At 32.2% G+C, this 1104288-nt stretch overlaps 57 protein-coding genes and 3 long non-coding RNA genes across 109 annotated transcripts; 38 read left to right on the forward strand and 22 right to left on the reverse strand.

Moving 5' to 3' along the window:
* Positions 1 to 2827: 2827 nt before the first annotated feature.
* Positions 2828 to 20052, forward strand: LOC135137807 (uncharacterized). Of its 2 annotated transcripts, XM_064067554.1 has the most exons (8): positions 2828 to 3064; positions 3179 to 3537; positions 8988 to 9278; positions 17890 to 17961; positions 18016 to 18216; positions 18375 to 18653; positions 18717 to 18779; positions 19559 to 20052. In XM_064067554.1, the coding sequence occupies exons 2-8, from the start codon at positions 3246 to 3248 to the stop codon at positions 19768 to 19770; spliced, it is 1410 nt and encodes a 469-aa protein (XP_063923624.1). In that variant the 5' UTR covers positions 2828 to 3064; positions 3179 to 3245; the 3' UTR covers positions 19771 to 20052. The 2 variants fall into 2 exon arrangements, with proteins under 2 accessions (XP_063923624.1, XP_063923623.1); XM_064067553.1 differs by having other exon boundaries at positions 17890 to 18216.
* Positions 10427 to 12130, reverse strand: LOC135138285 (uncharacterized). Of its 2 annotated transcripts, XM_064068224.1 has the most exons (5): positions 11873 to 12130; positions 11506 to 11719; positions 11232 to 11453; positions 10806 to 11181; positions 10427 to 10754 (listed from the first exon to the last, which is right to left on the reverse strand). In XM_064068224.1, the coding sequence occupies exons 2-5, from the start codon at positions 11509 to 11511 to the stop codon at positions 10447 to 10449; spliced, it is 912 nt and encodes a 303-aa protein (XP_063924294.1). In that variant the 5' UTR covers positions 11512 to 11719; positions 11873 to 12130; the 3' UTR covers positions 10427 to 10446. The 2 variants fall into 2 exon arrangements, with proteins under 2 accessions (XP_063924294.1, XP_063924296.1); XM_064068226.1 differs by lacking the exon at positions 11873 to 12130 and having other exon boundaries at positions 11506 to 11860.
* Positions 20053 to 25016: 4964 nt separating the features above from the next.
* Positions 25017 to 25502, reverse strand: LOC135138172 (uncharacterized). Its single transcript, XR_010281999.1, has 3 exons — positions 25429 to 25502; positions 25290 to 25372; positions 25017 to 25231 (listed from the first exon to the last, which is right to left on the reverse strand). It is a non-coding gene; the product is annotated as an uncharacterized LOC135138172 (long non-coding RNA).
* A 12407-nt stretch (positions 25503 to 37909) lies between these two features.
* On the forward strand, positions 37910 to 59718 carry LOC135138045 (receptor-type tyrosine-protein phosphatase alpha-like). Of its 9 annotated transcripts, XR_010281971.1 has the most exons (22): positions 37910 to 38018; positions 46192 to 46461; positions 46759 to 47058; positions 48373 to 48687; positions 53171 to 53440; positions 54509 to 54598; positions 54888 to 54992; positions 55044 to 55289; positions 55343 to 55504; positions 55605 to 55870; positions 57280 to 57370; positions 57424 to 57500; positions 57561 to 57695; positions 57753 to 58027; positions 58084 to 58219; positions 58317 to 58524; positions 58584 to 58705; positions 58819 to 58950; positions 59010 to 59158; positions 59270 to 59405; positions 59458 to 59542; positions 59610 to 59718. XR_010281971.1 is itself a non-coding variant. In XM_064067875.1 (21 exons), exons 2-21 carry the CDS (start codon positions 46212 to 46214, stop codon positions 59709 to 59711), a joined length of 3567 nt encoding a protein of 1188 aa, XP_063923945.1. In that variant the 5' UTR covers positions 37910 to 38018; positions 46192 to 46211; the 3' UTR covers positions 59712 to 59718. The 9 variants fall into 9 exon arrangements, 8 of the variants coding, with proteins under 8 accessions (XP_063923945.1, XP_063923946.1, XP_063923947.1 ...); XM_064067875.1 differs by lacking the exon at positions 59458 to 59542; XM_064067876.1 differs by lacking the exon at positions 59458 to 59542 and having other exon boundaries at positions 59613 to 59718.
* Positions 59719 to 70380: 10662 nt separating this feature from the next.
* LOC135139155 (uncharacterized) lies at positions 70381 to 81777 on the forward strand. Its single transcript, XM_064069280.1, has 7 exons — positions 70381 to 70483; positions 75771 to 76101; positions 76783 to 77073; positions 79494 to 79820; positions 79934 to 80212; positions 80266 to 80364; positions 80898 to 81777. The coding sequence occupies exons 2-7, from the start codon at positions 75807 to 75809 to the stop codon at positions 81152 to 81154; spliced, it is 1548 nt and encodes a 515-aa protein (XP_063925350.1). The 5' UTR covers positions 70381 to 70483; positions 75771 to 75806; the 3' UTR covers positions 81155 to 81777.
* A 2344-nt stretch (positions 81778 to 84121) lies between these two features.
* On the forward strand, positions 84122 to 95259 carry LOC135139156 (uncharacterized). 6 transcript variants are annotated; one of them, XM_064069283.1, is made up of 5 exons: positions 84122 to 86443; positions 90121 to 90292; positions 90551 to 94425; positions 94502 to 94585; positions 94662 to 95259. In XM_064069283.1, the coding sequence occupies exon 3, from the start codon at positions 92418 to 92420 to the stop codon at positions 93900 to 93902; it is 1485 nt and encodes a 494-aa protein (XP_063925353.1). In that variant the 5' UTR covers positions 84122 to 86443; positions 90121 to 90292; positions 90551 to 92417; the 3' UTR covers positions 93903 to 94425; positions 94502 to 94585; positions 94662 to 95259. The 6 variants fall into 6 exon arrangements, with proteins under 6 accessions (XP_063925353.1, XP_063925356.1, XP_063925354.1 ...); XM_064069286.1 differs by having other exon boundaries at positions 84122 to 85199; positions 85246 to 86443; positions 94502 to 95259; XM_064069284.1 differs by having other exon boundaries at positions 94502 to 94755; positions 94906 to 94919.
* Positions 95260 to 95599: 340 nt separating this feature from the next.
* On the forward strand, positions 95600 to 97994 carry LOC135137808 (uncharacterized). The gene is made up of 3 exons (XR_010281944.1): positions 95600 to 95891; positions 97431 to 97568; positions 97916 to 97994. It is a non-coding gene; the product is annotated as an uncharacterized LOC135137808 (long non-coding RNA).
* An 18146-nt stretch (positions 97995 to 116140) lies between these two features.
* LOC135137806 (uncharacterized) lies at positions 116141 to 127974 on the forward strand. Of its 4 annotated transcripts, none has more exons than XM_064067551.1 (7): positions 116141 to 116942; positions 120448 to 120657; positions 121413 to 121700; positions 122177 to 122503; positions 122656 to 122937; positions 122991 to 123053; positions 127694 to 127974. In XM_064067551.1, exons 1-7 carry the CDS (start codon positions 116834 to 116836, stop codon positions 127858 to 127860), a joined length of 1446 nt encoding a protein of 481 aa, XP_063923621.1. In that variant the 5' UTR covers positions 116141 to 116833; the 3' UTR covers positions 127861 to 127974. The 4 variants fall into 4 exon arrangements, with proteins under 4 accessions (XP_063923621.1, XP_063923618.1, XP_063923622.1 ...); XM_064067548.1 differs by lacking the exon at positions 127694 to 127974 and adding an exon at positions 124297 to 124774 and having other exon boundaries at positions 116162 to 116942; XM_064067552.1 differs by lacking the exons at positions 120448 to 120657; positions 127694 to 127974 and adding an exon at positions 124297 to 124774 and having other exon boundaries at positions 116167 to 116942.
* Positions 127975 to 128824: 850 nt separating this feature from the next.
* LOC135138056 (uncharacterized) lies at positions 128825 to 142896 on the forward strand. 2 transcript variants are annotated; one of them, XM_064067898.1, is made up of 5 exons: positions 128825 to 128914; positions 134466 to 134627; positions 135588 to 140597; positions 140649 to 140981; positions 142168 to 142896. In XM_064067898.1, exons 2-3 carry the CDS (start codon positions 134478 to 134480, stop codon positions 140547 to 140549), a joined length of 5112 nt encoding a protein of 1703 aa, XP_063923968.1. In that variant the 5' UTR covers positions 128825 to 128914; positions 134466 to 134477; the 3' UTR covers positions 140550 to 140597; positions 140649 to 140981; positions 142168 to 142896. The 2 variants fall into 2 exon arrangements, with proteins under 2 accessions (XP_063923968.1, XP_063923969.1); XM_064067899.1 differs by lacking the exon at positions 128825 to 128914 and having other exon boundaries at positions 134542 to 134627; positions 135595 to 140597.
* A 6202-nt stretch (positions 142897 to 149098) lies between these two features.
* On the forward strand, positions 149099 to 160397 carry LOC135137792 (uncharacterized). Of its 3 annotated transcripts, none has more exons than XM_064067524.1 (4): positions 149099 to 149220; positions 151299 to 151465; positions 151663 to 159366; positions 159444 to 160397. In XM_064067524.1, the coding sequence occupies exons 2-3, from the start codon at positions 151379 to 151381 to the stop codon at positions 159328 to 159330; spliced, it is 7755 nt and encodes a 2584-aa protein (XP_063923594.1). In that variant the 5' UTR covers positions 149099 to 149220; positions 151299 to 151378; the 3' UTR covers positions 159331 to 159366; positions 159444 to 160397. The 3 variants fall into 3 exon arrangements, with proteins under 3 accessions (XP_063923594.1, XP_063923593.1, XP_063923595.1); XM_064067523.1 differs by having other exon boundaries at positions 159467 to 160397; XM_064067525.1 differs by lacking the exons at positions 149099 to 149220; positions 151299 to 151465 and having other exon boundaries at positions 152213 to 152391; positions 152468 to 159366; positions 159467 to 160397.
* A 5430-nt stretch (positions 160398 to 165827) lies between these two features.
* On the forward strand, positions 165828 to 173611 carry LOC135138291 (uncharacterized). The gene is made up of 4 exons (XM_064068232.1): positions 165828 to 165941; positions 167383 to 167501; positions 168606 to 172819; positions 173273 to 173611. Exons 2-3 carry the CDS (start codon positions 167391 to 167393, stop codon positions 172617 to 172619), a joined length of 4125 nt encoding a protein of 1374 aa, XP_063924302.1. The 5' UTR covers positions 165828 to 165941; positions 167383 to 167390; the 3' UTR covers positions 172620 to 172819; positions 173273 to 173611.
* A 2623-nt stretch (positions 173612 to 176234) lies between these two features.
* On the reverse strand, positions 176235 to 191497 carry LOC135137861 (uncharacterized). Of its 3 annotated transcripts, none has more exons than XM_064067618.1 (5): positions 191435 to 191497; positions 190471 to 190653; positions 178333 to 186806; positions 176828 to 176961; positions 176235 to 176438 (listed from the first exon to the last, which is right to left on the reverse strand). In XM_064067618.1, exons 2-3 carry the CDS (start codon positions 190639 to 190641, stop codon positions 178434 to 178436), a joined length of 8544 nt encoding a protein of 2847 aa, XP_063923688.1. In that variant the 5' UTR covers positions 190642 to 190653; positions 191435 to 191497; the 3' UTR covers positions 176235 to 176438; positions 176828 to 176961; positions 178333 to 178433. The 3 variants fall into 3 exon arrangements, with proteins under 3 accessions (XP_063923688.1, XP_063923686.1, XP_063923687.1); XM_064067616.1 differs by having other exon boundaries at positions 176828 to 176964; XM_064067617.1 differs by having other exon boundaries at positions 176828 to 176964; positions 190471 to 190650; positions 191435 to 191492.
* A 6310-nt stretch (positions 191498 to 197807) lies between these two features.
* On the forward strand, positions 197808 to 199374 carry LOC135138703 (putative nuclease HARBI1). The gene is made up of 4 exons (XM_064068684.1): positions 197808 to 198305; positions 198361 to 198647; positions 198700 to 198897; positions 198948 to 199374. Exons 1-4 carry the CDS (start codon positions 198103 to 198105, stop codon positions 199340 to 199342), a joined length of 1083 nt encoding a protein of 360 aa, XP_063924754.1. The 5' UTR covers positions 197808 to 198102; the 3' UTR covers positions 199343 to 199374.
* LOC135138704 (uncharacterized) lies at positions 198072 to 200785 on the reverse strand. 2 transcript variants are annotated; one of them, XM_064068686.1, is made up of 4 exons: positions 200420 to 200785; positions 199954 to 200358; positions 199746 to 199904; positions 198072 to 199692 (listed from the first exon to the last, which is right to left on the reverse strand). In XM_064068686.1, exons 2-4 carry the CDS (start codon positions 200356 to 200358, stop codon positions 199384 to 199386), a joined length of 873 nt encoding a protein of 290 aa, XP_063924756.1. In that variant the 5' UTR covers positions 200420 to 200785; the 3' UTR covers positions 198072 to 199383. The 2 variants fall into 2 exon arrangements, with proteins under 2 accessions (XP_063924756.1, XP_063924755.1); XM_064068685.1 differs by having other exon boundaries at positions 199954 to 200785.
* A 9478-nt stretch (positions 200786 to 210263) lies between these two features.
* On the forward strand, positions 210264 to 212166 carry LOC135137850 (terpene synthase-like). Its single transcript, XM_064067602.1, has 7 exons — positions 210264 to 210443; positions 210951 to 210995; positions 211043 to 211203; positions 211258 to 211532; positions 211591 to 211736; positions 211782 to 211884; positions 211937 to 212166. Exons 1-7 carry the CDS (start codon positions 210264 to 210266, stop codon positions 212164 to 212166), a joined length of 1140 nt encoding a protein of 379 aa, XP_063923672.1.
* A 4055-nt stretch (positions 212167 to 216221) lies between these two features.
* Positions 216222 to 219358, forward strand: LOC135137837 (uncharacterized). The gene is made up of 5 exons (XM_064067588.1): positions 216222 to 216306; positions 216361 to 216525; positions 216581 to 216722; positions 216772 to 216967; positions 219268 to 219358. Exons 1-5 carry the CDS (start codon positions 216229 to 216231, stop codon positions 219272 to 219274), a joined length of 588 nt encoding a protein of 195 aa, XP_063923658.1. The 5' UTR covers positions 216222 to 216228; the 3' UTR covers positions 219275 to 219358.
* A 3320-nt stretch (positions 219359 to 222678) lies between these two features.
* On the reverse strand, positions 222679 to 223572 carry LOC135139117 (peroxiredoxin 2-like). The gene is made up of 2 exons (XM_064069221.1): positions 223286 to 223572; positions 222679 to 223237 (listed from the first exon to the last, which is right to left on the reverse strand). Exons 1-2 carry the CDS (start codon positions 223417 to 223419, stop codon positions 222781 to 222783), a joined length of 591 nt encoding a protein of 196 aa, XP_063925291.1. The 5' UTR covers positions 223420 to 223572; the 3' UTR covers positions 222679 to 222780.
* Positions 223573 to 231498: 7926 nt separating this feature from the next.
* Positions 231499 to 235466, forward strand: LOC135139115 (elongator complex protein 1). The gene is made up of 6 exons (XM_064069220.1): positions 231499 to 232117; positions 232168 to 232454; positions 232508 to 234677; positions 234724 to 234940; positions 234994 to 235340; positions 235388 to 235466. The coding sequence occupies exons 1-6, from the start codon at positions 231601 to 231603 to the stop codon at positions 235447 to 235449; spliced, it is 3600 nt and encodes a 1199-aa protein (XP_063925290.1). The 5' UTR covers positions 231499 to 231600; the 3' UTR covers positions 235450 to 235466.
* A 4416-nt stretch (positions 235467 to 239882) lies between these two features.
* Positions 239883 to 252286, reverse strand: LOC135138372 (alpha-tocopherol transfer protein-like). Its single transcript, XM_064068337.1, has 5 exons — positions 252177 to 252286; positions 246235 to 246383; positions 240827 to 240986; positions 240308 to 240777; positions 239883 to 240260 (listed from the first exon to the last, which is right to left on the reverse strand). The coding sequence occupies exons 2-5, from the start codon at positions 246374 to 246376 to the stop codon at positions 240109 to 240111; spliced, it is 924 nt and encodes a 307-aa protein (XP_063924407.1). The 5' UTR covers positions 246377 to 246383; positions 252177 to 252286; the 3' UTR covers positions 239883 to 240108.
* A 15356-nt stretch (positions 252287 to 267642) lies between these two features.
* On the reverse strand, positions 267643 to 268427 carry LOC135138250 (uncharacterized). The gene is made up of 2 exons (XM_064068180.1): positions 268229 to 268427; positions 267643 to 268176 (listed from the first exon to the last, which is right to left on the reverse strand). The coding sequence occupies exons 1-2, from the start codon at positions 268372 to 268374 to the stop codon at positions 267714 to 267716; spliced, it is 609 nt and encodes a 202-aa protein (XP_063924250.1). The 5' UTR covers positions 268375 to 268427; the 3' UTR covers positions 267643 to 267713.
* Positions 268428 to 284843: 16416 nt separating this feature from the next.
* LOC135137938 (odorant receptor coreceptor) lies at positions 284844 to 297279 on the forward strand. Its single transcript, XM_064067718.1, has 7 exons — positions 284844 to 285016; positions 285070 to 285341; positions 285388 to 285551; positions 285607 to 285820; positions 285869 to 286061; positions 296366 to 296726; positions 296783 to 297279. Exons 1-7 carry the CDS (start codon positions 284844 to 284846, stop codon positions 296831 to 296833), a joined length of 1428 nt encoding a protein of 475 aa, XP_063923788.1. The 3' UTR covers positions 296834 to 297279.
* Positions 297280 to 368395: 71116 nt separating this feature from the next.
* LOC135138390 (uncharacterized) lies at positions 368396 to 369454 on the forward strand. Its single transcript, XM_064068360.1, has 2 exons — positions 368396 to 368472; positions 368530 to 369454. Exons 1-2 carry the CDS (start codon positions 368427 to 368429, stop codon positions 369336 to 369338), a joined length of 855 nt encoding a protein of 284 aa, XP_063924430.1. The 5' UTR covers positions 368396 to 368426; the 3' UTR covers positions 369339 to 369454.
* A 16692-nt stretch (positions 369455 to 386146) lies between these two features.
* Positions 386147 to 387448, forward strand: LOC135137856 (insulin-like growth factor-binding protein complex acid labile subunit). The gene has a single exon (XM_064067610.1). The coding sequence runs from the start codon at positions 386147 to 386149 to the stop codon at positions 387446 to 387448; it is 1302 nt and encodes a 433-aa protein (XP_063923680.1).
* A 7296-nt stretch (positions 387449 to 394744) lies between these two features.
* On the forward strand, positions 394745 to 511457 carry LOC135137857 (leucine-rich repeat-containing protein 15-like). Its single transcript, XM_064067611.1, has 2 exons — positions 394745 to 396009; positions 511447 to 511457. The coding sequence occupies exon 1, from the start codon at positions 394745 to 394747 to the stop codon at positions 395996 to 395998; it is 1254 nt and encodes a 417-aa protein (XP_063923681.1). The 3' UTR covers positions 395999 to 396009; positions 511447 to 511457.
* Positions 401195 to 402559, forward strand: LOC135138266 (leucine-rich repeat-containing protein 15-like). The gene has a single exon (XM_064068206.1). The coding sequence runs from the start codon at positions 401217 to 401219 to the stop codon at positions 402519 to 402521; it is 1305 nt and encodes a 434-aa protein (XP_063924276.1). The 5' UTR covers positions 401195 to 401216; the 3' UTR covers positions 402522 to 402559.
* LOC135137923 (insulin-like growth factor-binding protein complex acid labile subunit) lies at positions 413461 to 414854 on the forward strand. Its single transcript, XM_064067703.1, has one exon. It carries the CDS (start codon positions 413505 to 413507, stop codon positions 414798 to 414800), a length of 1296 nt encoding a protein of 431 aa, XP_063923773.1. The 5' UTR covers positions 413461 to 413504; the 3' UTR covers positions 414801 to 414854.
* Positions 424677 to 437404, forward strand: LOC135137858 (slit homolog 3 protein-like). The gene is made up of 5 exons (XM_064067613.1): positions 424677 to 425916; positions 429274 to 429376; positions 429429 to 430538; positions 431236 to 431354; positions 437065 to 437404. Exons 1-5 carry the CDS (start codon positions 424694 to 424696, stop codon positions 437402 to 437404), a joined length of 2895 nt encoding a protein of 964 aa, XP_063923683.1. The 5' UTR covers positions 424677 to 424693.
* On the forward strand, positions 449400 to 450836 carry LOC135138151 (carboxypeptidase N subunit 2-like). The gene has a single exon (XM_064068038.1). It carries the CDS (start codon positions 449407 to 449409, stop codon positions 450742 to 450744), a length of 1338 nt encoding a protein of 445 aa, XP_063924108.1. The 5' UTR covers positions 449400 to 449406; the 3' UTR covers positions 450745 to 450836.
* Positions 454970 to 456272, reverse strand: LOC135138152 (leucine-rich repeat-containing protein 15-like). The gene has a single exon (XM_064068039.1). The coding sequence runs from the start codon at positions 456261 to 456263 to the stop codon at positions 454974 to 454976; it is 1290 nt and encodes a 429-aa protein (XP_063924109.1). The 5' UTR covers positions 456264 to 456272; the 3' UTR covers positions 454970 to 454973.
* On the reverse strand, positions 457473 to 466106 carry LOC135137859 (slit homolog 2 protein-like). The gene is made up of 3 exons (XM_064067614.1): positions 464758 to 466106; positions 463355 to 463390; positions 457473 to 458770 (listed from the first exon to the last, which is right to left on the reverse strand). Exons 1-3 carry the CDS (start codon positions 466043 to 466045, stop codon positions 457473 to 457475), a joined length of 2622 nt encoding a protein of 873 aa, XP_063923684.1. The 5' UTR covers positions 466046 to 466106.
* LOC135137860 (ras-like protein family member 10B) lies at positions 473146 to 765523 on the forward strand. Its single transcript, XM_064067615.1, has 5 exons — positions 473146 to 473432; positions 473521 to 473567; positions 473681 to 473803; positions 708263 to 708420; positions 764791 to 765523. The coding sequence occupies exons 1-5, from the start codon at positions 473146 to 473148 to the stop codon at positions 765376 to 765378; spliced, it is 1203 nt and encodes a 400-aa protein (XP_063923685.1). The 3' UTR covers positions 765379 to 765523.
* Positions 500063 to 515101, reverse strand: LOC135139163 (protein neuralized-like). 2 transcript variants are annotated; one of them, XM_064069299.1, is made up of 2 exons: positions 515010 to 515101; positions 500063 to 501141 (listed from the first exon to the last, which is right to left on the reverse strand). In XM_064069299.1, the coding sequence occupies exons 1-2, from the start codon at positions 515016 to 515018 to the stop codon at positions 500437 to 500439; spliced, it is 714 nt and encodes a 237-aa protein (XP_063925369.1). In that variant the 5' UTR covers positions 515019 to 515101; the 3' UTR covers positions 500063 to 500436. The 2 variants fall into 2 exon arrangements, with proteins under 2 accessions (XP_063925369.1, XP_063925368.1); XM_064069298.1 differs by lacking the exon at positions 515010 to 515101 and adding an exon at positions 514682 to 514773.
* Positions 514836 to 516454, reverse strand: LOC135139161 (E3 ubiquitin-protein ligase NEURL3-like). Of its 2 annotated transcripts, none has more exons than XM_064069297.1 (2): positions 516334 to 516454; positions 514836 to 516279 (listed from the first exon to the last, which is right to left on the reverse strand). In XM_064069297.1, the coding sequence occupies exon 2, from the start codon at positions 516231 to 516233 to the stop codon at positions 515112 to 515114; it is 1122 nt and encodes a 373-aa protein (XP_063925367.1). In that variant the 5' UTR covers positions 516234 to 516279; positions 516334 to 516454; the 3' UTR covers positions 514836 to 515111. The 2 variants fall into 2 exon arrangements, with proteins under 2 accessions (XP_063925367.1, XP_063925366.1); XM_064069296.1 differs by having other exon boundaries at positions 514836 to 516287; positions 516334 to 516453.
* A 6015-nt stretch (positions 765524 to 771538) lies between the features above and the next one.
* Positions 771539 to 784492, forward strand: LOC135138243 (nose resistant to fluoxetine protein 6-like). The gene is made up of 12 exons (XM_064068169.1): positions 771539 to 771618; positions 771712 to 771869; positions 776109 to 776329; positions 776391 to 776509; positions 776557 to 776747; positions 776796 to 776965; positions 777023 to 777191; positions 777240 to 777433; positions 777481 to 777628; positions 783941 to 784133; positions 784181 to 784320; positions 784372 to 784492. The coding sequence occupies exons 1-12, from the start codon at positions 771546 to 771548 to the stop codon at positions 784474 to 784476; spliced, it is 1881 nt and encodes a 626-aa protein (XP_063924239.1). The 5' UTR covers positions 771539 to 771545; the 3' UTR covers positions 784477 to 784492.
* Positions 784493 to 786541: 2049 nt separating this feature from the next.
* LOC135137817 (uncharacterized) lies at positions 786542 to 801045 on the forward strand. Of its 3 annotated transcripts, none has more exons than XM_064067565.1 (8): positions 786542 to 786642; positions 790625 to 790785; positions 791184 to 791342; positions 791516 to 799207; positions 799257 to 799331; positions 799384 to 799491; positions 799545 to 799686; positions 799741 to 801045. In XM_064067565.1, the coding sequence occupies exons 2-4, from the start codon at positions 790648 to 790650 to the stop codon at positions 796937 to 796939; spliced, it is 5721 nt and encodes a 1906-aa protein (XP_063923635.1). In that variant the 5' UTR covers positions 786542 to 786642; positions 790625 to 790647; the 3' UTR covers positions 796940 to 799207; positions 799257 to 799331; positions 799384 to 799491; positions 799545 to 799686; positions 799741 to 801045. The 3 variants fall into 3 exon arrangements, with proteins under 3 accessions (XP_063923635.1, XP_063923636.1, XP_063923634.1); XM_064067566.1 differs by having other exon boundaries at positions 799260 to 799331; XM_064067564.1 differs by having other exon boundaries at positions 791516 to 799331.
* A 146-nt stretch (positions 801046 to 801191) lies between these two features.
* On the forward strand, positions 801192 to 803018 carry LOC135138813 (uncharacterized). Of its 2 annotated transcripts, XR_010282060.1 has the most exons (4): positions 801192 to 801738; positions 801790 to 802562; positions 802625 to 802775; positions 802824 to 803018. It is a non-coding gene; the product is annotated as an uncharacterized LOC135138813 (long non-coding RNA). The 2 variants fall into 2 exon arrangements; XR_010282059.1 differs by having other exon boundaries at positions 801301 to 802562.
* Positions 803019 to 807187: 4169 nt separating this feature from the next.
* Positions 807188 to 815919, reverse strand: LOC135137862 (uncharacterized). The gene is made up of 8 exons (XM_064067619.1): positions 815555 to 815919; positions 814718 to 815509; positions 814503 to 814653; positions 814322 to 814453; positions 808480 to 808685; positions 807636 to 808430; positions 807431 to 807581; positions 807188 to 807376 (listed from the first exon to the last, which is right to left on the reverse strand). Exons 1-8 carry the CDS (start codon positions 815663 to 815665, stop codon positions 807243 to 807245), a joined length of 2472 nt encoding a protein of 823 aa, XP_063923689.1. The 5' UTR covers positions 815666 to 815919; the 3' UTR covers positions 807188 to 807242.
* Positions 815920 to 828170: 12251 nt separating this feature from the next.
* On the reverse strand, positions 828171 to 840637 carry LOC135139119 (uncharacterized). 5 transcript variants are annotated; one of them, XM_064069226.1, is made up of 3 exons: positions 830238 to 830912; positions 829930 to 830005; positions 828171 to 829753 (listed from the first exon to the last, which is right to left on the reverse strand). In XM_064069226.1, the coding sequence occupies exons 2-3, from the start codon at positions 829945 to 829947 to the stop codon at positions 828296 to 828298; spliced, it is 1476 nt and encodes a 491-aa protein (XP_063925296.1). In that variant the 5' UTR covers positions 829948 to 830005; positions 830238 to 830912; the 3' UTR covers positions 828171 to 828295. The 5 variants fall into 5 exon arrangements, with proteins under 5 accessions (XP_063925296.1, XP_063925295.1, XP_063925297.1 ...); XM_064069225.1 differs by having other exon boundaries at positions 829930 to 830008; XM_064069227.1 differs by lacking the exon at positions 830238 to 830912 and adding an exon at positions 830063 to 830077 and having other exon boundaries at positions 829930 to 830008.
* Positions 840638 to 842463: 1826 nt separating this feature from the next.
* LOC135139118 (uncharacterized) lies at positions 842464 to 860640 on the reverse strand. Of its 2 annotated transcripts, none has more exons than XM_064069223.1 (3): positions 860532 to 860640; positions 859775 to 859959; positions 842464 to 852771 (listed from the first exon to the last, which is right to left on the reverse strand). In XM_064069223.1, the coding sequence occupies exons 2-3, from the start codon at positions 859943 to 859945 to the stop codon at positions 848128 to 848130; spliced, it is 4815 nt and encodes a 1604-aa protein (XP_063925293.1). In that variant the 5' UTR covers positions 859946 to 859959; positions 860532 to 860640; the 3' UTR covers positions 842464 to 848127. The 2 variants fall into 2 exon arrangements, with proteins under 2 accessions (XP_063925293.1, XP_063925292.1); XM_064069222.1 differs by having other exon boundaries at positions 842464 to 852777.
* A 3157-nt stretch (positions 860641 to 863797) lies between these two features.
* LOC135138933 (nose resistant to fluoxetine protein 6-like) lies at positions 863798 to 870341 on the forward strand. Of its 5 annotated transcripts, XM_064068976.1 has the most exons (12): positions 863798 to 863870; positions 868025 to 868181; positions 868231 to 868451; positions 868496 to 868605; positions 868664 to 868854; positions 868905 to 869074; positions 869133 to 869301; positions 869351 to 869544; positions 869609 to 869738; positions 869784 to 869976; positions 870025 to 870151; positions 870201 to 870341. In XM_064068976.1, exons 2-11 carry the CDS (start codon positions 868173 to 868175, stop codon positions 870147 to 870149), a joined length of 1512 nt encoding a protein of 503 aa, XP_063925046.1. In that variant the 5' UTR covers positions 863798 to 863870; positions 868025 to 868172; the 3' UTR covers positions 870150 to 870151; positions 870201 to 870341. The 5 variants fall into 5 exon arrangements, with proteins under 5 accessions (XP_063925046.1, XP_063925045.1, XP_063925047.1 ...); XM_064068975.1 differs by having other exon boundaries at positions 869609 to 869976; XM_064068977.1 differs by lacking the exons at positions 870025 to 870151; positions 870201 to 870341 and having other exon boundaries at positions 869133 to 869544; positions 869591 to 869738; positions 869784 to 869868.
* Positions 870342 to 889718: 19377 nt separating this feature from the next.
* Positions 889719 to 896503, reverse strand: LOC135138115 (uncharacterized). 7 transcript variants are annotated; one of them, XM_064067987.1, is made up of 5 exons: positions 895732 to 895852; positions 895279 to 895509; positions 894235 to 895051; positions 891473 to 891566; positions 889719 to 891301 (listed from the first exon to the last, which is right to left on the reverse strand). In XM_064067987.1, exon 3 carries the CDS (start codon positions 894969 to 894971, stop codon positions 894240 to 894242), a length of 732 nt encoding a protein of 243 aa, XP_063924057.1. In that variant the 5' UTR covers positions 894972 to 895051; positions 895279 to 895509; positions 895732 to 895852; the 3' UTR covers positions 889719 to 891301; positions 891473 to 891566; positions 894235 to 894239. The 7 variants fall into 7 exon arrangements, with proteins under 7 accessions (XP_063924057.1, XP_063924056.1, XP_063924055.1 ...); XM_064067986.1 differs by having other exon boundaries at positions 895279 to 895483; positions 895538 to 895852; XM_064067985.1 differs by lacking the exons at positions 895279 to 895509; positions 895732 to 895852 and adding an exon at positions 896370 to 896503.
* Positions 896504 to 910037: 13534 nt separating this feature from the next.
* LOC135137913 (uncharacterized) lies at positions 910038 to 926458 on the reverse strand. 3 transcript variants are annotated; one of them, XM_064067692.1, is made up of 4 exons: positions 926347 to 926458; positions 925555 to 925742; positions 923241 to 923396; positions 910038 to 916603 (listed from the first exon to the last, which is right to left on the reverse strand). In XM_064067692.1, exons 2-4 carry the CDS (start codon positions 925723 to 925725, stop codon positions 912173 to 912175), a joined length of 4758 nt encoding a protein of 1585 aa, XP_063923762.1. In that variant the 5' UTR covers positions 925726 to 925742; positions 926347 to 926458; the 3' UTR covers positions 910038 to 912172. The 3 variants fall into 3 exon arrangements, with proteins under 3 accessions (XP_063923762.1, XP_063923761.1, XP_063923763.1); XM_064067691.1 differs by having other exon boundaries at positions 923241 to 923399; XM_064067693.1 differs by lacking the exon at positions 923241 to 923396.
* Positions 926459 to 932404: 5946 nt separating this feature from the next.
* Positions 932405 to 934839, forward strand: LOC135137868 (O-acyltransferase like protein-like). The gene is made up of 11 exons (XM_064067627.1): positions 932405 to 932468; positions 932521 to 932678; positions 932728 to 932948; positions 932993 to 933102; positions 933161 to 933351; positions 933402 to 933571; positions 933630 to 933798; positions 933848 to 934041; positions 934088 to 934473; positions 934522 to 934664; positions 934714 to 934839. The coding sequence occupies exons 1-11, from the start codon at positions 932405 to 932407 to the stop codon at positions 934837 to 934839; spliced, it is 1932 nt and encodes a 643-aa protein (XP_063923697.1).
* Positions 934840 to 939458: 4619 nt separating this feature from the next.
* LOC135138072 (O-acyltransferase like protein-like) lies at positions 939459 to 942167 on the forward strand. Its single transcript, XM_064067921.1, has 12 exons — positions 939459 to 939703; positions 939759 to 939928; positions 939980 to 940200; positions 940250 to 940356; positions 940411 to 940607; positions 940652 to 940821; positions 940871 to 941039; positions 941087 to 941280; positions 941331 to 941478; positions 941526 to 941718; positions 941772 to 941914; positions 941976 to 942167. The coding sequence occupies exons 1-12, from the start codon at positions 939643 to 939645 to the stop codon at positions 942090 to 942092; spliced, it is 1890 nt and encodes a 629-aa protein (XP_063923991.1). The 5' UTR covers positions 939459 to 939642; the 3' UTR covers positions 942093 to 942167.
* A 5656-nt stretch (positions 942168 to 947823) lies between these two features.
* Positions 947824 to 950280, forward strand: LOC135137869 (transmembrane protease serine 9-like). Its single transcript, XM_064067628.1, has 11 exons — positions 947824 to 948033; positions 948079 to 948229; positions 948277 to 948437; positions 948485 to 948571; positions 948620 to 948765; positions 948813 to 948972; positions 949093 to 949173; positions 949229 to 949385; positions 949434 to 949594; positions 949651 to 949737; positions 949784 to 950280. Exons 1-11 carry the CDS (start codon positions 947937 to 947939, stop codon positions 950086 to 950088), a joined length of 1593 nt encoding a protein of 530 aa, XP_063923698.1. The 5' UTR covers positions 947824 to 947936; the 3' UTR covers positions 950089 to 950280.
* A 7352-nt stretch (positions 950281 to 957632) lies between these two features.
* LOC135138963 (collagenase-like) lies at positions 957633 to 958706 on the reverse strand. The gene is made up of 5 exons (XM_064069015.1): positions 958593 to 958706; positions 958389 to 958545; positions 958192 to 958340; positions 958047 to 958133; positions 957633 to 957991 (listed from the first exon to the last, which is right to left on the reverse strand). Exons 1-5 carry the CDS (start codon positions 958660 to 958662, stop codon positions 957681 to 957683), a joined length of 774 nt encoding a protein of 257 aa, XP_063925085.1. The 5' UTR covers positions 958663 to 958706; the 3' UTR covers positions 957633 to 957680.
* Positions 958707 to 963871: 5165 nt separating this feature from the next.
* LOC135138800 (chymotrypsin BI-like) lies at positions 963872 to 965330 on the forward strand. Its single transcript, XM_064068820.1, has 5 exons — positions 963872 to 963966; positions 964024 to 964180; positions 964230 to 964396; positions 964449 to 964535; positions 964587 to 965330. Exons 1-5 carry the CDS (start codon positions 963873 to 963875, stop codon positions 964904 to 964906), a joined length of 825 nt encoding a protein of 274 aa, XP_063924890.1. The 5' UTR covers position 963872; the 3' UTR covers positions 964907 to 965330.
* A 10688-nt stretch (positions 965331 to 976018) lies between these two features.
* On the reverse strand, positions 976019 to 977284 carry LOC135138210 (chymotrypsin BI-like). Its single transcript, XM_064068133.1, has 5 exons — positions 977133 to 977284; positions 976926 to 977076; positions 976716 to 976873; positions 976572 to 976658; positions 976019 to 976516 (listed from the first exon to the last, which is right to left on the reverse strand). The coding sequence occupies exons 1-5, from the start codon at positions 977203 to 977205 to the stop codon at positions 976206 to 976208; spliced, it is 780 nt and encodes a 259-aa protein (XP_063924203.1). The 5' UTR covers positions 977206 to 977284; the 3' UTR covers positions 976019 to 976205.
* Positions 977285 to 982216: 4932 nt separating this feature from the next.
* On the forward strand, positions 982217 to 984635 carry LOC135137871 (transmembrane protease serine 9-like). The gene is made up of 10 exons (XM_064067632.1): positions 982217 to 982325; positions 982377 to 982536; positions 982584 to 982747; positions 982803 to 982889; positions 982940 to 983245; positions 983526 to 983675; positions 983722 to 983875; positions 983928 to 984088; positions 984141 to 984227; positions 984287 to 984635. The coding sequence occupies exons 1-10, from the start codon at positions 982262 to 982264 to the stop codon at positions 984595 to 984597; spliced, it is 1644 nt and encodes a 547-aa protein (XP_063923702.1). The 5' UTR covers positions 982217 to 982261; the 3' UTR covers positions 984598 to 984635.
* A 10851-nt stretch (positions 984636 to 995486) lies between these two features.
* Positions 995487 to 996676, reverse strand: LOC135138008 (brachyurin-like). The gene is made up of 5 exons (XM_064067821.1): positions 996538 to 996676; positions 996329 to 996485; positions 996113 to 996273; positions 995824 to 996062; positions 995487 to 995771 (listed from the first exon to the last, which is right to left on the reverse strand). Exons 1-5 carry the CDS (start codon positions 996623 to 996625, stop codon positions 995601 to 995603), a joined length of 816 nt encoding a protein of 271 aa, XP_063923891.1. The 5' UTR covers positions 996626 to 996676; the 3' UTR covers positions 995487 to 995600.
* Positions 996677 to 1002854: 6178 nt separating this feature from the next.
* On the forward strand, positions 1002855 to 1005729 carry LOC135137872 (nose resistant to fluoxetine protein 6-like). Its single transcript, XM_064067633.1, has 10 exons — positions 1002855 to 1002930; positions 1002988 to 1003145; positions 1003197 to 1003417; positions 1003466 to 1003569; positions 1003617 to 1003804; positions 1003854 to 1004192; positions 1004242 to 1004435; positions 1004494 to 1004837; positions 1004889 to 1005031; positions 1005081 to 1005729. Exons 1-10 carry the CDS (start codon positions 1002855 to 1002857, stop codon positions 1005183 to 1005185), a joined length of 1872 nt encoding a protein of 623 aa, XP_063923703.1. The 3' UTR covers positions 1005186 to 1005729.
* Positions 1005730 to 1006115: 386 nt separating this feature from the next.
* On the reverse strand, positions 1006116 to 1006793 carry LOC135137873 (uncharacterized). Its single transcript, XM_064067634.1, has one exon. The coding sequence runs from the start codon at positions 1006791 to 1006793 to the stop codon at positions 1006116 to 1006118; it is 678 nt and encodes a 225-aa protein (XP_063923704.1).
* A 1037-nt stretch (positions 1006794 to 1007830) lies between these two features.
* Positions 1007831 to 1009024, reverse strand: LOC135137874 (craniofacial development protein 2-like). The gene has a single exon (XM_064067635.1). The coding sequence runs from the start codon at positions 1009022 to 1009024 to the stop codon at positions 1007831 to 1007833; it is 1194 nt and encodes a 397-aa protein (XP_063923705.1).
* Positions 1009025 to 1018755: 9731 nt separating this feature from the next.
* On the forward strand, positions 1018756 to 1027327 carry LOC135138259 (nose resistant to fluoxetine protein 6-like). The gene is made up of 14 exons (XM_064068192.1): positions 1018756 to 1018823; positions 1018855 to 1019514; positions 1019584 to 1019741; positions 1025092 to 1025312; positions 1025362 to 1025465; positions 1025518 to 1025714; positions 1025762 to 1025931; positions 1025989 to 1026157; positions 1026213 to 1026406; positions 1026466 to 1026613; positions 1026663 to 1026855; positions 1026903 to 1027045; positions 1027095 to 1027202; positions 1027252 to 1027327. The coding sequence occupies exons 2-13, from the start codon at positions 1019394 to 1019396 to the stop codon at positions 1027197 to 1027199; spliced, it is 1923 nt and encodes a 640-aa protein (XP_063924262.1). The 5' UTR covers positions 1018756 to 1018823; positions 1018855 to 1019393; the 3' UTR covers positions 1027200 to 1027202; positions 1027252 to 1027327.
* A 7006-nt stretch (positions 1027328 to 1034333) lies between these two features.
* On the forward strand, positions 1034334 to 1041377 carry LOC135138863 (nose resistant to fluoxetine protein 6-like). Its single transcript, XM_064068889.1, has 12 exons — positions 1034334 to 1034530; positions 1034599 to 1034756; positions 1038843 to 1039063; positions 1039113 to 1039216; positions 1039270 to 1039466; positions 1039521 to 1039690; positions 1039746 to 1039914; positions 1039964 to 1040157; positions 1040220 to 1040367; positions 1040416 to 1040608; positions 1040657 to 1040799; positions 1040856 to 1041377. The coding sequence occupies exons 1-12, from the start codon at positions 1034458 to 1034460 to the stop codon at positions 1040958 to 1040960; spliced, it is 1875 nt and encodes a 624-aa protein (XP_063924959.1). The 5' UTR covers positions 1034334 to 1034457; the 3' UTR covers positions 1040961 to 1041377.
* A 957-nt stretch (positions 1041378 to 1042334) lies between these two features.
* LOC135138280 (nose resistant to fluoxetine protein 6-like) lies at positions 1042335 to 1048841 on the forward strand. Its single transcript, XM_064068220.1, has 11 exons — positions 1042335 to 1042592; positions 1042660 to 1042817; positions 1046755 to 1046975; positions 1047028 to 1047131; positions 1047190 to 1047386; positions 1047442 to 1047780; positions 1047833 to 1048026; positions 1048077 to 1048224; positions 1048274 to 1048466; positions 1048515 to 1048657; positions 1048710 to 1048841. Exons 1-11 carry the CDS (start codon positions 1042496 to 1042498, stop codon positions 1048812 to 1048814), a joined length of 1899 nt encoding a protein of 632 aa, XP_063924290.1. The 5' UTR covers positions 1042335 to 1042495; the 3' UTR covers positions 1048815 to 1048841.
* An 11549-nt stretch (positions 1048842 to 1060390) lies between these two features.
* LOC135138230 (O-acyltransferase like protein-like) lies at positions 1060391 to 1063072 on the forward strand. Of its 4 annotated transcripts, none has more exons than XM_064068155.1 (13): positions 1060391 to 1060529; positions 1060579 to 1060736; positions 1060789 to 1061009; positions 1061059 to 1061162; positions 1061223 to 1061419; positions 1061473 to 1061642; positions 1061689 to 1061857; positions 1061910 to 1062103; positions 1062163 to 1062310; positions 1062360 to 1062552; positions 1062601 to 1062743; positions 1062795 to 1062913; positions 1062961 to 1063072. In XM_064068155.1, the coding sequence occupies exons 5-12, from the start codon at positions 1061372 to 1061374 to the stop codon at positions 1062897 to 1062899; spliced, it is 1170 nt and encodes a 389-aa protein (XP_063924225.1). In that variant the 5' UTR covers positions 1060391 to 1060529; positions 1060579 to 1060736; positions 1060789 to 1061009; positions 1061059 to 1061162; positions 1061223 to 1061371; the 3' UTR covers positions 1062900 to 1062913; positions 1062961 to 1063072. The 4 variants fall into 4 exon arrangements, with proteins under 4 accessions (XP_063924225.1, XP_063924224.1, XP_063924227.1 ...); XM_064068154.1 differs by having other exon boundaries at positions 1062795 to 1062908; XM_064068157.1 differs by having other exon boundaries at positions 1060789 to 1061001; positions 1061046 to 1061162; positions 1062795 to 1062908.
* A 7901-nt stretch (positions 1063073 to 1070973) lies between these two features.
* On the forward strand, positions 1070974 to 1085934 carry LOC135137877 (uncharacterized). The gene is made up of 15 exons (XM_064067639.1): positions 1070974 to 1071016; positions 1071072 to 1071223; positions 1071279 to 1071499; positions 1071544 to 1071647; positions 1071704 to 1071906; positions 1071964 to 1072302; positions 1072359 to 1072552; positions 1072602 to 1072939; positions 1072989 to 1073131; positions 1080534 to 1080598; positions 1080648 to 1080985; positions 1081035 to 1081177; positions 1083032 to 1083577; positions 1083662 to 1083864; positions 1085771 to 1085934. The coding sequence occupies exons 6-14, from the start codon at positions 1072045 to 1072047 to the stop codon at positions 1083692 to 1083694; spliced, it is 2058 nt and encodes a 685-aa protein (XP_063923709.1). The 5' UTR covers positions 1070974 to 1071016; positions 1071072 to 1071223; positions 1071279 to 1071499; positions 1071544 to 1071647; positions 1071704 to 1071906; positions 1071964 to 1072044; the 3' UTR covers positions 1083695 to 1083864; positions 1085771 to 1085934.
* Positions 1085935 to 1090203: 4269 nt separating this feature from the next.
* On the forward strand, positions 1090204 to 1091554 carry LOC135137878 (uncharacterized). Its single transcript, XM_064067640.1, has 3 exons — positions 1090204 to 1090261; positions 1090313 to 1090402; positions 1090449 to 1091554. Exons 1-3 carry the CDS (start codon positions 1090204 to 1090206, stop codon positions 1091552 to 1091554), a joined length of 1254 nt encoding a protein of 417 aa, XP_063923710.1.
* A 10480-nt stretch (positions 1091555 to 1102034) lies between these two features.
* Positions 1102035 to 1103216, reverse strand: LOC135138711 (brachyurin-like). The gene is made up of 5 exons (XM_064068694.1): positions 1103061 to 1103216; positions 1102653 to 1103001; positions 1102509 to 1102595; positions 1102310 to 1102452; positions 1102035 to 1102250 (listed from the first exon to the last, which is right to left on the reverse strand). Exons 1-5 carry the CDS (start codon positions 1103121 to 1103123, stop codon positions 1102089 to 1102091), a joined length of 804 nt encoding a protein of 267 aa, XP_063924764.1. The 5' UTR covers positions 1103124 to 1103216; the 3' UTR covers positions 1102035 to 1102088.
* Between the last annotated feature and the right edge of the window lie 1072 nt (positions 1103217 to 1104288).

Below are 1104288 nucleotides of genomic sequence, written 5' to 3' on the forward strand. Positions count from 1 at the left end.
AAGTGGTAAAACTCAACAATCTATTTCTTAGTAACTCAAATTTACACTACTAATTACACAACGATTAGGTATAAAATATGATTCCGGCGCAACTTGATCGGATTCTCTCGTTGACTCCATGAAATCGTTCTCGAAGGTGGCCTCTATTTAAACCCTTACTTCCCTTCTAGATATTCCGTGATCTACCTCATCGCGACTTTCGTTTCCAGGTTTTTCTTTAGCGAACGCCGTCCAGCTGCCGTCACCCACCATCTCCATTAGGGGTTTATTGCGTAACAATACGTAGCAGAGGTTTGAAGAGATTTTTCTTAAGATACGAGAAGGGAAGACGTGTGAAAAAACCGGTAGGAAAAAACTCTTTCAGTCGCACGCCATCAACTTTGGCAAAATTTTTAAAAACCTCCGTACAACCTTTGCGAAGGTTGAGTCGTGAAAAAAGTATAAATATTTATTCTTTTGCGATAGTCACTTTATTGATGCGTATCTACGCTTGGGACGAATACAGATACACCAAAATCATTTTAATGGAACCAAGGATTTTATTACTGGTTCAGGAGTTCAGACTATCCAAAGAAACTCTGGTAAATTTGCTATATTTAATTATCAATGATGTGACAAATTGATATGTTTAATTTAAATTTTGATTCTTCGATTTCTTATGCGATCTGCAAGAAGACAAGGGAGATAAGGTGTAACGTTGTCCTTAGAAAAGTCCCGTAAAATGTAAATAATTATATATTTTTATGGCAGAATTGATTGGTCTCCCAAATTTTTGTTAGTTTATAACTCTTTTTCACTAATAGCCTAGACACATACAGTTATGAACTTGTTCAGAGGTAGTGACGTTGGTCATTAATCGTTATAAACCACGGTCTACAAAAAAGATTGAGGTTATGTAATGCTTGACAAACGAAAATTATCAAGCACCAAATTTTTGAAATTGCGTTCACAAGGGATGTAAAAATTCTATCTGCAATCAGTGCCTAAATTAAGGAAAATTTCCAACTGCACAACTGCACAATCGCCTTTAATCCCCCTTCTGTCCTCTATAATACTACCCCCCCCCCCCCCCCCACATTAAAGTGCACTATGATTTTGTCGATTTAGTGAGAATACCTGTACCATTAATAATAAATAAATAATAGCAAAACGCAATTCAAAATAAATACATTGTAAAGATATAAACAAAATTCTAAAATAGTCATAAAACAGACACTATTAATACATATGTCACTATTTAAAGGTACATCACAAAAGTTTGTGTGTTGTCTTTCCAAAACAGAGGACTAAAATAATTAAGCCACAATCGAACAAAATGTTTTGAATTTTATTATTATAATTCTTATTTTGTCATTATTAAAAATAATGACTTACGTATTCTCATATTTTTGACAAAATGGGGTGACACGTTCTTAATTTGACCAATAAAAAATTTGTGATGACGCCAATAACGTAACTAATACTTGCCATAGCACAAAAGAAAATTAGTCACAGCGCATTACCAATGCAAGAAAAAACTAAAGTGATAACAGCTGTGAAAGCAGTACGACTCCGCAAGTAGGACTGATAAATTTTTATTGTGCACTTTTTCGAAATCACTGAGACAAGTGTTATTGTTAAGCAGGTACGTGACAGATCGAAAACAGCACATCTGGGGTTTCTTGAAGTTCCAACTTGACAAACAAAATCATAAAAATTCTTCGATTCTTTTCGGTGAAGGGATGAACCGGCGTCAATGGTAGTACTAGTAACTTACGCTCGGGAAGTAAAAATATTAATAATGTGAAAAAGTTACTGCACAAATTGCAATTTCCAGCTGCACAAATGCATTTTTGAACTGCACAAAATGTGTAGAATTGCACATTAATTTAGGCCCTGCCTGCAATAATCGCATTTCGGGAGGGATACATAGTTCACTGTGTACCATACTTCTTAAAAATAATACTTAATATTGAATAGGTATATTGAAAGTATGAAATTACAAATCTGATTAAAAACAAACTGTACAAATGTCGAGAAATACTGACAGCAAACATTAAAGCCTAGTTAGGTGATATTAGTGAAGTTATGTTACCTACTTTTAAAAATTGGTCGAATGTTATTTCGACAGAACTTGCCTCGCCCCTGACGTACAGTATAACGACATTTAGCAATTTAATTTTAAAATTTCAAATCTCTAAACCTTGCAAGCGCTTCACGGTTATAGTAAGTATAGTAAATGTTAACACATAGCATGCTTCTTTACTTTTATTTGAATAGTACACACATATCTTTATTTTATAATTTTTCGAAGAAGCTGAATTTGTTGGATTGTACTTCAAGCGCGAGCGTAGTTCTGTCTAAATAACCTTAGACCAATTTTTGACAAATTGCTTGTCGGTTCCACTCTTCTGGTGAATACTTAATTACGCCTGTGTCACTTTCGTAATTGAAGAACAAGTTCTTAACACATGACAAAAATTTCAGATACTGAATATTTGAAAGTCAAAATGACAGGAAGGAATATTAAATTTCTCTACAGCAATCCTACCAAACTTTTTCCAATTTTAAACAAAAATTTTGTGGGGATATAATAAAAAATAGATAATACTAAAGTTAGTAATGTAATATGTATTAGTAATGTCAACTAAGGGTCAGCTTATACAATATTTTAATTGAGATTAAGTTACTATTTAACAAGGCCTTTAGCAACGTCTGATTGGCGTAGTGTCGGTCATGTGGTACTTTAACACCATATTAAAAATTTAAATGAGTGAAATATGTATTTAATTGAGCTTTAAATGCGTGATTAATTTAATCTCAATCAAAATATTGTATACACTCTATCAGCAAAAAAAAAGAAAGGAAACAGTATTCCATCGCCGAACTTAAGATAAGCGATAGCGCTTTATAATTTAAAGACACGACAGGTCGATAAAATATCATTTTATAAATGATAATACAACAGAGCCGAGTTTTAAAAAAGTGTTAGTTTGGTATAAAGAAAATTGCATTCAGCAAGTACAGTAGGTTGTGCTAGCTTTTTAAGTGCAGTAAACTCAAAGAAACGGATTTTTTTCAACACGTGAGTTACCTCATAGATCTTAAATAAATTGAAAAAAACATTAAAGTATATTTTTCAAAATGTGAGCTATGTATAAGTATTGGACTTAGTATAATTTTTTTTTAATTGTTTTAGGTCTAACACGATTCTCTTTCACCTACAACCGATAGTTCGAGTTTTAAGTAAAACACAATCGTTGATTATGACTATTTTAAAAGGCAGTAAACTTGTGTTAGCCTTAACAATTACTTTACCACTGAGTTCATTCGGTTTTCCCGTACAAGAAGAAAATGGAATTATACGCCTTGTAAATAAAACACGCATTTATTGTGTGGACGAGAAAAATGTTGATTCGGCGATGTTTACGAATCCACCACTAGAAAAGGTTGGACAAGGCAAAAATTTAGTAGAGTCTGAAATCTGGGAAAACGACGACTGGATAATAAAAGATTCAAATCACTTGATATCAAGAATAACCGACAAAAGATGGGAAGGTATGTATTTCTTGTATGTCCATGAAAATATTATAATCTAATTATAATCAGTAATCACAATTCAGGAAATCAGTGATAGATTTTTTTTAGTATAAGTACCTGCTAAGGTAAAAATGTTTGGGTGTGTAAAGGCCGATTGGCTTAAATTTTTTAAGTGGGAAAATTCTAATGATACATGATTGTGCATTACATTTTATTCAACATTCCATTTTTTTTTAAACTGAGTTTTTTTATGGTATTTTTCTATTAGCTATTGGTAGACTGTACGTTTTCTGTGGATTTTTGAAAGAATTTGTAACCAACCAGTAGCAACGTTGTTTTTTCTTGTAACCTGAAAATCTGTAGATCTTTCGTTTCTATCGGTTGTTGATGAGCAAAGTAAAAATATACTCGTATTGAGTTATTTTTCTATGATTTCTAGTTTTAACTTTTGTCCAGCAGGTGTGTGTATGTCTCTGCTGGTCAGCTGGTACTATACTTCTATCCACAGTATGTCGTGTGTTGATTTAAATTTTGAATTTTCAATTAAAAGGGGGGATTTCTGTGCAATGGGTTAAATAGAATAAAAAAGGTTGGTCAAAATTTTCATGTTCACAAATATGTATAGCACGGCCTTCTTGATAGATAGACAGACTTTCAATCTATACGGGTGTGCGAGTAATCAAAATTTCTGTGTATGACACATCACTATATCACTAGTCTTCAGTGGCGTAGCTACCTTCCACTGCGCCCCCCCGCAGTTTATAGTAAGCGCCGTCATACATCAAATTTAAAAAGTAATATAAATATGTACTTACTCGTTTGTACATTTTAAAAAATATATCAGCTCTGCGGGGGTGCTATTTACGCCACTGCTAGTCTTGTTACTATTAGGCAGAAAAAAGTGAGAGCTTGTCGATTAAACTCCACTACATGCACTTTGTCTTCCAAAAGATAGCAACGAGTGGTGGGAGTCAGTTTATCGTTATATCTATATGATATTTAGTGGTAGTAGTGTAGAGCCATCTATTGAGAGAAAAAGAAAATACCAAATGTGTAAGGTTGGTTGCATACTTGAATTACAAACGATTGTAATTTTAATACTTTTTATAGTAGAAATTATTGTTAAAATTTTACGAAGTCCTTCAATACAAATTATGTTACTATTTATAATTATTTTACAAATAATTTTATCTTTTCATATCTTTGCGATGACCCCATATTTAATTGTAATTCACATTTAAACATTTTTTGTAAATACCACAATTTTGAAGAAGCTTATTTTGCCCATTGTAGTAAATTGTAATAAGCACACTTAAAGCATTCAAAAAACTAAAATATTCAAACCAAAAGAGGAAATTGTTGAAATTAAATTAATAACAATAATTGTACTAAATAAAACAATTAATGTTATTTTCTATATTTTAGTGATTATTTTGTTGGTTGTCGAACTTTATTATGTTTAAAGAAGTTGTTTTTTATTAGTAAAATTCCATTTTTTTTTTGTAAATTTATATTATATTTGATAAATTTGATATTAAAAAAACAATCGTGGGGGAATTTGAAATGGGGAATATTGAGAAATAAGGTATATTTTTGGTTGTATAACCTATGTGGATAAAATATATTTATATAAGGACAATAGTGTAAATCTTAAAAAATTGGTCTAAAGAGTTTAGACAGTACTTCCCTCGCTGTCGGAAACTTGACGACTGCATACCTATTGTGTTTTTTTTCTCATTACATTTTTGTAGTGGGAATTTAAAAAAAAATTGCGATGACGTCATCAACATTTTTGCAAGGACACGTATATCAGTTGGGATAGATGTAGTGTAATACTAAGAATAAAATTATTATATTCTCAAATTTTCGGGAAAATGAATTGGGTCGTTTTGAATATTGATTTGTAATAATCAATAAAATAACGAAACAATTTACTCACGTATACATATCAGAGGCAACTGAAAATCGTGTATGTATAAACATTCTTAATTTAAGATGACAGGCGTAACACCATACGTGAGAGTCAAACAGAGAAACTGTAAACAAAACGACCATCGGTTTTATTGCTTCGACTTCCGCTTATTATATAAAACATTGGGTTTTATTTTAATTCTTGACGGTGAAATTCACAATTGGTTGATTATAAACATGTCTATTTCACATTCGCGGAACCAAGTGAGCGCATAAAACAAATGCAAGTCTGTAATGTTAAAGTCGATGTAAATAAGCGTGCTACCCTTATGTTTCAACCGAGTTTTTCCTTTAACAAATTTTGTGTCTACCAAATTGGGTTGGTTGGGGTGTAATACTAATAATAAGTGTTGCCTTTAATTTAATCTATAAAATAAATTGACTTCATTAATTTTTTTGAACCACCTCTTAAGAAAATCTAAAAAATACGAATGGAATGATAAATCACAAGTACAAACTCATCATATTTTTTGCATTTTATATAGGATTTATTCAGCAAAATTTAAGGGTGACGTCATCAATTTTTTTAGGAGGGATGAACAAATACATTTTGAACAAAAGTTTACCATGCTTATAATAACTTTAAAATATTCCCAAGATTTCAAAACATTCGGTTTTCTAATTCCTGATTAAATCGATAAAATAAATTCACGCCTTCATTAATTTTTTTTAGTCACCCTGCATATGCAAATCCAAAAATATGATTGGAATGATAAATCACAAGTACAGACTCATCATATTTTGTACATTTTAGATACGATTTATTCGGCAAACTTTTGAGCTGACGTCATCAGTTTTTTGTAGAAGATAACCAAATATATTTTGACTAAAAATTTATTATGCTCTTTATAACCTTAAAACATCTGCAAGATTTCAAAGCATTCGGTTGTGTAGTTCCTGATTAAATCAATAAAATAAATTTACGCATTCATTAATTTTTTTGAGTCACCCTGTATATGCAAACCGAAAAAATTTGAATGGAATGATAAATCACAAGAAGAGACTCACCATATTTTGTACAATTTAGATAGGATTTTTTCAGCAAAATTTTGTGGTGACATCATAAATTTTTTAGGGGGGACGACCAAATACGTTTTGATCAAAAATTTACCATGCTTATGATAATTTTAAAATATCTTCAAGATTTCGAAGCATTCGGTTTTGTAGTTCCTGAGTAAATCAGTAAAATAAATTTACGCTTTCATTTATTTTCTTGAATCACCCTGTATATGCAAATCCAAAAAATATGAATGGAGTGATAGATCACAAGTACAGACTGATCATATTTTGTACATTTTAGATATGATTTATTCGGCAAATTTTCGAGCTGACGTCATCAAGTTTTTGGAGGGGATAAGCAAATATATTTTGACTAAACATTTATTATGCTCTTTATAACCTTAAAACATCTGCAAGATGTCAGAGCATTCCGTTCTGTAGTTCCTGATTAAATCAATAAAATATATTTACGCATTCATTAATTTTTTTGAGTCACTCTGTATGTGCAAATCCAAAAAATATGAATGGAGTGATAAATGACAAGTACAGGCTCATCATATTTTATACATTTTAGATATGATTTATTCGGCAAACTTTCGAGCTTACGTCATCAAGTTTTTGGAGGGGATAAGCAAATATATTTTGACTAAACATTTATTACGCTCTTGATGACCTTAAAACATCTGCAAGATTTCAAAGCATTCGGTTTTGTAGTTCCTGATTAAATCAATAAAATATATTTACGCATTCATTAATTTTTTTGAGTCACCCTGTATATGCAAATCCAAAAAATATGAATGGAGTGATAGATCACAAGTACAGACTCATCATATTTTGTACATTTTAGATATGATTTATTCCACAAACTTTTGAGCTGACGTCATCAAGTTTTTGGAGGGGATAAGCAAATATTTTTTGACTAAAGATTTATGATGCTCTTTATAGCCTTAAAACATCTGCAACATTTCAAAGCATTCTGGTTAGCAGATTAAAAATTAAATTTCAAAATGTTGTTTTATAATTTTGATTTTTTTTCCAAAAATCTGGACGTTTCGGGTGAAAAGTCGATTCAGAGTTGTAAACTACATGTGTAGGACTATGTTATTTTATACAATCGAAAACCCATTTACTATGTACAATTTTGAAGTGACGTCATCGCATTAGTGGTGGGGATGATTAGACAAATTTTGGTTAGCGTTTTACCATCTACATGATATTCTTAATATAAGTACAAAATTTCACAACAATCGGTCGAGTACTTTCGGAGATTATCTGTCTAATAAAAATCCGGGACAACAGACGGACAGACGGACAGACGGACAGACGGACGGACGGACGGACAGACGGACAGACGGACGGACAGACGGACAGACGGACGGACAGACGGACAGACAGACGGAAATGGGAGACTTATTTCTTCGTCTTCTAGGGGTCATGAAAGATCGAGAAAACGTAAAAGTAGAGAGTCGGCCGACGGACTCGATTACAATACTTCCTTTGCTTACGCTCGGGAAGTAAAAAGTGACCCAAGAAAGAAAATGTTCAAAACTTAAAAATAGCAGACATATTCTATAATAAATTAAACAGATATAATTAATCTATTTGTTTAATTAATAAAAAAATATTATTTTCCGCAGTTGATTAATAAACTATTTAATTTAAACATTTAATTTCAATTAAGTACTAGTGGAAGGTTATTTCGACAATTTCCCTCGTCTCTGTATAATATATTTTTTGATGATTTTCACACAGACAAGACGAAAAATTTACAATGCACAATAATTATTCTTCATTCATTCACGTACAGTTTTAATCACTGAATCTTGGGCAAGGTGGTTAATGAATTATCCTAAATTTTAAAACATCCTTTAGAAACTCCTAACCCATTTTTTTTTTGTTTGTCATTACTGCCTAATTATGTCAATTTATAAAATGACACGTGTCAAAATTCATTTGGCTTTTTTTACAACATATCAGCTGCATTTACATTTAGAATTTTGAAAATCGCAGAAGAAACTTGCCCAAGATTCAGTGATTGCGACTGTATCTGTGTAAAAATAATTTAGCTTTATACTTGAATGTTTAGTTCTGTTTTGCTCAAGTGAAGTGTGATTATTAGGACAATCATATTTTTAACAAAATGTTTGAAATTCATAGATATATTGAAAATATGCTCACACAAAATCATGCCACAGTTTGATATTTTGGAAGAATCGTCTAGACTGACTGGGAGTTTTTTCTTTCCGGGAGATAATGACGACGTTGCATTTAAAAATACAAATTGGCAGCGTGATTATGCTCATACCATTTCTGATTCTACTGCGATATACTACGTAATAACTTATTATAAATCTAGGATAAGTATATCACATAGAGATATCGCAAGTAGATATTATGAAACCTATTGATTTGAGAGCACAATCTGAGACCGTCTGTGCATACATTAACAAAGAAATTTGTGTAGAAGTAAAATTTGATTGGTGTACACTATTTTTCAGATTTTAATTCGACCAAAACAGATTACACAGCCTTTAATGATGTGATGACTTCTGTAGCTTTCTCAGTTTACCAAGCAAAGGAAATAGAATTGTTTGCGCACGATGGAGAAGCAATGGATTATTTCCACAAAGAGCTCAAAAATATCGAAGGATGGACCACGTTTAGTATTTTTTTCAAAAACAACCATATACATTACATCATGGATAATGATTTGATCCGGAGATATTTGATAAAACCTACTTTTGTTGGGGTGAAAACTAAAAACGAAACATATTTTAAAATTCACAGTTGTAAGTATAATAATAATTTTTCGGTGATTTTTATGTTGTATACTTATTTGGTTACGAATGCATTTATTTTATTCAATATTAAATTTATAATGAATGTACAAAATTAACTATGAAAGGTTACCTGAATATTACTAAACATAATTATAAATGTGCATAATTAAAGACGTCACCTATGAGTATAACATTTTTATAATGATTTATGTTGATGTGCTTTTATTTTCTAAACTCGATTAATTGAAATAATTACAGATTTCAATGTCATTCTGAATAAAATTGTATAATAATTTTTAACCATGTTACGGACTAAAATTATAATTAACATTTAAATCAATTTTAAGTTTTTTTTTCTTAAGCAGTTTAGCTGAAACTACTGAATTGAAAATCCTGAATTAGTGTACTTAAAATGTTCTCACTTTCTTGATAATTAATTTTTAGTCAGATAAAATTGTTAAGCAATAGAATAGCTATTTATGGTATAAGTGAATAAAAGTGAATTTTATCCAACGAAAAAACAGTTTAGCACACGAGGCGAAGCTGAGTGTGATAATGTTTTTGAGTGGATAAAATTCGTTTATTCACGTGTATCATACAAGATTTTTTCCAATTTCGCAAAATTTTTCAAAAAATTTATTGATTAGGTAATCCATATACATAATATTAATTGTACTATTACTAATATGATGAACATTTGAAGAAGGTAAATTGCCTAAGCTGCCTGTACTTTCGTCACGGTCAAATTCAAACGATGCTCCTGGACTTTCATTAGGATTGTTTTACAGGAGGTGGATTATCAAGCGTTGCAAATTTTAGTTGAATATCCACACATCCATAGCAACGTAAATTTCAGTGGTAGTGGGAATTTTTATTTTTTTTACTTTATTCGTGTTGTCAATGACAGTGTGAATAAAGTGTTGCTACAAACATTTTATTCATCCTTTCGATTAAACTATTGTTTTAATAGCGAGATTTGACATACAAAATGAGCATTTTATTAGTAGAAATTGGAAAAAAGTTATTTTCAAACACTAACATCTTATACTGTTTCTATGGTTCATAAGAACTCGTATGTTAACTTTGATTTAAAATAACGTTGTTCTCTTAAAGTACGCTGTCAATGGCAACGTATCTTATAGCTTCTTAAAATACGATTTCGCATATTTCAAGTTTTTTATTTCGAATCTTTACAATAATTATCACCAAAGTTAAAAGTACAATTATTAAAATAAACATTTTGAGCGGTGTTCTTGCTAGTACTAGAGCTAGAACTGGAACTGCCACACGCTTCACTGTAACTTAAGTTCGTGGGTTTGTCCACAACGATTTCATTGTCAACTAATTCATTCGGTGCCAGCTTTTCATCTCCAAAAACTTTTTGAGCAATTTTCACTCTTTCTCCAAAAGATTCTTGGATGTAAGATTCTGCCATCTTGGTCGATTCCCACCCGCCATGCCTCTTCAACGAAGTAATGTCTCCGCCTGCATTGAATATAAAGTTACTTTGAAGAATAAAGGTAATCATTACAATACCTGCGTTAACCAGGAGAGTTGCCAAATGACCTGTGTATTTAGCTGGATTTTCCAGATTGAGGAAAGTTGCAATTTTTCTGGGAATTTTTCCAAAGGTGTTAATTCCTACATTTTGGCGAGTACATTTACCTTTATAATAGTGTAAAAAAAACCTCAATGGTGAATTTGTGGGTCGTAAAGCAACATAACGTCGATACAAATCAATGGTATTAACACCAAAGCCTTCATTAACTACACTGAAGCTTCTTTCTTTGTGGGTTTTACTGTCAGGTATAACAATATTCAGAACATTACCACAATCTTGTATATCGCCAAATCTCATAACACACAATTCGGCCTTTCTGCAAGCTCCGGCAATTCCAAAGATTAAAGCAACCTACACGATTTCATATGTATAAAAAATACTTCTTATTAAGTAATTCTTACCTTCTCGATTAAATATTCTCCGTCATCAGCTTCTTGCAAGAAAGTTTTGATTTCTTCTCGTGTCAGAACGTTGGATATTTTGCCACGATAACCAACATTTAATTTTTTTATATACGAAATAACAGCACCAAATTTTTCAATATCTATGTTTTCTTTTGCCTTTAGAGTGGCCTTTAACATTGAATATTCTGGCCATAAAGAACAAGGTGACAACTTTTGCGACTGTAATTGTTAAATAATTTAGTTTTATGAATTTTACTAAATATGTACTCACTCTCATGTCCAAAAAAACCAAGATAACATCTTCGGTTACTTCCTTGATGCGGTTTTAATTTTTCCAGTCTTCGAACGAAACATACACTTTCTCGTATGCATTTTTTGACTTTAAGGGTAACAAAATGCTTCGCAATTCTTTTCCCGGTAATTGTTTAGAAGCAAGGCAAACATGAAATCTTCATAGAAAAATTTAGTTTCTTCACTAATCTTACCTAAAATTGTCTCAAGAACTCAGATCTGACGGCGGCAAAGTCAAAAGTATGCGATTTTTATCAAATTCTTGATTTTTCGTGAAGCGAATCGGAGCGATTAAGAGGTTATAATATTTATTGGACATTATTAAGCATAAGAAACATTTGACTTACGAAACAAGGTCATTTATATCCAAATTGTGCTTTTAATTTTCTTAAGAACCACTAAAATATTAATCCCCATTAAAATATCAGATTAAAAAATATTCAAATAACAATCTTCAAATTTTGACAACGATAAACTATTAACACACTCATTGAAGTGAAGATAGCTCACTGTTCGTCATTTTTGTTTTATATCTTCGACTATGCTATGGAAAGACTGCCACTTTTCTTCACTAATGCCAATCAGATCAGACTAACAATAATTAACTACCGTGCAATAAAGTGATGTCTTTTTATTTTCGAAATATATTAAGGCAGGTTCAAGCAAAAAAAAATAGTCATTTCCAAGTTTGGAGATTGCGACGACTCTCGCGCGCATGCGAGAATCTACTCGACCAGCAGTTATACAAAAATCGCCAATTTACGAAAAACGAGATTTGCACGCAAACTTAACAGTAATATTTAATTATATTAACTATTTAACGTGAAACAATTTGTAATGAACTAACTTTTGAAATGTTCAAGCAAGTTCTGAAATGTGTATTCTGTCTCATATATTGTTACAGAGGTGTTCTGCATTAATTTTTTTTTTTTTTATATATATAATAGGTAATAGTAGATTCCATTTTATACAAATGATACAAAAGTTTAATTGCCGTGTCGGATCGGATCACAATATAAAAATCTTCAAATTTCAAATGCATGCGATTCGACGCTATTCGACCCGATCTGACCTGATTTAATCGACTCGATCCGATCTGCTCCGATATGACCGCGCGGCGCGGATCAGGTCACATCACCTCATAAAATAATGATCTTCGAATACCAGCCGCGAATCTGATCGGGAGATAATGTAACAATCTTCGAAAGCACGCGATCCGAACTAATGTGACTCGATCCGATCCAATTCCACTCGATCCTATCCGATTCCATCCAATCCTAACTGGCCCAACCCGATGGGTTCATAATATACGTAACTATCTTCGAACGCGCCTGATCCGATCCGACTCGGTTCTATCCGATCGAGCTCGGTCTTATCCGATTTCACTCGATCCGTTCCAACTCGATCCAATCCGATCTGATTCGATCTTAACGATCCGCGCGCAACGCGGATTGGGTCAATTCGAGTCATAATGTAACAATTCTTCTATACACGCGATAAACAATCTAACCCGATTCGATCTGACTCCATCCTATCCGATTCGACTAGACCCCCTCCGATGTGATACGTGCAGATCGGGTTACGTCGGCTCATAATATGAAAATGAATGCAAATGATCCGACTCGATCTGACCCACACCATCGGTGCGCGAAGATCAAATCGGATACGGTCGGGTCAGATCTCGTCCGATCGGATCGATTTGAGTCGTATAGCAATCATCACATGCATGAAATCGGATCGGGAAGGGTCAAATAGATTCGAATCAGGTTAGACCAGGTGCAGTCGATGAGTTTAAATGACTCCATCTGACTCCACTTGATCTGATTCGACCCGATCGGGCGCTCGGATCGGATCAGATCGGACAGAATCGGGTCAGATCAGATGCAGGTGATAAGTTAAATGATACCCTATCAGACACTATTCGACCCGATCCGATTCGCCAATCGGATCGGGTCGAATAGCGACTGATTGAATCTAGTTGGATCGGGTCACATCAGGTGCAGCAGAAGAGTTTTATAACCCGATGTGACCCTAATCGACGCGTAGGCTCGGGTCGGGTCGGCTCGGGTCAGATCGCGTCGGGTTGGGTCAGGTCAGGTCGGCGAAGGCTCGGGTCAGGTCCGGTCGGGTCAGTTCGTGTCGGGTCGGCTCGGCTCGGATCGGGCCAGGTCAGGTCAGGTCGGCTTGGCTTGGGTCAGGTCGTGTCGGTTTGGGTCAGGTCAGGTCAAGTCGACTCGGCTCGGGTCGGGTCGGGTCGGGTCAGGTCGGCTCGGCTTGGGTCAGGTCGGCTCGGCTTGGGTCAGGTCGGCTCGGCTTGGGTCAGGTCGCGTCGGGTCGGGTCGGGTCGGCTCGGGTCGGGTCGGGTCGGGTCGGGTCGGCTCTGGTCAGGTCGGGTCTAGTCGGATCGGGTCGGGTCGGGTCGGCTCGGGTCGGAGCGGGTCAGGTCGAGTCGGCACAAGTCGGGTCGGGTCAGGTCGGCTCGGCTTGGGTCAGGTCGGGTCGGGTCGGGTCAGGTCGGCTCGGCTTGGGTCAGGTCGGGTCGGGTCGGCTCGGGTCGGGTCGGCTCGGGTCAGGTCAGGTCGCGTCGTGTCGGGTCGGGTCGGGTCGGGTCGGCTCTGGTCAGGTCGGGTCGGCTCGGGTCGGCTCGGGTCGGGTCGGCGCGGGTCAGGTCGAGTCGGCACAAGTCGGGTCGGGTCAGGTCGGCTCGGCTTGGGTCAGGTCGGGTCAGGTCGCGTCGGGTCGGGTCGGCTCGGGTCAGGTCGGGTCGGGTCGGGTCGGGTCGGGTCGGGTCGCCACAAGTCGGGTCGGGTCAGGTCGGCTCGGCTTGGGTCAGGTCGGGTCGGGTCGGTTCGTGTCGGCTCGGCTCGGCTCGGATCGGGTCAGGTCAGGTCAGGTCGGCTTGGCTTGGGTCAGGTTGTGTCGGTTTGGGTCAGGTCAGGTCAGGTCAAGTCCGCTCGGCTCGGCTCGGGTCGGGTCGGGTGAGGTCGGCTCGGCTTCGGTCAGGTCGGGTCAGGTCGCGTCGGGTCGGGTCGGCTCGGGTCAGGTCGGGTCGGGTCGGGTCGGGTCGGCGCGGGTCAGGTCGAGTCGGCATAAGTCGGGTCGGGTCAGGTCGGCTCGGCTTGGGTCAGGTCGAGTCGGGTCGGTTCGTGTCGGGTCGGCTCGGCTCGGATCGGGTCAGGTCAGCTCAGGTCGGCTTGGCTTGGGTCAGGTCGCGTCGGTTTGGGTCGGGTCAGGTCAAGTCGGCTCGGGTCGGGTCGGTTCGGGTCGGGTCAGGTCGGCTCGGCTTGGCTCAGGTCGGGTCAGGTTGCGTCGGGTCGGCTCGGGTCGGATCGGGTCGGCTCGGGTCAGGTCGGGTCGGGTCGGGTCGGGTCAGGTCGCGTCGGGTCGGATCGGGTCCGGTCGGGTCGGGTCGGGTCAGGTCGGCTCGGCTTGGACAATTGCGGAACCGTCTTAACATGTTGTGCGAGACCAGAAAATCAACAACGCGCCTCCGATCCTCGCAACGCACCGCAAGTTGTCGCAGCGAATTCGTACAACCCTCACACGCCATTATGAACAATTAATACAATTGACATATGTCATTAAAAGCCGCCACTTAACTTCCGCAGGGGCAAATGATGGATTATGTCTTTGATGTAATTTTTATTATTATAAAAAAATTTAAAATTGAAAGCATTCCGAATTATTAGTGAATTATTTAAAAGATTCGCGGTCGTTTCCTTTACATTCGAAATTACAAAATGCACAAGTGTAGAAAATGTGACCGTCTGTCAGTAGCTCCACGTGGTTGAACTACCGCTAACTTCATTCAAAACAAAATCGGAGAAAATGACATTTGTGCATGTTTCTTACAGTTGTGATTATAGGTTATGTTTATAAAAAATACAAACAATATTAGTGGTATTATTCTATTTTAGAATATAATAACCGCTATAACGTGGAAATTTGTGGAAACAAAGTCGAGAATTCGTGGAAACGTTATTCGCAATGGTTCTAAAACGATTAATTCCGTGTCATATTGTGAAATAAATATTTTCGCCAATGATGTTCCGTGGCCCCGAAAACTACCTCCAACTTTTTAATGGTACATTTTTCCACTTCTCCGACACCGGAATTGAAATTATTGAAGGTTTCTGAGTAAGTTTAGTAAAAAATTTTCTTTGTTTCATGTATTTTTAGCGTTTGCCCCGCTTCTAAACTGTTACCCTTTTCCCTTTTCCGGAATTTCTTCCGGAACGTTTTCGCACATTTTGACGATGAAAATTGTTTTTTTCAAAATTTGTTTACTTGTCATAGTTACAATACACAGCAATCTTACTATGATACTATGAAGCTTCACAAATGATTTGTCAAAATTTGTAGTAATGAATTGATCAAAAAGGAGTTGACGAATTACTGTTAGTGTTTGAAAAAATCTTGAAGCCAACACGTGTTTTATAGTTTAAAAATCTCGCTCTATAAAATCCTCGCTCCCTTCGGTCGCTCGGATTTTAACTACGATCTTGATTTTTAAACTGTCTATAAAACACTAGTTGTCTTAATAGCTATTAAAATCGAGAGTACTTAATATGGGAATACTAACGATAATGTCGACAATTACCGTTTAAAAATGTCACAAAGTGCATATGATCCTATTAAAAAAAGTGCGCATTTTCTAATCTCCCATTTTCACTTACATGTTGTTTGCAGTTCCGTTTTTGGATTTGATTACTTTGGGACCAGTTTGTCATGTATATTTTGAACTAAAAAATAAAAAAAATTGGTCTAAAGAGTTTAGACAGTACTTCCCTCGCTGTCGGAAACGTGACGACTGCATGCCTATTATGTTTTTTTTTTCGCAGTGGATTTCAAAGAATTCGGTTTTGTAGTTCCTGATTAAATCAATAAAATATATTTACGCATTCATTAATTTTTTTGAGTCACTCTGTATATGCAAATCCAAAAAATATAAATGGAGTGATAAATGACAAGTACAGACTCATCATATTTTGTACATTTTAGATATGATTTATTCGGCAAACTTTCGAGCTGACGTCATCAAGTTTTTGGAGGGGATAAGCAAATATATTTTGACTAGACATTTATTATGCTCTTTATGACCTTAAAACATCTGCAAGATTTCAGAGCATTCGGTTTTGTAGTTCCTGATTAAATCAATAAAATATATTTACGCATTCATTAATTTTTTTGAGTCACCCTGTATATGCAAATCCAAAAAATATGAATGGAGTGATAAATTACAAGTACAGACTCATCATATTTTTACAGTTTAGATAGGATTTATTCGGCAAACTTTCGAGCTGACGTCATCAATTTTTTGGAGGGGATAAGCAAATATATTTTGACTAAACATTTATTATGCTCTTTAGAACCTTAAAACATCTGCAAGATTTCAAAGCATTCGGTTTTGTAGTTTCTGAGTAAATCAGTAAAATAAATTTACGCATTCATTAATTTTTTTGAGTCACCCTGTATATGCAAATCCAAAAAATATGAATGGAGTGATAGATCACAAGTACAGACTCATCATATTTTGTACATTTTAGATATGATTTATTCCACAAACTTTTGAGCTGACGTCATCAAGTTTTTGGAGGGGATAAGCAAATATTTTTTGACTAAAGATTTATGATGCTCTTTATAGCCTTAAAACATCTGCAACATTTCAAAGCATTCTGGTTAGCAGATTAAAAATTAAATTTCAAAATGTTGTTTTATAATTTTGATTTTTTTTCCAAAAATCTGGACGTTTCGGGTGAAAAGTCGATTCGGAGTTGTAAACTACATGTATAGGACTATGTTATTTTATACAATTGAAAACCCATTTACTATGTACAATTTTGAAGTGACGTCATCGCATTAGTGGTGGGGATGATTAGACAAATTTTGGTTAGCGTTTTACCATCTACATGATATTCTTAATATAAGTACAAAATTTCACAACAATCGCTCGAGTACTTTCGGAGATTATCTGTCTAATAAAAATCCGGGACAACAGACGGACAGACGGACGGACAGACGGACAGACGGACGGACAGACGGACAGACGGACAGACGGACGGACAGACGGACAGACGGACAGACGGACAGACAGACGGAAATGGGAGACCTATTTCTTCGTCTTCTAGGGGTCATGAAAGATCGAGAAAACGTAAAAGTAGAGAGTCGGCCGACGGACTCGATTACAATACTTCCTTTGCTTACGCTCGGGAAGTAATAAATAGAGTACTTACTTCGTAACCATGTCATGTAACACGAAAGTTACAAATAATTTATACATGTAAGATACCTGCAGTTGTTCCCTATTTCAATTTAAGAAACAGTTGCTTTATTTATTATCATCATCACTCTTGATTTTTTTCAGATAAATATAAAGAAGCAACTAATGTTACAAATACAAAAAATGGTCCTACGTCTTTGAAGATTCCTACCATCAGTAACCATTCTCTTCTGGTTCTTTACATTTCTTTATGTAGATCATGTGTACTAGAAGTAGAATATGGTGGTGATCGTACAAATATCACTTCAACCATTAAGGAAACGGATGATTTCGAAAAATGGGAGATATACAAAATCAGTTTAAATTCTTCTATAGCAAATGAAGTCAATTTAATTAGGACAAAGACTAGTCAAACAGAAGACGGATACTGGAGACTGGATGCAAGATTACATGATAATGAATACAATGTTGGTAAGTTGCTGAAAAATATTATTATGTTAGTAAACCTTACACTACTTACTAATTCACTATCAAAAATAATATTTGTTTGTGATTTTTGGATTTATTCATGTATTCGACTAATTTTTAACCTAACTATTAATAAAATAGTGCATTCAATTTATTTTCAGCGGCGTACAACATTAATTCTTCCATCAACCCCGTGGAGATAGAGTGTAAATATTTACAACCATCAGACATTGCGAAAGAAAATAGACCGAAAAGAAATGTGGATTCATCAAAATTTTCTATAGATACTAATTGTCCTTTAGGGATGGTTGGCGCGAATTGTGACATAAGTTGTGCGAAGGTTCTAGGACAGCAATATCCGCACTGTCAGGGGCACCAGATTTGTGATTCAACGAACTGTGGATGTGTAAAGTGTTATACAGGGTATTGGTGTGATGAAAGTATGTATTTTTAAAAATTTCGTCAACTAAATATATTGTCATGAATAATATTTAAAATTACAGAGGTGGATGACGGAAATCAGTGTCCAGAGCACAATAAGGATTACCCGGAAAATACGAAAGAAGGTATATAAAAAATTATTAGCGTTTCGCACATGTGATTAAAAAAGCACAAATGTTTGAACTCGGTATTAATTTTACCTAAATATTTAATAAGAGAATATTAACAACACCAAGAAATAATTAGTTATACAAAATACTACATAGTAAGACTAGACTGCAACAAATTCTCTGATTTAGTAACTGAATACAGCGTTATATGTATAATTCAATAAATTATTTTCCTTTACTCTTCTTCGAGAAATATGTTTAAAATAAAATTTGAATGATGTTATGTCGTTTAGTAAATGTTATCGTAACAAGACTAAAAATCGTACAATATCTCGTGTCAAATGAACCAGTTGCATCACCAAAATTACTAAGCAAAAACAAGAAAGGAGAAAAAGGCGGCTCGAAAAGCGAAAAAAAAGACGAAAAGGAATTAGATGTATTTCTAGCAATCGAAAAAGCTCATCGAGATGAAAGTGAATCTGTTGAGGAACCGCTCAGACACTCGTAATCTCCCAGCAACAGACTGACGTTGATGCAGCGAAAGTTGACAACTTTTTATTTTGAAGGAATCATAACAATAATAATAACTCCAGTCATGTCAATAGTGTTATCACATTTATAAATAAAAGAAACAATTTCGTTAATCGCTAACGGAAAGCGCTTTTGTTTACTACAAGAGTTTAGTAGATCATCCAGGCTAAAATTTTGCATCGCAATTGTAGTGGTTCTTTTACTGAATTGCTGTTTCACAGTATTTACATATCCGTTGTTAATTTTGTTTTTTTTTTTTGCAGGTAGTTCACGCAGCTGGATGTTCTGGCCTAACATATTTTTATGGACAGTAGTATTAAGCGTGATTATAATTGAAGGAGGGAGGCGTACCACAGGTCGGTGTACTAGACCACAGGTTCGGTTGTCTAGAGTATCTGCTGTAACGCAGTGTGGCGAAAGTGAACACAACATTACGTTGTTACGTCGAGAAAGTAACGCGTCTGCTCGAATGTAGATTGTGTAACGCGTAAGTAGAACTAAGGACAGAGATAATTGACCAGTAAAGTAAACGACCCGCGAAATTTGAACTCATTTCATAACACGAGACCCGTATTTCAGTTCCCCGTGTAATCCTTATGGGTGAAATCGAGGCGTCATTTCAACGCTTAAATTCTACCATTAAAGTAATTTTCTTATATATCCCATTACCTGTACCAATAAGACTGATATTTTTACTGTTAATCTTGATACCAAACATGAATCGAACTAGTGGTATTTAATAAATATTTAAATTCAACTTTTATCACTACATTTGCCTCGAACGTATGTCGTACAGTGGTTCATACTACCATTGACTTCCCCCTCCACATAAATCGCTTTGATTTTCAGATGCTACAGATACGGCTGTGAATTTAAAATAATACGTAATGGAGATCTCATATTTACAAATGTTTTCAATCAATTGCCAAATTTTGATTTTAAAATCATCATCAATCCCAAGCTTCCTCAGGATCTGTGGGTTTAGTGAATTACTCAGCTTTGGTTAGATTCACACACTTATTTAATTTGGTTATTTCACCGCGTAGTTCTAAGTTTTCTTTAGATAAATTATTAACTGACGTTTGTAATGCTTCAATTATATTTAATAATGGTTTATAGTTATCGAAAATGAATTATACCAGTGATTAAAAGTGCGCCATGGTGTTGCTAAATGGTTCAATAAAGTCTGGGAGAGCAGAGAGGCAATTTTGAACAACTTTAATAGATGTTCTCTTCTTTTATTCCTTATTTTTTTTATTGAATAAAAAAAAATCATATGTGTAGCAATAAAAAAAAATAAAGCTGACTACTGTCTGACAAAAATTAAAATAAATTAATAAACAAAATTTTGATCAGATTACAATGAAGCATGTATTATCCAGTTTTTCTAAGACAATATTGCAGTGTGTTGCAATTTAGTTAGATATTAGGTTTCGTCTGTGATATTATGTTTATGTATCAATGTAGCATTGCCTATTTTCTATTAAGTTATTGTTATTGATTAACTTAAGAGTTATTGCTTTGGCAGATATTTTGTTATGCAGTGGCGGTTTCTTATGATATTTATTTTGGAAGGAAGTGACACACTTTCGTGCTTATTTAGTTTTTAATAAGCGGGAAAATATATTGTACAATAAAGGACATGAGTTTTTTTTGTCTTAGCCTACTAGATGGCGCTAATGTGCATTTAGTAGGCTAAATATGTAATACATTTTTATTTAAATATTTTGGAAAGGTATTGCGATTGTGATTTATTTTCTTGTAGACTAAATCAATATAAACTTTGTATTAGTGAGCGATTTTCTTAGTTGGAGTGAGTATTACTGTTAGTTAGTTATGATTGTCTGGTAAGAGCGGTTAGGTTATTGAAAGACACATGCATATACATACTCGTATATGTCTTTGGTTATTTATTGCTTCTTAATTTTTGCCGTTTATTGCTTTATTGAATTCTAACTTTATTCTAGTATAATTTGTCATCTGTATTAGAATTAGTATTAGAATGTATATTTATTTATTTATGTATTTTTGTCCTATAATTGGAACTTGTTTCTGTGGGGCAAATAAAGTTATTATTATTATTATTATTAATATTATTATTTAGCGGTCACCAACATCTTAGAGGAGGCAAGGGAGGCACAGCCTCCCCAAAAATTCTATTGTGTTTAATTATTTTAATCTAATATATAAAAATGGATGTTGGTATATATATATATCTGTGATCGATAGACTCCGAAATCGTTTGACCGATCACCATGAAATTTGGCACATGTAAGTGGTTTTTCATGGAGAAGGTTTTTGTGGTATCCGCTTTGCTGTAACTAGCCACTAGATGGCGCTACAGCACATCAACTTCTACACCGTTCAACCGATTCTCATAAAAATTGGTACACGTTGGCATTTGACTATGGAAAATATTTTCGCCCTATCCATTTTGCTGTAACTCGCCACTAGATGGCGCTGCAACACATCAACTTCTGTACCAATCAACCGATCCTCATGAAAATTGATATACGTTAGTATTTGACCATGGAGAATATTTTCGCGCTATCGATTTTGCTGTAACTTGCCACTAGATGGCACTGCAGCACATCAACCTCTCTGTTAAAGTATTATGAACTTAGTCAATCAGCGGCACCCATATATCTAATACTACTATATTGCTATCAGGCCTCAAAAGAGTCCGAAAACACAATGGCAGAGCAATATATCGGACCTCTTTGTCTCTTTATAATACCAAACAGTACTGCTCATAGACTCGTGCTTGCTTGATTTTTAGTCGATTATGTGACTAGATGTGTTTTGACATTTCATACGTTCGCTTCTATTTTGTGTACGTGCGCACATACCCTCGGTACTTTTCTAGACAGAAAACAATATCTTCCGTTTCCCTTTGTCCGTGAACACCGTTTCTATGTTACTTCTGAAGAGTTCGCAAGTATTAGATATATGGCGGCACCAATGACAACATTGTTTTCGTTGGTATTACAACAAAAATCGTATTAACCGCAAAAGAAAATAATTAGTGATGTTCACTGTCTACAATCCTCAGTAATAACAAAGAGTGAATTACTAGAGATTATTAAAAATGCCACCCAAAAAATCAAACTGATTCCGCCATAGAAATATTATATAGAAATAACTTAGAGAGAGACGCGCGTTGTCAACACAGTGGGACAGAGATAGGGCTCTCTGGGTGGCAAAACATTGACGCGAAACTGCAGAGCACTGTTTCTGGAGGTTTCTTTCGTGCTGTCTCATGGTGTTTGAAGGTATATTTTTGCAAATTTACGTTTTTTAAGCTCAAGTTACCTTATTTAAATGTCTACAGTCTTCTTAAGTTGTATTTTATCCGGCTATTTGTTAAACATCGTGAAATCGTGTTGTGCGTATAATTGCATAGAACGTGCAAAGACAGCAATCCTGTTTTATTTCATAGGTAATAATCACATACACAGACGAAGGATTTCGTAAATAATTAAAAAAATTTGTTAGATTCCCTAAACATTCCGAGTTACGAAAAAAACGGTTTATTGCTACAAAAAGAGGGAATTTCATATTTATTGATTATTGTTTTAGTTATTTGTACGTGGATTTAGAAAATAAATTTTAGTAGAAAATTCCACACAATTTAATATGTTTAATTTAATTAGGCACCCTGTTACTTTTATCGAAAGTTTAGTTATTTTTATCCTAAAAATTTCAGAATTACCAATGAACGTACACTACAAGATTAGTTAACTTTAGAAGATTACTGTACTAACTGAATTCGTAATATATTGTAGATTCTCTATACATTTCATTTTATTAAAAGACTATCTCCACCACTTAACATGATTTTTGTTGTTTCACATTACACATAATTTTAATGTAAACTGTAAAAATATAGTTTTCATTAACAGACGTTTGTTATAATTGATTGTTTGAACAAATTTGTAAGAAAACGTATTAATTCCCGTTCAAATGAAGCGTTTCTTGCCACCCAGCACGTGATACGTGGTCAGCCGTCCCACTGATGCATAACCGCTCTAGCTATTTCTTTCTTATGTTGATTACACTCGCTCGCGTATGGAAACGTATACAAGGCTCCATCCATTCCTTTATTAGATTAATGGATTCTGCGCATTCCAATGGTTCCTACTGATTTGCCCCTTACATTCAAACGACTACAGTTTTCTGTGCGTCTTGCTTTCGCGATGACAATCAACAAAGCCCAAGGGCAGTCTCTGCGCGTTGCCGGATTAAATTTAGGAAATCCATGTTTTTCGCATGGTCAACTTGCTCCAGAGTAGGAACTCCAAAAACTCTGTACGTCTATACACCAAATCGAAAAACCAAAAATATTGTTTACCCACTAGCGTTACGATAGATGTTAGTATTGATTAAAATGTGTTCAAGTTGTTTCAGTTATATAGCGAATACAATAGTAAAAAATTTTGTTCATTCACGTGAATTACTAATACAAAAATGTGTACATTATATATACTAATGAAAATAGATGGAATAGCATCAATATGAGTTATCTTATTATTCAGTTTTCTACAACGCATTCTGCGCTCCAGACCATACATTTATATCCACATATATACAAAGTAAATATATACACAAGCAGGACAACGTCTGCCGGGTTCCGCTAGTATTAATATAAAACCTCTAAATATTATATATTTTGCTTAAAAAATTGGAAACTAATTGATATTTTTTAAAAATTTTGTGCGTTGTATGGTTGCGTCTAGGTTGAATTTCCCGCTTGCCGGCAGCGTAAGTGCGTGCAAAACAATGATGCAAAATTGCAGAGACTTGTACGTGAGAGAAAGCAGGAGCAGAGGAGGCAGATTTAATTCAACCTTCACTCGCCTGTACAAAATCTAAGCGATTGTGACCTTGAAGTCGAGGTTTCAACTGCACCCGCATATCAGACAATAAAGTCCCTAGATAGATAAAGTACCGCAATTGGGCGCCATATTGTGTCCGCGCCAAATTCAAAATAAATAAATAAAAATTAACGGACTCAATACTTGCGTACAAAACGTAAATTTAGATTTTTTTCAAATAAACATTTATTTATGTTTAAGCGTTATTTGTTCAATGCACTTAAATGCCATTGATAAACATAAGGGGTCAGTAAAAAATATAGATGAGAAACCTTGCAATACCAGTTTATTAATACAATAATAAAATTAATTTACATCGCCATTTCGTCAACTAGTAGCACACATTGCTTTTCGTGTTGATTGAACTTCAATATCTACAACAAATAAATAATTAATTAGTTACTACCATCCCACTATGCACTAATCTATATACCAAAAACCCAAAAACTAGACTGATACCACATCTTATTTTCTAGAAGAACAAATATATCTTCCAACAGACCTGCTCCAAACTTGATTCCTTGAAGACGTTGTTGTATGGTCCTAATGCTCGGATATGGCAATTTCTGCCGTCGTATTTCTTCATAACCCTTCGCGCCACAAGCTAAATACAATTTCAGTGCTTTTGTCATTGTATCTTCTGACCATAGTTGACCTCTGGCAGTGCCAGTTTGAATAAATTGAATTTGATCCTCGTTTAATGTCCCTTGTAAATTATTGACACAACTTTCCAGTGCCGTTTTATATTTATTGCGCTCCCGTAAAGCTTTTCTCAAAGCGTTACGTAAATTTTCGATCAACGTTTGAGATTTTTCCACTATGTTGGTTTGGGCCTAATAACGGGTCCACTTCAGGGAAACAACCAACATTTACATTTTCATTGTTGCTACAGCTTTCAAGTTCAAAAATTTCATTTTCCCTACCAGTTGTCAAAGGAGTACAGTCGTCCATTGAAACACAAGCACCAACATTTTTATTTAATACATCTGGAACAGCATTCGGCCGCAATAGTTTCCTTCCATCTGCTCGCTTTGCTTCGAATTGTTGTTCAGAAAAATGTAACTAAAAGTAAATATATTTAACATTGTGCAATTACATATTCAAGCTTTAAACAAATTACTTCGCAAACTCTGGAGTTGTCGTTCAAATCGTCCCGGCCTATTAAATTCTCCCACATCTCTCTTCTAGCCCTATTACTAACACCTGCAACAATTTAAATTAGTTGAAAAAACTCAATTGAAAACTCAATTGTAACCTACCTGTTGGAAGACGAAACAATCGGCTTTTATTTCCACACAAAGGAACACAACAACTTGGCATTTTAAAATAAAAGTCATAAAACACCACAAAAAAACACAAACAACTTTACAAAAAACACAAACAACTTTACAAAACAGGACTTACGCCACGAAGTGATGCGTTAAAGAGAGTTTCACAATTAACTTTGACGTTTGTCGGTCGCCATATTGTGTCCGAAATACACGTTCTCTCTCTAACACATTGAAACATTCAATTGCGTTACTTTGGTTATCTAGGGACTTTATCAGACAACATAGAGAAGCGCCATAGTTTAAATTAAATGACGGTTGCGGACTCCTCAAATTATGTTGGCAGCAGTGTTTGTTTCTAACTAGAGATAAAAGTAACTAGAAGAAATGTCATAATATTTTTAATGACGCGTTTTATTTCCGACAAATTGACACTAAATTTACCAGAATATTAGAAGCTGCTTACTGTTTCCTTGACTTTCATTCAGGTCACACGAATGACAATTATAGTGAAACAAGGTTTTTATGGGCGTCGACTATTTAAATTTGGCGCTTGCCTTTGGCAGTTGAGGACTCCAGTGTCAATAAGGGTGGTTTTGCAAAATCAGCCTCTATGTCGCTTCTCTATGTTCTCTGCGCATACTGAAGCAATGGCAGATGAAAGCACGTGTCGGAGGCTAGCCGCAGAGCAAATCAAATTGCAGGGTCACAACACGTGACCCAACGCAAGATGCAAACACTGCAAACAGTCGATTCGAATGCACTTGCGACCGTTTTGTTTTGATGCAATTATTGTTGGGGAGTGAGTGGTAAGCGGCAGTGGCGGCTCCTCGGGGTGGGCAGGGTGGGCAATGCCCACCCTATTTGATTGTTTATGATACGAAGTAAAATATTGTTTTTTTTCTTTTGTAAAATATTTTATATGTATACACAAATAATTATCGTCGTAAACATCATTTAAGCCAACGGATTTTCTTCATTACATCCTGCTGTTTCCGCAACTGAGAAATTGCAGTTGTAAAAAAGTGCGTCAGATCTCGGCGTTATACGGTTCATGTGAGGATGGGCTAGTCCACCCTGGTCCACCCTCTTGATTATAAGCAACGACATACGTTCGGTTTTCTATGTACGTAATTGAGAGTAAAGAATTCGAAACGCGCGTCTTTGCATATCCGTGTTTTCTTGCCTCAAGCGGGGCAGGACGCCCCGCCCTGCCTTCAACGTATATCTCAAACGCTGCAGGATCGGATCTCTCGATATTCGATTCAAGGATTCAATAAATTAATTTCGATTTTTTTACTTCTTCTGTATTGTAAAAGTATAGAGGTAATTATTTTTATTACTCTATTGAAATATGGGTAAGGTAGTAAGGAAAATAATGTTATGCGAAAATTCTTGAATACTATTGTTATAGAAAAGAGCAACACCATAACAATTAATAAATACTTTTTCATATCAAATGAAAATTTGTAATAACCATATTCTTGTATTATGACAGCGTGTAAACTTTATAATGAATTATAAATTTAAAAATCCGAATAACCAATGATGAGAATAAGTAATACATTTATTATTGCAGTACGTATCTGACATGTGTATTTTTTTATTATTACATATTCATTTTTGTTTCATAAATATAACTGTAGCAGAGTCAACAAAAGTTAAATATACGCTTAATTTATTATTTAATTCAGACTGTCCGCACAGGTTTGTTACGCGTTCGCTCTAGTGGGCAAATCCACCCTGAAAATCGGAAACACTCGGCACGGTTCGTCCTCGTCGGAGACACGACTTAATTGAATTCAGTCAGATCAGAAACTGCAGTGTGGGTAGTGCATTTAATTATACAATGTAGCTTATCCAAATTACCAAATAGTTAGGCGGGTACCAAAGTAGGTACTTTCTAGCAATTTTTTTTTAATGGCAAATCCTACTGTAAGCTGTGCAAATAATATTAGAGAGGTGGTAAAGAAGGCATTAAAGACATTGAGTTTTTGTTTTTAACAAATAAATTCAGTAGTATGGAACTTGATATTTATGAATTATTTGTTTATAAATTAAGATCATGTCCCGAAATGAAACAATTAATTGGTCATCACAAACTCTCGTGGCAGTAATAAAGACTTTAATCAAAGTTCGGACAATAAATATTAGGTACCTATTGGTTGGTTGATCGGTAGTGAAACAACAAACAAAACTGTTGGAATTATCTGCTATTTAACATAAAATTAAATTACGAACACTTTAGAATTCCACAAGAAGAGCGATATAAAATATATCGCTGCTACTTTACAAAAACATGACCAATCTGAATAAACGAAAATTACTTGGAAAACGAAGTGAAACTATAGAAAATTCTCTTAAATTCGGCGTTTATTCGATATGATAATTTTCTTGGCTACACAAAAACATACATTTCGGGGACAAGATGAACCGCAAATTTCTCTTAAAGTAAATTCGATGATAAATTTAAAAAGTTTTTTGGAGGAGTCTTTGGTAATTAGTGGTCTTCAGAATGATTATTTTGGAATTATTTTTATTTTATTTGTTATTGTTAACTTTGTTAGTATTTTGAGAATTTATGTTTTGTTTGATTTGGCATTTTTAATTTTGCTTTTACAATAATTTTCCAAATGGCCGCTTTTTCTAAAGTGTAGCTTATCTCAAAGGTTTAAAATTTAATGTTTTCTCGTCATGTTATTTCAAAATCTTTACATGTTGGGATCATTATTTGAGTTTATAGTTCTATAAACTCTTAACAAATCTTCTATTTATGTGCTGAACCTTTTTTTTGCTCCTCTTTCCTCTTCTAGCAAGAGTCTTCGACGTTCTCGTTGGTTCTTGCTGGCCGACATTGTAAGTAACATTTATAAAATAATATATATGTGATATAGATAAAATATTTGTTATATTATATTGATTGACATGTAGCACCAAAACAAAAACACGTTCTCATAAAAATGATTAATTATATATATGTATTTTTTTTTTTCATACATGTTATAACCTACCTATAATGCTTTGCCCACCCATCAAAAATCACCACGAGCCGCCACTGGTAAGCGGTAATGTAAGCCGGTGTTATTGATAAGCATTTTGAGGTAATACTTAATTTTCAAAAGGGAAGTCACTAATTATTATTATTGTAATCATAATTTCAATCATGCAGCCAACACACAGAAATTTGTTAGATGAAACTAATATCGTCGATTATTTGTTGAAAATGCCATTTAATTCACTAACATACGATGAAAAGATTTTATTAAAAAATCTTAATAAACCTCGGCCAAAATTAAATTCCTTAGTTTCTTCAACAAGTAAACAAAACCGTTCTTTTAACGAATCATGGTACGAAAAATGTTGTTGGTTAACCGGTAGTAGTAAAAGAAATAAATTATTTTGTTGGCCGTGTTTATTGTTCGCATCCTCAAATGTCTGGTCGAAATTAGGGTTTGACGGTTTAAAAAATTTACCTCGAGCCATAGAAAGGCACGGCAAATCAAAGGAACATATCAGTCAAGTTATAGAGAGATTTGGAGGATTTTATGATGTTAGCAGTGGACGTACAGCTGACGATTTATTTAAATTATTATGTGACAAATTTGATCACTTGAATATGAAAGATAAATTAGTAGCACAAACCTATGATGGCGCTGCTGTTATGGCAGGTCATTTAAATAGCTTACAGATTAAAGTAAAATCAGTTGCCCCTCAGGCTCTTTTCACGCACTGTCATGCCCACATTTTAAATTTAATTCTCAGCAAATCATGTAACTCCCTGAAGGAATCAAGAATATTTTTTTCCAACTTAAGTGGATTTTCTGCCTTTTTTTCCAAATCTAGTAAAAGATCAGATATTTTAAATCAAGTAGGCGCGTCCAGACTACCATCACATTGCCCTACTCGTTGGAATTTTACTTCAAGGGCAATTTTTACAATTTATGACAATAAAGGTACTTTAATTCAAGTCTTTACTTACATACTGAACAGCGAAGAATTTAAAAATGATCAACAGACATTAAGAGAATCTACCGGTTTAAGAAACACCTTAGAGGATCAGGATTTTAATTTCTTCTTAATGACTTACAGATTAATTTTTCAACAAACTGATGTAGTCTTCTCGATTTTGCAGAGCAAACTAACTGATATAACTATGGTGACCATATGTACTTATTTTAATAGGACAGTACTTTTTTTGGAAACGATGTCCTTTTGTCTTCACAGAAGAGCAAAGTACATTAAAATGTACTTTTTTTTACTAACTTATGATCATATGATTTCGAAGTCATATCTAATATTTATTAATATTACATATGTCCATTCCACTCTATCAAATAATCAAATGCAGCATCTCTCCATCGAGTACTCAGCGTTCTTGTGCATACGGTCGTCGGGCGTCATGCGCATGTCATATTTCATCAGTCGTCACATCACATTGTGCGTGATTATTCAAGTTGTATAAATTATTTGGAAAATTGGAAAACAAATCTATCCGAGTTGAAGTTGTTCGAATGGATCGCCCTGCGAAAAGAAGTAAAATGGAACGAAATTCTTCTTTCATACGAAGCTTGTAAGAAGGAAATTGGCGATAAAGTGAATGCTGATGCTTGTTTTGATGAGTTTAGCTTATTGAAGAATTTTGCTACGGATGAAAAAATTACTTCTTGGAATTGCCAAAAAACTCCTACTGAAACTCGTTGGCTGGAATTTTTCAAGTACATAGAAGCAATTCCTTATCAAGTCACACCAATAAACTTGAAAATGTTATGCGAATTTGCCCTCTGCCTTCCGGGTACAAATCCAGCTGATTGATTTCAGTGTTTCAAATAATAATGAAATTTGTTGACAGGGACAAGCGCAAGCATTGAGAGACTATTTTCTAACATCAACAAATACTGGACTAGTGAGAAGAACGCTCTAGGCCTGTCCACCTTGGAAGCTGTTATACAGGTGTACATGAACTTCGAAGAAACGTGTAATGACATGTTTCATTACTTGAAATCTAATCCACAGTTATCAAAACAAATATTAAGTTCAGAAAAGTATGACTGGAACAAGCCATCTACATCTAATATCTAATACATCTACGCTTTTAAATAAAAAAATACAATACAGTAACTTGGAATTTTCATTGGGTGGGGGTGTACTTCTTTTTTTCAAAAAAAATATGGTCACCATAGATATAACATATGCTAAAAGTCGTTTAACTTCATTAATAACTAAATTACAAGAATTTCGCTCTAATGAATCTTACTTTAATTCTATATATGGCGACTTACTAGATTTAGATGAAACAGTGGGTAATCCGAAGAAACGGAAAATAACATACAATTTACCTGATCCTAAACAACATTTTAAACAATTATTTATTGAAATTTTAGAAACTGTTATTGGACAAATTCAGCTTCGTTTCGCAGATTTAACGAATTTGCAGTTCTTTGATTTGCTTGCCAAAGATAAGTTTCAATCATTTTCTGAAGACTTTCCTCAAAACTTGCTGAAACTTTTAGTTAATCAATATCCGTGTTTTGATATAGCTAGATTAACAAATGAGTTATCAGTTATTTATGGAGACAATGAAATTCTTGGTGAATGTCAGCTTCCGCACGAAATGCTTTCCTTTATGCAAAAAACAAATTTACAACCCTGTTTACCAGAATTTTATAAATTATTGTGTTTAATTGTTACCATACCTGTAACATCAGCGTCAGTGGACAGGAGTTTTTCATGTTTAAAACGGATACAAATTTTTGCTAGAAACACAATTTGTCAGAACAGACTTCAGGGAATGGCACTCATAGCTATAGAGAAAAAATCAGTAAAGAATTTAACAGAAAGTGACACTTTCTACAATGAAGTAATAGATTTTTTTGCAGAAAATAAAGGCCGTCGCTTGCCATTAAAATTTAAACAACTCTAATACTTGCAATATATTGTCAACCTAGATAGAATATTTATATTTCTTTTTATTGTTTTCACTTCCCGAGCGTAAGCAAAGGAAGTATTGTAATCGAGTCCGTCGGCCGACTCTCTACTTTTACGTTTTCTCGATCTTTATGACCCCTAGAAGACGAAGAAATAGGTCCCCCATTTCCGTCTGTCTGTCCGTCTGTCCGTTCGTCTGTCCGTCCGTCTGTCCGTCTGTCCGTCTGCCGTCCCGGATTTTCATTAGACAGATAATCTCCGAAAGTACTCGACCGATTGTTGTGAAATTTTGCACTTATATTAAGAATATCATGTAGATGGTAAAACGCTAACCAAAATTTGTCTAATCATCCCCACCACTAATGCGATGACGTCACTTCAAAATTATACATAGTAAATGGGTTTTCAATTGTATAAAATAACATAGTCCCACACATGTAGTTTACAACTCCGAATCGACTTTTCACCCGAAACGTCCAGATTTTTGGAAAAAAAATCAAAATTATAAAACAACATTTTGAAATTTAATTTTTAATCTGCTAACCAGAATGCTTTGAAATGTTGCAGATGTTTTAAGGCTATAAAGAGCATCATAAATCTTTAGTCAAAAAATATTTGCTTATCCCCTCCAAAAACTTGATGACGTCAGCTCAAAAGTTTGTGGAATAAATCTTATCTAAAATGTACAAAATATGATGAGTCTGTACTTGTGATCTATCACTCCATTCATATTTTTTGGATTTGCATATACAGGGTGACTCAAAAAAATTAATGAATGCGAAAATATATTTTATTGATTTAATCAGGAACTACAAAACCGAATGCTTTGAAATCTTGCAGATGTTTTAAGGTTATAAAGAGCATAATAAATTTTTAGTCAAAATATATTTGGTTATCTTCTACAAAAAACTGATGACATCAGCCCAAAAGTTTGCCGAATAAATCGTATCTAAAATGTACAAAATATGATGAGTCTGTACTTGTGATTTATCATTCCATTCATATTTTTGGATTTGCATATGCAGGGTGACTCAAAAAAATTAATGAAGGCGTGAATTTATTTTATCGATTTAATCAGGAATTACAAAACCGAATGCTTTGAAATCTTGGGAATATTTTAAAGTTATTATAAGCATGGTAAACTTTTGTTCAAAATGTATTTGTTCATCCCTTCTAAAAAAATTGATGACGTCACCCTTAAATTTTGCTGAATAAATCCTATCTAAAATGCAAAAAATATGATGAGTTTGTACTTGTGATTTATCATTCCATTCATATTTTTGGATTTGCATATGCAGGATGACTCAAAAAAATTAATGAAGGCGTGAATTTATTTTATCGATTTAATCAGGAATTACAAAACCGAATGCTTTGAAATCTTGGGAATATTTTAAAGTTATTATAAGCATGGTAAACTTTTGTTCAAAATGTATTTGTTCATCCCTTCTAAAAAAATTGATGACGTCACCCTTAAATTTTGCTGAATAAATCCTATCTAAAATGCAAAAAATATGATGAGTTTGTACTTGTGATTTATCATTCCATTCATATTTTTTAGATTTTCTTAAGAGGTGGTTCAAAAAAATTAATGAAGTCAATTTATTTTATTGATTAAATTAAAGGCAACACTTATTATTAGTATTACACCCCAACCAACCCAATTTGGTAGACACAAAATTTGTTAAAGGAAAAACTCGGTTGAAACATAAGGGTAGCACGCTTATTTACATCTATTTTAACATTACAGATGTGCGTTTGTTTTGTTCGTTGACTAGGTTCCGCGAATGTGGAATAGACATGTTTATAATCAACCAATTGTGAATTTCACCGTCAAGAATTAAAATAAAACCCAATGTTTTATATAATAAGCGGAAGTCGAAGCAATAAAACCGATGGTCGTTTTGTTTACAGTTTCTCTGTTTGACTCTCACGTATGCTGTTACGCTTGCCATCTTAAATTAAGAATGTTTATAAATAAACGATTTTCAGTTGCCTTTCATATTACCAGACAGCGGATTTTTGTCGGGCTACGTCACGTTTAATCGGTACTAATTCCATAAATATAATTAACGATTTATTAATCAAACGGCTAAGTAAATGAGAACGGGAATTAACAGCAGAGTGCAACGAAACAGCGTTATTCTAATCTCAAATAAACGAAGCGCAGTCCGCAACGGCAATGAATTCGCATCCCGTGCGAGCCGTACCGAGTTTGGCCTTGCCTAGCCCGACAGAAATCCGCTCTCTAGATATTACACACCGGCGCCGTATACGTGAGTAAATTGTTTCGTTATTTTATTGATTATAAGAAATCAATATTCAAAACGACCCAATTCATTTTCCCGAAAATTTGGGAACACAATAATTTTATTCTTAGTATTACACTACATCTATCCCAACTGATATACGTGTCCTTGCAAAAATGTTGATGACGTCATCACATTTTTTTTTTAAATTCCCACTACAAAAATGTAATGAGAAAAAAAAAACATAATAGGCATGCAATCGTCAAGTTTCCGACAGCGAGGGAAGTACTGTCTAAACTCTTTAGACCAATTTTTTTAGATTTTCTTAAGAGGTGGCTCAAAAAAATTAATGAAGTCAATTTATTTTATTGATTAAATTAAAGGCAACACTTATTATTAGTATTACATTGGACCAACCCAATTCGGTAGACACAAATTTTTTTAAAGTAAAAACTCGGTTGAAACATAAGGGTAGCACGCTTATTTACATCGACTTTAACATTACAGACGTGCATTTGTTTTGTGCGTTGTCTAGGTTCCGCGAATGTGGAATAGGCATGTTTCTAATCAACCAATTGTGAATTCCACCGTCAAAAATTAAAATAAAACCCAATGTTTTATATAATAAGCGGAAGTCGAAGCAATAAAACCGATGGTCGTTTTGTTTACAGTTTCTCTGTTTGACTCTCACGTATGCTGTTACGCTTGTCATCTTAAATTAAGAATGTTTATACATAAACGATTTTCAGTTGCCTTTCATATTACCAGACAGCGGATGTTTGTCGGGCTACGTCACGTTTAATCGGTACTAATTCCATAAATATAATTAACGATTTATTAATCAAACGGCTAAGTAAATGAGAACGGGAATTAGCAGCAGAGTGCAACGAAACAGCTTTATTCTAATCTCAAATAAACGAAGTGCAGTCCGCAATCGCAATGAATTCGCATCCCGTACGAGCCGTACCGAGTTTGGCCTTGCCTAGCCCGACAGAAATCCGCTCTCTAGATATTACACACCGGCGCCGTATACCTGAGTAAATTGTTTCGTTATTTTATTGATTATAAGAAATCAAGATTCAAAACGACCCAATTCATTTTCCCGAAAATTTGGGAATACAATAATTTTATTCTTAGTATTACACTACATCTATCCCAACTGATATACGTGTCCTTGTAAAAATGTTGATGACGTCATCACAATTTTTTTTTAAATTCCCACTACAAAAATGTAATGAGAAAAAAAAACACAATAGGCATGCAGTCGTCAAGTTTCCGACAGCGAGGGAAGTACTGTCTAAACTCTTTAGACCAATTTTTTAATTTGTATATATTTCTTATTATATTAGAACATTATTTTTGTTGATTTATAAGAATTTTATATTTGTTTCTTTTATTTTTGTTACATTATTGATACTCATCTTATTTTTTATTATTTAACCACTGCATGAATATGTTTATTTTGTTTATACTTTTTATCAAAGAATTGATGATAATTTTGCTCAGTTGTTGGAGCAACATTTTTGGTAAGAGATGACTCTACACCTCCCCGTTGGTTCTTGCTGGACAGTGGTTATATCACTGGCGAAGTAGAGTATATTATAATAGAGCAAATGTAGTGCACTTACTAATCTACATGACTTACACATTTTTGGAATCTATGTGTATACATCTTTAGAATTGCATTGTATCTGCTGTAGATTTTGAAACAGTATAAATTTAAGACTGCTATTGGATTTTTTTTAATTGGTTAAAAAAATTAGCCTCCTCTACATAAAATCTCACGAGCCGGCACTGTTGTTATGATGTATTTGTTAATATACTGCATATTACAATTTCTGCTAATAAAAAAAATACTCCTATTTTTCTTAACTCTTGTCTTTTTTGCTTTATAGAGAAGTGTTCAGAAAAATAAATTTATAAAAAATTGCTCGAATATTATTTCGACAGGACTTTCCTCACCCGTAAAGCGCACTACCTACATCAAATCCATCTGTTGTAAAAAATTAAAAGATTTGTTCTTGCGAATTTTATTTTTTTAAGACAACCATTATAAATAAGTTAAAATAAAGATATCTATGTTTGCTTGCATTAACAAGAAGCATAAGTGCATTAATTATTTATATGGTTGCATAAAACAAAGCGTATTTACTTAACAAACAATTTGAACTTATTATACAATTGTCATAAAACTGCCACAGATAAGCTAGTGTCGCATCTGTTTGATGTGCTGTAGCCCGATCCTGCTGAAAGTATTCAAATTTATGTTCTTCGTCAACAAGTTGGTTAATAAAAGGTTTTAGAATTTCTTCCCAATATACTCGTCAACCGTAAATAAACTTTATTATAACTAAACACTGTCAACCAATGGTCTCCTTTTCGCAAAATAAGTCGATTTTGCATATCGCAAGTACGGTATGCTGATCAGAATGTTCCATGCACCGGCTTTTAAGAGATCAGATTCTGTAGTTTTGCGACGTCACATGGCTAGCTAGATTGAACTGAAAAATGTAAGATCCAATAAACAGTAATCACATTTTATTTATGAACAAACATCTGCACAGGAGCGAGATGACGATGAATCAATTGAAGCACACACCACTTTGTGGAAGTTTTGGGTTTTTTAAATAATTTAATTATTGTAATTTCATCAGTTTTTTAAAAATATTTATGTTACTTTTCATATCCCACCTTGTATTATCCTGAAGATGACTTAGATTTTCAATAAAGTCGAAATATGTTGTTGTAATCAACCAGCTTTCTACTGAAAATCTTCACACGTTCAAGAGACGGAAAAACAACTCCAAATAAAGTAAGGGAACTAGGGGCTTGTTGTAACAGGGGTAAGTTCTAACACTAAATTTTTACCCGGAATTTAAACTTTTTAACGTCAGGTTTTTTACTGAATGTAATTCTTGCACCATAAGACATCATGTCATCATAACCACTGTTCCTCCAGCCAGCGCAGTGAGTGGATGTGTGCACGTGTTCGTTTTGTCCAAGTAATGTAAAATATTGCTTTAGTAAAATTTGGTTTTTCGTATCTGTTATTAATTAATTTTAAACTTTTAGTTTTGCATAAAGTTCAAAAATTACTCAGCTTTGATATTCCTTACACATTTTGACGCTAAACAACATAATTTTGTCGAAATGTAATTAAATGTAGACAATTGTGCTACGGGGCATGTTGTAACAATATCTAGGGGGCAAGTTGTAACATGTTACAACTTATTCCAAATTCACTTCTACAAATCTCGTACCTAGCATACGAAAAGCGAGTGAAAATTTTGACCTTGCCATATATCGCTTTCCAGATATATTAAGACAAAGGAAAACAAAATTCAAATCTTTAATGTTGACTCTTTTTCTAAAAGTTTATTTCAGTTTTACTGATAACTGTTATATATAATGAAGTGTTGTGTTGATTTTTGAAAAATAAAGAGTAAATATGTATCAACAGCAGCTTTATTTTTACTGTTACTACCTGCCTCATGGCTTTTACAACTAGCCCCAAACACGGGGCAAGTTGTAACAGTGCACTTTTTTTAAGAAAATGCCTGGTATGAAGTGAATAAGAACAATTTTGACTTTTTGCCTGTTCAGTCCAGTAGGGGAATAGTTAGACTACCGACAGATACTTTTATAATGGTCAGACAGCTAATAGATATCAAATTATATTCGTTTTCCTAAAAACTGTTACAACAAGCCCCTCTTTCCCGTACACTTGAACAAGAATGAATCTCCAAAAATTAACAGATTGGTGGTTTGTATTGCAAATCCTTTCCTTAAAGTGTGGCGAAATTTGTTTAAACCATGCCACGCCAACATAAATTAGTGATACACCCTCTTCAGATTTGCAGATTGTTTTCATTTTACTAAAACAGTTTTTTAAGTGCTAAAGGAACAATCCTTTAATATTAAAATGTATCAATAGTGCGTCTCATCAGAACCTGAGTGAAATGATCAAGAGTTGTCAAAGAAACAACATCTTCTTCTTATCTACTTTCCTTGTTTTCGATTTCACTTTAAACTATACTTTTGTCTGTGAATTTTTTGTTATTCGAGTTGTCTCGGGGACTGGCCTGGTACTCCTTAATGTAACAATTTGTTTTCTCTCAAAAGTTAGGCGAGATTGGGGCGGATTTTATGAAAGCACTTCTATACACTTCCATAAGTCTGTTTATTTTTGGTACTTTTATGATTATATATATATATATATATATATATATATATATATATATATGATGATATTTATTATCAGTTTTTACGATCTCTAGTGTATTTAACAAGATTACGATTAAATGATATGTTATTATTATCAGTAACCGATTTTATTTCGACTACGTTTGTGTTTAATTTCAGACTCTCAAAACCGTAAAAGGTGGCCAAGAAGTACGATTTTTGTCCGCTGTAAGTGCAGCAATTTCTGTTCCTATATTTCTCCGATTCTATAGCTTTATGTCCAGTGGCGTAGCTATCTTCCACTGCGCCCCCCCGCAGTTTATAGTAAGCGCCCCCATACGTCAAATTTAAAAAGTAATATAAATATGTGCTTACTCGTTTGCATATTTTAAAAAAATATATCGGTTACGTTACGGTCTGCGCCCCTGTTGGCGCTGCGCCCCTCCGCATTGCGGGGTCTGCGGGGGTGCTATTTACGCCACTGTATTATGTCACAAACGTCTGTTGGTAACTGTCGATTTTAAAAATAATGGGTACATGGTAAAACGCAAGCCACAATTTGTCTGTTCATCCCCACCAACAATTTGGCGATGTCACCTCAAAATTTGCGTAGTAAATGCTATTTCAATTTTATAAAATATTATAGTCTTACAGTTGTGGTTTACGAAACCACCTTGACTTTGTTTATTTTGTTAAGATTTTGGTGTTTAATTCTTTTAAGAGTAAAGTTGTTCTTTAGATATACCGGATGTCTGAAAAATGGTGGAATAACTCTCCGCTACGCTCTTAACCAGGGATGTTGCGAATATTCGCATCCGCATCCGCAATAATCAATACGGAACTAATGCGGATGCGGATGTAAATGTGGTGCAAGTCGCGACAAGAAAGAAATTAGTTGGAGCCGACGAGTGACGCATAGCGTGCACTTGTGATGCATTGACCAATAGGAAGACACGAATTCTACTTTCGGTGTTCCATTTCGCACATCAGAACGTGTTTAGTCGGGGTTGCGCGAATTGTGAACGTTTTGTTTTTGTACGTTATTGGACAAGTGAATCTATAATGGCACCACCAATGCAAAGTGAGATTTGGACTTATTTTAAACCAGATGATGATCGAAATAAAGCTCAGTGTATAATATGTAATAAAACATACTCTCGCAAGGGTCGTACCACTTCGTCTGAATCATCTGAAATCCATGCACCCAGAACAGTTTAGTTTGTTCGAAAGTTCGAATAACGAAAAACAAATGCAGAAGATGTTTACATGTTTGATCCACTTAAATGGTGGAGCGTTAATCCACCGAATTAAAAATTTTATCTGGAATAGCACGCAGATTTTTATCGCCTCCACCAGCTAGTGTTCCCAGTGAACAGTTATTTAGTAGTGCAGGATTAATTTATGAACCTCTGAGAAATAGACTCGAACCTGAAAAGGCCGCAATATTACTTTTTATTAAATATAATTCAACAATTTTTAAATTTTCGTACAAAAAATTTGTTTATTAAATAAAAATATTAAAAAACCCCCATTTTTTTAACTGATTTCCGTACATATACTAAGTTTCTTAAAAAAAAACTTGAGATCCGCATCCGCATCCGCATCCACGGATATGAGCCATCAAAAATCCGCATCCGCATCCGCATCCGCGGATGTTGAAAAATCTGCATCCGCAACATCCCTGCTCTTAACAATCAACTGGTGAGTTTGGGAAAAGTAGTAAAAAAATCTTTCTCACATTTTGGTGGAGTTACAATGATTTTAAAATTGGTTCTTTTGCTGCATTTAACAACTAAACAACTCATTCATTATCACAATAACTAGTAATAAAACTTTTAGTTAATATTTTTCTCGTCCATGACCATGTTTAATTACCATTTCAGTTAGAATGCACAAATATATGGTTGTTTTGTTTTGTAATAATTTGATAAAATTCCATTTGATAACAATGATATTTTATTAATTTTGATATAAAGCAAAGGTGGATTTCAGTCACCATCGTTACTAAGAAATCAGAAAGTAAGCTGGAGGTATTCACAGATTAAATATGGTTGAAAGTGCTAGTGATTCGTGGGACTCTTTGTCTGAGCTGCGTTCATATGTACACTGGACGTAAACATATTGTGCGTTTATGGCTTTGACGTTTAAAGTACTTTACAGCGGACCCTTCATAAAACTTAGCAAATGCCAACCATGGCACGTGTCGGGAACCACCGAGACAGTACTATCCTGTGCTTTTACCAGAAAAGCTCTTTTCATGAAGGTCATAGGTAAGACATCCGGTTGTGACGGCCTATTGAATTTTAATGGTATTTAAATTGGTGTGCAGCCATAAACGCACAAAATGTTTACGTCCACTGTCCTATCACGGCCAAAAAAATGGAAACACCTAACCTGTTCATGTCATCGACTTTTATTACTTCCCGAGCATAAGCAAAGGAAGTATTGTAATCGAGTCCGTCGGCCGACTCTCTACTTTTACGTTTTCTCGATCTTTCATGACCCCTAGAATACGGAGAAATAGGTCTCCCATTTCCGTCTGTCTATCCGTCTGTCCGTCCGTCTGTCCGTCTGTCCGTCTGTCCGTCTGTCCGTCTGTCCGTCTGTCCGTCTGTCCGTCTGTCCGTCTGTCCGTCTGTCTGCCGTCCCGGATTTTTATTAGACAGAAGTACTGGACCGATTGTTGTGAAATTTTGTACTTATATTAGGAATATGTAGATGGTAAAACGCTAACCAAAATTTGTCTAATCACGTCACTTCCAAATTGTACATAGTAAATGGGTCTTAAATTGTATAAAATAACATAGTCCTACACATGTAGTTTACGACTCCAAATTCAGTTTTTACCCGAAACGTCCAAATTTTTGGAAAAAAAATCAAAATTATAAAACAACATTTTGTAATTTAATTTTGAATCTGCTAACCCGAATGTTTTGAAATGTTGCAGATGTTTTAAGGCTCTAAAGTGCATAATAAATCTTTAGTCAAAATATATTTGGTTATCCCCTCCAAAAACTTGATGACGTCAGCTCAAAAGTTTGCCGAATAAATCCTATCTAAAATGTACAAAATATGATGCGTCTGTACTTGTGATTTATCATTCCATTCAAATTTTTTCGATTTGCATATACAGGGTGACTCAAAAAAATTAATGAATGCTTCAATTTATTTTATTGATTTAATCAGGAATTACAGAACCGAATGTTTTGAAATCGTGGAGATGTTTTAAAGTTATCATAAGCATGGTAATTTTTTTATCAAAATGTATTTGCTCTTCCCCCCTAAAAAATTGATGACGTCACTCCAAAATTTTGCTGAATAAATCCTATCTAAAATGTACAAAATATGATGAGTCTGTACTTGTGATTTATCATTCCAATCATATTTTTTGGATTTGCATATACAGGGTGACTCAAAAAAATTAATGAATGCGTAAATTTATTTTACTGATTTACTCAGAAACTACAAAACCGAAGGCTTTGGAATCTTGCAGATGTTTTAAGGTTATAAAGAGCATAATAAATGTTTAGTCAAAATATATTTGCTTATCCCCTCCAAAAAATTGATGACGTCAGCTCGAAAGTTTGCCGAATAAATCCTATCTAAACTGTAAAAATATGATGAGTCTGTACTTGTAATTTATCACTCCTTTCATATTTTTTGGATTTGCATATACAGGGTGACTCAAAAAAATTAATGAATGCGTAAATATATTTTATTGATTTAATTAGGAACTACAAAACCGAATGCTCTGAAATCTTGCAGATGTTTTAAGGTCATAAAGAGCATAATAAATGTTTAGTCAAAATATATTTGCTTATCCCCTCCAAAAACTTGATGACGTCGCCTCGAAAGTTTGCCGAATAAATCATATCTAAAATGTACAAAATATGATGAGTCTGTACTTGTCATTTATCACTCCATTCATATTTTTTGGATTTGCAAATACAGAGTGACTCAAAAAATTAATGAATGCGTAAATATATTTTATTGATTTAATCAGGAACTACAAAACGGAATGCTCTGACATCTTGCAGGTGTTTTAAGGTTATAAAGAGCATAATAAATGTTTAGTCAAAATATATTTGCTTATCCTCTCCAAAAACTTGATGACGTCAGCTCGAAAATTTGCCGAATAAATCATATCTAAAATGTACAAAATATGATCAGTCTGTACTTGTGATCTATCACTCCATTCATATTTTTTGGATTTGCATATACAGGTTGATTCAAGAAAATAAATGAGAGCGTAAATTTATTTTACTGATTTACTCAGGAACTACAAAACCGAATGCTTCGAAATCTTGAAGATATTTTAAAATTATCATAAGCATGGTAAATTTTTGATCAAAATGTATTTGGTCGTCCCCCCTAAAAAATCTATGACGTCACCACAAAATTTTGCTGAATAAATCCTATCTAAAATGTACAAAATATGGTGAGTCTCTTCTTGTGATTTATCATTCCATTCAAATTTTTTCGATTTGCATATACAGGGTGACTCAAAAAAATTAATGAATGCGTAAATTTATTTTGCTGATTTAATCAGGAACTACAAAACCGAATGCTTTGAAATCTTGCAGATGTTTTAAGGTTATAGAGAGCATAATAAATTTTTAGTCAAAATATATTTGGTTATCTTCTACAAAAAACTGATGACGTCAGCTCAAAAGTTTGCCGAATAAATCGTATCTAAAATGTACAAAATATGATGAGTCTGTACTTGTGATTTATCATTCCATTCATATTTTTGGATTTGCATATGCAGGGTGACTCAAAAAAATTAATGAAAGCGTGAATTTATTTTATCGATTTAATCAGGAATTACAAAACCGAATGCTTTGAAATCTTGGGAATATTTTAAAGTTATTATAAGCATGGTAAACTTTTGTTCAAAAGTATTTGTTCATCCCTTCTAAAAAAATTGATGACGTCACCCTTAAATTTTGCTGAATAAATCCTATCTAAAATGCAAAAAATATGATGAGTTTGTACTTGTGATTTATCATTCCATTCATATTTTTTAGATTTTCTTAAGAGGTGGTTCAAAAAAATTAATGAAGTCAATTTATTTTATTGATTAAATTAAAGGCAACACTTATTATTAGTATTACACCCCAACCAACCCAATTTGGTAGACACAAAATTTGTTAAAGGAAAAGGTCGGTTGAAACATAAGGGTAGCACGCTTATTTACATCGACTTTAACATTACAGACCAGCAGCTGCATTTGTTTTATGCGCTCACTTGGTTCCGCGAATGTGAAATAGACATGTTTATAATCAACCAATTGTGAATTTCACCGTCAAGAATTAAAATAAAACCCAATGTTTTATATAATAAGCGGAAGTCGAAGCAATAAAACCGATGGTCGTTTTGTTTACAGTTTCTCTGTTTGACTCTCATGTATGCTGTTACGCTTGTCATCTTAAATTAAGAATGTTTATACATAAACGATTTTCAGTTGCCTTTCATATTACTAGACAGCGGATTTTTGTCGGGCTACGTCACGTTTAATCGGTACTAATTCCATAAATATAATTAACGATTTATTAATCAAACGGCTAAGTAAATGAGAACGGGAATTAACAGCAGAGTGCAACGAAACAGCGTTATCCTAATCTCAAATAAACGAAGTGCAGTCCGCAACCGCAATGAATTCGCATCCCGTACGAGCCGTACCGAGTTTGGCCTTGCCTAGCCCGACAGAAATCCGCTCTCTAGATATTACACACCGACGCCGTATACGTGAGTAAATTGTTTCGTTATTTTATTGATTATAAGAAAACAATATTCAAGACGACCCAATTCATTTTCCCGAAAATTTGGGAATACAATAATTTTATTCTTAGCAGTGGCGGCTCGTGAAGTTTTCTTCAGAGGAGGCTCAAATTTGAAAAGCAGTACTTTTTATATCTTTCATTATCTGAATAATTTTTTTTTGTCATGCCCACGAAAAGAACACTCCTGGGTTGATAGATAAACTATTGCATCGATTAGTCTTTTCAAAATTGCCCTATTTTTACCAACTTTCTCGTTATAGTGCTCAATATCCCTCTTATGAGCGGAATCTAAAGTATAGTAGAAGAAAATATCTGTTCCTGTGATTTTTCATGCCTTTCTATTGCTCATGACAAATTTTGTAAATTTTTATAGCCTGTTTTATCCCAAATGGAAAATTTATCACTTGTTAATAATACACAATTCCAACAGTATAATTTGTTTCTTGAAAAACCGAAGCCGGTAACCAGTTAGTTTTATTATAATTATTTTCATGAAATGCTCTCTTTTGCTTTTTACCTGTCATTAATTACCATTAATGGGAGTGGTGGTGTTGGTCTCTCCTTTTGTTTTATAGCGATGTTTTTATCACAATCAAAGCTACTAAATTCATTTTTTAATAGATATATAATTTACGTATCTGCACATGAGACTGAATTATTTTCGTTGCTCATTCTCGTTAAGTATAAGTAATATTAATATGCCGATAATACCAGCTGTTTTTAACGATCAGAAATAAAACGCAAATAAATGGTACAAAAAACACCTCAAACGTTACGTAGGTACTAAAGCCTAAACACCACTCACCACTGAATAGGAAGCACGCGAAACCACCTCAGTGTTTTTCCAATTTACACCCGATCGCTCCAATTAATAAGAAAGAGATAAAATTATCCGTGCGACTTGATCTGAAAAGAGATGAACTAGCCGGAGGCTAGCGGCCTGAAGCGGCACCCTGATCAACGCTTTAGCCAATGCAGTACCGAATGACGATGCGCCAAGGTCGCGGTCTCAATAGTAAGATGCATTCTCGGCGGAGGCTAGCCTTTATCGCTGAAGCCAAACGCGGAGTGGTGTGAATTATGATTGTAAGGGCGCAAATATAATTTTTTTCGACATTTTAACCTGATATCTGATGAAAGTAAATTAAATCAAACAAAATATTCTGAAAATTAACAAATGTCTACAAACATACAAATTCTTTCATCGAAAAAATTAGAGGAAGCTCAGCCCCAAAAATCAGAGGAGGCTCAGCCTCCCCTGCCTCCTCTGAGGAGCCGCCACTGATTCTTAGTATTACACTACATCTATCCCAACTGATATACGTGTCCTTGCAAAAATGTTGATGACGTCATCACAATTTTTTTTTTAAATTCCCACTACAAAAATGTAATGAGAAAAAAAAACACAATAGGCATGCAGTCGTCAAGTTTCCGACAGCGAGGGAAGTACTGTCTAAACTCTTTAGACCAATTTTTTCATTTTGATTAATTTGCATTATTGGAAATTGTCCATTAAGTGGAATATTTGTTCTGTTGGACAATAAATTATATTATTATTATTAATATTATTATTATTAAATGTGTGCAGCGCTGCCAATTTTACTTTTATAAAATTACGTTTTTTTCGTAATCTACATCATAAAGAATTTTTTAATTATTTTTTTGGGACTCCCGAAACCCTCTTGTGTAAGTACTGAAGAGTTAATCCGCCCTTTTCCAGACACCCGGTGTAATACGAAGTCCTTGGTTTCGATCCTCGGCACATGATAATGTGTTAATAAAATTTTACTTGAAACATATCACATAGTTTACTAATATTAACATCCGTTATTTTAACATATTAGGATTAAAAAAAAATATTTAGACCCGATTTATAGAAAGCGAAGTTAAAGTTAATTCGCGATTAACTTTTAATTGAGGTCCGTTGCGAGGCAACGCGCATGTTTGGACCAATCACGGGCTCATATTCCACATTTTAATTCTCTGTTAAACTAATCGAGGATTAAATATTTAACTCGCTGTTCTATAAACCGGCCCTTAGACCCGATTTATAGAAAGCGAAGTTAAAGTTAATTCGCGATTAACTTTTAACTGAGGTCCGTTGCGAGGCAACGCGCATATTTCAACCAATCACGGGCTCATATTCCACATTTTAATTCTCTGTTAAACTAATCGAGAATTAAATATTTAACTCGCTGTTTTGTAAACCGGCCCTTACACTATTAATTTTTATAACTCATCTAAGAAACAGGATTTTTTAGTAGTCTTTTAAATGCGTATTATTTTCAGTAATACATTTCTGTTAAATACGATCCTATTGGTTTCATTAAATATTTACTTGCGTACATAGCCAATGATAAATATAAAACTAAATACACAATAGTGATAAAATGGTTTTCAAGGTAAGCTACTTGTTGATGAAATAACTATATGTGATTAATACAGTACCGCTTTAAAGTTAGTTCTGTTCCTTGTAATTTTGGAACGGCTGGGGGTACAGGTTTTTTCATTACATGTCCATGTTTATACGTGGACTTAATTATTGTTAAGATTTTGAATTAAACGTCATATTAGGACACGCACTGGGCTAATACTACGAAATTTATTTACATCATCAGGTCACCAGCGAAAATAAAAGATGATCTTCCTAATTTTGGTCCTAGTAATTCTTGCGGGTACAAACAGTCAAGAAATAATTACATTACAGAACAAGACCGATTTTGTATGCTTAGTGGAGGACAAAGATTTGGTGATCTACACGAAGCCACCTGTAGCTGAAGTTCCTGAAAATACAGAAGTTCTCCTTGAAAAGGACTTCTTCTATAACTGGACATTAAAACAGTCTGAACATGTAGCACATGGACCAGTTATCGACAAAAGATGGGAAGGTATTTTAATCATTTTCATGAAATACTTTATTTTAATGTGTTTGTTCTATGTTATGTAATATCGACTCGATCGATTATTATCGAATACCTACTTATTTGGAGTGTTTTTATGTCGCTTCAGTTGATTAAAAAAATCACATGTTTACTATTTAGGTATGGTAGGACCAGCCCATATGCGAAAATTTATTTATTTAATTTAACTAATAAAAATTTATAAGACTATTCACGAAGTTCATTACCTCTGAAACTGTGCTTCTGTACTGCATTTAGGTAATTAATGGTTTCTGTATATTCCAGGTTTCAAAACGATATATAGGGATCAGTATAACTTTTCTAAAGTCGTCTCAGCGTCGTTTTCGATTTATTTTTCGAATATTCCTTGCAGGATAATGTTCATTACGAGTGAAAATGACTCTAATAATACCAAGCCAATAAATGTCACTTCTGCATCTTGGACCCACTACACCCTGCATTATACAAATAAAACTTTAACAGTTTATGAAAATGGTAGCAGTTGCCACGACGTAAGTTTGAATTCGAATTCCTTTGACTTTGTCGTCAAAACAACATATCGAACAGCATGGAAAATCCACAGCTGTAAGTAAATTATTTAAAAGACCGAAGTTATCTGCCTCTTCAACAATACTCATACTTATAATCTTTTTTTACTTACTTCCATTTAGAGTATTCACAATTGTTCACGGTATAGTTTATTTTCTTTGTAAACGATAGCTTTAAAAGTTATTTAAATATTTCATCAAGTTGGGAATGTAATTATAAATCATAAAATGGAAAAACGTAAGAAATATTTCTGCAACAAATTGTATAAAAACTTAATAGAAAAATATATTTGTGTTTCTCAATATGTTATTAAAAATTATTTCAATTACTTTGGGTACACCAAATAAAATAAGAGCAATAAACTCAGATCTTAATCTTCATATTGGAGGTACCACTATTTCTTCTGCCCGAGTAGTTAAAAATCTTGGGTTACATATTGATAATCAGCTACAATTTACTGACCATATAAATAAGATCTGCCAAACTACATTTAATGGATTCAAATTGATTTCCCCTTATAAGAACCTTTTAGACATTCGCTCCAAACGCCTGTTGACTGATGCCTTGATACTATTACATTTAAACTATGCTGGCATAGTATATGGTCCCTGTCTATCTTGTGCGGACAAATTTCGTTTGCAAAAGATTCAAAACTTTTGTGTGAGATATATTTATTCTATTCCACGTGAGACCCACATTACACCTTTTGTACGGAATTTAGGCTGGATGAAAATGCATGAAAGACGTTTTCATCACTTTATCAAACTCATAATAAAGATCCGACTTCATAACGAGCCTCACTATCTGCAAAATAAAATTTCAATTCGTAGTTCTGTACATGACAGAAACCTGCGACAAATGGATCTGACTGTTGACATACCTTCTCATTCTTTGAGTTCATATAAATCGTCATTTTCATATTTAGCTGCATATGTCATAAATAACGTTTTACGTCATTATTCCAACTTAAATAACCATTACATCATCAAATCTGTAAAGGATCTCTTATTCGCTGAGCAAGCAGAAATAAAATTAAAATTAAATTTAAATCTTTTTTAAATTCTGTACCTTTAATACTATCTATAAAAAAATTATGTTCCTCTTTCATATTTTACAACTTGTATTTCATATCTCATTTCCATTTCTTTTCAACATAGGGACAGATTGTAAATCAGTAATACTGAATCTGTTTTTTTTCCCTTTTGAGTATAATGCATTATTTATTTATTTTTGTTTGCTTGTATTTTTTTTATTTATGGTACTCAATACATTTATTACTATTATTATTATTATTATTAATTATATTATTTCTTATTTGTATTTAACGCATTTTACCAATATAATTTTTAGATAGAATTAGAGTCGCAAATGAAAGTTCTCCAACAGAAACAGTCGTGTCAACTGGTTCAACTGGTGTTTCTTGTTTGATCTTTTATATTTATCTTTGCCCGAAGTGTCTTCTGAAAATCTACACATCTGGAGGAATGAACCGCACAGTGGAAAATACACCTGATTCCATGATGGAGAATGAACTGTTCAAAAGTCAAAAAGTTTTAGTGAAAGTTAACACTACTCTCACGTTAGTTAGAGAAACACGTTCTGGAGCCGGAAAACCTTATTGGGCAATAGATATACGAGAGTGTCCCAGCAAAAATCTCGATACATGTAAGTAAACTGTAGTGTAGTGTAGGTACGTCGTTTTGTCACACAGAATATTTTTTTGAAGCAATAATATGTGGAAGACTGAGATGTTACTAAATTAAATTGTCTCTCAACAACTAAAACTTCTTCGGAGTAATTTAAGATTATTAATTTAATATTACTTATAAAAAAATTGGTCGAAAATTGTTTCGACAGAACTTCCCTCGTTCCTGAAGTGCATATCGCTCATTTTCGACTTGCGTTTTTTCTTTATACAATTTTGTGATGACGTTATCAACGTCTTTGCAAGGACACGTTTATCAACTTGGATTGGTGCAGTGTAATATTAAAAAAAAAAAACACTATTGTATTCCCAAAATTTTCTGGGAAATTGGAGTGAGCCGTTCCTGATTTAATAAATAAAATAAATTGATTTATTTATTAATTTTTTTGAGCCACCTGTTGAATGCAATAATAAATTACAAGTGAAAACTCATCATACTTTGCACATTTTGGGTAGAATTTATTCGGCAAAATTTTAAGATAACGTCATCAATTTTTTGGGGGAAATAAACAAATTTATTTTGATAACTTTAAAAGTCTGCAAGATTTCAAAGTATTCGATTTGATTTATTCAATAAAATAAATTGACTGATTCATTAAATTTTTTGAGTACCGTGTATAGGTAAATCTAAAAAATATGAATGAAATAATAAATTACAAGTACAGACTTTGCACATTTTAGATAGGATTTATTTGCCAAAATTTTGAGATGACCTCATACATTTTTTAGGGGGAATGAGCAAATACATTCTGATCAAAAATTTACCATGCTTATGACAACTTTAAAATATCTCCAGTGTTTCCAAGCATTCGGTTTCGCAGTTCCTGATTAAGAGAAGGTTTTACCCACACGGAAAGTAGCCCGCGCAATGGGTTATGATTTTTCCAATCATTGATTTATTAATGGTTAAAAATAGTTGAAAATGTAACTGAGTGTTATCAAAGGATGTGGCATTTTGCCACCGTTCGAATTTTTTTAATCTGATAAATAACTGTTGCAATAAAAATTAACAAAATCACATAAAATTGGCTTAAAAGAAGGGTTTGTAACTCGGCAATTAAATGACGCCTTCGAAAAATTCAAATGGGGGCAGCAAGACCAATGTTTCGTAACTGTGTATATAAAATTGCGACGTTGTAAATTACAAAATGTTGCTATAAAACGAAAAAACAGAACGCATGTTTTCGGACAAAATGCAAGCCGATTTCTTGTCGCCCTCACTCGGGTCAGGTGAGGAAAGACGCTAAGCGGGGGCTCACATCTACTCCCACTCTAAAACGCAAAGTACAGACACGACGAGATCGAATTTTGAAATACTTTTGTCATATTATAATCGGTGGAGTGTTACAAGTCGACGACGAACTAAGTTGAATCTTTCTGTGTACGCTGTGACTAAGATTCACTTCTCCCCTCGAAAATGTTTACGTCCCTCAGAATTCACTGATTTCACAGATCGAGAAACGAATGAATGGCTTGAGTAAAACCTGCTCAATAAAATAAATTTACTCATTCATTAATTTTTTTCAGTCACCTTGTATAAGCAAATCCAGAAAATATGAATGGAATGATAAATCACAAGTACAGACTCATCATATTTTGCACATTTTAGATAAGATTTATTCGACATAATTTTGACCTCACGTTATCAATTTTTTGGAGGGGATAAGCGAATATATTTTGTGTAATAATAACTTTAAAACATCTGTCAGATTTTAAAGCATTCGGTTTTCCAGATTCAAGTTTTATAATTTTGTTTTTTACTTCCCGAGCGTAAGCAAAGGAAGTATTGTAATCGAGTCCGTCGGCCGACTCTCTACTTTTACGTTTTCTCGATCTTTCATGACCCCTAGAAGACGAAGAAATAGGTCTCCCATTTCCGTCTGTCTGTCCGTCTGTCCGTCCGTCTGTCCGTCCGTCCGTCTGTCCGTCCGTCTGTCCGTCTGTCCGTCTGCCCCCGGATTTTTATTAGACAGATAATCTCCGAAAGTACTCGACCGATTGTTGTGAAATTTTGTACTTATATTAAGAATATCATGTAGATGGTAAAACGCTAACCAAAATTTGTCTAATCATCCCCACCACTAATGCGATGACGTCACTTCAAAATTGTACATAGTAAATGGGTTTTCAATTGTATAAAATAACATAGTCCTACACATGTAGTTTACAACTCCGAATCGACTTTTCACCCGAAACGTCCAGATTTTTGGAAAAAAAATCAAAATTATAAAACAACATTTTGAAATTAAATTTTTAATCTGCTAACCAGAATGCTTTGAAATGTTGCAGATGTTTTAAGGCTATAAAGAGCATCATAAATCTTTAGTCAAAAAATATTTGCTTACCCCCTCCAAAAACTTGATGACGTCAGCTCAAAAGTTTGTGGAATAAATCATATCTAAAATGTACAAAATATGATGAGTCTGGACTTGTGATCTATCACTCCATTCATATTTTTTGGATTTGCATATACAGGGTGACTCAAAAAAATTAATGAATGCGTAAATATATTTTATTGATTTAATCAGGAACTACAAAACCGAATGCTCTGAAATCTTGCAGATGTTTTAAGGTCATAAAGAGCATAATAAATGTTTAGTCAAAATATATTTGCTTATCCCCTCCAAAAACTTGATGACGTCAGCTCGAAAGTTTGCCGAATAAATCATATCTAAAATGTACAAAATATGATGAGCCTGTACTTGTCATTTATCACTCCATTCATATTTTTTGGATTTGCATATACAGGGTGATTCAAGAAAATAAATGAAAGCGTAAATTTATTTTACTGATTTACTCAGGAACTACAAAATCGAATGCTTCGAAATCTTGAAGATATTTTAAAATTATCATAAGCATGGTAAATTTTTGATCAAAATGTATTTGGTCGTCCCCCCTAAAAAATTTATGACGTCACCACAAAATTTTGCTGAATAAATCCTATCTAAAATGTACAAAATATGGTGAGTCTCTTCTTGTGATTTATCATTCCATTCAAATTTTTTCGATTTGCATATACACGGTGACTCAAAAAAATTAATGAATGCGTAAATTTATTTTATTGATTTAATCAGGAACTACAAAACCGAATGCTTTGAAATCTTGCAGATGTTTTAAGGTTATAAAGAGCATAATAAATTTTTAGTCAAAATATATTTGCTTATCTTCTACAAAAAGCTGATGACGTCAGCTCAAAAGTTTGCCGAATAAATCGTATCTAAAATGTACAGAATATGATGAGTTTGTACTTGTGATTTATCATTCCATTCATATTTTTGGATTTGCATATGCAGGGTGACTCAAAAAAATTAATGAAGGCGTGAATTTATTTTATCGATTTAATCAGGAATTACAAAACCGAATGCTTTGAAATCTTGGGAATATTTTAATGTTATTATAAGCATGGTAAACTTTTGTTCAAAATGTATTTGTTCATCCCTCCTAAAAAAATTGATGACGTCACCCTTAAATTTTGCTGAATAAATCCTATCTAAAATGCAAAAAATATGATGAGTTTGTACTTGTGATTTATCATTCCATTCATATTTTTTAGATTTTCTTAAGAGGTGGTTCAAAAAAATTAATGAAGTCAATTTATTTTATTGATTAAATTAAAGGCAACACTTATTATTAGTATTACACCTCAACCAACCCAATTTGGTAGACACAAAATTTGTTAAAGGAAAAACTCGGTTGAAACATAAGGGTAGCATCGCTTATTTACATCGACTTTAACATTACAGACCTGCATTTGTTTTATGCGATCACTTGGTTCCGCGAATATGAAATAGACATGTTTATAATCAACCAATTGTGAATTTCACCGTCAAGAATTAAAATAAAACCCAATGTTTTATATAATAAGCGGAAGTCGAAGCAATAAAACCGATGGTCGTTTTGTTTACAGTTTCTCTGTTTGACTTTCACGTATGCTGTTACGCTTGTCATCTTAAATTAAGAATGTTTATACATAAACGATTTTCAGTTGCCGTATACGCGAGTAAATTGTTTCGTTATTTTATTGATTATAAAAAATCAATATTCAAAACGACCCAATTCATTTTCCCGAAAATTTGGGAATACAATAATTTTATTCTTAGTATTACACTACATCTATCCCAACTGATATACGTGTCCTTGCAAAAATGTTGATGACGTCATCGCAATTTTTTTTAAATTCCCACTACAAAAATGTAGTGAGAAAAAAACACAATAGCCATGCAGTCGTCAAGTTTCCGACAGCGAGGGAAGTACTGTCTAAACTCTTTAGACCAATTTTTTTTCCAAAAAATCTGGACTATTTCTTCGTACTCTAGGGGTCATGAAAGTTCGAGAAAACGTAAAAGTAGAGAGTCGGTCGACGGATTCGAATGCAATACTTCCTTCGCTTACACTCGGCAAGTAAAAATCTGTACTCCTTGCCTAATAATTTTTTTCTTGCAGCAATATACAAGGCAAAGTTGAGCAAGACTAAAGAAAACAGAACGTGCGAACTCTTGTTTCCAAAAAAAGAGAGTGAAACCGAGCTCGTAAAGACATTTCCACGTATTAATTGTACAGCTGGATTTTTGGGACACAAATGCGATCTTCGCTGTGATGAATTGTTGGGACCAGAGGCAAGTTACTGCGAAAATCACACAATTTGTGGAAGATCTTCATCTAATTCAAGCTGTGTGTGCTCCTGGGGATTTCAGGGGTCGTCATGCGCTGAACGTAAGGAAATAAAAGATTATAGTAAATAAAAAAAAAAATTTCCAAAAATCGTTTTAAAAAGGTCAGTTCAAGTCAATGATGAATGGCATTGAATTGCATAAGAAATAAGACTCTTGCCATAAAATCAAAATATAAGTGAATAACAACAATGTTCTCTTTAATTCAGTTTTTAATCGACAAAATATTTACTTAATGGAAGTTTTAGACTTTTGACTCTATATGTTTCGTTTTAGTGTGAATTTTGCAAAAAATTAGAAAAAAAAGTAAAATAAAAATTACTTTAAAATTGCTCGTCGAGAAATCCAAAGAGTTTTAAACTTTTTTTTAAGTAATTTTAAATATTTCAAATGAAACTTTATAATTTTGGAAATTTTAATCTACCCTATAAATGACGAAACGGACAATAGTACAATGGTAAAAAATATTTAGTACGGCTCACACCAGTTCACCGGAATTTGCAGGAGAAGATTTAGCAGGTACTGTAACCTCATTTGACATACACCTGTTAAAACTTGTATGACTTAAAAGGCTTAAGCCAAACCACCCTTATAAGTCAAACTGGCTATTGTAAGCTTTGTGGACCCGAAACGCAAGATTATTACTGTCCATTGTTGGCATAATGTAGCTGTGAACTGAGTTAAGTAATACAATAGCCAGTTTATTTTTTAACAGGTGTATGTCAAATGAGGTTACAGTAGTTGTACCCATAAAATTATGGTCATTTTCGTTCGTGAGTATAACAATGGTCCCTGTCCGGACCTGGATTATTCTGCTTTCTAGCATCTGGAGAGTACCGGTACCCGACAACTTTAAGTTGTAAATACCTCTTGGTATTTTATTACTGTCCGTCTCCTTATTGCCAATATAATTTTATAGGGTAGAATGACAATCCCAAAACTATACATCAATAGAATAAAGCCAAAAAACCATTGGCAATTTTACTTTATCATATAAATTTTCCAGGCTGAGAAAATGAACAAAGATTATAATATTTTATTGTACAGTGCGATTTCATTTACGTGTAATATATCTTTTCAACTGAAATTTAGGAATATTAACCAATTTCAGCATGTAAGGATGGAATGTGGGGTTTATCGTGTAAAAATAAATGCATCAACTGTGGAATATGTGATAAAAAGACAGGAGAATGTAGCAAGGGTAAGTAATAATTAATAAATGATAAATAAATACCTGAATCGAAAAATAAATAAACAAATAATTAAATATTTGAATGTAAATCTCGCTTTCAAAGCCACTCCAACGTTTATTTGAGTATCCAAAACTGCCAGAAGTTATCATAAAGACATAAAGTTTGGGTACCTAAATTTTATAGTTTCTTGAAGGAATTGTATTTGTTTAATGGATTGTCTTTTAGCGAGGAAAGTTACGTGTAAATAATATCATTATTAAATTCACTGTTTGTAATTACAAAGCTAGTTTGTTGCAGATCACACTACATCTGAAACAACTACCGTAAAAACTACAACTTTATCAGAAGCAAGCAATTCTAATAACTTTACACTACCAGTTGTTCCAAAATCTTCAATGGAAGGTTTGTTTCATAATTCCACTAAAAAAGTAAAGACAATACTGCCGGTTTTAGGCACAATAATATTTTCAAACATACTACCGCCAACATCAAATGACTCAACTAAAGCTTATTTTGTGCTATCTAAAAAGTATTTTATAAACTCAACAGGAGAAATCATTGCGTACGCTTTATTATTATTTGAAGGGGACGTAGACATTAAAAGTACAAATGGATTTTGGGATGGAACTTTCAGAACTTGGCCTTCTTCACCTCAAAATTCCTTACAGCTTACACCCGATTTTTGGAATCCGTTCAAAGGTGCGTAATTAACAACTGACTCTTCAATTAAATTTTAATTTATGGCAGTGTAGATGAACAACACACTTGCAACTTTATAATAGGGGCCAGCAGTAGTTGTTGTAAAGTACATTGCTATAATACACCTTTAAAACCTAATACCAGGTACTGGTTAATGGTAAGAGCTCTGACGAATCAAACATATAATGACAGCACGCTACTATTTTTTCAAACAGGTAATTCTTTTTTTGTCACAAAGTCACAAACATTTAAACCCAAGCACATTTCAAATAATATATATACGTTTTATTCTTGCTTATCCTATAACAATTACAGCTTCTGATGCTAGTTCTGGTTCCACTATTATTTCACTAGCAGTATTAATGAGCCTATTTCCGGTAATGGTTATTCTAATATATGTAATGTATAAAAGAAGACGGAAAAATCAAGCGATTATTGTTCAAGAAGAAGAAGAAAAAGAAGAAGAAGAAATGATTGTAATGTTGGATAAGACTCCTGAAACCACAGTGATCGAAGTCAACACTTTTGAAAACTATTGTTTGCAACCCACGTTTCTTACAACTTTAAAAACCCAGTTCGGTGTGAGTGTTAATTTTTATTATTACTTTGAATTTGTGGTACATTGTTACGTAATTATAAACTTGGTATTATGTGAATACATTTATCCAATTTTGACATTTTAAACGGCAATTGTTGACTTCATAGCAACTGTGACAAGTGATTCTTTAATCACTAGTGAATTAAAAAAGAATTAAATCACTGATTCATAATTATATTTTTATTTATTAATTTATTAATATTATAATCATAATAGTCATAATACATAGGTAGGTAACAATGCTAACAGCTATATCTAATTATCCTCCAAAGTTTTATTTTCACAACCAGAATAAAAATGGCAATTTGTCAAATCACTAAAGTTAATTTGGGTCCCACCATTTAATAGGGAAGATACTTTTTGGGCAGAAATTGTCGTTTTACTGGTGTGATTTTTGTTAGTGGTCGTCCTTGCTTCACCGGAGCATCCACTTTTGTTTTTTATAGGTTTTTGTGTCTGGAATCTGGACAACTAATACAGTTCCTCTATCGTCAATATCCTCTACAGACATGGAAACCAATTCTCCAATTTTACATCCTCCTGCAATTAGTGCAATTCCTATAATAGCCACGACCTAAAACACAATATTGTTAGTAAAATCAAAATTTTTTCAGAACATATCCTGTAGATGCTGTCTTCAGAAATGCAGTTACCTGATGGAACCTATAAATACATAAACATAAACTTTGCAAATCTGTAAATGTGGTCACAAACCTGCTGCAATCAATTTTTTCCCTCAATGACAACATTTTTTTAAGTTGCGAATGGTGAGATCATAATGATGAGGATTTTAGTTTTGTTGATCGTTCGGAGATGTAAGCCAAGATGAGATTTTCGTCCAGCCCCTTTGCTTGCTTTTGATCCCTCCAACGGCTAAATAATATGTTGTATTCTTTTTCGTATAAATCTTTTGATTTCTGGGGAACTAACATCCCCACAGCCTTTTCTACTTCCTGTAGAATAGAATCAGACACAAAACTTCTTTTTTCTCAAAGTTTTACCCGATTACACACAAATTTTCACATAGTAAATTGTTGTTTACAGTTTGCAAGTAAACAATTAGGCACCAGGGCAACGAAACACGCCGACCTCTGCAACCTCGATTTTGCTAGTTTTTTGTGTAAAATTATAATTCTTGATTTATGCGGGCTTAATTTTGTTGAAATTGAATAAAACTTTGTATACACCACGTGAGTTAACGTTTTTATTCACTCGAAGAAATGAGGTCACCCGCACTGCGTGCTCGTGATCTCAACATCTTCTCGTGAATAAAAACGTATTTAACTCACTTGGTGTATAAATAACTATTACAAGCACTCAGAAAGCAAAAAGTTGTATAAATTGAAGAAAATGAACAAGGAAAACAATGAAACTAATTTTTTCATTTGTCAGTCTCTTTCAGACAGTGTGCCCTCCAGTTCTAGCACTGGTTTACAACCGAAGAATATTAACAAGAATAGGGATCGAAGTCGAATTGTTCCTTGTACTATATTTTATAATTTTAATCAAGTTGTTTAAATGACACACTTTTTTCAGACGATTCTAACAGAGTTGTTCTTAATCCAATGGATGGCGTAGGAACTGAAGACTATATAAATGCTAGCTACATTGTTGTAAGTTGTTTGTTGTTCGTAGAACACGATTTATCACTAAAAGTCAAATCAAAATTTTAGGGTTACGATCGTCCAAAAGCTTACATTGCTTGCCAGTCACCAAAATTTTATACTGTTAAAGATTTTTGGAGGATGATATGGCAAGAAGACGTTAGTGTTATAATAATGGCAACAGAATTTTTTGAACGCAAAGAGGTAAATTCCTTAGTAAATAACCTATGAAAATTTCAAAATTTTGTTTTTCGGTATCAGCGAATGTGCGCGGAGTATTGGCCGCAAAGATTGTCAGAGGTATATGAATGTGGTGAAATTTTAGTAAAATTGCTTAAAAAAACTACATTTGAAGTATATATTTACCATGAGCTTCAAGTAATTTATGGTGACAACATCAAAATTATCCATAATTATCATGTCAGGTGGAGTTTGGACAATTTTAATATGCTTTACCCGAATAACATTTTACCTGTAGTAAAGTTAATAAGACAACTGTATGACAAATCACATGGACCAATTGTCTTTCACTCAGGGTTCGTAGTTAATGTATTATTGTAGGTTTGATCTTAACGCATTAACTGATTTCTAGATATGGTACCAATCAAAGTGGAATTTTAATTTTGTGCGATTTAGCATTACAGATGATCAAAACTGACAATAAAGTTGACTTTTTCAGCTTAACTAAGGCACTCCGAGAGCAACGAATGTCTATGATCAGCAGCGTGGTAGTTTTTTTTTAGTATTAAAATTTGAAAACTCATAAATGATAATTTACACACTTGATTTTTATGCATAATCAACTAATTTTTGCTTTAACCGTAGGAACATTACATATTTTCGCACTTGGTTGTGGCTGAATATTTCTTAGAACATAGAAGTCCCTTTCAGTATTCGACTGGACAAAAGACAAGACGTGATGATATAAAAAAAGAGCTTCAGTTTCTAGAAACTCTGCATCGATACGATGCTATTTTTCATGACAGTAATTTTCATTACTGCATACCTCGATGTCCTTTTCAAAACGTAAAAGGTTGGTGCCAAACAACAACACCAAGAGGTTTTCATTTGAATTTTCTGAATATTTTATAGTTCTACGGTATGGACAGAAAAGAAAGTATGTAATTTCCAAAGAACCAAGAAAGGAGCAGCTTTTGGAATACTGGAAAATGGTTGCAAGAGAATCGATTTCTTGTGTTTTATTTATAAATAAGGTAAAAAGTAAGCTAAATTTCATAGGTTTTTCTAAGTAAGCTTATTCTAGAGCTTTGTGCAGAAATTGTATATTAGTTATTTCTTGCTTTTTATAATGTAGTTTTTAATTTAGAAATTTCCGTTGACGACCATGATACGTGGACAAACGGAAGTTGTTAAAATTACCCGCGAACGAATCACAGATACGACATATGGCCTGATAACGGAGGCTTCTTTATTGATATATAACAAAACTTCGAATGAGGTAAAAATATGTACCAACATAAAAATCCAAACACTTAACATGTTTCTTAAATATTGCAGAAGTTCTATGACGACAGATTACATATATTTCAATTTAATGATTGGAAAGTCAATCAGTTCGTACCAAACTCGGTGCACACGTTTATTTCTATGGTTAACTATATTCACAGATTCAAAGCCGAGGATGAATTAGTTTTAGTTTCTTGCAGGTAAATTGTAGATACTTAGTTTTTAGACGAAACAGTATTAATTGGATTTCTCTATTTTTTTTACTATTGTTTCTCTCTTTGTCATTTAATCATATCTTTGTATTTTTTCAGTGATGGATTTACAGCTTGTGGTGTATTTGTTGCTTTCTCGTATATCATAGAAAAATATGAAAAGGAAGTAGAAATTGATGTTTGTAGTGCCTTGCGAACTGCAAGAAGGGGCGAAAAATCGTTCGTCAACAGAGCGGTGAGTAATATGAATTCAAAATTGGAGTAAATGCATTAGTTTTAGTTACTAGATAGGCGAAAGCTTTGAACAATAACTAACGAGTATTGGAGTAATAAGATTTCATTAAAAAAAATAGTTTAGAGGGAATGATTCATGTAAATATAATAATAATCGTAAATAAACAGAAAAGTGTTCCTTCATTTCTAATTCTTTTTATTTCAGAAGCAGTTAACATTTATATATGAATGCATCGAGGATTATATGGCAAATTATGACAAATACGAACAAATTGTAGGAAAAGATATAGATACGAATAAAAATTAACAGTGAATCTTGTTTTAATTTTTTAAATCACAGTAATGTTATAAATATAGGGAGTGTTCAGGTTTTAAGGTATAACACCCACCTTACAAATTTTTTAGCCTTGGAAAAGTTCACAAAAAAGTCACAATAAGCTTATTTCTAAAATCTGTATTATAATAACATTTTGTGGAGAGATGAAAAAAGGTACGCGCGTACAGAGTGTTCATCAAAAAGGTTTCAATTATTACACTTTTCAAATATCGATATTTCAGTTTTTTCAAACAGAACACCCTATATTTAGTTACTGCACCTTATTTTATTTTTTCTTGTCTTCCTTTTTTTGAGTATTTTTTATATTTAAAGTTGACTGTTACTGCAATTTTTTTTTTTTAAGACACATTAACAAATTACAAGAATGAGATACAGTAGTAAAATAGCGGTGTTCCAAAAAACTGAAATATCGATATTTAAAGATTCTAAAATTTTAGTTTTTTTTTTAAACACTGTGTATATTAAAATTGATCTAGTTGTTACTACAACAAAGCGCATACTTTCCAAAAAATATTGTAAAACACTTTAAAAATAATCCTTCCATTGGCAAAAAATTTGAAGAAAATTGAAATAACGTGGCAACTTGCATAGGAATTTCAGAAGTAAACTGTGATTATAAAGCCTAAGAAGAACTCAATCAAACTATGTAAAAAATTGGTCTAAAGAGTTTAGACAGTACTTCCCTCGCTGTCGGAAACTTGACGACTGCATGCCTATTGTGTTTTTTTTTCTCATTACATTTTTGTAGTGGGAATTTAAAAAAAAAATTGTGATGACATCATCAACATTTTTGCAAGGACACGTATATCAGTTGGGATAGATGTAGTGTAATACTAAGAATAAAATTATTGTATTCCTAAATTTTCGGGAAAATGAATTGGATCGTGTTGAATATTGATTTCTTATAATCAATAAAATAACGAAACAATTTACTCACGTATACGGCGCCGGTGTGTAATATCTACAGAGCGGATTTCTGTAGGGCTAGGCAAGGCCAAACTCGGTACGGCTCGTACGGGATGCGAATTCATTGCGGTTGCGGACTGCACTTCGTTTATTTGAGATTAGAATAACGCTGTTTCGTTGCACTCTGCTGTTAATTCCCGTTCTCATTTACTTAGCCGTTTGATTAATAAATCGTTAATTATATTTATGGAATTAGTACCGATTAAATTAAGTGATTATGCATCACCCGCTACTGAGTCCCGGTGATCCAGCGCGTCCCCACCTATAATCGTGACGTAGCCCGACAAAAATCCGCTGTCTAGTAATATGAAAGGCAACTGAAAATCGTTTATGTATAAACATTCTTAATTTAAGATGACAAGCGTAACAGCATACGTGAGAGTCAAACACAGAAACTGTAAACAAAACGACCATCGGTTTTATTGCTTCGACTTCCGCTTATTATATAAAACATTGGGTTTTATTTTAATTCTTGACTGTCAAATTCACAATTAGTTGATTATAAACATGCCTATTCCACATTCGCGGAACCAAGTGAGCGCATAAAACAAATGCAGGTCTGTAATGTTAAAGTCGATGTTAATAAGCGTGCTACCCTTATGTTTCAACCGAGTTTTTCCTTTAACAAATTTTGTGTCTACCAAATTGGGTTGGTTGGGGTGTAATACTAATAATAAGTGTTGCCTTTAATTTAATCAATAAAATAAATTGACTTCATTAATTTTTTTGAGCCACCTCGTAAGAAAATCTAAAAAATATGAATGGAATGATAAATCACAAGTACAAACTCATCATATTTTTTGCATTTTAGATAGGATTTATTCAGCAAAATTTAAGGGTGACGTCATCAATTTTTTTAGGAGGGATGAACAAATACATTTTGAACAAAAGTTTACCATGCTTATAATAACTTTAAAATATTCCCAAGATTTCAAAGCATTCGGTTTTGTAATTCCTGATTAAATCGATAAAATAAATTCACGCCTTCATTAATTTTTTTGAGTCACCCTGCATATGCAAATCCAAAAATATGAATGGAATGATAAATCACAAGTACAGACTCATCATATTTTGTACATTTTAGATACGATTTATTCGGCAAACTTTTGAGCTGACGTTATCAGTTTTTTGTAGAAGATAACCAAATATATTTTGACTAAAAATTTATTATGCTCTTTATAACCTTAAAACTTCTGCAAGATTTCAAAGCATTCGGTTTTGTAGTTCCTGATTAAATCAATAAAATAAATTTACGCATTCATTAATTTTTTTGAGTCACCCTGTATATGCAAATCGAAAAAATTTGAATGGAATGACAAATTACAAGAAGAGACTCACCATATTTTGTACATTTTAGATAGGATTTATTCAGCAAAATTTTGTGGTGACGTCATAAATTTTTTAGGGGGGACGACCAAATACGTTTTGATCAAAAATTTACCATGCTTATGATAATTTTAAAATATCTTCAAGATTTCGAAGCATTCGGTTTTGTAGTTCCTGAGTAAATCAGTAAAATAAATTTACGCTTTCATTTATTTTCTTGAATCACCCCGTATATGCAAATCCAAAATATCTGCACTTACCTGGCAACAATTATTGTAACTTGGTCCAATTTCTAAAATTTGGAGATATATATCCTCAATGACACTCACTCTTCAACAGTTTTTTTCGAATTGGCTTCGCATTTTGCAATTGCAACTGTTTCGTCTCGCCACCCAAACAAGTGATTCCCCCCGCGCCGCTCGTCGTTTCCAACTTCCGCTTTTTGCTATGGCTGGGAGTTTGTTTATATAAACTATGTCTCAACGTGCGATAAAGAAATGACACGGTCAGTGGCGTAACTGAAGCAAATGCATATGTACTTTTTCTCTGCTTCTCTCGATGTATAAACATTAACAGTCGAAGTTAATCATGTATTGACAATATATAAAATGATTAAGAGATATTCTTCCGATCACAAAAAAAAAATTCAACATTTGCTATTTATGGTGCTTATTCACGAACACACAATAACAAATAAATAAATATTATAACATTATTGTTGCGAAAATCGGAAGTGCTGTTCTTGATTTGATGGGCGAAAAAAGTTGGAAGTGCCGGGATCTGTTACCGGAACTTCTAATTGCACTGCACACTCCACCTCCACTAAACCACAGGCCACAGTTGCTTATGTTAAAACTCATCATATTTTGCACATTTTGAGTTAAACTTTTTTGGCAAAAATTGTAGATGACGTCATGAATTTTTTCGGGGGAATAAACAGATATATTTTCATTAACAATTTACCATGCTCACAATCAATTTTAACCATCTGCAAGATTTCAAAATATTCAGTTTAGCAATTCTTGATTTATTCACTAAAATAAAGTGACTGATTCATTTCTTTTTTTGAGCCACCCTGTATAAGCAAGTTAAAAAATTTGAATGCAATGATTAGTTACAAGTGTAGTCAGATCATATACTTTATTCAGTAAAATTGTGAGAAGACGTAATGAATTTTTTTTGGGGTTGATAAAGAGATAAATTTTGATTAAACAGTTACCATGCTTACAATAACTTCAAAACGTCAAGATTTCTAAGTATTCAGTTTTGCAGAATCAATTCACTGCGTCATTAATTTTTTTCAGACACCTTGTATAAGCAAATATCAAAAATTTTACAAGTATAGTCAGATCATATACTTTATTCAGCAAAATTCTGAGAAGACGTAATGAATTTTTTTTGGGGTTGATGAAGAGATACATTTTGATTAAACTGTTACCATGCTTACAATAACTTCAAAACGTCAAGATTTCTAAGTATTCAGTTTTGCAAAATCAATTCACTCCGTCATTAATTTTTTTCCAGACACCCTGTATAAGCAAATATTAAAAATTTTAAAAGTATAGTCAGATCATATACTTTATTCAGCAAAATTGTGAGAAGACGTAATGAATTTTTTTTGGGGTTGATAAAAAGATACATTTTGATTAAACAGTTACCACGCTTACAATAACTTCAAAACGTCAAGATTTCTAAGTATACAGTTTTGCAAAATCAATTCACTCCGTCATTAATTTTTTTCAGACACCCTGTATAAGCAAATATTAAAAATTTTAATGCAGTGATAAATCACAAGTATGGACTCATCATACTTTACACATTGAAGATGGCATTTTTTCAGCAAAATTTTGGGGTGACGTCATAAATTTTTTAGGGGGGACGACCAAATACATTTTGATCAAAAATTTACCATGCTTATGATAATTTTAAAATATCTTCAAGATTTCGAAGCATTCGGTTTTGTAGTTCCTGAGTAAATAAGTAAAATAAATTTACGCTTTCATTTATTTTCTTGAATCACCCTGTATATGCAAATCCAAAAAATATGAATGGAGTGATAAATGACAAGTACAGGCTCATCATATTTTGTACATTTTAGATATGATTTATTCGGCAAACTTTCGAGCTGACGTCATCAAGTTTTTGGAGGGGATAAGCAAATATATTTTGACTAAACATTTATTATGCTCTTTATAACCTTAAAACATCTGCAAGATGTAAGAGCATTCCGTTTTGTAGTTCCTGATTAAATCAATAAAATATATTTGCGCATTCATTAATTTTTTTGAGTCACTCTGTATATGCAAATCCAAAAAATATGAATGGAGTGATAAATGACAAGTACACGCTCATTATATTTTGTACAATTTAGATATGATTTATTCGGCAAACTTTCGAGCTGACGTCATCAAGTTTTTGGAGGGGATAAGCAAATATATTTTGACTAAACATTTATTATGCTCTTTATGACCTTAAAACATCTGCAAGATTTCAGAGCATTCGGTTTTGTAGTTCCTGATTAAATCAATAAAATATATTTACGCATTCATTAATTTTTTTGAGTCACCCTGTATATGCAAATCCAAAAAATATGAATGGAGTGATAGATCACAAGTACAGACTCATCATATTTTGTACATTTTAGATATGATTTATTCCACAAACTTTTGAGCTGACGTCATCAAGTTTTTGGAGGGGATAAGCAAATAATAAAAATCCGTGACAACAGACGGACAGACGGACAGACGGACAGACGGACAGACGGACAGACGGACAGACGGACGGACAGACGGACAGACGGACAGACGGACAGACGGACAGACGGACAGACGGACAGACGGACAGACGGACAGACGGACAGACAGACGGAAATGGGAGACCTATTTCTTCGTCTTCTAGGGGTCATGAAAGATCGAGAAAACGTAAAAGTAGAGAGTCGGCCGACGGACTCGATTACAATACTTCCTTTGCTTACGCTCGGGAAGTAAAAATCAATATTCAAAACGACCCAATTCATTTTCCCGAAAATTTGGGAGGACAATAATTTTATTCTTAGTATTACACTACATCTATCCCAACTGATATACGTGTCCTTGCAAAAATGTTGATGACGTCATCGCAATTTTTTTTAAATTCCCACTACAAAAAATGTAATGAGAAAAAAACACAATAGCCATACAGTCGTCAAGTTTCCGACAGCGAGGGAAGTACTGTCTAAACTCTTTAGACCAATTTTTTTTAATCTGAAACTTTCAAATATCTTGAAAAATAAGGATTCTAGGAAAAAATGTCCAAAATCAAAATTTAATTATGCCGCGGGGATATACATTAGTGTTGAAATTAGCTCCCCGCTCCTCCTTGTAGGTGGGGCAGGGGTTAACTTCGAAATCTTAAATGGTAACTTATTACAGTTTCGGAGTCTACGGCTAAAAGAACGTATGATTTGTTTGAAACATTTTTACTTCCCGAGCGTAAGCAAAGGAAGTATTGTAATCGAGTCCGTCGGCCGACTCTCTACTTTTACGTTTTTTCGATCTTTCATGACCCCTAGAAGACGAAGAAATAGGTGTCCCATTTCCGTCTGTCTGTCCGTCTGTCCGTCCGTCTGTCCGTCCGTCTGTCCGTCTGTCCGTCTGCCCCCGGATTTTTATTAGACAGATAATCTCCGAAAGTACTGGACCGATTGTTGTGAAATTTTGTAGTTATATTAGGAATATCATGTAGATGGTAAAACGCCAACCAAAATTTGTCTAATCATCCCCACCACTAATGCGATGACGTCACTTCAAAATTGTACATAGTAAATGGGTTTTCAATTGTATAAAATAACATCTGAATCGACTTTTCACCCGAAACGTCCAGATTTTTGGAAAAAAAATCAAAATTATAAAACAACATTTTGAAATTTAATTTTTAATCTGCTAACCAGAATGCTTTGAAATGTTGCAGATGTTTTAAGGCTATAAAGAGCATTATAAATCTTTAGTCAAAAAATATTTGCTTATCCCCTCCAAAAACTTGATGACGTCAGCTCAAAAGTTTGTGGAATAAATCATATCTAAAATGTACAAAATATGATGAGTCTGTACTTGTGATCTATCACTCCATTCATATTTTTTGGATTTGCATATACAGGGTGACTCAAAAAAATTAATGAATGCGTAAATATATTTTATTGATTTAATCAGGAACTACAAAACCGAATGCTCTGAAATCTTGCAGATGTTTTAAGGTCATAAAGAGCATAATAAATGTTTAGTCAAAATATATTTGCTTATCCCCTCCAAAAACTTGATGACGTCAGCTCGAAAGTTTGCCGAATAAATCATATCTAAAATGTACAAAATATGATGAGCCTGTACTTGTCATTTATCACTCCATTCATATTTTTTGGATTTGCATATACAGAGTGACTCAAAAAAATTAATGAATGCCTAAATATATTTTATTGATTTAATCAGGAACTACAAAACGGAATGCTCTGACATCTTGCAGATGTTTTAAGGTTATAAAGAGCATAATAAATGTTTAGTCAAAATATATTTGCTTATCCCCTCCAAAAACTTGATGACGTCAGCTCGAAAATTTGCCGAATAAATCAAATCTAAAATGTACAAAATATGATCAGTCTGTACTTGAGATCTATCACTCCATTCATATTTTTTGGATTTGCATATACAGGGTGATTCAAGAAAATAAATGAAAGCGTAAATTTATTTTACTGATTTACTCAGGAACTACAAAACCGAATGCTTCGAAATCTTGAAGATATTTTAAAATTATCATAAGCATGGTAAATTTTTGATCAAAAAGTATTTGGTCGTCCCCCCTAAAAAATTTATGACGTCACCACAAAATTTTGCTGAATAAATCCTATCTAAAATGTACAAAATATGGTGAGTCTCTTCTTGTGATTTATCATTCCATTCAAATTTTTTCGATTTGCATATACAGGGTAACTCAAAAAAATTAATGAATGCGTAAATTTATTTTATTGATTTAATCAGGAACTACAAAACCGAATGCTTTGAAATCTTGCAGATGTTTTAAGGTTATAAAGAGCATAATAAATGTTTAGTCAAAATACATTTGCTTATCCCCTCCATAAAATTGATGACGTCAGCTCGAAAATTTGCCGAATAAATCCTATCTAAACTGTACAAAATATGATGAGTCTGTACTTGTGATTTATCACTCCATTGATTTTTTTTTGGATTTGCATATACAGGGTGACTCAAAAAAATTAATGAATGCGTAAATTTATTTTATTGATTTACTCAGGAACTACAAAACCGAATTCTTTGAAATCCACTGCGAAAAAAAACCAATTTTTTATGTTTCGATTTCTCGATTTTACAATTTTCCCATATTTGAATTTTTCAATATTTAAAATTTTCGATTTCGAGGATTTACTGTGTTACAGTAGTCATCAGTCATTACTCATCAAAAACGATTATTGCTGTGCGTTAAAATGCCTACATACTGATAAGCACCTACATACAAGAAGAATTTAAGGCTGTTTTAACTGTGCTACATTTAATTTTTGCGATTTTAAATTTATTTCTTGATGTCTAAATCGTATATATTTAAATGGTGATAAATATTTTGTGATAAAATGCATTTTAGTTTCAAAGATAATATGTATTTAATGATTTGACTACTGTTAATAAGAAAAATACGTATAAGAAGATGTTCATATTGAATTAATTTGGTGTTCACAGTTTGATGATAACCCATAGTTATTCTGGAGGCAAATTAGATGACTTGTTACTTATTAATTAAAGTAGTGGTCGTTTAATTTCGTGCCTTTAAAGTGGACGAAGGGACGCATATTTGTTAGCCATGCAGTTCATGGATAATAGGTATACCGCGATAATATTAAATTTTTTGTTACCTTAACCTTTATTTGTTTTGTGCAAATATACGTGCTAAGACACACATGAAACAGGTATGCACTATATATACAAATATTACATATATGTAAAGTTTTCACACGTACGTTTGCTTATTTTGTGACTGCTCCCCGTACAACGTACTGATTACTACCTTATCGACATCACGTGCTTACAGACTATTTTTACCCCCTTTCGTAAGGTACCGCCACTTCATAGTGAAGCGAGTGAGATGTAAAATATATATTCATTCTTTTCTACATGGGAAAGTGATTGTCCGTATAGGTTGTCCAACTATAATATACTTAAACAATGATAGTACCCTTGCAGTCAGATTATTAGTGTGAACGGACATAATGCCCTTTTTTTGCGTCTGGGATATTTTTATCACCGGTCGTAAATGCGATAAAATTCTTTAAATACAAAATATCATCGTTAATTCTCAAAATTAGTAATAATGTAGATATCAGTCACAAACCTTTCTTACAGTAAGTTGTCAACTTTTACAAGTTTAATGTGTCACGAATATTGTCCTCAGTCGTTAATCAAAATTTGCCCACTCCCAAAAAATTCATTATGACATCTCAAAATTTTCCAATAAACTCTACCCAAAATAGGCAAAATTATATGACTAACTAAAATTACTTTTATAGGATGATTCAGTACTATAAGTATGTTTATTATTAGTGTTGCATTGGATTTGCCCAAACTGATAAAATGTTGATAACGACATCAAAAAATTTGAAGTGGGGAAAAACCACGATCAACAGTAATTGGTTTGCAGGAAAAACCCGTTTGGAAAATGGTCGTACGATCCTTCTTTATCTACCTATATTTAAACAAGCCACACAAATATTTAGTTTAATAGATTAGGACCCGGGGTGGGCTAGTTAGCATCATGCTTGCCCGCTACACCTTGGGTCGTGGGTTCGAGTCCCGCCATGGCTCTGGGTGTAACGTGTATGTGCCGTTCCCCTGTAATTGGGCCCCGGTGCCTGTTGGGGGACGTAATAGAATAAAATAAAAAAAATAAAAATTAGGGTTATTTCTGTTGGATTTGATATTATCTGTATTTTATGATTCCGGCGTAGCAAACTGTAAATTATTGTTACTCTATGTATGTAGAAATAACAAATTGGTCTAAAGAGTTTAGACAGTACTTCCCTCGCTATCAGAATCGTGTCTTTATGTTTATCATAGATTCTTCTCATTAGAGTCCTGTGATGGGATATTTCAATAAATTCGCTTTGACTCTGGAAGTTACGGCTCGTTCGTAATTTGATCAATAATAACTGCCTAACTGATTCATTAATTTTTTGGGTCACCCTGTATAAGCAGATCTAAAAAATATGAATGCAATGATAAATCACAAGAAGAGACTCATCATATTTTGTACAGTTTAGATAGGATGTATTCGGCAAACTTTTAAGCTGACGTCATCAAGTTTTTGGAGGGATAACCAAATGTCCTTGCAAAAATGTCATCACGAAATTCTGTAAAGAAAAACTCAACTCGAAAATGCTGGAAATGTTTCACTGTACATCGAGGGAAATTCTGTCGAAACAACTTTCGACCAATTTTTTGTAAATATTTTTAGAACATATGTCACAATAAACTCAAATTTTAATCGACACCAGCTAACAACTTTTTCATATTATCAAAGTGACGCTTTTCAACAACTTTGCCAAATGCGTTTTTCCCTAAGTGTTCTATCAAAAATCAACGTTAACTAGATGACTTTTTCAATTGAACATCCGAGTAAGAAAGACGAACTTTAACAACGAATCCTTTTGGGGTGAATAATATGAATTTTGTAGTAGAAAAAAAGATGATGAATAATGACCACCCATATAAGTATCTAAAAATTCTTGAAGAGGTCGTAACTCGTAACTGTTGCTGCCTAATTTTATTGGCATTTGTTTCTCTTACACTGAGAAGACTTTTCTTCAAATTTTTCATAAATAGTTTCAGAATGTATTAACAATGGAGTAAAAGGTAAGAGTACCTATTTGTTATGTAGAATATCAGTTTGTTATTATTATTATGTTAGGCGATCGGGCAGAGGTCTATGCCTGTTATGCCCGCGCCGTCGCGTTAAGTGGGAAGTACCCAATATTTCTATTGGGAGCTGTAAATGTCATATTTAATTTTAAAAGCCATTGTTGACTGTGAACTGACTATTTCTTCAGGCAAAGAGTTCCATTGCTGAAAAACTCTATTACTCAAGAAGTGCTGCCTTACCGTGGTCTTAAACTTTTCTTTAGCCAATTTAAAAGAATGTCCTCTGGTAAGAGTATGTGAATTAAGTATGAAGAGCTTGCGTATCGGAGACGACTTATTGGACATGGCTTGAAATGTCGTGATAAGATCACCTCTTACGCGTCTATTTGATAAAGTTGGAATTTTCATTATTGCGGTATTCTTGTAGCCCTACGTTGTAGTCAACTTCAAATTCGCGAGCAGATATGAAATTGTGATAAGCGGATAAGATTATACTGGTTAGTACAGACATTCAAAGCTACGTTTTTGTGAAAGTGCAGGAATAGAGGACACTAAATTGTAAGTTTTTAATTGAATATTATTATCAGAATTCTTCAGAACATCATTATAAGCAGAGATGTTGAAGAATAAATACTTAATACAGATATCAGTATATCACGCAGTGAAACATTTATAAAACTGCCGTGTTGGCAATTTTATGGGTCGAGTCCATTTCTGTTTTCAATGGTAGTTTATAATACGAGTATTACTTAGTTCGATAAAACTTTAAAATGTTTCTCATGCGAGTCCAAATGTCACGCTAAATGTTTAAAGGTCGATGATGCTGACTTAAAAGTTTTAAATAAATATTCTAATTTTCGTTATTTATGTAATGGCTGTAGAAGGTTCATTATTAAAACTCGATGTTCTAAAAGATTCGTTATTGATCTAAATTCATATAAAAACATAATCAAAGCAGGTAAATTGTTGATTGTGTATGATTATTTCAAAATTACGGGATGCAACTGAAATTCGACGGTTCTACAAGTGTTCTGGCTTCAACCATTTATCAAACCAGTGTAATGAAAAATACCCCACTTGCCCAAAATGTGCTGGTAAGCACTTGCATAAATAAAAACATCCTTATTATTAAATCTGTTAGTGAAAAAGAATTTTTAATTCTATAAAAAAGCTAATACCCTCGTTATTAAGTGTTCCAGACCAAATTTCAACATTGATTAACAAGGACTGTGCAAATGTTTTCGTTAAAGCTCGATCAATCATTTTTAATCTGATTTTAACATCCTGTGTACCTATTTCCTCGGGACTGGAAAATCTCGAGAGTTTGTCCCGTTTACAAAAAGGGGAATAAATCAGACATTTCGAATCATAGGCCTGTGGCAATCCTCTGCAATTTTGTAAAGATTTTTGAAAATGTAATTTACTCCAGCTTTTCAGGTCATATTTCACAAATGATTACACAGTTTTTTCTCAGGCTTTAGATAATAATAGTCAAGTCGATGTCATGTACGGAGATTTTTCTAAAGTTTTAATAAAACTGACCATCGTCTATTGGTAAAGAAATTAGAGCTTTTTGGTTTCTCGGATTCCATAACATTATTAATGAATTCCTATTTAAATGAGCGTTCTTTCTTTGTCACTGTTAATGGTTTCAAATCAAAGTTCTTTATTCAGCAGTCTGGAGTACCCCAGGACTCTGTTTAGGGGCCGCTTTTGTTTCGTATGTTTATCAATGACATTATTGACGTGATTGATGTTCGTTCTCTTTTATTTGATCCTTAAGATCTATTGTGTTATTGAATGATATGATGATTGTCTACGTTTGCAACAAAGCATGGATAAAGCATTTCAATAGTGTGTAGATAATCATTTGTTACCTACTGAACAAAGATAAATGTTATCTTATGACATTCAGTCGAAAAATTAGGGATATAAAATTTAATTATAATATTGATAACAGCACCCTTAAAGGACCTCACGTTGTATGTGATCTTGGGGTCATACTTATTTGATCCTAAACTTTCATTTGGCTCGCACATTGAATCTATTGCTACATCAGCTTTTCGTTCTTTGGGTTTTGTTATTCGCAATGAACGTAAATTCAATGATATTGAAACTCTTAAACTATTGTAGGGGAACTAGGGGCTTGTTGTAGCAGGGGTAAGTTGTAACACTAAATTTTTACCCACAATTTAAACTCTTTAACGTCAGGTATTTTACTGAATTTAATTCTTGCACCATAAGACATCATGTCATCACAACCACTGTTCCTTGAGCCAGCGCAGTAAGTGGATGTGTGCACGTGTTTCGTTTTAGCCAAGTAATGTAAAATATTGCTTTAGTAAAATTTGGTTTTTCGTATCAGTTATTAATTAATTTAAAACTTTTAGTTTAGCATGTAGCTCAAAAATTACTCAGCTTTGATATTCCTTACACATTTTGACGCTAAGCTATATAATTTTGTCGGAATGTAATTAAATGTAGAAAATTGTGCTACGGGGCATGTTGTAACAATAGCTTTGGGGCAAGTTGTAACATGTTACAACTTATCCCAAATTCACTTCTACAAATCTTGTACCTAGCATACGAAAAGCGAGCCAAAATTTTGACCTACGCCATATATCGCTTTCCAGATATATTAAGAAAAAGGAAGACAACACTCAAATTTTTAATGTTAACTCTTTTTCTAAAAGTTTATTTCAGTTTTACTGAAAAAAAATTGTATATAATGAAGTGTTGTGTTGACTTTTGAAAAATAAAGTCTAAATATGTATCAACATCAGCTTTATTTTTACTGGTACTACCTGTCTCATGGCTGTTACAACTAGCCCCAACCACGGGGCAAGTTGTAACAATGCACTTTTTTTAAGAAAATGCCTGGTGAGAAGTGAAGATGAACAATTTTGACCTTTTGCCTGTTCAGTCCAATAGGGGAATAGTTAGACTACCAATAGATACTTTTATAATGGTCAAACAGCTAATAGATACCAAATTATATTCGTTTTCCTAAAAACTGTTACAACAAGCCCCTCGTGACCCTACATAACTTTTGTTATCTCGACTTGAATACGCTTCTGTTGTGTGGTCACCACAGTATAATGTGCACATTGCCGCTGTTGAAAACGTCCAACGTCGAATTCTAAAATCATTAATATTCTTCAGTGATAACATGATAAAACAAACATATTGTTCTCAAAGTGCCACGATTTGTCGGAATGAAAAATAAAACCATAATTCAAAATAATTAGTTTTTGAAGTTTTTAAGAATAACTCTGCAAACGAAATAGTGTTACTATTAAAAAGTTGATTTGCTAATTTTCCATCTGAGTTTAATGAGAAAAGCTGTGGTCGAATTTAAATCTCTCAAACAACTGAAACTTAGACACTTGTCACACATTTGGCCCTTGAAAATTCGTATATGCCTATAGTACATTATTATTATCATATTTTTGATGATATCTATGTATGGTTAATTCATTATTAATCATATAACTTGATAAAACCTAAAATAGAATAAAGAATTGCGATCCGCCAGATTGTATAGTATATTTTAGAAAAATTACATGGGAGTGTACTAAAACAATCATCTTTCGACAATACCAATACCATTTCTTTGAGAAATTTAAACATATGGAATAATAACAATATTTTTTTTTTTTCATTTTCAGACGTAGGGTGCTGTAGTAACCTAATCAATAAATTTAGTTGAGTAAAATAAAAAAATATGAAAATTCAAAAGTAAAAAATTTGCCCCAGAAAAACAAAATACCTTACTTATCTGTAAATACGTAGTTGTCTGATAATATCATATATATATATATATATATATATATATATAAATTAATTTACTGATCTTACCTACTTATGCGTATTATCAGTCTTGAAGAATTCTCAGAAATTTGTCGCTGTTATTGAGATAGTTATCAAAGCCATACGTTTTTAAGAGATTCCTAGAAATATATTTATGTTTAAGATATAGATACACCTTAGAAAAATAGTATTTCAGGAGGTGAACATAAAAAAAGGTATGTGAGAAAATACAGTTTTAGTATTTTGTTGATTGGTTTCACAGTTTTAACATTGGATAATAAAATCTCGGTTCATCCAGATAAAATGGCCGATATGAATAATAAAATAAATAAATATTATTTTCAAAGAGAGATGTGCAATTTTTTGGGATGCAAAAATGAAATAATAAATGAAAATGACTGGTTCCCAAATTTTTCAAAAATATTTGTAACACGCTGCATATGAAATATTTCTATTAAAAAAATTGGTCTAAAGAGTTTAGACAGTACTTCCCTCGCTGTCCGAAACGTGACGACTGCATGCCTATTATGTTTTTTTTTTCGCAGTGGGTTACAAAGAATTCGGTTTTGTAGTTCCTGAGTAAACCAATAAAATAAATTTACGCATTCATTAATTTTTTTGAGTCACCCTGTATATGCAAATTCAAAAAATATCAATGGAGTGATAAATCACAAGTACAGACTCATCATATTTTGTACAGGTTAGATAGGATTTATTCGGCAAACTTTTGAGCTGACGTCATCAAGTTTTTGGAGGGGATAACCAAATATATTTTGACTAAAGATTTATGATGCTCTTTAGAGCCTTAAAATATCTGCAACATTTCAAAACATTCGGTTTTGTAGATTCCAAATTAAATTGCAAAATGTTTCATAATTTTGATTTTATTTCAAAAAATCTGGACGTTTCGGGTAAAAACTCAATTCGGGGTCGTAAACTACATGTGTAGGACTATGTTATTTTATACAATTTAAGACCCATTTACTATGTACAATTTTGAAGTGACGTCATCGCATTAGTGGTGGGGATGATTAGACAAATTTTGGTTAGCGTTTCACCATCTAAATGATATTCCTAATATAAGTACAAAATTTCACAACAATCGGTCCGGAGATTATCTGTCTAATAAAAATCCGGGACGGCAGACAGACGGACAGACAGACGGAAATGGCAGACCTATTTCTTCGTCTTCTAGGGGTCATGAAAGATCGAGAAAACGTAAAAGTAGAGAGTCGGCCGACGGACTCGATTACAATACTTCCTTTGCTTACGCTCGGGAAGTAAAATGATGGATTTAGGCGACGTATTGCCCGAAAATGTTAAAAATGCAGCCAGTCAAGCATTAACAGTTTAAATAAAACCGGTAAAGTTACTTACATTTCTTGCTTTTTACATTCATTGCTTTCAATTCCTTGACAAATGCTGACAATTGACATTTCGGTAAGGTAATATATTACCCTACCGATTTTACACACAGGATACAGATGCAATAGTCTGTTATGGCTTCCTACCAGCCAACTTTTATAAATGTAAACAGGCATTTAATAGACAGAAACCGGTAAATACTTAAACACAAAAAAAAACACTAAAATGTATGTTTTCCTTATGAATGAACAAAAACTTTTTCGCTGTTTAAATGTGTAATAGCAACAAAGTAAAGTCAACAAGAAATAATAATAACTAATTGTTTTAACGTTTTTCTTAAGAGCAGAGAAACTGTTTGTTGTTTTGAAGATGTCTGTAATAAGTTGCTCACAATTGTGATCATTATCTGTTAAGCTTTTCGTTTTTTCCAAATTTTGCAAATTTCGGGGGGAAATAGGGGAAGAAAGATTGTGTGGTTTTCGTAAGTTTTTAAGTTCACTGGGGAGGGGGAGTGAACGGGTGCAAAATGATGTGTCCTATAAATTGCGAAATGCGCTCAAACGGAACTGCGCTAACAACTCTTGTAATTTTTCATATTTTCAAACTTTAAACTTCGTTAGTTTACTCAGCGTAAATTACGTTAAATGAAGTACCCTTTTTGTTGTTTTAGGATACGGCTAAGACAAGAACGCAAGTAATTCAGATTATGGCCGTTTTAAAAGAGAGGAAATTTGCGTTAACTTTATTTACTTTATCATCATTAATAACGTCATTCGACGTTCTCGCAATAGAAGAGGATGAAATTATACGCTTCGTAAATAAAACTCACATATATTGTGTGCATCCCGAAGATTTTCAATTGGCAATGTTTACGAACCCACCACTAGAAGGGATTCAGTATGGAAAAAAATTATTGGATATTGAAAATTGGGAAAACGACGACTGGAAAATAAACGATTTAAGTAACATCATATCAGTGGTAACCGACAAAAGATGGGAAGGTACGTATTTCTTTTAAATGACAATATTCAAATCTAAGCATACATTTACAATTCAAGAAACCAATAACGGATATTTTTGTGATGCAAGTGAGTTGCAACAGAATTCTACCCATCAAAAAGTTTGTGTCACGATATCGTGTAAAGGTTGACTGGCTTAAATTTTTTTAATAACAATTCTTTAAACTGACATTTTAATTCGTTGTTTTTGATAACAATTTTTTGCATCTGTTGTTAACAGTACGCTATTGTTGTTTATAATGTAGATATTTCCTCTTAGAAATTGCACTTTTCTAATTGATTTTGGTGTCTATATAACTTTAGACTTGTTTTTCATTAGCAAAGTGCAGTCACTTTCCTTGCTTAAAACATCGCAGCAAAATCTCAATTGATAGGTGGTGGAATTTTTTTACCACTAAAAATCTTTTTTGTAACAATGCGATAAACATTCATTTATTTTAAAGTTGCGGCTAAAATATTTGCTACAATTTGAGTGGAACACATATATCTCGTTTCGTTGGCGACAATTCTTTTATAGTTTTGGAAATTTCATTGTACCCTATAAAATTTTATTGGCAATAACGAGACGAACAGTTATACAATAGCAAGAGATATTTACAACTTATATATGTATATACCTATATGCATATGAGATTTTTTTGACTGATCTATTTTGTCTTTCAGAGTTCCCTGTACTCAATACAAACTATAAATATTTTCCTAATTTCAACCCTTCTGTAACATTCTCAATTTACCGGGGGGAAGATATACAATTATATGTTGATGATGAAGAGTCACTGGATTATTTGGAACCATCTCCCAAAAATAGGGAAGAATGGACTACATTTACAATTTTTTTTAAAGATAACTATGTAAATTACTTCATGAACAATGATCGCATTAGAACACATAACTTAAAACCTACTAACCTGGCAGTGAAAACGAAAAATCAAGCATATTTTAAAATTCATTCTGGTAAGTATAATGACGTTTCGATAATTGCATGACTGATATAACTGCTTATGATTTTATTAATTTTTACTTCCTGAGCGTACGCAAAGGAAGTATTGTAATCGAGTCAGTCGGCCGACTCTCTACTTTTACATTTTCTCGACCTTTCATGACCCCTAGAGGACGAAGAAATAGGTCTCCCGTTTTCGTCTGTCTATCCATCTGTCCATCCGTCTGTCTGTCCATCTGCCTGTCCATCTGTCTGCCGTCCTGGATTTGTATTAGACAGATAATTTCCGAAAGTACTGGGCCGATTGTTGCCAAAGTTGTATTTATATTAGGAATGTCACGTAAATGCTAAAAGGATAACCAAAATTTGTCTAATCATCCCCACCACTAATGTGATGAGGTCACTTCAAAATTGTACATAGTAAATGGGTTTTCAGTTGTATAAAATAACATAGTCGTACACATGTAATTTGAGACTCCGAATTGAGTTTTCATCCGAAACGTCCAGATTTTTGGAAAAAAAATCACAATTGTGAAACAACATTTTGCAGTTTAATTTGGAATCTGGAAAACAGAATGCTTTGAAATCTTGCAAATGGTTTACAGTTATGATAAACATGATATAATTTTAAACAAAATATATTTACTTATTCCCTCCAAAAAATTGATGACGTCAGCTCAAAAGTTTGCCGAATAAATTCTATCTAAAATGTACAAAATATCATGAGTCTGTACTTGTGAATTATCATTAAATTAATATTTTTTTGGATTTGCATATACGGGGTGACTCAAAAAAATTAATGAATGCGTGAGTTTATTTTATTGATTTAATCAGAAACTACTAAACCGAATGCTTTAAAATCTTGAAGATGCTTTAAAGTTATCATAAGCATGTTAAATTTTTGATCAAAATGTATTTGTTTATCTCCCCTAAAAAATTGATGACGTCACCCCAAAATTTTGCTAAATAAATCCTATCTAAAATGTACAAACTATGATGAGTCTGTACTTGTGATTTAGCATTCCATTCATATTTTTTGGATTTGCATATACAGGGTTACTCAAAAAAATTAATGAATGGGTAAATTTATTTTATTGATTTAATCAGGAACTACAAAACGGAATGGTAAATTTTTGATCAAAATGTATTTGCTCATCCGCCCTGAAAAATTGATGTCCAAAATTTTGTTGAAAAAATCCTATCCTAAATGTCTAAAGTATGATGACTTGTGATTTATCACTGCATAAATATTTTTTTTGATTTGCTTAGGCGGGGTGTCTACAAAAAATTAAACTGAGTCGATTTATTTTAAGAATGTGAAACCTTTTCTGGGGTTCCAACTGTCTTGTTTTAAGAATGTGAACCCTTCCTGGGGGTCCCAACTGTCCTTATTTAATAATAATAATACTAATGTTTATTAATACATATAACAGAAGTCGTTGTACACGTCACAAAATCAATACAAGGTACATTACATGCATACGGATTTTTACAACTTTAAAATCAAGTCAAAACATTGGATGGGGGCACAATTACTGAGGTGTCACTGAGGAATTAATAATAATACTTTATTACGGAATTTCTCCAATTTACACCAAAAATATAAAACTACAATATGTAAGCTATAGTAAGAAAAAATAAATAAAATATAAATATAAATATAAAAATAAAATAAAAAAAAATTCATAGTAATTGTAAAATGCATTTTTGATGAGATAATCTGATATTTGTCTCTTAAATTGCTTTATACCAAAAATTTGAGTACTTTCTGATACTGTAATGTAAAATTTGACAGAGTAATAAAGAATAAGGCGAAGTCTTATCGAGGGCCCCAAGTGTCTTTTTTTAAGAATATCAAATCTGCTCGCGGTTCCTAACTTTCTTTTTTTTTATTACATTGTGACCAATACTTTCTATATCGTTTTTATTCCATAGAGGTTATCACGAAAAACTAAAATTCCGTAAAATTAAATTTTATAATTTTTCAGAGAAGCAATATTTGTTGGACTGTACGTCAGGAGCGAGGGAAGTTCTGTCGAGATAACTTTCGACCAATTTTTTTAATTCATAAAATTAGTCGAAAATTAGTGTAAAAATTAATTAGGATGAAATATCTGAATACTACTGAACATACTCTCGGTTTCTTAGTTTTCAAGCTCGTTGAGATATTAAATGAGCAAATATTTCTGAAAACTGATTTTTAAACATGCAAGTATCATTCAAACGATTATTATTATTAAATATATTTAAGGATACTTAATCTGAAAGTACTGAAGCGAAGATAAAGTCAGATCCTGGTTCATTTTCACAAACATGTATGCTCTACATACTTTTCTAGCGTAGGTATATTTTGATCTGAATATACCACCAACCGTCGCTCCCCGCTTTAGCTTCAAAAGCAACTGTTCTAAAAATAAATTTTGACTTTTTTCAGGCAAATATAAAGAAGCTACTAACGTCACAAATACAACAAATGGTCCTACGACTTTGAGAATTCCTCACGTCAATAATCCTTCTTTTATTATACTCTACATTTCATTATGTAGATCATGTGTACTAGAAGTTGAATATGGCGGTCACCGAGAAAATATCACTTCAAATACCACAGAAACGAGTGATTTTGAAGAATGGCAGACACACAAAATTAATCTAACTTCCTCTGCAACAAACGAGGTAAATTTCATTAGAAAAAATAACAATCAAACGGAACACGGATACTGGAGACTGGATGCAAGACTCTATGAGTATGGACACAATGTGGGTAAGCAAACCCTAGATTCATCACCAACTCGTTACTAAAAATATTTTTGTTTTCATTTAATTTTACTAACTCAATTCAAAAATCGATAATATTAAATTAAATTTTATTTTTAGTGGCATATAAAATTACTCCTGACATCAGTCCAGAGGCCATAAGTTGCAACTATTTATTGCCAGACACCACAGAATCGAACAGAATGAAAAGAGGTATAAAGCCAACAGAATCTTCTAGACAGCTCGTTAATTGTCCATTGGGCATGGTCGGCGCGAAATGTGACATCAGTTGTGCAAGCATTTTAGGAGACCAATATTCGGAATGTCAAAAACATAAGATTTGCGATGTGCAGGGTTGTCAGTGCCATCCGTATTATAAAGGCAGTTGGTGTGATGAAAGTATGCATTTTTAAAACTTCATGAACTAATAGATAATATGTACAAAATTGTAGAGGTTGCCACTGGAGATGAACGTCAAGGCAGTCATAATGACAAATCTGCCAGTATTATCTCTAAAGACAATGAGAATCTAAAGAAATATGAAAAAAATGGTAAGTAGTGATTATCAACATTAATTTAGTGCGTATTCACGTCTATCTTGTTTTTTCTAATTGCAATTCTTAAAATTTCATCTACAGTAATAATCAACAACTTAGCTTTTGCTAAAAATGTCGCTGCTTTCACTGAGTTTTTTGACATGCTGTTAAAATGTTACTCAAAATAAAATAAGCTTCAATTCAGTACACATTTGAAAACAATGAAATATTGTGTAATTCTCAACTTCTTTTTCTGGAATCTAAATAAAACAACTAAAGAGCCTTCAGCAACAAAAAAATTGCACATACAAAATATCGCATTTTTGCTTAACTGAAAATCTAAAATATCACTAACATTTTAGGTTTAAAAAACAAAAAGATCATCATTTTAAATAACATACTCAAATACTGTATCCTTGCCTAAATAAAATAAGTAAACCTAGACAAGTAAACATTTCTGTAAAAATTGGCGTAGTTTTTATTGAAACGTTCTATATATATTAGTCACAGTTTTATGAATTATATCTTGCTACTTTTATTTTTTACAGATTCTACAAGTAGCTGGATGTTCTGGTCCAACATATTGTTGTGGGTATTACTACTATGCTTGATTTTATTTCTAATTTTCGAACGTATTATTATCAAACGCAACAAAATTTCACAACCTGTTGACGACAAACCATTAATCAAAAAATCCAAGCAGTCGGATCATTTTTTCCAATGTTGTGGTCGAAAAGTAGAGGCAAATCGTTTTCTCAACAGTACACCACATTTGGAGGGACGGCAGTTTGGATTGAAGATTTAACTATGCGATTTAAATTTTTTTGTCTACATACATGTTACATTTTATAAACTTGAGTGGAAGAGTTAGATTTGTAACCCATTATACACAATGTAAGGGTTGTTGTGTCACAGTATAGATATCAATCAGTAGAGACAGCTCGTCGTTTTTCGTGACCCGTTTTCGTGGGTGGTCGTTCGCATTATGACCGAATGAGGGCGCCCAACTGACATCTAAAATATTTGAAATTTGGCAGTTTTGTTACAATATTTTTGCCGGTTTTGCTTGTTTAATAAGACTGCTTTTCCGGTAGAATTGTACAAATAGTATAAAAATGTAATTTTCACAATAAAAGGTAAAATCTTTTACCGATGAATTTTCATACAGGATCCCTGTTGTGCGCCTTATTCTCTCCATCGTGTTTGGAATTCTTGGAAAAGATAGTAAACATAACACACTTTTTGTTTAAAAAGTCGTCGCAAAGGGACAACAACGGTGGTTATGAAATAAATAATAAAAATTTATTATATGTGATTCCGTTGTTGTGGTAAAATTAAATATAAAAATAATAAGAAACAAACTACACGTAACAAAAAATTATATAAGCAGACCTTCTCTCAATAAACAAATTTTTTATTCATCATGTATATATATATATTTTTTGACCTACACAATCTTGAGTTTTATTTTGAGACGTTGCTTAACCCATAAGCAGTCGCGCGTGGGTAAAAATGACCCAAGCCGTACATTTTGTCAAATATCCTTTTCCGCTTAATCCCTATGGACTTCCGGTTTCATGAATTCCTTAATTATTCTTACCTGCGTCGACCCATACCAATTACCTGCACTTTATGTGAGCCGACAAATATGCATTTTTTTTGTAATAATTTTTTTTAAATAAAACTTTTACTTTATATGATATTACGCTTACGGGTTAAGTTGTTAGGTAAAATGGGTTTCACTATATATTAACAAGACGCCTTTGCCAAGACGCACTAGAAAACTATTTTGGATGGATTAGCAAACAAAATGGAAATTCTATTAACCCCACATCTAATCAATTTCAAATGGCTTTTAGAAAATTAATAATACGAGATTATTTTGATGAATCGAACACAGGTAATCAAAACTGCCAGCCTGATATGGAAGAAATTTTAAAGTTAAATGTAGGTCGTCGTTTTAATGAAGAAGAATCAGTCACTACGATGCGGAAGACCACCTTAAAAAATTGTGATTATCACTTTCACACAGCTGAACAAAACGCAATTATTATATCTGTGGCTACCTAATTCGGAAATATTTATTAGTACATACTTGTAGTGAATGTGAAAAATATGCAAATGAAATAAAAGTTTAAACAACACAAGCATATATTCACATTTCAGAGCCTACCAAACGAAGAATTGCGAGTTATTTGGTAAATTATATATGCCAAACGATTATTTCTTTTTTTTACATTTGTGAATTAGAGCAAATGTTTAGTGAAAATTTTGAAAATATAATTTTACAAACAACTACTTCGTTGAAATTTTTAAATTTATATAAGCAAGCTAGATTTGTTCATCCATGCCAAAACTTTCCATACGATTATTTGCTTGCTTTGCATGCTAGGATGAGATTATTTTATGCACTAAAATTTGTAAATGCTAGCTTTAAATTTACAAATGCCAAAGGTGAAAAAATTAATAGAAAGAAAATAATTTGGCAGCATTAACTTTTCTCATTTTTGTATTTTAATTTTTATTTTATTTATTTTTTCTTAAATAAACCTCTTTCTTTTTAGATGAATTTATTACATTATTTTTACAATGATAATTAAACCTCAAGTATTCGGGGAAAGAATGTGCGAATTGTCAAATTGTATAAGTAATAAAATAAAAACTGTAACAAATCATCGTGTTTATAAATTAAATACATATCGACTTTTTTTTTTCTTATTGCGATTCACGATTATACGATTTGAGCAAACTACACAGTTTGCAATAAATTGCGTACACGAATCAATTTTTTACTTCCCGAGCGTCAGCAAAGGAAGTATTGTAATCGAGTCCATCGGCCGACTCTCTACTTTTACGTTTTCTCGATCTCTCATGACCCCTAGAAGACGAAGAAATAGGTCTGCCATTTCCGTCTGTCTGTCCGTCTGTCCGTCTGTCCGGATTTTTATTAGACAGATAATCTCCGAAAGTACTGGACCGATTGTTGTGAAATTTTGTACTTATATTAGGAATATCATGTAGATGGTAAAACGCTAACCAAAATTTGTCTAATCATCCTACACATGTAGTTTACGACTCCGAATTCAGATTTACCCGAAACGTCCAGATTTTTGGAAAAAAAAATCAAAATTATAAAACAACATTTTGCAATTTAATTTTGAATCTGCTAACCCGAATGTTTTGAAATGTTGCAGATATTTTAAGGTTATAAAGAGCATCATAAATCTTTAGTCAAAAAATATTTGCTTATCCCCTCCAAAAACTTGATGACGTCAGCTCAAAAGTTTGCCGAATAAATCATATCTAAAATGTACAAAATATGATCAGTCTGTACTTGTGATCTATCACTCCATTCATATTTTTTGAATTTGCATATACAGGGTGACTCAAAAAAATTAATGATTGCGTGAATTAATTTTATCGATTTAATCAGGAATTACAAAACCGAATGCTTTGAAACCTTGGAGATATTTTAAAGTTATTATAAGCATGGTAAACTTTTGTTCAAAATGTATTTGTTCATCCCTCCTAAAAAAATTGATGACGTCACCCTTAAATTTTGCTCAATAAATCCTATCTAAAATGTACAAAATATGATGAGTCTGTACTTGTGATTTATGACTCCATTGATATTTTTTGGATTTGTATATACAGGGTGACTCAAAAAAATTAATGAATGCGTAAATTTATTTTATTGATTTAATCAGGAACTACAAAACCGAATGCTTTGAAATCTTGCAGATGTTTTAAAGTTATAAAGAGCATAATAAATGTTTAGACAAAATATATTCGCTTATCCCCTTCAAAAACTTGATGATGTCAGCTGAAAAGTTTGCCGAATAATAAATCATATCTAAAATGTATAAAATATGATGAGTCTGTACTTGTGATCTATCACTCCATTCATATTTTTTGGATTTGCATGTACAGGGTGACTCAAACAAATTCATGAATGCGTAAATTTATTTTATTGATTTACTCAGGAACTACAAAACCGAATTCTTTGAAATCCACTGCGAAAAAAAAAACATAATAGGCATGCAGTCGTCACGTTTCCGACAGCGAGGGAAGTACTGTCTAAACTCTTTAGACCAATTTTTGAAATTGTAAATGAAGTGATACTTTTTAAATTGGGGGGGCGACATCTTGGAATAGTTTAGGCAACGACTACCCATGACGGCTTAAAATTCGGGTCATCTCAGAAAGAACAAAGGCGCCGACACGAGCTGTCTCTACTGATTGATATCTATATTGTGTTGTGTTGTTTGCCTGTAGGTAGGCAACCCATAATTGAGGGAAAATCGGGGTAAGCCAACAGGGTGGGGGTGACGCTACGGGTGAGCAAGGGGATTTTAGGCGAGTTCGCGGGTAGGAACCACCGAGGGTAGTACGTAGAGTGCGTAGGGATAAGATAGTTAGTTAAGTGTATTAGTGATTAGGGTGTACTTGTGAATTAGTTAATAGTATATTAAGTATTAAGAACGGTAAGGGGTGTTTACTGGTCGAAGGCAAAAGTTTGGAGACGGAGCGAAGCGACGTCTCCAATTTGTCTGAGACCAGTAAACCCCCTTAACGTTCGTGATGCTTATACTATTACTTCCCGAGCGTAAGCAAAGGAAGTATTGTAATCGAGTCCGTCGGCCGACTCTCTACTTTTCCGTCTGTCTGTCCGTCTGTCCGTCCGTCTGTCCGTCTGTTCGTCCGTCTGTCCGTCTGTCCGTCTGTCCGTCTGTCCGTCTGTCTGCCGTCCCGATTTTTTATTAGACAGATAATCTCCGAAAGTACTGAAGATTTTAGTGGTAATAATGAACAAAATGCAACTTCACAAAATTCAGAGGCTAAAATAATCGGTATGTTGAAAATAATTTGACGGCTTATTTAAACTTACTGTTACAGGAGTGGTTAGAAACATTGGGAACACATAGACCAAATAACCAAAGCAATTATTTTTCTGTTGTTAACTTTCTTAAATCTGAATCCCATGGATTTTAATACTCGATGTAAAGTATTTAAACCTGCTGTATATTCTGGATGTTCTTTCGCAAAAATAAACAAATCCTGAAGAGTAAAAAACTCATTTTTTTTTGTTTTTGTCAAATATACAGTAGGTTAGATCTTCTTTAAATTCCTAATTTGAATACCACTGCGATTTTTGTTTTGGTTTCCACTTTGCTTCTTGTAAGGGTTTTCCAGATTGGTGTTGGGTTATAATTTTGTGGGCTTGACATCGGGAGCACTATGGAAAGGATAGGAATTAATGATAAGTTTACAGGGAAAGTATGCAGTGCTTGAATTTAATGAGGGACATTTAGTTGTATTGTGTAGGATATAAAGAGTGGGTACAAAACTTGAAAAGACAATGTTGTACTAAAAGCGATATACACTTTCAACTTGAGGTAGTTAAAACTAAAAGTCCTTCGACAGACCACCATGTTGTAATAACATGAAAAAAGTTCCGAATGTCGATACATTACTCTCATAGTATAGTACTCTCTTTCCATGGTATAAGAATAACTACATACTGAAAAGATTTTTCCAAGCTTGAATTCAAGTTCTCGGGAGGATGCTTGGGGATAAGCAAGTTTCAATTCATTGTGGCAGTTGGCAAGTGCCATTTTTATCTGCTTATTTATCAGTATATGCCGTGTTGGTACCATTTTTCAATGATTTGGTTTAATAACAAACTGTGAGATATTTAAATAAAACTCTCTCGTGCGTAATTGTCAAATTTTGACACATGCGCCGATACCAATCTGTTGATGTGAAAAACCCCATTGGCTGTAATGCCAACCTTACAATTTAACGAGTGGTTACAACCTTATGGATTTAACTGTAATTGTTGCTGCCTATTTTTATTGGCATTTGTTTCTCTTACACTGAGAAGACTTTTCTTCAAATTTTTCATAAATAGTTTCAGAATGTATTAACAATGGAGTAAAAGGTAAGAGTATTTGTTATGTAGAATATCAGTTGTAGTCAACTTCAAATTCGCGAGCTGATATGAAATTGTGATAAGCGGATAAGATTATACTGGTTAGTACAGACATTCAAAGCTACGTTTTTGTGAAAGTGCAGGAATAGAGGACACTAAATTGTAAGTTTTTAATTGAATATTATTATCAGAATTCTTCAGAACATCATTATAAGCAGAGATGTTGAAGAATAAATACTTAATACAGATATCAGTATATCACGCAGTGAAACATTTATAAAACTGCCGTGTTGGCAGTTTTAAGGGTCGAGTCCATTTCTGTTTTCAATGGTAGTTTATAATAAGAGTATTACTTAGTTCTATAAAACTTTAAAATGTTTCTCATGCGAGTCCAAATGTCACGCTAAATGCTTAAAGGTCGATGATGCTGACTTAAAAGTTTTAAATAAATATTCTAATTTTCGTTATTTATAAATAAATAAATAAATAAATAAATAAATAAATAAATATATTATTAATATCCAACAGACATTAGTGTCTAACAGGATTAATGTAAGAGCCCGATATATAGTTTAAAGCTTTATTAAGTACCATTTGGACGTAATATTGCGGGATGTTGAAGTCACTCACAATAACTGTATTAGAAGATAACAGGCAGTTGTTTTCTAAATACTCAAAAATAACATCATAATATTCAGTGGGAGACCCTGGAGGGAGGTATACATTAATGATATTTAGTTTTAGTTGATCATTTAGAGTCAAAGATATCCCAATTAGATCTACATCTGCAATCGGTGATACTAGTGGTAATTTCTTGGATACAAGATGTGATTTATCAGCAAACAGTACACCCCTGCCACGACCTCTGTTGTTTGCCCTATATACACTGTAGTTGGTACTTAAATATTCGCTATTCAAAACATCTTCTTTTAACCACGTTTCAGTAATTGCAACAATATCAGAGTTATTCACAATGACATTCGGATAGAAAACGTCTGCTTTTGTGTTTAATCCCCTTACATTTTGATATGTTAACTTAAATACTGACTGTTGGATAACTACACATTTTTTGTTTGTTTTGCGATAATTTTGAGAATGCCATTTTCGTATTTTAGCACAATATCGTTTTCACCACTTTGTTTATGTAATGAATGTACGGCTGTAGAAGCTTCATTAAAACTCGATGTTCTAAAAGATTCGTTGTTGATCTAAATTCATATAACAACATAATCAAAGCAGGTAAATTGTTGATTGTGTATGATTATTTCAAAATTACGGGATGCAACTGAAATTCGACGGTTCTACAAGTGTTCTGGCTTCAACCATTTATCAAACCAGTGTAATGAAAAATACCCCACTTGCCCAAAATGTGCTGGTAAGCACTTGCATAAATAAAAACATCCTTATTATTAAATCTGTTAGTGAAAAAGAAATTTTTAATTCTATAAAAAAGCTAATAGCCTCGTTATTAAGTGGTCCAGACCAAATTTCAGCATTGATTAAAAAGGGCTGTGCAAATGTTTTCGTTAAAGCTCGATCAATCATTTTTACTTCCCGAGCGTAAGCAAAGGAAGTATTGTAATCGAGTCCGTCGGCCGACTCTCTACTTTTACGTTTTCTCGATCTTTCATGACTCCTAGAATACGAAGAAATAGGCCTCCCACTTCCGTCTGTCTGTCCGCCTGTCTGTCCGTCTGTCTGTCCGTCTGTCCGTCTGTCCGTCTGTCCGTCTCTCCGTCTGTCCGTCTGTCCGTCTGCCGTCCCGGATTTTTATTAGACAGATAATCTCCGAAAGTACTGGACCGATTGTTGTGAAAGTTTGTACTTATATTAGGAATATCATGTAGATGGTAAAACGCTAACCAAAATTTGTATAATCATCCCCACCACTAATGCGATGACGTCACTTCAAAATTGTACATAGTAAATGGGTCTTAAATTGTATAAAATAACATAGTCCTACACATGTAGTTTACGACTCCGAATTCAGTTTTTACACGAAACGTCCAGATTTTTGGAAAAAAAATCAAAATCATAAAACAACATTTTGCAATTTAATTTTGAATCTGCTAACCCGAATGTTTTAAAATGTTGCAGATGTTTTAAGGCTCTAAAGAGCATCATAAATCTTTAGTCAAAATATATTTGGTTATCCCCTCCAAAAACTTGATGACGTCAGCTCAAAAGTTTGCCGAATAAATCCTATCTAAAATGTACAAAATATGATGCGTCTGTACTTGTGATATATCACTCCATTCATATTTTTTGGATTTGCATATACAGGGTGACTCAAAAAAATTAATGAATGCGTAAAATTTATTTTACTGATTTACACAGGAACTACAAAACCGAATGCTTTGAAATCTTGAAGATGTTTTAAAATTATCATAAGCATGGTAAATTTTTGATCAAAATGTATTTGGTCGTCCCCCCTAAAAAATTTATGACGTCACCACACAATTTTGCTGAATAAATCCTATCTAAAATGTACAAAATATGATGAGTCCGTACTTGTGATTTATCATTCCATTCAAATTTTTTCGATTTGCATATACAGAGTGACTCAAAAAATTAATGAATGAGTGAATTTATTTTATTGAGTTAATCAGGAACTACAAAACCGAATGCTTTGAAATCTTGGAGATGTTTTAAAGTTATCATAAGCATGGTAAATTTTTTATCAAAATGTATTTGCTCATCCCCCCTAAAAAATTGATGACGTCACCCCAAAATTTTGCTGAATAAATCCTATCTAAAATGTACAAAATATGATGAGTCCGTACTTGTGATTTATCATTCCATTCAAATTTTTTCGATTTGCATATACAGAGTGACTCAAAAAATTAATGAATGCGTGAATTTATTTTATTGAGTTAATCAGGAACTACAAAACCGAATGCTTTGAAACATAGGAGATGTATTAAAGTTATCATAAGCACGTTAACTTTTTTATCAAAATGTATTTGCTAATCCCCCCTCAAAAAATTTGATGACGTCAGCTCGAAAGTTTGCCGAATAAATCCTATCTAAAGCGTAAAAATATGATGAGTCTGTACTTGTGATTTATCACTTCATTCATATTTTTTAGATTTTCTTAAGAGGTGGCTCAAAAAAATTAATGAAGTCAATTTATTTTATTGATTAAATTAAAGGCAACACTTATTATTAGTATTACATTGGACCAACCCAATTTGGTAGACACAAAATTTTTTAAAGTAAAAACTCGGTTGAAACATAAGGGTAGCACGCTTATTTACATCCACTTTAACATTACAGACGTGTGCGCTGTCTAGGTTCCGCGAATGTGGAATAGACATGTTTATAATCAACCAATTGTGAATTCCACCGTCAAAAATTAAAATAAAACTCAATGTTTTATATAATAAGCGGAAGTCGAAGCAATAAAACCGATGGTCGTTTTGTTTACAGTTTCTCTGTTTGACTCTCACGTATGCTGTTACGCTTGTCATCTTAAATTAAGAATGTTTATACATAAACGATTTTCAGTTGCCTCTCATATTAGCATATTACACACCGGCGCCGTATACGTGAGTAAATTGTTTCGTTATTTTATTGATTATAACAAATCAATATTCAAAACGACCCAATTCATTTTCCCGAAAATTTGGGAATACAATAATTTTATTCTTAGTATTACACTACATCTATCCCAACTGATATACTTGTCCTTGCAAAAATGTTGATGATGTCATCGCAATTTTTTTTAAATTCCCACTACAAAAATGTAATGAGAAAAAAAGACAATAGGCATACAGTCGTCAAGTTTCCGACAGCGAGGGAAGTACTGTCTAAACTCTTTAGACCAATTTTTTTTCTAGTAATTCCATTCTTACCATGAGTTCAGACAGTGAGGAAGACAACAAAAAATTAAGACAACTCGAAGGAGAATTATGCAGGATACAAGAAGAAATAAGAACAATAACATAAAAGAAAGAAAAACGAAAGTTAATAAAGCAAAAACACAAGGAGAACAAATTATCTTCAGAAAAGGTAAATTAAATATTGATATTAAATCCCACAAATTTGTAAAATAAGGAAGATAAAAGCACTTTCTAACCTGTTTGATATGAACTAGTTCATAAAGTTTTAAATCAAGTTGAAAAAAATCCGAAACTGAATTTTACTTGAGTGGCCAATAGTCAAACTCAATAACATTCCGAGCCATTCGTATACCAAACACATAAAATTTTGTACACCTTTAGTGGCTAGTTTTAAAATATTTTTTAAAATTATTTCTTCTCGTTTCAGGCAAATCAGTTTCCTACCTACCAAAAAGGTCAAGGAACTTCAGATTATGGAAAAGAATACGAACGAATAAAGTGTGCATTCTATGCTTTGAAACTAATTGCATGTGATGAGGTGGAAAATTTCGAAATAACCACGGATAACCAAAAATACAAGCCCTTCGACGATTTGGAGATCAAGGTTACTTTTAAAAACAAGGACACACGCACTTATCTCTTTCAATTCAAATACAAAGAATCTGGAAAATCTATCACCAAGAGAGATTTGGTTACAGAAAAAAGTGCCTTCAACGTCGAAAAATATTTGTCGTTTAAATCATCAAATCGAGATATTAATGAAGATTTTGTTTGCATACTGTACACAAACGCTCCACTACATATCAAAGGCGAAAGGAAAATTGGAGAGAAAATTTTTGTGAAAAAATCTGATAATGTTGAAGATGACAACTTCCTCCTGAATCTGATACAGGAAAGACAAGAGAATATTTTTAAAATCAAAAAAGATTTAAATAACAAGAACCAAGTATTTTATTTTTTTACTGAGCAGGATGACCTGAAGCAAACCGGTTTACGTGTGGAAAAACTGTTAGAAAATTTATTACAATGCAATATTTACGACTCCTTTATGGATTTTATGTACAAATGGCAGTCAAAGAAGTTTGTTTTAAGTAAACTTGATATTATTACGAAATTAACTGAATTGGTTTTATCGCCCTACATTGAGACGTTGAGTGAAACTAAAAAAAATGAAAAAAATGAAAAAACAGAAAAACTTAAGCAAGCAGTTATGGGCTTTGCTGTGGCAATAGCAGAAAAAAATGCCATAGACATAATTAAAGATATTTGGTCACATGAGGACAGTTTACCCGAAGACTGGTGCCCTTGGTCGTAAGAGTCAAGGAAGTGAACACAGGAGCTATGTATTGAAGCTTTTCAGTAAAATCGTCGACAAGAAAACAATTATTTTAGTGGGAAATGTTATCGTAACAAGAAGTGAATTTAATACAATGGAAGTGTTTCAAAATTTCTCAGACTTCATGAAAAAATCTACAAACAGAGACCTCGTTTGTGATATTTTAAAGCATTTTACGATTTCTTTACAAGGAAGGAAGGAAATTACTTTGCAACAACTTGTTGACATCGATATAAACATTGCTCGACATATTGGTCTTGGCGAACTGCTAAAAATGTCTCAGACAAGATTAATTATTGGCAGTGATAAGGTAGAAGAATCCAAATTCCATATTATAAGAAATATATCGACAACTTGTGTAAAAACAAAGAAGATTCTCATACTTTCACAAAAAAATAACACAGTAGTAATCATCAATTGCAATCCAACATTTGAAAGTCATCTATCAACGGATATAAATTTTCATGGTGTTAAAGTTTCCGACTACTTGAATGAACAGTATGATTTTAAAAAACCTATTATTTTATTGTTTACAAAAAACAAATGTACACCACATGAATTCCGTCAAATTTGTGAAATGTCCAGTAAAGCACACTTGTATCTGTTTCAGCAAATAGATGACGAATCTTGTGTATTGCTCTTGCAGAAAGGAAATGAACTGTCAGCTGAACATATGGACGAACCAAAAACTATAACAGAAACAGATATATTTAGATATTTTGACAATCCGATCAACGTAATTTCTGCTCCATCCGGAATGGGTAAATCTACATTAATGAAAGTTTTTTACAACAATTGTCCTCCAAATTATTGGTGGATTTATGTTGACCTGATAAATTGTAATTCTTTCCTGAGAGAAAAGTCAGAAGTATAAACGTTATGGAATCATATTTTTGATAACAAAAATACAAACGGGGATTTAGAAAAGCAAGTTAAGGATAGTTTGCGTAACAAGAAAATGCTATATTTATTTCTCGATGGATTAGATGAAGTCAATAGTGGACATCTCGATCTTATCTTGAAATTCATTAAAGATAAAGCAGCAACTGGTATTAAATTATGGATTTCAACTAGAGAGAATTTACGTGGTAAAATAACCCAAATATTAAACGTGGTGCCAACAGGGATACAAGCTTTAAATAAAGATCAAAAAAAAGAATATATATATCAGAAATTGAAAGAAAAATATTCAGAAGAAAATATAGAGAACATTCTTAGAATAATATTTGAGAGTGCAGATCTTAACAACCTTCAGGATTTGTTAGGTGTACCATTGCAGTTACACATAATTACAGAAATGTTTCTGAACAATGACGAAACTTTCAAAAATATTAAAGAAGACAAAATGTTTATACTGTCTAAAATGTATAGACTCTTCTTAGACGGAAAGATGAAAGCTGCCATAAATAAAGTTACCAACGAAAAGCAAATACATCTGCTTGGAAACTTAAATGTGCTTCTGAAACAATATGAACCCATTGCCCTCAAAACGTGTTTGAATCATGACGACTTGAAAATACTAAATGTGGACTCAGAAGCAGAAAGTTATATAAAAGAGATAAAAACAAATGGTGACAGATACGGTATAATTAAACAAATAAATGAAAGTGAACAAGCAATCTTTCATCACCAAACTTTTGCGGAATATTTTGCATGTGTCTGGTTAAAAAATAATATAAAAATGTTTCCTTCATTGAAGAAATCTATATTCTCTGAAAAATACGCAAATTTGCGACTTATGTTTGACATAATGCTCGCTGAAAACAGTCCGTTACATTTATCTGTTCTTTATAAAAACCTCGAAGAATTTAAAATGCATGAAAAGGCCGCGCACAACAAAGATGCAGGGGGTCGAACAGCACTGCATTTGCTTTGTACACGCGGAATGATATATCCTACAATCTTTACTGACGACGTTAGACGAGAACATGACTGGTATGTCAAGATGATAAGGACTCTTATGACAAAAAACACCAACGTCCACGACAAAGACAGTCTTTTCGGTTTCGATTATGTTCATTTTTCTTTGGAAGCAAAATGTTTATACCCAATTGAATTAATTTTGGAAAATGAATTGGTAAAGTTTGATGATTTAAAAGATGTGATTTTTGAATACTACGACTGTGAAACGTTAGCATGCTATGCAGCAAGGATGGGATATTTTAATTTATTTGATGCACTTATAAAACTCCTCTCCTCTGAACAACTACAAACAGGTATGGAAAAGTTTTTGCTTCTGGCAGTTAGAGGGACCCAAAATGATACTGTTACACTACTAAGAGAGGGAAACATTGCTGTTGTAAAATGCATTCTAGAAAGTGATTCGCCTTTCAACAAAAATCGTGCACTTGGTATTGATATTAGCAGAATTTTAGAGAGAGCCTGGAAAGAAGGTAAACATGATATGCCAGGAGTATTAATAAAATACAGTGTGGAAGATTAACTATAGCTCTAAATGAAGAGAACAATAACGCATTACATGTTAGTTATAAGTGGTGGGAAGAAAATCGAACAAGAACACAACTATTAATTTAAAAAAAAGATATTGCAGAACTTATATTGCTAAACACCGAATTACAAGAAAAAAAATTAGACCGTTATGTTTCTGTAACAAACCGCATTGTATTTCATGTTAACTAAATCGAAACAAAAACAAAACGTACTTAAATTACTGATCGTTAGAGATATTGACGTAATTAAATGCTCAAAATCAGAGTGGGGCGACAGTTCTAAGTAAAACTAGCATCAAAAATGATGATGATGAGATTGTAGACAATAAACAAACCAGTTATAGTATGCGTCAAGAAAAAGGGGTCAACTGCAAGACAATAAAATTAATGATGTTCGCACAGCTGAAGGACTCCCTGGGTATAAAAATTTACAAGAACTTTACCAAATCAAGCAAACAGAGAAAATAAGTGATTTAAGCGAAAGATCCATTTCTTTGCTGGTTATATAAATAACAGGTAATTAATACATATTATTATTTTAAGTTTTTAAAGTTATGATGATGTGAGTTGATTTTTTAAATTTCTGATCTAGTTGGCTATGACGCTTACGTCGACCTTTTCAATTGTTGACGTCCGCGTCCTCACCAACTAGAGCAGAAATTTAAAAAATCACAAGGTACAAATACCCAGTGACTATTGATTGAAGTAAATTTCTGAATTATTGGCAGTCATGTTAATATGTCAATTCACAGTTGTCAGTTTTGAAATGAGCACGCCTCACAAACGTGTTGATTGGTTGAGACACCAGCTACTGACTGGGTGCCATCAATATAATTTTACAATCAGGTATGCCACTATAAAATTTTAAATATGTTGCCAATCTGTCAAAAAAAAATCACAAACTTTAATAATCACTCGGTGTTTACATGAATTACTATGTTACGTATTTAGAAGTTCTTAGTGTTGCATAAATACAAGTAAGATTTTTTTTTTTAGTGAAAAATGTTAATTGTTGTGAAATATCCTGTTTAATTGGGGTTGCTGCGGCAGCATGTGCAAGCGTAGTTAGGAGGAAGCGAGTCCGAAGTCAAGCTGAGTTGCATTTCCTTTTCCGCGATTGCTAAGTATCGACTCAATCAAAATTAAGGAGGTCATGTCATTACTCCGCAACTATGGCCGGTCACATGATTATAGTTGTCAATATATAACTTTTGGCTCCCACCTGAAGAAGTTAGTTGTATTTGTATTTGTAGTTGAAGAAGTAGTTGTAGTTGTAGCAGACAAGTGATAATTGTAACCAACACCCGTACCAGCGACATTTTCTTCTAATAAATTTGGTATACTGTCCAATCTGTTTGAATTGCCAACCCCTACGCGCAACACGGGACTGGCAATGATAATGAGGAGTGGGAGAAATAATCGACCCCTTGAACTATTTTTGCCCGTCTCTTGTTATAACTAGTTGTAGAAATTTTGTTCTGTTCAGAAACGATCGCAAATTAATCGAATGTGCGGACTTTGCAAAAATAGAGAATAGAGAGGGTGTGAAGATTGGTAGTTAATAATTTTACATTTTCAGCGTAAGACTGGAATAGAATAATTAGACCATTTGTCAGCATTTATTCTTCTTGGTTTGTCTGATAAAAAACTCTTTCATCACAAAATTTTAAATAATATGTGTTTGGAAAACTTGTAATTGTATTTAAATATATTAGTATATTGTAATTATATTGATCGATTATTAATTAAATTCACTTCTAAATATGTTTTCAATTTAAAGTTCTTAGAATGATGCATTGATATAAAAATGTTACATATACTACTTGTATTTATTCAGTTTTGACTTCATAAATTTCCGTTACGAAGATGCAGAAGTGAAAGCTATAGAGACAATGCAGGTTATCTGTGCACAGATTGCCGAAGTTGAACACTATGTCCTGGTGGACGTATCCATACTGATATATGAAAAAATTTCAAAGAAGGTGAAAGAAACTATTGAATCTGACCCAAATAACAAAATATTTATCGTCCCGAAAAAATTATGTTTTTAATAATGGCTACAAATCAAATTGCTATACAGCCTGTTATTGAAAGGTACGTACAAAATAAAATCGGCAATTGGTCTCGAAGTATGGGTGCATAAAGTTAAAAAAAGTTCAGGTAAAAGTGTTCTCCTTTTAGAGATAAAAATTATTAAAATTTATGTCCAAATTCGTTGTACGCCTCTGATAAAAAGATCATCTTTCGTTTCTATAGCAACATTTAGTCTTGACAAAAATTTTATTGTTACAGTTGCTAGGATTTACTAAAATTAATTAATTTTACCTATTTATCCTTCAGTAGCGTCTAAAAAGATTAGATAAGGGTTAATTTTCCCCTTAAAATTTTGATAAGATAAAATGAGTTTTTCCGACTTCTTAGACTTCGCGAAGAACTGTCCATTTTGTTGTACGTACCTTTCAATAACACCCTGTATTGCATTGTCAGGTATTCCACAAGGATCTACATTAGGACCCTTATTATTTTCATTATATGTTAATGATGTAGTAACTGTATTTAAACACTCTCAGGTTCTCATGTTTGCAGATGACATAAAAATATTTCGCAAAATCGTAAGTTTTCCTGACAGTCAGGTTTTATTTTGAGAAACTGTAAAAGTTTTAGTGATATTCAAGCACTTGTTACTCTTTTCTTTGCATTGGTACGTTCTAACGTACAATATTGCTGCGTTGCGTGGTTCCCTTATTACAACAAACAAATTATATTACTTGAAAGTGTGCAACGGAAATTTTTAAAACATTTGTATTACAAAGGTGTTGGAACCTGGGCAAAGAGAGGATATTCTTACACACTGTTGCTGCAAAAATTTAACTTTGATACACTCAATAATGGCAGAATATTAGCAGTTTTAACTTTTTTGTATAAATTACTTAATAATCACATAGACTGTAGTTCACTGTTGTCAAAGTTAAATTTTCATGTTCCGAGAGTTAACTGTAGATACGCTGTAACACTATATTGTCCTAGACCTCGAACAAACATTGGCAGAAGAGCTCCAGTATATTTATTTTGTCATTACTTAAATATGGTTGAAAGTTCTAGTGATTCGTGGGATATTTACTGCAGCTCTTTGTCGGAGTTGCGTTCACATGTGCGTCGTCGATTTCGTGTGTGTATGTAGATAGTGAGATATGCTCTATAATTTCTCTATTGTTTTATTTTTTATTTTCTATTAGAAGGTAAATGGTGGGGTACATATTTTGTTTGTTTTTATATTGTACTATCTCTATAATTGATAGTTTATTTATTGAATGTAATTTACTTTACTTTTTATTTGGTATGCTAAACGTGATTTTATTTTTATTTTTTGGTATATATTACTATTTTTGTTTTCTTTTCTTTTCTTTTATTTTTATTTTGTTTAATTGGAAATTGTCCAGTAAGTGGAATATTTGTTCTGTTGGACAATAAATTATATTATTATTATTATTATTATTATTATTATTATTAAAATATTGTAGGTGGTTTACGACGACAAAGTTTATCTCTTCCTGGAAGAGGAAACAACTCTTACCGAATTCGATCAACAAATTTGTTTCGATAGTGAACAAAATTCACAGATCTACCATAAACGAAAAGAATGTTTTGATTGTGTATGGGTTAGTTGTACAACACATGACACATGCATGTACCGAAACGTAATTCGGAAAACGATTTTAAAAATATTTAGTTTCAAGCCAATACCATTAGATTTATGCTTTATTTTATAACTTTTGTTTGAACTGAATGCTATCACTATTAATAAATAGCATTTTATGTCATTAAAATTTGTTAGATCTGAACTGAACAAAAATTTTAAGTGAATGTCGTCTATTCTCCTGATTTAAAATCAGTTTGTGTTGAATATTTAGAAATTATGACAAAAATTTAGAAAAATCTTTGCTTGTACTGAGATTTATGTATGCGCATTTATTTTATCTTTTTATTATTTTGTTTATTTTTTCAGTGACGGATATACACCTGGTGGTGTATTTGTTGTCTTGTCATATATCATAGAAAAATATGAATACGAATTAGAAAATTATTTGTCAACACAAGAGTAAGTGACTAAGATCTTTGATTATAGGTTTGTTGAATAGTTTGGCGGAAGGACATGTCTCTTATTTGTGCTGTCGATGATTTTAAAATAAATAAGATATTTGTGGCCTAAAAGATTTCAAGGATCCATATGAGAACTAATGTAATGAAACTTAAGACCAAATTGCAATTATATAGTATTTAACATTACTAGCATGGTAAAAGGGTTTTTACTGGCGGACAGAAGGATATGACTGGCGAGCCGCAGGCGAGCCACTAACCTTCTGGAGCCAGTAAAAACCCGTTACCTTGCGTGTATTGTTTAATATTTTATTTGTTTCTCACTTGTAAATAACTATTATAAACTATTAAAAACTCTAGAAGGTCCGATATTTGAAAAAACATCGTATGAGCTTTAGACGTATTGCATTGGAAACGCATGTCAGCATGGCACTTATCATAGCATTTATTGTGTTGTCTAGTTCTGTCATTTAGATTTATCGTTTTCGCTGTATTGAAATGAGTGTGGCGCAAGCTATATTACTGAGGAAGCAGCAATTGTGACTGAAAATTTGCCTGAATCAACTTTGCCTGTCATAATAGTTTAAAATATATGGCTGTGAGCACGAACAGGGGTGTAAAAATTCTGCTGGTTAGCCTGGTTAGCCAGTAAAATTTTTACAGGCTATAACCAGTTAAGTGACATTTTCATGTTGAATACAGTGACTTGATAAATTGATGTTTACGAATGCGGAACAAATAAATTATTTTTATTTTAGACTTAGGCCCGGTATTTCAGTAGTTGGTTAAAATCAGGATTAACTAACCTTGGTTAAATTTTAACCAAAACTTTAACCAAGAACCGGTATTTCAGTGTCGAAAATTTGGTTAAGTATATTCTGGTTAACTAACCATTATTTCTCTTAAGTTGGTATCGTAATTGGTCTACCAGCTGAAAAGAGCATGTGCAAGAATATCAAAGTCATTTAATAGATTCTTATTAACTAACCTTGGGTTAAACCACCTCGCTGGGCTGGGTTAAAGTAACCAAGAAATTTAATCGTCAAATATTCTTAACCCCACACTGAAATACACTTAACCAAAACCAGTGAGTATAGATAAGACGTATTTACATTTGTACAAAGATTATGAATGCGCTCAGGTAGAACACCTGATTTTGTGGGAACGGTTGTTCCTACATTTTAATTTTTCGATTTTCCACTTTTTTTTAATTTTTCAATTTTCCAATTTTTCGATGTTTCGATTTTTCATTTATCCAATTATTCAATTTCTCTGTTTTTAAATTTTAATTTTTTTTATTTCTTTATGTTTAGACTTCTCGATTTTATCTTTTTTTTTACCTTGGTTTTTCGATTTTTAAAATTTTTCGATTTATAGATTTTCCGATTTCTCAATTTTTTCAACATTATCAGTTTTGGGAACTTTTCAATTTCTTTTTTCAATTCTGAACGCTTAGAATCGACATTGGCATGAGCGCGCTCTGGTCTGTGGATCAAACATGTTCCCAGGCGACGACTTATCAAAAATTGTTATCGCTAATTCCACTAGAAGTTTAATATTTTGTGCGAAAAGGAACACTCGAATGAAAATAATTGCCGAAATGTGTTTGCCGAATTTTATACAGACCGTATGCATTTAAAAAAGCCTCTCACATTTAATCACTTTTTCCAAATGGGGATATCAAAAAGGACAAATTATAACTCTAGAGAATAGTAATTCGATAGAAAGACAGACAAGAAGTGGAATTCCAGCAACAAAAATGGCCCAGAAGAGGAGAGAAGCCTTAATCAGTCAGAACCACCGCAGTAACCATGTATTGAAACATTATAACTAGTAATTTAAGGACAAAAATGTTCCGAACGTCCCTCAACTGCGACCAATTGAACGCTTTTGAAGAAATCTAAAGTGGAATTTGTGTGAAAAATGTAGGGTAGAAACCCTTCACACATATAGAATTAAGCAGTGTGTATTGCTGAAAATTTGGCAGAAAAAAATATTGGCTTTCACAAATTTAATGCGCCGCGCCGTGTTAAAACAAAAATTTGTGAAGCAAGTAGATATGTTGCAAATCGTACTCTATAAAGTTGTTTTATAAATGTTAACAGTTGCATTTTTAATTCGTCATTCAATAATAAAGTTATGCTAGTTTGAAACTTGCGCAGATTTTTGGTCCCCACACCCTTATTTGATTCGAGTCGCAAAGTGTCAGTAATTTTCCGTGCCGTCCGACTTGTTAAATTTCAAACTAAAACGGCTGCAAGAGCGATTCACTTACAGTAGTTGTGTTGTACAAGCTCAGACAACAACCCGTAAAATGGTATTAGTAACAACCATTGAAGGTTAGAGGGCTTTTGTCGCATTTCGGGACGCCATCTGAGCGCCAATATTAACTCACTGGTACGCATAAGGATACGGGGTTGCCGGTCTTTTAAATACATAGTCACTGCCAAAACTTTTTTTGGTTAACTATAATTTCTTGGTTTAACCAACAACTGAAATACCGGGCCTATTACAGTTCTTTTTCTCTTTTACCGACAATTTTTGTGATGGTAAAGTGTAATTTTACCCACTCTTATGTCATTTTTACCCACAGTTCAGTCATTTTTGATAAGTATGGAAATCGAAGTGGAAGTAGAAATTACTCTAATATTCGCTGGTTTACTAAAATTCAAATTAATACAACTTGTTGGAAAGTAAACTGGATGTTGCTTTTGAAGCTTCAAATGCTACTTCTTGTGGTACAATTACCGTATTCATTGTAAATGAAGACGCGTTTTTTTTTTAAGTATGGCGTGGAAAATATTAAACAATGGTTGCTAGGTAAAATTCACATCCAAATGCTGCATTGACAGGTTGCGAAATTTTGTTATTTTTAAATATTAAAAAAAAAAAAACGATAAAAGTATCAAATCAAATCAAAAAAGGTCCGGCAATGGCGGGCGCGAACACACACGTTACTTGTGCTCTCTGCAAATCAGTTATAAATGATACTAAAACAGTGATTACGTGTACTATCTGTAACAATAACTTCCATTCGCAGTGTGTGAGTGTAAATCTTCGAGGTTTCCATCTGAAGAAAAATTGGATCTGTAAGACTGTTTACTGTCAAGACATAACCAAACAGAGTACGGAAACTGTGGAACCGGAGAGCGAAACTTTCTGGGACGCCAATGGTAAAATGGACGAAAAACTTTTCCAATACATTTTAAAACAAAAGGATGAATTAATCCTGGAATTACGAGGAACCATCCAATTAATGCGGGACCACATTGAACTTCTACAGAGCAAAAAAGGTAATAAGCAAGACATCAAAAAATCTGAGATCACCGACGTACGAAACGAGACACAAAAAGACATAGAAGCAACAGGTATGCCAAAAAAAAGTACGAAGTTAATAACTGATACTTCAACGATTCGAGATCAAAAGACGCCATTAATGAATCCTGACAATTCAAGCAAGGATACGACACACCTTAAAACTCAAGCCAAAAAAGATTACTTAGAGAAAACTAATACTTCGGCAGCAGCCCCCAAAAAACGGAACACCTCGTCCTCAAAAGCTAACAATGTAATTATTGGCAAGAAAGACAACTCTGGACCTCTGAAGGCATCCCAAGCTAAAGCTTATCTTTACGTTAGAAGACTTGCTAAAAACACGACGGTAAATGATCTGCAGACGTATCTCGCAGAAGATTTCCCCGAAGTGAAATGTGAGCTACTCGATAACAAATTTGAAACAAATCAGTCAAGATTCAAAGTCACTATTAATCTCGAAAACCTCGAAAAGATAAAAAACCCTGATTACTGGCCATATGGTACCTTAGTCTCGAGGTTTTTTCACCCCAAGAATCCAAAAAATCGTCAGAACTGACATCTACACTAAACATTCTGGTTCTAAATATCCAGTCCATTAGACCCAAACTAGCAGAACTAGAACTACTCCTAATTGACGAAGACTTTTCCTTAATAGGCATCTGTGAACATTGGCTAAGTTCCGACGAAGCTGACATGCTGATTATTAACAACTTTTCGACAAAATCTTTCTTTTCTAGAAGATCATCCAAACATGGTGGATCCCTGATACTAACACCAAACCAAACAGAAACTATCGCCCTTACAGAGATCAAGACACTTTCCATCGAAAAAGTCTGCGAACTATCTGGTGTAAAACTTAAAAGACTTGATACCATCTTTATCAATGTATATAGACCACCTTCAGGTAACTTTTGTAATTTCCTAAATGTTATAGACGACACTGTAAAAGCTGTGAATCCGTTGAACAACAATATTATAATAGCTGGTGATTTTAATATTATATTTAACCAAGAAAATAAATTTAGAGATCAGCTTTGTGACTTGATGAGTAGTTATGGCCTATATTACATTGTAAACTTTAATACCAGGCTAAAAAACTGTTTAGATAATGTATTTACTAATATTAATTTGTCTCACATTAAAACAACACCTCTTGACAGCCACATGTCTGATCACCTGGGGGTGAAAATAGAATATTCCTTACCATTATTATCTAATAGTAAAGTAAAGTATAAAATAATTCGACCAATAACTGAGACGGGTAGATTTTTGTTCTATCAAACACTCAGTTCAGTCGATTGGACCTGGATAGATAATACTAACCAAAATGTATGTGATAAATTTCAAAAGTTTGTAGATATAATAGTAGATCATGCAAATGCTGCTTTTCCAGAAAAACGTATCAAAACAAATAATAAATGTAAAATTATGTGGTTTGACGAAGACCTAAAATCTATGCGAAATACATTCCATAGTTTAAGTATAATAAATAATGTAACTAAAACAGCAGAGTCTAAAGAAGCAAGAAATAAATATAGAAAATTGTATCGTCAAACACTCCAATCTAAAAAAAAATACTACAACAAAAAATCCATTGAACTAGCAAAAAATAAAAATAAAGCATTATGGAATCTAGTCAATCAAAATTGTAATAGCAACGTTAAAAGTGATAACCAACTTGACTGTGATATTTCATGTGATCATTTTAATAATTATTTTACAAATGTAGCATCTCAGATCTTAAATCAAAACAAAAGCAGTAATGTTTGCAACCCGCTTGATTTTCTATCAAATATTTCCGTAAAAAGTGACGTCAGTTTTATATTCAGTACAGTGTCATGTGTTACTGTAAGAGAAGCAATTGAAGGGATAAAAAACAGTAATTGCAATGATATATACAACCTTAATGTGAACATAATAAAAACTATAAAAAACATAACAATTTCTCCTTTAACTAAATTAATTAATTTATGCTTACAAACTTATAAATTTCCAGACTGACTAAAAATTGCTTCCATAACACCAATTTATAAAAAAGGCGACGTAAATAACCCCTCCAACTTTAGACCAATAGCCATTCTTCCCGTATTTTCCAAGATACTAGAAAAAATTTTACACAGACAGTTAAATGATTATTTCGAGTCACATCACTTATTTAATGAGTCTCAATTTGGATTCAGAAAACATCGCTCAACGATTATGGCTGTTCAAAAGCTCCTAGACTTTATCACCGATTGTCTTGAAAATCGTAATGCGGCAGTGGCAACATTCGTAGACCTATCCAAGGCTTTTGACTGCATGTCACACAAGATACTATTGGAAAAATTAAAACACTACAATGTTCATCCAACCAGTTGCAAATTAATCAAATCGTATTTAGAAAATAGGCGCCAAATAGTAAAATTTAAGGGACAGAAATCCAGCTCTTTACCGATAAACCAAGGAGTGCCTCAAGGTTCAGTCTTAGGTCCTCTACTGTTCGTTATATTTATCAACGATTTCTCAGAATCGGTGACTTCAAATACGGTTTTATACGCAGATGACACCACGTTAATAAATAAAATCTCACCCGATAGCACGGCGGATGTTACTGCACGTGTAGAATCCGAAGCCTTGGATTGGTTTACCGCAAATGAATTTTGTCTAAATACCGACAAAACAGTAGATGTTGTATTCACATTATCGAAACAAGTATATCCTCCTAATTTTAAATTGAGCACCAAATTTCTAGGAATTTGGGTTGATTCACATCTTACTTGGAACGCGCATGGGGTTGCCTTAGCCAGTAAACTCACAAAAAACATCTTTCTTTTACGAAACCTACAAATGCAACTTCCTGTATGTTATCTCAAAACAATATATTTCTCTATATTCGAATCACATTTAACATATGGGCTACTACTCTGGGGCCATAGTAGTATTATGCACAGCCTCTTTGGCCTCCAAAGAAAGGCAATTCGTATTTTAACTGGTGTTGGCTATAGAGAGGACTGTAGAAATAAGTTTAAGGAGTTACAAGTGATGACACTGCCTTGTTTGTATATTTATTTTTGTCTAATTTATGTTAAGTCTTGTGACGTCCTTCCGACGGCCTGGCTAGCTCCTTCGTCGCTGCGGGGTGATGGGTCGATCGACTGTCTTTGCCTTGGGCGCCAGTGTGCCACAAGAGGGAAAAGAAAGATGACAGGAAAGCCGAAGAAGAGAAAGAAAGAGGAGTAGAATAAGTAGAATAAAGAGAAGAAAAGGAAGGAAAGGGAAAAAAGGGAGAAGCAACGGATACCCGGTCTAATCACGTATATAATGAGGATTGTATATACAAAAAAATTAATATAAATTGGGGGGGCGGCAGCAGCTCGTTGGTAGGTGAATTGATGACCCTGGTGAACCGGCGACCCGTGACGATTGGAGGCAAAACAAAAAACTGGCACAACGCAAACTGGGACGCACCCGGTTTCTCCCGGACGATCGGCGAGCACTTCCCGGCGATCGGCGCGCATTTCCCGGCGACTTACCGTATTGGTACCAATACGCAGAACGCCCGTTCCCGTCGCCGCGGTCCTGTTGAGGTCAGCTTCGACTCCTGTGCCTCTCTTGGACTCCGTTGGCCTTTGGTGTTCTCGCCTCAGCCTTTTCTCCTCTTCCAAACACGGTCCCTCTTTCCCAAGCCTCGACACCGGCCCTCGTCGTCTTCACCCAACGCTCGCCTCTCTCTCTTTTTCCTCCTTTTTTTTTTTCGTCACTCCCGCAGAGCTGCGCCGCCGCGTAAATGTCACGTTACAGTCTAATATAAGCAGTTACTCATGTTTTAACGACTTGCATAGGTATGATGCAAGGTACAAAAATAACTTATGTCCTAAATCTTTACGACTAAAAAAGTCGCAAAATGGTACTAACTATTATGGAATAAAATTTTATAATAAACAGTCTCCAAATAGTAAGAACTTAGAGCAAACTATATTATGCATATGAAGAGTTTATCGGTGATGTAAATGTAATGTAGATTAGTAATATTGTACATTTTAATTATCTACCCTGCTACATATTTAATGTTATAGCCTTATATTGACGTGTACCAAACATACTGTGTATTTTTATGTACAAATGATTTAAAATAAATAAAAAAAATAAAATAAAATAAAATGTTGTATTCCACTCGAAGGTAAACAAAAATTTACCCACTCATGAAATTTACCCAACTCCCTCGCCGCGCTTGCTCATTAGGCAAACTTTTCATTTGTGGGTAAATTTTCATTTTACCTTCTTGTAGAATAAATAACTATTAATGTATAGAGGTTATCACATAAAAAGTAAAATTTCGCGAAGTAGGATTTGTTGAACTGTACTTCAGGAATGAACGCATGTCAGTATCTTCGTAATCCAAAACATTGCTGTTTAACTTGTGGGCATGCAATTATCATGCTCCTAAAAGTTAGGCCACCAACATTACACTGCCACCGGATTGGACAGTCACTTCGGGATGAACGAGGATACCCGAAGAACAAGAAACACGGGAAAAATAAACCGACGCTCGCTTTCTTCCATTCGCGCGGTCTACGAAAGCAGTTGTGTCCCGACTCGCGTCCAATTCGTTATTGTTAGTTTTTAAGTTGTTATGTTGATAAAAATAAATTCTATTCAAGTACGACCGTATTTCTGTACACGAACAGCGAACATCAACAAACTAAATCTAGGACGCCTGTATAAATTACGTGCAATCAGCAAAAATCGTGCTCTGAGGTTTACTCATCAAATGTCAACTTTAGGGCGTAAGATTTGGAAAAGAAAGTTGCACAACGGGTTTTATGTCATAGAAAAGTTGTTGACAAAGTGAAACGACATTCGAGATCTTTGAAGCATTTGTGGAAATGACTAACACCAGGTAGGCTTCTGTACAGTTTATTTACACATTTGGATATTTTATATTTACAACGTGGTTTGGAGTACTTGCCGTACTCACGCCTCCTTGTGTCTCTGGTCTCAGTGGTCTCTGCGTCGGCGGGGGGTTAACCAATCGCGAATGGTATTCGGCGCGCATATTGAGTTGCCTACTCGGGGGCGAGAGGAGGTAATACGTGCGTGTTGTGTTGCCTATATCAACATCACAATAATGCCACACATTCAAAGGTAATTAATTATTTTCTCTGTTTTGACATTGGAATGACACTTTCAAAAATCATGAAATAAGAGGCTCTCTTCCAATTCAATTTTTAGTGACATTTTGGTTAAGGAATTGGTACATACGACAGCCTTTCTTCGCCCACAGTATACCATACAGTAAGGACAGATTTTGAACGCCCCTGAACAAAACCACAACAGCCGGTCGAACTGCAGTGGATACGTTTAAAACCCTTTCTATTGTAAACAACTTAACTTCGACACAATGGGATAATTTTATTAACATGTCAATGACAATATAATTTAAAACAAAGACAATCAACATACAATTTTTATGTAGCGATGTACAGTTGCAACCCCCCAAAAGTGCACGATTTTTCGTTGTCATGGAATTTTTTGAATTTTTAAATTAATGTAAGTCTGGCTATTACCAGTGACGTAGCATTTTTGAATAAACAAAATGTCAAATTTGACGAACTTTGTTATTCGAACGCCCATGATTTCAACATATATACATTTACAAAAGAGAAAATTATCGTGTACTTTTGGAAGGCCGCAACTGTACATGTTGAAAATATGTATTTAGAAAATCGAACTTAAAAATTTAAATATACATACCTATCAAAATTAAATGCAAAAAATTTTACTGTAATGTTTGTTTTTTCAAGCAGAATGCCTCCTTTTACCATAAACTGGACAAAAAGAGTAAATAAGGAACATGTATATTATTACCAAATGCAGGGCCAGTTGCACATAACGAAAAGGAAATCTTGTATTTTTGCCATTTGGACACTCAAAGAGGTTAAAATTACATACGTTCGATATGACGAAGAATTTTGTAAAAAAATGGTTCTAAAACTCCAAAACGTTTATTACGGATGCGTTCTTCCGGAACTTGTTGATCCTAGGAGACGTAGGATATTATCGATTCGAAATCCTGATTATATTTTAAAAGCACACAGAGAAAAAAAAATCACTAAAAGTTAAAAAACAACTTTAATTTTAAGTTTAATAAAACTGATTGTTATTTTTTTGTTGTGTTAATTCGTCATTATTAATTTTATAAATTTGACATGTTTTTAAATTATCATTCTCTGTTTTTCGGAAAGTTTGGTCGAAATCAGCTTCGAGCAAATTTTTTATAATCTATGTATCTGTCTATCTATAAGCCTGTCTGTCCAATTTTGAACGTATGCCTTCCCTTCATTCTTACATACTTTTTTTATTTTTTTATTACTATAAATTATACTCCTATTGCATACTATTTATGTATAGATTATTTGCTCTTTTTGAAAATATTTAATATACTTACTAAATCTGTCACCTCTAAAATGGTAGTTTCATTGTCTGTTATTCTTCTGGTTTATATTGATCAACATGATGCCTTTCTTAATACAAAAAAAAAAATTGGTCTAAAGAGTTTAGACAGTACTTCCCTCGCTGTCGGAAACTTGACGACTGCATGCCTATTGTGTTTTTTTTCTCATTACATTTTTGTAGTGGGAATTTAAAAAAAAATTGCGATGACGTCATCAACATTTTTGCAAGGACACGTATATCAGTTGGGATAGATGTAGTGTAATACTAAGAATAAAATTATTATATTCTCAAATTTTCGGGAAAATGAATTGGGTCGTTTGAATATTGATTTGTAATAATCAATAAAATAACGAAACAATTTACTCACGTATACCTACGTATCAGAGGCAACTGAAAATCGTGTATGTATAAACATTGTTAATTTAAGATGACAGGCGTAACAGCATACGTGAGAGCCAAACACAGAAACTGTAAACAAAACGACCGTCGGTTTTATTGCTTCGACTTCCGCTTATTATATAAAACATTGGGTTTTATTTTAATTCTTGACGGTGAAATTCACAATTGGTTGATTATAAACATGTCTATTTCACATTCGCGGAATCAAGTGAACGCATAAAACAAATGCAGGTCTGTAATGTTAAAGTCGATGTAAATAAGCGTGCTACCCTTATGTTTCAACCGAGTTTTTCCTTTAACAAATTTTGTGTCTACCAAATTGGGTTGGTTGGGGTGTAATACTAATAATAAGTGTTGCCTTTAATTTAATCAATAAAATAAATTGACTTCATTAATTTTTTTGAACCACCTCTTAAGAAAATCTAAAAAATATGAATGGAATGATAAATCACAAGTACAAACTCATCATATTTTTTGCATTTTAGATAGGATTTATTCAGCAAAATTTAAGGGTGACGTCATCAATTTTTTTAGGAGGGATGAACAAATACATTTTGAACAAAAGTTTACCATGCTTATAATAACTTTAAAATATTCCCAAGATTTCAAAGCATTCGGTTTTGTAATTCCTGATTAAATCGATAAAATAAATTCACGCCTTCATTAATTTTTTTGAGTCACCCTGCATATGCAAATCCAAAAATATGAATGGAATGATAAATCACAAGTACAGACTCATCATATTTTGTACATTTTAGATACGATTTATTCGGAAAACTTTTGAGCTGACGTCATCAGTTTTTTGTAGAAGATAACCAAATATATTTTGACTAAAAATTTATTATGCTCTTTATAACCTTAAAACATCTGCAAGATTTCAAAGCATTCGGTTTTGTAGTTCCTGATTAAATCAATAAAATAAATTTACGCATTCATTAATTTTTTTGAGTCACTCTGTATATGCAAATCCAAAAAATATGAATGGAGTGATAAATGACAAGTACAGGCTCATCATTTTTTGTACATTTTAGATATGATTTATTCGGCAAACTTTCGAGCTGACGTCATCAAGTTTTTGGAGGGGATAAGCAAATATATTTTGACTAAACATTTATTATGCTCTTTATGACCTTAAAACATCTGCAAGATTTCAGAGCATTCGGTTTTGTAGTTCCTGATTAAATCAATAAAATATATTTACGCATTCATTAATTTTTTTGAGTCACCCTGTATATGCAAATCCAAAAAATATTAATGGAGTGATAGTTCACAAGTACAAACTCATCATATTTTGTACATTTTAGATATGATTTATTCCACAAACTTTTGAGCTGACGTCATCAAGTTTTTGGAGGGGATAAGCAAATATTTTTTGACTAAAGATTTATGATGCTCTTTATAGCCTTAAAACATCTGCAACATTTCAAAGCATTCTGGTTAGCAGATTAAAAATTAAATTTCAAAATGTTGTTTTATAATTTTGATTTTTTTTCCAAAAATCTGGACGTTTCGGGTGAAAAGTCGATTCAGAGTTGTAAACTACATGTGTAGGACTATGTTATTTTATACAATTGAAAACCCATTTACTATGTACAATTTTGAAGTGACGTCATCGCTTTAGTGGTGGGGATGATTCGACAAATTTTGGTTAGCGTTTTACCATCTACATGATATTCTTAATATAAGTACAAAATTTCACAACAATCGGTCGAGTACTTTCGGAGATTATCTGTCTAATAAAAATCCGTGACAACAGACGGACAGACGGACAGACGGACAGACGGACAGACGGACAGACGGACAGACGGACAGACGGACAGACAGACGGAAATGGGAGACCTATTTCTTCGTCTTCTAGGGGTCATGAAAGATCGAGAAAACGTAAAAGTAGAGAGTCGGCCGACGGACTCGATTACAATACTTCCTTTGCTTACGCTCGGGAAGTAAAAAACGTGAAGATTATTTAGATAATCGTAAAATTTACCTGCAAAATAGAAAATAATCATACTCGACCTGCAACAACCAGAGGACGGACCACCGTCCTCAGGTAATTTATTCAGATAAGGAATTAGTACAGTCGCCCATCCAAGTAGAGATTTTCGGTGCTAATAATCCGCACCGACAAAATATTTTGCTTCAGCTCCCCCTTAAGGAAAACCGATGCCTGTAGAAAGACTTTTAGAAAATATAAAATTTTAACCTTGGCATGCTTGATTATTTTTGAGATGGCGATTTATATTTATGCAAACAAAAATGTAATACCAACTGTACGACAAACTTATAGTTATAACACAAGACAAATTAACAACCTTACCGTGCCAAAAATATTGTACAATATTTTTTTAAATTCTTTGAGCTATTTAGGTCCAAAATTTTCAATAAATTGCCAACCAGGATTGGGACTTGCAAAACTGTTGCAAAGTTTAAGAAGGAACTTAAAATATTTTTAGTAGACAATGCGTTTTATAGCCAAGGAAAATTCTTTAATTGTGTTGTCTAATTATTTTCTGATGCGATTTGCGAGCGTATTGTTTTTTTTAATTGTTTTTTGTACTCATTGGCATGTCCTATACAATTTAAAGATTGTATTAAAGGAAATAAAGCATTATTAACATGATCTTTGTCTAAATCTTTGCCCAGTCGGTTATAAAGGACTTCTTAAGGGTTAGGACGTGCTTATCAGTGACTTTATAGAAACAACATAAGATCGTCAGCGTCATGCAGTTGATGAGACACTTTAAATCATTGCATTGATGGCTTCTTTGAAAACGTTACCTTTGTATATGTTACAGTCAAAGTGTTCATTCCGTCAATGTATACATTGACTAGCCAATGTATGCATCGACTGATTTGCTCAGTAAATGTGTTCACAATGGACGATGTGTAAGCTTTAACTAGTCAATGTATATGTTACAGCTAATATCCGAAATACGTTATTATGCATAATAACTAGACATTTTAGGAATTATGCGTAATAACTAAACTTGTCAGTTATTATACATAATAACCGGAAAGATTAGGAATTATGCGTAATAACTGAAACTTTCAGTTACTATGCATAATAACGGAAACGTTTAGGTAATATTGATAATAACTAACAGAGGAACAGGAATTATGCATAATACCTGAAACATTAGTCATTAAGCACATTGCCTAACATGTCCAGGTGATTTCACAAAAAACGGGACAAAATGAGCAAATCAGGTTCTCATAGATCAATGAAAAGCAATGGGAATATGACGTTCATGTTACTGTAATTTGTCCCGTTTTTACTTCCCGAGCGTAAGCAAAGGAAGTATTGTAATCGAGTCCGTCGGCCGACTCTCTACTTTTACGTTTTCTCGATCTTTCATGACCCCTAGAGGACGAAGAAATAGGTCTCCCGTTTCCGTCTGTCTGTCCATCTGTCCGTCTGTTGGTCTGTCCGTCTGTCTGTCTGTCTGCCGTCCCGGATTTTTATTAGACAGATAATCTCCGAAAGTACCGGACTGATTGTTGTGAAATTTTGTACTTACATTAGGAATATCATGTAGATGGTAAAACGCTAACCAAAATTTGTCTAATCAGCAGCCCCACCACTAATGCGATGACGTCAAAATTGTACATAGTAAATGGGTTTTAAATTGTATAAAATAACATAGTCCTACACATGTAGTTTACGACTCCGAATTGAGTTTTTACCCGAAACGTCCAGATTTTTGGAAAAAAAGTCAAAATTATAAAGCAACATTTTGCAATTAAATTTTGAATCTGCAAAACCGAATGCTTTGAAATCTTGCAGATAGTTTACAGTTATGATAAGCATGGTAAATTTTTAGTCAAAATATATTTGCTTGTCCCCTCCAAAAAATTGATGACGTCAGCTCAAAAGTTTGCCAAATAAATCCTATCTAAAATGTACAAACTATGAAGAGTCTATACTTGTGATTTATCATTCCATTCATATTTTTTTGATTTGCATATACAGGGTGACTCAAAAAATTAATGAATGTGTGAATTTATTTTATTGATTTAATTAGGAACTACAAAACCGAATGCTTTGAAATCTTGAATATGTTTTACAGTTACCATAGGCATGGTAAATTTTTAGTCAAAATGTCTTTGCTTCTCGCCCCTAAAAAATGTATGACGTCACCTGAAAATTTTGCTGAATAAATCCTATTTCAAATGTGCAAAATATGTTGAGTCTGTATTTGTGATTTATCATTCCATTCATATTTTTTGAATTTGCATGTACAGGGTGACTCAAAAAAATTAATGAATGCGTGAATTTATTTTATTAATTAAACCGATTATTTTGAAATCTTGGAAATGTTTTAAATTTATCATAAGTATGGTAAGATTTTTAATCAAAATATATTTGCTTTCTAAAATTGATGACGTCACCTTAAAATTTTACTGAACAAATCCTATCCTAAATGTGTAAAGAATCATGACTCTATACTTGTGATTTATCACTGCATTAATATTTTGTAGATTTGCTTATACGGGATGTCTGAAAAAAATTAATGACTGACTCAATTAAGTGGATTAAATCAAGAATTACAAAACTAAATACTTTGAAGTACTATATACTTGGCAAATTATTAATCAAAATAAATCTGTTTATTTTCCTCACAAAACGTTATCTCAAAATTTTGCCCAATAAATTCTACCCAAAATTATGTCGATTGTAACTTACTAGTTAATTGTTTTGATCCTCTGTTTTGAGGGGACGAACTCATTCAAATCAAACTAATTTCTACGTGACATTTTTTCGATGCATAAACATAAACACAAGTTGTTTTTCTTATCGAGGGTAAGCTAAGGACGTTCAGTAATGGAGTCCATTGGGCAATTTGTTACTTTCAAATTTTCTCGACATTTCATAACCCCTAGACAAGGCCGTATCTAGGGGGAGGTTAGGGGATGCTCCCCTAGATCTAGACGAGTTATAATTAACCAAATATGAATTACAGCATCCAAAAACCGAATAAAATGTAGTGTTTTATTCAATAAACGTAAATCAGAGCAATAAAAAAGTCTGGTCCGTCGGCATTGTCATCCGGTTATTCCAATTCGTGGAAAACATGTTTTAGTTTAGTTTATGTTTCACCGTCACGTCTACAAGTTGATAAGTGTTATGGCTATTTGTCTTAAATTACAAGTACTATACAGGATGTTCCTTTTATCTGTTCACGCCTGACAATTTTTGCATAGGCGACATATTATACACCCCAGAGACGACTTCGTTTTTAATAAGCAATCATAGGAATCACAAAAAAAAGACAAAGATGTCAATGCCAAATAATGATAAAATTGAAAAAATTAATACTTACTCAATTTTTATTTTAAAATGTCCCGCTACCAAAATGTAATACGAAAAAAACACAATAGGCATGCAGTCGTCACGTTTCCGACAGCGAGGGAAGTACTGTCTAAACTCGTTAGACCAATGTTTTTTTTTTAAATCAAATGTACATGTGATATGTAGGGTAAAGCGAGGCAGGGTGGGTAGCTTTTTTGAAAATATTATGCATAATTCCTGTTCCTCTGTTAGTTATTATCAGTATTACCTAAACGTTTCCGTTATTATGCATAATAACTGAAAATTTCAGTTATTACGCATAATCCCTAATCTTTTCGGTTATTATGCATAATAACTGACAAGTTTAGTTATTACGCATAATTCCTAAAATGTCTAGTTATTATGCATAATAACGGATTTCGGATATTAGCTGTAACATATACATTAACGGTTCCCGCTTAGTCAAAGTATGCACCAAATAATAGATGGTGACATAACCTCACATTGTAACTACTGATGTTTTAGCGGTATTTGTGACTTATTATTGTTTTTGTGTGGTGTGTAGTACATATTAAGTGTTAGTTTAATATTATCTACAATGGATAAAACTGCAATAAAAACAAAGTTTTATGAACGCATTGAAAAACCCCGCAAAAACCCAACAGTTTTCGGATGAATTTAGAAAAATATCCAAAGTTAAAGGCAGAAGTGAAAAATGCAATATGCAATATGCAATTAAATATTTCTTTTTATTGAAGCTTTGACTAACAGACTGCAGTAAATGCATACACTGTCTAATGAATGTATACATTTACTAGTAAAAGTATCCATTTCCATGCGCAGTGAATACAGAATACTTTGGCTAAAACCGTACGTCAATGTATACATTGACTAGTCAGTGTATACATTCGCTGAAATGTACGCTTTGACTGTAACATATATATATACCCGAAAAAAGGTTCGCCATGAAGAACAAATATGTACAAATTTTACATATTTGTGAAGTGTTTATGTGACAAAATAATTTTAAATTTTCTAAGCCTCAAAAGTCGATTATTTATGTAATCTCAAAAAAATATATTAATAAGAGCGATGTTTGGTATAATCTATTTACAAAGTAATACTTGGCTTATAAAAGTGTCAGCGGAAATTTTTGTGAAGGATTTTGAATCCATTACTAATAAATAAATAAAACACTTAAATGATTTCATCAGGATGTTCGTCAGTGATTAGATAAAAGCACTTTTTCGTTTGTTTGCTCGATCATCTAAAAATTTCTTTTCAAAATATTTCCGTTATATTAAAATTCGATGACGTCGCTCAGTTATTTAGTAAATTTTGTTTCATAAGCATATGAAGATAGAACATGAAATTAATTAAGATTCCACCGTTACTTATGAATTTGTTGAGTATACCAACGTCTCAATTACTTTATTATTATTATTCTGCAAAAATGGGGACAATTTTCTAAACAACTTCACAGAATTTTAATTGAAACGACATATCTAGCACAGATTTATGCAGTTTTTTTTAGCTTTGGAGTCTAACTTCATGTGCCAATTTTTAGATTGAGTTTTGTTTAAAAACTAACAAAGCATAATAACTATCTACTATCAACATTAAAAAATCAAAATTACCGCAACAAACATTGGTCAAGTTCATAAGAAAACTTTAAGTTCTCAAATTAATTATCTTGTTATTATTTCCTTGTTGACTGTTATCAGTACTATTTATAAAAAGTTTTCACTTTATAGTTCAATTATTGTACATATTACTAAGATTGTTGTTAGTCATTAGAATTTCTACTGTCTACGTAAATCTTAGATTTGCACCATATATAGTTCCTTGACTTTCCTTGTTTAAACGAAACAGACAATACTATATCAGTTGCAAAATATTTATCATTTCATCATGTGTAAGCTGTTTTTCACTAGACAAAAATTAAACGGATGCTTTACAAAATCTTATAGTATTAAACGAGCAATTCTTGTATATAAATATATAGGTAATAGGTATATACCGGGTGTCTGGAAAATGGCTGATTAACTCTCCGATACGCTCTTAACAATCAACTGGTGAGTCTGGGAAAAATAGTGAAAAAATTCCTTCTCACATTTTGGTCGAGTTAAAATAATTTTAAAATTGATTCTTTTGCTACGTTTAACAACTAAACAACTCTTTCATTATCACAGTAACTAGTACCTAATAACATTTTTAGTTAGTATTTCTCTCTCCCATGACCATGTTTAATTACCTGTAATGTACTCGTAATTTCTACATATTTTTTCATTAAACACAATTGTCTTTCTCTTCGTATAGGTGTTGGGTATTTTCCTTGTACTCATTAAAATATCATCAAATGTATTAGTTTTAGGCGTCTTGTTCCCTTCACCTCATTAACTAAATATTATAAAAGTAGAAAAAACCAAATGTAAGACAGAACCGTTAAGAACGTCGCGCGAACAATATTCAGTCGCTGTATTTATGGAAAGCTATAAAATAAAAATCCATCAGTAGTGCAAGTGTTGATTAATTGTCCCTAGTTATCCCATTACATACCATTGCAGTTAGAATGGACAAAGATATGGCTATGTTGTTTTTGTAATAATCTGATAAAATTCCATTTGACAACAATAATGTTTATCTGATATAAAGCGAAGGATTTCAGTCACCATCGTTACTAAGAAACCAGAAAGTAGGCCGGAGGTATTCACGCATTAGGTGTGTGCAGTGTTGCCAGTTTTACTTTTATAAAATTACGTTTTTTTTTCGTAATCTATATCATAAAGAATTTTTTTTATTATTTTTTCGGGACTCCCGTAACCCCCGTAAATAAGGTACTGAAGAGTTAATCCGCCATTTTCCAGACACGCGGTATAATGGGTTTCTCGAAAACGGCTCTAACGATTTCGATGAAATTTATAGGTTGGGGGTTTTTTGGGTCAAGAAATCGATTGATCATAGTATTAACTTCTGAAAATTACAGCTGCATACATTTTCAGCAGTTTTCAGGCATTGAATTATCTTCGTTGTTAGGTAACATCAGACCGAACGAGATTGTTTTAGAGAAGTCTGGGTGACAGTACGTTTGACGTACCTTTTTATCTTCAACTGTACGTACCGAAACATACTCCACTGCATAAGTAGAGGACGTTAAAATTCACCTTCTGAGGTGGGAAAATTTACGGAAAACTCAACAGTGAGCGGATAAAAGGCACACGAAAGCATTAATTTCGGAGTTTTGGAGGCTTCCACGGTCGGAATCAATATATTGTCACATTAGATTTTTTGAGTTTTATAGTTTCGACATTCCTCTCTTCGGGAAATGGCCCAGCCGCGAGTTACGGCGGGAGACCGGGGAGACCATAATGCTGAGCTTGCCATAGATTGATGAACTGTGATTTTGCAAGCTCAGCACCAGGGAGTCTTCCTCGGCTCGTGCCGGAGCTCCGGAAGGCAGAGTGTGTGTGGTGGCCCACGGCGACAACACGAGTAGTAGGTGAGTAGTTCCTTTTTTTTTTATAAATTCATTTCGGTTATTTTCAAATAAATAGATCTTAAGTTTTTTTCTAAAATTTTTGAAGTTTTATTTTTTTCGGAGTGTGGGTTCTTTTTTTTTTGAAGATTTTTGGGGGCACGTGACAATATGGTCGTTTTCCGTGTTGGGACCGTGTTAATTGAGTTTTTGGACTCAACGTTTCGCACACTTTCGTAAGTGGCATCTTCAGGAGCAGGATTGAGAAATTAGAAATAAGGCAAAAGAGCACGGCACCTCAGTATGTCAAAACGAACTAGTTAGAAATACTGCTTCTTTCAAATCGTTTCTAAGGTTGGTAATTTTAATTAGGTAATAGTCAGAAAATCGCAGTTGTAGGAAAATTAATTAGTTGTTGCAGACAGAAAAATATATGTTTTACTATGCTTTACTTAAGTAATAATCTTGGGTTAATTCTTCGGTCAATACCATTGTAACATGTTTCAAATTATGATTTTTGAAACTATACATTTTTCATTATATTATTTAGCCTTATATTTGTAATAACATTTTTATTTCGCAAATACAAAGCGTATTGTAAGACGGCCCATTTGACGAATAATTTCGTGTTTCATCGCGTTTAACGACTTACGGAATATGGAAATATCGCTAACTCGCCTTATTCTAATTTTACTGTCGATTTTGTCAGACAAGATTCTAGAAACTACTGAAGTGGTTGTTGTGAAATTAAATGTAAAAGATACTCTGCTAAAATTTATCTCTTATTGCGTAGATTGTATTTAAAGTAAGCAGATTAATATGCTTCTACAACTCTGGTTTATTAGTCCACTTTATTTTTAAGTTTGTACATGTAAGGCTTCGTAAAAAAAAACAAAATTTAAAACTAAACTTTACAGTTCATTTCAAAACCATTTTTTTTTATTTTTCGCATACTTTCAGGTTGTAGTGAATTGATTGGTTAATAAGAATTTTTTGTTTATCACAATCTTTTATCACAAGCAGAGACGGATAGGATAGGAAAAATTTACGGACGCAAGTGGAAGGTTTAACAAATTCTGCTGAATTTAAGATTATAGAAAAGTTGGACGAGGGTGCCGGCGCGTGGATGTACCATGGCCACGATTTTCAGATAGTTCCATTCACCCATGATAACAACTGAAAATTCTATAACATCTTCTCAAAATTTTGTTTTCATGAAATTTGTATATGGAAGTATTATAGGGCGCTTAAAATTGTTGTGAAGATAAGATATACAAAATAAGTTGTAAAACAAAAAAAATATTTATTGCTTGGCGTCAACTTGGCTTATTTATTTCTATGTTATCTTTTCATGATATCTTTTATCATTGATCTTAATTAATTACAGTCTTAAGTAAATGTCTTTGTTGCTCTATTTATATTTTATTATCTGATGTGATATTATAGAATTTCGTGAAAAAAGGCTTTGTAATATAATGTTATCTTCTTTAACCTTTCTACCTCCCTCTTATGTGTTTATTGATTATTATTGATTAAGACATGTTTTTTAGTACTTTGTAGTGTTTGATATCTACATTTACGAAATATGGGAATTTGATGATATGATCACCTCATGGTGCATGACCAACACAAATTGTAATCAGTAAATAGCTTAATTGAGGCGTAAATCAATACTTTTATAGAAACTTGCAATTTCAAAGTACTTTAATAAAATTTCACAAGATAATTCTTGTTTTGGCAGCTTGTGTTTAGATGTTGAAAAATACGTAATTTAAAGTACCAACTGTATTACTAAAATCCGGATGTTACAAGCTTTAATGGGATCTTAATAAACAGTGGGTAAAACACGGTTAACAATTGAAATAGATTTCAAAATTTTATTATGATTACCATGAGTAAAATTTATGCACTTTTTGTATTTCATACATTTGCAAAATATTTTAAATGTTATGCAAAATAGGGACAAAAATTAGAATAGGAAGTACTGAAAATGATTAACTGAAAATCGCAAGTAAAAATTCTATTTATTGTAGGTCTAAACAGGGTTAATATCTGACGAACTAGAGAAGTGAATTCTAAACTAAAACACAAAAGAGTTATTTATGATGTAATATACAAGAACAAAATAAAATTACTTCTAACATGAATATCATACGCGATTTTTATTCAAACACTATAAAAAGCGACAAAAACGCTTCATTATTATTATTAATTATTGCGAACGAGATGAACAACATCGGGGTAGATATGAACAAATTCCTGTAAGCGGCAACCGTTTATGCTGACGCCAGTAGTTCCCCGACCTCCGAGATGGTGGTGATGACATCACCGCCTTGGGCGACGCTGGAGGGGAATGAGAGGACGTCTACCACTTCGGACACAAGCTGCGGACGTTGTTAATCGTTTATATTTTCAAATAAATTCGTAAAAGACTTTTCTGGCTTATATTCCTAGAAATCGTCAGTTGGTTATTAGTTGCAAACAAAACTTCGCATAAATGTTTGAACACCTGGGCATAAAGTGACACTAATAAGCGTTTCATGACTAACTCAACTTTTAGTTTTTTTAGTTTGTATAAAAAAATCTTCTTCTTTCTTTCCTTGCGAGAGTACATACAATTATTATTTTATATTGTAAATATCATTTTTAACCTACCTCCCTTAACAAATTCCATTAAAAATTAACTTGCTACATTTAGTAAAGACTAATAATACCCTCTAACATGCACACAGAGTTGAACACGCCTCACGGACGAAGAAAGTTTTGTTTAAATACCTTTGGAGCAATTTTTTAATGTTTCATTTATTGATTTTATTGTATTTAAACAACATTCAAGGATTAGTATATTATTTTATAAGGAGCAAAAGTGAAACTTTTTGCGGTGAGTCTGTAGAAGGGTGGCCGACAAATACAGACGGACCACAAAAAGTCACTTTTCTCCGAATAAAAAAAACTATTTTTTCTTTAAACGTCTGCAATTAAATTAAAGAAGTAATTTAAAAAATGGAATTATCAATTTTTTTAAATCAATGAATTAAGTTAACTGTTACTATGGTTTCATTGTCTAGGACAAAATTTCAAAAAACAGGTTGCGCGTAAATATCGCTTAATTTATTTATTATCTCTCATTAATAGAGAAATATTTGCCACAGAAATTTTTGGCAGGCTTCTATGTTTTACGTTTAAATGTCTGAAAGTCTGAACATGAAAGTAGTCAGTCTCTCAATGGACCTTTTTACAATAGTTGTTCTTTGCTTACATTCGAAAAGTGAAAAAGGCAAGCTATTATGTGTAACCTTGATACAGATCACTGATTCAAAACTTGCGCAAAACTCGAGATGTAGGATTAGATAAATTAAAGTATTAAAAGATAGGACCAAGTTTTTTGATTCCTCTGTTATTGTGTAAACCTTGTAATTAAAACAAGTATCTTAGAAGATAATTATGAATATTTTAAAACAGAATAAAATGGTTTTATTCTTATTAATTATTTCATCGGTGTTTTTGTTCGGCATTCGTGCACTTGAAGACGAGACTATAATTACACGTCTGGTAAATACAACCCATATCTATTGTGTTGGTGACAAAAATGTCAATTCAGCAATATCTACCTATCCACCTTTAGTAGAGCTTCAACATGCCGAAAATTTATTAGAGTCTGGAACCTGGGAAAACGACGACTGGATCACAAAAGATTCGAGTAACATCATATCACCAGTAACCGATAAAAGATGGGAAGGTATGTTATATTTGTAATGAAAATATTAGCAATACAATCACGGTTCAAAAAGTCAAACTAGTTTTTTGTAGTATGAGTGACTTACAACAGAATTTTACCATACAAAAAGAATTTGAGCCATGAACTTGTGTGATGCTTTGTCTAACACTTTTAATTTTAAGAGTTAGGATATGAAGTAATGATAATTTTTAATTTGATATTTTTTTATCATATTTCTACAGTACTTGTGAGTCAGCTCTGTTTTATAATTTTTCAAAGAAGCAGGATTCTGTTGTAGGCTACTATTCAACTTGCTCATAGCTCTATAAGCGGCAACATTTTTAATGAAAAACGAAAACCAAGTTCGGTTACGTTACGTGTTTTTTGCAACCCTAGAACCTCCTGCCTTTCTTACTTTAAAATTTGTGGTTGGAAGACTCTCAGTAACTCAGGTTCTACTATGACAAACATTTTCTTTCATGTCTATATTTTGAATTGTCTTGACGCTTGCGTAAGATTCTATTTTGGATTGACAGAGGTGTCAGAAATCATAAAATACTCAGTTCTGTCACTCTCACTGTACAACATTTACTTGTTATTATTATTACTGTCGTCCATTATTTTTTCAATTCCTAAAATTGTTAGAGGTATAGGTGAAATTTTATGTTAGTAACCCAAAGGAATAGGTGGTGGATTTAAAAAAATAAATAAATAAAACTAGGCGTGTGTATGATACCTGAAGTAGATTTTATTGATTGAAGTATACTATTTTTCAGATTTTGGTTTGATTAAATCAAATTATTTCTACTTTACCAATGCGACTTCTGCAATTTTCTCGCTTTACGGTGCAGAAAATATTGAAATTTTTGGGGACGATGGAGAATCACTTGACTATGTAAAACAATCACTCAATAACACCGAAGAATGGAACACGTTCACCATTTTTTTTAAAGATAACTACATAAATTATTTCATCAATAACAATCACATCAGAAGACATCCATTAAAACCTACACATCTGGCGTTGAAAACTGAAGAGGAAGCATACTTTAAAATGCACAATTGTAAGTAATAATAATAATTTATCAATCGCGTAAGTTGCAAATTTAAAATTGTCAACAAAAAGAACACCGAAAACCCTAAATATTTCAAATGGCTGTTAAATTTTAATACAAATAAAAGTATTTGCATCTAGTTTTAAAAAAGTTGAACTACATTGTATTAAGATTTTAAGTAACAGTCATCAAAAAACAAAACGCAGGCGGTTTCTTAAAATAAAATTCTTACTAAAAAAGTTCATAATCACTATTTAAAAATATCATAAAAACACGATTAGTACTATTTTAGTTAAAAAAAACTGCATGTGATATCATTACCCATTTCCACTTACCCCCGGTTATAGCCCCTCTATTGAATTTGACAAATTCGCTAACATTTTGATGTCAGTTTCAGTTTATAAAGATGATTATTACATAACCCCACGCTCCTCGATTTCACTTCAGAAATAATGTTTTATTAATACATGTCTGTTATTCTTCAGATAAATACAAAGAAGCAACTGATGTTACAAATACAAGAAGTGGTCCTACGTCTTTGAAGATTCCTCCGGTCAGTAATTCTGCTCTTATTCTCTACATTTCTTTGTGTAGATCATGTGTACTAGAAGTTGAATATGACGGTAAAATTAAGAACATTCCTTCACATATCAAAGAAACTACTGATGTGTTCGACGAATGGCAGGAGTTCAAAATCAATATAAATTCTTCTAAAACAAGTCAGGTGAATTTTACTAGAAAAAAGAACAACCAAACAGAAGACGGATATTGGAGACTCGATGCAAGACTCTATAACAACGAATACAATGTGGGTAAGTTGTTGAAAATTATCAGAATGTCGTCAAAATTAATCACGAAGCGGTGATCAAAAAATATTTTCTTTTTGATTTTTGAATTAATTCATCTATTTTACTAACTCTGAATACAAAAATTAGTAAAACGTTAAATTAAATTTTCTTTTCAGTGGCGTATAATATACCTAATGACATCAAACCCGAGGACGTACGCTGTAAATATTTGCAACCATCAAACACTGAGAAACCAAATAGAGCGAAACGAAGAGCGAACCCATCAGACTCTTCTACAGATGATATCGCTAAGTGTCTCTTAGGCATGGCTGATAAGTGCGACATCAGTTGTGCGAGTATTTTAGGAGATCGGTATTCACAATGTCAAGGACATAAGATTTGCGATGTGGAGGGTTGTAAGTGTCATCCGTGTTACACAGGCGATTGGTGTAACAAAAGTATGTATTTTTTTTAATTTCATATGTCATGAATAATATTTAACAAATCACAGGGGATGATACTGAAAGTGTGTGTCAAGTGCACCATGAATCTTTCCTAGATGATACAATTAAAGGTATGTAAAAGATAATTCATGTTTGGGATAATGCATGTATCTAAATCTAAAAATGAATGTCAAGAGAGTAATACTAATAGTGTTTCGAATAAAAACCATCAGGATTTCATAATGTTTGGACATTAATTTTGTTTAAACATTTGATAAGAAAAACTAAAAACCAAGATGTTAGAGAGACAAATCTAATTTGAAGATAACCAAGACGTCATAACGATATGTAATGACACCTTTGTTATTCTAGTCTTTGAGAAATATTTTTCAAAAAAATTATTTTTATCAAAAATTATACATAATAAAGATTCTACGTTAGGACAAGTGACAAAATAAATGTAGTTCAGAGATAATAATTAATAAAAGCATATTATACTCCTCCAGCACCAAAACAGAGGCGTGGACCGTTCGAACAGTTGTGACCTGGTCATAACATTGTTGAAGTAAAAAGTTGACAACTTTATGTTGTTATTATATAATAATAGTAATAGCTTCTGCGATATATTCACATTTATAAATTAAAATACTCATGGTCATTGGAGGAAACCAGTTCTGCACCAACCTCGTAGTAGTTCTTGCTGAATTGTCCTCTTACATTGTTTATACTTTTTTGCACTCATGACCTTTTTTGATGGCTTTCGCGCATTCACCAGGATGCGGGAGTTCAAATTTCCTGCACACGTGTATTTTAACTTTCCGTTGCCATGGTAACCGTAAAATACTCGGGTAGTGTCAACATTGTTGACGTGTTGAGGGCGCTGTCAATGCCGTTGTTTATAAATAACTCACAGTTAATCTCTTCAGTTTAAAGATTTATTCGTTGCAAAAAAATATTGTACGCAACACGTTCGTGTTCGGCTATCCCGAACTAGTTGTGTAAATTACTATTGTGGATTATTCGTTGATAACCTTTTTACTTCCTGAGCGTCTGTCTGCCGTCACGTCTAGATTTTTGGAAAAAAAATAAAAATTATAAAACAACATGTTGCAATTTAATTTTGAATCTGCTGAACCGAATGCTTTAAAATCTTGCAGATGTTTTAAGGTTATAAAGACCATAATAAATTTTTAGCCGAAATATATTTACTTGTCACCTCCAAAATATTGATGACGTCAGCTCAAAATTTTGCTGAATAAATCATATCTAAGATGTGCAAAATATGATGAGTCTGTACTTGTGATTTATCATTCCATTAATATTTGTTAAATTTGCGTATACAGGTGACTCAAAAAAATTATCATTGTATTTCAGGAGCGAAGCAAGATCTGTCGAAACAATTTTCGACCAATTTTTTTACAGGGGTTACAGGAGGCTGGATGTCATGGTCCAACATAATTTTATGGGCGGTAGTATTAAGCGTGATCATAATCGAAGGAGCAAGGCGCATCAAAAATCGATATACTAGATTATCCACATTATCAGTGGAAGATGGTGAAGCGGAGGAGCAACTCTCTGCAAGTAACATGTCTTACACTGATAATAGCAACAAGACTTCTACAGACTCCGTGTGTAACTTTAATTTGAGACTTAAATAATTGCTGTCTTAACTGAACTCAGTGTGTGTCGAGGTCGTATGAACTTTCTTAATACCGTAACATATCTATAAACAAGTCACACTTTTTACAGAATCACGCAACAAACCATACGACAACATAGATGCTTTTTATTGTACTTAAAATTGTTAAACGATATTGTTATACAATAAATTTGAGTAAAATTTACCACAAAATGTTATTTATAAGCTTCCTCTTCACTGTAAAGGTCGTTGATTTTTACACAATAGACCCGATTTTTTTACTGCTGTATAACTTTTAAAATTATTGCGATCTATTGTTTGTAAATAAGGTAGAATACATGTTTTATTCTTCTCTTTCAACTATGTGCACAAAATTATGAAACCCGCGAAAATTTAAAATTTGGACATACGCTGTGATCGTCAATAAAATGGAACCCTACTTCGTGTTTGAAACCATGAAATACGTTCAAATTACGAAGTAGTGAATCCTAATGGTGTAAAAATGACCTTAAATTAAAAACATAACATATATATGTAGGGAACATATTTTATTAATTTTTTCAAGGGCTGTAGAAAAATCTCTTCCCTCACTGGAGGAAAAAAATTCTACGAAATATAACGTATTTAACAAAAGTTTTGGGAAAAATTAACATCTTGGAACTCTATCCAGTTATGCAACAGTAGATTTTGGAATCTTAACTCTTTTCCGATATTTTAAGTTGTTTCTGGCCAATTCTCAAGAAAGTGTCATATGAGAAACTCTGAATTGTCGACTCAGTCTTCTTGTACACTTCCTACCTTATCTTTAACGGCTGTCTTCAATCTTTCCAATCTTCTTCTATATACAGCGTGTTATTGAAAGGTACGTACAAAATAAAATCGGCAATTGGTCTTGAAGTATGGGTGCTAAAAGTTAAATAAAATTCAGGTAAAAGTGTTCTTCTTTAAGAGATAAAAATTATTAAAATTTATGTCCTAACTCGTTGTACGCCTCTGATAAGAAGATCATCTCTCGTTTCTATAGCAACATTTAGTCTTAACAAAAGTTTTATTGTTACAGTTGCTAGGATTTACTAAAATAAATTAATTTTACCTATTCATCCTTCAGTGGCGTCTAAAAAGGTTGGATAAGGGTTGATTTTCCCCTCATCATTTTGATAACACAAAATCAGTTTTTCAGACTTCTTAGACTTCGCGAAGAACTGTCGATTTTGTTGTACGTACCATTCAATAACACCCTGTATTCGTGGTCGACCGCGTTATTTGCAAATTACCACATGGTACTCCTTTCGCGCATTCTTTTATAGTCCGATAAATAGTTCGTTGTTTTTGAAATATTTTTATTTTCAAAAATGGTTACAATATCACGTTTGGCCATTTGGCCAACCAACTCAGATACTGCTTTTTCTACCTTGATTTTGTAACAGAGCTATTAAAGCACCCAAATAACGTCAAAGCGGTTCGTTAATACCGGAAAGGGGTTCTGAAATAGCCATGACGAGAAATGTCAGTGGCAAATGTCAAATTAAATAAAGTAAATAAACGTCAAAATAAAGTTAACGAGATTTGTTTGGCAATAAATTTTTATACTATTCTGTGCAATTTCCCGTATTTCGGGAGGCGTAAGGACTTCACTAACTTCTTCACAAGACATTTTAACCAATTTTAACTTACAAAAATTCGAATTGATTCGAATTACAATTGTTGTTGTGAAACTTCGAACTTCAAATGTTTCGTGGTTCGTGTCATACCAACCCATCACCAACCATGGCAAAATTCCCCATATTTTAAAAAAACTCAAATTTCAATTAAATTTTGTGAAAAAATGTGCGCGGTAGAAAAAATACTATAAATAACTCGTTCATAAGGCCATTGTGGCATTCCTCCTTTACATAACTCGCGGCTTCGCCATTCGTTCTATAAACTTGGATTTGTGCCTTAATATTTGCCTTATGAAACTCGTTCTTTAATATACTATTTGGTAATTCCATTTTGTAAGCTATGCTTTAAGAGTACGATGCTACAATGACATTTGTAAAACAAAACAGAAAATTATCATTTATAAATAAATTGGTATAAAAAAAATTCCCAAAACTGTTGTAACATTTTCTCAGCTGCAAACCCTTCTCATATTTTCAGAAACAAACGTTACAAATCCATATCACAAATAAGTATACAGCTTATGATAAAATTAATACAATAATTCCCTAATTAAGTAAATGGATGGTAATACTCAAGTTATCAAGGGTGGTGTGCAGTCAAAATTGTATGCAACGTGATCAACGAATATTGTTTGAGTTTGTAACAGAATTAACTAATTCTGAGATAATTTTCTTTTTGTTACCGAACCTGATTGAAATGATTGGTACTATTCACCATACCACTTGTAAGTTTTCAGCGACTAATAAAAAGTTGGGTTATGACATTTTAGTAATAATCTCAAGCAAAATGCATTGATATCAACAGAAACAGTACTTACAATAACGTGCTACCAAGCACAGGAAACGACACTGTCAAAATCTCAATATACAACCACCAATGATTCTAAAATCTGAATAAATGTTCAAAACTCAGGTTGTAGAATAATCACACAAATAACACTAGTTTACAAATTTAAACTTTTTTTCGTATCCAAAAATAAAAAAAATATTTTTTACTTCTAAATTACTTGCTGATAACAAATCCAAAAACGGATTATCCTTGTCACGTCAGGTTTTTTCATAAATCAAAAATAATGAACTCTGCTCTTACCTTCACGTTAGTGTCAAACTGATTCATGTTAATGCACCATTGTCGCATAAAAAATGTCTTCGAGATCGTGCAAAGTAAGTGCAAATCAGTTTTGTTACGTTTATGGTAAAATTATAGTACCTAAAGCAAGACCCGTTCAAATATGCTTAAAAAGAAGGTATCAAGGATTTTGGGACGAAAATGTATTACTGTTGGTCTATTATAAGGGAAACTGTCAGTACTGTCAATAAAAGAAACGCTACTGTATATCATTTTTAATTTTCAGTCATAATGTTTATAATATATACTGGGTGTTGCTTTTATTGGATACAACCCCTGTAACTTCTTTATTCTTAAAGATAAACCTGTATTTCTTTGAGCAAATTTGTATCATTTTAAAAGATCTTTGTGAGGCTGTAGGCACCATGCGATTAGGCAACCAGATATACAGCTACCAAAATCACTACGCGCAAGAGCAGAACAGCCAAAAAAAAGCAACAGCAGTCGGAGGAGCAGGGGAAGCGCTCTCTCGCAACCATAGAATACCCTCCCTACAACCCAGCGCCTGAAGAGTGAAGACGTACAGTCCACCAGCGCTTCCGCGACATACTTTTATATTTTTTTGTAATTTTTGTTATAAGTCAAGTGTGCTTTTCGTAATGAATAAAGCCTTGTTAAAATTACTACAAGGCCAACCTCACATTTTTATTATCACTTCCCGTAGAAAAATCAAAAGCAACCAATTATTCTAAAATCAATACTTAAAAATTTTTAAATAAAACGTTAACATGTTATTTATTTACGTAAATGATCTTTTAAAATTATACAAATTTACTCAAAGAAATATATCTTCATATATATTTAAAAATAAAAACGTTACAAGAGTTGTATAAAAGAAAAGAAATACGGGGTATGTTTATATAAATATCTCAAAAACCTGACGTGATAGATTTTTTCTGCTTTCAGATTTGAATTTGCCGAACCCAAATCCTTTAGATTCAACTATTTTTGTCTTTGGATATAAAACCTTGTAAACTAGTGTAATTAATATAACGTAAGCATAAAATATCCCTCCCATCTTCGAGTCCAGGATGATTTAAATTTAACTAATGACAATAACAATTTTGAAAGATTTTTCTATCAAAATGTATCGCTGTTTAAATTTAATGTTAAACGCTACTAGTGTACGTACCATTTTAAACTCTCGAATGATAAGCTACGAACTGTAAATTGTATCTGTTTCTGTATCTTTCTAAGCTCCTTTAGCTTACGCTAGGGCACCAACAAAAACTTGTTTCGCCATTTTTAAGTGAGACCATTCGTGCTTTTATACAACATTTTTCGCTTACATTGACTTTAATGCTGTGGTTAACATTTTTTTTTGTAAGACATGTCAAATTCACAAATCTCTTACTGTATCTGTATATTTTTAAAGGGGATTGAGTGAAGGTTTATACAATCAGATAAATTTATCTAGCGACTTGTGGAATTATTGCTCATCTTATCAGTTTAGAGATACGAAGATAGGTTTAGTCATAATCGAAAATATTTTTACTTTATACTTACTTTAAGCTAATTTAACAAATATGTGAGTGCTTCTGTTAAACCTAAATAAAGATCCAGGTATGTAGCAATTCTGTTAAGAAGTAATGTAATATACTAATAGGTAATACTAATCAATGCGCACAAGTGACGGGTAGTATATGACGCTATGTGTTTATCACGTTTATCATACAAATTAATCGGTTTGTTACTGTTTGTTGTCTTTATGATTAGGATTTACAAGAACGAAGGTGAAGAAAAAGTTCAGGAATAAGATATATGTATTTGTAAATAAGGTTAGTGATATGTGAGTGTATTACTCTGTCTAATAAAAACTGGACGGCAGACAGACGAACGGATAAACGCAGACCTATTTTTTCGTACTCTAGTAATCATGAAACGTCGAGAAAAGTAGTCAGTCCCGATGAACAGAATACAATACAATAAAAATTTGGACCCGGTCCGAATAACGTCTTCCGTCACTTCTTTTACACCTTTTTCTGACGTCCACTGATTAAAAGCCACGTACACCTTCTCATAAGCGTTTTTTGATTTTGCGGGTAATAATTTGGTGCGTAATTCATTGGCTTTTTCTAATATTCCGTTTGAAAGGCGTTCACACATTTTGACGAACAAAATTTGTTTTCAAAATTTGTTGATACTATTACCATGACTACTACCCACGGCAGCCTCAAGAAACATTTTGCCTCAAAAAAATCTCCCGATAAAATATTAATAACAGACGATTTCGGATCAAATAAGCTTCAGTGTTAGAAAAAATATTGAAGATAACACGGTGTTTTATAGTTGAAAGGACTCGGTCCCATTAAAACCTCGCTCCCTTCGGTCGCTCGGATTTAAACTGGGACCGCGTCCTTTAAAGCACCTATAAAACACCTAGTTATCTTAATAGCTATAGGTATTTGAGCCTACTTTATAATTGCCTAATTGCCTAAAATGAGAGTATGTGACCTAAAATTGATTTTTGTGACCTAAAACGTCCTAAACTTGCTGTTTTGCGGTAATTTCACAAAAATCCGCACAAGGGGTGAGCCGAAAGCAGACCTTTCCAGGAAAGAACATCAATAAAGTGGGGCAGTTCTTTGAAAGACATCTTGCGCGTTTACTTTCAATTGTAATACTTTATCTTACAAACAAGTTTGTAACACATTTTTATTAGTTCTTTTGTAAATGCACTTCTGCTAATCCCACTTGCCATATTTCTGACGTTCAGTTAAAATTGTGTCGTGGTGTAAGTTTGGTGTTCACTTGTGAAATATTCTTAAACATCCTGATGCCTAAAGAAAAAACCTCTAACACGGTTAAGTTTAACCACTGGCTCAAATCCATGGATGATGCCAGCGGATTATTCTGTAAAACATGTGGCAAAGTGGTAAGCATGTGATTACGATTTTCATTAATTTGTTGTTGTTTAAATAACATACCATCTTTTAATTTTAATGTTGAGTATTCAAGTTTAAGTGTGAAAAGATGTTTTATTTGGAACAGCATGAACAAGGAGACATTCACAAAAGAATGTAAAGAACCCATTGCGTCAAAGTTTGCGTCCATTACATCAATTGATGTAGAAATATCTTTTTCATGTTTAAAAAATATTTTTGCAGATAATCGCACATCAGTGACATGTGAAAATCTAGAGCGATATACCGGATGTCCCACGTAACACTTTCGGGCGCAATAACTGAGATATTTTTGAAGGGATTTTTATGAAATTTAAAACAGGTGTAATATAATAGGTAAAGATTAGGCTGATAACAAAAAAACTATTTTATCATACAAAAACACAGCTTCCTGTTGTTAAAAATTATTTAAAATTGCGTTATAACTTTAAGCAACTAAAATAACGCCTGTGCGCGGAAAATTAATTACATGACTGTTTTTGTTTAAAAGAATTACGTTAATAAAAACGCAAACATTAATTAATTTGATTTTTTAAATTTAATAGTGCTGTCGGCGCTAAACAATTGCCTGCGTCGCCGAGTTCAATTTTGTACACCCCTGAAATTTTTGTCAAAATCTGACAAATTATTGAAAATGGTTCGCTTTTCTGTAATTATTAAAACAGGAATCAATTTAACCTACGGAGAATGCCGTACAGACCTAAATGAAACAATCAGGACTCTTATCGAACGGTATCCCGATGACGAATTTATCAAATTCAAAGTACAGAGAATAATAAACTTATTTGAAGATACGGGAAGTGTACAAGACCTAAAACTGGTGAAAAAAACAAGCTGTTAAATACACCTAGCAAAATTATTTCCATTTAAATTAGAATTAATTCCTGAACCTAAAGCAATTTTGCACCTTCGAAAAGGTTGTAGCCGAGCAACTGAAAATTAGTATTTTCTTAAAATTCATAAAATAAGGCTTGGCAAACAGGTATCAAATTCCCGCAAGAGTGTCCAAAATGCGAGGATAGCAGTTTTTTGTTTCATAGCTACCTATCCTTTAATACTTAATTTATCGTTTTTTGTCTAACCAGACGTATTTCGGAGATGAATTCTTGCATACAGTATTTATTTTTCATGTTTAATCAAGTAATGCAAAACTTACTTAATTCAAAATTAAATTAAGGCATGGAAAATTTACTTTTTAAAGATAATGATTATTCTCACCGGTTTATATTAATTCCACCTATCGAAATACCTACATTTCAAATTTCATAACAATCCGTTCAAAAATACCTGAGTTATTGTGCCCGAAAGTGTTACGTTAAGTGCGAATGTCCGCTTGAATAAATTATTTATTATAGTCTTACCAGTATATTCAAAACTATAAATAATTAAATGTTTGTATTATGTTAATTAATACTGTGAATAACTGTTAAACAATATAAAGACTAAAAAAAACATTGTTTTAGTTGCTTTGAAATTTTGAAGATTTCAGATTTGTATCAACCTATTTGAACCTATTTCAACATTTTTATAACCTAATTTGAAGTTTTTTAAAGCCTATTCTAGGCGCCTTTTTCGTCATTTTTTGTGACCTAAAATCCGGGCCCTAATTATCACCGTTAGGTCCACAGAGTGAATATAGAGTTATGTCTACCGCTTGAGGAGTGCTTGAAGAGTGAATGAATAGTGAATGAATAATGTTCCCTGTGTTCCAAGGTGGTGGTGGCCCTGGCTCCCACCCTTACGGGTGGAGAGGAGTGAAACAGGTCCCTGCCAGAGGCAGTAACAAGTATAGACTGATCAAATTTTACACATTTTGTACAAAATTTTGAGATGACGTCATCATTTTTTTTTTGGGAGCGGGTAAAAAATAAATTTTGTGTAAAGGGTTTGCGTTTCCGGGGTCGAATCACTTAACACGTACGGGTTCTTTTGTCGTTTTTAAACAAACTCACATTTAAATACTCAAGATGATTTTTATTTACAAGTCACGGTTCTCGATTTCTACCGCATTACAGTTCTATTATTAATATTGTTCTGTTCTGTTCTTACAATGAGTTTGGGGATATATATATAAAGGTTGCTATCAGTACAAATATTAGGTTCTAGTGTACTGGATCATCACATGATGTTCAAAAGTTTCCCATAATTACTAATTAGTTTAACAAAAGATAAATGCTAATGTGTATAGAACTACTATTAGAAATAATGTTGATGCAGTGTACATAACATTTGTTTAACGAGTTACCATGATTACGATAACCTTAACATATTTATAAGATTTCAGAACAATCGGTTTTGCAGTTTCAAAGTTATATTGCAAAATATTGTTATTCAGTTGTGAATTTTTTCAAAAAATTCTGGATGACAAAGGTGAAAATTCGACACGGATTCATACACCGAGCGTAAGAGTATATATTTTATAGAATTTAAAAAACTTTTTATTATAAGTTTTGGAAATGACGTCAATTCATTGGTGGTAGGTATGATTATCCAAATAATTTTATTTAGCATTTAACCATCTGCATGATATTCTTAATATATATACATAATGTGACAAGAATCGGTCCAGTAGGTTCGGAGATTAGGTACTTGTGTAATAAAAATGGATACAGACACCAGACTGCATGCTCGATCATAATCAGACTTTTAAGCATACATAATTTATACACTGGGAAGTTGGTACTACAAAAAACTTCAAATTTCATGACAAAAATGTCAAAATAAAATAAATAAAAATATCATGTTTTGAATGAAAATCATGATCGATGACGTTCAATGATGAACCTCAATTTTTTTTTGACAGCAAATTTTGGCACCAAAAATCTGTCTAGAAAATGTTGTCGGTTGAGTTTTCGTATCTATATGTTGCTGGTTGAATGTTTTTTTAATTTTTGAACAGATAACATTTCCTCCAATATAATTAGTTTTCTTTTATTTCTTCTATTACCTCTGAAAGTTTGTTCTTTCTTTACGGTTTCATTTTCGTTGGGTCCATATACAATGATTATTATTGTTGACTAAATGTTTCCAGCATTTTCTTTTCCATCAGTATGTTTTCTGTGATTGTTGAACAATCTTTCATGCTCCAGGTTTCACCACTTTCTTGCATTTTCCTTTCCGTCTCATAAAACCGTGTCTTTTTTCTTTGTTTTGTCTTCTTGTGATTTTCGATTGCACTTTTTTTCTGTTTTTAACTGTGTTTAGTTTGCTGTTAGTGCATTACTGTTTCACTTTCCCTATTTTTGATCATTTTAAAACGTTGTTAATCGTATTCCATAACCCTACCTGGCCCTTATTACTTTTTGCTGCGCTGCTGTTACATTATCCCGTTTTGCGTTTCCTTTTTTTCACTTTCTTCTTTAGCGACTCTGTAGGTACTTTCGTTGTTCACCTAGATTCATTTTAATCTGTTTAATAATCCGCACCAACAATGGGATGATGTCATCTCAAAAATTTACAAAAGTAAATATTGTTTAAATTTTTAAAATAATATACTCCTGCATTTGTGATTTATGAATTCGTCTTGATTTTTACATCAGGCATACATATTTCAACAACACAATACATACTTATATAAAACAACATTTTATAATTTAACTTTGAAATTTCCGAACCAAATTCTCATAATAATAACTACTCACCCAAAATAATAAACGTTTTGCGTTGTTGTATTAAACAGTTACTCCTAAAGAGAGAATCATACAAATTTCATTCTCCTTTAACACAAATACATGTCGTCGCTGATGCTTGTTATCTGAACGTGTTAATAGTTGAATTCTTTCCAACTATGAACATAAACAGCCAACGTTCAATATGTTCTGAGAGTACATTTTTCCCCTTTTTTATCAGCTTTACTTATAATTAACATTATCCTCACTTGTGCGAACCGCGCCTCCTTGAACTTACTTAATAGAGGTTATCTTAAAACAAAAATCGCAAAAGAATCCGAATTTGTTGGAAGGCGAGGGAAGTTCAGTCGAATTGACCTTCGACCAATTTTTTGATTCTCACATACACTTTTAAACGGTGACTCACGAAACTTTTTAATATGGTTTTCAATTTTTCTTCTCCTTGTGTTTCTAATTTGTCATTCTCTTTTATTCTTCTTTTTCTTAATTCTTTCGTTGTTTTTGACTTCATTAACATAAAATGAAAGACATTCTATAAATTGTACATTTTTACAGTTTTTGAAATGGCGTTTATATTTTCAGGGGGATAGCACCATGGAAGCTAGTTTTTCCCAAGCAAACGGTGGGCAAGAAAATCAAAGACTCAAACAACCAAATGGAGAAATAAAGCAAGAAGACGATAACCAATGTAGAAATAATGGAATTACGTCGCCATGTGAGGAAAACCATTCTTCCTTCCAAAAGGTACATAACCATGCACCCAATGCATTGTAGTTTATATTTTATATAAAAAATTGTATAGCATGAGGTCCAAAACAAAATCATACAAAATGTATTTTGTAGCATGCATAAAAAAATAAAATTTGAGACAAAAAGGACCGTACAAGACAATTTAGGTTTTTTAAAATAATTAACTGTAGACAATATAAATCTAAATAAAACTAATTTTTTCACATACAACTGAAAATTTACTGAGTGTTTAAATATTCGAAATTATGAGATTACAATTTAAAAATCTGTAACAGCTTTTTCAAATTATTGTCAATCAACACAAGATGTATTACGGAACTTTAATTTTCCGACATTAAGTTTTAATTAAATAAAAAACTGCCATTTCTTATCTCAACTTCTTCGGTTAGGATTTTTTTTTAATGAACGTCCAAGCATTTTAAAAATTATGCAGCTCTTGTGAAAAAAATTAATTGAGCAGCTTTCATTCGATTCATTTTCGTCCGGTTTAGGAACACATACTTGATTCGGATCCTACCAGTTATTTATCTATCTAGCTATGTATCTTACAAGACCATTTCGAAAAAACTTGAAATAGTGGATAAACCTGCCGGATTTCATCCAAAAAATCATCTTTTATTGTTTAAATTCAAACAACTAAAACATGGAAAGTTAAATATATCGTCTTGTTTTTAGTAAAACAAATAGTTCCAACAAAAATTCGAAATCTAGGGACCCTGAGACGAACTGATAACGTGATAATATGATAAATAGATAACATACAAGTACCTAAAACTTTTACGTGCTTGAATTTTTTACTTAGCTTTTACATAATAATAATAAGATAACATCTTTGGAATTGCGTACTTGTATTGTACACCGTAAAAAAGTCAATTTATCTAGTATGGATCATCTTATCGTCAACAGGCAACAGAAATAGTTACAAGAATAATCTTCAAATTTATACGTTTTCAGTTTACAGAGCCTCCATTCAAGACCTACGAAAAACTTGCGGGAACTGTTGATCAGGGAAGAGAATACGAACAAATGATGTGTGCATTGTATGCTTTAAAGTTGACTGCATCCGACGATGTGAAGGATTTTGAAATGACAACGAACAATAAAAATTTCGGAGCATTTAATGACATCGTCATTAAAGTTGAATTCAACGACGGAAGAACATGCACTTTTCTCTTTCAACTTAAACACAAAGAAGCTGCGAAACCTGTCAGGAAAACGGATTTGTGTGCCGGTAAACGTGACTTTGACATTGAAAAACATTTTAAATCTCTCACAGAGATCGTAAGTGAAGATACAGAGTGTATTCTATATACAAACTCTCCGGTAGATTTTAAAAGCAAGACCAGTGTAGAAATTGGGGAGAGCTTTGAAGTAGATAAGTGTGATTTTGTAGAATATAAAGAGCTGTTTTTAAACACAGCCTGTACAGAGCACAACATTTTCCGGGTCACGAAAAAATCCGGTGATAAACATCACAGGTTTTACTTTTTTGCTGGACAAGATAATTTCGAGCAGACCGAGCAAGACGTGCAACAAATGCTATGGCACTTGGTGCAGTGCGACATTTATGTCTCTTTTGCACACTTTATGAAAAAATGGTGGTCAAAAAATTATGTTCTAAATAAAGATGATGTCATTTCAACGTTAACACAGTTGTCACTTTCACCATACATCAAAAGTTTAAGTGACAAGAAAAAAAATCCGAAAACAGAATACCTTGCGGAGGCAATCATGAATTTTTCTACAACGATTGTAGAAAAAACTGACGAAGATATTGTCGAACACATTTGGTCGATAGAGGACATTTCACATAATGAAATTACTAAAGTCAAGGAAAAATTCGCAGTAGAAACTATACACCGTTCTAAGGTCTTATGGTACTTGAACAAGGTTCCTTTGATCGTAAAAATCGATGATACAAACAAAACTGTAATAAAAGCTGTGATGAACCTAATAAATAGAAGTGTCAATCAGAAGAAAATTATTGTAGTGGGAAGTGTCACGAGAAGCGAATTGACCGAAAGAGAAGTTTTCCAAGATTTGTCAGATCTAATTAAAAAATACCAAAAGGAAGCCTTCCTCCGAAATCTCTTAGAAAGTTTTGTGATTTCTATACAAGAAAAAGAATTAATTTGTTTGGAAAAATTCATAGGTAACAATTGTGAACTTGCAAAAGTTTTTAGAGTTGCCGATTTGCTGAAAATGTCGCAAACATGTTTGCATGTGGGTAAAAGACAGAAATTACCTAATTTACATATAACAAGCAGTGTTTCAACAATTTTTGTCAAGACTACGAATATTCACAGTATTTACGAATCACAAAAAAATCAAACAATGGTAATCATTAATTGTGATAAAACATATGTCGATGAATTGTCACAATACAAAAGATTTCATTGTGTTGAAATAGATGACTACTTGCAAGAAAGCCATAATGAAAGTAAAGATATTGTAATAGCTTCAACAAAAAGAAGATGTACATATGATGAATTCATCCACGTTTGTAACAAATCTAACAAGCTAAATGTATACCTGTTTCAAAAATTTGATGATGAATTGTCTGTGCTCCTCTTACGACAAGGAAATGAGTTATCAAGCTATTTTATTGAGGAACAAACGAATGTAAGACAAAAAGATATATTATTACACTATTTTGATAAACCAGTCAATGCAATTTGTGGTCCAACTGGTATTGGTAAATCAACACTAATGAAATACCTTTGCAATACGTGTCTTGAAAGCGATTGGGGAAGTTACGTTGATCTAGGAAAATGCAATTTATTGTTTTCAGAATGTCCAGACTTTGAAACAATGTTGAATTACTTTTTGAGAGATGGAAATTCGGAAGAAAAGACGACTGAAGAGAGAATTCAAACTATTTTGTGTAAGCATAAAAGATTAAATTTATATCTTGATGGTTTAAACGAAATTAGTTTTTCTTGTGCAAATATTGTGCTGGATTTCGTAAAACAAGCTTCATCAAGAGGAATTAGTGTATGGATTTCATCGAGAGATAATTTACGAGAAATGTTATCAAAAAGATACAATATTGTCCCAATCGAGATACATGGGTTTAGCAGAGAACAACAAAAAATATATATACAGGGAAAACTTGGACAAAAATATGCTAAAGCACAAATAGAGAAAATATTGGCTGTAATATTTACAAGTGTAGATTTTAACAATTGCCAAGAATTGTTAGAAATTCCTATCCTAATACAAATGATTACAGAAACATTTCTTGGTAATGACGACGCATACAAAACCATGGAAGAAAAAAATATACTCGTTTCAACGAAAATCCATCATTTGTTGTTGAAAGGAAAAGTAACACATGCCCTTAATAAAATAGTCAGTAAAGATATTTTAGATCAGCTTGACGTTATCTCCTCCGCACAATTAAAACAATACGAAGTTTCTGCTCTAAATGCATGCTTGGATGTAAATGATTTTCGAAATATAAAGCTGAATTTAAAAAAATTTAAAGATTTTACGAATAAAATAAAAAGTAATGGTGACAAGTACGGAATAATCAAAACAATAAGTGCAAATGGCGATCCAATATTTGAGCATCGTATTTGTGCGGAATACTTGACTTGTGTCTGGTTAAAAAAGCATAAAGATAAGACTTTGCTGCAAAAAGTAATGTTTGTTGAAAGATACAAAAATTTACGAGTTATTTTTGATTTATTACTGGCAGAGAACAGTCCGCTACATTTGTCTATTATTTCTAAGAATTTGGATCAGTTTGAAAAGTACAAAGATAAAATGAACACCAAAGATCGAGGAGGTCGAACGCCAATGCATATTATATGTACATACGGAATAGAATATCCGGACAATATTACGCGCATCCACAATCGAGAGTATTCTTGGTACATGACAATGGTAAAAGTACTCGTAAAGGAATGCACCAGCTTTGACAGCAAAGACGATCTACTTAATTACACTTGCTTGGATTACTGTCTTGAGGCGAATTGTTTGTACGTGTTGGAAGCAATTTTGGAAAATAAACTGGCCCATTTTAACGATATTAAGGAAAAGATTTTTAAACACTACAAACGAGAGACACTAGTGTACTATGCGGCACAAATGGGATATCCCTACTTGTTTTGTGCTCTAATTTTAGAAAAATCATCACTTATAAATAAAAAAATAGGCAATCAAACTTTGTTGGCAACGGCAATTAACGGAACATGGAACGATTGCGTTACACCACCTAGAAAAGGGAATATTGACGTTGTAAATATTTTATTAAAAAAAATTCAAGACATAAACACCGCAAGTGACTATTATATAGGTGATACTTCTATCTTAGATATGGCATGTAAAAACTGTAAATACGACATGTTAGAAGTATTAGTCGAAAACGGAGTTGAGTGTAGTGGTGGCAAAACTATATGGCATCAACTAGCAACAAATAAAACGAAATATAACGGAGCAGAATTAGAGTTATTAGAGAGAATTCCTGTAGATGTAAACAAAAAGTGCAATAAAGGATTAACCGCATTACACGTTTCAAGCAAGTTTTGTTCGATGTCAGTAGCAGAAATAGTACTGAAAAAAGGAGCGAATTTAAACATTACAGATGAAGAAGGCAACAGCCCATTACATTTTGCATCAGAATCAAATGAAGTTAATTTAGATATGATTAAAATGTTTCTTGCAAAAGGCATCAACGTGAATGCTCAAAATAAAAATGGAACGACCGCTTTACAAATTGCATGCCGGAACAATGATTATGAACTTACAGAACTATTGTTGGGTTCTGGCGCTTCGATTAATATTAACGACAAACATAACAAAAACGTGTTGCATTATGCATCAGAATCAAAGAAAAACAATCGGGACATAATAAAATTATTGCATGAGAAAAACATCGGCGTAAATGTTCAAGATAAATATGGAACTACCGCTTTGCAATTTGCATGTTTAGAGGGTGTTTATGAAAACGCAAAAATATTGTTATATTTCCGTGCTTCCGTTAACATTAAGGACGAAAATAACAACAACGCATTACATTATGCAATAAAATCAGGGCGAAACAATCAAGATATAATACAATTATTGATTGATAATGGCATCGACCTAAATACTCGAAATAAAAATGGAACAACTGCTTTACACCTTGCATGCCTAGAAGGTATTAATGCTAATGTGCAAATGTTGTTAGATTCTGGCACATTGATTAACATCATGGACAAAGATCAGAACAACGCATTACATTATGCCTCAGAATCTATGAACAACAATGTACATGTAATGAAATTATTAATTGAAAAAGGCATCCACGTGAATGATCAAAATAAATATGGAACGACCGCTTTACAAATTGCATGTCTAGAGGGTGTTTATGAAAACGCAAAAATATTGTTAGATTGCGGTGCTTCGATTAACATTGCGAATAATGCCAACAACAATGCATTACATTTTGCATCAGAATCAAAAAAAGACAATAGAGGTGTAATAAAATTACTGATCGAAAAAGGCATCGACGTAAATGCACAAAATGAAAATGGAAAGACTGCTTTACAGTTTGCATGTTTAGAGGGTATTTATGAAAATGCAGAAATGTTGTTAGATTTCAGTGCTTCGATTGGCATTACTGACGAAGACAACAACAACGCGTTGCATTATGCATCATCAGCAGAAAACGTCAATCGTTCTTTAATAAAATTATTGATTGAGAAAGGCATCAACATAAATGCACAAAATAAAAATGGAATGACCGCTTTGCAGCTGGCACGTTTAGAGGGTATTCAAGAGAATGTACAAATGTTGTTGAATTTAGGCGCTTCGGGTAACCGTATAGACAAAGTTAAGAAGGATACGGTGCATTATGCATTGGCATTACAGAAAGCAAATCGAGACCTTTTGGAAGCTAAAAAGAAGAAAAGAGGAGGGTCAATTTTTTAAAGGTGTACTTAGTTCAAAATTGAAAGAAAATGTAGGCAGAAGATTGAGGTTAGTGATTTTAAAAATGTTAAAATGTTTTTCTTACAACTTCTTTTTCAGAATCGTAAATATTTCATCGTCGAAATCTCAAAGCATTCTATGCATGATTGCAAAAAGTATTAAATCGGATTAGAAGACCAGTGGAACATATGGCAAATTCAGAAATGTGGTGTGTACTTTCTGTTATTCTTTTGGAATAATATGAGTTATAGTCTAAACTTGATTTGGATCTCTTGTCGATCAAGAAAAAACATAAAATGCACAATTCAGCAGAAAGTGAATGTGATAAGAATGTAACGCTGTAAAAAAATATGTCACAGAAGCATAATCGTAGTACTCCGAGCTGCACGCGACATACAACAAGAAAAAGAATTCTGAAGGTGAAAAAATTATGTAAGTACCTGAAATTTAATGAAAAAATTGGTAAAATTTTGACACAAAGTGTCATAAGTAGCATCCTTGTCTTGTGAATACTATATTCCGATAGGTGCAATGACAATGTGGCCAATTCTGAATCAAACATGTTAAAATTTAAAGGTTGATACAAAATAAACAGCCAATTAGATTTACGAATTTAACTCGTTACCATGGAAATTTGCAATTTAACACCCTCTAAATTTAACAGGTTTAATTTTTCCTTTTCAATTTTGTTTTGCTATTTCATTTTATAGTTTCTTTTTATACATATTTTATTTTTAAATATAATATTTGATTAACTGTTTTCTTTAGAAAACGGTCCATTTTTTTAAACAAAATTTCCACATTCTTTGATTTTCGCTCTGAGAGAAGAAACAACAATGTCGCCAAACTGCATTTGAATGAAAATAATAATAATAATAATAATAATAAGAATGTCAATCAGTAACATAGGCATTTATTCATGTTTTTCACCGATCCGTAGTGTTCATTCAGTTATCGTTATAAATTCCAGAAAGATAGAATTCGAATTTTAATTGAAATATATGCACAACCCTGCGTGGTGAAAGCAGAACACGCTGTTTCTTCTTAGAGTTTGCGGAAATTAGGGAAAGAGTATAATATGTGGCAAGTTTTTGGGTAGAGAAATCTGAAGTATGTGTTATTCTTGTCAATAGAGTAAAATGTAAAATCATCGAGGAAAGGTGACAGATTTCAACAAGGAACTTAAATTCCGGTCTCGTTACAGCGTCCGTAATAAGTTGTGTTTTTGCATCCAGATATTTTAGTTCAGATTTCTCTTTTTTTTTGTTTTTTACATTGATCCGCCACGTTTGATTTGATTTGATTTTTGTAAGTCAGAGGAGGGTTTTTCATCAGTTTTCAGACAGAGGGGGGGAATGAAAAATTTTTGCGTTTAATTTAAGAGTGTTTTGTCAACCTTGGGGTTCACCCACTGCATTTGAACGCATTCCGCCATAAAAAAAAAACACAGAATTTAGGCTTCCACTTTTGTTGGCCATCACATTTCAAAACCAATTAATGTTCGAATTTATTTTTAACAAAGCACGTATAAGCGTAAAACGACGGAGGTAACGCAATGCTTTATTTCTGCCCAATTTTGTAGCTTAACATTTGTTGTTAAAACAAGATATTATTTCAGAATTATTGTACTGACCTTATAGACGTTTGGATTATTAGAAGCCTAGTGTGACACGATTATACACTAAACAGTCTTATAGTATTCTTAGTTATATTAGAACTGTTGTAACAAATTTTCTTAAGGCATTTTTTGTATTCACAATACATAGATATTTATGTAAATTATTATTACAGGAGAGTTGGAATCTAATAATTGTAAACGATTTGAAGGAGTTTATTGTGATGTATGTCATTTAATTTGAGCATTTAATTAAAATGAATGTAAATTTAAATTAATATTAGGTAGGATGTAGCATTAGAATTAACTGTTTTAGCAAAGTGTTTAGATAGCTAAGACTGGTTATCCACAACGACACTCTTTCAACCAACTGGACTAATGCGACGTACGACGTAGCTTTTAAATAATTTTGTTACATTTGTTTTTATTAGGTAAACATTTTAACTGTTTATGGTAATTAAGTGTTTCTGTTGTATTACTTTATGTTAATCTAAACATCACCATGTTCTTGGTTGATTTAAAATGTCGGAACTGGAGAATTGTCTTAATTTCATAAAAAGTTGTACATTTATTTTGTTGATATAAATTTGTTATTTTGTTTTTAAAAAGATGAGAAGGTTTTGCAGCTGGGTAAATAAGTTTCTTGAAAATTTATTTCACAGCTTTTTTCCTTCTCCAAAGAGGAAAAAAGCCGTCCCTTGACAAAATTGAATAAAAGATGTTCTCTCCATATGTTTGCGTTTCAATTTTAAGATAGCTTTTGGTTTTAATTAAGATCTTCAGTAGTAGGTATGACGTTCAGGATACAGTTATTTGCATTTGCTACACAATTACGTTGAATAATACCATTTACTAGTAGGTGTGCAAAAGTTGTTATAAATATTATAAACATAAGCCGATTTTGATCCAAAAGTACCATCCATTAATTCAGGAATATTGAAGTCACCCGCTATAATTACTGGTTTGCTAAGGTCCATGTTGTTTTCTATATAATCAAATATTATCATATAATAGTTCTGCTATCAGAGTAAAGTGACGGCGGAATATACAGGGTGCCACATCCAAGTCTGGATATAGAGAATTAACATGGGCATTGCTTCCAGGCGGCAAAAATTCCATCCCTGCTTAACGAATGTAAAATCAGTTGACTTCCAATCTTTAGTGATTCGAAAAAAAAGTAACATTTACCCAAATTACCTACTAATTAAATTAAGCGTTGAAGAACAAGCAGGCCTTTGCTTTTTCATCTAATCGCAGTAGAACATAGCATAACCTAATAAAATATTTTGTGTAGTTTGTGCATTTATTCGGTTTAAATTGAGCTACAATAATCATCATATTGGATAAAATAATTTAATTTGAGTCGTTCAGTGAATACTGAGTGAGACAGCGCGAGTACATTCCTAGCTTGACGGGCCCCCACGACATGTCACAATGCTGCCGATGGGGTTTTGAGGAAGACCAGCTGCTCCAAGTCTTCATCTCGGGCTTTTTGGATACGGCCTGAGAGTAGTTCGAGATGGCTCGTTTGAAGGGGTCGCGCACTATGACCAATAAATGGATCAATTTGTGCATTTATTCAGTTTAATTTATCCTACAATAATCATCACACTGGATAAAATAATTCAGTTTGAGTTGTTCGTTGATTTCTGAGAATAATTTCGAATTTCACTTTGACATTTGGATTTTGCATGGTTAACATGCCGAACTTCGACAGTGGGGCGGAATATTTCGCGACAAATCGGATCGGGTCTCAATTTCAAAATACGATTTTTAATACCTTTTTACAGTGAAATACTGGCCGATAGCCCTCTTCGACCTCCACAAAGGCATCACTCAATAATAGCTTTAAAGTGATCTGGGGAGATATCAAATAAAAACCCATTTGCCATGTTAATTCCTTATATCCAGACTTGGATGCGGCACCCTGTATATGTTTTAAAAAATCAATCAATGAATCTTATCAAAATACATAACTATTCTGGACTGGTAATTGCAAGATTGATGTGAAGGAATTTTATGGGTGATTTTACTAATATGTATGTACCCCGTGTTAACTTTGCCATTTCTAATCTTTGTTTTATAGCTTTTGCGAATTCTGTGGTCTTTGTTGATATACTTAATATGTAGTAGAATTTATTATTTGCTGCATAAAGCGCGTTGAATCGAAGTAACACTGTTGAAGAAGTTGTCATAATTATTATTAATAATTAGCATTAATTATTTTGAATACTTTATCTGACTTGTAAAAACGGCGACTTTAAATGACGGATTACAAATTACATTAATGACTAGTGTGAACTATGATAATGAGGCATAATTTCAGCGAAGCGGGATTTTTGAAAACCATGAACAACTTAGAACCTTAGGATCATTTCTAAAAACCCTGTATTATTATAACCGGTAGGTACTTCCCAATCTTTCCTACTGTGTGAAACTGATATGACATTTTAGATATATTTTGAGAATATCGTGTAGGCAGTTATATCCTGCCTAATATTTATTTTGTGGATTCATCTCTACCAAAACTCACTGTTTTAAACTTAATTGTGGAAAAATTTGTGTGTTCATTCTAAATTACAGTCTTGAGTGACATAATCTTAATGACAATGTTATTTTTTTAAATACACACGTAAGTTAGTTCATAAATTACAAAAAAATAAAAAAATAAAATACACATGTACTAATAATAATTTTTGTAGAAACTTTTAAGATCAGAAAACTTTTAGTTTATTTAAGATTATTCCGCACGTGTGTGTATTTACATAAAAATGATTTCATATTTCCTTGATGATGCCATCAATTAAAAAATATTTCTCAAACTTGAGTTAATCACGTATAGTAGCACGGACACGAAAATGGAAAACCTAAATTTTTGCATTTTAAGCCAAATAAATCATGAAATTTGACATTTAATAAAAAAAATTACAGTTTGTAGCAATTGGTCCAATTTCAAGGTTTTGTGGCAGATAAGATTATCATCTACGACTTTAATATATTTCATACCTTTGAACTAATTAAAACATTTTAAGTGTTTTTAACTATTGTATTCTAATGAGTTAATGACAATAAATCGTACACAATCCACTTTAAGAAAAAGGATCCATTGTTACTGATGAAGTGATGAAATAGCAGTTCTTTAAGAGAAATGATATCATGGTTAAAAGCAGATAAAGACGTTCGAGGTATAATTTTCTACATATTTTTTTTACTTCCCGAGCGTAAGCAAAGGAAGTATTGTAATCGAGTCCGTCGGCCGACTCTCTACTTTTACGTTTTCTCGATCTTTCATGACGCCTAGAAGACGAAGAAATAGGTCTCCCGTTTCCGTCTGTCTGTCCGTCTGTCTGTCTGTCCGTCTGTCCGTCTGTCTGCCGTCCCGGATTTTTATTAGACAGATAATCTTCGAAAGTACTGGGCCGATTGTTGTCAAATTTTGTATTTATATTAGGTATATCATGTAGATGGTAAAACGCTAACCAAAATTTGTCGAATCATCCCCACCACTAAAGCGATGACGTCACTTCAAAATTGTACATAGTAAATGGGTTTTCAATTGTATAAAATAACATAGTCCTACACATGTAGTTTACAACTCTGAATCGACTTTTCACCCGAAACGTCCAGATTTTTGGAAAAAAAATCAAAATTATAAAACAACATTTTGAAATTTAATTTTTAATCTGCTAACCAGAATGCTTTGAAATGTTGCAGATGTTTTAAGGCTATAAAGAGCATCATAAATCTTTAGTCAAAAAATATTTGCTTATCCCCTCCAAAAACTTGATGACGTCAGCTCAAAAGTTTGTGGAATAAATCATATCTAAAATGTACAAAATATGATGAGTCTGTACTTGTGAACTATCACTCCATTAATATTTTTTGGATTTGCATATACAGGGTGACTCAAAAAAATTAATGAATGCGTAAATATATTTTATTGATTTAATCAGGAACTACAAAACCGAATGCTCTGAAATCTTGCAGATGTTTTAAGGTCATAAAGAGCATAATAAATGTTTAGTCAAAATATATTTGCTTATCCCCTCCAAAAACTTGATGACGTCAGCTCGAAAGTTTGCCGAATAAATCATATCTAAAATGTACAAAATATGATGAGCCTGTACTTGTCATTTATCACTCCATTCATATTTTTTGGATTTGCATATACAGAGTGACTCAAAAAAATTAATGAATGCGTAAATTTATTTTATTGATTTAATCAGGAACTACAAAACCGAATGCTTTGAAATCTTGCAGATGTTTTAAGGTTATAAAGAGCATAATAAATTTTTAGTCAAAATATATTTGGTTATCTTCTACAAAAAACTGATGACGTCAGCTCAAAAGTTTTCCGAATAAATCGTATCTAAAATGTACAAAATATGATGAGTCTGTACTTGTGATTTATCATTCCATTCATATTTTTGGATTTGCATATGCAGGGTGACTCAAAAAAATTAATGAAGGCGTGAATTTATTTTATCGATTTAATCAGGAATTACAAAACCGAATGCTTTGAAATCTTGGGAATATTTTAAAGTTATTATAAGCATGGTAAACTTTTGTTCAAAATGTATTTGTTCATCCCTCCTAAAAAAATTGATAACGTCACCCTTAAATTTTGCTGAATAAATCCTATCTAAAATGCAAAAAATATGATGAGTTTGTACTTGTGATTTATCATTCCATTCATATTTTTTAGATTTTCTTAAGAGGTGGTTCAAAAAAATTAATGAAGTCAATTTATTTTATTGATTAAATTAAAGGCAACACTTATTATTAGTATTACACCCCAACCAACCCAATTTGGTAGACACAAAATTTGTTAAAGGAAAAACTCGGTTGAAACATAAGGGTAGCACGCTTATTTACATCGACTTTAACATTACAGACCTGCATTTGTTTTATGCGTTCACTTGATTCCGCGAATGTGAAATAGACATGTTTATAATCAACCAATTGTGAATTTCACCGTCAAGAATTAAAATAAAACCCAATGTTTTATATAATAAGCGGAAGTCGAAGCAATAAAACCGACGGTCGTTTTGTTTACAGTTTCTGTGTTTGGCTCTCACGTATGCTGTTACGCCTGTCATCTTAAATTAACAATGTTTATACATACACGATTTTCAGTTGCCTCTGATACGTAGGTATACGTGAGTAAATTGTTTCGTTATTTTATTGATTATTACAAATCAATATTCAAACGACCCAATTCATTTTCCCGAAAATTTGAGAATATAATAATTTTATTCTTAGTATTACACTACATCTATCCCAACTGATATACGTGTCCTTGCAAAAATGTTGATGACGTCATCGCAATTTTTTTTTAAATTCCCACTACAAAAATGTAATGAGAAAAAAAACACAATAGGCATGCAGTCGTCAAGTTTCCGACAGCGAGGGAAGTACTGTCTAAACTCTTTAGACCAATTTTTTTATTACTATTTTTGCTAACTGTAACCAGGTTTTTCCTGTGTCTTTATATTCAGTTTATTAAAGAAAGCTACAAATACTGAACACTTTTTAAGAAACTGATTCAATTTGTAATTTCTTGTTCATAAAGACCATCCTAAAAAAATTAAGCTCTTTTTGTCGTCGGTCTTTCTGTTGATGATTCTGTCAAACATGTAATATTCAAAATCAAAACTTCTGAATATTTGTTGCAAACAGCGGTCGCTGGAACTCCACCCGATACCATGGTACATACCACCCAGAGATGGTTATATGCTGTGGTAAATGCAATATTGGAACATAAATTCCACATGGACAAAAATATAAGCGACAATGGAATGTTGACGTAGCTTATAAAAATAAGAAATACGACATGTTGAAATTGCTATTAGACAATGTTGCTAGGTGTGTCGAAGGCAACACAGTGTGGCATGCACTAGCGCAATCACGACCGAAAAGCTACGAAAAACTGAAATTATTAGAAAATATTGCGCCTGATATTGATGTAAATGCGAAGAATGATAACGGGATTAATGTGTTACATTTTGGAAGCGTAACCGGTAGCTACAAAACATATTAGACGCCGACAGCAACAGCCCATTACACTATGTTTCGTGGAATAGGGAGTCTTGGAACACCAATTGAGATACAATAATGTTACTTGTTGATAGCGGAATCACCGTGGACGGTTAAAATAACAATGGGCACACGGATTTGCAGTTTGCTTGTGAATATGGTGAATACGCAATTACAAAAAATTATTAGAAAATCATGCGTCGACAAATATCCTAGACAAAGACAACAACAACCCCTTGCATTATGCGGCAAAATCATGGGAAGACAATAGAGAAATAATAAAATTCTTAATTGAAGAAGATATTTCGGACAATGAAAGAACAACCACATTTGAACTCGTATGTGAATACGATGATGACGAAATTAGGGAAATGCTGGAGAAAAAAATGAGAAAATTGTGTGCACAATAATTGTAGAAAAGGAGCTCAGACGTACTATAATTTTATGATAAATGATAAGATATTGGGCTTGAAATGCTTGAGAAACTATTTTGCTTGAATAGGTGAACCCCTTGGCTACTAAACACTGTCATACAGGCAATGAATTATCATCAAAATAGCCGATTTTGACTTTATATTCCAGGTGAGTTACTAATGAAAGGTGGCGCCAGCGAATGTGTGAAGTAAGTGTCAAACTCAACGGATACATATATAAGCTTTTTGTCGGATTTAAGCTCCCAGTGCCCCTAATAGCCAAATCTGCTTCAAAACTATGGGCAACATTGTAACACTTCCGAAATCGGAAGTCACAGAGAAATTTTGGAAGTCACTCCGAATATTATATACCGATTTTGGAAGTGACATAGTACAGTAGATATATATATACATTCGTAGAATTCTTGCTAATCTTATCACTTATCTTATATCTTATCGGTAAAGTAGGTTCCACCATAATCGAAATTATTTGGGCGTTTACCTTTTATGAGTGCAAGCTAATTTTAACGAGTATATGGTTTTCTGCTAAACTTAAACATAGATCAAGATGTTTGTGTGTTACCTCTGTTAAGAAGTGATGTAACAGGTAAAAATTTAAGTTTTATTGTACCATTAAATCAGCATTCATTTTGTTTTCGTAAATTTTGCTTCAATTACGTTCCTCTACACCCACGACAATCCTGTTGATGAAATACATACATATGTAGATTACACAAAAAGTGAACAAAAAGTAGCAAACGTCATAAAAAACCATTGATGTAACAAAGGAATAAACATATTTATTGAATACTTAAAAATACATACATAGATTGTCTTATCTTATCTCGATACGAATTCCTTGGAGAACTCATTTAATTATTTATAACATGCCGATTTTGTTAATAACTGACCAATATTATTTATTTAATCTTCTTGTGCATCGAATGATTTTTTTTTAACTTTGATATGATATGATATTTAATTATACTTCACTCGCAGTAAGGCGCAAAATATTAAGTATAGTTTTCATGTATAAATTATTGAACAACAGAATAGACTGCATATGGCTGTTGAATAAAATAAATTTTATAGTACCTCGATTAAATGTGCGACAATTGACAACAATCTATTCAGCTACATGTAGGACTAATACTCTGCGTAAATCTCCTATATTTATCATGTCTGATATTGTTAATAATATTTCATCAATATGTGACATACATTTTGACAGTCTGCGAACCACCAAAAAAAGTATAATCAATTTGTTCGATCGTTAGGCCATTCATTTCATATCCGTTCGTTTTCGTCGTTTTTTTCTTTTATATTGTAAACAATTATTGTTTTTATATGTTCTTTTATATGTTATTTTGTATTTTCTATAATTGGGTTATGTACCTGTAGAAAATAAATTATTATTATTATTATTATTATTATATATGTAGGGCCCCAAGAAGGGCCACTCGACCCCCCATACTAAAAATTATTGACTTTTAAAAAAGTGTATCTTGATTTCAAAATATAGACAAACACCGACTATCAACTCCTTCGTAGATGGTAAATATTTCAACTAAAATTATTTAACACTGTACACTGTGCTTAAAACAGTTATTTGACCGTAAATATGAAACTGATTAACAAAAACAACGAACGCGTTGCAAACATAGTTTTTTAACATTGAATTTCGTTAATTAAAATTTATCCGTTTATCCCCTCACAAGAAGTTGATGAATTATGCAATGCATCATGAATTTAATCTTGTGGCGAGTCAAAATTAATGAATGAGAAAATTTATTTTTTGATCAAATCAAAAACGTCTCACTCCAGTTTTTCTAAAACTTAAGCATACAGTACTGTTATTATTAATACTTTTTTTTGTTAGGTATAGAAAAACTCACTTGAAACTAATGCAAAGCATGCTTCTTTATATATAGTTTAAAAATTCAGACATACCTGTTTCAACTTATAGGGGTTATCACAAAAAAAATTAAATTAGCAAAATTTAATTTTACAATTTTTCGAAAAATCTGTATTTTTTCGCCGGTACTTCAGGGGCGAAGGAAGTTTTGTCAAAATAACTTTAGACGATTTTTTTCTCTGCGTTGGTGAAATTAACGTGAAAGTGATGACTGATGAGTGCCGATTACATAAAAACTGAAGTTTAAAAAGCACAATGTTAAAGTTTCTTACAAATGTTTATATTTTCTAGTATTTATTACCATTAACATCGACAATTTATTCGTCATTAATACTGTCCCAGTTTTTCCAGAAGCACCCATTGTGATGATGTGAACACAAATAAATTAACTGTTTTACTTTACTGTGGGTATTATATTTCTGTTGGATCGCAAAAACGAACTATTCATTTATTATTCTAATATATTAAGAAAAAATAAATTGGATCTTATCATTATTGCCGAAATACATTTGATTTCTAATTAACAACATTCCCTAAATTCACCTCGGTTTAAACAGTATTATCAATATTATAGCCGCCACCACTAACTTCATCCATTATACGATCTAGGACCATGCACACAGTGAAACATAAAATCAATATGGTTTGTTACATGTAAAGTATTGTATATTTATTAAACTAAACGAAAACACGTTTTACTTTTTTTTCGTTTTGTGTTTAACAGAAATACATATTTTTTGTAATTTTTGAAACAGTGTTTATATTTTCAGTGAGATATCATATCACCAGAGAAATTAATTGTTCAGGTAGCGAACACGAAGATAAAAGAACGGAACAACCACGCGAAGAGATGGAACAAACAGAAGATGAATCAGGAGAAAAACAAAATACGAACCCTAATTCGTCACAAGAGGAAAACAGTTCTTACGTGAAAAAGGTAAATTCAACGTAGTTTATACACAAAATTTAAACTTCAACAATTTGGAATATCAGATGTAGCGGATACAGTTTATGAATACTTTCAAAACAAGTATTCGTCTATGTATAATATGACTTTTTAAATTAAAATATTTTTTTTAATAATTGTAAAACCATACTCGTAAATAAACATCCAAATAATTTGCAATTTTTCAGTCAACAAAGCGCCCACTGGAGACATACGAAAAACTTTCTGGCACTATAGATCAAGGAAGAGACTACGAACAAATAATGTGTGCGTTCTACGCTTTGAAATTAATTGTTTCTCAGGATGTGAAAGATTTTAAAATGACAACAAACAACAAGAGGTATGGAACATTTAATGATATTGCTATTGAAGTTGAATTTAAAAACGGAACAACACGCACTTTTCTCTTCGAACTGAAACATAAAGAAGCTGCAAAATGTGTCAGAAAAACGGATTTGCGTGCAGGAAAACGTGACTTCGACATTGAAAAGCATTTTAAATCCCTCTCAGACGTAATAGTTAAAGATGATGTGGTTTGTATTCTATATACAAATTCTCCTATAGATTTTAAGAACAAGACCTCCATAGAAATAGGAGAGAACTTACGTTTAGACAAGTGTGATAATGTCGAATATAAAAACTTGCTGATAAACACAGATTCTAGAGAAGAACATAATATTTTCCAACTTATGGATCAATTCGGCAACAAACTTAGATTTTACTTTTTTTCTGGACAAGATAACTTAGAACAAACCGAGTCACACGTGCAACAAATACTGCAGCACTTGGTGCAATGTGAAATTTATAAAGTCTTTAAACATTTTATGAGAGAATGGTGGTCAAACGATTATGTCTTAAGCAGAGACGATGTCATTGCAACACTAACACGGTTATCCCTTTCACCTTATATCAAATGTGTAAGTGACAATAAAAAAAATCATAAAACAGGATACCTTGCAGAAGCAATAATGAATTTTTCTGTAACGATTGTAGACAAAACCGACGAAAATATTATCGATCACATTTGGTCGAATGAAGCCATTACACAAGACGAAATCAATGAAGTGACGAAAAAATTCGAACTAGAAGCTACCGACCTCGCCAAAATTTTGTGGTATTTAAACAAGGCTCCTTTGATTGTGAAAGTCAAAGATGCAAATAAAACGATAATCAAGACGGCAGTGAATCTTATGAACAGAGCTACTAACAGCAAGAAAATTATTTTGGTGGGAAATATCACCAGAAGTGAATTCGCTGAAGCAGAAGTTTTCCAAGATTTGTCAGATTTGATAAAAAACTTCGGAACCACAGAGTACTGCTGCAATCTCCTACACAGTTTGGAGATTTCCATACAAGAAAAAAAAATAATTTGTTTGAAAGAGTTTATAAATATCGATGGAGAACTTTCAAAAGTTTTTGGAGTTGCCGATTTGTTGAAAATGTCGCAAAAAAACTTAAATGTAGGTAATAGAGAGGAATTACCTAATCCCCATGTACCAAGAAGTGTTTCAACCATTTTTGTCAAGACTCAGGACATCCCGGATATTTATAAATCACAAAATAATCAAACATTGATAATCATTAATTGTGATAAAACATTTAAGGATACATTCTCAAAATATAACAAATTCAATTGTGTTGAAATATCCGACTATCTAGCGAAAAAATCTAATGAAGATAAAGATATTATGATCCTATCAACAGAAAAACAATGCACAATTGATCAATTCACCCGTATTTGCGAAAAATCTAAAAAATTGAATGTATATCTGTTTCAGACATTTGATGACAAATTTTCTGTCCTTCGGTTACAAAAGGCGAATCACTTGTTACCCATGTTTATAGACCAATCAACGACTATAGTACAAAATGATATCTCAAGACATTTTAATAATTCAGTCAATGCAATTTGTGCTCCAACAGGCATGGGTAAATCAACACTGATGAAATTTCTTTGCAACACATGTCCTTCAAATGATTGGGGAAGTTACGTTAATCTAAGGAAATGCAATTCATTCTTTTCAAAAAATCCGGACTTTGAAACAATCTTGCATTATTTTCTGAGAAATGAAAATTCCAAAGAAAAAACGACTGAAGAGCAAATCAAGACCATTTTGTGCCAACATAAAAAGATACATTTATATCTTGATGGTTTAAACGAAGTTAATAATTCTTACTTAAATATTATCCTGGATTTCGTAAAAGAGGCATCATCAAGAGGAATCGGCGTATGGATTTCATCAAGAGATAATTTACACGAAATATTATCAAAAACATTAAATATAGTTCCAATCAAAATGCACGGACTAAGTCAAGAAGAACAGAAAATATATATGCATGAAAAACTTGTAAGAAAATATAGAGAAGAACAAATACAGAAAATATTTGATGCAATATTTACAAGTGTAGCCGTTAACAGTTACCAAGAATTATTAGGAAATCCCCTACTGTTACAAGTCATTACAGAAAAGCTTTTTGATAATGATGATATTTACCAAAGCATCGAAGAAAAAAATATTTTCGTTCCAACAGAAATGTATCACTTGTTTTTGATTGGAAAAATAACATATACTCTTAATAAAATAGCAAGTAAAGAAACCTTAGGTCAATTTGAAGATATCCCCTCAGCATGCTTGGAACAATACGAGGTTTCCGCTTTAAAATCAAGTTTGGATGTAAAGGATTTCGAAAATTTAAAGCTGAATTCTCAAAAATTTGAAGATTTTATGAACAAAATAAAAACAGATGGCGATAAGTATGGAATAATCAAGAAAATAAGTAAAAACGGTAACCCGATATTTGAGCACTCTATTTGTGCAGAATACCTGACCTGTGTTTGGCTGGAAAAGCACAAAGATGAGACTTTGTTAAAACAAGTTATGTTTACTGAAAGATACAAAAATTTACGAGTTATTTTTGATATATTACTGGCGGAGAACAACCCGTTACATTTATCTATTATTTACAAGAATCGGGAGCAGTTTGAAAAACACAAAGACGAAATGAACAGGACAGATCGAGCTGGGCGAACGTCGATGCATCTTATATCCACATATGGAACAAAATATCCGGACAATACTATGCGCATCCACAATCGAGAGCTTTCTTGGTATATAACAATGGTAAAAACACTGGTACAGAACTGCACCAGCATTGACAGCAAAGATAACCTAATTAGGTACACTTGTCTAGATTATTCTCTTGAAACGAAATGTTTGTATACCATAGAAGTCATTTTAGAAACAAAGAAAGCAAATTTTAACGATATCAAGGAAAAGATTTTCAAATATTACAAAGTAGAAACGCTCGCGTACTACGCAGCACGAATAGGATATCCCAATTTGTTTTCTGCTCTAATTGCTGAAAAACCACAACTTATGGATCGAAAAATACGCGTTCAAAATTTGCTGCTAACGGCAGTTAATGGAATACGGAACGATTGCATTATGCCACCCAGAGAAGGAAATATTGCGGTTGTAGATATTTTATTAAGAAAGATTTTCGACACAAACAACGTCCCAGATTATTATTATTATGAGGCTGATGGTTGTTCTATTGTTGATATAGCATGTAAAAACCGTAAATACGACATGTTAAAAGTATTGCACAAAAACGGAGCAGCGTGTACCAGAGGCAGAACTGTATGGCATGAACTAGCAGAGAAAATAAACCCTAATGAAGCTGAATTAGAGTTATTAGGAAATATGGACATTGCTGTAGACATAAACAAAAAGTGCAGTAAGGGATTAGCTGCGTTACACGTTGCAAGCCAATTCGGTTCGCTAGGAATAGTAAAAATACTATTAAGAAAAGAAGCCGATTTATACGTTACCGACGAAGAAGGCAACACCGCTCTGCATTATGCATCAATGTCATCGGAAGACAATCGCGATGTAATGAAATTGTTGCTCGAAAAGGGCATCGACATAAATGCTCAAAATAAAAATGGAACAACCGCTTTGCAAACTGCTTGCCGAAACAGTAATTATGACCTTACAGTCACGTTGTTAGATTCTGGTGCATCGATTAATATTAAGGATAAAGATAACAAAAATGCGTTGCATTATGCATCAGAATTTTGGCGAGAAAATCAAGATGTAATCAAATTATTGATTAAGAGAGGCTTAGACATAAATGCAGAAAGTAACAAAGGAGAGACTGGTTTACAACTTGCTTGTCTAAACTGTGATTCGGAAATTGCAGAAATGTTTCTAAAGCTCGGCGCTTCCCTTCAGTCTACAGGCAAAGAAATGAACAACGCGCTGCATTCTGCGTCTGCATCACAGGAAGAGAATGGAGATATAATAAAGCTGCTGCTTAAAGACGGCATTGACGTAAATGCCCAAAATAAAAATGGAACGACCGCTTTACAAGTTGCATGTGTGGAAGGTGTTTACGAAAATGCAAAAATATTGTTAGATTTCGGAGCTTCTGTTGACAGTAAGGACAAAGACAACAATAACGCGTTGCATTATGCATCAGAATCACAGCAAAACAATCGAGACATAATGCAATTATTAATTAGCAAACGCATCGACGTAAATGTTCAAAATAAAACTGGACAGACAGCTTTACAACTTGCATGTCTGAAGGGAGTTTTCGAAAATGTAAAAATATTGTTACATTTCGGGGCTTCGGTTAACAGTACGGACGAAGACAACAATAACGCATTGCATTATGCATCAAAATCAAAGCAAGTCAATGGAGACGTAATAAAAATATTGAGTGAAAGAGGCATCGACGTAAATGCTAAAAATAAAAATGGAACGACTGCTTTACAACTTGCATGTCTCACGGGTGTCTACCAAAATGCAAAAATATTGTTAGACATCGGGGCTTCTATTGACAGTACGGACAAAGACAATAAGAATGCGTTGCATTTTGCATCAGAATCAACCCAAGTCAATGAAGATATAATAAAAACATTGACTGAAAAAGGCATCGACGTAAATGCACAAGATACAAATGGAACGACTGCTTTCCAACTTGCATGTATAAATGGTGTTTATGAAAATGCAAAAACGTTGCTAGATGTCGGGGCTTCGATTAACATTGCAAATCATAAAAACAACAACAACAACGCGTTGCATTATGCATCAGAGTCACAACAAAACAATCGAGACATAATAGGATTATTAATTGAGAATGGCATCGACGTAAATGCTCAAAACGAAAATGGAACGACCGCTTTACAACTTGCATGTCTGAAAGGTGTTTACGAAAATGCTATAACATTGTTAGATTTCGACGCTTCTATTAACAGAATGGACAAAGAAGGCAACAACGCGTTGCATTATGCATCAAAATCGCAGCAAAACAATCATGACATAATAGAATTATTAAGTGAGGAAGGCATTGACATAAATGTTCAAAATCAAAATGGAACGACCGCTTTACAATTTGCTTGTCGAAAGGCAGTTTACGAAAATGCAGAAATGTTGTTATATTTCGGGGCTTCTATTAACAGTACAGACAAAGACAATAATAACGCTTTACATTACGCATCAAGATCAAATCAAGTCAACCAAGATGTAATAAAAATATTGACCGAAAAAGGCGTCGACGTAAATGCCCAAAATAAAAATGGAACAACCGCCCTACAATTTGCATGTCTGAGCGGTGTTCATGAAAATGCAGCAACGTTGTTAGATTTCGAGGCTTCTATTAACATTACCGACAAAGAAAACAAGAACGCGTTGCATTATACATCAGAATCAAAGCAAGTCAATCGAGATATAATAAAAATATTGACTGAAAGAGGTATCAACGTAAATGCGCAAAATAAAAGCGGAACGACCGCTTTACAACTTGCGTGTCTGAAGGCCGTTCACGAAAATGTACAAACTTTGTTAGATTTTGAGGCTTCTATTAACAGTACGGACAAAAACAACAAAAATGCGTTGCATTATGCGTCAGAATCACGGCAAAACAATCGGGATATAATACAATTATTAATTGACAAAGGCATCGACGTAAATATTCAAAATAAAAATGGAACGACCGCTTTAAACCTTGCATGTCTGACGGGCGTCAACCAAAATGCAAAAATATTGTTAGACAAGGGAGCTTCTATTGACAGTATGGACAAAAACAACAAAAATGCGTTGCATTATGCGTCAGAATCACAGCAAAACAATCAGGATATAATACAATTATTAATTGGCAAAGGGATCGACGTAAATGCCCAAAATAAAAATGGGACGACCGCTTTACAACTTGCATGTCTCACGGGTGTCTACCAAAATGCAAAAATATTGTTAGACATCGGGGCTTCTATTAAAAGTACAGACCAAAACAACAAGAATGCGTTGCATTATGCATCAGAATCAAAACAAATCAATAGAGATATAATAAAAATATTGATCGAAAAAGGCATGGACGTAAATGCCCCAAGTAACAATGGAGAAACCGCTTTACAACTTGCATGCCTAACCGGTGTTCACGAAAATGCAGAAACATTGTTAGATTTCGGTGCTTTTATTAACACTACGGACAAAGACAACAAGACCGCGTTGCATTGTGCATCAGCATCAAAACAAGTCAATCGAGATGTCATAAAATTGTTGTGTGAAGGAGGCATCGGTGTAAATGCCCAAAATAACAATGATACAACCGCTTTACAACTTGCATGTCTGAACGGTGTACAAGAAAATGCAGAAATGTTGTTACATTTCGGGGCTTCTATTAACAGTACAGACAAAGACAATAATAACGCTTTACATTACGCATCAAGATCAAAGCAAGTCAATCAAGTTGTAATAAAAATATTGACCGAAAAAGACATCGACTTAAATGCCCAAAATAAAAATGGAACAACCGCTTTACAAATTGCATGTCTAACGGGTGTCTGTCAAAATGCAAAAACTTTGTTAGACATCGGGGCTTCTATTAACAGTACGGACCAAAACAACAAGAACGCGTTGCATTATGCATCAGAATCAAATCAAGTCAATCGAGACATTATAAAAATGTTAACTGAAAAGGACATCGGCTTAAATGCTCAAAATAGCAGTGGAACGACCGCCTTACAACTTGCATGTCTGAAGGGTGTTCATGAAAATGCAGAAACGTTGTTAGATTGCGGGGCTTGTATTAATATTATGGACAATGATAATAAAAACGCGTTGCATTATGCATCAGCGTCGCAGCAAAACAATCAAGACATAATAAAAATATTGACCGAAAGAGGCGTCGACGTAAATGCCCAAAATATAAACGGGGCGACCGCTTTACAACTTGCATGTTTAAGTGGTGTTTATGAGAATGTAAAAACGTTGCTGGATGTCGGCGCTTCGATTGACATTGCAAATTCCGACAAGAACAATGCCTTACATTATGCATCAGAGTCACAGCAAAACAATCGAGATATAATAGGATTATTAATTGAGAAAGGCATCGACGTAAACGTTCAAAATAATTTTGGAACGACCGCTTTACAAGTTGCATGTCTGCAAGGTGTTTATGAAAATGCAAAAATGTTGTTAGATTCCAGTGCCTCGGTTAACATTACCAACAAAGACAACAACCACGTGTTGCATTATGCATCAAGATCAAGGAAAAACAATCGAGATCTGATCGAATTATTATTGACTCAGGAAAACATCGACGTGAATGTTCAGAATAAACATGGAATTACTCCCTTGCAATTTGCATGCCTAGAAGGGGTTTATGAAAACGTAAAAGTTTTATTAGATTCCGGCGCTTCCACTGATATTATGGACAAAAACGACAAGAATGCATTCCATTATGCATCACAGTCGTTAGGAGACAATCGAAATGTAAAAGAATTATTAACTGAGAAGAGCACTAACAACCAAGGCATCCAAGGGGCCAACGAAGGAAAAGAGGATGACTAATGCTTTAGAAGTAGCAATATGTAGTGTAATTTTGAGGTTAGTGCTTTTTGTTGAAAAATCTGGCTGTTTTTGAATTACAGTTTTAGTTTATATACCTATCTGAAAAATTTTAGTTGTTGCTACTTTCGTGTTTTAGAATCGTAACTCTGTCATCATCCAAATATGGAAGTCTTCTGGACGCAGTTGCAAGATTGATTTGAAGGAATTTTATATGGGAGATTTTGTTAATGTAGATTAATTAGTCACTTAGATTAGATTATATGTTAGATATTATTGTTGGTTTGTCATTTTTTATTTTTTGCATTCTGTTATCTTTGTTGAAGAAGTAATCATTGTTATATTAATTACCATTAACTACTTTGGATTTTTAGTTAAAAATATTGCATTTAAGACCTAACTGCTGAATATATTGTGCTTGAATATTAGAGGTTGGAAGAAAATTAGTTTCTAGGCTATTAAACGTCAGCTTCTACGTCAGTCTAGGATTTTGAATCGATAACCCACGATCTGTGATATGTGCTCTCTTTCTGTTATTTATTTTAGTCAATAACGTCAACTCAAATATTATGTTAATTTCGTAAGTTGTAAATTTGAAAGAAAGGAAATCTGTTCCTCCCTTTCAATTATAAAACCACTGAACAGGCATCAGTCTGCGCTACGTCATGTTGTAAAATTTTTTATCCAACACATGCATATAAATCTATTATAATTGTGTTCACTTTAGACAAGTAATGGGATAAATAACTCACTTGTAAGTTCAAATTATTGTTACTTTTACAAAGTGTTTTTGTACATGTGTTGGATAAAATTTTATATTACACTCTTGTGTTATGGCTTGAAATCACTCGAGAAAATTAGGCATTCGCTCCATACATACATAACACACTTGTATAATAAATAACTATAATTTAAATTTGTTATTTTGTTTTTGAAAAGATGAGAAGGTTTTGCAGCTGGGTAAATAAGTCTCATGGAGATTTATTTCACAGCTTTTTCCCTTCTCCAGAGAGGAACCATAGTTTTCGGTGGCCCTTTGACAAAATTTAATAAAAGATGCTCCCTTCATACTTTTGCGTTTAATTTAAGGACCCCTTTCCATCTTAAAACCTAAATCCTTGTTGAAACTATGATCTGAAGTATACATGGTACTGGTTTCGCTTTAGAGATGAGATAAGTTCGGTTATGGAATAAGGTGACAAACATGAAATCAGATATTCAACAAACGAATCTTACTACAGTACGTTTCTACTTTAAAAACCAACCAAACAAGACACACCTGAAAGATGTACAACACAAAATATATAAAATTGCTCTATAATTAAACGTTTTTACAGTTCTTAAAGTGTGCGGCACGTTGCGAAGCACCCTACAGTTTCTTTCAAATCGCAAAATATTAAATATAAATAATTCTTTTGAAGAGCGTAACCATCTCAAGAGGTTGATGTACTCTTATATTATTATAACTGGAAGGTACTTCCCAATTTTTCCTTCTGTGTGAAACTGATATGAAATCTTGGATATATTTTGAGAATGTCGTGTAGACAGACAAATTTTGCGAAACTGTGCAAAATGATATTAATAATAATAATAACTTTATTGATTCCAACAGGTATGACACCCATTTACAGGATCAAATAAACATCAACTAAATAAGTAGTAACAGTACTAAACTAACAAAATATAAATTGTACAACTATTAATAGTACAGAAATAAACATGCTTCATTGCGACATAAATATACATCTGAACAATAAGATAGGCAGATGCAGGAGGAGAAAAAAAGTTATTCTAAGTTTATAACACATGAAACAATATGTCGAAGTGAATCAAGGTTCATATCGCATAAGTGTGAAATTTTATTAAATAAATTGGACATAATTATAATAGGCGATCGCATAGACATATTGGTTCTGCTAAAGTTAGCGTAAAATAACATCTGTTGTCTGGAGTTTACGCGAGGTACTAGTAAGTTGAATTGGCTGAGAAGCTCAGCACAATCGATTTTGTTATGAAAAAGATTATATACAAATCTAACAGCAATTATATTACGACGAGTTTCTAATGATAGTAAATTATAACGCGACAGTAATAGGGATTGCTCACAACCTCTCGGAGGGTAAATACCATCTTCTAAATATACCATAAATTTGAGGAAACGTCTCTGAACCGATTCTAAACTAAGACAGTGTACATCGTAAATAGGATACCAGATTAAGGAAGCATATTCCAATCTCGACCTTACAAGCGAACAAAACAATAATCTGATAGTTTCAACATTGGAAAAGCGACGACAGTTTCTATAGATAAAACCATATATTTTAGAAGCACTGTTAACGGTTGTATTAATGTGGTCAATGAAAGCAAGTTTGCTGTCAAAAACTACACCTAGGTCTTTGAATGTTTGTGAGCGCTCCATTAGAATACCATTTACATTGTACGAGTAGGTGATAATGTCTTGTTTTCTTGAGTAAGAGACTACTCTACATTTGGAAATATTGAGTTGGAGACGATTGCTGTCGCACCAGCGGGTCACCGAGTTTAAATTTTGTTGGAAAAGAAAACAATCACTGACTGAATTGATGATTGAAAAGAGTTTGAAATCGTCGGCGAACAATGACTTTTTACAAGATACAGATTCAGCAAGATCGTTGATAAACAATAGAAAAAGCAATGGACCCAGATTGGAACCCTGTGGCACGCCCGAAGTGGGTACAAATGCAACAGATGTAAAATTACGATATCTAACTCTGAATTCTCTATCAAATAAATAGGATTGAATCAATTTTAATAGTGGTTCGGAGAAACCGAAACGGCTGAGCTTTTCCAGTAAAACGTAATGATCAATCCTGTCAAAAGCTTTTTGGAAATCAGTGTATATTACATCGACCTGACATTTATCATCCAGGGAATCCGACAAATACTGGGAGAAAAAAGCAAGATTCGAGACCGTTGAACGGTTAGCCATAAAGCCATGCTGATATGAAGAGATAAAAGGTTTGACTGAATTGTAGATAGTTTCGTAAATAATTGACTCGAAAGTTTTCGCAAAATTGCACAGCAAAGAGATCGGTCTGTAGTTTGTAACGTCATTGGTTTTGCCTTTTTTAAGTACAGGACATATAAAGGCTTTTTTCCATATATCTGGAAAAGTTGAATACTGCAACATCCGATTGAAAATTTTAGCTAAGGGAGCAGCAAGAACAGAAGCACAATCACGTAGGAGAAAACTGGGAACACCATCAACACCTGTAGTTTGCGAATTTTTGGATCGCTGCAAGTGTTTTCGAACATCATCAACGGAGATCTCATTGACTGAAACGGTATTATTGAAGACGCATTGTTGAAGTGATAGGGAAGCTGGGTCGATGGGAGTAGAATGTATAAAAACACTATGAAAGTAATTGCCAAAGGCGTTAACAATGTCTGCAGGATTTAAGATTTCTTCGTTGTTATAACACATGACTCCTGGGATACGCGTAGAACCTTTTTTGTTTTGGATGTAAGCCCAAAATTTGCTCGGATCATTGATGATTGAATTTTCTATAGATGAAAGGTAGTGATTGTGTGCCTCTTTAATAAGTTTCTTACATTTTGCACGCTGAGTATTAAATAGGTGATAGGACTGGTCACTTCTGAGTTTTTTATGCTGTTTGTATGTAGACCATTTAAGGCGTAAGTTGCTTATAATTTCGGATGAGAACCAAGGTGGGTAGTACCGGCGATCACGATAAATAGATTTCGGAACAGATAAATCAAAAAGACTGTACAATTTATCATAAAATTTTTTACATGCTAAATTGACATTGTTAATATTTTCCAAAAAGGACCAATCAGCGTTTGTAATTAGTTCATAGAGAAGAGGAAAGTTCGCTTTCTTGAAATTGTAGTTCGAAACACTATTATTCATACGGAAAGAGCTGGGAGGTTTGCCAGACTGGAAATTTAGATTCAGCTCAAGCGCTGGGTGATGGAAATCTTCGTCGACCAACGGACAGATAGCATTTTCGACAGAACATTCAAGATTAGAATATATCAAGTCCAAGAGCCTTCCATATCTATTTACAACAGTATTAAATTGCTGTAGGTTGTTGAAATTCTGAAATATATTCAAAGTAGTACTAAATCCACTATTACTCCTAGTTATGAATTCAGGAACATTGAAATCACCAAGAAAGATAACTTGATTATTGCAACGCAGTGGTGCTAGCTGATTGAGTGCATCAAAGAAGAGTTCAAAAGAAGGGAGAGAAGTAGCAGGCGGAATGTATAGCACAAATACAAATAATTTATTGTTACAATTATCGCTAATTTTCACACATAATAAATCTATAGAGGGAAAAGCAATATTTATATCAGTGACATCTATTTCGTTACGCTTAAACGAACTCTTGGCGGCTAAAAGTACACCACCACCTCTAGTGAGTACATTCCTGTCCTTTCGAAAAACAGTGTAATTACAAGAGAACAGCTCTGAGTTATTAATATCAGAATTAAGCCAAGTTTCGCTTAATGCGATTAAATCAAAATCATTTTCATGAACAGTATTACAGAAATCTGAGATTTTTGACCTTAAACCACGAACATTTTGGTAGAGTATAAGTGAAGAACTGCGGCAGTAAATGGGTGTCTGTACTAGTTTAAAATTTTTGGAACGCCTTTAACATATCTAATTTTCAAACCAGTTTCGCCGTTTGTAGTACGAAGATCCATTTCATCTTTCAATAGCTTGTAGTATTCAATCTGCCTTGGAGTGCGGTCAAAGGAAACAAAGATATGTTTATATTGAGTCGAATTTTTTAGTTGCTTAGCGAAACGAATAATATTTTGTACCTCTTGTTCATTCTTAAGAAGGACTTTAACAGGCCTATTTTTACCTGCTAAATATTTTCCCATACGTTGAATTGATCCACTGCTAACGTCGTAAGCTGAATTAATATGTAAGAGAATGTTATTGACAGAGTCACGGTCACGTATCAGAGCTTCATCGCGAGACAGATTAATCGGTTGTTCAGGTACGTTAAACAAGACAAGATTTTGTTTTCTGATTTGTCGTTCCATCACCTCACTAACGACATCTTCAAACACTACTGGAGCTATTTCTTGTTTAGGAGTTAATGACGATTTTAAATTATTAATTTGAACTTCAAAGCTAGCTTTAAGGTTATCAATAGCAGTGTTAAAATCACTGCGAATAGAAGAAATCAGCGTCTTAATGTCTTTGAACTGAGCTATGTTATTGCTGCACGAGTTGCATACAACTTTAATGGATTTCGATTTATTACGAGTAAATTTGACATCATTGTCAGGCAGCCCAGCGCATTTGAAATGGAGAAGCTCTTGGCACACATCGCATGGAATCGTTGGGGCGTTTTTGTTATCAACACTGCATTGATTTGCACATGAACTCATGTTTATCAGGAGATAGGATGAACAGGGAGACAAAATTCTTCAGCACCCAGGGGCCGGTCAGGGTGACTAACTATAAAACAGACAAGCGGGCCACGGGTAGGTTTATTGAGGAAAAAAACAGAGGAGAGATTTATTTAATTAAACGATAAACTAACGCCACAGTACTTCGCCTCAGACGCAAAAACAAAATGTGCGGATAAAATGACCGACAAAAAGTAGCGATAAGAAGTAGTAGAATATTCGGGAACCGCCGACTTCCAGGTAATTAAATAAGAGCAGGGAGGCGACAGGACTCAAGTAATTCACCAATACATTCAGCGTACAGTACCTGTTAAGTAGATGTCAAAGTCGCAAAAAAAAAGCAAATAAATCACTAGAAATTCGGTGAAAAACTGGGAGACACGATCACACCGCTGTCACTACTGATAACGAAATGATACGGCAATTTATGAAAATTTCGACCGTTTTTCGGAAATTACTTACAGACATTTTTTGTAGATTTCACAATTCAGAAATTATTGTTAGGTTTCATGGGCGATTAAAATAAAAATCGACGTGGGTAAAACGCAACAACTTATTTCTTAATAACTGGCCTCTATTTAAACCTATACATTCCTCTACATGGTTCGAGAACGCCGCTTCGAGGATTTTCTAGGTTGTCTATCGCGATTTTTGCTTCCAGGCTTTTCGTCAGCAAACGCTGCGCCGCCTGGCCGATGAGTCATCACCGCATACCAGAATAAACACACACATACTAGAAGACCCATAGACGTCGTACCGGGGCGGCATATGGGTTTCTTTCGTAACATTATTTTCGGTTCCATTTCTTTGAAAACTGCTACCACTTTTACGGAATCGCCCATTTATTGATTTTAAAATCAAATACCAACAACTACCACGCGGATAAAGGCAGTCCCGACCGTTTAAATTAAGATATACAAAAATCCTATTGTTGTTAACATTTTACCATCCACAAAATAAGTCCAAAGTCATCCATCATTTTCTTAATCTTATTAATCTTATCAAATTAATTAGTAAGTAAACTCCTGAGCAATTGGGTATAGATTACTCAGTGTTTTCAACTAAACTGTATCGGAAATGTGTGTGTTCTACTAACAGTTGTGTCTGAATTACAGTTTTGAGTGACTTAATTTTAAAGACAATGTTACTTTTTAAATACGTTAAAAAATAGAACTCCACACGTAAGTTAGTTCATAAATTACAAATAAATAAAAAACTAAAACACTCAAACATATGTAGTAATAATTTTTGTACATATTTTTAAGACCATAAGACTTTTAGCTTATTTAAGATTAGTCCGAATGTGTGCATTTAAAATTATTTAATATTTTCTAGTGCTACGAACATTACTTGTTCGGTATCTTTATGGTTGATAAATAGACAAAATCAGAAAACCTAAATTTTTACATTTAAGCCATTAAATCATGAGATTTAACATTTGTTAAAAAAAAATTACAGTTTGTAGCAAATGGCCCAATTTCAAGGTATTGTGGCAGATAAGATTATCATCTACGGCTTTAATATATTTCATATCTCTGAACTTATTAATACATTTTAAGTGTTTTTAACTATTGTATTATAATGAAGATAAATCTTACACAATGTACTTTAAGAAAAAACATACATTGTTACTGATAAATTGATAAAATATCAGTTCTTCAAGAGAAATGATATCACAAAAGCAGATAAAGACGTTTGAGGCAAAATTTTCTACATGTTTTTTGAATTATTATTATTTTTGCCAACGGTAACCATGTTATTCCTGTGTTCTTATTTTCAGTTTGAAAAAAAAAAATACTTTAATAAGTATTACAAATACTAAACACTTTTTAAGAAACTGTTTCAATTTGTAATTTTTTGTTCATAAAGACCATCCTAAAAAAAATAAGTTCTGTTTGTCTGTCGTCGGTCTTTCTCTTGATGATTCTATCAAACACGTAATATTCAAAATCAAAACTGCTGTGTGTACGGTTAAAAGCGAACGAAAATTTATTTGTTTATCTCCGCCTTTAACTTGATGACGTCACCAAAAAAATGTGTCGTTTAATTTACCTAATATATACGTGTTTCACAAAAAAAATATGTTTGCATACCTTCATAATTTATCCGAATAACTTTGGACCAATTTTTTCGTTGTTGTAGAAAATAGTGTGTTATTAGCCAAGGTTGCAAAGCCAAGCATTCTAGACCGAGCGCGAGGTCTAGAAGTGGCTTTGCAACCGTGGTTAATATACTATTTTTTTCACTAGTAGAAACCACAAGACAATAAATTGAAAAAATAAACGTTCAATTTTTTGACGCAACATAATTTTGTTTTGATTTCTAATCAAATTTAATCTAAATCTTCAACACAAAGAAAACCGTTTACACTTGTCGCTGAATTCATCATTTTATCTTCTACCGTCCACCAACTACCATGCGTATACTAAAGTAATGTTGGTAGCACACATTTATTCATTTTTTAAGAAATAATCACAGCAAGTATTGGGAACATAACCTCAATCTTCTTTTTGAACCCGTGGTCGCAAAAGTTGAATTTGCTACCTCTAAATGAGTCGACATTTGCATGCTTCATGGCTGCTAGTGAAAAAAATATTTTATTATATTTTATTTTTTTAACAGTATTTACCATGGAAAAAAGCTTGGAGTCAGGCGGTGGAAAAGAAGATAAACAAATAAACACAATGGAAGGAGAACAATCACGATTACAAGAAGGGGCCCGGAGTTCGTCTTCAAAAACGGTAAAAAGCTATAGAGCTTGATTCTTTTTAATTATACTATTACAATCGTAAGTGTGAGTGGTGCATTTTCCAACTATAATACGAATTAATGGAACTTGAAGAAAGAAATAGTGACTGGTACAAGTGTTAAAGCTAGCCAAGTGAATAAAGATTTTTTTTACGAGAATTTTGTTGCTTGGTAAATTGACGACACAAACCTCCTACGACAAAAAAAAAAACGTAATTCGTAATTCGTAATTCGATGAGATAATTTGAATAATGAATGAATAATAATAATAAAAATAATTCGTTTAAAGCTGAACTGTCGCCAAATTGACGTCTTTGTGTTAACTGTATTTTCTGGGGTCACTTTCCTCAATTTCTAGTTTATCCGAAGTACCAAAACGCGGTGAATTCGCCATTGTGCACAAATTGTTTGTCAATTTTTAAAATTGTTCATTCGTTATCATAACAACCAACAATAATCAGGTTTGAAAAAGTGTGGCATGGAAGTTTGCCCTCATTTTATCCAGATGCAAAGTTAGGGTTAATTTTGTCCGATGTCGAAGTGACAAATTCATCGCGGCTTATGGGATTTTTTATGTATGAATTAAATTATCATATGTAATATCACGAGTAGTCCAAGTTATGTCGATTATTTTTCAAACTGTTGAAAAATTGAATAAGTGAAACCATCAGTTTGAAAAATACCCTACATAACTTGGACTACGACTGGTATTCGGTAGACTATTCCAAGAGCCGTGAACAAATTCCTTTTTTATTCAACCTGACTCAAAACACATTCAAAATAATTTTAGGCATGATTCGATTTTCATGTCAACAAATGCGAGCTCGGAAAATTAAAAAATGTAATGTTTAATAAATATCTGTTTCGTTGTTAATTTAAAAAAAAATCATGTGTTAAAAATATTCGCTGGACCACTAGTGGTATATCTGATAATATTTTCACTGGTGGAATATTCGGTAGAATTCGTTGAAACCGTAGTAACAAATGTGTAAACTCGCATTTTTATTGCTCTACTTTTTACAAATGACAGGCGAATGGAATAATCAGAAATATTGCCTTTTAAAGCAAATTAAAATAACTAATCTTATTTTTTTCAGGCTCGGACGTATGAAAAACTTGCTGGAACCGTAGATCAAGGAAGAGAATATGAACAAATAATGTGTGCATTCTATGCTTTAAAGTTAATTGCAAACGACGAAGTTGAGGATTTCGAAATGACTACGAATCAACAAGGTTTCGGAACTTTCGATGATATAGTTCTTAAAGTGACATTCAAAGACAAAAAAGAACGCACTTTTCTTTTTCAACTTAAACATAAAGAAGCCGCAAAACGTTTAAGGAAGGTGGATTTACGTAAAGGCAAACATGACTTCGATGTTGGAAAATACTGTACATCGATAAACGAAAATATTGAAACATCGGAAGATATTATTTGTGTTCTTTATACAAATTGCCCCCTAGATCTCAAAAATAGTACGGAAATAGAAACAAATATTAACATTGAAAGGTGTCCAAGTGTGGAATTCGAAGATTTGCTATCAAACAAGGAGCTGCAGAAAGTGCAAAGTGTTTTTCGAGTCACACAAAATTCGGAAGACAAAAATTGCAAATTTTATTTATTTTCGGAACAAGGCAACCTCACGCAGACACAGCTATACGTAGAAAAAATGTTAAAGTATTTATTGCGATACAACATTTATGACTCATTTACTCACTTTATAAGTCAATGGTGGTCGAAAAATTTTGTTCTAAGCAAGGATGACGTCATCGCAAAACTCATCGAATTGGCTTTGTCACCACACACGAAAACTTTAACTAGCAACAAACAAAATGACAAAACACAATACCTTAAGGCGGCAATAATGAATTTCCAAATAACCATAGTAAAAAAGCCTGATGAAGAAATTGTTGAAAACATCTGGCCAAACCAAGGAAACACAACTGACGAATGTGGCAAAATCAAGCAAAAGTTTGCAATATGGACAAATGAGGAGACAAAAATTTCGTGGTATTTGAACAAGGCCCCTTTGATAGTGAGAGTAAAAGATGGCAATAGATTTATTATTAAAACCATGACAAAATTAATGAAAAAAGCCACTGATAACAGGAAACTAATTTTGATAGGGAATGTCGCTCGCAGCAATTTTGAAGGCATGGAAGTGTTCCAGAATTTATCTGATCTGATCACCAAATCCAAAGACACGGAACACTGTCAAAATATTTTACGTACCTTCACGATTTCTATTCAAGGACGAGAACCCATTTCTTTGGAACGTCTCGTTAACATTGACAATGAAATTGCCAGACACATTGGACTTGAAGAACTCTTTGTAATGTCTCAAGCAAAGTATGTAAGCGAAAATAAAAAAGACTTGCCTGAGTTCCACATACCCAGAAACGTATCGAGTATTTTTGTGAAAAGGGCGAAAATTACAAGCATTTACGAGTTGCTGAAAGACCAGACCATGATTATTATCAATTGTGATTCTACGTTTAAAGATAAGTTAACATTTAGAAATTTCCATATTCTCGAGTTGTCTGACTATTTAAACAAAGGAAATAATAAACACGAAAATGTTGTAATAGTTTCAATAAAAAGTAGATGCACACCAAAAGAATTCAAGCGCATTTGTGAAAAATCTGGAAAGAGAAATGTGTACTTGCTTCAAACATTTGATGATGATTGTTGTGTTTTACTTTCGAAAAAAGGAAAGAAAATTCCTGGTGTCTGTTTAGATGAGTCGAAAAAAATCAAAGAAGAAGACGTATTGAATCATTTCGATGGTCCCCTGAACACTGTTTGTGCCCCACCCGGAATGGGTAAATCTACATTAATGAAAGTCCTCTACAACAATTGTCCTTCAGATTATTGGGGAGTTTACGTTGAACTGATTCATTGTAATCCTTTCTTTGGCAAGCAACGAAGTTCCGAAGAAATAGAGAAGTACTTTTTAGGTGCGGAAAAACCAAATGAAAAAAGGATTGAAAAACTAATTAGAAATAGTTTGCACAGAAACAAAAAGACTTATTTATATCTTGATGGCTTAGATGAAGTTGATAGTACTTATGTAGATCTTGTTTTAGATTTCGCGGAAAAAGTATCATCAGAGGGTATGAAGGTGTGGATTTCATGCAGAGAGAATTTACGCGACAAAATAGACGAAAAGTTGAATGTAGTATCCATAGAAATCCTGCAGCTAGATCAACAACAGCAGAAACAATACGTACATAAAAAACTGAAAAGCAAATATCGAAAAGAAGAGATAGAAAAAATCTTACAAAAGATATTCGATAGCACAGATCTGAACAACAGTCAAGATTTGCTCGGAATTCCGCTACAGTTATATATAATCACAGAAATGTTTTTACACAATAACGAAGCTTTTAAAAACCTTGACGAAGAAAATATTTTCGTTCTCACATACATGTATAAAGTATTTTTTGAGGGAAAAATAGCAACCACTATTGAAAAACTCGTCGACAAAGAACAAAAGAATCAACTCGGATTTATTAAAGCACTATTAAAACCGTACGAAGTTGTGGCTTTGAAAGTATGTTTAGATAACAAAGACTTTGAGGTACTAGATGTCAATTTACAAGAAACGAAGGAGTTTATTGAAGAAATCAAACTTAATGGGGACAAAAGCGGAATAATAAAGAAAATAGGTGATAACGATGAAGTAATATTTATCCATCAGACGTATGCAGAATACTTTGCAGCCATATGGTTAAAAACAAACAAAAAGAAAGCTTCTTTGTTGAAACAAGTCGTACTTTCGGAAAGGTACGACAATTTACGACTCATGTTTGATGTGATGTTGGCCGACAACAAACCTTTACATTTGTCTATTATATACAAAAATATGAACAAATTTGAACAACATGTAGAAGAGTCAGACGCCAAGGATGCAGGTGGTCGAACTCCATTGCAACTTTTATGTACATATGGAATGAGGTACCCGGTCAAAACCATCCGTAAGAATTCACGGGAACCCATTTGGTACATGACAATGATGGAAGCACTGACCCAGGAAGGTGTTAATATTGACGGTCAAGACGACTTGTTCAAGTTCAGTTGTGTAGATTACGCCCTTGAAGCAAAATGTCTGTACCCAATCGAAATATTTTTGAAACGAGAATTATCAACTTTCGCAAACATGAAAGAAAAAATTTTTCATTACTACAAAGAAGAGCCTTTAATATTTTACGCAGCACAACTGGGATACTCGAATTTATTTTCAGCAATTATTGCAGAAAGTCCAGAACTTGTCAACGTGAAAATATGTAATGAATATTTGTTGCAAACGGCGGTCACTGGGACTCCAGACGATAACGTGGTACCACCCAGAGATGGTAATATCGCTGTGGTAAATGCAATATTTGAATATAAATTCGACATGAACAAAAATATAAGTGATATTGTAATTTTGGATGTGGCTTGTAAAAGCGGCAAGTACGACATGTTGAAAATACTGTTAGGCAACGGTGCTAAGTGTTTCGAAGGCAACACAATATGGCATGCACTCGCACAATCACGACCGAAAAGCTGCGAAGAACTGAAATTATTAGAAAATATTGCGCCTGATGTTGATGTAAATGCGAAGAATGATAAAGGGATAACTGCGTTACATCTTGGAAGCGTAACCGGTAACTACGAAATCGTAAAGTTTCTATTAGCCAATGGAGCCAAACCGAATATAGTAGACGCCGACGGCAACAACCCATTACACTACGTTTCGTGGAATAGAGACTCATGGGACAGTAATCAAGACAAAATAAAATTACTTATCAATAAAGGAATCAACCTGAACGCTCCAACCAAAAATGGGTCCACGGCTCTACAATTTGCATGTGAATATGGTGACTACGAAATTACTAAAATGCTATTAGAAAATCATGCGTCGACAAATATCCTAGACAAAGACAACAACAACGCGTTGCATTATGCGGCAAGATCATGGGAATGCAATAGAGAAATAATAAAGTTATTAATTGAAGAAGGTATCGACGTTCGTACTCCAAATAATGAAAGGACGACGGCATTTGAGCTCGCATGCGAACACGACGATTCTGAAATTAGGGAAATGCTAGTGAAATGTTTAAGAAAATGAAAATATTGTTTGCACTATAATTATTGTAGAGTAGTCAGGAACTAAGACGTACTTTAATTATTATGAATGACAAGATATGTTTGGAACGGTTGAGAAAATATTCTGCATAAGTAAATGGAGCTGTTACAACTAGTGGCTACTAGAACCCATACAAGAAATTAATTATCATCAAAATGGGGGTTTTTCACTTTATAATACAAGTAAGTTACTAAGAAATATTTTTATTTATACAAGTGTTGAGTTGTATGTAAATACTAGTAAGTATACTTTTCAAACGTAAAAGATAACACATCTGTTTTGATTTAATTTATTTATATGTGTATATTAACCTTGATAATCCGAATTAATTGGAGAAAAGGTGTGTTCGGATTAGCAATTTGTTCGGATTACCAAAAATCTGAAAGGGAATTGCATAACATCTTCAACATTGCTAAAAACATATTTCAAGAAATAAACTTCATTGAAATGTCGCAATTTTGAAAAATTTTTAAAAATTCGAATTTTACACCGAATATTGCGAAAATATTGATCCGTGACCCTAAACACGCTATATTTTTTGAGTCAACATATCAAGAACTATAACCCAAAATTTTTGTCTTTAGTTCGCGTATTATAAAAAAATATTTATTAACAGTTTCTTTTTTTTATTTCAGGACAGTTTTTAAATTCGAAAACTTCCAATAATACCGACGTCACTTGTTCTCCTAACACTAAATACGTGAATCACTAGTCGTTCAGCGTCGGATAAGCAGTTTGACATGGACCGGCATTCCACAAGGATCTGAATGCTGTGCGTAGATGTAGCAGATCCACTTTTTTTTGTTGTACAATTTTATATTTGTAATTTTGTCTTTGAAAAGATAAGAAGGTTTTGCAGCTGGGTAAATAAGCTTCACGGAAACTTATTTCACAGCTTTTTCCCTTCTCCAGAGAGGAACCACATTTTTCGGCCGTCCTTTGACAAAATTTAATAAAAGATATTTCCTCCTGCAGATTTGCGTTTTAATTTAACCTTTCCATTTTACATAAATCCGAATTGAAAATACGGTCTGTTGGAAGTTGGATACGTGATACTGGTTTCCTTCTCTTCAGAAACGGGGTAAGTTCGATGTAAATAACTTATTAAAGAGAGACCACGAGATTACTACAAACGCCAGAAAGGTATGCAACACACAATACAAAAAACTATCCCACACCACGATTTACGGTGTATGCGAAATTAGTTGGACGTAATTTTTAAAATGACCTCAGTTGACCTACTTCACAGCCGAGATTTGTAAATTATGTAGTGTTTATGTTACATTTTGGTAATAGAAAACACTGGTGGCGGCACTTAGTTGATGAAAGTTTTAAAGTCGACAAAACATGGTAAATTTGAGTAAAATCTTACCTAAACACCGTTTTTCTATGGAAAAATCCAACTTAAAACGCAACACAGAAAAATGTCATGAGATGGTTAGAAGCTAAATATATTTTACGTTGTCCGCTCTTGTACAATTTGCACAATCCCTTGCAATTGTGCCCGCCCTGTGTAAGAACTGCGAAGGTGTTATCACAAAACAAACATAGCATAATCTAATTTTATAATTTTTCAATAGAGCGAGAGAAGTTCTGTCGTAATAAACTTGGACAATTTTTTTTTTTGTATTACAGCGGATTGGATGTTCCGGTCTAACATACTTTTATGGGGTGTCGTATTAAGCGTGATCATAATCGAAGGAAAAATTTGTGTCAAAGCTGGGTATAGTAAACTGCGTACAGTACCTGTTAACAATATCTATATATCTGTTAAAGAGACATATGCCGGATGCGAAGGTACTGTAGCGTAATGTATCTGCTCGAACACAAATTTATTAAGTTAAGTACACAGAAACGCCACTAATTTATGTTATATTTTTATTTACTGTTTTAAATAAGTTACTTGTTGTTTATGTTGTGTAATTATTTAGAGTAACACCAACGTCTTCAAAAGTACTTAACGAGAGAGCACCAAGGACAGGTGAAGAAAATCAACCCCCAACAAGAAATGTAAAAAAAATAAGAAAAAGAAAAAAAGTCTTGCAAGGGAGAACAAGAAGAAAGTATTCCATTCGTGTCAAGAGAACTATAGTTTACCTCGAGATGAATTAGTTCTCCTGAGACGGGAATGGTACATTTGCCGATACTAGGTATATACTCTATACTAGTTTATTCACAATAATTATATATACTATATTAATAAAAAAACTGCTTACTTACCTCCATAAAATGAGTTAAATAAAATTTGTCAAATAGAAAAGTTGGTTGCATACTCTAGATAATTTAATTTGACGTTTATAGTTTAAATTTAGATGAGTTTAAAAGCGGTACTTTCCTAACTGGTTTGCATAAAACTTACTTACTCAGATGGTGCACGGCTTTGAAGTAATAAAGCCCTTCGACCCCCAGAATCCGTTTCACTGCGACCATGACACAGACACTCACAACTCGCGCTAGCTACTTTACACTGGGAAAACCTCTCGAGGATAGATTCTTCACAGAAAAAGGAAAAACAACAACTCTCGAAGAGCTTACCAATCGCCAGTACTTTTTGGTCACTAAAAATTGTTAAATTCGTTTTGTTGATTTTTCGTTTCCATGGAGACCATGCAGAGACGTTGCGTTTATGGGTGAAATTTTACAAAACCCACTTCTCGATTTCGCACAAACTGTCTACGCAAAACTCTTCTACATCTTGATCACGTTCCTCACTTTCAAAAGTTGTGCAAATACCTCCTTGTGTCAAAAAATATTTAGTGTTCGCCCTATACATTACAAGCTATTAGTTACACCGAATGTAGGCAACCGACTATACACACATTTTAACATGAACGAATTCCAGTAACTAAATGATCCACAAAGCAAGAAGTTCCACCGTTTAGGGGTGTGTTTGTAATGGAGTCCAAGGCGCTTCACGCCCTACCTCAACTAATACCGGTCATTACAGCCACGCGTGTTAGTGACTATAAAAAGTTAGGTTATGTTAGCAACAGTTCCCAGAGTGCATGAATGGGAAATTTAACAATTTTTTTGTGGCTAAAGGAAGCATTGCACAACATTTGAAGGTGAGGAACGTGATCAGGGCGTGGTGTAGAATAGTTTTGTGCAAAAAGTTTGTACGAAGGTGTGAAATAAATTTCCATCAATTCCATTCCATTTCCATTTTAGAAAACAAAATTACAAATTTCAATTAACAAAATAATAATACACTCTTATGAAAAATAATACAAACAAAAAAATAAGGAAAAATCAAGGATGGTTGGTTGTCGATTTAAAATTAGCACATGGGTAGGAGAAATTAATTTCTGTTAAAAACTATGATTGAAACAAATTTTTGGGTTATTAAATTCTAAATTATGGGCAGCAATGTTAGCAAGTCAATTCAAAGTGTCGATTTTGACATCTAAAAAATTTAAATATAACGTCATAAAATTTTAAATATGTTGCCAAAGTGACAAAAAAAATCGCAAACATTAATAGACACTCAGTATACAGTAATAGACAACTCTGGAAACGTACGTACGTCTAAATCCTTAAAATATGGAGTACAGTATGAGACCCTAACACTCAATAATACCTAATACAAAAAATCACGTCAAGCATCGACATCGACGATTTTTACTTTTATTACGAAATCACTGTAAAATCAAAAACAATAGGTACCTATATTGACTAACAAATTGTAAAAAATGTTCTAAAATGTAAAACGTTTTAAAAACTTTAAGTACAGGTCCTCTGGCGCTGACGCTGAAGAAGTGGTCACAGATGATCGGACTAATGACAGCTTTAAGGTCTTTCAGTCTGCACAGGCGATGAAGAAAAAATGATGGGAATAATAGGGTTAAGATAACCGGTATTAACTCCAAATGAGATTATTATTATATATATTTTTCTCGTAAATGACTCTTTGGCTGAATAAAATTCGGCAACTGTGGCGTTCTTATGAGCAAGTAAGAAAAAAAAACTGATTTTTTTTATAAAATTTTGTTTTAGATAATTTATGGTCTTGTTTTCGTTGTAATTCGTCAATTTTCTACATTCATATAGGTGAAAGACGCACAGATGAGTAATAACGTATGTGTATATTTGGTTGCATAATCTAATTTTTATTTTTCAACGGCATTAATATGTTACCTCATTTAAAGTTCTGCCAGTTAATAAGATATTCGTAAATTTGTGTATTTATTTACTTTAATTTGTGTGTGTGTGGTGATGATCCTCTTCGAAAACCCTTCTGAAAATTGCTATGGTAGATAACCATGATAAACCGACGTTTTTCAGACCTTCTTTCTTTTGTTAGGGCCTCATCAGATTTGAAAATTGTCTTCTGAAACAAAAAAATATTAGAAAAGCTGTTATTATATTATTATTTTTGTTTTTTAAACAATTTGATGTAGGTATAAATACTATATTAATATAATTTTATCGTAGAACAAATTGGTCGAAAGTTATTTCGACAAAACTGCCCTCGCTTCATTTGGCGCGCTCGAGAAGGTTTTACATTTTTAAAAAAGACAGTTGGGACCCCCGAGAAGGTTACACATTCGTAAAAAATACATTTGGGACCCCCGAGAAAGTTTCACATTCTTAAAAAATTACCTTTGAGGTCCCCGAGAAGGTTCTACATTTTTAAAAAAGATATTTGGGACCCCCGAGAAGGTTTCACATAAAAAAAGATATTTCGCGCTCTCGAGAAGGTTTTACATTTTTAAAAGAGACAGTTGGAACCCCTGAGAAGGTTTTACATATTCAAAAAAGACAGTTCAAAGTGTTGGAACCCCCGAGAAGGTTTCACATTACAAAAAGTGACATTTGGGACCCCCGAAAAGATTTTGCTTTTTTAAAAAAGACAGTTGGGACCCCCGCGAAGGTTTCATATTAAAAAATACATTTGGCGCTCCCGAGAAGGTTTTACATTCTTAAAAGAGATAGTTGTAACCTCTGAGAAGACGTCATATTCTTAAAAAAACGCATTTGGCGCTCCCGAGAAGGTTTTACATTTTTAAATAAACACATTTTTAAAAAAGAGAAGAAAAAAACGAAAGGTCAAGTTTGGAACAGAACGAGCGACGGCCGGTTTGCATTCCAGACTCGTGATCAGTAGACCACGACCGGGATGCCTTACGCTAATGTTAAACTGTATTATATCGTGCATTATGTTTTTGCAAAAATTTGGACAGTTAGGGAAAAACTCAAAACGGATTGGTACACCACACTTATAGCACTATATAGTTGTATCTTGTATCACAGTTAAATCAAATAGACAAAGGGTTTTTTGAAATGACGTCATCAAATTGTTGGGGTGGAAATGATTAGCAAAATTTTGGTTAGCATTTAACCATCTACATGATATTTCTAATATATGTACATACAAAATTTGACAAAAATCAGTCTAGCAGTTTCGGAGATTACGTTTCTAATAGAAATGGATACAGATATCAGACAGACGGACTAGGGGTCATGAAACGTCGAGAAAATATAATCGTCCGATGCATTCCATTACTATACTTCCTTAGCTTATGCTTGGGAATTAAAAATGAAAAAATTGTTACATCTCCTCTACCGGGTCCTCTTAAATTATTCTGTGAAAACTTTTCTACATTAAACTAACAAATATACATATGCTGACATTTTAAAATTCTTGTTTAGAAATATGGTTCAAAAAAACACCTAAATAAAATAATAAAATACTAACCTGGAAGATACGCCGACATACTGTTTCAATTTTGAATAAAGCCCACACCTAAGAAACTAGAACTTTTCTTTTTTTCTTTTACTCTTCTTCACAGTGTTGTCCTACATGTCGATGCCTTTCTCAGTCAATAATTTCATTATAATATCTCGACTATCTTTCTGAGATGTTGATGTATAGTGCAACGCGTTCCGATGGTCTTTGTCCGTAACGGTAACAAAAGCCCCGAAATCTAACAACATTTCTACGTTTCCATAAACACCCTCACGACAGGCAATTTGTAAAGCGGTCATTCCATGTTTGTCTTGATCATTCACGGCGATGCCTTTGTCAATTAGTAACTTTACTATATCTTGATTGTTTTTCTTCGATGCTGAGGCATAATGTAACGCGTTCCGTTTACGTTTCTCGCTAATATTAACCGAAGCTTCACACTCCAACAACATTTCTACGTTTTCGTAAATCCCTCCTTGACACGCTATATGTAAAGCAGTGACTCCACTTTTGTTTGGAGCATTTACATCGATGCCTTTTTTGAATAGCAATTTAATTATGTCTCGATTGACTTTTTTCGATGCTGAGGCATAGTGGAACGCGTTGTTGTTGTCGTCATCGGTAATGTGAATGCAAGCGCCTGAGTCTAATAACAGATTTGCATTTTCAAGAATACCCTCTAGACAGGCAATTTGTAAAGCGGTCGTTCCTTTTTTTTTCCGAGCATTTACATCCATGCCTTTTTTCAGAAGCAGTTGGATTATGTTTGGATTGAACTTGTTTGAAGCTGAGGCATAATGTAAGGCGTTCTGGTTACTTTCGTCAGTAAGGTCAAGCGAAACGCCGGAATCCAGCAACGTTTCTACACTTTCATAAACACCTTCTAGACATGCGATATGTAAAGCAGTGATGCCGTGTTTATTTTGAGCATTTACGTTGATCCCCTTGTCAAGCAACAGTTTGATTATTTTTTGGTTGACTTTGTTTGATGCTAAGGCATAGTGTAAGGCATTCTCGTTTCTTTCGTCGGTCATGTTAAGCCAGGCACCGGAGTCTAGCAACGTTTCAGCATTTTTATAGACACCTTCTCGACATGCAATTTGTAAAGGAGTGGTACCATTTTTATGCTGACAATCGACACTAATGCCTTTGTTAAGTAGCAGTTTTATTATTTTTGGATTGACTGTCCTTGAGGCAGAGGCATAGTGTAATGCATTCTTGTTGTTTTTGTCCGTAGTGTTAATCGAAGCGGCGCAATTTAACAACGTTTCTACATTTTCATAAACACCCTCCAGACAGGTAAGGTGTAAAGCGGTCGTTCCATTTTCGTTTTGAGCATTTACATCGATGCCTCTCTCAATCAATAGTTTTATTGTATTTCGATTGATTCCTCTCGATGTGGAGGCATAGTGTAAAGCATTCTTCTTGTGTTCGTCGTCAGTGTTAACCGAAGCACCGAAACCTAGCAACGTTTCTACATTTTCATAAACACCCTCAAGACAGGCAATATATAAAGGGGTCATTCCATTTTTAGTTCGTGCATTGAGGTTGATGCCTTCTGCAATCAACAGTAACATGATATCTTGGTTGACCTTCTTCGATGCTGATGCATAATGTAATGCATTCTTGTTGTTAGTACCCGTAGTGTTAACCGAAGCGCCGGAGTCTAGCAACGTTTTTGCATTTTCGTAAACACCCTTCAGACAGGCAAGGTGTAAAGCGGTCATTCCACTTTTAGTTTTTACATCTAAATCCATGCCTTTCTCAGTCAATAATTTTATAATGTTTCGATTACCTTTCACCGACTGTGAGGCATAATGTAAAGCGTTCTTGCCGTGTTCGTCTACAGTGTCAATCGAAGCGAAACGTAACAGCGTTTCTGCATTTTCATAAACACCTTCGAGACACGCAATTTGTAAAGGGGTCATTCCATTTTGAGTTCGAGCATTGACATTGATGCCTTTATCACACAACAATTCTATGACATCTCGATTAGGTTTCTTCGATGCTGAAGCATAATGTAACAAATTCTTCTTATCGTGGTCTGTAAGGTCAAACGAAGCACCCAAGTCCAACAACGTTTCTACATTCTCATAAACACCCCCAAGACAAGCAAGTTGTAAAGCCGTCGTTCCATTTTGATTTTGCGCATATAAATCCATGCCTTCGTCAGTTAACAAGTTGATTATACGTTGATTGCCTTCTAGAGACTGTGAGGCATAATGCAAGGCATTGTTGTGATGTTCGTCCAAAATGTCAATCGAAGCACCGAACCGTAGCAACGTTTCTGCGTTTTCGTAAACACCTTCACGACATGCAATTTGCAAGGCAGTCATTCCATTTTTGCTTTGAGTATCTACGCCAATGCCTTTGTCAAGCAAGAGTTTAATTGTGTCTCGATTGACTCTCTTCGATGCTGATGCGTAATGCAACGCATTTTTGTTGTCGTTGTCGATAATATTAGTAGGAATGCCACAATCGATCAATGTTTTTACATTTTGATAAACACCCTCCAGACAGGCATTTTGCAAAACTGTTGCATTTAATTCAATGCCTCTCTCAAGCAACAATTTTATTATATTTTGATTGTCTTGCAACGACTGTGAGGCATAATGTAAGGCATTCTTGTTGCGTTCGTCCACTAAGTTAATCGAAGCCCCGAAACGTAGCAACGTTTCTGCGTTTTCATGAACACCCTCACGACAGGCAACTTGCAAAGCGGTCATTCCGTGTATAGTTTGAGCATTTATACAAATGCCTTTTTCAAGCAACAGTGTTATTATATTTTGATTGACTCTTCGTGATGCTGCTGCATAATGCATTGCGTTCTCGTTGTTTTTGTCTCTAGTTTTAATGGAAGCACCAGAATCCAATAATAAAGTTGCATTTGCATAGACACCCTCATAACAAGCAATGTGTAAAGCGGTCCTTCCATTGTTGTCTTGGGCATTTATATCAATCCCTTTTTCAAGCAATAATTTTATTACGTCAGGATTGACTTGCTTAACTGCGTAATGTAACACATTGTGGTTGTAGTTGTCATTAATATTAATAGAAGCGCCGGAGTCTAGTAACACTTCTACATTGTCGTAGACACCCTCTATACACGCAATATGCAAAGCGGTCATTCCATTTTTAGCTTGAGCATTTACGTCAATCCCTTTGTCAAGCAACAATTCTATTATAGATCTATTGACGTGCTTGGAAGCGGCGGCATAATGTAAAACATTGTGGTTATTTTTGTCTGCAATGTCAATCGAGGCGCCACAATCCAGCAACATTTCCACATTGTCATAAACACCCGCTTGACACGCAAAATGTAATGCAGTCGTTTTGACTTTATCTTGCGCATTCAAGTCAATCTCTTTCGCCAAAACCTGGATTATAACTTGATTGACTCGTGGTGAAGCTGACGCATAATGTAACGAATTCTTGTCATCGTGGTCTGTAAGATTGACCGAGGCACCGCAATCCAATAACAATTTCGCATTTTCCTGTACACCTTCGAGACACGCAGTTTGTAAAGGGGTCATTCCATTTTGACTTTGAGCATTGACATTGATGCCTTTCTCACATAACAATTCTATGACATCTCGATTAGCTTTCTTCGATGCTGACGCATAATGTAACAAATTCTTCTTATCGTGGTCTATAATGTCAAACGAAGCACCCAAGTCCAACAACGTTTCTACATTCTCATAAACACCCCCAAGACAAGCAAATTGTAAAGCCGTCGTTCCATTTTGATTTTGCGCATCTAAATCCATGCCTTCGTCAGTCAACAAGTTGATTATACGTTGATTGCCTTCCAGAGACTGTGAGGCATAATGCAAGGCATTGTTGTGGTGTTCGTCCACAATGTCAATCGAAGCACCCAACCGTAGCAACGTTTCTGTGTTTTCGTAAACACCTTCACGGCAGGCAATTTGCAAAGCGGTCATTTCACTTTTGTTTCGAGCATCTATGTCAATGCCTTTGTCAAGCAAGAGTTTAATTGTGTCTCGATTGACTCTCTTCGATGCTGATGCGTAATGCAACGCAGTTTTGTTGGCGTTGTCGATAAGATACGTGGGAATGCCACAATCTATCAATGTTTTTACATTTTGATAAACACCCTCCAGACAGGCATTTTGCAAAACTGTTACATCTAATTCCATGCCTCTCTCAAGCAACAATTTTATTATATTTTGATTGTCTTGCAACGACTGTGAGGCGTAATGTAAGGCATTCTTGTTGCGTTCATCCACTAAGTTAATCGAAGCCCCGAAACGTAGCAACGTTTCTGCGTTTTCATAAACACCCTCACGACAAGCAATTTGCAAAGCGGTCATTCCGTATATAGTTTGAGCATTTATATAAATGCCTTTTTCAAGCAACAGTGTTATTATATTTCGATTGACTCTTCGTGATGCTGCTGCATAATGCATCGCGTTCTCCTTGTTTTTATCTCTAGTGTTAATGGAAGCACTCGAATCCAGTAAAAAAGTTGCATTTGCATGGACACCCTCATAACAAGCAATCTGTAAAGCGGTCCTTCCATTGTTGTCTTGCGCATTTATATCAATCCCTTTTTCAAGCAACAATTTTATTACGTCAGGATTGACTTGCTTAACTGCGTAATGTAACACATTGTGGTTGTCGTTGTCGTTAATATTAATAGAAGCGCCGGAGTCTAGTAACACTTCTACATTGTCGTAGACACCCTCTAGACACGCAATATGCAAAGCGGTCATTCCATTTTTAGCTTGAGCATTTACGTCAATCCCTTTGTCAAGCAACAATTCTATTATAGATCGATTGATGTGCTTGGAAGCGGCTGCATAATGTAAAACATTGTGGTTATCTTTGTCTACAACGTTAATCGAGGCGCCACAATCCAACAACATTTCCACATTGTCATAAACACCTTCTTGACACGCAAGATGCAATGCGGTCGTTTTGACTTTATCTTGCGCATTCAAGTCAATCTCTTTCGTCAGAACGTTGATTATAGTTTGATTGACTCGTGGTGAAGCTGACGCATAATGCAACGAATTCCTGTCATCATGATCTGTAAGATTGACCGAGGCGCCGCAATCCAATAACAATTTCGCATTTTCGTGCACGCCCTCTAGACATGCGATTTGTAAAGCAGTCACTCCGTTTGTACTGCGAGCATTCACGTCAATCCCTTTGTCAATCAGCAATTTTATTATGTTTCGATTGACTTGCTTAGATGAAGAGGCATAGTGCAACGGATTCCGATTATCATTGTCTTTTGTGTGAATCGAGACACCCAAATCTAATAACGTTTTTACATTTTCGTAAACTCCTCCTTGACAAGCAATGAGTAAAGCGATTCTAGGGTCATTCATGTTGTTTCTAAACAGCAGTGTGATTATATCTGGATTGACCTTCCTTGATGCTGAGGCATAGTGGAATATGTTGTGGTTGCTTTTGTCCGTAAGGTTAGTCGAGGCTCCTGAATCTAGCAACAGTTCTGCATTCTGATGACCACCTTCTAGACAAGCAATTTGTAAAGCTGTCATTCCGTTTTTGTTTTGAGAATTTATATTGAGTCCTTTTCTAAGCAACAATTGTATGACAGAGCGATTATCTTTTTTCGGTGCTGAGGCATAGTGTAACGAATTGTTCTGATGGTGGTCCGTAACGGCAATCAAGGCACCCGAGTCCAACAACGTTTCTGCATTGTCATATACACCTTCACGACACGCGATTTGTAAAGCAGTCGTCCCATTTTGATCTTGTGCATTCAAATCTATGCCTTTCTGGATTAATAATTTTAACACATCTCTATTTTCTGGACAAAATTGGGCCGCATAATGTAACGCGTTTTTGTCATGTTTGTCTACAGTGTCAATTGAGGCGCCAAAATCCAACAAGACTTTAGCAACATCGTAGTTACTGTGACCACAAGCAATGTGTAAAGCGGTTGCCCCATTTACATTTTGAGCATCCACATCCATGCCTTTCTCAAGCAACAATTTAATTATATCTGGATTGCTTTTCGTTGATTTGGATGCATAATGCAAAGGATTGTTGCCTTTTTCATCCACAATGTAGATGGAAGCTTCAGAATCCAGGAGCATTTTTGTGTTTTTATAATTACCGGTTTGACATGCCAGATGTAGAGCAGTCGTCCCATTTAATTCTTGAGCATCTACATTGATACCTTTCTCGATCAGCAATTTTATTACATCTTCATTGTCTTCCAATGACAGTGAAGCATAATGCAAAAGAGTGTTGTTTTCTTCGTCGGTAACATACAAATCGGCTTCTTTTTTCAACAGTATTTTTGCTACACCTGACGCACCGAAGTGGCTTGCAACTTGTAAGGCAGTTAGTCCTCCATTGCACTTTTTGTTTATATCTTCAGCTGCTTCTATATTTTCTAATAATTCCAATTCTGCGTCACTAGGTTTCGTTTTATCTATTGATAGTCGGTGCCATATTGTCGTACCACTACACTGGAGTCCATTTTTGACTAACACTTGTAACATGTCATATTTGCGGTTTTCAAATGCCATGTCTAAAATAGAGGAATTGTGGCCAACGGAACAACAACGTAATAACATATTTACAATGGAAATATTGCCTTTCCTAGGTGGTACGATGCGGTCGTTCCAAGTTCCATTGACCGCAGTTACCAATAACGTTTGACCACGTATTTTTTGAAACAAGAGTTGTGGTTTTTCTAGAATTAGAGCGCAAAACAAGTATCGGTATCCCATTTGCGCCGCATAATATACCAAGGTGTCTATTTTAGAGTACCTAAAAATAGTTTCTTTGATTTGGTCAAAATTCACCAGCTTATTTTCCAAAATTGCTTCCATCGTGTACAAACATTGCGCCTCAAGACAATAATCTAAGTAAGTGTAATTAAAGAGATCGTCTTTGGTTTCCATACTAGTACCATTATGGAGCATTATTTTTACCATTGCTATGTACCAAGGGTGTTCACGACTCCGCATATCCGCAATTTTTTGACCATGGGTACATATCAGGTGCATTGGTGTCCGACCACCTCGATCCGTAGTGTTCAATTTGTCTTTGTGTTTCTCAAATTGGTCCAGATCGTGATTGATAATAGACAAATGTAGTGGATTGTCCTTCGCTAGTAATAAATCCAAAATAGCTCGTAAATTTTTGTATTTTTCGGTAAACATTACTTGGTGTAACAAAGTCCGATTTTTGTGGTGTTCCAACCAGACACAGGTCAAGTATTCCGCACAAATTTGGTGCTCAAATACTGGGTCACCATTTCTGGTTATTCCCTTGATGATTCCGTACTTGTCACCACGTTGAATTTGATCCATAAAATTTTCAAATTTTTCCAAATTTAGACCGATTTTTTCAAAATGCTTGACATCCAAGCATGCTTTTAGAGCAGGGACTTCGTATAGTTTCAAGTGGGTTGAGATAACTTCTGTGTCTATACTGTCAAGGACATGTGATATTTTTGCCTCCAAAAACAAGTGGCACAGTTCTATTGGTACCAAGATGTTTTGTTCCTCAATGTTGGTGTAAAGACCGTCGTTACTAAGAAGCCTGTCGCTGATTACTTGTAGTAGAAGAGGATTCCCTAACAATGCTTGATTGTTAAAATTGTCATCTGCCAATATTACAGTAACAATTTTCTCTATTTGTTCCTTTGTATACTTGTGTCTGAGTTTCCCTTCCATGTACTCTTCTTGTTGTTCTTTATTCAATTCGCGAATTTCAATTGGAACTACGTTTAATGTTCGTGATAATTTTTCTCGTAAGTTATCTCTTGACGAAATCCACACTCTGATTCCTCTAGATGACGCCTCTTTTGCGAAATTCAGGACACAATTGACGTAAGAACTGTCAACTTCGTTTAAACCATCAAGATACAAAATGCTTGGTGAATTTTCGTTTTTCACGAAAAAGTTCAACATTGTTTCAAAGCCCGGATTTTCTGAAAACAATTCATTGCATTGGCTTAAATCGACGTAACTTCCACCCGTGTTGGCAAGATTTTTCATCAGTGTTGATTTGCCGATGCCAGTGGGGCCACAAATTGCGTGAACGGGACTATCAAAATAGTTTGATATGTCTTCTTGTGGTATAGTTGTTTGGTCTGTCAAGTCCGACGACAATTCGTTCCCTTGTTGTAACAAAAGGGCGGACAATTTGTCATCAACGTTTTGAAATAAGTATACATTCGATTTGTTAGATTTTTGACAAACTAGGGCGAATTCATCGTGTGTACACTTTCTTTTTGTCGACACTATTATAAAATGTCTATCTTTGTTGTATCTTTCCTCTAGGTAGTCACATATTTCGACGCTATGAATTTTTTTGAAGAGTGAGATTTTTTCCAGTAATGTTGCATCACAGTTAATGATTATCGCTGCTTGATTTTTTTTGTAAATGTGATGGATGTTGTCAGTCTTGACGAAAACGGTTGATACGTTTCTTGGTATGTGTAAATCAGGTGCGTCCGATGGGTGCTTCGTAAACTGAAAAAGATCATACATTTGTTTCTTCAACTTTTTGTATTTTCAGAACAAAATTTGTCAATTTAGCAACATTTAAATGTTTATCGTATCAATATTTTACTGCGATATTATCACAAGTTGTACGTTTTTACTTGTTGGGCGTAAGCTAAGAGTATGTCAAAAATCAGAATTTTTAAATTTTTTGATTTTTCGACTTGGCACTTTTAGATATTTCGGTTTTTCAATTTTTCATTTTTAAAATTTTTCGACTTTTCAGCTTTTCGATTTTTCGATCTATCGGTTTTTTTAGTTTAAAAGTTTCAATTTTCAATTTTCCGATTTTTCGATTTTCCAATTTTTTGATTTCTTAAGTTTATGATGTGTCATTTTTCAAATTTCAGATTTTTCGACTTTTCAGTTTTTCATTTATTGATTTGTCGGATTTGCGATTTTTCAATATTTAGATATTTCAATTTTTCAATATTTCGACTTTTCGAGTTTTAGATTTTTCAGTGCTTTCGTTTTTCTGTTTTTTAATTTTTAGAATTTTTAACTTTTTATATTTCAGTTTTTGATGATTTCATTTCCCGAGCTTTTAATTTTTCAACTTTCAAGATTTTTTATTTTCAAATTTTTCGCATTTTCCATTTATGGAGATTTCGATGTTTTTCGATTTATCATTATTTTTTAGTTTAAATGTTTCAGTTTTGAATTTTTCGATATTTGGATTTTGGGTTATTTCGATTTCTCGATTTTCATATTTTCCCCTAATTTTTCTATTTTTCAATTTTTTGAAATTTCGATATCCAGATTTCGATGTTTTTCAATTTCTTGATTTCCCAATCTTTTGAAGTTTTTCGATTTTTCAATTTTTCAACATTTCGTTTTGAGAATTTTCAATTTCTTGACATTTTAAATTTTACAGTTTTCGATTGTTGATTTTGGGTTTTTGATTTTTAGTTTTTTAAATTTCACATTTGAGATTTCTACATTTTTCAGTGCTACGGTTTTTCGATTCCCCAATTTTAAATTTTTTAGATATATACCAATTTTTCGATTTTTCGAATTTTAAAATTTTTAATTTTTAGCCTTTTAATTTTTCGTAATTTTTGGATATTTTCATTTCTGAATTTTTTCATGTTTCAAATGTTCGAGCATTCTATTTTTCAACTTTTTGAATTTAAATTTTTCAGTTTTTGAAATTTTAGATTTTTAAAATTTTTCACTTTTTAATTTTTCAATTACCCAATTTTTAGATTTTTGAACTTTTTTATTCCTTGATCTTTCAATTTTTCGGTTCTTCAATTTTTCGATTGTTAACATTTTGGATTTTTCGATTTGTCGATTTTTCAATTTTTAGTTTTTTTTTAAGTTTAAATGCTTCAGTTTTGAATTTTTCAATTTTTCCATTTATCGACTTCTCGATTTCACGATCTTTTGATTTTTTTCTATTTTTGGATTTTCCAATTTTTTGATTATTCAATTTTACGACATTTCGTTGTGGGATTTCTCAATTTCTCGATTTTTCAGTTTTTCAATTCTTCAATTTCTCGAAATTTGAAATTTTAGATTCTTCAATTTCTTGATTTCTAGTTTTTTGTCTTTTTTTTATTTTTCGATTTTGTAAACTTTACATTTCCGGTTTTACGATTTTGTGATGTTTAGATTTCCCCATCTTTTGTTTTTTCGACTTCTTACTTTAGATTTATCGGTTTTTCAGTTTTTCTATTTTTAAAATTAATCCATTTATCGATTTTAAATTTTCCGATTTTTCAGTTTTTGGATTTTTCGATTTATCGTTTTTGTTTTAAGTTTAAATGTTTCAATTTTCAATTTTTCGATCTTTGATTTCTCAATTTTTTTTCGATTTTTCTATTTTTCGATTTCTTGACTTTATGTCAGTTTTGGGATTTTTTAATTTTTCTATTTTTTTTCAATTTTTCATATTTTAGAATTGTCGACTTTTCGGTTTTTTAATTCTTCAATTTTTGAATTTCGAATTTCGCGAATTTTAGATTTTCCAGTGCTTACGAATTTTTATATTATTTTCTGACCTTTTTATTTCTCGAGCTCTTGATTTTTCGACTTCTTGCTCTTGGATTTTTTATTTTTTTAGTTCCTCAATTTTTTTTTTTTGATTTTCCAATTTTTCGAACTTTCGATTTATGAAGATTTCGATGTTTTTCGATTTATCATTCTTTTTTAGTTTAAATGTTTCCATTTTGAATTTTCAGATATTTCGATTTTGGGTTATTTCGATTTCTCGATTTTCAGATTTTTCTTTAATTTTCCGTTTTTTCCAATTTTTCGAATCTTCGATTTAACGACATTTCGATGTTTCGATTTTTCAATTTTTCAACATTTCATTTTGAGAGTTTTTAGTTTCTCGATATTTCAGATTTTAGAGTTTTCGATTTCTTGATTTTTTTTTAATTTTTGATATTCCAATTTTTCGAACTTTCAATTTATGAAGATTTCGATGTTTTTCGGTTTATCATTCTTTTTTAGTTTAAATGCTTCAATTTTGAATTTTTCATTTTTTCAATTTATCGACTTCTCGATTTCTCTTTCTTTTGATGTTTTTTGATTTTTGGATTTTTCGATTTTCCAATTTTAGGATTTCTTAATTTTTCTATTTTTTTAAATTTTCTAAATTTCAGATTTTTCGACTCTTTAGATTTTCAATTATTTGATTTTTCTGTCTTTTGAATCCTCGATTTTGCAATTTTTCAGTTCTTTGATTTTTCAATTCTTTGCATTTTTATATTTCACATTTTTTACTTTTCTTAGGTTTTGATTTTTCGACATCTCGCTTTTGGATTTTTCAATCTTTCAATTTTTAAAAATTTTTATTTTCCAAGTTTTCGAATTTCGATTTATGGAGATGGCAATGTTTCGATTTTTCAATTTTTTGATTTTCGACTTCTCAAGTTCTCGATCTTTTGAAGTTTATCAATTTTTCAATGATTAATTCATTTTGGTGTTTTTCAATTTCTCGATATTTCAAACTTTAGGTTTTTCGACTTCTTGATTAGGGGATTTTTGATTTTATGTTTTTTAAATTTTACATCTTCGACTTCTCCATTTTCCCTTTTACGATTTATTGATTTCAAAAATTATAAAATCTGGATTTTTCAATTTATTTAATTTTATATGTCTTTTGATATTTCGATTGCTCGACCTTTCAATTTTTGGACTTCAGATTGTTCAGTTTTTCAATTTTTCGATTTTCAATTTTTCAATTTTTCGATTTTTCAATTTTTCAATTTTTGATTTTTCGATATATCGTTTTTTTTGTAAGTTTAAGTTTTGAGTTTCAGTATTGAAATTTTCGAATTTTAGATTTATTGATTTCAAAAAATGTTTATAATTTTTCAAAGAAGCGGAATTTGTTGGGCTACACTTCAAGGTCTAGGAAAATTCGACGATTTTTTTTTATATTCGTAGTGTTGTATCTGAGAGATTAGATATTTTTCAAGTGAAACGATTTTAATGTCAAGTATTATCTCGAGGCAAACATTCGTTCTGAAAGTATTTAATGAGCTTTATAAGCTGCATATGTTATATATATATATATATATATTTTTTTAAGAATGTTCAAAATATCTGCACGTGGAATTGATTTTGTATATATAATAATCAAATTTAAATTTGATTTTTACATAGTAAATTATAGTGCATTTACCTTTTTTAAGACAGAACTGTTTTCGTTATTTAACGAATGAATTTCAGAATTTTGTTTTTTTCTTGCTTTCCTTGTGTTCATAGTATCTTCTATTTGTTTTGTCTCTTCCTTGAGTGGTTTCAGTCTTTCTTTTTCTTGTTTACTATCTGATTCTGAAGAATTAACTTCCATGGTGATATCCTGCTGAAAATGTATAAACACCACTTGAACAACTGTAAATATGTATTTTTTTTTAAACATAAATAAATTACAAAGTACGAAAGAGTTCCGATTTTCTATTTTTTTAAGTCCATAGTAATGGAAAAATTTAATCCATTTATTCTCTATTTATTAATCTATTACGTCTGCGGTCCTTGACAGTATTTTTTTTATAATTGTCAACATCAGCGATAATATCTACAATTTACTTTTTGTTAACATCTGATTCCTTCTCAATGAAGACAAAGAAAACATCAAAACATTAAAATGATTAATTATATAACTAAAATTTTCCTCAATTTGTGTAATAAAACTTTAACCACAATGTTTAAATAACACCAAAATTTACAATTTCGGAGTAAGTAACCCAAACTCGTATCAATAAATTCGTCGAGGTCAAATTTATTGAGTCTTGTGCAAACATTTACAGCCACTGCAAACTGATTCTTTTTGTGATAAGTGATAAGATATCTTGTTGAATTCCCAATTTAATTTAACTAAAAATAACGTATGAATAACAAAATTTTCGATAAAAAATACTGTGACCAGTACACGTAAACTTCTCATACTTATTTTTAATAAAAATCTACCCTCTATATTTATCATGCCGTACGTGTGTTGATCACAGCCTACCCCAAATAAACATTTTGTTGTACATGTGATATTTTTAGAACATCAAATTTAGAAAAATGTGGGTCAATTGGAAATGAAGAATATAAGCGCATTCAAATTGAAATTTTTACCTCACTTTTGAAGAGGCACATACCTTAATCTGTGATTAGATTTAACGCAAAAACTCACATATTTGATAAATTAACTTTCACTCATGACTAACGTAAAAGTATAAATATTTCTATACTTTGTTATTTTATTATATATTTAAACTGATAAGATTAGCAATAGGTAGGTATATGTGCATTTTTAAATATACAAAATTTCGCGTTTAAAATATACTCGAATCGATAGTACGTAGTTTCGTAGGTTCTTATTATATCTGTAAACCTATTTTATTAATTATTATTATTTACAGATACACAAACATTTTTAAAAAAATAAATTTGCTAGAACGAAAAAACGATGTAGAATAGCGATGGTGTATTGTTGGTTGCATAAGCGACAATTTTAAATTAAATAATCCAACGCAAAATTATCCAGAATAATTTAACTAATTAATAATAAATATATCGATTTGTCTTAACATTTGCATTTTTATTTACTTCTAATTTAAATTCAAACAAATTTTGTTCTTGTTATTTAGTACAAAAGAAAATTATGTTTATTTTTGGTTGGTAATACTTTGACAGAGCGAGCTAACTTCAAAACCACAAGCGCGTTAAAAATGGTTCTGTGTTGTGTTCAGTTCGACTTTTTCATAGAAAAACCGTGTTCAGGTAGGGTTTTAGTCAAATTTACCATCTTCTACACACTTTGAAACTTTTGCCCCATCTTTTACAAACAATTTCGCGAAGTTTTGTTTCAAAATCGAAATAATGTTTTTGTCCCAAGATCGGAACAAAAATTTAATAATTTCGACCGTGTAGCAGTCAAATTTTAACAATTTTACATCAAACTGAGTGTGTACACATCAAAGAGTTGAAAGTTTAAAATTTCTGATAATTATAATTAACACTCGGTGTGAAGATAGGCTCTGTCTATCCACCGACGTATAGCGGGTTGCCGATCTTTTGCATCGATTTGATTGTTGCTTGTTATTTAAACAGATCCTATTTTATTGTAGTGTTCAATTTTATTTCTTTTTAGTTGGTAACAACTTTGACAGAACGAGCCAACTTCAAAACCAAGCTTGTTCAAAATGGTGTCTGTGTTGCGTTTTGAGTTGGATTTTTTCGTAGAAAAGCCGTGTTCAGGTAGGATTTTAGTTAAATTTACCACATTTTATCGACTTTAAAACTTCTTACCGAACTTTTTACGAACACTTTCGGTGTCGTGAATTTCAGTTTCAACAACGAAGTTTCCCACTGTGGAAGTAGATTTATGAGGAATTAGGGTTAAATAAGTGCCGTTATTTAAACATTCAAACGTACTATGTTTTTATTTATGTCGTAATAATTTCAAAAAGTTAAAAATTTGGCTCATTACGACCTTGACGTATACAAATCCGTGTGATTTGTAGCAGGTGATACAGTTGAACTAAAATCAAGTAGGTAGGTCTTGGATAAACGAGACGTCAAATCTAATCCCCCTGTTCCCCCTTTTCTGAAAGCTGTTTTAGTTATTCCAGTTCCAGAAAAATTGTATGTTTTATTTTAAAAGTTCAACTTTGTTTCCAATTTTTAGGCAACCAGTAATACTCACCTACGAAATAAGACAAATATTTAAAATAGCAATGTGGTCAAACCGTTTATTTATCTAAAGGGCTCTCTGATTAAAATTCATTTGAATCAACCGTTATATCTCCTTTAATTTTCTTTTAAACTCAGTTTTTACGACGTAAGTAATCTTCTAAGACAGCTAATAACGCATATTGTATTATTTATGGTATTGAGTTATAATTCTTGTTTCATATTTATTTTTGTTCTAGGTGGTCCCAAACACACAATTTTAAGTCGTCGCAGCTTTCACAGAACTTAACAGACAGTCGACTTTCACCTTCCACAATATTATTAACTAATTCATTTGCTATTTATTATTCAAACTAGCGCAATTAGTAATTAAGTTAGGTATATTAATAATAATTCACTCATTTTCATTAATTTTAAGCTTAAACTGTGAACAGTATTAAGCAATTCATCGACTATTATAAAATCAGCTTTGCATTTGACACTAGACAGCTTTTAGTGTCACCTTTCGGTCCGCCAGACTCGTGTCCCCATCGCGGTCACAACATCTCTGCCATCGCTAGGGCTAAGCCTGGTTTAAACGTACCCTAAATGCTCGAAGTCCAGTGTTTGCCAGAATACGAGACCCACGTCCATGAGGGATCTGGACCGCTACTCGATAAACATCGTGCCTTCTCTGCAATTTATCTCCAACGGATCTCCGGATGATGGTTGTCTTGCTGGGCTATCATACCAGTCCGGGCTTAGCCCAGCTGACATTCGTTACAGAGAGATCTTGTTTAGAGCAAATCGAGGAAAAACGCATGGTGTATATCCAGTAACTGACCGCGGGGTGTATACTACAGTTCTAGAAAATCAGTTCGGAAAATCTCTCCACCTGCCTCCTTCGCGTAATGTCTGGCATAGAGTTTCATAAAAAAATACAAAATGGTCAGGTCGTGGAACTTGTTCGGATCATTTCGAGAAAGGGGTTAGTGGAGGGTGGACTCGAGCTGTGTTAAGGCTAGCAAATAATATTCTAACTCAAAAAAATATTATATTCTCATCATCCTTATTATTATTATTTTACTAGTTTTCTTATTTGTTTTAATGTTATTAATATAATATTTCCACTATTATTATTATTATCAATTTCCTAATTGTGGCTTCCTGTCAATCGTCATGGGACTGTATTTTGGCAGATGGTCATTGTTGCAGTTCCTGATGATGAAGCTTTTAAAGGTGAGAAATGTATCTTGGTTCTTATATTATTTTTGAATTTTACTTTATTTTTAAATGCTTACCTTAACGTTTTCAATTCTCTATTTATTTTCTTTAGCATTTACACAGTATTTTTTACAGACGGATGTTGCTGCAAAGTACAATAAGAAAAGTTCAAATCTGCTTTTCCACTTTTAATCTCCCTCCCAGTGAAATTTCCTGCATGTTGTGCTTGATCGTGATGCTTGGTGTAGCTGCTTGGAACACTTATTTTCATCCTAAGAACGAAATGTGTAAGTAATTTTCTCTACTTTGCTTGTGTTAAGTAAATTTAGATTGAAAAATATTTGTCAATCGTGTTTTCAATATTTTCAGAAGCTTTGTATCTAATTTCGGTAAATTTGTTTATACCTAAGAAAATGGATGGCTTCCTCTCAAACAAAATTTTTCTGTATATATTTGTTTTAATCCCTGATATACAACGGTATACGTTGTGCTTCAGAAGCGAGGGAAGTTCATTGCAAATGACTTCATAAATTTTTTGTTGCAGTTGCTGCGAACTCTTCGATGATTCGAAATTTTCGACTTCCAAGATTTTCTATGCGGTATTTAGTATTATTTATTTTTTAAATTAATAATTCGTGTTTAATTGCTAATTTTAGTCAACTAAAGCACTCTTGTACTGTCAATTTAACATTGGACAGTTTAAATTTGGTTCCAATGTGAAAAATTATGATTATGAACCTGCTATTTTCGATTAGATGCGTCCATTTAAAGTATAGAAAGTTATTGTTACCAACTAATTTTATATAGAAATTGATAACTTTTTAAATTATTTAGGCTTAAATAGGTGTTATAACGTATTATTGACGCTGTTGTAGTTTTTATATAACTGTCCATGTTTGTAAATTTGTAATTTGTGGAAATAATAAAGTTTCGTTGTTGTTGTTTTTTGTAAGAAGAGGAGAACCATCGCTACATATTGTAGCAGAAGAAGAAGCCTAAATAGTAAGTGTACACTTTCATTTTGTTTTCTGTGTTTTATTATTACAGTGATTTTTAACTTACTCATTCTTCCTTTGATTCTTTAATCTTGTCATTGTAACAATTTTGGCAACAAATGGTTAATTATTTAAAATTTGCTACACTTGGTCGTTTTTTTATTAAGCTACAAACAATTTGAATTAATTAATGTGAATTAATAATTTAATATTTTGATTTATGCCACCAACAATACAGCTATTACCAATAATTTTGATTTATCGATCACTTAACAATTTTGTGTATCAAATATTGTTAAATTGATTAGGGTTATTTAAAATTCTCAAGTTGTTATTTTATTGACCACGTGAAAGTTTTAGTTTTGTAATATTAAACGTTGTTTTACTGGTTGCCTAACATTCTATTGATATGTATATTTAATTTTTAAAAATCGTTCCCAGAATATTCTGCTGATCTGTTGTCCAGTTACGAAATTGGAATTAAATTGTTGAGTATCATTTGGCATATTAGCAGACCATTAAATTAATATTAGCGCGTCTGTTGGCAGTAGTTTTTAACCAAAAATGTGAACTTTTCTTGCGTTTCTGTTGGTATAATGGAAGTAATCCTGTGACAGATATGTCAGTCGTTACATGGGACAAATTTAGGTTTATGTTTTGGATACATTTTGCAAATTAAAATTCTTGACAACTGACAATCAAAAATCCAGGTTTGCCAACAAACTCAGTCATTTCTGATTACTGCTATGACAAAAATTAAAATCGATAACTGACAGTTTGTCAGAACAACAAACATTGTTGAAAAATAATAATTGACAAGATTCCCAAATGGAGTAAAAATATTTTGAAAATATGACCAGATTTAAAAACTTTTGATTTGTTGGTTGCCTAACCGCTCAGTCAATATTTTAAAAATTTTCTTAAGAAAATTTCATTTAAATACCGCGGTACCAGAAATGATTGATGAGTCGATACAGTAGTACTTTTTAAACAAGAATGTGAATTTTTCTTATGTTTATGTTGACATAATGGAAGTAAATTATGTAACACATATGTCAATCGTGACATGCGATAAATTTAGGTTGTGTTGGATACAGTTTGCATATCAAAAATCCAGGATTGCCAATATACTAATTTCTGATCACGCGGTATATTGGCTATTCTCAGCGAAATTTAAAACAGAAGAAACAGGAAGTAAGCTTTCGTTAATTAATCCTTAATTTAACTTTTGTTCTCGTAATCCGTCAATTTCAATTAAAAAGTTACTTTGCATAGGGGTAATCAATAATATAGTGGTTGTTAACAGAATTTTGATATCATTTTAGTACATTGTTGCGTTCTATTATTGTCAAAAAAAATGGAAATCCCTTCAGAGACTACAAAGCTGAGAAGAAAATGGCATAAAATAACGTAATCTGAATTCGTGCTATAAAATGTGTTTTACTGGTTGCCTAACATTCTATTGATGTGTACATAATAAAATATATTTAATTTTTTTAAATCGTTCCCAGAATATTCTGATCTGTTGTCCAGCATGAAATTAGAATTAATTAACTGTTAAGTATCATTTGACATATTAGCAAAACATTCAATTAATATTAGCGCGTGGTCATAAATGACAAAGTCTGTTGGCAGTACTTTTTAACAAAAAATGTGAACTTTTCTTGCGTTTATATTGGTATAATGGAAATAATCCTGTGACAGATATGTCAATCGTTACATGGGATAACTTTAGCCTTATGTTTAGGACACATTTTGCAAATTAAAAATCTTGACAATTGACAACAAAAAATCCAGGTTTGCCAACAAACTCAGTCATTTTTGATTACTGTTATGACAAAAAAATTTAAATCGATAACTAACAGTTTGCCGTAACAAAAAACATTTTCGAAAAATAATACTCCTAACTGACAAGATTCCCAAATCGACTAAAAATAATTTGAAAATATGACCAGATTTACTGAACACTTTTTGGATTTGTTGGTTGCCTAGCCTCTCACTCAATATTTAAAATTTTCTTAAAACTCATAATAACACAAAAATTAAAGAAATTACTTGTAAATATCGCGTGACCAGAAATGATTGAGTCGGTACAGTAGTACTTTTCAAACCAAAAATGTGTATTTTTCTTATGTTTATGTTGACATAATGGAAGTAATTATGTGTCACATATGTCAATCGTGACATGCGATAAATTTAGGTTGTTTTGGGGGTTTTGGATACATTTTGCATATCAAAAATGTCAACAATTTGTCAAAAATCCAGGATTGCCAATAGACTCAGGCATTTCTGATCACGCGGTATATTGGCTATCTCAGAGAAATTTCAAACAGAAGAAACAGGATGTGAGTTTTCGTAAATTAATGCTTAATTTAACTGTTGTTCTTGTAAACCATCAATTTGAATTAAAAAGTTACTTTGCATAGGTAACCAATAAGACAGTGGTTGTTGACATAAATTTAGTACATTGTTGCATTCTATTATTGTCAGAAAAATGGAAAACCCTTCAGAGACTACTAAACCACAGACTAAACTGAGAAAAAAATACCATAAATGAACGTAATCCGAAGTCGTGTTATAAAATCTGTTTTACTGGTTGCCTGACTATTTTCCGACGTACAAATTCAGTAATGCCCATTTGCACCAACGTTAGCAGTAAGCATTGCTTAGCTAAGCAATTCTTAAAAGTAACTACTTCTTAAATTGTACAGTTGTTGCACCGTCACTGCTTAGACTCTACTTAACCAAGTAATACTTAGTTGGGGAATTGTGTAAAAGTTTCATTTCTATTGGCAACACTGACGTTTGTTGTTATTGGAACATCAAAAATTTTAGGTTAGTTTGTTGTGTGTACGACAGTCAATGACACCGCGCGTATGTAGTTGTGATATTGTTGAATTAATTTTATGTGGTGTTGAATGTGTGTTTAAAAAATGGATGTGTTCGACGCGTACGAGGATGACTTAGAAGTCATTGAAATTGTTGAGATGGGAATTCCACGGCAGATGTACACTAGAGCTGATCATTTCTATGGTTTACCAGAGCTTCAATTTTTCCAAAGATTTCGACTAACAAAACCAACAGTTTTACATTTATTAACGTTAATTGAAGAACGTTTGGAATTTCCTACAGACAGGTAAAAGTGGTTAAAAAATTTAATGTGTAAATATATTATGATTTGATCATTACAGAAATCAGGCGGTGTCACCTATAAATCAGCTGCTTACTACATTACGATTCTTTGCAAGCGGGGGCCATTTGAGTACAGTAGCGGACTATATGGGAATGCACATCTCAACTGTGTCGAGAATAATTAGACGTGTATCGGACGCTATAGCAAGGCTTTACCACCATTTTATTAAGATGCCCCAAACTCTCATGGAGCAAAGGCTTATTCAAAATGGTTTTTTTGACATCGCGAGATTCCCAAGAGTGATTGGGGCCATTGATTGCACTCATATCAAAATTGAATCACCAGGTAAAGATTTAAAAAACCAAAAACACATTCTTTTCATTGGAACGTTTTTAAGGTGGAGAAAATGCTGAAGTTTTTCGCAATCGGAAAGATTATTTTTCAATTAACGTTCAAGCCATGTGTAATGCGAATATGGAGTTTACAAACGTAGTTGCTCGGTGGCCTGGTTCTACTCATGATATGACCATTTTCAATAACTCGATTTTACGAGCAAATTTTGAGAATGGAGATTATCCAAATTGTATAATATTGGGTAAGTTTCAGTTTTTAATATGTGTAAAAATACATTGCATTTGTTTTCAGGTGATGGTGGCTATGGTGTAAGACACTATTTTTTTACACCATTATTAAATCCACACACTCAAGAAGAGCAGTTGTATAATGAAGCTCATATTCGTACAAGAAATGTCATCGAAAGAACTTTTGGTGTCTGCAAACGAAGATTTCCTGTGCTAGCATATGGATGTCGATTAAAAAAAGAAACTGTTTTGAGTATTATAATTGCGTGTGCAGTCCTGCATAATATAGCTCGACAAATGGGTGAAGATGAACCTCCTCTCCCAGCTGACATTAACCAGCATGAACTGCAGCGACTTATTGAAGATGGTCAAATACCAGAGGTCAATGTTATTGACAACCAAAGGAGGGGCAGTGAAATTAGAAGAAATTTTATAACAAATTTTTTTGGAAATTTATAAATTTAACAAATAAATGTTTTATTAATATTTTATTTTATATTTTATTGTTTTTCCGTATTATCCTGTTTCAGTTTTCTCAGCTGCTCCTTTTTTATTTCAATATCTAGTTCTAAAATTTGCTTTCGAAGCAAAAATTCAACTTGCTTTCTTTCTTCGTCATGTTTTTGTCCTTCGAGTTGTGCCTCAACTAACTCCATTTTCTTTGTAGCTAGTTCGTCGTAAGTTTTCGACAAATGGCTGGAATGTAGTGCTGTTATTGTTGGCCTCCTCCTATTAATGACTGTTTGTAACTCCTTTGATTTCTTTTTTTTCAGGTGTTCAACTTTATAATCACCCCAGTCAGCTTTAAACTGCAATTAATTAATATATATAACAGATGATAACCAACACAGAAAAAGCTTACATTTGCATTTTCTTCCCCTTGGTCATATGTATCAGAAAACACTCGTTTTTTTGTTTTGTGAACCTCATCCATTGCTTCAGGTATGTGTGGAGAAGAGGTGGCAATGGGCACCACATTATCGTTTTCATGGTCTTCGTTATCTTCTTCACCTATAGTTTGCTATAAAAAAAAAAAATAAGACCAATTTTTATGATGCTGTTCAACTTACAAATAATTCACTATCCCCGCCGTATTGAGTTTCCAGTCCATACACTGAATTCTCATCCATGGTGGCTAACGTTAGCTGCAGGTATGGATCCTCACATTTTGAAGATGAAGGACCACCTCCTGTTTTTCGCATAAACACTTTTTTATCGGCCACTTCTTTTCGCACTTCTTTTTTTTTATTTGTGTAAAATTTTTGTAATGAGGTTACACTCCTCATGGCACCGCTAGGACTACATGAATTAAATTTATTCGTTAGTTCTTCCCAGCACCGCTGCTTCTCCTTATTTGTAACAGCGTCCGTTTTTTTATTTTCTATAATATGACGCTGTTCACTGATTAATGTTAAGACAAAGGTCTTTTCATCTGCCGTAAAATTTGCTCCACGCTGGCGCTTTGTATTATTCATCTGAAAATAAAACATATGTACATAATTCTTTACAACAAAACGTTGTAATTGTGGTACATACCTTCTTTATATTATTTTTTGTCTTGTTAGAACTTTATTCCACACTTTTCACCGCTGATTACAAAACACTCACGAACGCTGCTACTGTTGAAAGGTTGAAATGGCAAATGGCTGAAATGATTGCAAAATTGCAAATTTTCGATTTCCAAAACCATCATCCAATAGAAACGAAGTATTGTTCCGTTACTATGGCTACCGCACATGCGTTGTATCGTTGTGTCTCGTTAAGCACTGCTTACAAATTTAAGCCACAGGTAAACGGGCACTTAAATTAAGGATTTCTTAGAAGGCTTTAAGAGAGAGTTAACCGTTGGTGCAACGCATTCTTAGTTTTAAGAAAAGCTTAAATTTTAAGTACCTGACTTAAACGTTGGTGCAAATGGGCATAAATAATTTTTTTAAAAATCTTCTCAGCGTGCTGCAGAGTGTTATTTTGTCACAAAATTTGTAAAATACATATTTGCCCTTAGAACTTCTGCTTATGCAACCAACAATTGTAGCAAATTTTTGGGTTGGCAAATCTGAATTATTATTAGCAGCAATGTTAGCATGACAATCCACAGTTGTCAATTTTGACACAAGTGCACCAAAAAAACCAATGAGAATACGACTAGTGCCGAAAATTTCAACTCAGATTTCATATTTGACGTACAAATTCTGTAAATAAATGTTTAAAATATCCTCTCAGATTGCTGCTATTTTGTCACAAAATTTTTAAAATATTTGTCTTTAGAACTTGTACTTATGCAACCAACAATTAAAGCAAATTTTTGGGTTGGCAAGTCTGTATTATTATTCGCAACAATGTTAGCACGCCAATCCAAAGTTGTCAGTTTTGACATGAGTGCGCCTAAAAAACTAATGAGAATATAGCCAATCAGATTTACGAATTTAATCGTTACTATGGAAATTTGCAATTTAACAAGTTTGATTCAGAATTGCCCCTTATGGCAGCTTGTGCATTGGTGCGACCATAAAATGTTAAATATATCGCCAACATGAGAAAAAAAAACAAACATTTAATGGTCACTCAATATTTTAATCGATGCCTTTGATAAATGACAGTTGTTATGTCATTAGATTCCTTCAGACACTACCAAATTGACAAAAAAAATAGCTTAAATTAACAATCTGAATTTGTGAAATAATGAATGTGTTTTACTGGTTACCTAACCATCCTCCAATGTAAAAAATCAATAAATAAATTTTTAAAGATCCTCCCCAGGATACAAACTCACTATTACTACTCACATAGTGACTACTGATTAGTCAAAATATACTGAATTGCTGCAAAGTGCCATTTTGTCACAAAAATGTAAAAACATGTTCTGCTTATGCGAACAATCGAAGTACATTTTTGGGTTGGCAAATCTGAATTATTATTCACCACTGTTAGCATACCAATCCACAGTTGTCAATTTTGACATAAATGTTCCTAAAAAACAATGAGAATACGGCAGCTTCTGAACTGGTGCCGAAAATTTCAATTAGATATAAGGTGTGCCACCATGAAATGTTAAACACATTGTTAACATGAGAAAAAAAAACAAACATTTAATGGTCACTCGATATGTAAGTCGGTTTTTTATAAATGACAATTGTTACTATCATTAAAACGTTGTCGCAAAATGTCACTGACTGCCAACTTCACAAAATGAGAAAAAATAATCCCAAAGTTTAACCAAACTTAAATTTGTACATTAGTCCTCTTGATTTGCTGGGCGCCTAGCATTTTATTAGTAAAATAAATAAGTGATATGTGTTAAAAATTTTAATTTCAATTTATTTTTGTTGTAAGAAGTTTATTATTTAAAACCAACATATGCAACCATTAATACTTCTTTAAAAAATGTGTAAATAAAGCAAAGAAAGAACAATAAATTTATTTTCTTCTTAATTAATTCTAAGTTTAACTTGTTTTCGTACATATAAATCCACATCTGTCATTATCTCCTATTTCAATTTTAAAATTAATCTTGCTTATGCAACCAATAATACACCAAATGATTTAAACAAATTTTTGTGTTTTGAATTATTGTCCATAATGCTTGTATGTCATTTTAAGACGAGCGCACCTAACAAAAGTATTAATTTTATCTGACTATTTAGTTACTTAGGCAACCAACATTACGCTGCAATTTACGATTTCAATAATTTTACTGTAACATCCGTTAAAATTATGCTATTCTTCAATTGTATTAGAAAAATTTACGCATTAGGCGTTCGCTGCTTGTTGTACTTTCTAGTTCGGTCGACAAAGCGGCACTCACAAAACTGGCAAACGTTTTTCTAATAATCAAGTGCAGAATCTAAAATTTACCACGAAATAGAACCATAATGGTTCAAATTTTCTAAATATTTCATCCTGTTGTTGCACATTCATAAACACCCAAGCTATTCACCTCTCCAAACCAAAACATCACGTACCCAAACAATTTCACCAACACGAACCCACCGACTCAATTGACCTCGCAGCACCTCAAAACCAAACAACCATCATCACATCCAACTATAAAAAAAGCCGAAACCCCAAAGCGACCCATCAATTCGAACGTTCCAACCATGGTGACCACTCTTACCCTCCTACTACCTCTGGTAGCCGTCACTGCGGTAAGTCACCCCTGAATTTACTTCTTAAGGTCTAATAATCACCTCTATCAAGGCATACCCCTTCATCCCCTGCAACTGCGGTCTGGGTTCAGGGGAAGAAATTTGCCACCACCGCGACAGCAAATGCACCCCTTTGGTGGTGCGCCCGGTGGATGTACCGAGACCCGTGTTACCAACCCCCAAAGTCGTGTGCGCCCCTGTAGGGGGGATACCCCCTCTGCTACCCGTAGGAGGACCTTGCGATTGTCACACGTCCATTGTGAAGCCAGCGGTGGTTCCAAGGCCCCCTTGTACAGCTTGCGCAGGGAGTATTGATATTTCGAACGACCAGCTTTTGACTTTGAGTCAGAAGCAGCAGATTTTGTTTGGGGGAGCGAATGGGGGCTTGGGGGCGATTAGTAGTGTGCCGGTGCAGAGCGCAGCCCCCATTTTAATAGACGACGAAGACAAAACCAACCTAAATCCGGCTAACTACGTCCCTGCGGATCCTGTGTCTTTACACGTTGCTTACAAACTGGCACAGGAAACCTGTGACCATAACGAGGATAAATTGGCTTTTGGGTTTAGGAGTCTTCCTAGAGAAATCCCACTGTATATTAGGGTAAGTATCTTGTTTGTACGCACAGTGGGTCTAACACTCTGTATAGAGGTCAGGTAACCAAGTCCCCGAAGAAAACCTCTTCAGCCTCAACGGCCAAATCGTCGAACTGAAGGCGAAAAAATGCACCAAAAGCAAATCCCTTGATGATGAAGCCCGAGAACAACTCATCCAACTCGCGGAAGAAGAAGAAGACGAAAAATTGAACGCTGGAATTGCCAACAATGTCAAGCACATCAGTCTAGGGGAAATAGGTTACGGACTTGCCAACAGTAAGTCCTTAAAATTAAAACATTCTCCACATTGTTCGTTCTGTGTTTCTTATTTCAGTCAAAGATCCTCTCTTCATCAATATCAAATCCACCAATGGAGCTCCTGATGACGGTTTGAGTGCCGATAACAAGAACTGCAATGACGGGTTCCAGCCAGGCAACGTAATTATTAAGCAAATTCCAAAGAAGGAAGACTATGATTTCCCGTCTGCGTTCCCGGAGCCTTGTCCTTCGGATGAAGGGGTCTTCATTCCTCCTCCTCCTGCTATTCCTCCAGGAACTCTTTTCGGTAGTCCCTACACGTACTTGTCCAGTTCGTCGTCGGCGGCGTCGAGTGCCAACTTGTTCAAGAAAAGTGTGTTCTTGCAAAAAGTTGGATGTAGTTAAGTAGGAGAGAATTTATTTTGATTGTGATTATTGAGTTGTTATTTAAATAAAGTTATCTTGTCAAAAAAAATGTTTTTTAGTTACGATTTTCGTACAGGTTGACGAAAACTGTCAACAAGTTTTATTTGAGTGCAAATCGCTATCAAACATATTTTAGTACAAAAATTCAAAAACTCAGACCTTGAGAGTGGAAATATGGAATAGTAGTGAGTGTATTATTATCTGCATTTATTTTTGAATAATTTGAATAATGGTGTGTTATCTTTATGACCGCATATAATGATAGTGATTACTCACTATTATTAAAACAATAATATTAATCATTTTCCACATCCACGTCTATCGACGCAAGTTTAATAATACCATTTATAATATCAGTTCTCCTGTATTCACATATTTTTTTTTAATTGGACTCTTACAGTTAATGATGCTAATTATAAAATTTGCACATTAATTAAAGTTAAGTTAAATTAAAGGATAACGTTAAAGGAAGCAAAATTCATATTTTTACCGGTTTTTACTGCATTAAAAATGAATATTTTGTATATTTTACAAGTTTGCTGCATATTTTGGCGATTATTTTCATATTTTTGCATATATTCCTAAAAGTTTACAATTTTGTCAAAAAAGCGTTTCGTTTTATCCAGAGTTTTCACCGGGTGATTAAAAACAAGACAGGCCAAATCAGGTCAGGTCATGTCAGCTCAATTCGATTTTTTCCTATTTTTTAGTTTTCGGCTTTTGTTTTCTTTATTTTTTCAAATTTCACATTTTCAATGGTCAGATTTTATATATTTTTTTACTGTGAAAATGTTCGAATTTTCGATTTTTCAAATTTAAGATTTTGTAATTTTTCGTTTCTTCAAAATTTCGATTTGAAATTTGTTGTTTCGATTTTTTATTTTCTTTATTTTTACAATTTTTCAATTTTTCAATTTTCCAATTTTATAATTTTTTGTTTTTTCATTTTCAATTTTTTTAATTTTTCGTTTTGCAATTCTTCAATTCTTCAATTTTTTAATTTTTTGTTCCTTCAATTCTACGACATGCAACTTTTCGAATTTTCATTTTCAAATGCTTCAAACTTTCGATTTCATCTTTTGGTTGTTTCGATTTTTAGATTTTGCAATTTTTTGATTTGCACTTTCACGAGTTTTCAATTTTCCAGTTTTTCATTTCTTCAATTTTTGGATTTGAAACTTTTCGTTTAGGTTTTTTATTTTCTTTAATTTTTCAATTTTTCGAGTTTTCAATGTGAAATTTTTAGATTTTGAAGTTTCAGATTTTTTGAAAAATTTCAGAAACGAAAAATTGAATAACCGAAAAATTGGAAAACTGAAGGATCGAAAAAAATCCTGGAAAAAGCAAAATATTCTAAAAACGAAATATTGAAACTGCAAAATTTAAAATTTTAAAAATTATATATACGAAAAACTAAAAAAATCGAAGGAAACATTGAAATACGTAATATGAGAAAGAAAATAATGAGAAATTGTAATATAAAATCGCTAAAATGAAAAATAAAAATCAAGAAAATTGAAAAATCGGAGAATGAAAAGTTGTAATATCGAAAAAAGCAAAATTGAAAAATTGAATAATTATGAAACCAACACACTGAAAAATGGAAAAATTGAAAAAATAAAAAAATGAAAAAATTAAAAATTGTGATAAAGAAAATTAGTCGAGCGTAAATAAATCCAGATTTTCTGATTTTGCGATTTATTTTCTTATATTATAGTCACAATCTTTTTTCAATTTTTCCGTTTTAAATTTTTCAGTTTCTCGATATTTAATTTTTCAATTTTGCGATCGTTCAGTGTTAGTTTTTCGAATTTTGACAATTCTATAATTTTTCGATTTTACAATTTTTATGTTTTCCAATCTTTCGTTTTTCAATGTTTTCGGTATTGCAATTTTTGGTTTTTCCAATTTTTCGATTTTCAAATTTTTCCAATTTTTTTAATTTTTCGATTTGTCTACTTTTCGCATCAAAAAATGGATAAATTGCGAAGTTGTAAAATTGAAAAATTAAAAATGAAAAAAATATATAAAACGAAAATTTTGAAAAATCTAAAAATCGGAAATCAAGAACTTAAAGAATTGAACAAACGAAAAATTGAATAACCGAAAACCTCAAATTTAGGAAACTTAAAAATCGAAAAAGTATAAAATCCAAAAAGCAAAATATTGTAAAATCTAAATATTGAAAATTTAAGAAATCGGAAAATTGCATAATTGATAAATCCAAAAACTGCAAAATTGAAAATTTTAAGAATTATATATACGAAAAATGATAAAACCGAAAGAAACATTGAAATAATATAAGAAATAAATTGTTACATAAAATCGGGAAAATGAAAAATAAAAATCAAGAACTTGAAAAATTGGGAAAACGAAAAATTGAAAATTCGAAGAATGAAAAATTGTAAAATCAAAAATTGAAAAATTTCGAAGTCGAGAAATTGAAAATTTGAAAAAAATTTAAATTGAAAAAATAAAAAAAAAGATGAAAAAACGAAAAATTGTAATGAAATAAATTGGTCGAACGTAAATAAATCCAGATTTTTTGATTTTGTGGATTTTTTCTTATAAGTTAAAAATCAATGAGTGCATGTGTAAATCGCAATTATCGTCATAATTTTTTATTTATTCGATTTTTTAATTTTTTGGTTTTTAATTTTTCAATTTCTCGACCTTTCAGTGTTACAGTTTTTTGAATTTTTGAGTTTTTCAATTTTCCGGTTTTCAACGTTTCCGGGATTGCAATTTGTGATTTTTCCAATTTTTCGATTTTTAAAATTTTTTCGATTCCTTAATTTTCCGATTTGTCAACTTTTCGCATTAAAAAAATGGGTAAACTGCGAAGTTGTAAAATTGAAAAATCAAAAATGAAAAAACGAACAAAATAAAGTGAAGATTTTGAAAAACCTAAAAGTTGGAAATCAAGTACTTGAAAAATTAAACAAACGATAAATTAAATAACCGAAATACTCAAAATTGGGAAATTTTAAAATCAAAAAAGTGCAAAATCGTAAAAGCAAAATATTGTAAAATCCAAATATTGAAAATTAAGGAAATCTTAATATTGGAAAGTCAAGAAATTGAAAATTTGAAAAAATTATTATATATGAAACCGATATATTGAAAAATGCAAAAATTGAAAAAAATTAAAAAATGACAAAACGAAAAATTGTAATAAAATAAGTTGGCCGAACGTAAATAAATCCGGATTTTTTGATTTCACGAATTTTTTTCTTAAAAGTTAAAAAATCTATGAGTGCATTGGTAAACCACAATTTTTCGGTTTATAATTTTTCGATTTTCAACGTTTTCATATTGCAATTTTTTGTTTTTTCGATTTTTAAAAATTTTCAGATTTTTAATTTTTCGATTTGTCAACTTTTCGTATCAAAAAAATTGCAAACTGAGAAAACGACAAAGAAGTTGAAAAATTGCAAAAACGAAAAATTCAATAACCGAAAGATTCAAAATTGGAAAACTTGAAAATCGAAAAAGTGCAAAATAGAGAAAGCAAAATATTGTAAGTAAAATTGAAATACTCAAAGTTAAAGGAATCAGAAAATCGGATAATTGGTAAATCCAAAAACTGCAACATTGAAAATTTTAAAAATAAAAGAAATAAAAAACCGAGAATTGTAATATACAAAATCAGCAAAATGAAAAATAAAAATCAAGAACTTGAAAAATTGAGGAAACGAAAAATTGAAAAATCGAAGAATGAAAAGTTTTAATATCGAAAAAAGCAAAATTGAAAAATTGAATAATTATGAAACCAACACTGAAGAATGGAAAAATTGAAAAAATAAAAAAATGAAAAAACGAAAAATTGTGATAAAGAAAATTAGTCGAACGTAAATAAATCCAGATTTTCTGATTTTGCGATTTATTTTCTTATATTATAGTCACAATTTTTCAGTTTCTTCTTTTTAAATTTTTCAGTTTCTCGATATTTAATTTTTCAATTTTGCGATCGTTCACTGTTAGTGTTTCGAATTTTGACAATTCTATAATTTTTCAATTTTACAATTTTTATGTTTTCCAATCTTTCGTTTTTCAATGTTTTCGGTATTGCAATTTTTGATTTTATCAATTTTTCCGATTTTTTAAATTTACGATTTGTCAACTTTTCGCATCAAAAAAATGGATAAATTGCGAATTTGTAAAATTGAAAAATTAAAAATGAAAAAAAAATATAAAACGAAAATTTTGAAAAATCTAAAAATTGGAAATCAAGAACTTGAAAAATTGAATAACCGAAAGACTCAAAATTGGGAAATCTAAAAATCAAAAAAATGTAAAATCGAAAGAGCAAAATATTGTAAAATCGAAATATTGAAAACAAAAGAAATCGGAGAATTGCATAATTGATAAATCCAAAAACTGCGAAATTGAAAATTTTAAGAATTATATATACGAAAAATGATAAAACCGAAAGAAACATTGAAATAATATAAGAAATAAATTGTTACATAAAATCGGGAAAATGAAAACTATAAAATCAAAAATGAAAAATAAAAATCAAGAACTTGAAAAATTGGGAAAACGAAAAATTGAAATCGAAGAATGGAAAATTGTAAAATCAAAAATTGAAAAATTTGGAAGTCGAGAAATGGAAAATTTGAAAAAAAATTAAATTGAAAATACATATAAAAAAAAGATGAAAAAACGAAAAATTGTAATAAAATAAATTGGTCGAACGTAAATAAATCCAGATTTTTTGATTTTGCGGATTTTTTTCTTATAAGTTAAAAATCTATGAGTGCATGTGTAAATCGCAATTATCGTCATAATTTTTTATTTATTCGATTTTTCAATTTTGTGGTTTTTAATTTTTCAATTTCTCGACCCTTCAGTGTTACAGTTTTTTGAATTTTTATATGTTCCAATTTTCCGTTTTTTCAGTTTTTCGGTTTGCAATTTTTCGATTTTCAACGTTTTCGGTATTGCAATTTTTGATTTTTTCAAATTCTCGATTTTTCAAATTTTTTAGATTCCTTAATTTTTCGATTTGTCAACTTTTCCCCTTTAAAAAATGGGTAAACTGCGAAGTTGTGAAATTGATAAATCAAAAATGAAAAAACGAACAAAATAAAATGAAAATTTTGAAAAATCTAAAAGTTAGAAATCAAGTACTTGAAAAATTAAACAAACGATAAATTAAATAACCGAAATACTCAAAATTGGGAAATTTTAAAATCAAAAAAGTGCAAAATCGAAAACGCAAAATATTGTAAAATCCAAATATTGAAAATATAGGAAATCTTAATATTGGAAAGTCAAGAAATTGAAAATTTGAAGAAATGAATATATATATATGAAACCGATATATTGAGAAATGGAAAAATTGAAAAAATTTAAAAAATGACAAGAAGAAAAATTGTAATAAAATAAGTTTCGCTGAACGTAAATAAATCCAGATTTTTTGATTTCACCAATTTTTTTCTTAAAAGTTAAAAAATCTATGAGTGCATTGGTAAACCACAGCAATTTTTCGGTTTATAATTTTTCCATTTTAAACGTTTTCATATTGCAATTTTTGGTTTTTTCAAGTTTTCGATTTTTCAAAATTTTCAGATTTTTTAATTTTTCGATTTGTCAACTTTTCGCATCAAAAAAGTGGATAAATTGAAAAGTTGTAAAATTAAAAACTGAAAAAACGAAAAAGAAGTTGAAAAATTGCGGAAACGAAAAATTCAATAACCGAAAGACTCAAAATTGGGAAACTTAAAAATCGAAAAAGTGCAAAATGGAGAAAGCAACATATTGTAAAATCGAAGTGTTGGAAATTAAAGAAATCAGAAAATCGGATAATCGTTGAATCCAAAAGCTACAAAACTAAAAATTAAAAAAAAAGGAAATAAAGAAGCGAGAAATTGTAATATACAAAATCAGCAAAATAAAAAATAAAAATCAAGAACTTGAAAAATTGAGGAAACGAAAAATTGAAAAAACGAACAATGAAAGAGTATCGAAAGAAGATAACAGCTAAGCCACGTCAGACCAAAGTAGGTCAGGTCAGCTCAAATCAGGTCAGATCAGATCAAGCCACGCCAGACCAGGTCAGACCAAGTCATCTCAAGTCAAGTCAAACTAAGTCAAGTCACCTCAAGTCACATGTGAAGATCGACGACGAGGAAGTACCTTAATAGACATTTTGGCATTTAATAAATAATTATTCTAATCTAAGACCATGACAAATTGATTATAAAAATCGCAAATATGAGCTTGATTTTGGAAAATGTAAAACTGATACATAAATTTTAGATAAATCAAAGTTATTATCTAAAACTCAAACCGTTATCGTCAATTAAATTTTACGAGGTAGTGGAGGTCACCATCGGCATCATTTAACGGAACCTCTTCAACCCACTTATGTTTTTTATTATTTTTTTAAATCAAACGCGTGCCTTCAGTTTTATTACAACCGAAGGAAACCACAAATCAAATAGAAATATTACATCGATATATCAACTTTTTAATTGACCGTAAACGTACAGTGTGGAGACAATTACGTGCATGCTACTGTTTTTTCATTATTGGTACGAACACACCAGTTGGAACATCATTACAGTAGTCCTATTTTATAACTCGTTATAATATTTCAAAACCCTTTGAAACGTCCAATTGAGTTATTACTGTTGAAGATGGAAGCAAGCAATCAAGATCGTGCGAAGATCGACGACGAGGAGGTAAACCATGGTCAAAAATTTCGCAATGGTCTGAATTTTTGTTGTAGATATTATTACGACCCATCGTACACGTCACACTACCTGGGTTGGAGTACCGCAACCTCATGAGACGACTTTATCGTTCTTATAACTTTTGGGTCAGGTGTCCCAAAGACCGACAAAGAATTTTTGGAGATATTGGAAACACGTTCCACAACATTAGTATCGTGTAAGAGAAAATTTACATTCGAGAGTTCCTTTCTTGACTTTTTTGGGTACCCAGGTTGGATGATATTGAAGATGGGACAGTCCTTCGTAGAGGAATCCCAGCTGCCCATATGGTATATGGTGTCGCTTTGAGTGTGCAGGCTACAATATATAACGCATTTCTGTTGTTTCAAAGCTTGCTACAACACTTAAAAGACAATGAGGATGTCGTCACTGACGATTTTGTTAAAGTTGGTATTGAGTTCTTCACTGGACAAGGGATGGAAATATACTCCAGAGACGTCGAACAATGTCCTACTTTTGAAGACTACGGTGTGGTGGTTTATGGAAGTAAATTCAACATTTTTGGTAATCAAACATCCTTAAATTACTCTTTTTTGGGGTTTAGAATCCGCCAGTCCGTTATTTTGGGGAATCCAGTTGTTGCAGCTGTTTGCCAAGAACGCAAAAATTGACTTTATTTTTGAAATTTTTGACAAAATGGGTCACTTTCTTCAGATATATGACGACTACATTAATTTACACAATCCTAAGGTAAAATAAACATTTTCAAACAAATCGTTTCAAGTGGTTTTCCAGTACGCAACCGTCCGAGTCTTCGCTGATGACCTGGATGAGGGGAAATTTAGCTACCCCATAATTCATGCCGTCCGAAGTCACCCGGATGATAAGCGCCTTCTGAGTATTCTTATCACACTTGATAAGTAACTCGATTTTTTATAGTTTTGTTTCAGACATGTTAAAACAGAGACCTCTGGATATCGAAAGTAAGAAAGTGTTTGTAGAGATAATGGAAGGTTTTGGAAGTTTCGAATTCACTCGAAATGTGTTGGAAAATTTAAGGAAAGGAATTCTCGCCGATGTGGAGAAAATGAAACTGGAGAAAAATCCATATCTGGAAAAAATTCTTGAAGATATATTCAGTCGTTTAGAAACGGAAATATATTTCGACGGTTGTGACTAAATTTAGGCACTTTTTACTAAAATTGTGGGATTTGGGAAAGTGATTAGTGATTAGTGATCCATGTACGGGTATTTCAATACTTAGCTCGGTAGTTGTTTTTGTAATTAATTTTATCTGGTATTATTAATTTTATGTGTGTTAGGAATATCGCGTAACTAAAATACTTATAGATTTTAGAATTACTTATAGAGGGTGACCCTAAAAAATTAAAAAATGAGGCAATTTATTATATTGATTAAAATCAAGAATAACTCACTCCATTTTTCCGAAACTTTTTGAATACGGTGTATTAGTATTACACTATTATTTACAGTCAACCAATTTTTTCATTTTTTTATTTTTTCAATTTTTCCATTTTTCAATGTTTGGGTTTCATAATTATCTATTCATTTTTTCAACTTAAATTTTTCAAATTTTCAATTTCTCAACTTCCAAATTTTTCGATATTACAATTTTTCATTTTTCATCTCTCCAGTTTTTCAAGTCTTCAATGTTTCTTTCCATTATAATTTTTCATATAATATATAGTTTTTAAAATTTTCAATTCTGCATTTTGAGTTTTTTGGTTGTTCAGTTTTTCGTTTCTTCAATTTTTCAAGTTCTTGGGTTGTTCCAATTTTTAGTTTTTTCAAAATTTTCATTTTACTTTTTCGTTTTCAATTTTACAACTTTGCGATTTTTCCATTTTTTGTTGGGAAAAGTTGACAAATCAAAAAATTGCGAACCCAAGAATTGAAGAAACGAACAATTGGAAAAAAAAAACGCATCGGATCGAAAATTTAGAAAATCCAAAAATTGTAAAATCGAAAAATATAGATAGTATCAAAATTGTAAAGTTGAAAAATTTTAACACTGAAAAATCGAAAAATTAAAAATCGAATAAATGAAAATAAAAGTTTAAAATCAAATAATTTAAAAAATGCAAAAATTTTAGAATCGTAAAATTAAGAAGATGAAAATAAAAAAAAATAAACATGAATTATTACATATTTAAAACGAAAACTAGAAAAATTGCAAAATCGAGAAACTGAAAAATCAAAACATTGAAAATCAAAAAAATTGAGAAATTAAAGAGAATAAAAAATCGAAACGAAAAATTGCAAACCGAAGAAATGAAAAAATAAAAAACTGAAAAATCGAAATATTGAGAACTTAAAACTGTAAAACTGCAAATCCAAAATTGTAAAATCGAAAAATTGGAGCAACCAAAAGTTGGCAAATCGAAAATCTGAAAATTTTAAATATTTAAATTAATAAAAAAAAGAATAAATTGAAAAATTGTAGAACGAAAAAGTTGAAATTCAAAAAACAAACAATTATAAAATCGAATATTGAAAAATCTAAAATTATAAAAATTAAAAAAATAGAACACCGAAACCAAAAATTGCAAATAATCGAAAATTAAAATACATGAAAAATGGAGGAATCCCAAAATTAGAGGATTAAAAATCTAAAAATTGAAAAGTTGAAAAGGAAATGAAAAAGTTTTAAAATCCAATAATTGAAAAAATTCTAAAATAATAACATTGCATAAGCGAAAATTTCTAAAAAATTTTTAAATATTTAAAAATAATTAGAAATATTACAAATAAAAAATTAACGAAAAATTAAAACATCTAAAATTTGAATGAAATTAAAAGAAAATCAAAAAACAAACAAAAAGTCGAAAGAAAAAATTGCAAAATTGAAAAAGTAGAAAATCGGAAAATTTCAAAACTAAGAACTGAAAAAAAATAAAAACTGAAGATTGAAAAACCGAAAAATTAAAAAAAAAAAAAATAAAAAACCGAAAAATTTAAAAAACGAGAAATGACGAAATGAGGAATTCGAAAAAGTAGAAAATCGAAATACATATTTCAAAACGAAGAACTGCAGAAATGAAAAATTGAAACACTGAAAAACTAAAAATTTAGAATCGAACAAAAAAATGAATTGAAAAATTGGAGAACCCAAAAATTGTAAAAACAAAAAACCGTAAAAATAATGAAAATGAAAGTCGAAAATTTGAAAAAATGAAAAACTGAAGAATCTAAAAATTTAAAAATTAAAAATCTAAAAATTTAAAAGTTGAATATTTAAAATGAAAACTAGAAAATTTTAAATCAAAATTTAACAAGAAATTAAAAAAGAAAAATTGAAAGATTTCACAATGAAAAAATCAAATCTGAACATGGAAAAAGCGAAAAATTAAAAAAAATCAGGAAGAAAACAAAAAACTGAAACGAAAAATTTCAAAACGAAGAACTGAAGAAAGCAAAAATTGAAACATTGGAAAACTAAAAATCGAAAAACTTAAAAAACGAAAAAAATTAATGTATCGAAAAATTGAAAAACCGAAACATTGTAAAGTTGAAAAACTGTTATCATTGAAAAATCGATTAAATGAAAAATGGAAAAATTTTAAAATCGTAAAATTGAAAAGATGAAAATGTTGAAAATTAAACATTAACTATTACATATTTAAATTGAAAACTAGAAAAATTGAAAATCAAAACTTACAGGAACGAAAAATCGAGAAACTGAAAAATCTAAATTTGAATATTAAAAAGCTTAAAATTGTCAAATCGAAAAGTTGAAAACCGAAAAACTGCATATCGAAAAATTGAAAAATTTTATGTTGAAAAGAAGAAAAATTATAAATTAAAACACTGAATATCTGAAAAATCGAAATATTAAAAAAAATAAAAAACAAGACCAAAAATTGCAAACAGAAGAATTAAAGAAATGGAAAATTGAAAAATCGAAAAATTGCAAAATCAACCAAGAGTTGGAAAATCGAAAATATGAAAAAATTAGAAATAAAAATTCAAATAGTTTGCAATATCGGGAAATTGAAGAAACAAAAAAAAAAACAAAAAAATTGAAATTAAAAATACAAAAAATTATAAAACTGGAACAGTGAAAAATCGAAAAATTGTAAAAATAAAGAAAATCCAAAATCGAAACCAAAAATTGCAAATCGAAAAGTTGAATAAATGGAAAACTTTTTTTTAAATCGAATAATTGAAAAAATTCTAAAACCGAAAATAGAAAAAATGAAAAGTTTTAAAAATTATTGTTATTGCATATTTAAAACACAAACTAGGAAAATTGCATTTCAAAAAATGAAAAAACGGAAAATTAAAAAGTCTAAAAGTTGAAAAATCTGGACATAGAAAAAGTGAAAAATGCCAAAAAATTAAGAAAACAAAGTGCAGACACGAAAAATTGAAGACATGAAAAATTTAAAAACCGAAAAAGTAGAAAATCGAAAAATTTCAAAACGAAGAACTGAAGAAACAAAAAACTGAGACATTGAAAACTAAAAATCCAGAAACAAAAAAGTACTGAATCGAAAAATTGAAAAACGTAAAAATTGTAAATTCGAAAAATTATAACATGGAAAAGTCGAAAAATTGAAAAATGAAATGTCGAGAAATTCAAAAATAAAATATCGAAAAATTGAGTAATGGAATAACTGAAAAAGTTTTAAAAATCCAACAATTGATAAATGGAAAGATTCTAAAATCGTAAAATCGAAAAACTTCAAATTCCAAGACATCCTAAAATTGAAGAAACAAAAACAATGAAAAATTGAAAAATAAATAAATAAAAAATTAAAAAAATTGAAATTGACAAAACGAAACGTTATAAAATCGGAATATCGAAAAATTGAAAAATTATTACAGAGATTACCAGAAAACAAAAAACGCAAAAAAAAATTATAATTTTTCAATTGAGGGGGATCTGTTGGGCTATACTTTAGAGCCGAGGGAAATTCTTTGAAATAAGCTTCGACCATTTTTTTAAATTATAGTGGACAACCCCTAGAATAAAAAAAAAAATAAACAAAAATCAAATCAAACACGCCTGACTCATGTATTGTTTACTATTTGTACAAACGCTGACTTTGTTTTGCCACACGATCCGGTCAAAACCCTCGTCCACTCATAACCTCCACCAACCTTCACCTTCATACAATTCCACAAGAAATCACGAACATCGAACAAACAAACACCAAATCCCTTATAAATACCCTCTCAAACTCCAACAAGGCATCATTTCCAATCCACATCTTCCAAAATGAAACACTACCAACTATTACTAATCACCGTTTTAGCCATCATCAGCGAAATTAAAGCAGACTGTGGTTGCCTAAAAGTAAGTCCCACAAGACTGACATTGGATAAATTAACCCCCAAACTAAAATTTCAGTGCAGCAAAGACCTCCAAATCGTGTCACCCCCGTACCTCCCTTATAAAGTAATAGTAAAGGGTAGTCCGTGCTCGGACCAACAACCCTTCCCCTATCAACAGATTCAACAAATCCAACAAATCGCGCCTTCGTACATCCCCATCCCCGCCCAGTCGCAATACCAGGTAAGCCCCACCCAACTCACACCCAAAACACAAAATACACCCAATCAAATTTCAGCTCGGATCTTATAGCTCCGCCTGCCAGCCCATCTTCGCCTACAAGTACAAAGTACAAGCACCACTCGTTCTCCCCCCTCCACCTCCACCACCACTCACCGGCCTGGTGGCCCGCCCTGACCGCGTCGTCATCCAGAGACCGAGTAAGACCACGCCCTCTAACCCTGACACGTCTAACCAATCCCCTTTCAGACTGCCCTGTCTACACTGGTGAGGACGGTGACTGCGGCAACTTGTTGCGACCACCCTGTAGATCCATTTTCGAGGACGGCTACTACGGAGGGTCTGCGCCCCTGCAGCAAGTGCAAATTCTGGGTACCGCTAATCGTGGACCACTTTTACAACCCGTGACCGATGACGTCTTCCAGAAGATTTCTTGTGACTGCAGGTATGGACACAGTCGGAAAAAACGCGATTTGCCCATTTTGCGAAAGTCGGTTCGGTTTGTGGTGGGTTTGTTGCCGTTGTTTTTGCGGTTTCCGTTGGAGGAGATGTTGAATTTGCGGGGGATGGAGGGGTCGAAACCATCTGGGAGAGTTTCGCAGTACCATGGGGCGAGGAAGATGAGGGTTGGGTTGAAACCATCTGAAACCTTTTTGGAGAAGCTACAGAGGGCCAATGGGAGGGCGAAAAGGGCGTTGGTGTTTGATGGAGATGGGATACGGTTGCCATTTTTGAAGGTTACAGATGTGGAAAACCAAATCGGTGATTCTGAAGAAGAAGATGATGACGGTGGTAGCGCCGAAGAAATAGTACAAAGAAAAATGGTGAAGAGGGTGTATAACCCTAGAGAAGAATACTTGACTTCTTTAAATTTTAACCATTTGGTACCACACAACCCAATCTACTATCTTCTGAATGCACCAATACGTTTCCTGCACCATTTCCATAAACTGGGTCAACAAATTTCGCCTGTGTTTAAGTCAGTGCCTCACGTTTTTGTCAATTCTAGAAAGTATATCAGAAATTTGGGGAAAAATCTAAGAAACAACGTGCTTAATTTTGCTAGTGATTTGGTTGGAGATTTTGACGAAGTGGGGGCTCACACTTCCAGATATGTGAGACCCAGACGTTTCAAAAGAAGTCTAGAACAATACCAACCTGAATACAGTTTGGTTTTTGGCAACCAAACTGAAGAACGTTCTAGGAAAAAAAGATATATCCTAAAGGTTGTAGACGAAGATGAAGTTGAAGAGTTTCTTCGAGAAAAATTAGGGGGTTTGGTTGAGCCACCAGCAAAACCAAAGAAGAAGAAAGAAAAAGAAAAAGACTCCAATAGGAGAAAACTAGTAGTGGAACAGTTATCACCAAAAGTGATAATTGATAATAACGGTCGCCCGTTTGTTGAAATCGACGGAGTTAAAAGACCCCTATTTCTTCACCGAAAATCCGAAGAAACCCAAACCATCAAAAAAGATCACGAATCCGAAGAAACCACACAAGACGTAAAAGAGAAAATCACTTCAATAATAACTCAAGCGAGAGAACGCATTGGCCAAAACCCTCCAGTCCAACCAACCGTGCCCAACCAAATGATCAAAGAACGGATCAACCAAATCTTGACAGAAATCCAAAACCTGATCAACCTAGATTTCGACAAGTACTCAACCATCCACAGCGACTTGTGCAAACTCCAAGGTTTCAAAGACCTTCTAACAACCGAATGGAAAAAAATCCTAGTAGAAGACAAATCCAACGACATTCCAAGCAAAATTCGCCTTCTAGATGACTTCAAAGAGATGCAGATTTTGCGCGACAAGTCCGTCGAAGACATAGCTTCTGTGTTGTCCACAGGGTCGACTTTCATGACCAAGAAATTGATCAAAATGCTAGTGAGGTTACAAAAACTTCAGTGCATTATCTACAGAGTGGTTGAAGATTTTGGTGAGAGGATCAAAATGGGTAATGATTTTGATCTTCGGAAAGAAATCAAATACGTTGATTACCTATCGGGGTTGAACTTCGTGGTGGGTTTAACCAAACACGATTTGGAAAATGATTTGAAACGGGAGAGAGACGCAGCGTTGGAAAATGAGATGCGAATTTTGGAAAATTTGCGGAAATTGTTGGAAGAATCACATGATCCGTTGAAGTTGTACGAGCAAGCGCAGATTCTGTGGGAGTTTAAGAATGTTGATAAGTTGCAGAAAGACACGATTGAGGAAATGAATGGGAAGATTTCGAGAGGGCAGAAAGTTAGAAAAGAGTTGAAGATTTTGTTCGATTTGATGCGACAGGTGGAGAATTGCGAAGAGAAACAGAAGAAGCTTCTGGAGGATTTTTTTCCCAAACAACACCATGGACACGTCCAGCGTGAAATCGTGGACTTAAATGATGAAAAAAGTGTGGAAATTCAAGAACCAGAAGAAATTACTGTAGCTGTTAGACACAACAAGAGTAGGAATCGGACTTTAAGACGCAAAGTTGTACCAGAAAGCACTACTATAAGTAGAATGAGGAATTTTCCACACAGGACTATAGTAGATGATAAAAAACCAGTCAAGTTGGTTTCAAATGGGTACAAGATGACGGCCTACAAGGTCACAGATGGTTTCGACCGACTCTAACCTCCTTCAGTATTATTTTCTACTTATTTATTTTTTTATATATATTTATTGTTAGTGTTGTCTTTATTTTTTCCATTGTTTTACCCTTCATTTATTAATTATCTATTATTTTCTGTTTTAGGAGTTAAACAGTGCCCGGGGGGTCATAAATACAATGGAAAAAATAGTGACTAGGCTCCCAGTTCTTTTGTTGTAAAATTGTTGTTTAAGTCCGTACTAAACTGTCATTATTATCAATAAAGCTGTTTATTAAACAACACGTGTACATTTTTTATCATATAGAAATTGTTGTGACCTCTGTCTCTAGATATCTGGAGTCAAAACATAAACTGCATTTTTCTATTTTCAATTTTGGCAAACTCTAAAGTGGTCGCTTACGCAAACACTGGATATTTATTTTTGTCGCTTTAAATTTGTTCGAGTAAACACCAGCTCGTTTAATGTTGTAATAAAAGAGTGCAAGTTTGCAATAAAATTTTTGTAAACACTTTCTAGCTGGCGTCAAGTCATTGATTCAATTCGGTTTTTAGCCGATTTTGATAAAAAAAATATAGGCAAGAAGCCAGAAGAAGTGATCAAAACCGACAACAAAAATTGCTTTACCATTTATTGTTATCAAATTAAAAATAAATCTACGTTTAAGAGAATACTCAAGAATTGGAGGATTACAATAGACTAGAAATATTAACAGTTATATAATACATTTTCTTGTTGATTTCGCACCCTAGAACTCATTTTCGGCATCGATTCTATGATGGCTGCAACCGTTTTTCCAGAATCGACCGCTGAAATATCGAAATTTTTGAAATTTTGAAAAATTCGCATTTCGTAGCGATTTTTTCGAAAATGTCGCTCAGTGACCATCAACAGGTTATATTTTTGGAATCAGCACGTCGAGATCTACGTCCCTGAATTTTTTCGCAATTTTTAGACGACTTTTTTAAAATTGAAAATTTCCCAATGGTCCCCCCTTCTTCAAATTTCGGCCAAATTTTGACATTTGCTAAACCTGACTGAATATATTTTCTTGTAGATTTCGAGCCCTAGTACTCACTTCCGGCATCGATTCCGTGATACCTGCAACCGTTTTTCCAGAATCGACCGCTGAAATATCGAAATTTTTGAAATTTTGAAAAATTCGCATTTCGTAGCGATTTTTTCGAAAATGTCGCTCAGTGACCATCAACAGGTTATATTTTTGGAATCAGCACGTCGAGATCCACGTCCCTGAATTATTTCGCAATATTTAGACCACTTTTTTAAAACTGAAATTTTCCCAATGGTCCCCCCTTCTTCAAATTTAGGCCAAATTTTGACATTTTCGAAACCTAACTGAATACATGTTCTTGTAGATTTCGAGCCCTAGAACTCACTTCCGGCATCGATTCTTTGATAGCTGCGACCGTTTTTCCAGAATCGATCGCTGAAATACCGAAATTTTTGAAATTTTGAAAAATTCGCATTTCGTAGCGATTTTTTCGAAAATGTCGCTTAGTGACCATCAACAGGTTATATTTTTGGAATCAGCACGTCGAGGTCTACGTCCCCGAATTTTTTCGCAATATTTAGACCACTTTTTTAAAATTGAAATTTTCCCAATGGTCCCCCCTTCTTCAAATTTCGGCCAAATTTTGACATTTGCGAAACCTAACTGAATACATTTTTTTGTAGATTTCAGGTCCTAGAACTCACTTCCGGCATCGATTCCGTGATAGCTGCAACCGTTTTTCCAGAATCGACAGCTGAAATATCGAAATTTTTGAAATTTTGAAAAATTCGCATTTCGTAGCGATTTTTTCGAAAATGTCGCTCAGTGACGATCAACACGTTATATTTTTGGAATCAGCATGTCGAGATCTACGTCCCTGAATTTTTTCGCAAAATCTAGACCACTTTTTTAAAATTGAAATTTTCCCAATGGTCCCCCCTTCTTCAAATTTCGGCCAAAGTTTGACATTTTCGAAACCTAACTGAAGATATTTTCTTGTAGATTTCGAGCCCTAGAACTCACTTCCGGCCTCGATTCTTCGATAGCAGCAACCGTTTTTCCAAAATCGACCGCTGAATTATCAAAATTTTTGAAATTCTGAAAAATTCGCATTTCGTACCGATTTTCTCGCAAATGTCGCTCAGTGTTCATCAACAGGTTATACTTTTGGAATCAGCACGTCGAGATCTACGTCCCTGAATTTTTTCGCAATTTTTAGACGACTTTTTTAAAATTGAAATTTTCCCTATGGTCCCCCCTTCTTCAAATTTCGGCCAAATTTTGACATTTTCGAAACCTAACTGAATACATTTTCTTGTAGATTTCGAGCCCCAGAACTCACTTCCGGCATCGATTCTTTGATAGCTGCAACCGTTTTTCCAGAATCGACCGCTGAAATATCGAAATTTTCGAAATTTTGAAAAATTCGCATTTCGTAGCGATTTTTTCGAAAATGTCGCTCAGTGACCATCAACAGGTTACATTTTTGGAATCAGCACGTCGAGATCTACGTCCCTGAATTTTTTCGCAATTTTTAGACAACTTTTTTAAAATTGAAATTTTCCCTTCTTCAAATTACGGCCAAATTTTGACATTTTCGAAACCTAACTGAATACATTTTCTTGTAGATTTCGAGTCCTAGAACTCACTTCCGGCCTCGATTCTTTGTTAGCCGTAACCGTCGCTGGAACAACGAATGGGTGGGTGGGCGGGCTATTGCTTTCTTATAAAAGATTCTTTAGGAAAAGTTAAATTTAACCCCGCCCACCCACCCGTTTTCTCATTTTTTTCTTCAGAATTTAGTATAACCCAAAAAATTACGTTTAACGCTTCTTTTAACAGCCTACGTTCCATTAATTCCCATTGTCATTTTACAAAAGAACGTATAATTCTAAACGTCTCTTTTTAGTGTAATAAGTCTAGGAATTAATTATATTACAACAAAACCTAGACAGCTTTGAAAAAATTAATTATTGTCCCTGAATAGCTAAATTATTGAGAACAATTTAGTTGTTATTTAAAAATGTAATCAAGAAAACGTAAAAGTAGAGGGTCGGCCGACGGACTCGATTACAATACTTCCTTCGCTTACGCTTGAGAAGTAAAAGGGAAAAAATCGATGAATAATTTTTATTAACTTTAATTAACACACAGTTGAAAATGGCCAAGGAACAATGGAAAAACAAAATAGTTATTTACTCCGCCAAATCAAATTAACTATTGCAAACATTGTTAATAAGACAAATTTAAAAACTGAAAATAAAACTATGGTAATGTACACACATTTGCTAATCTTTAGTACTAAAAATTTTCCACAATAAAATCCATGAAGACTGTCATGAAAAACAATGTTTATAGTAGGAACTGTTTCACAATAAAAATCAAACACTCAGTTTTCCATTGAAAAATTCCTTGCAAATTACACACTCTATTTATCTACAACAATGTTTAAAAATGACTCACCTGCACAAAAATGCACACTTGCAACAAACTTCCCATAATCGCCCCCCCACACACAACCTTGACACCCAACAAAACAAAAACTTCAGAACAAAATCTTTATTTCACTGGAAAAAAATAGGAGTAGACATGGTAATACTGCAAAAAAATTGGCAAAAAAATAACTGGGAAAAACCCACTAATACTTTAATTAGCCTCCTCGAAGTAGGTCTTGCTACCCTGTGGATCCGGCTTCATGGTCTTCTTCCCCGGAGCCCAATTAGCCGGGCACACCTCCCCATGCTCATCCGTATACTGGAACGCCTGCACCAATCTGAGAGTCTCGTCCACCGACCGCCCCACCGGCAAATCGTTAATCGTAATCTGCCTCAAAATCCCCTTGGGATCAATAATAAACAGCCCCCTGAAAGTCACCCCGGTATCCTCATCCAGAACCCCATAGTCCCTTGAAATCTTGAAATTCTTATCAGCCAACAACGGGATATTCATCTGCCCCAAGCCCCCCTGCTTCCTGGGGGTGTTCACCCACGCCAAGTGCGAGAAGTGGCTGTCCGTGGAGGCGGCGATCACCGCCGTCTTGATCCTCTTGAACTCGTCGACGCGGTCCGAGAAGGCGATGATTTCCGTGGGGCACACGAAGGTGCTGAAACCGGCGGTGATTATCGCGGTTTTCGACGTGGGGGCTACTTACAAGTCCAGGGGGTAGAAGAAGATCACCACGTACTGGCCCTTGTAGTCCGAGAGGCTGATTTCTTTGAACTGGCCCTCGACGACGGCGGTGCCCTTGAAATCCGGCGCTGGTTTTTGAAGGCTGGGGACAGGCATTGTGGAATTTGCTAGAACGCTTGACACACGTGTTCTTTGGTAGAGAGACGGCGGTTAAATGGCGGTTGGCGGTTGATAAATGGGTGAAAGCGCAGCTGATCGTCGATTGTTTCGACAATGGCCGACCGGTGTGCTGTATGCCGGCGAGAAAAAGTGACCTTTGATATTGCGCAGGGGGAGCAGTGCCGGCGGTGCTGGGGGGGCTGGGGCTTGCGTAATTCTAGACCACGGGCGGTTTTTTGTCGGTTGTTGCTAAAGCGAGTTCTACGCTTTAGTTTGTTACTTTAACAATGCGACCTAATTCGTTAATTTCTTTACTATGATTGGCTGGTTTTTGACATAGAGTTTATTCGCTTTGCTGATGCTCGTGTAGTTGACAGTGGAAAATAATGAAATATACTATATTACAAAAATGAGTAATTATTATTTTTGAAACGCAAGTTTCTCTTTAATCACGAACAATTTAAAGAATACCGCTTTCCTCTTGTAGCTGTAACTTCAGAAAGATAACTAAAGAAATTTGTTCTGTCACTATAAAGTTTAATGATTTTGATTATTTATAAAAATCGTCACCTCCTGAATTCAGGTTAGACAAAAAAACCGATTCCACAGTTTAATTATCCTGATATTGGCACTACAAAGTTTGAAAGCTGCTTGTCACGGATTGACAATTTGAAGTGTAAAAATGGAAAGAGACTGTCAACCTATGGACCATTTTTTTTTGTTATTTATGGTTATTTTGCTGAATTGACATATCTGTTATAGTGTTATACACCGATGATTTAAAGCTCAATAGAAACATCGCAAATTTTTAATAATATCACTTCATTTAACAGTATTATTTAAATAAGCATTAAAATATACTTTTTTCTATAAATTAGCAAGTATTTGTTATTTAACAGAGTCAAGGTTTTCTTAAAAATCTCAATAATTTAAACATTTGCGATAGTGCCATCTTAGTTTTTTCACTTCAACAACATGCTATCATAACCTCAAAATTTTGAATATAGATCAGAACAAATACCTAATTTTGTTGATATATTTTATGGTACGATTTTGCATGGTGCAGTTGTCATCAGTTTATAAAAAATAAATTTATTTGATTAATTTGCATACTGTTCTAAAGTTTCTGCCCTTTCTAACAAAAACTAACATCTGTCACATCAAACATCTGAAAAAGGTAGTTAAAAAAAGATTAATTAAAACAAAAAAACCTGTTTTAAAGCAACTAAAACAAACCGGTTTTTTTTTTCAGTAACATTTCTCTATCTACTTTTCAATATTCCAAAATGTTTTGCAATGACATAGGCATGACATATCGGATGTTCAACTGAAAAAGTCATCAAATTGCCTTTGATTTTTGTAAATATTGTGATGTGAAGTATGTGGACAATAAATAAAATGGAATTAATGACAACTGAAACAACAATTTGGATAAATAAAACACACATGTTTTTCTCTACGATTTCTTTTATCAGAAAAGCACCGCCAACTTATTACATTTCATTACGCTCAATAGCAGCTTCCTTCGACCCCAAAACGTTAAAATACCATACGATTGAAACAAAAATCGTCTGGTAGGCCATGCAATTTATGTTTAAAATAATCATGTTGGCATTGCTGCTATTTGTCTGTAACTGTCAAACTAAACAAGGAACGCGCTACTTTTGCCAACATTATATTATATAATATTATTTTAATAATTGAAGCAAATTTTTGTGTTGGCATTCTGAATTATTGGCAGCAGTGCTAGTATCAGTTGAAAGTTCTCAATTTTGACATGAGCGCGCATAACAAATGGTTAAGAAATTGAAAGCTGGCAATTTAGTGTCAGATGATTTAATGATTTTGATTATTTAAATTTATTTTTTGTTTCAGTTGAAGAATTTATAAAAATCGTCACCTCGTAAATTCAGGTTAGACAAAAAAACTGATTCCACAGTTTAATTATTCTGATATTGGCACTACAAAGTTTGAAAGCTGCTTGTCACGGATTGACAATTTGAAGTGTAAAAATGGAAAGAGACTGTCAACCTTTGGACCTTTTTTTTGTTATTTATAGTTACTTTACTGAATTGAAATACCTATCTGTTATACACCGATAATTTAAAGCTCAATAGAAACATCTCAAAATTTTAATAATTTCACTTCATTTAACAGTTTTAATTAAATAAGCAATTAAAATATACTTTTTTCTATAAATTAGCAAGTATTTGTTATTTAATATAGTCAAGGTTTTCTTAAAAAATCTCAATAATTTAAAAATTAGCAATAGTGCTATCTTAGTTTTTTCACTTCAACAACATGCTGTCATAACCTCAAAATTTTGAATATAGATTAGAACAAATACCTAATTTTGTTCATATATTTTATGGTATGATTTTGCATGGTGCAGTTGTCATCAGTTTATAAAAAATAAATTTATTTGATTAATTTGCATACTGTTCTAAAGTTTCTGCCCTTTCTAACAAAAACTAACATCTGTCACATCAAACATCTGAAAAAGGTAGTTAAAAAAAGATTAATTAAAACGAAAAAACCTGTTTTAAAGCAACTAAAACAAACCGGTTTTTTTTTCAGTAACATTTCTCTATCTACTTTTCAATATTCCAAAATGTTTTGCAATGACATAGGCATAACATATCGGATGTTCAACTGAAAAAGTCATCAAGTTGCCTTTGATTTTTGTAAACATTGTGATGTGAAGTATGTCGACAATAAATAAAATGGAATTGATGACAACTGAAACAACAATTTGGATAAATAAAACACACATGTTTTTCTCTACGATTTTTTTTATCAGAAAAGCACCGCCAACTTATTACATTTCATTACGCTCAATAGCAGCTTCCTTCGACCCCAAAACGTTAAAATACCATACGATTGAAACAAAAATCGTCTGGTAGGCCATGCAATTTATGTTTAAAATAATCATGTTGGCATTGCTGCTATTTGTCTGTAACTGTCAAACTAAACAAAGAACGCGCTAGTGGTGCCAACATTATATTATATAATATTATTTTAACAACTGAAGCAAATTTTTGTGTTGGCATTCTGAATTATTGGCAGCAGTGCTAGTATCAGTTGAAAGTTCTCAATTTTGACATGAGCGCGCATAACAAATGGTTAAGAAATTGAAAGCTGGCAATTTAGTGTCAGATGATTTAATGATTTTGATTATTTACATTTATTTTTTGTTTCAGTTGAAGAATTTATAAAAATCGTCACCTCGTAAATTCAGGTTAGACAAAAAAACTGATTCCACAGTTTAATTATTCTGATATTGGCACTACAAAGTTTAAAAGCTGCTTGTCACGGATTGACAATTTGAAGTGTAAAAATGGAAAGAGACTATCAACTTTTGGACCATTTTTTTTGTTATTTATGGTTATTTTGCTGAATTGACGTATCTGTTATACACCGATGATTTAAAGCTCAATAGAAACATCGCAAATTTTTAATAATATCACTTCATTTAACAGTATTATTTAAATAAGCATTAAAATATACTTTTTTCAATAAATTAGCAAGTATTTGTTATTTAACAGAGTCAAGGTTTTCTTAAAAATTTCAAAAATTTAAACATTTGCGATAGTGCCATTTTAGTTTTTTCACTTCAACAACATGCTATCATAACCTCAAAATTTTGAATATAGATTAGAACAAATACCTAATTTTGTTGATATATTTTATGGTACGATTTTGCATGGTGCAGTTGTCAGCAGTTTATAAAAAATAAATTTATTTGATTAATTTGCATACTGTTCTAAAGTTTCTGCCCTTTCTAACAAAAACTAACATCTGTCACATCAAACATCTGAAAAAGGTAGTTAAAAAAAGATTAATTAAAACAAAAAAAAACCTGTTTTAAAGCAACTAAAACAAACCGGTTTTTTTTTCAGTAACATTTCTCTATCTACTTTTCAATATTCCAAAATGTTTTGCAATGACATAGGCATGACATATCGGATGTTCAACTGAAAAAGTCATCAAGTTGCCTTTGATTTTTGTAAATATTATGATGTGAAGTATGTCGACAATAAATCTAAAATGGGATTGATGACAACTGACACAACAGTTTGGATTAATAAAACACATACGTTTTTCTCTACGATTTCTTCTATCAGAAAAGCACCGTCAACTTATTACATTTCATTACGCTCAATAGCAAAGCTTCCTTCGACCCCAAAACGATAAAATACCATATGATTGAAACAAATTCTCTGCTAGGCCATGCAATTTATGTTTAAAATAATCATGTTGCCATAGCTGCTGTTTGTCTGTAACTGTCAAACTAAACAAGGAACGCGCTAGTGGTGCCAACATTCTTATTTTAAAATTAATTGTCAGGCCTACTATTATTTTATGAAGCAAATTTTTGTGTTGGCATTCTGAATTATTGGCAGCAGTGCTAGTATGTCAGTTGAAAGTTGTCAATTTTGACATGAGTGCACGTAACAAAAGGTTAAGAAATTGAAAGCTGGTAATAATATATAATAATAAATAATAAGTAATAAAACACTTGCGTTTTTCTCTACGTTTTCTTCTAGGACACCTCTTGAAAGAATTTTTTTCAAGAAATTTAGTTGTGTAAACTGGACTTGATTGAAAATGACATTTAAACGTCAATAAAAATTTGAAAATCACACTGGGGAAAGAAAAGAAGTATCCTACTTTATTGTAGCCGCCACTGTACATACACTATGCTCAACAGCAAAGCTTCCTTCAACCCCAATACATACCATATGATCAAAAAAACCCTGGTAGGCCGTGCAATTTATCTTTAAAATAGTGATGTTGGCATTGCTGCTATTCGTCCATTTATTGGCAGTTATATGACTGTAACAGTTAAACTAAACAAGGAACGCGTTAGTGTTACCAACATCATTAGTTTAAAAATTGATTCATGATTGATGAAGAGTTGATTCTAAATTATTGGTAGCAATGCTAGTACGTTAGTTGACAGTTTTAACGTTTTAAAAAGTTGAAAATATGGCAGCTGATGACTTGATGTCATAAATGTCAATTTAACAGTCAGATGTGCAACCCAAAATTATAAATATGTTGCCAACCTGACACAAAAATTACGAACATTAACATCACTCAGTAATATAACAATAACATAACAATTTGTTTGAAATATAAAATCTAGTCTTATTGATTTCGGTTATCAAATATATTAGTCTCATTGTTATAATGTTACATATTATTTTTTTCCCTATTAGGTACTGACTTGTGTAAACACTATTGTGTATTAACATGAATAAAGACATACATACATATAAACTTAATTATTTATACCAAGAAGGGCCAAAGTCAGTCAGAAGTTACTATTGAATAGGTTTTTTGAAAAAATACTTCCTAATAAAATTAAAAAATTAACAATTTAAAAAAAAAAATAAAAATGTGTAATTGTTGTCGTCGAATTACTAACAGAAACGGTTTTAGTACAGGTTTATTTACAATACCAACTACAAAAATGATAACACGGCCCAAGGTTGTATGTGTATGTCCACGTGGAGGTCTTGAAGAGAAGAGGACGTCTGCACACGGTGAGTGGTCGGAGAAGAAGAAGGTCGTCTGCACCCGGTGAGTGGTCGGAGAAGAAGAGGGTCGTCTGCACCCGGTGAGTGGTCGGAGAAGAAGAGAGTCTGTTTTACGTTTCCACCGTGGCGTTTCCTCTTTGGGCTTGCGCGTTGTAGCTGCCAATCCGGTGGCTGCATTATGTATGTATAACTGGTTGCCTACTTCCAGGCGGCCACAAATGTTCTTATAATTCTGTATGAAAAGAGCCTGTAATGATGAGATTTATTAAATGATCCCATAAACAAAGATACTTACAAAAATGCTACTTGTTGTTATTATTAGTACTTGATAATGATAAGATATCAGAATGCGTGATGTAGATCGCAGTTGGAAGATAAGTGTCATTTAAATATAATTTTTTAGTTCGTGTCATTAATATGAGTTTGAAGTTTTGAGAAAAAACAAAAAACAATGACATAAAATAACAACAACCACACGAAAATTTTCATGCTATATATTTATTTCATCGAGTGGTACACAAGGTCACGTGTTTGTCTGCAGAACAAATTTTTGATTGGTTCCTCCATGTTTATTATGAAGTATTAAATCAGCCCCAGGAATAAACTGACCTAACTTTATATCCAACACTTTATTGCTATTACCGGGACTGCTTATAGTTTCATCCAGAGGATTGTAACTCCACTGTTGATTGTAATCACCAGTTTTTGCTTTTGTCTTTATTACATCTCTGTCTACCGAAAGATATTCTCTACAAACCAACGACAAAAATTTTAAACTCACACAAACATATGTCGTTACTTACTGTCTACCAACATTCTTCAACAGAAACTTTCCGCCTTCAATGCACTCCAACTGCCACTGTTGCAAAGGACTCCCTGTATATTCTGCTAGTTTTATTTCAGCCAAATTGTTATCCAGAACCAATGACGATGGAGTGCTGACGATGATGATAGTATTTGGGAATTCTGGATACCATTGTATCTTTTGCAATACCAAGGTGCGTGGTTTGATGTAGTCTTGGAGAGGCTGGCAATCTGAAGGGTTACCCATGATGGGGCACTGATGCAACCACTTTCGAGCGCATTTTATAGTAAAAACCTTAAATAAGTTAGTTTTCAGTTTGAATAAAGCGGCAACAATTAATCAGGAGAACTTTATTTAACTTTAAGCAGACGTGCGTATATCCGCTGCATAAAACTAGTGTTAGAATTTACGGATGTTGTCTTGTTGATTTTACTTAACTCAAGATAAGTTTGTGGTTGCAGTGGTTCAAAGATTCGATTACAGTTGTTTTTGTGTTTTTAATATCATGAATTTGGTGGTAAAATAACAAAAAAAATATTTTCCCGATTCCCTCGATTAATGGAAATCGACGCCGCCACTGCCCTCACTTGTCAAAACCAAACAAAACCCACCCTGACGCGCTAACTTTAAATTCAAAATGTTTGACAATATTGCACAATAGTTGACGATGATGACATTGCGATTCCATTTAATTAATATTCCAATTACCAATATAAACGTGTTTACACATGTTTAATAGAAATTTATTTGTGTAACGTCTGTTTGTGATAAAATAGATTGGAAGTTACACAATCGGACATAATCCGAATTCCCTGTTATTTAAGTTGTTTACCATTTTTATTTATCTTATCCGGTTATCTCGAAGGATTATTTTGCTAATAATTGCTATCTACCGGTAGCACGCCATTTGATGCTTTTATTGGATAATTGGGGCGTTCGAGATTGGTGCTACTGATGACGATAAGGCAATGATAATAAAACATTACGGAGTGTAAATGCGAAAAATAAACGTAATTCTAGATGAATATGCAACTTTGATTCGTTTCTAATTAGTAATTAGGGTGGCAAGGTCGAGGAAATGAATTAAACATGAAATGGCAATCTGGGGCCGATTATTGTTATTAAAGGTTTTTTTGGCGTGCTATCGTGAAATTCTGATCACAAAGAAGCGGCAAAGTTCAATCGAAGTTTGCGCATTGCGGATTTATTTTTTGTAAATATGCCATTATTAACGTGATATATAAATATTTAAACGGGCACAAGGTTACTGAATAAATGAGCTTACAGAAATCGGGAAGATTTAATTAATAAATAAATCACTTTGTGTGACATCGTATAATTTAGTGGAATTTAGGTTCATCTTTCATTAATAAGCTGATACAAAAAGAAACAAAAATAGAACTGCTATAATTATTGACGTTGATATTTTCCATAATGCAGTTTTATATATGTAATAAAGCAATATCTGTATAGAAAAAATCGTATTTAGTTCTTTATTATTATTATTAGTTGTGTAACTCGTGACTAGGCAACCAATTATACAGTAATAGAAAAAATAAATACGAAGATATAAATACTTATATTTAAAAACCACTTCAAAAAACTATTTATAATCTTTAACAGAACATATCAACTAAGAAGTCGTATCTTAAAATAGTCAATAATAATTTTTAAAATTTTTGGAATAGTGAGTTTAACTGTACGAATTTCGAGGTTGCCGCACCTTCTAGTCACTATATTAGTCTACCACACGTCAATAAAAAACTAACCTCAATCGTAAATGTGTTGTTAGTTGTTTCTGCACGAACGAAAACACCTTTAACCAGAAAAATGAAGAATTTAGAACTGTTACAACTATTCCATAAACCCGTGGATGACACGTTCGCCCCCTCAACAATCTTCGCCCAAACCGGCGACACCACCTACTTCATCAAAAACACCACCTTGTACAAACACGATTTTATTAAAAACACAACACTCGAAGTGTGCCCCCACAACTTCGAAGACGCCACTCACTTAAAAGTCCTCACCATCGAAAACAAAATCTGCATCGTGACCAAAGACAGCATCCACATTTTCGACCCGGAGGAGCACCAGGAGCTCCAAACCCTGGCATTCGACAGCGACATAGCCGCCATTAGTTGGAACCCCACGGAGGAAATCGTCGCCTTGGTGTCACAAAGTGGCGATGTGGCCACGTATAGCATCGACTACATCAACGGAGAAGTTTTCCCCCAGGGGCAAAGTAGCGTCCAGGCGAAGATTCCGGATACCGTGTATGTGGGTTGGGGCTCCAAAGACACCCAGTTCCGGGGTTCAGAAGGCAAATTAAAGAAAACAACACCAGGTACAATTTCTGTCGTGTTTGTTCAAAACATAACCCCACTTTTTTGACAGTTGAGACTAAACCCGTCAAAGACAAAAAACCGACGATTTCCTGGCGCGGAAATGGAGAGATGTTCGTCGTGAATTACTGGGAGAGCGAGAAAAGGAAGTTCGTTGTTTTTGAAACGCCCTGTAAAGCGTTGTACAGGTCGGAGGAGTGTCCGGGGTTGCAGCCACCAGTGGCGTGGCGTCCGACGGGGAATATGATAGCGACAGTGGCGGAGTCGAGTTCTCAGAGTATCGTTATTTTTGAAAAAAACGGTCAGAAGCGGTTCAGTTTTGACTTAAATTTCGGCACGGTGAGTACTTTTACGTCGTCGGGTGTTTTGTGTCACATTTGTAATTTTTATAGGTTAGAATAAAAGAACTAAAATGGAGTCCTTGTGCCCAAATTCTTACTATTTGCACCGAGGACTCCGTGACCAACACACAAAACATACATTTACTAACTTCGAGTAATTATAAGTGGTACGAGAAGCAAAAATTGACGTTTAGACGTGACAATCCACTATTGGATTTTGATTGGTTGGATTCCACCCAGTTCACGTACACTCTACGTGTAGTCACAGTTAAAGAAATCGTCAAGTATGTGTTTCGCAGCGTCATCAACAACTCATTGGGGGTTTGTGGGGTCATTGACGGCAAAAGTCTCCAATTGACTGATTTCACCGACTCGGTGATCCCCCCAATAATGAGTCTCAAGACCTTTACGAATTCAGCGCCTATTAATTTTGTCGCTTTTGGTCAAAATTGTGTAGTTATAGTTGACTGTGACAACAATCTAAAAATATTAGACATTGAGACACTAGAAAACGTTACTTCTGTCAATCTAAAGTTGACACTTGATAATCTGTCACTCATTCCTTTGTCATGTCATCACTTTATCCACACTCCAGGCACGATTTTTTTTTCTTGTGAAACTCCCTCAGACACAATTATCCACAATTTAGACGTCGCCACAACCGAGATTAAATTCATCAACGCCGCCCCCACCCCACTACGACACTTAGTGCACATTTCCACCAATCACGATCTCGTAAGTCTAAGCCGCCTCGATTCTAACCTCTATATCAACGACTGTCAAGACACGGTCCGTCAAGACGTCAAAATCATCAACGATAAACCTTACACGTGTCGTTTACTGTCAAACTGTCACTTTTACGTCAACGATCACAAAATCAGCGACTGTGTCAACTCGTTTCAAATTTTCGACAACTACCTCCTCTACACCACCAAACTCAACGAACTATATTGTTTGAGATTGACTGGTAATTTTGACAACAAATATCTTCGTAGTGTGGAACAAGGCGCCACTATCGTCACCGCAATAACAAATTCCCCCAAAATAGTACTACAATTACCCCGGGGCAACCTTGAAACGATTTCGTGTCGTTTAATATCGATCGACATCTTGGATCGTTTGTTGGACGATGGACGTTGGGATGAAGCCCTGCGTTTCATACGTTTGGAGAAACTAAACGCGAACTTGTTGTTCGATTTGGACGCGAATCGATTTTTGGAGCAAATCGATCGTTTCATGACCGGGGCAAAAACGATCAACGAGTTAAACAGCATTTGCTTGGAGTTCGAGGAGGGGAACGTGTTGGATAGCATTTATCGGAATTGGGGGAAATCGAAGATGTATCCGGGTAAAATCGACGCGATTTTTTTGGCAATTTTCAAGTACTTTAATAAAGTGGACTACGCCGACTATATAACCACTATACTGATAATAAATTTGAATTTTTTCACACTTCGAGAGGGTTTGGTGTACTTGCAGGACCTCCTGAGACGTTCGTACGGTGACGTCACGTTGAAAAAAAAACTAATCGAGGCGATTAACACTCTCAAAACGTACGGTTGCGACCAAGAGAAACTCTACACCGAGTCGTTGCTTCTGTATGACTTAGATCTGGCGCACTTTGTGGCCACATGTTGCCAGATGGACCCCCGCGTCTACGAACCGCAGATAAACACCTTGAGAAACTTAAGGGAGGTGGAACGTCGCTTCCAGATTAACGTCTTCGCGAAAAACCCTAGATCAGCCGTTAATTATTTACTCCGTTGCCCTGACATTGAATCCGAGGTTGTCTCCAATTATATTAAAAACAACAACGTCAGTCTAGAAGCTTATGAAACTTGTCCTAGAAACAACCGACAGTTTGAAGTCGTGAGTCGCGCGTTCGCGGAGGATATGAGTAGGCGTGGCTTCCACCAAGAGGCGGGGCTTGTTTTGAAGAGGGCGGGGTTGTTGAAGGAGGCGCTTGACGAGTTTATGTTGTGTTTAAACTGGAGGGAGGTTGTGAATGTGTTAGGGGAGTTGAAAGTGAATGAGGTGGAGAGGGTGAGGGTAATCAGTGAATTGGCGTGGAGGTTAACACAGGGTCATGTACAAGACGCGGCCATGTTGTACGAGTTCTATGTCGGGAGTTACGAAATGGCGATTAAGGTGTTGTTGGAGGCGGAGTTATTCAAGGAGGCGGTGCACGTGGCGAAGAAACACAATCGGAGGGATATTATTGGTAAATACTTAGGTTTGTTTTTGGGTTAATTCAAAAAAGTATTTAGTTTCCGAGGTTGTCCCATTGGTGCAAAAGCAGAAAATCTATTTGGAGGAGAAGCTAAAAGACTTGAGTGCGTTGTATGACAAGTACCGACTGAGACTAGTGGAAGTCAGACGCAATAAACTTAACAAATTTAGTAACTTTGGAGATGAGTGTGATGATAGGGACGATTTGTTTTCTGATGCAGGTAGCACGATAACGAAAACTTCAAGGTCCTCTAGGTACTTAGATTCCACAGTAGTCGAAGCAATTGTCGTAAAGTTTGCTTTGTTAGGTCACGTTCTTCCACAGCGTCTTCACGTAATCGTCGAAAAGAAGAAAAGAAGAAGCAAGATCTTCGGGAAGGTGGAATCTATGAAGATATAGCGTTGATTAGGGCTCTGCATTGCACGATTAAAGAAATTTACAACAAAGGTGAAGATGTTCGAAACTGTTGTATTCTACTGTTGCAAGAAAGTGACAGTTCGTTTAAAGAAGTTAAGAAGTTGTATGACTTGTATTGGAAAGTTGACGGCCATGTTAAAAATGGCGTCGGGGAAATATGGCCGCCACATTTTACTGCCTACTATCAGACGCAAGACGTGCAGGAGTTGGCGGATTTGGAAAACTTCGAACATTTAGGTTAGGGTTGGTGTAGGTTGTCGTGTGACTGATTTTGTTTGTTTTAGATGGGGCGTACCGGACGGCACCTGATAGCCCGAATTGGAAACTCAATTTTTTTAAGAAATAAATTTTAATTAAGTGTAACTGTGGTCTTTTGTTACTTCCCTCATTACTTCCCCTTTTTTTTATTTAAAAAATCAGCACGTCGAGATCTATAATCTTGAATTTTTTGAGAATTTTTAGACGACTTTTAAAAAATGTAATTTGCAATCATGTTTAAAAAAACTAGAGTTGAAAATCGAAAAAGTGAAAACCGAAAAATTGCAAATCGAAAAATGAAAAATCCAAAAACTAAAAAATTTCACAATAAAAAAAATACAATCAGAATACTGAAAAACCGAAAACGAAAAATTGCAACTCGTGGACTCAGGCGCGGATACAGGATTTCGTTGGGGGGGGGGGGCAATTTTTGTGCGATTGTACCTATCTTCCAGAAATTCGTTTTAAACAAAAAAAATTCATAAAATATTAGCTAGTATATTCTTTTTCACATAACATGGGTGACATTTGGTTTTTTTCATTACACGTATAGTGTACAGTAGAACCTCGATAATCCTAATTAATTGGGAAAAAGGTGTGTTCGGATCAACGATTTGTTCGGATCAGCGATTTTCCCAAAAATCTGAAAGGGAAATGAATAATAACTTCATACACAACTGAAAACAAACTTCAAGAAATAAACCTAAATTTTTTAAAGAATTCTTAAGCAACAATGGATAATAGATACATTCTAAAAAAATATCCGTGACCATAAACACGCTATCTTTTTGGAATCAGCACCCCGGGATCTATACCCTGAATTTTTTCAGAATTTTTAGATGAGTTTTTCAAAAATGAAATTTTCCATTATGCATTACCTCCATTAAGCAAATTTCGGCCCTGCTCGACGATTTTCGAAATTTAACTAAATATATTTTCTTGTAGATTTTGGGCTTCAGAAGTCACTTCTGGCTTTATTTTTTCGATAACTTAAACCATTTTTCCAGAATCGTCCAGTTGAAATATTGCAATTTTTAAAAATTTCGAAAAATTCAAATTTCACGGCGAATTTTCCGAAAATATTGCTCCGTTACCATAAACATGGTATATTTTTGGAATCAGCACGTCGGGATATATATCTCTGAATTTTTTAAGATTTTTTAGGAAACTTTTTCAAAAATGAAATTTTTCTCATGCAAATTTCGACCCATTTTCGACGATTTTCGAAATTTAACCAAATAATTTCTCTTGTAGATTTCGGGTCTCATTTCTCCGATAACTTCATCCTTTTTTCCAGAGTTAGTTAATTAATTCATACAACATAATGCAGAAAGATCTTGCGTCATTTTTGGAAGTACATAGATGCATGTTTTCAAGTTCAGTTCGGATTGCAGAGTTTTTGTTCGGATTAAAGAGGCATCGACTTCAAATAGCCTCTGTTCGGATTACTGGATGTTCAGATAATCGTGAGTTTGGATTAAAGAGGTCGTACTGTATTTACAAAATGAAATGTGATTTCAAAATTTTGAAAAATAATAAAGTACCTCGGTCGTGCGTCGGGGGCACCCATTGCCCCCCCCCCCCCCCTTGGATCCGCGCCTGCGTGGACTGGAAATCGAAAAATTGCTAAATATAAAAATTAACATCCAAAAGTTGTAACATAGAAAAATTGAAAACTTAAAAGACCTCAGAATTGCACATCGTAAAATTGCAGAAATAAAAAAAATGAAAAATTTCAGATCGAAAAATTGAAAAAGCAAAAGTATTATTTGTTTCTCCAATTTTTCAATTTTTAATTTTTCAATTTGCAATTTTTTTTCAATGTTCTATTTCTTCAGTTTTTCGTTTCGGTTTTTTATTTTCTTTATTTTTCAATTTTTACGTTTTTTCATGTTTTGATTTTATAATTTTTGTTCAGCGTGAAATTTTTTAAATTTTGAATTTTTCAATTTTTAGATTTTTCAAGTTCTACGTTTTTAGTTTCGGTTTTTTATTTGCGTTATTTTTTTGAATTATTCGATTTCACAGTGTTTCGATTTTATAATTTTTTGTTTTTCCAATATTAATTTTTTCAATTAGTCGTCCTTCAGCTTTTTGATTTGAGATTTTTCTTGTTTCTTCAATTTTTAGAATTTGGAATTTTTCGATTTAAAAATTTCTCGAGCTTTCAAATTTCAAATTCTTTGATTTTTCATTTCTTCAAATTTTCGGCTTGCAATTTTTCGTTTCGATTTTTTATTTTCCTTATTTTTAGTTTTACAGTTTTTCAATTTTTCAATGTTCCGATTTTAATTGTTTTGTTTTTTCAATTTTTCGATTTGCAGTTTATCAGTTTTTCATTTTTTTGTTTCTTCAATTTTACGATATGCACCTATTCGAGTTTTCAGGTTTACGATTTTCCAAATTTTGGATATTTCAGTTTTCAGATTTTGCAATTTTTCTATTTGGAATTTTACGAGTTTTAAATTTTAAATTTTTTCAATTTAAAAAAATAAAATAAAATCAGAATACTGAAAAACCGAATAATTGGAAAATAAAGAACCGAAAACGAAAAATTGCAAAGCAAAAAAACTGAAGAAATGAAAAATTCGGAAAAATTGAAAACTCGTGGAACTGCAAACCGAAAAAATGCTAAATATAAAAATTAACACTTCCGAAAGTTAGAAAATCAAAGAATTGAAAACTTAAAAGACCTCAGAGTTGCATACCTATCGTAAAATTGCAGAAATAAAAAAATGAAAGATTCCAAATCGAAAAATTGGAAAAACAAAAAATTATAAAATTGAAACATTGAAAAATCGATTAATTAAAAAAATAAAAAAAAATATTTTTTTACTATTACGTAAATTAAATTTTATAATATTTTTTGTTTTTCCAATTTTTTAATTTTTCAATTTGCAATTTTTCGTTTCGCACTTTTAATTATTCCATTTTTCAATGTTTCGATTTTATAATTTTTGTTTTTTCAATGTTTTATTTCTTCAATTTTTCGTTTTGCAGTTTTTCAACTTTTCATTTTGTTGAATTTTACGATATGCAACTCCTCAACTTTTTTTAAATGTTTTAGTTTTTTGTTTTTATTCCAACTTTTGAATGTATCAATTTTTAGATTTAGCAATTGTTCGATTTGCAATTTTTCGTTTCGGTTTTTTATCTTGTTTATTTTTCAATTTTTCCGTTTTTCAATGCTTTGATTTTATAATTATTGTTCAGCGTGAAATTTTTCAAATTTTGAATTTTTCAATTTTTCGATTTTTCAACTTCTATATTTTTAAAATTTTCATTTTTTCAATTTTATGTTTTTCAGTTTCTCGATTTTCCAATTTTTCATTTCTTCAATTTTCGATTTTCAAATTTTATTTTCTCGATATTTAATTTTCCAGTTTTTCGATCTTACAATTTTAGCGATTTTATGATTTTTGGGTTTTTCAATTTTTTGATTTATTTTTTAATATACCTCGATTTTTCGTTTTCCAGTTGCAATCTGCTAAAAGAAAATATAAATATTTCGACTTTTTAATTTTTAATTTTTCAGTTTTACGATTTGTAGTTTTTAGTTTCGGTTTTTTATTTTCTTTATTTTTTCAATTATTTGATTTTTCAGTGTTTCCATTTTATAATTTTTTGTTTTTTTAATATTAATTTTTTTCAGTTTGTTGTTTCATCAGTTTTTCGATTTGAGATTTTTCAAGTTTTGATTTTTCATTTCTTCAAATTTTCGACGTGCAATTTTTCGTTTCGATTTTTTATTTTCTTTATTTTTACAGTTTTTCTATTTTTCAATGTTCCGATTTTAATTTTTTGTGTTTTTAATATTAATTTTTTTCAGTTAGTCGTTTCATCAGTTTTTCGATTTGAGATTTTTCAAGTTTTGATTTTTCATTTCTTCAAATTTTCGACGTGCAATTTTTCGTTTCGATTTTTTATTTACTTTATTTTTACAGTTTTTCTATTTTTCAATGTTCCGATTTTAATTTTTTGTTTTTTCAATTTCAATTTTTTCAATTTTTAGATTTTTCTATTTTTAATTTCTTCATTTTATGAATTTGCAATTTTTTGTTTCGAATTTTTATTTTCTTCATTTTTTCAATTTTTCTATTTTCCAATCTTCTGGTTTTCTAATTTATTTTTTCAATGTGAAAATTTTCAATTTTTTTATTTTGTAATTTTTCGGTTTTCAATTTTTCAGTTGTTCAACTTCTAGATTTTTTAATGGTTCGTTATTATTATCTTTTCTTAGAGGCTATCTCATTTGCCCAAATCAGTCGTATCTTAGCAGATACTAGCCCCGCCCACCCACCCTCTCTTTTCTTAGAGGATATGTCATTTGCCAAAGTCAGTTTTATCTTAGCAAGTACTGAAGACTGACTTTTACAAAAAATGATCCAAATTTGGGAACATTACGAAATTAATTTTTCAAAGAAGTTCTGTAGACATAACCTTGGATCAATTTTTTTTAAATTTTACCTTAATACCTAAGTACTCTAAAGATCGTTTTTAAATTTCATTGAAACACAACCATTGGAAAAAAAGTTTATTGTTACAAAAATGAATAAAAATTAACATGACATTGAAAATGATAACAGAGTGAACGTTGGACCCATGACACGTCGCATTCCTCCAAAACAATACTACCAATGCAACCCATCATGGGGTCCCAGCTTCCACTAGCAACGCCAAAGTAACATGAACATGAAAGAAATGAAAAACTTTGGTCCAACAACAAGGATTTCCTAGAACCCATCATCTAGTCGATGGTCAGTTGTCTAAAGCTCCCATCCAACCCGAACAGATCTTCGTAGTTGGTAGGTTTCCCAGGACGCTTGGACTCGTCGGCCTTGATCCCCTCCTGCTCCTTGAACCATGCAGAGTACTCCGCCAACTTCTTCATCCATTGAGCTACAACAACCCGTCAATACTACTCCATTTCAGACCCAGCGACCTACCATGAAAATCGTCCATCTTCCCAGCACTCCCGCCGTACTCCTCCGGCAAGATTTCCTTAGGGACGAACTTGTACAAACTGTCCATATCCTGGTGGATGTGGATCCTGTTCCTGATCTTCTCCTTCAGGAACGGCTTCACCCAGTTGATGATGGTGTCGATGATGGGCAACGAGTTCACGATGTGCACTTCCTTGAGCTTGACCGGGTAGGCTTCTTGGACGCACACCAGGAATTTCTTAACGATGGTGGGGGTGATCTTGGAGAAGTGGTTGATGGAGGCCGCGCTGGCGTCGAGGATGTACACGTCGCCGGCCACCCCCACCTCCTCGGCGGCGAGCCGAATATCGCCGATCATGAGGGCGAGTTTCATGATGTCGGCGATGTTGGGGGTGTCGAAGTCTTTGACGGTGGTGCGCATGATGGTGACGCGCTTGCCGTCGGGGGTGAGACCGGGGAGAGGGGGGCCTTGTCTGCGGGAAGACGGGGTTAGGGGCGGACGGGAGATGGAGGGGTACTTACGTGATTTTGGAGACTTCCTGGAGCTCTGGGCGGGAGATGTCCCGGTTGGTGAAGAACTCGGGGATGGCGGCGCGCATTGTGAAGTACATGTCCAGCTTGCGTTTGCACTTTTCCAAGGAAAACTTGCAACCGCGGAGGAAGGTCATGATGCGGTCTTCATCTGGGGAGGAAAGGGTGGTTTGTATTGGGGGTGTTATTCAAAAGGTATCTTTGCTTAGAAACGTTGACATTCTATGGTGTATCACTGGAGTCATCGGAGATGATCCAGTGAAGACAAACTGAGAAGATCCAAAAAGAAGAACCTTACGTCAGGGGTTGAAGAAGAATCCATCAATGTAGATGAGTAAAAAGAAAAAAAAGTACTTGTGTAGTAAACGTGATCATCTTGTCGAGGTTCTCACGAAGATCTAGAATGTAGAATTCTGGTGTGAAGGTTCGGAAAAGTTCAAAACAACAAAGAATAGGGGATTAACAAGTAGTAAAAAGAAGAAAGGAAAGTGCTTTGTTCACAATTTTGCGGAAGGCAAAAATTTGACGACACGCTATGGTGTAAAACTGTAGTCATCGGGGAAGATCTATTGAAGAAGAACTAAGAAGGTTTAAAAGGGTTCTACGAAATTTGGATAGAAAGTGTTGGAAGGATCGTCATCACGGAAAAATTGGTCGAAGGGTATTTAGGCAGAACTTCCCTCGCTCCTGAAGTACAATCCAATGAATCCCGTTTGTTGGAAAAATGAAAATTTTTGGGAGTTCTGTTTTCTGATAACCTTCATAAAGCTTTTTTGACTTGGACATTTCAATTTTTCATTTTTGTTACTTTAATTTTTCGATTTTACAATTTTTCGAGTTTCCAAGTTTAAATTTTTCAGTTTTTAATTTTAAACTTTGGAATTTTTCAATTTTTAGATATGCAGTTTTTCATTTCGGTTTTTTCTTTTCTTTATTTTTACAATTTTTCGTTTCTTCAGTTTTTCGATGTGTGATTTTTCCGTCTTTCATTTTTCTTGTTTCTTCACTTTTTAGGTCTTGTAATTTTTCAATTGAAAGTTTCTCGAGTTTTCAATGTTTCGATTTTATAATTTTTTGTTTTTTCAATCGTAATTTTTCCAATTTTTCGTTTCTTTAGTTTTTCGATTCGCGATTTTTCGTTTTTCTTGTTTTTTCAATTTTTAGATTTTGGATTTAAAATTTCTCGAGCTTTTTTTTTAATTTTTTGAATCTTTAATTTTTCATTTCTTCAAATTTTCGATTTCCAATTTTTAAGTTTCGGTTTTTATTTTCTTTAGTTTTGCAATTTCTTGATTTTTCAATGTTGGGATTTTATAATTTTTTTATTTTTTCAATTTATTTTTTTTAATTTTTCGTTTCTTGAATCTTTCGATTGCAGTTTTCCAATTGTTCATTTTTTTGTTTCTTCAATTTTACAATACATTTCTTCGAGTTTTGGATGTTTCAATTTTTAGATTTTGCAATTTTTTGATTTAGAATTTCACAAATTTTCAGTTTTTAATTTTTCAGTTTTTGTTCAGTGTTATGGTGTTCTAATTTTTAATTTTTTTATGTGAGAATTTTCAATTTTTCGACTTGCGTTTTTCGAGTTTAAATTCAATTTTTTAACTTTTGAATTTTGCAATTTTTCGTTTCGGTTTAATATTACCTTTATTTTTTCAATTATTCTGTTTTTGTTTTTCAATGTCTAGATTTAAAAATTTTTTGTTTTTTCAAAAATTTTTTCAATTTTTCGTTTCTTCAGTTTTTCGATTTCTGATTTTTCAATTTTTCATTTTTTTGTTTCTTTAATTCCATGATTTATCTATACTTCGAGTTTCCAGTTTTACGATTTTCTAAATTTTGGATGTTTAATTTTCCAATTTCTAGATTTTTCAATCTTACATTTCTTCAATTTAGCGATTGGTAATTTTTTGTTTCGGCTTTTTATTGTCTTTAATTCTTCAATTTTTTTTGCTTTTCAATGTTCTGGTGTTCTAATTTTTAATTTTTTTTATGTAAGAATTTTTTGGATTTTTCAGTTTTTCGACGTGCATGTTTTCGAGCTCCGAAGTTTAAATTTTTTAGATTTTCAATTTTCCAACTTTTAAATTTTACAAGTTTTCGTTTCAGTTTTTTATTTTTGTCAATTTTCGATTTTTCCTTGTTTCGATTTTTTAATTTCTTGTTTTTTCAATTCAAATTTTTTCAATTTTTCGTTTCTTCAATTCTTCGATTGGCAGTTTTTCAATTTTTCAGTTCTTTGTTTCTTCAATTTTACGATATTTCTTCGAGTTTTCAGTTTTACGATTTTCCAAATTTTTGATGTTTCAGTTTTTAGATTTTTCCAATTTTCGATTTGGAATTTCACAAGTTTTCAGTTTTTAATTTTTCAATTTTCAGATTTTTCAATCTTTCATTTCTTCAATTTAGCGATTTGTAATTTTTTGTTTCGGTTTTTTATTTTCTTTTTTTTGTCAATTCTGTTTTTCAATGTTCTGGTGTTGTAATTTTTCTTTTTTTAATGTGAGCATTTTCAATTTCTGGAGTTTTCAATTTTTCGACTTGCATTTTTCGAGTTTCCAAGTTAAAATTTTTTAATTTCTGAATTTTGCAATTTTTCGTTTCCGTGTTTTATTTTCTTTATTTTTACAATTATTCTGTTTTTTAATGTTTGGATTTTATAATTTTTTGTTTTTTCCATAATTTTTTCAGTTTTTCGTTTCATCAGTTTTCAGATTTTGCAATTTTTCGATTTAAATTTTCTCAAGTTTTCAATTTTTAATTTTTCATTTCTTCAAATTTTTAATTAATTTTAAGGTTAGGTTTTTTTTATTTTCTTTAGTTTTACAATTTTTCTACATTTCATTGTTCCGATTTTATGATTTTTTGTTTTTTCAATTTCAATTTTTCGATTTGCATGTTTTCAATTTTTTTTTCTTTGTTTCTTCAATTTTAGGATATACCTCTTGGAGTTTTCAGTTTTTAGATTTTGCAATTTTTCGATTTGGAAATTCACGAATTTTCAATTTTTAATTTTTCAATTTTTCAATTTTTTCAGTTTATCGATTTGCATTTTTTTGTTTCGGCTTTTTATTTTTTCAATTTTTCTGTTTTTCAGTGATTTTATAATTTTTCTTTTTTTTTTAAATTGAAAATTTTAAATTTTTGGATTTTTCAGTTTTTCACTTTCCAATTTTTCAATTGTTCAACTTTTAGTTTTTTTTACTTTTCGTTTTTTCACTTTAGATTTTTTCCTTTTTTCAGTTTAGAGTTTTCGGTTTCTGAATTTTTCAATTTTTCGTTTCTTCAACTTTTGATTTGCAATTTTTCTAGTTTAAATTTTAAATGTGCATCTAATATATATAATTTTTACGGTTTTTCACTTTCTCACTCTTACAGTTTTAGAATTTTTTTAATTATTTGATTTTAGAACTTTCAATTTTTCAATTTAATTTTTTTAATTTCTATATATTTATTTTTTCAGTTTTTCGATCTTTCAATTTCTCGATTAGTCATTGTTTTCGATTTTTTACTTTTTCGATTTTTCAACTTTTCAAACCAAAAAAAAATTGAAAAATTCCAAAATTGCAAAATTTAAAATTTTAAAAATTGGAAAATCGAGGAACTGAAAAATCAGAGATTGAAAATTTAAAAAATCGAAAAAAATATTGACATAATAGAGGAAATAAAAAAAAAACGAAAAATTGTGATCTAAAATCGGTCAAATGAAAACGAAAAAATTGAGAAAATGAAAAATAGAAATCAGAACTTGAAAAATTGATAAATCTAAAAATGAAAAATCGTAATATTGAAAAATTGCAAAAATTGAAAAATTTGGAAGTCGAGAAATTGAAAAATTAAGGAAAAATTAAAGTTGCAAAACGAGAAATTATGAAAAAATTGAAAAATGAAAGAAAATGAAAAAAACGAAAAGTTGTGATATTAAAAAATTGTATAATCGAAGGAAAAGGAAAAACTAATAAATGTGATACCAAGAAATTGGTCAGTTTAATCAATACAAACTGCCTCATTCATTAATTATTGTGAGTCACCCTGTATAAGTAATTCTAAAAACTGTGAGTGCATTGAAAAACCGCAAGTATAGAGTCATCATATTTTTCATAGAGAATTTATTTGGTAACCTTTTAAGATGACGTCATAAATTTTTTGGAAGGGGATAAAGAAATAATGACGATCGATCCATTGCAGAAGAATTGAGACGCATTTAAAGGGTTCCCCGAAATTTGGGTAGTAAGTGTTCAAAACGAAAGAGTGAATATAGGAATTCTCGAGGAAATTCTAGAAAATCTAATAACGTAAAATATAAAGTAAAAAGAACAAGAGAAGAAGTTGAAGTGAAGGTACGGAAAAGCAAAGAACAATGAAGAGGAAATGATTAACCAGTAAGAAGAACACGATAAGATAATTTTGAAGACGAAGATCGAAAAAATCTCGAAACATTCCATCGGTATAAACAGTCAGTTTATAAGTCTAAAAGTTTCTCAGGAAATTTGTTAAGAGTAGGCAGAAGATTTATTGTTCTTTGAACCTTTAACCTTAATTAAAACAATCGAAATGTTAATGACAAAAATATTCCAAGATGAAAACAAGCTGGAACAATTAGTAAAACAATGGAAAAGAGAAATTTTCAAGAAACTCATGAAAGGAAGGCAAGCATGGGCGGACTATGCAAATTATATCACTGATTCATAAATAAATCATCTTAAAGAAAGTATCAAAAATTTTGAAGAATGGAATAAATCTTCAGTGAAAATGAAGAGCGGTTCTGTATAGTTTTCTGTTGTAGTCTTGTTGGACTTTGTTTATTCTTTCATGACTTCTTCAAGCAAAAAATTATTAGTTGCGTTACTTTGATTAGTTTGTTGCGTGTCATCACTAGTTTTATTATTATTATTACAATAAAACGCTAAAGGTGAAAACTAACTGTCGGTAAAATTGGTGTCAATAGGAATATTTTGAGGTTAAAACCGTAATTAGCGTCTTCTTACAAGCAGGTTTTAAATATTACGCATTTTTTAAAAGTGCCGCTTGGTTTAAAAACGTTGCGCACTAACTGTGCCGCCCTTTAAAAAATCGGCACATACTACGACATTAACCTTGAACGCACCGCGCGCGACATTCAATTTCAAAAGACTGTCGCAGCATTTGTTTACGTTTTGCCATATTTGTTGAACATTTTGCAAGCAACGTAGGAAGTCAGTTACTTAACGTTACGTAATCCATTTCTTCAACAAATTAGACAGTGTCGAAACCGTACGTTGAATTTAACAATCCCAGCTTTCCTTAATAAACCCGATTGCTCAAGAAAATTAAACAATAATAAGCAATCATCGCCGATCTCCCAACCATTAAGCAACGCTTGCCTAATCGAACCCACAACAATTAATAATTCTCACCCCAAGTGTCGGGCAAATGGGGTTGCTTTTGCAGCCAGTCCTTAATCGCCTGGAGGTCGCTATCCCTTGTGTTGACATCCTCGTTGAGTTCTTTTCGGATGTGGATCTGGAGCTCGGGGCTGGGTTGGACTAGAAGAGACATGGTGTTCCTGCGCAAAAAATTGAGCAATCAACGTCTCGTCCAATCGATTACAAAAACGGAAAAACTGATACGTATTAATCCATAATGGATGTCCGTGGAGAGCTCATTACCGTAAATAATTTAGAGCCAGTCCACATCTGGACACGTCACGTTACAGTAAATTCCTTTACGCTTTTCCTGGCTTCAGGAAAAGTGCGACTTGTTGCACAAGGTAATTGTCGTTGCGTGTCGGACATGTGCTCTTCGGGATGTTGGATTTGCGTAATGCGCTTTTTTGGGGAAACCGAATCTTTGAGTTGGTAACGCTTTTAGAAAGTACATGGAATTCTCGTGTCGGACGGTGGAGTGACTCAGCTAATTGTCGATTGTGTACAGGTGGTCAGGAAATTAATTAGTTTGGGTTAAGCCAAGTGCTGTATGGAGAAACGGGTTTTATTAGTACGGTTTCAGGTCATCGAGAAACTTTTGTTTTTAGCCCGACTTGGTACAGTTTCACTGTTTTCATTCATGATTTATTGTGGAAGCAATAGCACGCTGGTTGGTGGAGATATTGATGGCAATTTAATGGAATAAAAGTGTATCTTCAAGCTGTCGTCCACATTTTCTCTTGAAAAGACTATAAACATTGACAATTTCTTTGGATGCCATCTGGCTTGCTACATTAAAATCCACAAATTATAATGATCATAGGTCACATTTATGTTATATTTTGAGTATTATTCCGCTATGCTGTCTCTATGTGACAATCACGTAACACAAAAATGTGGATTGCAACATTTTCTAGCTTTATGTACCAGTTAACTTGGTGTTGAAGTTGGCTTTTATCGCGTACATGTGAAGATCTTCACTCAAATCGAAGATGGAACACTCGGTATATAAAAATAATGCATATATATAAAAGTTTATAAAAAGTAGAATGTTGAAAATTTCTTTAAATAATTTTCTGTGTCATTGAGACGAAGGTAAGATAAATCAGAGTAAATTTTGAAAAAAGAAACTTCTAATCTCTGTGAAAAAGTAATTATTTTTAAACCTGGGTTTTACGTCTAACTATTTAACATTAAAGAAAATTTTATAATAACTGATATCTCAGTGTGTGTTGGAAATTAAAATTTACATAAACACATAAAAATAATGACAACATAACAAATACAATTACCATGTATAAGTGGTGTTTTTAATAAACGATTGGTTAATATTTTTCTCTAGAATGACGTCATCAATTTCTTTGATAGAATTTCGACTTGTGAGATTACCGGCAATTTGAAAGTTTGAGTTGAAAATGCAACGATTAAAGTAAATTTTTTTCAAAAATGCGTGGCTGCCTTTGATTGTGTTTTTACTGCTCTCTCGATATAATAGTTCCGACGTGTGATATTCTTAAAACATAGTACATCATGGTTTTTTTTATTGAACATTAAATTTTATAAAGAATTCTAAAATCACTCAAAAACGGTTTAAAAATTTTTTTTTTTCTAAAAATTGCAAAAATTGGAAAATGGTAGGACCTATCGAAGAAATGAGTCCGAATCGAAGTTCTGGAGGTTGAAATCTATAAGAAAATGTCGTTCAAATTTGAAAAATTGACGAAAATTGGCTGAAATTTTCTGGGAGAGACTATCGAAAAATTTTGATTTGAAAAAGTTGCTAAACAATTTCCAAAAAATTCTGGGATGTAGGGAATTTATACTAAAAAATTGCAATATTTCTGCTGGTAATTTTGGAAAAATGGTAGGACCTATTGAAACAATAAGACCAAATAGAATTACTGGAAGTCGAGATCTATTGGTTAAATTTCAAAAATTGAGGAATATTGGTCTAAATTTTTCGTTTCGGGTTTTTATTTTTACAATTTCTTATATTTTTTTTATTTTCTCAATTTTTCGATTTGCAGTTGTTCACTTTTTCATTTTTTTGTTTTTTCAATTTTACGAGTTTTAGTTTAAAATTTTTCAGTTTTACGATTTTACAACTTTTGGATTTCGATTTGCTAGTTTTCAGTTTTTCATTTTTCTTGTTTTTCCAGTTTTTCCTTCAAATTTCTCGAGTTTTCAATTTTTAATTTTTCAATTTAAAGATTATTTAATTTTTCATTTCTTCAAATTTTCGATTTGCAAATTTTTCGTTTCAGTTATTTTATTTTTAATTTTTTTAAATTGTTTCAATTTCAGTTTTTTATTTTTTGAATTTGCAGTGTTTTCAATTTCTGACTTTTTGTGTCTTCAATTCTACGATATGCATCTCTTCGAGTTTTCAGTTTTACGATTTTCCAAATTTTGCTACTTTCAATTTTCAGATTTTTCAATTTTCAATTTTTCATTTCTTCAATTTATCGATTTGCAATTTTTTGTTTTGGTTTTTATTTTCTTTATGTTTTCAATCGTTCTGTTTTTCAATGTTCCGATTTTCTAATTTTTTTTCGATCTGAAATTTTTCAATTTTTCGATTTTCACCAATTTTTAATTATTGGATTCTAAAATTCCCAAAAAATTCTGGAACAGACTTCGTGGCTAATTCCACAAACAGCGTCTTAGAGTACAAGATTTGATAATACTCGATTTGAAAATAAATATTTTTTTATTCCAAAAATTGCAATATTTCAGTGGACGATTTTGGAAAAATGGTAGAACCCATTGAAGAAATGAGTTCAAATAGAGCTTTTGGAAGTCGAAATCTAGAAGAAACTGGAAACTTCCTCGTGCTGATTCCAAAAAACATAGCGTGTTTATGCTTTCGGTGCATGATTTAACAGTAGCTACTCTGTTTGAAAATATACATTTTTTTTTAATTCAAAAATTCTAATATTTCAGTGGATGATTCTAGAAAAACGAGAGGAGCTATTGAAGAAATAAACCCGGAACTAACTTCTGGGGTCGGAATCTAGAAGAAAAAAATTTACGAAATTTTCTGTTGAGGTTATTGAAAAATTTTACTTTTGAAAAAGTTGACAAAAAATTCCAAATAATTCTGGGATATAAATTTTGTCGTGCTAATTTCAAAAACATAGCGTGTTTATGTTCCGAGTGCAAGATTTAAAAATATTCGGTTTGAATTTTTTTTTTTATCCAAAAACTGGAATATTTTAGTGGATGATTTTGGAAAAATTGCATGATCTATCGAAGAAATAAGTCCGGAATTGACTTTTGGAGGTCGAAATCTATAAGAAATATGTCTAGTTAAATTTCAAAAATTTACAAAATTAGCCGAAATTTTCAGGGAAAAATTTTGCTATTGAAAAAGTTGCCAAAAAATTTCCAAAAACAGACTCATTATACTCAGGGTGCAAGATTTGAAACTATTCGATTAAAAAATATTTTCTTTATTCCATAAATTGCAAGATTTCAGTGGACAATTTTGGAAAAAATGGTAGAATCTATTGAAGAAATGAGTCTAAACAAAACTTCTGGAGGTTGAAATCCATGGAAAAAAAAATTATGAAAATTGGAAGAAATTTTTTGGGAAACATTGCCAAAAAAATTCCAAAAAAATTTTTGGATATAGATTTCGTCGTTTTGATTCCAAAAAAACAGCATACTTATGCTCCCGATACAAGATTTAAAAATACTCGGTTTGATTTTTTTTAATTGAAAAATTGCCATTTTCATTAGGAGATTAAAAAAAAATGGCAGGAGTTATCGAAGAAATGAGCCGGAAACTAACACCTAGATTCTAAATCTACAACAAAATGCCTTTGGATAAATTTCGAAAATTGGCTGAAATTTTCATTTCAAAATTTTATTTTTTAAAAAGTCGCTAAAAATTCGCAAAAAATTCTGGGATATAGATTTCTTTGTACTGATTCCAAAAACATAGCGTGTTTATGCGCCTGATTCAAGATTTTTTCATTTAGGCCCGAAATTAACTTTTAGAGGTCTAAATCAATAAGAAAATGTCTTTGGTTAAATTTCAAAAATCGACGAAAATTGGCAGAAATTTTCAGGTTGTTGAAAAATTTTGCTTTTGAAAAAGTTGCTAAAAAATTCCCAAAAAATTGTAGGATATAGATTTTGTCGTGTTGTTTCCAAAACTATGGCGTATTTATGTTCCTGGTGCAAAGTTCTATTTATAATTATTTTTAATCCAAAAATTGCAATATTTCAGTGAGCGGTTCTGGAAAAACGGTAGGAGCTATCGAAAAAATGAGCCCGGATTGAACTTCTGAAAATCTAAATGTAAAAGAACATGTTTTTAGTTAGATTTCAAAAATTGTAAAACATTCTACGAAATTTTCATTTTGCTTTTGGAAAAGGCGCCAAAAATTCGCAAAAGTTCTGGAATATAGATTTCGTCGTGGTGATTCCAAAAAGCAGATTGCAAGATTTAAACAACAATCTCAGATAAATTTGTATTTCCGTGTTCTACAAACTACGAAACACGAAGGCAGCACGAAGTTAAACATTTGATAAAATAAAAAAAAAATCAAGTACATTCTGTCGATTTGAAATATTTTGATGATTTTAGTTTCTGTAGTAAAAAATGCGATTATGATAATTGTTCTTTACTTCAAATACAAATTAAACCAAAAAATCATTTGATTTTTTAACAATCAGTTGGTGATACTAAAATACAGTAGAACGTCCATGCAATGAACAACAATGTATAATATTTTTGATAAATTTCTGTGTTCCTTATTTTCGTTTTCTCTCTTATTTTACGATTAAATTGTTTATTTAAATTTGACCACTAATCGAAAAAAGCAAGAATTTTTGTTATTTGTTAATTCCACAACAAAGTTTAATGTTTATTTCTTACTACACTAAAATAAATACACTGATAAATTTTAATACTCTTTCCCTCAAAAGGGGTTTTATAAAAAAATGTGCAATTTTTTTAATTTATTAATTTTCTTTAAATAGGGTTCGAAAATTGTTTTTTTACTGATGACTTTTTATTCAATGTTGTTAGTGGCAGTACACATATTCTTTTGACATTACTTATCACTGGATAATTCGCTTAACGAACCGTAACTCGAACAATTTTTTAACTCGATTAACGCCTCGCCTAAAGAACTTGTCCAGTTTATGTGTGAATTATATAAATTAATACTATGTTTTTGTTATTTTTAGTGACACAGGTGATGTTTCAGAAAAAAAAAAGTGAGAGTAAGGGCAAAAAAAATAACTAACCCTACTGAAAAATGAGGAATAAATCAATGTTAGACGGTGAACTAAAAAACTAGTCACTTTTGAGTCGTTAAAAATATAAATTTATACTGTAAAAAAATGTTGCTTCAAAGTTGGCTAAAATTAATGTTTGAGTGAAATTTTACCTTTTAGAATTGATGTAGTTTTTACTAAAAATATTTCAATCGAAAGATAAATTGCATAACGGTTTGTATAAAAATTCTGAAACAATTAAATCGAAATTAAAAGTACAGTCCGTTCCGTGAACCTGAAAGTTAATTTCTCTTAAAAGTTTTTGCTTTAGAAAAAATTTCGCCAATTATCACACTCCAGTAACTCCACTTCCACGAACTCCAGCTTCCAAATTACAAAAACCGTCTAATTACCCCGTACCCAAATTACCCCCAAACACACATTTCCCGATCCCACACTTGCATAATTAACATCACCCCATTCTAACACTCCTCTTAAGGCCGCAATCAATATTAACCGCCCCATCAAACATTAATTCCCAACCCCTCCTAATAAGTCAATCATTCCGATGAATCACCGTTACGCCGCGACCCACTTCCCCATCTCGCCAGCGTGATCGCCCGATTCGCATCCATTGAGTTTTTGCCGCATCTGGGTCGAAGAAAGCGCGCCTACTACGATTACGCAACGCTTCGGCTACTCACCGGACAAATTCCACGAACAAACACTGAAATTTAGAGTGGTACACTGCAAGTCGAGACACACTGATTGTTGAAGTGTGCGTCCGAGTCGAAGACTACAGCGTGAAAGCCCGCCAGAAGCGGTCTTATAGCAAAAGTATGTTCCAGTGCTAAGCACGGAATGGGCCAATGGTCCGTTAGAGGCAGGCGACTTAACCAATGGGGGCGCGCGCCGGCGGTCACGTGACGCGCTTTTGTACTTTCTCCGGTGTATGTTTTATTAATGCCGGGTTAATGAGAGCTGTGTTGTTCGTCGGTGGTAGCGTGACGGCCTGTTTGAATTTTTATGTTTGGTTAGGATTTCGTTTTTTCGGTGCTTTTTCGGGCTGTCAAACAGACTGGAAAATGTTATGTGGGATGTGTTTCGGCGATTGCTTAATGTGACGGGGTTATTGTTTGGGTTAATTGGAATTGCGTAGAGTGCTTAGGTTGGAGTGTTTGTTTATGTCAACATGACGGTTTGGGGTTAAGTAAAGTTGACCGACTTAAGTACACGGTGATTCGTTTCTGGTACATTTCGTGCTTTTTGTTTCTAATTTCATGCAATTGTAGTTTTTTTTTGTCAACTGGAACTAGTATGACATGTCACAGTTTGATCGAAGCCAACTCCGAACAACATTTTTTTCAATCATATGCTACTCTTTCGAGTTTTAGTTGAAAGAGCAGTTTTTAAAATTAAAGTTTCTGGGTTGAAATTCTTTGATTTTTTCAATTCTAGTTTTTTGGCAACCCAACTGAAGAACATTCTGGGAAAAGAGGATTATCCTCAAGGTTTGTAGATGAAGATGAAGTCTAAGATTTTCGTAGAGAAAAATTAGGGGGTCTGGTTGAACCACCAGCAAAACCAAAGAAGAAGAGAGGAAAAGAAAAAGAGACCAACAGGAAAAAGCTAGTAGTACCCCTATTTCTTCACCGAAAATCCGAAGAAACCCAAACCATCAAAAAAGAGCACGAATCCGAAGAAACCACACAAGATATAAAAGAGAAAATCACGTCAATAATAACTCAAACAAGAGAACGCATTGGTCAAAACCCTCCAATCGAACCAAACGTGCCCAACCAAATGATCAAAGAACGCATCAACCAAATCTTGACAGAAATCCAAAACCTGATCAACCTAGATTTTGAAAAGTACTCAATCATTCACAGCGACTTGTGCAAACTCCAAGGTTTCAAAGACCTTCTAACAACCGAATGGAAAAAAATCTCACTAGAAGACCAATCCAACGCCATTCCAAGCCAAATTCGCCTTCTAGATGACTTCAAAGAGATGCAGATTTTGCGCGACAAGTCCGTCGAAGACATAACTTCTGTGTTATCCACAGGTTCGACTTTTATGACCAAGAAATTGATCAAAATGTTAGTGAGGTTACAGAAACTTCAGTGCATCATTTACAGAGTGGTTGAAGATTTTGGTGAGAGGATCAAGATGGGTAATGATTTTGATCTTTGGAAAGAAATCAAAAATTACCTATGGAGGTTGAACTTCGTGGTGCGTTTAACCAAGCACGATTTGAAAAATTGGGAAAAATGAGAAGAGGATTTTGGAAAATTTTAGGAAATTGTTGGAAGAATCACATGATTCGTTGAAGGTGTATGAGCAAGCGGAGATTCTGTGGTAGTTTAAGAATGTTGATGAGATGTAAAAAGACAGATTTGATGCGCCAGATTGAAAATTGTGAAGAGAAGCAGAAGAAGCTTTTGGAGGAAATTTTTCCAAGACAACACCATGCGAAATAGCTTAAATGATGAAAAAAGTGGAAATTCAAGGACCAGAAGAACTTACGGTAGTTGTTAGACATACCAAGATGCCTCAAAATTGTAACTACCAGAAAACATAGCAAATTTGAAAACAAACGGTCCAGTAGTTTCGGAGACTATCAGTCCAATAAAAATCGGAACAGAGGGCAGACAGACAGACAGACAGACAGAAACGGGAGACCGATTTCTTCGTACTCTAGGGGTCATGAAAGGTCGAGAAAACGTAAAAGAAGAGAGTCAGCAGACGGACTTAATTACAACGCTTTCAAAAAAGATTATTATTATTATTATTAAAAATAGTTAAAAAATGAAAAATCGGACTATATTGAAAATTCGAAGTATTTCAAAACCGAAAAATTGAAATATTAGAAATTGAAAAACAAAGTCATTAAAAACTGACAACAGGGAAATCGAAATATTGTAACAATATAAAACTGAAAAATTAAAAAATTTCAAAATTACAAAACTAAAAAATTGTATAATCTTAAAATTGAAAAATCGTTAAATATCAGACAATTGTAAAATATAAAAATTATAAAATAGAAAAATCAAACAATTGCAAAAGTTCAAAGTAAAAATCATTAGAAATCAAAAAATTGAAAATTCGAAAAAATGAAATTCCAATAATTGAAAAATCAAAAATTGAATAATTAAAAAATTCAAAAATTGATAACTCGGATACCTGTATAAAATGATTACACTAAAAAACCGAAAATTTGAAAAATCAAAACTGAGATTTTGAACAATCAAAAATAATAATTGTAAAATCGAAAAATCATTAAATGGTAAAAATAAAGAATTGCGAAACTAAACAATTGTATAATCTTAAAATTGAAAAGTTGTTAAATATTAGACAATTGTAAAATATAAAATCATGAAATAGAAAAATTGCAAAAGTTTAAAAGCGAAAATCGTAATTTTGCAATATTAAAAATCAACAAACTGGAAATTCGAAACAATGAAATTTCGAAAATTGAAAAATCAAAAATTGAATAATTGAAAAACATTCAAAATTTAATAAATCGGGTACCTTTACAAAAGAAAAATTGTAAAATAATTAAACCGAAAAATCAAAAATTTGAAAAATTGAAGCTGAAATTTTGAATAATTAAAAATCAAAAAATTAAAAATACATATGTGAAATTACCAAATTGAAAAGTTGGTTCACTATAAACTAGAAGATTTATTATTAAACTGTAAGTACGAAAAATTGAAAAATCGAGAAATTAGATAGAATTAGGAAATCTGATAACTAAAATATTTAAAACTGAAAAACTAATTCATTATAAACTGAGAGAAAAATCGAAAAATTGTCAAAATATAAAGCCGAAAAATTAAAAAAATTTCAAAATTACGAAAAATTGAAAAATGCAAAACTTGGTAAATTGTAAAATGAAAGTTTGAAATAAGTACAAAAAATCAAAAAATTTGAAAATCGAAGAATGAAATTCGGATAATTGAAAAGACAAGAACTGAAAAATCGGATACTTTTAGAAAGTAATGATACTAAAATCCGAAAATTTTGAAAAATTTAAACTGAATTTTGAATAATAAATAATTATTATAAAATCGAAAAATCATTAAATGGTAAAAATGAAGAATTGCAAATTTGTAAAATTGAAAAATCGAATATGTAGGTAATACTAAAATTGTTAAATCGCAGTCATAAAATTGAAATATTATTAAGTTGAAAAATCAGGAAATTGAAAAGCTGATATCTGTTAAAATCAAAAATAGAAAATCGAAAAATTTTGGGAAAGAAAAAATTCTAAAATTCAAATATCGAACAATTAAAAAATGATAAATCGTAAAAATAAACAATCGAAAAATTATTGGAAAATTTGATTTATGAAAAATTGATTCATTAAAAACCCGGTAATTGAAGCTAATTTTAAATTTGAAAAATTGTTAAATATCAGACAAATAAAATACAAGTAAAATATAAAAATCATAAAATTGAAAAAAAAATCGAAAACTTGGAAAAATGAAAATCGAAATTTTGAAACTTTAACAAAAATCAAAAAATTAGAAAATCGAAATAGTGAAATTCGGATATTTGGAAAGCCAAAAATTCAAAAATCGGATATCTTTAAAAAACAATTAAACTGAAAAATTGAAAACTTGAAAAATTAAAATTGAAATTTCGAACAATTAAAAATAAAAAAAAATAAAATTTGTAAAACTACAAAATTGAAAAATTGGATAATAAAATTGTAAAACTGAAAAACTTTACATGAAAACAATGAAAACTTACAAAATTATAAAATTGAAAAATCTAATAATATTAAAACTGACAAATTGCAAAATCGTAAAACTGAAACATTTCAATTGACAAATCTGATAATTGTAAAATCCAAACACAAAAATCTAAAAATTTTGGAATCGAAAAAATTCTAAAATTTATAATATCAAACTAGTGAAAACTGAAAAATCGAAAAATAAAAAGTCGAGAAATTGGAAAATCTGATATCTGAAAAATTGATTCATTAAAAACCGAGTAATTGAGAAATCGAAAAACCGTAAAAATACAAAACTGAAAAATAAAAAAAATTAAAAATTATCACCAAAACTGAAATATTGTACCTAATTTTAAAATTGAAAAATTGTTAAATGTCAGACAAATAAAATACAAGTAAAATATAAAAATTATAAATTTGAAAAAAAATCGAAAAGCAAAATTATGAAAAATGAAAACTTAGAAAAATGAAAATCGAAATTCTGAAACCTTAAAAATCAAAAAATTAGAAAACAATTAAATTGAAAAATCGAAAACTTGAAAAATTAAAATTGAAATTTCGAAAAAAAAAATAAAATTTGTAAATTTACAAAATTGAAAAATTGGATAATTGTAAAACTGAAATATTTAAGTTGAAAAATCAAGAAATTGAAAAATCTGGTAATTGTAAAATCCAAAATAGAGAAATCTAAAAATTTTGGAATCGAAAAAATTCTAAAATTTTAAATATCAAACTGGTGAAAAATTCGTTAATTGTAAACTAGAAAAAATTTATGAGAATGAAAATTTGCAAGATTTATTAAATTGGAATATCAAATAGTTAAAAAATGAAAAATCGAACGACATTGAAAATTCGAAGTACATATCGTTAAATATCAGACAATTGTAAAATATAAAAATTATAAAATAGAAAAATCGAAAAATTGCAAAAGTTCAAAGTGAAAATCTTTAAAAATCAAAAAATCGAAAAAATGAAATTCCAATAATTGAAAAATCAAAAATTGAATAATTAAAAAATTCAAAAATTGATAAATCGGATACCTTTAGAAAATGATTACACTAAAAAACCGAAAATTTGAAAAATCAAAACTGAGATTTTGAACAATCAAAAATAACTAGCAAAATTATGGAAAATTGAAAAATGAAAACTTGGAAAAATGAAAATCGAAATTTTGAAACATTAACAAAAATTAAAAAATTAGAAAATCGAAACCATGAAATTCGGATATTTGGAAAGTCAAAAATTGAAAAATTGTATACCTTTCGAAAATAATTAAAATGAAAAATCGAAAACTTGAAAAATTAAAATTGAAATTTCGAACAATTAAAAATAAAAAAAAAAATAAAATTTGTAAAATTACAAAATTCAAAAATTGGATAATTGTAAAATTGAAAAACTTTACATGAAAACAATGAAAACTTACAAAATTATAAAATTGAAAAATCTAATACATAATATTAAAACTGACAAATTGCAAAATCGTAAAACTGAAACATTTCAATTGAAAAATCTGAAAACTGTAAAATCCAAACACAAAAATCTAAAAATTTTGGAATCGAAAAAATTCAAAAATTTAAAATATCAAAGTAGTGAAAACTGAAAAATCGAAAAATAAAAAGTCGAGAAATTGGAAAATCTGATATCTGAAAAATTGATTCATTAAAAACCGAGTAATTGAGAAATCGAAAAACCGTAAAAATACAAAACTGAAAAATAAAAAAAATTAAAAATTATCACCAAAACTGAAATATTGTACCTAATTTTAAAATTGAAAAATTGTTAAATGTCAGACAAATAAAATACAAGTAAAATATAAAAATTATAAATTTGAAAAAAAATCGAAAAGCAAAATTATGAAAAATGAAAACTTAGAAAAATGAAAATCGAAATTCTGAAACATTAAAAATCAAAAAATTAGAAAACAATTAAATTGAAAAATCGAAAACTTGGAAAATTAAAATTGAAATTTGGAACATAAAAATAAAATTTGTAAAATTACAAAATTGAAAAATTGGATAATTGTAAAACTGAAATATTTAAGTTGAAAAATCAAGAAATTGAAAAATCTGGTAACTGTAAAATCCAAAATAGAGAAATCTAAAAATTTTGGAATCGAAAAAATTCTAAAATTTTAAATATCAAACTAGTGAAAAATGAAAAATCGAGAAATTGGAAAATCTGATATCTGAAAAATTGATTAATTAAAAACCGGACAAAAAAATAAAAAAGCGAGAAATTGCTAAATCTGCATCTAAAAAATTGATTGAGAAATCGAAAAACTATAAAAATATAAAACTGAAAAATAAAAAACACTGAAAACCAAAAATTTAAAAAATTGAAACAATGAAATCTAGATAATCAAAAAGTCGAAAATAGAAAAATTGGATACCTTTCGAAAATAATTAAACTGAAAAATCGAAAACTTGAAAAATGAAAATTGAAATTTTGAATAATTAAAAAAAAAATAAAATCTGTAAAATTATAAAAATGGATAACTGTACAATTGAAAAAACATTAAATGAAAAAAATGAAAAGTTACAAAATAATAAAATTGAAAATTCGATTAATATTAACACTGACAAATTGCAAAGTGGTAAAACTGAAACATTATTACGTTGAAAAATCAGGAAATTGAAAAATCTGATAACTGTAAAATCAAAAAGAGAAAAATCTAAAAATTTTGGAATCGAAAACTTTCTAAAATTCAAATCTCAAATTAGTGAAGAATGAAAAATCGAAAAAATAGAAAATCGAGAAATTGGAAAATCTGGTATGTATTTGAAAAATCGATTCATTAAAAACGGGACAATTGAGAAATTTAAAAACTGTAAATGTATAAAAGTGCAAAATTGTAGGTACCTAATTTTAAAATTGAAAAATTGTTAGATATTTTATATATCATACCAGTAAAATACAAGTAAAATATAAAAATTATAAAATTGAAAAATAAAAACATTAAAAATTTGTAAAATTACAAAATCGAATAATATTAAAACTGAGAAATTGCAAAGCCGTAAAACTGAAACATCATGAACTTGAAAAATCAGATAGCTATAAAATCAAAAATAGAAAAATCTAAAAATTTTGAAATCGAAAAAATTCTAAAACTCAAATATCAAACAATTGAACAATGAAAAGTCGAAAAATTAAAAAATTCTGGTAACTGAAAAATCGATTCTTTAAAAACTGGGCAATTGAGACATCAAACAACTGTAAAAACAGGAAACAAAAATAAAAAAATTGCAAAATGAGCGAACTGAAAAATTGTGCAGTTATTTGATCGAATAATTTATTTTATCGGAATAACCTTCAACCAATTTTTTCGTCTAATTGTCGTAGGATGAATAAGTGGTTTACACAAGAGCGCTCCGTAGTGGAGCCACTTTGGTCTTCTAGTATTTTGTTCCCTATTTATCTCTGACTCTATTTTGTTAGATCTTTCCCCAGAGTCGTTAGAGTGAGTCTCGTCTATTTCCTTTTTTGCACAGCGACGAGACAACACAATTTCGTTAATTCCTCTACAATTTATGTATACTTTTTTCCGACTTTTTTCTCTGAAACTTGGCCTATGATGACTGTAAAGTACTTCCGTCCGATCTATTTAATTATCTTACCCTCACATCGTTGGTTGTTAATTATCGAATCCATAATTAACGAATCTCTAATGATTTTTTTTAACCAAATTGCTGAATGCGTACAGACTCAATTTTATACTCCTCTTTGTCGCTCTACGAATTAAACTATCCCCAAATAAACAACAACTTACTTAGCGCTAACTGCCAAAATTGATTTCAACTTCAGCTATAAATAACCCGTTGAACGTCTTGTGGAGCTTGAAACGAGTCTCCGGCGACGCATTTACACAAAATAATCACTTTTATTCTCAATCAATGCTCGACTAAACTACCCCACAACTCGAAACAAAGTCGCCCCAAACCCCCAATTTAGGTTTTACAACCCTCGTAAAAAATTAGGTCGCCACTATTCCCGTCCCATCATTACGATTTCATCACAATTGATTAAGCCACATAAACCGAACTCCATTACCGACATTTCCAGTACATTCCAATTAAAATAAACGCCCGAACTAGATGAGATTTTTCCGAGCCGCCAAAACAATTCCTGTCGGAATTTTTCACTAATTATAAAATCCCGGCGAGGGCTGTCATTTCAGACATAATTAATTCATTAAACGTGTTCAGCGAATTCTTCTCGTTTTTCGCGCCTCGGAAAATTTAATTGCGTTTTCACTTTTCCACGGAGTTTTACTAAGGAGGGGTCGATACTTACGAACAAGACAAACACACAGACACTTATTAAAAAATTGATCCAAGGTTATTTTGACTGGACTTCCCTAGCCTTTGAAGTCCAATCGAACAAATCCCACTTCTTTGAAAAATTAGAAAATTACATTTTGAGAACGTTTATTTATGATAACCTCTATAAATCGAAACATAAATACACAATACCCAGTAACAGTGTAAGAAACTAAATTACAGCCTACAAATGTGTTTTAACACCCTATAATTTTGTTGTTATTGTCAACGACCAAGAAGTTGACAATCAAGAAATTTGTAAACTCGGAATATCTAGAAATTTTGAGATGGAAAAATTCTGCCACTGAAATATTCAAGATTTGAAAAATGAAAAATTAAAAAATTTAAAAATCTGATAATCGAAAAATTGAAAATTAAAAATTGAAAACTGATTCATTAAAAACCGAAAATTAGAAAATTGAAAAATTGGATAACTTAAAAATGAAAATTGTAAAATTAATAAACTGAAAAATAAAAAACCGAAATTTAGAAAATTTAGAAAATCTGATAATTGAAAATTCGAAAATTCAAAAACTGAATCGTTGAAAGCTGAAAAATTGGTAAGTCGAAAAATGATAAAATATAAAATTGAAAAATCGAAAATTTGCAAAATTACTGAAAAATCATATATGTAATTTTAAAATTGAAAAATCAGATAGTTGTAAAATAAAAAAAGTACAAAATTGAAAAATTGAAAAATTGCAAAATTATTAAAAAACTCGGACAATTGGATATCGGAATTTTGAAATATTAAAAATCAAAGAATCAGAAAATCGCAACAGTGAAATTTGAAAAATTATAAAATAATTAAACTGAAAAATGAAAGCCTTGAAAAGTTAAAACTGAAATTTTGAACAATTAAAACCAAAAAGTTGAAAATTTGTAAAATTACAAAATTAAAAATTGGATAATTTCATTGTAAAATCGCAAAATTGCAAAACTGTAAATTGTAAAATAGAAAATCTAAATTTAAAAAAAAAAATAATCGTAAATTTATTAAACTATAAATCTGAAAAGTTACAAAAATAAAGAATTGCAAATCGAACAATTTTTAAATCGAAAAATTAAAAAATTAGATAAGTATAAAATGGAAAAATAACAAAATTTAAAAGTCGAAAAATTGTGAAATTATGAAATTGAAACATCAAAAACTTTAAAAACTGCAAATCGTAATTTTGAAAAATTAAAAGTCAAAGAATTGGAAAATCGAAATAATGAAATTCGAACAACTGAAAAGTCAAAAATTGAATATGTAATGGAAAAAATAAACAATTTAAAAAACGAAGAAATATAAAATTGAAAATTGTAAAAACGTAAAATGGAAAAATTGAAAAATCGGATACCTTTAAAAATGAAGAATTTTAAATAATTAAACTGAAAAATCAAAACTTGAAAAATGAAAATTGAAATTTTGCACAATTGAAAATTAAAAAATTAAAAACAATTGAAGTATTGTAAAATCGAAAAATTATTAAACTGTAAATCTGAAAAAATTACAAAAATAAATAATTGAAAATCGAAAAGTAATAGCAAAATAGAAAAATAATAAAATTAAAAATCGAAATTTTGAGAAATTAAAAATCAAAAAATTGGAAAATTGAAAAAATGAAATTCGAATAACTGAAAAGTCAAAAATTGTTTATGTAATTGAAAAAATGAAAAACTTAATAAACCAAGGATTATAAAGTTGAAAATTGAGAAATCGATTAATAAAAATCGAAAAATTGAGACATCCAAAAATTGTAACAATGTAAAATTGGAAAATCAAAAAGTGTAAAATCTAAAAAATTGAAAAATCGCATACCTGCAAAAACGAGAAATTGTAAAACAATTAAACCGAAAAACCAAAAACTTGAAAAATTAAAATTGAAATTCTGAACAATTAAAAATAGAAAAGTTGAAAAATTGGATTATTCTAAAATCGAAAAATTATTAAACTGTAAATCTGAAAATCACAGAAATACAGAATTGAAAATCGAACAGTTTTAAACTGAGAAAATTAAAAAAATCAGATGATTATTAAATATTTAGAAAAAAATGTAAAATTCCGAAATCATGAAACTGAAAAATCAAAAACTTGAAAAATTGAAACCGAAATTGTGAAAAATTAAAAATCAAAAAATTGAAAAATCAGGTAGCTTTAAAAACGGAAAATTATAAAATAATTAAACCGAAAACTCAAAAACTTCCAAAATTAAAAGTGAAATTGTGAAATTTTGAACAAATAACAATAAAAAATTGAAGAATTGCAAAAAACTGAGTAATCGAAATACGTACTGTAAACTTAAAAATTATTAAACAGTAAAAATAAAAAATTGCAAAATTATTAAATTCAAAAATAAAAATCGAAAAATGCGAAATCGAAGGATTCCAAAGTCGAAAAATTGAAAAAATCTAGAATTTGAAAAATTAGAGAAATCAAAAATCGAAAATTGAAAAACTGGACTATTGAGAAATCGAAAAATTGTAAAAATATAAAACCGAAAAATTTACTAAATTCGAACTAAAAAATTGTATAATTTTAAAACTGAAAATTTGAAAAATCAGACAATTGTAAAATACAAAAGCTACGAAATCAAAAAAATAAAAAATTGCAAAATTTTGAAATGAAAAATCAAATACTTGGACAATTGGAAACGAAAATTTGGAAATATTAAAACTCAAATAACTAGAAAATCGATACAATGAAATTCGAATAATTGAAAAATTAAAAATTGAAAAATCAGATACCTTAATAAACGAAAAAATAATTAAACTGAAAATCAAAAAATTGAAAAAATAAAATTGAAATTTTGAACAATTAAAAATAAAAAAAAATGAAAATTTGTAAAATTACAAAATTGAAAATTTGGATAATTGTTAAATCGATTAAAAGATAATAATTCGAAAAACTGAAAAATCGAAGCATTCCAAAAGTAAAAAATTGAAAAATCAAGAATTTGGAAAATTAGATCTAGGTAAAAAATTTTAAAAATTGAAAATTGAATAACTGATTCATTAAAAATTGAACAATTCAGAAATCTAGAAACTGTAAAAATATAAAATTGAAAAATTAATAATTTGCTAAATTACTAATAAAAAATCGTAAAATTTTAAAATTGAAAAAGAAATCAGACAATTATTTTAAAATAAAAAAAAAATAGAAAATTCAACAACGAAATTCGGATAATTGAAAAATCGGATAAACGAAAAATTGTAAAATAATTAAACTGAAAAACTGGATAATTGTAAAATCGAAAAATTATTATTAAACTGTAAATCTGAAAAATTCTTGAAGAATAAGAAACTCAAAAATCAAAAAACTGGAAAATTACAAAACTGAAAAATTGGATAATTTTCAAAGTTAAAAATTGAGAAATCAGACAATTGTAAAATAAAAAAATTGGAAAAGATTTGAAAAATGGAAAGTCAACAAATTGGAAAAACCAAGCAATGAACTTTGAATAACTGAAAAAATAAAATTGAAATTTTGAACAATTAAAATAAAAAAAATGAAAAATTGCAAAATTACAGAAATGAAAAATTGAATAACTATAATCTCGAAAATTATTAAACAGCAAAAATGAAAAATTGCAAAATTATTATGTAAATTGAAAAATGAAAAACTGCAAAATAAAAAATCAAAACTTGCAAAAACCCAAGGATTTCAAAACGGAAAATCAAAAAATTGAAAGTTTATAAAATTACGAATAGAAAAATTAGATAATCGTAACATCGACAAATTATTGAATTGAAAAATTGAACAATTGAAAAATAAAATGTCCAAAATCTGATAGCAAATTGAAAAATCAACTCAATATTCAATAAACGATGGACAAATCAGAAATCGAAAAATTGTAAAAATAAAAAAATAAAAAATCAAAAAAGTTGCAAAATTACAAAACAGAAAAAACGGATAATTTTCAAATCGTAAAAATTCAAAAATCGGGCAACTATAAATTAGAAAAATTCAAAAATTGAAAATTGCAAAATTATCAAATTGAAAATTTGATAATTTTCAAAATTAGAAAAAGGAAACAATGAATTTCAGATTATTGGAAAATGAAACCTAAAAAATCAGATACCTATAAAAACGAAATATTGTAAAACAATTAAAGTAAAAAATCAAAAACTTGAAAAATTGTTAGTTTAATCACCCAATAGGATTTATTCACCAAAATTTTGAGATGACGTCATTACTTTTTAGGGGCGTCGTCAATTAAATAAATTTTGATTGACAGTTTACGGTAGTTTAGAAGATCATAATAAAAAGTGACACAGTCGTGGATAAACGACAGATGGCAGACAGACAAACGAAAACGAGAGACCTATGTTTTCCTATTGTAGGGATCATGAAACCTCGAAAAAACATAAAATACTTCTTTAGCTTACGCTCGAAAATTAAAAAGATCGTCCTTTGATAATAATTATAATAAGAGCGAAGTGGGATTTATCTACCACAACTCATTAATTATTCCCCCATAAATGAAATTTTCACAGACTCAGAGCACCGTTTGCTTAATAAGCTCGGCTTGTAATAATTCTGCTTACTTGTGCAGGGTTGTAAATGACCTGTGAACCTACGACCCGATTACTAAGACCATCAACATCCTTCAGCTTATTTTGATCCGGTGCTGACGTTCCCCAAATTTATACACACTGATGAAAAAATTGTTTACTTTAAACATTTCTTAGATGTACACGCATCGCTACCTTTGTGTAACAAAGGTTTTCGCAAAATTATATTGACGACCTTGGTTCGGGCCAAATTTGAAACGCATAGATACTTTAAAACAATTACTTTGTAGCCGTTATCGCAAATCGAGCTGCAGGATGCACTTTTGTTTCAGGAGAATTTATGCAGAAGAAAAAAGTCATAACGTCATTCCGTTTGAGATTCTCAGACCAGATTAACTGCTTTTTGTGGATGAAGAACAGCGCGCCCAAATTGTTATTAAAGTAGAAAACTCGCATTCGTGCGGATTTATTAATCCGGAGGTTGTAAAATAAAGGAGACACTGGCACAATTTAACTGGAAATTACGTTAAATCTTCCAGACTCAGATGGTCCCATTATTCTTTACGGTACAGTTCTAATTGTTATTATCCACCTGAAACTTTAAGCATTAAACATTTATGCAGATCTTTTACGGAAAAACATAAAATTCGTGTGATATATTTTAAAACTTAAACAGTTTTAGAGCTGTTTTAAACTAACGCAGTTTTGATTTATTAGATAGCTGTTAGCGTCAAAACTGTACAAACAATTGTATTAACTTAAAAGATTTAGAAAACAAATACGGTCTGTCGACGGAAAGGATTATTTTATGTTTAAATATTTGTAGAAATTTAATTCTGGAGTAAACTTTGCTTAATTTACACATTGTTGTGCCAAATAAATACTGCTGTGAATGCAAACTGCGTTGTTTTATTCTTCTTGTTCTTATTTCATCGGTATTTCACTGTTTTAATTTTAATGAAATTTAGCGTCTTCGTTCAGTTGCCCAATTTACCATATTTCATTTTTTATTCTTTTATTGTCTATTTACTATGTATATTTTTAAGGTTACGTCACCATATTGTTAGTGGGGATGATTAGACAAAGCTTGCTTTACTTTTTACCATCTACACGATATTCGTAATACAGATATAAAATTTGACAATAATCGGTCCAATAGTTTGGGAGATTATCTGTTAAAGAAAAATTGACACAGACAGACGGATGGACAGAAACGGGCAACCTATGTTTTGTACTCTGGGGGTCACGACGGACTCGATTACGATACTTCCTTAGTTTACTCTCGGAAAGTAAAAAAAAATATTTCGACAGAACTTCACTCGCCCCTGAACTGCAGCCAAATAAATCTTACTCTGAAAATTTATAAAAATTTTGGGATTTTTTTACTTGAATTTTTCATTTCTTCAATTTTTCAATTTTTCTGTTTCTTAAGTTTTTCGGTTTGCGATTAATTTATCAGAGAATTAAAGTCTAGAATATGAGCTCGGGATTGGTTAAAATATGCACGTTGCTTAGCAACGGACCTCAATTAAAAGTTAATCAGGAATTAAGTTTAATCCGCTTTCTATTAACCGAGATTTCAGATTTTCAATTTTACAACTTTTGAATTTTTGAATTTTTAGATTTAGCAATTTTTCGATTTGAGTTTCTCAAGTTTTCAATTTTTAATTTTCCAGTTTTTAGACTTTTAAATTTTTTGGTTTTTTAATGTTCTAATTTTGTAATTTTTATTTTTTTCAATGTGAAAATTTTCAATTTTTTAATTTTTCAAATTCTAGAATTTTTAATTTTTCGGTTTTTCAACTTGAAATTGCTCTATTTCAGTTTGGATTTCACAATTATCCGATTTTCCGATTTCTTTAATTTTCAATATGTATTTTGTTTTTGCGATTTTTCACTTTTTCAATTTTTAACTCCCTCAATTTTTCTGGAATTTAGATTTAATAATATTAATGATTTGTTAATGTTACAATTGTTGGACTTTAGCGTTTTGACGATTCTATAATTTTTAGATTTTAGAATTTTTTGGTTTTCCAATTTTTCGATTTATTATTTTTTTCGAATTCTAAGTTTCCCGATTTTTATTTTTACAATGGTTTCATTTTTTGGTTCTTCAGTTCTTTAATTTGAAATATTTCGATTTTCCACTTTTTCGTTTTTTCAGTTGTTCATTTTTTCAAAATTTTTTATTTTTTTTATTTTCAAACTTTAGATTTTTCAACTTTTCGAATGAAAAAATGGAAAAATTGCAAAATTATAAAATTGAAAAGTCAGAGAAGAAAAAACGAAAAAGTAAAAAATGAAAACTGAAAAATATTGGAAATCAGGAAGGAACCTGAAAAATTGAGGAATCGAAAAATTGAAACATCGAAAGATTAAAAATTGAGACTTAAAAATTGTAAAAGTGCAAAATAGATAAAACGAAATATTGATAAATCAAAATATTGAAAATTGAAGAAATCGGAAAATCGGATAATTGTGAAATCCAAAAATTACAAAATTGAAAAATCTAAAAATTGCGAAATCTACGAATTGAGATATCAAAGATTGAAAATTTTAAGTATTGAATAAACCAAAAATTATGACATAAAGAACATGAGGAATAAAAAATCTGGAAAGTCAAGAACAAGACGTAAGATTTTATTTGCTTCACCATTAAGTATCGTATAAATCAATCGAAATTTTGTTACTTAATTATCTTGAGTGTGCAGTTTCAGAATAGTTTCTCCTTGATTCAGTGCAACAGTTTGTCTGTAGAACAATTCTTGTGGCAAATGTGTCGCCTGTGCTGAATGAAATTGCGCCATTTTTAATAATGATGCGTAATGTTCGCAGTTATTGGTGTTGAGGCTGTATGGCTCCCAGCGATGTTTGCTATTGCAGATTAATCTAGCATACTCCAGAGTTTTTTCAGGTTTCAAAAGTTTCGATTCAACTTTATAGTTCCGACGATATAGTTGATCCGAATAACCATTCAAGAATTTGCTGAATTCCCGGATTACAGGGTGCGACTTATTTTCGGCTCCAAAATCAGTTACCATAATCTTTCCGTCTATTAGGCCAAGGTAGATACCGTGGTGATAATAGCCCACCAAGCCTTTCGCTTTCAAGCCATGGCTGTTAGACCCCGGAACAAAAATGTGATCGCCAGGTCTGAAAAGTTTTCAAACTGTCAGTCTCTGAACGCTTTAGTTGTTAATCATACCTCAAATCCGATGGATTCACTTTTTCCGTTTCAAATTCATCGTAGTGGAGAAAATATTTAGCAACATTGTGGGCGATGCTAGCTCCAACATATGCTAAAAGTCCGCTTCCCCCAAGAGCTGCTGCTGCAATTCCGAAAACGGCCATAATATTCAGAAGAATTTTAGTCTTGAATTATTCACCACTGGATTAAAAAACTAGAATGTTTGTGTTTTATAGCATTCTACGACTATCGCATCATAGCTTATCGCTTTTTGGCTCCTCCTCCTAATTAACTGCGTTCTGATAGATGAACGACCTGATGGTGCCACACACTAATGATAATGATAAAATCAAAAATTGGTCGAAGATTACTTCGATAGAACTTCCCTCACCCTTAAAGTACAACTTGTCAAATCCAGCTCTTCCCAAAAAATGAAAAGATTTGATTTTGCGAATTTTATTGTTTTTTATGGCTACAGTTATAAGCTAAAATAAAAATATGTATCTAATATTCGAGTAAAGGTAAAGAAACATGCTAACTGTTTGTTACAACTGAGTTTCTCTATTGCAAAATTTTGTGTTGATGTCATTTTTGCTAGGACGGATAATATTGTATCAGTGACAATTATGTTGACTGCAACCCAAATCTATTTGATTACCCCTAACTCCATAATATCTAGTACTTAATATAGTTATACGCTTTTCAGTTGAAAATGAAAGAATTATTTGTACTGGTAGTTGTAAACAACTGTATAAATATTTCCGTTGGATTCCTTTGCGAACTCTTTGTCAATTATTATTTATGATACTATGGTATGATCCCAAACTGTTTAGAGAAGAAAGGGAGGCTGTGGTGTGTGCACGTAAACTTGTCCTATTTCTTTCCAATACATTAGCTCTAAATATTAGCTCTCTGTCTATCATCTCCTACGTGCGCTTATCATAGACTCCTTTTATCTAAAAAGTATGCAGTATTTCCCGCGCAAACCAGCATTCAGATCTCTAGATTGCCTGGCCTCGTGATTTGTCACGTATTTTTAAATAACATACAGTTTTCTAAATTTGCTGAAGTACTACTAAACTACAAAAATAAATAAACGGGTAAATTATATTCTCAAATTATAACTCCGAATTAAACATGCAATGTGAAAAGTTAATGCCGTGAACCCTACTAAGTATAAATTAAACGTCATTGTTTGCTAACTACATAATTGATTAAACTTATTATTTTAATAAGGTAAGGTATTAAACTAGACAGAGACTTGAATACTTTTTTTTACTAATTTTAATAATTCTTATAAATGAGTAGATATTTAATAATAAAGCAATACATATTATTATACGCAAAAAATGTATTTGCATGTTTTTGCATAAACTCCTGCACTTATAATTTATGAACAGTATTTTGGACGATGCCCAATTAATTGATAAATAATAGTATGTTGATGTAAAAAGAGTAGCATTACATTACTTCAAATTCTTTTAACTTTCTTTATGTATGTAGTATATCCTGTTTCCAAAATCTCAAGAAATTAGGGTTATGGTAATTTAATTCAATCTGGATGCTTAGGGTAAAATCTCAATAAACAACAAATGAAAAAGTATGTTATTTTTTAAAATTTATATAACATTTATTGCTGTAAAAGTTGGAGATGACGTTATATGATGGGGAGGATGATTACAAATGTTGGTCAGCGTTTTATCAACCGGAAACGAGAGACCTATGTTTTCGTATTATAGGAGTCATGAAACGTTGAGAAGCCATAAAAGTAGCCAGTCGCCCGATGAACCTGATTACAATACTTCCTTAGCTTGCGCTCGAGACATAAAAAAAATAAACAATAACATCTGGATTTAATAGCTTTTGATATCTGGTATACCTAAACAGTGAGTGAATTTTATGCGGCTATTATTACCATTACATATAACCATCCACTTAAATTAATTGGTAAAAAAATTTACCCATAAATAAGTTATTGTAAAGTTATTTTTATTTACACGCGTATAATTGCACAACAATAATTGTTAGACAAATAGAATGATAAAGAAAGGCAATGTCATATTAAAAAACAAATTACTCGTTTCGATGTAAGGTACCTTATATAAGTTAACAACATACATCTATTTAGTTATTATAGGTAAAATTCTAATACGGAATTTGTTCTTGAAGTAAGTCGTAAATTGTAAATAGCTATAAATTCGGAAATAATTCTTTTTAAAAGATACAAGTCAAAAATGTATTAGGCATGATTGTCAAGAAACATTCCAATTCTGTTTCAAATTTGCAAGCATTTTATGTCAAAAGCTGATTTTTGTAAACGTTCCAGTAATAAATTTCGAAGCAAAATCCACCTAAACAGATTTTGCTTCGAAATTTTAATTTTCATATTACTTTTACAACATTTTAATTTAAAAAATTAAAAATGTATCTATTATTTGTGATTAGGTATTGATGTAGAAATATTGTTTCTACAAATAAGAATACTACAAAAAATTGTGAACTCTTTTACTGGTATGCAGCGTTTAATCTTGTTCACTAAAACTTTAGAGAAAATAAGTTCAATCATTCCCGAGAAAAAATTAAAGAAAAATGTTACTGTTTAGTAAAAAATTAAATTATTTGTTTATCGAATAACAAATCTATTTGAAATTTAAATTTGTAAAATTTCGAATCTAATAATTTGAAAATATTTGTAACATCTATAACAACAGAAAAAGAGTTGCACAAATTACAGTTGCTTTTTTTTAATTTCAGATTCATCAAAATTGTTAAGTCTCTTTTTTATTTATTTCACATTATTCTTATTGTTCTGCGCGTGAAGTTGAATACGATTTCTTTCCCAACCCCAAACCTAACGCTGAAAAGCAAAACAGCAAGGAAGTACGTAAAAACGGATAACGGTACTGTATCGATTTCTGCTTGGACATGCGGCAAATCAGCACTGAATCTAAACTATGTTTCGCTTCGCCCAAGTGCGACATGCGGCAAATCTGCACCAAACAGTAGAGGCGAAAATCCCTCGAACGCGATCTGGATATGCGGCAAACCAGTTCTAAGGTGACGATATATCATTTTGGACAGATGCATTGTAATACTAATGATAAAAGTATTATTGTATTATTGTTATCCTTGAATAGTGATTTAAAAATCAATAAAATAACGAAACAATTTAATCACCTCTGCTGTATGTAATAAAGTGCGACATGCGGCAAATCTGCACCAAACAGTAGAGGCGAAAATCCCTCGAACGCGATCTGGATATGCGGCAAACCAGTTCTAAGGTGACGATATATCATTTTGGACAGATGCATTGTAATACTAATGATAAAAGTATTATTGTATTATTGTTATCCTTGAATAGTGATTTATAATCAATAAAATAACGAAACAATTTAATCACCTCTGCTGTATGTAATAACAATAACAGAGGTGCTTACAATAACTTCAAAACGTCTTTAAGATTTCGAAATATTCACTTTTGCACTTTCTTGATTTAAACAATGAAATAAACGGGCCAATTTTAAGTTCGATTTACGATTTCGCAAGTCCCCGTTGCCATGGAACATGCGATGACAGCAGTCGCGAGGACGAATCAAATCGCGAATCGCAACAACTGTCATTGAAATTACCATAGCAACAGCACTTGCGATTTCGCAAATCCAACTTGAAATTACCCCCTCAGTCGTTAATTTTTTTGAGACAATCTATATAAGCAAATCTAAAAAAAAAATGGTGTTTCGGCAGAACTTCTCTCGCTCTTGGAGTACAATGAAATATATCCACCATTTTCGAATAGGCGCGCCCTCACAGGCTTCCGTCATCGTTTCTCTGTCATAGTGAACTTTTCTACCTGCAATGGGTACCTGTACCTGTTTAGATTAGTGCCTAATAGATTCATCCGCATTCGTGTTAGCGTCTTGACCAGTTCACTTAAGTTTATGTTTCCGCGTGTTAGTTTGCAATTTAAAAAAATATAATTTAAAAACCACCCCCTTCTGAAGTGTGCACGTTACGCTACTGACTGACAGTCAGATTGTGATAGTCATGTTGAATTTAAAATAATCGATCACTAAGAACCCTTGACCTTCATGAGTAGGTAATAGCAGTCTGACGCTCAAGTGTTTATTTATGTTTAGGTATACATCGAAAGAATGTCATGTAGAAATTATAAGTTTGATTTGAATGAGTTTGTTTTCTCAAAACACAGGACTAAAATTATTAATTAAACCACAATCGAACAAAATGTTCTGAATATTATAATTCTTAGTGACTCGTTCTTAATTTGACCAATAAAAAATTTATGACGATGTCATCAACATGGATAATACTAGTCACAGCACAAAAGAAAAGTAGTCACAGCGTATTACCAGCGCAAGGAAAAACAAGGATACGTATATCGAATTGGATTGGTGCAGTGTAATACTAAAAATAACAGTAATTCCTAAAATTTTCTGAGAAAATGGAGTGAGCCTTGCTGGATTTAATCATTAAAATAAATTGCCCCATTCATTTTTTTTTTTTGACCCATCTGGTTAAGCAAAACTAAAAGATTTGAATACAATGATAAATCACAAGTAAAAACACATCATATTTTGCACATTTTGGGTAAAATTTATTCATCAATTTTTGGGGGGAGTAAACAGATATGTATTGATTAACAATTTATCAGGATTTAACAAGTCTATAAGATTTCAAAGTATTGATTTATTCAATAAAATAAGTTGACTGATTCATTAATTGTTTTGAATCACCCTGTATAATATATAATCAGTTACCCTCTTTTACCCATTGGGTGTCGAGGGGGGAGACGCACCGAGCCGCTCAGGTAGGTATGGCGATCTTGGCCACCCATCCACCAAGTGACTGCGGACGCGTTGCTTCATGAGCATTATCGCTGCGCCGCGCTAGGGGCTATCTGAGCCGTACTGCTCCCCTGTATAAGCAAATCTAAAATATATTAATGCAATGATAAATTAGAAGTATAGACAGATCATGTTTTGCTATTTTAGATCAAACGTATTCGGCAAAATTTTGAGATGACGTATCAACTTTACGTTCGGGAAGTAATAAAAGCAAAGTACTTTCGCACACAGGTATCTCAAAATAATAACTAAATACCTCTAGGAAAATTTTGCACTGCTTTGTTATTTCTGTATATGTATAGTAACAAAAATTTACAGTTAGCTACGTCAAATTCAACAGAAATACGCCTTCTCCTTTAGAATAAAAATATTTGTGTGGCTTGTTTAAATATAGATAAACAAGTATCGTACAGGTATAATTCAAAGGGTTTTTTCCTGCCAACTAATACCCGTTAATCCTGGTTTTTCCACATTCAAAAGTTTTTGATAACGTTATCAACATTTTATCAGTTTGGGCAAATCATCAAAATTTTTGTAAGGACACGTATATCAACTTGGATTACTGATGTGGAATACTAAAAATAACAGTATTGTATTCCAAAAATTTTCTGGGAAAATGGAGTAAGTCGTTCCTGATTTAATCAATAAAATAAATTGACTCATTCATTACTTTTTTGATCCACTTGTTTAAGCAAATCTAAAAAATGTGAATGCAATGATAAATTACAATTAGGGACTGATCATTAAAGGTCAGATTGTATGCATTAAAATATCGAAGAAATATGCGAATACTATGCACACACTTTTGCTCAAAATATGCACCACCTTACTAAAAATATGCAGCTAAATATGCAAAAGATGCATAAGTAAATAATTAATTTGAATATGCCTAATAAAACAAAATGACATTTTTAATTATTTGTTGTTAAAATACAGCTCTTGTAACGTTTATTTGCAATAAAAGAATTCGGTTTATAACTAAATTAAGTAGTACCTATGTAAGAAAATGCTCTTTATTATACACAGTATTTGTACTTAAGCTATAATTTTTTTTAACCAAAATTATCCATTAGAAATGATTCGTGCTTATCACAAAACACATTGTTTTAACATTGAATCTTTTATCATCGACAGAGATTATTGGAACAAATTTTAAATTCTCTATTATATCTTGATCTATATCCACTTTTAAAAATTTTCCTCCGAAAATTATTAAAATCTACTTTGTTTTATGAAACAGATTTAAATTTCTGAAAAACTTTTGCACCTATTTTACCTTGAATGTTGGATAGTTTTTGAAAGCTATTTGTCAATAGCTGAATAAAATCTACCTGTGCTAAATTATTACATTCAAGTTTTAAAGTTGTACGGCAACTATGGACAAATTAGCTGAAATAAATTAAGAATTGAGATGGTGGTTATGTTTTAGCAAAAATTATTCGTTCATTGTAGATTTTGGTACAAAATACAATAATTGCATTTAACCATGTTCGCCACCTAGCTACAACAGGTTATGGAGGTAAAGGTAAATTGGGCAATGCATAAAAGTGTACTGTCGAAGGTGATTTAACAAAAATTTTTTTACCATTATTAACTAAATCATTCACCATTGGAATAAAATTTTTAATTTTCTCAGCCACTCTATTTTTACCATCGAAGCATGTAATACGGATTAAGGGACGAAAAAATATTTTTAGATTAGATGAAGCTTTGCACATGTATGTAGCAGCATCTGATAATATTAATATGATTTTTTCAACTGGAACTGGTTTCGGAAGAAAAAAGTTCGTTAAACCTCCATCAATAAACTTTTAATGCTATTATTATTTGTCTTTTCCAAAGCTTTTGTGCTAATCAAATAAGAAGTGCCACATTTTTCACTGGTCAATGTTCCAGTCAACAAATTTGCGACATAACGTCCACACGAATCGGTTGTTTCAGCGAGATGAAAATAAACTAGATTATCGCCTATAATTTGACGAATAGCCTGCTTTGTTTTTTGAAACTGCTTGTCCACGTAGTTTTTTTTTAAGGTACTTTCATCGGAACTGACTTGATGGTACCTACTCTTTTTAAGAAATGATCCTAACTAGGGGTTATTCAGTTTTGTGATAAAAGAACATCGGCACACAAATGGAAACAATATTCTTGTTGATCTGTCATCTTCTGGGTGTTGGAGAAAGATTCTGCGAGCAGACTTGGTGACTTGAGATTAGTAAAATTCTTCAACTTATTATTGTGAAGGTTTGTCCCAATATGCTAAGTTATCGAAAACTTTTTTGACAGGCGACCTGAACAATAAAATTAATTCAAATTGTGCATGTTCTACTTCTCGCATTTAACTGAAAGCAATAAGATATCAATAAATTAAAGTAATTGTTTGAAATTGGAACTAATAAAAATAAATGTGACAAATTTAAAAATATACTAATGATAAAAAATTCGATACTTTACTGACTTTTTACAGCACACTCTGCAGAAAACAAATTGAGAATTTTTGGCTTTAGAGAGAAATATCAATAATTTCTCCCACTGTAATAAAAAAAATGGGATTCAGATGACTAAGCTCAATAACAAAACCTTTATGATGTTTATAAATTCCCTTTGTATTTATGCGTAGTTGCAAAAACCCGGAGACAAAAGGAACGTTCTTGTGGGAAGAAACGAATTCGTTAAAAACGAATGAAATATTTGAAACATTGCAGATTTATGTAAATTAACATCCACTCACAGTTTTGACTGATGAACGGTAATGTAACAATAGTATACACAGAATTCCTAAAGAATGAATTGATGAGCAACGTTTTAACATGCACTGCTGACACCAATTAACTGTTGATTGATTAATCTAAACAAGCCAATATCTTTATCAATAAAATTTGAAAAAAAAAAGGTTATTAAGGCTATTTTAGTAGTACTATTTAATACATCATGGCTCATAAATTGATGTAATCAACGTTTCTTTAGACCCCTTGACGACGTTCATATTCCAACGAAATCTAGCTTATGAACTAATTTGTTCGATCGATTGATTGTTTCCCCTAATTTCGTTCAGGTTCCAAGAAGGGAGAAAAACAATCATGGTTGTCTTATACACATCTAAACAAATGCGTTTATTCTCCTCCAAAACTGCTCGAAAGTTCGCACGTATTAATGATTACATTTTTTTGTTATATTTTCGCTCGCTAATAGAAAACACGCATATGAAATTCAAGAGCTAATTAAACCAACCCGAATGATAAATAATCCGGTTGGTTTCCGGTGATGAAAATTTCATCGTTTGCCAAATCTGCGATTAAATTTCTAATAAACAGCAATTAAATCAACAAACACGCGTTTGACTCGGTTTTATTTTTGCCAGGCGATGAGACCTATCGATCACATTTCCATGAATAATTGACGGAATAGCGGACTGATCAATAATATCGAGAGAAAGGAGAAATAATCTCATTTTCTTGTACGTAGTGGCGCAACTCCACCATTACTATTACCAACTAGAGGAAGTTTAGCGTTATTACGCGATTTTTTCTCCTGCACAATAATAATCAGGTGTGCGTCAGCAGAAATTAATCTAATTAAATTTGTATGTGCATTAGGAATAAAGCCGGCGTCTCGGTACACTGGCTTTATGTCTGTTACTTTATTTATAAATGGAATTAGCTCAGAGGCTGTTCTGGCGGTGTACGGAGGAAACGGGAAGAATTAGCGGGTTTGGAAAGCGCCGCGGAGGTATTAAATGAGAGAAATTTATCTTCATTTCGTGTAAAATATGATAAGGAAATTATTTTTTTCTTTCACAATAATTTTGTTTTGTGTTTTGAGTCAACAGAGCGAACCTTGGTGTGTTGCGAAATTCATGTTACGTGGCGAGTTACAAATGTTATTGGATTGTAACGTAACTTGGCGTTTTCGATGTTTTGTTTGGAGAGATTTTGTTAGATGAATCATTCGATGCGGACTAATAATCTTTATATAGAGTGTTCCAAAATATGCTACCAACTATTTTGCAGTTTTGCTTCATTAGTGCAACATTGTTTCATTCGGTTGCATAAAATTTTCTTTATAGCTCGTTAAAATCAAATGGAAGTGCAATTAATCGGTATTAAGTATTAATGTGTATAATAATAATTGTTATTATGTTATTAATTAGTTACTTTTACCGTATCCATGGTTCAAAAAATAATCCTTGATGGATCAATTTATTTAATGTATTTATATATTGGAATAACAGTTAATAACATTGCAAACATCGGTTCTTAGTTGTTAAATTTTATTTACGCTTAACGAAATTCAGATTACTTACTCAATCCTCGAAATTTAATTTCAAAACTTTCTTGTGGAATTTTTGGGTAAATTCCAGAAGTGTAGAACCATTCGGTTGAAATTTTGGCTTTTTTTCGAAAATTATTATCTAGAGCGGTTTTCGATTTAATTTCTTCGAAAACTCCAAGTAAGTACTTATTAGACCAAAATCTTGCTACGGTTACAATATTTTTTGGCAACTTTTTCGAAAGCAATATTTCTCAATGAAAATTTCGACCCATTTTCGAAAGACATTTTCTTGTAGACTTCGTCTTCCAGAAGTTATTTTCGGCTCCATTTCTTTGGTAACTCCTATTATTTTTTCATAACCGCCACGTGAAACATGATGATTTTTAGTATTGTTCAAAAAAATTAGATTTCAAACAGAATAATGTCAAAATTCTCTTTCGGGACGATAAACACGCTATAATTTTGGAATCCGTACGTTGAAATCTATAGATTGCGGCCTCCAAAAGTGACTTTTGTCTTGTTTCTTTAATAACTCCTACTATTTTAGCAGAATCGCCAATTGAAACATGATGATTTTCAGGATTTCTGACAAAAATTACATTTCAAACAGAATAATTCCAAAATCTTGCCAGGTGACCATAAATACAATATAATTTTGCAATCAGTACGTCGAAATCTATATCCCTGAATTTTTTGGAAAATTTTCGACCATTTTCGATATTCAACCAAATACATTTTCTTGTAGATTCCAGAAGTTACTTTCGGCTCCATTTCTTCGATAACTCGTATCATTTTTCTATAATCCTCAATTGAAAATATGACTATTTTTAGGATTAAAAAAAATGTATTTCAAACAGAATAATTTCAAAATCTTGTTCTCGAACGATATACACGTTATATTTTTGGAATTAGCACGTGGAAATTTATATCCCTGCATTTTTTGGGAATGTTTCGGTAACTTTTTTAAAAGCAAAATTTCTTAATACGTACTCTCTGTTTTGAAAATTTCGGATCATTTTTGACCATGTTCGAAATTATCGCCTGGAAATCCGACGATGTTTAAGACTTTTCAAAAGAATTGGATTTCAAACAGAATAATTCCAAAATTTTGTCCCAGTACCACCAACACGCTATATTTTTGTGATCAGTATGTCGAAATTTATAGTCTTGAATTTTTTGGAATTTTTTAAGCAACATTTCTTAATACCCCACACTAAGAAAAATTTTGGCCCTTTTTCCATTTCAAAATTCAACCAAATATATTTTTTTGTAGATTTCGACCTACAAATTTATTTTCAGGCCCTTGGCAAGTACGTATTCTACATAAAATTTTATATATAGGTTATTTGTTGAAATTCGAAAATTTTGTACTATATTTTTCAAAAAACCAAAACAGACACACATAGCGGACACACTCTGTAAAATTAATCTGAGATATGCAACCAACAGACCAACTGTGGGATCAAATGTTCCCATGCCATGGCACATACATACTCGCTCTATAATGCCTAATTATTTGTCTGTGTGGCTCTAGAGTAGGAAATATTAAACAGACACTGGTGACCGCTCTGGCCCCCTAGGGAATCCAGTGGTCAGACACCGGTGACTGCTTTGGCGCTTAACATGTTAAAGTGCGCTTTAATTTATAAAATAGTGTGATGACGTTCTCAATTGTTTGATAGATATGTAGACACAGCATCGTCCACATTTTAGCATTCACACGAATATTTAAAAAATTTAAATTTGAAAATTTTATATTTTTGGAAAATAAAAATATCAAAGCAACCCTCACACCATCACAACTCTCCCAAAACATTAAAAAAAAAAGAAGTCCAAGTCAGACAAAACTTAAACAAAGCACGACAGAAGAAATCATTTACACCAATCATCACTTAATCACATTTAATGCTACGTTAGCACACACTCCCACGTCTTCACAAAAACCGCTCTCCTTCTACAGGGTGTGAATAAAACCTCGACCTCGACCCACAGCCCCATCGATCCTCTCCGTTGTATCATTAAATGCCTTCTCCATTAGAGAAGAATAATAAATGAAATCAATTGATGACAAATCGTCAAGTCGCCCCTTCCACTCGCCCCCTCATCCCTCATTTATATTTCAAGATGCCCGTCTCGCTTAAATTACAGACAAGTATCATAGCGGATGGGTGTACTCGACGTGGTCACGTGACCGCCGCCCTCCAATGCCGGGGGTACCATCGCGTCGATTGGTCCACGATTTCGAAAATTTTCTTGTAGGTAGATGTTGAACGGATCGTCTCGGGGGTGACTTTAGTAGAGTGTGGAGGTTTCTGGAAACAACTGTCTGATGTGGGTGTGAAGAGAATTTGAGTGCTTCAAGGTGAATTCTTGGTTGGGATTTAACGAGTGGTTGTAAGAGGGGCCTTAAGGTTAAGGTGGTTGAGTTGGAAATAACGTAGTTTTGGGGACAAGGGGTACATGAGGGGGCACATAGTGACGTTGTTTATGACGTAGATTGATGATTATGGGGTGAAAGGGCGTGTGGTTTATGTATAATATTAAAAAAAACAATTTTTGGATTTTTATAACTTTGAATACAATCTATTTTTTAAATGTCATATGTGAAAATACGTGCTTAAATCGATTAAATATGTCTTCTGTTTAAATCCCTTTTTTTGATGTTAATGAGAAATATTCAATCTAAATGTAGGTTGCTACAAGTTTGGAGATTTTAATGCGAGGTGAAGACGGAATTTAATTTTAGAAAATCGTGGAATTTAGTATTTTTTGCCCAAAGAACGCTTTTCAACGCTGTCTTGTTCGATAAGTTTAGGCTAATATACCGGGTGTTCTAGATTTTATCTTGGAATCTAAATTTTATCAGTTCGGTAGTGTTTAGCTCCTATTTTGTACTTTTATGAAGAAATCCTTTTACGAGCCACGTTTTCCTTGGAATTGGATTTATCGATTTTTAGATTCTTAATAAATTCAATCAATTGATCACAGTTTGAAAAAGTTTTGTACAAATACAGTGACATTTAAAAAGAAAATTAATTTAGTTTGATTATGCTTTGCGGTATGAAACATGTGACACCAAAAGCCACTTTTAATTAAATGTGTCCTTTAGAGAAGTCCAGATACAATATATTTTTTACAATGGAATGCAAGCTCTAAGTATTTAATTGAATTTAAATTGTGTTGTGTATGCAACCAACTTTACACAACTGTGGAATGTTCTGTATAAAGATTTACAAATCCTGTCGAAATCTACTCTATTTACGAAAATATTAGCTTAAAATAAAATTCTATATTAATGGTGAATTTGGACATTTCGTAAAAAGGTCTAGCAAACGAAACAAAAATTACAAAAACATATTTCAAGAAATATAAAAAAATGTACTTACCAATATACAGGGTGATCTCATATCTCATTAATTATTAGATATAGGAAAAAAGTCGGAGACCATAGTTGTTGAGGAATACAGTCTAAAATTATTTTTAACTATACAGAGTGTTCTGTTTGTAAGGTGTAACATATAACTTAGTTTTTTAAATGAAACATCCCAACGTCACATCCTACTTTCAAAATTAAACTGTGCCTAAGGAGGGGTAAATTAAAATTTGTAAAGATATATAGGGTTTTTCATTAAAAAAAACTAAGATGTGTGTAACGCCTTGAAAACAGAACAGCCTGTATAGTTAAAAATAATTTTAGACAATAGTCCTGAAAGAATCGTACAACTTTGGAAAATGTGAGTATCTTTAAACAATTGTCACACATAGTTAAATAATTGATTATGCTGTGCTCATGTCACATGCGAAAATAATAATAGCAACATGTGTCAAATTTCAAATTGAACTTTTCAATCTGTAAGTAGTATCAACGTACAAACAAAATGCATGGCCTACTAGATATCAAATAGTAGTAAAAGCATACTTTATCCAAGTTATTTAGTACCACCTCATACCGTGTGATCAGAAATGACTGAATCTGTTGGTCGTACTTTTTATACAAATATGTTTTCGATTTTTCTAATTTTAGATTTGTCAGTTTTTTAATTTTTCGTTTCTTCACATTTTGTTTTGCAATTTTTCCAATTTTCATTTTAAATATGAAATTTGTAATAATAATTTTTAAAATTTCTCACTTTTTCAATTTTATTGAATTTTGGTTCTTTCCATTATTAATTTTTTAATTTTTCGATTTTTTAGTGTTTTTTCGACTTTACAATTTTGGCGATTCTGTAATTTTTGAATTTTACATTTTTTTGGGGTTTTCTAATTTTTCTCTTTCGGTTCCTCCTACCAATTTTTTGATTCATTAATTTTTTCAATGTTCAAGTTTCACATTTTTAGTTTTCATGTTTCAACTTTTTCTTTTTTGAGTTCTTCGATTACCAATTTTTCGATTTTCCACTTGTTTCGATTTTGCAATTTTTCGTATTTTCAGTTCTTCGATTTTTCAATTTTCAGTTTTCCGATTTTTCAATTTTTCGACATTCGTAAATTATATACAAAAACAAAACCAACAAAAAAAATCCATTAAAGCATAACCAACTAAACACTAGAGATCATTTGATCATTTTTTGCTAAAATAAAACGGATTTTGTCAAATGACATATCCTCTAAAAAAGAAAGGGTGGATGGGTGGGGCTAGTAGCTGCTAAGATAAGACTGATTTTGGCAAATGAGATACCTTCTAAGAAAACACAGGGTGGGTGGGCGGGGCTAATAACTGCTAAGATAAAACTGATTTTGGCAAATGATATACTTTCTAAAAAAAGAGAGGGTGGGTGGGCGGGGCTACTGCCTGCTAAGACAAGACTGATTTTGGCAAATGAAACATCTTCTAAGAAGAGAGAGGGTGGGTGGGCGGGGCTAGTACCTGCTAAGATAAAACTGATTTTGGCAAATAATTTACCTTCTAAGAAAAAAGAGGGCACGTGGGTGGGGTTAGTGGCTGCTTAAATAAAACTAACTTTGGTCTTATCTTAACAGCTATTAGCCCCACCCACCAACCCTCTCTTTTCTTGGAAAGTATGTAATTTGCCAAAATCAATCTTATCTTAGCAGCTACTAGCTTGCGTTTATGTTGGGATAACTGAAGTAATTCTGTGACATGTGATAAATTTAGGATGTTTTAGATACATTTTGCAAATTTATCAATCTTGGCAGTTGACAACTGGAAATTATAGAAAACATCATAATACTAATTTTAATTAAAAATTTAGGACTGCCAATGGACTCAATTATTTCTGATTACGTGGTAATTGTTATGATGATTGAATAGAATATTTAATGTCTTATCGTTTTTGACACAATTTTAATATTTTGAATAATTTTTAAGAGCTTCCTGTTTACAGGCTTTGTTTTTCTTAAGATATTGAATTTTTTTTGGTAATTTGTTCCTCAAATGAATCTGAAACTTTTAAAAGAAAGAAAATTTTAAGAAAAATATTTATCCTCCTATCTTACTTGCCTCATGTTCTTTTTGACTTATTTTTGAAAACGTAAACATTGTGTTGAAAACTTCCCCGGGACAACAGAAAAAAATACAATCAAAAACGGCTATGGATTTTTGAAGATTTGTCTTTGATTGCTGCATTTTCAAGTCAAACTTACAAATTGACAGCAATTTGACAAGACGAAACTTTTATCAAAGACAATCTTCACAAATCCGTGGCTGCCTTTGATCGTGTTTTTTATTGCTATCTCGGTACTTTGAGGACTTAAAATTTTTAGTCAAAATTTGGGATTTGTTTTTAAGTTAATGAAACGCTATTACAGAAATTTGATTTTTCTCAGGATTTTAGTAATTCAGAAAGGAAACATGTATAATTTTGGACAAAAATATCCAATATGTACTCACGTGGCTTTGATCAGGATTTAGAATTAGATCTAAGAAAAATGTTTGATAAAACTCAAGACCTTGACTCAAGTTTTTTTAAGTATTCGTTTTTATGTAAGGAAGTCTAATCATTTGTATCAACAACTTGATGACGTAATCTCACAATTTAGTTTATTAAACACTATTTAAATTTTCTAAAATAATATACTCATGTACTTGTGATTTATGAATCCGCCTTTAGTTTTTTTTGTCAGAGGTCGCCGGTTCAGTGTGGCCATGGGACAATCTTTTTTCTTACACTGTTGCTGGTATTATCTACATATATTTTCAACTTATAGGGGTTATAATAAAATAAAAGTTTTTTTTTATACAGGATATTAAAAATAAAACCTTGAATTAACTTTATTCTTTTTAAAGTTGTTAAACAAAAATTGTTTGGACATTGAATTGAAAAATCTGCATAATCGTGTCTTTATCCATGCTACATAATGATACTGTCTTATAGTTCTTAGTTCAGAAATTCTAAATTTAATAAAAACAGATAAAAATTGACAGTTGTTACGGATGTATACACAATGTGCCTCCGAATGTACATCAAGGGTCTAGATTGGGACAATGGTTATTTACTGATCTCATCAATGAATTGAGGGGTAATTTGGATGCGAATTTCGTTCTATTCGTGTATAATCTCAAAATGTACATACAATAAAAAGCTACTGTGCTTCATAGAAAGCTACTACTACTTGATACAAATTGTAATTTATGTTTCGTTGACTTACTTCAGTCACTTTAAAAATTATATATATGGAAAGTTCCAAGTGTACTCGGTAGTCTCTGAAACTTTTTTAAGCCTTCTTCTCTAATTCGAACCTCCTAGAATTGTCACACGAAGCTTCCTGAGTTTTTTTTTTTTTTTTTGTATATGATGCTACAGAAAAATGACATCGTTCCTTTTATTTGCCTCTCAGTCTCGAACGGTTGACTTATCCGGCTCAAACGACATCTTTTTTCACTAAAAAAACCCCAAGGAATCGACTGGTACGAACCATAAGCCGAGATCTAGTACCGTTTTCAAATGGTGAATTTGTAAATCCAAAAAATATGTTTTGAGATGAAAACTGAAACTCGATTGGAATTGACATCGAATTGGTATTCATCAACTGATGGCAGAAATGAATTCTGCACTACAAAGTTAGTCTAGAAACTCAATTTCAGGTAGATTGGAAGAGTTCCATTTTTTTGCCTTAGTTATTTTTAGCATCCTTAATATTGCGAAAATTTTGGATTTCTACCATCTTGAATTATCTCGGTCAATTAGGATTTCAACATTGTGAAAATTGATGTCTTCATTAGTTCTGTTTTTCTTTACATCTTCATTTCTTCTTTATTCATTAGTTGTTCTTTTGTGTTGTTTTTCCTTGGTTCATCCCTTTTCTGCATTCCTTTTCCAATGAATTCTTCTAAATTTACTTGTTATTCCGAAATCTTCTTGGTTTCTTTGTACCCATCTTGTCTTCAACTCCTGCTATATTTTCTATATTCATCTGTAATTCAGTTTCGCAGACTATCAAGTGAAATACCTACCTTAAGTGGCTGAATAAAAATAAAATAATAATAATGATATATAACAAACTACCCCACCAGTCTGACCACCCCATCCCCGTTCCAGATGATGAAATTCAAGGTTTCCGGCCTTGTGGCCGACCTCATGCCCAACATCAGACTCATCCAAGGCTCGGGTCACTTCATGTTGAACTACCATGCAGACAACTCCGGAGCCTTACACACCTTAAGATTAGGCTACTGTTGCGTAACCTTAGTCTTCATGCTACTACAATACGGGTAAGCCCCACCCTTCCTGCCGACTCCGCCCATCACTCCACCCATGCTTCCAGCTGCAACTTCGTCAACCTGGTCCTCGAACGAGGCGACGTCAACGACCTAGCCGCTAACACCATCACTGTCCTCTTCTTCACCCACTGCATCACCAAATTCGTGTACTTCGCGGTGCGGTCGAAACTGTTCTACAGGACCCTAGGTATCTGGAACCAACCCAACAGTCATCCTCTCTTCGTGGAATCCAACAACCGGTACCACGCGCTAGCGTTGAAGAAGATGAGGCGGTTGCTGTACATTATCATAGTGTGGACATCCTTCAGTGCTATCGGTAGGTGTGGGGGGTGCCGGTGATGGGTCTTAATGGGTGATTTCAGCCTGGACATCCATCACTTTCGTGGGGGAGAGTGTGCACACGACTAAGGACCCAGAGAACGAGAATTTGACCATTTCGGAGCCGATCCCGAGACTGCTGGTGCGAGCGTGGTACCCGTGGAACGCCATGTCCGGGATGCCCCACATGCTTACTCTCATATTCCAAGTGAGTACCAATGGTTGTCTCCAGCAATCGTTGTCTTATTTCGTGGTAATAATAGGTCTACTACGTGTTTTTCGCCCTCGCCCATGCGAATCTCTTGGACAGTCTCTTCTGTTCATGGTTGATTTTCGCGTGCGAGCAGCTGCAGCACCTGAAGGAGATCATGAAGCCACTGATGGAACTATCGGCGACTTTGGATACGTACGTTCCGAAGAGTGCCGATTTGTTCCGAGCTCCAAGCGCAACATCTCAAGACAATCTAATAGAGAATGGTAGGTTTTGGGTGGTGTTGGGGTTTTGTCTATGAGTTAGGGTTTCAGACTATAATTCCAAGAATGAAGATCTAAAGGGGGTTTATAGTACCCGGCAGGAACTGGGAGGGCATTTCCGGGGAGCTGCCCTTCAGAACTTCGGTGCAGGGGGGGTTGGACCCAATGGTCTGACCAAAAAGCAGGAGTTGATGGTGAGGTCGGCTATCAAGTATTGGGTGGAGAGGCACAAGCACGTGGTCAGGTAATGATAATATTTTTTTATTGTGTTATATTTTACATCTACTTTTTTGACTTCAAGATTTAAAATTCTATGTTTTGATACGTGATCTTTTCACAATTAAAGTTTCGAATTTTGTGTCTACGCTGTTTAGTGATGCTTGCCTTAAGAACAAAGAAATCGAAGTCTTTCGAAAAAGACAAAAAAAATGTGAAAAAAAAAAAGATTTTTGAAATAATTTTTCAAATTTTTAAGCAAACGAGTGATGATTGAGGAATTTGAATATTTTTTCGTTTTTGTGTAAGGAAGTATTGTAATACAGTCCATCTGGCTAATGACTACTTTCATGTTTTCTCGATATTTTATGACTTTTTTCAAGCGCATGAAAAAATAGGACACCCGTTTCTGTCTTCTGTCAATTTTTATTAAACGGATCTCTAAATCTACCGGACCGATTATTATCAAATTTTGTATATACAGGGTGAGTCCACTAAGCGCCGGATCGATATCTCATTAACTATTAGAGATAGGAAAAAGTCAAAGACCAAAATCATACGGTTCTTTAAGGACTGTACTCTAGAATTATCTTGAACTCGAGTTTTTGGAAAATGTAGAGTTGAGTAAATTTTTACAAGAAAGTTTTACGTTTTCCTTATTGTGTTATATTTTACGCCTATTTTTTGGACTTTAAGTTTAAAGCTCTATATTTTGAACTTTTGTTCTCAATATTATTTATCCACTATTTAAGGACACAGCTATTGGTTTTTTGATGAGGTTTCAGCAAAAAGAGAATGGATCTTAAGAAACAAAAAAATTAGAGCTTCTAAGAGTTGGGTTTAGGTTCTTAAAACTTTACGTCAAAATCTCATGTTTTTGAAAATTTTGACTTCATTTACTGAAAATTTTCGGTTGTTGCTCAAAAACATGTTCAACGTGATTTTTCAACTTTTGAATAAGGTATTTTCTTTTTTGCCTTTTTTTTGCGTTTGACATTGCTTCTAAAAATTTGAATTATTTTGTTTACTCCGTAAATGTTGATATTGTCCTTTTTACAAACTGATAATTTTCTTTAACATTTTGAAACAATAAAATGACATTTATTAAGAAGAAAGAAATCAAAGCCTTTCGAAAAAGACAAAAAAAAATTTGAAAATAAAAATTTTTGAAATCATTTTTCCAATTTTTAAGAAAAGATCTGAAAAACTGATAATTTAGGAGTTTGGATATGTTTTCGTTTTTTTGTAAGAGAGTATTGTATCAGGGTGCCATCTGGTAAATGGCTACTGCCATGTTTTCTCTACATTTCATTACTCTTTTCTAGAGAATGAAAAAATAGGACTCCCGTTTCCGTGTTCTGTCCTCTATCTCTGTCGATTTTTATTAAACGGATTGTCTCTAAAACTACCGAACCGATTGTTCTCAAATTTTGTATATACAGGGTGAGTTATTAAGCGCGGAAGCGGTATCTCATTAATTATTAGAAAAAAAAATCAAAGTCTGTCTTACAATATTTTGTACGAGGATAAAAAAAGGTTTGTGCTTTGTTGTGCTATCAACTACATCAAATTTTAATATACAAAGTGTTAATGTATAATATGAATTATGAATATAATTTAATATCTAAAACCCTGTACTTTATCATTGTATTTTACTCTATTTTTGTCCCCATTCTTCTAATGTATCGATGTGTCTCTTAAAAAAGTAATAAAATATAATGGGGTGTTCTATTTGAAAAAACTGAAATATCGATGTCTGAAAATTATTTTTTATAAACACTCTGTATATGAAAATTTAATCTCATTTATACCATAACAAAGCGGGTGCCTTTCTTTATCTTTCCACAAAACGTTGTAACACAGACTTTAAAGATAACCCTACTCTGATTTTTTTTGTGAACTCTTCCATTACTAAAAAATTTCAGAAAAATTTAAATAACGCGTGTTACGTCTTAAAAACAGAACACTCTGTATAGTTTACAAACAATTTTAGAATATCTCAAAGCACGGAACAACTTTTTTTCTACTTCTAATAATTAATGGGATATCGTACGCTTAGTGACTCACTCTGTATACAGGGTGATAAAAAAATGATATAGTTGCTCGATGATATCTTGTTAGGCACACTCTGCAGAACTCGAAAAAATGGTTAAAAAATCTGTGAACCAAATTTTTGAAAATATTAAAATTCAAAACTAATGAATTTACTTCAAAATTCTGATGTTTTAACGTGAATTTGATTGAAAATTTAAAATTCTAATGTTAACCATTTTTTTCGAAGTGTTCTTAACAACGTACCATTGATCACATACGTCATTTTTTCATCACCCTGTATATTAAAAATATCGTGTAGGTGGTAAAATGCTAATCAAACTTTGTTTAATCATACAAATCAACAATTTGATGACGTCAACTCAAATGTTTGTGCTTGTGGTTTATGAATCCACCTTGATTTTTTTATGTTTGGTATACAAATTTCTGCAAAATGTCCAAATTGTGTACCACTTTTTTATACTAATAAGAGTAATGGACCGAATTGGTCATGCTGACTCAGTTGTTTTTTAATTTATAGGGGTTAATTTATAATTTTCAAAAAAAGTCGATATTTTGGGCTCTGACTCCGCTATTGAAATTAAAATATTTTACAACTTTTTCTTCCAAAATTTCGTAGTTTTTAATACAGAAAATATATATCCTTAAGAAAAACCAAGTCTTTTGATTCGAAATTAAAAACATTCGAATATCGCAAAATCGAAAATTTGAAAAACGTAAAAAAAGCGAGAAATCGACTATCGAAAAAAACGAAAATTCGACAAACTGGAAAACCGAAAATTCGAGAATATAAAAATCGAAAATCAAAAACCCAAATATCCAAATGATCCAAGAATATATGGAAAAAATATTGAAACTCGCAAAATCGAAAATTCTAAAATAGAAAAATCGAAATTTCCAAAATTTAATTTTTGAAAAATCGAAAAGCCGAAAGGTCGAAAAATCAAACATCCGAGAAATCGAAACATTAGAATATTGCAAATAGAAACAGAGAAATCGAAACATCAAAAGATCTAGAAATTTAGAAATCGAAATTCGAGAAATCGAAAAATCGAGAAACCGAAAAATTCGAAAAAAAAATTGAAACTTCAAAAAATCCAGAAATGGAGAAATTCCCAAAACTGAAGTGTTCAAAATTTGAGAAAAGAAAACTTGAGAAATCGAACAATTTTAAACACAGGAAAAAATCGAAAAATTGAAAAATTTAACTCTTAAGAAAACGAAAAACTGAAAAATAAAAAGAAAACTAGAAATCGTGTAATCAAACCTTACGAATTATGAAAAATGAAAACGAAGACATTTTCTCTGAAAATTTTCTTAGACGTTGTCTTTGAAGATTTATCCAGAAGATTCTGTCTAAGAGTTACTAAATTAAAATTTACTCCAAAATTTGACCCCCTTTCGACTTTACGAAATATTGTAACTTTTCACAAAAATTTGGTAGGAGTGATTTTAAAAGAAAAGATTTATAATTTTGTTTACATTTGGAATCTGTTCAACATGACTTCTATTTTTTTTTAAATTTTCAAGATCAATTTAAAATTTAGAATTAGATCTAAGGAACATGAGCGCAAAATAGTCATGCCAGTACTAAAGTAGATCTTCTTCTTCTAGATCTCACCTGAAAAAATTCTTCTAGATCTTAAGATTCAAGATATAAGTGTATTAACATAGGACTAATAATTTCTTCTTCAAATTTTTGTTTCTTTTAACTTGGTTTATTTTTTCCGTACTTGTTTAGTGTGTTTCTTTAAAAAAGTCGGGTGTTAAAAAAATAAAAAAAACAAAGTTTTTCTTAAAGAAAAACACAAAAATTACAATATTCAAACAATCTGAAAAGAAAAGTTTTTGACATTTTTTTCATGATTTTAAAATTGTCTATACCTACAATATGACATTAATTAAAAAAAAAAAAGATTCAAAAGTGTGATGTCGAAAAAGACGTCCATAAATTTAATTTCAATTCACACACTATCCCAGTAGCTTACAAAAGCATACCGAGAACCCCAACAAGTAGTACTATGTAGATCAATACATAGAATTTTTATTAGCGTGGGAAACAGAGCGGACGCCTGACTCGTTTTAGAACCATTAAAAATTCAAACAGTGTTGATTGATTTCTGTATCAGCGATATTAATAATGGAAACGCGAGTAGGAAGAGAGGAGCCCTAGTTTTAAATTTTCTTGTAATTTATTTTACACTAAGAAAAACAAAAATAAACAAACGATAACAACGGGTTTCCTTTCGACAACGAACCGACTGAACATAAAGTCTTTATGTGGCACGAAACCGTCTCGGAACGTCTAAGAGATGAATTAGAGCAGAATTGTCGTGAGAGTTCCACTTTTCCTTATAAAATATTAAATGCATAATGAGAGAGGTGTGGACTCGTGAGAATGAGTGTAGGAAGTTGTTTCCGAGAGGTGATTTATTATTTACGGGCTTGTACATTATACACAAACGTGTTAAAATTTTGGTGGAGCTGTGGTAACTTCATTAATTTCGTTTTGTAAGGCGGCGTAAAGTTGGCAGAAGATATTTGTCTGAATTTTGTAGCTTTCGCTTCGTTGGAATATTCACGGCGAATATTTTGCTTCATTGTAAAAAAAATGTTTTGGTATAATTTCATGACCTATTTTATGCTTTTTTTATAGTTTGCTAGCACGTATTAAACTGAAAATTAAATACGAAGTGTCGATTAAACGTTTATTGGATTGCATTGTTTTATATGTATTTGTATCACGCAACTGAGGATTTGGGGATTAAAACTGCCTGCAAATGCACCACGAGTATCGATTAGTTTGAACAAGGGTAACATAAATTATTCACAATACGACAAACTTCAACCGTATTTTAAACTCCCCATTTAAAATATATAAATATTTAGTTTAAACAGATTAAAATTAATTGGAAACTCCGTCTGTTATGAAAGCAACAGCCGCTTAGAAAATTCTCGTGAAAATAAAAATTTCCCGAAATTATGTTTTAAAACGACTCGACTGCTTCAACACCAATTGGGTGCTTGATTCCAACGTAAATTTTTATACAAGAACAATACGTAATAAAGAGCACAATTAAATTTATAACATTATTGTGAACCAAAGAAAAGACCAATAAAATGTAGCAGATTTTGTCACCTTTTGTCAAATTTAACAGGTTAAAAACAATATTTTTGCGCAAGCCTCATTCCTAAGTTGAATTTTTGTTTTTTGATTTTTTTCGTTTTTCTATGACCATCTACTAATCAAAAGATTTGTCAGAATTCGAAAGAAAAAGTCAGGGTTCCCATTTAAAAAAAGGTTGATGAATAAGTGTCATTCTAAAATAAAATTGACCTGTCCGAGGATGTTTCAAGAATGCGGAAGAGAATTTTGAATTTTGTGCGGAACTTTATCAACACTCTGTATATTAGAATCATCTTTTCGATTAGAATTAGAATTCTTCTCAAATCATTTTTTTTTAGAAATTGTGTGTTCATTAGGTGTTTTAAAATTATGAAAATTCAAGAAATACACCGATTTACTATGAAATTTTAATATATAAAAGTAAAATTTTAACACGAATAGAGGCAGAATGACAAAGACTTTATGGTAATTTGGGTAAGATTTATGTATCAACTTCTTCAGAAATAAGATTTTTATAAATTGACCTCTGGAAATCATTCGAGATCTCTGGAATTCTCTGATTGTTCTGGATTTTTCCGTATTCTTTCGTCTTCTTTTGGATTTTTTCGTAGTTTCTAAGACCTCCGGATTTTTTTGGATCCTTCCCGATTCTTTCGAATTCTCAAAGATTCTCTTGGATTTTTCGTATCTAGTATTCTTCGATATTCTTTCGGATTCTCATGGATTTTTTTGTATTCTGTCGAATTCTTCTGCGTTCTTTCGGATTCTCCCGGATTCTCTAGGATTTCTCCGAATCCTCTCCGACCCTCTTGGATTTTTTCGTAATTTCTAGTATCCTTCCGTATTCTTTCGGACTTTCGGATTCTGTCGAATTCTCAACAATTATCTTGGATTTTTCATATTCTTTAATATCCTCCCGTATTCGTCAGGATTCTCTCGGATTTTTTGGATTCTATCGGATTCTATAGGAATTTCTCGGAATCTTTTGGATTCTGTCGAATTAGTTATCTTCTATTCTCCCACATTTTTTCGTATTCTTTCGTACCTTCTCGGATTCTTCCGGATTCTTTAGGATTTCTCCGGATTCTCTCCGATTCTCTTGGATTTTTCATATTTTTTAATATTCTCCCACATTCGCCCGGATTCTCTCAGATCCTCTAGGAGTCTCTTGGAATCTTTCGGATTCTCTCGAATTATTTTCCATTCTCCTGGATTTTTTCGTATTCTCCTGTACTCTTTCAGATTCCCTTGGACTTTTGCATTTTCTTTCGGATTTTACCGGATTAGCTAGGACTTTCTCGGATTTTTTCGTATTCATCCAGATTTTTCCGACTCTCTAGAATTTTTTTTCTAATTTGTTCTTTCGGATTTTCTCTAAGTCTCTCGGATTCTTTCGGATTCGGTTGGATTCTTTCAAATTCTTTCCGATATTACCGTATTCTCTGGGGGTATTTGGGATTATTTCGGATTCTTCCGGATTCTCTCGAATTCTCTCCGATTCACTTGGATTTTTCGTAGTTTCTAACTATCTCGCATTTTTTTAGATTCTTTAGGATTGTCTTGAATTCGAAACGATTCTCTTGATTTCTTCGTTTTCTCTAATATCCTTTCATATTCTTCCGAATTGTCTTGAATTCTCAACGATTCTCTTGAGTTCTTCGTATTCTCTAATATTCTTCCATATTCCTTCGAATTCTCTCGGATTTTTTTGGATTCTGTCGGATTCTTTCAGATTCCTCAGGATGTTTGCATTTTCTTTCGGAATTTACCGGATTATTTAGGAGTCTCCCTGATTTTTTCCTATTTATAGAGATTCTGTTTGATTCTTTAAATTCTTTCTGACTCTCTTGAATTTTTTCGTAATCTCTCGTTTTGTTCCCTATTCTTTCGGATTATTTCAGATTCCCTAGGATGTTTTTATTTTCTTTTGGAATATACCGGATTATCTAGGAGGCTCCTGGATTTTTTTGTACTTATTCAGATTCTGTTTGATTCTTTCGAAATCTCTCCGACTTTCTTGAATTTTTTCGTTATCACTCATTTTGTTATCTATTCTTTCGGATTCCCTCTGAGTTTCTCGGATTCTTTCGGACTTTTACGGATTCTGTTGGATTCTTTCAAATTCTTCCCGATATTACCGTATTCTCTGAAGGTCTGTTCTTTTCGTCCTTTTCATCCTTTTCGTCCGTTTCGTCCTTTTCGTACTTTTCATCCTTTTCGTCCATTTTGTACTTTTCGTTCGGTTAGTCCTGTTCGCCCTTTTGGTCTTTTTGATCCTCTTCCTCCTTTTAGTCCTGTTCGTCATTTTGATCCTTTTCGACCTTTTCGTTCTTTTCGTTCTTTTGGTCCTTTTAGTCCTTTTCGTCCTTTTGGTCCTTTTGGTCCTTTTGGCCCCTGTCGTCCTTGTAATCTTTTTCGTCATTTTCGTCCTGTTCGTCCCTTTCGTCCTGTTTGTCCTTTTCGTCCTCTTCGTCTTTTTCGTCCTTTTTTTCATTTTCGTTCTTTTCGTCCTTTTCGCCCTTTTGGTCCTTGTCGTCCTTTTCGTCCTTGTAGTTCTTTTCGTCCTTTTGGTCCTTTTCATCCTTTTCGGCATTTTCGTCCGTTTCGTCCTTTTGATACTTTTCGTCCTTTTCGTCCTTTTCGTCCTTTTGATCCTTTTCGTCCTTTTTTGTCCTTTTCGTCCTGTTCGTCCTTTTCGTCCTTTTGCTCCTTTTCGTCCTTTTCGTCCTTTTGATTCTTCTCGTCCTTTTCGTCCTTCATGTTTCGGATTCTTCCGGATTGTCTTGAATTCTCAACGATCCTCTTGAGTTCCTCGTATTGTCTAATATTCTTCCATATTCTTTCGAATTCTCTCGGATTTTTTTCGATTGTATCGGATTCCCTAGGAGTCGCCTAGAGTTTTTCGAATTCTCTCGTGTTCTTCCGTATTCTCTCATATTCTTCCGGATTCTTCAGGATTTCCCCGAATTCTCTCCGAACCGCTTGGATTTTTTCGTATTCTCTCGTATTTTTGCAGATTTCCCCGGATGTTTGCATTTTCTTTCGGAATTTACCGGATTATCTAGCAGTCTCTCGGATTTTTTCGTACTTATCCAGATTCTGTTTGATTTTTTCGAATTCTCTCCGACTCTCTTGAATTTTTTCGTAATCTCTCGTTTTGTTCCCTATTCTTTCGGATTATTTCAGATTCCCTAGGATGTTTTTATTTTCTTTTGGAATATACCGGATTATCTAGGAGGCTCCTGGATTTTTTTGTACTTATTCAGATTCTGTTTGATTCTTTCGAAATCTCTCCGACTTTCTTGAATTTTTTCGTTATCACTCATTTTGTTATCTATTTTTTCGGATTCCCTCTGAGTTTCTCGGATTCTTTCGGACTTTTACGGATTCTGTTGGATTCTTTCAAATTTTTCCCGATATTACCGTATTCTCTGAAGGTCTGTTCTTTTCGTCCTTTTCATCCCATTCGTCCGTTTCGTCCTTTTCGTACTTTTCATCCTTTTCGTCCTTTTTGTACTTTTCGTCCGGTTCGTCCTGTTCGTCCTTTTGGTCTTTTGATCCTCTTCCTCCTTTTAGTCCTGTTCGTACTTTTCGTCCTTTTTGCCCTTTTGGTCCTTGTCGTCCTTTTCGTCCTTGTAGTCCTTTTCGTCCTTTTGGTCCTTTTCATCCTTTTCGGCATTTTCGTCCGTTTCGTCCTTTTGATACTTTTCGTCCTTTCGTCCTTTTCGTCCTTTTGATCTTTTTCGTCCTTTTTTGTCCTTTTCGTCCTGTTCGTCCTTTTCGTCCTTTTGCTCCTTTTCGTCCTTTTCGTCGTTTTGATTCTTTTCGTCCTTCATGTTTCGGATTCTTCCGGATTGTCTTGAATTCTCAACGATCCTCTTGAGTTCCTTGTATTGTCTAATATTCTTCCATATTCTTTCGAATTCTCTCGGATTTTTTTCGATTGTATCGGATTCCCTAGGAATCGCCTAGAGTTTTTCGAATTTTCTCGTGTTTTTCCGTATTCTCTCATATTCTTCCGGATTCTTCAGGATTTCCCCGAATTCTCTCCGAACCGCTTGGATTTTTTCGTATTCTCTCGCATTCTTGCAGATTCCCCCGGATGTTTGCATTTCCTTTCGGAATTTATTTTATTTTTAATTTACCGGATTATCTAGGAGTCTCTCGGATTTTTTCGTACTTATCCAGATTCTGTTTGATTTTTTCGAATTCTCTCCGACTCTCTTAATTTTTTTCGTAATCTCTCGTATCGTTCCCTATTTTTTCGGATTCTCTCGGACTTTTACGGATTCTGTTGGATTCTTGCAAATTCTTTTCGATATTACCGTTTTCCCTGGGGGTTTTTGGGTTGTTCCGGATTCTTCCGGATTGCATTGAACTCTCAACGATTCTCTTCTATTCTTCCATATTCTTTCGAATTCTCTCTGATGTTTTTGAATTCTCTAGGAGTCTTCTAAAGTTTTTTGAATTCTCTCGTATTCTTCCGTATTCTCTCGCACTTTTTCATATTCTCTCGGATTCTTCAGGATTTCCCCGAATTCTCTCCAATTCTCTTTGATTTTTTCGTATTCTGTTGGATTCACTCGGATTATTTCAGAGATCTCTCCAATACTTTTGGATTTTTCCGGTAAATTCTCGTATTGTCCCGTATTCTTCCGGATTCTGCTGGATTCTCTTCAAGTCCTTCGGATTCTTTAGGATTCTCTCGGATTCTCTCAGATTCTTCAGAATTCTCCCTGATGTTCTTGGATTTTTTCTTACTCTAGAGTATTCTTTCGTATACTTACACCTTCTGCATTTTTTTGTTATTTTTTCGGATTCTCTTGAATTTTCTCGAATTTTCAATGATTCTCTTGGATTTTTCGGATTTTCTAGGATTCTCTTGGGTTTTGCGTCTTCTTTCGATTTTTGGACTTTCTAGACAATGCCAGTGTGAAAAGATGTCTCACATTCGAGTTTAATTTTGATTTCAAATATTCGTCAAAATTTTAAAAATATTTAAAATTGAATGTTATTGCAGATCAAAAACACTGTCACCAGTTTAGTTCGAAAAATCCATAAAAATCTATTTCTGTAAGGATTTGCCATTATCATGAAAAGAAAAAATTGAAACTGAATTCAAACTGGAACTTTACACACACTTTCCCTTTTAGGTTGGTAACCGCCATCGGCGACGCCTACGGTGTGGCTCTCCTCCTCCACATGTTGACCTCGACCATCATGCTAACCCTCCTCGCCTACCAAGCCACCAAAATCACCGGAGTCGACAAGTACGCAGCAACCGTCATAGGCTACCTCCTCTTCGCCCTAGCCCAAGTATTTCACTTCTGCATCTTCGGCAACCGCCTCATCGAAGAAAGCTCCTCGGTCATGGAAGCAGCCTACAGCTGCCACTGGTACGACGGCTCCGAGGAGGCCAAAACCTTCGTCCAGATCGTGTGTCAACAATGTCAGAAGGCCATGTCGATCTCCGGCGCCAAGTTCTTCACGATTTCGCTGGACTTGTTCGCCTCGGTGAGGATTTCCCCTGTCTGGTGAAACCTAGTGACTTTCGCTTTGTTCGGTTGCAGGTGCTGGGTGCCGTTGTTACCTACTTCATGGTGCTGGTACAACTCAAGTGAGGCAGGAGGCGTTTTATCATTTTTATCAAGTTGCTAGAGGCGCTCACTTTTTCTTTATCGATTATAAAAATGACAGTCGGTATGAGTTCCTCTTGACTCAGCACGCGAGACATAATTTTCGTTTGAAGTTAGGTTAGGAGCACGAGGCCACGTGACACTCCGGTGGCACTCAAACTGACTTTTTATAAATCAGACTTGTGATAATCATAGTTGAATTTTTCAATTACATTGTTGTCGATGTTAAATTTTTAAATATGTAATGATAAGGTTAATGTTTATATAAATTTGAGGTTAGGTCTGCACCTCCGTTCTAATTTTCTCGAAAGAGTGCACCGACAGCATTCATAAGTGTCTTAAAAATTTATCATACAGAACGTAGTGGAGACGTTTTGACACTTCAAGTACCTGACGATGGCGGTGATGACTTTAGACTAGTGTATTTTCGAGGGGGGAATAATAACGCTGTAATTAGTATTAGTTAAACTTAACTATTTTAACTTATGGAAATTTACAGATCAATAAAGTTTGATGTATAAACCCCAGACTTTCATTTATCAAGTTAACTAACTCAATGACGTCACTCCAAATTGTTGCTGAGCGCAAATCGAGTCGGCCCGCCTTTCCCGCGTGCACCTTGCGGCCCCAATCGATCGTCCCCGGCCCAGGCACCCTGCAGCTGCAGCGCCATCTCGATGCATCCGGCGCAATGTCACCGCTGTAAACAATCATCAACAGTTCTAACCTATGTTAGCGATTGAAATTCAAATTTTTCTCGCTTGACTGTGCGGAGTCCGGGCCTGTGCCGGGTGCAATCCGTGCGATACGTGCCTGTTGCTTCACTGACGTCATTATTGTGTTCATCGTTTGCTCAAGCCGCTAGCGGTTACTTAAGTAATAATTTTTCTACAATCGGCGAATCGACAATCAGCGATCTAGGCTGCCGGGGGCAGAGGTAAGTCGATTTTTGTGACTTTTTTGTCTAGGTGATAAATCAAGTTGGCGGGAGGCTTAGTCGCGGAGGTGGAATCGAAGGCGCGGAAAAAGGAGCTAATTCAAAGGGTGATCAATCATTCTTAATTCGCGGAGGAGATGGGGTTTCGATATGTTGAATAGGTGGATGATCTTAAAGAAAGGGGGATTAAACTTCTTTTACTGATTTAGTTTAATTTATTTTTGTGTAAAATTTATCGTTTGAAAGTGTTTCTATACGATTACTGTATTCGTCGCTCGCTTCGCTCGCTCACATTTACTCGATACTAAGTCGCTAGATTAACTTTCTTTGGAGAAGTTCACTTCACACTTAATTTCAAATGTACAAGGTAAGGCCAAAATTTTATACTAATACAGATTTAGCTTCTTTTTTTTTGAAAAAAAGGTCTGAATTTATTTATACAGGGTGATTATATCTGGCGTAATGTTTTTCAAATGGAGAACTTATTTCATGACATTTTCGAACTTATCTCTAAGTAAGTTCTTTTGACTCTAGGTTTTTTGCCTTTTTGTAATATAAAATTTAAATATATATGTAAAGGGGAAATTATTACGTAAAAAAATGCAACGATAGGAAACTTTCTGTATATTTGAAAATAATTTTCAATTGTAACCACTAACGGGTTCTATCATACTAAGTCAAAGAATTTCTCCAATAGGTCACCGAGTTATATAGAGTGTCCGGTTTTTAAAGCTTTATAACAACAATTTATTTTTGAAATTGCGTTGCGACGTTGCCACGTTAAAAATAAGCTATGGTTATAAAGTCTAGGAAGAAACTAATGAGACTATCAAGAAATATATGGGGTATTCTCTTTTAAAAAACGAAGTTTTGTGGTTTGTCTCAAAAACTAAACACTCTGTATAGCTAAAACTTATTTTAGGGTATGCTACCCAAAGAACCGAACAACTTTAGTTTTCTAATTTGTTTTCCACCTAACAAATAATAATAATTAAAGAAAAAACTAGTGTTAGTGATTAAAAAAAACTAAGATAACATTTCAATAAGGTGACTTAAACAAAATAAACAAAGAGACTAAATTTTATGGTAAGCTGTGCAGCATTTATGTATCAATCGCGAAATCTGTTGGATAAAGTGCATTGGTTGCGAGCTTTATGTACCGTTATCTTAATGGCAGTTGGAATGTAGAACTTCCACTTTAGATAAGAGACCATAAACTTTATGGCAAATTTTATATATAAACAGATACAGGGCATTACATATTTTCACAGGAGAATCTCTTTGGTAAATCCATGTCTCATCCAAATAAATAAATGTTGATCTTCTTGAGTGTGTTCCCTCCACTAGAATTTTCCTATTGTCAACACCTTCAGTTTCAATTAAAATTAAAACCGACTTTTTGCTGGTTATCATTCGTGTATTTATGTATTCATTCATCGTTAGAGGTCAATGCGAAAGATTATTTATTAGTTGTGGTCCTGAGAAGGACCGATTTTCGGTAATGCTTCATGGTGATCGACTTTTTATTCTGACGGATGTTTGGTCCTTGCCACAACGATTCTACATACTACTTGTTTACAATTCGAGTTGAAAATGTTGTCCTTGACTATGGATTTATTTAATATTCAACAGCATTTCAGTGACTTAAAAGACCCTATAGTTAATTCAATGGATCATATGGTAAAAGCAGTCCAGAATAACTTGGTTAAATTATTTGACGATTTACGTGTTGACATGAAATCCGTAATCTCCGAGTCGATTAAAACAGAATTTAATAATTGGAAATCTGAAACTAGTAATGATCTGCGCACTCATGTAAAATCCCGTTTATCTGAGTCGTTTATGACTGTTGACATAAAATCCCTTATTAGTTCCTCTCTTCAGACTGAGTTTGATAAATTGAAATCGACATTTAGAATCGTTCGCAAAGAAAATCTCGTACAAAATCCAAAAGTAAATTCATTAGAAAAGTATCTACCTAATTTATTTGATGATTGTGCCTTAACTTAAAACTGCCTTACTGACTCATTAAAGTCAGAATTTGATGGTAGTTTGCGAACTCAGTGAGAAAATCTTAAATAACTCAAAGTTAACAATTCAACCTAGTCTAGCTCCTGAGACTCCCAAGGCTATGAATATCAAAAAGAAAGTTGTCTTATTATCTGACGAAAAAGGGCAAAGTTGTGTAAACTTACTGAAATTTCTTTTAAAATCTGATGAATATGATGTATTTTCCATTGTTAAACCTCAAACACCTATATCTGTTCTTCTTAACGCTGATCGTGACTGTAGTGGTATTATTTCGTCACTTAGATTGTTAGAGATGGATTATTTTAAGTTCAACATGGTGAATCATTAGAATCTAACAACGGACTGTCAGTCAGTAGCGTAACATGCACACTTCAGAAGGGGGTGGTTTTAAATTTATTTTTTTAAATCGCAAACAATAACAGACGGAGACATTAGGCACTAATCTAAACAGGGACAGGTTCACTATGACAGAGAAACGATGACGGACGCCTCTGAGTTTGCGCCCAATCGAAAATGCTGGATATGTTTCATTGTACTTCAGGAGCGAGGGAAGTTCTGTCGCAACAACTCTCGACCAATTTTTTTTATATTCAGACAATGATAGCTGCAACTTTAAAAAAGCAGATTGTCCTGGTTTATACCGGGTGTCTAGAAAATGGCGAATTAATTCTTCAGTACGCTATGTATGGGGGTTTCGGGAGTCCCAAAAAGGTAATAAGAAAAATCTTTATGATGTAGATTACGAATAAAACGTAATTTTATAAAAGTAAAATTGGCAACACTGCATTCACCTAATGTGTGAATACCTTCGGCTTACTTTCTGATTTCTTAGTAACAATGGTGGCTGAAATCCACTTTTTTTTAGGACAACAACCATACCAACCAGTAGTCATAATTATTAATACCACAAGCTGTTATTTTTCATTAATAAATAAACCGCAAAAAAATTAATAAGACATTTATAAATTATAAACAAAAACAAAACAACAAAAACAGAGGGGGTGGGTGGGCGGGGCTATTACCTGGTAAGTTAAGAATGATTTTTGGCAAATGACATCTCCTCTAAGAAAAGATACAGTGGGTGGGCGGGGCTAGCACCTGCTAAGAAAGACTGATTTTTGAAAATAAGATGCCGCTAAGAAAATAGAGGGCGGGTGAGCGGGGTTAGTACCTGCTAAGATAAAAATTATTTTTGCAGATGACATTATACCCTCTAAGAAAATGAAGGGTAGAGGGACATAATTTGGCGAAATCAGTCTTATCTTGGCAAGCATTGGCCCCACCCACCCACCCTTTATTTTCTTCGAAGGTATGCCATTTGGCAATATCAGTTTCATCTTAGCAAGTACTAGTCCGCCCACTCGCCCTTTATTTTCTTGGAGGGCTAGTACCTGCTAAGATAAGACTGATTTTGGCTAATGAGATCCCTCTAAGATTTTAGTAAATGACATATCTTCTAAGAAAAAGAGGGTGGGTGGGCGGGGCTAGTACCTGTTAAGTTATGACTGATATTGGCAAATGACCAACTCTCTAAGAAAATGAAGGGCGAGTGGACGGGGCTGGTATTTACTAAGAAAAGACTGATTTGGCTTAGTAGCTAAAATAAGACCGATTTTGGCAAATGACTTATGCTCTAAGAAATTTAATTTAATTATTATAAGAAAAGACACTAGACCCCAAGGCACTTTCAAATTCTTTCCAAACAAGAATACCTAGAACCTCAAGATTGTTTTAAATTTTCCAAAATTAGAGAAAAGGTATCCCAAAATCAACTCAAAAACAGGTCAGATTAGAATTTTCCAAAAATAGAACGCCAAAGTCCCCCAAAATTGTTTTAAATAATTTAAAAAAAAAAAATCTCAATGGGCTTCCAAAAGTTACAAAGATGCCTAGATGCATTTTGTTTGATTGTGATTTAATTAATAATTTTAGTCCTCTGTTTTGAGAAGACAAACTCATTCAAATCAATAGAGAAGTATGTATTTTGCGATTACGCTCCGCCCCTCGGTCTAACAACGAATAAAAAAATCATCACAATTGAGGCTGGAGCGGGTGGGTGGGGCTTAATCTTTGCGTTTTTTTAATAGAGAGAATTTTCTTTCAATAACAGAATAGTTAAACATGTTTTCAGTTTCTTGTTGAGAAAAGAAGACTTCGTATATTAAGGAAAAGTGGACAAAATATAAGCCCCGCCCACCCACCCCTTTTCAATTGTGATGAATATTTTATTCATTGTGAGCTGAAGGGCGAAGTTTAGTTGCAAAATCCTCATTTCTCTTACAAGAAATTACTATAAATATATGTTTTTAAAAGGGTAGAATTTTCTAGAGAAATAATATGTTACAATTAAACTCCGCCCCTCGTTTGATTAGGAATGAAAAACTCATCACAAACGGCATCGGGGTGTGTACATAATAATTAATTTTTTGCCGTAAAGCACAAGAGATATTAAGTATAAAAAAAAACATAAAGTCAATCTACTATTCAATAATTTTGGACTGTACTCCTAATGTAAGTCACGTAGAACAACTTGTACTTTCTCGTTTTTCTCGAAAAAACTGAGGAAACGCATAACTGAAAAATTGAAAAATTAAAAATTGAAAACTCGTGAAATTTCAAAACGAAAAGCTGGAAAATCGGAAAACTGGAAAATTTAAAAATGAAAACTCGAAGAGATATCGTAAAATTAAAGATAGAAAAACGAAAAATTGAAAAATTGTAAATTGAAAAGCTGACGAAACGAAAAATTTAAAAAAATTTAAAAAAGTGAAATTGAAAAAACAAAAAATTATAAAATCGGAACATTGAAACATTAAAAAATTGTAAAAATAAAGAAAAAAAATGAAATGAAAAAATTAAAAATTAAAAATTGGACAAGCTCAAATCATGGGATTTATTTGGCTGCACTTCAGGGACGAGGGACGTTCTGTTGAAATAACCTTCGACCAATTTTTTATTTATTATTGTTGAAATACCAAAAGAATGCTAACAGTCACCTATTCTACTTTCAGAAATAATGACCAAAACACAACCGAAGCTGTCGTATGGTTATGGTAATTTTAATTTTTTGAATTTTTAAAATTCAGTTTTTTGGTGTATCCAAATTTCTTCATCGTTCGACTTCTCGGTTTTAGATTTTAGATTTTTGGACACATAGAGTTTTTTGGTTTCCTCATATTTCGATTTTTCAAATTTTTAATTTTATGTGTTTTTTTTTATTCCGGACTCTGCAATTTTGAAATTTAAAATTTTTCAATTTTTCGATATTTGATTTCTCGATTGTTCTCATTTTCGATTCCATTTTTCAACATTTCATGTTTCAGTTTTTTAATTTTTCTTCGATTTTTCAATTTTTCGTTATCTCGATATCTTACTTTTTCAGTTCTTCAATTTTTCGTATTTTAATTTTTCAGTTTTTAAAATTTCAAATTTTTCTATTTCTCTATTTTTTAGTACTTCAGTATTTCTATTTGTCAATTCGAATTTTTAAACTTTCGATTTTTCAGTTTTTGAGTATTTGGATTTCTCGATCTTTCGATTTTTCGACCTCTTCGTTTTAGATTTTAGATTTTTGGACGGACTCAGATTTGAATTTTTTAGTTTTTAAATATTTCGATTTCGAAATTTTTAATTTTTCGATTTTTCAATGTTTCTTGATTTTTCAGTTTTTCCAATAAATTTTTCAACATTTTAATGTTTCAGTTTTTTAGTTTTTCTTAGATTTTTTGCTTTTTCAATTCTTCAATTTTTCTTATTTTAATTTTTCAATTTTTCAAGTCTAAATTTTTTCTATTTCTCTATTTTTCACTTCTTCGATATTTCTATTTTCAATTTTTCGATTTCTCGGTTTTAGATTTTAGATTTTTGAACTCACAGATTTAGATCTTTTAGTTTTTTAATATTTCGATTTTTATTATTTTTCGATTTCACAATTTTACGATGTTTCAATTACTATTCTGCAATTTCTAAATTCTTTGGTTATTTTGACTTTTCAAACTACCGATTTTTCAATTTTTCTATTTTTTAATTTTGGATTTTTCATGATTTCGATTCTATAATTTTTCTTCGATTTTGTAAGTTTTCGATATTTCAGTTTTTCGATTCTTGAATTTTCTGCTTGTGCATTTTTTAAATTTATATTTTAGTTTTTTCAGGTTTTTGATTTTGCAACGTTTCGATTTTTTAAATTTTCGATACCTCGATTTTTCAATTTAATGATATTTCAGTGTTGGGATTTTCCAATATTTCGATTCTTCAATTTTTTGATTTCTCGATTTTTTAATTCTTGGATATTTCGAAATTGTAAAATTTTCAGTTTTTTGACTTTCGTTTCCTTGATCCTTCGATTTTTCAACTCATAGATTGAGATTTTTTTAATTTTTTCTAATTTTTCAATTTTTTATTTCCTTAAATCCCGTACTTTTCAATTTTTATATTTGAAATTTTTAAATTTCTGGATTTTTCAGTTTTTCGATTCAATTTTTCAATAATACTTCTTAGCGCTACCTCGGCAAACAAAATCTCATTATTTTATTTTTCAGCGTTGCAAAACTGCAAATTTGCATCACCTGCTTGACTAAGTTTCAGCTTAATCTCCCGGCATTACGTACACACATCCATTCCGCCTATTTCACGACACATTCAATCCGCCATACTTTGAAGAGTAATGCAAATCGCACAAAGAAAACACACTCCATGAATATGAATAAAGCCCCGTCTCTGAATAATTCACCCACAACAAGTTGAAAAATCCGAAAAAGCCGCAATAAAACAACTCGAGAGATTACTTTATCGCTCGGAAATTCACAAAGTTCGCCTCGTCTGGCATACCTTTCATATTTCGGGCTGAATGGAGTCGCTCGAATGCTACATTTGCATAATTTCGCATTACTTTCGTAAGCGGCGTATTTGTAATTTTCATCGCTTTGTATGCTTTTCCGATATTTTCCGGGCTTTTTAGGTGCAGACGGGGACATAAAGCGGGAAACATCTTGGCTCTCATGAAATCTTGATATCTGTTGTTGGGATCGAGAGGTTCGCCTTAAATTGGATCTTACGGGAAAAGCCGGAGGGAAAGTGAATCAGGTGAGCAGAGGCTTTTGATGGGGTTGGAAATGAACGTGGAAGAGGTTTGATGGAGGGTTTTCTAATAAAAGGTGGAAGGGGATAGTTCGCCGGAAAAAGAGACGCGGAATGTGGGGGGGGGGGGGGAGTGCGCTTTAAACAACTGAAATTCGATTAAACAGCTTCGGGAGTTGGTGAAGTAAACTTAAGCTCTGCATTGTTCAATCGGTTCGGTTTTGTAGTTCGTGATAATGATAATTTCGGTCGAGGTGGACGTTTTTTATTGGCTGTTGGAGCTTTTTCAGCCGGGATGGAGAAGTTTCAGCTGGATGCTTTTATGAAGTTGTCCTATTGAAGCTTTTATTAGTGTCAGGGTTATGCGACGCAAGGTCGTATTGTGATTTAAAGGTCGTTTCACGTGTTAGTTACAATATTTTTCGATCACAATCTTTAAAAATTAGAAATTAAAAATTACATTATGGAACCAAATATAACGGGTGTTCATTTAAAAAATTCATCCAGTAAACTTTGACATTTTGTAGATTAATTCCATAACTGACATTTGACAGTGGTTTGACATTTTTGACAAGTTTGGTTATTTACACTAATACGCTTTATCCGATTTTACTTTTACATGTTTTCTGTTTTAATTTCTCTCTTTTCCGATGATTCAACTTTACGTTTTTCCAATTTTTCTCCCTTCAACTTTACCATTTTTAAATATGTATTTATTTTTGGCAATTTTTCAACTTTGACTTTCATAAATTCTCAGTTTTTCGATTTTGCATTTCTACAATTCTTCACTTTTTCAAGTTTTTAAGGTTTTGAGTTTTCGAGTTCACTTTTTAATTTCTCAATTTTTCAATTTTTTAATTTCTCAGTTTTTGGATATTTCAGTTTTGAGATTTTTCAGCTTGTCCATTTTTCAGTTTTTCTTTCATTTTTCAATTTTTCGAAATTTTAGTTTTGGGATTTTTCAGATTTTTATTATTCAATATTTCGATTTTACAATTTCTCAATTTTTCAATTTCTCGATTTTCAGTTTTTTGATTTCTCAATTTTCCGATGTTTCAGTTTACGTTTTTTCAGTTTCTCTCCTCTTCAATTTTACGGTTTTTAAATATTTGTTTTTTGCCAATTTTTCAAATTTGACTTTTATAAACTCTTAGCTTTCCGACATTGCATTTCTTCAATTTTTCAATTTTTCAATTTTTTAGGTTTTTGATTTTCCAATTTTTCGATTTTTCAAGGTTTTAATTTTTCGACTTCACTTTTCTGACTTCTTGATTTCTCATTTTTTCAGTTTTCTAATTTCTTAATCTTTGGATATTTCAGTTCTGAGATTTCTCATTTTATCCATTCTTCAGGATTTCATTCATTTCTCATTTTTTCAGTTTTCTTTTTTCTTAGTCTTTGGATTTTTCAATTTTTCGATTTTTCAATTTTTCGATTACATTTTTTCGACTTTTTGATTTCTCATTTTTTCGATTTTTTAATGTCTCAGTTTTTGATACTTCAATTTTGACACTTTTCAATTTTACAATTTCTCAATTTTTCAATTTTACGATTTTTAATTTGTCGATTTCTCAATTTACCGAAGATTCAATTTTACGTTTTTCCAATTTTTCAAATTTGAGTTTTATAAACTTTACTCTCAGTGTTCGATTTTTCATTTCTTCAATTCTTCAATTTTTCAATTTTTTAGGATTTTGATTTCTCAATTTTTCAATTTTTTAATTTCTCAGTTTTGAGATTTTTCAGTTTATTCATTCTTCAGTTTTTCTTTCATTTTTCAATTTTTCGAAATTTCATTTTTGGGATTTTTCAGATTTTTATTATACACTTTTCGATTTTACAATTTCTCAATTTTTCAATTTCTCGATTTTCAGTTTTTCAATTTCTCTATTTTCCGATGTTTCAGTTTTACGTTTTCTCAGTTTCTCTCCTCTTCAATTTTACGATTTTTAAATATTTAGAATTTTCAATTTTTGACTTTTATCAACTCTTAATTTTTAGATTTTTCAATTAATCGATGCTTTGATTTTCCCATTTCTTGTCTTTCGACAGTTTCGATTGTTCAGTTTTTCAATTCTTCAATTTTTCGAATTTTCAGGTTTTTGATTTTTCAATTTTTCTATTTTTTAAGATTTCGATTTTTCGATTTTACTGTTTTGATTTTTCGAGTTCTCAATTTTTCAGTTTTTTAATTTCTCAGCATTTGGATATTTCAGTTTTGCCATTTTTCAGTTTTCTTTCATTTTCCAATTTTTCGAAATTTCAGTTTTGGGATTTTTCAGATTATTTATTAATTCAATTTTTCGATTTTACAGTTTCTCGATTTTTTAATTTTTGCCATGTTCCAGTTTTACGCTTTTTCAGTTTTTCTCCTCATCAATTTTAATAAATATTTCGATTTTTAATTAAAAAATTATTCAATTTTTCTATTTTTTAAGGTTCCGAGTTTTCGACTTTACTTTTTTGATTTTTCGATTTCCCAATTTTTCAATTTTTTAATGTCTCAGTTTTTGGATATTTCAGTTTGGGGGATTTTCAGATTTTACAATTTTTCAATTCTTCAATTTGGCGATTTTCAATTCTTCGATTTTTCAATTTTCCGATGTTTCAATTTTACGTTATTTTAATTTTTCTCCTCTTCAAATTTACGACTTTTAAACATTTGGTTTTTGCAATTTTTCAACTTTGACTTTTATAAACTCTCAGTTTTTCGTTTTTTCGTGTCTTCAATTCTTCAATTTTTCAAATTTGTAGGTTTTTGACATTTCAGTTTTTCAATTTTTAAAGGTTTTCATTCTTCGACTTTACTTTTTTCACTCTTTGATTTCTCATTTTTTCAATTTTTTTAATTTCAGTTTTTGAATATTTAATTTTTAAGATTTTTCAGTTTTTCCATTCTTCAATTTTTCTTTCATTTTTCAATTTTTCTAATTTTCAGTTTTGGGATTTTTCGGATTATTTATTATTAAATTTTTCGATTTTACAATTTCTTAATTTTTCAGTTTCTCGAGATCTTAAGTGTCCGCTATTTCAGGTTTACCTTTTTCAATTTTTCTCTTCAATTTTACGATTTTTAAATATTTCGATTTTTCAAATCTTCAATTTTTGACTTTTCTAAACTCTCAATTTTTCGATTTTTCAATTAATCGATGTTTTGATTTTCCCATTTCTTGACTTTCGACTGTTTCGATTTTCCTGTTCTTCAATTCTTCAATTTTTCGATTTTTTTAACGTTTCGATTTTTGGCTTCACTTTTTTGATTTTTCAATTTCTCCATTTTTCAGTGTTTTAGATTCTCAGTTTTTGGAAATTTCAGTATTGGGACTTTTCTATTTTCAGTTTTGAGATTTTTCAATATTTCAATTCTTCGACTTTTCGATTTTTCAATTTTTCGATTTTTAAATTTTAGATTTTCTGATTTCTCGAATTTTCATTTCAGTTGTTCGATATTTCAATATTCCAAGTTTTCGAGTTTTTCAAATGTTTCGATTTCTTAATTGTTCGATTTTTGGACTTCCCGGTTATGGATTTTCTGTTTTACCAATTTTTCATTTTTAAATTGTTTCGATTTTTCAATGTCTTGATTTTCCGATTTATCGAAATTTGGATGTTTCGATATTTTGATTGTTCAGTTTCTCGATTTATGGGTTTTTCAATTTATAACTTTTCGAATTTTTATGTTGACCTATTTCGATTTCCCAGTTTTTACATTTTTCCGCTTTTAGATTTTCCGATTTTCCAATTTTTCAACTTTTAACTTTTTGTTTTTTCGATTTTGGCCTATTTCGGTTTTCAATTTTTCGATTTTTCGACTTCATGACTGTTCGATTTCTCGATCTTTTGATCCTTCGATTTCCCAATATTTCAATTTTTCAAATTTTTAATTTTTTTTATTTTTCGATTTCGGTTTCTCGATTTTTTGACTTTTCGTGTTCTCGAATTCTTGATCTTTTGATTTTTCAATTTCTCGTTTTTCGATTTTTTACTTTTCGGATTTTCGGTTTTTCGATTTTCCAGTTTTTCGAAGTTTTAATTTTCAATTATCCGATTTTTCAATTTTTCGATTTTTCAAATTGTGGAAAACCACAAAAATTGTCATTTAAAAATTCATACAAAATAGAACACAACGTTTCCAAGACATAAAAATAATTACGTTTTCCTGGAAAAAAAATTATTGGATTATTACGATTTCAACAATATTGTTAATTTAAGACGTTTTTCTATTATAAAATACAATTAAATAATTAATTCTTAGTTAAATAAGCATGCTCTCCTGGTTTGAAATGACGCCACCAGTTTTTAGAAAGGGTTGAACAGAATCTGCGCACTACTGAAAATGTCATTTATTTATTTCTAGAACAAATTCGGACTTCGTAAATCTCCGAACGACAAACTAATCTCTCGCTTTTCTCTTTCGGATTTTTCAACTCGTTGTGGCTGAATTATTCAGACCCTCCGCTTTATTCATATTCATGCCGTGTGTTTTCTTTGTGTTATTGGCGTTACTTTTGTTATTACTCCGGAGTTGGAAGTGTCAGACTTCTCAACTCCGGAACCCGAAGTTTGCGTCGAAATATGAAGCAAGTTTATTATTTACGAGAAACTTGCAGCCACGCAGTCCCGGAAATTCCGCTCGGAATGAAAAACAACGGCCAATTTTCTTTAAAGCGACCCTTTTTCGTCACCTGCCAGAAACAAACGGACGGCTCGCCGTCTTGATGGATGTTTTTGCGTTATTGGAAAAAAGTTCAGACTTCATTATTTGGGGGCGGCTTTCCGCCGACATTAAAATTTCAAATTCATCATCGAATTAAAAGTTTTGGGCTTAAATGGAGACTTTGCGGAAGGGCATCGAGGACGCGTGAGGGAAGGGTCAAAGTTTTTCTTTTTTAGCTGAGATAAGCTTCCAGGAGACGTTGTTGAATGCTAAAGGGTGGGTGTTCGAGGGTGATGGCCTGAATTATGAGCAACTTTGCCCGAGAAAGGATAGCTTTGAAATGTGAGAGCTAGCGTATTTGCTTGCTTTGGAATCCGTAATGGTAAGTTTATTTTGGGTTGCTTACACTCTAGCACGCTGGAACTGAGCTGCGTTTACGAGTTGGGAGGAGTTGTTACTGCGTAGAGGTATTGTAAGAAGTGTTTGTCAGTGGCGTAAGTACCAATTCAATTCTTTTTTATGTTTATGTTTTATAACGCGTGTTCATTTAAAAAATTCACCAAGTTTTTTACGTATGTGTGCGCTAAAATCCAAATTTTATGATCGATGACAGCTGTGATCGATCCTCTAATCTAACCTCACTTTTTCCAATGTACTTAGTGAGGAGAGTAACCTGAGAGTATCCTGACCCTGAAAAATTGGTCTAAAGAGTTTAGACAGTACTTCCCTCGCTGTCGGAAACTTGACGACTGCATGCCTATTGTGTTTTTTTTTCTCATTACATTTTTGTAGTGGGAATTTAAAAAAAAATTGTGACGACGTCATGTATAAACATTCTTAATTTAAGATGACAAGCGTAACAGCATACGTGAGAGTCAAACCATTGATTAAATACATATAGATAGACCCATGCTATTGTTTGGAGCGAACAGGCCAACGGCCGGCGAACAAGAGATGGCGCACCAACAGTCGGCCGTCAAACGCCGGCGAAAAGCTTGGACACCAATCGCGCGCGTAGATAACCCAAATCGCAGCAACAATACATTTAATAAAGCTACCACTCGACAGAGGGCGACGAAAACAATGTGTAAAAATCTCATAGTAACCATTTATATAATTTGCAACGTTGCCAGATGAGCCTAGCACAACTTTGCCGTTATTTCTAGTCGATTAGATTTTATTTCGTTTAAAAGTTTCTGGTGAATAAATGGAATTATTATAATGAATAAACAATACAAACAAATTATTACTTGTTATTTTAAATACTTGTTAGTGTTGATGAAAACATAAATGGTAATTAAAGTTATTCTAAATACGGTCCGGTCCGGTAGCTCAAATTTTACAGTACGAGTGATATGTTTCAGGACGAGTAGGTAGCCGAGTCTTTAATTTCGAAACGAGTACTGCGAAAAGAGTTACCGGACGTATGTTGTTATGTATTTTATTTCATACTGTCAACATACTTTTTTATTCGATAATATTATTATTATTTTGAGAAAAAATCCAAATCGAGTCACTTTTTCTGACATCGTTAGCAACCGCTCTTTGGTAAATGTTTTAATTTGTTTATTCGTGCAAATCAGCATCATATGTTTAAACACATAGTACTTAAATAACACTTTACAGGACTTATTGTTTTATATAATCCGACTCGATGGACGAATGTTTTGTGCAATCCGTCTCGAAGGACCAATGTTTGTGCAACTCGGCTCGTCCTACCAGTATTTTTTGTAATCTGGTTGATACGACAATGTGATACCGAATTGTACTTTGATATTGCTCCAAGGACCTTTGTTTTCTTGCGTGCGAGATAATAGACAGCGTTCGGTTTCGATGTTTAATACAGGACGGTTACAGAAGTACTAAATTTACATTTGTATTTACAATAACAGGTAAAGCAAAAGAGACCCAAAAGGGTCAGTGGCCGCTTCCGGAAATGGAAGACTTGTCCTTTTTGGCCACGGAGGTAGAAGAGTGTCTCTTCTACCTCCGTGTTTTTGGCTCAATTTTATCGGACTTGTCCGTTTTTTTGATTTTACCGGAATAGTTCGATCCAGTAAAACGTCAAACTTGACATAGTATGAAGTAAAATAAATAAATTTTATGATGTAAATACAATTAAGTGTATCGATAATAATTCGCTACTGAAAATTTATTGAAATATAATTTGTGTTAAAAAAAGATTTTTGTGGTTTTATGGTTTATTAAATGTAATTAAAATAAATAATATCAAGAACTTGTATTATATATCAAAAACATTCATTGTAAATAAGAAAATTATGTAAATAAACCATAAAACCATACAAAATTTTCCTGCGACCTCTATTCAAAATCCCAGTTTACCAATAGGAATTAAGGCACAAAGATGTTTCACTGAATTTATTACCGATTTTTCAAGAAAAGTATGCTTATAAGCCTATAAGCGTCTAATGGGTTAAAACAACAAATAATAATCACACTTTATTTGTTTTATGTGTTCATTACAATAATCCCATTTATTTACCAGAAACTTCTAAATGAAATAATATCTGGTTGACGAGAAATATCCGCAAATTTGTGTTAGGCTCATCTGGCAACGTTTTCGATAGGTATAGGTATCAATGGAATAATGCGATTAGGTATACTGACCGTTTTAAGGAGTGCTCGTCCAATAGTGCGTAAACTAAAAGATTTGGTAATTTTCTTGGAAGAGTTTGTTTCTTCAATGAAAATTTATGGTTTTTAATTCTTCGGCCGCTTGAAAGTCTCGCCATGTGAAAATAGATTATTTGATAACCTGTTTCGTAATAATTGTAAATACGAACAAAAGCATATTTGCATATTCTAAACAACTGGCCATATCGATTCCAAACTTGTACAGATATGTTTTTTATTGTTTCTGTTTTCAATGAAATAAATTTTATTTGCAAAATACCTAATGTCTAACGACATATCACGCATACATACTACCCCATTTACTATATTTTCAATCTGTGCATTTTTCGCTTCATTCGTAGGAGCCAAGTATGAAGTATCAGTGAGACCGGCGGACTTTCAATAGCTCGTAAATGAAAAGATTTAGTAAAGTTTCCTAGAACAGTCTGTCTCTTCATAAAAAAATTTAGACATTTTTACTATGAAATATAGGTACAATACGGTATACTTATTCCACTGTTTGTTTTCTTTGAGATACGACTAGTTCTTGTGCCGAAGTGAAACACCAAAAAGTCTAAAGTCCGGAAATCAGAGTGAATTTTAAAACACATAAAACGACTTCTTTATTTAAATATTGTCCTGTAACGTCCTGTGACGTGGAATGGAGTTTCTTAATGTACAAAAGTATGTTAGATAATAACCGAAAAATTTTCTTGATTAAAACTAAAGGAAACACAATTATTACTTGGAATAAAAATAAAGAATATCAAGAACTTGTGCTATGTATTAAAAATATTTAATTTCAAATAAGTAAATTATGTTAATAAACCATAAAACCACAAAAATCTTTTTTTAACACAAATTATATTTCAATCAATTTTCAGTAGCGAATTATCGATATACTCAATTGTATTTACATCATAATAGTTATTTATTATACAAGCGGTTAAAGTGAATGTTTAATGAGCGGCCAGTTTAAGGCGAGAGCGGCGTATGCCGCGAGCGCCTTAAGACCACGAGTTACACATTCATTTTAACCGCGAGTGTAATACAAACTTTTATTCAATTTTGATAACCCCAAGTCCCAAATTGTGAAAAAATTGGTGATTCAAAGTTCACATTCGAGAAACGTCAGAATTGACAGCGACCAAATAAAAGTTTTATATGCGTAGAATTTAGGTTACAATATCAGGTGTGTGTGTGTAGTATGTGACTCTGGCGACGGTGTTTGTTTATTTTAAACAAACTAAAATTATCGAAAAATTGCAAAATCATGCAAGATTCCAACGGCAAAACTTGCTCCCAAAAAAGAGCAAATCAGAAAGTGTATCAAAAGTTCCTTAGATGGAAAGAGCAGCAAGGCATTGGAGAAATTACAGAAATGGTAACCATGGTTTTAAAACAGCAAAATAAAAATTTTATTTCGCTAGCGGTTTAAAAATTTTATGGTGCTACCGGATAAACCAAAGCTTTAGTGGCCTACTGACGGCAAAATAAACGTTTGTTTACATGTCAAAATTGAATAAAATTTATTTATTTTACTTTATACTATGTCAAGTTTGACGTTTTACTGGATCGAACGATTCCGGTAAAATCAAAAAAACGGACAAGTCCGATAAAATTGAGCCAAAAAGGACAAGTGTTCCATTTCCGAAAGCGGCCACTGACACTTTTGGGTCTCTTTTGCTTTACCTGTTATTGTAAATACAAATGTAAATTTAGTATTTCTGTAACCGTCCTGTATTAAACATCGAAACCGAACGCTCGCACGCAAGAAAACAAAGGTCCTTGGAGCAATATCAAAGTACAATTCGGTATCACATTGTCGTATCAACCAGATTACAAAAAATACTGGTAGGACGAGCCCAGTTGCACAAACATTGGTCCTTCGAGACGGATTGCACAAAACATTCGTCCATCGAGTCGGATTATACAAAACAATAAGTCCTGTGAAGTGTTATAAGTACTATGTGTTTAAACATATGATGCTGATTTGCACGAATAAACAAATTAAAACATTTACCAAAGAGCGGTTGCTAACGATGTCAGAAAAAGTGACTCGATTTGGATTTTTTCTCAAAATAATAATAATATTATCGAATAAAAAAGTATGTTGACAGTATGAAATAAAATACATAACAACATACGTCCGGTAACTCTTTTCGCAGTACTCGTTTCGAAATTAAAGACTCGGCTACCTACTCGTCCTGAAACATATCACTCGTACTGTAAAATTTGAGCTACCGGACCGGACCGTATTTAGAATAACTTTAATTACCATTTATGTTTTCATCAACACTAACAAGTATTTAAAATAACAAGTAATAATTTGTTTGTATTGTTTATTCATTATAATAATTCCATTTATTCACCAGAAACTTTTAAACGAAATAAAATTTAATCGACTAGAAATAACGGCAAAGTTGTGCTAGGCTCATCTGGCAACGTTGCAAATTATATAAATGGTTACTATGAGATTTTTACACATTGTTTTCGTCGCCCTCTGTCGAGTGGTAGCTTTATTAAATGTATTGTTGCTGCGATTTGGGTTATCTACGCGCGCGATTGGTGTCCAAGCTTTTCGCCGGCGTTTGACGGCCGACTGTTGGTGCGCCATCTCTTGTTCGCCGGCCGTTGGCCTGTTCGCTACAAACAATAGCATGGGTCTATCTATATGTATTTAATCAATGGTCAAACAGAGAAACTGTAAACAAAACGACCATCGGTTTTATTGCTTCGACTTCCGCTTATTATATAAAACATTGGGTTTTATTTTAATTCTTGACGGTGAAATTCACAATTGGTTGATTATAAACATGTCTATTCCACATTCGCGGAACCAAGTGAGCGCATAAAACAAATGCAGGTCTGTAATGTTAAAGTCGATGTAAATAAGCGTGCTACCCTTATGTTTCAACCGAGTTTTTCCTTTAACAAATTTTGTGTCTACCAAATTGGGTTGGTTGGGGTGTAATACTAATAATAAGTGTTGCCTTTAATTTAATCAATAAAATAAATTGACTTCATTAATTTTTTTGAACCACCTCTTAAGAAAATCTAAAAAATATGAATGGAATGATAAATCACAAGTACAAACTCATCATATTTTTTGCATTTTAGATAGGATTTATTCAGCAAAATTTAAGGGTGACGTCATCAATTTTTTTAGGAGGGATGAACAAATACATTTTGAACAAAAGTTTACCATGCTTATAATAACTTTAAAATATTCCCAAGATTTCAAAGCATTCGGTTTTGTAGTTTCTGAGTAAATTAGTAAAATAAATTTACGCTTTAATTAATTTTTTTGAATCACCCTGTATATGCAAATCCAAAAAATATGATTGGAGTGATAGATCACAAGTACAGACTGATCATATTTTGTACATTTTAGATATGATTTATTCGGCAAACTTTCGAGCTGACGTCATCAAGTTTTTGGAGGGGATAAGTAAATATATTTTGACTAAACATTTATTATGCTCTTTATGACCTTAAAACATCTGCAAGATTTCAGAGCATTCGGTTTTGTAGTTCCTGATTAAATCAATAAAATATATTTGCGCATTCATTAATTTTTTTGAGTCACCCTGTATATGCAAATCCAAAAAAATATGAATGGAGTGATAAATTACAAGTACAGACTCATCATATTTTTACAGTTTAGATAGGATTTATTCGGCAAACTTTCGAGCTGACGTCATCAATTTTTTGGAGGGGATAAGCAAATATATTTTGACTAAACATTTATTATGCTGTTTATAACCTTAAAACATCTGCAAGATTTCAAAGCATTCGGTTTTGTAGTTTCTGAGTAAATCAGTAAAATAAATTTACGCTTTCATTAATTTTTTTGAATCACCCTGTATATGCAAATCCAAAAAATATGAATGGAGTGATAGATCACAAGTACAGACTGATCATATTTTCTACATTTTAGATATGATTTATTCGGCAAACTTTCGAGCTGACGTCATCAATTTTTTGGAGGGGATAAGCAAATATATTTTGACTAAACATTTATTATGCTCTTTATAACCTTAAAACATCTGCAAGATTTCAAATCATTCGGTTTTGTAGTTTCTGAGTAAATCAGTAAAATAAATTTACGCATTCATTAATTTTTTTGAGTCACCCTGTATATGCAAATCCAAAAAATATGAATGGAGTGATAGATCACAAGTACAGACTCATCATATTTTGTACATTTTAGATATGATTTATTCCACAAACTTTTGAGCTGACGTCATCAAGTTTTTGGAGGGGATAAGCAAATATTTTTTGACTAAAGATTTATGATGCTCTTTATAGCCTTGAAACATCTGCAACATTTCAAAGCATTCTGGTTAGCAGATTAAAAATTAAATTTCAAAATGTTGTTTTATAATTTTGATTTTTTTTCCAAAAATCTGGACGTTTCGGATGAAAAGTCGATTCGGAGTTGTAAACTACATGTATAGGACTATGTTATTTTATACAATTGAAAACCCATTTACTATGTACAATTTTGAAGTGACGTCATCGCATTAGTGGTGGGGATGATTAGACAAATTTTGGTTAGCGTTTTACCATCTACATGATATTCCTAATATAAGTACAAAATTTCACAACAATCGGTCCAGTACTTTCGGAGATTATCTGTCTAATAAAAATCCGGGACGGCAGACGGACAGACGGACGGACAGACGGACGGACAGACGGACGGACAGACGGACGGACAGACGGACGGACGGACAGACGAACAGACGGACGGACAGACGGACGGACAGACGGACGGACAGACGGACGGACAGACGGACGGACAGACGGACGGACAGACAGACGGAAATGGGAGACCTATTTTTTCGTATTCTAGGAGTCATGAAAGATCGAGAAAACGTAAAAGTAGAGAGTCGGCCGACGGACTCGATTACAATACTTCCTTTGCTTACGCTCGGGAAGTAAAAATTAAAATAATGTCAAAAAATCGAAACATACAAAAATCGTAAAATTAAAAAATTCTAAAAATTGAAATATGTATTGAGAAATCGAAGGATCAAAAGATCGAGAAATCGAAAAGGCATGAAGTCGAAAAATCGAAAAATTGAGAAACTGCAATAATCCAAAATCGAAAAAACGAAACGAAAAGTTAAAAGTTGAAAAATTGGAAAATCGAAAAATCTAAAAGCGGAAAATAAAAAAACGAAAAAACGGAAAATTGGAAAAACTGAGAAACCAAAATAAACCAAAATAAAAATTTGAAAAGTTATACTTAAATTGAAAAACCCATAAATCGAGGAACTGAACAATCAAAATATCGAAACATTTGAAAATTCGAAAAATCTAAAATTTTTAAAACTGAAACATTAAAATATCACAAAATTGAAAATTTAAAAATCGAAAATGTAAAAAAATGGACACATCGAGAAATCCAGAAGTCAAAAATCCGGAAAGTCGAAGAGTCGAAATATTGGAAAATCTCGAAATGAAATATCGAAAAACTGAAAACTGCCAAATCTGAGAATCTAAAAAATTGAAAATTTGAGAAATCGAAAATGTCAGAAAAGTGAGTCGAAAAATCGAAAAATTGAAGAACTGAAGAACAGGAAAATCGAAACAGTCGAAAGTCTAGAAATGGGAAAATCAAAACATCGATTTAATGGAAAAATCGAAGTAGAAGAGAAAAGTAAAAAATTGAAGAAAAAAATTGAAAAAACGTAAAGCTGAAATATCGGAAACTTGAGAAATCGAGAAATTGAAAAATTGAGAGACTGTAAAATCGAAAAATTAATTAATAAATAAACAGAAATATCCAAAAACTGAGAAATTAAAAAACTGAAAAATTGAGAAATCGAAAAATCAAAAGAGTAACTCGAAAAATCGAAACTTTAAAAAATTGAAAAAATGAAAAATCGCAAAATTGAAGAATTGAAAAACTGAAAAATCGAATCAGTCAAAAGTCACGAATTGGGAAATTCAGAACATCGTTTAATAGAAAAATCGAAAAATTGAAAAATCAAAATATATATTTAAAAATCGTAAAATTGAAAGGGAGAAAAACTGAAAAAACGTAAAACTGAAACATTGGAAAATTGAGAAATGGAAAATCGAAAAATTGAATAATAAATAGTCTGAAAAATACCAAAACTGAAATTTCCAAAAATTGAAAAATGAAAGAAAAACTGAAGAATGGAAAAACTGAAAAATCTCAAAACTGAAATATCCAAAAACTGGGAAATTAAAAAATTGAAAAAATGAAAAATCAAAAACCTGAAAAATCGAAAAATTGAAGAATTTAAGAACAGGAAAATCGAAACAGTCGAAAGTCAAGAAATGGGAAAATCAAAACATCGATTAATGGAAAAATCGAAGTAGAAGAGAAAAGTAAAAAATTGAAGAGAAAAATTGAAAAAACTAAAGCTGAAATATCGGAAACTTGAGAAATCGAGAAATTGAAAAATTGAGAGACTGTAAAATCGAAAAATTGATTAATAAATAAACAGAAATATCCAAAAACTGAGAAATTAAAAAACTGAAAAATTAAGAAATCGAAAAATCAAAAGAGTAACTCGAAAAATCGAAACTTTAAAAAAATGAAAAAATGAAAAATCGCAAAATTGAAGAATTGAAAAACTGAAAAATCGAATCAGTCAAAAGTCACGAATTGGGAAATTCAGAACATCGTTTAATAGAAAAATCGAAAAATTGAAAAATCAAAATATATATTTAAAAATCGTAAAATTGAAAGGGAGAAAAACTGAAAAAACGTAAAACTGAAACATTGGAAAATTGAGAAATGGAAAATCGAAAAATTGAATAATAAATAGTTTGAAAAATACCAAAACTGAAATTTCCAAAAATTGAAAAATGAAAGAAAACCTGAAGAATGGAAATACTGAAAAATCTCAAAACTGAAATATCCACAAACTGGGAAATTAAAAAATTGAAAAAATGAAAAATCAAAAACCTGAAAAATCGAAAAATTGAAGAATTTAAGAACAGGAAAATCGAAACAGTCGAAAGTCAAGAAATGGGAAAATCAAAACATCGATTAATGGAAAAATCGAAGTAGAAGAGAAAAGTAAAAAATTGAAGAGAAAAATTGAAAAAACGTAAAACTGAAATATTGGAAACTTGAGAAATCGAGAAATTGAAAAATTGAGAGACTGTAAAATCGAAAAATTGATTAATAAATAAACTGAAATATCCAAAAACTCAGAAATTAAAAAATTGAAAAATTGAGAAATCGAAAAATCAAAAGAGTAAACTCGAAAAATCGAAACTTTAAAAAATTGAAAAATGGAAAAATCAAAAACCTGAAAAATCGCAAAATTGAAGAATTGAAGAACTGAAAAATCGAATCAGTCAAAAGTCACGAATTGGCAAATTCAAAACATCGGTTAATAGAAAAATTGAAAAATTGAAAAATCGTAAAATTGAATGGGAGAAAAACTGAAAAAACGTAAAACTGAAACATCGGAAAATTGAGAAATGGAAAATCGAAAAATTGAATAATAAATAGTCTGAAAAATACCAAAACTGAAATTTCCAAAAATTGATTGAAATAAAACAAAAACTTAAAAATGCCAAAATTGAAATATCCAAAAACTGAAAAATTCAAAAATTTAAAAATTGGGAAACCGAAAAATCAAACAAGTGAAGTCAAAAAATCGAAAATGGGAAGATCAAAATATCGATTAATTGAAAAATCGAAAAATTGAAAATTTAGAAAAGTCAAAAAATGAAAAACGTAAAACTGAAATATGGGAAACTTGAGATCTCGACAAATTGAAAAATTGGGAAATCGTAAAATCGAAAAATTCAAACTGAAAAATCCCAAAACTGAACTTTCGAAAAATTGAAAAATGAAAGAAAAACTGAAATATCCAAAAACAGAGAAATTAAAAAATTGTAAAAATGAAAAATCAAAATGTCAAAAAGCTGAAGTCGAGAAATCGAAATCTTAAAAAATTGAAAAATTCGAAAACCAAAAACCTAAAAATTCGAAAATTGAAGAATTGATGACCTGAAAAATTGAAAAACTGCGGGTTTATAAAAGTCAAATTTGGAAAATTGCAAAAACCATGTATTTAAAAATCGTAAAATTGAAGAGGAGAAAAATTGGTAACACGTAAAATTGAAAAAGCGAAAAATTGAAAATCGTGAAATTGAAAAATTGAGAAATTGTAAAATCGAAAAATTGATCAACAAATAAACTGAAAAATCCCAAAACTTAAATTTCGAAAAATTGAAAATTAAAAGAAAAACTTAAAAATGCTAAAATTGAAATATCCAAAAATTGAGAAATTAAAAAATTGGGAAATCGAAAAATTGAGAATTTAGAAAACTCAAAAATTGAAAAACGGAAAACTGAGAAATTGGAAACTTGAGATCTCGACAAATTGAAAAATTGAGAAATCGTAAAATCGAAAAATTCGATAATAAATAAACTGAAAAATCTCAAAATTGAACTTTCGAAAAATTGAAAAATGAAAGAAAAAGTGAAGAATGGAAAAACTGAAATATCCAAAAACTGAGAAATTAAAAATTTTAAAAATTGGGAAATCGAAAAATCAAAAAATTGAAGTCAGAAAGTCAAAACCTTAAAAAATAGAAAAATTGAAAAATCCAAAAATTGAAGAATTTAAGAACATGAAAATCGAAACAGTCGAAAGTCAAGAAATTGGAAAATCAAAACATCGATTAATTGAAAAATCGAAAAATTGAGAATTTAGAAAAGTCAAAAATTGAAAAACGTAAAACTGAAATATTGGAAACTTCAGATCTCGACAAATTGAAAATTGAGAAATCGTAAAATCGAAAAATTCAATAATAACTAAACTGAAAAATACCATAACTGAAAATTGGAAATATTGAAAAATGAAAGAAAAACTGAAATATCCAAAAACAGAAATTAAAAAATTGAATAAATGAAAAATCAAAATGTCAAAAAGGTGAAGTCGAAAAATCAAAATCTTAGAAAAATGAAAAATTGGAAAACCAAATACCTAAAAATTTGAAAATTGAAGAATTGATGACTTGAAAAATCGAAAAATTGCGGGTTTATAAAAGTCAAGCTTGGTAAATTGCAAAAACCAAGTATTTAAAAATCGTAAAATTGAAGAGGAGAAAAATTGGTAAAACGTAAAATTGAAAAAGCGAAAAAGTGAAAATCGTCAAATTGAAAAATTGAGAAATTGTAAAATCAAAAAATTGATTAATTAACAAATTGAAAAATCCCAAAACTGAAATCTCGAAAAATCGAAAAATGAAGAAAAGCTTAAAAATCCCAAAATTGAAATATCCAACAACTAGGAAATTAAAAAATTGAAAAATTGAGAAATCGAAGAATCAAAAAAGTGAAGTCGAAAAATCGGAACATTAAAAATAGAAAAATCGGAACTTTAAAAATAGAAAAATCGAAAAATCAAATACCTGAAAAATCGCAAAATTGAAGAATTAAGAAACTGATAAATCGAAACAGTCGAAAGTCAAGAATTTGGAAATTCAGAACATCGATTAATAGAAAAATCGAAAAATTAAGAGTTTATAAAAGTCAAAAATTGAAAAATCGAAGTATTAAAAAATCGTAAAATTAAAGGGGAGAAAAACTGAAAAAACGTAAAACTGAAATCGGAACATTGAGAAATTGAAAAAATGAAAATCGGGAAATTGAAAAATTGAGAAACTATAAAATCTAAAATTGAATAATACATAATCAAAAAGATTCCTAAACTGAAATTTCGGAAAATTTAAAAATGAAAGAAAAACTGAAAAATCTCAAAACTCAAATATACAAAAACTGAGACATTAAAAAATTGAAAAATCAAAAACCTAAAAATTTGAGTAATTGAAGAATTGTAGAAATGAAAAATCGAAAAAGTGAGAGTTTATAAAAGTCAAAGTTGAAAAATTGCAAAAACCAAATATTTAAAAATCAAAAAATTTGAAAGGGGTAAAATTGAAATTCGGAAAATATAGAAATTGTAAAATCGAAAACTTGTATAATAAATAAACTGAAAAATCTCAAAACTAAAATTTCGAAAAATTGAAAAATGAAAGAAAAACTTCAAAATCCCAAAACTGAAAATCCAAAAACTGAAATTAAAAAATTAAAAAATTGAGAAATCGAAAAATCAAAAAAGCAAAGTCGAAATATCGAAACCTTAAAAATAGAAAAAGTGAATTATCAGAAACCTGAAAAATCGCAAAATTGAAGAATTGAAAAATTGAAAAATCGAAACAGTCGAAAGTCAAGAATTGGGAAATTCGGAACATCGGTTAATAGAAAAATCGAAAAATTAAGAGTTTATAAAAGTCAAAAATTGAAAAATCGAAATATTTAAAAACCGCAAAAATTGAAGGGGAGAAAAACTGAAAAAACGTAAAACTGAAATCGGAAAATTGAGAAATGTCAAAACTCAAATATACAAAAACTGAAAAATTAAAAAATTGAAAAATCAAAAATCTAAAAATTTGAATAATTGAATAATTGAAGAAATGAAAAATCGAAAAACCGAGAGTTTATAAAAGTCAAAGTTGAAAAATTGCAAAAACCAAATATTTAAAAATCAAAAAAATGGAAAGACGTAAAATCGAAAAATTGTGTAATAAATAAACCGAAAAATGCCAAAACTGATTTTCGATTAACTAACTGCTTTTGTGCATTCACATTAGGGTATGATGTTGCAACAGGTGCATAGAGCGTCAAATAACGAAAGTTCTTTATTCTACTAAAAGCATCATTAAAGCTTGTGACAGAATATGAAGAAATAAGCCTTAGATTGATGTGAAAAAATATTTTTGCTTTTACGGAAGCAGTCAGTATGCTTCAAAATGTTCGCCTCTACTTTTCTAAAGTTTTTATTTTGGTACTCGGAAATATTTTCGTTGTCGTGTAACGAATCAACACCTGCTTTAATAAATTATACAATATATTATAACGTTGGCCAGTCGGTTAACCGTGTTTCCCGTAAAATAGAAAAAAGTAGTACCGACATTTCAGTACCATGGAATGCAAGCCATGTGAAGATTGAAGAGAATCAAATAGCAAAACTTGGACGAACATTATTTAACATTTCATACCACGTGTTTCGGCTAGAAGTGGTAAATTGCACTACAATTGAGTTAGAAAGAGATTTTTTGGTCGACCAAGATATTTCAACATTTACAATGACAAGAAGTAACGTCAAAACTCTGAAATCACATACATTTAGGGGTGATAAGCTTGAGTACGTGGAACTTATGTATAACCCAATTGAAGAACTGGAAAACGAAGCCTTTTTTAACACGTCTCGTTTAATAATTATCAGGTTAAATAATAATAACTTGTCCACTTTCAACGCTGAAGCATTTTCAGTTCTACCTCAGCTGAAAGGTTTGTTTATGTCCAATAACAAAATCACCCATTTAAGAAAACGTTCTTTTACCTTCGTACAAAAAGACCACTTTCTTGTGGATTTAAGCCGGAACAAAATTGCATACATAGACGAGGATGTTTTTGAGGGACTAAAGAGCAGTTTTTCGATCAACCTTAGTTTTAATTCGTTGGTGTCACTTTCAGTAAATATTTTTCATTTGCATGACTTAGAAGTGGTTGATCTTAGGAATAACAGACTAACGAGTTGGAGTGGCGATTTTGCCATGAATGATTTTAGCATTTCGACTTTAAAAATTGGAAATAATTTTGATTCAAAACTTTTAAAAAAACTTCTCGCTTGGGCGGTTCGAAACCGGATTACAATAGAAATGAAATATCCCTTAAAATCTGGACAAAGTGCTTTTTTTCTCCAAAGCGTTTTTCCGTATTTTTTGATTTTGGTGCTATTCATGCTTACATTATTTTAATTGGATAATTTCAAACCTAGCTACTTCCTGTGTAAGTGATTGCTCTGATAGAAATGTTTTTTCTCCTCAGTATAAATCATGTGGTCTCCACAATGTTGTCGTTTGACAATGCACTTTATTTGAAGTTTCTAAATGTGCTCGTGTTGTTAAAAAAGGTCAGATATTATTTAAGACTGTAAGAAACTAAATTCAACTTGATTATTTAAAAATTAAAAAATTAAAAATGAAGTTATGCAACCAAATATACATTTTACCTTGTTTCTGTGTTTCATTCTTCCATTGCAAAGTCAAAAATTAAATTGACAGATTACACCCAAGTACAGATAATGGCTTCTTAATGAATAAAAAAAGACGGGTTTCCCCCAGATCGGTTTCGCACCCAGCATATTTTCCTCCACCACGTCCTTTCGATAAATTGTTTATCTTTCCCGTTTCGTCGAGGCAGCGAAAGCCAAAGCTCGCTGACTAAACGCTCATTTATTGACACATCGCATTATTTACTCTCCACCCCTTTACCAACCACAGGTATCAACCGCACTCACGTCCCTCCCCCGCCCCCATAAAACGCAGAATGTGCACAATATCCCGAAAATCCCCCATTATCGGCCCCAGTTGAACCCATCGAAAACCTCAATTGATTCCCTTTGTTACGGCGTCGATTTTATCACTCTCGTGAACCGAATAAAAATAAAGCTCGCCTTGTGACAAGTTCCTTGTTTGTCCTCGAACAAATGTTTGCCATTAAAAAAGCCCCATCCACCTTTATCCACTCGTTATCCTTTATTGTGAGCATTCGGATCCTTTAATGCCAATTCGAAACAAACGCTGCGGCAGGCGTTCGATGGCACTGTCTCAAGTTGACGCAGTCGATATCAGGAACGAAACGGAACAATGGATTTTCGGCGTATGGAGAAAGGAAGTAAATAAAGGAAGTGTGGAAGGAATTGATATTTACAATTTTGGAGGAAATCTGCGCCGGGGTGAGAGATAAAGGCGAGGGTTTAAAGTGGTGTTTTGTGTTCTTTATGTCGGGGGGAGGTGGGAGCGAGTTTTTAGTAGGTTAGTGGGGAGGGTGATCTGAGGCAATTAGCGACGCTGGTTTGGGGAATGTCGAATATACAATAAATAAAAACAAGTGTTTAAAGTAAGTGCTTTTAAAAATAAATAGAAAGAGACATTTTTAGGTCCCAAAATTGACGAATTAGGTTATAAAAATCTTCGTTTAGGTTAAAAACCTGGAGGAAAAAATACTTACTCAACGAAAAAGCATACATTAAAAAATATATATTAAAAAAAAAACATTAAACAAAACAATAGAAACAAATATTTTGTGTAACAAACAAAAAAATGATTAAATAAATAAACGATCTATAGTTACGTCCACTGATTGTAAGTTATCGCAAAAAAATGGTGATCAAATTAAAGCAAGTCGCATTTAACAAAAAAATAAAATATTAATTCAGGTATTTAAAATGAGTTACAAAAGCAAACTATATATTTCTCTAAATTTTCGATTGTAAATTTACACCTTTGATCGCTTAAAACACTTTTAAGTTTTGAAAACGTGCGTTTCACATCACAAGAAGTGATGGGTGCAAAATTAAATATTGAACAATCTACGTTTTCATTTATGTATGTATTGTTGGTAGCATTTACATTACCGCAAATTACGTTATTTACTGAACACATAAAATCGTATCCTGGATTCTTTTTTAATAGAGAACATAACTTTTGAACGCCATTTCCCCCACCTTTCCTGGTGTGTTTTTTTAAAGATGTATACACTTTTTCCACAATTTCTATGCTTTGGTTTAATTTTAAACCTATAGTTTCTAATTGTTCTATTGCGCCAGCAATAATTTTAAAGTGAGTTTTAATGTACAAGAGTTCATTTTTAACGTTTGCTTTATTTAGGAATTCTTGAGCTTTTTTAATGCTTTGTTCATCTGTGGCTTCAAATGACATTACAACCTAAAAATATTCAATATAAGAATGATAGTAAGAAACCATTATATATTTACTGACTTGTTTTAAAACATCAAATTGTGCTGCTTAAAACAATGCTGCTTGAATCCAAATGCTCCACCTGGTTAATACAGGTTCAGGTGGGAGAGGTGTATTTGGTAAACTGTTTTTATAGAACTCTACTCTTATTGGTGCTTTTATAAAGATTTTCTTAACATACACTGAAAAAAAATTTTGGGGAAATTTACCCTGATAATTGGAGGTAACTATATTACCTCCAATTATCAGGGTAAATTTACTCCTCTTAAAATTCTTACACCCGAAAGAGAAATTTACTTTCATACGGGTAATTGCCCCAACAGCAAGAAAATTTACACGGTAAATTTACACCTTGGAATTTTTTAGCGGTAAATTTAACCTTCACAAGGTAATATTCCCTGGTAAATTAGACCTCCGCAAGGTAATATTCACTGGTAAATTTGAGCTCCATAGGGTAATATTCGCAGATAAATTTACCTTCCATACTTTTGCTTACAGTAAAATTAACCAAGGGGATGGGAAAATCCCATTCGTTCAAAAAAATATACCAGGTTAATTAATCCCTTTTGGAGTAAATTTTTTGGAGAAAATTACCCACTTTTAGTGAAACTTGTCCTGCAATGTAAAATTACCTACATACCTATAATTTATCGAAAAAAAAACTCTGCTACAGTCGAGATGTAACAATACATGTATTTGCTAAAAATTAAATTATACATATAGTTGTATAAAAATAAAAAAATGTTCTATATCATAACTAAAAAATAACTCAAAATGTTATAACTCCTGGTAACGGGTGTTACCGATTCTTAGACAATAAGACTGTTAACCTGAAATTAATAACGTTTATTTTAGAACATGTAATAGAAACAACTGTACGTTTTGTAGTTTATGAAAAAATCCAATAATTTTTGTTTGCGAATTTTTTTTTAAATTCTTGGATCCTATTTGGGGATATATTTTTAGGAAAAAGAACTGAATGAATTCCCATGTTAACGAACTTTTTTTTGGATATTCCAAATTAAACATGAAATATAAGGCAAACATTTCGTTTAACGCTTTATCCATCTCTAAATATGTATTAATAATTTCTTGTTCCATGACGATATTGTAACGCTTTGTTCCATCACCTATAAAAAGAGTTTTTAAAGAAATAAACTAACCTTATTCATGAGTTCGTAAATACATCAATTAAAGAAACTTCTTTATAACAAAATTTTTACTATTCACATAATAATCAAGCATTCAAAATTGCGAATTGTTGTGAATAGTTGTGATTTGTATATAATAAACTCTTACCTTCGGTCTTTGTTATTATTTTTGGTGATATTATGTCTTCTAAACTAGAGAAATCCTGGAATTATATTATTGCTATTTTTATTAATATTTATCAAAACTTACTACCTCTTCTTCGCTGAAAATTTCACATAGGTACGTCTTCAGCAAAATATTTGGAAATTATACTTAGAACACATTTAATAATTTCATTATTTTCCGTTGGTCTGCTTTTAATAATATGTCTCTTGATACCAAAATTAATTATATTTTCGGATTTCAAAAATAAATTTTTAGATAACAAATCTACACTTTTATTCATTAATCTTTTGAAATGGAATTTAATTCCAACTGACTTTAGCAAAATTGGCCATTCATTTTTGATATCAATTACAGTGGGAGTTTTATTAGTAAAATATCGTTGCTGTGCGTAACTCTTTTGTAATAACTCCATCACACTCTCGTCAGAACAGTTTTCCGAATCAATTTCTTTTAGTTTTTCTTTTATTGCATTGTCTTCGTTTGAGCCACATGGAGATGGCTGCCAATCCACGCAATCTGCTTTTGCAGACAACAACTTTTTTCTTTTATTAATTGGGACTGGGTGTGTTGATTCAACTGGGGAGTTTCTTTTATGTGTAACTTTTAGGTATTTGTACCTTTCTTTGAGCTGATTGCAGATAGTAATTAAACCATTTCCAGTTACCATCCCGTCATCGTCATAATCTTGGAAAGATTTAGGATATTTTGCCACTAGTTTATGAGCGATGATTTGAAAGGTCTTTGTTATTTATATCTAACATATTATCAACAATAACGTTAACAACTTTTCTTCTGGTTTGTTTATCGCACTGACTTTTTTCAAGGGAATCGATAGTAGATCGTGTGAATTTTTCCCAAGGAATCTTAAAATGAATCCAAGTATTTTCAGAAACGTTTAGCCCTTCGTTGCTAGTAGACGCTATAGTAAGAGTTGAGTCGCTGCTTATTTTTTTCTCTTCTTCAGAATCTAATGTTGTAGTACATGTAGGTGAGGAAATTTTAGCAGTGTCATTACATGGTTGCCACACTTCATTTTTCTTTAATAACAACAACACTTGATTTTGAATGGTTTTCAAATTTATGGAATCATCATCAACTTCAGTTCCGTCTGACTCTAAATACAGCTTAAGCTCATCTGATTCGTGTATATTTAATTTTCGACTGGCTGCAGTATTTTATTCAAACAATTAATTGCATAAATTAATTATATTTGGTTACCTTTAGAAATAAGTTCCTGAAGAAGACTGTCGCATTCGTGCACTGCAACAAATTTTTTAATTGTTCGTGCTGCATTCCAAACCTTGAAAACTTTCATTTTTGTACATCAAGTGCTAAAAAAAGATGCAAACAAAAATTGAAAGCTAATTATCCCATTGACATCTGGATAATTCAGTCTAATTCTTAATTTCACCCAAGTGCCATACATGTTAAGTGTGTTATATTTTCATATAATACCTTCAAATTAGTACCAGTTTTGATCATGTATGAAGCACCATCTGATAAAAACCATTTAACTTTTTTGTGTTCAGTTCCTTTTGGCCACAATAAAGCTACAAATTAACAATTAAATAAATTATAATAATTTCAATGCTTAAAATTATCAATAGCACACCCAATGATTCGTTTATAAATCTCGAGATTGTGGTGCTATTAGTTTTATCAAGCTGCTTCAAAGCTAGCAGAAATGGACGACCAGCTTCTTCAGAAGATAACTTTCCAATTACTAAATGGGCTATGTATCTTCCTAATCTGTCCGTCGTCTCATCGACGCTAATCCGAATATTATTCTTGCCAATAGAATTTCTAATTTGTTTAATTACCTGTAAATTATAAAATTTATGTTAAAAAGTTTTTAAATAAAAATTCTAGTGCTCACCATATCGTAATCTTTTGGTAAATAATTTTTTCTCAGAGTGCTTTCAGAGGCTAAATGCCTTAGTGTATATTTATGTATAAAATTTTTAAACTCAGGACAACTAACTTTATTCCATGTAATATTTGCTGCGGTAAATGTCCTACATAAATGGGTGCAAAATCGCGTAAAATCAGAACTAATGTTTAATAAAGTGCATCGCCACTGCAGTGTTGTTCAAAGTGTGATTTTTTTTTCGCACTTAAACTAGGAAACAAAAATGTGAACATAATTCAAGCTTCAGTATTTTAAATGTTTACTTACAACTTTTCCACACACTTTGCAGAATAACTCATTGTCTTTGGTTGAAGAAGCAAATTAAAATTAGTGTCCAAATTATTCCCTAACCATAATTTGATTTTATCTTTCATGGATGATTTTACCTTAGGCATTTTGAGGATTCTTTACTATATGCACAAAAATCTTTTAAAATTTACAATTAGGTCGTTTAATTAACACTTTAGGTCTCTAATGGTAAATTAGGCATTTTAGGTAGTAGTAAAAATGGACGTTAAATAAACAGATTTTTTTAAATTCGGATAAATATATAAATTTCGCTACAATGCCTGAACTAGGTATAAAAAGGCAAAAAACCTAAAATCCGAAGCCTAGTAATTGAGAACAAATTTCGTGTTTCACAAGTAGATCTGTCAATATTTAATAGTTATTACTTAGTCGATTTTGTTAGTTGCAAACTAAGTTAAACAATGATATTATTAAATTAACTAAATTCAGAAACCGAACATTCCTTCATGGTCCTTAAATTGGAACAGAAAATATCAATGTTATAATGGTTTTCTAACCTACTTAAATTTTGAGTATTAATGAAGGTCAATTTCTCAAGGGCAAGGAGTAAAAAAACGCCTACATATCAATTTTATAAAGCAGGAGGAAAGAACTGAAAGGAATGAAAATCGTGAGGTATATTATTTTTTCCTGGTAATGTTTGGATAAGAAAATCAAAAACAAACCGGACCAAAAACATTGTTAATATAAGGTTTGATCCAACGCACAAAATCGTGAAATTAATATTGGAATTAATCCGGGAAATATCTTAGGAAAATAAAATAAGGAAAATCTGAAGAAAAACATGAGTTTTATTTATGGCACGACTCGACCGAAAAATACCAAGAAACTAGATTTAATGATACTTACAATATTTCAGCAGTGGTGGAATCGGTTGCCGTTGTTGTTATGTAGAAATCCGTTACCACTATTGTGTACACTATTTTTTCTACGATCAACCCTAGAAGTTACAACTAAAAATACTAAAGAAGTACTGTGCGTTCATTAATTATTTAGTTCAGTGGAGGCTGTGGCCGCTAAATAGTTTACTTGGAATTGCAATTGAGGGCATTATGGCAGTATTTCATTTATAGAATTTTCTTCGTCTCAAAATTTTTAGATTATCGGTTGTATACAATTACTAAAAAATTATAGGGCGTTAAAGCTCATTTATAGGTTGTAATTTATTTTCTTACACTGTTACTGAAATTGTCTATTTATGTTTCAATTTATAGATGTTATCATAAATAAAAACTCTCGAAATCAGATTTTATTTATGAATTGGAATAGTTTGTTTTCAACTAATGCTATTAGGACAAATTTTGATATTTTTTACAGCGTTCTAAGAACGGTCACTGAAATCTTTATCCCTAAATCTGTTGTTGCTAACAATAAATTTCCAAATTGGTTCTCCAAAGGCACTAAATTCTTATAAAGAAAAAAAAATTGATTATATAAAAAATTCAAACTTAGTCATGATATAGGATAATTTAATAAATTTAAAGAAATCAGAAATTTATATCTTACACCGAAAACAATATCAATACCAACCCTAAATATTTTTGGACCTATGTCAGTTCTTTAAGAAAAAACATTGGAATGCCAGACTGGATGGCACACAATCAGGAAAATTCGAACAACTCTCAAATTATTTGTAATATATGTGCTGATTTTTTTCAGAGTACATATACAAACCATAAAAACCAAAATATAGACGTCCACAATCTAGATGTATTCCACAGTAAGAATACTCTTAGTTCAATTAAAATTTCCAACGACATTGTATTTCTCAAATTATTCAATTTGAAAAATAACATTTCCATTCACCAACATGGCTTTTTACCTAATCGTAGCACAGTAACTAATCTATTTGAGTATACTAATTATATCAACAACTCAATGGAACAAGGTCCAAGGTTTTTGACCGTGTTGATATACAACTTCTTTTAAACAAACTAAAATACTATGACGTGATTGGAAGTATTTTATCTGGGATCAGATCTTATTTAACGCATACAACACAAATCAATCAAAAGTTATCAATGTAATCTCAGGAGTACCGCAAGGCAGTCATCTCGGTCCAGTGCGTTTCCTTTTGTTTGTTAACGATATCAAAAAATGCTTTTCTCACCGCAAATATCTTCTTTTCGCTGACGATTTAAAATTATATATGAAAGTTACTGATGTTAACGATACTCTAAAAATTCAACACGATATAGACTCTTTCTGGAAATGGTGTTGTGAAAATTCCATGAGCCCTAATATAGATAAGTGTAAAACCGTTTCATTTACAAAAATCAGTGTACCAATTGATACTTCATCTTCATATCATACCAATAATAACATACTGTCAAAAACCGACACATTCCATCTCAATTGCGATGATTTTTTTTTTATTTTAGAAACCTAAAACATGACGAATAAAAAAAATTAATCGCAAATGAAATCGGGTGGGTGGGCGGAGCTACATTTTGCCGTTTTTTTACTATACATGGCCATTTTACAATAAGAAACTTAAAATATGGTTAAAATGGTTTATTTTTGCGAGGAAATATGGATTTTGCCATTATGGGGCGGAGCTTAATTGCAAAATCGCTATTTCCTTGTACAAATTTTCCATTTTAAAGATGTTTTAAGTTTCATGTTATTAAAAGAAGTTTACACATATTTAAACAAAAACACAAAATGTAAGCCCGCCCACCCGCCCTATCTCAATTCTGATGATTTTTTTTTATTCTCCGTGAACCAAGGGGACAGAGATTAACTGCAAAAACATATTTCTTTACAAGAAATTAAACACATGTTTTTGAGTATCGTGTTGTTCAAAGAATACTATGTATCTTAAGAAAAAAAGCAAAATATAAACACCACCCACCCACCCCATCTCAATTGTGCTGATTTTTTTTATTCTTAGAAACGTAAAACATGACGAATAAAAAAAATCATCACAATTGAGATCGGGTGGGTGGCCGGGACTACATTTTGCCTATTTGTTTCTTAATATGTGTAGACTTTTTTTCACATGATGAAACTTAGCACATGTTTAAAATGAAAAATTTGTATAAGAAAATATCAATATTTCCTTGCAAAAATGTACCATTTTAACCATGTTCTAAATTTCTTGTTGTGAAAATATGGCTTCGTGTACTAAGAAAAGAAGGCAAAATATAAACTCCACCTACCCACCCCACCTCAATTGTGATGATTTTTTTTTATTCTTAGAAACGTAAAACATGACGAATAACAAAAAAATCATCACAATTGAGATCGGGTGGGTGGGCGGGGCTACATTTTGCCTTTATTTTTCTTAATATGTGTAGACTTTTTTTCACAACATGAAACTTAAAACATGTTTAAAATGGAAAATTTGTATAACGAAATATCGATATTTCCTTGCCAAAAAGTACCATTTTAACCATGTTTTAAATTTCTTGTTCTGAAAAGATGGCTATATTACGAGAAAAAGGCAAAATATAAAACACCACCCACCCACCCTATCTCAATTGTGATGATTTTTTTATTCTTAGAAACGTAAAACATGACGAATAAAAAAATCATCACAATTGACATCTGGTGGGTGGGCGGGGCTACATTTGCTACTACTTTTTTCTATTTTGCGGCAGTTAAGGGTAACCGAGGGACCAACTTTATAATAGATGGTATAATTTACCAAATTTACACGACAAAGAAAATATTTCCAAGTACCGAAATAAAAACTTTAGAATAGTAGAGACGAACATTTTGAAGTACACTTGATTTTGAAGTTCTTTTCTGATTGCTTCAGTAAAAGCAAAATTATTTTTTCACATGAATCTAACGTATTATTTCTTCATATTCTGTTACAATCTTTAATGATGCTTTTACTGGAATAAATAATTTTCGTTATTTCACGCTCTATCCACTTGTTGCTACACCATACCCTAATGAGAATGAATAAAAGCAGTTAGTTAATCGAATTAAATTAGCATCACTTTTGAATGTTCAGAGTGAGAAATAAAAAGTACGGTAATCTTCGGCAGTCTTTGTTTACCCTTCAAATTTTTTTTAGTACCGCAATATACATATATAATTAATTATTTAGATCAGTGGACGTTAAATTGACAGATTCTGATAAACTTTGGAATTTTTTGAAAATAAATTAAAAATTCCAGTGTGTGCAATGGGCAATGGCCATGACACAGGTTGGGGAGGTCAGTGACATCCGGGTAGGAATAATTGACTATAAGTTAATAGTGGTGTTATTCATAAATTAATTATTAACCAAACACAAGCACAAAGATAAAATCGAAACAATATCCTGACTGCTTTTGTTCAAGAGTTACACGATGATAAATTCCAAGACGGATTTTTTAACATGACGGTGCCACGGCACATACGACACTAGACAATTTGAATTTTTACGTGAATTCTTTGAAGATACAGTGAAAAGTTTACATCCAGTTCCAAGGTCACCAGATTTAACCTCTCTGGATTACTTCTTTTTTGGTCATCTAAAAAACACTATTTTTAAGACTCTCATTCACACCATAGAAGAATTGAAAGACAGAATTACCGAAAAGTGTGTTCGCATGACTCCTGCTACACTACAAAAGATGAAACATGAAAAGACGGGTCAATTTATGTATGCAGAAGTTATTTTCTTTCACTAGTTGTTCTAGTTTTCAATAAGCAATAACTAACCTTCGCTTGTAAATTGATTTATGTCAGTATGCAATCAAGATTAGCCGAAACCGAGAAGACATACGTTCAAAATCGCACACGATTCTTTGATCTAAATAATTAATGACCACACGGTACAATATCTGTTATTTTTTTCTATTAATTTATCTATTTGTCTCTGAAGACTCTTCACTTCTTTTCGACAAACTCTAAACATGTTCCATATTTATCCCTTAACCACTATTTTCTTTTCCATAATCAACTCCTCTTCTACTTCTGTGTTAATCTCTTGTTATAATACCCCCTAGAGCTCTCCCCTTATTGATTTTTTACTTTCCTGGAAAATTTTTGCTAGGGTTTCTTCAGCCCTTTCTGTATTTTGTTCAAGTCTGACGCCCAGGATGTAAAAAAATCAAATTCAAGTCTAAATAGTTTTATGTCATATTTACGAACGGAAATAGTCATTATCGATCTGATTAACAATAACCCGAATATGTTGATTGTATTCCACTAAATAACGTAACGAACAGCCCAATAAAATTTCATACGAAGTGGCAAATTTTAATGGAACGCTATAAAAAGTTTTCAATCAAACTAAATGTACTAAGTTTTTTTTTGATAGCAAATTTATTAATTCAAGTGCCATTTAAAAGAAACAAAGAAAAAATTGCTACAGTGTGAAAAAATGTTTACCTTAATCGTACCACTCATCTTCTTCTTCGCAACAACTGGTAAGTTTTAAAAAACTTTGGCTACCCAAATTAACACCACACCCTCAGCATGTTTCGAAGACACATTGCATTCGATTGCCAGTGGCGAGTATTGCAACCACGGTGCCGGCGAAATTACTTACTTGGGTTTTCTACAAAACAATGTCCTAACTCCACGAATCATGGTCTGTGTGGACCCCTCCAACAATGTTACATTTTGGACCAAGCACTACCTTTCCGAAACATCCTCTTGCGAAGAGTCGCAGGATCTTGTCCACATGGTAAAGGAGCGTTTGCTAGAATCGACAACGGAGTTCGTGGTGGGCTTTCTGACGCCATCGTGCGACTTCGAAACAAAATCCGAAAGAGAACTTACCCATTTCAGCGAAAACACGGCGCTGTTTCTTACGAAGCTTCACTACGGGAATTGGAAAAAGTTGGAGGAGAAGATTAGAAAACAGTTGGGCAGGAAAGCTGGTAAAGTCCCGGTGAAAATTATCACCGGGGCTTTTGGTGATTCTGAGAAGAGGACTGGGCATGTCTTCAAAGTCGTTGTCGTGGATGGGAAAATATTCGGGACTTATGTTGGGGTTAATTTCGATGGGTCGGAAAAGAAAACCCTGTGTGAACGCAAGCCGGATTGTGGGTGGTCGTCTAAGGAAGGGAAGATTTATTGCTGTACCTTGAACGCTAGGCTTATGAAGCGGATGGGGCTGGAGCTGGCGGATCTCAATAATTGATTCTTGGACAGGAAGTGAATGATTTTTCTATGAAAATATTGTTTTTGTTGTTTAAGGTCATTTACTTTGAATAATTATTTGAACGAAAGTAAAGAGTGGTTGGATTTGTTAAGCTTGAGGGGACAAAAATGGGATAGAGCATCTAGTAAGTCGGTTGGTAATCAACATTAGTAAGTTAAAATTTCTTGAGAAACGTTAAAAAACGACAGGCTAAAATAAAAAATAGTTTTAGTTTTAAGAAAAATAAATTTCAGGCAAGGTTTGGTTTTCTTTGAGATTTACATTTATTTTATTATTTTACATAATCAGCGTTTACGTTAAAATTTGCATAACAAATCAGATATTTTTTTAAATTTGCACCAGAAAAGTTTTTCCTTTTGTTTGTTAGGATATTACAGAACAATTCGTCGTTTTCTATTTGAAATTATTAATTCTTAATTTGGGTCATTGAATTGTTAGCATTTTGCTAAAGACCTTTTTACCCAAAACTCGATTTGGATTATCTTTCTTTATAGTACCGGAAATGTTAAATGTGATCTTTGCAACAAACATGTGCTTAGGAGTATAGAAAATTCAGATTTTAGATCAAAAGTTGGTGGGACCTAAAGTAAAGAATGATAACATGTATCCTTAAAAAAAATCCACCGTTTAAGGTCGATTATGAGCCACGTACACAAAACTGCAACTGGTTTGAGAGCAATTTAGACAATGATGATTTGTTAAACTTGACATTTTTTGCGATCAAATAAGGTTTCATCTAAAGTATCTGGATATGTTAATTCACAAACCTTTTGAATATAAAGTAAGGTAGAATTACCCAATTAATAGTTAAAGTTCACCCTCGATTTGATATTAAGAAATGAGATAATGTGACATTTGTCAATATATATTTAAAGGCAATAAATTGCTTTTAGTCCAGTCGTATCAGATGTTAGGATCTGATTGTAATTCAAGTGCATCTTCCACGAAGCTAAAGAGAGAACTACGGTTTGCTAGCATGGGTGAAAGACTTTGTAAATTATGAAGGCAGTACGTAGCGTTGACAGACCAACTTCAATCGTTTCGAAAATTTCCCCAAAATTTAAACATTATCGAGTAAACGAATCACGGAACCCAATAAATTAAAATTGAAGTCGTACTTACCCCGTTTTCGGTACTTTTTGGAAAAATATCCACTTTTGTTCGTGTTCACAGTACCAACACAACATATTTTCACTAATATTTATTAATAATAAATTAGAAATTCGCGAAAATAAGCCAAACCGGAGCTTCGATGTTGCTGTCATCAGACCGAAATCTAAACAAAACACAAGGGGCCGAAAAATGTGACCTTTGCTCAGGTAGCTCACGTGACAGTAACGTCATCGTACGTCACGATGATATTGCAAAAATTATTTTTTATTTTTCGAACGGGAAAATGCACATTTTCGGGGTTCATTTAATAATATTTAAACAAATTGTTTGTTTTTTAGTAATTTTGTGTTTTTAAGAAAACGGTGTTCGATTTAATTATCATATACGAATACATATCGTACTTAAACATTATAAATAATATTAATTATATTTAAATATTATTTAATTATATCGTGAAAATTTATAGCTTTGATCGATCAACTTCAAATGTGTTGAAAATTTCCCCAAAATTTAAACTTTGTCGAGGAAACGAATCACGGAACCTGATAAATTAAAACTGAAGTCGTACTTACTGCGTTTTCGGTATTTTTTGGAAAAATATCCACTTTCGTTCGTGTTCATAGTACCAACACAACACATTTTCACTAATATTTATTAATAATAAATTAGAAATTCGCGAAAATAAGCCAAACCGGAGCTCCGATGTTGCTGCCATCAGACCGAAATCTAAACGAAACACAAGGGGCCGAAAAATGTGACCTTTGCTCAGGTAGCTCATGTGACAGTAACGTCATCGTACGTCACGATGAGATTGCAAAAATTATTTTTCATATTTCGGCCGGGAAATTGCGCATTTTCGGGGTTAATTTAATAATATTTAAACAAATTGCTTTGTTTTTAGTAACTTTGTGTTTTTAAGAAAACGGTGTACGATTTAATTATCATATATTAAGACCTATCGTATTTAAACATTATAAATAATATTAATTATATTTAAATATTTTTTAATTATATCGTGAAAATTTATAGCTTTGATCGACCAACTTCAAATGTTTTGAAAATTTCCCCGGAATTTAAACTTTGTCGAGGAAACGAATCACGGAACCCGATAAATTAAAACTGAAGTCGTACTTACTGCGTTTTCAGTATTTTTTGGAAAAATATCCACTTTCGTTCGTGTTCACAGTACCAACACAACGCATTTTCACTAATATTTATTAATAATAAATTAGAAATTCGTGAAAATAAGCCAAACCGGAGCTCTGATGTTGCTGCCATCAGACCGAAATCTAAACTGAACACAAGGGGCTGAAAAATGTGACCTTTGCTCAGGTAGCTCACGTGACAGTGACGTCATCGTACGTCACGATGAGATTGCAAAAATTATTTTTCATATTTCGGCCGGGAAATTGCGCATTTTCGGGGTTAATTTAATAATATTTAAACAAATTGCTTTGTTTTTAATACCATCGTATTTTTAGTAAAACGGTTTTCGGTTTGATTATTATCATATATTAATAGTTACTTACCATATTTGAGCATTATAAATAATATTAATTATGTCTAAATTTTATTTAATTATATTGTTAAATGTATAAATTTGACCGATCAACTTCAACCGTTTCGAAATTTTTTCCAAAATTTAAACATTGTCGAGTAAACGAATCACCGAACCCGATAAATTAAAATTGCAGTCGTACTTACCCCGTTTTCAGTCCTTTTCGGAAAAATATCCATTTTCATTCGTGTTCACAGAAATCCAGGAATTAAAAAATGAAAGATTGAAAATTTGAAGAATTGAGTTAACGAAAAATTATAAAATCCAAAGAAACATTGAAAAAATAAAGGAAAAATTGTGACGCAAAATCGAGAAAATGAAAATTAAAAAATTGGAAAATGAAAAATAAAAATCAAGAACTTAAAAATTTGAGTAAACGAAAAATTGAAAAATCGGAAAATTAAAAATTGAGGAATTGAAAAATCGAAAAATGGAAAATTGTAATGTGTATGGAAGAACTACAGCATTAAAAAAATGCAAATCAACAAATTGAAGAAACGAAAAATTGAAAAATTTGAAAATCGAGAAAAAATTTTAAAAATTAAATCGAAACATTGAAAAATGGAAAAATTGAAAATGAAAAAGCGAAAATTTTGATGTTAAAAAATTCTAAATCGACGAAAAAGGAAAAACGAATAATTGTAACATTAAATAAATACAGATTTTTCGAAAAATTATACCTTTAATATTTTTTATTTCGCCAGTTTTAGTTTATTATGATTACCCTATGTAGGTAAATCTAAAAAACTATGAGTGTATGAGACAGACCTACAGGCAGACAAACAGACAGACAGACAGACAGACAGACGGAAATTATTTCCTCCTTTCTCGTCCTTTTTCGTCTTTCATCGTCCATTTTCGTCCCTTTTCGGCCTTATTCGTCCTTTTCGTCCTTATTCGTCCTTTATCGTCCTTTTTCTCCCTTTTCCGTCCTTATTGGTCCTTTTTCGTCCTTTTCGTTCTTTTTCCTCCTTTTCGTCCTTATTCGTCCTTATTCGTCCTTCTCGTCCTTTTTCGTCCTTGTTGTCGTTTTTCCTCCTTCTCGCCCTTTTTCGTCCTTTTTCGTCCTTAATCGTCCTTTTCGTCCTTCGAACTTTTTTATCTTTTCCTCCTTTTCGTCCTTATTCCTCCTTTTCGTCCTTTTTCGTCCTTTTCGCCCTTTTTCGTGTTATTCATCCTTCTTATCCTTTTTCGTTCTTTTCGTACTTTTCCGTCCTTTTTCGTCCTTAATTATAAAATCGAAAAAACCTTGAAGAAATAAAGGAAATGAAAAAAAAACGAAAAATTGTGATGTAAAATTGAGAAAATGAAAATTAAAAAATTGCGAAAATAAAAAATAAAAATTAAGCACTTTAAAATTCGAGTAAACGAAAACTTAAAGATTGAGGAATTGAAAAATGGAAAATTGTAATAGGTATGTATGGAGAAAGTGCAGAATTAAAAAAATGCAAATCAAAAAATTGAAGAAACGAAAAATTGAAAAAAGATTTTAAAAATTAAATTGAAACATTGAAAAATGGAAAAATTGAAAATGAAAAACGGAAAATTGTGATACATATTAAAATTGTATAATCGAAGATAAAGAAAGAATAATTGTAACATCAAAAAAATGGAATTCAGATTTTTCGAAAAATTATACTTGTAAGATTTTTAATTTTGCCAATTTTATTTTATTATGATAACCCTATATTAAGTAAATGTAAAAAACTATGAATGAATGAGGCAGACAGGCAGACAGACAGACCGAAACTGGAGACATATTTTTTCGTACTCTAGGGGTCATGAAAGGTCAAGAAAACACAAGAGTACGAAGTCGGCCGACGGAAAATACTTTGTTAATTCCAATAAATGTCGTCTAGGAGATAGGCAACATTGTTTTTAGAAGTGACAAACCGAAAATGAAAACAAGAGGAAACGTTGCTTGAGAAACGTCACCGAATTTTTTTTATTTCACAAGGGTCTTAAAGCTTTTTGATGAATATGAGCCATGTATCATTGAAAAAAAAAATCTCTGCTAAATAGTCATTACATATTTTGAACATGCCTAAATTCAAATTTTTGTTTTAAAATAATTGAGTTATTTGGGACACCCGGTACAATAATGTAACTTTTTTGTAAATAAAAACGACACCGTTTTTATTTACAAAAATAAATTTCCTGAAAAACACGACTCACCAATAAAACTTTAGATGACCCAAACGTGCAAAGATAATTCCAAATAACCAATTGTCTCCCATTCCAAAACCACGACCCAAACTAAACTACCAGATAATTTTTATAGCACGTGACGTGAAAACAACAGTCAAAAGAATATTTAAAGTGTCTCGGGAAAAAAATATCACACTGTTTACAAAAATGTTTGCTTTATTTCTAACACTCTCCTTCTTGGCCACCATAGGTAAGTTCCAGAGGCCACTTTTCCACAAAACTCAAACAACTTTTTAGATATATCCACACCATGTAGCAGTGGAACAGACAGATCCATCCGGGCTGAATTAATCCACTCCAGCGAACCCTGCAACCATGGCGAAGGCGAAGTCGTCCAGATCGGTCTTCGACGCAACAACATTTTGTTCCCGAAAATCACCCTGTGTGCGCACCCCTTCGAACACACTACCTTCTGGACCAAACACTCTCTGTCCAAGACGGTGCCTTGCGATGAAGATTTTCCCACTGAAATTACTGAAAAAGACAAGACACAATTTCCTCACTTGAGGAATGTAAATACTGATGAGTTCAGCTGGGGATTTCTGATCCCAAAGTGCGACTTCGATAGTGAATACGAACAAGAGCAGACCTTCAATGTTCTAAATAGGGCGTTATTTTTTAAAAAACTTCATCAAGGAAACTGGAGGAAGTTCGAGAATTTTCTCAGAGATCGGGTCAACGAGGACATCGGTAATGCTCCGGTTAGAATAATAACCGGGGTTTTTGGACTTTCGTCGGGTGGAAGTCTCCCGAAGTACGTCTTCAAAATCGTTGTCACGTTTGTGGGAATACAGGGGGTTTACGTTGGTGCTAATTCTGGAGAGCCGGTGAATGATACCGTGTGTGACGTCATACCGGATTGTGGGTGGTTGGATGAGGAAAATGGGCAAATTGTTTGCTGCGAATTGACGACTGAGTTTCTGGCACGTGTGGGTCTGGAAGAAGAGGATATTGTATACTAATTTTCTGTTCTGGATCGACGCACTATATTCCAATACAAATTTCCTTGTTTTTGTTGTCTAAGGTTATTTGGTTTAATTTTAATAAAATTTTCAGTAGTCTGTACTCGAGCAGAAAGACTGTTTTTGACCTGACCTGGATTTATTATTATTAACTAAATATTAATTTGCGGCTTCGTTCGGTTAAAAAACTTTCTTTCAGCCGAACACTTAAATTTCAGACTTTTTTAAGAATTTCACTTCGTTTCCCCTCTTTGGAATATATAATTAAAAACGAGCCAAATTCTTTGAAAGCACTTTTTTCTTTAACCTTTACACGCATAATTCAAGTTGATAATTCATTAAACATCCGAGTTTTTAATACTATTAAGGATTGAATTTAAGGATCAGAAGTGTGGAACATAACAAAAGGGAATGAAAATAAATTAAGGGATATGAAGATGGACTTTTGGTGATGAAATTGCAGTTTCAGTAGACTGGATGTTTCCAATTGTAGTTGGAAATCTAATAATTATAGAAAAAGCTGGAGTATTTAATAATTTAAAATTCATTATAATATATAATGAAATTTAATCACAAGAACTCGAATTTTTACTAACCCTATCCAAGCAACTTTTGACCCTTTTTCGACTTCTACTTTAATTTTAGTATTTGGAAAATTTTTGTCCAGGACTATTTCCACCCTATATTTTCCGAATAGACTCGTCGCGATTTATAACCCAGAATTTTTTTAATTTAGAAGATACTTTCGGCCTCATGTCCTTGAAAACTTCTAGTATTTTTCCGGAATGAAGTGTGACAATTTAAATAAAATTGGTTTGCACACTGAATTTTTCTAAAATCTTGTTTATATTTTTTTTTAATCAAATTTTCAAAACGTCAATTTTTCAAAATTTTTCGAAATGGGATAAAGAGATTTTTCTGTAGATTTTCAACTCCTGAAGATATTTTGGGCTTCATTTCTTCGAAACTTTCTACAAATTTTCCAAAATCGCCTACTCAAGTATGACAATTTTGAAAAAAAAAATTCAAAAAGAATATTTGCAGTATAACCTCGATAATCCAAATTAATTGGGGAAAAGGTGTGTTCAGATTAAAGATTTGTCCGGACTAGCAAATTTCCCAAAAATCTGAAAGGGAATTGAGTAACAAAAACATTGCTAAAAAATAAATCTTAATTTTGTTAAATAAAAATAAAGTTTCCTTAAGCAACAATAGCTAAAAGATATATTGGAAAAAATATTACTCCGGTCTTGTTTCTTTGATAACTTCAACAGTTTTTCCAGAATCAGGAATTGAAATATCGAAATTTTCAAATTTTTGGAAAATGCGTTTTTAAAAATGAATATTTTGAAAATGTTGAGCAATTGACATACATGTGAAGTATTTTTGGAACCAACACGTCGGGATATACATCCCTGAGTATTTTGAGAATTTTTAGACAACTTCTTTGAAAGAGAAATTTTTCCAATGGTCCGTCCCCACTTCTTGAAATTTCGGCCAAATTTTGACATTTTCGAAACTTAACTAAACACAATTTCTTGTACATTTCGAGTTCTAGAACTCAATTGTGCCCTCGTTTCTTTGATAATTGCAATCGTTTTTCCAGAGTTGATTTATCGAAATTTTTAGAAATTCTCAAAAATTCGCATTTCACAACGGTTCTAGCGAAAATTTTGCTCCGTGACCCTAAAAATTCTACATTTTTGGAATCAGCAAGTCAAGATCTACATCCCTGAATTTTTTCAGAATTTTTAGACAACCTTTTTAAAAGTGAAATTGTTCCTTCTTCAAATTTCGGCCAAATTTTGACATTTTCGAAACTTAACTAAATACATTTTCTTGTAGATTTCGAGCTCTAGAACTCACTTACGGCCTCGTTTCTTTGATAACTGCAATCCTTTTTCCAGAATCGACCAGTGAAGTATCGAAATTTTTAGAAATTTTCAAAAATTCGGATTTCATACCAATTCTAGCGAAACTTTTACTTCGTGACCCTAAACATTCTATATTTTTGGATTCAGCAATTCGAAATCTACATCCCTGAATTTTTTCAGAATTTTTAGACAACTTTTTTAAAAGTGAAATTTTTCCTTCTCAAATTTAGGCCAAATTTTGACATTTTCGAAACTCAACTAAATACATTTTCTTGTAGATTTCGAGCTCTTGAACTCACTTCCGGCCTCGTTTCTTTGATAACTGCAATCGTTTTTCCAGAATCGACCGTTGAAGTCTCGAAATTTTTAGGAATTCCCAAAAATTCGCATTTCACACTGATTCTAGCGAAAATTTTTCTTCGTGACCATAAACATTCTATATTTTTGGAATCAGCAATTCGAGATCTACATCCCTGAATTTTTTCAGAATTTTTAAGCAACTTTTTTAAAAGTGAAATTTTTCCAATGGTCCCCCCTTCTTCAAATTTCGGCCAAATTTTGACATTTTCGAAACTTAACTACATACATTTCCTTGTAGATTTCCAGCTCTAGAACTCACTTCCGGCCTCGTTTCTTTGATAACTGCAATCGTTTTTCCAGACTCGACGGTTGAAGTATGAAAATTTTTAGGAATTCCCAAAAATTCGCATTTCACACTGATTCTAGCGAAAATTTTTCTTCGTGACCATAAACATTCTATATTTTTGGAATCAGCAATTCGAGATCTACATCCCTGAATTTTTTCAGAATTTTTAAGCAATTTTTTTAAAAGTGAAATTTTTCCAATGGTCCCCCCTTCTTCAAATTTCGGCCAAATTTTGACATTTTCGAAACTTAACTACATACATTTCCTTGTAGATTTCCAGCTCTAGAACTCACTTCCGGCCTCGTTTCTTTGATAACTGCAATCGTTTTTCCAGACTCGACGGTTGAAGTATGAAAATTTTTAGGAATTCCCAAAAATTCGCATTTCACACTGATTCTAGCGAAAATTTTTCTTCGTGACCATAAACATTCTATATTTTTGGAATCAGCAATTCGAGATCTACATCCCTGAATTTTTTCAGAATTTTTAAGCAATTTTTTTAAAAGTGAAATTTTTCCAATGGTCCCCCCTTCTTCAAATTTCGGCCAAATTTTGACATTTTCGAAACTTAACTAAATACATTTTCTTGTAGGTTTCGAGCTCTAGAACTCACTTCCGGCCTCGTTTCTTTGATAACTGCAATCGTTTTTCCAGAATCGACCGTTGAAGTCTCGAAATTTTTTGGAATTCCCAAAAATTCGCATTTCACACTGATTCTAGCGAAAATTTTTCTTCGTGACCATAAACATTCTATATTTTTGGAATCAGCAATTCGAGATCTTCATCCCTGAATTTTTTCAGAATTTTTAAGCAATTTTTTTAAAAGTGAAATTTTTCCAATGGTCCCCCCTTCTTCAAATTTCGGCCAAATTTTGACATTTTCGAAACTTAACTACATACATTTCCTTGTAGATTTCCAGCTCTAGAACTCACTTCCGGCCTCGTTTCTTTGATAACTGCAATCGTTTTTCCAGACTCGACGGTTGAAGTATGAAAATTTTTAGGAATTCCCAAAAATTCGCATTTCACACTGATTCTAGCGACAATTTTGCTTCGTGACCATAACCATTCTATATTTTTGGAATCAGCTATTCGAGATCTACATCCCTGAATTTTTTCAGAATTTTTAAGCAATTTTTTTAAAAGTGAAATTTTTCCAATGGTCCCCCCTTCTTCAAATTTCGGCCAAATTTTTACATTTTCGAAACATAACTAAATACATTTTCTTGTACATTTCGAATTCTAGAACTCACTTCCGGCCTCGTTTCTTTGATAAGTGCAACCGTTTTTCCAGAATCGACCGTTGAATTATCGAAATTTTTAGGAATTCTCAAAAATTCGCTTTTCACACCGATTCTAACGAAAATTTTGCTTCGTGACTATAAACATTCTATATTTTTGGAATCAGCAATTCCAGATCTACATCCCCGAATTTTTTCACAATTTTTAGACAATTTTTTTAAAAGTGAAAATTTTCCAATGGTCCCCTCTTCTTCAAATTTCGGCCAAATTTTAACATTTTCGAAACTTAACTACATACATTTTCTTATAGATTTCGAGCTCTAGAACTCACTTCCGGCCTCGTTTCTTTGATAACTGCAATCGTTTTTCCAGGATCGACCGTTGAAGTATCGAAATTTTTAGGAATTCCTAAAAATTCGTATTTCACACCGATTTTAGCGAAAATTTTGCTTCGTGACCATAAACATTCTATATTTTTGGAATCAGCAATTGGAGATCTACATCCCTGAATTTTTTCAGAATTTTTAGGCAACTTTTTTAAAAGTGAAATTTTTCCAATGGTCCCCCCTTCTTCAAATTTCGGCCAAATTTTGACATTTTCGAAACTTAACTAAATACATTTTCTTATAGATTTCGAGCTCTAGAACTAACTTCCGGCATCGTTTCTTTTATAACTGCAATCGTTTTTCCAGAATCGACCGTTGAATTATCGAAATTTTTAGAAATTCTCAAAAATTCGCATTTCACACCGATTCTAGCGAAAATTTTGCTTCGTGACTATAAACATTCCATATTTTTGGAATCAGCAATTCCAGATCTACATCCCCGAATTTTTTCACAATTTTTAGACAACTTTTTTAAAAGTGAAATTTTTCCAATGGTCCCCCCTTCTTCAAATTTCCCCAAATTTTGACATTTTCGAAACTCAATTAAATACATTTTCTTGTAGATTTCGAGCTCTAGAAACCACTTCAGGCCTCGTTTCTTTGATAACTGCAATCGTGTTTCCAGAATCGACCGTTGAACTATCGAAATTTTTTGAAATTCCCAAAAATTCGCATTTCACACCGATTCTAGCGAAAATTTTGCTTCGTGACCATAAACATTCTATATTTTTGGAATCAGCAATTCGAGATCTACATCCCTGAATTTTTTCAGAATTTTTAGACAACTTTTTTAAAAGTGAAATTTTTCCAATGGTCCCCCCTTCTTCAAATTTCCCCAAATTTTGACATTTTCGAAACTCAATTAAATACATTTTCTTGTAGATTTCGAGCTCTAGAAACCACTTCAGGCCTCGTTTCTTTGATAACTGCAATCGTGTTTCCAGAATCGACCGTTGAAGTATCGAAATTTTTTGAAATTCCCAAAAATTCGCATTTCACACCGATTCTAGCGAAAATTTTGCTTCGTGACCATAAACATTCTATATTTTTGGAATCAGCAATTCGAGATCTACATCCCTGAATTTTTTCAGAATTTTTAGACAACTTTTTTAAAAGTGAAATTTTTTCAATGGTCCTCCCTTCCTCAAATTTCGGCCAAATTTTGATATTTTCAAAACTTAACTAAAAACATTTTCTTGTACATTTCGAGTCCTAGAACTCACCTCCGGCCTCGTTTCTTTGATAAGTGCAACCGTTTTTCCAGAATCGATCGTTGAAGTATCGAAATTTTTAGAAATTCTCAAAAATTCGGATTTCACACCGATTCTAGCGAAAATTTTACTTCGTGACCATAAACATTCTAGATTTTTGAATTCAGCAAGTCGAGATCTGCACCCCTGAATTTTTTCAGCATTTTCATACAACTTTTTTAAAAGTGAAATTTTTTCCCCACTTCAAATTTCGGCCAAATTTTGACTTTTTTGGAAACTTAACGAAATACATTTTCTTGTAGATTTCTTGCCCTAGAACTCAATTCCGACTTGGTTTCTTTGATATATGAAACAGTTTTTCCAGAATCAGTTGTTGAAATGTCGATATTTTCGAATTTTTAGAAAATTTGTTTTTAAAATTTACCTAAATAGTCAGACCCAAACTGCCACAGATTTAACGTTTTTACGAGGTAATAAAAAATATATGTCATAAAATTTTACCACCCATTATTCTCGGACGTGCAAAAACAATAAAACCAGAATGTTCTCCACGTCACGACAAAACAATGAAACCCAAACATTCTTTGCCAACACGATGACCACAAATCAATATTTAAGGAGCACCACCAAACAGTTACTTTGACCAACACCTTAGTAGAAATGTTTCTCTGGTATGTGGCAATCGTCTTCCTTGCAACGACTGGTAAGCTTGAAAACTGATTCTTCAGCTTTTATAACCCCTCTTTGAAGATGCTTTCTACTTCTACGGCCCAAAAGAATCCTGGACTCCGAAACTTTTCCTCGCCAACGAAACTTGCAACTACGGAGAGGGCGAAATCGTCATACTCGGTCTAGTCAACGAGCAAAATCTCTTCCGGCCACAGATCACGGTATGTCGGGATCCTTTCAACCCAGTTAAAATTTTCTGGAACAAACATTCCCCCTCCAAAACCTACGGGTGCGACGATGACTCCCAAGAGAGCTTTCACTGGTTGTGGAAAACGTTCAGGGAAGTCGCGCTGACAATCTATGATGTTCTAATCGAAGAGGTGGATTTTGCTTATTTGGTCCCAGAGTGCGACTTTGCTAGCAAGATCGAAAGAGAAGTGGTGAAATCGAAGAACAATGTGGTTCTGATGGACAAAGTTCTGCATAGAGGAAACTGGAAGGAAATGGAAGAGTTGGTTAGAAGTACGGTGAACGAGGGGATTGATGTTGGTCCTGTGATTGTGATCACTGGAAGTTTCGGGTGGACGACGAAGTTTAGGTCGAATGTTGCTGATTATTATGCGAAGTATTTGTTTAAAATTGTTCGTACTGCCAACGAGTTGAAGATTTATGTTGCTGCTAATGGGGAAGAAGAGACGGATGAAGATGTGTGTGAAGTCACCGAAGAGGAATGCGATTTCCCGGACTATGAAAAAGGACGCATTTATTGTTGCCAGTTGGACGCCGATCTTTTGTTACGGATGGGTTTGGAAGTGGAGAACTTGCTATTTTAGGGGGTCAAATGTGTCGGTACATCACTGTTAAAATTAAAAATTGAATTAAATGAAATAAATGTAAGTTAGAAGTAATCAGAACGCTCTTTCTTCCGTTTTTAGTTCTAAGCTTTATCATTCCATTAATATCCATTAATATTGTTTAAACAATAATAAATATTTTTTTAAGAATTTTTTCATGAAATTTGGCCACGAAATATAAGTTTTGAGGTTATAAATTGAATCTAACAATGATGTAATTTTTTAAAAGAACTTTTTTTAGTCCACTTCGAGTCAAAATATTGAAAATTTGACAGAAGAGACAAGAAAAAATTCTGACTTTGAAATATCGAACAATTGAAAAATAAAACATCGAAAAATTGGAAAATCGGATAAATCAAAAATCAAAAATTGAAAACTGGAAATTGATTTATTAAAAACCGGATAATTGAGAAATCGAAAAAATGTAAAACTAGAAAATTGAAATAAAAAAATTAATTGTAACATTACAAAATCGAAAAAATGGACAAAATTATTAAACTGAAAATTTGCATAAATATAAAATTCAAAATCGAAAAATTGAAAAATCAGATAATAGAAAAATTTTAGAGCTTCTCTCGTCCAAAAATTATAAAAAAACTGTTTTCCAATTTTCCAAATTATGCATTTTTCTATTTTTAAATTTGATTTGCAATGTATCGTTTTTTAATTTGTTTGTTTTTTCAGTTATTCGAGTTTTCAATGTTTTGATTTTATAATGTTTTGTGTTTTTAATTTTAATTTTTTCAGTTTTTAGTTTCTTCAATTTTCTTTTCTTCAAATTTTCGATTTGCAATTTTTCGTTCCGGTTTTTTATTTTCTTTATTTCTACACTTTTTGGAATCTTCAAAGTTCTGATTTTTCGATTTTTAATTTTTTTAATTTTTAACTTTTATTTTAAATATGTAATAACAATTGCCAATTTTTGAAATTATTCGCTTTTCCCATTTTACAGTTTTAGAATTTTTCCATCTTTAAATTATTGAATTCAAAACTTTTTCATTTATTCAATTTCGAATTTTTTTGGTTCTCGATATTTAATTTTTCGATTTTTCAGTGTTTTTGACTTTAGAATTCTGGCGATTCTATACTTTTTCGATTTCACAATGTTTGTGTTTTTCAATTTTTAGATTCGCTTCGTTTTTCTTCTTTCCAATTTTTCGATTCATTAATATTTTCTCGATTTTTACTTTTGCAAATTATTTCCGATTTTTTAGTTTTTCGATATTTAATTTTTCGAATTTTCACTTTTTCAATTTTTTCAATTTTTCGATTAGTGTTTTTTATTATACCTACGATATGCAATTGCGCGTGTTTTCATTTTAAAAGTTTTCAGTTTTTGGATTTTCCAATTTTTGAAGTTTTCAGTTCTTAGATTTGCAATTTCAAGAGTTTTCAATTTTTAACTTTTCAAGCTTTCAATTTTTCATTTCTTCAGTTCCTCGATTTGCAATTTTTTGTTTCACTTTTCATTTTATTTATTTTATCATTTTGTCCGTTTTTCAATGTTCTGATTTTATGAATTTTACTTTTTTCAATGTGTAATTTTTCAATTGTTCGTTTCTTCAATTTTTGATTTGACTAACGTTCATTTTAAATATGTAATAACAATTGCAATTTTTGAAATTTTTCGCTATTCCCATTTTACAGTTTTAGAATTTTTCCATCTCCAATTATTGAATTCTAAACTTTTTCATTTATTCAATTTTGAATTGTTCAGTTTCTCGACATTTAATTTTTTGATGTTTCACTGTTTTTGACTTTAGAATTTTGACGATTCTATACTTTTTCGATTTAAGAAATTTTGTGTTTTCAATTTTTAGATTCGCTCCGTTTTTATTCTTTCCAATTTTTCGATTCATTAATATTTTCTGGATTTTTACTTTTACAATGTTCCGATTTTTCGTTTCTCAAATTCTTTGATTTTGCAATTTTTCGTTTTTTCAATTTCTCGATTAATCATTTATTTCCGATTTTTTAGTTTTTCGATATTTAATTTTCACTTTTTCAATTTTTTCAATTTTACGATTTGTGTTTTTTATTATACCTACGATATGCAACTGCGCCTGTTTTCATTTTAAAAGTTTTCAGTTTTTGGATTTTCCAATTTTTGAAGTTTTCAGTTTTTAGATTTGCGATTTCAAAAGTTTTCAATTTTTAACTTTTCAAGCTTTCAATTTTTCATTTCTTCAGTTCCTCGATTTGCAATTTTTCGTTTCACTTTTCATTTTATTTATTTTATCATTTTGTCCGTTTTTCAATGTTCTGATTTTATGAATTTTACTTTTTTCAATGTGTATTTTTTCAATTGTTCGTTTCTTCAATTTTTGATTTGACTAACGTTCATTTTAAATATGTAATAACAATTGCAATTTTTGAAATTTTTCGCTTTTCCCACTTTACAGTTTTAGAATTTTTCCATCTTTCAGTTACATATTAAATTTTAAACTTTTTCATTTATTCAATTTTGAATTTTTCAGTTTCTCGATATTTAATTTTTTGATTTTTCAGTGTTTTTGACTTTAGAATTTTGACAATTCTATACTTTTTCGATTTCACAGTGTTTGTGTTTTTCAATTTTTAGATTCTCTCCGTTTTTCTTCTTTCCAATTTTTCGATTCATTAATATTTTCTCGATTTTACTTTTGCAATGTTCCGATTTTTCGTTTCTCAAATTCTTCGATTTTGCAATATTTCGTTTTTTCAATTTCTCGATTAATCAATTATTTCCGATTTTTTAGTTTTTCGATTTTTAATTTTTCGAATTTTCACTTTTTCAATTTTTTCAATTTTTCGATTTGTTTTTTTTATTATACGATATGCAACTGCTCGTGTTTTCATTTTAAATGTTTTCAGATTTTGGATTTTCCAACTTTTGAAGGGTACAGTTTTTAGATTTGCAATTTCAAGTGTTTTCAATTTTTAATTTTTCAATCTGTCAATTTTTCCTTTCTTCAATTCTTCGACTTGGAATTTTTCGTTTCACATTTTATTTTATTTATTTTATCATTTTGTCCGTATTTCATGTTCTAATTTTATGATTTTTACTTTTTTTCAATGTGTAATTTTTCAATTGTTCGTTTCTTCAATTTTTGATTTCAGCTTTTCTAACTTTCATTTTAAATATGTAATAACAATTGCAGTTTTTGAAATTTTTCGCTTTTCTCATTTTACAGTTTTAGAATTTTTCCATCTTTCAATTATTGAATTCTAAACTTTTTCATTTATTCAATTTTGAATTTTTCAGTTTCTCGATGTTGAATTTTTCGATTTTTCAGTGTTTTTCAATTTTTACATTCGCTCCGTTTTTATTCTTTCCAATTTTCTCGATTTTTACTTTAGCAATGTTCCGATTTTTCGTTTCTCAAATTCTTCGATTTTGTAATTTTTCGTTTTTTCAATTTCTCGATTAATCATTTATTTCCTATTTTTTAGTTTTTCGATTTTTAATTTTTCGAATTTTCACTTTTTCAATTTTTCAATTTTTCGATTAAAAAAAACGAAAAATTGCCTAATTGCAAAATAAAAAATTCAAAAATAAAACTGAAAAATCTAAAAGTTGAAAAGTCAAGAACTTGAAAAATATATCGGAAGACTAAAAATTGAGAAACTTAAAATTCGAAAAATTGCAAAATTGAGAAATTCAAAAACTGCAAAGATCAAAAATTTAAAAATTGGAAAATCGATTGTAAATTTGAAGAATTTATTGAATGAAAAATTATAAAATAGCAAGAAACATTGAAAAAATAAAGGAAATGAAAAACGAAAAACTGTGATATAATGTCGTGAAAACAAAAGTTAAAAAATAAGGAAAAAGAAAAATAAAAATCAAGAGCTTGAAAAACTGTTGAAACGAAAAATTGAAAAATTGTAATTATAAATTGGGAAACTGGAAAATTGAAAAATGAATAATTGTAATATCGAAAAATTGCAAATCAAAAAATTAAAAAAATTTGATTGTAGAGAAATTGAAAAATTGACAAAATCAATTTTAAGAAACGAAAAATCATAAAGCTATAACACTGAAATTTGGAAAATTTAGTTTTTCAGTGTTTGTTTCCGTTTTTTTTGTTTTTCAATTTTTGTTTTCTCAATTTTTCAGTTTTTCGATTTTTTAACTTCTAAAATCACAGAAATGGAGAAAAATTGTGAAATTGAAAAATCGATAATGAAAAAACGAAAATGTATAAAATGAAAACTTTGAAAAGTGTAAGAACTGGAAATTAAGAGCTGGAAAAATAAGAAACGAAAAATTGAAAAAATTAAAATTGAAATATTGAAAATTAAAGAAATCGGAAAATCGGGTAACTGGAAACCCAAAAATTGCAGAATTTAAAAATGCGTAAATTGGAAAATCGAGAAACAATAAGGGTAACGAAAATACGAGAAACTGATATAAAATCGAGAACCTGAAAAATTGAGGAAACGAAGAGTTGAAAATGGCCAAAATTAAAAATAGAAAAGAATTAAAATTGGAAGACTGTAAATCGATGAATTGAAAAACTTAGTAATTGAAAAAGTCCAGAACTTGAAAAATTCAAAAAAAATAAAACTGCAAGAGCAAAAAATTATAAAATCGTAGCATTGAAAATTGGAAAAATTTAAAAATGAAAGATAATAAAAAAACGACAAAATGCGATATCAAAAAATTGGTCGAAGGTAAATAAATCCAGATTTTTGGAAAAATTATGAGATTTGATTTTGCTAATTTTATTTTCTTGTGTTAACCAAGTAACTGTAAAGAAGCTACGAGTTTATTTCAAATGAGTTTTTCCATTATAAAATTGCGATGACGTCATCAACATTTTTGCAAGGACACGTATATCAATTTGAAGCATTTTACCATTTACATTATATTCATAATATACGTACAAATTTGACAACAATCGGTTCAGTAGTTTCATGTCCAATAAAAATCGACACAGACGCCACAGACAGACAAACAGACAAACGGATAAACGGAAACGTGAGACCATTTTTTAGAACTATGTTTTCTAGTTCGAAAACCATATTGGCTTCGACAAATTAAATTATTCTTTCTAGATATAAATTGAATTGTGGAAATAAACTTTTTTCCAATATTTTAAATAATGTTTGCTTAGATTAGGTTTGTCGAAGCCAAACTTACATTAGAATTGTTTTTTTTTATTTTTAATGACTCCAACTGGCTTTAGCTCAGTTTTTATAACTTTTTATAAATTTATCAGCCTTTTCCTTGACCTCTCGAAAAATACGACCGGGCTGTAAAATCTTCCATTTTTAGCATAAGCATAAAAGTATAAATGCGTGTTAAATTACCAAATTTCTTTTCTCCATTAAAAGCATTATTAAAGGTTGCAACAGAATATGAAGGCTTAATGTGTTAGATAGTTTGATGGGAAAAAAATTCTCTTTCTACGAAAGCAACAACAAAAGCACTTCATTCCTTTTCAAATGTTTCACGATGTTCGTGTCGATGGCTCTAAGTGTTTTATCACTCCAAACACTTGCCTTGAGGTGTAACGAATCAACATCTCCTTTGATAAATTACACAATCTCCATATATGTTAATGGTCAGAAACATGACGTGGAAAAAAGTAATTGCGTCATTTCAGTACCGTTTGAGACAAATTCCGTCTGGATTAGAGAGACTCATACAGCAAAACTGAGTCGAAGATTATTTAATATCTTACACCCTGTCAAATATTTAATAGTAGTAGATAGTCCTAGTGTAACCGAATTAGGAAAAGACTTTTTACTCGACCAAGATGTATCTAATTTGATGATTACAATAACCAGCATTAAAACAATAAAATCACACACATTTACAAGTGATACGCTCACGAGCGTGAAACTAGTAGAAAACCCAACTGAAGAACTAGAAAATGAAGCATTTTTCAACATGTCTAGGTTACGTGATGTAGACTTAAGTGATAACAACTTGTCCGTCTTCAACGCTGAAGCATTTTCGATGGTACCTCTGCTGGAAAATTTGCGTTTGTCCAATAACAAAATCACTCATTTAGGAAAACGGTCTTTTAGCTTCGTGCAAAAAGATCACTTCTGTGTGGTGTTAGGAATGAACAGAATTGTATCCATAGATGAAGACGTTTTTGAGGGACTAAACAGAAGCAATTTTATAATCGACCTTAGTTTCAATTTGTTAACGTCATTTTCGGTAAATATTTTTCGCATGCATCACTTTCAAGAGGTGGATCTTAGAAACAACAAATTGAAGAGTTTGAGTGGTGATTTTACCGCACATAATTTTAAGATCGAGTTGTTACAAATTCGAAACAACTTTGATTCGAAAAATTTGAAAAAGTTTGCTGTTTGGGCGCTGCTAAACAAGATTGAGGTGGATTTCTTGAATTTTTCAAAGTCTGGGCAAAGTGGCTGTTTTCAGCAAAACTTTTTGATGGTTTTTATGTTATTTATGTTTCGGTGCTTGGAATTGCTTTTACACACGAACATTTAAAACTTAAATGAATGCTAAATTTGTTAATAAATTAAACATTGTTTTTTCAATTAGTGGATTTTTCGACGTTTCGATTTTACAATATTTGTTTTCAATTCAATTTAAAATTGATCAATTTCTCAAATTTTCGATTTTTTTTCAATTGTCAAATTTTTCAATGTATCAAGAAACAATTTTTCGTTTTTTGAAATTTTCGATTTTCCAATTTCTTGATTTTTGAATTTTTTGATTTTGAATTCCACAATTTTCTAACTTTTAGATTTTTCTATCGTTCCATCTTTAGTTTTGCAATGTGCCTAGTTTTCAATTTTAAATTTATCAATTTTTCTGTTTTTAGATTTCTGAAGTTTCTAATTTCTCGATTTTTAATTAAGCGTTCACTTTCTCGATTTTTAATTTTTGAATTTTTCAATTTTACAATTTTTTGTTTTTGCAGTTTTTCGATTTTCAATTTTAGATCATGTATTCAGCTTTGCAATTTTCCGTTTCGCATTCTTCATCTTTTGGAATTTTTCAGTTTTTCATTTCTTTAATTTTTCCATTTGTAATTTCCTTAGTTTTCAATTTTAAATTCTTCAATATTATCGATGTTTTAAAGTTTCCAATTTTTCAAATTTTTCAAATGTTGGAGTTTTCAATATTTCGATTTTTCAAATTCTAGATTTATAATTTTTCGATTTCCTGGTTTTTAATTTTTGAATTTTTAAAAATCTCTATTCAAAAGTGCATTAATTATATGGTAGTTACTTTTTCAGTTTTCAATTTTTCAATTTTCAGATTTTTCGGTTTTGCAAATTGTCATTCGCATCCAACTTTCTGATTTTTCAATTTTTCCTTTTTTTCAATTTTTTTCTTTGAGAGATTTTTCCATTTCTTGTTTTTTGAATTTTACAGTTTTGTAACTTTTAGATTTCGCAATCGTTCCACAATTTGTTGTACGATTTTTCAATTTTTCACTCTTTCAATTAGTCGATTTGCATTTTTCCTAGTTTTCAATTTTAAATTTATCAATTTTTCAATTTTTAGATTTGACAATTTTTCAATTCCTCGATTTTGAATGTAGTGTGTGAACTTTTCAGCATTTCGATTTTACAATTTGTGGTTTTTTCAATTTTGCCATTTTTCAACTTTCGAATTTTCAGCTTTTTAATGTTTCAATTTACCAGTTTTTCATGTCTCCATTTTTACTTTTCGTTTAGGTATTAGTTTTCTTATTTGCACTTATCCTAGTTTTCCATTTTAAATTGATCATTTTCTCAAATTTTTGAATTTTCTTTAAATTGTGAAATTTTTCAATATATCAATTTACAATTTTTCGTTGTTTGAAGTTTCCAATTTTGAAATTTCTTCATTTTTCAATTTTTGATTTTTGAATTTCACAATTTTGTAACTTTCAGATTTTTCGATGGTCCTATCTTTAATTTATCAATTTTTCTATTTTAAGATTTTTCAATTTTGTATTTTCCCGATTTTTAATCATTCAGTTTCTCGTTTTTCGTTTTTGATTTTTTCGGTGTTTTATTGTTCCAATTATTTTTCGGTTTTTCGATTTCTTGTTTCCTTAATTTTTCGAATTGTTTCCAGTTGAAAGGTTTTTCAGTGATTCGATTGTATAATTTTTCTTTTTTTCAGTTTTTCAATTTTACAATTTTTTGAATTTCAATTTTAGACTATTCAGTTTTGCAATTATCTGTTGCATTCTTCAACTTTTGGATTTTTAAATTTTTCGTTTCTACAAATTTTCCATTCGCAATTTCCTTTCAATTTTAAATTTTTGAATATTTTCGATATTTCAAAGTAACAATTTTCCAATTTTTTAGTTTTTCACTTTTCGAATTTTGAATTTTTCATTTCATTTATCAATTGTTGGAGTTAAATTTTTCGATTTCTGGATTTTGAATTTTTAAATTTTTGATTTTTTTTCAGTTGTGAGATTTTTCAGTGTGTCAATTTCCAATTTTTCCATTTCTGATCTTTCAGTTTTAATATTCAACTTCTTGATTTTTAAATTTTTGATTTTTAAATTTTACAATTTGATGACTTTTCGAGTTCTTTTTCACTCTCCGATTTTTTTCATTTTTCGATTCTTTAGTTAGTTTATTTGTAATTTTGCTAGTTTTTAGTTATTATGTACGTTTCTCAATTTTTATTCATCATTTTCTCGATTTTTAATTTCTGAATTTCTCGATGTTTTAACCATACAATTTTCCGATTTTTCAATTTCTTGATTTTTAGTCTTGCAGATTTTCGTTTCTCATTCTTTAAATTTCCGATTTTTCAATTTTTCATTTCTTTAATTTTTTTATTAGCACTTGTGATAGTTTTCAATTTAAAATTGATCAATTTCTCAAATTTTCGAGTTTTCTTTCAGTCGTGAAAATTTTCAATGTATCTGATTTTTGAATTTTACAATTTTGTAACTTTCAGATTTTTCCACTGTCCTATCTTTAATTTTGCGATTTTTCTGTTTTTCCTTTCTTCAGTCACTCTATTTGCAATGTGCTTAGTTTTCAATTTTAAATGTATCAATTTTTCTATTTTTAGAGTTCTCAATTTTTTAATTTCCCGATTTTTAATCATTCAGTTTCTCGGTTTTTTTAATTTTTGACTTTTTCGGTGTTTTATTGTTCCAATTATTTTTCGATTTTTCGATTTGTTTCCAGTTGTAATTTCAGTGCTTCGATTGTATAATTTTTCGTTTTCAGTTTTTCAATTTTACAGTTTTTTTTAATTTCAATTTTAGATGATTCAGTTTGCGATTTTCCGTTTCGCATTCTTCAACTTTTGGATTTTTAAATTTTTCATTTCTGTAGTTTTTCCATTCGCAATTTCCTTAGTTTTTAATTTAATTTTAAATTTTTGAAGATTTTCGATATTTCAAAGTTATAATTTTCCAATTTTCCAATTTTTCAGTTTTTCAGTTTTCGAATTTTTAATTTTTCATTAAAGTTTATCAATTGTTGGAGTACCAATTTACGATTTTCTAAATTCTCGAGGTATAATTTTTCGATTTCTCGATTTTTAATTTTTGAATTTTTCGATTTTTAATTTTTGAATTTTTAAATTTTTTTTAGTTGTGAGATTTTTCAGTGGTTCAATTTACAATTTTTCCTTTTTTGATCTTTCGATTCTTCTGTTAGTCTATTTGTAATTTTGCTAGTTTTTAGGTATTATGTATCAATTTTTTATTTTTTATTTATTCAGTTGTATGTTTTAATCATACAATTTTCCCATTTTTCAATTTCTTGGTTTTCCAAATTTTGATTTTTCAATTTAAAATTGATCAGTTTCTCAAATTTTCGATTTCTCTTTCAGTACTTATTTGATTTTTGAATTTTACAATTTTGTAACTTTCAGATTTTTCCACTGTCCCATCTTTAATTTTGCGGTTTTTCTGTTTTCCTTTCTTCAGTCACTCGATTTGCAAAGTGCTTAGTTTTCAATTTTAAATGTATCAATTTTTCTATTTTTAGAGTTTTCAATTTTTTAATTTCCTGAGTTTTAATCATTCAGTTTCTCGGTTTTTTAATTTTTGACTTTTTCGGTGTTTTATTGTTCCAATTATTTTTCGATTTTTCGATTTGTTTCCTGTTGTAATTTCAGTGCTTCGATTGTATAATTTTTCGTTTTCTGTTTTTCAATTTTACACTTTTTTTAATTTCAATTTTGGATGATTCAGTTTGCAATTTTCCGTTTCGCATTCTTCAACTTTTGGATTTTTAAATTTTTCGTTTCTGCAATTTTTCCATTCGCAATTTCCTTAGTTTTTAATTTTAAATTTTTGAAGATTTTCGATATTTCAAAGTTATAATTTTCCAATTTTCCAATTTTCCAATTTTTCAGTTTTTCACTTTTCGAATTTTGAATTTTTCATTAAAGTTTATCAATTGTTGGAGTTTTCAATTTTTCGATTTTCTAAATTCTCGAGGTAGGTATAATTTTTCGATTTCTCGATTTTTAATTTTTTAATTTTTCGATTTTTAATTTTTTAATTTTTCAATTTTTTTTAGTTGTGAGATTTTTCAGTGATTCAATTTACAATTTTTCCTTTTTTGATCTTTCGATTCTTCAATTAGTCTATTTGTAATTTTGCTAGTTTTTAGGTTTATGTATCAATTTTTTAATTTTTATTTATTCAGTTGTATGTTTTAATCATACAATTTTCCGATTTTTCAATTTCTTGGTTTTCCAAATTGTGATTTTTAAATTTTACAATTTTGTAACTCTTCGATTTAGGTATTAGTCGTCCCGTTTTTAACTTTTTGATTTTTTCATTTTTCGTTGGTTTAACCGTTGTATCTGCTGTTTTCAATTATTTTAAATTTATCAATTTCTCAATTGTTTCGATTTTTCAATTTTTTCTTTTGTGTATTTTCTAATTTTTTCAGTGTTTAATTTACCTAGTTTTCAATTATCAATTAAATTTATCAGTTTTTCACTTCTGTGAAATTTTCGACTTTTCAATTTCTGGATTTTTAATTTCTCCGTTCTTGAATTTGAAATTTCGAATTTTTCTGATTTTTCCTTCAGATTTGAGAATTTTCGATGTTTCCATTTTCATATTTTGATTCCCCAAATTTTCAGTTGTGCAACGTTTCGGTTTCTCCATGGTTTCATTTTAAAAATTCCATTCGATAAATGGCTACCCTCAAGTTTTCTATACGTTTTATGACTCCTAGTGTACGAAAAAGTAGGTCCCGTTTCCATCTGTCTCCAGATTTTTGAATTTGTCGAAGTTTCAGTTTTTGCATTTTTTGTATTTATGTTTTGCTGGTTCATTAGAGGAAACTTGAATTAATGTTAGATTTGTAAATAAATGTGAATTAAAATAAAATTTATAACAAGCTGCATGTTTACACTGTTACTCACAAAGATGAAATAAAGCCCAATTATCAAGTCAACATAACGAAGAAATTTACGACACAGATATGAATACTTAAGCTAAAACTTAATTGTAATTCGGCACACTTGAACAAAATGTTGATCACTTCACTCCTGTTTTTTTTGATACCTGGTAAGCAACACCTAGAAGTCTTAGTTCTACGGCAACTAACTTTTTTCTAGGTTTGTCAGTGGCTTGTGCTACAAGTAAAAAACCAACGTATGACGAAAGGGACCCGTGCATTGTCACGAGAAGGCATTGTGCGAATCGAACGGATGAAGCCATCTTAACTAATATACCTTGTAATAACAAACAAGGTGTAATAATTCATATAGGCCTTAAGACCAATGGAGGTGTAGAGCCAAAAATTAAGGTTTGTTTTGATCAGTTCACATACAGGACTTTTTGGACTAGACACACACTGCACCATACTTGGCCATCCGGTACAGTTCCATACAATTGGTCGAACAAATTTTTTGATGGACTAAATATTAGTGATCTGTACCGCAGTCTTCCAGAAACTGATAAAGGGCACTTAACTCCAGTGGCTGATTTCAACAAACAGGACGAAAAAAACATGACACTCTACTACATTAATAGTGCACCTCAAAGGCGCGGTTTGAATAGGGAAGCTTGGGTTTGTTTGGAACGCCGTCTTAGAAAAACAGTTAATAATCAATCACGATCAGCAACAATTATTACCGGAACTGGAGGTGTGTTTGGAATCTTTAATAAAACACTCAGTTATACTACATACAGGTATCCTGCGTATTTTTTCAAAATTTTTCTACTGCCTACTAGGAACCCGGAAATTTATATCGGTGTAAATACGCCACCAGAAAATGAACGTATACCAGAATCGTGCAGGAATGCTACTGTCCCGCACTGGTTAACAAGAACTTACAGAAATAAACTATACCAATGCGCTTTTGATGAAAAATTGATGGCCGATCTTGGACTCGAAAAACAAGATTATAATACATTCAGCGTAGGATAAGATGTAGTAATAAAAATACGATTATTTTGTAACTTATTAGTGCTGTTGCAATGTAGATTTCGATCATACTTTAACACTTTTAATCCAGTCCCTAACTTGTGTATTCGTAGCTATTATAATATTCAATATAACCACTAAGAACAGCAGATAATTTGCATTATTTCTATGGTGACGTCTGCATTCCACTGTTTTTACGTTGCAGCAAAACTCGTTTCATTGTTTAAATGAGTGGCAACGCAAAGTTGTAAATTAAACATATTGTGCAAATATTTCTTCAGTGCTGAAAGCACTTACAAGATAAGATATAAAGTAAAATTATGTGTTATTATTTATTTTAGGAGACAAAACCACAATAAATAACATAAATAGCCATAAAGCACATCACGGGGAAATTTTTTTCTTGGGGGTTTTAAGCCGCTGCTACGCTGAAATTTGGAAAAAATAGGTGCAGGGTGTTTTTGAAATACATATGGGGACACCAACACGTACCGAGTATTCGTAGACAATCATATTACAAATCAAAGAACACTTCTTAGAACTTTGGATAAAATATTATTACAATAATCCTAGACTTTATATTTTACAAACGTATTTCAGTTTCCTTTAAAACAATTTATGATTGTAATATGTTCCCAGTTGTCCACTGTAAATTTTTTTCGCCGATCATTTAAAATGTGTTTAAAATTGGAGAATGTGCGTTCAACATCCACACTCGTTGTTGGCGCAAATTTGAATTTTGCAACTAATGTTGAATCTAACTCCAAATTTTCCACCTTCTGGCCTTGTAAAACACGAGCAACGTCGGAAAGAACACCGAAACCTGCATTTTTATTTAACACTTCGTCAAGTTTTTGAGATACTCTAGTACCAATATCATCCCTTACTGCGTTTGCTTGTTGTTTAAATTCTTTCACTAAGTTTATGGCATCTACCAACAACATGTTGGGGTTTTCTAATTTTTCTATTACCTCACACACGAATTGATAATTGCTTCTTAGATAAGCTAGATCTTGTCGCAAATCTTTGTTTTCCAAAATATTTATGCAATTTTTAATCGATTGAGAAGAATCTTCGCTAAACTCCGTAACTACTTCCTCAAATTCTTTGATATATTTGTCATAATAAAATGTGGCCTGTAACCATGTTCCCCACCTCGTTATAATCGGCTTTGGGAGCAATGGTATATTTGGAAATTTTTCTTTAAAATGTTGCACTCTTAGTGGGGCTTTAACAAAAATCCTTTTACCATTTGCCACTAATTTATTAACAGTAGGAAACTGCAAACGTATTCCTTCAGCCACTCTGTTTAAACCGTGGGCAATGCAAGTAGAGTGAGTTAAATTGGGGTACAATATTTTTAGATTATTCCCTGTTTTCAACATATAACGAGCTGCATCCGAGATCATCAATAAAATTTTATTGGCAAAAATAGTGACGTAAGACTATCATTTACAAATCTGGTAATCGTATTGCCATTTGTTTTATCTAACATTTTCAAACTTACTACATACCCTCGACTAGGGAAATTTTCATTTAAGATTGCAACAATTAAACTTGCCACGTATCTTCCACAACTATCGGTTGTTTCATCGACAGCGAACCATAAATAATTATCTCCAATGCGATGTTTAATTTCGTTGTAAACTTGCTGAAACACTGGGCCTACATAATTTTTTCGGAGAGTACTTTCAACCGGAATATGTCGATTGCAGTGTTTTTCAAGGAATTCTTGAAGAGGGCCTTTCTCCAATTTTTTTAAAGGTATATTGGACTGGATCATCATTTTACATGAATCCAAATTAAACTGAAACTGCTCATCTTTTGTGGAACTAGATGCAACAGATTCATGTATGGTCTGCTGTTTAATTTTAGAAACTTCAAACATTTTCTTCCTTTCTACATGAAGAGTCGTTCAGACATGTTGCGTCACGTTGTATTTTTTATCACTTTGAATCTAAAACAACGTACATATATAGGATTAACAAAGGAAAATAGATAAAAAAAAAATTAGTGGGCTTACAGTTTTCACACAAGCTCTGCAGAATATTTTGTTGTTTTCTAATTTTAATTCTGAAAAATCCCTTATCCACTCATCCGGCGTCGATTTTACTTTTGGCATTCTTTTAAAATATCAGTAATATTACCAAAAAGAACTCAACATGTAACAAGGGAGAACCACGTATAACACTGTACTACGACAGATGCGATAGACTGATGGTTGTGAAATAAACGGTTCATTTACTTAAAAATTTCCATTAGAAAAATTTTAAGGTAGGTAGTTGGGTACAATAATCCTTTTTTCTAGAAAATCTTCAACGGTCTTGCCGCAAAATGCCGAAAAAGAACATCTGGTTAAAATATTTAATTCATTATCAACAAAAGTAAGGATTTAAAGTCATAAAATCTATGGAGTATTTTTCCAATCCTATAATAAAATTTTATTACCCAAACGACCGGAACCTATTCACAGAAAGGGTCTTGAGTAAGTGTACTTCAATGGTCAAGTCCAGGTAAAATGCATACGATACGATACGCCTAACTAACAAGTATTTGTCATTCCGACAAGGCCGGCATTTGAACAAAATATGCATTAAAACTCATATTCGTCGAAAAAAGCATTAAATAAGCATATAAGTTTTAATATGCATAAAATTGAAAAAAAAGCAAATAAGCATAAAAAAATGTGTCAAATGACTCCAAATTGTATTATAGTTACAGATATAAAAAAGTTTTGAAGTGCTTACATTTTTCACAAAAAGCATTAAACCTAGAAATCCGCTCTCTACAGACGACGAAATGAAATGGAGAAAGCCGTTGGAGAGAAAGACATTATTTCCTTAGTACCCAAGTTCACTGCAGATGTTGACGGTGTGTAAAGTTTACTGTACCTATGCTTTGTATTCTTTTATAGAACGTTCGAGTACAAAAATTAAAAAATTGGTTATTTCGACAGAACTTCCCTACCCCCTAAAGTATAGTCGAACAAATACAACTGCGAAAAATTATTATCAACTTTAATTTTGACAACTTTTTTTTCATCGTGTCTATATCTTTTTAGTCAGTTTTTCCATATAACTTTTTTTCGATAACGTCATTAGCATTGTAATGTTTGAAATTTAGAGAAGACTTTGAACTTTCACAGCGTTTGGACTATTTTCACAAATTCAGTAAAATGCTTAGAACCTCTAGAATTGAGTACATTTTTAAAATTTTCAGAAGTTCCATATTTTCTAAATGTTATAAAAACATAAGTCTTCGGATTTGTCAGCATTCAACATTTTCTTTAGTTTTCGAGATTTCTGGATTTTCCACATTTTTCACACTTTCTAGATATTTCCAGATTTTGTGAAATTAATGGACCCCAAGAGTCTCTAGATCTTTGAAATTGTTGGAATCTCTGGTATCTTCAGAATCTCTGAGATGATAAGATAACTAACAACTAGGGTGTTCAAGACCCTTAATACTTGTAGGATTTATAAAAATTAAAGCAAGCATTCTTCAGATTTTTACGATTTATAGATTTTTAGGATTTTTGTTTTGTTTACGAGTCTTTGGAATCTTTAAAATTTTTGTTATGTTAAAATTTCATGCATTTTTTACAAATTATAGAATCTTTGGAATGGAATTTTAAAAACCTTTTTAATGTTTGGGCACTTACAGTGTTTAGAATCTTACAGGTTTCAGAGTCCTTAGAGTTTTAACAATCTTTGGAAATTTGGATACTTCGTCGCCTGAGAACTTGTTTGATCCACAGACCAAAGCGCACTCAGGCCAATATCGACTCTAAGCAATTTTTAATACATAATGTTCCCGAATGACAAAATTTACATTTCAAATTATATTATCAAACGGTAAAACCGTGATGAGTTTTATTTTTGGAAAAATAATCAACAACATTTTCCAATTTATATTTATTGAAAGCCTATATATATACATATATAGTTCTATACTGGTGGTTTATAAATACTCTATTGAGATTTTTCAGCTTTTCGATTTTTCGATTTTTCAACTTTAGAGGTCCCAATTTTTCAATATTTCAATTTTACGATTTTTAAATATTTCTGAAGTAATCTTTTTTTTATTTAGTCATTTATCGACTTCCCAAAATTTTGATTTTTCACTTCTTTAATTTTTCAATTATTTGCTTTTTCAGTGTTTTGATTTTTCAGTTTTCGATTTTTTAAGCTTACGACTTTGCTTTTTTAGTTTTTCGATTTTGCAATTTTCCAATTTTTTAATTTCTCAATTCTTTGGATATTTCTTCCAGTTTTGGCATTTTTAATATTTCGATTTTTCGACTTTCCGACGTTTGTACTCCTGGATTATTTGCTTTCTCGATTTTTTATTTTTTGGATTTTCAATTTTCGTTCAACTTTATACTTCGATTCCTCAATTTTTCAATTCTTCTATATTTAAATTTTCCAATTTTTCTTTATTAAAATGTTTCGATTTTTCAATTTTGTGATTTCTCGATTTATCGACCTCAAATGTTTCGATGTTTGTTTTGATAGTCGATTTTCCACTCCCCGATTTCTGGATAGTCTGATTTTTCGAATTCTATGTTTCAGTTTGAATTTTTTCGATGTTTTGATTTTTTACTTTTGGGCTTTACAATTTTTCGACATTCCAATTTTAAGATATTTTCGATTCTCCAGTTATCCGATTCTTCACTTTTAAATAAATAAATTTGCGATATTTTAATCGTTCGATGTTTTAAACTTTGGATTTTTGGATTTTTCGATTTTTTTATTGTTCAATTCTTCAATATTTCTATTTTTCAATTTTTCAAATTTCGACGTTGCTAAATTGTTAGGTTTCCGAATTCTCAATTAATCTGTTTTTGATTTTCCCATTTCTCGACTTCTAAAAATTTCGATTTTTTCGACTTTGCTGTTTTGGTTTTTCGATTTTTCAATTTTCCAATTTTTTAATTTCTCAATTTTTGGATATTTCTTCCTTTTTGGGATTTTTCAATATTTCGATTTTTCGACTTCTGGATTTTTCGATTTTTTATTTTCGGGATTTTCAGTTTCTCGTTTTTTAAACTTTACATTTTTCAAATTTTCGATTGTTTTATATTTCGATCTCTCAATTTTTCAGTTCTTCTATATTTTAATTTTTAAATTTTCCGAAGTCTTAAATCTTCGATTTTTAGATTTTGGTCTATTTCGATTTTTCAATTTTTCGACTTCTCGATGTCTCAATTTCAGTTTTTCAATACTTCAATTTTTCTTCTATTTTTCAATTCTACGATTTTTCATTTTTCCGACTTTGCTTTTTTCACTTTTTTGGATTTTCGATTTCTCAATCTTCCAGTTTTTTAATTTCTCGATTTTTAGATACTTCTTTCCGTTGTGGGATTTTTTATTTTCTGGATTTTCAGTTTTTCGTTTTTTAAACTTTAGATTTTTCAAATTTTCAATTGTTTTATATTTCGATTTCTCAATTTTCAGTTCTTCCATATTTTAATTTTTCAATCTTTAAAATTCCAGATTTTTCGATTTCTCGAGTTTTCAGTTCTGTATATTATTATTATTTTCCGAAGTCTTAAATTTTCGATTTTTCGATTTTGATCCATTTCGGTTTTTAAGTTTTTCGACTCCTCGATTTCTCGATCTTTGATTTTTCGAATCCTCGATGTCTCAATTTCAGTTTTCCTTCTATTTTTCAATTTTTCGATATTTCACTATTTTTTAATATTTCGACTTTTCAAGTTTTGGATTTCTTGGTTTTTCGACTTTTTACTTTTTGAATTTTCAATCTTTCGTTTTTTAAACTTTAGATTTTTCAATTTTTCGACTGTTTTATGGATACTTCGATTTTTCAATTGTCGACTTTCCGATATTTTAAAATTTTAGGGTTTTCGATTTCTGCAGTGTTCAGTTCTTCTATATTTCAATTTTTCAATTATTATAGGAATTTTTAAATTTTAGATTTTCCAATTTTTATTTGTTTGATTTTTTCATGTTTGGATTTCTCGATTTTAGAATTTTTCGATATTTGAATTTTTCAATGTTTCAAATTTTATATTTTTCAATATGTCTATTTTTCAGTTTTTCGATTTTTAAAATTTTTCGACTTTTCGATTTTTAGATTTGTCGGTTTTTAAGTTATCGATTTCTCAAAAATATGTAATAATTAATACAAAATAGAACAGAATTAAATAATTAATTCATAGTTAAACAAAAATAGAGTTGTATGTCAAAAAACTGCTAAATTGTAACTATTTTCCGCAGAAATTCTGAACGCTTAGAGTCGACATTGGCTTGAGCGCGTTCCGGTCTGTGGATCAAACAAGTTCTCAGGCGACAACTTGTGCATTACTATAAATTTTATAAAATTTATAATTTTTAAAATTTCTATGTACTTCCAAATTTTTACAATTTTTAAGATTTTGTTGGATGGTATTTAGACCCCAAAACTTTAGTTTATTTAGCATCTTTGGTGTATTTGCAATTCACATATTCTAGTAATCTAGTGTATCAAAATTTCAAAATTTTTAGAATGTGTCGAAATTTTGAAAGATTTGAAACCTCTTAAATATTTCAAATATTTGTAAACTTTGGAATTTTGGGATTTAATGGTTTTTATTTTCTTTGGGAATCTTCGTAATTTGCATAATTTTCAAAATTTATAGAATTAAGGGCTCCAGTTAAACCAAAATTTGGAATTCAACCTTTTCCAATAGTTTCAATATTTCTAGGTCTATCACATTTTTCCCACTCTATAAATTTTTTAGATTTTCTAAAATTTATAGATCTCAAGAGTCTAAGTCTTTGGAATTTTTGGAATCTCTTGAATCTTTACAGTCTCCAAGATTTATAAGATAATAATTATAGTGTTCAAGGACTTCAGTGCTTTTAGGATTTACAAAAATTAAAGAAAGCATTTTTCCGATCTTGATGATTTTTAGGTATTTCAGATTTTTACAAGTTTTAGAAACTTTAGCTTTGTGAATTTCTGTAGAACCTTTAGAATCTTTCAAGTATTCGAAACAGAATTTTAGCTTTCGACCGCTTAGGGTCCTTAGAGTCTTTAGACCCCTCAGAGCCTTTAAAATCTTTAGTCGTTAGACTCTTTAGAGTCTTTCCAATCCATGGAAATTTTGAACACTTTCGGAATTACTACGAGTGTTATAAAGCCTAAACCAATTCCTAACGCAAAGAATTTAAAACGGAAATGCGATTAATTTCACAGTCTCAGTATCACTTTATTATCTTTTGGGATTCATCATTAGTACCATAAAGAACAACCAACTACGCTTTCATACTTGTATTTCAAGTGTTACTACACAAGATTTGGAAACTATTGAGGCTTTGAAAATATTAGTTGAGTTAAAATTATATGAGGAAGGACTGTTGCTATATCCGTCCAAATTAATATTTGATGTAATACTCGAAGCAGAAAAAATTTTTGTAAGCGTGGTGACACTATGGCGTCATAAAAAGTGTTTTGAATTGACCATTAAAGTATGTAAATAGTAGAAGAAGATCAGTGATGTAAGGAGTATCTCGATTTATTCAAACATTTGTAAATATACGCACGTTATTTTCCATATTATTTATGACAACCGAACAGCTATTGTTCAAACATTCGTCGGCAAACTATTAGTCATATTTTATGGTGATAAATTGAAGGGAAGCTTTTAGGGAAAACAATACGTCTATCGGTAACATTTTCACTTTGAGATTAAATGAACACAGTGACAAGATGTTTCGCTTCGTTAGTGTCTTGTTAATATGTCTTGTCCTCTCTGGTAAGTAACTCCAACCCCATATAACGACAATCAAAACAAAACTTCTCCAATTTCAAGCTCCATCCACACCATGCAACTCGAAAACCACCTCCGGCCAAAACCACAATTCTTCAGTTTCAACAATTAAAGAATCCTACGACGCTAAAGCCACCAACAAGTCTTGCAACTACGGCAGAGGCAAAATCATCGACATTGGCATTACCAAAGGCAACTTCACCCCCAAAATCCACGTTTGCTTCGACAACACCACCCACAGGACCTTCTGGACCAAACACTACCTAGGACGCACCAACACCAGCAACTCCACAGATGGAAGAACCTCCTGGTCCAAAGACTTCTTCTACAAGTTTAACCCCGACAAAATCTACAAGAAGGTGTCCAATAACTCCGACAGAGGTCACTTGAGTCCTCGAGCCGATTTCAACACCGACATCGAAAGAAAAATGACATACTATTACATAAATGCGGCTCCGCAAGCTAGCAATCTGAATCGGGGGAAGTGGAGATGGATCGAAGAAGAGGTGAGGGCGAGGGCCAACAAGGAGTCGAGTCCGGTGAAAGTTATCACTGGGAGTGGAGGGGTTTTATTTGCGTTTAATATGTACAATTATACTTATCCGGAGTATTTTTTCAAAATTGTGGTTTTCAAAAATGGGCAAAATGAGGTTTTTGTGGGGGTGAATAATGCTACGGCGGCGGTGACGACGGAGAGTCCGTTTAAACAGTCTTTGTGTAAAAATGTTATTCCGTTTTGTGGGTGCTTTGGGTATAGTGAGGGAATAGTTTATTGTTGTAAGCTTGATAAGGATCTTATGCAACGTTTCGGGCTTGAAAAGGATGATGTTGATTATAAAGAACGATGGTAGAATAAAAATGTTTGTTTGTTTTTGATGAATAGTTTTGCTTGACGCAAACAACAGATAACGTTGTGTTTTGACTAAGATAAATAAATATTTGGAGTGGAATGAGTTATTGTTATTGGTGTTGAATTACAAAAGATACCTTATAATGTGTCGAAGATAATTTTCTGCTTAAAATTTTGTTACGTTGTTTTTGTTATATTTAAGGAAAAAATTATTTCTCTTGTAGTTTAAGTTTCCTAGACTGAAGCTTTATTTTACATTGTTTCGTTATGTGTTCATTTCAGGTCAGGTCAGTTCAGGTCAAGTCAAGGTTATGTGTTGTTTTTGCTCACTTCCAGGTTTTAAATCTTAAGCGATTTTGACGAAACTATTTTGTGCAGCATTTTTGTTGGGAGCTCATTTGTCTAGAGTTTTTGTTGGCACAATTTTGCCCCAGGCCATTTTGTCGGGGTACCATTTTGTCAATATATTTAACAATTTTGAAAGCGAAAATTTGAAACAATGCTTGTACCTACAGCACAAAAACTTCAATCAAGAAAAAAATGATTTTGTAATTTAATGTTAAATTTTAATGAAATATTTGTCTTCCCCAAAAAAAAAGCCAAATGTTGTTTCGACTCAACTTTCCTCGCACCCGAAGTACCTACAGTGAAACATATCCAGCATTTTCGAAAAACTTTAAAATTTGATAATGCAAAATGTTGTTATATAATTTAGATTTTTTTGCAAATATCCGGACGTTTCTGGTAAAAATTCAACACGGATTCATAAATTACACATGTAAGACTATCTTATATTCCGGGTGTCTGGAAAATGGCGGATTAACTCTTCAGTATGTTATGCACGGGGTTTCGGGAGTCCCAAAAAAATAATAAAAAAATTCTTTGTGAAGTAGATTACGAAAAACACGTAATTTTATAACGATGGTGACTGAAATCCACCTTTTATTTTTTAGGACAATAACCATAACAACCAGAAATCATTAATCGTTGTACATTATTTTTAATAAAGCAACACTAGAGAGGATGTTAAAAATTTCATCATTTTTTGTAAAGTCAGTCATCAGTTAGCTGAGATAAAACTCATTTTGGCAAATGGCATACCCTCTGAGAAAAAAGAGGGTGGGTGGGTGGGTGGGCGGGGCTAGCAGCAGCCAAGACAAGACTGATTTTGGCTATCCTTTAAGAGAAGAGAGGGCGGGTGGCCGGGCAAGTACCTGCTAAAAGATTATAGTGATTTTGGTAAATGATATACCTTCCAAGAAAAGAGAGGGTGGGTGGGCGGGGCTAGTACCTGCTAAGATAAGACTGATTTTAGCAAATGACGTATTCTCTAAGAAATGTAATTAAATTATTATAAGAAAAGACACTACAGGCTCCAAAGCACTTTCAAATTCTTTCCTAATAGGAATACCTAGAACCTAAAAGGAAACAAATTTTGATCATTTTTTCTAAAAGTTAATCATCAGTATTGGCTAAGATAAAATTGATTTTGGCAATGAGATACCCTCTAAAAAAAGCGAGGGTGGATGGGCGGGGCTAGTGGCTGCCATGATAAGACTGATTTTGGCAAATAAAATATCCTCTAAGACAAGAGAGGGTGGGTGGGCGGGGCTAGTAGCTGCTAAAATCAGTTTAATCCTACCAGCTACTCGTACCCCACCCACCCACCCTCTCTTTTTCTTGCAAGGTATCTCATTTGCCAAAGTCGGTCTTACTTTAACAGGTACTAGCCCCGCCCACCCACCCTCTCTTTTCTTGGAAGGTATATCATTTGCCAAAATCCGTCTTATCTTACCAGCTATTAGCCCCGCCCACCCACTCTCTGTTTTCTTACGAGGCATCTCATTTGCCAAAATCTGTCCTATTTTAAAATCAGATATATTTTAGCAGCTACCAGCTAGGATAAGACTGATTTTGGAAAATCACATCCTCTCTAAGAAAAAAGAGGGTAGGTGGGCGGGGCTAGTACCTGTTAGGATAAAACTGATTTTGGCAAATGAGATGTCTCTAAAAAAATAGAGAGCGGGTGGGCGGGGCTAATACCTGCTAAAATCAGTTTTGTTAGAAGCTACTAGACCCGCCCACCCACCCTCTCTCTTCTTAGAGGGAATATCATTGGCCAAAATCCGTTTTATCTTACCAGCTATTAGTTCCGCCCACCCACCCTCTGTTTTCTTACAAGGCATTTCATTTGCCAAAATCTGTCTTATTTTGCGCATGACATATCCTCTAAGAAAGAGAGGGTTTGTGGGGGGGGGGGAGACAAGAGAGGACGGGTGGGCGGGGCTAATAGCGCTGCTAAAATCAATTTTGTCTTAGCAGCTACTAGTACATCCAACCACCCACCCTCTCTTTTTCTTGCAAGGTATCTGATTTACCAAAATCCGTCTTACTTTGGCACGTACTAGCCGCGTCCACCTACCCTCTCTTTTCTTGGAGGGTATGTCATTTGACAAAATCTGAAATATCTCAGCAGCTACTATCTAGGATAAGACTGATTTTGGAACATCACATACTCTCTAAAAAAATAGAGGGTGAGTGGGCGGGGCTAGTACCTGTCAAGATAAGACTGATTTTGGCAAATGAGATCTTTCTAAAAAATAGAGAGCTGGTGGGCGGGGATAGTACCTGTTAAAATTAGTTTTATCTTAGCAGCTACTAGCCCCGCCCACTCACCCTCTCTCTTCTTAGAGGGTATGTCATCTGCCAAAATCAGTTTTATATTAGCAGCTACTAACCCCACTCACCCACCCTCTCTTTTTCTTATAAAGCATCTCATTTGCCAAATTCTGTCTTATTTTAGCATGACATACCCTCTAAGAAAAAGAGCGTGGGGGGGGTAGTAGCTGCCAAGATAAGACTGATTTTGGCAAATAAGATATCTTTTAAGACAAAAGAAGGGCGGGTGGGTGGGGCTAGTAGCTGCTAAAGTAAGACGGATTTCGGTAAATGAGATACCTTGCAAGAAAAAGAGAGAGTGGGTGGGTGGGGTACTAGTAGCTGCTAAGATAAAACTGATTTTAGCAGCTACTACTAGCCCCGCCCACCCGCCCCTCTCTTGTCTTAGAGGATATCTTATTTGCCAAAATCAGTCTTATCTTGGCAGCAACTAGTACCCCATCCACCCACCCACCCTCTCTTTATCTTGCAAAGTATCTCATTTGCCAAAATCGGTCTTACTTTAGCAGATACTAGCCCCGCCCACCCACCCTTTCTTTTCTTGGAAGGTATGTCATTTGCCAAAATCTGAAATATCTCAGCAGTTACTACCTAGGATAAGACTGATTTTGGAAAATCACATACTCTCTGAGAAAGGAGAGGGTGGGTGGGCGGGGATAGTACCTGTCAAGATAAGACTGATTTTGGCAAATGAGATCTCTCTAAAAAATAGAGAGCTGGTGGGCGGGGATAGTACCTGCTAAAATCAGTTTTATATTAGCAACTACTAGCTCCACTCACCCACCCTCTCTTTTTCTTATAAAGCATCTCATCTGCCAAATTCTGTCTTATTTTACCATGGCATACCCTCTAAGAAAAAGAGCGTGGGGGGTAGTAGCTGTCAAGATAAGACTGATTTTGCCAAATAAGATATCTTCTAAGACAAGGCTAGTAGCTGCTAAAGTAAGACGGATTTCGGCAAATGAGATACCTTGCAAGAAAAAGAGAGGGTGGGTGGGTGGCGTGCTAGTAGCTGCTAAGATAAAACTGATTTTAGCAGCTACTACTAGCCCCGCCCACCCGCCCCTCTCTTGTCTTAGAGGATATCTTATTTGCCAAAATCAATCTTATCTTGGCAGAAACTAGTACCCCACCCACCCACCCCCTCGTTTTCTTGCAAGGTATCTCATTTGCCAAAATCGGTCTTACTTTAACAGGTATTAGCCCCGCCCACCAGCCCTTTCTTGTCTTAGGGGATATCTTATTTGCCAAAATCAGATATATCTCACATTTCAGCAGCTACCAGCTGGGATAAGGCTGATTTTGGAAAATCACATACTTTCTAAGAAAAGAGAGGGTGGGTGGGCGGGGCTAGTAACTGCTATGATAAAACTGACTTTAGCAGGTACTAACCCCGCCCACCCGCTCTCTTCTTACCACCTACGCACCCTCTCTTTTCTTACAAGACATCTCATTTGCCAAAATCTGTTTATTTTACCATGACATACCCCCATAGAGCGTGAAGGGGGTAGTAGCTGCTAAGATAAGACTGATTTTGGCAAATAAAATATCCTCTAAGACAAGAGAGGGTGGGTGGGCGGGGCTAGTAGCTGCTAAAATCAGTTTAATCCTACCAGCTACTCGTACCCCACCCACCCACCCTCTCTTTTTCTTGCAAGGTATCTCATTTGCCAAAGTCGGTCTTACTTTAACAGGTACTAGCCCCGCCCACCCACCCTCTCTTTTCTTGGAAGGTATATCATTTGCCAAAATCCGTCTTATCTTACCAGCTATTAGCCCCGCCCACCCACTCTCTGTTTTCTTACGAGGCATCTCATTTGCCAAAATCTGTCCTATTTTAAAATCAGATATATTTTAGCAGCTACCAGCTAGGATAAGACTGATTTTGGAAAATCACATCCTCTCTAAGAAAAAAGAGGGTAGGTGGGCGGGGCTAGTACCTGTTAGGATAAAACTGATTTTGGCAAATGAGATGTCTCTAAAAAAATAGAGAGCGGGTGGGCGGGGCTAATACCTGCTAAAATCAGTTTTGTTAGCAGCTACTAGAATCGCCCACCCGCCCTCTCTTTTCTTAGAGGGAATATTATTTGCCAAAATCCGTTTTCTCTTACCAGCTATTAGTTCCGCCCACCCACCCTCTGTTTTCTTGCATTCTTACAAGGCATCTCATTTGCCAAAATCTGTCTTATTTTAGCATGACATATCCTCTAAGAAAGAGAGGGGGGGGGGAGTAGCAGCTGCTAAGGTAAGACAGATTTTGGCAAATAAGTTATTCTCTAAGACAAGAGAGGCGGGGCTAGTAGCTGCTAAAATCAATTTTGTCTTAGAAGCTGCTAGTACCCCACCCACCCACCCTCTCTTTTTCTTGCAAGGTATCTGATTTACCAAAATCCGTCTTAGTTTAGCAGGTACTAGCCGCGTCAACCTACCCTCTCTTTTCTTGAAGGGTATGTCATTTGACAAAATCTGAAATATCTCAGCAGCTACCACCTAGGATAAGACTGATTTTGGACCACCACATACTCTCTAAGAAAGGAGAGGGTGGGTGGGTGGGCGGGGCTAGTACCTCTCAAGATAAGACTGATTTTGGCAAATGAGATCTTTCTCAAAAATAGAGAGCTGGTGGGCGGGGATAGTACCTGCTAAAATCAGTTTTATATTAGCAGCTACTAGCTCCACTCACCCACCCTCCCTTTTTCTTATAAAGCATCTCATTGGAAAATTCTGTCTTATTTTACCATGACATACCCTCTAAGAAAAAGAGCGTGGGGGGGGTAGTAGTTGCCAAGATAAGACTGATTTTGGCAAATAAGATATCTTCTAAGACAAGGGAAGGGCGGGTGGGCGGGGCTAGTAGCTGTAAAGTAAGACGGATTTCGGCAAATGAGATACCTTGCAAGAAAAACAGAGGGTGGGTGGATAGGGTACTAGTAGCTGCTAAGATAAAACTGATTTTAGCAGCTACTACTAGCCCCCCCCCACCCGCCCCTCTCTTGTCTTAGAGGATATCTTATTCGCCAAAATCAATATTATCTTGGCAGCAACTAGTACCCCATCCACCCACCCACCCTCTCTTTATCTTGCAAGGTATCTCATTTGCCAAAATCGGTCTTACTTTAGCAGGTACTAGCCCCGCCCACCCACCCTTTCTTTTCTTGGTATGTCATTTTCCAAAATCTGAAATATCTCAGCAGTTACTACCTAGGATAAGACTGATTTTGGAAAATCACATACTCTCTAAGAAAGGAGAGGGTGGGTGGGCGGGGCTGGTACCTGTTAAGATAAGACTGATTTTAGCAAATGAGATCTCTCTAAAAAATAGAGAGCTGGTGGGCGGGGATAGTACCTGCTAAAATCAGTTTTATATTAGCAACTACTAGCTCCACTCACCCACCCTCTCTTTTTCTTATAAAGCATCTCATCTGCCAAATTCTGTCTTATTTTACCTATCATACCCTCTAAGAAAAAGAGCGTGGGGGGTAGTAGCTGTCAAGATAAGACTGATTTTGCCAAATAAGATATCTTCTAAGACAAGAGAAGGGCGGGTGGGCGGGGCTAGTAGCTGCTAAAGTAAGACGGATTTCGGCAAATGAGATACCTTGCAAGAAAAAGAAAGGGTGGGTGGGTGGCGTGCTAGTAGCTGCTAAGATAAAACTGATTTTAGCAGCTACTACTAGCCCCGCCCACCCGCCCCTCTCTTGTCTTAGAGGATATCTTATTCGCCAAAATCAATATTATCTTGGCAGCAACTAGTACCCCATTCACCCACCCACCCTCTCTTTATCTTGCAAGATATCTCATTTGCCAAAATCGGTCTTACTTTAGCAGGTACTAGCCCCGCCCACCCACCCTTTCTTTTCTTGGAAGGTATGTCATTTGCCAAAATCTGGAATATCTCAGCAGTTACTACCTAGGATAAGACTGATTTTGGAAAATCACATACTCTCTGAGAAAGGAGAGGGTGGGTGGGCGGGGCTAGTCCCTGTCAAGATAGGGCTGATTTTGGCAAATGAGATCTCTCTAAAAAATAGAGAGCGGGTGGGCTGGGTTAGTACCTGCTAAATTCAGTTTTATCTTAGCAGCTACTGGCCCCGCCCACCCGCCCTCTCTCTTCTTAGAGGGTATGTTATTTGCCAAAATCAGTTTTATCTTAGCAGCCACTGCCCCACCCACCCATTCTCTCTTTTCTTACAAGGCATCTCATTTGCCAAAATCTGTCTTATTTTAGCATGTCATATCCTCTAAGAAAGAGAGCGTGGGGGGCTAATAGCTGCTAAAGTATGACGTATTTTGGCAAATAAAATACCTTGCAAGAAAAACAGAGGGTCGGTGGGTAGGGTACTAGTAGCTGCTAAGATAAAATTAGCATGTACTAACCCCGCCCACCCACTCTCTCTTGTCTTCGAGGATATCTTATTTGCCAAAATAAGTCTTATCTTGGCAGCTACTAGTACCCCACCCACCCACCCCCTCGTTTTCTTGCAAGGTATCTCATTTGCCAAAATCGGTCTTACTTTAACAGGTATTAGCCCCGCCCACCAGCCCTTTCTTGTCTTAGAGGATATCTTATTTGCCAAAATCAGATATATCTCATATTTCAGCAGCTACCAGCTAGGATAAGGCTGATTTTGGAAAATCACATACTTTCTAAGAAAAGAGAGGGTGGGTGGGCGGGGCTAGTACCTGTTAGGATAAGACTGATTTTGGCAAATGAGATCTGTCTAAAAAAATAGAGAGCGGGTCGGCGGGGCTAGCAACTGCTAAGATAAAACTGACTTTAACAGGTACTAACCCCGCCCACCCGCTCTCTTCTTACCACCTACGCACCCTCTCTTTTCTTACAAGACATCTCATTTGCCAAAATCTGTTTATTTTACCATGACATACCCTCTAAGAAAGAGAGCGTGAAGGGGGTAGTAGCTGCTAAGATAAGACTAATTTTGGCAAATGATAAGTTTAAGTTTAAGTTTATTGTGACACAAATACTTTTACAGTACATAGGTCTAGTCAAAATTGGGAACACAAATATTCATCAATGCTATAATACCCTCTACTGCTTAAATGGCTACGAACCTTTTTCTTAAATAAACTAATACTCATTAAGTCACAATCCTTTATCACTTTTCTGACTTTATTGTAGCAAAGTACACCTATATAATTTACATTTTGCTTACCAATCTCCAACCTTGAGAAATTCATTTGTAAATCTTCATTATTTCTTAAATTGTGACTACTTTGTATTTGCCCACCTCTTGGAAACTGGCAAACTTTTGTCTTAATATTTGTAACCAAGTCCAAAATATACAATGAAGGAACTGTTAATATGTTATGTAATACAAAAATCTCTTTACACGAGGATCGTGTATGTAGATAAAACATAATTTTCAGTAGCCGTTTTTGCAATTTAAAAACTTTTTCTGCGGATGCAGATTTAGGTACCCCAAAAAGAAATACCGTAAGTAAGTCGCGATTGAACCATAGCAAAATAGACAGATCTTAAAACATCATGATATAACCTTCAATAAAAGATAGGGTGGGTGGGCGGGGCTAATAGTTGCTAGAATAAGACCGATTTTGGCAAATGACATACGCTCTAAGAAAGTGAGGGCGGGGGGCGGGGTTAGAACCTGTTAAGATTGATTTTGGCAAATCACATTCTCTACGAAAATAGAGGGCGTGTGGGTGGGGCTAGTACTTGCTAAAGTAAGACTGACTTTAGGAAATGACGTATCCTTTTAAAAATTAAATTAAATTATTATAAGAATAGACACTAGAAGCTCCAAAGCACTTTCAAATTCTTTCCAAACAGGAATACCTAGAACCCTGAAATTGTTTTAAATTTTTCAAAAAAAGACTGGTTCCCAAAATTGACTCAAAAACGGGTCAGCTCAGAATTTTCCAATAATAGAACACCAAAGTCCCCCAAAATTCTTTTAAATAATTTATAAAAAAATCTCCATGGGGTCCCAAAGTAATACACCATGGGTACCTCAACACTTTTTCAAATTCGTAAAAAATAAAACACTAAAAGCTCAAAAGATTTAGGGTTCCAATAAACACGCAAGTGTTCGAAATGATTTTCAGTTTCGGTTTTTAATTGCAGAATAAATAGTATTGTGCTGTCCCAATTTGCCTTCAGTAATTCTTTAGATCAGTGGACGTTAAATTGACAGATTCTAATTGTCTTTTTGTTCTAAATACTTAATTAATGAACAGACGGTATTATGAATGTTTTTCTGATCGGAAGTATTACGAATTTCCACGTGTTTATTCCTTGTAAATTCACAGTTCATGTATAAATTCCCAATTATTGTTCCTGGTTCTAATACAATTTAACAGTCATGAAATTGTTCATGTATTGTAAACCACGTGTTAGGAAATTTGCGTATTCAGGCTTCACTCTTTTGTTTATCATGTATAACTAGAGTTTCTGGATGTTTTGCTTAAGTATTGGGTAAAAATATTCTTCTTAATTTCTCGCTCGAGGTTGTTAACAGCTTTTTTCTTTCTGGACCATGTCTGTTCTTCGTATTTAGTAATTCATTTTGATGATTTTGTCTTCCTATTATCTTCTTAAATTTGTTTAATCTTGTTGGCGACATTGATGGAGATGTCAATTTTGTCCAAGGGGGTTGCTGAAGTGACATTTGTTTATATATCCTTCCATTAATGTAAAAATACGTAAGTCAAAGAAAGATTTCAAAGTAATAAACACGTTGCAGGATGTTTATTTATCACAATATTTATAACTGAGCAGGTGATGTTCAAATATTCCCAGTTGGTAAATTGTTAGTCACATTTTATGGTGATAAATGGAGAACAATCTTTTAAGGAAAACACTACGGTTTGCTGTGTGGAAGAACATTTTCAGTTTGAGTTGAACGCAGTGACAAGATGTTGCACATCTTGACGTTTGTATTTTTTTAAATCTTCGGTGAGTATAACAATACCGGGTGCTTCAGTTGAACATTTCAGTTCAACTACTGTAGTTTCCAAAAATATTAATTTTAAAATGATTTTGTACAGTTGCAGTTGTCAATATTCGACCAATATTTCACAGCTCTAATATAAGGGGAAGTGGAGAACTGTAGAAAATAGAGTGAGAGCGAAAGTTATCACTGGAACTATACTTACCGTGAGTAGGGGAAAGGTGCCTAAAATGATCCCCCTAAGGGAGAAATTCTTTAAAAAATACAAATTATTATTATTCATGTAAAACTGTAGCATTATTTGTAAGAACATTGATTTATCTAGGTGACAGTATAAGCCAATTGGTGATTCGATAATTATAAAAAAAGTTATAAACGTTTTTCCAGGACCTTACAAAAGGCTCATTTTAGGCATCCCCATAGGTAAAATGATCCCTCGGCATGGGCATAATGATCCCTTTGAATTTTCACCATAAGGGGACAGCATCAACAAGAAAAATCAAATCATGACTTAACTGATAAATATTTTATTTCAAAAATTAACAAAAAAATAAATTCTTAAAAAAAAAATAAACAAAAAAAGTTTGAAAAGCACCGAAAATACGGGGTGTATAATTTCTGGAAGAGTTTGAGACAATACTTTAGTCATCAGTACGTGCTAAGATAAGACTAATTTTGCCAAATGGGATACCCTCCAAGAAAAGAGAGGGCGGGTGGGCGGGCCTACTACCTGCTAAGATAAAACTGAATTTGGCAAATGATATACCCTCTAAGAAAAGAGAGGGTGGGTGGGTGGGACTAGTAACTGCTAAGATAAAACTGAATTTGGCAAATGACACACACTCTAAGAAAAAAGAGGGTGGGTGGGTGGGGTTAGTAAGTGCTAAGATAAGACTGAATTTGGCAAATGATATAGCCTTTAAGAAAAGAGAGGGCGGGTGGGCGGGTCTACTAACTGCTAAGATAAAACTGAATTTGGCAAATGATATACCCTCTAAGAAAAGAGAGGGTGGGTGGGTGGGGCTAATACTTGCTAATATAAAAAATAAAAAATTTTTAATTTTTAACTATTTAATTATGCATTTCCAACAATCTAAGTTAGCCCTAATATACCACCCTAATAATTGGTTTATCTGTAGGGGTGGTCAACAACAATAATAATAATAATAATAATAATAAATAATAATAAAACTGATTTTGGCAAATTAGATACCCTTTAAGAAAAGTGACGGCGGGTGACTGGGATTAGTACCTCTTAAGACTGAGAATTTCCCAAAAATAGAACACGAAAATCCCTAAAATTCTTTTAAATTATTTAAATTTCCCCGTCTTAAGAGGTACTAGCTCCACCCACCCTCCCTCTCCTCTCTTAGAGGGTATTTCATTTGCGAAAATCAGTTTTATTTTAGCAGGTAGTAGGTGGGTGGGGCTAGTAACTGCTAAGATAAAACGGGTATTGGCAAATGGTATTCCCTCGAAGAAACTAAAGGGTGGGTGGGCGGGGTTAGAGGATATGTCATTTGCGAAAATCAGTCTTATCTTATTAGGTACTAGCCCTCTAACAAGATAAAGGGCGGATGGGCCGCGCTAGTGCTTGGCAAGATAAGGCTGATATTGGCAAATAACATACATTCTAAGAAAATAAGGGGCGGGTGGGTGGGGTTAGTACTTGCTAAGATAAAACTGATATTGGCAAATGGTATTCCCTCAAAGAAAATAAAGAGTAGGTGGGCGGAGTTAGAGGATATGTTATCTGCAAAAATCAGTCTTAACTTAGCAGGTACTAGCCCCGCCCACCCACCCTCTCTTTTCTTAGAGGGTATATGATTTGCAAAAATCAGTCTTATCTTAGCAGGTACTAGCCCCGCCCAATGATCCGGGATCATTTTGCCTCAAGAAAAAGGGATCATTTCGCCTTAGGTAGCATATCCGCATTCAAAAATTGTAAACTAACCTTCAATTTTTACATGCGGTAAAAATATCATAACTAACCTACGACTGAAATGTATCTAATCCTGTCAAAACTACCACCGCTATAAGACCTTTCAAATGGAAGTAATGGACTTTTAAAATATATCTTACCTTAGATCAGAGGTGCTTATTTTACATATTTTGGCACAAATTTGTGCAGAATACACAGAACGCCATCAAACTTTCAGAAGGTACTAATTACAGAGCGCTTAATCAAATGACAGTTATGTTTGGTAGATGGAGCCACAAATTTTCTTACAATTGATGGGGATCATTTGACCTGAGGGGATCATTTTAGGCACTTTTCCCCTACTTTTTCAAGATTATTATTTTAGAAAATGTAGAAAATGAAACATACGTGGGTGTTAATAACAGGACGTCCGCCTGGACACTACGTTTTTACTTATTTTGTGTACAGTTTTTCCTTCTCATTTTTCTGAAAGTAATGAGGGAATACTTTATCAGTGCACGCTTAATCACCAACTTATGCAAATTTTCAGACTTGTAGACGACGACGTTAAATATGACGAATATAAAAATAAGTATATCTGTTTTTGATAAGATAGTGTAAGCTAGGACGGTAATTTAATATTTTTGTTTTATTGTATCTTATTATTGGTTAAGAGTTGTAATTAATTTGTCTTGTAAATGGAAGTATTCTGTTGGCCAATAAATCATTATTTATTCATTTATTTATTTATTTGAAAATATATCCATAATCCGATTTAGATGCCAAACAGCTACAGTCAGAACCCGAAAGCAATAAATAAGGCATATTTGTGTCAATAAGGTTGGCATCATCAGGACAACTAGTTGTATAGATGATGACAACCAGTTATCCTGATGTTACCGGCCATGTTGGCAAAACGCGTCGCAACTTTGTCGTGGGATTCACTAAGTGTGAAGAAGTTTGTAAACACTCGAGCTTGTCATAAAACTGGACTTTTATCCCGGTCAGCATATCACTCAATGAGATCTCTACTCCTTTGCTAAAAATATTTTTGTGAACGTTCCTAAATTTGGAATTATCTTATCGCTAAGATAACACTTGATTCTTGCAAGTGTCTAAACTTAATCAGTTGAGTATCAAAAATGGGCGCTTTTCTTCTGCTCTTCCTTTGCCTTCTAACCACCAGTAAGTGACCTACGTTGTACATAGTCGAACTTTATTCTAACCATTTTAGCGAGTACCAACCAGGAAACTTGTCCTGGTGGTACCGGTCATGGTAACACCATTCTGACAAACGAGACTTGCTCCGGATCCGACGGGCAAACAGGGGTCATCATTCTAATCACCACGAACCAGATCCGGGTCTGCTTTAATTTAGATACCCATCAAACTATCTACACCGAACACATCGTAGGCCGTACCATCGACAGCTGTTCGTCCTACCCCTGGAAATCCGACTTCTTCCTGGATTAGAACCCAGATTTGCTGTACCATTCTATTTCTTCGGTAAATATAGACCGCGGCCACTTGGTACCACCCTGTGACTTCAATACCACCGAACAACAAAGCGATACCTACTTTTACATCAACGCCGCACCCATAGTTCACGACTTGTACTCCGGAGGTTGGTCACAAGTGGAACAACAAGTCAGAGACCTGATGAATAAACATTTGGATTTGACTACGCATGTGCTAAGTACGACGTATGGTACGCAGTGCTTGGTTCAAGGGAGACTTGCGGTTCCAACCCACTTTGTTAAGATCCTAACGGATATTCACGATAAGGAAGACAGCTCCATGGTGGTTGGTGACAACAGTATGAATTTTTCCAGTGCCGTGATTCTGCCAGATTGTGAGGTGGAGACGTGTGTTTGGATGACGAGTTCCTACCCAAGGGTTTACTGCTGCGTAGTGCGACCGGAGCTGATGGAGAGGTTGAATTTGAGTGTGTCTTTGGCTTCCAAGTCGGCTAAGAAAACGACCAAACGTCTTTTTACGTCGTCTGACAATAAAGATTAATTTCTTGATGCAAAGTAGTTCTTAGTTGATTGTACACGATTTATAAATTAATTTTTGATTAAATTTATATAATCCTCGATGGCAGATGTTACAAAACATTTTTATTTAGGTTTCTGCAAAATTTTCTCGACGATAACCCAAAGTCGTGTCATAAGTTTACCAGTGTTTTCGCTTGGGCAGCGCAGTAGACAATATTTATGTTAAAAAGTTATATAATATCGCAGGAAGCCTAATAACCGTGTATTGGAACATCAATTTCTATAAAGTGTTTTGCTAAAAGACCTATATTTATCGTTGGTTTGAGGGCAAATAAAATCAATCACTCACGACGAATAAGTGGGGTGGGCGGGACTAATTTTATTTTTAATTAATTTGATTTAACTGTTAGGCTATTACAAAACTGTTGTCATTGGTTATGAACTAGGAGGCGGATGTTACAATGACAATTTAGTGTCTAAGAACAAATAAATTAATTAGGCCAGCCCACATAGTCCGTCTCTATTGCAGCGACAAATTTTATTGGTTCTTAATTAAATCCAAGTCTCATCTCGGCAAACGCGCAATCCAATGTAGTGAAATTATTAAGTAAATAGTAATAATTTAACACGATTGAAGCAAAATTTATCCCACTTTCCGATTTCTTTGATTTTCACAATTTCTATTTTCGATCATTTTCGTTTTTTAATTTTGGATTTTTCAGTTTCACAATTTTGCATTTTTTTTCCTTTTTTTATTCGAAAAGTTGAAAATGGAAAAACTAAAATGTCGAAAAAATTGAAAAACCGGAAAACTGAAAAAAGGAAAAATTGCTAAATCGAAGAATTGAAGAAATTACAAAAAGTAAAGGCGAAAAACTGTAACACTGAAAGGTTGAAAATTTGAAACACTCAGTATCGATTAAAAATCAAAAAATTGAAAATTCGAATAAATGAAATTGAAAAATTGAAGAAACGGACAATTGAAAAACCTGAAACGAAAAATTGCAAAATGTAAAAATTGAAGAAACAAGAAGAATAAAAAATTGAAAAATCGCAAAACGACAACTGAAGAAATGGAAAATTGAAAAAATTGAAACTAAAAAAACAAAAAGTTATAAAATTGAAACACTGAAAAATCGAATAATTGAAAAAATAAAGAAAATAAGAAACGGAAATGAAAAATTGCGAAATTTCAAGAAATGAAATATTAAAATATCGAAAAATTGCAAAATTTAATTTAATTGAAAAAACAAGAAAAATGAAAAATTGAAAAACCGCAAATTGACAAATGAAAAAATGAAAAATTGAGAAAATTAGGATTGAAAAAACGAACTATAAAATCGAAACATTGAAAAACAGAAAAATTGTAAAAATAAATAAAATTAAAAAACGAAAAATTACAATTTGATTTTGAAGAAATGAAAAATTAAACAATCGAAAAATTGATAAATTAAAAATTGAAAACTGGAGATTTTAAATTGAAAATTGCAAAATTAAAAATTGAAGAATTGAAAAAATTTAAATTGAAAAAACAAATTATAAAATTGAAACATTGTAAAATCGAAAAACTGTAACATTCAAAGGAGGTTGAAAAATTGGAAAACTCAATGTATGGAGAAACTGAAAAATTATTATAAATCGAAAAATCAAAAAATCGAATTAATGAAAAAAATTTAAAATCGAATAATTGAAAAAAGGAAAAATTCTAAAATGAAAACTATAAAAAATAGGTACTAATAAAAATTGAAGAAATGAAAATTTAAAAACGCAAAACTGAAAAATCTAAAATTGAAAAACCAAAAATGCAAAAATCTGAAAGTTAAAAAATGGAAAAATAGAAAACCGAAACATTACAAAATTTAATGTTAAAATTGGCACATCCAAAAGTGGAAAAACCGGAAAACTGAAAAGAACCAAAAAATTGAAGAGTTGGAAATCGAAATCGAAGAACTGAAGAAATTAAAAATTACTACTACACTGAATACCTAACTAAAAATCGAGGAATTAAAAATTGAAAAAATTAATGAATCGAAAAATTGGAAAGAAGGAAAACGAATCGAATCGAAAAATTGGAAAAATCAAAAATTGTAAAACTGAACAATTATCAAATAGTCAAAATTGTAAAATTAAAATATCTAAAAGTTGGAAATTTGAGAAATCGAAATATAAAACAGTCGAAAAAATGACAAATATAAAGCAAAGTCGAAAAATCGAAGAATTGAAGAACTGAAAAATCAAAAAATCCAGAAATCGAAAAATCTAAAATTCAAGACATTGAACGATTAAAATATCGCTAAATTGAAAAATCGGGAAATCCAAACATCAAAAAATCGGAAAATGAAAATTCGAAAATCTAAAATTTAAAAATCGAAAACGTGAAAAATCGACAAATTGAGAAATGGAAACCCAGAATTTAAAAAAGTGAAAAATTGGAAAATCGGACAACTGAAAAGTCGAAACACCGAAAAATTAGTAAAATCCAAAAATTGAAAAGCCCAAAAGTATAAAAATTAAAAACCGAGAAATCAAAAAATCCAGGAGTCCAAAAATCGAAAAGTCGAAAAATCGAAATATTGAAAAAAAAAACTTGAAAAATCGAAAAATTGAAAAATTGGAAAAATCGAAAGTTTGGGAAGTCGCGAAATGGGAGAATATAAAAAAGAGATTATTTCAGAAATCGGAAAACTGAAAATATCAAAATTTGAAAAACTAAAATCGTAAAATTGAAGATGACAAAATTTGAGAAATCGAAAATTTGAAGAACAAAAAAACTGAAAAAGCCCAAATTTGAAACATTGAAAAATTGAGACATCCAAAGTTGAAAAGTATAAAAATCACACATTTATTCGACAAAATTTTAAGATGACAATTCCTGAGGGCATGAATGGTTAAATTTTGACTAACGATTTAACATGCTTCCAAGAATTATAATATGGAAAATGTCGTTGATTTTTTTCCAAAAATTTTGACGTCTAAGGTAAAACTCAACACGGACATATAAACCGTAAACGGAGGATACAAAATTTAAATTACGTCTATTAAATTCAGTAGCATTAGCAAAGCATTAGAAAAATAATATCATTGATAGCAGAAATCTTCTAAGTTAACTTTGTCAGAGCCACCGAACTTACGTCTAGAACGGTTAAGTGGTTCTTGTTAAATTTATCTTGATGGGGCCATCGCAGGTCAAATCGCATATCCATCGTCAGTGTCACAAGATTATCATTTTTTCTATATATAAGTATAACCCGACAACCAAGACGAAGTTCAAAGTGTTGCTGTCATGAAGAACTTCAGATGCATTATTGTTTTTCTCGCTTTTAACTCGCCTTTTGTGTGTGCAACCGGTGGCAGTGCGGTCATAACTTGTTATCTTTACGTTGACAATTCGTGGGAAGAAACACAAGTGGTCAAAAACGCTTCCACACACCAAATCAAAGAAAGTTGCCCCGAAAATGTCGATCAGACGAAGCGCATCAAACTACAAGGGTCAGCGAAAATTCTGTACCAAGATTCCCTCAAGGACATCTCCAAACTGTCCAAACTCGAAATCGTAAATGTGCACGTGGAAGAAATTCAGCCTGGAACCTTCAAAGATTTGCCAAAGTTTAACACCATAGATTTGAGCGACAACAATTTGTACGAAATTAAAACTGGAACTTTTGTAAATCTGGAAGTTGTGTCGTTGTTCATGCACAGGAATTTGATTTCGGTTCTACATGAAGGAGCTTTCCAAAATTTATCGAATGTAGCACAACTAACCCTTGAAAGAAATCGTTTGCACGAACTGAAGCGGGGGGTCTTTCAAAATGTGACTGTGGGGAAATTCCTGCTGGGGAAAAACAACATTTCTAAGATAGAGATCGGAGCCTTCGCTGATATGTTTCCATACGACGAATTTGGAATACGTTTGTTTTTGACCAACAACCGTTTTGCAGAAATAGACTCTTCAGTTTTTGACTGCAAAGGTATTGGTACTTTGGGATTAGCGAACAATTTTATTTCCACACTTCGACCAGGTGACTTGCGTAATTTGCCTAATTTGTACGAAATCATACTGACAGGAAACAAAATCAAGAAAGTTCCAGAGGGAGTTTTCAATGGTTCAAAAATCACAGACATTATATTGGGTTGGAACGTTATTTCCGTTATAGAAAGTGAAGCTTTTCGCGACATGAAACACTTACAGTTTGTTGATGTTAGGCACAACAAAGTGAAAGAATGGGACAGTAACTGGTTCCGTGGGGCACCCAGCCTAATAATTATATTTTCGCATAATTCTTTACAAACAATTCCTGCAGAAGGTTTCAAGAATATTCCACAAAACTCTACGTTGTACCTAGACCATAACTGCATCAAAAATATTTCAGACAGTGCTTTCAATGGTATAACAATTTTGCAGGGTTTGAATCTGAGGTCCAACGAATTAGAAGAATGGAATGTCGACCTTTTGAAAAATGTAAAAATTCACGATTTTGATCTTACGAGAAACAAAATTGAATGCCCTATAGGTGGTCCACGTTCTTTAGCCCCCAAAGCGGACATAGTTCGTGTCAGTGCATGTTCTGAAGTTGAAAAGAAATGACTCATGGTTGTGTAATAAGTCTGTGCATTTTTTGTTTCATTGTTCTATAAATGTATCTGCATATGTTTAAATATATTCATAGGTATATTTGTTTAAATTACTGTATTTTGTAAGATTACCAATAAAAAAAAATCGAAAGTGTTTTTCAAGTCTCCCAGATGTGTTATAAGTTTATCAGTCTTTTTTTATATTAAAAAGTTATGTAATATCGCACTAGATAAGTTTTGTTTTGCTAAAAGACCTACATTTATCTCTTATTTGAGGGCAAATAGAATCAATCAGTCACAACGAATAAGCGGGATGGGCGGGACTAATTTTCTTTTTGATCAGTTTTGATCTAACTGTTTGGCTGTGACAAAGCTGTTGCCATTGGTTATGAACTAGGAGGCGGATGTTACAATGACAATTATAATGTCTAAGAACAAATAAATTAATTAGGCCAGCCCACACAGGCCGTCTCTATTGCAGTGATTAATTTTATTGGTTCTTAATTAAATCCAAGTCGCATCTCCGCAAACAGTGCAATCCAATGTAGTGAAATTATTAAGTAGGTACATAATACTAATTTAACACGATTGAAGCAAAGTTTATCCCATTTTTCAATTTTGCAATTTTTGGATTTTCAATTATGCGATTTTCCGATTTATTTGATTTTCACCATTTTGATTTTCGATAATTTTCGTTTTTTGTTACATAGACGTAGAATCGTCAAAACTGTAAAGTCGAAAAACTGTAAAATTGAAAAATCGAATAAATGAAAAAATTGTAAACCGAAAAATTAAAAATCTAAAAGCCGAAACATCCAAAAGTTAAAAAATCGAAAAAATGAGAAAATTAAAAATGAAAACTCGAAGAGTTGTTTATCGTAAAATTGAAGAAACAAAAAAAATGAAAAATTGAAGACACGAGCAATTGAAAAACCTGAAATTGAAAAAAGAAAAAGGTATAAAATCGGAACATCTAAAAATCGAATAATTCTAAGAAGAGAAGAATAAGAAATGGAAACGAAAAACTGCGAATGAAAATTTCAAGAAATGAAAAATTAAAATATCGAAAAATTGCAAAATCTAATTTAATTGAAAAAACAAGGAAAGTGAAAAATTGAAAGACCGTAAATTGACAAATGAAAAAATGAAAAATTAAGAAAATTAGGATTGAAAAAACAAACTCTAAAATTGAGACACTGAAAAATCGAAAAATTGTCAAAATAAACGAAACAAAAACCAAAACGAAAAATTACAATTTGAATTTGAAGAAATGAAAAATTAAACAATCGAAAAAGTGATAAATTAAAAATTGAAAACTGGAGATTTTAAATTGAAAATTGCAAAATTAAAAATTGAAGAAGCAAGAAAAATGAAGAACTGAAAAAATTATTAAGTATTACATATTTATTAAAAATGAAAACTAGAAAAAATACTGTATATAATATAAAAAGTGAAAAATTGAAGAATTGGAAATCTAATTCGAAGAACTGAAGAAATTAAAAATTACAACACTGAAAAACTAAAAATCCAGCAATTAAAAATTGAAAAAAAGTGATGAATCGAAAAATTGGAAAGAAGAAAAATTAATCGAATTGAAAAATTGGAAAACTCAAAAATTGAAACAATCAAAAATTATCGAATAGTCAAAATTGTAAAAATCTAGAATTTTAAAAATTGAAAAATTAAAATATCTAAAAGTCGGAAATTTGAGAAATCGAAATAGAAAATAGTCGAAAAATGGAAAATCGTAAGTTTAAAAAACGAAAAACTGAAAATCCAAAAAAAATGGAAACATTGAAAAACCCAGAAGTCGAAAAATCGAAAAGTCGGAGAATCAAAATATTGGAAAATCCCAAAACTGAGAGAAATATCCAAAAAATTGAGAAATAAAAAATTTGGAAAATTGAGAAAACGAAAGACCAAAAAAGGAAAGTCGAAAAATCGACGAATTGAAAAATCGAAAAATCGAAACTTCGAGAAATCAAGAAATGGTAAAAATCAAAAATAAATACCTAAGTGAATATTAAGCAACGTCAAAATTTGAAAAATTGAAAACAAGAAATTGAAAAATCAAGGGATCGAGAAATTGAGGAGTCGAAAGCCGAGAAGAAAAGTTAAAAATTGAAAAATTAATGAATCGAGAAATTGAAGAATGAAAACATGGAATTCGATAAATCGAGAAATCAAAAAATTGAAAAATCGAAAAATTAAAAAAAAAACAGAAAACGGAAAATCAAAAATTTTAAAATTCGGGATATTGAAAAATTGAAATAACGAAAAACTGAAAACTCGAGAAATCGAAAAACTTAGAATTGTAATACCTACTTAATTGGAAAATTAATTAAACATCAAAAACCTAAAAAATTGAGAAATTGAAGTATAAAACAGTCGAAAATTTGAAAAATTATAATTGTAAAAACTGGCACATCCAAATGTGGAAAAACCGGAAAACTGAAAAAAAAACAAAAAATTGCAAAATCGAAAAATTGGAAAATTGGAGAATTTGTAAAGAACTGAAGAAATTAAAAATTACAACACTGAAAAACTTAAAATCGAGGAATTAAAAATTGAAAAAATTAATGAATCGAAAAATTGGAAATAAAGAAAAACGGGTCGAATCGAAAAATTGGAAAACTCAAAAATTGTAAAACTGAAAAATTATCAAATAGTCAAAGTTGTAAAAATGTAGAAGAAAAACAAACTTCAAAATTGAAACATTGTAAAATCGAAAAGTCACAGAATCATCAAAACTGTAAAGTCTAAAAACTGTAACATTTGAAGGAAATTGAAAAATTAAAACTCAATATCGAGAAACTGAAAAATTAAAAGTCGAAAAATTAAAAACTCACTCACAAAGAATAAGCGGTGTGGGCGGGACTAATTTTCTTTTTGATTAGTTTTGATTTAACTGTTTGGCTGTGACAAAGTTGTTTTTATTGGTTATGAACTAGGAGGCGGATATTACCATGACAATTAGAATGTCTAAGAACAAATAAATTAATTAGGCCAGCCTACGCACTCCTTCTCTACTGCAGCGACTAATTTTATTGGTTCTTAATTAAGTCCCAGTCTCATCTCGGCCAACAGTACAATACAAAGTAGTGAAACTGTTAATTAATTAACTATGAAAGCAAAATATCCGCATAAACATTAAAAGTTCCTCGATTTTCCTTTTTTTTCCTAAACTTTTCAATTTTGTAATTTTTTGATGTTCACTTATCCGTCCCTCAATTTTTGGTATTCTGTATTTCCAGTTTTTATATTTTTCAAAGTTTTCATTATGTTTTTTCGTTTTTTCATTTTTGATTTTTCAGTGAAAAAACGAAAAATTAAAAATCGAAAAAACCAATGAATTGAAAAATTAGAAAGAAGAATCGAAAAACTTGAAAACTCAAAAATTGTAAAGTCGAAAAATTATCGAATTGTCAAAATTGTAAGTTGAAAAACTGTAACATTGAAAGGTCGAAAAATTGAATAGGTAACTCAATATCAAGAAACTGAAAAATTGAAAAATCAAATAATGAAAAAATTTTAAAATCCAATAATTGAAAAACGGAAAAACTCTAAAATCGTTAAATTGAAAAAGTAAAAAAATTTCAAAATTATAACTATTTTTACATATTTAGAACGAAAACTATTAAAAATATAAATCAAAAATTGAAAAAGGAGTACCTAATTATAAACTCCGAAACTAAAAAATATAGGTAAAATTGAAAAATCGAAAAATGCAAGTTGCCAATTCGAAAAATCCTAAATCGAAGAACTTGAGAAATCAAAATTAAAGCACTGAAAAACTAAAAATGGAAAAAAATTAATGAGTCGAAAATTTGGAAAGAAGAAAAAACGAAACGAATCCAAAAATTAGAAAACACAAAAATTGTAAAATCGAAAAATATAGAACCGCCAAAATTGTAAAAGTCTTATTATTGTATCTAACATTGAAAGATGAAAAATTGAAAAACTAAATATCGAGAAACTGAAAAATTAAAAATCGCAAAATTGAAAAATCGAATAAAAAAAAGTTTTAAATCCAATAATAACCAAAAACAGGAAGAATTTTAAAATCGCGAAATTAAAAAGTGAAATTTTTTTAAAATTATAATTATTATTATACATATATAAAACGAAAAGTAGAAAAAAAACAATCAAAAATAGAAGAAACGAAAAATTTTAATTCAAAAATCTAAAAGTTGGAAAATCGGACAAACTGAAAACCTAAAAATTACAAATCGATGAAATGAAGAAATAAAAATGTAGGTAAACACAGAAAAACTAAAAATTTAGACACTTAAAAATGGAAAAACGAATCGAATCGAAAAATTGGAAAACCAAAAAACTGTAAAATCGAAAAAAATCAGCAAAATTGTAAAGTCGAAAACTTGTATCTAACATTGAAAAGTGAAAACTGAAAGACCCAATCTCGGGAAACGATAAAAATCCAATAAATGATGAGTGAAAAATTTTTAAAATTATTATATCTAATTATTTTTACATTCAAAATGAAAACTAGAAAAAATGCAAATCACAAATTGAATAAACGAAAAATTAAAAAATCACCAAGTTGGAAAATCGAAAAACTGGAAACCGAAAAATTGCGACTCTAAAAATTGAAACATCCAAAATGAAAAATCGAAAAAATTTCAAAAATGAAAACTGGAAAAGTTTTATGTCGTAAAGTTAAAGAAACAAAAAAAAAAGAATAACTGAGACATTTCAAATCGAAAAACTGAAGAAACGAACGAATGAATAAATTAAAATTTTGGATTTTCATTTATCCGATTTTCCTATTTCTATAATTTTCAATATTTCGATTTTAAATGATTTTCGGTGTTTCTGAAGTTTTAGTCTTTCGATTTTTCAATTTCCGTTCTCTCAGGTTTTCGTGTTCTTGATTTACAGTGTTTTATATTTTTGAAAGTTCTCATTTTATGTTTTTTTGTTGTTTTATTTTTGATTTTTCATTGTAAAATTTTGATGTTTTTCCACTTTTTCATTCAAATAGTTGAAAATGCGAAGCATTGAAAAATCAGAAAACTAAAAATTTGAAAAAAATTGGAAAATCGAAAAACAATAAACGAAAAAGTGAAAAATCGGAAATTTGCAAATACAACTGAAAAAACTAAATATTAAAACACTGAAAAACTAAAAATCGACTTAACTTACCTAAGGATGGAAAAAAATCAATGAATCGAAAAATTGGAAAGAAGAAAAGACGATTCGAATCGAAACTCTGGAAAACTCAAATATTGTAAAATCGAAAAATTATCGAATTGTCAAAATTGTAGGTCGAAAAACTGTAACATTCAAATGTCGAAAAATTGATAACTCATTATCAAGAAACTAAAAAAATTAAAAATCGAAAAAACGAAAAAAATTTAAAATCCAACAGGTACCTAACTAACCAACAGGTTTTCTAACTGAAAACAGGAAAAATTTTAAAATCGTAAAATTGAAAAATTTTAAAAATTATAATTATTATTACATACATACCTACGTATACCTATATTTAAAATGAAAACTAGAAAAAATACAAATCAAGGATTGAAGAAACGAAAAAATTAAAATCGCGATACCTACTAAAAAATGTAACATTGGAAAAACGAAAAATTAAAAAATCTAAAAGTTAGAGTATCGGACAAATTGAAAACCTAAAAATTACAAATGTAAAATCTGAAGTATCCAAAAGCTGAAAAATCGAACAACTGAAAAAACGAAAAACTGCAAAATGGAAAAAGTGGAAAATCGAAAAATTGCAAATCGATGAACTGAAAACTAAAAATTAAAACACTGAAAATCTAAAAATCGAGATACTGAAAAATGAAAAAAAAATAATTACCTAATCGAAAAATTGGAAAGAAAAAAAACGTATCGAATCGAAAAATTGGAAACCAAAAAATTGTTGAATCAAAATATTATAGAATCGTCCAAATTGTAAAGTCGAAAAACTGTATCTAACATTGAAAAGTGAAAAATTGAAAAACCCAATCTCGAAAAACGTGAAAAATCCAATAAATGGAAAGTGAAAAATTTTAAAAATTGTAATTACTTTTACATTCAAAATGAAAACTAGAAAAAAGATAAATCAAAAATTGAAAACCGAAAAATTGCAAATCTAAAAATTGAAGCATCCAAAAGTCGAAAAATCGAAAAAGTGAAAATTTTAAAAATGAAAACTGGAAAAATTTTACCTCGTAAAATTGAAGAAATAAAAAAATGAAAAATTTAGACGTTGCAAATCGAAAAACTGAAGAAACGAACAATTGAGAAAATGCAAGTAGAAAACCAAAATTTGTAAAAATTTCTAAAGAAAATAAAAAAACCGAAACTAAAAATTGCTAACTGAAAATTTGAAAAAATGAAAAATTTAATGGATCGAAAAACTGCAAAATCTAAAAATTGAAGAATGAAGTAAAATGAAAAATTGAAAAAACAAATTATAAAATCGAAACATTGGAAAGTCGAAAAATTGTATAAAGAAAGAAAATAAAAAAACGAAAGGAAAAGTTGACGTTTGAGAATTTGAAGAAATGGAAAATTAAAGAATCGAAAAATTGAAAAATTAGGACGTGAAAATTCCAAGTAGGTATTTTAAATCGAAAAATTGCAAACTTTAAATATTGGAGAAACAAAAAAAAATGAAAAATTGAAGTATCGCAATCGACAACTGAAGAAAGGGAAAATTTGACAAAAGCGAAAAAAAACGAAGTTCGGTCGAATTGACCTTCGACCAATTTTTTTCTTTGTTTAATAATAATGACGTTTATTATACAACAGCACTCATAAACTAAAATACATAATCAAAATAACGTACTATAATTAGCAAACTGTTAGATATTTTCGTTACTTGTACAAGAAAATATTTTGGCTTAAACCAGAAATAATACCTTGCGATAACCTAACGATGGTGTCAAAACCTGCACTATCGCTGTATTTTTAAATAATTAATTGCTTCACCAAAGATTCGCACAACGTTAAACAACCGTAGAAATGCTTTCCAATGGAATTATTTTGGTGATAACAAGATATATTACTGTAAACGGAGTGCCAAATAAATTCAAAATTCCATTATAAACAAGTCAAAATTTTGGGTAACGATTTATTCCAAAGTTCCTTTTTTGGTTAGAACAAATTTCAAGAAACCAGAACTTTTATTAGTTCTATCCTGGTAATTCGTGTGGAAAATTTTGAAAGTTAAATTCGTTGTTTGTTTCTTTTTCTCTAATCCGTCGTCAAATGTCACAAGATTATCACTTTTTCTGCCTATATATAGCGCGACAAACAAGTTGCAGATCAGAGTGTTAGAAACATCATGAAAACCCTCACAGCCGTTATTTTTCTCACAGTAAATTTATTCTGTGTGCTCGAAGTCAGCAACAGCAAACCCGTGATTGACTGTTACCTCGACTCCGACAATCCAAATGAAAGTTGCTATGGAAATGTTGATGATGCGAAGCGCGTCAAAGTAAAACGCTCGATGAAAACCCTGTCCGAAGATTCTCTCAAAACCATCCCCAACCTATTTGAAATCGCAATGGACGATTCGGAGCTAGAAGAAATTCAACCTGGAACCTTCAAAGATTTGCCAAAGTTGAACGCCATTCGTTTGAAAGGTAACAATCTTCGCGAAATCAAAAGTGGAACTTTTGTGAATCTCAGGGTTTGGTATTTCTTCTTGTGGTGGAACTCGATTTCGGTTCTGCACGAGGGAGCTTTCCAGAATGTAACCCAAGTTCGACAAATGTATCTTGAGAACAACGATTTGGAAGAACTAAAGCGAGGGGCCTTCAAAGACGTCTATGTTCGGTATTTGAGAATGGGGAAAAATAAAATTTCGAAAATAGAGGCTGGAGCTTTGGCTGGGTTGTTTCCACATGATAAGTATGGATTAAATGTGACATTAAACAACAACCGACTTGAAGAAATAGATCCCGCGGCTTTTGACAACAAGGACATGCGTGTTTTAGACTTATCACGTAATTCTATTTCTGTACTCCGTCCAGGTGACTTGAGTAAGTTGCCTTCTCTAAAAACGATAATACTGACAGGAAACAAAATAAAAGAAGTTCCGGAGGGAGTCTTCTCTGGCACGTCAATTGTAGAAATTATACTGAACGTGAACGAAATTTCTGTCATAGCGAGTAACGCTTTTCACGACATGGAAAATCTGGACAATGTTGAGATTCGTCACAATAAATTGAAAGAGTGGAATGGGAACTGGTTCCGTGGTACTGAGAGTATATTAATTTCGCTTTCGTCCAATTCTTTCGAGACAATTCCGGCAGAAGCTTTCAAAAATCTTCCAAATGGATGTATCGTGGAACTAAACAACAACCAGATCAAGAGTGTTTCGGACAGTGCTTTCAGTGGCACGACAAATATTGACACCCTTCTGCTGAGAAATAACCAACTAGAAGAGTGGAGTGCTGACCTTCTGAAAAATGTTAAAATCGAAGAACTTGATCTTAGGGGTAACAACATTAAGTGTCCTGAAGATGGGTCAAAGTCTCTGGCTCCTACAGCGGCATTTGTCCATATCAGTGCATGCCCTTCAGAATATTTTTAAAATATAATTTTGTCTGATTTGTTGACCTCAAACGAAAACAGTGTTATATTTTTTGTTTCATTATTCTCTATTTTTTAAATATAGTTAGATTTTAAAATTGTTATTTTGATTTCCGAAACAACATTGTCGACGATAACCCAAAGTCGTGTCACACGTTTATCAGTCTTTGCTTGCTAGACAATATTTGTATTAAAAAGTTATATAACATCGCAGGAAGCGTGATAATGAAGAGCTTCATCATCAGTGTTTGTGTTTGCAGTTGGTGTAATTATAACTTGTGACCTTGCAACTTATCAAAAAGACAAATATTAATAAACTATATATTATACAATGAAAATGTTTTTTTACAGAATTATCAGAACATTTGATGATACTCTGTACAGTTTATTAGACTCAATCGTGCCCAAATACTTGCGCTAATAATAATTATTTTTCAGTGGATACGAAATTTTGAATTTTGATATTTTTTATTAATCGTTTCTTCTGGATTGATAATTTTCAATGGAGCTTTATCTTGAAAATTGTGAGCTTTAAAATATTTAGATACAGATTTAAAAGTCCTAGACAAAATTTTTTTGAGTAAGATATTGTTTTCTTTTAAAATATATCGTCGCCTGAGAACTTGTTTGATCCACAGACCGGAGGGTGCTCAGGCTAATGTCGCCTCTAAGCGTTTAGAATTTCTGCGGGAAATGTTATTATTTAGATGCGTTTATTTACAAAGATAATATCACTTCTCACATGTTTCACTCGATGTTGACATCCAACTATTATTTTGTTTAACTAAGACTTAATTCTTCAATTGTAAATTGAACAATCGGATAATTGAAAAATCGAAACATAAAATTTTAAAAATTGAAACGTTAAAATATCGAAATGTTGAAAAATTGAGAAATGGAACTATAAAAGTGTTGTAAAATTGAAAAATCTAGAGTTTAAAAAACGAAAAACTGAAAATCCAAAACGTAAAAAGTCGAGACATCGAAAAATCCAATACTTAAAGAATCGAAAAGTCGAAATACAAAAAAATCCCAATACTGAAATATCAAAAAATTTAAAAATAGAAGAAAAATTGCTGAGAATCGGAAAACTGAAAAATCACACAATTGAACGAAATACCAAAAAATTGGGAAATTAAAAAATCAAAAAATCGAAAAATCTAAAATTTAAAACATTGAACAATTAAAATATCGCAAAATTGAAAAATCGAGAAACCCATACATCAAAAAAATCAAAAAATAAAAATCCGAAAATCTAAAATTTAAAAATTGAAAAATCGGTTAACTGAAAAATAGAAGAAAAATTGAAGAATCTGAAAACTGAAAAATCACAAAATTAAACGAAATATCCAAGATTTGGGAAATTAAAAAATTGAAAAAGTGGGAAATCGAAACGGCAAAACAGCAAAGTCGAAAAATCTCAAAATTAAAAACCTGAAAAATCGCAAAATTAAAGAACTGAAAAGTCGAGAAATGGGAAAATCAAAAAAGTAGATTGAGAAGTTGTAAAACTGAAAATTCAGAAACGTCAAAATTTTAAAAATTAAAAAATATTGAACTGAAAAATCGAAAAATCTAAAATCTAAAACATTGAAACATTAAAATATGGTAAAATCGAAAAATCGAAGAATCAAAATACTGGAAAATCCCAAAACTGAAAGAAACATCAAAAAATTGAGAAATCAAAAAATTGTAAAATTGAGAAATCGAAAAACCAAAAAAGCAGAGTCGAAAAATCGGAGAACTGAAGAACTGAAAAATCGAAAGTTCCAGAAGTCGAGAAATGGGAATATCAAAACTAGATTAACTGAGAAATCGGAAAATTGAAAATTTAGATACGTCAAAATTTAAAAAATCAAAAAATCGAGAAATCGAAAAATCTAAAATTTAACACCTTGAACAATTAAAAGGTCGTAAAATTGAAAAATCGAGAAACCCAAACATCAAAAAATCAAAAAATAAAAATTCGAAAATCTAAAATTTAAGAATCGACAAATCGAAACTTCAGAATTTAAAAAATTGAAAAATCGATTAACTGAAAAATCGAAACATTGATAAATTGGAAAATTGAAAAATTAACAAATAGAAGAAAAATTGAAGAATCCGAAAACAGAAAAATCACAAAATTGAACAATATATCCAAACTTTGGGAACTTAAAAAATTGAAAAAGTGGGAAATCGAAAAGGCAAAAAAGCAAAATCGAAAAATCTCACAATTAAAAACCTGAAAAATCGCAGAATTAAAGAACTGAAAAGTCGAGAAATGGGAAAATCAAAAAAATAGATTGAGAAGTTGGAAAACTGAAAATTCAGAAACGTCAAAATTTCAAAAATTAAAAAATATTGAAGAACTGAAAAATCGAAGAATCTAAAATTTTAAACATTGAAAAATTGAAAAATGGAGGAATTGAAACATTGAAAATCAAAAAAATAAAACTTCGAAAATCTAAAATTTAAAAATCGAAAAACTGAAAAATCAACAAATCGAGAAATCGAAATTGGAAAATTGAAAAATCGGATGATTCAAAAAACGAAACATGGAAGAGCCGAAAAATAAAATATCGAAAAACAAACAAATCGAAAAATCGAAACATTGAAAAATTCAAAAACTAAGAAATCGAGAAACCGAAAAATCAAAAGAACGAGAAATCGAGGATTCGAAAGTTAAGAAGTCGAAAAATCGAAAAACCGAAAAACTGGAATAGGCCAAAATCGAAAAATCGAAAAGTTAAAAATGAAAATATTGATAAGTCGAGATCTTGAATTGAAATATCGAAAATTTAAAAATTCGGAAAAATGTAAAATTAAAATACATGTAGAAGAAATTGAAAAATGTAGAATTTTAAAAGTTGAAAAATTAAAATACCTACCTATCGAAAAGTTGAAAAATTGAGAAATCGGAACATCAAACAGTCGAAAAACGAAAAACTGAAAATCCGAAAAGTAACAAATCGAAAAATCCACAAGTGGAAAAATCGAAAAATCGGAGAATCAATATACTGGAAAATCCCAAAACTGAAAGAAATATCCAAAAACTGAGAAATCGGAAAACTGAAAATTTAGCTACGTCAAAATTTAAAAAATCGAAAAATCGAGAAATCGAAAAATTTTAAATTTAAAACATTAATTAATTAAAATGTCGTAAAATTGAAAAATCGCAACTCCATAATTTGAAAAATTGAAAAATCGGATAACTGAAAAATCGAAACGTCGAGAAATCGAAAAGTCAAAGGATCGGGAAATGGAGGAATGGAAAGCCGAGAAGAGGTCAAAAATTGAAAAATTGATAAATCGAGAAACTGAACAATCAAAACATGGAAATATCTGAATTCGATAAATCGAGAAATCAAAAAATTGGAAAATCGAAAATTTAAAAATTCGGAAGATTGAAAAACTGAAATATAGAAGAACTGAAAACTCGAGAAATCCAAAAACCTAGAATTATAAAAATTGAAAAATTAAAACATCGAAAAGTTGACAAATTGAGAAATCGAAGTACAAAACAGTCGAAAAATTAAAAAATGTAAAGTTTAACGAAAAATTGAAAATTCAAATAGTAAAAAATCCAGGAGTCCAAAAATCGGAAAGTCGAAAAATGGAAATATTGTGATAACCTCTGTTTACCATGAATCCCCTGATGGGTGGTTACCAGGGTGGAAACATACTAACAACTCACTTTCACAAAATTTATTTCACTGTTCTTTACTACACTAACAATAACTACTTCTATCACTCTACTTCTGCTTCTTCTTACTCCCAATTCATACACACGCCTTAAATAAACTAAATATTGCTAACTTTACTATTTCATTAACCTAAACATTATGCCACCTGATTTCGCCAGAGGGATGTACGGAAGTTGGCACTTTGTTAACATTGCAATATTTCGTTTGTGTTTGCGACACTACCGCATTCCTTACAATATTGAAAAATTCCAAACCTGAAAGAAATATCAAAAAAATTGAGAAATTAAAAAATTGGAAAAGTGAGAAATTGAAAAACTAAAATGCAAAGTGGAAAAATCGTAAGCATAAAAAATCGAAAAATTGAAGAATTGAAAAAATCCAAACTTTGGGAAGTCGAGAAATAGGAAAATAAAAAAACAATAATAGTTCGGAAATCGGAAAACTGAAAATTTAGTAACGTCAAAATTTGAAAACTCGAATTACTTATTTAAAAATCGTAAAATTGAAGAGGACAAAAATTGAGAAATCGTAGCATTGAAAAAAAATTGATAAATTGAAAATTTGAAGGATGGAAAAATTGAAAAAGCCGAGAATTGAAATATTGAAAAATGGAGACATCTACCTACAGTTGAAAAATCGAGAATTCGAAAAACCGAAAAGTCTCATTAGCGTATTTATAAACAACAAGTATTATTTTGACTAACGATTTAACATGCTTCCAATAACTATAAATTTGGAAATGTTGATTTTTTTCGAAAAATCATGACGTCTAAGGTAAAAACTCAACACGGATTCATTAACCCATAAGCGGAGGATATAAAATTTAAATTAGGTACATATACGACTGTAAAATTTGGAGATTACGTAACTTTATTGTTGGTGACAAATTTTAAGTTCCTCGTAGCGGATGTGAATCAGATCAGCTCTACCGAAAGTCGGCTTATAGTCGATATTGGCTTGAGTGCGCTCTGGTTTGTAGGTCAAACAAGTTCTCAGTAAGTAATTTTTAAATGAAACAAGTCGGGCTGCAACCTTCGCCTACACTTCTAGGTGTTATAAAAAATTGTTATTTTGATCTTCGCAAAACATTGCCAAGATAACCCAAAGTCGTGTCATAAGTTCATCAGTTTTTTGCTTGTGCACTATTATGGACAATATTTACATTGTAAAGTTATATAACATTGCAGAAAGTCTGATAATGAAGAGTTTCGTCATTATCTTTTATTTTGTACTTAGTTGGTGACAGTGTAACTAACCAAACCACGGATACGTTTTTTTTTTTAATTTAAAGATTTTCATAATTAATATCTAAATTAAAAGAAAATGTATTTCTGGGAAATGATTTTTTACAAGCTTAAATAATATCGACAATTTAAAAACATTAAGAAGAATTATTTTAATTGGGTGGGATCATCGCAGGTCAAATCAAACACCCATCGACAGTGTCAGAAGATTATCATTTTTCTGTATATATATATAACGCGAGAATGCAGACATGTTCAGAGCGTTAAAAACACTCAAAGAAGCCCAGTCATGAAGAGCTTCAAACCCATTATTATTTTTCTAATTGTTGAGTTATCCTTTGTGCCTGCAACTCCCGACGGTGTCGTCATAACTTGTTACCATTCCGGTGAAGATTCTTGGGAACAAACACAAGTGGTCAAAAACGCTTCCACCCATCAAATCAAAGAAATCTGTCCTGGAGATGGCGAGCAGAATCAACGCATCGAAGTCAAAGGGTCAGTGAAAATTCTGTACGAAGATTCCTTCAAGGGTATACCCAAATTACGTGGAATCAACGTTTATGGGACGAACTTAGAGGAAATTGAGCCTGGAACTTTCAAAGATCTGCCAGAGTTAGACAGCGTAGATTTGAGTAGTAACAATTTGCAGGAAATTAAAAGTGGAACTTTTGTGAATTTGAAAGTTGAGTATTTGTCCCTACCAGGGAATTCGATTTCGCTCCTACAAGAAAAAGCGTTCGTGAACTTATCACATGTTCAAGAGTTAAGTCTTGAAAAGAATAATTTACAAGAACTAAAGCGAGGAATTTTTCAAGATTTGCATGTGACACGGATCGATTTATGGTCAAATAATATTTCGAAAATAGAGGTTGGTACGTTTGATACTGTGTTTCCAAGGAATGACGATGGAATAACTTTGAATTTATCAAACAACAGTATTGCTGAAATAGATTCTTCTGTTTTTGACTACAAGCATACTATTATTTTAACGTTGTCAGACAATTCCATTTCGGTGCTTCGTCCAGGTGACTTACGTAACTTGCCTCATTTAAGAGACATATCACTCTCAGGAAACAAATTAAAGGAAGTCCCAGAGGGAGTTTTCAACGGTTCAGAAATCGGATTCCTTGTCTTGAACCACAACGAAATTTCTTTCATAGCAAGTAAAGCTTTTGACGACATGAAACACTTGTATTATGTTAGTCTTAATAATAACAAATTGAAGGAATGGGATAGTAATTGGTTCCGTGGAGAACGACGATTGTCGATTATATTTTCGTCTAATTTTCTGGAGACAATTCCGGCAGAAGCTTTCACGAATATTCCAGAGGGTACTATGTTATACCTAGACCACAACCGTATCAAGAGTATTTCCGACAGTGCTTTCACTGGTGTGACCAAATTGGAGGGGATTGATTTGGGTCACAACGAAATAGAAGAGTGGAATGTTGACCTTTTGAAAAATGTGGAAGTTGAAGATTTCGTTGACTTAACGGATAATAAAATTAAGTGTCCTGAAAATGGTTCAGGTTCACTGGCTCCTAAAGCACACACAATTTATCTCACCAATTGTTCGCAAATTGTTACAGGTTGAGTACGATCTGTCAAAATAAAACTTTGTGTTAAAGAAAATTTTTTTTGTTTAATTATTTTCCGTTCATGTAAACACGACTGCTCTATAATACGAAAAGAGGTTGGAACGTTTGCTGCTGTGTTTCCAAGCAATGAAGATGGAATAACTTTGAATTTATCGAACAACAGTATTGCAGAAACAGACTCCTCTGTTATACTATTACTTTAACGTTGTCAGACAATTCCATTTCTGTACTTCGTCCAGGTGACTTGCGTAATTTGCCTAACTTAAAAGAGATATCGCTGTCAGGAAACAAATTAAAGAAAATCCCAGACGGAGTTTTCAACAGTTCAAAAATCGGATCCCTTGACTTGAACCAGAACGAAATTTCTTTCATAGCAAGTAAAGCTTTTGACGACATGAAGGATTTATATTATGTTGATATTGATCAGAACAAACTGAAAGAATGGGATAGTAATTGGTTCTGTGGAGAACGACCAATGAAGATTTCACTTTCGTATAATTCTCTGGAAACAATTCCTGCAGAAGCTTTCACAAATATTCCAAAAGGTAGTAAATTACATTCCATGTTTTTATTGAATTTGCGATGCAAACTAACTGATTTTTATATCATTTCAGTTAAAAATTGCCTGCTGAAAGTTGACATAGTAAATAAAAATTAGTCGACAATTGTTAACAAAGTTAGCAAGTGTTGGATTATTCGTTTTTTCTAATTCGTTAACACTTATTAAACAACGCATCTTTTTTGACGTTATTTCATCAAGATTATTATCAGAGAATATCGACATGTCGGCAGTAACTCTTCAAAACTGTTGGAAATATGGCAAGTTCAATTTATATACATATGAGAATTATCATTCCATTAGACTTTGCTGTTGTTATTTTGACAGAATTTAAAGTATCTCAGTAGCACCCGATGTTTTGTTTATTAAAGCATTTAAAAGAATTACGGAGCTCCTGGTGTTTTGATTTTGAAGAAATTTAAAGAATCTCCTGAGCATCCGTTGTTTTATTTTTGAAAGGATTTTAAAGAATCTCAGAAGAACCCGATGTTTTGTATTTTATTTTTAAATAAATTCAAAGAATCCCAGGATCGTTCAATTTTTTACTTTTACAAGAAATTTGGTGCTGGTCCCTGGCTTTGAAGAGTTTCAAAGAATCTTGGGGGACCTTTAGTGTTTTATTTTTGAAAAAGTTTCTCGGGAGATTCCTAATTTGTTTTTGAAGAAGCTTAAAGAATTTCGGAAGTGTTTGTTGTTGAAGAAGCTTAAAGATCTCAGAGGCCTCTAGAGTTTTAGTGCTGCTGGCCTCCCCCCTCTGTTTTCTTAGATGGTATGTCATTTGCCAAAATCAGTCGTATCTTAGGATGTACTAGCCCCGCCCACCCGCCCTTTATTTTCTTATAAGGTATGTCATCTGCCAAAATCAGTCGTATCTTAACAAATACTACCCTGTAAATCCTCGAGATCTTCGAAATGTTTTGAGATATTTTTGATTCTTTAAATTCTTCAAATTCTTTGGCTGTTTGAGATATTTCACATCTTTTAGATCATTGAGATACTATAGAGCCTTTAAGTCTTTAGGATCCTACTAAATCCCCTTGAAACTTTAGCCAATTTAGATCCTTTAAATTCGTCAGATAATCTAGACTATTTGAACATTTTGTGAAGTCCTGCTCATCTTTTAGACCCCTGAGATCCTGTAGAGGCTTTACCTACATCCGTAGATAATCCAGCTCCTACAAATCTTGTAGATCTTTTAAACTTTTGAGACATTTTAGATTCTATAATTGATTTACTTCTTGTTAAGGTATTTTTTGAACATCGAATTATATATATACTCACTGTGTATATACCACCGAACAGTACCTGTGATGATTTTGCTGTGTTCTCTGATATACTCATGTCATTGAATTGCATATATGGGTCTGATCTTATAGTTATTGGTGACTTTAATATCTCGGAATTTCTTAATTGTGAAGAATGTAATACACACTCCGTAAAGTTTGATATTATTAATAACTTGATTAACTATTTTGAATTAAAACAATTTAATCGTATTGCAAATTCAATGGGTAGACTTCTCGACTTGGTGTTTAGTAATAAATTTCCTACAGTTTGCAAAGCTAGTGAAATAATCTTACCGGAGGACAAACATCACCCTGCATTAGAAATTGGAATTAGTTTTGAAACATCAAAAACTATAAAATCCTGCGCCACAAACCTAAATGAGTTTAACTTTAAAAAGGCCAATTTTGTGGGTCTTTATGCTGCTTTATTAAAGGTAGATTGGAACTTTTTAAATACGGTTTTGGACAGCAATGACATGGTCAATGTCTTCTATGACCAACTAATGATAATCTTTGCACAACATATTCCCTATAAAAATAACTCTATGGCCGCTTTTCCTGAATGGTACAATAAAAACATCATTTTGCGTCTTAAACAAAAGTATAAATTGTGGAAAAGGTATAAAGCCACTGGTGACGAAGAATACGGCAATAAGTTTAAACAACTACGGTCTGAATTGAAAAGGGAGATACGAGATGCCTATTCCAATTACCTACAAGTAATTAAGGATAATATAAAAACGAATCCAAAAAAGCTGTTTTCATATATGAACAAAATCTCCCGGTCTGGTGGTTTACCAAGTGTTATGAGTTATGGGTCCTCTAGTTTAGATAGCCCTCAGAAGATAGCTAACGGTTTTGCGAAGTATTTCTCGAGTTCTTTCTCTGATCCCCTTTGTAGTGACTACCCTGATATGAATCTTGACTCATTGAATGTGTTATCGTTATCCAGTATTACGCAGGCTGAAGTATTACAGGCTCTAAATAACATAAAACCTACCATGGTAGCTGGCCCAGACTTAATTCCTGCTTTTCTAATATCTGACTGTAAGCACATTTTTCTAGGACCATTAACATCAATTTTCAATAAAATAATTAGTTCTGCGGTTTTTCCTGACAGCTGGAAGACGTCACCTGTTTGTCCCATCTTTAAGAAAGGGAATAAATCTGAAGTTGAAAACTACAGACCGATTGCTATCATTAACAATTTCTGTAAGGTCTTTGAGTTAATACTCCATAAGAGAATATATAATCACATAGCTAGTATGATATCCATCCACCAACACGGATTTATGGCTGGTAGGTCCACTGTTACAAATTTAGTTTCATTGACACAACATCTTTGTGAGAATATTGACAGGTCGGGTCAGGTGGACGTGGTCTACACGGATTTTTCGAAGGCGTTTGACCGAATAGATCACCAAATATTATTATCTAAAATGAAGTCGTATGGATTTTCAAATGGTCTGACGAATCTCTTTAAATCTTACTTAAAGGATAGGTATCAATATGTACAGTGTCATGGATATAGATCTCATAATTTTGAACAGTCTTCTGGTGTCCCTCAGGGATCTGTTTTGGGCCCTATGCTTTTTGTATTGTTTGTCAATGATATTGTATGTGATTTGAATGTCAACTACTTATTGTTTGCAGACGACCTTAAATTGTTTTTGAAAATTGATAGCATTGAGGACTGTGTTAGACTTCAAAATAATATCCTAAAAACTAACGAATGGTGTACTCTTAATAATCTACCGCTAAATTTAAAGAAATGCTATTCGATGTCATTTACAAAGAAGAAAAATCCGATAATATTTAACTACACAGTTGAGTGTACTGCGTTAGAGAGACGTAACTCACATAAGGATCTGGGAGTGACCTTTGACTGTGAATTAAACTTTCGTGAACACGTAAATACAATTGTGTCCTCCGCCTTCAAGTGTTTGGGTTTTGTCACAAGAAATGCAAAACATTTCTCTGATGTTAATGTTTTCATCTTATTATACAAGACGTTTGTTCGTCCAAAGTTGGAATACGCGAGTGTCGTGTGGTCACCTAATTATAATATACACATAAGATCAATTGAGAAAGTGCAACGTCGTTTTGCTAAATCTGCATTATTCTTGATGGACGGTGTTTATCCACCTCGAGGTTACCCAGAAGATTTACTTCTTAAACGTATAAACCTCCCATTTCTGTCTTCCAGGCGATCGTATTTTTCTGTAATTTTCTTATTTAAATTAATTCACTACCTAATCGATAGTCCAGAGCTACTAAATAATATAAACTTTGCAGTTCCAGCATTTAATAAAAGGCTTCATAATATTTTCTTTATATCAAAGTTCAAAACGAACATTCTATCTAACTCTCCTATCTATCGAATGATTACAAATTACGAAAATATTGAACACGCTGTAGATATTTTTAGATTAAATTCCTTCAATAGGATTCGTGAACACTTCTTGCTGTGTTAGTTACATTGAATTCTTTCACCAATTTTCTTGTTTGTTTGTTAATATTCATTACTTCTAACCTTGCCCTGTAAATGGAATTTTCTCCGTTGGGCAATTTAATTAAATAATAATAATAATAATAATAATAATAATAATATAATGCATATCATTACTTGGTCTTAGTACCCGTAATGATAGAAGTCTTGCCTGAATGCCGGTCATTTCCGGGTCAGTGGTGGGTCTTAATATAAATCCTTCGGATCCTTTGACTGTTTGACGCCTTTCAAATTCTTTAGATGTGTGAGGTCCTTACCATCTTCACATTTTTATACCCTTTAAAATCCTCAGAAAGTCTATCCTCTAAATCCTTAAGTCTTCTAGATTGTTTAGATTCTTTAAATCGTTCACATCTTTTAAATATTGCAGACCCTTTATATTCTTTATATCTAAATATCTTCTAAAATATCTTCCACATCTTTTAGAAGATATTTTAGGATCCTGTAGGGCCTTTATATCGTTTAGATCCATCAAGTTCTTTAGTACCTTCTAGAAGCACTACATCCCCTGAAGAATTTAGCTAACCTACATTTATAGATAATTCAGATCTTATAAATTTTGTAGATCCTGTAATATCCGGAAGATCTTACAATTATTATTCGTGTTGTCTTTCATATCTTTTAGTTTTATCTTTTTTTTTTAATGTAACTCCGCGGGCCTTTACGATTAATATATTTTCTTCCAAAATGAACACCAGGCGCCTCTAAGATCCTTAACTCCTTCAAAAATAAAACACCAGCTTCCCCTGAGATTCTTCAAACTTATTCAAAAATAAAACACAACGGGCTCCTGAGATTCTTTTAAGTTTCTTAAAAAATAAATATAAAGAGCCCGCGAGATTTTTTAAAGTTTTTAAAAAGTAAAACACTAGGAGCTCAAGATTTTTTCATTCCTTAAAAAAAAAACAAATGAAACAACTGGTGCCCCGAAGATTTTATAAACTTTTTCAAAAGCAAAATACCAAGGACCCAAGATTCTTTCAATCCCTGAAAAAATTTAACAACAGGTGCCCTTGAGATTCTCTAAATTTCTTCCAAAATGAAACTCCAGGGGTTTCTGAGATTTTTTAATTTTCTTCAAAAATTAATATCAACGCCCCCGAAATTTTTTTGTCTTTAAAAATATTGTAAAGTGGGCAAATAAGCTCAGGGACCCCTATTGTTGCATTTTGAAGAAGTTCAAGAAAGCTCGGGGGATGTCTACTGTTTTATTTTGGACGAAGCTTAAAGAATCTTGGGGGACCTTTGGTGTTTTATTTTTTAAAAAGTTTAAAAAGGGGTCCCGCCGGTGTTTAGTTTTTGAAGAAGTTTAAAGAACCTTAGGGGCTCCAAGTGTTTTCAGTCGTATCTTAGGACGTACTAGCCCCGCCCACCCACCCTTTATTTTCTTAAAGAATATATCATTTGCCAGAATCGGTCTTATATTTGCAAGTACTAGCCCCGCCCACCCGCCCTTTATTTTCTTAGAAGGTATGTCATCTGCCAAAATCAGTCTTATCTTAAATAATACATTTATGTTCTTCTGTCGAGTAGGAGTGCAAACTAATAATACAATCTAGGATGTGAAAAAAGCAAAAAAAGCGCCATCCAATCGTAACTTTTTTTTGTTATACTATTTGGTATAAAATTTACTGCTTATTTTATCTTTTTGTCTACATTCCACTCTGTATCAATGTAAATGCCACTTTTTGTCCAAAAAAATGAGTGATTAGAACGAAAACCGGGTGGGTGGGCGGGGCCGCTTTGAATTTTTTAAGCGTAGATTGGACCACTTGACGGTCTAAAATAAAATTTTCATTACGTTAAACCTAGACCATAACCGCATCAAGACTATTTCCGATAGTGCTTTCAGTGGGGTGACCCATTTGGAGAGTATTGATTTGAGTCACAACGAAATAGAAGGGTGGAATGTTGATCTTTTGAAAAATGTTGAAGATTTCGTTGATGTTACGAATAATAAAATTAAGTGTCCTGAAAATGGTTCAGGTTCTCTGGCTCCTAAAGCACATCTTAGCAAATGTTTTCAAATTGTTATAGATTTTGTATGATCTGTGAAAATAAAACTTTCTTCAATAGTTAAAGATTTGTAGTCTGATAAAAAAAATTCCATTCAAATATCTCAATTATTTCAAGACATAAAAATGTGAACTTAGGCATTTTCAATTTATGTCATACAATCTACTTATTAAATGAGTTGACTATTGCCATTCTGTTAGCCTCAGTTTATTTCACCGGAAATGACATCAATTTTTTTTTAAATCTAAAGGAATAGCACTATAAAGGAGAGCATTTTTTTTCTCTTTCCAACAATAGTGAATTAAAAATAAATGCGGTGGTGTTTCTCATGCAACGTTTTCTCTTATTTTCTGTACTGGCTTGTCACTTCTAGATTAAAATAAATAAAAAACTGTAGAGTAAAAAAATGAAAAACGAAAGATTCAGCAATGCCGATAAGTTAGACATGATACTGTGATAACCCAAACATCCCGCCTTAAATTAAAAAAATCAAAATTTGGCCTTGGCTGTGATCGTCTGACAAAATGGAACCCTACCCCAAGGTACCACTAAATAAAACACACAATTTATGGGGCACACAAAATTATTTATTCCCCCACTGACAAAACCAGAACAAAAAAAAACTGCGTGCGAGGGTGACTCGCGACTTGTCCTTAGACCGTCCAATGGGGGCCGAATAGCAATCGCTTTTCAGCTCAAAAAAAACTTATTGAACTTTGGATGAAGTTTAAAAGAAATCAGATTAAACGTTCTGAACCAATGCAAATATTTGAAAATCACAAATTTAATAAAAACAAAGCAAAATCTGCTATCACGAAGTCGACAGCGTTACGTCATTTCGACCGCCCCTGAATTCTATTCTAACCTGCATCATTTGTTCAGATGGCACGATAAATTCCGCCAGCTCGACTAGGAATCGCGCACTCCGCTTCCACCACGTATTGTGTCTTATTTAACCCCAATTCCATTTATATGTTCAATTCTTATAACTCTGATATTAACGACAACTGAACAAGTGTTAAAGTTTCAAAAAGAGCAATAAACAACATTTAAATTCGCCATACAATCTTGTGAAATTTTGAACAACAAATAATTCTTATGTGAGATTAAAATTGGATATCAGATAATTTATATCAATAAGATCTGATGCGAAGTAACTTGTGAAGATAAAATATTACGTGAGGTTAGAAACTGGAGAGCATGAAAATTTAACGTTGAATTTAAATTATACAACAACGAAAATTACTGAAGTTAAAATTGTGAGATAGAGAAATATTGTAGGTATGAGGTGAAAATTGCAAAGCTAACAAATTAACATGATATTAATCCTCGCCACACATCAAGGATTCAAACAAAGAATTTACATTATGTTCAATTATGCCACACTTTATCAACGATTCAAACAAAGAGTTTATATGATGTTACATTATGCCATGATCCAAGTGATTGGTTGCTTAAAACAATTTGTTTTGACGATTTATATCGTGGACTGCTTAACCCAAACAAAACATATAACAAATGAACACAAAATGCATCAGGCGTTGCGGGGAAAGCTCATCGGTAATGTAGTTTTTAGCGTTGCGAGAGAAATATCTCGGTGATGTGAGGATGATGATAATATAATTTTGTTAATTTAACTGCCGCAAATGAATTATTAGCCATCTTGTGTGAAGAATATAATGTAACACTTAAGTATTAGCATCCAGAAAGGGTGTTATCCTGACTAAGTGAATGTCATGAAATCTCCTAGTCAGTATTTATCTAAACAAATTTAATGTCTGTTAAACTATGTTAGAACCAGTTAACGATTAAAATCCTAACCTGATCGGTGAATTTACAAATAATGAAACAAATTTACAGCACGTGTAGCGTGGGTCAAAAATTAGTACTTTTTCCGATTAGAAAGTCGCAAGTGGTGTTGTCGTCGTTACGATTAATTGTCGTTAAACAAAGGCTTCCCAAACCTAGCTTACTTACAGCGTCTTTCCACCATTCTCTCTTACTCACGTAAAAGAATTTTCTGTGTTATTAGAAGATATTCCAAATATCAAATAATAACAGATTATTTGAACGATACAACCTCTGAGAAACTCAGAAGACTTTAAGCAAAGAATTAAGTAAGTGATAAAATTAACTCAGAAATGATTCTTTCAAATTTCTTTTTTTTTGTATTTTGAGGACGATTTAAAACATTCAAGTAGATAACATCGTATAATGTGACATAACGTTGAAAAGACAAGGAAAGGGCACTATTTAATGTATTGAAAAATGATACAATTTTGTATTAAAAAAAAAGATAATTGATGTCATTTCCGGCGAAACTGAAACTAATACGACTCCAGTAATCCATCTGTTTAATAGACTGTGTTATATGTATTTTGAACATGCCAAATTTCAATTGTTTTATGTTTCAAAATAATCGAGATATGTATTTGAGTGGATCAGGTACGCTGGGACACCCGGTATATATTTTTAAAGTCAAAATTGTCTTTAAATCTAAGTGATTAACTAAGTGTTACAAAGAATTGTTTTTTAAATCTTTGCGGGATTTTCACAAGAAGTATTGTAACATCTATTAGATAATAATCGATCAAAAGTCTCGTTTTCTTAAAATTTTCATTGTATCATGATTTATTAATATTTACCTGCTTCTGCAAGGCTTCAGCAATACTTGTTATATTTATTTAATTCGTTTTAACATTATTTAATTTTTGAAATTTTTGTTGGAAGCTTAGTGCAACTTACCTAATACTTAGCGAATTTTTTTGTAAATATTTAAAACCCTCGCTGGATCAAATTTTACTTTGTCCAACTATCAATGGCATAATTACAAAATAACGGGCAGTTTCTTAAAGAAAGATTTTACAAATCAGTTGTCTCCATTTAACAAAAGCTCACTAATAACTATGGCTCGGATTGTACGAGTATGCATCAAAATATCGAAAAAATGTGCGCATAAATTTATTAAAAATATGCAACTAATTCATGTAAAACATGCATATCCAAATGTTAATTTGAATATGTATATATATATTTTTAACTGCTCACTTATTGTTAAAGTAAAGGTTGTTTTTCAAAATTTTCCATTAAAAATGATTCATGCTTGTTACACAACACATCTTTTAACGTTGAAAACGATCTTTCAACATTGACAGAGGTTATTGGAGCAAATTTTAAGTTCTTTGTTACATCTAGATTTATAACCTCATTTATAATTTCTCTTGCCAAAATTTTACCCACAAGCCACAATTTTTACTTCTCGCGTTTAATTGAAAGCAATAACATATCAATAAATTAAACTAATTATTAGAAATTGGAACTAATAAAAATAAATGTGACCAATTCAAAAATATAGCAATGAGAAAAATGTGAATACCTTGTTTATTTTTTTACTGCACACTCTGCAAAAAACAGATCGAGAATTTTCAACTAACACTACTTCGGAATACTTGTCGGGTACCAAAATAAAGACTGACAAAATTAAGAATGAAACGAGTAAATGACAGAATTGGAAAAAGTTGTACCACTGGCACTGTTTCGGAAAGCAAGTTTAAATTTTCCAAGGAAATATGTAGAAAGGTATTTTTTCGAAGGAATTAATAATAAAGAATAATAACACAGGCCTGCGATGGTTTTCCCCCAACAAAATCAAGTAGTAATTTCGGTAGGTCTTAGATACTCATGTATAAAAAAAAATTGCAAAAATTTCTATCACGTACAGTTTCTGCAAAAAATATTTTTTCAGTTTTGTTCTTAGTACTATAAAAATTAACTTCTAGATTTTGTGGTAATAATATGTATGGATAATGGTGTTGATATTTCATTTCGTGTTCAGCTTAGTAAGAGTTATTTGTGTCGACTATGCGCTTACTACCCTGAATTTAAGCAAAAATTACTAATGTCTTCTCGGAAATGGGTTAATTCTTCAGATAAGTTTGCTGACACCAATGATTTGGATGGAACCACAAAATCATACAGACAATTGTCACTTTTGCTGTTCAAACATAAAATGATATAATGCGAAAAATGTAACAGCAATAACATATCCTATCGTGAATACAAGAGAAAATGCTTAAATCAGAGCTTTGAAGAAAGAAAAAAAGAAGCTTCTTGATTTATTTGTTTTTTTAAGTCTTGTTTATAACTAATTTAGCTCATTTAATAAATAAACATTCAATTTTATATTCTTTATATTTTATTTTTTCATAAAAATTGTTTGAAAAACTATGAATATTTAGGCCTACATAAAAATAAATCTCGATGTGCTACAAAAAAACTAGAGTTATATTTTAATTCGGCATACATAAATACCTAAAAAAAAACAATATTATCTAAAAGGGAAATTAAAAGTTATATTTCGCAGGCCTGTGTAATCGATCTGAGTAAACAAACTAGTTCTTCTGAAATAATCTTACAATTACCAGAACTTCCAGAGAAGTCAAGTTATTCAAGAAATAATTATGATTTCGGTGGAAGGTCAAAATAATTGCGCGGGATCATCGCAGGTCAAATAATTCACTCATCGTCATGTGTCACAAGATTATCATTTATATAGCGCAACAACCAAGACGCACTCCAGAGTGTTACAAACACTCGAAGAAGTGCAGTCATGAAGACCTTCCAATCCACTGTTATTTTTCTGCTTGCTGAGTTATCTCTTGTGCTTGCAACTTCCAACGGTGCAGTCATAACCTGTCACAGTTATGAAGACTTTTCCTGGGAGAGAATACGTGAGATCGAAAACGCTTCTACACACCGAATCAAAGAAATTTGTCCTGGAGATGGTGAGCACAAGGTGTCCATCGAAGTACGAGGATCAGTGAAATTTCTGTACGAAGATTCCTTCAAAGGTATACCCAAATTACGTAAAATTTACGTCCCCAAGACGAATTTAGAAGAGATTGAGCCTGGAACTTTCAAAGATTTACCACAGTTAGACGACGTAGATTTGAGCAAAAACAATTTGCAGGAAATTAAAACTGGGACTTTTGTAAATCTAAGAGTTGGGAAAGTGTACCTGCAAAGGAATTCGATTTCAGTTCTTCAGGAGGGGGCGTTCGTGAATTTATCAGGAGTTAAAGAAATAAATTTTGAATGGAATAATTTACAGGAACTAAAGCGAGGAATTTTTCAAAATGTGCATGTGAAACATATCAATTTGGGGTCAAATAACATTTCTAAAATAGAGGTCGGAATGTTTGCTGGTGTGTTTCCACTGGATCAAGATGGAATAGTTTTGAGTTTCCCGAACAACAGTATTGCAGAAATAGACGCCTCTGTTTTTGATTACAAGCATAACATTTTCTCTTTATCGTTGTCGAAGAATTTAATTTCGGTACTTCGCCCAGGCGACTTGCGCAATATGCCTGGTTTAAAAGAGATAGTACTGCAGGCAGAGAACAAATTAAAGCAAATTCCAGAGGGAGTTTTCAACGGTTCGAAAATCGAATCCATTAACTTGGACTACAACGAAATTTCTTTCATAGCAAGTAAAGCTTTTGACGATATGAAACATTTACGTCATATCAGTATCGAATATAACAAACTTAAAAAATGGGATAGTAATTGGTTCTGTGGAGAAACACCGTTGTGGATTGCACTTTCGACCAATTTTCTGGAGACAATTCCTGCAGGAGCTTTCACGAATATTCCAGAGGGTAGTACGTTAAAACTAGACAAGAACCGGATCAAGAGCATTTCCGACAGAGCTTTTAGTGGTGTGACCCGTTTGGAGGGTATTGATTTGAGTTACAATAAAATAAAGAAGTGGAATGTTGACATTTTGAAAAATGTGGTAGTTGAAGATTTCGTGGATTTTACGGGTAATAAAATTAAGTGTCCTGAAGATGGACTAACCACTCTGGCCCCTAAAGCACGCAGAGTTGATTTCGACGAATGTTTTTAAATTGTTATAGATTAAGTATGATATTTCAAAATACAACTTTGTGCAACAGTTGAAGTAGCTTTTTTTTAACTATTTTAAGTAGATATATTTTTTAGATCGAAGTGTTACAAACAATTGTTACTTAGATTTTACGAAACTTTCACTAAGATAACTCGCCACTATTACGTGCTAATCGTGATACATTTTACATGTATAAATATAAAAGATTGCGAATTTTATTTTTTATCAGAGCCCCTTTAAGTTAAAATAAAAATACGTATGTAGCGTTAAAGTATTCTAAAAATTGCTATCTTTAGTTTTAGCGATTCCTGAAAAATTTAAATTTTCGAAATAATGAAGCCGAAAATAAATTTCGCAACTTGACATCTGCAAAACTCCTTTAAATAATTTTTGAGAGTGCTTGAAAAAAGACTATAAATTTATAAAATCTGACTGAAAAATTGAGCATTTGGAAAATTTGCCTAAAAATCTACCAAAAATTCTGGACGAGTTAAGTATTTAAAAAAACGTAACTTGTTGATGGTCCCGGACAAAAATTATGGAGAAGAATTCATTTTCAAAATAAGGTTTTTAAATATTTCTAAAAATTTTCAAATGCTATTTTGGCGAAAATAAATTCTAGAGGTTGATATCTGTAAAATAATTTTTACAGAATTTCATTTTGAAATTCAGCTATTAGAAAAGTTGCCTAAAAAGTCACCAAAAATAATGGAATGTAGATTTCGACAAGATAATTCGAAAACATGGGTTGTTAACGCTCTCGGATGAAAATCTTCGACGTATTCATTTTCAAAATCAAATTTTTGAAAAATTCAAAAAGATTACAATATTAATTTTTGGGGATCCTTGAAAACAAGCAGAAATTTTCGAAGAAATGAAGCCGAAAGTAAATTTTAGGGCCTGAGATCTGTAAAAACTCCTTTTAGATACTTTTCGACGGTGCTCTAAACAAGTAAAATATTTCATAAAATATCACATTGAAAAATTGGATTTTGGAAAGCTGTCTAAAATCCTGAGCAACAAAATGAACAATTTTGCATGCCATAAACATTCTGACTGAAAAAATCCATTCACGACACTTAAACAACCAGATACATAGATATTTTGAAAGAATGTTAGCGTTAGTTTTTTGATAAAATTGGAACTAATAAAAATAAATGTGAGAAATTCAAAAATATAGCAATGATAAAAATTGGAATACCTTATTATCCAATTACGGTTTTTATCTAGTAAAGTAAGCTTTGATATTGTTGAATAAACTGATTTGATGATTTAGTTTTTTATCGGTCAGTAATCAAGCAAACAAATGTTTTAATTTTGTCAGCATAGATAATTTGTCATTGTGACAGATTCACAGACGATTGCGACATTATTTAAAAAGAAAATGCCTAAAATAGTTTTACTACAACAAAAAATTGCAATCAAAAGATCTTTTTTGCAGTTTCGAAAAGACAGCTCCGATCTTTCTTTCGAAGAAGTAACTATGAGGGTCTCGAACATATTTTCTCTAATGTAAAAATACGCTGTAAAATATTTTGTTTTTTTCTCATAGGTGGGAACACCAACTGTCGAAAATTTTATCAACAGGGGAAAAAAACTTAAAAACATCACTATCTGGCAAGCGAAAACCAGCGGATTTATTTACAAATTATATGTTTTGGAAAGACCTGCAACGAAAATTAGGCAAATTAATGAAAAGAACGAATATTTCACTGTAGAAACTCTTTTGGCATATTCTAGGGAACAGTTGGAACTTAAAAGGGGGCGAACCACATTATAAAAAATTCTTAAGTCAATGGGTTATCAACACAGGGAAGTAAATGGTTGTAAAATTCTATGTGAACAAAAACATGTCGTTACAGCCAAAATTACTTTTTTGAGAACATATTTACAGTTTCTAAATTCTTGTGAAAATTTGACTTTCGTGTATTCGGATGAAATATGGATCTATCAAAATTCAAAATGGTTCGTCCATTCGTCGCTGGGTGCACGATACTGATCTAAAAAGCAATCCCACCGAAATTAAAAGTGAAGGATCAAGGTTTACTATTCTCCACGCGAGTTGTTCAACGGGGTTCTTGGATGGTTGTAACAATTTTTTAAATTAAAAAAATTACGATAGAGACTATCATAAAACGATGGACGGGACAATTTTTCAAAACTGGGTGGTCACTCAGCCCATTCCTGCTTTGGCAAAGTTGAACAAAAATGTGTGGTAGTTTTAGACAAAGCACCATATCATTCGGTTCAGTTGGGTAAACCACCCACTTTTTCTAGTAAAAAATGTGAAATGCAGGAATGGCTCTTTAAACATTGTGCTGAATTTGCGAAAAAATTTTCGAAGAAACAGTTGTGGGATTTAATTAAACCCTTCAGAAACAATAGAAAAAAAAAGATATTTGGTAGACGAGACATTAACACTAGGAGGACGGCGTTTAATGCATACCTCTACGGACGGCTTGCGGTCATTTGACCGCTGTACTTTTTTTTCAGTTAGACATGGCCAATATCGTAAATACTTTATCAAAATTAATTAAACAACTAAATTACAGTAACATAAACATTAGAAAGTGGAAATCATAAATGAAACTTATGATTCAAAGCAATTTGCACACAAGAAATTTGTAACTTTTTTACATTTTCCGCATCAAGTATTTTTGCATCTATCACGCGTTCGGTTTGCTTTATTGCGGCATTTAGTTGCATGGCATTGTTTTCTTGTTCCTGTGAACTTTTCCTCAGGCAGTAGGTCATTTTTATTAGTTTGACCTGACCTGACCCAACATCACTTGCAGCGAGTTCTCTTCACAATTTCAAGAGGAATTTTCGTCTGCTTATTTTCTTCTTTATCACTTCCTGATATAAAATCCATGCATTTATTACAGCCAAGTCTAAAATGTTATAAATAACTTGTACGTGATCCGGCTTTGAACGAATTTTTTCTAGCCACTTGGTCCTCCATATCATCGCCATATTTTGTAAAGTTGCAATAAGCTAGGTGTCCAGAAGCTTTTTTCGATTATCTTGAATTATCATATCAGGATGCATAGTGCGCAAAACCAGAACATTTTTGTTTTTTTCCCTTGATATACAGTCGGCGTGGTAGTATTATATTTCAGAAATTTTGTGTCATATACATTACTACTATCCGTCTTGAGGCGAATTATTAAATTCTGCCAGTAATTCCAAATCTGTCATACATTTTCTCACCGAATGTTGCGACATTTTCAAAGCAAAAATCACCAAGAAAAAGCACACCTTTCACGAAAAGAACAAGATCCAAACCAAAGAATGTAATCACGTGCAATGCCAAAATAAATTAAGTTACCACGAAAATTACTAACCATGTTAGTGGAAATTGTGTCCAGATGTTGACAGTATGGGGTATCAGGTAATTTTAATTATTTCGAGAATTTTTGAAGCGATTTTTTTGCAGCGGTCAAATGACCGCACTCCGTCTTTCTAGGAAGACATATCCCCACACAGGTGACGAAAAGTCCTATTGCATTGCGATTTTTTCCACATACACTCAAGAACAAATAAATAATTGTCACAAAGGATAATAACGAAATCCTTTATAAAACCAGAGATATCAAGAATAAAAAATTCAAAAGCGGTCAAATGACCGCCTCCGTCGTTCTAGTGTTAAGAAAAAGTGGCCATGAAGTTCTTAGAATACCTCCGTACCATTGACAATATAATCCAATTGAAATGGCGTGGGGATTTTGTAAGAACTATTACAACAAGCATATAAATTCTCAACCTTCATTAAAAAATAGGGTGGAGAATTTATGGCTTGAGGCGCTTTCTAAATGTGCTCCAAGCATGTGGCAAAATTTTTGTAACTATTGTGAAAAACTTATTTCGGCAGATTGGGAAAAAAATATGGGAAATCTTTCGTACGAATCTATACCTCCTTTCATTATTTCGCTAGGTGAATCTGATTCAGAATCTGAATTTGAAAATGACGGTGATGATAAAGATTTTCATAGCGAAATTATGGAAATGGAGTGAATTGTAGCTTGTCGGGGGGTGATATTTTTACGCATCTTTCGTTCTAAATTTATCAAGGTAGTATGTGAAAAACCACCTGACGTACAACAAAATAAATATAATTTTAGTTAGATCATCCACGTTGTTACTTTGCACCAAATTTTAAGCATTTTCGTTTTTTTTTGTAACTCTTCATGGACCTGGAGAAGGCGTATAGTAACGTTCTTATTAATAAACGTTTAGAAGTACTTAGTAAAAGGAAATAAAGAGCACCGACGTAAGCATTAGTAATAGCTAAATAGATAAATCATTTAATTTCAGTCCGGAAACATGTTTCAGAAGAGCTAAACCCATAAAAGCACTAGATCAAGGTTGTTGTCTTTTACCAACCCTTTTAGTAATCTTAGAAAAGTGAAAAAAGAAGTGAGAAGATATGGAAATAGGCTGTTAAAAAAGGTCGAAATTTCCATTTCTAAGAAGAGTGGGCGAGCAGAACGAACTGATGATTGAGAATTAAAGATGAGTTGCTAAATATGGCATGCGACAATAGTCGTATGTAGAACCCCCATTCATATAAAAACAATGTTTAAGTGAAATTTTAGTGTTTGTTCCTTATATATGAAATAAACACTTACAAAAAACCGAAGAACTGTTTTAAATAGCGTAAAGTTTTATGCTTTCTAAGAAATGGATACCGTTAACTTGGTCATTGCTACTGGAAACTGAAAGTATCGGCAACAATGTTTATATTTCTGGCATATTTTTTTTACCTTTAATTTAATAAAACATAACCTAACGAAAAAACTTCAGGCATTTTTTTTTCTTCTGCATCGAATACCAACAAACTCACTAGATTTTCATGGCCAACCCTACTATATAAAGATCGTGAACGGATAATATTTTTTTCGAAAGAATTAATAAAAGAATGATAGATCTGGGTAACGAAAACTATTTCTTCTGAAATAACCTTACAATTACCAGAACTTCCAGTGAAGTCAACTTATTTAAGAAATAATTATGATTCCAGAGGAAGGATCGAATTTAAAAAATATGTAAGTTTATATTTTTAGATTTTAAACTAATTGGGAGGGATCATCGCAGGTCAAATCATGTATTCGTCGTCATGTGTCGCAAGATTATCATTTTTTTTGTATATATAGCGCAACACCAAGACGCAGTTCAGAGTGTTACAAACATTCGAAAAGTGCAGTCATGAAGACCTTCAAATCCACTATTATTTTTCTGCTTGCTGAGTTATCAATTGTGTTTGGAAATCCCAATGGTGCAGTTATAACCTGTTACAATTTCGGTGAGATGTCTTGGGATAGAATACGTGAAGTCGAAAACCCTTCGACACACCGAATCAGAGAAATTTGTCCAGGAGATGGCGACGAGTATCAACGTATCGAAGTCAAAGGATCAGTGAAAACTCTGTACGAAGATTCCTTCAAAGGAATACCCGAATTACACGAAATTCAAGTTTCCAAGACGAACTTAGAAGAAATTAAGCCTGAAACCTTCAAAGATCTGCCAAAGTTAGACATGCTAGATTTGACCGAAAACAATTTGCACGAAATTAAAAGTAGAACTTTTGTAAATCTGAAAGCTGTGAATTTGCACCTGCAAAAGAATTCGATTTCAGTTTTACAGGAGGGAGCGTTCGTAAACGTAACAGTTGTTCGACATTTAGGTATTGACAAGAATAATTTACAAGAATTAAAGCGAGGAGTTTTTCAAGATTTGTATGTGACACAGATGGAATTGGGATCAAATAATTGTTCTAAATACAGAAATAGATTCATCAGTTTTTGATTGCTAGCATATCGTTTCTTTAAGGTTGTCAGAAAATTCCGTTTCCGTACTTCGCCCAGGTGACTTGCGTAATATGCCTAAGTTGCAAGAAATAGTACTGTCAGAAAACAAATTAAAGGAAATCCCAGAGGGAGTTTTCAACAGTTCGAAAATTGAATCCATTAACTTGAACTTCAACGAAATTTCTTTTGTAGCTGGTAAAGCTTTCAACGATATGAAACATTTAAATTATATCGGTTTGGAATATAACAAACTTAAAGCATGGAATAGTAATTGGTTCTGTGGAGAAACACGGTTGACGATTGCACTTTCGACCAATTTCCTGGAGGCAATTCCTGCAGGAGCATTCACGTATATTCCAGAGGGTAGTACGCTAAAACTAGACAATAACCGTATCAAGAGCATTGACGATAGTGCGTTTAGTGGTGTGACCCGTTTGGAGAACATTGATTTGAGTTACAACAAAATAAAAGAGTGGAATGTTGACCATTTGAAAAATGTGGTAGTTGAAGATTTCGTTGATTTTACGGGTAATAAAATTAAGTGTCCTGAAGATGATGTAAGTGCTCTGGCTCCTAAAGCACAAACAGTTTATTTCGGCGAATGTATGTAGAAGCTCAGATCTCCAAATGTTTTTAAATTGTTATAGATTAAGTATGAACAGTCAAAATAAAATTTTGTGCGACAGTTAGTTAAAATGAAAAAACTGCATTATTTTTTGTTTAACTGTTTTAAGTTACGGTATTTTTAGAGCGAAGTGTTGCAAACAATTGTTATCTAGATTTTTGCGAAACTTTCACTACGATAATCCAAAATCGTGTGTCATAAGTTTATCAATTTTTTTGCTTATTCAGTGTTACAAACAAGGTGTGTACTCAAAAGTTGCATTTTGATACAAGACAAACAAATTCGCTACTCTTCCATGTATAAACATAAACCATTGCTAATTTTATTTTTTATGAGAGCTCCTGTAAATTAAAATAGAGATATGTGTGCAACGTTAGTGTTCCGGTTCGAAGTTTGTTAATATTTTGTTTTGATTTTGTTTGTTTTCCCGCGGATTGCTGACAAGTGTATTTTGGTCACTTTCCACTAGAAGCGCCATAGTACCGAGCAAAAGGGCCCGGTACTTGGGGTTGGCGCTGTTATCGAACAGAGTTATCGAGAAACCCTCAGAGAGGTAACATCGCTAAGGTGGGCGTTAAGTGAACGCAGTTGCCATCTTGTGTGACGTCAATCGCGAATTGTTGTCGCGAAACTTAGACACGTGGTTCCTTTGTGCATGCGGTCTACAAACCCTCAACCCAGGAGGCTGAACAAAACAAGGTAGGTGATCTTTTGATGCGTTTGTCAGCTTCGATCCAAATTTTAATATTATTTTTTTTGGAATTGTAAAATCGCCGCGAAAAAAAGGTGTTTTCAAAGCCTTTACGTCCAACAGTTAGAGTATTCTAAAAACTGCCGTCTTTAATTTTGGCGATTCCGGAGAAATATAAATTTTCGAAGTAATGAAGTCGAGAGTAAATTTCGCGGCTTGACATTTGCAAACACTCCTTTAGATTTCAGAAAATTTGACTAAAAAATTGGACTTTTACTGCCTAAAAATCTACATATACATATATAATATGTAGATATATAATCTGATCACGAGTTATATAATTGTGAAGTTTTTTTTATTCGTCGTGAAGCAATGGGGCGGAGCTTAACTGCAAAATCCTTATTTCTCTACGAGAAATTAGAAACATGTTTTTGAGTATTGTGTTGTTCAAAGCATTTATATTTTCCCTTTTTTTCTTAACATACATAGTAATCTTCGAACAACACGATACTCAAAAACATGTTTTGAATATCTTGTAAAGAAATAAATATTTTGCCGTTAAACTCCGTCCCCTTGATTCACAGCGAATAAAAAAAATCATCAATTCATCACAACTGAGATAGGGCGGGTGGGCGGGCCTACATTTTGCCTTTTAGTTTTAATATGTGTAGACTTCTTTTCACAACCTGAAACTTGAAACATGTTTAAAATGGAAAATCTGTATAAGGAAATATCGATTTTGTAATTAGGTTGTTATGTTTTATGTTTCTTGTTGTTAAAAAATGGCTATGTATAAGTATTAAGAAAAAAAACCCAAATATAAGCCCCACCCACCCACCCTATCTCAATTCTGATGATTGTTTTTATTCGCCGCAAGCCGAGGGGCGGAGCTTAATTGTAAAATCCTTATTTTATAACGAAAAATTACCATGTGAAATATGTTCTTAAGTAATCATATTATATCTTATACAAAGAAAACTAAATGTATTAATTTAAGCCTCGTCCACCCGCCCCATCTCAATTGGGATGATTTTTTTTATTCGTCATGAGCCAAGGAGGTGGAGCTTAATTGCAAAATCCTTATTTCTCTACAAGAAATAAAGACATCCTTTTGAATATCGTGTTTTTAAAAGAATACCATGTATATTAAGAAAAAACCAAGCAAAAAATTAAGTCCCACCCATATCTATCTCAAGCTCAACTGTGAAGAATTTTTCATTTGTTGTCATATCGAGAGGCGGAGCCTAATTTGAAAATCGGTACTTTCCTAAAAAAATACCATTTTAAACATATTTTAGCTTTATTGTTGTGAAAACAAGACTACATATATTAAGAAAAATAGGGCCAAATGTAAGCCCTTGTAGTTATAATACCTAATCTGTTTTTGTACTGACAGAAAGCTACACTGAATGATGGCAGCGAGCTATTTAAAATATGAGGAGTTTTGTAAATAGGTGATTAAATGGCTTAATATTAGTGAACCTCATTATCTCTATCAAAATTTGATTTTCGTGGAATTGGTGGTGTCAACCAGAAAAATGTCCTCCCTACTTCAGAAGATTTTCCTTCAAGTTGGCAGCACTGCACAGTATCGCAATTTGATTGGATGAAAACATTGAAAACTCAACGTAACGACGAACGTTAAAAGTTGGCCATCTCGAACGTTACTCCAACGGCGTCAACTTTCAATGGCATCGTCAATGCCGAACGGCAACGTCAGCGACAAGTTTATAAATCGACCTTTAAACAGCACGCGGTTCTTCTCGAAACGCCTATGTCACCGCTACTAGACTTCTCTGGAGCGCCCATTCGCGACTTCCGCTTCCAGGCTCTTCTTCGGCCGCCGTCGCCGACAATGAGTCATCGGCGACGTACATACGAGAACCCATAGGCGTCGTATCAGGGTGGCGTATGGGTTTATTTCGTAACAATACTTATTGGTCAGTTTTCCATTATTAGTAGCGTTGCGTCATTTTTTGTTATGACTTTTTCCACGTCTTTGATCGGCTCGGGTTCAGGTTCTTCTTCAGCATCATACACAGCCTCCTATAAGACTTGTTCATTTTCACCACAATTTTTTTAGGGCACAACTTTAATGAACATATTTATTTTACAGTTTACTGATCGTCGTATAGGTGAAATCATGTACACACTTTTTTTTTTAAATATATATTTCTTTAGGTTAAAGTAACTTTTAAATGGAACAAGTCGTGCTGCAACCTTCACCGACTCCTAGGTGTTATAAAAAATTGTTATTTTGATGTTCGCAAAACATTGCTGCCGATAACCCAAAGTCATGTCATAAGTTCATCTTTTTGTTTGTGCAGCACTATAGACAATATTTATGTTGTAAATTTACATAACACTGCAGGAAGCGTGATATTGAAGAACAAAATTTTTGGTAATACGAGTAAATACCATCCAAATTTTATAAAATAGCATATTCCTGTACTTGCGGTTTATGAATTCGCCTTGAGGTTTTCCCCTAGGTATCCAGATTTTCGCAAAAAATCCAAATTTAAATTTTCCGGGCTACAAAACACGTACTTGGAAATTAATTTTAGGATCCTCTATCGCTATGAGCATGACAAAGTACAAAACAAATCTATTTTAAAAATACTAACAAAATTATTTCCATTAGGCGGGATCATCGCAGGTCAAATCAAACACCCATCGGCAAATGTCACAAGATTATCATTTGTTTCAGTATATATAGCCCGACAACCTAGACGTAGATCAGACTCTTAAAAACACCCAAAGAAGCACAATCATGAAGAGCTTCAAATCCATAGTTGTTTTTCTGATTATTGAGTTATCCTTTGTGCTTGCAACTCCTGACGGTGCCGTCATAACTTGCTACCATTTCGGTCAGAACTCTTGGGAAAAAACACAAACCATCGAAAAGGCTTCTACCCACCAAATCAAAGAAATCTGTCCTGGAGATGGCGACCAGAATCAACGCATCGAAGTCAAAGGGTCAGTGAAAATTCTGTACGAAGATTCCTTCAAGGCTATACCCAAATTACGTGAAATCGAAGTTTCCGAGACGAACTTAGAAGAAATTCAGCCTGGAACCTTCAAAGATCTGCCAGAGTTAGACAACGTCGATTTGACGAAAAACAATTTGCAGGAAATTAAAAGTGAGACTTTTGTAAATCTGAAAGTTGGGAATTTGTCGCTGCACAAGAATTCGATTTCACTTCTTGAGGAAGGAGCGTTCGTGAATTTATCAGACGTTCAAGGATTTATTCTTAGAGGGAATAATTTGCAAGAACTGAAGCGAGGAGTTTTTCAAAATTTGTATGTAACACAAATCGATTTGAGGTCAAATAAAATTTCTAAAATAGAGGTTGGAACGTTTGCTGCTGTGTTTCCACGGAATGAAGGTGGAATAAATCTGGATTTATATAACAACAGAATTGAAGAAATAGATTCCTCAGTTTTTGATAACAAGCATATCGTTTCTTTAAGGTTGGAACATAATTCCATTTCCGCACTTCGCGAAGGTGACTTGCGCAATCTACCTAATTTAAAAAAGATACTACTATCAGAAAACAAAATTTCTGTTATAGCAAGTAAAGCTTTTGAGGGCTTGAAAGATTTAGATTTTGTTGGTATTGATGATAACAAACTGAAAGAATGGGATAGTAATTGGTTCTCAGGAGAACGAGCAATGGGGATTTCACTTTCGCATAATTCTCTGGAAACGATTCCTGCAGAAGCTTTCACAAATATTCCAGAAGGTAGTAAGTTATACCTAGACCACAACCGTATCAAGAGTATTTCCGACAGTGCTTTCAATGGTGTGACCAGATTGGAGTGTATTGATTTGAGTTACAACAAAATAAAAGAATGGAACCTTGACCTTTTGAAAAATGTGGAAATTGAAGATTTCGTTGATTTTACGGGTAATAAATTTGAGTGTCCTGAAGATGGTGGAACTGCTCTGGCTCCTAAAGCACTCTCAGTTGTTCACAGTTGTAGAGTTATGTAGCTCATTTTTTATGTCTGTGAGATAAAACTTTGTGCAATAGATAAAGATTTGTTGGTTAAATGTATGGCTTAAAATGAAAAAAACTACATTATTGTGTGTTTTATTTATTTTTTTTAATATGTTTCTATATATATTTTTTAAAGTCGAATCGAATCTTTTTGCATCTTGCAAGGGAGCATAAATACGACGAATCTGTGAAAAATAGAAATATCGAAGAACTGAGAAATTGAAAAATTTTGAAATCTGACAAATTAGGATATCGAAAAATTGAAAAATCAAGAAATGGAAATATAAAACAAAGTTGAAAAATTGGAACTTTCAAAAATCTAAGTAAAGGCGAAAATTCAAAAACCGAGAAATCAAGAAATCGAAAATCCAGAATTTAAAATAATTGGAAAAATTGAAAAATCGGAAAAGTGAAGAATCGAAAAACAGGAAAATCGAGAAATTGAAAAATTACAAAACTGAAATGAGGACAAATTGGGAAATCGAAAAATCGAAACATCGAAAAGTTGGAAAATTGAAAATCCGAAAAATCGTAAAATCAGAGAACTAAGAATTAGAAAAATCAACACATTGGAATATTCAAAAATTTAAACATTGAGAAATCGAAACATCAAAAGATCGAAAAATTGAGAAATCAAAATAAGTTAAAATCGAAAAGTGAAAAATCGAAAAACCGAAGAACTGAACAATTGAAAAATCGAAAATTTTGCAAATCGAAAAACTTAAAAATCTAAAATCGAGATTGAAAAGTCGAAAGATCGAAAAACAAACATATCAAAAAATTGAAAAATCTAAAGTTTAAAGATTCGAAAATTGAAAAATCGAAAAACTACAGAATTGGGAAATTGAGAAATCAAAAAATCTAGACTTTTAAAAATCGAACAATTAAAATATCGAAAAATTGAAAAATGGAAGAATGAAAAAATTACAAAATTGAAACATTCAATAATAGAATAATTGAAAATTGAAAAGCCGAAAAATCGAGAAGCCCAGAAATCAAGAAATCGAAAATTCAAAATTAAAAATAATGCAAAAATTGAAAGATCGGAGAATTCAATCGGAAAACAGAAAAATCGAGAAAAATTGAGAAATTGAATTAACCCAAAATACAAAAATTTTTAAATTGAAAAACCGAAGAACTGAAAATCGAAAAACCAAAAATATTACAAATCGGAAAGTTTAAAAACCGAAAAATCTAAAACCGAGGCGTCGGAAAATTGAGAGATCCAGAAACCAAAACTTCAAAAAACTGAAAAATCTAAAGTTTAAACGTTGGAAAATCGAAAAACTGAAACATCGAAAAGTTTAAAAAGTTTTCAAAAACTAAAAATCGAAAAAATTGAAAAATCTAGAATTCCAAAATCGAAAAATTTCAAAATCAAAATTCCAAAAAAATCCAAAAATTAAAACATTCAAAAATTGAAACATCGAAAAATCGAGAAAAATTGAAGTAATTGAATTTGAAAAATTCCAAAACAGAATTGAGAAAAATTGGGAAATCTAAAAATTGAAAAACCGTAATATTGAAAAAAATGGAAAATTGAAAAGCCGAAAAGTTGAAAAGCCGAGAAATTAAGAAATCGAAAATCCAAAATTTTAAAAATTTCAAAATTTGATAGATTGGAAACTTGAATCGATAAACAGAAAAATCGAGAAAAATTGAATTAATTTTATTTGAAACATTTCAAACTGAAATGAAGAAAAATTGAGATTTCTAAAAATTGAAAATATCGAAGTAATGAAAAAATGGTAAAATGAAAAGCCGAAAAGTCGAAAACTGGAAAAACCGAGAAATCGAAACATCGAAATATTCAAAAATTGCAATATCAAAAGATCGGGAAATCGAAAAATGAAAAGGCGAGGAGTTGAAAAATTGAAAAATTGAGAAATCAAGAAATCGAAAATACAAAATTTTAAAAAAATTGGAAAAATTGAAAAATCGGAAAATTGAAAAATCGGAAAACTGAAAAATCGAAAAACAGAAAAATCGAAACATCGAGACATAGGAAAATTGAAAAGCCGAAAAGTCGAAAAATCAGAAAACCAAAAACTAGAAAAATTGAAACTTCGAGAAATCGGAACATCAAAAAATCGAAAACCCAAGAACTGAAAATTCAAAAACCTAAAAATCGAAAAGTTGAAAAATCGAAAAATAAAAAATTTTACTAATCGGAAAATTAAAAAATTTAAAACCGATATCGGAAAGTCGAAAGATCGAGAAACCAAAACAACAACTGAAAAATCCAAAGTTTAAAAATTCGACAATTGAAAAATCGAAAAACTGCAGAATTGGAAAATTGAGAAGTCGAAAAGTTTAGAATTTTAAAAATCGAACAATTAAAATATCGAAAAATTGAAAAATCGAACGCTACAAATCGAGAAATCGAAAAATTAAGAAAACGGAATGTTGCAAAATTCCAAAACTGAAATATCGAAAAATTGAAAAACAGAAAAAAAATTGAAGAATGAGAACCAAGAAATCCAATTGTCAAAAAAATGGAAAAATTAAAACATTCAAAAATCGAAAAATTGAAAAAAGCCGAAAAACCGAAAAATCGAGAAATTGAAAAACAAATAACTGAAAAATCGAAAAATTTACCTTTAAAATTTAAAAATTTTAAAAATCAAAAATTAAAATATCGAAAAATTGAAAAATCTAAAATTTAAAAATCGGAAAATTGAAATATCGAAAAAGTAACAAATCGAGAAATCGAAAAATCGAAAGATTGAGAACCGGAATGATGTGAGATCCCAAAACCAAAATGCCAAAAAATTGAAAAATGAGAGAAAAATTGAAGAATCGAAAATCTGAAAAAGCCAAAACTGACCCATGAAAAGTCTAGATCGGAAAAATGAAAAATCAGAAACTTGAAAATCCAAAAATTGTAGAACTGATAAATTGAAAAATCTAAATATTGAAAAACAATCAATGAACGGATAAATTTTGAATAACGATTTACTGTGATTACAATAAACATAAAAGTTTGCAAAATTTTGTAAATTTCAAGTTAAATTGTGAATGTTATAAAATTTTGATTTTTTTAATCGATTTAAATCATCATATTGTTTAAAGTGTTTGCAGTATCCTGATTTAAGTTTTCCTAGAAAAGTTAGAGTAATTTTTTCGAAGGAATGACACCAGTTCTTCTGAAATAATCTTACAAATACCAGAACTTCAAGTGAAAGCAATTAGTTCTCAGTAAAGTCAAGTTATTTAGGAGATAGTTATGATTCAAGTAGGAGGATCGCAATTGGAAAATTTGATTGTTTATATTTTTAAATTTGAAATTGATTGGGCAGGATTATCGCAGGTCAACTGTCACAAGATATAATTTTTTGTGTATATATAGCGCGACAATCAAGACGCAGAGTGTTACACACACCCGAAGAAGTGTGGTCATGAATAACTTCAAACCCACTATTATTTTTCTATTAATTCTTGAGTTATCTATTGTGCTTGGAACTCCCAACCGTGCAGTTATAACTTGTTACCATCTCCGTGGAGATTCCTGGAACAGAATACGTGTGGTCGAAAACCATCGAAATCAAAGGAACAGCGAAAACCCTGTACGAAGATTCCTTCAAAGGTATACCCAAGTTGTGTGAAATCGACGTTGCCCAGGCGAACTTGGAAGAAATTCAGTCCGAAACATTCAAAAATTTGCCACATTTAGACATCCTAGATTTGAGCGGTAACAATTTGCATGAAATTAAAAGTAAAACTTTTGTAAATCTGAAAGTTCACAATTTGTACCTGCAAGAGCATTTTATTGCACTTCTACAGGAGAGAGCTTTCGTGAACTTATCAGACGTTGATGAATTAAATATCGAAAACAATAGCCTACAAGAACTGAAGCGAGGAGTTTTTCAAGATTTGTCTGTGAGAAGGATCGAATTGGGGTTAAATCATATTTCGAGAATTGAGGTTGGAACGTTTGATAGAGTGTTTTCAGGGGACGAACAGTCAATTCATTTGAATTTAATGAACAACAGTATTACAGAAATAGATCCCTCAGTTTTTAATCACAAGTATATCATTTTTTTAGGATTGGCAAATAATTCCATTTCCGTACTTCGCCCAGGTGACTTGCATAATTTACCTTATATGCAGGATATACAACTGATGGGAAACAAAATAAAGCAAGTCCCAGAGGGAGTTTTCAGCGGTTCGGAAATCAGATCCTTTGGCTTGGAGTTGAACGAAATTTCTTTTATTGCAAGTAAAGCTTTTGACGACATGAAATATTTATATTATGCTGGTCTTAGCAATAACAAACTGAAGGAACGGAATAAGAACCGTTGTTGGTTGGACTTTCGTACAATTTATCTGGAGACAATGCCTGCTGAAGCTTTCACAAATATTCCAGGAGATTCTATATTAAGACTAGACCATAACCGAATCCGCAGTATTTCAGACAGTGCTTTCAAAAGTGTGACACAACTGGGCAGCATTGATTTGAGTTACAATGAACTAGAAGAATGGAATCTTAGGGGTAATAGAATTAAGTGTCCTAAAGAGGGTTCAAACTCTCTGGTTCCTAAAGCGTATGTAGTTTATCTGAGTAATTGTCCTGAAGTTGTTGCGAAAGCACGACATTCAGGTCGAGCAAAATCTGTGAAATAAATTTCACACGTTTTTACTGAAACGTTTTTTGTGAAACTGTTATAAATATATATTTTTTAAGTCAAAGTAGTTTTTAGATTGAACAAGAAGTATTGTTCGCAGGTTATAGATGTTGCAAAACTTTCACTATGATAATCCAAAGCATAAGTCCTAAGTTTATCCCTTTTTTTGCTTACGCAACATTGTTAACAATATTCATTTTAAAAAGTTGTATCGGGTCAGCAGCATAATCTGTGTATATTTTAGTTTACTGCAGAAATTCAAAGGATTTTTTTTGTTAGTTGAATTTTAGACATTTGGACTTCTTTCTTCGATGGCTCGTACCACTTTTGCAGAATCGCTCACTGAAATATTATAGTGTTTTGAATTAAAAAATATATTTTCAAACGAAAGTTGTATCCCACAATTTCTTGGTAATTTTTGGCAACTTTTTCAAAAAGCAACATTTTTCAAACGATCCCCTATGTTCTATCAAGAAAATGCCTCTAACTATGTGTTTTTAATTCACCTGATGAACCTTGTGATGTTGTATTTTTGCTTTAATCATCAATTGCGTGTTGTCAACTTGTTGACTACGAAATAAGACAAAACCTCGTGCTGAATCTAAATTTTTATTCGGAAACTGCTACAGGAAATTTATGAATGATGCATTTTTTTTGTGTGGAAAATTATTCGTCGTGCCTTTCAGCCGACCAAGACACCTCCATGCCCCAAGCCCAGTCCTAGTCCGGCTCCGGTGGCGACGACTCCGGGGACTCCGGCGATGAGACCAGGGGCACCAATAATCCCACTGGGCTCGGGCTCGGCGTGAGCGGCGACGATGGCCATAACGACCAGGAAAGCCAAAAGGAAGAATTTGAACATGTTGATTGTGTTTTCTTACAAAGCACTGAAAACTCCGGCGGAAAAGCGTCTATTTATATGGAAATGCAACCATGATGCAATTTTTCTGTACTTTCTGTCAGCGGTCTATGCGAACCTTGGAAATTAGCAATGCACATGTTCTGATGTAATGAGTGAATGCATTACTGTTATCTGATTCATTACGGATTATTTACTGGCAAACTTGTATTTCTGGGGCTGTGAATGAAACGGAAATATTTTGTGTTGTGTCAAAAGCTCTTGATGGAGTCCTCAGTGCGTGGTTTTAAGCTGTTACAGTTAAGTGTTATGTAAGGGCGAATTCATAAACCACAACAAACATTTAAACAAGATTAAGTATGCAAAATTTGAGGTGACGTCATCAAATTGTTGGTAGGGATGACTAAACAAATTTTTTTAAAGCTTCGACCAGTTCTTAAAAAATACCAAGTGTGTAGTGTCACTGTCCTATAAAATTTTTGAAGGTTTAGACATAAGAAGTAGTTACATCACATTTAGGTACTACACGAATTGAACTTTTTTTTTATTAACATAATTTTAGACACTCGTAATCAAAGACATTTCCGTCCACTGAAATAGGTATATATTAATAATAATAATAATAGGTATATATTTGCCAAACAGCATAAGCCACAAGTAGGCAAAAAAAAAATACAAAATACATATATAACAGGAAATTACAATTACAATTACAATTAAGTTACAACACATAGGGATGCAATTTTCCAGACAAAATCTTAACAATAAAGTGCAAAGAATCGCTGAATAAATCACAGTCACGACAAATTATATTGAAATAACAATGCATTAAATAGACTGGACTTTTGCGAAGTACATTTGTTCTTGCATTAAGATTATAAAAACTTAAGTATAGACGGACTCCTGCTCTTGGAACTAAAAAATTTATGGAGCCTAATAGGTCAGTGCAATCTATTTTAACCCAAACTAAGTTATACAAAAATTTAACAGCTGCAGTTATGCGACGGAATTCGAGTGATTCACAGTTAAACATCTGCAGAAGCTCACCATGGTCGATTCCTCTAGGCGGGTAGAAACCATGAGTTTTAAACATGAGATATTTCAAAAATCTCCTTTGAATTGACTCAATGTGGTGTTTATGGACTACATATATGGGATGCCAAACTAGACTACCATATTCAAGCTTAGGTCTAACTAAAGAATAGTACAAAACCTTCAGAACATGCAAACTTTTGAAATCCTTACAATTTCTATAGATGAAACCTAAGGTCTTATTGGCTGATTTAACCATTTCATTTATATGTGTAGTGAAATTTAATGCACAATCAAATATTACACCAAGATCACGAGATTCCTTAAGTCTATTCAGTGTGTAATTATTAATATAATAGTCATATTGAAGGATATGTATTTTCTTTTTTGTAAACGTCATAACATAACATTTAGCTACATTGAGATGCAGTTTATTGTTGACACACCAAAGATATAGGTTATCCAGATCTTGTTGTAATTGATGACAATCACTTATAGACGCTACAGAGTTAAAAATTTTTAAATCATCGGCAAACATCAACTTATTACATCTAATAATTTCCGGCAGATCGTTAATAAATATAAGGAACAATAGTGGTCCCAAATTTGAGCCCTGAGGGACACCCGATGTAGCCATGAATGGATGTGACTGATGCCCCATATATTCTACATATAGAACCCGATCAAATAAGTAAGATGATAGAAGATGTAATATATGATCATTAAATCCAAGTAAATTCATCTTGTCAAGTAAGATGAATATATCTATTTGATCAAAGGCCTTACAAAAATCTGTGTAAATCACTGAAATATTGTAATTATGACGACGAAATCTGTATCATAAAAAAAACTAAAATATCAAAGCTTAGAAATCTTAGAAAAATCGAGAAATTGAATAATTCCAAACCTGCAAAGACGAAAAACTGGGAAATCGAAAAACCGAGAAATCGAATAATTGAAAATCGAGATATACAAAACTGAAACATCGAGAAATCGAAACATCAAAGGATCGAAAAACTGAGAAATCCAATTAGCCTAAAATAGGAAAGTTAAAAATTAAAAATCAAAGAACTAAAAAATCCAAAAACTGAAATATTGAAAAATCGAAAAACAAAAATTTTACAATTCGAAAAATTTAAAAACCGAAAAATCTAATACCGAAAAGTCGGAAAATCCAAAGATCGAGAAATCAAAACATTAAAAAACTAAAAAATCCAAAGTTTAAAAACTCGAAAATTGGAAAATCGAAGAACTGAAAAATCGAGAAATTGAGAAATCGAAACATCTAAAATTTTAAAAATCGAAAAATCAAAATATCTTAGCACTTGTTAAGATAAAACTGATATTGGCAAATCGCATACCCAAGAAGAAAATGAAGAGTGGGTGGGCGGGGTCAATATTTGCCAAGATAAGACTGATTTTTGGCTCTACACTTCATTTTCTTAGAGGTATTTCATTTGGTAACATCAGTCTTATTTTAGTCCATTCGCCCTCCATTTTCTTATAGAGTTTGCCAATATCAGTCTTATCTTAGCAGGCACTAGCCCCGCCCACCCACCCTCTCTTTTCTTAGAAGGTATGTCATTTGCCAAAATTAGTCTTATTTTAGCAGGTACTAGCATTCTAAGAAAATAAAGGGCGGATGGGCGGGGCTAGTGCTTGCCAAGATAAAGCTGATATTGCCAAACAACATACCCGCTAAGAAAATAAGGGGGTTGTGGGTGGGGCTAGTACTTGCCAAAATAAGACTGATTTTGGCAAATCGCATACTCAAGAAGAAAATAACGGGTGGGTGGGCGGGGCCAATACTTGTCATGATAAGACTGATTTTGGCAAATGATACAGCCTCTACTCTTCATTTTCTTAGAGGGTAGGTCATTTGCCAAGATCAGTCTTATCTTAGCAGGTACTAGCCCCGCCCACCCACCCTCTCTTGTCTTAGAGTCTATGTTATTTGCCAAAATCAGTCTTATCTTAGCAGGTACTAGCACTCTAAGAAAATAAAGGGCGGATGGGGGGCTAGTGCTTGCCAAGATAAAGCTGATATTGCCAAACAACATACCCTCTAAGAAAATAACGGGTTTGTGGGTGGGGCTATTACTTGCCAAAATAAGACTGATTTTGGCAAATCGCATACTCAAGAAGAGAATAACGGGTGGGTGGGCGGGGCCAATACTTGTCATGATAAGACTGATTTTGGCAAATGATACACCCTCTACTCTTCATTTTCTTAGAGGGTAGATCATTTTCGAAAATCAGTCTTATCTTAGCAGGCACTAGTCCCACCCACCCACCCTGTTTTTCCTTAGAGTCTATGTTATTTGCCAAAATCAGTCTTGACTTAGCAGGTACTAGCATTCTAAGAAAATAAAGGGCGGATGGGCGGGGCTAGTGCTTGCCAAGATAAAGCTGATATTGCCAAACAACATACCCTCTAAGAAAATAACGGGTTTGTGGGGGGGGGGCTATTACTTGCCAAAAGAAGACTGATTTTGGCAAATAGCATACTCAAGAAGAAAATAACGGGTGGGTGGGCGGGGCCAATACTTGTCATGATAAGACTGATTTTGGCAAATGATACACCCTCTACTCTTCATTTTCTTAGAGGGTGGATAATTTTCCAATATCAGTCTTATCTTAGCAGGCACTAGCCCCGCCCACCCACTCTCTCTTTTCTTAGAGTCTATGTTATTTGCCAAAATCAGTCTTATCTTAGCAGGTACTAGCACTCTAAGAAAATAAAGGGCGGATGGGCGGGGCTAGTGCTTGCCAAGATAAAGCTGATATTGCCAAACAACATACCCTCTAAGAAAATAACGCGTTTGTGGGTGGGGCTATTACTTGCCAAAATAAGACTGATTTTGGCAAATCGCATACTCAAGAAGAAAATAACGGGTGGGTGGGCGGGGCCAATACTTGTCATGATAAGACTGAATTTGGCAAATGATACAGCCTCTACTCTTCATTTTTTTAGAGGGTAGGTTATTTGCCAAGATCAGTCTTATCTTAGCAGGCACTAGCCCCACCCACCCACCCTCTCTTTCCTTAGAGTCTATGTTATTTGCCAAAACCAGTCTTATCTTAACAGGTACTAGCACTCTAAGAAAATAAAGGGCGGATGGGCGGGGCTAGTGCTTGCCAAGATAAAGCTGATATTGCCAAACAACATACCCTCTAAGAAAATAACGGGGTTGTGGGTGGGGCTAGTACTTGCCAAAATAAGACTGATTTTGGCAAATAGCATACTCAAGAAGAAAATAACGGGTGGGTGGGAGGGGCCAATCCTTGCCATGATAAGACCGATTTTGGCAAATGATACACCCTCTACTCTTCTTTTTCTAAGAGGGTAGGTCATTTGCCCATATCAGTCTTATCTTGCCGTTTACGACTTTTGCCGTCTTCCCCGCCACAAGAAAGTTAGAGTGGACCGACAATAGTCGTTCTCCCCGCTAAAGGGTTAAACATCACAAGATCGAAAAGTTGAAAGTTGCATTTCAAATAAAAGAAAAATTAAGGAAACGGAATGAAAAATTGAAAATGGAAAAGCTAAAAAATCGAATTGTCGAAGAACTCAGAAGTCCAAAAATCTAATATTTTAAAAATCGAAAAAAAAAAATTCGGAAAATTGAAAAATCTAGAATTTTAAAAACGAAAAATTGCAATATTGAAATAGTTACAAATCGAGAAATCAAATTCTCAATAAAAAAAAAAAACTCTTAACAAATTGTACTTAATAAAAGACTAAATGACGAACTCTGCATATTTACATGATGTTGGAAATTTTTTTCTAAATAAAATATAGAATCCTTTTTTAAATCGTCGTGCGGCAACCTTCACCAACTCTTCTAGGTGTTATAAAAATTGTCGTTTTGATGTTCGCAAAACATTGCTGCCGATAACCCAAACTCGTGTCATAAGTTCATCTTTTTGTTTGTGCAGCACTATAGACAATATTTATGTTGGAAATTTACATAACATTGCAGGAAGCATGATATGGAAGAGCTTCCTCATTATCTTTTGTTATTGTAATAAATGGTGATATTGTAATGATAACCTGTGACCTTGTAGTTTATCAAAATGGGCCCACCTTTTTAAAAAGACGTGATCAGAAACGCTTCTACACACCAAATCATTGGTAATGAGCAAAATTACATTTTGAAGAAGGGTCAAATCTAGTCAGCACTCTTAGTTTTACAAATTAAAAATTCAGAAACTTATACGAACAATGAAGTTATTGCTCCGGGGTTAGAAAACATCTACTTAGAAGATAATTTTTGGATGCTCTATCGCAAGATCAAACGAAAATTGAGCGTGACAAAAACAATAACATAAAACCAAAACAGATCTATTTTAAAAATATTAACAAGATTATTTTAGTTACGCGGTATCATCGCAGGTCAATTCAAATACCGACCGTCATATGTCAGAAGATTATCACTTTTTCTGTATATATAGCCCGACAACCAAAATTTAGTTCAGAGTGTTACAAACATCCAAAGAAGAGCAGCCATGAAGAGCTTCAAATCCATTATTGTTTTTCTAATTGTTGAGTTATCCTTTGTGCTTATAACTACAGACACTGCAGACATAACTTGTTACCATTTCGGTGAAAATTCTTGGGAAGTAACACAAGCCAGTCGAAAACGCTTCAACACACCAAATCAAAGAAATTTGTCCTGAAGATGGCGAGCACAAGCAGCGCATCGAACTCAAAGGGTCAGTGGACATTCTGTACGAAGACTCCCTCGAAGGTATACCCAAATTATCTGAAATTAAAGTTTATGACAAATTGCTTAGAAGAAATTGAACCTGGAACCTTCAAAGATCTGCCAAAGGTGGACAACGTAGAAGTGAGCATCAACCCTTTGCAGGAAATTAAAAGTGGGACTTTTGTAAATTTGCACTTGAAAAATTTCAAAACTGAAATGACGAAAAATTTGGGAATCTTAAAATTAAAAAACTGAAATATGGAAAAAATGGGAAATTGAAAAGCCAAAAAGTTGTGAAATCAAATCGAAACATCGAAATATTCAAAAACTGAAACATCGACAAATTGAATCATCAAAAGGTCGAGAAATCGAGGAGTGGAAAATCGACAAATCGAATTAACCTAAAATGGGAAAGTTACAAATAAAAAATCAAAGAACTGAAAAATCTAAAAACTGAAAAATTGAAAAATCGAAAAACAAAAATTTTACAAATCGAAAAATGTAAAAACTGAAAAATCTAGTGGGTACCTAAAAGTCGAAAAATCGAAAGATCGAGAAATCAAAACAACAAAAAACCAAAAAAAGCGAAAGTACAAAAACTCGAAAATTGGAAAATCGAAGAACTGAAAAATCGAGAAATTGAGAAATCCAAACATCTAAAATTTAAAAAATCGAAAAATTAAATAATTGAAAAATAGAGAACATCACAAGAACGAAAAGTTGAAAGATACATTTCAAATAAAAGAAAAATTAAGGAAACGGAATGAAAAATTGAAAAATGGAAAAGCTGAAAAATCGAATTGCCTTTGAAAAACTCGAACATTAAAAATCGAAAAATTAAAAATTGAAAAGCCGAAATATCGAAAAACCGAGAAATCAAGAAATCGAAAATCCAAAATTTAAAAAATTGCAAAAATTGATTGCACTTGAAAAATTTCAAAACTGAAATGACGAAAAATTTGGGAATTTTAAAATTGAAAAAACTGAAATATGGAAAAAATGGGAAATTGAAATGCCAAAAAGTTGTAAAATCGAAAATACGAGAAATCGAAACATCGAAATATTCAAAAACTGAAACATCCAGAAATCGAATCATCAAACAGTCGAGAAATCGAGGAGTGGAAAATCGAGAAATCGAATTAACCTAAAATGGGAAAGTTACAAATAAAAAATCAAAGAACTGAAAAATCTAAAAACTGGAAAATTGAAAAATCGAAAAACAAAAATTTTACAATTCGAAAAATGTAAAAACTGAAAAATCTAGTAGGTATCTAAAAGTCGAAAAATCGAAATATCGAGATATCAAAACAACAAAAAACCAAAAAAATCTAAAGTTCAAAAACTCGAAAATTAGAAAATCGAAGAACTGAAAAATCGAGAAATTGAGAAATCGAAACATCTAATAAAAAATTGAAAAATCGAGAACATCACAAGAACGAAAAGTTGAAAGATACATTTCATAAAAGAAAAATTAAGGAAACGGAATGAAAAATTGAAAAATGTAAAAGCTGAAAAATCGAATTTTTTTTGCAAAACTCGACATTAAAAATCGAAAAATTAAAAATTGAAAAGCCGAAACATCGAAAAACCGAGAAATCAAAAAATCGAAAATCCAAAATTCAAAAAATTGCAAAAATTGATTGCACTTGAAAAATTTCAAAACTGAAATGACGAAAAATTTGGGAATCTTAAAATTGAAAAACTGAAATATGGAAAAAATGGGAAATTGAAAAGCCGAAAATTTGTAAAGTCGAAAATCCGAGAAATCGAATCATCGAAATATTCAAAAACTGAAACATCGAGAAATCGAATCATCAAAAGGTCGAGAAATCGAGGAGTCGAAATTCGAGAAATCGAATTAGCCTAAAATGGGAAAGTTAAACATAAAAAATCAAAGAACTGAAAAATCTAAAAACTAAAAATTGAAAAATTGAAAAACAAAAATTTTACAAATCGAAAAATGTAAAAACTGAAAAATCTAGTAGGTACCTACAAGTCGAAAAATCGAAATATCGAGAAATCAAAACAACAGCAAACCAAAAAATCTGAAGTTCAAAAACTCGAAAATTGGAAAATCGAAGAACTGAAAAATCGAGAAATTGAGAAATCCAAACATCTAAAATTTAAAACATCGAAAAATTAAAAAATTGAAAAATAGAGAACATCACAAGAACGAAAAGTTGAAAGATACATTTCAAATAAAAGAAAAATTAAGGAAACGGAATGAAAAATTGAAAAATGGAAAAGCTAAAAATCGAATTGTCTTTGAAAAACTCGAACATTAAAAATGGAAAAATTAAAAATTGAAAAGCCGAAATACCGAAAAACCGACAAATCAAGAAATTGAAAATCCAAAATTTAAAAAATTGCAAAAATTGATTGCACTTGACAAATTTCAAAACTGAAATGACGAAAAATTTGGGAATCTTAAAATTGAAAAACTGAAATATGGAAAAAATGGGAAATTGAAAAGCCGAAAATTTGTAAAATCGAAAATCCGAGAAATCGAAACATCGAAATATTCAAAAACTGAAACATCGAGAAATCGAATCATCAAAAGGTCGAGAAATCGAGGAGTCGAAAATCGAGAAATCGAATTAGCCTAAAATGGGAAAGTTAAACATAAAGAATCAAAGAACTGAAAAATCTAAAAACTAAAAATTGAAAAATCGAAAAACAAAAATTTTACAAATCAAAAAATGTAAAAACTGAGAAATCTAGTAGGTACCTAAAAGTCGAAAAATCGAAAGATCGAGAAATCAAAACAACAAAAAACCAAAAAAATCCAAAGTTCAAAAACTCGAAATTTGGAAAATCGAAGAACTGAAAAATCGAGAAATTGAGAAATCGAAACATCTAAAACTTAAAAAATCGAAAAATTAAAAAATTGAAAAATCGAGAACATCACAAGAACGAAAAGTTGAAAGCTACATTTCAAATAAAAGAAAAATTAAGGAAACGGAATGAAAAATTTAAAAATGGAAAAGCTAAAAATCGAATTGTGTTTGAAAAACTCGAACATTAAAAATCGAAAAATTAAAAATTGAAAATCCGAAATATCGAAAAACCGAGAAATCAAGAAATGGTAAATCCAAAATTTAAAAAATTTCAAAAATTGATTGCACTTGAAAAATTTCAAAACTAAAATGACGAAAAATTTGATAATGTTAAAATTGAAAAAACTGAAATATGGAAAAAATGGGAAATTGAAATGTCAAAAAGTTGTAAAATCGAAAATTCGAGAAATCGAAACATCGAAATATTCAAAAACTGAAACATCGAGAAATCGAATCATCAAAAGGTCGAGAAATCGACGAGTCGAAAATCGAGAAATCGAATTAGCCTAAAATGGGAAAGTTAAACATAAAAAATCAAAGAACTGAAAAATCTAAAAACTAAAAATTGAAAAATCGAAAAACAAAAATTTTACAAATCGAAAAATGTAAAAACTGAAAAATCTAGTAGGTACCTACAAGTCGAAAAATCTAAATATCGAGAAATCAAAACAACAGAAAACCAAAAAAATCTAAAGTTCAAAAACTCGAAAATTGGAAAATCGAAGAACTGAAAAATCGAGAAATTGAGAAATCCAAACATCTAAAATTTAAAAAATCGAAAAATTAAAAAATTGAAAAATAGAGAACATCACAAGAACGAAAAGTTGAAAGCTACATTTCAAATAAAAGAAAAATTAAGGAAACGGAATGAAAAATGTAAAAGCTGAAAAATCGAATTTTTTTTGCAAAACTCGACATTAAAAATCGAAAAATTAAAAATTGAAAAGCCGAAACATCGAAAAACCGAGAAATCAAGAAATCGAAAATCCAAAATTCAAAAAATTGCAAAAATTGATTGCACTTGAAAAATTTCAAAACTGAAATGACGAAAAATTTGGGAATCTTAAAATTGAAAAACTGAAATATGGAAAAAATGGGAAATTGAAAAGCCGAAAATTTATAAAATCGAAAATCCGAGAAATCGAAACATCGAAATATTCAAAAACTGAAACATCAAAAGGTCGAGAAATCGAGGAGTCGAAAATCGAGAAATCGAATTAGCCTAAAATGGGAAAGTTAAACATAAAAAATCAAAGAACTGAAAAATCTAAAAACTAAAAATTGAAAAATCGAAAAACAAAAATTTTACAAATCGAAAAATGTAAAAACTGAAAAATCTAGTAGGTACCTACAAGTCGAAAAATCTAAATATCGAGAAATCAAAACAACAGAAAACCAAAAAAATCTAAAGTTAAAAACTCGAAAATTGGAAAATCGAAGAACTGAAAAATCGAGAAATTGAGAAATCCAAACATCTAAAATTTAAAAAATCGAAAAATTAAAAAATTGAAAAATAGAGAACATCACAAGAACGAACAGTTGAAAGATACATTTCAAATAAAAGAAAAATTAAGGAAACGGAATGAAAAATTGAAAAATGGAAAAGCTAAAAATCGAATTGTCTTTGAAAAACTCGAACATTAAAAATGGAAAAATTAAAAATTGAAAAGCCGAAATACCGAAAAACCGACAAATCAAGAAATTGAAAATCCAAAATTTAAAAAATTGCAAAAATTGATTGCACTTGACAAATTTCAAAACTGAAATGACGAAAAATTTGGGAATCTTAAAATTGAAAAAACTGAAATATGGAAAAAATGGGAAATTGAAATGCCAAAAAGTTGTAAAATCGAAAATCCGAGAAACGAAACATCGAAATATTCAAAAACTGAAACATCGAGAAATTGAATCATCAAAAAGTCGAGAAATCGAGGAATGGAAAATCGAGAAATCGAATTAGCCTAAAATGGGAAAGTTAAAAATAAAAAATCAAAGAACTGAAAAATCTAAAAACTGAAAAATTGAAAAATCGATAAACAAAAATTTTACAAATCGAAAAATGTAAAAACTGAAAAATCTAGTAGGTACCTAAAAGTCGAAAAATCGAAGGATCGAGAAATCAAAACAACAAAAAACCAAAAAAATCTACAGTTCTAAAACTCTAAAATTGGAAAATCGAAGAACTGAAAAATCGAGAAATTGAGAAATCGAAACATCTAAAATTTAAAAAATCGAAAAATTAAAAAATTGAAAAATCGAGAACATCACAAGAACGAAAAGTTGAAAGCTACATTTCAAATAAAAGAAAAATTAAGGAAACGGAATGAAAAATTGAAAAGTGTAAAAGCTGAAAAATCGAATTTTCTTTGCAAAACTCAACATTAAAAATCGAAAAATTAAAAATTGAAAAGCCGAAATATCGAAAAACCGAGAAATCAAGAAATCGAAAATCCAAAATTTAAAAAATTGCAAAAATTGATTGCACTTGAAAAATTTCAAAACTGAAATGACGAAAAATTTGGGAATCTTAAAATTGAAAAAACTGAAATATGGAAAAAATGGGAAATCGAAATGCCAAAAAGTTGTAAAATCGAAAATCCGAGAAATCGAAACATCGAAATATTCAAAAACTGAAACATCGAGAAATTGAATCATCAAAAGGTCGAGGAATCGAGGAATGGAAAATCGAGAAATCGAATTAGCCTAAAATGGGAAAGTTAAAAATAAAAAATCAAAGAACTGAAAAATCTAAAAACTGAAAAATTGAAAAATCGAAAAACAAAAATTTTACAAATCGAAAAATGTAAAAACTGAGAAATCTAGTAGGTACCTAAAAGTCGAAAAATCGAAAGATCGAGATATCAAAACTACAAAAAACCAAAAAAATCTACATTTCAAAAACTCTAAAATTGGAAAATCGAAGAACTGAAAATTCGAGAAATTGAGAAATCGAAACATCTAAAATTGAAAAAATCGAAAAATTAAAAAATTGAAAAATCGAGAACATCACAAGAATGAAAAGTTGAAAGCTACATTTCAAATAAAAGAAAAATTAAGGAAACGGAATGAAAAATTGAAAAATGTAAAAGCTGAAAAATCGAATTGTCTTTGAAAAACTCGAACATTAAAAATCGAAAAAAAAAATTGAAAAGCCGAAATATCGAAAAACCGAGAAATCAAGAAATCGAAAATCCAAAATTTAAAAAATTGCAAAAATTGATTGCACTTGAAAAATTTCAAAACTGAAATGACGAAAAATTTGGGAATCTTAAAATTGAAAAAACTGAGATATGGAAAAAATGGGAAATTGAAATGCCAAAAAGTTGTAAAATCGAAAATCCGAGAAATCGAAACATCGAAATATTCAAAAACTGAAACATCGAGAAGTTGAATCATCAAAAGGTCGAGAAATCGAGGAATGGAAAATCGAGAAATTGAATTAGCCTAAAATGGGAAAGTTAAAAATAAAAAATCAAAGAACTGAAAAATCTAAAAACTGAAAAATTGAAAAATCGAAAAATTGAAAAATCGAAAAACAAAAATTTTACAAATCGAAAATGTAAAAACTGAAAAATCTAGTAGGTCCTACAAGTCGAAAAATCGAAATATCGAAAAAAATGAAAACAACAAAAAACCAAAAAAATCTAAAGTTCAAAAACTCAAAAATTGGAAAATCGAAGAACTGAAAAATCGAGAAATTGAGAAATCCAAACATCTAAAATTTAAAAAATCGAAAAATTAAAAAATTGAAAAATCGAGAACATCACAAGAACGAAAAGTTGAAAGATCCATTTCATAAAAGAAAAATTAAGGAAACGGAATGAAAAATTGAAAAATGGAAAAGCTGAAAAATCGAATTGTCTTTGAAAAACTAGAAAACTAGACCTCGTAAACTTTTTTTGCGTGTTGCCGAGTTGTTGGCAACGAAATAAAACAAAACCTCGTGCTGAATCTAAATTTTTATTAGGAAACTGCTACAGGAAATTTAAGAATGATGTATTTTTTTGTGTGGAAAATTATTCGTCGTGCCTTTCAGCCGACCAAGACACCTCCATGTCCCAAGCCCAGTCCTAGTCCGGCTCCGGTGGCGATGACTCCGGGGGCTCCGGCGATGATACCAGGGGCACCAATGATCCCACTGGGCTCGGGCTCGGCGTGAGCGGCGACGATGGCCATAACGACAAGGAAAGCCAAAAGGAAGAATTTGAACATGTTGATTGTGTTTTCTTACAAAGCACTGAAAACTCTGGTGGAAAAGCATCTATTTATATGGAAATATCACCATGATGCAATTGTTCCGCAATTTCTGTCAGCGACCAATGCGAACCTTGGAAATTTACAATGCACATGTTCTGATGTAATGATTGAATGCAGTACTGTTATCCGATTCATTATGGATTACTGAAAAACTTGTATTTCTAGGACCGGGAATGTGACGGAAATATTTTGTGTTGTGTCAAAAACTCTTGATGGAACCCTTAGTGGTGTAAAGGCGGATTCATAAATCACAAGTACAACAGTATATTATTTTGTGAAATTTAAATTTAAATAAGGTTAAGTATACAAAATTTGTAATGACGTCATCAAATTTTTATTAGCAAATTACAGTCTAATCATTAAAGACGGCATACAGACAGACAGAGAGACGACAGACAGACGGAAATAGAAGACTTATATTTTCGAATTTTAGATGTTATGAAACATGAAGAAAACATTGAACTTCCTATGCCTTTGAAGTACAGTGCAATAAAAATTTATTACCATATTTATCGTATACATTTTCAGCTCTGCTACATCCTTTAAAAGATATGCCAGTGGGACATGATCTTCTTGATTAAAATCGCAATTCTTCAGGCAGATTATTTATTAAAAATTACGAAAAGCACTACGAAAAAGGGAACTATTTTTAGTTCCTGGTAAAAAAAATGTTCTAGATGTTTCACTGTCTACCTCCATTGTGAAGATATAAGGTAGTGGAATTTTAACTGAGACACTCGGTAGATCAAAAAAACTAACTAACATATGTTCAAAATATAGGTATCTGTATCAGGTTGTCTTAGTAGTGCGAATGGATTTTTATAGTCAGTATGTTTATCGCAAACAAAAGTGTTAATTTGAAATGAAATTTTATAAAAATTTGATGTTTTTTCGAGCACGGCTTCAACCTCTACGATTTATTTTTGGTGTTATTTCTAGGAAAGTCTGTACCACTTTTCAAGAATTGCCAAATGACATGTGGTAATTTTTTTGTGTTTTAACAATATGAACTTAAAAACTAACACCGTCGCCTGAGAACTTGTTTGATCTACAGACTAGAGTGCGCTCAGGCCAATGTCGACTCTAACCGTTCAGAATTTCTGCGGAATATACATACAACTAGTTTTTTGTTTAACTAAAAATTACTTCTTTAACTATGTTTTATACTAGTAAAACGCTCTAAATTGGCAATACTAGTGGAACAGTAGTCATGCAATAGACTTTTTACTAAAATTAAAATATCGAAAAATTGAAAAAAACAGAAGTTCAAAAGTTTCCAAATCTGAAGACACTGAGAAATCGAAAAATTGAAAAATCAAGAAATAAAAAAATCGGAAGGTTGAACAATTTTTAACATCGAAAAACCAAGATGGCAAAAAAGTTCCAAAAGTTGAAAATTGGAAAATTGATAAATCGAGAAATTGAACAATCAAAACATCGAAATGTCCGAATCTCGATAAATCGAATTATCAAAAATTGAAATATAGAAAAAACAAAAAGGAAAGCTGGAGGAAACGAAAAATCCAGAATTTTAAAAGTTAAAAAATTAAAATGTGGAAAAGTTGAAAATTTGAGAAAACGAAGTATAAAACAGTCGAAAAATTGAAAAATCGAAAGTTTAAAAAACGAAAAATTGAAAATTCAAAATGTAAAAAATCGAAATGTCGAATAATCGAAATGCTGAATTACCTTAAAACTGAAATACCGAAAAATTAAAAAATATAAGAAAAATTGAAGAATCGAAAAATTGAAAAATCTCAAAACTGGAAGAAATATCCAAAAATTGAGAAATTAAAAAACTGAAAAATCGAAAAGTCGAGAAATTAAAAAATCTAGAATTTAAAAATTGAAAAGTTAAAATAATGAATCAAAGTATTAAGCAGTCGAAAAACTGAGAAATTTAAATTTAAAAAACGAAAAAGTAAAAAATCCAGGAGTCGAAAACTCGAAAAATCAAAGAATCGCAGTACCGAAAAATCCCAAAAAAGAAAAAATTGAAGAATCGTAAAATCAAAAATTCCAGAATTGAAAAAATCCAAAAACTGCGAATTTAAAAAAGTGAAAAATTTAGAAATCGTAAAACATAAAGGCGATTTCTAAAAATCGAAAAATTGAAAACCAAAAATTTATTAACGTCAAAATAGTGAAAAATTGAAAAATCGAAACATTTAAACATCGTAAAATGGGAGAGGAGAAAAATTGAGAAATCGAAAAATAAAAAAATCTAGAAATCGAAAATTTGAAGAACGAAAAATTTGAAAAGACCCAAAACTGAAGTCTTGAAAAATTGAGAAATCGAAACATCAAAAAGTCAAAAATTCGAAGAATTGAAGAATCAAAATATTGAAAAATCCTAATGGAATAACGAAAAATTGAGAAACGGAAAAGTAAAAAATCCAGGAGTCAAAAACTCGAAAAATCAAAGAATCACAATACCGAAAAATCCCAAAAATGAAAAAATTGAAGAATCGAAAAATCAAAAATTCCAGAATTAAAAAAAATCCAAAAACTGCGAATTTAAAAAAGTGAAAAATTTAGAAATCGAAAAGCATGAAGGCGATTTCTGAAAATCGAAAAATTGAAAACCAAAAATTTATTAATCAATTCTATTATATAATTTTCAAAATAGTGAAAAGTTGAAATATCGAAACATTTAAACATCGTAAAATGGAAGAGGAGAAAAATTGAGAGATCGAAAAATAAAAAAATCGAGAAATCGAAAATTTGAAGAACGAAAAAATTGAAAAGGCCGAAAATTGAAGTCTTGAAAAATTGAGAAATCTAAAATTGAAAAATCGAGAAATCGAAAAGCCGAAAAATCCCAATATCGAGGATAAAAATTCAAGACGTATTCATAAACCACAAGTTCTGAACTGTGCTACTTTTTAACAGTTAAATAACATTTATTCGACAGACTTGTAAAATGACATCATCAATTCCTGAGCAACATGAACGAATAAATTTTGACTAATGATTTAACATTCTTTCAATAAATATAAATGTTGTTGATATATATCAAATCGCTTAAAGTCGATATTGGCCTGAGTGCGCTCGGGTCTGTAGATTAAAGTTCTCAGGCGACGATACCTCGAAAATCTTGCAATTTTTAAATTATCGATTTTTCAGTTTCTTGATATTTTGATTTATCAATCCTTCGATTTTTCGACTTCTCAGCTATAGATTTCAAAAATTTTTGATTTTTCGATCTTCCAATTTCTCGATTTCTTATTTTTTTCTATTTCCCCATTTATCGAAATTTTGATGTTTCGATTTTTGATTGTTGATTTTTCGACCGTTCGATTTCTCAATTTTTCGACTCGTCGATTTTTTTAATTCTAAAGTTTTCAATTTTCCAATTCTTCAACTTTCAGCTTTTTGATTTTCCAATTATTCGATGTTATGAATTTTCAATTTTTCAATTTCCCAATTTTTCGTCACTTCAGTTTTGGAATTTTTCAATTCCTCGAGGGACGATTAATAATTAGAAAAATTACAATTTGAAAAATTAAGAAATAAACTAAAAGATCGAAAAATTGAAAAATCCAAAAATTTAAAGGCTGAAAAATCGAAAAAGTTGAAATTGAAAATTAAAAAAAATGCAAATCAAAAAATTAAAGGAACAAAGCGAGAGATCTATGGCCTGAAAAATCTAAAACTCGAAGAAACTAAAAATAAAAAATCAAAAAATTTAGAAACAGATAAATCGAAAACTTGCAGAATTCAAGAAACGAAACGTGAAAAAATGGAAAAATTCAGGGACGAAACAACAAAAAACTGAAAGAAGATGGAAAAATTCAAAAATAAAAAAGTTGAAAAAAAAAAATTTAAAAATTAAAACATTCAGAAGTTGAAAAACTGTAAAATTGTAACTTGAAAAGTAAACAAATGTAATTTGAAATATTAAAGAAACAAGAAAAGATCGAAAAATTGAAAAATTCAAAAACTGAGAAACGAAAAATTATAAAATCAAAAAATTTCAAATTGAAAGTTAAAAAAAAATGCAAATCAAAAAATTGAAGAAAGCAGAAACTGAGAGGCCGAAAAATTTTAAAATAATCGTTTTCACCTTTTGGAAAGTTTCTACATTTCCTAAAATCGCCAAAAGAGCATATGCCAATTTTTGCAAATATTAAAGATTTGATTTTGAAAATAATCTTGGTCCGGGACCATCAAAATTGACCAAATTTTTTAGTAGATTTGGGCAACTTTTCCAAAAATCCCATGTTTCAGTCAGATTTTATGAAATTTTTGTCTTTTTTCGAGCACCGTCGAAAATTATGTAAAGAAATTTTTACAGATGTCAACTACTTTAACGTTACATACATATCAAATTATAACTTTTTTTAAGTTCTGTTGTAATAACCTTCGACTAATTGTTTTTAGAGGTATCCACTATTTGGAAGTGTCCCGAACTACAAGTGAAAGAAGTTTTTTCTTAACAATGTCAAGTTATTCAAAAAATAATAAAAAAGTGATACCAATTATGTTTTTGTTTCATGCTTTTGATCTTCGCAAAAACATTTCCGACGATAGCCCAAAGTCGTGTCACAAGTTTATCAGTCGTTTTGTTTTGTAGACAATATTTGTATTAAAAAGTTATATAACATCGCAGGAAGTGTGATAATGAAGAGCTTTATCATAACTGGAATTATAATTTGTGGCCTTGTAGCTTATCAAAGTGGGTTCAACCTTTTAAAGCACATGATCAGAAACGCTTTTACACACCAAATCGCGGATGTTTGTCTTGGTACTAAGAAAAAAAATGAATTTTGAAAACGGGTCAGTGAACATCTTATTCGAAGATTCTTTTCAAGGTATTCTCAAGGTGGGTGGGTGGGGTTGGGTCAAATTAATCTCCGAAACTAGTGGATATTGTTAATATTATAAGTATGTGTATACTAAAGCTTTGATCAAGGGAAGATATGAGAGATAAGACAAAAAAACTCAGTCTCAGTTTTCTTTCCGAAATGATTTTTTTTACAAGCTTTGACTTTTAGATATTATCGACATTTTAAAAACATTAACAAAAACTACTTTAATTGGGCGAGATCATCGCAGGTCAAATCATCGTCATGTGTCACAAGATTATCATTTTTTTTTATTTGTATATATAACCCGACAACCTAGATGTAGTTCAGAGTGTTAAAAACATCCAAAGAAGTCATGAAGAGCTTCAAAACCACACTTATTTTTCTAATTGTTGAGTTATCCTTCGTGCTTCCAACTCCCAACAGTGCCGTCATAACTTGTTACCATTTAGTTGGCAATTCTTGGGAAAAAGCACAAGTGGTCGAAAACGCTTCAACACACCAAATCAAAGAAATTTGTAATGAAAGTGACGAACAGAAGCAATGTGTCGAAGTCAAAGGATCAGTGAAAATTCTGTACGAAGACTCCTTCAAGGGTATACCCAAATTATCTGAAATCGAAGTATATTCCGAAACGAACTTAGAAGAAATTGAGCCTGGAACCTTCACAGATCTGCCAAAGTTAGACATCTTAGATCTGAGTGGTAACAATTTGCAGGAAATTAAAAGTGGGACTTTTGTAAATCTGAAAGTTCAGCATTTGATCCTGCAGAGGAATTCGATTTCACTTCTTCGGGAAGGAGCGTTCGTGAATTTATCAGACGTTCAAAAATTAAGTCTTGAAAGGAATAATTTACAAGAACTAAAGCGAGGAGTTTTTCAAGAATTGTATGTGGTACAGCTCGAATTTGGGTCCAATAATATTTCTAAAATTGAGGTTGGAACGTTTGCTAGTGTGTTTCCACGAGATGAAGGTGGAATAATTTTAAATCTATCGAACAACAGTTTTACAGAAATTGATGCCTCTGTTTTTGATTACAAGTATTCCGTTTACGCTTTAATGTTGGCGAAGAATTCCATTTCTATCCTTCGCCCAGGTGACTTGCGTAATTTGCCTAACTTAAAATATGTACTACTGTCAGAAAACAAATTAAAGGAAGTTCCAGAGGGAGTTTTCAACGGTTCGAAAATCGTATCCATTGAACTGGACAACAACGAAATTTCTTTTATAGGAAGTAAAGCTTTCGACGACATGAAAGATTTAACATTTGTTAATATTAGTAACAACAAACTGAAAGAATGGAACAATGATTGGTTTTGTGGAGAAGGAGCAAAAGTAATTAGATTGTCCTACAATTATCTGGAGACAATTCCAGTAGAAGCTTTCACAAATATTCCAGGAGGTTCTATGTTAAAACTAGACCATAACCGTATCCAGAGTATTTCGGACAGTGCTTTCAAAAATGTGACATATCTGGACAGTATTGATTTGAGTTACAACGAAATCCAAGAATGGAATGTTGACCTTATGAGAAATGTGAAAACTGATGGAGCCGTTGATCTCAATGGTAACAAAATTAAGTGTCCTGAATCTGGTTCAAATTCTCTTGCTCCAAAAGCACGCATAGTTTATTTGAGCTATAGTTGTCCCCAAGTTATTGAGAAAGCATTATATTTCTCAGATGAAGTGTAACCTGTTTTTTGTTGTAATGTAATCTACCAAGGTGTTACAGAAAATTGTTGTTTAGGTTTTACGACGATAACCCAAAGTCGGGTGTCATAAGTTTATCAGTCATTTTGTTGTATATTAAAAAGTTGTATAATCATTATTATTTTTCTTTTCGTTAATTGATTTTTTGTTATGATATAAAAGTATATTTTTTAAGGAAACAAAAATTTAACAATTGTCAAAAATAAATCTTCTATGTCGGAATTCTTTTAAATCCGACGCCATTCCACGGACCCTTATTTTCCCTGCTTTCTTGTGGAGACTGGTTGCAGAAGCGAAATGGAACTTTTTGCCAAATATAGTTTCCAAAGCTTCAAGTTGACGAATGTACCGGTTTTGACTTCCTGTAAGGTTGTTGTGGCAAATCCTTGAAAGTTCCGGGCTCAATTTTGTCCAATCCTACCCGTGTTCAATTAATTCCGATTAAATTGAGTAAGTCTTTGGGTTTCGAGGACAACTGTCTTTCAATTATCTGCACCACTGTTTATGGTATAGGTTGAAGTTGTCACCAAGAAAGATAAGTTGTTACAGATTATAGCTGCACCGTCTACATGTTCATAAAAAACATTGTGCAAAAATTTATTTAAAAATAAGTATTAGGGATATAATGGGGTGAGCGAAAGGTTAGGTTAGGCATGTTATCATTCTTTTTAGTATAAAGAATAATATTATTCAATACATAAAGATAACAATATCTGCAACGTTAGCTAAATTGAAAAGCTGTGAAATTGATAGTTCCAAAGATTTCAAATCGAAAAACTGAAAAAGGAGGAATGGAAAAATAAAAAAAAATCAAAATTTTAAACTTTAAAAAATTTCATCATTGGAAAAATCATTGAACAACGAAAAACAAAAAACTGGAAATTGAGAAACGTAACAATTGAAAAGCGGCAAAAGAAGTTTACATTTCACTTGTAAATTTTTTAACAACTTGGTCTATGAAATAAAAAATGCAACTAATTTTCGTACGGTTAAAACCACATTAAAATTGTAATTTGTAATTCCATGTTTTGGTTTTTTTTGCAATATTTTGTTACTATATATTTGTTGTATTATTTTATTTTGACAATCCCTTCTTAAATATTTTCTGTATTTTCTGTATATTTTCTGAAGGTAAATAAAGTGTATTATTATTATTATTATTATTATTATTATTATTAAGAAATTGAACAAAAGCTGCAAAATTCAAACGTTGAAAATACTGAAAAATTGTAAAATTCAAAAACTGAAAAATCGAAAAATTTTTAAATTGAAACAAACGAAAAAATGAGTTACCTAAAAGCTGAAATTCTAAAAATTGTAAAATCGATAAACAAAAAAAAGCTGAAAAATTGGGAAATTGCTCAAACGAAAAATTGAACTAAGTATATGAAAGCTGCAAAAAGCGAATAAATCGAAAAACTTAAAATTGAAAACCAGAAAAATTGCAAATCAAAAATTGAAAAATTAAAAAAGAAATAACTGAGAAATCGTAAAACAGTCGAAACGAATAACTGAGCTCTCTAAAAGTTGAAAATTCTAACATTATTTGTAAAATCGAAAAACCGGAAAACGAGTTGAACAATCGAAAAATTGAAAATTTGAAAAATTTGAAATAGGAAAAAATTAAAAATCTAACGATGGAAATTTCGAAAATTTACTTAAAGCTGAAAAGTCTAAAAAATTGAAAAATTGAAAATTCTAGAGATTGCAAATCAAAAAAATCGGAAGTCAAAATATTGAGAAAATAAACTGGGAAATTTGATGATTGAAAATCTGAAAAGTTGCAAAATCGAAAAAGTGAGAAATTCTAATACTGAAACAAAGAGGAATTTAAAGTTTAAAAATTGAAAAAATCGAAAAATTAAACATCTAATTGAAAAACTAGAAAATTTCAAAATTCAAAAATCGAAAACTTCAGTAAAAATTAAAAAATCTGAAAATTGGAAGTTTGAAAAATCTAATTGGAAAATCTAAACATTGTAAAATTCAAAAGGTGAAAATGGAAAAATTAAACTCGACAAGCTAAAAATTGTAAAACTGAAAAAATGGAAAATTGAATCCGAACAATGCAAAAAGGAAAAAACTGAAAATTTTAAAAGTTGAAAAATCGAAATAATTGAAAACTGGAAAAATTGTCGATCGATAAACTGAAGACACGGAACAAGGAAGTTCGAAAACTTGAAAAATCGTAAAATAGAAAAATCGAATAAGTAATTGAACATCGAAAAATGAAAAAATCGAGTTTTTTGAAAAACCTAATGCTTGAAGCATTGAAAAATTAGAAATTGATAAATAAAATAGATAATTGAAAATTTAGAAGTTAAAAAAACGAAAAAATAATAAAGAATTTTTAATATAAAACCGGAAAAATATCAAAAATGAGAAAAGTTAAAAGTCGAGAAACTGAAAAATAGTTCAAACGAAAAATGCGCTACCTAAAAGCTGAAAATTCCGAAAATTGTAAAGCCAAAAATTTAAAAATTTGAAATCCTAAATATCAAAAAATTGAGAAGTTGACTGTAAATCAAAAAACTGGAGAAACGAAAAACTGAACAATCTACACACTGAAATTCTAAAAATTCTAAAAACCCAAACATTAAAAATCTGATGATTGAAATTTCAAAAAATGTAACTTCGAAAGGATTTAAAAAAATCGAAAAATTGGAAAATCGAATAAATGAACAATTTAAAAGTGAAAATACCAAAAATCTAAAAGTTCAGAAATTATAAATCTAATAATAATTAAAAAAAAACTTAAAACATGCAAGCGCTGAAAAACCTAAAAATTTTCGATTAAAATCTTGAAAAGTCTAAAAATATGAAAACTGAAAAATTGAAAAAAAAACAAAAGATAAAAACATGCAAACTGGAAAATCAAAATATTGAAAAATGAAACTGGACAGTCTAACTTAAAAACCGAAAATCTACAAAATTAAAAATTTGTAACATCGAAAGTTACAAGTTCGTGATATTGAAACATCTAGTTGAAAAATTGGAAAATTCATTGAAGCAATAAAATTGGAGAAATTTGAAATTAGAAAGTTGAAACATTAAAGTAATTAAATTAATCTGATAAATGTAAATTCAAAAATTCAAAAGATGAAAACTGAAAAATTAAAATCGAGAAGCTGAAAAGTCGTAAAATTTAAAAAAGGAAAAACTACAAACCGAGGTATTGACGCAGCGAAAAAATTGAACAATTTAAAAGTTGAAAAACCTAAAGATTGCAAAATTCAAAAGTTGAAGAGACGAAAAAATTGAAAAACTTAGAACTGAAGACCAGAAAAATCAAAGAATTTGAGAAATGAAAATTTTAAAAGTAAAAAAACCGAAAAATTGGAAACTCAAGAAATGACAAATCGAAAAACTGAAGAAAAGAAAATTGAAAAATCGAAAAATTGGAACTTTGATAAATTGAACAATCGAAAAACTGAAAAAAACAAAATTCTGCAAAATCGAATACTTGCAATATTGAAACATCGAAAATATTCATAAGCTGAAAAACCAGAAAGTTGAAAATTGAAAACTAAGAAAATTGCAAAGAAACTGAAAAATCGTAAAATTGGTCAAACGAAAATGTAGAACTATCCAAAAGAGGAAAAATATAAAAATTGCACAATAATTTGAAAGTATAAAAATTAAGAATTCGAGAAACGAGAAAGTTAAAAACTGAAAACTAGAAATACTGCAGATCAAAAAATTAATAAAATTAAAATCGGGCAACTGAAAAGGATCGAAAACACTGAATATTGCAAAAGTTGAAAATCAAAACATTTAAAACTCCAGAGACCAGAAATTGAAGAACTGAAAAAACACAAAATCAAAAAATCCAGAAATTGAATAAATGAAAAGCAGAACATCTGAAAGCTGAAAAATAGGAAAATTGAAGCTCGACATATTGAAAATCCTGCACATATATTAATAATTTTAGTTCACCATTAAAGAAATCAAAGTTAAATTTTATAATTTTTCGAAACTGTTTTTTACGGACGCAGGAAATTCCTTCGAGATAACCTTTGACCATTTTAAAGCACTGATAACAGAAAAAGTGGAGTTACGGTGATCGAAGTCTGATTTTTTCGAAAAAATATGTCAAAGTTGTGTGATACATAAGGATATTTTTAGGGAAACGAAATCATCAGTATTTTATAGATTTATAAAGTATTTTCACCGCTGTTTATTAATACATTGTTCGAAAGCCCATATTTTACTCAACATTTATCAAAAATAAATCCTTGATTTCGGAGTTGTTGTATACCCGACTCAATCTCAGAACAACTGATATTATTACCTCGAAGATCGACATTTTCTTGTATCATTACTTTCTCCAAGAACTCGATTTTCCATTTCCTTATTTTATTATAACTTAAGTCCAGAGACCTTAACCGTTTCAGACCAGCGAAAGCACCGTCAGAAATATTTCTGATTTGGTTATGAGCTAAGTCCACCGCAGTATATTCCTGAACCTCCACAAAACTTCCCTCAGGAATTGTCTCAATATAGTTATTAGAAGCAAAAATTTTGATCATTGACAACCCACGAAACCATCTACTATCCCACTCTTTCAGCTGATTATGGTGAATCCTAATATACCATAAACCTTTCATACCATCTAACGCTCCATTTGCGATCACAGAAATCTGGTTGTGACTCAAATCTAGAATCACTATTTTAGAAGCGTTAAAAACTCCTTCAGGAACTTCCTTGAGTCTGTTTCTAGTCAGGTTAAGCCTAGTCAAATTCGGTAAATTATTCAAATCGCCTGGGTGAAGTATCGAGATAGAGTTGTTACCTAAATTTACATGATCTATGTCTTTGTTATCAAAAACCTGTGGATCTAATCTTTCAATTTTGTTGTCTGATAAGGACAAACTTATTCCCTCTTCGTTCTTCGGGTGCAAGCTTGCAAAAACTCCAGGTTCTAGTCTTGAAATGCCATTTTGGTCCAAACTCAAACGCGTAAGAGAAACATCCTGAAACACTCCTTTTGCGATTTTCGTTAATCTATTTTCTTCAAGAGCCAGTTGGTAAAGTGACAGGTTTTGGAAGACACCTGGTTGCAAAACCGAAATGAAATTTCTTCGAAGACTGAGAAACGAAACGTTCAAGTTAACAAAGGTACCGGTTTTAAGTGTCTTCAATTTATTTTCTTGAATTATCAAATCCATGAGTGGCGACAAATCCTTGAAAGTCCCGGGCTGGATTTTCTCTAATCCCACCTTTACTAAGTCGATTTTGAATAAATTAGTTATGTTCTTGACGGAATCTTCGTACAGGGTTTTGATTGTCCCTCGTATTTCGATAGTTTTCTTTTCGGTGGAATTTCGAGGACAACTGTCTTTGATTTTATCTGCACCCCCGGTTACGGTGAATGTGGCTATAATCCGTCGAGCAGACCAAAGTCGACAGGTTGTAGTCGCACTGTTTTCATGGTTACACAGAGTTAACGTTAAAACCAACGAAAAACACACGAAAACAATTTTATTCGAGAAGCACTTCATGATGGTTCAACGTTTTGTGAGACTCTTACTAACTTATTTATTTAAAAATGTCAGCGATATGAGTCTGACGCAAACGAAACGTTGGGTTATCAATTATCTCTGGTAGTTCACAATTTAAACCAAAACACTTTTAATATACCGTGCGTTCATTAATTATTTAGATCTGATTGTCCGCGTTGGTGTTTGAAACCTCAAACTTTCGAGTTTTTTTTTTTTTAAGTGCAAAATGGTTTTCTCTGTGGAACATAAAACATTCATGATTTCATGAAGTTATTATTTCACTAGTTTTTCTAGTTTTCAATAAGCAAGAGCTAACCTTAGTTTGAAAATTGATTCACGTCACTATGCAACCAAGATTACGCATGTGTTTGTTTAATTGCATAATCTGCATTCTTCCACCTAAATAATTAATGAACACACGGTACAAAGTGTTCATCTAGTGGCGTATGGATTTTCCATGCAAATTAAAAAATACTGTTTCACGAAGATCATATTGGAAAATAATTGCAATTATAATTGTTGGTTGCATAACTACAAAAGATTTTTGAAAAGTGATTAGCTAATGGTGTAAGTATCGCTGGGGAAACAAAGCGGACTCAATGTCTGTTTAATTTTTCTCTTTGTTGTTGTGATAACCCAAACATCCCACCTTCAATTGACATGGAAAAAAATGAAAGCGCGCGAAAAATTTAAAAGTGTCCTGACTATAAGTGTATTTCATGAAATCTTCTAGTAAATGTCTGTTAAATAAATTGTGTTAGCACCGGTTAACGATTAAAATCCTAACATGAACTGTGAATTCACAAACAATGAATCAAATTTACATGGGGTGGCGTCGGTCGAAAAATCGCATTTTACCGATTAAAAAGGCGCAAAAATTAGCTGCGCGTGTTGGGGAAAACTGGGCGCCATCGTTACGATTAATTTTCGTTAAACAAAGGCTTCCTCCCTTTCATTAACTACCAAACCAGTTAAGCTAACAAAGCTACCTTACCACGTATTAGCTCACCACTGACTTCATAATAAAATTATCTTTAATCTATATCTAGATATTTTTTTTCATTTTTACGTTTACCTGTGTCTGGATAAATCCAGTATTTCCTATTCTCAACACTGATATTAAAAATAAGAATAAAGTGAAAGTGGTGTATAAGGAATTTCTTTAGGAAAATGAAATCTTTATTTCTAAAATTATTACACTATTTATACTTAACAATGATCAAACATAAATCCTTTATCTAGGAGCTCTTGTAAATCCAACCCCAAATCAGTACAATTAATTTTATTACCCCGAAGATCTACATTATCTCCTATCACTACATTCTTCATGAAATCGATTTTCCACTCACTTATTTCATTATAGCTCAAGTCCAGAGACTTCAATCTTTCTAGACCAGTGAAAGCACAGTCAGAAATATTTCTGATTTGATTATGGGCTAGCTCCACCTTACTATCTTTCCCGAATGCCACAAAACTTCCGGCATGAATTACCTCAATATAGTTGTAAGAAGCATTAAATTTGATCAGCGATAACCCACGAAACCATCCATCATCCCACTCTTTCAACTGGTTATGCTGAATTTCAAAGAACCTCAATTCTGTCATACCATCTAACGCTCCATTTGCGATCACTGAAATCCGGTTGTGGCTCAAATCTAAAGTTGATATTTTGGAAGCGTTGAAAACTCCTTCGGGAACTTGTGTGAGTCTGTTTCTAGACAGATGTAGCAAATGCAGTTTTGGTAAATTATTCAAATCGCCTGGCCGAAGATTCGAAATAGAATTATTATTTAAAAATAAAGCATATATGTGTTCGTTATCAAAAATCTGTGGATGTAATCTTTTAATGCAATTGTGTGATAAATACAAATAAACCCCTGAACTGCTCTTTGTACCCAAGTTTGCAAAAACTCCACGTTCTAGTTTCGAAATGCCATTATTTTCCAAACGCAAAATCCAAGCGTACACATTCTGAAACACCCCTTTTCGGATCTTTCTTAACTTGTTTGCGTCAAGATCAAAATCAAAAACTGTCACGTTTTGGAATGTGCCTGGTTCCAAATCCGAAATGAAATTTTTGCAAAGGATGAGGAACGTCATGTCCAAGTTGACGAAGGTACCGGTTTTAAGTTTCGGCAAGTTATTTTGATCAGCGTAGAAAGTTTGGAGTCGTGACAAATTCTTGAAAGTGCCGGGCTGAATCTCCTCCAATCCTACCATTGTTAGATCGAGCCGGCCTAAATTTTGAAAGTCTTTGACAGAATCTTCGTACAGAATTTTCATTGTCCCTTGTACCTCAATCCATTTCAGTTCGGTTGCAGATTCAGGACAGCGATTTTTGATTTTATGTGCACCCATCTGCATGGTATAGGTTGACATGATCCCCCAATTAGACACATAGCGACAGGTTATGTTCACTGTGTGTTGCTGATCACAAAGAGTAAGCGCAAAAACCAACGAAAAACACAGGAAAACAATTTTATTAGGAACGTACTTCATGATTGTTCAACGTTTTGTGAAACTATTACCAAAGAACTTATTGATTTAAATGTATACGCGACACGATAGTCTGACCCAACCGTTGGGTTATCTATCACTTATCACTATTATATAGCTCGTAGTTCGTAGTATAAACCAAAACTATCGTCTAGATAATTAACCACATAATTTATTAAACCAAATCTACCAAACTGTTATTTAAGAAACAAGGAACTAAAATCCGAAATACCTTTATTAGTTCGTAACATGCAGCCTGTGTCACAAGAATTTAATTGTTGTCAAAATTTCTTTTTTAGCGAGGTATTGACGGGATTGCACATTTTTCATGTATCGTTTTGTACCTGTTTTTACGAACAAAAATTGGACTCGGTACAATATATTATTATCGTAACTGCAATTAATTTAAATACACTGGATTTGCTTGAGACATGCGGAATAATAATTGACTCTTGTTTCAACAAAAACAATACTTTTTTTGTAAACAAGAATTCCGTGAAATTTGTCTACGATACTTTAAAGTCGAATTCAAACGCCATCCTAATCAAGAAATTTGCACAATATTCATATTCATTTGAAATTAACTTTACATATTTTCTAAAGTAAGTTGCCCTTAAAAAAATCTAATTTTTATTCCTTGACAATTTTATAAGACTGCAGCTTCTGTTTTTTTGATGAAAATTGTTCAACTACTAGCTAATTATTAAAGTGTGTGTCATTTAGTTGTTCTTGGAGCATACAATGCACAGTTTGGTTGATTGTTAATTTTACTTCTGTGCCATGTACAAAATTTCGCAATAGTAATTCAGTAATAATATAAATATGCTTCTTCTTTAAACGATGCCACCGAATTCTTTGACAACTTTTTATCTTTTATTACTCCACAGTACGATAATATATTTAATAACTGGCGACCTGAATGAAGATTTTCATTTCAATAATAAGCTAAATGATTGTTTTGTTGCCTATGGTTTTCAACAAATTATCTCTGAAAGTACCAGAGTTACGCGAAATTCTGAGACGTTGATCGATCCTATTTTTATCAATAATAATGCATTATTTCGTAGAAGTGGAGTTATAAATGCTGATCTAATATCTGATCATCGTCTAGCCTTTTGCATATTAGACATAAATATTCCTAAAATGACTCCTAAATATACTACATACAGAGACTTTAAAAACTTTTTGCATGATAAATTTATGTTAGACTTAAATAAAAAATCTTTGGATAACATTTATTACATCCTCAATATTGAAGATAAAATCAGGTACCTTAACACAACTGTGTTAGAATTATTTGACTATCACGCTCCGTTCAAAACCTCGTTCATTTCAAAGCCCTATGCACCTTGGCTCACCCCTTCTATTAAAGAATTTATGAAACAAAGAAATCGAGCATTAAGTTTATATAAGCAAACTAAATCTGCTCAGCACTGGCTATTTTATAAGCAGCTAAGAAATTCTACGGTTGCTGCATTGAAACGGGAAAAAAAAGCGTACTTAGATTATGAAAGTAATACTTCAAACAAAAAAAGACTATGGGTTGCACTAAAAAAGTTAAATATTCAAAAAAAAGTTAAAGGATGTGATCTATCTACATTCAGTGCTGATGAAATAAATGAATATTTTTTGTCAGTATTCACTCCTCCCCAAAACTGTGTTGAAGCTGTTAATAACATAAAAGGTATCAAATATAAACCAAATAGTAACTTTAAATTTTCATTGGCCACTGAGGAGGAAGTGTTTCAAATCATAAATAGCTTAAAATCTAATGCTATGGGTATTGATGGTATCTCTGCTTACATGATTAAATTATGTTGCCCTAATATAGTTCAGCCAATTACTCACATTATTAATTGCTGTCTGGAGACTGGATACTTTCCAGAATTATGGAAAGTGGCTTTAATTCATTCTATTCCCAAAATCGACGAGGTAAACTCTCCAGAAGACCTAAGACCAATAAGTATTCTTCCAACATTATCTAAAGTCTTAGAAAAATGTATCTATAATCAAATCTTTAATTTTATAGTAAAAGAAGAGATATTATCTGAAGATCAATCTGGTTTTCGCAAGGGATATAGCACAACAACAGCTCTAGCTTCTGTTATCGATGATTGCCTGATTGAACTTGACAAAAGCCACGCAAGTATTGTAACTCTTTTAGATTATTCAAAAGCTTTTGATACTTTGGACCACCAACTCCTCTGCACAAAATTGGAATATTATGGGTTCGATCAAATTTCTGTTTCGTTTTTTAAATCATATTTACAAAATCGACATCAACAAGTTGTAACCGAGTCTGGTAAATCTAAAATTGGCTTAATAACATCAGGCGTACCGCAAGGCTCGGTCTTAGGCCCAATTCTTTTTACTATATATACTTCCCAATTGTTGCAGATACCTTCAGTATGTAAAAAGAGAGCCTTTGCAGATGACACCCAAATGCAGCATCATTTCCTACCTAACGAAGTTGATATAGCATCTAACCATATAAATAATGACTTACAAAATATAGCAAATGTTTCATCTGATATTAACCTCCAACTGAATATAAATAAATGCAAAGTTATTTGCTTCGCTCCCCGAAAATTTAAAAATGTTGTTTTTGACAATATTAATGTTAAATTTGATAATATAAAACTACCAGTTTTACATACTATAAGAAATTTGGGATTGGTGATTGATGACGATTTTCGTTTTAAGACCCATATTTCTAACATTATTAAAAAATCTTATGTAGCCTTGAAACTTCTTTATTCAAATTACCTTTTACTCAATTTTAAATTGAGGAAGAAATTATGTGAGTCTCTTGTCTTGTCATATATAAATTATTGCCTAGTAATATATTACCCATGTCTTGACAGTATTGATAAATACCGTCTTCAAAAAATCCAAAATAATTGTTGTCGTTTCATTTTTGGTTTGAGGAAATTTGATCATGTGTCTCAGAAAATCTGTGAGCTTGGTTGGATGAAAATTGACAAATTGTTTCAGTATCACCTATCTATCTTTGCTTTCAAGTTATTTTCCTCTAACTCTCCGCCGTACTTGCGTTGTAAATTTCATACAAGAAAAAGTATGTTAAACTCAAGTCTCCCATTAAGGAATCTTAAAGAACTGTCAATGCCAAAGCATTATACGTCTATCTTTCAGAGATCTTTCACGTACAATATTATCAAAGTTTACAATAAATTTTTATTAGAGTTTAATTCAAGTTCTTCCATCAATTGTTTTAGGAAAAAAATTAAAAAATGCTTGATTAATACTTAGGTTTAAGTTTATTATTGTGGTTCTCTTGCTTGTTGTTAACTTTTTGTTATTATTATTATTATTATTATTATTTGTATAAATTTAGTTTCTAATTATGGATTATTTAATTTAATTTAATTTAATTTAGATTTAATTAGTTTAAATTATTTAATTTGATCATTACCTAGCTGACTCCTGTCTAGATATTTAATCCGTTTTTCTGTACAAACTGTTTGGTTAGTTTTATTTTCTTGTAAATCTAAGGTTAAGTGGAATAGCCTATGGCTAGACTTCGCCTATTATTATTTAATAAAGTCCTATTATTATTATTATTATTATTAATATTATTATTATAATTCAACAATTTTCCAAAATTAATTAGTAAGAACTTAATACAAGCATACTCGTAGATCAAAATATTAATTATATATGAATATAATTTAAAAATATAATTATTTCATCGTTTATTACCCCAAATTATTGTTTAAATGTCTAAAAAAAATATATTATCCCTTCACGATCTTTATATAGTAGGGTTGGCCATGAAAACTTAATGAGTTTGTTGGTATTCAATGCAGAGGAATAAAAATTCCCTGAACTTTTTTCATTAGGTTATGTTTTATTAAACTAAAGGTTAAAAAATATGCCAGAAATATAAACATTGTTTCCGATACTTTCAGTAGTAGCAATGACCAAGTTAACGGTATACATTTCTTAGAAAGCATAAAACTTTACGCTATTTAAAACAGTTATTCGGCTCTTTGTAAGTGTTTATTTCATATGTAAGGAACAAACACTAAAATTTCCTTAAACATTGTTTTTATATGAATGGGGGTTCTACATACGACTATTGTCGCATGCCACATTTAGCTTAACATCTTTAATTCTCAATCATCAGTTCGTTCTGCTCCCCCACTCTTCTTAGAAATGGAAATTTCGACCTTTGTGAACAGCCTTTTTCCATATCTTCCAATTTGTTTTTTCACTTTTCTCAGATTATTAAAAGGGTTGGTAAAAGACGACAACCTTGCTCTAGTGCTTTGATGGGTTTAGCTCTTCTGAAACATTTTTCCGGCCTTAAATTGAATGATTTATCTATATAGCTATTACTAATGCTTACGTAAGTGCTCTTTATTTGCTTTTACTAAGTACTTCCAATCGCTTATTAATAAGAACGTTACTATACGCCTTCTCTCTAAAATTATACTTATTTTGTTGTACGTCAGGTAGTTTTTCACATACTACCTTGGTAAATTTAAAACGAAAGATGCGTAAAAATATCACCCCCCGACAAGCTACAATTCACTCCATTTCCATTATTTCGCTATGAAAATTTGTATCATCACCGTCATTTTCTAATTCAGCTTCTGAATCAGATTCACCTAGCGAAATAATGAAAGGAGGTACAGATTCGTACGAAAGATTTCCCATATTTTTTCCCAATCTGCTAAAATTAGTTTTTACAATGTTTACAAAAATTTTGCCAAATGCTTGGAGTACATTTAGAAAGCGCCTCAAGCCATAAATTCTCCACCCTATTTTTTAATGAAGGTTAAGAATTTATATGCTTGTTGTAATTGTTCTTACAAAATCCCCACGCCATTTCAATTGGATTATATTAACAATGGTACGGAGGTAATCTAAGAACTTCATGTCCACTTTCTCTTAATATCTCGTCTACCAAATACCTTTTTTTTTCTATTGTTTCTGAAGGGTTTAATTAAATCCTACAACTGTTTCTTCGAAAATTTTTTGTCAAATTCAACACTATGTTTATAAAGCCATTCCTAAATTTCACATTTTTTACTAGAAAAAGTGGGTGGTTTATCCAACTGAATCGAATGATACGGTGCATTGTCTAAAACCACCACACATTTTTGGTTCAACTTTGCCAAAGCAGGAATGAGCTGATTAACCACCCAATTTTGAAAAATTGTCCCGTCCATCGTTTTATGATAGTCTCTATCGTTATTTTTTGAATTTAAAAAATTGTTACAACCATCCAACAACCCCGTTGAACAACCCGCGTGGAGAACAGTAAACCTTGATCCTTCACTTTTAATTTTGGTGGAGTTGCTTTTTAAATCAGTACCGTGCACCCAGCGACGAATGGATGAACCATTTTGATAGGTCCATGTTTCATCCAAATACACGAAAGTCAAATTTTCACAAGAATTTATAAACTGTAAATATGTTCTCAAAAAAGTAATTTTGGCTGCAACGACATGTTTTTGTTCACATAGAATTTTGCGACCATTTACTTTCCTGTGTTTATAACCCATTGACATAAGAATTTATTCCTGTTGTTCCTACAGTATCTACATCTAAATTGCCAACATAAATACAGAATAACTTTTCAGCAACTTTGAAAGAAAGAGTATCAGAAGTGCCATTTTACCTCTGGTGAACTTAGTCCTCTGTTCTTATAAACAACATTCTTAAATTCGTCATATTCAACATTTCCGCGATTTTCTCTATTGGTCTCTCTCACCACTGATATTGCCTTTATTCATGTTACAATAATATTTAGAAAATATCTAGATATTTTTTTTTATTTTTATGTCTACTTGTATCTGGATAAATCCAATGTTTTTTATTATTAGTTAATAAGAATAAAATGAAATTGGTGTGATGTATAAAGAATTTTTTTAAGAAAATGAAACCTTTATTTGTAATTACACTATTTACAAAATATGTTCCTCGTTGTTTATTAACACATCCATCAATCAGCGTACATATATTACTTAACAATTATCAAATAGAAAACCTTTATCAAGTAGTTCTTCTAAATCCGACCCCAAATCAGTACAATTAATTTTATTACCCCGAAGATCTACATTATCCCTTATCGTTACATTCTTCATGAAATCGATTTTCCACTCACTTATTTCATTATAACTTAAGTTCAAAGAATTCAGTTTTTCCAAACCAGCGAAAGCACCATCAGAAATATTCCTGATTTGATTATGAGCCAGTTCCACTGCACTACCTTCCGGAAAGTCCATAAAACTTCCGGCACGAATCACCTCAATATTGTTATAAGAAGCAGAAATTCGTAACAATGGTATCCCACGCAGCCACCTACTATCCCACTCTTTCAACTCGTTGTAGTCAACTCTAATAAACCATATACGTGTCATACCATCAAAAGCTTCATTTGCGATCACAGAAATCCGGTTGTGGGTCAAATCTAAAGTTGATATTTTGGAAGCGTTGAAAACTCCTTCGGGGACTTCTTTGATTCTGTTTCTCGATAGGTATAGCCGACTCAAATTCGGTAAATTATTCAAATCCCCTGACCGAAGGATCGAGATAGAATTATTATTTAAAATTAATTCGTCTATGTTTTCGTTATCAAAAACCTGTGGATCTAACCTTTCAATGCAATTGTTTGATAACTGCAAACTGACTCCCCATTTGCTTTTTGGGTACAAGCTTCCAAAAACTCCAGGCTCTAGCCTGGAAATGCAATTTTTCTTCAGATACAAATTCTTAAGAGACACATTTTGAAATACTCCTTTTTGGATTTCCGTCAACCTGTTTTCTCGAAGGTCCAGGTCTGCGCTTGACAGATTTTGGAAGGCGCCTGGTTGCAGAACCGAAATGGAATTTCCTGAAAGATCGAGGAACGAAACTTCTAAATTCACGAAGGTGCCGGCTTTGATTTTCGTCAAATTATTATCTCCAAGATACAGAGTCTTCAGTGGTGGCAAATCCTTGAAAGTTCCGGGCTCAATTTTCTCCAATCCCACCTTTGGTAACTCGATCCTGAATAAATTGGGAATGGCTTTGACAGAATTTTCGTGCAGAAATTTTATTTTCCCTTTTACGATAATCCATTTCTGGTCAGTCGAATTTCGGGGACAACTGTCTTTGATTTTATTTGCACCACCCGTTATGGTAATTTTGGACGGCCTGAGCCTGGAATACAAAAGGAAACAGGTTATATTCGCACTGTCTTCTTGATCGCACAGAATAAACACAAAAAACAACGAAAAATATACGAAAACAACAAATTTATTGGATATACACTGCATGATTGTTCAACGTTCTGTGAAATTCTTACCAATGAACTTGTTTATTTAAAAATATCAACGATATGATGGTCTGACACAAAGGTTGGGTTATCAGTTATCATTCGCAGTTCGCACTATAAATTAAAACATTTTTCAATATGAAAACGAAGTCAATTTGCATGTTTAACTTTCAGTACACTTTTGGGCAAATAACAAAAAAAGATTTTTCTCTCCTACTGTCACAAATGTAGGTATGACATTGTTTAACCGTCAATGGTCCCACCTTCTTCAAATTTCGGCCAATTTTTGAAAATTTCGAAACTCAACTAAATTCATTTTCTTGTAGATTTCGAGCTCTAGAACTCACTTCCGGCATCGTTTCTTTGATAAGTGCAACCGGTTTTCCAGAATCGACCGTTGAAATATCGAAATTTTCAGAAATTTTCAAAAATTTGAATTTCGTACCGATTCTTTCGTAAATGTTGTTCCGTGACCATCCACATACTATATTTTTCGAATCAGCAAATAGAGATCTACGTCGCTGAATTTTTTCACAATTTTTAGACAACTTTTTTAAAAGTGACATTTTTTTCTTCAAATTTCGGCCAATTTTTGAAATTTTCGAAACTCAACTAAATTCATTTTCTTGTAAATTTCGAGCTCTAGAACTCACTTCCGGCTTCGTTTCTTTGATAAGTCCAACCGTTTTTCCAGAATCGACCGTTGAAATATCGAAATTTTTAGAAATTTTCGAAAATTCGCATTTCGTACCGATTTTTTCGTAAATGTTGTTCCGTGATCATCAACATACTATATTTTTGAAATCAGCAAATCGAGATCTACTTCCCTGAATTTTTTCACAATTTTTTGACAACTTTTTTAAAAGTGAAATTTTTTCAATGGTCCCCCCTTCTTCAAATTTCAGCCAATTTTTGACATTTTCGAAACTCAACTAAATTCATTTTCTTGTAGATTTCGACCTCGAGAACTCACTTCCGGCTTCGTTTCATTGATAAGTCCAACCGTTTTTCCAGAATCGACCGTTGAAATATCGAAATTTTTAGAAATTTTCAAAAATTCGCATTTCATACCGATTCTTTCGAAAATGTTGTTCCGTGACCATCAACATACTACATTTTTGGAATCAGCATCTCGAGATCTACGCCCCTGAATGTTTTCGCAATTTTTAGACAAGTTTTTTAAAAGTGAAATTTTTTGAATGGTCCCCACTTCTTCAAATTCTGGCCAATTTTTGACATTTTCGAAACTTTACTAAATAAATTTTCTTGTAGAATTCGGACTCTATAACTTACTTCCGGCATCGTTTCTTTGATAAGTGCAACCGTTTTTCTAGAATCGACCGTTGAAATTACGAAATTTTTAGAAATTTTCAAAAATTCGCATTTCGTACCGATTCTTTCGTAAATGTCGTTCCGTGACCATCCACATACTATATTTTTCGAATCAGCAAATAGAGATCTACGTCGCTGAATTTTTTCACAATTTTTAGACAACTTTTTTAAAAGTGACATTTTTTTCTTCAAATTTCGGCCAATATTTGAAATTTTCGAAACTCAACTAAATTCATTTTCTTGTAAATTTCGAGCTCTAGAACTCACTTCCGGCATCGTTTCTTTGATAAGTGCAACCGTTTTTCCAGAATCGACCGTTGAAATATCGAAATTTTTAGAAATTTTCAAAAATTCGCATTTCGTATCGATTCTTTCGTAAATGTTGTTCCGTAACCATCAACATACTATATTTTTGGAATCAGCAATTCGAGATCTACGTCCCTGATTTTTTTCACAATTTTTTGACAACTTTTTTAAAAGTGAAATTTTTTCAATGGTCCCCCCTTCTTCAAATTTCGGCCAGTTTTTGACATTTTCGAAACTTTACTAAATACATTTTCTTGTAGATTTCGAGCTCTGAAACTCACTTCGGGCCTCACTTCTTGGATAACTGCAGCCGTTTTTCCAAAATCGACCGTTGAAATATCGAAATTTTTAGAAATTTTCAAAAATTCGCATTTCGTACCGATTCTTTCGTAAATGTTTTTCCGTGACCATCAACATACTATATTTTTGGAATCAGCATGTCGAGATCTACATCCCTGAATTTTTTTACAATTTTTTGACAACTTTTTTAAAAGTGAAATTTTTTCAATGGTCCCCCCTTATTCAAATTTCGGCCAATTTTTGAAATTTTCGAAACTCAACTAAATTCATTTTCTTGTAGATTTCGAGCTCTAGAACTCACTTCCGGCATCGTTTCTTTGATAAGTGCAACCGTTTTTCCAGAATCGACCGTTGAAATATCGAAATTTTTAGAAATTTTCAAAAATTCGCATTTCGTGCCGACTCTTTCGTAAATGTTGTTCCGTGACCATCCACATACTATATTTTTGGAATCAGCATGTCGAAATCTACGTCCCTGAATTTTTTCACAATTTTTTGACAACTTTTTTAAAACTGAAATTTTTTCAATGGTCCCCCCTTCTTCAAATTTCGGCCAATTTTTGAAATTTTCGAAACTCAACTAAATTCATTTTCTTGTAGATTTCGAGCTCTAGAAGTCACTTCCGGCATCGTTTCTTTGATAAGTGCAACCGTTTTTCCAGAATCGACCGTTGAAATATCGAAATTTTTAGAAATTTTCAAAAATTCGCATTTCGTACCGATTCTTTCGTAAATGTTGTTCCGTAACCATCAACATACTATATTTTTGGAATCAGCATGTCGAAATCTACGTCCCTGAATTTTTTCACAATTTTTTGACAACTTTTTTAAAACTGAAATTTTTTCAATGGTCCCCCCTTCTTCAAATTTCGGCCAGTTTTTGACATTTTCGAAACTTTACTAAATACATTTTCTTGTAGATTTCGAGCTCTGAAACTCACTTCGGGCCTCACTTCTTGGATAACTGCAGCCGTTTTTCCAAAATCGACCGTTGAAATATCGAAATTTTTAGAAATTTTCAAAAATTCGCATTTCGTACCGATTCTTTCGTAAATGTTTTTCCGTGACCATCAACATACTATATTTTTGGAATCAGCATGTCGAGATCTACATCCCTGAATTTTTTCACAATTTTTTGACAACTTTTTTAAAAGTGAAATTTTTTCAATGGTCCCCCCTTATTCAAATTTCGGCCAATTTTTGAAATTTTCGAAACTCAACTAAATTCATTTTCTTGTAGATTTCGAGCTCTAGAACTCACTTCCGGCATCGTTTCTTTGATAAGTGCAACCGTTTTTCCAGAATCGACCGTTGAAATATCGAAATTTTTAGAAATTTTCAAAAATTCGCATTTCGTACCGACTCTTTCGTAAATGTTGTTCTGTGACCATCAACATACTATATTTTTGGAATCAGCAAATTGAGATCTACGTCCCTGGATTTTTTCACAATTTTTTGACAACTTTTTTAAAAGTGAAATTTTTTCAATTTCTCTTCTTCAAATTTCGGACAATTTTTGAAATTTTCGAAACTCAACTAAATTCATTTGCTTGTAGATTTCGAACTCTAGAACCCAATTCATGATTATTCAAGGCTTTGTGCGACCCAAACCAAAGAATTTTTTCTAACGATTTTTAGCGGTAGTTTAGAACCTTTTTTGGGTAACAAACAATCTTCTTGTGGATCAACCAGCTGCTAAATTTGAATTCTAAGTAAATTTTATTCAATTTCATTAGGGTTTGAAAGACTATAAATTTACCTGCGAAATAAACAAATCGAGGTAAATTCTGACTGATTAAAAATATTTAGTAGGAACTGTTTTGCCGGGTTTTCTCTAAATTTTATTAATTTTTTAATAAAAACAAATAATGTTCGATATTTTCTTAAGACATCTTATTTACTGTATTATAAATAGTTCAAAGCAATAAATAACCCCAATTTTGTAACTCCATGAATTGAAATAAAATTTTATTCCACCTCAGTTTTTATTTTAGACCCTCGCGAGTTCAGTTCAGTTCAGCGTTTTCACTGAACTGAATGAAGGCCCTAAACCAGAGGAGTTTTCACTCAGTCAAGCTGTGAAATTTATATCAGAAAACCACACAAATTTAAATTGAATATAAAAGTTAAATATACAAATGAAAGTAACCAGCGTGTTTAAATTTCTGACGCTGTAAATTTTAATAATTTATGGAGTTTCTCGAGTTTTTTCCATGAAAAATATATATTTTTAAGGACTTAAGCCGAATTATGGGCCGATGATATGGTTTATATTTTGGTTCTCCTAGAAATTTGTTTATTTGGAATTCAAATTTTTCTACTAAATTTTGCATTTTTTAAAATCTTTTTAATACTAACAGAGAACAAGAAATCATAAAAAAGAAAATATGCTAAGGAAGTATTGTAATCCAGTCCATCTGGACTTTATGTTATCTGCAAGTTTTATGATCCCCTAGAGTACGAAACATAGATTTTCTTTTGCCGTCTGTCTGATCGTTGTAAAATTTTGTGTGTACTTTAGGAATATCAAAATTTATCTGCTTGGAATCGTTATCCCGAAACAACAAATATTTTTAAAATTTTATAAAATAACGTACTCCTCCATTTGTGGTTTATGAACCCGTGTTGAGTTTTTACCTTAGGCGTCTAGATTTTAGAAAAAAATATCAACATTCAAAATTTATCCGTTCATGCCCCCTAGGAATTAATGATGTCATCTTACAATTTTGTTCAATGAATGTTATTTAAAATAAGTGTTAAAAAATAGTATAATCCTGAACTTATGATTTATGAATCCGTGTTGAATTTTTACCCTAGATATAGAGATTTTTCGATTCCTCAATTTTTCTCATTTTGTATTTTTCGATTTCGAATTCTCAATTTTTCGATATTTCGGTGTTAAGATTTTTCAATTTTTCTGTTCATCAGTTTTCCAATTCTTCAAATTTTCGATTTCTTGTTTCTTCTATTTTTCGATTTCTCAATATTTCGAAGTTTGAATTTTCCGATTTTTCAATTTTCTGGTTTTCAAACTTTCAATTTTTGACCTTTGTCAACTTTCAATTTTTCGATTAATCACATTTTTATTTCCCCATTTTTGAAATTCTCGACTTTTCAATATTTCGATTTTTGAGTTTCTCAGTTTTTTGATTTTCAATTTTATGAATTTTCAGGTTCTTGATTTTTAATTTTTAGAGTTTTCGATTTCTCGATTTTTCATTTTTTCGATTGTTCAGTTTTTCCATTTTTCAATTTTTCAATTTGTGAATTTATTTTTACATTTTAGATCTTTAAATTTTAGATTTTTCACTTTGGCTTTTTGATGTTCCTCTTTCAAGATTGTTCAATTTTTCGAAAATTGAATTTTTTTGAATTTTAAAAATGTTAGATGTTTCGATTTCTCGGTTTTTCGTTTTTAAAATTAAAAATTTTTTTTGATGTTTTGACTTCTCGATATTTCGATTTTTCAACTTCTCGGTTTTCGATTTTTCGGTTTTTCAATTTTTGTATTTTTAAAATTTTTGATCTTTCGGTTTTGCAGTTTTTCAATTTTTAACGTTTCCCAATTTTCAGTTTTTTTTATCTCTCGATTTTTTTATTTTCCCATTTCTTGATTGCTTGTCTTTTCAATGTTTCCATTTTTCAGTTTTCAATTCTTCAATGTCGACTTTCCAGTTTTTTGCATTCTCAGTTTTTTGATTTTTTAATTTTTAGGTTTTTCGACTTTTTGATGTCCCGAGTTTTCAATTTTTTCGATAATTTTTCGATTCTTCTTTTTTTCCATTTTTCAGTTTTTCGATATTTTAGTTTTGGGACTTTTCAATTCTTCGATTGTTAAATTTTTAGAATTTTCCACTTTTCGATTTTTCGATTTCTCGATTTTTTCTTCGATTTTTGAATGTTTTTTATTTTTCAATTTTTCAAATTTTTAATTTTTCGATTTCTCGATGTTTTTTTTGAGTGGTCACTTTCTAGATTATTATACATTTTTTATTTTTTTCCAGAAAATTGAAGAGTCGAAAAATTGGGAAATCGAAAAAATGAAAAATCTAAAAACTGAAAAATCGGAATACTAAGAAGTCGAGAAATCGAAAAATGAGAAAATCTAAAGATTAATCGAGAAATGCTAACATTGAATACTGAAATTTCAAAAATTGAAAAATTGATAAATCGAAAAATGGAGAAACCGAGAAATCGAAGATCTGAAAAAGTGAGGAATCGAAATTAGCCAAAATCGAAAAGTTAAAAATTGAAAAATTAAAAAAACAAAATGTCTACAAACTGAACAAAAAAAAACCAAAGATCGAGAGATCGAAAAATTTAAAAAACCCAAGACCAAAAGATTAAAAAATTGAAAAATCTATAAATCAAAAACTTTAAGAATCCACAAATTGAAAAACAAAAAATCTGAATCCGAGAAGTTGAAAAATCGAAAAATAGAGAAATCGAAACTTCAAAAAACTGAATGACCTAAAATTTAAAAATCGGATTAGTACAAATCGAGAAAAGGAAAAAAAAATTAAAATTGCAAAAATTAAAAAATCCCAAAACTGAAATGTCGAAAAATTGAAAAATGGAAGAAAAATTGAAGAACCAAAAAAAAATCGAAAAATTTAAAATTAAAAAAAAATATAGATATATGTTTTGACTTCTCGACCTTTCCTTTTCTCGATATCTCGATCGTCTGATGTTCCAGTTTCTCGATGTTTCAGTTCTTGAATTTTCTCGATTTTTCAATTTTTCGATTCTTAAATGTTTCAATTATTCAGTTTGATATCTCTATTTTTCATTTTTTGGTGTTTCGTTTGTTCGATCTTTCGATTTTTCGGATTTCTATTTTTCAAGTTTTCAGATTATATTCATTGAACCCTTAAATAAAGCATTTCGTAATATAATTTTTTTAGAGCAATTTCTCATATTTTTAACTCGCAAATAAATCAATCTAATGATAATTGTAAGACAATTTTACTCAAACATTGCACGAACACAAACTTTCTTTCATTTCTACCATCATATTCCAGAAGGGAAGTTCCAATTTGGTAATGAAAATGCCAGCGAATAATTACAACCACAAAACAAACATTCCATTGTGAGTAAATTTACACACACCTGACCTGACCTATTAATCCTTGAATCCGATGATCAAGACACCTTAGTACCCCAATGACCGTGAAGTTGATTGGTAATCCAACCCCCCGAAATTCCCGTTCCCGAACTGTCCCATACCCTCCCCAACTCCCCATCCCCACCCTTTCCAGCCGACTTCGCCGCCCCCAAACATCCCGTTTCGCGCTTCCACTTTCAGTAGCGCTCCGCTCGTTCTGCACACCACCACACTCCCACCCGTCGCAAGGTTCCGATCACGTGCCAGCACAGCCCTCTGCGTTTTCGGCGGCCCGCGACGCACAGCCGCCCCCGGCCGCTGTTCGCCCTCGGAAATACGGCCCCCCGTGGGCCTTTAAAATAACTTTTCCAAATGGAAAACAAAAAATATACCTGGCACGCAGGTGGACGTGATTCGCAGATGTTTGCTTAAAGGGCAGCCGAGGCGGCGAGTTCGAGTGCCGCAATAAATAAGTTGGGGAGTTTGTAAACAGGATTATTAATAAAAATAAATCAATTTCGGCGGTCGAGGGTAATTTATTGGAGTGAGCGGGCAAAAGGGAAGATTGATGGAGTTTTTCGGGGGTCTAACGAGCTCGTACCCGGGCCGTAGTCGATCGAGTTTCTTCATGTAAGTGGCGAGAAAAATTTGGCAAAGTGGCTGACGCGGGGACCTCGAATGAGAGTGCGATCACGCCGAACTCGAAACGGCATCTGGGTAAGTTTAATTGGGAGAAATGGAAAAATAACTTCGGCGGAGTGGAAAGTTTGAAAGTTGTCGCGGAAAATTCGCACGGATTTGATGTTTGCGTAAATGCTTGAAAATGAAGTGCCGGAAGCCCTTTCCGGTACACAATCAATCTATAGACGGAGAATGACGGATGAACAAAATAAAAATACGTAGAATTTCGATAAAATTGTACTCTTAAAGGTGATTTAACAAAAAAAATTTTTAACATTATTGACTAAATTGGAAATAAATTTCTAATTTCCTCAGCTACTCTATTTACACCTTGAGCCAAGTATGTGATATGAAAAAAAAATTAAGTTGGATGAAGCTTTACACATTTGATGACATTAATAGGATATTTTCAACCGGAACTGGTTCCGGAAGAAAAAAGTTCCTTAAACCTTCATGAATAAACCTTGTAATGATATTATTATTTGTCTTTTCCAAATCTTTTGTGCTCATCAAATTGGAAGTGCCACATTTTTACTGGTCAAAGTTCCAATTAACAAATTTGCGACATAACGTCCACATGAATCGGTTGTTTCATCGACATGAAAATAAATTAGATTATCGCCTATAATTTGACGAATAGCCTGCTTTGTTTTTTGAAACACTTTGTCTACGTGGCTTTTTCGTAAGGTACTCTCATCGGGAACTGACTTCATGGTACGCTTTTCACACAATTTGAAACAATATCTGTCATCTTCTGGGTGTTGGGCAAAGATTCTACGAGCAGACTTTGTGACTTCATATTAGTAGAATTCTTCAACTTATTTTTTGAAGACTTGTTCCAATATGCTGAGTTTTCGAAAACTTCTTTTCACAGGCGACCTGAACAATAAAATTAATTCATATTGCACATGCTTTTCTTCTCGCGTTTACTGAAAGCAACAAAATATCAATAAATTAAAGCAATTCTTTGAAATTAAAATGTGACAAATTAAAAAATATAGCAAATATCTTAACAGGTACTAGCCCCGCCCACCCACCCTCTCTTTTCTTACAGGGTTTGTCATTTGCCAAAATCACGTCTCTTTTCTTCAGTTCGAGTTTAAGACAGATTTTGGCAAATGACATACCTTCTAAGAAAAGAGAGGGTGGGTGGGCGGGGCTAATACCTGTTAAGATAAAACTGATCTTCGCAGGTACTAGCACCTCCCACCTGCTCTCTATCTTTTTAGAGAGATCTCATTTGTCAAAATTAGTCTTATTCTAACAAGTACTAGCCCCGCCCACCCACCCTCTCTTTTCTTCCAGACTATGTGATTTTCCAAAATCAGTCTTATCCTAGCTGGTAGCTGCTAAAATATATCTGATTTTGGCAAATGACATACCCTCCAAAAAAGAGAGGCTGGGTGGGCGGAGCTAGTACCTGCCAAAGTAAGACCGATGTTGGCAAATGAGATACCTTACAAAAAAAAAGATCGAGTGGTAGGGATACTAGTAGATAAAACGAATTTTAGCAGGTATTAACTCCGCCTACCCGTGTTTTAGAGGATATCTTATTTCACAAAATCAGTCTTATCTTGGCAGTTACTACACCCTTCCTCCCACCCCACCCACGCTTTCTTTCTCAGAGGGTACGTCATTAAGACAGATTTTGGCAAATGAGATGTCTAGTAAGAAAACAGAGGGTGGGTGGGTGGGGCTAGTACCTGCTAAGATAAGACTGATCTTGGCAAATGATATACTTTCCAACAAAATAGAGGGTGGGTGGGCGGGGCTAGTAGCTGCTAAACTAGTCCCACCCACCATTTTTTCTCTTATAGGGTATGTCAGTTGCCAAAATCAGTTTTATCTTAACAGGTACTAGCCCCGCCCACCCACCCTCTCTTTGCTTATAGGGTATGTCATTTGCCAAAATCAGTTTTATCTTAACAGGTACCCACCCACCCATCCTCTCTTTCCTTCAGTTCCAGTTTAAGACTGATTTTGGCAAATGACATACCTTCTAAGAAAAGAGAGAGTGGGTGGATGGGGCTAGTACTCCTACGACTGATTTTGGCAAACGAATTAGTACAGAAAAACAAAACAATTCTTTTGACTTAAAAATAATTTATTGCAATTATTCATTACTTGAAAGTACTTGTAATACAAGACTGATTGTGATAAATTACATACACCCTAAGAAAATAAAGGGCGGGTGGGCGGAGCTAGTATTTGTCAAAATAAGATTGATTTTGGTAAATGACTGAACAATATTAAGAGAAATCACTGGAATGAAGAGGGGGTGGGTGGGCGGGGCTACCGCCTTCTTATGAAAGATTCTGTAAGAAAAGTTAAAATTAGCCCCGCCCACCCACCAGTCCTTTTATTTTTTTATTCAAAAATAAGAAATAAATGTTACAGCAAATAAGTAGTATAACAAAAAAATTACGATTTAAAAGCCTACGATCTCTTAGTTCCCAATTCCATTTTACAAAAGAACATATAATTCATCTCACCCACCCACCCCGCCTCCATTTCAGGGATTAGCGCGTGTGTGTACCTAGTAATGCAAAATCAATCTTAACAGGTACTAGCCCCACCCAATATTAGGTTAAGTTGTTTATAATGAAAGGTTAGAAAATCTGATAAAAACTGACAACACTGTTTCCAGTCATTTCGCACCTTTCTTCTATAGCTCAAGATTTTTTTTTACGGATTTTCCCCTATTTTCTACGGCCATTATGAAAACTTTCTCATATTTTGAAGATAACTTATAAGACAAAAAAATTCGGCATTATTTCTATTTATTATTTCCAACTTTCTGAAGGTTTCTCATAATTGAATGAAATGAAATTTATCATATTAGGTTAAATTGTTTTTTTTCGGTGTGAGTCGAAGGGCGGAGCTTAATTGCAAAATTATTATTTTTCTACAAGAAACTACCATATGAAACATGTGTTAAGTAACGTGTTGTTGAAAGGAAACTAACTATATATGTTAAGAAAAAAAAGTAAAAAAAATAAGCCCCACCCACCCGCCCCGGTCTCAATTGTGATGATTTTTTCATTCGTTGTCAGGCCTAGGGGCGGAGCTTAATTGTAAAATTGCTGTTTCCCGACAAAAATGTACCATTTTAATCATCTTAAATATCTTGTCGTGAAAAGAATGTTACGTACATATATGTATCCAGAAAAAAAAGTAAAATTAAGCCCCGCCTACCCATCGCCAGGTTGGACAATCTGACAAAAACTTTAACACTATCGCCATTTTGTATTTTAAACAATTATTATCAATATTTAATAAGCATAGTTAGTATGTATTACCAAATTTAAAATTCACCTATGAATAAGGAATAATTAAATTTTAACTTTAATAATAATCCCCATTAACATTTTTGATCATATTATACAAGGTTATAATAGAGTAAGGCACAAAATTCATAAAAAGCGCAGTATTTGTTTTTTTTACTCTCCATCTAGTAGTAGTAATGGAGCTCATCGGAAGACTGGCTGCTTTTATATTTTCTCGACGTTTTATGACCCCTACAATATGTGGCAAAGTTTATGAAATTCTTCGTATTTAATACTAACTAGCTACCACCCTGCTCTCTCTATTGTGGTTAACATAACTAACACTACATTTAATAGCTTCCCCACTAATAATTCACCTAATACTAGTGTATATAACTTTAAAAAAGCCAGGTTTCACTTCCTCTATCATGATCTGTGTAACATTGATTAGTCAGTTTTAAATACTTCTGATGACATTAATATTCTAACCGAGCGTTTTTATGACATTTTATATCAAGTTTTGGATAAGCATGTTCCAGTATATCATAATCATCAAGATAAAGTACAGTATCCACCTTGGTTCGATCTCTCTATTATTAAAAATATTAAATTTAAATCTTATTATCACAAAAAATTTAAACAGTCACTTAACGAATTTTACTACTCTAAATTTAAATATTACCGTAAGATTATTAAAAACCAAATAAAAGCTGTTTACAAAAAATATACTGACTCTATGCAAACAAATATTTCCAAAGATCCTAAAATATTTTGGTCTTATGTTAAATCAAAAAAGGTCTTACAAGAATTCCGGGTAAGATGGCTTACAATGATAATATATTAAATTCACCTAATGACATAGTTAATGCATTCGCTATGTATTTTCAGACTTCTTACACTTCGTCGCAAAATTCATCGTCACAAAAATTTACAACTGGAGTTCACTCTCTTCCCATAAATATCAGTAAAATCACTGATAAAGACATCTTGTCTGCTTTACGTAATATTAAAAATTCTTTTACAGCAGGGCCAGATCAAATACCAAGCTTTCTATTACGTGACTGTGCAGGTTTGTTTGTCCAGCCTCTGTCAATAATCTTTAATGTTGCTCTTAGTACTGGTACTTTTCCCTCAAAATGGAAAACCTCTAAAGTTACCCCGATATTTAAATCAGGTGAAAAATCGAATGTCAGTAATTATCGACCAATATCCATAATTTCAAACTTCGCTAAAATCTTTGAGATAGTTCTGTACTCGCGTATCTATTTTCATATTCAGAATTACATAACACCTCAACAGCATGGTTTTATGAGTAAACGCTCCACTGAAACAAATCTCACATGTTTTTCACAATTTCTTTCAGAGGCACTTGACAATCAGTCCCAAGTTGACACTGTTTACACAGACTTTGCAAAGGCCTTCGACCGAATTGATCACAGGTTATTATTGTTAAAGTTAGAATCGTACGGTTTTTCTGGTAAACTTTTGGAACTTATAAGATCATACTTAAGTGATAGATTGCAATACGTTTTTTACAATGGTTTTTCATCATTCTTCTTTAAGGCAGTATCCGGTGTTCCCCAGGGCTCCAATCTTGGGCCCCTACTTTTTTCTGTTTTTATCAATGATCTCCCTGATTCACTGAATTGTCACATTCTATTATATGCAGATGATGCTAAGCTTTTTTGTATTATAAATGATCTTAATGATGCTTTGCAACTTCAGGAGGACTTACATAAACTTACAATTTGGTGTTCTAATAATAACTTCTTCTTGAATATTAGTAAATGTAAAATTGTGTCATTTGGTAATAAAAAATCTCTTATTGTATTTGATTACACAATAAATGGAGAACACGTCACCAGGTGTGATGTTGTAAAAGATTTGGGAATTTATTTTGATTCTCGGCTCTCTTTTCGGTTCCATATTGATGAAGTAGTAAAACATTCACTCTCTTTGCTTGGATTTATAATTAGACAATGTCGTGACTTCACTACTACTGAACCTATGAAAATGCTGTTTAATACGTACATTATATCACGCTTACAGTATGGTTGCCTAATTTGGTATCCAATCTATTATTGCTATATTAATGTCATCGAATCAGTTCAAAAAAAATTTCTTAAATATTTATGGTTTAAAAAATATGGCACCTACCCTGCTAGAGGATGTGACAATTTGATACTTCAAAGAGAGTTTAATATACCGTCTTTACATGCTAGAAGAGAAGTTAGTGCTGTAATGTTTCTTTTTAAAATCGTCAATTATAAAATTGAGTGCAGTGAACTTTTGGCCAAAATCTTCTTTCATGTACCACGTGTAAATAACAGACACTCGTTACCTTGGCATCTATCCACCGCTCGCACAAATATTTTGGTAAAAAGCCCGATTAATGTTATGTGTAGTAATTTTAACAACAAACTGAGAGATTGTGACATTTTTAATATAAATCTAAAAGATCTTAAGTATTTAGCTTTAAGTATCTTCGCAAGAGAATAATTATTAATTATCACTTATGTTTAGAATTATTATTATTATTATTATTATTTTTTTACTTTATCTTATCTTTTTCGTCTGTTTTCTACTTGCTAAGTAACTCTTAATTTAGGCTTATTATTCAGGTATTCGGTATATTTATTTGTATTTATTTATTTACTTTTCTTTTTTTTTTGTATTGATAATATACTTTAGTTTGTATCAATTGCTCTGTAATAGGTTCATATGAGCTGTTGGGCAATAAACATATTATTATTATTATTATTATTATTATAGTAAGGTGTTGGTCAGTCACTTGCTCTAATGTAAGCTCTGTTAACATCAATGTATCTCCAGGCGTGCCCCAGGGTTCACTTTTCGTCCCATTGCTGTTCATCATCTTTATAAAAGACATCTCAGAAAATAGAGGGTCTTCTTGTCTTCTATATGTCGATGACATGAAACTGTTCAGGCGAGTCAAGGAGAATTGTAATATAATGTCATTTTCACTTACGCATAATGTTTCAAACTTTGACTACAAGTTAAAAAACACCGTGTTAAATCGTATTGATAAACGAAAAGATCTAGGGGTTGTGTTTGATAGCAGATTGTCTTTTAGTTATTACCATTAAGTATGAATACATTGTATTTGCAGCCTCTAAGTCTCAGGCTTTTATAATTGGTAAGCTCAAACATTTTAGTAATTTTGATACTTTTTTAAGATTAGATTGCTGTTGTACCTACGTTCTAGACTGGAATTTCCGCCACAATTTGGTCTCCCGGTTATAACGTTCACTGTGTTAACGTTGAAAACGTTCAAAGGCGCATTCTAAAATATTTGCATGTCAAGAAGTATGGATTTTATACAGTAACAGGTTTTCCACAAGAAGAACTATAGAGGATTTTTGAGTTACAGCGCATTGAAAATCGGCGCCTCTTAAATTCGCTCATTTTTCTATTCAAAATCATAAATAGTCGACATGATTGTTCGCACCTCCTGGAGAAACTATAAAAAATAAAATAAAAAACGTGTAGAAATTAGGACGGCTTTCACAATAGCTTCGACATTTTTTACTGTAAAATTAAGCTTAAAATAACACCATTTGCCAATACACATACTTATCATGGAAACTATATATGTTCAGAAAAAAAAGTTAAATAAGCCCCACCCACCCGCCCCAATCTCAATTGTGATGAATTTTTCATTAGTTGTCAGACCTAGGGGCGGAGCTTAATTGTAAAATCGCTGTTTCCCGACAAAAATGTACCATTTAAATCGTTTTAAATATCTTGTAGTGAAAGGAATATTACGTCAACTGTAACACCGTTGCCAGTAATTTCACAGTTTGTATATTTTAAACAATTATTAAGTCGGTATTTAATAAGCATTGTAAATATGACCAAATTTAAAAGTCGCAAATGATTAAGGAATAATTAAATTTTAACTTTAATAATCCCCAGGGAAATTTTGATCATATTATACAGGTTATGATAAAGTAACGCACAAAATTCATAAAAAGCGCAGCATTTGTTTAAGTTTAACTTAAGAAACTGACAAAAGCGATTCTCTTTGACAGATTTTTGATTTAATTTTTAGTTATTTGGATTTCATTTTGTTGCAAGTTCATATCATGTTTATTTCGTTTGTTATTAATTTTCTAGATTTTTTTTTGTTATTCAGCTAGAAAAATAGGCTTTATCAATACTGTTTATACAACCTATGGCGCACACAAGGCACTTTTTAAACAAATTCCAACCCATGCGTGAAAATGTGCGTCTTAATTGCTGTAGCGGCAACTGGAGCGACAGCTGTCTGTGAATCCAACTTTCACACAAAGTAAATTTGCGCCGAAATTGAATTAGGGTCATTAATCTTACTGAAAGTTTGAGCGTTTGAAATATTTTTGCTTCCTTCTTTAATTTAGCAGCAGTTTTATTTTTGTTTTGTTTTCAAAGGAGGTTTAGACCTAACCCTAACCCTAACCCTCGTCAGCGTTTGTCGATTTCCATCCCTCGCGTTATTACGGTGTTCACATTAGGCGCCACGTCGTCTGGTAAATTGATCGACAAAGTAATTTTATTCGGGATGACCTTTTAACGGTGTTGTTTATATTTACATGTGTGTCGTGGTGTACCGGGGTTGTTTAATCAAATATTAAAGAAGTATTTTTATAACTGGCAGCTTGTAGACAATGATATTTTTTTTGTGGAGCGACAGAGAAATATTGTAAAAAAGCACCATTGTATTCTGTTTTTCGTCAATAAACCTTTCTGACACGGCCGACAGCCTACCCTAAAGTAATTATTAGCGTTCTCGGCTGATTTTTCTAATTTATGCCAACGGATTCGATTTTATAGAAGTCGTCCGGAAGCTCGCAAATGACACAAAAAATATCATAACTTATAAAACGCTGAAACCAGAGGCAACATGCATCTTGCGTTGAAAGGAATTAGTCAAAGGTCCTTCTTCAAAAGGATGCAGAAATTTCATCTCCGGCTACAAATTCAAAAAGGAGCTATAATTTCTAAACTAATTTATGTTTTATTTCACGAATACATACAGAGGCCATTTTTATGGTCTTGAAAGGGGTAGCCGGAGACGTATTGACATTCCTTAAAAAACTCAACTCTGGCAATTTTATAAGAAACTTTATTACAAATTTTATTATTCCTTTTATTTTAGGTTCTTAATAAAAATAAAGGACGTGGATTTTACTTTCAGAAAACTGAATAAGCGGCGATGGAGAGTCGAACAATTGGGGAAAATTCTAGAAAGTCGACATCAAAGCCGGCTCAAGACTTCAATTGATTAATTAAAAATTGTACAAAAATTCCCGCAAAACTAAAAAAATATAACGAAAGTAATCAAATTTCGTTGTTTTCAAAAATGATACGCAGTTGGTGAAAACCCATCGAATTAACACGGAGGAGTATAAACCGTGGAATCAAGAAAAATGATGACAAACTCCTTTGAGCGCCGCAAGTGATGGATGAATTGATAGGGTGGGAGATAAATCGTGCATTTGTCAAATGGAAAAACTGTATTGGGCATATCAGTACAATGAATAATCGTTCACCAAATTACGTAGATGTATGTACCTGACTATGTGTTGTTTCTGGGTGAACTTAGAAAGTTGGGTTATGTTGTGCCAAGAATTAAACCCTCGTTGGATTTATTTATTATTATTATTATTATTGTAAAAAATATTCTACAGGGCAGGCCCTAATTACAGAATATTACAAAAAAATATATGTAAATATAAATATAAATGAGGAAACAAAATTATAACCATTAAATTTTGCTAAAATCCAGATATTTGACCGAAACCGTACTGAAAATCTTCATATCATCTGCATACATTAAATAATTCACATTTAACTGGAAAGCAATATCATTAAAAAAAGAACAAACAAAAGGGGCCCCAAGACTGAACCCTGCGGCATTCCAGAATCGACATATTATCCGTTCACGATCTTTATATAGTAGGGTTGGCCATGAAAATCTAGTGAGTTTGTTGGTATTCGATGCAGAAGAATAAAAATTCCCTGAACTTTTTTCGTTAGGTTATGTTTTATTAAATTAATGGTTAAAAAATATGCCAGAAATATAAACTTTGTTGCAAATACTTTCAGTTTTCAGCAACAATAACCAAGATGCGTAAAAATATCACCCCCCGACAAGCTACAATCACTCCATTTCCATTATTTCGCTATGAAAATCTGTATAATTACCATCATTTTCAAATTGAGATTCTGAATCAGATTCACCTAGCGAAATAATGAAAGGAGGTATAGATTCGTACGAAAGATTTTCCATATTTTTTCCTAATCTGCCAAAATAAGTTTTTCACAATGTTTACAAAACTTTTGCCACATGCTTGGAATACATTTAGAAAGCGCCTCAAGCCATAAATTCTCCACCCTATTTTTTAATGAAGGTTGAGAATTTATATGCTTGTTGTAATAGTTCTTACAAAATCCCCACGCCATTTCAATTGGATTATATTGACAATGATACGGAGGTAATCTAAGAACTTCATGCCCACTTTTCCTTAATGTCTCCTCTACCAAATATCTTTTTTTTTTCTATTGTTTCTGAAGGGTTTAATTAAATCCCACAACTGTTTCTTCGAAATTTTTTTGTCAAATTCATCACAATGTTTAATTCCTGCATTTCACATTTTTTACTAGAAAAAGTGGGTGGTTTATCCAACTGAACCGAATGATACGGTGCATTGTCTAAAACCATCACACATTTTTGGTTCAACTTTGCCAAATCAAGAATGAGCTGATTAACCACTCAATTTTGAAAAATTGTCCCGTCCATCGTTTCATGATAGTCTCTATCGTTATTTTTTGAATTTAAAAAATTGTTACAACCATCCAAGAACCCCGTTGAACAACCCGCGTGGAGAATAGTAAACCTTAATCCTTCACTTTTAATTTTGGTGGGATTGCCTTTTAGATCAGTATCGTGCATCCAGCGACGAATGGACGAACCATTTTGATAGATCCATGTTTCATCCAAATACCCGAAAGTCAAATTTTCACTGTAAATATGTTCTCAAAAATGTAATTTTGGCTACAACGACATGTTTTTGTTCACATAGAATTTTGCCACCATTCACTACCCTGTTTTTATAGCCCATTGACTTAAGAATTTTGTATAATGTGGTTCGCCCCCCTTTAAATTCCAACTGTTCCCCAGAATATGCCAAAAGAGTATCTATAGTGAAATATTCGTTTTTTTCATTAAGTTGCCAAATTTGTCGTTGCAGGTCTTTCCGAAACATATAATTTGTAAATAAATCCGTTGGTTTTCGCATGCCAGATAGTGATGTTTTTAAATTTTGGTTCCCTGTTGATAAAATTTTCGCCACAGTTGATGTTCCGACCTATGAGAAAAAAATTAAAAAAGATTTAACGGCGTATTTTTACATTTCAGAAAATATGTTCGAGACCCTCAAAGTTACTTCTTCGAAAGAAAGATCGGGCCTCTCTTTTCGAAACTGCAAAAAACATCTTTTTATTGCAATATTTTGTTGCAATAAAACTATTTTAGGCATTTTCTTTTTAATAATGTCGCAATGATCTGCGAATCTGTCACAATGACAAATTATCTATGCTGACAAAATTAAAAGATTTGTTTGCTTGATTAAAAAATTGCGTATAATAATTCTGATCTAATAAATGAAGTAGAAAAGTGGCAATCGAGTTCAAAGCAAATGTCAATCAGACTACTGACAGACAAAAAACTAAATCATCAAATCAGTTTTTTTTTTTACATAATCAACCTCAAGTAGAATTTGAAAATAATCATTCCTCTTTTTAAGTGGAAACACCTTTAGTATTTTACAATCAGATTCTGAGTTAAAAATCAGCTCATTTTTTTTGGTGATAGGTATATCGTACTATATCATTATCGCTTATTTCTGAAGACATACCGACAACACGCAAGCGCGGCTTAAACTTTCATAATTTCTCTTGTGTTATTTTCTTAAGCTCCTTAATCTCCTTGCAACGCAGCAATACACCTCCATCCTTCAAAGTTTTCACTTTTCCAATTTGTACCTACCGTTGGATCAATGAAACCAATTACATCTAATTTAATTTTCGCAACAGATTGTTCTTCATTTTTTGGTTTAATTATTATTATTGATTCAGCGGAATGTACGCGAAGGGATTCAGCATTTTTAATATTTTGCTCTTCTTGGGTGAGCTTTGATTCATCAGCTTGCAGTCTGTTGTTACTTCCGTACGCAATGACTTATTTTCAGTAGATAACTTAGTAACTACGGTATTAAGAGAGTTCAATTGCTCCATTACGGGATCCATATAAGTAGATAGAACTTTATGCAAAACATCCTCCAAACTGGATAAGTAGGCTGAAGGTATATATGTCAGAGAGATTCAATACATTAGCCGCCGCATCCGAAATCGCTTGTTGTCGAAATAAGTCTACACATACTAGGAAAAAAAGGCAAAATGTAGCCCCGCCCACCCGCCCTGTCTCAATTGTGATGACTTTGTTTATTCGTTGTGAGCCCAGGGGGCGGTGCTTAACTGCAAAATCCTTATTTCCATACGATAAATTAAAAACATGTTTTTTAGTATCGTGTTGTTCAACATCGATATTTGTATACCAGAATTTACCATTTTAAACATGTTTTAAGTTTCCAGTTCTGAAAAGTCAACTACGTATATTAAGAAAAAAGGCAAAATTTAAGCCCCGCCCACCCGCCCTATCTCAGTTGTGATTGTCGAGAGTCAAAGGAGTGGAATTTAAATGCAAAATTCTTATTATTTCTCTCTCTAAAAGAAATTACCATGTAGACATTTCTTTGAGTATCGTGTTATACAAAGGATACTATGTATATTAAAAAAAAATTAAAGGCAAAATTAAGCCCCACCCATAACTGTCCTGATCTAAATAGTAACGAAGCTTTCATTCGATGGCAGACCTGTGGGCGGAGCCTAATTGCAAAATCCATATTTCCTTACAAAAATTACCATTTTAACATGTTTTAAGAATAAAAAAATCATCACAATTGAGATGAGGTGGGTAGGCGGGGTTTATAATTTGCCTTTTTTTTCTTAATATACATAGTATTGTTTGAACAAGACGAGGCTCAAAAACATATTTTTAATTTCTTATAAATAAATAACTATTTTGCAGTTAAGCTGAATCCTCTTGGTTCAGGGCGAATGAAAAAAAATCATCACAATGGAGATAGGGTGGGTGGGCGGGTTTAGATTTTGCCTTTTTGTTTTAAAATGTGTAGACTTCTTTTCACAACATGAAACTTAAAACATGTTTAAAATGGAAAATTTGTATAGAAAATATCGATTTTGCAATTAGGTTAAGAAAAAAAAAGCAAAGTATTAGGAAGTATTGTAATGTGCCGACGCTGTACTTTTACATTTTCTAGACGTTTCATGACCCATAGATTACGAAGAAATGGGTCTGCCGTTTCCGTCTATCTGTCTATCAGTCTGTTGCCGTCCCGATTTTTTTTTTTTTTTTGTATGGACGATCCGGTAAGGCTTCCCGGAATATTTGAATCCCCAAATGAGCTTTAAGACATATTTTCCTTACGTTGGAAATTAAACCATTGACATCTTCATGTTGATTCCGCATAACTTCAGCTACTAAACTTAAGGGTCCCCAGTCGTCGCCCCCAAAATCGGTTTCAGTGAGAAGAATTATGTACTGTAGGGAGTCCGTCATAAAATGCAAATCGGTAAACAACACCAGATAAGCTTATTTATTTTCAAATGAAGGGTACGGGGAAATAACTATCGAAATCCATTTGTACGAATTTTGAAAGAAATTGAGTTGAAAGTTTAAAATGCTGCGGAAAATAGATTGAGAAACCCACAAGGTTCAGTCGAACACAACTTTTTGTTTTCTTTATAATGTTTTAAAAATATATAAAATAAACTGTTTATGTTCAAATATAACAGCAAAAAAAATTGGTGGAAAGTTGTTTCGACAGAACTTCCCTCGCACCCAAAAATACAATGAAACATATCCAGCATTTTCGAGTTAAATTTTTACTTCAGGTACACAATTTTGTGATGAAATCATCAACATTTTGCAAGGACACGTAAATCAATGCGGATTAGATTAAAGATAACAGTATTCCCAAAATTTCTGAGAAAATGGAGTGAGTCGTTCCTGATTTAATCAATAGAATAAATTGACTCATTCATTAATTTTTTGAGCCACCTAGGTATATAAGCAAATCTAAAAAATATGAATGCAATGATAAATTACAAGTAAAAACTCATCATATTTTGCACATTTTTAGTAGAATTTATTCGGCAAAATTTTGAGATGACGTTATCAATTTTTTAGTAGCATAATCCTGAACTTGTGGTTTATAAACACATTATTGAGATTTTTCGGCTTTTCGGTTTTTCGATTTTTCAACTTTTGATGTTTCAATTTTTCAGTATTTTAATTTTTGACATTTTCAATTTTTCCATTCTTCAAATTTTCGATTTCTCCATTTTTTTATTTTTCGATTTCTCAATTGTCCGATGTTTCAATGATACGATTTCGCAAAGTTTTCAACTTTTCGATATTTTAATTTTTCAATTTTTAAAATTCAAGATTTTTCGATTTCTCGAGTTTTTTGTTCTTCTAAGCATATTTCAGTTTATCAATTTTCGGAATTCATTAAATTTCTGATTTTCCATTTTTTTTTAATTTTTCGATTTTTCAGTTTTTCGATGTTTCGATTTTTCAATTATACGGTTGTTCAATTTCTCGATTTCTACATTTTAGATTTTCCAATTTTAATTTTTTTTTATTTTTTCATGCTTGGACTATTTATTATTGCTAAAAATAAAAGTAAAAAATAACTACCAAAATTGTGACTAAAAATATGTAAAAATTAATAGAAAGTAGAACATATTGCTGCTAAAACATAAAAATAACTGTACTTTCCCAAAAAAATCTATTGCATGATTACTGTTCCACTAGTATTGCTAATTTGGGACGTTAGTATCAAACGCAATGAAAGTATTAATTCTTAGTTAAACAAAAAAATAGTTGAGTGTCAAAATCGAGTGAAACATGTGAGACGTGTGTAAACAAAAGCATCTAAATAATAATTATTTCCCGCAGAATTTCTGGAGGCTTATAGAGTCGACATTGGCCTGAGCGCGCTCCGGTCTGTGGATCATACAAGTTCTCGGGCGACGATAACGAGGCAGTTGAAATACCTGATATGTCACAGCGCTAAATGTATTTCTCAAAAAACTTTCAAACGTTGATCTCTTTTTAATCGAACAAAACACAATTGGCGAACGCAATAATCCAGAATGGTGCGCAGAAAAATCCTTTAGACTAACTGAACGTTATTTTGGTAAAATTTGCAAAATGAGAGAACAAGTAACACGGCTAATTCTACTGTACTGTGAAAAACATTTTACATCCTTGCAAATATAGTTCAGCATGTACTCTCCAAAAATCTTTGCATAGAAAATGAAGCAAGGGCAACTGAAGTATTTTGCAGTAACACCAAACTGACAATAAGACAATGCGGTTTGTACATTTTTAGCGGCATCGCCAGACGGCTTAATAAACAAAAACGCTATCGTAGAAATACATAAAATGTCCAATTTAGATAATGCTTAATTCAACGAGATGATAAATTTTGGGAAAATAATATGATAGAGCCCTAGAAAAATTTTATTTATATGCCTTACTTCCGGAGAGAGTAGATTCTCGTTATTAAACAAGTCAACCCATTAGACAAATTGTAAAGAAAAAATTGTACAATTAAAATTTTTTATTTGCATTCGCGTCATGTGTAGTTCATATAAATCTTTTGCCTTTCTAGTATAAACACACACAGGAATAAATAGTAATATTGGAATAGGTTTACTGGAGATATCACGTAAAAAACGTGCCTATAATACTCTACCTCATAGGTGGTGCGGAAAAGAGTATCAAGAAATTAAATTTAAATAAATATGATTGTTCAGGTAAATAAGTGGTTAGTGAAGTGATGAGAATCTAAATCTTGTCAGTTTTGTGTATTGATTAATATATAAAATGACAGATTAATAAAAAATATTTGAATAATTTTTTCAAAGAAAATATTTTAGTAGAATATATAAAATTATAAAAATTTGCATACTTTTAAATCAAATTATGTCAGCAATGAAAGAAGTCGACTTGTAAAAGAGTTCCAACAATATTGGTCAGCTAAGAGTATTTAGGAGTTTTATGACCTAAAGTACCTGGACTGATTACCTGAAAGGGTCGGTCGGCATGACTTCTTGCTGTGTAAAACTCAGCCATTTATTGAAACCGAAAACTTTGTAAATAGGGTTGCCTAGTTTCACTTTATTTTCATTAGTCAGTATTTTTTTAAAAAGCAAATATTTTGATAAATATAAATTTTAAACAAAAATGACCGGGTCTTCCCCATAGAGCTCAATGTTGTCTTTGCACTGATACAAAAATTGAAGCGAAAAATGCTCTCTCCTCGTCTAAAAACGCAAATTCCTTCGAAGAATGAGCGATTAATTAAACACTAAACAATCACTTATTTTAAAAAATATTGTGTCTTCCCCAGAGATTTAGACATAATCTATCAATTGGAATGTCGATCTTTTTTTCAAAGTTGAAATTACACCCGTAAAATGAAAATCTATTTAGCTCAGTTTTGCTGTTTTTTTTTTATGGAAATCAACACTGAAGGCATGTATAGATGAAAAAAAATTAAGTCATTGTTTAGGCTAGAATTAGTGTATTGATTAGAATTAATTACTTTACCCACTATTCCTACGAAATTATATGTACAACCTGTATAATTTGGCTTAATGTGAGTACTGGAAAGAGTGAAAAAATGTCCATTTATTATGAGTTCAATGTGAACAACACACACAACGTGAGCAGCATACATAACACACGATTATAGAAGATTATCCTTTTAACTAAACGCTTCTCTTAAACCGGCGAATAACGAGGTTGCGAGTGGAGACATCGTGGAATTTACTCTATTCGGGTGCAGTCTCTAGAAGCAATAAAACAATACGAAACGAAACGCAGTGCACGGGAAGACTTCCTTACAATTTCTTTTGTTTTGAATGTCTGATAAACTGGCAGTAGTTTTGGATTTAAGAAAGTTGTTTCTAAAACATGATCAATAAGAATCCGGTTTTATTGTTCTTGCGGGCAACATTTATATTCCTTATCAAAATCGTTCTCTTTTTGTGTCTCGGTTTAAGCTAAAATCACTCTTCTCATCATTGCCTCCCCTCTATATCGCACTAAAAAGTTAGTCCAATATTCCAAAATTACCCGTAAACTTTCCCATCCAACCCTCCACATAGTTCCCGATTAATAAGTAATCATCCCCAAAGTTTACATCCTGCGTTAAACCAACACAGCCTTCCGCATTATTTAAGGATGATTAGAGCGGTTTGAGGGTCCTCCACAATCATAACGTCGGTCGAAACCATAATAATTGTTTGATTAGGTCACCGGGACGTCAATCCAAGCGCTCATAGGCAACCAACCACACTTCCGAGTTGTTGGAAGACGCCGAATCCCGGATCAAACATCACCACAATAAAACCAAACGCCATCCACACGACTCCGTAAACAATCTTGTAGGGGATGCGGCGGAGCTTATCTTTGTTTTTATTAAAACATTCGACCTCTTGCCGTCAAAATAAAGCAAAATCCTCTCCGACGCCATTAGCGAAGAGTTCTTAGTAAACAACTCGGGAGATTCATTAGCTCCTCATTATAAAACTTTTAATGGAAAAAGTATCCCGACTGATGAATATTTTAACCCGATTGCGTTTTTCGCAAAAATTATGTATGCAAGTGAGGAGAAGCTCTTTTGGAAATAATTATTCCTGTTGTGGAGTGGAAGCTCGAAATTTGTCGTCGTTTCGCGGCGGGCGGCTGTAAGAAAACTCGTTTCAACTTTCTTTGTTTGAGAAATTTAATTATTAATGCGGGAGTTTTAATAGAGACGGAGGTTGGTAATGTTGCATACCAAACGGCATATTGTGGAGATAAAGGCATTAATTTGCAAATATTTAATTAAGTCGGTGAGGCGGATTTAATGGAAAAAGGAAAACGGGACGAAAATATTTTGAGATAACGTCAAGAACTTGTGTTTTGCGGCGAGTTGTTTAAAGTTTGCCGGGGTGGAGTGACCGCTGGTTTGACTAATTGCTTCTCGGGAAACGATCTGAATTTATTTACATTTCGTTCATTTATTTTCCGACATAGCTGTAAACATTCTTACTAATTTTTCGACTACATTATTGATTTATTACATTAAAGTTTAGTAAGAAACAGGTGCTGAGATCCACTGCTGTTTGTCTTTTTTTCTATTATTTAGTTAAAAAATACTTGCTCAGAAAATTGTGAATACAGCGTTACTTTGCAAATATTAAAATTAATATGTTTGTTCCCATTAAAAAATTGTTTTAATATGTAGTAGGCCAACATTTATTTTTACTAATTGAAGAAATCTTCTAATTTTCACGATTTTTTCAAATTATTTTTGTTTCTAAAATGTATTTTTTCAAATCTTCTAAAATGTTTTACTGTGTACAACGAATTTAGCAGCGTATGTTTCAATTTTTTTTTTATTTTCCAAGTCGTCAAAAACTTCGAATTTTTATTTTCTGTTTTTTACGTGACAATAAAAATCTGTGTGTGAGGCTTTAAGTATGTTAATAATTTTCTTGGATTTTTTCGAAAATATTCGAATTTTTATTACGAAAACACTTTTATTACGTCGAATTTTGTAGAATTTGAAGTTGAAAGTATTTTCAAACATTTGTGATGTATTTTTATATATTTTTAGTTGAAGTAATCTTCAAAAGTTCATAATTTCTTCTTTTTTTTTTTTCTAAGTGATATTTTTCCAAATGTTTTCAAATGTTTTTATTGAATACAATGACTTTCGTTAATTTTATTTTATTGTTGCAAAAGATTTTAAAGCCATCTGGATCCTTTTTTATTCGCCAAAGTGTTGCGATTGCAGAGCATATAATGATTTTTTCTCTGGTTTTACTATCTTCAAATTACGTTTAGTACGTTTTTTAAAACACACGCAATTTTTGTTTTCTGATAACATCTGTAAAATTAAATCCAGTGGCGTAAGTTTTAATTAAAAATTTAAATTTTATTTTTTTTTTTGTTTCTTGAATTTTTCGAGTTTTGAAGTATACCAAAATTTCTCAAAATCAACTTTCCAACTTTTGAATTTCTCAATTTCTAATTTTTCAATTTTTCGATTCTTTAATTTTTTATTTCTTCAAATTTTCTATTTGCAATTTTTCTTTCAGGTTTTTATATTCTTTATTTTTACAATTTTTCGAGTTTTCAAGGTTCTGATTTTATTATTTTTCATTTTTTGAAACGTAAAATTTTTCACTTTTTTTCAATTTATGATATTAGAATAGTTCCGTTTTTCGTTTATTGGATTTTGAAACTTTTTCATGTCGATTTTATTCGATTTTTAATTTTTGAATTTCTCCTTATTTAATTTTTCAATTATTCATCTTTCATGTTACAGTTTTTCAGTTTTACATTTTTGACTATTCTATAGTTTTCCGATTTTACAGTTTTTAGGTTTTTCAATTTTGGATTCGATTCGATTTTTCTTCTTTATAATTTTTCGATTCATTATTTCTTCGATTCTTCGGTTAGCAATTTTTCGGTTTTCCACTTTTTCGATTTTGAAGTTTCTTGTTTTGTAAATTTACTTTTTTTAAATTTTTCCGATTTTTCAGGTTTTCGATTTTTCAAGTTTCCGAATTAAAAAATGGAAACATTGCAAATTCAAAAATGAAATTACGAAAAAGTATAAAAAAGAAAAATTAAAAAGTCCAAAGATTAAAAATTGAGAAACTTCAAAATCAAAAAAGTGCAAAGTCGAAAAAACTAAATCTGTAAAACCGAAATAGTGAATACTAAAGAAATCGGATAATTGAGAAATCGAAAAATAGCAGAATGAAAAACTTAAAAATCGGAAAATCGAGAAATTGAAAAATTAAAGAACAAACAAAAAATCATAAAATCGGAAGAAACCTTGAAAAAATAAACGAAGTAAAAAACGAAAACTTGTGATATAAAGTCAAGACAATGAACATTAAAAAATCGAGAAAATGAAAAATTGGGAAACTGAAAAATCGAAAAATGGCAAAATTGAAAAATTGCAAATCGAAAAATTGAAAAATTTGAAGTCCAGAAATTGAAAAAATTAAAGTGAAAACAACGAAAAAGGAAGTTTTGTTACGAAAATACATCTTTTTACTCCAAAATTTTTTAAATGATTTTTAAACATTAGTATTATTTTTTTTAATGGAATAAATCTTCGAAATTTCACGATTTCTCAAATCAGTTTGTTTTCAAAAAGTATTTTTCCAATTGTTGTAATTTTTAGAACTTGTGAATGTCCAAAATTTTTTACTGCAATTTATTTTATTGTTTGAAAATACTTTAAAGCCTTCTTTTTCTTTTTTGTTAAAGTGGAGCGATTCCAGTGAGTTTTCTTCGATTTTCACAACCTTCAAAATCTGTTTAGTTTATTTTTAAAAGAGAATTTAATTAAAAAAAAATTTATATTTGAAAATGAACAATTAAATTCTGAAATTATGAAAAATTTGGGATTCTTAAAATGCTCGTAACTTTCTTTTTCATTATTTTATATTTCCAAATACGTCTTATAATAATGTTTCAAAATTTCTAGAAATTTTCCAATTTTTCAAAAATTTCTATCGTTCTGTTTTTCTGTTTTATGACAATAAAAACCTATGTGTGAGCCTGTATTAGAAAAATTTTTTTCAAGACTATTTTTTTACGTGATTTGTTTTAATTTTAACACTGAAATCTTCGAAATTTCAGTGTCTTCAATTTTTTTTAAATATTTTTCCAAGTATTCTAGTTGTAGAACTTGTCTGCGTCTTTTTTTTGTTGTATACGAAAAATTTATTTTATTTTATTGTTAGAGATATGTCTAAGCTCCTAAACAGATTTTAATTTTAACAATTTTGACATTTTAATCGGAACAATGAAATTTTGAAATTACCAGGAATTTGATGTTCCAAAAATCCTTACAACTTTCCTTTTTCATATCAATGAAAAGTATGAGTACAGTGGAAGTATAAGTACAAAATATTGTACTTCCAAATCTACGTTTTATTATTTTCAAAATTTTTAGAAAATTCCCAATTTTTCAACAATATTTACTTTAAACTTTTATTTTGTTTTGACATAAAAACGTGTGTGAAAAGAATTTTCTTGAAGATCATACTTCTCAAAAATCTTGGTAGTTTGGTTACGAAAACACAGTTTGATCACGCCGATTTTCAAACATCTGTAATTTTTTTTAATTGAAGAAATTTTCGAAATTTCACCATAAATCAGTTTATTTTATTTTATTTTTAGAAGATATTTTAAAGCCCGTTAGAATCTGTTTTTTAGTTAAATTAATACGATTCCAATAGTTTTTTTTTCTATTTTCGCCATCATCAAACATTGTTTAGTTATTATAATTTTTAAAACAGAGAATTTAATTTTAAATTAAAGTTTTAATATTTGAACCCGAACAATTAAATTCTGAAGTTACGAAAAAGTTGGTGTTTTCAAAATCCTTAAAAATTTTCTAATTTTTCAAAAATGTCTAACTTTTTTTTCTATTTGTCTACGCTACAAGAAAAACCAGCGTGTGAGCCTCCATCAGAAGAATTTTCTTCAAGACCATTTTTCTCAAAAATCTTTGTTTTGTTAAGAAACACTTTTTTTGGTTAAACGATGTTTTTAGTTGAAGAAATTTTCGAAATTTCACGATTTTTTAAATATTTTTTTTCCAAAAGTTATTTTGCCAAGGGCTTTAGTTTTTAGAACTCGTCTATGTCAAAAATGTTGAATTGTAGACTGTATTTGTTAAACTGTGCAAAAAAATATCCAAAGTGGAAACGAAAGAAATATAACACGAATGAAAATAAATTTAATAAAAAATTTATGTAAAATAAATCTTCCTAAAGTAAAACTTGTCTTCCTTGTTAAAAACATACAAAAATGTTATTTTATCTCTATTTGATCAACTTTTCTACCAGGCATGCACCGTCAATTTTATTTAATTCTGTGGATATCCCAGCTGTCTTACATTTCCAGTTCTGTAGTTCATAACTTCTAGTTCATTAGCGAAAAAATTAAATCAATTCCAACAATTATAAAACCCAGAGAATTATACAAACAATGATAAAATAAACAAGACCCAATACCGCATTGTATATACAATGCATTGTTTCCTCAATTTCAGTGAAATCACATGAACTTTTTTTTTATAGTTGATATTTCTGACTAAAGTGAGGCAAATCGTAAAATTTCATTCGCATAAATCAATAATCGTAAACATAAATTTTCAAAGTAATCGATTCCGTAGTTTGCAAGATATAAAATAAAGTGCTAATACTGTTCATGAGTAAAATTAAAAAATAAATAAAACTACAAAATAAAAATTATAAAATCAGCAAAAAATACATTTCATACGTTTATAAAGCATCATAATATTCGATTCTACACGAAGCGTAAAATATTTTTTTACGCACTCGAAATTTTATCAACTCACCAAAATTCAAATTGCGTTACCACACGCTAAACGAAAATAGTAAAATGGGATAAAACCTGTCATAAAATCGTCCTCGGCCATAAATTACAAAAGCCCATAAACGTTATCCCTTTTGTTATCTAAATCCACCAAAACAAATAGTCGGATTAAAATGAAACGCTCGATCAAGGTAAATACCCCATCAATCCCCTCCTCACAACAGTTTACCTACTAAAACCCGAAATTCTTTGCGATTATTTATATTTTAAAATTTTATCAAACCGAATGCGGAAAAATCGTTGGATTAAGGTGCAATCAATTTTCTGTACGAGATTTTTGCCTCCGCTCCCCTACTAACCACCTGCTTCGCACAACAAACCTTTACATCTCACTACGCCTCCCCGTCCTCGCCCCCATAACACCCCGTGTCAAGTGCCGCGATTATCCACATTTTCCATTCGCATGCAAATCCGGATCATTCGGAAAGCCATCGCGAAAGAGCCTCGTCATGAAATATGGAGTGGCTGCTCACTTTATAACGGCGCCATGAAAAACGATATATTGAAAAAGTTCCTTCCTTTTTTCCGGCGCCGGATTCTGCGAACGTAATAAAAACATGTTTTTATGCGGTTTCCGGTCAGTTGCGGCATCATCGATCAATTGCATTATTTATTTAGGGGCGGGGGTTGTTGGACACGTGCCCATTTCTATGAAATATTTATGGCTGAGGTGTCGAGGGGGGGCGGGGGGGTTGTTAATAGAAACGAGGAAAATTTGTGGTGGGAGGGGTGCGGCGACGGAAATGGGGAAATGGATTCTTTTTTTGTTGTACGGTTAGGGACAATTGTGGTTTCTGGATGGAAGCAATTTAGAGATTTTTTTTTGCTGGAGGAGAAAAAATGTTCCAGATGTTGTCTACGAGATATAAGGACGAAAATAAATTGGAGATGTTTGTGGTGAGGTCTCCGGTTTCAGTTTTTCATTAGGGGATTATATTGTTTATGCATTAAGTTGGTTAGAATGTGACCAGCTAGTTTAATAGTAAACTTAATAATATGAAAATTAAAAAAAAAATCATTGAATTTTAAATATGCTTCGCAGTCTGTTTAATTTAATTATTAATGATTATCATTGTTATTATTATTTTTTAAGCCTTTATTTCTGGTCAGAACAGTGGCCACTCGTGAGGTTGAGACGATTGTAAAACCGAATATTTCCTAAATGTTGCTCTGTAACCTATATATCCCTGAAATTTTTGTGGATTTTTAGAGTTTTAAAAACTTGAAATTTTTCTTTAAATTTCGATCCATTTTCGAAATTTAGTTAAATACATTTTTTGTAGACTTCGAGCTCCGGAAGTCATTGCTGGCCTCGTTTCTTCTATTACTCCGAACCGTTTTTTAAGAATCGCCCATTGAATTATTGAAATTTTTGAAATTTTTAAAAAATCTGATTTAAAACCTTGTTTCGAAAATGTTGCGCTTCCACCGTAAACACTTTTCTATTTGCAATTTCTACATTTATATTCTTGGATCTACATAATTTTTCGTTTTTTCAATTTTTCAAATTTTCAGTTTCTCGATTTTTAATTTTTCGTTTCTTCAATTTTTCGCTTTATAATTTTTTCAGCTTCCAGTTTTAAATTTTACAATTTTTCGATTTTTCGATTTCGTTTCGTCATCTTTTAGATTAGATCTTTGTATTTTATAATTTTTAGATTTTTCAGTTTTTCGATATTTTAGTTTTTCGTCCCTTCACTTGTTCGAATTTCAATTCTCCGATTTTTTACTTTTTCAAAAAAGAAAACGTCGAAAACACGAAAAAAGCATCAAAAATTCCAACATTACAGTTTTTAAAATTCTTTCTTTTTGTCCAAAAATTTAAAAATTAAAAATTGAAAAATCGACTAATTCAAAAAAAGAAGAATTAAAATATCGACGAATTGAAAAATCGAAAAATTGTCCAATCGAAAAAAGGAAAAACTGGAAAACTGAAGCCAAAAAATCAAAGAAATGAAAAATTGGAAAATCGAAAAACTGAAACATCCAGAAATTGAAATTTCGATGTCAGTTTTTTGATTTTTCGATTTGTCAGCTTTTCAATTTTTCATTAGTTCGTCCTATAGATTTGCAATTTATAGATTTAAAAAAAATCATTTTTTAATTTTTCAGTTTTTCAGTTTCTCGATTTGCATTTTTAAGGTTTTGAAGTTTTCAACTACTGATTTTTTAGACAAAAATGTTCGTTTGCTCAAATTCCCGGTTTGCAATTTAAAATTTCTGAATTTTTTGATGTATCAAATTTTCAGTTATTCGTTTCTTTACTTTTTCTATTTGCAGTTTCTAGATTTTCTAATTTTTCCAATTTTTCACCAATTTCATTTTGCGATTTGCAATTTTTTTCCATTTTTCGATTCATACAAATGTTTGTTTTTTGAATTTTTTGAATTTTGAGTTTCTCGGTTTTTACTTTTTCGTCTCTTCCATTTTTCGATTTGCAATTTTTGGAACTTCCAGCTTAGAATTTTTGAATTTTTCGACTTTTCAACTTTTCAATCTTTCGAACTTCGTCTTCCGGATTTGCAGTTTCTAGATGCCGAAATTTTTCTGTTTTTGATTTTTTCGGTTTTTCAACTTTTCGATTTATAATTTTGTGAAATTCCAATCTTTAAATTTAGAATTTTTCGATTTTTCAACATTTGAGTTTTTCGATTAGTGTAAAACTGTATTTGTAGTTTTTAACATCAATAAAGTATTGATTGATTGATTGATTGATTTCAATTTTTTTTTTTAATTTTTCGATTTATGATTTTCAGAATTTTTGATTTTAAATTTTGAACTTTTCGATTATTCAACTTTTCAATTTTGTGATTTTATAATTTTTCCAATTTTTCAATAACTCCATTTTTGATTGGCAACTTTTCGAGTTTTCAACTTTTAAAATTTGCAGTTTTTGATCTGTAATTATTTGATTTTACGATTTTTGCTTGTTTAATTTTTCGAATTTTCAGTTTCTAAATTTTTACTTTTTCGTTGTTCCAATTTTTTGAAAAGCTTTTTTTTGAACTTCCAGCTGTAAATTTTGCAACTCGTCTATTTTTGGACTTCAAAATTTTTCGTTACTTCGTCTTTCAGATTTGCAATTTCTAGATTCCAAAATTTTTGAATTTTTCGAGTTTTCAAATTTTCAATTTTTCGGTTTTTCATTTTTGCTTATCTATTTCAATTTCCAGATTGTATAATTTTTCCAGTTTTCAATTATTCTATTTTCGATTATGTAGTAACTTTTCGATTTTACGAAAAGTTACTACATAAAATTAGAAAAATAAAAAATTATTTTTCTAATTTTGAGTTTTACATATTTGAATTTGAATTTGAATTACCACTTTTTTTAATCGCACCGTAAACACGTTATATTTTTGGAATCAGCACGTCGAGATTTATGTCTCAGAATGTTTTATGGATTTTTAGACAACTTTTTGAAAATTGGAATTTTTTCCAATGCTCCCCCCACCTCCAAATTTCGGCCCATTTTTGACCATTTTTGAAATTTAACTAAATACATTTTCTTGTAGACTCCGATCTCTAGAAGTCATTTCAATCGTTTTTCTAGAATTGCCAATTGTTATCAAAATTTTTGAACTGTTTTAAAAATCTTATTTCAACACTGAATATTTCGAAAATTTTGCGCCTGGATCGTAAACACATAATATTTTGAGAATCAAGATCTATTATAACTCTGAATTTTTTGAGAATTTGTAGACAACTGTTTCAAAATATAAGTTTTTCCAATACGTCTTCAAATTTCGACCAATTTTTTTTGTAAATTTCGAGCTCTAGAAGTCACTTCTGGTCTCGTTTCCAAGATAACTCCAACTGTTTTCCCAGAATCGCCTACTGAAATATCGAAATTTTTGAGTTTTTTTTAAAATCTGCTTTAAAAATCAAATATTTCGAAAATGTTGCGTCTGGATCGTAAACGTTATATTTTTGGAACCAATACGTCGAGACCTATATCTCGGATTTTTTTGTCGATTTTTACACAACTTTTTCAAAATTGAAATTTTTGCAATACTTCTTAAAATTTCGACCATTTTCGATATTTAGCTAAATTCATTTTTTTACAGATTTCGAACTTTAGAAGTAATTTCCGTTCCCGTTTCTTCGATAACCCCAACCATTTTTTAAGAATTGCCAATTGAAATATCGAAATTTTTGAATTTTTTTAAAAACCTGGTTTTAAACCCGAATATCTCGAAGATTTTCCATCTGGGTCGTAAACACATTATATTTTGGAATCAGTATGTCGAGCTCTATATTCGAGAACTGTTTATAGTTTTTTGACAACTTTTTCAAAATTGAAATTTTTACAATGTTTCCATTTTCTGCAACATTGATCATCAGTAACATTAATTAATTAATTTCTGGTTAGAGGGTGGTTAAAATAAGCAAAACTACTTTAAAAAACTTATATTAAAATAGCAAAAATAGTAATAAATACAATCTGAACACGTCCTTATTCTACAGTGCATTAATTTAGTAGCAGTTTTACAGAAAAAAATCTATACTCTATTCCATCTGTAGAAATCGGCACGAAATCTGCTACAAAGGAAGTTCAAACGCTCAGTCACGCGTTTCTAATCTCCGATAAGAAAATCGTTCCATTTCTACAGATCTGAGCAGCTGTAGATCACTATCTACAAAACACAATAGTCCAAAGATAAGCAAATCTAATCACAACGTCAGCGTTTCGTCATCGCCATTAATAAAACCTCGAGCTCTCCTTAGTTACAATAAAATAGAATAAAAAAATATAGAGATTACACAACTCATTTATAAGTACGGATGACATCCTTAATCACCGCTCTACAAATCGGGCACTGCCCATTCCCCACCCCCTGCCTCTGCTTTACCGCACACTGATAGCACATACACATATGTCCACACTTGTACAGCACCGCGTTGATCTCCTTCTGGCAGCATACCGTGCAGAGCTGATCCGCATTGATGAACTCCTCCCCCATCTCGTACACATCCCCTTCCTCGTCGTCCTCCTCGTCACCAGACACCTCCTCGGACGGCACCACCTCCACCGTGGTCGACACCCCGTCTATATCTAGGATCGCCCACAGCGGTCCCCCCGTGTACACCCTCTTGTAGAAGGAGTCGATCTCCTGGCCGTCGACCCCGAAGTGCACGTGACCGTCTCTGGTGACGTAGTAGAACAAGCTAGTGCCTTCTACGCACATGTTCTTGAATAAGGGCCAAATCCAGTAGCAGCCCATTTTGAACACGTCCAAGTAGGAGTAGTCGACGTCGTCGAGGAGAGTATTGGGGTTCTTGGAGGTGAAGCCGAAGCAGACGGTGCTGGATAGCTGGGTGGAGAGTTTGAGGAGTTTGATCGAGACTTTTTCGTTGACTTTGACGGGGCGCGCGCTGAAGACGAGGCCCTTGCCGTAGCCCTGGAGACGCTGGGCCACGTGACCGTCAGGGGAGAGGGCGATGTTGGCACCGTGGATGTTGTGAAAGCGTAACTGGAACAGGGGAGAAATGTCAAAATTTTTCTTTTTTGAGTTAGAACTGGTTAAAATTTCAGCGAAGAACAACATTTTTCAAAATTGTTAGCGGCTGTACTTACTTAGAGCGTGGGTCGAAATGTTAAAATTTTTGAGTTTTTCGATTTTTCGGTTATTCGATTTGCAATTTTTTGAGTTTTAATCCCAAATTTCTGAATTTTTCGATTTTGCAAATTTTCAATTTTGTGATTTTTCAAATTTTCGTTTGGTCAACGTTTCTACTTACAATTTCTAGATTTTAATAATTTTTCCAATTTTTCAATTAGCAGCTTTTCGAATTATCAACTTTCGAAGTTTTCAATTTTTCAATCTATAATTTTTCAATTTTACAATTTTTTGTTTCCACAATTTCTCTTCCAGTTTTAAATTTTAGAATTTTTCATTACTGCACCGTCTGGATTTGCAATTTCTAGATTCTCAAATTTTTCCATTTTTGAATTTTTCAGCTTTTCGATTTTCCAGTTTTCCAATATGCAAATTTTTAGGATTTCAGTTTCAAAATTTTGAATTTTCATATTTTTCATTTTTGAGTTTTTCGGTTTTACAGTTTTCCGATTTGCAATTTTCTCAGTTTCAGTTTTAAATTTTTCAATTTTTCGATTTTTCAAATTTTCCTTATCTGCAATTTTTAGATTTTAATTTTTTTCCAATTTTTCAACTACATATTCCGATTTCGATTAGCAACGTTTCGAGTTTTCAACTTTTCGATCTATAATTTTTCTATTTTACAATTTTCCATTTTTATAGTTTTTCGAGTTTTCAGGTTCTGGATTAAAATTTTTGAATTTTTCGATTTTTCAACTGTTGAAGTATTAGATGTTTTAATTTTTCGTTTCTACACATTTTAGATTAGCTCTTTCCAAATTTTTTGAAAATTTCGTTCTTTTCGTCTAAAAAAGCCTATGATTTGAAAACTAGAAATACTGCAAATCGAACAGTTGTCTACATGAAAAATTGAAAAATTAATTAATTTAAATAACGAAAAATTGAAAATCAAAGCAAAAATCGGGAAACTCAAAAATTCTAAAGTGGATATTTGGGTTTTTCAACTTATCAATTTTTCATTACTTCGTCATCTAGATGAAGAACTGAATTTTTTTGGAATTACAGTTTTAAAATTTTGATTTTTAAATTTTGCGTTTCTTAAATTATTTGAGTTTTCAGTTTTACATTTTTATATTTATTGATTTTTCACCTTCAAATTTTGTTTTTTTCAATTTTTCTTTTTTCGGCCTTTTCTAGTTGTAATTTTTAATTTTTATAACTTTTCGATTTTCCAATTTTTTGACATTTTAGTTATTCGTCTATTCAGTTGCTCTGTTTCCAGTTTTTCGATTTTTTTATTTTTTAATTTTTCGAAGAAAGATCGAAAACACAAGAGCAACATGAAAAAAATTCCTACTTGACAATTTTTCAAAATTTCAGCTTGAAAAATTTGTTCTTTTTGTCCAAAACTTAAAAATAAAAAATCGAGAACTTGAAATACTAAACATTGAAAAGCCTAAAATTTGAAAACTTAAAAAATTTCAAATCGAGATACTGAAAAATCGATTAATTCAAGTAACGAAAAACTAAAATATCCACAAATTGAAAAATCGAAACATTATAAAAGTGTAAAATTAAAAAAGCGAAAAATTCAGAGTTTTTAAACTGGAAACAAGGAATTGCAATTCAAAACCTGAAAAATTCAAAAGTTGAAGTATGGAAAAATTGCAAAACAAAAACTGTAGGAACGAAAAATTACAAAGAAAACTTGAAATCGGAAAATTGTACAATCGAAAAACTGTAAAATCGAAAAAGTGCACAATTGAAAAATCGAAAAATCCAAAAATTACTATCAAAGCAAATAAGTATAAAACTAAAAAATGGAAAAATTGTGTAATTAAGAAAAAGAAAAATCCAAGAAACAAAAAATTGCAAAATTAAAAATCGAAATATCTAATAAACGAAAAATTGAAAAATCGAAAACTGAAAAATTCAAAAGTCCAAATTTCGACATTTCGTGCTTTGCATTTTTCAATTTTTCAACTTTCGAATTTTTCACTACTTTCTCATCTAGATTAACAATTTTAAGATTCCAAATTTCTCATTTTGAATTTTTCGGATTTCCAATTTTCGATTTGCAATTTTTTGAATTTACAACTTTAATTTTCTTACGATTTTTCAATTTTTCATTTCTTCAATAATTCGATTTACAATTTTTTGAGTTTACATTTTTAAATTTTTGAATTTCCAGATAATTTTTCGATTTTTTAATTTTTGAAAAAACACGTCGAAAACAGACATTTTACAATTGTTCAAAATTTCAGCTTCAAAAATTTGGTCTTTTTGTCCAAAATTTAAAGATGAAAAACTGAGAACTTTAAAATATTATTTTAAAAACTAAGTAAAACTTGAAAACCTAAGATTTAAAAACTAGAAAAAGTTCAAATCGAGATCTTGAAAAATCGATTAATTCAAATGACGAAAACTGAAAATACGAAAAATATCTACAAATTGAAAAATCGAAAAATTATAAATACGAAAAAGTGCAAAATTAAAAGATTGAAAAATTGTCAAACCGCAGAACTGAAAATCGAAAAAATCCAGAAATTGTTAAACCGAGTAAGCTTAGAACAGAAAAATGGAAAAATTGTGTAATTAAAAAATCGAAAAATCCAAAACACAAAAAACTGAAAAATTCAAAAGTTGAAATTTCGTTATTTAAATTTTTGAATTTTTCGATTTTTCAACATCTGAATCTTTCGTCATTTGTTTTCTGGATTAGCTATTTCTAAATTCCAAAATTTTTCTGCTTTTGAATGATTCGATTTGCAATATTTTGAAATTCCGGTTTCAAATTTTTGAAATTTTCCATTGTTCAACTGTTGAAGTTTTCGATTTTTCCTTTCAGATTTGCTCATTCTAGGCTTTATAATTTGTCTCTTCAGCTATTTGATTTTTCATTTATTCATTTCAGCTTCAAAAATTTGTTCTTTTTGTCCAAAATTGAAAGATGAAAAACCGAGAACTTTAAAATATTATTTTAAAAACTAAGTAAAACTTGAAAACCTAAGATTTAAAAACTAGAAAAAGTTCAAATCGAGATCTTGAAAAATCGATTAATTCAAATGACGAAAACTGAAAATACGAAAAATATCCACAAATTGAAAAATCGAAAAATTATAAATACGAAAAAGTGCAAAATTAAAAGATTGAAAAATTGTCAAACCGCAGAACTGAAAATCGAAAAAATCCAGAAATTGTTAAACCGAGTAAGCTTAGAACTGAAAAATGGAAAAATTGTGTAATTAAAAAATCGAAAAATCCAAAACACAAAAAACTGAAAAATTCAAAAGTTGAAATTTCGTTATTTAAATTTTTGAATTTTTCGATTTTTCAACATCTGAATCTTTCGTCATTTGTTTTCTGGATTGGCTATTTCTAAATTCCAAAATTTTTCTGCTTTTGAATGATTCGATTTGCAATACTTTGAAATTCCGGTTTCAAATTTTTGAAATTTTCCGTTGTTCAACTGTTGAAGTTTTCAATTTTTCCTTTCAAATTTGCTCATTCTAGGCTTTATAATTTGTCTCATCAGTTGTTTGATTTTCAATTTTTTGATTTTTCATTTTTTCATTTCAGCTTCAAAAATTTGTTCTTTTTGTCCAAAATTGAAAGATGAAAAACCGAGAACTTTAAAATATTATTTTAAAAACTAAGTAAAACCTGAAAACCTAAGATTTAAAAACTAGAAAAAGTTCAAATCGAGATCTTGAAAAATCGATTAATTCAAATGACGAAAACTGAAAATACGAAAAATATCTACAAATTGAAAAATCGAAAAATTATAAAAGCGAAAAAGTGCAGAATTGAAAAATTGAAAAATTGTCAAACCGCAGAACTGAAAATCGAAAAAATCCAGAAATTGTTAAACCGAGTAAGTTTAGAACTGAAAAGTGGAAAAATTGTGTGATTAAAAAATCGAAAAATCCAAAACACAAAAAACTGAAAAATTCAAAAGTTGAAATTTCGTTATTTAAATTTTTGAATTTTTCGATTTTTCAACATCTGAATCTTTCGTTATGTGTTTTCTGGATTAGCTATTTCTAAATTCCAAAATTTGTCTGCTTTTGAATGATTCGATTTGCAATATTTTGAAATTCCGGTTTCAAATTTTTCAAATTTTCCATTGTTCAACTGTTGAAGTTTTCAATTTTTCCTTTCAGATTTGCTCGTTCTAGGCTTTATAATTTGTCTCTTTAGTTGTTTGATTTTCAATTTTTTGATTTTTCTTTTCTTCATTTCAGCTTCAAAAATTTGTTCTTTTTGTCGAAAATTGAAAGATGAAAAACCGAGAACTTTAAAATATTATTTTAAAAACTAAGTAAAACTTGAAAACTGAAGATTTAAAAACTAGAAATAGTTCAAATCGAGATCTTAAAAAATCGATTAATTCAAATGACGAAAACTGAAAATACGAAAAATATCTACAAATTGAAAAATCGAAAAATTATAAATACGAAAAAGTGCAAAATTAAAAGATTGAAAAATTGTCAAACCGCAGAACTGAAAATCGAAAAAATCCAGAAATTGTTAAACCGAGTAAGTTTAGAACTGAAAAATGGAAAAATTGTGTAATTAAAAAATGGAAAAAATTGTGTAATTAAAAAATCGAAAAATCCAAAACACAAAAAACTGAAAAATTCAAAAGTTAAAAATTTCGTTATTTAAATTTTTGAATTTTTCGATTTTTCAACATCTGAATCTTTCGTCATTTGTTTTCTGGATTAGCTATTTCTAAATTCCAAAATTTTTCTGCTTTTGAATGATTCGATTTGCGATTTTGAAATTCCGGTTTCAAATTTTTGAAATTTTCCATTGTTCAACTGTTGAAGTTTTCGATTTTTCCTTTCAGATTTGCTCATTCTAGGCTTTATAATTTGTCTCTTCAGTTGTTTGATTTTCAATTTTTTGATTTTTCATTTCTCAATTTTCCGAAGAAAGAAATGGAAAATGCAACAGCAACATGAAAAAAAATCTACCTTGCAATTTTCGAAATTTGAGTTTGAATCTTTTCGTCAAAAATTTAAAAATTTAAAATCGAAAACTTGAAATATTATTTTAAAAGCTAAAAATTTTAAAACTACGAAAACTGTAAAAGCACTGACTTGAATAAATCGACTTTGGATTAATTCGAAAGTTAAAATTAAAATTAAATTAAATTGAAAACGTTATATCTACAAGTTGAAAATACGAAAAACCGCAAATCGAAAAACTGAAAAATCGAAAATAAAAAAAATGATAAACTTGAGAAACCAAAAAACTGATTACACACATAATTGGGAAAGTGTTGTTTTAATCGGTCAAAATATCATTATGTCTACAAGAATCCCATTTGAAAAGACAATTGAAAGCAATCTCTTGAAGTGTTTCTGAACTCTCACGAGACATAATCAGACACTTTTCAATAGCACAACCTTGACCGTCTAATAGTACAGCATGTATGATCGTAATGCATGATAGACCGTGCTATTGTTCCCGATGCGACTATCACGAACAAATCCTGTCCATTCTGAACTCACACTTTCAAATACATAATTCATTATATGTGGTTTAGACGTTGATGCTTGGAAATTTTTTTCTGCATATGTACCTACCTATCACAGTCTGAGTCTGAGTGTAATTTAAACGATTGTTTTGAATTCTGTTATTTACTGATATAATCCGCATAATCGCATATCTACGAGTTTCTTGCACATGATTGGTCCAAAAGCACAAATAGGCGGGGCTTAGGGTTCAGTGTAGGAAATATTGCGAAACTAGAGGAAGCTACGCACACGTGACTCATCACGGCGTCAAGAAACCTATAAATAGTATGCCGGTTTTGATGTATAATGTAATTAACGTTAAAGTGTGAAATTATGTGCAGAATACGTGGGATATTTTTAACAACAGATATTTTCTATTTTTTTTTTTTTGAACTAAACTCGTGACTTTACCTTAATTCAAAGAGTAATTTGTGTGGTTGTAATTAAAACATTCGAATTTACTCGAGTTGTGTAAAAAAAAATCAAAAAAATATACCAATCCAACAATAATTTATGTAATCTCTCCACAATCCCAAACGAATGATTTATTAATTTGGCGCAAACTAATTACTCTCTAATATATGAAATATACTACACATGTAAATAGACCCAGGACGCTTCGACTGCACTAAAACATTTCCATACCCATTTTAGCACCCGCTGCTGACTAAACACACAAATTTGAATTTTTATCTAAACCGAAATGACGTCAACGAAATTCAGTAGTTTCCAAATCTGCATTTGGGCAGATAATGCAGTGACGTACATCCACACTGAGCATTTATAGTTGCGACCTCGATTCCCAAAGCATGATAATGAGCGTGGAAAATTTCCCATATTTAAGCGAAAATGATTTTAAATCCAGTGGCTCGAACGTGACAGTTTGATTAATGGCGAAATAACGAAACGACTGTAGTGTTCCGATTTGTACGAATTAAGTAAAGCACTCCAAGGACGAATCTCCGTCTGCTCGACAAAGCAAAACGATTGTCCGGAGCCAATCAACCAAACAAATTAGAGGCAATAATTGTCGCTGTGTTTAGAACGTGATTTGAGCTAGGTCGGGATTTGGTGGTCCACTGCATTACGCAAACAAATTAGTTACATAATTTGCGGCAATTTTCGTGTTGTAAAATTTTTTTATCTTTCGTGGTTTTCCGTTGCTACCTTAAGACGCGTGAGAAGTTCCATATTTCTAATTAAAATACAGGACAAAGCTTTCGCTTGGTTGGGTTTAGTGCGGGAAGGTTTTAATTACGATTCGTCGTCGGAGTGGTCGCGTCTTGCTTGTTTTTGAATAAAGTCGTAAAGCGTGGTTATTTTATTCCTGTTGAACTAATTTAAAAATATAAGACATGTCTTAAAAAATTATATCTGGGGAAAACAAGAGTTATTACTTGGAATTTTCAAAATATTCTTATCGTTGTCGCATGGTGCAATCCTGTTCTATTTTAACCGGATTTATATCTCCGTCGGATTATGAGACTGATAGCGGGGAGACAAAACTGCCATTATCATACGCTTTGTGTTATGTTTAGTTGTGTATTGTTAGACAAAACTCTTCTGAAAAATGGTGATCTTGGAATTTCCATTGTTTCCATGATACTATCAACACAGTAAACTGTAAACTACACAACTCTTTTCCTAGCATTCTTTCCTTTGTTTAAAACTTATTACAAGAAAATACAACTTTGTGAAACTGGGTGCGAGAAATTTTACTTTAATATTTTAATAAGTTAAGGCGTTGAATACTCTTAACAATAGCATATTAAATTTTTCCATTGATCGATATCAACTTTTGAAAGTTTTCGATTTTAGGATTTTTCAATTTTTCGAATTCAAATTTTTTCATTTTTCAATTTTTTGCAGTTTTTCGGTTTCCGATTTTTAATTATTCGTTTTACAATTTTTCCATTCGCAGTTATTTTTCGATTTCCCAATTCTTCGATTTTTCAATTTTTGGTTATTTTGATTATTCGACCTTTAAATTTTTAGAGTTTTCGACTGAAAATTTTTAGATTATGGATTGTTAATTTTTGGATTTTTCAATTTTTGGGTTTCTAGATTTTTAATTTTTCGGTTTTCAATTTTTCCAATTTTTTAATTTATAATTTTTCAATTTTCCGTTTCTCCGTTTTTTTGGAATTACGAATTTTCCATTTCTAAGTTTTTCGATTTTACAATTTTTTCATTTTTCAATTTTCCGGATTTTTAAATTTTTTGCAAATTTTCGACATCATTTTTTGGATTTTATAACTCGTTCTTTCAATTTTGGGGTCTCTCGATTTTTTTTATTTCCACTTTTTCAATTCGCAATTATTCGATCTTACAATTATACGATTTTTTAAACTTTCGTTTTTTCAATTTTTTGATTTGCAGTTTCATGATTTTGAATTTTTTCGATTTGCAATTTTTTAATTTTACAATTTTTGGCGTTTTAAATTTTTAGATTTTTCGACTTTATGGTTTCTCGATTTTTAATTGTCCGATTTTCAATTTTTCAATTCCCAATTATTCGGGTAACAATTTTTCCAATCACTAATTTTTCGTTTTTTTTTAATTTGTCAATTTCTTAAATTCAATTTTTCAATTTTTATTCAACTCTCCGTTTCTTCATTTCTTTTGATTTATGATTTTTTTAATTTTCAGTTTTTACCATCTTCAAATTGCAACTTTATGGTTTCTCAACTTATTGATTTTACGGTTTTTTTATTTTTCGATTTTATAATTCTTTTTTAAATTTTTTTCACGATTTTCAGTTCGCAAATATTCGATCTTATAATTTTACGATTTTCTAATTTTTCGGTTTATCAATTTTTCCATTTTTCAGTTATTTGAATTTAAATGTTTCAATTTTCGTTACTTCAATTATTCGATCTTACTATTTTTTGATTTTTCAAATTTTCGACTTCGATTTTTCAGTTTCTGGATTTACAAATTTTTGTTGTTCAGCTCCTCGATTTTTCGATTTTTCCTATATTCATTTTTTGATTTTCCGATTTTATGGTTTTGCATTTTTTAGGTTTTGTTTATTTTTCGTTTCCTTAATTATTATTTAACTTCTCAATTTTTTTATTTTTGAAATTTTTGATTTTTTAATCTTCTCCAATTTTTTTAGAACTTCCAATTTTTCGATTTTACAAAATTTCGATTTTCTAAATTTTCGCTGTTTCATTTATTCGGTTTTTGCAATTTTTCGGTACTTCATTTATTCGATTTTTCAATTTTTTGAATTGTCAATTTTACAATTTCTCGATAATCAATTTTTCGACTTTTGATTTTTTCGATTACAAATTTTCAATTTTTTAGTTCCTCGATTTTTCTCCGATCTTTAGTTTTTCAATTTTGATGTTTTCTTAATTTACAATTTTACTACAATATTGCAATTTTTGGGTTTTCTGTTTTTTGTTTCTTGGAATCTTCAATATCCGAAGTTTTTAGATTTCATAATTTTTTCATTTTTCAATTTTTGGATTGTCTAAATTTTCGATTTTACGATTTTTTGAATTAGCAATTAAGTATTCAGTTTTATAATTTTCGATTTTCTAATTTTTTGGTTTTTCATCTTCCGATTCTACAATGTTTTCATTTCCCAATTTTTGGGACTTTCGGGATTTTTAATTTTTTTTGCAAATTTTCAATATTACAATTTCCGATTTTTCAGTTTCGTGACCTAGTTTTCCGATTTCCGACTTGGCGATTTTTCGAGTTCTCATTTTTTCGACGACCGATTATTCGACTTATGGATTTTTCGGTTTCTCGATTTCTCAACTTTTCGATTTTTCAATTTTTGGATTCTGTAATTTTTCGAATTTTCAATTTTTCGATTTCTTAATAATTGTCCGGTTGTATCCGTTTTGGGAGTTTTCAGTTTTACGAGTCTTCAATTTTTCTATTTCTCGATATTTCCATATTTTAGTTTTGGACTTTTTTAACTTCTTGATTGTTCGATGCTTCAATTTTTTCCGTTTTTCGACTTTTCGATCTTTCAATTTCTCGAATTTCCGATTTTTAGACTTTTCGGTTTTTCGAGTTCTCGACTTTTCGATTTTTTAGTTTTCAGTTCTTTATTTAATCGATTTTTCTTTTTTGGGACTCTTCAAATTTTCGATTTTTTAAATTTTACAATTTTTTAATTTTTTAATTTTTGGAGTTTTGAATCTTCTGCATTTTCAGGTCTTACGACTTTTCGATTTTGCAAGATCTCGTTTTTTTACTTTTTTGGGTTTTAACTTTATCAATTTTTCGATTTTTAATGTTTCGAGTTTTCAGTTTTTCGATTTACATATAAATTTTTAGATTTTGTCAATTTTTCAATTTCTGGATTTTTCAATTTTTTGCAATTTTCTCATATTTACAATTTTATAATTCGTTTTTTCAATTTTCAGTTTCTCCATTTTTTTTTAATTTTCAGTGTTTTTCTTCAATCTTCAGTTTTTCAATTTTGGTTTTTTTTTTACAGTTTTACTATGTTGCAATTTTTGGGCTTCCTCAGTTTTTTGTTTCTTCGAATTTTCGGTATCTCAAGTTTTTGTTTTATAATTTTTGGATTTTGCAAGATTGTCTTAATTTTCGATTTTACGATTTTTTGATTATAAAATTTTTCTTTTTTTCAATTTCTCGGTTTCTCAGATTAAAAATTTTTAATTTTTCGATTCTGAGATTTTGAATTCGCAATTAAGTACCTATTCAGTCTTATAATTTTCGATTTTTTAATTTTTTGGTTTTTCATCTTCCGATTTTACAATGTTTTCACTTTCCAATTTTTGGTATTTTGAGGATTTTTCATTTTTTTGCAAATTTTCACAATGTATTACAATTTTCGATTTTACAATTTTTCGATTTTACAATTTTTCGTTTTTTCAATTCTTGGGTTTTTCGATTTTACAATTTTTCGTTGTTTCAATTCTTCGGTTTTACAATTCCCTATTTTTCAGCTTCGTGACCTAGTTTTTCGATTTCCGACTTGACGATTTTTCGAGTTCCCGTTTTTTCGATTCCCGATTATTCGAATTTTTAATTTCCCAACTTTTCGATTTTTCAGTTTTTCGATTCTTTAATTTTCCGAATTTTCTATTTTTCGATTTCTTAATAGTTCGGTTGTATCAATTTTGGGAGTTTTCAATTTTCCGATTCTTCAATTTTCCTATTTCTCGATGTTTCCATATTTTAGTTTTGGCTTTTTTTAACTTTTTAATTGTTCGATTCTTCAATTTTTTTCGTTTTTCGACTTTTCGATTTTTGAATGTCTCGAATTTTCGATATTTCGACGTCGACTTGCCGGTTTTTTGATGTCTCGACTTCTCGATTTTTTCAATTTTTCAGCTCTCTATTTTATCGATTTTTCAATTTTTCGATTGTTCAAGATGATTCAAATTCTCCATTATTTTATACTCGTATTTGCAGTTTTTCGATAATTCGGTTTCGGAATTTCTCAATTTTTGGAATTCTCGATTTTTCAATTTCTCAGTTTTCCTATTGTTTACTGAAAGTTTGAAAATTGAAAAAATGGGAAATCAAATAAAAATTGCGAATTGAAAAATTTTAAAATGCTAGTTGTTTTGTAGTCCGCCACATCTTCGACAAATCGGAAAATTCACAAGTCGACAAATCGAAAGCTGAAAACTTGAAAAATAAAGAAATTGAAAACCAAACCAACGAAAAATTAAGAATCGACAGCCTGAAAAATTGAAAAATCGAAAAATTAACAATTATTATTCTAAAAATTTAGAAATCCAAACATTGAAAAAACGAAAAACTAAAATTTGCAAAGAGTCGAAAAATCTAAAATGGAAAAAATAAACAACATTGTGAAATCTCAGTTTAAAGTTTTTACTTAAAATAAACCCAGAATTATAATTTCACAAAATGTTTTTAAATGGGAACTAGATTTACTACTTAATTAAGGTTCCGAGTTCCGGAAGATGTCCACGAGTTTTCCGACTCATCATAACCCCTAAATCGTAATTCTTCCAGTCATAAATACTATGTTATAAACACAACAACCTTTTTTTACCGATTTCTTGAACTTGACATTAAAATTTTTTGTTTCACCCTAAAAAGAACATTTATTCGAACCCAAATACTGATTTACACCGAACACATCTGATCCAAAGAACAATGAAGAGAAAAATAAAATCCATCCCTCAAATAAATCAAATTTATTAAAATAAATAACAAATTTATAACACCTCGGGAAAGTTCCTAAGTTCGCTCTCGTATTTCTATCATGTCACGAGAATCCACGCAAAGCCTCAGGTTTCCGTCGCTTATAAATAATTAACGAAATAATAACTTCGTAGTACGCAGTGGCGGCTCGTCGGGGGCGCCCAATTAGCCTTCTCAACCAAGTAATTTATAAAGTCAATTAGATCGTTCACGTAAAGAGGAAAAGGAACGGGTCCGAGGCAAGAACCTTGTAGAACCCCGCATTCACATCCGCCACACTTATTAATACATATTTAAATAATAAACAACAAATTACAATAAATATTAAAAATAACGTGACAACATGACCTATTCACTGTGTTTTTTTCCTCATAATAAACATGTTATAAGTTATCGACATTTATCTACAAGGGGAATATTTTAAGCGATTGCGTGGAAACAAGTTTGTGATTTGTTTTAATGTTTATATCACACAAACTAACGAGAATTAAAAAAATGTCTTAATTGAGGACAGTAAAAAATATTGCATTATTCGCCGGATGCCGAAGGAATTTTTTCGTTCATTAAATTTTAACAATCGCTTTGTAAAACTATAAATGTACTTATCAGGTTATTACTTATATGGCAACTAAATCCTTCGAATTTCCACGAATAAAGGCAATTAAAAGCGATTGATCTGAATTCGTGTTTGCACATTTTGACTACTTTTGATTAAATACACAGGCACTTCAAAATTCCTGACCTAATCTCAACGATAAACAACTCGAACGAAGTACTTCAACTCCCCTTGAAAACTACACAAGTGATTTCCGCTTCAGATTACTTGCACGTTCGACAGCTTCTAAGAAAGCGTACAATTGTTATGACCACATTCGAACCCGCGCGAAAAATTTTGAAAAATTCGTGTGACTAATATTTTTTGTAGCAATTTGCACCCACTGACGATTTGTTTAACACGTCGACCGTGATTTGCAAAAAATGTCAAACGTCAAAAAAATGTCAATGAAAACAGGAAAACGTCCATGTAGTAGCCACACTACCAGTATGGTAATCGTCAAGCAGGTCAATTATCACTAATTTCACTCTAATTGACTACAATGTGGATGACAGTTAGGATCTGTTTGTTGTAACTGTACTATTTTTGGCTGTTTAATCCAGAACAAACAAATAAATCTCTGATGCGAAACGAAAATTCACACTTCAAGGTATCTTGGTGTGTTTTTTTTTTGCCCGGTGACTAGGTACTTCTGATGTGTTTTATTTAAGTAAATATGTAATTAACACTTGGTGGAGTTAATGACATCATGCTCTTAACCGTTCCAAGTAGGATCAGCCAAATCGAATTAATAGAAAAATTTAGGACGACATTGACCTCCAGTTTAGACTGTTAAATTAGGTACCACTTAAAACCATCTGGTTCTTGATCGAAACCCACTTCAAATAGTTACCACGAGTACGTGATGCAATTATCACACGTCGATAAGGAAATTTAAATAACCCGGTCACAATTTTGCAACCAATCAAATCTAGACCATTAACCCTCACTGCGCCACTGCATTAATTAAAATGTCAAAATTTAAACGACGCAATTAAGCCCATAAAACTTTACAACCCGCTGTTGACAAAACAAAGCGACTACACAAAGAAACACCTCAAGGTGAGTGACAAAACCCACCAGAGGAAGCGGAAGCTTATGCTAATCCGAAGTTTGACATTTCGCGGGTTTACCTTGGTCGAGGTTTCGCTTTTTCTTTTCTTACCTCCGTCATCATGTCTCACTTTACTGATATTCGCACCACGATTGATCGATACGCTTTCACTCGGGACGATAACGCCGCCACTGATAAAGCAGATAGTGGAGATATTTGTAAATAGAAATGAGTGTGAGGTTAGGTTGACAACACAATGACGAAATCAGGAGAAAACTTTATTATATACAAACTCTAACAGGTGTCCGACCCTAACTTTTTTTTTGTTTTGTTTGAGTATTAGATCTGCTAACACAATGCATTATTCTAGAGTACACAAAGTGACGTTTTATCTAATCTTGTCTAATCTTTTTTTGCCGTCGTCTTAATTTCGTCTTACCTCCGCCATCGCAGATTTTACTCCCTACACTACACCGACCGCACGCCACTGTCGACTGTCGACTATGCCGCCTGACTGTCAAAAATTCAGACGAACCGGTTTTCACTTATTAATTCTAATAACATCTCTAATTACGGCCCTGCACAGCGGACAATGCCCGTCCCCCTTTCCCTGCCACTGCTCCACAGCACACTCGAAACACATGCACGTATGCCCGCACCTGTACAACGCCGCCTCGATCGCATTATCGTAGCAAACGACGCACTCTTTCTCCTCGTCCTTCGCCGGTTCCGGGCACGTCATCAAGTGGATCGCCTGCGTCGTGCCGTACACGTTCACGAACAGCCACAGCTTCAAGGTCGCGTCGACGTGCACCACCCCCTTGAACTTGCCTCCGTTCAAATGAAAACTGATCTGCCCGCTCTTGGTCAAGGTCAATCCGATTTCGTCGCCGCAGTTCAGTTTGGAGAAGTCACAAATGAGCACCCAGTACTCGGGCCGGTCCACCAAGTGGTTGACGTTGTCGGGGAGGTCGTCGCGAGGGAGCTGGGCGGGGTCGCAGGAAGTCACACCCAAATGCACGAACCCCTGGAAACGTGGCCCGGGCTGACTGGGCGAGATTTGGATGAGCACGCCCTCGTTGGGTTTGATTGGGCGCTCGGAGAAGACGTACCCTTGTGTGTAACCCTTGTCCAACCGCTGCGACACGTTTTTGGTGACGCGGAGGCTGCGGCTGTGGGTGGAGTGCAACGAAAGCGGCACTGTTCTTCGATTGGTAGTGGATTTGTTAGAAGGCGGGGCTTGCACCAGACGGATGGAGCTAGAGTTGCCGAAGATGTCGAAGAGTGGCCACAGCGGCTGCAAGGGGCGGACCGCACCCGGGAACTTCCCCTTTTCACAATCATCCACACCGTAGCGCACCTCCCCGTCGTTGTTCACGTAATAGAACAAGCTCCGCCCCTGCGTGCACAACTCCTTCGGGAAAAACCACGTCCAGTACCCCGACTCTCTGGCGATTTTCTGGCACGACACCCCCACTTGAGTGTCCGGGTCTCTGGATGTGAACCCCACGTACACGAACCCCCCCAAATTCTCTGCCACTTCCATGAGCTTGAACGTGATCTTCTCCCCTTGTGTGATGGGTCGCGTCCCGAATACCAACCCCCGGGTGAAGAAACTGGTGTTTTGGCGGCGCGCGATGGTACCGTCATGGGTGACCTTCATGTTCTGCAAGCTCCTGGGGTGGAAGCGCAGCGGCGACTCGTCGGAACTGGACGCCTGGGGGCAGTGATTAGAAACTCCCCCTACTATTAATTCTACTTACGCTTGACATGTTGATGCGTCCCGACGCGTTCGCTGCACATTGTTACATTGATCGCGTCACATGATTGTGCACGACGCAGCGAAAATAGCCGACTTGATTATTCTGCCTGGCTGGAAATCGGACTGGTTTATAAAATTTGATGAATCAGCGGCGGAGTGGGGGAAGGTCACAGCGCGCTGTTTGTTTTTGTCACACGAGGCGACAGCGGCGGCGATTTTCGGCAGGGGCGGTGTGTGGCGGCGCGAAATGGGGGTTAGGGGGCAGTGAACGCGGTGAGACGGGTTTACAGTTAGGTGATAAATAAAAGATTGTAATTTTACGGTCGGAGGCACCTAAGTAGTTTCTTTGTTGTGTGGAGATTTGTTTATGGTTGAGGTTTGTTGTGGGTTTAGGGTGATTAGCGGGTGTTTGGACGATAATTTACAATTTCGGTAAAACGATTAGCGATGAGTGTTTACGTGTTGCGGAATTTTTTTAATTTATGCCACTATAAAAGTTTGATTGTTTTGTGTTGAATATGTTGCTTAGTTATCACTTATCAGCGTTTAAAGCACCAAGTGGGTTTGAAATTAATTTGGAACTCTAAATTACATGCCAAATATGACACAGTTTAAAATATGACACAGTTTTGGTGATTTGTGATAAGATTTTACAAACAATAGCAAAATGAGGCAAACATAAACAATGCAGTTTGGTGTCAACAACTTTTTAAAAGTTCTGGATAAACTTTTAATGAATTTGAAGTTAGTTTTTATCTGATGTAAATATTCTTAAAAAAAATTGGTTGAAAATTATTTCGAGAGAACTTCTCTCGCTTCTGAAATACAGTCCAACAAATACTACTTCCCAGAAAAATTATAAAATTTTATTTTGCGGAATTTTACTTTTTCCTATAAAGGTTATTTACTCGATAAGGAGTAAAAACAATATAATAGAAAAAAAAGGTTTCACCTTCTTAAAAAAATAGACTTGGGACCCTCGAGAAGGTTCGCCTCCTTTAAAAGAAGACAGTTGGGACCCTCGAGAAGGTTTCACATTAAAAGAAAAAGACAATTGGGACCCCCGAGAAGGTTTCACATTCTTCAAAAAAGGCATTTGGTGTCCCAGAGAAGGTTTAACATTTATAAAAAACACGGTTGGGACCCCCGAGAAGGTTTCATATTAAAAAAGACATTAATTTGGAGCCCCCGAGAAGGTTTTACATTTTTAAAAAAGATATTTGGTGCCCCAGAGAAGGTTCTACATTTTTAAAAAACACATTTGGGACCCCCGAGAAGGTTTCGTATTAAAAAAAGACATTTGGAGCCTCGAGAAGGTTTTACATTTTTGAAACAGACAATTGGAACCCCTGAGAAGGTTTCATATCGTGGAAAAAATACATTTGGGACCACCGAGAAGGTTTTACACAAAAAAAATAGTTGCGACCCTCGAGAAGGTTTCACAGTAAAAGAAAAAGACAATTGGGACCCCCGAGAAGGTTTCACATTCTTCAAAAAAGACATTTGGTGTCCCAGAGAAGGTTTAACATTTATAAAAAACACGGTTGGGACCCCCGAGAAGGTTTCATATTAAAAAAGACATTAATTTGGAGCCCCCGAGAAGGTTTTACATTTTTAAAAAAGATATTTGGTGCTCCAGAGAAGGTTCTACATTTTTAAAAAACACATTTGGGACCCCCGAGAAGGTTTCGTATTAAAAAAAGACATTTGGAGCCTTGAGAAGGTTTTACATTTTTGAAACAGACAATTGGAACCCCTGAGAAGGTTTCATATCGTGGAAAAAATACATTTGGGACCACCGAGAAGGTTTTACACAAAAAAAAAATAGTTGGGACCCTCGAGAAGGTTTCACATTAAAAGAAAAAGACAATTGGCACCCACGACCATCAATAAAAATTTGTTATGACGTCATAGACATAGATAATAAAAAAGTGACCAAGTCAAAAATTATGTGAGCACTCACTTTTGCTTCCTTAATTTTGAACTCTCTTTGAACACAATGTATTATGGGTTTTGAATAGAAAATGATATTTTGCTCGAAAACTAACAATTTATTTCGATTCTATGTTTATGGACTAGGTCATTTTGAAAAAACTTTGAGAATACGTGTCTAATAAAAATGGCTACGAACACCCGACAGACAGACGGATGGAAACGGGAGATCATCTGCAAAGAGGAATTGATCACTATTGGGTATACTAACCGGAATATCATTTATAAATAAAGTGAAAAGTAAGGGCCCTAGGATACTACCTTGAGCAACTCCCGTTGACAAAGTAGCCGCATTTGGGTATAAGTTTGACCAGAAAATACCCATTTAACTATCTGCGATCTATTTTTTAAGTAGGACGACAGTCAATCATAAGGAATCTCATTTATTCCATACTTACGTAGTTTTGTTAACATTAATTTGTGATCTAGAATATCAAAAGCTTTAGATATATCAAAAATAGTTTTAAGATTTTCAAAAACACTATTTTTAAAACTCCCATTCACACCATAGAAGAACTGGAAGACAGAATTACCGAAGAGTGTCCTCTCATTACTCCTGCTACACTACAAAATGTGTTTGATAACATGAAAAGACGTGTCAATTTATGTATACAGGAGAATGGATACCATTTCCAACAGTTTCTTTGACTTTGTTTTCTCTTTAAGTAACTTTATTCACAAATCAGCAGAAGTTATTGTCTTTCACTAGTTTTTCTAGTTTTCGACAAACAAGAGCTAAGCTTCGTTTGTAAATTGATTTAAATAGTTAATGAACACACGGTATTTAAGATACCACATTACACTAGAAAATTTTATGATCTTATTGTTAAAAGTCCGTCAGAACTGGATCATCTCGAAACTTACGTAAGAATTCCGGAAACCCAGCTCCAGTCGTTAGCACGACCATAACCATTTCCGCCTTCCCAACAACGTCACCTCCTAATTCCCAAAAAACCTTCTTTTGCTGCCCATCCGTTCCATAATCCCCCCAAATCCGGCCTGGCCGGATTTGCAGCCCGAGTTTGGAATTAATTCCGGAACACTCGTCCCCTTCGCATTAGTTACCTTACAGGGATACAGGGGCGGGTTTTGTTCGCCACTTGTTGTGAGCTGGGACGACAGGTATCTCGTGCTCGTTTTTATTGCTTTTATAAAGGCGCCAGGCAAGTTCGCCCAAAGTCGGCGGATATCCGCCGTCAGCGCGGGATGATCAAAGGTGGTGGCGCTTTTTAACTTCCTTCGGGACAAATTCAAAGTTTTAATTGTCGGTCGGTGCATTAAAAGGGGATTCGTTAGAGTTGGACGGTTTTTAATGGAGTTTCGTTATTAGATGGAAAAACGATTTCGGGGGGGATGCGGGAAAACGGGACGAGAGGGGTACGAGTTTAATTACCATACTTAAATATAAAATTAAAAATTTTGTAAGTATATAATAAAGGAAACATGTTGGAAAATTTATTAATATTTTAGCGACTATACGTTACTTAGATTGATGGAGTGACGGGTTGCTTGTTCAAGAACACACGGCTACGAAATAACTGGCGTTTTATTTGATTTTGATATTGAAATAAAGTAGGTTATGAATGAGGGTGATGTCAGACGTGGTGCGTTCTGATTGGTTCAAAGTTTGATGTGTCGCAATTACGACGAATTAACTTCGAGTTTGTGTCGTTTGTACAATCAAAAATGTTTAAAATTAAATTATAAAGAGCGGTTTTTATGCTAAAAAAAGCCAAAATCTACATTTATTTTATTAGGTATTTTACATACTCAGCCATCCTAATCTTCGTTAAAATTTGCATAACAAATTAAATATTTTTCTAAATTTTCAGCAGAAAAATGTTTCCTTTTGTATGTTACGACGTTTTTATATTATTTAAGGTCAGACCAATAGTCTCTAATAATAATAATATAACCTTTATTGCCGAAATACATCGTATATAACAGGCAATTTCTAATAATATACATGCGGAGAAAAATAAAAGTTAATTTAAAAAAGATAGAACTCAGATATAACAAAAAGAAAAAATATTCATCTATAAAAATAAATACATACCTATTATAAGGCAAAAAAATACCGTAACAAAATTTCGCAAAAAGAGTTTGGGATACGTCATTCTACAATGAAAGTCGCCTAAAAGGCATATATCACTGTATAGATGATCATTTCTAATAAATTCCGCGGAAGACATATAATTTAGATACATATTGTCGATAGAAGAAGGAGGTATGTCAGCATTTTGCTAACGGAATTCCTCCGAACCTTTGTGCTTAGGGGTATAGAAAATTCAGATTTTAGAACAAAAACAAGTTTATTTCAACGGATTTTTTTTAGATACACATATTTATATACAACTTTCATGTCTTTGCTTTAGAATCCGCTCTTTAGTGATAACCCGATTACCATATCGGTTTTATTTTTAAATAAATGAGTTGTTTCGCGTGACATTCACAAAACTTTCAACAATCGTGAAGTGCATTTCTAATAAAATTATTTTCGTATATTTTGCGTCAGTTTTCGCGTCTACACACTGTGATCACGTAGACAACTTGGCCCCTTCGAGGTTATCATTCATGAGAAATTCCATTTCGGTTCTGGAACCAGGAACTTTCCAAAACCTGTCGATTAGGTTAGATCTGAATCTTCAAGAAAACAAATTAACCGAGATCCGAAGAGGGGTGTTTCAGAATGTGTTTGTTCGGTATTTAATTTTGGACGGAAATGACATTTCCCGACTAGAACCCGGAGTTTTTGCAAGCTTACATACCGTGGACGAATTGGGGATCAGTTTGGAATTATTATCGAACAACCACATTCAAAGACTAGATTCAGAGGTTTTTGATAACGAAGACATAATTAAACTAAATTTAAATAATAATTCTGTCTCGATACTTGAGAATCAAGGAAGTTCCCGAAGGGGTTTTTAACGGTTCTAAAATCGAATTTCTGGATTTGAGCCACAACGAGATTTCTGTGGTTGCAAATGGAGCTTTAGATGGTATGACAAGTTTACGAAATTTTGTAATTCATCATAATAAGTTGAAAGAGTGGGATAGTAGATGGTTTCGTGGGTTACCAGAGTTGACAGTTTCTGCTTCGTATAACTATATTGAGACAATTCCTGCGGGAAGTTTTGTGGACGTTCCTGAAGGCAGTGCGGTGGAACTAGCTTATAACCACATTAGAAATATTTCCGATGGCGCTTTCGCTGGTTTGACAAGTTTGAAGTATCTGGACTTAAGTTATAATAAAATAAAAGAATGGAAAATCGATTTCTTGAAGAGATAAGAGAAAATGTAAATCTTAAGGGAAATGAAATTAGGTGTTCTGATATAGAGTTGGATTTAGCAGAACTCCAAGTTAAAGGAATTCTTTTTGACAATTGTTAAGCAATCTGTGATTTATAACTTGTGTATAATAAAAATTATATTTGGAGCAGGCCTTGGAATTTTTATTTGCCGTTTGTTTTTAGTGTTTAAAGTTTATTTTTCTAAAGATTTTCATATTTTTCACAACAAGAAACTTAAAACAAGGTTAAAATGGTACATTTTTGCAAGGAAATATGGATTTTGCAATTATAGGTCGTATCCTAATTGCAAAATCGATATTTCCTTATACAAATTTTCTATTTTAAACATATTTTAAGTTTCAAGTTGTGAAAAGAAGTCTACATTATTAAAACAAAAGGACAAAATGTCAGCCCGCCCACCCACCCTGGCTCAAATGTAATGATTTTTTTTATTCGCCGTGAACCAAGGGGGCGGAGCTTAACTGCAAAATATTTATTTCTTAGCAAGAAATTAAAATCACGTCTTTGTGTATCGTGTTGTTCAAAGAATACTGTGTATATTAAGAAAAAAAAAAGGCAAAATATAAGCCCCGCTCACCCACCCCATCTCGATTCTAAAGATTTTTTTATTCTTAGAAACTTAAAACATGTTTACAATGGTTATTTCTCGTAGAAAAATAAGGATTTTACAATTAAGCTCCGCCCCTCGGCTTACGACCAATAACAAAATTCATCAGAATCGAGATTGGGTGGGTGGGCGGGGCTTATATTTTGTCCATTTTGTCTTAATATATATAGCCATTTTTTCACAACAAAAAAATGCAAAATCGATATTTCCTTATACAAATTTTCCATTTTAAACATGATTTAAGTTTCATGTTGTGAAAAAAAGTCTACAAATATTAAAACAAAATAGAAAATGTCAGCCCGCCCACCCACCCTGTCTCAATTGTGATGATTTTTCTTATTCGCCGTGAACCACGGGGGGCGGAGCTTAACGGCAAAATCGATATTTCCTTATACAAATTTTCTATTTTAAGCATATTTTAAGTTTCAAGTTGTGAAAAGAAGTCTACATTATTAAAACAAAAGGACAAAATGTCAGCCCGCCCACCCACCCTGGCTCAAATGTAATGATTTTTTTTATTCGCCGTGAACCAAGGGGGCGGAGCTTAACTGCAAAATATTTATTTCTTAGCAAGAAATTAAAATCACGTCTTTGTGTATCGTGTTGTTCAAAGAATATTGTGTATATTAAGAAAAAAAAAGGCAAAATATAAGCCCCGCCCACCCACCCCATCTCGATTCTAAAGATTTTTTTATTCTTAGAAACTGAAAACATTTTTAAAATCGTCATTTCTCGTAGAAAAATAAGGATTTTACAATTAAGCTCCGCCCCTCGGCTTACGACCAATAACAAAATTCATCAGAATCGAGATTGGGTGGGTGGGCGGGGCTTATATTTTGTCCATTTTGTCTTAATATATATAGCCATTTTTTCACAACAAAAAAATGCAAAATCGATATTTCCTTATACAAATTTTCCATTTTAAACATGATTTAAGTTTCATGTTGTGAAAAAAAGTCTACAAATATTAAAACAAAAAAGAAAATGTCAGCCCGCCCACCCACCCTGTCTCAATTGTGATGATTTTTCTTATTCGCCGTGAACCACGGGGGGCGGAGCTTAACGGCAAAATCGATATTTCCTTATACAAATTTTCTATTTTAAGCATATTTTAAGTTTCAAGTTGTGAAAAGAAGTCTACATTATTAAAACAAAAGGACAAAATGTCAGCCCGCCCACCCACCCTGGCTCAAATGTAATGATTTTTTTTATTCGCCGTGAACCAAGGGGGCGGAGCTTAACTGCAAAATATTTATTTCTTAGCAAGAAATTAAAATCACGTCTTTGTGTATCGTGTTGTTCAAAGAATACTGTGTATATTAAGAAAAAAAAAGGCAAAATATAAGCCCCGCCCACCCACCCCATCTCGATTCTAAAGATTTTTTTATTCTTAGAAACTTAAAACATGTTTAAAATCGTCATTTCTCGTAGAAAAATAAGGATTTTACAATTTAGCTCCGCCCCTCGGCTTACGACCAATAACAAAATTCATCAGAATCGAGATTGGGTGGGTGGGCGGGGCTTATATTTTGTCCATTTTGTCTTAATATATATAGCCATTTTTTCACAACAAAAAAATGCAAAATCGATATTTCCTTATACAAATTTTCCATTTTAAACATGATTTAAGTTTCATGTTGTGAAAAAAAGTCTACAAATATTAAAACAAAATAGAAAATGTCAGCCCGCCCACCCACCCTGTCTCAATTGTGATGATTTTTCATTTGCCGAGAACCAAGGAGGCGGAGCTTAACGGCAAAATCGACATTTCCTTATACAAATTTTCTATTTTAAACATATTTTAAGTTTCAAGTTGTGAAAAGAAGTCTACATTATTAAAACAAAAGGACAAAATGTCAGCCCGCCCACCCACCCTGTCTCAAATGTAATGATTTTTTTTTTCGCCGTGAACCAAGGGGGGCGGAGCTTAACTGCAAAATATTTATTTCTTAGCAAGAAATTAAAATCACGTCTTTGTGTATCGTGTTGTTCAAAGAATACTGTGTATATTATGAAAAAAAAAGGCAAAATATAAGCCCCGCCCATCCACCCCATCTCGATTCTAAAGATTTTTTATTCTTAGAAACTTAAAACATGTTTAAAATCGTCATTTCTCGTAGAAAAATAAGGATTTTACAATTAAGCTCGGCCCCTCGGCTTACGACGAATAACAAAATTCATCAGAATCGAGATTGGGTGGGTGGGCGGGGCCTATATTTTGTCCATTTTGTCTTAATATATATAGCCATTTTTTCACAACAAAAAAATGCAAAATCGATATTTCCTTATACAAATTTTCCATTTTAAACATGATTTAAGTTTCATGTTGTGAAAAAAAGTCTACAAATATTAAAACAAAAAAGAAAATGTAAGCCCGCCCACCCACCCTGTCTCAATTGTGATGATTTTTTATTTGCCGTGAACCAAGGAGGCGGAGCTTAACGGCAAAATCGACATTTCCTTATACAAATTTTCTATTTTAAACATATTTTAAGTTTCAAGTTGTGAAAAGAAGTCTACATTATTAAAACAAAAGGACAAAATGTCAGCCCGCCCACCCACCCTGTCTCAAATGTAATGGTTTTTTTTATTCGCCGTGAACCAAGGGGGCGGAGCTTAACTGCAAAATATTTATTTCTTAGCAAGAAATTAAAATCACGTCTTTGTGTATCGTGTTGTTCAAAGAATACTGTGTATATTAAGAAAAAAAAAAGGCAAAATATAAGCCCCGCCCATCCACCCCATCTCGATTCTAAAGATTTTTTTATTCTTAGAAACTTAAAACATGTTTAAAATCGTCATTTCTCGTAGAAAAATAAGGATTTTACAATTAAGCTTCGCCCCTCGGCTTACGACCAATAACAAAATTCATCAGAATCGAGATTGGGTGGGTGGGCGGGGCTTATATTTTGTCCATTTTGTCTTAATATATATAGCCATTTTTTCACAACAAAAAAATGTAAAATCGATATTTCCTTATACAAATTTTCCATTTTAAACATGATTTAAGTTTCATGTTGTGAAAAAAAGTCTACAGATATTAAAACAAAAAGGAAAATCTAAGCCCGCCCACCCACCCTGTCTCAATTGTGATGATTTTTTATTTGCCGTGAACCAAGGAGGCGGAGCTTAACGGCAAAATCGATATTTCCTTATACAAATTTTCTATTTTAAACATATTTTAAGTTTCAAGTTGTGAAAGGAAGTCTACATTATTAAAACAAAAGGACAAAATGTCAGCGCGCCCACCCACCCTGTCTCAAATGTAATGATTTTTTTTATTCGCCGTGAACCAAGGGGGCGAAGCTTAACTGCAAAATATTTATTTCTTAGCAAGAAATTAAAATCACGTCTTTGTGTATCGTGTTGTTCAAAGAATACTGTGTATATTAAGAAAAAAAAAAGGCAAAATATAAGCCTCGCCCACCCACCCCATCTCGATTCTAAAGATTTTTTTATTCTTAGAAACTTAAAAGATGTTTAAAATGGTCATTTCTCGTAGAAAAATAAGAATTTTACAATTAAGCTCCGCCCCTCGGCTTACGACGAACAACAAAATTCATCAGAATCGAGATTGGGTGGGTGGGCGGGGCTTATATTTTGTCCATTTTGTCTTAATATATATAGCCATTTTTTCACAACAAAAAAATGCAAAATCGATATTTCCTTATACAAATTTTCCATTTTAAAGATGATTTAAGTTTCATGTTGTGAAAAAAAGTCTACAAATATTACAACAAAAAGCTTATATCAACTATATCCTATTTTCAGTTTTTTTAGTGTTGGAAATTTGAAAAATTCACGATTGTCAAAGACGTGAACCGAACACACGACAATAACCAACTGATGCATGACAATTGTCACTTTTTGACTTTTTTACACACTAAATAAGCCGTAAACAATTGAATTTTCACTGCTTGCTCCAAACATATTTTTCATAAATTTTGAGATGAATTTTGGCGATCTTGTTTGCCACGGTTTTAAAAATGGTTTACATTAGGAATAATAGTGGTAAGTGATAACCCAGCGTTGACATCAGACTATCATTTCGATTATATTTTTAATAAATATATAAATAAGTGGTATCGTGTGGACCTCACTAAACTTTAAACCATCATGAAGTGCATTTCTAACGAAACCGTTTTCCTATTTTTTGCGCTAGTTTTTGCGCGCGCACAGTGTGATCAAGTAGATCGTGTGAATATATACTGTGATGCTAGGAGTGATTCTTACGAACCGCCAACCTTTAAATATACCTTAAACGTTGGTGCCAATAAAATCAAAGACAGTTGTCCTCCAGATTTAATCAAAAGGAAATCGATTAAGGTATCAGGGTCGTTGAAACTTCTGTACGAGGATACTTTCAAGGACATTACCAATTTAGAATCAATCAACTTGTCAAAGGTAGGACTGGAGGAAATTCAGCCCGGAACTTTCAACGATTTGCTACAACTCCGAACTTTGTACCTCGAAGGGAATACCTTGCAGGAAATCAAAAACGGTACTTTCGTGAACTTGAGGCTTTTTGGATTATATTGTGGACGAAGTTCGATTTCGGTCCTCCAACCAGGCGCCTTCCAAAACGTAACAAGTGCTGAACTGAATCTTCGAAGCAACAAGTTAACTGAAATCCGGACGGGGGTGTTTCATAGTGTGCGTGTTCGGACTTTGATCCTGGCCGAAAATGAGATTTCTAGACTAGAACCTGGAGCTTTTGCAAGCTTGCAGGAAATGTACGACGCCGGAATCATCTTGGAATTATCAAACAACCGCATTGAATCACTAGGCGCACAGATTTTTGATAACGAACACATACTTTATATAAATTTAGTTAATAATTCTATCGCGATTCTTCGGTCAGGCGATTTGAATAATTTGCCGAATTTGAGTGGTCTATACTTGTCCAGAAACAGAATCAAGGAAGTTCCACAGGGAGTTTTCAACGGGTCTAAAATCGATTTTCTAGATTTGAGCCACAACGAGATTTCTGTGATTGCAAATGGAGCTTTCGAGGGTATGACAAATTTACGGAATTTGATGATTGACCACAACGAGTTGAAACAGTGGGATAGTGGATGGTTGCGGGGGTTAGATATTGGTAAACCAGATATTGGTAATTGGTTTAAGGTTTCTGCTTCGTATAACAACATTGAGATACTTCCTGCGGGGAGTTTTGAGCACGTTCCTGAAGGTAGTGTGGTGGAATTAGCTCATAACCAAATCAGAAATATAGCCGATGGTGCTTTCGCTGGTCTGATAAGCTTGAAAAATCTGGATTTGAGTTATAATGAAATAAGAGAATGGAAATCCGGTTTCTTGAAGAATGTGGGGATAAGAGAAAATGTAAATGTTAAGGGTAATAAAATTAACTGTTCTTATATAGAGTTGGATTTGCCAGAACTCCAAGCGCAAAAAGTTCTTTTTGACAAGTGTTAGCAATTTATGGTTACTGATTTATGTATATTGTGTTAACAAATAAACTGGTAACTTATTCACGTGAAGATTTGATTTCAAAAAAATATCCCTAAAAATCGCGCATAAAAGCCAATTTTGTTAGAAACCGCAACAAGAAAAATGTCACAAGTAAAACTGATCGAAGGTTATATTCAGATTTTTCAAAAAACTATAAAATTTGATTTCGCGAATTTTCTTTTTTATGGGAACCCCTATAAATTAAAATAAAAATATAGTCAATTTCGGCATTTTTTGACCATTTTCGAAATTGAACTAAAGACAGAGGTTGCTTTCGGTATCATTTCTTCGATAATATGACAGTATTTTAGTTTAAAAAAAAATATAAATTTCAGTTCGAATATTTCTAAATTCTTACCCCAGGGTGCCAAAGCTGATTTGATTGAAATTTGATTTGTTATTTCATGCACCTGACCTAACTTCAACTAATTTTCGGATATAGCTGAAAAATAGTGAAAATGTCAAACTTGCGCAAAACTTCTTATCCTATAAAATAGTGGCCCCGCCCACCCACCCTCTATTTTCTTAGAGGGTGTGTCATCTGCCAAAGCTAGTCTTATCGTAACAAATATTAGCCCCGCCCACCCGCCCTCTGTTTTCTTGGAAGGTATATCAAATGCCAAAATCAGTCTTATCGTAGCAAGTACTAGCCCCACCCACCCACCCTCTTCTCATTTTAACGACTAATTTCACTTCTGTTCAGTATAAGATCATTCATTTCATTCGGAACAGATAAAATCAATCACTGAAAAGGAGACAGGGTGGGTGGGCGGGGCTAATTATGTTCTTCTGTCGAGTGAGAATGCAAACTAATAATAGAATCTACGATGTGAAAAAGTAAAAAACAGTGGCAATCCTAACTTTTTTCGTTATACTATTTGCTACAAAATTCATTTCTTATTTCTTGCACCTGACCTAACTTCAACTAATTTTCGGAAATAGTTGAAGAATGGTTGAAAATGTCAAAAGTGTCAAAATCAGTCTTATCCCATCAGAAACTAGCCCCGCCCACCCACCCTCTATTTTCTTAGAGGGTATGTCATTTGCCATAGCTAGTCTTAACGTAACAAGTATTAGGCCCGCCCACCCGCCCTCTGTTTTCTTGGAAAGTATATGATTTGCCAAAATCAGTCTTATCGTAACAAGTGTTAGCCTCGCTCACCCTCTCTTCTCATTTTAACGGCTAATTTTATTTCTGTTCAGTATCAGAACATTCATTTTGTTCAGATCTGATAAAATTAATCACTGAAAAGGAGACAGGGTGGGTGGGCGGGGTTAATTATGTTCTTCTGTCGAGTGAGAATACAAACTAATAATAGAATATAGAATGTGAAAAAGTAAAAAACACTGTCAATCCTAACTTTTTTTTGTTATACTATTTGCTACAAAATTCATTTTTATTTCATACACCTGACCTAACTTCAACTAATTTTCGGAAATAGTTGAAAAATGGTGGAAAATGTCAAAAGTGTCAAAATCAGTCTTATCCTATCAAAAACTAGCCCCGCCCTCCCAGCCTCTATTTTCTTAGAGGGTGTCATTTGCCAAAGTTAGTCTTATCATAACAAGTATTAGCCCCGCCCACCCGCCCTCTGTTTTCTTGGAAGGTATATTATTTGCCAAAGTCAGTCTTATCTTAACAATTCCTAGAACCGCTCACCCCCCTCTTCTCATTTTAACGATTAATTTTACTTCTATTCAGTATAAGAACATTCATTTCAATCAGATCAGATAAAATCAATCTCCGAAAAGGAGACAGGGTGGGTGGGCGGGGCTAATTATGTTCTTCTGTCGAGTGAGAGTGCAAACTAATAACAGAATCTAGGATGTGAAAAAGTAAAAAACAGTGCCAATCGTAACTCTAACTTCAACTAATTTTCGGAAATAGTTGAAAAATGGTCAAATACTAGCCCCGCCCACCCACCCTCTGTTTACTTATAGGGTGTGTCATTTGACAAAGTTATTCTCATCTTAGCAAATATTTGCCCCGTCTACCCGCCCTCTATTTTCTTGTAAGGTATGTTATTTGCCAAAATAATTCTTAACTTAGCAAGTTGTAGTCCCTCCCACCGCCCCCTTCTCATTCTAACGACTAATTTTATTTCTGTGCAGTATAAGATCATTCATTTCATTCAAATCGGATAAAATCAATTACTCAAAGTAGGCAGGGTGGGTAGGTGGGGTTAATTATGTTCTTTTGTCTAGTGGTAGTGGAAACTAATCATAGAATCTAGTATGTGGAGGAAGTAAAGAAAAAGCGCTAATCGTAATTTTTACTACCCGGGCGTAGCAAAGGAAGTATTGTAATCGAGTCGGTTGGCGGACTCTCTACTTTTACGTTTTCTCGACGTTTCATGACCCCTAGAGTACGTCCCCGTCTGTCTGTCCGTCTGTCTGCCCATCTGTCTGTCCGTGTGTCTGTTTGTCTGTCTGTCTGTGCGTCTGTCTGTCCGTGCAAAATATGATGAGTTTTTACTTGTGTACATATTTTTTCGATTTGCTTAAACAAAAACTTTGGCAGCTGTTGACCATATTCGAAATATTTAACACATTTTCTCGTAGATTTTGAACTCCAGTAGTTACTTTCGGAATGATTTCTTCTATAACTCTTACCATTTTTCGAAAATCACCCATTGAAATGTGATAGTTTTGAAAATAAAAAAGCCAATCCGAATATTTCAATAATCTTCTAAATTCTGAACACGTTATATTTTTGGGATCAGCACATCGAAATCAATATCCCAGAACTTGACTTATGAAAATTTTGGCAATTTTTGACTATTTTCGAAATTCAGTAAAGACATTTTCTTGTAGATTTCCATCTGCAGAAGTTACTTTCGGAATAGTTTCTTCGATAGCTCCGACCATTTTTCGAGCATTACTCACATAATTTTTGACCACACAGTTTTTCCGGAGGTAAGCTAAATAGGTTCTTCACAAAAATCAACAAGCTATATTTTAAGATTCAGCTCATTACAATTCATCTCCGGGAATCTTTCGTGGATTTTTGGATAAGTTCGTCAAAAGTTAAATTTTTGACCTTTTTTAGAGCAACATCAAAAGTTTAAAAGGATAACTCAATAACTCGTTTTTAAATGTTTGAAAAAGCCTTCTACCAGTTTTTTTTTTAACATTATTGTATTTTATTATATTGTAGGATGAACAATATCTTGGTTTATATTAAGAACAGGAATGATAACCCGGTGTTTGCGTCAGATTATCGTATCGGTTATATTTTTAATAAATACATTGTTTCGTCTGTACCTCACTAAATCTTAAACTGGCATGAAGTGCATTTCTAAGAAAATTGTTTTCGTCTGTTTTGCGCTAGTTTTTGCGCCCACAGAGTGTGATCATGTAGATCGTGTGAATATTACCTGCGTCCTCAGGAGTGCTCCCGATTGGCAAACAACTACAACTTATAGCCTAAACGTTGGTGTAGATAAAATCAAAGACAGTTATTGTCCTCGAAATTCAACCAAACTGAAGGACATTCATATAGAAGGGACAATCAAAGTTCTGTACGAAGATTCTTTCAAGGATATTATCAATTTCGCAGGAATCGAGTTACAAAATGCAGGATTAGAGGAACTTCAACCCGGAACTTTCAAGGATTTTCCAGAACTCCAACGTGTGATTCTTCTAGAGAATAGATTGACGGAAATCAAAACCGGAACGTTCGTAAACTTGAGACTTACGGCATTAAATCTTGATAGAAATTTCATTTCGGTTCTACAACCAGGGGCTTTTCAAAACGTGTCAATCACGATTCAACTGCAACTTTATGAAAATAGGTTAACAGAGATTAGACAAGGGGTATTTCAGAATGTGTCTGTTCGGGATTTGATTTTGAGCAGAAATGGCATTTCTCGAATAGAACCTGGCGCTTTTGCAGGCTTGCATGCTGTGTACTCGACCATGTTCGTTCCCGGAATCTGTTTGTACTTATCAGACAATTCCATTAAAAGATTAGATCCACAGGTTTTTGATAACGAAGAGATACGTACTTTAGATTTGATTAATAGTAGCATCTCGATACTTCGATCAGGCGATTTGAATAATTTGCCGAATTTGCGTGTTCTATATCTATGTAGAAACGGAATCAAGGAAGTTCCCGAAGGGGTTTTCAACGGTTCTAAAATTGAAGTTCTGGATTTGAGCCAGAACGAGATTTCTGTGATTGCAAATGGAGCCTTCGATGGTATGACACGTTTACGGAAATTTGTGATTTACCATAACAAACTGAAAGAGTGGGATGGTGGATGGTTCCGTGGGTTACCAGTGGCGACAATTTCTGCTTCTTATAACGATATTGAGGTAATTTGTGCGGAAAGTTTTGTGGACGTTCCGGAAGGTATCGTGGTGAAATTAGATCACAACAAAATCAGGAATATTTCTGACGGTGCTTTCGTAGGCCTGAGAAGCTTGAAAGATCTGGACTTAAGTTATAATGAGATAAGTGAGTGGAAAATCGATTTCTTGAAGAAAGTGTTTATAAGATTTAAAGTAGATCTTCGGGGTAATAAAATCAATTGTTCAGAAATGGAGCCGGAGTTACAAAAACTCCCAGCTAGAGGAGTCATTTATCTCGATTGTTTAATAATGTATAATCGGTTTCCTTTTTCAGATATGTTTTAACAAATTGCTGCAAAAACATTTAAAAATAAAGCAGTAATTTGTCACCGATTTAAAAATTTCGTTCCCCTAAAGTTATACCACTTTTTGAGAATCGGTACTAAGACAAAATGAAACTTAACATGTATGTTTGCGGAAATATGTTGTCACCTATGTAACTTTGGCTAGAGGTTACGATGGTGACTTTGAAAATGTTGTAGTACGTCTACATTTTGAAATAAAAAAATGGTACAGATTTTCTGAATTTTATTTTTTATTAGAACCCATGTAAGTTACAATCAAGACACAGCTGGGGCAAGGAAGCCTAGGGCTTTAAACCATTATCCCATGAATAAAAACATATTTTTAAAACCTTTGTGGTGTCCACTGTCCAGACTTTTTTCATTTAATTATGTTTTTGTGATTTTCTATTAAATTAGTCACAAGATATTCTTCCTCCGATGGAAAATGTGAAGATCTTTTGTTACGAACTGGTTTCTTCATTATTAAAAACACAAAATAACTAAGAAATAGAGTGCAAACAACCACCTGACCATGTATCGCTACAGAAAGAAAATGATACGCTAAAAAAAAAAAAAGTTAGGATGTTAAAAATTAATAACAGAAAATTAAGCCGAGAATTATACTTGCAAAAAGTGTGTAATTCAAATTTAGGGAAAAATTTGGCAAACATATTAACAAAGGATCAAACTGAGGCTCTAAAAGGGAAAAAATTTAAAAAATGTTCCGAGCAAACAATCACTAAATCTTTGAAGCTTAAATTTGGATGTGGGACCAGTGGATATAACTTATTAAGAAAAATGAAACTACCATTTCAAGCTATTCGAACATTGAATTTTCATTTATAAAATTTAGAGTTTAAATCTGGAGTTTTGGATGAAATTATAGGGTTTTTGGAAATAAATGTGAATCGCTTGATCAGGATTTTGGGAGGGATTGTATGGTGGCATTGGACGAAATGGGTATGAGAGCTGGGATTGATTATTGTGTACATTGTGGGACGTATATTGGGGGAATCACTTTAAGTGAAAGGAAGTTTTTAAGAAAATAAGTGCAATTGGTTTGAAGGTTCATTCTGTAACCTCAGATATGGGATCGGCGATTCGCTATGTGGAAAATCTTTGGAATAAAAGCTTGAAGAAAATGCCAAACAAAAAATTACAGTTAATGGCGAAAAAATTTACTTTTTAGCAGATGGGCCACATTTATTAAAAAATATCAAGCAATGTTTGGTACGAAACAAAATCATTCAATTACCAAATGATTTTGTTGAAAAATATAAACCAACTTCTGATTTGGTTGACGTGCAACACATTAAATATTTGCGTCTAAATTAAATGTGGATCTTTTACAATCGAACCATTTTAACAAAATGAAGATGTCAAATTTTCTAAACGTTTTGAATCGAAATGTTAGTTGTGGAATAAAATTTGATGCGGAAAACAAATCTTCTCTAACGACAGCTGTTTTTATTGATGTTGTACATAGGCGGTTCCAGTTGATTAGTTCTAGATCAACTATTTTGGCCTTGAGCAAGTTTAAAATGGCTATCTAAAGGGAAACTATAGAAATTCCTTCAAGAGTTCATTAAGTTATTTTTAACCTTAAAAGTCGCTCCTGGCAAATTTGGAAAAGCAGTTTGGAAGCCTATTCAAACAGGTGTTATACTCACTACAACATCAATTTTAGACCTGCAAAACTGGTTTTTGAACGAAAAAAAAAAACTCCTTTTGATTAACATCCAGATTTTCTCAAGATTGTTTAGAAAATGTATTTTCCCAAATTCGGTCAAAACATCCGGTCCCTAGGGCCATTCAATTTAAATTTGATTTAAAACTTTTATCAATATTTGGACGTTTCAAATAAGTAGAGAGCGGATTTATAAGCACAAAAAATTAAGAATAAGCCCTTAAATAAGCACAACATTCTCAATAAAAAAGTTTTATTTTAAGCAAAAAAGCATTAAAAACGTAATCATATTACAAATCAAAGAACACTTCTTAGAACTTTGGATAAAATATTATTACAATAATCCTAGACTTTATATTTTACACACGTATTTCAGTTTTCTTTAAAACAATTTATGATTGTAATATGTTCCAAGTTGTCCACTGTAAAATTTTTTCGCCGATCATTTAAAATCTGTTTAAAATTGGAGAATGTACGGTCAACATCCACACTCGTTGGCGCAAATTTGAATTTTGCAATTAATGTTGAATCTAACTCCAAATTTTCCACCTTCTGGCCTTGTAAACCACGAGCAACGTCGGAAAGAACACCGAAACCTGCATTTTTATTTAACACTTCGTCAAGTTTTTGAGATACTTTAGTACCCTTACTGCGTTTGCTTGTTGTTTAAATTCTTTCACTAAGTTTATGGCATCTACCAACAACATGTTGGTTTTTCCTAACTTTTCTATTACCTCACATACGAATTGATAATTGCATCTTAGAAAAGCTAGATCTTGTCGCAAATCTTTGTTTTCCAAAATATTTATGCAATCTTTAATCGATTGAGAAGAATCTTGGCTAAACTCCGTAACTACTTCCCCAAATTCTTTGATATATTTGTCATAATAAAATGTGGCCTGTAACCATGTTTCCCATCTCGTTATAATCGGCTCTGGGGGCAATCGTATGTTTGGAAATTTTTCCTTAAAATGTTGCACTCTTAGTGGGGTTTTAACAAAAATCTTTTTACCATTTGCCACTAATTTATTAACAGTAGGAAACTGCAAACGTATTCCTTCAGCCACTCTGTTTAAACCGTGGGCAATGCAAGTAGAGTGAATTAAATTGGGGTACAATATTTTTAGATTATTCCCTGCTTTCAACCTATAACGATCTGTATCCGAGATCATCAATAAAATTTTATTGGCAAAAATAGTGACGTAAGACTGTCATTTACAAATCTGGTAATCGTATTGCCATTTGTTTTATCTAACATTTTCAAACTTACTATATACCCTCGACTAGGGAAATTTTCATTTAAGATTCCAACAATTAAACTTGCCACGTATCTTCCACAACTATCGGTTGTTTCATCGACAGCGAACCATAAATAATTATCTCCAATGCGATGTTTAATTTCGTTGTAAACTTGCTGAAACACTGGGCCTACATAATTTTTTCTGAGAGTATTTTCAACCGGAATATGTCGATTGCAGTGTTTTTCAAGGAATTCTTGAAGAGGGCATTTCTCCAATTTTTTTAAAGGTATATTGAACTGGATCATCATTTTACATAAATCGAAATTAAACTGAAACTGCTCATCTTTTGTGGAAGTAGATGCAACAGATTCATGTATGGTCTGCTGTTTAATTTTAGAAACTTCAAACATTTTCTTCCTTTCTACAGTCAAGATGGCGACCGTGACGGGGCAGCTCAAAAGTAACTCGAACGCTACAAAAATGTGCAAAAAGTGTGGCAATATTCCAACGCAAGGCCCAAAATGTCCACAGTGCAATGCAGTTTTTCATCCAGGGTGCATTAAATATCTGTTGTGGAAATAGCTCCTGGTGAGGTTATGTGCTGTGGTTCCAAGGTGACTCCCACGACATTGCCAGAGAAGAAAATGACCAACAGCATCGCCCAAGAAGAAGTTGCTGCTTCAATTAATGACCCCGACAACGAATTGGATGATGAATCCTTTAGTTCTGCAATTGAGAATTCTGACACCGCAAAGGTAGAAAATAGGTATCTAAAAAAACTGCTGAAGGAGAAAGACTTGCACATAAAAAGTTTATGTGCCAACTTGGACATACTCCACAAGCAAATAACCTTGCTAAATAACATCATAATTAAGCAGGAGGAAGAAATTTCCAATAATCATAATCCAGAAACGACATCACAAGAAATTAATGAAATTGTCAAAAACAGTAAGCTGCTCCCGCTCAAAAACGCCAACGCCAGAAAAAAACGCAAGACTCGCCATCTAATCAAGCCGAAACACCAAATCAAGGAGATAAAGATAAGAAAGTAAAGAAGACACTTCGTGGTTATAGCGAACTCCACGAGCCAGTTCAGGACGATAACGAATACCTGGACAATAATAAGACACTGCAGAATGAAGACGATAACTGGAATAAAGTCAAAAGCAAAAAAAGACATCGCAGAGAATCCAACAAACCGATAATTGGATGCTCGGTGGATAATAGTACCCTCAAAGCAGTCCCACGAAGAAGCTTCATCCACGTGTATCGACTAAATCCTTCAACGACTACAAAGGATATCGAAGATCACCTCTGCATGTCAAATATATGCACTTTCGGAGTTGAAAAGCTGCAGTCAAGATATCCGGACCTATATTCAAGCTTCAAAGTGACCATTGATCATAAAGACCAAGACGTAGCTATGAAACCTGAAACCTGGCCTCCTGGCAGCTGTCAATCGTTTTTTTCATTGAACATTCTGTCAATCAACATCCAATCACTGAGGGCTAAACTAGCGGAATTTGAGGCAGCAGTAGCAGACGATGATTTCTCCCTCCTTACCCTTTGTGAACATTGGTTGATGGCTATAGAAGCTGACCAAATACGTGTCAATAATTTTGTAACTGAGTCTTATTTTTCCAGAAACAAAACGAAACATGGGGGCACAATGATTATGAGGAACGCTGAGGTTTCTTGCACTCGTCTCCAAAATCTCGAACAACTCTCAATTGAGAAACATGGTGAGATATCTGGAATTTATATGAATAACCTAGAAATTTATGTGATCAATGTCTATAGATCACCCTCTGGAGATCTGTACAAATTTTTGAGTACTTTAGAAAAAGTTTTTGGTATAATTAACACATTAAAGAACAACATAATATTGACTGGTGACTTTAATGTAAAATTTGACAAAGAAGACTTCTTAAAAGACTGCTTATTAGATTTTATGAGAACTTATGGGCTTTTTCACTTAGTCGAATTTCCAACTAGAAATAACAACTGTCTGGATAACGTTTTTACAAATCTAGATCACGCACTTTTTCAAATTAGTCCATGGAATTTACACCTATCAGATCATAGAGGCATCAAAATTAAAGTGTTAATTTCGTCTACTAAAACAAACAAAAACACAGCTTATTAAACATAGGCCAATTACTGCTCTTGGTAAATTCAAATTGTACGAGTCGGTGTCCAATATCAACTGGGACTTCATTAAGCTATGCAGTAATAATTCAGTTGAGGACTTGTTCATAAAATTTGTAAATCTAATAGAAGGTCATGTAGGGCAAGCCTTCCCTCTAAAAGTAGTCAAGCGTCAACCTAACAACAACAAAACTGTAAAGTGGTTTGATTGTGAATTAATTCAAATGCGGGAAACATTACAACATTTATGTGAAATAAATAATCTAATTGGGAGTGAACAAACCAAGTCAGCAAAAAACTCGTTTAGGAAAGTATATCGTGACAAAATAAATGAAAAGAAAATGCTTTGTAATGAAAAATTCATCTCTACTGCAAGTAATAAAGTCAAGGCTATGTGGAAAATTATCAACGAAACTCGCAATAAAAGTGTTAATAGTCAAAAATTAAGCTGTGATATGACCTGTGACGATTTTAACAACTATTTTATAAATGAAATTTCAAAATTGGGAACGCAAAGCAATAATGACTGTGATATTGAACTCTGTGATATAGCAAGTAAGTCTACTCACTCCTTGATTAATAGCCCTAGTTTCAGTTTTAAAGAAGTGTCACACATAAAAGTGAGAGAAGCTATAGATAACCTGAAAAATAGTAATTCTTCTGATATCTTTAATCTTAATGTGAAAATTGTCAAAAGTATAAAGGACTTGCTGATTCCTCCACTTGCAAAACTTATTAACTTTTGCATAAAATATTGCGTCTTTCCCAAATGTCTTAAAACAGCGGTCACTGTACCAGTATACAAAAAGGGTGATACTCATAATCCATCTAATTATCGACCTATCTCATTACTTCCCATATTTGGCAAAATATTAGAGAAAATTCTATTTGAACAACTTTGTACTTATCTTGAATCACTTGCTTTACTTTCTGACTCACAATATGGTTTTAGGAGAAACCGTTCTACTAGTAATGCTGTTCAGGAGTTAGTTAATTTTATATCTCAGTGCTTTGAAGATCGTAAAATTGCAGTTGCGTCTTTTCTGGACCTGTCCAAAGCCTTCGACTGCGTCTCGCATAAGCTTCTCCTCAAAAAACTGACAGCCTATAACTTGGTACCGTCTAGCATTCAACTTATTAGATCATATCTGGAAGATAGACACCAGGTTGTCAAATATAAGGAACAATTATCCGATTGTCTTCCTGTCAGAAAAGGTGTGCCACAAGGGTCCATCCTGGGGCCCCTCTTATTCATTATTTTTATTAACGACCTATCTTCTAGTATAGACTCAAAAATTATCTTGTATGCAGACGATACAACCCTAATAAACCAAGCAACATCGACGGAGACTATCTGCGTCAAAAGGGAGGAGACGCAATCGAGGGATGAGGATTGGTTCAGGCAAAACGACCTCAGCTTGAACGCAAATAAAACTACTACTATGTCATTTTCTTTAAAAAATAGCGATGTTCCACCCGATTTCACCACTTCAGCACAATTCCTTGGGATACATTTGGATGCAAAACTAACCTGGAAAGTTCACGGCGACGAGCTGGCCAATAGAATTAGCAAAAACTTATTTGTGTTAAGAAGTCTTAAAAATAAAGTATCATATCAAGTGCTCAGAACAGCATATTTTGCCTTATGTGAATCGCATCTAAGATACTGTGTCCTAACATGGGGTCATGCCAGCATCTGTAATCGCATATTTAGGCTCCAAAGAAGAGCAATAAGAATTCTTGCTGGCATAGGTTATAGGGATGATTGCCGCTCATATTTTACATCCTTAAGAATATTAACCCTACCGTCAATATATATATATATTAAATTCACTGCTACATCTTAAACTTAACATCAATAGTCATATGAGACACAAAGATATTCACTCGTATAAAACACGTCACAACGCTGCACTTCTTCCAAATTTCGTAAGGTTAAAAAGAAACCAGCCATTCAATTATTACTCTGTCAAATTTTACAATAAATTATCAGGAAGTACTCAAAATCTTGGTATAAAGCAATTTAAGAGACAAATATCAGATTATCTCATCAAAAATGCATTTTACAATTATTATGAATTCCTCAGTGTTGCCTCAGTAATTGTGCCCCCATCCAATGTTTGACTTGATTTTAAAGTTCTAAAAATCCATATGTATGTAATGTGCGTTGTATTGAATTTGTGACTTGTACAACGACTTTTGTTATATGTACTAATAAACATTATTATTATTATTATTATTATTATTATTACATGAAGAGTCGTTCTGACATGTTGCGTCACGTTATATTTTTTATCACTTTGAATCTAAAACAACGTACATATACAGGATTAACAAAGGAAAATAGATAAAAAAAATTAGTGGGCTTACGGTTTTCACACAAGCTCTGCAGAATATTTTGTTGTTTTCTAATTTTGATTCTGGAAAATCCCTTATCCACTCATCCGGCGTCGATTTTACTTTCGGCATTCTTTTAAAATATTAGTAATATTACCAAAAAAAACTCAACATGTAGCAAGAGAGAACTACGTAGGTATAATACTGTACTACGACAGATGCGATAGACTGATGGTTGTGAAATAAACGGTTCATTTACTTAAAAGTTTCCATTAGAAAAATTTCAAGGTAGGTAGTTGGGTACAATAATCCTTTTTTCTAGAAAATCTTCAACGGTCTTGCCGCAAAATCCCGAAAAAGAACATCTGGTTAAAAGCTTTAATTCATTATCATTGGAAGTAAGGATTTAAAGTCATAAAATCTATGGAGTATTTTTCTAATCCTATAATAAAATTTTATTACCCAAACGACCGGCACCTATTCACAGAAAGGGTTTTGAGTAAGTGTACTTCAATGGTCAAGTCCAGGTAAAATGCATACGATACGATAGGCATAACTAACAAGTATTTGTCATCCCGACAAGGCCGGCATTTGAACAAAATATGCACTAAAACTCATATTCGTCGAAAAAAGCATTAAATAAGCATATAAGTTTTAATATGCATAAAATTGAAAAAAAAGTAAATAAGCATAAACAAAATGTGTCAATTGACTCCAAATTGTATCATAGTTACAGATATAAAAAAGTTTTGAAGTGCTTACATTTTTCACAAAAAGCATTACACCTAGAAATCCGCTCTCTACAAATAAGTCAAGTTACGAAACCGGTAAAACAACACCTTTAGTTGGTTTTTGAGTCATATTAAAAATAATAACAGAAAAGAAAACGATGTTCCTAGATGTAAAGAAAATATAGCTTTACCTAGAAATTGGAATTTGAAGAAAAAAGAACTTTCTTTGGGAGAAAAAAAGCTTTGTACAATTGCACAGGTTACGTTGTTAAAAGCTCAGTAAAAAATCAAAATTTTTGCAAAACATGTATTGTTGCTTTGGTCTCTAAGACGAATTGTAATGAAAATTATGCAAAATTTGTGGCATTAAAAGAATATAAAACTGATGCTTTACATTACGTTTCAGAGAACGCGTTCCAAATAGCAATTTTAGTAGAGCAAATATTTTGTAATTTGGGAGATTATTTAAAGAATAATAATTTTTGCACTGGTAATGTTTTGGAAGTCATGAAGAAAGAAATTTGGAAAAATTCGACTTATCGTTCAATACAATTTCTAACATGCTGCAACAGCAAAACAAAATTTACTGCAAGAATGATAGTTTACCGTCTGAAAATCTATACCAGAAAAGCTAAAGAAGAAATAAGAAAAAAACAAAGAATAAAATGGTAAATGGTCCAGCAAACTCCATGCAATGAGGGATTTGGTTGAAAATGTAAATCAAAAATTTGAAAAAAAAATAAAGAGCAACAGTTTCGTTGTCCAAAGTTTCTTGAGTTTAGTTAACCTTGTGTATTCTCCAGCCATTTAATTAATTGTTTGTGGAACATTTCAAAGACGTTAACCGAACATACGACGACAACCAACTGATAAATGACTAGCCCTTATCACCCGATGTTTCACAAAAAATACCTCATTTTTGTAAATTTTCGGTTATTATTAATTTTGAGGTTCTCAGATAATCCAAGATCATTCAAGTTATGCAACTAATGAAACATCCGCGAACTGTTCATGGCACCCGGGCATCCAGATCCCAATGATTTCCCTTATACACTCTTAAATATCCGTTCAAAACGATCGTCTAACAAAATAACATAAGTTAATAAAGCATCAGACCCCATCTTCAAAGCCTCGCTCCCCCTCGCTCCAATTCATAACCTAATACCCCACTTAATGAAACGAAAAATCGCACTTAACCGCCCACTTTCCTTAAAATCCCCAATTTATTTTTAACGACCTACAACCATCCCAAGAATCCACACCAGCCCGTTATTAGCCCAAATATCCGCCATTTTTCACCCACCTGACAGCCGCAGTAAAACAAACCGAATTCTGTGAAATAAGACCGCACCTTCCGTCTCGTCTTAAGTGAAAAATGATAAATGCCCGGCTTATAACCGAGATAATTCTTTCCACATTTATCTGCCCCCGCCTCCCACCCCATCAAATATATAACAGCCGACCTAATAACGCCGCCGCCATCAACGCCATCTTTTATTCATTTCTCTCGAAAAACGAAATATCACTCGGAGGCGACAATATTTGGTGTCCTCTTATGAATTTCCGGAAATACAAGAATATTGTGTTTGCGTTGCCTGGGGCGACCGTAAGCTTAATTTAATGAAAATTTTTATTAAATTGGGAAATGCGATGGTGTTTACGGAGGGATTAAGGACTGGATGCGTTTAGTTTTTAGGTATTCGTGCTTCCGGGGGCGATTGTCGTAGAAATTGCCACTATTAGTGCACTTTGGGGGTTTTAGTGAAGTTTCCGAGCTTCAAAGGGTAGTTTTTAACTTTTTTTTTCAGCTCGATTTAATAAAAATTTCTCATATACTTTGAGTGCTAGATCGGACAGTGTTATCGGTTTCAGGAGCTTATAAAAACTCGATACATTATGTTCCTTTTTCTATGATAAAATGATATTACTATAGACGTATCAAACATCAAACCACAACTTTTTTCACGTCATAAGCTCCTGAAAGCAGCTCAGTCAACCAAAAAAACGTGACAAAAAATATCGTAAAAAGGCAACATTGTTTTGTGTTTTTTCCTCTTTTTTGTGTGCTAAATGTCATAGAATAGCTTGAAATTCGTCAGCTCACCTCAGGCAGATTTTAGGAAGAACATATTCAACCTTGTTGGCGAAACGCGTCTGTCTCCAACCGACATATTTTATTACCGTTTTAAGTACCTCTGCTGCTCAAATAAAAACACCGTCGGTATTTTAAAAATGCAGACTTTTTAATGTAACTTTGCTCTTCGTCCATTCCATCCACCTAAATTGAAAAATTACATTCGCGTCGCCAGGGGCAACAAAGTAAGCACTAATTAAATCTCTCTTTTTTATTAAACGTGGAAACATGACGCTTTCCCATCGGTATTTAGACTGAAAGTCGTTTTCCACGTACACATTGTCGGAGCTTTTACCTTAAAGGAGTTGTAATGCACTTTGTGCCTCCTTTCAAATGGAACTAATCCCATCTGGGAGTCGGCAAATTGAGAAATGAGCTGACGAAGGAAAAGAGATCAGTGGCGTTCGTGTGTAAACGCCGGCTGTGATTAGGGAGAAAAAGGGCCGCAGGGCGGAATTGTATGGAAAGCGAGTTTTAACTAAATTATTGACAAAATAGCTCCCCAAGGGCCGAATTTACATGCGCTACGAGCTGTTGGAATAATTCTGTTAAAAGCAGCAATTTCAAATAAAATTTAGCGGATGGTCAAAAGCGTTCACGGACGAGTTGTGTGCGCTGAATCGTGAAAAATATTAAATTGTTTGCGAATACAGGAAGTAAACACGAATTTCGATAATGCTGAAGTCACTATTTGTAATAGAATGGTGCTTTTTATATGTATTTATTCGCGTTATTTTCTTTGGATTTAGGAAATTTTAGGTTTGTATAGGTTGTACCTGGTCTTTTTAAAAAATTATTTTAATTTATTATTGTTTATAATCTATATTGTATTGTGGAAAGTGAACAATCCACAAGCTCTAAACCAATTCCAACATCGAAAGGTTGTAATAAATGATTTGAATTTGAAACTTGGTATAAATTTATGAGAATAATTCTTTTTCTTATTTATTTATTTATTTAAAAATATATCCGATTTGATAATCAAACAAATAATCAAATAAAATTTAATATATAAAACCGTGGAAATTTAAAATATAAAAAATTTTAGGTTCGATTTTTCAATCCTTAATTAATCTGCTCGTTAGTTGTTTGACGTTTTTAAATTTAAAGTTAACTTTTTGATTAATTATCACTTGAAATATTTTATTCCCTAATTAACAGTTACAGTTTAATTATAAGTTAATCAGAGTTTGATAAACCGACTCCTAGACTCATTTTATAGATTAACAAAATTTCCTTCGCTCCCGAAGTACAGTCTAATAAATCCCGCTTTTTTGAAAAATTAAAAAAACAATTTTGGTTTTTTTTTCAATTCTTCAATTTTATAACTTTCGAATTTTTCAATTTTTATATTTTACACTTTTACAATTTTTCGATTTAAATTTCTAGTTTCCAGTGTTTTGTTTTCTTTATTTTTGAATTATTCGATTTTTCACTGCTTCTATTTTATAATTTTTTGTTTTTTCTATTATTTGTTTCAATTTTTTTCAATTTTACGATGTGCAATTCTTCAGGCTTTTTCATTTTCCCGTTTTTCCATTTTCCTAATTTTGGATGTGTCAGTTTTTAGATTTAAAAATTTTTCGATTTGCAATTTTTCGTTTCGGTTTTTTATTTTGCTTTTCAGTGTGAAATTTTTCAAATTTTGGATTTTCAAATTTTCGATTTGCAATTTTTCGATTTTTTGACTTTTCATTTCTTCAATTTGTCAAGTTTTCATTTTAAACATGTATCTAATAGTATAATTCATAAACATTTTCAGTTTTCACTTTCTCGATACTTAATTTTCCAATTTTTCGACTTTTCAGTGGACTTTAAAATTTTAACGATTTTAAAATTTTTGGGTTTTCCAATTTTTCAATTAATTTTTTCGTTCCTGATTTTTAGTTTTTCACTATCTCGGTTTTCCGTTTTCCGTTCTTCGATTTGCATTTTTTTGAAACAACGGAATATTAAAAACTAAAGAAATCGGAAAATCAGATAATTGAGAAATTCAAAAAATTGCAAAATTGAAAAAATTAAAAATTGCGAAATTGGAGAATTGAATTATCAAAGAGTGAAAATTTGAAGAATTGAATAAACGACACGTTGAAAAAAAAAAAACGTAAAATTTTTATATATAATCAAGAAAATAAAATTTGAAATTTGTCAATTTGAGTTTCTTTTTTAATTTTTCAATTTTTCGATTTCGGTTCTTTATTTTCTTTATTATTTCAATTTTTCGATTTAAAATTTCTCGAGTCGTCAATTTTTAAATTCTTTAGTTTTTTATTTCTTCAAATTTTCGATCTTTCAATGTTCTGATTTTAATTTTTTTTTTGTTTTTTTAATTTAAATTTTTTCAATTTTTTGTTTCTTCAATTTTACGATTTGCAGTTTCTCAATTATTATTATTATTATTATTATTATTATAATGATGAATATGTCTTTAGAGCGTCATTTGGCCATTAACGAGCGGTATAGCGCGTCGCTCGAACGTCGCTAAATCGTTGTAAGATCGCCCCCTAAAAGAGTCATAGGACGTCGAAAATTTGCTCTCACAACGTCGACGTGCTAAAATCTCGTAACACGTAAGGTTTAAAATTGCAAACCACGCATTTGAGACATGATTTCTCTCTAGATGGCGCCAAGGGATATTGAATTGGAATTACATTTTGACGGTCGAACTATGTTCTCTGGTCGAACATTGTAACTTGCATTTTTACAGCAACAATACGTCGCTTTAACGATCTTAGAATTTGTGAAAAACATTTACCAAAGTGTGATCAATTTTTCTTCTTTTACTTTTTTTATATTTTACTCTTACGTCATTTTTGTTATTATATCAAATAAATTATGGTTATTTTTAACAATACATGAAATTCCTTTCACATATTTCTTTTTAATAAACAGCTGGCATGAGATTTTGTTGGGGCTTTTAGTGAATTCAACTAAACCTGATTAAGCCCAGGCAAATGAATTTTCACGTATCGACAATTGCGTTTACGTGTTCGTCTGAAGTCTTCAGACGTCTACGCCTGGTGCGCCGAAACGATGCCGAGATGAGCCCTAGCTAAAACATTTTGCCGACGAATGCACCTTTGCATGTGGTTAATTAATCTATCGTTCTTTTCGACTCTAAAAATTAAGGTCAACAATACATCGCCCAAAGAATATAACTGATTTCTTAAAAATTTTGTACGGACACTAGCATGATTGCAGTGATTATACAAAAATTTAACCGAGATTTATCTACTCATTCTCTACAAAAAGCAGGTCATGTCTACTCATCGTTTCCTCATCCATCGTAGAAAGTTTGTAACAGATTTCTTAGATATTTTGTAAGGACACTAGCATGAACGCAGGGATTATAGGAAATTAACCAATATTTATCCACTCATCCCCTCCAAAAAAATAGATCATGTCAAGTCAACGTTTCCTCAATTAAATTTCACTTGAAATGTGCACCACGAAATGCTCCTTTGCATATGGTTTAATAAACTATCCCTCTTTTCCACTATATGCACTGCGGTTGTTCTAGAAAAAATTAAGTTTGGAAAATCAAGGTCAACGATCTGTCACCCAAAGTTTGTAACCCATTTCTCAGATATTTCGTAGGGACACTAACGTGAATGCAAGGATTATACGAAATTAACAAATATTAATCTATTCGTCCTCTCCAAAAAATTGATCATGTAAACTTAAAGTTTGGCAAATAAATCACACTTGAAATGGGCACCAGGAAATGCTCCTTTGTGTGTAGTTTAAGAATCCGTCGCTCTTTTCGAGTTGACGCATGGCGGTTGTTTTAAAAAAATTAAAGTTAGAAGATTCAAGGTCAACAATTAATCGTGGAAAATTTGTAACCGATTTCTTAGAAATTTTGTAGGGAGTCTAGTTTGAACTCAAGGATTATAAGAATTTAACCAAGATTTATCAACTCATCCCCTCCCAAAAACATCACATTTCAATTCAAAGTTTTCTCAAATAATTCTCACTTGAAATGTGCACCACGAAATCCTCATTTGCGTGTGGTTTAAGAATCCGTCGCTCTTTTCGAGTTTACGCATTGTGGTTGTTTTAAATAAATTAAAGTTGGAAGATTCAAGGTCAACAATTAACCGTGGAAAATTTGTAACCGATTTCTTGGAAAATTTGTAAGGACTAGCATGAATGCAAGGATTATAAGAATTTGACCAAGATTTAACAACTCATCCCTTCCCAAAAACTGACCATGTCAATTCAACGTTTTCTCAAATAACTCTCACTTGAAATGTGCCCCACGAAATCCTCATTTGCGTGCAGCTTAAGAATCCGTCGCCCTTTTCGAGTTTTCGCATTGCGGTTGTTTAAAAAAAAATAAAGTTAGAAGACTCAAGGTCAACAATTAATCGTGGAAAATTTGTAACCGATTTCTTAGAAATTTTGTAGGGAGTCTGGTATGAACTTAAGGATTATAAGAATTTAACCAAGATTTATCAACTCATCCCCTCCCAAAAACATCACATGTCAATTCAAAGTTTTCTCAAATAATTCTCACTTGAAATGTGCACCACGAAATCCTCATTTGCGTGTGGTTTAAGAATCCGTCGCTCTTTTCGAGTTTACGCATTGTGGTTGTTTTAAATAAATTAAAGTTAGAAGATTCAAGGTCAACAAATAACCGTGGAAAATTTGTAACCGATTTCTTAGAAAGTTTGTAAGGACTAGCATGAATGCAAGGATTATAAAACTTTGACCAAGATTTATCAACTCATCCCCTCCCAAAAACAGATCGTTTCAATTCAACGTTTTCTTAAATAACTCTCTCTTGAAATATGCCCCACGAAATCCTCATTTGCGTGTAGTTTAAGAATCCGTGGCTCTTTTCGAGATTTCGCATGGCGGTTGTTTTAAAAAAATTAAAGTTAGAAGATTCAAGGTCAACAAATAACCGTGGAAAATTTGTAACCGATTTCTTAGAAAGTTTGTAAGGACTAGCATGAATGCAAGGATTATAAGACTTTGACCAAGATTTATCAACTCATCCCCTCCCAAAAACAAATCATTTCAATTCAACGTTTTCTTAAATAACTCTCTCTTGAAATGTGCCCCACGAAATCCTCATTTGCGTGTAGTTTAAGAATCCGTGGCTCTTTTCGAGATTTCGCATGGCGGTTGTTTTAAAAAAATTAAAGTTAGAAGATTCAAGGTCAACAGTTAATCGTGGATAATTTGTAACCGATTTCTTAGATATTTTGTAAGGACTCTAGCATGAATGCAGGGATTATAAGAATTTAACCAAGATTTATCAACTCATCCCCTCCCTAAAACACATCATATCATTCAACGTTTTCTCAAATAATTTTCACTTGAATAGTGCACCAAGAAATCCTCATTTGCGTGTAGTTTAAGAATCCGTCGCTCTTTTCGAGTTTCAGCATTGCGGTTATTTCAAAAAATTAAAGTTGGAGGATTCAAGGTCAACAATTAATCGTGGAAAATTTGTAAGCGATTTCTTAGAAATTTTGTAAGGATTCTAGCATGACTGCAGGGATTATAAGAATTTAACCAAGATTTATCAACTCATCCCCTCCCAAAAACAGATCATGTCAATTCAACTTGTTCTCAAATAATTCTCACTTGAACAGTGCACCAAGAAATCCTCATTTGCGTGCAGTTTAACAATCTGTCGCTCTTTTCCTCTTTTCGAGTTTACGCATTGGGATTAGTTTAAAAAAATTAAAGTTAGAAGATTCAAGGTCAACAATTAATCGTGGAAAATTTGTAAGCGATTTCTTAGAAATTTTGTAAGGACTCTAGCATGAATGCAAGACATATAAGAATTTAACCAAGATGTTTCAACTCATCCCCTCCCAAAAACAAATCATGTCAATTCAACGTTTTCTCAAATAATTCTCCTTTGAAATGTGAGGAGTATAAGAATTTAACCAAGATTTTTTAACTCATCCCCTCCCAAAAACAGATCATGTCAATTCAACGTTTTCTCAAATAATTGTCATGTGAAATGTGCACCAAGAAATCCTCATTTGCGTGTAGTTTAAGAATCCGTCGCTCTCTTCGAGTTTACGCATTGCGGTTGTTTAAAAAAAATAAAGTTTGAAGATTCAAGGTCAACAATTAATCGTGGAAAATTTGTATGCGATTTCTTAGAAATATTGTGAGGACTCTAGACACTAGCATGAATGCAAGGAGTATAAGAAATTACCCAAGATTTCTCAACTTATCGCCTCCCAAAAACAGATCATGTCAATTCAACGTTTTCTCAAATATTTCTCACTTGAAATGTACACCACGAAACGCTCAAATGCTCCTTTGTGTGTAGTCTATGAATCCGTCGCTCTTTTCGAGTTGACGCATTGCGGTTGTTTTAAAAAAATTAAAGTTACAAGATTCAAGGTCAAAAATTAATCGTAGAAAATTTTTAAGCCATTTCTTAGCAATTTTGTAAGGACTCTGGCATCAATGCAAGGATTATAAGAATTTAACCAAGATTTATAAACTCATCCCATCTCAAAAACAGATCATGTCAATTCAACGTTTTCTTAAATAATTCTCACTTGAAATGTGCACCACGAAATGCTCAAATGCTCCTTTGTGTGTAGTTTAAGAATCCGTCGCTCTTTTCGAGTTGACGCATGGCGGTTGTTTTAAAAAAATTAAAGTTATAAGATTCAAGGTCAACAATTAATTGTGGAAAATTTGTAAGCGATTTCTTAGAAATTTTGTAAGGACTCTAGCATGAATGCAAGGATGATAAGAATTTAACCAAGATTTATAAACTCATCCCCCCTCTAAAACATATCATATCAATTCAACGTTTTCTCAAATAATTCTCACTTGAATAGTGCACCAGGAAATCCTCATTTGCGTGTGGTTTAAGAATCCGTCGCTCTTTTCGAGTTTAAGGATTGCGGCTGGTTTAAAAAAATTAAAGTTGAAAGATTCAAGGTCAACACTTAATCGTGGAAAATTTGTAAGCGATTTCTTAGAAATTTTGTAAGAACTCTAGCATAAATGCAAGGATCATAAAAATTTAACCAAGATTTATCAACTCATCCCCTCCCAAAAACAGATCATGTCAATTCAACGTTTTCTCAAATAATTCTCACTTGAAATGTGCACCACGAACTCCTCATGTGCGTGTAGTTTAAGAATAAACTCTTTTTGAGTTTACGATTTGCGGTTATTATAAAAAATTATAGTTAGACGAATTCAAGGTCAACAATTAATTGTGGAAAATTTGTAAGCGATTTCTTAGAAATTTTGTTAGGATTCTCGCATGAATGCAAGGATTATAAGAATTTAACCAAGATTTATCAACTCATCCCCTCCCTAAAACAGATCATGTCAATTCAACGTTTTCTCAAATAATTCTCACTTGAATAGTGCACCACGAAATCCTCATTTGCGTGAAATTAAAGTAACCATCGCTCTTTTCGAGTTTACGCACTGCGGTTGTTTTAAAAAAATTAAAGTTAGAAGAATCAAGGTCAACAATTAAACGTGGAAAATTCATAAGCGATTTCTTAGAAATTTTGTAAGGACTCTAGCATGAATGCTAGACGTATAAGAATTTAACCAAGATGTTTCAACTCATCCCCTCCCAAAATGAGATCATGTCAATTCAACGTTTTCTCAAATAATTGTCACGTGAAATGTGCACCACGAAATCCTCATTTGCGTATAGTTTATGAATCCGTCGCTCTTTTCGAGTTTACGCATTGAGGTTGTTTTAAAAAAATTAAAGTTTGAAGACTCAAGGTCAACAATTAATCGTGGAAAATTTGCAAGCGATTGCTTAGAAATTTTGTAAGGAATCTAGGATTATAAGAATTTAACCAAGATTTATCAACTCATCCCCTCCCTAAAACAGATCATGTCAATTCAACGTTTTCTCAAATAATTCTCACTTGAATAGCGCACCAAGTAATCCTCAATTGCGTGTAGTTTAAGAATCCGTCGCTCTTTTCGAGTTTACGCATTGCGGTTGTTTTAAAAAAATTAAAGTTAGAAGATTCAAGGTCAACAATTAATCGTGGAAAATTTGTGGGCGATTTCTTAGAAATTTTGTAAGGATTCTAGCGTGAATGCTAGAAGTATAAGAATTTAACCAAGATGTTTCAACTCATCCCCTCCCAAAAACAGATCATGCCAATTCAACGTTCTGTCAAATAATTCTCACTTGAATAGTGCACCAACAAATCCTCATTTGCGGGCAGTTTAACAATCCGTCGCTCTTTTCGCGTTTACGCATTGGGGTTATTTTAAAAAAATTAAAGTTACAAGATTCAAGGTCAAAAATTAATCGTAGAAAATTTGTAAGCCATTTCTTAGAAATATTGTAAGGACTCTAGCATAAATGCAAGGATTATAAGAATTTAACCAAGATTTATAAACTCATCCGCTCTCAAAAACAGATCATGTCAATTCAACGTTTTCTCAAATTATTCTCACTTGAAATGTGCACCACGAAATCCTCCTTTGTGTGCAGTCTAAGAATTCGTCGCTCTTTTCGAGTTGACGCATTGCTGTTGTTTTGAAAAAATTAAAGTTAGAAGATTCAAGGTCAAAAATTAATCGTAGAAAATTTTTAAGCCATTTCTTAGCAATTTTGTAAGGACTCTGGCATGAATGCAAGGATTATAAGAATTTAACCAAGATTTATAAACTCATCCCCTCTCTAAAACATATCATATCAATTCAACGTTTTCTCAAATAATTCTCACTTGAATAGTGCACCAGGAAATCCTCATTTGCGTGTGGTTTAAGAATCCGTCGCTCTTTTCGAGTTTAAGGATTGCGGCTGTTTTAAAAAAATTAAAGTTGGAAGATTCAAGGTCAACACTTAATCGTGGAAAATTTGTAAGCGATTTCTTAGAAATTTTGTAAGAACTCTAGCATAAATGCAAGGATCATAAAAATTTAACCAAGATTTATCAACTCATCCCGTCCCAAAAACAGATCATGTCAATTCAACGTTTTCTCAAATAATTCTCACTTGAAATGTGCACCACGAACTCCTCATTTGCGTGTAGTTTAAGAATAAACTCTTTTTGAGTTTACGATTTGCGGTTATTTTAAAAAATTATAGTCAGACGAATTCAAGGTCAACAATTAATTGTGGAAAATTTGTAAGCGATTTCTTAGAAATTTTGTTAGGATTCTAGCATGAATGCAAGGATTATAGGAATTTAACCAAGATGTTTCAACTCATCCCCTCCCAAAAACAGATCATGTCAATTCAACGTCTTCTCAAATAATTCTCACTTGAATAGTGCACCACGAAATCCTCATTTGCGTGAAATTTAAGTAACCGTCGCTCTTTTCGAGTTTACGCACTGCGGTTGTTTTAAAAAATTAAAGTTAGAAGATTCAAGGTCAACAATTAAACGTGGAAAATTTATAAGCGATTTCTTAGAAATTTTGTAAGGACTCTAGCATGAATGCTAGACGTATAAGAATTTAACCAAGATGTTTCAACTCAACCCCTCCCAAAAACAGATCATGTCAATTCAACGCTTTCTCAAATAATTGTCACGTGAAATGTGCACCACGAAATCCTCATTTGCCTGTAGTTTATGAATCCGTCGCTCTTTTCGAGTTTACGCATTGCAGTTGTTTTAAAAAAATTAAAGTTAGAAGACTCAAGGTCAACAATTAGTCGTGGAAAATTTGTAAGCGATTGCTTAGAAATTTTGTAAGGAATCTAGGATTATAACAATTTAACCAAGATTTATCAACTCATCCCCTCCCTAAAACAGATCATGTCAATTCAACGTCTTCTCAAATAATTCTCACTTGAATAGTGCACCAAGTAATCCTCATTTGCGTGTAGTTTAAGAATCCGTCGCTCTTTTCGAGTTTACGCATTGCGGTTGTTTTAAAAAAATTAAAGTTAGAAGATTCAAGGTCAACAATTAATCGTGGAAAATTTGTAGGCGATTTCTTAGAAATTTTGTAAGGATTCTAGCGTGAATGCTAGGAGTATAAGAATTTAACCAAGATGTTTCAACTCATCCCCTCCCAAAAACAGATCATGTCAATTCAACGTTTTGTCAAATAATTCTCACTTGAATAGTGCACCAAGAAATCCTCATTTGCGTTTAATTTAAGAATCCGTCGCTCTTTTCGAGTTTACGCAGTGCGGTTGTTTAAAAAAAATTAAAGTTTGAAGATTCAAGGTCAACAATTAATCGTGGAAAATTTGTATGCGATTTCTTAGAAATTTTGTGAGGACTCTAGACACTAGCATGAATGCAAGGAGTATAAGAAATTACCCAAGATTTCTCAACTTATCGCCTCCCAAAAACAGATCATGTCAATTCAACGTTTTCTCAAATATTTCTCACTTGAAATGTTCACCACGAAACGCTCAAATGCTCCTTTGTGTGTAGCCTAAGAATCCGTCGCTCTTTTCGAGTTGACGCATTGCGGTTGTTTTAAAAAAATTAAAGTTACAAGATTCAAGGTCAAAAATTAATCGTAGAAAATTTGTAAGCCATTTCGTAGAAATTTTCCAAGGACTCTAGCATGAATGCAAGGATTATAAGAATTTAACCAAGATTTATAAACTCATCCCCTCTCAAAAACAGATCATGTCAATTCAACGTTTTCTGAAATAATTCTCACTTGAAATGTGCACCACGAAATCCTCCTTTGTGTGTAGTCTAAGAATCCGTCGCTCTTTTCGAGTTGACGCATTGCTGTTGTTTTAAAAAAATTAAAATTAGAAGATTCAAGGTCAACAATTAATTGTGGAAAATTTGTAAGCGATTTCCTAGAAATTTTGTAAGGACTCTAGCATGAATGCAAGGATTATAAGAATTTAACCAAGATTTATCAACTCATCCCCTCCCTAAAACAGATCATGTCAATTCAACGTTTTCTCAAATAATTCTCACTTGAAAAGTGCACCACGAAATCCTCATTCGCGTGAAATTTAAGTAACCGTCGCTCTTTTCGAGTTTACGCACTGCGGTTGTTTTAAAAAAATTAAAGTTAGAAGATTCAAGGTCAACAATTAATCGTGGAAAATTTGTAGGCGATTTCTTAGAAATTTTGTAAGGATCCTAGCGTGAATGCTAGAAGTATAAGAATTTAACCAAGATGTTTCAACTCATCCCCTCCCAAAAACAGATCATGCCAATTCAACGTTTTGTCAAATAATTCTCACTTGAATAGTGCACCAACAAATCCTCATTTGCGTGCGGTTTAACAATCCGTCGCTCTTTTCGAGTTTACGCATTGGGGTTATTTTAAAAAAATTAAAGTTAGAAGATTCAAGGTCAACAATAAATCGTGGAAAATTTGTAAGCGATTTCTTAGAAATTTTGTCAGGATTCTAGCATGAATGCAAGGATTATAAGAATTTAACCAAGATTTATCAACTCATCCCCTCCCTAAAACAGATCATGTCAATTCAACGTTTTCTCAAATAATTCTCACTTGAATAGTGCACCAAGAAATCCTCATTTGCGTGTAGTTTAAGAATCCGTCGCTCTTTTCGAGTTTACGCAGTGCGGTTGTTTAAAAAAAATTAAAGTTTGAAGATTCAAGGTCAACAATTAATCGTGGAAAATTTGTATGCGATTTCTTAGAAATTTTGTGAGGACTCTAGACACTAGCATGAATGCAAGGAGTATAAGAAATTACCCAAGATTTCTCAACTTATCGCCTACCAAAAACAGATCATGTCAATTCAACGTTTTCTCAAATATTTCTCACTTGAAATGTGCACCACGAAATGCTCAAATGCTCCTTTGTGTGTAGTCTAAGAATCCGTCGCTCTTTTCGAGTTTACGCATTGCGGTTGTTTAAAAAAAATTAAAGTTTGAAGATTCAAGGTCAACAATTAATCGTGGAAAATTTGTATGCGGTTTCTTAGAAATATTGTGAGGACTCTAGCATGAATGCTAGACGTATAAGAATTTATCCAAGATGTTTCAACACATCCCCTCCCAAAAACAGATCATGCCAATTCAACGTTTTCTCAAATAATTCTCACCTGAAATGTAAGGAGTATAAGAATTTAACCAATATTTTTTAACTCATCCCCTCCCAAAAACAGATCATGTCAATTCAACGTTTTCTCAAATAATTGTCACGTGAAATGTGCACCACGAAATCCTCATTTGCGTGTAGTTTATGAATCCGTCGCTCTTTTCGACTTTACGCATTGCGGTTGTTTTAAAAAAATTAAAGTTAGAAGACTCAAGGTCAACAATTAATCGTGGAAAATTTGTAAGCAATTGCTTAGAAATTTTGTAAGGAATCTAGCATGAATGCAAGGATTATAAGAATTTAACCAAAATTTATCAACTCATCCCCTCCGAAAAACAGATCATGTCAATTCAACGTTTTCTCAAATAATTGTCACGTGAAATGTCCACCAAGAAATCCTCATTTGCGTGTTGTTTAAGAATTTGCCGCTCTTTTCGAGTTTACGCATTGCGGTTGTTTAAAAAAATTAAAGTTTGAAGATTCATGGTCAACAATTAATCGTGGAAAATTTGTATGCGATTTCTTAGAAATATTGTGAGGACTCTAGCATGAATGCAAGGAGTATAAGAAATTACCCAAGATTTCTCAACTTATCGCCCACCAAAAACAGATCATGTCAATTCAACGTTGTCTCAAATATTTCTCACTTGAAATGTGCACCACGAAATGCTCAAATGCTCCTTTGTGTGTTGTCTAAGAATCCGTCGCTCATTTCGAGTTGACGCATTGCGGTTGTTTTAAAAAAATTAAAGTTACAAGATTCAAGGTCAAAAATTAATCGTGGAAAATTTGTAAGCGATTTCTTAGAAATTTTGTTAGGATTCTAGCATGAATGCAAGGATTATAAGAATTTAACCAAGATTTATCAACTCATCCCCTCCCTAAAACAGATCATGTCAATTCAACGTTTTCTCAAAGAATTCTCACTTGAATAGTGCACCACGAAACCCTCATTTGCCTGAAATTTAAGTAACCGTCGCTCTTTTCGAGTTTACGCACTGCGGTTGTTTTAAAAAAATTAAAGTTAGAAGACTCAAGGTCAACAATTAGTCGTGGAAAATTTGTAAGCGATTGCTTAGAAATTTTGTAAGGAATCTAGGATTATAACAATTTAACCAAGATTTATCAACTCATCCCCTCCCTAAAACAGATCATGTCAATTCAACGTCTTCTCAAATAATTCTCACTTGAATAGTGCACCAAGTAATCCTCATTTGCGTGTAGTTTAAGAATCCGTCGCTCTTTTCGAGTTTACGCATTGCGGTTGTTTTAAAAAAATTAAAGTTAGAAGATTCAAGGTCAACAATTAATCGTGGAAAATTTGTAGGCGATTTCTTAGAAATTTTGTAAGGATTCTAGCGTGAATGCTAGGAGTATAAGAATTTAACCAAGATGTTTCAACTCATCCCCTCCCAAAAACAGATCATGCCAATTCAACGTTTTGTCAAATAATTCTCACTTGAATAGTGCACCAACAAATCCTCATTTGCGTGCAGTTTAACAATCCGTCGCTCTTTTCGAGTTTACGCATTGGGGTTATTTTAAAAAAATTAAAGTTAGAAAATTCAAGGTCAACAATAAATCGTGGAAAATTTGTAAGCGATTTCTTAGAAATTTTGTTAGGATTCTAGCATGAATGCAAGGCTTATAAGAATTTAACCAAGATTTATCAACTCATCCCCTCCCTAAAACAGATCATGTCAATTCAACGTTTTGTCAAATAATTCTCACTTGAATAGTGCACCAAGAAATCCTCATTTGCGTTTAGTTTAAGAATCCGTCGCTCTTTTCGAGTTTACGCAGTGCGGTTGTTTAAAAAAAATTAAAGTTTGAAGATTCAAGGTCAACAATTAATCGTGGAAAATTTGTATGCGATTTCTTAGAAATTTTGTGAGGACTCTAGACACTAGCATGAATGCAAGGAGTATAAGAAATTACCCAAGATTTCTCAACTTATCGCCTCCCAAAAACAGATCATGTCAATTCAACGTTTTCTCAAATATTTCTCACTTGAAATGTTCACCACGAAACGCTCAAATGCTCCTTTGTGTGTAGCCTAAGAATCCGTCGCTCTTTTCGAGTTGACGCATTGCGGTTGTTTTAAAAAAATTAAAGTTACAAGATTCAAGGTCAAAAATTAATCGTAGAAAATTTGTAAGCCATTTCGTAGAAATTTTCCAAGGACTCTAGCATGAATGCAAGGATTATAAGAATTTAACCAAGATTTATAAACTCATCCCCTCTCAAAAACAGATCATGTCAATTCAACGTTTTCTGAAATAATCCTCACTTGAAATGTGCACCACGAAATCCTCCTTTGTGTGTAGTCTAAGAATCCGTCGCTCTTTTCGAGTTGACGCATTGCTGTTGTTTTAAAAAAATTAAAATTAGAAGATTCAAGGTCAACAATTAATTGTGGAAAATTTGTAAGCGATTTCCTAGAAATTTTGTAAGGACTCTAGCATGAATGCAAGGATTATAAGAATTTAACCAAGATTTATCAACTCATCCCCTCCCTAAAACAGATCATGTCAATTCAACGTTTTCTCAAATAATTCTCACTTGAAAAGTGCACCACGAAATCCTCATTCGCGTGAAATTTAAGTAACCGTCGCTCTTTTCGAGTTTACGCACTGCGGTTGTTTTAAAAAATTAAAGTTAGAAGATTCAAGGTCAACAATTAATCGTGGAAAATTTGTAGGCGATTTCTTAGAAATTTTGTAAGGATCCTAGCGTGAATGCTAGAAGTATAAGAATTTAACCAAGATGTTTCAACTCATCCCCTCCCAAAAACAGATCATGCCAATTCAACGTTTTGTCAAATAATTCTCACTTGAATAGTGCACCAACAAATCCTCATTTGCGTGCAGTTTAACAATCCGTCGCTCTTTTCGAGTTTACGCATTGGGGTTATTTTAAAAAAATTAAAGTTAGAAGATTCAAGGTCAACAATAAATCGTGGAAAATTTGTAAGCGATTTCTTAGAAATTTTGTCAGGATTCTAGCATGAATGCAAGGATTATAAGAATTTAACCAAGATTTATCAACTCATCCCCTCCCTAAAACAGATCATGTCAATTCAACGTTTTCTCAAATAATTCTCACTTGAATAGTGCACCAAGAAATCCTCATTTGCGTGTAGTTTAAGAATCCGTCGCTCTTTTCGAGTTTACGCAGTGCGGTTGTTTAAAAAAAATTAAAGTTTGAAGATTCAAGGTCAACAATTAATCGTGGAAAATTTGTATGCGATTTCTTAGAAATTTTGTGAGGACTCTAGACACTAGCATGAATGCAAGGAGTATAAGAAATTACCCAAGATTTCTCAACTTATCGCCTACCAAAAACAGATCATGTCAATTCAACGTTTTCTCAAATATTTCTCACTTGAAATGTGCACCACGAAATGCTCAAATGCTCCTTTGTGCGTAGTCTAAGAATCCGTCGCTCTTTTCGATTTTACGCATTGCGGTTGTTTAAAAAAAATTAAAGTTTGAAGATTCAAGCTCAACAATTAATCGTGGAAAATTTGTATGCGATTTCTTAGAAATATTGTGAGGACTCTAGCATGAATGCTAGACGTATAAGAATTTATCCAAGATGTTTCAACACATCCCCTCCCAAAAACAGATCATGCCAATTCAACGTTTTCTCAAATAATTCTCACCTGAAATGTAAGGAGTATAAGAATTTAACCAATATTTTTTAACTCATCCCCTCCCAAAAACAGATCATGTCAATTCAACGTTTTCTCAAATAATTGTCACGTGAAATGTGCACCACGAAATCCTCATTTGCGTGTAGTTTATGAATCCGTCGCTCTTTTCGACTTTACGCATAGCGGTTGTTTTAAAAAAATTAAAGTTAGAAGACTCAAGGTCAACAATTAATCGTGGAAAATTTGTAAGCAATTGCTTAGAAATTTTGTAAGGAATCTAGCATGAATGCAAGGATTATAAGAATTTAACCAAAATTTATCAACTCATCCCCTCCGAAAAACAGATCATGTCAATTCAACGTTTTCTCAAATAATTGTCACGTGAAATGTCCACCAAGAAATCCTCATTTGCGTGTTGTTTAAGAATTTGCCGCTCTTTTCGAGTTTACGCATTGCGGTTGTTTAAAAAAATTAAAGTTTGAAGATTCATGGTCAACAATTAATCGTGGAAAATTTGTATGCGATTTCTTAGAAATATTGTGAGGACTCTAGCATGAATGCAAGGAGTATAAGAAATTACCCAAGATTTCTCAACTTATCGCCTACCAAAAACAGATCATGTCAATTTAACGTTGTCTCAAATATTTCTCACTTGAAATGTGCACCACGAAATGCTCAAATGCTCCTTTGTGTGTTGTCTAAGAATCCGTCGCTCATTTCGAGTTGACGCATTGCGGTTGTTTTAAAAAAATTAAAGTTACAAGATTCAAGGTCAAAAATTAATCGTGGAAAATTTGTAAGCGATTTCTTAGAAATTTTGTTAGGATTCTAGCATGAATGCAAGGATTATAAGAATTTAACCAAGATTTATCAACTCATCCCCTCCCTAAAACAGATCATGTCAATTCAACGTTTTCTCAAAGAATTCTCACTTGAATAGTGCACCACGAAACCCTCATTTGCCTGAAATTTAAGTAACCGTCGCTCTTTTCGAGTTTACGCACTGCGGTTGTTTTAAAAAAATTAAAGTTAGAAGATTCAAGGTCAACAATTAAACGTGGAAAATTTGTAAGCGATTTCTTAGAAATTTTGTTAGGATTCTAGCATGAATGCAAGGATTATAAGAATTTAACCAAGATTTATCAATTCATCCCCTATCTAAAACAGATCATGTCAATTCAACGTTTTCTCAAATAATTCGCACTTGAATAGGGCACCACGAAATCCTCATTTGCATGAAATTTAAGTAACCGTCGCTCTTTTCGAGTTTACGCACTGCGGTTGTTTTAAAAAAATTAAAGTTAGAAGATTCAAGGTCAACAATTAAACGTGGAAAATTTATAAGCGATTTCTTAGAAATTTTGTAAGGACTCTAGCATGAATGCTAGACGTATAAGAATTTAACCAAGATGTTTCAACTCATCCCCTCCCAAAAACAGATCATGTCAATTCAACGTTTTCTCAAATAATTGTCACGTGAAATGTGCACCACGAAATCCTCATTTGCGTGTAGTTTATGAATCCGTCGCTCTATTCGAGTTTACGCATTGCGGTTGTTTTAAAAAAATTAAAGTTAGAAGACTCAAGGTTAACAATTAATCGTGGAAAATTTGTAGGCGATTACTTAGAAATTTTGTAAGGAATCTAGGATTATAAGAATTTAACCAAGATTTATCAACTCATCCCCTCCCTAAAACAGATTAAGTCAATTCAACGTTTTCTCAAATAATTCTCACTTGAATATTAGTGCACCAAGTAATCCTCATTTGCGTGTAATTTAAGAATCCGTCGCTCTTTTCGAGTTTACGCATTGCGGTTGTTTTAAAAAAATTAAAGTTAGAAGATTCAAGGTCAACAATTTATCGTGGAAAATTTGTAGGCGATTTCTTAGAAATTTTGTGAGGATTCTAGCGTGAATGCTAGAAGTATAAGAATTTAACCAAGATGTTTCAACTCATCCCCTCCCAAAAACAGATCATGCCAATTCAACGTTTTGTCAAATAATTCTCACTTGAATAGTGCACCAACAAATCCTCATTTGCGTGCAGTTTAACAATCCGTCGCTCTTTTCGAGTTTACGCATTGGGGTTATTTTAAAAAAATTAAAGTTAGAAGATTCAAGGTCAACAATAAATCGTGGAAAATTTGTAAGCGATTTCTTAGAAATTTTGTCAGCATTCTAGCATGAATGCAAGGATTATAAGAATTTAACCAAGATTTATCAACTCATCCCCTCCCTAAAACAGATCATGTCAATTCAACGTTTTCTCAAATAATTCTCACTTGAATAGTGCACCAAGAAATCCTCATTTGCGTGTAGTTTAAGAATCCGTCGCTCTTTTCGAGTTTACGCAGTGCGGTTGTTTAAAAAAAATTAAAGTTTGAAGATTCAAGGTCAACAATTAATCGTGGAAAATTTGTATGCGATTTCTTAGAAATTTTGTGAGGACTCTAGACACTAGCATGAATGCAAGGAGTATAAGAAATTACCCAAGATTTCTCAACTTATCGCCTACCAAAAACAGATCATGTCAATTCAACGTTTTCTCAAATATTTCTCACTTGAAATGTGCACCACGAAATGCTCAAATGCTCCTTTGTGTGTAGTCTAAGAATCCGTCGCTCATTTCGAGTTGACGCATTGCGGTTGTTTTAAAAAAATTAAAGTTACAAGATTCAAGGTAAAAAATTAATCGTGGAAAATTTGTAAGCCGTTTCTTAGAAATTTTGTAAGGACTCTAGCATGAATGCAAGGATTATAAGAATTTAACCAAGATTTATGAACTCATCCCCTCTCAAAACAGATCATGTCAATTCAACGTTTTCTCAAATAATTCTCACTTGAAATGTGCACCACGAAATGCTCAAATGCTCCTTTGTGTGTAGTCTAAGAATCCGTCGCTCATTTCGAGTTGACGCATTGCGGTTGTTTTAAAAAAATTAAAGTTACAAGATTCAAGGTAAAAAATTAATCGTGGAAAATTTGTAAGCCGTTTCTTAGAAATTTTGTAAGGACTCTAGCATGAATGCAAGGATTATAAGAATTTAACCAAGATTTATGAACTCATCCCCTCTCAAAACAGATCATGTCAATTCAACGTTTTCTCAAATAATTCTCACTTGAAATGTGCACCACGAAATGCTAAAGTGCTCCTTTGTGTGTAGTTTAAGAATCCGTCGCTCTATTCGAGTTGACGCATGACGGTTGTTTTATTTAAAGAAATTAAAATTATAAGATTCAAGGTCAACAATTAATTGTGGAAAATTTGTAAGCGATTTCTTAGAAATTTTGTAAGGACTCTAGCATGAATGCAAGGATTATAAGAATTTAACCAAGATTTATCAACTCATCCCCTCCCAAAAACAGATAATGTCAATTCAACGTTTTGTCAAATAATTCTCACTTGAATAGTGCACCAAGAAATCCTCATTTGCGTGTAGTTTAAGAATCCGTCGCTCTTTTCGAGTTTAAGCATTGCGGCTGTTTAAAAGAAATTAAAGTTGGAAGATTCAAGGTCAACAATTAATCGTGGAAAATTTGTAAGCGATTTCTTAGAAATTTTGTAAGAACTCTAGCATGAATGCAAGGATTATAAGAATTTAACCAAGATTTATCAACTCATCCCCTCCCTAAAAGAAATCATGTCAATTCAACGTTTTCTCAAATAATTCTCACTTGAATAGTGCACCAAGAAATCCTCATTTGCGTGTAGTTTAAGAAGCCGTCGCTCTTTTCGAGCTTACCCATTGCAGTTATTTAAAAAAAATTAAAATTAGAAGATTCAAGGTCAACAATTAATTGTGGAAAATTTGTAAGCGATTTCCTAGAAATTTTGTAAGGACTCTAGCATGAATGCAAGGATTATAAGAATTTAACCAAGATTTATCAACTCATCCCCTCCCAAAAGCAGATCATGTCAATTCAACTTTTTTTCAAATAATTATTACTTGAAATGTGCACCACGAAATGCTCAAATGCTCCTTTGTGTGTAGTCTAAGAATCCGTCGCTCTTTTCGAGTTGACGCATTGCGGTTGTTTTAAAAAATTAAAGTTAGAAGATTCAAGGTCAAAAATTAATCGTAGAAAACCGGAAAAATTTATTTATTCATCCTTTTTCAAAAAAATTGCCGACGGCATCTGTAAATTTTGTTAAGCAAATCTTATTTAAACAGAACCTCGATTAACAATTATAGTTCAAATTATGTTAGCTCCCTTTCTACACGTAGTGCGTCAATAACAGAACTGAATTTCAGTTTTCAAAAATTATCAAAATAACATGCTCTATACAGAACCGACGAACTGAAAGGCGATAAATTGTCTGAAGTAAACATTTCTCCAAGTGTGTTGCAGTAGAAATTTTAATGAAAAAAGAAATAAAAAATTTAAAGTAAAGTAATTGCTAGACATGAAACTTTTGTTCAATTCAAGTCTACTAATTTTTTTAATTAAACTTTGACTTATCACGTAATTATAAATTTCAGCGTTTTTAAACACTGATACATATGTAACGATGCTACAGTTAATTGGAATATTAACATATCTATTTTAAAAAATATAGTTTTAGGTTTTATAGGAAGATCTTTTGTAGGTTAAGCCTCCATGGCAAAATGGCATAGGCGGACTGAGTTTCGAATAAACCAAAATATCAGATAACAATGCAACAAGGTGTTTCTTGTGTGAAGTAAGCCTCGTACTTTGTAAATCAGCTCTTATGACACACTCCTAGAGCATCCCTAAGCGACGTCTTATGACAAAGTCCGATGAGGTATTGAATTTATTTATAAAAAAATTATTTTTTTGCTACATAAGCGGAGGTACATACAGAAACCTCACAACCATGAGACGTAGTCATCTAAAAATGTTGTTAATTAAATCTCACTTGGAATTTGCAGCATATGTTGCTTTATTCACTATGCACTATTTTTGTAACTTTGCGCATATGGTTGTTCGTGGAAAAAATACAAAAATTTTTATCATTAAATTTTACAATTTCTCTTAGAAAATAATTAATAGCGGATTTCTTTGAAATTTTGGCAAGACACTAACATTGGCTTGAGAATTACAGGACATTGATTAAAATTTATTTACTCATCCCTTTTAAAAAAATTGATGACGGCATCTGTAAATTTTGTTAAGCAAATCTTATGTAAGCAGAACCTCGATAAACAATTATGGTTCAAATTCTGTTAGCTTTCTTTCTACACGTATTGCGTCACCATCTGAATTTCAATCTGCAAAAATTGTTAAAACAAAATGCATTATATTATACCGGCAAACCAAAAAGGAATAAATTGTCTGAGGTAAACATTTCTCTAAGTGTGCTGCAGTAGAACTTTTAAAGAAAGAAGAAATAAAAAATACAAAATAAAGTAATTGCTAGATATGAAACTTTTTTTTCAATTGAAGTCTCCATAGTTAAACTTATATATGGTTAATATGTGCAAAGAAGAATAGTAAAATTTACGCACAAGAGTTCTTTTTGATCCTAGGTAGCTTCTTCGTTTTCATAAAACAAAATTAAATTTCCAAATATTATATTTTTGAATATTTGCTACTAATGTTTTTAAATTTAAGTGTGAATTATCACGTAATTATGAATTTCAGCGTTTTTGAACACTGATACATATATAGCGTTGCTAGAGTTAATTGGAATATTGACATATATATTTTAAGAAATATTGTTTTAAGTTATCTAGAAAGATCTTTTGTAAGTTAAGCCTCCATGCTAAAATGGCATAGGCGGACTGGGTTTGAAATAAACTAAAATATCCGATAACCATGCAACAAGGTGTTCCTTGTGTGAGGTAAGCGTTGTATTTTGTAAATCAGCTCTTAAGACTTACTCCTACAGGATCCCTAAGCGACGTCTTATGACGAAGTGCGATGAGGTATTTGATTTATTTTTAAAAATAGTATATTATTAGCCAAGGTTGCAAAGCCAAGCATTCTAGACCGAGCGCAAATTAGAACCCGAGACGCGCAGCGTCGAGGGCTCTGAAGCGCGAGGTCTAGAAGCGGCTTTGTAACCGTGGGTAATGTACTATTTTTTTCACTATTAGAAACCATAAGACAATAAACTGAAAAAATAAACGTTCAATTTTTTGACGCAACATGATTTTGTTTGGATTTCTAATCAAACTTAATCTAAATCTTCAACACAGAGTAAACCGTTTACACTTGTCGCTGAATTAATCATTTTATCTTCTACCCTCTACAACTACCATGCGTATACTCAAGTAATGTTAGTAGCACACATTTATTCATTTTTTAAGAAATAATCACATCAAGTATTGCGTACATAACCTCAATCTTCTTTTTTAACCCGTGGTCGCAAAAGTTGAATTTGCTACCTCTAAATGAGTCGACATTTGCATGCTTCATGGCTGCTAGTGAAAAAAATTTATTTTTCTGCTACATAAGCGGAGGTACATACAAAAATTTCACAACCAAGAGACGTGATCTTCTAAAACTTATATTATATATGTTTAATATGTACAAAGAAGAATAGTGTTAGGAAACATAGATGGAGCGCGTGTTCGGCGGTGGTCTGCGCGACTGCGCCAGCGATGACGTAGCCATGACGAAGTCGAAGTCGAAGTGTGTCCAAGTTCACCGTAATCTATATTTACTTGTGTTTGTATAATAAATGAGTTAACTGTTGTTCGTGTTTTCGTTCCACGTGCCTCATATAACTAACAGGTTATGGGCCCAGAGAAACCACGTGAGCGAATTAAAAAACGAAACGGTGAACCGGAAGCTGTGCGCGTCGGCAGCACGAATGGCGCAAAACAGAGAGACTAGAAAGAGATTCGCTGCTTTAAGTGTAAGAAGAAGGGTCATAAAGCGGCGGAATGTTGGAGCCACAACAAAATTGACAGGATGAAATTCGCAAATATCTGTCTAAATGCTTCGAAGGACAAGTTAACCTTTCCTCCCGCCGACCCTAGATGGTGCCTGGACAGTGGCGCGACGGCGCACTTGTGTTGTGACGCGCGAAGTTTCGAAAAACTTAACGAACGTAATTGCGGAACTTTAAATCTCGCTAACAACTCTACAACGGACATTTCTGGCAAAGGACTAGTGCGGTTCAAATCAAATGTGCGCGGCAAAGAGACTGTGGTGATACTTGACGAGACATTATTCGTGCCTGATCTACGGACGAATCTTCTTTCGGTGAGCAGAATCGCGGATCGGGGCTTCAGCGTGAATTTTCGGAAAAACGAGGCAACAATTGCGGACTCAAAAGGTAAAATACACCTTGTTGCCAAAAGGGTCGGGGATTTATTCTTTGTAAGCGAGGACGAGCACGATGCTCGCGTAGCATTCTCGAAACCGATCGACAGCGATGACGTCATATCGCTTGAGCTGTTGCATAAGCGATCGGGACACGCGAACGCGAAGGATTTGTTGAGTGCCGTTTCGCAAAATGTCGTACGCGGAGTTCGCTTAAAACCTAACAGTGGCAACTTCGAATGCGTGACATTTCTTCAGGGGAAGATGATAAGGACCCCGTTTCCCAAAAAATCGAATCGGAACACAGAGGTGTTGGATATGGTACACACTGATATTTGCGGGCCCATGCGAACCGAATCTCTAGGCAAGGCCAGGTACTTTATCGAGTTCATCAATGAAAAGTCGAGATGGACAGAAGTTCGCTTCCTAAGATACAACAGCGACGCACTTCAAGCGACTAAGGATTTCATCACGCTGATGGAAAATCAAAAGGGCAGGACAGTTAAGTGCCTTCAGTCCGATAATGGAGGCGAATATACGGGGGGCGAATTCGATGCTTACCTGAAGTCCAAAGGCATCACCAGAAGGTTGACCGTTCCTTACAACACGGAACAGAATGGAGTCGCGGAGAGGAAGAACCGGACACTGTTGGAAACGGCAAGATGTCTTCTCTTGGATGCCAGGTTGCCTGACTCATTCTGGGCAGAGGCGGTTAACACCGCGAACTATGTTAGAAACAGGCTGCCGACGAAAAATCTAGATGACAAAACCCCATTCGAAGTGTGGACCGGTAAGGTGCCGAACATCTCGAACTTTAGGGTATTTGGGTCAAAAGTCTATTACCTGAATCGCGAACCGGATAACAGAAAATTTTCTCCCTGAGGAGAAGAGGGGATTTTTCTCGGATAGGACGACTCTCACAAGGGGTATCGCATTTGGTCTCTTAAGAAACACAAAGTCATCATCAGCAGAGACGTGAAGTTTTTAGAAGATTCTTCGAACGAACCCCGCGAAATTGAAGTCGATAGATGTTGCGAGGAAGTGAACTACACGAAGAAATTTGTCGACATCAAATTTCCTGCTCGCGAGGAGCGAGAGATTCCTGAAGAAGTCGACGAGAATTTAGGCGCAGATCCCATACTAGAAAGCCCACCTCCATTAATGCGGAAATCGAGGAAGTGACGCGAGATGAACCGATCCCGATCGACGACGACAGCGACGAACCACCTCAGGTGCAGCCCCAGACACAACGAGGACCTGGTCGCCCTAAGATCGTCAGAACTAGAGAGAGGGGACGACCCAGGAGGGAATTCAATCAAGTGCCGAGGCCCGAATCGAATGTCATCGAATTGAACGAAGTCGGGTTACTTTCTGAAATTTCGATGAAGGAAGTTTTGAACGGTGCAGACGCGGATGAATGGCGCGACGCCATCGTGTCTGAAATGGCATCCGTTCTGATAAATGATACCTGGGTGGTCTTCGTCGTCCCCGAGGACAGGAAACCATCGGCAGTCGACTCGTCCTACGAAATAAGTTGAAATCAGATGGGACACTCGAGAGAAGAAAAGCTCGCCTGGTAGCACAGGGCTTTAGCCAACGCCCTGGTGTCCACTTTATCCAAACATTTGCCCCGGTTGCCCGTTTCTCATCAATCAGGGTCATGGCCTCCTTAGAGGCTCGTTACGGAATGCGTATCAGGCAATTCGACGTTGCTACTGCGTACCTAAATGGTGAACTTGAGGAGGCGGTGTACATGGAGGTGCCCAAGAATTTCGAAGGCATATTAGCTGACATCCTGGAGTCCGATTGCGATAGTGCGGTTAAACAAAAGGCCGACAAGATGCTAAAGACATACCGTAAGGGGAACAAGGTCTGTCTCCTGAAGAAGGCCTTATACGGATTACGTCAAGCAGGAAGAAGTTGGAACCGCAGATTGGACGAGGTGTTGCGAAATTTGGGCTCACGACCGACAGTTTCAGATCCCTGTTGTATCATATCGGTAAAGGGGAAGATTTAGTCGTGATTGGGGTGTACGTGGACGACATCTTAATCGCATCAAAACACCAACGCACGATTGGCGACATAAATAGAGCTCTCACAAAAGAGTTCGACATCGTGGACTTAGGCGACGCCAAAAATTGCCTGGGAGTCGAATTCGAGCAGAGAGGAGGTTGGGTGGTAATAACTCAGAAATGTCACCTTGACAACATCCTGAACAGGTTTGGCATGTCCGAATGTAAGCCTGTTGCCACACCCGTCGACATAGGCTCAAAGCTTTTTAAGAAAGACAATCAAAGCGAAGAAGATCTCAAGCTTCCATACCGAGAATTGGTGGGTGCACTGACCTATTTATCAACAACAACCAGACCGGACATTGCTTTTGCGGTAAGCAGATTGGGTCAGTTCAATAACTGTTTTGGGGAGGAACACTGGAAAGCTGCGAAAAGTGTTCTCCGCTACCTGAAGGGGACCTCCAAATTGGGACTGACTTTCGGATCGAAACTGAGTCCGTTAACAGGATTGGTGGATGCAGATTGGTGTAACTGTCCCGACGATAGAAGATCTTTCACTGGATATGTGTTTCTTCTGAATAGTAGCCCGGTCTCGTGGGATGCCAAGAAACAGAGGACTGTGGCTCTCTCTTCGATGGAGGCCGAGTACATGCCTCTATCCGAGTGCGTGAAAGAAGCAATGCACCTAAAGCGACTTTTGCAAGAGCTAGCGTTCGGGACTCTTTCTGACGTTACTGTTCGTTGCGACAATAAAAGTGCGCTGAAACTAGCGGAAAACACGGTTTTCCACGCTCGTAGTAAACATATTGACATCCGTCATCACTTTCTGCGCGAGACCCTAAGTTGAAGTTGGACTACGTGTGTACTGAAGAACAAGTGGCGGATTTCCTGACCAAAGGACTGCCGAGAGCGAAACATGTCGAGTGCGTGCGGGCTAGCGGTTTGAGTGTTCTAGGCTAGAGGACTAAAGTGCGGTTACTCGCGACCCTTGAACACGAGGGGAAGAGTTTGGAAACATAGATGGAGCGCGTGTTCGGCGGTAGTCTGCGCGACTGCGCTAGCGATGACCTAGCCATGACGAAGACGAACGTCACACTAATGGCTGGTCGGTTATCCGCGCGCGTGTGTCCAAGTTCACCGTAATGTATATTTACTTGTGTTTGTATAATAAATGTGTTAACTGTTGTTCGTGTTTTTGTTCCACGTGCCTCATATAAATAACAAACAGTAAAATTTACGCATGGGAGTTCCTTTAATCCTAGGAAACAAAATTAAATTTCAAAACTTTATATTTTTGAAAACTTGTTACTAATTTTTTTAAATTTAACTTTAAGTTATCAATATCATGTAATTATAAATTTCCGCGTTTTTAAACACTGATACATATGTAACGATGCTACCGTCAATTGGATATATTAACCTATATATTTAAGAAATATTATTTTATGTTATCTAGAAAGATCTTTTGTCAGTTAAGCCTCAATGCCAAAATGGCATAGGCGGACTGGGTTTCAAATAAACTAAAATATTAGATAACAATGCAACAAGGTGTTGCTCGTGTGAGGTAGGCATCGTGGTTTGTAAATCAGCTCTTAAGACATACTCCTACAGGATCTCTAAGCGACGTCTTATGACGAAGTGCGATGAGGTGTTTGATTTATTTATAAAAAATATATTTTTCTGTTACATAAGCTGAGGTGCATACAGTAATCTCACAACCATGAGCCGTAGTCATCTTAAAATGTTGTTAAGTAAATCCCACTTGTAATTTGCAGCATGATATGCTGCCTTGCCTATGGTTTTATAATGCACTAGTTTTGTAACTTTACGCATATGGGTTTTCCTTGAAAAAAAAAATAATTTCTATCATTAAGTTTTACAATTTATCTAAGAAAATAATTATTAATAACGGATTTCTTTGAAATTTTTGGAAGACACTAACATTGGCTTGGGGATTGCAGGACATTAATGGACCTATCTACTGAATAGTCGTAAACACGAACAGACCGAGGATTACTGCATGTTAGTAAGAGACAGAGGTTCGCGTATAACATCTTTACCGCAATTTTTAAAACAGCGAATCAACATCGTGCAATTTAAAACGCTTGGTGGCGATCGGCATCCTCGAGAGGCAACTGAGTCATATCGGTTTGTCTTGCATTTCTTTGACATAATGAACGTAAACAAACAACTACAGCACACCTACACGATCTGCCACGTTATATCCGAGAACGCTGCCTGTCTCGTTCATTGTCAGACTTTTGAATTACGCGGTAACTTTACACATGGTGACTGCGCATGCTATATTAGGGTGTATCTTTTACGACTATTCAGTAGATAGATCTAGGGTCTCTAGATTTCTAAAATAATTCTAAAATCTAGGGACACTAGATAGATCCATTGAAACGACGGCATCTGTAGATTTTGTTCAGTAAATCTTACGTTAGCAAGACCTCGATAAGCAATGAAGGTTTAAATTGTGTTAGCTCTCTTTCAACACGTTTTACATAGACGTACTGGCTTTGAAATAAACGAAAATATGGGGCAACAATGTAAAAAAGTATTCCTTGTGGAAGTAAGTCTCGTACTTTGTAAATCAGTTCTTAAGACATACTCCTACAGGATCGCTTAGCGATGTCTTATGACGAAGTGGGATGAGGTGTTTGACTTATATAAACATTTTTTTTTCTTCGACATTAGCGAAAATACATAAGAACATAAGGTAATCTCACAACCATGAGAGTTTTTTTTTTCTAAAATCGACGTGGTAAGATGATTTCCTTTGAATCGTATAAAAATTAATTTAATGCGCCATCTGAAAGTTATTGGACAAACTAGACCACGTTGTTTTTAATAAGATTTTATTTAGTACAGATCCAAACCAAGAAAATTCGAGCTCTTGGCTAAAATTATCGACTTTTTACTAATTTCCAACATGGCCCATAAGTACAAAATCCCGCGTAATAATATCGACGTTGTATGCCACGATTTCTTATGAAATCGCGACGTGCTATGGCTGTTTTCATCATTATTATTATTATTATATTATTCTTTGATTTCTTCAATTTTACGAAATGCACCTCTTTGAGTTTTCAGTTTTACGCTTGTCCAAATTTTGGATATTTCAGTTTTCAGATTTTGCAATTTTTCGATTTGGAACTTTACGAGTTTTCAACTTTTAATTTTTAAATTTCTAGATTTTTCAATTTTTCATTTCTTTAATTTATGGATTTGCAATTTCTTGCTTGGACTTTTTATTTTCCCCATTTCTTCAATGTTCTAGTTTTCTAATTTTTTTTCGATGCGAAAATTTTCAATTTTTGGATTTTTCAATTTTTCGTTTCTTTAACTCTTGATTTGCAATTTTTCTAGTTTACATTTTAAAATGTACATACATAATATTAATTAGAAGTAATTTTTAAAATTTTTCACTTTTTCAATCTTACGATTTTAGAATTTTTCCAATTTTCAATTATTGCATTTTAAAACTTACTTTCATTCGATTTTTCAATTTTTCCAATTTTGTTTTTTCAATTTCTCTATATTTAATTTTTGAATTTTTCGATGTTAGAGTTTTTCGACTTTGCAATTTTGACGATTCTTTTTTCGATTTTCGAATGTTTGGGTTTTTCAATTTTTGTTCTTTTTTCAAATTTTTCATTTAATTAATTTTTTACGATTTTTTGTTTTTCAATGTTTCAATTTCTCTCGATTTGCAGTTTTCCGAATTTCCACGTTTTCGATTTTGTTATTTTTCCTTTTTTCATTTTCTCGATTAGTCTTTTTTTGCGAATTTTCAGTTTTTCAATTGTTCAACATTTCTGAAAGAATTGCAAATAAAAAAATCAAGAATTAAAAAAAAGAAGTCTAAAATTTGGAAATCAAGAACTTGAAAAATTGTAGAAATAAAAAATTGAAAAATCGAAAGATAAAAATTGAGAAACTTAAAATCGAGATATTGCAAAATCGAAATATTGAAAAATAAAGAAATCGGAAAATCGGATAACTGAGAAATGTAAAAATTGCAAAGATGAACAATTTAAAAATTGAAAAATAGGGGAATTTAAAAACCTTGGATTGAAAATTTAAAGAATGGGATGAATGAAAAATTATAAAGTCGAAAGAAATATTGAAAAAATAAAGGAAAGGAAAAAATTGAAGAACCGAAAGACTCAAAATTGGGAAACTTAAAAATCGAAAAAGCAAAATATTGTAAAATCGAAATATTGGAAAATAAAGAAATCGGAAAATCGGATAATTGATAAATCCGAAAATTGCAAAATAGAAAATTTGAAAAATTGAAAAATCGAGAAACTTAAAAAAAAATTTGAATAAAATATAAAATCTAAAGAAACGTTGAAATAATAAAGGAAATATTTTGCAGTTTTTAGATAGAATTTAACATCCCATTGGTGGTGGGGATGATTACCCAAATTTTAGTTAGTATTTAACGATCTACATGATATTTCTATACATGCAAAATATGACAACAATCGGTCCAGTAGTTTTGAAGATTACGTATCTAACAAAAATGGATACAGACACCAGATAGACAGACAGACAGACAGACAGACAGACAGACAGACAGACAGACAGACAGACAGACAGACAGACAGACAGATAGACAGACAGACAGATAGACAGACGGAAGCGGGAGACAATTCGGCCGATGGACTCGATTACTATATTTCCTTAGCTAACGCTCGGGAAGTAAAAATATAGGTTAAATACAAAAAATATACGAATAATGGGGCCATTTGGTGCGGGAACCTTTTTGAATTTTTTGAGTTTTTAAATTGAACAATTTTTAGAAAAATAATATCGTTTTTTTGTTGGACTCTCAATCTCGAACGGCTAACTTATCCGGTATAGAAACCAATAAAACATCAAGGAATAGAAGGAAATAAACTGAAAGTCGAAAAAAAAATTGTGAAATACAATCAATATATTTTGTCTTTTTTCTTAATATAATGTACATAGTTTTCTTTGTATAACACGAATTAAGAACATATTTCACATGGTAATTTCTCGTAGAAAAATAAGGATTTTACAAAATTAAACTCCATCCCTCGGCTTACGACGAATAAAAAAAATCATCAGAATTGAGACAGGGTGGGTGGGCGGTGTTAATATTTTGCCTTTTTTTTTCTTAATATACATAGCCATCTTTTTACAACAAGGAATTCAAAACATGTTTAAAATGGTACATTTTTGCAAGGGAAAATGGATTTTGCAATTATGGGGCGGAGCCTAATAGCAAAATCAATATTTCCTTATACAAATTTTCAATTTTAAACATATTTAAGTTTCATGTTGTGATAAGAAGTCTACACAGATTGAAACAAAACGACAAAATATAAGCCCGCCCACCCGCCATATCTCAATTGTAATGATTTTTTTTATTTCCTGTAAACCAAGGGGGCGGAGCTTAACTGCAAAGTACTTATTTCTTTACACGAAATTAAAAACATGTTTTTGACTATTGTGTTGATCAAAGAATACTATGTATATTAAGAAAAAATAGCAAAATATAAGCCCCACCCACCCACCCTGTCTTAATTCTGATGACTCTTTATTCTTCGTATGCCGAGGGGTGGAGCGGAAAAAAAATCATCACAATTGAGATAGGGTGGGTGGGCGGGGCTACATTTTGCCTTTATTTCTTAATATGTGTAGACCTATTTCGATAACAAGAAACTTAAAAACTCAAAAATCGAAGCATCGAAAAATTCAAAAACTGAGACATCGAAAAATCAGAGGATTGAGAAATTGAGGAAGCGAAAGCCGAGAAGAAAAATTAACAATTCAAAAAACTGATCAATCGAGCAACTGAAAAATCAAAACATCGAAACATCTGAATTCGATAAATCGAGAAATCAAAAAATTGGAAATTTCAAAAATTAAAAAATTACAAGTTTAACGAAAAATTGAAAATCCGAAAAGTAAAAAATCGAAAAATCAAAAAATCCGAAAACTGAAAGAAATATCCAAAAAATTAAGAAATTAAAAAATTGGAAATTTGAGACATCGATAAACTAAAAAAGCAAAGTCGAAAAATCGTAAACTTGAAAAATCAAAAACCTGAAGGATTGAGAAGTGAAAAACCTAAACTTTGGGAAATCGGAAAACAACATTTTGAAATGTCAAAATTTGAAAATTTGAAAAATCAAAATATTTAAAAATCGTAAAATTGAAGAGGACGAAAACTGAGAAATTGTACCGCTGAAACATAGGAAAATTGAGAAATTGTAAAATAAAAAAATCGAGAAATCGAAAATTTGAAGAATGGCAAAACTGAAAAAGCCCAAAATTGAAATATTGAAAAATAAAGAATTGGAAAAGCCGAAAAATCTCAATTATATACCACAAGTTCAGAATTATGCTACTTTTTAAGATTTAAATAACATTTATTCGACAAAATTGTAAGATAACATTTTTTTTCCTTGGGACATGAACGAACAACCAAAATATTTAGGATTTTTGGTGCTAACTTATTTATTAAAATACGGAGACATCTAAAATTTCCCATTTTGATTAATTTGAACCTTCTGAAGACGAATCTGACTTCAGAATTGGCCTACGGACTTTTCAGAAATTTTGAGGATTTTTATTTTGTGTAATTTTTCGAAAAATTGGCCTCTCAAGCCTAAACGGTTGACTTGTCCAATTTAGAAATAAACTTTTTGTGACAATGAAACTCCAAGAAATCGAACTAAATAAACCGGAAGTTGGTTACTTGAAACGTTTTGAAATGATAAACTCGAAAAATAGTTGTGAAATATCTGACCTGAGATAATAATAATAATAATAATATTTTATTATAACCCAACAAACATAAATGTTTTTGTAGGGTATTAAAAAGAATACAATCTTACAAACTAAAGATAAGAGATATTACGACTATACCTTTTTTGGTACTATTGTTGGATAACGAAGACACCTGAAATTTGCGTTGGTGAGTAATTTGAACCTTAAGATAGTAACCTTAAAATAGGATAGGACTAATTGGTTATTTTCGTCTTTAACTATTTTTTTTTTCGCAATTAGACTTCATTTTGACTTTATTTATTTACTTTAAGTTGTATTTTTCGCTAGTAATCTGTATAATAACAATCAAGAAATTTATATAAAGGTTCACGAGATCCAAAGCCGTCCATCTCCCCACACCAAAAAGACCAGCAGCGGTAAATTTTGGTGAATTCTTGTCAAAAAATTTCACAAACTCGGTAAGTTTTAATTCCTCTAACCCAGACAGCCTTCGCAACGTCCTCAAACCATGACAGATTTTCAAAATTTCCCTAAATTCCCTCAGTACTGAATCGTACATAAAAATCAGGACAAAAGTACCCATCTACAATTCATACAATCAAAAACCCCGAAACAAAAAAAATATATACGTACTGATATCCCTAGAAACATGCTCCCAAATACGTATACATATTCCGAAGACGCCAGATGTATTTTCCGGGTCATTAAATACTCAGTGACGTTAAGAACTTCAATGAGAGTAAAAGCAATTATGAATAAAAAGGTCCATCCAAAGAGATCGTTGTAAATTTTTACAGTCCGATTAAGTGCACGCCCTGTATATTGAAATTTTCGCAGCACACTCAAAGACATCAGGCCCTTTCTAGAACACTCCTGAAGACCCCTCTTCAAATTCCTGTAGCGTGTTCGTATCATATTGACGATAACACAACACAAGAACTTATTAAAAGAATCCAAAAAAATCTGAAAGTGGTGGTCAACGAAATCCCTTATATAATCCGGTCTTCTTTTGGCCAAAATGTACATCGCGTAACCAGATATGGCACAATGCACCACCACCATTACCACAAAACTCACCCAAAAAGGCAACTTTGACTTTCTTTGGCCACCAACTCTTGTCAATTTCGCTGTATATTTCAAATTTTTGAGCAAATTACTCCATGATTTTTGTTTCCCCAAGTTCAGTACGATCATTACTGAGAAAGTTTGAGCACAGTGGCAGAAATCAGTGCTTAGGGAGATTATGGTTTTCACTCGTGTGTGGTTGACGAAGTGGAAATTGAATCTTGCAGCTCTTGCTAGAACTGCGTAGACGAAAATCGAGAAAATTGTGACGTTGTAGAGTTTTCTTTTCCATGTGATTTTTGGGACTTGGAGGGATGGAGGTGTTGCGCAAAATATGTGGCCGAACTTGAAAAGGACTGACAGGAGTCTGAAGCTCATAATGAGGTTGATGTGAATGCAAGTGTTTGGGATTTTCATGGAAAATAAAAATGATTGTGGGTTGCATGTGGTTGTAAAACACTGCCAGCAATTTAGAAGTTCGTTATCGGCTATAAAACTGTTTAAATTGTGGGAAACTTTGTCGGATTTTTTGCATAATCGTCCGGTTTATATCAGATTATATTTTTACTTTCCGAGCGTAAGGACATATTCCTCCAATTTTAGTTTAGCGAATCCTGTCGGATTTTTTCATAATCGTCGGGTTTATATCAGATTATATTTTTACTTTCCGAGCGTAAGGACATATTCCTCCAATTTTAGTTTAGCGAATCCTGTCGGATTTTTTCATAATCGTCGGGTTTATATCAGATTATATTTTTACTTTCCGAGCGTAAGGACATATTCCTCCAATTTTAGTTTAGCGAATCCGTGTTGAGTTATTACCCTGTGTGTCCAGATTTTTGAGAAAAAAATCGAAATTGTATAACAACAATTTACGAATACTCTGAAACCTTGTAAACGTATTAAAGTTATCGGAAACATGGTAAATCGTTAATCAAAATTTATCGGATGATAACCCCCCTAAAATCTGATGACGTTATCTCAAAGTTTTGCCAAATGAATTCTGTCAAAAATCTTCAGAGTATGATGAGTCTACACTTGTGATTTTTCATTCATTCGTATTTTTTAGAATTGTTTATGCAGGGAGATTCAAAAATAATATTTTTATGTATTTGATTTCTCAATTTTCCAGTTTTTGATCAATCAGTTTTTTGATTTTTCAATTATTATCATTCATATTTTTCAATTTCTCGAATTTTCATTTTTCGATTGTTCGATTTTTCAACTTAATATTTCGCAAATTTTTCATTTTCACAGTTTAATAATATTTCGGTTTTAAAGTTTTCCAATTTTTCAATTTTGTAATTTTAGAAATTTCCATTTTTTTATTTTTACTTGTTCAAAATTCAGTTCTAATTTTTGAAGGTTTTGATTTTTCAGTTTAATTATTTTACAATTTTTCGTTTATAAGGGTATTCAATTTTGCAGTTTTTGATTTTTTTTTTCAGTTTCCCAATTGTCCGATTTTTGGTTTTTCAATTGATAATTTTGCAAGTTTTCAATTTTGTAATTTTTCTATTTTACATTTGCCTGATTTTTCAACTTCAAAATTATAGGATTTTTCAGTTTGTAATTTTGCAAATTTTGGATTTTTCAGTTTTATGTTTTTACAGTTTTTCGATTTCTCAATTGTCCAGTGTTAATGAAACAGTTTTTCAATTTTCAATATTTAAATGGTCCTATTTTCCAAAATCAGGATTAATCAAGTTTTCGATTTTTGAATCCTTCTATTTTTCAATTTTTCGAATTTTTATTTTTCAATTTAATAATTTTGCAATTTTTCTTTTTTACACCAAAAATCAAAATGTCGAAAAATTGAAAAATCTAGAAATACAAACATCAAAAAATCAAAAAATTAAAAATTCAAAAATCTAAAATTTAAAAATCAACAAACTGAAAAATCGAAAACAAATTTTAAAAATACAAATATAGAAAAATTGAAAGACCGAAAAATTAGAAACTGGAAAAATCAAAAGTACCAAAAGTAAAAAATCGAAAAAAAACAAAAATCTAAGAATTGAAAAATCGAAAAATTCGAAAGCTGAGATGTCGAGAAATCGAAAAATCAAAGGGTCAAGAAATCGAGAATTCGAAAAGTCGAGGTAGAAGTCATTTCCGCTTTCATTGCTTCGATAACTCCAATGGTTCTTCCAGAATCGTCGTTTGAAATATATAAAAATATGCAAAATACGACCAATTTTCGGCCAATTTTCAACAAAATTTTCGAAATTTCAGTAATTACATTTTCTTGTAGATTTCGGGCCGCGGAAGTCATTTCCGCTTTCATTTCTTCAATAACACCAATGGTTCTTCCAGAATCGTCCTTTGAAATATATAAAAATGTGCAAAATACGACCAATTTTCGGCCAATTTTTAACAAAATTTTCGAAAATTCACTAAATACATTTTTTTGTAGATTTCAAGCCGCAAAAGTCAGTTTCGCTTTCATTTCTTCGAAAACTCCAATGGTTCTTACAGAATCGTCGTTTGAAATATATAAAAATATGCAAAATACGACCAATTTTCGGCCAATTTTCAACAAAATTTTCGAAATTTCAGTAAATACATTTTCTTGTAGATTTCGGGCCGCAGAAGTCATTTCCGCTTTTATTTTTTCGATAACTACAATGGTTCTTCCAGAGTCGTCCGTTGAAATGTATAAAAATATGCAAAATTTTCAACCAATTTTCAACAAAATTTTCGAAATTTCACTAAATATATTTTCTTGTACACTTCTAGCTGTAGAAGTCATTTCCGCTTTCATTTCTTCGATAAATCCAGTGGTTCTACCAGAATCGTCCTGTGAAATATACAAAAATATGCAAAATACGACCAATTTTCGGCCCATTTTCAACAAAATTTTCGAAATTTCACCAAATACATTTTTTTGTAGATTTCGGACCCCAGAAGTGATTTCCGCTTTCATTTTTTCGATAACTCCAATGGTTCTTCCAGAATCGTCCTTTGAAATATATAAAAATATGCAAAATACGACCAATTTTTGGCCTATTTTCAACAAAATTTTCGAAATTTCATCAAATACATTTTTTTGTAGATTTCGGACCGCAGAAGTCATTTTCGCTTTCATTTCTTCGATAACTCCAATGGTGCTTCCAGAATCGTCATTTGAAATATATAAAAATATGCAAAATTTTCGACCAATTATTATCAACAAAATTTTCGAAATTTGACTAAATACATTTTCTTGTAGATTTGTGGCCGCAGAAGTCATTTCCCTTTCATTTCTTCGATAACTTCAATGGTTCTCCCAGAATCGTCCTTTGAATTATGTAAAAATATGCAAAACTTTCGATCAATTTTTAACAAAATTTTCGAAATTTCACTAAATAAATTTTCTTGTAGATTTCGGGCCGCAGAAGTCATTTCCGCTTTCATTTCTTCGATAACTCCAATGGTTCTTCCAGAATCGTCCTTTGAAATATATTAAAATATGCAAAATACGACCAATTTTCGGCCAATTTTCAACAAAGTTTTCGAAATGTCACTAAAAACATTTTCTTGTAGATTTCAGGCCGCAGAAGTCATTACCGCTTTCATTTCTTCGATAACTCCAATTGTTCTTTCAGAATCGTCCTTTGAAATATATAAAAATATGCAAAATACGACCAAAAGTCGAAAAATCAAAAAACCGATAAATCGCGAAATTAAACAATCAAAACACCCAAAGCTCCAAGTGTCGATAAATCAAGAAAAAATTGAAATATCGAAAAACTGAAAAATCCGGAAAATTTAAAAAAGGAAAATTTGAAAAGCCGAAAATTTAAACATTCGAAAAATTTAAATAATAGAACAACGGAAATCGAAAGATCTAAAATTTTAATTTTGATTTTTCAATTATTTTAATTTGTAATGTATTAGCTTGAATTAACTTATTATCCGAATTTCATGTTCGATTTTTTAATTCCTTGATTTTTAAAATTTCGATTTCCAATTGTTTGAGTTTTTGGATTCCCATTTCTATAATTTTGCAATTTTTTGGCTTTTCAATTTTGTCATTTTTATATTTTTCAATTTTAAAATTATGCGACTTTTCAGTATTTTTGCAAATTTTTCAGTTTTGTTTTTACAGTTTTTCGATTACTCAATTGTCGAGTTTTCTAAGGAATCAGTTTTTCAATTTTCAATTTTTCAATCATCAGATTTTCCAAATTCTCGATTTTTCGATTTTTCGGTTTTGGAATACTTTGATTTTTTAATTTTTCAATTTTTTATATTCCGATTTTTCATTTTTCAATTTCATTATTTTGGAATTTTTCATTTTTATTTTTAATAATTTTCCGAGTTTACAAATATCCAATTTTTCAATTTTGTAATTTTGAAAAGTTTCATTTTTAATTGTTCACAATTTCAATTTTAATTTTTCAAATTTTTGGAAAACTAGAATTTGAAAAGTTCCCAAAACTAATATTAATGTTGAAAAAATTGAAAAATCGAAAAGTTTAAAATTTAAAACATTGAAAAATCCAAGCATCAAAAAATAAAAAATTAAAAAATCTAAAATTTAAATTTAAAACTGAAAAATTGAAAAAAAAATTACAAATAAAAAAACCGGAAAATTGGAAAATCGAAAAATCGAAAAGCCGAAAAGTAAAAAATCGAAATAACGAGAGGTCTAAGAATTGAAACATCGAAAAGTTCAAAAGCTGAGACATCGAGAAGTGGAAAAGTCGAGAAGTCGAAAAATCAAAAAATTAAGAAATATCGAAAAATTTTAAAAAGAAAAATAAAAAAAATCGAAAATTTAATACTTCGAAAAATTGAAATATAGAAGAACGAAAACTCGAGAAATCGAGTAATCCAAAATTTTAATTTTGATTTTTCAATTGTCCAAATTTTGCATTGATTTTTAATATTTTAAAATACCGTTCTCCAATTGACCGAATTTTTGGTTTTTCAATTTCATAATTTTGCAATTTTTGGATTTTTCAGGTTTGTAATTTTTCTATTTTACAATTGTTTGGTTTTTCAATTTTAAAATTATATGATTTTTCAGTATGTAACTTTGCAAATTTTTGATTTTTCAGTTTTATGTTTTTACAGTTTTTCGATTTCTCAGTTATCGAGTTTTTAATGAATCAGCTTTTCAATTTTCGATTTTTCATAGTCCCGAGTTTTCAATTCTCCGGTTTTCGAATTCTTCGATTTGTCAATTTTTACAGCTTATTAAAGTTTCGAATTTACAGTTGTTCGATTCTTCAATTTTGTAATTTTCCAATTTTTTTATTTTTAATTGTTCAAAATTTCAGTTTTCATTTTTCAAGTTTTTGATTTTTCGTTTGAATTAACATACAATTTTTCTTTTGTAAAGATATTGGATTTTTCCATTTTTTGATTTTACACTTTCTGGTTTTTCAATTTTACATTTTTATATATTTTATAATTCATCGGTTTTTAGATTTTTCACTTATTCTATATTCTGTTTTTGATTTTTCTATTATTCGAATTTCATTGTTTCAACTTGTTGGTATTTCAGTTTTTCAATTTTATACTTTTACAATTCTTCGATTTTGTAAGTTTTATATTTTACAATTATCTGAATTTTCAGATTTGTAATTTTATTTCTGATTTTCTAATTTTTGAGTTTTTTATTTTTACGTTTTTTCGATTTCTCAATTATCCAGTTTTTAATGAATCAATTTTCAATTGTTGATTTTTCAATTATTATCAGGTTCTTCCGTTTTTCTATTTTTTATTTTAAATTGTTCCATACTTCGATTATTGAATTTATTTCATCTCAAAATTTTTAGATTATCCGGGTCTTCCAAATTTCTGGATTTTCAACTTCAAAAAAAGGGTATTAAAGCACATTTATAATTAAATATATACTTATATTATAATTTAAATAAAAGTTTTCCAAATCAAACTTTATGCGGGATGTTAGCTGATAAAATTGGCATCCAAATTCGCCCCTCAAATACTATTATTATTACTATTTCGACAAATTATACAGAGTGTTGATAAAGCAAAAAATTTATTAAATCAAAATATTTGTAAAATCACATCATCCTTAAATAACTCAACATGTACCAAAAAGAACTCCTTTGGCTCGAAGTACTGGCAAATCCGACCTCATATCAGAACAACGAATTTTATTTTCCTGAAGATCGACAAACTCTTCTATCACCACTGTCTTCAAGAAATCAACTTTCCATTCTGTTATTTTATTGTAACTTAAGTCCAGAGACTTCAAGCTTGTCAAACCAGCGAAAGCACCATCAGAAACATTCCTAATCTGATTATGAGCCAAAATCACTGCACTACCTCCTGGAACGTCCACGAAACTTCCCTCAGGAATTGCCGCAATATAGTTATACGAAGCATCAATTTTCAACTTTGGTAACCCACGCAACCACCCACTATCCCACTCTTTCAACTTATTATGGTGAATTTCAAAAGACGACAAACTTGTCATACCATCCAACGCTCCATTCGCAATCACAGAAATTTTGTTGTCGTTCAGATCTAGAATTTCGATTCCAGAAGAATTGAAAACTCCCTCTGGAATTTCCTTGATTTTGTTACCAGATAGGTGCAAAAAACGCAACTTCGGCAAATTCTTCAAGTCGCCAGGACGAAGTACCGAGATTGCATTGTTATCCAAATTGACAGCACTTATGTCTTCGTTGTCAAAAACCTGTGGATCGAATCGTTCAATCCGGTTGTCTGACAACCACAAGCTGATTCCAACTTCGTTGTCTGCATGCAAGTCTGCAAAAACTCCTTGTTCCAGTCTGGAAATCCCATTGTTCTCCAAGTTCAAAACCCGAATAGAGACATTCTGGAACACTCCTTTTCGGATCTCTGTTAACCTGTTTTTTCGAAGGGTCAGCTCATAAACGTGCGAAAGGTTCTGGAAGGCGCCTGGTTGTAGAGTCGAAATTGAGCTTCGTCGAAACTGGAGCGACCAAGCTGTCAGGTTGACGAAGGTACCGGTTTTGAGTTCTTGTAAGTTGTTGTCTTGAAGAACGATTCGTTGGAGTTGTGGCAAGTTTTTGAAAGTTCCGGGTTGAATTTCCTCTAGTCCTACTTCTGAAAAGTCGACTTCGACTAGATTTGGAATGTCTTGGAGGGAATCTTCGTACAGAGTTTTTATAGTCCCGATTATTTTAATCCGTTTCCTTTCACTTGAATTTAGAGGACAACTGGTTTTGATTTTGTCTGCGTCACCGTCTATGGATTGTGTTGTTTTTGTCCGCCAAATGGAGTCGTCAGTCAGAAGGTTGCAGGTTATGTTCGCACTGTCCACATCACCATAGAGTGTAAGCACAAAAAATAACCCGAAAAATACGAAAACAATTTGATTGCAGATGCACTTCATGATTGTTCACTGTTTTGTGAGTCTCAGAAGAAGCAATTTATTTATTTAGATAAATTAGCGATATGATGGTGTGACGCAACTCTGGGTTATCACTCTTATTCCAAGTATAAATTAACATATTTTTTAATTATACAACCGCTAGCAATAATAAGATCGCAAAAACTGGTAGTTAATAGTTCGATGAAAATGAGAAATCAGAATTTTAATTTTCAAAACTTGTTTGATCTGCAGACCAGAACGCCCTCAGGCGAATGTGGATCCTAAGCGTTTAGAACCCATTTGATCTTTGAAAAAGCGAAAAATGTAAAAAATTAAAATAAATCGAAAAATCTAAAATTTAGGATATTGAAAAATTAAAATATCGAAACATTTCAAAAAATTAAAAATTTCAAAAATCCAAAATTGAAAAAACCGACAAACTGAAAATATAAAAACCGAGAAATCGAAACTCCAAAATTAAAAAAATTGAAAAATTGGAAAAAAATCAAAATCAAAAATTGAAAAATTGATAACTGAAGAATCAAAACACCGAAACATGCAAATCTAGATAAATCGAGAAATTAAAAAATTGAAAAACCGAAAAACTGAAAAATCGAAAATTTAAAAATTCGAAAAATTGAAAAATTGAAATATCGAAGAACTGAAAACTTGAGAAATTGAAAAATTTAGAATTTTAACAATTGAAAAATGAAAAAATCGTTGAAAAATTCGGAAATCGAAACATTAAATAATCCAAAAATTGAAAAAAACAAAATTTAAAAAACGAAAAATTGAAAATCCACAAAGTAAAAAATCGAGAAATCGAAAAATCCAGAGGCTAAAAAACCGAAAAGTCGAAAAATCGAAAAATTGAAAAATAGAAACACTGAAGAACTGAAAAATCGAAAAATCAAGACATCGTGAAATATAAAATTTAATATATGGAAAAATTGAAAAATCTGGAAATCCAGACATCAAAAAATTAAAAATTCAAACATGTGAAATTTAAAAATGCACAAATCGAAGCTCCCGAATTAAAAAAATTGAAAAATTGGATAATTGTAAAATCGAAAAATTGATAAATCGAGACACTGAACACCGAACATTCAAATCTCGATAAATTGAGAAATCAAAAATTTAAAAAATCGATAATAATTCGAAAATTCGAAAAACTGAAAAATTTAAATATCGTTGAAAAATTGAGAAACCGAAATATAAACAATCGAAAAATTGAAAATTCTAAAATCTAAAAAATGAAAAGCTAAAAATCCAAAAATCTAGAAATCGAAAAATTCAGGGGAAAAGTCGAAGAAACAAAATACTGAAAAATCCGAAAACTGAAAAGTGAAAAAATTTTTAAAACAGAAATTAAAAATGAAAAATAAAAAAATCTAAAAATTGAAAAAATTAAATATGGAAAAACGAAAACGCAAGAAATCAAAAAATCTAAATTTTTGAAAATAAAAAAAATTAAAAAATCGAAAAGTTAAATAAACCAGAAATTAAAAGGTTCTTAAAACTGTTAATGTTGAAAAAATTGGGAAATCGAAAACTTGAAAAATCAAGAAATCTAAAAATCGAAAAGTCGAAAAATCTTAAATATCGAAAAACCAAGATGCCAAATAATTGAAACATAAAAAATAGAAATACTGGAGAACCCATATATCGAGATAACAAAAAATATGAGATTTAAAACATTAAAATAAAAATTAAAATTAAAAGATCGAACAATTAAAAAATCGAGAAATAAAAACTCCGAAATTTGAAAATTAAAAAAATTGAAAGTAGGATCATTAAAAAATCGAAACATCGAAAAATTAAAAACTGAGACAGTGAGAAATTGAAAAAATCAGAAGATCGAGAGTCCAAAAATCGAAAAATTAAGAAAGGCCAAAATCGAAAAATCAGAAAGTTAAAAATTTATAAATCCTGAAATTGAACAATCAAAAAATTGAAAACTTGAAAAACTGAAAAATCTAAAAATTAAAAAAAAAATAAAAATCGAACATTTAGAAATTTGAAAAATTGAAATACAGAAGAACTGAAAACTCGAGAAATCTAAAATCTTAAAAATTAAAAATTAAAATATAGAAAGTTAAAAAATTGGGAAATCGAAATATAAAGCAATCGAAAAATTGAAAAATCTAAATTTAAAAAAACGAAAAACTAAAAATCAAAAAGGTAAAAATCGAGAAATCGAAAAATCCAGAAGCCAAATATTAAAAAATCCCAAAACTGAAATATCGAAAAATGAAAAATGGAAGAAAAATTGAAGAATCCAAAAACTGAAAAATCCCAAAACTGAAAAAAAATTCCGAAAATTGAGAAATTAAAAAATTAAAAAATTAAAAAATCTAAACCTTGGGAAGTCGAGAAATCTGAAAATCAGAAAATAGATTAATTAAGAAACGGAATATTTATAAACGTCAAAAATTGAGAAATTGAAACATCGAAATATATAACAATCGTAAAATTAAAGAGGCGAAAAATAGAGAAATCGTAAAATTGAAACATCAAAAACTGGGAAATCGAAAAATAAAAAAAATCGAGAAATCTAAAATTCGAAGAGCCTAAAATTTAAAATACGAGTAATTGAAAATCCAAAAAGTAAAATAAGCATCTAGAAATCGAGAAACCTATACGTTGAAAAATCGAAAATTCGGAGAATCAAAATATTGAAAAATCCCAAAACTGAAATATCGGAAAAATGAAAAATGGAACAATTGAAGAATTAAGAAATTGAAAAATCCCAAAACTGAAAGATATATCCAAAAATTGAGAAATTAAAAACGGAAAAATCGAGAAATCGAAAAATCGAAGAATCAAAAATCTGAAAAATCGAAAAATTAAAGAATCGACAAATTTGAAAATCAAAAAAGTTTAACTGAGAAATATGAAAACAGAGAATTTAAAAACTTCAAAAATGAGAATTTCAAACATCGAAATATTTAAAAATCGTAAAATTAAAGAGGAAAAAAATTGAGAAACCGTAAAACTGAAACACAAAAAATCGAGAAAATTTGAAGAACCTAAAATTAATATGTATCTTACCCTATTCAAGTAACATCAGGAGTTCCGCAAGGTTCCCATTTACCATTCATCCTTTTCTTTCTTTTCATCATCGATATTAAGATGTTCGCTAATGACCCAGAACTTTAATCAGTACCAAATAATATATTTGTATAATATAGTAATTGTTTATTAGATCAATCTTTAAGTTTTTTTTAATAAGAAGAAAATTACTGTTATCATTTATGGCGATCTGAAATAGAAAATAGAATAACTTTACTCCAAAACGAAAATAATAAAACTGAAGTTTCAAATGTAATAATTCTAAAAGTGTCACCATGCGACTAAACTTGAAGAGGAACACAACTGAAACCTTAGTACATCAAATTGGTATTGTTTTGAATTCTGAGGTTGTACATGCGTGATTAAAGTGATAAACTGTTGCATGTTGTGGTAAAGTACATCAACTATTTAAACTTATACAAAGTAGTTGTTTGAATAATTTAGTAGTGACCCTTCATAGCAACTATTATTCTACGTCGCGTCTATTTAAATTGTGATCAAAATTTAGAGACAAAAATGAAAAAAAAAAAAAACTTCGGAATTGTTGACAAATGTTCGATAAATCGATGTTTCTTACATTTAGACTAATGATCCGGTTGATCTGGAATTCTCTTATCTTTCGAACTCCCACTTCCCTCCTTTCTTTGTGGAGACGAAGTTTCTCGGAACTATGTCGCACATCGTTGTAATGCGTTGCAAAACTGCGCACAGTCAAAATAAAATCATAAGCTCTTTCTGCTATTTTAAACGGAATTTAAGTAAAGAAAACTAAAAAAAAAGAAGAAAATAATTCAGGAAGTTCACGGACCATTTTGTGAACTCTGATTCTCGTTGAGGAGGATTAAATTACTAAAGAGAGCAATTTTGAGGAAATCGGAATCCATTCAAGCCAGACAGCTTGACATGACATGATATTTCACAATAAGATTCCTTCGAAAAAATTAAAAAAAAAAAAAATTAACTTTACACAACTGAGTTCCATTTTTGGCATCAGTTGTTAAATATTTTCAAGATTTGAAACGAAATCTTTCTTTCACCCATATCCAGAAAGCAAATTTAAAATTTCCGTAAATGAGAAAAAAAAAATTTTTTTTGAGGAATAATTAGAGCACAACTTCTTGTACAACTATACCTAATTTCAGTTGATTTGTACTATTGGTTCTCAAGATATTTAACCGTTTTCATACGTTCTAGCGACCCTGTGTATATACAAATCGATGAGTTGCTTATTATTGTTTAACTTTACGGTTCACGTTTATTAATAATGACTTCTGGGACCTGATGCTCCAGCATTACAAGCATCTTTATAATCAGGGATAATCAAGTGGAAAAATGACCTCTCAGCAACATGCGTGGTGCTTGAAGTGTTTATCTTTATACATCGGAAGAATGTCACGTAGATCATCCATCTAATAGAAATCCGGACAGACGGCAGACAGACACAGACGGACGGAAACGGGTGACCTATTTTTTCGTATTCTTGGGGTTATGAAACGTCGAGAAAACGTTAAAGCAGAGAGTCGGTCGACGGACTCGATTACAATACTTGCTCAGTTTACGCAAATGCATTCTTAGTGAAATACAGAGAAACTAAAATTTTTCACACACCATTTTTAATATAATTTTTTCTATAAACGAGAAATATCATTCCACATTAATAGCATCGCGTGTTTAGAATAAAAATGAAACAACATTTGTTCGACAAAAGTTGAACTAAAAATTCTCAAGCTAAGCCAAGTATACATTCAGATTTGATTTTTGAAAACTTAAGGCCTGCACTACCACGATCAAAAAGTCTACAAATATCGAAAAGAAACTAAGAATCGTCCATCTGCCAACTCCAAAGAAAGAGGCCGCTGTAAATTTTGGCGAATTTTTCAAAACGTAATTCTTAAATTGTTTCACTTTGAGCTCTTCCAAAATCGTAGCGCTGCACGAGTGCTCTATCCCCAAGCACACAGACACAATTTTATCGAATTCCTTCAAGACGGAATCGTACGCGAAGAGTAAAGCGATCGTACTACTCTGCAATTTACTTTGTTAATTGCAACCACACAAAAATTGCACTACTTACCAAGATCCCGAAGATCAAAGACAACTGAATCAAGATTTGTTGAAAAAAATTCAAACTTCCTGGCATAAATAGCAAGTAGGTGACGGCATTAATTATGTGAAGAATTGTAAAAGCGATGGTGAAGAAAACCGACCATCCGAACAAATCGTTGTAAGCATCTACAGTGTTTTTCAAAAAACGTACACTGTACTCCACCTTTTTCAAAAAGCTTGGTCTAATTTGACTTTTTTTGGTGTTCGTGAGAATAATTCTTCGCAAACGCTTGTAACGTGTTGTTATCATTTGGAGGATCACGTAGCTTAGACACTTGTTAAAAAAGTCAAGATATATGTGAAAATGAATAACAAAATATTCTTGAAGGTAGTTCGTTCTTGCCCAGGACAAAATGTATAGTATGCCACCGTTCACGGTTAAGTGAAGTAAGTTCGTAGTGAAAAAGATGATAAACGGTTTTGATTTTTTGTTATTTGGGATTTGCAGCAGTTCTCCTGACGTTTTCAAACATTCCAGCAGACGAACCCATTTGTTGTGTTTGTACAAATTTAACACAACCATTATGTAGAAGTTTTGTGCACAGGTGGACCAGTAGGTTAAATTGTATTCTATCAAGTTGATGCGTTCCCTTGTTAAAAAAAATTCTCGGGCTTTCATAAGTGATACAATTCTGTATACGAAAAGAGCAAAAATCATCATGTTGTACACTTTTCGCGTCCATGTCGGTGGTGATAGATTTGTGGAAGGTGGTGAGGCGGCGATTAAACCACCTACTCTGAAAACAAACGACAACAGTTGGAAACCCATCGTACACTGAATTAGTCAATATGAGAAATTACCCGAATATATTACACCCTTATCGGACAATCAGTTAAATATAAAATGTAGCTGTCAACAGACACCAATTATAGGACAAAATAAAAAGTAATACAAAGTAAAATAGATACCAATAAATACAACAAACAAAAAATCTAAATAAACCGCTGCAAGAAAAAAGATAAACATGTTGACTGTACATTTCACGATAACTAAATCAATTGCCGACACGATTGTAGTGACAGAAGATGCATCTACCATTTCTGTAGAATAGTTATTTGAAATGGCAATAAGAGCACCACCACCTTTTTGACGCCCCAAAGCAGAAAATCTGCGATCACACCTAAAAACTTCATAAAATGGAGGAAAGATTTCAGAGTCATATACGGAGTCGTTCAACGACGTTTCTGTAATAATTATGATATCATAGACAAGTTAAGATGAGTTGAGAAATAAATTATGTAGTTTTGATTTTATACCGCGCGCATTTTGATAATAAAGTTTCATTGAAGTCAGGGATCTATTGGGCTGCGTTAGTTTAACGAAGAGACTACACTAGGAATTGCATTTCTGTGAATTTCCATCTGCATTGGAGTACGATCCCGAAAAATAGAGATAGTGGCCCATTCTGATGACGAGTTTAATTGTCTAGCGTTTCGTATGACGGAAAGTACAGATTTTTCAGATGACAGGATAACCTTAATCGGTCGCGAACGATTTTGATTAGTTTGATCTACTTTATAGGAATATCAGGAGTTCCAAGAGTCTGTAACATTCCCATAAGAACTATGGTACAAGGCTTGTAATTTTTTTACCATACACCCATAGTACTTTTGATTTGTATCATTTCGAAATATGTGTCTGACAGTAAGCACACCCTTTTATTATCACTTCCAGCAGAACCGGAAATGACAACTTAATTTTTTTAAATAGAACTTATAAATGGAAAGTTTGCTTTTTTACATAAAGTTATTTTGCAGACACGTCTTAATTTTAGCAACAGTTTCGGTATAACATTTATTTACAGTCGTTTTCCTGAGAGTGCTTTCATCTGGAATGTCCTTTTATAGTATCTTTCCAAAAATGAATTAAATGTGGGATTACTTAACTTATTTAATGGAACATTCGAGGCAAGCAGTGCCTGGCATAAATCCAACTTGAATGTTTTCCCTTCATTTTTTGGCTGTGTTATCAGATAAAGTTTCTCGTATTGATGTTTGAGTTACACTGGATGAGTTTGTTTTTTCACAATTTCCATATTTAACGCTTGCTTATATAATGTTTTTACAAATTTTTTGGAGTTTAGTTACTTAATTACAGTTTATGAGCCACATCGCAGATTGAGTATAATTACTCTAAACTGTTTAGACCAATAACTGAAATAGGACTTTTACACTTTACAACTTAGTAGAAAACTTAAACTGGGATTTTCTGGATGATCTAAACATGATATCAGAAGCTATGGACCAGTTTTTTCCCATCGTTCGAAAAACACAATTTTCGAGATCAAGAAACGTAGGAATAAATAATAACTGGTTTACTTATGTACTAAAAAAAATACCCAATACGGTAAGGATGCTCTAGATTTAACTGTTAATAATTTAATTGGCAAAAAAAACTTTGAAGTCTTATAAAAAATTATATACGGCCGAACTTTCGAAGGCTAAAAAGTTAATAATAATAATAATAATAATAATAATAATAACGTCTTTATTTATTTATTCAAGGTTGCGAAGTTTAGCCACAGGTTATTCCACCACTTAACCACCCAACAACAAAATACAGATTACTGAGAAAAGTTATTAACATATGTAAATTATGATATACATGTGTACAATTATAGGTAATTATAAAAAAAATCAACTATTCTGTTTAAATAATAAATATCTAAAAATATTGTGATATGTGGTCGTATTTTCTAAGTTTAAACGCATAACGACAACAAGCATTTTGCACTTTTTGTATTCTATTTTTATGCATCTGATGAAGGCAAGCGTAAAATACCGTAATTCCATAAGAAAGAATGCTAAGTACAAGAGATTCACATAATTTTTTCCTAGTTTTAAAACTGAGTATGAACCTAGACGAATATAACACTTTTAACCGAATAAACGTATGACGTAGAATATGGCTTACATGTAATTTAAATCTCATACATTCATCGAGATGAATGCCCAGTATTTTTATAGTTTCCTCCCATGGAATAGTCTCGTTATTTATGGTGATATTTATATTATTTTTTAAGTGGTTTCGATCCTTGACCGATGTAATTAACACAGCATTTGACTTGTTAGTATTCATTGTCAAGTTGTGACGACAAGAATATTCATAAACAGCTACTAAATCTGAAATTAACAATACAATCGTAGCAGCATAAGAAAAAATACCACAATTCTTGACAACATTGGTTATATCCGCAATAAAGATAGTGAACAGAAGCGGCCCCAGGACACTTCCTTGAGGCACATCTGAGGTTACTGCCACAACGTTCGAAAACTTACTACCTATCACCACTTTTTGTCCACGATCACATATATATGACTTAATTAAACTCACAGACTAATTACACAAACCATAATATGAAAGCTTCGCAAGTAGTAGTTCGTGAGTTATTTTATCGAAAGCTTTGGCGTAGTCCAGTGCCACAAGAATTGATGACAACTTCTGGTCTAGATTACGGATTAAAGTATCAGTTAAATGTAGCAAAGCAGTGGTGGTACTGTGATTCTGTCTGAAACCGAACTGATGATTTGGTATAATTTCATTTTCTTCACTATATTTGCGTAACTGTTACATAAGAACGCGTTCGAAAATCTTAGAAAGAGTAGGCAACAAACTAATTGGACGTAAGTCGCTGGGAGATTCAGGTGATGGTACTTTTGGCAGAGGTCTAATTAAAGCCGTTTTTCAAGCAGTAGGAAAGTAATCAGCTTCGATGCAGCAATTAATTAAATGAGTAATGTGAGGAAGTATCACAGAGAAATTTCTAACGAAATTTGATCCAACCCTAAGGCATCAGATTTTAGAGAACGAATAATTAAAGCAACTTCTTCAATTGTTGATAACTGGAAAGTGAAAACTAAATTGTCTTTGAATTTTTGAGAAGAATAAAAATCAGTAATGTTAGGATTAGGAGACACATTCTGAAAAACAGATGCAAAAAAATTGTTAACTGTATTATTTAAGTGAGATGGAATTTCAAGATACCTGGTCCTAGTAATGTGTAAGGCATTTAAAGATTTCCAAAATTGTCGACTGTTGTTTTGACCGCACGTATTAACCAAGTAAGCCTTTTTCTCTCTTCTGAGAGATGCGAGCGCAAAGTTTCTTAAATTTTTATATTTGTTCCAATTCTCAGGGGTTTTATGTTTTTTATAGTTACTATAAGCTAGGTCTCTTTCACGAAAAATTAGCTTTAACACATCAGTCAAGCACGGAGCTTTAGGTTTGGTGATTCTTATGGTACGCAAAGGAGCATGGATGTCGAATAATAGTAAAATATTTGTTGTCAAAAATTCCAACTTTTCATCTATAGTAAGAAAGTAGAAGACATTATCCCAAGGTATACTTGACAAGTCTAACTGAAAGCGATCATTATTTATTTGCTTTAAATTTCGTAATGTAATATATTTTGGTTTTTGTATCGGCGAACAAATTTTTAATTCAGCAAATACTAGTCTGTGGTCTGATATGGCGTCTGCATTTTTCGTACCTTTACTAAATCCGGTTTGTTCAAAAAAATATGGTCAACCAAAGTCGCTGATGTAGCAGTGACTCTAGTAGCTTCATCGATAATTTGAAACATGTCAAAATTAGACATAGAGTCAGTTAGCACATTAGTAATATTTAATAGGTCAATGTTAAGATCACCTACGATTGCAACTATATCGTACTCTGGTATTGCTTGGGACAAAATATCTTCTACTAAGTTAATAGTATTCATTAAATTACCTTCCGGTCTGTAAATCACTCTTATAAGAATGTATGTATAAATTGTATGACTAAGCTTACATTTAAGCCGCATACTTATGTTCCATACAATCATTATGATCAACGTCAAATTTAACAGTATCACAATTTATATTATTTCTTACATAAAAACCTACTCCACCTCCTCTTCGCTCATCGGGTCTGTCCATACAAATTTTTTTGAACTTTATGAACCATAGTCAATCTTATTTTGTGAATATTTAACTTTATTTCGGTACACAAAACATTTAGCTTCATCTCCGCAAACACGATTTACGTCTATATTGGAAGATTTGTTTCGTTCGTGGTACTCAAGACAATTGATACATTTTTGCTGATGTGACTGACGCTCCTTAGAGTTATGATCTCCAGTACACTTGGCGCAAACTAATTTGTTCTCAGTACAGTTACTTGCCATATGACCAAATCTGGAACATTTGTAGCAGCTTGTAATCTGCAAATGATCGGTACAAGAGCATAAGCTCCACCCCACGTATATTTTACGATCTAAATTTCTAAATATTTTTTGGCGCAAATTATTAGTAACTTCTATTTCAAAGTTATAAGTATATTTCGACTAGAATCTTTTTATAAGTTTTAAATGATCAACATATGTATCTAACCCATTCATGACTAATATATTAATTAACTAACTCATCATCGTTCATTTCTAATAAGTCTTTGCCACTTTTTTTGACAAATAGACGTGAGTTCCATTTTTTAGATTTTTGGAAAGTTCTTCTTGAAAAAAAAAGTTACTCTTCAATGTTAAGTTTTGACTTATCTAAAGTCTTCGATTGTGTCGACCACAGTATTCTTTTACAGAAGCTTAAATATTATTCTGTCAATACGAACAGTATAATGTTAACTGAATCCTACTTAAGCACAAGAACTCTATTTGCCCACTTTAATAACGTTAATTCAGCTGTCAAGAAAATCTATATGGGTGTCCCGCAGAGTTCGATTCTTGGACCTTTGCTTATTTTAATATATATTAATGACCTTCCAAATTGTATTACCCGTGGCAAATGTATCCTCTTTGCCGACGACACTTCAGTTATTATAAATAATAGAAATCCACTTGAACTAAATTTGGTTAAGTGTGCCGATATGCATTTATATCATGATCCTATTTCATTTCTTGGACTTAAATTAGATGATCATTTGACCTGGACTTGCATGTAGAGTATCTATTAGACAAATTGTCCAATAAACTATTTTTCGTACGCAGGCTTAATGAAATTGTTTCTACAAAAATGCTTATAATGGCTTATTATGCTGTTGTACATAGCGTTACCTCTTATGGGATACTTGTTTGGGCACACTCCTGTCACTGTAAAAAAATTTTTGCTGTTCAACGTAAATGCATCAGAATTATTGGAGGACTTCGTTATCGTGATGATTGCAGACCTTATTTTGTAAAGCATAAAGAACTTACCTTACCTAGTATTTATATTCTTTTGTGTTTAATTTATATGTATAAACATGTGTCAAATTATTCTACTTTTGACCATGCCTATTCCACGAGAAATAAACATGCTATTCAGATGGATTTTCTCAGATTAAGCAACACTAGAAATAGCACATTCTATTATTGTATTAAGTTTTATAATGTTCTACCATTATATGTACAAGATCTAGATCTAGAACTATAAAACGATAATTAAAAGGTGTTTAATATTGCTCTGTGCATAAATGTTTATAGTTATATATTTAATTTCATTATTTTATTACATTATTTTATTACATTATTTTTTGGACGAGTGTAAATTTAAGCATAATAAAGCATATTATTATTAAAATCTTAGAAAAACCCGTCCGCATTACTAGAAAACGTCGGCAGTTATTTTACCTGCACCTAGCGGTTAACCAATGTATTAAAATTGTCTTAAAATTCAGATTTTCACCAATTACCACGAAAAATGCAGCAAAAATTTTAAAATATGCATAAAAATGCACTTAACAATAAAATATTCAATAGATGCAAAAAAAAAGAGTTAAATATGCAGAATGTGCAAAAATGTGCATTTTGCATATTATTATCCGACCCTTAATTATAAATAAAAAAATTAATAAGTATTATCCATTCACGATCTTTATATAGTAAAGATGATTTAGTTTTTTGTCTGTCAGTAGTCTGATTGATATTTGCTTTGAGCTGGATTGCCACTTTTCTACTTCATTTATTAGATCAGAATTATTAGACGCAATTTTTTAATCAAGCAAACAAATGTTTTAATTTTGTCAGCATAGATAATTTGTCATTGTGAAAAAAGAAAATGGCTAAAATAGTTTTACTGTAATAAAAAATTGCAATAAAAAGATGTTTTTTGCAGTTTCGAAAAGACAGGCCCGATCTTTCTTTCGAAGAAGTAACTATGAGGGTCTCGAACATATTTTCTCTAATGTAAAAATACGCTGTAAAATATTTTTTAATTTTTTTTTCTCATAGGTGGGAACATCAACTGTGGCGAAAACTTTATCAACAGGGGACCAAAATTTAAAAACATCACTATCTGGCAAGCGAAAACCAAAGGATTTATTTACAAATTATATGTTTCGGAAAGACCTGCAACGACAAATTTGGCAACTTAATGAAAGAAACGATTATTTCATTGTAGATACTCTTTTGGCATATTGTAGGGAACAGTTGGAATTTAAAGGGGGGCGAACCAATTACACAAAATTCTTGAGTCAATGGGTTATAAACATAGGGAAGTAAATGGTCGCAAAATTCTATGTGATCAAAAACATGTCGTTGCAGCCAAAATTACTTTTTTGAGAACATATTTACCGTTTTTAAATTCCTGCGAAAATTTGACTTTCGTGTATTTGGATGAAACATCGATCAAAATGATTCGTCCATTCGTCGCTGGGTGCACGATACTGATCTAAGAAGCAATCCCACCAAAATTAAAACTGAAGGATCAAGGTTTACTATTCTCCACGCGGGTTGTTCAACGGGGTTCTTGGATAGTTGTAACAATTTTTTAAATTCAAAAAATAAACATAGAGACTATCATAAAACGATGGACGGAACAATTTTTCAAAATTGGGTGGTTAATCAGCTCATTCCTGCTTTGGCAAAGTTGAACCAAAAATGTGTGGTGGTTTTAGACAATGCACCGTGTCACTCGATTCAGTTGGATAAACCATCCACTTTTTCTAGTAAAAAATGTGAAATGCAGGAATGGCTCTTTAAACATAGTGTTGAATTTGACAAAAAATTTTCGAAGAAACAGTTGTAGGATTTAATTAAACCCTTCAGAAACAATACAAAAAAAAAAAATATTTGGTAGACGAGACATTAAGAGAAAGTGGCCATGAAGTTCTTAGATTACCTCCGTAAGTCCGTACCATTGTCAATATAATCCAATTGGGGATTTTGTATGAACTATTACAACAAGCATATAAATTCTCAACCTTCATTAAAAAATAGGGTGGAGAATTTATGGCTTGAGGCGCTTTCTATAGGTATGTACTCCAAGCATGTGGCAAAATTTTTGTAAACATTGTGAAAAAGTTATTTTGGCTGATTGGGAAAAAATATGGGAAATCTTTCGTACGAATCTATAGCTCCTTTCATTATTTCGCTAGGTGAATCTGAATCAGAATCTGAATTTGAAAATGACGGTAATGATACAGATTTTCATAGCGAAATAATGGAAATGGAGTGAATTGTAGCTTGTGAGAGGGTGATATTTTTCACATCTTTCGTTCTAAATTTACCAAGGTAGTATGGGAAAAACTACCTGACGTACAACAAAATAAGTCGGTATAATTTTAGTGAGATCATCCACATTGTTACTTTCCACCAAATTTTAGGCATTTTCATTTTTTTTTGTAAGTCTTCATGGACCTGGAGAAGGCGTATAGTAACGTTCTTATTAATAAGCATTTTGAAGTACTTGGTAAAAGCAGATAAAAAGCACTTACGTAAGCTTTAGTAATAGCTATATAGATAAATCATTCAATTTAAGGCCGAAAAAAATCTTTCAGAAGAGCTAAACCCATCAAAGCACTAGAGCAAGGTTGTTGTCTTTTACCAACCCTTTCAGTAATCTTAGAAAAATGAAAAAAGAAGTTGGAAGATATGGAAATAGGCTGTTCACAAAGGTCGAAATTTCCATTTCTAAGAAGAGTGGGCGAGCAAAACGAATTGATGATTGAGAATTAAAGATGAGATGCTAAATGTTGCATGCATAGTCATATGTAGAACCCCCATTTATATAAAAACAATGTTTAAGTGAAATTTTAGTGTTTGTTCCTTACATATGAAATAAACACTTACAAAAAGCCGAATAACTGTTTTAAATAGCGTAAAGTTTTATGCTTTCTAAGAAATGGATACCGTTAACTTGGTCTTTGCTACTGAAAACTGAAAGTATCGGCAACAGTGTTTATATTTCTGGCATATTTTTTAATCTTTAATTTAATAAAACATAACCTAACGAAAAAAGTTCAGGGAATTTTTATTCTTCTGCATCGAATACCAACAAACTCACTAGATTTTCATGGCCAACCCTACTATATAAAGATCGTGAACGGATAATAGGTAGCAGAGTTTTTTCAGTTTTGAAATTTTTGGAACGTGAAGTTATTACAAAAATATGCCGAATTTTAAAAATGAATGATATAGCAGTCTGAAACTCATTTTGTGAGTGATTTTTTTTTATTGTTAGTCCTCTGTTCTTGTATACCACTCAAGATAAACAGATTTGACTGACAAAATAAACACGAAAAATTCATGTAAAAGAATCAGGTAAAGAAATTTAGAGAATCCAAAACATTCCAGACACCATTTTTAATATTATTTCTTCTATAAAGCACAAACATATTAATTACATCGAGTGTTTATAACAAAAATAGAAACAACATGTGATCGACAAATTCGTAGAACAAAAAATTCTCAAGATAAGCAATTATAGATTCAAATTTGATTTTTGTAAACTTAAGATTTGCACTACCACGATCAAAAAGTCTACAAAAATCGACAAGAAACTAAGAATCGTCCATCTGCCAACTCCAAAAAAAGAGGCTGCTGTAAATTTCGGCGAATTCTTTAAAACATATTTCATAAATTGTTTCACTTTCAGCTCTTCCAAAATCGTGACTCTGCACGAGTGCTTTATCCCCCAGCACAGCGACACTATTTTATCGAATTCCGTCAAGACGGAATCATAAGTGAAAAGTAAAGTGATCGTGCTAATCTGCAATTGACAATGATAATTTCAACCACACATACATGTCACCACTTACCAACATCCCCAAGATCAGGCACAGCTGAATCAAGATTTGCTCAAAAAAATTTAACTTTCCTGAAATAAATAACACGTAGGTGACGGAATTAATCATCTGAAGGATTGTAAAAGCGATGTTAAAAAGGACCGACCACCCGAACAAATCGTTGTAGGAATCTACAGTGTTTTTCAAAAAACGTACACTGTACTCCACCTTTTTTAAAAAGCTTGTTCTAGTTTGATTTCTTTTGGTGTTCGCTAGAATAATTCTTCGTAAATGCTTGTAACGTGTTGTTATCATTTGGAGGATCACGCAGCTTAGATTCTTGTTGAAAAAGTTGAAATAAATGTGAAAATGAAGAACAAAATATTCTTGAAAGTAGTTTGTTCTTCCCTTGGAGATAATATAAAGTATGCCACCATTCAGGGTTAAGTGAAGTAAGTTTGTAGTCAAAAAGATGATTAACCGTTTTGATTTTTTGTTATTTGGGATTTGCAGCAGCTCTCCTGACGTTTTCAAATTTTCTATCAGACGGACCCAGTTGTTGTGTTTGTACAAATTTAACAGCAATATTATGTAGAAGTTCTGTGCACAGATGCACCAGTAGTTTAAATTATATTCTATCAAGATGATGTATTCGTCTGTTAAAAAAAATCCTCGAGCTTTCATAAGTGATACAATTCTGTATACGAAAAGAGCAAAAATCATCGTGTTGTACAGTTTTCGCGTCCATGTCGGTGGTGATAGATTTATGGAAGGTGGCGAGGCGGCGATTAAACCACCTACTCTGAAAACAAACGACAACAGTTGGAAACCCATCGTACACTGAATTAGTCAATATGAGAAATTACCCGTATTACGCACTTATCGGACAATCAGTTAAATATAAAATGTAGCTGTCTGTGTACAATGTGTCTTTTTATTTGATACAAGCCTTGTAATTTTTTTACCATACACCCATAGTTCTTTTGATTTCTATCATTTCGAAATGTGTGTCTGACAGTAAGAACACCCTCGTATCATCACTTCGGATAGAGCCGGAAATGACAGCAATTTCATTTTTTTTTTTTTAATAGAACACGTTCGATCATGGTGATTGGAGCAAGTAGATTTTATATCGGTAAATAGAGGAATCTAAACAAAAAATTTAAACTATCGGCCGACGGCATCGATTACAATACTTTACTTTAGCTTACGCTCCGGAAATAAATATGGGAATAATTTGTCAAACGTTTTATTTTTGCATTGGATTTTTACAATGGAAGTATATTTAAGAGCAAGGTCCATTTATAATAATACACAATTTTATAAAAATAATCATAGGAACGGTGACCCTTAATTAAATAAGTTACTTATCTTATCATAAATAAATTCCCTTTACAGATGCCCCATCTGCATTAAAGCAACTTCAAAATTTACAAAAATCAGTGCCATACCCATGAGCATATTTCTATTAATCGGAAAAAACCTCGCCGCCGTAAATTCTGGCGCGTTTTGTGCAAAAAATTTACCAAATTCTCTCAGCTTCAACTCTTCTAAATTTGTCACGTCCAACAAGAACTTTGCATTTAGGCAAAACCTGGTCATGTCTTCGTATTCTCTCAGCACTGAGCTCATGATTAAAATCACAATGACGTTTTCGACCTAAAAGACGCTTGATAGCAATTTCGCATATTCTAAGTTAAGAAAATTTACCATAATCCAAGTAATAAAAATAAAGGCCAGAATGTTTAGTCCAAGTAAATCTACTCGGTTCAGACGGGACAATACATCTTGTGTGAGATTCAGTAAACAGGCCAACGAGGAACAGATCGTAAACAAGTTACTCCATCCAAATAGATCGTTGTAACCATCTACGGTGACTTTTAGTGAACGCACTGTGTATTGAATCTTCTTCAAGGCTTTCAACTGGATTTTACGTCTTCGTTCAAAATGCACTTGAACCATTTTTCTCAAATTTTTGTACCTAGTGCGGATCATGTTGACGAGCACACAAGACAAGAACTCGTTCTGACTGCTTCTCAGGGCGCGGAAATATTCCGGGTAAAATTTTCTCCACATGTTAGGGCTAATTTTAGCATACACACAAAAGAACAAAGTTAGTGCCAGCAGGTGTAAAATACTCACGAATAAAAAACCACAATAGAAGGAATTTTTTGCTGTTGTTCTAGTCCGCACACGTGTTAGTTTCGCTGTTATTTTCAAATTTTCAAGAAAACTTATCCAAGATTTTCTCTTTATCAAGCCCCGCAAGAGAAGGGTTAAATTTTGGCCAATGAAGCTACTGCTAGCGATGACGTAGAGAAGTATTAGTTGTCTGGAGTTTGAACGAAGATGTAACGCTTCCCTGGCGATCAGACCGTACATTATAAGTAAGAAAATCAGTAAGTAGTAGAATTTTTTCAAAAGTGAAATTTTTGGAACGTGAAGTGAAGATGGCGTTATGGCAAAAATGTGGCCAATCTTAAAAATAAATGATAGCAGTCTGAAACTCATTTTGTGACTGGTTTTCTTAAATTGTTTGTCGTGTGGTCTTGCATGCCAATCAAGATAAAAGGTTTTGACTGACATTATAAACACGTAAAATCCACGTCAGAGAAATTCAGAGAAATAAAAACGCTCCAGCCACCGTTTTTAATATCCTTTTTTCTATTAAGGGGAAACATACCATATTAATAGCATGGCGTGTTTACAAAAAAGCAAAAAAAACAAAATAGAAAGAGCATCTGATCGACAAATACGTTGAACATAAAACCATACAAAATACGAATGCATTTCTTCTTGTTTAATATATTCGAAATTTGATTTCTTATTTCATGCACCTGATCTTACTTCAACTAATTTTCGGATATAGCTGAAAAATGGTCGAAAATGTCAAACTTGCCAAAATCAGTATTTTCCTATCAAATACTACTCATTTACCAAAACTAGTCTTATCATAACAAGTATTAGCCCCGCCCACCCGCCCTCTGTTTTCTTGGAAGGTATATCATTTGCCAAAATCAATCTTATCTTACCAAGTACTAGCACATATTGTTACCTGGTGAATAATAATGATGATTAGTGCGAGTCATAACACACAAGAAAGTTCTCGGATTCCTAGATCCTGAACGGGGAACATAAAAACAAATTTGTTCGAGCAAGACATTGTCATTAATTATATTATGTAGGAGTTTATGCAGAAAAATAATAGAGGAAAATTTACGCTTGCTTTGGAGATGAACAAGATTGAACTCATTTAACAGCTCATGCTGCGAAAATTCTTGGATAGGGTAAACACCGTATTTTTTGTAGAAAGCATACTTACAGAATTTCCTCTGCACTTTTTCCAAGACCTGTATATGTGTAATATAAAAAGGATTCCAGATTATTGAACAATATTCTAAAACAGACCTAACATACGCACAATAAAGCATTACAATACAGTCAACATTGGTGAAATCCTTTGTGTTACGTATTATAAAACCTAGTATTCTCATCGCCTTTTCATTAATATGTGTAATATGTGGTGTGAATGATAAAGACTGATCCATCACAACTCCCAGGTCTTTAAACTCAGTACACGTAATTAGTGACTGATCATTTATCTTGTAATTGAACAAAATAGTATTAACTTTACGACTATACGACATAATTCTACATTTATTAACATTCACCTCTAATTTATTCTCACGACACCACTTAAAAAACTTATTCACAATACTCTGCAATACAAAGTAATCGTACTCATCACTTATGACCTTTAAAATTTTGACATCGTCAGCATACATATAGACATCACATTGATTATTTATCACAGAAATTACATCGTTAACAAAAATTGTAAACAACAACGGTCCCATATTTGAGCCCTGGCAGACACCTGTGTTACATTCATAACTATAAGATTCACAGTTCTGATATTGCACATACTGTTTTTGACCTACAAGTATCGACTTGAATAGTTGGACTACTTCTTCACATAGACCCATGGCAGCAAGTTTGTTGAGTAGTAAAATATGATTCACTTTGTCAAACGCCTTAGACAAATCTGTATACACAACATCAACTTGCTGCCTTAAATCCAAAGAGTTGGATAATTTTTGTGTAAAGTTACATAGATTAGTTGCAGTCGATCTACCTGATATAAAACCATGCTGCTGAATTGCAATTAATTGTTTTATATGACTGTATACATACTTAATAAATAATAAATAAATAAATAAATAAATCTTTATTTGTGCTAATAAAAAAATTTTACACACGTCAGAAGAAGCTAGTAAATACATCTAACATAATTTTATAAAAATAAATAACAATTTTTAAAAGAAACAAATTAGAATTAACTCTATAAATATATATGATCTACTATATAATAAATTAAGCACCACTAGATAGTAACACCAGGTCTTTAAAATTATTATTTAGGTATTCATCTAATGAATAAAATGCCCTTCGTATCAAATATTGTTTCACATTTTTTAGAAAATCATGACTACGTACTTCGTCAGGCAAAGTGTTCAAAAATTTTATGCAAAAATAATTAATGGCATCCCTCGACTTAGTGAGACGCAAGTTTCTGAAACAAATATCCTCATGTCTAGTCCTGTAGTTGTGATAGAGGTTGACTTTCGGATATAATTCTGTATGCCGAGTAATAAATTCCAAACATCGATAAATATAAAGCGAAGGAAGTGTAAGTATTTTTAGTGACTTGAAGTACGCTCTACAATCTTCTCTGTATCCTATATTAGCTATTATTCTGATTGATCTTCGTTGTAGTTTAAAGAGTCGTGATAAAGATGATGAGTGCCCCCAGACTAAAATGGAATAATTGAAAAGAGAGTGTATCAGAGCATAATAGGCCATACATAAACAGTTTAAAGAAAGATTATTAGCCAAATTTCTTAAAAGGAAGGTATTTTTTGAAATTTTATCTGACATATAATTACCGTGCTGACACCAAGTAAGTTCTTTATCGACAATGACTCCTAAGTACTTTGTATATTCCGCACATTCGATGGAACATTCGCAGGGTCTTAATGTGAAGAGCATTGAGACACATTTTGTTTTATTTAAATGGAGTTTATTTGCGCTGAACCACTCTGCGGCTTTCTTCATAGAATTTTGATTGGCGTTAAAGGCAAGGTCGGCAGTTACTCCTGCTGTACCAATGCAAGTATCATCAGCGTAGAGAGTTACATCAACTTCTTTAAGGTAGTCTGGAAGATCATTTGTATATAGCAAGAACAATATTGGTCCCAAAATGGACCCTTGAGGAACCCCATAATTAACAGAATAAGTACAAGATGACTTGTTTTCAATGGATACGCTTTGCGTTCTATTTTTAAGGTAACTCATTATTATCAGATTTATACTCGGTGGTTGGAAATTATAGTAATATAATTTTCTTAACAGAATATCGTGAGTTACGCAATCAAAAGCCTTACTGAGATCTAAGAAATGGGTTGAATAATATTCTATTTACGTTCAAAGCTCTGGATTATCTTATCGACTAGTGCGCTGATGGCTGTAGAAGTAGAGAGGCCTTTACGGAAACCAAATTGTTGTAATGTCAGAAGGTTATATTTGTTTAGATATTCCGTAATCTGCTGTAGCATTAGTTTCTCAAAAATTTTCGAAAAAATTGGTAATAATGATATATTGGCCTGTAATTGCCAATATCATCAGGATCGTCTTTTTTGTATATAGGAACCACACTGGCTCGTTTGAGACAATCAGGGAATAAATTCACTTCAATGCTGGAGTTTATCAGATTGGTAAGCGGTTGTATTAACATGTCTTTAAGGGATTTAATAAGTGGTACTGTAAATCCATAAATGTCTTTCGAATTATTATTTCGTAAGCTAACAAAAGCATCTCGTACTTGGATATAAGTTACTTGTTTAAAATTAAATGAGGTATTTATATTAGGTATATTTGTCATTAAGCTAATGGGATCAAATTTTGGGGGAGCCAAGGTTGAAATGATGTCTGTAGCAATATTTGTAAAAAAGGCATTAAATTCATCAGGTGTTATGGCAAAAATTTGTTTAGGTTGTTTTTTGGGATTTTTACATTTGATCAATTTCCACATTGCTTTAGGACTATTTTTGTTTAATCTAATATATTTATCATTAGCTTGATTTTTTTTGCATTTTTAATAGCTATATTGTATTTACGTCTAAATTCCAGTAACAACGATTTGAGTTCTAAAGTTCCATGCAATTTATAAGCTTCGGAAAGCAATTTTAATGTTTCTCTCATCTTTTGAAGTTCTGTTGAAAACCAATTATTACTTGGAATTTTGCTTCTATTATAGCAGACTATAGTTTTTACAGGAAATGCAATATAATAGTTATATAAGATGGTATTAATGAACATGTTAAACTTATTGTTAATATCAATATTAGATTTTACAAAGTCCCAATTAACTGCACTTAATAGATTGAAAAAAATTAATTTACCATGATTCGTGAGGGGACTTGTAAGTTTGAATTGTTTTTCTTGTGTTTTAAAAATTTGAGAAATATTAATAGCTATTCCTCTATGATCTGACAGATGGGTCTCAAAAGCACTCACCTTGTTGAGAAATTGCAAAAGACATTGTCAATACAGGAACTTCCCCTTGTTGGAAAAGTCACTAAAGATTGGAAATCATAACTAAGTAAGAAATCACAAAACATTTGCGCCTTTACGTCGTTTACATTAAAATGAAGGTTAAAGTCACCCCCAATTAGTATACGTTTCTGTTTATAATTAATGATATTAAGTAACTTAACTAAAGTTTCAATAAAAACATCATAATCACCACTGGGTGATCTATACAATGATATTAACAATACATCAAATTTATGTACATATATGCCTATTAACTCACAATGAATTTATTTGGATATATTACTTAGTTGTGGTAGGTCTTCATACTGTAGGGAAGGATCTATGCATTGAACCACGCCACCATGAGTGTGAATCACTCTCGAAAAAGAATCAGCCACTCTAAAATTATTAATTGTAACGCATTCTGTTTCATCACTGGTTAACCAGTGCTCACTTATGCACAAGACACTAAAATTATGATTATATAAAATAGCTTCTAGCAGATTAATTTTATTCCTGATGGACTGTATATTTAAAAACAAAATTCTCAAGTCAGATATTTCTTGATTTTGCTGTGGTTGCTATATATTGTTATATTTTGTTTTAGCTTGGGCGCGTTGCACTTGTTTTTTAAGTACTTCACATTTTGGGTCAAAACGTGAGTGATTAATGTCTAAGTCTAATTTCAAATTCTTATTTGCTCTGATGCAATTAATACACGACGTTTCTCCCTTTTCACATTCAATTTCGACGTGTTCACGACTGTCACAGTTTAGACAAATCTTTGTCCCTTCTTTACAATATTTCGCTGTATGATTGTAACCACCGCAATTGTAGCATCGAATTATTCCAAAATGCTCAAAAATTCGACATTCATCCCAATATATAAGAACTGTTTTTAATTTGATAAATTCTAAAAATGACTTTGGATCGACTTCTACTATCGCCATATATTTTTTTTTTCATTTTCTTACAGATAACAAGTTTCCATGTGTTTATAAGATCCTTCAAAGTACTGTTTTGTCTAGTTATGCATCTTTTTAGAGACTCTTCATTATATGATTCGCTTAAACCAACAATTTTTATCATGGGATTCTTGACCCAGATTTTCGAATTGTGTAATCCTCGCCGAGTTTTTGCGTACTAATGTTATGTAGTTTAGTAATATCTTCTTTCTTATTGCACCCGATAACAACACCTCCATTTCTCAGTTGTTTAACGTGGTTTACTCCTATGTCTTCAGCAACGGGGTCTATTGATTGTTGTATTGATTCCAGAGTAACTTTGCTGGTTTGATTAGTTTTTGGTTTTATAATAACTACATCCTGTTTCTTTACTATATCGCTGAATTTTGGCTTAGCTTGCAAGTTTTCCGTTATAGAGTGGATCTCGCTAAATTTGTGCTCAATGGTTTTATTAATTTCATTCTTAAATTTGGTGAAGTGATGAAAAAGTTCATTTTTCAATTCGTCGACTATCACTGGTATTAGTTTTTTCAAAGCGTTCACCTTCTAATTGCCGATTAATGGAAGATTCCAATTGTCGTAGTTCGTTTTTTAGGTACGATATTTCTGTTCGTAAGGCCTCATTTTCCGTTCCTAGTTTTGTTATAATTACCTCCTGGGATTCCGCACCATTTTCAGACATGCCAATAGACATTTCATCCTCCGATAGTGGTAGTGGTGTGTAATGTTTAAAACGCATCATTTCGTTCTCACTTAATAGTTCACATTTTTTCCCTCGATTTGATAGTACGTGGACACAATTTTTATGGTAAACCTCTTTACACTTTACACAAGTTATAATAGCATTTACGGCTTTTAAGTCACATCTTTTACAAATTTTATCACCATTTGCTGTTGGAGCGACATCGGACACAACTTTCTGCTGCAACATCACACTTAACTAAAATGCTTCGAAAAATCTTAGCAAAATTTGGTATAATTGCAATGGGCCTATAGTTAATTACATTATCTTTAGCATCAGAATTAAATACTGGAGTGACTCTAGCAATCTTCCAACATTCTGGGAACGTGGAGGTGGAAATTATGGCGTTATAAAGATAACAAAGCGGTGTTAATAGAAAGCCTATACAATCTCGGACGAGAAATGCAGGAATTTCATCATCTTCACTGGTTAGATTCGGCTTCAATTTTTTAGCAGCTTGTAGAATATCACAGTCGGTTACATTAAAACGATGTAGAACATTTACGCAACAACACGGAAAAAGAGCACAGCATTTATCACAGTTATCGTCGCAGGCTTTATCACAGGATTTACCATCATGGGAAGGTTGAGTGACAACATGATCGACATCATTTGTAGAATTATTTGATGGAATAAATACACCACTAAAATGCTCAGCAAAAGCATTAACGATGTCACGGGACGTTGACAGGAGACGATCATTATATGTCATTCTTCCTGGTATACGCGTACTCCCTTTTCTTGAAGTGATATAGGACCAGAATTTTTTAGGATCCGATTTAACATTGTCCTCTGTGGACTTAATAAAATTATGAAAACAGTCTTAATTTGTGACTTGATCTCTTTCTCCAATTTCCATAAGCGGTCTTTCTTTTCAATCATTTTAACAGTACTTGGTAAAATCCAACAGGGAAAGTTATGCCGAGCAGAAGTGGTTTTAGGAACATTGGTATCACAAAGCACATGCAGTTTCGTTTATAATAAAGTACAGATTTCATTTACATCATTAATCTCTAGAATATCGGACCAATCTGTTTTTAACATTGCATCATATAAGCTGTGAAAATCTGCTTTTCTAAAGTTGTAACGAACAGAATCACGTTGTGCTTCAAAAACTACTTCCTGCTTGGTTTCAACAGTCAATTCCACGCCTAAAGAACAACAAAGCAACAAAGGGCTCCTCCATATGATCCACATTACATTTTATTTTTTCAGAGGACAATACGAGGTCAAGAATTCTGTTGTTACGGTTCTTAACAAAATTATTCTGGCGTAATTCATTATAATTTATGAACTGGTTGCGAGTTTGGCAAACAGACGAAGGATTTTGAGCATATCTAGTGGTTGCGAAATATTCCGGAATATTGAAGTCACCAGCAATCAGTCATCCCCGTGATATGGGATTCTTCCAAATATTCGAACACACTTTCATAGAGTTGCGTTTGACTGCCAGGAGGAATGTAGAGATTTATGACGATTAAAGGATCAGAGCAGCAGAACATCTTAACTACTAAAATATCAATTTCCTCAAATGGAGAAGTCACACATATACATTGAGCAGAAATTTTGCAGTTAACAGCAATCAGCACTCCTCTTCCTTTTCTACCATTAGATGAACGGAAAACATTGTAATTATCCCTACAAATTTCACTCGAGCTGATAGAATCACATAGCCAAGTCTCTGTTAATAGAATTAAGTCATAAGAGGCCAGTATAGAATTTACACAAAAATTGAGATATTTTAGAATTAAGTCCACGAATATTCTGGTACGCTACAAAAAGTTTAAAACAATCACTATCCCGTTGGATGCAAATTACTTACTTGTTTTTTTCTTTCTCAATTTTGACTATTTTAGGCATACCATTGATGTACTTAATTTTGATTTGTGTTTTACCATTATCTAATCGCTGTTTAATTTTTTTGCGAGTCACATAAGCCTGATTTTGTTGATGTCTAGTGAGGTCCTTGTTGCAAAATATACCATCATTGCCTCTTCGCTTAAGGGGGAGCTGAAGTAGATTTCGGCATAGGGGAAATAATGTAAAACGGGGCACGTGTTTTACGGAAAACCCGTGGTCCAATCACAACAATTTTTCGTATATACTACGTGTTTCTTTTATTTGATACAACCCCCGTAATTTTTTTATTTTAAAAAATAAACATATAGTTCTTTGACCAAATTTGTATCATTATAAAAGATCACCTATATGAATAAATGACATGAGTGTCAATTTTTCAAGCTACTAGATTGTCATCAATTAATATGAATTTTTCTGTATTTTATTTAATAATTTTTTAAGTATTGATTTTAGAAATATTGGTTGCCTTTGATTTTTAGAAAAAATCAGTCTTTCCACTTATGAAAAAATATACCTAGTGTTCCATAAAAAAAAATAAAGTTGATGTCATTTCCGGTTCTACCGGAAGTGATAATAGAAATGTGACGTTGCCATCACATAGAACTTTTAAAATGACACATTTATTCAAAGAACTACAGGTTTATCTTTAAGAATAAAACAGTTACAGGGGTTGTATCAAATAAAAGAAACACCCTGTATAATCTACGGAAAAAACTCTATAGATCTGCTTTTTAGTTTTTTGAAAAAACTGTATTTGAACATACTTTTTAAGCTTTACAATTCCTGAAATTTTGAGTGTTTTTATTATTTATGACTTGTAAGGAAAATTTCCAAATTTTGCTGACAGACATCTGTAGTGAATTTACTCTGGAGTAGATATGTTTTTGAAAAATGAAAATCGGATAATAAATAAACTCTAAAACACATGCCGAAAAAACAGATTCGGAAATATTTTTCAAGCTGAGTAATTTTCTGGTTTACTGGGGATGAGACCAGGTATACGCCTAAAGAGCTTAACGCCGTCACTCATAGATAAACGGATTAAAGTGAAGAGGTCAATTGTGTTATGGTTCAGGAGATTTTTTTACTAGAAATTATTTAGCTAATTTTCACAGAAATTCAGATTTTATTTTCTTCTTACTTTTGGTCTACACAGTAGTTGGTCAGAAGATCCTAATATTAGTCGGCCAGTGAAAATTTTAAATTTAGTTTAGTTGCTGTATTTGTAGCAATATACAAGTGGTTACAGTTTGTGGTCATTTTATCAATCTGAAAATGTATCTGTTCATTAGAATACTGCATTTATATAAACAGGTATGTAGATTTGTACGTATTTCACAAGTTAAATACCTATACAGTAGTAACTTAAAAATCAAAAAAGTTCTAACAAGATTTCTTTCTGTTAATAGTATAGATTGATCATATCTTTTATGTTTATTGCTAACTCAGGGGAATACTTTATTACTCACACGTTACATCTTTCAAGTAAAATAGAAATAGATTTTGTATTTTGGAAATATAACTTTTTACAAAAAAAAAAAATTAAAATGATTTCTTGTTTGAGAGACGTCATTGTCATTTTCTTCAACAGGAATAGCTGTAGAAAAACTTTCAAAAATTTTCACTCTTCAAAAAAAAAAAATAAATAAATACGTTGCTACTTAAAAACATGTCAATGACAATATAATTTAAAACAAAGACAATCAACATACAATTTTTATGTAGCGATGTACAGTTGCGACCTCCCAAAAGTGCACGATTTTTCGTTGTCATGGAATTTTTTGAATTTTTAAATTAATGTAAGTCTGGCTATTACCAGTGACGTAGCATTTTTGAATAAACAAAATGTCAAATTTGACAAACTTTGTTATTCGAACGCCCATGATTTCAACATATATACATTTACAAAAGAGAAAATTATCGTGTACTTTTGGAAGGCCGCAACTGTACATGTTGAAAATATGTATTTAGAAAATCGAACTTAAAAATTTAAATATACATACCTATCAAAACTAAATGCAAAAAATTTTACTGTAATGTTTGTTTTTTCAAGCAGAATGCCTCGTTTTACCATAAACTGGACAAAAAGAGTAAATAAGGAACATGTATATTATTACCAAATGCAAGGCCAGTTGCACATAACGAAAAGGAAATCTTGTATTTTGCGATTTGGACACTCAAACGGGTTAAAATTACATACGTTCGATATGACGAAAATTTTGTAAAAAAATGGTTCTAAAACTCCAACACGTTTATTACGGTTGCGTTCTTCCGGAACTTGTTGATCCTAGGAGACGTAGGATATTATCGATTCGAAATCCTGATTATATTTTAAAAGCACACAGAGAAAAAAAATCACTAAAAGTTAAAAAACAACTTTAATTTTAAGTTTAATAAAACTGATTGTTATTTTTTTGTTGTGTTAATTCGTCATTATTAATTTTATAAATATGACATCTTTTTAAATTATCATTCTCTGTTTTTCGGAAAGTTTGGTCGAAATCAGCTTCGAGCAAATTTTTTATAATCTATGTATCCGTCTATCCATAAGGCTGTCTGTCCAATTTTGAACGTATGTCTCCCCTTCATTCTTACATACTTTTTTTATTTTTTTATTACTATAAATTATACTCCTATTGCATACTATTTATGTATAGATTATTTGCTCGTTTTGAAAATATTTAATATACTTACTAAATCTGTCACCTCTAAAATGGTAGTTTCATTGTCTGTTATTCTTCTGGTTTATATTGATCAACATGATGCCTTTGTTAATACAAAAAAAAAGAAAAACGTGAAGATTATTTACATAATCGTAAAATTTACCTGCAAAATAGAAAATAAACATACCTACTCGACCTGCAACAACCAGAGGACGGACGACCGTCCTCAGGTAATTTATTCAGATAAGGAATTAGTACAGTCGCCCATCCAAGTAGAGATTTTCGGTGCTTATAATCCGCACCGACAAAATATTTTACTTCAGCTCAGTCAGCACGATTAATTCTTCTTTTAACTGTAGCATTGCCACAAACAAAACACAGAACCTTTTCTTCGCGAACGTTCGCCGACGACATTTTTAAATGAAATCTTGGACATGATTTATATTATATTAGCATGGTAAATTTTTGACCAAAATGTATTTGCTCATCCCCCCTAAACATTTTGCTGAATGAACCCTATCTTAAATGTGCAAAATTTGATCAGTCTATACTTGTAATAAATCATTGCATTCATATTTTTTAGATTTTCTTATACAGAGTGTCTAAAAATTAATGACTGAGTAATTTAGTATTACACTTCACCAATTCAAGCATTTCAACCGTGTCCTTACCAAAATGTTTATGACGTCGCGATAAAATTGTGTAAAGAAAAGACTCAGCTCGAAAATGCGGGATTCGACCAATTTTTAATGTTAACAGTAATATCATAACAGTTTGAATACATAGTTTCTGACTTATTTTACTAAATAACTTGGTTTTATTTAATTTTTTGTAGTAAAAAAGCAGATTTTCCATTTGTAAGTAACTATATCTTCGAGGGTTCCATTTAAAAAAATTAACTTCGTGTCATTTTTCGTTCTACCGGAAGCGATAATAATTAGGTGTGCTCACTGTCAGACTGACATTTTGAAATGATACAAACCTACTCAAAAGAACTATGAGTTTGTAGTAAAAAAGCTACAAGGCTTGTAACAAATAAAAAAGACTTTGTACACACAACTATATTTTATAGTCAGCTGATGATTGTTGGATAAGAGTGTAATAATTGTGGGTAATTTCCCATATTGACTAATTCAGTGTACGATGGGTTTCCAACTGTTGTCGTTTGTTTTCAAAGTGGGTGGTTTAATCGCCGCCTCACCACCTTCTATAAACCTATCACCGCCGACATGGAAGCGAAAAGTATACAACACGATGATTTTTGCTCTTTGCGTATACAGAATTGTAGTGCTTATGAGAGCACGAGGATTTTTTTTAACAAGGGAACGCATCAACTTGATAGAATACAATTTAACCTACTGGTCCACCTGTGCACAGAACTTCTACATAATGCTGGTGTTAAATTTGTACAAACACAGGAGTTGGATTCGACTGTTGGAATATTTGAAAACATCAGGAGAACTGCTGCAAATCCCAAATAACAAACAAACAAAACTGTTTATCACATTTCTGGCTATAAATTTATTTCACTTAACAATGAACTGTGGCACACTATACATTTTCATCAGGGCTAGAACAAACTATTTCCAAGAATATTTTGTTATTCATTTCCACGTATATTTTGACTTTTTCAACAAGTGTCTAGGTGGCGTGATCCTCCAAATGATAACAACACGTTACAAGGGTTTGCGAAGAATTATTCTCACGAACACCAAAAGAAATCAAATTAGACCAAGCTTTTTGAAAAAGGTGGAGTACAGTGTACGGGTTTTGAAAAACACTGTAGATGCCTACAACGATTTGTTCGGATGGTCGGTGTTCTTTAACATCGCCTTTACAATTCTTCTCATGATTAATGCCGCCATATACATGATATTTACTGCAAGAAGTATGATTTTTTTTCAGCAAATCTTGATTCAGTTGTCTTTGATCTTGGGAATCTTGGTAAGTAGTGCAATTTTTGTGTGGTTGCAATTAATATAGTAAATTGCAGAGTAGTACGATCGCTTTACTCTTCACGTATGATTCCGTCTTGAAGGAATTCGATAAAATTGTGTCGCTATGCTGGGGGATAAAACACTCGTGCAGAGTCACAATTTTGGAAGAGCTGAAAGTGAAACAATTTGTGAAATACGTTTTGAAGAATTCGCCGAAATTTACAGCGGCCTCTTTTTTTGGTGTTGGCAGATGGACGATTCTTAGTTTCTTGACGATATTTGTGGACTTTTTGATCGTGGTGGTGCAGCTCACTAAGCCTTAAGTTTTCAAAAATCAAATCTGAATCTATACGTCGTGTTGACCGACCTTGAGAATTTTATGTTCAACGTATTTGTCGAACAAATAAATACTATTTCTCTTTTTGATCTAAACACGCGATGCTATTAATGTGAATAATGTAGTATGGTATTTCTCCTTTATTGAAAATAAAATATTAAAAACGATGTTAGAGTGTTTCTTTTTTCTCTGAATTTCTTTTTCTCATTTCCTGGCATGGATTTTTGCGTGTTGATTATATCAGTCAAAATCGTTTATCTTGATGGTTCAAGTGCACTTCGAACGAAGACGTAAAATCCATTTGGAAGTCTTGAAGAAGATTCAATACACAGTGCGTTCACTAAAAGTCACCGTAGATGGTTACAACGATCTATTTGGATGGAGTAACTTGTTTACTATCTGTTCCTCGTTGGCCTGTTTACTCAATCTCACACAAGATGTATTGTACCGTCTGAACCGAGTAGATTTACTTGGACTGAACATACTAGCCTTTATTTTTATTGCTCGGATTTTGGTAAATGTTCTTATCTCGAAATATGCGAAAGGCTATCAGGTGTCTTTTAGGTCGAAAACGTCATTGTGATTTTAGTCATGAGTTCAGTACTGAGGGAATACGAAGACATGACCAGCTTTTGCCTAAATGCAAAGTTCTTGTTGGATGTGACAAATTTAGAAGAGCTGAAACTGAGAGAATGTTATAGATTTTTTGCACAAAATGCACCAGAATTTATGGCGGCGAGGTTTTTTCCGATTAACAGAAACATGCTCATGGGATTGGCATGCTATAATTCAGATGGAACACCTGTAAGGGAGAGAATTAAATTCTCGTTGGATTTAAAATAATTTATTTATGATAAGTAACTTCTTTAATAGAATTTACAACTATGGCTTGACCTTTTTTCTCGAGAGCCACGGTTTCAATGATTATTTTCATAAAATTGTTGATCATTATTATAAATGTACTTTGCTGTTAAATGTAGTTCTACTGCAAAAATTTAAAGCAAAAATAATACAAATAGTACAAATAAGTACTGCAATTTTTGTGTGGTTGCAATTAACAAAGTAAATTGCAGATTAGTAGTATTAATTTATTATTTTAATTATTAATAATATATTATTAATAAATCAATAAAAATAAAAATAATAAATAAAATAAATAATTAAATATTCGAGTTTTATGTAATAATAATTGTTCTATTCTGCCCACCCCTTGCCTTAGTTCCCTTATCTTCCGTACTTCTTTCATCCAGTCCAGTTCTCTTCCATCCTCGTTTAGCACTTCTTCCCTAATTTTCTCCAACATATCCTACACCTTATGTCAGTTTCATCCATCCAAAAATTATTCTCTTTCTCTTCATTTCCACACCTAAATCTCGCCATAATTTTTTCTCCTTTATCCTCTCTCGCTCTCTGTACTTTGCTACTTCATCCTTTACTATTTTTCTATATTCTGCATTATATCTGGACTACGATATTCTCGATTTGCGTTCTTGCTTATCTATATCCTTATCTCTTACACTTAGTTCTTCTTTCATACTCCTTCTCATTTCTCTCATTCTCTTTATTTCTTCACATGCATATCCCTTTCCTTCATAATACTTGTCTCTTTCGTTCCAAACATGTTTTCCCTCTTTCTTTCTTATTTCTTTCCAACATTCTTGCAATATTTTACAATCACCTCTCTCACTAAACTTCTCTTCAAATCCAACCGCCTTTTTACCCGCTTCCACTCTCATTTTCTCCCTTTTTGTTTCTTCTCTCACAATATACCCCGGCGTATACTTTTCCAATCCCTATGTCCATTTCAAGTATTTTTCTTGCACTCTCTCTATTTCTTCATATTCCCTCCATCCCCAAATCTCAGATCCGTACATAAATGCACTTTTGGTCAAACTATCAAACATAATCATTCTTCTTCTTATAATCATGTCCAAATTTTCTCTCTCCTATTCCCCATACTATTCCTATCACTTTGTTTGCTTTTCGGACCATTTCTTGAATGGGCGCCCTATCTGAGTTATTGCGCTTTAATATATATCCTAAGTACTGGAATTCTTTCACCTGTTCAGTCTTCTTCCCTCTCCATGCTCACTCTTCCATCTCCTTTCTTACTTTCTTCCCAAACACCACCATTTTTGTTTTTTCCACATTCACTTCCAATTCCTTCTTTTGTATGTACTTCTCGAAACTTTTAATCGTTGTTTTCATTTATTCTCTTTTCTTTGCCACAATCCCCAAATCATTTGCGTACGCCAATGACCACAGTTTCTCTTTGCCCACTACCAACCCTCCTGTCTGTGCTTTTCTGAACATTTCATCTATATTTGTTTGTTTGTTTGTTTATTTATTTACGGAATTCTCCACGTTTAGAATAAGAATTACATTAAATTGCAGAAACTGATACAAACATTCTAATCCTAACTAAAACATTAACGTTATATAAATACCCACTTTTAAATTGTAACTATAGAATATTAACTATCCACTATTTAAGATTAATAAAAAATTTGAAGATTTGAAACAAAATATTGTTTCAAATCTGCAATAGCAGATCATTGATAAAAAGCAAAAAAAGAATCGGTCCACAATGTGACCTTTGCGGTACCCCCGAAGTAACGTTGAAAGATTGAAATTTAAAATTACTAATTCTAACTTGCTGACATCTACCAGATAAGAAAGAATGCAACCATTTAATAGTATCATGTCGAAAACCCAGATGACTCAGTTTTGAAATTAAGATGCTATGATTAACCCTATCGAATGCCTTAGCGAAATCAGTATAGATAGAATCAACTTGCACTTTACCCTGAAAAGACTCATTAAGAAACGTATAATATGTCAGTAGATTTGATAGAGAAGATTTTCCCTTCATAAAGCCATGTTGATTATCACATAGTATGGAATAAGACATCCACTGCAGTTGTGTAGAAACTATCTCGTCTAAAATCTTTGGGATAATCGATTGATTACAAACACCCCTATAATTTTCAACTTTTGTTCGACTGCCAGATCTGAAAATTGGTATCACATAACTATTCTTCCACCAGTCCGGAAACTTACACTCATTAAGAGATGCTTCAAATAATAAAAATAATGGGACCGTTAAAGTACAAATACACTTTTTCAACAGTATGCTAGGCACTCCATCTGGTCCAGAAGAGCATGATGTTTTAAGTTTGTTAATCGCTTGAACAACATTTGAAAGTGTAATTTTTAAGCCTCCGTCAAACACTTCTAGAAAATTATGACCGACATAATCCGACACAACTTTAGAATCAGACACATATACAGACGAAAAATATTCCGCAAACAAGCCCGAGATGTCATTTCCATTGTTCGCAGTTTTATCTTCAAATGTCATAAAGTTAGGTATTGCACTATCCTTACTTTTATCTCGAACAAATTTCCAAATTTTGTACGTACTGGCTTGAATTGAAGGTAATCTACCAGTTTCCCCGATTGCTTATACTTTGCATGAGCAAGTTTTTTTGAAAACACAAATTTTTTAGATCTCTATTAAACCATTTAGGGTATGAATAATTGCTAGACTTGATAGTTATTTTGGGAATAAAGTTATTCATTCCGACAAAAAGAATATCGTAAAACAAAGAAACTTTCTCATCAATGCTCATACCGTTAAAATATGTTTCCCAATTAACGTCCGCCATAAAGTTATTTAAGGAAGGATAATCCCCATTATTAAAATCAAATACAAAATATTCCAAAGGTAAAGTCGCATCTGTCAAAGTTGACAGTGACCAAGTATATGCAGGGTGGTAACTGCTTGTGTAGGATAAAAGGTCAATCGCAGTATGGATTCCTAGAGCAGTGATATTGGAAAAAATAAGATCCAAAAATACGCCTTTCTGATTGGGTATGCCATTAATCTGTTTTAAATTCAGAAATGAGTAGGAAGCATTAATAATGTCAAAACTTCTACTATAGCCCATACATGACATGACCATCTCACCATCCTTCTTGACGCTGGGTATATTAAAATCACCTGCAATGACATAATTGAAATCAGGGAATCGAACGAAAATATTTTCAAGATCATCACAATGACTCTTATATACATACTCTTCGGAGTTAGGAGGAATATATACTCCAGCCACAATCACTTTTAAATTATTTATCTGTAACCTCAAATAAAGACTCTATACTAACTGACCCAAGACTATAACTGAAGCACCCAGATCCTTTCTGACCGCAATTAATACGCCCCCACCTCGAGATTTACCACTAGTTTTAGAAATTCGATCGGCTCAAAAAACATTAAAATTCTGAAATCTGAACATTCAACCACGATTCAATTATTATAATAACATCATAGACACTAACATTAACATTATCAGAAAAATCTTGTATTTTAGAATTAAGACCGCCGACATTATGCAAATAAAAATTGATTAGTTTTTTGGTCTTCTGTTTGTAGTTTTGTGCATGATTTGGGCCAAGTTGTCCCTATATGTTAAGACGATTTCATTTTCTCCTCGTGATTTACGATCATTAAATTCTTGAATAACCGCAGCGTTTGTTTCTCTATGTAGCTTGGTCAGGTCCGCACGAAAATGGAATTTTCTGTTTGTATTGCTCTTGTTTGATCTTAGTATACTCATTGCTTCATCTTTATTATCATAGACAATTTTCAGGGGCCGTACAACGTTAGGTTTAGAAGATCCAAGTCTGAATACTTTTTTGGGTTGGGAAGAAGACCCCAGAGGATTCAATATGGCCATTACCTGATTCAAATCGTCACCTACTCTATCTTCCACTGACCGTGCCATAGACTCCGGAATATTAAATAACAGTACGCTTTTACTACGTTCCGTCCGTTCGTTAATTTCCGACACAACCTCATTAATTTTGCATGAAATGTCATTTTTAGGGAGTGAACCACGGAGTTGGTTAACCTCATCTTGGAGCTTGTTCACATTATTTTCAATAACCGAAATTCTACCATTAACTCGTTTGAATTCTTCGTTGATAACTTGAGATAACTCATCTTTTAATTCCGATTTCAGCTTATTAAACTGCTTTTCGATAATCTGTTCAATAGCAGTGGGTGTTCTGGGATCCGTCGCATTTAAACCGGCACACTTAATGTGCCAATACTTTTTGCATTCAGTACATTTAATTGATGGTGTAGTAGGCGTCACTGCAGCATCACAAAATCCACAACTAGGCGACATTTTCTTAAATCAACCAGATAATTTTAAATACGAGAACGGGAAAATATAAATACAAATAAATTAACCAAATATGGAAAAAAGGATACAAACAGAGACACACTTCTTCGCACCAGTAGGGTCGATTACGGTGACTAACAATAAACAACAAGTCAGACTACGGAAAGGCAGAAAAATTAGTTCAACAACAGGTATTCGGACAAAAACGCAATTATAAGTTCATAAAGTAGGATATTAAGAACGAGACTAAAAACTCACAGATAAGGTTATTCTTACACAGAATTTGACATCGGAATTCTCTAATTCTCAGCAATATCTGACTTCAGACTCACCAAATTCACAATCCTAACTCCGTTTTCCATCTACACTAACACGGCCAATTTTCAAAAAATTCCAGTGAGTATGTCTCCGACAATTCAAGTAAACACCGGGAACCGGACAAACACGTGCCAGTTTCACGAATATCGAAGTTGTTCAATATATATCTCCTAGAAAAGCTGCAAACAATGCAGGGCTGAGTGAGCATCCCTGTCTCACTCCTCTATTTGTATAAAAACTCTCGCCCTCTATTCTATTCACTCTCACCTTACTTGCTGTTCCTTCATATATTTCTTCCATTTCGTTACCAGGTACGCATCTACTCCCTTTCTCCTCAAATACTCCCACATTTTCTCTCTATCCACGCTATCAAACGTTGCTTTGAAATCTATGAACATTGCGTACATTCGTCCACCTTCTTTCCTTATTTCTCTCCCACTGAATGCCGCAGGATGTACACATTGTCCATTGTACCTCTTCCTTTCCTAAACCCTGCTTGACCGTCTGATAACATACCCCTTGCTTCCATCTCCTTTCGTAACCTCTCGTCTAGTATCATTGCGTATATAATGGGATTATTATACCTTCTCCTGACTGTCGAGGAAACCCTTTTCTCTTCCAAACTCCATATACCACTTCCCATATCCTTTCTTTCACTCCTTCTGCCGCGAACATCCACGCTTCGTTCTGGATTCCACCCCTCCTGGTGCCTTTCCTCTTTCCAGTCTTTCAATCTGTCTTCCTATTTCATCTTCTGTTATTTCCGAACCTCTCCACATTTCTTCCGTCGTTGTGATTCCTTTATTTATTTTGAAACCTTTTTCCTCACAACCTCCCAATAATTCCTTAAAGTGTCTTTTCCATTCCTGTATTTTGATTTTCCTACTGACTTCAGTCTTCCTTCTCCGTCCCTTGTTCAATTAAGTATCTCCATGCTTCTTCTTCTGTTTTCAGGGACTTTATTGTCTTCTCTTCTTCTTCTCGTTTTTCTCTTTTTCTTTCTTCACATTTTCTCCTATAATTCTCTCTTGCTTTTAAGTATTCTTCTTTCCTCCCTCTGTTATTCTTCCATTTTCTTAATTTTTCCCTTGCTTTTCTCTTCAACTCACTGCATTCTCCGTTCCATCCACTATTCCTCCATTACCATATGTATTATTCAATTAAGTTGATCAGTTCTGCTATCATAGCTTCTATATCTTCTTTTACTTCGAATTAAATCTGAATCTATACGTCGCGTTGGCTTAGCTTGAGAATTTTCTGTTCAACGTATTTGTCGAGAAAATGGTGTTTTCATTTTTGTTCCAAACCCGCGATGTTATTAACAGAAAGATAAAATAAATTGTTATAGAAAAAAATAAAATTAAAAAAGGTGTCTGGAATGTTTTCGTTTCTCTGAATTTCTTTACCCGATTCTCTGACATGGATTTTTACGATACACACAATAATTGTCAACCAAATGTACTTCCTGTTTTTTTTTTCATGGAACACGATGTGATCAGATACATATCATTCGTTAATACAACGCTATATGGTATTTCTCTGAATAAATAAATAATAAAAATAATATTAAAAATTTTACATTGTCTCATTCCCTGCCATGGATTTTTATTGTTTTTTTAATTATTATGTTAGTCAAAACCCCTTATCTTGATTGGCCTGGCATGCGAGAACATAGCACTATCATTTAAAGAAAGCCAGTCGCAAAATGAGTTTCAGACTGCTATCATTCATGTTTAAAATTGGGCACATTTGTGGAATAACGCCATCGTCACTTAACGTTCCAAAAATTTCAAAACTGAAAAAATTCTACTACTTACTAATTTTCTTACTCATAACGTACGGTTTGATCGCCAGGGAAGCCGTTCACCTTCGTTCAATCACCAAACAAATTGGACTTCTCTATATCGTCAATAACATTAGCTTCGTTGGTCAAATCTTAACCTTTATCTTGCGAAGCTTTGTCGAGAGAAAATCTTGGATAAGTTTTCTGGAAAATTTGGAAATAACTGCCAAACTAACACGTGTGCGGACTAGAACAACGGCAAAAAACTTCTTCTGTTGTGGTTTTTTATTCGTTAGCATTGTGCACCTGCTGGTACTCACATTGGTGTTATTTGTTTATGTTCAAGTTAATTCCGACGCGTGGAGAGAATTCTACCCTGAATATCTTGGTAGCCTTATTAGTACTCAGAACGAGCTCTTGTCTTGTGTGCTCGTCAACATGATCCGCATTAGGTACAAGAATTTGAGAAAAATGGTTCAAGTGCACTTCGAACGAAGACACAAAATTCATTTGGAGGCCTTGAAGAGGATTCAGTACACAGTACGTTCACTAAAAGTTACCGTGGATGGTTACAACGACCTGTTTGGATGGAGTAACTTATTTAATATCTGTTTCTCGCTGGCGTGCTTACTCAATCTCACAAAAAGTTTATTATTCGCAATGAACCAACCAGAGTTACTTGGAATGAGCTTGTTCATGCTTATTTTTATTACTTGGATGTTGGTAAATGTTCTTGTACCAAAATAAGCGGAAGTGTCATCAGTTGTTTTTTAGATCAAAAACGGCTTCGCGATTTTTATTATGAGCTCAGTGCTGAGGGAATACGAAAACTTGACCAAGTTTTGTCTGAATGCGAAGTTCTCGTTAGATGTGACAAACTTAGAAGAGTTGAAGCTGAAAGAATGTTCTAGATTTTTTGCACAAAATGCGCCAGAATTTACAGCGGCGGGGTTTTTTCCGATTAGCAGAAATATGCTTATGGGTATGGCACAGATTTATGCCAATTTTGAAGTCGCTATAATTCAGATGGAAAATTTGTAGGGTCCCAGTATTTTTTACAAGTTTCTGTGTTTACCATCAAATGATCTCCTAGCACGATACCAACTTGGCAAAAGAACAAAGATTCTACGTTCAAAGAAAAAACCACAAGCTTCGAAATTTTATTACACTCTCACAAAAATTACACACTATTTTGTACCTATATTTTTGACCATTTTATGACTTCTGTTTTTTGTTGTTGTGTATAGGTTTGATGAATTGTTTATACCTTGTTGTTTCGCACGATAAACACGTTTAATTAAAAATGGAAAATTTCAGATTTTTATCAATTTTCCACGCAACATGCTTCTAATTGTTCTGGCACATACGTTTGACCTAATCTTGGATCAGTAACATGAAAACAAGTACTCAGAACGTAATTTCCGTATTTATTACAATTTTATGATGTAAATTTGAACAGATGGACGTCACAAGAGTATGGCTAAGGACGATTTTAAAAAGGCACGTGCCGGTTAGGTTTCTTCTTCCTCCGTTCTGGCTTGGTAATCAAAATTTAAGTTGTCTTTGTTGATCCACTTAACTATCTGAATATTCATCAGTTTTACCATTTTTTAAATTGTAATAACTCCCGTCTTGACCTCGTACTCTTAAATGTAATAAATGTTAAAGTTCAGAAAGATAGCTGTATTACCCAATGTTGACGCATATTGTCCACCACTTAACAAAAAATTTCCTCTGTCTTTCGCTCATACACCTCTCTGTAATAACTCAGCTTACAAACTTAACTTCAAAAAAGCTCGCTAATGATGAAATTAACTACTGCTTTTCTACTACAAATTGGAATAGTTTGCTTTCAACTAATGGCATTAAGACAAATTTCGATATTTTTTACAACGTCCTAAAAACGCCCATTGAAATCTTTATTCCTAAATCTGTTGTTGCCAACAATAAATTTCCAAATTGGTTCTCCAAAGGCACTAAACTACTTACAAAGAAAAAAATCGATTACATAAAAAATTCAAACTTAGTCATGATTAGAGTACGGATTTATAAGCACAAAAAAATTAAGAATAAGCGCTTAAATAAGCACAACATTTTCAATAAAAAAGTTTTATTTAAAGCAAAAAGCATTAAAAACATAATCATATTACAAATCAAAGAACACTTTTTAGAACTTTGGATAAAATATTATTGTAATAATCCTAGACTTTATATTTTACACACGTATTTCAGTTCTCTTTAAAACAATTTATGATTGTAATATGTTCCAAGTTGTCCACTGTAAAATTTTTTCGCCGATCATTTAAAATGTGTTTGCAACTAATGTTGAATTTGACTCCAAATTTTCCACCTTCTGGCCTTGTAAAACACGAGCAACATCGGAAAGAACACCGAAACCTGCATTTATATTTAACACTTCGTCAAATTTTTGAGATACTCTAGTACCAATGTCACCCCTTACTGCGTTTGCTTGTTGTTTAAATTCTTTCACTAAGTTTATGGCATCTACCAACAACATGTTGGGTTTTTCTAACTTTTCTATTACCTCACACACAAATTGATAATTGCTTCTTAGAAAAGCTAGATCTTGTTGCAAATCTTTGTTTTCCAAAATATTTATGCAATCTTTAATCGATTGAGAAGAATCTTCGCTAAACTCCGTAACTACTTTCTCAAATTCTTTGATATATTTGTCATAATAAAATGTAGCCTGTAACCATGTTCCCCACCTCGTTATAATCGGCTTTGGGGGCAATGGTATGTTTGGAAATTTTTCCTTAAAATGTTGCACTCCTAGTGGGGCTTTAACAAAAATCTTTTTACCATTTGCCACTAATTTATTAACAGTAGGAAACTGCAAACGTATTCCTTCAGCCACTCTGTTTAAATCGTGGGGAATGTAGAATGAATTAAATTGGGGTACAATATTTTTAGATTATTCCCTGCTTTCAACATATAACGAGCTGCATCCGAGATCATCAATAAAATTTTATTGACAAAAATAGTGACGTAAGACTGTCATTTACAAATCTGGTAATCGTATTGTCATTTGTTTTATCTAACATTTTCAAACTTACTACATACCTCGACTAGGGAAATTTTCATTTAAGATTCCAACAATTAAACTTGCCACGTATCTTCCACAACTATCGGTTGTTTCATCGACAGCGAACCATAAATAATTATCTCCAATGCGATGTTTAATTTCGTTGTAAACTTGCTGAAACACTGGGCCTACATAATTTTTTCGGAGAGTACTTTCAACCGGAATATGTCGATTGCAGTGTTTTTCAAGGAATTCTTGAAGAGGTCCTTTCTTCAATTTTTTTAAGGGTATATTGGACTGGATCATCATTTTACATAAATCGAAATTAAACTGAAACTGCTCATCTTTTGTGGAAGTAGATGCAACAGATTCATGTATGGTCTGCTGTTTAATTTTAGAAAATTCAAACATTTTCTTCCTTTCTACATGAAGAATCGTTCTGACATGTTGCGTCATGTTATATTTTTTATCACTTTGAATCTAAAACAACATACATATACAGGATTAACAAAGGAAAATAGATAAAAAAAAATTAATGGGCTTACGGTTTTCACACAAGCTCTGCAGAATATTTTGTTGTTTTCTAATTTTAATTCTGGAAAATCCCTTATCCACTCATCCGGCGTCGATTTTACTTTCGGCATTCTTTTAAAATATTAGTAATATTACCAAAAAGAACTCAACATATAACAAGGGAGAACCACGTATAATACTGTACTACGACAGATGCGATAGACTGATGGTTGTGAAATAAACGGTCCATTTACTTAAAACTTTCCATTAGAAAAATTTTAAGGTAGGTAGTTGGGTACAATAATCCTTTTTTCTAGAAAATGTTTAACGGTCTTGCCGCAAAATACCGAAAAAGAACATCTGGTTAAAAGCTTTAATTCATTATCAACGGAAGTAAGTTTTTAAAGTCATAAAATCTATGGAGTATTTTTCCAATCTTACAATAAAATTTTATTACACAAACGACCGGAACCTATTCACAGAAAGGGTCTTGAGTAAGTGTACTTCAATGGTCAAGTCCAGGTAAAATGCATACGATACGATACGGCTATTTAACAAGTATTTGTCATCCCGACAAGGCCGGCATTTGAACAAAATATGCATTAAAACCTAGGGACGTTAAAGTTTAACATCTTTAACAATTCAGAGTTGTCTATGTTGTTATGAATGATGTTATAAAGACACATTACAGAACTTATTTGTCGTCTTACATAAAGTGGATCTATATCAAATTCTGTCACAAGATTATAACATGGATACACGCTCCGGGTACTCTCTATGTTTAACAAAATATAAGTATTTTAAAAATTTGCGCTGAATTGACTCAATGTTGCGAATGTGTATTTGATAGTGCGGGTTCCATATTATGCTGCAGTATTCTAGATGACTTCTCACAAATGCAAAAAATAATATTTTGAAAGTATCAATATGTGTAAAACTTCTAGAGTTCCTTATTATAAAACCAAGCATCTTGTAGCTTTTACCTACAACATACTGATAATGTGGTATAAATGACAATACTGGATCAAATATGACACCTAAATCTTTTTTAACGTCACACCTATTAATTATATCGGTATCAAAAGTATAATCGAATATTATATTCACAGGCTTCCGTGAGAATGTCATGACATCGCACTTCTTCTTATTAATTTGAAGTTTATTACCATTACACCATCCACATAGAGCATTAATGTCAGATTGTAGGACTAGGCAATCCTCATGATTCGATTATTCTAACAATTTTTAAGTCATCCGCATATAAATAAACTTTTGAATTAAAACACTTGACAATGTCATTAATGAATACTAGAAACATAAGAGGCCCTAAATTTGACCCTTGAGTGACCCCACTAAGTGTGTCATATAAATATGATTGAACACCACGATACTCTACATAATTCTTACGGTCATCTAATAGTGAAATGAATAATTCTACAAGATTATCAAAGATACCAAAAGTGTGCAGCTTATTTACAACAAGTTCATGACTCACTTGATCAAACGCCTTACTGAAATCAGTATATACGACATCAACTTGTTTTCTATCATTCAGGGCATTTGACACAAGCTGAGTGAAATTACAAAGATTTGTGCTTGTGGACCGGCCTCTAACGAAACCATGTTGTTCAGGAACAAGAGAGTTAGCTATATGGCTGTATAATTTGTGTGCTATTATACTTTCGAAAATTTTTGCGAAGTTATGAATTATAGCTATGGGACGATGGTTTGTAACATCTGATCTATTCTCAGACTTAAAAACTGGGCACACTTTAGAAACTTTCCATATATCAGGAAATGTGCAGTTTCTAATAATTCGATTAAATATTACACAAAGAGCGACTTCAAAACAGCTAAGACAGTCTTTTATAAAGAATGAGGGTAGTTGATCACAGCCCATTGTAGTTTGGCTTAAGTTTACGACTAGCTGTACGTACATCAATAACAGTAATTTCAAACGTATGCAAAACATTAATATCAGAATTGACAGGGATATCACAGACATTAAATTTATCACAGGTAAGATTAGTATCAATAACGCTATCCAAATTTGGATCTATGTTATCATTAGATGAATGAAAAATATCATAGGAATTATCACTTGTTTGAGGACTAGAGTTGAAAGGTTTAACAAAGACACTCTTAAAATGATCAGCGAAACCATCAACAATTTTTTGAGCTGTAGTATAGGAGAAGTCATTTTGGAACATTTTCCCTGGTATTCTGCTGGTTTTTCTTTTGTTAGTTATATAACTCCAGAAGTTATTTGGATTCAATTTGATATCAGATTCAGCCGAACAGGTAAACTGTTTGTGTTCACGTTGTATGCTTCTCTTTACTGACTTTTGTAAATTTTCTGCTTTGTCGCGATACATTTCAAAATTGGTCTCCTTATACAATTTCCAGTAATATTTTCTACTCTTGATATTTTTTATTATCTCATTAGTAAACCATATAGGATATTTAGAATTTTTCACAGTAGATCCTGGGACATGCATTTCAATAACTGAAAATATCTTATTGTACAATATATTACAAGCATAGTTTACATCTTCAGTGCTATTAATCTCATCTCAAGTTAGCGATTGCATTGCTGTGTACATACCTGAGAAGTTTGCTTTACGATAATTGTATCTGGATAGCAGTTTATCATTTACAAATTTGTAGTCGTTATTAATCAAACAGTCTACTTCTATTGACAAACAAGGGTGATAACTATCCTCTTTTACTAAAGGTTGATCATAGTGACTGACGGTAACATTGACACCATTAGATGTGATAAATAAGTCAAGAGTACGGCCTTTACTGTTCAAAACATTATTGTGTTGGTACATATCATTAAAGTTTGAAAAATTGTGAAGGATAGTGACCTCTTCTGATTTGGTATTAAACCCTCCAGATGTTGTTATGTGTGGAATGTTGAAGTCTCCTCCAATAAGTTGATACTTCTCAGGTTTTATTGAAGGAGGAATATACAAATTAATAACATTAATTGTGTCATAGTGGTATTGAACCTTACAGGCCACAATATCAATTTCTGAAACAGGATTACTCAATGTTATTTCTTCCACATTGAGCTTGCTATCAAAAGCAATTAGTACTCCACCACCCCTGGTAAATTCTCGATATTTTCTGAAGACATTATAATTATTACTAGACAATTCATTAAACAAAATATGCTTGTTAAGCCAAGTCTCTGTTAATAGAATTATTTCAAAATCACAAGCTAAGATACTCGTATAAAAGGAATCAAATTTCGTATTAAGACCTCTTACATTTTGATACAGAACACTTAAATTGATGGCAGTCTTGTTTATTCTTGGGATGTTTATATGTTTTTTCTGTTGAAACTAACAATTTTGGGAACAGCAGCTCGATTAATAAATTTTATGTCAGTTTCGCCATTCTTCTTTCTTTGGGCAAATTCTTTGCGAATCTTGTACGCTTGATTACGTTGTAAGGGAGTTAGATCTCTGTTAATAAATATGTTGTTCTCAAGTTTGTAACCACTTACAATAGCATTTGCAATATCCTGTGATGGAAAAATAACTTTGAGAGGACGGTGCTTACCATCAGAGCGTTTCCCTAATCGATAACACTTTATATTATTATTAGCGTTAAGTGCAACCTGAGTTTTTGAAAGAAATTTTAGTAGTTCTTGGCGTTCCTTTTCCCGATTTACATCTATTGAGTCACTTTAGGAGTTTGTTTGAATTTCGGGTAAATTATAGACAATTACGTTTGGAGTTCTTCTCTGACGATCTTCAATTTCATTAATTATCAGTTTGCTGTGAATTCCTGACGGCTTCTTGTAGAGTTGGAGTCTCCTTTTTTAATGTATTCACTTCGACCTTCAACGTTGCAATTTCTGACTGTAAACTCGAAATTATGTCCACAATTTTACATCTGGGGCAGAAATAGTGCAACTGTCGATTTTTTTCTCTTAGACAAATAATTTCATGACGACGTAGGCCTGAACAAACTGAATGTAGAGGTGACTTACAGATATCACAAGTAATTTTTTCGTCATTCCTGGCAACACTGTTGCATATTATACATTCACACGTCATGATTAGTTTAGTATCACTAAACACTAGGTAACAATTATTATACACAAGTAAACAAATTGATACACTTATTTGCAGAGCGAAAGTGTACGAGCGAATTACCTGAAGTTCATCTCTTACACCGAAAACAATATTAATACCAACCCTAAATATTTTTGGACCTATGTCAATTCATTAAGAAAAAACTTTGGAATGCCCAACTGGATGGTACACAATCAGGAAAATTCGAACAACCCTCAAACTATTTGTAATATGTTTGCTGATTTTTTTTGGAGTACATATACAAAACATAAAAACCAAAATATAGAGGTCTCTAATTTAGATATATTCCACAGTAATAATAGGTACTTTTGGCTCAATTAAAATTTCAAACGACATTGTATTTCACAAATTATATAATTTGAAAAATAACTTAAATTCCGGGCCAGATGGTATTCCTGCTTTCTTTATAAAATATTGCAGTCCAACCCTCACTTGGCCAATTACCCTTCTTTTTCAACTTTCTCTCTATTCTGGCACATGTGTTGAACAGTGGAAATCCTCATTTATTATCCCTTTGCATAAATCTGCCTCCAAAAATGAAGTTAAAAATTACAGACCTATCACTTTCTTGTGCTCTTTATCTAAAGTTCTTGATTCTATTGTTTCTGACCAATTAATTTCAACATTTAAAAATAATATTTCCATACACCAACATGGCTTTTTACGTAATCGTAGTACAGTAGCTGACCTATTTGAGTATACTAATTATATATCAACAACTCAATGGAACAAGGATATCAAGTCGATGCCATTTATACTGACTTCTCCAAGTCTTTAGACCGTGTTGATATACTACTTCTTTTAAACAAGTTAAAATACTATGGCGTGATTGGAAGTATTTTATCTTGGATCAGATCTTATTTAACGCACAGAACGCAGGTAGTCAGTATAAATGGCCATCAATCAAAAGTTATCAATGTAACTTCAGGAGTACCGCAAGGCAGTCATCTCGGTCCAGTGCTTTTCCTTTTGTTTGTTAACGATGTCACAAAGTGCTTTTCTCACTGCAAATATCTTCTTTTCGCTGACGATTTAAAATCATATATGAAAGTTACTGATGTTAACGATACTCTAAAAATTCAGCACGATATAGATGCTTTTTGGAAATAGTGTTGTGAAAATTCCATGAACCCTAATATAGATAAGTGTAAAACCATTTCATTTACAAAAAGCAGTGTACCAATTGATATTTCACATCATATCAATAATAACATACTGTCTAAAACCGACACAGTTTTAGACCTTGGTGTTACACTAGATTCTAAATTAAATTTCAGCGTTCACATTGACAATGTTTTAAGTAAGAGTTTTCGCTTGTGTGGTTTTATTAAGAGGCACTGCAAAAATTTTAACAATATAAGAGTAATTATTAAATTATTTTCTTCGTTGGTGAGGTCAGTTCTCGAGTATTATAGCATAATTTGGAATCCTTTCTATAAAATACATATTGATAGGATCGAAAAAGTTCAGAAGAAAATAGTAAATTTTATTTTATTTAAATTGAACATTAACAAAAATAATTATACGTACTGCGAGAGACTGAAGTTAATTGGTCTTCAGTCACTCGAAACACGTCGTCAGTGTGAAGCTATAACTTTTGGATACAAAGCTTTACATAACAAAATTGACTGCCCCAAAATTGTAAACCTTGAGAGTTCGTTCCTACAATACTCGAATACATGAAACTGTAGCCATCTGTGTTCATCGTACACACTACGGTTATAATTCTCCATTTGTCCGTATCGCCAGGTATATCAACGCTTTATCCGAAGATTTAGACCTGTTGCACTGTAGTTCCAAAACCCTTAAACGATATTTGCTTTTAAGATAAATAATACAACTTTATAACACTACTTTTTATATGACAACGCACGCGATGCTAAGAGATAGTATCTTCCGTTAATACAACAAAGCTGGATTTTTATACTAGTCAAAACCCCCTATCTTGATTCACACGCGGAAATACAGAAAAATAACCCAAAAAAGCAGTCACAAAATGAGTTTCTCACTGCTTTCACCTTTTTTCAAAATCGGTCACATTTTTGGAATAACCCCGTGGTCCCTCCACGTTCGAAAAATTTCACATCTTCAAAAATTCTACTGCTTATTAATATTCGTACTTTTAATGTACGGTTTCATCGCCAGGGAAGTCGTTCAACTTCGTAAAAAGTCCAGGCACTTAATACTTCTCTACATCATCAACAACATTGCCTTCGTTGGCCAAAACTCGGCCTTTCTCTTACGAAGCTTGATGAAGACCAAATCTTGGATAAGTTTTCTCCAGAATTTGGAATTAACTGCGAAATCAACACATGTGCGGACTGGAAGAACGTCAAAAAATTACTTATTTTGTGGTTTTTTGATTGTGAGTATTTTACACCTGCTTACATTAACGTTACTGGGGCATGCATACTATCAATTTTTTGATGACATATGGAGAGAATTCTACGCAGAGTACCTTCACACCCTTATTAATTTTCATAACCAGTTTTTGTCTTGTGTACTCGTCAACATGATCCGTACGAGGTACAAAAATTTGAGAAAAATGGTTCAAGTGCACTTCGAACGAAGACGTAAAATCCAGTTGGACGCGCTCAAGAGGATTCAATACATAGTGCGTTCACTAAAAGTAACCGTAGATGGTTATAACGACCTTTTTGGATGGACTAATCTGTTTAATATGTGTTTATCTCTGGCGAGAATACTCAATATCACACAATTGTTACTATTTCAACTAAACCGACCGCAGTTTCTTGCTGTGAAGGTCTTCAACCTAATTTTTATTACTTGGATTTTGGTAAATGTTAACGTCTAAAAAATATGCGTATCCTATTTGGTGTTTTTTAGGCTGGCACCGTCATCATGATTGTCATCATGAACTCAACGTTGAGCGAGTACCACGAGATGACCAAGTTTTGCGAAAATGCCAAGTACTTGCTGAAAATTACAAATTTAGAAGGGCTCAAGTTGAGAGAATGTTCGAAATTTTTTGTGCAAAATGCACCAGAATTCAGAGTTGCGAATTTTTTTTCGATTAAACGAAACTTTATTCTAAGTGTGGCATTGATTTTTGTCAATTTTGAAATAGCTCTAATTCAGATGGCAAATGAGTAAACGGAACTTTGTGCTGTATTTTGTAATCGGATTGTGTCAAAGTTATCTTGATGCAGCTTCATTTTTACGGTAAATTTTCCAACTTAATTTGGGACTACTTTTTTTATGATAATTCTTTATAAATTCCACTTTTTACTTCCCGAGCGTAAGCAAAGGAAGTATTGTAATCGAGTCCGTCGGCCGACTCTCTACTTTTACGTTTTCTCGATCTTTCATGACCCCTAGAAGACGAAGAAATAGGTCTCCCATTTCCGTCTGTCTGTCCATCTGTCCGTCTGTCCGTCTGTCCGTCTGTCCGTCTGTCCGTCTGTCCGTCTGTCCGTCTGTCCGTCTGTCCGTCTGTCCGTCTGTCCGTCCGTCTGTCCGTCCGTCTGTCCGTCTGTCCGTCTGCCGTCCCGGATTTTTATTAGACAGATAATCTCCGAAAGTACTCGACCGATTGTTGTGAAATTTTGTACTTATATTAAGAATATCATGTAGATGGTAAAACTCTAACCAAAATTTGTCTAATCATCCCCACCACTAATGCGATGACGTCACTTCAAAATTGTACATAGTAAATGGGTTTTCAATTGTATAAAATAACATAGTCCTATACATGTAGTTTACAACTCTGAATCGACTTTTCACCCGAAACGTCCAGATTTTTGGAAAAAAAATCAAAATTATAAAACAACATTTTGAAATTTAATTTTTAATCTGCTAACCAGAATGCTTTGAAATGTTGCAGATGTTTTAAGGCTATAAAGAGCATCATAAATCTTTAGTCAAAAAATATTTGCTTATCCCCTCCAAAAACTTGATGACGTCAACTGAAAAATTTGTGGAATAAATCATATCTAAAATGTACAAAATATGATGAGTCTGTACTTGTGATCTATCACTCCATTCATATTTTTTGGATTTGCATATACAGGGTGACTCAAAAAAATTAATGAATGCGTAAATATATTTTATTGATTTAATCAGGAACTACAAAACCGAATGCTCTGAAATCTTGCAGATGTTTTAAGGTCATAAAGAGCATAATAAATGTTTAGTCAAAATATATTTGCTTATCCCCTCCAAAAACTTGATGACGTCAGCTCGAAAGTTTGCCGAATAAATCATATCTAAAATGTACAAAATATGATGAGCCTGTACTTGTCATTTATCACTCCATTCACATTTTTTGGATTTGCATATACAGAGTAACTCAAAAAAATTAATGAATGCGTAAATATATTTTATTGATTTAATCAGGAACTACAAAACGGAATGCTCTGACATCTTGCAGATGTTTTAAGGTTATAAAGAGCATAATAAATGTTTAGCCAAAATATATTTGCTTATCCCCTCCAAAAACTTGATGACGTCAGCTCGAAAATTTGCCGAATAAATCATATCTAAAATGTACAAAATATGATCAGTCTGTACTTGTGATCTATCACTCCATTCATATTTTTTGGATTTGCATATACAGGGTGATTCAAGAAAATAAATGAAAGCGTAAATTTATTTTACTGATTTACTCAGGAACTACAAAACCGAATGCTTCGAAATCTTGAAGATATTTTAAAATTATCATAAGCATGGTAAATTTTTGATCAAAACGTATTTGGTCGTCCCCCCTAAAAAATTTATGACGTCACCACAAAATTTTGCTGAATAAATTCTATCTAAAATGTACAAAATATGGTGAGTCTCTTCTTGTGATTTATCATTCCATTCAAATTTTTTCGATTTGCATATACAGGGTGACTCAAAAAAATTAATGAATGCGTAAATTTATTTTATTGATTTAATCAGGAACTACAAAACCGAATGCTTTGAAATCTTGCAGATGTTTTAAGGTTATAAAGAGCATAATACATTTTTAGTCAAAATATATTTGGTTATCTTCTACAAAAAACTGATGACGTCAGCTCAAAAGTTTGCCGAATAAATCGTATCTAAAATGTACAAAATATGATGAGTCTGTACTTGTGATTTATCATTCCATTCATATTTTTGGATTTGCATATGCAGGGTGACTCAAAAAAATTAATGAAGGCGTGAATTTATTTTATCGATTTAATCAGGAATTACAAAACCGAATGCTTTGAAATCTTGGGAATATTTTAAAGTTATTATAAGCATGGTAAACTTTTGTTCAAAATGTATTTGTTCATCCCTCCTAAAAAAATTGATGACGTCACCCTTAAATTTTGCTGAATAAATCCTATCTAAAATGCAAAAAATATGATGAGTTTGTACTTGTGATTTATCATTCCATTCATATTTTTTAGATTTTCTTAAGAGGTGGTTCAAAAAAATTAATGAAGTCAATTTATTTTATTGATTAAATTAAAGGCAACACTTATTATTAGTATTACACCCCAACCAACCCAATTTGGTAGACACAAAATTTGTTAAAGGAAAAACTCGGTTGAAACATAAGGGTAGCACGCTTATTTACATCGACTTTAACATTACAGACCTGCATTTGTTTTATGCGCTCACTTGGTTCCGCGAATGTGAAATAGACATGTTTATAATCAACCAATTGTGAATTTCACCGTCAAGAATTAAAATAAAACCCAATGTTTTATATAATAAGCGGAACTCGAAGCAATAAAACCGATGGTCGTTTTGTTTGCAGTTTCTCTGTTTGACTCTCACGTATGCTGTTACGCCTGTCATCTTAAATTAAGAATGTTTATACATACACGATTTTCAGTTGCCTCTGATACGTATACGTGAGTAAATTGTTTCGTTATTTTATTGATTATTACAAATCAATATTCAAAACGACCCATTTCATTTTTCCGAAAATTTGAAAATATAATAATTTTATTCTTAGTATTACACTACATCTATCCCGACTGATATACGTGTCCTTGCAAAAATGTTGATGACGTCATCGCAATTTTTTTTTTAAATTCCCACTACAAAAATGTAATGAGAAAAAAAACACAATAGGCATGCAGTCGTCAAGTTTCCGACAGCGAGGGAAGTACTGTCTAAACTCTTTAGACCAATTTTTTTCAACTCACGCGATGTTACGAGATAGTATCAACTTCCGCTAATATAACGAAGCTAGATTTTTATTAGACTATTATGCTATCTTGATTCACACGCAGAGATACCGAAAAGTGACTGAAGTCACAACAGTATCAATATGAGTCTCAAACTGCTTCCAGTCCTTTTTAAAATCGGTAGCTTTTTTGGAATAACCCCATGGTCCCTCCACGTTCCAAAAATTTCGCGTCTTCAAAAATTACACTGCTTATTATTATTCGTAATTTTAATGTACGGTTTCATCGCCAGGGAAGCCGTTCAACTTCGTAATTACTCCAGTCATTTAATACTTCTCTATATCATCAATAACATTGCCTTCGTTGGCCAAAACTCGGCCTTTCTCTTACGAAGCTTGATGAAGACAAAATCTTGGATAAGTTTTCTCCAGAATTTGGAAATAACAGCGAAATCAACACATGTGCGGACTAGAAGAACGTCAAAAAATTACTTATTTTGTGGTTTTTTGATTGTGAGTATTTTACACCTGCTTACAGTAACATTACTGGGGCATGCGTATGCTCAATTTTTTTATAACATATGGAGCGAATTCTACGCAGAGTATCTTCACACCCTTATGAATTTTCATAACCAGTTCTTGTCTTGTCTACTCGTCAACATGATCCGTACTAGGTACAAAAATTTGAGAAAAATGGTTCAAGTGCACTTCGAACGAAGACGTAAAATCCAGTTGGACGCGCTCAAGAGGGTCCAATACACAGTGCGTTCACTAAAAGTAACCGTAGATGGTTATAACGACCTTTTTGGATGGACTAATCTGTTTAATATATGTTTGTCCCTGGCGAGAATACTCAATATCACACAATTGCTATTATTCCAACTAAACCGACCGCAGTTTCTTACTGTGAAGGTCCTCAACCTAATTTTTATTACTTGGATTTTGGTAAACGTTAGTGTCTCAAAAATATGAGTAAGTTCTACTTGGTGTTTTTTAGGCCGGCACCGTCATTATGATTGTCATCATGAACTCAACGTTGAGCGAGTACCACGAGATGACCAAGTTGTGCGAAAATGGCCAGTACTTGAAAATTACAGATTTAGAAGGACTCAAGTTGAGAGAATGTTCGAAATTTTTTCTGCAAAATGCACCAGAATTTCGAGTTGCGAATTTTTTTTCGATTAAAAGAAATTTTATTCTGAGTGTGGCATTGATTTTTGTCAATTTTGAAATAGCTCTAATTCAGATGGCAAATGAGTAGGCACAACTTTGCGTTGTATTTTTTGTCAAATTGTGGACAATTGAAAATAGGATATCTCAAAGCTATCGTATAAGGTTTGGTGGCGCAAAATTTTTCATTATCGCATTTACAGATCATTTTATTGAGTCACTGGTTTAAAATTTGCGTTTTATTTTTCACGAGTTGTGTATCATGAACGATTTTCAATGTTTTGATAGTCTAGATGCTAGACTACGTAGTTGTATAATAGCATATTAAATAAAGCAATTGTTAACCAAACGTTCTTCCTCTTTTTATTCCCGAGAGTAAGCTAAGGAAGTATTGTAACCGACTCCATCGGGCGACCCGCCATTTTTATGTTTTCTCGACGTTTCAATAACTCTACAATCTGCCGTCCGTCCGCGTCTGTGTCGATTTTGATTAGACCCGTTTAGGACTATACTCTAAAATTATTTTCAACTATACAGAGTGTTTAATAAACAGCTTGTCTCTAAAAAAAATTTAAACTTCAGTTCCCCCAAATAAAACACATTGATTTGCACCCCACCTGAAATTAGGGAAGCTGCATCAACTGCTACTTTAAATTTAAGTCAGAAAAATCCAAAAAAGACTACGAAACCGCTTACAATACGTTTATGAAGTGGAGAGCTATAAAAACATCAATTCCTTTTCGGAAAATAATATCTTGGCGTATTTTATTGATTTGTCAAAAAATACAAATCTTCTTCGCTATGGAAGACGCACTCAATGTTAAAAAATCATCCTATGGCTACCAACCGAAGAAAGCTGCAGTCTTCACAACGGAAGAAATGCTCTTAATGATAAATATCTGGCTACTAAGGTACCAAGTTTCTATTTTAAAAATTAATAATTACTTAGTTAATAACGTTTTTCATTTTGAAAGTTGCCCTGATTATGGGAGTTATGAGATTTTGTCATTCCATTAAACTGTATCTAATGAAAACAGATCATGTTCATGACCATCAATCAACGTTACTTGTTCACTTTCTGGAAACAAAAAATAAAAATAAAGTAACACACTAGTTTTCAATTACTGGTTCACTTTATATTACTGTTAAAAAGTACATTTCGTTGCGGCCATCAAAAGTTACTGCAAATACATTCTTTTTAAATTTCCAAAAAGGCAAATGCGCCGTACAAATAACTGAAAATAATAAATTTGTTGTTTAAATTTACCTAATCCTGAAAAATATTCTGGTCATTGCTTGCGAAGATCTTCCGCTACAATGTTTAACGATGGAGGAGCAAATATCATGGATTTAAAAATGCATGGGGAATGGAAATCCTAAGTTGAAAGGTCATTAACAAATAAAGTAAATGTCGCCATAAAAATTCTACATCAGGTGGTTCTGCAGGTAAAACACGATTGAAAGAATCAGTACCTAATTCTGAAGCCGGAATATCAAATTTAAAATTGAATAGTGATGTTAACATTGCATCTCCCCCTCGTCTCAATATTACTAACTATAACGTCACAACCAATTTTGGAAAATGAAAAATAAATTTTTAACTGCAGAATGTTTTTTTTATTCAGTCCTAGATAAAATAGTTTCTTTTGCGCGCATGTAATGGGCTATTATTACACTCGGATGAATTCGCTCGTGTTGGAAACTAGGACGAAGGACGAAAAGGACGAAGGACGAAAAGGACGAAGGACGCAAAGGACGAAAATGACCAAGGACGAAGGACGAAGAGGACGAAGGACGAAGGACGAAGGACAAAAAGGACAAAAGACGAAAAGGACGAAGGACGAAGTGCGAAGGATGAAGGACGAAGGACGAAAAGGACGAAGGACGAAAAGGATGAAGGACGAAAAGAACGAAGGACGAAAGGGACGAAAATGGCGGAGGACGAATAGGACGAAGGACGAAGGACGAAAAGGACGAAGAACGAAGGACGAAAAGGACGAAGGACGAAAAGGACGAAGAACGAAGGATGTAAAGGACGAAGGACGAAGGACGAAAAGAACGAAGGACGAAAAGAACGAAGGACGAAAAGAACGAAGGACGAAAAGGACGAAGGAAAAAGGATGAAGGACGAAGGACGAAAAGGACGAAGGATGAAAAGGACCAAGGACGAAGGACGCAAAAGAGGAACGACTCAAAGGACAAAGGACGAAGGACGAGAGAACGAGTGATGAAGGATGAAGGACAAAGGACGAAAATGACGAAGGACGAAGAGGACGAAGGACGAAGAGGACGAAAAGGACGAAGGACGAAAAGGAGCAAGGACGAAGGACGAAGGACGCAAAAGAGGAAGGACTCAAAGGACAAAGAACGAAGGACGAGAGAACGAGTGATGAAGGATGAAGGACAAAGGACGAAAAGGACGAAGGACGAAAAGGACGAAGGACGAAAAGGACGAAGGACGAAAAAGACGAAGGACGAAAAGGACGAAGGACGAAAGACGAACAGGACGAAGGACGAAAAGGATGAAGGACGAAAGACGAACAGGACGAAGGACGAAAAGGATGAAGGCGAAAAGAACGAAGGACGAAAAGGACGAAGGACGAAGGATGAAGAGGACGAAGGACGAAGAGGACGAAGGACGAAGAGGACGAAGGACGAAGGATGAAGGACGTAAAGGACGAAGGACGAAAGACGTAAAGGACGAAGGACGAAGGACAAAAAGGACAAAGGACGAAGGACGAAGGACGAAAAGAACGAAGGTCGAAAAGAAGGAACGACGAAAAGGACGAAAATGACGGCGGACGAACGAAGAGGACGAAGGACGCAAAGGACGAAGGACGAAAAGGACGAAGGACAAAGGACGAAGGACGAAGGATGAAAAGGACGAAGAACGAAGGACTTAAAGGGCGAAGGACAAAGGATGAGGGACAAACGATGATGGACGAAGGACGAAAAGGACGAAGGATGAAAAGGACGAAGGATGAAGGACGAAGGACGAAAAGGACGAAGGACGAAAAGAACGAAGGACTAAAAGGACGAAAATGGGGAAGGACGAATAGGACGAAGGACGAAGGACGAAAAGGACGAAGAACGAAGGACTTAAAGGGCGAAGGACAAAGGATGAGGGACAAAGGATGATGGACGAAGGACGAAAAGGACGAAGGATGAAAAGGACGAAGGATGAAGGATGAAGGACGAAGAGGACAAAGGACGAAAAGGACGAAGGACGAAAAGGACGAAGGACGAAAAAGACGAAGGACGAAAAGGACGAAGGACGAAAGACGAACAGGACGAAGGACGAAAAGGATGAAGGCGAAAAGAACGAAGGACGAAAAGGACGAAGGACGAAGGATGAAGAGGACGAAGGACGAAGAGGACGAAGGACGAAGAGGACGAAGGACGAAGAGGACGAAGGACGAAGGATGAAGGACGTAAAGGACGAAGGACGAAAGACGTAAAGGACGAAGGACGAAGGACAAAAAGGACAAAGGACGAAGGACGAAGGACGAAAAGAACAAAGGTCGAAAAGAAGGAACGACGAAAAGGACGAAAATGACGACGGACGAACGAAGAGGACGAAGGACGCAAAGGACGAAGGACGAAAAGGACGAAGGACAAAGGACGAAGGACGAAGGATGAAAAGGACGAAGGATGAAGGATGAAGGACGAAGGACGAAAAGGACGAAGGACGAAAGCAACGAAGGCCGAAGGACGGAAAGGACGAAAAGGACGAAGAACTAACGACGAAAGATGAAGGACGAAGGACGAAAAGGACGAATGACGAAGGACGCAAAGGACGAATGACGAAGGAGGAAGGACGCAAAGGAGGAAGGACCCAAAGGTCGAAGAATGAAAAGTACAAAGAACGAAAAGGACGAAGGACGAATGATGAAGGACGAAAGAACGAAGGACGAAGGACAAAAAGGACAAAGGACGAAGGACGAAAAGGACAAAGGACGAAAAGGACGAAGGACGAAAAGAACGAAGGACGAAAAGAACGAAAATGACGAAGGACGAAGAGGACGAAGGATGAAGGACAAAGGACGATCGACGAAAGAAACGAATGACGAAGGACGAGGGACGCAAAGGAGGAAGGACCAAAGGACGAAGGAAGAAAAGGACGGTGGACGAAAAGAACGAAGGACGAAAAGGACGAAGGATGAATAGGACGAAGGACGAAGGACGAAGAGGACTAAGGACGAAAAGGACGAAGAACCAAAAGAACGAAGGACGAAAAGGACGAAGGACGAAAGATGAAGCACGAAAGACGAAAGGGACGAATGACAAAGGACGAAGGACGCAATGGAGGAAGGACGCAAAGGACGAAGGAGGAAAAGGACGAAGGATGAAAAGAACGAAGGACGAAATATTTCGCTCATTCGCTACCATAAAAAAATTAAAATGATGATAAAAGACGAAGTTTTGCTCAAGTAGTATTACTTTTCAACAAAATTCATCCTGAGCGAGAAAGCATTTCTAAATCGACGTTTTCAAAAACCCTACGAAGATTTAATGAAACTGGAAGTGATAAAGAACGTAGAAAACCTAGCAGGCCAAAAACTCTTATAAATGATAAAAATGCCCTTAATATCCTCTTAGACGCAACAGAAAATTCCAAAACGTCCGTGCAATAATTAGCGGTGAATCACAATGTTAGCAGAAAATCAGTTCAAAGAATAATGAAAAAGGAAAAGTTACACCCATACAAAATCGATTTACCGAAATTGTTATGAACAGAATACATCAAGATGGAAATTTTTATTAAAATCGATTCTCATTGAAGACTTACACTTACGCATACGGAACGAAATTGGTAGCATTCGTCCAGAAATTCTTATCAACTCACTACCTGCGCTTTTTGCACTGCCAGGATGTAAATAGAGAGCATTTTGAGCATCTTTTCTAGAAAAAAGAAGTTTAATTTTGATTTCGATTGTTGTTGGTTAATTTATTTATTGTTCAATATTAATTCAAATAGTAATTTTTCGAAAGCTGGATATGTTTTATTGTATGTCAGGAGCGAAGGAAATTCTGTCGAAATAACTTTCAATTATCTTTTTTTCATAGCACGCGACGCTATGTAACACGGATTATTCATTCCTGTAACCAAGTTTGGTGTTACCCCCTTGTAGGAAAAATACTATGTATCTAAATCTGATTTCGTCATATTCCTTGACATGGAATATTATTTGTTTGTTATGTTACTCAAAACCCCTATCTTGATTCACATGCAACAACACAGGAACAAATACCCGAGAAAATCAGTCACAAAATGAGTTTCCGGTTGATATCATTCCTTTTTAAATTCGGGCACTTTCTGGGAACAACGCCATCCTCCCTCCACGTTCCAAAACTTTCACGACTCAAAAAATTCTACTACCTACTAATTTTCGCAGTTTTAACGTACGGCTTCATCGCTAGGGGAGTCATTCAACTTCGTTCGCACTCCAGAAAACCGATAATATTTCTCTACATCATCACTCACGTTGCCTTCATTGGCAACAACTTGGCATATCTGGTACGAAATTACACGATGAAAGAATCTTGGATTGTCTTTCTCCGAAATTTGGAAACAGCAACAACACTAACACGTGTGCAATCTACAACAACGGAGAAAAACTCCTTCTATGGTGGTTTTTTCTTCGTGAGTACTTTATACCTGCTTGCACTAACGTTACTGCTTTGGGCGTACTCTCAAGTTTTTCCTAACATCTGGAGAAATTTCTACGCGGAATACGTTTGTTCCTTTATCAGTTTCCACAACCAGTTCTTGTCTTGTGTACTCGTCAACATGATCCGCACCAGGTACAAAAATTTGAAAAATATGGTTCTTGTGCACTTCGAACGAAGACGTAAAATCCAGTTGGAAGCCTTGAAGAAGATTCAATACACAGTGCGTTCACTAAAAGTCACCGTGGATGGTTATAACGACCTATTTGGATGGAATAACTTGTTCGTTATCTGTTCCTCCTTGGCGTACTTGCTCCATCTCACACAGGGTGTGTTGTCCCGTTTGAACCAACTAGAGCTACTTGCACTGAACATAATATCGCTTATTGTGATTACATTCGTTTTGGTAAATGTTATTATCTCAAAATATGCAAAACTGCCATTACATGTCTTTTAGATTGCAAACCTCAGTGTGATTTTCATAATGAATTCAGTATTGAGGGAATATGAAACCATGACCAAGTTTTTTCTAAATGAAAAGCTGTTGTTGGAAGGTACAAATTTAGAAGAGTTCAAGCTGACGGAGTGTTCTAGATTTTTTGCACAGAATTCACCAGAATTTACGGCAGCTAACTTTTTTCCTATTAATAGAAATCTTCTTCAGGGCATGGCATTGATTTTTATTGATTTTGAAATTACTATAATTCAGCTTAGAGAAATGTAATGCATTATGTAGGTATAAACGGGTTTTGGAAGATTGTAGTTATATTTTTCTGTCTGTTTGTCTGTGTATGCCCGTCTGTTGCTTTTTAGATATTTTAAATTTTCAATTTTTCAACCTTTTAATTTTTTAATTTATGGTTTTGCAATTTTTTGGTTCATCAATACCGAGATTCTTCAGTTTTGCGAGTTTTCAATTTGAAAGATTTGCAATTTTTCGATTTTTAAGTTTTTAAATCATTCGATATTTCATTTTTTTAATTTTTAAATTTGCGATTCTGCAATTTTTTGATACTTTAAATTTTCGATTTTTCAGTTTCTGGATTTCTCAATTTTTCGTTTCTCGGAATTTTCAAATTTCGAAATTTTCAGTTTGAAGTACCTTTTATTTCACGATTTTGTAAAGTTTATGCTTTTCAAAATGTAATTTTTGAAGTTTTTTAAATTCGGTTTTTCGGTTTCTTGATTTTTAATTTTCTCAATTTTTCAGTTTCAGTTTTATTTAATTTTATTAAAATTTTGTAATTTTTCAACATTTACATTATGCAGGTTTCTATTTTTTAACTTTGCATGATTTAATCTTTCGCTTTTTGAATTTTACGAGTGTTCAATATTTCGTTGCTCTAGTTGTTCCGAGTTTTTAAATTTAAATTTCTCAATTTTTAGGCTTTTCAAGTCTGAAATATTTCTTTTCTATGATTTTCGATTTCACAATTTTTCAAATTTTCAATTTTTATTTTAGATATTTTAATTTTTGGTCTTTAACATTTTAAGATTTTTCAAATATACAATTTTCCTTTCTTCGAATTCAATTTTTCGCTATTTTTATGATTTTTCAATTACTTGAATTTTCAATTTTTAAATTATTCGATTTTTCATTTTCTTTATGATTTTTTTTTTATTTTTCGATTTGCAGTTTTTCAGTTTTTGGACACTAAAAAATTTCTATTTTCAGTTTCTTGATTTCTCAATTTTTCAATTCTTTAAATTTTCCATTCTTGGAATTTTCAACTTTTGGATTTTTCAATTTTGCATTCAACATTGAGATTTTTAAATTTTGCAGCTTTACGGTTTTCTAATTTGACAATTTTTCAATTTTTCATTTCTAGGAATTTTAAACTTTTAAAATTTTAATTTTTTTATTCAGTTTTTCAGTTTCTTGATTAATTGCAAGCTTTCGATTTAGAATTTTGCGGTTTCTCGATTTCTCAGATTTCCGTTTCTTTAAATTTTTCTATTTTTCGATCTTTCAGCTTTTCAGATTTTCAATTTTAAGGTTTTTAATTTTGCTACGATTTTGCAATTTTTCGGTTTTACAACATTGACATTTTTCAATTTCTCAGCTTTACGATTTTTAATTTGACAATTTTCAATGTTTCATTTTGATCAATTTCCAACTTCTAAAATTTTTATTTTTTAATTCGGTTTTTCAGTTTCTTGATTTATTTCGAGTTTTCGACTTAGAATTTTGTGATTTTTGGATATTTAAAATTTTTGATTTTGCGGTTTCTCGATTTCTCGATCTTTCATCTTTTCAAATTTTGGATTTTGAGTTTCTTTATTTTTGCTTCTATTTTGCAATTTTTCTCTTTTTCAAAATTTACGCTTTTCAGTTTGATAATTTTGATCATTCTATTTTTAATCGTATTCTTTTTGACTTTCACGAGTTTTTAATATTTCGTTTCTCCAATTTCTCGACTTTTCAAATTTAAATTTTTCAATTTTTCAACTTTGGATTCCCCAATACAAATTTCATGCTCTTCGACGTTTCAATTTTTCGTTTTTTTTTGCGGTTTTTTGATTTTTCAATTTCTTGACTTTAAATTTTTGTTTTTGTTATTTTTCGATCTGCAATTTTTCAATTTTTGCATAAGTACTTCAAATTACCGATTTTTCAGTTTCTTAATTTCTCAATTTTTCATTTCTTTAAATTTTTAATTCCTAGAATTTTGAACATTCGAAATTTTCGGTTTTAAGAATCTTTAATTGTAGGACTTTGAAATTCTTCTTTTTTTCAATATTTAGACTGTCAGTGTTTTGACTTACCAATTTGACAAATTTGCAGTGGCTCGACTTTTCAATTTTACGATTTTTAAATTTTTCAATTTTTAGATATATTTTTTTAATTTTTCGTTTTTTAACTTTATCAATTATTCAATCTTTTGTATCTTCATTTTTTCGACTTTTTAAATTAAAATTTTTGACTTTTTCAACTTTTCTCTTTCTTCAATACATATTTCGTTTATTTATTTTTAGAAATTTGTATTTTTTAAATTTTTTGGTATTTTAATTTCTCGATTTTTAGATGTTATTTTAATTTTTCGTTATTTCAATTTTTCGATTTTTCATCGTTTGAACTTTTCAATTTTCAGCGTCTTTAATTTTACGAATTTGCATTTTTTAAATTTTTCAACATTGAGATTTTTCTTTTTTTCAGTTTTTAGATATTTCAGTTCTATGAATTTGGAATTTCAGTTGCTCCATTTCTCAATTTTTCATTTCTTTAAATTTTTAATTCTTGCAATTTTCAAATTTCGAATTATTCGGATTTAAGTTTCTTTAATTTTACGATTTCGCAATTTTTCTGTTTTTCAATATTTAGATTTTCAATATTTTGACTTCTCAATTTAACAATATTGCTGTGTTTCAACTTTCAAATTCCATGAGTTTTGAATGTTTCAATTTTTAGATATTTTAAGCTTTCAGTTTTAAATTTGTCAATTTTTCAATTTTTTGTGTGTTTAATTTTTCGACTTTTCAAATTTAAATTTTTCAATTTTTCTACTTTAAGTTCAATTGCAAATTTTTATTATATTTCGATGATTAGGTATTTTAATTTTTCTTTTTTTTTACATTTTACCATTTTCAAATTTAAATTTTTAAATTTTTGAATATTCGACTTTTCAATTTCGACTTTAAATTTTCGATTTTATTAGTTTTCGATTTGCAATTTTTCAATTTTTGGGTACTTCAAATTATGGATTTTTCCGTTTCTCGATTTCTCAATTTTTCGTTTCTTTAAATTTTTAATTCCTGGAAATTTGAAATTTCGAAATTTTCAGTTTTAAAAATCTTCAACTTACGACTTTGAAATTTTTCTTTTCTTCAACATTTAGGCATTCAGTGTTTTGACTTTCCAATTTGGCAAGTTTGGTCTTTGAATTTTTAATTTTTTAGATATTTAAATTTTTCGTTTTTTAAATTTGTCAATTTTTCAATTTTTTGTATCTTTATTTTTTCAACTTCTTAAATTTAAATTTTTGACTTTTTCAACCTTTCAATACATATTTCATTTCTTTATTTTTACAAATTTTTAATTTTTAGACTTTTAAGTATTTTAATTTTTCGATTTTTCAGGTTTTGATTTTTTCAATTTTTCAGTTTTTCGATATTTCATTTCCATGAATTATCAAATTTTTAGATTTTTCATTTTTGTTATTCGGTTTTTCGGTTTCTTGATATAACGCTATATACAGGGTGATTCTTAACATACGTGAAAAACTGAGTATCCTCTTCTTTCAGCAGATTATTTCCTGATGTCAAATTAAAACTCTAGTTTATCCAACAGACACTTGAAGAGAATTATTATAAATTCATTTCATTTTAAATCGATATTTGTTAAACTAGATCTAATTTTCAACCAAATGCTGTTCTTGAATTTTTTCCTACCCAGACGATATGTTGAGATAAGTATCACTCGTTAATACATATAACAAGGTAGAAAAAAAAATTAAAATGTGAAAAGTTGATATCACTCCCAATTCAGTTTCATCTTTTTCCCCGATATAGATTTTCATTTTGTTGTTCTGTTAATCAAAACAACGTATTTTGATTCAGTCGCAAAATGAGTTTCAGACTGTTATCAATCCTTTTCAAAGCTGGTCACGTTTTTGGAATAACGCCATGGTCCCTCCACGTTCCAAAAATTTCACTACTCAAAAAATTCTACTTCTTAGTGATTTTCGTTATTTTAGAGTACGGCTTCATCGCTAGGGAACTCACGCACTTACGAACAAACTCCAGACAACTAATACTTCTCTATATCATCAATAACGTTGCCTTCGTTGGTCAAAACTCAGCCTTTCTTTCACGAAGCTTGATGAAGAGAAAATCTTGGATAAGTTTCCTCCGAAATTTAAAAACAACAGCGAAATTAACATGTGTCCGGACTAGAACAAAGTCAAAAAAATCTTTCTTTTTTGTTTTTATGTTTGTGAGTATTTTACATTTGATTACACCAATTTTGTCGCTTCAAGCTCTCACTCAACTACGTTCTAACGTGTGGAGAGAATTCTACACAGAATTTTTTCACACCATTTTTAATTTCCACAACCATTTTTTGTCTTGTGTACTCGTCAACATGATCCGTACTAGGTACAAAAATTTGAGGAAAATGGTACGTGTACAATTCGAACGACGACGGAAAATCCGGTTGGACGTCCTGAAGAAAATTCAATATACAGTGCGTTCACTTAAAGTCACAGTGGATGACTACAACGACCTGTTTGGATGGACTAACTTGTTTAGTGTTTGTATCACGCTGGCATCAATCCTCAATGTCACAAAATTTGCGTTACCCCATCTGGGTTTGTCTCAACTTCTTAGCATGAACCTGCTCAATCTCATGTGTATTCTTTGGCTTTTGGTGAGTGTTGTTGTCTCAAAGATGTGTTCTATGTAGTGTTTTTTAGGGTGGAAATGTTGTAATAATTTCTATCATGGGTTCGGCGGTCCGGGAATATGAAGAAATGAGCACATTTTGCTTAAATGCCAAGTTCTTGTTGGACGTTACAAATTTAGAGGAGCTCAAGCTGAAAGAATGTTCTAGATTTTTTGAGCAAAACGCGCCAGAATTTACCGCGGCGGATTTTTTCCCGATTAAAAGAGATCTTCTTCTGGGTATGGCATTGATTTTTGTCAACTTTGAAGTGGCTATAATTCAGATGGAAGATCTGTAAGGTGTGGTCAAATGGTGAAACATCTTTCGTTTAAAATAAAATAAGAGCAAATTTTTTTTTTTTTTTTGATAATGGTGTTTGCTATGGTGTCATCTACCGTTTTAGAAAATTCATATGTGTATTTCTATCACTGTCAAGCTTGAATATCTTCCACTCTATGCACAAATTGTAAACCAAGTTGTATTTATATATATTGTTGATAATTCTATGATCATTTTAATTTCTTTCTGTCTACTCCCATCATACGTTTTATTTTTCAATTTTTCGTTACCTCAATTTTTCAAGTTCTTGATTTTTATTTTTATTTATTCAGATTTTTTTACCCTTCACTTACTCGATTTTATACTACAATTTTTCCATTTTTTTTCCTTTATAACGTTTTTTCTTCGATTTTATGACGTTTCGTTTAATTAATAATTGTTCAAATTTTCAGTCTTTGATTTTTTAGTTCCTCGATTTTCCTTTTTGAAAATTATTCCAGTTTGCAATGTTTGGATTTCCCATTATCCGATTTTGCGATTTCTAGGTTTCTCAATTTTTAATAGTTAGACTTTTCAACTTTTCGTCCCTTCAGTTTTTCTGGTTCTTGATTTCTAATTCGTAGATTTTTCAAAATTTTCATTTTATGCGTTTCCGTTTTTCCTTTTGGATTTTTCAATTTTACAGTGTTGCTATTTTTCCATTTTTTTTATTCGAGAAATCGAAAAACCGAAATTTAGAAAATTTGTCGAAAATTATTTCTCTTGCACCTAAAGTACAATGAAACATATCCAGTAATTTCGCTGATTTAATCAATCAAATAAATTAACTCACTTATTATTTTTTTGGGGCCACTTGTATAAGCAGATCTTAAAATATGGATGCAATAATAAATCACAAGTAATAAATAGGTATTTAATAAATAGAGAGCGGATTTATAAGCACAAAAAAATTAAGAATGAGCGCTTAAATAAGCACATTTTCATTAAAAAAGTTTTATTTTAAGCAAAAAAGCATTAAAAACATAATCATATTACAAATCAAAGAACACTTCTTAGAACTTTGGATAAAATATTATTACAATAATCCTAGACTTTATATTTTACACACGTATTTCAGTTTTCTTTAAAACAATTTATGAATGTAATATGTTCCAAGTTGTCCAGTGTAAAATTTTTTCGCCGATCATTTAAAATGTGTTTAAAATTGGAGAATGTGCGTTCAACATCCACACTCGTTGTTGGCGCAAATTTGAATTTTGCAACTAATGTTGAATCTAACTCCAAATTTTCCACCTTCTGGCCTTGTAAAACACGAGCAACGTCGGAAATAAGACCGAAACCTGCATTTTTATTTAACACTTCGTCAAATTTTTGAGATAGTCTAGTACCAATATCACCCCTAACTGCGTTTGCTTGTTGTTTAAATACTTTCACTAAGTTTATGGCATCTACCAAGAACATGTTGGGTTTTTCTAACTTCTCTATTACCTCACATACGAATTGATAATTGCTTCTTAGAAAAGATAGATCTTGTCGCAAATCTTTGTTTTCCAAAATATTTATGCAATCTTTAATCGATTGAGAAGAATCTTCGCTAAACTCCGTAACTACTTCCTCAAATTCTTGATATATTTGTCATAATAAAATGTGGCCTGTAACCATGTTTCCCACCTCGTTATAATCGGCTCTGGGGGCAATGGTATGTTTGGAAATTTTTCCTTAAAACGTTGCACTCTTAGTGGGGCTTTAACAAAAATCTTTTTACCATTTGCCACTAATTTATTAACAGTGGGAAACTGCAAACGTATTCCTTCAGCCACTCTGTTTAAACCGTGGGCAATGCAAGTAGAGTGAATTAAATTGAGGTACAATATTTTTAGATTATTCCCTGCTTTCAACATATAACTAACTGCATCCGAGATCATCAATAAAATTTTATTTGGGAAAAATAGTGACGTAAGACTGTCATTTACAAATCCGGTAATCGTATGGCCATTTGTTTTATCTAACATTTTCAAACTTACTACATACCCTCGACTAGGGAAATTTTCATTTAAGATTCCAACAATTAAACTTGCCACGTATTTTCCACAACTATCGGTTGTTTCATCGACAGCGAACCATAAATAATTATCTCCAATGCGATGTTTAATTTCGTTGTAAACTTGCTGAAACACTGGGCCTACATAATTTTTTCGGAGAGTACTTTCAACCGGAATATGTCGATTGCAGTGTTTTTCAAGGAATTCTTGAAGAGGGCCTTTCTCCAATTTTTTTAAAGGTATATTGGACTGGATCATCATTTTACATAAATCGAAATTAATCTTTTGTGGAAGTAGATGCAACAGATTCATGTATGGTCTGCTGTTTAATTTTAGAAACTTCAAACATTTTCTTCCTTTCTACATGAAGAGTCGTTCTGACATGTTGCGTCACGTTACATTTTTTATCACTTTGAATCTAAAACAACATACATATATATACAGGATTAGCAAAGGAAAATAGATAAAAAAAAATTAGTGGACTTACGGTTTTCACACAAGCTCTGCAGAATATTTTATATATATATATATATATAATCAACTCCCATCTACCTTTCGGTGTAGGGTTACAAACTAAATAAATACATTGTAATTAAATTAATATTATTAGGTATTCCACTCTTCCCCGTGCACAAATTTACCCCACTCTTTCTTATTTCTTGCCATTTCTTTCGCTTCTATCCATGTTTTTCCCTCTCTTGCGTAGACTTTTTTGTATTGTGTTGTTCCATGTCTCTTGGGGTCTTCCTCTGCTTCTTCTTCCTTGAACTTTTGCTTGCCATACTTGTTTAGCGGCTCTATCTGCATTCATTCTCTGTACATGTCCCCACCAACTTAATTGTTTGTTTTCTATTGCGTCCATCAGTTTTTTGCTTTGTAATTGTTCTCTTATTTGGCTACTTCTTATATGATCTCTTAACGTTACTCCTATGACTCGTCTTAGATATTTCATTTCGTTCGCTTCTAGTCTGCTTTTCATTTTTTGTGATAAAACCCACGTCTCGCATCCATACGTTAAAGTAGGTAGGTATATCGTTTTATATACACTCATTTTCGTTTTCTGGCTTATTTCCCTTTTGTTTATGAATGTGTTATTGATTGCGTAGTATAGTTTGTTACATTTATCGATTCTTTCTGTAATATCTGCCTCTTGTCTCCCTGTATCGTCTATTGTTACCCCCAAATAGTTGAAATGTTTTACTTGTTCTAGCTTCCTCCCATTTATACTTATGTTTATTTGTTTTGTTTGCTTACCTATTGCCATTACTTTAGTTTTTTCTACATTTATTTTCATTTTCTTTCTAGTTAGTTCTTCATCCCATATACTTAAATTCCTTTGTAAGTCTCTTTCGCTTCCCGCGAATATTACTATATCGTCTGCAAATGCGCATTCGGATATGTAGACAGGTAGCATTTCCCTGTATCCTACGTGTAATCTCTTGACGTTGTTGCGGCAGTTCCTCATGATTTCATCAATGAATACTGTAAAGAGTGCTGGGCTCATGACGCCTCCTTGTCTCAATCCCTCATATGTCTTGAATTCTTGTGATACATTGTTATTACTTACTACATAATTCCTGGTGTTTTTATATAAGCTTTTTATTACTTTTATCAGCTTTGGGTTAACGTCCCGCTTGTTTAAGGCGTTCCATACTTCTTCTCTCGGGACTTTGTCAAATGCCTTTTCCAAATCTATATACGCTATAAAGGCTTTTTTGTTATATTCCACTGTTTTTGTTATTACTTGTTTGAGTGTAAAGATATGATCTTGTACACTCCTGCCTTTGCGGAATCCGCTTTGTGCCTCTAACAAACTGGGTTCTATCTTTTTCTTTAATTTTTCCTCCAAAATTATTTCGTAGATTTTTAATGGTATACTTAACAAGGTTATGCCTCTATAATTGTTGCATTGTTTATTATCGCCTTTTTTATGAATCGGCACTATTTGTCCTATCTCCCAATCATCAGGAATCTTCTCCTCTTTCCATAATCTATTGTACAGCTCTAACATCATTATTTTCCCCTCGTTTCCCATCTTCTTAACCATGTCTGCCGTAATCTTGTCATGTCCGGGGGACTTTCCCACTTTTATCTTTTTTATCGCCCACTCTAATTCTTCCTTTGTTATTCCATTACTTTCTTCTTCTTGGTCTTCTCTCAGTTCATCTATGCCTCTTTCTTCTACTTGGTCTGTATTTCTCTTGTTTGCTTTAGCCCCTAATAGTTCTTGGAAATACTGCCGCCATCTTTCCATTACTTCCTCTGTTTTCGTTATTATGTTTCCATCTACTCCTTTAATAGTTTCAGCTCTTGCTGTTTTTCCTTTCCTTAGTGTCTTTAGTACTTTGTAGAAAAGTTTCTGGTTGGTTTTGCTGTTAGTTTCAAGTTTTTCTCCAAATTCTTGCCAGGCTTTGTTTTTGGCTTCCTTCACCATGTTCTTTACTATATTTCTTTGCTGCTTGTATTTGTTGTATTTTTCTTCTGTTCTTTTTGTCAGATATTCTTTCCACCTCTTTTTTTTCATTTTTATTTGGTTTTGTATTTCCTCACTCCACCATGCTGTTCTTCTGTTTTTCCTATTCATTTTGCTCACTCCACATACGTCTCTTACTGCTGTTGTCATTATTCTCTTTAATTCTTGCCACATTTGTTCGGTGGACATACTTTTCATGTTGTCTTGTCTTTTTTGTATTTCTTTGTTGATTGCTTCTTCATATTTCTCTGCTACTTCTTGTTCTTGTAATCTGTATGCTTTTAATGTTTCTTGTTGTTCGGTTCTGTGGTCGTGTTTTCCTTCATTCTCATCTTTGTTGTGTTGTTTAATTTTCCCTACTAGTAGAAAATGATCGCTGTCTATCTCTGCTCCTCTCATAACTCTTACATCTTTAATCACCGTTCTATTACTCTTTTCAACCAATATATAGTCAATAATAGATTTTTCGTTCCTGTTTGCTACTACTCGCGTGTATTTATGTATATCTTTGTGCTCGTAGAAGGTATTGGTCATAATTAGATTATTGCTTGTGCAGTATTCTATCATTCTTTTTCCATTGTAATTTCTCGTTATTTCACCATGTATTCCTATAACCTTTTCTGTCTCGTTCTTCCTTATTCCTACTCTTGCATTGAGATCTCCTGCTACCAATATTTCTCCCGTGCTGGCCTCTGTAACAATTGTTAAGTCCTCCCAGAATTTGTCTTTTACTTCTTTTTTCTCGTTTTCGTTCGGTCCGTACGCCGCTATAACAGTGGTTTTTTGTTTCCCGATAGTTAGTTCTAAAGTTAGCAATCTTTCTGTCCATCCTTTCCAGCTTGTGATATTCTTTGCTAATTTTTTGTTTACTATACAACCTACTCCTTCTGTTGCTCTTTTATTATGTTCTACTCCCTGGTATAGTAGTATGTGTCCATCTTCTGTTTTAATTTCTCCGTTTCCTTTCTTCTTCGTTTCTGTCAGTACTAGTATGTCTAGGTTTGTTTTGTTGAATTCATAAATAATCTCATTTTCCTTCCCATTCAGACTTCTTGTATTCCATACTCCCAGTTTCCATATGCCATAATCTCGCCGTGTCGTTGCCCTTATCTTCTCCGTAGCCCTCTCTTTTCTTAGTTTTTTGGAGTGGTTATTATTTTACCTGTATTGTCTTCCAGGCACTTTTTCTCTTTATTTCATATGTATTTCTTTCCCTCCACAAACAGCCTCTGATATCCCATTTTTACATTTGAGTTCTTTTTCTTTTCTTCATCTCTTATTTCTTTTATTACTTTTTGTATCTGTCTTTCTCTTTCAGTAAGGTCGCTGGTGATAAATATCTTCCCACTTTGTATGTTGCTTAATTTCCACTTGTGTTCCATTACTTTCAATTTTTGTTGAAATGTTTCCATTTCAATCACGCACATTGTTCCCTTTATTCTTTTGGCTTTCTTAATTTTTGCTTTTATCTTTAGGTGTTTTATGATTTCCTCCGCTTTTGTTATAATTTCTTCCTCATTGTTGTTGTTAATTTCCATCCCTGTTATTATTACGTTATTCTTTTTGTTCTCTTTTTCCATTCTTTCCATTTTATTCTCTAATATTTCCATTTTCCCCACTTTCGTCTTTAATTCCTGTAGCTCCTCCTTTAATTCTTTATTTTCTTTTCTGATAGATTTTATTTCTTCTTTTGCTTCTTGATTTTCTTTTCTTATTTCTTTTAACTCGTTAAGTATCTCTTTCATAAACCTTTTCATTTCTGTTGGCTCTGTATCTGATGTATCTAGGCTTGTGGTCCCTTTCTTGTCCTTAGGTGGCGTTCTTTGTGTTTTTCTACTTTTCTTAAAGCTTTCTTTATCATTCTCGTGTCCTCTTTTACGTTTACCTTCGTCTGTTGAAAAGTCGCTTTCTTCGGACATTTTGCAATATACTAATTTCAATCTGTTTTAACTTATTACCTACTACCCTTCAGATCTCGCTGTTATTTGGGTTGCCTATTTCGTTTACGCGTAAAGTTTTATCATCCAAGTCAACCTTTCGGAGATGATAATACTTTTAAGGTTAGGGGTATCTTCCTTTAGTTATTGTTAACTTTTGAGCAGTGCCGAAACCAAAGAATATTTAGGTATAGTAATAATAATAATAATAATAATAATAAACTTTATTGCCCAACAGAGGTACTCCAATTACAGGACAACATAAATTATTAGGAATGAACAATAGCGTAATTAAAGCTATTAAACTAAAACTAAAACTAAAAATATATAATATATTATAATACATAGTATTACATACAGAATGAAAAATGAAAAACAGTAGTGAAATGCTCTAGTTAAATACAATTAGCAAGGTGCGACATTCTGCTAACAGGGGAGTTCCTGAGAACGTTATAGGCGAAACTTGCGTTAGGCGCCCCTCCTCTACACATAAAAATGCAATTTTACCGAACAGTTTTATTTATATTTTTTAATAACTACGCAAAACAGATATGATAAAATATAAAAAAGAAAAAAAATCGAGATTATACATATAGGTATATAATATGTATAAATTCTATATAAGTTCAAAATACAATTAACATTAAAAAACCTGTCGCACCGGTTACACGTTTCTGAGTTTCCGTTCAAAATAGAAAAAGAATAATATAACATAACTCTTGGTATAGTTTTGGAAATTTCATTCCACCCTATAAAATTTTATTGACGATAACGAGACGGACAGTAGTACAATGGTAAGGAATATGTATGGCTCACACCAGTTCACTCGAATTTGTCTGAGAACATTTGCCAGGTAGTTGTACTCATAAAATAATGGTCATTTCTGTTCATGAGTAACGAATAACGATGGTCCCTGCCCGGACTTGGATTATTCTGGTTTCTAACATCTGGGGATTATCGGCTCGCGACAACTTAAGTTGTAAATATCTCTTACTATTTATTGTACTACTGTCCATCTCGTTATTTCCAATAAAAGTTTATAGGATACAATGAAATTTTCAAAATTATACAACATAATTTTTGGACGAATTTGGCGCCCCTTGTCGTTGGCGCCCCTAGGCAAGGGCCTACTCGGCCTATAGCTAGTTTCAGCACTGCTTTTGAGTAAACTATTTTGTAACTCACTCTGCTTGATTATGATTATGAAGCTGCGTTTGAATTGTCTCGTAAAGGCCCACTATTTGAGTTTTATTTACGGAGCATCCACACGCGCATGCACTCTTTATCACGTTTTTCTACACACAGAATATTTTGTTGTTTTCTAATTTTAATTCTGGAAAATCCACTCATCCGGCGTCGATTTTACTTTCGGCATTCTTTTAAAACATTAGTGATATTACCAAAAAGAACGCAACATGTAACGAGGGAGAACCACGTATAACACTGTACTACGACAGATGCGATAGACTGATGGTTGTGAAATAAACGGTTCATTTACTTAAAAGTTTCCATTAGAAAAATTTTAAGGTAGGTAGTTGGGTACAATAATCCTTTTTTCTAGAAAATGTTCAACGGTCTTGCCGCAAAATGCCTAAAAAGAACTTCTGGTTAAAAGCTTTAATTCATTATCAACGGAAGTAAGGATTTTAAGTCATAAAATCTATGGAGTATTTTTCCAATCCTATAATAAAATGTTATTACCCAAACGACCGGAACCTATTCACAGAAAGGGTCTTGAGTAAGTGTACTTCAATGGTCAAGTCCAGGTAAAATGCATACGATACGATACGGCTAACTAACAAGTATTTGTCATCTCGACAAGGCCGACATTTGAACAAAATATGCATTAAAACTCATATTCGTCGAAAAAAGCATTAAATAAGCATATAAATTTTAATATGCATAAAATTGAAAAAAAAATGTGTCAAATGACTCCCAATTGTATCATAGTTACAGATATAAAAAAGTTTTGAAGTGCTTACATTTTTCACAAAAAGCATTAAACCTAGAAATCCGCTCTCTAATAATAAATAATACTATTTCCACACTTTGGGTAGAATTGATTATTGTGAATATTACTGTGGCGGCACAATAATAGCTGGGTGAGCGAAGTAAATATCAGCCGCTCTGTAGCTTAGTGGTTAAGACATCTGCCCGGCAAGCAGCAAACATTTTTTTCTTCGTTTATCTACATTGATGACCACCGGCAAAGCACGCACGCAACATCCTTCTGCTACCGCCCTGTAATAGACAAATATATTTTTCATAAATTTCTTTTATGCATTTTACTGCCAGAAACTCTTTCAATTTTCTCATTTCCATCTACGCAACTTATTAGAACGTTGACTAATAAACTTTTGCTAAAGGAAGATCTATTGATTGATCCATTAACAATAACAATAACAAACGTCAGACTTTTCCTTAGTTCATATAAATTGAAAAAAAATATATCCCCTTTTGATTTTCCTCAGTCGTCACATAAATGTAAGGTTATTCGGTCACTAGCTCTCAACTATAGAGCCTTGAGAAATTTTGATGAGTTTTTTATCGAGTTTGCGCATATTATTTAACGCAGGTGTCAACCAACTGTTATTACTCTTTTTTTTTCATAACACGCGATGCGATGAGATATTAATCACTCGTTAAAATGAGTGCCACATAAATGCCAGACGGAAATTTTATGTTATTCTGAATTTCAGTTTGTCTCATATCCTGATATGAATTTTTTCGTTATGTTAATCAAAACCTTATCTTGATTCACATGTAAAAACACAGGAAAAACGATTAAAGAAAGTCAGTCAGAAAATGAGTTTCAGGATGGTGACATTCATTTTTAAAATTGGACACTTTTTTGGACTAGCGCCATGGTCCCTTCACGTTCCGAAAATTTCACAAATGAAAAAATTGGTCTAAAGAGTTTAGACAGTACTTCCCTCGCTGTCGGAAACTTGACGACTGCATGCCTATTGTGTTTTTTTTCTCATTACATTTTTGTAGTGGGAATTTAAAAAAAAATTGCGATGACGTCATCAACATTTTTGCAAGGACACGTATACACAGTTGGGAAAGATGTAGTGTAATACTAAGAATAAAATTATTATATTCTCAAATTTTCGGGAAAATGAATTGGGTCGTTTTGAATATTGATTTGTAATAATCAATAAAATAACGAAACAATTTACTCACGTATACGTATCAGAGGCAGCTGAAAATCGTGTATGTATAAACATTCTTAATTTAAGATGACAGGCGTAACAGCATACGTGAGAGTCAAACAGAGAAACTGTAAACAAAACGACCGTCGGTTTTATTCCTTCGACTTCCGCTTATTATATAAAACATTGGGTTTTATTTTAATTCTTGACGGTGAAATTCACAATTGGTTGATTATAAACATGTCTATTTCACATTCGCGGAACCAAGTGAACGCATAAAACAAATGCAGGTCTGTAATCTTAAAGTCGATGTAAATAAGCGTGCTACCCTTATGTTTCAACCGAGTTTTTCCTTTAACAAATTTTGTGTCTACCAAATTGGGTTGGTTGGGGTGTAATACTAATAATAAGTGTTGCCTTTAATTTAATCAATAAAATAAATTGACTTCATTAATTTTTTTGAACCACCTCTTAAGAAAATCTAAAAAATATGAATGGAATGATAAATCACAAGTACAAACTCATCATATTTTTTGCATTTTAGATAGGATTTATTCAGCAAAATTTAAGGGTGACGTCATCAATTTTTTTAGGAGGGATGAACAAATACATTTTGAAGAAAAGTTTACCATGCTTATAATAACTTTAAAATATTCCCAAGATTTCAAAGCATTCGGTTTTGTAATTCCTGATTAAATCGATAAAATAAATTCACGCCTTCATTAATTTTTTTGAGTCACCCTGCATATGCAAATCCAAAAATATGAATGGAATGATAAATCACAAGTACAGACTCATCATATTCTGTACATTTTAGATACGATTTATTCGGCAAACTTTTGAGCTGACGTCATCAGTTTTTTGTAGAAGATAACCAAATATATTTTGACTAAAAATTTATTATGCTCTTTATAACCTTAAAACATCTGCAAGATTTCAAAGCATTCGGTTTTGTAGTTCCTGAGTAAATCAGTAAAATAAATTTACGCTTTCATTTATTTTCTTGAATCACCCCGTATATGCAAATCCAAAAAATATGAATGGAGTGATAGATCACAAGTACAGACTCATCATATTTTGTACATTTGAGATATGATTTATTCCACAAACTTTTGAGCTGACGTCATCAAGTTTTTGGAGGGGATAAGCAAATATTTTTTGACTAAAGATTTATGATGCTCCTTATAGCCTTAAAACATCTGCAACATTTCAAAGCATTCTGGTTAGCAGATTAAAAATTAAATTTCAAAATGTTGTTTTATAATTTTGATTTTTTTTCCAAAAATCTGGACGTTTCGGGTGAAAAGTCGATTCAGAGTTGTAAACTACATGTGTAGGACTATGTTATTTTATACAATTGAAAACCCATTTACTATGTACAATTTTGAAGTGACGTCATCGCATTAGTGGTGGGGATGATTAGACAAATTTTGGTTAGCGTTTTACCATCTACATGATATTTTTAATATAAGTACAAAATTTCACAACAATCGGTCGAGTACTTTCGGAGATTATCTGTCTAATAAAAATCCGGGACAACAGACAGACGGAAATGGGAGACCTATTTCTTCGTCTTCTAGGGGTCATGAAAGATCGAGAAAACGTAAAAGTAGAGAGTCGGCCGACGGACTCTATTACAATACTTCCTTTGCTTACGCTCGGGAAGTAAAAATTGTACTACTTACTAATTTTCATAGTTTTAATGTACGGATTGATCGCCAGGGAAGTCGTTCACCCTAAATCAAATTCCAGACAATTAATACTTCTTTATATAATCGATAACATTAGCTTCGTTGGTCTAAACTCAACCTTTCTCTTACGAAGCTTGTTAAAGAGAAAATGTTGGAAGAGTTTTATCCGAAACTTGGAAATAACAGCGAAATTAACACGTGTGCGGACTAGAACAACGGCAAAAAGTTCCTTCTGTTGTAGCTTTTTGTTTGCGACTATTTCACACGTACTTATTCTACTGTTGGTAATGCATGGTCGCAGTAAATATCGTCCTGACGTCTGGAAACACTTCTCCGCAGATTTCTTTTACTCCATTTTTAAATTTCACAATAAGTTCTTGTGTTGGGTATTCGTTAACATGATCCGTACGAGGTACAAAAATTTGAGAAAAATGGTTCAAGTGCACTTCGAGCGAAGACGTAAAATCCAGTTAGACGCTCTAAAAAAATTCAATATACGGTGCGTTTGCTAAAAGTAACGGTGGATGACTTCAACGAACTGTTTGGATGGTCTAACCTGTTTCACATTTGTGATTCGCTCTCAAAACTAATCGCTCTCACCGAATTTCAACTGGCCCACGTGAATCAATTAAAGTTTTTGCGTACAAAGTGCTCACTCTCTCTTGTGTTATTTGGATTTTGGTAATTCTTCTTTTCTCAAAAGTATGCGTAAGTATTATTAAGTGTTTTTTAGGCTCAAAACGCTATAACAATGAGTATACTAAGATCAAACAAGAGCAATACAAACAGAAAATTCCATTTTCGTGCGGACCTGACCAAGCTACAAAGAGAAACAAACGCTGCAGTTATTCAAGAATTTAATGATGGTAAATCACGAGGAGAAAATGAAATCGTCTTAACATATAGGGACAACTTGGCCCAAAGCATGCACAAAACTACAAACAGAAGACCAAAAAACTAATCAATTTTTATTTGCATAATATCGGCGGTCTTAATTCTAAAATACAAGATTTTTCTGATAATGTTAATGCTAGTGTCTATGATGTTATTATAATAATCGAATCGTGGTTGAATGTTCAGATTTCTGATGTCGAATTGGGTTTAAATAATTTTAATGTTTTTCGAGCCGATCGAACTTCTAAAACTAGTGGTAAATCTCGAGGTGGGGGCGTATTAATTGCGGTCAGAAAGGATCTGGGTGCTTCAGTTCTAGTCTTGGGTCAGTTAGTAGAGAGTCTTTATTTGAGGTTACAGATAAATGATTTAAAAGTAATTGTGGGTGGAGTATATTTTCCTCCTAACTCCGAAGATGTATATATAAGAGTCATTGTGATGATCTTGAAAATATTTTCGTTCGATTCCCTGATTTCAATTATGTCATTGCAGGTGATTTTAATATACCCAGCGTCAAGATGGATGGTGAGATGGTCATGTCATGTATGGGCTATAGTAGAAGTTTTGACATTATTAATGCTTCCTACTCATTTCTGAATTTAAAACAGATTAATGGCATACCCAATCAGAGAGGCGTATTTTTGGATCTTATTTTTTCCAATATCACTGCTCTAGGAATCCATACTGCGATTGACCTTTTATCCAACACAAGCAGTCACCACACTGCATATACTTGGTCATTGTCAACTTTGACAGATGCCACTTTAACTCTGGAATATTTTGTATTTGATTTTAATAATGGGGATTATCCTTCCTTAAATAACTTTATGGCGGACTTTAATTGGGAAACATATTTTAACGGTATGAGCATTGATGAGAAAGTTTCTTTGTTTTACGATATTCTTTTTGTCGAAATGAATAACTTTATTCCCAAAATAACTATCAAGTCTAGCAATTATTCATACCCTAGATGGTTTATTAGAGATCTAAAAAATGTGTTTTCAAAAAAAACTTGCTCATGCAAAGTATAAGCAATCGGGGAAACTGGTAGATTACCTTCAATTCAAGTCATTACGTACAAATTGTAAGGATCTTAGTAAAAACCTTTTTGATTCCTGTGTTGCAAAAGTAGATGCTACTGTTGCAAATGATTCGAAGTACTTCTGGAAATTTGTTCGAGATAAAAGTGAGGATAGTGCAATACCTAACTTTATGACATTTGAAGATAAAACTGCGAACAATGGTAATGAGATCTCGGGCTTGTTTGCGGAATATTTTTCGTCTGTATATATGTGTCTGATTCTAAAGTTGTGTCGGATTATGTCGGTCATAATTTTCTAGAAGTGTTTGACGGAGGCTTAAAAATTACACTTTCAAATGTTTTTCAAGCGATTAACAAACTTAAAACATCATGCTCTTCTGGACCAGATGGAGTGTCTAGCAAACTGTTGAAAAAGTGTATTTGTACTTTAACGGTCCCATTATTTTTATTATTTGAAGTATCGCTTAATGAGTGTAAGTTTCCGGACTGGTGGAAGAATAGTTATGTGATACCAATTTTCAAATCTGGCAGTCGAACAAAAGTTGAAAATTATAGGGGTGTTTGTAATCAATCGATTATCCCAAAGATTTTAGACGAGATAGTTTCTACACAACTGCAGTGGATGTCTTATTCCATACTATGTGATAATCAACATGGCTTTATGAAGGGAAAAATCTTCTCTATCAAATCTACTGACATATTATACGTTTCTTAATGAGTCTTTTCAGGGTAAAGTGCAAGTTGATTCTATCTATACTGATTTCGCTAAGGCATTCGATAGGGTTAATCATACCATCTTAATTTCAAAACTGAGTCATCTGGGTTTTCGACATGATACTATTAAATGGTTGCATTCTTTCTTATGATGTCAGCAAGTTAGAATTGGTAATTTTAAATCTCAATCTTTCAACGTTACTTCGGGGGTACCGCAAGGGTCACATTATGGACCGATTCTTTTTTTGTTTTTTATCAATGATCTGCAATATGGTTTCAAATCTTCAAATTTTTTGCAATTCGCTGATGATCTAAAAATTTATAAGTGTATACATTCTGTTGAAGACGCGTATGCATTACAGTCAGACCTGGACAGGTTACATGAATGGTGTCTTGACAATCAGTTATTTTTGAATACTAGCAAATGTTACTCAATATCGTTCGCAAATTTAAAATGTATTCTAGCACATACATATAATATAAACGGCATTTCGACTTTTTTAAAAGTGAAAATTTTCCAATGGTCCCCCCTTCTTCAAATTTCGCCGAAATTTTGACATTTTCGAAACCTAACTGAGTACATTTTCTTGTAGATTTCGAGCTCTAGAACTCACTTCCGGCCTCGATTCTTTGATAGCTGCAACCGTTTTTCCAGAATCGACGGTTGAAATATCGAAATGTTTGAAAATTCGATAAATTAGGCATTTCCTACCGATTTTTTCGAAAATGTCGCTCCGCGACCATCAACAGGCTACATTTTTGGAATCAGCACGTCGAGATCTACGTCCCTGAATTTTTTCAGGATTTTTAGACGACTTTTTTAAAAGTGAAAATTTTCCAATGGTCCCCCCTTCTTCAAATTTCGCCGAAATTTTGACATTTTCGAAACTTAACTGAATACATTTTCTTGTAGATTTCGAGCTCTAGAACTCACTTCCGGCCTCGATTCTTTGATAGCTGCAACCGTTTTTCCAGAATCGACGGTTGAAATATCGAAATGTTTGAAAATTCGATAAATTAGGCATTTCCTACCGATTTTTTCGAAAATGTCGCTCCGCGACCATCAACAGGCTACATTTTTGGAATCAGCACGTCGAGATCTACGTCCTTGAATTTTTTCAGAATTTTTAGACGACTTTTTTAAAAGTGAAAATTTTCCAATGGTCCCCCCTTCTTCAAATTTCGCCGAAATTTTGACATTTTCGAAACCTAACTGAGTACATTTTCTTGTAGATTTCGAGCTCTAGAACTCACTTCCGGCCTCGATTCTTTGATAGCTGCAACCGTTTTTCCAGAATCGACGGTTGAAATATTGAAATTTTTGAAAATTCGATAAATTAGGCATTTCGGACCGATTTTTTCCAAAATGACGCTTCGCGACCATCAACAGGCTATATTTTTGGAATCAGCACGTCGAGATCTACGTCCCTGAATTTTTTCAGAATTTTTAGACGACTTTTTTAAAAGTGAAAATTATCCAATGGTCCCCCCTTCTTCAAATTTCGCCGAAATTTTGACATTTTCGAAACTTAACTGAATACATTTTCTTGTAGATTTCGAGCTCTAGAACTCATTTCCGGCCTCGATTCTTTGATAGCTGCAACCGTTTTTCCAGAATCGACGGTTGAAATATCGAAATTTTTGAAAATTCGATAAATTAGGCATTTCGTACCGATTTTTTCGAAAATCTCCCTCCGCGACCATCAACAGGCTATATTTTTGGAATCAGCACGTCGAGATCTACGTCCCTGAATTTTTTCAGGATTTTTAGACGACTTTTTTAAAAGTGAAAATTTTCCAATGTTCCCCCCTTCTTCAAATTTCGCCGAAATTTTGACATTTTCGAAACCTAACTGAGTACATTTTCTTGTAGATTTCGAGCTCTAGAACTCACTTCCGGCCTCGATTCTTTGATAGCTGCAACCGTTTTTCCAGAATCGACGGTTGAAATATCGAAATTTTTGAAAATTCGATAAATTAGGCATTTCGTACCGATTTTTTCGAAAATCTCCCTCCGCGACCATCAACAGGCTATATTTTTGGAATCAGCACGTCGAGATCTACGTCCCTGAATTTTTTCAGAATTTTTAAACGACTTTTTTAAAAGCGAAAATTTTTCAATGGTCCCCCCTTCTTCAAATTTCGCCGAAATTTTGACATTTTCGAAACTTAACTGAATACATTTTCTTGTAGATTTCGAGCTCTAGAACTCACTTCCGGCCTCGATTCTTTGATAGCTGCAACCGTTTTTCCAGAATCGACGGTTGAAATATCGAAATGTTTGAAAATTCGATAAATTAGGCATTTCCTACCGATTTTTTCGAAAATGTCGCTCCGCGACCATCAACAGGCTACATTTTTGGAATCAGCACGTCGAGATCTACGTCCTTGAATTTTTTCAGAATTTTTAAACGACTTTTTTAAAAGTGAAAATTTTCCAATGGTCCCCCCTTCTTCAAATTTCGCCGAAATTTTGACATTTTCGAAACCTAACTGAGTACATTTTCTTGTAGATTTCGAGCTCTAGAACTCACTTCCGGCCTCGATTCTTTGATAGCTGCAACCGTTTTTCCAGAATCGACGGTTGAAATATTGAAATTTTTGAAAATTCGATAAATTAGGCATTTCGGACCGATTTTTTCCAAAATGACGCTTCGCGACCATCAACAGGCTATATTTTTGGAATCAGCACGTCGAGATCTACGTCCCTGAATTTTTTCAGAATTTTTAGACGACTTTTTTAAAAGTGAAAATTCTCCAATGGTCCCCCCTTCTTCAAATTTCGCCGAAATTTTGACATTTTCGAAACTTAACTGAATACATTTTCTTGTAGATTTCGAGCTCTAGAACTCATTTCCGGCCTCGATTCTTTGATAGCTGCAACCGTTTTTCCAGAATCGACGGTTGAAATATCGAAATTTTTGAAAATTCGATAAATTAGGCATTTCGTACCGATTTTTTCGAAAATCTCCCTCCGCGACCATCAACAGGCTATATTTTTGGAATCAGCACGTCGAGATCTACGTCCCTGAATTTTTTCAGAATTTTTAGACGACTTTTTTAAAGGTGAAAATTTTCCAATGGTCCCCCCTTCTTCAAATTTCGGCCAAATTTTGACATTTTCGAAACCTAATTGACCACATTTTCTTGTAGATTTCTAGCTCTAGTACTCACTTGCGGCCTCGATTCTTTGATAGCTGCAACAGTTTTTCCAGAATCAACGGTTGAAATATCGAAATTTTTGAAAATTCGATAAATTAGGCATTTCGTACCGATTTTTTCGGAAATCTCACTCCGCGACCATCAACAGGCTATATTTTTGGAATCAGCACGTCGAGATCTACGTCCCTGAATTTTTTCAGAATTTTTAGACGACTTTTTTAAAAGTGAAAATTCTCCAATGGTCCCCCCTTCTTCAAATTTCGCCGAAATTTTGACATTTTCGAAACTTAACTGAATACATTTTCTTGTAGATTTCGAGCTCTAGAACTCATTTCCGGCCTCGATTCTTTGATAGCTGCAACCGTTTTTCCAGAATCGACGGTTGAAATATCGAAATTTTTGAAAATTCGATAAATTAGGCATTTCGTACCGATTTTTTCGAAAATCTCCCTCCGCGACCATCAACAGGCTATATTTTTGGAATCAGCACGTCGAGATCTACGTCCTTGAATTTTTTCAGAATTTTAAACGACTTTTTTAAAAGCGAAAATTTTTCAATGGTCCCCCCTTCTTCAAATTTCGCCGAAATTTTGACATTTTCGAAACTTAACTGAATACATTTTCTTGTAGATTTCGAGCTCTAGAACTCACTTCCGGCCTCGATTCTTTGATAGCTGCAACCGTTTTTCCAGAATCGACGGTTGAAATATCGAAATGTTTGAAAATTCGATAAATTAGGCATTTCCTACCGATTTTTTCGAAAATGTCGCTCCGCGACCATCAACAGGCTACATTTTTGGAATCAGCACGTCGAGATCTACGTCCTTGAATTTTTTCAGAATTTTTAAACGACTTTTTTAAAAGTGAAAATTTTCCAATGGTCCCCCCTTCTTCAAATTTCGCCGAAATTTTGACATTTTCGAAACCTAACTGAGTACATTTTCTTGTAGATTTCGAGCTCTAGAACTCACTTCCGGCCTCGATTCTTTGATAGCTGCAACCGTTTTTCCAGAATCGACGGTTGAAATATTGAAATTTTTGAAAATTCGATAAATTAGGCATTTCGGACCGATTTTTTCCAAAATGACGCTTCGCGACCATCAACAGGCTATATTTTTGGAATCAGCACGTCGAGATCTACGTCCCTGAATTTTTTCAGAATTTTTAGACGACTTTTTTAAAAGTGAAAATTCTCCAATGGTCCCCCCTTCTTCAAATTTCGCCGAAATTTTGACATTTTCGAAACTTAACTGAATACATTTTCTTGTAGATTTCGAGCTCTAGAACTCATTTCCGGCCTCGATTCTTTGATAGCTGCAACCGTTTTTCCAGAATCGACGGTTGAAATATCGAAATTTTTGAAAATTCGATAAATTAGGCATTTCGTACCGATTTTTTCGAAAATCTCCCTCCGCGACCATCAACAGGCTATATTTTTGGAATCAGCACGTCGAGATCTACGTCCCTGAATTTTTTCAGAATTTTTAGACGACTTTTTTAAAGGTGAAAATTTTCCAATGGTCCCCCCTTCTTCAAATTTCGGCCAAATTTTGACATTTTCGAAACCTAATTGACCACATTTTCTTGTAGATTTCTAGCTCTAGTACTCACTTGCGGCCTCGATTCTTTGATAGCTGCAACAGTTTTTCCAGAATCAACGGTTGAAATATCGAAATTTTTGAAAATTCGATAAATTAGGCATTTCGTACCGATTTTTTCGGAAATCTCACTCCGCGACCATCAACAGGCTATATTTTTGGAATCAGCACGTCGAGATCTACGTCCCTGAATTTTTTCAGAATTTTTAGACGACTTTTTTAAAAGTGAAAATTCTCCAATGGTCCCCCCTTCTTCAAATTTCGCCGAAATTTTGACATTTTCGAAACTTAACTGAATACATTTTCTTGTAGATTTCGAGCTCTAGAACTCATTTCCGGCCTCGATTCTTTGATAGCTGCAACCGTTTTTCCAGAATCGACGGTTGAAATATCGAAATTTTTGAAAATTCGATAAATTAGGCATTTCGTACCGATTTTTTCGAAAATCTCCCTCCGCGACCATCAACAGGCTATATTTTTGGAATCAGCACGTCGAGATCTACGTCCCTGAATTTTTTCAGAATTTTTAAACGACTTTTTTAAAAGCGAAAATTTTTCAATGGTCCCCCCTTCTTCAAATTTCGCCGAAATTTTGACATTTTCGAAACTTAACTGAATACATTTTCTTGTAGATTTCGAGCTCTAGAACTCACTTCCGGCCTCGATTCTTTGATAGCTGCAACCGTTTTTCCAGAATCGACGGTTGAAATATCGAAATGTTTGAAAATTCGATAAATTAGGCATTTCCTACCGATTTTTTCGAAAATGTCGCTCCGCGACCATCAACAGGCTACATTTTTGGAATCAGCACGTCGAGATCTACGTCCTTGAATTTTTTCAGAATTTTTAAACGACTTTTTTAAAAGTGAAAATTTTCCAATGGTCCCCCCTTCTTCAAATTTCGCCGAAATTTTGACATTTTCGAAACCTAACTGAGTACATTTTCTTGTAGATTTCGAGCTCTAGAACTCACTTCCGGCCTCGATTCTTTGATAGCTGCAACCGTTTTTCCAGAATCGACGGTTGAAATATTGAAATTTTTGAAAATTCGATAAATTAGGCATTTCGGACCGATTTTTTCCAAAATGACGCTTCGCGACCATCAACAGGCTATATTTTTGGAATCAGCACGTCGAGATCTACGTCCCTGAATTTTTTCAGAATTTTTAGACGACTTTTTTAAAAGTGAAAATTCTCCAATGGTCCCCCCTTCTTCAAATTTCGCCGAAATTTTGACATTTTCGAAACTTAACTGAATACATTTTCTTGTAGATTTCGAGCTCTAGAACTCATTTCCGGCCTCGATTCTTTGATAGCTGCAACCGTTTTTCCAGAATCGACGGTTGAAATATCGAAATTTTTGAAAATTCGATAAATTAGGCATTTCGTACCGATTTTTTCGAAAATCTCCCTCCGCGACCATCAACAGGCTATATTTTTGGAATCAGCACGTCGAGATCTACGTCCCTGAATTTTTTCAGAATTTTTAGACGACTTTTTTAAAGGTGAAAATTTTCCAATGGTCCCCCCTTCTTCAAATTTCGGCCAAATTTTGACATTTTCGAAACCTAATTGACCACATTTTCTTGTAGATTTCTAGCTCTAGTACTCACTTGCGGCCTCGATTCTTTGATAGCTGCAACAGTTTTTCCAGAATCAACGGTTGAAATATCGAAATTTTTGAAAATTCGATAAATTAGGCATTTCGTACCGATTTTTTCGGAAATCTCACTCCGCGACCATCAACAGGCTATATTTTTGGAATCAGCACGTCGAGATCTACGTCCTTGAATTTTTTCAGAATTTTTAGACGACTTTTTTAAAAGTGAAAATTTTCCAATGGTCCCCCCTTCTTCAAGTTTCGCCGAAATTTTGACATTTTCGAAACCTAACTGAGTACATTTTCTTGTAGATTTCGAGCTCTAGAACTCACTTCCGACCTCGATTCTTTGATAGCTGCAACCGTTTTTCCAGAATCGACGGTTGAAATATCGAAATTTTTGAAAATTCGATAAATTAGGCATTTCGGACCGATTTTTTCCAAATTGACCCTTCGCGACCATCAACAGGCTATATTTTTGGAATCAGCACGTCGAGATCTACGTCCCTGAATTTTTTCAGAATTTTTAGACGACTTTTTTAAAGGTAAAAATTTTCCAATGGTCCCCCCTTCTTCAAATTTCGTCGAAATTTTGACATTTTCGAAACCTAACTGAGTACATTTTCTTGTAGATTACGAGCCCTTGAACTCGCTTCCGGCCTCGATTTTTTGATAGCTGCAACCGTTTTTCCAGAATCGACGATTGAAATATCGAAATTTTTGAAATTGCTATAAATTAGGTATTTCGTAAAAATTTTTTCGTAAATGTCGCTCCGCGACCATCAACAGGCTATATTTTTGGAATCAGCACGTCGAGATCTACGTCCCTGAATTTTTTCCGAATTTTTAGACCACTTTTTTAAAAGTGAAAATTTTCCAATGGTCCCCCCTTCTTCAAATTTCGGCCAAACTTTGACATTTTCGAAACCTAACTGACCACATTTTCTTGTAGATTTCGAGCTCTAGAACTCACTTCCGGCCTCGATTCTTTGATAGCTGCAACCGTTCTTCCAGAATCGACGGTTGAAATATCGAAATTTTTGAAAATTCGATAAATTATGCATTTCGGACCGATTTTTTCCAAAATGACGCTTCGCGACCATCAATAGGCTATATTTTTGGAATCAGCACGTCGAGATCTACGTCCCTGAATTTTTTCAGAATTTTTAAACGACTTTTTTAAAAGCGAAAATTTTTCAATGGTCCCCCCTTCTTCAAATTTCGCCGAAATTTTGACATTTTCGAAACTTAACTGAATACATTTTCTTGTAGATTTCGAGCTCTAGAACTCACTTCCGGCCTCGATTCTTTGATAGCTGCAACCGTTTTTCCAGAATCGACGGTTGAAATATCGAAATTTTTGAAAATTCGATAAATTAGGCATTTCTTACCGATTTTTTCGAAAATGTCGCTCCGCGACCATCAACAGGCTATATTTTTGGAATCAGCACGTCGAGATCTACGTCCCTGAATTTTTTCAGAATTTTTAGACGACTGTTTTAAAGGTGAAAATTTTCCAATGGTCCCTACTTCTTCAAATTTCGGCCAAATTTTGACATTTTCGAAACCTAACTGACCACATTTTCTTGTAGATTTCTAGCTCTAGTACTCACTTCCGGCCTCGATTCTTTGATAGCTGCAACCGTTTTTCCAAAATCAACGGTTGAAATATCGAAATTTTTGAAATTTCTATAAATTAGGCATTTCGTACCGATTTTTTCGTAAATGTCGCTCCGCGACCATGAACAGGCTATATTTTTGGAATCAGCACGTCGAGATCTACGTCCCTGATTTTTTTCAGAATTTTTAGACGACTTTTTTAAAGGTGAAAATTTTCCCCCTTCTTCAAATTTCGGCCAAATTTTGACATTTTCGAAACCTAACTGACCACATTTTCTTGTAGATTTCTAGCTCTAGTACTCACTTCCGGCCTCGATTCTTTGATAGCTGCAACAGTTTTTCCAGAATCGACGGTTGAAATATCGAAATTTTTGAAAATTCGATAAATTAGGCATTTCGTACCGATTTTTTCGAAAATCTCCCTCCGCGACCATCAACAAGCTATATTTTTGGAATCAGCACGTCGAGATCTACGTCCCTAAATTTTTTCAGAATTTTTAGACGTCTTTTTCAAAAGTGAGAATTTTCCAGTGGTCCCCCCTTCTTCAAATTTCGTCGAATTTAAAAGTGGTTAATGTTTTAGTTACGATTAGAATGTTTGTATCAGTTTCTGCAATCTAATGTAATTCTTATTGTAAAAGTGGAATATTCCGTAAATAAATAAACAAACAAACAAACAAACAAATAAACAAACAAACAATTTTTCTCATGAGCTCAGCGCTCGAGGAACACGAAGACATAACCAAGATTTGCCTAAACGCAAAGGTCCTGTTGGACGTTACAAATTTAGAAGAACTCAAGCTGACAGGGTGTTCTAGATTTTTTGCACAAAATGCACCTGAATTTACGGCGGCGAATTTTTTCACGATCAAAAGAAATGTTTTGAATATGTGTCTGATATTACTTTTGCAATAGCTATGATTCAGCTGGGACATCTATGATGGGGTTGTAGCAGTTTTACCAACATTGTTATATCGTTATACCCTTCATTGTTTTTCGAATTTAATAAAAAGTTACAATCATCTAAAAACCCAAATTGATTTCCTGCGTTTAGAATTGTAAATCTTGATCCCTCACTTTTAATTTTGGTGGGATTACTTTTTTATTCTGATTCGTGCACCCAACGACAAACCATTTTTGTAAATCCGAGTTTAGTCGAAGTACACGAATGCTCAAAAGAATTTTGAAATTGGAGGAATTTTCTCAAAAAAGTATTTTAATAATAATAATAATAGTTTATTGTCTAACAGAACAATGTTCCAATAGAGACAACCAATAAAATAAAAAAATTTGATGGCTTGTATTTATCTTAAATATAAATTAAATGTACTTTCCTTACAGTTAAAAATATCTAAATTAACTGGTAAACTATTAATAGCAGTCGCAATTTTATTGACAACGGAGCTATTTATACCAAGAATGGTTTTTCTAAACGGACAAACAAGTAAATCCCGATTTCTGGTATTAACTAAAGGCGTTTTGAAATTCAAAAGCAAGAAAAGCTGTGCACAATCTATTTGATTGTTCAAGAGTTTAAACCCAAATCGTAGCTTAAATTTCAAAACGCGATTCAACAGTGCTTCTAATTCAGTTAGATTAAGTTTCTGATCGTATTTATAGTGAGATTTATTAAGCCCCATCTTGAAAATTAAAAAATTACACATTTTTCTTTGCACTCTTTAGAGTCTTGTTACGTGGACTTCATTAAAAGGAAACCATATAATTATGCCGTACTCTAAGATAGGTCTAACTAGTGTAATAAAAAGCTTACGAACAGCAGCAACGCAGTGAAAATCTCTACTCATCCTTTTTATGAAGCCACGTGCACGGTATGACTTATCAATGCCATAATCCATGTGCCTATTAAAGCGTACGTAATTCAGAATCAAAAATTATTTCTAGATGTTTAATTTCGTTATCTTTTTCCAAAAGCTGTTTGTTTATACTATAGTGTTGACGAATTCATAGTTATATAGTTTTCTAGAAAATGTTATACTCTTGCATTTATCATTGTTAAGCATCATATTGTTATTAATACACCACTTCGTAATAACATCCAGGGCTGCTTGGAGCCGATGACAATCATCAATTGAGCTTATCTTGGAAAAAAATTTTTAGATCATCGGCAAAAAGCAGTAGATGTAGAGAGGGATACTACAAGATCATTAATAAACAGTAGGAAGAGTATGTGACCAAGATGACTGCCCTGGGGAACCCCGGAAGGTATTAGGAGAGGATCAGATAGAAATCCCGTTAATGATACGGTGAAAGGATGTTTCTGTACAATCGAATAAGTGTTCACTAATAATTGATTCTAAGCCTTTACATAAAGCTGAAATAATCGATATAGGTCGGTAGTTAGTGACTTCAGATTTGTCACCAGTTTTATGCAGGGGAATCACATGAGATTGTTTTCAAATATTGGGGCAGATACCAGTATCGATAGATTTTCTATAGAGTAAAAGAACAGGCCAGGCTAAAGTAGCGCACTGATTTAGGAAGTATTTGGTAAGTTGTAATCACCTGCGATCCAAAGGTTAGCATCAGGAAAAGTTGTTCGGATGAAGTCCATCGATGAAATATTGTCCAAGTAAGAGTCTAAAACGGAGTTTGGTGGAATATAGACTACAAAACTTTAATTCTTCACATATTGAATCGGGAACGCTAAGTTTACTACACGACAGATCAGATCGCACAGCAATAAGATTTCGAATTTCTGTGATGAATTTTTCATTGAATTTATGTTGTTTCTCTTTTTTTTTCATAGCACACGATACGATGAGATAGGTATCATTCGTTAATATAACGACGTGTGGTATTTCTTTGACATAGAAAGAAAATGTGTTAAAAATAATGGCTGGAATTTTTTTTGTTTTATCATAATAAACTAACATATTTGTCAAAACCCCTTATCTTGATTCGCATGCAAGAACATTCGGAAAACGATCAGTCTCAAAATGAGTTTCAGGTTGATATCACTACTTTTTAAAATCGGACACGTTTTTGGAATAACGCCATGGTCTCTCCAAGTTCCAAAAATTTCACTACTCAAAAAATTCTACTATGTACTAATTTTCGTACTGATAATGTACGGTTTCATCAGTAGGGGAGTCGTTCAACTTCGTTCACACTCCACACAATTAATACTCCTCTACGTCATCAACAACATCGCCCTCGCTGGCCAAAACTCAGCCTTTCTCCTACGCAGCCTGACAAAGAGAAAATCTTGGATAAGTTTTCTCCGGAATTTGGAAACAACGGCAGAATTAACACACGTGCGAACTAGAACAACGGCAAAAAATTTCTTCTGTTGTGGTTTTCTGTTTGTCACAGTTTTACACCTGCTTACAATGACTTTAACGGTGTTTGCCCTCCCTCAATTTCGTTCTAGCAACGTCTGGCAAGAATTCTACGCAGATTACTTTCTTACACTTTTTAACTTTCACAATCAGTTTTTGTCTTGTGTGCTCGTCAACATGATCCGAACGAGGTACAAAAATTTGAGAAAAATGGTTCAAGTGCACTTCGAACGAAGACGTAAACTCCACTTGGAGTCGCTGAAGAAAATTCAATATACAGTGCGTTCACTAAAAGTCACGGTGGATGGTTATAATGATTTGTTTGGATGGATTAACCTGTTTCATATTTGTAATGCTCTCGCAAGACTTGTCAGTCTCACCGAATATGGGTTAGCCCGTCTAACTCAACTAGAACTTCTTAAGTTCAACGTGCTCAACGTTCTGTGTCTTATTTGGATTGTGGTAGATGTTGGTAGATACCAAAATTATGTGGAAGTCTTATTAGTGTTCTTTAGGCTGGAACCGTAACTGTGATTTCCATGATGAGTTTAGTGTTGCGGGAATACCAAGATATGACCAGGTTTTGGCTAAATCCAAAGTTGTCGTTGGACGTTACAAAATTAGAAGAGCTCAAGCTGACAGAGTGTTTTAGATTTTTTGTGCAAAATGCACCAGAATTTACGGCGGCGAATTTTTTTCCAATCAAAAGAAATATTCTTTTGAATATGTCTCTGATTTATGTCAATTCTGAAATAGCAATGATTCAGCTGGGACATCTGTAGGGATCGTGTGAGTAGAATGGAGTTTTACTACCACTAAGTCTGTAATGGTTTTAATTTCATGCTGATTATGTTCTAGGGGCAAATGTATGGAAACAGTTAAATACATATCTTGAGAACCAATTCAAGCCAACTTGATTTTTTTTGCACTTTTAGATAGAGCTTTTTTTTCTGAATTCATTGATATGGCACAATCATACTTTCTGTCTGAGTGAAATGGCAAAATAAATTGTTCAACAATAACTAAATAAATTAATAATTATTGATTTTTTTGATATTTTTTACAGCGTTCTAAGAACAGCCATTGAAATATTTATCCCTACATATGTTGTTGCTAACAATAAACTTCCAAATTAGTTCTCCAAAGGCACTAAATTACGTATAAAGAAAAAAATAGATTATATAAAAAATTCAAACTTAGACATGATACTTTAATAAATTTAAAGAAATCAGAAATTCTGTTAAAAGTCTGATTCATGAAGACTATAAGAAATTTATATCTTACACCGAAAACAATATCAATACCAACCCCAAATATTTTTAGACCTATGTCAATTCATTAAGAAAAAACATTGGAATGCCCAACTGAATGTTACAAAATCAGGAAAATTCGAACATCCCTCAAATTATTTGTAATATGTTTGCTGATTTTTTTCAGAGTACATATACAAACCATAAAAACCAAAATATAGACGTCCCCAATTTAGATGTATTCCACAGTAATAATACTCTTAGCTCAATTAAAATTTCCAACGACATTGTATTTCACAAATTATCCAATTTGAAAAATAACTTAAATCCCGGGCCAGACGGTATTTCTGCCTTCTTTAAAAAATATTGGAGTCCAACTCTCACTTGGCCAATTACCCTTCTTTTTCAACTTTCTCTCGATTTTGGCACATGTCCTGAACAGTGAAAATCCTCGTTTATTATCCCTTTGCATAAATCTGGCTCCAAAAATGGAGTTAAAAATTGCAGACCTATCGTTTCCTTGTGCTCTTTATCTAAACTTCTTGATTCTATTGTTTTTGACCATTTAATCTCAACATTTGAAAATAATATTTCCTTCCACGAACATGGCTTTTTACCTAATCGTAGTACAGTAACTAACCTATTTGAGTATACTAATTATATCAACAACTCAATGGAACAAAGATTTCAAGTCGATGCCGTTTATACTGACTTCTCCAAGGCTTTTGACCGTGTTGATATACAACTTCGTTTAAACAAATTAAAATACTATGGCGTGATTGGAAGTGTTTTATCTTGGATCAGATCTTATTTAACGCACAGAACACAGGTAGTCAGAGATTCAAATAATTTAAACAAGTAAGGCCCAACTTTTCTATATCACTATATTACCAAAATGTGCGTAGTATAAGAAATAAATCAAATGAATTTTTTAATGCCACGTTAGATTTAAGTTATGACATCATCGCCATGTCTGAGACTTGGTTATATAGTTCTATCTCAAATTCTGAAATTGTTTCTTCTCACCTGTATAATATCTTTAGAAACGATCGTAATTATCAAGAGTTAAATATATCTAGAGGTGGTGGTGTCCTTTTAGCACTGCGATCTCACATAATTGCCGAAGTTGTTGACTTATCTCAATTACGTAAGAATATAGACATAATTGAAATTATAGGATGTAAATGTTGGCTTAAAAATTCGATATTTTATGTATTTGTTGTATATTTCTCAAGAACTCCAACATGTGATGATTTGATGATATTTTGTAACTTTTTTGAGGAGTTTTTCAACAAAGAAGATAATATTTTGATCTTAGGAGACTTTAACATCCCCCAATTTATTCAAAATAATGACAATATCTTGGTACATACCCTCAATAATTTTTGTAATTTTATGAATTTTATTCAATATAATTGTGTGAAAAACGCCTCAAACAAATTACTGGATCTTGTATTTTCCAATGTTCATTGTCGGGTTGAACATGATTGCAGTCCTGTGGTTGCGGAAGACACCCATCACCCGGCTCTTTCGATTTTGATTGACTTCACTGTTGACAACTTTAGTAACTTCCCTTCCACTAGACCAAATGGTGTAAAACTATACAATTTTAAGAGAGCTGATTATCCTTCTTTATATCAGGAATTATTAAATATAGATTGGTCCTTTCTAAATAATTGTGTTGATGTCGATAGTATGGTAGATCAATTTTATAACGCCCTATATCATATTTTTGATAAGCATGTCCCAATTTATTCAAATAAATTCAATAAGATTCAGTTTCCGCCATGGTTCAATTCTGTGATTATCAATAACATTAAATTAAAAGGTTATTATCATAATAAATATAAGCAAACTAATGATAGCTCCTATTACGTCAAATTTAAACATTATCGTACTATTACTAAAAATCAAATATCTCTAGCTTATAAAGAATATCTGAATTCCATTCAAAATAATCTATCCCAGGACCCAAAAAAATTCTGGTCGTATGTAAAATCAATGAAAGGTCAAATACGCATACCCGGAAAATGACTTTTAATAACGTTTCTTTAAATTCTCCAGAAGACATCGTCAACGCATTTGCCACATTTTTTCAGTCGTCCTATGTTTGTTCTCAGAATTCAACAGATTTTCCAGTGCCTTCATCTGATTTATCTTTCTTTATCTATATCCAGCATTACTCACAATGACGTTTTAGTTGCTTTCAATAAAATCAAAAATTCTTTTACTGCTGGGCCTGACCAAATCCCAGGTTTTGTGATACACGATTGTAAAAATATTTTTGTTCAACCTTTATTAGCAATTTTTAATGTTGCCCTTACTACTGGTACATTCCCAAAAAAGTGGAAGACCTCGAAAGTCACGCCAATCTTCAAATCAGGTAATAATGCTGAAATAGATAAATACCGTCCTATATCAATAATAAATAACTTTTCAAAAGTTTTTGAAGTTGTTTGTATTCGTTTATTTATCCTCATGTCCGAAAATATATCTCTCCGCAGCAGCATGGATTTGTTGATGGGCGCTCAACGATAACCAATTTAGCTTGTTTTTCCCAATTTCTGACAGAAGCTATTGATAATGGGTCCCAAGTAGACGTCATTTATACAGATTTTGCGAAAGCTTTTGATCGCCTTGATCACTTAATGTTATTATCTAAACTTCAGGTATATGGTCTCTGTGGCAATATTTTCAATTTACTTCGCTCATATTTATCAGACAGATCGCAATATGTTTTTTATAATGGTCACTCTTCTCATATTTACGATGTCACATCAGGAGTTCCACAAGGAGCTAATCTTGGTCCGCTACTTTTCATTTTATTTGTGAATGATTTGCCTACCATTTTCAAGAGTCAGTCATTAATATACGCGGATGATGCTAAAATATATCACATTATTAGAACAACTGAGGATGCACATCAGCTTCAAAGTGATATGAATCAATTCAACAATTGGTGTTCCTTCAATAAAATTACCCTGAATGTCACTAAATGTAAAGTCATATCATTTACTCGTAAGAAAACATTACACAAATTTGATTATTCAGTCAATAACGAAATCATACCTCGATGTAATGTCATAAAGGATCTGGGAATCACATTTGATTCAGAACTTACATTTCAATGCCATATCAACAATATTGTTGCACGTTCGTTTTCTTTACTTGGGTTTATAATAAGGCAATGTAAAAACTTCAATAATTTAAATACTATTAAGATATTATTCGAGGCATATGTTATCTCATGTCTGATGTATGGTTGTCTTATTTGGAATCCATTATATCAATGCTACATAAATGTCATTGAGTCCATTCAAAGAAAATTCATGAAATACGTATGGTTTAGAAAATACGGTACTTATCCTGATAGAGGAATTGATAATGCTTTGCTGCTAAGTGAATTCAACATGTTATCATTAGTTAGCAGAAGAGAAGTTGCCATTACTTTATTTTTCTTTAAATTAATTCATTCAAGGATTGATTGTGCCGAGTTATTGGGAAAAATTTGCTTTCATGTTCCACGCTTAAATTGCAGAAGTGATTTGCCTTTTTATGTGCCTTTAGCTCGTACAAATATTTTAATGAAATCGCCTTTAAATATAATGTGTTTCCTTTTTAATAAGGACTTTAAGGCTTTGGACATCTTCACACAGTTTCAAACAATTCAAAACGAAGGTAATAGCTTTTTATTTTAATAGTAGTTAATTAAATTATTACACCTATTAGTTGTTGTTTCTACTAATTTGAATTTGTGTCAAATACTGTTTTTACTATTATTATTATTATTATTTAAAGTTGGTTTGTTATTTCTTTTGTTTTGTTTTTCATTTATATATAAGCACACATACTTTTATTTAACCTTCATGGAAAGTGTAGTTTATAGTTTCGGTTTTCTGTTTTTTTTTTGTCACTCTCTAGAATAATATTAGGTTATTAGGTTATATTCATTCATTGCTCTGTAATTGGTTCGCTTGAACTGTTGGGCAATAAACTCATTATTATTATTATTAATATTATTATTAATATTATTATTATAAACGGCCATCAATCAAAAGTTATCAATGTAACCTCATGAGTACCGCAAAGCAGTCATCTCGGTCCGGTGTTTTTACTTTTGTTCGTTAACCATGTCACAAAGTGCTTTTCATACTGCAAATATCTTCTTTTCGCTGACGATTTAAAATTATATATGAATGTTACTGATGTTAACGATACTCTAAAAATTCAGTACGATATTGATTCTTTTTGGAAATGGTGTTGTGAAAATTCCGTGAACCCTAATATCGATAAGTGTAAAACCATTTAATTTACAAAATATCATATCATCATCATATCATATCATATCATATCAATAATAACATACTGTCGAAAACCGACACAGTTTTAGACCTTGGTGTTACACTAGATTCTAAATTAAATTTCAGCGTTCACATTGACAATGTTTTAAGTAAGAGTTTTCGCTTGTGTGGTTTTGTCAAGAGGCACTGCAAAAATTTTAACAACATAATGGTAATTATTAAATTATTTTCTACGTTGAGGAGGCCAGTTCTCGAGTATTGTAGCATAATTTGGAATCCCTTCTATAAAATACATATTGATAGGATCGAAAAAGTTCAGAAGAAAATAGCAAATTTTATTTTATTTAAATTTAACATTAACAAAAATAATTATACGCGTTGCGAGACACTGAAGTTAATCGGTCTTCAATCACTCGAAACACGTCGTCAGTGTCAAGGTATAACTTTTGTATACAAAGATTTAAGTACATAGCAAAATTGACTGCCCGAAAATTGTAAACCATGAGTGTTCCTTCCTACAATACTCGAATACATGAAACTGTATATATTTGACACAATTGTCAACAAATGTTGTTCTTGGCACGCGATGCGATAAGATAAGCATATTTCGTCCTATCAAAAAAAATGTTATGGGCGGAATTTTTTATTACTCCGAATTTCATGTTACCCCACTCCATAACATGGATTTCTATTTGTTTATTGTCATAGTCGAACCCCCTTATCGTGATTGACATGCAAGAACACAGGAAAAACGACCAAAGAAAATCAGTCGAAAAATGAGTTTCAGACTGATATCATTCGTTTTTAAAATCGGGCACGTTTTTGGAATAACGCCATGGTCCCTCGAAGTTCCAAAAATTTCACTTTTCAAAAAATTCTACTACACACTAATTTTCGTACTATTAATGTACGGTTTTATCGCTAGGGAAGTCGTTCACCTTCGCTCAAACTCCAGACAACTAATACTTCTCTACATCATCAACAACATTGCCTTCGTTGGCCAAAACTCAGCCTTTCTGTTACGAAGTTGGATGAAGAGAAAATCTTGGATACGATTTTTGCGAAATCTAGAAATAACAGCAAATTTAACACGTGTACAGACTAAAACAACGTCAAAAAATTTCTTCTATTGTGGTTTTTTGTTTGTGAGTATTTTACACCTGCTTACGTACACATTCTTGGTGGACGCCTTGAATCAAATTCATTCTAATGTGTGGAGAAATTTCTACGCTGAATACTTTCACGAAATGTTTAACTTTCATAATCAGTTCTTGTCTTGTGTACTCGTCAACATGATCCGTACGAGGTACAAAAATTTGAGAAAAATGGTTCACGGGCACTTCGAACGTAGACGTTACATTCACTTGGGCGCTCTGAAAAAGATTCAATATACAGTGCGTTCGCTAAAACTCACGGTAGAAGGCTACAACGACTTGTTCGGATGGACTAACTTGTTCAACATTTGCATCTCCCTCGTAAATACACTCAATCTCACACAATCTACGTTGTTCAAGCTGGGCCGAGTAGAGTTTGTTAGATTGAACGTGTTCAACCTAATTTTTATAGCTTGGATTTTGGTAAATGTTCTAACGTCGAAAATATGCGAAATTATTGTTTAGTGTTTTTTAGGGTGGGACTTTCACTGTGATTTTCTTTATGAACTCGGTGTTGAGAGAATATCACGAGATGACCAGGTTTTGCGAAAATGCCAAGCACTTGTTGAATGTCACAAATGTAGAAGAGCTCAAGCTGAGAGAATGTTCCAGATTTTTGGCACAAAATGCACCAGAATTTACAGCGGCTAAGTTTTTTCCGATTAAAAGAAATTTTATTCTGAGTATTCTATCGATTTTTGTCAATTTTGAAATAGCTATTATTCAGATGGGATATAAGTAAAGGGAAATTTGTGTTGTATTTTTCAGCCAGTTTGTTGAGTCTTTATATTGTGTTTGAATTTTTCACTTTTTCTATTTAGTGTTTTTCAACTTCATTGAAAATGTGTGACAACCTCTACAAAACAAAAATCAGTGGTGTGAATAACACCTTGCCATGGTTCGCACAGAATATACAGTAAAACCTCTTCAAAGCGGACAGTCGCGGGGATTTTCAGATACTCCGTTTTAGAGAGGTGTTCGCCCAAGGGAGGTTAGAGAAAAACAATAAAAAATGTATTTATATATCGGGATGTACCATGTGTTCATTAATTATTTAGTTCAAAGAAAGCTGTGCGATTTTGAACGTATGTCTTCTCTAACGAGGATTTTCTACTTGGGATTGTGGCTACTTAATCCTTATCCTTACATCTCCCCCCCTAAGATAACACATCTATACATAATCTTGATTTTTTGTTTTCATCTTTTTTATAAGCTAGTGTTACTGGGGCTGCAAAAGGGCTGTATGATTCTTCGATTAAATCTCTTTTGAGTAATTTAGAAATTTGTTCTTTTGTCTTCAATTGTGCATCTATATGGTCTCTTACTGCAATATTTATCTACTATGAGATCTATTCTAGCTTCGTAATCCTTTACTGTCCCTATATCATATTTATCTTTTGCAAATATATTTTTATACTTCTCTATAAGATTTTTTATCATTTTTTCTTCATGATGGTTCAAGTGATTTGTCAAGATTTCAAAGTTTTCGTGATGTACATGTTCATTGAAGTTTATTTGATATCGTTTTTGTTTTTCTGCGAAATCATTAGTTTTCTGTTTTATTTCCAGTTTTTCATTTTGTATCAGTTTGAAATTTTTTATACAATCTAATCCAATAACTAGAAAGTCATGTTTAAAATTTTCATTATTTATTATGAATGCATCTATCTTTTCTTCTATATTTAATATTTTTACTTTTAATGTTATCATTCCATCTGATTTATATACACCATTAATTGTCTTCAAGTTAATCTTTTGGATTGTGTTGTCCTTTTTTGGTTTCAAACGTATTAGTTTTGAATTTATCAATGATGCGTCATAAATAGCAGATATTTCTAAGATGTCGTTTAGTTTTACCTTGAGACTAATTAAGGGTGGAACTATTAGTTTTTTGGATCATTATTAATAACAATAATGTTTATTAGTACATATAACAAAAGTCGTTGTACAAGTCACAAATTCAATACAAGGCACATTACATACATATGGATATTTATAACTTTAAAATCAAGTCAAAACATTGAATGAGGGCACAATTACTGAGGTAACACTGAGGAATTCATAGTAATTGTAAAATGCATTTTTGATGAGATAATCTGATATTTGTCTCTTAAATTGCTTTATACCAAGATTTTGAGTACTTTCAGATAATTTACTGTAAAATTTGACAGAGTAATAATTGAATGACTGGTTTCTTTTTAACCTTACAAAATTTGGAAGAAGTGCAGCGTTGTGACGTGTATTGTACGATACAACGATCATATGAGACACAAATATCTTTGTGTCTCATATGATTATTGATGTTAAGTTTAAGATGTAGCAGTGAATTTAATATATATATTGACGGTAGGGTTAATATTCTTAAGGATATAAAATATGAGCGGCAATCATCCCTATAACCTATGCCAGCAAGAATTCTTATTGCTCTTCTTTGGAGCCTAAATATGCGATTACAGATGCTGGCATGACCCCATGATAGGATACAGTATCTTAGATGCGATTCACATAAGGCAAAATATGCTGTTCTGAGCACTTCATTTGATACATTATTTTTAAGACTCCTTAACACAAATAAGTTTTTGCTAATTCTATTGGCCATCTCGTCGCCGTGAACTTTCCAGGTTAGTTTTGCATCCAAATGTATCCCAAGGAATTGTGCTGAAGTGGTGAAGTCGGGTGGAACATCGCTATTTTTTAAAGAAAATAACATAGTGGTAGTTTTATTTGCGTTCAAGCTGAGGTCGTTTTGTCTGAACCAATCCTCAGCCCTCGATTGCGTCTCCTCCCTTTTGACGCAGATAGTCTCCGTCGATGTTGCTTGGTTTATTAGGGTTGTATCGTCTGCATACAAGATAATTTTTGAGTCTATACTAGAAGATAGGTCGTTAATAAAAATAATGAATAAGAGGGGCCCCAGGATGGACCCTTGTGGCACACTTTTTCTGACAGGAAGACAATCGGATAATTGTTCCTTATATTTGACAACCTGGTGTCTATCTTCCAGATATGATCTAATAAGTTGAATGCTAGACGGTACCAAGTTGTAGGCTGTCAGTTTTTTGAGGAGAAGTTTATGCGAGACGCAGTCGAAGGCTTTGGACAGGTCCAGAAAAGACGCAACTGCAATTTTACGATCTTCAAAGCACTGAGATATAAAATTAACTAACTCCTGAACAGCATTACCAGTGGAACGGTTTCTCCTAAAACCATATTGTGAGTCAGAAAGTAAAGCATGTGATTCAAGATAAGTATAAAGTTGTTCGAATAGAATTTTCTCTAATATTTTGCCAAATATGGGAAGTAATGAGATAGGTCGATAATTAGATGGATTATTAGTATCACCCTTTTTGTATACTGGTACAGTGACCGCTGTTTTAAGACATTTGGGAAAGACACAATAATTTATGCAAAAGTTAATAAGTTTTGCAAGTGGAGGTATCAGCAAATCCTTTATGCTTTTGACAATTTTCACATTAAGATTAAAGATATCAGAAGAATTACTATTTTTCAGGTTATCTATGGCTTCTCTTACTTTTATGTGTGACACTTCTTTAAAACTGAAACTAGGGCTATTAATTAAGGAGTGAGTAGACTTACTTGCTATATCACAGAGTTCAATATCACAGTCATTATTGGTTTGCGTTCCCAATTTTGAAATTTCATTTATAAAATAGTTATTAAAATCGTCACAGGTCATATCACAGCATAATTTTTGACTATTAACACTTTTATTGCGAGTTTCGTTGATAATTTTCCACATAGCCTCGACTTTATTACTTGCAGTAGAGATGAATTTTTCATTACAAAGCATTTTCTTTTCATTTATTTTGTCACGATATACTTTCCTAAACGAGTTTCTTGCTGACTTGCTTTGTTCACTCCCAATTAGATTATTTATTTCACATAAATGTTGTAATGTTTCCCGCATTTGAATTAATTCACTATCAAACCACTTTACAGTTTTGTTGTTGTTAGGTTGACGCTTGACTTCTTTTAGAGGGAAGGCTTGCCCTACATGACCTTCTATTAGATTTACAAATTTTGTGAACAAGTCCTCAACTGAATTATTACTGCATAGCTTAGTGAAGTCCCAGTTGATATTGGACACCGACTCGTACAATTTGAATTTACCAAGAGCAGTAATTGGTCTATGTTTAATAAGCTGTTTTTTTTGTTTGTTTTTAGTAGACGAAATTAACATTTTAATTTTGATGCCTCTATGATCTGATAGGTGTAAATTCCATGGACTAATTTGAAAAAGTGCGTGATCTAGATTTGTAAAAACGTTATCCAGAAAGTTGTTATTTCTAGTTGGAAATTCGACTAAGTGAAAAAGCCCATAAGTTCTCATAAAATCTAACAAGCAGTCTTTTAAGCGGTCTTCTTTGTCAAATTTTACATTAAAGTCACCAGTCAATATTATGTTGTTCTTTAGTGTGTTATAAGTAGAGAGCGGATTTCTGTCGGGCTAGACAAGTCCAAACTCGGTACGGCTCGTACGGGATGGGAATTCATTGCAGTTACCGGCTGCACTTCGTTTATTTGAGATTAGAATAACGCTGCTTCGTTGCACTCTGCTGTTAATTCCAGTTCTCATTTAGTTAGCCGTTTGATTAATAAATCGTTAATTGTATTTATGGAATCAAGTGACAATTAAATTCAGTGATTACCTATCACCCGCTACTGAGTCCCGGCGATGCAGCGCGTCCCCACTAAAATCGTGACGTAGCCCGACAGAAATCCGCTGTCTAGTTATAAGTATACCAAAAACTTTTTCTAAAGTACTCAAAAATTTGTTCAGATTTCCAGAGGGTGATTTATAAACATTTATCACATAAATTTCTAGGTTATTCATATAAATTCCAGATATCTCACCATGTTTCTCAATTGAGAGTTGTTCGAGATTTTGGAGACGAGTGCAAGAAACCTCAGCGTTCCTCATAATCATTGTGCCCCCATATTTCGTTGACTTTCTGGAAAAATAAGACTCAGTTACAAAATTATTGACACGTATTTGGTCAGCTTCTATTGCCATCATCCAATGTTCACAAAGCGTAAGGAGGGAGAAGTCATCGTCTGCTACTGCTGCCTCAAATTCCACTAGTTTAGCCCTCAGTGATTGGATGTTGATTGACAGAATGTTCAAATAGCATTCTACCTCTAAGGCAACGCGGTCTTCTTTAGTATCCGATGAAAAAAACGATTGACACAGCTGCCAGGAGGCCAGATTTCAGGTTTCATAGCTACGTCTTGGTCTTTATGATCAATGGTCACTTTGAAGCTTGAATATATGTCCGGATATCTTGACTGCAGCTTTTCAACTCCAAAAGTGCATATATTTGACATGCAAAGGTGATCTTCGATATCCTTTGTAGTCGTTGAAGGATTTAGTCGATACACTTGGATGAAGCTTCTTCGTGGGACTGCTTTGAGGGTACTATTGTCCACCGAGCATCCAATTATCGGTTTATTGGATTCTCTGCGATGCCTTTTTTTGCCTTTGACTTTATTCCAGTTATCGTCTTCATTCTGCAGTGTCTTATTATTGTCCAGGTTTTCGTTATCGTCCTGAACTGGCTCCTGGAGTTCGCTATAACCACGAAATGTCTTCTTTACTTTCTTATCTTTATCTCCTTGATTTGGTGTTTTGGCTTGATTAGATGGCGAGTCTTGCGTTTTTTTCTGTTGTTTATCATTGGTGTTTTTGAGCGGGAGCAGTTTACTGTTTTTGACAATTTCATTAATTTCTTGTGATGTCGTTTCTGGATTATGATTATTGGAAATTCCTTCCTCCTGCTTAATTATGATGTTATTTAGCAAGGTTATTTGCTTGTGGAGTATGTCCAAGTTGGCACATAAACTTTTTATGTGCAAGTCTTTCTCCTTCAGCAGTTTTTTTTGATACTGATTTTCTACCTTTGCGGTGTCAGAATTCTCAATTGCAGAACTAAAGGATTCATCATCCAATTCGTTGTCGGAGTCATTAATTGAAGCAGCAACTTCTTCTTGGGCGATGCTGTTGGTCATTTTCTTCTCTGGCAATGTCGTCATAGTCACCTTGGAACCACAGCACATAACCTCACCAGGAGCAATTTCCACAACATCTTTAAGATATTTAATGCACCCTGGATGAAAAAGTGCATTGCACTGTACACATTTTGGGCCTTGCGCTGGAATATTGCCACATTTTTTGCACATTTTTGTAGCGTTCGAGTCACTTTTGAGCTGCCCCGTCGCCATCTTGTCTACTTTATCACTTTTTACTCACTTCTACTTGTAATATAGAATTGTTTATTTCTATCTTTGAACCAGAAGGACAAGGCATCTTTTCGCTTTTGTCTTTGTTATTGACTCTATATTTTTTTGTTTCTAAATTTTTCTTAGAAGCTAAATGTTCCAATTTACCTATTTCATTATATAGGTTTTCAGTTTTCTTTAGTTTCTCTCTGTCAATTCTATCAGCTACGAAATTTGGCAAGCCAATAGCGATTAAATCTATCAGTGTTCCATCATCAACGGACTTTCTTACTTCTAATAAAAGTTTTTCTTTTTTTAGCGCGTAATCAAGCATGGAGCCGGTTTGATATTTAAATGACATTGCATATCTTATTGAAGACCAACCTTTACTACAAATTGTATCTTAAAAGTTTTTTTTTCCAATCTTCCCATTCTGCATTAATAGTAAGTTTCACGAGTGGATTGCTGTACCAATCGATAGCACCTTTGTCCATGAATTATTTTAAAATCTCGATTTTTTTCTCATTTTCTATTATATGTATTGAATCTTTCACATTCTTTTTCAAAATTACTTATCCATTGATTCGCGTTTGAATTTTTTCCATTAAATTTTTCAATGGTAAATGCTTTTGCTATTTTGCTTATATTTATTCCTGTTGATTGTTCATTAGTTTTTTAAGTAGTTGTTCTAGTAACTGAATCAAATGTTGTTCTCAAGTATTTTCCTTACCATTAATACTATTTTGTTTTTCAATTTTTTCTTATAGGTATTCATCATTAACTTGTAAATTGTTACCTTCATCCAAATAGTTGTCCGGAACGATGAAACTTGCTTCGTCACTCATTGCCACATGCCATAACACGACCTTCTCTATTAACTAGTTAATAATAATTAATCATCGCATTCAGAGTACTAACTTACCGATCTAATTGTGCGTTAGATCTTAATCCTTATCCTTACATAAATTATCATTTTATAGGAATTAGAAGCCTTTTTGACGAGGCTATTTTATCGGGGCTACTTTCACAGGTCACGCTCCTTGAGAAAAGGGAATCGCAAGTTCCAATCAAAGTTATTGAATAAATTTTTTGTTTCACAAGTTTTAGGGCTGTTATTTTAATCATTTATTTGGTTCGATTTAATGCACATTAGGCGAAACTTTCAGGTTTATCTAACTCAAGGTGTTCGGATTTTTATGGAAATCAGTAGATATATATTTGTTTTAATGTGTAGAATAGATACGTCTTTTTTTCCAAACACGCAATTCTATTAGATAACTATCACCTATTTTGTTATTATTTTGGTCAAAACCCCGTATCTTGATTCACACGCAAGAACACAGAAAAAACGATTCAAGTTTGCAGTCACAAAATGAGTTTCCGGCTGCTTTCATTCCTGTTTAAAATTGGGCACGTTTTTGGATTAACGCCATCGTCCCTCCACGTTCCAAAAATTTCACTCTTCAAAAAATTCTACTATTTACTAATTTTCGTTATTTTAATGTATGGTGTCTCGTCTAAAAGAATCATTAACCTTCAGACAAAGTCCAGAGAAATGATTCTCCTATATATCATCAGTACCACTGCTTTCGTTGGCCAAAATTCAGCATTTCTCTTACGAAGCTTGATAAAGAGAAAATCGTGGATAAACTTTCTCCGAAATTTGGAATTAACAGCGAGATTAACACGTGTGCGGACTAGTACAAAGTAAAAAAATTCCTTCTATTGTGGTTTTTTGATTGTGAGTATTTTACACCTAGTTACATTATCGTCGTTAGTACGTGCCTTCACTCAAATTCGTACTAAAGCGTGGAAAGAATTCTACCCTTTTTAGAATTCTGCCCTTTTTAATTTCCACAACCAGTTCTTGTCTTGTGTCCTCGTCAACATGATTCGCACTAGGTACAAAAATTTGGGAAAAATGGTTCAAGTGCACTTCGAACGAAGACGTAAAATCCACTTGGACGCGCTCAAGAGGATCCAATATACAGTGCGTTCGCTAAAAGTAACCGTCGATGGATACAACGAACTCTTTGGATGGACTAACTTGTTTAACATTTGTATCTCGCTTGCAAAAATGCTCAATCTCACCCAGTTCGTACTAACCCGAATGAGTATGGTGAAGTTTAGCCTGAACCTACTCAACCTTAGTTTCATTACTTGGATTTTGGTAAATGTTCCTATCTCAAAGGTATCCAGAAATGCTATCTAGTGCTTTTAGGGTGGGACCGTCATTGTGATTTTCATGATGGATTCAGTGCTAATGGAATTCGAAAACATGACCAGAGTTTGCCGAAACGCTAAATCCTTTTTGAAAATTACACATTTAGAAGAGCTGAAGTTGAACGAGTGTTTCAGATTTTTTGAGCAAAATGCGCCGGAATTTACCGCGGCGAAACATTTTTCGATCAAAAGAAGCCTTCTTCCGGGAATCTTGAAAGTTTTTGTCAATTTTGAAGTTGCCATAATTGGGCGATAACCTTAGTTGCTCATTTTTAATTCAGATGCTTAGTTTGAAAACTTGTGTTAGATAATTTGTTCGTCGTGTCGCTTTACTTATGCCGCTAAAAAAGCAGACACTTAAAAAACTAGACATAGACATAAAAATAAAAACGCACTACATTGTTTCACCAGTTTTTCAGCTATGAATTTTTATTCTAACACTTTAGTTAGACAACACAGAGACAAAGTATCCACAAGATGAGTTCCCGCGTATTGTCTGTCTTTTTCAAAGTTGGTCATATTTTTGGAATCACTCCGGGGTCTCTTCAGGTCCCAAAAATTTCTCCTTTAAAAAAACTGTACTACATCCTCATTTTCCTCATTCCGACTCAGTGTCTCCTCACGAGAGTAATCCTAAACTCCCACACACACATCCGGGAGAACAAAATTTTGTACGCTTTCAACGGCATCTGCTTCATCGGTCACGATTTCACCTTGCTTTTACGAAACTTCCAAAACCGAAAATCGTGGGTGAGTTTTTTGCAAAATTTGAAAACAACGGCACGAATTTTGCCTAAAACAACCTCAAAACATTCGTTCTATTGCGGCTTCTTCTTCATGAATTTCGTATATCTGGTCACTACAATTCTTGTCCTGTATATTTATACCCATGCCCATCCCAACTTCCTCAAGCAATTTTATGGAGAGTTTTTCCATTCATATTATGACCTTCTCAACAAGTTCTTGTCGTTTGTTACTATCAAGATGATCCTCACCCGATACCAAAATTTGCGAAAAATGCTTCATGTGTATTTTGGACAAACAAAACGCATTCGATTGGACGTCTTGAAAAATATTCAATATACAGTGCGATCGTTGAAAGTGACCGTGGACGGCTACAACGATTTGTTTGGATGGACCGTGTTGTTCAACATTTCCCACTCACTTGTCAGTCTCCTCGGCATAACAGGGTATGTCCTGGCCAGGAAAGGCCAACTCGGGCTCTTTGGATTCGTTATGACAAACTTGATTCAAATCGTGCTCTTTCTGGTATTTTTCTCTTTTCAAAAATAATTCAGAAAATTATGTCAATATTTTTAGATGCCAACTGCCATTCTGGTCTGGGCCATGGACTCAGTGCTCAGAGAGTTTAACGAAATTACGAGGTTTTGTCTCGACTTGAAGTTTCTCTTCAAAGCTACGAAACTGGAGGAGCTGAAATTGAAAGAATTTGCTAATTATTTAACGAAGAATGGGTCGAAATTTACAGCCGCCAATTTTTTTTCGGTGCAGAGGAGTGTTCTTCTTGGAGTGTTGCTTATTTTTGTCAATTTTGAAATTGCTATAATTCAGTTGACAATTAAATGATTTAAGAACTGAGAAGGTTGTGACTGAGCAGAAAACTTGAATAAATTATCTGGAACGCAAAGCATTTTTTTTTGACTGTGGCTTTTGCTGCACAATGAAGTAAAAGTCTATGTCTATCTTTCGAAAAAAAAAAATAGATACATTTATTTGACCCGTCTTTGTGATTTAAATTCAAGTTATTGTTAATGTAATCCGAGTATGCTTTCAAAAGATTTTAATAATAAAACATGAAAGCTCTGACGCTGGGTAATTTTAATATAAAATTAAAAAAGGCTTTAGTAGAAATCTGCTCAAAATTTGTTAAAACCAATGATCCAAGTCTAGAGCTCATAACATTAGTTCTCCTACTATGTCCTTTAATGACAAGGTTATTTGTAAAGTAACTAGAAAGTTTTCTCATGTGGTAAAATATGAACAAAAGAACACAAAAAGTCGGGGACGAAAAAACTCAAAAAAAAAACGACAAAAACCAACAAAAAATAAAAATTATACCAAAAAAAAAAACGATCAAAAAGCTGTAAAAGAGACTTTAAAAGACATAAAAAGGCCACAAAAACAAACAACCAAGGTGGCTAAAAAATACACCAAAAATTCCAAAAAAAGAAAACAACAAAATGTAGCGACAAAAAATGGCAAAAAGAACCTACAAGAAAATGGAGAAAAAACTGACAAGAAAGACAATTTTCCTGGAAGAATGAAACAAAATAACAAAATATGACACAAAAAAACAAAAAAAGACGACAAAAAAGATCCGAAAATGGCGAAACAAGGCAACAAAAAGAGCGACAAAAAACGATAAACAAGACGTTAAAAGCATGAAAAAGCCACAAAAACAAAAATGAAAAGAGCTGGCAATAGAAAAATGGGCATAATAAGGCATCAAACAAAGAATAAAAAACAAAGAACTCCCAAAAAAAAGCAGGGAAAAAGCCAGACAAAAAAGACAACAAAAAGTAAAACGGTAAAAACGAACGACACAAGAGACTACAAGAAAAACGAGAAAAAAGTGACAACGAAATTCAACATTTCCTGGAGGCATTAAACCCCTACAAACTTCCACAAATATGCCTTCAACATAATAATGCGGTGTTTTTCAATCATAAGGTTATTTGCAAAATAACGAGAAAATGTTCTCTCCGTGTGCCAAAACATGCACCAAAAAATGATAAGATATAACACAAAAAGCGACAAAAGGTGAGAAAAAATCAGCAAAATAAGGCAACAAAAAAAGGGCAAACAAAAAAATGTGACAAAAAAAGAAAACAAAGGGGGGGGGGAGCAAAAAACGACAAATACAGAAAGAAGTCAAAATCACGACCAAAAACGAGAAAAAACGGCCGAAAAAGCGACAAAGGAGAGTCAAACGCACATGAAAAAAATGGGCGAAAAACAGCGACAAAAAGGGTAACTAAAAGTAGACAGAGAGGAGCGGGAAAAAATGGAGGGAACAGACAACAAAGAGTATCGAAAATAAGCAGCAGAAAATGACGATAAAAGAAGCGAGAAAACAAATCGAGAAAAGACAATATTTCTTGGAGGAATTAAACACCTATGGACTTCTACATTTATACTGTTATGTCCCTCAATCACGAGGTAGTAATTGCAAAGTAACTTGAAAGCTTCCTCTTCATATGGTAAAATATGGACCAAAAAACGATAAAAAATTACACAAAAAGTTGAAAGAAAGAAAAAAAACGAAAAAAACTAAAAAACGGCAAAAAAGCAACAAAAGGATGAAAGGAGGGGGAAAACGGGAAAAAGGCCGCAAAAAAGTGACAAAAACCAACAAAAAGTAAAAAACACGACCAAAAAAAGAGAAAAAAACAACCAAAAAAAAAAACGATAAAAGAGACGTCCAAAAACAAAAAGGAGCGTAAAACAAAAATAAGGTGCCTAACAAATTTATCAAAAACAACAGAAAAAAGGACATACCTAAAAAGAGAAACTTACAAAAAATATCTAAAAAAACCTAAAAGACGTCAAAAAGACAATAAAAATTAGCGATAAAAAATAGCAAAAAATGACGACACAAGAAGTTACAAGAAAAGCGAGAAAAGCTGACAATAGAAGACAATTTTCGTAAAGGAATAAGGGCCTCTACAAACTTCCATAAATATGCCCTCAACATATGCTGTGTATACACCAAAAAATGACAAAACATGACACAAAAAGACAAAAAAAGACGACAAAAAAACTCAAAAAATGACGAAAAGGCAACAAAAAAACGACAAAAAACTAAGATAAACTTCAAAAACCTGAAAAAAGCCGTAAAAAAGAAAAAAGCCTATAAAAAATATACTAATAAAAGCCAATAGAAAAATTGGCATAATACAAAAAACTCCCAAAAAAGACAAAAAAAAGCGGGAAAAACGACAAGCAAAATGACAACAAAAAGTAGCGAAAAAAGCATCAAAGCTGCCTCTTCAAATGGTAAAATATGAACCAAAAACGTCAAAAAAAGGTGAGAAAAAATCGGTCAATAAAGCAACAAAAAATGCTATAAAAAATGTTTAAAAATACTAAAAAATGAAAAACAACACCCAAAGAACATCGAGAAAATGGGAGGAAAAACGACAAAAAAAAGCGATGGAGGAGACATCACAAAAACATGAGAAAAAGGCCATAAGAAAGACAAAAACTTCAAATAAAATGGTAAGAAGCTAGAAAAAAAGTCAGAAAAAACTAACGCTATAAGACATTTTTCGAGTAATTAACACCTACGAACTTCCACATTTATGCCATCAACAATAGTCAAAAAAGGAAACAAATGGAGGACAAAAAACAATAATAAACCAACAAAAACAGAATGCAATAAGTCAAAAATGCGACCAAAAACGAGAAAATGTGAAAAAAACCAGCCAAAAAGCGACAAAGGAGAGTCAACGAACATGCAAAAAGGTGACTGAAAAAAGGCGCAAATAACAATTGAAAAAAAACACTAAACTAAGGCGAAAAACAGCGCAAAAAAATAGCTAAAAATAGACACGAAAAAACGGAAAAAAGGACTGGAATAAAAAGACAACAAAAAGTAGCAGACAAAGAGCAGCCAAAAATGACCATAAAAGAAGCGACAAAAAAGCGAGAAAAGTCAATAGTTCCTGGAGGAATTAAACACCTATGAACTCCCATATTTGTAATGCTATGTCCCTCAATCAGAAGGTATTAATTACAAAGTAACTTGACAGCTTCCTCTTCATATGATAGAATATGGATCAAAAAAGGCGTCAAAACGCGACCAAAATCGAGAAAATGCAAAAAAAAACTGCCAAAAAAGCGACCAAAGAGAGTTATCAGAGGAACATGAAAAAAAAGGTGACTGAAAAAAGTTTCAAAAACCATTGAAAATAAAACACTAAACAAAGGCGAAAAACAGCGACAAAAAAAGTAGCTAAAAGTAGACAGAAAAAAGCGAAATAGACGGCATAAAAAAGACAACAAAAAGCAGCGAAAAAAGCAGAAAAATGAAGTTAAAAGAAGCAACAAAAAAACTAGAAAAAACAATATTACCTGGGGGAATTAAACACCTACGAACTCCCACTTCTATAAATATAATCTATAATCCTTCAATTACGAGGTATTAATTACAAAGTAACTTGAAAGATTTCTCTTCATTTGATAAAATATTGACCAAAAAACGTCAAAAAACTGACAAAAAAAAATAAAACAAAAAGAAAAGATGTCAAAAATGGAACCAAAGAGGGAATGCAAAAAAATACAAAAAAGTAAAAGCACTAGCAAAAAAAAATGCGAAAATTTAACGACCAAAAAAGTTACAAAAATGATGTTATAAAAACATGAAAAAACGGCCAAGAAAAGGTGAAAAAAATGGTAAAAAAGAGACAAAAAATTAACAAAAAACATCGAGAAAATGGGAGGAAAAAGACCAAAAAAAGCGACAGAGGAAACGTCACAAGAACATGAGAAAAAGGCGACAAGTAAAACAGAAAACAGACCAAAAAAAAGGGTAACAACAAAATAAGTACATCAAAAAGTTACAGAAAATGCAGTAGAAAAAAGAGAAAAAGGAAGACAAAAGCAATTAAAAAACATTACATAAAAGACGCGTCAAAAAAACGAACAAATGCGGAGAAAAGATAACAAAAAGAAGTGGAAAAAACAAAACAAAAAGAAGAGGTAAAGAATGACAATATAAGAAACGACAAAAAAGTAAAAGAAAACTGACACCAAAATATATTTCCTATATTATTAGCAAAATAACTTGAAAGCTTCCTCTTCAAATAGTAAAATATGTACCAAAAAACGTCAAAAAAGGGACAAAAAAATTGAAATAAAACAAAAAGAAAAGATGTCAAAAAAGGAACCAAAGAGGGAAGGCAAAAAAATACAAAAAGTAAAAGCACGACCAAAAAAAATAAGAAAAATGCGAAAATTTAACGATCAAAAAAAGTTACAAAAATGATATCGTAAAAACATGAAAAAACGGCCACAAAAAGTCAAAACATCAAAAAAAAAAATGGTGACCAAAGAAAGAGTAAATTACAGCGGTTGAAGAGGTTTTTCTTAGGGTGTTTTTCTTTTTCGTCAACTTCGAAATAGATTTAATCCAGAATAAGAAACGAAAAAAAATGTTTTCTCTCTGTACAGTCCCAAATTTTCTATAACCTCTCTAAACACCCAATTTCCACCTCGCTTCATTAAAATGATAATACGAAAATTTCGCGAGTTTGCCTCCTCTCCCCCGAGAAACCGACGAATTTCCATTCCAAAACTAAAAAAGAGAGGAGCAACCTCTTATTAATCGCGTCACCGCTTGAATTTTTCATCAACTTTTTCTCGTACGCAAATTCTCCGAGTCGTCACTTCCACCCTTATTTAAATATTACAACAGTCCCAATTCCATTTTGTGCCGACAACAAAAACGATTATTCCATCACAATAAAGCGGACAAATAAGGGTCGTAAGGTCTTCCAATTTGACCCTTCACCCGACCCGTACCATTTGCATATGAAATTTGCCCCTCCCCGATTTAATTTCCTCGCTGGAGATGCTCGGGGGGTGCGCTGCGCCATAAATTGAATTGTGGAGGAATATGGGGTGAGATGGATATGAGGTGGTTATTGGAGATTCGGGGTAATTTTAGATCTGCGATAAAAATTAATTAAACTTCATTGTACTACTTCAAGGAACGAAACTGAAAAAACTTTAGAAATATTTTAGCGTTCTTTTAATTAGGCGGCAGGAACAAATGAAGGAAAGTACACGTGATCGGAGTGAGTGTCTTAGCGTCTTGCCGTCTACCACCCACTTAGGAAATTATATTAACTGAAACGCAAACGAAAAGGAGGCGCTGAATCGAATAAAATAATTGAACAAACTTCATCTCGCTCGCCTCCCTTGATGTATGCGTAAACGCTAGCTTTGTAAATTGCTGCTGTTAAGCCACTCTGTAGACGCTTTTAGTGCGTATCGATTCGGTAAATGATACGGCGATATACAGGGTGAGCAACAGATGCCGTGGTTACAATTGTTGCATATATTTCGAAATCACTCTGTATATTAAACTGAGAATAGCAGCAGTGTTCCATTTCTACTATGTTCGCAACTTTGTTGTCCTATAAATTGACTAAAATGATCACCGGTTATAAACCAGAGATCACTCTCCTCAATTTCAATTGGTGAAACCCAGGTGCACCTCCACCGTTCAATTAACTCCAAATCCTCCCGCCAACAAAAGATAAAAGCGTCAAACCTCCATCACAACAATACCCCGTCACGGAGGAATCGCAATCCAAAGCCAACCCGATTAACGGCGCTCGCGTTTGATTTTAATCGCAGTAGGCGCTGTCCCGTGAACTTTAATCAAAACCCGGCCCGAAACTTCATTTCCGACTTTATTTTGTTTATTCGCATCCACCTGTCTTCCACACCAGCCGACTCGATTCGCCGGCTTAATTAACGAAAACTCCACAAAGGGTTGTATCGGGATATCGATTGGGTCCGCAAAGTTGGTACTAATTGGTGATCGTGGCATGCTTGATTACTCCAAGGGTGATACCTTCGTAGACCTTTATAGTTATGGCTGGTGGGTGGGGGCTCGATGAGTTATTTCCCTATTTAAATAGCAAATTAGAGGCTTGATTGATTTAATTATTCGAGCGAAAGTTGCTACAGTCGTCGAGTGGGGGGAAGGGGGATTTTAAAATGGTGCCACATACTCGAGGCGGAACACGAGCGGAGTTGTGGAGTTGACAAATTAACAACTGTGGGAAGGGAAGGGGGTCGATGAACATTGTTTCGAAGACCATCAATTTTCAATGTGATGAGGTTTTTGCCAGCTTCATTAATTAATTCTCTACAAGAGAAAATATGGGGCTTGGTTCGTTTAAATTTTCCTAGACGTCTCATGACACCTCCTAGAGTATGAAGAAAGAGTGTTGATATTCATTACACAGATCATGCAACAACCAAAATTTATCTGATAATGTCACCCCAAAATTTTCCATGGTAATTGTTATTCATGCTTTAAGCAACAATGATATATTTATCAGAGAAAATAATTCAGGTTGAATGTGACACCTGGTTTTCAGAATACTTGTGTTCAACTTCGAATTTTTTAAAAATCTCAAAATTTGTTGCATTTCTTTTTAGCGATTGTGGAAAAATTATAGGAATCTTCGAAAAATTAAATCCGTGAAGAAACTTCCGAATTTTTAACGTGAAAAACGTTAAAAATTTCTTATGGGAAATGAAATTTCGAGACATAGTATACAAATGAGGTTTTAAAATCTTCAATTAATCGATTTTTCAATTTTTGCGCTTTTTCGGCCTATTTTTTTATTTTTCAGATTCACGATTTTGCAGTTTCCAAAGTTCAAAGCATTTAATTTTTAATATAGGGCAGCAATTAATTTTCGACTAATGAGAACTAAGTACGTGAGTGTTATTCAAATATTATTGCTTATATTTTTGAATTTTTAAAAAATCTTTAGTGCGCTGATTTTACTAATCCTCAATTTCCCGATTTTTGTTTTGTAATTTTTACTTTTTACAATTTTTCAATTTGACAGTTGGTTGGAAATTTGGATCCTTTCAATTTACAATTTTTCAATTTTTAATTCCTTCGTTTTTTGCATTTTTTAATGTTACAATTTTTCAACTTTTTGATTTTTCAGCTTTGCACATTTCGGTTTTACAATTTTTGGCTTTTTGGATTTTTTAATTTTGCACTTATTCCCTGCTACAATTTTTCGATTTTTAATTTGTGATTTGTATTTTGATTTTTCGGTAATTAAGTTTAAATATTTTAATTTTGAAATTTTGTACCAAAAAAAAATTATTCAAATTGAAATTTCGAAAAATTGTAAAATAGTATTTTTTTTCATGTTGCTCTCGTGTTTTGAATGTTTTTCGTAACAATTGAAAAATAAAAAAAATTAAAATCGAACAAGTGAAAAACTAAAATATAGAAAAATTGAAAAATTTAAAAATTATTAAATAAAATTGAATCATTCTAAAAAGTGTAGAAATGGATACTGAAAATTCGGAAAAATCAAAAATTGCAAACCCAAAAAAATTTCAAAATTTAAATCTGGAAACTCAAACAACTGCAAATCAATAAATTAAAAAGTTCAAGAATTATACAAACTAAAAATTTCAAATCGAAAAAATAAAGAAACGAAAAACTGAAAAGTTGAAATTGAAAATCGAAAGGGTGAATAAACGAATAAAAAAATCGAAAAACTGAGAAAACGAACAAATGAAAAATCAAAACGCATGAAAATTCAAAATAAAATACCGAAGAATTGTAAATTAAGAAGGTGATTAAACAAAAAAATTAAAAGTCCAAGAACTCAAAAGCGGAAAGATCGAAAAACGAAAAATCTCGTGCAATTGAAGAAAATAAAACTTGAAAGATGAAAAAAAAAATCGAAAAGTTGAAAATAAACTATAACATCTAGAATTTGCACAATGATAAGGTGCAGTAACGAAAAACTGAAAAACTGAAATCCAAAATTTCGAAAGTCAAAAAATTAAAAAATTAAAAATTGGAAACGGAAAAGCTGGGAATTGAGAAATTGCAAAAATCAGCAATTAAAGTATTAAAAAAATTTAAATTTGAAAATTGCTAATCGAAAATGAGGAGAAACATAAAAATGCTAAGTTCAAAATTATAAAATTGAAAACTCAATGAATTGCAAATCAAAAAATTGTAGAAACGGAAAAATCGAATAATTCTAAAATTTAAAACATAAAAAATAAAAAACTTTTAAATTGAAAAATTGAAACAAGCGATTCAAAAATCAAAAACTAAAAAATTAATCGAAAGGTACAGAAATTTCAAACCGAAAAGACGAAGAAAAGAAAAATTAAGAAATCAAATCTGAAAAACCGAATAGTTCTAAAATCCAGAAATTGCAAATTGAAAAGATAAAGAAATGGAAAATTGAAAAATTAAAGTGATAAATTCAAAAAATTAAAACTGGATGTTTAAGAAATTGAAGAAACGAAAAATTAAAAATTTTAAATTGAAAAATCTAAAAAATTGAAGAAATGAAAAAAATTAGCAAAACTATAAAATCTAGGAATCGCATATCGAAAAGATCAAGAAATTAAAAATTGAAAAATTGAGAATCAGGAGATAGAAAGTCAAAAATTCAAAAATTTATAACTAAAAACTGAAAAAACTGCAATTCGAAAAATTAAAGCATAAAATCTAAAAATTCCTAATTGAAAGGGAGAGGAAACGAAAATTTGAATAATCGGAAAGTTTAAACATCCAAAAACGAAAAAATTTAAATTGAAAATTCAAAAAATTGTAGAAACGGAAAAGGCAAAAGCTGAAAATTTAAAAAATTGAAATTTTAAAATATAAAACAGTTTGCATATAGAAAAATTCCAAAACAAGAAAACTTCCGAAGCTACAAAATCGAAAATTTTGTAAATTAAAATTGGAGTCTCAAAAAATTGCAAATCGAATTTCTGTAAAAAGGAAAAATTAAAAATCGAGAAATAGAAAATTAAAAAAATTGAAAAATATAAAAGTTGCAAATCGAAAAATTGATGAAACGGAAAATTTAAAAAATCTAAAAATTTAAAAGAGAAAAATAAAAATAATGCAAAACAGTATTGCAAATCGAAGGAATGAAGAAACGCAAAATTGAAAAACCAAACAATATAAAAAAAAACAAAAAATAAAAGATCCAGATATTGCAAATTGAAAAGATAAAGAAACAAAAAATTAAAAAATAAAGTGATAATTTCAAAAATTTAAAAAAATTGAACCAACGAAAAATTTAAATGTCGAAAAATTGCAACTGGTGGAATTGAAAAAAATAAAAAAGATGAACAATAAAACAAAATAAAAAAGTCCAATAATTGAAAAATCGATAAATTAAAAATTTGAAAAATAAAAAACTCAAAAACTATAAATTAAACAATCAAAATCTAAAAACTGCAAATCGAAGAGGTGAAGAATCGAAAAATTCAAAAATTTAAAATTGAAAACTCAAAAACATGAAGAAATGAAAAAATTCAAAAACTATAAAATGTAAAAATTGCAAGTCGAAAAGATCAAGAAATGAAAAATTTAAAAACCGAAATTCATAGGATAAATTAAAAAATTTATAATTGAAAACTGAAAAAACTGCAAATCGAAAAATGGAAACATAAAATCTAAGAATTGCAAACAGAAAGGGTGAAGAAACAAAATTATTTCAAAATTTGAAAATGTAACCTCAAAAAATTGGAAATCAAAAAATTATAAAGTCGAAGAATTATACAGTGTGGAAATTGCAAATCGAAAAAGTGCAGAAACGAAAAATTGAAAAATTAAGGCGAAAAATTCAAAAATTTGAACAAACGAAAAGTCGAAATGAAAAATTGCAACTCGTGAAATTGAAACAACGAAAAATTGAAAAATCAAAAATTAAAAAATCTAAAAATCCAAGGATTCAAAGGGGCAAAAACTACAAAATTAAAAAATTTGAAACTGAAAACACAAAAATTTGAAAATGGAAAATCTCAACTCAAACGAAAAACGAATTTATAGAAAAACGGAAATTCAGCTCAAAAGAGAAAAAATTCAAAAGGTAAAACTGAAAACTGAAAAAGTGACAAATCGATAAAGTGGAAAAATGAATAATTAAAGTATTAAAACATTATAAAATCTAAGATTTGCTAATCGAAAGGACAAAGAAACGATAAATTAAAAGTTGAAAAATTGAAAAATTCAAAACTTTAAAACAACAATAATAAATAACCTGCCCACCGAGAAATTGAAGAAACGAGCGATTCAAAAATCAAAAACCAAAATATTAATGTAAAAATTAAAAAGTCCAAAAATTTCAAATCGAAAAGCCGAAGAAATGAAAAACTGATAAATTAAAAAATTTAAAAGTGGAAATTGAAGAAACGAAAAACGAAATTTCGAAAAATTGCAATTGGTGAAATTGAAAACACGAAAAATTGAAAAATGGAAAACTTAAAAAATAGAAACATTTTGGAAGCCAGAAATTGTAAATCTAGAAGGTGCAGTAACAAAAGCTTAAAAAATCGAAAAGTCAAAATTTCACAAATCGAACAAATTGAAAATTTCAAACTGGAAACTCAAAAAACTTTAAAATCGTGAATGAAAAATTTAAGAAATTGACAAAACGGAAAATTCTAATATAAAAAATTTGAAGATCGAAAATTTGAAAGAATCTAAGCTTTCAAATCGAAAAGGCGAAGAAACCAAGAATTGAAAAATTAAAATGATAAATTCAAAAATTTAAATCAGGAAATTGAAGAAACGAAAAACGAAATGTCGATAAATTGCAACTGGTGAAATTGAAAAAACGAAAAACTGAAAAATAAAAAATTCAAAAACTAGAATAAAGCTAGAATTCAGAAGATGAAAAGTCAAAAATTCAAAAATTTATAATTGAAAACTGAAAAAAATGCAGATCGAAAAGTTGAAACATTATAAAATCTAAAAATTGCAAATCGGACAGGCGAAGAAACGAAAATTTGAAAAATCGAAAAGCTGAAACATTCAGAAATTAAAAATTAAAAATTGCAAATCGAAAAATTGTAGGAACGAAAAACTGAAAAAACGAAAAATTAATGTTTTGAAATCCAGAAATTGCAAATCTAGAAAGCGCAATAACGAAAACTTGCAAAGTCGAGAAATTCAAAAGTTTTTTGAGTTTTCAATTTAAAATTTTTGCATTTTTGGACTTTTCAACTTTCCACCAATTTTCGGATTTTCCAATTTTTTTGTAATTTTTTGTCATAGATTGCATAGTTTTCAATTTTCGATTTTAAAATTTTGAGTTTTTCGATTTTTCATTTTTTAATTTTCCGATTATTCATTTTGCCCTTTCTACAATTTTTCGATTAGCAGTTTTTTGAGTTTTTAATTTTAAATTTTTGAATTATGCAATTTTTCAGCTTTCCAATTTTCTGATTTTTCAATGTTTCGATCTGTTATTTTTCGATTTTACAGTTTCAAGTTTATCAATTTTTCGATTTTCTGTTTCTCGATTTTTAATTTTTCCTTTCTACAATATTTCGATTTTCAACTTTTTTGAGTTTCCAATTTTAAATTTTCTGGTTTTTCGATTTTCCGTTATTTCAGATTCTAGATTTGTAATTTCTAGTCATAGCTTTTCAATTTTCCATTTCTAAAATTTTTCGATCGGAAACTTTTTCCGCTTTCCATTTTAAATTTTCGAATTTTTTGATTTTTCAAGTTTTGAGTTTTTCGATTTTTCATCGTTTGGGTTTTTCCACTTTTCGATTTTCCATTTATAAAATTTTTCAAAGGGAAGTTTTTCACTTTTCAATTTTAAGTTTTCGAATTTTTTGATTTTTGAAGTTTTGAATTTTTAGATTTTTCAATTTACCTCCTTCGTTTACAATTTCTAAATTCCAAATTCTTTCTGCTTTTGAATTTTTCAGTTTTCAATAATTCGATTTGCATATTTTTTCCCAAATTTCTAGTTTAAAATTTAGAATTTTTAGATTTTTCAATTTACCTCCTTGGTTTACAATTTCTAAATTCCAAATTCTTTCTACTTTTGAATTTTTCAGTTTTTAATAACTCGATGGCATATTTTTGCCCAAATGTCTACTTTAAAATTTAAAATTTTTCGATTTTTCATCCTTTGATGGGTTTTTCGATTTTTCTGTTTTCTGTTTCTAGAATTTTTTAATATGAAATTTTTTGAGTTCTCAATTTTATGATTTTTTGATTTTTCGAATTTACGACTTTACAATTTTTCGAATTTTTTTAAAAAATCGAAGAGTCAAAATTTCAAACATCGAAAAAATTGAAAAGTTCAAACCGGAAACTCAAAAAACTTAAAAATCGTGAATGAAAAATTTAAGAAATTGACAAAACGGAAAATTCTAATATAAAAAATTTGAAGATCGAAAATTTGAAAGAATCTAAGCTTTCAAATCGAAAAGGCGAAGAAACCAAAAACTGAAATATCAAAATGATAAATTCAAAAATTTAAATCCGGAAATTGAAGAAACGAAAAACGAAATGTCGATAAATCGCAACTGGTGAAATTGAAAAGACGGAAAATTGAAAAATAAAAAATTCAAAAACAAGACAAAAGCTTCGGAAGATGAAAAGGCAAAAAAATCAAAAATTTATAATTGAAAACAGAAAAAATTGCAAATCGAAAAATTAAAACATTATAAAATCTAAAAATTGCAATCGGACTGGCGAAGAAACGAAAATTTGAAAAATTGAAAAGCTGAAACATTGAAAAATTAAAAATTAAAAATTGCAAATCGAAAAATTTTAGGAACGAAAAACTGAAAAATCTAAAAATTCAGAAAAATTAATGTTTTGAAATCCAGAAATTGCAAATCTAGAAAGCGCAATAACGAAAACTTGCAAAGTCGAAAAATTCAATAGTTAAAAAATCAAAAAAAATTGAAAATTTATCTGAAAATTCAAAAAGTTGCAAATCGATATTTTGTAGAAAGGAGAAATTCGAGAAACAAAAATTTCTGAAAATTGGAAAAGCTAAAAGCTGTAAAATCGAGAAATTGAATTATTTAACACAATCAACATTAGTTCAACACGGACATGTATGTCAATTCCGACACGTGGATGTCAAGTGGAAAAACTCAAGGCAGATTCATGCACCACAAGTGTAGGAATATATTACTGTAAAATCCGTACATTAAATTATTATGAATAAACTAATGTTTGCGTTAAATATTCAAACAAAAAACAAAAATGTCAAATAATTTCGCTGTTTGGTGGTTTCCTAATCGAATTCACTTGATTTAGGGTGCAATCGTTTACAATAATACCAAACTAGTGCACTTCTAGCTTCATTGCTTTTCAAAAGGCACACTAAACCCGACTTCCGTAGCACTGTAACTTTAAATATCACGTTCCCTGGAGTCTTTGAAAGTTTACCAGTTGCTCGAAAACCCCGGACTGAAAAGTTGCATATTCATGTATTCAGAAACCTTGAGCACAACTTTTTAATCTTCGTTTCACTCCAGTCGAAACTTTTTTTTGATACTACCTTAATATAAACCAGAAACGAATTTCGCCACAAAGGAGTTTTATCCCGTCAAATCCATTCAGTTAACTTTAATTATTCAGCTGACGAGACAGAAATTGCAGTTACGACGCAAACATTTCCTATGGTAACTAATCGCGAAAGACATTAAAGAAACGATTAAAGCAGTCGCCATTTTTTGCGAACTCCCCGAGCTTCGTGACACTTTATTAAGCTATTTCGTTTTTTTGATAAAAAGCTGTCGAAAACTCGTTTGTTCACTTTTTACGTTTCGAAATTACATTTCGACATAATTCGGTTATAAGTTTGTCCTTTCAGGCTCCATCGATCGTTCGTTCATTTAGCCGGAATTGGAGAGTCATCAACAATGTAGAGGAGCGGGGGGAAAGTCGACTTTATTAAAGTGACGTAATTAAAATTTGATTCAGCGAGAGAGGATCCCGGAACCCGGCTATTGATGGAAATTAAGTTGTTAGAGGGTGTGTGGGACGCAAAGAGGACGATGATATGACAAGATGTTTCATTCGGGCCTTAATTATTCCAATAATTCTCCCTTTGATATTCGTTAAGGTACTTAAGGTCTTAAGTTGGAGGAGGTTCGAAACGGGCTGTTATTAGCGGTGCTCGGTTTGTGTATCTCATATTTGCCGGAGACGCTCTTCATGTTTTAATGGAGACTTTTATCGATGTGGATGCAATTAGCGGATGCAGCGTTGCTAGACGACGCCGACGGGTTGTGGGATGTTCATATCAGAGAGGGATTGTATACTTTGGGTAAATATGCAGAGTTTCGAAGAGGAGATGTTTAAAATTAAACAGAGGAATCTCGGGAGGCTCATAGTTCGCTTTGTTGCCTCTCTTGGGGTTTCGAGGAGTTCTGATGTGATTTATTTTTCAGATTATTTGGGAAAGTTGGAATAAAAAGAAACGAGCTGGGGAAAGTTAGGGGAAAAATTGGTGCTGAAGGATCGGTTTGTTGTTTTCGGGGAAAATAGGCACGGGATGAGTGACAGCACAATACCGGTATGGAAATTGGAGGAACTTATGTTATTATAGAATGGCGTGAAATTTTCAAACCGGACTTATATAAATGATGAATGCATCCAGTGACCTGTGAAATGAGAAATGGTGCCGATTTGCCGCTTAGTAGTGATGATGCACATTTCTCTTAACTCCATTTTTCGATTTGCAACCTTTGGATTCTTCAATTTTTCGATTCTGCGATGTTTCGTTTCTTCCATTTTTTGAATTTTCCGTTTCCTAATTTTTAATTTTTTCTTCTTTCTAAAGTATTTCGATCAGAAATTTCTCCAGTTTTTAGTTTAATGTTTGACTGTAGATTTGCAATTTTTAGATTCCATAATTTTTCTATTTTTGTATGTTTCGGTTTTCCAATTTGGTATTTTTCGTTTTCAATTTTTTAACTTTGTAATTTTCCGACTTTTCAATGTTTTCATCTGTAATTTTTAGATTTTCAGAATTTACGAATTTTCCGTTTTCCCATACACTTACTTTCCGGTAGTAAATTTTTGAAATTTTCGATTTTTCATTTTTTGTTACTTCCAACTCCTAGCTTTGCAATTTCTAGATAATTCTTCTGTTTTTGAATTTCCTGATTTTTAAAATATTCTGTTTGCATTTTTTTTAATTTTCCGATTATTCATTTTCCCGTTTCAACAATTTTTCCCTTGGCAGTTTTTTGAGTTTTGAATTTAAAATTTTTTAATTTTTGGGCTTTTCAACTTTCCACCAATTTTCGGATTTTCCAATTTTCGGACCTGTAATTTTTCGATTTTACGGTTTTTAATTTATCTATTTTTCGATTTTTCCCTTCCTCGATTTTTAATTTTTCCTTTGTACAATGTTTCGATTTCCAAGTTTTTTGAGTTTCCAGTTTTAGATTTCGCATTTTTCAATGATTTTTCGTTATTTCACCTTCTAAATTTGTAATTTTTTGTCATAGATTTTCAATTTTCCATGTCTAAAATTTTTCGATTAGAAACTTTTTCAGTTTTCGATTTTAAATTTTCGAATTGAAGTTTTTCAATTTTTCAATTATTCGATTTGAATTTTTTTTTTTCAAATTTCTGCTTTAAAATTATGAATTTTTCGGTTTTACCATCTTCGGAATTTTTCGTTTCTCCATTTTTAATTTTTCCCTTTTACAATATTTCGATTTGTATTCATTTCATAATTTTTCTATTTGTGAATTTTTCGATTTTCAAATAATCGATTTCCATTTTTTTCAATTTTCAATTTTAAAATTTTGAGATTTTCGATTTTTAATTTTTTAATTTTCCGATTATTCATTTTCCGGTTACAACAGTTTTTCCATTAGCAATTTTTTGAGCTTTTAATTTTAAATTTTTGAATTTTGCAATTTTTCAACTTTCCAATTTTCTGATTTTTCAATGTTTCGATCTGTTATTTTTCGATTTTACAGTTTTAAGTTTATCAATTTTTCGATTTTTCGTTTCTCGATTTTTAATTTTTTCTTTCTACAATATTTCGATTTTCATTTTTTTTGAGTTTCCAATTTTAAATTTTCTAATTTTTGGATTTTTCGTTATATTTCACCTTCTAGATTTGTAATTTCTAGTTATAGTTTTTCAATTTTCCATTTCTAAAATTTTTCGAAGGGAAGCTTTTCAGTTTTCAATTTGAAGTCTTCGAATTTTTTGATTTTCAAGTTTTGAATTTTTAGATTTTTCAATTTACCTCCTTGGTTTACAATTTCTAAATTCCAAATTCTTCCTGCTTTTGATTTTTTCAGTTTTCATGAATTCGATTTGCATATTTTTTCCCAAATTTCTACTTTAAAATTTAGAATTTTTCGATTTTTCATCCTTTCATGGCTTTTTCGATTTTTCAGTTTTCTGTGTCTAGAATTTTTCAATAAGAAATTTTTTGAGTTCTCAATTTTAAATGTTCTACTTTTCGAATTTTCAACTTTACAATTTTTAGAATTTTCCGTTTCTCTATTTTAAATGTTTCCTGTCTACAATATTTCTATTTGCAGTTTTATAGTCTCCAGTTCTAAATGTTTGATTTTTTAGGTTTTTTAATTTTTTGTTACTTCCAACTCCTAGATTTGCAATTTTTAGATTTTATAGTTTTTCGGTTTTTGAATTTTCCGATTTTTCTATTGTACAATTTTTGCCTAAAAATTTTAATTTTTATAATTCTCCGTTATTTTACCTTCTAGATTTGTAATTTCCTGCCATAGTTTTTCAATTTTCCATTTCTAAAATTTTTCGATTGGAAACTTTTTCAGTATTTTTAACTTTCGAATTTTTTAATTTTTCAAGCATTGGATTTTTCGACTTCTCGATCCACCTACTAGGTTTGAAATTTCTAGATTCTAAATTTTTTCTATTTTTAAATTTTTCGGTTTTTAATTATTCGATTTGCATTTTTTTTTTCAAATTTCTAGTTTATTCGTTTGTTTTTAATTTTCCGAATTTTCCGTTTCTCGATTTTTAATTTTTCCTTTCTACAATATTTCTGTTTGCAGTTTTTTAGTTTCCAGTTTTAAAAGTTTAAATGTTTCAATTTTCCGTTACTTCAACTTTTATATTTGCAGTTTCTAGATTCCGTAATTTTTCTATTTTTGAATTTTTCGGCTTTTCTATTCTAAAATTTCTGCTATAAATTTTAAATTTTTCGATTTCTCATCTTTTGACTTTTCAATTTTCCATTTCTACAATTTTTGGAGTTGCATTTTTTTGAGTTTACAATGTTGCAGTCTCTAATTTAACAATTTTACAGTTTTTCGATTTTACAGTTATTCCTTTTTTAATTTTTCGAATTTTCCGTTTCTCGATGTTTGATTTTTCCTTTCTGCATCATTTAGATTTGCAATTTTTTTAGTTTCCAGTTTTCAAATTTCCAATTTTTTATTTTTCGTTGCATTCTATCCATATTTTTTCTATTTTTGAATTCATGTGTTTTCAATTTTCCGATCTGCAATTTCCTAAATTTTTTTTGTCAATTTTTCGTTTTGCAGATTTTTGAGGTTTTGAATTATTCGATTTTCAACTTTCCAATTCTTTTTTCCATGTTCTCGATTTGCCATTTTTTCAGTTTTCAATTTTAATTTTTTGAATTTTTTGTATTTTCAACTTTGGAATTTCGATTTTCTTCATCTTTTCGCTTTGCAATTTCTAGGTTTTATAGTCATTTAATAAATAAATTTTTCGTTTTTTTTTCGATCTTTTCAAATTGCAAATTCCGGATTTTTTAATTTTCCGATTTTTTTTTATTTTTCAATTTTTCAATTGTCCATCAGTTTCTCGGTTTACAATTTTTTTATTTTTCAGTTTAAAATTTTTGAATTTTTCTACATATGTCTCCATTTTCTAGGTTGCATATTTTTGAATTTTTGGGTTTCTCAACTTTTGATTTTTCAATTTTTCAATGTTTTGTGTTTTCACATTTTAGCACAGCTCAGTCTAGATTTTATAATTTAAAATTTTTTAAATTCTTCTATATTTTAGTTTTTCATTCGTTTGACTTCCAATTTTTCGGCTTTTTCCAGTTTTTCTAAGGAGCACATCGAAAACACGAGCGTAATATGAAAAAAATATCTACTTTACAATTTTCAAAGTTTCAGTTTGGGTAAATTTGTTCCTTTTGACCAAAATTAAAAAAATTCGAAACTCCAAATATTGAAAAGCTATAAACTGAAAACTAGAAAAGCTGCAAATCGAAAAACTGAAAAAATAAAAAATTAAAATATCCAAAAATTACAAACTGAAAATTCGGAAAATTGAAATCGGAAATCTGTGTAATCGAAATAGTGAACTGACTATAAAACTAAAAAATTGTAAATTACATATAATCGAAAAATTTAAAAATTCAAAAGTTGATACAGTGGACGCCGCTTAATGTGATCACTTTGGGACTCAGACAAATTGATCACACTAACCGACTGATAATAATAAGCGAAAACCATCATCAGAGACAGTAAAATTCAAAATAATACAAAATCATGAACAAGATAGTGTTTATTGTGCTGGTAGATGAAGGTACATAAACAGAAGAATTTTTAAAATAAATTTTGATTACCATTCTGAGAAAGGAACCCTCGATTTTCTTTGGTGGTTCTAGAAGTTTCTTAAGTAAGGGCTGAGATTTTTTTTTTCTCTGATAAGGTAAGATCTATGGGAGTATAAAGTGAATAGTATAAGCGAATTTATCTTTTGAGAGCAATGAATGTTCATTAAAAAACAATAGTGGTTTCAATCGTCTCGCTTCTCCAAAAAAACAATTCCCGCTTGTATAAGAATTGCAAGATTGATCACAATAAGCGAAATATTGATCACAATAAACGGAAAAATTTTAATGCATTGGTATTGCGTGGGCCCGTTCCAAGCCATTTTGATCACATTAAGCGGTTGATAACATTAACCGTGATCATATTAAGCGGCGTCTACTGTATATGAAAAATTTACAAAACTGAAAACAAATTTGAAAATTTATAAAATCTAGCAAAATGAGGGCATTAAGGAATTGCAAAAACCGAAAAACCAAATAATTTTTAAAAATTCAAAAATGCTCAGTCAATTGAAATAAGGAAAAATTAAAATCTTAACAAATCGTAAAATTGAAAACTAGAATACTTGAAGAAGAACCTGAAAAATCCAAAAATTGGATAAACGAAAAATTAAAGCACCTAGAAAATCGAAAATCGAACTACTTGTAAAATCGAAAAATTGCGAATTAAGAAATTGAAAAATTGAAAAGTTGAACACAATAAAATCAAAGAATCGAAAAACTGAAAAAGCCAAAAGAAACGAAAAATCGAAACCTAAAATTTCAAAAAAAAAATTAATGAAAATACCTATGAAATTTTCAACCGAATGAGAGCAATTCCAAAATTGATCAATATTTTGCCGCAATAATCAAGATAGGAAATGTCGTTTCAAGTTGTACTTGTAAAAATTCGTACTTTTAAAGTTATTTCATCAAATTTTAGCACAAACCAGGAACAAACACAACTGCAGGTGAAAACCAGAAGTTTTATGTCCCCTCATAAACTTTCCCGAGATAAATCGACGCATTTTTATTTAGTTTTTTTACACTTTTTTATTGTAGAAAAAATAAAAATCTCGCTACTAGAACCAAGTTTACGAGTGGCCACAATTGCACATTTGAAAACCCGACTCCAACCCGAGCCTCTCGAACCCCCACATTATGAAAGAACTTTCCACTTATCTCCTCCTCAAACTTTTCCCTTGATTTGTTGCTGAATAGATAACTCCAGATCGACCGCCACACAAGCAAATGTGATTTACGGCCTTGTTGTTGCAGAGTTGGACCTGGATTTTTTGGAAAGGCGCCAGAATGAGCCAAACAATGAAAACCAGGAGGCGCCCCGAAGCCCGATCGAAATCAGCCCAGAGTCAGTCGACAGGGTTAAAGTTATACTATTGGGGGCGCCGGCCGTTGGCAAAACCAGTATAATCCAGGTACGTATTCGTCTAGGAAATTTCATTATACAGGACGGGATCGATTTTACATGATTATATTCAAATCCGTGTTTGAACAGCAAACAGCTTTCGATAAGAGGATTCTAGTTATCCGCTAAACGTGCGCTTTGCTGGATAGCTTACGATAGGTTACAGTAGTTTTTTCCGGGGATTCCGTTATTTTGTTCGTTTCAATTATCTATGGCGTGCTGATTATTCGAACGGATGTGTTTTCGTTCCATTTTGTGGTGTTTCGCTGCAGGAGCGGGATGGATTTTTGCTTCCGGAGCGATAACAAAACAAAAATAACTGGGTGGAAATACTCAAGTTATTACTTGAAAAAACCTGACGCATATTGCACTCTTTACCCATTCTTCATACATATTTGGGCAAATGACAAAATGCATTTTGGTATAAATGTCAAAAATATTTATCTCCCAGTATAAAAAAATAGAGTAGTAAAATCTACCGTAATAAGACATCTCAGCTTTAATTATGTCATAAAGAGAGCTCAAAACACACCTTAATAACTTTTTATGAGTGCTTGGCATTTTTATGGTTCAAACGTGCAAACACATGTTGTGTTCTGGGAGAGACATATATTAATACGGAAGTATGTAATATGACGTATTGTGTTTCACACGAAGCTGTCTTTCTAAAACATCACTTGTTAATCCTACTTTATGAATGTTACGTCGTGTAGTCAAAATTAATTCTCATCTTTGAATTGTTCATAAATTTTCCATGTAGTATTAATATGTGAATTGTTGGTTGTCTACCTCGTAGGGGCCATTTATTACAATTAATATACATCAGTGGGAGATTGTTAAAATAAATACGGAATATTTCTATTTTTACTACCACACATAGACTTTTTAAATCCATTTTTAAATTATTTAAGCCTATTTTCTGTCAAGCCACTGGATGACGGTTGATAAGGTGGACTAAAAAGTGCTTTCAATTTTTTGGATTTTTCAATGTCTTGATTTCTGGACTTTTTGAATACCTAATTAAAAAAACTAAAAATTGAAAAATCGAAAAACCGAACAATATAAAAATGAAAAAATCGAAAAACCAGAAATTCAAAAATCGCGAATTTCAATTTGTCTATTTTTCAATTTTTAGGTTTTTCTGTTTTTCAATTTTTGAATTTTTGGATTTTTCGATATCTCTATTTTTCGACTTTTTAAAGATTGTAAAATATAAAAATTGAAAGATAGAAAAATAAAAATATTGATAAGTCAAACAATCGAAAAACCCATAAATTTAAAAACCGAAAAATTCAGAAGTCGTAGATCAGCAAGTCGAAAATTTCAAAAACCGAGGAGTCGAAAAGTCGGATAAATTGGAAAACTAAAGAATCGAAAAATCAAAAAACTGAAAAGTTGCGAGATAGAATTGTCGAAAAATTAAAAAATGGATGAATCGAAAAATCGAAAATTCGATAAACTGAGTCATCTAAAAATTGAAAAATCGAAAATTTATATAATCAAAAAGTTAGAAAATGGAAAAATTAGGAAGCCGAGACGACAACGAATAAGTTAAAAATCGATAAATTGAAAATTTGAATTGTCGAAAAACGAAAAATCGACAACTCGAGGACGAAAAAGACAAAAATCGAAAAGTCGAAATATTGGAAAATCCAGAAATTGAAAAACCGCAAAAGTTAAAAATTGAATAATCTAGAAATTCAAAAATAGCGAATTTCAGTTTGTCGATTTCTTAATTTTTAGATTTTGAGATTTTTCAATTTCTGAACTTTTGGATTTTTCGATGTCTCCATTTGTCAACTTTTTGGAAGATTGACAAATATAAAAATTGAAAAATCGAAAAACCGATAAATTTTAAAATCGAAAAATTCAGAAATCGTAGTCCAGCTTCTATTTTTACTACCACACATAGACTTTTTAAATCCATTTTTAAATTATTTAAGTCTATTTTCTGCCAAGCCACTGGATGACGGATGATAAGGTGGACTAAAAAGTGCTTTCAATTTTTTGGATTTTTCAATGTCTTGATTTCTGGACTTTTTGAATACCTAATTAAAAATTCTAGAAAATTGAAAAATCGAAAAACCGAACAATATAAAAATGAAAAAATCGAAAAACCACAAATATAAAATCGAAAAGTCGAAAAATCGGGAATCGAAAATTTAAAAATAGCGAATTTCAGTTTGTCCTTTTTTTAATATTTACATTTTGAGATTTTTCAATATCTGAATTTTTGGATTTTTCGATGTCTCCATTTGTCGACATTTTGGAAGATCGAAAAATATAAAAATTGAAATATCGAAAAACCGATGAATTTTAAAATCGAAAAATTCAGAAATCGTAGATCAGCAACTAGAAAATTTGAAAAATCGAAAATTCGAAAAATCGAATATGAGAAATGAAAAAAGTAAGTACCCGGTGAATTGAAAATTTGCATAATTGAAAAATAAACGTCGAAAAACGGGTAATCAAAAAATCCAGGACGAGAAAAACAAAAATCGAGAAGTCGGAAAATCCAGAAATCGGAAAATTGCAAAATCTTTAAAATGAAAAACCACATTTTCTCCATTTTGCAATTTTTATGTATCGCTTTTCGACTTTTCGGTTTTTCAAACTCGATTTTTCGATTTTAAAAGAACTGAAAAATCAGAAAAAAATCAGAAATCCTGAAATCGAAAAAATTAAAAATTGAAAAATCGGGGAATTGAAAAATCGAAAAATTGAAAATTTGAGAAACAAAAACACCTAAAATTGAAAAATCTAAAATATGTATAATCGAACAGTTGGGAAAAATTGAGAACGAGGAAAACAAAAATTAAAAAGTCGAAAATCTAAAAACCGCAATTTAAAAATTGAAAAGTTTAGAAATTAAAAAATGGCGAATTTCAGTTTCTCGATTTTTCAATTTTTAGATTTTGCTATTTTTCAAAAATCTGAATTTTTGGTGTTTTCGATATCCCGATTTTTCGTCACTTTTTGAAAAATTGAAAAATCTAAAAACCTATAAATTTAAAAATAGAAAAATTCAGAAATCATAAAATCGAAAAGTCGAATAATCGAGAGTTCGAAAAAATTGAAAAATCGAAAATTTGGAAAACCGATAAAACCAAAAATTGGAAAACTAAAATTTCCAAGGATCGATAAAACGATATAGTCAAAAATTGATAGATCGAATAGGAGGGAAATTAAATCCAAAAATCGAATAACTTAAATGTTAAAAAATTGAAAAACTAAAATTTGAGAAACGAAAACATCCAAAAATTCGAAAATTCAAAATTTGTAGAATTGAATAGTTGCGAAACGAGAAAATTATACATCGAATAATCACAACTTTAAATTTTTTGATTTTTAGGTTTTGCGGTTTTTCAATTTCTGGATTTTGGGATTTTTCGATCTTTCGATTTTTCACTGTCTTGATTTTTTGGTTTTTTTTAAATATAAAAAATTGTAATATTTGAAAAATCGAAAAATTGAAAAAATGGAAAAACCGAAATCGAGAAATCAAAAAATTAAAAAACCGCAAACGTTGAAAATTGAAAAATTCAGAAATTCAAAAATCGCGAATTTCAATTCCTTGAATTTTCAATTTTTTAGTTTTTCAGTTTTTCAGTTTCTGAATTTTTAGATTTTTGGATTTTTCAATGCCTCCATTTTACGACTTTTCGAAAGATTGAAAAATATAAAAATTGGAAAATCGAAAATCGAAGTATCGATAAATTAAACAATCGAAAAACCGATAAATTCAATTCAAAAATCGTAAATTAGCAAATCGAAAATTTGAAAAAACGGGAATAAATTGGAAAAACTCAAAAATCGAAAAATCGAAAAATTGAATAGTCGAAAATGACAAAATCGAAAAGTCGAAATATTGGAAAACCTAGAAATTGAAAAACCGCAAAAGTTAAACATTTTTGGATTTTTCGATGTCTCCTTTTGTCGACTTTTTAAAAGATATAAACGTAGAAAAATCGAAAAATCGAAAAATTTTTAAATTTTAAAATCGGAAGTCGGAAAGTCGCATAAATTGAAAAAAATAAAATACCGGAAAAACTAAAAACCGAAAAATCAAAAAACGGAAAATTTGAGAAATCGAATTGAACACTCAAAGAATTGAGAAGAATTCGAGAAACTGAAAGATTTGCAAATTGAAAAATTGAAAATTTATATAATCGAAAAGCTGAGAAATGGAAAAAGTAAGAAACCGAGGCAACGAATAGTTGAACAACCGAAAAAGTTAAAAGTCGATAATTTGAAAATTGAAGTTGAAAAACTGCAGAAGTTAAAAACTGAAAAGTCTAGAAATTGAAAAACCGCAAATTTCAATTGCTCGCTTTTGCAGTTTAGATTTCGCAGTCTTTCAATTTTTGGAGTTTTCGGCTTTTCGACTTTTCAAACTCGATTTTCCGACTTTAAGCAAAATTGAAAAGTCAAAATATTAGGTATAAACTGAAAAATCGAAAAGTTGAAAAATCGAAAAATCGGGGAATTGAATTATCGAAAAATTGAAAATTTGAGGAACTAAAACATTTAAAATTGAAAATTCCAAAATATATATAATCGAACAGTTGGGAAATGAGAAAAATTGAGAAGGAGAAAGACAAAAATCAAAAAGTCGAAAACCGAAAAACCGCAAACGTTAAAAATTGAAAAATTCAGAAATTCAAAAATGGCGAATTTCAATTTCTCGATGTTTCAATTATGTATTAGATTTTGCTGTTTTTCAATTTCTGAATTTTTGGTTTTTTCGATATCTTGATTGTTTGTCACTTTTTGAAAAATTGAAAAACATAAAAATTGAAAAATCGAAAAGCCCACAAATTTAAAAGTCGAAAAATTCAGAAATCGTAACTCAACCAATCAAAAATTCGAAAGATTCGAAGTCGGAAAGTGTAATAAACTGATAAAAGTAAAGAATCGAAAAATCAAAAAACTGTTGAGAGATCGAAGAGTCGAAAAATTAAGAGATCGAAAAATCGAGGAACTGAACAGTCAAAAAATTATAAATTCGAAAAACTGAAAGATAGAAAAATTAAAAAACTAATAACTGAACAATTGAAAAAGTTAAAAATCGATAAATTGAAAATTTGACAACAGAGAAATCTAAAAACGTAAAATCGAGAAAGAAAAGACAAAAATCGAAAAGTCCAAAAACCGGAAAATCCAAAAATTGACAAACTGCAAAAGTTATAAAATAAATCTAGGAACCGAAAAACCACAAATTTCAATTTTTCGATTTTGCAAGTTTCGCAGTTTTTCAATTTCTCCCGTTTTCTGCTTTTCGACTTTTCAATTTTTAACAAACTCTTTATTTGTCGCCTATAAAAAAAATGGAATAATCGAAAAATTTTAAGTTTAAAAAAATCTGAAATTTCTGACTTTTGAATTTTCGACTTTTCGATTTTTCACCCTCTTTTAAAAAATAAAAAACTGTAAAAATTGAAAAATCGAAAAAATTAGAAATCATAAAATCGAAAAGTTGAAAAATCGGGAGTTCGAAAATTGAGAAACTGAAATTCGAAAAATAGAAAATTGGTGAAACTGAAAACCTAAAATCGAAACACTCAAAAGTTGAAAGATTGAACAGTCGAAAAATTATAAAATCGATAAATCGCTAAATCGAGGAACTGAAATGTCAAAAATTAAAAAATTCGGGAAATCGAAAGATTTGGATATGGAAAAATCCAAAAAAAGTAATTGAAAAGTCGAGAAATCGAAAAATTATAAAACCAAGGCAACGAATAATTGAACAATAAAAAACGTGAAAAATCAAAAAATTGAAAAAGCGGAAATTTAGATAATAATAATTGATAGAGAAATCAAAAAATGAATAATTGACAAATTCAGAACAAAAAACACAAAAATCGGAAAATGCAGAAATTGAAAAACCGCAAAAGTTGAAAACTGAAAAGTCCAGAAATTCAAATTTCGCGAAATTTAATTTTCTCGATTTTTTAATTTTTAGATTGTTTTTTTTTCTGAATTTTTGGATTTTTCGATTTTTTAATAGATTGATAAATATGAAAAACCGAAAAATCGAAATATTGATAAATCAATCGTTCGACAAACCGAAAAATTCAGAAATCGCTAAATCAATAGATAGAAAATTTAAAAAATCGGAAAATCTGAAAAAGGAAAACTCAAGAATGATAAACCGAAGACTAAAATTCGGAAAATGAAAAAATTGGGAAATTAAAAATTCAAATAGTCGAAAAATTAAGAAATCGAAAAATTTAAAAAAGAGTAACTGAAGAGTGAAAAATCGAAAATTTGTATCATCTAAATGTTGGGAAATGGAACAATTATGAAACCGAAGCATCGAATAATTGAACAATCGACAAATTGAAAAAGCCATATATTGAAAAATTGAATAACTGAAAAACAGAGAAATCGGAAAACAAAAAATTGAAAAATTGAAAAGTCAAAAAGTAGAAAAATTATAAGCAAGAAAACTGGAAAACTGAAATACCGATAAATCTAAGAATCAGAAATCCTGAAATCGAAAAGTTGAAAGATCATAAAATCGAGAAACTGAAGTATCGAAAAATTGTATTTAAATTCGAGAATTTAAAAATCTAAAAATTGAAAAATCGAAAATATGAGTAGCCAAAAACTGATGAGAAATAGAAAATTTGGTTCCCATTTCTAATTATTATTATACAGATTTAAATTAATTTTTGATAAACAGGAATTAGTTTTTAACCATGATCTCACAGAATCGTGCGATTTGGAAAGCGCTCGATCCACAATTCGCCGGCCAACCTGGCGTTTCCATCAGCCACATCATAAAGAATTACCATGTCGACGTGCTCTGAATTGGAAAAACTCACCATTGTCAAAGACGTTAATCGAATACACGACGGCAAGCAACTGATACATGGCTGGTCCTTATCGTGTATTTGACGTTGCTTATCAGTGCGCTTTTTTGGTTCTTGCATGCACATAACATTTTTTTACAAATTTAAATAGCCACAACTAACAACGTAATTTAAAAACTTCCGCATTTACATAAATTGAACCACACATAAACAATTCTGATTGTAATAACACAAGTGTACAATTTCCCTGAAATTAATCCAATCCAAATAAAACACATAATTATAGCCATCGACCCTGCTTGCCTACCAAATGTTGTTTTATTTTCCAGCACGGTTTAATTACCCACCCATTGGCAACATTTAGCACTACTCACATTACGAATTCAATCACCGCTAATTTGAAATTCAGGTCGCTGTAAGGGAATGTACACTGCTGTTGACAACTACTATGAGTTTACTATGAAAACTAGTGATGCTTCGATGATTACATCTGTTGTTTTACCCTGCACTAATTCCCTACAACGTGAACTCGTGGAGTTTGAAGCAATAATGCAAATGAAATAAATTCCAAACTACTAAATGAATACATCTGCTATTCAAATTAACGTTAGTGGAAATTCAATAGAGTTGCCTCTTTCTAGCAACAGGTATAAAATAACTTTTGGTTGATGTGTGTTTTTAGCTGTTATATGAAAAGCGTACATTTTCGTGGGCTGAAGCAAAACTAAAAGGATTTTGCTCGGTTACGATGTTTCACAGCGCGTAGAATACGAAAATGTCGAGGTCTCGTTAATTTTTTAATTTGTTTTGGGGATATATTAAATTTAGTCTCAAAGACAGCCTATTTTAATAATAATTTGCAATTTTTTTTTAGATTTTTTCAACTTCTGAATTTCGTTTTTTTAATTTTTCGGTCTTCACTTTTTTGGTTCGCAAATTTGTAGATTTTGTAACGTTCGATTTTTCAATTTTTTGAGTGTTTATTTAATTCATGATCACTTCTTGAATTTCACGAGTTGTGTCCTTAATTTTAAAGTTGCGATTTCTGGAGTTTTCAGTTTTAAATTTTTTAATTTTACGACTAATTCTGAATTTCGATTTTTCATTTTCTCATCTCTTCACATTTTCAGTTTGGAATGTCGAGATTTTATAATGTTCTGTTGTGTTAGTTAATTTTGTCGTTCTTTTTTAGTTTTTCGTTTTTCAATTTTGGGGTCTTTAATTTACATGTTTTGAATTTTTCGATTTTTCAGTTTTTTGGTTCCTTTTTGCGATATTTCGATTTTTCACCTTTGAATCCTTTGATTTTTTTAACTTCGTGATTTCCAATATCTGGATTGTTAAATTTTTCGAATTTGTTTATTTAATTTTCAATTGCCCGTTTGTTCAATTTTTCGATTTGCAATTTGCTGATTTTTCACTTTCAAATTTTTTAATTTTTCGGTTGTTCAGTATTAGATGCTTTACCTTTTTAATTTGCTATTTTTGTATTTTATAATTATTCTATATTTTAATTTTTTTTTCAATTTTTGGTTATTCAGTTTTGTGAGTGTCCAAATTATAGGTTTAGAACTTTTAAAATTTTGCATTTTTCTTTTTTTCTTTTTCGATAAGTTTTTAATTTTTCATGTTACAGTTGTTCGCTTTTTAATGTCACTATTTGCAATTTTTTGAATTTTTAAATTCTGAATTTTTTGATTTTTTAACTTTTCGATTTTGCTTATTTTATATATATTTTTTTATTTATTGATTCCACAAGTTGAAATTTTTCGATATTTTGATTTTTCGTTTCTTCATTTTTTTTGACTTTTCAGTTTTTCAATTTCTCAGTTTTTCTTTTCTTCGTCCTTTCGGTTTGTAATCTTTAGATTTTATAATTTTTCGATTTTTCAATTTTCATATATTTCGATTTTTCGTTTTTTCGATTTTTCCATTTTTGAATCCTTTGATTTTTTTAACTTTCTGATTTCCAATTTCTGGATTGTTAAATTTTTCGAATTTGTTTATTTAATTTTCAATTGCCCGTTTGTTGAATTTTTCGATTTGCAATTTGCTGATTTTTCACTTTAAATTTTTTTAATTTTTCGATTGTTCAATATTTAGATGCTTTACCTTTTAAATTTGCTATTTCTATATTTTATAATTATTCTATATTTTAATTTTTTTCTTTCAATTTTTGGTTATTCAGTTTTGTGTGTCCAAATTATAGGTTTAGAATTTTTAAAATTTTGCATTTTTCTTTTTTTTCTTTTTTTTGATAAGTTTTTTATTTTTCATGTTACAGTTGTTCGCTTTTTAATGTCACTATTTGCACTTTTTTGAATTTTTAAATTCTGAATTTTTTTTAACTTTTCGATTTTGCTTATTTTATATATATTTTTTTATTTATTGATTCCACAAGTTGAAATTTTTCGATATTTTGATTTTTCGTTTCTTCATTTTTTTTTGACTTTTCAGTTTTTGAATTTCTCAGTTTTTCTTTTCTTCGTCCTTTCGGTTTGTAATCTTTAGATTTTATAATTTTTCGATTTTTCAAATTTCCTATATTTCGATTTTTCGTTTTTTCGATTTTTCCACTTTTGAATCCTTTGATTTTTTTAACTTTCTGATTTCCAATTTCTGTATTGTTAAATTTTTCGAATTTGTTTATTTAATTTTCAATTGCCCGTTTGTTCAATTTTGCGATTTGCAATTTGCTGATTTTTCACTTTAAAATTTTTTACTTTTTCGATTGTTCAATATTTAGATTCTTTACCGTTTTAATTTGCTATTTCTATATTTTATAATTTTTCTATATTTTAATTTTTTTTTCAATTTTTGGTTATTCAGTTTTGTGAGTGTCCAAATTATAGGTTTCGAATTTTTAAGATTTTGCATTTTTCTTTTTTTTCTTTTTTGATAAGTTTTTTATTTTTCATGTTACAGTTGTTCGCTTTTTAATGTCACTATTTGCAATTTTTTGAATTTTTAAATTCTGAATTTTTTGATTTTTTAACTTTTCGATTTTGTTTATTTTATATATATATTTTTTTATTTTTTGATTGCATTAGTTGAAATTTTTCGATATTTTGAGTTTTCGTTTCTTCATTTTTTTTGACTTTTCAGTTTTTCAATTTCTCAGTTTTTCTTTTCTTCGTCCTTTCGGTTTGTAGTCTTTAGATTTTATAATTTTTCGATTTTTCAATTTTCGTATATGTATTTCGATTTTTCGTTTTTTCGAATTTCCACTTTGGAATCCTTTGATTTTTTTAACTTTCTGATTTCCAATTTCTGGATTGTTAAATTTTTCGAATTTGTTTATTTAATTTTCAATTGCCCGTTTGTTCAATTTTTTTTTATTGTTTGAATTTTTTGATTTTTTAACTTTTCGATTTTGTTTATTTTATATATTTTTTTTATTTTTTGATTCCACTTGTTGAAATTTTTCGATATTTTGATTTTTCGTTTCTTCATTTTTTTGACTTTTCAGTTTTTCAATTTCTTAGCTTTTCCTTTCTTCGTGCTTTCAGTTTGCAATCTTTATATTTTATAATTTTTCGATTTTTCAATTTTCATATATTTTGATTTTTGGTTTTTTCAGTTTTTTAATTTTCAATGTTTTGAGAATTTAATTTTATGGTTTCTGTATTTTCGATTTTTTAGTTATTCGTTTCTTCACCTTTTCGATTTGTAATTTCTATATTTTTTTTATTTTTCAATTTTTAATTCTTGACTTGCAATTTTTTTAATTTTTGAATAAATTTGTTCTTCAAAATTTAAAAACCAGAATAAACTCGAAAAATTTAAATCCTAAAAATTGAAAACTAGGAAGACTATAAATAAAAAATTTAAGTCATGAAAAATTGAAAAATCGATTCAAAGTCGCAATATAGAAATTTCACATCGAAAAAGCAAAGGAACGAAAAATTGCAAAACCGAAAAGCTAAAAATTGGAAAAATTGAAAACTGGAAAACTTGAAATCGAAAATTGTATATCTAGAAATTCAAGAAATAGAAAACGAATAATGGAAACTTTATAAACAGAGAAACTGAAAATTGAAAAAATCGGATAAGGGAAATCTTAAAATATTTAAAAATTGAAAAACCAAATTAACTGTACTGTAGTAAAATCGAAAAATCGCATATTAAAAATCTGATAAATCAAAAATTTGAAAACTTAAAATTAGAAACTCGAAAAATTTAAGACATTGAAAAATTGATTAAGCAAAATCACAACGAAAAACTGAAAAGTTCTAGGTTGAAATATTGAAAAAATGCAAATCAAAAAACTGAAGGAACGAAAATTTGCAAAATCGGGGGCTAAAAATTTTAAAAACTGAAACTAGAAAAACTGAGAAACTGAAAAATCTAAAAATTGAGTTAACAAAAAATTAAAAACATCTGCAAATTGAAAAATCTAACTAACGGTAAAATTTATAAACAATAAATTAAAAAACTAAAAAATCCAAAAGTTCATACAAAAACTTGTAAAACTTAAATTGAAAATCGGCACTTGTAAAAATTGCAAAATAAAATTGGAAAAGTGAGAAATCGTAAAATCGAAAAACTAGAATTTTTGATACTTATTGAAAACGATACCGATGTGCTTTGTTGTTATTGGTCGGTAATAATTAATAAATGTATGCCCTCAATTACAAACCAAAAATTTTTAAAAATTCAAATCTAAAAATTCAAATCAAAAGCTGCAAAATCGCGAAAAATTGCTAAATTGAAAAATCATACAATCGCAGAATCGAAAAATTGAAACAACTAAAAGTTGAAAATACGAAGAATTGCAAATCAAGAAAATTGAAGAAACGAAAAAGCTCAAAAAATCGTGAAACTGATAAATTTAAATTTGAAAACTAGAACAACTGAAATCAGAAATTATTAAAAATAGGAAAATTGAAAATACAAAAAGCGCCAATAGAGAAACTGAAAAATTAAAAAATTAAGAGCACCAAACTATTTTTGACAACTATACTATGACTGATCCACGCCACTCACTCAAATTCAGCGCTGCAAATCGCGTCATCATCATACTCTTCACCTGAAATTAAATTCGTCGCAACATTTCAATCCGCCAAACATTCCTGTCCACAAAGCAACAACGTCAAGCATCCATTCACCAGATTTCATCAATTCCCAATAAATTTCTCCGGTATCTCCCTCCTTCAAAAATGCTTACATCCCACCAGGGTCCCGCTCTAAAAATAAAAGCACGACAAAAGCAAACAGAAAAAATCTCCTATTTATTCACGTTATTCATACAAAGCGATTCTTCCCCGACAAAAAACCCCCATTGTATCAGCGACATGTTGACATACCGAACTTATTTACATTCAATTCCACATTTAACATTCGACCGGAATGTCTATAAACCACTCTCGTGCACAAAAACTCTAATTTCCAGCACAACAACCTAATTGACATTTAATGCGTTTCCGGCTTGCATTGTCGTGACCGCGACATTAAATACGTGCCCGGAATTCCGGACGTGTCCGGAATGGACAAAAAAGTCTCCGGTGGTGTCGATGAAGCCGTTCGCTGCTAGGGGAAGCGGGGAAAACGGAGGCGCAACATTAAAAAAAGGCATGTTTGAATTAGAGTGCCTTGACAGAATATGTGGTTTTTAAGAGTGCAGTATTCATCTTGAAAAATTGGCAAAAGGGCTTACATCTGGATTTTGGACAACAAAAATCAAATTTTTGCAGGAATAACTAGAAGCGGAATGTCGAAAACTTTACGATAATTTTTCTAAGATTCATGTATCAATTTCAGAAATCGGTAGATTTTTGATAACTGGCAAGACAGACGCGAATTCTCCCATATATTTTTTTTTATTACCGTATTTTACGTGTTCTTCTAATGTGTCTTTCAAAAAAGTAACTAAGTAAAAGTGAAAACTCGAGAAATCGAAAAACCTAAAATTTTAAAAATTGAAAACTTAAAATATCGAAAAGTTGAAAGATTGTGACAACCGAAAATTGAAAAACCGAAAAATTGAAAATCCAAAAAGTAAAAAGTCCAGAAATCGAAAATTCCAGAACGTGAAAAATGCAAAAGTCGAAATACCTACTAAAAAATTCCAAAATTGAAAAATTGAAGAATCGAAAAACTGAAAAATCTGGAGCCTGAAAAATCGAAAAATTGAGGAACTGAAAAACTGAAAAATCGAAACCTTGGGAAGTCGAAAATGGGAAAATGAAAAAATAGGTTAATTGAGAAATCGGAAAACTGTAAATTCAGAAAAAAAACGAAAAAGCGATAAATCGAAAAATCGAAACTCGATAAGAAATCGAGTTCTCAAAAAATTGTAAAATCGAAAAATAAAAAATTCGGAAAAAACAAAAATTAAAGTATACAAGAACTGAAAACTCGAAAAATGCAAAAATCGAAATATTTATAAAGCAGTCGAAAATTGAAAAATCTAAAGTTTAAAGAACGAAAAACTGAAAATCCAAAAAATAAAAAATCGAAAAGTCGAAAAATGATATATTGAAAAATCCCAAAATGGAAAGAAATATCCAAAATTGAGAAATTAAAAAATTAGTCAACCGAAAAATCCAAAAATCGGAGAATTGAAGAACTGAAAAATCGAACCTGCGAAGTCGACAAACGAGAAAATAAAAAATATATATTAATTGAAAAATCGGAAAACTGAAAATTTAGCAACGACAAAATTTGAAAAATTGGAAAATAGAAATACTGAAGAATTGGAAAATCTAAAATTTAAACATTAAACAATTGAAATATCGCAAAATTGAAAAATGGAGAAACCCAAACATCAAAGACTCAAAAAAGAAAAATTCGAAAATCTAAAACTTAAAAACCGACAAACCGAAACTCCAGAATTTAAAAAAATTGAAAAATCGGATAACTGAAAAATCGAAACATCGAAAAATTGGAAAATCGAAAGACCGAGAAATCCAAAAATCGAAATATCGATAAATAGAAAAAAATTGAGAAATTAATAAATTGAAAAATTGGACAATTAAAACATCCAAACATCTGAATTCGATAAATCGAGAAATAAAAAAAATTGAAAAATTTTAAAAAAGAAAAATTAAAACATCGAAAAGTTGAAAAAAAAAAATGAGAAATTGAAGTATAAAACTGTCGAAAATTTGAAACATCTAAAGTTTAACGAAAAATTGAAAATCTATAAAGTAAAAGTGGTGGAAACCCAAAAACTGCAAACTGAAAATTGGAAAATCAACGAATTGGAATTTTTTGGCCTGAAAATTCGAAAAATTGCATAAACGAAAAACTGTAAAATCGAAAGAAACGACAAAAATTAAGGGAATGAAAAAACAAAAAAATTTGATATAAAATCGAGAAAATGAAAAATAAAAAATCAAGAAAATGCAAAGTAAAAATCGGGGAGTTGAAAAATTGAGGGGACGAAAATTTGAAAAAGGGAAAAATTAAAAATTGAGAATGTGAAAAATGGAAAAATGAGAAATAGTAATACTGAAAAATTAGAAAATTTGGAAGTCGACAAATTGTAAAATTGAAAAATCAAAAGTAAAAAAACGAAAAAGTGTATATAATGAAAACTTGAAAAACGTAAAAAGTGAAAATCAAACTTGAAAATTGAAAAAAACCTGAAAATTTGAAAAATTTGAATAATCGAAAAATTGTAAAATCGAAAGAAACAACAGGCAGGGTTGGGCACTATTTGAACTACTTGTAATTGAAATACAGTATTTGAAATACAATTGTATTTTGTAATTTGTATTTCAAATACATGACACAAATAGATTTTGTATTTTGTATTTCAAATACATTTTAACTTGTATTTTTGTATTTTCAATTACTTGAAATACATTTTATACAGAGACTTTAATGTATTTAAAGTCTCTGATTTTATCAAACTACGGCGCGCTCATTACAACAGTTTTGCGATCGTGTTAATTCGTATATGTTCGTGTACTTCGAGAAGTAACAGGATATTCTATGGTTGTAACAGAGAACATAGAGAAGCGCCATAGTTTAAATTAAATGACGGTTGAGGTTCGCAATTTATGTTGGCAGCAGTATTTGGTTCTAACTAGGAATAAAATTAACTAGAAGAAATGTCACAATATTTTTAACGACGCGTTTTACTTTCGACAAATTGACACTAGATGGATATGGAATGTAACATACAGGGCCAACTTATAAAGATAGTGAAAGAATTCTGACAGTTATTGCCCATCCACAATGCACATAAGGCATAACAAGTACATAAAGCTTACATAAATATATAAAGTTGAAACGCTGGAAAACGTGTACCGCTGTTCACAGTGGACAAACGTAATTCTTATGCGTATGAACGTTTAATGTAATCCTTGTGTGCGTACACAAAGTTGAAATAAGTTCAACTTTGTGCAGGAATTATGTCAAAATTATGTTAAAATCTAGGGACTTTTGAATGCTGCTATTGAATTCCCTTTGACAGTTGGCACTTGGCACTTCACACCTTTGATTATGTTATGTATATTATAATTAAAGTTTCATACTGCGAGCCTGTTCTGTACTGCGAGTTGTCAAGTTCGAATATCGTACGAAATTGTAGGTTAGATATTTTGATTGACTCAGTTTGAGGTTAGCCATTTCTATGTTTAGCCGGGAGTTATTTCGTTCTGCGTTTGCGCAGTTTAACAATTCTTACAGAGTTCATTCTGTCCACTGTGAACGTAGATAAGCATAAGCCAGACACAAACCAAAAACGTAAATTATGTTATGCGCTCGTTCTTATGTCTTATGTCCATTGTGAATGGGCAGTTAACTTTAAAATTTTTAGGAACGAGCTTCTATCAAAATTTTATTTTTGCCACTGTCCTGAACAAAATATATTTTGTATTTTTAAAAGTATTTGAAATACTATTTTGTATTTTGTATTTCAACTACAAGACATAAATGTATTTTGTAATTTGTATTTTAAATACATTAAATTGAAGTATTTTGTATTTTGTATTTCAATTACAGTGGAAAGTGTATTTTGCGCAACCCTGACAACAGGAAATGAAAAACGAGAAATTGTGATATAAAATCGAAAAAGTGAAAATTAAAAAATCGTGAAAATGAAAAATTAAAATCCTAAACAAAAAATTGGAAAAAGGAAGAATTAAAAACTGAGAAACTGTAATATTGAAAAATTGCCAAATTGAGAAACTGGTGCAAATCGAAAAATTGAAGGAACAAAAAATTAAAAATTTTGGAAGTCGGGAAATTGTAAAATTGAAAAATCAAAATTAAAAAACGAAAAATTACAAAATGAAAACTTGCAAAATGTTAAGAATCGAAAAAGTGAAAAATCAAAAAAAAAGAAATATGTATTATGAAATAGAAATATTGAAAATTAACGAAATTGGAAAATCGGAAGACTGGAAATCCAAAAGCTTCAAAGTGGAAAATTTAAAAATTGAAAAATGGACGAACTGAAAATGCAAAGCCTGGAGTAATATGAAAAATTGAACAAATGAAAAATTGTAAAATCGAAAAAAAAAACACAGAAGATAAAGGAAATGAAAAAACAGACAATTGTGATATAAATCGAAAAAAAAAATCGCCATAATACATGAAAAAATAAAGTTCGGGAACATGAAAAATTGTGGAAACGAAAAATTGAGAAACTAAAAATTCGAAAAATTGAAAGAAACAACAAGAAATAAAGGGATTGAAAAAATGAAAATTCGTGACATAAAGTCGAGAAAATGAAAATTAAAAAAATCGAGAAAATGAAAATTAAAAAAATCGGGAAAATAAAAAATTAAAATCGAGACCTTGAAAAATTGAGGAAACGGAAAATTGAAAATGACAAAAATTAAAAACTGAGAATGTGAAAAATTGAAAAATGCGAAACTTTAATATCGAAAAATTGCAAAATTAAAAAATTGCAATTCGAAAAATTGAAGAATTTAGAAGTCAAGAAACTGTAAAATTGAAAAATCAAAAATTAAAAAACCAAAAAGTATATAATGAAAATTTGAAAAATGTCAAAAATGAAAATCAAACATGAAAATTTGAAGAAACGAAAATCTGAAAAACGAAAGATTAAAAACTGAAAAACTTAAAATTCGTAAAAGTGAAAATTAAAGAAATTGAAAAATTGGAAGACTGGAAATCCAAAAACTGCAAATTGAAAAATTTTAAACGTGGAAAATCATGCAATTGAAAAATCAAAACCTGAAAATTTGAAAAATTAAATACATAAATAAAAAATTGTAAATCGAAAGAAACAACAAAAAAATAAAGGAAACAAAGAAACCAAAAATTGTGATATAAAATCCAGAACGTGAAAAAGCCAAAAGTCGAAATACTAAAAAATCCCAAAATTGAAAATTTGAAGAATCGAAAAACTGAGAAAACTCACAAAATTGAACGAAATATCCAAAAATTGGGAAATTAAAAAATTTAAAAATTGGGAAATCGAAAAGCGGAAAAATTGCAAACCTAAAGAATTGAAAAACTGAAAAATCTGGAGCCTGAAAAATCGAAAAATTGAGGAATTGAAAAACTCAAAAATCGAAACCTTGGCAAGTCGAAAATGGGAAAATCAAAAAGTAGATTAATTGAGAAATCGGATAACTGGAAATTTCGAAAGGTCAAAACGTGAAAATTTAAAAAATTGGAAAATTAAAAAATCGGATAATTCAAAAATCGAAAAGCTGAAAAGTTAAAAAACGAAAAAGCGATAAATCGAAAAATCGAAACATCGAAAAATTCAAAAACTGAGACAAATAAAAAAATCTAAACATCGAAAAATTGGAAAATCGAAGGACCGAGAAATCCAAAAATCGAAACATTGATAAATTGATAAATTGGGAAATTGGACAATCAAAACATCCAAACATCTGAATTCGATAAATTGCAACATAAAAAAAATGAAAAATTTCAAAAAAAGACAAATTAAAACATCGAAAAGTTTAAAAAAAAAATGAGAAATTGAAGTATAAAACTGTCGAAAATTTGAAAAATCCAAAGTTTAACGAAAAATAGAAAATCCATAAAGTAAAAAGTGGTGGAAACCCAACTGCAAACTGAAAAATTTAAAAATTGGAAAATCGACGAATTCGAATTTATTGGCCTGAAAATTTGAAAAATTGAATAAACGAAAAATTGTAAAATCGAAAGAAACAACAAAAATTAAGGAAATGAAAAAACAAAAAAATGTGATATCAAATCGAGAAAATGAAAAATAAAAAATCAGGAAAATGCAAAATAAAAATCGGGGTGTTGGAAAATTGAGGGGGCGAAAAATTGAAACGGAAAAATTAAAAATCGAGAATGTGAAAAATGGTAAAATGAGAAATAGTGATACTGAAAAATTAGAAAGTTTGGAAGTCGACAAATTGTAAAATTGAAAAATCAAAAGTAAAAAAACGAAAAAGTGTATAATAAAAACTTGAAAAACGTAAAAAGCTTGTTTTTTTTATTGATTTTTTTTTTATCTTTAACTTTTTTTTTGTCTCTTTTTTTTGTCTCTTAGTAATTGGGCTTTTGGCCTGTTAAGAGATTTACTTTATTATTATTAAAAAATGAAAATCAAACTTGAAAATTGAAAAACACCTGAAAATTTGAAAAATTGAATAAACGAAAAATTGTAAAATCGAAAGAAACAACAGGAAATGAAAAACGAGAAATTGTGATATAAAATCGAAAATGTGAAAATTAAAAAATCGTGAAAATGAAAAATTAAAATCCGAAACAAAAAATTGGAAAAAGGAAGAATTAAAAACTGAGAAACTGTAATATTGAAAAATTGCCAAATTGAGAAACTGGTGCAAATCGAAAAATTGAAGGAACGAAAAATTGAAAATTTTGGAAGTCGAGAAATTGTAGAATTGAAAAATCAAAATTAAAAAACGAAAAATTACAAAATAAAAACTAGCAAAATCTTAAGAATCGAAAAAGTGAAAAATAAAAAAAAAAAAGAAATACGTATTATGAAATAGAAAAATTGAAAATTAACGAAATTGGAAAATCGGAAGACTGGAAATCCAAAAGCTTCAAAGTGGAAAATTTAAAATTCGAAAAATGGACGAACTGAAAATTCAAAGCCTGAAAATTTGAAAAATTGAACAATTGAAAAATTGTAAAATCGAAAAAAAAAACACAGAAGGTAAAGGAAATGAAAAAACGGACAATTGTGATATAAATCGAAAAAAAAATCGCCACAATACATGGAAAAATAAAATTCGGGAACATGAAAAATTGTGGAAACGAAAAATTGAAAGAAACAACAAGAAATAAAGGGATTGAAAAAATGAAAATTCGTGACATAAAGTCGAGAAAATGGAAATTAAAAAAATCGAAAAAATGAAAATTAAAAAAATCGGGAAAATGAAAAATTAAAATCGAGACCTTGAAAAATTGGGGAAACGAAAAATTGAAAATGACAAAAATTAAGAACCGAGATTGTGAAAAATTGAAAAATGAGAAACTGTAATATCGAAAAATTGCAGAATTAAAAAATTGCAATTTGAAAAATTGAAGAATTTAGAAGTCAAGAAACTGTAAAATTGAAAAATCAAAAATAAAAAAACGAAAAAGTATATAATGAAAACTTGAAAAATGTCAAAAGTGAAAATCAAACATGAAAATTTGAAGAAACGAAAATCTGAAAAATCAAAAGATTAAAAATTGAAAAACTTAAAATTCGAAAAGGTGAAAAATAAAAAAAAAGAAATGTATATATATTATAAAATCAAAATATTGAAAATTAAAGAAATTGAAAAATTGGAAGACTGGAAATCCAAAAACTGCAAATTGAAAAATTTTAAACGTGGAAAATCATGCAATTGAAAAATCAAAACCTGAAAATTTGAAAAATTAAATAAATAAAAAATTGTAAATCGAAAGAAACAATAAAAAAATAAAGGAAACAAAGAAACCAAAAATTGTGATATAAAATCCAGAACGTGAAAAAGCCAAAAGTCGAAATACTAAAAAATCCCAAAATTGAAAAATTGAAGAATCGAAAACTGAGAAAATTCACAAAATTGAATGAAATATCCAAAAATTGGGAAATTAAAAAATTGGAAAATTGGGAAACTGAAAAGCCGAAAAATTGAAAAATCCGGAACGTGAAAAATCGAAAAATTGAGAAACTGAAAAACTGAAAAATCGAAACCTTGGCAAGTCGAAAATGGGAAAATCAAAAAAATAGATTAATTGAGAAATTGGAAAACTGAACATTCAGAAACGTCAAAACTTGAAAATTTAAAAATTGGAAAATTAAAAAATCGGATAATTCAAAATTCGAAAAGCCGAAAATTAAAAAAACGAAAAAGTAATAAATCGAAAAATCGAAACATCGAAACATCCGAATCTCGATAAATCGAGTTCTCAAAAAATTGAAAAATCAAAAAATACAAGAACTGAAAACTCGAAAAATTTAGAAATCGAAATATATATAAAGCAGTCGAAAATTGAAAAATCTAAAGTTTAAAGAACGAAAAACTGAAAATCCAAAAAATAAAAAATCGAAAAGTGGAAAAATAGATATATTGAAAAATCCCAAAACTGAAAGTAATATCCAAAATTGAAAAGTTAAAAAATTAGTCAACCGAAAAATCCAAAAATCGGAGAATTGAAGAACTGAAAAATCGAAACTGCGAATTCGAGAAACGAGAAACTAAAAAAAAATTAATTAATTGAAAAATCGGAAAACTAATAATTTAGCAACGTCCGAAAAACAGAGGGAAAATTTAAAAATCGAGAATGTGAAAAATAGAAAAATGAGAAATTGTAACATCCCCCAAATTAGTACCCATGCGCTCCGCCGGACCCTCCGCGTTAGCGCTCGTGTCACCAGCGGAGATATCGGTACGACACCTCCCACGCCAAACCACTCACACCCCATTGGACAAATAACCGACTCAGCCCTACAGTAGGAGAGGGGATCACTAATAAAAGAGGGTCGCACACCCTCTTCAGGCAGAGTTCTACCAGCTCTCTTGGGTGATCTCCACAAGCACTGGGTGTCCGGTCAAGGTGGAACAACTCAAGACTTGCCCAGTAGAAGTCTCCTCGTCCTTCGTAGCGAACTCCACAAGCACTGGGTGTCCGGTCAGGGTGGATAAGCTACGGGCGAGCCGCAGCCCCGACTCCACGCCGAGCTATCCCTTCCGAGAAGGCAGAGTTCTACCAGCTCTCTTGGGTGATCTCCACAAGCACTGGGTGTCCGGTCAAGGTGGAAAAACTCAAGACTTGCCCAGTAGAAATCTCCTCGTCCTTCGTAGCAAATTCCACAAGCACTGGGTGTCCGGTCAGGGTGGATAAGCTGCGGGCGAGCCGCAGAAGTCTCCTCGTCCTTCGTAGCGAACTCCACAAGCACTGGGTGTCCGGTCAGGGTGGATAAGCTACGGGCGAGCCGCAGCCCCGACACCACGCCGAGCTACCCCTTCCGAGAAGGCGAGGGTGGCCCCCAAGGCTTCCACAGCAATCGTCCCCGAGGCGGACAGCGGATGCGGGCTCCGAATAATTAGTGTACTGTGTTTTTTGACTTTGTAAATACATTATTATTAAATAAACTCTTACAAAATAGTAATATTGAAAAATTGGAAAATTTTGGAAGTTGAGAAATTGTAAAACTGACAAATGAAAATTAAAAAACGAAAAATTACAAAATGAAAACTTGAAAAATCTTAATCGAAAAAGTGAAAAATAAAAAAAAAGAAATATGTATTATTTATTTATTTATTTATTTTATTTATTATGAAGTGGAAATATTAAAAATTAACGAAATTGGAAAATCGGAAAACTGGAAATCCAAAAACTGCAAATGGAAAATTTAAAAATTGAAAAATGGACGAACTGAAAATTCAAAGCCTGAAAATTTGAAAAATTGAACAAATGAAAAATTGTAAAATCGAAAAAAAAACACACAAGATAGGAAAGGAAATGAAAAAACGGACAATTGTGATATAAATCGAGAAAATAAAAACTAAAAATTCGCCACATTGAAAAATAAAATCGGAAACATGAAGAATTCTGGAAACGAAAAATTGAGACACTGAAAATTCGAAAAATTGAAGAAACTAAAAATTGAAAAATCGAAAGAAACAAGAAATAAAGGAATTGAAAAAATTAAAATTTGTGACATAAAATCGAGAAAATGAAAATTAAAATCGAGAACTTGAAAAATTGAGGAAACGAAAAATTGAAAATTACAAAAATTAAAAACTGAGAATGTGAAAAATCGAAAAATCAAAAATTAAAAAAACGAAAAAGTATATAATGCAAACTTGAAAAATGTCAAAAGTGAAAATCAAACATGAAAATTTGAAAAATCGAAAGATTAAAAATTGAAAAACTTAAAACTCAAAAAAGTGAAAAATAAAAAAAAAGAAATATGTATTGTAAAATCAAAATACTGAACATCAAAGAAATTGGAAAATTGGAAGACTGGAAATCCAAACGCTGCAAATTGAAAAATTTTAAACGTGGAAAATCATGGAATTGAAAAATCAAAACCTGAAAATTTTTAAAATTCAATAAATAAAAAATTGTAAATCGAAAGAAACAACAAAAAAATAAAGGAGACAAAGAAACCAAAAATTGTGATATGAAATCGAGAAACGTCGAGAAAACATAAAATTAGTCATTCGCCAGAGAATCTCTTTACTGCGTTATCAACAAAAATTTTTTTATAATTCAACAATTTACAGAGTATCAAAAATAAAACACCGATAGCTTTCGAATAATTTTTTTTTAATTCCACCAGTACCTATTTTCTATTTTGACAAAATGACGAAAAAATCGAAACTAATTAGAGAGTTATACAAAACGAGTAAAATTTGAAGTCTCTTTTGTCAGGCGCTGATAATTCTTTTTCAGTGACAATTAAATTTTGAATTTTGATATTTTGTTCATTAATTGTTTGTACCGGATTAACAATTTTAAATGGTGCTTTATCTTTAAAATCTTGAACATGAAAATATTTAGCTAAAACGTTTTCTTTCAACTTTAAGTCGTAGACGAAATCTTCTTGATCAAAATGCAACTTAAAATATAATTTTATAAATACAGAGGAAAGGATTTTGCAAAAGTAAGCACTTCAAATTTTGAAGGTAGAACGTTTGCGCTGTTAATACAACTAATTAAACTGCAGTGCATTTTCAGAAAATATCTTCAATGTTTGACTTTTTACTTCAAAAAATGACAAATTATAAAAAATCAGTCAAGTGCTTTGCTGCAATTTTTTTAGGAAACTGGAAAACCCTTATGATGAATTTGACAACAATTTTTTTGTCTAAAAACATCCTGAACGCAATATAGCAGCGTTAGTTCGACGTAGATTCCCTCCGTCAATTAGTGAGTAATTAATTAACACTCGCTTCTTCACCCCTAATCGCTGACAGAACTTTTACAGCCATCCAGAGGGAGCATCCTAATTAAGCCAGCCGGAATAAGGGTGTTGTTTTCCCCTTTTTTCCGTGCACTGCAGTATAATATTTTTCGCTTCGACTGTACAATAACGAACTTTGTTTCTTATTTGCACCCCGAAATCCAGTTTCAGCGTTTAACTGGAACAAAATTCGTGTTCGTTAAACTTCCAGCAGTGTGTTGGAGAGGATTTGGTTTATTTGGTTTTGATGTGTGATCGGGATTTAATTAAACTGAAACAGTGTATGGTAAGAGGCGGTGCTTGTGGGGAAGTGTAACGACAATCGGATTTACCTACCTGGTGCCACAAGACCGCTCTAATTTGGATTGCTGATGTATATACAAAGCGGCCATAATAGAATTTGGGAAGTTCGGGGGATCGCTTTGTAAGCGGATTAGTTCGGAAGATAAAAGGATCGGGTGCTTACAGTTGAAGACCGGAGCAAATACATATTTTCTAGGGAGTAGAATTCCTAGGATAGGTGACCTGTTTTCAGAGCTTTTGTACGGTCTAAACGGGGGATGTCGTAGAGGGATTAAATTGGGCGTAAGAATTGAACAACTACACGTTATATGAGAAAAGTCAGTGGTTTTTATTTCTTTGGTGAATAAAGCGGCATCTACAGTTCATACCAGTAATACTGTTAAAACCCAAATAATTATCCGTCAATGTTCTTTGACAAGCTACACTTTTTTATAATTTTAATCACCTATACTGCGCCACTGTCTGTGATTCGAACGCATTATGTTACGAAAACACACTTGTGATTTTTTATTTATTTTTGATTCTTAATTGAAAGTGTACTTAATTTCCAACTTTTTAATTTCTTCGGTTTTACAATTTTTCTATCTGCAATTTTTTGAATTTTCAATTTTAAGTTTTTCAGTTTTTGGTTTTTAATTTTTGATTGGCAATTTTTCGATATTTCAGTTTTGTAATTCCTGCCTTTTACAATTTTTTAATTTTTCAATTTGTATATATCAATCGATTTTTAAGTTTTTCACATCTTTAGTTTTTGTAATTATAATTTTTCAAATTCTCAATTTTTTGATTTTTCATTTTAAATTTTGAGCAAAAAGAACAGTTTTATTAACTTTTTAGTCTTTAATTGCTTTTTCTGATTTTTATTACATTTTACGATTTTTCGAACTTGTTTTAAGTTTTACAAATTTTCCATGCATCAACTTCCGTTAGGTGTATTTTTCATTTTCTCGATTTAGAACTTTTCGAATTTCTAGTTTTTCGATTTTACAATTTTTCCATTTCAAATTCTTTAGTTTTCAACATTTCGAATTTTTAGATTTTCGATCTTGCAATTTTTAGTTCCTACAGTTTTTCGATTTTTCTTGGTATTTTCTATGTTTTGATTAAAATACACTTCAAAAATTGGAAAATCAAAAAACAAAAAATTGAAAAATTGAATTTGGACCTTTGGAAAGACGAAAAATTAAAAACTTAGATAGAACTATTCTATTGCCAATTGAAAAATAGCAGAAACAAAAAATTGAGAAAATTGAAAAATTCACGGTCTGAAAAGCTTGCAAATCGAGAGATTAAAAACCCAAAAATAAAAAAAATTGAAATATTAGGGAATCTAGAAATAATAAACCTAAAAGGTGAAGAAACGAAATATTGAAAAATCGTAAAATTCAAAAGTTGAAAAATCGGAAAATTCCAAATTTTTTTTTTATTTAAATGAAAATGAAAAGTTGATAACTACAAACATAGTAAATCTAAAGATAAATTAAAGAAACGAAAAATTAAAAATCGAGGAACTGAAAATTCTAAAAATGAAATAACTGCAAAATTGAAACAATTATAAAATTTTGAAACAGCAAATCGAAAATTTAAAGAAACGAATAATTGAAAGATCGAAAAACTCAAAACATGAAAAATCCAGAAATTCTAAATTTTAAAACTTTAAATAAATCGAATAAAAATTCTATAAAGAAAAAATTAAAAATCGGAAAACGGAACCTCTAAAAATGGAAAAAACAAAAAATCGTAAAATCCAAAAATTGAAAGATCAAAAAAATAGAAAATTCAAAAATTAAATGTCTAAAATGAAATAATTGACAAATGAAAAAAATGGAAATTGAAATTTTCACATCGAGAAAGATCAAAATATATGGAATAGATTAAAAAAAAAATGGAAATTTTCAATTCGAAAATTGAAATAAATGAAAAATTTAAAAATCGCAAATATGTATGTGTGTAGAAAAGGTGAAGGAACGAAAATTCGAAATACCGAAAAATTGAAGAATCAAAAAGTAAAAAAATCGAAAAACTAAAAGACCGAAAAATTCAAAAACCATAAATGAAAGACCCAAAACCTATAAAAATCGAAAAATTATAGAATCCAGAAATTGACAGATAGAAAAATCGAAATTTAGAAGTTGAAAAGTCGAAAAATAACAATTTTAATTTAAAAACTCGAAAATTGCACATCGAGAATCTGTAAAAACGATAAATTAAACATCGAAAAATTGAAACATGGCAAAATTCAAAAATAAAAATCGAAAAATCAGAAAACTGCAAATTGAGAAACTGAAGAAACGTAAAATCAACACCTAAAAAAATGGAAAGATTAAGAAAATCCAGACGCTGCAAATCGATATTGTTAGGAAACCAAAAATTGAAAAATCGAGCTTCAGAAGTTGAAAAGTAGAAAAATTCTGAAATCGAAACAAAAAATTCCAAATCGAAAAATTGAAAAATCAAAAATTTAAAATCAAAAGACTGTAAATCGAAAGGGTGATGAAACAAAAATTGTAAAATCGCAAAAAAAATATGTAGAAAGAAAAGAAGAGGAAAACTGGAAAATTTGCAAACCGAAAATTGGGATAACTGAAAAATTTAAACAATTATACAATTTTAAAACTTCAAACAAAAAAGGTGTAGAAGCGAAAAATTGAAGAGTTTGCAAAATCGAAAATTCAAAAATTTTAAACTGGAATCTCAAAAAATGCAAATTGAAAATTCAAAGAAACGAATAATTAAAAGGTCGAAAAACTGAAAAATTTGAAAAATCCAGAAATTCAAAATTAAAAAAAAATACAAATAAAAAAAAACGGAAAATTCAAAAATAGTAAAATTATGGAATCTATAACCTGCAAATCTAAAAGCTGAATTAATGAAAAATTCAATAATTTAAAATTGGAATCTCAAAAAAATGCAAATCGAATAAATATTGTAGAAAGAAAAAATTAAAAATCGGGAAACGGAAAATTCTAAAAATGGAAGAAACAAAAAATCATTGAATCGAAAAACTCAAAGAGGAAAAATGGAAAATTCAAAAATTTTAAGTTTGGAATTAAAAAAATCCAAATCGTAAAATCAAAGAACCGAAAAATTCAAAAATAGAAAAATTATGGATTCTTGAAATGGCAAATAAAAGGTAAAGCAACGAAATACTGAAAAATTTAAAAATTCAAAGCTGAAAAAACGAAAATTCCAAATTAAGAACTCGAAACTCAAAAACTGCAAATCGAAAAATCCAAGAAACCAAAAATTAAAATTCAAGAATTTGAAAATTCGAAAAATTGAAGAAACAGAATTTTGGAACCGAAAAATTACACATCAAGAAATTAAGAGATCAAAACATGGAACAAATAAAAAAAATTCGAACATTTTCAATTCAAAAAAAGAAATATCAAAAAACTGAAAAATCAAAAAGCAAAAAGAATCGAAAAATTAAGAAACCGAAAAATCCAAAAAATATAAATTAAACACCCAAAACCTTTAAAAGTCGAAAAATTATAAAATCCAGAAATTGCAAATCGGAAAGTAGAGAAACGAAAGATAGAAAAATTGAAATTTAAAAGTTGAAAAGTCGAAAAACAAAAACAAAAACTCGAAAATTGCAAATCGAAAAACTGAAAAAACATAAATTAGATATCGAAAAATTGAAAACTAGAAAATTCAAAAATAAACACCGAAAAATCAAAAAATTGCAAATCGATAAATTTAAGAAACGAAAAATTTACCTAAACCTAAAAATATATTGGAAGATTAAAAAATCTAGACACTGCAAATGAAAATTGTTAAGAAACGAAAAATTGAAAAATCGAGCTTCAGAAGTTGAAAAGCAGAAAAATTCAGAAATCGACACTCAAAAAATTCCAAATCGAAAAATTGAAAAATCGAAAAATTTAAAATCAAAAAACTGATGACACAAAGATTGGAAAATCCCAAAATTGAAAAATTTAAAACTGGCAACTCAAAAGATGACAAATCAAAATATGTAGAAAGAAAGAAAAAGGAAAACCGGAAAATTTGCAAACCGAGAAATGAAATAACTGAAAAATTGAAACAATTATATAATTTTGAAACTGCAAATAGAAAAGGTGAAGAAACGAAAAGTTGAAGAATTGAAAAATCGATAATTAAAAAATTTGAAACTGAAATCTCAAAAATGCAAATCGAAAATTCAAAGAAACAGAAATTTAAAACTGGAAATTCAAAAAAATGCCAATAGAATAAATGCTGTAGAAAGAAAAAATTAAAAACTGGGAGACGGAAACTTCGAAAAATGGATGAAACAAAAAATGGTTGCATCGAAAAATTGAAAGATCAAAAAAATGAAAAATTCAAAATTTAAAAAGTCTGAAATGAAATAATTGAGAAATTGGATGAATTATAAAAATTTGCAATAACAAATAGAAAAGTGAATGAAACGAAAAATGGAAAATTTAGAAAAAACCGGAAAATTGAAAAATTTTAAATTTCAAGAAAATAGAAAAAATAAAAAAAGGAAACTTGAAAATTTCTAATTCGAAAAATGAAGTAGTTAATTGAAAAATTGGAAAATCGTAAAATTTAAAAATCGAAAATAGAAAAGGTGAACTCGTAGAATTGAAGGGACGAAAAATTGAAAAACTAAAAATTAAAAAGACCAAAAAATTAAGAAACCGGACAATCCAAAAACTATAAATTAAACACCCAAAACCTTTAAAAAACGAAAAATTTTAGAACCCAGAAATTGCAAATCGTCAAATGGAGAAACGAAAGACAAAAAAATCAAAATTTAGAAGTTGAAAAGTCGAAAAAAAATTATTAAATTAAAAACTGAAAAAATTGCAAATCGAAAAAAACTGAAAAACCAGAAAACTGCAAATCGAGAAACTGAAGAAACGAAAAATCGAAAGATTTATAAAATCCTAGCCACTTCAAATCGGAAATGTGAAGGAACGAATATAAATTAAAAGCTCAAAAAACCGAACTCAAAAAATGGCGAATCAAAATATGTAGATAGGAAAAGTTAAAAATCGGAAAATGGAATTATTGAAAAATGTGCAGTTGGCTGAGCTGAACTTAGGAATCTAGGTCATGTTATGTTAACATGAATTAAACCCTCGTAGGATTTAAAATGATACATAAGGAGATTTATAAAATAAATCGAGGTGGATAGAAATGGTCTGTATGGGAGCCAATTAAACGATCGTCGTAAAGTCCCCTTAGAAAGGTGAAGTTTGTTTGAGCTGTATGAGCTGTTGCACCGTCATGCTGAAAGTATTCATTCGGGATTAAATTGGTCAATAAATTTCTGCAGCGCATTCTGAAATCTCGCAGCTCTAGCTGACTCCTCAAAGAAAACTCAATTTTTTTTAGGTTATAAAGGCGTTTCTTGAAAATAATGAGAATTTTCCGCATTCCTAATAGATGAGGGATGTTATATTATGTATACGTCCTCCTTTTAAAGACAAATACAAACTCGTATCATTTTATTACCCTATTGTTTGCTCGTCTTTCGCCATTAAAACAAACACGACTTCGAAAATCGCATTTTAATAAAACTCGCAAATAAATAATGAGCGAAATTAACTCTACATCCACGCAATTACATCACAACGAGCTTCTCTAGCACGAATAACTACCCCATTTCCATTCTCTTTATGTAGCGTAATAAACCATCACAACCAAAATAATAAAAACCACCAAAATAAGAAACTTTAATAACTTCCAGTCGAAACCGCCAGCATTCAAACATATTCTCCACATTAAATTTTAATAACAAAACCACCACCGGCAAACTTTCAGCAAATTCTGCGTCTGACATGCAAACAAATCCACCAGAGACACATCTTTGTAGTTCGTTTAAAAAGCGCAACACAATCGCCAAGAGTCCCGAAACCTTGCCTTGTTAACTTAACGCCCTCGTACAGTAAACCGCGGGCCGTAAAGCGGCTTGTTTGCGGCCGGCAGCCGGTTGAACCGGTATTTACAGCCGGCGGCACGATTTTTGCTGCAATTCGCGAATTAGCCGCCCCTCCCGTCAGCGGCAGGCGTCGCAAAGGCGAAAAGTAATTAAGCGACTCCTCTCTTTGCAGAATTAATTAATAAATTCTTGTTTACTGTAAATATTTAATTCGAGTGCTTAATTGCGAGACGAGACAACGGGAGAGGAGTTAATTAAGATATGACAAATCGGCCCCACTACTCGGAGGGCTAATGGCCGCCGCAGGGGGGACAAACACACGTCATGGCCAACGCGGCGTAATTGCGTTTCGGAGTGGACGTGATGGGAAGTTCGTTCGTTTATCGCTAATTTTTCTTATTCAATTATCGGGAACGGGGACGTGAATCGTCTTCACGCTCTGTTGATTTTTAGATGGATGTTTGATGGAAAAGCGGCGACGTTTACAAATGAGGGTGTGCTTTGTCGGATGGTTTTTCAGGGATAAATGGGCCGAGCTTCCCGGCGCATCCACCGGTTTTACAATGGGGAGTAAATATTGTGTTAACCTTTGATGAGTAAACAGGCTTGTTTCTGGTAGTCATTTGTGGAGAATTTTAACCAGTTCTTAGCGAAACACATACTTCTATTCGTTTCAGTTACAATCGTGGTAATATTAATAATAATAACTGTTGCATTTGTAGTTGCTGGGTGTTTAATTGGTTGCATAAGCTGCTGAACTTGGGAAAACAAAACTGTTATAATCGAGGGGTAAACCGCCGACCATCAAGTGTACAATTGATTTCCTTTTGACAATGATTTCCTGTTGATTTCCCCCGATTTCTTTTGATTTCCTGTGATTTCCTTTGATTTCCTGTGATTTCCTTTGATTTCCTGTGATTTCCTCTTGATTTCCTATGATTTCCTTCTGATTTCCTCAAAATTTGTTTACATAATGTACTACAGGGCGATTGTTAACTTTTTTTTAACTTGACTTTTTAGTTTTGCCGATAATGAAGTTGAATTTAAACCTTTTTTTACCAAGTATTTACTAACGTACGGTGACTAGGTAAGCTGAAGTGCTTTCCCTTTAGACGAAAAAAATAAATAAATAAAATGTATTGTGCTGCTAAGCAACAAACTGAAATGTTTAAGAAAAAAAATCTGATTTTACTTACAAAAAGAACGCTACTCTAAAATCGAGGTTTTAGATGTCTAAATCAATAGAGTAAGTATACGTTCGAATTTTACACTTTCTTGGGTCAAATGTTTGTTCTAAAAGTGGACATTTGCAATATTCTAGATTTTTTGCACATTCAGTCAGAAAACCTTATGGTCTATTTTAATTTTGAAATTAAAAATGTCTAGTGTGTACAAGTTAGTTCGGTTAAATCACTCAAAGATTTAATAAATTATATTATATATTATTATTAATTTTTTAATAAATTATATTATGAAATTTTGATTTTGACTTTACGAAATTAAAAGTACATAAGGCCAAAGATATTTTTAGTTACGTCAGCAGTTTTTACTTATCACTTATCAGTGACTCATAGGCAACAACGACTGGCTCATACGTTCACAGAGGTAATTAATGAATACCAAATAGTCCAAAATCATTCTATTAGGGTCATCTCTGTGTTGTGCATACAAGATCATGTTAAAATTTGACCTACTAAATCAAACTTATAATAATAACTTAGGTCATTACTTTTTAAAAATTGGGTTTATTAATTTATTATGGTAGCATAAACAGAAAAAACAAGTAGAATTTTGCACAGTGTCTTACTTTAGTATTCTCTACGATATATACTTGTACAAATCTCGACCCAGGTTGAGGTTACATTATCCAAAAACTAAACTGCCTCTTCTGAGTACCTGAGGTGGAGATAGTTTCATTATATATTCATTTTCTTGGATCTCCCCCTGATCTTTAATGTCCGGAAAGATAAAAGCATCCGGAATTTTTGGATTCCTTTTCAAAAAATCACAAAAAATACGGTTAACTGATAGCACTTTACCAATGTAACATTTTTTGTTTTGTTTTTGAGTTGTTAATTGTACTATAATATAATCGTCTATATTTAAGTCTGGTTTAGAACGATCAGTCTTACTATTTCCAGCCTTGAGATTCAAACGAGGATTCAAATCATCAGAATAATTGAAAGAATACAAACTTTCGGTGTCCGTGCTGTGATCATATTCGACACTACTTGGGTTGTGTAAATCAGATGAATCACTTGATATATAATATAGCGTCTTTTTTGTTTTCCAATTTGGACTGGTTTTTGAATTTGAGATGCATCTTTATGTTGAAGGCAGGTATCTGTTTCTGAGTTAACTCTACTACTATTACATTTCTTATTTTCAATAAATTCTTTTCATTGTCCAACAGCTAGCAAAGTGAAGAGTTTTTTATAACTTTTGTTGTATTATCTAAGCCTATTCTGACTAGATCACCTTTCTCAACAAAAATATTGTCACTATCAAAACTTCTAAGGTGTATGTCTCTGTCAAATTTCTTAGATTCGTACGAAATTGTGCAAAGATCATTCAGTAAATCTTCATCTTGGTCAACTGGATCGTTTTCCAAACTTTGAAAACAGTTACGTTTCATGGCTATTTGAGAATTGTTGTAATTTTCAATGTGATCGCACTGTTCTTCACTAAACATTTCATCTTCAACTTCGTCATTGCATTCATTGTCTTTACACGGAGGCAACAATACATAGTTGAAATCTATCACTTTCACTCCTAAATCTTCAGTGTCACGCAGACAATCCCGTAAAGCTGATTCTACGGTGCTTTGTATATCTTTATCTGAAATGTTTCCTAAGTCATCATTTTTCACAAAATCTCTCTTCATGATTGAACTTTTTTTCCTGATTTCTCTAGGAAAAACGAATTTTTTATCCAAATCGTTTTTAATGTTGTTTATAGTTTGCAGTCTGTCACTTCGATGCAACATATCTCTTATACTAAAATTAACAATTGTGCTAAAAGTTGAGGTCATTGATATAAGGCTTCTAAACATACTCTCACAAGTTTGAGAGCTAAACTTCCAAGGCAAGAACATATCATCAGTAAGATTACTTTTTTGAAAAATTTTAATTATTTTTATTAATGCGTGTCCATTGAGTTCAACGCATGTGTAGCAATTGGAAGATGAAAAGTTATCTTTTACTGTATACTGTCTTTGGTCCTTAATCGATTTTTTCCATATTCGTAGGAAAAATATGCAGTACCAAATGTTATATATCCTTTCTACAATAGATAACGTTTTGTCCAGGAATGCTGCCGATATAAGATACATTAGTTTCAAATAAGCTGTTGTTCCTACACTATTGTCAATGTTGTCGGCTATCATTTTTCTTACTTCCGGGCTACACATTTTTTCTGCCGCTGCATAGTTCATTTTGTCTTCTGCTTTCAAATCCGTTATTGTTAGCATATGTTAATCTTTGGTGTAATTTTTTACTAATATTTCAAGGTGAGCAACTGCAGCAACGTATTTTCCTAGAGGTAATATTGAGTCTGATTTTAAAAACCTTGTTCTTAACTTTGTGATAATATGTACAGTGTCTTGGACATACGATGTCAGATCGCTGTCACTGAAACCCATTTGGTACCGTTCCCAATTATTCAAATGATTTTCGTCGGATGAAATAGGTAGGCGAGAATTTAAACGCATCGCTTTGAGAAGTCGCGTTTTCTTGTTGATTTCTCGTTAATTTCTCATTGATTTCCTCTTGATTTCTCGTTGATTTCATCTTGATTTCGTTTTAATTTCCTTTGATTTACAGTGGTTTCCTGTGATTTCCTTTGATTTCCTCTAGCGTGTACAATTGATTTCCTCTGCGGTTTACCCCTCGGTTATAATCATCAATATGTTCACGGACATACATCAAGCAGCAGAAAATATAACGACAAGGGAGAGTTAAGATCTCCAGTTCAATGAATTTCTGTCTCACCTGATCCTTAAACCGAGATCAGCATTTATCCGAAGTACTTTTCTTTGAAATCCATTAGTTATTTTAGCAACTGGTGCTTGTCGCCACACTAGAAGACCATAATCTAAATGAAACGCAAACACTGGGTGGTAAGCGGTTAAAAGTACAAATCGAAGCACTAGTCCACGTAAATATGCTCATCCTAGTGCAGGTTTGGAACAAAGTAACTGCACTGACATCATTAGTCTCATCTGGTATTAAACTTTTAACGTTTTTTTTGTTATGTAAAGAAAGTTGGTTTACAATGAACCATTGTTGTGCCTCATCCATCGCCATTTCCATTTGCGATATGGTAGTGGATAAGAAAAATCTGGAGTTACCAGTGTGGATCTTGAGTATCACTGTTTTTCATACTGTTAATACAATCTCTAACTTCGTTAAAAGACACCAACTGAAACGCAAACCAGGGCCACTGTGTTTTTTTTTATAGCAAATCGGATACTAGACATTTAGAGCTAGGGATCTTGTTAATTTTTTGTTCTGGGACATTTGTGAAATAGTTGTTTAAATCTTCAGCGTCCAGATTGCAATTATGGGCGGATTTGCTATTAGTTCTGTTACTATTAATGATATTCTAGCTGGTCTTCGCTACATTATTAGAATTTTGTGAAAGGATACCGAAGTAACCCTTCTTTGCTATTATCAGTGCTTGTTTATAGTTTTTTTTAGCTGTGCGATGTTGATTTTGACGTTCAATATCAGTAGGCTTAGGATTTTAGGTCGTTAAAAAATGAATAAAAGAAGACATTTTTAGGTCCCAAAATTGACGAATTAGGTTATAAAAATCTTAGTTTAGGTCAAAAACCTGGAGGAAAAAATATTTGCTCAACGAAAAAGCATACATGAAAAAAATATATATTTAAAAAAAAAACATTAAACAAAACATTCTAGAAACAAATATTTTGTGTAACAAACAAAAAAATGATTAAATAAACAAACGATCTATAGTTACGTCCACTAATTCTAAGTTATCGCAAAAAAATAGCTATCAAATTAAAACAAGTCGCATTTAACAAAAACTATATTAATTCAGGTATTTAAAATGAGTTACAAAAGCAAACTATATATTTCTCTAAATTTTCGATTGTAAATTTACACCTTTGATCGTTTAAAACACTTTTAAGTTTTGAAAAGGTGCGTTCCACATCACAAGAAGTGATGGGTGCAAAGTTAAATATTGAACAAACTACGTTTTCATTTATGTATGTATCGTTGGTAGCATTTCCATTACCGCAAATTACGTTATTTACTGAACATATAAAATCGTATCCTGGATTCTTTTTTAATAGAGAACATAATTTTTGGAACACCATTTCCCCCACCTTTCCTGGTGTGTTTTTTAAAGATGTATACACTTTTTCCACAATTTCCATACTTTGGTTTAATTTTAAACCTATAGTTGCTATTTGTTTCATCAGCAATAATTCTAAAGTGAGTTTTAATGAACAAGAGTTCATTTTTAACGTTTGCTTTATTCAGGAATTCTTGAGCTTTTTTAATGCTTTGTGAATCTGTGGCTTCAAATGACATTACAACCTAAAAATATTCAATATAAGAATGATAGTAAAAAACCATTATATATTTAGTGACTTGTTTTAAAACATCAAAGTGTTCTGCATAAAACAATGCTGCTTGAATCCAAGTGCCCCACCTGGTTCAGGTGGGAGAGGTGTATTTGGTAAACTGTTTTTATAAAACTCTACTCTTATTGGTGCTTTTAAAAAGATTTTCTTAACATTGCTAATTATTCCATTGACATCTGGATAAATCAGTCTAATTGTTTCAGACACTTAATGTAACCCATGTGCCACACATGTTAAGTGTATTATATTTTCATAAAACACCTTCAAATTAGTACCAGTTTTGATCATGTATGAAGCACCATCTGATACAAACCATTTAACTTTTTTGTGTTCAGTTCCTTTTGGCCACAATAAAGCTGCAAATTAACAATTAAATAAATTATAATAATTTCAATGCTTAAAATTATCAATAGCACACCCAATGATTCGTTTATAAATCTCGAGATTGTGTTGCTATTAGTTTTATCAAGCCGGTTCAAAGCTAGTAGAAATGGATGGCCAACTTCTTTAGAAGATAACTTTCCAATTACTAAATGGGCTATGTATCTTCCTAATCTGTCCATCGTCTCATTGACACTAATCCATATATCATTATTGCCAATAGAATTTCTAATTTGTTTAATTACCTGTAAATTATAAAATTTATGTTAAAAATTTTTAAATAAAAATTCTAGTGCTCAACATATCGTAATCTTTTGGTAAATATTTTTTCCTCAGAGTGCTTTCTGAGGGTAAATGCCTTCTTGTATACTTATACATAAAATTTTTAAACTCAGGACAACTAACTTTATTCCATGGAATATTTGCGGCGGTAAATGCCTTACATAAATCGGTGCAAAATTGCGTAAAATCATTGTCGGAACTAATGCTTAATAAAGTCTGTTAACTGGATTTATTCTCGTTCTTTTTATGTGCATCGCCACTGCAGTGTTGTTCAAAGTGTGATTTTTTTCGCACTTAAACTAGGAAACAGAAATGTGAACATAATTCAAGCTGTAGTATTTTAAATGTTTACTTACAACTTTTCCACACACTTTGCAGAATAACTCATTGTCTTTGGTTAAAGAAGGAAATTGAAAATTAGTATCCACTTTAGTGACTACTCTTAATATGGTTCAGTTTTATCTTAGCAAGTACTAGCCCCGCCCACCCACCCTCTATTTCCTTAAAGGGTATGTCATTTGCCAAAATCTGTCTTATCTTAGCAGGTGCTTGCCCCGCCCACCCGCCCTTTATTTTCTTGGAGGGTATGTCATTTGCCAAAGTCAGTCTTATCTTAGCAAGAAATTGTTCAAATATGAGATTCGAGGCGGTAAAGCAGGGAAATTATTAAATTTATTTTATTAACTAATTTATTTTATTGGAAGAAAATGTTGCAAAGAATCTATTTGTATGTGGCATACAAATTCTTATTACCAAAATGGAAAAAAGATTAAAACCAAATGTATTACTAGAGGTTAATACTGATTTTTTGTTTTAAGTAGATCTCCATAGTTTATTTTGATTTTACCCAATGTAGCAACAATATTGTAAAAAACGGATAATAATATTGAGAATAATCATAATAATAATGATTCGATAGTAATGCTAATGATGAAACAAACTGCTTCTTTGTTAAATAAATCTTATTGTGAAGTTGGCTGGATTTCAAACATACACCGACGTCAAACTAAGTAAAGAGCTATTTCATTAACAAACGAATTTGTGGCGTTATGTGCAGTTCAAAACGTATTCGCGTGCGAGAAACAACACCGAGATTCCGTTTTACAATCATGTAATGAAATTCATTCACGTGCATCATATTGTATAGATGTACTGAAACATCATTGTGGACATTCTGTGTGAGATTTATCGTAGCCTGAGAACATGTTTGATCTACATACTGATACACATCCTAACCAGTTCAAGAAGAAAAAGAATTGCTTGGTCGGACGAATAAGTGAACATTTTGAATTATATCGAATTATTCACATGCAACTATTTTTTGTTTAATTAAGAAATCATTCTTTAATTACGTTTCGTACTAGCAAAATTCCGCACATAAACTATACTTTTGGAGTCGTTATCATACAATAGATTTTTTTCGGAAAGGTTTTGTCTTTTGGAAATGTTAGCATCTAGCGTTTTTTTATTTATTGTTTAATTCAAATTTTTTGCAGTTTTTCAGTTCTTCAATTTTTCGATTTTCATAATTTTGATTTTTCAATTTCTTTTTTTTTTAGATTTCGATATTTCTATTTTACTTTTTTGATTTTTCGATTCCTCAATCTTTCAGTTTTTCGATTTTTCATTTCTTCAATTCTTCACTTTTTTAATAGTTTATTAATAGTTTATTAATAGTTTATTTTAACGGAAAAAGAACTCCTATTACATAAAACAAGAAAGCAATTCATTAAATAACTTATAACTAAAAATTTAAGATGTACATGAAATAAAACTAAAACTAAAACTGGATATAACATTCTTTGATGCTGATATTAGCACACCACAAAACCTAATGTCGATAATAAAATAATTTGATTCTTAAAACCGATTTAGAAGACCTAAATAAATAATTTTTTTGCGGTTGATGTAACCATTAGTAGCATCAGTAATACTTCTTAATAATAATGATAATCTATATTCACGGGCAAGTAAGTATCCCATTTACAATAATAATGGTACAGATTACATTTACAGTAACTTTAAGAACACAGTAAATGATGGACACGATTTTTAAAAACAGCATAAGATTGACAATTAAAAAAATCCAATGAATCAGAGAACTCATTGCAAGTACGGAGTGCTGTGTTCAATGGAGAATTTAAAGTATAGTTTCTCCTACAGCTTTCTATCCTAAACAATGGACTTCTCCTCACAGCAAACTGCGGAACATAAAAAAAATAGGGAATGCAGAATTTCGTTACAGTCCAAAAGATTGTTCATAAGATTTTCTAATAATAATAATAATAATAATTTATTTTGTACAGGTACATAACCCAATTATAGAAAATATAACAGAAGATACGAAAGAATAATTTTTTAGGCATTTGATTTTTCAATTTTTCGATTTTTCAAGGTTTTGATTTTTCGACTTCATTTTTTGACTTTTTGATTTCCTAATTTTCAATTTTTTAATTTCCTAGTTTTTGGATATTTCAGTTTTGAGATTTTTCAGTTTTACAATTTCTCAATTTTTCAATTTTACGATTTTCAATTTGTCGATTTCTCAATTTACCGAAGATTCAATTTTTCGTTTTTCCAATTTTTCAAATTTGAATTTTATAAACTCTCAGTTTTCCAATTTTTCATTTCTTCAATTCTTCAATTTTTCAATTTTTTAAGGTTTTGATTTTTTAGTTTTTCGATTTTTCACGGTTTTGATTTTTCGACTTCACTTTTTTAACTTCTTGATTTCTCAACTTTTCAATTTTTTAATTTCTTAGTTTTTGGATATTTCAGTTCTGGGATTTTTCAGTTTATCCATTCCTCAGGATTTCTTTCGTTTTTCAATTTTGGAATTTTTCAGTTTATTAGGTATTTAATTTTTCAATTTCACCATTTTCAATTTTACGTGTTTCCAATTTTTCTCCTCTTCAAATGTACGATTATTAAATATTTGGTTTTTCCAATTTTTCAAATTTGAATTTTATAAACTCCCAGTTTTCCGATTTTTCATTTCTTCAATTCTTCAATTTTTCAATTTTTTAGGGTTTTGATTTTTCAGTTTTTCGAGTTTTCATGGTTTTGATCTTTCGACTTCACTTTTTTGACTTCTTGATTTCTTATCTTTTCAATTTTTTAATTTCTTAGTTTTTGGATATTTCAGTTCTGGGATTTTTCAGTTTATCCATTCTTCAGGATTTCATTCATTTTTCAATTTTTCGAAATTTCAATTTTGGGATTTTTCGGTTTATTTATTATTCAATTTTTGAATTTTACAGTTTACCTTAATTTTTCAATTTCACGATTTTTAATTTTACGTGTTTCCAATTTTTCTCCTCTTCAATTGTACGACTATTAAATATTTGGTTTTTGCAATTTTTCAAATTTGAATTTTATAAACTCTTAGTTTTTCGACATTGCATTTCTTCAATTCTTCAATTCTTCAATTTTTTAGGTTTTTGATTTTTCAATTTTTCGATTTTTCAAGGTTTTAATTTTTCGACTTCACTTTTTTGACTTTTTAATTTCTCAGTTTTCGGATATTTCAATTTTGAAATTTTTCAATTTTACAATTTTGAGATTTTTCTATTTTACGATTTTCAACTTGTCGATTTCTCAATTTACCGAAGATTCAGTTTTATGTTTTCCCAATTTTTCAAAATTGAATTTTTTAAACTCTCAGTTTTTCGATTTTTCGTTTCTTCAATTCTTCAATTTTTCAATTATTTAGGCTTTTGATTTCTCAATTTTTCAATTTTTTGATTTCTCAGTTTTGAGATTTTTCAATTTATCCATTCTTCAGTTTTTCTTTCATTTTTCGAAATTTCATTTTTGGAATTTTTCAGATTATTTATTATTCACTTTTTCGATTTTACAATTTCTCAATTTTCCGATATTTCAGTTTTACGTTTTTTCTCTTCAAATTTGCGATTTTTATGTATTTCGATTTTCATTTTTCAATTCTTCACTTTTCTAAATTTTCAGTTTTTCGATTTTTAAATTAAGCGATGTTTTGATTTTCCCATTTCTAACTTACAACTGTTTGGTTTTTACTTCAGTTTTTCGGTTTTTCGAGTTTTTGATTTTTCAATTTTCCGATTTCTTCAAAGTTTCGATTTTTTGACTTCACTTTTTTGATTTTTTGATCACTCAGTTTTTTTAGTTTTTAAATTCTCAGTTTTTGGATATTCCAGTTTTGGGATTTTTCAGTTTTCTCCAATATTTCAGTTGTTTTTCGATATTTCAATTCTTAGATTTTTCGAGTTTTGACTTCTGAATTTTTAGATGTGTTGATTTTTTACTTTTTCGATATTTCAATTTTTCGAATTTTTCAAATGTTTCGGTTTCTTAATCTTTCGGTTTTTTGACTTGCCAGATTTAGGTTTTCTGTTTTCAATTTTTCGTTTTTTCAAATTTTCCGATTTTTTTTATTTTTCATTTTTAAAATTTTTCGATTTTTCAATGTTTTGATTTCCCGATTTATCGAGATTTGGATGTTTCGATATTTTGATTGTTCGATTTACGACTTTTTCAATTTTGAACTTTTCAACTTCTCGATTTCTAGATCTTTTGAATTTTCGATTTCTCGGTTTTTGGACTTTTTACTAGTCGGATTTTTGGTTTTTTGATTTTCCAGTTTGTCAATTTTTCGATTTTTTCAATTTTTCGGTTTTACAATTTTATGTTTCGATTTCTTGACATCTTGCTTTATCGATTTTTCAAATTTTCAATTATTTTAATTTTTCTTTTTTTTCCTCAGTGTTAATATGTATCGCAAATAATCACAAAAATTGTCACTAAAAACATTTAAAAATTCATACAAAGTAGAACACAATGTTTCCAAAACATAAAAATAACTACATTTTTTCGAAAAAAATCGAACGTAACATGTGACATGTGATAGTACATATGTAAATAAAACCATCTAAATATGTACCAAAAGTGGTCGCTTATTCGTTTGAAAAATCCGACTAAGCATCTATTTCCCGCAGAAATTATAGTCCAAACCAACCAAATCGCTTCTGAACCCTTAGAGTCGACACTTGCCTGAGCGCGCTCTGGTTTGTAGATCAAACAAGTTCTCAGACGACATTATACCGAGCTGTCATACATGAATCGACACTCGTAAAAACTATGTGGTGCTCTTAATTGTTTAACTGGTTGCATAAACTAAAGAACATAAAAACTGAAAACTGTATTTCTCAAGAACACGAAAAAGTGAAAAGTTCCATGCAGTTAATCCAGCTTAGTCAATTTATCCAATAGTTTTCGTGTTAGCCCCCGGGAAGACATGCAATATTATTAAATTTAATAACCATCGTCTGAAAGTTTTGCAATGCGAGTGAAACCACAGCCGCTTATAACATCGTTAGTTGTGCTGCTAGAGCTAGAGGTTGTTTTTATTACAGGATTTTAATTTCTAATTCAGTTATTACCTACTTATTTACTAAACTACTTCTGGTTCGATAATAGGGAACTTGAAGTAATATTTACTTGCCATATTGTTGCTTCTGGGAAAGTTTGCGTGCAGCTTTAACAACTCCATGTACTCCAACTTCCAAGGATTAACATATTGGAGTCATGTTTGAACCCACTAGAGGATTCCTGTTCTGAGCATGAAGAGTGTGTGGTATTTGAAACATTAACAAATTAAAGCCACCTCGAATTTTTTAAAACAATACAAAACCTCTCATCTTTCCACTACAAAAAGTTCTACCCTCCGGCCACAAATCTATTACCTCATCAAACCTCCTCTAACAGATTTTCCCGATTATCTCCAATCTGCTCCCATTGTTGTTGGCCATAATTGATGTGTTTCGAATAGCGCCTTCCGCCTCCCATTTATGGATTTCCGATATTAGTTATGTCGCATTAAGCATGATTTGTGTCCGCCGCTTCCTATGTAAACTTGTCGCGCTAGGAAAATTCTCTCTAATTGCTCTAATTAATGGCGCAATCGTCTTTCCCCCCGTCTCGCAACATCTAATGAGCCATATTTATACCAAGGGTCCTGATTTACGAGCGAGGGACGAGATTCGCGCAATAATTTAACTAAAACGCTCGTGTTTCCTTCCTTGTAAACATTCGAGTGAGGCTGGAAAAAAGCGTCGGGAACTGGGGCATGGAAATGGGGAAGTGTGTGAAGGGAGAATGAATTGCGATTTTAATTCGCTTTTTGATTCAGCTATTCGGTTTTCGTAAGTGTGTCGAACAGCCTGATCATGTTAATTAATTGGTTGCCAACCAAATTACTAGATTGCTAGATGAATTTTCAACTTTGTTTCTCTACTTCATGTCGCAGTTTTGCGCATTTTCATGAATAATAAATCTCGTACTTCGTTCCTCGTTGATGCATCTAAAGTGCACCCCCAACCCCCAACAAAAAATGTCCCACCCCCTCGTCGCGCAAAACAAAACCTTTGAAGATTCCCGTAAATCACTTACATTTCCCGTCGACATATCCCGTATCCAAATATCTAAAATTCAATATCTCTCGCCGTCGGCACACACGTTAAAATATTCAAAGGCCGCATCACCCGAGGACACATTTTCTTATCCGTTTCGGAGGAAATGATTGAAAACGCCGAATGCGTCGACCGTTTGTTATCTTCTTATCCGGACAAAGGAACAAATTACGATGTGGATGGCGGTTTTATGGGAGCGAAACTGTGGACGATCCTCCCCTGCAATCTGTAACGTTCAAACCGAAATTTGCTCGTATCGTTTTCGAGCTGTTGGCCGCAGTCTTAAATTCTGCATTACGACCGTTCGCCGGGAAAGTTGGCGGGGTTTAGAGCGATGGGGCTGGGGAGCGATCAACAGTTTTAGGGGCGATTTACTAGAAGAAAGTGAGCTTAAATATTGGATCGTGGGGGCGGATGCGATTACTAGTTCCCGAGCGTAAGCTGAGAAAGTGTTGTAATTGAGTCCATAGTTTTCGTGTTGTCGACGTTTCATGACCTCTAGAGTACGAAAACAAGGGTCTCGCGTTTCTGTCTCTCTGTCTGCCGGAAAATTGCAAAGTAGGCGTTACAGTAATTAAAATTTTAGAAGAGTTAATAGAATACTAACAAATTTTGGGCTTAATAAATTATTTTAAAGATTTTATTCGTAATTTAGCTTCTTTGTATATAATATATATGTTTCAACTACAATTTAATTTTGAATCTGCAAAACCGAATGCTTTGAAATTTTGTAGATGTTTTAAACATATGATAAGCATAATAAGTTTTTATTCAAAATATATTTACTTATCCCCTCCAAAAAATTGATGACGTCAGCCCAAAATTTTGCCAAATGAATCCTATCTAAAATGTCCAAAATATAATGAGACTATACTTGTGATTTATCATTCCATTCACATTTTTTAGTTTTGCTTATAGGGGGTGTCTCAAAAAAATTAATAACTGAGTCAATTTATTTTATTGATTGAACCAAGAATTACAAAATTGAATTTTGAAATATTGAAGACGTTTTGAAGTTACTGTTTGGCATGTTAAGTTTTTAATCAAAATATATTTTGATATTAGTTCATCAAGCCCAAAAACCTGAAGACGTCATCTCAAGATTTTGCCGAATAAATCCTATCTAAAATGTGGAAAATCTCATCAGTATATTTTCGTAATTTATCATTGCATTCATATTTTTTAGATTTGCTTTTACAGTGACTGGAAAAAATGTATGTATCAGTCAATTTATTTTAGAGAATAACTCAAGAGTTGCAGAAATGAATACTTTGAGATCTTGCAGACGTTTTAAAGTTATTGTAAGCATGGTAAATTGTTAAGAATATTTATTTATTCTCCTTAAAAAATTGATGAAACTGCTCACTCGATTTTCGCAGATAATTTTGGGAATACAATAGTTATTTTTAGTATTACACTGCAGCCATCCAAGGTGGTATACGTGTTCATCGTAAATGTTGATTAGGTCATCACAAAATTGTGTGAAGGAAAGACTCAACTCGAAAATGCTGAATATGTTTCATTATTATTATTATTATTATTAATATTAATAATATTATTAATGCATAGTGTCCACGGGTGGGGAACCCAATTACAGGACACAGAAGCGTTGTACAAATATTTTAAGCATAACTTCAACTTGGCTCTGTTTGGTAGTATCTTTTAATCTGACCTAAAGTGCAGTTAAATAGATCGACTTGATTCTCGATGTCGATATAATTAACAACCATTTGAACAAGTGGAGAACCTGCTCTACTGATAGTGCGTACAGTGGGCAAATAGAAAGAATTTTTACTACGCATGTTCCCTCTGTTGATCTTAAGTGATAAATTGCAAAGTATATCAGGAGACTCTTGCAGTCCTTTGATAATTTTAAATAAAGTTATTACCGAGTGCTGTCTACGTCTATTTAGCAAAGATGGAATTTTGAATCTACCCAGAAGTAGATCCTGAGGATAACCTCTCAGAGGATAAACGCCATCGACTATGTAGGACACCGTCTTAAGAAAACGTCTTTGTATTCTTTCAAGGGAAGAAATGTGGATATTATATACAGGACTCCATATGACAGAGGCGTTCAAGACAAGATCTACAGTAAGTGAAATAGAGTAATTTCAGTGTTTCAATATCACCAAACTCCCGACCATTCCGGATGACAAAGCCTAAGGATTTGAAAGCAGACTCAGTTATTGCCTGAATATGTTGACTGAATGAAAGTTTTGAGTCGAAGACACAACACACCATCTGTAAACTCTGTCAAAACATTTTTGAAGCCGAAGAGAATCATGAAATGAATTGACTACAGTATAAATCTTCAAATCATCCGCAAAGAGAAGGGAATGCACATCTATGGCATCAACAATGTCATTAATATACATATTGAAAAGCAAGGGACCCAATACGGAGCCTTGTGGAACACCTGTCTCTTGTTTGAACAGTTCTGATTTAAATCCATTGATTTTAACAAAAAATATCGACTGTTTAAATACGAATTTAACAATGAAATTAATGAGTCCGAAAACCCAAAACATTCCAACTTTTGCATTAGGAGGCGATGGTCAATTTTATCAAATGCCTTTGATAAATCAGTATAAATAACGTCCACTTGGCATTGGTTGTCTAGTGAATCACTTAAAAATTGTGTTATGGAAAGAAGATTTGTCATAGTAGAGCGTTCTTTGGTAAAACCATGCTGAGTTGAGGAAATCATTTGTGATATATGATGGGACAAAATATTATGTAATACTGTTTCAAACACCTTAGCAAAATTAGAAATAATAGATATGGGCCTATAATTTTCAACATTTGATTTTTCTCCTTTTTTGTAAACAGGGCAAATTCTAGAGTACTTCCATTTACTAGGAAAAGTACATGTCTTTAAAATAAGGTTGAATATAATAGTTAATGGTATCGTGAACACATTTGCACAATCTTTCACTACAAAAGCTGGTATTTGATCAGGTCCGTTAGTCATTTTGGGTTTTAAGTTCTTAATGGCGTTATATACATTCTCTTCACTTCACTTACGCTAAGAATATTTTTATTTAGACTCGTACACTTAAGATTAACAGGTGGATTTTTGTCAGTAAAAGATTGGGCAAAGTGATTAGCAAATGCGTCAACAATATCCTTGGGATTGGAGAGGTTTGAATCTTTGTACGTCATATTCTGTGGAAAAAGATCTCAAAGTTTTAAATGTCAGATAGTCATCCGGGGATTTAGTTTTACTATACTTTTTCCAAGCAGATTTCTTTTCCTTCACTATTTTGATAATAGAGCCATTGAACCAATTGGGATAATTACCTACATAAGTTACTTTCCTTGGAACATGCATTTGGAAAATCTCATCTAAGATTTGATAGAACTTAGAAACGGCTTCCTCGACAGTGTTAAAATTATTAAGAACCGACCAGTCCACTAACAAAAGTTTCTCATAGAGAATATTAAAATTGCATTTACTAAAATTATAATCAGAGTACACCGAAATTGGAAATTTCTTACGGTAATACCTTGGCATTTTTATTTCAACTGCAAGAGCAGGATGGTGGCGGTCCTCAGGAAAAAGTGGATCATGTGCATGAGAAACAATACAGTGATTATCTTTACTAATAAGAAGAAGATCAAGAAGTCGATTGTTACTATTTAAAATATTATTGCATTGTTTCAGATCGTAAAAAGAAATAAAATTTATTATACACTGATGAGGTGTAGTAGGTAACGTTATGCTTGATGTATCTCGAATAAACTCTGGACAATTAAAGTCACCAAAAATAATTAGTTGAGACTCATACAAAAAAGACATAGACAACAGAAAATCAAAAAATATCACATAATCATTAGTATCACATTGATGTGATATGTATATTGCTAGAACATAGATAGTACGGGAATTAAAGTTGATTTTTATTAACAATAGATCAATAGTAGGCAAAATATCGCAGAGTTGTTGCACATAGGATTATCACAGATACTGGAAGATATAGTACGATCCACCGCTAAAAGTACTCCCCCACCCCTTACACATTTACACGCTTTGAAGTTGCGGTCTTTGCGATAAACGTTGAATTTAGAATTTAGCTACATCTATTAATTCCTCATCCTTTATACCATTATGCAACCAAGTTTCAGATAGTGCAATTAGTTTTAAATGCGTTTCAGACATTAAGGATAAGTATAATTCCCTTGTTTTGGTGCATAAACCTCTAACATTCTGATAATAACAACACAAAAATGACGAACTGGATGAGCAACTGGGTAAAGAATTATTCATAAGAGATAGTTTGGTGGCAGAACTATTAATCATCTGCGAATTCTGTGATTGCTACTTAGTATCCAGTATTAAAACCTTAAGCTTTTGAAGTTGATTTTGGTACATTGAGCACTTGTCAATATCCCAGGCCGCATGGTTATCGGAAATATCCGGATTTTTGTCTTTGTGAGAACTACAGTGAGTACATTTTAGAGATTCAGACTGACAGTCTTTTAGCACATGAGCCCCGGCACACCTTGGACAAATAGGAGATTTTGCTGTACATTGACCTGACATATGATTAAAACCTGAGCATTTGAAGCATCGACGAACTTCAATCGCGTCCCAAACTTTACAGTAGTCATACCCGACAAGTAATTTCCCAGCATTGGTTATATTACTGTAGGAGCCTAGATCTACTTCGACGATTGCTTGCATGCGCTTATTATTATTCCGCAAAGGAAGATATTTTTTTAATACGCAGATATATTCAGTAGTAAATAAAGACCTATTCTCACCCACAATGTAGTCTACCACATCTTCATCTGGAATGTCTTTGTCTATTCCGGAAATCCCATCCGCGGCTTTAAACTTGGCAAATTTTTCACGTTGTAGTCCGTTAATTTTTCACCAACTAACTTTTATACTTTTGGTGCGAAGGAAGTTCTGTCGAAACAACGTTCGATCAATTTTTTGACAATGGTTGATATCAATAAAACTCAGTAGATGCTCATACTCGAAATACGAAGTATCTACTCGAACATCAAATCAAAATATTTCTAGTTTTTCTAGATGATGCTAATACTTCAGTAGGTACCAGTTGATGCTCAAGTAGCATCTCGATACAACAAAAAAGGAAAACAGTGACAGTGTTCAACCATCAAGGCAAAAATCGAGTAACCAAAATATAAGTTAGTATGGGGTAGACACCTTAAGATGGGAATCTCTATGGCCAGTGTTAGAAAAAACGCACTGCACAATTTATGCATAAATAAAAGTTAATTACTTGAAAAGTTTTCGATATTCCCGTTCCTAATGTTTCCAAGTAGGTACTCAGTACATAGAGTAGATGCTCAGGTATATAAGAGCAATAATGAAGTAGGTACTTCGTACTTCGAATATGAGTATCTACTCAGTTTTATTCATACCACCCAATGTCTCGCTTCAACGTTTGATTATGTTGATTATGAGCACAACGCTGATCAACTTCCATATCCGAATTACCAATGAAATAAATGATTGCGGTTTGCACCTGAGGTAGTTCGTCGCACATTTGATTGACTTCGTGGACCTGTCAGCTTGTCATCTTCTCGGCATTGTAATGAACTTCACAAAACGACACAGAATTATTTTCACAGTCAATCAAATCTGTAAATTCTGTCTTGAGAATTTTAAAATATTGAAAACTTCAAATTAAATCCTCGAATAACAGTAAAGTTTGAGGTTTGGTCGAAACCAACAAAGTGAATATAGGTAAATAGAATGGCAGATCAAAATTAATAAGAAACTTTCGCAATGTGTAACTAAATTCACTTTAACCAAGACTTTTCTTAAAATAAACGACGTTTTTTTTTACGAAAAAACAAAGAACGATTTGAAATGCAATATACTTTTCACAATCGCACGGAAGAAATAGTTTTGTATGACACGTTAGTTAGACGAGAGGTCCGTCAGGAACGCCAATTATTCAAATTAATTCGAAGTGGCGATTCCCGTACAAAATTTTTAAAATTTTTTTATCTTTTACCTGTCTTATTTTTTTAAATATTCTTGCATATAAACCTTGTCCTGACAATAAGGAACACGTAAGAAAAAGAATCATCCAATTCGGTGCAGTCGTTCTGAAGTTATGCGCGTACATAGATTTCGGCGATTCATTTTTATTTATATAGATAGATAGATAGATTATTATTTTAGAACAAATTTCATTACCATAAAAAAGGTTATACTGAGTCGACCCTAAAAGATAGACATATGCTGTCGCGGACTTTTCTTTAGAACTTTTAGAGGGGAACAATTTCGTCATACATGATTTTTACGTAACTTTAACAGTTTAAGCAACGTAAGCAACGGAAGCTGTCAAACCAGGAATAATTTTCCAATTTTTCCGAATTTGTCATTGCTACTTCGCTCCTATTGATCGTAGCATGATGTTATATAGCCTATTTGTAGATACGATAAATGGACTATCCAACACAAAAAGATTTTTTGAATTCGAACCAGTAGTTTCTGAGATTCATGCTTTATGATATAAGTATACAACCCAGTAAACACAGTTGTGATGTTGACGTGACAGGTACGTACTCACAAAAGAACAATAAGTACATCGCATGATTATGTCTTAACGATATACCTGGAACGTAAGCTATATAACATCACAATGGAGTACTCATGCTATGTAACCAGCACGTAATGTTGACTACATTTACTAGATATCTCATTATTAGGTCGCAGCGATATAGCTTGCATATAAGCATTTAAACATTACACTGTGGTACTCCTGTTATGTAACTAACACCTAATGTTAACTGCATTTACTAGATATCTCATTATTGTGTCGCAACGATATAGTTGGCAGGTAAGCTTTGTAACATCACAATGGAGTACTACGGTTATGTAACCAATAAGTAATGTTAACTGTAGTTACTAGATATGTGATTAATATTTTTATATATATATACATGCTTCGGAATGTTTTATTTTTATTAGTTAATTATGTAAAATGTTTTTCAGTTCATTTTACAAAATGGCATGTTAAATCGAAAATTAACGTTTCTGACAAGGCAACAGCAAAAAACATTTAAAAACATACATATCGAGTATTATATAGCTCTATTTTATATTTATTATTTATGTTTGTGTTGCAAGTAAATAGTATATTTATAAACAAAAGATGCTGAGTCTTAAAAAAAGAAATTTCTTCCCTGTCTTAAATCTTGCACAAGCGCGATGACGCCAATAGTGAGTTGCTCTTAATTTTTTTTTTTTTTTCATATTATATTTCCTGTAATTACATTTATTTATAATTTTATTTTTATACGTCTATAACGACCTGCGCTTGATAAAACAGAACAAGAGACTTAATGCACATAGTTTATGATCAGAATTAAAAAATGTCTCATCTAACAGGTAATACGAATTAAGACTAGTAATGAGACATTATTTTTTAACCTCTGCCTATGCGTCACTGCCAAAAAGGAACAATTATACATATACAGAATTTTGAAATGAGCTCGAAAAATAAAATGATATATTTCATTATTTTATTAATTCTAATGCGAAATATGTTGATCGGCAACAAAAGCAACACAAAGAAAAAAAATTGGTCTAAAGAGTTTAGACAGTACTTCCCTCGCTGTCGGAAACTTGACGACTGCATGCCTATTGTGTCTTTTTTCTCATTACATTTTTGTAGTGGGAATTTAAAAAAAAATTGTGATGACGTCATCAACATTTTTGCAAGGACACGTATATCAGTTGGGATAGATGTAGTGTAATACTAAGAATAAAATTATTCTATTCCCAAATTTTCGGGAAAATGAATTGGGTCGTTGTGAATATTGATTTCTTATAATCAATAAAATAATGAAACAATTTACTCACGTATACGGCGCCGGTGTCTAATATTTAGAGAGCGGATTTCTGTCGGGCTAGGGAAGGCCAAACTCGGTACGGCTCGTACGGGATGCGAATTCATTGCGGTTGCGGACTGCACTTCGTTTATTTGAGATTAGAATAACGCTGTTTCGTTGCACTCTGCTGTTAATTCCCGTTCTCATTTACTTAGCCGTTTGATTAATAAATCGTTTATTATATTTATGGAATTAGTACTGATTAAATTCAGTGATTATCTATCACCCGCTACTGAGTCCCGGCGATCCAGCGCGTCACCACCTATAATCGTGACGTAGCCCGACAAAAATCCGCTGTCTAGTAATATGAAAGGCAACTGAAAATCGTTTATGTATAAACATTCTTAATTTAAGATGACACGTGTAACAGCATACGTGAGAGTCAAACAGAGAAACTGTAAACAAAACAACCATCGGTTTTATTGCTTCGACTTCCGCTTATTATATAAAACATTGAGTTTCATTTTAATTCTTGACGGTGAAATTCACAATTGGTTGATTATAAACATGTCTATTTCACATTCGCGGAACCAAGTGAGCGCATAAAACAAATGCAGGTCTGTAATGTTAAAGTCGATGTAAATAAGCGTGCTACCCTTATGTTTCAACCGAATTTTTCCTTTAACAAATTTTGTGTCTACCAAATTGGGTTGGTTGGGGTGTAATACTAATAATAAGTGTTGCCTTTAATTTAATCAATAAAATAAATTGACTTAATTAATTTTTTTGAACCACCTCTTAAGAAAATCTAAAAAATATGAATGGAATGATAAATCACAAGTACAAACTCATCATATTTTTTGCATTTTTGATAGGATTTATTCAGCAAAATTTAAGGGTGACGTCATCAATTTTTTTAGGAGGGATGAACAAATACATTTTGAACAAAAGTTTACCATGCTTATAATAACTTTAAAATATTCCCAAGATTTCAAAGCATTCGGTTTTGTAGTTCCTGATCATCAATAAAATAAATTTACGCATTCATTAATTTTTTTGAGTCACCCTGTATATGCAAATCGAAAAAATTTGAATGGAATGATAAATCACAAGAAGAGACTCACCATATTTTGTACATTTTAGATAGGATTTATTCGGCAAATTTTCGAGCTGACGTCATCAAGTTTTTGGAGGGGATAAGCAAATATATTTTGACTAAACATCTATTATGCTCTTTATAACCTTAACACATCTGCAAGATGTCAGAGCATTCCGTTTTGTAGTTCCTGATTAAATCAATAAAATATATTTACGCATTCATTAATTTTTTTGAGTCACTCTGTATATGCAAATCCAAAAAATATGGATGGATGACAAGTACAGACTCATCATATTTTGTACATTTTAGATATGATTTATTCGGCAAACTTTCGAGCTGACGTCATCAAGTTTTTGGAGGGGATAAGCAAATATATTTTGACTAAACATTTATTATGCTCTTTATGACCTTAAAACATCTGCAAGATTTCAGAGCATTCGGTTTTGTAGTTCCTGATTAAATCAATAAAATATATTTACGCATTCATTAAATTTTTTGAGTCACCCTGTATATGCAAATCCAAAAAATATGAATGGAGTGATAAATTACAAGTACACACTCATATATTTTTACAGTTTAGATAGGATTTATTCGGCAAACTTTCGAGCTGACGTCATCAATTTTTTGGAGGGGATAAGCAAATATATTTTGACTAAACATTTATTATGCTCTTTAGAACCTTAAAACATCTGCAAGATTTCAAAGCATTCGGTTTTGTAGTTTCTGAGTAAATCAGTAAAATAAATTTACGCATTCATTAATTTTTTTGAGTCACCCTGTATATGCAAATCCAAAAAATATGAATGGAGTGATAGATCACAAGTACAGACTCATCATATTTTGTACATTTTAGATATGATTTATTCCGGAATGGGACTATTTGGCGCGGCCGACTTGGCGCGGCCGACTTGGCGTGAGCCATTTTGGCGCAAAGCCAACTTGGCGCAGGGACACTTTGGCGCAAGCCATCTTGGCGCGAGCCATCTTGGCGCGAGTACGTCTGTATATAATATAAAAAATCGTTATTGTTCGTACTGTGGTTGGCACCCCGTTATTTATGTCAAGTGTAGGGAACCAAATACACAGTTTCATCCACACAAATTCCAATAACTAAATGATCCACGGAGCAAGAAGTTCCACGTTTAGGAGTATGTTTATAATGGGGTGCCGGGCGCGAAGCGCCCGTGTGTCCATTAAAAAGTCGACATTACCCCTCCACGTGTTGGAGACTATTAGGTTATGCTAACAACGGGTGCAATTTTTGTATAATTATATCTATTTTTCTTCGTGCGAGTTCATTCGCGCCAAGATGGTCCGCGCCAAGATGGCTTGCGCCAAAGTGTCCCTGCGCCAAGTTGGCTTTGCGCCAAAATGTCTCGCGCCAAGTCGGCCGCGCCAAGTTGGCCGCGCCAAGTCGGCCGCGCCGAATTGTCCTAGACCGGATTTATTCCACAAACTTTTGAGCTGACGTCATCAAGTTTTTGGAGGGGATAAGCAAATATTTTTTGACTAAAGATTTATGATGCTCTTTATAGCCTTAAAACATCTGCAACATTTCAAAGCATTCTGGTTAGCAGATTAAAAATTAAATTTCAAAATGTTGTTTTATAATTTTGATTTTTTTTCCAAAAATCTGGACGTTTCGGGTGAAAAGTCGATTCGGAGTTGTAAACTACATGTGTAGGACTATGTTATTTTATACAATTGAAAACCCATTTACTATGTACAATTTTGAAGTGACGTCATCGCATTAGTGGTGGGGATGATTAGACAAATTTTGGTTAGCGTTTTACCATCTACATGATATTCTTAATATAAGTACAAAATTTCACAACAATCGGTCGAGTACTTTCGGAGATTATCTGTCTAATAAAAATCCGGGACAACAGACGGACAGACGGACGGACAGACGGACAGACGGACGGACAGACGGACAGACGGACAGACGGACGGACAGACGGACAGACGGACAGACGGACAGACGGACAGACAGACGGAAATGGGAGACCTATTTCTTCGTCTTCTAGGGGTCATGAAAGATCGAGAAAACGTAAAAGTAGAGAGTCGGCCGACGGACTCGATTACAATACTTCCTTTGCTTACGCTCGGGAAGTAAAAAAGCGTAATAACCGAACTAAATTTATTTACAAATTGCAAAAACACCTTACCTTTTATTACAAAAAATACATAAATCACATTGCAAAGTGTTTAATTAGATCTCACTGACAAATAAATGACATTTTTTAAGATAATATTCTTATACTCGTACTAAAAAATAAATATAGGTAAACAGAACGAATTAAAAAATAGTAGTAATCGACTATTTAATTACTATTTTGGTAACAATTTATTTTTAAATATTTTTCGAAATATTCTAACAAAAATTTTTCCGGTGATTCTAAAGTATGTATTTGTAAATAGAAAAACTGCGTACTGCGTCCACAGATGTAAAAATACTTATCGGATTACAGTTTGTGAGTCAGAATGTAAAGCATGTGATTCAAGATAAGTACAAAGCTGTTCAAATAGAATTTTCTCTAATATTTTGCCAAATATGGGAAGTAATGAGATAGGTCGATAATTAGATCGATTATTAATATCACCCGTTTTGTATACTGGTACAGTGACCGCTGTTTTAAGACATTTGGGAAAGACGCAATATTTTATGCAAAAGTTAATAAGTTTTGCAAGTGGAGGTATCAGCAAGTCCTTTATACTTTTGACAATTTTCACATTAAGATTAAAGATATCAGAAGAATTACTATTTTTCAGGTTATCTATAGCTTCTCTCACTTTTATGTGTGACACTTCTTTAAAACTGAAACTAGGGCTATTAATCAAGGAGTGAGTAGACTTGCTCGTACTTGATATATCACAGAGTTCAACATCACAGTCATTATTGCTTTGCGTTCCCAGTTTTGAAATTTCATTTATAAAATAGTTGTTAAAATCGTCACAGGTCATATCACAGCTTAATTTTTGACTATTAACACTTTTATTGCGAGTTTCGTTGATAATTTTCCACATAGCCTTGACTTTATTACTTGCAGTAGAGATGAATTTTTCATTACAAAGCATTTTCTTTTCATTTATTTTCTCACGGTATACTTTCCTAAACGAGTTTTTTGCTGACTTGGTTTGTTCACTCCCAATTAGATTATTTATTTCACATAAATGTTGTAGTGTTTCCCGCATTTGAATTAATTCACTATCAAACCACTTTACAGTTTTGTTGTTGTTAGGTTGACGCTTGACTACTTTTAGAGGGAAGGCTTGCCCTACATGACCTTCTATTAGATTTACAAATTTTGTGAACAAGTCGTCAACTGAATTATTACTGCATATAGCTTAATGAAGTCCCAGTTGATATTGGACACCGACTCGTACAATTTGAATTTACCAAGAGCAGTAATCGGCCTATGTTTAATAAGCTGTGTTTTTTGTTTGTTTTTAGTAGACGAAATTAACATTTTAATTTTGATGCCTCTATGATCTGATAGGTGTAAATTCCATGGACCAATTTGAAAAAGTGCGTGATCTAGATTTGTAAAAAGATTATCCAGACAGTTGTTATTTCTAGTTGGAAATTCGACTAAGTGAAAAGCCCATAAGTTCTCATAAAATCTAATAAGCAGTCTTTTAAGGGGTCTTCTTTGTCAAATTTTACATTAAAGTCACGAGTCAATATTATGTTGTTCTTTAATGTGTTAATTATACCAAAAACTTTTTCTAAAGTACCCAAAAATTTGTTCAGATCTCCAGAGGGTGATTTATAGACATTTATCACATAAATTTCTAGGTTATTCATATAAATTCCAGATATCTCACCATGTTTCTCAATTGAGAGTTGTACGAGATTTTGGAGACGAGTGCAAGAAACCTCAGCGTTCCTCATAATCATTGTGCCCCCATGTTTCGTTGAGTTTCTGGAAAAATAAGACTCAGTTACAAAATTATTGACACGTATTTGGTCAGCTTCTACTGCCATCAACCAATGTTCACAAAGGGTAAGGAGGGAGAAGTCATCGTCTGCTACTGCTGCCTCAAATTCCGCTAGTTTAGCCCTCAGTGATTGGATGTTGATTGACAGAATGTTCAAATAGCCTTCTACCTCTAAGGCAACGCGGTCTTCTTTAGTATCCGATGAAAAAAACGATTGACACAGCTGCCAGGAGGCCAGGTTTCAGGTTTCATAGCTACGTCTTGGTCTTTATGATCAATGGTCACTTTGAAGCTTGAATATAGGTCCGGATATCTTGACTGCAGCTTTTCAACACCGAAAGTGCATATATTTGACATGCAGAGGTGATCTTCGATATCCTTTGTAGTCGTTGAAGGATTTAGTCGATACACGTGGATGAAGCTTCTTCGTGGGACTGCTTTGAGGGTACTATTATCCACCGAGCATCCAATTATCGGTTTGTTGGATTCTCTGCGATGTCTTTTTTTGCTTTTGACTTTATTCCAGTTATCGTCTTCATTCTGCAGTGTCTTATTATTGTCCAGGTTTTCGTTATCGTCCTGAACTGGCCCCTGGAGTTCGCTATAACCACGAAGTGTCTTCTTTACTTTCTTATCTTTATCTCCTTGATTTGGTGTTTTGGCTTGATTAGATGGCGAGTCTTGCGTTTTTTTCTGTTGTTCATCGATGGTGTTTTTGAGCGGGAGCAGCTTACTGTTTTTGACAATTTCATTAATTTCTTGTGATGTCGTTTCTGGATTATGATTATTGGAGATTCCTTCCTCCTGCTTAATTATGATGTTATTTAGCAAGGTTATTTGCTTGTGGAGTATGTTCAAGTTGACACATAAACTTTTTATGTGCAAGTCTTTCTCCTTCAGCAGTTTTTTTAGATACTTATTTTCTACCTTTGCGGTGTCAGAATTCTCAATTGCAGAACTAAAGAATTCATCATCCAATTCGTTGTCGGGGTCATTAATTGAAGCAGCAACTTCTTCTTGGGCGATGCTGTTGGTCATTTTCTTCTCTGGCAATGTCGTCGGAGTCACCTTGGAACCACAGCACATAACCTCACCAGGAGCAATTTCCACAACATCTTTAAGATATTTAATGCACCCTGGATGAAAAACTGCATTGCACTGTGCACATTTTGGGCCTTGCGTTGGAATATTGCCACACTTTTTGCACATTTGTCTAGCGTTCCTCTTCCTGTTAAGTATTTTCCTCGTCCTCCATTTCTCTTAATTATTCCAAGTCCAATTCTATTCTTTATCTTATCTTGTTTTACTTGATCGTAATTCTCGAGAGCAAAAATCAACTACACTATCAGCTATACCATTCACCTAAATAATTAAAATAGCAAAAATTAGGATGTAAAATTGATTCCTCAGGAATATTATTTTTGCAGTTTCTCTTCAACAACACTAATTAACGCGTCTTCTCTTTCCAGCAATTCGTGTGGAACGACTTCTGCGAGGAGTACATCCCCACCGACCGCAAGCACACCTACTACCCCTCCGTGATCACCAACGACCGCCTCTACGAGATCAAAATCAGCGACCTCCCCGTCATCCCCTACTTCCCCGTCAACTCCTACTACGAGTGGGCCAACTACCGCTACTACGGCTTGCGTAGCGCCTCCGCTTACATCCTCGTCTTCGACTTATCTAACTTGGAGACCTTCCAGTACATCCGCACCTTGAGGGAGCAGATCTGCGAGAGCCGAAACATGTCGAACGTTCCCTTGCTGGTGGTGGGCAACAAGCAGGACTTGATTGTGGACGAAGGCGGCAGCGCCGGGGGCGGTAAAGTGGCCATCACGAGCGGCCACGAGGAGAAGCGGCGGGATATCGCCAACCTGGTGAAGAAGCACTGGAAATGTGGGTACATAGAGTGCAGTGCCAAGTACAACTGGAAGGTGGTGGCCGTTTTCAGGGAGCTGATCAGCATGATCGACAGCCTGGATTCGAGGGATCAGAGTCCGATGCTGGATAATATACAAGATGCGCTAGATAGGAATAAGTGTGTTGTTATTTAGGGCGGATGGTTTTATTTGCAGCAATAAATTTGTTAGACAATCTGTCCATGCATGGATTTTTCAAGAATAATAACGTAATCGTGGTTGTGATTTTGTTAATAATGTGCCAAGTTGTAGAGGTGTTAAGCATTATCAATAAAGTAATCAAGAGGTTTGTTTGGGTTTTATTGTTTTTGGGTGCCAGTAAGCGTCGGTTTGGTAGTTGGAGGTTGTCGTACAAAAACTGCGTCGATTATTCGCTTTTGCGAAATTTTCAAATTCAAAACTGATAAAAACAATCACACTTGAGTAAACAAATATTAATCTGTTAGTAATGACGCTACAATTAAGTATTTTGAGGAGTAATTTATAATCTGTAAGTGACATTAATATGAAGTTTTTTAGTATATGTACAGTAAATTACCTGATATTTTACATAAGTTAATTATACACAAGCAACTTTGTAACGTTATCGACTTTTTATTTTTGTAATACTTAGTTTTGTTGATGGTTTATGAATTGTGAACAACGTTACAACGATGTTGTTTTATATCTATGTCATAATACTAATTTTAATCTTTTTAACCGAAACCACACCTGCTTCATCTGAAATTTCAGGTAAGTGAGTAAGGTGTTAGAAATTTCATGTTCTCTTAGATGCTTCCGAAACCAAAATTTTGTCTGTGCTATTTTTAAAAGAACTGTAAGAGAACATTAAAAATCATCCATTGAAATCTCACAGCGTTTACATCACACCCCTGAACCCTAAACACGCTATACTTTTGGAATCAGAACGTTGAAATCTGTTTACTCAGATTTTTTGGGGAACATTTTTCAGTATTGTGAAAATTTCGAATTTTTGACCAATTTCAAAATTCAGTTAGACATTTTCTTGTAGATTTTGACTTCCAGAATTTACTTCCAGAATTATTTTTTCGATAACTCTTCAACCGTTTTTCGATATATGGCACATTTTTGGTTTAAAAAAATGAACTCTTGCCCCAGGACCCTAAACACGCTATATTTTTGGAATCAACACGTCAAAATGTGTATCACAGAATTTTTTGTGAATTATTGCGAAAGTAAAATTTTTCAATAACCCCATCATAAAAAATTTGCCAATTTTGGATCATCTTCGAAAGTTCCATGGATTTAAAAAAAAGTGAATTTAAATTCAATTGACCTCACCGAGCAAGCCAAGTGTGTAGACGTGTGTTTTGTCGTTCCCTAGATTCGACTGCTTTTTGGTGAGTTTGTACCATATTATTTTTTGGAGTTTGATCCTATTGTGAATTAAGTAGTTAAGTAAAAAAGGTAAGTAATTAAGTAAAAGTAAAAGTAAAGTGGCACGCAACGTGTCAAAGCGGTCTGTTGTCGAGATTTGGGTGTTGCCATTAGTTCTGATCTTTCGTGGTCACATCACATCACATATGTTGTTAAATGTTAAAATTATTGGAACCGATCCAAACTGATTCAAATCAGTCATTCCAGGAAAGTGCTTATCTTGTATCAAATATCTGAGGATGATAAATCTATGTTTGCTTTAACGATATTTTCTCTAATAATGAGAAACAAATATTGATTTGGCTCTTCCAAGATTTTTAACGAAATGTAAAAATTTCCGAAATTGACCAAAATTGGACGAAATCAGGCCATAAAATTGCTTGTAACAAAGTTCTTCAGAATTATGATTAAATTATTAAAACGAAGATATTTTTTTTTAAATATTTGGTGCCTGCACCATTTCAAACAAAATAATAAAATTGCCAAAATTGGTCCAAACTGGATAAAATGGGTCCAATGGGTTTCAACAATATTTTTTCAAATAATGGACTTTCTTTTTATTAACCTAACGCCTACACTATTTTTAACGAATATTAAAATTTCCTAAATCCATTAAAACTGGATCCTCGGCTTTTTTTTTAATATATAGTTTTCTTTCAACAACACGATATCTAACAGATAATTCTAAGCTCAAATTCACCATTTGACATTTTAAGCTATTGTTGAAAGGAGAGTGAGTACGTACCATAGAACAGTCAAGTATGTACATTACGAAGAGAAAGTCAAAGCATAAGCTCCACCCGCCCACCCACCCTATCTCAGTTGTGATGATCTTTTTTTATTCGTTATGTGGGGTGGGGGCTATAAAAAACCTTATTTTCTCTACTAGAAATTAGCATGTGAAATATGTTTTAAATATCGTGTTGTCGAAAGAAAACTACATATGTCAAGAAAAAAGAAGTCAAAAAATAAGTACCACCCACCCGCCCTAACCCCAAATTCATTTCATTCGTTGTCACAGCGAGGGGCGGAGTTTAAGTGTATAATCAAAATTTCCCTACAAAAATTTACCATTTTCAATAAGTTCTTAAATATTTGGTGAAAAGAAGATAATGTATCTACAGAAAAAGGGCTAAATTTAAGCCCCACCTCTCCTGGCTCACATTTTGCCTTTTTGTTTTAATATGTGTAGACTTCATTTCGCAACAAGAAATTTAAAGCATGTTAAAAATAAATTTAACATTTTTAACATGCTTTAAGAATAATAAAATGAATAAGAAAATATCGATTTTGCAAATAGGCTCCGCCCCATAATTATAAACTCCATATTTCCTAGCAAAAATGTATCATTTTGACAATGTTTTAAGTTTCTTGTTATCAAAATAAGTCTACACACATTAAGAAAAAAAAGGCAAAATGTAACATGTTTCACATAGCAACACAACTTACGACGGATCAAAAAATCATCACGATTGAGATGGGGCGGGTGGGCGGGGCTTATATTATCCCTTTTTTTCGAAATTTACGTAGTCATCTGTTTTCAATGTATGTTGTGAAAAGATGACTACGTATATTAAGGAAAAAAAGGAAAAATATAAGCCCCACCCACCCGCCCTGTCTCAATTGCAGTACTTTATCAGCAATAGGGTTTTTCAACATTGGGGTTCGTACCTAATGAAATTGTAGCGCAGGCATAACAGGCCTAGGTCTCTGCCCGATCGCTTTAAATAATAATAATAATAATAATATCTAAATTCTCATCCTGGCATCCTAAGCACGTTATATTTTTGGAATCAGCACGTTGAACCCTATATCCCAGTTTTTTCGGATTTTTGAGCAGGTTTTTGAAAAATAATTATGAAAATTGAAGCATTTTTTGACCTTCTTTCAAATTCTTCTTCTAGATTGTGTCGTCTAGGAATTACTTTCGAAATCATTTCTTCGATAACTCCCATCATTTTTCGAAAATCACCCTAGGAAATATGACAGTGTTTATTAGATTAAAGAAAAAAGAATTTTAATCCAAGGCCATTTACACGCTATATTTTTTAAATCAGCACGTGGAAATCTATATCTCTATGGGGATTTTTAGGTAAATGAATGAAATTGAAAATTTCGGCATGTTTTGACAATTTTCGAAATGAAACAAAAGACATTTTCTTGTAGATATTAACCTGTAAAGGTTGTTTTCGGTACAATTTTTTCGATAGTACTTTTGTACTTTAGATTTTTAAAAAATATAAATCTCGGCATTTTGTCGCAATTTTTGAAATTCAACTGAAGACATTTTCTTGTCTTCTGACCTCCAAAAGTTACTTTCGGCATCATTTCTTCGATAGTTCCTGCAATTTTTCGAGAATTGAAAGACAGGTTTTAAATAAAAAAATGAATTTCAGTCCAAATTTTTCTAAAATCTTGCCCTGAGCAGCATGTCGAAATTTATATCTCACTGGATTTTTAGGCCACTTTTCCAAACGTAATAAAATTTTCAATAATTGTGAAAATTTACAAGAAGTCTTCAGTTAAATGTAACTGAAGACTTCTTGTAGATTTTAACCTCCAATTTCAATTCGAATATTTTTAAAATCTTGCTTTAAAAATCAGCACATCGAACTTTATATCCCAGATTTTTTTGCGGATGCCTTCCTTATAAAACCTTTTTTAACACTTTTTGACCATTTTCGAAATTTAAGCACACACATTTTGTTGTAGATTTTGGCCTCCAGAAGTTACTTTTGGAATGATTTCTTCGATAAATCTTAGCATTTTTCGAAAATCACCCATAGAAATGTGACAGTTATAACTACTTATTTTTGGAAAATATATATCACATAAATTGACTTATAAAAATTTTTACAATTTTTGACCATTTTCGAAATTCAGTTAAAGACCTTTTCTTGTAGATTTCGACCTCCAGAAGTTACTTTAGAAATCATTTTTTCCGCAGCTCCTACCATTTACGAAATACTTATGACTTTTTTTTTTGGTTAAAAAAACTAGTTTAGAGAAAACACGTTTTTTTTTCATAATTTTTGGCCACACAGTTTTACAAAAGTGACAAAATGAAATGTGGACAAAGTTTGAGAAATTTTAAAAATTCTTAAGTGCTCGAAATATTATTTGCATGAATCCTCCAGAAAATCCAGAAATAGCCTAAGAGGCGCCATCTGTATTTCGTTTGTTAATATTTTTATAGAAATCTATACCTGTGCTTCATTAAATTGTCTTTAGATTTTAACTTCTAAGGTTAGCAGTTTTCCAAAAATAAATGGGACCAGATTAATGTAATTATAAATGTTGTTTATTTTTTCTTTCTCTCTTTATTATTAATGAATATGCCATGAATTGTTTGTGGGTTGGGTGTCTGTTACAGATTTCTATATAAACCGATAAAGTTCTGAATGCAGATCTTCACAAACTCAACTCCTAGATTTACTTGTATCTCCCTAGATGGCAAAATTATCAAACGATAATTTAATTTATTATATCGGGATCAGATTAAAGAGAAAGAGAAAAAAAAATTCAAATAACGAAAAATAACAGCACTTACTAGCTACCCATAAGACACATTGGCAAAAAGAGTTGCGCAAGGGTCAATATTGGGACTCTTACTGTTTCGCGTGTTTATAGACGACTTTCCGTTTAATTTACGTTAAGCTTGTCATGTATTTGTATTTTCAGTTGGTTAATATAAAACACACAGAATACATATAGAAAGATATATATGTGTCAAAACCTTGTAGAATTGCTTATCTTTATTTTTATTCCATTGAAACATGACAAAATAAAGTTATTATTAGTTATTATTATTACTTATCGTGTAATGGGTATACCGGTCAAATTTCAAAAAGTTTGATATTTATCAGATTGTGAACTTGCATCTTTTGAAGTATGGAGATAAAATTTATTTTTACCATCAATAAGTATTTTGTTTTTCTGCTGAGAGATTTGATAAACCTTAAGTGCACACACCTGTACAAATAATTGATCAATGATCATGTAGGAAAATTTAGAACTTATCTGAGATATTTAAAAAAACATCGTAGTTTCTGCCTGGAACTAGAAAAAATTGAAATCGAAAGTTAGGGACTTTTTTGTATTTAAAGATAAATATATAATACTCTGCTGGACGTTTTATAACTTGTAGAATACGAAAAATTAGGTCTTCCGTTTCCGGCAATTTTTGAAACGACTAAACCACATTGTGAAATCTTTCCGAAAAAATTTTTATTTAAACTGTGAAAATAATATGCTTCTGCCAATGTGGTTTATAATCCAATATATTAAAGAAAAAAAAAATGCGCTCTAGAACACAGCGTAACTGCTGATATTTTTGGTGTTTTGAGAACAACAACGTGTCTGTGCTAATTTTTGCCAAAAGAAAAATTAATAACAATTTTAGTTTTGCTAATCAACAAACAATCTCTGGCTATGACTCCATAAAACAAAATATAATCCACGTTAATTAACATCTCTTTTTACAACACTAATCGAACCAGACATACCTTCAAAAATTGAAGAAACACGTCAGCTTCAATCAGGTTTTTTGCATAAAAACACATTGTAAATAATAATAATTAATAAACTGTGGCCGCAAGAACTGTAGCATTCGAAAATAAACAAATATTATTCCAGTTTAAGTAACGATCTAAACAAAAATTCAACTGCAATACCATTTTTTGCTTCGAATAGATATGTTTAAATCACGCACTGTTGTGGTTTTAAAGACATCCAAAACAAAGGTGACTACCTACTAATTATTCCATCAAAAAAAAAAACTTAATTGGCCGGATTCCTAAACCACTACATTATTATACTTTCAATTAAAAATCAGCCTTATAATACTTTCGTTACTTGTTTTTAAATAATAGTTACCTTGAAGTCCCAGATCTGTAAACACTGTGATGAATTCGAAACATGTTTTATTTTTGTTAATTTTTGTTAATCGAAAATGGAGCTGTTTTTCCGAAATTACAGGTAGAGTTTTTGTGTTAACCAGTATATATTTACAAAAAATTCCATTTCGTAGTAGCACATTGGTAATAAAGTAAATGAAAAATGTTTTTTAAGGGAAAGACTATGACCTCATGCCGGACATTTTCCAGTTTGAGGACTACGACAAATGTTTGTACCACAGTATTGAAGCAGACCCTACTTATTGTACATTCACACTACAGCTACGTCCAGAAAAACCAGAAAATTCGACCAAAATTTGGAAAATAATTCAAGTAAGTATTTTGGTCTCCCGTTTCAGTCTGTCTGTCCATCTGGCGTCTGTATTGATTTTTATGAGATACGTAATCTCCGAAACTACTGGACCAACTGTTGTCAAATGTATAGGCTTTAATATTACATACTTAGTTATTGGATTGTTATTATTATTATTATTAATAAGATTACTATTATTTAGATCCAACTAATTTTTGTTTAACTAAGAATTAATTAAATTGAACAATCGGATAATTGAAAAATCGAAAATTTAAAATTTCGAAAATTGAAAAATTGAAATATAGAAGTGCTGAAAACTCGAAAAACCTAAAGCTTAAAAAACGAAAAATTGAAAAATCAAAAACCTGAAAGAAACGAAGAACTGAAAATTCAAGAACGTCAAAACTTGAAAAACTAAAAAATATCTAAAAATTTAAAAATTAAAACTCTGAAAAATTAAAATATCGTAAAGTTGTAAAATGGAGAATTCGAAACATCAAAAAATCGAAAAAATGAAAATTCGAAAATCTAAAATTTAAAAATCGAAAAACTGAAAAATTATAAATCGAGACATCGAAACTCGAAAATTTTAAAAATTGAAAAAAATCGAAAAGCCGAAATTAAAAAATCGAAAAATCAAAAGATCGAGAAATCGAGCAGTTGAAAAGTCGAAAAAATGAGAAACTGAAATACGCCAAAATCGAAAAATCGAAAAATTAAAAATGCAAAAATTGATAAATCGAGAGACTGAACAATCAAAACATCGAAACATCCGAATTTCTTTGAATCTCAAAAACTTCAAAATTCGGAAAGTTGAAAAATTGAAACACAGAAGAACTGAAAACTCGAGAAATCGAAAACCTAGAATTTTAAAAACTGAAAAGTTAAAATATCGAAAAGTTGAAAAATTGAGAAAACGAAGTATAAAACAGTCGAAAATTTGAAAAACCTAACATTCAAAATACAGAAAATTGGAAATCCAAAAGGTAAAAAGTTGAGAAATCGAAAAATCCAGAACTCGAGATATCGAAAAATTGAAAAACAAGAAAAATTGAAGAATCGAAAAACTGAAAAATCACAAAATTGAACGTAACATGCAAACACTGGGAAAATAAAAAATTGAAAAATTGGGAAATCGAAAAGTCAAAACAGCAAAGTCGAAAAATCGTAAACTTCAAAAATTGAAAAATTGAAAAATCAGTAACCCGAAAAATCGAAAAGTTGAAGAACCGAAGTTTAAAAAATCGAAACACTGGGAAGTCGAGAAATGGGAAAATCAAAAGATAGATTAATTGAGAAATCGGAAAACTGAAAATTCAGACACGTCAAAAAATCAAAAATTTAAAACACTGAAAAATAAAAATATCCTAAAACTGAAGAATGGAGAAATGAAAATATGAAAAAATCAAAAAAATAAAAATTCGAAAATCTAAAATTTAAATATCGAAAAACTGAAAAATCAACAATTCGAGGAATGGAAACTCGAAAATTTAAAAAATTAGAAAATTGCAAAACCGAAAAATCGAAAAGTTAAAAATGCAAAAATGATAAATCGAGATCTTAAAAATTTCAAAATTCGAAAAAATGAAAAATACAGATGAACTGAAAACTCGAGAAATCGAAAACCTAGAATTTTAAAAATTGAAAATTTAAAAATCGAAAAGTTGCAAAATTGAGAAATCAAACTATAAAACAGTCGAAAAGTTGAAAAATTGAGAAATCAAAGTATAAAAGAGTCGAAAATCTAAAAAACGTCAAATTAAAAAAACAAAAAATTAGAAATCCAAAAAGTAAAATGTCGAGAAATTGAAAAATCCAGAACTTTCGAAAAATTGAAAAACAGAAGAAAAATTGAAGAATCGAAAAACTGAAAAATCACAAAATTGAACGTAATATGCAAACATTGGGAAATTAAAAAATTGAAAAATTGGTAAATCAAAAAGTCAAAAAAGCGAAGTCGAAAAATCGCAAACTTTAAAAATTGAAAAATTAAAAATCAGAAACCCGAAAAATCGAAAAGTTGAAGAACTGAAGAACTAAAAAATCGAAACTTTGGGCAGTCGAGAAATGGGAGAATCAAAAAATAGATTAAATGAAAAATCGGAAAACTGAAAATTCAGAAACGTCAAAACTTGAAAAATTTTAAAAATTGAAGAATTAAAATATCGAAAAATCGAAAAATCTAAAATTTAAAACATTGTAAAATAAAAATATCGTAAAACTGAAACATCAACAAATCGAGAAATCGAATCTCGAATATTTAAAAAATTGGAAAACTGAAAAATCGAAAAATCGAAAAATTCAAAAACTGAGACATTGAGAAATCGAAAAATCAAAAGATCGAAAAATCAAAAGATCGAAAAATCGAGGAGTTTAAAAGTCGAAAAGTTGAAAAATCGACAAATGAGAAACTGAAATAGGCCAAACTCGAAAAATCGAAAAGTTAACAATGGAAAAATTGATAAATCGAAAGACTGAACAATCAAAACATCAAAACATTCGAATCTCGATAAATCGATATCTAAAAAATTTAAAAAATTGGAAAATGCAAAAATTAAAATATAGAAGAACTGATAACAATTTTAAGAATTGAAAGATTAAAATATTTAAAGATTGAAAAATTGAGAAATCTAAACTTTAAAAAACGAAAAACTGAAAATCCAAAAAATAAAAAAAAAGAAAAATCGAAAAATCAAAATAGTGGAAAATTCCAAAACTGAAAGAAATATTCAAAAATTGAGAAATTAAAGAAGAACTGAAAAACTGAAAAATCGACACTTCGAGAATTCCAAAAATGGGAGAGTCAAAAATAGATTAATTGAGAAATCGGAAAACTTAGCAACGTCAGAGAGAAAAATTGAAAAATAGAAATACTAAAGAACTAAAAAATAAAAAAATCGAGAAATTAAAAAATTTAAAGTTTAAATTAATATAGGTATTGCACAATTGAAAAACCGAGAACTCCAAACATCAAAAAACCAAAAAATAAAAATTCAAAAAACTAAAATTTAAAAATCGAAAAACTGAATAATCGACAAATCAAGAAATCGAAACTCCAGAATTTCGAGAAATTGGAAAATCGAAAAATTGAAAAGCCCAAAAGTAAAAATCGAAAAACCGAGAAATCCAAACATAGAAACATCGAAAAATTAAAAAATTGATACATCGAGAAATAAAAAAATATGAGGATCGAGGAGAAAAGTTAAAAATTGAAAAATTAAAACATCAAAAAGTTGAAAAATTGCGAGGTTGAAGTATAAAACCGTCCAAAAACTGAAAAATCTACAGTTTAACGAAAAATTGAAAATCCAAAAAGTAAAATAAAAGAAAAATCAAAAAGTATTGAGAAATCCCATAACTAAAAGAAAAATCCAAAAAATTGAGAAATCAAAAAACTGGAAAATGAGAATTCAAACAACTATGAAAAAGTCGAAAAATCGTAAGCTTAAAAAATCGAAAAATTGAAAAATCAAAAACTTCAAAAGTCGAAAATTTCCAATTTTTCGATTTTTTTAGTTTTCTTTACAATTCTGCAATTTTTTAATTTTTTTTTATTCGAAATTTTGAAAAATCGAAAAATTAAAAATCGAAAAACTAGAAAATCGCAAAAAATTAAAAACAACAAAACTGAAAAGACGGAAATAACTTCAAATCGACGGACTGAAGAAACGAAAAATTGAAATATTCAAAAACTAAAAATCAAGACTCTTAAAAATAGAAAAATTATACAGGTATTCAAAAACTGACGCACCAACTCAAGGATATATGTGTAAATTCACGACTCTAAGTTCGAAAAAAATCATTAAAAAATTCTTTGCGTCAAAACAAAATATCGATTTAGATAGATAGATTTCTGTTACCCAACACCAAGTAATGAAAAAAAATTTTGAAGGCCTTTACACTAAAGACTAAAGAATTTTTAAAATTATTTTTTCCCTACAGCATAAATGGTTTTGAAAAAGGAGTCATATAGGTGGGACGCTATTTTTTTTAACACATGTTGAATCGTCAAAATTATAAAGTCAAAAAACTAATATTGAAAGATTGAAAAATTGAAAAATTAAAAATCAAAAAATTTAAAAATCGAATAAACGAAAAAGATTTAAAATCTAATAATTAAAAACTAGAAAAATTCTAAAATCCTAAAATTAAAAAAGAGGAAAATTTCAAAAATCATAATTATTATTACGCCTTTAAAACGAAAATAAGAAAAATTGAAAAAATAAAGAAAACATTTCTTCGACCAATTTTGTTCACAGGAAGTATGTTCAAGCGACCGAAATTACCGTCACGATTTATTACGTTATGGCACTTGTGCTTCAACGCACTGTTCGAACTTCAACGGCACCCTTTCAGAGTGCTTAAGCCAAAGCTACACCACCCAGTACCAAAATTTGGGGCTCCTAGGCGAAATTAGCGCTATACAATGTGAGACAAAAAATTTCAAACACGAGATAGGGACCCTCGATGTGGTCATCCTGTTAGTACGAAATTTCAAAATAAAACATTTGACATTTACGTATTTTGTCATTATTTTTTAGTGCCTTGTTAGGAATTTACGTGTTGTTTGTGGTTACCACGACAATTTGGTTGGAATTTGCTAAATATCAAGCTAGAACTAAAGTTGACCCTGGCCAACACGAAAACAAAACATCGTCGAGTACAGTACGTAGCAAAATGTAAGCACACTTTGATACTTTGTTTCAGTTCAAAATTTTTTTTCTGTATTTTCTGTGGTGGATAATGTGAGGTCTTTAATCACAGTTAGCCACAAAACCAAAAACTACATGATGTTTTTGCAAACTATGCGATTTGCTACTTCTATCGTGGTCATACTAGTGCATGTGGCTGGGTCTGGAAGAGGTACCCCGGTTTTAAACCCACTTCGAGTCGAACAAGTAAGCTAAAAAATAAAATAAAGTTACTCTTTTGACACTTTATTTTAGACCACAAACACTTTGTTTAACATGATTTTGGCACAAGTGGGAATGATAGTCCAAGTTTTTTTTGTGATGTCGTCGTGGTTGGTAGCTGTAAGTTTCTTCAAGAAGATGGAACATGACCGCAAAGTGGGGTTGGATTATGTTGTGCGCTCGATTTTAAGAAGGTACCTCAGGTAAACTAGTAAAGCCAACTGATTTTGGTCTTCTATCATAATATAACAAAATTCCAGGTTTGCCACAGGAGAAATCGTACTAATAGGTTTGCATGCCACATGGTTGGTTCACCTCTCCCGTGGCCCCTTCTGGGAACCAGTAATGGGAACGGAATACAAAATGTGTAGAGCGAGATGGTGGACGAACTTACTCTTCTTCAACAACTTCGTTATCGACGATGGAGTGGTAAATCGCTGCAATTTTAGTCACCCTTTCTCTGAAGACAAATTCCAGTGTCTGATCCACACATGGTACCTATCAGTGGACTTCCAGTTCACCGTCCTAGGACTCCTTATTCTCTGGTTAACCCAAAAGAAACCAAAACACTTATTTCTAGCACTAAGTTTTGTAGCTGCTTTTCAAGTGATCTTCATGTTTGTCTATCTAGCTTGGAATAATTTTGAACTTGCGGTGATCTTCACACCAGAGTAAGTTTGGTCAGAGGAAGACTTCTAACACCAGAATCGTGTTTTAGGTTATCGTACGGCTTCAAGTTTTTGGCGTCGAAAGAATGGCAAGCAACGTGGACAAGCACTTACTCGAATCTGGCAGGACTTGTGTTCGGTCTTCTCTTTGGATACCTACAAGTAAAGCATCAAAGTGAAAGATTTTTTACGAAAAGGGTGAGACCGCGATACGTTAGTACCATTTGGTTATTAATAGAGAGCGGAAAATATGCAGCAAAATTTTGAGAAATATGATCATATAATATGCATCAAATTTATGCAAATATGCAGTAACTTTTTTAATATATGCAGAGATATGCATTTGCATATGCCCCAAAATAAAAAAAAGGCTTAATAACAAAATAATATTTATTTACAAATTACAAAAACAAGTTTATCGAGTTTACGTTTTATTACAAAAAATAGATAGGTATATAAATAACATTTTTAAAGATCTACTATTCCTGTTCTAAAAAATAAGTATAAAGAATACAAATTAAGAAATATTAAATCGACCATTTAATTACTATTTTTGTAACAATTTATTATTAAATATTTTTCGAAATTTTCAAGTAGAAAGTTTTGCCGGCGGTCCGAAAGCATGGATTTATAAATAGAAAAGCTGCGTTCTACGTCCACAGATGTAATTGGTGCATTTTTTAATTTGCATATAATTTCTGGTAGCATTTCTAGTTCGGCTGATTCGCCTTCTATAATTTTTTTTACCATGCACAATGTTTTATAACCTTCATTTTTGGCGAGAGTTTCCTTGAATTTTTTATTGATTAAGACCCCAATGCCCCCTTTCACCTTTTCACATGAAATGTCAAATTGCTCAATCAGTCCAATGGATTCCGTTAAAGACATGCCCTGTTTTTCTAAGCCCGTTATAATTTGTGGCACAAATGAATAATTAGCTTTTATAAAAGCTAAATTGATAGATAAATCATTAGATTTTAACAACGCTTGGCTTTCAATTATGCATTGACTTGTGTCCGAAAATTCTAAAATCACTGATTTGATTTGAGAATAATTATTTGCATAATAAATCGCTGCCTCAATCCATGTACCCCAACGTGTGACCACAGGCTGAGGAGGTAATTGAATATTTGGGAGTTTTTCTTTAAACAATTGAATTCTTAAGGGTGCCTTTAAAAATATTTTTTTCACATTAGTAATAAAATTGTTTACTTTGGGAAACTGGTTGCGAATCTCTTCAGCTACTCTATTAATTCCGTGTGCTAGACATGTTACATGTATTAAATTATTATAAAATATTTTTAAATTTTTCCCTGCTTTAATCATGTACGGTGCAGCATCAGACAACATCAGTAATATTTTTTCCGAAGGAACTGCTTCAGGTAAATAAAAATTGGTGAGTCCTTCTTGTATGAATCTTGTTATGGTTAAGTTATTCGTTTTTTCAATTTGTTTTGTACAAATCAGATAACTGTTACCTACAACTTCTTCATTAAGAATACCTATTAATAAGTGGGCAATATATCGACCACAACTGTCTGTTGTTTCATCCACAACAAAATAGATAGAATTACTTCCTATTTTTTGTCGGATACAACACATTGTGTCATTAAAAACAGAATTAATATTATTCTTACGTATTGTGCTTTCGTCTGGTATATTATGTGGAGCGCAATATTTTTGCAAAAATGAGCGTAAACTATTGTTGTTTAATTTCTTTAAGGGAATATTAGCGCCAATAAATGCAGCACATAAGTCTGTATTAAACGAATTTTGCGGATTTTTTTCACTGGTACTTGCCAAACTCTGGCGTAGGGATTGTTGAACCTTGGTCCCACTCATCTTGGAAACTTTTCCGACGTGTAATGGTGTATTAATATGCTGCTGAATCAGGAATTTACGACTTGAAGACACCTATCAACAAAATAAACGTTATTTGTGCAATTCTTGTAAAACATACTATCTATTACAACAAATTGAAAATAAAAAATCCAAATGTATTTTATTTAAAAAATTAGGCGTTCACATTCTGACAGCTAGTGATTCCGTGTGAAAAATATTATGATATTTAATTTAAAAAAATGTACTTACCGGTTTGGAGCAAGCGCGACAAAATACCGTTCCTTCTTGAAGAATAAGTTCGGGAAAAGGTTTAATCCACAAACTAATTTGAGGTAACTTCGACATATTGGCACTCGTGTACCGCTTTGAATTCTTTCAGTGCTAACTCAAGATGAAAAATAACAGGATAACGTCGCTTCGACCATCACAAACATACTATTAATACACTTAAATGAGGAACAGAAATCGTCACCTTAGAACTGGTTTGCCGCATATCCAGATCGCGTCCGAGGGATTTTCGCCTCTACTGTTTGGTGCAGATTTGCCGCATGTCGCACTTGGGCGAAGCGAAACATAGTTTAGATTCAGTGCTGATTTGCCGCATGTCCAAGCAGAAATCGATACAGTACCGTTATCCGTTTTTACGTACTTCATTGCTGTTTTGCTTTTCAGCGTTAGGTTTGGGCTTGGGAAAGAAATCGTATTCAACTTCACGCGCAGAACAATAAGAATAATGTGAAATAAATAAAAAAGAGACTTAACAATTTTGATGAATCTGAAATTAAAAAAAAACAACTGTAATTTGTGCAACTCTTTTTCTGTTGTTATAGATGTTACAAATATTTTCGATTTTTTTTTTAAGAAAGATTGAGTTTCAAATTATTAGATTCGAAATTTTACAAATTTAAATTTCAAATAGATTTGTTGCTCGTTAAACAAATAATTTAATTTTTTACTTAACAGTAACATTTTTATTTAATGATTTCTCAGAAATGATTGAACTTATTTTCTCTAAAATTTTAGTCAACAAAATTCATAATGCTGCATACCTGTATTCGTATTTGTGGAAATGATATTTCCACATCAATAATTACAGATAATAATAGATACATTTTTCAGAGATAATAAAGATTAAGATTTCTTAATCAACTTCACGCGCAGAACAAGTAATACGGCAAGGACTCATAATGTGAAATAAATGAAAAATTGAAACCATATTAGAAATCTCGTGGTGAAGTAGTTAACTAAGTATAACGAACAATGAATGTTAAGTTATTGATGTTTTGATTCGATTTTTTCTAAATATTTTTAAAATAAAGAGACTTATTTTTCTTTATTTTTATATAAAATCTACATTTAATAAAACTCATTGCAGTCATTCATTTTTCCTAAAAACTGTAGAATCCAAATTATGCATTGTTAATTTCCATTGTTAAATGGTGAATTGTGAACGAAATACGGAGTACCAAATTTAAATGTGTTTTACAGAAAGGAATTATTTTTACAAAGGATAATAAAATGATATTTTCTTTGCATTGGCGGAGTAAAGGCGGCTGCAGTCCTACTAAAATTGCAGCTTAATATGTAATTTTTTTATATAAAATATTCAAACTGATAAAGAACACTCGGGTAAAAATAGGTTGTTGTCTCAAACAATTAGATTCCAGTATTTTATTACATTACGTGGATATTGACTACAAGTAGCTATTGTCGGGCAACCAGAGAAAATTAGCAGTGATACTGTTTAAAACTGTAAATGCAGTATATTTGGATTTGGAAATAAATCATTCGTTTCCATGTCTTATGTATCAGTGACAATTATGTTGACTGCAACCCAAATCTATTTGATTACCCGTAACTCCATAATATCTAGTACTTAATATAGTTATACGCTTTTCAGTTGAAAATGAAAGAATTATTTGTACTGGTAGTTGTAAACAATTGTATAAATATTTCCGTTGGATTCCTTTGCGAACTCTTTGTCAATTATTATTTATGATACTATGGTATGATCCCAAACTGTTTAGAGAAGAAAGGGAGGCTGTGGTGTGCGCACGTAAACTTGTCCTATTTCTTTCCAATACATTAGCTCTAAATATTAGCTCTCTGTCTATCATCTCCTACGTGCGCTTATCATAGACTCCTTTTATCTAAAAAGTATGCAGTATTTCCCGCGCAAACCAGCAGTCAGATCTCTAGATTGCCTGGCCTCGTGATTTGTCACGTATTTTTAAATAACATACAGTTTTCTAAATTTGCTGAAGTACTACTAAACTACAAAAATAAATAAACGGGTAAATTATATTCTCAAATTATAACTCCGAATTAAACATGCAATGTGAAAAGTTAATGCCGTGAACCCTACTAAGTATAAATTAAACGTCATTGTTTGCTAACTACATAATTGATTAAACTTATTATTTTAATAAGGTAAGGTATTAAACTAGACAGAGACTTGAATACTTTTTTTTACTAATTTTAATAATTCTTATAAATGAGTAGATATTTAATAATAAAGCAATACATATTATTATACGCAAAAAATGTATTTGCATGTTTTTGCATAAACTTCCTGCACTTATAATTTATGAACAGTATTTTGGACGATGCCCAATTAATTGATAAATAATAGTATGTTGATGTAAAAAGAGTATCATTACATTACTTCAAATTCTTTTAACTTTCTTTATGTATGTAGTATATCCTGTTTCCAAAATCTCAAGAAATTAGGGTTATGGTAATTCAATTCAATCTGGATGCTTAGTGTAAAATCTCAATAAACAACAAATGAAAAAGTATGTTATTTTTTAAAATTTATATAACATTTATTGCTGTAAAAGTTGGAGATGACGTTATATGATGGGGAGGATGATTACAAATGTTGGTCAGCGTTTTATCAACCGGAAACGAGAGACCTATGTTTTCGTATTATAGGAGTCATGAAACGTTGAGAAGCCATAAAAGTAGCCAGTCGCCCGATGAACCTGATTACAATACTTCCTTAGCTTGCGCTCGAGACATAAAAAAAATAAACAATAACATTTGGATTTAATAGCTTTTGATATCTGGTATACCTAAACAGTGAGTGAATTTTATGCAGCTATTATTACCATTACATATAACCATTCACTTAAATTAATTGGTAAAAAAATTTACCCATAAATAAGTTATTGTAAAGTTATTTTTATTTACACGCGTATAATTGCACAACAATAATTGTTAGACAAATAGAATGATAAAGAAAGGCAATGTCATATTAAAAAACAAATTACTCGTTTCCATGTAAGGTACCTTATATAAGTTAACAACATACATCTATTTAGTTATTATAGGTAAAATTCTAATACGAAATTTGTTCTTGAAGTAAGTCGTAAATTGTAAATAGCTATAAATTCGGAAATAATTCTTTTTAAAAGATACAAGTCAAAAATGTATTAGGCGTGATTGTCAAGAAACATTCCAATTCTGTTTCAAATTTGCAAGCATTTTATGTCAAAAGCTGATTTTTGTAAACGTTCCAGTAATAAATTTCGAAGCAAAATCCACCTAAACAGATTTTGCTTCAAAATTTTAATTTTCATATTACTTTTACAACATTTTAATTTAAAAAATTAAAAATGTATCTATTATTTGTGATTATTGATGTAGAAATATCGTTTCTACAAATAAGAATACTACAAAAAATTGTGAACTCTTTTACTGGTATGCAGCGTTATAAATCTTGTTCACTAAAACTTTAGAGAAAATAAGTTCAATCATTCCCGAGAAAAAATTAAAGAAAAATGTTACTGTTTAGTAAAAAATTAAATTATTTGTTTATCGAACAACAAATCTATTTGAAATTTAAATTTGTAAAATTTCGAATCTAATAATTTGAAAATATTTGTAACATCTATAGCAACAGAAAAAGAGTTGCACAAATTACAGTTGCTTTTTTTTAATTTCAGATTCATCAAAATTGTTAAGTCTCTTTTTTATTTATTTCACATTATTCTTATTGTTCTGCGAGTGAAGTTGAATACGATTTCTTTCCCAACCCCAAACCTAACGCTGAAAAGCAAAACAGCAAGGAAGTACGTAAAAACGGATAACGGTACTGTATCGATTTCTGCTTGGACATGCGGCAAATCAGCACTGAATCTAAACTATGTTTCGCTTCGCCCAAGTGCGACATGCGGCAAATCTGCACCAAACAGTAGAGGCGAAAATCCCTCTGACGCGATCTGGATATGCGGCAAACCAGTTCTAAGGTGACGAAATATTGGAAATGAGTAAATAGGGGCCGAATTTACCTAGAAGGACGGCTTAACACCCAATGGTTTCTCCAAACTATCATAAAACCCAAACCCATTTCCGGCTTATTTTAAACTGAGGACAGTATATTTACAACTTCATTAATGAAATTTCGTCTTTCTAGGCAAATGCCGACAGAATGACAATTTTTTTTTTAATGGCGCAAAAATTGATAAAAATGCAAAATATGCACCCGTTACGTGAAATATGCAGCAGAAGGCAAATATATGCAAATATGCAATTTTTTTATAGCTGTATTCATTTCTAATTGGCTTGATTCGTGCACATATTAAATATCAAGACTTATATGCAAAAGATAACGGATATGCAAATTTCATAAAATCCGCTCTCTAGTTATTAATACTAACATTTTAGAAGCACACGATTCTGTGGTGGATTTTGACCACACTTCTCGTCATCGGCATTCCTCTTTTCTCTTCGTTCTATATGACCACTGACTATTATTCCAACAGTCGATGGTTTGCAGCAGCCTACGGCAGTGTGGATAAGGGTTTGTTCGTTTTTGGAGTCGGGTTGCTAATTTTTGGCATGGGTCAAGAGCTTGGAGGTTATGTTATCTTTCATGTTTGGTGTAGCGGTAAAGATTTTTTTCAGGTGTTGTAAGGAAGGCTTTCGAGTGGGTTTCTATGCATACCATGGGACGACTGTCATTTGGTGCTTATTTGATTCATTTTACGTTTGTACAGATTGACACGGGTTTACGAAGACCTCATTTCGTGTCAGAGTATTCACTGGTGAATGAAATGCGGAAATTCTTGACACTACTTTAATTTTGTTGTTTTTAGGTGTGCGAGACGATCGTTAATGTTGTATTGTCTTATCTAAGTTCCGTCATTTTGACTGCGTTTGTTCTAATACCGATGGATGGATTAACGAAAAAATTAATCTAAGAAGTAGCGGTATAGCGCGCTGCCATTTTAAAAATTTTTACATTTATAAAAAAGATAAGAATAAAATTTTAATTCAACTACGAAATTCGGCTTGTGGAATTTATTATTTAGTGAATGACTATTTCAGTTTGTAATTTATTTCGTCGATGTGCACGTATCCTTTAAAGTAGGTACCCTCTTTTGACATACTTTATCAAAATTTACGGCGGACCAGTGTTGAAGGTAGTAACATATTTTTTCTTCTATCAAACGTAAAAAGAGAATTGAGATTTTTATTTAACAAAGGAAGCGATAACAATTATTATTATACCACGTAATGTTTCTGTTTAAATAAAGCACCAATAAATTTTCCACAACACGGTTACAAGTTTCCGGTTTTCTAATGGAAACAAGTAAGTAATTTTGAATTGCTATTTAAATAAGACAAAATGTGATTTGATTGCAAAATTTTCAACCAAGGTGTTAATAAACACTTCATGTTTCGTCCCCAAACACCTGAAGTTATGAGTAACAATAAAAAAGATAAAACAAATATTACTTGCTCTCTTGTTTGCTTTATTTTATTTTACTTTATTACAACTTGCGTAAAAATTTTGAGATTAGCTTAGCAATTTTTTTTTTGGATATCTTGGCTAAACATTTACTGTGCTTATGAGCTTTAAAACGTTTGCAAAATTTATTACGTATAGTTTTGTTATTTATTGATGGAGACGACTACACAAAATTTGGTTAGCATTTTATTATTTATAATATGATATTGATAATACACATATAAAATTTTACAACAATCTGTCCAGTAGTTTCGAAAATTATCTGTTTAACGAAAATCCGGACAAACGACAGACAGACAGACAGACCGATATACGGTAATGGGAGACCCATTTCTTCGTACTTTAGGAATCATGAAAAGTCGGGAAAACATAAGAGTAGGGAGTCGACCGTTGGACTCGATTACTTCCTTAGCTCGGGAAGTGAAAACAGTGGAAGGTAAAGTAATATAATCACCAAGTTGGTCAACATTAATAAATTGTAAGTGGAACAAAAAGTTTTATCAAATAATAAATACTTGTTATTTATCTGCCAATTTTGCTTTATATTTTTGTATTGTACTCAATCTAAATGAAGTGCGAAACCAATTTCTAGAAAATAGATTATATCTTAGCCGCTACGACGCAAATGGAAAGAAGTAATTTAATCAGTGGTTTAAATAAGATAAAATGTCGTGATTTGATGACAAAATTTTCAACCAAAGCGCCAATAAACACTTGTTTTCGCTATCTTAAATCTAGGTTTTAAAATACTTAGTACTTCTGTCCACCCAAAAACCAATGAATTTAAAATGTAAACTATGTACAAACCAATGGGTAATGTGTTTGTTGATTTATTATGACGTTTAATTAAAAAACTAATAGAAACTCTGATTTAATTATGCAAATAGATTAAATATCACAGTCATCCGATGGTGTTTCGTCCACAAACACCTGAAGTTGGTACACGATAGTTATCGGTAACAAAATTAGTTTAGGATTATTGTTTATCCACAATCATCATTATAATGAAACTATTGTTAATGTTGGCAAAACATTACGAAATTTATAGTCATATATCTGAGTATTCGTTTTTTTAGAAAACGAAACGACACGACATTTACCACGATTTAGACTCTGATAATTCTCTGAGATCCATTCTGTAACCTTGTCTATAGAATATTGTAGTTTCTTGCAGTCATCTATATTGTTGAAGGTACAATTTATTTTTAGATCATCGGCATATAATAAATTATGGCATTGGTGTTCATTTAATAATTCTGAGAGATCGTTGATCTATACTACAAACAACAACGGGATGAGGACTGAGCCCTGTGGAACTCCTGATAAATGTTTAAATAATATTGATTTAAATTTCCTGTATTGTACATACTGAGACCTGTCTGTAAGATAAGAACAAAAAACTTGATGGTCTTGCTCTTGATAAGACCAACTTATCAGATATGCTAACCCCACCTTTAGAATATAGTATTTAAGGCACGCCGTTAAAAAAAATGCTCATTATTGTAACACGAATGATTTAAAAGTTTACAGTATTAAACAAATACTTTAGTTGTAACATATTTCACAAAAGTTTTTGGTGATTATAAATTTCAAAAATAAGTGAACTTCCTGACGGGTAAGTTGAACATGATTATAGTCAGAATTTACAATATACGCGTATTTTTTATTGTACATACGTAATAATCATGCATCATTATTTCCAATTGCGTCGATCAATATATACAAAACTTAAGACCTATAACTTGCATTTATACCTCTGGTAGACCTCCAAATTTGTGTTCTGATGGCACTTCTTGTAACTTAATGCACTCTAGTTGTGTTGAATTTTGCAACAATGTCTCAGTTATCAATAATTTTGGCTATGAATCGTGCCTCACTAATGGTATTTTTTGTAGAGAACTCTTTTACATCAATTATATTGTTTTTAGAATTATTTTTGCTGCTAAAAAGTTTTACTACTGTTGCACCGAAATCGATCTATTATCAATAACCAACATTTTTCCTTCTACTGATATTGGCGGTCGGTCCTTACGTCGTCTGCGACTATTTTGTTAGACCGATAATCTCGGAAACTACTGGACCGATTGTTGTCAAATTTTATATGTGTATTGTAAATATATAGTTGGCAGATTGCAGAACAAATTTTGTCTAATCCTCCCCATTAATAATGTGATGACATCCATGTTTAAAAAAATTGGTCTAAAGAGTTTAGACAGTACTTTTACATTTTAAAACAAATTGAATTTTTTTTTTAATTTAATCATTATTTGGCATTGCCATCTTTGTCATTTTTTTTCTGTAATTGGTAATTACGTATTAAAAAAAAATTAAATTGCACGAAGTTGTCTCTGGAGTGTATAATATGTTCCCTATGCAAAAATGTCAGGTGTGAACAGATAAAATGAACACCCTGTATATTACTTGTAATTTAAGACAAATAGCCATAACACTGATATCAACCTGTAGACGTGACGGTGAAACACAAACTAAACTAAAACATGGTTTCTACGAATTGCAATAACCGGTCTTTTTTAATGCTCTGATCTTATTGAATAAAACACTACATTTTATTAGGTGTTTGGATGCTATAAATCACATTTGGTTAATTATAACGAGAAACTAGTACCAAATTGACCAATGGACTCCATTACTGTTAGTTCTTAGATTATCCTCGATAAGAAAAACAACTTGAAAGTGTTTATGTTTATACATCAGAAGAATGTCACGTAGAAATTAGTTTGATTTGAATGCGTTCGACCCATGAAGACAGAGGAACAAAACAATTATTAACTAGTAAGCTACTATCGACAAAATGTTCTGAATATCATTATTATAATCCTTATTAAATAAAGACGTTTGTAAAGTCTTTGCCATTTCTATTGAACCACCACCTGTTGATTTTGCTTAAAATTTGGCAATTGGTAACAGCTTTCGGTTGATTGACAACGGCTTTTAGTTAGAAAATTGTGTGAATATGAACGTTGCCAAATTTACGATCAACAAGTGGTGTTTCAATAGAAATGGCAAAGACTATATTTTCACATTTTCGAGAAAATGGGATGACTCGTTCTTAATTTGATCAATAAAACATATGAATGCTATCATGAATCACAAGTAAAAACTCATATTTTGCAAAATTTTGAGATAACGTCATCAATTTTTTGGCGGAAATAAACAGATTTACTTGAATTAACAGTTTACCATGCTTACAATAACTTTAAAACTTCTGCAAGATTTCAAAGTATACAGTTTTGCAATTCTTGATTTAATCAATAAAAAATATTAATGCAGTGATAAATCACAAATGTACATTCATCATTCTTTACACAGTTAAGCATTTTTTCAGCAAAATTTTGGGGTCGCGTCATTAATTTTTTAGGGGGGATGAGAAAATACATCTTGATCAAAAATTTACCATGCTTATGATAAATTTAAAACATCTCCAAGATTTCAAATCATTCGGTTTTGTATTTCCTGATTAATCAATAAAATAAATTCACGCATTCATTAATATTTTTGAGTCACCCTGTATATGCAAATCTAAAAAATATGGATGGAATGATAAATCACAAGTAGAGACTCATCATACTTTGTACATTTTATGTAGGATTTATTCGGCAAAATTTTTATATGACGTCATCATTTTTTTGGAGGGGATAAGTAAATATATTTTGATTAAAACCATCTGCAAGATTTCAAAGCATTCGGTTTTGTAGATTCCAAATTAAATGTCAAAATGTTGTTTCCAAATTTTGATTTTTTTCCAAACATCTGGACGTTTCGGGTAAAATCTCAATTCGGAGTCATAAACTACAATCATGTGTAAAACTACTTTATTTGATACAATTTATAACCCAATTACTATGTACAATTTTGAATTGACGTCGTCACATTAGTGGTGGGGATGATTAGACAAATTTTGGTTAGCGTTTTACCATCTACCTGATATACGTAATATAAATACAACATTTGACAACAATCGGCCTAGTACTTTCGGAGATTATCTGTCTATAGATGTCTAATAAAAATCCGGGACGGCAGACAGACGGACAGGCGGAAAGACGGACCGACTGATAGACGGACAGACAGACGGAAACGGGCGACCTATTTCTTCATGCTCTAGGGGTCATGATAGGTCGAGAAAATGCAAAAGTAGAGAGTCGGCCACAGCCTCGCTTACAATACTTCCTTTGCTTACGCTCGGGAAGTAAAAATCTAAATTATATAACAATATTTTGCATTTTAATTTTAAGTCCGTCAAACCGAATGCTTTGAAATCTTGTAGTTGTTTTATAGTTATCATAAGCATGGTAAATTTTTGATCAAAATACATCTGTTTATTTACCCCAAAAAAAATATGACGTCATCTCAAAATTTTGCCAAATAAATCCTATCTAAAATGTGCAAAATATAATGAGTTTATACTAATGATTTATCATTCTATTCATAATTTTTAGATTTGCTTACACAGAGTGACAAAAGAAAATAATGTTGCATCTTTGCAGAAGATTTAAATTTATTGTAAACATGGTAGATTGTATGTTTATTACCCCAAAAAAATTAATGACGTCATCACAAAATTTTGCAAAGTGAAAGCTCATTTTAAACATAAGCTTAACACGCTTCTTTGCATTTACTTCAAAATTACATACATATGCTTATTTCAACTTATTGTGGTTTTTCATAAAAAATTAAATTCCTAACAGCAAATTTTATAGTTTTGCGAAAATGGTGACTTGATTTTTTCGCATAATAACCACTTTTTAGAAATAGTTGGATTTAATACACTCTCTAATTATCCAAGCAGTTAATAGTGACCGATGGTTCTCCCAATTTAATTCAATTATTAATTGTAACAATCGTTTTCTGGATTCAGTTTTTTTTCCAATTTTTATTATTGTTCTGTAGATAAAGCCTTTTCTCCATTAGTTGATGAAGATCTACATTATTCTTCTCCGTGCCAAGATCTCCATTCTCTCTTCTCAAGCTTTTCAAATTGTGTATTACTAATCGTCAATCGTTGCTTGAACACCATGCTTTGTTGCTCTATTATAAAGTACATTTTGAGATGATGTCAGCACGACAATGCCAAAATGTGTTAATGTTGATGTGCGAGATAAGAATTAGAGTGCAATAAGAATAAAATTACTATTAATAAGTCCCAAAAAATTTGGCGCTATAAGCTGATTTATTGTGTTTTTTAAACATTTTGTATAAACAGTTCTTAAAAATATAAATATTATAAGGGCCACTAAAGCCCAAATTTGCTTCTAATAGATTCACTTTTTTTACAATAATCCGCATGCATATTGTTAAAAATATGAACGCATAAATTTATAAGTTAGATTTAATTTTACAAATTTTGGGGATATTCTAAAATATTTTTTTTCCATTTTCAAAAATATTAAAAAAGTCATACCTTTTAGGTCGAGCCCATTTTCAATAAAGACATAAAATCTATGATCACGATTCCCATTTTTTTTTATATTGGAATACAAAGGTAAAACTTTTAGTTTTATTGTCGAAAACTGACACATACTAGTATCCATTTTTTCTGACCGTCACTAGTTTACTTGACTGACCGATATTTTTCTCAGTATATACGTTCAAATTTGCCACCATGGACTCAAGTTCCAACAAAGAAGTCAGAAGACTAGAAGAGGAATTAAAACGTAAGACAATAGAAAATACACGAAGAAAACAAGAAAATTCGCTACACACCTCGCAACCCGAAGGGAATACTTCTTCTTCGTCAAAGGTATTATAAATTTGGATAAGTCAAAACTATCTTCAAATTCATTTTGATTATTGAATTTTACCCTAAATTTACTTGTTACATTTTTACAAAGACAAATACCAGAACTTCAATATTCAAAATAGACAACATAGTAAAATTTTAGATTGTATATTTAGTATAAAAGTTAATTAAAACTATACAATTTTACAAGTGAACGTAGAGAACGTTTTGAGAAAAATGTAAAGTTTTTGCCATATTGTTGTGCACCATGTGTTCTCGAAAATTTCATGTTTCTTATTCATGGTCCATTATTTAAGCTCTAACAAAAATGATGGAAGTTTTGAAACTTTAGCCAATTAACTGTTAGTTACTTGGAATAATTTTAACGATAATAATTTGCTTAATTAAATCAATTGTAGCGGACAGATCTAACGGGAATAGAAGACACTCGAAACCAGCAAGGTGTTCTATTTGAAGATATTCATCAAATTAAGGAAAGCACCGAAGAAAATACACTTCTAGGGACCCAGTCTGGAAACAGAAAAGATGGTGGAAGAAATAAAACTTTGTCGGAAAAGGTAAATCTATTAATTTATGATGAAATATACTTTTTGACCGTTATTTAGTACAAGAAAAATATCTGTAAAATTTTAAAAAACATAAAAAACTAAGAAGTATTTCAACGTCTAATTTTTGAATGATTTACAATGAAGTATTCTCGATTTATTCACATTGTTGATTTCTGTTACAGATTTTTGAGAAACGGGCGGGAACTACCGACAAGGGTAAAAAATACGAAGATCTGGTTACCGCTAACGTCGCACTGCAAATGGTAAGCGACAGTAAAATAAGAGATTTCCACATTTCTTCGAACGATAAAAATTTTGGTGATTTTGACGACGTGGTTATTGAAATTAAGACAGACCAGGGAATAAAAACAAAAGCACTGCAATTAAAACACAGTAATGAAAAAAGACAATTATATATAAAGCAGTTGGCAAGTAAAACGGGAAACTTCAGTTTAATAAAATATTTCAAATCTGCTCAAGAGGTAAAAGGCGAAGTGCAAGAATTTATATTATTCACCACAAATACATTTGAAACTTCAGAAGACACAAAATTTAGACTAGAAGGAGAAGAGTTTGACCTGAAGCCGATTAAAAAGACAGTTTCAGAAGACGATTTCGACATTTTAAGAGTTTCTGAAAACATAAATTATTATCATACATTTCAAATCATAGAGAACGAGTGGACTAAACAAAATCCTGAAAAAATTCAGCAGTACCGAACATTCTTCGAAAGCTTTCGTCTTTACACAAACCAAGAACGTTTTGAAGAACTTACAAAATCAACAATGCATAGATTTAATAAGATGTTTTGCTCTAACGAAGAAATTTTTAAGAAATGCGTCGAGGTCATCTCGGAATGGAGTTTGAAAGACGGGAAAAAAGAAAAACTAAGCAAAAGAATGATTCAACGTGCAATAGCGGTTCGTTTGCTCTCTTCTCAGATCGAACCATTTGTTTTTGGTTCAGTGACAGACGAAATAAAAATACTTCGAGAGGCTATTTGTCTGTTCGACATTACATTGTTGAAAAAAGAAGGCAGCAACGCGATTCAAAATCTGTGGAGCGACTTGGACAAAAAGGTCGACCCGAAGGAATTGAACAAAGTTCGATTACTTTATTCTCTTTCTTTTGATTATATAAGTAGTGTCGAAAATTTGGATGCAAATTTGTTGACACAATTGCTATGGCTGATGGAGAAATGTCCGCTGATTGTAAAGAAACACGCGAATATGGAGAAAGCAATTAACCTCTGTCCAGACGCAAAATTTATTATACTTGGTGAAGGAAAATATGAAGAATGGATGAAAGAACGCTCTGTCTTTCAAAACTTATCCAACTTGAAACCAAACGGTGAATTGCGTGACAAAATACTACAAAATTTCACCATTTCTCTACAAGGAAAAGAAGCAATTAAGTTAGTGACCGCTTTCGAAAAAAATGAAGAAATTTTAAAGCATGTTACTGTGGAAAAACTTTTAGAGATGGCAAATGGTCCTTGTCAGATAGATGGACAAAAGGAAGTTTTTCCCAATCTTTATATCGATAGATATTTGTCAGTCAATATTATAGACATTAAATATTTAGAACATGTTAGTCGAAACACCGTTATCATTTTAAATTGCGAAGGGAATTCTCAGCAATTGAAAATATCTAAAAAGCATACTTTAACAAATATTCACGGCTTTTTACGTAATACAGACTCCAAAATTTTTGGTAATCCAATTTTCATAAGGTGTGAAAAAAATTGTAGTGATTCTGATTTCCAGAAAATATGTTCTAAAACACCAGCATCCATAATTGTACACTATTTTAAATTTGCTAACGAACAAAACTTAGAATGGATTCGAAGCAAAGGCGATGTTAATGAACTGCGAAATTATAAATTACCTAGTACTTCCAAAAACGAAAACGAAATTTGGTCTTTCGAATTCAGAAACAACATAAACCTAATAACAGGTGACCCAGGAATGGGCAAAACCGAATTAACGAAGAGTTTAAAAAACAACTGTTGTGCGAGATATTGGACCGTGATTCTGAGCGCTCAAGATGTTATGACTTTCTTTAAAAATTCAGGAAAGTCTGAAATATCACCAGATTTAAAACTATTCGAAACATTGGTTTTAAATGAAAAATATCGACACCTCACTGGGCTGGATCTAGAATTTTTTACGATGTGTTTAAAACAACGCAATGTGGTTTATGTATGGGACGCTCTTGATGAAATATTTACTCACTATTTAAATGATACTTCAGATCTCATTCTTATGTTATCACAAAAAGGTTTTACTCAGTGGGTTACAGCAAGGCAACATTTAAAATCTCCTCTTGAAGAAAAATTTAATACTCTGTCAATGAGTATCAATCAGTTCAGCGAAGTTGAGCAAGAAAATTATATTAAGAAACGTCTTAACAATTTTATTGCGCCTGCAGATTTGAAATCAACCATAGACAAAATTAAATCCACGTTTGCATTTACAAAACATTTAGATATATTAGGAATCCCACTACAAATATATATGCTTACACAGGTATTTCTGCAAAATAAGGAACAATATTTAGAGTTATTAAAAAATAAATTTCTCCTGACTGATATGTATCATTATTTCATAGAAGGAAAATTAAATTTTTTCTACGAAAGCAAAGTTCCTGTGAACAGTGTTTATTGGGAAGAAGAAGTTCGGAAGAAAAAGGAAGCGAAATTAAAACAGTATGAAAAGTTAGCGGTCAAAGTAATATTTCCTGAAAATATTTTGAAACAATTAAAGATAGATTCTTCGCAAGATATAGATTCTGTTTCTGAAGATTTCGCAACTGTTGGTATCGTGACTGGTCTACAAAACGGCATTCCGAAATTTGCACATGCTTCCTTTGCCGAATATTTTGTTGCCTTATATTTTTCTAAAAATTTTGGAATGATTCGGAAGGACATTTTTCTTGATAAAAAATATAATAATGTACGTTTCTTCTTCGACATGTTAACTGGCAAAAATTCACCGGTCCACATTGCGATTTTATACAAAAATTTTGATGAGGTGGAGAAATTTGACGACAAATTAATAAAACGTAAAGATGATTGTGGAAGAAGTGCCTTACATCTCATTTGTTCTTGGGGACGAAGACATGGGCGTTTAAAAGTACAAACAAAATTGATGGGTTATGTTATCGAAGCAAACAAGGAAGTTATGAATGCGTCATTAGAAACGAAGGAATATTCTAAAGCCTTATTGTTTTTGTTAGACAAATGTGAAATATTAGAACAAGATTTTTTATATAAAATCACACCCTTAGCATGGGCACGAGAAAGTGAAAGTTTGGGAGCGGAACTGGAATTATTAGAATCACGCAAATTACAACTGAAAGATTCGTATAGTCGAACAACTGACCAAATTAATATGTTATTTTTTGCCGCTTTGCACGGATACGTAGAAGCGTTTAAAATGGTTGTGAACAAACAATTATTTTCATTTTCAAGTATTTTTAATAAAAAAGTCAATTTTATTACTGAATTCAATGGTAATACGCCTCTTATAATAGCTTCTCAAAAGGGACAAGTAACAGTTGTAGACTACTTTGTCAAATGCGGAGCCGAAATTAATCACGCTACTGAAAATGGCGAGACACCGCTTTACGCAGCTTCCTCTCACGGTCACGAAAAAATTGTCGAATGCCTGGTGAAATGCGGAGCCGCAGTCCATCGCGCTAATAGAAATGGTGAGACACCGCTTTACGCAGCTTCCTCTCAAGGTCACGAAAAAATTGTCGAATACCTGGTGAAATGCGGAGCCGAAATTAATCGCCCCGATAAATATGGTCGGACACCGCTTTACGCAGCTTCCTCTCAAGGTCACGAAAAAATTGTCGAATGCCTGGTGAAATGCGGAGCCGAAATCAATAGCCCTCATAAATATGGTTGGACACTGCTTCACGTAGCTTCCTCTCAAGGTCACGAAAACATTGTCGAATGCCTGGTGAAATGCGGAGCCGAAATCAATCCCGCCAATGAATATGGTTGGACACCGCTCTACGCAGCTTCCTCTCGAGGTCACGAAAAAATTGTCGAATGCCTGGTGAAATGCGGAGCCGAAATCAATAGCGGTGATTATCGAGGTTGGACACCGCTTTACGCAGCTTCCTCTCAAGGTCACGAAAAAATTGTCGAATACCTGGTGAAATGCGGAGCCGAAATCAATCGCGCTACTAAAGATGGCCACACACCGCTTTACGCAGCTTCCTCTCAAGGTCACGAAAAAATTGTCGAATACCTGGTGAAATGCGGAGCCGAAATGAATCGCGCTACTAAAGATGGCCACACACCGCTTTACGCAGCTTCCTCTCAAGGTCACGAAAAAATTGTCGAGTGCCTGGTCAAAGGCGGAGCAAAAATTAATCCCGCTAATTATGATGACAGCACATTGCTTTACGCAGCTTCCTCTCAGGGTCACGAAAAAATTGTCGATTGCCTGGTGAAATGCGGAGCCGAAATAAATCGCGCTGATGAAGATGGTCAGACACCGCTTTACGCAGCTTCCTCTCAAGGTCACGAAAAAATTGTCGAATGCCTGGTGAAATGCGGAGCCGAAATCAATCGCGCTACTAAACGTGGTGTGACACCGCTTTACGCAGCTTCCTCTCAAGGTCACGAAAAAATTGTCGAATGCCTGGTGAAATGCGGAGCCGAAATAAATCGCGCTGATGAAGATGGTCAGACACCGCTTTACGCAGCTTCCTCTCAAGGTCACGAAAAAATTGTCGAATACCTGGTGAAATGCGGAGCCGAAATCAATAGCCCTCATAAATATGGTTGGACACTGCTTCACGCAGCTTCCTCTAAAGGTCACGAAAAAATTGTCGAATGCCTGGTGAAATGCGGAGCCGAAATCAATAGCCCTCATAAATATGGTTGGACACTGCTTCACGCAGCTTCCTCTAAAGGTCACGAAAAAATTGTCGAATGCCTGGTGAAATGCGGAGCCGAAATCAATAGCGGTGATTATCGAGGTTGGACACCGCTTTACGCAGCTTCCTCTCGAGGTCACGAAAAAATTGTCGAATGCCTGGTGAAATGCGGAGCCGAAATTAATCGCCCCGATAAATATGGTCGGACACCGCTTTACGCAGCTACCTCTCTAGGTCACGAAAAAATTGTCGAATACCTGGTGAAATGCGGAGCCGAAATGAATGGCGCTACTAAAGATGGCCACACACCGCTTTACGCAGCTTCCTCTCAAGGTCACGAAAAAATTGTCGAATGCCTGGTCAAAGGCGGAGCAAAAATTAATCCCGCTAATTATTATGACAGCACATTGCTTTACGCAGCTTCCTCTCAGGGTCACGAAAAAATTGTCGATTGCCTGGTGAAATGCGGAGCCGAAATAAATCGCGCTGATGAAGATGGTCAGACACCGCTTTACGCAGCTTCCTCTCAAGGTCACAAAAACATTGTCGAATGCCTGGTCAAATGCGGAGCCGAAATAAATCACGCTGATAATGAGGGTCGGACTCCGCTTTACGCAGCTTCTAAGAACGGCCACGAAAAGATTGTCGAATACCTAAAAAAATGCGGAGCAAAAAAACGGTTCTCTCTGATACCTTGGTTAAATTTTTAGCTGTTTTGATTAAAATTAAAATTTGTATCTATAAAATGTTTTCCCAATTACAGTGTTTTTCTTTTAGTTTTCATCATTTCTCTCACTATTTGACAAAAGAAATTCCCCAGTTTCCTTTGTCAAAATTCTTTCGATTTATCGCAAATGCTATTCTTCTGTTTTAATAAACATTTTTATTTTAGATACAAGGACTGAAGGAAACGTAACACTTTTAAATAAATATGGCTACATATATATATAATCATGAACAAATAATTTTAGTTCTAAATTTCATTTCTGTTGAGGTAATCTCCCACTTATGTCCCCCTATGTCAATGTGTAACTTTCTGCACTGATTAAACAGTTCCTCAACTGCGTAAGATTTGTAGGTTTCAGAGGGATCTATTTATATAGAGCTGGGCACGTCCTTCTCATACTTCGAACAAGTTTGATCTTTTGTGGAACTGAGTTAAGAAATGGGCTGTACGGAGGTAGAGTGACAAGAAAATGTCCATGGGTTCGTATAAGTTGTTGAGTTTTTCATTTCTATGAAATCTTACATTGTCCATTACAGTATGTGCGCCCTTAATATTATCTTCTTGTACGTGATTCAATAGAGTTGTTTAAAATTCCCCAAAATCCGGCCTCTCAGCTGAGCTCTGACGTTGTTTCCACTACAGTTACTTCTAGAATGTTTTTATATTCCAAATTCATCAAAAAAAAGGTTTTTTGTTGGCTTTCTGGTATAAATGACACAGGTTTTAAGAAGTAGTGAAACTCGTTGACAACCCTATCTATGGTAGATAAGGTTATTTCTAGTTGAAATTTTCTTCCAACAATGTTATTTTGATTTCTTTAAGAGTTAAAACACAATCGTCAACAATCCAATTGCTCTTTTTGTTTTTGAGTTAACTTTCTTGGACATTGTCCAGCCCTTCTTTTTTCCACTTGATTAGTCCTTTTGTAAGTTTTATAGATAAATCTTAATCAAAATTTATTCGTAGATGGTCTCCCCAAAAAATCAAATTTTATAACAATATTTTACAATTTAAATTTGAAAAAATTTATTCTGCAAAATTGCCAAATAAATTCTTGAGGAAAAAACTGAGTCTGGTTGATTTATCAATCAGTCCTCTCTTCTGCGTTGAGGAGAAAAAATTAGACAAATTTCATTTTCTTTTATCCGCTGTTGCTTGTAAACTACACGTGCTAATAATCGAATTCTTTCGAATTATTAACATAAACAGTCAAAGTTAAGCCTGTACTCAGCAAATGAAAATATCTAGTTTTTTTCCCGTTATCTCACTTATAGGTATCTCACTTATAAAAATCTCAAAATTTTATAATGGAATGCTATGTCACTTGAAAACTTTAGAAATATCGTTGCAGTTCAATAATACGCATACATGTGTATCTTTCATCTGTCTTAAAATAGTGTCCAGATTTGTGTTATCTTTATTTATTTATTGATCATCAAACTATGTCGAATTCGTTCAAATCCCGACACTGAATAAATAAACTAAAAACAAAGTTTAATTTGAAATCAAACAAATCAAAACAAAACACTTTCTTTCATGGATATATATTTCAATTTAATGACTAATTTGACATGACGACTTATTTTTAATGACACAAAATTTGGAACTTTCGATAAATTATTTTGATAGTATCCCAAATTTGAATTAACTGACAACCACATGAATACACACTCAGATAAGCTTCAACTTTCACTTAAGGCTGGCGTCTGGTTCGGTTTAGCCCTATACTAATAAATACATTGAAAACATCGTCGCGGTTTCCGGAGTTGCATTTTAAAAATATGAGATATATCGCTTTAAAAAAATTATATTTCGAGTTAACAAACTTCAGTCCAGGGGACCTCCATATTTATATTCATATCTAGTATGCAGTTTTTACAAAAAAAATTATAAAGTTGAACAACTTTTACATCACATTTTAACCGGCACATTGATGCATTTTTTGATGAAGTGCTGAAGTTTTTTGCATTCTGAGATAGGAGGTCCCCTGGGGAAAAAAGTCAGCTTTCTTTTGATACCATTTATAATATTAAAAAATCCACGACTGAGCTAAATAACTCGCGAAAAATCAAAATCTATTGAAACGAGAAATCGGCATTAAACGAGCTGTGATGCGGTAGCAGAATGCAGGTTTACTTAGATTCTGACATGGTTGGAGATTTCAGTATTTTAAAAATGCAATTCCGGAAACTACGACGATGTTTTCAATGTATTTAGTATTGGGCGAAACAGAACCAGACGCCACTCTTAGGTGAGTCAACATCTAAATATATTTAGGTTGTCTAACTATGAAATTTCAGTAGAAATTTTATTCGTACGTCCTGCTACTATCTTCTATCCAACTTTCAAAATACAAACAAAACACATAAACTAAGGTAAGTAAAAACCTCTTGAAATTAACGTTATAAATTTGGTTTAACTTTTCAGTACATAGTGTTTCCATAAATTTTTACAAGTTGGTACCAAAACTTGTGCCATTCGTCAATAATTACTATGTAATGGATACAACAGTTAACGTCAACGAATTTAAGAGAGGTAAACTTCCCAACGAAAGTACTTATTTTTATTTATAACATATTGCATTATAGATTCTTTCGTCCACGTCAGAATAACGAATTTGAAACAGCAACAGGCGTTGTAATTTCGGATCCCCACAAAACATGTCTGAGACGTTTAAAGGGTTTAATACCACCAACCGATCTGGACAATATCAATATAACAGCGTTTAAGGTAGCTTTTAAAATTTTAATGTTTCACAATCTCATAAATTATTTAAAATTGCAGTAAAACATACGATAAACGAAGTCCAAGCCAAAGGATCTATGCAAACTACCTACACCATCAGGAGAAGGTTCATATTGTCATCGTGGGAGCTACAAAGTGTCCCTACATTCCGAAATCACTGCATAGAAAACAGTATGGTGCGACCGAAAATCATCTTAATCAAAGTGATATCATTTGTATTGCCAAACCACTCACAGGTAAATTCTTTTAATATATTGATAAATCATTTCAGTCAGAGGACACTTTGATTACGATAGTTTTCCATCGCACAATTAATTCTGATTCGTATTTTGTACATATATTTTACATTTTTTTTTATCAGAATCGCTCAACAGATGCACTTTTCATGTTAAATAAAGACGCATGAACAACCCATGCTAAAGTCCACATGATTCGATTAAGCCTTCAATATACGTACCTTCTAACAAACATCAACGCTAGATTCGTTGTTCGTGTTTTCACGACCCCTTTTTGTATTTGCATCTGTCGGGTGGTTCCAATATAAAATATCTAAAAATTTTGAAATATGACGTGCCATGATACTTTTTAATTATATCTCCAAATTGACAAGAAACGACGTCAAGAATGTTGTCCATCGTCGGATATTTTACTCACTTCGTTTACGTAACATTTGTACTAAGCCGTAGTTGTTCTCTTCGAGAGACAAAGTGACCGTTGGTTTACACTTATTCAGAGTATTTTGTGCTTTTCATAACGACTTCTCTTAAATGCACTTTTTTGACAAACTGACAAAGTTTGTTTCAAAGGAAAAGTGGGAAATTAATTGTAACCAAATGCTAAAGATGCTACAAGCATCGCAACTACGGAAGTTAGTTCTCTTGGCAAAACTAACGGACATAAATGAAATAGATTTCATTTTGGGAGAATGATTGATATAAGGTACATACAATACTACAAGTTACCTTTTTAGTTGAGCAAAAATATCGAATACTGACGGCAACCTTGTCGCCGTTGTTTTATTTAATCATAGTTTAATCATTGTAACAAAAGTATCATGACATGTGAGCGATATTTTCATTTTTGTTTATTGTAGTTTATAAGTTTAGATATTACTAGTAATGAAACAATGATTACTCCGAACAACTGACTATGATAACCCTATGTTTTCCAAGAGTGAACAGTTCTGTACATTGTAAATATGTAAATAATGCAACAATTATTTTGTATATGTTAAAATAAATTGTTCAATTATTTTCCAAGATTAGTCGGATCTGCACATTGTAAATATATAAATAATGCAGGTGTTTTGTATATGTTAAAATAAATTGTTGAATTGTTTTAGTTCATTTGGTTTTCATTTCGTTTCAAAAAAAAAAAAGAAAAATTTTAATACCTACGATCTACTAAAAATTTGGTAATTTTTTTTGTCTCACACAAAATGCATAGGATAGAAAAAGAAAAGTTTCACCTGGAGTATTTCCACCACTATACCATATCTATGTTTTTTTCTAACTTGACATCGCTGTTAGTCGTGTCCACACACTTAAATACGACATAAAACGTCAAGACACTTTTTTTTTAATTATCTGAATACTTGATAGACAATAGTTACAAATAAATTATATATTTAATTCACCTAGATGAAAATTTCTAGATGACTCCCAACATTGTGCATAACATCATATCTGAGTAATTCGAGAGGTCATTGATCGAGTTCAACGTTCCAAAGCTACGATGTTTCAAGGTCCAGACTTTAACAGTAGAAGGAGTAGCATCTCTCTACATAAACACTGAAAACGAACAGTTCTTTATCAAACAGTGCATTACATATATGGATGTTCCTACAAATTAGTATTAATATTCAATATATATAACAAAACAAGTTTCGTGTTGTCTGCCGTTAAACCAACAGTTCAGCCCAGCTTAACCATGAAGTTTTTGATCCATGTTTTGCCCATTTTAACTTTAGTATTAGCTGACCATTCGCTAGACAATTTCATCAAAAGCAACGACCTTTTCACTTCGTCTATCTACAAAGTACATCGGTGAGTATTTTCAGTTTGACGAAATTGTGAGACATTTTTTCAGAAAATTTCTAAAAACGAAAACTACGCAGACAAAAACTTACTCGTTAGTCCATTTTCGGCCTAAATAGTTTTGTCGTTGCCACAAACAGGCACCAAAGGAGCAACAGCGCAAGAAATCGACGCCCTTCTACATCTACCCGACAACATTTTCAAAACAGTCCTCACAAAATTAAAAAATAACGAAACCTACACTCTACAAATCGCCAATAAACTCTACATAAACAAGAAAAACATTGTCGTCAAAGACGAATTGAAAAACCTAGTATATTTTTCCGACGTCGAAACTATCGACTTTGCAGGAAATGTAGACGCAGCAGAGACCATCAATCGATGGGTGGAGGCCCAAACTAGAAACAGAATTCGCGATTTAGTCAAACCCGATGACTTAAGCAAACGTACTAGACTGGTTTCAATTAACGCCTTTTATTTCAAGGACTCGTGGGCGCGACCCTTTTTCACCGACCTTACGACAAAAATGGACTTCTATGTGACGTCGAAAGATATCCATAAGGTCGAAACGATGCGTAGTCGCTATGGAGATGATTTCATGTTTTACGAATGCCCCCATTTGAAGGCTAAGTTTTTGGAATTGTTTTTTGGAGGAGAGGCTTCTATGGTTTTAGTTCTGCCAACGATAAAGAGGGGTTGGGGCCGCTTGAAAGCCAGATCGACAGGGTTTTAGCTCCTCATAATTTAACATACGAAACTGTCTTAGTTGCCGTTCCTAAATTCAAAATCGAAAGTAGGATTGATTTTGTGGAACTATTAAAACAAGTAGGTTTTACTTATTGACTGTTAAAAATATTCTAATTTAACTATACTCTATGTATTTTTAGATGGGTGTGCACAAAGCGTTTAATGAGGGTGAAGCTGACTTTAGTGGAATTACGGGTGTCAAGGGCGATTTGATAATGGACAAGATCGTGCAGAAAGGTTTTATCGATGTCAACGAAGGTGGAGTTGAGGCCGCAGCGTCCACTTTTATCAGTGAGTGTTTTAGCTTCCTAGAATATTAAGAGTTAAACTTGGTTTTAGGTTGTCCCATTCCCCCCAGTGCCATTCCAGAACCGAAAGAATTCAAGGCTGATCATCCCTTTATGTATTACATCAGAGTTAAGGTGGTCGTTGTCTTTGTGGGGAGGGTACTAAGGCCAAAACTGTAAATCTGAAATATCGTAAAACTTTCTGTGTGTTCTTTCTTTAAATAAAAGAAGTTAGGGGACAGTCAAACTATTTTGTTTTTTAAAAATCCAGTAAAACTTATATTTTCATTGCACTTGATTTCTAGCGCATTTCTTAGTTTGTCAGAAATTATGGATGCATAAAGGATGGAAGTAGTATCACTGCGTATGCACAAACCTATTATATCTTTCATATGTAATGAAATAAGAGAGGACCCAATATTGAACCCTGAGGTACACCGAAGTCTACATTTTGCGATGAGAAGTGGACTTTCTTTGTCGTTCCGTTCTATAGTAGTGACATGTTATGACAGGTTTTCAAGGTAATCTGTCAACTAGTTTAACATTTTTTTCCTAATTGCATATTTATTTAATTTGATACTGTCGAATGTCTTCAAATAATTGATCATTAATTTATAAATTTATTCTATTGGTTGTTTTTCATTGCGGAACCCGAGATGATTACATCTCAGAATACTAAATTATTCCAGAAAATTTTGAAGACTCTGTAGATAAGAATATTCAACATGTGGATGTCATTGGACGATTATTGGAAATACTCATTGTAGTTCAAATTTTACTTCCGAACAAAAGTTTACTTTGATGTTTTCTCGACGTTTTATGGCACCTAGAATCCGAAAAAATCTCTATCTGCTGTATGTCGTCTACCGTCTGTATCAAGAATTTATTGATTTTGGCAAAAATTTGCGAACTTTAGAATGGAAATATTTCGCCCTTTGGACGCAATTTAAACGAACCTCATGGTTTTCTTTTGTCTTGTTTTTGAAGTAGTTTAAAAAAATCTTGTGATTCCTCATGTTTTGAAGTAGTTTGAAAGAATCTCGGAGACCCTTTTTTGTTTTGTTTTTGAAGTAGTTTGCAAGAATTTCAAGAACCACTTGTGCCTAGTTTTTGAAGTAGTTTAAAAAAACCTTGTGATCCATTGTCTTATTTTGAAGTAATTTGAAAGAATCTCGGCAGCCCCTTGTGTTTGGTTTTTGAAGTAGTTTGAAGAATGTCGGGGACCACTTGAACCTGGTTTTTGAAGCAGTTTGAAAGAATCTCTTGTATCCTTTGCGTTTTCTTTTTGAAATAGTTTGAAAGCATCTTGCGAACTTCTTTCGTTTTTGAAGTAGTTTAAAAAAATCTTGTGATCCATTGTTTTATTTTGAAGTAATTTGAAAGAATCTCGGCAGCCCCTTGTGTCTGGTTTTTGAAGTAGTTTGAAGAATGTCGGGGACCACTTTAACCTGGTTTTTGAAGCAGTTTGAAAGAATCTCTTGTACCCTTTGCGTTTTCTTTTTGAAGTAGCTTGGAAGGTCTTGGGGAATCCGTTTGTTTTGTTTCTGAAGTATTTTGAAAGGATCTTGCAAACCTCTATTGTTTGATTTTTAAAATTATTTAAAAAAATCTTGGCATCCCTTGGCTGCTTTGAAGTAAATTGAAAGAAATTTGGAATCTCCTTATGTCTGATTTTTACAGTAGTTTGAAAGAATGTCGAGGACCCCCTGTATCTGATTCTTGAAGTAGTTTGAAAGAATCTCGTTGACCCATTTGTGTTTTCTCTCAGGGACGTGATTCAAGTAAGTAGTTTGAAAAAATCGCTTGGATTTTTTGTGTTTTGGTTGTTGAAGTAGTTTGAAAGGATCGTGCGGACCTTTTTTATTTTTGAAGTAGTTTAAAAAAATCTTGTAACTCCTTGTCTTTTTTTGAAGTAATTTGAAAGAATATCGGAGACAACGTATGCCTGGTGTTTGTAGTAGTTTGAAAGCATCTCGGGAACCCCTTGTATCTGGTTTTGAAGTGGTTTGAATGAAATCTCGGAGACCTCTTTTTGTTCTGTTTTTTAAGTAGTTCGAAGAATCTCGGAGACTCCGCTTGTTTTGTTTTTAAAGAAGTTCGAAAGGATCTTGGGGAATTTTTTTGTTTTGTTTTTAAAGTAATTTAAAAAAATCTTATGATCCCTTGTTTTGCCTTGAAATAATTTGAAAGAATATTGGAGACCACTTATGCCTGCTTTTTGTAGTAGTTTGAAAGAATCTCGGGGATATCTTGTGTCTGGTTTTTGAAGTAGTTTGAAAGGATCTCGAGAGCATCTTGTATCTGGTTTTTGAAGTAGTTTCAAGGAATCTCGGAGATCCTTTTCTGTTTTGTTTTTCAAGTAGTTTGAAAATTTTCGAAGGTCCTATGCCTGGTTTTTGAATTAGTTTGAAGAATCTTGGGGACTACTTGTACCTGGTTTTTGAAATACATAGTTTGATAGATTCTCTTGTTTTCCTTCTGAAGTAGTTTGAAAGGTCTCGGGAAATCGTTGTTTTGTTTTGAAGTAGTTTCAAAAAATTTTGGGGACCAATATTGTTTGGTTTTTGAAATATGTAATTTAAAAAAATCTTGTGGTTCCTTGTCCTGTTTTAAAGTAATTTGAAAGAATTTTGGGGATTCCTGACGCCTGATTTTTACACTAGTTTGATAAAATCTCGTAGACCGTTTGTGTTGTGTTTTTGAAGTAGTTTGAAAAGATTTTGCGGACCTTTTTTTAAGTAGTTTATATCTGCTGTTCGTCGTAGTTTGAAAGAATCTCGGTGACCCCTTTTTGTTTTGTTTTTTAAGTAGTTTGAAAGAAGTTTGCGGACCTCTGTTGTTTTTAAAGTAGTTTAAAAAAACCTTGGAATCCATTGTTTTATTTTGAAGTAATTTGAAAGAATCTCGGGGGCCCCTTGTGTCTGGTTTTTGAAATAGTTTGAAAGAATCTCGGAGACCCTTTTTTGTTTTGTTTTTGAAGTTATTTGAAGAATTTCAGAAGTCCTTTGTCTGGTTTTTGAATTAGTTTGAAGAATCTCGGGCTCCCCTTTTATCTGGTTTTGTTTTTGAAGTAGTTTGAAGGATTTCGGTGATTTCGTTTGTTGTGTTTCTGAAACAGTTTGAAAGAGTATCAGGGACCACTTGTACCTGGTTTTTCAAGTAAGTAGTTTGAAAGAATCGCTTGGGCTTTTTGTGTTTTGTTTTTGAAGTAGTTTGAAAGAATCTTGCGGACCTCTGTTGTTTTTGAAGTACCTAGTTTAAAAATTCTTGTAATTCCTTGTCTTCTTTTGAAATAATTGGAAAGAACATCGACGACAACTTATGCCTGCTGTTTGTAGTGGTTTGAAAGCATCTGGTTTTTGAAGTGGTTTGAATGAAATCTCGGAGACCCCTTTTTGTTTTGTTGTTGAAGTTGTTTAAAAAATCTCGGAGACAACTTGTGCTTGATTTTTGAAGTAGTTTGAAGGATTTCGGGGACTCCGTTTGTTTTGTTTTTAAAGTACTTTTAAAGGATCTTGGGGACTTCTTCTGTTTTGTTTTTGAAGTAGTTTGAAAAAATCTTATGATGCCTTCTCTTATCTTGAAGTAACTTGAAAGAATATTGGATACCCTTTATGCCTAGTTTTTGCAGTACTTTGAAAGAATCTCGGATACTCCTTGTATCTGTTTTTTGAATTAGTTTGAAAGAATTTCGGAGACTGATTTTTGTTTTGTTTTTGAAGTAGTTTGAAGAATTTTGGAGACTCCTTTGCCCAGTTTTTGAAATAGGTTGAAGAAACTTGAGGACCCCTTTTGTTTTATTTTTGAAATAATTTGAAATAATCTTGAGAATCTATCAGTTTGTTGTTTTTGAAGCAGTTTGAAAGAATCTTGAGGACGTCTCGCGTCGTAGACCCCTTTTGTTTTGTTTTTGAAGTAAGTAGTTTGAAAGAACCGTGAGGATCCTTTGTCTTGTTTTTGAAGTAATTTGAACGAATCTCACGGATCTATGTGTGTGTGTATTGTTTTTGAAGCAATTTGAAGCAACCTCGGGGACTATTTCTGTCTGATTTTTGAAATAGTTTTAAAGAATCTCGGAGACCACTTTTATTTAATTTTTGAAGTAGTGGCTTGAAAGAATTTCGAAGACACCTTTGCATGGTTTTTAAAATAGTTTACAGGATCTCGGACTCAACTTCTGTTTTGTTTTTGAAATAGTTTTAAAAAATCTTGGAAAGGTGGTTTTTGAAGTAGTTTGAAGGAAAAGCAGGAAACCCTTTTTTTCTATTTTTGAGCTAATTCGAAAGAATCTGGAGGACCCCTTCCTTGTGTTTTGATTCTGAACTAGTTTGAAAGAATTTCCGAAATCCCTTACCAATATTTGCAATAATTAGCATTTCACGGGCGGGGGAAGTCCTATCGAAATAATCTTCGACCAATTTTTTATCTTTACTTTACTCTTTGAACAATTTGAAACCGATAGATTGAACATTTATTGCTTGGATGGATCGGTCACCCTCCCAGCAAAAATAATAACATCTTTAATTTTAATATAAAAAATAAACGGATGGTCCGCGATAAATTGCTTAGGACGTTCGAAATGCGCCATTTCGGGAACAGCCACAACTAGAAATAAATTTTCAAAAAAAATATCTTCAACCAAGTCAAAAAAATACTTACGGACGTACGTAGCAGCGGCCGCCTCTACCCCCTCCTCACTAACCTCAACAAAACTCTTTTGGGCCACTTTCTTAACAAACAAATCTCCCGGTTCACCAGCCACCCCACTAAGATCCGCCACCTTTTCTTCAAAAAGTTTCTTCACACCCAGCTTCAAATTCAAACAACCTTCACTTACAACACAAACTAAATTCACCAAACTTACCCCTTCCAATATTTCCTTGAAATCAACCGAACTTTCAACCTTGAATTTGGGCAAACCCACATCCAGAAACTCCCTCTGGAGTTGATGCTGCGGCGCGAAAACCTGATCCAGTTGGGTCTCCAGAGCCCCAAGACCGTCTTTCGCGTTGGGCAGCACCACCACCATGGTCGCTTCATCTCCTTTGAACGGTAACTCCAAAAAACGAGCCTTTAAATGTGGACATTCGTAGTAGTTGAAGTATTGTTCGAAGTGGCGTAAAGTGTCCACTTCAACCACTTGGTTCTCCTTTTTGTAAAATTTTTGCTTGCTTGTGGCTGCCAGCAAAAACGGGTTCGACCAGTTTGCTTTGAAATATAGCGCGTTTACCAAAACCGCCCTCGTGAATTCGTCGAAATCGTTTGCGTCTACCAAATTTTTGATTTTGTTGCTGGTGTGTTTTTCAACCCAGTTGTTTATAGATTTTGCTGCTTGAACCGTGTTTGGGAAAAAGTCGATGGATTCGGTTTCAGCTCCATAGATTAGGTCCCCGGAATTTTTGAACTCGTTATGTGGATGAAAATTTTTCTTAAGGTAGACTTTATTGGCGGACTCTAGGGTGTAGAAGTTGTTACTTTTGAATTGTGGAAGCAGTGTTTTAATGTCGTTTTCTACTCGGCTTTTGTTCTCTGGTAGATGTAGAGCTTTGCGCAGTTCGTTAGCGGTTTCCCCTTTGGAGCCACTGAGTGTCAAGGCTAAGATCGTTTCTGCGGAAAAAGGACTCACCAGAAAGTTGCCATTTTGACTTTGGGAAAGTTTCTAAAAGGTAAATTTAGACAAGGTTTAAAAAAAATTAAAAAAAACTTACTTTGTAGACGTCTTGTGCAAATAAGTTGTTTGCGTTGGTGAAATCTAGTACTGGATTTTGAGCGGTGGTTAATGTTAAACTTAGTGCAAAAATTATTATAGGTGTCATCGTTTTTAAACGAAAATTGGTTCTTAGTGGTGTCTGACCTCTAACAAGTACGAGTTGCTTTGGCAACAAACAATCACGAACTGTCGAACTTTCCCGACCTATATTGTTTATTTACGTTCTTGTATCGGAGTTTGGATAACTTGTTTTTAATTGACCATTGCCAACAACAACAGTTAGTTGATTTCGGTGTTTCGTGTATTTACGTAACGAGTGAGATAAAATATTTCTGTCGGGTCAGTGGAATGTTATGAGCACGACGCAGACAAGGAAGGAAAAAATTCCAACAGAAAATTTAGTTTTGAAGAATCTTCTTTAAATGAACGTCGTTATCTTGCTAGAAACAGTTTAATATTATTTATTTATCAAGTAGACGTTTTAAATAAGATAGCTATTGTTAAATTCTAATGGTATATATAAATGGACAAATTGTTGACCTCAACACATAGTTAAATTCAAGAGCAACTGCTTTAATATTTTGTTGAACAATTTTCAATTATACCAGAATTTCGAAATTCAACCTTTTCAAGTATTTTCAGGATTTATAGGTCTACCACAGTTTTCCCACACTTTCTAAATTTTTTCAGATTTTCTAAAATTTATAGATGTTTCTTTGGAATTTTTGAAATCTCTGGAATTTCATAGCTGAAACATCGAAAATTGAAAAATACAAAAAAAAATAAAAAAATGTAAACTCGAATAATTGCAAAATCGAATAATCAAAACTTTAAAAATCGAAAATCCAAAAATTATTAAATTGTAAAATTGAAAAATTAATTGTCGGAATTTGAAAAATTGAATAACTCTTAAATTGAAACATTGGGAAATCTAGAAATTGAGAAATTAAGCATTGAAAAATCGGGAAATTAAAATTCAAATTTTGAAAAGTGGAGAAATTGAAAAAAAGGAAGAATTATAAAATAGAGAAATCGGGAAATTAAAAAATCCATAAATTAAAAAAAAGTAAATAAAAATTCATGAATCTAATTATTGTGAAATAGGAGAATTGTAAAACTGCAAAATCAAAAATTTTGTAAAACAAATAGTTATAGAACCGAAAAATTGGGAAATGTAAATTTAAAATAAGCGAAAATTGACATTGAAAAAAATCAAAATACTGAAAAAACGATGAAGTGAAAAATTAAGTACTGAAAAATCGACAAACTAAAACGTCATACACTAATGAACACTGGAAATTTTTAATACAGGAAAAATTCTAATTTTGAAAAATCGAGCAATTGAAAAATCGGGAAATTGAAAAAGAGATAACTGAAAAATAAAAAAAAATGTAAAAATTCATGAATTTAAAAATCTGATTACTGCGAAATTTTTGGTGATATTGAAAAATTTAAAAATTAAATTTAAGCATTGAAAAATCTAAAAACTAGAACCGGGAAATTGCAATAAAACTTGTCAAATCGAGAATAATTGAAAAATTTAAATTTACTGAATTGAAAAATAAAAAAACTGAAATATTACATATCGAGAATTTGAAAAATCGAGAAATTATGAAATTGGAAAACAGCAAAATCGTAAAATTTTAAAATCGGGAAATTGAAAAATTAAGCACTGAAAAATCGAGAAATATAAAATCAAATTTTGAAAAATGGAGAAAATGAAAAAAGAAAAACTGTAAAATTGAGAAATCGGAAAATTGATTGTGAACTTGAAAAAACGAAAATCTGATACGTAAATATAAAATTGAAAATCGGAAACCTGATTAATCGAAAAACTGACACATCATGAAACTGAAAAATCCAGGTACTGAAAAATCAGAGATTGAAAAATATAAATATTGAAAAATTAAAAATTCACAAAACGAAAAATTGATAAATCAAAATAATGATGTCGAGAAATGAAAGAATCGGATAACCAATATTGGAATAACCAAAAATTATAAATTCCCAAACTGAAGAATCGAAGTGAAACCGGATAAATAAAAAAAAAAAGTAAAATCGAAACACCAAAAAATTTAAACAATTGAAAGTTGAGAAATTTGATAATTCCTAAATTGAAAACCTGGATAACTGGAAGATCGAAAAATTGTAAAATCAAAAATTTGAAAAATCAAAAAACTGAAAAATTTAAAAATTTAACAATTAAAAATTGAAATATAGTTAGATTGGAATATTGGTGGGTTGAGACATCGGAAAATTGAAAAAACCATAAATTGATTGAAAAAGTGAAAAATTAAAATCCAAAAAATGTAAAATAGTAATGAAATCGGAAGATGTAAAACTAAAAGAGTGAAAAATTGCAATTTCTGAAATTTTAAAAGTTAAGAAATTTTGAAAAATTGGCAAATGGTTAAATTCTAATACGGAAGAATGGATAAATCGGATAATTAAAAAAATAAAAATTGAAAGATTATATGGCCAGAAGTTTAAAAATCGATTAATTCTAAAACTGAAGACTAGAAAAATTGCCAAAAAATCGACAACTTGAAAAATCCAGAAATTAAAAAACCAAGTTTTGAGAAATCGAGCCTGAAAAAAATTTTAAAAATTCATGGATTTAAAAGTCTGATTATTGTGAAATCGGAGAATAACAAAACTATAAAGTTGAAAATTTAAAAATCGAAAAATCGCGAAATCGAAAAATTATGCATTGAAAAATCGAGAAAATAGAAAAAGAAAAATTTGTAGAATTAGAAATTATTATTATATAGTCGAAAAATCAGGCATTGAAAAATAGAAACACAGAAAAAAAGAAAAAGTTTAAAATTGGGAAATCGAAAAATTGAAATTTCTACAAATTGAAAAATCAAAAACTGAAACTTTGAAAAATAACTTGGCAAATGGATAATTTCTAAAAGGAAGAATCGAAAAATTGGATAATTGAAAAATTAAAAATTGGAAATTTAAAAAATTCATAAATCATAAAGCGAGAAGTTTAAAAATCGAATAAGTCTAAAATTGAACATTTAAAATATTGGAAAATCGACAGTTTGAAAAATCGGGAAATTAAACCATGATACATATAATGAAAAGTGAAAAAACTAAAAAAGGAAAGACAGTAAAATTAAGAATTCGGAAAGTGGAGAAATTGAAAAATTGAAAAATCTGACAGTTGAAGACAAAAACTGGGACATTGAGAAATTGAAAAAGTAAAAATTCAATAATTGAAAAATCGGATAATTGTGAAATCGGAAAATAGTAAAACAACAGTACTAAAAAATCAAAAAATTGAAAAAAGAGAGAAGTTGAAAAACATTTAAAAATCAAAAAGAAAAAGGAAAAATTGAGAAAAAAAAATGTAGAAAAATTGAAAAATGGAAAAATTCGAAAAATAAAAATCCAAAAATTGAAAACTTGTGCAATTAAAAATCGAGAGCTTGAAAAATCGAATAATTCTAAAATCGAAAAATTGAAAATTGTGAAATTGCAAAATCGAAAAACTGATACGTAAATATAAAGTTAAAAATCGAAAAATAACATGGAAAAATAAAAAAAAAATTGTGATGTTTTTAAGAGAAAAATTTAAAATTATGTGTCAGTGTTATAAATGTAAATGATATAATTCCGTCAATTAACTATTATTATTATTATTATCATAAAATTCTGAAATCGAAAACTGAAAAATAAAAGCCTGGTGAGTGGGAAAATGTTTAAATTAAAAACCCAAAAATTGAAAAATCTAATATTAAAAAATTGTGTAAATTGTGAATTCGGAAACTCGAGAAAAATTCGAAAAATTAAAAATTGGAAATTTAAAAAATTGAGAAATGATCAGGCGGGAAATTTAAAAATCGAATAATTCTAAAACTGAACATTTGGAAAATTGGAAAATCCAGAAATTAAAAAATCAAGTATTGAAAAATCGAGAAATTAAAACATCAAATACTGAAAAATGGAAAAGTGAAGAAGGAAAAACGGTAAAATCCTTAAGTTGAAATATCGCAAAACTGAAAAATCGGATAATTGAAAAAACAAAAATTGTAACATAGTAAAATTCAAAATTAAAAACTGAAAAAGGAAGAATTGTGAAGCTCAGAAATGAAAAAGTTGAAATATCAAAAAATTCAAAAATCAATCAAATAAAAGATCGGGTAATGAAAAATCGAAAATTGAACTCAAACATCGAAAAATTAAAAACAAAAAACTGAAAAATAGAAAATCGAAAAACTGTGAAACTGCGAAATTAAAATTGGGAAACTGAAAAATTAAGAAATTGAAATTAAAAAGTTGAACGATTCTAAAATCAAAAAAATTTTAATTGTTGAGAAATAGTGAAATTGGGAAACGGCAAAATCGTAAAATTAAAAACTTTAAAAATAGGAAAATCGAGAAATTGAAAAGTCATAATTATATTGAAAAATCGAGAAATTGGAACAATCTGAAAATCCAACATCGTGAAATTGAAAAATCGAAAATTTTAAAAGTTGAAAGATTGAAAAATCGAAAAGTACCAAATCGTAAAATTGAAAAACCAAATAGTGAAAAATCGAAAAGAAGGAAAAAGAAGAAACTGTAAAATTGAGAATAGAGATTTGATAAATCGAAAGTTTCAGAAATGTAAAATTAAAAAACCGAAAAATTGGATATAGAGAGCCTAAAAATTCTAAAACTGAAAATTAGAAAAATGGAAAACTGAAAAATTGAAGCATCAATTAATTGACAAATGGGACAAATTAAAAATCGAAGAATCGAAACTGAGAAAATGAAAAATCGGATAATTGCCGGTGAAATTGAAAAGTAGCAAAATCGTGAAATTAAGAACATTAATGAAAAATCATGTACTGAAAAATCGAGAAACTGGAAAGTTCAAAACTGACATCTGAAACATTAACATCGTAAAACTGAAAAATCGAAAAGAAGCGAAATCGTTAAATTGAAAATTCTAACAATTAGAATATTCGAAAATTCGAAAATTTCAGAAATTTGAAATAAAAAAACTGAAAAATTGGATATCGAGGACTTAAAGATTGTAAAACTCAAAAACTAGAGAAATGGAAAACTGAAAAACTAAAGGATCAAATACTGACAAATGGGATAAATTCAAAAATCGAATGGTTGACAAATCGGGAATTACAAAAACCTAAAAATTATAAAATCGAGAAAAAATAATAATTGAGACATAAAAAATCGAAATATTCAGCAACTGAATAATTGTAAAATCGAAAATTTTGGAAACGTAAAATTAAAAAACCAAAGTTCTGGACACTGAGAACTTGAGAAATCGAAAACTGAAAAATCGATAAATTAAAGAAACGAAACATCGATAAATACAAATATAATACATACAAAAAATGGAAGCATGGAAAAATCCAATAATAGGTAAATAAAAAATAGGAAAATACAAAAATTGGTTTATTGTGAAGTTGAAGTACCGAAGAACTGAAAAATCAAGAATTAAAAAAATAAAAAATAAAAAATTGAAAAATTGGGAAATTGGAAAGTTGAGAAATCGAACAATTGAAAATTCTGATAATTGAAAAATCGAAGATTGAAACATCGAAAAACTGAAAAATTAAAAACTAAGAAAATGAAAATTGTGATAATTGTGAGTGAAAAATTCGTAAAATTGAAAAATCAAAAATTTGGAAAATGGAAAAAGCTAGAAATTAAAAATCAACGTCATCTTCGTTCATGTTTCTCAGTGTACATACGTCAAAAATTTCAAAGTGTTAGCGCAGTATGTTTTCTTCATTGTACCAATAAAAAAGACAAAAACTTTATTCCAAAGAACATAATAAAAATTAACAGTGTATTGGACTTAACACGAAGAATAAACAATTAAGCTTTTGAAGGATCGGTAACTCTACCGGCAAAGACGATAATGTCCTTGACTTTAATATAGAAGATAAATGGATGATCGGCGATGAAGTTCTTCGGACTGTGCAGAGGAGCGCTTACCGGTACAGCTATAACTAAAAAAAAAATTACCACACACCTCTAGAATTTGTGTAGAGTACTTACGAACAAAGGTAGCTGCAGCTGCCTCTACCCCCTCCTCGCTTACGTCAATAAAGGTCTTTTGGGCAACTTTATCAAACACTAAGTCTCCTTTGTTACCAGCGAGACCACTAAGATCAGCCTTCTTGGGATCGAAAACTTGGTTAACTCCCAGCTGTGCAACGACAAATACATTTAAAATACACTAATTGTAAAAAACCACAAGATCTGCGACTCACCTTTTGTAAAATTGGAACGAAATTGATAAAGGTTTCAATTCTAAATTTCGGTAACACCACATTAAGAAACGTCTTTTTCAACTCATGCTGTGGCGAAAACACTTGATCCAGTTGGTTTTCAAGCGACGCAAGACCGTCTTTTTCGTTTGGAAGAACTATCACCATCGATGCTTCATCACCTTTAAATGGCAACTCCAAAAACTGGGCTTTTAAATGTGGGCACTCGTAGTACTTGAAATATTTATCAAAGTGTTGTAACATATCAACTTCCTCACTATCAGTCGAGGTTTTGTAAAAATTTCTCTTCCCTGTGAGTGACAAGGGGAACGGAGTCGACCAGTTCGCTTGAAAATAAAGAGCATTTATCAACACCACTCTCGTGTCTTCGTCTAAGTCCTTGGACTCTATCAAATCCTTGATTTTGTTATTGGTATGTTTCTCAACCCAGTCGTTCATACTTTTCGCAGCTTCTACACTTTTAGTGAAATCGACGGATTCCGACTCAGCTTGATACACCAGATTTGCGGACGTTTTGAACTCGTCTTTGATCGCAAATTTGTTTTTGACGTACATCTTGTTCGCTGTGTGGAGTGAGTACAAGTCGTTGCTCTTGAATTTTGGAAGCAAGGTTTTGAAGGCCGATTCCACCTTGTCTTTGTCGTTCGGGAGGTGCAAAGCCTTGCGAATTTCTTCAGCGCTTTCGTCTTTACAGCCGGACTGGGCAAATGCCAAAACTGTTTCAGCCGAGAAAGGGCTCACCAAGAAGTTGCCTTGTTTGCCTTGAGCAATTTCCTAAGTTTTTTTATTTATCGAAATGAGAGTAAAAAGTGAACTCACCTTGTAGACGCTACGAGCAAACAAATTGTTAGCGGTTGTAAACTTTTGCACTGCTGCATCATCGGCAGCTGTTACAAAAACGGTGACGAGAAAAATGAACAACTTCTTCATTGCGATGATTTCGAAGAAATTGGGAAGTGCTTTGGTTTGTTCAGGTTTATATATTACGAGAACGCTATCATCTCGGTAACGAAGCGGTTAGTGACAAGTTCAGGGTCGACTGGAATTTGGGAATAATGACAATGTTGTTAAATTTTGGTTAATTGTTGTTGTTTTACAACAATTCGTGCAACTGTACTTGTTAACTGTTGTTCATAAATGTGACGTAATGGCTTCGTGCCTTCTGTTATGGGGCGAAAACTAAATAATTAATAACCAATTATAACGAAGAACTTTAGAAATTTGTTTGTTTAAATTAAGTATATCTTTAATGCACTGATGTCATTGCCCTTGATCTTGTTATTACTAAGAAAATATTGACTATAAATAAACAATTAAAATTTTTAATTTAGTCGAGGTTATATATATGTTGCTATAGTGCAACTGGCTTTTTAGAAGAGGAACTAGAAAAAAAAGTTGTTTCGACAGAACTTCCCTCGCACCTAAGTGCACAATCGCATAGCATCCTTTGATTTAAATAATTTATGAACACATGGTACATAGTCAATCACTTTCAATACTTGTTCAAAACTTTCGATTAATAAGCAAATAAAATGTATACCATACGAGAAAACACTTTTAATATTGAACCTTATTTTCGAAGTAGACGCTTAATAAATGGAGATTGGCGATTCCTGAAATCAAGGCACAGTTTCGACTAAAATTTCCCAACAAACTTATTGAAGGTACTGCCTTGTACTATCACGTCTACCAAATTATAGACAGATTTCGGACAACGGGAAGCGTATTAAAAGGAAAATCGACCGGAAGAACTGACGTGTCTTTTAGTACGAATGCAGTGAAAAATCACAAATGTGGACTCGATCATGTTTTGCAAATTTTAGATAGGATTTATTGAAGACGATAATTATATATATTTTGATTAAAAATTCACCATGCTTATGATCACTTTTCCAAAAATCTGGACGTTTCGGTTAAAAACTGAATACGGATTCATAAACTACACGTGTAATGACGTGTACTTTACTATATAGAATTTTAAGGTGACGTCATCACATTGTTGGTGGGGATGATTAGAAAAAGTTTGGTTAGCATTTCACCATCTACATGATATTAGTAATACAAAAATTTGACAAAAATCGGTAAGATATTTTCGAAAATTGTCTGTCTAACAAAAATCGTCATGGACGGAGGACAGACAGATAGGCAGACAAACAGACAGACAGGCGGAAACAAAAGACGCATTTTTTCCAATGGATTCGATTACAATATTTCTTTGGCCAACGCTCAGGAAGTAAAATAGTACATTAATCATAACTTAAACAAATTGTTTTTAAGTATAAATTTATCACTAGTTCGATACATGTAAATATTCCCAAAACCACACCTTTAAATTCAGAATAAAAGTAAACTTATTTGCTTAACATATACTGGTTGAAGTGTTCTTTACGTAGGTATATATTTACTGTGAAAATTGCAACGTTTTTTATTATTTGCTTATTGATAAATAATACTCCTAACTAATATTTATTTCTGCTCAGAGAACAAGACATTCTGTTTCCGACTTCACTACCCTTTCCCTATAAGGACCGTATTTGAATTTTATCACAAAATTATTCTGCACAGTTGTAAAAAATTATTATCAAAACTCAAATTGGAAAAGAATAAATTTCTTGGTTTTAACTTCGACATCGTAATTAAAATTTTTTGGACATTTAAGAAAAACAGCTGGTTTAAAAAGAACTTAGTTTCATATAATTTTGCTTAATTGAGAGATTAATTTTGACTTATGCAAATTTTCTTTAGAAGTTGTTTTTTTAATCAAATTTAGGAGAATAAATATTTCACAGTAAATTTTATTTAATCATTTGTGTTGGTTGTAAATACATATTTTCTAAGAGATTGTTACATAATTTAATGTGGTAAAGGTGCTCTAAAAGTTAAATAATTGTTTTCCAATGAAAGTAGACAATCTTTAAACGTGACATGTGTGATCCGAGTACATCATTTTGTTTTTTTCCGTAAGGTATGCGAACTTAAAATCGGGACTATAATTAATTTCCACAATTTTTGTATAAAGAAGCAATTTACACAGTGCTATCTTAAATATGACCTTTAGATTGTTATAATGATAATTTATTTTTAAGCAAAAATGTCATATTAGCAATGGCCCCACTAAAAGAACTTGGAAGAAGAAAATTAATAAATTTAGTGTATGACAGGCAGCCAAAGATTGCTCAATATTTGGCGGTTAAGGAATTAAAAAATTATGTAATTGGGAAAACCACTATGTATAGAGTTTGTGAAACATTGGATGGAGGTGGTGGATTAGAAAGGAAAGAAGAGTCTGGAAAAAAAAAGAAGAAAATTAACGGAAGAAGAAATTCCGAAGATTGTTAAACTTTCTAGGAAAAATGGGGCGACTGTATCGAAGTTAGCAAGAAAATATCATGTGTCAGATCGGCACATATCGAAAATATTAAAACAAAAAGGAATTAACCGTTATACCATAATAGATGCATGAAAATCGACAACTGAACGACAAGAACGACAAAGAGCCAGATTAAATGCCCTATTTTCTGGTGATTTCAATACTCAGTGCCAAAAAAAGACATGATTTATGATGATGAATCCTATTTTTCTTTCCAAAACGACAAATCGTCTTCAAGTAAACATTATTTGGTCACATTTAAAGAATAAAGTACTTATATTTTGAAGAAAACTAGCCAGTTTCGACATTTAGGCAATTGAAGCAGCGAATAAAAAAGAAAATCAAGGAATTTGACGAAAAATACTTCAAACGATTGCTGTGGAACAACCGCAAGAGAATTAATGAAGTGGCTGTTAATGAAGCATTGGGAGTTATTAAGAAATAAGTTTATAATGTTATTGTTACATTATTGTTTTTCGTTTGAATAGTAAATACGTTTGAAAAATAGTCCCAATTTTAAGTTCGCCTACCTTATTATGTCATTTCCGAACTTGTAAGCTTTAAACACGATTATAAACACTATGACATCCGTCGGATGCAATATTGCAACTTCTTCTTCCTATCACGTGAAAAAATGGCAATATTTTTTCACAATGCGATTAATGGCCAACGTTACAGGCAATAACTGTTGGAACCATTTTTAGAACAGGTGCATTGAGAAGAATTTGAAGGTGGTTTCTTCCAACAAGATGGAGCTACAGCTGATACTACTCAAGAAAATTTAGGATTTCTTGAAGACTGGACTTCTCAATTTTTGGATTCATCAAAAATCAGATCTACCTATAAGAAAAAACAAATGAATCATCTGGAAAGATTAATGGAGCGAATTACCTTTGAAATAACACCAACAAATAACCGTTGTGTCTTGTACCTACTACATGCGCACTATAAAGTGGGCAGCTTTTCTCAAACGAAAAATCTCCAACTGCAGGGAAGGAATTTAAACAACAAATAGAAGAAGAGATTGAGTTAACTTTATTTTTTCAAGAGTGTTTGGTAGTTTTGCAACCAACAATTATAATTACAATTACTTTCCAGCCATTACCTTCGTGGAACGATATTTTTTAATTTACATACTTAGAAAATCTATAGGGGAGTAGATGAAAATCATTTTAAAATACCTTGTGTAAAGCAAAATGCAAAAAACTATTCACATGTCTTCAATATATTTACACAAAAACAGATATTTGGAGTGCCAATGAAAAAATATATTTGGACAAAACAGCTCATTATATTGATGCAGATACTTTTGAAAACGAATCTTTGGCATTTTCTTGTACACGAATAAAATTTGGCCATACTTACAATAATATTGCGAAATGTATTGACGATATTCATACGGATTTCTACATTGACGTTTCAAAAAGTACCTACACAATACACATATAATCACTGATCATATAGTACCTCTAATTCTGAGAAAGCTTTGACAACCTAACCCCTATTGTTCCGTTAGCTGATACAAAAATATGTATATAGATATTTTTGAAAAAGAGAAGTGTGAAAGTTCCCAAGAGATATATATGCAGCTGTGCTCATACTTATTTTAACCCTCATAGTATCCGTGGATATTGAAAAGTCCATTGTGTGTTTTGATTGTGCGTACAAAAAAATCCAAAGAACTACATTTGCAAAGGTTCAAGCTTTTTGCAATATTTTGAGCAAAAGCACAAAGGTAACAATTATTAATGGGAGAGAAGTTTGCACTTGCACATTTTCTTTTCCTATTATGCTAAGATAGAATTCAGTGTATGCCTCCTTAAAAAACTTGTTTCCTTAAAAAACAAACTTGCACAAATGTCTAACAGATTAGAATCAAACAATTTAAAACCTCAGGAATGGAATTTCTTACGAATTTGTAGCCATAAGGCCATAATTGTTGCACGATTAACAAAGTTTCTTGTAATTTCCTAAATTAATATAAAGCTATTTCATTCAGGTCATTGATCATCATATCATAACCATTTAAATCTATATAAATAAAAATGAATCACCAAATGTGCTGCTAAGCGCAGAACTCCAGAACCGCTCGACCAATTCGGCTAATTTTTTTTTCATATTTTTGTTATGGCCCAAGGAAGGTTCTTATGGAGAGAACAAACATAAAAATTACGAGGAAAATACTAAAAACAACACTTTCCTTTTCCCACACAAACTACTCTGTTCTCAGCTGTCAAACATTTGACGTCAATCAAAGCAAAACAAAGGCGCGTTAAGATTACCTTTGGTATGCCTTCAAGTTGATTAGGGTTAGCGTGTCATTAATGAAAATAATATAACGAGTTTCCTCAAATCTCAGTTTAATTTTTCAAATATTGTTTATAGTTATGAAAAAATCTAAAAATTCTAAAAATTTTGTATGGGAATCGCCACTTCGAATTAATTTCAATAGCTGGCGTTCCTTGTTGAACCTCGAAACATTGTATCTCCCCGGACACAAATTGAACATCTACGCGTTTTGTGAGCATTTAATCCAAAAATGAGCATCGGCGTGGCAAATGATTGAGCTGTCTGTAAAGCAGCTTAGAAAACGAGTAGGATCGTTGTACGAGTAAATTTTGACTAAACATGGCGACATTCAAGAACGTGGAACGTCGTCAAAAGGTGTATTCAGTTTGAAGAACACATTCGGAGCGGAAATATCGAAAATTTTTCAGGTAATTAACTTTTATTTATGCATAAATTGTGCAGTGCTTTTTTTCTAACACTGGCCATAGAGATTTCCATCTCAAGGTGTCTACCCTATACCAACTTATATTTTGGTGACTCGATTTTTTCCTTGATGGTTGAACACTGTCACTGTTTTCCTTTTTTGTTGTATCGAGATGCTACTTGAGCATCAATTGTTACTTACTGAAGCATTAGCATCACCTAGAAAAACTAGAAATATTTTAATAATAATAATAATAATAATAATTTTTATTGAACCAATTTTAAATAAATAAATTAAAAAACATTGGTACAAAAGGTACAGATACAACAAAAACTGATATTAATCTGACCTGACATTATTATCTAATCATCTCTGATCATTACAAACAGAACTTAAAACATGGTGATAATAGGCACGTTTTTCGTTAGCAACAGCAAAATTATAGAAATTTCTTACTTGACAAAAAAATTGTTTATGAACAATAGATCTGGACTTTTTGTAACGAAGCCAAGCTGTCCGTTTGATTTTACTCAGAAATTTTAAATTGTCGGTATACCAAGGTTGATAATGCTGTTTCACTTTAATGGTTTTAAGAGGTGCATGAAATTCAAGTAACATGAGCAAGGACTGATTAAAATAGGTAAATTTTTTATCTATGTTTGACATTTGATAGAATCTAGACCAATCAATTTTGTTCGCGTCTTCAGCAAATTTATGTATATGAAAATTTTTATATGACGTTATGGTTTTTAACAAGGGTTTAGGTTTCTGGTTTTCTAACGCTATTTTGCAAGAGACAGTATTATGTTCAGAAAACATCAAATCTAGCACTTCACTTTCGATAACCGGCAGATCGCTGCTAACAAAGATTAAGTCAACTAAAGATTCACAGTCCGGAGTTACTCTAGTGGGATCATTAATAAGTTGCTGACAGTTGTGACTGGACATAATATGTGTCAGAAAGTCACGACCTGGGGAATGAGTTAAGAAGTCACAGTTAAAATCTCCAACAAATATAAAATTTGAATAGTTTTCTAACACAAGGAAACTAAAAATATTTTCAAGAATAGAAAAGCAACTATACGCAATATCAGGAGGTTTATAAAATACACCAAGAGTTATGGTGGTGCTTTTCATTGATATCTTGACTATTAGGTATTGAATGAATCATCTAAAGGAATGTCAATTTTACGATGTTTCAAGTGCGAAGGGATATAAATAGCAACTCCCCCACCTCTAGTTTCCCTATCTTCTCGGACAAAGGTGAACTTATTGATGTGTAGCAATTTATCGTCGATGAGAGGATTTAGCCAAGTTTCTGTCAAGGCCACGACCCCCAGAGCATTTGAAGAAACAAAATCACGAAGATCAGGAACTTTATTTACAGCCGATCGGATGTTGGAGTGCACAATTGTCATATATCCACAAGGTGGATTAGAACTAAAAGTGTGCTGCATAGATGAACCATTTGTTTCTGATGTGTGAGAAGCATTGGATGACACAGGCAAGTCAAGAATTTGATGTGGAATGAGACAAGTTTTTATGTTTGGATTAAAGTCAATTACACTGGATTTCGTTCTTGAGGCTGACCGGAAAAATTTGTATCTTTTCTTCTTGAAGAGAAGTACCTGTTGACATATGTATTTGCTGGCCAGAAATCTGGATTCAGCAAAGTAGATTAGAAGGTACTAGGAGCTTTAATGGTAAAGGCGCTGCTAGTACTTTTTTTATTAAGTTCCGGTGGTTTATCTACCTCAAAATCCGCCTTATCATCCAGTTCTTTTAATACATCCAAAATTTTCTCTTTAGTTTGAAGTGGACTAAGATTAGACACATAAATCCGACAGTATTTTGTAATAGGATTTAACTTAGATCTAGCATCCGTTAAAACCGAATGATTTTTTCCTTTCTTATTATGAAAGTTTGGATTTTTATTAGCTCCGGTGGGCTGTGAGCTAGAAGTGTTGTCAGTTTTATCATTTTTACTATGAGGAAAAACAAAATCAACTGAACTCCAATTTTGCCTTACTGGGTTCTTCAACGGAATATTGGGTGAAACTATATCTGTATTTGTACTTAATTTTTTCTTCTTATTGCAACGCGAATCAACTTGAGTCCACTCCAAATCATTATTTTTCGGAATGTCTCATCCTATTTTGGACATTTTAGATAGGATTCATTTGGCAAAATTTTGGGCTGACGTCATCAAGTTTTTGGAGGGGATAAGTAAATAGATTTTGATTAAAAATTTATTATGCTTATCATATGTTTAAAACATCTGCAAGATTTCAAAGCATTCGGTTTTGCAGATTCAAAATTAAACTGTAGGTGAAATGAAGTTCACGGGGTCAGCTAGTTTAGAATAAACACAATGAATTAAAAGAGTCACTTCAAACTATAATACATACCTATATTGAAAAATAGAAGAAAAAAATGCAAAATGTAGTAGAAAAACATGCCTGTTAATACATGAAAACATTTTAACACTATCGACAATCAGTTAAATTACCTGGGATTTACATATACAAAATTACCACTTACTCAGATATTATGAAATCTAAGACTGTGGAAAAAGAAACAATTAATTAATTATATTTATCTACTACTCTTCAATACCTTCTAAGATGGTGAACCAGCCTACACGTGTTTCGTGCGCTCTGTGCAATACTAACATTGACGATGTGAAAACAGTGATTACATGTACCATCTGCAGTAAGAACTTCCACTCTAGCTGTGTAAATGTTGACCTTCGAGGTTTCCACATGAAGAAAAATTGGGTATGCAGAAGACCCCTATGTATTAAACCGACGCCTCAGTTGAAAACTACAACTGGTGAGATAGAAACAGAGACTTTTTGGGACGCGGCCGAAAATATTTTGGATGCTAAAGTGTTCCAATATATCTTGAAGCAAAAAGACGAGTTGATTCATGAATTAAAGGGTAAAATCCATCTATTAGAAAAGCATGTCGAACTACTACATGAAAAAGCTGGTGAGAAAAGTTTGGGTAAAAAATCCGATATCTCCAATGTTGAAGGTGAAGCGCCATTAGAGATAACCCAAAACACGAAGCCAAGAAAAAACAGCAAACAACCAACAGCTGATGTAAATAAACAAAGTCCAAGTCCGACTTCACCTAAGACGTTTCTCGAGGAAAGCGGTAAGCCCGAAAATAGAAAAAACCAGTGTGACTCATTACAGACAAGTATGGTTAATAACAGAAAGAGAGAAGCTTCAACGACATTAGCGAAGACCAATATTGTTAATAAACAACCGATCGTTGGTAAAAGAAGCGATTCTGTGACGATAAGGGCATCGCCAGCCAAAGCCTATCTATACATCAGAAGACTTGCCAAGAGTACAACCGCGCCGATCTGAAAGGATACTTGGTGGAAGACTTCCCAGAAGTTGTCTGTGAACCTCTGGAGAACTATGAAGCGTCTCACTCAAGATTCAAGGTTACTGTTAATTTTGATAATCTCGAAAAGATCTACAATCCGGATTACTGGCCAAATGGAGTCCTAATCTCAAGGTTTTTTCATCCCAGAAGTCCAAAAATTCAACAGAAATAACATCAGGCCAGCATTACAAGACGGATCTGCCTAAAACCAGCCTTGAAAACTCTCACGATGACAACATGTTTCGAAGCATTACCTTAAAAATTGCTAACCAAAATATTCAAAGTCTGGGGAACAAAGCTGTACGCCTAGAGTATCATCATCAAAGTACCGATGTATTAGTCATAACAGAACATTGGATGGACGAGCAAAGATTCTTAAATTTCAAATTGGGTAATTTTTTGTTAGGTAGCTATTTCTGTTGGAATAAATCAGTAGATCATGGAGGAGTAGCTATATTTGTTCGTGAAAAAAATTGTTAAATATAAGGAACTTATGTTTCTGAAAAATATTTCGGTTATCAATGTGATAGAGTGTTGTGCCGTAGAAATTCCAAATTATCATTTAATCATTGTGGGTATTTACAGACCTCCTGGAACAAACCTTCAGAATTTAAACATCTTTTTTGATAAAATAAGTTGGATACTGTCACACCTCTCTAAATTTAAAGACAGACATATAGTAATCACTGGTGATTTTAATATTCATTTCAATGATAGCAATAACAAGGAAACAAAAAAATTACATGATATCTTAACTGTGTACAATATGACCCCCTGTCTACTGCATCGACAAGAGTGACCCCCTCCAGTAGTTCATGTCTGGATAACATCTGTGTGAGTATTCAGGATGTCCATAATTGTCACTTTTCAGTATTTAACGACTTCGTATCTGACCATTCTGGTCAGATGTTGCTACTTCACATTGTTGAAAATATATGAAAAGCCAAAGTGGACCTCACTCAAAGGCGGATTTTCTCTAACGACAATATTACTTATTTTCGTAAACTTTTATCAACTGAAAAGTGGGATACTGTCTTAAAGGAAGAGGATGTGAATGTAAGTTTCAATCGGTTATGCAATATTTTAAGCAATGCATTTTCAACTGCTTTTCCTTTAAAAACTATCAAATCTAATTCAATTAAAAATAAACAAGATCTGTGGGTGACGGATGAAATAATTAGAATGAAAAATCGTGTGGCACTATATGCAAATCTATCCATGAAGTATCCTACCTTTAAACCGATTTTTTCATTGCTTAACAGTCAATATCAAGATATGTTAGTAGCAAGGAGGAATGCCTATAATGATAATCTGATTATGACTGCAAACAATAAAAGCAAGGCCACTTGGAGAATTATAAATAAAATAACGAATAAAAGTTTTAAGGACTCTAATATTGAAATTTTTGAAAATGGTGTGACTTGTTCTGTTAAGGAAAGTGCCGAAAAACTTAATAATTTCTTTGCTAGTGTGGCGCACAATTGTACTGCCAATTTACCGAATACCATAGATATTGACTTTGTCAGAAGTAGCATTCCTCCAAATTTAGATAGTTTTTTTTTTGCGGCAGTAACGAATAGTGATATTGGTAGTGCAATAAATAAATTGAAATCTTCAATGTCAGCCGGTGAAGATGGCATCTGCAATAATTTATTGAAGGCGGTGTCGGAATTTATAACTACCCCATTAACTTATATTTTTACCTTGTCCTTCTTAAAGGGCATCTATCCTGATTCGTTAAAGAATGCTCTAATTATTCCTCTTTTTAAGAAGGGTGACCGTAATGCAGTGGAAAACTATCTCCCTATCAGTCTCCTGCCATGCATTGGCAAAATTCTTGAAATCATTGTAAATGATAGACTCCCAGGCTTTTTAGAAAAATATAATCTCTTGCACAATTGCCAGCATGGATTCAGAAAAAGCTTTAGTACTGACACTGCACTCAGCCAATTCATTCACAACATTCAGTTATCACTTGATAGAAATTTAACAACCATGGGTTTGTATGTGGAATTCACTAAAGCCTTCGATTGTGTGAACCATCAAATACTAATTGAAAAACTTCATAGATATGGAATTCGTAAGGTTGCTCTAGATTGGTGTACCTCTTACTTATCCAATCGTTCGCAAAAAGTGCAGTTACATAATGCCACCTTCTCCCAGTGTAGATTGCGGAGTGCCTCAAGGGTCGATCCTTGGGCCTACTTTGTTTATTATCTATGCTAATGACCTTCATTTGTATTTACAAAAGTTTCCTAATGTTTTGCAAATCTATTATGCTGATGATTCAAATTTTTTGATAACTGGTAACAATCTACAAGAAGTTGGTTCTATTTCAACCGGACTATTGCAAAGCATAAATTTATGGTGTAACAAAAATAGGCTTGTGATTAATAATGACAAAACAACGCACATGTTATTTCTGAAAAGGTATAGTAGTTTTGAAAACTCTCTTAATATCTCATTGTCTAATTCTAGTAAACTACTGGGAGTTGTAGTTGACAACACATTGTCGTGGACGTCACATATTGACTATATTTGTGATAAACTAACGAAGGTTTGTTATATGCTTAAAAGTGCTTCGCATTACTGTAGTAGGGATATCCTGATAATTCTATACTTTGGTCACTTCCACTCGATACTTGCCTATGGCATTGAGAATTGGTACAGATCATCTCAATTTGAAATTAATCGGGTGTTTAAAATACAAAAATGGGCAATCCGTACCATCGCAGGTCTGAAAAGATTGAATTCTTGCAGACCATTCTTTAAGATTTACAATATCCTTACTGTTGCTAATATTTACATATGCAAGGTATTATGTTTTGCCTTTAAATATAGAGGAAAATTTCAAACCTGTGCTACTCATACATATTTTACCAGAAACAGGGAATGTCTTCTACCTGCGAAACATGTTACGTCAAAATACCAAAGAAGTTTATTCTTTAATTCCTGTAAACTTTATAATAACCTGCCGAACGATATAAAAAAATAGACAATTTTTTTACATTCAAGAAAACTATTAAATGATATTTATTAGAAAAAAATTGTTATGCTGTTAACGAATATTTTAATTGATATGTGTCTGTTTTTAATTTTTAATTTGTTTTGCACCTAATTATTTATGTAATGTAATCGATTACTTTGCCATGACGTGCAAAAATGTAGACATGTTGTATATGTTTTTATGAAATATATTATTATTATTATTATTACTATTAATAATAATATAGTCCTTATACCCGTAACTACAGGGATACAATTATGCTCATAAAACACTCGTGTTTTATGGATTTTATTCATATCATTGTTTTGTTGGTTGCCTACCTATGTTGTAGTTGTATCCTCAGCTCAGTTTGCAATCTGTGGAGGTGTGCATCGCTTTCCATTGAAAAACACAAAGAAAAACACTAAATTACGTACAACAACCAACATTTCTTGATTTTGGAAAGCAATAAATGTAGATATCGATGCACAACAATTTTTCGGATATTGTAATATTGGTTGCCTATTTATGCAGCGTGAAGAATATTTAAACATCGCCTCCCTTAGTGGAGTCCACCTCCAGATCTTTTTGAAGAGTGTTAGATTCGTAGATAAAACGTCGTATTCGACTCGAACATAATGGGTTGAGGTTAGAATCAAATAGTCAAAAAACGAACTCGGACCGCAAGTAGACAAATAATAATAACTTCTTTTACAGTACTCATGAAGTTTATTCAGGAAGGCAAACTATTTAAATGAATATGATTTTGTTATTAATAAATTTAAAATAATATATGATTTTGAACTGTGGTATTTTAGAAGATACTATATTCTTGGCTTTATTCATTTTACTTTGTAAAAATTTTATTAAATAATGTTAAATATAACGTCGCCACTATTTATTAATCCCTATTTTTATATTTTTTGCCACTTGCCCAAAATGATGTTCGCATGAAAATAAAAATCCGTTATCGGTCGTGATTCTTTATTAATTTTATACGCGTGTATACAATGATTACTATTATTTTTATAATTGCAATATTATTAGAAGTAAATCCAAAACAAGGTAGCCGGGCGCAATACAATCGACACACTAATCCTGGCCCATGTAATATGAACAGATAACAACAGTATTTCTATTAACATGTTCTAAATACTTATTGTCTATAATATTTGCCGTCAAATATCTTTCGATATAAAGATTGGGAAAAGTTTCCTTTCCTCCATCTACATAGCACTGACTATTTGCCATTTCTAAAAGTCTGTTTACAGTTACGTGTTTCAAAATTTCGTCATTTTCTTCGAACGCAGTCACCAAATTGAGTGGTTCTTTTCCTTGTAAAGAAATGGTAAATTTCTGCATTATTTCGTCATACAATTGGCCTTTTGATTTCAAATCGGACAAGTTTTCAAACACTGAAAGTTCTTCCATCCATTGTCCACGATTTCCCTCACCAAGTATGATAAATTTTGCATCTGGACAGAGTTCAATAGCTTTCTCCATATTTTCGTGTTCTTTTACAATTAGGGGACATTTGTCCATCAACCACAGCAACTGTGTCAACAAAATTGGATCCAGATTTTGGACACTATTTATATAATCAATAGAAAGCGAATAAAGTGATCGAACTTTGTTTAGCTCTTTGAGGTCAACATTCTTGTCCAAGTCGCCCCACAACTTTTTAACTTCGTTGTTGCCTTCTTTTTCCAATAACGTAATGTCAAACGAACAAATAGCCTCTCGAAGAATTTTCATTTCGTCTGTGACGGAATCAAAAACAAAATGTTCGATATGAGAAGAAAGTAGAAGAAGTGCGATTGCACGTTGTATAATTTTTTTGCTTAATTTTTCTTTCTTTCCTTCTTTGAAACTCCACTCCGAAATGACCTCGACGTATTTCTTGAAGGTTTCTTCGCTAGAACAAAACATCTCAGTAAATCTACTCATGGTTGATTTTGTAAGAGGTTCAAAACGTTCTTGGTTTGTGTAAAGACGAAAGTTTTCGAAGAAAATTCGATACTGCTGAATTTTTTCAGGATTTTGTTTAGTCTGTTCGTCCTCTAGAATTTGAAATTGATAATAATAATCTATATTTTTTGAAATTCTTAAAACGTCGAAATTATCTTCTGAAACCGTCTTTTTAATCGCCTTCAGGGAAAAGTTTTCTTCATCTAGTTTAAATTTTGTTTTCTCTGAAATTGTGGAAGTGTTTGTGGTGAATAATATGAAAGTTTGCATTTCGCCTTGAACCTCTTGAGCAGAGTTGAAATATTTAATTAAACTAAAGTCTCCACTTTTGTCTGTCAGCTGCTTTGTGATTAATTGTCTTTTATCATTACTGTGTTTTAATTGTAGTGCTTTTGTTTTTATTCCGTTATCTGTCTCAATTTCAATAACCACGTCATCAAAATCACCAAACTTTTCATTGTTCGATGAAATGCGGAAGTCTTTAATTTTACAGTTGCTTATCATTTGCAGTGCGACGCTAGCGGTGATCAAATCTTCGTATTTGTTACCCTTATTCGTGGTTCCTTTTCGTTTTTCAAAAGTCTGAAATACAATCAACAACGTGAAAAAATGTTTATATAGATTTTTTTCTTTTTATTTTGTATATTTTTTTTAACATGATTCGTTAAAATTTGAACTCTACCGTTAGGAAGACCCAACTGATTATTTCATGTTGAAGAAATCTGCATTAAAGTGTTTTTTATCATAAACGGATTTACCTCTTCGGTATTTTCCATAATGCGTTGATTATCTGAATTGATTGTTTGAAGTATCTTGTGTTCGTACTAGATCTGTCTGCTAAAAAAATAATTGATGAAAGTTATTTTTTTACTCGCAAAAAATTGATTATACTTTTCTCAGGTTTTTGATTTTTTTCTCATAACTTTAACATTTATGGCGCTATCATTTGAAAACATTTATGTCTTTTTAAAACCGATCTACCAATCTACTAATAAAATTACACCGTTCTACTTACTCCTAATGGGCTACGATAGCTATCTTTTTAATAATTTAATTTTCAACTTACCCCACAGCAATGTTAAATATTTTTGAAACATGTAGGTAATCACCAAAAACTTTTATAAAATATGCTACAATTATACGGAATTACTTTATGAATATTACTATGAACTTAACAGTCATGCGTATTGTTGAATCTCTGAAAATATGGTACTTTAAAGGTGTGGTGCGTAAATCTGATAAGAGTAAATGCTGCTGTTATCGAGACCTTCGAGATATGAAAAATCCACAAAAATTTCGTTTTACGATAACACTTGGCTGTGCTTTTTGCATACTATTCGATAAGTAACTAATTTTAGTCTTCTGTTTTGAGGAGACAACTCATTCAAATTAAACAAATTTCTACGTGACATTCTTTCGATGTAAGTATATATAAACATAAACAATCAAAGTTAAGCGTATACACTGACAATAATACACTCTTTTCCGTTGGTTATTTGCTTTGAACACAATTCATATTGTCTGTATATCTGCGGACGGCACCTCCTTAGAATTTGTTGGATTGTACTTTAAGGGCAAGGGAAGTTCTGTCGAAGTAATCCTGGACTAATTTTCTTTTTGAGGCATCTTGTGTGAGTAATTTTAAAAAGTATGCGTCCATTATGCGTAAACCAAAGTATAAAGTCATAATATTTTGCAAATTTTAAATAAAATTTATTCCGAAAAATTTGAGATGATGTCATCACTTATGTTTAAATGAACAACAAAAATTAAGTTGATTATTAATTAAATTATGAAGATTGGAAATAGGAACAAAAGAGCAGAAGCAGATAATTGTAAAGGTGACAAAATTTTCAGAAGAGAAAGCCAAAGTAGAGAGTAAAGTTAAAAGCGCGTACAAAATTGCAGAGAAAGTTTACGTAGTGGAATTCGAAAATAGAGAAGAAAAATAAATGTAATGAAAAGCAAGAAGAACTTAAAAGGGTCGTAATTTTACATAAATGATGATCTGACGAAAACGGAAAGAAAAATTCAAATCAAAATAAAAGAAGAGGCAACAAAAGAGAGAAATAAAGGAAAAATGGTTAGAATGGGAAATAAAAAGTAAACTGTAGATGGCAGAAATTTTGAATGGAGTGAAGAAGAGGGTAGACTCAAGAAGGTAGAAAAATTTTAGTAAAGAGCCAAAAGGAAAGGAAGAAAAGGAGAAAAAATGGTAGGAAACACGGGAAAGGAAAAGGAAAGGGAATAAAGGATGCAGATAGGGAAATCGGAAAAAGGGAGACAGGTACAAAATTAGGAATAAAAGGGGTGAAGGTACTGTTTTGGAATGTCCAAGGGTTGCGAAAAAAGGAAAAGGAGTTCTGGGACCACGTGGGAAAATTTGATGTGGTGAGGCTAGTAGAGACATGAGTACAAAGAGAAAACTGGGAGACATTTGAAAGACCACTACCACAATAATATGTGAATAATACAGCTGGATAACAATCGATGGGAAATAATAACCGTTTATAGCAAGAAAATGGAGGCAACCAAGATAAACATAGAAAAGGAGGGGCTTGGGGAGAATCAATTATAGACTATGGGATTGTCAACGAAGAGGCGTGGGAAGAAATAGAGAGTTTCAAAGTGGGAGAAAGGGTAGAATCGGACCACATGCCACTAGAAATAAAAATCAAAGGAAAAGAGCAAGAGTACGAAAAGCAAGAGAGAAGAAACGAAAGAAAAGAAATAGAAAAACGAATATGGGATGAAGAGGGAATTCAAAGATACAGAAGTAGACTAGAAAAAAGAAATTCGAAGTGAAAGAAGATATAGAATCTATGATAGCAGAACTGATCGAGTTAATTGTAGAAGCTACGGAAAAAAGAAAGATATACATATGGCAAGGGAGGAATAATGAATGGAACGGAAAATGTGGTGAGTTGAAGAGAAAAGTAAGGAAAAAATTAAGAAAATGGAAAAATATAAGGTTAAAAACAAGAGAGAATTGTAGGAGAAAATGTGAAGAAAGGAAAAGAGAAAAACGAGAAAAAGAAGAGAAGACAATAAAGTCCCTGAAAACAGAAGAAGAAGTATGGAGATATATAAACAAGGAACGGAGAAGGAAGACTGAAGCCAGTAGGAAAATCAAAATACATGAATGGAAGACAATTTATGGAATTATTGATAAGTGGTGAGGAAAAATGCTGCAAAATAAATAAAGGAATCACAACGACGGAAGAAATGTGGAGAGGTTCAGAAATAACAGAAGACACATGAAATAGGAAGACACATTGAAAGACTGAAAAGAGGAAAGGCACCTGGAGGGGATGGAATCCAGAACGAAGCGTGGATGTTCGGGACATAAGGAGTGAAAGAAAGGATATGGGAAGTGGTAGATGGAGTTTGGAAGGGAAAAGGGTTTCCTCGGCAGTGGAGAGAAGGTATAATAATTCCATTATTTAAAAAAGGGCAAAAAAGTTATACAAACAGAGGAGTGAGACAGGGATGCCCACTCAGCCCCGCGTTGTTTGTAGCTTATCTAGGAGATATATATGAAATGAAAAAGAAAGGAATTGGAAGTGAATGTGGAAAAAACAAAAATGGTGGTGTTTGGGAAGAAAGTAAGAAAGAAGAAGGAAGAGTGGGCACGGAGAGGGAAGAAGATTGAACAGGTGAAAGAATTGCAGTACTTAGGATATACATTAAAGAGCAATAACTCAGATATAGCGCACATTCAAGAAATGGTCCTAAAAGCGAACAAAATGATAGCAATAGTATGTATTGTGGAATAGGAGAGAGAAAATTTAGACATGATTATATGAGAAGAATTGTGATGTTTGATTGTTTGATCAAAAGTGTATTTATGTACGGAGCTGAGATCTGAGGATGGGGGGAATATGAAGAAAAAGGGACAGTGCAAGAAAAATACATAAAATGGACATTGAGATTGGAAAAGTATACGCCGGGGTATATAGTGAGAGAAGAAACAAAAAGGGAGAAAATGAGAATGGAAGCGGATAAAAGGGCGGTTGGATTTGAAGAGAAGTTCAGTGAGAGAGGTGATTGTAAAATATTGCAAGAATGTTGGAAAGGAATAAGAAGGGAAGGGAGAAAACATTTTTGGAACGAAAGAGACAAGTTTTATGAAGGAAAGAGATATGCATGTGAAGAAACAGAGAGAATGAGACAAAATAGGAAGGAGTATGAAAGAAGAACTGAGTGTAAGAGATAAGGATATAAATAAGCAAGAACGCAGATTGAGAATATCGGAGTCTAGATATAATGCAGAGTATAGAAAAATAGTAAAGGATGAAGTACCAAAGGACACAGATAAAGATAGTATAAAGTAGAAAAGAATGATGGCGAGATTTAGGTGTGGAAATGAAGAGAAAGAGAATAATTTTTGGATGAATGAAGCTAACAGAAGGTGTAGGATATGTTGGAGAAAGGGAGAGAAAGGGGTGGCAAGCAGAAAGAATAGAACAATTATTATTATTAGATAAAACTCGAATATTTATTTTATTTATTTATTTATTTATTGATTTAAGTATTTGTATTATGTAGATTAAGTTAATTTGTACCCTTATTGGGAATCTTATTAAGCCTGTAAGGCAAATAATAATTTAATACTACTGTTAATTACATTATGAGTGAAGCCAAAATTTGTATTCCTTTAGTTTTTTCTGCAAAATGATAATTAAAAAACAATCTTCACAAAATCTCATTCGTACCACGGACATATTGCAAAACATTAATAGGTAGTTTATAAACTGATATAAACATTTTCGCTCAAATGCCGGTAAATAATACACGGTAATCAAATCATAAAATATTGTCGTTACTGGTTACCCCAGTAACATTTTATATATAATAAATATTGAAGTTCTAACATTTAAATAATATGGGTAACGACAGATTTTTTTTTAGAAAATCAATATTGGTTTTAAATATTGAATAGGTATATATTTATTTTCAATGTTTAATACTTATTTAGTTCAGAACATTTAATAAATGTTCTTCATATGAAAGGGGGTATGGATATAAAAAAACTGGTATGCAATACAATATAAAATTTATTAAACACAAAAATACATTGTCACTGGAAATAACAGTGTATTTGAAACGTTGCGGCAATATTTATACATTTAAAAATTATTTGTTCTAGAACCAATTCGTTGAAAATTTGTACCAGGTGATTTTTTTTTAATTTCTGCTTTAGTTATCCATGACACTTATGTCAGCAGTGAAACTGAAACTGCTGACATAAGCTTCATGGGCAACCAGAGCATAAATTTAAAAAATCACCTGATGTGAAACACAATATAAATTTTTTAAACATAAAAATACACTGCCAACTTACAATGAAATAAAAATACATTGTCAATGGAATTAACAATGTTCTGCTACATTTCAATCGTTATACAGAAATATTTATTTAATCATTATTTGCTCTATAACCAATTCATTGAAAAGCGATTTAATTAATTAAAATAAAAAAAAAAACATACCTCATGTTTTTTTGGATGAGAATTCATTCTTGCTTTTGTCTGCGCTTAATGAGGTCCTACCATTTTTTAAATTTCAGTAGTTTTCCGTGTGGTACCTACAATTAAATTATCTTACAAAGTTCGTAATTTTTAAGAAATCACATAACTTAACGTATTGTAGCCTTGTTAATTGTGAGTTCACTAAAAGATTTTTTCTATTTTTTTCCTGGGCCTGAAAACTTGAAAGCAATTTGGTTCATTATTAATAATTTCTTCAAAATTGCATAACATATTTTTTACGTCTTCTCTTCCTGACAAATAAACATTAAAATCAGTCTGAAACTAGTTTATAAATACTAGGAGTTAATAATAATAATAATAATAAATGCTTACCAATTCATCCAATTTCTGCGTATCTCCCGCAATTTCTAACTCGATTTCTTCTTTTTTTTTGGTTGCGCCCGGACATTCATCATTTTGACTCTATATTCATAATATGCTTATATTCAGAAATATTAAACCTCTTAAATACACTTACGTGTTGAGAAATTGCATTTTCTGCATTGCATGTAGAAGTGAGGTTATGTAGGTTTAGTGCTGTTTTCTTGACAAAATGGTATTTACTACACTATTCTGAATTTATCGCAGTACCGATAATCACAATTTACAATAGGACAAACACCATGAACTAACACAAAATACTTTTTGAACCGCCAACAATAACAGAAAATATGTATATGTTGCACATTGCGCAAACGCGTTCCAGCAGAGCAAGCGCATCTGTAGGTGAAACGCAAATTTAAGTAAGTTTTATAAAAATGATGAATAAAATTGTTATTTTTTGTTCGCAAAAATAAAAAAAATATTACTTTTTAATGAGCAATTAATAGTGTGCAAAGCGAGATTTCGAATAGTGTCAATTTTACAATAGCTGCTATTTTTTCAAATCAATTTTTAATATTGCTCCAATAAAAACCCTATGAAATAAATTACCTACAAGTTGTCCCAACATGGTACTTTTTTTTCATTTTTGTTGTTCGGTATCTTGATAAAAAGACATTTCATAAATATGTAATATATGTTGAAATTCATATATATAAGACTCAACATTTTCAAAACAGATATTTTATTAAAATCAATTCGGACAGCTCAGTTTACGAGTACTTCTCTTGGCGATAGCTGCGAATCGAATGACTCCCCTCGTGGACCATAACCACAGTGGAGTACCATGACGTCATTGTTTATTTGGAACTGTATCCAGTGCTGGTCGAATTCCTTCCATGTGCGACTCGTAGCCCATTCACGAGAGAAATTCCTTACAGCTCGTCCACGCTACCATACTCTACGTCCTCGTAGAGTGAACGTTATACATACATTAACCTAAAAATAAGAACCTACTTGAAGGGAGGAAGAAACGTTTCTCGTAACAACAAAATTGCGTTCTTTTGTGTCAATTTGCAGATACGTCGTATGTATCATGTTTGCGCGGTTGGGTACTACACCCGGAGACGTTCCCCATTTCGTCTTCATCAGACGACCTCAATTCGTCACCGTTCAACGTGGGGTAAAAAGGTTTCAGTTTGTCAACTGAGGTGACCCCTTCATATATGCCTTTTGCGCACGTTGCGATCCAGGCAGATCTTTTATGACATATCTATCGTGTGGCAACACTTTAGTTACCTCGTAAGGACCGACATAGCTGGGTAGAGCTTTTTTGCTCTTCCCATCGTTAGATGCAACAACTTTACGCATTAGAACTTGTTGCCCGACTACGTAAGTCGGTGGCAGTTTTCTTTTCCGGTCATACCTTTCTTTCTGCTTTCTTTGCTCTCTTTCTGTTCGTTCAGCGAAACAATTAATAGGGACTTTTTCCTGTTGCCTTCTGAATCGTCAAATACATCGTTCGAAATGCTTTCAGGAAAGCATTTCTTCTGTTCAACAGACTTTCTGTTGTCTTGAATCGTGCTTCTTATTAGACTTTCTTTTTTTTTAACATACTTTCTGCTTTCCAGAAAGACGTTCATTCTACTTATTTTGAATAGACTTTCTACTTGCAAACATGCTTTTTGTTTTTCTGAATGACGTTCATTCTGCATTTTTCGACTAGACTTTCTATGCTCGACCAGACTTTCTGCTCTTCAGAAGGCGTTCGCGTTTTTTTGAATATCTATTTTCGAATAGATTTTCTGTTCTTCAGAATGACGTTCATTATGCGTTTCTTGAGTAGACTTTCTATTTTTGAACAGACTTTTGTTCTTCAGAATGAAGTTCATTCTGTATTGCTTGAGTGAATAAACTTTCTATTTTTGAGCCAACTTTCTGTTCTTGTAATTGTAGGCATTAAAAGCAGCCTTTACTTACCAAAACATGGACACTTTGACCCTGTGTTTTGCGATAGTAAACGTTTTGCAGTCCTGAAAGAGACGAATTCAAAACTTACTTTTATTAAACAAACATTAAGGATACAGACTGAGTTCAATTGTTATTAGAACAAAACTCAGTATACAACTGTACTGTTAGGGCAATCATCATTCGTTTCGGATAGTTCGTCTTCTTCCATATCTAGTACGTATGGCTTCAACTTCTCTACAGGTACAATTCATCTGTTGAATTTTTGGGAACGATGTGTTCCAGGAAGATCTTTGACAACGTATCGATTGTGAGGTAATGTCTGTACGTTAATATACGGGCCTGAAAACGTGGACAGCAACTTCTTGCTTTTTCCCTCATTTGAGGCGAGAACCAACACCTGCTGACCCACTGCGTATTGATCAGCTGGTCGTCTTTTAGCGTTAAAACTTTGTTTTTTGACATTTATGTTCTTCGCACATCTTCTGGACACCTTTCGCCCGTATCTGTTGCAAATCCTGAGTTTCATTGTCAAAACTAAACGTATGTAGGAGATATGCATCGTCTATACTGTATGGGCGATAATCCAACAGTAAGTCATCCGTATTTTCTTTTTTTTTTTTTCAATGATTTTACATACTGTCGAGTTCAAACCAAATTGTAATTAGGTTTTTCTTTCGTCCCATTTGACTTTGTTCTCACCAGGACAACTTAATGCGTTTAGAATCGTTCTGTTGTATCGTTCCATTTGACCGTTTGCCCGAAGCGTTGCTGCAGCATTAAATGTTATCTTAATGCCACATTCCTTGCCGTAGTTTTGAAACTTTTTGCTCATAAAGCAAGTTCTTCTGTCACATATTAATCTTTCCGGTATACCAAACAGTCCAAAAATTCCTTTAGGGAATAACATTGCTGGTCCAGTTTTCGTATTCCTTACTGCTTTCATAAAAATGAACTTTGTGAAAGCATCTATTGTTGTGATTAAATAGGTGCTTTTCCTACTAATTCTTACAAACAGTCCTAAATGATCAATGTGTAGAGTGTGCATTGGATTCGGACCCTTGTCAAAGGCAGATAACAAGCTATGTATCTGTATCTTTTGACATACTTTGTCATTTTTGCAAATCAATAGTATTTGCTAATAGCTTCTATCGTTTTATCGTCGTTTGAGGTAAATGAAGAAACTTCTCTTCACATGGATACCCTCGTGCTAACACTTGAGATGCCTTGAACTCATCAATGGTCGACATAACACAATGAGAAATTGTGTGTTCGTTCTTTGGCTTACAACGTTGGCCGTAAGGTGCATATTCGTCACCACGGTAACTTCCTTGGCCGTGGGTACTTGTCTTTGACCGTGATACTGTTCAGTTTACGATAGTCAATGCATATTCGTGTTTCACCCGTCTTTTTTTTTTTTATTAGTAGTATTGGACTAGCATAGGGAGAGTCAGACTCTTCCACAATACCACTATCTAAAGCTCTTGAACCGCATCGCGAACTTTCGCCCGTTTTGGGAGCTAACCGATATCGCCTATATGTTATAGGTTTATCTTCACTCAATTTAATGTACATTTCAACATCGTGAGTAACACCTAATTCGTTACTATTTTCTGCAAAACATTCGCGGTACTCGTTAAGGAGTTGCAATAATCTACGTTTAAAATGTTTAGGAAGAGTTTCATCGACTTGTTTACTTATATCAGCCATCGTAAACGGTTGAAGAGGCGCAGTCTGTAAGGATAAAGCACTCACCCATGGTGTGGCAACATCTTCCAAACATAGCTCTCCTCTACCAAGGACATGTTCAGCTTTGAAGTTGATTCGTGTGTCAAAAAAAATTAGAACTGGGAGAACTTCTTGATCTGCGGAGATAACACAGCTTGGTACACAATATTCTTGCCCCGGTTTCAAGCATTCGGTACGTTCTATGTAGATCTCTCCCTGGCATAGTGGGCGTTCCACGATCTTAACATAACCGATATGGTTTTCGGGAATGATGACGTCATCCTTCACTTGTAAAGTGATCTTTTTCTGTGGCAAGCCATCCACTTGAGGTAGTTGTACCATCTCCGGATCGAATAATTTGACTTCGTCTTTCTTTACAACAAGAGCAACAACGTTTGCTTTGTTAAGGAAACTTTGCCCAATCATTACAGGGATCTATTGGTCTCGATCAGCGACAACAGAGGCTTACACTTCGGCCTTAGCAAGATCGACTTCGAGTTGGATTGTGGTTTCACCTAAAACTTGCGTGCGACCATTTCCGTAGCCCACAATCATCACTTGACACGTTATCAAATCGAATTGCAAACTTTTCGCAACGCTCCCTGTCAAGGTAACAATAATGCTGTAGCCAGTATTTAAGGTATAGCCCCAAAATCGTTTCCCATCTATCAAGCAATCCGTAAATAGCACTTTTGCGTATCGTTTTTGTCAGTGTCACACTCCATTTTTTTTTGAAGACAGGGGTCGTTTACAATCAGTGGTTTCGTAACCCAAACGGTGGGATCTCGAGCACTCACACGTGGTCTAGGACAGTTCGCTGTTATATGCGTCTTGTCCCCGCAATTGAAACATTTAAAATCGCGGTGCTTGTATTTGGTGTGATCCCCGTCGGACTCATTATCCCGTTTAGGATAGTTATGATGTTTAACTTTACGTATTTCCCCTCTTTTGAACGTTGACACGCGTTCATGTCTCGTTTTTCAGTTTTGTTCGGTTTTCCAATGCCCGAAATTTTGATGCAAACTCGTTTTGATTCGCAAACGTTTTAATAATAATAATCAAAGCTTTCCACTGTTCCCACGAATAATGATAATCGATTAGGTGATAATACCACGTCTTTGCTAGCCCGGCAAAATGGCCCTGCATGTGGTAATTCGTGGTCTTTTCGGTTCATTGGTTGATTGTCACCAATTGGTCTATCTTATCAACACAACGTTGTGCTGTCATCGTCAAATCGCCAGGTGAAAATTGCGGAATACAATCCGACTTCATAACATATGAATCACGCCCGTGCGTAATTTTGTCGGTAATTAACGTCTCCACCAAACGCTCTAATCGTTCAATTCGGTCGTCTTTCAACGAGTTATAATTAGAATGAGAAGTGCTTACGTTGCGAGTTCTTTCATTTGAAGGTCGATCAGCTTCAGGCGATGGATTACGGGCACGTTCGCTTCGGGACTGGCGTCGTGCTCTGCTTGGAGAAGGCGTCCAGTTCGGCGCGGCTCATGATACGCAGTTGATACATGCGGTCGCGTTCCGAGGCGTTCTCGAAGGCGGCTTCGTCGGTACTGGCGTTCAGCATCCTCGTCCGGTGAATCCCGGGTACGAGATCGGCTATTTTCTTGCATTTTTATCATTCAAATGCACACACACTTTGCGAGCGGTCTGGACACACAAGTTCCGATCCCACCGCTGCACTATAAGACTCAACATTTTCAAAACAGATATTTTATTAAAATCAATTCGGACAGCTCAGTTTACGAGTACTTCTCTTGGCGATAGCTGCGAATCGAATGACTCCCCTCGTGGACCATAACCACAGTGGAGTACCATGACGTCATTGTTTATTTGGAACTGTATCCAGTGCTGGTCGAATTCCTTCCATGTGCGACTCGTAGCCCATTCACGAGAGAAATTCCTTACATATATAAATTTATAAATATAAAATTAATATTATAAAAATATTTGTAATATCTAGTCAACATTTAATATTATATCAATCTTGTATAAATATTAGAAAAATATTCCTTGCTACTGGGGTAAGGTAGGCCATGACTTTGTTAACATTGTGTGCCGCCTTTCACAGTTTGTGTAAATTAACGCCCCCCTCCCGATCTCCTGACTTTCAACATTTGGATGGATGAAGGATAGTGTTTATAAAAATAGAGTCCACACATTGGAAGAATTAATGGATAAAATTACACGTTTTTGTAATGAAAATCTTAATTAAGAAGTGTTGCAAGACATTTTTGAAAATAAAAAAAGAAGAATGGCTTTGTGGTTGCGGGAAAATGAACAACAGTTTCAACATCTTTTGTAAAATATGTACATGTGCATTTTACATTTTATAGCATTGGTGCTGAGTAAATGAATGTGATCAATAAACAAAATTGGATGTAAGAAGTGTATGTAGGAACTCCAGTAAAGTCTTTTATCTTCAGTAACTTCTTAATTTTTCTTTCTGTGGTAGTTGAATTCTCTTAATTTAAAAATCTTGCAAATTTTTAATAGATTAAAATTAAACTATTTAAATCCTCAGGAATAGAATTTCTTACGAGTTTGTCGGCATAATTGTTACACGATTAACAAGGTTTCTTGTAATTTTCTAAATTAATATAAGGCTATATTGTCACGTGCTCCCAAAAATCTTCAAAAAAAACCCACACGAATAAGATAAAAATGAAATCTTCAAAATTTTAGAGGAACTTAAGAGAAAATCTATTTTTCCAAAATAACCGAACACATTTTACAAAAAAAAAAAAATAACTCTGAAAACTAATTACCTAGTTTACTCGTATCTCGCTATGGCTCACCACACACACTGTCTTCTAAGGTTCCGGTACGAACCCAGGAAGACAATGTGTCTAATGTGACAATATCATTCAGGTCATTGACCATTTAATAATTTTTTGCGATAAATTAATGTTTGTTGTTATTTTTATCCAAAAGATTATAATTTTTGAAACCTATTTAGATTTGTAAGCAATAGTAGACTTGACAATTTTTGATTACAAAATTTAACTCATTAGAAAAAACTTTTTGATAATTCAGTGTAAAATTTAGATGAGTAGGTACTGTTTTATGTTAATTTAGGATAAACACAAATTAAACAAAGAGTCACTTCAAACTACGATATATTGAAAAAGATTAAAAAAAAATGTAAATTGTGTTAGAAAAATCTGAATTATTTTAGTAACATTTTTACCTTATCAATAATGACTTCAGTTATCTAGGATTTACAAATAACTAACATTTTATACAGTTTGTGAAATCTAAGACTGTAGAAAAAGAAACAATTCATTATCTACAACAACTCTTTGATAATATATTATATACAATCATATTCATAAAAAAACTAGTTTTTCATAGATTTTATTCACTTGTGACGTTTTGTTTGTTGCGTATTTATGTTATATACACTAATTTTGCAATATATGAAGGCGCGCAAGAAATATCTTCATTATTTTTCATTGAAACACAGCGCCTCTCGGACCTTTTGTTTGGACTTTCATAACTTGCTAAAATTGGCGCCCAACCGCGGGCCTTAACACACTTGTTGAATCAAATGTTTAGTGTTAACATACCATAATTCAACATTATTTTTTAAGCATACAACTTTATTAAAGAAAATAGTAATTGTATTGATAGAAAAATATAATTTCTGTTAACAATTTTTTGCATTACATCTTTTTTGTATACTGGGTACCACGGTTCACTTGAAATTTGTGAAATTTAAACACAGTGTCAAAATTCAGTTAAATATATTAAAACATAAATTAAAAGAAACAATTGTTCCACTCATTTTGACATAAACATTCATTTGACTGCAGCAACGACAAAATACAGTATTTACACTTCATGCTATTAAATCAATAATATATCGAAACATAGGTACATATAAATTACTTACTAATCTATTACGAATTATAGTAATTTTTATAATACCAACAACAAATTTGTTAATTATTACAATATATTTAAATATTTATGATAGAAAATAAGTTTATATTATACAAGGGATTAGCCATGCCATGAGACACAACATAACAAGAAATAATGACAAATTTATGACCGATGTTACTAGCACTTAACTTGGACGTAACTTCAACAATCAGTTTTTCAGACTGACACTTTATGTATGGTGAGATTGTCTTCAAGGTACTGATTACGGTAGGTAGTACTTTCACTGTAAATAAATTACTCATAGTTACATTTGTGTTTGTAACATACTCAAGCATCTCCCTTCCGTAAATTTTCCCTGTCTCTCGTTAACAAACATTAAAAGTTTGTTAAAATAGTTCACGTTTCAGGAAAACACATTACGTGCACAAATTCACATTTGTCACAATTTAAGTGAGACAAATTACAATTCGTCAAAGTGTATGGTGCAAATTAAGACGTACTATCACGAAAATAATCGTCACTTGAAAACAAAACAGACATTGTTTCTTGTTGATGGTGCTTAATTTGAAAAGTGTCATGAAAATTCATTTTAAAATCTATAAATACCTAGCCATAAAACAAATTTTTATACACAGCATGTACAAATAGCACTATTTAAAAATTTCTCGCAATGAGTAGCCGTGATTAATACAAGTTCTACATCTTTCTAGTACGTATTAACTCTATATCTGTCACAGTCTCCCCCGATTAGAAATTTTTTAATCGTATGGAACTATATAGGTACATATGTACATTCGAATAAATATTATCACCTAAACCTAATCTAACCTAAAATTAACAGTGGTGTCACCGAAAACGATTTTGTTCAAAGTGACTTCGCTCGGATCGTTTCCTTTTCATTTTACTTGGAAAAAGAAAATATGGAGAACATTACTTCGAAAGTTATTTTACGAGAACGTGTAAAAGACTTTTTTTTTTTTGTTAACGTTGAATATTTTTACAACGAGGTCGACTATTTCCGATTGACTACAATTCTTTGAAATCAAAATACTGCTTCAGTAACCTGTTCATTCATCCAAAACTAGGTACTGTAAAAATTATGTGGAGTTAAGAGAATCAAGTCGATAGTGGCAAATATTTTTTTAATTTCAACAAAAAAATAACAATCTCTGTTCAAATCGAATGAACATGAATAATAAATAATTGCCAAAGATGGGTACAACAAGGTACGTACAAGTCCAGAATTCTGCATAAATGTTATAAAAACACAAAAAAAAAATTAATTCGAGCAGCAAAAAAGAACTATATAAGAATTATTGAATGGAATCTTCTTCTAATAAAAATAGAACAGCAGGTAAAAAACTAGAGAAAACGCAAATGCAACTTAACATAAATGGTCTAGTAATACATGACAGCTCTAAATGTGCCTATCAGGAACAATCTCTGTTTCTTTCTAAAACCAGTTACAGAAACTGAAGTTTATGATATGACATAATACTTATGATACATGAAATAAAAACTAGCACTGCGGTGGCTGACAAATAAACTCTATATTTTAAAAACATTGTGCTGTTCAGATAAAAGACATATAAAAGATCGTAATAAATAATATTTGTAAGACTGGAAAATATCTAAATTCTCTAAAAAGTACAATTTCCTTTTCAATTTTGAATAAAGATGATCCAACTAAAATAACTAATTATTAGGGATGTACCGACTAGTGGCCGACCAGTCGGATAAGCCGACTATTCGGCCGTTTTTCATCGGCGGCTGGCAGTCGGCGACTGGTCGGCTAAACAGCCGATCGGTCGGCTTTTTTTTATTAAAATTAAAATACTATATAAAACAATTAAACTCGGTTTACAGAACCTCAATTAAATATTTAATTGCGATTTCATGTTTAACCCCGCGTTAAAGTACCATGTGATGGACACTACGCCAATCAGACGTCGCTAATGGCCTTGTTAAATGCGCGATCAACTTAATCTTAGTTAAAATATTGTACAAACTGGCCCTAAATTGTGTTATTCTTTATTTTTGTACTGAGTTATTAAAAACAATTAAATGTTAAAATTATCCAAACAAATTTAACACATTTTTTTGGAAAATAAAGGAACTTTGGTTAATCCTTTTATTAAAATAAAACAAATTTTTAAGGTAGTCAGAGAAATAGAAAAAAAACACACTGTCTGTTGCATTTATAAACCGGTTTTAGCAAAGCCGAACAGTCGGCCGACTAGTAGGTTTTTACTGGCCGAACAATCGGCTAGTCGGTTAGTCGGCCAGACCTACAGTCGGCACAACTCTACTAATTATAGACCTATATCAAACTTAAGTTGCTTTTCGAAAATTATAGAAAAATTATTGCAAAAAGATTGAATACATTTCTAGAGAAAACTGAACGAAATCAATTCGGTTTTCCATAAGGAAAATCACCGTCAACGGCAATCATTCAATTCCTAAAAAAACTGCGTCGGTCTTTTTATAAAGTTGAGTAGAGCATTTGACCTTGTTAACAACGATAAATTGTTGGATGAACTTTGGCAAAGTGGAATTAGGGGATTAGAATGGGAGTGCGTTGCCTTCGATATCTCATGTATTAAGTATTACAAAAAAAGTTAAAGACCAAAATTATATGGTTCTTGGATTGGATTATAATAATTAAGTATGATATTTCTATATGATAAATAAATAAAAAATGTACAGTTTGGGACACGGAATTTCAAACGACCTGTCAATCATAATGACAATAAGGTATAAGACTAGGTACAATGTTTTTAAATGTCAGAAAGTTGGTTGTCGTTTGACATTCCGTGTCCCTAGCCGTAGCAGTATATTTTATAATAAACAGCAATTGACAATATATGGATAGCTATTTACTTTAATTAATCCAATCATCATCATTTTGTCAAAATATGCATATTTTTTCTTAAGAGAAAATTAATGACTTCGCCGCGTATACGTGTTTAATTTATAAAAATTGACAACGCAGAATTAAAACTCCATCCGTGCGTCCCTGGGTCGACACACTCTTTTTTTTTACCTAATCTGATTGCAATCGTACTAGACTCTACAACCGTTGTTCACTTATGTAACTCTGATACCATATTGGCACGTTATTGAAATTTTATTGAAAGTTTTTAGTAATGCGAGTCACAAAAATCTACAATCGGGTTATTTTGTGTGTGAAACTTATTGATTTTTATTAAAACAGTGTCCGCTGCATTTTAAATAATTGAAATTCTAATTACTTCGTTGCACCGTTTTTCTTGTAGAAATTCCACTATTCTCATGCGTTTATGCTTCGATGATATGTAAAGTGGTGTTCGACCTTAATGGTCGGACACCACTTTACTTTAGTGAGAATATAATTCATGTATCACATGACCTCATTTCTTCCAATAGAATTTGTTCATGCCCTTAGTTACATGTCTATCACAGCGATAATAATTTTATTGCCTTATTGTGGTCTGTTGCTACCTAAATTTAATAACTGTCAAATTGACAAATTTTAGAATTTCATAATTTTTTTTGTCTTTTATGGCTTGCCAACGTTGGGGGCAAGCTCAAAACGACGAAATCAATTCTATTATCAAAAAATGTGTTCATTTATTATATTCTCATGTTGAATATAACTCGTGATATGATTAATAATAATCGAAGATATGGCTCGTGAAACCGAAGCAGCACATTCAACTCGTGCTTCGCACTCGTTGAATCTGCAGCTCGGTTTCACTCGAAATATTATCGATAATAATCATATCACTTGTTATATTATAATTGATAATAATTTATCAGTGCGGTTGATTGCGGCTCTATATTTCACTAGGGGTACGACAATTTTCTCATGACCGTTGCAGGAGGCTGCGTAAAGCGGTGTAAAACCATTTTTATTAGTGTAGGAAAGTTTTGGGACTGATATTTCTTTTCTAATTAATTTTGAGAATTGACGAAGACATTTTGTAGTTAAAGAATTTTATGGCGTTTACGACCGCTGATAAAAATATCCCAGTCACAAAAAAAAAGGGGCTTATGTCCGTTCACACTAATAATCTGACCGCCAAGGGTACGACGTTACACTTGCATATCGAATCTGCTATTTAGGGCGATAACCACTTGACTGGTGCATTAGCGAACCCTGATGAGTGACTTGGCCCAGATGGGTGGCCCTGTGTTTTATCGGGATGTTTACCAAAAAGGTCCGAAGGAATAGTTTTCAGTTTTAAGCCGGACGCGATCGGGTGTAGACTACATTCAGCGAATAAGTGACTATTATTCTTGTTATATTATTATAATAAAGAAAAGTGTTGAGGTGAGTGTTATCACTGAGTTATCGGTTCTTGAGGGTGTGGTGATGTGAGCGCGATTTCACAAAGGTGTAATCCGTACTGCTAATCATCATTAAGTCTAATTGGATAATCTGCAATAATTCGGTGAGTCCGTTCCTTATCATTACTGCTGTATTTGACCTGATTATTGATAAGTGGTACCGAGTCAGTTGTCAAATAATGTTAACAGAAATTGAGAGAAATTGAGAATATAATAATGGATGAAATGAGCCTTGACATGTCGAGCTAATTTAATTAGCTGTCCACCTTCCTGTGTTACCTAACTGGCAACTCGGGGTAGTATCTGGGGCCGGTGAGGGCGCGTCCTTTTCCCCCTTGCCATTGCACAGTCCGGTACTACCCGTTTTTGTGTGAACTATCCGTTCCTGCGGGTAGCCTCCCGTTTGTGGCGGGGGAAGTGTCTGTTTGTGGCGGACAGAGTTGTCAGTCGGACATCTCGCGTGCCTTCCCTTGATGTCCGTGGTCAAAGGACTGGTTATCAAAGTGGGCACCTCGCGCGCCTTTCCCTTGGTGTCCCTGCACTCTTTGATACTAGACCTGGGATAGTAACTGGAGCGGGGGCGTCGTGCGCCGTTTTCCCTTCGCCCCATTGCACGACTCAGTACTAGTCGCCATTGTCGATAGCGAGGGTGAGTACTTCGCGCGCTATTCCCTTAGTACTCATTGCACACTCCGTATCAGACGATAGAGACCGTTTTGACTCCAACCTCTTGGACAGAGCTCATTGTTGAATAATTTGTGAAGTAAATCAGTCTTATGCAGATCATAATAAAATGGTACTGAACTTGTTGATTATCAATTAAATAAAAGACACGGACTCGCTGGTAATAAATATCACTGAAGTAGCAGATTGCATCTGGCAATCTTGGAGATCGATGGCTCACACCCCCCCTTTGCATTTTTGCAGGTTGAGTAATTGTTGATAAAACCGATTCACCTCGACACCGGCCTAACTGACAAGGAAATAATTGTGATTATCCAGATATCATCTCTGACGACTTAAAAGTGAGTTTATGATTTAATTATGTTCAATCCTGACATTTTAGTAAAGTTAGAAATGAAAAAAAAGGTAACGCCCATTTGTCATTGTTTAAAAGAAAAAAAAAATGATTTCATCGTGATAATGATTTTCTCTCCTACATTAGCGCCATTGATTTCAGCACCGCATTCCAGTGGATAATCTACCATTTTTTTCGTTACCGTCTCCGGAGGCTGCTTGAAGTGGTGTCCGACCTTCTCCATCGGCGCCATTGGTTTTAGCTCCGTGTTTCATCAAGTATTCGACAATTTGCATGCGGCCTTCCAAGACAGCTACGTCAAGTGGTGTACAACCCCTTTCACAAATATGATTGATTTCGGCTCCGCATTTCACAAGGCATTCGACAATTTTTTCGTGACCTTGAGAGGAAGCCGCGTGAAGCGGTGTCCAACCATCTTTATTAGCGCGATTGATTTCGGCTTCACATTTCACCAGGCATTTGACAATTTTTTCGTGACCTTGAAAGGAAGCTACGTGAAGGGGTGTCCAACCATCTTTATTAGCGCGATTGATTTCGGCTCCGCATTTCAGCAGGCATTCGACAACTTTTTCGTGACCTTCCGAGGAAGCGGCGTAAAGCGGTGTGTAACCATATTTATCAGCACGATTGATTTCGGCTTCACATTTCACCAGGCATTCGACAATATTTTCGTGACCTTGAGAGGAAGCTACGTGAAGCGGTGTCCAATCATTTTCATTAGCGCGATTGATTTCGGCTCCGTGTTTCACCAGGCATTCGACAATTTTTTCGTGACCTTTCGAGCAAGCTGCGTACAGCAATGTGTTCTCATATTTATTAGTTGGATTAATTTTTGCTCCGTATTTCATCAGGCATTCGACAGTTTTTTCGTGACCTTCAGAGCAAGCTGCATAAAGTGGTGTCTGACCATTTTTATTAGCGCGATTGATTTCGGCTCCGTTTGTCACCAGGCATTCGACTGTTTTATCGTGACCTTGAGAGGAAGCTGCGTAAAGTGGTGTCTCACCATTCTTATTAGCGCGATCGATTTCGGCTTGGTTTTTCACCAGGCATTCGACAGTTTTATCCTGACCTTGAAAGGAAGCTACGTAAAGTGGTGTCTCACCATTTTCATTAGCGCGATCGATTTCGGCTTCGTGTTTCACCAGGCATTCGACAATTTTTTCGTTACCTTGAGAGGAAGCTGCATAGAGCGGTGTCTCACGTTGCTGATTAGCTTTATTGATTCTGGCCCCATATTTGACTAAACGTTCGATAACTTTTTGCCGGTCGTAACTGACATTTCCATTAAGCGATGTTTGACCATGGCCACCGCTACTTCCAACTTTTACGTGTCTCGCTCCGGACGCTATAAACAGGGGGGTTTTAAAATTTACATCACGAGAATTTGCTACTTTTTTACAAAAGCCAGCATCTGTCGGCATAACCTTTTCTATCGCGTCGTCGTATCCAAGTTGAGCAGAACGAAATAAAATATTAATTACATCTGTTTCACTATAGGAATGTTGAAATTGTGATTGTCTTGACTGTAATAATTCCAGTTCCGCTCTCAAACTTTGACTTTTCCGTGCATATGCTAGGGGCGTGTATTTAAGTTCATCTTCTTTTGAAATTTCACATTTGTCTAACAAAAATAACAATGCGTTATAATATTCTTTTGTTTCTTCTGGGACACTATAAAAGTAGTCATCGATTATATAAACGTCATCATGTTCTTCCACGTTTAAACGTGGATATCTTCGTCCCCAAGAACAAATGAGGTGTAAAGCACTTCTTCCACCTTGATCTTTACATTTTGTTGTTTCGTCATCATAACTCATCAATTCATTAAAATTTCTGTACAAGACCGCGATGTGCGCAGATGAAATTTTACCAGTTATCATGTCAAAGAAAAATCGTACGTTGTTATACCTCTGATCAAAAAATGCATCTGCGGGTATCATTTCAAAATGTTTAGAAATATATAAGGCAACAAAGTATTCGGCAAAGGAAGCATGTGCGAACTGCGGAATGCCATTTTGTAATCCCGTTATGATACCAACGGTACCGAAATCTTCAGATACTAAATTTTCATCTACTGAACAGTCGATCTTTAATTCCTTCAAAATTTCTTCAGAAAATATTACTCCAAGCGCCAACTTTTCATAGTGTTTTAGTTTTTCTTCCTTTTTCTTCTTGTATTCTTCTTCCCAATAATCATTATTTGCAGGCACTTTGCTTTCGAAGAAGAACTTAAATTTTCCGTCAACAAAAAAACCATATAATTCAGTCAAAAGAAACTTGTTGTTGAATAATTCTTCATATTTTTCTTTACTATGGAGGAATACTTCTGTAAGCATAAAGATCTGAAGTGGAATTCCCAAAATATCTATGTGTTTTGTGAACGCAAACGTGGATTTAATTTTCTCGATCGTTTCTTTCATATCGACAGACATAGAAAAATCGGCAAGTCGTCTTCTAATGTAATCTTCTTGCTCTCTCTGGTTGAACTGATTAATACTCACTGACAGCACATTAAATTTGTTTTCAAGAAATGATTTCAAGTGTTGTCTTGCGGTAACACATTGAGTAAAACCTTCCTTAGATAATAGAAGAATTAACGATGAAGTAGCGTCCAAATTTTTACTCAAAATTTCGTCGAGAGCGTCCCATACGTAAATTACATTCTTTTGCTTCAAACACATTTTGAGAAACTCTTGATCTAACCGTTCAAAATGTGGATATTTTTGGTTGAAAATAAATGATTCGAACCGATTTAAGTAATTCGACGACTCACGATTTTGTAAAGTTTTAAAAAGTAGATTAATATCTTGAGGATTCATAATCACCGTCCAATATTTAGAACGACAATTGTTTTTTAAACTTTTTGTTAATTCAGTTTTGCCCATTCCCGGATCCCCTGTTATTAGACTTATGTTATTACTGAACCCGAAAGACAAAAATTCTTTCTCATTTTTGGAAAAACTCTTTAAATGATTGTTTCTCAATTCACTGGCATCACCTGTTATTTGATTATGTAAATAATGCTTACTCAACTTCAAAGACCAAATTTGGTTTTGAGTTTTCGAATGATTGTGCAACTTATAATTTCGCAGTTCACTAACATCCCCTCTACTTCGAACCCATTCTAAATTTTGATTTTTAAGATATTTAAAATAATGTATAGATTTAGATGTAGGTGTTTTAGAATAAATTTTCTGAAAATCAGAATCGCTACATTCGGTTTTAGTTTGTATAAAAAGTGCAGTATCAAAAATTTTGGAATCTCTAGAAGTGAAAAAATCGTTTATATCTATTAGTGTATGCTCTTGAGTTATTTTTAGTTGCTCAGAATTTTCTTCGCAATTCAGAATTATAACAGTATTTTGATTTGCACGTTGTAAATATTTAATATCTATAATATTGACAGACAAATATCTGTCGACGTAAAGATTGGGAAACGTTTCTTTCTGTCCACCTACATAGCATGAACCCTCTGACATTTCCAAAAGTTTGATCACAGTTACATGTTTGGAAATTTCGTCATTTTTTTGGAAAGCAGTCGCTAAATTAAGTGGTTCTTTTCCTTGTAAAGAGATGGTGAAATTTTGCAACACTTCGTCATACAACTCGCCTTTTGATCTCAAGTCAGATAGGTTTAAAAACACGGGAATTTCCTTCATCCATTTTCCATATTTCCCTTTACCAAGTATAATAAATTTTGCATCAGGACAAAGCTTAATAGCCTTTTCTATATTGTCGTGTTCTTTTACAATCAGTGGACATTTCTCCATCAGCCATAGCAATTGTGTCAACAAATTTGCATCCAGATTTTTGACACTACTTATATAATTTAAAGAAAGAGAATAAAGTGATCGCACTTTGTTTAGTTCCTCGAGGTTAACGTTTTTGTCCAAGTCGCCCCACAACTTTTTAACTGCATTGCTGCCTTCCTTTTCCAATAACGTAATGTCGAACGAAAAAATAGCCTCTCGAAGTATTTCCATTTTGTTTGTGACTGAACCAAAAACAAATGGTTCAATCTGAGAAGAAAGCAAACGAAGTACCATTGCACGTTGCATCATTCTTTTGCTTAGTTTTTCTTTTTTCCCGTCTTTCAAACTCCATTCCGAAATGACGTCGACGTATTCTTTGAAGGTTTTTTCGCTAGAACCAAACATGTCAGTAAATCTATTCATTGTTGATTTTGTAAGGGCTTCAAAACGTTCTTGGTTTGTGTAAAGACGAAAGCTTTCGAAGAATGTTCGGTACTGCTGAATCTTTTCAGGATTTTTTGTAGTCCATTCGTCCTCTACGATTTGAAATGTATGATAATAATTTATATTTTCAGAAATTCTTGAAATGTCGAAATTGTCTACTGACACTGTTTTTTTAATAGCTTTCAGGTAAAATTCTTCTCCCGCGAGTTTAAATTTTGTTTCTTCTGAAGTTGTAAGAGTTTTTGGGGTGAATAATATATATTCTTGCACTTGGCCCTGCAGCTTTTGAGCAGATTTGAAATATTTGATTAAGCTAAAGTCTCCCTGTTTGCCTGCCAGCTGATTTGTATTTAATTGTCTTTTATCATTACTGTGTTTTAATTGCAGTGCTTTGATTTTTGTTCCGCTATCTGTCTCAATTTCAATAACTACGTCATCAAAATCACCAAAATTTTCGTCGTTCGATGAAATTCGGAAGTCTTTTATTTTACTATCGCTTACCAATTGTAGTACGACATTAGCGGTGATCAAATCTTCGTATTTTTTTCCTTTATCGGTGGCGCCTTTTCGTTTTTTGAAAGTCTGAAACTGAATCAACAACGTGAATACATCGAGAAAAATTAGAATCCGTTTTAAAATATAAATTTCTGACTCAGATGAAATAGTTAATATGCCAGCTTGTTACTTTTCAGCCTAGATTTTATAATTATAAAAAATAAGTTTTACTGTCCCACTGTGTTTTGTAAAAGGTTGAAACATAAATCGGTACAGATAATAACATAAACATAGTTTGTTGTAACATTAATTGTTATCATTTTGAGTTATTTCATTATTATTTTAAAGTCGCCTATCAGCTTGTATGTGCATATGAATAATGTTGAAGGTTATTTCAATAGAACTTTCCTCTCCTTTTTCGAAGAATTATAGGTTTTGATTTTGCCATTTTTATGTTTTTATGGCACCTCTTATAAATCAAAATATAGATTTGTATGTAATGTTAAAGTAAAAGTAAAGAAGCGTGCTAAACATTTGTTTCAGGTGAGTTCTTCTATTACAGAATTTTGTGATGACGTCATCAACAATTTTGCATGGACGCGTATATCAATTTGGACAAATGCAGTTTAATATTAATAATAATAGTACTGTATTCCCAAATTTTCCAAAAATTTAGTGAGCCATTCTTGATTTAATTAATAAAATAAATTGTCTCATTCATTAATTATTTTGATTCATCCTGTATAAGTAATTCTAAAAACTATGAATGTATTGATAAACCACATATATAGAGTCATAATATTTTGCATATTTCAGAAACGATTTTTTAGTCAAAACGAAAATATATTGATTAACGATTTACCATGACTATGATAACCTTAAAACGTCTGCAAAATTTCATAACATTCGGTTGTATAATTTCAAAGTTAAATTGCAAAATTCTGTTATACTTACAATTTTCAATTTTCTCCAAAAATCTGAATGTCTAGAGTGAAAACTCAACGCGAATTCATACACCACAAATGCAGGAGTATCTTATTTTATAAAAATAAATACAAATTTACTGTTGATGGTACAAATGATTAGCCATATTTTGGTTAGCGTTTTATTATCTACGTAATAGATGATAGTCTTAATATAAATACAAAAATTTGAAATCAAGCCCAGTACTTTCAGAGACTATATGTTTATTAAAAATTCGGACAGACGATAGACAGACAGACAAACGGAAACAGGAGACCTATTTCGTCGTGGTCTAAAAATCATGAAAAGTCGAGAAAATCTAAGGGGAATCGGCCAGTAGCTTTTTTTGGTGAATTATGTCTGTTCCATGTGCCAAGTGCGATGTCTTGTGTAATGATGGCAGAGGTGTAACTTGCGATATTTGTGGTCAAGTATATCACACAAACTGTGCAGATATTTCTCGAGCGGAGACTGAGTGTTTAAAATCAGGACGCCGTAGACTGCGTTATTTTTGCAATAATTGCAATATTGTCCAGAAAATTAATGATTTTTAAGTCACAAGAACATTGAGGACAAAGGAACGCCTATGGGTGTCAATGAACTTAATGATCAGCTAAATCAAGAAGATGTGATAGCAGAAATACATGACCTATAAAGACGTGCCAACAATGTGATGAGATTGATAACAAGAATGAGGATAGCAAAAAATTCATTGAAAGCATTCGAAAAGATGTGGTAAATGTAGCATTGATTGTTAAGACTATGCGTTTAGGAAAAAGAGTTGACAATAAAATTAGACCTCTTTTGATTACAATAAATTCCTTGGAAGATGTTTCACATGTACTAAGAAATTATCGAACCAAGAATAAGATATACGTGAATAGAGACCTGAAGATATAAAAATAACGGCTGTGAATATCTAACTAATGTTATTACTAAATTATTTTCTACGAGTATATACGTTCGTCAACGAATAAACAAACGAAAAAACATCTATCCAGTATGGTTTAATGCCGAGGTTGTTAGAGCAATAATACAAAGAAAGTATCATTGGAAAATGTATAAAATATATATGCTTTTGTCCCACAAAGAATGGGCGCGGCAATTAAATCAAAGAATAAGAATTGCAGCAAGAGAAGAATACCAGAATATTTTAAATTCTGCGAAGAGAAAATTAGAAGTAATCCCTCTCAGCTATGGTCTTTTGTAAATGAGAAAAACAAACCGTCAAGAATTTCCGGAGTCGTGTCACATAGTGAGAAAAAACTTGCCAATCTTCAGGACATTGTTAATAACTTCGCCATTTTATTCAGCAGCGTGTTTAAACAATATAATAGTGGTAACCCGTTTGTGAGTCAAATTAGTGTGATAATAAAAAATGTGATACGAAATGTGACTGTGATAACATCTGTGATAATATTTTAAATGTACCTGTTTTAGACAATTTTGTCATAAATGAAAAGGATATTTCAAAATTTGCGCGGAAAATCAAAGCAAATTTTTCAATGGGTGCTGATTCTATTCCGGCTTTTTTTATTTGTTGGTTGTACGTATATCTTGTCTTATCATATCACGCACCTCGAACATCTTTATAACTTTAATTTTAAAGACGGAGGTCTTCCCAGAAAGTTGGAAGATTGCAAGGATATGTCCTATCTTCAAATCCAGCCCTAAATTTGAGACAACAACAACAAACTACAGACCTGTTGCAATTATTCCAAACTTTGCAAAGTTATTTCAAATCATATTGTTTGATAACGTTTATAGCCATGTATTACAGCAGTTAACAGATCACCAACACGGTTTTGTACGAGGTAAATCAACACGTACGAATTTATATAATTTTACATAATTTGTCTCAGATTCTTTAAGCTGCACACAACAGGTAGATACGGTATACATGGACCCATCCAAAGCTTTTGATGTTGTTAATCACACAATTCTATTGAAAAAGTTACATAATTTCGGGTTATGCGACAGTTTACTTAATCTTTTTAAATCGATATTAGGTGGCCAAAAGCAATATGTTGAATATTCAGGTTATAGGTCATCAGTGTATGAATGCCATTCTAGTGTTTGTCACGGATCCAATTTAGGACCCTTATTATTCATAATTTATATGTATTAATGATGTGGCAAAATGTTTAAACTTTGAGTGGCGTATTTTTTTGTATGCGGATGACATTAAATTAGCAAAAATAATTGATAATCTCCAGGATTGTGAAAAGTTGTAGAAAGTTCTTGATGCAATCATTCGTTGATGTCAAATACACAAGTTAGACATAAATATTAACAAGTGCTGCATTGTGTCATATAGCAGGAAAATTAATGTTATAGAATATAACTATAATATTGAAGGTGTACAAATTAAGAGATGTACTGAATTTAGAGATTTAGGTATCATTATGAAGTCTAGACTGTCGTTCGTACCTCACATTAATAATATTCACTGTAAAGCTCTGAAGATGTTAGGTTTTGTCATACGCACTACAAAAGATTTCAAAAATACCGATTGCATGTTTTTATTGTACTTCGCTTATGTTCGCTCCATTTTGCCGTACTGTACGTTAGTATGGGATCCGTATTACAAAATTAGATTATTACCGCATTAGAAAATATCCAAAGAAGATTTTGTAAGTACGTGTACTTTAGAAAACATGGGGTATATCCAGTCCGTAATTAGAATTAAGGTACCCACAGAAACTACTGCTAGCTGAATTCGATTTAATACCCCTTGTAGATTGACGGAAGTAGGTACTTCTTGTTAATATTTTTATATAAGTTATTACATAGCATTATTCAGGACAGTAGCCTTCTTTCTTAGATTAACTTTTGTGTACCTAGATTTAATAATCGTCAACCACTTGTATTTTCTAATCAGGTATCACGTACTAATCAACACTTGCATTCCCCTATATGTACTAAATATGACGTTAATGGTGCGCACTTAGATGTACTAGACGCGTCTACTTACTGATAATTTGTATGCTTTTTTTTGTTTATTGTGAAATTATTCAAATGTTATTTTGTACTATTTTGCCCTATATGGGTTTGCTCGTTGGGCTGTACTAAATTATTATGATTTTTATTAAGACCCACCACTGACCCGGAAATGACCGGCTTTCAGGCAAGACTTCTATCATTACGGGTACTAAGACCAAGTAATGACATGCATTGATTAGATTAACAAAACAACTTTCGAGATTCTAGAATTACAGCATACAAATTAGTCTGCTATTATTCTCTAATCTCACCCCATCCCCAAAAGTCTAGCGTAACTACCGATCATTTATCCGCGCATCACTTGGAAAGTGACCTACACTACTCTGACCTACTGGTGCTAATCTAATCTGACTATTATTATTATTATTATAGAAACGGATAGACTTTCAAACGTCCAAAGAAATAAAATAAGAAGTTAAGTAAATAAAAAATATAAAATTTCTTTTAAGTGGCTGAATGGGTTTAATTCGGTGTTTGATGCTCAGTTTATAAAATGAAAATTCGTAAATTGACTTAAAGAAATTCACAGCTAATGAGTGGTTCCCCGTTACAGCAGATTACAACACGTTCAAAATAATTCTCAAAAAATTATACAGTACGGGACATAAATTAAACACCTATTGAAAGCCACTAGCTGGATTTTAATACAAAATGACTAAAAATAAAAACGCGTCCAGTGGTTTAAGTTGCGAGTTTGCCTCCACATAAATACAATAAATGCCCAATATCTTTTCGGCTATATCATAATAGCTTGAGATTTTGAAGAGTCAGTGCGACCTAAATTTAGCAAGACGTTAGCACTTTGAAGTAAGTATTGTTTTGAGGTCAAATCACTCGTGGAATTTTTCACTTCGGCCGTTTTATTTTGAAGCCAAAGTATGTTTTTTAAAAGTTGTTTAATTAGTATTGCCTTATAAATAAATTTACCTTTTTCGATAAAGGGTTATTTGTTTCTTCACAAACTTCTTCACCAACCTTCTCCTTTAGGTTTGTATTTTCTTCAGTACTTTAAAATTAACGAAATGATCTTATCTACTGATAAATACACACATGAAACAACCTTTTTAAAGACAGTGTAATTAAATATAGCCTCAATTATTAAAAGCGTTCGGTTGTGTCGATCATACGTGGTAATACAAATGAATTTTTTAAGTCTTATTTGCGAGATATAGGTATCTTAAATAGTTTCAATAAAGAATTAAACTTCTGGCAGTCAGGTAATTCTTAAAAGTGTCTCTCAAGGTTCAATTTTGAGGCCAATCCTTTTCCTAATTTATATCAATGATTTATCTGTAAACATTCAGTCATCGCCAAATTTTATTTGCAAACGATACGACAATTTTAAATGTTGCAAAATCTGACATCAAACTTGCACATGCAGAAAAAGTGAGTTCAGTTCAAAGTCAGTCAAAAGATGGTTTTCAATAAATAAGTTAATTGTGAACCACAATAAGACACAACATTTACGAAAATTACGATTCACCACAAATAATGAAGTTGTCACAAATTCCATGAAATTATTAGGACTTAATGCGGACAACAAGCTAATGCGGCCAGATCACATAGAAAACTTGGCTTTAAAACTGAATAAAGTTATATATCAGATATATAAATTGAAATTATTTTGCATCCACGAGACAGTAATCACATTTTACCATTCAAATTTTGAAACTTTATTGTCATATGGTTTAATTTTATGTGGGTCATCTAGCCAGAGTGAAAGGATATTTAAAATTCAGAAAAGTGCAATAAGAGTCATTAACAACAGTAAACCATATGATAGTTGCAAACCCATTTTTCAAAAATTTGGTATTCTTCCTCTACCAAGCCTCTATATGTATTTGTACATATATGACATTATTACACGTGAAAGAAAACGCAGATTTTTTTTAAATTTAGATAAATATGGTTAAACAACTCGTCACTGTAACGATTGCCATATTTACCATTTCAACGCATATATCGAACCCCAAAAGTCATCTAATTACATAGGTATTAAGCTTTTTAATATTTTACCATCCTCAATTAAAGAACTGCCATTTAAATGCTTAAAAAAAAACAATCAAAGAGAAAACATGAAATTAGCCAGTCGCCCACCGATTACAATATTTTTTTTTGGTTACGCTCAGGAAGTAAAAATAAAATTCGCAAATTTAAATTTTATACTCCTAATTTTTAAAAAGTAAAGAGAATAATTTAGCGAAAGAAGTATTTTAATGGAGTCCGTCCACCGACTCTCTACTTTTACGTTTTCTCGCACTTTTATGACCCCTACAGTACGAAGAAATGTTTTCGTCTATCTGTCCGTGTGTCCGTCTGTCCGTCTGTCTGCCGTCTGTCCCAATTATTATTAGACAAATATCTCCGAAACTACTGGACCGATTGTTGTCAAATTTTATATCTTTATTATGAATATCACGTAGATGGTAAAGCACTAATCAAACTTTGTCTCATCATCCCCACCAATAATGTGATTAAGTCACCTCAAAATTGTACGTAGTAAATGGGTTTTAAATTGTATAAAATAACATAGTCCTACACCAGTAGTTTATGACTCCGCGTTGAATTTTAACACGAAACGTCCAGATTTTTGAAAGAAAAATATAAAATAACATTTTGCAACTTAATTTTGAATTTGCAGAAGCGAATGCTTCGAAATCTTGCAGATGTTTTAAAGTTATGATAAGCATGATAAATTTTTAATCAAAATATATTTGCATATCCCCTCCAAAAAAATGATGTCGTCAGCTCAAAATTTTGCCAATAAATCCTATCTAAAATGTTCAAAATATGGTGACTTGTGATTTATCATTCCATTCATAATTTTTGGATTATACAGCTGGCTATATAAATAAACAATTGAGCTTCAGATTGCTACTATCTAGTGCTGGAGGACATTTTATCCGGTTAATTAAGTGCTTTAAGTATATTTTGCATTGTCCGTAGGGCGCAGGAGCTGCGGGGGTTTTATTTATGCCGCTGGGTTTTACTTTACAGCGATTATCACAAAACAAAAAGCTGGATTTGTAGGACTATACTTCTAGGGAAATTCTGTCTAAATTGCCTTCCACCAATTCTTTTTTTAATTGGATCTAACAAGTAACAAATAGAAATGGTTATATACCGTTTTTGAAGAACAGGGAATGTCTCCAGGTTGACGAGCCTGTAAGCGACCACTGTTCCTTGCTTCAATTTTTTTCCGTTTTCTTTGTTCCTTTTTATGTTTTAATTCTTGTTCCAGCCTTTGGATTTCTTCGTCGGGACTGGAGTCCGTCATGTCAGTGTCCGTGTCCATGGCGTTAATTGTGTCTGCAGAAATAAGTATAATTATATAACTTAATTCCCAAGTTTGTTAATTTATTCGTCCTTGCAGATATAATTTTTTTTGTTATTTTGCAGTGTTAATTATGTTTCTCCCGCTTCACGCGTGTGGAAAGAAAAATTCTAGATATTGTTAGTGAGATATAAGAGAATTATATCGGTGGTGACTCATTGTGCACTTGATAAATGGATCAATCAGTAGGTGGAAACACCTACTTCTCGGATAAGAACCTCGCCGAACACTGGATTACACCTGCTATCACTACTAGACAACCATTCAAATATGTTGTACTGATGAGACCTAAGGAGGTCGAAACTGCACTGTACAAATTTTCATTGCGTTGTCTTTAGACAAACAAACATAAACATTTATTTTATGTTTATTTCTAGATATCTTTCTTATATTGTCTATATTTTTGTAGAAATATGAGGAGGTAATGACCAATGAACCTCTAGTTATGTTATCATGGATACTAGTAAATTTTAATAAATGGAAGAATAATTTATTCTCAGTACCAATGAAAACACTACACTTCTTCTAACTGTAATTTTCAACTTACCTCTCAGAACATTCACTTCTTTTCAACACTCACAGATGCAGGATACTTTCATAAAATAAGTTAAAATTGCAGTATTACTTCGAAATAATTACTATGAATTGGTTACTCAGTAGTAATTCAATAATCTATTGCGATTTTTTTTAACGGTGGCCCTTAAATAAGAAAATCTGAAGGCGGAGCTAATAGATCTGATAATTTACTGTTATCAAGGAGTTCAAAGAGTAAAATTCCTAAAAAATATCGCGTTACCATAAGATGATGCAATGTTTATTTTTTATATGAGTTCCATTTTGCGAATAGCTACTATTATGTTTACTCGACGTTCCATAACTTCTAGAATATGAAAGAATAAGCCTTCATTTTATGCCTCTCTGTCGTCTGTCCGTCTGTTGTCTACTTTTACAGAACAGAGGAATAGCTCAGAATTGCCGTGTTGATAGACATAAAACCTATGTGAAATTTTGGATGTATTACTTTCCAAGCGAAAGCTAAGGAAGTATTGTAATCTACCCTATCAACGGACTGGCTCCTTTCACGTTTACTCGACGTTTTATAACTCCTAGAATACGAAAAATAGATCTCTTATTTCAATTTGTTTGTCTGCTATCTGTCATCTGTCCGGGTCAATATTACAAACAAAGTTTGCAATATCCAGCGGTCGTACGTTTTCTTTTAAGTCACACGTTGTTTGAGGTGCCTATTAGAACTTTTGTTACAAAGATAAAATTTATATTGACGCAACCCAATTTTATTTGCACTTGAAATTTTGCTTTATCAGAACATTGAAATGAAAATTATAAACCTTTGAGCGTTCAACACCTGGCATGATATGCAAAAATATTGCTTGTTTAAACTGATAATATCAGTTTGATTAGTTTATCTACATTTTACATTTTAATTCAATAACAAGGTTCAAAGTATAAGAAATTTTCTTTCCACAAAGAGGAAAAGCGTCATTAAGCTTTCTCTACAGTTAAAACGGAGTAATCCATTTTACAAACCTGATTTCAGTTTGTTATTAAGTCTAGACTGAAAGTGTTTATATTTATTCATTTAAAATACATATTCGGTAATAATATCGGGTGATTTTTCAAATTTCTGTTCTAATTGGCCATGACGCTCACGTTAGCCGTTTCAATTTCTCTACTGACATACACGTCATGGCCAACTAGAGCACCAATTATTTAAAAATCAGACGGCACTATCGTCAACAATTTTGATGCAGGTTTTGACGGTTGATCAAGAATTTCAAGTTAAACGGAAACTTTGCATTTAAATTTTGTTGAGGCAGAAAGATGGATTTGTACATAGTTTGAAATTATCGCTTATCATTTTCACATTACAGTACAAGTACATATTTAAGGTGCCGATAAAATTGAAGTGTTTATTATTTTCACTATCAATTGGGGGCACTTTTTTTTATTTAAGGTGTATTTCGTGTTTATTTGTTTTTATTTGTGTATTGCATACCAAGACATACAGAGTTTTCTTTAAAAGAATTTCGTACTTTTTAACTACAATTTTATGAATTTATGAATAGGTTTTTAAGAGCTTGAAAATTTAAGCTTGTTGTTAGTTAAAAAGTTAATAAAGCCAAATATTTTAAAGGTCAATTTTAAGATAACGATAAAACTTGAGTGTTTATTCGCACTTTCGTTGGAAATTTTCTATCAAATTATGACACCTCTTCTCAACATACAATTCTTATTTATTTGTCGTTATCTTCGTCAAATACCTTAGCCCTTAGAAATAATTAAAATTATAATAGTAATATTTACCGCAGTCTGTGTTTTTGGTATTAATTACGATAATCCCTTCAAGTTTAAAAACAATTCCGTTCAGATACAGAATTTCCATATTTTTAACTGATCTCAGGTATCAAGCTGTGGAGTTTTATCTGGGACAATTTTTAAATTACGAAAATATAACATACATGAAAAAAATGTCCCAACAGTTCAAGTTTAGTGGCATCAGTGCAAAACTACGAATTTTCGGATAACTGTATTTGAAGATGATTGTCAGGAAGGTGTTATTTATGGATGAAATATTGAAGGAAAAACTTATCGATAATATTGTTGAATATTCAAAATATAAGTAAAGTAAGGGACAAATTGAAAATTAAAATAGACAGAGGGTAAAAACTATAAGACTTGATAAAAATATGTATACAGAAAATGGGTAAGTTAAAAAGTACCTACCATTCGTAGAAAATTCGTTTAGTTTCTCAGTTTCCCTAGAAAAAATCCGGAAGCCGAAAAATCGAATAGTCAAAGAGTGGAAAAATTGAGAAATTAAAAACTGAAAAACTAAAAAAAAATCTATTGAAGATGACTATTCCAACGATATTGTTAATTTGAGAAATTTTGCACTTCGTTGCAAAATCCAACCAAGCAATTCTTTCCCACGGAAATTGTGGTCAGATCAGCTCTAACGAAAGTCGGCGCGCTTAGAGTCGATATTGGCCTGAGTGCGCTCTGGTCTGTAGATCAAACAAGTTCTCAAGAGATGAAATCTTTATTTTAAATTTTCCTATTATATCATCATACAGTAACAAAATACTCTCCAAACGAAGCATGTACAAACTGCGGTACATCTGTACCAACCGAATCGGGATTTAGTTTGGTCGATTCGTCCTCCACAATTTTAAATCATTAACAATAATTTACATTGTCAGAAATTCGTACGGTGTGGAAATCGTCTTTTAGAATTAACTGTTTATTGGGCTTCAGCTAAAACTCTTCTCCTTCGAGTTTAAACTTGCTTTCACAGGAAATTTTCAGTTCGTTGTTGGTGAATAATATGAACTGTTGCGATTTGTCCTGGATCTTTTGGAAAGAGTTGAAATATTTGACAATGCTAAAGTTTCCACTTCTGCTCACCAGTTGCTTCACAGACAAATTTCCTCGACTGCTAGCTGTGTTTTAATTGGAGTGCTTTTGTTTCGATTGCCCGATTAGTCTCATTTTCGATAACTAGGTTGTTAAAGTCGCCAAAATTTTCGTTGTTGGAAGAAATATAAAAATCTTTTGATTTAGCGTCGGTTACCGGCTGTTGTACGACGTTGGCGGTGAGCATGTCTTCGCATTGCTTTCCTTTGTCGGTGGTTCCCGGTCTTTTCCGGAAAGTCTGCAATATAAAGCAGAAAATGATAAAAAAAATCATCATGTTAAAACTGTGACATTTTGTATACTATCTTAAACCCCGGTCCTATTTTAAATAAGGAAAATTATAAATCTGTCGTAAATATTTAGTAACTTTTAGATGACGCAAAATCATTTGTCAAGTATTGATATCTCATCGCGGTTGTTATCGTAGTGTGCTAGTTCCGTCCACGAATAGGTAATATTTTAAACAAAGACTAGCAATGTTCAATTTCCCCTAGCCTAGTTTTATTTTTGTTGCTATTTTCCCTCGTTTCTTGATTGTCTTCAATTATATTACGTTGCCTGCTTGAAGAAATTTCTGGTCTTATTAGATCTGTGTCCTGAAAAAAATATTATAATCGAATATAGACTTTATTTCAACTTACAACGGTTATTATAAAAAAAAACTTTCGCAAAATAAAACGTTATAATTTTTAGAAAAATCTGAATTCATTTATATTCGACCAATTTTTTGATATCACTATTTTTCGCTTTTTCATTTTCTTTATTTTTGCAATTTTTCCACCTTTCAGTGTTTCGGTTTCATAATTTTCTATTATTCGATTTACAGTTTTTTCACTTTTAAAGTTTTTAGTTATGCAATTTTTGGAATTCTCAATTATCCGATTTTCCGATTTCTTTAGTTTCCAATATTTCGATTTTACAATATATTTCGTGTTTCCAATTTTGCACTTTTACCATTTTTAAGAATCTCAATCATTCCATTTTTCAATTTTTTTTCTTCAATTTTTCAAGTTCCTGATTCGAAAAGGTGAATAATCGAAAAATTGAAAAAAACGGAAAATTAACAATCGAAAAGCCAAAAATTGTAAAATCAAAAAATTATCGAATCCTCAAAACTGTAACGTCGAAAATTTATAACACTGAACGGTCGAAAAATTGAAAAATTGGAAAACTAGAAATTCAAAAATTAAAAATCGAAATATTAAAAATCTAAAAGCTTTGATTTCCAGTTTTTAGATTTATCAAAGAGTATTAATTTTTTTTTTGTTTATTCATCCGAAATTTTGAAAAGTCGAAAAATTAAAAAGCAGAAAAAACAGGAAAATTGTATAACTGAAAAAACGAAAAACTGAAACTCTGAAAAACTAAAAGTCGGGAAACTCAAAAATTAAAAAAAGTTAATCAATCGAAAAATTATAGAAGCGACAAAGTAGTAAAGTCGGAAAACTAACACTGAAAGATCGAAAAATTGAAAAATCAAATATCGAGAAATTCAAAAATTCAGAACCGAAAAATTGAAAAATCGAATAAACGATAAAGTTTTAAAATCCATCAATCATAGAAAAATGGAAAAACTTATAATTAGTATTAGTTATTACATATTTAAAATAAAACTAGAAAAATTGCAAATCAAAATTTAAAGAAATGAAAAATGAAAAATTCGAAGAACTGAAACATCTAAAAGTTCAATAATAAAAAAATTGGAAAGCGGAAATTTGAAAAACGCATGAATTGAAATTTTTCACATTGAAACAAAGAAAATATTAAAAAACCGAAAAATTGAAAAATCAAAAACTGTAAAAACGAGAATTGCAATATCGCACAAGTGGAAAATCAAAAATTGCAAATCGAAGAACAGTAGAAACGAAAAATTGAAACAATGGAAAATTAAAAGTCTGGAAACTAAAAAAATTGAAAAAAGTTAATCGAAAAATCGTAGTAATCGTCAAAACTGTAATGTTGAAAAATTGCAGTTTTAAAATCCAATAATAAAAAAACGGAAAAAATTATAATTGTTATTACTTACTTAAAATAAAATTAGAAAAATTACAAACCAAAAATTGAAGAAACGAAAAATCTAAAAGTGAAAAATCGCACGGTTAAAAAGTCTGAAATTTGAAAAATCGATCAATTGAAAACCGAAAATTTGCAAATTGAAAATTTGAAAAATCGAAAAATTAAAAATCTAAAAGTTAGAAATTGAAAATTCAAAAAACGAAAAATTGCAAATCGAAGACATGGAGAAATGAAAAATTGAGACACTGAAAAACTAAAAATCTGGAAACTAAAAATTCGAAAAAAACAATCAATCGAAAAATGGAAACGTAGAATATAAAAATCCAAAAATTGCAAAATCGAAAAATTATAGAATCGTCAAAATTCTTAAGTCGAAAAACTGTAATATTGAAAAATAGAAAAATTGAATAATTAAATGCTGAGAAATTCAACAATTAAAAACCGAAAAATCGAAAAATCGAATAAATGAAAAGGTTCTAAAATTCAATACTAGAAAATTGGAAACATTTTAAAAGTTATAGGAGTAATTATTATTACATTTTTAAAATAAAACTAGAACAATTGTAAATCAAAAGTTGGAGAAACGAAAAATTGAAAAATCGAGGAACTGAAACATTTTAAATTGAAAAATAAAACAACTAGAAAATCTAAAATTAGAAAAATCGAAAAATTGAAAACCGAAAAGGAAAAAACTATGTTGGAAATTAAAAAAATTAAAAAAGCAAAAATTTGGAAAATCGGAACATTGAAAAATCGAAAAGTTTAAAAAATAAATAAAATTTAATAATGGAAACTCGATGTCGCGAAATTGAAGGAAGAAAAAACCAAACCGAAAAATTGAAAAATTATATATCGAAAAATTAAACACACAAAATATTTAAAATAATAAAAAACCGAAACGAAAAACTGCTAATCGAAAATTTGAAGAAATGAAAAATTAAAGAATCGAAAAATTGAAAAATCAAAAATTTAAAACTCAAGACACATGAAATCGAAAAATTGCAAAATCTAAATTGTCAAAACTCAGAAGTTGTAAAATTAAAAAAAAATAAAAATTGAAAAATCGAAAAATTGTAAACCGAATATTTGAAAAATCCATAAACTGATCATTTTTACACTGAAAGAAAATATTCAAAAATCAAAAAAACTAAAAAATCTAAAATTTGCAAAATAGAAACTTTGAAAAATCTAAAAGTTTAAAAAACCACAACGAAAAATTGCAAACAAAAATTTGAGAAATTCCAAATTAAAAAAGTTGGAAAATCGAAAATTTTGATAATGAAAACTCAACATGGCAAACTTGAAGAAACAAAAAAATGAAAAATTGAAAAATTGCATGTCGAAACGAGAAAAATTAAAAAAATAAACTACCGAAACGAAAAACCACTATTCGAAAATTTGAGGAAATGAAGAATTAAAGAACCGAAAAACTCAAAACTTTACACTTCGAGATATTTTAAATCTAAAATTTGCAAAATCTAAATAGTGAAAATTCAAAAGTTGAAAAATTAAAGAATTAAAAAATCAAAAAATCGAGAAAACCGAAAATTTGAAAAATCTATAAATTAAGAATTTTCACACTGAAAAAATATAGAAAAATCGAAAAATTAAAAAATCTAAAAGTTGAGAAATCGAAACGTTGAAAAATCGAAAAGTTTAAAAAATGAAAGAAAAAAACTACAAAGAAAACTTGCAAGTAAAAAATTTGAAGAAATGAAAAACCGAAAAATCAAAAAATTGAAAAAATAAAAATTGAAAACTGGCGAAATTCCAAATTGAAAAATTGCAAAATCTAAACATTGCAACATGAAAAACTTGAAGAAACAAAAAAATGAAAAATTGAAAAATGGAAACATTTTAAAAGTTATAGGAGTAAATATTATTACATTTTTAAAATAAAACTAGAACAATCGTAAATCAAAAGTTGGAGAAACGAAAAATAGAAAGATCGAGGAACTGAAAAATTTTAAATTGAAAAATAGAACTAGAAAATCAAAAAAAAAAAATTCAAAACCGAAAATTTGAAAAATCTATAAATTAAGAATTTTGACATTGAAAACTATTGAAAAATCGAAAAATTAAAAAATCTAAAAGTTGAGAAATCGAATTGCAAAATAAAATTTGAATCTTATTTGCGCTACAATGCAATATAGGCAACCAACAGTACATAGTTAAGTGACTGGTTATAATCCAAATCGTTTATATGATTCTACGTATATTATCAATCAACGATCAACATGTCAAAAAAAAAAAAATTTCAAACGAATGAGATTCAATAACACCGGTATAATTACGTTATCACAAGTAATAAAAAATAAATAACAGTATAATAATAGTCTATATTTTACATACAACTTTATTTAAAGTTTGCCGCAAAATGCAGAAAAACGGAAATTTACAATTCATGCCCAAGCAGTCGAATTTTAATTTTGAACCGAACCACAATTTCAAACAGAAAACAGATTTTTAGAAAATGAGTAGAGACCTAGCGGTCATTTTGTTGTTGCAAATATCATTCTCTGTCTCAAAGTTTACAGGTAACTCAGTTAGAACAATTATCACTATTATTATTGTTATTGTTATTTTTAGATGGAAATTATGACCTTACTCCTGATTTGTTCCACCTTGACGATTTCGACAAATGCTTGTACCTCACTAATAGTACCGACCCGCCTACTGCTCCCTCACAGTACAGCTTCAACCCGAAAATCCAGAAAATGCGAGCGAAGCGTGGGACATGATTGAGGTAATTTGACGACGTACACCTGTATCAAAAGTCTTGAACTGGATTCCAGGAAATGAGTTCGGACAGCAGGAACTATCGTCACGATTTGCTGCGACATGGAATTTGTACCTCTGGAATATGTTCAAGCTACCAAGGAACGATTTCTGAGTGTTTGGAGCACCACTACAAGACGAAATATCAAAATTTGGGGCTGGTAGGACGGGTCGAAGAAATGCGTTGTGAAACACCTACCTCCAAGTATAAAGTAGATGCTATAGATCTGACCATAAGGTTAAATACCCTTCAAAATGTAAATCGTGTCATTTTTCTTGCAGTGTATTTCTAGGGGTGTACGTCGCTTTCGTACTATCAGTGACAATTTGGTTGGAAATTGTCAAAAATAAGTCAAAACGTGATACTTCGAATAACAGAACACTAACACGAAGTATTGTAACTATTAGAACTAAAATAACTATTTCTAACTTGTTTTTTTTTTATTTTAGCCCAAAAATGTCTATCAGTGTTTTCGATTTTTGATAACATGAAAATAATAGTCGACGTTCGACATCAAGACAAGGATTACATGCCTTTTTTGCAGACAATACGATTTGTACTGTCCGTGCTTGTGATATTTGGACACGTGAAAGGCTTTGATAAAATCACGCCACTTTTGAACCCTGATAGTTACGAAAAAGTACCTATATCAAACTTATGTTCCATAATTACCATACTATTTAATTTCAGGAAGCTAAAACATGGTTCCATCTATTTTTCTCACAAGGAAAAATCATAGTGTCGATTTTCTTCGTCATATCGTCTTGGTTGATGGCAATCAAATTCTTCAGACGACTCAAAGCCGAGGGTTACGTCGACTTTGGATACGTTGTGCGGTCGACCATAAAACGATACATTAGGTACCTAAAAATGGATGTTTGTCCAAACTCGTGTGACATTGAATGACAACTTTGACAGGTTTACTTCAGGACAAATACTTATTGTAGCCTTGCACGGAACGCTCTTGGTTCATTTGTTCCGTGGTCCACTTTGGGAGACCATAATGGGTACAGAACACCAAATGTGTAGAGAAAACTGGTGGACAAATTTGCTCTACGTGGGTAATTTTGCCGTCAGCGATGGAATTGTAACCCCGATAATTGTGTCAAACTTTTTCAAACTTGTAACGGTTTTAGTGCCTCATTCACACTTGGTCGTTGTCCGTAGACTTCCAGTTGACCGTCTTAGGACTCTTAATTTTATGGTTAACCCAAAAGAAACCCAAATATTTGTTTCTGGCGTGCGGGCTGGTAATCATTGGTCACATAATCATCACGTTCGCTTATTTATTTTCGAACCACTACAAATTTTCAGTTCTGTTCACTCCGGAGTAAGTTTTGTCAAAGCTGTGACAACTTTCTTAAAACCGCTTTTAGACTAACGTAATATTTAAGAGTTCTTTTTGTCAAAGAGTGGCAAGCTACGTGGACTACGACTTGTTCGAATTTGGCTGCACTTGGATGTGGGTTGTGCATTGGGCACTTTAGCACGAAATACGATAAGGAAAAATTCATAACCAAAAAGGTTGACTACTTGGAGAGTTTACGTCTCACTAGATTGTTGTTTCAGGTCTACGCAAATTTATGGTGGCTTATAACTACAGTTTTAGTCGTTGATACCCCTTTAGCGTCCATGTATTCCATGACCACATGGTACTACTCACACAGTAGATGGTTTACTGCAGCCTATGGGAGTACAGATAAGGAGTTCTTCATTTTTGGGATTGCGATGCTAATTTTTGGGTTATCGCAAGATATTGGAGGTTTGAATTTGTTTTTAGTGTGATTGCTGAGACTAATTTCGGTTTCAGGTGTTTTTAAAAAATCTATGGAGTGGGCTCCGATGTACACTATGGGTCATCTGTCGTTTGGTGCCTACATTATTCACTATACTTTTCTGAATATAGAAGCGGGTTTAAGAAGGACGATTACTTAATAGTTGAATATTTTTAGCACGGTTGTACTTTAACTAAATTAATTTTTGTAGGTTGCCGAAATTATGAAAAATGTTACGTTGTCCTACCTTTCGTCTCTGATATTGACTGTTTTCGTGTTATTACCAATGGAGAGATTGTCGAAGATGTTAATTGTGAAGAAAACCAAAAGCGAATAAATGTTGTTTATGTTCTTTTCGTATTTTTTTATCATTTTGACCAAGATTGAATGTTCTTTTGATTGACAATTTTAATATTTCTGATGATCAGTTGAATTTAGACGGTTTTGCTAGGAGAGATCAGGTCAGGTCAGGTCAGGTTAGGTCAGGTCAGGTCAGTTCAGGTCAGATTTTATTTTTCACTAGCTGACCCCGTGAACTTCGTTTCACCTACAATTTAATTTTGAATCTGCAAAATCGAATGCTTTGAAATCTTGCAGATGTTTTAAACATATGATAAGCATAATCAATTTTTATTCAAAATATATTTACTTATCCCCTCCAAAAAATTGATAACGTCAGCCCAAAATTTTGCCAAATGAATCCTATATAAAATGTCCAAAATAGGATGAGACAATACTTGTGATTTATCATTCCATTCATATTTTTTAGTTTTGCTTATAGGGGGTGTCTCAAAAAAATTAATAACTGAGTCAATTTATTTTATTGATTGAATCAAGAATTGCAAAACTGAATTTTGAAATATTGCAGAGGTTTTGAAGTTACTGTTTGACATGGTAGGTTTTCAATCAAAATATATCTGTTTATCAAGCCCAAAAACTTGAAGACATCATCTCAAGATTTTGCCGAATAGATCCTATCTAAAATGTGGAAAATATCATCAGTATATTTTCGTAATTTATCATTGCATTCATATTTTTTAGATTTGCTTTTACAGTGACTCAAAAAAATATATGGATCAGTCAATTTATTTTAGTGAATAACTCAAGAGTTGCAAAAATGAATACTTTGAGATCTTGCAGACGTTTTAAAGTTATTGTAAGCATGGTAAATTGTTAAGAATATTTATTTATTCCCCCCAAAAAATTGATGGAATGGCTCACTCGATTTTCGTAGATAATTTTGGGAATACAATACAGTTATTTTTAGTATTACACTGCACCAATCCAAGGTGGTATACGTGTTGATAGTAAATGTTGATTAGATCATCACAAAATTGTGTGAAGAAAAGACTCAACGCGAAAATGCTGAATATGTTTCATTATACTTTTGGTGCGACGGAAGTTCTGTCGAAACAACGTTCGATCAATTTTTTGACAATGGTTGATATAAATAAAACTCAGTAGATACTCATACTCGAAATACGAAGTATCTACTCGAATATCAAATTAAAATATTTTTAGTTTTTCTAGATGATACTAATACTTCAGGAAGTAACAGTTGATGCTCAAGTAGCATCTCGATACAACAAAAAAGGACAACAGTGACAGTGTTCAACCATCAAGGCAAAAATCGAGTCACCAAAATATAAGTTAGTATGGGGTAGACACCTTGAGATGGAAATCTCTATGGCCAGTGTTAGAAAGAACGCACTGCACAATTTATGCATAAATAAAAGTTAATTACATGAAAAGTTTTCGATATTCCTGCTCCTAATGTGTTTTTCAAACTGAATGCACCTTTTGACGACGTTCCACGTTCATGAAAGTCACCATGTTTAGTTAAAATTCACTCTTACAACGATCCTACTGGTTTTCTAAGCTGTTTTACAGACAGCTCAGTTATTTGCCACGCCGATGCTCATTTCTAGATTAAATGCTCACAAAACGCGTAGATGTTCAGTTTGTGTCCGGGGAGATACAATGTTTCCAAGTAGGTACTCAGTACATAGAGTATATAAGAGTAATAATGAAGTAGGTACTTCGTACTTCGAATATGAGCATCTACTCAGTTTTATTCATACCACCCAATGTCTCGCTTCAATGTTTGATTATGTTGATTATGAGCACAACGCTGATCAACTTCCATATCCAAATTACCCGTGAAATAAATCATTGCGGTTTGCACCTGAGGTAGTTCGTGGCACATTTGATTGACTTCGTGGACCTATGTGAGCTTGTCGTCTTCTCGGCATTTTAATGAACTTCATAAAACGACACAGAATTATTTTCACAGTCAATCAAATCTGTAAATTTTATCTTGAGAATTTTAAAATATTGAAAACTTCAAATTAAATCCTCGAATAACGGTAAAGTTTGAGGTTTTGTCGAAACCAACAAAGTGAATATAGGTAAATAGAATGGCAGATCAAAATGAATAAGAAACTTTCGCAATGTGTAATTAAATTCACTTTAACCAAGACTTTTCTTAAAATAAACGACGTTTTTTTTTACGAAAAAACAAAGAACGATTTGAAATGCAATATACTTTTCACAATCGCACGGAAGAATTAGTTTTGTATGACACGTCAGTTAGACGACAGGTCCGTCAGAAACGCCAACTATTAAAATTAATTCGAAGTGGCGATTCTCATACAAGATTTTTAGAATTTTTTTATTTTCTAACTGTTCATTTAAGTTATCCTTATTTTTTTTATTTATAAACCATCCCCGTAATATAAAAAAAATTTCAAATCGGTCAAGCCGCTTTTGAGTCTTAGCGAGACTAACAGGGACAGCAATTGATTTTTATTTTATAGACGATTAAAAAATGGGGGTTGGTGGTAGAAAGGTGAAAATTTAGGGTTATGTGTATTTGTTGATGGCAAATCTTAAAAAAATTAAAATAAAAAATTTTGTCCAAAAAATAGACAAACATTTTTTAGGGTGAGCCACCCTTATCACTTAGGGGTTTAAAAAATAGTTTACAACTTATTGTCAGACCTACCGAATATATATAAAAAATTTCATACAAATCAGTCAACCCATTTTGGAGAAGTTCGGTTACAAACACTGTGACGCGAGAATTTTATACATAATGCAGTATTATTTTAGAACAAATTTCATTACCATAAAAAAGGTTATACTGACTCGACCTTAAAAGATAGACATATGCTGTCGCGGACTTTTCTTTAGAGCTTTTAGAGGGGAACAATTTCGTCATACATGATTTTTACGTAACTTTAACCGTTTAAGCAGCGTAAGCAACGGAAGCTGTCAAAGGAGGAATAATTTTCCCGTTTTTCCGAATTTTTCATTGCTACTTCGCTCCTAATGATCGTAGCGTGATGTTATATAGCGCATATGTAGATATGATACATGGAATATCCAACACAAAAAGATTTTTTGAATTTGAACCAGTAGTTTCTGAGATTAGCGTGTTCAAATAAACAAAAGCTTCAGCTTTATTATATAAGTATAGAAGTATAGATTGTCTCCAATTTTTAATTTTTATATTATTGATTTTTTATCACAATTTTTCTTTTTTTCATTTTCTTTGTTACTTCCCGAGCGTAAGCAAAGGAAGTATTGTAATCGAGTCCGTCGGCCGACTCTCTACTTTTACGTTTTCTCGATCTTTCATGACCCCTAGAAGACGAAGAAATAGGTCTCCCATTTCCGTCTGTCTGTCCGTCTGTCCGTCTGTCCGTCTGTCCGTCCGTCTGTCCGTCCGTCTGTCCGTCTGTTGTCCCGGATTTTATTAGACAGATAATCTCCGAAAGTACTCGACCGATTGTTGTGAAATTTTGTACTTATATTAAGAATATCATGTAGATGGTAAAACGCTAACCAAAATTTGTCTAATCATCCCCACCACTAATGCGATGACGTCACTTCAAAATTGTACATAGTAAATGGGTTTTCAATTGTATAAAATAACATAGTCCTACACATGTAGTTTACAACTCTGAATCGACTTTTCACCCGAAACGTCCAAATTTTTGGAAAAAAAATCAAAATTATAAAACAACATTTTGAAATTTAATTTTTAATCTGCTAACCAGAATGCTTTAAAATGTTGCAGATGTTTTAAGGCTATAAAGAGCATCATAAATCTTTAGTCAAAAAATATTTGCTTATCCCCTCCAAAAACTTGATGACGTCAGCTCAAAAGTTTGTGGAATAAATCATATCTAAAATGTACAAAATATGATGAGTCTGTACTTGTGATCTATCACTCCATTCATATTTTTTGGATTTGCATATACAGAGTGACTCAAAAAAATTAATGAATGCGTAAATATATTTTATTGATTTAATCAGGAACTACAAAACCGAATGCTCTGAAATCTTGCAGATGTTTTAAGGTCATAAAGAGCATAATAAATGTTTAGTCAAAATATATTTGCTTATCCCCTCCAAAAACTTGATGACGTCAGCTCAAAAGTTTGTGGAATAAATCATATCTAAAATGTACAAAATATGATCAGTCTGTACTTGTGATCTATCACTCCATTCATATTTTTTGGATTTGCATATACAGGGTGACTCAAAAAAATTAATGAATGCGTAAATTTATTTTATTGATTTAATCAGGAACTACAAAACCGAATGCTTTGAAATCTTGCAAATGTTTTAAGGTTATAAAGAGCATAATAAATTTTCAGTCAAAATATATTTGGTTATCTTCTACAAAAAACTGATGACGTCAGCTCAAAAGTTTGCCGAATAAATCGTATCTAAAATGTACAAAATATGATGAGTCTGTACTTGTGATTTATCATTCCATTCATATTTTTGGATTTGCATATGCAGGGTGACTCAAAAAAATTAATGAAGGCGTGAATTTATTTTATCGATTTAATCAGGAATTACAAAACCGAATGCTTTGAAATCTTGGGAATATTTTAAAGTTATTATAAGCATGGTAAACTTTTGTTCAAAATGTATTTGTTCATCCCTCCTAAAAAAATTGATGACGTCACCCTTAAATTTTGCTGAATAAATCCTATCTAAAATGCAAAAAATATGATGAGTTTGTACTTGTGATTTATCATTCCATTCATATTTTTTAGATTTTCTTAAGAGGTGGTTCAAAAAAATTAATGAAGTCAATTTATTTTATTGATTAAATTAAAGGGAACACTTATTATTAGTATTACACCCCAACCAACCCAATTTGGTAGACACAAAATTTGTTAAAGGAAAAACTCGGTTGAAACATAAGGGTAGCACGCTTATTTACATCGACTTTAACATTACAGACCTGCATTTGTTTTATGCGTTCACTTGGTTCCGCGAATGTGAAATAGACATGTTTATAATCAACCAATTGTGAATTTCACCGTCAAGAATTAAAATAAAACCCAATGTTTTATATAATAAGCGGAAGTCGAAGCAATAAAACCGATGGTCGTTTTGTTTACAGTTTCTCTGTTTGACTCTCACGTATGCTGTTACGCTTGTCATCTTAAATTAAGAATGTTTATACATAAACGATTTTCAGTTGCCTTTCATATTACCAGACAGCGGATTTTTGTCGGGCTACGTCACGTTTAATCGGTACTAATTCCATAAATATAATTAACGATTTATTAATCAAACGACTAAGTAAATGAGAACGGGAATTAACAGCAGAGTGCAACGAAACAGCGTTATTCTAATCTCAAATAAACGAAGTGCAGTCCGCAACCGCAATGAATTCGCATCCCGCACGAGCCGTACCGAGTTTGGCCTTGCCTAGCCCGACAGAAATCCGCTCTCTAGATATTACACACCGGCGCCGCATAAATTGTTTCGTTATTTTATTGATTATAAGAAATCAATATTCAAAACGACCCAATTCATTTTCCCGAAAATTTGGGAATACAATAATTTTATTCTTAGTATTACACTACATCTATCCCAACTGATATACGTGTCCTTGCAAAAATGTTGATGACGTCATCACAATTTTTTTTTAAATTCCCACTACAAAAATGTAATGAGAAAAAAAAACACAATAGGCATGCAGTCGTCAAGTTTCCGACAGCGAGGGAAGTACTGTCTAAACTCTTTAGACCAATTTTTTTATAGGAAGTGCTGAATAATTACAAATTTTAAAAGTGGATCTAAAATTGAAAATTCCCACAATTAAAAAACCTAAAAGTTGAAAAATAGAAAAATTGAAAACCAAAAATTTGCAAATCGAAAATTTGGAAAACCCATAAATTGAAAATTTTTACATTGAAGATACGAAAATTTCGAAAAATCGAAAAATTAAAAAATCTAAAATATGAAAAATCGAAAACTTAAAAGTGGCAAAAACTGAAAAATAGAAAAATTGAAAAAACAAGAAATTGCAATATCCAACAAGTGAAAACTCGAAAAATTGGAAATCGAAGAACTGAAGAAACGAAATATTAAAGTACTGAAGAATAAATATCGGAGAACGGTAAAAACTGAAAATAATAAATCAATCGAAAAATGATCAAAAGAAAAATGGAAAAACTTTTAAATATTAATACATATTTAAAATAAAACTAGAAAAATTGCAAATCAAAAAAAAAATTAAAATCGAAGAAATGAAAAATCTAAAATTGAAAAATTACACAACTAAAAAATCTAAAATTTGTAAAATCGAATAATTACAAACCGCTTGAAAAATCCATAGACTGAAAATTTTTACATTGAAAAAAAGAAAATATTGGAAAATCGAAAAATTAAAAAGTCTAAAAGTTGAAAAATCGAAAAATTAAAAATGAAAAAACGAGAAATTGCAATAGTGAACAAGTGGAAATTCGAAAAATTACAAATCGAAGAACTGAAGAAACGAAAAATGGAAACACTAAAAAATAATTGTCGGAAAACTAAAAAACTGAAAAAAATTATTCAGTCAAAAAATTATAGAAGAGTCAAAATTGTAAAGTCAAAAAATTGTAAAAGTGAAATACTGGAAAATTGAAAAATTAAATATATACATATAGAAAAATTCAAAAATTAAGAATGGAATAGTTGAAAAATCGTATAAATGCAAAAGTTTTAAAATCCAATAATACAAAAGTGGAAAAAATTATAATTATTGTTGCATATTAAAAAAAAAAAAAACTATAAAAATTGAAAATCAAAAATTGAAGTGGCTAAAAATTAAAAAATCGTAAAACTGAAAAATCTAAAATTGAAAATCTCAGAATCAATACTCGTAGATTTAAACCTGAAATATCGAAAAACTGAAAACCGAAAATTTGAAAATCAAAAATTTGAAAATCCTTAAATTGAAAAAAGAAAGTATTGAGAAACCGAAAATTTAAAGTGGAAAAAATTGAAAAATCGAAAAACTAAAAAACGAGAAATTGCAACAAATAGAAAAATTGCAAATCGAAAAACTGAAACTAAAAAATTGGAAAAAATTAATCAATCAAAAAATGGCAAAGAAGAAAAAAAATCGAACCGAAAAACTCGAGGAACCGAAACTTCCAAAATTCGAAAAATCTGGAGAACTTCAAAAATTAAATACCAAAAAATCGAAAAATCGAATGAATGAAAGTTTTAAAATTCAATAATACAAAAATGAACAAATTTTAAGTAACATAATTATCATTACATATTTAAAATAAAATTAGAAAAGTCAAAAATTGAAGAAACGAAAAATAAAAAAATTCGAGGAAATGAAAAATCTTAAATTGGAAAACAGAACAATTAAAAATCTAAAAATTGAAAAGTCGAAAAACTAAAAAATCTAAAATCTGAAGAATCGAAACACCGAAAATTCGAAAAGTAGAAAAAAAGAAATAAAGAACCACTACGAGAAATTGCAAATAGAAAAAAGTGGAGGTGTTTGTTGAAGAAAATCCTCATTCATTATTACGTCGTCTATCAGCTCGAACTGACGTGTCTTTTAGTACGAATGCAGTGATAAATCCCAAATGTGGACTCTTCATATTTTGCACATTTTAGATAGGATTTATTCAGTAAAATTTTGTGGTCACGTCGTCAATTTTTTGAAGGCGATAATCAAATATATTTTGATTAAAAAGTCACCATGCTTATGATCACTTTTCCCAAAATCTAGACGTTTCGGTTAAAAACTGAATACGGATTCATAAACTACACGTGTAATGACGTGTACTTTACTATATGGAATTTTGATGTGACGTCATCACATTGTTAGTGGGGATGATTAAACAAAGTTTGGTTAGCATTTCATCTACATGATATTAGTAATACAAAAATTTGACAAAAACCGCTAAGGTATTTTCGAAAATTATCTGTCTAACAAAAATTGTCACGGGCGGAGGACAGACAGATAGACAGACAGATAGACAGACAAACAGACAGACAGACGGAAACAAGAGATGCATTTTTTCGTAGTCTTGGGATCATGATCCATCGAGAAAATATAAAAGCAGCCAGTCGCCCAATGGATTCGATTACAATATTTCTTTGGCGAACGCTCAGGAAGTAAAATAGTACATTAATCATAACTTAAACAAATTGTTTTTAAGTATAAATTTATCACTAGTTTGATACATGTAAATATTCCCAAAACCACACCTTTAAATTCAGAATAAAAGTAAACTTATTTGCTTAACATATACTGGTTGAAGTGTTCTTTACGTATATAAATATTTACTGTGAAAATTGCAACGTTTTTTATTATTTGCTTATTGATAAATAATACTCCTAACTAATATTTATTTCTGCTCAGAGAACAAGACATTCTGTTTCCGACTTCACTACCCTTTCCCTATAAGGACCGTATTTGAATTTTATCACAAAATTTTTCTGTACAGTTGTAAAAAATTATTATCAAAACTCAAATTGGTATCATTGGAAAAGAATAAATTTCTTGGTTTTAACTTCGACATCGCAATTAAAATTTTTTGGACATTTAAGAAAAACAGCTGGTTTAAAAAGAACTTAGTTTCATATAATTTTGCTTAATTGAGAGATTAATTTTGACTTATGCAAATTTTCTTTAGAAGTTGTTTTTTTAATCAAATTTAGGAGAATAAATATTTCACAGTAAATTTTATTTAATCATTTGTGTTGGTTGTAAATACATATTTTCTAAGAGATTGTTACATAATTTAATGTGGTAAAGGTGCTCTAAAAGTTAAATAATTGTTTTCCAATGAAAGTAGACAATCTTTAAACGTGACATGTGTGATCCGAGTACATCATTTTGTTTTTTTCCGTATTGTGTCATTTCCGAAATGTTGTGAACTTGTAAGCTTTAAACACGATTATAAACACTATGACATCCGTCGGATGCAATATTGCAACTTCTTCTTCCTATCACGTGAAAAAATGGCAATATTTTTTCACAATGCGATTAATGGACAACGTTAGAGGCAACAACTGTTGGAACCATTTTTAGAACAGGTGCATTGAGAAGAATTTGAAGGTGGTTTCTTCCAAAAAGATGGAGCTACAGCTGATACTACTCAAGAAAATTTAGGATTTCTTGAAGACTGGACTTCTCAATTTTTGGATTCGTCAAAAATCAGATCTATCTATAAGAAAAAACAAATGAATCATCTGGAAAGATTAATGGAGCGAATTACCTTAATATGCGATGAAATAACACCAACAAATAACCGTTGTGTCTTGTACCTACTACATGCGCACTATAAAGTGGGCAGCTTTTCTCAAAGGGAAAATCTCCAACTGCAGGGAAGGAATTTAAACAACAAATAGAAGCAGAGATTGAGTTAACTTTATTTTTTCAAGAGTGTTTGGTAGTTTTGCAACCAACAATTATAATTACAATTACTTTCCAGCCATTACCTTCGTGGAACGATATTTTTTAATTTACGTACTTAGAAAATCTATAGAGGATTAGATGAAAATCATTTTAAAATACCTTGTGTAAAGCAAAATGCAAAAAATTATTCACATGTCTTCAATATATTTACAGAAAAACAGATATTTGGAGTGATAATGAAAAAATATATTTGGACAAAACAGCTCATTATACAGGGTGTTATTGAAAGGTACGTACAACAAAATGGACAGTTCTTCGCGAAGTCTAAGAAGTCGGAAAAACTTATTTTGTCTTATCAAAATTTTAAGGGGAAAATTAACCCTTATCCAATCTTTTTAGACGCTACTGAAGGATAAATAGGTAAAATTAATTTGTTTTAGTAAATCCTAGCAACTGTAACAATAAAACTTTTGTCAAGACTAAATGTTGCTATAGAAACGAAAGATGATCTTTTTATCAGAGGCGTACAACGAATTTGGACATAAATTTTAATAATTTTTATCTCGAAAAGGAGAACACTTTTACCTGAACTTTTTTTAACTTTTAGCACCCATACTTGGAGACCAATTGTCGACTTTATTTTGTACGTACCTTTCAATAACAGGCTGTATTGATGCAGATACTTTTCAAAACAAATCTTTGGCATTTTCTTGTACACGAATAAAATTTGGCCATACTTACAAAAATATTGCGAAATGTATGGACGATATTCATAAGGATTTTTTCAAAAAGTACCTACACAATACACATTTAATCACTGATAGTACCTCTAATTCTGAGAAAGCTTTGACAACCTAACCCCTATTGTTCCGTTAGCTGATACAAAAATATATAGATATTTTTGAAAAAGAGGAGTGTGAAAGTTCACAAGAGATGAAAAAAGAAATTAAATTACTTTGACGGCACATATATATATGTAGCTGTGCTCATATTTACTTTAACCCTCATAGTATCCGTGGATATTGAAAAGTCCATTGTGTGTTTTGATTGTGCGTACAAAAAAATTCAAAGAACTACATTTGCAAAGGTTCAAGCTTTTTGCAATCTTTTGAGCAAAAGCACAAAGGTAACAATTATTAATGGGAGAGAAGTTCGCACTTGCACATTTTCTTTTCCTATTATGCTAAGATAGAATCCAATGTATGCCTCCTTAAAAAACTTGTTTCCTTCAAAAACAAACTTGCACAAATGTCTAACAGATTAGAATCAAACAATTTAAAACCTCAGGAATGGAATTTCTTACGAATTTGTAGCCATAAGGCCATAATTGTCGCACGATTAACAAAGTTTCTTGTAATTTCCTAAATTAATATAAAGCTATTTCATTCAGGTCATTGATCATCATATCATAACCATTTAAATCTACATAAATAAAAATGAATCGCCAAATGTGCTGCTAAGCACAAAATTCCAGAACGGCTCGACCAATTTCAGCTAATTTTTTTTTTCATATTTTTGTTATGGCCCAAGGAAGGTTCTTATGGAGAGAACAAACATAAAAATTACGAGGAAAATACTAAAAACAACACTTTTCTTTTCCCACACAAACTACTCTGTTCTCAGCTGTCAAACATTTGACGTCGACCAAAGCAAAACAAAGGCGCGTTAAGATTACCCCTGGTATGCCTTCCAGTTGATTAGGGTTAGCGTGTCATTAATGAAAATAATATAACGAGTTTCCTCAAATCTTATTTTAATTATTCAAATATTGTTTATAGTTATGAAAAAATCTAAAAATTCTAAACATTTTGTATGGAAATCGCCACTTCGAATTAATTTCAATAGCTGGCGTTCCTTGTTGAACCTGGAAACATTGTATCTCCCCGGACACAAATTGAACATCTACGCGTTTTGTGAGCATTTAATCTAAAAATGAGCATCGGCGTGGCAAATGATTGAGCTGTCTGTAAAGCAGCTTAGAAAACGAGTAGGATCGTTGTAAGAGTGAATTTTGACTAAACATGGCGACATTCATGAACGTGGAACTTCGTCAAAAGGTGTATTCAGTTTGAAGAACACATTCGGAGCGAGAATATCAAAAAATTTTCAGGTAATTAAGTTTTATTTATGCATAAATTGTGCAGTGCTTTTTTTCTAACACTGGCCATAGAGATTCCCATCTCAAGGTGTCTACCCCATACTAACTTATATTTTGGTGACTCGAATTTTGCCTTGATGGTTGAACACTGTCACTGTTTTCCTTTTTTGTTGTATCGAGATGCTACTTGAGCATCAACTGTTACCTAGTGAAGTATTAGCATCATCTCGAAAAACTAGAAATATTTTAATAATAATAATAATTTTTATTGAACCAATTTTAAATAAATAAATTAAAAAACATTGGTACAAAAGGTACAGATACAGCAAAAACTGATATTAATCTGACCTGACATTATTATCTAACCTGCCATTACTATTAAAAAAAAGGTTTTTTTGCAAATGTGATTGACATGTTCCACAAACTTTAGTTGGCTATCAAGCATAACTCCCAGACTCTTAACTACAGAGGAACTTTTCAGGACATGATTATCTACTTTTAATTCAACACTATTTATAAGGTTCACACACGCTTCAGTTTCTTCAGGATTAAAAGTAAGATAGAGTTGTACATCATCTGCATACATTTGTACACAGCAATGTTTAATAACTTTCACTAGGCCAGCTGAATATAAAGAGAACAGAAGAGGTCCAAGTACCGATCCTTGGGGAACCCCGGAACTTAAGGTCATCATATTTGATTTCTGACCGTTACAGTCAACTAACTGAGCACTATTAAATAAATAACTCTGGAACCAGTTCAAGGTACTGTACTGCACTGCATAATACTTAAGTTTGGTAACCAACAGAGATATATTGAGGCTACCAAATGCCTTGGACATGTCAAGCAAAGTTAGCGAAGTGACTTTACCATTGGAGAAGCCACTAAAAATGTCATCAACCAAGGAAATGAGAAGTGTAGATGTACTGAAGATTTCTCGAAACCCGGACTGTTACAACGGAAGAATGTTTTTCTCCATTAGAAAGGTTTTAAATTGAGCACATAGTGCAAACTCAGCCACTTTTAGCGTGTTACAAATCAGACTTATTGGCCTAAAGTCATTTAAAGAAACAGATGTTCTTTTCTTAGGAATCGGCTTCACCAAAGAGGAGTTCCACAGTTTCGGGACTTGTCTCTGTTCAAAAGCGAGATTGATAATACGAGTGAATGGTTCACTAAACCCCTTGGAAGCTAACTGAAGCATTTTACCTGCACAGTTAGGTTTCAAGTTTGAAATAAAGGTCTCAATTGTTACAACATCTACTGGTTTGAATAAAAATTGATCTGATGAAAAGGATTGTATAGTAAAAGATGAAAGATATTCCTTCTCACCACAGCTGGAAAACTTTGGAACAGATTCAATAAAGTGTTTATTTATGTCATTTACATTAAACTCATTCGGTACTGTGTTATTTATATATTAATTACCAATTTGTAGCGACTTATGTTCAGAAAACATCAAATCTAGCACTTCACTTTCGAGAACCGGCAGATCGCTGCTAACAAAGATTAAGTCAAGTAAAGATTCAAAGTCCGGAGCTACTCTAGTGGGATCATTAATAAGTTGCTGACAGTTGTGACTGGACATAATATGTGTCAGAAAGTCACGACCTGGGGAATGAGTTAAGAAGTCACAGTTAAAATCTCCAACAAATATAAAATTTGAATAGTTTTCTAACACAAGGAAACTAAAAATTACTTCAAGAATAGAAAAACAACTATACGCAATATCAGGCCGTTTGTAAAATACACCAAGAGTTATGGTGGTGCTTTTCATTGATAGTTTGACTATTAGGTATTCTAAGCCCAATGAATCATCTAAAGGAATGTCAATTTTATGATGTTTTAAGTACGAAGGGATATAAATAGCAACTCCCCCACCTCTAGTTTCCCTATCTTCTCGGACCAAGGTGAAGTTACTGATGTGTAGCAATTTATCGTCGATGAGAGGATTTAGCCAAGTTTGTGTCAAGGCCACGACCCCCAGAGCATTTGAAGAAACAAAATCACGAAGATTGCACAATTGTCATATATCCACAAGGTGGATTAGAACTAAAAGTGTGCTGCATAGATGAACCATTTGTTTCTGATGTGTGAGAAGCATTAGATGACACAGGCAAGTCAAGAATTTGATGTGGAATGAGACAAGTTTTTATGTTTGGATTAAACTCAATTACACTGGATTCCGTTCTTGAGGCTGAACGGAAAAATTTGTATCTTTTCTTCTTGAAGAGAAGTACCTGTTGACATATGTATTTGCTGGCCAGAAATCTGGATTCAGCAAAGTAGATTGGAAGGTACTAGGAGCTTTAATGGTAAAGGCGCTGCTAGTACTTTTTTTATTAAGTTCCGGTGGTTTATCTACCTCAAAATCCGCCTTATCATCCAGTTCTTTTAATACCTCCAAAATGTCCTCTTTAGTTTGAAGTGGACTAAGATTAGACACATAAATCCGACAGTATTTTGTAATAGGATTTAACTTAGATCTAGCACCAGTTAAAACGGAATGATTTTTTCCCTTCTTATTATGAAAGTTTGGATTTTTATTAGCTCCGGTGGGCTGTGAGCTAGAAGTGTTGTCAGTTTTATCATTTTTACTATGAGGAAAAACAGAATCAACTGAACTCCAATTTTGCCTTACTGGGTTCTTCAACGGAATATTGGGTGAAACTATATCTGTATTTGTACTTAATTTTTTCTTCTTATTGCGACGCGAATCAACTTGAGTCCACTCCAAATCATTATTTTTCGGAATGTCTCATCCTATTTTGGACATTTTAGGTAGGATTCATTTGGCAAAATTTTGGGCTGACGTCATGAAGTTTTTGGAGGGGATAAGTAAACAGATTTTGAATAAAAATTTATTATGCTTAAAACATCTGCAAGATTTCAAAGCATTCGGTTTTGCAGATTCAAAATTAAACTGTAGGTGAAACGAAGCTCACGGGGTCAGCTAGTTTAGAATAAACACAATGAATTAAAAGAGTCACTTCAAACTATAATACATACCTATATTGAAAAATAGAAGAAAAAAATGCAACATGTAGTAGAAAAACATGCCTGTTAATACATGAAAACATTTTAACACTATCGACAATCAGTTAAATTACCTGGGATTTACATATACAAAATTACCACTTACTCAGATATTATGAAATCTAAGACTGTGGAAAAAGAAACAATTAATTAATTATATTTATCTACTACTCTTCAATACCTTCTAAGATGGCTAATCAGCCTACACGTGTTTCGTGCGCTCTGTGCAATACTAACATTGACGATGTGAAAACAGTGATTACATGTACCATCTGCAGTAAGAACTTCCACTCTCGCTGTGTAAATGTTGACCTTCGAAATTTTCACTTGAAGAAACATTGGGTATGCGGAAGACCCCTATGTATTAAACCGATGCCTCAGTTGAAAACTACAACTGGTGAGATAGAAACAGAGACTTTTTGGGACGCGGCCGAAAATATTTTGGATGCTAAAGTGTTCCAATATATCTTGAAGCAAAAAGACGAGTTGATTCATGAATTAAAGGGTAAAATCCATCTATTAGAAAAGCATGTCGAACTACTGCATGAAAAAGCTGGTGAGAAAAGTTTGGGTAAAAAATCCGATATCTCCAATGTTGACGGTGAAGCGTCATTCGAGATAACCCAAAACACGAAGCCAAGAAAAAACAGCAAATAACCAACAGCTGATGTAAATAAACAAAATCCAAATCTGACTTCACCTAAGACGTTTCACGAGGAAAGCGGTAAGCCCGAAAATAGAAAAAACCAGTGTGACTCATTACAGACAAGTATGATTAATAACAGAAAGAGAGAAGCTTCAACGACATTAGCGAAGACCAATATTGTTAACAAACAACCGATCGTTGGTAAAAGAAGCGATTCTGTGACGATAAGGGCATCGCCAGCCAAAGCCTATCTATACATCAGAAGACTTGCCAAGAGTACAACCGCTGCCGATCTGAAAGGATACTTGGTGGAAGACTTCCCAGAAGTTGTCTGTGAACCTCTGAAAACTATGAAGCGTCTCACTCAAGATTCAAGGTTACTGTTAATTTTGATAATCTTGAAAAGATCTACAATCCGGATTACTGGCCAAATGGAGTCCTAATCTCAAAGTTTTTTCATCCCAGAAGTCCAAAAATTCAACAGAAATAACATCAGGCCAGCATTACAAGACGGATCTGCCTAAAACCAGCCTTGAGAACTCTCACGATGACAACATGTTTCGAAGCATTACCTTAAAAATTGCTAACCAAAATATTCAAAGTCTGGGGAACAAAGCTGTACGCCTAGAGTACCATCATCAAAGTACCGATGTATTAGTCATAACAGAACATTGGATGGACGAGCAAAGAATCTTAAATTTCAAATTGGGTAATTTTTTGTTAGGTAGTTATTTCTGTCAGGATAAATCAGTAGATCATGGAGGAGTAGCTATATTTGTTCGTGAAAAAAATTGTTAAATATAAGGAACTTATATTTGTGAAAAATATTTCGGTTATCAATGTGATAGAGTGTTGTGCCGCAGAAATTCCAAATTATCATTTAATCATTGTGGGTATTTGCAGACCTGGAACAAACCTTCAAAATTTAAACATCTTTTTTGATAGAATAAGTTGGATACTGTCACACCTATCTAAATTTAAAGACAGACATATAGTAATCACTGGTGATTTTAATATTCATTTCAATGATAGCAATAAGAAGGAAACAAAAAAATTACATGATATCTTAACTGTGTACAATATGACGCCCCTGTCTACTGCACCGACAAGAGTGACCCCCTCCAGTAGTTCATGTCTGGATAACATCTGTGTGAGTATTCAGGATGTCCATAATTGTCACTTTTCAGTATTTAACGACTTCGTATCTGACCATTCTGGTCAGATGTTGCTACTTCACATTGATGAAAATATATCAAAAGCCAAAGTGGACCTCACTCAAAGGCGGATTTTCTCTAACGACAATATTACTTATTTTCGTAAACTTTTATCAACTCAAAAGTGGGATACTGTCTTAAAGGAAGAGGATGTGAATGTAAGTTTCAATCGGTTATGCAATATTTTAAGCAATGCATTTTCAACTGCTTTTCCTTTAAAAACTATCAAATCTAATTCAATTAAAAATAAACAAGATCTGTGGGTGACGGATGAAATAATTAGAATGAAAAATCTTGTGGCACTATATGCAAATCTATCCATGAAGTATCCTACCTTTAAACCGATTTTTTTTTTGCTTAACAGTCAATATCAAGATATGTTAGTAGCAAGGAGGAAGGCCTATAATGATAATCTGATTATGACTGCAAACAATAAAAGCAAGGCCACTTGGAGAATTATAAATAAAATAACGAATAAAAGTTTTAAGGACTCTAATATTGAAATTTTTGAAAATGGTGCGACTTGTTCTGTTAAGGAAAGTGCCGAAAAACTTAATAATTTCTTTGCTAGTGTGGCGCACAACTGTACTGCCAATTTACCGAATACCATAGATATTGACTTTGTCAGAAGTAACATTCCTCCAAATTTACATAGTTTTTTTTTTGCGCCATAACAAATAGTGATGTTGGTAGTGCAATAAATAAATTGAAATTTTCAATGTCAGCCGGTGAAGATGGCATCTGCAATAATTTATTGAAGGCGGTGTCGGAATTTATAACTACCCCATTAACTTATATTTTTACCTTGTCCTTCTTAAAGGGCATCTATCCTGATTCGTTAAAGAATGCTCTAATTATTCCTCTTTTTAAGAAGGGTGACCGTAATGCAGTGGAAAACTATCGCCCTATCAGTCTCCTGCCATGCATTGGCAAAATTCTTGAAATCATTGTAAATGATAGACTCACAGGCTTTTTAGAAAAATATAATCTCTTGCACCATTGCCAGCATGCATTCAGAAAAAGCTTTAGTACTGACACTGCACTCAGCCAATTCATTCACAACATTCAGTTATCACTTGATAGAAATTTAACAACCATGGGTTTGTATGTGGATTTCACTAAAGCCTTCGATTGTGTGAACCATCAAATACTAATTGAAAAACTTCATAGATATGGAATTCGTAGGGTTGCTCTAGATTGGTTTACCTCTTACTTATCCAATCGTTCGCAAAAAGTGCAGTTACATAATGCCACCTTCTCCTCGTTAAGAAATGTAGATTGCGGAGTGCCTCAAGGGTCGATCCTCGGGCCTACTTTATCTATGCTAATGACCTTCATTTGTATTTACAAAAGTTTCCTAATGTTTTGCAAATCTATTATGCTGATGATTCAAATTTTTTGATAACTGGTAACAGTCTACAAGAAGTTGCTTCTATTTCAACCGGACTATTGCAAAGCATAACTTTATGGTGTACCAAAAATAGGCTTGTGATTAATAATGACAAAACAATGCACATGTTATTTCGGAAAAAGTATAGTAGTTTTGAAAACTCTCTTAATATCTCATTGTCTAATTCTACTAAACTACTGGGAGTTGTAGTTGACAACACATTGTCGTGGACGTCACATATTGACTATATTTGTGGTAAACTAACGAAGGTTTGTTATATGCTTAAAAGTGCTTCGCATTACTGTAGTAGGGATATCCTGATAACTCTATACTTTGGTCACTTCCACTCGATACTTGCCTATGACATTGAAAATTGGTACAGATCATCTCAATTTGAAATTAATCGGGTGTTTAAAATACAAAAATGAGCAATCCGTACCATCGCAGGTCTGAAAAGATTGGATTCTTGCAGACCATTCTTTAAGATTTACAATATTCTTACTGTTGCTAATATTTACATATGCAAGGTATTAAGTTTTGCCTTTAAATATAGAGGAAAATTTCAAACCTGTGGTGCTACTCATACATATTTTACCAGAAACAGGGAATGTCTTCTACCTGAGAAACATGTTACGTCAAAATACCAAAGAAGTTTATTCTTTAATTCGTGTAAACTTTATAATAACCTGCCGAACGATATAAAAAAAATAGATAATTTTTTTATATTCAAGAAAACTATTAAACGATATTTATTAGAAAAAAATTGTTATGCTGTTAACGAATATTTTAATTGATATGTCTCTGTTTTTAATTTTTTATTTGTTTTGTACCTAATTATTTATGTAATGTAATCGATTACTTTGCTATGACGTGCAAAAATGTAGACATGTTGTATATGTTTTTATGAAATATATTATTATTATTATTAATAATAATAATATAGTCCTTATACCCGTAACCACAGGGATACAATTATGCTCATAAAACACTCGTGTTTTATGGATTTTATTCATAGCATTGCTTTGTTGGTTGCCTATTGTATCCTCAGCTCAGTTTGCAATCTGTGGAGGTGTGCATCGCTTTCCATTCAAAAACACAAAGAAAAATACTAAATTACGTACAACAACCAACATTTGTTGATTTTGGAAAGCAATAAATGTAGATATCGATGCACAACAATTTTTCGGATATTGTAATATTGGTTGCCTATTTATGCAGTGTGAAGAATATTTAAACATCGCCTCCCTTAGTGGAGTCCACCCCCAGATCTTTTTCAGGAATGTTAGATTCGTTGATAAAACGTCGTATTCGACTCGAACATAATGGGTTGAGATTAGAATCAAATAGTCAAAAAACGAACTCGGACCGCAAGTAGACAAATAATACTAACTTCTTTTACAGTACTCATGAAATTTATTCAGGAAGGCAAACTATTTAAATGAATATGATTTTGTTCTTAATAAAGTTAATATAATGTATGATTTTGAACTGTGGTATTTTAGATTTTTAGAAGATACTAACTATATTCTTGGCTTTATTCATTTTACTTCGATAAAAATTTATTAAATAATGTTAAATATAACGTCGCCACTATTTATTAATCCCTATTTTTATATTTTTTGCCACTTGCCCAAAATGATGTTCGCATGAAAATAAAAATCCGTTATCGGTCGTGATTCTTTATTAATTTTATACGCGTGTATACAATGATTACTATTATTTTTATAATTGAAACATTATTTGAAGTAAATCCAAAACAAGGTAGCCGGGCGCAATACAATCGACACACTAATCCTGGCCCATGTAATATGAACAGATAACAACAGTATTTGTATTAACATGTTCTAAATACTTATTGTCTATAATATTAGCCGTCAAATATCTTTCGATATAAAGATTGGGAAAAGTTTCCTTTCCTCCATCTACATAGCACTCACTATTTGCCATTTCTAAAAGTCTGTTTACCGTTACGTGTTTCAAAATTACGTCATTTTCTTCGAACGCAGTCACCAAATTGAGTGGTTCTTTTCCTTGTAAAGAAATGGTGAACTTCTGCATTATTTCGTCATACAATTGGCCTTTTGATTTCAAATCAGACAAGTTTTCAAACACTGAAAGATTTTTCATCCATTTTCCACGATTTCTCTCACCAAGTATGATAAATTTTGCATCTGGACAGAGTTCAATAGCTTTCTCCATATTTTCGTGTTCTTTTACAATTAGGGGACATTTGTCCATCAACCACAGCAACTGTGTCAACAAAATTGGATCCAGATTTTGGACACTATTTATATAATCAATAGAAAGCGAATAAAGTGATCGAACTTTGTTTAGCTCTTTGAGGTCAACATTCTTGTCCAAGTCGCCCCACAACTTTTTAACTTCGTTGTTGCCTTCTTTTTCCAATAACGTAATGTCAAACGAACAAATAGCCTCTCGAAGAATTTTCATTTCGTCTGTGACGGAATCAAAAACAAAATGTTCGATATGAGAAGAAAGTAGATGAAGTGCGATTGCACGTTGTATAATTTTTTTGCTTAATTTTTCTTTCTTTCCTTCTTTAAAACTCCACTCCGAAATGACCTCGACGTATTTCTTGAAGGTTTCTTCGCTAGAACAAAACATCTCAGTAAATCTACTCATGGTTGATTTTGTAAGAGGTTCAAAACGTTCTTGGTTTGTGTAAAGACGAAAGTTTTCGAAGAAAATTCGATACTGCTGAATTTTTTCAGGATTTTGTTTAGTCTCTTCGTCCTCTAGGATTTGGAATTCATAATAAAAATCTACATTTTTTGAAATTCTTAAAACGTCGAAATTATCTCCTGAAACCGTTTTTTTAATCGCCTTCAAGTAAAAGTTTTCTCCATCTAGTTTAAATTTTGTTTTCTCTGAAATTTTGGAAATGTTTGTGGTAAATAAAATAAAAGTTTTCATTTCGCCCTGAACCTTTTGAGCAGAACTGAAATATTTGATTAAACTAAAGTCTCCACTTTTGTCTGCCAGCTGCTTTATGATTAAGTGTCTTTTATCATTACTGTGTTTTAATTGCACTGCTTTTGTTTCGATTCCCCTATCTGTCCCAATTTCGATAACTACGTCATCAAAATCACCAAACTTTTTATCGTTCGATGAAATGAGGAAGTCTTTAATTTTAGTGTTGCTTATCATTTGTAGTGCGACGTTAGCGGTGATCAAATCTTCGTATTTGTTACCCTTATTCGTGGTTCCTTTTCGTTTTTCAAAAGTCTGAAATAGAATCAACAACGTGAAAAAATGTTTTATAGATTTCTCTTTTTTTATTTTGTATTTGATTCGTTAAAATTTGAACTCTACCGTTACGAATAACCAACTAATTATTTCATGTTGAAGAAATCTGCAGCTAACCATTAAAGTGTTTTTTATCATAAACAGATTTACCTCTTCGGTATTTTCCATAATGCGTTGATTATCTCCTAATACAACAACTTGCTTGCTTGTTTGAAGTATCTTGTGTTCGCACTAGATCTGTCTGCTAAAAAAATAATTGATGAAAGTTATTTTTTTACTCACAACAAATTGATTATACTTTTCTCAGGTTTTTGACTTTTTTCTCATAATTATGTCTTTTTAAAACTAATCTACCAATCTAATAATAAAATTAATCGATCAAACGAACTGAATAGTGAAGTTCGATCGTAATTATACGATCTGTCCCGCCTGAAATGATCACTTACTGTAGTACCCCTATTGTAGTCTCGAGTCTCACACGTTTAAAGAAAGTTGAAAATTTTCAACTTCCCGCCATCACTTTCAGGTGGCAGCTCTGACTGACAACGCCATCGAGGTCATTACTTCAAAGCTGGAGAGAATAGGTGATGTCGCAGAAATGATCCGGGAACAATGCACCCGCGGAAGATTCGGGCGAGGAGGGAGTGATCATTTCAGGCGGGACAGATCGTATAATTACGATCGAACTTCACTATTCAGTTCGTTTGATCGATTAATTATACTCCTGTCCCGCCTTCATAATCACTTACTGTAGATGTTTAAGAAAAGGAAGGCGACATCAGCAAAAAGTTTTAGTAGTAACATAGTACTAGCTAGGAACTCTTACAAATAACTTAACCTAGAACAGCTGCTGAAAAAACGCCTTCGGACGACAAGGGTCTGTCGTAGAATTGAGCAAAAACAGCTGATTGTTGGGACCAGCCCGCGGTGGCCCGAATGGTATCTATGGACACACCCTGGCGCTTCGCGTGCGAAGTAGCCGCATGCCGAACACTATGCGCGCGAAAAACTTTGGTATTAATGCCGCTGTCCTTCAACGTTGCCTTTATCCAGCGACTCAGGGTCTGTGATGAGGCGGACTTAAAAGGCCGTTGCAGGATCAAGAACAGCCTATCTATCTCTGGTGGTCGATGCGCAGCCGTACGGCGAATGTACAACTGGAGAAGCGTGGCCACACAGAGCTCGGGTTTGTCGCGAAAAAACGGCAAAAAAAGTGACGGTTGGGGACAACCCTTGCGTGAGGTTTTAATGGGAAGTGCAATGTTGATCGTAGCCCCAGATTCAGAAAACGTTATATGCGGTAGTTGAATCAGCGACAATGTCTGCACTCGATGTGCAGTGACGAGAGCGATGAGCGTAACCAGTTTCAGAGTCAGTTCCCGGATCGATGTATGGTCCGTTGACGGTGTCAAGTACATGGGTTCGGATCTTAGCATGCTTAGGAATCTGGGATATCAAGGTTGTGTAGGCCACAACGGAACCACCACTAAACCTTCCGCGCAGTCGGTGACAATTTTTTGCAAGACTGATAAAATGAGTATGACGCGAAGAGCCACAGATGTTTCTGTTCGGCCCACTGCAAAATTTCTTTGGCTAGATGGTCTCCCATTTTATTTATGTAGGCGATGGCCGGAGTGTTGTCAACCCGTAGTAGGATGGCGCAGTCGCTGAGGTGTTGGCCAAAGTGCTTCAAAGCGAGGAAAATCGCCAGCAGTTCCAAATAGTTAATATGGTGACGTTTCTCGTCTTCCGACCAATGGCCGTGGACTCGGTCATCTCCCGAAACCGCTCCCCAACCGGATCGAGAGGCGTCGGTAAAAATCACAACAGAAAAGTTAGGCCTGTGGATAGGAGCGGAAGTATTGGGTAAGGTCTGACTCCACCATTGCAATTCCATCCTTGCCTCTGCGGAAATAGTCATTTCGGCTTCATAATTGTTACCTGAGGCGATTCAGGCCCGCCATTTATTTCTTTCCAATGCTTTAGTGTAGAGCCAACCATATTCCGTGGCAGGGCACACAGAAACCAGGGTGCCCAAAAGCGATGCAAATATCCGTATTTTACAGCACTGGCACTGTAAAAGGGTGGCTACACGCTGGGCAACGGCGCATCGCTTATCCGGTGGAAGGTTGATGGTCATTGATATTGAGTTAAAAACGAAAACCCAGGAATGTACACGTTTTGGTAGGGGTCAAGCGACTCTTAGCATAGTTTATGACAAAGCCCAAACGATTCAGAAGGGATACGGTGGCTGTGACGTTTCTAGCGCAGCTCCCAAAACTATTTCCCGTCAGGAGAAAATCATCGAAGTATACCACTGACTCGTTTCCTTCGCGTCGTAGCTTTGCGACCACTGGCTTCATAAGCTTGGTAAAAGACCACGGGGCAACGCTAAGTCCGAAAGGCATCACTAAAAATTGATAAAGTCCATTTTGGAAACGGAAACGCAAATACTTTTGACAAGACCGCGCGACTGGAATCATAAAGTATTCATCCTTCAAGTCAATAGTAGCCATATAGCAATGGCGAGAGAGAAGACGCATAACCGTCTTCCTGTCCTCCATCTTGAAGTGGTGCGTTACCACAAATCGGTTCAACGGTTTTAGGTTTAATATGAACCGCGAGGAACCATCTGCTTTTGGTACCAAGAAAATTCGCGAAATGAATTGGCCATCACAAGGTTCACAGGCTGCAACCGCGCCAATTCGAATCAGTGTGTTAATCTCCGAGCGGAGGGCGGTGGTTTCCGCAGGAGACCAGTCCGGAGTTGACGGAATATATGTCTGCGAGGGTGTCGAGTGGAAGGGAATAACTAGGCCGTTAACCATGGATAGGACAGAGTGGTCATTTGTTATTGTCCTCCACTCCTCCATGAAGGTGTGGAGCTCCCCTGCATATGATTGTGTGCTTACCGTAGCTACTGACGGGGCAACGCTCTGTTCGTCGCAGAGCGGTGTGTTCCGGATCGTCTCGACGATGGGGCTATTTGCGCCTGTTGGCTTTGACGGCTGGATTTCTTTGAGTGGCCGTGTTGTGCCCCTCCGCGGCTGTGCGACTGGCGATACCGAGAGGGGCCCTTGTAGTTTAAATGTCGTGCGTCCTGGTGGTGTGAGACGACAGGTGGAGGACGAGGTTTCGTCACCGGAGTTCTTTTCAGATCCGCTGATGTTCTCTCCAAAGGTTTAGCCGTCTTGATTCGCTCGCTGAGGTTATCGCCGAAAAGCCAACCGTCAACGGACGCCTCCGATAAAGTATCCTTGAGGGCAGGGCTCAAGGTTGCTTTGATAATTTGTCGGCGAGCCTGAGATTGATCATGATGAATGTCACCAAATAACTTCGCCGCATCGCTGATGCACTCTACTAGACGTAGCTCGAAATTATCCTGACGGTCGGTGGCGAAAATCAAGTCTAAAGCAGTTGCCAGACCTGACAATCCTGCTCCCATTTGGTTCTGGATTGCAATCAGGCGCGCATCCTTCCTTGCCACTACCTCGGAAATTGCAATTCGGGCTTCCTGGTTCAGACGAGGCGCCGCTAAAAGAGGGCAGTTTGACCTCAGAGGATATTTGGTGATTAATTCCTTCCTAGTGTCGGAAGGTAAACCATTGGCCAAAATGTCGCGCCACACTTGTACCAAATTCGGGTTCATTGGCACCTGCTCGGCGGTCGCCGCATTTGGGTCGACCCCCAAAATTCGTAGAATCTCTTCAGGGAGAGATTGGTCTGTTCCTGCAAAGGAGAAAACGTGAAGGTTCGTCAGGGTTCCGACAAGGTGGTGAAGGCTAGGCAGCCAACTATACACGCAAAGGGAGCGGACCTTTTCGCCCCCCCCCCCTTTGTTCAGATGTAGGAAATTCGAACTCCGTTAAGACTAGAAGTGAGAGTTCTCACCTGCAAGGACACTACCAGAGTTCTGTCATTCGAACTCCTGAAAAAAAACAAATGAGAGTTCTCACCTGCACGAGCACTGCCAGAGTTCTGGCGTTCGGACTTCCTAAAGGCAAGAAGTGAGAGTTCTCACATGAAGAGCGCTGCCAGAGTTCTGGCGTTCGAACTCCCTAAAGCAAGAAGTGAGAGTTCCCACCTGCACTAGTACTGCCAGAGTCCTGGCGTTCTAACTCCGTTAAAAGCAAGAAGTGAGAGTTCTCACCTGCAAGGACACTACCAGAGTTCTGGCATTCAAACTCCTGAAAAAAAACAAATGAGAGTTCTCACCTGCACGAGCACTGCCAGAGTTCTGGCGTTCGGACTTCCTAAAGGCAAGAAGTGAGAGTTCTCACATGAAGAGCGCTGCCAGAGTTCTGGCGTTCGAACTCCCTAAAGCAAGAAGTGAGAGTTCCCACCTGCACTAGTACTGCCAGAGTCCTGGCGTTCGAACTCCGTTAAAAGCAAGAAGTGAGAGTTCTCACCTGCAAGAGCACTGCCAGAGTTCTGGCATTCAGTCTGAACTTCATCAGTGGGGCAATTAAATGTAGCTTCCGAATAGCTTTCAGGAGAAGGTGAATCACAGGTTGGATCAGTAACCTCAAAAAAAAAAAAACTGCGCTTGGCCCCGTTCTGCAGCGGAAGTCCGGGAAGTCGAGGCCACGGGACTCGAGCTGGAGGAACTCCGTGGCCGTCGTTGCTGCTTCTCGAGTGCGCGAAGCAAGCGCTTGTGTAAACGTGCGATCTTGTTTGCGCCGTAATCTGTGGCATCAGAGGCGCGACCCCGACTGCGGGGACGCTTGGAAGAATGTGTGCGATGATCCCCCATAGCAAAAATGCACGTGAAAAACCACAAAAGATACTCCAAACGAAAACGCGTGAAAACGTGGAGACACACAACAGAGTAATGACCTCGATGACGTTGACAGTCAGAGCTGCCACCTGAAAGTGATGGCGGGAAGTTGAAAATTTTCAACTTTCTTTAAACGTGTGAGACTCGAGACTACAATAGGGGTACTACAGTAAGTGATTATGAAGGCGGGACAGGAGTATAATTACACCGTTCTCTTACTCCTAATGGGCTACGATAGGTATTTTTTTAATAATTTAATTTTCAACTTACCCCACAGGAATGCTAAATACTTTTGAAACATGTAGGTAATCACCAAAAACTTTTATAAAATATGCTACAATTATACGGAATTACTTTATGAATATTGCTATGAACTTAACAGTCATGCGTATTGTTGAATCTCTGAAAATATGGTACTTAAGGTGTGGTGCGTAAATCTGATAAGAGTAAATGCTGCTGATATCGAGACCTTCGAGATATGAAAAATCCACAAAAATTTTGTTTTACGATAACACTTGGCTGTGCTTTTTGCATTCTATTCCATAAGTAACTAATTTTAGTCTTCTGTTTTGAGGAGACAACTCATTCAAATTAAACAAATTTCTACGTGACATTCTTTCGATGTAGGTATATATAAACATAAACAATCAAAGTTAAGCGTATACACTGACAATAATACACTCTTTTCCGTTGGTTATTTGCTTTGAACACAATTCATATTGTCTGTATATCTGCGGACGGCACCTCCTTAGAATTTGTTGGATTGTACTTTAAGGGCAAGGGAAGTTCTGTCGCAGTAACCGTGGACTAATTTTCTTTTTGAGGCATCTTGTGTGAGTAATTTTAAAAAGTATGTGTCCATTATGCGTAAACCAAAGTATAGAGTCATAATATTTTGCAAATTTTAAATAAAATTTATTCAGAAAAATTTGACATGATGTCATCACTTATGTTTAAATGAACAACAAAAATTAAGTTGATTATTAATTAAATTATGGGGTTGGAAATAGGAACAAAAGAGCAGAAGCAGATAATTGTAAAGGTGACAAAATTTTCAGAAGAGAAAGCCAAAGTAGAGAGTAAAGTTAAAAGCGCGTACAAAATTGCAGATAAAGTTTACGTAGTGGAATTCGAAAATAGAGAAGAAAAAATAAATGTAATGAAAAGCAAGAAGAACTTAAAAGGGTCGTAATTTTACATAAATGAAGATCTGATGAAAACGGAAAGAAAAATTCAAATCAAAATAAAAGAAGAGGCAACAAAAGAGAGAAATAAAGGGAAAATGGTTAGAATGGGAAATAAAAAGTTAATGTAGATGGCAGAAATTTTGAATGGAGTGAAGAAGAGGGTATACTCAAGAAGGTAGAAAAATTTTAGTATAGAGCCAAAAGAAAAGGAAGAAAAGGAGGAAAAATTGTAGGAAACACGGGAAAGGAAAAGGAAAGGGAATAAAGGATGCAGATAGGGAAATCGGAAAAAGGGAAACAGGTACAAAATTAGGAATAAAAGGGGTGAAGGTACTGTTTTGGAATGTCCAAGGGTTGCGAAAAAAGGAAAAGGAGTTCTGGGAGCACGTGGGAAAATTTGATGTGGTGAGGCTAGTAGAGACATGAGTACAAAGAGAAAACTGGGAGTAATTTGAATGAACACTACCACAATAATATGTGAGTAATACAGCTGGATAACATACATAGGAGGGGATTTTAACGCAAGACTAATCGATAAGAGGACAAGAATAATAGATAAAGAAAAGGGAGAGGAAAGAGGATCAAAAGACAAAGCAAATAATAAAGAAGGGAAAATATTGTAGAAGATAATAGAAGAAATGGGATGGGAAATTTTGAATGGAAACAAGGAAGGAGATGAACAAAGAGAATGTACGTACGTAGGGGCTAGGGGAGAATCAATTATAGACTATGGAATTATCATCGAAGAGGCGTGGAAAGAAATAGAGAGTTTCTCAAAGTGGGGGAAAGGGTAGAATCGGACCACATGCCACTAGAAATAAAAATCAAAGGAAAAGATCAAGAGTACGAAAAACAAGAGAGAAGAAACGAAAGAAAAGAAATAGAAAAAAGAATTGGGATGAAGAGGGAATTCAATGATACAGAAGTAGACTAGAAAAAAAGAAATTCGATGTAAAAGAAGATATAGAAGCTATGATAGCAGAACTGATCAACTTAATTGTAAAAGCCACGGAAAAAAGAAAGATATACATATGGCAAGGGAGGAATAATGGATGGAATGGAAAATGTAGTGAGTTGAAGAGAAAAGCAAGAAAAAAATTAAGAAAAGGGAAAAATAAAACACGAAGGAAAGAGGAATACTTAAAAGCAAGAGAGAATTATAGGACAAAATGTGAAGAAAGAAAAAGAGAGAAACGAGAAGAAGAAGAGAAGACAATAAAGTCCCTGAAAACAGAAGAAGTATGGAGATATATAAACAAGGAACGGAGAAGGAAGACTGAAGTCAGTAGGAAAATCAAAATACATGAATAGAAAAGACACTTTATGGAATTATTGATAAGTTGTGAGGAAAAATGCTGCAAAATAAATAAAGGAATCACAACGACGGAAGAAATGTGGAGAGGTTCGGAAATAACAAAAGATGAAATAGGAAGACAGATTGAAAGACTGAAAAGAGGAAAGGCACTTGGAGGGGATGGAATCCAGAACGAAGCGTGGATGTTCGGGACATAAGGAGTGAAAGAAAGGATATGGGAAGTGGTAGATGGAGTTTGGAAGGAAAAAGGGTTTCTTCGGCAGTGGAGAGAAGGTATAATAATTCCATTATTTAAAAAGGGGCAAAAAAGTTATACAAACAGAGGAGTGAGAGAGGGATGCCCACTCAGCCCCGCGTTGTTTGTAGCTTATCTAGGAGATATAGATGAAATGTTCAGAAAAGCACCGACAGGAGGTGTGGTAGTGGGCAAAAAGAAAATTTGGTCGTTGGCGTAAGCAGATCATAAAAGAGAAGAAATGAAAACAATGATTAAAAGTTTCGAGAAAATACGTTATTATTATTAATAATATTATTCCATCTGCACCTACTAATATAACCACCAGTAATATTCCATTTATTGAAACTGAAAAAATTATAAATGAGCTTTCAGAACGTAAAAAACGTGAATGCAACCTTATTATTTACAATGTTATTGAGAACTGTGTGTCGAAAGATCAACAAATTGTAGCTGATACGAATTTAGTACATGATTTACTAAACGAATTAAAAGTCAACACAGAAATTTTACCACTTGTTCGCTTAGGTAAATTTGATATTACTAAAAGTGACAGGGCACGCCCTATTAAAGTTAAGGTTACTTGCCCTAATGATGTTGATATGATTGTAAAAAAAATTAGAGTTTTAAAATCACTGGAGAAGTGGTCGCGTATTAACGTATCCAGAGATCGTACTCCAATGCAGATTAATGTGTTTAAGGCTGTTAAATGTGATTTGGAAAAGCGAGTAGCTAATGGGGAAAATAATTTGAAAATCCGTTATCGTAATGGTATCCCTAGCATTGTCACCTTGGAAAACTAGTTACGTCCAACAGAAGTATTACATCTTACTCCTATAATTTATATTATCAAAACGCTAGAAGTCTTTCGTCTAAAACTCAGTCGTTCTATGTTAGTGTCTGTGACTTTTCATTTGATATTATAGTTATCAGTGAGACTTGGTTGAATAATTCTATTTTAAGTTCTGAACTGTTTCCTCCTCACTATAACGTTGTTCGTCGTGACCGCATATTTTCACTGCTTGGTCGATCCAGAGGGGGTGGCGTTCTAGTTGCTTTTTCTAATACATTTAAATATGTTGTTATCGATACTAATAATCTCATTGAATTAGTTCCGCTGATTGATATTATAATATGTAACTGTTTTATTGGCTCCTCCAATTTCCTTTTAGTTGCTTTGTACGTTCCTCCTGATATATCATTTGAGGATTTTGAATTGTTTTTTAACGCTCTCGAAATGATTTTAATTAATCATCGGGTGGTTTTGGTTGGGGATCTCAATGTTCCTCAATTTTCAAATGTTAATGTTACGAACTGTCGTAAATCGAGAATTGTAAAGGATTTATGTAGTGTCGTGCAGGTTACACAAGTTAATTCTGTTAAAAACAGCAATGGTAGATTACTTGATTTAGTTCTCTCTAGCCACGACACTAATGCAGTAGTGTTCCAGTGTTTACCTGCGTTAGTACGTGAAGATCCTCATCATCCGGCTCTTCATATACATTTTTCAATCACGTCAGCTGATTTTTCACCTTTTCCTGTATCAACAAATAGACGTTATAACTTTCGACGTGCCAACCTTGTTCGTTTATATAAGGATATTTTTGAATCGGATTGGTCGTTCCTTGATAATCTGGAAGATATTAACTTTGCAGTTGAACAATTTTATTCTCATTTGTACAACTTAATGAATGTTTCTGTGCCCTTTGTTGGTGTTTATTCATCTAAATTTCCTCCTTGGGTATCCTCTAACATTCAACAATATATTAAACTAAAAGCCTATTACAGAAAGAAATGGATAAGAACAAAAGATTGTCGACACTACAATGAATTTAAACGATTAAGATCTCTTGTAAAAAGTCTTTTAACAAACTCTTATAATTAGAGAGCGGAAAATATGCAGCAAAATTTTGAGAAATATGATCATATGATATGCACCAAATTTATGCAAATATGCAGTAACTTTCTTAATATATGCAGAGATATGCAGTTGCATATGCTCCAAAAATTAAAAAAAAAAGCTTAATAAGCGAACTAAATTTATTTATAAAATTCCGGGCTTACATTTTATTACAAAAAATACATAAATCACATTGCAAAGTGTTTAATTACATCTCACTAACACATAAATCACGTTTTTAAAGATAATATTCTTATAATAAAAAATAAATATAAACAGATCAAATTAAAAAATAATAGTAATCCACTATTTAATTACTATTTTGGCAACAATTTATTTTTAGATATTTTTCGAAATATTCTAACAAAAAGTTTTTCCGGTGATTCTAAAGTAAATGTATTTGTAAATAGAAAAACTGCGTAGGTACTACGTCCACAGATGTAAAAATACTTACCGGTTTAGGGCAGGCCCGACAAAGTACAGTTCGTTCTTGAAGAGTAAATTCAGGAAAAGGTTTAATCCATAAATTAATTTGAGTTATCTTCGACATATTGATACACTTGTATCCCTTTAAATGCTTTCAATATAAATTCACGATGAAAAATAATAACAGTATAACGTCCCTTCGATCACCACTAATAAACGTACCATTAATACTCTTAACTGGGTACAGGTGAACTCGGCACCAAGCCTAATCTGTCATAAAATAAACACGCCAATTCGGCACCAACAATTTCAGGTAATTTTAAAGACTACCCTTTGATGCTAGGCCAACTCGACACCAACCACCCGCTTCAGGTAGTTCATGAATGAACCGGTAGTAACAGTTCTGTTAACAGAAAAATCACCTCATCCAATAAATTTTTGTATGCAGATTATGAAAAAAATCTATTACAGTATTTCTATAATATTCTTATACTTACTACTTAAAAATTTCAGTTTTAATCTTGTTTTACAAATAAACCTTACGTGAAAGCGACAAACAGATATCATAGACGTAATCAACGCTAAAAAAAACTACCCAAGACAGCCATCAGAACAAAAACAAATTTTCAAAAGTTAAATTTGGAGACTTGTGTTATTTATTTGCACATAACGATTTGACTAGAGGGAAAGTATCTCGGGGAGTGGACGGATTAACCCTTGTTACCATACCTGCTACTGTAGTGCCGAGTTCACCGATCTTTATTTGGAGCTGGGTGCCGAGTTGGCCTATCCTAACTACCCGCAAAATTTACCTGGGATTAGTTGGTGCCCAGTTGGCGTCCGCCCTCTTAACTAACGAACAAAAATAATGGGAATGAAGGGTATTTCCAAAAGTAATTAGGGCGCGAATTTACCTGGAAGGATGGCTTAACACCCAGTGGTGTTTCCAAACTACCATAAAACCCAAACCTTTTCTAGCTATTTGAAGCTCAGGACAATATTTGCAATATGATTCATAAAATTTCGTCTTTCTAGATAAATGCCGATAGAATGACAACAATTTTTTTTTTCAAATTAGCACAAAAATTGATAAAAATGCAAAATATGCACCCGTTCCGTGAAATATGCAGCAGAAGGCAAATATATGCAAATATGCAATTTTTTTATAGCTGTATTCATTTTTAATTAGCATGATTCGTTCACATATTAAATATCATGACTTATATGCAAAAAATAACGGATATGCAAATTTCATAAAATCCGCTCTCTACTTATAATGAATATCTCGATCGTATGCAAAAGGAAATTAAGTTTAATCCTGCTTCTTTATGGAAATTCTTACATTCCAAGAACGGTACTTCTAGGATTCCTAGTCAGTTATCTGATGATGATGGAACGCTTTATTCAGACCCCAAGGAAATAGTTGATGCATTTGCTAGAACGTTTGCTAGTGTATTTAGTAAAAGTAACAATACCTCCCTTGCTGGACAGTTGACGTCTGCTTTGAATAACAATTGTTTCTCAATTTCATCTGTAACTCCTGAGATGTTGTCAGCTGTAATGGCGAAACTACCCAATAAGCATACTAGTGGAGATGATTTGATTCCCAGTTTTCTGATACGGGATTGCAGAACTGTGCTTGCTAAACCTTTGTCTGTACTAATAAACCTTGCGCTTAAGACTAGTACTTTTCCGAATCGCTGGAAAACGGCTAGAATTAGTCCAGTTTTTAAAAAAGGTGATTCTTCATTTCTAGGGAATTATAGACCTATATCTATATTAAGTAATTTTGGAAAAATTTTTGAGATTGTACTCTATGATGTTATTTATGATAACACTCGTTCATTTATTAGTACGGGGCAACATGGCTTTAGAACTGGGAGATCTACAGTGACGAATCTTGCTGTTCTGCAACAGGATCTCTTAGCGAATCACTTGATAAACGGGAGCAGGTTGATGTAATTTACACGGATTTTTCCCGTGCTTTTGATGTTATTCCACATGACATTCTTTTACTAAAACTGAATAGATATGGAATTTCATCAACTCTACTGAAGCTAATTGAATCCTATCTGACCAATCGCACCAACTATGTTTTTTATAATGGTTTCTCATCTTTTCCCTTCACCTCGACTTCTGGGGTTCCACAAGGTTCTCATCTTGGACCCCTGTTTTTTAATTTGTTTGTTAATGACTTGCTTGAATCTTTAAACTGCTGTTTCTTAGCTTATGCTGATGATCTGAAAATTTATTCCATAATATCAAGTCTTTATGATGCTGAGCTTTTACAAGGTGAACTTACTAAAATTATAGCCACTAGATTACATATAGTAGCGTCACCTGGGTCTCCTGGCTGGTCCCAAATTGTGTTGGTTGCACTGAAGTAACTAAATGTCAGATGTTTTGGTTGTGTTTTGTGTTGTCTACCCTGGTGTAAACAACGTAGCACAAAAAGTCAAAACATGTTTTGTTGTCAAAACTCTAAAGACCATTTTGTTGTTAATTGCAAGTGCGTGTGTTTGTTGTTCGTGTGGAGATTTGCGTTAAATTCAATAAAAATGCCGTCGTGTTGCATTCAGAATTGCAAAAAAACAATGTTTTGTACCTGCGGCAATAACATAATTGAAAGTATTGTTAAATTATATATAAGAAGTAGGGTGTATTTTTATGTAAAAAAACGTAACCAAAATAACAGAACAATAATGTACAGTTCAAAGTCTATGAATAAAAATAATAGGAGATACATATGCTTTTTTTTGCCCCATTTTCTTGGAGAGATTCATATACTACAACGTAGCACAGAGTCAAAGCCTGTTTTGTTGTCAAAACTCAAAACATCATTTTGTTGTTTATTGCAAGTAAGTATGTTCTGTTATTCGTGTGGAGATTTGCGTTAAAATCAATAATTAATATATATAAATATATTAATAATAACAATTTTTCCTGTTTTGTGTATCAAATTTTAATTTTACACAATTTTTAATTTAAAGGAGGCGCCATTTTTCGCCTGGATTTTAAGTTGGCAGCACTAGTGGGACCAGTTAGTGACCCGATGTCGCTACTATATGAAATATAGTGGCTATAACTAAAATCGTTGAGTGGTGCTATCTACATAGACTTATTATTAATAGTACTAAATGTTGCTACATTTCATTTTGTCGAAAACTTCATATCATAGATTTTTCTTATTCAATATGAGGTACACTGTTAGAACGAAAAACATCAATTAAAGATCTTGGAGTTACTTTTGATAGCTGTTTGACTTTTGATATTCATGTTACCAATATTTGCAATGCTGCAAATCAATCTTTGGGGTTTGTCATGAGAACGTCAAAATTTTTCAACAATATAGATGTGATTAAATCCCTCTTTTTTGCATATGTTCTACCTAAATTAGAGTACGCGTCATTAGTATGGTATCCCATATACATGTGTCAGCACATGCTTCTTGACAAAGTATACAGGAAATTTTTGAAGTTTCTTTCATTCAAAATTAGTGGTAATTATCCGGCCAGAGGTGTTGAGATGGAAAGTCTTCTCCAACGACACAAGGTGTCCTCTTTGTCGATTCGAAGGGATCTACATGAGGCTAACTTCTTGTGTAAGCTTATTCATAACAAAATTGATTGTCCAGATCTATTATCACAGGTTAGATTTAATGTTCCTCGGCCAGCATCGAGATATATCAACACCTTTCACATCTCCGCTGCTCGAACTAATCTCCTTCGTCGTTCGCCAATTACCACGATGTGTCGATGTGCTGACAGATATGTGGCTGATATTTTTTATTTAAAATAGTTATACTAGGAATTATGTTTATATTATTATTATTATTTTTTTTATTAATATTATTATTCTGGTATTGATTATAATATGTACATATTTATTTAGATTTGTCCTATTATTAGGGAAACCTGTTGGACAATAAACTATTATTATTATTATTATTATTATTATTAAAAAAAAAGGAATTGGAAGTGAATGTGGAAAAAACAAAAATGATGGTGTTTGGGAAGAAAGTAAGAAAGGAGAAGGAAGAGTGGGCATGGAGAGGGAAGAAGATTGAATAGGTGAAAGAATTCCAGTACTTAGGATATACATTAAAGAGCAATAACTCAGATAGAGCGCATATTCAAGAAATGGTCCTAGAAGCGAACAAAATGATAGCAATAATAGTATGTATGGGGAATAGGAGAGAGAAAATTTAGACATGATTATAAGAGAAGAATGATGATGTTTGATTGTTTGATCAAAAGTGTATTTATGTACGGAGCTGAGATCTGAGGATGGAGGGAATATGAAGAAAAAGGGACAGTGCAAGAAAACTACATAAAATGGACATTGAGATTGGAAAAGTATACGCCGGGGTATATAGTGAGAGAAGAAACAAAAAGGGAGAAAATGAGAATGGAAGCGGATAAAAGGGTGGTTGGATTTGAAGAGAAGTTCAGTGAGAGAGGTAATTGTAAAATATTCCAAGAAAATATTGAAAGAAATAAGAAAGGAAGGGGGAAAACATGTTTGGAACGAAAGAGACAAGTATTATGAAGGAAAGAGATATGCATGTGAAGAAATAGAGAGAATGAGACAAAATAGGAAGGAGTATGAAAGAAGAACTGAGTGTAAGAGATAAGAATATAGATAAGCAAGAACGCAGATTGAGAATATAGGAGTCTAGATATAATGAAGAGTATAGAAAAATAGTAAAGGATGAAGTACCAAAGGACACAGATAAAGATAGTATAAAAGAGAAAAGAATGATGGCGAGATTTAGGTGTGAAAATGAAGAGAAAGAGAATAATTTTTGGATGGATGAAGCTAACAGAAGGTGTAGGATACGTTGGAGAAAGGGAGAGAAAGGGGTGGGCCAGCAGAAAAAATAGAACAATTATTATTATTAGATAAAACTCGAATATTTATTTTATTTATTTATTTATTGATTTAAGTATTTGTATTATATAGATTAAGTTAATTTGTACCCCTATTGGGAATCTTATTAAGCCTGTAAGGCAAATAATAAATTAATACTACTATTAATTAATTTATGAGTGAAAATTTGTATTCCTTTAGTTTTTTCTGCAAAATCCTCCCAAAATCTCATTCGTTCCACGGACATATTGCAAAACAACAAAACAACATTAATAGGTAGTTTATAAACAGATATAAACATTTTCGCTCAAATGCCGGTAAATAATACAGGGTAATCAAATCATAAAATATTGTAGTTAAGGAAGGCCATGACTTTGCTGACATTGTGTGCCGCCTTTCACAGTTTGTGTAAACTAACGCCCCCCCGATCTCCTGACTTTCAACATTTGGATGGATGAAGGACAGCGTTTATAAAAATAGAGTCCTCACATTGGAAGAATTAATGGATAAAATTACACGTTTTTGTAACGAAAATCTTAATGAAGAAGTGTTGCAATACATTTTTGAAAATAAAAAAAGAAGAGTGGCTTTGTGTTTGCGGGAAAATGGACAACAGTTTCAACATCTTTTATAAAATATGTACACGTGTATTTTACATTTTATTACATTTGTGCTAAATAAATGAATGTGCTCAATAAACAAAATTGGATGCAAAAGTGTATGTAGGAACTGCAATAAAGTTTTTTATCTTCAGTAACTTCTTGATTTTTGTTTCTGTGCTAGTTGCTTTCTCTTAATTTAAAAATCTTGCACACGATTTTTAATAGATTAAAATTAAGCTGTTTAAATCCTCAGGAATGGAATTTCTTACAAATTTGTCGGCATAATTGCTACACGATTAACAAAGTTTCTTGTAATTTTCTAAATTAATATAAAGCTATATTGTCACGTGCTCCCAAAAATCTTCAAAAAAAAAACCACACAAATAAGATAAAAATGAAAACTTTTAGAGGAACTCAAGAGAAAATCTATTTTTCCAAAATAACCAAAAACATTAAAAAAAATATATAACTCTTAAAACTACTTACCTAGTTTACTCGTATGTCGCCATGGGCCACCACACACACTTTCCCTTCCGAAGTTCTGGAACGAACCCAGGAAGACAATGTGTCTAATGTGACAATATCATTGAGGTCATTGATCATAACCATTTAATAAATTTTTGCGCTAAATTAATGTTTGTTATTTTTATCTAATAGATTATAATTTTTGAAACGAATTTAGATTTGTAGGCAATAGTAAACTCGACAATTTTTGATTAAAAAATTAACTCATTAGAAAAAACTTTTTGATAATTCAGTATAAAATTTAGACGATTAGGTATTGTTTCATGTTAATTTAGGATAAACACAAATTAAACAATATATACAATCATATTCATAAAACACTGGTTTTTTATAAATTTTATTCACTGGTGACGTTTTGTTGGTTGGGTATTTTTGTTACATCCGCTAAATTTGCAATCTGTGAATGCGCCCAAGTAATGTATTCATCATTTTCCATAGAAAAATGCGGAGAAAACGCAAGAAAACAGTAAATTATGCACTACACCTTACATATTTTGATTTCAGAAACCAAGCAATGTGGAAATAGTAAGCAACTGCAAAACTAGTTTGTTACCGATGCACAAAAATTTTTCAAGCACTGTAATGTTGGTTGCCTATTTATGAATGATTCAAATTTACTTGATCTCTTTATTTTTTTGGCAACCCATTGGGCTAAAATCATATTTAATTAATTTGTGATTAATCATGCTAATATTTGGGGTCGCTTATTGTCACTGAGCGCAACCTCCTCAATCGAGAATAGAATTGTAGGTATATAGAACAGTTCGACGTTTACCGTTTTTTTTTACTAACTCACCACCAAGGGACAGCGCCTCTCGGACCTTTTGTTCGGACTTCCATCAACTGATAAAATTGGCACCCAGACGCGGGAGTTAACACAGTTCTTGAATCAAATGTTGCTGTTAACATTCCATAATTCAACATTATTTTTTAAGGATACAACTTTATTAAAGAAAATAGTAATTGTATTGATAGAAAAAAATAATTTCTGTTAACAATTTTTGCATTACATCTTTTTTTGTATACTGCGGTAGCACGGTTCATTTGAAATTTGTGAAAATTAAACACAGTGTCAAAATTCAGTTAAATATATTAAAACATAAATTAAATAAATTCAATAAGTTAAAAGAAACAATTATTCCACTCATTTTGACATAAACATTCATTTGGCTGAATCAACCATAAAATACAGTATTTACACTTAACGCTATTAAATCAATAATTAAAAATTTGTATATCAAAACGTAGGTACATATAAATCATTTACTAATCTGTTACGAATTATAGTAATTTTTTAATATCAATAACAAATTTGTTATTTATTACAATATACTTATTTGAATATTTATGAAGCCATTAGCCATGAGACACTAAATACTGTCAATAAATCAAAAATAGTAATAACAAGATAACAAGAAATGACAAGTTTAGAGCCGATGTTACTAGCACGAGTTAACTTGCACGTAACTTCAACAGTCAATTTTTTGAGACTGACACTTCATGTATAGCGAGATTGTCTCAAAGGTAGTGATCACGGGAGTACTTTCACTGTAAATAAATTACTTATAGTTACACTTGTAACATATTCAAACATCTCCCTTCTGTAAATTTTCGCTCTCTTTCTCTGTAACAAACATTACAAGTTTGTCAAAATATGTAGTTAACGTTTCAGGAAAACACATTACGTGAACAAACTCACTTCGAGTTACTGTATGACGTACGACGATTTATCACAATTTACGTCAGACAAATTTCAATTCGTCAAAGTGTATGGTGCAAATTAAGACGTACGATCACGAAAATAATCGTCACTTAAAAACAAAACGGGCATCGTTTCTTGTTGATGGTGCTTTAAATTTGAAATGTGTCGTAACAATTCATTTCAAAATCTATAAATACCTAGCCACAAAATACATTTTTATACAGGGTATGTACAAAATTGTACGATTTAAAAATTTCACACAATGGAAGACCGTGATTACTAATACAAGTTCTACCACTTTCCAGTACATATTAACTCTGTGTGTCACAGTCTCTCTTGATTAGAAATTTTTCAATCGTATGGAACTATAGACATATGTACATCGGAATAAATATTATCACCTATATCTAACTTAACCTAAAATTACAGTGGTGCCACCAAAAACGATTTTATTCAAAAGGACTTTCGCTCGGAACGTTTGTTAAGAAAAGGCGTGTTGACACAAAGTAACTTTGATTGAAATCGTGTTCGGTCGCACCACAATATATCGTTCGGACACTGAAAAGAATATACCTATAAGCAATACGAGTAGGTACAAAATGAGTTTACTGTCGATCTTGGCACGATCTAAATATTCGAGTTTTGCAATCCGGTTAACCCTGGTGTTTCCTAGAATTTTTAATATTTTATGCTCCTGTAAAATACTAACGTCAAAAACTCACATTTAAATGCCCCGGGTACATTTCCAGGCGTGTTGTTAGAAAGAACGACGTTTCTGTCCGAAATGCGTTTTCGAACCTCTGATGATCAAGATTCTATTGGCCACATTTTGACATTTTTGTAGCTTCAAAGTTGGTATTCTAACCCGCTATTTCTCTTGGGAAAAGTTGTTGTTAAATGTTCATCTGGTAGTTGTTTAATGGCGATGAAGATTTTAGCTGCATTGTAGTCGTAAACTGTGGAGACACCTACGTTGTAAAATTAAGCGGGACTTACATAAATGTTTTTAAAGTGTATTAATCTAAATACCTTAGTTTACTGTGCCTTCTAGTTATTTCCAGATTCGATGGTTTTTCGCAAGATGAGTCACATTGTCGTGATGAAGATTTTACAACAACTTTTTTCTAAAATGACGTGATTAGATAAAACAGAATATGTAATGGTGACGAACACTCACCTAAACGAAAATGTTGCAGTTCTCTGGCAGAACGTATAGTTGTCAAATAGAAAAATTTTTAAAACAAAATCATTTGTCCATACTTTATATTGTGGTTTTTCATTTTTATTTTACTTGGAAAAAGAAAAAATGGAGGACGTTATTTCGAAAGTTAATTTACGAGAAAATGTATTAGAGCAGTCGACTATGTCGTATAGACTACAATTATTTGAAATCAAAATACTGCTTCAATAACCTGTTCATTCATCTAAAACTACTGTAAAAATTCTGTGGAGTGTTGTTTTATTTGAAAGCACGGTGAATTTAAGAATATTGAGAATAAAGTTGATGGTGGCAAATATGTTTTAATTTGAACAAAAAAATAACATTTTCTATTCAAATCGAATGAACCTGAATAATAAACAATTGCGAAAAACTGAGTACAACAAGGTACCTACACGTCCAGAATTCTGCATAAATGTTATAAAAGAACACAAAAAATTAATTGAAGCAGCAAAAAAGAACTATAAGAATTATTTAATGGAATCTTCTTCTAATAAAAATTGAATAGCAGGCAAAAAAAACAAAGAGAAAACTCAAATGCGACTTAACGTAAATGTTCTAATAAGAAATGTGCAGTACTTTATCGAAGCTACAAAACAGTATCATTATAATATGATACATAAAAAAATAGCACTGCATGTGGGCCAAAAATAAACTCTGTCATTTTAAAACATTGTGCTCTTCAGATAAAAACATATTAACAATCGTAATAAACAATTCTTTTAAGGTTGTAAAATTTCTAAATTGTCAAAAAATTATAAAAATTTTTTCCAACATTTAATGATGATCCAACTAAAATGACTAATTTACACACCGATATCAAACTTAAGTTGCTTTTCCAAAATTATAGAAAAAATTGCTGCAAAAACATTGTAAACATTTCTAAAGAAAACTGGACGAAATCAACTCGGTTTTCCACAAGGAAAATCACCGTCAACGGTAACTATTCAATTCCTGAACATACTTTACTAAAATATTGACAAACACAAAAACTGCGTTTCTCTTTTTATAAATTTGAGCAAAGCATTTGATCTTGTTAACACGATAAATTGTTGGCTAAACTTTGGCAAAATGAAATTAGGGGATTAGAACGGGAGTGCGCCATCCTCGATATCTCATCTATTAAAAAAGTTGGAGACCAAAATTATATGTTTCTTAGATTATTTTCAACACTACGGACCGTAGTGTTTTTGATGCGCAACTAAGTTTCCTTAAGCGAAACACGCTATATATTTTTCCTACTCTAATTGCACTGGTCCTAGACTGGCTCATTTTTCAAATGTTGATGCCATGTGGCCACGTTATTGAAATTTTATAAAAACTTTTTATCGGTTTCTGTCTATTAAATACCTGTTGACATTTATAAAAGTTGGCCGGTAGGAAAGCCATAACTGTATCCTGTATGTAAAATCGGTAGGGTAATATATTATCTTACCGAAATGTCTTGTCAAAACCAATAAATGTAAGTAACTTTATTTAAACTATTTAATGCTTGACTGAGTGCATTTTTAAAATTTTCAGGCAATTGGGCAATAGGTACTATCACGACCAAAAAAATGGAAACACCTGAATTGCTCATGTCATCGATTTTTATTTACGCCTTTGCTTTCCTGACGTCATTTAACATCAACGTGACAGAGTAATGGCACTTACAATAGAAAAATTAAATAAAATCGACGACATGAGCAGGTTACGTGTTCCCATTTTTTTGGCCCTAATAGTATGTCGCCTAAATAAATCATTTTTCTAATTCTGTTCACTAAATTTTTTTGAATAAACAACAAAATGTTACTATGACACCGAAATATATCATGCAAAAGTGATCAACCACATTTATGTAAGTATTTTTTAATTAATTTTTAGATTATTGGATTAAAATGGGCAGAAACTGAAATCTTGAACACACCACGCACACGAAGACGGATTTCAAACGGACGGCTCCAGCGGTTATAGCACTCTTTACATCCTAGTTTTTTAATAGCTAACTATTAGCAATGCAGTTCACCAAAATGTGCAGTCAGATTATTTTGTGTCTGAAATTACTGATTTTTAATAAACAGTGTCCGCTGCATTTTAAATAACTGTCGTTTTAACTACTTCGTTGCACCATTTTCTTGTAAAAATTGTACTATTCTCATGTGGCCACGCTCGGATGAAATGTAAAGTGGTGTCCGACCATAATGATCAGTACGATTGATTTCGGCTCCCCATTTCACTAGGCATTCGACAGTTTTTTCGTGACCTTGAGAGGAAGCTGCGTTAAGCGGTGTCTGACCATATTTAGTAACGCGATTGATTTCGGCTCCGCATTTCACCAGGTATTCGACAATTTTTTCGTGACCTTCAGAGGAAGCTGCGTAAAGCGGTGTCCGACCATCTCTATCAGCGCGATTGATTTCGGCTCCGCATTTCACCAGGTATTCGACAATTTTTTCGTGACCTTCAAAGGAAGCTTCGTAAAGCGGTGTCTCGCCATAATTATCAGCGCAATTGATTTCGGCTCCGCATTTCACCAGGTATTCGACAATTTTTTCGTGACCTTCAGAGGAAGCTGCGTAAAGCGGTGTCCGACCATCTCTATTAGCGCGATTGATTTCGGCTCCGCATTTCACCAGGCATTCGACAATTTTTTCGTGACCTTGACAGGAAGCTGCGTGAAGCGGTGTCTCGCCATAATAATCAGCGCAATTGATTTCGGCTCCGCATTTCACCAGGCATTCGACAATTTTTTCGTGACCTTGAGTGGAAGCTGCGTGAAGCGGTGTGTTCTTATATTCATTAGCTGTATTAATTTCTGCACCGCATTTCACCAGGCATTCGACAATTTTTTCGTGGCCTTGAGAGGAAGCTGCGTAAAGCGGTGTCTTACCAAGTTCATCAGCGCCATTGAGTTTGGCTCCATATTTAACTAAACGTTCGATAATTTTTTGTCGCCCGCAACTGACATTTGCATTAAGCGATGCTTGACCGTTACCACCACTACCATTAATTCCGACTTTTACGTCTTTCGGGTTGGACACTATGAACAGGGGGGTTTGAAAGGATTCATCACGAGAATTTGCTAATTTTTTACAAACATCAGCATCTGTCGGAATAACCTTTTCAATCGCATCGTCATACCCAAGTTGAGCAGAACGAAATAAAATATTAATTATGTCTCTTTCACTGTAGACGTCTTGAAATTGTAATTTTTTTGACTGTAATAATTCCAGTTCCGCTACCAAACTATGGCTTTTCCATGCATATGCTAGGGGCGTGTAATGAAGCTCATCTTCTTTTGAAATTTCACATTCGTCTAACAAAAATAACAATGCGTTATAATATTCTTTTGTTTCTTCTGGAACACTATTAAATTTGTTATCGATTATATAAAAATCGTCTTGTTCTTTCACATTTGAACGCGGATATCTTCGTCCCCAAGAACAAATGAGATGTAAAGCACTTCTGCCACTTTCATCTTTACATTTTATTATTTCGTCACCATGATTCCTCAATTCATTAAAATTCCTGTACAAGACCGCGATGTGAGCCGGTGAATTTTTACCAATTATCATATCAAAAAAAAATCGTACATTGTTATACTTCTGATCAAAAAATGTATCTGCGGGTATCATTTCAAAATGTTTAGAAAAATATAAAGCAACAAAATATTCGGCAAAGGAAGCATGTACAAACTGTGGTATCCCAGTTAGTGATCCAGTTATGATACCAACTGTACCGAAATCTTCAGAAATCACATCTGCATTAAGTGAACAATCGATCTTTAATTCCTTCAAAATTTCTTCAGAAAATATTACTCCAAACGCCAACTTTTCATAGTGTTTTAGTTTTTCTTCCTTTTTCTTCCTGGCTTCTTCTTGCCAATAATCATTGTTTGCAGGCACTTTGTCGTCGAAGAAGAACTCAAGTTTTCCGTCAATGAAGTAACTGTATAAATCAGTCAAAAGAAACTTGTTGTTGAATAATTCCTCATGTTTTTCTTTATTTTGTAGAAATACTTCTGTAAGCATAAAGATCTGAAGTGGAATTCCTAAAATATCTATATGTTTTGTGAATGCAAACGTGGATTTAATTTTCTCAATCGTTTCTTTCATGTCGAGAGACGTAGAAAAATTGGCAAGTCGTCTTCTAATGTAATCTTCTTGCTCGCTCTGGTTGAACTGATTAATAGTCACTGACAGCACACTAAATTTGTTTTCAAGAAATAACCTCAAGTGTTGCCTTGCGGTAACCCATTGAGTGAAACCTTTTTTAGATAATGAAAGAATTAACGTTGAAGTAGCTTCCAAATTTTTAGTTAAAACTTCGTCGAGAGCGTCCCATACGTAAACTACAGTCTTTTGCTTCAAACTCGTTTTTAGAAACTCTCGATCTAACGGTTCAAGACCTGGATATTTTTTATTCAAAATGAATGATTCGAACAGCTTTAAGTACTCCGACGTCTCACGATTTTGTAAAGTTTTAAAAAGTAGATTAATATCTTGGGGATTCATTATCACCGTCCAATATTGAGAAGAACAATTGTTTTTTAAACTTTTTGTTAATTCAGTTTTGCCCATTCCCGGATCGCCTACTATTAGATTTATGTTATTACTAAACCCGAAAGACCAAAATTCTTTCTCATTTTTAGAATAATTACTTAAATTATTGTTCTGGAGTTCACTTACATCACCTGTTACAAGATTTGTGCTATTGAATGAATCGGAAAACCAAAGTTCTTTCTCACTTTCAGAATCACTAGTCAAATAATCGTTGTCGGATTCGGAAGACCAAAATTGGCTCTCGGTTTCAGAATTATTTTCGGTTTTAGAATGATGGTGTAACTTATAATCTCGCAGTTCACTAATATCCCCTCTGCTACGGACCCATTCTAAATTTTTATTATTAAGAAATTTAAAATAATGTATACGTTTAGATGTAGGTGTTTTAGAACAAATTTTCTGAAAATCAGAATCGCTATATTTAATGTTACTCTGTATAAAAAGTGCAGTCTCAAAAATTTTGGAATCCATAGAAGTGAAAAAATCTTTTATATCTATTAGTATATGCTTTTGAGTTATTTTTAATTGCTCAGAATTTTCTTCGCAATTCAGAATGATAACAGTATCTTGATCTGTATGTTGTAAATATTTAATATCTATAATATTGACGGACAAATATCTCTCGATATAAAGATTGGGAAAAGTTTCTTTCTGTCCACCTATATAGCATGAACCCTCTGACATTTCCAAAAGTTTGTTCACAGTTACATGTTCTGAGATTTCGTAATTTTTTTGGAAAGCAGTCACTAAATTAAGTGGTTCTTTTCCTTGTAATGAGATGGTGAAATTTTGCATTACTTTGTCATACAATTCGCCTTTTGATTTCAAGTCGGATAGGTTTTGAAACACGGGAATTTCCTTCATCCATTCTCTACATTTTCCCTCACCAAGTATAATAAATTTTGCATCTGGACAAAGCTTAATAGCCTTTTCTATATTGTCGCGTTCTTTTACAATCAGCGGACATTTCTCCATCAGCCATAGCAATTGTGTCAGCAAATTTGCATCCAGATTTTCGACACTACTTATATAATCAAAAGAAAGAGAATAAAGTAATCGAATTTTGTTGAGTTCCTTCGGGTCGACCTTTTTGTCCAAGTCGCCCCACAGATTTTTAATTGCGTTGCTGCCTTCTTTTTCCAACAACGTAATGTCAAATAAACAAATAGCCTCTCGAAGTGTCTTCATTTCGTCTGTGACTGAGCCAAAAACAAGTGGTTCGATTTGAGAAGAAAGCAAACGAAGTGCGATTGCACGTTGCATCATTCTTTTGTTTAATTTTTCTTTTTCTCCTTCTTTTATGCTCCATTCCGATATAACGTCGACGTATTTTTTGAAAGTTTCTTCGCTAGAGCAAAACATCTCATTAAATCTATGCATTGTTGATTTTGTAAGAGCTTCAAAACGTTCTTGGTTTGTGTAAAGACGAAAGCTTTCGAAGAATGTTTGGTATTGCTGAATTTTTTCAGGATTTTGTTTAGTCCATTCGTCCTCTACGATTTGAAATGTATGATAATAATTTATATTTTCCGAAATTCTTAAAATGTCGAAATCGTCTTCTGAAACTGTCTTTTTAATCGGCTTCAGGTCAAACTCTTCTCCTTCTAGTCTAAATTTTGTATCTTCCGAAGTTTCAAATGTATTTGTGGTGAATAATATAAATTCTTGCACTTCGTCTTGAACCTCTTGAGCAGATTTGAAATATTTGATTAAACTAAAGTCTCCCTTTTTGCCTGCCAGTTGCTTTATATATAATTGTTTTTTTTCATTACTGTGTTTTAATTGCAGTGCTTTGGTTTTTGTTCCCCTGTTTGTCTCAATTTCAATAACTACGTCATCAAAATCACCAAAATTTTCGTCGTTCGATGAAATTCGGAAGTCTTTTATTTTACTATCGCTTACCAATTGTAGTACGACATTAGCGGTGATCAAATCTTCGTATTTTTTTCCTTTATCGGTGGTGCCTTTTCGTTTTTTGAAAGTCTGAAACAGAATCAACAACGTAAATACATCGAGAAAAATTGGTCTAAAGAGTTTAGACAGTACTTCCCTCGCTGTCGGAAACTTGACGACTGCATGCCTATTGTGTTTTTTTTTCTCATTACATTTTTGTAGTGGGAATTTAAAAAAAATTGTGATGACGTCATCAACATTTTTGCAAGGACACGTATATTAGTTGGAATAGATGTAGTGTAATACTAAGAATAAAATTATTGTATTCCCAAATTTTCGGGAAAATGAATTGGGTCGTTTTGAATATTGATTTCTTATAATCAATAAAATAACGAAACAATTTACTCACGTATACGGCGCCGGTGTGTAATATCTAGAGAGGGGATTTCTGTCGGGCTAGGCAAGGCCAAACTCGGTACGGCTCGTACGGGATGCGAATTCATTGCGGTTGCGGACTGCACGTCGTTTATTTGAGATTAGAATAACGCTGTTTCGTTGCACTCTGCTGTTAATTCCCGTTCTCATTTACTTAGCCGTTTGAATCGTTAATTATATTTATGGAATTAGTACCGATTAAATTCAGTGATTATCTATCACCCGGCGATCCAGCACGTCCCCCCCTATAATCGTGACGTAGCCCGACAGAAATCCGCTGTCTAGTAATATGAGGGGCAACTGAAAATCGTTTATGTATAAACATTCTTAATTTAAGATGACAAGCGTAACAGCATACGTGAGAGTCAAACAGAGAAACTGTAAACAAAACGACCATCGGTTTTATTGCTTCGACTTCCGCTTATTATATAAAACATTGGGTTTTATTTTAATTCTTGACGGTGAAATTCACAATTGGTTGATTATAAACATGTCTATTCCACATTCGCGGAACCAAGTGAGCGCATAAAACAAATGCAGGTCTGTAATGTTAAAGTCGATGTAAATAAGCGTTCTACCCTTATGTTTCAACCGAGTGTTTCCTTTAACAAATTTTGTGTCTACCAAATTGGGTTGGTTGCGGTGTAATACTAACAATAAGTGTTGCCTTTAATTTAATCAATAAAATAAATTGACTTCATTAATTTTTTTGAACCACCTCTTAAGAAAATCTAAAAAATATGAATGGAATGATAAATCACAAGTACAAACTCATCATATTTTTTGCATTTTAGATATGATTTATTCAGCAAAATTTAAGGGTGACGTCATCAATTTTTTTAGGAGGGATGAACAAATACATTTTGAACAAAAGTTTACCATGCTTATGATAACTTTAAAATATTCCCAAGATTTCAAAGCATTCGGTTTTGTAGTTTCTGAGTAAATCAGTAAAATAAATTTACGCTTTCATTATTTTTTTTTAATCACCCTGTATATGCAAATCCAAAAAATATGAATGGAGTGATAGATCACAAGTACAGACTGATCATATTTTGTGCATTTTAGATATGATTTATTCGGCAAACTTTCGAGCTGACGTCATCAAGTTTTTGGAGGGGATAAGCAAATATATTTTGACTAAACATTTATTATGCTCTTTATGACCTTAAAACATCTGCAAGATTTCAGAGCATTCGGTTTTGTAGTTCCTGATTAAATCAATAAAATATATTTACGCATTCATTAATTTTTTTGAGTCACCCTGTATATGCAAATCCAAAAAATATGAATGGAGTGATAAATTACAAGAACAGACTCATCATATTTTTACAGTTTAGATAGGATTTATTCGGCAAACTTTCGAGCTGACGTCATCAATTTTTTGGAGGGGATAAGCAAATATATTTTGACTAAACATTTATTATGCTTTTTATAACCTTAAAACATCTGCAAGATTTCAAAGCATTCGGTTTTGTAGTTTCTGAGTAAATCAGTAAAATAAATTTACGCATTCATTAATTTTTTTGAGTCACCCTGTATATGCAAATCCAAAAAATATGAATGGAGTGATAGATCACAAGTACAGACTCATCATATTTTGTACATTTTAGGTATGATTTATTCCACAAACTTTTGAGCTGACGTCATCAAGTTTTTGGAGGGGATAAGCAAATATTTTTTGACTAAAGATTTATGATGCTCTTTATAGCCTTAAAACATCTGCAACATTTCAAAGCATTCTGGTTAGCAGATTAAAAATTAAATTTCAAAATGTTGTTTTATAATTTTGATTTTTTTTCCAAAAATCTGGACGTTTCGGGTGAAAAGTCGATTCAGAGTTGTAAACTACATGTGTAGGACTATGTTATTTTATACAATTGAAAACCCATTTACTATGTACAATTTTGAAGTGACGTCATCGCATCAGTGGTGGGGATGATTAGACAAATTTTGGTTAGCGTTTTACCATCTACATGATATTCTTAATATAAGTACAAAATTTCACAACAATCGGTCGAGTACTTTCGGAGATTATCTGTCTAATAAAAATCCGGGACGGCAGACGGACAGACGGACAGACGGACAGACGGACAGACGGACGGACAGACGGACAGACGGACAGACAGACGGAAATGGGAGACCTATTTCTTCGTCTTCTAGGGGTCATGAAAGATCGAGAAAACGTAAAAGTATAGAGAGTCGACCGACGGACTCGATTACAATACTTCCTTTGCTTACGCTCGGGAAGTAAAAATGACAAAACTGAAAAAATTAATACTCATTTTATTTTAAAATACCCCGCTACAAAAATGTAATAGAAAGTACTGTCTAAACTTTTTAGACCAATTTTTACTTCCCGAGCGTAAGCAAAGGAAGTATTGTAATCGAGTCCGTCGGCCGACTCTCTACTTTTACGTTTTCTCGATCTTTCATGACCCCTAGAAGACGAAGAAATAGGTCTCCCATTTCCGTCTGTCTGTCCGTCTGTCCGTCCGTCTGTCCGTCCGTCTGTCCGTCCGTCTGTCCGTCCGTCTGTCCGTCCGTCTGTCCGTCCGTCTGTCCGTCCGTCTGTCCGTCTGCCGTCCCGGATTTTTATTAGACAGATAATCTCCGAAAGTACTGGACCGATTGTTGTGAAATTTTGTACTTATATTAGGAATATCATGTAGATGGTAAAACGCTAACCAAAATTTGTCTAATCATCCCCACCACTAATGCGATGACGTCACTTCAAAATTGTACTTAGTAAATGGGTCTTAAATTGTATAAAATAACATAGTCCTACACATGTAGTTTACGACCCCGAATTCAGTTTTTACCCGAAATGTCCAGATTTTTGGAAAAAAAATCAAAATCATAAAACAACATTTTGGAATTTAATTTTGAATCTGCTAACCCGAATGTTTTAAAATGTTGCAGATGTTTTAAGGCTCTAAAGAGCATCATAAATCTTTAGTCAAAATATATTTGGTTATCCCCTCCAAAAACTTGATGACGTCAGCTCAAAAGTTTGCCGAATAAATCCTATCTAAAATGTACAAAATATGATGCGTCTGTACTTGTGATATATCACTCCATTCATATTTTTTGTATTTGCATATACAGGGTGACTCAAAAAAATTAATGAATGCGCAAAATTTATTTTACTGATTTACTCAGGAACTACAAAACCGAATGCTCTGAAATCTTGCAGATGTTTTAAGGCTATAAAGAGCATCATAAATCTTTAGTCAAAAAATGTTTGCTTATCCCCTCCAAAAATTTAATGACGTCAGCTCAAAAGTTTGTGGAATAAATCATATCTAAAATGTACAAAATATGATGAGTCTGTACTTGTCATTTATCACTCCATTCATATTTTTTGGATTTGCATATACAGAGTGACTCAAAAAAATTAACGAATGCGTAAATATATTTTATTGATTTAATCAGGAACTACAAAACGGAATGCTCTGACATGTTGCAGATGTTTTAAGGTTAGAAAGAGCATAATAAATGTTTAGTCAAAATATATTTGCTTATCCCCTCCAAAAACTTGATGACGTCAGCTCGAAAATTTGCCGAATAAATCATATCTAAGATGTACAAAATATGATCAGTCTGTACTTGTGATCTATCACTCCATTCATATTTTTTGGATTTGCATATACAGGGTGATTCAAGAAAATAAATGAAAGCGTAAATTTATTTTACTGATTTACTCAGGAACTACAAAACCGAATGCTTCGAAATCTTGAAGATATTTTAAAATTATCATAAGCATGGTAAATTTTTGATCAAAATGTATTTGGTCGTCCCCCCTAAAAAATTTATGACGTCACCACAAAATTTTGCTGAATAAATCCTATCTAAAATGTACAAAATATGGTGAGTCTCTTCTTGTGATTTATCATTCCATTCAAATTTTTTCGATTTGCATATACAGGGTGACTCAAAAAAATTAATGAATGCGTAAATTTATTTTATTGATTTAATCAGGAACTACAAAACCGAATGCTTTGAAATCTTGCAGATGTTAAAAGGTTATAAAGAGCATAATAAATTTTTAGTCAAAATATATTTGGTTATCTTCTACAAAAAACTGATGACGTCAGCTCAAAAGTTTGCCGAATAAATCGTATCTAAAATGTACAAAATATGATGAGTCTGTACTTGTGATTTATCATTCCATTCATATTTTTGGATTTGCATATGCAGGGTGACTCAAAAAAATTAATGAATGCGTGAATTTATTTTATCGATTTAATCAGGAATTACAAAACCGAATGCTTTTGAATCTTGGGAATATTTTAAAGTTATTATAAGCATGGTAAACTTTTGTTCAAAATGTATTTGTTCATCCCTCCTAAAAAAATTGATGACGTCACCCTTAAATTTTGCTGAATAAATCATATCTAAAATGCAAAAAATATGATGAGTTTGTACTTGTGATTTATCATTCCATTCATATTTTTTAGATTTTCTTAAGAGGTGGTTCAAAAAAATTAATGAAGTCAATTTATTTTATTGATTAAATTAAAGGCAACACTTATTATTAGTATTACACCCCAACCAACCCAATTTGGTAGACACAAAATTTGTTAAAGGAAAAACTCGGTTGAAACATAAGGGTAGCACGCTTATTTACATCGACTTTAACATTACAGACCTGCATTTGTTTTATGCGCTCACTTGGTTCCGCGAATGTGGAATAGACATGTTTATAATCAACCAATTGTGAATTTCACCGTCAAGAATTAAAATAAAACCCAATGTTTTATATAATAAGCGGAAGTCGAAGCAATAAAACCGATGGTCGTTTTGTTTACAGTTTATCTGTTTGACTCTGACGTATGCTGTTAGGCTTGTCATCTTAAATTAAGAATGTTTATACATAAACGATTTTCAGTTGCCTTTCATATTACTAGACAGCGGATTTTTGTCGGGCTACGTCACGATTATAGGTGGGGACGCGCTGGATCGCCGGGACTCACTAGCGGGTGATAGATAATCACTGAATTTAATCAGTACTAATTCCATAAATATAATTAACGATTTATTAATCAAACGGCTAAGTAAATGAGAACGGGAATTAACAGCAGAGTGCAACGAAACAGCGTTATTCTAATCTCAAATAAACGAAGTGCAGTCCGCAACCGCAATGAATTCGCATCCCGTACGAGCCGTACCGAGTTTGGCCTTGCCTAGCCCGACAGAAATCCGCTCTCTAGATATTACACACCGGCGCCGTATACGTGAGTAAATTGTTTCGTTATTTTATTGATTATAAGAAATCAATATTCAAAACGACCCAATTCATTTTCCCGAAAATTTGGGAATACAATAATTTTATTCTTAGTATTACACTACATCTATCCCAACTGATATACGTGTCCTTGCAAAAATGTTGATGACGTCATCACAATTTTTTTTTAAATTCCCACTACAAAAATGTAATGAGAAAAAAAAACACAATAGGCATGCAGTCGTCAAGTTTCCGACAGCGAGGGAAGTACTGTCTAAACTCTTTAGACCAATTTTTTTTTATTGTGAAATTATTCAAATGTTATTGTGTACTATATGAGCTTGCTCGTTGGGCTGTAATAAATTATTATTATTATGACCCACCACTGACCCGGAAATGACCGGCATTCAGGCAAGACTTCTATCACTACGGGTACTAAGACCAAGTAATGATATGCATTGATTAGATTATTATTATTATTATTAATGATATTATTATAGAGCTGCATAGACTTTCAAACGTCAAAAGAAATAAAATAAAAAGTTAAATAAATAAAAAATATAAAATTTCTTCTAAGTGGCTGAATGGGTTTAATTCGAACTTTGATGCCCAGTTTATAAAATGAAAATTCGTAAATCAATGTTGACTTAAAGAAATTCACAGCTAATGAGCGGATCCCCGTTACAGCAAGTTACAACGCGTTCAAAATAATTCTCAAAAAATTATACAGTAAGTACGGGACATAAATTAAACACCTATTGAAAGCCACTAGCTGGATTTTGATACAAAATGACTAAAAATAAAAATGCATCCAGTGGTTTAAGTTGCGAATTTGCCTTCACATAAATACAATAAATGCCCAATATCTTTTCGGCTATATGATAACAACTTGAGATTTTGAAGAGTCAGTGCGACCTAAATTTAGTAAGACGTTAGCACTTTGAAGTAAGCATTGTTTTGAGGTCAAATCACTCGTGGAATTTTTCACTTCGGCCGTTTTATTTTGAAGCCAATGTATGTTTTTTAAAACTTGTTTAATTTATATTGCCTTATAAATAAATTTACCTTTTTCGATAAAGGGTTATTTGTTTCTTCACAAACTTCTTCATAAACCTTCTCCTTTAGGTTTGTATTTTCTTCAGTACTTTCCTTAATTTGTTGATTGCTTCCAACTACTTCAACTTGTTTGTCTGACGTACCTTCTAAACTTACTGGATCCGTCTGCTGAAAAAAAAATATTAAGGAAATGTTCATATCTGCTGATAAATATACACATCAAACAACTTTTTTTAAAGACAGTGTAATTATATATAGGCTCAATTATTAAAAGGGTTCGATTGTGTCGATCATAATATTCTTCTGTATAAGTGTGAATATTAGGTATACAAATGAATTTTTTAAATCTTATTTGCGAGATATAGGTATCTCAAATAGTTTCAATAAAGAATTAAATTTCTGGCAGTCAAGTAATTCTTAAAAGTATCTTTCAAGGTTCAATTTTGGGACCGATCCTTTTCCTAATTTATGTCAATGATTTATCGGTAAATATTCACAGTCATGGCCAAATTTTATTTGCAAACGATACGACAATTTTAAATGTTGCAAAATCTGACATCAATCTTGCAGATGCAGAAAAAGTTAGTTCAGTTCAAAGTCGGTCAAAAGCTGGTTTTCAATAAATAAGTTAATTGTGAACCACCAACATTTACGAGTCACCACAAGTAATGAAGTTGTCACAAATTCTATGAAATTATTAGGACTTAATGCGGACAACAAGCTAATGCGGGCAGATCACATAGAAAACTTGGCATTAAAACTGAATAAAGTTATATATCAGATACATAAATTGAAATTATTTTGCACCCACGAGACAGTAATCACGTTTTACCATTCAAATTTTGAAACTTTATTGTCATATGGTTTAATTTTATGTGGGTCATCTAGCCAGAGTGAAAGGATATTTAAAATTCAAAAAAGTGCAATAAGAGTCATTAACAACAGTAAACCATATGATAGTTGCAAACCCATTTTTCAAAAATTTGGTATTCTTTCTCTACCAAGCCTCTATATGTACAAAACATTATTACACGTGAAAGAAAACGCAGATTTTTTTTAAATTTAGATAAATATGGTTATACAACTCGTCACTGCAACGATTGCCATATTTACCATTTCATCGCATATATCGAACCCCAAAAGTCACCTAATTACATAGGTATTAAGCTTTTTAATATTTTACCATCCTCAATTAAAGAACTGCTATTTAAATGCTTAAAAAAAAACAATCAAAGAGAAAACATGAAATTAGCCAGTGGCCCCCCGATAGACTCGATTACAATACATTCTTTGCCTACGCTCAGGAAGTAAACATAAAATTCGCACATTTAAATTTTATAGTCCTAATTGTTAAAAAGTAAAAAGAATTATTTTTATATGTTTTTTACTCCAAAGTGCATCCATTCTCGAGCGTAAGCGAAAGAAGTATTGTAATGGAGTCCGTCCACCGACTCTCTACTTTTACGTTTTCTCGCCCTTTCATGACCCCTACAGTCCGTCTGTCTGCCGTCTGTGCAGATTATTATTAGACAAATATCTCCGAAACTACTGGACCGATTGTTGACAAATTTTATATCTTTATTATGAATATCATGTAGATTGTAAAGCGCTAATCAAACTTTGTCTCATCATCCCCACCAATAATGTGATTAAGTCACCTCAAAATTGTACGTAGTAAATGGGTTTTAAATTGTATAAAATAACATAGTCCTACTTCCTACACCAGCAGTTTATGACTCCGCGTTGAGTTTTAACACGAAACGTCCAGATTTTTGGAAGAAAAACATTTTGCAACTTAATTTTGAATTTGCAAAAGCGAATGCTTCGAAATCTTGCAGATGTTTTAAAGTTATGATAAGCATGATAAATTTTTAATCAAAATATATTTGGTTATCCCCTCAAAAAAATTAATGACGTCAGCTCAAAATTTTGCCAAGAAATCCTAATCTCAAATGTCCAAAATATGGTGACTTGTGATTTATCATTCCATTCATAATTTTTGGAATATACAGCTGGTTATATAAATAAACAATTGAGCTTCAGATTGCTACTATCTAGTGCTGAAGGACATTTTATCCCGTTAATTAAGTGCTTTAAATATATTTTGCATTGTCCGTAGAGAGCAGGGGCTGCGGGAGTTTTATTTATGCCGCTGGCTTTTGCTGGACAGCGGTTATCACAAAATAAAAATCGTAAAATCAAATTTTATAACTTTTTTAAAGAGTTGGATTTATACTTCTAGGGAAGTTCTGTCTAAATTGCCTTCCACCAATTCTTTTTTTAATTGGATCTAACAACAAACAAATAAAAATGGTTATAATACCGTTTTTGAAGAACAGGGAGTGTCTTCAGGTTGACGAGCCTGTAGGAGACCTTTGTTTCTTTTTTCAATCTTTTTCCGTTTTATTTGTTCGATTTTATGCTTAAATTCTTGTTTCGCTCTTTGGATTTCTTCGTCAGAACTGGAGTTCATCATGTCAATGTCCATCTCCATGGCCTTAAATATGTTTGCTGAAATAAGTATTATTCAGTAACCAAATTCTCAGTTTTAATAAGTTTGTTAATCATTCGTCCTTCCAGATATTATATATTTTGTGTTATTTTACAGTGTTACTTCTATCTTTTCCGGCTCAGGTTTGTGGAAAGAAATCTCTAGATATCGGTAGTGTAATATAAGTGAAATTTATCGGTAGTGACATTGGGCACCACTTGTTAAATAACCTGTATCAAGCAGTGGGTGGAAACACCTACTTTCCTGACAAGAGCCACGCCGAACACTTGATTACACCTGCTATCACTACTAGAGAACCGAAACTGTCGAAATTACAGTATACAAATTTTCATTGCGTTGTCTAAATGTTTATTTCTAGATATTTTTCGTGTATGTATAAGTTTGTATTTTTTTTAGTTATGTTATCATAGATATCAGTAAATTTTAATAAATGGAAGAATAATTATATAATTTCTCAGTACCATCCAAAACACTAAATTTTGTAAAAACTGTTAAATTTTCAAAGTCGCCAATTTTATTAGTAATCACGCTAAATTAAATTTATACTGTTTACATAAAAAAATACGCATAGAGTGAACAGTGTAGCTATAATTTTCAACTTACCTTTCAGAACCTTCACTTCTTTTCAACACTCACAGGTATAAAATACTTTCATAAACTGAGTTACAATTGCAGTATTACTTCCAAATAATTACTCTGGATTGATTACTCAGTAGTTCAATAATCTCTAGCGATTTTTTTTTAACGCTGGTCCTTAAATAAGATAATCTGAAGGTGGAGCTAACAGATCTGATAATTTGTTATTATCAAGGTGTTCAAGGTGCAAAAATCTTAAAAAATATCACGTTACCATAAGATGATGCAATGTTTATTTTTTACACGAGTTCCATTTTGCGAATAGCTATTATTATATTTACTCGACATTCCATAACTTCTAGAATATGAAAGAATAAGTTTTCAATTTATGTCTCTCTGTCGTCTGTCCGTCTGTTGTCTACTTTTACAAAGCAGAGGAATGGCTCAGAATTGCCGTGTCGATAGACATAAAACTTATATGAAAATTTGAATATATTACTTTCCAAACGTAAGTTAAGGAAGTGTTGTAAAATCTACCCTATCGACCGACTGGCTACTTTGTTGTTTTCTCGAAGTTTCAGAACCCGTAGAGTACGAAAAAATAGGTCTCTTATTTTCATTATTGTTTGTCTACCGTCCGTGGTCTATCTGGGTCGATATTACAAACAAAGTTGGCAATATCCAGCGGTCACACGTTGTTCATGGTGCATGTCAGAACCTTTGTTACAAAGATAAAATTTATATTTGCGCAAGTTAATTTTATTTGCACTTGAAATTTTGCTTTATCAAAACATTGAAATGAAAATTATAAACCTTTGATCGTTCAACACCTGGCATGATACGCAACAATATTGCTTGTTTAAACTGATAATATCAATTTGATTAGTTTATCTACATTTTACATCTTAATTCAATAACAAGGTTCAAAGTATAAAAAATTTTCTTTCCACAAAGAGGAAAAGCGTCATTAAGCTTTCTCTACAGTTAAAACGGAGTAATCCATTTTACAAACCTGGTTTTAGTTTGTTATTAAGTCTAGACTGAAAGTGTTTATATGTATTCATTTAAAATACATATTCGGTAATAATATCGGGTGATTTTTCAAATTTCTGCTCTAATTGGCCGTGACGCTCACGTTAGCCGTTTCAATTTCACTGCTGACATACGGGTCATGGCCAACTACAGCATCAATTTAAAAATCAGACGGCACTATCGTCAACAATTTTGATGCTGGTTTTGATGGTTGATCAAGAACTTCAAGTTAAGCGGAAACTTTGCATTTAAATTTTGTTCAGGCAAAAAATGGATTTGTACATAGTGTGAAATTATCGCTTATCATTTTCACATTACAGTACAAGTAGGTACATATTTAAGGTGCCGATAAAATTGAAGTGTTTATTATTTTCACTATCAATTTGGGGCACTTTTTTTATTTAAGGTATATTTTGTGTTTATTTGTTTGCATTTATGTATTGGGCACCAAGATATACAGAGTTTTCTTCTAAACCATTTCGTACTTTTTAACTACAATTTTATGAACTTATGAATAGGTTTTCAAGAGCTTGAAAATTTAAGTTTGTTGTTAGTTAAAAAATTAAAGCCAAATATTTTAAAGGTCCATTTTAAGATAACGATAAAACTTGAGTGTTTATTTGCACATTCATTGGAAATTTGCTATCAAATTACGACACCTGTTCTCAAGATATAATTCTTATTTATTTGTCGTGATCTTCGTCAAATACCTTAGCCCTTAGAAATAATAAAAATTATAATAGTAATATTTACCACAATCTGTGTTTTTGATATTAATTTCGATAATCCCTTCAAGCTTAAAAACAATTCCGTTCAGATACAGAATTTCCATATTTTTAACTGATCTCAGGTATTAGGCTGTGGAGTTTTATCTGGGACAATTTTTAAATTACGAAAATATAACATACATCAAAAATATGTTCCAACATGTTCAAGTTTAGTGGCATCAGTGCAAAACTACGAATTTCCCCTAGCCTAGTTTTATTTTCGTTGCTATTTTCCCTCGTTTCTTGATTGTCTTCAATTATGTTACGTTGCCTGCTTGAAGAAATTTCTGGTCTTATTAGATCTGTGTCCTGATAAAAATATTATAATCAAATATAGACTTTATTTTAACTTACAACGATTATTATAAAAAAATAACTTTCGCAAAATAAAACGTTATAATTTTTTGAAACATCTGAATTCATTTATTTTCGACCAATTTTTTGATATCACTATTTTTCGCTTTTTCATTTTCTTTATTTTTGCAATTTTTCCACCTTTCAGTGTTTCGGTTTCATAATTTTCTATTATTCGATTTACAATTTTTTCACTTTTAAATTTTTTAGTTATGCAATTTTTGGACTTCTCAATTATCCGATTTTCCGATTTCTTTAGTTTCCAATATTTCGATTTTACAATATATTTCGTTTTTCCAATTTTGCACTTTTACCATTTTTAAGAATCTCAATCTTTAATGATTCCATTTTTCAATTTTTTTTCTTCAATTTTTCAAGTTCCTGATTCGAAAAGGTGAATAATCGAAAAATTGAAAAAAAAACGGAAAATTAACAATCGAAAAGCCAAAAATTGTAAAATCAAAAATTTATCGAATCCTCAAAACCGTAACGTCGAAAAATTATAACACTGAACGGTCGAAAAATTGAAAAATTGGAAATCTAGAAATTCAAAAATTAAAAATCGAAATATTAAACAATCTGAAAGTATTGATTTCCAGTTTATAGATTTATCAAAGTCCTAATTTTTAGTTTTTCGTTTGTTCATTCGAAATGTTGAAAAATCGAAAAGTTAAAAAGCAGAAAAAACAGGAAAATTGTATAACTGAGAAAACGAAAAACTGAAACTCTGAGAAACTAAAAGTCGGGAAACTAAAAAATTTAAAAAAGTTAAGCAATCGAAAAATTATAGAAGCGACAAAGTAGTAAAGTCGGAAAACTAACACTAAAGGATAGAAAAATTGAAAAGTCAAATACCGAGAAATTAAAAAATTCCGAACCGAAAAATTGAAAAATCGAATAAATGAAAAAGTTTTAAAATCCATCAATCATAGAAAAATGGAAAAACTTATAATTATTATTAGTTATTACATATTTAAAATAAAACTAGAAAAATTGCAAATCAAAATTTAAAGAAATGAAAAATGAAAAATTCGAAGAACTGAAAAATCTAAAAGTTCAAAAATAAAAAAATTGAAACAAAGAAAATATTAAAAAACCGAAAAATTGAAAAATCGAAAACTGTAAAAACGAGAATTGCAATATCGCACAAGTGGAAAACCAAAAATTGCAAATCGAAGAACAGTAGAAACGAAAAATTGAAACAATGGAAAATTAAAAGTCCTGAAACTAAAAAAATTGCAGTTTTAAAATCCAATAATGAAAAACGGAAAAAATTATAATTGTTATTACTTACTTAAAATAAAATTAGAAAAATTACAAATCAAAAATTGAAGAAACGAAAAATCTAAAAATGAAGGATCGCACGGTTAAAAAGTCTGAAATTTGAAAAATCGATCAATTGAAAACCGAAAATTTGCAAATTGAAAATTTGAAAAATCGAAAAATTAAAAATCTAAAAGTTAGAAATCGAAAATTCAAAAAACGAAAAGTTGCAAATCGAAGACCTGAAGAAATGAAAAATTGAGACACTGAAAAACTAAAAATCCGGAAACTAAAAATTCGAAAAAAATAATCAATCGGAAAATGGAAACGTAGAATATAAAAATCCAAAAATTGCAAAATCGAAAAATTATAGAATCGTCAAAATTCTTAAGTCGAAAAACTGTAATATTGAAAAATAGAAAAATTGAATAATTAAATGCTGAGAAATTCAATAATTTAAAACCGAAAAATGGAATAAATGAAAAGGTTCTAAAATTCAATAATAGAAAAATGGAAACATTTTAAAAGTTATAGGAGTAATTATTATTACATTTTTAAAATAAAACTAGAACAATTGTAAATCAAAAGTTGGAGAAACGGAAAACTAGAAAATCTAAAAATTAAAAATCGAAACATTGAAAACTGAAAACGAAAAAAACTATGTTGAAAATTAAAAAAATTAAAAAATCAAAAATTTGGAAAATCGGAACATTGAAAAATAGAAAAGTTTAAAAAATAAAGGCAATAAAAAACTAAATAGAAAATACGAAGAAACGAAAAATTAAAATATGAAAAATTGAAAAATTAAAAATTTAATAATGAAAACTCGATCTCGCGAAATTGAACGAAGAAAAAACCAAACCGAAAAATTGAAAAATTATGTATCGAAAAATTAAAAACACAAAATATTTAAAATAACAAAAAACCGAAACGAAAAACTGATAATCGAAAATTTGAAGACATAAAAAATTAAAGAACCGAAAAATTAAAAAATCAAAAATTTAAAACTCAAGACACATGAAATCGAAAAATTGCAAAATCTAGATAGTGAAAACTCAAAAGTTGGAAAATAGAAAAATTAAAAAATTTAAAAATTGAAAAATCGAAAAACTGTATACCGAAAATTTGGAAAGTTCATAAACTGTTCATTTTTACACTGAAAGAAAATATTCAAAAATCAAAAACACTAAAAAATCTGAAAGTTTAAAAATAAAAGGAATAAAAAACCACAACGAACAATTGCAAAAGAAAATTTGAAGAAATGAAGAACCGAAAAATCAAAAAATTGAAAAATTAGGAATTGAAAACTCGCGAAATTCCAAATTAAAAAAATCCAAAATCTAAACATTGCAACATTGAAAAGTTGGAAAATCGAAAAACTGAAAATTTTGATAATGAAAACTCAACATGGCAAACTTGAAAAAACAAGAAAAATTGAAAAAATAAAATATCGAAACGAAAAACTACTAATCGAAAATTTGAGGAAATGAAGAATTAAAGAACCGAAAATTGAAAAATCAAAACTTTACACTTCGAGATATTAATTGTAAATCGAAAATTTGCAAAATCTAAATAGGGAAAATTCAAAAGTTGAAAAATTAAAGAACTAAAAAATCAAAAAATCGCGAAAACCGAAAATTTGAAAAATCTATAAATTAAGGATTTTCACACTGAAAAAATACAGAAAAATCGAAAAATTAAAAAATCTAAAAGTTGAGAAATCGAAACGTTGAAAAATCGAAAAGTTTAAAAAATAAAAGAAAAAAACTACAAAGAAAAATTGCAAGTAAAAAATTTGAAGAAATGAAAAACCGAAAAATCAAAAAATTGAAAAAATAAAAATTGAAAACTGGCGAAATTCCAAATTGAAAATTTGCAAAATATAAACATTGCAACACGAAAAACTTGGAAAATCAAAATACTCAAAATTTTGGTAATGAAAACTCGACATCGCAAACTTGAAGAAACAAAAAAATGAAAAATTGAAAAATTGCAAATCGTAACACGAAAAACTGAAAAATTAAAAAATCGAAACGAAAATCAACTAATCGAAAATTTTAAGAAATGAAAAATTAAAGAATCGAAAAAGTGAAAAATCAAAACTTTACACTTCAAGACAATTTAAATTAAAAATTTGCAAAATCGAAATAGTGAATATTCAAAAGTTGGAAAATTAAAAGATTAAGCATTCTAAAATCGAAAAATTGAAAACCGAAAATTTGAAAAATCTATAAATTAAGAATTTTGACACTGAAAAATATTGAAAAATCGAAAAATTAAAAAATCTAAAAGTTGAGAAATCGAATTGCAAAAGAAAATTTGAATCTGATTTGCGCTACAATGCAATATAGGCAACCAACAGTACATAGTTAAGTGAGCTGCTTATAATCCAAATCGTTTATATGATTCTACGTATATTATCAATCAACGATCAACATGTAAAAAAAAAAATTCAAACGAATGAAATGTAATAACACCGGTATAATTACGTTATCACAAGTAATAAAAAATAAATAACAGTATAATAATTTTTATATATTTTACATACAAATTTATTTAAAGTTTGCCGCAAAATGCAGGAAAACGGAAAATTATAATAAATGTCCGAGCAGTCGAATTTTAATTTTGAACCGAACCACAATTTCAAACAGAAAATAATTTTTTAGAAAATGAGTAGAGACCTTGTGGTCATTTTGTTGTTGCAAATATCATTCTCTGTGTCAAAGTTTACAGGTAACTCTGTAAGAACAATTATCATTATTATTATTGTTATTGTTATTTTTAGATGGAAATTATGACCTTACACCTGACTTGTTCCACCTTGACGATTTCGACAAATGCTTGTACCTCACTAATAGTACCGACCCCGCCTACTGCTCCCTCACAGTACAGCTTCAACCCGAAAATCCAGAAAATGCGAGCGAAGCGTGGGACATAATTGAGGTAATTTGACGACGTACACCTGTATCAAAAGTCTTGAACTGGATTCCAGGAAATGAGTTCGGACAACAGGAACTATCGTCACGATTTGCTGCGACATGGAATTTGTACCTCTGGAATATGTTCAAGCTACCAAGGAACGATTTCTGAGTGTTTGGACCACCACTACAAGACGAAATATCAAAATTTGGGACTGGTAGGACGGGTCGAAGAAATGCGTTGTGAAACACGTACCTCCAAGCACAAAGTAGATGCTACAGATCTGACCATAAGGTTAAATACCCTTCAAAATGTAAATCGTGTCATTTTTCTTGCAGTGTATTTCTAGGGGTGTACGTCGCTTTCGTACTATCAGTGACAATTTGGTTGGAAATTGTCAAAAATAAGTCAAAACGTGATACTTCGAATAACAGAACACTAACACGAAGTATTGTAACTATTAGAACTAAAATAACTATTTCTAACTTGTTTTTTTTTTATTTTAGCCCAAAAATGTCTATCAGTGTTTTCGATTTTTGATAACATGAAAATAATAGTCGACGTTCGACATCAAGACAAGGATTACATGCCTTTTTTGCAGACAATACGATTTGTACTGTCCGTGCTTGTGATATTTGGACACGTGAAAGGCTTTGATAAAATCACGCCACTTTTGAACCCTGATAGTTACGAAAAAGTACCTATATCAAACTTATGTTCCATAATTACCATACTATTTAATTTCAGGAAGCTAAAACATGGTTCCATCTATTTTTCTCACAAGGAAAAATTATAGTGTCGATTTTCTTCATCATATCGTCTTGGTTGATGGCAATCAAATTCTTCAGACGACTCAAAGCCGAGGGTTACGTCGACTTTGGATACGTTCTGCGGTCGACCATAAAACGATACATTAGGTACCTAAAAATGGATGTTTGGCCAAACTCGTGTGACATTGAATGACAACTTTGACAGGTTTACTTCAGGACAAATACTTATTGTAGCCTTGCACGGAACGCTCTTGGTTCATTTGTTCCGTGGTCCACTTTGGGAGACCATAATGGGTACAGAACACCAAATGTGTAGAGAAAACTGGTGGACAAATTTGCTCTACGTGGGTAATTTTGCCGTCAGCGATGGAATTGTAACCCCGATAATTGTGTCAAACTTTTTCAAACTTGTAACGTTTTTAGTGCCTCATTCATACTTGGTCGTTGTCTGTAGACTTCCAGTTGACCGTCTTAGGACTCTTGATTTTATGGTTGACCCAAAAGAAACCCAGATATTTGTTTGTGGCGTGTGGACTGGTAATCACCGGTCACATAATCATCACGTTTGCTTACTTATTTTCAAACAACTACAAATTTTCAGTTCTGTTTACTCCGGAGTAAGTTTTGTCAAAGCTGTGACAACTTTCTTAAAACCGGTTTTAGACTAACGTACTATTTAAGAGTTCTTTTTGTCAAAGAGTGGCAAGCTACGTGGACTACGACTTGTTCGAATTTGGCTGCACTTGGATGTGGGTTGTGCATTGGGTACTTTAGCACGAAATACGACAAGGAAAAATTTATAACCAAAAAGGTTGACTACTTAGAGGGTTTACTAGTCACTAGATGGTTGTTTCAGGTCTACGCAACTTTATGGTGGGTTATAACCACTATTTTAGTCGTTGGTACCCCTTTAGCGTCCATGTGTTCCATGACCACCTGGTACTACTCCCACAGTAGATGGTTTACTGCAGCCTATGGGAGTACAGATAAGGTGTTCTTCATTTTTGGGATTGCGATGCTAATTTTTGGGTTTTCGCAAGATATTGGAGGTTTGAATTTGTTGTTAGTGTGATTTCTGAGACTAATTTCGGTTTCAGGTGTTTTTAAAAAATATATGGAGTCGGCTCCTATGTACACTCTGGGTCAACTGTCGTTTGGTGCCTACATTATTCACTACACTTTTCTGAATATAGAAGCTGGTTTAAGAAGGACGCTGCACTACATGTCCGATTACTTAATAGTTGAGTATTTTTAGCACGGTTGTTCTTTAACTAAATTAATTTTTGTAGGTTGCCGAAATTATGAAAAATGTTACGTTGTCCTACCTTTCGTCTCTGATATTGACTGTTTTCGTGTTATTACCAATGGAGAGATTGTCGAAGATGTTAATTGTGAAGAAAACCAAAACGGAATAAATATTGTTTGTGTTTAAATTTGTTTTTATGAATTAAAAGTTTTTATGAAATATAAGTTAAAACCATAATTTTGAATTTTCCGTTTTTTCATTTTCTTGATTTTTTCAATGTTTTTTCGATTTCTAAATTTTATAGTTATGCAATCTTTCGATTTCTCAATTATCCGATTTTCGGATTTTTTAATTTACAATATTTGGTTTTTCCCATTTGCCACTTTTTCGATTTTTAAGTTTCTCAATCTCAGATCTTTCAATTTTTCAATTTTTCGTTTCCTCGATTTTTAAAATTTATTGATTTGCAATTTTTAGATTTTTCAAAGGTTTTTTTACTTTTACGTTTATTCATTTTTGATTTCTCAATTTTACAGTAGGTATTGCAATTTTTCCATTTTTTTATTCGAAGTGTTAAAAAATTGAAAAGTCGAGGAATTAAAAAACTGAAAAACGAGAAATTGCAATATCGTACAAGTGTGAAATGAAAGAACTGAATAAAACGAAAAATTCAAACAATGAAAAATAAAAGTCGGGAAACTTAAAAATCTGAAATTTAAAAGTCGAAAAAATTTAAAAATCGCAAAACTGAAAAAGGAGAAATTACAACATCCAACAAGTGGAAAATCAAAAAATTGCAAATCGAACAACTGAAGAAACGAGAAATTGAAACACCGAAAAACTAAAAATCTGGAAACCAAAAAATCGAAAAAAATGGGAAAGAAGAAAAAAGACCGGAAGCGAAAAATTACAAAAAAAAAACCAAAAATTGTAAAATCGAAAAATTATAGAATCCTCAAAATTGTCAAGTCAAAAAACTGTTACATTGAAAAATCGAAAAGCTGAAAAACTAGATATCGGGAAATTCAAAAATTAAGAACCGAAAATTCGAAAAATCGAATAAATGAAAAGATTTAAATTCCAATAATAGAAAAATGGACAAATTTTAAATATTATAATTATTATTACAAATTTAAAATAAAAGTAGAAAAATTGCATTTCTAAAATTGAAAAATCCCACAATTAAAATTCCAAAAGTTGAAAAATCGAGAAACAGTGAACCGAAAATTTGAAAAATTCATAAATTAAAAATGTTTACAATAAAAAAAGAAAATATTGAAAAATCGAAAAATTAACAAATTTAAAAATTGAAAAATCGAAAATTTAAAAGTGGAAAAAAATAAAAAAATCGAAAAACTGAAAAAACGAGAACTTACTACATTGTACAAGTGGAAAAACGAAAAAATGAAAATCGAAGGACTGAAGAAACGAAAAATTCAGACACTAAAAAATAAATGTCGGGAAACTAAAAAATTGAAAAAAATTATCCAATCGAAAAATTATAGAAACGTCAAAATCGTAATGTCAAGAAAATGTGACACTGAAAGATTGAAAAATTGAAAAATGGAACAAATGAAAAAGTTTTAAAATCCAATAATAGAAAAATGGAAAAAATTATGATTATTATTACATATTTAAGATAAAACTAAAAAAGCTGTAAATCAAAAATTGAAGAAACGAAAAATTAAAAATTCCAATAACTGAAAAATCTAAAATTGATTGAATTAAAAAATGTAAACTTTTGAAAAATCGAAAAACGGAAAATCGAAAATTTGCAAATCGAAAATTTGAAAAAAAAAAATATTGAGAAATCAAAAAATTAAAAATCTAAAAGCTGGAAAATCAAAAACTTAAAACTGGAAAAAAATTGAAAAATGGAAAAACTGAAAAAACGAGAAATTGCACTTTCGAACAAGTGGAAAATCGGAAAATTGCAAATCGAAGAACTGAAGGAACGAAAAATTGAAACACTAAAAAATAAAATTAGGGAAATCAAAAAATTAAAAAAAAAAATTCAATCGAAAAATTATAGAACCGTCCAAAAATTGTAAAACGGAAAAATTGAAAAACTTAATTATTATTACATATTTAAATAAAAACTAGAAAAATTTGCAAATTAACAATTTAAGAAACCAAAAATTAAAAAATCGTAAAACTGAAAAATCTAAAATTGAGAATTCGCACTATTAAAAAATTAGCAAATCGAAAATTTGAAAAATTAATAAACTGAAAATTTTTACATTGAAAGAAAGCAAGTATTGAAAAAAAAAATGCAAAATTCCAAATTCAAAAAAATATTGCAAAATCTGAACATCGCAACATTCAAAATTGGAAAAATCGGAAAACTGGAAAATTTAATGATGAAAACTCGAATACTTATTATATATCGTAAAACTGAAGAAACAAAAAAGATGAAAAATTAAAAAATTGCAAATCGAAGAACTAAAGAAATGAAAAATTGAAATATTGAAAAACTAAAAATCTGGAAATTAAAAAATTGAAAAAAGCAGTGAATCATAAAAATTAAATACATATCGAGAAATTCACACATTAACGATCGAAAAATCGAATAAATGAAAGTTTTAAAATATTTAGATTTTTCAAAGTATTCATTTTTATTTTTTCGTTTATTCATTTTTGATTTTTCAATTTTACAATACTCAACTTTTCCATTTTTTTGATTCGAAATATTGAAAAATCGAAAAAATCATATCGAAGAACTGAAGAAACGAAAAATAAAAAAATCAAGGAACTGAAAGATCTAAAATTGAAAAAGCACACACTTAAAAAACTAAAAGTTATAAAATCGGAAAATAAAAAAATCGAAAAGTTGAAAAATCGAAAAGTTACAAAAAACCACAACGAGAAATTTCAAATAGAAAATTCAAAGGAATGGGAAACTGAAAAATCAAAAAAATTGCAAAATTAAAAATTGAAAACTCCTGAAATTCCAAATTCAAAAAGAAGATTCCAAAATCTAAATATTCCAACATTCAAAATTGGGAAAATCGAAAAACTGAAAAATTTAATGATGAAAACTCGAATAGTTACATATTGTAAAATTGAAAAAACAAAATATATAAAATATTGAAAAATTGCAAATCGAAGAACTAAAGAAACGAAAAATTGAAACATTGGAAAACTATAAATCTGGTAACTAAAAAATCCAAAAAATTAATCAATGGAAAAATGAGAAAGAAGAAAGAGTCGGAAAATTGGAGAACCCAAAAATTGTAAAAACAAAAACTTATATATAGAATCGTCGAAATTGTTAAATCGAAAGACTGAGACATTGAAAAATCTAAAAATTAAAAATTAAATTTGGAGAAATTCAAACTTAACGAACCGAATAATGGAAACATGGAATAAATGACAAGTTTTAAAATGCGACAATAGAAGGAAAAATGCACAAATTTTAAAAATCATAATTTAATATAAAACTGGAAAAATGAAAATCGAAGAAACGAAAAATTAGAAAAATCGAGGAACTGAAAAATCCAAAAAGGTTAAGAAAAAGCAAGCAAAAAACGACAACGAGAAATTGTACCTAGACTATTTGAAGCAACGAAAAACTCAAAAATCAAAAAATTGAAAACACGTGAAATTTAAAATTCACAAAATGCAAGATTCTGCAACATTCAAAATTGGGAAAATCGAAAAACAGAAAAATTGAATAATGAAAATGGAATAGTTGTTAATTTATTATATATCGTAGAATTGAAGAAACAAAAAAGATGAAAAATTGAAAAATTGCAAATCTAAGAACTGAAGAAACGAAAAATCTGGAAACTAAAAAATCGAAATTATAATTTTTATTAGTACATATTTAAAATAAATCTAAAAAAATTACAAATCAAAAATTGGAGAAACGAAAAATTGAAAAATCGAGGATCTGAAAAATCTTATATTGAGAAATAGAACAATAAAAAAATTTAAAAATTCAAAAATCGAAAAGCTGGAAACCGAAAATTTGAAATATCCATAAATTGAAAATCTTCACACTCACAAAATATTGAAATATCGAAAAATGAAAAAATTTAAAAGTTTAAAAAACAAAGGAAATATAAAACCACGACGAAAAATTGCAAAAAGGAAATTTGAACAAATGAAAAACTGAAAAATCAAAAATTTGAAAAATTAAAAATTCGTGAAAATCCAAATTTAAAAAATGCCAAAATTGTGAAAATCGAAAATGTGAAAAATTTCATAATGAAAACTCGAATAGTAAAACTGAAGAAACGTAAGTGATGAACAAAAGAGGAGAAAAAAACAGAAGAAGGACGGAGATTAGGAAGAAGTTTCTATCTCGACGTCATTCGTAATTTTGGACACTCTATGGTATGGGGATGTCGAGACGATATGTGCCACCAGTGGAGGTAGAATAATGTCTAACGCACATGACGGGATCGATTACTACTGAAGAATATGACAGTACATGTATTTCAATAACATCCTGTATATTTTGAAAAATATTTTATTAATGAAAGCAGAGTTAAATAAAAACAGACAGTAAAATAAAACTGTTGCATCGAAGGTTAGTATATTAATTAAAACTCGAACTGCTGCTCCAGCTAACCTTGATTTTTTGTCTATCTCGTAAAAATCCTGTTTCCATTTAGTCTGGTTTTAATTACGATCCCTTACCATAAAAATGATCTTAATCCAAATTACATCCACTCAAATGCACCATGTCAGTTTCCAGTACACACGTATATTTTTACAACATTAAGTAATGTATTGACGTATTGTTGTGATTTTTGCTGTCTGAGTCGTGTTTACTGATAAAACTGGTAAAATACACAATGCAAAACATTATACCTGCATTATAAACCACTTACAAAAAAAGTGTATTTATCATTAATCCTTCAAGAACCAGTTCTTCCACAAAAATTGTATTTATTTATTCTCGTGCTGGTTGTCACACTCGAGCTAAATCACTTGCGATCAATAAATTTAAATTTGGCAGTGAGAAATGTGTTTTAAACTATTCGTACTTTGTTTAGTCAAAACTACCGTTCTAATAAAACTAACAGGTAACTTAATTTATTTTTAACTTTATTGAGCCCAATATTCCCTCTTTTCCAAAAGAAGCGATACCAGAAATCAATAAAGACTATGACCTGATGCCACAACTCTTCAAATTTGACGATTTTTACCAGTGCTTGTACCGTCAAGAAGACACTTCTTATTGTCTAGTTTCCATAAAGCTAAATCCGGAAAATCCGGCAAATACGACTAAAGTTTGGAACGTTATCAAGGTACCCATTTTTCGTAGTAGTCTGGAATATGTATATTTTCAGAAATTTTAGGATGTTAGCTCAAACACAGACAACTACCGGCACGATCTACTCAGACACGGACTCTGTCTTCCGAACCACTGCGAACACTGTAGTGCGAATTTCTCCCAAAGAGTGGAACAAATCTACGACGAAAAATTCAAAAATCTGGGACTGGTGACTACCGTGGACAAAATTCGTTGTGAAACGAAAAATTCGGACTACGTGGTTGGAAAACTGGACTATATTTTAGCGTACGTGGTATCCATTGAGTGCCAAAATACTAAACCTGTTCACTTCTAGTATATTAGCGGCTTCAGGTTTCGTCTTCGTAGTTACACTATCGTTCGCTTTGGAACTCTTCAAGTACCAATCGTCAGAAAAATATGACACTTTTTCAAAAACAGGGGGTATATAGTATGAGTGTCCACCTGAAGTTCGACGTTTTCACGCTCTTTTCACAGTTGGTCACATTCTCACTTGTTTTTCCGTCTCCCAAAACTGGAAAATTCTGACCAAAATAAACCCCAAGGACTACAAGTCGGATTTTGTGCCGTCTATGCAAGGAGTTCGGTTCATATGTTCAGTGTGGATTATATATGTTCACACAGCCATCGTGACTTTAGCTATTCCACTTGCCAATCCAGAATACACAGAAGAGGTATCTATATTGACACAAGAACAGACAAAACAATAAAAAATTAGGCTGTCCACAGGGTTCTAACGAGTTACCATTCCAACGGCGGTGTTCTTGTCCAAATATTCTTCGTCCTGTCTTCGTGGTTACTGGTTGTCAGTATTTTAGAAAAGTTGCAAAAGTCCAAGAAAATCACCTTTGGGTACTTGTTGGTTTACATTTTTGGCAAGTATTTTCGGTGAGTGAGTTAGATTAAGTAGTCCAATTTTACCAAAAGTACGTCGTAGATTAATTCCACTGCTGGCTCTGGTTGTTGGTTTACATAGCACGTGGCTGGTGCACTACTCCCGAGGTCCCTTCTGGGACGACCTAGTCGGAGAAGAGTACAGAATATGCAGGCAAAAGTGGTGGTTGAATCTACTCTTCATCAACAACTTCTTCACTTCTGATGGACTGGTACTTCCCCAAAGTGGACTAACGTATTAACAATCTAAAAATTTTAGTGTTTGATACAGTCGTGGTACATGGCAGCGGAGTTTCAGCTCTTCGTACTAGGCTCCATTATTTTGTGGTTAATACAAAGCAAACCCCGAAGAATACTCATAATTTGTGGGGCGATAAATCTGATTTTTATAGTTGGACTTTTTTGCTACTTGTTTTGGAGAAATTTGGAAGTCGGGTTTAAGTTTACGCCAGAGTGAGTACTTAATTTAAGTACGGGAAGTCACTCAAGAGTTAATATTTTAGGGCGATGTATAACTTAAGTCTATCGTCCAACTACGAGTGGAATTTCTCGTGGACTTCCACAATTATGAGTGTTCCAGGTTTTGCTGTGGGTATGTGTTTTGGGTACGTTTTTTGGAAATACAAAGAGGAAAAAATTTTCACAAAGAAGGTAATTTTCGTTGGGTCATTAGGAACTGTGACAAGGATTTCTTGTAGAGTCATATTCTAACAGTGTGGATATTGTGTCTAGCTCTGGTACCACTTTCAGTTTTTACTTATACGTTCTATGTATATAGTGGCTACTACTCCAACAGTAGGTGGTTTGCATCCATCTATGGAAGTGTATACAAAACGATTTTTTCGTGTGGAATAGGGTTAATGCTGTTCGGTATGTCCCAAGGACTTGGAGGTCTGTTTACATTTTTTTCATTTCTTCTTTTATTGTATAATATTTGTGTATAGGTTTCTTGAAGAAAGTTTTTGAATATCCTCTTTTCCACGTTATGGCCCAGCTTTCTTATGGTGCTTTTGTTGTACATTTTTCCATAGCGAGAGTCAACGCCGGTCTTAAAATGTACCCGCCCTTGATGGCTGACTATGTTATGGTAAGTTAGGCCAGGTGATAATAAAATAACACATTATGAATTATTTTTTAATAATTTTTAGTTCGGAGACATAATTGTTACGGTGTCACTCTCCTATCTGGTATCCCTGTTTCTAACTATATTTGTTCAAATGCCATTTACCATAATGTCGAAGAAAATGATGTTTATGTTAAAGTAATCATGTTATGAGGAATATAAAATTTGTGTTAAATTATAACCCGTCATCGTTTTATTAAAAACAACTTCTTTTAACTTTCAGTTTATTTAATCTTTGAGAAAACACAGGTGTATTGTTGGTTGCCTACAACATAATTCCTTGACAATGTAAAAATTTAATAAAATGGGCTGTGTATTCTTCAAAGCCAGTAAAAAAATTCTGGAAGGTTATTTTGACAGAAGTTCCTTCACCCTTAACTCTTAACCTTTATAAAGTGGCGCATAACATCCCCGCACCCCTGCGTCTTTAAATATGAAATATATTTAAAGCAGATGACTAACGGGACAAAATATAGACATTCTAAATTTCTCAGTATATGCTTAACTAGTTAACTTCGACTGTTAATGGTCGCCTGAGAACTTGTTTGATTTACAAACCAGAGCGCCCTCAGGCCAGTGTCGACTCTAAGGGTTCAGAAGCGATTTGGTTGTTTTTTTTTGGTTAACTAAGAATTAAAATAATCGAAATTCTGAAAAATCGGGAAATCTAAAAATCGTGAAACCAAGATGTCAAGAAATCGAAACATAAAAATATCGAAAAATGTAAAATTTAAAAAATCGAAAAATTGAAAAATCGGATCATTGAAAATCGAAACTTCGAAAAACTGGAAAATCGAAAAACCGAAAATCCGACAATAAAAAATCGAAAAACCGAAAATTGAGAAGTAGAAAATTCGAAAAATTGAGAAACCGAATAAGGCCAAAATAAAAAATCTAAAATTTATAAATTGAAAAATTCATAAATCGAGAAACTGAATAATCAAAACATCGAAACGTCCAAACCCCGATAAATCGGGAAATCCAAACGTTGAAAAATCGAAAAAATTTTAAATGAAAAATTAATAAATCGAACATTTGAAAAAAACGAAAACTCGAAAAACAGAAAATCTAAAACCGGGAAGTCTAAAAATCGAAAGATTAAGAAATCGAAACATTTGAAGAACTCGAAAAAATTTTAAACATTAAAAAATTAAAACATCGAAAAATCCAGAAGTTAAAAATTGAAAAATTGAACAATTGAAGAACAGGAAAATCAAAACTGTCGAAAAGTCAAGAAATGGAAAAACTAAAACATCGATTAACTGAAAAACTGAAAAATTGAAGAATTGAAGAACAGGAAAATCGAAACTGTCGAAAAGTCAAGAAATAGGAAAACTAAAACATCGATTAACTGAAAAATCTTAAAATTGAAGAGAAAAATTGAGAAAACGTAAAACTGAAATTTCGGAAAACTGAGAAATTGTAAAATTAAAAATTGAATAATAAATAATCTGAAAAATCCCATAACTGACATTTCGAAAAATTTAAAAGTTAAAGAAAAACTGAAGAATGGAAAAACTGAAATATCCAAAAACTGAGAAATTTAAAAATTGAAAAAATGAGAAATCAATAACTCAAAAAAATGAAGTCGAAAAATCAAAACCTTAAGGAATTGAAAAATTGCAAAATAAAAATCTAAAAATAGAAAAATTGACGAATTAAAGGAATGAAATCGAAAAACTGAGAGTTAATAAAAGTAAAATTTGAAAAATTGCAAAATTGAGAAATCGAAAAATTTAAAATCGCGAAATTGTAAAATCGAAAAATTAATTAATAAATGAACTGAAAAATCCCAAAACTGAAATTTCGAAAAACTGAACAATGCAAGAAAAAATGAAAAATCCAAAAACTGAAATATCCGAAAACAAAGAAATTAAAAAATTGGAAAATTGAGACATCGAAAAACTGAAAATCGAGAAATTGAAAAATTGAATTATAAATAATCTGAAAAATTCAAAACCGAAGAATAGAAAAACTGAAATATCCAAAAACTGAAAAATCAGAAAATTGAAAATTTGAGAAATCAAAAGGTCAAAAACGTCAAGGCGAAAACTCAAAACATTAAAAAATTGAAAAATTAAAAAATCAAAGACCTAAAAAATTGAAAAATTGAAAAGCTGAGAGTTTATAAGTCAAAATTGAAAAATTGCAAAAACCATATTTAAAAATCGTAAAATTGAAAACGAAAAAAATTGGAAAAACCTAAAGTTGACGCATCAGAAAATTAAGAAATCGAAAAATTGAAAATCGTGAAATTAAAAAATTGAGAAATTGTAAAATCGAAAAATTGCATAATAAATAAACTGAAAAATCCCAAAACTGAAATTTCGAAAAATTGAACAACGAAAAAAGCTGAAAAATCCCAAAACTGAAATATCCAAAAACTGAGAAAAAAGTGAAGTCGAAAAAATCGAAACACTGAAAAATCAAAAACCTGAAAACTGAAGAATTGAAAAACTGAAAAATCGGAACATTCGAAAGTCAAGAACTGGAAATCAAAACTTAAATTAATTGAAAAAAAAAAAAATTGAGAGTTTATAAAAGTCAAAAATTGAAAAATCGTAAAATTGAATAGGAGAAAAACTGAAAAAACGTAAAACTGAAACATCGGAGATTTGAGAAATCGAAAAAGCGGAAATCGAGAAATTAAAGAACTGAAAATAGAACAATAAATAATAATCTGAAAAATCCGAAATCTGAAATTTCGAAAAACCGACCAATGAAAGAAAAACTAAAGAATGGAAAAACTGAAAAACCTCAAAACTGAAATATCGGAAACTCAAAACCGTAAAAATTGCAAAATCAAAAACCCAAAAAAAAATTAAAAATTGAAGAATTGAAAAAATGAAAAATCGTAGAGCTGAGATTTTACAAAAGTCAAAATTGAAAAATTGCAAAAATCAAATATTTAAAAATCGAAGAGGCGAATTGCAAGAGGTAAAATTGAAACATCGGAACTTGAGAAATTATAAAATTGAAAAATTGAATAATAAACTGAAAAATCCCAAAATTGAAATTTCGAAAAATTGAAAAATGAAAGCAAAACTGCAAAATCTCAAAACTGAAACATCCAAAAACTGAGAAATTAAAAAATTAAAATTGAAAAGTCATGAAGTCGCAAATTTAAAAAAATTGAGAAACTGAAATAGGCCAAAATTGAAAAACGAAAAGTTAATAGTAGTTGAAAAATTGGAAAATCGAAAAATCTAAAAGGGGAAAAAGAAAAAAACGGGAAAAACGGAAAAACTGAGAAACCGAAATATGTCAAAATAAAAAATCGAAAAGATATAAATTGAAAAACTCGAGAAAATGAATAATTAAAATATCGGGACATTCAAATTTCGATAAATCGGGAAATCAGAACATTAAAAAATGGAAAAATTTAAAAATTGAAAAATTAAAAACTGGACAATTTGGATAAACGAGAAATCGAAAAACAGACAATCTAAAACCATGAAGCCGAAAAATCGAAAAATTAAGAAATAGTAGCATTTGAAAAATTCGAAAACTTGAAAAATTGAAATATCCAAGAAATGAAATGAAAAATCAAGAAATCCAAAAATCTAAAATTTTAAAAATTGAAAAAACGAAAAAGTAAAAAAATCGACACATCGAAAAATCCGGAAGTCAAAAATCGAAAAGTCGCAGAATCGAAACATTAAAAAATCTCAAAACTGAAATATCAAAAAACTGAAAAATGAAAGAAAACTGAAAAATCCCAAAACTGAAATATCGTAGAACTGAGAAAAAATCGAACAATTGAAAAATCAAAAACCTGAAAAATCGAAAAACTGAAGAACCGAAGAACAGGAAAATCGAAATAGTCGAAAAGTCAAGACATGGGAAAACTAGAACATCGATTAATTGAAAAATCGAAAAATTGAGAACTTAGAAAAGTCAAGAATTTGAAAAACTGAAAAATCAAAATATTTAAAAATCGTAAAATTTAAGAGTAGAATTGAAAAACGTAAAACTGAAATTTCGGAAAATTGAAAAATTAAAGAATTAAAGACAAACTCAAGAATGGAAAAACTGAAATATCCAGAAACTAAGAAATTTAAACATTGAAAAAATGAGACATCAATAAGTCAAAAAAGTCAAGTTGAAAAATCAAAACCTCAAAAAATAGAAAAAAATGTTGAAATCAAAAACATAAAAATTGAAAAATTGAAGAATTGAAGAAATAAAAAATCGAAAAACTGACAGTTTATACAACTTCAATTTGAAAAACTGGAAAACGCCAATATTTAAAAATTGTAAAATTGACGAGGAAAAAAATTGGAAAAACGTAAAATTGAAACAACGGAAAATTGAGAAATCATGAAGTCGCAAAATTGAATAAAAATTAAACTGAAAATCCCCAAAACTGAAAATTCGAAAAATTGAGAAATAAAAAAAAACGAAAAATCCCTAAACTGAAACATACAAAAACTGAGAAATTAAAAGATTAAAAAATCGAAACAGTCGAAAGTCAAGAAATGGGAAAATCAAAACATGGTTTAATTGAAAATTTAAAAATCATAAAATTGAAAAGGAGAGAAATTAAGAAAAAGTGAAACTGAAAGAGCCGAAAGTTGAGAAATTGTAAAATCTAAAAATTTGGACCAATAAATAATCTGAAAACTCCCAAAACTGAACTTTCGAAAAATTCAACAATAAAAGAAAAATTGGAGAATGGAAAAACTGAAAAATCGCCAAACTGATATATCCAAAAACTGAGAAATTAAAAAAATGAAAATTTGAGGAATAAAGAAGTCAAAAAAGTTATGTCGAAAACTCAAAACCTTAAAAAATTGGAAAATCAAAAATCTGAAAAATTGAAAAATTGAAGAGGCGAAGAAATGAAAAATCGAAAAATAGAGTTTATAAAAGTCAAATCTGAAAAACCGCAAAAACTAAATATTTAAATATTGTAAAATTGAAGAGGAGAAAAATTGCAGAGACGTAAAATTGAAACAACGGAATACTGAAAAATTGAGAAATCGAAAAATCAAAAAAAGTCGAAAAATCTAAATCTTAGAAAATAAAAAAATTGAAAAATCAAAAATCTGAAAAATCGAAAAATTGATGAATTGAAGAAAAGAAAAATTTACTTTTTTTATTTAATTTAAAAATTGGTCTGTTTTTAAAAAAAGTATACAGTAACATACAATTTAAGGCGTGACATTTAAAGTCATATGTTATATTATTAATTACTTTTTATTTATGCTAGTGGAAAAATTACCCGTTAAACTGAAAGTTTTGTTAAATATTTTTATTAATGCATCAATGTTCGAAAACCTTTCCTATCAAGAATAAATCAAGACAAATTACAGTTTATAAAATTAGACTGAATTTAAAAAACATGTAATTGTATATAATACAACAGATTCTCTAATTTCGGTAAATATCAAAAAGGGATATTGTCTGAACCTTGCTTGACCGATTAGTCATTTCCTTTGACTGATTGTGCATTTTCTGACTTCCATTAAGCCCTCGATTTACCACTAATTAACTTTATCTCCCACAACACAAAAAACAATCTTTCTTTCACAACTTTATTGTTATCATAATTTACTCATTACAACTAACAAGAAAATTACTAAGTACCACGATCCACTCTGAATCCACAAGCAATTTCTAATCTCTTAGTCTTTCCGGGATTAGGGTTTAAGTTTGATTGATCGCCTAATACCAATGATCGATCATCCCGAAAAATGCGCTTCATTAATCCATTGTCCTCACTTCATTCTTACCAAACTTTTCATTTTCAAAATTTTTTCCCTTTGAAAAAAACAACACACATAAAATCGTTTCAAAATTCCGAAGTTTCTACCCCGACTATTAGCTACGAACACCACATTTCCTACTCCCGTGTCGCAAATTCTTTATCAATCCACCACCTAATCCCTTGTCATTCATTGTTCGCATTATCAAATCACGTCTCTGCCACGATTTGATCCCTCATATAAAGAAAAATCACTTAGTAATTATCCCAGTTGGCAAAATGTTTCGCCACGTGTGTATTCTTCTGTGTGCGTTGTTGTCTTCAGTTACAGCTTTAAACGAGATCAAAATCGAAGCAAGAGCTTTAAAGGACATCGGTAGAATTAATTGCTTGCTTTACCAAATCTAAGTAGAATTTGCAGCTCCAAGAATTGTGAACGGTGATGAGGCGTCGTTGGGTCAATTTCCCTGGCAAATAGGCATCTATGGACGAAACTCGGTCGGATATTATTTCTGTGGAGGATCTTTTATCAGTGAAGAGTGGGTTCTGACGGCGGCGCATTGTCTTGACGGGTAAATATTGAAAACTGGAAGAAAGTTTGTCTAAAATGGGGTTATAGAGCCATAGGTGCTAACATATATTCCAACGCGACGAAAATTTCTGACTCAACTAAAGTAGTCTCCCAAGCGATTCAGTTTATACAACACGAAGGGTACATTGCTGATTTGTTGCGAAACGACATTGGTTTGATTAGATTGAAGGAACCTGTTCAATTTAACGGTACGTTTTTTTGGTTTTAGGACGAAATGACTGACTACTTTTTTCAGAGTACACCAAACCCGTTGCTCTAGCGATTAAGGACCCTCCTGTAGGCACCAACGTCACTGTAAGTGGCTGGGGCGTCACTAAAGACTGTAAGTTTGATTTGTTTCTTAAAGCTTTGACTAGTATTTGGTTTGTAGCCGACTTGTACACCAGCGACATTCTTTACTACACAAATGTCGAAACTATTACTAATGAGGCTTGTACTAGAATCTACGGAAGCAACTATATCGTAGATCAAGTGATTTGCGCTAATCCTGGAGATCCTCATACAAGTCCTTGCCAGGTAGACGCCAAATTTGGGAAAATATGGTTTTAAAAGTTGCTTTTTAGGGAGATAGTGGGGCACCAGTTGTCGTTCTAAATTCATGTGGGATACCAGTACAAATCGCTGTGTTTAGTTTCACCAATGGCTACGGCTGCGAATATCCCTATCCTTCAGGAAACACGAGGGTGTCGTATTTCAGGGACTGGATTAGAGAAAAAACCGGAATTTAATTTTATGTTTGGAAAATTTGACCCGTGTAGATAATAAAATCAGGATTGTAGCACTTATTTCTGACTTATCAGTTTTAATCAAAAGATTAGATTAATAAATGATTTTTTAAAATACTGTCCCAAATAAACATGATTTACTTTGTGCTCTGTTTTATTGCGTCGGTTTTCTTAAGAGAAAACAACGGGGTTTTTAGTGGTAAGTAAATTGTACTGAGTCAGTTTTTGGGATCTAAACATGCAACTGGTTGCAGCTGAAGTTCGAGTTATAAATGGCCAAAATGCCACTAAGGGTCAATTTCCTTGGCAAGTCGGAATTTTGAAGATAAAATCAAACATGGAACTGCTTTTTTGCGGCGGGACCATCATTAGTGAAGAATGGGTTCTAACATCCGCCAACTGCCTCTACGAGTAAATATTTCAAATACTCAAATTCGGCTAGCGATTAATGATTTTTAGTGCCCAAGAACTAGGGGTATATTCTGGGGTGGTTGACATAACTGACTTCGATAGAGTTATTAGTACTTCATCCGACTACATAATCCATGAAGATTTTGACTCCTTGACTCTCCAAAACGATATTGGAGTAATACACCTTGATCCTCCTCTAGTGTTCAGCGGTAAAAGTACCCAGAAATTAAACTACGCCACATATGAATATGTTATATAATTTTAGACTATACTAGCGCAGTTGTGCTATCAGATGAAAAACTACAACCTGGTACTGACGCTATAGTCACCGGTTGGGGACACTCAACTCACGGTACCACCCACAACTGGTTGTTTAAGTTTTGATCATTTTGTTTTAGATTATGCGGCAAATGTGACTGATATTTTGCAATACGCTTCAGTTTCGGTTCTTGATAATTCCGACTGCGAGAAAATTTACGGTGATGTTATTTCTCCGAGTATAGTTTGCGCGATTGGAGACAATCCAGTGAAAAATCCGTGTTTTGGGGATGCAGGTGGTCCCCTTGTCGTCAATATTGACGCTTATCCACTTCACGTGGCAATTTTTAGCTTTGTTAGTGCTGAAGGGTGTGACTCTTATCCTTCTGGTTATACAAGAACGGCTTATTTTAGGAATTGGATAAAAGAAAAGACGGGTGTTTAGTTTTTTTCGTACAAATAAAAAAATTTTGGATACGAACATAATTATGATGCTGAAGTATCAGATACATATCCTGAAAATTCATTCAGATTTGAAATTAAAGTAGCAACAACTACATAATTTATTTCTTCTCGTAGTATTAATTTATTATTTGCATTACAGGCTTAATAAGATAAATAAAATAAATAAAATAAATATTCAAGTTCCTTTAACTTCCGTACTTCTTTCATCCAGTCCAGTCCTCTTCCATCCTCGTTTAGCACTTCTTTCTTACTTTCCTTCGATTCTCTCAATCCTTCACATCCTTCCTTCATATGCTCTATTGTTTCTCCCTCTCTCCAACATATCCTATAGCGTCTGTCAGTTTCATCGATCCAAAAATTATTCTCTTTCTCTTCATTTCCACACCTAAATCTCGCCATCATTCTTTTCTCCTTTATACTTTCTCTGTTTGTGTACTTTGGTACTTCATTCTTTACTATTTTTCTATACTCTGCATTATATCTAGACTCCGATATTCTCGATCTGCGTTCTTGCTTATCTATATCCTTATCTCTTACACTCAGTTCTTCTTTCATACTCCTTCCCATTTCTCTCATTCTTTCTATTTCTTCACATGCATATCCCTTTCCTTCATAATACCTGTCTCTTTCGTTCCAAACATGTTCTCCCCCTTCCTTTCTTATTTCTTTCCAACATTCTTGCAATATTTTGCAATCACTTCTCTCACTAAACTTCTTTTCAAATCCGACCGCCCTTTTACCCACTTCCATTCTCATTTTCTCCCTTTTTGTTTTTTTCTCTCACTGTATACCCCGGCGTATACTTTTCCACTCCCAATGTCCATTTTAAGTATTTTTATTGCACTCTCTCTATTTCTTCATATTCCCTCCATCCCCAAATCTCAGCTGCATACATAAATACTAGGGATGTACCGACTAGTGGCCGACCGGTCGGATAAGCCGACTATTCGGCCGTTTTTCATCGTCGGCTGCAGTCGGCGACTAGTCGGCTAAACAGCCGATTGGTCGGCTTTTTTTATTAAAATTAAAATAGTATATAAAACAATTAAACCCGGTTTACAGAACCTCAATTAAATATTTAATTGCGATTTAATTTTTAACCCTGCGTTAAAGTACCATGTGACCGACTCTACGCCAATCAGACGTCGCTAATGGCCTTGTTAAATGCGCGATCAACTTAATCTGAGTTTAAATATTGTATAAACTGGCCCTAAATTGTGTTATTCTTTATTTTTGTACTGTGTTACTAAAAAAAATTAAATGTTAAAGTTATCCAAACTAATTTAACACATTTTTTGGAAAACAAAGGAACTTTAGTTATTCCTTTTATTAAAATAGAACAAATCTTTAAGGTAGTCAGAGAAATAGAAAAAAAAAACACACTGTTTGTCGCATTTATAAACCGGTTTTAGCAATGCCGAACAGTCGGCCGACTAGTCGGCTTTTACTGGCCGAACAATGGGCTAGTCGGTTAGTCGGCCAGACCTACAGTCGGTACATCTCTAATAAATACACTTTTGATCAAACTACCAAAAATCATCATTCTTCTCTTATAATCATGTCCTAATTTTCTCTCTGCCATTTCGCTTTGTTCGCTTTTTGGACCATTTCTTGAATAAGCGCTGTATCTTTAATGTATATCCTAAGTACTGGAATTCTTTCAGCTGTTCAGTCCTCTTCCTTCTCCATGCCCACTCATCCTTCTCCTTTCTTACTTTCTTTCCAAACACCATCATTTTTGTTTTTTCCACATTCACTTCCAATTCCTTTTTTTGTACGTACTTCTCGAAATTTTAAATCATTGTTTTCATTTTTTCTCTTTTCTTTGCCACCATCACTAAACCATCTGCGTACGCCAACGACCACACTTTCTCTTTGCCCACTACCACCCTTCGTGTCTGTCTTTTCTGAACATTTCATCTATATCTCCTAGCTAAGCTGCAAACAATGCGGGGCTCAGTGGGCATCCCTGTCTCACTCCTCTATTTGTATTAAAACTCTTCCTCTCTATTCCATTCACTATCACCTTATTTACTATTTCTTGATATGTTTCTTCCATTCCATCCAAGAATTGTCAAAGGAAAACAATTAACATAAAGGTACAGTACATTAGAAACTTATACATTTAATAAAATATAGCGGATATGCTATGTTAGAAATTCGCTAATTGCGTAATAATTTTTTTTTAATAGAAATTTTTTTATTTCAGATTTAAAGACAAGAAAATTAGACGCATTTTTAATGTCGCAGTCAAGACTGTTAAAAAATTTGCAGCAATTAAAATGCAAACTTCTCTGATAGTGAGCTGTCTTGTGCCGTCTTGGTAACAACAAATCCTTGTGTCTTGTATTGTGTTCGAAGTCTGTTCTATTATTTTTGAAGTTGTTTATGTTTTTGTATGAGTATGATAAAATTTCACATATATATAAGCTTGGCAGCGTCAGGATTCCGTGTTGGTGAAAAGTTGATCTACAAGAGTGTCGGTTTTTTAGGCCCCCTAAAATTCTTACTGCCCTTTTTTGTAATATGAATACACGGTTAAAATCAGGAGAAAGGCCCCTGTGCGTAATACCGTACTTTAGAAGACTCTGAAAGTTAGCAAAATGAAGTTGCTTTGCCGTGGAGAAGTTACATTGTCTCATTATGTTTTTGAGAGCATAGCAGACAGACGCTAATTTAGAACATAGATGGTCTATATATGAACACCATTTTAGGTGGTTATCGAAGGAGATACCCAGTAGTTTGATAGACGGCGAACACGCAATGGTTATATTATTTAAATTGAGTGTGAATTCAGCACAATTTGCGGTATTGGAGAAAAAAGTAAATGCCGTTTTCTCGTGGTTAATACACAGTTTATTTTTTGTGACCCATTTTTGTGCCAAAGTGTAAATATTTGTAGCCTTATTAATGACTTCAGTGGTATCGCCACCTGTGATTATGAAATTAGTGTCGTCAGCATATGACATTACTGAGCAGTTAAAAGACTTTTTCATGAGCATTAATAAGTCATTAATGAAAATTATAAACAGAATAGGACCAAGAATAGATCCTTGTGGCACTCCTACAGTGATGCCTACTTCTGCCGACAGGGTGTTATTTACCAACACTTTTTGTGTTCTGCCGGATAGATAGGACCTAAACAGCTGTAAGGCCACACCTCTTACACCGTATCGTTCTAATTTTTTGATTAATAGGGAATGACTTACACAATCAAAGGCCTTCGTGAAGTCGATGAATAATCCCAGACAGGGAATGTTTTTGTCTATACAAGTAGAGATTATAGAAAGATAAGCTGCCAATGCTGTGTCTAAATTTTTTCCCTTTGTGAAGCCATGCTGCGAAGGATCTATTAACTGATGTGTTGTCAAAAAAGATGTAATACCATTGTTAATAACGCGTTCAAAAATTTTAGATAGACTGCATAAAATACTAATAGGTCTATAATTGGTGATTAGTTGGTCGTCACCTTTTTTATGCAGTGGAACTACTATAGCCTTTTTTAGGGAGTTGGGAAAATGACCATTTAATAACGACAAATTGATAATGTGTGCTATAGGTTCGCAAATAGTTTTTCCCACTTTTTTAAAGACGCTATTAGGTATTTCGTCATGTCCAGCAGATTTAGAATTCTTCAGTTTGTGTATGATCTGAAGAATGTCAGAACCTGTGACTGGTAAAAAATTTAAACTATAGGGCGATAAATCAATGTTATTAAGTAGAAAATCGGAGTTATTTACTATGTTATCGTCAATTATATTTAGAGCCAATTCTGAGAAATTTTTATTGAAAAGATTAGCACAAGCTAGATCAGTTAAGACATGTCCATTTTCAGAGATTCGTATTTCACCCCTTGTTTTTACTTTATTTGAAGATTCTCTAATAATCTCCCACATTGTTTTGTTTTTGTTAGATGTGACTAACCTGTGTTCGTTGTAATTTTGCTTTGATTTTATTAACACCTCTTGATATTCTTTATTTATTTTTTTGAATTGATCTTTAAAAATGGGAAAGTGTTTACTAAGATCTGCATATAGGGAAACAGTCTTTTTTAAGTTACGAACTTCCGGTGTAATCCACTTTTTTTTTATGTTCCTTAGATGTGCACTTAATTTGTTTTATTGAGAATGACAAGTCGAAAAGTCTGTTAAAGATTGACATGAAAAAATCAAAAGCTGCTTCAGTGTCAGTTATATCATATAATGGGGACCAGTCCTGATTTTTTAGTGCATCGTAAAAATGTTGATAATTTTCTTCTTTGAAATTACGTATAGATTTGTAGTGAGGTGGTTTTTTATTTTGATTAGGGGAACTATTTTTGGAAATACCTATCTCTTGTGCAAGATGGTCAGCTAGACTAAGATTTAACACTTGTGTGTAATAACTGGGGGTGTCTGCAGAGATGAAAATGTTGTCAAGACAGGCATGATTCCGAGTCGGTTCAGATATGGTATGAACTAAATTGAAGGTCATTAATAAATCTAATAAGTACTTTTTATCTGGGGAGTCATTCAAGAAGTCTACATTAAAATCGCCTGTAACAACAATTGTTTTGTTATAGGGAATTATGGATAGCATATCCGCTAAAAGATCTAAGAATAGGTTAAAATTTCCAGAAGGAGGCCTATACAAAGCAATAACGATAAGGTTCATGTCCAATATATCTATGCCACAGCATTCAATGATGTTAGCTACCGATTGTTTCTGAAATTGTAGTAAAGTTGTAGACCTTATATTATTCTTCGTATAGATCGCTACTCCTCCATGTTTATTTTTATCTCGACAAAAGCTACAACATAAAGAATAAATTTCCAAATTTATAAACTGAATTTGGTCGATGCATTGCCAATGTTCGCTTAATAATAAGATATCAGGTGTACGTTCTTCTAAAACGACCTCAAGTTTTTCTACTTTGTTACCTATACCTTGCATGTTTTGGTGTAATAACCGAAGTACGTTTTGTTCTATGTTTTCACTACATCCTCTTTTGTTTTTGTAAAAACCGATCTTGGGAAATAAAATCTGCTTACTTGCACACCAGGTGGCCAAAACCCAGAATCGTATATACGTTCCTTTTCGCTGAAGGGTGCGCTTACTTTGAATACAGGATATTGACTTTTGGACTCCACTTTTTCGCAGGTGAACGTTATTCCATCAGAGGAGTTTTTTCGTAAGTATTCCAAGATATTTTCTTCTTGAGTTTTGGGATGGATACGCCTAATGCAAAACCACAGTTTTTTCTCCACGCCACTGAAGTTTTGGGTATCTTTGTCACCACCTGTTCCTATGATTGATCTTGATTTCCTCCTTTTCTGAGAGGTGACAACTTTAAAGCCATCTTTGCTATTTTTGTTAACTAGAGTAACATCAGCAGGGGTTTTGGAAGCTATAGCCTCTACAGACGTTACCGTTGGAGATTGGTCAGTTTTCCAGGATTTGACATTGAAGATGTTTCTTGGTTTAGATAAGTCCTGAGTGGTAATTATGTCAACGGTAGGAGACTGAGTGGCACATTTTTCATTTTTACTCTGTTTTCCGAGTGACAACTCTGGTTCATGTCGTTTCAAATCATTATCCTTAGATGTTTTATTTGTAGCTTGCAATTGAGTGCGTCCATCTTCCGCCGCCACATCTTTTTGAACTTTTTCATGTGGTGTCATCCGTATCTCTTGTCGTTTTATATCGATAGGTGGTAAGTTTTTTACCAAAGCTGTACTGCTCGATGTGATGGATACTGTTTTTAATTGTGTTCTAACTGTTTCTAGCTCATTGAAAAGCAAAACTAAACGTTCATTGACAAGTGAAAATTGTTGTTGTACCAAAGTGTTGTGCCGCTGCTGGTTGATCTCCGCTTGCCTCCTCTCTTCGTACAGCTTCTGCTGTAGCTCCGACTTTTTAGTGAGTAAATCTTTGATAAACAAACACAGACTGTCAGTAGAAATTCTTTGCTCCTTAGTTGCACCTTTTATAATTGAGTTTTCCCGTAATGGAGAAAGTTGAGTATTTGATCTATGCTTATCTGATGCATCCTCGTCAGGGTTAATCTCTAGAATTGCAGCTGTAGCTGATGCTGCTGTGTCACAACACTTCCTCTTGTTATAGCAGCTTATATGCGACCAGACACAACAATCTGAGCAATAAACACGTTTTTTTACAACAGGATTACTGCACACAGAGCACAGCACTTTTTCTGTTAAAGTTTTCTCGTCAGCCATGTTTGTTAAATATATACCCCTTGCTTCCATCTCCTTTCGTAACCTCTCACTTAGTATCAGTGCGTATATCTTGTACGCCGTATTGAGTAAGGTGATCCCTCGGTAGTTCTTCACATCACTTTTTTGTCCCTTTTTAAGTAATGGGATTATTATATCTTCTCTCCAGTGCCGAGGAAACCCTTTTCCCTTCTAAACTCCATCTACCACTTCCCATATCCTTTCTTTCACTCCTTCTGTCTCGAACATCCACGCTTCGTTCTGGATTCCATCCCCTCCTGGTGCCTTTCCTCTTTTCAGTCTTTCAATCTGTCTTCCTATTTCATTTTCTGTTATTTCCGAACCTCTCCACATTTCTTCCGTCGTTGTGATTCCTTTATTTATTCGTGTATTTTGATTTTCCTACTGACTTCTCTGTTTCATTTTTACATATCTTCATACTTCTTCTTCTGTTTTCAGGGACTTTATTGTCTTCTCTTCTTTTTCTCGTTTTTCTCTTTTTCTTTCTTCACATTTTCTCCTATAATTCTCTCTTGCTTTTAAGTACTCTTCTTTCCTTCCCCTGTTATTCTTCCATTTTCTTAGTTTTTTCCTTGTTTTTCTCTCCAATTCACTATATTCTGCATTCCATCCATTATTCCTTTCTTGCCAGATGTATATCTTTCTTTTTTCCGTAGCTTCTACAATTAAGTTGATCAGTTCTGCTATCATAGCTTCTATATCTTCTTTTACTTCGAATTTCTTTTTTTCTAGTCTACTTCTGTATCTTTGAATTCCCTCTTCATCCCATATTCTTTTTTCTATTTCTTTTGTTTCGTTTCTTCTTTCTTGTTTTTCGTACTCTTGCTCTTTTCCTTTGATTTTTATTTCTAGTGGCATGTGGTTTGATTCTACCCTTTCCCCACTTTGAAACTCCGTATTTCTTCCCACGTCCCTTCGTTGACAATCCCATAGTCTATAATTGATTCTCCCCTAGCCCCTACGTACGTCCATTCTCCTTCTTCATCTCCTTCCTTGTTTCCATTCAAAATTTCCCATCCCATTTGTTTTTTTATCTTCCACAATATTTTCTCTTCTTTGTTATTTACTATGTCTTTTGATCCTCTTTTCTCTCCCTTTTCTTTGTCTATTATTCTTGTCCCCTTATCGCCGAGTCTGGCGTTAAAATCCCCTCCTATAAGTATTTTTTCATTTCCTTTTTCTTTTGATTCCTTTTCTATGTTTATCCTTATCCTTATTATATGCTTCCAGCGATATGATGCTAAGATACTACACTAGAATTTTTTGAGTTGTTTAACCAAACATCTCATAGTTACGGAAAAAAAGACACTTTTTTATTAAAAAAACAGCAACTCTATAACTAGATATTTATTTTTTCTTTGATCCAGTCTCTGTACGAAGCAACTCTTGTAAATCTAGAAGGATATTCGCCCCCACATTCCACACCACTGAGAAAACTTAGAATACCCACGAGTACTGCATCACCATCCGCATCCAGTACAAGTGGTGCTCCACCATCCCCATAACACGGACTTTCTCCAGACGGTCCATCGACCGTGCAAACCACGCCTGGTCGAACTACATCAGACCCATAAATTTTTTGACACTCTGTGTTATCGATGGTAGAAACTGTACCATACTGTAAAATATATGTGTTGTTGTCTAAATCATCTAAAAAAACATTTGCAAAGACGACACAAAAAATATACATCATTACCATACATACCATGATTGGAATGACCCCAACCAGCAACGGTTACTAAAGTATCAGCTGCCAATTCGTCGTCGGATAGTGCAATAGCACTAACATTTTCTAGAATGCAGCTACTGAAATTTAGCATAACAATTTTTCCTAATTAGTTAGTAATTACCGTTAAAACTGATAGGAGTTTCGAACTGAACTAAGGCAATGTCGTTCAGAAGGAAACCGTCATGCACTATCAACTGTTTCGAGAATTGTAGAATACCATCAGTCTTCAAGTTGCTTATAGTGGCAGCATGTAGTACTATGTTGTCAGCCCTGGAAAGTTAGACCCGTGATTGGAGATTTTGATAAATTGGTACTAACCCATTGACGCAGTGAGCAGCTGTTAGGACCCATTCTTGATTGAGAAGGGCTCCACTACATAGACGATTTGATGTGATGTTAAAAGAGCGAGCTTGTATTCCAACCTGCCAAGGAAACTGACCCAAAACAGCATCTTGTCCGTTGATCACCCGTGTATCTGTAGTAATAATTAGGTTAAATGTGGTTTCCAGATTCTTTAGTTACCATAAAAGGAATTCGTTGGGACACTCTCGATCACGTTTAGCAGCCAAACAAACCAAAGGAAAGACCTCATGTTGAAAGAATCGTTTCAAAATTTTTAAATTTAGACATCTAAATTTCAAGGTTTCCACTTGAAGAACTTATCAGTTAAGAGAGAAGTGATAAGATTACATACGGAACAGCTTTTTAGGATAACTGGAAACTAATGTGGACAAGCATTTAAGAGTAGGAAGATAAGAAAAGAGAAAAATTTAGTTTCATACCTATAGTGTAAAAAATTTAGTTTAACAACGCACAAATCTGCCCTTAGTACCGGGTTTTATCTCGGTACTATGGCGCTCTGATGGAAAATGACCGAAATAACTTACATACAATCAGTATCCCGTGGGAAAAACAAACAATATTAGACAAATTAATAAACAAGTTTCGAACCGGAATACTAATGATGGCACCGCCGAAAAGAAGCAAATTTTATCATATTTGAGACTTTCAGATTTTCCGGTTCTTTAATTTTTAGATTTTTCAAATTTTGCAATTTTTTGATTTTTGTACTTGGTTTACGAATTTTCGATTTTCGGTGTTCAGTTTTCAAATTGTTGAATAATCGAAATTGATTCATCGAGTTTTCGATTTTTCGATATCCGATTTTCGATTTTCGATTGTTCGGTATTTCACTTTTTCGAATTTCGAGACTTGGAGATTTCAAAATTTCAATTTTTGGGTATTACGGTACTGTGAATTCTCGATTTTTCGGTTTTTTGATTTTAAGATTTTCCAATTTCCCGACTTTTTCGGTTTTTCGATTTTTGGATTTTTCGACATTTAGATTTTTCGATTTGTCGACTTCTCCATGCTTCAAATTTTAATTTTGGAATTTTCGATTTGTGGATTTAGCAATATTTCTAAATTTTCGTACTGCTCAATATTACTATTTTTTCGAATCATAAATTTTCGAGTATCGATTTTAGATTATTCAATTTTTGGTTTTTCGATTTTTCGATTTTTCGATTTTTCGACTTTTGGATTTTTGGATTTTCAATTTTTTGATTTTCAATTTCCCGTATTTGGTTACTCGAATTTTCGTTTTCGATTTTCAATTTTCCTATTTTCAATTTTTCGACTTCTGTGTTTTAAATTACAATCTTACAATTTTTCGAATTTTCGATTTGTTGATTTTACGATATTTCTGGATTTTTCGTTGGACCCACTATTATTATTAGTATTATTATTTCAAATTTTCAATTTTTGGAATATTCAATTGCCGAACTTTCGATTTTTCGAGTTTCGGTTTAGGATTTTTCGGTTTTTACGATTTTCGACTTTTCGATTTTCGATTGCATGATTTTTCAATTTTTCCAATTGTCCATATTTCAGATCCTTCAAATTTTCAATTTTTTGATTTTTCAAATTTCGGTTATCAATTTTCCGATAATTTTTGATTTTTCGATCCTCGATTTTTCCAATTTTGGATTTTTTGTGTTTTCGATTTTTCGAATTTTCCATGAACCAATTTTGAGTTATTCGATTCTTCGATTTTTCGGTTTTCCAATTTTTCGATCTTTTGATTTTTAGATTTTTCGATTTCCCAATTTTTGAATTTTTTGATTTCTCGAGTTTTCGGTTTTTGGATTTTCACTTTTTTTCACTTTTTCGTATTTGGTTAGTGGAATTTTCGATTTTCGATTTTCAATTTCCCTATTTTCGAATTTTCAATTTTTCGATTATTTGATTTTCGAATTTTCAATTTTGCCATTTTAGATTTTTCGATTTTTGATTGTTTGATTTTTTAATTTTTCCAATTTTCCATATTTTATATTCTTCAATTTTTCAAATTTCGGTTATCAATTTTCAGATATTTAAATGATTAATTTTTCCATTTTCGATTTTTCGAATTTCAATGAACCAATTTTGAGTTTTTTGATTTTTTGATTTCTTGATTTTTCGATTTTTCGATCTCGATTTCCCGATTTTTCGATTTTTGAATTTTCATTTGTTTTTATTTTCGAATTTTAGGATTTGGTTAGTCGAATTTTCGATTTTCGATTTTCAATTTTCTATTTTCGATTTTTAATTTTTCGACTTTTGTTTCAAATTACAATATTTCAATTTTCTGAATTTTCGATTTGTCGATTTTAACATATTTCTGGATTTTCGTTGGACACACTGTTATTATTATTATTATTTCGAATTTTCATTTTTTCGATTATTCAAGTTTGTAATTTTCGAGTTTCGATTTACGAGTTTTCGATTTTTGATTTTTACGAATTTCGATTTTCCATTTTTCCATTTTAGATTTTTCGATTTTCGTTTGTTTTATTTTTCTATTTTTCTAAAGTTTCCTATTTCAGGTCCTTCAAATTTTCAACTTTTTGTTTTTTCAAATTTCGATCATCAATTCTCCGATATTTAAATTATTAATTTTTCAAGTTTTGGATTTTTTGACTTCAAGCTTCACTCTTTCAAATTTTCGATTTGTCGATTTTACATTATTTCTGACTTTTCGTTGGACCCACTATCATCATTATTATTTCGGATTTTCGAGTTTCGATTTACGATTTTTGGATTTTCAATTTTTTAGATTTTCGATTTTTCGTATTTGGTTAGTGGAATTTTCGATTTTCAATTTTCCTATTTCCCATTTTTCAATTTTTCGACGCTTCTGTTTCCAATTACAATCTTTCAATTTTTCGTATTTTCGATTTGTCGATTTCACGTTATTTCTGGAATTTTGTTGGATTTACTATTATTTTTATTATTTCGAATTTTCAATTTTTCGATTACTCAGTTTTCGATTTTTCGAGATCTTATTTTCGATTTTTCGATTTCTCGATGTTCTGATTTCCCAATTTTTGAATTTTTTGATTTCTCGAGTTTTCGGTTTTTTGGATTTTCACGTTTCTTAACTTTCCCATTTTTCCATATTTTAGATTCTTCAAAATTTCAACTTTCTGATTTTTCAAATTTCGGTTATCAATTTTCCGATATTTAAATTATTAATTTTTCCATTCTCGATTTTTCGAATTTTCTATGAACCAATTTTCAGTTTTTCAATTTCTCGATTTTCCGATTTCCCAATTTTTCAATTTTTGGTTTCTCAGTTTTTCGATTTGTCGCTTTTTCGATTTTTGGATTTTCATTTGTTTTTCATTTTCGATTTTTCATATTTAGTTAGTCGAATTTTCGATTTTCGATTTTCAATTTTCTATTTTCGAATTTTCATTTTTTCGATTATCCAAATTTGGAATTTTCGAGTTTCGATTTACGAGTTTTCGATTTTTGATAATTACGAATTTCGATTTTTTCATTTTTCCATTTTAGATTTTTCGATTTTCGTTTGTTTTATTTTTCTATTTTTCCAAAGTTTCATATTTCAGATCCTTCAAATTTTCAACTTTTTGTTTTTTCAAATCATCAATTCTCCGATATTTAAATTATTAATTTTTCAAGTTTTGGATTTTTCGACTTCAAGCTTCACTATTTCAAATTTTCGATTTGTCGATTTTACATTATTTCTGAATTTTCGTTGGACCTACTATCATTATTATTATTTCGGATTTTCGAGTTTCGATTTACGATTTTTGTATTTTCAATTTTTTAGATTTTCGATTTTTCGTGTTTGGTTTGTGGAATTTTCGATTTTCAATTTTCCTATTTTCCATTTTTCAATTTTTCGACGCTTCTGCTTCCAATTACAATCTTTCAATTTTTCGTATTTTCGATTTGTCGATTTCACATTATTTCTAGATTTTTCTTGGATTCACTATTATTTTTATTATTTCGAATTTTCAATTTTTCGATTACTCAGTTTTCGATTTTTCGAGATCTTATTTACGATTTTTCGATTTTTCGATTTCTCGATGTTCTGATTTCCCAATTTTTGAATTTTTTGATTTCTCGAGTTTTCGGTTTTTGGATTTTCACTTTTTTTCACTTTTTGTATTTGGTTAGTAGAATTTTCAATTTTCCATTTTCAATTTCCCTATTTTCGAATTTTCAATTTTTCGATTAATATTTAATTTTCGAATTTTCAATTTTGCAATTTTAGATTTTTAGATTTTTGATTGTTTGATTTTTTAATTTTCCCAATTTTCCATACTTTAGGTTCTTCAAATTTTCAACTTTCTGATTTTTCAAATTTCGGTTATCAATTTTCCGATATTTAAATTATTAATTTTTCCATCCTCGATTTTTCGAATTTTCTATGAACCAATTTTCAGTTTTTCAATTTCTCGATTTTCCGATTTCCCAATTTTTCAATTTTTGGTTTCTCGTTTTTTCGATTTGTCGCTTTTTCGATTTTTGGATTTTCATTTGTTTTTCATTTTCGATTTTTCATATTTAGTTAGTCGAATTTTCGATTTTCGATTTTCAATTTTCTATTTTCGAATTTTCATTTTTTCGATTATTCAAGTTTCGAATTTTCGAGTTTCGATTTACGACTTTTCGATTTTTGATTTTTACGAATTTCGATTTTTCGATTTTTCCATTTTAGATTTTTCGATTTTCGATTGTTTCATTTTTAAATTTTTCCAAAGTTTCACATTTCAGATTCTTCAAATTTTAAATTTTTTGTTTTTTTAAATTATTAATTTTTCAAGTTTTGGATTTGTCGATTTTACATTATTTCTGGATTTCCATATTTCAGATCTTCAAGTTTTCGACGTTTGTCGTTTCAAATTTCGACTTATCAATTTTCCGATATTTGAATGATTTTGAATTTTTGAATTTTGATTTGTCTATTCTTCCATTTTCAATTTTATATTTTGGTTTTCGATATTTCGGGATTTTCATTGGACCCACTATTATTATGATTATATTTTTTCAAAGTTTCAATGTTTCAAATTTTCAATTTTTCGACAAAGCGATATTTCGATTTTTCAGCTTTCTATGTTTTGAATATTTTTTGAATCACCCAATTTTCAATTTTGCGGTTGTTGCATTTTTCTATTTTCGGCTTTTCGAATATTTGATTCCTTGATTCATAAAATTTTCGTTTTTCGATTTCTCTGCTCCGACAACTCTCAAAAATTTTAAAATTTAAAAGAAACATCATCACATTAAAATATCTGCAGCGCACTTTAATCCGCTACCGAAATAAACACTCCTGTACTTTTCCTCGACTTTGAAACCCAAATGTCAAGTATTTTATTATTGCAGCGGTTTTACTTTTATATGACTCAAACTAGAGTAAAATTTCGTAAGTGCCCTTCAGTCTTATCGCAAGATAAAAATTTCGAAGTGGTACTTTGAGACGAAAAATTTAGTTATTTACAAAACTTCAAAATGAAAGAAGCTGTATTTATTTCCGCCTTCCTCATTTTTGCAACGTATGGAAATGTACTTAGATCTTCTGTACTAACACCGCAGTCTTTACCCAGTAAGTCACTACTTTTTTTTTAAATAACATAATTTTAGCGACTAATTATTGTTTCAGAACCACGAATTCTCAACGGTCAGCAAGCCACACTGGGACAGTTCCCTTGGCAAGTAGCAATTCTGACAATCAACTCTTTATTAAACCAAACTACTTTCTGTGGCGGTGCTCTAATTAGTGAAGAATGGGTACTAACATCGGCGCACTGCATAGACGGGTAAGAACAATCAGGTGATCGTAGTACCTACAACTCACCCTGATCACAGTTCTGTCTATTCCGTCGTTTATTCGGGAACCGTTGACCTCAACGACCCTCAAAGAACCCTATCGTTGGCAGAAACCCACATAGTGCATGAGAACTTCACCGTGGACTTTTTCTCCTACGAGTACGACATAGGTTTGATTAAACTAAACGAGCCTTTAATTTTTGATGGTACGACGACGATTAACACCCCTTGAAGATTTTATTCTATACTTAATTTTAGAAACCACCAAGTCTATTTCGTTGGCTGAAGAAGAACTAGAAGCTGGTACTGAAGTGACGATCAGTGGTTTCGGACACACCTCCGGTGGTACGAAAATTGCGTTTCAGTTGGTTTCAAGTTTAATTACACATGTTTTAGAAGATGGAAACGACACCAATACTCTTTTAAACTATATAGTCGTTCCAACGATGAATACGTCAGAGTGTGGAAGATATTTGTATGAAGCTGATACTCCGGGTATTATTTGCACGTTCTTTAATAACGGGGATGATAGTGTGATATATAATCCCTGTATTGGAGATGGGGGCAGTCCTTTGGTTGTTGATGCTGGTACTAACCCTGTACATGTGGGATCGTTCAGTTTTCTGTCAAGTTTTGGGTGTGACGCTAGTTATCCTGCGGCACATACAAGAACTGCGTCGTACCGTGAATGGATTAAGGAAAAAACTGGAGTATAAGTTTTAGTTTTTTATTTTTTAGTGTAAATTAAAGTGAAAAAATAAAGAAAAAAATATCTGTGAGGGTTTCTCCCCATTGGAGTTATCTCAGCTTAATCATGTGATTAATAGGCTTCGGATCTTTGCTTTTTTAAAATGCCAAATTTATCGTTAGAGACCTAAAGTGTTAATTACACGACCTAACTGTAAATTTTAAAAGGCTTAAATAGGATTTCACGACCAACGAAGCATAAAATAATGGTCACTTTCGTTCGTGAGTAACGATGGTCCGGACATGAATTATTTTGCTTTCCAACATCTTTCGATCAATTGTTCCGTATAAAAAATTTCATCACTTTTTCAAATAAAATACTCTTAAAAAAAAGATATTGTTGTTGAGTGACATGTAACTGGCATAATAATAAAGACGTGCTATTTTTGTTAACTGATATTTTTTTCATAAATGTCGCAAAATGATTAAATTTGTCTAATCATCCCCACCAATAATGTGATGACGTCACTTCAAATTTATGCATAGTAAATGGGTTTTAAATTTTATACAGTAACATAGTCCTACACATGTAGTTTATGACTCCGTGTTGAGTTTTTATCCGAAACGTCCAGATTTTTGGAATCAAAATCAAAATTATAAAACAATATTTTGCAATTTAATTTTGAATTTGCAAAATCGAATACTTTGAAATCTTGCAGATGTTTTAAAATCATGATAAACATATACATTTTTAATGAAAATATATTTGCTTATCCCCTCTAAAAAATTTATGACGTCACCTCAAAATTTTGCAGAATAAATCCTATCTTAAATGTATAAAATATGATGAGTTTTATACTTGTGATTTATCACTGCATTAATATTTTTTAGATTTGGTTGTACAGGGTGTCTCAAAAAAGTTAATGACTGATTCAATTTATTTTATTGAAGAAATCAAGAATAACAAAACTGAATACTTTGAAATATTGTAGATGTTTTGAAGTTTTTGTAAGCATGCTAACTTTTTCGAAAATTTGATTAATCAAATATGCGCAAAATCAAAAATCGGAAAAACTGAAATTCACTAATGCAAAAAACAGAAAATCGAAAAATACGAATCGTAAAAATCGAAAATCTAAAAATGGCTAATCAAAAAATCGAAAATTCAATGAATCAAATACCTAGGTCGATCGAAAAGTGGAAATTCACAAACCTCAAAAATCGAAAATTGAAAAACGGGAAAACCAAAAAATCGAAAAGTCAAAAATTTGTAATATTGAAAATCAAAAAAATCAAAAACAAAAATAAAACAAATCGGAAATTAAAAAAATCAAAATATATAAAGTAAAAAAAATTGCAAAGCCTAAAAACTGAAACGAACAGAAAAATCGAAAAAGCAAAAAATTGGAAAAACAAAAATTCGAAAAATCTAAGATCGAAAAAGTGGAAAATCGAAAATCTGAATAAAGAAACTTGGAAATTCTGAAAATTGGAAAATCGATAGCCAAAAAATCGGAAAGTAACAAAATTGAAGTCTAACAGTTGAGAATGGAAAAATTGAAAAACCGAAAATTCTAAAAATCGACAATTTAACAAATTGACAATCGCAAAATTTAAATTGAAAAATTGAACATAGAAAAATCGATGAATTGACAAATCGAAAATTCGACTACTCAAATTTTCTAAAAATCGAAAAATTATAAAACTGAAAAATCCAAAATTCTAGTCATCGAAAGTCTGAAAACTGAAAATCGAAAATTCTGAAAAGCGGAAAATAGAATATCGAAAAATTTAAAAGAAAGAAAATTGAAGTCTAAAAACCGAAGAATGGAAAAATTAAAAATCAAAAATTCGAAAAATCAAAACCGAAAAATTCAAAGATTTAAAAAGAAAATCGAAAAATCAAAAATCTGAAAATTGAAACTCGAAAATTTGGAAAATCGAAAAGTAAAAAAATTGAAGTCTAAAAGCTGGAAAATGGAAAACTGAACAATCGAAAATTCGAAAATCAAATATCGAAAAATCGAAAAGCCGAAAAATCGAAAATTTGATAAATCAGATATGCGAAAAACAGAAAATCTGAAAATACAAAACTGGAAAATTAAAAATCTAATAATGGAAAAACCGAAAATCGAAAATTCAATGAATCTAATACGTAGGTCGATCGAAAAACTGGAAATTCACAAATCTGAAAAATCGAAAATTTGCAAGATTGAAAAACCGAGAATTGAAAAGTCAAAAAACCGAAAAATGGAAAAATCAAAAATCGAAAAATAGGAAAACCGAAAATTCGAAAATTCATAATATTGAAAACTCTAAAAGTCGACAATTCAAAAATCAAAAAACTGGAAAAAAATAATCGAAAAATCGAAAAGTAAACAAATTGCAAAGCCTAAAAACTGACGAACAGAAAAATCGAAAAATCGTAAAATCAAAAAGTGGAAAATCGAAAACTGGAAACTGAAAAATCGAAAAATTAAAAAATCGGAAATCGAAAAATGAAAAAAAAATCGAAAAATCGAAAATCGGAAAATGGAAAAACCGAAAAATCGAAAATCGAAAACTCGAAAATTCGATGAAACAAATACTCGAAAAAGCGAAAAGTAAAAAAATTGCAAGGCCTAAAAATTGAAAAATCAAAAAATCGGAAAAATGAAAATTGAAAAAACAACGATCGAAAAAAAATCAAAAATCGAAAAGTGGAAAATCGGAGTCACAAAATTGAAATCTAAAACCTACAAATTGCAGAACCATAAAAACTGAAACAAACAGAAAAATCGAAAAACCACAAAAGCGGAAAAACGAAAATCGAAAAATCGCAAATCGAAAAATCGTAAAATCAGAAAAATCATTATTTTTTTTTGAGTCACCCTGTATGTATAAACAAATCCAAAAAATATTAATGGAATGGTAAATCACAAGTATAGACTCATCATATTCTGAACATTTTAGATAGGGTATTTATAAAATTAAAACTAATTCAGAGTAAGAATTTATAAAATTAAAACTAATTCAGGGAATTTGGTCAACACGTAAATTTCGTTGTAGTTTGAACCTACCTACAAATTCTGCCTTTGGACGATTTCGACCGCCTCCTTCGGTGACGACCGGCAAAAATGATCCCCCCATAGGCTCAAAACATTTGCGTGCGATTGTACAAAGCATTAAAAATCACTTTAAAGTTATTACTGATGCAATAGAACAGTTAGAAACTATAGGTTTCAAATTCAACCAAAGTATGGAAATTGTGGAAAAAGTGTATACATCTTTAAAAAACACACCAGGAAAGGTGGGGGAAATGGCGTTCCAAAAATTATGTTCTCTATTAAAAAAGTATCCAGGATACGATTTTATATGTTATAAGTATGTATACGTAATTTGCGGTAATGGAAATGCTACCAACAATACATACATACTTCTTGTGATGTGGAACGCACGTTTTCAAAACCTAAAAGTGTTTTAAGCGATCAAAGGTATAAATTTACAATCGAAAATTTAGAGAAATATATAGTTTGCTTTTGTAACTCATTTTAAATACCTGAATTAATATTTTATTTTTTGTTAAATGCGACTTGCTTTAATTTGATCGCCATTTTTTTGCGATAACTTAGAATTAGTGGACGTAACTATAGATCGTGCTTATTTAATGATTTTTTTGTTTGTTACACAAAATATTTGTTTCTATCATGTTTTGTTTAATGTTTTTTTTAAATATATATTTTTTTGATGTATGCTTTTTCGTAGAGCAAATATTTTTTCCTTCTAAATTAAAATTTATATAACCTAATTCGGCAATTTTGGGACCTAAAAGTGTCTTCTTTTATTAACTTTTATTAACTTATTCGACTGTACTTTCACCGTATCAACGTGGATTCCTTCCTGGTAGAAGTACAGACACAATTCTTGCTATAGATATAGAATTTATTATAGACGCTTTTGAAGATGGCTGCCAGGTTGGCTCGGTCTATTTAGATTTTAGCAAGGCATTTGATCGTGTAAACCACGCCCTTCTAATGAAAAAACTTTGATATATAGGTATTTGTGGTCAATTTCACACATGGATTTCATCGTATATTACCAATCGTATTTAAATAATTTCGTTTAACGGATTTCTCTCTTAGTACCTTCCGGAGTTTCCCAGGGCAGTCATCTTGGTCCCATACTCTTCCTACTATTTATTAATGGTCTTACAGTATCCCTCTCTACATCACATCTACTGCTTTTTGCCGATGATCTAAAAATTTTTTTCAAGATAAGTTCCACTGAAGATTGTTATCGGCTCCAAGCAGCCCTGGATTTTATTACGAAGTGGTGTATTAATAACAATATGATGCTTAACAATGATAAATGCAAACGTATAACATTCTCTAGGAAACTATAGAACTATGAATTCGCCTACACTATAAATAAACACCTTTTGGAAAAAGTTAACGAAATTAAAGATCTAGGAATAATTTTTGAATCTGAATTACGCTTTAATAAGCACATTGATTATGTTATTGATAAGTCATACCGTGTAAGTGGCTTCATAAAAAGGATGACCACAGATTTTCACTGCGTTGCTGCTGTTCGCAAGCTTTTTATTACATTAGTTAGACCTATCTTAGAGTACGACATAATTATATGGTTTCCTTTTTATGAAGTCCACGTAACAAGACTCGAAAGAATGCAAATAAAAATGTGTAATTTTTTCATTTTCAAGATGGGACTTAATAAATCTCACTATAACTACGATTAGAGACTTAATCTAACTGAATAAGAAGCACTGTTGAATCGCGTTTTGAAATTTAAGCTACGATTTGGGTTTAAACTCTTGAACGATCAAATAGTTTGTGGACAGCTTTTGTTGCTTTTAAATTTCAAAACGCCTTTAGTTAATACCAGAAATCGGGATTTACTTGTTTGTATCTTTAGAAAAACTAATCTTGGTTTAAATAGCTCTGTTGTCAATAAAATTGCAACTGCTATTAACAGTTTACCAATTATATACCTATTAGTTATTTTTAACTGTAAGCAATAGTATATTGTTTTATAAGGAGCAAAAATGAGACTTTTCGTGGCGAATCTGTACGTTTGACGGCCGAGCGCGCGAGGCCGGCAATTACAGATGAGCCACGAAAAGTCATTTTTCTCCGTATAAAACATGCTATTTTTTCTTCAAACGTGAAACTGGATCCAATTTATTGGACATGAAAATGTTGAAATCTAAGAAATTGTGACAAAAATCACTTAGAACTGATTCTTAAAGCACTAATACGATAACCAACTTGTATTCTAAGGTCTAAAACATTCAGACACTTGATCATAAATCATAATCACCAAACAGGTAGGTACCTACCCCCTTAGATCATATAATAAATAGATACCACCATGCCGTGTTCTTTCCCTAGGACAGCCTGTGACGACATCCTCCTGTCACACATCTCTCTCGTGCATGGAGGGATTACAATGAAGCTGTCCTTGCCTGATCACTATTTGAATTTTGCGCGCCTAAATTTTAGGAAGTATGTCTGAACTAACTTCGGAAGAAAGATGTTGACAGCTTGATTTTATAAATAATTCACAATAGATAACGAAAGGAATAGTAAATTATTGGGCAACAATTGTGATCCTTTATGATTACATCACTTAAAATAGGATCTTTGTTCTAAATTCTAAAATTGTTTTTTGTACAACAACTCGAAAGAGAGGTTAGAAGAAACATCTGTCAAAAGCGATTTGTTGCGCTGGTGCGGTACAAGGATGGAAGTGAAATAGACATATACAGATGAAATGCATATAACAAAGATGAAGATGTAGTGATCACACAAGGATAGCATTATACTACTCCCTTTGACGTAGAAAACGACAACAGATAGCTTCATGTCTAGTCACACCTTTGAGTTTGAGTATTGGTATCTATTTATTATATGATCTAAGCCTACCCCTCACTTTTTCTGCCGCTGATGACCGGCAGAAAAAATGCGAAAACAGCCTAGGCAGAAAAATTGGAGTCACTATACTCTATAACTGTGTGATTTTTTTCTTTCAGTATCGATATAGTTTTTCACTTTGATGTGAAAATAGGTCAGTGGCAAATTTACTCACGGAGAGGCCTTTTCTTCTTGTTTAATATTCCAATTTCAGCTATTTAAAACAACATTCACCTAAATATGCCACCTTTAAAATCTGTAGAGGACAAGTTCTAGCAATCAAAATACCTTTGATTCCATCACGTACTCCTACAAATACTATCATTTTATAATATTTTAAATGTTGTTACTTCGGTGAAATTTTACAAAGGGCACTTCACGATTTCGCACAAACTGTTTATGCAAAACTCTTGTACATCACCCCCGATCACGTTCCTCACCTTCAAAAGTTGTGGAAATGCTTCCTTGTGTCACAAAAAAATATTTAGTGTTCGCCCCTTTCGCCCTATGGTTTGCACCCTATTAGTTGCGCAACATGTAGGCAACCAACTACACACATAGTTGAATTCGCACGAATTCCAATGACAATGATCCACGGGGCAAGAAGTGCCACGTTTAGGGGTATGTTTGCAATGGGGCGCAGGGCGCGAAGCGCCCTGCCTTCACTAAATACCCGACGTTACATGTACGCGTGTTGTTGACTATAAAAAGTTAGGTTATGTTGGAAACGGCTTCCCATTGAAGACTGTGGGAAATTTAACAATTTTTTGTGGTAAAAGTAAGCATTTCTACAACATTTGAAGGTGAGGAACGTGTTCAGGGGGTGCTGTAGAAGAGTTGTGTGCAAACAGTTTGTGCGAAATCGTGAAGTGCCCTTTGTAAAATTTTACCTTTTTATATTATTATGACTATTCTTGATTGTGCATGATGATTGGTTAATTTAGGTGACAGTTATAATTCAAATCTTCGACTCTGACCGACTGAATTGTGACAAATGACATATGACAGTTGTCTGTGATTGACATTGGCAGCACAAAACACTAGTAACAGTGAGAACATCAACATCAACACATAAGACGGCTAGGCTTAAATTTCATTGGTTGATTCAGCGGCAGCAAAAAATTTTTGCAGCCTAAGCAGAATTTTTTTTTCCTGTCAAGGCAGTGAAGTGGGACTTTGTATTTATCAATTGAGGTATGCAATGACCCGTATTTCTGACGTTTGAAGAAAAAATACATTCAATTCATATTTAAGGGGGAACGCTAGACAAGAGACAAGCTTGAATTGGGCGCCATTTGTTGCCTTAAACGCAACCAGCAATTCGTCTTTAAATCTACCTGAAACGTTGGGATAGACAGGCGGCCCACAACATACCTTCAGCGCAGAATAATCATTTCTCGTATTCTTTTGACATATTAATTTTAATATTCGAGATAATTATTATATTATTCAAACACAATTTAGACACTGTAGAGCAAATAAGGCTTATCAAGCCCGTTTATTAGTTTATTCGCCTAAATATATTATTAATACCGTTTTCAAATTACACCAAAATTGAAAAATCGAAAACTTAATAATTGAAAAATTGAAACATTTTAAATGAAAAAAATCGGTAAACCGAAAAATTGAAAAATCTATAAATCGAGAAATTGAACAATCTAAAAATTAAACAATTTAAAAATCGAAGAATTGGAAAACCAAAAAATCTAAACCGAGAACTTGAAAAATCGAATAATGGAAAATTTAGAACTTACAAATTGAAAAATTAAAATACCTATCGAAAAATTGAAAAACCGAGAAATCGAAACATAAAAAAATGGAAAAATTGAAGAACCGAAACATTGCAAAATCCCAGAACTGAAATACTGAAAAACTGAAAAATGGGAGGAAAATTGAAGAATCGAAAAAGTGAAAAAATTCAAAACTGAAATCTTGAAAAAGTGAAAAATGGAAAGAAAATTGAAAAATCGGAAAAGTGAAAAAATCCAAAACTGAAACATTGAAAAATCCAGAAATCGAAAAATTGAAAAATCACAATTGAAGAAAAAATTGGAAAATCAAGAAATAGAGAAATGGGAAAATCAAAAAATCAGTTAATCGAAAAATTGAAAAATCGAAAAATTTAGAAACGTCAAAAATTGAAAACTGAAAAATAAAAAAATTTAAAAATCGTACAACTGAAATATCGTAAAGTTAATAAATTGAAAAAATGAAAATTTTTGAAAAAAAAAAATCGTATCAAAAACCAAAAATTCAAAAAATCGAGAAATTGAACAATCAAAAAATCAAAACATTGAAATCCCAGTAAGTTGATAAATAGGAAAATTTAAAAAACAAAATCCAAGAAATCAACAACAAAAAAAATCGAAGCCTGAAAACTCAGAAAATTGAATGATCGAGAACAAAAAATCTAAAATCTAAAAATTCGACAAATTGGAAAATCATGGAGCTGAAAAATCGAAAAGTCGAGATAGTGAGAAATCTAAAAACCTAAAACTTTAAAAACTGAAAAATTAAAATATCGAAAAATTTAAAAACCGAGAAAACACAATATCAAAAATTTGAAAAATTGAAGAAACGAAATATTGTAAAATTCCAAAGCTGAAATATTGAAAAACCTGAAAATGGAAGGAAAATTAAAGAATCGAAACAGTGAAAAAATTCCAAACTGAAACATTGAAAAATTGAGAAATGGAAAAATGGAAAAATAAAAAAATTGGTTTAAAGAGTTTAGACAGTACTTCCCTCTCTATCGGAAACGTGACGACTGCATGCCTATGTTTTTTTCACATTAGATTTCAAAGCATTCGATTTTGTAGTTCCTGATTAAATCAATAAAATAAATTTGCGCTTTCATTAAATTTTTTGAGTCAATCCAAAAAATATGAATGGAATGATAAATTACAAGAAGAGACTCATCATATTTTGTAAATTTTAAATAAGATTATACGGCAAACTTTTGAGCTGACGTCATCAATTTTTTGGAGGGGATAAGCAAATATATTTTGACTAAAAATTGATTATGCTCTTTGTAACCTTAAAACATTTGCAAGATTTCAAAGCATTGGGTTCTGTAGTTCCTGATTAAATCAATAAAATAAATTTACGCATTCATTAATTTTTGGGGTCATCCTGTATATGCAAATCCAAAAAACATGAATGGAATGATAAATCACAAGAAGAGACTCATCACATTTTATACAATTTAGATAGGATTTATTCAGCAAAATTTTGAGGTGACGTCATCAATTTTTAGAGGGGATAAGTAAGGTCCTGGTTTAATAACAAAAAAATATTGTTCATCTATAAAACAAGCTCGTCTTAGACAAAGTATTCGTAAAAAAAATATGTCGTAAAAAAATTTACGTATGCTGGTCCCGACTGCGATTATGGTTTAAATATTGTTTAGAAAATCCTGTCATGGATGTAGAAACATTTGTGACAGCCAAAGAGGTTTTTTTGAGAAAATTATCTTTGAATTTAGACCAAATTGAAATAGACACTAGGGAACAGGCACATTTGGGCAAAATAAAGAGAAATTATGGTTACGGCTTCAAATTTTGGACGTATTGTATACAAACTTAGACCGACTACAGCAATAGCTAAAACTGTGGAGTCTCTGTTGTACAGTACATTTAGAGGTAATAGTCATACATACTACGGACAGCAAAGTGAGGAAAAACTGTAAATGTTTTGAAATAAATAAAAATATAAAAACTGAACGGTGTGGCTTGCTTATTTCACAACAATTTCCTTACTTGGCTGTTAGTCCAGACAGGGTTCTAGAGGATAGGAGTGCATTAGTTGAAATTAAATGCCCTTCAAAATCGCAAGATTTGTCTCTCGAAGAAGCGGTTAGAAAAAAAATAATCAAATTTTGTACATTGACAGACAGAGAATTGAAACTAAAAAAAAAATCATGATTACTACTTTCAAGTCCAGGCACAAATGCTTGTTACGGGTATTTCACAAGTTTATTTTGTTGTATGGACATAGAATATGTATATAGAAAAAATTTATAAAGACGAAGAAATATGTGTAAACACTTGGCAGATTTTACTTTGGCGCATTATTGCCCGAAATAATTGATTCAAGAAGAAAGAGGAACCTGCCTTTGCGAGAGATTTTTTTAAAATAAATGAAATTTGTTTCTATTTTTTTATGTACTTTAATAATTTATTAGGAGTACATTTTTCATCACCAAGACTTGCATATTTTTATTATAAATATATTTTGAAAATGATCTCTCGGCAAATGAAAACATATACGAGCACTTTTTTCGAGTAAACAATGAAGGGAGAAGTTACTGGGCGTAGGGCTATTTTAAAACACCTCGTTTCTGGGATAAGTAGTAGATACACTTAGCTACTTATACGTGTTAAACAAAAGCTGTATTTTATATATTTTTTATTATTATTATAAATATGTTTATTAGTTTTATTAATTAACAAAGCAAAATATATATTGACAATAATATTACAATGAATTTTTAGTAATCATGTGTATTGAATTCAGGATCCTGAGTGGAGCAAAAATATTATAGTTCCCCAGTTTTAATTCGGTTTTATGATAGTACCTCATTGCGTAAAAGTTAATTTCCTTAACAATAGATTACTACGGTCGGTCCTGGCGGCTTGTTATAAAACTGAGTTCCTTGCCATAAATTAGAAAAATCAGCCGAGAACTCTAACAATCAACTTATGGTAGAGCAGGCGATAAGGGTTTTACCTGGAAAGTCGCTTCCGTAAATTTTAGTGACGCTCCTATCGGCAAAGTATTGAACTAACTGCTCAAATTCTGTCGAATTGATACCCATTTTTTTCAATAATTGTTAGTTTTTGTTAAAAACTCTGCTAACCAACAGATCATTAATTTTCCTCTGATATTCCTGTTAAAATTATTCGACGTATTTTGCATTAATTTGTGGCATATTTTGATTTTAATAAACACATTATTATTTAAACAAATTGTACCACTAACAAACATTTAGTAACTCTGCGCCCTGTAAAAAGTGATGTTTTATCCATGTGCGAATTTTCAAGCGATTCTATGATGGTTATGACTCAAAAAACTTGAAAAGAAAACATACTATGGTCTGTTTTTTACGATATTTCTCAGCCATATATTTTTTAATTGATTGAACTGGTCTCTGCGCTCTAGAATATAAAAAAAGCTGCAGTTTGATGTATGATACATCTATATTAATATCATTTTTTCATACAAAAAACCAAAAAAATGTTGCCTCGTCTAGCGAGTCCCCTTAAGACAAATATAACCCATAATTTTTTTTTTTATTTTATTTGTTGTCTCTATTGGAACATTGTTCTGTTAGACAATAAACTATTATTATTATTATTATTATTAAGTTGAGATGGCTTGATATTTATTATAATTTCCAGTATTCATAAGATGTCGGCTATATCCCGGTTAAATCTCTAATCCACTTTCTATAAAACGCCGTTCTCGTAAAACCCGCCGGAAAATCAGGATCCTCGCACCCATACGTACTCAAAAAACTAAACAAAGCGACATGAGTCGGATTCGAGTCAACATCCACTATAGCCGGATCTCCACCATCTCCCTTGCAAGGATTCTTCACCGGATTTCCAGGATCCGTACACACCACGTTAGGCTGCACAACGTCCAACCCATACACTTGTGCACATTTTTCATTATCGATAGTAGGAACTGTCATATAGCGCAAAACATCGTAAAATTCACTTTCATCTAAAATCATACATACTGTTGAAATTTTTGCATCGACATAAAATTTTGGCTGTACCATCACTGGTAAGGCCCCAACCGATTACTGTTACTTGAGTCCCTGCTTCCAGTTCGTCTTCAGCTAATGCGATGGCTTGAACTTTGTCTAAAAATTGTGGACGTTTAAAAGTTGAACTGTAAATAATTTACGTATGATGTTTACCATCTGGTAATGGATCGTCGAGCAGGATTAATCCAACGTCGTTTTGAAGCGTTTTGTTGTCGTATGATTCATGTACAATGTACTTTTCTGTTTTTTTAACATTGGCATTCGGATCTTCTAAGCTTAAAGTGTCGTAGATGATTATAACGGCCTCAGCTCTGTAAACGCGGCATTTTTAACATAAATTCTGTAGATTTTTTTACAATTTACTCGTAAATGCAGTGTGCGACTGTTAAAACCCATTCTTGGCTAATAAGCGCACCTCCACAGTAATTTATCCAACCGCTTCTGGTGGCTACAACACCGACTTGCCATGGAAACTGACCCTTTGCAGCTACGTCCCCGTTGGTGATTCGTGGTTCTAAAATTAAATAAAACAGTAAAAATTTACCTAAATTAATAAAATTAATTAGGTACCTTTAATTTTAGCAGCGAATGCTGTAAAAACAGTCATCAATACAAGAACTACAAGGAAAGTACTCTGCTTCATTCTGTTTGTGGTTTGAGTGCTCCAAATAAGCACTTGATTTTATATACTTTTGCATTATCTCAATAGTGTTTATTCTAGCTCAAAGGAAATTATTGTTGATACATTTATCTTTGGACATTCAAAGAAAATCGATGATAAGGTATGTCTCTACAAACAAGTTGTATTTTGCTTCATACATTTTCTGTCTTAAATGACTCATATGCGTTAAGTGTACTTAAAAATAAAACGAAAATCATTGAAAAGTTCGTGGCATTATTTTGTTAAAAGTACTTAAAACTGTAGTAACGCTGCTAATCGATAACGTATTCTTTGAATGATGACGCTAAAGAAGTAATCCTCATTTCCGCCTTGCGCATGTGTGCTTATTTCAATATTTATTACAAATTGTAATTACGCAGACAGACATTCAATGAATATGGTATCACAATTTCCTGATTTTCAGTTTTTCGGCTTTTAGATTTTTCGTTTCTCGACTTTCGAATCCTCAGTTTTTCTATTTCTCAATTTTGAGATTTTTCAATTTATCGATTCTTCGGTTCCTCAATTCTTCAAATTTTCAAATTTCCGGTTTTTTTTTTATTTTTCGATCCTTCGATTTTTCGATTTTTCATTTTTTTGTTTATCAGGTTTTTAATTTTACAACTTTTCGAATTTTTTTGGTTTTCGGTTCGATTTTTCGATTTTAAATTTTTCAATTTTTCATTTTTTTTTCGATTTATCTATTTATCCATTCTTCGATATTTTAGTTTAGAGATATTTCAATGTTTCGATTCCTAAAATTTTCGATTTTTCGATTTTTTGATTTTTCGGTTCTTCAATTTTCCAATTTATAGAATTTTTGAACGTTGTCGATTGTGCAGTGTTTCTATTCCTAAGTTTTTTCATTTTTTAATTAATCAATTTCCCATTTCCTCAGTTTTTGATTTTTTTCAACTTTTCGGTTTTTGTAAATTTTAGATTTTTCGGTTTTTCGACTTTTCCAGTTTTCGATTTTTGAATTTTTCGATGTTTCAGTTTTTCTTCGAGTTTTCGGTTTTTCAATTTATCGATTTTTTGAGTTTTCGATTTATCGATTTATCAATTCTTCGATATTTCAGTTTTGAGATTTTGTAATAAGTATTTCGTTACTTCAAATTTTCGAATTTTAATGTTTTTCATTTTTGAGTTCTTCAATTTTCTGATATTTAAATTTTACGATTTTTCAAAGTTTCGATTGTGTAATGTTTCTGTTCTTAAATATTTTGATTTTTCAATTGTTCTTTAATTTTTCGGGTTTCTGATTATTTGTTAACTTCTGGATTTTTGGATTTTTACTTCAATTTTTCCGTTTGTCGATTTTTCTAGTTTTCAATTTTTCGATATTTCAGTTTTGGGAATTTTCTAATTTCGATTCTTCAAATTTTTTATTTTTCGATTTCAATATGACGAATTGTTCATATTTCCATTTTGTGAACTTTAGATTTTTCGATTTACCAAATTTTTCGTTTGTGCGTTGTTTCTATTTTTAAATTGCTTGATTTTTTTTTTAGTTATATACCATAAAACCATGACAAGCTTTATTAATTCGTCTCTCTATGCAAGAAACCTTACTTTATACGTGTGAGTTTTAAAGTTTTTAAGTCCCAGCTTAGGAATTTATTTTAGAATGTAAGTTGTGCGTTTCTGTTTATTGTAGTTTATTGTAGTTTTTTTTTTTCTTTATGTTACTCTGTAATAGCTTTATTGGCGTTAATAAATGCAATTATTATTTTGCGGCTTTTCATTTTTTGACTTCGATTTTTCATTTTCTCTTCGATTTTTCCGTTTGTCGATTTTTCGATATTTCAATTATGGGATTTTTCAAATTTCGATTCTTCGAATTTCCAATTTTTCAATTTTTCGATTGTGCAATGTTTCCATTTTAAAATTGTTCGATTTTTCGATTTATCAAATCTCCAACTGCTCACTTTTTCTTGGATTTCAATTTGTGGATTTTTCGGGTTTTTGATTTATCGATTTAACAATTCTTCCATATATCAATTTTTGGGTTTTTCAAATTTCGCTTCTTCAAATTTTCGATTTTTAGATTTCTATATGCCGAATTTTTACTTTTTCGATTTTATAATTTTTCGATGTTTTAAATCTATAATTTTGCGATTTTTCAATTTTTTTGTAGTTTTTCCAGTTTTCGATTTTTCGACTTTTCGAATTCTCAATTTTTCTTCGATTTCTCATTTTGTCGGTTGTTCGAGTTTTAGATCTATCGATTTGTAATTTATAATTAAATTTTTAGATTTTTCAAATTTCGCTTCTTCAAATTTTCATTTTTCGATTTCTATATGTCGAATTTTTACTTTTTAATTTTTTTTTAAATTTTCGACGTTTCGATTTATAAATTTTCCCACTTCTCGATTTTTTAATTTTTCTTATTTTAATTTTTCGGGTTTTTGATATTTCGACTTTCCGATTTCTCATTTTTTCTTCGATTCTGCCGTTTGTCGATTATTCGAGTTTTCAATTTATCCATTTACCCATTCTTCGATATTTGAATTTTGGGATTTTTCAAATTTCAATTCTTCACATTTTTGACCTTTCGATTTCAATGCCGAATTTTTCTTTTTCGATTTTCTAATTTTTTGATTTTTTCAATTTTAGAATTTTCGATTTATCAATTTTTTAATTTTTAATTTTTCGCATTAGCAATTTCTCAGTTTTCCAATTTCTTAATTTTTCTTTTATTAATTTTTCCGGTTTTTGCTTTTTCGACTTCTCGATGTCTTAATTTTTTTTCGAATTTTCCATATGCCGATTTTTCGGGTTTTCAATTTTTCGATTTTCCAAATTTGCATTCTTCAAATTTTCGTTTTTCGATTTCTATTTAACCAATTTTTACTTTTCCGGTTTTTTAATTTTTCGATTTTTTTAATCTTACATTTTTCGATTATCAATTTTACAATTTTGAGTTTTTTTCAATTCTTCAAGTTTTTGTTCTTTTCAATTATTCAAGTTTTCAATTTTTCGACTGCGCAATGTTTCTTTTTTAAAATTTTTCGAATTCTCAGTTTTTCCTCTATTTTTCAATTTATCGATTTTTCGATTTATCAGTTCATCCAAATTCTAGTTTTTGGATTTTTCAAATTTCGATTTTGATTTTTCGATTTTTCGGTTTCTATTAGTCGAATTTTTACTTTTTCGATTTTCCAATTTTTCGATTTTTTAAATTTTAGATGTTTCGATTTATTAATTTTTCGATATCTCGATTTCTCAATTTTTCAATTTTTTTTTTAATTTTTCAGGTTTTCGGTTTTTCGACGTCTATATTTCTCATTTTTTCTTCGATTTTTCGAGTTTTCGATTTATCCATTTACTAATTATTCGATATTTCAATTTTGGGATTTTTCAAATTTTAATTCTTCAAATTTTTGTCTATCGATTTTTCGATTTTTCGATTTCTATATGTCGAATTTTTACTTTTTCGATTTTCTAATTTTTCGATTTTTTAATTTTAGATTTTTCGATATATCAAATTTTCAATTTTTCGATTTTTCAGTTTTTCAATTTTTCGATTGTGCAATGTTTCTATTTTTAAATTTTTCAATTTTTCAATTTTTCAAATTTCTGATTTTTTGATTTTTCAACTTTTCTATTTTTAGTTTTTCCGGTTTTCCATTTTTCGACTTTTCTATTTCTCAATTTTTCTTCAATTTTTCGACTTTTAGATTTATTGATTTATCAATTTTACCATATTTCAATTTTTCGATTTCTATATGCCGAATTTTTAGTTTTTCAATCTTCTAATTTTTCGAATTTTTAAATATTAGATTTTTCGATTTAGCAATTTTTCACTTTTCGCTTTTTAAAATCTTTAATTTTTCGATTTTTCAATTCTCCAATTTTTCAATTTTTCTTTTATTAATTTTTTCGGGTTTCGATTTTACGTCTTTTCGAATTCTCAATTTTTCTTCGATTTTTCAATTTGTCGATTTTTGGAGTTTTAGATTTATCGATTTATCATTTCTTCCATATTTCAAAATGTTAATATTTCAAATTTGGATTCTTTAGATTTTTGATGTTTCGATTTCTGTATGTCAAATTTTTACTTTTTCGATTTTTTAAATTTTAGATCTTTCGGTTTATCAATTTTTCACTTTTTCGATTGTGCAATGTTTCTATTTTAAAATTTTTCGAATTGTCAGTTCTCCAGTTTCTCGATGTTTCAATTTTTTTATTTTTCTGGTTTTCGATTTTTCGACTTTTCGATTTCTCAATTTTTCGATGTGTCGATTTTTTGAGTTTTGTAGTTATCGATTTATCAATTCTTCGATGTTTCAATTTTCCGATTTATCAGTTGTTTTAATTTTTCCATTTTGCAATTTTTCAATTTTTCAATTTTTCGATTTTTCAGTTTTTCAATTTTTACATTTTTTGATATTTCGATTTTTCGATTTTTTAGTTTTTCGCTTACTTTGAATTTTCGTTTTTCCGACATGTCGGTTTTTCGATTCTTAAAATTTTTCTACTTTTCTCTTTCTCAGTTTTGCAACATTTCAATTTAGAATCGAATTACAATTTTTTGGTTTTTCGATTTTTAAAATTTTTGATTTTCCGATTTTTCAAAAAGTATTTTTCCCTTGGTTATCTGCTCCACTGATTGCATAATCAGTTATTTTAGGGGTGGCTTTTCATTGCATTAATTTGACAAGTCGTGCTAGCGGACGGAAAATGGTTTTCAACACGATGGTGCTCCACCTCATTATATCTTACCGTGGTAAATAAAACCCGACTTTGTAAAACTAAAATTTATTTCTTTGTTTTAGTAATGACAAAAAATTCGAAAAATATTATTTTTTTTAGTATTAAGAGCACTGACGCAAAAATTTTGAAAACTGACGTCAGTAATAGCAGCCTGAGTGCGTTCTTATTCCCAAGAAAACCTTATCATGTTATTAATTTAAACATTTCCACCACAGCTTATCAAAACCTTTCTCATTTCATAATAGCACTCAAAAATAAGTGCATCAGATAATAAAAAGTATAAAATTATACTCGAACTTGTGTAACCACATAGACTACAAAAATGAGAAAATACATTCAGTTTGCCACTTGTGTGTATCTAACTTCCCTTGTGGCCGTCAAAGCTGGTAAAAGTACAATTAAAATAGGAAACTGTATGGTTGATCGTGTAATTTTAGCAATTTTAGGGCCGCGGATTGTCAACGGTGAGGTCGCCCAAGAAGGACAATTTCCATGGCAAGTGGGAGTTGTAGCCACTAGAGCCTTTGAACTTCACTACTGCTCTGGTTCCATTATCAGTGAGTCGTGGATATTAACAGCTGCACACTGTATATACGAGTAAGTACCACAACAAAATAACAGTACCACTTTCATTTTTTTTTTAGTGCCGACGAAATTGTAGTTCTTTATGATACATTAAACTTAGACGACGTTGAGAACACGAGTTTGAGTATAACAATGGACTATGTTGTCCACAACAACTATGACAACACTACTCTGACAAACGATATTGGATTGGTTCATCTCAATTCGTCTTTATCTTTGAGTGGTACGCAAATCAAGCTTTTAAAGTTAATTAAAAAATACAAAAAATATACTTTTAGATACTGTTCAAGCTATTGCTTTAGCTGAAGATGAACTAGCTTCTGGAAGTGAAGTTACTGTGATTGGGTGGGGAAGTACCGGCGACGGTAGGGTACCACTTTGAAAGTATTGTCAAAGTTGACAAAGTATGTTTTAGACGATCATAGTGAAAATTACACTGTACTACGCTACATCACCGTCAACACCATTGACAACGAGGAGTGTGTAGCAGCTTATGGACCAGACGTGGTACAACCCAGCGTAGTGTGTACTAATCCTGGTACTCCCGTAAAAAACCCATGCAGGAGTGATGGTGGTGACCCTGCTGTTGTTAATGCAGATACTGATCCTGTCCATGTCGCTATATTCAGCTTTTTGAGTACTTATGGGTGCGAAGATCCTGATTTTCCAGCTGGATTTACAAGGACTGCTTATTACAGGGACTGGATTAAAACTGTGACTGGTGTATAACAATTATTTGTTAATAAAATAAAACTTTCCATTGACAGGTTAATCAATCATTCGAATCATTCCTCCCAGAATAACTAACTAATGCACAACTTCAAATAACATAGATTTATTTTTAGAAATAGATGGTTAATTCCAAGCATGACTAGCCATCCATCATTCGACTCTAATCCCATTCAATACATGCTAATTCTCACTTCATCCAAAAATTGTTATCACACTTAGTCTACTTACGGTCTTATCTAACCTACGTTAGAAGAGTATTAGATGAATCAAAAGTAGCATCTATATAAACAGTAGGCCATCACTGCTCGATAGTACTTTAATCACCATAATGTTGCGTTTCTTGGTAGTACTTTTGTCTGTTTCTTCAATTTGGGCTGCATCTTTAGATGGGCTTAAGCCGGTACCTGTTAAGGACATTGGTGAGTGGAAAATTTGTAACGTCTGTACACACAACATTGTCTTTAGGGCCTCGAATTGTAAATGGTGAGGCAGCTGAAGAGGGACAGCTACCATGGCAGGTGGCCATAATGGGAAGATCAGCTGCTGTTCCCTTGTACCTGTGTGGTGGTGCCTTGATTAGCGATGAATGGGTACTAACTGCTGGGCACTGCGTAGACGGGTACTAAATAATTTTAGATCTCTAGTCGTGTTGTATAGTGTGATGTTAACAGGGCAAGATCGGCTACTATTTACTCAGGATCAGTGAAAATAGACTCCCCCAATAGAACTGTGTCTCAATCTACCACTTTCATTCTACACGAAGAGTACGACGGGGTGTACCTGACTAACGACATCGGACTGATAAAGTTAGATAAGCCTGTAACCTTTAACGGTAATAATACCTCTAATATGATAAGATATGACATTCACTAGACATTTTTTAGACAATATTCAAGCAATCGCTTTAGCTGAAGATGAACTTGGGGCTGATGTTGCTGTCACAGTAAGTGGGTGGGGTAGCGTAAGTGATAGTGAGTGTGTTTTCTTGAATGATATTACATGTCACTACATTATCACATTTATTTTCTAGACGATCCAGATCCGTACGCCGAAACCCTCTATTACATCAACGTTTCCACTATAGAGAACAGCGATTGTGTGAGAACCTACGGGAGCCAGATCGTTTATCCTGGATTGGTTTGTACTGCCACTGGAGATCCACTCAAAAGTCCGTGTCTTGGTGACAGTGGAGCTCCTGTTGTGGCTAATGCCGATACGGATCCACTACATGTGGCCGTCTTCAGTTTTGTTAACGGTTATGGGTGCGAGTACCCGTTTCCAGCAGGAAATACCAGGACTGCTTACCATAGAGACTGGATTAGGGAAAATACGGGAATTTAGGTGTTTTGCTTTGGTGAAAAAATAAACACGTACAAAAACTTTTGTGTTTGTGTAGCTGTAGCCCCAAAATTAATATAGGATCCACTAGACATTTGGCATTTATAAGATGCTTGAAAACTTATTATATGGGGTGTTTTTGATACATGTAGAAAAAAATTTATCGGAAGTTATTTCGACAGAACTTCCCTGGTTTCTGAAGTACAGTCCAACAAATACTGTTCATACATTAAAAAAAAGACACTTTGGACCCCCGAGAAGGTTTCACATTTTTAAAACAGGCAGTTGGGTCTCCTGAGAAGGTTTCACTTTAAAAGAAAAGACATTTGGGGCCCCCGAGAAGATTTTACATAAAAAAGACCCTTGGGACCCTCGAAAAGGTTTCACATTAAAAAAAAAATACATTTGGCGCCCCGAGAAGACTTCACATTTTTAAAACAGACAGTTGGGACCCCTGAGAAAGTTTTACTTTAACAGAAAAGACATTTGGGGCCCCCGAGAAGATTTTACATTAAAAAAAAATACACTTGGGACCCTCGAAAAGGTTTCACATTAAAAAAAATACATTTGGCGCCCCGAGAAGGTTTCACATTTTTAAAACAGACAGTTGGGACCCCTGAGAAGATTTCACTTTAAAAGAAAAGACATTTGGAACCCCCGAGAAGATTTTACATTAACAAAAATACATTTGGCGCCCCGAGAAGGTTTCACATTTTTAAAACAGACTGTTGGGACCCCTGAGAAGGTTTCACTTTAAAAGAAAAGATATTTAGGGTCTCCGAGAAGATTTTACATAAAAAAGACACTTGGGACCCTCGAAAAGGTTTCACATTTAAAAAAAATACATTTGGTGCCTCCGAGAAGGTTTTACATTTTAAAAAAAGACAGTTGGGACTCCAGAGAAGGTTTTACATTTTTAAAACAGACAGTTGGGACCCCCGAAAAGGTTTCATATTTAAAAAAATATATATATATATTTGGGGCGCCCGAGAAGATTTTACATTAAAAAAAAGACACTTTGGACCCCCGAGAAGGTTTCACATTTTTAAAACAGACAGTTGGATCCCCTTAGAAGGTTTCACATTAAGAGAAAATTCGTTTGGGGCCTCCTAGAAGATTTTACATAAAAAAAGACACTTTAGACCCTCGAGAAGGTTTCACATTTTTAAAACAGACTGTTGGGACCCCTGAGAAGGTTTCACTTAAAAAAAAGACATTTGGGCGCCCCCAGAAGATTTTACATTAAAAAAAGAGACTTTGGACCCCCGAGAAGGTTTCACATTTTTAAAACAGACAGTTAGGACCCCTGAGAAGGTTTCACATTAAAAGAAAAGACATTTGGGGCCCCCGAGAAGATTTTACATTAAAAAAAGACACTTTGGACCCCCGAGAAGGTTTCACATTAAAAAAAATACATTTGGCGCCCCGAGAAGGCTTCACATTTTTAAAACAGACAGTTGGGATACCTGAGAAGGTTTCACTTTAAAATAGAAGACATTTGGAGCCCCCGAGAAGATTTTACATAAAAAAAAGGCACTTGGGACTCTCGAAAAGGTTTCACATTAAAAAAAATACATTTGGCGCCCCGAGAAGGTTTCACGTTTTTAAAACAGACAGTTGGGACCCTTGAGAAGGTTTCACATTAAAAGAAAAGACATTTGGGGCCTCCTAGAAAATTTTACATAAAAAGAAGACACTTTGGACCCCCGAGAAGGTTTCACATTAAAAAAAATACATTTGGCGCCCTGAGAAGGTTTTATCTTTTTATAACAGAGAGTTGGGACTCCTGAGAAGATTTCGCTTTAAAAGAAAAGACATTTGGGGCCCCCGAGAAGATTTTACATTAAAAAAAGACACTTTGGACCCCCGAGAAGGTTTCACATTAAAAAAAATACATTTGGCGCCCCGAGAAGGCTTCACATTTTTAAAACAGACAGTTGGGATACCTGAGAAGGTTTCACTTTAAAAGAAAAGATATTTGGAGCCCCCGAGAAGATTTTACATAAAACAAGACACTTGGGACCCTCGAAAAGGTTTCACATTAAAAAAAATACATTTGGCGCCCCGAGAAGGTTTCACATTTTTAAAACAGACAGTTGGGTCCCCTGAGAAGGTTTCACATTAAGAGAAAATTCGTTTGGGGCCTCCTAGAAGATTTTACATAAAAAAGACACTTTAGACCCCCGAGAAGGTTTCACATTTTTAAAACAGACTGTTGGGACCCCTGAGAAGGTTTCACTTAAAAAAAAAGACATTTGGGCGCCCCCAGAAGATTTTACATTAAAAAAAGACACTTTGGACCCCCGAGAAGGTTTCACATTTTTAAAACAGACAGTTGGGACCCCTGAGAAGGTTTCACATTAAAAGAAAAGACATTTGGGGCCCCCGAGAAGATTTTACATTAAAAAAAAGACACTTTGGACCCCGAGAAGATTTCACATTAAAAAAAATACATTTGGCGCCCCGAGAAGGATTCATCTTTTCATAACAGACAGTTGGGACCCCTGAGAAGGTTTCACTTTAAAAGAAAAGACATTTGGGGCCCCCGAGAAGATTCTACATAAAAAAAGACACTTTGGTCCCCCGAGAAGGTTTCACATTAAAAAAAAATACATTTGGCGCCCCGAGAAGTTTTCAGATTTTTAAAACCGACCGTTGGGACCCCTGAGAAGGTTTCACTTTAAAATAGAAGACATTTGGGGCCCCCGAGAAGATTTTACATAAAAAAAAGGCACTTGGGACTCTCGAAAAGGTTTCACTTTAAAAAAAATACATTTGGCGCCCCGAGAAGGTTTCACGTTTTTAAAACAGACAGTTGGGACCCCTGAGAAGGTTTCACATTAAAATAAAAGACATTTGGGGCCTCCTAGAAAATTTTACATAAAAAGAAGACACTTTGGTCCCCCGAGAAGGTTTCACATTAAAAAAAAATACATTTGGCGCCCCGAGAAATTTTCAGATTTTTAAAACCGACCGTTGGGACCCCTGAGAAGGTTTCACTTTAAAATAGAAGACATTTGGTGCCCCCGAGAAGACTTTACATAAAAAAAAGGCACTTGGGACTCTCGAAAAGGTTTCACATTAAAAAAAATACATTTGGCGCCCCGAGAAGGTTTCACGTTTTTAAAACAGATACTTGGGACCCCTGAGAAGGTTTCACATTAAAAGAAAATACATTTGGGGCCTCCTAGAATATTTTACATAAAAAAAAGACACTTTGGACCCCCGAGAAGGTTTCACATTAAAAAAAATACATTTGGCTCCCCGAGAAGGTTTCACATTTTTAAAACAGACTGTTGGGACCCCTGAGAAGCTTTCACTTTAAAAGAAAAGACAAGGTACCTGGGGTTGTGAGAGGTGGGGGTGTGTCCCACCCACCCCATTTAGTCGGTACCGGTACACACAATCATGTAGTAAGAGTTCTGGAATAAATCCCAAGTACAACGGTCGCACTGTTCATTTTGGTCGTTCGAACCAATTCTAAATAATCACAAACATTTTTGGTCAATTCGAGCCGAATATCCGAACCAGTGCCCGAATAGCGGTATAACAATAAGTGAATAAGTGCGGCAAATCGATATTCAAAGCGGATCCAGAACTCCACGAAATCGTAAATCGAGACACATGCCCAACATCCCAGAAGCGGATAATCATCAAGAGATTGCAGCACCCAGCATCCCAGAAGCGGATCATCATCAAGAGATTGCAGCAGCCAACATCCCAGAAGCGGATCATCATCGAGAAGTTGCAGCAAATCAAATCATCAAAAGGTCGGCTGATTTTATCCCAGAAGCGGATCATCATCGAGAGGTTGCAGCAGATCAAATCATCGAAAGGTCGGCTGATTTTATCCCAGAAGCGGATCATCATCGAGAGGTTGCAGCAGATCAAATCATCAAAAGGTCAGATCCTTCCTTTTTCTATCCCTCAAAATCATACAGTTGTAAATTCTTATACGTATCAATCGCCCTGTGCTCAAGTTTTACCTTTGTCGTTGCGCGTCTGTAGTCTTCCGAAATGACCGAACTTACGAAGTTAAAAAATCAGCGTAAAATAATAAAGGCTGCCATAACGCGTATACAAAATAATGTAAAAGACGACGATAGTGTACCGGAATTAGATGCAAGGTTGTTAGATTTGACAGAAAAGTTAAAGGAGTACAATAATATCCAAAATCAAATAGAGTCAGTTCAGGTAGTAGACGCGGAACATAATGAATCGTATTGGGAATCAGAAAATGACAAGGAACGTACCTCGGTTGAAAACCAATACTATAAAACTTTAGGTAAAATAAAAGGCATAATTATTAAGAACAGTCCGGCGACGTCGAACCCGTCGCTAACCCCTAACTCTACAACTATTAACATACATAATGATTGTAATAAACTCGAAGCCAATGAACATAGCGTAAATTTGAAACCTTTACCACTGCCTACCTTTGATGGCAAACATAGCGAATGGTTCTCGTTTTTTGATCTATTTAAATCATTAGTACACAATGACGGGAACATATCAAATATCCGCAAATTCCACTACTTGCGTAGTTGTTTAAAAGATGAGGCGTTGCGGTCCATCGAATCATTGGCGGTCCGCAACGAAAACTACAGCAAGGCAATCGAAACTCTACAAAAAAAGGTTTGAAAATAAAAGATTAATTGTTCAGGAACATATCACAAACATTTTAAACATACCCAGCTTGTTAAAATCATCGCACAAGGAATTACGGGAAATTATCGACACAGTTTCCAATAATGTCGCGGCCTTACAGGTGTTAAATTTACCGGTCGATCAGTGGGACGCAATTTTGGTCCAAATTGTATTCGAAAAATTAGATTATGCCTCTAAAAAGGAATGGCAGGCAACACTAGACAAGGCAGTACCTACTTTCCTGCAATTTTCCGAATTTCTAGAAAAAAGGTGTGAAATATTGGAAGCGATGGATAAGTTAAAAACCAATAATGTACCATCCAATAAGTCCAAATCAATAATTTCTAGTCCTAAACAATTAAATATAAGACCGCAAAACTTTATTCAAAAAAGGTTTAATAATTCTAATGTAGTTTCCAAATTTAATTGTCTTTTGTGCAAAAATTCACACACTCTTTATCAATGCAATGAATTTCTAAGCAAATCCGTTCTAGACAGAAACATTATATCTCAAAATTTAAAACTTTGTGCAAACTGTCTAAGAAATAATCACAAAACTGAAGATTGTAAATCAACATTTTCATGTAAGGAATGTAATCAAAGACACCACACATTGCTACATAGCAATGAAATTGTACCATCCGCTAACACTTTGCAAAGGCAAGCCTGTAGCCAGGTTCTTTTATCAACCGCAACAGTTTTTATTTTAGATAAAAAAGGAGTTTTTCAAACATGTAGAGTGCTTTTGGACGGCGGCTCCCAAGCACATGTAATCACTAAGAGTTTATGTGATAAATTAGGTCTCATACCAACAACTGGAACCGAATTTATTTCTGGTATCAGTACACGTAATAATCGAACACAAGGAAATGTGAACGTAACTATAAAATCGCGAGTCAGCGAATTTGCAACAAATTTCGATTGTGTTGTTCTTTCCAAAATTACTCTGCCGATTCCTAGCGTAACATTTCCTAAAGAAATAATTAATTTGCCACCAAATGTAACATTAGCAGATCCTAATTATAATGTTACCCAAAATGTCGATTTGTTAATTGGAGCGCAATTATTCTGGAAATTATTATTAGACGGACCTATTTTATTAGATAAAAATCTACCATATTTACAGAATACAAAACTAGGTCACATTTTGTCGGGCGAATTAATTACAACCATTCCCGCTCCAAGCGTATCATGTAACTTGGTAAATTGTAAACCCATTTTTAATTACGTATTCCATCAGGACGAATATAAGACCAATCACTTAGAATGTGAAAAACATTCCGTAGAAAACGCAACAAGGATGTCGTCAGAACAATTCGTGGTAAAATTACCTGTTAAAGGCCTTCGCTTAGGTGAGTCACCCCCAAGGGCTGTAAAACAATTTTTAAATTTGGAAAATAGACCGGACAAGGACCATAAACTAAAACCCGCCGACAAAGAGTTTATGCTAGAATATCGCGGCTTAAACCACACTAAGCTCGTTCCTTTTAATACTTTGGAAACCCCAAATAGTTATTGCCTATCCCATCGTACTGTATTTGAACAAGCAGATTATGCAAAGGTTTTAGGTTTTTATTGCAGTTGTGTTGGTGACCAACTGAAATATCAAATAAATTTTTCGCCAATTTGTTGTCCTAAAACTGTTACAAAACGCTACATGTAACCCATGGTCGCAAAATTCTTTAACCCTCTTGCAATAAATCCAATTATCGATAAGGCAAAAATTCTCTTACAAAACCATTGGTCGCATAAATTGAATTCGGATGAACCTATACCAGTCGAAATTCGCAACGCTTTCATCAAATTTATTAAAACCCTTCAGAAATTGTCCAATTTCGAAATCCCGCGAAAAGTTCAAAATAAAATATTGCAGTACTCCGCTTTCGTAGGTACGAAATTTCATTTGATACCCAGTAGGTCGGCTGATTTTGGGGGATTGTGGGGGCGTGCCGTACGGAGCGTGAAACATCACTTGCACAGGGTGGTCGATAATGCATTCTTAATTTACGAGGAGTTTTATACTTTATTAACCCGCATCGAAGCTTGTCTAAACTCCCGCCCCCTGACACCTTTATCCCAAGATTCAAATGACCTCGAAGCTCTGACACCGGGACATTTTTTGATCGGCGAGCCGTTAACAACGCCAGTGGAACGGGACCTAAAGGAGATCCCTGTAAATCGTTTATCTCGATGGCAACGTGTGCATCAGCAATTGCAGCAACATTTTTGGAGCAGATGGGCCAAGGAGTACTTGGCCCAACTTCAATTCCGTCCCAAGGGTCACCAAATCACGCAACCCAACGTCGACGTCGGAACTTTGGTAGTTCTAGTGGAGGATGGACTGCCCCCGCTACGGTGGAGGTTAGGCCGCCGAAGTTCACCCAGGTCACGACGGAATTGTGCGGGTTGTATCCTTAAAAACTAGTACGGGAGTGGTGAAACACGCGGTGACAAAGGTGCTCATTATCCCTAGCGAATGACGATTTTTGTGTTGCCGGCTGTGCTTCGCGAATTAGATTCGTGTGATTATTATTATATTATATACTTTTTATGTTCCTATGAATTTATAATAGCATGTATCATTATTAAGATGCCCCCCTCCAATTGTTTTGAAGTTAAACCTTCAACGGGGCCGGCATGTTGGAAATTCCATATCCAATCACCTTAAGCAGGTACCTGGGGTTGTGAGAGGTGGGGGTGTGTCCCACCCACCCCATTTAGTCGGTACCGGTACACACAATTATGTAGTCAGAGTTCTGGAATAAATCCCAAGTACAACGGTCGCAGTGTTCACTTTGGTCCTTCGAACCAATTCTAAATAATCAAAAACAACATATGCTGCGCATTTGATGAATTTTTATATTACTTTATCATAACCCTGTATTTATAAGTACTCGTATTTTAAGACAAATAGCGATAACGCTTGTCCGGATTGTACACGTGAGAGTGAAACAGAGAAACTAAACGACATTTTCTACGAGTTGCAATAACCGGATCACAATGCGATGGTCCAGAATTTTTTATTAACTTGACTTCCGCTTATTAAATAAAACATTGTATTTTATGATAATAACAATAATAATAATAATATTAATAGTTTATTGTCTAACAGAACAATGTTCCAATAGAGACAACAAATAAAATAAGAAAATTGTTGGCTTACATTTGTCTTAAATATAAATTAAATGTACTTTCCTTACAGTTAAAAGTATCGAAATTAACTCGTAAACTGTTAATAGCAGTCGCAATTTTACTGACAACCGAGCTATTTAAACCAAGATTAGTTTTTCTAAAGAGACAAACAAGTAAATCCCGATTTCTGGTATTAACTAAATAGATAGATAAGTTTATTGCACAACAGTACAAACGGTTAGTTAACAGTGTATACCTACTGATAATTAATTTAACTAACCTAAGAATAAAACAAATAAAATCATACATCAAACACAATAAAAAAGAACACAAATTTAAAATTTATTAAAAGAAATGCCTAAGTCGGTACCTCGTAAAATATCAAAAATTAGCTGCTTTTTAATGACTTGGCTCGACATATCAAGAAATTGATCTAAGTGATTCACAATATAGGGAGCTAGATATGAGAAAGATGATTCAAAACGAGCAGTCATATGAGTGGGTATAGTCAATTGTTTTTCAACAAATCTAAGCTCTCTACTATGGGAATCACTTCTTTTACACAATTTAGAAAATAAATAATCCGGCACTTTTTTAGCCAGCACCTTGCTCACAAAAGACACATAATGAATAAAACGTTGTTCATTAAGTTTAAGCTGGCCTAAAGATCGCAAATAGGGTGTTACATGATTAAAACGTGGCACATGGGTCGTAAACCTCACACAATTATACTGGATTTTTTGTAATTTGTATTTAAGATTTTCGGTCAAACATGGACCATAAACTATGTCGCAATACGTCAAGTGAGAAAGAACGAGCGAATTAATCAAAACTAATTTAGAACCTTCATCCAAGATTGTTCTAAGCGGAGCTAGTTGTTTTAATCTAAAGTAAGACATTCTGCAAAGAAGGGAAACGTGTTGAGAAAATTCCAATTTCGAATCTAAAGTAACACCCAAACTTGTTACAGTATTGTGACATGGAATTTTGATGTTATTAATAAACAAATCGTGTTGCAGATTCTGAAGTTGATTGGGATTGCCGAATAATATATTAACACATTTTTTAGAGTTAAGAAACAATGAGTTGCAACTAGTCCACTTATAAATTTCTTCTAAATCGAGGTTAACCTTCTGCCGAGCAAATTCCTCATCCTGTGGATCGAAGCTAAAATATATTTGGATGTCATCAGCATATAAGTGAATTTTGCAATACCTCGGGACAAATTGAATATCCGATATAAAAATAGAGAACAAAAGAGGCCCCAAGATTGATCCCTGGGGAACTCCACTTTCCAACTAACTAAACTAAAGGCGTTTTGAAATTTAAAACCAACAAAAGCTGTGCACAATCTGTTTGATTGTTCAAGAGTTTAAATCCAAATCGTAGCTTAAATTTCAAAACGCGATGATGTTTTGGTTCGAAGTCCGCGTACGTTTTGACAGAACAGTGGTAGTCCGGAGGTAGAAATTACTTTTTTGATTTGACGATTTTAGGCATGCCGTTAGCAACAGTAGAGTTGTTAAAGGTAACTTCAATAAAACGTGTTTTGGATTCATTGAATTTGCCAAATCGTTTAAGAGAAATGATTTGAAAAGAGTGGTTTTCGGGTAATAAGGATGTAATTAGTTTTATTACTTCTCAATTAGTGGCCTCTCAGCAACCTTGAAGTGTTTATGTTTACCTAACAACATCACGTAGAAATTAGTTTGATTTGAATGGGTTTGTCGCCTCAGAAAAGAGAATTAAATTTATACACATTTTCGACAAAATGCGGTGACTCGTTCTTAATTTAACCAAAAAAAGATAGAGTTTTATTAATTATATTAAATTTATCTTATTTATTGAAAAAATGGAGTAGGGATTAGACAAATACATTTTGATTAAAAATCTACTATGCGGACGATAATCTTGACAACTTGAAGTTTACGGAATTAAGATCGAATCACAAAAGATCGAAATATAAATATCGAATTTACTAAAATTAAAGTAAACTAGTAAATAGGACTAAATAAAATTTGTAACCCAGTTACACAGTATAATCGACATAAAAAAATAATCTGACAAAACTAAAGAGGAGATAATGCTTTCAAATACGTTATAAACCAGAGGGGGAGGGGAAAATTGTACAGTATAGAAATAAAAATAATTGGGACACTCCTTCACTGTTGACATCTTTAGACGATTTGGTGATAGAAATACCGAAAGAAATATACACCTGTTAAATAGTAGTCAGCAATAGTTTATCGACGCCATATTTGAGTTCCGAGTTTATTTTACCAATTTTGTATTTTCTATTAAAAAAAACCTTAAGGATTTTACAATTAAGCCAATTAAGCTCCGCCCCTTGGTTATGATGAATAAAAAAAATCATCAGAATTGAGAGAGGGTGGGTGGGCGGGGCTTATATTTTTCCTTTTTTTCTTACTATACATAGCCATCTTTTGACAACAAGAAGCTTAGAACATGGTTGAAAAGGTACATTGTTGCAAGGAAATATTTATTTTGCAATTATGGGCGGAGCCTAATTGCAAAATCGATATTTCCTTTTTCAAATGTTCCATTTTAAACATGATTTAAGTTTCATGTTGTGAAAAGAAGTCTACATATAGTAAAACAAAAAGGCAAAATGTATGCCCACCCACCCGCCCTATCTCAATTGTAATGATTTTTTTATTCATTGTGAAGCAAGAGGGTGGAACTTAACTGCAAAATACTTATTTGTTTACAAGAAATTAAAAACGTGCCTTTGAGTATCGTGTTGTACAAAGAATACTATGTATAGTAAGAAGAAAAGACAAAATATAAACCCCGCCCACCCATCCCATCTCAATTGTGAAGATTTTTTTATTCTTAGAAACTCATAACACGTTTAAACGTTTAAAATGGTAAATTTTTGCCGCTTAATTTTTGTGTTTAATTTTTTCTTAATATACACAGTATTCTTTGAACAAAATGATACTCAAAAATATTAATTTCTCGTAGAGAAATAAGAATTTTGCAGTTAAGCTCCGCCTTCTTGGCTCACGACGAATAAAAAAATTCATCACAATTGAGATAGGGCGGGTGGGTGGGTCTACATTTTGCCTTTTTTCTTAATTAAGAAATAACACTTCTTCGTAATGAAACGTTTATTCATACACAAAGTATCTAAAATTTTACAAAAACCTTACACTAACATAAATTATAAGTATAGATTTCTATAAACATATGCGAAATGGGTCATCCTAAGCCGTAATTTTAGTTTTCTCTTTGATCCAGTCCAAGAACGAGGCAGTCCTTGTGTACCCAGAGGGAAGTCCACTTTCACACCCAGTATCACTCACAAAGCTAATAACAGCGACATGCCTTGGATTGTCTGTGTCAAAATCTACCACAACTGGACCACCACTGTCCCCCTAAAACACCCATTACAAAACCTCCACTCAAAAATTCGGACTCAGTACTCACATTGCATGGAGTTTGAACCGGAGCAGGATTGGTGGCTGCACAAACCATTTCCGGAAGAATAAGCTCAGAATCCCCATAAGCCTTTTGACACTCTTCGTTACTTATAGTAACCAAATTTACGTAATTCAGAAGAGGGCTAATCGATGAATCGTTAGCCCTAGTTTTTCCCCAACCACTTATGGTAACAGTCACACTCTCCTTGACTTCTTCCGAAGACAAAGAAATTGACCGGACGCCGTCTAAAATAAAATTTACATACATGTGGGTAAAAAAATTCCACTGTACGAACCATCAAAAGTGAGCGAGTTCGTCAATCTTATCAGTGCGATATCGTTTGCCAGCGAATCAGGTGAGAAGTTTTCGTGGATTATGAATTTATTTTCGATAGCTGTAGGCTCAACTTCGGCAGAAATGTCGATTATTGCGGTGTAAATCAAAACTGAGTCGGCTCTACAAAGAGTTTTTTCTTTCATTAAAAAAAATTAAATAGGTCTGGGTTACTTACTCGTTGGCACAATGAGCCGCTGTTAGAATCCAGTCTGGGCTGATGATGGTCCCGGAACAAAACCAGAATTTGGAATCGGGGCCTCCTTGGAAAAAGAGGGCCGCTTGCCATGGAAACTGACCAGGAGTCGCTAGATTGCCGTTGATGATTCGCGAATCTTTTGAAAGATAATAATTATAGACGAATTGGTTAAAATTTGATTTACTTACCTGTATTTTCAATCGGTGGTTTGGCGTCTTGAGAGTAGGCGATTTGGAGGAACACGCAACCGAGGAGGAAAATTTGAAGGTGGTTCATTTTGGCGACGATTGTACTATAAGGCGTCTCCTTTATTTATGGTACTAAGACAAAAATATATTTTGTCTTATCTTATCTTATCGTTGATGATTCAGTGTCGATGTTGTGACGAAATTTCGTTTTGAGAAGGAATTTCCTAGGATGAGTTTATTAAGGTCTCGGAAAACTAAACGGATGTATGTACTTAATTACTGAAACAATTGTCGACCGACTAGCGTAAGCAAAAGAAAATTCTTCGAAATTATAAAATATCTGGCACACATTTTTTTAAAAACGCCTTGATACTTTAAGGGGAATATTAGTAATAAACGTCGTTTCCCATAAAGAGACAGTTTTGATTCGTGGAGATTTGACACATCCTTTTATGAAGCTGTCTTGAAGCATGTGATATTTGGAACCTGCGCTCACATGATATCTAAAAAATTAAATATATTTGTATATTTTTTAATTTCAAACAAAAACAAGTTAAAACAGTTCTGTTAAAGAATATGTACTTAATATAAATTTTACTGTTTTTCCACATGTTTGTCAGAAAATATTTTCGTTAGTTGAAATAAGTTTAAGGTAATTTTTGTTCCATGAATTTAATAAAGTTGCTTTCACTGTGGGTATTTTTCACTAAATTTATTACGACCTGCCTTCTTCATTCTTTGGGTGCCAATATCAGGTATAAATACTGTATGTTCAGTGGACATGTACTTAATTAAACTTTTATGACTTAAGACAAACTGGCTAATGTAAACTGCAACAAACAAATTTTCAGGTAGAAAAATTCAAGTAGATGTTCAGATCTTTTTCGACTTTCGTCAAACCGAAAATCCAGACAGCAAAAATTTCCAAAAAATTTAGAAACCTAAGAATGCAGCGAACCCAATTCAAAAAAGTCGAGTAATTCCATTCATCTAAAATATCAGACAGAGAAAAGCAAAAAAAAAATATCAAAATAATCGAAAAAAATGGAATGAGTCTAAAATAATCCAAAAAACCAATACCAAAACAAATTGAAATTTTCCAAAAATCCAAAAAAATCAGAAAATAGAAAATAAAGTTATTATTATTCAATCTACGATCTGGTAACAGGCATAATCCAAAAATTCCAAAAATCAAAAAAATCTGTACAACACGAAAAATCCTAAAATTCCTAAAATTCCAAAGAATCTAAAAATTAAAAAAGAATCTGAGAAATGCAAAAAATACAAAAATTCTAAAGAATCCAAAGATAAAAAAAAATCCAAAGAATCGAAAGAATCTTCGGACCCTTTGGACTCTTTGCATTCTCTGAATTCTTTCGATTCCCTCGATTTCTGCGATTCCTTTGATTCTGTGGATACTTTCGATTCTTCGGATTTTTCGATTCTTTGGATTCCTTGGAATCTTTGGATTTCTTGGATTTCTTAGATTCCTTGAATTCTTTGGAATCTTTGGATTTTTTGTTTTTCTTTTTGGATTCTTTGGATTTTTTGGATTTTTTGAGTTCTTTGGATTCTATGGATTCCTTGGATTCCTTGGATTCCTGGGATTCCTTAGGTTTCTGGGATTCCTTGGATTTCTTGGGTTCCTTGGACTTCTTGGACTCCTTGACCTCTTTGGAATCTTTGGACACCCTGTACTTTTATGGATTCTTTGGACTTTGTCCACTTTTTTGATTTATTTCATGCTGTCCATCCTTTCCATCCTTTCCATCTTTTCCATCCTTTCCATCCTTTCCATTTTTTCCATTCTTTGGATTCTGTCGATTCGTTCGATTCTTTCAATTCTTCCGATTCTTTTGATTTTTTCGATTCTTTCGATTCTTTTGATTCTTTCGATTCCTTCAACTTTTTCGATTCTTTCCATTCTGCCGATTATTTCGATCCTTTCGACTCTTTCTAATCTTTATAACTTTGTATTCTTTTTATTCTTTGAATTCTTCGGATTCTACGGATTCTTCGGATTCTACGGATTCTTTGGATTCTTTGAATTCTGTGGATTATTTGGATTCTTTGGATTCTTTGGATTCTTTGGATTCTTTGGATTCTTTGGATTCTTTGGATTCTTTGGATTCTTTGGATTCTTTGGATTCTTTGGATTCTTTGGATTCTTTGGATTCTTTGGATTCTTTGGATTCTTTGGATTCTTTGGATTCTTTGGATTCTTTGGATTCTTTGGATTCTTTGGATTCTTTGGATTCTTTGGATTCTTTGGATTCTTTGGATTCTTTGGATTCTTTGGATTCTTTGGATTCTTTGGATTCTTTGAATTCTTTGGATTCTTTGGATTCTTTGGCTTTGGATTCTTTGGATTCCTTGGATTCATGGGATTCCTTGGGTTTCTGGGATTCCTTGGATTCCTTGAATTTCTTGGGTTCCTAGGACTCTTTGGACTCCTTGGACTCTTTGGACACCCTGTATTTTTATGGACTCTTTGGACTTTGTAGACTCTTTAATTTATTTCATGCTGCCCATCCTTTCCATCCTTTCCGTTCTTTCGATTCTTTCGATTTTTTTGATTCTTTCCATTCTTTAGATTATTTCGATCCTTTCGATTCTTTCGAATCTTTATAACTTTGTATTCTTTTTATTCTTTGGATTCTTCGGATTCTACGGATTCTTCGGATTATTTAGATTCTTTGGATTCTTTGAATTCTGTGGATTATTTGGATTCTTTGGATTCTTTGGATTCTTTGGATTCTTGGGATTCTTTGGATTCTTTGGATCCTTCGGATCCTTTGGATCCTTTGGATCCTTTGGAATCTTTGGATTCTTTGGATTCTTTCGATTCTTTGGATTCTTTGGATTCTTCGGATTCTTCGGATTCTTCGGATTCTTCGGATTCTTCGGATTCTTCGGATTCTTCGGATTCTTCGGATTCTTCGGATTCTTCGGATTCTTTGGATCCTTTGGATTCTTTGGATTCTTTGGATTCTTTGGATTCTTTGGATTCTTTGGATTCTTTGGATTCTTTGGATTCTTTGGATTCTTTGGATTCTTTGGATTCTTTGGATTCTTTGGATTCTTTGGCTTTGGATTCTTTGGATTCCTTGGATTCATGGGATTCCTTGGGTTTCTGGGATTCCTTGGATTCCTTGAATTTCTTGGGTTCCTAGGACTCTTTGGACTCCTTGTACTCTTTGGACTCTTTGGACACCCTGTATTTTTATGGACTCTTTGGACTTTGTAGACTCTTTTAATTTATTTCATGCTGCCCATTCTCTCCATCCTTTCCGTTCTTCGATTCTTTCGATTTTTTTGATTCTTTCCATTCTTTAGATAATTTCGATCCTTTCGATTCTTTCGAATCTTTATAACTTTGTATTCTTTTTATTCTTTGGATTCTTCGGATTCTACGGATTCTTCGGATTATTTAGATTCTTTGGATTCTTTGAATTCTGTGGATTATTTGGATTCTTTGGATTCTTTGGATTCTTTGGATTCTTTGGATTCTTTGGATTCTTTGGATCCTTTGGATCCTTTGGATTCTTTGGATTCTTTGGATTCTTTGGATTCTTTGGATTCTTTGGATTCTTTGGATTCTTTGGATTCTTTGGATTCTTTGGATTCTTTGGATTCTTTGGATTCTTTTGATTCTTTGGATTTTTTTGGATGTTTAGGATTTCTTGTATTTTTTTTATTTTTCAGGTTTTTTTAATTATTGGATTTTTTGGATTTTTAAAATTTTTCGAATTTTTTTTCGAAAAAAATCCGAGAAATGCGGGAAATTTAACAAACCCGAAAAATCCGAAAACTCCGAAAAGTCCAAAGAATCTAAAAATTAAAAAAAACTGAGAAATGCAAAAAATACCAAAATTCCAAAGAATCCAAAAAACCAAAGAATCCAAAAATAAAAAAAAAATACAAAGGATCGAAAGAATCTTTGGACCCTTTGGACTCTTTGGATTCTCTTGATTCTTTCGATTCCATCGATTTATGCGATTCTTTTGATTCTGTGGATAGTTTGGTTTCTGTGGATTCATTGGATTCTTTGGATGTTTTGGATTTCTTGGATTCCTTGGATTCCTGGGATTCTTCGGATTCTTCAGATCATTCGGCTTATTCGGATTCTTTGGATTCTTTGAATTCTGTGGATTAGTTGGATTCTTTGGATTCTTTGGATTCTTGGGATTTTTTGATTCTTTGGATTCTTTGGATTCTTTGCATTCTTTGGATTCTTTGGATTCTTTGGATTCTTTGGATTCTTTGGATTCTTTGGATTCTTTGGATTCTTTGGATTCTTTGGATTCTTTGGATTCTTTGGATTCTTTCGATTCTTTGGATTCTTTGGATTGTTTCGATTCTTTGGATTCTTTGATTTTTTTGTATTTTTTGTATTTTTTCTGATGTCTAGAATTTCTTGTATTTTTGTATTTTTCAGATTTTTTAAATTTTTGGATTCTTTGCATTTTTAAAATTTTTCGAATTTTTTTTTAAGAAATTCGAGAAATGCGAGAAATCTAACAAACCCGAAAAATCCGAAAATTCCGAAAAATCCGAAGCATCTAAAAATAAAAAAAAAATTATAAATATAAAAAATACAAAAATTCCAAAGAATCCAAAAAACCAAAGAATCCAAAAATAAAAAAAAAACAAAGAATCGAATGAATCTTTGGACCCCATGGATTTTGGATTCTTTGGATTTCTTGGGTTCCTGGGATTTTTTGTATTCCTTGGATTCCTTGGATTTCTTAGATTCCTTGGATTCTTTGGATTCTTTGGGTTCTTTGGGTTCTTTGGATGTTTTAGATTCCTTGGATTCTTTCGATTCCTTCGATTCTCTGGATTCTTTGGATTCTTTGGACCATTTGGACTCTTTCGATTCTTTCGATTCTTTCGATTCTTTCGATTCTTTCGTTTCTTTCTACTCTTTCGATTCCTTTTATCTTTTGTATTCTTTTTATTCTTTGGATTCTTTGGATTCCTTGGAGTTTTTGTACTTTTTGGAATTTTTTGGATATTTAGGTTTTCTTTTTTTTGTATTTTTCAGATTTTTTAATTATTGGATTCTTTGCATTTTTAGAAATTTTCGAATTTTTCTTCGAAGAAATCCGAGAAATGCGAGAAATTTAAAAAATTCTAAAACTCCGAGAAATCCGAGAATTCGAGAAATCCCAGAAATCCAAGAAATCCGAGAAATCCTAAAGATCCTAAAAATCCTAAAACTCCAAGAAAACCGAGAAATCCGAAAAATCCGAACAATAAAAAAATTAAACAAAAATCCACAAAATGAAAAAAAGCAATTAAAAGTAACAAGGAAATTATTCCAAAAAATTCCAAAGATTCCAAAAAAAAAAATAGAAACACAAGAAACCCAAAGAACTTAAAAAATTCAATGGTCCAAAAATTGGAAATATTAATAAGATTCAAAAAAAATCCAAAAAACCCAAGAATTTAAAAAAGCCAAATATCTAAAAACGAGAAACTAAGAAACTCAAACTTGAGAACTCCAATCATTCGAAGAATCCAAAAAATTGAATATACCAACAATTCAAAAATCAGAAAGCAGAAAAAGCAAAACCAAAAATTAGCCAAATAATTGAAAAAATCGGGAAACAGAAAAAATCCAATAAACCCAAAAACGCAAGAAATCTAGTTATCCAAAAAATCTAAAAAATCGACAAAATTACCTAATAAATAAAAAAAATCAAAATTCCAAAATCCGAGGAAATAAATTAGTTTTGCTATAGAGGTTGTACAAATTAATTGAATAAGGGACAAATAATTATAATCACTAGGTAAAATCTAATTTTTAAGTTAATGTTACATTATTCTTCAAAACTTCAATCTCATTTGTCCAAATTATGACTGGGATAAAAATTTTACCTGTAAAACTATTACTTAACCACTAAAGAAATCTCATTTATTAATCACTTTAACCCAGTGGCGCTCAACAATTTTTGAATAAAATTTCAACAATGTTTTCTCAAAAACAAGAAGTCATTTATTATTTTTTCCTCATGTAGCGGATTTACCACTTTTTTCCCATTTTTTACACAGTATGCAGGAAAACTTATAAAAATCCTATAATCCGATCTTTAATTGTTAGAGATAGAAAATTTCGTCCAAGTAAAGAATCTTTATCAGGAACTTCAATGCTTTTTCTGTGTCTTCTTTTGTGGATTTGCCCCTTTGATGTAACTCGTATGTTTTAAGTAATGCCCACTTGATAAGGAATCCACTTAAATAAGGCGGGCTAGCATAAACTGCCAGATAGTAACAGTGGTAGCGACAAATCGACCTTGTTTAATATAGGTGAAATGAGTTGGAACAAAATTGTTTTGATAAAATTTATATTAACACTAAAAATTATTTCAACCTCGGCTACTATTACAGGTAATCATTACGTGCTCTAGTTTATTTGATTTTTGAAATTTTTCGAAATTTTTTTAGACGAAGAATACAAATTTATCCCAGAGCTTTTTAAATTTGAGGACTATGATAAATGCATCTATCGCAGTACTGAAGCTGAACCAACTTACTGCAGAGTTACAGTTGAATTACAACCGAAATATCTTACAGAGTCAAACGCCCTCTGGAATATAATAGAGGTAGAATCAGCGTGCTTATTTTTTTCTTATTTTTTTTTTCATTTTTTACAGAAAGTGAGCTCGGACAGGAAAAACTATCGCTACGATTTACTCAGACACGGAATATGCGCCAGTAGGAAATGTGCAAAGTACAACGAAACAATATCCGAGTGCTTAAGTCGAATATACAAGTCAAAATACGGACGTTTAGGACTTGATGCTCAAATTAACAAGTACCACTGCGAAACGAAAGAATCCGATTACGTTATAAACACTAAGGATCTTACTGTTTTGTAATAACTCAGTTCATTTCAAGACTTGAATTTATTTCGAAGTTTTAGGATGGGTTTAGGTACTTACGTCGGCTTTGTAGTACTAGTTTCAATATGGCTGGCAATTTATGGAAAAAAAATTGTCAAAAATGAGGACACAAAGATATCTTTTTGTAAGACTTGCACGACTGTGATTTTAGTTATATTGTATTCGTTTCAGTTGAGGATTTTCTCTCCGCATTTTCACTTTCTGACAACATCCACTCCATAATGCACAAAAAAGCGACAAATAATTATTTTCATTCTTTAGATGGTGTGCGTTTTTTTGGTTCAGTTGTTCTGACCATCGCACATACGACGGCTGCTGCAGCACAAATCCCAGTTTCTGACCCTCAGAAAATAGAACAAGTACAAAACAAACCATGAGTGCTCTGTACTAAATAATTTCTGATTTTAGTTTACGAGTTCATTTTTAGTTATCGCTGTAATTAATCTAACAGTTGCAGTTCAAGTTTTCCTCTTCATATCTTCTTTCTTAACAACAGTCAACTTTTACAGTCATCTGAGACGTAATCATGACGTTAGTCTGGGATATGTTGTGCGCAAAATCGTCAAAAGATATATGAGGTTTACTTCAGGGCAAGCTGTTTTAATCGCTTTGCATAGCACATGGTTCATGCATTTATTTCGTGGTCCATTTTGGGAGCAAGTAATGGGACCGGACCACAAACACTGTAACGAAAAATGGTGGATAAACCTGCTTTATATTAGTAACTTTTTCTTTGACGATGGAGTGGTAAGGTCAAACTTGTTATAAATTATTAAAAAAAAACAGTTTGTTTAAGTGTTTACCCCAAATGTGGTACTTGTCGGTAGATTTTCAGTTGACTGTGATTGGTTTATTAGTTCTATGGTGGTCCCAAAAGAAAACCGAGCAGATGTTTTTGGTTTCCGGATTATTAATATTTTTGCAGATCGTTTGGACATTCCTCTACTTAGGTTGGAATAATTTCGAATTCACCACTTTATATACACCAGAGTAAGTGTTTTGATTACTCAAGGTGTGTTCAGTCAACTCTAGTTTTCGTTATTTTCAGGTTAACGTATGACATGAATTTTACGTCCATTAAAGAGTGGCAAGCGACTTGGATAACTATCGCCACCAATTTGGCCGGACTTGCCTGGGGATTGAGTTTCGGTTACGTGTATTCACACTATCAGAATAACAAACTTTTTACGAAACGACTTAACTGTCACATTTGGTGGTACACGATTATTATGGTTTGTACTTTAGGAACGATATTATTTTCCGCGTATTACAAGACCACTGATTATTACTCGAACAGTAGGTGGTTCGCTGCAACTTATGGTAGTGTCGAGAAGGTGCTATGTGTTTTTGGGATGGGTCTTTTTATTTTTGGCTTGGTACAAGGTCTCGGAGGTGAGTTTATACCGTTTTTAAGTGACGAAAGAAACTCTTGTTTCGTTTCAGGGTTCATAAGGAAATTTCTTGAATGGGGTCCAATGCATACTATGGGCAAGTTGTCATTTGGTACATTTTTAATCCATTTTGTGTTTATCAGGATTGACACCGGTTTGCAACGAAATCCTGTTCACGCCTCAGTTTATTTAACTGTACTTTTTCTTCGTAGTGTTCTGATTTCTTTTTAAATTTGTGTTTTAGACGACTGAGGTATTTAAAAACCTTGCGCTATCTTACTTCACTTCAATAGTACTGACTTCGCTTGTTCTGATGCCGGTGGAAAATTTAGTGGGCAAGTTTTTGTAAATTTTAACGTTATTACTCAGGATAAACACCCATGGAGAAGGAACAAAGTTGCCCAACCAACATCCACGAACTATCACGCCAACAACTTAACACAAACTTTTGTTAAAAGTACTTTCATTTTGTTTTGTTAGTTTTGATGACAGGAAATTTTGCAATAATAATTAGTAATTACGAGTAAAAAGCATTAAAACCTGTGGGTTTAAAGCAAAATATTTAATCATGAAATCTCGAAGGAAATAGAAAGAGTTTTCAGGTAAACACCTTTTAATTATCTTCTTATTACGCTTCGGATTTTAGGTCGTTAAAAAATTAATAAAAGGAGACATTTTTAGGTCCCAAAATTGACGAATTAGGTTATAAAAATTTTAGTTTAGGTTAAAAACCTGGAGGAAAAAATATTTGCTCAACGAAAAAGCATAGGTACATCAAAAAAATATATATTTAAAAAAAAACACTAATTCTAAGCAAAAAAATGGCCATCAAATTAAAGCAAGTCGCATTTAACAAAAACTAAAATATTAATTCAGGTATTTAAAATGAGTAACAAAAGCAAACTATACATTACTCTAAATTTTCTATTGTAAATTTACACCTTTGATCGTTTAAAACACTTTTAAGTTTTGAAAACGTGCGTTCCACATCACAAGAAGTGATGGGTGCAAAATTAAATATTGAACAATCTACGTTTTCATTTATGTATGTATTGTTGGTAACATTTTCATTACCGCAAATTACGTTATTTACTGAACATATAAAATCGTATCCTAGATTCTTTTTTAATATATATATATATATATATATATATATATATATATATAATCAATAAACCTCTTGCACCTTTCGGTGTCGAGGTAACAAAAATTTCAATAATTCTTAAGAAATTTCAACTAATTAACAATTCAGAAATACTAATTACAGTGTTGAAACGTATTATTTTATATCCCTGATAAAACTTTTCCACTCTGTTCTGTCCCTGCACCGTACTGATGCTTGTTGCCAGGATGTGTTATTTCTTACCAGAATCCTACTTATGGTACCGTTCCAATCTGCTCTGGGTCTCCCTACACGCCTCTTTCCTGTTCCTCTTGCTTCCCAGACTTTCTTTACCTGCCTATTTTCACCCATCCTGTTCAGATGCCCAAACCAGCGTAGTTGGGACTGTTCAATAATTCTAATAGCACTATTAACATTTAGCTCCTGTCTTATTGTTTCATTCCTAATCTTGTCTAGTAGAGTTTTTCCTGCGATTCTTCTTAGGAATTTCATTTCTGCAGCCTGTATCTTACTTTTTTGCTTTTCACTTAATTTCCAGGTTTCACTGCCGTAGAGGAGAGTAGGCAAGTATATGGACTTATAAACAGCTAGTTTTGTTTTTCGACTGACTTCTCTCTTGTTAATGAAACCATTCTTAAGACTCATGTAGACTCCCGCTGCTGCCGATATACTCGCATTAATTTCTCTATCCAGTTTTCCGTTTGAATCAGTTATGGTACCCAAGTATTTAAATTCTGTTACCTGCTGGATTCTCAAGTTCCCTAAACGTATGTCTATTTGCTTATTATCTCTAGCCACAACCATGGCTTTGGTTTTGTCTTTATTAATTGCCATTTTCGATTCTTCTAAGACCTCATTCCATTTGTTTAAGGAGTTTTGGAGTTGCTTTTCTGAACTAGCTTTTAAGGTGATGTCATCTGCAAAAGTACAATTTCCGATTTGCTGTCTTTGTGGATGTTTATACCCGACTGTGGTTTTGTTGGTTTCTTCTTCGCATTTGCAGATGATTTAGTTCATGAAGATGATGAACAGTAGTGGGCTTAGCACTCCTCCTTGTCTAACACCCTTTGTAGTTGCAAATCTAGTTGATTTCATATTGTGGGCCCTAACTATATTCCAATTGTTTCTGTAAAACGATTTTATGGCTTCTAATAAGTTGTTGTCGGTGTTATGTTTTTCTAGAGCTCTCCATATAAGATTTCTTGGGACTTTGTCAAATGCCTTTTGTAGGTCAATAAAGCGTAGGTAAAGTTCTTTGTCATACTTCCTATATTTCTCCATGCATTGTCTGATCGTGAATATATGATCTTGAACGCTGTGGCCCGGCCTAAAACCGCTTTGTGCATCGTTCAGTGAATCTTCTACTGTTGATCTCAGCCTTATTTCCAAGATTCTTTCGTATATTTTTGCTGCCACGCTTAATAATGAAATCGCTCTATAATTTCCGCATTCTTTATAATTTCCTTTCTTATGTACTGGTATGATCGCTGCAGTGGACCAATCTTCGGGGACTCTCCTTGATCTCCATGCTCTTTGTAGTATCTTGTGTAGATATTTAGTGCCAGTTCTGCCCATATATTTGATCATCTCTGGTTTGATCATGTCAATACCTGCCGCTTTGCCGTTTTTCAATGATTTAATTGCCGATGTTACTTCGTCTATGTGGATGTCGTTTTCTGTGATCTCAGCTGTAGGTTCTGATACCGTTGTGCCATCGTAGTTTGATGCTTCCTGATTATTTTCTGTTCCTTCGAGCAATTCGGTGAAGTACTCCTTCCATCTGTCGAGAATTTCCGTGGGGTTGTTGAGAATCTGTCCTTCTTTGTTAATGATTTGACTCATTGATTTGTTTTCTTCTTGTCTCAATCGCTTTAGGTTCGCATAGAAAAGTTTTTGGTTACTTTTTCTGTTCTCCTCCATTTTTTCCCCAAATTCTTCCTACTCCCTAATTGGTGGTACTTTTTCCAAGCATCTTTCTTTTTCTTTACTGCTTCTTGTGTTTTTTTGTTCCACCAGTGGGTCTTTTTCTTCCTTCCCCCTGTTGTCACAGTTCCGCAAACTGACTCTGCCGCTTTATGTAGTATCCCTTTGTAGCAGCCCCACATTTGTTCTAGGTCGTAATCGCTATCTCTATTTTCCAAATCTATTATCATTGTGTTTATCTGCCTCTGGTACTCTCGTCTTACTTCTACTACAGCTAGTTTATATACTTTCGTGCTTTTCTTTGCTTTCTTGGAAGTTCTAATCATTCTTGGCTCTTCCTGGATTCCTGACTTCGCTATTACTAGGTGGTGGTCCGAACCGAGTTCAGCATTTCTATTTACTTTTACATCTTTTATTAATTTTCTGTGCTTTTTTTCTATTAGTACATAATTGATGATTGATTTTTCGTTCCTACTTTTAACTTCTCTTGTATATTTGTGTTCATCTTTGTGTTCGAAAAAAGAGTTTGATATTATGAAACTGTTGTTTATAGCAAATTCAATTAGTCTCTCACCGTTTGCATTCTTTATTACTTCCCCAAATCTGCCCAGCGAGCCTTCTGTTCCTTCTGTAATATTTCCAACTCTTCCATTTAGGTCGCCCAATATTATGACAGGATATTTTGCCTCGTTGCAGACACTTTGGACGTCCTCCCAAAATGAATCTTTTTCGTGTTTCGGATCATTCTCGTTAGGACCATATAAAATAATAAGACTGTATTTTCGATCTTTGTTTATTTCCAGTGTTAATGACATAATTCTATCAGATATTCCAGACCAATCTAAAACATTTTTGTTTCTAAATTGTTTTTTGATTATGCAACCCACCCCCGCTTGTGCTCTTAAGTTTTCTTCCACCCCTGAGTATAGTATGACTTCTTCACCTAGTGTGAGTTCACATTTCCCCTTTTGTTTTGTTTCGGTCAACGCAATGAGTGTGACATTCGCCTTGCGAAATTCGTCCACCAGTTCTTGTTCTTTCTCAGAGAGAGTTCTAATATTCCAGGTTCCTACTCTCATATACATTTTCTTGCTATTCCCTGAATTAATCATTGCCAGATTCTTTGCCAAGTTCGTCGTCATTTTCTCCGTTTTCTTAGATGCTTTTGGTTTTATGTCTTGGTATTCCTCTCCATTATTTTCTGCGTTTTGCCATCCCAGTACCATATCTGCTTGTCTACGATCAGTTTCTGATATCCTACTTTGACATTTTTTCCTTGGTCTCTTTCGTTTTTTGCCAGCTTCCTTAGGTTGGTTTGTACTCTATTTTCTTCTTTGGTTAAATTATTATCAATAAACACCTTGGTTCCTTTGAGCTTGGATTTGGCTTGCATAATGTCTTGCTTATCCTCCCAGCTTCCCAGTTTCGCAACAATTATATCCTTTCCTAGTGTTGTTTTTATCTTGGTTGCTTCTATGATTTTAGCTTGGACTTGAATTGTACTTTGTAGGAATTCAGCCACTCCTTGTTTTAGTGGATCATTCTGGATATCTGCGCCCTTGATTACTATATTATTTTTCTTTTCCAATTTTTCTACCCTCATAAGTCTGGTTTCTAAGAGCTCGATACGTGTTATCATTTTCCGGTTTTCCTCTTTCAATTGTTTTATTTCGGAAATGTAAGTTGTTTGGTCTTTCCTTATTTGTTCAACTATCCCAATCAGCTGATTTAGTAATTTCGTGTTTTCCTCGATTCCCGCCATATCTACTTTACTTGCTTCCTTTTTTGCTTGTTGTTTGGGTGATGGTTTTTGTACTTTTTTCGACTTCTTGGAGAGCACCTTATGAAATTCGTCTTCCCTTTTCCTTTTACCGTCGTCTGTTAATGACCCTTCTGTATTCGACATTGGTTATTTTCAACAAACCTTCTCGAGCGGAAAAGGACCTTATCTCGGAGGGTTTTTTCTTCAGTACTTCTTGTGTACTTTACTTTGCACTTTGACTTCGGTTACTTGATTTTTATTACCGTTATTACTCGATTAATCGACTTAATAACGGGCTCGATGTTGATTTCGACCTGTCACGCCACCTGTCACACAACCCTTTTTTAATAGAGAACATAATTTTTGGAACGCCATTTCCCCCACCTTTCCTGGTGTGTTTTTTAAAGATGTATACACTTTTTCCACAATTTCCATTATTTGGTTTAATTTTAAACCTATAGTTTCTAATTCTTCTATTGCATCAGCAATAATTTTAAAATGAGTTTTAATGTACAAGAGTTCATTTTTAACGTTTGCTTTATTCAGGAGTTCTTGAACTTTTTTAATGCTTTGTGCATCTGTGGCTTCAAATGACATTACAACCTAAAAATATTCAATATAAGAATGATAGTAAAAAAACATTATATATTTACTGACTTGTTTAAAACATCAAAGTGTTCTGCATAAAACAATTCTGCTTGAATCCAAGTGCCCCACCTGGTTAATACAGGTTCAGGTGGGAGGGGTGTATTTGGTAAACTGTTTTTATAAAACTCTACTCTTATTGTTGCTTTTAAAAAGATTTTCTGAACATTGCTAATTATCCCATTGACATCTGGATAATTCAGTCTAATTGTTTCAGACACCAAATGTAACCCATGATTTAATAAATTTTTCGATTTTTCAATTTTTGATGTTTCCAAATGTTTGGCTTTTCGATTAATGAATTTTTTAATTTTTCGATTTTTCATCTTTCCGATTTCTCGATTTCTCAAATTTTCATAGTTAATGTTTTGGGATTTTGCAGTATGTATTTCGATTTTTAAATTTTTAGATTTTTCGACTTTGTTTTTTTGATTTTTTACTTATTCGATTTTTAAACATTTTGCCAATTTTAACATCCTACATTTTTCGATTTTTCAATTTTTTGATTTTTCGATTCGTTGATGTTTTGATTTCTCGATTTTGTATTTTTTTTCCTTGTTTTCCTTTTATTAACGAAAAACTTTATTTTACAAACTTAAAATTGTCCCCAAAATTGACAGAAAATTATACATTAATTAAATAAAAATAAAAATAACTTAAACTCCTTGGTGGAAGTACTGCAACGTAACTTAACCTAATGTAACTAAAAATTAAACATATATATAAAAAACAACTACAAACCAAAATAATTTCAATTTTTTGAATTTTTAATAATTTTAAATTTTCACATTTTTGTTGTTTCGATTTCTCAGTCTTTTTGCCTTCTCATTTCTAGATTATTCGATTTTTCAATATTTCGGAATTAATTTTTCAGTTTTCCGATATTTCGATTTTTCAATTTTTTTGTTTATCGTATTTTTAAATTTCAATTTTTCAATTTTGATTTTCCCCATTTTTCGATCTTCACCTAAGTACTTCGATTTTTCGACTTCTCGACTAATCGATTTTTTGATGTTTCGATTTGGCGTTGTCAATTTTTCGATTTTGATTTTTAGATTTCTTGGTTTTTCGATTATTCGCCTTTTCGACTATTCGAATTTCCAATTTTTCCACGTTTCAGCTTTGGGATTCATTAATTTTTCGGTGACCTTTCTAAATTTTCCGAATTTTCGATTTCTCAATTTTTTTTATTCTTTGTTTGGAATTTTTCAAGATTTCGGTCTTTAAATTTTTAGATTTTTCGACTCTTTCTGTTGTTTTTTTAATGACTGGATTTTTCAAAATTTTGCGAGTTTTAAAATCTTACATTTTTCAACATTTTCATCTATTCGAGATTTTTTTTTTGGATTTTCTAGGTTTTTGAAAATTCTTAGTTTTTCAATTTTTCGATTTCGATTTCTCGATTTCTCAGCTTTTCGATAATTTTTCTTCTCGATTTTTCGATTTTCCAATTTTTCAGCGTTTCACTTTTGAGATTTTTATATTTAAATTTTCCGATTTTTCACTTTTTCAATTTTTAGCGTTTTCAAATTTTTGAATTTTTCGATTTTTCAATTTCTCGATTAATGGATTTTTTAATTTTTCGACTTCTTGTCTTTCCGATTTCTCAATGTTTCGATTTCTCAAATTTTCAAGATTTATGTTTTGGGATATTTCAGTACGTATTTCGTTTTTAAAATTTTTCGATTTTTCGATATTCTGTTTTTTTTTTTGATTTTTGACTAATTCGATTTTTCAAAATTTTGGCAATTTTAAAATTCTACATTAATCAATTTTTCAAATTTTTAAATTTTAGATTTTTCGCTTTTTTGATATTTCGATCTCTTGATGTTTTGAATTTTGGATTTTTTAAATTTTCAATATTTCGGATTTTTAAATTTTAGATTTTTCAGGTTTCTCAATCTTTCGATTTTTGGCTTCTCGTTTTTAGATTTTTTTTTCGGAATTAATCTTTCGATGTTTCGATTTTTTACTTTTTGGTTTATCAGTTTTTTTAAGTTAAAATTTTTCAAATTTTGAATTTTCCCATTTTTCGATTTGTCGCCACTTCAATTTCTCAATTTTTCTATTTTTTGACTTCTCGATCTTTTGAAGTTCCGACTTCAAGATTTTTCAATTCTTCGATTTCGATTTCTCGATTTCTCAATTTTTCGAAAATTCACCTTTTCGATTTTTTAATTTTCCAATTTTTCAACGTTTCAGTTGCGGGATTTATGTATTTAAATTCTTCGATTTTTCAATCTTACACTTTTTGACGTTTCTAAATTTTTTGATTTTTCGATTTCTTTATTTCTTGATTAATGGATTTTTTAATTTTTCGACTTATCAATTTTTCGATTTTTCTTCTTTCCGATTTCTTGATTTCTCAATTTTTCGATTGCCAAATTTTCGGTGTTTAAATTTTGGAATTTTTCAGTATTATGTATCTCGATTTTTGATTTTTCGATTTTTTTTTTTATTTTTTATTTATTCGATTTTTCAAAATTTTGCGATTTTTTAACTCTTACAATTTTCCACCTTTCAACTTTTGATTTTTCGATTCATTGATTGTTTGATTTGTCAATTTTGTAAATTTTCAATTTTTCGAATTTTTAAATTTTACATATTTCAATTTTCTTTAGATTTTCTGGTTTTTCAATTTTTTCGGAATTAATATTTCAGTTTTTCGATGTTTCGATTTTTCACTTTTTCGGTTTATCGGTTTTTTAAGTTAAAAGTTTTCTATCTTGAATTGTCTCATTTTTCGATTTTTAGTTACTTCTATTTCTCAATTTTTCGATTTTTCGACCTCTCCATGTTTTGATTTTTGGATTTCGCTATTTTTCAATTTTTGGTGTTTCTAAATGTTTGGGTTTTTGATTAATGGATTTTTTAATATTTAGATTTTTCGTCTTTCCGGTTTCTCGATTTCTCCAATTTTCAATGTTTATGTTTTGGAATTTTTCAATTTTGGAAGTTTTCAATACGTATTTCGATTTTTAAATTTTTAGATTTTTCAACTTTGTTTTTTTGATTTTTTACTTATTCGATTTTTAAAAATTTTGCCAATTTTAAAATCCGACATTTTTCGATTTTTCAATTTTTTGATTTTTCGATTCGTTAATGTTTTGATTTCTCGATTTTGTAAATTTCCAATTTTTCGAATTTTCAAATTTTAGATTTTCCCTTTTTGTTGTTTCAATTTCTCAGTCTTTCGATTTTTTGCCTTCTCATTTCTAGATTTTTCGATTTTTCAGTATTTCGGAATTAATTTTTTAGTTTTCCGATATTTTAATTTTTTAATTTTGAATTTCCCCATTTTTCGATCTTTACCTACTTCGATTTTTCGGATTCTCGACTAATCGATTTTTTGATGTTTCGATTTCGAGTTGTCAATTTTTCGATTTCGATTTTTAGATTTCTTGGTTTTTCAATTATTCGTCTTTTCGATTATTTGAATTTCCAATTTTTCGACGTTTCAGTTTTGGGGTTTATTAATTTTTCGATGACCTTTCGAAATTTTTGGATTTCTCGATTAATCGATTGTTTAATTTTCCGATTTTTCGATTTCTCAAATTTTTTAATTCTTTGTTTGGAATTTTTGAAGTTTCGATCTTTAAATTTTTAGATCTTTCGACTCTTTCTGTTTTTTTTTTATTTTTTACTTACCCGATTTTTCAAAATTTTGCGAGATTTAAAATCTTACATTTTTCAATATTTTCATTTATTCGAGATTTTAATTTTTGGATTTTTTAGGTTTTTAAAATTTTTGGTTTTTCAATTTTTCGACTTTTCGATTTTTCGTCTTCCCGATTTCTCGATTTCTGAATTTTCCGATTTCTCAAATTTTCAATGCGTATGTTTCGGGATTTTTCAATTTTGGGATTTTTCAGTATGTATATATTTCGATTTTAAAGGTTTCAGATTTTTCGATTTTCTTTTTTTTTGATTTTTTACTTTTTCGATTTTTCAATTATTCGAATTTTTAAATTTTAGATTTTTCATTTTTTTGTTATTTCGATTTCTCAGTCTTCTGATTTTTTGCTTTCTCATTTTTAGATTTTTCGATTTTTCAATTTTTCGGAATTACTTTTTCAGTTTTCGGCTTCGCGACCAATCGATTTTTTGTTGTTTCGATTCTGCGTCATTTCAATTTTTCGGTTTCGATTTCTAGATTTCTTGCTTTTTCGATTATTATTCGTCTTTTCGATTCTTCGAATTTCCAATTTTTCTCGATTAATGGATCTTTTTATTTTTAGATTTTTAAAATTCTTGGTTTTTCAATTTCTCGGTTTTGACAATATTTTGATTTCTCCATCAAAAACAAAAAAAAGACGCTAGGAGCCCCTAAGATTCTGTAAAATATTTTAAAAACAAAACACAAGAGGCCCCGAAGATTTATTTATATTAAAAAAGCCACTAGGTGCCTGCAAGACTTTTTCTTTTAAACGCAAAAAATTCGTCTAAACTTATTTAGACTGATCCTCCCTCAGCTCAGAAGTAAAAATATATTACCAGTACATGCTTAACTTCAATTGTTTATGTTTATACGAATGCCACAATTATTAAGCATGCAGAAAATTGTCCCCTTAATTACGCTACAATGCAGCAAGAGTTCTGAATATTATTTTGGGTAAGTCGATGTTATTATGACAATTTTAATTTTATCATTATTAAATATAGGCGGGCTCGCAGGAGTAATGCGGGCACACTCTTCGGTAATTCTGTCTTTCAGTTCTTCCATGGTGTGAATGGGAGTTTTAAACATAATGTTTTTTAGAAGATCGACCAAGAACTAATCCAGAGGGGTTAAATCTGGTGACCGTGGGTTGCACTCAGGAACTGAATGTACACTTTTCATTCTATCATCAAAGAATTCATGTAAAAAATTTAAATTGTCTACTGTTGTATATGCCGTAGCATTTAATATACAGATGCGTGTGGTTTTATCGTGCGTTCTTGGATAGATAGGCAACCAATAAAACCAAGTCAGTGAATAAATATCAAGATACTTTTATTTTATGGGTATGATTATTTCCCTTATGTTACGGGTTTAACGACTATATTATTGAAGAATCGTAGATAAAGGTAGGTATACAAAGTAAATTTTAATTTATTTTATCGCAGAAACAATATTTGTTTTTAAACGTCGCTTTATTTTAACATATTTAATTAATGGGCCGGTCACAACAGTGTCCTAGCTTTGCACTATTGATAAAAAATTGGTCTAAAGAGTTTAGACAGTACTTCCCTCGCTGTCGGAAACTTGACGACTGCATGCCTATTGTGTTTTTTTTCTCATTACATTTTTGTAGTGGGAATTTAAAAAAAAAATTGCGATGACGTCATCAACATTTTTGCAAGGACACGTATATCAGTTGGGATAGATGTAGTGTAATACTAAGAATAAAATTATTATATTCTCAAATTTTCGGGAAAATGAATTGGGTCGTTTTGAATATTGATTTGTAATAATCAATAAAATAACGAAACAATTTACTCACGTATACGTATCAGAGGCAACTGAAAATCGTGTATGTATAAACATTCTTAATTTAAGATGACAGGCGTAACAGCATACGTGAGAGTCAAACAGAGAAACTGTAAACAAAACGACCATCGGTTTTATTGCTTCGACTTCTGCTTATTATATAAAACATTGGGTTTTATTTTAATTCTTGACGGTGAAATTCACAATTGGTTGATTATAAACATGTCTATTTCACATTCGCGGAACCAAGTAAGCGCATAAAACAAATGCAGGTCTGTAATGTTAAAGTCGATGTAAATAAGCGTGCTACCCTTATGTTTCAACCGAGTTTTTCCTTTAACAAATTTTGTGTCTACCAAATTGGGTTGGTTGGGGTGTAATACTAATAATAAGTGTTGCCTTTAATTTAATCAATAAAATAAATTGACTTCATTAATTTTTTTGAACCACCTCTTAAGAAAATCTAAAAAATATAAATGGAATGATAAATCACAAGTACAAACTCATCATATTTTTTGCATTTTAGATAGGATTTATTCAGCAAAATTTAAGGGTGACGTCATCAATTTTTTTAGGAGGGATGAACAAATACATTTTGAACAAAAGTTTACCATGCTTATAATAACTTTAAAATATTCCCAAGATTTCAAAGCATTCGGTTTTCTAATTCCTGATTAAATCGATAAAATAAATTCACGCCTTCATTAATTTTTTTGAGTCACCCTGCATGTGCAAATCCAAAAATATGATTGGAATGATAAATCACAAGTACAGACTCATCATATTTTGTACATTTTAGATACGATTTATTCGGCAAACTTTTGAGCTGACGTCATCAGTTTTTTGTAGAAGATAACCAAATATATTTTGACTAAAAATTTATTATGCTCTTTATAACCTTAAAACATCTGCAAGATTTCAAAGCATTCGGTTTTGTAGTTCCTGATTAAATCAATAAAATAAATTTACGCATTCATTAATTTTTTTGAGTCACCCTGTATATGCAAATCGAAAAAATTTGAATGGAATGATAAATCACAAGAAGAGACTCACCATATTTTGTACATTTTAGATAGGATTTTTTCAGCAAAATTTTGTGGTGACATCATAAATTTTTTAGGGGGGACGACCAAATACGTTTTGATCAAAAATTTACCATGCTTATGATAATTTTAAAATATCTTCAAGATTTCGAAGCATTCGGTTTTGTAGTTCCTGAGTAAATCAGTAAAATAAATTTACGCTTTCATTTATTTTCTTGAATCACCCTGTATATGCAAATCCAAAAAATATGAATGGAGTGATAGATCACAAGTACAGACTGATCATATTTTGTACATTTTAGATATGATTTAATCGGCAAATTTTCGAGCTGACGTCATCAAGTTTTTGGAGGGGATAAGCAAATATATTTTGACTAAACATTTATTATGCTCTTTATAACCTTAAAACATCTGCAAGATGTCAGAGCATTCCGTTTTGTAGTTCCTGATTAAATCAATAAAATATATTTACGCATTCATTAATTTTTTTGAGTCACTCTGTATATGCAAATCCAAAAAATATGAATGGAGTCATAAATGACAAGTACAGGCTCATCATATTTTGTACATTTTAGATATGATTTATTCGGCAAACTTTCGAGCTGACGTCATCAAGTTTTTGGAGGGGATAAGCAAATATATTTTGACTAAACGTTTATTATGCTCTTTATGACCTTAAAACATCTGCAAGATTTCAGAGCATTCGGTTTTGTAGTTCCTGATTAAATCAATAAAATATATTTACGCATTCATTAATTGTTTTGAGTCACCCTGTATATGCAAATCCAAAAAATATGAATGGAGTGATAGATCACAAGTACAGACTCATCATATTTTGTACATTTTAGATATGATTTATTCCACAAACTTTTGAGCTGACGTCATCAAGTTTTTGGAGGGGATAAGCAAATATTTTTTGACTAAAGATTTATGATGCTCTTTATAGCCTTAAAACATCTGCAACATTTCAAAGCATTCTGGTTAGCAGATTAAAAATTAAATTTCAAAATGTTGTTTTATAATTTTGATTTTTTTTACAAAAATCTGGACGTTTCGGGTGAAAAGTCGATTCAGAGTTGTAAACTACATGTGTAGGACTATGTTATTTCATACAATTGAAAACCCATTTACTATGTACAATTTTGAAGTGACGTCATCGCATTAGTGGTGGGGATGATTAGACAAATTTTGGTTAGCGTTTTACCATCTACATGATATTCTTAATATAAGTACAAAATTTCACAACAATCGGTCCAGTACTTTCGGAGATTATCTGTCTAATAAAAATCCGGGACGGCAGACAGACGGACAGACGGACGGACAGACGGACAGACGGACAGACAGACGGAAATGGGAGACCTATTTCTTCGTCTTCTAGGGGTCATGAAAGATCGAGAAAACGTAAAAGTAGAGAGTCGGCCGACGGACTCGATTACAATACTTCCTTTGCTTACGCTCGGGAAGTAAAAATGGGACAACTGATGACAATAATTATTAATCATCAAAGACCACCACTGGTATTTATTGAAGACACGTTTTTTTTGTCACCGATCTAATGATGCCAGATTTGTTTAAGTTTGACGAATACAATAAATGCCAGTGAATACGTACTCCATCTTCCTCACTCATCTAAATTTGTCTCCTCTCTTGTCTTAAAAATACTAATAAAAAAAATCGACTTTTGATTGCTTTATTTAACAGACGTTACAATACATTTTGATAAGCAAGAGTTGGCTTTCCGAGGTCACGATGAAGCAGCAACATCAGCAGATCAAGGAAATTTTAGGGCACTTTTTCAGTGTTTAATTAAACCTAATACAGAATTTTCAAAACATAGTATGTTCTGAAAATTCTATATTACGCCCAAATTTTGAAATGAACTGACATATTGTATTAATGATTATTTAACAGAATATATTTATGACGAAATAAACAATGCCGATTTTTTGTGGCCTTGCTGATGATACCACAGATATAACAGACAAATCACAGTGATCTGATTTATTTTGAAACTTTTTTGGGTATTCCTTAAATTTTTCAACAGCCGCCAAGAAAAACTAATGTTTTAAATAATATATTTGGTAAACGAGCACCTAAAGCAGTCTAAATAATTGGTACACCATCTCCGACATCATGATACCTTCAAGCCTCAAAGTCACGATTCCGGCTGAAAGAATACTTCAAGCTGAAGAACAAATTTTAGAGCGCGTCGAAGAAGAGCCCGACATCAGCACTCGCCGACCTGCAGCGAAAGTTGAAGTGTCACAGTTTGTAGACTGATTTTCCACGTGGTATAAATTACTGCGAATGATTGTGAACATCGTAACGTACATTTTTTGCGAAAAACAGTTCCCTACGAAACATTGTACTTCCATAAATTATATTTTAAATTATCTTATCACAGAGACATAATTTTCTTTTAAACTTTGCATTATTTTAACACATTTAATGGATTAGTCATAACAGTGGTCTAACATGTACCAATGTACTGTCCATGATTTGCATTCATTTAAAAGCATTTGTTGATAAAAAACGTGACCAAAACAAGTGAGCATTTCTGATAATACCCAGTACTGCGTAAAGAAACATTGATGACGACATCAGCATATAGCAAGTCTTTGCGTATGTATATAAGTAAAATGAGCTGGACAAAATTTGTACTTACAAATTTTATTTTATTAACAATTACATCTTCCTCAACAACTACTATTGGTAATTATTGATACCACGTTTTTGTATCTCTGTTCTAATACCTGCTACTTTATCTTTTTCTCTTTTCAGACGAAGAATACAAATTGATGCCAGATTTGTTTAAGTTTGACGACTACGATAAATGCATCTATTACAGTACTGCCTCCGAACCAACTTACTGCACGGTCACAATTCAATTGTTGCCGAAAGATAGTTCACAATCGAACGTTATATGGAGTATTATACAGGTAGTATTATACAATTTTACAAAAATATAACCATTCCATTTTTTAAATTTTGACTTCCTGAACGTAAGCTAAGGAAGTATAATAATCGAGTCCGTCGAGTTGCCACTTTCATGTTTTCTCGACGTTTCATAACCTCCAAAGTACGAAAAAAGTGGTCTCCCGTTTCCGTGTGTCTGTCTGTATTAATTTTGATTGCAAGCGTAATCTCCGAAACTACTGGATCTATTGTCGTCAAATTTTGTATAGATGTCAGGAATATCATGTAGATGGAGAAACGCTATCCACAATTTGTATGATTCAGTATGAAGTTTTTTACAATTTTGATTTTTTTTTTCCAAAAATGTGGATTTACTTACCTTCGACTAATTTTTTGATTTCACAGTTTTCGTTTTTTCAATTTTCAGATTTGCAATTTTTGGATGTTCCAATTTTTCATTTTCGATTTTTCAGTTTCTCAATTTTTAATTTTTCGATTTTTAAATTTTCATTTTCTCGACTTTTTTCATTTTCGTTTTCTCGATTTTCAATTTTATTCAATTCCTTGATTTTCCAATTTTTAAGTTTTTCAAGTTCGCAATTTTTGGATCCCTAGTTAAACGATTTTCCGATTTTTAAACTATTTTTCAATATTTCGATCTTAGAATAGATATTTCCCTTTTTCAATTTTGCAATTTTTGAATTTTTTGTTTTCCAATTTTTAATCTTTCGATTTTTCAGTGTTTCATTTCTTGTTGATTTCCATTTCCAGATTTTTGAAAGCTATCATTTCATACTTTTTCGTTTTTACATTTTTGATTTTTCAATTTAACAATTTTGCAATTTTTCGTCTTTTCAATTTTCGGATTTGCAATTTTTCGATATTCTTGTTTTTCATTTTCGATTTTTCACTTTCCCAATTTTTAATTATTCAATTTTTCAATTTTGCAATTTTGCAATTTTTGATTTTCCAGTTAAGCGATTTTCTGATTTCTTTAATTTTCCATATTTCGAATTTACAATACATATATATTTCATTTCTTCAATTTTTCAAGTTCTTTATTTCTATTTTCAGATTTTTCGTTCTCATTTCATACTTTTCCGTTTTTCCATTTTTGATTTTTCAATTTTACAATTTTGCAATTTTTCGTTTATTCGATTATCATATTTGCAAGTTTTCGATATTCCTATTTTTCATTTTTTGACTTTTCAGCTCCCCAATTTTGAATTTTCCGATTTTTTAATTTTACAAGTTCTTGATTTTAAATTTTCATTTTCTCGATTTTTTCACTTTCGTTTTTTCGATTTATAATGTTACTTCGGATTTCATTCAATTCCTTGTTTGTTCAATTTTTAAATTTTTCAATTTTGCAATTTTTGGTTTTCCAGTTAAGCGATTTTCCGATTTCTTTCATTTTCAATATTTCGAATTTACCTTATATTTTTCGTTTATTCAATTTTGCACTTTTCGATTTTTATGTTTCTCAATTTATAATCTCGATTATTCAATGTTTCGTTTCTTCAATTTTTAAAGTTCTTGATTTCTATTTTCAGATGTTTCAAAGTTTTCATTTTATACTTTTTCCTTTTTCCCATTTTTGATTTTTTTTGTTTTACAATTTTGCATTTTTTCAATTTTGGGATTTGCAGTTTTTCGATGTTCCTATTTTTAATTTTTGGATTTTTGGGTTTCCCATATTTTAATTATACAATTTTTCAATTATATAAGTTTTTGATTTTGTTTTCATTTTGTCGATTTTTTCATTTTCGTTCTCTCGAGTTTCAATGTTACTTCGGATTTTATTCAATTCCTTGACTTTTCAGTTTGTCTATTTTTCAATTTTGCAATTTTTGATTTTCCAGTTAAGTGATTTTCCGATTTCTTTAATTTTCCATATTTCGAATTTACAATACATATATATTTCGTTTTTCAATTTTCGATTTTTATGTTTTTCAATTTGTAATTTCGATTTTTCAATGTTTCATTTCTTCAATTTTTCAAGTTCTTAATTTCGATTTTCAGATTTTTTGTTCTCATTTCATCCTTTTCCATTTTGCCATTTTTGATTTTTCAATTTTACAATTTTGCAATTTTCGTTTTTTCAATTATCAGATTTGCAATTTTTCGATATTCCTATTTTTCATTTTTTGACTTTTCAGTTCCCCAATTTTTAATTTTCCGATTTTTTAATTTTACAAGTTCTTGATTTTAAATTTTCATTTTCTCGATGTTTTCACTTTCATATTCTCAATTTTCAATATTACTTCGGATTTTATTCAATTCCTTGATTTTTCAATTTTTAAATTTTTCAATATTGCAATTTTTGGTTTTCCACTTAAGCGATTTTTCGATTTCTTTCATTTTCAATTTTTTGAATTTACGATATATTTTTCGTTTTTTCAATGTTGCAATTTTCGATTTTTATGTTTCCCAATTTGTAATCTCGATTTTTCAACATTTCGTTTCTTCAATTTTTAAAGTTCTTGATTTCCATTTTCAGATTTTTCAAAAGTTTTCATTTTATACATTTTCGTTTTTCCATTTTTGATTTTTAAATTAACAATTTTTTGTTTTTTCAATTTTGGGATTTGCGATTTTACGATATTTTTATTTTTCATTTTTGGATTTTTCAGTTTCACAATTTTTAATTTTCTGATTTTTCAATTTTACAAGTTCTTAATTTTAAATTTTCATTTTCTCGATTTTTTCATTTTCGTTTCCTCGATTTTCAATGTTACTTCGGATTTTATACAATTTCTTGATTTTTCAATTGTTATGTTTTCCAATTTTGCAATTTTTGGATTTCAAGTTAAACGATTTTCCAATTTCTTTAATTTTCAGTATTTCGAATTTGCAATACATATTTCGTATTTTCAATTTTCCAATTTTCGATTTTTATGTCTCTCAATTAGTAATCTCGATTTTTCAATGTTTCGTTTCTTCAATTTTTCGAGTTCTAGATTTCCATTTTCAGTTTTCATTTTATACTTTCTCGTTTTTCCATTTTTAATTTTTCTGTTTTACAATTTTGCAATTTTTCGGTTTTTCAATTTTCTGATTTGCAATTTTTTGATATTTCTATTTTTCATTTCTCGATTTTTCAGTTTTCCAATTTATAATTTTTCGAATTTCATTTTCTCGATTTTCAATGTTACTTCGGATTTTATTCAATACCTTGATTTGTGAATTTTAAATTTTTTAATTTAGCAACTTTTGGATCTCTAGTTAAGCGATTTCCCGATTTTTAAACAATTTCATTTTCTCAATTCTCAAAGTTATTACTTTTGATTTTATTCAATTCCTTGATTTTTCAATTTAGCAATTTTCGATTTGTAATCTTTCGATTTTTCAATGTTTCGTTTCTTCAATTTTTCAAGTTTTTGATTTTAAATTTTCATTTTCTCGATTTTTTAATTTTTCTTTCGCGATTTTCAATGTTACTTCGGATTTTGATTTCCATTTTCAGATTTTTCAAAGTTTTCATTTTATACTTTTTGGTTCTTCAATTTTTGATTTTTCAGTTTTACAATTTTGCGATTTTTCGTTTTTCCAATTTGCAATATTCCTATTTTTCATTTTTCGATTTTTCAGTTTCCCAATTATTAATTTTTAGCTTTTTCAATTTTTCAAGTTCTTGATTTTACATTTTCATTTTCTCGATTTTTCAATTTTTAAATTTTTCTCTTTTGCAATTTTTAGATTTCCAGTTAAGCGATTTTCCGATTTCTAAACAATTTTTCAATATTTGATATACATATTTTGATTTTTAAGTTCCTCAATTTTTAATCTTCGGATTTCTCTTCTTCTACAATTTTCTAGATTTTGATTTCCATTTTCAGATTTTTCAAAGTTTTCATCTTGTACTTTTTCGTTTTTACATTTTTGATTTTTCAGTTTTACAATTTTGCAAATTTTCCTGTTTGATTCGAAAAGTTAAAAAATCGAAAAACTAAAAAATCGGAAAAAATAAAAAAAATCAAAAATTTGAAAAAACAAAAAATTATCAATATCAAAAAAGTGGAAAATCGAGGAGCGGAAGAAACGAAAAATTGAAAATCAAGATACTTAAAGATTGGAAAAAATTAGTGAATCGAAAAACTGGAAAGAAGAAAAAACGAATCAAATCCAAAAATTGGAAAACCCAAAAATTGTAAAATAGAAAAATTGTAGAATCGTCAAAATTGTAAAGCCGAAAAATTATAACATTCAAAGATCGAAAAATTGGAAATTAAATATCGAAAAATTGAAAATTGAAAAGCAAATAAATAAAAAAGTTTTAAAATCCAATAATTGTGAAAAAGTGTAAAAAAGAATTTTTTATTATTACATATTTTATTATATTAAAATGAAAATTAGAAAAATTACAAATCAAAAATTGAAGAAACAACAAACTGTAAACCAAAAATTGAAAAATTCAAAAATTTAAAAAAGAAAAATTTTTTAAAACAAAAAAAATGAAAAACCGAAAAGAAAAATTGCAAGGAAAGAAACAAAAAAATCGAACAACTGAAAAATTAAAAATTGGAAAGCTCATGAAATTGCAAATCGAAAAATGCCAAAATTTCAAAATTGAAGCATTCAAAAGTTGGAAAATCGAAAAAATGAAGATTTTAAAAAATGATTACGTCAAGTGAAATTGAAGAAACAAAAAAATATGTGAAATTGAAAAACTGCAAATGGAAAAATCGAAGAATTGTAAAACTATAACAAATAAAAACTAAAACGAAAGATGGCAAATCGAAAATTTGAAAAATTGAAGAACCGAAAACTTGAAAAGTCGAATAAATGAAAAAGTTTTAAGCGAAAAATTGCAAATTTCAAAAATTGAAAACTCTCACATTGAAAAAAAAACTGAAGAATTAAAAAAAATAAAGAAAGTGGAAAATCGGAACGACAAATTGCAAATCGAAAAATTCAAGCATGAAAAATTAAAAAATTAAAAATTGAAAAACTGAAAAAGGCAATAATGAAACTCAGAATTGCATATCGTAAAATTGAAGAAACAAAAAAAATAAAAATTGGAAAATCGCAACTCGAAAATTTGAAGAAAAAAAAATTAATAAAAAAATTAGTAAAGAGGACCATTGAAAAAATCGAATAATTGAAAAATTATTGTAAGTAAAAACCGAATCGAAAAATTGAAAAATTACTAATTGAAAACAATTGAAAAATGGTAAAATCTAAAAATTGGAAAATTTCAAAATTTGGAAAAATGAAAAAAGGAAAAATAAACTCAAACAAAAAATTAAAGTGTTATTTATGCCACTAGTTTTTACTTTATAGAGGTTATTAGAAAACAGAAATTTCAAACAATTACATAAACAATTTTTCGAAATTTTTAAAATTCGCAGACTTAGGTGTACTCATTTTCAGAAAGTAAGCTCGGACAAGAAAAACTATCGTCATGATTTACTAAGACACGGAATATGTGCCAGTTGGAAATGTGAAAATTTCAATGAGACGATATCTGAGTGCTTAAGTCGTATATACAAGTCAAAATATGGACGTTTAGGACTTGATGCTCAAATTAACCAGTTACACTGCGAAACAAAGAAATCCGATTATGATATAAACACTAAGGATATTATCATTTTGTATGTAACCCAATTCATTTCTACATTTGAATTAATTTCGAAATTTTAGGATGGTTTTAATAATTTACGTGGTCTTTGTAGTACTCGCTTCAATATGGTTGGCGATTTATGGAAAAAAAATTGTGAAAAATGAGGATACAAAAATATCTCCCGGTGAAAACTGCGTTAGCACCACTTCATTATTTAATATATTTTTTTGTTCCAGTTGAGGATTTTCTCTCCGCATTTTCACTTTCTGACAACATCTACTCAATAATGCACAAAAATACGCCAAAACGGACGAACAATTATTTGTCGGTTTTAGACGGTGTGCGTTTTTACAATTCAGTTTTTCTGATCATCGCTCATGGAGCAGCCTTTATAGGACAAACTGCAGTTTCTGACACTAAAGCCATGGAAAAAGTACGAAATAAACTTCAAGTGTTCAATACTAAACAATCTAATTTTAGTTAACGACTTCCCTTTTTATTACTACTATCATCAATCTTTCAATAGCCGTTCAAGTTTTCTTTTTCATGTCCACTTTCCTAACAACTGTTAATTTTTACAGCCACCTGAGACGTGCGCAAGAAGTTACTTTGGGTGATGTTTTACGCAAAATCGTCAAAAGATATATAAGGTTATATTAATTTCAAATTGTGGTAGATATTTTTATTAAAAAAAAAAAAAAACTCAGGTTTACTTCAGCACAAGCTGTTTTTATCGCTTTGTACAGTTCATGGTTTATACATTTATCTCGTGGTCCATTTTGGGAACAAACCGTAGGGTTTAATCACAGACAATGTAATGAAAAATGGTGGATTAACCTACTCTACATCAGCAACTTTTTCTTTGACGATGGAGTGGTAAAGTCATAATATTTTACAAACCGTTAAAGTTAAAAAAAAAACTGTATTTCAGTGTTTACCTCAAATGTGGCACTTGTCGATGGATTTTCAGTTGACAGTGATCGGTTTATTAATCCTGTGGTGGACGCAAAAGAATGGAAAACGTCTACTTTTCGTTTCAGGAATATTACTTTTGTCACAAATCGTGTGGACGTTACTTTACTTAGGGTGGAACAATTTCGAATTCAGCTTTTTATACACACCAGAGTAAGTGTTCTGGAAACAACTGAAGTAACAGCCAACTCTAATCCCCGTCATTTTTGCAGATTTTTATATAACCTGACGTTTACGTTAAGCAAAGAGTGGCAGGCGACTTGGATAACCACAATCACCAATTTGGCGGCACTTGCCTGGGGGTTGATTTTCGGTTACATGTATTCACACCGTCAGAATAACACATTTATTACAAAACGAGTTAGCTGTCAAATAATTGTATTTTCAACTTTAACAAAAAAATTTTTAGTCTTACTGTATTTGGTGGTCCACGATTGTCACGGTTTCCTGTCTAGGAACGATTTTATTTTCAGCCTATTATAAGACAACTGACTATTACTCGAATAGTAGGTGGTTCGCAGCAACTTATGGTAGTATCGAGAAGGTGCTATTTGTTTTTGGGTTCGGTCTTTTTATTTTTGGCATGTTGCACGGTCTTGGTGGTAGGTTTTATTATTTTTAAGTGTGAAAAATCTACTTTTCGTTTCAGGATGTGTAAAGAAGGTTCTTGAATGGGCTCCAATGCATGCTCTAGGCAAATTGTCGTTTGGTACATATTTAATTCAATTTGTGTTTCTCAACCTTGACACCGGTTTGAAACGATATCCTCTCTATGTGATGGTTTATCTAGGGGTATGTTAATTTTTACTACTATTTGGGTGTTTTTTAATTACCGTTTCAGGCAACCGATATCTTGAAATACACTACTCTGTCTTATTTGGGCTCAATATTGTTGACTTCGTTTGTTTTGATGCCAATGGAAAATTTGGCGAACAAGTTTTTGTGAAAGGTAACAATATTTTTCTTGCTGCTATTCATGATTAACACTTATTTTTCAGTAATAGTCATCAAACTGGCGAACATATTAATCAATTTTTATAATAAAATGTCAGTTGTTTGTTGTAAATCTAAAATACCTCATTTAGGTGATTGTTAATGTGGTACAAATGTTACTAAAATAAAACTGTTCTGTTTTGTTCATTTTTTTGTTATGGTTTTAATTATTTCATCTACGTAATTTTCCATAAAAACATCCGAAAAAGTTTCTTCATGTCTTGATGAAAGCATTTTTTACAATTTTTGTAAAAAACTTAATTAAAGTATGTATTCGGCTTCTTAATTTTTCGATTTTTAGATTTTTTGGTTTTGAGATTTTTCAAAATTTCGTCTTTTCAGTTTTCTTCAATTTTTGAATCTCTCAATTTTCGATTTATCGATTTATCTACTTTCATGTATTTTAGTTTTGCATTTTAAATTTTTTAAATAGCAAATATTTTCTTGTATTGTTCGATTTTTTGTAATTTTAATTTTAGTTTTTTCGATTTCCAGTTTTGTCAAGTTTGCATTTTTGTCGATTTTTTTTGTTTCTCATTTTTCCGATGTTTTATTTTTACGACTTTTCAATTCGATTCGATTCTTAAATTTTTTAATTTTTTAATTTTTTGTCTATAAATTTTCGATTTTTCGATTTCTTGGCTTTCCAATGTTTTAATTTTTCGACTATCATCCTACTCGTATTTAAGAATGTGCCAGTTTTCGATGTTTCGATTTCTCATTTTTTAAATTTTTCGAAGTTTTAAATTTTTGGTTTTTCAATATTTTGATGTTTTCAGTATTTTAATGATTTCTTGATCTTTCGAGTTTTCTCAATTTATAATGTTTGATTTTTCGATTATCAATTTTTCGATTGTTCAGTTTCCGGATTTTTCAATTTCTCGATTTGTTGGTTTATCTAATTTTATAAATTTTACTTTTGTATTTTAAAATTGTTTGGCTTTTTAAATTTAGATCTTTCGAATTTTCGATTTTTGTAATTTTAAATTTTAGATTTTTTGTTTTCCAGTTTTGTCAAATTTGCGTTGTCTCGATTTTTTTTATTTCTCTTTTTTCCGATATTTTATTTTCACGACTTTTCAATTTGATTCGATTCTTAAATGTTTCAATTCTTTAATTTTTGGTGTCTCTAGATTTTCGACTTTTCGATTTCTCGATTAATGGATTTTTCGACTTTTCGATTTCTTGACTTTCCAATGTTTCGATTTTTCAACTGTCATCCTATTTAAGAATGTTCCACTTTTCGACGTTTCGATTTCTCATTTTTTGAGTTTTGAATCTTGGATTTCTCGATTTCAGGATTTTCAATTTCTCGATTTTTGATGTTTCGATATCTCGGTCTTTCGATTCTTCAACTTCTCGATATACAACCTTAATTTTTCGGTTTTTCAATAATTTAATTTTTTGTTTTTTGAAGTTTTCGAATTCTAGAGTTCCTCTAATTTCCTATTTTTCAATTTTTCAAAGTTTTAAATTTTAGGTTTTTCGATATTTTGATGTTTTCAGTATTTTAATGATTTCTTGATCTTTCGAGTTTTCGACTTCTCGGTTTTAGATTATTCGGATTTCCCAATTTACAATGTTTGATTTTTCGATTATCAATTTTTCGTTTCTAAATTTTTCGAAGTTTTGTATTTCTGTACTTATTGAGATTTCGATCTTTCGATTATTCGATCGTTCAATTTCTCGATTTCTCGATTTATTTAATTTTACAAATTTTAGTTTTGTATATATTTTAAAATTTTTTTAATTTTTAAATTTTCGATCTTTTAAATTGCAAATATTTTGGTCTTAAGTTTTTCAATCTGTCGACGTGTCTATTTCTCGATTTTTCGATTTTTGTAATTTTAAATTTTAGCTATTTGGATTTCCAGTTTTGTCAAATTTGCGTTCTCGCGTTTTTTTATTTCTCTTTATTCCGATATTTTATTTTTACAACTTTTCAATTCGATTCGATTCTTAAATTTTTCAATTTTTTAATTTTTAGTGTCTCTAAATTTTCGACTTTTCAATTTCTGGTGTAATGGATTTTTCGATTTTTCGATCTCTTGACTTTCCAATGTTTTAATTTTTCGACCATCATCCTATTTAAGAATGTTCCACTTTTCGATGTTTCGATTTCTCATTTTTCGAATTCTAAATTTTGATTTCTCGATTTCAGGTTTTTCAATTTGTCGATTTTTGATGTTTCGATTTCTCGATCTCTCGATGAAACTTCTGGGTGTTTGATTTTTCGGTTTTTCAATTTTTCAATAATTTAATTTTTCGGTTTCTGAAGTTTTCGAATTTACAGTTCCTCTAATTTTCTATTTTTCAACTTTTCGAAGTATTAAATTTTAGGTTTTTCAAAATTTTGATGTTTTCAGTATTTTAATGATGTCTTGATCGTTCGAGTTTTCGACTTCTCGGTTTTAGATTATTCGGTTTTCTCAATTTATAATGTTTGATTTTTCGATTATCAATTTTTCGTTTCTAAATTTTTCGAATTTTCAAGTTTTGTATTTCTGGATTTATCGAGATTTCGATGTTTTGATTATTCGATTGTTCAATTGCCCGATTTTTCAATTTCTCGATTTGTCGATTTATCTAATGTTATAAATTTTATTTTTGTACTTCAAATTTTTTTGGCTTTTTAAATTTTCGATTTATTAAGTTCCAAATACTTTGATCCTAAGTTTTTCAATCTTTCGATTTTTTGACTTGTCCATTTCTCGATTTTTCGATTTTTGTAATTTATAATTTTAGATTTTTCGATTTCCAGTTTCGTCAAATTTGCGTTCTCTTTTTTTTTTATTTGTCTTTTTTCCGATATTTTATTTTTATGATTTTTCAATTCGATCCGATTCTTAAATTTTTTAATTTTTTAATTTTTGGTGTCTCTAAATTTTCGTTTTCAATTTCTCGTGTAATGGATTTTTCGACTTTTCAATCTCTTGATTTTAAAATGTTTTGATTTTTCGACTATCATTCTATTTAAGAATGTTTCACTTTTCGATGTTTCGATTTCTCATTTTTCGAATTTTAAATTTTGATTTCTCCAATTCAGGTTGTTTAGTTTGTCGATTTTTGATGTTTCGATTTCTCGATCTTTCGATTCAACTTCTCGATATTTGATTTTTCGGTCTTTCAATTTTTCAATAATTTAATTTTTCGATTTCTGAAGTTTTTGAATTTACAGTTCTTGTAATTTTCTTTTTTCAATTTTTCGAAGTTTTAAATTTTAGGTTTTTCAATATTTTGATGTTTACAGTATTTTAATGATTTCTTGATCTTTCGAGTTTTCGACTTCTCGGTTTTAGATTATTCGGATTTCCCAATTTACAATGTTTTATTTTTCGATTATCAATTTTTCGTTTCTAAATTTTTCGAAGTTTTGTATTTCTGTACTTATTGAGATTTCGATCTTTCGATTATTCGATCGTTCAATTTCTCGATTTCTCGATTTATTTAATTTTATAAATTTTAGTTTTGTGTATATTTTAAAATTTTTTTAATTTTTAAATTTTCGATCTTTTAAATTGCAAATATTTTGGTCTTAAGTTTTTCAATCTGTCGATGTGTCGATTTCTCGATTTTTCGATTTTTGTAATTTTAAATTTTAGCTTTTTGGATTTCCAGTTTTTTTAAATTTGCGTTCTCTCGTTTTTTTGTTATTTCTCTTTATTCCGATATTTTATTTTTACAACTTTTCAATTCGATTCGTTTCTTAAATTTTTCAATTTTTTAATTTTTGGTGTCTGTAAATTTTCGACTTTTCAATTTCTCGTGTAATGGATTTTTCGACTTTTCGATCTCTTGACTTTCCAATGTTTTAATTTTTCGACCATCATCCTATTTAAGAATGTTCCACTTTTCGATGTTTCGATTTCTCATTTTTTCAATTTTAAATTTTGATTTCTCGATTTCAGGTTTTTCAATTTGTCGATTTTTGATGTTTTGATTTCTCGATCTCTCGATTCAACTTCTGGATGTTTGATTTTTCGGTTTTTCAATTTTTCAAAAATTTAATGTTTCGATTTCTGAAGTTTTCGAATTTACAGTTCCTCTAATTTTTTCAAATTTTCGAAGTTTTAAATTTTAGGTTTTTCAATATTTGGATGTTTTCAGTATTTTAATGATTTCGTGATCGTTCGAGTTTTCGACTTCTCGATTTTAGATTATTCGGTTTTCTCAATTTATAATGTTTGATTTTTCGATTATCAATTTTTCGTTTCTAAATTTTTCGAATTTTCAAGTTTTGTATTTCTGGATTTATCGAGATTTCGATGTTTTGATTATTCAATTGTTCAATTTCCCGATTTTTCAATTTCTCGATTTGTCGATTTATCTATTGTTAAATTTTTTGGGCTTTTTAAATTTTCGATTTTTTAAGTTCCAAATCCTTTGATCGTTCTCTTTTTTTTTATTTGTCTTTTTTCCGATATTTTATTTTTATAATTTTTCAATTCGATCGGATTCTTAAATTTTTAATTTTTTTAAATTTTGGTGTCTAAGTTTTCGACTTCTCGATTTCTCGATTAATGGATTTTTCGACGTTTCGATTTCTTGTCTTTCCAATGTTTTGATTTTTCGACTATCATTCTATTTAAGAATGTTTCACTTTTCGATGTTTAGATTTCTCATTTTTCGAATTTTAAATTTTGGGTTTCTCGATTTCAGGTTTTTCAATTTCTCGATTTTTGATGTTACGATTTCTCGATCTTCCGATCCAACTTCTCGATATTTGATTTTTCGGTTTTTCAATTTTTCAATAATTTAATTTTTCGATTTCCGAAGTTTTCAAATTTACAGTTCTTCTAATTTTCTAGTTTTAGATTTTAGGTTTTTCAATATTTTGATGTTTTCAGTATTTTAATGATTTTTTGATCTTTAAAGTTTTCGACTTCCCAGTTTTAGATTTCTCAGTTTACAATGTTTGATTTTTCGATTATCAATTTTTCGATTCTAAATTTTTTGAATTTTCAAGTTATGTACATATTTCTGGATTTATCGAGATTTCGGTGTTCCCATTATTCGGTAATTGAATTTTCCGATTTTTAAAATTTCGATTTTTTAAATTGCAAATATTCTGATCTTAAGTTTTTCAATCTTTCTCGATTTTTCGATTTTTGTAATTTTAAATTTTAGATTATTTTCGATTTCCAGTTTTGTCAAGTTTGCGTTCTCTCAATTTTTTCTTATTTCTTTTTTCCGATATTTTTCAATTTTTAGAACTTTTCAATTCGATTCTATTCTTAAAATTTTCAATTTTTTAATTTTTAGTGCCTCTAAATTTTCGATTTTTCGATTAATGGATTTTTCAACTTTTCGATTTCTTGACTTTCGATTCTACAAGTTCTTGATTGATTTTTCGGTTTTTCAATTTTTTAATAATTTACTTTTTCGATTTCTGAAGTTTTCGAATTTACAGTTCTTCTGTTTTTCTATTTTTCGAAGTTTTAAATTTTTGGTTTTTCGATATTTTGATGTCTTCAATATTTTGATGATTTCTTGATCTTTCGAGTTTTCGACTTCTTGCTTTTAGATTATTCGGTTTTTTCAATTTTTGGTCACGTCAGTTTTGAAATTTTTCAATTTCTCTATTTTTCAATTTTTCAATTTTTTAAATTTTACATTTATCGATTTTTTAATTTTTCGATCTTACGTTTTTTTGGATGTTTCAATTCCCATATTTTTCACAATTTTTATGAAGGCAATTTTTCATTTCGGTATTTTGATGTTATTTAGTTGTTCGATTTTTTGGTTTATCAACTTTTCGGCTTTTGAATTTATCGATTTTTAAATTTTTGACATTTCAATTTACCAGTTTTTCGATTTTTCAACTTTTCGGTTTTTTCATTTTTATATTTTGTTCATTTCTGGATTTTTAGATTTATGGACATTCCGATGTTCTAATTTTTGATTAAAATTTTCGCCAGAAGTTTTCGATTTTTTGATTTTTGATGTTCGATTTTTAAATTTTTCGAACATTTAAATCTTAGGTTTTTCAATATTTTGATGTTTTCATTATTTTGATGATTTTTTGATCCTTCGAGTTTTCGACTTCTTGGTTTTAAATTATTCGGTTTTCCCAATTTTTCGATTTTTTAGAATGTTTGACTTTTTGATATCAATTTTTCGTTTCTAAATTTTTCGAATTTTCAAATTTCGTATTTCTAATTTTTCGAGATTTCGGTGTCTCGATTATTCGATTGTTCAATTTCCCAATTTTTAAATTTTTCGATTTTTCGATTTTACAATTTTTAGTACATCAATTTCTCATTCCTCAACATCTCTGTTTTTCAGTTTTTAAAATTTTTCGACACTTAGATTTTTCGATTTATCGGTTTTACAAGTTTTCAAGTGGTTCATTTTTTAACATTTCAATTTTGGAAATGTTTCAATTTTTCGTTATTTTGATGTTAGTTCCTCGATCTTTCGGTTTATCAACTTTTTGGCTTTTGAATTTATCGATTTTTAACACTTTTGACATTTCAATTTTTCAGCTTTCGATTTTTTTACTTTTCGATTGTTTATTTGTCGAGTTTTCGAATTTTTCATTTTTCGATTTTTCAGTTCTTTGATTTTTCGATTTTCGAATTTTCGGCTTTTCGATATTAGAATTTTCAATCTGTTTACCTTCTCGTTTTTCGATTTCTCGTGTGCTGTGTATACTACTAAACAAAAGTAAACTTAAAAAAAATGACACAAGAAATAAACACATTGTTTCAAGGTCTCAAAAGTGAAACTAGAACCACTTATTTACCCAATGACGCAGATGATTTTTTACGGTCGTCTCTTAAACTACAAATCTTGTGATTAAAATCTGCAAGAATCATTTGGAGTGTTTATATACATTAGCATAGCGGTTATTGCAGTGTAAAAACAAAAACTTGTTTAGTTAATGCGAAAAATTATTTTTTTCGTTTTTATCAACAATAAAAATTCAACCTAGATGAGGAATTTTTTGTGAATTCAGTGTTCATTATTTTAAAGACATTGATCGTCAAAATATGCGAAATACGCAATACTAATTTTATGTGAATCAATTAAAAAAGGATGACGAAATTATTTTTCTGAATTTTTTGATGAGGAGGCCTAACCTCCCAGCGAGCCACCACTCTTTTACACCTGAACCATAATAAACATAATATGTTAAACCCAGATATAATTATTCCAGTAACACTGATTATATCAGAGGTTAGACATCTTAAAAATATTATACAAGTAAAATGGTTTCGACAAAATTTATAATAATAAAATGTGTATTGTTAAACATTATTTCTTTGTCAACAACAACTACAGGTGAATATTATAGCCACCTTTTCGTACCTTTGCTCTAAAAAGTGATACTTGTTATTTTTGTTATATAGAAGAAGAATACAAACTGTTACCAGATCTGTTTAAGTTTGACGACTATGACAAGTGTTTTTATTATAGTACTGCTTCTGAACCAACTTACTGTACAATTACAGTTGAATTGCTACCGAAACAATTTCCACATTCAAACCATTTATGGGATATTATAGAGGTAAGCTGAATAATTTATTTTATCTTTACTTTCTGAGCTTAAGCGGAAGAAGTTTTGTAATCGAGTCCGTCGGCTGACTCTCTACTTTTACATTTTCTCGACCTTTCATGACCCTTACAGTACGAAGAAATACCTTAGGTCTCCCGTTTCCGCTTGTCTGTCTGTCTGTCTCTCGGGATAATCTTCGAAAGTACTGGGCCGATTGTCATTTTTAGATTTTTTCTATTTTTCAATTTTTCGGAAATAAATTTTTAGTTTTTCGATCTTTTAATTTTTCAATTTTTGACTTGACCGTCTTCTTTCGATTTTCGCCTTTTCGTTTTTATATTTTTTCGGAATTAATTTTTTAGTTTTTTGATGTTTCGATTTTTCACTTTCAAGGTTTATCGGTTTTTTTAAGTCAAAATTTTTCAATTTTCAATTGTCTCATTTTTCGATTTTTAGTTAATTAAATTTTTCAATTTTTCGATTTTTCGACTTCTCGATTTTTTTATTTTTCGATTTCGCGATTTATCTATTTTTCGGTTTCGATTTCTCGATTTCTCAGTTTTTCGATAAATAATAATTTATCTTTCCGATTTTTCAATTTTTCAGTTTTTCAACGTTTCTGTTTTGGGATTTAACTGTATTTAAATATTTCGATTTTTCAATTTTTCAATTCTTGGAGTTTCTAAATATTTGGATTTTTCCATTTCTTTTCTCCATTAATGGATTTTTTAATTTTTCGAATTTTCGATTTTTCGTCTTTCCTAGTTCTCGATGTCTCAATTTCTCGATTTCTCAAATATTCAATGCATATGTTTTGGGATTCGTCAGTATGTATTTCGATTTTTAAATTTTTCGATTTTTCGATTTTTCAATTCTTGGAGTTTCTAAATTTTTGGATTTTTCCATTTCTTTTCTCCATTAATGGATTTTTTAATTTTTCGAATTTTCGATTTTTCGTCTTTCCTAGTTCTCGATGTCTCAATTTCTCGATTTCTCAAATATTCAATGCATATGTTTTGGGATTCGTCAGTATGTATTTCGATTTTTAAATTTTTCGATTTTTCGATTTTTTTTTTTTTGATTTTTTACTTATTCCATTTATCAAAATTTTGCAAATTTTAAAACCTTACATTTTTCGATTGTTCAGTTTTTTGATTTTTCGATTCGCTGATGTTTTGATTTCCCGATTTTGTAAATTTTCAGTTTTTCGAATTTTTATATTTTTCATTTTTGTTGTTCCGATTTCTCAGTCTTTCGATTTTTTGCTTTTCCATTTTTAGATTTTTCGATTTTTCAAATTTTCGGAATTAATTTTTGAATTTTTCGATATTTCGATTTTTCAATTTTTTGATTTATCTGGTTTTCTATGTTTCAATTTTTCAATTTTGAATTTCCCCATTTTTCGATATATACCTATCTCGATTTTTTAACTTCTCGACTTACTGATTTTTGGATGTTTCGATTTCGCGTTATGTCAATTTCTTGTTAGATATTTTGGTTTTTCGATTATTCGTCGTTTCGATTATATGAATTTCCAATTTTTCGGCGTTTCAATTTTGGAGTTTATTAATTTTTCGATTTCGGCCAAATTTTGACATTTTCGAAACTTAAATAAACACATTTTCTTGTTGATTTCGAGCTCTAGAACTCAGTTCCGGCCTCGTTTCTTTGATAATTGCAGCGGTTTTTACGGAATCGACCGTTGAAATATCGAAAATTTTAGAAATTCTCAAAAATCAGCATTTCGTAGCGATTCTTTCGAAAATGTTGCTCCGGGGCCATCAGCACCCTATATTTTTGGAATCAGCACGTCGAGATCTACGTCCCTGAATTTTTTCAGAACTTTTAGACAAGTTTTTTAAAATTGAAGTTTTTCCAATTGTCCCCCCTTCTTCACAATTCGGCCAAATTTTGACATTTTCGAAACTCAACTAAATACATTTTCTTCTAGATTTCGAGCTCTAGAACTCAGGTCCGGCCTCGTTTCTTTGATAATTGCAACCTTTTTTCAGGAATCGACCATTGAAATATCGAGATTTTTAGAAATTCTCAAAAATTCGCATTTCGTTGTGATTCTTTCGAAAATGATGCTCCAGGGTCATCAACGTCCTACATTTTTGGAATCAGTATGTCGAGATCTAAGTTCCTGAATTGTTTCATAATTTTTAGACGACTTTTTTAAAAGTGAAATTTTTGCCATGGTTCCCCCTTCTTCACAATTCGGCCAAATTTTGTCATTTTCGAAACTCAACTAAACACATTTTCTTGTAGATCTCGAGGTCTAGAACTCAGTTCCGGCCTCGTTTCTTTGATAACTGCAACCGTTTTCCTGGAATCGACCATTGAAATATCGAGATTTTTAGAAATTCTCAAAAATCAGCATTTCGTAGCGATTCTTTCGAAAATGTTATTCCGGGGCCATCAACACCCTATATTTTTGGAATCAGCATGTCGAGATCTACGTCTCTGAATTTTTTCAGAATTTTTAGACAACTTTTTTAAAATTGAAATGTTTGCAATGGTCCCCCCTTCTTCAAATTTCTGACAATTTTTGACATTTTCGAAATTTGACTACATACATTTTTTGTAGATTTCGAGCTCTAAAACACACTTCTGGCCTCGTTCCATTGATAACTGTAACTGTTCTTCCAAAATCAACCGCTGAAATATCGAAATTTTTGGAAATTTTCAAAAATTGGCATTTCGTACCGATTCTTTCGAAAATGTTGCTCCGTGACCATCAACACGCTACATTTTTGGAATCAACATGTCGATATCCAAGTACCTGAATTTTTTCAGAATTTTTAGACAACTTTTTTAAAAGTAAAATTTTTCCAATGGTCCCCCTTCTTCACATTTCGGCCCAATTTTGACATTTTCGAAACTCAACTAAACACATTTTCTCGTAGATTTCGAGCTCTAGAACTCAGTTCCGGCCTGGATTCTTTGATAACTGCAACCGTTTTTCCGGAATCGACCGTTGAAATATCGAGATTTTTAGAAATTCTCAGAATTTAAAAATCGTAATATACACTGAAAAATCTCAAAATTGAAAACTCCCAAAACATAAACATTGAAAATTTGAGAAATCGAAAAACTGAGAAATCGAGAAATCGGAAAGAGGAAAAATCGAAAAGTCGTAATTTTAAAGAATCCATTAATCGGGAAATTGAGAAATCGAAAAATTTAGAAAGGCCAAAAATTGGAAAATTGAAAGTCTAAATGCATAAATCCCAAAACTGAAACGTTGAAAAATTTGAAAATCGAAAAATCGAAAAGATAAATTATTTATCGAAGAACTGAAAAATCCAGAAATCGAAATCGAAAAATTGAGAAATCTCGAAATCTAAAAATCAAACAATCGAGAAGTCGAAGAAACGAAAAATTTAAAAATGAAAGTAACTAAAAATCGAAAATTGAGACAATCCAAAATTAAAAAAAACAATAAACCGAAAAAGTGAAAAATCGAAACATCGAAAAACTGAAAAATTAGTTCCGAAAAATTGAACAATCGAAAAAAATCTATAAACGACATTGCAAAAAATCGAAAAATTGAGAAATCTGGAAAATCTAAAATTTAAAAATCACCATATTTTGAACAATCGAATATGTAAGAAACCAAAACCACGAAAAGTAGAAAAATCGGAAAATTTAAGTCCCAAAATTGAAATAGATAGAAGATAAGTTTTCGAAATTTCATTGCGAGGTTTCGTTTTGTTTTATTTTCGAATCTAGCCTTGATAAATTAAATATTCATTTTTCTTAAAAAATAACGGTTACTTGTTTAAACTCCATTAATTCACTTTTATTTTAAGAAACGTACTTTTTGAGTTGAACATATTTTATTTTGTGATACTACAACACAGTTTCTACCCGAACAATTTCTGTAATCAAGCAAGGAAACTTTAGTCCTTGTCCAGTGTTTAGGGAATTATGGCAACACAGAAGGATAGAGGAGGCGGAGAAACGTAATACCCCTCGCTACTGGGTACCGACAATATTTTTTCGTGCGATAGTACTTCAAGAGCGAGGGAAGTTCTGTTGAAACAACTTTCGACCAGTTTTATTTTTAACTTTATTAAGTAACATCGTTTGCAGAGAGTGAGTTCGGACAGAAAAAACTATCGCCACGATTTACTAAGACACGGAATATGTGCCAGTAGGAAATGTGGAAAACACAATGAGACAATACCTGAGTGCTTAAGTCGCATATACAAACTAAAATATGGACGTTTAGGGCTTGATACTCAAATTAACCAGCTGCACTGCGAAACGAAGGAATCCGAATATGTTATAAGGACCAAAGATTTTGTTGTTTTGTATATAACTCCATCCATTTCAACACCTGAATTCATTTCGAAGTTTTAGGATCGTTTTGGGAACTTACGTGGGCTTTGTAGTACTCGCTTCAGTATGGTTGACGATTTATGGAAAGAAATCAGTGAAAAATGAGGACACAAAAATATCTTCGGGTGAGCTTTACATTATCGTGTCTTTAGGTATAATATATTAAATTTTGTTTCAGTGGAGGATTTTCTCTCTGCATTTTCACTTTCTGATAATATCCGTTCTATAATGCACAAAAACGTAGGAAAACAGGCCAATAATTATTTACCTACTATACAAGGTGTCCGATTTTTTGCTTCATTTTTTCTGATCGTGGTTCATACAACAGCTGCATTGTTACAAATTGCAGTTGCTAATCCCGAAAGTGTAGAAAAAGTAAAAAGTATAAAACGATAAGTGTACCATAATAAAACAAGTAATTTTATGTAGATGGGAAAGTCCTTTGTCAGTCTTGCTTTATACAGTCAAGCAACATTTGTTCAAGCTTTCTTCGTAATTTCCTCTTTCTTGATGACATTCAACTTTTACAGTCACATGACACGTGTAGGCAAGGTTACCCTAGGATACACTTTACGCGGAATCGTCAAAAGATATATAAGGTTATATACACAAACTGTGGTTAAAATTTATTTCAAATTTATAAACGAATTCCAGGTTTACCTCAGGACAAGCTATTCTTATCGCTTTTTGCAGTACATGGTTTGTACACTTATATCGTGGACCGTTTTGGGAACAAGTGTTAGGATCTGAATATAGACAGTGTAGTGAAAAATGGTGGACTAACTTACTTTACATCAGTAATTTTTTCTTTGACCTTGGATCGGTAAGATTTTAAAACGTTCCATCGACAGTTTAACATTCTTTTATTTAAGTGTTTACCCCACCTCTGGTACTTGTCTGTAGATTTTCAGCTGACTGTGATTGGTTTATTGATTTTGTGGTTGACGCAAAATAATTCGCGCCAACTATTTTTGGTTTCAGGAATGTTACTTTCATTACAAGTCATATGGACATTCATTTACCTAGGACGAAATAACTTCGAATTCAGTTTTATGTTTGCACCAGAGTAATCATAACCAAAGTTGTAATTAAGCCAACTCTAATTCCTATGTTTTTCGTTAATTTTAGGTTAGGGTATGACTTGAAATTTACGTTTGTCAAAGAGTGGCAGGCGACTTGGATAACTACAATCTCTAATTTGGCTGGACTTGCCTGGGGGTTCATTTTCGGTTACATGTATTCACACCGTCAGAATATCAATTTTTTTACGAAAAGAGTTAACTGTCACAAAATAGTATTTTCACTTTTAACAAAAAAATTTTAGAATAACCGCATTTGGTGGTCCGCGATTGTAACGGTTTGTACTCTGGGAACGATGTTATTTTCTGCATATTACAAGACTACTGATTACTATTCGAATAGTAGGTGGTTTGCTGCAACTTATGGTAGTATGGAGAAAGTGCTATGTGTTTTTGGAATGAGTCTGTTCATTTTTGGCACGTTGCGAGGTCTGGGTGGTATGTTTTTGCTATTTTTAAGTGTCCAAAATTATCACTGTGTTTTAGGGTTTGTTAGAAATGTTCTAGAATGGGCGCCAATGCATACTCTGGGAAAATTGTCGTTTGGTACATATTTAATTCATGTACTGTTTCTTTGGTGTGACAATGCCTTAAAACGAAATCCTACTCATTTCACATGGTATTTAGTGGTATGTATTTTAGTGTGTCGTTTTAATTTTTTTTTTTTTTTAATTACCCGTTTTAGACCACTGAGATGTGTAAAAACCTTAGTATTTCTTACTTAGGGTCAGTAATCTTGACTTCGTTCGTCTTGATGCCAACAGAAAACTTAGTGAGGAAGTTTTTGTAGAAAATAACGTTTCATTTGGATATCCTTTTTGTTACTCAACAAACGGTCAGAGAATGTAGATATTCAGTAGAAACACCGATAAAGCTGTTGAATTATGTGAAGTGCCCTCTGTAATTCTCCTTCTACATTTTAAGACTTTTTGACACCTAAAGGAAATCCATTCTCAGAAAAAAATTTCGAACGTTCAATAATACTTATTATTATTGTACATGTCGACCTTGATGTCCGGTGCTGTAGGTACGCCCAAGGACCACATTTTTAACCAAAATAATAAAATATTATTGTCTCTGACTTACGCTCGTTATTCTTGACTTCGTCTATTTTTATGTCGTGCAAAAAATTAGCAAACAAGTTTTTGTTAAAAATAACAATGACGTAAGAAATGTTTCTTACAGTAATAAACAAACTTATCAGATATTTAGTAATTATTACTTCCTAAACTACAAAGATACAGGTCTCCCGTTTCCGTCTGTCTGTCTGTCTGTCTGTCTGCCTGCCTGTCTGCCGTCTACCCGTTTTTTATTAGATAAATAATCTTCAAAACTGCTGCACTGATTATTGTCAAATTTTATATGTATACTAGCTGACCCGGTAAACGTTGTTTTGCCATATAAATTGTTTCCAGTGAATATTTTGGTAGTTAAATGAAAAATTAAATTATAATAAATAGATAAATTATAATTAAATTAAATTATTATAGTTTATCATAATTTAAAAGGTTTCGTTTCCCTCATCAGAGGAAAATCTCGATTGTTCAATTATTGTTAAGTATGTGCATGTCGACCTTGATGGGACCAACATTTTGACCGAAATATCAAAATATTATTGCATCTGACTTAAGTCGATTAATCCCGACCTTGTCTGCTTTTATGTTGAGCAAACGTTTACCAAACAAGTTTCTGTGAAAAATAACAATAACGCAGGGAGTTTTCCCTCCTTACGTATGATCGACAGTAATAACCAACATGTTAAACTGTCGCCAACTTATTAGATAATTTTTTTTTATTATTTAGAATAGTCATTTTATTATGTATTCAAGTTTAAAATTAAATATGCGAACTATTTTAGGACTTAAAGGAAGCAAAACAAAACCATAAAAGAAAAAAATCGGGATTTGTCAAGTCCATTTTTAAGATTAATTATGTCTTTTTATTCTTTTAGCCATCAATTTGTTGTAGACGGATTTTCTTCTGATTTTTTTTTTACATAATTACTCTAGATTTTTTTTCTGATCTGCCACTGGTGGTTTTTCCGTTCATCTCCATTATTTTATTTTTGCAATTTTTACAGTTACACTTATGACAAATTGCCTTATCACAAAAATATAAATTTCTTTTAAGTTTTGCCAATAATTGACAAATATAATGAGTTAATTACAATGACAGCGCAGCGCTTAACTGCACTGTAAAAATAAATTTGCAACTGTATTATTGAAACACCATTGGCGATAAAAAAAATAAATAAAATGGATAAAATAGATGAATAGGTGACCTGTTTTTAACAAGAATTAGTGTAGTTTGCATTGCCGGGTCTTTATGACTTTACTTATTATAAGTAAAATGAATTGGAGAAAATTTGCAGTTATAACATTTTTGATATTAACAAGTATTTCTTCTGCTATAAATATTACAGGTAATTATTTAGGCACGCTTTTTATTTGTCTGCTATAAAATTAGTTTATTTTTTATTTTCCTTACAGACGAAGAGTACAGATTGATACCAGACCTGTTTAATTTTGACGATTACGACAAATGCATTTTTTACAGTACTGATCCTGAACCAACTTATTGCAGGGTTACGATTAAATTGCTGCCCAAAAATCGTTCACAGTCAAACGCTGTATGGAGTGTTATAGAGGTAATATTGAACGTTCCGCTTTTTTTTAATTAGCTCTAAATAAAATATATTTAAATGCAATTTTGATACAAATACAATTCGGACATAACATATATATTAACATCGATACAAATTTCCCTTGGCAGATTAAATAGGGTCGTTCTCAAAAAATGTTTGACTTGAATTTTTTAATTCTTCAGTTTTTTTTCAGTTTTTCATTTTGCAATTTTTAAGTTTTCAAGTTTAAATTTTTCAATCTTTGAATTTTCCAACTTTTGAATTTGTTAGTTTTTAGATTTTGCAATTTTTCGATTCGAGTTTCTCCGATTTTCGATTCTTAATTTTTAATTTTTCAGTTTGTCGTTTCTTCAATTTTTCATTTCTTCAGATTTTCTGTTCTTAGTTTTTTTGTTTTAGCTTATTATTTTCTTAATTTTCACAATTTTTTGCTTTTTAATTTCGATTTCTTGAACTCTTTGTTTCCTCAATTTTTCGATTTGTAAATTTCCAATGTTTCATTTTCCTTGTTTCTCCAATTTTTAGATTTTGCAGTTTTTCGATTTAAAATTCCAAGAGGATTCAATTTTTCATTTTTCAATTTTTCGACTATTTAATTTTTCATTTTTCAAATTTTCTATTTGTAGTTTTTCGTTTTAGTTATTTGTTCTCTTCATTTTACCAATTTTTCGATTTTTCAATGTTCTGATTATATAATTTTTTGTTTTTCCATTTCGATTTCTTCAATTTTTGGATTCTTCAATTTTTCGATTTGCAATTTTTCAAGTTTTCAAGTTTAAATTTTTAGATTTTTCAATTTTCCAACTTTTGAATATTTCAGTTTGTAGATTTTGCAATTTTTCAATTCTAGTGTCTCGAATTTTTAATTTTTCAATTTGTCGTTTCTTCAATTTTTCATTTTCTCATATTTTCTATTTGTAATTTTTCGTTCTAGCTTATTATTTCTTCATTTTCACAATTGTTTGCTTTTTCAATTTAGATTTCTTCAATTTTTTGCTTCTTCAAGTTTTCGATTTGCAATTTTTCAAGTTTAAATTTTTCAGTTTTGTCAATTTTTCAACTTTTGAATTTTTGAATTTTAAAATTTTGCAATTTTTCGATTACAGTTTCTCCATTTTTCCATTCCTAATTTCCATTTGAAGCTTATTGTTTTAGTTTTTTGTTTTCTTTAATTTTATAAGTTATTCCATTTTTCAATCTCTCGATTTTATAAATTTTGTTTTTTTCAATTTGAACGTTTTCAATTTTTCGATTTGCGAATTTCCAATTTTTAATTTTTTTTGTTTCTTCAATTTTTAGATATTGCAGTTTTTCGATTTGAAATTACAAGAGGACTGAATTTCTAATTTTTCAATTTTTCGACCGTTTAATTTTTGATTTTTCAAATTTTCTATTTGTAGTTTTTGGTTTTGGTTTTTGTTTTCTTCATTTTCACAATTTTTTTATTTTTCGATGTTTTAATTATATAATTTTTGCTTTTTTTTTCATTTAGATTTCATTTTTTTTGTTTCTTCAATTTTTCGATTTGCAGTTAAAAATTTTTAGTTCTTCAATTTTCCAAATTTTGAACTTTTCAGTTTTTAAATTTTACAATTTTCGTTTCACGTTTCCCCAATTTTTCATTTTTTAATTTTTCAGTTTTTCCATTTGCAGCTCATTGTTTCGGTTTTTTGTTTTCTTTAATTTTTCAGTTATTCAATTTTTCAATCTCTCGATTTTATAAATTTTGTTTTTTTAATTTCAATCTTTGCAATTTTTTGTTTCTTCAATTTTTCAATTTACGAATTTCCAATATTTCATTTTTCTTATTTCTTGAATTTTTAGATTTTGCAGCCTTTCCATTTAAAATTCCTAGAGGATTCGATTTTTCAATTTTCAATTTTTCGACTGATTAATTTCTCATTATTTGAAATTTTCTATGTTTTTCGTTTTATTTTTTGTTTTCTTTATTTTCACAATTTTTTCAATGTTTTGATTATATAATTTTTGTTTTTTCCCATTTCGATTTCTACAATTTTTTTGCTTCTTCAATTTTTCAATTCTCCAACTTTTGAATTTTTCAGTTTTTCGATTTCGCAATTTTTCGATTCGAGTTTCCCTAACTTTTAATTTTTCAATTTGTCGTTTTTTCAGTTTTTCATTTCTTAAAATTTTCTATTTGTATTTTTTCGTTTAAGCTTATTATTTTCTTCATTTTCACAATTTTTTGCTTCTTCAATTTTTCGATTTGCAATTTTTCAAGTTTCCAAGTTTAAATTTTTCAGTTTTTCAATTTTCCAACTTTTGAATTTTTCAGTTTTTAAATTTTGCAATTTTTAGATTGCAGTTGCTCCAATTTTCCATTCCTAACTTTTCAGTCTTTCCATTTGCAGTTTATTGTTTCGGTTTTTTGTTTTCTTTAATTTTTTCAGTTATTCGATTTTTCAATCTCTCGATTTTATAGATTTTATTTTTTCAATTTGAATGTTTTCAATTTTTTGTTTCTTCATATTTTTCGATTTGCGAATTTCCAATTTTTTACTTTTCTTGTTTCAAAATTCCAAGAGGTTTTAATTTTTAATTTTTCAATTTTTCGATTTTCTAATTTTTCATTTCTTTAAATTTTCTGTATGCAATTTTTCGGTTTAGTTTTCTATTTGCTTCATTTTCACAATTTTTCGATTTTTCACTGTTCTGTTTACATAATTTTTAATTTTTTTCAATTACGGTTTCTTCAATTTTTTTGCTTCTTTCATTTTTCCTTTAGCAATTTTTTAATTTTTAATTTTTTCTGTTTCTTCAATTTTACGAAATGCAACTCTGCGGGCTTTCAATTTAAAATTGTGGGTTTTTCGATTTTCCTGCTTTGAGATATTTCAATGTTAAGATTTCGCAAATTTCCTGTTTGTAGTTTCACGTGTTTTCGATTTGCCATTTTTCGTTCCAGTTTTTTGTTTTCTTAATTTTTTCAAATTTTCGGATTTCCAGTGATCCGAATTTTTATTGTGATAATTTTCAATTTTTCAATTTTGAAATTTTTCGAATTGCAGTTTGCAATTTTTCGGTTTTCAAGTCTTCGATTTTTAAACTTCTAGATTTTTTAATATTCCATTTTTTTCAATTTTACATTTTCCAGTTTCTCCATTTTTCAGTTTTTCATTTCTTCAATTTTTGATTTGCAATTTTTCTAGTTTTCATTTTAAATGCAATAGTAATTATAATTTTTAAAATCTTTCACTTTTCAAACTACACGATTTTAGTGTTTCCATTTATCAATTTTTAAATTTTAAAACTTTTTTTTTATTCAATTTTTCGATTTTTAATTTTTCAATTTTTCGAGTTTACAGTTTTGACAATTATTCTATAATTTTTCGGTTGCATAATTTTTGAGTTCAGATTTTTGGATTCGGTTCGTTTTTTCTTGTTTCCAATTTTTCGATTCATTAATTTTTTTCGATGTTTAAGTTTCTCGGTTTTAAGTTTTTCAATGTTTCAATTTTTCATCTCTTCAGTTCTTCTACTTTTCGATTTTTAATTTTTCGATTTTTCATCTTTTCGAATCAAAAAAATGGAAAAATTACGTAAGAGTAAAATTGAAAAATCAAAAATTCCCAAATCTGAAGATTAAAAATTGGAAAACTTAAAAATCGAAAAAGTGCAAAATCAAAAAACAAAACATGTATTGTAAAATCAAAATATTGGAAATTCAAGAAATCGTGAAAATTTGAAAAATTGAAGAAACGCAAAATTGAATAATTTGGAAGTCGAAACTTTAAAAATTTTAATTAAATTATAAAGTTCTGTTTCAAAATTTTTTTATTGAAATTGACACCTTTAAATTTTGAAAAAATCCTAAATTCATATATTTCTTTTTTATTTCAGAATTTCCAAAAAGTTTTTTTTGTTCAAAGCTAGATGAATTTGGGTCTATTCGTGGTTTCATGACAATATCTTTTTACAGCAAGTGAGCTCGGACAAAAGAAACTATTGCCACGATTTACTAAGGCACGGTATATGTGCCAGTAAGAAATGCGTAAAGTACAACACGACAACATCTGAGTGCCTAAATCGCATCTACAGTACAAAATATGGACATTTAGGACTCGATGGTAAAATTAACCAATTAGACTGCGAAACGAAGGAACCCGATTATGTTATAAACACCGGAGACCTTATTCTTTTGTATAATATAACTCTGGTCATTTCAACACTTGAATATATTTCGAAGTTTTAGGGTGGTTTTAGGAACTTATGTGGTCTTTGTAGTAATCGCTTCAATATGGTTGGCGATTTATGGAAAGAAAACTGTTAAAAATGAAGACACAAAAATATCTCCGGGTGAGATTTGCTTTATTTTGACTTTATTCTATACTAGTTATATTAAATTTTGTTTCAGTGGAGAACTTTCTCTCTGTGTTTTCACTGTCTGATAATTTCCGTTTTATATTTAACAAAAACACTGGAAACCAGACAAAGAATTATCTATCAATTTTTCAAGGGATTCGATTTTTTTGTTCGCTTCTTGTGATTGGGTTCCATGCACTACTGTCTTATGCACGATTTCCAGTTTCTAACCCCCAAACAGTAGAAAAAGTAAAAATACAACAACATATATAAATGTAAAGCTCTAAACACATTATAATTTTAGCAAGTAACTAGTTTTAGTGTAGTTGCTTTAGTCAACCACTCCATGCTTTTTCAAGCTTTCTTCTTCATTTCCTCTTTTCTAACCACAGTTAATTTTTACAATCACCTGAGACGTGTAAACGATGTTACTCTGGAATACGTTGTACGCAAAATTGTCAAACGATACATTAAGTTTACCTCAGCACAAATTATTCTTATCGCTTTGCAAAGTAGATGGTTTGTGCACTTATCTCGGGGCCCGTTTTGGGACCAAATAATGGGGCTTGAAGGCAGACTGTGTAGTGAAATGTGGTGGACAAACCTTCTTTACATCAATAACTTTTTCTTTGACCATGGATTGGTAAGGTGGAACGTTTTATCGATTGTTTGAAAAAACGTTGTTTGTATTTAAGTGTTTACTCCACTCGTGGTCATTGTCGGTAGAATTTCAGCTGACTGTAATTGGTTTATTAGTTTTGTGGCTGACGCAAAAGAATTCGAAACGTCTGTTTTTGATTTCAATAGGATTACTTTTAGTGCAGGTCGTATGGACGTTCTTTTATTTAGGATGGAATAACTTCGAATTTAGTACTTTATTTACGCCAGAGTCAGTGCTTTGGAAGCTGTTTTTTCAACTTATTTGATTTTTATTTTCAGGTCACTGTATGGTTTTACTTTTTTGTTTAGGAAAGAGTGGCAAGCGACTTGGATAACCACCGTCTCCAATTTAGCTGGACTTGCCTGGGGGTTGCTTTTCGGCTACATATATTCACACCGCCAGAATAACACATTTATTACTAAAAAAGTTAACTCTAATAAAGTGGTATCTTGCCGTTTCACACAAAAATTTTTAGTCTGACCACATTTGGTGGTACGCGATTGTACTTATTTCCACTTTTGGAACGATATTTTTTTCTGGATTTTACAAGACCAGTGATTATTACTCGAACAGCAGGTGGTTCGCTGCTAGCTATGGTAGCATTGAAAAAGTGGTATGCGTGTTTGGCATCAGTCTTTTTATTTTTGGCACGTTGCAGGGTCTTGGTGGTATGTTTTGCTATTTTTAAGTGTACTAAAACCATTGTTACGTTTCAGGATTTGTTAGAAACTTTCTGGAATGGGCTCCAATGCATACTCTGGGCACGTTATCGTTTGGTACATATTTAGTTCATTTTACGTTTTTTAACATGGACATCGCTTTAAAACGAAATCCCACTTACTTCTCGCCTTATTTGATAGTAAATTTATTTATTTTGTTTTTTGTTATTTTTTGAACAATTGTGTTTTTAGACTAGCGAGATATTTAAAAATGTTGTCATGTCCAACTTTTGTTCAGTGATCTTGACAGCGTTTGTTTTGATGCCAATAGAAAGTTTAACGAACAGGTTTTTGTAAAAATAAATATTGTAGGACTTGCATCGATGGATTTATCACATCGTCAACTTCTACACAAAGTTTTGTAATTGTTACTAATCATTAATAATATAATACACCCCTAAAATTGTACAATCTAGACTTGAAACAATCCACTGTTCCCTTTAGAATTGCAATTACGACCACTTTTTTTGTGACGCGACGCAATTCCTTCCGCGGAAAGTGAATTGCGCTGAGAGCCACAATTCTCCCCAACCCGTGAAGCTGCGAAACACAGCTATGCCAGTGAATTAAAGTGGTTGAAATTTCCATAAAATGTTGCCAAAAATGACTTCTATAAAACTAAATAAACAAAAAAACTTTGGGTATTATTCAAAATTGCTCGGAAAAAGGTCAAAAAGTTCATATTCAAAATAGCCTCTTTTGGTGGACTCAAGGTAAGATTTACGAAATTTTATGTTTCAAAATAAAATTTTTAAAATAAGTGCTCCAAAAATTTGGCCATTTCATTTTGGGGATTTTGGAAAAGTAATTGAAATTTTCACAAAAAGGTGCCAAAAATGACTTCTGCGAATCGAAATCAAGAAAAATCTTTGGGTAATTTTCAAAATTACTCAGAAAAAAGTCAGAAAGTTCACATTCAAAATATGAGCTTTTTGCAAGGTTGTCTGAAAATATACAAAAAATTAAAGTGGTTGAAATTTCCATAAAATGTTGCCAAAAATGCCTTCTATAAAACTAAATAAACAAACAAACTTTGGACAATATTCAAAATTGCTCGGACAAAGGTCAAAAAGTTCATGTTCAAAATGGCCTCTTTTGGAGGACTCAAGGTAAGATTTACGAAATTTTATGTTTCAAAATAAAATTTTTAAAATACTCCAAAAATTTGGCCATTTCATTTTGAGGATTTAGGAAAAGTAATTTAAATTTTCACAAAAAGTTGCCAAAAATGACTTCTGTGAATCGAAATCAAGAACAATCTTTGGGTAATTTTCAAAATTACTCAGAAAAAAGTCAGAAAGTTCACATTCAAAATATGAGCTTTTTGCAAAGTTGTCTGAAAATATACAAAAAATTAAAGTGGTTGAAATTTCCATAAAATGCTGCCAAAAATGTCTTCTATAAAACTAAATAAACAAACAAACTTTGGGTAATATTCAAAATTGCTCGGAAAAAGGTCAAAAAGTTCATATTCAAAATGGCCTCTTTTGGTGGACTCAAGGTAAGATTTACGAAATTTTATGTTTCAAAATAAAATTTTTGAAATACTCCAAAAATTTGGCCATTTCATTTTGAGAATTTAGGAAAAGTAATTGAAATTTTCACAAAAAGTTGCCAAAAATGACTTCTGTGAATCGAAATCAAGAACAATCTTTGGGCAATTTTCAAAATTACTCAGAAAAAAGTCAGAAAGTTCACATCAAAATATGAGCTTTTTGGAAAGTTGTCTGAAAATATAAAAAAAATTAAAGTGGCTGAAATTTCCATAAAATGTTGCCAAAAATGCGTTCTATAAAACTAAATAAACAAAAAAACTTTGGGTAATATTCAAAATTGCTCGGAAAAAGGCCAAAAAGTTCATATTCAAAATGGCCTGTTTTGGTGGACTCAAGGTAAGATTTACGAAATTTTATGTTTCAAAATAAAAGTTTTAAAATGCTCCAAAAATTTGGTCATTTCATTTTGGGGATTTTGGAAAATTAATTGAAATTTTCACAAAAAGTTGCCAAAAATGACTTCTGTGAATCGAAATCAAGAACAATCTTTGGGTAATTTTCAAAATTACTCAGAAAAAAGTCAGAAAGTTCACATTCAAAATATGAGCTTTTTGCAAAGTTGTCTGAAAACATACAAAAATTAAAGTGCTTGAAATTTTCATAAAATGTTGCCAAAAATGCCTTCTATAAAACTAAATAAACAAACAAACTTTGGGTAATATTCAAAATTGCTCGGAAAAAGGTCAAAAAGTTCATGTTCAAAATGGCCTCTTCTGGTGGGCTCAAGGTAAGATTTACGAAATTTTATGTTTCAAAATAAAATTTTTAAAATACTCCAAAAATTTGGCCATTTCATTTTGGGGATTTTGGAAAAGTAATTGAAATTTTCACAAAAAGTTGCCAAAAATTACTTCGGTGAATCGAAATCAAGAACAATCTTTGGGTAATTTTAAAAATTACTCAGAAAAAAGTCAGAAAGTTCACATTCAAAATATTAGCTTTTTGCAAAGTTGTCTGAAAACATACAAAAAATTAAAGTGCTTGAAATTTTCATAAAATGTTGCCAAAAATGCCTTCTATAAAACTAAATAAACAAACAAACTTTGGACAATATTCAAAATTGCTCGGACAAAGGTCAAAAAGTTCATGTTAAAAATAGCCTCTTTTGGTGGACTCAAGGTAAGATTTACGAAATTTTATGTTTCAAAATAAAATTTTTAAAATACTCCAAAAATTTGGCCATTTCATTTTGAGGATTTAGGAAAAGTAATTGAAATTTTCACAAAAAGTTGCCAAAAATGACTTCTGTGAATCGAAATCAAGAACAATCTTTGGCTAATTTTCAAAATTACTCTGAAAAAAATCAGAAAGTTCACATTCAAAATATGAGCTTTTTGCAAAGTTGTCTGAAAACATACAAAAAATTAAAGTTCTTGAAATTTTCATAAAATGTTGCCAAAAATGCCTTCTATAAAACTAAATAAACAAACAAACTTTGGACAATATTCAAAATTGCTCGGACAAAGATCAAAAAGTTCATGTTCAAAATGGCCTTTTTTGGTGGACTCAAGGTAAGATTTACGAAATTTTATGTTTCAAAATAAAATTTTTAAAATACTCCAAAAATTTGGCCATTTCATTTTGAGGATTTAGGAAAAGTAATTGAAATTTTCACAAAAAGTTGCAAAAATGACTTCTGTGAATCGAAATCAAGAACAATCTTTGGGTAATTTCCAAAATTACTCAGAAAAAATTCAGAAAGTTCACATTCAAAATATGAGCTTTTTGCAAAGTTGTCTGAAAATATACAAAAAATTAAAGTGGTTGAAATTTCCATAAAATGTTGTCAAAAATGCCTTCTATAAAACTAAATAAACAAACAAACTTTGGACAATATTCAAAATTGCTCGGAGAAAGGTCAAAAGGTTCATGTTCAAAATGGCCTCTTTTGGTGGACTCAAGGTAAGATTTACGAAATTTTATGTTTCAAAATAAAATTTTTAAAATTCTCCAAAAATTTGGCCATTTCATTTTGAGGATTTAGGAAAAGTAATTGAAATTTTCACAAAAAGTTGCCAAAAATGACTTCTGTGAATCGAAATTAAGAACAATCTTTGGGTAATTTTCAAAATTACTCAGAAAAAAGTCAGAAAGTTCACATTCAAAATATGAGCTTTTTGCAAAGTTGTCTGAAAATATACAAAAAATTAAAGTGGTTGAAATTTTCCTAAAATGTTGCCAAAAATGACTTTTATAAAACTAAATAAACAAACAAACTTTGGCTAATATTCAAAATTGCTCGGAAAAAGGTCAAAAAGTTCATGTTCAAAATGGCCTTTTTTGGTGGACTCAAGGTAAGATTTACGAAATTTTATGTTTCAAAATAAAATTTTTAAAATACTCCAAAAATTTGGCCATTTCATTTTGAGGATTTAGGAAAAGTAATTGAAATTTTCACAAAAAGTTGCCAAAAATGACTTCTGTGAATCGAAATCAAGAACAATCTTTGGGTAATTTCCAAAATTACTCAGAAAAAATTCAGAAAGTTCACATTCAAAATATGAGCTTTTTGCAAAGTTGTCTGAAAATATACAAAAAATTAAAGTGGTTGAAATTTCCATAAAATGTTGCCAAAAATGCCTTCTATAAAACTAAATAAACAAACAAACTTTGGACAATATTCAAAATTGCTCGGAGAAAGGTCAAAAGGTTCATGTTCAAAATGGCCTCTTTTGGTGGACTCAAGGTAAGATTTACGAAATTTTATGTTTCAAAATAAAATTTTTAAAATTCTCCAAAAATTTGGCCATTTCATTTTGAGGATTTAGGAAAAGTAATTGAAATTTTCACAAAAAGTTGCCAAAAATGACTTCTGTGAATCGAAATTAAGAACAATCTTTGGGTAATTTTCAAAATTACTCAGAAAAAAGTCAGAAAGTTCACATTCAAAATATGAGCTTTTTGCAAAGTTGTCTGAAAATATACAAAAAATTAAAGTGGTTGAAATTTTCCTAAAATGTTGCCAAAAATGACTTTTATAAAACTAAATAAACAAACAAACTTTGGCTAATATTCAAAATTGCTCGGAAAAAGGTCAAAAAGTTCATGTTCAAAATGGCCTCTTTTGGTGGACTCAAGGTAAGATTTACGAAATTTTATGTTTCCAAATAAAATTTTTAAAATACTCCAAAAATTTGGCCATTTCATTTTGAGGATTTAGGAAAAGTAATTGAAATTTTCACAAAAAGTTGCCAAAAATGACTTTTGTGAATCGAAATCAAGAACAATCTTTGGGTAATTTTCAAGATTACTCAGAAAAAAGTCAGAAAGTTCACATTCAAAATAAGAGCTTTTTGCAAAGTTGTCTGAAAATATACAAAAAATTAAAGTGGTTGAAATTTCCATAAAATGTTGCCAAAAATGTCTTCTATAAAACTAAATAAACAAACAAACTTTGGGTAATATTCAAAATTGCTCGGAAAAAGGTCAAAAAGTTCATATTCAAAATGGCCTCTTTTGGTGGACTCAAGGTAAGATTTACGAAATTTTATGTTTCAAAATAAAATTTTTAAAATACTCCAAAAATTTGGCCATTTCATTTTGAGGATTTAGGAAAAGTAATTGAAATTTTCACAAAAAGTTGCCAAAAATGACTTCTGTGAATCGAAATCAAGAACAATCTTTGGGCAATTTTCAAAATTACTCAGAAAAAAGTCAGAAAGTTCACATCAAAATATGAGCTTTTTGGAAAGTTGTCTGAAAATATAAAAAAAATTAAAGTGGCTGAAATTTCCATAAAATGTTGCCAAAAATGCGTTCTATAAAACTAAATAAACAAAAAAACTTTGGGCAATATTCAAAATTGCTCGGAAAAAGGCCAAAAAGTTCATATTCAAAATGGCCTGTTTTGGTGGACTCAAGGTAAGATTTACGAAATTTTATGTTTCAAAATAAAAGTTTTAAAATGCTCCAAAAATTTGGTCATTTCATTTTGGGGATTTTGGAAAAGTAATTGAAATTTTCACAAAAAGTTGCCAAAAATGACTTCTGTGAATCGAAATCAAGAACAATCTTTGGGTAATTTTCAAAATTACTCAGAAAAATGTCAGAAAGCTCACATTCAAAATATGAGCTTTTTGCAACTTTGGGTAATATTCAAAATTGCTCGGACAAAGGTCAAAAAGTTCATGTTCAAAATGACCTCTTTTGGTGGACTTAAGGTAAGATTTACCAAATTTTATGTTTCAAAATAAAATTTTTAAAATACTCCAAAAATTTGGCCATTTCATTTTGAGGATTTAGGAAAAGTAATTGAAATTTTCACAAAAAGTTGCCAAAAATGACTTCTGTGAATCGAAATCAAGAACAATCTTTGGGCAATTTTCAAAATTACTCAGAAAAAAGTCAGAAAGTTCACATCAAAATATGAGCTTTTTGGAAAGTTGTCTGAAAATATAAAAAAAATTAAAGTGGCTGAAATTTCCATAAAATGTTGCCAAAAATGCGTTCTATAAAACTAAATAAACAAAAAAACTTTGGGTAATATTCAAAATTGACCGGAAAAAGGCCAAAAAGTTCATATTCAAAATGGCCTGTTTTGGTGGACTCAAGGTAAGATTTACGAAATTTTATGTTTCAAAATAAAATTTTTAAAATTCTCCAAAAATTTGGCCATTTCATTTTGAGGATTTAGGAAAAGTAATTGAAATTTTCACAAAAAGTTGCCAAAAATGACTTCTGTGAATCGAAATTAAGAACAATCTTTGGGTAATTTTCAAAATTACTCAGAAAAAAGTCAGAAAGTTCACATTCAAAATATGAGCTTTTTGCAAAGTTGTCTGAAAATATACAAAAAATTAAAGTGGTTGAAATTTTCCTAAAATGTTGCCAAAAATGACTTTTATAAAACTAAATAAACAAACAAAGTTTGGGTAATATTCAAAATTGCTCGGAAAAAGGTCAAAAAGTTCATGTTCAAAATGGCCTCTTTTGGTGGACTCAAGGTAAGATTTACGAAATTTTATGTTTCCAAATAAAATTTTTAAAATACTCCAAAAATTTGGCCATTTCATTTTGAGGATTTAGGAAAAGTAATTGAAATTTTCACAAAAAGTTGCCAAAAATGACTTTTGTGAATCGAAATCAAGAACAATCTTTGGGTAATTTTCAAGATTACTCAGAAAAAAGTCAGAAAGTTCACATTCAAAATATGAGCTTTTTGCAAAGTTGTCTGAAAATATACAAAAAATTAAAGTGGTTGAAATTTCCATAAAATGCTGCCAAAAATGTCTTCTATAAAACGAAATAAACAAACAAACTTTGGGTAATATTCAAAATTGCTCGGAAAAAGGTCAAAAAGTTCATATTCAAAATGGCCTCTTTTGGTGGACTCAAGGTAAGATTTACGAAATTTTATGTTTCCAAATAAAATTTTTAAAATACTCCAAAAATTTGGCCATTACATTTTGAGAATTTAGGAAAAGTAATTGAAATTTTCACAAAAAGTTGCCAAAAATGACTTCTGTGAATCGAAATCAAGAACAATCTTTGGGCAATTTTCAAAATTACTCAGAAAAAAGTCAGAAAGTTCACATCAAAATATGAGCTTTTTGGAAAGTTGTCTGAAAATATACAAAAATTAAAGTGCTTGAAATTTTCATAAAATGTTGCCAAAAATGCCTTCTATAAAACTAAATAAACAAACAAACTTTGGACAATATTCAAAATTGCTCGGACAAAGGTCAAAAAGTTCATGTTCAAAATGGCCTCTTTTGGTGGACTCAAGGTAAGATTCACGAAATTTTATGTTTCAAAATCAAATTTTTAAAATACTCCAAAAATTTGGCCATTTCATTTTAAGGATTTAGGAAAATTAATTGAAATTTTCACAAAAAGTTGCCAAAAATAACTTCTGTGAATCGAAATCAAGAACAATCTTTGGGTAATTTTCAAAATTACTGAGAAAAAAGTCAGAAAGTTCACATTCAAAATATGAGCTATTTACAAAGTTGTCTGAAAACATACAAAAAATTAAAGTGCTTGAAATTTTCATAAAATGTTGCCAAAAATGCCTTCTATAAAACTAAATAAACAAACAAACTTTGGACAATATTCAAAATTGCTCGGACAAAGGTCAAAAAGTTCATGTTAAAAATAGCCTCTTTTGGTGGACTCAAGGTAAGATTTACGAAATTTTATGTTTCAAAATAAAATTTTTAAAATACTCCAAAAATTTGGCCATTTCAATTTGAGGATTTAGAAAAAGTAATTGAATTTTTCACAAAAAGTTGCCAAAAATTACTTCTATGAATCGAAATCAAGAACAATCTTTGGGTAATTTTCAAAATTACTCAGAAAAAAGTCAGAAAGTTCACATTCAAAATATTAGCTTTTTGCAAAGTTGTCTGAAAACATACAAAAAATTAAAGTGCTTGAAATTTTCATAAAATGTTGCCAAAAATGCCTTCTATAAAACTAAATAAACAAACAAACTTTGGACAATATTCAAAATTGCTCGGACAAAGGTCAAAAAGTTCATGTTAAAAACAGCCTCTTTTGGTGGACTCAAGGTAAGATTTACGAAATTTTATGTTTCAAAATAAAATTTTTAAAATACTCCAAAAATTTGGCAATTTCATTTTGGGGATTTTGGAAAAGTGCTTGAAATTTTCACAAAAAGTTGCCAAAAATGACTTCTGTGAATCGAAATCAAGAACAATCTTTGGGTAATTTTCAAAATTACTCAGAAAAAAGTCAGAAAGTTCACATTCAAAATATGAGCTTTTTGCAAAGTTGTCTGAAAGCATACAAAAAATTAAAGTGCTTGAAATTTTCATAAAATATTGCTAAAATGCCTTCTATAAAACTAAATAAACAAACGAACTTTGGACAATATTCAAAATTGCTCGGACAAAGGTCAAAAAGTTCATGTTCAAAATGGCCTCTTTTGGTGGACTCAAGGTAAGATTTACGAAATTTTATGTTTCAAAATAAAATTTTGAAAATACTCCAAAAATTTGGCCATTTCATTTTGAGGATTTAGGAAAAGTAATTGAAATTTTCACAAAAAGTTGCCAAAAATGACTTCTGTGAATTGAAATCAAGAACAATCTTTGGGTAATTTTCAAAATTACTCAGAAAAAAGTCAGAAAGTTCACATTCAAAATATGAGCTTTTTGCAAAGTTGTCTGAAAACATACAAAAAATTAAAGTTCTTGAAATTTTCATAAAATGTTGCCAAAATGACTTCGATAAAACTAAATAAACAAAAAAACTTTGGGTAATATTCAAAATTGCTCGGAAAAAGGTCAAAAAGTTCATGTTCAAAATAGCCTCTTTTGGTGGACTCAAGGTAAGATTTACGAAATTTTGTTTCAAAATAAAATTTTTAAAATACTCCAAAAATTTAGCCATTTCATTTTGGGGATTTAGGAAAAGTAATTGAAATTTTCACAAAAAGTTGCTAAAAATGACTTCTGTGAATCGAAATCAAGAACAATCTTTTGGTAATTTTCAAAATTACTCAGAAAAAATCAGAAAGTTCACATTCAAAATATGAGCTTTTTGCAAAGTTGTCTGAAAATGTACAAAAAATTAAAGTGGTTGAAATTTTCCTAAAATGTTGCCAAAAATGACTTCTATAAAACTAAATAAACAAACAAACTTTGGGTAATATTCAAAATTGCTCGTAAAAAGGTCAAAAAGTTCATGTTCAAAATAGCCTCTTTTGGTGGACTCAAGGTAAGATTTACGAAATTTTATGTTTCCAAATAAAATTTTTAAAAAAAGTGTTCCAAAAATTTGGCCATTTCATTTTGAGGATTTAGGAAAAGTAATTGAAATTTTCAAAAAAATTCTCCAAAAATGACTTCTGTGAATCGAAATCAAGAACAATCTTTGGGTAATTTTCAAAATTACTCAGATAAAAGTCAGAAAGTTCACATTCAAAATATGAGCTTTTTGCAAAGTTGTCTGAAAACACACAAAAAATTAAAGTGCTTGAAATTTTCATAAAATGTTGCCAAAAATGCCTTCTATAAAACTAAATAAACAAACAAACTTTGGACAATATTCAAAATTGCTCGGACAAAGGTCAAAAAGTTCAGGTTCAAAATGGCCTCTTTTGGTTGACTCAAGGTAAGATTTACGAAATTTTATGTTTCAAAATAAAATTTTTAAAATACTCCAAAAATTTGGCCATTTCATTTTGAGGATTTAGGAAAAGTAATTGAAATTTAAAAAAAAGTTTCCAAAAATGAGTTCTGTGAATCGAAATCAAGAACAATGTTTGGGTAATTTTCAAAATTACTCAGAAAAAAGTCAGAGAGTTCACATTCAAAATGTGAGCTTTTTGCAAAGTTGTCTGAAAACATACAAAAAATTAAAGTGCATGAAATTTTCATAAAATGTTGCCATAAATGCCTTCTATAAAACTAAATAAACAAAAAAACTTTGGGTAATATCAAAATTGCTCGGAAAAAGGTAAAAAAGTTTATGTTCAAAATGGCCTCTTTTGGTGGACTCAAAGTAAGATTTACGAAATTTTATGTTTCAAAATCAAATTTTTAAAATACTCCAAAAATTTGGCCATTTCATTTTAAGGATTTAGGAAAATTAATTGAAATTTTCACAAAAAGTTGCCAAAAATGACTTCTGTGAATCGAAATCAAGAACAATCTTTGGGTAATTTTCAAAATTACTGAGAAAAAAGTCAGAAAGTTCACATTCAAAATATGAGCTTTTTACAAAGTTGTCTGAAAACATACAAAAAATTAAAGTGCTTGAAATTTTCATAAAATGTTGCCAAAAATGCCTTCTATAAAACTAAATAAACAAACAAACTTTGGACAATATTCAAAATTGCTCGGACAAAGGTCAAAAAGTTCAAGTTCAAAATGGCCTCTTTTGGTGGACGCAAGGTAAGATTTACGAAATTTTCGGTTTCATAATCAAATTTTTAAAATACTCCAAAAATTGCCATATTTCAATTGGGGATTCTGGAAAAATTGTTGGAATTTTGCATCCAAAAAATTCAGGGATTTAAATCTCGACGGGCTAATTCAAAAAACCAGGTCTGTTATAAAATAAAGTCAACACAGAATCATTTTCGAAAATGTTCGGAAAAAGTCAAAAATTTGTTGATGGGCCAAGACTAAGATTTTAAAAATTTTTGGTTTCAAAATCCAATTTTCAAAGTGTTCCAAAATGGCCATGTCTCAACTGGGGAATTCTGGAAAGCTGGGTAGAATTTTCATAAAATTTTGATTTTGGTTTCTACAAGTTGAAACCAACAAAAAATGTTTTAATAATTCTCAAAATTCCTCGGAAAAAATTCAAAAAATTCACACTGAAAATCTGATTTTTGGACGGTTGGTTAAAAATACACAAAAAATTCTACAATATAAATCTCGAAAATTTCCAGATAAACATTTTCAAAATTTTTGGTTTCAAAATAAAATTTTTAAAATTTCCCATAAATCGCCATATTGCATCCTAGCGATTCCGGAAATCTAGGTAGAATTTTCATAAAATGTATTTTGGTAATTTTCAAAATTCCGCGAAAAACGTCAAACATTTCGTAGTGAAAATTTGAATTTTTTGAAAAGTTCATTAGAAATACCCAAAAATTCTACGATAATTGTCGACGCTCTGTTTTGAAAAACTTGAGCTCTTGATAGACCCGGACTAGGATTTTCAAAATTTTCGGTTTCAAAGTAAAATTTTTAAAATGTTCCAAAAATCGCCCGATTTCGTGTTCTCGATTCTGGAAAACTACACAGTTTTTATAAAAATGTTACCGAAAATGACTTTACAAAACAAAATCAACACAAAAATGACTTTAAATAATTTTTGAAAGTGCGCACACGAAGTTAAATATTTCATATTGAAAATGTAAGTTCTTTGGAAACTTGATTAAAAACATAAATTAAATAACATTCTACGATATAAATTACTAACTTACTAACAAATATCGCGAGATCAGCTGAGTCTGTTGGCATTCTTGGATTTTTAGCGAAAATTTCTAAAATATTTTCTGCAGTTTTCGGTTGTCAGCTGTCAAGATTGACAGATTATCGACATTTTTTATTTGCAAAACGCATTACACAAAGTGTATCCAAAATATAACCTAAATTTATCGCCTGTCACGACTGACATTACTTCCGTTATGCCAACATAAACCCAAGAAAAGTTTACATTTTTGTCGAAAAAGTATTGCCAACAGACTCAGTTATTTCTGATCAAGCGGTAGAATGAACTGATAACAATAATAGCGCAGCTCTTAAATGCATTGTAGTAATAAAATTGCAATTGCTTAAAACCATTGGCTGATAAAAATACGTGGACAAAATACGTCTTCTATTTCTGGCACGAATTAGTGTTGAATGCATTCTCGGGTCGTAGTGACACTTTTTGCAATTGCACATCTTGTTTATTGTAAATAAAATGAGTTGGCGAACATTTTTAACTATAGCGTTTTTAATATCGACAAATATTTCTCCCACTACAAATATTCCAGGTAATTATTACACCTCCACCACAAAATTTGTATTTTTTTCTTCTTTTAGACGAAGAGTACAGGTTGATGCCAGACCTGTTTAATTTTGACGATTACGACAAATGCATTTTTTACAGTACTGATCCTGAACCAACTTATTGCAGAGTTACGATTGAATTGGTGCCTAAAAATCTGTCACAGTCAAACGCTATATGGAGGATTATAGAGGTAATATTGACAACTTTTTCATTGGTTTATAAAAAATATGACAATATTGCAGAAAGTAAGCTCAAACAAAAAAAACTATCGCCATGATTTACTAAGACATGGAATATGTGCTAGTAAGAAATGTGGAAAGTACGAAGGGACAATACCTGAGTGTTTAAATCGAATATATAAAACAAAATATGGACATTTAGGACTCGATGGTAAAATTAACCAGTTACACTGTGAAACGAAGGAACCCAATTATGTTACCAACAATGGAGACTATGTAGTTTTGTATATAAATCAATTTATTTCAACACTGGAATTTAGTTGGAAATTTTAGGATAGTTTTAGGTACTTACGTGAGTTTTGTGGTACTCGCTTCAATATGGCTGGCGATTTATGGAAAGAAATAGGTTAAAAATGAAGACTCAAAAATATCTCCAGGTGAAATCTGTGTTGTTGTGTTATTTACTCTATAATTTACTTCTATTTATTTTGTTTCAGTGGAGAACCTTCTCAGTGCCTTTTCTCTTTCCGATAATATCCGTTCTATAATTAACCAAAACACTAAAAACCGGACAAATAATTATTTACCAGCTTTACAAGGAATTCGTTTTTTTACTTCAGTTCTTGTGATTGCGATTCATGCAATAATGTCTTCTGCATTAGTAGCTGTTTCTAACCCCCAAACAGTAGAAAAAGTAAAAATAAGTTGCACAATATCAATGTAGAGTACTACAAAATTTAATTTCAGTCAATAACTTCCTTTACTTCTGTTGCTTTAATTAGTCACCTAATACTTTTTCAAACTTTCTTCGTCATTTCCTTTTTCCTGACGACAATTAACTTCTACAGCCACCTGAGACGTGCTCATTATGTTACTTTGGAAGATGTTTTGCGCAAAATCGTCAAAAGATACATAAGGTTACACATTTCGTAAGAAGTTTGCGATTAAATGCCGAAATTTCAGGTTTACCTCAGCACAAGTTATTCTCATCGCTTTGCAAAGTAGATGGTTTGTGCACTTATCTCGGGGACTTTTTTGGGAACAAGTAATGGGGTCTGAAGCCAGACTTTGTAGTGAAATGTGGTGGACAAACCTACTTTACATCAATAACTTTTTCTTTGACCATGGATTGGTAAGGTGCAACGTTTTAACGATTGTTTGAAAAAATCTTGTTTGTATTTAAGTGTTTACTGCACACGTGGTCTCTGTCCGCAGATTTTCAGCTGACTGTGATTGGTTTATTAATTTTGTGGTGGACGCAAAAAAATTCCAAACGTCTGTTTTTAGTTTCAGGGGGATTACTTCTAGTACAGGTCACATGGACATTTTTTTATTTAGGATGGAATAATTTCGAATTTGGTACTTTATATACACCAGAGTAAGCTTTGGAAGCCGTTTTTACTACAAAAAAAAAACTTATTTAATTTTTATTTTTAGGTCACTGTATGGTTTTACATTTTTGTTTAGAAAAGAATGGCAAGCGACTTGGACAACCACCGTCTCCAATTTGGCTGGACTTGCCTGGGGGTTGCTTTTCGGCTACATATATTCACACCGCCAGAATAACACATTTATTACTAAAAAAGTTAACTCTAATAAAGTGGTATCTTCCCATTTCACACAAAAATTTTTAGTCTGACCACATTTGGTGGTACGCGATTGTGCTTATTTCCACTTTTGGAACGATATTTTTTTCTGGATATTACAAGACTAGTGATTATTACTCGAGCAGCCGGTGGTTCGCTGCCAGCTATGGTAGCATTGAAAAGGTGGTGTGCGTTTTTGGCATCAGTCTTTTTATTTTTGGCACGTTGCAGGGTCTTGGTGGTATGTTTTACTATTTTTAAGTGTACTAAAACCATTGTTACGTTTCAGGATTTGTTAGAAACGTTCTGGAATGGGCTCCAATGCATACTCTGGGCACGTTATCGTTTGGTGCATATTTAGTGCATTTTGTGTTTTTAAACATTGACAACGCTTTAAAACGAAATCCTTCTTACTTCTCACCTTATTTGATAGTAAACTTATTTGTTTGGTTTTTGTAATTTTTTGATAAATTGTGTTTTTAGACTAGCGAGATATTTAAAAATGTTGTTATGTCCAACTTTTGTTCGGTAATCTTGACTGCGTTTGTATTGATGCCGATGGAGAATTTAACGAACAAGTTTTTGTAAATAATGCAAGTAATGTAAGACATTATTGTAACTGTTATCAATGATAAGACGTATTTTTCAGTAACTGAAACAACATGAAGGCACCAGCTTGACAGCGTTGATGAAGTAATGATACAATTTTTTCTTGTGCCTTTTCATTTTGGTTGTAGACAAATGCATTAAAGTTGTATATAAATGTGTACCTGAGAAAATCCTTTTATTTAAGCCTACTTTTGGATACAACTTTTTTTCGAGTTCTCGTCCTGTATCAATTAGTTCGTTTTGGGTTTTCGTAGAGTGAATTTCAAAAGTGTAAAACTGTATTAAAATTGTTTATCGTCTAAGGTTTTGTGCCATTTTTAAAAATGCCCAAAGTCAAATCGTCTTTAAAGGACAAGTTAAAGGAATGGACGAAAATCAAAGATGTTTTTCAAATAGAAAACGGTGAATTGTTCTGTAAAGCCTCTGCGAAAATTGTAACAAGTGTTTGAAAAATAATTATATATATTTAGTTAAATAAAATGTGTGGTTGGGGATTTCATGCCAAAGGAAGTGCACTGTAATTCATTATGGAAATACTGACATGAGCAGAACAATTTCAGAGGAGATTGCTCAGTGACCTTGAACACGCTATATTTTTGGAATCAGCATGTTGATATCCCCGTCCCTAATTTTTTTTCCAGTTTTCGGACAAGTTTTTAAAAAGTGAAATTTTTTCAATCGTCCCCTCGTCTTCAATTTCGGCAGGTTTTGAAATTTTCGAAACTTAACCAAACACATTTTTTTGTAGATTTCGAGCTCTAAAACACACTTCCGGCCACGCTCCATTAGTATTTGTAACTGTTCTTCCACAATCGACCGTTGAAATATCGAGATTTTTAGAAATTCTCAAAAATTCGTATTTCGTAGCGATTCTTTCGAAAATGTTGCTCCGGGGCCATCAACACGCTATATTTTTGGAATCAGCATGTCGAGATATACGTTCCTTAATTTTTTCAGAATTTTTAGACAACTTTTTTAAAATTAAAATTTTTTTAATGGTCCCCACTTCTTCACATTTCGGCCAAATTTTGACATTTTCGAAACTCAATTAAGTACATCTTCTTGTAGAGTTCGGGCTCTAGAATTCAGTTCCGGCCTCGTTTCTTTGATAACTGCAACCGTTTTTCAGGAATCGACCGTTGAAATATCGAGATTTATAGAGATTCTTAAAAATTCGCGTTTCGTAGCGATTCTTTCGAAAATGTTGCTCCGGGGCCATCAACACCCTATATTTTTGGAATCAGCATGTCATTATATACGTCCCTGAATTTTTTCAGAATTTTTAGACAACTTTTTTAAAAGTGAAATTTTTCCAATGGTCCCCCCTTCTTCACATTTCGGCCAAATTTTGACATTTTCGAAACTCAACTAAATACATTTTCTTGTAGATTTCGAGCTCTAGAACTCAGTTCCGGCGTCGTTTCTTTGATAACTGCTACCGTTTTTCCGAAATCGACTGTTGAAATATCGAGATTTTTAGAAATTCTCAAAAATTCGCATTTCGTACCGATTTTTTCGAAAATGTCGCTCCGCGACCATCAACACCCTATATTTTTGGAATCAGCATGTCGAGGTATACGTCTCTGAATTTTTTGAGAATTTTTAGACAACTTTTTTAAAACTGAAATTTTTCCAATGGTCCCCCCTTCTTCACATTTCGGCCAAATTTTGATATTTTCGAAACTCAACTAAACACATTTTCTTGTAGATTTCGAGCTGTAGAACTCAGTTCCGGTGTCGTTTCATTGATAACTGCAACCGTTTTTCCGGATTCGACTGTTGAAATATCGAGATTTTTAGAAATTCTCAAAAATTCGCATTTCGTAGCGATTCTTTCGAAAATGTTGCTCCGGGGCCATCAACACCCTATATTTTTGGAATCAGCATGTCGAGATATACGTCCCTGAATTTTTTCAAAATGGTTAGACAACTTTTTTAAAAGTGAAATTTCTCCATTGGTCCCCCCTTCTTCACATTTCGGCCAAATTTTGACATTTTCGAAACTCAACTAAATACATTTTCTTGTAGATTTAGAGCTCTATAACTCAGTTCCGGCCTCGTTTCTTTGATAACTGCAACCGTTTTTCAGGAATCGACCGTTGAAATATCGAGATTTATAGAGATTCTTAAAAATTCGCATTTCGTAGCGATTCTTTCGAAAATGTTGTTCCGGGGCCATCAACACCCTATATTTTTGGAATCAGCATGTCATTGTATACGTCCCTGAATTTTTTCAGAATTTTTAGACAACTTTTTTAAAAGTGAAATTTTTCCAATGGTCCCCCCTTCTTCACATTTTGGCCAAATTTTGACATTTTCGAAACTCAACTAAACACATTTTGTTGTAGATTTCGAGCTGTAGAACTCAGTTCCGGTATCGTTTCTTTGATAACTGAAACCGTTTTTCCGGAATCGACCGTTGAAATATTGAGATTTTTAGAAATTCTCAAAAATTCGCATTTCGTAGGGATTCTTTCGAAAATGTTGCTCCGGGGCCGTCAACACCCTATATTTTTGGAATCAGCATGTCGAGGTCTACGTCCCTGAATTTTTTCAGAATTTTTAGACAACTCTTTTAAAATTAAAATTTTTTTAATGGTCCCCCCTTCTGCAAATTTCGGAAAATTTTTGTCATTTTCGAAACTTGACTAAATACATTTTCTTGTAGATTACGAGCTCAAGAACTCAGTTCCGGCTTCGTTTCTTGGATAACTGCAACCGTTTTTCAAGAATCGACTGTTGAAATATCGAGATTTTTAGAAATTCTCAAAAATTCGCATTTCGTAGGGATTCTTTCGAAAATGTTGCTCCGGGGCCAGCAACACACTATATTTTTGGAATCAGCATGTCGAGATCTACGTTCCTGAATTTTTGCAGAATTTTTAGACAACTTTTTTAAAATTAAAATTTTTTTAATGGTCCCCCCTTCTTCACATTTCGGCCAAATTTTGACATTTTCGAAACTCAATTAAATACATTTTCTTGTAGATTTCGAGCTCTACAACTCAGTTCCGGCCTCGTTTCTTTGATAACTGCAACCGTTTTTCAGGAATCGACCGTTGAAATATCGAGATTTTTAGAGATTCTTAAAAATTCGCATTTCGTTGCGATTCTTTCGAAAATGTTGCTCCGGAGCCATCAACACCCTATATTTTTGGAATCAGCATGCCGAGATCTACGTCGCTTAATTTTTTCAGAATTTTGAGACAACTTTTTTAAAATTAAAATTTTTCCAATGGTCCCCCCTTCTTCAAATTTCGAAAAATTTTTGACCTTTTCGAAACTTGACTAAATACATTTTCTTGTAGATTTCGAGCTCTAGAATTCAGTTCCGGGGTCATTTCTTTGATAACTGCAACCGTTTTTCAGGAATCGACCGTTGAAATATCGAGATTTTTAGAAATTCTCAAAAATTCGCATTTCGTAGCGATTGTTTCGAAAATGTTGCTCCGGGGCCATCAACACCCTGTAATTTTGGAATCAGCATGTCATGATATACGCCCTTAATTTTTTCAGAATTTTTAGACAACTTTTTTAAAAGTAAAATTTTTCCAATGGTCCCCCCTTCTTCACATTTCGGCCAAATTTTGACATTTGCGAAACTCAACTAATCACATTTTCTAGTAGATTTCGAGCTCTGGAACTCAGTTCCGGCGTCGTTTAATTGATAACTTCAACAGTTTTTCAGGAATCGACGGTTGAAATATCGAGATTTTTAGAAATTCTCAAAAATTCGCATTTCGTAGCGATTCTTTCGAAAATGTTGCCATCAACACCCTATATTTTTGGAATCAGCATGTCGAGATATACGTCCCTGAATTTTTTCAGAATTTTTAGACTACTTTTTTAAAAGTGAAATTTCTCCAATGGTCCCCCCTTCTTCATATTTCGGCCAAATTTTGACATTTTCGAAACTCAACTAAATACATTTTGTAGTAGATTTCGAGCTCTAGAACTCAGTTCCTGCCCCGTTTCTTTGATAACTGCAACCGTTTTTCCGGAATCGACCGTTGAAATGTCGAGATTTTTAGAAATTCTCAAAAATTCGCATTTCGTAGCGATTCTTTCGAAAATTTTGCTCCGGGGCCATCAACACCCTATATTTTTGGAATCAGCATGTCGAGATCTACGTCCCTTAATTTTTTCAGAATTTTTAGACAACTTTTTTAAAATTAAAATTTTTCCAATTTCTTCTTCACATTTCGGCCAAATTTTGACGTTTTCGAAACTCAACTAAACACATTTTCTTGTAGATTTCGAGCTGTAGAACTCAGTTCCGGCGTCGTTTCATTGATAACTGCAACCGTTTTTCCGGATTCGACCGTTGAAATATCGAGATTTTCAGAAATTCTCAAAAATTCGCATTTCGTAGCGATTCTTTCGAAAATGTTGCTCCGGGGCCATCAACACCCTATATTTTTGGAATCAGCATGTCGATATCCACGTCCCTGAATTTTTTCGCAATTTTTAGACAACTTTTTTAAAAGTGAAATGTTTCCCTTTTTCGAATTTCTACCATGTTTTCAAGTTCAATTCGAATTGCAGAGTTTTTGTTCGGATTAAAAAGGCATCGATTTCACCTCTGTTCGGAACCCTGCTACGTTCCAGTTTATTTATCGGTATATTTATTTTTCTCGATCTAACTAAATGACTCATAAGTATTAATCACCTTTTCAGGTCAATGAGATATTTAAAAACGTTGTTGTGTCTTACTTAAGTTCGTTAATCTTGACGTCGTTTATTGTGATGCCTATGGAAAAGTTAGCAAATAAGTTCTTGTAAAAGATGACAATGAGGTAGGAAAATTTTCTTTACAATACTCAAGTTTGAAGAGCGGATTCTAAGGCAAATGTCTTTTCGTTTTGGTTGCAGGCAAATGTATGAAAGTTGTATATAAATGTGTATCTGAGAAAATCGTTTTATTTCAGCCCTACTTGTTTTTACCTATTTGCTTATTTTTGATTCTGAGTGACTTTTTTGCATTTTTTCGATTTTAGTTCACTATTCGAATCATAATAATCCCAATCGAGAATCGTTTACATTTTTCTAAACTTGTGACACTTGCGACATTTGTGTTTTTGCGAGACAAAAATTTCTTGAATTTTGGAACACGAAGACGAAAACGAAGTTGTTGTAGCAGTCCTGGACGAAGCTTTGAAAAATATCAATAAAGTGGTGACAGCAAAATTCAAGCATTTACAGACCCCGACACAAGTTGCCTCTTGCTTTTCTAGGAAAAGCTTTGATGTGTTAAATACACCAAGCCCTCCTACAATTTAAATTTTGTATCCCCCATTTATGGTTTATTAATCCGTGTTGAGTTTTTACCTTAGACGTCAAGATTCTTGGACAAAAATGGAGAACATTTTCCAAATTATCGTTATTGGAAGCATGTTAAATTTTTAGTCAAAATTTATCCGTTCATGCCCCCAGGAATTAATGATATGATTTTACAATTTTGTCTAATAAATGTTATTTAAATGTTAAAAAGTAGCATAGTCCTGAACTTGTGGTTTATAAATACGCTATTGAGATTTTTCGGCTTTTTGATTTCTTAAATTTTTCAACTGTAGATATCTAAATTGTTCAATATTTCAATTTTGGGCTTTTCTATTTTTCCATTCTTCAAATTTTCGATTTCCCAATTTTTGTATTTTTCGATTTCTCAATTTTCCGATATTTCAATGATATGATTTTCCAATTTTTGTCCTCTTCAATTTTAAGACTTTCCAATTTTTCAAATTTTGACGTTTCTAAAATTATCAGTTTTCCGATTTCTGAAATACATTGTTTTGTTTTCCCATTTTATCAATTGTTCAATTTTTTAAGCTTACGATTTTTCTACTTTGCTTTTCTAGTTTTTCAATTTCTCACTTTCCCAATTTTTTGAATATTTTTTTCAGTTTTGGGATCTTTCAATATTTCGATTTTTCAACCTTTCGATTTTTGGACTCCTGGATTTTTTGTTTTCTCGATTTTTTACTTTTTGATTTTTTGAATTTTTCGTTAAACTTTAGATTTTTCAATTTTTCGACTGTTTTATACTTTGATTTCTCAATTTTTCAACTTTTCAATTTTTAATTCTTCAATTTTTAAAATTCTAGGTTTTTCGATTTCTCGAATTTTCAGTTCTTCTATATTTCAATTTTTCAGTTTTCCGAACTTTTAAATATTCGATTTTTCCTATTTTTCTTTTTTAAAATTTATCTTGTTTTCAATTTTTTGATTTCTCGATTTACTGAATTCAGACGTTTCAATGGTTTGATTGTTTAATTACTGGATTTATTAATTCTTCAGTTTTTAATTTTTCTTCTCGTTTCCTGGTTACTTTGCTTTTTTTGATTTCTCGATGTGCCAGATTTTTTATTTTTCATTGTTTCTATTTTTGAATTTTTCGGTTTTTCGATTTTTTAAATTCTGAAGTATCGATTTTTCAGTTATTCTATTTTTAAATTTTAGATTTTCGAAATCTTATTTTTTGATTTTTTGATGTGTGGATTTCTCCATTTTTCAATTTTGCGATATTTTAATTGTTCGATGTATTAAATTTCAGATTTTTCGATTTCTCGATTTTTTAATTTTTCAGTATTTCAATTTTTCAATTTTTCAATTTTCAGTTTTTCGATTTCTCAATTAATCTATTTTTTGATTTTCCGATTTCTCGAAAAGTTTCAATTTTTCAATTCTACAGTTCTTCGATTTTTCGACTTTTCGACCTTATCTTTTCGATTTCTCTGTTGTCCAGTTTTTAATTTCTCTATTTTTGGGTATATGTTTCAGTTTGGGATTTTTCAATTTTTCGATTCTGGGACTTCTTCTGGATTTTTCTATTTTTTGTTTTTTGGATTTTCAGTTTTTTGTTTTTTAAACTTTAGATTTCTCAAAATTTTCTATTACTTCATTTTCAATTTTTATAATTCTAGATTTTTCAATTTCTCGAGTTTTCTGTTCTTCTATGTATACTTAATTTAATTTTTCAATTTTCCGAATTTTTAACTTTTCGATCTTTTTGTTGTCAGTTTTTGAATTTTTCCACGTTTTGATTTTTTGATTCGTCGATTTTTCGATTTTCTACTTTTCGGCTTTTCGATTTTTCAATTTTTTAAATTTTCGAGGTTTGTTTTCTCGATTTGTCCATTTTGTAATTTTACAATATTTTAATTTTTCAATGTTTTAAATTTTCGATTTTTCGATTTTTCAGTTCTTCAAAATTTTCAATTTCTCAAATTTTGACGTTTCTGAATTTTCAGCTTTCCGATTTCTCAATTAAATTTTTCAGTTTTTCAGTTGCTCAGTTTTTCAATTTTTAATTTTTAAGTTTGCGTTTTTCCGACTTTGCTTTTTTGACTTTTCGATTTCCTAAGTTTTCAGTATTTTAATCTTCCAATTTTTGGATGTTTCTTTCAGTTTTGTGATTTTTTAGTATTTCGACTTTTCGAGTTCTGGATTTTTCGATTTCTCAGTTTTTTGCTTTTTGGATTTTGAATTTGTCATTTTTTAAACCTAGCAAGGTTTCAGTCGTTGGCAATAAAAATAATGAATTCGTGGTTACTATTAATGTACATGTTAATATTAATGAATAAAAGAATAAAATTTGGTATTTCATTTTATACTGCAAAAATAATATCAACTTTACGAAGAATTGCTTGTCTCGATGACGTCAGTATTGTGTGATTGTATAGAAACTTATGACTGGAAACATCATAACTTTTGTGGGTCATTAATAGAATTAGAAGACACAAAAAGAAAAATCACACGGTACAATATTATGACTGCTACCAATTAATACAACCATAAAATAATGTTTTTTTGCAAAACAGTGCATGTACGTAAATACCGTTATCACAGACGCATAACCTCCTTAAAACATTGCTAATAATAATTAACAAATAAATGAGTTGATTACATTATTTAAACGTAGCGTTCAATAATAATTTGCATTTTTTTAAACCATTTATTGGTAAAAGACGTGGGTACATTGGTTGACTTTTTTCTGACAAAAACTAGTGTTGTTCAACATAAAATGAGTTTGAAAAAATTCGTATTTGTAAAATTGGTCTTATTAAAAATTATTTCTTCGTCGGCAACCACCACTGGTAATTATTGTAGCCATATTTCCTGTTACTTATTATTTTCTTTTTTTGGACGAAGAATACAAATTGATTCCAGATTTGTTTAAGTTTGACGACTTCGACAAATGCATTTTTTACAGTACTGATCTTAACCCAACTTACTGCACGGTAACAGTTGAATTATCGCCGGAAGATGGTTCACAAACAAATATTTTATGGAGTACTATAGAGGTAGTACGAAAATTGAAGCCGTCTTCAAATTTCACTATTTTTGGAGGTATTGCAGAAAGCGAGCTCAAACAAAAGAAACTATCGCTACGATTTACTAAGACACGGAATTTGTGCCAGTTGGAAATGTGAACATTTCAACGAGACAATATCTGAGTGCTTAAGTCAAATATACAAATCAAAATATGGACGTTTAGGACTTGGTACTCGAATCAACCAGTTACACTGCGAAACGACGGAATCCGGTTATGTTATAACCACTAAAGACTGTATTATTTGGTAATAATAATAACACAGTTTATTTCGACACTTCAAAGTTCTAGGACGGTTTTAGGAACTTACGTGGTCTTTGTGGTACTCGTTTCAGTATGGTTGGCGATTTATGGAAAGAAATCTGTCAAAAATGAAGATAGAAAATTTTCTTCTGGTGAGATTTACTTTAGTACGATTTTAGTATTTAATATAAGTACCTATTTGTTTCAGTGGGGAATTTTCTCTCCGCATTTTCACTTGTTGATAACGTTAATTCTATAATAAACAAAAACGTTAGAAAACAAGGTACTCCTAACAATTATTTACCTACAATCGCAGGTATTCGATTTTTTGCGTCGTTTTCTGTGATCCTAGTACACGGACTTGCTGCTGCTTTACAGATTGCAACAGCTAACGCCCAAGCAGTTGAAAAAGTAAGAAACAAAAAAAGTGTCACTGATTAGTACCTACTAAAGAAGTTCTAATTTCAGCTAACGACTTCTTTTATTGCTGTTAGTATAGGCAATTTCTCTATATTCGTTCAAACTTTCTTCGTTCTTTCCTTTTTCCTCATGACAATTAATTTTTACAGTGACTTGAAACGTGTTCAACATGTTACATTCAGATATGTTTTACGCAAAATCATCAAAAGATATATAAGGTTTACGTCAGGACAAATTATTCTTATCGCTTTACACAGTACATGGTTTATACGTTTATCTCGTGGTCCATTTTGGGAACAAGTAATGGGACCCGACCACCGACAATGTAACGAAAAATGGTGGATTAACCTACTCTACATCAGTAACTTTTTTTTTGATGATGGAGCGGTAAAGCAAAATCTTTTACAAATTCTTAAAAATTGTAACCCCATCTTTTATTTAAGTGTTCGCTGCACACGTGGTATTTGTCTGTCGATTTTCAGTTGACACTGCTTGGTTTATTGATTTTATGGTTGACACAAAAGAATCCAAGACGTCTGTTTTTGGCTTCCAAAACATTGCTTTTCTTACAGATCGTGTGGACCTTCCTTTACTTAAGATGGAACGACTTCGAATTCAGTGCTGCATTCACACCAGAGTAAGTATTAATTTAAAAAAAAATGGTACTACCTTGTCGTTATTTACAGGTTATTGTACGATTTTAAATTTACGTTTAGCAAAGAGTGGCAGGCGACTTGGATAAGTACCATGTCCAATTTAGCTGGACTTGCCTGGGGGTTGATTTTCGGTTACTTGTATTCACATCTTCAGAACAACGCATTTAGTACTAAAAGAGTTAACGTTTGGTGGTACGCCATTGTAATTATTTGTACTTTTGGAACGATATTTTTTTCTGGATTTTACAAAACTTCTGATTATTACTCGAATAGTAGGTGGTTTGCTGCCAGTTATGGCAGTATCGAAAAGGTCGTATGTGTTTTTGGAATTAGTTTTTTTATTTTTGGCACGTTGCAAGGTCTGGGTGGTACGTTTTTGGTATTTTTAAGTGTACAAAAACCATGATTGTGTTTCAGGGTTTATTAGAAATGTTCTAGAATGGGCGCCAATGCATACTCTGGGCAAGTTGTCGTTCGGTGCATATTTAATTCATTTTGTGTTTTTCAGCATTGATAACGCTTTAAAACGATATCCTACTTACGTCTCACCTTATTTAATGGTACTGTATTCATTTATTGGTTTGTACTATTTTAATTTCTTTGTAAAATCCCCTTTTAGGCAACAGAAATATTGAAAAATGTTACATTGTCGTATTTAAGTTCTATATTCTTAACTTCGTTTGTTTTAATGCCAATTGAAAATTTAACAAACAGGTTTTTGTAAAAAGACAAATAAAAAATATAAGCTATGTCTTGTCTTGTTCATTTTATTCACTGTCCCTCGTGTAATTTTAAATAAGTTTATAAAAAAAACTGGTTAAAGCATATTTTGACAGAACTTCCCTAGTTGACATGGAAATTTTTTCACAAAGACTGAAGTTTTAGAAACTTTAAGTAAGTTGTATTATCTTATTAACATTATTATTTGCTTTAATTTCTGCGGTCTTTCTACCTTTCGGTTTAAAATTTTTCAATGTTTGAGTTTTTCAATTTTTAATAATAAAAATAATAACGTTTATTATTTCCAACAGACAGTTGTCGAAACTGGGACAAAAAATTTACATATAATATAAACATAATTACACAGTACTACACAATAACATTTGTTTTTGGTGTATACGTATTTAGTAATATTTGTTTCATTGATTTACTTTTAACATTGTCACTAAAAATATCAATATTTAAATGATACATTATACAGTTATATAACCTTAAGCAAGCTATAAGACAGCTGTTGAAATGATGGTAAGCATTTGGTCTACTGTAATAAAACATAATCGGATTCCTGCCGTTGAAACTTGGAACATAAGTGTGCATTTCACTAAACAAGTCATCACATTTAATTGTATTATTGATAATGTTTTGCAAAAATATAAGTCGACTTACATTCTTTCTTGCTGCCAAAGGTGTTTCATCAACTAAATTTAATAGTATATTTTGTTCACTGTGCCTTTGAGGATAAACGCCAAACATTTTCAAGTATAGGAACTTACAAAACTTGCGCTGGACGTTTTCAAGTAGTGACATATAGGTTTGCTGGAACGGGCACCAAACGATATTGCAATACTCTAACTTCGACCTTACCAGACTGTAATAGAGTAAGCGAATACTGAAGATGTCCTTAAAATAAACCGTATTTCTGATTACAAAACCCAGTACTTTCATGGCATTATTGCAAATGTACTCAATGTGATTGGCGAAAGACAGTGTTATCCACAACTATACCTAAGTCTGAAAACTTCATACAACGTTCAAGAATGAAACCCTTTAGGTGATAATATCATTAAAAAAGATCATAAACAACAAAGGCCCCAAGTTCGAGCCTTGAGCAACTCCAGAGTTTACATAAAATATCTGTGATCTATACCGACTATACTCAACATACTGCTGCCTACAAGTTAACAAAGATCTTATAAGTAATACTAAACTATCACATATTCCAAATTTTTCTAATTTGCTAAATAAGATATAGTGGTTGACCTTGTCAAATGCCTTTGTCAGGACAGTGTAGACCTCATCCACCTGTAATCTCTGATCTAAAGCCTGAGATACAAAGTTTGTAAACGAACATAAATTAGGGATCTTGTTTGATTGAATTTTCCGAATCTTTGATAAAGTTTGCATATTCTATGCGAATTTGATACTTAATTCTGTTTCTCAGCTCCTTATATTGGTCTAAATGGTACAATAATTTTTATTTCCTGTAATGCTTCCAATGTTTCCTTTTCACTTTTATAAGATCCATAACATGTTTAGTAAACCATTTTGGATAGGTTCCTTTTGAAACTATTCTGCACAATGGCACATATTTTAGAAAGTTATCATTTATTACTTGGTAAAAATTATCGCACGCACCATCAACTTCGTCACAATTTTGAACACATGACCAATCCGCCGACGATAATTCATTACAGAGATTAAGTAAATTCGCTTTGCGAAAATTGAAGACTAATTCATCTTTTTTAAGAAAATTTCTTTGAATACTTTTTTTTTCGTAGGTTAATACTGATATCAAGGCAAGGATTGTGATGATCTTCCGAAATTAGCGGGTCTTCATGCTTTTTTAATTCACTTGCAATATCACTTGTAGCAATTATTAAATCAAGAATTCTGCCTCTTCTTTTTAGTACATTGTTATGCTGACTGAGATTATTTAGAGACAAAAAATGATTGTAAATGTTAAATAAGTACGTAGACCGTTCTTCTGTTAAGCAGTCATTAAGTTCTGTTATATTAAGATCACCGGTCAGCAGCACAGGATTGGTAAGATCAAGATTGGTCCAGATACTCAAAAAGTTGTAAGTATACTGTACAAGCAGAACCTGGAGGAATATATACAACTACTACAGTCCATTGCATGTCTTCAATAACTAATTTGACTCCTACTAACTCTGTATTATCCACAAAGTTGCATATACATAAAGATTTTTTGATTTGACTTTGTTATTGACTCCGATCAAAACACCACCTCCCCTTTTGTTTTCTCTGTCGCATCTATAAACATTGAAATGACTTGGAAAAATTTCACTAGAAAAGACATCTGTATACAGCCAAGTTTCTGTTAGTAAAATAATATCTGCATCCGTTGAACAAACATTTAAATAAAAGTCACAAATTTTTCTATTTAATCCCCTGGTGTTCTGATATACTATATTAAAGCGATAAAAATTATTGTCTGTTATCTGCTGGAAAACTACTCGTTTTTTACTGCAATAATTTTGGGCTTTCCATTGTAGCATTTAAGTTTGATATTTTTCTCACCATTTTGAACACGATTCTTAAATTTTTGACGGACAGAATATGACTTCTCTTGTTGTAGCTGCGTCAAATCTCTATTCAGGTATATATTACTAGTGAACTTATAATTTCGCAGTACACTCTGAGCAACTTCAGGGTTTGGTAAAATAACTTTGATAAGACGATTTTTTCAAGGCAAATGCTTCCCGATATGAAACGCTTTTACTATTTCTGTCGAAATTCCAGCACCTATAATGATTTCTTTTACTATGTTAAGATCATCGACAATTTTTTCTTCAACATTTGCAGATTGAGGCTTAGGTATGTTGCTAATAACAATGTTAGTAGCCCGCCTTTGCCTTTCATCAATTTCATCCAGCAGTCATTAATAATAATACTAAAGTCTTCTTTAACCATGTAAATTCTAAAGGTGGCAATTCTAAATCTAGAGTACCGAAAAATATGCACTACCAAGATTTACAGTCCTCTGATTCCCAAACGATTAAAGATATGTTTGCTACGTACTTTAATTCTGTATATGACTCAAATGTGAACAACTATAACCCTGAATTAAACCCCTTTTTGTTTCTTAATAACTAGGCTTGGGATCTTAGGTGCCTTTTTATACCTACTTCAGGCATTGCAGGGAAATTTATATATTTATCCAAATTTAAAAATTCTGTTTATTTAACGCCCATTTATTACTACCTAAAATGCCTAATTTACCGTTAGAGATGTAAAATGTTAATTAAACGACCTAATTGTAACTTTTAAAAGGCTTAAAATAGAATTCCACGACCAACGAAACGGACGTGCTTGCACAATATTGATATTCCGTGAATTCATTGTTTTGGCTAGAAGAAGCCAACTGACAACGCTGGTCTGCATTTCATTTAGATTATAACCGGAAGGAGGTGAATCTCAGAAAAAGCATTTTATTTTAGAAGTTTATTGTTATTGATACTGAGTGTTTTTGCGTGTTAGTGAGTGTGCTGGGGCCGGTTTTGATTTTTATGCATACAGTAAAGAATCCTCAGGTAAAATCATCCATGAAAGATAAAATCAAATTATGGTTAGGGAATAAGTTGGACATTAATTTTCAATTTCCTTCTTCAACCAAAGACAATGAGTTATTCTGAAAAGTGTGTGGAAAAGTTGTAAGTAAACATTTAAAATACTGAAGCTTGAATTATGTTCACATTTTTGTTTCCTAGTTTAAGTGCGAAAAAAATCACACTTTGAACAACACTGCAGTGGCGGTGCACATAAAAAGAACAGCAATAAATCCAGTAAACACACTTTATTAAGCATTCGTTCCGACAATGAGTTTACCCAATTTTGTACCGATTTATGTAGGGCATTTATCAGATGGTGCTTTATACATGATCAAAACTGGTACTAATTTGAACGTGTTTTATGAAAATATAACACACTTAACATGTATGGCACATGGGTTACATTTAGTGTCTGAAACAATTATACTGAATTATCCAGATTTCAATGGGATAATTAATACTGTTAAGAAAATCTTTTTAAAAGCACCAAAAAGAGTAGAGTTTTATAAAAACAGTTTACCAAATACACCTCTCCCACCTGAACCTGCATTAACCAGGTGGGGCACTTGGATTCAAGCATCATTGTTTTATACAGAACACTTTGTTGTTTTAAAAAAAGTCAGGTTTTTTACTGTCATTCTTATATTGAAAATTTTTAGTTTGAAATGTCATTTGAAGCCACAGATGCACAAAGCATTAAAAAAGCTCAAGAATTCCTGAATAAAGCAAACGTTAAAAATGAACTCTTGTACATTAAAACTCACTTTAAAATTATTGCAGATGCAATAGAACAATTAGAAACTATAGGTTTAAAATTAAACCAAAGTATGGAAATTGTGGAAAAAGTGTATACATCTTTAAAAAACACACCAGGAAAGGTGGAGGAAATGGCGTTCCAAAAATTATGTTCTCTATTAAAAAAGAATCCAGGATACGATTTTATATGTTCAGTAATTAACGTAATTTGCGGTAATGAAAATGTTACCAACAATACATACATAAATGAAAACATAGATTTAATTTTGCACCCATCACTTATTGTGGTGTGGAACGCACGCACGTTTTCAAAACTTAAAAGTGTTTTAAGCGATCAAAGGTGTAAATTTACAATCGAAAATTTAAAGAAATATGTAATTTGCTTTTGTAACTCATTTTAAATACCTGAATTAATATTTTATTTTTTGTTAAATGCGACTTGCTTTTTTCACCATTTTTTTGCGCTAACTTAGAATTAGTGGACGTAACTATAGATCGTTTGTTTATTTAATCATTTTTTTGTTTCTTACACAAAATATTTGTTTCTATAATGTTTTGTTTAATGTTTTTTTTTTAATATATATTTTTTTCATGTATGCTTTTTCGTTGAGCAAATATTTTTTCCTCCAGGTTTTTAACTTAAACTAAGATTTTTATAACCTAATTGGTCAATTTTGGGACCTAAAATTGTCTCCTTTTATTCATTTTTTAATGACCTAAAATCCGAAGCTTAGTTATTGTGAAATTTGACTACACAGTGTCGAAAGGCATCTCAAACATAATGTGGCCTATATAAAAACCCATTTTACCATCTTAAAACAAGTATAATTAGATTAGAGACCATTGGGCTGACCCTAAGTAGAGCAATTGTTTAAATGATTGGAAAATACTCCGGGGAGTGTAGATGAAATGGCATGTAAAAACCTGCAAGATATTTTACAAAAAATGAGTGTCCTAACAGAGCACGGGAAATATTCTTCTGTCGAAAATTTAGAAAAATATGGTTGCATAAAATTTATTTATCACTAAAAAGTAACAAAATTACACTATTCTGTTATGACTACTACCAATCAAGGATAAAATAATGTTTCTCAATTTTTTTTCCAAAACAGTGTATGTACGTAAACCGCGTTATCACAGACTCATAACCTCCTTGAAACATTGCTAATAATAATTTACAAATAAAATGAGTTGATATATTATTTAAACGTTGCGTTTAATACCGCAGTTTCAATAATTTGCATTTTTTATATATTTATGAAAAACGTGTGCACAACCGTTGACTTATTTTTGACAAAAACTAGTGTTGTTTCACGAAGCCTTTAGTAATACCGATTACAAAATCGGTTCTTAGCAAAATGACTTGGAGAAAATTAGTGTTTGTCAAATTCGTGTTATTAAAAATTATTTCTTCATCAGCAACCATCACTGGTAATTACTGTAGTCATGTTCTTCGTACATCTGCTCTAAAACCTGTTACATATTATTTTGTTTGTTTTAGACGAAGAATACAAATTGATTCCAAATCTGTTCGGGTTTGACGACTTCGACAAATGCATCTACTACAGTAGTGATCTTAAGCCAATTTACTGCAAGGTTACAATTGAATTATTGCCGAAAGATTGTTCATAGTCAAACATTGGATGGAGTATTATAGAGGTAATACGAAAATTGTCAACAAATTTCAATATTTTGGAGGTACGATCATTTGCAGAAAGTGAGCTCAGACAGAAGAAACTATCGCTACGATTTACTAAGACGCGGAATATGTGCCAGTTGGAAATGTAAAAATTTCAATGAGACAACATCTGAGTGCTTAGGACGAATATACAAATCAAAATATGGACGTTTAGGACTCGATGCTCAAATTAACCAGTTACACTGCGAAACGAAGGAATCCGATTATGTTATAAACACGAAGGATCTTGTTGTTTTGTATATAACTCAACTCATTTCAACACCTGAATTCACGTCGAAGTTTTAGGACGGTTTTAGGAACTTACGTGGGCTTTGCAGTACTCGCTTCAATGTGGCTGGCGATTTATGGAAAGAAATCTGTCAAAAATGAAGATGGAAAGATATCTCCTGGTGAGATTCGCCTGATTACGTTTTTAGTATTTAATATAAGAATTTGTTTCAGTGGAGAATTTTCTCTCCGCGTTTTCATTTTTTGATAACGTCAATTCTATAATAAACAAAAACGTTAGAAAACAAGGTAATAATTATTTACCTACAATCGAAGGTATTCGATTTTTTGCCTCGTTTTTTACGATCCAAGTACATGGAATTGCTACTGCTCTGCAGATTGCAACAGCTAATCCTCAAACAGTTGAAAAAGTAAGAAACAAAAAATATATCATTGTTCAATACTAAACATGTTCTAATTTCAGCTAACGAGTTCTTCTATTTCTGTTAGTTTAGGCAATTTCGCTATATTTGTTCAAACATTCTTCGTTCTTTCGTCTTTCCTCATGACAATTAATTTTTACAGTGACTTGAGACGTGCCCAATATATTACTTTCAGATATGTTTTACGCAAAATCGTTAAAAGATATATAAGGTTTACTTCAGGACAAGTTATTCTTATCGCTTTACACAGTACATGGTTTATACGTTTATCTCGTGGACCATTTTGGGAACAAGTAATGGGACCCGACCATAGACAATGTAACGAAAAATGGTGGATTAACCTACTCTACATCAGTAACTTTTTTTTCGATGATGGAGCGGTACAGGAAAACATTTTACAAATTCTTCAACAATATAACTGTATTTGTTATTTAAGTGTTCGCTGCACACGTGGTATCTGTCTGTCGATTTTCAGCTGACAGTGCTTGGTTTATTGATTTTATGGTTGACACAAAAAAATCCAAGACGTCTGTTCTTGGTTTCCAAAACATTACTTTTCTTACAGATCGTGTGGACCTTCCTTTACTTAAGATGGAACGACTTCGAATTCAGTGCTGCATTAACACCAGAGTAAGTGTTAATTTAAAAAAAAATGGTACTACCTTTTCGTTATTTACAGGTTATTGTACGATTTTAAATTTACGTTTAGCAAAGAGTGGCAGGCGACTTGGATAAGTACCATGTCCAATTTAGCTGGACTTGCCTGGGGGTTGATTTTCGGTTACTTGTATTCACATCGTCAGAACAATACGTTTAGTACTAAAAGAGTTAACATTTGGTGGTACGCGATTGTAATTATTTCTACTTTTGGAACGATATTTTTTTCTGGATTTTACAAAACTTCTGATTATTACTCGAATAGTAGGTGGTTTGCTGCCAGTTATGGCAGTATCGAAAAGGTCGTATGTGTTTTTGGAATTAGTTTTTTTATTTTTGGCACGTTGCAAGGTCTAGGTGGTACGTTTTTGATAGTTTTAAGTGTACGAAAACCATGATTGTGTTTCAGGGTTTATTAGAAGTGTTCTAGAATGGGCGCCAATGCATACTCTGGGCAAGTTGTCGTTCGGTGGATATTTAATTCATTTTGTGTTTTTCAGCATTGATAACGCGTTAAAACGATCTCCTACTTACGTCTCACCTTGTTTAATGGTACTGTATTAATTTATTGGTTTGTACTATTTTAATTTCTTTGTAAAATCTCGTTTCAGGCAACAGAAATATTGAAGAATGTTACATTGTCGTACTTAAGTTCTGTATTCCTAACTTCGTTTGTTTTAATACCAGTTGACAATTTAACAAACAAGTTTTTGTAAAAGACAAATAAAAAAAATTATAGTTGATCCTTTGTTATTTATTCATAACAAAGTAAGGTCAGGTCAGGTAAATTCTCCAGAATTATTAAAAATGCTTAGAGAATTGTCACAGGTAAATTTTTTCGAAAAAAAAATGAAATTTTAGAAGCATTAAGCAAATCAAAAATGTGTAATTTTTCTCTGCCAAAAAATCTAATTTGGATTACTTGTATCAAAAACTTTTGTGATTTTCCTACTTTGCGATATTAAATTTTTCTTTTGTTCAAAGTTCCGTATTTTGCAATTTTTCACTAATTAGACTCTTTCAATTTTTCGAATTTTCAATCTTTCGATTGTTCTATTTTTTATTTTTCGATTTTTTCAATTTTAATTATTTCGTTTTTGGATATTTTAATTTTTCTCGATTTTTAATTTTTCGATTTCCATTTTCCAATTTTTGGTTTTTATAATTATGATTTTAATCTTTGTTTTTGATTTTCCGATTTTCAATTTTTCGATTCTTGTATTTTTCATTCTTCAATAATAGGTGTAGGAATTTTACCATTTTTCAATTCTCCAATTTTTAGGTAGGTATTTAAGTTTTCCTTGTTTGTAAATATTTTTAAATATTCTGTATTTTAATTTTTTACAATATTTCGATTTTTCAATTTTGCGAATTTCCATTTTCCGATTTTTTATTTTTCAATTTTTGTCTCTTCAATTTTTCGAATGATAATTTTTTGATTTTCGAATTATTTGATTTTTCAGTTCTTCAATTTCTCGATTTTGCAGTTTTACGAATTGCTCAATTTTCTTTTTCAATTTTTTAATTTCACAATTTTGCAGTATATTTCGATTTTTCAATAATTTCTAGGTTTTCAATATCTCGATTTTCATTTTTTCGATTTTTTAAATTTTTCAATTAATGTTAATTTTTCAATTGTTCGATTTTTGATTTTTCGACTTTGCCCCATTTTAATTATTTTAGTTTTTGGATTTTTGTTTTACAATTTTTGGATTCTTTTAATTTTGTCTTTCTTCAAGGTTGCGTTTTTTACAATTTTCGACTTTTCGGCAATTAGACTTTTTCGGTTTTCATTTTTACATTTTTTTGATTTTTCAATTTTTCGAATTTTCAATTTCTCGATTTTTTTTTTCAATTGTTTTTGATTTTTCGATTTTTCCCAGTTTTCATTATTTCGTTTTAAATTTTTCCAGATTTTTAATTTTTCGATTTACTGATGTTTCAATTAGAAGATTTTTCAGTTTTACAATTTTGTAAATTTCTAGGATTTTCAATCATCCCAGTATTTTATTCTCGATTTTTCATTTTTTAGTTTATCAATTTTTTATTTTTCAGTTTTTTGAAAATGTAGTTTCCCGATTCTTCAATTTCACGATTGTTCAACATTTCTTATCGATTTTTTATTTTCACAATTTCTCAATTTCTAATTTTTTAATTTCTCTGATTTTAATTTTTCAATTGTTCCATTTTTAATTTCTCAATTTTCATTATTTTGGATATTTTTGTTATTTTCCAATTTTTGGTTTTTATAATTTTTCAATTAATTTTGTTAATTTTTCAATTGTTCGATTTTTTATTTTTCGACTTTATCCCATTTTAATTGTTTTAATTTTTCGATTTCTATTTTACAATATTTGGATTCTTTTAATTTCACATTTCTTCGATTTCTTTAATTACATTGTGAAGCAAAAAGACATTTTAATTAATGAACTGAGGGAACAAATAAGAGCTCTTAGAGAAAGTGACGGTGCTAAAAAAGGTGATAACAACATAGATAATCAGGGTGCTCCAGCCTTGGAGAAGAGAGATATAAAACATCAGTCTCTCCACAAAAACGTTAAGAAGAACAAACAAAATGATAGTGCAAAAACTTCGAAATCAATCAGTTTGAATGTAAATAATAATACTGACATGAATTCCGTCAACGAATCAACCAAACCAGATGAAAGAGGGCAAAATGATACAAGCGTGGTCCCTAAGCAGGACGAATGGCAAACTAGCAAACACCGGAATTCACGTAAGAGGCAACGGGTGATAGTAGGCGAAAGTGAAGAAAACGCAAATGGGGTGGCAACGCTACAGACCGTTCCGAAATTCATCGATCTGCACGTGTACCGACTCCATCCATCTACGACAGAAGCGGACGTAATCGGCTATTTGAAACCGATGTTCAAAGAAGTGCTGTGTGAGACCTTACCATCAAAACATCCTCTACAGTATTCGTCTTTTAAGGTTTCTTTGTATAGTTATAATTTTTCTAAGGCTATGGACTCTACCATATGGCCGAAAGGGGCATGCATTGATAAGTTTTTTCAGTGGAAGAAGAAGAATCAGCCTACTCAGAAGTAATTTTTGCTCCAGAAGTCATGTTATTAAATGTTCAAAGTCTGAATCCTAACAAGAGCCGACTTTTGGAGGTTGAACTTTCTAAATGCAGGAGTGTAAAAATTCTTTGTCTGACGGAAACATGGTCAAATTCGGCCTCGATAAACAGTAATAGTATCGATGAATTTAAATTGGTAAGTCACTATAATCGCCTCTCTTCGAGGGGTGGAGGTGTCGCTATTTGGTTAAAGATGGACATGTGTTGGGAAAAAATTTCGTTGAATGCGTTCTGCGTAGATAAACACATCGAACTATGTGCTGTCAAACTCTTACAAAATAACACTTCAGTTATTGTAATAACTTGTTATAGATCTCCAGATGGAGATCTTAAGACATTTATGGACAATCTAAACGATGCGCTAAATTCAACTTTCAAACCTTACAATAAAATCATTTTGTGCGGTGATTTTAATATAAATTCGTTTATAGAATGTAATGATTACGACATCTTATGTAGTTTATTAAAATCGTATGGGTTAGCTGATAAAGTCTGGTGGCCAACTCGTGTTACTCAATCAACTGTTTCTATTATTGATCATGCTTTCACTAACATTGAGAACGGAACATGTTATGTTTTCGACAATATTGTTTCAGATCACAGGACAGTTTATTATGAAACTGATATTTTTAAAATTACCCCTAAAACAAATAATAAGGTCTATGAGTTAAAGAGAATTTTTAGAAATGCTGATATTCAAAAATTCCTCTGTCGGTTGGTAAATCAAGATTGGGATGGTTTGTACTGTTTGAATGATTTAAATGATGCATTTGATTACTTTTATGGAATCTTTCGGAGTCATTTCGAGGACCAATTCCCACTTAAAATGCGTACAACTAAGACAGATACGTATAGTAGGAGGTGGATAAACTCAGAAATTTTAACATCAAGTATTAAGCTAAAAGATCTGTACATTATGAAAAGTAACTACCCTCAGCTATCCTGCATTTATAAACAAGCTAAACTTATTCATTTAAAATTGGTTAGAAATAGTAAAAGGAGATTTTTTCAAAACAAAATTTTTACATCCGATAACCCTAACAAAACTTTATGGAAAATTATTTCAGAATTAACACACAACGAACCAGAGATCTCTAATAACATCGAAATTTCAGTAAAAGATACTCTTTTAAATGATCCATCTTTAGTTGCAGATAGCTTCAACGAGTTCTTCAAGCAAGCCCCTAAAGATCTCATAAAAAATATTTCAGTGAGGAATAATACACCAGCCGATAGTCATAATATTGATGGTGTTAATCAAACTTTATTTCTTCATCCGTATGTGGAGGAAGAGTTGCTTTCTCTTGTGAAAAATAAAATAAAACCTAAATGGTCGGCCGGACCAGACGATATTCCGCCAGCCATAATTAAAAAAGTACTCTCTGCAATTATAACTCCTCTAACGTACCTTATAAATTTGTCGTTTGAAAAGGGTCAGTTCCCGGAATTACTAAAAACATCAAAAATTATTCCCATACATAAGAAAAAAGATAAGGCTTGCATGGAGAACTACCGTCCTGTTGCAATTAGCTCTAGTTTTTCAAAAATTTTTGAACAAGCATTTTTGTGTCGCTTACAAAAATTTTTAGACAATCATAATGTACTTAGTAAATACCAGCATGGTTTTCGTAATAATCTTTCCACAAATACTGCCATGATTGATTTGTATAACAATGTTGTTTCAAAAATAGAGGCGGGAGAGTGTCCTGTTGGGATCTTTTGTGATCTCAGCAGGGCATTCGACTGCGTAAATCATAATCTGTTGATAACCAAATTATTCTCTTATGGATGTAGAGGTAATAGCTTGGATTGGGTAGTATCCTACCTCGAGAACAGGCATCAGTACGTTGTAATTCCGAATACCAATAAAGAAAATTTTAAAAATCAAATCAGTTCTAACATAATTGACATAGATGTAGGTGTGCCCCAGGGATCAGTTCTGGGACCCATTCTCTTCCTTCTTTACGTAAACGACATTGAAAGCATCTTTAAAAATGTATCACCTGTTTTATATGCTGATGACACGTCGATTATAATTTCAGATCGCAATGAAGTTCAATTAGAAAGAGAGGTTAATATTTTAATGACGAATCTCCAATCCTGGTTTTCCACCAACAACATTTATATAAACTCTGAAAAAACACAAGTTATAAGATTTCGTAATCGCCAAAACACCTGTAAGTATATAGATCTCAAATGTTCAAATCTACAGCATAACACTGTCGACACCATAAAATTTCTAGATCTTATGGTAGATACAAACCTCAACTTTAAGTCACATGCCAAAATACTGGTTCCAAAATTAAACTCACTGTGTTATCTTCTAAGAAATTTAAAGATAATTTTAAATATTGATCAATTGGTTAATATATACCATGCTCATGTGGAATCCAGAATTAGGTATGGTATTTGTTTATGGGGTGGGTCACCAAGCGCAGCCAATGTGTTTATTAGTCAAAAACGTGCCATCAGAACAATTGCCGGTGCAAGTAAACATACAAGCTGCAAAAGCCTTTTTAAAAAATTAAATATATTGACTCTTCCGTCATTATACATATTTGAAATGAGTGTTCACATTTATAAAAACCGACATAATCTAACGTATGTCCATAACGTACATAAAGTAAATACCCGACAAAAACATCAGATTCATGTTCCGTTTAAACGTTGTAATGTTGGTGTGTTAGCAACTGATTGTATGGGAGTTAGAATTTTCAATTACTTGCCAGTGAATATTCAAAATTGTCAGTTAATATCATCATTTAGGAAAAATTTAGTAATTAAGTAAAAGTATTTTTAACAGATAAATGTTATTATTCCCTAGGTGAATTTTTCGAATTTTCAATTTCTCGGTTTTTTTTTTTCAATTGTTTTTGTTTTTTCGATTTTTCCCAGACTTTATTATTTCGTTTTAAATTTTGCCAGATTTTTAATTTTTCGATTTACCGATGTTTCAATTAGAAGATTTTTCAGTTTTACATTTTGTACATTTCTAGATTTTTCAATCATCCCAGTTTTTTATTCTCGATTTTTCATTTTTAAGTTTATCAATTTTTTATTTTTCAGTTTTTTGAAAATGTTGTTTCCCGATTCTTCAATTTTGCGATTATTCACATTTCTTTTCGATTTTTTTTTTCACAATTTCTCAATTTCTAATTTTTTAATTTCTCTGATTTTAATTTTTCAATTGTTCCATTTTTTATTTCTCAATTTTCATTATTTTAGATATTTTATTGTTATTTTCCAATTTTTGGTTTTTATAATTATTAATTTAATTTTTGTTTCTGTTTCATTTTCGGATTTTAATTTTTCGATTTTTGAATTTTTGGAGTATTGGTTAACAATTCTGTAATTTTTTAATTTTAGTATTTTTCAATTCTTCAATTTTTATTAAGGTATTTTAATTTTTCGTGTTAGCAATTATTCAATTTTTCAATTAGAAGATTCTTTGGTTTTTCAATTTTTGCATTCCTTAATTTTAAAATCTTACGATTCAAATTTTCCCAATTTTAGTTATTTAATTTTTAGATATTTTAATTTTTAATGTTTCTACTTTCCTTTTTTCATTTTTCGACTTTTATCAACTGACAATTCGTAATTTTTAGATTTTACAATTTTTCAACATTTCAATTTTTAAATATCTGTTTCTTTGTTATTTGCAATTTTTCGATTTTTAAATTTTGCAAGTCTCCGTTTCCCGTTATTTTATTTTTCAATTGTCGTTTTTCCAAATTTTCGATTGACAATTGTTTGATTTTGGAAATTTTTTATTTTTTTGGATTTTCTTTTATCGATTTTTCAATTTCTGCATTTCTAATTTTTCAATATCTCGATTTTTATTATTTTCAATTTTTAAGATTTTTCGACTAATTTTGTTAATTTTTTAATTGTTCAATTTTTAATTTTTCGGCTTTATCCCATTTTAATTATTTTAGTTTTGCGATTTTTATTTTACAATTTTTGGAATCTTTTGATTTCGTCCTTCTTCAAGACTGCGTTTTTACAATTTTCGACTTTTCAGTAATTAGACTTTTTCTGTTTTCATTTTTTCGTTTTTTTCATTTTTAAATTTTTCAAATTTTTAACTTCTCGATTTTTTTTTCAATTGTTCTATTTTTGATTTTTCAATTTTTCCCAGTTTTCATTATTTCGTTTTTAGATATTTTAAATTTTTCTCCATTTTTATTTTTTCATTTTCTTCATTTTTCGTCTTTATAGAACTATATTTCGATTTTTCAATTTTGTTGCTTTTCGTTATTCGATTTTTTACTTTTTGACTTTTCAAATTCTCATTTCTTCAATTTTACGATTAGCAATTTTTTAGTTTTTCAATTTTTTCATTTTTCATTATTTCGATCTTTCGATTTTTCAATTTACCGATGTTTCAATTAGACAATTCTTCAGTTTCACATTTTTTTAATATTTAGATTTCTCAGTCATAGATTTCTATTCTCGATTTTACATTTTTTAATTTTTTCCAATGTTCATTATTTTAGTTTTTCGATTTTCATTTTTAAATTTTGGTTCTTATAATTATTACTAATTTAATTTTTGTTTTTGTTTCATTTTCCGATTTTGAATTTTTCGATTCTTGAATTTTTCGTTTCTTCAATTTTTTGTGTTTTTGGTTAACAATTCTTTAATTTTTTCATTTTATTATTTATTAATTCTTCCATTTTTATGGCGGTATTTTAATTTTTCGTGTTTGCATCATTCAATTTTTCATTCAAAAGATTCTTTGGTTTTTCAATTTTTGCATTCCTTAAGTTTAAAATCTTGCAACTTTTCGAATTTTCTCAATTTTAGTTATTTAATTTTCAGGTATTTTAATTTTTTCTCGATTTTTAATGTGTCTATTTTCCTTTTTGCAATTTCCGACTTTATCAACTGACAATTTTGCAATTTTTGGATTTTTCAGTTTTGCAATATCTTGATTTTTATTTTTTCAATTTTTCAATTAATTTTATTAATTTTTCAATTGTTCGATTTTTGATTTTTGAGTTTTTGCCCATTTTCATTATTTTCCCTTTTTTTGGAATTTTTTCGATTTTTCAATTTTGCAGTTTTTCGATTCCTAATTTTATACTTTTCGATTTTTCTTGTCGTATTTTCAATTTTAGGATTAACAATTTTTTTTGTTTTATAGTTTTGTAATCTTTAAATTTCTCCGTCACTCTATTTTAAAATTCCCGATTTTTCATTTTTCAATATATTCAATGTTTGTTCAATCTGTAGATTTTTTAATTTTTCGATTTTTAATTTTTCACTTGCTTTGATTTTCAGTTTTTCGATTTTTCAATGTCAAAATTTTGAATTTTTAATTCCTCATTTTGTAATTTTTCTATTTTTCAATCATTCCATTTTTCAGTTTTTTGTTTTTTATCATTTTTAGATAAAATATTAATTTTTGTTTTATTTTGCAATTTTTAATTTTCCGATATCTCAATTTTTCAGTTGGTGGATTTTTGGTTTATTATTTTTCCATTTCTGGATTTTTAGAATTTCGCAATTTTGATTTTTTATTTTTCGAATTTCATTTTGCATTTTTTTCTTTACTCTTAGACATTTTAGTTTCTGTTCATTAATTTTTCGATTTTCACTAGTTCGATTTTTAATTTTTCAATTTTCCAATTTTCGTTTGATGAATTTTGCGACTTTTCGTTTTCCGATCTGAACATTTCGATTTTTGCATTTCTGAATTTTTCACTTCTGCAATTTTTCCATTTTTCGGGTTTGGGATTTTACAATTTTGTAACTTTTAGATTTCTCAGTGACCCAAATTTTCAGTTTCTGGGTTTTTGATTCTCCAAAATTTCTTTCGGAATATTGAATTTTTAAATTTTTCAAAAAATTAATGCAAAAGTTTATAGAAAAATATATTTTGTCATTATACTCACTTGAGCTAAAGTTGAAAAAATCAATTATGACAACCACCAAAATATTGACTTAACACACGCAAATGTAGAAACGATTAATACAAAAAATTGTATCTGTTTTCAACGCATCAGGTTATGGGTGCATTACGGACAGCCTACATATTAAACGGCAAAAAACTAAAAATCAAAGAGTGATAAAAGTACATTGTAGATAAAAATGTGATACATAATTCAAGCAGAGTTGATAATCGTTATCACTGCAGTAAAAAATAACACAACCATAAAATAAAAACAAATGGAACTTCCATTCAAATACATTTTTATGACCAAATAAATTTTTGTGTTGTGAAGCTTTTTCCTTTGTTTTCAGATATTTCTACCACATACTTGTACCCTTTTTTTAAATAAACATGTACATATTTTTGCCTCTGCAGTCATAAACACGATATCTTTATCAACAAAGAATCTCATAAAAATTTGCATAAACCTAAATACACGTTATTTTTGAAAATTCAAAATTCGTGCCATTTTAAAAACAAAGACGTCAACGAAATAAATTTAACCAGAACTAGGAATTAGTTCCACTTTTGAGTCCAACCATGAAGCTTACTTACTTTGTCGCGTTTTTCGTCGCAATTGCCACTGTGGCGTCGCATGGTTTGTAAATAATCATCGTCATTTTTAACAAAACAAAAATTTTTTTTTAAGGAAATAAAAGAGGTTGGGGTAAACACCACCCTAAAAAAGACATCGATGATGACTCTAGCGGAAGCTTCGAAAGCACCAAAAACGACTTAGGTAAATTACAATCACCAAAAATTTGTCATTAGTTGCGATTTCACAGACCGTTTGTCCTACTACGTAAACGCCCATCTCGGACTCCACTTTCCCTACAGCAGGAAGCACCAAAAAGTGGCCGTTTTGGACCATCGTCACAACACTAGTGTTTTCTACGATGGTCTATCAGGAGACGCCTTTGCCTTCTCGTACGAGGAAGGAATAGGGGTTTATATACCGGGTGGTGTCTCTGACAAAACCTGGAACATCAAGGAAACCAGTTTTGAAAAATATTTCAAAAACCCGGTTTTACCCAAAGAGATTTTCTCTATTGGCCAAAAACAGGGGTACCAATTCGACCCGCAGCTGATTTCAGACGAAATGTCTGAAAAATTGTCGGGGATTTTGACACCTTTGAGCATCGACTACTCTTCTCGGTGTGAAGCTTTAGCCACTGCTTTGCACATCTCAAAAATAACGTCCGATAAATTAAAAACTTCTTTGTCTAGCTTTGAAAGTGTCATGGGTGACGTTTCTACGCAAAATCGGGGGGATTTTAAGTGGCTAATCGGGATCTATCAAGGTCTGGGAGAATTTTTCGCCCCATTTGGAAGCATGGAAATTCTAAAAGAAAAAAAACTTCACTTAGACTTTGCAAAGATCTTGAACGAAGATGGAGGAATTTCCGTTTTGGGTTATTTGTTAGAAACTCTAGCTCCTCATTTCGATTTGGGGAAATTAATAGGGGAACAGATGAATTCCGAGCCACAATTTTTCGTAATTATTAATAAGTTGGGGGGTGAGGTTGACTATTGTTCAGATGGACTGGTCTACGTTTTGACTGAAATCACTATATATAATTACGGTGAAACCTCTAAGGAAAATTTGGTTACAGTGTTGAGGAAATTCTTCACCGATACTAGAGTTTGTAACGAGAATTTGGAACAGAAGTGGCTTTCGTCTATTAAAACACTTTTGGAAACAATTCAAAAATTAAAATTAGAAAACTCTTTTAAAGACCTGTCGAAGCTTCTTAAAGACATAGGTGAGGGTAAGTGGCAACAGAATTGTGTAAATATGTCTGAGGTTTTCGGGAAAATCGTTAAAGTTGAGCTTCCTGGAAAAGCGGATTCGGCCAATGAAATTATAGAATTGTTAGAGAAAAAAAACTAACTTTACAATTTTTCTAAAGTTGGTATTATTATAATTACCGGGTGAAGGATGTATACAATGACTTTTTTTTTCAAATAAAGCTATACAGTTTCAAAGTACTCTCTTGGAATTAGTTTGTTCCCTCTTTTGTGTTTAACTGCCACAATAACCTTTGTCGTATTAGTACTATTGTGACATAAAAAAACTGGTGCCCGAGTTTGACGTAGGTTGTCATTAAATCCTTCATTATCGCTGTTCCAAAAGACTTTAAAATTTTATGATATGTATAACTTTCGAAAAATGTCTAAATTAAGAATTCACTTCATATTTATTAGGACTATCTACTTTTTTTATTGCTGTGTTATTTATGTGTACTTAGAATACAACCAACAGGTTTAAAATTCAAGACTTTTATTTTTTCAATGTTTTGCATATTTTTTCTCGAACGTCGTTGAAACTTTGCCAAAGAATTTTTTTGTTGACTGACATCTAAAAGTTTTTTAAAATTCTTCCAAAACTTATTTCGGCTTCATTTCTTCAAATATTAATATCATTTTTCCAAAATTGCTGATGTGAAATATGACAATTTTTTAAATAAAATATTTCGAAAATTTTGAAAAGTTATGGTCACTGATTTTCTCTAGATCTATTTCTACCTTAGAATTTTTTATGAATTTTAAGACATCTTTTTCAAAATCTCCATTTTTCAATACTTTTTTACTTTTTCCAGAATCGCCTCACGAAATTTCGCAATTTTTAGATTTTTTTAACTTTACTTTTAAACCGAATATTTCTAAAATGTTTCTCCGAACTCATAAACACGCAAGTTTTCCTAATAACCACGTTGAGATTTAGATGGCAGAATTTTTCGAAGATTTCGTTTCCAGAGAGAATTTCTTGTTTTTAAAATCTTACTCCGCGACCAAAAACGCCGCTACATTTTGAGTAGGTAAAAATCTATATTTCAGAATTTTTTCTGAATTTTTATATAACGTTTTCAAACGCTAAATTTTTCAGTATTTCTTATGAAAATGTGGACGTTTTCTCAACTATCTAGTAAAATTACCTAAAGATTTTTCTATAGATCTCGACTTCCAAAATTTACTTTCAACCTCGTTTCTTCGTAAACTCCTACCATCTCTCCAGAATTGTCAAAGTTTTTCGAACTTTTTGAAAAAATGGAATTTGAAAAGGAATATTTCAAAAATTTTGGTCCTAAACAATAAAATTACCATGTTTCGAGTCAACATGTCGAAATATACAGTGTAGAATTTTTTTATGAATTTTTAGACAGCTTTTTCAGAGGAGCAATTTTTCAGTCCTCCCTGTTATAAAATTTCCAACTTTTTTCTAGCACGGTGGAAAATTACCCAAAAACACTTTTTTGTAAATTTCGACTTCCAGAAACTACTTTTGCCACAATTTCTTCGACTACTGGCACCATTTCTCCTAATTCGCAAAACGAGATTTCGCAATTTTTCAAACTCACGTCACATTTTTCGAATCAGGACGTAAAATCTCAGAACTTTTTCTGAATTTTTAGACAATTTTTTCAAAAGTCCTATTTTTCCTTATGAAAATTTTGACTTCTTTTTGACCATCTACGAATATAACCAAAGGAGACTTTTGTGTAAATTTCGACCCCAGAAATTACTTTTGGTCTCATTTTTTCGAAAACTTCTACAGTCTCCAGAGTTTTAAAACGAAAAACAAGTTTTTTTCAAAAAAATCAATTTTAAACCGAATATGTATTTCTAAAGCTTACTGTTTCCTTACTAAAAATTCGACCTATTTTCGACCACCTTCGAAAATTATTTAGAGATTTTTTTGTTGATTTCTCTTCCAGAAAGCCTCATTCCTTCGAAAACTTCTGCAAACTCTGTAGAATGACGAAACGAAATTTCCAAATTTTCCGAATTTTTAAAAAAGGAGTATTTCTAAAATCTGGCACCAGGACCAGTTATACATATTTTTTGAATCAAGACATCGAGATCTTATGAAAATTTCGTCCTTTTCTTCGAGAATTACTGAAAAAATTTCTCGAGAATCGTCAAACAAAATTTGGAAATTTTCAAAATTTTCAAAAAGTTTACTTTTAAGATCTCAGAGTTTCTGATAAATTTTTAAACTCCTTTTTTTAAAAGCGCAATTTTTCGGTATTGTTTGAAAATTTCGTGTTGTTTTCGATTGTGTTCAAAAATCCCCAAGAGATTTTTTGCAGATTTCGACTTCCATTAATTACTTTCGGTTTCATTTCTTCGAAAACTCACCGTTTCTCCAGGATCGCCAATCAGATTTTCGAAATTTTTCGAATTTTTTGACGAAAACCTACCTATTTTTAAACGAAATACTTTCCTGGGACCATAAACACGGGATATGATCTACATCAAAAATTTTATGATTTTTTGACAACTTTTTCAAAAGCCTAGTTCTTTTTTATGGAAATTTTGACGTTTCTTCGACCATCCTCGAAAATTACTTTCTACCTCATTTCATCGAAAACTCCTACCATCTCTTCAGAATCGTTAAACGAAATTTCAAAATTTTATTAATTTTTCGAAAAATTTATTTTCAAACGAAATATTTTTTTAAAATCTTGCTCCGATACTCTAAAGCACCGATATTTTTGGTAACAGTAGCTCAAGATCCCAGAATTTTTTCTCTACTTTTAGGCAACTTTTTCAAAAATCCAACTTTTTAGCACATCCCCTTATAAAATTTTTCACTTATTTTCGACCATCTTCGAAAATTACGTGGATTGACTTTTATGTACATTCGGCTTCCAGAAGTCACTTTTACGCCCATTTCTTCGGAAAATCCTACCATCTCAGTCTGAATATTTCTAAAATCTTGCTCTGAGACCATAAGTGTGTAAAGATCTACATTCTAGTTTTTTTTTTGTAAATCGTTGATCCATTTTTTCAAACGCGCAGATTTTCAGTATTTTTCCGATATGAAAATTTTGAGCTATCTTCGGCCATCTTCTAAAATTACTCAAAAAGATTTTTTTTACGTTTTGACTAAAAATTGTCTTCGAAATTATTTCTGTGAAAACTTCCACCGTTTCTCCAGAACCGTCAAAGAAAATTTCGAAATTTTTCGAATTTTTCTAAAAATTTACTTTCAAAGAGAATATTTCTAAAATCTTCCTCAAAAGTTCAATTTATCGGTAAGCTTTTTGAAAATTTCGAGCTTTTTTCGACCATCTTCGAAAACTACCCGAAGAGATTTTTGTGTAGATTTCGACTTCCAGAAGTTACTTCGGCTTAATTTTTCCGAAACTACACCATTTCTCTAATATCGTCAAAGGACGTTTTGGAATTTTTCGAATTTTTGAAAAAAATTATTTTCAAACGGGAAATCTCTAGATCTACGTCCCAGAATTTTTTGGGAATTTTTAGACAACTTTTTCAAAAGCCTTTATTGTAGATTTCGACTTCTAGAAATTACTTTCGGCGTCAAATTTTCGAAATTTTTTACAAAATGTACTCTTAAACGTGGACCTTTTTCGACCAACTTTGAAAAACACCCAAAAGAGATTTTTTGTCCAAATATCGACTTTCAGAAATTGCATTCGGTCCGATTTTTTCGAAAATTCCCACCATATCTGCAAAATCGTCAAAAGAAATTTCGAAATTTTTTGAAAAATTCGGAATACTTCTAAAGTTTTGTTCCGAGACAATAAACATATTTCTCGAACCAGAATTCTTTACTTTTCCAAAAACGTTATTTTTCGATATTTTTTGAAAATTGACATGTTTTTTTTTTCCAAAATTAACCTCCTAAAGAGATTTTTTTGTAGATTTCGACTTACAGAAATTACTGTCAGCCTCATTTTTTAGAAAACTTCAACCATCTTTTTTTTTGAAAAGTGGACTTTTAAACGGAATATCTATAAAATCTTGCTCTGGGACTATAAATACGTCATATTTTTGGAAGTGGAACGTCGACATCTACTTTCAAGATTTTTTTGATTTTTTTCACTTTTTAAAAAGAGCAGTTTTTGATTACTCCCCCTTATAAAAATTTTGACCTTTTTCGAAAAATTTACTTCCAAACGGAATATTTCTAAATCTTGCTTGGGGGCCCTAAACACACCTACATTTTTCGAATCAGCACATCATTCTACATCTCCAAATTTGTATGCTTTTGCACAACTTTTTCAAAAGCTCATTTCAAAAGCTTATAAAAATATCGACGTTTTTCTGCAATCTTCAAAAATCACTTAAATAACTTTTTTTCTAGATTTCGAGTTTCAAAAATTACTTTCGATCTCTCCAGATTCCCAAACGAAGTTACAAAATTTTTCGCATTTTTTGCAAAAATCTACTTTCAAACGGAATTCTTCTAAAGTCTTGCCCCGTAACTATAAACACACTATATATGTTTTTTTGAATTAGTAAGTATGTACGTCTAGAACCACATCCCAGAATTTTTTGTGAATTTTTAGACAACTTTTTCAAAAACTCTTTATAAAAATTTTGACCTATTTTCGACCATCTTCGACATTTATTTAAAGAAATTTTTGTTGATTTCGCTTCCAGAAATTATTGTTAGCCTCATTTCTTTGAAAACTACAATTTTTTCAGAATCGTGAAACAAAATTTCGAAATTTTTCGAATTTAAAAAAAAATGTGATTTCAAAAGGAATATTTTTAAAATCTTGTTCTGTAATCATAAGCCAGATATATTTTTCGGATCAGCACTTTTTTATGAATTTTTAAACAATTTTTTCAAACAATCCATTTTTGTGTAAATATCCCCTTTATGAAAATTCTGGCCTTTGTCGACCATGTTCGGGAATTACCGAAAGCTTTTTTTGTAGTTTTCGACTTCCAGAAATTACTTTCGACCAGATTTCAACGAAATCCACAAACGAAATATTGAAAATTTTCAAATATTTGGAAAAATTTACTTTCAAATTGAATATTTTCAAAATCTTGATCCACTTCAAGATCTACATCCCATAATTTTTTATGCATTTTTAAACCAGTTTTCAAAAGCGCTGTTTTTCAATAAGTTTTGAAAATTCCGCGCTTTTTTCGACTACCTTCAAAAATTACCTAAAGAAATTTTTTTGTAGATTTCGACCAACACAATTTCGAAATTTTTCTTTTTTTCTGAAAAGTGGATTTTTAAACGGAATATTCATAAAATTTTGCTCCGGGAGTAGACATACGTAATATTTTTGAAAGCGGTATGTCGACATCTACTTTCCAGATTTTTGATCATTTTTTTCAAAAGAGCAATTTTTGATTACTCCCCCTTATGAAAATTTTGACCTTTTATCAAAAATCTTCGAAAATTAGTTAAAGAGATTTTTTTGTAAAGTTCGACGTCGAGAAAATACTTTCGGAATCTCTCCAGAATCGGCGAACAAGATATTAATTTTTTTTTCGAATTTTACTACATTTTACTAAATTTTTGAGTTCCAAACGGAATATTTCTAAAACCTTGCTTGGGGACCCTAAACACACCTATATTTTTCGAATCAGCACATCATTCTACATCTCCAAATTTTGTATGCATTTGTAGACAACTTTTTTAAAAGCTTATAAGAATTTTGACGTTTTTTCGAAAATCTTCAGAAATCACTTAAAGAATTTTTTTTAGATTTCGAGTTCCAAAAATTACTTTCGGCCTTCTTTTTCTCCGAAAACTCTTACTATCTCTCCAGAATTTCCAAACGAAGTTAGAAATTTTTCGAATTTAAAGAAAAATGTGATTTCAAAAGAAATATTTTTAAAATCTTACTCTGTAACCATGAGCCAGCTATATTTTTCGAATCAGCGCTTTTTTATGAATTATGAATGTTTAAACAACTTACCGAAAGTTTTTTTTGTAGTTTTCGACTTCCAGAAATTACTTTCGACCAGATTTCAACGAAATCCGCAAACGAAATATTGAAAATTTTCAAATATTTCGAAAAATTTACTTCCAAACTGAATATTTTCAAAATCTTGATCCACTTCAAGATCTACATCCCATAATTTTTTATGCATTTTTAAACCAGTTTTCAAAAGCGCTGTTATTCAATAAATTTTGAAAATTCCGCGCTTTTTTCGACTACCTTCAAAAATTACCTAAAGAAATTTTGTTGTAGATTTCGACCAACAAAATTTCGAAATTTTTCTTTTATTTTTGAAAAGTGGACTTTTAAACGGAATATTTATAAAATCTTGCTCCGGGAACTATAAATACGTCATATTTCTGAAAGCTGTACGTCGACATCTACTTTCAAGACTTATTTGATTTTTTTCATTTTTTAAAAAGAGCAGTTATTACTGCCCCTTATGAAAATTTTGACCTTTTTCGAAAAATTTACTTCCAAACGGAATATTTCTAAATCTTGCTTGAGGGCCCTAAACACACCTACATTTTTCGAATCAACACATCATTCTACATCTCCAAATTTTTTATGCATTTTTACACAACTTTTCAAAAGCTCATTTCAAAAGCTTATAAAAATATCGACGTTTTTTTTCTACAATCCTCAAAAATCACTTAAAATAACTTTTTTTCCAGATTTCGAGTTTCAAAAATTACTTTCGATCTTTCCAGATTCCCAAAAGAAGTTACAAAATTTTTCGCATTTTTTGAAAAAATCTACTTTCAAACGGAATTCTTCTAAAGTCTTGCCCCGTAACTATAAACACACTATATATATTTTTTTGAATTAGTAAGTATATACGTCTAGAACCACATCCCGGAATTTTTTGTGAATTTTTAGACAACTTTTTCAAAAACTCTTTATAAAAATTTCGACCTATTTTCGACCATCTTCGACAATTATTTAAAGAAATTTTTGTTGATTTCGCTTCCAGAAATTACTTTTAGCCTCATTTCTTTGAAAACTACAATTTTTTCAGAATCTCGAAACGAAATTTCGGAATTTTTCGAATTAAAAAAAAATGTGATTTCAAAAGGAATATTTTTAAAATCTTGCTCTGTCATCATAAGCCAGATATATTTTTCAGATCAACACTTTTTTATGAGTTTTTAAACAATTTTTTCAAACAATCCATTTTTCTGTAAATGTCCCCGTTATGAAAATTTTGCCCTTTGTCGACCATGTTCGGGAATTGTTTAATACGTTTATGGAAATTATACATAATTATTACACTCTTGCTTTTCCGGAACGACGAATTTCTGTCAATCATTTAAAAACTGATGTAAAATGGTTTAGCGAAGATCTCAAAAAAATGAGAGATAATTTAAGTTTTCTTGACGATTTATACAAATGCAATCCATGTGACGAACTTAAAAAAGCCAGAAATGCCTACAGGGCTTTATATCGTAATACTATAAAAAATGCCAAAGTGACTGCTAATAACTTAGTCATTAATTCCGCTGCGAACAAACAAAAAGCCATGTGGAAAATCATAAATTCTAAACGCAAAAATGTCTTAGTCCACGATACATCAAAAAGCGGCATTTCTGTACAAAACTTTAATTCGTATTTCACGAGCATTGCCTCTGATATAGTAAAAAATTTACCTAGTCCTAAGCTTGATCCTGTTGTCTCTCTTTGTGTTAATAACTATGATATTTTGTGTCATAACTATTTTATTTTTAAGGAAGTATCTGTTGGCTTTGTACACGGTGTCATTGCAAGTTTAAAAACGAGTCGAGCTAGGGATATATTCGGTTTAAATGTGGAAGTACTAAAAAGTATTAAGGATATAATTGCTAGTCCATTGACCAAACTGATCAATGCATGTATAAGAGAGGCTGTTTTCCCAGATTGTCTCAAGAAGGCGGTGGTAGTGCCCTTACTTAAAAAAGATGATCCCCAAGATATAAATAACTATCGGCCTATTTCACTGCTTCCCGTTTTCTCAAAGGTTCTTGAAAAAGTCCTTGCAATTCAATTGGGCAGTTATTTTGAAGACAATAACATTTTCTCTGCTCATCAGTTCGGGTTTAGAAAAGGTAGATCCCCTGTGGACGCACTGCTTTCTCTCACTGACAAGGTATGCAATGCTTTTGACTCAAAGGAAACACTTCTAGTAGAATATTTGGACCTATCAAAGGCTTTCGATTGTATGTGTCATACTACCCTTATTCGTAAGCTTTATGCATACAATTTACATCCCCTGAGCTGCAGACTACTAACTTCCTTTCTGAGCAGTCGTATGCAGAGGGTAAGTTTTGAGGGGAAACAATCTGAAGATATCCCTATCAAGTTAGGCATCCCTCAAGGATCTATACTCGGGCCGCTGTTATTCATTATTTTCACAAATGATTTCGCATCGCATTTGAAAGAAGGTGGCACTATTTTATATGCTGATGACACTACTCTGACCAGTAGTGGAAAGTGTTTACAAAAAGCAGCAGAGAGCGCTGAAACATCGCGATTAATAGCTTCCGATTGGTTTAACAGCAACAACTTAGTAATTAATAAAAAGAAGTGTGTCAACATGCATTTTACTCTAAAGCTCATGGACACTGCAAATTTAGATTCTTCCACATCCCCGACATTTGAACATTCTGTCAATTTCTTGGGTCTAACGTTCGATTCCAAATTACGATGGGATCTTCACGGGGATTGCGTAAACAAAAAAATTAATAAAAATATATATCTGCTACGCAACCTAGCATCTAATGTATCGCAAGTAACCCTAAAAGCTTGTTATTTCGGCATAATTCACAATATTCTTAATTATGGCCTACTTATCTGGGGCCATTCTTCTTCCAGGCACCGCTTGTTTGCAGCGCAAAGAAGGGCCATTAGAATCCTTGCAAACTTACATTACAGGGCCGACTGCCGAGCAGCTTTCAAAGAATTGGGAATTCTTACGTTTCCTTGTATGTTCATTTTGCAATGTTGCTTATATGTAAAATCGAATATATCTAGATTTCACACTCATGCAAGCATCCACCCGTACTCTACTCGTCGTAGACACAATTTAAATCAAGAATATGTACGCCTAGATAAAACTGCTACTGGCCACAGATATTATGCTTCCAAATTTTTTAATGCACTGCCAACAGTAATGAGAAATTTAAATATACATGTATTTAAAGATACTTTAAAACGTTTGTTGATTAAAAATGCGTTTTATTCGTATGAAGAATATTTGTCTTTCAAATTCAATTGATGTTCATTGTGTGTGTACTTGTAATATTATATGTGAATATGTATTTTTTTTTTGACCTGTGCAAAACAATTTGTTGTAGCATTAATAAACTTTACTTTACTTTACTTACTTTAATTACCGAAAGCTTTTTTGTAGTTTTCGACTTCCAGAAATTAGTTTCGACCAGATTTCAACGAAATCCACAAACGAAATATTGAAAATTTTCAAATATTTGGAAAAATTTACTTTCAAATTGAATATTTTCAAAATCTTGATCCACTTCAAGATCTACATCCCATAATTTTTTATGCATTTTTAAACCAGTTTTCAAAAGCGCTGTTTTTCAATAAGTTTTGAAAATTCCGCGCTTTTTTCGACTACCTTCAAAAATTACCTAAAGAAATTTTTTTGTAGATTTCGACCAACAAAATTTCGAAATTTTTCTTTTTTTTTTTAAAGTGGACTTTTAAACGGAATATCTATAAAATCTTGCTCCGGGACTATAAATACGTCATATTTTTGGAAGCGGTACGTCGACATCTACTTTCGAGATTTTTTATCATTCATTTTTTCAAAAGAGCAATTTTTGATTACTCTCCCTTATGAAAAGTTTGACCTTTTATAAAAAATCTTCGAAAATTAGTTAAAGAGATTTTTTTGTAAAGTTCGACGTCGAGAAAATACTTTCGGAATCTCTCCAGAATCGGCGAACAAGATATTAATTTTTTTTTCGAATTTTACTAAATTTTACTAAATTTTTGAGTTCCAAACGGAATATTTCTAAAACCTTGGTTGGGGACCCTAAACACACCTATATTTTTCGAACCAGCACATCATTCTACATTTCTAAATTTTTTATGCATTTTTAGACAACTTTTTCAAAAGCTTATAAGAATTTCGACGTTTTTTCTAAAATCTTCAAAAATCATTTAAAGAACTTTTTTTTATAGATTTCGAGTTCCAAAAATTACTTTCGGCCTTCTTTTTCTCCGAAAACTCTCACTTTCTCTCCAGAATTTCCAAACGAAGTTAGAAATTTTTCGAATTTAAAGAAAAATGTGATTTCAAAAGAAATATTTTTAAAATTAATTCCAAACCGAATATTATAAATATTCAAATATTCAAACTACAATTTTTTTAAAAAATTTTGCATTCCAGTTTTTCCGTATTTCCACTTAATTAGTCCACGTCAAAATGCTGACATCAGTAATTTATTATCATTACTATTACTATTATCATTAATAATCACGTTGTGTTTGCTACGCAAACACTACTATAAAGATTATTATTTACTTTTCATTATTTCTAAATTCCTCAGTAGTCTTCTCAAACAATAAAAATTGGACAATGCGTAGTACCTTCCTAATTTCGGGAACGACAACAAAGAGTCCAGCGGTTATAAACCCCAAAAACAAACACAATTAAGCTTCATTCTTTTATTACAAATTTATAAAAGAAATCTTATCACTCTTATCTTAAACCCCGGTCTTAAGTTTAATCCAGTTCCTGTAGTAGTCCGTCCTGGCAAAGGCAACTGGATTACCACTTTCACAACCATCGGGGTGTCCAAAACTGACAACACCGACATGGAGGGGCCCACTGGAAGTGTAGGTAACAAACGGACCACCACTATCTCCCTAAACCAGAATTAGAACATTAGGAAACATTTTTTTAATTAATTAGTGTGTTTACTAACCTCGCAGGTGCTCTGAACTATAGAAGTAGTTCTTTGGGCACAAACTGCTCCGGTGGGTAGTTCACCATACACTCGATTACAGTTACTGTTTGAAATTGTAGTCAGACTTATGTAGTTCAAAGTAGTGGAGGGTTCGCTTGCACCTAAAACCACACAAATACTTAGTGAAGTAGTTCTAATTAAAACAGAAAAGTCGTACTGTCGCTAGTCAGTCCCCATCCACTCACTGTAGCGGTGGTACCATCGGATAAAGTACCAGAAGAGAGAGCAACTGGTTGGATCTTGTCTATAAACAAATACAAAAATCACCACTTTGTTTAAAAAAAAAATGTTTCAAAGTTACCATTAAAAGTCACAGCGTAGGGTAACATAACCAAGGCGATGTCATTATCCAAGGTATTGGAGTTGTAGTTCTCGTGTAGAATATACTGAACTGTGTCTATAACTACCCGATCTGGGTCCACCCCGACTAGAGAGTTTGAACCCAAAGCAATTTTAAAATGGGTGGCGTAGTGGACACAGTGACCTGCCGTCAAAATCCACCGACTGCTGATCAAAGCTCCTCCACACCAGGTGGTTTCACCAGGTCTGGTGATGTACAGGGCTGCCTGCCAAGGAAATTGGCCACTACGGGCTTCGTCTCCATTAATAATACGTGGTTCAGGTTTTTTCAGAGGTTTCAGTACTGGGTTCTGAAAAATACAAATACATTGTCATTGTACACGACTTTCTATGTCTAGGTGGTACTTACCGCAAGTGTAGAGGCGTTTGCGAAAATTACAAAAATTACAAAAACTCGTAGAGAGAATTCCATGTTTAGTTACGATGAAAATCGATGATTGTCTTTTATAGGTGATGACTGTACTCTAGATTCTACGTGATAAGATTAGTGGTTGGGTTCCTGTTACTTAAGTACTGTTGCAGTACTCAATTTTAATAATGAGAGATAAGGATTTCTTATGAAACTGTACGTCCGTTATTTTTTTGCATGTTTATTGACTCTGTATGGTTAATTCTTTCTTAGAATGAAGCCACGGTTATCGTCATTGGGAGATTTGATTAAGACTTATGATAAGAAAATTACATAAAAAGTTTCCAATAACAAAAGAAGATTGTCAGACGACTTGTGTTTGGTTTGGCTATCAAGATCTGACGACTACAGAAAAACGTGCTTTGTTTATGTGTTTAACATGTTGCTGAAAACTTTATTATTTTGTTAATTAATCTTTCAAAATATTTCTGCAAAATTTTACTGTTGTTGCAATTTGTGGAAATTGAGACGACTTATTTTTAAGGAAATGACTAAACCTATTATCTGGATCAATTAATTGCGGTAGTAGAGATAGATAGATTTTACTTTGTTTGTTTTAGGTTATCTTTATTATGCGTGACTTTGAACTACACAATTGTCGAAGTTCTATAGATAAACGCTTAATTCATCATTTTATACGGGTAATTACCTTTACAAATAAGTGGAAACTATAGTTAAATCTTTTAGATTAACAACTTCAAAACTGCTTGTCATTGACTACGAATAAGGATCTATGGATTAAAATAAAAAATTCAGGATTTTGTTACAGCATAATCATAAATCTTACTTTTGAAGATTTTTTAACTAAATACTTGAACCTCGTTTAGTCTTGGTTGGCGTTTGTTTTAAGGGTTACCAAATACAATATTTTTATAAGTACCATACATACTCCGCCACTGTCTATGATTCGAACTTATTGTGTTACGGAAACATACTTGTTTATTTTTAGTCTTTCTTTGAGAAACATCAATATTTTCAGTTTTCGTGTTTTCCCTTTTCTGATTTTTAACTTTTCGATTTTTCAACATGTCGTTTCTTCAATGTTGCAATTAGCAAATTTTTAGTTTCCCATTTTTTGACTTTTCAATTTTTTACAGTTCTCAATTATTCTATTTTTCAGTTTTCGATTTTTAATATATTTGGATTTTAGTTCCTCAATTTTTAGTCT

Source organism: Zophobas morio, unplaced genomic scaffold, assembly GCF_036711695.1.
Source record: "Zophobas morio isolate AGI-343-1 ecotype UQ-CSIRO unplaced genomic scaffold, CSIRO_AGI_Zmor_V1 ptg000030l, whole genome shotgun sequence".
Lineage (NCBI taxonomy): Eukaryota > Metazoa > Arthropoda > Insecta > Coleoptera > Tenebrionidae > Zophobas > Zophobas morio.

Bases quoted from the DNA above. Each gene is read 5' to 3' on its own strand.
- LOC135137807 (XM_064067553.1), top strand. From the start codon at position 3,246: ATGACTATTTTAAAAGGCAGTAAACTTGTGTTAGCCTTAACAATTACT. The intron at 3,538-8,987 runs GTATGTATTTCT...ACTATTTTTCAG, and splicing joins AACCGACAAAAGATGGGAAG to ATTTTAATTCGACCAAAACA. The intron at 18,654-18,716 runs GTATGTATTTTT...TTAAAATTACAG, and splicing joins AGGGTATTGGTGTGATGAAA to AGGTGGATGACGGAAATCAG.
- LOC135138285 (XM_064068224.1), bottom strand. The intron at 11,182-11,231 runs GTAAGAATTACT...GAAATCGTGTAG, and splicing joins GAGAATATTTAATCGAGAAG to GTTGCTTTAATCTTTGGAAT. The intron at 10,755-10,805 runs GTATTGTAATGA...TATTCAATGCAG, and splicing joins AACTCTCCTGGTTAACGCAG to GCGGAGACATTACTTCGTTG.
- LOC135138045 (XM_064067875.1), top strand. From the start codon at position 46,212: ATGATCTTCCTAATTTTGGTCCTAGTAATTCTTGCGGGTACAAACAGT. The intron at 55,290-55,342 runs GTGCGTAATTAA...ATGGCAGTGTAG, and splicing joins TTTTTGGAATCCGTTCAAAG to ATGAACAACACACTTGCAAC. The intron at 57,696-57,752 runs GTAAATTCCTTA...TTTCGGTATCAG, and splicing joins AATTTTTTGAACGCAAAGAG to CGAATGTGCGCGGAGTATTG.
- LOC135139155 (XM_064069280.1), top strand. From the start codon at position 75,807: ATGGCCGTTTTAAAAGAGAGGAAATTTGCGTTAACTTTATTTACTTTA. The intron at 80,213-80,265 runs GTATGCATTTTT...ACAAAATTGTAG, and splicing joins AGGCAGTTGGTGTGATGAAA to AGGTTGCCACTGGAGATGAA. The intron at 80,365-80,897 runs GTAAGTAGTGAT...TATTTTTTACAG, and splicing joins AAAGAAATATGAAAAAAATG to ATTCTACAAGTAGCTGGATG.
- LOC135139156 (XM_064069281.1), top strand. From the start codon at position 92,418: ATGCTATATTTATTTCTCGATGGATTAGATGAAGTCAATAGTGGACAT.
- LOC135137806 (XM_064067548.1), top strand. From the start codon at position 116,834: ATGAACTGTGATTTTGCAAGCTCAGCACCAGGGAGTCTTCCTCGGCTC. The intron at 122,504-122,655 runs GTAAGTTGTTGA...TTTTCTTTTCAG, and splicing joins TAACAACGAATACAATGTGG to TGGCGTATAATATACCTAAT. The intron at 122,938-122,990 runs GTATGTATTTTT...AACAAATCACAG, and splicing joins AGGCGATTGGTGTAACAAAA to GGGATGATACTGAAAGTGTG.
- LOC135138056 (XM_064067898.1), top strand. From the start codon at position 134,478: ATGGAAGCTAGTTTTTCCCAAGCAAACGGTGGGCAAGAAAATCAAAGA. The intron at 134,628-135,587 runs GTACATAACCAT...ATACGTTTTCAG, and splicing joins ACCATTCTTCCTTCCAAAAG to TTTACAGAGCCTCCATTCAA.
- LOC135137792 (XM_064067524.1), top strand. From the start codon at position 151,379: ATGGAACAAACAGAAGATGAATCAGGAGAAAAACAAAATACGAACCCT. The intron at 151,466-151,662 runs GTAAATTCAACG...GCAATTTTTCAG, and splicing joins ACAGTTCTTACGTGAAAAAG to TCAACAAAGCGCCCACTGGA.
- LOC135138291 (XM_064068232.1), top strand. From the start codon at position 167,391: ATGGAAAAAAGCTTGGAGTCAGGCGGTGGAAAAGAAGATAAACAAATA. The intron at 167,502-168,605 runs GTAAAAAGCTAT...TATTTTTTTCAG, and splicing joins GGAGTTCGTCTTCAAAAACG to GCTCGGACGTATGAAAAACT.
- LOC135137861 (XM_064067618.1), bottom strand. From the start codon at position 190,641: ATGGAAGTTAATTCTTCAGAATCAGATAGTAAACAAGAAAAAGAAAGA. The intron at 186,807-190,470 runs GTAAATGCACTA...GATCTTTTTCAG, and splicing joins ACAGTTCTGTCTTAAAAAAG to TTTACGAAGCACCCATCGGA.
- LOC135138703 (XM_064068684.1), top strand. From the start codon at position 198,103: ATGGATGTGTTCGACGCGTACGAGGATGACTTAGAAGTCATTGAAATT. The intron at 198,306-198,360 runs GTAAAAGTGGTT...TGATCATTACAG, and splicing joins TTGGAATTTCCTACAGACAG to AAATCAGGCGGTGTCACCTA. The intron at 198,648-198,699 runs GTAAAGATTTAA...AACGTTTTTAAG, and splicing joins TATCAAAATTGAATCACCAG to GTGGAGAAAATGCTGAAGTT.
- LOC135138704 (XM_064068685.1), bottom strand. From the start codon at position 200,373: ATGTTTTATTTTCAGATGAATAATACAAAGCGCCAGCGTGGAGCAAAT. The intron at 199,905-199,953 runs GTAAGTTGAACA...TTTTTTTTATAG, and splicing joins GCGGGGATAGTGAATTATTT to CAAACTATAGGTGAAGAAGA. The intron at 199,693-199,745 runs GTAAGCTTTTTC...AATTAATTGCAG, and splicing joins AAGGGGAAGAAAATGCAAAT to TTTAAAGCTGACTGGGGTGA.
- LOC135137850 (XM_064067602.1), top strand. From the start codon at position 210,264: ATGAAAGAGTATCGAAAGAAGATAACAGCTAAGCCACGTCAGACCAAA. The intron at 210,996-211,042 runs GTAAACCATGGT...TTTTTGTTGTAG, and splicing joins CGAAGATCGACGACGAGGAG to ATATTATTACGACCCATCGT. The intron at 211,533-211,590 runs GTAAATTCAACA...TTTGGGGTTTAG, and splicing joins CGGTGTGGTGGTTTATGGAA to AATCCGCCAGTCCGTTATTT.
- LOC135137837 (XM_064067588.1), top strand. From the start codon at position 216,229: ATGAAACACTACCAACTATTACTAATCACCGTTTTAGCCATCATCAGC. The intron at 216,307-216,360 runs GTAAGTCCCACA...CTAAAATTTCAG, and splicing joins CAGACTGTGGTTGCCTAAAA to TGCAGCAAAGACCTCCAAAT. The intron at 216,723-216,771 runs GTAAGACCACGC...ATCCCCTTTCAG, and splicing joins CGTCGTCATCCAGAGACCGA to ACTGCCCTGTCTACACTGGT.
- LOC135139117 (XM_064069221.1), bottom strand. From the start codon at position 223,419: ATGCCTGTCCCCAGCCTTCAAAAACCAGCGCCGGATTTCAAGGGCACC. The intron at 223,238-223,285 runs GTAAGTAGCCCC...CGCCGGTTTCAG, and splicing joins TTCTTCTACCCCCTGGACTT to CACCTTCGTGTGCCCCACGG.
- LOC135139115 (XM_064069220.1), top strand. From the start codon at position 231,601: ATGAAGAATTTAGAACTGTTACAACTATTCCATAAACCCGTGGATGAC. The intron at 234,678-234,723 runs GTAAATACTTAG...AAAAGTATTTAG, and splicing joins CAATCGGAGGGATATTATTG to TTTCCGAGGTTGTCCCATTG. The intron at 235,341-235,387 runs GTTAGGGTTGGT...TGTTTGTTTTAG, and splicing joins GGAAAACTTCGAACATTTAG to ATGGGGCGTACCGGACGGCA.
- LOC135138372 (XM_064068337.1), bottom strand. From the start codon at position 246,376: ATGTCTCTTCTAGTCCAACCCAGCCCCGAGCTCCAGATCCACATCCGA. The intron at 240,778-240,826 runs GTAAGTACCCCT...GTCTTCCCGCAG, and splicing joins CAGGAAGTCTCCAAAATCAC to ACAAGGCCCCCCTCTCCCCG. The intron at 240,261-240,307 runs GTAGGTCGCTGG...GGGTTGTTGTAG, and splicing joins GAAGATGGACGATTTTCATG to CTCAATGGATGAAGAAGTTG.
- LOC135138250 (XM_064068180.1), bottom strand. From the start codon at position 268,374: ATGGCCGTTTTCGGAATTGCAGCAGCAGCTCTTGGGGGAAGCGGACTT. The intron at 268,177-268,228 runs GTATGATTAACA...AAAACTTTTCAG, and splicing joins GTGAATCCATCGGATTTGAG to ACCTGGCGATCACATTTTTG.
- LOC135137938 (XM_064067718.1), top strand. From the start codon at position 284,844: ATGATGAAATTCAAGGTTTCCGGCCTTGTGGCCGACCTCATGCCCAAC. The intron at 285,017-285,069 runs GTAAGCCCCACC...CCATGCTTCCAG, and splicing joins TTCATGCTACTACAATACGG to CTGCAACTTCGTCAACCTGG. The intron at 296,727-296,782 runs GTGAGGATTTCC...GTTCGGTTGCAG, and splicing joins CGCTGGACTTGTTCGCCTCG to GTGCTGGGTGCCGTTGTTAC.
- LOC135138390 (XM_064068360.1), top strand. From the start codon at position 368,427: ATGTTTCGCTTCGTTAGTGTCTTGTTAATATGTCTTGTCCTCTCTG. The intron at 368,473-368,529 runs GTAAGTAACTCC...TCCAATTTCAAG, and splicing joins AATATGTCTTGTCCTCTCTG to CTCCATCCACACCATGCAAC.
- LOC135137856 (XM_064067610.1), top strand. From the start codon at position 386,147: ATGAAGAACTTCAGATGCATTATTGTTTTTCTCGCTTTTAACTCGCCT.
- LOC135137857 (XM_064067611.1), top strand. From the start codon at position 394,745: ATGAAAACCCTCACAGCCGTTATTTTTCTCACAGTAAATTTATTCTGT.
- LOC135138266 (XM_064068206.1), top strand. From the start codon at position 401,217: ATGAAGAGCTTCAAACCCATTATTATTTTTCTAATTGTTGAGTTATCC.
- LOC135137923 (XM_064067703.1), top strand. From the start codon at position 413,505: ATGAAGACCTTCCAATCCACTGTTATTTTTCTGCTTGCTGAGTTATCT.
- LOC135137858 (XM_064067613.1), top strand. From the start codon at position 424,694: ATGAAGAGCTTCAAATCCATAGTTGTTTTTCTGATTATTGAGTTATCC. The intron at 429,377-429,428 runs GTGCTTGGAACT...ATCTCCGTGGAG, and splicing joins TAATTCTTGAGTTATCTATT to ATTCCTGGAACAGAATACGT. The intron at 431,355-437,064 runs GTGAGCGGCGAC...ATTCTTGGGAAG, and splicing joins CCACTGGGCTCGGGCTCGGC to TAACACAAGCCAGTCGAAAA.
- LOC135138151 (XM_064068038.1), top strand. From the start codon at position 449,407: ATGAAGAGCTTCAAAACCACACTTATTTTTCTAATTGTTGAGTTATCC.
- LOC135138152 (XM_064068039.1), bottom strand. From the start codon at position 456,263: ATGAAGTGCTTCTCGAATAAAATTGTTTTCGTGTGTTTTTCGTTGGTT.
- LOC135137859 (XM_064067614.1), bottom strand. From the start codon at position 466,045: ATGCAGTGTATATCCAATAAATTTGTTGTTTTCGTATATTTTTCGTTG. The intron at 463,391-464,757 runs GTTAAGTAATAT...TTATTTCGCTAG, and splicing joins AGGTTTTCTATTTGATAATT to GTGAATCTGATTCAGAAGCT. The intron at 458,771-463,354 runs GTGATGATACAA...TCACAAAACGTT, and splicing joins AGCTGAATTAGAAAATGACG to GAACAATCATGAAGTACGTT.
- LOC135137860 (XM_064067615.1), top strand. From the start codon at position 473,146: ATGACCGTGAAGTTGATTGGTAATCCAACCCCCCGAAATTCCCGTTCC. The intron at 473,804-708,262 runs GTAAGTTTAATT...TTGTTGTTGCAG, and splicing joins GAACTCGAAACGGCATCTGG to AGTTGGACCTGGATTTTTTG. The intron at 708,421-764,790 runs GTACGTATTCGT...TTCTCTTTCCAG, and splicing joins GCAAAACCAGTATAATCCAG to CAATTCGTGTGGAACGACTT.
- LOC135138243 (XM_064068169.1), top strand. From the start codon at position 771,546: ATGAATTCGAAACATGTTTTATTTTTGTTAATTTTTGTTAATCGAAAA. The intron at 776,748-776,795 runs GTAAGCTAAAAA...ACTTTATTTTAG, and splicing joins ACCCACTTCGAGTCGAACAA to ACCACAAACACTTTGTTTAA. The intron at 777,434-777,480 runs GTAAGTTTGGTC...ATCGTGTTTTAG, and splicing joins GCGGTGATCTTCACACCAGA to GTTATCGTACGGCTTCAAGT.
- LOC135137817 (XM_064067564.1), top strand. From the start codon at position 790,648: ATGGACTCAAGTTCCAACAAAGAAGTCAGAAGACTAGAAGAGGAATTA. The intron at 790,786-791,183 runs GTATTATAAATT...AATCAATTGTAG, and splicing joins ATACTTCTTCTTCGTCAAAG to CGGACAGATCTAACGGGAAT. The intron at 791,343-791,515 runs GTAAATCTATTA...TTTCTGTTACAG, and splicing joins ATAAAACTTTGTCGGAAAAG to ATTTTTGAGAAACGGGCGGG.
- LOC135137862 (XM_064067619.1), bottom strand. From the start codon at position 815,665: ATGAAGAAGTTGTTCATTTTTCTCGTCACCGTTTTTGTAACAGCTGCC. The intron at 815,510-815,554 runs GTGAGTTCACTT...AAAAAAACTTAG, and splicing joins TTGCTCGTAGCGTCTACAAG to GAAATTGCTCAAGGCAAACA. The intron at 807,377-807,430 runs GTAAGTATTTTT...ATTTATTTCTAG, and splicing joins GGCCGCTGCTACGTACGTCC to TTGTGGCTGTTCCCGAAATG.
- LOC135139118 (XM_064069222.1), bottom strand. From the start codon at position 859,945: ATGGACACGGACACTGACATGACGGACTCCAGTCCCGACGAAGAAATC. The intron at 852,778-859,774 runs GTATATAACCAT...TTGTTGATTCAG, and splicing joins TTCCCTGTTCTTCAAAAACG to TTTCAGACTTTCAAAAAACG.
- LOC135138933 (XM_064068975.1), top strand. The intron at 869,302-869,350 runs GTAACCCCGATA...TAACGGTTTTAG, and splicing joins TTGCCGTCAGCGATGGAATT to TGCCTCATTCACACTTGGTC. The intron at 869,545-869,608 runs GTAAGTTTTGTC...GTAATATTTAAG, and splicing joins TCAGTTCTGTTCACTCCGGA to AGTTCTTTTTGTCAAAGAGT.
- LOC135137913 (XM_064067691.1), bottom strand. From the start codon at position 925,725: ATGGAGATGGACATTGACATGATGAACTCCAGTTCTGACGAAGAAATC. The intron at 923,400-925,554 runs GTATTATAACCA...TTTTTTTTTCAG, and splicing joins CTCCCTGTTCTTCAAAAACG to CAGACGGATCCAGTAAGTTT. The intron at 916,604-923,240 runs GTAAATTTATTT...ATTCTGTTTCAG, and splicing joins ATAACCCTTTATCGAAAAAG to ACTTTCAAAAAACGAAAAGG.
- LOC135137868 (XM_064067627.1), top strand. From the start codon at position 932,405: ATGAGTAGAGACCTTGTGGTCATTTTGTTGTTGCAAATATCATTCTCT. The intron at 932,679-932,727 runs GTAATTTGACGA...ACTGGATTCCAG, and splicing joins AAGCGTGGGACATAATTGAG to GAAATGAGTTCGGACAACAG. The intron at 933,572-933,629 runs GTACCTAAAAAT...CAACTTTGACAG, and splicing joins ACCATAAAACGATACATTAG to GTTTACTTCAGGACAAATAC.
- LOC135138072 (XM_064067921.1), top strand. From the start codon at position 939,643: ATGTGTTTTAAACTATTCGTACTTTGTTTAGTCAAAACTACCGTTCTA. The intron at 939,929-939,979 runs GTACCCATTTTT...CAGAAATTTTAG, and splicing joins AAGTTTGGAACGTTATCAAG to GATGTTAGCTCAAACACAGA. The intron at 940,822-940,870 runs GTGAGTGAGTTA...AGTACGTCGTAG, and splicing joins ATTTTTGGCAAGTATTTTCG to ATTAATTCCACTGCTGGCTC.
- LOC135137869 (XM_064067628.1), top strand. From the start codon at position 947,937: ATGTTTCGCCACGTGTGTATTCTTCTGTGTGCGTTGTTGTCTTCAGTT. The intron at 948,230-948,276 runs GTAAATATTGAA...ATGGGGTTATAG, and splicing joins GCGGCGCATTGTCTTGACGG to AGCCATAGGTGCTAACATAT. The intron at 949,386-949,433 runs GTAAATATTTCA...AATGATTTTTAG, and splicing joins TCCGCCAACTGCCTCTACGA to TGCCCAAGAACTAGGGGTAT.
- LOC135138963 (XM_064069015.1), bottom strand. From the start codon at position 958,662: ATGAGGTCTTTCCTTTGGTTTGTTTGGCTGCTAAACGTGATCGAGAGT. The intron at 958,341-958,388 runs GTTAGTACCAAT...CTAACTTTCCAG, and splicing joins GCTGCTCACTGCGTCAATGG to GGCTGACAACATAGTACTAC. The intron at 957,992-958,046 runs GTATGTATGGTA...ATGTTTTTTTAG, and splicing joins TTGGGGTCATTCCAATCATG to ATGATTTAGACAACAACACA.
- LOC135138800 (XM_064068820.1), top strand. From the start codon at position 963,873: ATGAAAGAAGCTGTATTTATTTCCGCCTTCCTCATTTTTGCAACGTAT. The intron at 964,397-964,448 runs GTACGACGACGA...ACTTAATTTTAG, and splicing joins CGAGCCTTTAATTTTTGATG to AAACCACCAAGTCTATTTCG. The intron at 964,536-964,586 runs GTACGAAAATTG...CACATGTTTTAG, and splicing joins TTTCGGACACACCTCCGGTG to AAGATGGAAACGACACCAAT.
- LOC135138210 (XM_064068133.1), bottom strand. From the start codon at position 977,205: ATGAAGCAGAGTACTTTCCTTGTAGTTCTTGTATTGATGACTGTTTTT. The intron at 977,077-977,132 runs GTACCTAATTAA...ATTTAATTTTAG, and splicing joins ATTCGCTGCTAAAATTAAAG to AACCACGAATCACCAACGGG. The intron at 976,659-976,715 runs GTAAACATCATA...CACAATTTTTAG, and splicing joins CGACGATCCATTACCAGATG to ACAAAGTTCAAGCCATCGCA.
- LOC135137871 (XM_064067632.1), top strand. From the start codon at position 982,262: ATGAGAAAATACATTCAGTTTGCCACTTGTGTGTATCTAACTTCCCTT. The intron at 982,748-982,802 runs GTACGCAAATCA...ATATACTTTTAG, and splicing joins TTCGTCTTTATCTTTGAGTG to ATACTGTTCAAGCTATTGCT. The intron at 983,676-983,721 runs GTGAGTGGAAAA...CATTGTCTTTAG, and splicing joins GGTACCTGTTAAGGACATTG to GGCCTCGAATTGTAAATGGT.
- LOC135138008 (XM_064067821.1), bottom strand. From the start codon at position 996,625: ATGAACCACCTTCAAATTTTCCTCCTCGGTTGCGTGTTCCTCCAAATC. The intron at 996,274-996,328 runs GTAAGTAACCCA...AACTCTTTGTAG, and splicing joins GCGGCTCATTGTGCCAACGA to AGCCGACTCAGTTTTGATTT. The intron at 996,063-996,112 runs GTTCGTACAGTG...ATTTTATTTTAG, and splicing joins GAACTCGCTCACTTTTGATG to ACGGCGTCCGGTCAATTTCT.
- LOC135137872 (XM_064067633.1), top strand. From the start codon at position 1,002,855: ATGAGTTGGAACAAAATTGTTTTGATAAAATTTATATTAACACTAAAA. The intron at 1,003,570-1,003,616 runs GTAAGACTTGCA...TATTCGTTTCAG, and splicing joins GGACACAAAGATATCTTTTT to TTGAGGATTTTCTCTCCGCA. The intron at 1,004,436-1,004,493 runs GTAAGTGTTTTG...CGTTATTTTCAG, and splicing joins ACCACTTTATATACACCAGA to GTTAACGTATGACATGAATT.
- LOC135137873 (XM_064067634.1), bottom strand. From the start codon at position 1,006,793: ATGGCAATTAATAAAGACAAAACCAAAGCCATGGTTGTGGCTAGAGAT.
- LOC135137874 (XM_064067635.1), bottom strand. From the start codon at position 1,009,024: ATGACGACGAACTTGGCAAAGAATCTGGCAATGATTAATTCAGGGAAT.
- LOC135138259 (XM_064068192.1), top strand. From the start codon at position 1,019,394: ATGACGACATCAGCATATAGCAAGTCTTTGCGTATGTATATAAGTAAA. The intron at 1,026,407-1,026,465 runs GTAAGTGTTCTG...TCATTTTTGCAG, and splicing joins AGCTTTTTATACACACCAGA to ATTTTTATATAACCTGACGT. The intron at 1,026,856-1,026,902 runs GTAGGTTTTATT...TTTTCGTTTCAG, and splicing joins CATGTTGCACGGTCTTGGTG to GATGTGTAAAGAAGGTTCTT.
- LOC135138863 (XM_064068889.1), top strand. From the start codon at position 1,034,458: ATGGTTTCGACAAAATTTATAATAATAAAATGTGTATTGTTAAACATT. The intron at 1,040,368-1,040,415 runs GTTAACTGTCAC...AAAAAATTTTAG, and splicing joins TCAATTTTTTTACGAAAAGA to AATAACCGCATTTGGTGGTC. The intron at 1,040,800-1,040,855 runs GTATGTATTTTA...TACCCGTTTTAG, and splicing joins ATTTCACATGGTATTTAGTG to ACCACTGAGATGTGTAAAAA.
- LOC135138280 (XM_064068220.1), top strand. From the start codon at position 1,042,496: ATGACTTTACTTATTATAAGTAAAATGAATTGGAGAAAATTTGCAGTT. The intron at 1,047,132-1,047,189 runs GTGAGATTTGCT...ATTTTGTTTCAG, and splicing joins AGACACAAAAATATCTCCGG to TGGAGAACTTTCTCTCTGTG. The intron at 1,048,027-1,048,076 runs GTCAGTGCTTTG...TTTTATTTTCAG, and splicing joins AGTACTTTATTTACGCCAGA to GTCACTGTATGGTTTTACTT.
- LOC135138230 (XM_064068155.1), top strand. From the start codon at position 1,061,372: ATGTCTTCTGCATTAGTAGCTGTTTCTAACCCCCAAACAGTAGAAAAA. The intron at 1,062,104-1,062,162 runs GTAAGCTTTGGA...TTTTATTTTTAG, and splicing joins GGTACTTTATATACACCAGA to GTCACTGTATGGTTTTACAT. The intron at 1,062,553-1,062,600 runs GTATGTTTTACT...GTTACGTTTCAG, and splicing joins CACGTTGCAGGGTCTTGGTG to GATTTGTTAGAAACGTTCTG.
- LOC135137877 (XM_064067639.1), top strand. From the start codon at position 1,072,045: ATGACAATTAATTTTTACAGTGACTTGAAACGTGTTCAACATGTTACA. The intron at 1,072,303-1,072,358 runs GTAAAGCAAAAT...CTTTTATTTAAG, and splicing joins TTTTTTTTGATGATGGAGCG to TGTTCGCTGCACACGTGGTA. The intron at 1,081,178-1,083,031 runs GTACTGTATTAA...TACATTGTGAAG, and splicing joins ACGTCTCACCTTGTTTAATG to CAAAAAGACATTTTAATTAA.
- LOC135137878 (XM_064067640.1), top strand. From the start codon at position 1,090,204: ATGAAGCTTACTTACTTTGTCGCGTTTTTCGTCGCAATTGCCACTGTG. The intron at 1,090,262-1,090,312 runs GTTTGTAAATAA...TTTTTTTTTAAG, and splicing joins TGCCACTGTGGCGTCGCATG to GAAATAAAAGAGGTTGGGGT. The intron at 1,090,403-1,090,448 runs GTAAATTACAAT...GCGATTTCACAG, and splicing joins AAGCACCAAAAACGACTTAG to ACCGTTTGTCCTACTACGTA.
- LOC135138711 (XM_064068694.1), bottom strand. From the start codon at position 1,103,123: ATGGAATTCTCTCTACGAGTTTTTGTAATTTTTGTAATTTTCGCAAAC. The intron at 1,102,596-1,102,652 runs GTAACTTTGAAA...ATTTGTTTATAG, and splicing joins CTACGCTGTGACTTTTAATG to ACAAGATCCAACCAGTTGCT. The intron at 1,102,251-1,102,309 runs GTTAGTAAACAC...ATTCTGGTTTAG, and splicing joins TAGTTCAGAGCACCTGCGAG to GGAGATAGTGGTGGTCCGTT.